The 921142-nt window shown below is 36.9% G+C and overlaps 4 protein-coding genes and 1 long non-coding RNA gene across 7 annotated transcripts; 2 read left to right on the top strand and 3 right to left on the bottom strand.

The window, feature by feature from the left end:
- Positions 1-114188: 114188 nt before the first annotated feature.
- Positions 114189-118902, bottom strand: LOC134473562 (sperm motility kinase 2B-like). The gene is made up of 4 exons (XM_063238270.1): positions 118600-118902; positions 117317-117412; positions 115907-117185; positions 114189-114469 (listed from the first exon to the last, which is right to left on the bottom strand). Exons 1-4 carry the CDS (start codon positions 118900-118902, stop codon positions 114189-114191), a joined length of 1959 nt encoding a protein of 652 aa, XP_063094340.1.
- Positions 118903-203836: 84934 nt separating this feature from the next.
- LOC111754944 (uncharacterized) lies at positions 203837-400349 on the top strand. Its single transcript, XR_002789616.2, has 6 exons — positions 203837-217116; positions 238005-238153; positions 376359-376511; positions 379391-379478; positions 382235-382274; positions 386589-400349. It is a non-coding gene; the product is annotated as an uncharacterized LOC111754944 (long non-coding RNA).
- On the bottom strand, positions 315460-739601 carry Gpr158 (G protein-coupled receptor 158). Its single transcript, XM_003463167.4, has 11 exons — positions 738553-739601; positions 702371-702476; positions 527572-527671; positions 508775-508998; positions 461453-461521; positions 377461-377570; positions 348897-349135; positions 334927-335065; positions 323066-323171; positions 320547-320693; positions 315460-319757 (listed from the first exon to the last, which is right to left on the bottom strand). The coding sequence occupies exons 1-11, from the start codon at positions 739443-739445 to the stop codon at positions 318282-318284; spliced, it is 3609 nt and encodes a 1202-aa protein (XP_003463215.4). The 5' UTR covers positions 739446-739601; the 3' UTR covers positions 315460-318281.
- A 112159-nt stretch (positions 739602-851760) lies between these two features.
- On the bottom strand, positions 851761-877850 carry Thnsl1 (threonine synthase like 1). Its single transcript, XM_063238024.1, is given in 4 exon segments — positions 851761-857189; positions 857191-857451; positions 858485-858652; positions 877711-877850. Coding segments are annotated over 2 exon segments (2241 nt in total). The 5' UTR covers positions 857404-857451; positions 858485-858652; positions 877711-877850; the 3' UTR covers positions 851761-855161.
- Positions 864800-885215, top strand: Enkur (enkurin, TRPC channel interacting protein). 3 transcript variants are annotated; one of them, XM_063238025.1, is made up of 6 exons: positions 864802-865113; positions 871861-871985; positions 873600-873745; positions 877714-877937; positions 880762-880908; positions 884928-885215. In XM_063238025.1, exons 3-6 carry the CDS (start codon positions 873637-873639, stop codon positions 885102-885104), a joined length of 657 nt encoding a protein of 218 aa, XP_063094095.1. In that variant the 5' UTR covers positions 864802-865113; positions 871861-871985; positions 873600-873636; the 3' UTR covers positions 885105-885215. The 3 variants fall into 3 exon arrangements, with proteins under 3 accessions (XP_005000645.1, XP_063094095.1, XP_023417885.1); XM_005000588.4 differs by lacking the exon at positions 871861-871985 and having other exon boundaries at positions 864800-865113; XM_023562117.2 differs by lacking the exons at positions 871861-871985; positions 873600-873745.
- Positions 885216-921142: the final 35927 nt, after the last annotated feature.

Below are 921142 nucleotides of genomic sequence, written 5' to 3'. Positions count from 1 at the left end.
CAATAGGCAGAACACAGCAGGGCAAACACATCTCCCAGCTCCATGTCCAGCACACAGGTGTGTTGCCACCATAACAAGTGGTCCCAACTCATAAAAAGAAATGTGGAGTTGGAAGAATTTCAGCCATCTTGAACTTCAAGAAAACAGTCAAATATTTCAGCAATGCAAAATCCCTTTTCTGGAGTTAGGAGAAACTATTCCTGCAACAAGGAAAAGTATGTTTAATTTAGTAAATAAATAAACCCCGAAAGGCAACATTATCTCCTGCCCTGTTGGATTCTCTTTTGTTCTGAATGAGACTGGTTTCAGAAGATCATATTGATGACATTGGTTTTCCACGAGCTTCTGCTTCCTATGTATTCCATTTATATGACGTGGAAATATATTAAAACATAGGATGTCTAACACAGGAAATTAGATACATATTCATTCTTAATATAAACTTTAGTTCCAAAAAACTTTAAGCTAAGATAGAAGATTCATTTTTGAAAAATCCATCATGATTGGTATATAACCGTGTACACTCAGTAACTTCTGGCTTCTGTGGCTTTGACAAACCCCAATGGCTTGTGGGATTCCCTATCATGCTGTGTATCTTGCATGGCATGGAGTCAGATGCATAGTTCATGACATGTGGAAGGCTGTACATCATTTTTCATGAATAAAGTTTAGAGCTAATGAAACTGATATGTTTCCATCCATTCTGGGTAAACTAACATTATGCTGTCAAACTGATTCACCATTTACTACCTTTGTGCAAAATTATAAATATAAAAGCAGAAATACTAGCATGTTGTGCTTGGCTTTATTAGTGACTTTCTTACCATAACGTTAAATGGACAGTGCATAATGTATTTTAAATGCACCTTTGCAGATTTACAAGAAATATGCTCAATTAATATTCTGAATTATTAAAAGTACAAAAACACTAAGCAAGCATTTATAGTAGTACTATGAAATCTACAATAATTGCTTTGAATATTGCCTTTTGCTCCTTAGTGCAAATTTTCTACATTGTAATTACTGTATTGCTTTGTATTTCATGATTTTTACACTTGACTTGAGAGTTTAGTACTCATCCACCAAGTATTGCCATTGTATCTTATTGTACATGCAATGTAATAACATACAATTTTGGTGATTAATAATATTCCTTTTTTTCTTTAATAAAGTGCATTTATTTGAATTAAAAATTAAAACCATGTACAGATTAAAGTGTTATGGAAAATAGTGACAAATGTTCTTTATTTTGCTCATCTCAGCCCTTTGTACCACCAGTAATCATGAGACCTCTTGCTGCACTGTACGAAGCTTATATTACTGCCTATCATGCTATTTTTGACTAATATCAAAAACGGATAAAAGCCTTTTATCCAAGGCAATGGAATACATGTTCAGCTAGAAGTATAATAAGAGTGAAGAACTCAGCTACCCAGGAGGAGGTTGCTACACTAAACCAGAATTTCCTTCAGTTATATAACCATTCTTAGCAGTATTCAATGATTATTTCGAACTTCAAATATGGAAGACTTTTTCTTCAGATATATCCTGTTTGTGACCTGTACTTTAAAAAGTTCTTGAGATGCAGTTTGAAGGAAACTAAAAGCCCTGTAAATAAAATTTTCTGTTCTCTGTGATGGGCATGCTTAAGCGCACACGCGCGCATGCACCCACACACGTTCAACATTAGTTACTATAAATTAAATAATTGAATTTAACTTTGTAGTCTTTGTGAGATTTGTCAACTATATGTGTTGAAAAACTGGAATGCGTTCTGCTCTTAAGTGCCTAGTATTTTGTGTTCCATAGAAATTTAATTAAAGGTAACACAGGAAATGGGATGCGTATTCATTATCAACATAAATGTCAGGTTCAAAACCTTTAAGCAAGTATGGGAGAATTAAACCTACTATTCTTGCCATGAATGAGGATTCTGAATTGTGAATTCAGAATCCTATCTTCCCAGAGTAGATGATTAAATGTACCAAAAGGAAGGTGACATGTAGCAATCACCTGGCTCGTTTTCATTGCTAAGACACTGAGGGCTTTGGTTCTGTTACTGGAGAGGGCCTCAGATTCTAGTTCTGCCAGAGCAGGCCAGAGTGCCACCACTCTGCATCAGTCATATTTCCTATGACTGATACCATCAAAATGGAAAAGCAGGCTGGAGCTCTGGGGAAGAATAGCCCCAGATTTCAAACCTTCTCCACTGATTCTAATGAAGAATCAGTTAGGCAATTACAGGTGAATCATTTTTTTAAAAAAACAAACATTTTTATGAAACAATTTGATATTTTTCCTTGTTTGTTGCTTGTTGCTGTTAAAGTAGAGATTTTCAAAAATACTGTACTTCGGGGATCAGAAAATGAGAACAAAAAGGAAAGGAGGGAAGGGAAAGAGAATGTTTGCATATCCCACACCAGTGCAGGTTTCCGTAAACACTATGAGAAGGGTGCAGAGAGACTGAATGAGAATCATTTAATGGCCATGAAATGGTTTTTAGGGTAAACATAGCTCAGGATGAACTTCTCCTGATTAACAATATCGTTAACTTTTCCTATAATTGTATAGTTAATTAATAGGCCACGTATTCTAGCATGTATTCTCTTTGATTTGAGAAAATGCCAAATAAAATTTCCAAAGTACCTGCTCTTTTCAGTGTTTGTAGGACTGAAATAAATACATAGCCTTGTCTTCTACATTACATACTAATTTCTGATTTAAAAATTTTGCAAAATTTGTTGCCATGTAATCAATGGCTCGGATGCCAAGAGGCATCAAATTATGGTGTGATGCAAGTTGTCTTGATAGTGTTGAATTATACATTTACCTAAAGCTGAGGTAAAGTAATCCCACAGAGTTTGTTAAAATATTTACATTGCCAATTAGTGTAATGGGGATACTGGACTCTGTGAGGTAGCTTTGAAAAGCAGAAAAAACATGTAAGTAAATGAAATTAAAAAAAACCCCAAAATATACCTTTGCAATGGTGTATTCAGATTTCAATGTATTGTTTTCTACTTGTCTACAAATTATGTGTTCTTTTTTAAAAACACCTTTGAATAGTTGGTGTATGGTGCTTAAAATGTACATAGAAACATGTTTTTAAGTGAAGAAAATAAGAACAAATAATTTTAACCCATGCTGCAGACGATTTTGGCTTTGTTGGTATAAGCAGAGTTCAGATTGTAGGGATGCATAGTGAAACCTGCTCAAAAAGACAACAAATAAAAACAAAATAAAAGAACTCAGATTATAGGGATTGTTAGGAGGAGGGGTGAATATTGGGAACTATGACCTCTATGTCAGAAAAGGGGTGCTTAAAGGTATATTTCTATTCTGCAAAGCTGTCAAGTCTCCATGATCCTCAAGAAAAACAGTGCAGTCACCACCCTCTTCTCTTTCTCTTACATATATTTCTGTCCTTCGAATCTTTTTGACCATGATGATTAACCTACAATTGTTATTTTAATGAGTTTGTCTATAGGAGGAAACAAACAATTTAAGTATCAAATGACTCTGCCATGTGTGGACTCTTTCCATGCTTCATTTAATTCTATCCCTGAAAGAATCTTGCTAGAAAGAAATTTGCATTTCCACCTAGCTAGTATGTAAACTAAGGCAAAAGTTCAATAACTTATCTCAGGTAATTTATAATATATATACATATATATGTATATATATGTAGTAAACTAAGAGAAGCTGTTGATATGTCATTGTTTGATTGCCTTTAAAATTTTTTTGGGAAAGTATACACAAAATTTAGTATCTTTATTTTTAAGCTGACACTTTGGTGTTACTAGGTTCATTGATAGTGCTGTCCACTATCACTGCTGTCCATCTACAGTGCTGTTTCCTTCCTATAAAACTGAAATTCCATACTCAATAGACAGTAAGTCCCATTCTCTTTTCCACCCTAGCTCTTGGCAACCACAATTCTGCTTTCCACATCTATGAGTTTGACCACTCTAGATGTCTCACAAAAGTGGTATATATTTTATTTGTCCTTTTGTGACTGGTTTATTGTATTTTGCATAATGTTCTCAGGATATGTGCATGTCGTACCATGTGTTAGACTTTCCTTCCTCTTTAGTCCTAAGTGATATTCTATTGTACATATGAGTTCGAATGCATTATGCATTCATCCATTCATACACAATTGGATCACTTTCCCTCTTTTGACTATGGCGAATAGTGCTTCTTTATACCTGAATTTCCACTATTTCCTCCAGTCCTCACTTTCAGTTCTTTTGGGTATATATGTATAGGTGGAATTCTTGGATGAAATGGTAATTCTATTTTTAAAGTTTTTGAAGAACTATAGTACTTTTTTAAAATGGTGACTGTGCCATTTTACATTCCTAGAAACAGTGCACATGAATTCTAATTTCTATTATTTATTCTTTAACCCTTGTTGGTTAATTAATCAGTTTGTTTTCTTGGTGCTGGGGATAGAACTGAGGGCCTTGTACATGCCAGGCTTATATATCCCCAGCCATATTTTTATTTCATTTTTATAGTAGCCATTCGCATGAGTGTGAATTGTAGTTCATTGCCATTCAATAAATAGGTTTTCTTCTGCATCAAGAAGTAAGAAACTTTTCAGATATCCCAAAATATCTTCATATTTACTTATCTCTGAATCAGAAATTCTATAAGATGTACCAGTCATTCAAAGCTGTTAAAACAATACATATTACTAATAATTAATAGCATTTGTATAATTCTTGTCACATATGTTCAATCTATATAAGGTCAATATTATTGTCCTCATATTCTGTATGAGAAACTGAGCTTGAAGGTTTAAATCCAGGTCATTTGGCTCTACATGCTGGATTGTTCCTTATAGGCTGGGGAAGTTGGGAAGGATGCTAAATTAGTAAGCTATTAAGATTGATTTAAAATGATTGGATTGGTTAACATGAAATACACCTTAAGGAATGGTTGGCAGTCATGTCTTAGTTTTTATGGTCATGTGGGGAGTAAAAAGTGGTTAAAATATGGATCCTAACAATAAGTCTAAATTCAAATGAAGGAGCTTTGGCTTCAGTAGTTGGGGAGATTTTTAAAACATAAGAACCCTGAAATGGAACTGAAGTAAAACTAGATACAAATATAACCATTGCACTATTTTTCTGACAATGACTTTTGCCTTCCTTAGGAATTTGCTATCAACACACCAAGATTTACTGGACGGTACAGAAATAGGCTCCAGAGTCTAGTAGGTTTAAAGTTTTGTCTCCAGGGTAGTATACTGTGATTTGGTAGTACCTCAAAGAAATGGAACCTACTTGGAGTAAGGTAGATTACTGAGGATGTGTGTCTTACTTAATTTACTTGTTGGTGAAACAAAATACTTGATACCCACAAGTTAAGGAAAGGTTTATTTCAGTTTACTGTAGAGTTTTCAGTCCACAGTCAGCAGGAAAACCAGCTAAGTAAATGTAATGCAGAAACAAAACTCAAAAATACATATTTTATGTATTCCAAGCTCAACATTTTTTTCTACTCATATTCACAAAGAATGTGTTTTGTTTTACACCTTTGAACATTCGGACTGTGGTGCTGAGTTCCAAGGCTGGGCCACATAGCAGAGGAGCACACTATAGGAGAAATAGTTTATGGCATGGAAGGCAGAAGGTGGCAAGCAGCAAGCCTTCCTTTCCCTTTTATTCCATTCAGACTACCCCTTTTGGTTTATGCCACTTACACCCAGGGTAGGATTTTTGTCTTCAATAAATGCCTTCAGCCATACCCAGCACCATGCAATCCAGTCAGTGGGCTGATCATTATTATACACCCTTGACCCAGTATAGCACCCATGATCCAGTTACTTGCCAGAAGCCACATGTATGAGCTCAGGAGGCTTTGGGGGAGTCTAGATATAAGACATAACATCTCATTTAAGAAATCATTGCAGCTATAAAATTATTGGACACAATTCATTTGATAATGCTTGCCATTCTGATAATGCAATCTCAAAAATCATTTTAAAATCTGTATTCTAAAATATACTAGACAGTAAAAAATGTGATCAGTGTTTATCATCATTCATTTTTTCATTATCTGATAGTTGACACTTAGAGAACTTGTAAATATGGACAACAATTTAGTAACACAAATTAAGTGAATTAAATCATTTAGAGTAAGGAAACATAATATGTTGAATTGAGAAATGAGACTAAAATAGAAGCACAAACAGAACTAAGACAGAAAATAATATGGAAGTAAGTTTTAGATTAATCTAATATAACCAGATGCTCCTAATAAAAATATTTTCTTCATAGGGTCCATTTCCAAGTATTTCTTAAATGATATTAAAAGTGCCATCGCAAAACATGCTGTGTTTTATACTGGTTATTTCAAGCTGATATCACATGAAGAACTAGAACTTCAGACAGGGTTATTTGAATCTTCTTTTCTACAGACAGCAAGCCAAAAATATGGGTGGGGGAGGGGCATCCTTCCCATGCTAAGGCTGAAAAATAGCTTTGACCATCAGAAACTGACATTTGAGGCTGTAGTGAACCCAAATAAACAAACTTGTTGAAGTAACCTTTATCTTCCACTGGTTTTTAACCACCCCTCATGTATCGGTAGCCATAGAATTTATCATAGTTCAGAGATCCATTCATTCTGGCATTCCTTCACAAATTTATTGTTCCTTGTGTAAAGAATATAAAAAGGTGCTTTAATCATTTCTTCTGGTTTCATTCCCTTGTTGTGCTCCCTGTGCACAGCCATATGCATTCCTTTTATATTAAATGGGTACCTAGATCCAGCCCAAAGAACCTACCTAAAAGGGAAAGTGTTGTTTTTATCCCTCTTTTGTAGCATTAAAATATATGGTAAATTTAATTCACACATTCAGCATGACTGCTAAATATACATTTATAACCAAATTAACAGTACTGTGGTATATCTGCAGACATAGCACTTCATCAATTAGATTCTAAAGAAGATTGTGAATTAAGTGATACAAAATATCAGGAATGGAGCCTAATTTGAAAGTCTTTAAATGAAAAGAGATATAGTATTGCTTTTGATAAGTGTGGTATTTCCACTGTGCTTCATACTTACCTGGACAAATACCTCAGATCATGTGATGTGACTGAGCTGTGGATGGAAATGCTATTCCAGGCCAAAACTGGACATTAAGATACAAACATTGATCACTCTCCAGGAACTGACCTTGGTTAACTGAGACTCCTAAGAGTTGGTCATCTGTAAAATTTATACCTGATCGTAAAGATCTTAAAAGGATAAGGTTTTATCGAAGTATTTCCTTAAAGCAAGTTAGTAAAGGACCCAGAATATCAGAAAAGGAATGTGTTGCTCTCACCTGCATCAGATGTACCTAGAATAACACATACATATCTACAAATAAAAGTAATGCAAAAATTTTTGTTTATTAAATGAAATCACTCTCTCCTCCCCCAGAAGTACTGGGAAGATTCCTATTTTACCCAAGGCCCCCTATAACTTTAGAAGAACTGTGTGGTAAATAAAAAATATTAGCTAAGGTATACTCTCTTAAATAGTTGAATGACAAAACAAAATAATAAGAGGGGTAACAATGTAAGAAAGTTTATTTTCCCAGCTAGCAGATATCAAATCAAAAAAAAATGAGCCAGTAGAAAATAAGAAATTGAAGACCATGTGCTAATCTATCTTAGAAAAATAAATATATATACCACATATTAAGTATACATGATATGCCCTGTGCTACTGATTTTCTATAACATTTCTCAGAATAACTCAAAGGCACATGAACATTCTTTTTCTATCCTCCCGTAATATCTGTACCCAGCTCTAATCCCACTGAATTAAACCTTTTGGCTTGGCTATTTTATAAAAAATAGAGACCAGCATTTATTTGTATCCTGGGTGATTTAACCCAGGCTAGCAGTTCTGCATGGTGAATAAATAAATGTCTACATAAAAAGATAAGAAAAAGAGGAAAAAGCAAGGGTGTGAATTCAGGAGAAGGCACAAGTTCTACCCCACATGCTTGCAAAAAGAAATGCAAATGTAAACAAGATAATTAAAAATGAAAAATATGAACTTAAAAGAATAAAAGCTGAATTATAGATAATTGAAATGAATGAGTTAAGATTTTAAAAATCTATTCGTTGTATTGTTTTCATCTATCAGTCTGTTATTTGCACTTTGGGGATAGCTATTCATAGTATTTCATAGATGTGGATTTTAAAGCAGCAAAGTGGGGCACATGAGCTGGAAGCCTTTTCTCCCAGAACCTTATTAGATTAACATTTTTCTGTGTCCTCCTGCTCTACCGTGGCCTTTATGTTTAACTTTGACTCCATGTAGGTTTAATGTTCATGGCTATTAGTGAACTGCAGTGAAAATAGCCCCTAAATAAACTTATATCTATTAATGGTGTCTTCCAGATCACAAGCACATCTCAGGGGGATGAAACTTTCTTTTTCTCTCCTCCCATAATACCTTTACACAGCAACCATAAGAGAAAGTCAAGGGCCTCCATTTTCCACAGAACAAGAGAAATAACATTTTTCTACCCATTCTCTTGCTTTTTGCTTTTCATAGGTCCCTAAGAAATCTAGATTTACATAGCCTTTTCCATGTGGAAAACAAACCAAACCAAAACAAACCAAACCAAAACAAACCAAAATTCAAACTGTGTCTTGGCACCAAACTCTTGTTTGAGTAACGGCAGCTCTTTGAATTTACATGCAAGTGAAAAATTTTGTTTTTGTTTTTGTTTTGTCTTTTTGACACAGGGTTTCACTATGCAGTTCACACTGACCTTACACTCACTTCGTAGCCCAGGCCGACTTGAATTCACAGCAGTCATCCTGCCTCACTGTCCTGAACACTGAAAACTACTGCACAAAAGTTATCTTTTTTTACAAGAAGATTTTACTTCAGAAAGTCATCTCTCACCAGCAAATGACCCAAAGTAACATAATTGAAGGATTTGGTGATGACTTTTGAAAAACCCTATATGAGATTGTTGTTTCTTCTGTTCCAAAATACAATGTCAAGATAAGTGTATTTTTATGTAATCAGTTTCCGCTTCAAATCAGACAGTTTAAGACATTCAGGACTTCTCACCTGTTATTTGTACTCAGAGCAAGAACAGACAATTGTCACTATGTAAAAGCTCTCAAAGTTTTCCTGACATCAAGCTTCTCTTAGTGAAGTCAACAGCCATGCCGGACAGAACAACACAGATTTTCCAAGGCAGATATGGTTGATGGGAATTTACAGGCACAGAACACTTCGGTGACAGAACTGGGATGTACCATGGTCATTCTCTAGGAACGTAAAGCAATAGCCTCATCTCTGATACCCACAATGCAGAAACCAGAAATCTTGTCTAACCTGACAGTGAAAGCAACATAGAAAATACAGAGGAAGATAAATCTTGTGTTTTCAGTTTCTTCCCCAAGGAACTGTCATGTTTACTTTCTTTCTGTAGCACACACTCTGTAAACATATGTGAAGGATGGTGCTGGAGGTAGGACACTCGTAGTTTGTCCTAAAGCTGCTCTTCAGCTCTCTGGGGCATATTTGGAGCTCTACCGAAGCCTCTGTCCTGTTTATGTGTGGAGAGCCTGCTTCTCCTGGTGTCTTCACATGAGCTTCTTGTTGTATGTCCATGACCCACTCTCTTCTTCTAGAGTTTCCTGTATGTTGAATTAGGAATCATTTTTATGACTTTATTTTAACTTAATTATATCTTTAAAGACATTTTCTGCAAATGCATTCACATACCAAAGAACTGAGAGTTAGAACTTCAACATATGAAATAAGTGATGGTGATGAGGGGGGGAACAAACAATTCATCCCGTAGCTCATAATTATTGCATCACAGTATACATTTATAGTCAGTCTGTTATAAATTAATTAGTAAGAAATTGGTCCCTCTTAAATTTTTCTCTGGGAAGAAAGATGGATGAGACGAAAGAGATGGATGTTGGTTGAGGATTGAAGGTAGATCAGCAAGAGACTGCCATCACCATTTCCAAAGTGGCCATAAGATACCTCCTACTGTGGAAGAGAGCCATGCAGAATATTATATTTATCCACCTTTTCCTTAGAGGAGTCCATGCAAGCCAAGGATAAGGAGAGTGGTGGAAAAAGTGGCATCAAATCGTCTGGGTCAGTGACTTACAAATGAGACATACCTCCATTGTGACATGGAAATCTGGCTGTAAGAAGTCTACTCTTGGGATCAATAACTGTGGGGAAATATGGAAAGTAGAATTGGGCTGAGAGAAGAGCTGAACTCAATGCTGCCAATATCATTGTTAAGACCTTATGTATCCCACTGAGCTCTAGACCTAGCATGGCCTCTTAGTGTTGTCTCCTTCCCCTTATGGTGCAAGAAGCTTGACTCTCCCATTTACATACATTCATGGTCAGTAATTGGGTGAAGACCATTTTGTGGATGAGATATCACCTTGAAATAAGCAATTCTCTTCAATAACATTCTAGTTGCTTGAGGACAAAGATCTCAGACCTAAAAGTGCGCGCGCGCACGTGTGTGTGTGTGTGTGTGTGTGTGTGTGTGTGTGTTTTCCAAATGATCACAGCATTTTTTGCACCATCCTCTTCATTGGCCAAGTTATCCAGAAAACAGTTGAAGCTTTATGAAAAGACCACAGTCCCTCAGTCACTTGAGAATAAACTAGTGTTTCATTACTTTTTATCAGAATGGGTGGGTCTTGTGAAATGTGGTTGTACTATTAGTTTTAAATCAGTGTAACATCAAAAAATGACTCCTACAAAACATGACCCTGAAAATATCAACAGCACTGAATAAAATTCCTGAATTTATATTTGCCTCTTTGACATGCTCAAGTGTATTTTTAGGGAGCAGAGAATTCTTAAATAACCAATCTTTACAAACTCATAAAGTTCTAACCTTTGTAGTACACTTATAAAATGAGGTACTTAACCTCTTTTCTTCTGTAGTTTTTCAGTAAAGAGTGAAAGTAAGTTATGTGGGAAAGAATTTTGAACATGGAAATGTATAAGATAAAATTACCAACTTCCCCTATTTTTCAGCAAGTGTTTTCTGTCAACCTACATCTTCCCTGCATATGATAACAATGAACACTACAAATGGAAAGATGAAAAAGAATGAAAGATGAAAGCAGGTGCCAGGTTTCAAATAAGTCTTTAGGAGAGGAAGGTGAATAAAAGTTTTTTTTAAAAGCTATGTAAAATACAGATTATTTTATGTGTTACTAAAAAGACAGAGTGCTGATGATGATCTAGAAAATACCTGAAGTGGGGAGGTTGACTGCTTTAGCTGGAATTCTGGGAGGGTCTTTTCAGAAGGGGATCTTGAAGGTTAGAAAGGGAACAGACATTTATGCAAAAATGGAGAAGTGTTCCATCAAGACAAAGCAAGATGTGCAAAGGCTGTGAAGGGCAGAAGAACTTGACAATGTAATAAGGAAGGGAGTGACAGGAAGAGATGTGGCTGTTAGGAGCCACATCATGTCAGGTCTTGGAGGCTCCAGCAAGGTGCTTTGCATGTTATTGAAAGAACAATAGGAAACCTACTGAAGGGCGTCCAAATGAAAAGGAAAGATGGTCTGATTTATTTCTGAGGATGCTATTTTTGTGAAAAATGGAACAGCAGATTGTGAGTGAAAGCAGGAAGAAGATTTAAGAAGCCATTATAAACCAAGTGTGGCAACACACTCCTGTAATCCCAGCACTCCTGGTGGCTGAGGCAGGAGGATCACGAGCTCAAATCCAGCCTGTGCAGTTTAGCAACCAGCAAGACCTTGTCTCAAAAGAAAATAATAAGACTGAAGATGTAGTTCAGTGCAAAGGCCCTGCATTCAATTTCCAGTCCAGGGCAGAGAGAGGCTGTTATAAACAGCCAGAGAGGGATGATGGTGAAATTAGAATTACTGGAATTAAGTAGAGGATGGACACCAGGAAGTGAAAGGTAACTATTAAGAATGATTCTGCAGTATTTGCCCCAAATTAGTGGGTAGGTTATATTCCATTTATGGAGATGGGGAGGATTGGGATTACTAAAGTAAATTCAAGCAAGAGAGCAAGGATTGGGGTGAATCATTATATGTTTTCTAATTCTTTATCTTTCTTTACCTTCTCCATCTATATGCCCATACATACTTTCAAAGCAGGTAGGTCTTAATTACATATATGTAACAGAGGATGCATTCATATTCTAAATAGAATGATGATGATAACTTCTATCAAGTATTTTCCATTTAGACCAAGGACTATACCAATGCGTATTATACATGCACCATCTCATTGATTCTTTACTATAGTCCCAAAAGGCTATCCCTGCTTTTCATTTGATGAAACTCAAACCTACAGAGTTGAAGTCACATTGTGTATCTACTAGGCTATGGTCCATCTGACAGTTCTTCATAATGAATTTAAATATTTTTCAATGTTTTTATAAAATTGTTTTATGACACATTTAAATAGTTCTTCAAAGAGAAGCTTATTTCCTTCATATTGTCATATGGGAGTTTCAGTTCATACTATTTTGCCATCTGTCATGTGTCTAGTTTAGCACCAGTACATCAAAGTCTGCACACATTTTGTATCAACAGAAGCCTCATAACTGATTTCAAATAGACCAAAGCCAAGTCTAAAATAGAAAGCATTATGAATTTTCAAATCTATGTTTGATGTTGTTCTAGAGGATTTCTGTGTGCAATTTCTATTAGTCTAAAAGGCTGCCTGATATGGTGGCACATACCTATAATCCCAGCACTGGGAAGCTGAAGCAGTAGGATAGTTAAGTTTGAGAGCAGCCTAGGTACATGGTAAGTTCAAGACCAGCTTGGATTACATAGCCAGATGCTGTCTCAAAACAAAACAAGGCAGAATGGTGGCTATTCAGATATACTGACTTTCTTTGATAGTGAACAGACCATTTGGACAAAAGAATGATTCCATGGCATCCAGGAAACCAAATATTTAGATCTTGTGAGTGACTAGTGTTTATTACTACTTTTTATTGCAGTCTAAATCCTGCATGTTTCCCCTGGATACCTGGGAAAGGTGATAAAGAGGGAGTCTGGTGTACATGAGGGCAGGCAGTGGAAACTAGCTTTCAATAGAACTACTCTGGACATCTTGGGCCCCACAGACGTCCAGCAGAAGTGTTACCTGGGCAGAATGTGAGTCCAAAGGCTCAGGTGACAGTCCCTATGCTAGGGGATTCACCTCAAGCCTGAGAACCATACAGAACTGCAGGACAGGAAACAGACCAATAGCCAGAGTCTCCACCCCAACTACCTCTGTGATTCTGGCATCATCCTTAGGACACTCAAGATTAAAGCTGAATTTTAACAAAACCACAGAGATGAGCTGCAGAATCACAACCAAGGCTTTCTTCCTTGGGCAGAATGCTGGTTGCCAGTCTTGCCTGAATGGCTTCTTTACCACTCTGACTTTAATAAATTGAGCAAGGCTTCATGTGCTTAGACTTCCTCCTGAATCAAGTACTGTTTCTTATTCTTCTTCATATAACTTTACATTAATGTCTGCTGTGATTTTAATTTTTTATTAAAAAACAAAATAATCACTGTAAGAAGTCAGCACATAATAATACCAAAATAAAAATAAATCACTCAAATCCATATTAGCCAGTGGTAACCATGGTTGAAATATACTTTATCTAAATTATAAATGTATAAGCAGCATCAGAATAATTTGGTACGTACTGTTTTACTTTACTCTCATTTAAAAACAGTGTGGCACCATGAAAATCTTGTGAAATTATTACCTATTGTCAAAACAAAAATATTTAAAAATATTTACAGTGTCCTAGGGTATAGTGAGAGCACAATAATTCCCTAATATTTGACATTTAATTTTATGCAAGGAAGGATTAAATCATTGTAACAGGTACACCATAAATATGACAAGAGCCCAATGAAACTAGTTGAAGGCAAATGAGAATTTGGAAGTTACAGTTGCTTTTTTGCTAATGTTGCTATTATTTGGAAATAACTTCAAAAATATTTTAAAAGTTTTAACACTTTTTTATTCACAAATAATTTGAGATCAAGGTGTTTATATGTCTCATCATTCTTGGATACTTCAGTGTATATTTCCTATAAGCAAGGGCATTCTGCTATATAATTACAGTACTGTGATCCAGGTCAGGAAATTAACATCGATACATTACTACCACATAGCCTCAGCCTCATTCCAGTATCTCCAATTTTCCTGATATTTTTACATAAAAACATCTAGTATATAATCACACTACTTGTAGTTCTCATGTTAGTTTAGTCACATAAATCTGGAAGAATTCATTAGTATTCTATTGATTTTCACAATCTAGGCACTTTTGCAGATTGCATGAAAATTATTTTGAGTTTGTTGGATATTGCATAATGATTAGATTTATGTTATGAATATTTTTCAGAAATAACACAGAAGGGATACTCTGTTTTTTTTTTTAATTGCATCCTAACAGTTCAGACACTAGAACTTTGTGCCTGTGCTAGTGGTGTTCACTTTGAATACTTGATTAAGGTAGTGTCTCTCAGGATTTTTTACTGTAAAAATTACTCTTTTTCCTCATTCTCATCGATGAGTATAATATTTTTAGAAGTAGTTTGAAGTTCTGTTATCTCTCTTTGCCTCACAATTTCAAATTGCTTATTATTAATTTGTGTCATCATGAAGAAGAATTGGCTTATTTTAAGGGTGATCCTCTGTCTATTATTGTGTAACTAATGAGAAGCCACAACAGTTTCTGCCCCAGACCAGCACACTCCCCAGCCATACCTTCTTCCAGCCCCAGCCATACCTTGATATGCTAATATGGGATTCACAACCTTTGAAGTTAGATTCTCTACCTAAGTGAGGCAGGCCAAAAGGCTAGAGTTATAAACATGTCATTTTTTAATAACTGCCTTTGTTTTTCTGCCACGAATTTAATAAAGACCTTGGTGATACCATGTTGGAGTACTCAGAAGTTCCTAGGTGCGAGCCTGTCTGAGCCAGTCTGGCCAAATGAAACTTGTCTCAATCTTTCTAGAGTGCACTGTTGGTTCTTTATACTACTGACAAGCTCTGGTATCCTGTTTTCCACAACAATCGTAGCTTTCATTTAATTCAGTGGGTTGTAATCTAATTTTGCTGTTTATGTCTTCTCTAATTTGGCTAGTGGGAATTCCTATGTCCCTTTGTATTACCTCCGGTATTCTTTAATCACTTCGCTACTTTTTGACACATTAAGATGGTCCTAAGTCCGTCTTGTATTTCTCCACCCCCAATTCTGGAATCAGACATTGCTCCAAGAGTCCAGGTTTCCTTTGATGAAAGTTCAGATTTAGAAACCAGATCTAGGTGCTAGTTGTCCTCATTGTTTTGTGGTATCTATTCCCAGGCCCTTTTGGTAAACAAGGGGAGAATATTTCACACCAGTATTTATATGTATAACTATCACTTTAAAAGTATTAAAGTTTCTATATATTAACACAGTCTCTGGCCATTTTTAATATTTAAATTGATAGTGTCTTCCACTCATCAAACTGGCTCTCAAACTGATCATTTTACATTTATTCTAGTTTTCTTTAGGGTTTATTTATTATGTTTAGTGTTTTAATTGGAATTTATTTGGGATATAAATACTTATTTCAAGTATCTAGCCAATCTCTAATATAATTCGTACACTAATATATCCCTTCATTTTTATCTTCCAATAAATTCTAATACTAGGAAATTCTAATAAATTCATATACTAAGGTTTCAGGGCTGTTCATTCTGTTTATTGATTCTTTTGCTATAGCCATATAGTTTTCATTATTGTACCATGCTATAATATTTCAATGACTATGAAGGTAATTTCCTGTTACAGGCAACTGAGATAGATTGAAATATTATAGGCAATTAGACAGGGATAGGTCTTCGAAGGAACAAATGCAAAAGCCCAGATACCTTGCAACTATGGGAAGACAGACAAATCCAGCTCTGGGCCAGGCTTTAAGATAAAAGATCAAACAAATGAACTCACATCCTCAGCATTGTTTAATAGTTCTCATTTCTTTTTCTTTTTCTCTTTCTTTCTTTCTTTCTTTCTTTCTTTCTTTCTTTCTTTCTTTCTTTCTTTTTTTCTTTCTTCTTTGGTAGGAGGGATGAAACTTGCAACCTCACACTTGCCAAGCAACTGCTTATGCCACTGAGCTAAATTCCCAGCCCCCTCTACATAGGTCTCTATCACCTGAGAAAGCCAAGAGTCACCATCCCAACCCCCTATGGGAAGAGTCACTGCTCTTTAAGCATGTCTGCTTGCTAAGTGACTTGATTCCCCATTTGTCTCCATATTTAATCAATTTTGCCTGAGCAGTTAATCTTATTGGTTAACCATATTTCTCTCTCACCTTATGCTCACCTTGCAAGTTCCCAGGTTTTCCCCACCTTGGACCTGTCTCACTTTGTGGTTTTCTGTTATAAAAGTCCCTAAAAAGACAGTCTTGGGCAACTTGCTTGAGACCCCTTCTGTCTCTCTGTCAGACAGAAGCTTTCTTTCTCTCATTAAATATATTCTGCTTTTAACCTCTATTGTTCCTAAAATTCCTTCTTTGATTTTGGAGAACTTGAACTCATACTGGATGTCTAGCAGTTTGGAAGTTTCATTCCCCTATATCAGTCCTACACCAGAAATCTTACATCTCAAAGGATTGATGTTTTGCTGCTCCCTAAACATTTTGCTAAATGATCAAAGAAATTATTTGGAGTTTGAGGACATTGTGTCCTTTCCCAAATTTTGTTACATGTGCTGTTAGATTCTTTGCTTGCCCTAGATTCTTGAGAGGGAAAATAGATGCCATCTACATACAGCACACTCACAGAATTGAGGCACAGTGCTGGCTCTTTACTAACTTAATGGCTCACCAAGTATTTGGAGGGCTGTGTATAACTAGCAGTGAAGTCAAACCTTGGTCTTTCTAAACAAAGAAAAAAACTAGGTTACTCAACTATAATGCTATTCAGCAATTTCTTTGTTTCCTAATTACTAGGTTTCATTCAGGCAGAACAATTTGTACTTAAAAGCAGAGCAAAAGAACTACTGTAGATAATAGAAGAATAAAAATCTAAATTAACCTAAGAATTAAAATGTGAAAATAAAATATTAAAATAGTTCTTCATTTTTCCATAGCAAAATCAAGGAATTTATTTCATCCAACCTAACCTAATTATTAGTGTGCTTCATTAATTTTTCTGGTGATTAGCATAATTATGCTTATTTGGTTTTATGTGAGTGTGTGGTAGGCCTCAGTAAGGCAGCAAGGCTACCCTACAACCTTATTGCTATTGGTATTCCACAGGCAGGGCTGCCTGTGAGTCCTTAATTTTTTGCTCCACTGATTTACAAATGGTAAGCTTATAGCTGGGAATCAGCACAGTGGTAGAATAAGGGGAGGGGCCCTAATCTCTTAAATGGCCAGCAGGCAAGTGTCCAGAAAGCATTATTATCTGAAACAGCAGAGTGACAATGGAAACGATGTTGGAAGATAAGGAGTCACAAAGTTAGATGAGAATGCAGGGTCATTTGTGCTTAAATATTTCATATTGTTGTCAGAGGTGCAACTTTTATTATTCAGTTCTGCAGTGGTACTATTGCACAGGAAATACTAAGTGGCTATTAGATACTATTCCATTAAGCATGATTGCACAGAACTGGCTTTTAGAATGAGACAGTCATATCACTGTTTCAGACAGAGATGTTAACATTATCTTTAGTTTGTCTTTTCTGCATATATAAAATTGTCACATTTTTACAGTATTTTGGGGTTTTATATATATTTCCTAGGTTTTTTTTTTAAACGACATTTGCTAATCTCTTTAGCCCTTGTCTTTTAGGGTAGGGAACAGGTTCAACCTTGAAGTTATCCCTTGGCATTCTTGGAAGGATTTAATGTGATGTGTTTATAAGCTCTCTGCATAGTGTACACTGCTGAACAAGGGCTCACCAAAGTTTGGTTTAAAAAAAACTAGGAAATATATATAAAACCCCAGTGTACATGGTGATCTCTACTAAAGGATAAATATTTCCTAGGCAGTGTTGACTTAGTGAGGCCTGTTTCAAAGTAAAATGCAAAAAAATGGGCTGGAGGTGTAGCTCAATGCAAAGACTGTGGGTTGAATTCTCCAACATCACACATGACCAAAGCATGGTGTTTTTATACTTTCAAAGAACAATAAATTTGTGAAGTGACAGGACAAGTGGATCTTTGAATAAGGGCAGGAATTCTGGAGCTGTTACTAAGAGTTATGGGGGGAGGTAAAAAAAGCTAGTGAAAGATAATGATTACATGGAATTTGCTTATTTAGGTTCACTGCAGCCTCAGTTTCCAGTGTGGTAAAGCTGTTTTCAACCTAGATATATGGAAGACATCTCTCCCTAAAGCATCCTTAACCTTTGTTACATGTAGGAAAAGGCAGCCCAGGTGGTCATTTTTGAGGTTCTTGATTTACCCGTAAAATAATCACCAATGTGGCATATTTTGAGTTGGCACATCTTGAATTCTTTCATCTTTTAATGGCAGTGTCCCTAATATCCAGCACAACTTTTATGTGGTTGACTATTGATCTGCTCTGCATGGCACAGAATTTTTGCTCTATCCTATCCCACCATTCCCTATGATGCCTGTCCTAGAAAATCATCTCTTGTTAATACTCTTCAAGGCCCTCTGTGAGAATATTTGTGTCATCAGACTCACATGAATTTTTAATGCTAGTCTGCATAGGGGATCATAGGGGATTTTTTTGAGCTTCTGTTTTTCTTTCCTATTTCTTAGACAGACTTAAAGTATTAAATGAAAAATTAAAATGCATCATATATGTCTAGCACATAGTGAATTCTTCATGCATGTTGGCTAGATGGAAAGGCAAAATGAGGGGCATAAAGCACAAATTTCTTCCTGATTTATAGTGTAAACAAAATTGCTCAAATTTTCCAAATTCATTTAAATCTTCTTTAAATTTAAAGGTCTGAATTTCATCCCTTCAGGAATCTGTTCTCTTGTGTGTGAAACTAATAGTTCTCCCAATAAACAACTAATGACTGGTTCCTTGGGAATCAAATGTGTCACCTCTCTGGCCCTACTTTTCATCTTAACAGATCCCACACAGGACCCAAACAATGGTTCCAAAGATGGGATATTTAAGCACTCAAAGGGCAAGCTAGTGGGTTCAGGCCCTGCAAAGTTTCCACCCATTGTCATTTTGCCCATTCCCCCCACCCCTCATAGCTCTGTTCTTGCTGGCTCCATTGAGCTTAGGTTCATAAAAGTTTCAGAGCTCAACCTACGCAGAAGACTGAAGGAACTGGCGGAGTTCTTGCTTGGCCATCTAAAACTCTTATGAATAGATCTTTTAGTGGCCAGTTAAACTCAAATCCCTAACCCCTTATGTACCCTGCCCCTTTCCTAGTACCATCATCCTTCTAGAAATAAGGGCTTTGCTCCAGATCCTACATTCCTTGATAGTTTCCTGCTGCACAATGATGGACTTTCCTTGTTGCTGACTCTCTGCAGACTTTATACTTGCTTACACTGAATCTCCTTTACTTTACACCATGTCACCTAAACACCAGGTGCCTCAGATCTGTTTCTTTAGCCTCTTCCTGCTGCACTGCCCTCTCTCCTGGAGTCTTTCTTTAGTCTTAGCCAATCTAAGAAATCAAGTCTAGACATCAGCACCTTCCATCCTGCCTTTACCCTATGCAGTTAACTGATCTTTCTTAGCTATGATCTCAAGATAAGAGGACGGGCTATACAGGCCAGTCTTTTTGCTACTGATCATATCACTCTATGCAGAGAATTATTTCTTCTATATGAGAGGTAGGCATAACAATCAGAAAGGAGTTCTGCTTTTGTGTTTTTCATGATAAAATAGCTGATGCTAGACTTACCCACCTACTGGAAACAACTGAATACTCTATTTTTATAGGTTAGTTCACTGGCAGTAGAGAACTGTGGTATCTGGGATGAGGGAAAGCAGTTATAAGAACTTTCAGTTATCCTATATTTCTGTCAGGAAATAAATCAAAATTGCATCATAAGAATTAGGAACCCAGGCAGGACACTGAATCACTGATTAGTGTGGGAAATCCAGTCTGACATGACCACAACCATCTTGATGGTAACCACCATTGTGCCTGCCAGGTGACCCTGACAAACATTCCAAACTCCCTAGAACAAAGTCATTAACAAGTCAGCTGAACATTCTGTGCCAAGAACTAACGTGGTCTGTGTCTTAACTAATGCTTAGCTTTTTTTTTTTTGGAGAAAGCTCAACTACCTTCTGATTGGTCACTTTTGTCTGGTTTAGCATCTAAACTCTTTCCTCTTTCCCCTGGGCAAAGGGATTCACCTGTCTTTTTGCCACCAAGGCCTGCTTCAGTCCTGGCCCTTTACTGTCCACTTCTGGATTTCTTGTTAAGATAGTTGTTAGACAAATAAAACCTTTAACTAAAAAAAAACTTACTGTTTAGAAGTTTTTTCTGGTTTTAAAGTATCTAGTAAGTTATCTGCTTTTTTGGAAACGTTTTGTGGCTACTGTCAGATGCTTCTTTTTTTACATGCAATCATGTACTTTTTTCAGTTACAAAAAAGTTGTATTAAAATCTCCACCCCACGTGAAATGAGGGAGGAAAGATGTGATACGGGATGAAAATGATCAGTGTCATGCACGTGCATGAAATCTGCCAAAATGAAATCCATCCATCTGTATAACCAGTATGCACTATTAAGATGTGAAACAAAAATTATCTTGTTTGGATTTTGATTGAAATCTCCTAATGTAGAGAGCTGGAAACTGGACTTCCTAAATGGAGTCCTGGTTGTTCCACTTTGTAGCTGTACACCTCTGGGCTGTGCATCAATTCTAGTTGGTAAAGTAGGGGATGTTATAGCACCTACTTGCTAGAATCAATGTGAAGATTAAACTTAGTTAATATGTAAAGTACTTAGAATCTAATAGGCACAGAAAATGATCAGTGTTAGTTATTATTATTTTAAATAGGTATATTTGAAAAGCATTAACTGTGATACTGAGTGTTATTATCAATGAACAACTGTGCTTTTTATTCTATTTAAATTTTTCTTTGTAAGACCCTATGGTCTTAAACATTTTTTAGATTTAAGTTTCTCCTTTCAAGATGACTTTTTTACTTTGGATGCACTTGATTACATTTCAGTGAAAATACATTTATTCTTTCACTTAAATGCTTTCTGGATGTAAGAAGATAAGAATATGGACTGACAAATGCTATAATTCTTTTATCCCACTTCAATAAATTTCAGAATGTAAATACATTTTTAAGTAAAAAGGAACATTAAAATTAATCAGTAAACTATTTCCAGATTTGGTAATTTGAGATATTTTTAGCAGCCTTAGATATTTACATTTTCCAATGATTTTCTTATTTAGCATTCTTTTAAACAGGAAATATTTTCTGTTTATTAGCTATGAAATATATATATATATATATATAAACAGAAATATTTTCTATTTATTAGCTATGAAAATGGAAAAAATGTAATGAGGAGAAAATAACTCATTAAAATTGGCTGCTTTCATTTCCATTAAACAAATATAATTAACATAGAAACATATATGTATTCCAAGGGAAAGGGCCATTAATAAAGAGTGCATCCAAATGTCAAAATCGTGCAGAATTTGTAGTTTTGAAAATGTGCTCCAAAACCCAAATGTCATAAACCTTCAAGTGACCTTTGTGTTCCAAACAATCACCAAATGGCCAAATCTGGCGTGCGTTACCATGGAGATACACTTTGATGGAAAGACTGTTGATGAGGTTGAACAGCATGACTGATTAGGGGGCAGTGTTGTGATAAATAAGGCTGTATATCAGGGTAATCCTCTCTGTAAGACATTAAGTGTGTGTATGGTATTGATAGCATTGTTCAAAGAAATGCTAGATATCAGGTTATGTGTGGAAGTGATGGCCAAGTCAGAGATATTTTAATATTCTCCATGTAGTTCTGAATACAAAAATGTGGGATGTGAAAATATACAAGTCCAATTTAAGTTAATTATAAGCATAATTGGATTTATTATTGCTTCCCAATAAATATGTGGTGTTCCATAAAATACACAATAAACAGTTTTTGTAAAACTGTCAGAAACATACTATGTAAACAAATTTTTTCTTATTGATAGGGAGTGACCTTGCATTAGAATTAATTCAGTTTCAATCACAAATTGTTCCTTTTATATGGGAGACAATTTTAGGTTCAGGGAGAATACAATGTTTTGAATTTACAGCAGTAAATTGTGATATATGCTACAATTTGCTGTTAAGAGATTCAAATTAAAGACCATAATGATTGATTGGTAGAAAAGGTTAATATTTGGACATGAGAATAAGATTAAAACTCCAAAGAGCAGAAAGCCCTTGAGATTAATAAAATATAATAAGAGTCATTAGAATAAATAAGAACAAAAAAACAAGCCTAGGCATCCATGGAGTAAATGATATAGGTATGAAACAGAACATAGAGAAAAATAAGAGTCTATGAAAATGATAATCTAGACATGTTGGCCTTATTCCCATTGCAATATTATCATGTGGAGAATATTGTGTTAAAGTGAATATATATATATAACAAAACCACACAAACAAAAAACTAAAGACATTAATAACTCTAAGCCTTTAAGGAAATTAGCAATAATAACAGTATTAAATTTACCTACTAATAGTTCTAATTAAGTTTCCCTAATGAAACTGTCCTGCTAGGCATGTAATTATAATCAAGCTGTTGGCTGACTTCAAAAGACACATCTGAAAATATAACTAAAAGATGTAAAGGGCAGATAAAGTATTGGATAAACTACTGTATAACATAATTCAGTATAAATTATATTTAATAGGAAAAATGGATTTTTATAATGCGTGGAAAGCCAGTCAAGTACATAGCCACAATAAATACATAACTAACCATGCTTAATCAAGGTAAATAAAAATAGCTATGAAAATGGATACATTTATAACTATGACTGGAAACATCTCAAAAAAGAATAAAGAATAGATTAAGAATATAAAGAATTTGAATAACATAATAAGCAAGATTTAGATCTAAATAGAATTTTGAATTAATACATAAATAGAACATTGAAAATCAGATTGAATTAGGTCATATTTATTTATTTATTTTTTAAGGCCTGCCCAGAGCAAGGAGTAGGTCATATTTAAAAGTGTAATACATCCCTAAAAACTCAGATCCTATTGACCTGTTATTAACTAAATGCAATGCTATTAAAAGCAGAAAGAGAATTCTTGGGCACAAGAGGAAAACAAAATTTAAATTATAAGTGGTTGAGAATGGATAAGCAAGAGAACATTACGTATCAATTCTTAAAATACTACATATAGCAGCAAAAATTTAATGAAATAGAGAGCTAGTTAAGAATCAGCATACCTATTCATTTAGCAAAATGCAGTATTTTCGAAAGTCTAATGAAATAATAGTACCTGGCACATCTGAGTAAGGGGAAGAGGTTGTAAGCATCTTATTCATTGTGGTTTTGGCAGAACGAGCATAAGAGTCTCATTACACAACATTATAGAAAATTTTCAGTTAGTCAGAATTCCCTAGAGTGAGGAAAATCAGTAAGATTTGGTTCATGAAGAGATGGCTCATGGATTGTTCATATTTGTAAATGCAAACTGTGCAGAGTAGGTGGGCAAGGAAGAATTTTAGTTAGGTTCCAAAGACAGCCTGCTGGTAGAATTCTTTCTACCTAGTGCTGCCAGTCTTTTTCTTCAATACTTTCAACTGATGGGTGTGGCAGAGTATGACCATGGTAGCATGGAGGATGAAAAGATTACGCAGAGCCAGGGTTGGTCTGCGAGGCCCACAGGGACTGTCCTGAGACCACCCAGCAGAAGCGAGTCTCCAAGGAGCAGTCCAAAGCAGGAACTCTGGTTTTTATTACAAGGAAATATAGGAAGAAGAGTAGTTTGGGTGTCTGGGAACAAGAAGGTTTTCTATGTGACATGTTTTAGGTAAAGCTAAGCAGTTTATGAGATAGAAGGAAAAAACAAAGGCCAAACATAGCACCCTTCTCTATTCTGGACTCCTGTGTTCAGCACTTGGGGTTAAAGTCCTATGTAACTTTTGCCCTACAGATTCCTTGATCTTTAATCATACAGTGTAGCTCCTGCTGGTAGCATCACACCTGGTGTGGCTCTGGGCTCTGCAGTTGTACACGTACTGGGTCATCCTCTTTGGTGGAGGAAGGAAATGCTAAGCCCTCAGAGCCTGACATTCTTGCCTAGGAGCTCCAGTGTGCCCTTCCTGCACACCTGTGGCTTGTGATAAAAGCCTTGTGAATGTACTCAGAACCAGAGCCACCTCAAGCTATGTGAGGGGCCAGGTGGGGGTGTGCAACAGGTTAGGTTTGCAAATAGAGCTGCCTAATGAGGAAGTTTAAACTGAAGAAACGGGAAATTCACTTTCAAATTAATTTAGCATAAAAGGATAATTGATGATGAAGTGATAAAGCATATAAGCTCTGGATGAACCCCATTCCCTCATTGTCAGCTTCTTCCCTTCAGAATCACAGTGTCAGAAGATTGTTCTTACTTGGAAGAGGCAATCTTGACAGCATCAAGTTTGGGGTGGGCAAATGTTTGTGTGGCCTCCCTTGAAGCTGTTATGATGTTCATTGTTTTGAATTAATTAGAATAATGTGATTTTCTTCCAAAATTTAAGTTAAAACATGTATTCTACAAAATACTGCTTATTTTTAAAAATACTTTCTCTGCAGTTTACCAGAAGAAAACCTGAAATCCCAGGTGAGTAACCAGATACTTTGTAACAAGAAAGTGAAAATCTTATGGAAATAGCTAGACCACACTGACAACTATATTTTGTTTGATACTATTGTCCCTATAACTTTTGGTTTCTCTTTTAGTCTTCTTTACATTGTTCTTGGTTGGCAGGGTATAACCTTCAGATCATATGGTTTCATGCACACTTATAAGTAAATGATTTAAACTTTCATGAATGTGTAACAGAAATACCAAATAATTTTAACTATTTCATTTAGCGTTATTTATTGATTTCAATGCTGGATGAAATAAAGGGTCAAAAAGACTCACTAATCACACTCTTCAGAGTTGTACATAATAAGGGATAAAATATACGCATTTGCATACTTACTCATTTCCTCATTAGTGCACCTATCAAATCATTTTTAAAACATTTATTTAGAAAGTTTTCTGGTGTTAAAGAACTACTGATGAATATGACACAGTTCCTGCCACTGCAGAGTTTACAATATAGGACGGAAGCAAATTCAATACATTATAATCTACAGTGGTGTAAGAGTTGTGGTCCCAAGTGTTAATGAATAGTCAACATAGTAGCAAACGTGAGATTTCTATTTGAATAATATGTCATCTTAATGTTCTTGAGTAGAAAGGACCTTTACAAAGAAAAGAGATTCTAAAAACTCAGAATACTTTCAGAAATTGCCAGTTAGAATTTCAGCGTCATTCCTCCCAGTCTATGATCTTGAATTAGACACTCAAACTGGACATGTCCCAGTTTCCTTATCTGTAATTTGAGATGTTAATTTCTTGTCCATTGGTCTGTTAAAAAGATTATGTAAGATTTTTCATATGCGGCCCTCTACCTCCAGCTTGTGACTACAAAATAACATTTTGTCTGTTTCTGAAGTCCTAGAGATGGAAATCAAGGCCTTGAATGTGCTAGGTAAACACTTGACCACTGAGCTTTTTCTCTAGCTATATCCACTTTCACTTCAATATTTCCAATTATATGACGGAATATCCATGAATCCTCTTCCCCTAAACTGTGATAATCCCAGGACTTTATTCTGAAATGTCCAGGAATTTTAAGGTGCTTCTTAGCTGTCAAGATCAACTTTGTAATGCTTACCTCTTCAGTTAGAATAAACTCTCTAGGGAGGACAGAAACTTAAGATTATCTGTTGCAAAAAAAAAAAAAAAAAAAAAAAAAAGAAAGGAAAAAAATAAAAAGATTGTCCATTGCAATAACTCAGAAAAAAGACCGAGGCTGATAGTTTTTCTTCATTCCTATTAATGTGGATTCTGAGATTAGGCTATGTGCTCAGGACCCCATGCTTGAAATTTGGTTTACAAGGACCTGAAATTACAAGTCCATAGTACTTCCCACTGTAAGAAAGTAAAGGGAATGGAGATCACAAAAGGATGAAAAAGTTTTGATTCTTTGTGGTAGAATGAATATAATGAGGGTTCCCCTTCCTCCTATTTTCTTAGGACAATATGTACCAGGTAAATTTGATGACCTTCCTATAACTCAGAAATATAAAATGATAATAGAATACGTTATTGAAGCTATGCAAATTCCTTGATTCAGTGTTATTATTGCTTGTGGGAAAATAAAAAAACCTGCAAATGAGAAGAAGCAAATATATGCTTTCTAGATGTCTTCATTTTTTTCAGACCTGGGAATGCAAGCCAAGGCCTCCCTTCTACTAGGCAAGGCTCTGCCTGTGAGCTACACCCCCCCAGCCCCTGCATCAGTATCTTAATATCATTTTTCATTATTTTTTGGTGTGATTTTATAAACCTTTAGTGCTATTAATATATTATCAGTCAATCGAATTGCCTGATATAGGTTTATTATGCAGACATAACCATAAGCAAAGAGACAAAACTTGAAAAACCTGACCAAATTCCAAGCTGTGGCTATAGCTCATTGTGAAGGACCTCTCTGAGTTTTCTAGACAGTACGCATGGTAAATAACTAAAATATGAGCAGTTATAAACACTATCTCACAGAAGGTCACCAGGTAAAAGGCCTGGCCCATTAGTGCCTCTTAAAAAGAAGTGAAGGTTAGGAATTAATAACTTTGGAGGGAAGAGGTTGTGAAAATTGAAGAGCATTGGGTACCTTTGGGCAGGATTCTGCACTGAAAGAAAATTGTAGTGGTTGGGAGCAGAGCTCAGGACTGGAGCGCTTACTAAGCATGCACCTGGCCCTAATGTTGGCCCCAACATGGTACAAAAAAATCTCGTGTGAACAGTATTCCTGTAAATTCTGATGTTTTATAATAATAAGGTTACAGATAGGCAAAAATATATCTTTTAAACATGAGTTCTCTTAAGGTAGACTTTGAATAAAGAGAAAGTCAATGATATGAATTTCTTACATGTCAAACATGGGAAAACAGGCAAATAAAAATTCTTTCCCAAAATTCTGGCTATGCTTTCTCACTAGCCAAACTTTATCACTATTGTACACTATACTCCACACGCCCTCTAGTGAATGCATGTGGAAATGCATCTGCTCACCCTTTTAAGTGGGTATTCTTTTTTCTGGAAAGAGACTTTCCAAAGCAGATATTCTTAAATCTGTTTATCCAATGCAGCCAGCTCATACTATAGTATTTCCCCAGGATCGTTACACATCCATTATTTTGAAATACTTTTCATCTGTTCTCAAAAGTGGTTAACAAGAATGCACAAAACTACAAAATTGAGGACACAACATGTTGAATAATAAAAGAAAAACAACCGTGAGGCACGGTGATCAGGAAGTTCAGTCCAAGTATGCAGAATAATGATTGACTGTTTTTCCATCAGTGGGCTATATGTTTCAGTGTACATATCTATGTTAGTGAGACTAGAGCAAGTTGTCCTGTGGTAAAGCAATCCCCAATGCTTTTCTCTCTTTTCTGGGTTAGAGATTTCAGGTTTCTATCTGCTTTCTATACTAATAGAGCAACCAGTGTCAGCCATGCTGCCTCTCACTGTGACTGAGGTAAGGGCTTTGCACTAGTGGTTAAATGTTCTGGTCTTGTTGCTTCTACTCCCTTTCCTTGGATAGAACGAGTCTCATGTGGGAAGCATGCCACAGCATTCTCAGACAGGGAGAAAAAGGGTTATGAGATAAATACCACATCTAAGGAAAACTATAGCTATTTTTGATTCTACACACAGTTAGGAATTTCTCTAGGATTCCTTCTAAGGATAATGTGTAACGGAAACTGTCATTATAATGCAATCACAGCTTTTTGTGATAAAACAGTTGTTTATGACATCGCAGTAATCCAAAATTTGTTGAACAAATTCACAAGTGTCAAGTTATTGTGATTTAGATATCAATTTCTCTGCCAAAAGCTCTGTTCCAGGATGTATTTAAGCATTCTACCTTGTACTCTGTGTTTAATCATTTGAAGGACAGAAAGCACTAGACTGGATTTGAGATAGCCAGAGATCACCATAGGGACAGGGACCTGATACATTCCTAGACCCTTAAACCTTAATCTGTTACTCACTAAAAGCATGATTTGTATTTTCACAAATCACAGGGACTGTGACTTTAAACTGTCAGGGACTTTAAATTTGCTTTTGCTAAATGAACAAACAAAAGTGGTTCTTCTTTTGTTCAGTGTGTAACAAAAACCAACAAAGCTTAGATTTCATTTTTGTATCTGTCTCCTTTATTTAAAATTTTGATCTTATCCTTACTTCCCTCCATATATACATGTTAACCATTTAGAGTGTCCAAAAACTGATAATATGCCCTAGCCCAACTTAACAATTAGTTAGAAATTTTCTTCCTTTTATTTTCAAGCCAGTCCGATCCTTTCCTTCCTAGATGTGCACCGTTTAGTTCCTCAGTATGGATTTCTGAGGATTTGCATTTTCTCTTACTTTCTAACTCTGCCTAAAATAATCTGCCTGTGGCTCTCATGAAAGCATCCTGAAATGCTTTTCTGTTGCAAGACATCAAGAACCCACACTGGCCACTTTGAGAGCCTCATCTCTTTAGAGGGAACATCCTTGAACTTTACTCAGGGATAGGTTCTTTAGAAAGCTTTTGGATGGAGCAGTTCTTTGCTGACAGGTGAAAACTAACTTACTTTCTCCTTCACATCTGTTAATTTGGGATTGCTTAATACCCAAATGTGGAAACCAAGGAGCCAACAGGGCTCTTGGCTAACCAGAAATTCATACTGTTCTGAGTTAAGGCAGTGCGGAGAGGATATAATGGTTGGGCTGAGATCTTTCTCAGACAGTGCTAAATTTTCTTCATTGTGAAGATCAGTGACCCACTGATGTTTGTAAGAAAGATATACCTTATTTCAGGGAACAAAATAATTTTAGCCTGAAATTTGCAAGGCAGTTGTTACTAGACTCTCCTTTCATGCACATTAAATTAAATCACAATCAGGGCTTCCAGATCTAAGCAAGTCTATCTTTAGAAAAGTCTTTCAAGATAAACTAAATGAACAAGATAATTTTTAATGCTGAAATTTTATAATAAAATAATGCACAGGCACAATTCGCTTAAAAATAATTTTGTCAGTAATTTACTTCTTACCAACTTAAAAAATGGAGATATTGTAAAATAATGAGTAATAGGAGTATTGCTTCCTTCCCAGTTTCATTAAAATGTTTGAGAAGTAGTGGCATGAAGTCTTCTCTAAAATTCTTGTATAATTCAGAAGTGAATCTGTCAGGGCCTGGATTTTTCTTTGCTGATAAGTTTTTAATTACATATTCAAGTCTATTGACTGATATTCGGATATTTAGAATTTTTATATCTTCATGATTTATCTTTATTAATTCATACATGTCTAAGCATCTGCCCATTTATTCTGTGTTTTCCATCTTAAAAGAATACAGGTGTTTGAAGTAGGCATTGATGATCTGGATTTCTGCAGGATCTGTTGTGATTTCACCCTTTTCATTCTAATCACATGGATTTTAATCCTTTGTTTCCTTTTTTGATAAGGTTAGATAAAGATTTGTCAATTTTATTTAATCTTTCCAGGAACCAATTCTTTGATTAACTGATTCTTTGAATTGTTTCCTTAGTCTATGTTGCATTAATTTCTGAAACAAGCATTACCTTCATACCACAACCAGAGAAAGATCCAACCAAAAAGATAATGACAGGCCAATCTCACTAATGAACATAGATCCAAAAATCCTCAGTAAATTACTGGCAAACAGAATGTAGCAAATCATCAAGAAGATTATACAGCATGACCAAGAAGGATTCATCCTAAGGATGCAAGAATGATTCAACTTCTGCAAATCAATAAATGTGATGCACCATATAAACAGACTATAGACAAAAACCACATGATCATCCCAATAGATGCAGAAAAAGCATTTGACAAAGTCCAACACCCATTCCAGTTAAAGATCCTGCAGAAAATTGGAATATATAGTCTTTATCTCAAACTGCTAGAAGCCATCTATAAAAAACCAGCAGCCACATCATACTAAATGGATAAAAATGGAAAGCTTTTGCTCTAATCAGGAACAAGTCAGGGATGTGCACTATCACCATTCCTGTCAAATATTGTTCTGGAAATATTTGCCAGCACAATTAGACAATAGAAAGAAACAAAAAGAATAAAGTTAGAAAAGAAGTTAAATTATCATTATTTACAGGTGACATGGTACTCTAAGAAGACCCCAAAACCTCCAACAAAAAGACTTCTAGATTTAATAACTGAATTCAATAGCATAGCCAGAAACAAAGCCAACACTCAAAAATCAGTAACCTTCCTATACACAAACTCACTGAGAGAGAAATTAGGAAAATCTCACTTTTACAATAACATCCAAAAAAATGAAGTACTTGGGAATCAATCTGATGAAAGTAAAAGTTTTCTACATTGAAAACTATAGCACTTCATAAAAGGAGATTGACGAGGATATCATAAAATGGAAAGCTATCACTTTTTATTGGGAAGGAAGAACCAAAATAGCGAAGATGGTCATAATTCCAAAACTGTTATACATATGTAATGAATCCAAATCAAAATTCCAAGAGCATACTTCACAGAATTAGAGAAAACATGTAAATGTATTTGGAACCAAAAGACACCTAGAATAGCAAAAGCAGTTGTGGGCAACACGCAAGGCAGGCAGCATCACAGTTGCTGACTTGAAACTACACTACTAAGCTGCTGTAATAAAAATAGCATGATACTGGAAAAAACAAACAGACCCGAGCATCAGTGGAACAGATAGAAGATACAAAAACAACTCCAAACACACTCAGCTACCTTATCTTGGACAAGTGAACCAAAAGCCTTCACTGGAAAGATAGCCTCCTTAATAAATGGTGTTGGAAAAACAGGTTTTCCATGTGCCAAAACCTAAAATGAGACCCATGTGTATTATCATGAACTAAACTAAAATTGAGATGGATCAGAGATCTGCATATTAAAATGAAAACAGCAAATCTGCTAGAGGGGAGATTAGGTGAGACTCTTGAAAACATTGGTGTAGGCAAAAGCTCTGTGAACAAACCCCTGATCACACAGGAACTATCACCAAGAATCAATAACTGAATCTCATCTTATTAAAAGCTTTTGCATGGTGAAAATCACCAACAGAGTGATAAGACAACTTAAGAGTGGAAAAATTTTTGCCCAGATGTTTCTCAGACAAAAGACTAATAAATCTAGAATATAAACACAACAACAACAACAAACAGCAAATCTAGACCCCCAAATTTAAAAATCCATCCCAAAAATGAGCACTGTAGTGAATAGAGACTTCTCAGATGACAACGTAGAAATAGCAAATAAATATATCAAAAAATGTTCATCATCAATAATTATTTAATGCATGCAAATTAAAACAATGCTGAGATTCCATCCTACTCCAGAAAGAATGGCTAACATCAAGAAATCAACCATTAAATCCTAGAGGGATTATAGGGAAAAAACACTGCTAGTGGGTGTGTAAAGTAGTGCAACCAGTGTGGAAATCAGTGTGGAGGTTCCTCAAAAAAAAAAAAAAGCATCCTAAAACTAGAGTTTCTGTCATGGGCTCTAAGTTTTCAGCTGAACTCATACAGGGTATTGCTGTGGGATCCAGGCACTTGGCTGAATTTTCTAAGTCTCAGTGTATGTACTAGCAGTCACAGCCTTACTTGTATAAATTTGTTGTACACCAGTACATATTTGTACACATTTTTCATCTATTAACAGATTATCCCACATAAGTTTTCACCAACTCCTTGTAATAGCTTTAAGGCAAGTAGAAATTTATTGAAAATTAGTCTAACAGAATTGTTCTCTGCTTACTTAAAATTTCTTTTCTCCTGCTCTTTCTCCTCTTGCATCTCTTTCACTCATCATCCTTATTTTGTCTTTCTTTCTTTTTGTTTTGTGGTACTGGCACTGAACACAGGGATTTTGCCCTTTTTATTTTCTATTTTTTACTTTGAGATGGGATCTCACTAAGTTGTTAAGATGCCTAGATTGGGCTTGAACTTGCTATCCCTCTGCCTCAACTACTAAAAGTGCCAGGATTACAGGTGTGCATCACCACACCCAGCTTAAACTTTCTAAGTCTATTACCCTTCCTCATAGTCTCATCTTCCCCCTCACTTTGTTGTAACCCTGTGAGAGTTTTATAACTTTTGATACCCAAACAAAATCTGAAGCAGATACAATATATTTTAAAACTATGTGTATAAGCGTGATGGAACTCTCAGTGTTAAAACATACTGTTATCTGCTTAAAAAAGGAAAATAGGTAGAAAAATGAGTAGGTGAAAATATGGTAAAACCAATACAGCAATACATTAACAATTGTAGAATCTATATTATGGAAATATGAGTGCTTAGTATACAACTCTTTCTATTTTTCTCCATATTTGCACATTCATATAGTAAAAGTTGAGGAAAATGCTTGCATGATTCTATTATTTTCATGTATAGAGATTATATATATTTGGATATTGCCATGCAAATTTGTAAAATCAAATTTAATATAGTGGACACTTGAGTTACAGCCTTCCTGGTATATGAACAACTTGGTTTATAACTGGAATTTTTGTTTTAACTTATAACTAAAGTCCTGAGTTATACCCCAAATGCTGGCTGACCATTTGTGTTGCTAGTCAAATCAGATTTAACCATTAAAGAGTTCTGGAAGAAATATTACAGCATCCTTTCCTGTATGGAGTTAGTTGAGAAGTCCAGGGCCAATGTCTCTCGAAGAACATAGATGAGCCTGTGTTCAGGAGAGAGACTTCAAAGGCTATGTAGAGGAGCCGGAGCCTTTGATTGACAATCTGAGTTATAGCCAGTCCTCAGGAATGTGCTGAGTTGCTAAGTCAAGGATCCACTGTATTAGAATTAGATTCCTTCAGTGTTGGAGAATGTTCTCATGCTTCTTAGTCTCTTTCCTTTATCTGGACCCTGATCCCTCATTGAAAAAACCTTTAAAACATCTGCTGTGGGCTTGGACCTCTAGGATGGTGTGGGAAGAAAGGTTGCCAAAGCTCAATTCTAATATGGCAGAACTCTGCCATATGACTGAGCCAAAGGAGCTTTTCAGAAACCAAAATTACGGTTTTAAAGGAGACTATTAAACTGGTTTTCTACTGGCTTAAAGACTTAAAGGCACTGCACCCTGCATTAAAAGTCATTAATTTTTGGAGATGAGTAGCCTAGACACAGAGAAGATCTTGATACCTCAGGCAGGAAGCATTTTAAGGGCCATTCCAGGGCCCTTGGTGTGCACATGTGGGCATGAGTTCTTTGTTTTTCAGTGGTGCAGGCAGCCATGGTGGAGATGGCCTAACTTTGGCCACATCTTCCTTAGTCCACTAACTCTCTCACAGAACACTCTTTTGGATTTTGTCACACTTTTATTAGAAAAATGATTAGACTTTCTTTTAAACATTTTCTTAAGCATTAGTTTAAGTTTGTGAAAATATCCATTATTTTGTAGATTTTAATATACTTTTAAAATTCATTAATCATAGTATGAAAAAATAATCTTAGTTGATCATGATGGTACACTCTTGTAGTCTCAGGTGCTCAGGAGGCAGGGGGATTGTCTGAATCCAGAAGCTTAAGAACATCCTGGTAATATACCAAAACCACAAATCAAACAACCCTCCCCCACATACACACATATAAACTTTTTATTTTAGCATAGGGTAAAATGGTGAAAAGAGAGGGGTTTCAAAAATGGTGGCTTTCTAGGGGATTGGGCAGAGAGTCTCTGTGGAGAAATCATATTAGATGCTAGAATATGACAACATGGAGAGGACCAGACAAATGGATAATGATTCTTATTAACCAAGACAGCGCAGCTGGAGGATTTAAAGTCGTGTTGAGACTGCGGCTGCTGATAACGGGAGTCTGCAAATCCCGCACCTTTAACATGGCACACTGACCAGTGGATTCAAGAGGAAAGCTGTATTGGCTTTTGGCGACTGCTGGAAATTGAGACCAAGGACCCCACAAAGCAGCCAGAGCCGCCAGGCTGTGCCAGAGGAAATTGTGAGAAGCTCTGGAGCTCAGAAGCCGGACACCATGCAGTTTTCTAACGGTTCTGCACTGTGTCAGGAACACAGTGAAGACAAGTGGCACAGTGTGCAGTAGATCCAAGAGGAAGACCTGCATTGAGTCCTGGTAAGTACTAGCGGCTGGGTCCCATGGCTGCTGTGGCTGGCTGGAGGACGTCTTGGAATTAGGCAGAGCCCACCACCATGGCGGCATCAGTAACACAGAAGTTTGGTGGAGGACATCTTGGAGTTGGGCAGAGCCCACGGCTCAGTGACATCAGACAGTTGCCCCTGGCGTAGAAAGATCTGGTGGAGGACATCTTGAAATTGGGCAGAGCTTGGCACCGTGATGGCATCAGCGACACAGAACTAGTGGAGGACATTTTGGAATTGGGCAGACCCGGTGCCACGGTGACATTAGATAGTCGCTCCTGGAACAGAGAGGTCTGGTAGAGAACAGATTGGATTTGGGCAGAGCCCTGTGCCATGGTCAGCTGCTTCTGGCACAGAGAGAACTGGCAGGATCTGCTGGGGCTGAACCAAGCCACTGGTTGGGACCCAATAAGCAGATACAAAATAGTCGTGACTCTGTGACATCCACAAAGTACAGCCTAACTTGCGGATTGACTGGCACAGAGATTGGAGGCTAGCCTGCACCCTCCCTGCATCCCTGCCTACCCGAGATAACAGCAAATTGGGGAGGGTAGCAAAAACTCAAGTCAGCATGCTTCTGAAAGGCCCTAAGCAATATGGAGAGGGCCAGAGACCCCCCAGGACACTCCAGTCTGAAAGAAACCAGAAACATGACAAGAGATAGAAATAAAAAAAAAAAAATCTCCAGCTTCCCAACATGAGAAAATAAGCCCAGGAGAAGTAAACACAGAAGAGAATAAGCACAGTAACCATCCAATACTGGACACAACATCAGCTGAAATAAAAAAAAATACCTCCATGACCTCATAGATGAATTTAAAGCTGTACTCCTGATCCAAATGAGACAAAACATGAAGAGGTTAATTAAATGATAAGCCCCGCCCAAGAGAACACAAATGGAAGAACAGAGGAAATCAGAAAAGAAAGAGAAACTTCTGAAGAAGAATTTAAACATAACCTAGAATATATGAAACAGATCCGAAGAGATTACCAGGAAACTAAAAACTCCATTGAACACTGGCAAAATGCCTTGACAGAAACTAAAGTTAGCCTTTTGAAACTTGAAGAGAGATTTATGATATATGATCATGAAAGAAAAGACCCCTTAAAAATAACGAGGAACCAGAAAGAAACAATTCGAAGGATAGAAGACAACAAAAGGATACATAAGAGTAAATCACGTGAGCAAGGAACCAGGAGTAACAAAAAATGAACTACAAAGAATATTCACAGATATATTAAAGAAAAACTTCCCAAGCATAGGAAAAAGAAATGATATCCAGATAAATGAGGCATACAGAACTCCAGCCACCTATAACCAAAAGAGATCTACACCCAGACACACAATAATCAAGATTCCAGAAATCCACCAAAAGAACAGAATATTAAAAGCAGCCAGGGAAAAGCAGCAGATTACCTACAATGGGAAAATTATCAAAATAACAATAGACTTATCAACACAAACTCTTAAATCGAGAAGGGAATGGCAGAAATATTCCAAGTCCTGAAAGAAAATAATTTGCAACCAAGACTTATATACCCATCAAAATTCTCTCTCAAAATTAATGAGAAATAGGATGCTTCCAAGACAAGGAGGAACTTTGGGAGTTCGTGGCCACCAACCGAACCCTACAGAGAGTGCTGAAGGACATTCCAGAGAAAGAGAGGAAGGGATACCAGGATTCCAGCAACAGTGGCAGAGAGGCCTCAGTGAATGGGGCAGACAGTGGAATGAGGGAATAAGGTGGACAGAGACGGTAAGCTATAATCTTTAGTATAGATAGCTTTGATACACTACAAAAAAAGGCAGAGGTCATTGTTAATAGTGTATCAGGATTTAAAAGACACAGTAGTCTTATCGCCCTGTTTAGTTTGAATTTAATTTGTTCTGGCCTGTCCACTCATATCAGATTTGAGGGCACAGACATCTGACCCCAAAATAGCAGATTATACCATGGTAACTATCCTTAATTTCCTCTTAACTTAAACTGAAATCCTATATTACTTACATTGTCTTACTATGACTGATCTTATTTGAATCCAATTCATTAGACCGCGGTTTTGCCTTGGCTGATTTTATTTGAATTTGGTATGCTTGATAGTATCAACCCTAAAAGTAGAGACAACTACTCTGAAGATGACAAGATGTAAAAGATATCCATACTGGTATTGATTATTAACAGCTCTCAAGTCCTGTAATGTTTTCAAAGTTGTGTTTTTATGAAAATAGCTATGTAATACTATGATTAATTATATTAAGCCCAATGATGTGGACAAGTGTATTGAAAATAACAAGAGAAAGCATATTAACCACAATAGATCACCTAATATTGTGGTCTTATGTGTCTTTTTCATTGCATTTTTTTCTAGGAATTTGCTTTGCTGTCTTTTTACGATTCGTTTTTCCCTATAATACCGAGAAGATAGATATACATGTAGAAATTCACACATGAGAAGATTTTTTTGAAACTATTTATGGGAACAGATTATATAATGCAAGATGTAATGAACAGACGCTGTGAAGAAGAAGACACTAAGAAACCCAATGCTAATTCTGTAGCATTATGATGTAAAATCTAGCAACACTGTTATTCACTGTTCAGAGTGATATTAGTCTAGTCTCTTAAGTTCGATTTCAGCATATAAAGATAAGGACAGCTACTATGAAGACAGTGAGAGACACTATGATAGCTATTATTGTCTTCTCCAATGTCAGATCTTGAAGACCTAAAAAGCCTTCATCATCCTGTAATGATTTGATTAGCTCTATAATATGCAGTATGTATTTAATGTGCATGAAGATGGGGACAAGTATTTGGAAGAAACTAGAGACAATTAGATAAACAATGAAAATCTCCAGTGGACTTGCTTTGAAATCTGTATTTCTGTTTTGATATGTTTAATCTTAAAATTCTTTAAGATAAAAAAAACAAGTATGTAGGGCTGATAACCATATTACTAAGTTTTTGTTGGATCATGGAGTAAAACTGTTGGCAGTGTCACTATTTGAATGTCATTTTACATACTTTAATTTTGTAACCTGAATAGCTATTTCTAAGATGACAATATGTAACTTATCAACGAGTGATTTCTTACTGTTTATTTTTCTGTAATTCTGCATTATTTCTACCCTTTTTTAATCCATGTATTTTTTAAATTTCTTTCTCTTTAAATAAAAAATAAATAAATAAAGGGGAAAAATGGTGAAAAGAGATTAGAGAATCCTTAAATACTCTGCAACCACTTTTCCCTATGGTTAACATCCTACATAGTTATGATTTTTGGTCAACTGTTTCCTACCATTCCCTTTTTAACTCCTTTATTGCTACAAAGTTTTCTCTCCACTCATTCCACTGTATACTCACCAAGATAATTGGCCCTTCAGGATTCCTTTGACCATGTCATGAATGCTACTGAAATACAAACAAAAATAGACTTGCTGAAGAGTAAAGAGGCAGTCAGAGTGAGTAAATGGACAAAACTCCAAAAGTCATATTATCAACTCAATACTCATTTAATGAATAACAAAATACTGATATCTAGCTGGACATAAACTGCTATTAAAACTCAAATATAACTGCAAAGGACTAAAAATTAGTGCTTAGTTCCATTCATTACATTTTTTATTTCAAATAGCTATTTTAATAATTATTACTGATATGGGCAGAAAAACGACAGACTCCAAAAATTTCAAAAAAAGCACTTTATTAGCTGAGCTCAGCGGCAGCACTGTCCCATAAAGCAGCCAGGGAAGTGCGCATACCATTTTAATCATGAAGTTTATATGCTGCTATATGAATTTATTATTTGGGCTTCTAATAATATATGTGGGCCAAAAGAAAGCAAAATGAAAGAAGACAAAGCATTACAGTTAAGTTGAATATTAACTAGTAACTACCTTAAATTAGAAGGCTACAAAAAATTTTACTAGAAATTTGTATCATTTGGTCAACAAAAGGTCAAACTTAGGGTAGGCATTAAGTGTTACCACTTTATTTTAAAAAGAACAAAATAAATTTAAAAATATATGAGCTCAGTTGTACATGAGATTAATATACCACTAATAATCTCTGATTAATGTTAAGTTTAAACTTTCACATTGTAAATGGATGAAGCAGAGTATCACCCACAAAGATAGAATAAAAGATAAAATTGTAACTATGTCATCTGTGTTACTATTTCTGAAATCTTATTTTCCTTTTTCTCTCTTTTTGATAGTGTTTCAGTATTTCTAAATGTATGTTGCAACTTTCTTGTTAGATTATTAAAGCAAAATTCACCATTACCTTCTACCCAGCAACTCAATTTGTTCTTTTTCTGCTCCCTGTTAATATGTACATTTTCTGCAGTGCAAAAGCACTTTCTGAGTCACCATTGACTCATTCTTTTCATCTTCTGATTTTAGTCACCACAAAATTCTATTTAATTGTTCTGCAAAATAACTGGATTCCATGCGTCTGCCTGTAATTTCACAGCATCAGCACCTTGTCCTCATGTAGCCCCAGTACTCCCTTATTTCTTGTTCCTCGGTACTATATCACTTCAGAGAAACAGCGTTCTGACTGAAAAGTAAAACTGATGACAATTCAAATCTTACTTATTCTCTCAAGAACTTCATGGTTGAAAGAGTTTAAAAAGAAGTCTGAAAAAAAAGGCTGGAGCCACTTTGCCCTTACCTCATTATTCACATGTGCCTCATTTATCTCTTATTTCGCCTAAAATCTTAATTTACCATCTTGGTATCCTGTCTGATTTCAGCATGGAGATAGCAATGGTAGCAATTATATTGAATCAGCTATTGAATGTTGTGATGATCAACCACCATCTATGCTTTATACTTGCTTACAATAAGAATGTAAACTTCTAGTGGGTGAAAAGAAAATGATAGAAATTTTATATATTTAGTACAAAGGTTGTCCCAGAGCCACTGACAAAGTACTGTGTTCCTTGAAATTTGTCTTTCAGTGCTCACTGAAAATTCTACCTATCCTCACCTTGTCCCCCATATTTTCAGTCTGGGGAACACTGTGTCTGGCTTGACTCTCAAACTTAAATTCTCTAAGAGTTATATTACTACCAAAGTAAGTAATATTAATTAACCCTTAAAGAAAAGAAATGTGTAGAGGGAGGATAGCGCATGTGTCAAGTTCAAGTTCATATTTGTTATGGTTGTTACCTGAAATGTCTCATAAAATCTTGTTGTCTGGAAGCCTTTGTTGTGTGCTGATTTTGAAGTGATTGGATGACTAGGTTCATCAGTGGGATGATGCACTGGTGATATATTTTGATGGCACTGCTGGGAGGTGATAGAAACAGAAACTTGGACTAGTGGAGTGGATTGTGAAGATGTGATCTTGGGGAATATATCTGTTCACCAGCCCATTCTTTAGCACTTTGACTTTCTCTCTGCTTCCTGGCTGCCATGAGATAAGCAGCTTTACCTTGCCAAATCCTTCTTCCATGAGGTTTCTGGCTGTGCAGTCGTGTTGGCTCTCTCTAAAATGGAAGGCTCTGAAACAGAGACAAAATCTTAAATTTTTGCACCAGGTGTTTTGAGGGATTGAAAAGCTGACTGATACAACGGCCTATTCAACCTTGACTCTACTTCTGTTGTTTAATACATATTTTAGTTCACTTGGGTTTAGAATATTTCTTTCTTATTTTGCTTTTTTTTTCTTGCATTTCTAGTTTTCATTTTTCAACCTTAATAAGATTGTAATATGCTTATACTGCATCACTAAGATAATCTATGATCATGATATATATTGCAATAAATACATCTTTTCTTTGAAAATTCTTTGTATAGATTTTAAAGTGTCTGTTTCTCTGTTCTTAAGTGCCCTGACAGACATTATTTGAGGAGTGTGCTTTTTAGTTTTAAAAATCACTTAAATCACTTTTTAAAGTGATAATATGGCTTAAAAAACAGATTTATCATGATGATTAAAATACAATGTTCTATACCATCTCTCCTCAACTATTTTCACTCCCCAGAAAGAATTTATTGCTTTGTCTCTTTACAATTGCCCCAATATCATCATTTTAAAAATTTATCCATTTAAATGATTATCTCCTTTCTCCCATGGGCAGATTTTGTGATTACCTGAAAGAGCCAGACATCTTTTCATTACTTGTAGTAGATACTCTCCTTTTCTCTCCCTCCTTTCTTTCCTGCCCCTTCTCTCTTCTTTTCTTTCTTCCTGGTGCTGGGTGTTGAATCTGAGGTCCGTGCACATGTCAAATAAGTACTTTACCACTGAACTGCATCCCTAGTCCAATTTTTTCTTTAATTTCTTTTCAAATGCATGATAGAGACATATTGGACTTCCTGGAATTCAGTACCTCTGACCCCTTTCCTCTGTTTTACATTGTCCATCTTTTGTCTTTCAGGAGTATCTCCCTGACTTTATCTCTCATTAGAAAACTTAATATGCTGTTCCTCACAAAAACTTCTGAGGATTATGAAGTAGTGATTTAAAATGTCCTAATTCTTCTGTTTTGCTCACTGCTTGTTTTTTCTGCTTTTTCTCCAACTTTTTCAAGGTGAACTTTTCTTTGAAAGATCTCTTCAGATATCTGGTAATGTTAAAAGACAAGGCTTTGATAAGCTGGCTGGGGATTCTGTGTGTTAGTGATGCTAAAGAACCCTATGATTGTGATTTTTGGATGTATAGACATCTGAGCTACAAAAGCCCTTAGCCTTTCCCCTCTGCATGGAGATGAGTCCCTGCCTGTGTTCTGTTGATGGGGATGGTGGGTGTGTGTGACACAAACCTCCTATCCACTACTTCCAGCTTCCGAAATTCTATTTCCTGAATCCTACTTCATGTGTTCTACTTCCGGAATTCTATTTCCTGAATCTTATTTCCTGTGTTCTCCTTCCTGAGTTCTATTTCCTGAATCCTACTTCCTGTGTTCTACTTCTGGTATTCTATTTCCTGAATCCTACTTCCTGTCTTCTACTTCCTGAGTTCTTTTTCCTGAATCCTTCTTCTTGTGTTCTTCCTGAGTTCTACTTCCTGAATCTTACTTCCTGTATTCTCCTTCCTGAGTTCTATTTCCTGAATCCTACTTCCTGTGTTCTCCTTCATGAGGCCTCTTTCCTGAATGCTACTTCCTGTTATACTTCTGGAATTCTATTTCCTGAATCCTACTTCCTGTGTTCCACTTCCGGAATTCTATTTCCTGAATCCCACTTCCTGTGTTCTCCTTCATGAGTTCTATTTCCTGAATCCTACTTTCTCTGTTCTACTTCTGGGATTCTATTTCCTAAATCCTACTTCCTGTGTTGTACTTATGGAATTCTATTTCCTGAATCCTACTTCCTGTGATCTCCTTCCAGAGTTCTATTTCCTGAATCCTACTTCCTGTGTTCGCCTTCCTGAGTTCTATTTCCTGAATCCTACTTCCTGTGTTCTACTTCTTGAGGCCTATTTCCTGAATCCTACTTCCTATGTTTTCCTTAATGAGGACTATTTTGTGATTCCATCTTTTTGCATTGTTCCTATAATTTTTTAACTATGTCTTCTTTAGATGTGTTCAGCATTTCTTTCAGTACGTTTATCATTTCTTCTTTTACCTGGGAGACTATTTCTGATTTGATTTCTTTTAAAGCTTCCTGGAGTTGTTTCTTTACTTCAGTTGATATCATTTCAGGTGTATCTCTCCTAGGCTTGCTTGGGGTAGGCTGGAAGTTTTTCTCTTTTGTTTTGTCTTTTTCCTATATTTCCAGTTTTCACATGATGTTTCAAAGCTTTCACCGTGTGCTGGGAATCACCTGGTCCACTTTTAGCTCCTGGAGCAGACAGCAGGCAACTGCTCATGGCTTGGAGTTCTTTGTTCATGGGATGGTTAGTCCATGGACTCCTGTGTGACTTCCTGTGCTTTCAGACAGGGGTGTGCTCTTACCGCCTGGGAGCATAAGGCTTCCCTCTGTGCTACGTTTCAACTCGAACAAGCTCTGGGACCGGGACTCAATTTGGGCCCCTTCCAGCTACTTGGAGTTTGCTGGGCATGGTTCATTTAGGTGCACTTCGACCTCCACTGGGTTTTTGGGTGATTTCAGACACTGGGCGTGGTCTTACCACCTAGGAGCAAAGTTCCAAGACTTCCCTGGGTTCTGGGACAGGGCATTTTAATTATTTTAATACCACAGATTAGATTAACATCTTTTTAAAAATCATTCTGGTGTTTATTTGCATTTTATCTATAAAAGTATACTTTCAGCTTTCTTCTTGAAATATATCCTGTTTAAATTATTTTTGCTATGTATTGTGTTAGAAACTCTGTTTTTATTTATTTTAAATCATTTTGATTCTAGCCTTATTCTTGAAAGGTATTTTTATGGAGAACACAATTCCTGACTAATTTTTTATGTTTTCTGTTTGGTTTTGCTTGGTCAACACTTTAAGGGTATATTTTCCCTGTGACATCTGTCACTCATTGCTATTTTGGAGAAGCTGTCTGTCTGTCTAATTTTGTGGGTTTTTTTGCAGTTGATGTCTTTAGTCTCTGATCTGTTTTGTGATCTTTTCTCTATTTTGTATTCAGCAGTTTTATTCCAATGATTTGCTTCTAAATATGTAGATTGATATTTTCTCACAATTCTGAAACTTTTATGTATACAGAAATATTACATTGTCTGTGTTCTTTCGTTACATAGCTATTACATACATTCTTTTTCTTCATTTCACCTTTGACTTCTTCCTTTGCATTATAAACAGACTTACAAAGGAAGGAGGTAAAAACCCGTAATATTGTTTATTTAAAGCTTCAGTTGTAAAAATTAAACATAAGCTTCTCTTTTTTATTGCATATTATGTGCGTTTTAATTTTCTTCCATTTATTTTGTAAATATCAGACTGCTCTCTGTTTCTTCTTGCTTTTGTTTTAGCCTGTTTGTCTTCCAGTACTAGGTCACATTTCCTCACCTTAAAACATTTTTTGAGGGTGCAAGATGTGATCTTTTAAAATCTATAGATCTTGGCCAGGGAGTTAGTCAGCAGCATAAGTGCCTGCCTGGTTAGTGTGAGGTCATGAATTTGATCCTTGGTACTAAAACAAACAATGCATGGTGAGGTGATGTGTCCTGGTGAGAATTTTCCAATGAAATTACCATAGATAAGGAGGTCAGGTCCAAAGTACCAGTCTCTGTACACTTGAATGTTGACTGTTTTTTGTTTTGAGGTGGAGATTGATATTTAAATTTAAGTGGTTAGCAAAATTTTTTGCCATTTGGTCTAGGATTCTTTTGCTCAACAGAGATGGCAATCATGAATTGGCAAGTTCTAGCTCTGCTAGTAGTGCTAGTGTCTCCAAATGACAGTGGATAAGGTTGGATGCCAACTGTTGAAGAGAGCCAACTGCTGGTCTTTGCTGCTGGTGGCTGCACAGTCTACCATCTTGTGCCAGAGACCTATTGACTGCTGAGTGCTGGTCCCTGCTGTGTGCTGGTTTCTGCTGCTGATATTTTTGGCTACTGGCATCTGGAGTTCTTCAGTGCTGATGACCTCAGCCTCTTTTCGAACCAGCTGCTCTGAACACACACAACTCGGGATAAGAATCCCAATGAATTTTGGGATTTCACTGGGAAGCTAACACTACCTGAGAAATAAATCACAAGCAGCTTTATAAGACTACCAGTGTTTATTTTAACAGGGCCTTTGCTGCAACGGGGTGGGGGTTGGGGAGTGAGTATACTTACTTGACAAATCTGAGGGTTATGTGTAGAGAGTGAGACTTATATAGGAGCTATAGGCCTGTGATTGGTCCAAGTTACAGACCTGTGATTGGTGTGGGTGCTGTCACGGTGGAGGCCCAGTGAGGAGGCACAGTTGAAGGCAGAGAATCTTCTGGAATGCTAATTGTGGGATTGAGGATGTTATAAATGGATGTAGATTCCCTCCCTACTTGGTCTTAGCCCGGCTAGGGTGCCCCTCCCCTTTTTTAAAAAAAGGTAGAAGTAGCCTCTGAAATGGTGGGAATTGGGTGGAGGAACCACAGTGATATGTTAAACTGTACCCATGTTGGACTGGAGTGAAGGAACGCTCCCTGATAGCCAAGGAGGACACTAAAGTAAATTGTCCCAGTTCACTGAGTGGGTGCAGGGCATAAAGGGAAGGGAAAGAGAAGAGCATAGCAGTCACCAGCCGAACCATGGCCCCTTCAGTGGTCTCACATTCATTAATATTTAGCTTCATGGAAGAGAGTCTGCCTTACCCATTAGATTGTATGTCTATGCTAGAGTAAGGGACGGTCTCTACATTTTTTTTCTTGATTAGGGAATGGAGACTAAAGGCCTTTCCAGTAAGTGGTCCAGTGCTAGGTATGTTCCTATCTCTTCATTTGTTCTGCCAGAGTTTTGATGGATGACAGCGTTCTTCAAGGCACATTGTTCTCTTTACCAAGACTTTTTCAGAAGCTGCTAATGGGTTATGGGGGAAGGAATAAAGTGTAGTTCATAAGACACCCGACTAGAAAGCACTCCTTATGTAGTCAAGGATAGCTGTGTCAACTATGCATCCTTCCATTCTAGTGTTGGGGCTGACAGGGATCTAACACTTATGTTTGATATGTACTGCTGTGTTCTGCTTCTGAAGCAGAGGAAACGATGTAAAGGAATGTTTTTTTTTTATCCCACAGGATGTGAACTTAATGATAACGTCTCTAGTCTGGTATTTTTATTTTTAAGCATTGTGATTGTGTTTTGTGGTTAGTTAGCTATACACATGGTACTTTTTATGGGAAATTGGAAATCTCTGCTTCTGTTCTATGCTGCTAGCCTGGAATTTTGTAGTTGCATATTTCTCTACATTAGCTTTCTCTTCAGATTTTAAGGATCGTTGCGTCACTGATGTAACATTTATTTGAGATTACTGGTTGTCTTTATTTCCTAACATCGATGCCTTCAGAAAAGAAAAAAGTTTCCTAACTTCCATTTTTAGTCTCTCCTAAAGAGCTTGATCTCACTGGATTAGCTTGATTCCAGGAGAGTCTACTAATTGCCTAAATGACAATATAACTTACAGGTTGCTTCCATCTTTCCTCTGTGGGTTTAGAAAGTTAGATGTATTGAACCTACTGCAGCTATATTGTTCACACTGTGACTTCCTCAGTCTGTGCATAAGTGTTTAGTTTGTTTTGTTTTGGACCATTTGAAAGATGCATATATGTGATAAGCTTTCTCCCACTTTATTTTTTAAAAATGCATCATATAGCTCTCAAAAGCAAGCTCATTCTATAACATAACCACACTGCTATTTTACTTTAAAAACATAGTCACATTGCTATAAGATTATCTGATAATTTTTCATGATATTATATTATTTCACAAATATGTATTTGTTCCTTGCAATGTTTGTTCTTTGTCCTTTACAACTATTTTTTTTAGTCTACAGCATAATCCAGATCAGGTTTGTATTTGTCATTTTTATTTAGTCTCCTTTAATGTAGATCGGTGACCCTGTTTTTATACTTCAAACTCAGACACCAGTGTATTTGTAAGCAGAATTATATTTGAGGTTCTTCAGGAACATAAATTTCTCTGAGTTTCATAAAATGATTTATCTTTGAATTGGTTATACGCCAGTAAAAATTACATGTTTGTAAATCTGTAAAGTATCTCTTCATGGCTAACACTCTTGTCTTACTTCATTCTATTAACATAAGTTGAACAAATTACACTCATTATAAATATTTATAGTTTACAGATTGTTTACAAATTGCTGAAATTCATAAGGCTCATTTCCTCCATCATTAGGGCATAAATATAACCCCTGTCTGTCCATGTTATTATTTTTCATCACTTTCCTTCTAGTTTTACAACTCTTTCTTCCTCATTTTTGGTGTGTGTTACTTTCCCCTTCTTTTTCTCTGTTCCTCTCTCCCTCCTCCTATTATCTATATCAGCAGTGAGCAAACAATCCTTGCTGGGAAGACTTTGTGGTAAGCAATAAATATTCGAACATTTAGTTAAAAGAACTAGAATTAATTCTTTGCTCTGTGAAGTGCGGGGTGACTTAAGCCTAATCTAAATAAGCCTCAGTATAGACACAGGAATCAAATGGGATAAAAGCCATCTAAATACATAAGCAACATTTGAGGCATGTGATCTTATGCACAAATCAATGATTTTGCCCAAATTTACACATACGCTAAATGATGCAACTGGGATGTAGAGCGAAGCAGTTGGAACAGAGTTCCTAAGCCCAGTCACTACACTTAGCTAACTCCTCAAGGTCATATGCCTATGAAAATTTGAGTTTGTGATCATTATTTTCATCTCTCAGGATGTTCCTGTGGTCATTTATCTCTCTTTAGTAGAGAGCTTTCCAATAGTTTTTCTTAGCACCTACTTCTCTATTTTCTTTCCTATCTATCTATTTATCTGTCTATCTCTCTGTGTTGTTTGTGGTACATAATAACTACATTCATGTTAGGTACTGGTAAATATACAATGTATACATCATATTGATGTTTCTCTCCCCTTTTCTTCTCACCCTCCTTTCTTTCTTCCTTTATATTCCCTACTATCTATCTCTTATTTTGCTCCTTAAATTATCTATATTTTGGCTTTTTTATGTAGGAGAAACCATGCAATATCTAAATTTTTGTGTCTGATTTATTTTACTTAGTATTATGTTCTGAAGACCCATCCAGGAAACTACAAATGACTAAAATGTATTCTTCTTTGTGGCTTAGTAGCATTCCATCATGTATGTGTATCATATTTTTAAATATGTTTGTCTGTTGATGGACATTTAGACTGTTTATACGATTCAGCTATTCTCATTCATACTGCTATAAATATGCTCATGTATCTGTCACTGTGATATAATCCCTTTAGCTCTTTTGGAAAGATATCTAGAAGAGATACAGCTAGGTTAGATGGAATTTCTAGTTTTAGTTTTTTGAGGAACTTCTATGTTTATTTCCAAAGTGGCTGTACTAGTTTACATTTCCACCAGCAGTGTAGAAACATTCCTTTTCCCACATAATCTTATGAGTATTTGCTTTTGAGTCCTTGATGATAATCATTATTACTAAAATGAGATGAAATCTCAGCGTTGGTTTAATTTGCATTTCTCTAGTAGTATGCATGTTGAACACTTTTCATACATGTACTGGTCATTTATACTTCTTTTCAAAAGTATCTATTTATTTTGGTTGCCTTTTTTTTGGATTGTGTCTTTTCTTTTTCTTTCTTTCCTTTTTTTGAGTTCTTTACATTTTCTAGGTATCAGTTCTATCCATTTGGTTGGTTATTTCTTTTGCTGTGTAAATTTTTCATTTCATATAATACCATTTAATGATTTTTGTTGTCTTGTGTAACTGGGTTTCTGTTGAAAAGTCTTTGCCTGTGTCTTCCAAAGTCATACCAATTTTATCTTTCTGCAGATTCAGTGTTTCTGTTTTCATGCTTAGGTTTTTCTTCCATTTTGATTTGATTTTAATACAAGGTATGAGGTACGGGTCTAGGTTCATTGTTCTGTGTGTGAATAACCAGTTTTAACAGCAGCATTTGTTAAAGAGACTGTCTTTTTTTCTGCTTATATTTTTGGCCCCTTTGTCAAAAATCAGATGGCTAAATGTGCACAAGTTTTTTTTTTCCTACGTTGTCTATTCTATTCCACTGAGTAACAAACATATATATTTTGTGCCAATATCATGGTTTTATTACTATAGCATTGTGATATAAATAGAAATTAAAAATTGTCATAGCTCTTGCTTTGTCCCTCTTTCTCAGGATTTATTTGGTCATTACCGTAATTGAAAAAAAGGCCTTTGACAAAATCCGCCCAGCATCCATTCATGATTAAGACTCCCTACAAAAATCAGTGTAGAAGAACCAAACTTCAAAATGACTAAAACCATGTATGACGAACCTTTGCCAACATCATACTGAGTGGGGTGAATCTGAGAGCATTACTTCTAAATTCAGAAATAAAACAAGCCTATTAACTCATCACTCTTCTTCTATATAGCACCTGAAACCTTAGCCAAGAGCACTTAGGCAAGAGAAAGAAGTAGTAGTGTGAATAGGAAAAGAATTGAAACTCTCTTTGTGCAGGTGACATGATTCTTTTCTTACAAGACCCAAAAGCTCCATCCAAAAACTCTTAGAAGTAATGAATAAATTTAGCAATGACAGGATAGAAAAACCACACACAAAAGTCAGTAGCACTCCTGTACACCAACAGTTGACTCAATGAGAATATTTAGGTACCTAGGAGTTAACCTCACTAAGGAAGTGAAAGGCCTGCGTAATGAAAACTATAGTACTCTGAAGTAAAAGGACATTGAAGGGAACATTAGAAAATGAAAAGATACCCCTTGTTCCTGGATAGACCGATCCAGTAATGTAAAAATGCCCATATTACTAAAATGATATATAGATTTACTACAATTCCAATCAAAATATCAAAAGCATTCTTCACAGAATTAGAAAAAGCAGTCCTAAAACTTCTATGGACCCCAAAGAGACTTAGAATAGTCTGCAGAGGACTTCTGTCCTCTACAAGAGTTAGGACCACTGTGAGTGGAAATTTTAGTCATAACGTTCCATTCTGTTCAACTTATATTTGTGGCCAGAGGAAGGGAGACCTCTTATTCAGGCTCGGATGGTAGAGAAAAACAATCACTTACTGGGTGGGAATATCCTGTTCTTCTAAAATCTCGTTCTGTGATGTGAATTATGTTTCCAAATGGTACCCTCAGCTATCTCTGAATTAATACCTATCAGACCCCAAAAGGGGAAAGATTAGGAGGAAAAACATTTCTGTAAGTCACTCTAACAGATGAATTTCTTTACTGCTCTAAGCTTGAGGTGACACAACCCTAAAAAGAATACTAATGTCTGCCTTGCCAGGGTTTATATAAGAATTAGACGAAATGAATCGCACAAAACAACCTGGAAAAAACCAAGAAAAGACAAGCATTTGATGTTAGCTATTCTTATATTGACAAAGAATCATCCATGAATTGAAGCAATTTTCTCTGACACTGACCGTATTTCTGTGTGGTTATTAATATTCCCAGGATCCTGAAATATAATTTTTCACTAAGACTTGATATCCATCAAAGAGTTTCAGCAATAACCCTGGATAAATGAATTCTGTCATTTTGTTATATTTTGTTATGTTACTTTGCAAGGGGGAGGATAGTAGGTAACTATAGGATAATTTATCACGATTTTATTTCAATATGATTACAATGTTTCTCAGAAAATTGCAAGAGATAGCAACAACATGGAAATTAGGGAAGTTAATCTATTTTTCATACATTTTCAAGAAATAGATATCAGAGGTATCTACTACCTACAATCGAAGTTTCCATTTTGTTCTTGAAAGTCATTATGACTAGAACTCACCTAAATAATTTGAAAAACAAAAAGTGAAAATTTATTTTAAACTGCAAAATTCTCAGCCTTAACACCATTACCTTATTTTTGTTTTTATCTTATTTTTTTGGTATTGGGAATCGAACTCAGGACCTTGAGATTGCCAGGCAGGTACTTATACTACTACTGAGCTATATCTCCTGCTTGCAGCACTGCCTTATAAGGTTACATAATTCCTCATTGGGGTGGAAGCGAGAACTGTCTCGTGCACTGGAAATTGCTTAGTAGCAATTTGACTTCTACCACCAGGCTGTTAGTAGCACTGTTTCAATTATAACAACCAAAAATACTCCCAGACATTGTTAATTGTCCCCTAGGTATGGTGGCGATGCCAAATCATCCTGGTGGAAAATCCTGTCAACTCATGTCATATTTAATTTACCTGCAGCAGTTTGGTATAGAATTGAGAAAACAGTTCCAAGTAGAATAGATATGCAAAAGAAAGTGGCGTAGGATGATCTGTTCCTCTTGATACTGCATTTAGAGTGTTCTGGTCAAGATGTTTTCCTGAAATTGAAACTAATCCACCCACCATTCTTACAACAGCACATGTGGTACCTTTCTGTTTGACAGATCATTCCGAGGTATAGCGAGGTGTTCCTGATGACTGCAATTTATTTCAGAGTCCAGTACACTAGTTTCCTCCTTGCAGTTTTGGGCTATTGCTCTTCTTTTCAGCATCACACAGTACCATTTACCTCCTGCCATTTCACAGCAACTATTTGTCTCAGACACTGTAAAATTAAGGAGTCACTATTATGCAACTAAATCATCCTTTTTAAAACCGTGCGAAGCTCTGTGGATTCATTTTAAATAGTGGCTTATCGTATTATCCTTGTCACAAGCAAAACGCTCTTGACATTTTCACTTGTATTGCTTTGCTTGCTAACACCAGATGCTTGGAATTTAAAACCTGAGAATCTAGTAAAACAAACTCAGCATACTTTCAAACAACAGTTGTGTGGCCTTCAAGTCATGTGTTAAGTCATGAAGATGTCACTACTTTCAGTATAATAATGATGACTAAGTTAGTTGTTTTACAAAGAAGTTTCTTGCATTTCCTTTTTTTCAGTGTCCAAATAACCTTATGCAGCAAACTGCCACCTGTGTTTAGAGAAAGCTCCTGATGAGTGACTAAAACAGAGTTTTCCGGTCATAAGGAAATGAGAGGTTTGATCCCTGAGGCTGGGGTACGAGGGTGATGTGCTGCTTCACTCCACTTCAACCTTTGATGTCTTCTCAGAAGTCAGGACCAATTGGGACAGTAAGGTTTGGGATTTACTTCTTCAGAAGTCATAAACTGTGAATGAAGACTGTACTCAGATTTAACAATGTCATGGCCATTTCTGGCTCTGCCAAGGAACATAGGGAGGCAGAGGGAGCTTTACATCAGTTTTTGTGATTCTCTGCCAGTCCTTTAACTCCAGTTCTTCTAGATAGGAAAGGAAAGGGGTCAATCTGCCTAACAATCTAATTGCCTCTGAAAGGACAACCGTGCAACATCTGAGCTCTAAACCTGACTTTATTCCAAGTCAGATGAAAATGCTTCCTTCTCAGGCAACTCCATATCCCACACTTTAAATTAATTGACCACATTATGCAGCCCTTTCTGGTGAATCTTTCTTTGGACTTTCGAACATTTAGATGTGTTGTACTTACACACCTAAATCTGAAATCTCTTATTAGACTGTGAGATCCTGATGAGCAGGACTGTGTGGTCTTCTGGCCACAGCCTAGTCCTCCCTGAACAAAAAGAGCAGAGGAGACCTATGCTTGCAGTTACTCGGCATGTGTTTTAATTCAGGCTGTACCTAAGGTGTTAGTCCTACTGATCTCTAGCTCTGAACTGAAATACTGAGCACAGTTGTGATAAATATTTTTAACTTGTCTGCATCTCTTCATTTGCATCTTCAGATGTTATCTCAGTAATAATTATAATTATACTTGTTAATTCAGAAACTCTGAATCTACTGGTGTATTTCTCCCTTCTTTCTTTCTTCTTTTCCATTTTGCACTTCTCCCTTTTCCTTTTTTCCTCTTGTCAATAAGTATTGTACTGTTTGGCAGGATCTTTTCCAGACTGTGATTTGGTGGTGGATAAACGAAGTTCTTATTTTCACTGAGCTAACGTTTTGGTGTACTCTCAGACATACTGAAGATTCAAAAGTTAGCCTTTTTCTTGCATCCGTATGGGATTGATGGTTGTCTGATAAGAGAAGAACACAGCTACCTTCTATTTAGTTGAGCCACTCTGGTCCCCATGGTGGCACAGTGGAAAGTGTTGAACATTTGGAAGGTGGAGTGCTATGAGAAATCCTTGGAGCATGCGCCCATGGGAGATTGTATGATCCTGCTCTCTTCTATTGTGCTTTCTGGTCAGAAAATGAGCAGCTTCTTCTACCATATGTTCCCTGAATCAACATCTGGCACCCTGGCTGGAGGCCAAGTGCAGTGGGTCTACCTGAGCTTGAACTAGGCCCTCTAGAACTGTGAGCTAATACACCTTTTTTAAAGTATCATGGGTATTTTATTATGGTGATGGAACGCTAACCATCTTGCCCCTTGGTGTGCCTAGTGTCCTGAAGTCTTTTGAATATCACTCTTGCACCTTCTTGCAAACAGAAGATTAAATGTGTTTTTTGGAAACTCATTTTCAGGCTAGCATTGTATTGGAGAACAGCAGATAGGGAAGCAGATTGTTGAGGAAAGAGAGCTACCTGGAGTAGCTTATTTTGTTTTACAAAGTGATGTCTTATATTTCCTATCTTTGTTATTCAAATAACTCCTCAAAACTACACATCAAATTGCCAACTTTACTTGGGAAAAGTGCCTGTCAATCTGATGTACTCACTGAAGTGTTCAGGTCATAAGAAAACAATAGACTCCATCTTGCAAGATATGGACTAATTTTTTGTCTGATATATCCCTTTAAAGATGCTATAAATTGCTTTAAAAAGAGATGTCCTTTGGATTTTATCCCTAGCCTGGGAAAAAAAAAGAGGGTGGGGAAGATGCCCAGAAGAGCTAATTGTATCCAGCATAAAAATTAGGGTTTATTGACTTTGCCAGTTGAAAGCGGTTGGAAGACTTGAAGGGGCTATTTTTATAATGAATATCCTAATACATACTTCTAGTCTAACAATAGAAATATAAATTATGGCTTACAGAATGTTGACACATGGACTCTTCACAAAGAATTATTTCTATACAATAGAAACAATAGACATTTTAAGACTGACATCTTAAAAATCTCTGAAAGAATAAGTTGGCAAAATAACGGCAAAATGATTTCCATGTCATTAAAAGGAAAAAAAATGAGCTACTGCAAAGATACATTCCATCTTCTGTTTGAGAAACACATTCTCATAAATAAGCAAGTTTATTTTTGAGATATTCACAATGTGTCTCAATAGGATGTAATATTCCTTCCCAGCGGCAGCATGTCCTTTATAATGATGTTATGTGATAAGGCTCTGGTAAAAGAATTGTTTTTCTGTGCCCCATCTGACCTAATTCTTCAGGCATATAAAGAGACACTACTATCAATCAAAGCATGGCACACATGTCAGTCATCACATCTTCCTAATGATTTGGCAGGCCTTTGCCTTTACTTCCTTTGGGAGGAAATTATTTAGTGTCTGTTTTTTCTATTTGGTTTTTATTTTTAGGTCCCATAAGAACATTTCAAAGGTGTCCAGATCAGTAAAAACTCACTTCAGTGATCCAAATGAAGTCGTAACCATTCAATTCCATGTATGCTTGTGCTGTTCAAATAACACTTAACTCTTCAGTGACCACTGGCCTTAACTCATGTCTTGGAGCAGCTGGGCCATGTGTTTCCTTCTGCTTTGAAGCCACTTTGGTGTCAAATGCAAAAAGACACAGGACCACATTTTCCATTGAGGGGCTAATAGATGTTTCATGAGGCTGGAATCAACATGACAGTGAATTATCCTCAAATTATGCTAAGTAGTAGATCTAGTGGATTTCAACCCTCACAGCTGGATGTATCTGTTATACTATTTACAGTAAAATGACAGCTCTTCTACATACATAGAAATTTAGCTGCCTTACTCTGTCTTTTCAAATGCACTTCTTAAATTTCTCTTTCGTCTTATGCCAGAAAATGTTTGGAGATCGTTGAAGCCATTTCATCCTCTCATTGTGGAAGCTCCTGGCAATAAAAACATGGTTCAATATGCATATTTCTTTGCTGCATAGGAATTACAGGCCTACATGAAATCAAATCCCATGCTTCTTTGAGAGAGCCAGCCCTTCATTATTTAGTCTCATACATTGTGACAAAATTGCAAGAGAATTGTACTTGGGTGCAGACTTAATTTCTGTGGGTGAGAGGATGCTGGTGGGAACAGACAGGACATTAGAGACAAAAAGCCTGGGTCTTGTGCTCAGTCTCATCACTCAGCAGCTCCAGGTTGTCAATCATTTATTTAACATTTGGAGACTCATTTTTTCAGCTCTTAAAAACAAAGGTGTAATAAAAACTGGAGGAATTATCAATGATTTATTGTTTCACTCTTATTGCACAACAGGTATCTTTTTTAATTAAAAAATAAAAAAAGGAGATTGAGATAAAAGAGGACATAACAACATAACAACACGGGTCAGAACAGAACAATTTAAGCAGCATAGTGTTTCACCACAAGATAACCCGACATAACAGTAGTTACTATAGTGTCTCTTCCCTTAAAATCTTTGGGTATAACTTCATATACTATAGCATCAAACATATCAAGACAGTGTGAAACCATTCAAGAGCATGAAAGTATTACAGGGTATTTAGAATCAGCTAACAGAAAACGAACAATGGTTTCTATGTTATTTCTTTGCCTATAAAATTTTTTGTTTATACTTTCACATATAATAAAATCCAATAAGATACAACATGATAAACGCAACAGATATATTAAGAGAGATTTTGTCTCTAGTAACACAGTCTCCAACAGCTTGAACTCAGGTTTTTTTTCTGAGTCTCTGTGCTTGCTGTTCTACCTTACAGAACAGTCTCCTCTCAGTCTTTTGAGGATCAGTCCTTCACATTCTTCCAGCCTTGCTTGAGTGCCACCTCTACAGGGAGACCTCCCCCAGCCGCCCTACCTTTCTTCACCTGTGCTCTGTCTTTTCAACTTGCTCCCTGCTTACCTGGGTTAGTTCTCTCTTGTGACATCCAGCACATTTCCTTCATAATCCTGACAATAATATGTATTTGTATTATTGCTGGTTCATTTACTTGTTTCGTAGTTATTACACTAGACTGAAGGCTTCCAACCGTGTCTTTGCTCTCTAGTAAATTCTCTGTGCAATGTGCAGTTTGTACAAAGATTTCATAGGTGTTTCTTGGTCAGTGAAGGGGTGTTTCTAATGATTATTTCAGTACTTTGAAATACATAGCCTAACTTACTGCTGTTTTTAAGGGAAAGAAGCCAAAGTTTAAAAAAAATTTTAAAGAGAATAGAGAAAAGCAAATCATGACAGAACAATGCAAGTAACACAGTATTTCACAATAAGGCAACTGGACATCAACAGTAGCTACCATAATGTCTCTTTTCTTCGACATAGTTGAGCATACCTTCACACACAACAATATCAAACATAACACAATGGTATAAAACCATTCAATAGAATCAAAGCATTACAGGACTTCAAAGCCAAATAACAGGAAATGAACAATGGCTACTATAATATCCCATTTTCCTCAAAAAATCTGTATAATAAAATCAAATAAAACACAACAGGATAGAACCAATCAAAATAGAAGAACAAAAGCATGGTAGGACTTCAAAACAAGATGATAGTAAATCAGCAATGGCTGCCATAATGTCTCATTTTCTTCAAAATAGCTATTCATACAATCACATATAATAAAATCAAACAAAACAGAATAAAACTGATCAAACAAATGAATGAAGGCATTATAAGACTTCAAAGAAATATAATAGGAAACCATGATTACCATAAAATATCCCATAAATTATATTCACAATAGCTGCCCCTACCATCTGACAGCATAAAATCTAGCAAAACAAGACAGAACAAAGCCAAACCTAATAAAATTGTATAAACCATACAAGAGTTCAAGATAAGACATAGGAAACTGACAGTGGTTTTCACTTTTCTCTTCCAAGTGTTTCCTCCCCTTTGCTCTTACAATAATTATTTTTCTTTTGAATCCTATTAACTCCTTCTGTTTCTTATGCTAGGGTTCATATGTATGAGTTCAAATTGTTTCGGCTATGAATATGATCTTTAGTTGTGTCCATTTACCTACAGGAGACTTGAAATTATTCTACATTATAGCTGGGTAGCTTTCCATTGTATGAAAATACCATATCTTTCTTATCCGTTCTGCAGTTGATGGGCAAGTTCCTCTTGCTTTTTCTTTTCTTTTTCTCTTCTGTCACATGGAATAATTATTTTCTCTCCTTTGATGTTCAGTCTATGAATTTCCTTTCTAGTTAGATGTGTTTCTTTCTTTCTTTCTTTTTTTTTTCTTTTTTTCTTTTTCTTTTTTTTTTTTTTTTTTTTTTTGGTCTTTTTCCTTTTTATCAGTACCAGGGATCGAACTCACCACTGCCTGTTTGCAAGGCAGGCGCTCATGCCGCGGAACTAAATCCCCAGCCCCTGAATCTTGTTTCTTGATCACTCTCCCTGTTGCTGACCTGAGGCCATCTACATTAATTGTTACAACCAGCATACATTGGTTTGTCTCTGCCCTGCTATCCTGCTGTTGTTGGTCCTCCACTTTTCCCCTTTATTCAATTGTCTATCTTGTTTGGCGATCCTCCTCTGCTGCTGTTCCTGGAAACATGGTCATCTTTATCTCTCTCTAGAATATCTTTCAACACTCTGCATAGAGTTGGTTTGGTAGTCATGAATTCCTTAGTTGTTCTTTATAATTAAAGTATCTTATTTTTCCATCAATTTTGAAAGATATTTTGCTGGGTAGATAGTCTGGGTTGGAAGTTGTTTTATTTCAGAGTTTGAAACACTTCACTCCAAACTCTTCTTGACTTGATGGTTTATGTTGACCAATCTTCTTCTGATTGGTTTTCCTTTATAGGTGATCTATCTCTTTTCTCTAATAGCTTTTAATATTCTGTTCTTGCACTGAATTTCTGGGGTCTTGACTATCATATGTCTGGATGTAGATTTACTTTGGTTATGGTTAGTTGGAGTCCTATATGCCTCACTTATCTGCATGCCAGATCCATTTCCCATGTTTGGGAAGTTTTTTTCACTACTTCTGTGAATGTCCTTTTAATTTCATTTATGTTGACCCCTGCTTCTTCATTGATACCTATCACTCTTAAATTATGCTTCTTTGCATTGTCTTACAGCCATTGAGTTGTTATTTTCTGATTCCATGTTATTTTTAAGAGCTCTTTCCTTTCATGACCACTAGCTGCAATCCTGTCTTCAAGGTTTGAAAGTCTACCTTCAGTCTCTTTCAAGCAGTTTTGCCAGCTTTTGATTGAAATTTTAATTGCCTGCATCTCTCTTTGAATCTGTTTCATGCATTGTAATTCTTTTCTACATTCATTCAAGGTTTCCATCATTTTTCTGTGCTCCTCCTTATTGTCTATTACTTCTTTAAACCTGCTGAACAATTCTTTCAGTATGTTTCTGGTATCTTCTTTTACCTGAGACATTCTTTCTGATTTGACTGGTTTTACAATCTCATGAAGTTGTTTTCTTTACTTCAGTTTCTATCCTCTCAGAGATTTCAGGTTTGTGACTTCTTCTGTTTTCTTCCAAGACTGTATCTCCCATAGTTACTGTGTGTGGGCTAGAGGTCTGAGTTTGTCTTTTGTTCCTTCATGTTGACATTCACCTAAGTTCCTCCCAACAAGCTGCTTGTTGGGCCTCAGGGACTTCCCATATTGGTTACCCCTAAGCAGTGTAGGGGGATGGACAGGCACCTGGGTTCCTCTAATTCCAGATTTACAGGGAGGTAACAGAGTGTGGAGTGAGCTTCACCAGAGCTATGCAGCTACACTGGGGCTTCACTGATGATTAGGGGTGCATATAGATGGGGCTGCTTCTCTCAGCCTGTGTGGTCTACTCTGGGACTCCCATGATGGTGGCAGACACACTGGGGTATGTTTATCGGATTCTGCTAGTGGATGATGGCTGTCTGAGGGAACCAAGGGCCTCAAATGGTGTTCGATGGATGCATAGGGCTTATCTGGCTGTGTATCCCTGCTCCTGCTGGATGCCTGCAGGAAGGAGCCTGCTGGTGGCATCTCCCTGAAGGTGAAGGTGGATTTGCTGGTTCTCTCTGCCCACCCTGGCCACCTGTAGGATGTGGCCTTTTGATGGCAGTGCACAGCGGGCAGAAGTGGGTTTGTCTGTCTCCTTCTGCCTGCACTGGGCGTGTGGAGGAAAGGGCCATCCAGTGGCGGCACCTGGTAGGCAGAGGCAGGTCTTCACCTGGTTCTTAAGAAGCCAAGGTTTAAAAGCTGAAATAAGTTGGTTAATATTGGTGTTCATATAGAATGGATCTAGAGATTGAGCCCATGGTTGTCTGTTTTTAGACTTTGTGTGCTTCTTACTTTTAATCTCAACAATGTAGAGAAATGGCACCAAAACTACAAAGCTGAGGGCACAGTATGGAGTAGGATTTTAAGAGGGATGATGTGACTCATGGTGTAGTTTTATGTTGGAAAATGAAACATTTTTTTTCGTTGTATATATTGTAGGCTCTAACACTCTACGTTGTCTTGTTTGAGTGAGTATAGATTAACAAAATAATTTATAAAACTGCACTGTAAGGGTGTGGTGGCACATGCCAGTAATCACAGCTCTCTAGAGTCAGTGGCCAAAGAATCACTGTGAGTTCGAGGCCAACTTGGGCTACATAGTGAGTTCAAGTTCAGTCTGAACTATGTAGCAAGACCTGGTCTCAAAAAACAAATGGATAAATCCAAAGGAAAAGAAATCCATAGTGTACTACAGGTATGCATGACACTGCTGTGCATCTGATACTCATGAAAGAACTTAAAAGTCACCTGTGATTCTTCTTTCTCTCCCGTATCCCTTTTCACTGCCAATTAGCAGTACCATCAGGAAATTCTTAACTATTTCTCCATGCCAACACTTACTGCTATAATGTAGATGGCCATGGCTGCTTCTTTTTCTTCTTACCATCCGTGCACACCTTCCCTGAACTAGACCTGGCAGACAGAACCATCTCAAGTTCCCCAGCCAGCTATTTTCTCTGCTGAGTACATACATCTGCAAATGTTGTGTGGACACATGTGACCACCAGTCCAAAGTACAGAAAAGGATAGTATTCTACATGCTATTGCCAACGTGGAGTATTTCCATTCATATCAAACTTGCCAGTTTTGTGGACAAACTGATACACCATTTCTGACCTGTCAAAACCATGCTTCTCAACCATCTGAAGGATCATTAGAAACAAATTCTAATCCACCATGACCAATGCTTTAGAAATTAGAATAAATTATAAATTTCTAGAAAAGAATTTTTTTAAAAAAATGAAAGCCAAAATGTATAATATCATGTTTAAAAATTTTTAGTCAATAGCCATAAAATTTTGAAGACAAAGAATAATATATGTTCCTAACCTATCACAACGCTCATGTCTGTTAACTCTGTAACAAAAGACAGAAGAACAAGAAAGCATAGTCAAATTATTTGTTGTAACTTTTATGTGACATGAAAGCCTTCAGTTTCCCCCCAAAAGCCCAGGGAAAACTGTGTTGATATGCCTATGTGTGATGAAGATTGGACTGTCATGTAGAAATATGATTGGATAAAAGTTGTTATCACTTAAAGTAATAAATTTGGGTGGAACTTAATAAAGTCTGTCTGTTCAGATTCTTCTTGGTTTCTGACATTCCATCCAACACTATGTGTGGCAGGTGTCACAGGGGTGTTCAAAGGAAAAGGTCCAAAGAACACTTCTGCTACTGTAAGTTTCTCAGTTTCCTTCTTACAGCCCTAAAGTTATAAAGGTGCCATATTTTGGGATAGTATTTCCTGCACCCAGTTAATTGCTTCAAAGTTTCCAAATGCTTACTTTCTGTTTTTGATCTTTTCTGGTAGGGAACCACATACATATATTTGACACAAAATTTCCAGTGTTAGAAGCAGACCAATAAACAAACCTTTTGAGGGTGTCTTCGCAGAGATTTTACTTCTGTAAAAGGGTGCGTGGCCAGGCTAAATAAAGCCAACCAGCACAGCCAACAAGTAATCTGTCTGGAGTTTGTCTCCTGACGTACCAGTGTCACTATGACAGTTCTGTTGGTGGGAGCATGGCCTCACACTCTAACCAATTTTCTAGTTTAATGAGGTCAGTTATTTTGGAACAGATCCTGTGACTCAGGAATCTGTTGCACACAGTTTATTACAGGTGCACTGGCTTGTGGCCCTTTGTCCTAAATTGTCTGTCTAAGAAGTGGTAAGACAAGTGTGTGCACATTTTACGAAAACAGAATTTTACAAAAAGAGTTTCATATAAAATAGATTTAACCTAAATACCTTCCTTTGATAAAAAAGACTACTTTTCTCACACAGGGAGTAGAACTATGTTAGTATCATGCAAAAGATAAGGAAGTCAAACTACAAGCAAGAAGGAGATGATAGAGCAACCCCGGAGTGCTCAGCTCCTTCGTGTCGTCTGTGGTAGAGTAGGCAAAGGCGAAGAGTTTCCATGGAAAAAGTTAGGAGCCTATAGTTTTACCATTTAGGTGTTGCTCTGTGTATTACATTCATAGTTCTCTCTATTTGTACTTTTTAAGCACAAAGTAGTGGATCTAAAATAAACTCATGAGTTTGGTCTTAGAGAGACCTCAGATTTTGGGAAGAGAGCTATTACTGCTAAATCACACCAGTCGGAGAGACTACCCAAGCTTTCAAATCATGAAGCATCTTTGACTAAAAGCATTGCAAAGAGATATCTATGAATAGACTTGTTGTATTCTACAAATAGTAACACAAGTGTTGCATTAGATTTGAAACATCCCCCAAGAAACTCAAGATGATCTGTAGTGAGTAAGCTTGTATTCAGTCAGCAAAACCTACAGCTGGGGTGAAAATGAGGTCTGTTTGTTGAAAGGGCAGAATAAAGCATATCTAGGGGTAAACAAAAAGGCAGCTGGAAGGATGATTTATAGAAGACCAGGAGATGAATAGTCAATAATCTTTCTTTGGATAAGCCTTTATTACTTAAGGCTATGTGTATTATAAAATAGAAGAATTCTAAAAATAAGAGTCAAAGGCAAGCTCATGAGGATCATTAATCATTGATGAAAAGAGACAAGACATAGTTGAAAGCTCAGAGTAATGACTTTGAGGATTCTTTATCGCAAAAGCTTGGCTAGATTGTAAATATGAGGCAGAATCAGAGCGTGAGAATCACTGGGATTTATCTGAGAAAATCTGAGCACTGGGCCTATACTCCTGCTTCCAGTGAACATGGTTGGGACCCTGCGAAGAGAAATTCAAGAGCAGCATACTTTGTCGCCACATCAAGTTCAGAATGATTAATTGGAGAGGTCAGAATGTTCAGGGTTCAACAAGGCATAATTATGGATGCATCGATAGCTCCACTGATTTTTTTCTCCTAGGAGAGTAAAATCTTAAAACTGTAAAACCTGCAGTTAAAAATACTGAAAAAGCCTGGTGACTGGGATAGAGCACTGACCTTAACTTTAGGAGACTCAAGTGTAGATTCAAATCTTTCAGTAACTTCCCGCCTGACCGTCAGCAAGTCACCAAGCCTTTTCTTGCCTCAATCTCACTATCTACACAATGGAGACAAAAATAAAATATCTACATTGTGGGAACAAAAATAAACTCTGCTAAGTCTTCCTGACCAGGTTGCTGTCATAATGGAAGTAAGAAAGTTGAATGTGACTGAGATAATATACTGAAAAATATACTGATACACTTCACTGTAGTTTAATGAGGTCTAGATTCTGGAGATAGAGATAAGAGAGTTCAACTTATAGTATACAAGTAAATTGAAAGTATTTATTAGTAATAGTGGATATTCCAAATAATTTTAAAAATAACTATATGGACTCAATTTAGTTTGTGTTAATGATTTATACAATAGAATTTTCTTTCTCATCAGGTAACACTGAAGACCACAAACTACATTTCATTGTTATTTGGTTGTTTTATTCTCCTTACCCTCCTCCTCAGCATCACACAGTGCTTAAGGAAAATGGGCTAGAGTCAGCAGCCAATCTGGATATTAGTTCTTTCTCTGTCCTCTGTCACGTGCTCCAGTCAGTGTCTCAGGGCTCATGGCGGACAATTGACCCAGCTCTAGAATGACTACTGCTTCTGGTGTGACTGGAGCCTTTGATGGAGAAAAAGAGAAGATAATCAGCATTACATGTGGAATCCAGAACCACAATATTGTTCCCTGCAAATGTTTTATTCTTTTCCGATTGAGCATGAAACTCTGAGCAGCTATAAGGGTAAGCCCAGCCACTTAGGGTCCACGTCTCTGAGTCCAGGTTGTGACTAGCAGCCAGTCTTGTTTTTCTGAGGCTTGCCTACATGCAAATATTCGCAGTTAGCCAGCCAGACATTTAGTTAGCAGCTGCTAATCTAAAATGCTTTAATTGCTGGACCACTTCCTATTAGCATAGTTTCCTTTGTCCTTATTTCTCCATTAATTGCATACCAGATTAGCATAATTTATTTATTACTTTGGAAACCTTATAATAGTGTCTACTGCATTTGAGAAATAAGGATCTCTCATAATAATACTGTCCTTGTTCTGGAGGGAATAGACTCGAAGGAGTATTTTCCCAAAGATACATTTGATCTGATTTTAAGTGGTTCTCAATATTTAATGGAACACTGGGGGAATAAAATTCAAGTGTCTAAATTCCAAGTAATTCCAAGGCTAAATTCTAAATGTGGCTACTGAATCTCTATATTATTATAGAAGATGAACAGACCCAATAATATCAAGTGAGTTTAATCTCTGAACTCTGAAGATATAATAATGAGAAATGGAACATTTTATATTTTTCTATCTAAGAGCATGCATGGTTGGTGCACTGGAAGAGGGGTGTAAAGCATCCTTAGGAAATGGAATCAGTGTGTATCCTACAAATGGAATTTTGTGCGACTGAAGTTAACATAAAAGCATAGCCATCTAGGAAATCACTTAAAACGAAAAGCAGAGGTAATATTTTAGTTCATAGTTTTTAAAATCAGTATATTTATAATCCAATTACTTTTACTGTTAAATACACATGAAACTTCATGAGTTTTTAGCAGCAAAGCATATAGCAATAGATAAGGTTTTTATTATTGGAAAATATAGAGACTACAAAAAAAAGTGTACACATGTCAGCATTTTGCCATACAAATAAATGTCTGGAAGCTAATGGCCACCACGTTGAGCACCTCTTGTAAAGATAGAGGCCAAAGGTAACTTGTATTAACCCATGACATCTCTATAAATTTAGTATTAAAATATTTATACAAGTATTCTTTTCCTGATGTATACTTGTTTGGGAAAATCTATTATGTATATCACAGTCAATGCTAAACAAAGTATAACAATTCATAAAAAGGAAGGCACAAAAGATGCGATGATTAAAGATAAATCAAATATAATTTAAGAGTAAGCAGAATTGAAAAATCCAAAACCCTAGTGAGGAACTTAGTACTACAGTATGCTGTGCTGCCTGCAAGCTACATGACCTTTGATAATGTGCTGAAGATACTTATGTCTCAGTAGAATGGTTACTGTGAGCATCAAATGAAGTAATATATAACGTAATACCTTAGTTCACAATTGTTTCTGTTTGTGAACAGTTTAATTCACAAAAAAAAAAAAAAACACTTGGTGCAATTTGTTTCTGTTTACAAGCTCCACATTGGGTGATGAACACTACCACAGTCATCTTCCCTAGAATAGAGAAACAAATTAAGTTCGTGACCCGAGACACTGCTGTAAAATAATTTTGACAGTGCTTGTCCACAGGAGGATCCCAGTGCAGCTTTAAATATCAGTACTACTAGTGGCGCTAGTACTTACTAATATTTTCCTTATTAGTTTTCACAATTTTTTCCCAAAAATGTGCATATATTCCAAACTCCTATGTATTCATCCTGAGAAATGTCATTGAGACACTGTAAAGATATAATTTCTATGACAGGATTGTAGATTTAGTGACAAAACTATCAGAAATATTGTGAAATAACAAAAATTTGGAAAAATGTGGAGGTGCTCCTGATATCCTTTAAAAGTAGTCATTCTGTGCAATCGCACTGGAAAAATAACTGAAAATTACAAAAGACAAAATTCTATTCCCACTTGGAATGTGTATGAGAGACAAGAACAATAGCTAAGAAATGTCGTCAACACCCAATTCATTGTTGAAGGGACTGCCAGAGTCATATGAACATATTTTAGAGAAAAGAGGCACTCGGCTAACCAAAATGTAGCAGTTTCGTGTTACCAATACAGTATTAGAAAAATTTAATATCCCCCATCTTCTTTTTCCACATCTTGGATTTAAGAAAGAATCAGTTACAAATGTGATGAGTTCAAAAGTTTCAATATAAGGCCAACATTTGTGCATGTTTACTGAGCTAAGTGTGAAAGAGAGCTGATATAGAAAACTTACCAGACTAATACATAGTATCTGGCCAGAAAGTAACTATTACAAAATATTAAAAATAATTCATTATTTTTATATTTTCTAAGAAGTGGCAGGCCCATGAAGAAGAACATGGACAAAATAATTCTAGTGTACACAGAATTTCATGGCTCTTTGATTGACTTAGTAGGATGAGAAAATGGCATGATAATATATAAATTTCTAATTTACTTGTCATTCTGTACTATATTTTGCACAAATTAAGCTAACACTACCTAAAATACTGATTGTTTGACTTCAAAATACATACATACATAAAAATCCCAAAATAAAATGTTGTTTAGTGTTTCTGGTGAAGACAGAATACAGCAAACCACTTTTGAAAATGCCCCTTCCTAGTTGTTAGTGGGGATGGTCTGGCCTGACCTTCTGTTGCTATGTGACTGTGGTGACAAAGAAAATGAAAGATTAGTTGGAGATGAGACCTAGTTTAATACACAGAAGCACAAAAAGGCTACTTCTTCAACATGAGAGGGAAATAGGAAAACAACCCAAACCAAACTCTCCATGGCTGTTTATTTGTAATTCAAGGACATGGGAACAAAGATGTAGAAAAAAGACATTTGCAACAATTTTATAGTTCTAGTCATTGGACAGAGGTGGAAAGAGATGACTTGGTATATGATGTTTGTTAGCCTAGTTTAAGCAAACTCATTAGGCAGGACGCTTATTGGAGGACAGGAGGAACACAGTGACCAGAGCAAACATTTCTGAGAGTAACTTACTCTTAATGCTGCTCAACTGTTGTCCTGCAGATCTATTCTAGTCTTTGATCATGTATTCCAGAAGCCTGGAAATAATGTTCCCAATGTCCCTTCATCTTACATTCATATCAGGCATTCCTCTGGACAGAATCTTCCCACAACTTTCATCGGATACATTCCTCATTCTTTAGTAATTATTATTTCATAAATAACACATCCTTTTACATAAATCACAGCTTTTACGCAAAGCAAAAAATCTACCATTAGTATCATGCAATTTCAAGCATGGTATATAACAAACCAGTAGAATTTGATCATTTTAACCGTACATTTCTCTTTATTAATTTAGAATCTCACCTTCTACTATTCTCATAATTGCTGTGTTATATTCTCGGTTAAAATGACATTTTTTTCCAAGATAGAGCTTAGTTAACTTCTTCCATTTCTAAATATGAAGATAAATAAAGACACTTTTAACTTTAAATTAAGTATTCAGTGTAATATGAACTGATATAATCAGAAACTATAGGAATTCATGTTCAAGATTCAGTCCAAAATGATCTCTTCTAGCAATATAAAAGCTAGTCACACTTCCAACTGCTGAAATTTCTGCTCTGAACTGAAGACAGCTGAGATACGCGGGAAGAAGTTTCTTTTTCACCAGCTGGGTGACTTTGCAGTGGGTTAGGAAACTGTCACTGTTCATCCATTCTTTACTATAACCAGCAAATATTAAAAATTCTTCCTTTCCACAATGCCACATGTTACACTTGTGTGAGAGTGAAGTTAAACTATTTAAAAGTCAAAGCAAAGATGTCATGTTTTCCACCCTAACTTGATTCTACTTGGTTCTTTTGTTTTGTTAATGGTGTTATACCTCTAGTTACTATTACATAGTTTTATTATGCTTCTCTTTCTCTTTCTCCACATCTAATGAGTCTTAAAGTCTTTTATACTCTACCTGTAAGGATTTCTTGTATACATTCTCTTTTTCATTCCTATTGGTTTAACTCTAGTGCCAACTATTTTTTTTTTGTATAGATAATTTCCTTTTGTTTCCTCTACACTCTTACAAGTACCTACTGGATTTTTCACCTCTTTATCACCTAGGATGTAGGATGGTATCTGATTATGGAAGACCTTCAAAGACTTAATTTTGCATCATCACACACTGCTGCACATAAATATCTCACTCATTCCTCATATTTAAATGTCATTATATGCCTTTTAAACTGCCCATTTAAATTTACACTTTCTGAAATTGAATTTTGGTTTTGCTGGAAAATAGATGCATATGTAGTGTAACTATCTGCTTTATGAGTGGTTTCATTATAAACGTACTGGTAACTGACAATGAAATGCACATACTAGAATACTAAAATGATTACAATTTAGAAAAAACAGGAACTGGTATTTTAGCAAAACAGAGCAGCACATTTTGGTCATGGTTTATAGTGTCCCTCAATTTGTTCTTCAGCTGCTCATATGCCACAAGCCAGTACCGGTCAAGCATAACAGTACCAGATGTATGTGTTTTTCAGTCTGAAATGAGGGCATGAATGATTTGTGCAGACCCTGTGGCTAGTGACTTGGCATGTCTGCAGGACAGTCAGTCCCAGATTCATGCATGAGCACACTCCTCCAATGCGTCACTCAGTAAGTCACAGCTGACTAGCGATGATGAAGGGTCACTCACTCTTTCTTTGAGAGTATTCCCTTTGGTTTTATATGATCTTTGAAAATTTAAAACTGCTTATTGACAGGATCAGTTCTAATCTTACATTCATTTGTCCTTCTCACAGAAGATAAATAACAATCCTTGCCAATATTGACACAGTGGGTGTTTGTTAGCCAGGAGAATTTTCACAGAAAATGAAAACCAGATTTCAAAAAAAGAAAACAGCTAAAATTGAAAATTAGAGGAAATAAAGCAAAGAAAAGTGATCTTTATGTGCTCTTCTATGAATGATGACCTTCGAAATATTGTAACATTGAGATTGTTCTTACATATGTATAAGATTTTTATTTATTAGGAGTTGCACCCATACAGAAGTACATCAGTGTACACACACACACATTACAAGCCTAGAGGCCAGGCTTTTAATGAGATAATCAGATTGTTTTGAAAGGAATCCAAAGCTATATAGCCATGTAATGATTTGCATCATGGTGAATAATATTGCATGAGACATAGAAAGGGGATGTTGGGTAGCATCTGATACTATCTGAAAATTTTCTAAGGCACTGGCTGATTTTAACTGCTGTGTAAAATAAGTCAGTAAAAAAAATCCCTCTCCTATTTTGTTACGTGTTTTTCTCCACTATGAGTAATTTAGTTTACTAACTCTCTAAGGAAATATTTTCTAATAAAATTAAATTATACCATGGAAGTGTATATATGTTTGTAGTTATTCATTGATTTCTTTTTATATTATATAGAAATTTGCCATTAAACTGTTATTTTTATCATTCATGTTCCTTTATTGTTAAGGAGAGGTCATTTTTTCTTCTGTGGATGAATGTGTCTTGATCTGATAACCAGAAATTTAGCAGCTTCTTTTGGGGTCATTTACTGTTCCTACTTTTTATATGTTTCCTGCACTTGATTGCACACATAGAAATCTCTATGATGTTTGTGAAAGTTATTGGTAGAAATATATGCAATAAATAAGATTTTTATGGCCCTTAGGATGCATCACATTTTGAGATAGTCCTGATAAAATTGAAGATACTATCCTGAGAGCCTAATTTAATTGATGAGGGGTCATTTTTGTAGTTATTCAAGACTAGAAAATGTTAGATTGAAACTTAATGTCAGGGGGATGCAAAACAGCCAAGATGACCTCTTTGATATGATTTAATATTTTGTTAACTTTATCAATTTTTGTGATGAGAGGTTAAACAACTTTAATCTAGCAAGATGTGAATTTTAGTGAATTTCTCAGGGTAAAGATTAAACATAAATGATGAAACAACCCTCACTCAATGAAATAAACAGAACTTTAATAATGTCCTGATAATTTTATGGGTTCTTTTTTTTTAATTTTAAAGAGAGCAAAACAAAAAATAGAGCAACGCAGATCAGAACAAAACAATGCAAACAACACAAGACTTCAAAATAACACAGCAAGAAATTAACAGTGGCTACCATAATGTCTCTTGCTTTCTTTGAAATAGTTGTCTGTATCTTCATACACAATGAATTCAAACAAAACAAAATAGTATAAAACCGATCAAAACAAAAGACTGAAAGCATTACAGGCCTTCAAAATAAGACAATAGGAAAATCAACAATGGCTACAGTAATGTCTCTTGTACTCTTCAAAACAGCTGTCCATACCTTCACACATATTGAAATTAAATAATAGAAAATGGACTAAAACCAATCAAAACAAAGAATAAAAGCATTATTGGACTTCAAAACAAGATGACAGAAAATCAACAATGGCTACCATAATGTCTCATTGTCTTCAAAGTAGCAATTCATACCATCATGTGTAATAAAATCAATTCTTGTAATTTTTTCAAAAGTTCTAGGCATATATAAGCCTATACATGTATATCTATCCTTTCTGCATTAGAAACAAAACAAAACACAAGAAATATAAGAAACAAAAGAAAAGAACTCTAAACAGTAACAATACAGGCTTTTGAAACAAGATGGTAGAAACATAACTAAGGTTGTTACTTTGCATAGTTATGTTTAAAAGAGTTACTCAGATTACCAGATATAAACATGCAAAATTGATCTAATCCTATGAAAGTTAACCAGTTGGTTCCAAGAACTAATAGAATTAGTAATACAATCTTCTTAGTTATCTTAAGTGTATATGTACAACTTTGTAGCTTTTTTCTTTTCCATTACTTCTTTTCTCCTTTTACCTGAGTTATTTTTCCCCTTTGAGCAGTTTCTTATGCTTTCACAATATTTATTGAAGATTTTGTATCTTATTTACTCTTTCAGTTTCTAACATTAGGGAAACAATATGGTATTTATACATGTGAGTTTGATTTATTTCACTTACGAGTATGGTCTCAAGTTGCATCCATTTACTGATAAATATCTCAAAGTGATCCTTCTTTATAGCTGAGTAGTACTCCATTACATAAAAATATCACATCTTTTTTTATCTGTTGCTCAACTGATAAGCATTTAAGTTGTTTCCAATATTTGGCTGTTACAAATTGTGCTACTATAGACATGGGTACACATATATCACTGTGGTCTGATGTTTTCAGTTCTGGGGATGTGCCCAGAAGTAGGATAGCTTGGTCAGATGGGGCTTCCAATCCCAGCTTTTTGGGGGAACTTCCAGACTGATTTCCACAATAGTTGTGCTCCCACCAACAGTGGTGTTCCTTTTATTCCACAACCTCTCCAGCATTTGTTTTCTTGATCCTGGCCATTCTTTCTGGAATGAGATGGAATCTCAGTCTTGTTTTAATTGGCATTTCTCTAATGACCAATGATGCTGAACATTTTTTCATGTATTTATTTTCCATTTGTATTTCTTCAGCTGAGAAGTATGTATTCATCTCAGATGCCCATTTTTGTTTCTTTCTTTTATTTTAAGAGGGTAAAACAAAACAGAACAAAGCAGATCAGAAGAAAACAATGTAAGGGACATAGATTTCAAAGCAAGACAATAGGAAATCTACATGGCTACCATAATGTCTCTTGTTTTCTTCTAAATAGTTGTTTCTATCTTCATATATAACGAACTCCTATAAAATAGTGTAAAACTGATCAGAACAGAGTAATGAAGACATTACAGGCCTTCAAAACCAGACAACAGAAAAATCAACAATGGCTAGCGTAATATCTCTTGTTCTCTTCAAAATAGCTGCCCATACCTTCATGTGTGTTGAAATTAAACAATACAAAACAGACTAAAACTACTCTGAACAATTAATAAAAGCATTACTGTATTTCACAGCATGACTATATGGAATCAGCAATGAATACCATAATGTCTGTTTTTCTTCAGAGTAGCTGCTCATTTCATCATGCATAATAGGATCAATTCTCATAAACTGTTTAGTAGAATTTCTAGGCATGTATAAGCCTCTACATGTATACCTCTCTTTTCTGTGTTAGAGGAAAAAAATGAAACAAAATAGATTACTAGAAACAAGAAACAAAAAGACAAATAAATAACAATAGCAAAGAACCCAAAACAGTGACAATATATGTCTTCAAAACAAGATGGTAGGCACGAAACTAAGATTCTTATTTTACATAGTGATCTTCCAAAGAGTTCCTCAGATTACCAGACACAAGTATGCAAAATTGTCCCAATCCTATCAGTGTTAACTGTTCTGTTCCAAGCACTGACTGAATTTGTGGCACAATCATCTTAGCTATCCTGTGTGTTTATACAAATTTGGATATTTTTCTTTTCCTTTTCTTTTTCTTCTTTCTTCTTTCCCTGAGATATTATTTTTTCCCTTTCCTTTTCACCATATTTATTGAGTATTTTGTATCTTATGAACTTACCATTTCTTACACTGGAGAGACAATACAGTATTAACACATGTGAGTTTGATTTATTTCACTTATGAGTATGGTCTCAAGTTGCATCCATTTACTTATAAATATCTCAATGTGATAAAAGTACCACATCTTTTTTATCCATTCCTCACCTGATGGGTATTTAGATTGTTTCCAAGATCTGGCTATTACAAATTGTGCTGCTATAAACATGGGTGCACATATATCACTGTGATATGTTGTTTTCAGATCTTCTGGAAATATGCCCAGAAATGGAATAGCTGGATCAAATGAAACTTCCAATCCCAGCTTTTTGAGGAACCTCCAGAGTGACCTCCACAGTGGTTGCACCCGTCCACCACCAACAGTCAGATGTCCATTTATGGATTGGGTCTTTGAATTACAGGGATTTGATTTTTAAAAATTATGTTCTAGATAGAAGTCTTTTTTCGGAGGGACAGTTGAATAAGACATTTTTTCCCCAATTTGTGGGTTTTCTTTTAAGTTTGTTGGCAATTTCTTTTGACATGTAAAACAACCTTTTTAATAAGACAAGATCCCAGTTGTTGATTCTGGGAAGTGTTTTCCATGCAGTTTGAGTTTTGTTCGTGAATTTTCTGCTGACCCCTATATATCTTCAAGGTTTCTAGACAGAAGTCCTTTTTCTGAGGGACAGTTGAATAAGACACTTTCCCCCCAATTTGGGTTTTTAACTTTGTTGGTGATTTCTTTTGACATGCAAAAAAACCTTTTTAATAAGACAAGATCCCAGTTGTTGATTCTGGGAAGTGTTTTCCATGCAGTTTGATTTTTGTTCATGAATTTTCTGCTGACCCCTATATATCTTCAAGGTTTATACCTATTTTGTCTTCCAGCATATTTAGTGTTTCTGTTTTAGTATTTAGATCTTTGATGCATTTTGACTTTAATACATGGTGAAAAGGCATGGATCTAGTTTTAGTTTTCAGCATATGGAATTTTTCCAGCACCACCTATTAGAGAGGCTTTCTTCCAGTGAATGTGTTTGGTCCCTTTGTCAAAGATAAGGTGCTGAGTGTGTTCATAGTTGTGGTCATACATTATCTTCTAATCTATTCCATTGATCTTCAGGTCTGTTTTTATTTCAGTGCTGTGCTGAATAGCTTTGTAGTATAACTTCAAGTCAGGGGTTGTGATGCCTCCTGCCTTGCCTTTGTTGCCCAGAATTGCCTTTGCTATTCTAGATCTCTTCTGGTTCCAGATGAATTTTAGGAATGATTTGTGCAAAATACCTAATGACTAGGTATTTTGATTGGAATTGCATTACATCAGTATAACAATTTTGGGAGAATGGCCAGTTTTGCAATATTTGTTTTTCCTATCCTGAACAGGGAATGTCTTTCCATTTTCTTTGATTTCTTTTTTCAGAGTATTGTAATTTTCACTGAATAGGTCTTTTACTTCCTTTGTTAGACTGATTCTTAAGTATTTCATTTTTTGGGTGCTATTGTGAAGAGTGTGGCTTCTCTTATTCCTCGCTCATTAAGTATGTTGTTTGTTAGAGGAATATTACTGATTTTTGAGTGTTGACTTTGTATCCAGCTACATTATTGAATTTGGTTATTACATCTAGAATTCTTTCAATGTAGTTCTGGTGGTCTTCTATGTAGATAATCATGACATCTGCAAATAATTATAATTTAACCTCTTCATTTCATATCCTTATTCCTTTTATTTCTCTTTCATGTCTAATTCCTCTGCTAATGTTTCCACTGTATTGAGCAGGAGTGGTGATAATGGGCATCCTCGTCTTGTTCCTGATTTTAAAGTGAAAATTTTCAGTTTTTGACCATGCAATTTGATGCTGGCTGTTGAATTGTCATAGAAGGCTTTTATCAGACTGAGGTAAAGGCCATCTATTCCAATTTTCCATAGGGCTCTTATCATGAAAGAGTGTTGGATTTTTTCAAAAGTTTTTTCTGCATCTTTTGAATTGCTCATGTGATTCTTATCTTTGGCTCTTGATGTAGTGTATTACATTTACTGATTTGTGTATGCTGGACCATCCCTGCATTCTTGGGGTGAATCCCACTTGGTTGTGGTGTATAATCTTGATAACTTAGCTGCATTCTGTTTGCCAGTGTTTTATTGAGAATTTTTGCATCTATGTTCATTAGGGAGATTGGCCTGTAGTTTCTCTCTCTCTCTCTCTCTCTCTCTCTCTCTCTCTCTCTCTCTCTCTCTCTTTTTGATTTGGGTCTTTCTCTGGTTTTGGTATTAGAGTAGTATTTGCTTCTAGGAATGAGTTAGGGAGACACCATTCCTTTTGTATTTCACTGAAGAGTGTGAGGAGTGTTGGAATTAAGTCTTCCTTGAATTTCTTGTAGAATTCTGTAGTGAATCTATCAGGACCTGGGATTTTCTTTGATGGTAAGGTTTTAATTACCTTTTCAATTTCATTAATTGAAATTGGGTTATTCAACAGTTTTACATCTTCTTGATCCAACTCTGGTAATTCATATATGTTTAGGAATCTGTCCATTTCTTCTGCGTTATCAAACCTATGACAGTAAAGGTCTTTGAAGTAGGTACTGATGATCTTCTGTATTTCCACAGGGTCTGTAGTGATTTTGCCCTTTTCATTCCTTATTGCATGAATTTGAGTTTTTTCTTTCCTTTTTAAAATAAGGTTGGCTAGGGGCTTATCAATTTTATTTATTCTTTCAAAGAACCAACTCTTTGATTCATTAATTCTTAGTATTTTGTTTTAATCTCTGTTGTGTTGATTTCTGCTCTGATCTTTATAATTTTCTGCCTTCTTTGGGCTTTGGGCTTGAATTGCTGAAACATTATTGTGACTTTGACTTGTGATTTGCTGATAATTAGTGCTGCTTAGCACTTTTTTTTTGGTACCAGGGATTGAACTCACCACCTCTTGTGCTTGTGCCATTGAGCTAAATCTCCGGCCCTTTAGCACCTTTTTGTATACCTATTGGCCAGTCATATGTATTCCTTGGATAAATGTCTGTTCAGTTCCTTCACCCATTTTTTGAGTTGTTTTTATTGCTAATGACATGGAGTTCCTATATGTTGTATATATTAATCCTTTATTATGTATATGGTCTGCAAATATTTTTTCCCATTCCATAGATTTTCTTGTCATTTTGTTGAGTTTTTTCTTTTGCTGTGCAGAAATGAAATTCACTATTCACCTTGTTTTTGTTCCTTGTATTTTGGTGGTGTAGCCAAGAAATCATTGCCAAAGCCAGTATCAAGAAGTGTTATCTTATACTTTCTTCTAGAAGTTTTATTGTTTCAGGTTTTGTGTTTAAAACTTTAAATACATTTCTCATTCACTTTAATATGTGGTTTAACATGAGGCTCTGATTTCATTCTTTTGTATGTTGATGTGCACTTTTCCAAGCACTATTTCTTGAAAAAGCTACATTTTTCATCTTGCAGGTTCTTGGCACTCTTACTGAAGATCAGTTGATAGCATATGATGACCTGATGGACGATACAGGTTTATAGAAAAATAAAAGACATGACTTAAGGCTATGGAGCAAATTCTTCAAAGTGAGGAGATTAAGATTTCTAAACACTTGCTGAATTTTTATAATGTTTCCTTTCAGAGCTGAAGGAACTATTTTAGTATCATCCAGAATTGTTTTACAGTTGTTTCATCACCATATTAACTCATTTTTCATGTATATGAAATAATGTTGTAAATTACTAAAAGATTAAAACATTGCTTTTCTTATCACAGATTGTAATACTTATAACTTTGCAGATAAAAAATGAAGAAAGACTTTAATATATCTGCTATTATATTTCATTAGGTATAAAAATAATGTGGCTTTTATGGATAGTTTCAGTGAATACTATTGTGTACTACTACACTTAATTAGAGGAAGGTAATTTGGCGAGCTTTTAATACTGTTTTTCATTTATTAATTCATTGATACACATATTTATTATAAGTATTGTGGCTATAAAATGTTTTACACGGACTACATAGCAACATTTTATTATGGTTAGTCAAAATATTATAAAAATACAGATTTTCTGCAGGCACAGTTTGATGAACCAGAGACAGCTTGTGATCCTCTAACCAGGATTGGTGATGTAAGAAGTCGTTCTTAGTAGCTCCACAATTAAAATGCTTTTTCTAGATTTGCTAGCTCTAGTCCCCCACCTCCATGTGTGTCTTTGAAAGTCTCGGGAAAAAGACATTGCCTGTATTGTTCAGAGATTTCTTCAAGATGGAAGGGGCAACATTTACTTCTGTTTTCTTCTAGAAGCAAGAACCCATGTATTCTCATACCATAATTAAAGGTGATAGATGATACTTTTTTCTGATAAAAACAGGCAGTTCTGAAATAGCTGGAGTAAAATACCAGAAAGGCAGTACAGCAGGTAGCTGGATGGAGTAGCTGAGAGCAGTAGAGGTGAAATAATTAGCCGTGTGTACAAACCAGAAAGCCAGGCATGGTTCCCATTAGAGGCCATATGGATGTAAATGACTTCATGTGCAGCTCAGTATTGAATGGCACAGCATCACCAGGGCAAAACAACAAAACCACATCTTGTCACAGATAATCACAGATTGGAAATCCTGAGGGTTTCTTCAGCTTCATTAGATGGGATTCCTAATGCCTTCTTGTAGGAGAACAGCCATTCTATGGGCAGAATTAGGGAGAGTCATTATGAGTTGTACTTGGGAGGACTGAAAAAATTGCCAAAGCAGGGAGTCTAGTGTTCTAGTGTGTATGGGGGTGCTGAGCACCTAAGCAGGGCAGCGAGGAGCTGGAATAATATAGCAGGAAGATTCAGCATGATCTGAGTGCAGACATATTCACGTTGAGCCAGAGCAGCCTCATTATTTCTTTGTACATTCCTGGCATGTTCCTGCCTTAGAGTCCCAGCACCTCTTTCTTCTGCCTGACAGGCATGATGAAAATTTATTGAGATTTCTTTTAATGACAGAATACAATTTTTATTCTAGTTATCCTAAATTACAGTACTTGACATAGGTTTAAGGACATAGTCGTCAACAATAGTGTCTCATGTCCAATGCTAACTGTAAGTTTACCTGTACTACCCACACTACAAATTGAAGTGTTTCCATATACTCTTAAGGTATAAAAAGCTAAAATTACCCAGATTTCATAATTATAATCACGTTATTAAGGATACAAATTCAGGACCTATATGTTAAATGAACAGACATACCAGTCAAGGACTGACAGGGTCCCAAACAGCTTCTATCCTGTCTCTTGGTGGAATCCAGATGCATGATCTTCCCAGCACACTGATGTGCTCACCAAGCAGAACATTCCTCTGAGCCTCCATGTCCAGAATTTTACTGAGATTGTGCTGCATAGGTCCAGTTGACTCTTTCGGCCGCATGATTGAATTTGATCTCTAGCTACTTTGAGAGAATGGATTGAGATCAGATAGATGGAAGCCACAATTTTTATGATTGGTCTTTCTGTCATGGCTGACTCCCTTCTGAGTCATTTCATTATGCAAACTCTGAGAGGTTTATGAACATCAAAGATTCCTATAAATCAGGACATTACAACTAACCTCCCAAGATCCAGAAACAAGGACCAAACTTTTAAAAATTATAGAGCAAGACACCCTGAATCTTTGGCTACAGCTTCCTTGTAGCAGAACAATCATGTTCCCTTTAGCATCTAAATTTGTGTAGTATAACATGTAGAGCTACAGCATTAGCGTGAATATACATAATATTTGGAGAAGTCAGTATGAGTTTGAAATAGGAGGCTTAAAATTAAAATTCAGTCAACATTTTACTATCAACATTAGTATCATAATTTACCAATAATGTTAGTGTTAGGTCATGTTGAAGTGTAGAAAGCACAACGTGAAAAATATTAGAATATGTACAATATTAGAACCCCATTCACTCTTAATAATTAACTCTGCCCATCATTATATTATATAACTACAATCTTTCTCATGTGAGTCCATTAAGGTTTTCATACTACTATTGAATTTTATCAGGTTCTAAAAGCAGAAAAGTCACAGTCACAAATGATTTCACCTTCTCAGGCATTTGGTATAACAGAACTGACAGTATTATTTCTTGTTCTGCGCCCATTATTTTTCCTTATCATTCATTTATACTATACTATTTCTTTTCTTCATTATGACCAAATTTTCCTGAATTTTCTTGTTTTTTTTTTTTCACAGCCTGCACTACTATCTCATATAGCATCTATAATAGGAATGAAGGAAAGGAGACTTGGCTACAGATATTTGAAAGAATGTAACTCAAATAAAGCGTAAGAGAGCCTTGCTTCAAGTAATAGGAAGCTGATATTTTCACACACATACTGTATGCTCACTATATGTATCTATTGGGTATCAGCCCCTTTTAATTTAATTTAATTTAATTTCAGAAGAATTTTCATTTGCATTTAGGAACTTTATGGTTCAGCATTTAAAAAATTAACTATTTTATGGTAATGTATATATCTTGAGAGATTGTAGACTATTCTTAAACTGACATGCTCAGTAATATGAGGACATTCTCTATAGCATGTACTTATTATGGGTAACTTTATAATAAAAAAGTAGCAAAAATCAAAACACCAAGCTATAAAATACAAATTCATTTCTCAGATACCAAGTGAAGAAAATTATCACTAAGCACATGTATATAACACATGCCAAATATTTTTCTCCATCTTTTCCAAATTCATAATCTAGGAGAGTAGTATGTAGGGAATATATAAAACATATTTACTATTTGAATTCATCATACATAAAATGCATTGAAAAGTGGATCATAATAGGGCTGGGGATTTAGCTTAGCAACACAAGTGCCTGCCTGGCAAGCATGAGTTTTTGATACCCGGTACTCAGAAGAAGAAGGCGAAGCGGGGTGGGGGTGGGGGGTAGATAGTAAAATCTAGGTCTAATAATATCACAAATAGATAAAGACATTATTATCAATAATGCACTCGATTTTTATGTGAAATCTGAATTTCCTCATTATCTATTTTTAATTTTAGTTTTTTGTGGTGCTGGGGATTAAATCCATATTTTTGTATATGCTAGGCAACTATTTTTGCACTGAGCTATATCTGTATATCAGCTTGAATGCTGAATCAGATCTGAGCCTATTTTTTAAATATGAACTGAAATCATACAGAATGAATTCAACACATGCTTTTAAGTCAGGAGAGTTGAGAATGGTGTGATTTGTTTGTACAAACCCAATGAACTCTGACCTTAACTGCTTCCTATAAAATTTAAAAAGGAAACTAAATGAGGAAATTGTTTTCTAAGATTTTCCTAAATCACTCAACAGTGGATTATTTCTATGAAGAAAAATAAAGTTTCTCAAGACAAAAGTTTCTGTCCTTCTCTCTGTGTTTCCTGCCACTCATTCCCTTTGATTTTGTAACTGAAAAGTCCTGTGCTGCTTGTGACTTTGCACATGCTCTTCCTTTTATCTGAGGGAGAGAACGGGATATCCTTTATAAAAGGGACCTAAGATTGTACCTTGTGGGTCTTTATAGCAAAATCTGGCCCAAATTTGAGGTTTATTAAATACATCAGCAGTCTAATAAATACAGGATTCTGCAATCAACCAGATCAACTCTTGTAACTCCAGTGAAATGTGGTGCCAACTCTTGAATATTTAGCTTTCTGAGTGGCCTCCCAAGGTTTTAAAATTTTTTATTTTAAAGAGATTAAGACAAAAGAGGACATAACAAAGAAGACCAGAACAGAACAATGTAAGCAACACAGTATTTTACCACAAGACAACCCGTAATTAACAGTAACTACTATAATGTCTCTTTCTTTGAAATAGTTGAGTGTAAGTTCATATACAATAGTTTCAAACATAACAAAATAGTATAAAACCATTCAAGAGGATGAAAGCATTACAGGGCATTCATAACCAAATAACAAAGAACGAACAATGGCTACTAAATTATCTCATTTTCCACAGAAAATTTGTTTATACTCAAGATTTTTTGAAGAATAGTTTTACTTGTATTTCTCTGCTCTATTAATAGGATTCTTTCTATTTTTATATGTGCTTGATACTGTAGAATAGCATCTCTTTTTATTAATAAATCCAGTAGACAAACTTTGTAGAAACTTAAAGTTTGATTAGAAATATTTAGTAGAATAATATTAATCTCTCACTGTGGTATTTCAACACTCAGATATTTGCAGAGGTAATAAAATGCCAAATTTCTTTTGGGGCATGAGTTAGTTATTTCATACATCCTGTTTGGATGAGTATCTCTATAAAAATATTCCATATATTCACTTGGATCAGTGGTCTTTCTGAAAATTCTCAACAGAATAAACTCTGGACTGGAAAATAAGGTCAGTTTTCTCTCAACTTTGCTTTTAGAATAAAAAAGCATGTCTTTCTTTTGTAGTCAAAAGATAACTGTCAGTAATGACAATGTGCAAGAGACTTTAGGGTTGCTCATTTTCCTTGTGTGCTCTGAAAAGAAATTGATTACATTCTGTCTTATCATTGATTAACTAAAATCATCCAACTATAGAGAAAGGAGAAAGTGCAGCCTGAAACCATAGCAACCTCAGCAAAATGGTTCCTGTAATGACTCTCTTTCAAAATGGCCAGGCTACCAGGTGGGCAATCACTTGCAATTTTCGCCCACAGTGGAGCTGGCTGGTTTTATGTGTAAGGGCCATTTTGATTATATAAGGAGAGCTCATACTTGCTGCTGAGGTGCACCTACCACACCCACACACACAAATTAGCTTTTGATGCATTGTATGATCAAGGAGAAATTATAGATTACTCACCTGACTTCCATGGGAATCTGTATGCATCTGACACTGTTAATTGATCTCCTAATTTCACTTGATAAATAAGAATTTAGACTCCTTTCAGACTCCAAAGTGTCATTTCCTTTTGTAGGACATGGATAGTTCTGCCATCAGGGACTCCCGTAATTATTCATCAGTGAGAATATTAAAATTTATAAGAAATGTTGCAGGAATATTTTATGACAACATTTATTTGATTGCCAGATGCAAAATCAATAAACCAGGGATTGCAACTCTAGAAATGAAAGCCTCAATAGTGATAACCACTAGAAACCACTGGAAAAGTAAAATTATTTCTTTCCTAAGTCAGCAGATTTTTCCCCATTTAGGGTAGTCTTTACTATATAGCCCCATATTTATAGACATGTAGCTCAAAATATCAAAAGAATACATTATTGCTTTAGCACTTAGTAATTTGTTGATGCATATTATAGATAACTATTGAAGGTGAGTTTTGAAATAACTTACAGATTGATTTAAATCCAGGCTTTTGTTTATTTGGTTCCTCTATCCAAAATTATATAGTGCTAATTAATCTTGTATTTTAATATTTACCAAAAAGACACATTCACTTATTCATTTTTTAGAAAATCAAGCAAGCAGGAAATATTGAATGTCTGGTGTGTGTTAAATACTTTGAAGGGCAATTGACATAAAAATTATCTTCCTCCAAGAAAGCTACAGTCTAGTAATGTTTAGGTTAAGAAATCAATGGCTATGTTTAGAGAATTTCCAGAGGGGAATTTGCAACCTGTTGAAATGTCTCCAGACCCTTTCCCTGCTTTTGCCGAGGCTCCTCTCTTGCTATAGGTGGCTTAAAGTTTGCTTATATGCTAATGTTTTTTAAAAAAATGTCTTAGATCACGGAATTAGTCTCCCGTTGGCTAATGTAATAGCTGCATTCAGTTTCTGTAGTTGGCAGTTAGATTAGAGAGATCTAGGCTTCAGGCTGTGATAGACTAGAAAGCAGAGACAAGCAAACAGCCCATGGACTGTAAGGCCATCTCACAGCTGTTGTAAACCATGAATTTTTAATCTTTTTCATGTATTTTTATTTATATAGAACAGTTTACATGTATTCCTCAGCAATTCTTTTCTCCCTAAGAAGCCTGATCCTATCTTACACATATTTTTTATAGTCATAATATACAGGGGTGCTTAATAATAATGACTGACTTAACTAAATTACACTCTCATAATTTAAATGATGATGCAAATGTGTAAAACTTGAAACATACTGAGTACAGCCTATGACTATAGAAAATTATGACACACGCTCTCTTAAAATTTTATTTCTCAGTTTCACATCTGAAGCTGAGTTTTAGTCATCATTTAAATCCACACTGGGGTTATATAAGGCTATTTCTGAAGCTAAATATAATGATGAATATAGAAGTTTGCATTTCACCTGTGCCTTTAAAAAAACTAATTTAGCTTATCTTTCAGAAACAGATTTGATTAATTTAAAATGTGCCCTTGGATACTGACTTTTCAGAACAAAACCTGCAAGTGGCTTGGTGCATATGTAAGCTGGGTACAGATCAGAGAAAATAAAAACAAATTGTGGAATCAGCACAATACATGACTTTTTCCAAGAGCTTGACTTATAATGTCATATAGTAAATGTCTAATTCATTACCACCAATAGTTATTGTTGTTAACAAAATTGGTAAAATTTCCAGTATGTTATAAATTGTAAAGAGATTTTCCCCCCTGAAAATTAAGTATGTCGTGAGGCAAGAAGTCATGTAGCAAGGCTTATGTTTCCATTAGGGCAGGCAATATTTCTGAGGGAAGGAGAAAGTGTTTGGTTAATATTCATTGACTGGTAGATCATGAGAGTCAAAGTTATAATAAGCATGATTTTTCTTTTATAAATAAAATTTGAATACACTATTAAAGGCAAAGAGTCATGCAAAAAGTAAAAAATACTGCCCACAGTCAATTTATATTAAAATTTAAGCTGAATATAAAGAGGGTTTAGAAAGAGATGATGTGATAAATTATTTAAAATCTTTTGCATGTATCCATTTTCATCATGCTAAAAATGCATTGTTTTTACCTATCGTGTCTGTACAATGTAAATAGCCAACATAGCTCTTCCCTTGAGTTTGTAGTTGTTGCAGAAGGAATTCTAAACAGCAAGTACAGAATATTCAGTTCCGTTTATGCTGTACGCTTGTTTACATAATTGAACATTTCATCCTTCACACATGGTGCTCTAGAGAGTGAGCACTGGCATGTTTTGCCTCAAAGTCTAAAGGAAGCTTCAGGTCTTCTCATTTAAAGCACTAGAGAAAATTTGCTTCATTTGGTTTGTAACCTTAGCTCTGCCTTCTATTTCATGTAATTATGTAAGTTATTTAACCTCTTGTAAGGTCACGAATAATGCATTAATGTGCAGTTTTCAGTGTATGCTTTTATTAACATAGCGGATTGATTAATTTTCTTACAGCCTGAAATCATAGAGAGATGGAATGGTGCAGACTTGAAGGAGAGACATAGTTTATTTGTTGGTTTGCTCAAACCAAGGGCACAAGTATACTACAATGATTCTTAAATATTGGCCTGTCGTTCCATCAGTATGAAAGTCAAGTAAATTCAATGGCACCAACATACTAGAACTTCAAAAAGAGGAGTATATATATTAATATATATATTAATATATATATTAATATATAGATGAAGTTTCTTATTTGTGAAAAATTACCAGCTAAAATATATGGCTAGTCTCAATTTACTATAACAAAATAAACCAATTTAATAATAAAGAGAGCAGATTAAAAAACTTAAAAGATACTAAAATAATTAAAAGAATACTTTGAGCAATTGAAAAGTATATAATTTTTCCTGGGTATAGTACATATATCAAATGTCACTGAAATACTTTTCAACCTTAAAACATTGTAGTACTGAGTAGGTATTTGCTATCAGTCAAACTTTTTATGTTGATGTTCATAAGTGATCAATTTGTAGTTTTTCTCTTTTTATTTTTAGAAAAAGTAGTAAGAGTCAATGAAGTACCATAAGGTAACTCATTCGTGTAAAGCAAAGGACAAAGAGCGAAATAAAGGATAAGTGGAAGGAAACAAAGAGATTTTTTGCAAATGGGAAGGGAGCTAGGAGACAAAGGGTGAGAGGACCGAGGATGGGTAAGGAAAATTAAGAAGGTTTAAAATATGTTTCATACAGGTACCAAATACGCATAGTCAGTGTAAACACAATGTATCACAAACATGAGCCAAAATGAGAATGAGTATGGGAATGGGGTCTTAGAGAGTAGGGTAGGGGAAGAAGATTAAAAAAGAGACAAGCTGTGTTTACATACCTGTGCCTACCCCCACACTGAATGAAACTTTGTGTGCTGCAAATCTGTAGTAATCCAAAAGAGAGCCAGTGAATCAAATAAGTTAGAAGAAATAAAGTAATAGGGAACAATCTTTCAAGCTGTTGAAATTTGTTTTTAAAATACAATATAAATAGTATGTTACTGTTTCAAGCACAGACTGTTAAATAAGTATGAAGGGATAGAAAATCCAGGAAGGATTTTACTATTAAGAATGTAATGACTTATTTTTAATGAGTCAGAAAGTAAATACTATTTTATAAATTATTCTGGAACAAATTGATCATTTTATTCAGGAAAAAAATCAGACTTGCCTTATGCCTTGTACTACAGGAAACACAGTAGCAAAATAAAAAGTAGCTTACTATGTGCCTGGTCCTGTTCTAAGCACTTCCTATATCAACTAATCTATGCAGCAGTCAAACCAGGTAAGAACTATAATTAGCCCCATTCTACATATGAGGAAATAGAGGCACAGAAAGGTTTAGCAACTTGTGCAGTTTAAAAGGCAGGGCCAGGATACACACACAGATGATCTAGAACAAACTCCTTTGCCAAACCCTTGGCTTGAGCCAAGCTACAAGCTACTGTTCTTTCAGTTCAGTGATAAAATCTATTTAGCAGTATTTTATCTAAACTTTTCCCATTGGTATTTGTTCATGAATGAGATGAATTTTAGTATGTGTGTGTATATATATATATATATATATATATATATATATATATATATTTGCCTATTTTTTGTATTCACTATTATTCTAAGCTTATAAAGAATTTGGAAGCCTTCCATCATTGTGTGTTCTAGAACATGTTAAATGGCAGCCAAGAAACTTTTTGTTGATTATATAAAAGAGGGTTTGGGATTTAGCTTAGAGACATAAGCGCCTGCTTGGCAAGCTCAAAGTTGTGAGTTCAATTCTTGGTTAAAAAAAAAAGATATATAAAAGAACTCAGATCATCTTCCTGTCTCATCTTCATATACTAGGAGAGATTTCTCTGAATAAAATTGATTTTCCCAAGGGAATAGACCAGCCCATTAATAAGTCCTGCAGTATTTGCTTTGTGACAGCCATGCTATTTGGAACGCTAGATTGAACATCCATCTCACTGACACAGGACTTAAAATTCATAGAGACCTGTTCCTTCCTCCTGCCTTTTCCTTACTCTAGATGCAGGCTATAATCAGCCACAGCTCCCTGACGCACATCTTCTGCCATAGTCACTTCTCTTAGTCTAGGGTAGTAGCAGTCTGCAGGGTGCAGGCAAAACTGGACCCATATTTAGAAGGCAAGCTACTGACTCAACTCCAGTTCATGACTCCAAGGCAAATCAGAAGTCTTTTGCCATGTGCTGTGACTGAGCCAACTCTCTGGCAACTATGGCTTAGGTGCACAATGGTATCCATCTTAAGAGATTTCTTCCTGAGAAATGATCCGTAGAGTATGCAAATAGAGTTCACAAATGTGCTAAAACACTATGTAAAATTCTGGCTCTATGGACATAGTCTTCTCTTTCTGTTATGGCAAACAGTACAGAAAGGTGCAACATAATTTTAGCCCTAGAGAATTTATTACTGACCTGTCCATTTTACAAATGTGGAAACTGATATCCAGAAAGCCGAAATAATGTATTTACAGTTTCTTCATTATTAGTGACTGAATCCATCTTTTTTTTTTTTTTTTTTTTTTGTCTTTTTGAGACAGGCTCTCACTATGCAGTTCAGGCTGGCCTTGAGCTCACTTGTAGCCTAGACTGGTCTTGGACTTGCAACAAGCCCCCTGCTTCAGCCTCCCGAGTGCTGGGATTACAGGCATGAGCCACCACGCCCGGCGACTGAATTAATCTTGATTCCTCCCTCTCAATTTTTGTCTCCTGGTCCACCAGGGAGGACAGTTTATTATTCCAGCCAAGGCCTGCTGCACAGGTGAGATGCACAGTTTGTACACTGCACAATTTCAAGTGATAAAATTCATATAAACTAAAACACAGGCAATGGGAAGTGTTGCCCACTACCCTGGCCCTTGGTTTATACATGCCAGTGACATCTGGGTATATATGGAGGGATATCTGTTCTGATTTTTTTTAAGTAAATTCTTATGAGAAAACAGTAACCTCTCTGGAACTATGGCCATTGAATGGACAGAAAATCACCTTGTTCCTTAGAACAAAATACATTAATCAAATTGTGGGGCCTTAATGTACTCCCTCTTAGGATGAATTGTTTTGCAAAACTTGTGACATTGTGTCATGAAATCTGTGGCTGATACATGGTGTAGGCTTTGGGATATGAACAAGTATATCAGTGTATGAGTGAGAAAACTTCTCAGGCTCCTTCTCCGGTTCTGCATTCCCTGGGCATGACAACACTGACTCTCCTTAAAGCAAATGCATGCTATGACAGCCTTGTTGCAGCGAAAAGAAAACAGAACTGATGGGTAAGGGAATCTGAGTCCTCACCTGACTCCCATACACATGACCTAGGGGGTGAGGGAAATAATCTCTCTCTCTCTAAGCCTCTTTCCTTAACTCTGAAATGATTAGACAGGAGATGCTCTTCAGTGTTTTCTTCCCATGGTGCATATTATCTGACTTGAATATCTTTTGGCTGTCTTATCTCATTTTCCAGAGACACTGCAGCTGAGGTTGGGCCATCCAGAGGTCAGACCCTCCAGGAACCTGTGCTTCCTGCATTTTGAATAGACAGTTTTCGCAATGATTACCTCTTCAGTTGTCCCCCCCTCCCTTGTGGAGGGGTGTCCATAACCAGGGTCAGTGTGATCAGATCTGATACTGGGTTAACAAATAAAGCATCTGCACAGTTTTGCTGAATGACACACTCCCTTGAAGCTTTGTTTGTGGTTTCAGTTGAAGGACCATAGTGAGCACCCTAGCAGCGGTGACTCTAGAGAAGAATAGTATCAAGGCCTTCTTCGTCTACAGTGTACCTCCTTCTGCTGCTTAGTGATACCCGAGAAGGAGGCTGTGAAGCTGATTCCCTTCTTAAGAATGCCCTGAGAAGGGACAAAGGTAGGTACACAAAATGATTAGGACTTTATTTTCAACAAGAAAGATATATTTTTTTTGTACCAGGACTTGAACTCAGGGTGTTGCACTTGCCAGGCAGATGCTGTGCCACTGAGCTATATCCCCAGCCCAGAACCTTATTCTTAAAATAAGTTCCAATTCCAGTGCAAACAGGTCCCACCCTAAGATAAGCAGAGCAGCCTCACTGAGAGGGATAGGACCACTGCGAAAATACCAAAACCCAGCCTGGATGACATTTATTATTCCCACAGCATTAGGACTTTGGCTTGATGAACAAACAGAAGGAGAGGGTCCCCATTACCTCCTCCTATAGAACAAGCTTGTTTCCCATCTGCACTTACTAATTTATAGCTTTCAGGTTCACTTGACAGGCAGAGCAGTCATTTCTCCTGGCCCACCCACGCCGAGCCGAAAGCTGAAAACACTTGTCACATACTCGTGTGCCAGTCTGAGACACACGCGCATGGACTCTGTGTCCACATTATTCCCGCCCACTCTGCTTTCTGAGTCAGGAACTGCAGTCTGAGTGGCCTCATTGTACAGATAGTTCTGGCTCGTCTTCCTTTATTTTCAGTTTCAGTTTTCATTGCTTAATAACCAGTGTTTTCTTCATCTCCCTCCTTCCCCACCAGACCCAGTATGGCCTCTTCTGACAGATTAGGGCAAGAATGGAGGATACAAATAGGGCTCTATGAAAGGAAAAAAATGCTTGCAGTCTGACAGCATTCAAGGTTGCATGTAATTTTACTCTCTCCTTTGTTCATTCATTGACAGGGAAAAGAGGGCAACATAAAAGCTTCATAATTTCACTCAGAGGTTACTCTGCAATGTGCCAAGCCCAGGGAGGAGGAGGAAGCACGTGCTCAAAGCCGCGCGCCTTTGACTGCAATTTTCCCTGCTGTTACACATATTGCAGAAGGTGAGTTCCCAGGACTGTTTTTTCTTCCTAAAATCACATAGTAAAACTGGAAGCCCCGAAAGAGCCCATTGCATTTTCTGATTTCTTTGTTTTCCCTTTCAATCAACCTCATGCTGATGACGGGGAAAGGGAAAATAAATATCCAAGTCAGACTTTGTTTTCCTGAGAGGACTGCTTTCAAGTAGAGTTTTCTATAGAGCAACTTTCTTGGGATGAGTGTGAGTCAAGAGTAGGAGTGAGGCAAAAGCTGTTAACTAGGAATGATAGGAAACGAGGACTAATACTGAGATGTTTCCATCTCCACAGCATTTTGTGCTTGAATTAGAGTCAAGCCAAGAAATAAATACCTCATGTTGACTTGAGAGCTGTAAATGGTGAGCATAGGCAATATCTTTATCTACTAACAATTAAGAGCTCTGTATGAGGAAATCATTTCTTCCTCAAACCATGGGATCCAAAATGTAAAACAGACTCTCATCTATCAACTAGGGGTATTGTGAAATATCTTTGAAAATTGTAGAGCTAGTCATTTAATTTGGCCCGGATAATTAGATTTAACTTTTCTTAATTTCTGCATCAGAAGTGAGATAGCAAAATAAGAATTAGACTGCCTATGGACTGTGATTTACTCTTCATCCTTTCCTATCAGATTTGGATACTTGGCAGGTGCTAGACTGGAAGGCAGAAGTCTGGAAGCCTGAAATCATTACAGGCCAAAATACCGGTCCTATCATAGGAACTGAGCAAGACTCAACTGTCAGAAATGCAGACATATACTTCACTTAACAACAATGTACTGAGTAGCTATTATTTACCAGATACTTAATCATACAACTAGGACACATTGGTGGTGAAATACACAAACATCCTTATGAAACAAAGATTGTACCTTTTAAAAGTGGGAGACCAGCAATCAACAATAAACTCAATAATGGAGTAAACTTTATAGTGTGTTGGAAGCTAAGAAATTCTATATGAAAAAATAAGGTGGAACAATAGGGATCAAAATGTCAAGTTTCAAAGTTATGATCTAGACCTCATGGACTATTGTAAGAAACTTGATTTTACTTTGAGTAAAATGGGAGCTACTGGGGTTTTGAGTTCTTTATTGGCTCAATCTTTCATACATCAGTTGATAGAGGAACACTGTAGGTAATTATTGTGCAGGTCCACAGCCACAGTGTTGCTGTCTACACAGAATGTGTGTATGATTGTTTTATTACATTGTGATTTCATTATGTTCATGAAAAACCAAGTACTGGCCCTATATAGAAACAATGTGAGAAATCAGTGTATCTTTTGGTTCTCAACCCTGAAAATGAGCTAAGAGTCCCCTGTCATGCTTTTATAGTGTATGTATACAGGCATCCATACATAGAGGTTGTGATTTAAGTCAGCTGTTAAAGAGCCTAAGACTCAGGACTTTTAGAAAAGGAAAATAAACAAAATTTCTAGAATAATTCTAATGTGCTACCAGAGTTGACTAATTCTGCATTAGTTTTTAAATGTTAGGTAATTTTTTGATTTTTAATTGAAACAGAACTATATATGTAAGGGGTAGACCTGTACATGTATATAATATGTCATGATGTGGTCAGAGAAGCTGAAATATTAATCACCTCCAATACTTAAAATTTCTGTGCATTGGGAATATTTCAAGTCTTCTTTACAAACAGTTTTAAAGTATACAATTAATCTCTTATCAATCATAGTTACCCTATCGGCTCTAGAATTTAGAAGTTGTTCCTCATATTCGACCACATTTGTACCTGTTAGCCACCTTTTTCCAGTCCAGTTAACCCACTTTTCCTGTACGCTGGGGTCCACTATTTACCCTCTGCTTCTGTGAGATCACATTTTTTAGCTTCCACATATTAATATGAACATGCATTGTCTTTCTGTATCTGATTGATTTCACTTAATGTAATAAAGTAAGTAAATCCAAGATCAGCAGGCCAGGGATTTAGCTCAGTGGCCTAAGTGCCTGCCTACCAAGCACAAGGTTGTGAGTTCAATCCCTGATATCAGAAAAAAAAATCCAGGATCATCTATGTTGCCACAGATATCAGGATATCTTTCTTTTTATGGCTGAATAATATTCTACTATATGCATGTACTGTATTTTCTTTTTCCATTGATCCAACCATGGATTGCTAATAATACTAAGCATGCAACTATAATGAGAGAACAGAATGAAGTTCCCTTGAAAAACTAGAAATAAAACTACTATATAATCCAGCAATTGCACTACTAACTATATATTGTAAGGAACAAATTTAGTACCTTAAGGAGTTATTTAGTACCGTAAAGTGTTTATTGTAATGCTCTTCACAGTAGCCAAGATACAGAATCAAGAATGGTACATTAGCTGTTTTGAAGTTTAAAAATTCTTTAGCTCATTGAAGTAAAACTGGCAGACCATGTCTTTGAGATTAAAAGAGTTCAATGTCAACAATATATACTAAAGCTTCAAAAGATATCATCGAATACTATATTTTCTAAGTAAATGAAGTCCTCATTTCAAATTTGTCTGTGAGAATTTCTTGCATCTTATTTTAGTTATTTAGAAACTAAAATAAGTTAGTCATTTAGTTAGTTTAGTTATTTAGAAACTAACTAAAATAAGTAGGGCCTTGTAGGTCTCTGAGAAGGCACCTTTCTTTGACGGTGATGGAGCAGCATGTGCACTGCGGTGGATGTAAGTCCTTGTATTCCACAGCAGGCTGTGCTGTAGGGCATGGGCCCAACCAATCAGTCCCTAAGAGAGAGGCAGCCCTGCACCATAGCGCTTACACCGCTGAGCTAAATCCCCAACCCAAATAAGTCTTAAAAGAGTATACCACACTCCTCGGGGCTGGGGATTTAGCTCAGTGGCATAAGTGCCTGTTGACAACTGAAAGTCGTGAGTATGATCTCTAGGACAAAAAAAAAAGTCCATAATATGTTGTATTTATTGTGCTTTCTTAGATGTACAACACACTGTGAATATTGTTACCAAGTGACTCATGACGTGAGCCATACTTTCAATACTATTAAGATACTGGAGCATGCACCAAGCTGGCTGTCTGGGCTTGGAACCCAGTGGTGTCACCTGTAGCTTCTCTGTGAAGATTAAGAAAGAACTGCCCTTACCTGTGAATTAGAGAGTAGGGCGGCACTGATGGGCAGAGCTGAGGTGGCTAAGGAAAGGACTGGGGAGGATGCTGCTGGGAGGGTAGGTGGCCTTCCAGTAGGCCTCCAGCTAGTTGGCCAGGTGCTCACAAGCGTCCTCAAGCTGCTTCTCATCCAAAATCACATCAAACAACTCCTATGCTGGGAAACACTGCAGAGGCACACTTAAGGCCAGGACCTGCCCCCTTACCTCATAAAAGAGGGAGAGGGTCAAGGGGTCATGAGCTACCTTTGTTTTTACTTGCCCATGCTTATGTGTCCTGCTTAATCCTTTTCTGTTATCAGACTGTCTTGGGCAGCTTTTAAGTGTGTGTTACCACATGTAATCGTTTTGAGCAATGAATGCTTAACCAGAAAGTGAACAGGTGTCAAAATTAACAGGTGTCAACCAGAAAGTGAACCAGTATCACTAAGGGCTTGGCAGTGCAAAAAAGAATTTCAGGGCTGAAAAGCATTGATGGTCTGGTAGAAGAGATGTAAAAAGGGATAAAAATCTGTACAGTACAGGAAGAAGCCTGTTCTCAAAAGTTAATGAGGCACAGTTGGGACATGAAATTTGGCAGAGACGTCTGAAACTTCTGACAATTTGACATGGTCCAAGCTTCACAGTAGTTCATTAGGAAGTGACTCACTTTTCAAGACTTTTTGTAAAAAGCTTATGATAGATTTTAACATACTTCAAGACAATCAGATTGATAGAATCACAACTTTTATGAGATGGTGAAATGACTGTGCTTGAAAAAAAGTAGTATAGGTTAGAAGTACAAGTGTGTTCAGAGGTAAGGATTTGAGCAACTTACAGTTCAGAATTGTTTTTACATGGCCCTCAGTCAATTTCTTAGATAGTTAATATAGGATGGGCAACTTGCTCCCTGAGATTAGAAGTGAATATAGGTCAGCTTCAAGGAGATTCATCTTACAGATCAAACAAATTCCATGGTCAGGTGTTAAAGTGAGGACAGCACAGGGTACATGTGGAAGTCTTCACTCTCTGTGGCCCACTCGTGCTCAAAAACACAGGGCCACAGAAGCAAGCAGGATGATTTACTTGTCTGAAACTAATTCCTCTTTAAGTGATGAAGATTCTGTCCCCTCACTAGCACTTGAATTCTTCTTATATGTTGGTATTCCGGCCAGAAGAGTTCTAAAATTGATTTTAACTAGGATGTTGTTCTAGAAAGGCAAGTCACTGATTGCCTTCTCACAGCCTGCCATGACTAGGGTCCTTTTATTTACCTGGATATGTTTAAGAAGTCAGGGGCCCAAGTATGAATGTTTTATTCACAGTCAACATAATCTTAATCATTTATTAATTTTTCTTTTTTAGTCCTCGGGTCTGCCAGTAGATTTTTAGTTCTCTGAGAGAAGACATTTCTATTTTACTCCTTTTCCATGACTATCATGAATTATGGCACTGCGGCTAAGGGCATACATATGTATTTATAGCTCTACCTATATACTGATATCTCTAGATAGATATTTATTTAGATACATAGAGGTAAACATTGAATACTTTCACTTTGTCACCATGGATGGTTCCAAGCAGAGTTTTCAGTCTATCACAAGGATGCGAATGGAAGAAGTAAAAGGAATCAAGAGCATTATTCTTTCATACACTGCAAAGAATTTCCAAAGGTGCATTCTAAACAAATTCCAGGAAAGCCTTTGCAAAGTACATGCTGACATACATGGATAGATACACTGTATGTTGTGTTAATTCAGTAATCTGCTTTCATCGCTGCTCTAGCTGCTGTGATCTTAGGTAAGTTCAGAGTTCTAGTGATGAAAAGTTATTCAAGTTTGAATGTGTTTCTATTACCAGTTTTTTTACAATGTTTTGTTTTTAGAGCAGAGTAACAAAGTGTTTTGCAAGGATCAGTGAGAGCAGAGAGTGGTGGGTGAAAACATTCAAACTAACAATCAGGGTTAACCATCACATTGATTTAATCACCTGTGGCCAATGATTAAACCAGTCATGGCAGTAAGATCACCTCTTTAAAAATCCCAAAAAGTAAAGTTCAGAGATCTTCCACGTGTTGAACACCTTGAGGTGGTGCCCCCAAGAGGGAGAAGAAGAAAGTGTCACATTCTTCCACGTGGTGTTCTGGAGTGGTTACCCTTTACAAAAACTGGTGATCTAGGCAGTAAACTGTGTTCTTTGAGCCATCCTACAAATTATCAGGTCTGAGGAAGGAGTTGTAGGAACTTCTGATTTACAGTCAAGTCAGACAGAATTTGTGGGAAACCTAGAAACCCACCAGACAGGACTGGTGTCTGAAGCAGAGTCAGTCTTTTGATCCTGAGCTTTTCAACTGGAAAGTCTGTATTATCTCTAGGTAGGTAGCATCAGACTTGAATTAAATTGTAGGACACAGTCCTGTTACCTATAGGAAACTATAGAATTGTTTAGTGTGCAGAAAATCAAAATCTGGTGCCAAAGTAGCTAACGTATTAGGACAGTAAGAGTTAACAAGAGTTTTTCTTCTAGCTCTGAGCTAATGAAGCCAATCCTCAGTTTGATTTTTCATGAGGCAAGTTAGATACTTCTCACAATTTAGATCTCAGGTGTCTCCCAAAAAATTCACCCAGAAGTGGGGCTTTGAGAAGTAACTGACCATGTGATCTCTAACCTAATCATTGCATTAATCTATTGATGAGATCATAATTTAATGGCAATGCTGGGAAGTGGTGGAAACGGGAGATGAGGATGACTTGAAGGGAGCAGACACTACAGGTATGACAGTGGCATGGTATCTGGTTCCTGCCTCTCCTCTGGCTTTTCCATCTCTCTTCTGAGCTGCCATGGTGTGAGCAGCTTTCCTCTTCAATGTCCTTCTGCCAAGGTGCTTCTGCCTCCCTGCATCCCTAGAAGCAATGGAGCCATGTGACGTGGACTGAGACCTCTGGGACCAGGAACCAAGATAAATCTTTGAGTTGTTTATGTCAGGTATTTTGTGAAAACAAGAAAAAGCTGACTAACCACAGTACTACTACATTGTGTTTCATAGCTACAAGATGATCCACTCCAGCCTTCTGTCCTATAAGCCATTGTAAGATACATGAAGGAGGTGGTCACAATTCCAGAAAAACAATTCCTCCCCTCTGCACAGCCTAAAAACTCACACTGACTAATGGCATCTGGTTTTATGAACCCAAGGAAGCATTGGGCTTGCTGCCAAGAGCGAGACGACCATGGAACCAGAGTCTGCAGTCCCAGAGATGCCTTTCCTCTCAGGCTTCTGGATTCCTTGTATGTTAGATAAGGAATCCACAGAGTGCCCTTCCATTCTAACTGGTCATCTCACAGGTTGCATTCATGTTCACATTTGCAATAATCCCCTACCCCACCACGAGCGCTTCTTATCTAAAAACATAACTATATCTTCCCAGAAGGCCCTTTCTCTATGTGAGCAATTTCAATGAAATATCTTGAAACATCGTTTCATCTTCTTGACTATTGGAACTACAAAAATCTTTGGCCAGAAAATCCAGCCCTTTCATTTGAAAAATGAAACGCTGAAGCTTAGTAATTTTGTGCCTTGCTTGAGGTCACAGCAGCAGTTGAGCAAGGAGCTGTGCCCGGGGCTCCCCGCTCCTTGTCCAGTGCGTTCTCCAGTTACACCTGACCCTGGCTTCACACATGAAAGCCCAAGTGAAAGCTCTGCAAATTACTTTTAACTTTAGATGGCAGCTCTTAATTGAAATGCCACAGCCAGAAAAAGATAAGCATTTTTAAGAAGTCAGAACAACTGTAACAGCAGTCCCCTTCCCACTTTAGCTATTTAAGGCAAATTATATCAGTTGTCTGTGTACCTGATAGGAAAAGGTACCCATTTGTGGCATCAGCTGAGAAATGCCTGTTGGGCTGAGACACTAATAAGACCATAGACTGTTCCTAGGAAAATGCATTGTGTGTGTCATTGAGGCTATTTTTAGCCTTGCTGCCTTGAATTGAATGTAAACCAGCACTGGTGATACTGAATTTAAGTGTGATTTCAGGGAAGGACGTAGAAAGCATAGCATTTTTAGGATTTGGATCATGGCAATATGCTTTCAAAGGCAGTGATAAATCTGTAGACTTTTTTGAGACTTTCTAGAAGTCCTTTGAATAATAAATGAAATATTACCTTTCCACTCATCAGTTGATGTTATGTTAAGGAGAAATAATTCTGCTGGAAACATGCACTGATTGTCATTTCACATACCATGCAATACTGCTGGGTATATGTCTGTCCAAAAACCTGTGGCCCTCTTGGAAGGTGGTGGGAGGTGTAAGAGGTGGGGAGGGAGGCCGGTCATGGCACCAGCACTGAATTCTCAAGGCCGTTACCCAACTGTGCTCAGCACTTTTTGTTTAAGGATTCAGGAGAGCATTATGTATGCTTCCATGGAATTTTTTTTTTTTTTGAGACACTCTCTACACTATGAGTTCAAGCTGACCGTCAGCTGAATTTGTAGCCCAGATTGGCCTGGAACTGGCAACAATTCTCTTGCCTCAACTACCCAAGTGCAGAAATTACAGATGTGCACCACCATGCCTGGCCCACCAAAACACAAAATGTATTTGTTAACAGCAGTCAAGACCAATTATCTATAAATCTCTTTTCCAAAGCACCTAAATGAAATCTTGTCTACCTCAAGTTGGCTATACACTATCTATAGAACTTGCATTATTATTTTATTTTATTGGCACAAAGAATTGAAGCCAGTGTCTTCACACGGAGATACATCCCTAGCCTTTTTTATTTTTTATTTGCTTGAGACAGGGTATTGCTAAATTGCCCAGGCTAGGTTCAGACTTAGAATCTTCTTGGCTCCGCCTTGCAGAGCACTGAGATTACAGGTGTGCACACCATACCTTGCTTTTTGTTTTTTCTGAGTTCTGGGGATCAAACCCACAGCCTTGCATTCTACCAACAAATTACACCCCAACCCAAAAAATCTGATGCTCAGTCCTCTTGCCTACAGATTGATTTAGTGTTTGAGGTGAGTTCATATTAAAGGTATCTTGCTTGCTGATTTATCCGTTCCACATCCAGAACCTGCTTTCAGGGCTCATACCTTGTGAATTCATTCACTCCTTTCATTACTCAAAAAAAAAAAAAAAAAAAAAAAAGAAAACATACTGGTGGGCATTAACAGTAGGGAATTATACAGTAGGCAGAGATTCAAAGATAAACATGTAGCCAAGAATGGTAATGCAGTCCTGTAACCCCAGCAACTTGGAGACTTGGGTGGGAGAATCACAAGTTGAAGGCCAGCATGGGCAAAGTAGTGAGACCCCATCCCAAAGTAAATGATGATGATGATGATAATAGCTAGGGTTGTACCTCAGTGATAGAGTGCCCCTGGGTCCAATTCCCAGGACAGCCAAAAAGAAACAAGAGAAGACAAGAACATATAAAACTTTGCATCTCAAGAAAAAGACAGTCTTGCCGCAGAGAGAGATATACAAACAACTGCAATGCACTCTAAGTACTGTAGTTCTTAACTACAGAACTAAGAACTAATGGAAAAGCTACAAGGAAGGGACTAATCCACAGTGCCTATAGGAGGATTGCGAGACCTCAGCAGCAGAAGGGAGCAATGGCCACCTGTAAAGAAGCCACACTGACTCCATTTTGTCCTGCACACATCTGGTTGATGGCATTTTGGTAGAAGGTGCAGACCTTCAAACATTCCCCCACCAAGGTAAAAACAGGAGGTCGTGTAAGGACAAGCAGCAAACAAATTACATAATCTAAGTATGCGCAATATGTTTCTTTGTTCTTTATCTCAATAACTGCTGCTGGTTTACACTGGGATGACCAACCCTTCCCTCAATCCAAAGGATCTCAGCAGCTGGCTGGAGCATATAAGCTACTGCTCTCCACACTTATAGTACCTCAGTGGGCTGCCATCAACTACCTTTTAGAAGCCATTTTAGGGACAGCTCAACTGATCTGAGACTCTGAGCAGCTGCAGGTTGGCTTCATCTCAGTCCTCGTAGTGTTGAAATCCCACAGTGGCTGGGTGAGGGACAAGTGCAGGTAGTGTCCAGGGTCAGAGAGCTGAAGTCAGCCTGGTGAGACACATCTAGAGTGTCCTGGGCTGAACAGTTCAGTCAGCTCCACAGCCAGAGGCTGGGATCAGCCTAACCTTCTGTGGAGTTGAAAACACCAGAATCAGCACTCAGCCCTGATCCTATTGATACAGGGAATGAAATTCCCAACCCACTATGTCCAGTGTGAGTTCATGTCCTCTAAAATCAAAGAATGCATTTTAGGAACAACAGAGGTTAAGAGTAGAATATATTTATTGAGAGAAAGCAAGCTTCTGTCTGAGAGAGAGACAAAAGGGGTCCCAAGCGGGTTGCCAGGGACTCTATTTTTTCTAAAGACTCTTCGAGTAAAATCATGGCATTAAAAAGAGTTTAACATGGGGAAACTGGGTACTCACAAGGCAGATGGGCATAAGGTGGTACAAAACTATGACTAACCAATAAGATGAATAGTTCAGGTAAAATTGATTAAACTGGGGACAAAAGGGGAAGGGAATCACTTAGAATGCAGGAATTCTTAGAGAGCAGTGAATCTTCCCTAAAGGTTTGGAATGTCACTCCTTACTTCCTCAGGGTGCTAGGGAACTCTTTAGAACTTCACTCCTTAGGATATGGATGTATTTGTATGGTCTTTTATCTTGAGGCTTGGCCCACAGCAGGAGGTGCTTGTCTTCCCCTTAGTTGCAAGGTATCTGAGCTTCTGCACTGGCTCCTTTGAGGACCTAGCCCTGTCTCACTTCCTGTAGTATTTCTAACTAACTCAGCTGCTTATAACAGTCCCCTCTCTGAAGAAGTAACCAGAACTGCCATGATGGCGTCATGGGTGATGACCGGTCTGGCTTCTTCAGGCTGAAGAGGGTTGTAGTGGTGACCAGCAGTCAGAGATACTTCTGCAGAGATCCTGTCTAGAGGCCCTCAATAGATACCAGGCATTTTCATCTTGGGTAGGCATACAGCTCTAAGTCTGGAGGAGACAAAGACAAAGAAACAGCTAAGTATGTATGGGCCAAAGAATAAAACCAGTAGGACAATTATGAGTATAGGTAACAAAGATTTCCACCAAGAGGAACTAGTAATAGCTTTCCATAAGGAGGAGAAAGACAAGGTCCAGGAGTCTTAAGAATCTTACATATTGTTAATTTGGTATCTAATGTCTTGAATAGCTACTGAGATATTAGCAGAAGAGTCAGGAGTATATATACACAGCATTCAGTTTTTACAACGGCACAAATGCCTCTGTGTGCTGCTGTTAGAATGTCTAATGTCATCAGAGTTTGAAGGCAGCCTGTCTCATTAATTTTTTTTCCTTATTTAATAGGGACCAGCAGCAGTGTCATTTAAGGCCCACTCAGTATAGTTAGTCAAGGCCTCAGTATGTTGCATGATGTCTTCTAATCCTAGGGAAGGGATAAAGACAGAGGCCAAATGATCATACCAGTGGAACACACTTCTGGACCATCCATGTTGTACGTGGGTAAATTTGCCGGTTTTTCGATATTTTTGATACTCCTGCCTTGCAACCATGCAAATCCTAGTGTGCATCTGCCTATCCATCCAGGAAGCCGGCAGGGCCACAGATTGGCTCCACAAGACCAATGGATGCCATTGGGAGCTCCCCATTTGATTCCAGGGCCATTAAACCAGTCTGTTGCAAACCAGTCATTAGCCTGAAAAGTTACTTGTGTGTCCACATTGTTCAAGGGGTGTCCACCCAAGGTGGGTAGTGGCATTAGGCCAACCAGAATAAAAGTGGTGTTTTTGTTCCCAACATAAGGGGGATTTTCTACTGAGATGTCCTATGGTGGGAGTTAATCATAGATACTCATCCCATATTTGAAAATAGCCATATTGATATCTATGGTTGTTGGCCCTTAGGATAGGACCTTTCTTTTTATCTACCAGGGGCCTTACAGGCCTGTAGAGAGGCTTCAGTGGCATTTTAAGAAAAAAATCTGATTATGTCCAGGATCATTAACAATGTAATTTACAGGATCATTAAGAATATAATATTCACAGGCCATTTTATTACTATGCAATTGTGGGCTGAACTATGAATACTGAACTTCTTTGTTATCTCATTACTATAGTCCTGTAATTTATTCCAATCACATCCTTGAAGTGGAGACACCCACCAAGGAAGTCCTGATGTACTGGACAAGGGCAGTGAGCCACATATCCTGCAAGAGGTGTGTTGTAATGATTTTGCATATGCTTGTGCCCACATTAAAAAGGAGTTGCATCCTCCTTTCAGTGGTGAAGGGAACAGTAAAAGGGCTAATAGTAGCCTTACTTCCCTGAAGTCTTTGTTTTCTCCTTGAAGAGGAATCTTAGGTCTTCTGTGGGTTCACAGGAGTATGTGGGTGGTTGTTCACATCCAGTGATAGTCTCAAGTTTCCAGGGTTTGTGTCAGGTGTGATGCATCCGAGTGTCCAGGCCTATTGTCTTCAGCATGGAAGAAGTCGACAGGATCACAGTGTAAGGTCCTTCCCAATGGCTGATGAGGGAGGGGATTTTACCAGTACTAAATCTCCAGGGTGGAAGATAGGTTTTCCTTTCTCTGTAGGCTGAGCTTCTGTAAGCTCTTGAAGAGTTTGTTGGAGGTTAGCCAATGAGGTGATGTCTTTTTATAAGGCATCTGTTTCTCTGACAAAGAGAAAATCATCAGTGAGGAAAGGGCATCCATAAGGCATTTCAAGCGGACTGAGGCCTAGGTTTTGAGGTGTATTTGTTATTTTGATAAGAGGTAAAGGTAGGATGAATCTGAACCCTGGTGGGGCCTTGGGCTGAGAGGGCAGTCTGACATCCAGTGGTCACCTTTGCAGTCAGGGCATGGCCCAGGGGGCTTTTGAGTGCAGTCCCTCTTAAGGTCACTTGGCTTGTGGCAGTGATGGCAGGTGAATGTCATTGTTGAGCTCTTCTTGGAGACCTGAGAACCAGACTTAGGGTCTGTTTCTCTTAATGCTGCGCAAAAGCAGCTGCTTTTTCTCAGTCTCTTTGTTTTCTCTCTTTGACCTCCCTCTCATCACAGTTATAAAATACTGAGGAGGCAACTTTTACTAAAGTATCAAGTGAGCTGGGGATTTAGCTCAGTGGCAAAATCACTTGCCTGGCAAATGTGTGGTTGTGTTTGATCCACAAACTCCAACACACACAAAATCAATGAATAAATAAAGTATCAAGTGGACTATCTGGAGGAAAAGCCATCTTTTGTAGCTTTTTTCTAATAGCTGAGGCTGACTGTGTAATAAACTTATCTTTAAGGATAATTTGTCCCTCTATTGAATCAGAATCTAAAGAAGTATGCTTTATCAATGCCTCTCATAATCCATCTAAGGAGGCAGAAAATTGTTCCTTCTTTTTTTGTTGAATAACTGATAACTTAAAATAATTGAATGGTTTAGTTCTCACTCTTCTTCAGCCTTCAAGAACACATGTCTGGAAATGTTTTCTAATCCAATCACCCACCTGGTTGTGGGCCAAGTAAGAGTCTTGCATAGGGACTGTTTGTGATCCAGTGGGAACACAGCTTTTGCAAACTCCAACTGCACTGTGTCGCTGGGCCAGGACAAAATAAATCAGTGCTGCTTTTTTAAAATAAAAACATGTCTTGTCCATTTTTGAACTCGAGTTTGGGCTTTGGGGGCTTGTTTGTGGATTACAAGATTTAATGGCATATTTTTATTATTTTATTCTTGCACAAGTTAAATTTAAACTAGTTGCTAAAGTTATTTCCCTTTATCTTCTGGCCTTCTAAAATTGACAATATGGTATTCATATCCAAAGGCAATAGCAGCCTGTAATGCTGCGTGTCTCTCACTAGAAGTGAATGTCTGATTTAAGAGTAACACTACATCTTTCCAATCTACTTCATATGCCTGAGTAAGTCCTCTAAGGACCTGAATGTACTGGTCAGGCTCATCTGAAAATTTCCCAAGATCTAATTTTATTTGTCTTGGGTCACCAAGAGAGAAAGGTACATGAATTCTGCAAGTTCCAGATCATCCATGTACTCTCTGCAAAGGATACTGCCCTTGAGGAGCTTGCTTAAACTCAGCTAAGGATGGGTATAGTCCTGGAGAGGCCTGGATTACAGCTGGCCTAGAAGCTTTATCCTTAAGGCTGGAAGGGCAGGTGGGGGAAAAAAAGGGGGGGGATTTGATTAAGGCTATTTTGTCTTTAGGTTCTAAAGGTTCAGGAGGTGCAATTTTCCGCTCTTGGGGAGAAGATGCCTTAAGGGCCCAAGGTGCTGAGTTTTCCTGTGGCTCACATTTACATTTAGAGTATAAATAGGAAATATTTCCCAATGCATAGAAAGTCTGAATGTAGGACAACACTGACCATTTTCCCTGCTTGTCATGGTATGTCTCTGGTTGTAAAAGAGGGTCATAATTAATACTTACCTCTGTATTCCACTAAGGCTCTAGGGGGTAGGTAGGCCACACACTCATGCAGAGAAATACCAATTGGATCTTTTTCAACATGGAAGGCTTGAACATCTAGTGCCTAAGAATGTGTTCCAAAGGAGAAGGGGCTTTGGCATTTTGTTGTCCATGTCTATAAAGTAAAAGCAAGGCATAAGTATGAAACCTTTTCTGTACCCAGGCATTGAACTAAGTACCGTTTGATGAGCTATGAGTGATATTGAGGTATCTAGTTATGCATAAAATGAGTTAAAATAAGATGTCCTTTTTTTTCCTATTTGATAGATGTTCCCCACGTGTCTCTTGGGTTGAAACTGCTCCAGGGCAGGTGAATGCCCTCTGGAGAGAATGGACGATAGATTCTGTCAGCTTATCCACCCTGGACCTGGCACACAATCCTATATTGCTAGATAGCTCGTGAGTTTTGTTTCCATAAAGAATGTTTAATGAAGGAAGCATGACTTTGTAAGCATGTATTATAAGGGAGCATACATTAAAAGGTGAATTGGTGGTAGAGTACTTTTCAGGTTTTTTAGAGTAACTCTCCTCTAGAGATAGATAGAACAACTGACTGGAGGAGCATTACTCCTTAATCTGGGCAAGAGTCTCCAGACATTTGTTTCTCACTTATCTAGGTAACCTTTCTTCGTAACAGGACAAGGTTATACTTCATTTAGATTTCTGTATCTTTGAAGCTCACAGGTTAAATTTATAAATTATCATCTAGCAGTCACATTTTAAGTTAGAAAGAGGCACATCAGTCTTCTAGTCACACAAAAAATCCTAGTTACATTTTTAAAAATTTTATTTAAAGACAAAAGAAAAAACCTTTTATTTAAAGAGAAAAGAAAAAACTGAAAAAGAGTCCAAGTAACACAGAATTTCAAAAAAATAGAAATCACTAGATAATAGATTACACATTGTCATCTTAGAAATAATTGCTCAAGTCTACTTACTTTTAATTAACATAGGTAAATCATTTCCCTACTAGCTGCTATGGAATGTAAGCAATCATTGCAAGCTACCTCAGTATAATCTCTGAAGGGACGGGTAGTTTAAGTGATCTGAAGAGCTATTGAAAAGTTTAGAATGTTTTTAGTCTACTAGCAGAGAAATAAGAATGATAGAAAAGGGGAGATTTTAAGTGGTCATGAGCAAATGTCCATTGAGGAAATGTTGGGTGCCAACCAGGGTGTTGCTCTGGCCAGGAACCCTCAGTTCTCAGTTTCTATTGCCTCAGATAACCAGACATCAGTCTCCAAAAAGGAATCCAGCTGCCTGTCTGGTCAACATTCTGTTGACTCCATTGGCCACTGGCTTCCATGGGGATTCACCAAACAGATGCTGGGGAAAGCTAGCCTCTGATTTTGAGGGTGGCAGTTGCTATAAGGATAATTAGCTGGCACAGTGACCACTGTGTGTCAAAATTCTATGAGGGATAATTGAAAGACTGAGCAAGATCATTACCTACTTCTTTATCAATTTATAATAAAGGTTTTTAAGTCCATAATTTGAGAGGTTGGAAAGTCTCCTTATTCTAAATAGGTTTAGGTCCCCTATGTGTGCTGCTTTTAAGGATAGCTGCTTCCATTGCCACATGGAAACTGGTTCTCCCCACTGTGTCTTAATTTCCAAAGGAGATTTGCCCAGAACACTGAGCTGGGACACAGCTCTCATGTGTATTCTCCTGAATGGGCACAATTCTGATGTCTCATCTGATTCAGAGATGGAGTATGTGTCCCTCATCTAAGATGACTTCCCTGTCCTTGGCATTAGCAAATGCTCATTTTCTATGGGCTTAACTCAGAAGGAAAAGGTTGGAATAATCTAGAGTTTTTCCCACTTTTATATGCCTTTATTAGGAAAATGTAAAGTGGGAAGAGAGTAAGAGATAAAGTGAAACAAAGGAAACAGAACAGGCTTGACATTCCTCTGGAGGATAAAGGAGGATCAGAGCCAGTCTGTCTCAGTGAAACCTGTCCTCCAAGTCCGGAAGCATGGCCACCAGCCTAGTGCTTCTTTAAATGGTGGAACGAGTCCCATGTTTTATTGTAGGCATGTAAGTTTTCTAAGTCTGAACTAGATTTCATTTAAGAGAACCATTTAATAGAAATTTATATTAAAGACTGTTGAGGGTGTTCTATTATTATCTGTGGTGCTATTGTCTAAATATAGTTAAGCAAGGAATACCAGTAACTTTAGCAACTAATATAACATGTGAAAGAATAAAATAATAAAAATATGCCATTAAATCTTGTAATCCACAAACAAGCCCCCCAAAGCCTAAACTCAAGTTCAAAAATGGGCAAGACATGTTTTTATTTTCAAAAAGCAGTGCTGATTTATTTTATCCTGGGCCCTGTAACACAGTGCAGTTGGAATTTGCAAAAGCTGTGTGTCCTCCTTAAAGCTTTCTAGCCTCTTGTAGAGAGCAGAAGTTTACAAAGTAAAGGGGTTATGGGGGTGGATCAGGAAATCTGCTAAGGAAATGTTTTCCTTAGCAGAGGACAGAGTAGTCTAGCATTAGTTAATTCTATGTCAGCTGATTTTAGCACCACATCTGTTATTAGTAGAGGGCAATGATGGTTAACATATCAATTAGGTTAGGTTCCCGGGATTTACAATTTTTTACAGAAGGGAGCATTGATTAACATATCAGTTAGGTCACCCAGAGGGGGGAAAATGCATACAAAACAGTAGGCGGCGTTACAGGTACTTTGGCTTAATACAAACATAACAAAGCTCTTTTAGCTAGTGTACAGCTTTCCCCACTGATTTTAGTCAGTGCCCCAAATCATTGGCTCATGGGGTTTTCAGACATAGGTACCTGTTTATAACCTTGCGTCTTTAAAATCATAAGCTGTATAATTTGAACCTTTGACATAGTTTACTAATCTGTGTATAATACAAGGCCCAATAGGAAGATTAACAAAGTTCTTGCAGCTACCATTATTAAAGCTGTTAAACCAAAAGGAGAAAGAAAACCAACATTTAAATTCACTGTTTTGTCACATAATTAACAATTTTTTGAAAGCCAGATAGAGGCCTCCTTGGGGTCTCCATAAGGGAGAACATAAGATTATTAGTTACATTTGGCCATCATGAGCTTTAAAGAGTCCTTGGAGGGAATGGCAGTCCACTTATCTGTAGGTTGATCGCCTTTGGAAGCCAGGACCTGCTTGAAGTGGGAATGATGCATCAAGGCAGGCTTTCTGGCGACTTTGATAGCAGTTGGAGTGCTGAGGACTACAATGTAGGGACCTTTCCAATGGCTCAAGAGATCCATGGTGAAGCCTGTTGATGAGCACCGGCGACTCAGGCTCTACAGCAGGGTGTTTGTCCTCTCAGTGGGCTGCAGGTGGAGGATGTTGTTGTTAAAACAACCGGTGGATGGAAGTCAGAACTCCCTGAAGAGTTTGGGGAGACTTAATAAGATCTTGATTAGCTAAATCAGCTAATTTTTCCTCAGAAATCTTAGGTATAAGAGTTCTCTCATATAAAGCCTCAAAAGGGGAAATACCAGTAACATAGAGGGTACATTGTGCATGCAAGAGGTCAAAAAAGGAAGGAGACTCCCCTGGTTCTCACCAGTTTCTAAGGCCATTAGTAATTACCATCTTTAAGGTCTGGTTTATCTTTTCTACTTGTCTTGAACTTTGAAGGCAGTAAGCACAATGGAGTTTCCAGTTGATCTGCAAGGCTTTGGTTAGTTTTTGAGTTATCTGGGCCATAAAAACCAGGCCATTCTCAGACCCGATGGATAAGGGGAGGCCAAATTGTGGGACAACCTCACACAAGAGCTTTTTGACTATCACAGCTAACTCAGATTTTGTAGAAGAAGCTTTTATCCATCCAGTGAAACTATCAACCATTACAAGTAAATACTCATATCATTGAAGTCCAGGCTTCCCCATTTCTGTAAAGTCTACCTTCCAATGTTCTCTAGGCATAGTCCCACTTAGTGAGTGGTTGCTTTGGGTTCACCAAATGGCACTGAGGGCATCTGAGGCTCACAGGCTGGGCAAGCTTTGATATTAGTCCCCAAATGCAAGTCTTTTCAAGTGCAAATAGGCTCTGACACAGTAGGTGGGAATGCAGTAATGTCAGGGCTATCTCAAATCCCCACTGATTCTACAGCTGCCTTGTGGGTGGTGGCATCTGCCAAATTATTTCCTCATATAACAAGGCCATCTCCTGCTCAATGGGCTCTACAGCGGATAATAGCCACTCTTCCTGGCATCCAGATGGCAGCCAACAAGTCCAAAATTTGGGAAACATTTTTAATCTTTTGGCCCCAGAAGACAATAAGCACCATTCTTTATAAATGGTCCCATGAACATGGGCAGTAACAAATGCATACTGACAACTTGAGGTCTCACTGAGGGCAATGAGTTCAGCCTGTTGGGCCAATGTTTTTGGCTCCAGGCTTGGTTCCCATAGAATCTGCGAGTCTGTAGTAATGGCTGCTCCCACGACCCACTTACCTGGATAAATTTAACTGCTTCCATTGGAGAAATACAAAGGAACTCTGAATAGTGGCTCATCTGTCAAGTCTGGTCCCCAATACAGATGTGGAGGGGCAAGGAGGGGCATCATCAGGCAGCAGAGTAGCAGGGTTTGAAGCTGCTGTCCCTTGAAACTGATGGTAGTCAGATCTAGAAGTAATGCCTGATAATGCATGACTTGGGAGTTGGGCAGCCATTGGTCCGGTGGAGGCTTGATTAGAGTCTCCAGCGAATAGGAGGAGACAATTAAGAATTTTGGTCCACAAGTCAGTTTTTGTGTCTCCTCTATCAGGATGACTACCGAGGAAAACACCCACAGACAAGGTGGCCATCTGGCTGCCACATAATCAAGTCTCTTGGAAAGATAGGCAACAGGCCTCTGCCAGGGTCCCAAACTCTGCATCAGTCCTATGGCTCCTAGAAATTTTTGCACTTGGTTTTTAGTCACAGGCACTGGAATCTGTTGGATGGCTTGCATCTGCTGGGAGGAAAGAGTCATTTATTTTTATTTTTTTATGGAAAGTCCAACAACCAATGCAGTTTTTCTGCCCAGCAGAAACCTCTTAAGCCTGGTCTTTAGGGTCCTCCCGGTTGTCAAATATCTTTTAAGCAACCTCTGATAACTGATTGAAGGGCATTTCCTCAAATCTCTCAAACTTTTGCAATTTTTGCTTAATATCAGTGGCCGACTGGGTTACAAAGGCAATATTAATGGCCCTTGCATTTTTAGCCACTACTGGTGTATAAATGTGATAGGGCTTTTGCACTCTTTTCAAAAAACCCCGAGGGAGACTAATAAGTCTCTGTTGAGCCAATTGCCTCACCTCTGCTCTCTTGGGCAAATTGGTGGGTTTTCTGGGGTGCCCTAATGGCTACTGAGAAGAACTGGCGATACCGATAAGGAACCTCCTCATCTCTGGTTGTCCAATTGGGGTGGGACAAAAGGAAAACATGGTTTTGGCATTCTGGATCAGAGGCAGGTTTTATCCGGATGGCACACTGCTTTTTTTTTGTCCCAGGGTGGGCCATTGCCCACATGGCAGGCCACTGTTTTACTGAAATTACATACTTAACAAAAAAAAAAAAAAAAAGGCTTTTTCATAGGTAACAAAAGTAATTGTGCGGCATAGTCTCCCAGATATCCACAGCACATGCAAGAACTTGTATTTTATCTCTATAATCACCAGTCACATTGGGCACAATAGTTATTTTTTAATTTTTATTTTTTAATTCTATTTAAGGAGAAAAGAAAAAAAGCAGAGAAAGGGTACAAGTTATACAGATTTGCAGAAAAAAAAATGAACAGTAGGAAATCACTAGTTAATGGATTACATATTGTTATCTTAGAAATAATTGTTCAAGTCACAAAATTAAAGCTTGTAAAGTGGACATTCCATCAATGATACTGCAAACAGTTCTGTTCAATGATCCAATAAAACTCTGATATCATTTTCTATCTTATACACTTAAATATACATGCAGTTATATAGTTTAGAGCACTTTCTTTTCCTCTCTTTTGTACAATTTGGGTTTCATTGCTCCCACGGTTCTTATTACTTTTTTGGAAGAGAGTAAAACCAAATGGGACATAACAGAACACAATCGGTCAAGTCAAAAGAGTGGACATAATAGATAATGTGAAAACATAATACAAGGTGATCAACAATGGTTACCATAATGCCTCCCGCTATCTCTAATAGAATTGCCTATATCGTTAGTTATAATACAATTGAACAAAACAGTAAAGAATAAAACCGACAAAACCAAAACATTGGAGACATTGTAGGTCTTCAAAAGTAGATAAAAGTCAATGAGAATGGGCATTATAATGAGTCTCATTATCTTCACAGCTGATGCCTAAATTTTCGAACCTGATACTATCCAGCAAAACAGAATAGGGGAACATCAGTTAAAAACCAGATGGTGAGAGTAATACAGGGCTTTAAATCGAGGTAATGGAAAGTCAAAGTGGGTTACTATAATATATCCTGCTATTTTTTCCTTTAATTAAAAGGATAAAAATAAAAAAGTAAATAATGGAGTGGAGATTGAGATAAAAGAGGGCATAACAACGAAACAGCGCAGATCAAAACATAACCATTTAAGCAGAATAGTGTTTCACCACCAGATAATCCTGACCTAAAAGTAGTTACCATATTGTCTCTTTCCTTGAAATCCTTGAGTACAACTTCGTATACTGTAGCATTAAGTATATCAAAACAATGTAAAACCATTCAAGAGAATGACAGCATTACAGAGTATTTAGAATCGACTAACAGAAAATGAACAATGGTTTCTGTATAATCTCCTTGTCTTTAAAAGGTTTTTGCTTATACTATCGTACATAATAAAATCCAATAAGATACAACCTGTTTAGACCAATGGAGACAGAAGGACAAAAGCTAGATGAGACTTCAAAACAAGATGATACTAAATCAGTATTACCTATTAAGATGTCATTTTCTCCAAAATAGCTGTTCCTATCATCCAATCTTCTCTGCCTCATTTCTGTTGAGCTCTTATTCTGTCAGTAGCTGTCAGTTTGTCTTCTTCACTTTGTTCTCTGCTCCATTCGTTGTGGCCTCCACTATTTCTGGATTCTTTGTATTTTTCTTTTTTTAGAATATCCTGTAATACTCTCTCTAGAGTTGAATTGGTGGTTGCAAATTCCCCCAGTTCCTCTTTATCCTGGAAGCACCTTGTTTTTCCATCAATTTCCAGGGACAGTTGTGCAGGATATCTCAATCTTGGCTGGAGATTATCTTTCAAAGCTTGAATTATTTCCCCCCATGCTCTTCGTGATTTGATGGTTTGTGCAGAGAAATCTGCTGTAATTCTGATGGGTGCTCCCTTGTAAGTGGTCTTTTTCTTGTCTCTGACAGCTTTTCATATTCTGTTCTTGTATTGAATTTCTGGAATTTTTATTATTATATGCCTGGGTGTTGCTCTGTTTGGGTTGTAGGTAGCTGGGGTCCTGTATGCCTCATACATCTGAGTATCTTTACCTTTTGCTAAATTAGGAAAATTCTCCTGGATTATTTCTGTGAGTAGCTTTTGTAGTTCATTTGTTTGTGTCCCTACTTCTTCTTTTATGTTCTTAATCCTTAAGTTATGGATCCTCTTATCATCTTCTTGTCTTTGTATTATTGCTGTTTGTTTCTTTATTATTTTCAAGAAGTTTTTCATTTCATTCTCCCATATTACAATTCTGCCCTCCAGTTCAGATAGTCTGTCCTTAGTTTCTTTCAAGCTGTTATGCCAGTCTTCGATAGACTTCTTAGTTTCTTGGTAGTCCCTTTGAACCTGCTTCACGTATTCTTTACTTTCCCTGTTATCTCCATCAAACAATTCTCCCCTCTTTTTCTCTTCTTCCATTCCACCATCTGTTTTTTCTTGGGTGGTGCTTAGCATTTCTCTAACAATTTTGCATACTTCTAGCTTCAGGTCATTGATAACTTCATTCCTGAATTGGTCTATGAGGCTCTCTATATGGCGCTTTATGTCTATTGGTGCGGTGTCCGCTATTGCCTGTTTCTCAGAGTTGGGGGCCGAGGAGCCTTTCTTGTTGCTGCCTCTTCCCATATTCCCTGTTCCTTATATATGCAAGCTTATATGAGAGGCCCAGCTTCTCTCCCTGTCAGCCACAGCCTGATTGAATTGCGCCGGTTAGGTGTTCCCACTCACCTCTGCGCACCAGGCAGCCTACGCGGGGCCCGCCCCTCCCGGCCTCCGTCGGGCTCTGGGATCTGGGTCGGGCCAGCCTACGTGGTCCGCCAGCAGCGTCGCGCAGGCCAGGCACTTTTCACCAATCCCGCCCGAGAGGGGAATGTGTGGCTGGAGTCGCCACCACGCCCTGCTCCCGCAGGACTGCTCGGGCCCAGAAAGTCCGCTGGACTCAAACTGTGGTGGAGTGTCAGTTTCTCTCACTGACCTCGCCACAAGTCAGAACATGCCTCCCTGCCCGTCCTGTTTTCGACTCCGTTCGCAGACTCCCATTCTCAGAGTTTCCGTGTGTCTCTCTCCTTGCTGAGCCGATATAGAGGCAGCCAGCCACCGCACGGTGGGAAACCCAAATCGCGGCTTCCAATGGCGCGGGGTCCAGCAGAGGCTTTTCTGTTCCTGTTTTAGCACCAGGACTGCATTCCAAGTTGGTTTCTCTCAGCCGACTTCGTTCCTGAGTCAGCAGAGCATAACTCCACCTGCTTATGTCTCTTTAGTCCGCACCATACCTGGCTTCTGAGCCTAGTTTTTCAGAGAGCCTCCGGTAGTTGCTGTTATCTGTCCGCCATGTTCTCCCAGAAGAATAGTTATTTTTTTTAAATTTAGATGGGCTTTTTCAAGTAGAAGACGAATTTTTTTTTCTGTTTTTTGCAACAATCTTGCAAGACTGAATCTGTTCCTAGTTTAGTCAGCCAGAGGTACAAGCAAGAAACAGTGGTCCATGAATAAATAAATGAATATGCTCATCAGGTGTCTCAGTATTAAAAATCTGGAGAAACAATTTCCACTTTTGATCTGTGTTACTTCTCGATTGCTGGATACACCTATATTTCTTGAAACACTAACATTGTTGGGATGGCAGGTTTTTCCCAAGTAACAGCTACCCAAACCAGTTTCTGAAGGGTCTAGTGTAAAACCAGAGGACTGCAGCTGCACCAGGCAAATGTGTATAGCACTTAGGAAAATCAAAATGGAAATTAATGCTCTTAATTTCATGCCATTGCTATTGAAGCAACAGCAATACAAAATATACAAGACGGGTCACATGACTGAGGGTAGACTTGAAAAGTTTTGTTTGTGCTATTATACAAAACCATGGAAAAAGCAGAAAAAGGCGAAGGTCATTGGCGGACGTAAACATCCCTATTTGGATTTATGATGGCTCTTCAGTTAGTTGCACTCATTGTGGTCCTGCTCTCGATCTATGTCCCTGGAGCAGTGTTGAGATTCTCTGTGTCTGTGGTCACTGCTCCCATGGGTCTCATCTCGGTGGTTGTGATCACAATGTGGGGCATAGCGGTCCATGTGTTCACGGAAATAATCTTTCGGCTGCAAGTAGGCAGAGTCTCCACTCTCCTGAGTTTCAGAGTCAAATGTCTCTTGCCTGGAGAGGCCTTGACTCACACTGCTGCGATGCTTGTGATGTGGGGCTGAGGAGGAGGAATGCAGGTGGGATTTTGACAGGTTCCAAGCAAGATTCTTCTTCAGGTTGGGAAGCTGACCAATCAGGAGTGGAGCAATCAGTCACCTGATCACCTGGAGAACCCTGGTAACAAAAGGAACATAACTGGGCTGACCTTGGGCTTAACCAAGGTCAGAGTATAAAGAACTAAGTGGTCATCGTGCAAAGACATTCAAGTGTAGTCCTTTGAAAGGATCTAAAATGCTGAAATGAAGTCTAGTGTAGCTCAGTTGCTTAATTCCTTTAATATCCAGTGGCATCAGTACGGTTTGTATTGTGTTATATTGGGCTTTATTAAGTGCCTGAAACAGTACACATAGTAATCAGTTTATTTTATTATTAAGAATAAGTGAAGAAGGGTTACTGCTCTATTACATATTCCTTTGTTGAAATACACATGCAAGAGATTTTTCTATATGTGAACATAAACTTTCCTACCTCTGCTTGAACATAGATTAACAAAAACCACAATTAAAATAAAATACATGTGTGACACTTGATGGAACATCACTCCTCCAGGACCTTTACATACACTGTTTAATTCAGTAACCTAGGAGATAAGGTGATCTAAAGGAAAAAAAAGACAAAAGATGTGACAGTCACAACAGATTTTAATTATTGCTAGGGTATCCTTACTGTTCTTAAGGCCAGCAAGCCAAGACGTAAGTTCACCTGAATTGTACATGCAGTTTCAGGTGGATCCAGGCCTTGAATGCAGACAGTTTACTGTCTCAAGGACCACACAGTTAGTTTTAAAAGTCTGTAGTATCGGGCTAGGGATTTAGCTCAGTGGCATAAGTGCCTGCTTGACAACTGCAAGTTGTGAGTTTAATCCCTGGGACAAAAAAAAAAAAAAAAGGTCCATAATATGTTGTATTTATTGTGCTTTCTTAGATGTACAACATACTGTGAACATTTTTAACTAAGTGACTCATGATGTGAGCCATACTTTCAATACTGTTAAGATACTGGAGCATGCACCAAGCTGGCTGATCTCAGTGGAAGACCTCCAAATGATATAGGGGAGTGAAACTCCTGACCTACTATGTCAGTAGGAGCAAAACACAGTTGACAAAGAATGCCCTAAAGGGGCGATACCAGTTTCCCCAGCACTTCTCTAAAGAGGTGCAAAGCTTAATCAAGGGGCTTCTCAACCCTGACCCAAGCATGCGCCCTACTTTGGAGCAAGTAAGGTAGCATCCATGGCTTTAGCTTGAATCTGTCCCTTGTCATCCTCCTCAACTGCTCCCCAAAGCCACAGAAAGGGCAATACTGCACATTATGGCTGGGAAGGGGTACAACCGGCTGAAGGTGAATTCGTGTTCTCTAAAATCAAAGAGTAAATTTTAGGAACAATAGAGGTAAAGAGTAAAATATATTTATTGAGAGAAAGCAAGCTTCTGTCTGAGAGAGACAGGAGGAGTCCCAAGCAGTGGGACTCTGTCTTTCCCAGGGACTTTTATAGAGGAAAATCATGGGATGAGATGGACTTGTGGGCAAAACTGGGAACTCACAAGGCAGATGGGCATAAGGTAGGGCAGAACTATGGTTAACCAATAAGATTAATAGTTCAGGTAAATTCATTAAATTGGGGACAAATGGGGAAGTGAGCCACTTAGAAAGCAGGCATTCTTAGAGAGCAGTGAATCTTCCCTAGGGGGTTGGAATGGTGACTCCTGACTTCTGCGGGGTGCTAAGAAGCTATTTAGAACATCAGTCCTTATGGATGTATTTGTTTGATCTTTTGTCTTGAGGTTTGGCCCACAGCAGGAGGTGCCTGTCTCCCCTTAGCTGCAAGGTATCTGAGCTCCTGCACTGGCTCCTTCAGGACCTAGCCCTGTCTCCCTGCCTATAGTATTTCTAGCTAACTCAGCGGCCCGAAACACTACTGCAGGCTTACTGGGATCTGACAGCACGCAGCTGGGCTTGGAGTGCCTCCACTGTCTTCTCTGCACTGGACACTGCAATAAGACCACAGACCGCAGAGGCCTGCCACAGGTTTAAAGTCAGAGAACTTTTTGTCTTTGTGTTTTGTTTTTCCTGCCTGTGTACATTGTTCTCAGCTTTTGTATTTTTCTCTCTTTTTTGGTCCTGCTTTTTGCTCCTGTTTTATCACTCGTTTTCTAAGGCCTGGTAATCTCCCTTTGTACTTCAGTCTTCTTATCTCTCTTTTATTTTTCTATATTTTCTTGGTATCCCTAATAAATTTTCTCCCTTTAGGGCAAATTGCTCTACTGAGTATATACTTACTGTATATAATATTCTGCTTTGCCTTATAGTTGGCTGTGTAACTACAAATCTCATACCTGTGATTAAAGCAGGCATGTCCTTGGTCATAAGAGTTTATCATTTCCTGGCTGTGTTGGTTGCAGTTGTTATAGCTGATTGTACTATGTTAGCCAAAGTGACAGAGTTATTGGCATCAACTGATCTTCTTTGAACACCACCACCTCAGTTGTCTGAGGGGCACAAACAATCCTGTAGTTCTGGACTACAGAACTATAAGAACTGGGTGCTGGGCCAAACAGGCAGCAGCCCTTCATTCCTACCGAACTGAAGAGGCAGGGCTGGGGATGGAGCTCAGTGGCACAGCTCCTGCCTGGCAAACACAAGACCCTGAGTTTGACTCCCAGTACCAAAAAAGAAATTCCATAGTTTCTCGTTTTGAAAAAAAAAAAAAAAAAAAAAGTTCCTTTAAGAAAAGAAGAGGCAAAATCTTGGGATGACAGAATCCAAAGCCAGCTACCCCTACAGAACATCTCTGAAAATAGTCATTTCCTTAAGAGGTCCCAATACTAGTAATAAACTACTGACCATAAGCAATTTACAAGCCTCAAGGCAGAAAACAAGTACAAAGATAGAAAATGAGAAAATGCAGAAGCAAGATGCACCATGACATGTGTTATGTGCATGTTCCAACTTGCCCTGAACACTCTCTGGTTCAGATCCTGCCCCAGGTGCTGCAAACACAGACCACAGTTTGGAAGCCACGAATGTCTTCTCTTTACCAAATGTCACTGTTCCCACGGTGGCAAGCAACACCCTCACGTGTGGAGATTTCTCTTGTTCCAAACTCTGTCCCCACCACACGCATGCCTGTGTGCCCTCAAGGCTGGATATGAGTCTCTGTTTACTGACACAAGACTTCAATGGGCTCCTTTCAAAGGCTTGCAGACACAGACTTGGGGACAGCATTCAGAAGACCAGGGTTTGGGTCCATATCTCTTCATGGGGATGTGTGGGGGTGATGGTAGATGACCCCTTGCTCTTCCCAGAACACACCCTACTGCCAGGCACAATAAGGGAGGTAGTGGTCAGGTGTGGTCAGGTCCATGGTACCCAGGTCTCCCTGCATCCTCATGGGAGGTTGTGGTCAGGTCCATGGTGCCCAGCCCTCCCTGTCCCTGGGGCAGCCTCCCTCAGACAGCAGGACACAAGCCAGGTGACTCTCCCCCCTGCTCCTCCTGTCTTCCTCTCGCTGGCTCTCAGCTCCTGGTGCCTGTGCAGCCTTCCCATGCTGTGCACCAACCCCTCCCTCTGCTTCTCGCCCACAGGATACACTAGTGATCTTGACTCCTCCTCTCCCCTCCAGCTCCCTGCACAAAGGGCTGCAAGGCAACTCACTGTGGCTTCCACTTGTGTGGCTGACCTCGCTGTCAGGATGACCACGTCCATAGGAGGGATCATGGATCTGCACTACAAAGGCAAGGAGACATGTGTAATGCACGCTCACTGGGAAACACAGCATACAGTGGTGGCTGTGGTCACTCCAGCCTCCTCTGCAGCAGACCCCACTGCAACTCCTCCTACCCACACCTGGCCTCTGCCCACACCTACCCTTCTCCCTCCCCTCCTCTCCTCCCTACAGTTCTTCCCTGACAGTTGAAAATGATATCGAGACACAGCACATTCTGAGGAAGCAGCCGGACCACTCAGACTCCTTGAGTGACCTCTGGTTCTCTACTGTGCAGTACTTACACTGCGACCACCTTGTGTTTGTGACACTTGCACGTCGATACGGGGCAGCAGCACAGGGCCTGCAGGCAGTGTCTCATGGTTCTCTTGACAGTTTTCCAGCCCCACCTCCTACTGCTGACAGGGGCTGGGGCAGCAGTGAAGGCAGCATTTGGAGTCCCAGGGCTGTGCTGGAAGGACTCACCGGGAGAGGCAGGATTGGGCTGCCAGTATGACTCAGTAGAGGCACGGCTGGTTTTACAGGACTTGATGGGAACAGCAGGGCTTGGTTGACGGGATGCTTTAGGGGTAGCAGGCCCTGAATGGTAGGACTTGATGGAAGAAGCAGGGCTTGGTTGACGGGATGCTTTAGGGGTAGCAGGTCCTGTATAGTAGGACTTGATGGAAGAAGCAGGGCTTGGTTGACGGGATGCTTTAGGGGTAGCAGGTCCTGGATGATAGGACTTGATGGGAGAAGCAGCGCTTGGTTGACGGGATGCTTTAGGGGTAGCAGGTCCTGGATGATAGGACTTGATGGGAGAAGCAGCGCTTGGTTGACGGGATGCTTTAGGGGTAGCAGGCCCTGAATGGTAGGACTTGATGGAAGAAGCAGGGCTTGGTTGACGGGATGCTTTAGGGGTAGCAGGTCCTGTATCGTAGGACTTGATGGGAGAAGCAGGGCTTGGTTGACGGGATGCTTTAGGGGTAGCAGGTCCTGTATAGTAGGACTTGATGGAAGAAGCAGGGCTTGGTTGACGGGATGCTTTAGGGGTAGCAGGTCCTGTATAGTAGGACTTGATGGAAGAAGCAGGGCTTGGTTGACGGGGTGCTTTAGGGGTAGCAGGTCCTGTATCGTAAGACTTGATGGGAGAAGCAGGGCTTGGTTGACGGGATGCTTTAGGGGTAGCAGGTCCTGGATAGTAGGACTTGATGGAAGAAGCAGGGCTTGGTTGACGGGATGCTTTAGGGGTAGCAGGCCCTGAATGGTAGGACTTGATGGAAGAAGCAGGGCTTGGTTGACGGGATGCTTTAGGGGTAGCAGGTCCTGTATAGTAGGACTTGATGGAAGAAGCAGGGCTTGTTTGACGGGATGCTTTAGGGGTAGCAGGTCCTGTATAGTAGGACTTGATGGAAGAAGCAGGGCTTGGTTGACGGGATGCTTTAGGGGTAGCAGGTCCTGTATAGTAGGACTTGATGGAAGAAGCAGGGCTTGTTTGACGGGATGCTTTAGGGGTAGCAGGTCCTGTATAGTAGGACTTGATGGAAGAAGCAGGGCTTGGTTGACGGGATGCTTTAGGGGTAGCAGGTCCTGGATGATAGGACTTGATGGGAGAAGCAGGGCTTGGTTGACGGGATGCTTTAGGGGTAGCAGGCCCTGAATGGTAGGACTTGATGGAAGAAGCAGGGCTTGGTTGACGGGATGCTTTAGGGGTAGCAGGTCCTGTATCGTAGGACTTGATGGGAGAAGCAGGGCTTGGTTGACGGGATGCTTTAGGGGTAGCAGGTCCTGTATAGTAGGACTTGATGGAAGAAGCAGGGCTTGGTTGACGGGATGCTTTAGGGGTAGCAGGTCCTGTATCGTAGGACTTGATGGGAGAAGCAGGGCTTGGTTGACGGGATGCTTTAGGGGTAGCAGGTCCTGTATAGTTGGACTTGATGGAAGAAGCAGGGCTTGGTTGACGGGGTGCTTTAGGGGTAGCAGGTCCTGTATCGTAGGACTTGATGGGAGAATCAGGGCTTGGTTGACGGGATGCTTTGGGAGTAGAAGGGCCTGGATGGCAGGACTTGATGGTAGTAGTATGGCTGGGCTGGCAGGCCTTGGTAGTAGCAATAGCACGGCTTGGTTTGTGAGATGCTACAGGGGGAGAAGATGAAGATGGCTGATATTCATCTGTATACTCATCTTTGTTTGTGGACTGTTCAAACAGATCTTCAGCCTCACGTTTGTGTGTGGGCTTCACCTCAGACCTCAAGTGGAGTTTCTCGAGTGCCATGTCCTGTAGTAGCAGGAAGGGCGCCATGTCAGGATCGTATTTTCTGCACTTCACTGCATCAATCACCTTCAGCCGGTTGTACCCCTTCCCAGCCATAATGTGCAATATTGCCCTTTCTGTGGCCTTGGGGAGCAGTTGAGGAGGATGACAAGGGACAGATTCAAGCTGAAGCCATGGATGCTGCCTTACTTTCTCTAAAGTAGGGCGCATTCTTGGGTCAGGGTTGAGAAGACCCTTTATTAAGCTTTGCACCTCTTTGGAGAAGTGCTGGGGAAACTGGTATCGCCCCTTTAGGGCATCCTTTGTCAGTCGTGTTTGGTTCCCACTAAATGGGCGTACCCCAGCGAGCATCTCAAATAAAAGTATCCCTAAAGACCAAATGTCCAGTGGTGGGCCTTGGTATTTCTTTTGTAAAAATATCTCTGGGGCAGCATATTGTCGGGTGCCTCCACACGTGGTCACCTCCTGGCCAGGAAGGAACCTGAAAGCCACGCCAAAATCGCTGAGCTTGGGGTGGCCTTCACGGTCCATTAATATGTTCGCCGGTTTCAGGTCCCCATGAATGACTCCCCTGTTATGGCAGTACTGCACAGCCTCCAGGAGTTCTCGGAATATCAGCCGTGCCCTTTCCTCCTGCAGCTTCTGTCTCTCAGCACGCTTGATATGTCGCTGCAGGTCTTTCCCGCGTGCATATTCCATTACCAGGAACATAGTGGTACTATTTTCTGACACTTCCAGCAACTGAATGATATTGGGGTGCTGAAGGTCCTTTAGGATGCTGACCTCCCGTCTAACAGCAGTAGGCCTCAACTTGTCCTTTTGAAGTACCTTCACAGCTACCAGCATCCTTGTGCTCACATGTTCAGCGAGTACCACCTTGGCAAAGTGACCCTCACCAAGGGGCATCAGCACGTCATAGTCTTGATGGAAGTTTCCTGTGAACGATGACATTTCTGTGGACGATGACATGACGTCCAGCAAAGATGTTTTACACACCTTGAAGGGTGCCCTGATGGAACTAGACTTTATAAAATCAATGACAAAAATTTCGAATCTCAAAACGCCAACTCAACTCCAAACACCAATCTACTTCACCCACAAAGAGTCTCTGGGGTGAACACCCTACCTTATATAGCTAACTGCTGTGACCTCACAGGGGATCTTGTGAGGTCATGGTGCCAGTGGGCCCAGGCAGAGCTGGTCACCTCCACTTCACTCATCACACTCTTGGCCATGAGGGTCTTTTGATTCTAACAGAAAAATGTTACAAAATGTCTTACTAATGTGAGTTATGGAGATTGACACTTTTGTTTTAGAAATTCAGACCTGTAGGATGCTTCAATATCCCTTTTTGTTTCTGTTCTGAGAATCTGTTCTCAGCATCTGTAATACCTCTTGCATTTAGAGATCCCATGATGTCTACACTCAGCATCTCCAGTTCCTTTTGCTCTTAATTCTTACTGGTGTCAAAGTGATGCTGCAACTTCACTTACATTAGAATAACGTAACGTTCAGTGTATAAAATATGACAAATAAATTAATGCCTGTGCAGCTGACAGCAATTCCCCAAAAACATAATCATTAGACTTATCCTCAAAATCCATGGAGAGCAGCGGCAAGCACAGTCACAGAAAGGACACCCAGGAGTTGGAGACACATTTATTTACACCAACGGGCACTGATTGGTACATTCCCAGAATATCAGGGCCTGATCTCTGATGGTCTGAGGCCTGTATAGGATAAGCAAGTGGGGAGTACCGGGGCAAAATGGCTTGTTGATTGGGGTTGGTTTATGCAGCGTGCATCACAGTGACCAGCTAGGCGTCTCAGTGACCAGCCGTTTCTTAGAGACAGAACTGTTACCTGGACAACTAAGAACTGCAGTATACTGACTGGAGTGCGGGATATTCTGTTACAGGAGGACAGAAGGAAACAGGTAGACATGTGCTGTGTGAATGAAACAGTGAAACAAAACAAAAAGCTCTCTCAACTAAGCATTTTACATCCAGCAAAACTGTCCTTAAAATGAGGGGGAAAGCTCAGACATTCCTAGATGCAAGCACTGAAGAATGTCCGTCCTTCCTACTAGGCCTGCCTTGGGTAGAGGAGTCCCTTAGGTTGAAATGAAAGAACCAGCTGTGGTCCCACATGCCTGTGATCCAGCACTCAGGAGGCTGAGGCAAGATGATCACTGTGAGTTCAAGGCCAGCCTGGGCTACAGAGCAAGACCCTGGCTCACAAAGGAGAATTTTTTTGCAGGAACTCAAGTCTGAAGAAAAGTCTGTTAAAGCTGAATACGTGGACCTTTATGAAAATCAGGACTGGTTTTGTATTCTACATGTTAGAGGCTCACATATTGAAAAGAAAACAAGGCACCCTGTAGTACTGTATTTCCTGAGACACAGTGTGGCATACGTGGAGGAAACTACAAACTCACTCCCCAGATGTGGGGCAGCATCCTGTATATGGCTATGTTTAACTGCCACGGATTCACACCACCCTGGGGTGGCCTTGGGATTTTCAAAGTTATATCCACGGCATCCTCAAAGAAAACATAAATAGCTTTTACACAGGTGACGAGCCCATTGACTCCAAAACGAATGACTCCTGCAGAAGAGCAGGACAGCTGCTGCTGGAGTGGGGACAGCCACGCCCAAGCCTCTCTCCCAGTCAGCAGCATTCGCAGACTGTGGAGCGAGAACCAGGCCTCACAAGGGGGTGGGCCCTGCCTGGAAACCATGTCATTTTCATTGCTTTGTTGGTTGGGTTTTATTCTTTCATTTTGTTTGATTATATTAAATCTGATGCCATGAACAACTGTTCAAAAGATAGCAAGACGTGTTATGGTAGCCATTCTGGACTTACTGTGAGCTTGTTTTGAAGTCCTTTACTGCAGTCATTGTTTTGTGTTTGTTGTTTCTGCTCTATTCTGTTGTTTGATTTTTACCAGGTCCAAAGGTATCTGCAGCTATTTTGAAGATGATAGAGGCATTATGGTAACTATTGCTGATTTTCTAAGTTTTAAAGACCTGTATCACTTATACTGGTTTATCTTGATCGGTTTTGTTCTATTTTCTTTGGTTTTATCCTCTATTTAGGCCAGGGATTTAACTCAGCAGCATAAGATCTGTCTGGCAAGTGTGAGGTCCTGAGTTTGATCCCTGATACGAAAAACATAAAATAAAATAAAATTTTAAAAAATAAAGAAGAAGAAGACGAAAAAGAGCAAGGACAAGATGCTGCAAGGCTCATGAAACAGCCACCTGACAGAGGCAAACTCTTGCAAGCTCTAATTCCCTTCTAATGAAGGGGCAGTGTCTTCCCAATCAAAAGCAGAGACTGGGAGACGAGATGGGAAACCTCACCCAATTAGATGCAAAGCAAGAAGGTAGAAAAAGTACAAAGTAAAAGTCCTCTGTGCCAAATACAGAAGAGTTGGCCACTCTACTGTTGGAGTGGGTCTTTGGTTAAGAAAAGGTTTCAGGAGACACAGGGACATATTAGAGTGTAGGTAGCAACATAACTACATGCAGTAGGCCTATCCTGTACCAGTAAATTTTACTTTAGTGCAATAGCCAGCTGGGCATGTCACTACCTTCCCCTGAGGGACACTGGAAAGCAGTTTATGTGATTACCAACTTGCTGTGTCAAACAATGAGGTGTGTGAGCAAGTGCAAAAGTCTCAAAATGGGATTTTCACCCACGTTGTGCTCCATCTAACTGCTTTTGTGTGTTTATTCAAGCATCAAAGAGGGTTCAATAATCTCCCATTACTCCAGGATTTGTCTTTTTAAAAGCTTTCTTTTGATTTTTCTGGTGGAAATAGCCCAGTTCTGTACAATGGCATGTGAAAACTATATCTTGGAGGAGGTCACAAGTGAATGAATCGTCAGATTACTCATGCATGAGTGATGAAGATGATCCATTATGACAAAACACTTTCATAACAGAAGAGTGTTGTGGATGGATGGATGTCGATGAAGAGGAGGGAGAGGACTTTGACATTGGCCATGTGAGTCAAACTTCCTGGGACAGTGAAGTGGAGCAAAGATCAACTGATACTGATACCGACCTCCTTTGTTAAGATGACAAAGAAAACAATGTGAATACATATTTGACTAGTGAAAATGTTGCAAAATGGCCACATAACCAAATGAAATGATCTAATGTTAATACTAAGTCCAAAAATATAGTGAGGGACTTGGCAAGAGTGAAATGTATTGGACGAATGCTGATACTGCTATTCAAAGTTGGAAATTTTAACACATGAAATGTTACAAGATTCTGTGAAATATACAGAGGTTAAAATTCAAGTAAAGTGTTCTCTATGCACCATTAGCCATATTCAAAAATGTTTTATGACATGGTGCTGAACTGAAAGCATTTATGGATCTGTGTGCTTAGGAGGGATTTCTCATAGTGATTGCAGGAATGTAAAGGCCTCATGGAAAATGATGGGTCAACTCTGGCATAATGCATGCCCTTGTGCATGTGAGGACTTTTTATGCTTTTAATTTAGACATTTAGCCTTGAACTTAGCCACAAGGTGTTTATTCATAGAATAATAAACCAGATGATGTTATGAACAGAAATGTTCTTAAGGTTTGGGACTACAGTTCATATGAGGTTATTTACAGCAGAGAAATATCCAGCTTTTCTTGTCAGTGAATTATGTGAAGTACTGTGGAGTGCACTGGTGAGCTGACAGGTGAATAGGCACACACAGCTTCCTAGATCCACGATGATAAGAGGAAAACAAAAAGATCTCAACTGTGTCCTACAAGAAAATACAGGAAAACAAAACATGCTATCAGTGGAAGTGTCCCTCGTGTATGGAACATGCAAGACTGCCTTGGGTATGACAAGTGCAAAGACTGCTTTGGATATGACAGTTGAAGCAAAGCTTATTTATGTGGTAGATTTTTGTTTCTGTTTACATTGCAGTTCACATAGGTTTCTATTTTTGATGTTATCTTTGGGTTTTATAAAGAAATACACAGCTGATGTGAAAATATATCGATGTGTATTATTTTTTTTTTTTTTTGGCTTTTTCATTTTTTTATCGGTACCGGGGATTGAACTCATGACCGCCTGCTTCCAAGGCAGGTGCTTATGGTGCTGAGCTAAACCCCCAGCCCCATTGAGGTGTATTCTAAACGCACAACACACAGTAAGAATTTAAGAACTTCTTTTGATATTTTATGTTCCTGTTGGCTGCACACTCTGTAACACAATAACCTTGACAAAACAGCAAAACTGAGATATCAAGTATATCCTACAAAAAGAGTAGGACAGCAAAACGTGTGCTCCCAGTGTGAGTATTATGTGTCTATGGAATACGCTGTGGTCATGTGCACAGACTGATTTAGATGTGATAATTGAAGTGAAGATTACTTTTTTGTAAATTGCCGTTGGTATTTTCAGTGTAATTTGTATAGGAATATTTTTGTTATTTTTTGTAGACTTTATGCCAAAAAATTGTTGATGTTTTAAATTTTGATGCTTTATTATAAACACTCAATAAATATTAAAAATTCAATATTTTATATTTTTTTGTTTTTTTTTCCTGGTAAGCCACTGTGTAATATAACAACACTTATAAAAGTAAAGTTAATAACTCATCAATAGAAATATTCTAAAGAATGAATGTGTGTCTGGTAATGAATGTGTGTCTATGTTTCTGCACCTTTATGACAAAGTTAGTGTTATGCTCCTGAAATAGTCAAGACCAGGAAAGTTTGCAGGGATGCTGTTCACAGTGTCATCATCTAACCTTGAAGACTCCTCTGGAGGTTTCACCTACATCCTGCCATGCAGACAAGCTCTCTATCTACAGTTGCCAAATCCTGGGAGGTAACACACCTCCTGCAACTGGAATTCAGTATTCTGTCTCTGAGGTGAACATCAAGACGGTCATACATGTGCCAGGCCCTGGGAGAACTCCTGCTCGTCCTCTGAGAGTTCAGGGAAATCCCTGGGCACTGAGATCACTGCCCCTCTAAGCCAGGGGCTCCCAGTCACTTCTCCTGTTTCTACACTAACAGTGTCAAACAATCTGACAGTTTCAAGGCCAGGGAAGCTAGAGAGGCCTTGCAGCCAGGCCATCCACAGTGTGTTTCAGACAGGACTGGCTGGGCTCCAGCGAGGGAAGTGGTCGCCCTGAAGTCCTGCAGAGCGGTTTTGAAAGAGAGTTCTGTAGGATATATCACCTGGGTTGGAAGTTGCTTTCTTTTATGTGTTGAAATACCTCACTCCAAGCTCTCCTGGTCTTAACAGTTTGTGTTGAAAAGTGTGCTGTATTTCTAATGGTTTTACATTTATAAGTGATTCCTTGCTTTTCTTTATGAGGTTATAAGATTCTGATCTCACCTTGGACTTCCCAGGTATTGACTGTCATATGTCATGGGGAGATCCTTTTCTGATTGTGGCTACTTGGGGTTTCATCTGTCTTTCTTATCTGCATGTCAAGTTACTTCCCCATATTCAGAAAGTTTTCTGCTATTGTTTCTGTCACAGATTTTTATGCCATATGTGCTGTCTTGTGGTTTTTCACTTATTCTAGTTAGTTGTCTGTGCACCATCTAATAGCTGTTGGATCTACTGTCCATGTTCCAATTTTGTAAGGTGTCCCTGAGTATTTGGGCACTGACACCAGCCCTGTCTTCTAACTCCAGGGCTCTGTCCTTGTGGTCATTTCTGTTGCCCCCACTTTGGATACAAATTTTAATTCTCTTGGATTTCTGTTTGGTACCATTTGTGGACTCAAATTCCTTGCTAAGTCACTCATCTACATTGTGTATCATGTCTTTTTTTAGCTCAGGTAATTTTGTAGTAGTGTATTTTGTAAATGTACTGATCATTCTGTTGAATTTAAGCTTTTATCACCTTGAATAATTCAGGTGATAATTCACTGTCACTACTGTGGAAATCTCTTTAGTTAGTGTTTTTCAGTGATGCTCTAAGAGGTGTGGTGAACCACAAGCCTTTCTTTCCATTGTTTAAGTTTTAAGAACATTGTTGTCTGTTCTTTTCAAGGGTATTGATGTATAGATTATCTCTGTGATACTTGTGTCCGTTCTGAATAATCACAACAGTGACCTCATAAGTTGAGAAATTTTTCTATTCAAATTCTTATGACAATGTGTACAACTGATAGTACTTCTACCTTCAGTGCTGGTTAAAATTCAGCAGTGAAGCTATTCAAGCCTGCAGTTACTGGGAAGGTTCTAACCAATTCAGTGTCTTCCATGCAAATGAGGCTCAGGTCCAGAGACTTGGATCTTTCTTGTCTTTCAAAAAGTTTGTTCCCTGCATCAGAGCTTTCAAATATATCTGCTAATATTCTCCCCTGAACCGTTTTTGTTTTAGGTTGTATTTTTGGCCCTGGGAATTGAACTCAGGGCCTTGTGCTTGCCGGGCAGGCACTTTGTCACTGAGCTCCATCCCCATGCTTCCTCTTAACTGTTTACTCTTTCAGGTTCTAGGTAAATAGTGCTGTCCCTAGTGTTAATTTCTAAACGTATTTCATCATAGTGAGACAAAATTCTCTGCATAATTGAAATTCTTTTAAATTGATTGGGGTTTATTTTGTGACTGTGTTGGAAACATTTCCTCCATGTACAGCAGTGAATACTACACTGTTGTTTGGATGGGATGCTTCTGTCAGTGGCAGTTGGTATAAGTTTGTCCATAATATGCAACTTTTTTACCAGAAGAACATGGCGGATAGATAGCAGCAGCCTCTGAGGCTCTCGGAGAAACTGCACTTGAAATCTAGGAATGGTGCAGGACGGGAAGATCCAGGCAAGGGGGGATATTCTTTGCTGACCCAGGAATGAACTAAATTAAGAGAAACCATCTGGAAATGCAATCCTGGCAAGACAGCAGGCACAGATAAGGTCTCAGCGTGGAAGCTGGACCCGCGCCACTGGAAACTGCAATTTGAATTACCTGCAGCTGCTGTTGCATCCCGGTTGGCACAGCAGGGAGAGAGGCGCAAAACCTCGGAGACTGAGAAGCAGCATTGAAAGGAGTTGGGAGCAGGACTGGCTGGTGCCCTGCATCGACCTGTGGTGAGTGAGCCAGTGAATCGGACCCTTACATAGAGAAGGAGGTTTCAGCGGAGGACATACTCGGACTGGGCAGACTTCCCTGAACGAGAAGCTGCAGTGACTTCAGTCACATATCTCCCTCTCAAGCGGGATTGGTGGGGAGTGCCTGGCCTGTGAGACACCGCTGGCTGAGACCCATTAGGCTAGCCCAACTCAGGTCCCAGCACCTGAAGGTGCACCCTAGAGGTGAAGCCTTGGGGGTAGGTTGACCTGGAGGGGTGGGCCCAGCAGAGGCTGCCCAGGTCTGTGTCTCCCTAGTACTCTGCAGTGGGCTGGAACACCTAGCCGGTGCAATTCAAACAGACTGTGGCTGACAGGGCAGGAAGCTGGGCCTCCTATACACGCTTAAATATAAGGAACAAAGAATATGGGAAGAGGGAGCAACAAGAAAGGGTCCTCAGTCCCCAATCCCGAGAAACACGCAATAGTAGACATGGGACCAATAGATATAAAGTGCTATCTCCAGAGCCTCATAGAGGAGTTCAGGAATGAAGTTATGAATGACCCGAAGCTAGACATAAGCAGAATAGTTAGAGAAATGCTAAGCACCACCCAAGAAAAAACAGATGGAAGAACAGAAAAAAAGGGGAGAATTGTTTGATGGAGAAATAGAGAAAATATAGAATACATGAAGCAGGTTCAAAGAGATTACCAGGAAACTAAAAACTATTGAAAACTGGCATAACAGCTTGAAAGAAACTAAGGACAGATTATCTGAACTGGAGGGCAGATTTGTAATATGGGAGCATGAAATGAAAAACTTCTTACAAATAACAAAAAAACAAACAGCAACAATACAAAAACTAGAAGATGATAAGAGGATCTATAACTTAAGAATTAAGAACATAAGAGAAGAAGTAGGGACACAAACAAATGGACTATAAAAGCTATTCACAGAAATAATCCAAGAGAATTTCCCTAATTTGGCAAATGGTAAAGATACTCAGATGTATGAGGCATACAGGACCCCAGCCACCTACAACCCAAACAGAGCTACACCCAGGCACATAATAATCAAAATTCCAGAAATCCAATATAAGAACAGAATATTAAAAGCCATCAGTGACAAGAAACAGATCACTTACAAGGGAGCACCCATCAGAATTACAGCAGACTTCTCGGCGCAAACCATCAAATCACGAAGAGCATGGGGGGAAATAATTCAAGCTTTGAAAGATAATAACCTCCAGCCAAGATTGATATATCCTGCACAACTGTCCCTAGAAATTGATGGAAAAACAAGGTCCTTCCAGGATAAAGAGGAACTAGGGGAATTTGCAACCACTAATTCAACTCTACAGAGAATACTGCAGGATAGTCTAAAAAAAGAAAATACCAGGATTCCAGAATAGTGGCAGAGAGGCTACAATGAATGGGGCAGAAAACAAAATGAAGAAGACAAGCTGACAACAAACGACAGAAAAAGAGCTCAACAGAAATGAGGCAGAGAAGATCGGAAGGTAGGAACAGCAATTTTGAAGAAACAAGACATCATAATAGCTAGTGCTGATTTAGTATCATCTTGTTTTGAAGTCCCATCAAACCTGTATTCTTCAGTCTCCATTGGTCTTAAAAGGTTGTATCTTACTGGATTTTATTATATATGATAATATAAGCAAAAACTTTTATAGACAAGGAGTTTATATAGAAACCATTGTTCATTTTCTGTCAATTGGTTCTAAATACCCTGTAATAATGTCACTCTCTTGAATGGTTTTATAGTGTCATGATATGTTTGGTGCTACATTATAAGAAGTTATACGCAAAGATTTCAAGGAAAGAGACACTATGGTAACTATTTTTATGTCAGGATATCTTGTGATGAAACACTATTTTGCTTAAATGGTTATGTTTTGACCTGCGCTGTTCTGTTGTTATGCCCTCTTTTATCTCAATCTCCCCCTTTTTTTAATTATTTACTTTTTTCTTTTTTTTTAAATTAAGGGAAAAATAAATAAAAAATAGCAGGATACATTACAGTAACCTACTTTGATTTCCTATTAACTTGATTTGAAATCCTGTATTGCCCTTACCATCTTGTTTTGATTGATTTTCCTGTATTCTGCTTTGCTTGATAGTACCAAGATTGAAAATATATGCATAACTGTGAAGACAATAAGAATCATTATGACGCCCATTCCGATTGACTATTATTTTCTTTTAAAATCCTGTAATGTCTCCAATGCTTTGGTTTTACCCTTTCCTGGTTAGTTCAATTTTATTATAACTGCCAATTCTTCTTAAAATAGCAAGAGGCCGAATGGCAACCATTGTTGATCACCTTATATTTAGTTTTTACATTATCTATTATGTCTATCCTTTTGATTTGAGTGACTCTTTTCTGATATGTCGCGTTTGGTTTTATTCTCTTCAAAAAAAGTAATAAGAACTGTGGGAATAATAAAACCCAAAATGTATAATTGTCATTCTACAAAAAAAAAGAAAAGAAAAGAAAAGAAAAGAAAAGAAAGTGCTTTAAAGGTTATAACTGCATATATGTTCAAGTGTATAAGATAGATAACCATATTACTGAGTGTTTTTTGGATCATTGAACAAAACTGTTTGCACTCTCACTGTTTGAAAGTCCACTTTAGGTGCTTCAATTTTGTGACTTGAACAACTATTTCTAAGATGAGAATATATAATCTATTAACTAGTGATTTCTTACTGTTTATTTTTTAAATTTTATATTACTTGTACCCTTTTTCTGTTTTTTTTTCCTTTTTCTCCTTAAATAAAAAAATGTAAATGAATGGCTAGACCCAGGAAAATAGGTCATTGTCCTTCACTGTGCTGAGCAGTCCAAATAATAACACCAAACAATTAAATACCTTTTAATGAGAGAATCAGAATGGTGATTGCCACGACTGGTAGGACAAGCTATCTCTGTGGGGCTGCTCTCCTGTGTGGAATTATCACCTTATGAAAGATGAGATACAGTGAATGCAGACACCAAACAAATGTTCAGACACACAGCTGCCGGGATGAGCATGTGCAAAAAGAGAGCTGAGCAGCTCTGCAGTCTTCTTTGCAAACTAAACTCATGTCAACCACAGCTGTTTGGGCTGTTCGTTGTTCCCTTCCTAATATATCAGCCCCTTCACGGTATAAACTGTTTATCCTCTCACCTGTATGCCTGGCACATAACAGGCTCTTAATGAAAATGTGTTAAGTTGCATGAATATAGATGATCACATTTGACATTCTAACATTCTGACATTCTGTCCTATTTTTTTTAAAAGCAATGTCAGAAACTACTTTTCTCACACAATATTACTCTAAATGCTAATACACTGATTGTATTAATGATATTAACCTACCATTTGTCTGGTTGTCAGACATTCAGATAGCAAAAAATCATAGGAAAAGAAAAGGTAGCTTGCTGGGTGAGCAGCTATTTTGTGGACTGCAGCAGTGCAGGGTGGGAAAGACATTAACAACACACCAGCCCACAGGCAGAAACCAGACTTGTACTGCCCATTCAAAGAAAGTTTTCCCTACCCAGTAGTTTCCTGTGTATCTGGAGTCTCTTAAACATTTGAGTTTGAATGTGGTGGTGACTTGGCGAGAGCTGCTGTGTCCCTCATCCCTGAGTGATGAGTGCTTGGCCGTTTCACCGCTCATGCACCTTGCTCTGAGAAGTGGCAACACCTCCCCTCAGCTGAGAGAAGGTGGCTGAGAATAATATTCACTGAAGGGTACCAAATCACAAAGCTTGAAGTTACAATAGAAATGGAAAGGTTGATGCCTTGAGGATCTCAAGCCTCAACTGTAACAAAAATAATTTTAGCACCTCTGTGGTCCTTGGTGGCATTGCTGTATTACCATTCCATAAACAAAGACTAGCGTTCAAAAGTGGTCAGTGAGCCATGAACAAAAGGTTAAATTGTATTCAAGTCATATATTTAGGAAGCCAGATGAATATAAAATATGTTTTAAAAGTAATTTCTCCAAAACAGCATATCTGAGAATTTTTCTCTTAAAAGAGTAAAATTTCATCTCCTAGAAATTTGCTTTTTTGTTAATTCACTCTTTTCCTACCTCAACAGGCTACAGTCACTAAGCCAATCATGCAAATAAATTCACTTCTAGGTATAAATAGTTTTGAGGAAGATTTTTACATTCTTATGAGAGAAAAATAAGTGTGTAATCTACATATCCTCAAGGGGAACTGAACTGTGTTTAAATATGGTGAAAGACATCAGAATCTTAGTTTGTAATCAACAGAATACTCATACTTGATACTCACTTTTGGTACCAATCTACTTTTTATACTAAAATGTAAATATCTTAAAATCAACTCAGGAAAGTTTTATCTTACAATAGTATATCTGGAAAAGACTGAGATTGTGAAAACATGAAACCACACTATAAAAGAGAGTTTATTTAGCTGGAAAGAAGATGTCTAAATGCTACAAATTTGGAAGAACTATCATCAAATGATAGAAAAAGAAGTTTCTTTTCTCTTATTTGAGTAAAAGCAGGGTCAGTGAGCGTAACATATTGTAGAGGGGCAGACAAGTATGTCTGTGAGAGAGAGAGAGAGAGAGAGAGAGAGAGAGAGAGAGAGAGAGAGAGAGCGAGCAGGAGAAAAAGCCAGGGAAAAGGAGAAAGGAAGAGAGAAACAAGGAGGGAGAGAGACAGAACAGAAAAACAGAAGAGAGATTGAAAACAGTAATCCTCACATTTTCTGTAATGCTTTTCACTAGAAAGATACGATTCTAGATGACATTTGAGGTATTTTTAAACTCCAAATTCCATGATTTCAGATGTGAATGTGTATTTTACTTAGAATGGAGTAAATAATTGGCAGAAATCATGACTCAGCTCCAAATAGAATCATATTAACAATGTTTTTTGTTGTCATAGCTATTCAAGCTCCAGCTTCTTAAAAACAAAAAGTCCTATGGAATTACAGAGACAATAAGTGTCCTTGAATGTCCTCCCATCAAAAAGCAGCTGTATCCTGTGCTACACCACAGATACAAGCCTGGTGCTTTCCTGTGGAGCCTATTATAGTTAATTGTTATTGTAGCTCAGCCTACTGCTACCCATACAAACTCATTCAAATTTGAAAGCTACAGTGTGGATCTTGTGAACAGGCAGGTTCACGTTGATCCTGGTTCCCCATGCTTATGCTTCCAGATTCCATTGCAATGTGGTCTATATCTGCCACTGAGCAATCAGTGTAGTTTAAATGTCTGTTGTACAGGGTAATGTACTCTGAAATTTTAGCTAAGAGTGATTTCACCAGCTTAGAGAATGAGAGTAGAAATGATGGATTATTCATAAAAAATAAATCATGTCTTGAAGATTAGGCTGGGAGTGAGCCTCCTTTGTGAGACAGCCTTATTATTCCAGGCATCCAGTTCACACAGACAGTGCTAATTCATTTCCCAAAAAGGCACTGAACTTATTACAGGGGCCATGTGTCATGCCTCTACTCTCCTTAAACTTCTTGCTTCAAGTACATTCACTTCTAGGAAACATTGATGTGATTTGTCTTAAACATGTGAAAGTCAGAAGCCATTAGATGGTGAAGTAGACTCCATGTATGTTCACACCTTGTTTATCTATTATTATTTAGAGCAGAAAATAAGCAGCTAGGACATTCAGTGTCACTATTATAGAATCATCTTGCATGAAATGGGACAGAGTCCACATATTAGTACCCCTCATATATCTGAGCTGACAAATCTGCCTGTTATGATCCAAGGAACTAAGTTTCAGTCTTTCCACAGTTTGCTCATGTTATAGTTACTCAATCTTCAGTATTTTAATCATCCAGTAGCCACATTAGATGGTCTTTCTAGAATCAGTTTTCTATAGTGATGCATGTTCTAATGGGGAGGCCAGAGTCCGTCAACTGTGGGCTCAGTAGACTACCGTGTGTTGTAATAGCTGCATATGATGGACAGGCGATGAGTATGGGATAGCTTTATACCACAGCCATCACTATGCTGATTATATAATGTTTTTCTCCTTCTTCATTTAAGTTTTTTAAAAAGTAGACGAACCATACTGCAATGAACCTTTTGGTTCTTATGAAGCCAATAATAGACTGGGTAGTGAGAATGTTGAAAATCACTTGAAAAGTTAGATGCTTGTATGCCACAGAAAAAGTGGAGCCATTACAACTCCAGAACATTAAAAAGTTACCATATGTAGTTAAGTCTTAGACGAAGTGATTGTAAGATAATATGGGAGGCTTTGTTTTTAATTTCTTAGCTATAATTTCTTTTAATTTGGAGGTAAGTGATAGCCACGGGGGGAAAGGGAGAATGTGCATTTTAGGATGAAAGAAAATAGGAATTCTATGACTTATAACATTTTTTAGATAACGCCTATGAGAGGAATTTCTCTAGAGCTCAAGACAGTGACATGTCTCTCGGTTGATTAAATTGGTTTTATCAGTTCCTGACATGTACAAATCTTCAGTAACTGAAAGAATATGAAGTATTAAGGAGGCTAGTATTTTAAATCAGGGCATTAATTAGCATTTTGTCTTTTTATTTTAAATTATGAAGTGTTTGACAACAGTGTATTGATAATACATGTAACAGACACAGACATTTGCCACACATTTTAAAAATCTTCCTCATTTAAAGAAATAAAATATTACACTCAAATAGCCTCGCAGGTCTCTTCCCCTTTAAGAGGTTATCCTTATCTCCTGTCCTTATCCATATTCTTTTCATGTATATTTTCTACTTCATTTTTGCAAAAAATAACAAAAAGAAAACTAGTATAAAGAAAAACAAAGCTACTTCTATCCTTTTGAGTAAGTGACACTTCTCTGCTACTTGTCTTTTCACTTTATTTCAGGCTTACTCGTACAGTGTTGTTTTATATTCTTGACTTCAGCTGCCTTCCGTGTCACTCATTAACGTTCTAGTGGTTTAAGTGAGGCAGGCTTCCCAACTTTGCTGCACCACGACTAAGTCCCTAGGGCACTCCCTGTGAAGGGGCGCTGCTGGCTGCAGGTGTGCATGGCTTCTTCCTTCCTTTTGACTACATAGGTACAGCTGAAAAGCTCTCCAAACTTAACCTGAAAACCAGAAAGTTTACCCAACACTTCACAAACTTTTGTCATCTAGTTTTAATTTGCATTCTGGAATTGCCTATGAGACTGAATATGTTGATCATTTTGATTTTTCTTTTAGTGAATCTGCTTTTCAAATTTTACTTTTGCTTCTCATTTTTTTATTCATGAATAGAAGGTTTTTACATAGACCCAAAAACAATGTCTTCTTAGGGCATAGAACTTGTGGAGTTTACTGCTTGTCTTTTAAATTTTTTTCACGTGTCATTTGACTATAGGAATTTTCAGTTATGTTATAATTTGATTTATCAAGATCTTACCTTTTTGCACTTTTTCTTATTTAATAAATTTCAGACCTGCCTCCCATCGAGGTTTTGCTCTATAGAAGCTCCTAGAAAATACAGGATCCTTGGCAACCCACTTGAGACCCCTTTTGTCTCTCTCTCTTGGACAGAAGCTTGCTTTCTCTCAATAAATATATTTTTTCTTTTAAAATAATGTGTTTTATTCTATGCCAGTAATAAAATTATGTTTTTCTACATTTCCCCATAAAGTTTTAAAGCTTTTCATTTCATACGTTGGTCTACCGCTTACTGATTGTATGGGTAATCTCTTCAATTTCCTTACCTCAGTTTCTTTATTATTAACAGGAGGGTTGTAATCTGACCTTAATCCAGGGTCATTATGAACATAGTAAAGGTAACATAAGAGTTGGCTATTGTTACTAATACAAGAAGTTATAATATTGAAATAAGTAAATGTTAAGCAAAAGATGATAAGTTCTATATTATGTTTAAAAGATATGTGGAAATATTGAACAATGTGTAATTCATATGTATAACTGATCTATAATCTATAATTATAGATTGTTCAACATTAATATTCATATACATTTATAGTATATAATACTTACATTTATATATATATATTTCTAGTGATATATCAAACAATATACAAAATAAAGTGCTACTTATATACCTTTAAATATCATAATTTTAATAATGTAAATTAGAGAAAAATAGTCTATGGGAAAAATTATGAGTTTAAATTAAAAAAACTGATAGATACTAGTAATACGCTTCTGACATGTCATAGGGAAAGATAAAGCAAATAGGTAGAAAAGCTGATCTATAGAAATGCTAACCATAGGAAACATTTCTAGAAAGAGTTATACCAAGCAGAGTAAAATTTAAGCCAAAGTGTATCAACAGGGACAATGAAGGATGCTACATAAAAGGAAAAGAAAAATCTAAGAAATTATAATAGTCACGAACTCAGTTCCCCTAATTGGTAGCTTTTTAATATGTAAGATGAATCCTGACAATGTTATTGAAAACAACAAAAGTGCAAGTTTTTTAAAACATGAAAACAGTTATCTTGGAATTTTACAATTAACTTCAGGGATCATACCATAAAAATTATAGTTTGTTTCTTCTACTTCCAGTAAATCAACATCTCTTATAAAGTTCCAAACAAACTTATCTAACATAAAATTTTGTATTAAATATTGATATCTCAAAGTTCCACAGTTTTCAATAGGATAACATTTACCAAGTACCAAACGTACCAAGGACCATGATCTGGATTTTCTTTACGTTAATACCCTGCATCTCTAGTAAATCCATTAATTTCAACCAAGAGTTTATTTTTATGTTTTTAAATTTATTTTTAAAGAGGGTAAAAATTAAGCATAACAAAACAGACCATACGATAACAATGTTACAGACACAGATTTCAAAGCAAGACCACTGGAAATCTTCACTATTTATCCTATTGTCTCTTGTTTTCTTCCAAATAGTTGTCCATATCTTCACATACAATGAATTCATACAAAACAAAATAGTACAGAACTGATCAGAATAGGATGATGAAGGCATTTTAGGTCTTCAAGACCAGACAACAGGGAAGTCAACAATGGCTGCAATAATGTCTTTCATTCTTTTCAAAATAGCTGTCCATACCTTCATGCATGTTGAAATTAAACAAAACAGACTAAAATCACTCAGAACAAAGAATTGCTAGATTTCACATCATGACGCTATAGAATCAGCACTATAATTGCTTTTTCTTCAATGTAGCTGTTCATTTCATTGTAGATTATATTATTGATTCTCATAAACTTTTTAGAAGTTCTACACATGCATGAGTCTCCTACATGTATACCTACCCTTTCTGTGTAAGAGGGAAAAACAAAACAAGACAAACCAGAACAAAACAAATTCCTAAACACACATGAAACTAAAAACACATATAAACAACAATAGCAAAGACACTGACAATATAGGCCTTCAAAACAAAGTGATATGAGCATAACAAGGATTGTTATTTTATATAATGATCTTTAAGAGTTCCTCAGATCACTATATAATAGTATGCACAATTGTTCCAATCCTATGAATGTTAGCTATTTTGTTCCAAGAATTTATAGAATTTGTAGCGCAATCATCTTAAGTATCCTAAGTGTATTTACATAATTTTAGACATTTTTTCTTTTCCCTTCTTTTTTCTTTTTCCTCACTTTCCCTGAGATTGTTTTCTCCCTTTGAGTAGATTTTTACCCTTTCACTGTAATTATTGAGTTTTTTGTATCTTATGTACTCTTACCATTTCTTACACTAGGGAGACTATACAGTATTTACACATGTGAGATTGATTTATTTCACTTATGAGATCCATTTACTTATAAATATCTCAATGTGATCATTCTTTATAGCTGAGTAGTACTCCAAGGTATAAAACTACCACATCTTTTTTATCTATTCCTCAGTTGATGGGCATTTAGGTGGTTTCCAAGATCCAGCTATTACAACTTGTGCTGCTATAAACATGGGTGCACATATATCATTGTGGTGTGATATTCTTCGATCTTCTGGGAATATGCCCCAAAGTGGGATATCTGGGTCAAATGGGGCCTCCAATGCCAGATTTTTGAGGAATCTCCAGACTTTGCACCAGTCTACACTTCCACCAACAGTGCAAAAGAATTCCTTTTTCCCTGCAGCCTCTCCAGCATTAGTTGGTAGTTTTCATTATCCTGGCCATTCTTTCTGGAGTGAGATGGAACCTCAGTGTGGTTTGTATGTGTACCAAACACATACAAATGACCAATTTCTCTAATGACCAATGATGCTGTTTCATGTATTTATTTGCTATTCACATTTCTTCATCTGAGATTGTGTATTCATCTCAAATGCTCATTTTTGCTCATCTTTGAATTTTGGGGGTCTGGTTTTTTTAAATTCTTCATGTATTCTAGACAGAAGTTCTTAGTCTGAGGACCATTTGCAAAGATTCTTTTTCCCAATTTGTGGGTTTTCTTTTCACTATGATGGAGATTTCTTACAACATGCAAAAACTCTTTAATAGAACACAATCCAGGTATTGATTCTGTGAAGTGTTTTGTGTACGGTTTGATTCTTGTTCATGAATCCTCTACCTATTCCTATGTCTTCAAGATTTCTACCTACTTTGTCTTCCAACAAATTTAGTGTTTCTGTTTTAATATTTAGAACTTTGATCCATTTAGACTTTAGTTTAGTATATTGTGGTAGACATGGGTCTAGTTTTAGTTTTCGGCATATGGAGAGCCAATTTTTCCAGCACCATTTATTGAAGAGATTATCTTTCTTCCAGTGGACATGTTTGGCCCTTTTGTCAAAGATAAGGTGGTTGAGTGTTTTGTAGTTATATCTTCAAATCTATTTCATTGATCTTCAGGTCTGTATTTATTCCAGTACCATGCTTATTGTATTACAGTAGCTTTCTAGTATAACTTCAAGTCAGGGATTGTGATGCCTCCTGCCTTGCCTTTGTTGCTTAGAATTGCCTTTGCTATTCTAGGTCTCTTCTTATTCCAGAGGAATTTTAGGAGTGATTTCTCTAGATCTGTAAGGTATGTTAGTGGCATTTTGATCGGAATTGCATTAAATCTGTATAACAACTTTGGGAGAATGGCCATTTTCACAATGTTTGCTCTTCCTATCCATGAACAAGGGATGTTTTCCATTTTCGAGGTCCTCTTCGATTTCTTTTTCAGGGTATTATAATTTTCCCTGAGTAGATCTTTTGCTTCTTTTGTTAGATTGATTCGTAAGTGTTTCATTCTTTTGGATGCTATTATGAAGGATGTGGCTTCTCTTATTTATCTCTTAGTGGTTTTGTTGTTAGTGTGTAGGAATGCTATTGGTTTTTCAATGTTCATTTTGTATCAGACTACATTACCGACTTTATTTATTATACCAAGGAGTCTTTCAATGGAGTTTTGGGGTCTTCTGTGGAGAGTATCATGTCATTTGCAAATAATGATAATTAAATTCTTCTTTTCCTATCCTTACTTCTTTTGTTTCTCTCTTGTCTAAATCCTCTGGCTAATATTCCCAGCACTATCTTGAATAGGAGTGATGATAATGGACATCCTTGCCTTGTTGCTGATTTTGGGGAAAAGGCTTCAGTTTTGGGCCATTTAATATGCTGCTGGCTGTTGGGTTGTCATAGATAGCTTTTATCATATTGAGGTAAAGGCCATCTATTCCAATTTTGTGTAAGGTTTTTATCATGAATCAGTATTGGAACTTATCAAAACCTTTTTTGTTATCTTTTGAAATGGTCATGTGGTTCTTATTTTTGCTTTATTGATATGGTGGATTACATTTATTGATTTACGTATGTTGAACCTTGCCTGCATTCTTGGGATGAATCCCACTTGGTCATGGTGTATAATCTTCTTGATGATTTGCTGCATTCTTTTTGCCAGTGTTTGATTGAGAATTTTTGCATTTGTGTTCATCAGGGAGATCGGCCTGTATTTCTCTTTTTTTGGCTGGGTCTTTCTCAGGTTTTGGTATTGAATAATATTTGCTTTCAGTAATAAGTTAGGGAGAATTGTTTGCATTTCAATTTCATTGAAGAGTTTGAGGAGTGTCGGCATTAAATCTTCTTTGAATTTCTTGTAGAATTCCACAGTGAATCCATCTGGGCTTTTCTTTATTGATAGGGATTTAATTACATTTTCAATTTTGTTAATTGAAATTGGATTATTCAGCAGTTTTACCTCTTCTTGACCCAGCTTTGGTAATTCATGTTTCTACGAATCTGTCCATTCCTTCTTCCTATCAAGCCTATGAGAGTAGAGGTTTTTGAAATAGGTATTGATGACTTCTCTATTTCCACAGGGTCTGTACTGATTTCACCCTTTTCATTCCTTATTGCATGAATTTGAGTTTTTTTCTTTCTTTTTTTAAAGGTTGGCTACAGGCCTGTCAATTTTATTTATTCTTTCAAACAACCAACTTTTTGATTCATTGATTCTTTGTATTGTTTTCCTAGGCTGTATTATATTGATTTCTGCTCTGTCCTGTATAATTTTCTGCCTTCTTTAGACTTTGGACTTGACTCACTGTTCTTTTTCTAGATGTTTAAGGTGTAGCATCAGGATGTTTGTTTGTGTTCGTTCTGTTTTCTTGATGTGGGAGTTCACCAAAGAAATTTTCCTTTGAGGACTGCTTTCATTGTGTCCCACAGGTTCTGGTAAGATGTATTTGTATTTTTGTTTGCCTGCAAATATTGTTTAATTTCTTCTTTAATTTCCTCTGTGACACACTGACTGCTCAGGAGTGTAGTATTCAATTTCCAAGTGATTGTTGGCTTTTGGCAGTTTCTAGTTTCATGGTGCCATGATCTGATAGCATGCATGGGATAATGTCAGTTCTTTTGCATTTACTTAAGCATGTTCTGTGGGCTAGTATATGGTCTCTTTTAGAGACTATTACATGTGCCACTGAGAAAATTGTATATTCTGATGTTGTTGGATGGAACACACTGTATACATTTACTGAGTCCATTTGTTCACAGATGTGATTCAGTTCTGTTATTTCATTGCTGATTTTCTGTCCAGTTGATTTGTCCCTCTGTGTCAATAGTGTGTTAAGGTCTCCTGTTATAACTGTGTTATTGCTTATTTGATTTTTCATTTCTGTTAATACTTGTTTTGTATAGCTGGGTGCTCCCAAATTTGGTGCATATGTATTTAAGATTGTTATCACTTCCTCTTGATGTTTTCCCCTAACTAGTATGTAGTGGTTTGAATTTTACATTGTCTGTAAACAGAATAGCTACCACTGCTTCTTTTTGGGATCCTGTTGCATGGGGTATTGTTTTCCATCCTTTGAGTTTCAGTCTATGACTTCCTTTTATGTTAAATGGGTTTCCTGTATATAGCATATAGTTGAATGTTTTTTCTTGATCTATTCTGCCAGTCTGTTTCTTTAAATTGATGAATTGAGTCTATTTACACTAATGATTATAACTGATAAATATTGATTTACTTTTGACATGTTATCTTTCTGCTGTTGATTCTTTACGTTTCCACTCTGTTTATTTGTTTGCCTTGCTTAGTAGTTTTTTTCCTATGTCTATCTAGAGTGTCTTTTAGTGTTCTTCGCAGGGTTGACTTGGTGATCATGAAGTTCTTCGGCTGTTCTTTGTCGTGGAAGTATCTTCCTTCTCCATCCATTTTGAAGGACAGTTTTTCAGGGTATATCAGTCTGGGTTAGAAATTGTTTTCCTTTAGGGTCTGAAATGCTTCACTCCATGCTCTTCTTGACTTCATTGTTTGTGTTGAGAAGTCTGCTGTGATTCTGATAGGCTTTCCTTTATAGATGATCTGTCTCTTCTCTCTAGAAGCTTTTAATATTCTTTTCTTATGTTGGATTTCTGGGGTGTTGATTATTAAATTTCTGGGAGCAGTTTTATTTTGGTTATGGTTATTTGGAGTTCTACATGCTTCACTGATCTGTGTGTCAGTTTCCATTCTCATGTTTGGGAAATTTTCAGCTATTACTTCTGTATATAGCCTCTTGATATCATTTGTGTTGTCACCTACCTTCTCATTTATATCTACCAATCATATGTTGTTTTTCTTTGCATCATCTTGTAGTTGTTGAATTGTTATCTCCTCATTCCTTGTTATTTTTAAAAGCTCTTTCCTTTCCTGTTCATTCACTGCAATCTTGTCTTTGAGGCCTGAAATTCTATCTTCATTCTCACTGAGGTGGTTTTGCCAACTTTAGATGGAATTTCTTATTTCCTGTATATCTCTTTGAATCTGCTTCATGCATTTTTTATATTGTTCATTCAGAGTTTCCATCTTTTTGCATTGTTCCTCTAATTTTTTAACTATGTCTTCTTTAGATGTGTTCAACATTTCTTTCAGTACGTTTATCATTTCTTCTTTTACCTGGGAGACTATTTCTGATTTGATTTCTTTTAAAGCTTCCTGGAGTTGTTTCTTTACTTCAGTTGATATCATTTCAGGTGTATGTCTCCTAGGCTTGCTTGTGTTGGGCTGGAGGTTTGAGATTGCATTTTGCTCTTTTGTTTTGTCATTGTACCATATTTCCGGTTTTCATATGATGTTTCAAAGCTTCACTTATGTGCTGGGAATCACCTAGCCACTTTTGGCTCCTGGGGCAGATAGCAGGCAAGTGCTAATGGCTTGGAGTTCTCTGGGCATGACCCAGTTAGCCCCAGGGTACTCCCTGTGTCCTCCTGTGCTTTGAGATATGGATTGTGGTCTTACTGCCTGGGAATGATGTTACATACATACATACATACCCAAGCATGATCAGGGCCTGGGACTGAATTCAGGCCCCCTGCCAGCTGCTTGCAGTTTGCTGGGCCTGGGATAGTTATGTCCCCAGAGACCTCCTGTGCATCCTCGGGTGATTTCATATGTGGGGTGTGGCCTTACGACCTGGGAACGACATTTCAAAGCTTCCATATATGCTGGGTTTCAACCTACATGTTTATGACCCAGGACTGAATTCAGGCCCCTCCACCTGCTTGGAGTTCACTGGGTGTGGCAAAAGTATAAGTTTTTAATGTGTTTCTATCAGAAGGTGAGATATCAAGCATAATAGCTTTAGAAAAGTTTTAGAAGATTTGAACAACAGAAGTAGCAAGGCTGTCTAATCCTTCCTAGATCTATGTTTCTGCACTGTGAAATAGAAAATATTTATGGGTATATATATATATATATATATATATATATGGTTTTAGAAATTTTCAATACCTCATATTTTAAAAGAAACACAAAATATTTAGAAGTGAGCCATTATGAAAGCATTGCATTCTATACAATTGACCCAGAAAAATAAATTTATAGTCTTATATGCATTTGTTAAAGAAAATGGAAGACAATTAATTATAAATTACTTCAGCAGTCAACTTATAAACTCAAATAGGATCTTGGCAAATCTGCATAAATCAAAAACAATAAAGTAAAACTCTATCAAGAAAAACAAAGGTAAGCAACAAATCCAGCCTTATCTCCACATCTTGTTCTAAATTAAACCTGAAATTCTCTGGGAGGGAGTGCTGTTTCTTCAACTTACATGGCAAGTGCATTTTAAAATTGTCAGTTGGTGGGACAGTCATAGGTGGCAGTGGAGGATCTACTACTCTTGAACAAGCAGTGGATTTTTAAAAAAGCTTTTGAGTGAAAAATGAAATTTCTAAATTATAATTATGTAGTAGACACTGTTTTTAATGGAAAGATGAAATAAAGCCCTGAAGATGACCCCTGTAAGTCCTTCTGAACCTAACCTTTCACAGGACAGACACTTGCCCAACTGAGCACATGGCCACATCCTGCTTCAATGTAATGCTCCTGGGGCATGCCTTTGGTATTGTTTGCCAGCCAAGGTGTTCACACGCATCAGCAGCAATCTTGATTTTCCACATTTGACCCAGGGATGGTCGCTGACTGATGTCAGTGGCACCTGTCAGCCTTGAGGAGCTTGCTGTATTATTTCTGCATAACTTGCTCTTTTTCCTGAGGCCATTTATAGCACTAAGTAAAATTTCAGCAAGCTGGAACCATCTTCTTATTTAGCAGATGTTTTGGCAGATGATAATTCTGCTGATAATCTAAAGAAAAGTGGCAATGGCAGTTAGGAACTTCTTGAAATGTTGAGTGCCTCGTAGGAGAAATAAATCAAATGTAATTAAAGATCTCTTTTAATGAGTGGATTGACTTGGTCTGTCAGGATTACAGTTCAAGTGGCTAGGGTTACACAGCTATTTCTGTCTTGGGCCCAACCTATAGATCACACAGAACTTTAATAAACAGCACATTATTATAATAAAACAATACATGTTCTCTTGGTAAGTACTTCTCTATTTTTGTTTTTTCTAGAATCAGGGATCAAACTCATGACCTCATGCTTGCCAGGCAGGTACTATGATCCCTATTTTTGTTTCAAATGTTTTTTCTGCCATGATGCATACACTATTATTATCTTCTCAGGAATGCCTTCCAGATTCTTGATGTCCTAACAAAGAATTGGACAAGATATGCTAAAAATGTGGTGGAGATTTACATTTATTAAACATAGAAAAAACACGTATGTTCTACAGAGTGAGAGAATACCACTGAGAGAACTGACTGTGGTCAGTGAGGGTCTTTTGTATCTTTCATTCCTCAGCCTGATGTCAGGTCTAAGCTGCCTTATCAAAAGCCTACTTGGTGTTGCACTAGATGTAAAGAAGAATTAAAGGTAACACTTTCTAGTTGGTCTCAGGTACAGCTTGGGAGCCGAGTTCTGCACATTTGTTCTGGATCTCTGTGATTGACGGGTCATGCCTCTTTGTCCAGCCAGCTCATCCTACCCAAATCTCCTGCTTCAACATGGTGAGTCCTTATTTTTGGAGGTAACTCTCTCACAAAGAATAACCTAGCTTTTGAAAAGACATATTTGGATATTTTATGAAGTAAATATTAGGACTATGTCTAAAAGATTATTAAATACAATGTATAACTAAACCTTGAAAGAATTATAATTCCTTAATCTATACAGTTGTACATGTAATAAGAACTTTGCATTTAAGAAACTAAAATCAAACCATTCCATAGGAGGTAGGTAGTGGATATTAGTGTATTGACAGCATATGCCTACAGTTTCAGATTGAGATTTTATTTTTTTATTTATTTAAGAGAAAAAAGACAAAAAAAAAAAAAACCCAGAAAGCAAAAGAGACAAACACAGAATGACATCAAACCAAAAACAACAGTATAGGTTTTCAAAACAAGATGATAGGAATTTAACAATGGTTTTAATATTGCATATTGTTGAATTTTAAACATTAAGCCACACCAACACAGTTTGGTGTTGTAAGATCACTCAATAATGGGTCGGGGATTTAGCTCAGCAGCACAAGGGCTTGCCTGACAACTATGAGGTTGTGAGTTCCAGCCCTGGTACAAAAAAAATCATTCAATAAAAACCATAGCAATAAAAAATACAAATGAAAATTATTTCATATAATAAGTCTAGAAATTTGTTTTTTCAAAAATAAAGATTTCATGCTTTCTAATTTCTGTTACCATAATGGGAACATCTGTTTTTTAATGCTATTGTAGAATATCCTGAGACAATAAGAGGGAATGATGTGCTACAGTCAGTCACTTTTGTAAATGAGGTATTTTTTAAAAAATAATAATTTAATAAAAATTTATTTAGATTTTGCAACTGAACTTGAGTTTCTTCCTGTATTATTTTCTCTAGAAGAAAACATTCTTCTACTTGCCTACTATTCAGGCTTTCCATGGAAACAAAAAGAAAAGAAAAATACAAAACAGGTTTTCCAATTCTCCAAGAGAATTCACGAAGACATTTACTATTACCATACATATAGCCAGTGCTCACGAGAGTGTATTTATTTTTAAGTGGTTGAAAATATTTTCTTTGATTTCAGAAATTTGTTTGCTACCCTAATGGGAACATCAAGTTTATGGCCAATAACAGACCTTTGAAATCACTTATATTTTAATTCCACTTAGCCAACAAACAAGGTCTGTGTCCCTGTATCCACTAGGACTCTACAATCCTCATTTCACTGTAGGCTCTCTCCATGTGTAGCAGGATTTTTGTTAAAATGATGAATCTGAGGCAGTAATTTATCCCCCTCTCTTTCTAGGACTCCAGTAACCAAATTGCCTCCCTCAGAGATATTTTTTTTTACTTCTGTTATTCTGGCCATATTATATATTACCCAAGTAGCATATGTATAACTATATTCCTAATCTTTTTAATACAAAACAATAACAACAAAAATCATAATAAGAACCTCTGCACTGTTTGGAAACTTGTTTTTGTTAATAACATATCTTAGGGTGCTTTCCATATCCACACTTCTAGGGCTGACTCATTCTTTTTAAGTTATATTAGTTCATTGTTCAGCAATGCCTCATTTCACATTTTTACTTAAGGATATTTAAATCAGTAGTTCTAAATTAGAGGTGATCTTGCTCCTAGAGAATATTTGTCGATGACATTTTTGATTAAGATTCAGGAGGAAGTGCTATTTACTTTTATAAATGTGTTTTTAATAAATAATTTGTTGTAATTGGCATTATTTTATATATTGAAGTCTCTGGATTTCAGGATATCAAGTATTTAGTCACTTATTCTCTTTTTATGTAATTTTAAAGTTGGTTATTCTGTAAGTTTTAGATACACAATAATGTAATTTTCGTATAGTAGTACTTTCAGTCTTTTTGCTCATTTTGTTCCTCTTTTATTTTCTCATTTTTAAATTACATTAGCATGTACCACTAGGACAATGATAAATAATGGTGATAATACATATAATAGACTGCCTTGTATTATTGTTGCTGATTCTGATGGAGTTGCTTTTAACATCAAATATGATCCTAGGGTTGTGTGGTGTCTGCATGTATGTGTATTCATGTACACAGAGTCATATTGAGGACATATATATCTATTTCTGTTTTAAGCATACTTATTTTGAATGAGTGTTGCTTCATATTGAATGCCTTTTTCACATGTGTGGAATGATCATATTAATTCATTAATCCACTGGATTTAATATTAAAGATTTTCTAATATTGAGCCATCCTGGAATTTCCAAAATAAACACTGTTACTTGCATAGTGATTTATCATAGATTACTGAATTCTGTACATAAATATTTTGCTTATGATTTTTGCATCAATATTCATACATGAAGATGATTACTGACTTTAAGTTTTGTTCAGTGTGTGTGTGTGTGTGTGTGTGTGTGTGTGTGTGTGTATTGTTGTAACTATTCTTCCCTAGCAAGATGATTTGAAACTTTTTTTGTTTAGAATTTCCTGAAATAAGCAGGCATGGTGGCGCACTCCTGAAATCCCAGCACTCAGGAGGCTGAAGCAGGAGGATTGTGGCAAGTTCAAGACTAGCCTGGGCTACAAAGTGAATCTAAGGCCAGCCTGAATCATATAGCGAGACCCTGTCTCAAAAAGACAAATAAATACATAAATGAATAAATAAATAAATAAAAATAAAAATTCCTGAGCTCGGTGTTTAAGGATGTCATAAATAGGTCACTTTCTGAGAAGTTTTGAGAACTCCTCTATGGTGTTATTCCATAACATTTTCTATCTGTTTTGTCAGTATTAATAACTTAGTAATCAAAAAACTGTACATTGTTTTAAGTTTATTTAACAATATTGGAATAGTTTCATATTTGGTTTTTTTTTGGGGGGGGTTTTCTTTTTTGGTACTGGGGACTGAACTCACAACCTCACACTTGCCAGGCAAGTGCTTGAGCTGTTGAGCTAAATTTCCAGCCCAATAGTCTCAGATTTCATAATTTCTAATGTACCTATGGTTATGCTGTCATCTAACTGCATAAACTCCTCCCTCTCTTATCATACTTATTACTTTCTATCATCATTCTTATTTCTTCTGATTTCTTTAAGCACATTTCTTAAAATATTTTTGTCAACCACTTTGAATTGGAAACAACTGTTTCTATGTATTCTTTACATAAAACTATAAAAATTTGGTATCACATTTTCCAATTATAATATTCAAGAGTATATATTTCTTTTGATATAAATATGTTTATCTTTATTTTTCTAAGGTTACTTTGCTTCATAAAGAATTAAGAGAAGTTTTATTGTAAGTAGAAATGGATTTGGTATAGTTTTTGCTGCGTTTACTAATTTCTATGCTATTTTCATTATGTGGCTTTATTAGTCTTATATTTTGAAGTTTACTTATGATTCGTGGACATTATATGGTCATTTATTCTCATTAATCCATGCATAAAAGGCAGGTGTATTTTATCTTTTTATAATATAGTGTTTTATTTACACTGATTAAATCTACTTTACTGGATCTGTTTTGCATAATATATAATTATATTACCAAATACATTTTCAGATTTATTTCATTTTGACAATTTTGTTAAATTTAATTTAATTTTCATCTCATCTTTCATAATCTATGACAAGTAAAATACCACATTTCTGTTGTTGTCTATTTTTCTTCTTCATTTTTTTGTATTTTGGTTTTATGAATATTGATATCATGGTAACTTATTTAATAAATAAGTATTAAGTACATGCTATTGCTAATAACAATTGTGATTATAAACAAACACTTCTTTGATTTATATAATGCCTGTTTGCCTAATTCTGTTTCATTCTTTTCTTCAGTTCTCTGTCTTTTTTTTTTTTAAACTGGGAATCTAACTCTGGACCTTGCACTTCCCAGGCAGGCACTTAATGCTGCTGAGCCATATCCCTGGCTCTTTCTGCTTTCATTTTTGTAAATAGGACCATTGTATGGATCTGAGATGGTTCCTCTGAAGTACTGGTCAACTCTGACCAAGTTGAGTATTTTCTGGGCCATGTTCATGTTGGAAAAAAGTCAGGGTCATTTTCTAGGGATTTTCGTCCTGATCCACAATGTAGTGTTTTATAATTTAGGGTTGTATATGCAAGTGAGCTTTTTAGCATTTCCTACTCTCAAGTGAACCAGATCAGTCACTGCAAGTATATTCAACCTGACAGAGTCTTTTGCATCATGGATAGACTACTTCATAAAATGTAACTATAGAAAATATTGATAGCATGTACTTTGTTCTGCTTCACAAACATGAACTCAGTACTACATTTATCTGCATTTTATAGATAATGAAACAGAGATAGTGGCATTTAATGCTTTGTCTGAGAACACACATCTGAAGAGCATAGCCAAAATTTAAACTCAGATAAGCAGGCACAAAAATCTGAATTCTTCACTATAGCATAGTACATCTCTCTGACTTCAAGATGATACCGACCAAACTTTGAACAGGATGCTGTGAGCCATAGTCTATCCTAGGCCTCAAAGTTAGCCTGTGATAACTTGAACAAAGACTAAGTCTTTAGCAACCCAAGGGCACATGTCTAGAATGATCCTAGCACCTCTTAACATGCCTGTCTATGAAAACGCAAAGTTGCCAAATGAATTTACTCTTTGTTCAGCTAACTATAAGGTGCTTGTGGAAGGGTAGGAGCCTGAGCTCTATAAGGACAGTTAACATACCCAGGAGGTTTCAGAGGGACCAACCCCCCAACTCTGCCCCTTCCCAGCTCCCTCATTCTCTCTTTAAAATGCCCAGTCACCAGTCATCCCTGTGCACATCAAATTGAGTTCACTTCACACTGGACTCTCATCCCTACTAAAATAGCTATTACTGGTTAGAGTCTGAGCTTAACCCTTTAACTAGTGGCCAACTTTGTTTTCCTTGATAATGGTTTGAGTCTTCATTTAATTTCAGTTATTTTGCTTTTTCTTAGTGACAAATAACCCAGAAAAGCCCCCAGCCCTACTACCCCAGATGTCGGATCCTGTTCCTGTGTTTCTGACTATAGGCTGTGGCTTGAAACTTGGGAGGGTTTGAAATTGATCCACAGAAAATAATATTCAAATTTACAGTGTAGCAATATTTTTCAACCTACAGTACTTGTGGGACAGTAGTCTTTTTTCCCTTTTGATAAGCGGTTTAACATGATGCATAGTGTTAAAATGTGAAGAAGAGGCTAGTGAACTTCCATTCATCTCCCAAAATTAAGCATCAAGGATGATGAACAGCGTTTTTGAAACATATTGAAGTAAAGCAAGATATGCTTACTAATTAACTCTCTGGGACTGGTAAAGGCACTGGTGCCAACTTAGTATAGTTTACTTAGTAAAATAGCCCACTGTTCCTAGAAATACAAAGATTATTGTATCACCATTCATCAAAGGAAAATGAATACTTTTACATGCTAGGAAAAATACAGTATTTACTGTACGAAGTTATTTTGCAGCCCAGGTATAAGGATCAGCACAGAGATTTTTATGATTTTTGCAAGCATTAGAAGCAAAAAACTCATCATTTAAATTGGCATATGATGCTCCTTGTTGTCCTGAGTGCACTAGATATCACATGCAAAATTTCATCATATATTAGTTCATGTGTTCATCTATCCATCCACACATCATTGATTCATCCACTCTTGTGCTAAGCAAGGTAGATGGAAACATGAATGGAAAAGGGAATGCTCATTCACATTAACTTCCCCTAAGACAGTATGGGCCTCCGGGCATGGAAGAAATCCGAATTCTCCAAACTAGCATTGTTATGGATTGGATGAAAAATGTCCCCCAAAAGATTTATGTGTCCGATGTAATTGTGAGATGATTAAGTCATGGACCACTATAAATTCATAGCAGAATGGAAGGGTGTGGTTGGAGGTTGTAGATAGCTGGAAGCATAACCTGAGAGGGCTTATCTGTTCTCAGACCCTTCTTCTGTCTCTGCTCTTCACCTGTTCTCTGCTTCCTTGCCATCATGTATTAGCAGCTCCCCTGTGCCACCCTTTAGCCATATTTCTCGCTAGGAGCCAGCTGACCATAGACTAAAACCTTTGAAACTGTAAGCCAAGAATAGACTTCTCTTCTTTAAGTTACTGGTGTGAGGTATATTGTTCCACCAACAGAAAGCTGACAAATGCAAGCCCCCTTTGGAAAAACACAATATGCCTGTATCTTAGCAGAATCATATATGTAATTAATACTCAACCTGTCATTAACTTCTAATGGCTACAGTGGTGTCTCTGTATCCTTGTCCCCAACCAAAATCCAGTGACATGACGTACATAGTAGGCCAACACTCATTGTCACGATATACATAGTAGAGCCTCAATGAATATTTGTTAAAAAAAGAAATGTGTGAACATACAAATCTATATGTGTATTTATGTATATACATTTATGATGCTGTATGTGAAATATACTAATTCAAATAAGGAATAACTATATCAGGAGTGTTGCTATGATAAATCATATTAGAAAAAAAGGGGAAATTGTGTGTGTGCAGGCCAAGAGAGGGAATCATGCATCCATATACATGTCAGGGTGATAGTATATATTTTTTGACAAATTAGTTACTTGTTACGTTCAAAGAATTATATAATAAACTTTCATCTACAAACAGTTTGACTCTATTATAATATTAATCAGTCCAAAATACCACAATTCTATGGAAACCAATTGAAATAGCCTGTTGGCAAGGTCACAGGACATGTTTACTTACTCAAGTGCCATAGATATCAATATGAGCCAGCAATAGCCCTGATAAAGCCATTGCCACAAAATCCCTAATTAAAAGCATCAGCCTAAAACAAAATTGGAAATATAGTGCTTTCCCTGATCAGCTTTAGTACAATGTTTTAACTTCAAAATATATTGTTGTAGTGAAAATTCTTTGTTGGAATAAAATACAGCAAGCGTTGGAAAGATTGTCAAAACAGTTGGAGTGGAAGTTTCAAAAAGTGAGCATAAAGTTAAGCTTCATGAAATGTTAATTAACGTTTCCAAAGGCAAGAAGCATGCTCATGATCTCTGTGTTTCTGTGTCTTTCTGTCTCTCCTTTCATCCCTTTTTTCTTTCCTGTCCTCGCCACCCTCACTGTCCTGCTGTCTGTGTGCAGGTTTCTCTGGACACGGTGTCACCTCATCTTTTCCCTGTAGCTGAGCTGCAGTTTCAGCTCTGCAAACTGACTCCTGATGCTTCCTTTTGCTTTGCTTTCATTGCTTTTTATTGTAAGTAGTTTTATTTTGAAATACTGACATTTATCTTCTGATTATGATTTATAGTTGCTAAATTTAAATTATTGGTAGGAATAGTCTGATGGTCTTTGACTATCCACACTAATTGATTTTTGGGGACAGTGTTAGTGATCTTTCTGTTACTATAATAAAATGCCTGTTCATAGTTAATATCTAAAAAGAAAAGAAGCCCACTGTTTTGGAGGTTCCAGTTTATTGGTTTGGGGCTACGGTAAGAAAGCACATGATAGTAGTAATATGTAGTGGAGTGAAACTGCTTCCTCATGGCCAGGAAGCAAAAGAGAAAGGAAAGGGGCTGGACGCCCACTCTCCCCAACCCCTTTCACTGAGCTCCCCCTCTCAGAGGTGCCACCACCTCCCAATAGCATTATTTTGAGGACCAACCCCATAAATAGATCACTGATGGGCATTTAAGGTCCAAACTATGCAAGTAACCAACCCTGGTACAAATGGCTAAAACTACACACTGTAAACCAAACATGTTTGTATATGCTTGTTAACTTGTAACTTTAGCACTCTGCAAAGCCTAGACAGGAGGGTAATAGTTTGATCATAGTCTGGGCAACTTTGTGACTTACCAAAGCTCTGTCTCAAAACAAAAATAAGGACTTGGGATGTAGCTCAGTGTGAAGGCTCAGTTTCATTATCCAGGACTGGAAAATAAAATAATAAAGTAAACTACATAGTATAAATATGGGCCTTGGCCTGGACTGGGGCTGTGTTGTGGTGGGCAGGAAGGAAGCATGGGGTGCAGGCACTGTGAGCTATGCGCTTGCCTATAGCAGTGAGCAGAACTCAGAAGGAAAATTCCCTCCTAAAACAACAGCCTGTGTTCTGCAGGAAATGGGACCTGTGTATGGGATTCAGGTTCCCTCTTGTATTCTATTCTATTATTATTTATTCACTTTCAGTAAATACTTTTGAGGCTCTGCTATGAGCCAAATATACAGTGAGGAAAAATCTTTTTATCTTCATTGTTCAGTAAGGAATAGTGTTTTGACTCTGATGTATTAAGACACCTTTTGATGTCAAATGAAAACGACTGAAGGAAATTATTACATTTTAAATGCCTTCTTTAAACTCAAGTATGTTTCTGTTTGACATGATCACCATTACAGAAGAAAAGACTTGGCACCTAAGAAAATCAGGCCACAAGCCCAGCCTGATTATTCATGAAACTAAGTGTGTAAATTTAGGGAGGTCAGTTAAATATACTTTCTCATCTTGAAATTGGGAGAAATGACATCTTCTGTACACATCTCACGTGGAGTTCTTATAATAGGATGAGGATTTAGGTGTCTTAGACATTAAGTGAGATTTATTTCTACCACAAAGTTACTTCTGAAAAAAAGTTTAAAATACATCAAAACAGTTTGAGTTTGGGGGAAACTCCAAGTATGACCTTACCCCATTATGTTGCTTTTAAGAGTTAGTTAGAAATCAGTGAGTTAGAATTTTATTTTCTCTCAGTTTAAAGCTTTTCATGTCTAACATAATGAATTCATAAGTATATAAACTAGTTAATATTTTTGAACCCTTGAAGAGGAAAAAAATACAGGACTGTCTTAAAGCAGATGTACAATTAATTCAGTTTTTCAAAAAATGGATGCATTAATACTTGCAAAAATTGCCAAGACCAAACTTTATAATAAGCTTCAGCACTTTTGCATAATTAGGATAAGACACTTTCAAAATGGCATGGTGGGAGGGCATGACGGAGGAAACCTGTGCACAGCCTGGCAGCCAGAAAGCAGGACAGAGAAGCAGCTGGGGGCAACAATACACTCTTCTCTGTCTGCCTCAAGGACCCACCTCTAACCAGCCTCTACTTCCTCACATCACATGTGGCTGTGAATTCATCAATGGATTAATGCACTGAGGAGTATAGTGCTCTAGTGAACTAGTCACCTGCCAAAAGCCCCACCTATAAATATGAGACTTTCGGGGATCATTTTAGATCTAAATCATAACATCTCCTGTGCCCTCTCAAAGGATCACTTATCAAAGCTACAATTATTCTTCATAACTGGGTCCTCCATGGATCTGGCCACTCCACAGAGCTGGTCCTACCTGGCCTTTTTATGACTCCAGACCGTGGGGGCACATGCCCAGCCAGGTGTGGTGCAGTGCTTGTATGGCACACTTCCCCTGCCAAGAGCTGACATCACCTTCTAGCATAGGAGAGGGAGAAATGTCAGCCTGGATGTGAAGGATTCGCACAGAATTATTTTGGTGATAATTTTCCCAATTGGAAAAAAAGAATTAAATTAGTGCTTACTGTTCTTAAGCCTAAATAGCATATTTTGAGTTAAATTATATAGTGAATTAAAGACAACTGGCCAGAAAAAAATATTTTATTTATATTGCAAAAGGGGTGTCTTCTGGCTAGGGTATACTTTAGAGGCAAACTTCCTGAGCTGAAATTTTAGTAACTCACTCACTTTGTGAAGTTGAGCAAATTACTCAAGCTGTCTGTGACTCAGGTTTTTATTTATAACATGAAAAAATAATTGAATTCATCTTTCACATCCAACTAAAGAATCATGCTAAAACAGAGTCTTCTGCAAGCCTTAAATGTTCTCGCCTGAGCAAGCCTCTGCCTCCATCCCAGTCTTATTTCCTGCCCCTCTTCATGTTTTAGTCATATTAAACTGTTATGGCTTCACAAATATTCATTCATCCATCCATTCATTCATTAAGTATATATGTATGATAACTGTGGATCAGATATTCTGTAGAACAGGTTTAGTTACATCAATGTACAGAATCTTAGCCCATGTGAAACATTACTCTTATGATGAGAGAAATACATACACTTGCAAATCAACAAGAAAGACACAATCTGTCATGTGAGAAAAAGTGTTATGAAATAAAATAAAGATCAGAGAGGAGTTCAGTTTGGTGAGGTGGGGAGCTATTTGAGATTATATATTTTACAGTGGGCTTATCACTGAAGCCTTCTTGATATAGTTAAGCTTGAGCAGAACCTGAAGCAAATAGGAGAGGAGACCTGCAGATTCCTAGCAGGATAGTTCTTAGGGGCAGAGGGACAAGTGGTACACAGAACCAAAGGAGGAAAGCTTCCTAGCCAGAAAAAGACGAGGAGTGGGGCAAAGAGTCGTACCATGGGGAGGGAAGGGGGAATAAAGAGGAGTCAGAGAGGCAAGAAAAGGCCTGTTACGGTTTGTGTCTGAAGATCTCCCCGAAGTTCCTGTGGTCCCAGTGGATGGGCTTTTCTGAGACAGCGAATGCAGATTTGTAACTGGTTCAGTGTCCAGCGCTGGGGTTGAAGTGGTGCTGCTATGTCTGTCCTCAGTGGGTAGCTTGCATACCATTTAAGGGGAAGGAAGAGATTGCTCCCCCTGTCTGCTGTTTCTGCTTTTGCTGTCTTTCACTGCCATGGATTGTTGCCACCCTGCCATGTGCCACTCTACCTGATTATGGACTGAGAACTCCACAAATGCTGAACTAAATAAAACTTTTATTCCTTACCTTTGGGTTTTAGGTATTTTGTTTCAGTAGCAAGAAAAAAACTAATGGAAATAGGACCCAGCAATTTGGGGCCTGCAGGGGACTGGTGAGGACTTTGGATTTATTTCTGAGCGAAATGAAGAATACAGATGGGTTTCCAGGGAGAGGTGGGGTTCTCTGAGCTTGGTTTTACTGTGTATGTGTTGCTGCTGTGTGAGAATAGCCTGAGAAGGGCAGAGACAGAGGCAGAGACTGGTTAGAGGCCCTCTCTGCATCCACAAAGTATTCCTTCATGGCTGCTGGGCTCCTAGTTTCCTAAAGTCATGTTTTGTATTCCATTTTCTTTTTCTTACAGTCTGTAGCACAAAGTCCTGCGTATAGTGAGTATTTGATAGATATTTGTTCAATTAATGAGCGCTTGCTTCTATGCCAGGCAACTGTGCCATTCTCTGCTATTCTACCTTCAATGCCCTTTCCACCTCGTCTATTCCTGTGTACTTTAGTTTTTTGAAGCATTTCAGTCACCATTCCAGCTGCAAACTAGTTGCCCCTTGAAATCAGAGTCCCCAGTTAATTTTTGCTACCCTACCCCACGCTAGGACTTTAATGCATAGCTTCCTGTAGAATCATCCAGATGTTTATCATTAACTTATATTCACCTGTAGGTGAACATGGTCGCCCACCATTATGCAGATATCCAGAGTCCAGAACCACATTATTAGCAGTGGCTTTATTCCAAATGCAGTATTAGGAATTAGTTCATCATGAACTATAGCATTTATAATAACACAATTGCAAAAGTGAAATAAACTCTAAAAACAATTTCTTCATAAATCAAAGATTTTATATTAACAGTTAAGAAAAATAAAATCTAAAAATAAAATAAGTTCTGACCTTCTCTGGCTCCCCTTTCATCAGGCCAGTCACTTAATTGTGTGTTTATTCCTTCTCTTCTTTTCTAGGAGCTGCCAGTGAGAGCAGCAGAGTCGGCCTTAGTCTGTAAGAAAAAGGAGAAGCACACTGGGAGACCTAGATGAGGATGTAACCTGAACACTGAGTGTTCAACCAAACAAGAAAGTCAGACACTTCTAATCACAGAAATAAGGTGAATCAGGTTTTGATTCATCATATTTCATGAAATATGAAATGATAACACATAACTATACAGAAATACACAGTCTGCAGAGTAAGAAGATACTTTCTTATGAAATTCATTTTCCAAACCTGTGAAATATAAATTTCCTTTTAAAGAAAAGTTATGAAAGATGAGAATAAACCCATATATAAAGGTGATGTGTGCTCCTGTAAGGGCGTAACTAATGGGTAATAATGAATTCCTTAGTTCTCTTTCCTTTATAGCATATTCAATTAAAAATTAACAAAATTGCCATATAAGTAAAAAGAAATAAAATGAAATATCTTGATGAGCATAATAAAAATTTAAAGGAAAGAAAACAAAAGGTTATATAGGTGAAATGGCAGCCCTTCATGTGAACGAGGATTATGTGTAGGTGGATTAACATAAGGGAATTAACATTTAAAAAAGAAGAAAGGAGCAAAAGGAAACATATGGTAGATAAACTAGTATAAAAATTAAAAGACATTTGGAAATGGCTTAAATTTAAGAAAAACCCAGAGCAAAAATGACATTGACCATGGCTTGACAATTATAAATGAAAAATATATCCAAGTAATCATTTTGGCCTACTTCCCTCCTTTGTCAAGTAGTTGTGCTCTTTTTTTGTTTGTTTGTTTTTTGTCTTTTTCATTTTTATCGGTACCGGGGATCGAACTCCCGACTGCCTGCTTGCAAGGCAGGTGCTTATGCCACTGAGCTAAATCCCCAGCCCCTAGTAGTTGTGCTCTTTAAAAAAAATTTAGTTCACCATGCTCATGGTGTAAGTCTGTCTGTCACATAGCCTTGAAATAAGCAATTTAAAGGAGGAAGCTTTCTTTGGGATCATGAGTTCAGAGGTTTCAATTAGTGTCACAGTCTCCATTGCTTTTAGGCCTGTGGTAAGGAGAAATACCATCAACTATGTAAAGTGTCTGCAAACATGCGGTACACCTAGCAATGGGACTTCCAGATGCCTTGCTTGAGTAATTAAATAAAATAAAGAATCCTATTAATTTGCATTACAGTGTCTCACAATTTCAGTGAGTCAGAATTTCTAGTATTCTTTTATAATATATATCAACACAAGTAAGGTAAAAGTTTGCATTTGACATGCTCTTGCACAATTAATGTGATCTTCGCTGTTGTATGCTCTGAAAACTTACCAGACATTGGCTGGGGTGACTTTGTTTGGGGTTAGGGATGGCTCTGCATGCCCGCTGTGTGAGCCGTAGGTCTGTCACCACTACTCTAGGGGGTCATGGTCTGATAGAGGACCGAGGCATGTATGTCTTTGACAATAATGAGGGCAACAATAATGACTGTTAGTAATCAGTAATATCCTACATTTCGTTTTATTTTTATATTTACTTTATGGTACTAGGGATTGAACCCAAGGTATTTATGATGAGTTAAATCCCCAGTCCTTTTTTATTTATTTTGGGATGAGGTATTGCTAAATTGCTAACTTAACCCAACCTAAGTTCAAACTTATGATCTTCCTGGCTCTCACTCTTTTGGTTGGGAAAATTTGGTATTCTTTCTAAATTTTTTTTTACAGTTACTAGTACATTACATGTTTACAGTGTTATAAGCTCAAAAACCCAAAATGTGCTGTACTTATTATAACTTGTCCTCTTCCTGTAAAACCTGTGTAATTGCCAATTAAGTTGCAACTTTGTACCATACCACCATGTAACCCCCTCCCTCCCTCCCTGGTTCCTGTAACTGCTTGTTCCGCAACCCTGGTTCCTTTTATGGGGACAAACTACCCAGGTTGCCTTTGGGAACTGTGCCATTACTGAGCTCAGCTAAATAAAAGTGCTTCTTAATTTTTGAAGTTCGTCATTTTTATTGCCCATATCATACAGCACATAATACATTCACAGTAGGAAATTGCCACATGTACATAACATGTACATAACATATTTTATTCTCTCTCTCTCTCTTTTTTTTTTTTTTTTTTTGGTGTTACTGAATATTGAACTCAGGACATTGTGCATGCTAGGCAAGCACTGTACCACCAAGCTACATCCCCAGCTGTTCTCTATATATTTTAAAGATGAAGACGTGGTAACATTTTCAACCAAGATACTAGCTAAATGTTTTGGGACTGGGCTGGCTGAGGCTATGCACTTTATGTATAGTAAATTTAAATATTAATCATAGAATGATGAAACCATTATAAATATAGCACATATAATGGTTGATACATTCTGTCAACTTGAGAAGTTTAGCAGCCTAACTAAGTAATTGGGCAGTTCTACACCCTAGGGTGTAGAGAGTATATCCTCTAGAATATTGTAATGATTGATTCATTACGTCAACTTGAGAAGTTTAGAAACTTAACTAAGAACTCAGTAGTTTTACATCCTAGGGTCTAAGGGACATGCCCTTACCACTGTAGGATGTTGTTCATTCTGTCAACTTCAGACATTTAGAAAAGGGCAGGGGCCTCAGTTTGTAAACATCCTGAGTCTGTGCAAGAAAAAGGCCCTGCGATGGTGTGTATAAAGCATTCACCTGAGGGCAATAGTCTGCATACAATATTAGGGAAGAAACGAAGCTTGCTCTTCCCTCTTTTTGTTCTTATTGCGTTTGCTGTTTTCTGCTTCCTGGAACTGTTGCCCCGGTGCCACCCCACCCTGCTCTGAAGCCAGCTGATTATGGACTGAAACTCCACAAACTGTGAGTTAAATAAACCTTTCCTTTCTTCATTTTGTGTGTCAGGCATTTTTTTCTCAGCAACAAGAGAAAAGTAACCAACATAGCACATTAGTGTTTCTTATCCCCATTCAACCATAGTTCTGTGAGGCTCATGCAGAATGGGGAGTGTTTTTGCAATAGTTATGTACACATGGGTGTGATGATGAACTCCTCCAGAGGTGTATAATTCCCTGAGTTCCTTCTCAATTTTCCCCATGTTGGCATCCATAAGGTATTAATTGTGATTGCCCTGGTAAGTATAAGATGACAAGCAAAACATAATTTTCTAAAAATGTCAGGTTGCATGGAACAGTAGTCATTCATTCACCAGAAATGTTGAGTGTCTATATATAGTTCCAGGCCTGGGGTTGCACTGATAACCAACATAGGCAGTTCCTGCTGGTGGTCTGCAGTGGCAAAAGGTGGCATACTAAGTTTCAAAGAAGCTGATTACAATTTTTCAGGAATTTTGCTGGCCATTAGGCAAGGATGTGAGTAGTTCAGGGAACACTGAACTTCAGAGAACATAAATGTGGAGAATTGATTAACATTCATCAGCAATTGAGTGGTTCCTGTCCTCATGAAACTTAGACTTTTAGTGGGAAGTTTCTTCAGATATACTTAAAAGAGAGATACATACAAGGAAAAGGTGATCTGGCCTGCGGACCAATCCATGGGTCTCACCTGGAGAGGGGATCGGGGATGGGGGCAGGGCAAGAGAAAAGAGAGATGGAGACAGGATGCGATTCCAATCGAGTCTCGTTTATTTTCAAAATGGCTACAACTTATATAGGGTGGGGGGCGGGCCAAAGGCAGGAAGAGGGCACAGAGTGTTATCTGATAGGTCACCATCACATCCGGATATATGACATAAGCAGGAGAGGATTATGGGTAATGTAGGCGGACATGAGGATCATGGGAAATGTAGGCTGACACACAAAACGCCCTCAGGCAGGAGGGGCAGGGCAGCAGCAGCTATTTGAAGCTGCTCCCTACATCTCCTCCCTTATTATTATTTATATTTTTTGGAACATGGCAGGCCCTGGGAGGACAGCACCTGTCTTGGGTCAAGAACTCCTCATATGAACCCAATCAAGCCTTACCCGTCATGGGCCTGCAGGACAGCTGTTGGTCCTGGACCTGTCTTAGGTGGCCAATTGGCATTACATATGTGTCCTAGTTGCCCGTCTCTGACTGCCTGTCCAGTGCCTCAGGGCATCTGGGCCACAGCATCATGTGGGCCGTCGGTGGGTGTTTTTTCCCAATAAGTTTGTTGTTCTGCCATTTCCAACTGATGGTAATATACCTGAATGGGCTTTGCCATAAATGTGTCAACCTTGTTATTAACGTTATTAATGAGTGTCATGATCCTCTGGAAAATACAAGGTCCTACAGTAAGCAGCAACAGCAAGGCAGCTAGGGGTCCCAAGAGGGGGGCAATGTAAGGGAAGAGACCCCCCCACATGGAGAAGGTGGTTGCTCCGATGCGCTCCTTTTCTCTCTCTTTGAGGTGCTTTTTTAATTTATTCATGGACTCTTTGACTACTCCCAAGTGGTCAGCATAAAAACAACACTCTTCCTTGAGGGCTGCACATAAGCCACCCTCCTTCATAAATAGGAGGTCTAGTCCTCTTCTATTTTGCAGGACTACCTCAGATAGAGACGTCAGGGATGCCTGTAGAGTTGTCACAGATGCTTCTATTTCTTTTAAATCCTGATCTACTGCTGCCTGTAATTGAGCTAGATGCTTATTTCCCAACACTAGAGCTGTGGTCCCTGTCCCTATTCCCGTTGCTACTCCTAATCCTAGTAACACAGCTAAGGTGAGCGTCGCAGGTTCTCTCTTAGATATATAGCTGATCTTCGATGCCTGGAGGTAGTAGTCTCCTGGGTGGAAGGTTATGCGAGGAAGAACCTGTACAAGAACACAAAAATCTGCAGACTTGTTAAAAACAGCAGTTGCTATACAGGGTGAGAGGCCAAAATTGCAGGCCCAAGACTTTCCTGGGGGTGGAATGAGGTAATTATTTGGCTTGAATTTGGAATGAAGCTGGGCACAGAGTTGTGCTGCCAGTGCTGGTGGACAGCTGGAGTCCCCAAGATGAGTCCCTCTACCTGAGACATCAGGGAGAGTCAGCTTGTGGTGATTGTCCCAGTCACAGGCAGATGAGCTAGAAGAACTGATAAAGGTTAAATTGAGGGCCTTTCCTTCATAATATGGGGGAGGAGCAGCCAAGCATAACCAACATGATTGGGTGAGATCAGGTCGGGTATGATTTAAAGCCATGTATGCTCCTTTAATCAAACTGAATAGGTTAGAATGAATATTGAGGGGCAGGTACATGATCTGTCTGGTGTAGCGGAGCTTGAGAAACCGTTATGGCTGAGGGACTTACTGTGGTTATTTGAACAGTAGTAACAGGATCTGTAGTGGGCTGATTGTATTTTGGATTTGGATAATATTTTGGCTTTAGAGCAAAGTTTGGGCCTATGGGCACAAATGAAGTCTGTAGGGGAACCTTTTTTATGAGAATAAGACTTCCCCTGTCTTTACCTGACTCATAAACTCGCAGTCCCCAGGTTCATCCTGTCAGCCAACCTGGGTCCTCAGGCATGGTGACAGTGACCTTTAGGACCTGACAGGATCTTTGATTGGCCAGTGGGTAGTCACCTAGGCTGCACCCCGGCGGCCCCCATGTCAGTTTAAGGTGTTTATTGGGGAAGGCAGGTTGCCACCCTGTTGCAGCTGTTTCACAGCCCCAATAAACACAAAAATATTCTCCCGGGGAATTACAATATGATCTGCCCCCGGTTGCTGCGGGACAAAGGTAAAAATGACTTTGTTTGGGACAATGGAGCCCTGGAAAGAACCAGCAGGGTGTGGGCGCAAACCATGGACTTCCTGATCCTACCCAAGTCGAAACCTTTTCTTCGTTGTTCCAGCGGCTAAGCTCCCATTTCTTTCTTTTTTTTTTTTTTTTTTTTTGTTTTTTAAACCTCGACTTGTAAGAATGGATAAGCTCCCATTTCCAGGGTACATAGGGCGGTACGGAGAAGGGAGCATGGCAACGCCATTTTTTTTTTTTTTGTCTTTTTAAATAAAAACAACCCTACATTTATTGCTCCCAGTAAAAATGTAAGGGTAGACAAAACAATATGAACAAACATTTTACAAATACTCCCAAGGCAAACCACTTAATCAGCTGCCTTTTTTATATGGGTACACACTATAATTGACATTTACCTTAATTGCCTGCCATTGCTTCTCACTGCTGTCTTAATTCACTGATCATTTCTAGTTGGAGACACTTTGCAGCAGAGTAATATTATCTCCTTTCAGCATGATCCTACCCAGTTGTTTTCTTGACTTGGTTTTAGAATGAATTTCTTCTGCATCATCTAATCACCGTTTTTTTTTTTTTTTTATTGGCACCAGGGATCGAACTCATGATGCACGCTTACAAGGCAGGCGCTTATGCCGCTGAGCTAAATCCCCAGCCCCATTTTTTTTTTCACCACCAGAGTCAGTATGGAGGTGGCGCCATTTTGAGTACCCTCATGGCCTCCAGACAAAGGGAGTGGCGGCATGTCGCCATCTTGAAAAGGCTCCGGGATATCAAGGACCACAGAGCCAGGAGGGCTGGGTGCCTTAGATAAGCTGGGTGGAGTACAATTGTGGAAGGCAGATAATGCAGCCTCACCCTGGGCGAGCGTCTCTGTGACCTGGGATCTGCTTGAGGTTGTATCAGCAGCTCAGAGATTAAAATCCAATATGAAAAAGCAGTTACAAGAACCTTTTTTGGACCAAAAACTTCATAATAGTCCTTAAGAGCATCTCCTACTCTATTCCACCTGTTTAAATTAATGTTACCCTCTAGGAGGAACCATGGACACACTGAATGCATAAACTGAAACTACTTTATCAAATCTTTGTCTCATAACCTTAATCTCTCTAGTCTTGAGTGCCTCCCTGAGGCCAGTCACGAACAATTCGTGCTCACTGAGTGCTTGCCCATGCTAATGCCATTCACCTACTGTGATTCAGGCGAGACGTAAGGTGGCCGTCTGCACGGATCACAGGAACGAAGTCCTTGAATCAGTCACGCTGGCCAGCGCTTTACTCCTGTGAACGGTCCCGCGTCGTTATCCCTCGTGCCAGGTGGGGTCCCTTCGTGGTCGCCACTTGACCCGCCGTACGTTGGGCGCCACTTGATTTGCCCCACATTGCACGCCACTTGATCCGGCCTGCGGACCAATCCATGAGTCTCACCTGGAGAGGGGATCGGGGATGGGGGCAGGACAAGAGAAAAGAGAGATGGAGACAGGATGCGATTCCAATCGAGTCTCCTTTATTTTCAAAATGGCTACAACTTATATAGGATGGGGGGCAGACCAAAGGCAGGAAGAGGGCACAGAGTGTTATCTGATAGGTCACCATCACATCCGGATATATGACGTAAGCAGGAGAGGATTATGGGTAATGTAGGCAGACATGAGGATCATGGGAAATGTAGGCTGACACACAAAACGCCCTCAGGCAGGAGGGGCAGGGCAGCAGCAGCTATTCGAAGCTGCTCCCTACAAAAAGGGAAGTCTGGGCTTCCTGAGAACATGGCGGACAGACAGCAGCAGCTACTGAAGGCTCTCTAAAAGGCTCGGCTCAGAGGCCAGGAATGATGCGGACTAAGGAGATACGAACCAGTAGAGATATGCTCTGCTGACTCAGGAACGAACTGGGCTGAGAGAATCCAACTTAGAATACAGTCCTGGCGCTAAAATAGGAACAGAAAAATCTCGGTGTGGAGGTTCGACCCCGCGCCATTGGAAACCGCGGTTTGGATTTCCCGCCGCCCGGCGGCCGGCTACCTCCACAGCGGCTCGGCAAGGAGAGACGCGCCGAGCTCTGGGAACGGGAGTCTGCGAACGGAGTCGGAAACAGGACGGACAAGGAGGAAAACTGACTGGTGGCAAGGTGAGCGAGAAACTGACTCCCTACCACAGTTTGACTCCAGTGGAGGTTCTTCTGGGCTCGGGCAGTCCTGTAAGAGCAGGGCACGGTGACAACTCCAGCCGCACATTCCCCTCTCGGACGGGATTGGTGAAAGGTGCCTGGCCTGAGTGACGCTGCTGGCGGACTCGGTACGCTGGCCTAACCCAGATCCCAGAGCCTGACGGTGGCCCGGAGGAGCGACCAACTCCCGCGTAGGCTGCCTCCTCCGCAACTCCCTGGGGCGCAGCGGTGGGCGGAAACAACTAGCCAGCGCAATTTGATCAGGCTGTGGCTGACAGGCAGGGAAGCCGGGCCTCCTATGTAAGATTGCATTTTATAAGGAACAGAAAATATGGGGAAGGGAAGCAACAAAAAAGGCTCCTCGGCCCCCAATCCTGAGAAACAGGCAATAGTGGACACCGCACCAATATACATTAAGCGCCATTTAGAGAGCCTCATAGACCAATTCAGGAATGAAGTTATCAATGACCTGAAGCTAGAAGTATGCAGAATAGTTAGAGAAATGCTAAGCACCACCCAGGAAAAAGCAGATGGTGGAATGGAAGAACAGAAAAAGAGGGGAGAATTGCTTGATGGAGAAAACAGAGAAAGCATTGAGTATGTGAAGCAGGTTCAAAGGGACTATCAAGAAATTAAGAAGTCTATCCAAGACTGGCATAACAGCTTGAAAGAAACTAAGGACAGACTATCTGAATTGGAGGGCAGACTTGAAACATGGGAGAATGAAATGAAAAACTTCTTAAAAATAACAAAGAAACACACAGCAATAATACAAAGACAAGAAGATGATAAGAGGAGCCATAACTTAAGGATTAAGAACATAAAAGAAGAAGTAGGGACACAAACAAGTGAACTACAAAAGCTATTCACAGAAATAATCCAGGAGAATTTTCCTAATTGAGCAAAAGGTAAAGATACTCAGATGTATGAGGCATACAGGACCCCAGCTACCTACAACCCTAACAGAGAAACACCCAGGCATATAATAATAAAAATTCCAGAAATTCAATACAAGAACAGAATATTAAAAGCTGTAAGAGACAAGAAACAGATCACTTACAAGGGAATACCCATCAGAATTACAGCAGATTTCTCTTCACAAACCATCAAATCACGAAGAGCATGGGGAGAAATAATTCAAGCTTTGAAAGATAATAATCTCCAGCCAAGATTGAGATATCCTGCACAACTGTCCCTGGAAATTGATGGAAAAACGAGGTGCTTCCAGGATAAAGAGGAACTGGGGGAATTTGCAACCACCAATTCAACCCTACAGAAAGTATTGCAGGATATTCTAAAAAAAGAAAAATACAAAGAACCCAGAAATAGTGGCGGGGAGGCCACAACGAATGGAGCAGAGAACAAAATGAAGAAGACAAACTGACAGCTACTGACAGAAAAAGAGCTCAACAGAAATGAGACAGAGAAGATTGGATGATAGGAACAGCTTTTTTTTGGAGAAAATGACATCTTAATAGGTAATGCTGATTTAGTACCATCTTGTTTTGAAGTCTCATCTAGCTTTTGTTCCTCTGTCTCCAATGGTCTAAACAGGTTGTATCTTATTGGATTTTGTTATGTACGATAGTATAAGCAAAAACCTTTTAATGACAAGGAGATTACACAGAGACCATTGTTCATTTTCTGTTAGTCGATTCTAAATACAATGTAATGCTGTCATTCTCTTGAATGGTTTTACATTGTTTTGATATACTTAATGCTACAGTATATGAAGTTGTACTCAAGGACTTCAGGGAGGGAGTCAATATGGTAACTATTTTTGGGTCAGGATTATCTGGTGGTGAAACACTATTCTGCTTAAATGGTTATGTTTTGATCTGCCCTGTTTCGCTGTTATGCCCTCTTTTTTCTCAATCTCCACTCCATTATTTACTTTTTTATTTATATCTATTTAATTAAAGGGAAAAATATAGCAGGATATAATATAGTAACCCACTTTGACTTTCTATTATCTCTATTTGAAGCCCTGTATTACTCTCACCATCTTGTTTTTGACTGAGGTTCCTCTATTCTGTTTTGCTGGATAGTATCAGGTTCAAAAGTTTAGGCATCAGCTGAGAAGATAATGAGATTCATTATAACGCCCATTCTCGTTGACTTTTATCTACTTTTGAAGACCTACAATATCTCCAATGTTTTGGTTTTGTCGGTTTTATTCTTTACGGTTTTGTTCAAGTGTATAACAACTAGTGATATAGGCAATTCTATTAGAAATAGCGGGAGGCATTATGGTAACCATTGTTGATCACCTTGTATTATGTTTTTATATTATCTATTATGTCCACCCTTTTGACTTGACCGATTCTGTTCTGTTATGTCACATTTGGTTTTACTCTCTTCCAAAAAAGCAATAAGAACCATGGGAGCAATGAAACCCAAAATGTGTAATAGTCATTGTACAAAAGAGAGGAAAAGAAAGTGCTCTAAACTATATAACTGCATGTATATTTAAATGTATAAGATAGAAAATGATATCACAGAGTTTTATTGGATCATTGAACAGAACTGTTTGCAGTATCATTGTTGGAATGTCCACTCTACAAGCTTTAATTTTGTGACTTGAACAATTATTTCTAAGATGGCAATATGTAATCCATTAACTAGTGATTTCCTACTGCGCATTTTTTTCTCCTGTAAATCTGTATAACTTATACCCCTTCACTGTTTTTTTTTTCTTTCTTTTCTTTTCTCCTTAAATAAAATTAAAAAAAAAAAAAAAAAAAAAGGGAAGTTTGTGGTACCGTAAGAGGGGAGCAAGGAATCTAGGTTTACCTCAGGGGTACAGAAGTAAAACTCAGCTACATTCCTATTTAGAATGTTCTCAGCATTGATCTTTAACCCATTTTTGAACTTCATTTTCTCTTTTATAAATATAGTAATGCATGTAAATATCTTATAAACTACTTCATTCTACATCTATATTATAAAAATGATATATATCTTATAATAATACAATGCTGTGTAGGCAAGGTGTAGTGTAGAAAGACCTGCACACAAAATATACCTTTTTGGCTTTGGGTGAATCATCTAACCTCTCCCACCATTTTTGTGTTTTTATCAATAAAATCCAAATACAGTGGTACTTTGTAGCATTGCTTTGATGATTAAACATATTAGATGCATATCAAAGTGATTAAATGCATGTAAGTGCTTAAGACATAGTTGGGATTATTTTATTTATGCAATATTTTTCTGGTTATTAGATTTTAATTAAGTACCTTGAACAAGGACAGTATATTTTGTTTCCAGCATATGCTAGCAGTTGACACCTGATAAAAATTTGTTGAATTAGTTCATTGTTAATTAAATTGTCCCTAAATGCCAATTGGGAGAAAAATGAGTTGCTTTTTTTTTTCAAGTCAAATGCAGATCATGCAATGATTTCCTGTGTCAGGGTCAAGGATAAATTTGTTTTAAAACTAAAATAAAGCAAAGTGCTAATAAAAACCAAATTTAATATGATAATTTCGGTTGACAGTGACAACCCAACTATTGCATCAAAGTTACTTAGACCAGTGCTGCCTCATCACTCTGCCTTTGGTGATACTAATCTCTGTTGCTCCATTGGAGAAAGTCCCAAAGAAAGTTGTGTGGCGCACAGCCACAAGGAATCCTGTTAGGAATGCCCTTCCCCCATATGCCTTATTTCCATATTCCAAATGTCTTGTCTGTGTCATTTTCAAATACTATAGGAAATTGCTTTATAGGCTCACATGATTTAAGAGCTTTGCAAGAGATCATGGCACTCGCACTTTATTCTGCAGGTAACTGATATTTTAAAAAAACAGTTGTGAGGAATGATTTTTGCAAGCAAGTCAGAACTATTATTTTTCTAGTTAAAAAAAAAAAAACCTTAAAGGAAACAAGAAAATATGAATTTAGAAAAAAGAAAATACGAATTAGAAAAATAGCTCCATGACACCATTATGTAGATCAGGACTTACCTCACAGTGCTGGTACTGAAAAATAGAGCAAATAAAATGTAATGAAAATGAGTGACACCAACAAATTAAAATACAAAATTAGCAGAATATGAAAATAGAAGCAGAAATTATTTCTATTTTTTCCCTTTAAAATACATATAAACGTCCCGATATGAAGCAAAGGGCATTAATCTTTTGCTCTTTTGTAAATTGCCTCCCCTACAAAACACATTTTTAGTTCTAATCCCACTGTCTTTCCTGTGTTTGAAAACCAAATCAATCGCTGGATGCATCAAAAGCTTAGATAAGCCTGCGACTTGATAAGGTTTTCAGCACAGCACGCCTTCCTCTTCCCTTGCTTAACCTTCCCTTTCCTAATCCTTTCTGATCTGAGTCTGCTGATGTTATGTTTCTAAGCAATTAATTTTCTGGCTGGGCCCTGCTAGCCACAGGTGGGGTGACTGACAGCGCGCTGCTGTGCCCATCTGCAGGCTGCTGATAGCGGCCTGGGGCTGAGGGCTGCCTCGCTGGGGAGGGGCAGCCTCCCTCCTCTGCCGCAGGGCCAGCTCCTCTTCCATTCCAGGGAGCCTTGGGGTACAGTGCAAGCTTGGCAGACAGGAGGCTGTGGGGGGCACAGCTCCTGCTGTGAATGACACTTCTCTTTCCCCTCTTGCAGGGTGGAGGGAAGGAAGGGTTGAGGAGGGGAGGGAGAATTTTGTGACTATGCAAGCAGGAAAGAGAATTTGGGATTCCTGCCTGAACTGTGCGAGGCTTCACTCTGTCAGAGACAGACAAGGAACAGGGTATAATCATGATTAAAATGCAGTTGTGGTACAAATACATATTGAGTATGGAAGTATGAGGGTTCACCTCCCCACCTCTGCGGAATGCTAGGAAAGAGCATTTTAGGAGGAAAGTGAAGACAGCACTCTGGGGTAGGGGGAAATAAAACTCAAATGGCTTCATCTGTAAAACTGGTATCCCATAGGATCTAGATGAATAGAACAAAGGCCTTCAAATCACAAAGGTTTTAAACATGACCTTAAATTTTATCAAAGGGTTCAGATTTAGGTAAATGGTTGAGGTGACAATATTTGGGAGAAATATCTGAAGCCTTATAAAGCAAGAAGTTTGTCCCTCCCTTGTCTGCTAATAGATGTTCCTTTAGGAGCCATTTACTGTCATCTGAATGGATATGCCAAAAAACCAGTGATAGCTAATGTCAGTTCTTCTGCTTTGAGAATCAAGTGGATTTTTAACACGTTAGTTGGATTTTCCTGCTTTTCCCTTAACACATGTCTTCAGAACTCAGCTCATGAAATTTCCTTATACAAGACAAGCATGTATAGTTCTATTAAAACCAAGCTCACAGTAAACTATGGACACCTTACCCCAAACCCTATCACTCATATCCACTGAGACTCATGCAGCCTCCTTGTCCCTTGGTGCTTTTCTAATCTACTTGAAAAAAGACAATTTATATGGAGATTGGAGAATCCCTAAGGAGTAAGGAATTTAAATGCATATTTACTAATAATCATTTAAAGTGACTTGTTAACCCCTTTCTGCAGCTGATGTTTGTATGGTGAATTTACCTCAATAAACATTCTTTTCTCAACATTTAGACTCAGAATTAACATCGTTTACTGGAAAGAGTCAGAGGTAGTATGAACTTTAAACAGTCATCTCTGTCTAAACAGTGTGAACATTAAAGGTCTTTAAGTGGTTGCAAAAAGATTCAATATTCAGTAAGTCACATTATGGGGGTGGGATGATAGGGCAGGCATTTGGGATGATATGGCACTAAGTTAATATGTTTACCATGGAATGTGGGTGTTAGACACACTTTTCAGTGTTGTGATAAATGACAAGACTCAGATGTATGGAGATACTATTTATCTTCATAACTCAGTTAGGGTTTTTTATTCTCAGTGTCTTAATTCCACACTGCAGAAAAATCTAATTTGGTAATTTCTGAGATTTTTCTTTTCGCTATCCATTTGGGCATGAAATGGTTGACTGTGTCAACTTGAAACCTTTAGAAGTGTAACTAAATCAGTTTAGCAATTCTACACCCTAGGGTAGAAGTCCCACCCTAGGGTGGCCGATCACCTGAATGGTATAAAAGAGAAGGAGGAAGGACAGATGGGGGTTCCATTTTTCAGAGGTCTAGTCTTTACCTTTGGCTTGGATGTTGTCTCCTGGCTTCCAGTGAAGACTCTAGCTTCTTCTGTTGTAGACTCTTCAGCTTTCTGGTTTAGAACATTGAGCTTTCTGTCATAGACCCATCGGACTGCTGGTGCACACTTGCACGGAACACTGCAGTAAACTCCAGACCTTGGATTTAATCCTATGGCCTCCAGCAGCCTGTAGACACTTCTGCACACCTCCCCATCTGACTTTGTAGCTGATCATCATAAGCCAGTCTTGTAATTTCTTTTTTTAAAATTTTATTTAAAGAAAGACTAAACAAAACAGAAAATAGGTAGAAATAATATGTATGTTCAGAGAAAAGGTAAACATAAAGAAATCACTAGTTGATGTTTCCATATTGTCATTTTACAAATAGTCGTTCAAGATACAAAAACAGAACATGTAAAGTGGGAATTCAAACAGCAAGACTGCAAACAGTTCTGTTCAACTGTCCAACAAAAACTTAGTATCATGGTTGTCAATCCTATACACGTAAATATACATGCAGTTATCCATATCTTCATTTATGTTGACATTAAACAAACTAAAGCAGGTTTAGAATCATTCTGAACAAAGAATGACAGTATTGCTGGATCATGACACTCCATGATCAGTCCTGGGTACTGTAGTGTCTTTTTTTTTTTTTTTTAATTTAAAGAAAGACTAAACAAAACAGAAAATGGGCAGATATAATACATAATTTCAAAGAAAAAAATAAACAGTAAGAAATCACTAGTTGATGATTACAGATTATCTTCTTACAAATAGTTATTCAAGATACTAAAATGGAGCATATAAATTAGGGATTCAAACAGTGAGACTGCAACCAGTTCTGTTCAACTATTCAACAAAAACTTAGAAATATGGTTATCAATCCTACACACTTAAACATACGTGCAGTTATCCATATCTTCAATTATGTTGAGGTTGAATAAATCCAGACAGGCTAACATCACTCTGAATAAAGAATAATCCCATTTCTGGGTTTCACATTATGACACTTCACGATCAGCACTGGGTACTTTAGTGTCTCTTTTTCTTCCAAGTATCTGTTCATTTCATCATGTGCCATCAGTTCTCATAAACTGTTTATAGATTCTACACATGCATGAATCTTAACATGTATTTCTATCCTTTCTATATTAGAGGGAGAAACAAAACAAAGCAAGACAAAACAAAGCATATTCCTATAACACATGAAGTGAAAAAAAAAACATGTAAGACGGTTGTACAAAGAGTTCTACCATGGTTCTTGTGTTGTCTCTTGTTATCTCCAATAGAATTGCCTATATCATCAGACATAGTGTAATTGAATATATTAGTACATAACAGTATTAATAAAAACACAACTTTGTACATAGTGTAAAACTTCAAAAACTTACCAAACCAGAATGTGTATCGTAGAGTCTTGTCATCTTCAGTGTAGTTGCCTATATTCTCAGACTTGATACTATCAATCATATCAGTTTTGAATAAAATCTTCTCTGCCTCATTTCTGTTATGTTCCTCTTTGCCATCAGTTGTCTGCTTATCTTCTTCATTCTGTTTTCTGCTGCATGATTTGAGGCCTCTCTACCACTGTTCCTGGAGTCCTAGTACTTTTCTCTCTCTCTCTAGAATGCCCTGCAGCATTCTCTGTAGACTTGGATTGGTGGTTGCAAATTTCCCAAGTTCCTCTTTGTCTTGGAAGCATCTTGTTTCTCCATTAATTTTTAGAGACAGTTTAGCAGGGTATATCAATCTGGGCTGGAGGTTATTTTCTTTCAGGGCTTGGAATATTTTGCTCCAGGCTCTTCTTGACTTGATGGTCTATGTCAAGAATAATTTCTGATGGGCCTTCCTTTATAGGTGATCTGTTTCTTGTCTCTAACAGCTTTTAATATTCTGTTCTTATATTGAATTTCTGGGATCTTGATTATTATATGCCTGGATGTAGCTCTGTTTTGGTTGTAGGTGGCTAGTGTTCTGTATGCCTCAAATGTCAGAATATCACTTCCTTTTCCTATGTTTGTGAAGTTTTCCTTAATTATTTCTGTGAATAACCCTTGTAGTTCCTTTGTTTGTCCCCCTGCTTCTGCATTTACATTCTTTATTCTCAAGTTATAGATACTTTTGTCATCTTCTATCCTTTGTTACTGCTTGTTTCCTTGTTATTTTTAAAAAGTTTTCCCTTTCATATTCTCACATTGCAAAATTATCCTTAAGTTTGGATAATCTATCCTTAGTTTCTTTCGAGCAGTTTTACCATCTTTCTATAGAGTTTTTAATTCCCTGGTGATCTCTTTGAATCTGCTTCATGTATTCCAAATTTTGTTTATATTCTTTATCAAATGATTCTCTCCTTTGTTTGAGTTCCTCCCTTCTTCTGTCTGTGTCTGCTTGAGGGGTTCTTAGTATCTCTTGTATTACTCTTCTTATATCTTGCTTTACTTGGCTAAATATTTCACTTTTGACCTCATCTATGAGGTCCTGAATATATCTCTTTATGTCCACTGGTGCTGTATCTGATATTGCATGTTTGCTGTTCTCATTCTTCTTTGTATTTACCTGTCCTGGGTCAATTTTTTCAGGGTTGGGACCTGGGAACTTTTTCTGTTGCTTCTTCTTCCCATCTTTTTTGTTTCTTCCAGGAGGCTCCAGTTTTTTGCTTAGTTGGTTACAATTCTTCTGAAGTGGTGCTGGCTAGATGACCTTCCCCACTGCTATATGCTAGTGAGTTGCAGACAGAGACAGTGTATGCTGGCCCCTCCCCTCTGGATCAGTGAAGCTGCTGTGGCCTGCACTGTATTTCTTTGTGCCGCCTCCCCTCCGTGTCAGTCAAGCTGCTGTGGTCTGCACTGTATCACTGTGTACTGCCTCCCCTCCAGATCAATCAAACTTTTGAGGCTTCACTGGGTTCGTGTGGGTAGTGTGCACCACCGCTATAGGTACTTCATTTTGGATAACATATTGGGTCTCAGGCAGGTCACGTGACCCAGGCCTAGCTCACTCCACCAATCCTGTTCGGGAAGGGAACAACTGACTGAAGTCACTGCTGCCCCTTGTACTTGCCAGTCCTGCCCAGTCCCAGAATGTCGTCCACTGGAGTCCCCCTTTCTATGGAATGGCTCCATTCCAGTCACTCACCACAGGTCGATATAGGCACCCTACCAGCTCAGCTCTCTGTTCAGCTTGCTGACCCCCAAATTCAATGTAACTACGCCTCCAGTGAGTTGAAATGGTGGGCCCTCGGACAGCTCAGCAAGTTGCGACAGGACCTCGGCAAGTCGAGGCGGGACCTCAGATGGTCGGCAAGTCACCTGCTGCGGCAGGAACACTGAACCTTTAGCTGTTCTAATAATAGCACCGGGACTGTATGTTTGGTTGGTTCTTCTACTTTAATTTCTTCTTGGGACGAGAGAATTCGTTTCCCTCTTTTTGGGACTTCCCACTCTGTGTTATGTTGAATTGTAAGTTGACTATCTCAGGGAGCCTCTGTCGCCAGTTGTTATCTACCCATCATCTTTGTTCCTCTCCCCCAGTCTTGTAATTTCTTATACATTTGTATATTTCATGTTGTATATGTTTCTCTAGTTTAAAAAGATAACATTCTCTAGTAAAACCATGATTAATGAGATAACTTCTCTGTCAGTCTATCCATACATTATATTTTGTTCTCTATTCTGCATTCCAAGGTGAAGTCTAACTCTGCAATTCTGAAATTCAATCAAATGAAGTTTCCCCCCCTTTTTCTGTCTTTTTTTGGGGGGGAATGGTAGCATCTGTAGATAAAACAATTGGTATCAATTGAAAATCCTCTTCTGTGTTCCTATTTACAATTCTATGAAACAGAATCAAGTGATGAAAAGGGAAAAAATGGCACTAACATTTTTGTTCTGTAGAAAGTATGCAATGATGTTGATGGCCCAGGTCTTCTCCCTGACTCCAACCCTAAGTTCACAGAAAGAGCAAGGGGAACATGCTAACCTCAGGTTGACCTGATGACTCTGTCCAGTGCTGAGCAGTCACTGCCCAGCAGAGCCTGTGCCTCCTCCTAGGAGAGATTCTTTAGTGGCAGGCCTAGGCAGTGTCAGCAGCCCTACCCAAACCAGCTGGGAAGCCACAGTCTTCCGGTTCCCAAACATCAGGTTTAGACTTAGGTATTTATTCAGAACCAGAAAAAACAAAACAAAGCAAAAACCCCTTCATTTAAGTCGTGACTCTGCCTATGTTGTGGCTTCTTCAGCATGGTCTGTTTGTGTGCCGGAATCTGCCTGGGGCTGTAATCTTGTTCTGTCCACACAGCTGTGCTTTAATATGGAGAAAGTCTGATGATCCCAAGCTTGTCTGGTATCAGCCTTTCAGCAAGCTCATCACCTTCTAATATGAATGACTCCTATATGTACTATGTTCAGAGGTGTGGTAAGACTCACATGGCTGCTTTTCATACAGCTTTATAAAAATGTAACTTTAAATGACATCTCTATACAGACCTGCCTTTTTCATTTCAATTACGCTACTTGAGTTTAGATGATACAGCATACATATTACAGTATTTTACACTAATATGAATGTCCATGACTATATTTATGATAGTATAAGCCCTCATAACTGTAAATCCTTAATAGTTATATAAACTACATGTTCCAAGGTAAAGAGAATGGCTCTTTCTGGTCTGATTGACCTGAGTGAGGACATTCCCCTCAGGGAATTGAGGGTGTGTCCTCAGAGGTTCATGTGCTTGAAATTTGGTTTTCTGTGTGGTGGTGGTAGAACTTTTCAGAAGTGCAGCCTAGTATAAAGCACTTAGGTCACGGGTTACTATGCCCAGAAGAGGTTCATGTAGTTAGTTCTTCCAGCACAATGCAAGTTCCTGTGAGAATGTGTTGTGATGAGGGAGCGTGGCATCTCCCTTGGATGTTACGTTCCTTATCTTTCCTGGTGATCTCTTCCTGTCACAATTCCAAGTTCTGGAGGCTGGAAAGTCAAGATCAAGGTGCTGCCAATTTGGTTGTAAGGACCTACTTTCTGGTTTGCTGATAGCTGTGTCTCCCTGTGGAGGTGAAAGAACAAACTTTTCTCTCTTTATGAGGACACTGATCCCACTTGTGTGGACTTTGCTCTTATGACCCAACCTCTCCAAGGTCCACCTCCTAATACTGGCAATTAGGATTTTCGATTTTTACTTTGGAATTTTGGAGGGATCAGCCACTGAGTGACTGACTGAGTAACTGACTGACTAAGGAAATGTACAAATAAATGCTGGTCAGGCTTCTTATCACTCAAGTCCTTCCATGCCCCCTCCTACATATTGTTCTACTCCTGAATTCCAGCACTGTAGTCTGACCTGATTAGCAGTAGCCAAGCCTCTATCCATAATTCCATCCAGTGGTTTCTCAATTAAGTTCAACAAAGATGACCTGAGGTGTGTGTGTTGAAATAATAATTATCAGGTGAGTATAGTTGTTTTCTTCTTTTCTCTTTTCTCATTATTGTAATAACTTAATAACTGAACATTTTATCCCTATATTCCTATCAAGTTCAAAATTTGTCATATGATTAGTCCCAGTGCTGGTTGTACTTAGGAAATTTACAAGCCAATTCTGACACTGTCTATTATGGGTAAATAATGGCAAGACTGTCCGGGTGTGGGACCCAGCACCAATCACTGCCAAGTTTACTTCTAGAGATGTATGACAGTCTGCTGGAACTGGCTTACACTGACTAGGGGGCTGGACTCTGTACATTTTCTCCACACTGAGTTCACAATGCAGTTTGAAATTGCCTGTGGTGAAAATATTTATTCCATAAAAATTTGCTTTATTTTTCTCTCTCCTAGACTCTGTTGTCAAATATTTACCAGCAGGTCGCTAGATGCACAGCAGTACAAACTACCCAAAGGCCTTTTTGTGAAATGGCCTTACATGCAGACTTTCTAAAATGTAGATAGGAAGATGGTATTGAGTGGAATACAGTAAGTGAGGAGATGCAGAGTTGAATTCAGATACATTAGTGCCCAAATGCCCACTACCTGTCCTCAGTCAGTTTCTAGGCACAGGTGAACTGAGAAAAATCTTCTAAACAACTTAGAAGTAACTGGCTTATAGAAGGCATAGGAATGGTGAAATTTCTGTCTGGACAAATGACTGCATGAAATAAAGTAAGGTCAATTAGCAATTATCTATCAAAGATTTTTACTGAGAAGTAGTAAGTATAAGGAAATGCAAGAGATAGTGTGTGTCATTGCAACAATCTTGGATTCGACAGTGATAGCAAGTGTAGTAGAAATGTACCAACTAGTTATTTTGGTGGCTTTGTGGTAGTTGGTCACGTGTCCCTGGCCACACACAGACCTTACTTTCTTCACCTGTAAAATAATATTTCTGCTCTCTGATATTATACTTGAAGTATAAGATAGTTTAATGATGAAAAATTAATAGGTTCCAAATCTAAAGGAAATCATTATGATCATAATTATATTTTGTATCTGTGTAAGTTCCTTTCTCCCTAGATTGTTAACTTCTGTCAAATATAAGTCATATGTTTTTCATCTTTATTTTCCCACTATTGGATACATATTGGGTATGTAGTGAATGTCCATTGAATGAATACATGAAAAATACTCTGTAGTAAATCAAGATAAGTACAACAGAAATTAGGTATGAGCTTATGGAATAACTAACATATCCTGTTGTACTTTTCTGTCTGATTTTCATCAGAACCTCACTGGCATAAAAATATATGCTTGGTTTTGTTGAAAGTTAGAGACAGAGACAAGTTGCTGAACAAAGATATTCTTTCACGAACTTTCTTTGTACCATAAAAAATTATTTTTGAAAATGCCTGAATCTACTTTGTTTTATCATATAATTAATATTTTAGTTTTAACTGTAAAGATCATGGCAGGATTCAGAAGCAAAGTTTCCAAGCATCCATAGAACATCTAAGCATGTATGTGTAGTGATACCTTTATGGTCTAGAAGATCTTGTAGAACCTGTGCTGGGCATAGGATGTTTTAGGAACCTGCTTGGTGAAATACACCGCAGCTATCAAGTTGTTATCTTAACTCCTCTATAGTATTCCAGAGCAAAAATTTAATGGAGTGTTTTTATTCAAATTCACTGAACTGATTTAACTGATTTTAACAACTAGAAGTAATCACTGGAGCAAGAAGAGATGCCTTTTTTCATCATAAATGTATCTTGATTTGTACATAAATTTATCTTGCTTTTTAATGTGCCATGTACATTTGCTCTGTTTTGCTGTGAGAGTGATTAAATGGATGACAGTGTATTTTGCCACCCATGATTAAGGACAAAGCAAGCCATTTACTCTCAAAAGTGCCCATGAGACATGCAGAGGAGTGTGTATCTTTTAAATATATTTTTGTATCAAAGTGCACAGTCATTTTAAAGCTAGTGACATATGTGGCGAATTATTCACTTCCTATCTGTCGATGCTACCTTTGGATTTCGTATTTCTTTTTCGTTCACAGCAGTCATGTGCAGGCTGACTCAATGCTGCCCTCAAGTGCTGTCTCAAGAATATGAACTCTGGAAGAAAAATAAAGCCAAGACAAAGAGCTATGGGTCATCAGAAAGGAAGCATATTACCAAAATTCATTGCACGTTTTAAATTGTTCTTTCTGTTGCTATTTAAAAAGAACATATTATGAAATAAAATCAAGTCAACAAATATTGTTGGAGAACTTGTGTTTTATGCAGAGAATACAAAGGATGGCTCTTTAAGCTTTGAAGGCTCTTAAATTAGACAAGAACAAGTTACAGGTTAAATAAAAGATAAGAGATATCTCCAGAACATTGTAGATGAACTATTCAAAAAAAAGATAATTTAATCTGTGCAGCTGGCAGTGAAAAAACACAGTACAGAATATCATTTTCCAAGCATTGTGCTAAATCCTTTAGATTGATTGTTGAATCCAGTCTGCACAGTAACCTTAACACACAGTAACAGTGTGTTGTTTTTTTCTATCTGAATGAAACTGAGATTTTCAGTTAGAGCAAGATCACCCAGCAAGGATATGGCTGAGCTTTGCCTCAGTGTGTCTCCCTAACCCTAAAGCCCTTGCTTTTATTTGAGATTCTTCACAGCCACAGGATGCTTAAAGAAGGGAGTTATCACTACAGTAGGAGGGAGCCCGGGGATTTCCTAAGGATGTGGGATTTGATGATTTTAATGGCCACATAACATTTGGAATTGTTGAAACTATAAATGAGGAGTCAGAAGGGCAAGAACTTTGAAAGTGTAGCAGGTTGTATTGTTTGGTCTGGTCAGAGAAACAAGAAGGTTTTAATTTGTCATGTCCCTGAGCCTTCATTTGAATCCTGGTTCTGCAACTTACTAAATATGTCAGTTGGACAAGGTCATAAACTCAGATCCCTCTCCTGTCAAAGCATATAAAATATTCTTGCTACATATCAGTCATTTATGAAAAGTGTCTGACCTATTGAGGGGGAACATCTCAGTTTCCTTCTTTTTTCGTATGGAAGAAAAGAACAGAGAGGTAAAGAGTTTTGGATCCAGAGAATCAAGACTTTGAAAGTCCGACAGAGGTTTGATTTCAGAACATGAAATCTAAGTGAGAGATTTTATAACATATACAGAGTACATAAGATGCCACAATGCAAGTTATACTTTCAAGTATACAGAATGTATCAGTTTCCTTCTGTAAATGTGTCTAATGTGTTTCCTCCAACCCAGGGGATGTAGCGAAGAAAAACAGATGAGTTACAAGATATAAAAAGAAAAATTACCAAAGTCCTTCATCAGATTTGCAGCTTATTTTTATGAGCATCGCTAAACTGTTTCTTGCCGCGTTATAAAATTGGGCCATATCTAGGGAACTCCAGATGATCACTTTGTTCTGTTCTACTAAAAAAATTTTCCTAGGTGCTGCTGATTTACCAGGATGCTGGCCTTACTAGATGTTGTGACAAATTTATTTTGGCTTAGAATGCATAATGTCAGTGACTCACAATTTTTAGCACATTTAGAATTACTTTGGCTATGTGTGCAGTGATGTCCTGCTGACCTTAAATAGTTAATTTGCCTTTGTAAGTTTCCAACTTGTGACTTATCTATGACTCAGTCTGTGCTTGCATGGGATGATGGAAATGAACCTCAGCAATTTGGTCATCTGCTCTTGACTTCATGAGGCTCTTTCTGCACCAGTGAAACTTCTGTTTACTAGAAATCACAGCAACCACTGGATCCAGCATCACTGCAGTGTAATTTGTTTGAATCTGCACAGTTTGTAACTTCGCATTAAAATAATTTTTTATTTTGAAAGATAACTAAATTAACCTTTATTTACACTTTAGCTGAAATAGTAGCCATTTAGGTATTTTTACCATAGGCAATCTGCTCATAGTATTCATGCCTTTTCATCAGTCAGTGATCTATTCCAAGAGCACTTTTTGCATGTGTGAAAGTTTTAAAAGAGAAAGGAATAGAGAAAAGGAGGAAGTGGATGGAGATTGAGGGAAAATTGTTTTCTGTTATACTCTCATCCTGAAGAAAGATGCAGTTTTGGTACTCCCTACTTACCCCGTGAAATTTGTGGAATTCAGTAGATGATTTCCAATGTATTTACCTTTTTCTCTTCCCCTGTTTTTATCTCCTTTGAGTGCTCATTTGTCTTCTTACTCGACGTGAATTCCATGGCCCTGGTCTGTAACTCCTTGCATATATCACAAAATCTTTCTCTTCCCCTTCACCCTACACTTGGCAAAACAGAGAATACATGTGGAGATGTGGATTCAGCTGCCTTCTCTGCCTAATCCAGTGTTATATTCAGTCAGTTGGATATGGTTAGAAAGAAGTACAGTCATCCCTAGCTGTATGAATTTGTGAACCCAAACTCCAAGCAGTCGTGTAATTGTCTCTTGATGCTGGTCACATCGTTCTCTGAAGCCTCTGCTAAGTTTTCTCCTTCCCCTCTCCACTCAGCTGTGATCATTTATTTTCTTGAGAGGATGGAAGTGGTTAGAAAAGAACTTCCACTTCTTGCCTTTAAACATATCAGTCTGTTGCAGTTGTAGGCATAGCTCTGCCTTCCCTGCTGTGACAATGGGTAAACTAACCAGTATTCTATAACGACAATTCTTTCTACTGTACATTAAGTCTCATCTCTTACCTTCTTGGTGACGATGCTCCTATTAAGAAATTAAACTTAACCTTCTGTTTTCTCACTTCCCTTTTAAATTCATGTACTATCTTTGTTTTCTTTTATAGCAAAATTTTCTGATATATTTATTTCTGTTCACGCTTAATACTTCCTCACTGCTGTGGTTTGAATATTGGCTTGGGGAGGTTCATGATTGAAGGCTTGGTACACCGAGTGGTGCTATTGGGAGGTAGTGGAGCCCAGAAGGAAGTCCTCAGGTCACTGGGAAAGCATCTCAGACTGGATCAGGGGGCCAAATAATCCTTTCATCCTCTCTCTCTGTCTCTGGCTTGGGATTTATTTGTTCCTATACATGCTCCCACCATGATGCACCACCCTCTGCTGTCCTTTTAACAACACTGAGACAATATGAACACTGTACTTGTAAGTATCCTAAGTTGTGAGCTAAATAGACCTTTTCTCTGTGTAGCTTTGTCATCTCAGATGTTTCTTTGGAGTAATGCAAAGCTGACTAATGCACTCACTTGCCATGCTCTTTTGAGTACGTATTGTTTGCACTTGGTCTTGCCAACAGTTCACTCCTATTCAGGTCACAAGGACTTCCACATTATAAAGCCAACTCTTAATTTTCTCTGCTACTTCTCAAGATCATTTGGCAGAAGGATCCCTCTTCTTTAATTACCTCCTGCTGGCCTGTAAAGCTCAGCACTGTCTTGTTTAATCTGCTAGTCTAAGATCTTTTCTTTTCAGGCCAGTGAAGTCAGAAGTATACCATCAGCTCTTTGAGGTCTAGCTATCTGGAAACTCTTCAGTCTCTATAATTATGTGATCCAATTTTTAATCCCTTATTATACATATTATATGATTTATATAATTTTCTAGACATATAAAATCATTCTGATGACAGCATAATGCACAAACATGGGAGCTCAATAACTTATTTCAATAAACATTTGATTAATATCATCATTTGGTTGCTTGGAAGATAAATATTTATCTATGGACTCATATTTAGCCTCTTGCTTAGACATATTAAGATTACCTTAAACTTAAGAGGAATTATGTTTTAAAGTATTCTAGTTAAAAAGTATGATGCACTAACAGAATTACAACCTTATATTATGCATCTACTCATCTTATTTAAGAAGACAAACCCTGGAGTCTGCTCATTCCAGAGAACCTGACTAACCATTCAGCAATTTTTTTATTTTTCTTTTTCCCTTTTTGCACAAGACATCAAAACCAGGGCCTCTTATATACTTGGCAAGCCCCACTAAGATACATTCCCAGGCCCCTTTATCTTTTTCCTCCTTATTTTTTTCTTTTAAGAAAGGGTTTTTAATATCAATCAGGCTGACTTCAAACCTGTAATCCTCCTGCCTCAGCCTTCTGAGTAGCTGTGGCTACAGACATGTACCACTGTGCCTCACTTTTTTTCTAAATTTAAGATCTTCCATCAACTGTTTTGTAGATTTTTCTCTTTATTGCCATTAACTTTGATTTAATTTAATTAATTAAATATAATGCACTTAAATAAGAAAATTAAGACACTGCAAATTGAGAAAAAATCAAATATCAAGATCACTAATATTTTTCTTGCATTGACAATTTAAATGACAATTTTGTAAGAGTAGACCATTTATGAGCTGCTCGTTTACAGAAACATTTGATTCTGGGCTTGAGAAAGAAGTAGTTGTCCCCTTAGGTTCTTTGCATTATCCTTTGCATTTGCATCTAAAACTTGAATATTATGTCTCCTGCCCCCAGTGGCTTCTTTCTCCACCCTCAGACACAGGTTCAATGAACTACAGAGATTGCTCCTTATTACCTCTCCCATCTGGTCATCTCTAATTGCAAAATGCCAGGCAAGAGAGCAAACAGCATAGAACAGCTGAATGGCTTTGGCACCATTAGACACTGGGAGTAAAATAAATACAAAGGCAAGAGAAAACAAGGATTTGTAAAGGAGTTTCTTGTGAGAGAAATGTGCAGGCTATCCCACTGGGGTCCCAGTTTACTCATAAAATGTGGCCCTGGGTTTAGCTCAGTGGCATAAGTGCCTACCTGGCAAGCACCAGGGCATGAGTTCAATCCCCGGTACAAAAAAAAAAAAAAAAATATGTGACCCTTTGTTCACTTAAACATTGATTACTTGAAACTCAAGCACATTTTTTCACCAAAGTTTTAGTCACCGTCCCTCCTAAGTTTTGGCTGAATTGATGCCAAAGAATAAATGCTGAAGTGAAAACAATGAGAGAAAGAAAGGAGAGGGAGGAAAAGTGGGGAAGGGAAGAGATTTTATCACTATTTCTTGAGTACAAGATAAGCCTAAATTAGAATATTTGGTATTTTGGATTTTCCTGCTTTAACTTTGAAACCCTTCTCCCTACTGTTTTGAGTCCCAATTGTCATTTGTAATTTGATTCTACCCAGAATTCAAAACTGTATCCCATCCTCCTCCCCATCAACTTGCTTATGCCCTTGGCATACTTTGGTTTCCTTTAGGCACTGGAAGCCATGCAAATTGATTAAACTAATTACTTCACAGTAATAGCCCTTTCCAACATTCCAGAAATAAGTTTCTAATTTTTATTTTCAAAAAGAAAATGAGTATTTTTCCTTAATGCGTTTTTAAATCAGTGGAATCAGTTTCTCAAAATAAGAAGAAAGGTTTTAGCTTATTTTGTCTAAGTTATTTCTGCTTGTTTTAGTTTCATTGTTTCCTTCTGAAGCCTATAAAATTTTCAGAAACTTCAGAATTTGGCAGCAGCAAGCAAAGGCGGCACCGGCAGTGAGTGAGGTGTGGGCGACAAGACACCTTCTCTTGGGTTCTGGGTTGTGTCTAAGGTCAGTCGTGCCTTCGTGGTTTCTATGCATACCCTAAACTCACATGTTGGGAACTTGATATTCAAACTCATATGTGAATGACATTTTGGGGGTGGAGCCTTTGGGAGATGATTAGGTCATGAGCACTCTGCCCTGAGGAATGGAGTAATCCATTAATAGATGAATGAATTCATGGAGCAGCAGGTGAATTAGTTACAAAAGCAAGGTCTCTTTGTATCACTGTGTGATTAAGAAGGAAGAAGGCTGGCATCAAATGCTGAGTAGATGTTGGCATCATCCTCTTGGACTTCCAAGCCTCCAGAACCATGAGCTATATAAACTCATTCTCTATTAATTATCTAGACCACGGAGTGAGTTAGAGCAACTGGAATGGGATTAAGACCTTTGCCGAAATTTCTTCAGCTCTGACAGTGTACACATAGAACTTTCCATCCTGAAGTGCTAAGTAGTTAGGACTCTTTTCAAGTTCTTTCTATAGATTCATTAAATAGCTACTGCCAGGAAGAGTGAAAGAAATTCCAGGGGAAATCTAGCTTATTCACTGATTAATTGGGATTGGTCCATATTTAACCACACCTCTCAGTGCAGACTTTATAATTTAAACTTCACTAACAGCCTTGTTGATTTGTCAGCCACTTCTACAGACTATCTTTGAACTAAGAACCCAGTTTGTCTTCAGAGTTAAGCATGCATCATTACCCTCAGGTCTTCAGTTTGGTGTGAATCATTCAGTCCCTAAATCAAACAATGTGTTGAGGACGAACATTGGTTTTGATGGACCTCAGTCAGTGATTATAATGAGCCAGAAAATTTCACAATAATTCTTCAGATATTTCCCTAGTTCCCATGACAACCTAATTTCCATAAATAACTTTGGGGCCTAAAAGTACCTAAATTACTAAGAATTGTACTACAGAAGGATATATTTGGCATTTTTTTTGAAAATAAATACATATTCAAAAACGCAAAAACTCAGATATCCTGTCCCAAAACACTTATCTTTGAAGTTTCTAGTACTAGCTGTTCATTAGAATAATGTATCCTATTTATCTGGGCTCCGGATGGCATTTTGACATTAAAATTGAATTACAGTTACTTCAACTACAATTTAAGTTGGAAGATTGCCCTTAAACTATGAGACTGAATAAGGTCTCACAGTTAAAAAAGAAATTGAAGGGCTGAGGATTTAGCTCAGTGGCAGAAGCACCTGCCTGGCAAGCACAAGGTTGTAAATTCAATCTCCAGTACCAATAAGTAAATAAATAGAAAGACATTGAATTCATTAAAATATTAATAGGAAATCAAGTCAACAAATTTCTGATACTGATAGATATATCATGGAAGCATATGTAACATTTGTATATTCAGGAAGTTAAAGATCAAATTTATATAGAAAGAACCTAGTGTCTTTTTAAAAAAATGCTCATTTTTAATGTTTCTGAAACATAAAGCCAGTGAGAGCTGAAAAAGCAGGAATGATTTGAAATTGAATCACTTTTATGATTTTTTGATCATTCATACAATAAGAACATTTGATTATCATTACGTCTTTGTCAATGTGATGTTAGCATTATTGCCTTAATTTTGAATCACTATTAACTGAAAAACCAAATCTCTATGATGAAGGATATTCTGTAAGACAACGTAATATGCACTTATCATGTATGCATGGAAAGAGGAGGGAAGAAACTAAACATGCATAATATGGAGCCTTTTATAATGGACAAACTTTGAAAAATTATTTAGTATAATGATGAAAAATAATTAAATTATCATACATTTTTAGCAGTGCCAAATTTATTAGCATTTACATAGAGAGAGAAAAAGGTGTAAGTTCCTGAAGATAAATGGACAGGATAAAAGTAATATCTGAATTTAACTTAAAGATTAACCAGTTTTGGGGAAAAAAAAATCTTAGTGAACTGTCCCTCAGACAAAGGACTTCTGTCTAAAACATATATAAAGAATTTTAAAAAGTCAGATCCCAAAATTCAAAGATCCAATCCAAAAATGGGCATCTGAGATGAATACACAGTTCTCAGATGAAGAAATACAAATGGCAAATAAATACATGAAAAAATGTTCATCATCATTAGTCATTAGAGAAATGCAAATTAAAACCACACTGAGATGCCATCTCACTCCTAAAAGAATGGCCAGGATCAAGAAAACTACCAACAACAAATGCTGGAGAGGTTGTGGGGAAAAAGGGAAGTCTCCTGCACTGTTGATGGGAGTGTAGACCGGTGCAATCATTGTAAAGGTCAGTCTGGAGATGTCTCAAAAAGCCGGGATTGGAAGTCCCATTTGATCCAGCTATTCCACTTCTAGGCATATGCCCAGAAGAACTGAAAACTTCATACCACAGTGATATATGTGCACCCATGTTTATAGCAGTACAATTTGTAATGGAAACAACCTAAGTGTCCATCAATTGAGGAATCGATAAAAAAGTTATGGTATTTTTATACAATGGGGTACTACTCAGCTATAAAGAATGATCACATTGAGATATGTATAAATAAATGGATGAAGCTTGAGATTATACTCATAAGTGAAATAAATCAAACTCTTATATATAAATACCGAATAGTCTCCCTAGTGTAAGAAATGGTAAGAGTAAATAAGATTTTATGGTAAACGTGATTCCCCATTTCATTGCTTTAAAGCCTTATAATGTTTTCATTCACTGGTTGGAATGGTTTTATTCTGGTTTGTTTGATTTTATTATTTGTGATGGTATGAACAGCTATTTTGAAGAAAACAAGACATTATAATAGCTAGTGCTGATTTAATATCATTTTGTTTTGAAGTCCTACCAAGCTTTTGTTCTTCTGTCTCTATCGGTTTTATCATGTTGTGTCTTATTGGATTTTATTATATGTGATACTATCAACAAAACTTTTTATGGGCAAGGAGATAATATAGTAACCATTGTTAGTTTTCTGTTAGTTGGTTCTGAATACCCTGTAATACTTTCATTCTCTTGAATGGTTTTGTTATGGTTTCATTCTCTTGAACTGTTTTGTTATGTTTGATACTACAGTGTATGAAGGTATACTCAAATATTTCAAGGAAAGAGACACTATGGTAGCTACTGTTATTTCGGGTTGTCTTATGGTGAAACACTATGTTGCTTAAATTGTTCTGTTCTCACCTGTTTTGTTATGTCTTCTTTTATCTTAATCTTTTTTTTAAAATAAAAATTTAAAAAAGATTAACCAGCTTTAAATAGCCTGTAAAACTAATGACATTCATAAACACACAAACTAAACAAATCTGTCTCTGGTGCATAGACATATATTCAAAATGTCTTACCACTCAAAATTTTCTCCTACTTTTGATATAGCAGAACAATGACATTTCTACCATATGTACTTAAAAATAGTATGAAGTAACAAAGTTCCAACTATCAGTGGATGGAAATCAGTGTTAGGGAAGGTAAAAAGGTGGCATCTCATATGACCTGATTTTCACCATTTTTTTGTCAAAATAAGGCTCACAATCCATTATACATGATCTAAGTATATTTTAGAGTGATGTTTTTGAGATGATGTAGTCTTGTAATTATCCAAACTGCCATCTCAATATATGATTTATTCATTTTCATCTTTTGTTAAAAACCGTATTTCAGGTGTTGTGAAGAGTTAGCTTCATATTACAAATTTGTCTTTTATAAACTCCAAGGAGGCTATGAATGCTGTAGTGGAGTCTTCCTACCATTTAATATTTCAATAAAATCAGTTGTGTGGAAAATCAGCCAGTCTGGCAAAAGGTATGGCATAATGCCATATTCTATTTTTTAAATAGACTTTTAACTTTAGAAATGTTTTAGATTTATAAAAAAACTGTGAAGATAGTACATAGTTCCCATGTCCTCCACATGTAGTTCCTCCTGTTATTAATATATCACATTACTGTGGAACATTTGTTATAATTAATGAATCAATATGGGCACATTATTTTTATCTGAAATCCATTGCTAACTCAGATTTCTATTATCTTTACATAACGTTCTTTTTCTTGTCCACGATCCCATCCAGCATATGACATTACATTTAATCATCATGTTTCCTATGACTCTATATTATGACAATTTTTCCACTTTCCTTGTTTTTGATAACCTTGATAGTTTGGAGGAATATTTAATGACCAAGTTTTTTGTATAAGGTTCTTCTATTTAAGTTTATTTGGTATTATTTTTATGATTAATCAGGTGGAGAATTTTGAAATGAAAGGCTATGGAGGTAAATTGCTATTCTATGAACTTGATTTATGTTAATCTTTACCACTTGCCTAAGGCACAGTTTGCCAGGTTTTTCCATTGTAAAGATGCTCTTTCTCCCTCCTTTGCTGAGAAAGTCACCATGTTACAACCCACACAAAAAGAGGAGGAAATTATCCTCCACATACTTGAGAATGGAATAACAACATAAAATAAATGCTTGAGAAATGTTGTCTATTTCCTCTCATTTATAAATCTATGTTACCATTTATATTAATATAGACTTGTGAATATTTATTTTCTATTTTCAGTTATAACCTAATACTACATCATATATTTGTTCAAACTGTTCAATTTTTGTTCATTGAGAGCTCTTTCAGTTGACACCTGTTTCCCCTTGAGATTTCCTCATCATTATGTTATTCTTTTGACAGACACATTCTTGTTGCTGCATGTTTATTATGTTGTATGTTTCCTCTACCAGTTTTAGAATCAATGGTTTTTGTACATTATGTTGGAGAACAATACTACAAATCAAGATTTGGGTGCTAGGTATATTCATTATACTGGTTCTTGTGAGCCTCTTTGCTGACTCAGAGAATTTCACATGTACATATCAACCCACTATATACTTGTTTTTATGAATATTTCCATATTTTATGAATATTTCCATATTTTATGAATTCTATATTTTATGAAATATTATATTTTATGAATATTGCCATATGATATTCTATAATGATACTAAAGTAAATACTGATGTATCAATTGTTGCCAACTTGTTTAGATTAAGAGGTTCCTGGAAAGGTGTGGATTCTGAGAGCAACAACCTCATTAGTGGTTGAACCTAGGAAACGCTATCCAGCCCCTGGCCCCTTTCTCTTGGGCTGTTTCCACTGCTCTCTTCCTACTTCACGCCACGGGTTGAGCAACCTTCCTTCTACATGCTGTTTGTTTTAGAGGCAGTCAGCCATGGTCTGAACCCTCTGAATCTGTGAGCTAAAATAAATTTGTTTTCCACCTTTGATTTGTTTGATATTTTGATATTTTGCCCCTGCAAGAGGAAAGGTGACCAATACTACAAACTTTGTAGATCTCTCCAAATCAAGTCATTCTACATTTCACTTCTTGCTTGCCTACGGAAGTGTAATCAAATGCAGTCATCACCACTGTTAATATCAGGATATTTTATTATTCCAAAATGAAGGCCTCGACTGACTAATCACTGCCAATTCTGCTTTGGCCCTAAGACCCAGAAATCACTAATTTACCTTCCATGTCTCTAGGTTAGCCTGTTCTGGACATAAATGTGATTTTACAATTTTTATGCCTACTTACTTTCACTTGCAATTATATCTTCCAGGTTTATGTATGTTATAGCATGTATCAACATTTCCTTCAATTTTATGATTTTTGTCTGTTTGTGTGAATGTCACATTTTATATTTATCTGTTCATTAGTTGATGAACATTTGAATGTTTATACTTTTTGACTATTTTAAATAATATTTCTATGAACATATATTTACAAGTTTCAATGTAGTCATTTGTATTCAGTGTTTTGCGTATGTTCCTAGGAACAGGACTGCTGAGTCAGATAGTAACTTATGGTTTACATTTATGGAAAACTACCAAACTACTTTCCCCAATAGCAGCACCATTTTCCATTTCCATGAGCAGCGCATAGAGGTTTCTGAATTCTATACATCTTTGTTAACACTGGATATTTTCCTAGCACCCCTCCCCTCCTCCTAACCCTCTCATCTGCTCCTAAATTTCCTACTCCTCTTTAAAAGTCACTATCCTTGGGGCAGAAGAGAGCCAGCAGATCTGCCTCCGCCTGCCAGCCCCCACCACCGAAAGGCTCCTTCCACTGTGGGTAGCTAGCACTAGCAGAGACAGCCAGACAGATCTACCTCTACTTGCTTGCCACCACCACCAAAATGTTCCTTTGTGTGGGCAGCCAGCACAGGCAGAGAGAGCTAGCAGATCCACCTCCACCTGCTGGGCACCATCACTGGAAGGCTTTTTCCTTCAGGCAGCCAGCCTGGGCAGAGAGAGCCAGCAACTGGCCTCCACCTGCTGGGTGCCGACACCAGAAGGCTCAGTCCTGCAGGCAACCAGCAGGAACAGGGACAGGCAGCCAGGTAAGCCCCATGCACTTACAGGCCCCAATGGAGGCCCTTGCTTCCTTGAGGCAGCCATCCAGGAGAATCAGACAAACACACCCCTGTGTGCCTGCTATCATCGCAGAAGTCCTAGTGTAGGAATGCAGGCTGAGAGAAGCAGCCCCACCTCCGTGTACCCCTGATCATTGGGGGAAGGCCCCGTGTAGCTGCACAGGTCTAGAGAAGTACATCCCACACCTGGGATCAGAGGAACCCAGGTACCTGTCCTATTTCCCTACACTGCCTAGGGGCAGCTAACATGGGAAGTGCCTGGTACCCCACAACCAGCTTGTTGAGAAGAACTCAGGAGGATGTCGAGATAAAGGACAATAAGCAATCTCAGAAATTGGTCCTACACAAGTCTGGCAGATACAGTGATGGAAGGAAATGGAAGTCACACACCTGAAGTCTCTGAGAGGATAGCAAGTGAAGTAAAGAAACAATTTCATGATATTATAAAAGCAATCAAATCAGAAATAATGCCTTAGGTAAAAGAAGAAATCACAACATCATGAAAGAATAGCTCCTCATATCTAAAGAAGACAGACAAAAAAAGGAGCATAGAAAAATATTGGAAACCTTGAATGAACAATATAGAAAACAATTACATTGCATGAGACAGATTCACAGAGATATCCAGGAAATTAAAAATCAATCAGAAGCTGACAAAACCACTTAAAAGAGAAGATGGACTTTCAAACGTTGAATATAGGTTTGCAGCTAGTGGTCACGTAGGGAAAGATCTCTTAAAAATAACAAGGAATCAGGAAATAACAATTCAACAGGTACAAGATGACACAAAGAGCAATAATTTAATAGTGGTGGGTATCAATGAAGAAGCAAGGATGAACTCAAATGAAATTAAAAGGCTATTTATAGAGTCATGGGGAGAAAATGCCTTGGAGGGAACGGTAGTAACTACTGTTAATTTCTGTCTTATCTTGATGGATTGTTTTGATGATTTGTCTATTATTTTCACAATTTTGTTAGGTTTAGCTTTGTTCTGTCTTGTTCTGTTAGATTTTACTGTGCTTTATGGTATGGGCAGCTATTTTGAACATAATGGGATGTATTATAGTAGTCATGGTTAGTTTCCTATTGTCTTGTTTTGAAATCTTACAATGTTTTCATTCCTTTGTTTAATTGGTTTTATTCTGTTTTGTTTTGCTTGATTTTATTATGTGTGATGGTAAAAATAGCTATTTTGAAGAAAATGAGACATTATGGTAGCCATTACTGATTTCCTATCATCTTGTTTTGAAGTCCTATCATGCTTTTATTCTTTTGTTTTTATTGGTTCTATAGTTTTGCATTTTATTTGATTTTATGTGTGATGATATGGACAACTTTTTGGAGAAAAATGAGCTATTATAGTAGCCATTGTTAATTTCCTGTTATCTGGTTTGAAGTCCTGTAATGCTTTCATTGTTTTAGTTGGTTTTGTACTATTTTGTTGTTATTACTGTGTGTGAAGGTATAGTCAACTATTTCAAAGAAAACAAGACATTATGTAGCCACTATTGATGTCCTGTTGTCTTGTTGTGAAGTCCTGTGTTGCTTGCATTGTTTTGTTCTGACTTGCTTTGTTCTATTCTGTTTTGTTTTATTTTGTTGTATTCTCTTTAAAATAAAAAAGAATTTAAAAAGTCACCATCCTTGTGGGTGTGAATTGGTATCTTCTTGTCATTTTCTAATGACTAACATTGTGGAACATTTTTCAGATGTTTTTTGGCCATAGGTATATCTTCTTTGCAGATATGTATATTCAAATCTATTGTCAATTTAAACTTTTATTACTTAGTTTTTTATTTGTTATGTTGTAAAAGATTTTTAATATATTCTGAAATATTTTAAGTATTCTGAAAATATTTTCATCCATTCTGTGGATGAAAAAATTCTTGTGATTTTCTTGGTGGAAATTTTTGAAACAAAGATTTTTTTATTTTGAGAGGATGAAGCAGGAGAATCATCATGAGTTTTGAGACCAGCCTGAGCTACAAAGTGAGCTCAAGGCCAGCCTGAACTGCATAGTGAGACTCTTGAAATTTACCTTTTGCTGTTTTTTCTTTTATTGTTTGTCCTTTTTATGTCATATCTAAGAAACTACCAACTAACTCAAAGTCAAAATTTACCCTTTTATTTTCTTCTTAGACTGTATAGATTTGGACCTTAAATTTAGTTCTATGAGCTAGTTTAGCTAAATTTTTAAATATGGTATTGGGTAAATGGGTCAACTAATGAATTTTCAGTTTTCACATTACCATTTATTGGAAAAAGTTATTATTTCCTGTGAATTGACTTTGTACCAATAAGTTAAATGGTCATTGAATATATGTGTAAAGCCTTTGTCAGAACTCACATAACACAAAGATAGTTAGCTATTACTTTTTTATTAAAAAGTAGTTAAGCTTTTTAAAGTGAACAATTCATTGATATTTAACATATTCTCAAGCAGAATCACAAGTTGTATCTAGTTCCATAAGAGTTTAATTACCCCAAAATAAAACCCCATACTCATAAACACTTCTGTATTTTTCTAGGTATTGGCAACCCACATCTGCCTTCTGTTTCTTTTGATTTACTTATTCTGGATATTGCATATGAAAGGAGCTGTACAGTATGTGGCATTTAGTCTCTACATCCTTTCACCTGTTATAACGCTGTGTACATTTGTCCATATTGCAGCATTTATCACTACCTCCTTCCTTTTTATGGTGAATATTATTCATATATATATATATATATATATATATGTTATAATTTATTGATGGATTTGGTTTGCTAGTATTTTGTTAAGGAAATTTGTGTCCATATTCTTAAATTTTCTTTTCATATCCTAAAAGTTTGTTTTCTTATGAGGTCTTTGTTTGGTGAATACATGTTAATACTGTATTCCTTACTCTTCTGTATTTTTGAGACCTTGGTAAAGGATTAGTGTTAAATTATTCTTAAATGTTTGGTAGAATTTACAATTGATTTCTTCTGCAAAACTTTTTGATTAACAACTTGGTCACTTTAGTTTTCATATGGCTATTCAAATGCACTGTTTCTTCTTGCATTATTTTTGGTGGTTTTTCATCTAGACTAGCTCATATATTGCAGAATTGTTGTTCATAGTGTTGCCTTAAAATTATTTCTATTTTTATGATATCAGTAGTGGTCACCCCTTTTATTCTTGGTTTTTGTAATTTGAGTCTCATCAGTCTTTTTTTCTAATGATACTTTCTTTCTTTCTTTCTTTCTTTCTTTCTTTCTTTCTTTCTTTCTTCTTTCTTTTTTTTGTCTTTTTTTGAGACGGGGACTCACTATGTAGTTCAGGCTGGCCTTGAGCTCACTTTACAGCCCAGGCTGGTCTCCAACTCACAATAATCCTCCCACCTCAGCCTCCCGAGTGCTGGGATTACAGGCATGAGCCACCACGCCCGGCTCATTTTTTCAATTTTGTTGATTTTTCTCTAAGACTCAAGATTTGGTTTTGTCAATTTTCTCTATTACTTTTCTGCTCTTGATCTCATATATGTATACGTCAATCTTAATTATTTCTTTTTCTCTGCTGATTTACCTTAAATTTAATTTCCTTTGTGGTTTCTTAAGTTGAAATTGTAGATTATTAACTTGAAATTTTTCTTCATTTAAGTGTTTATAGCCTTAGATTTCCCCTTAAGCATTGTTATAGCTTTTCCCCATGTATTTTGGTATGTAGGATTACTGTTTCCTCTCACCTGAAATGATTTTCTAATTTTCTGTATGTTTCTTCTTTGACTCAGTGACTATGTATTAATGTTTCAGTTAATGTTCATATATTTTGACTTTTCTAAAGTTCTATTTGCCATTGATCTCTATTTTCCAATTTGATCTGAGAACATACTTTACTTCATTTCATATGAATATGGTGAGGATTTCTTATAGCTTAACATGTGGTCTTTCTAAGAAAATATTCCATGTGAACTTTAGGATGTATATATATATTCTATTATTTTGTGCACTAAACCATAAGTATGTTATGTACGGTTGGCTTATAATGTTGAATTTTCCTGTTGCTCTTTTGTATAGTCATTCTATCTATTATTGAAATAGAGTATTACAGTCTCTGTTACTTTCTGGTTGTCTCTTTTCCCTTCAATTCTGTCAGTTTCTGCTTCATGTACTTTGAACCTCTGTTACATGGTACGTGCCTGTTTATAAATATTATATCTCCCTGATGTATCACCCTTGTTGTCATTAAAAATGTTCTCAGTGTCACTAGTATATAATTTGACTTTTCTAATATTAGTATAATCATCTGTGTCTTTTTTACTTTATTTCCTTTTCTATTGTTTTATTTTTGAGACATTTGTTTCTTTGAACTTAGACTGTCTCTTTATAGGTAGTGTACAGTTGGATTTTTAAAAAAATATTTGTTCTGTTTATCTCTTTTTTGATTCAGGTGTTTACTTCACTGCAGTATATATAATTTAGTCATATGATGGGATTTCTATCTAGTTTGCTATTTATTTTCAGCATGTGCTGTACAGTTTTTCCTTTACTGTTACATTGCTGCCTTTTTGGAATTAAATACATATTTTTAGTGTATTAATTGCATTTTAATAATTTTTGCCACTTTTAAGATATTTCCTTAATCATTTCCTTGGTGAATACAATTTATGTCTTAATTTATAACAACACAGTTGTTCAACATTGAATTATTTGATTTTTGTGAAAAATCAGGAGATTATCCTCATAATTGGTGCTGGTCAAAGTAGATATTTACAGGCCAAATGATGAAATTGTATCTTTATTTTTATATTACACATGTAATTTAACACAAAATACATCAAAGTCTGAAATGTAAGAGTGAAATTATAAAGCTTGTAACAGAAAACAGAGGAAAACCTTCATAACATTAGATTTGGCAATAATTTCTTGAACACGGCAACAAAAGATAAAAAGAAATAGAACACCCTGCAAATAAAAGTGACTAAACATAAAAAGTAAAATGTCTTTATTGGTGAAGTTACTAGACTACATCAGTATAAACAGAGAAAGATTAGAACATTAGTTTCCTCTGATGGAAGTGCAGCCCTCAGCTTGATGGTGTATGCAAGCAATGAGTAGATGACAGAATCTTCATTACCCAAAATCCTATGACTTGTATGAGAAAGAGAAATCAGATGGGAATCTGAGTATGCAGAGCCCTAGGAAAGTAAACCAAAAGAATGTGCCTCTTAAATTTCAAAACAAGAAATGTTTTTTGAAGGACGTGACTCATAGTGTCACAATCTTTACACACATAATGTGCCTCAGGACTGAGAACTGTCTATTGGACTTAAGCAAGAGAAATAGTTGCAGAGCTGAGGACAATTAAGTGGAGCCCTCAGGATTCAGGAAAAAAAGCAGGATGTTTTATGCAAACATAATGTGTGATTTCTGAAAATCAGACATAAAAGCTGTAAGCAATGAAAGAAATTTTCAGAAATAATATATTGTAGCTGCCTGGAATATTAGTTATGACTTTTGCATATGGTTCTATATGTGATGATAACAATTCAAGCTTGTTCTCTTTTCTATTCCAAAACTACTGCATCTTACAGAAATTTCTTATAATGATAGAAATGTTATTTAAGAAACTTTACAGGTAGCCACAGTTAATAACAAAATACAGTGTAACATTCTCAGCATATTTAAGTGTACTTTTCTCCTTATTCTGAAAATAAACTATATATAAGGCCACTTCCAGTACAAAGCCATGATTTCTTCATTTGCTATAATTCTCCCTTCTGGCAAAGTTAGTTATGTCTTCTTCCAAGTGTAGCATGTTATTCTAGGATGAAAAGCCCTTTACATTTTCAGAAAATTGCATATTATCTGGAAGCAGGATTGTAGAGTCTTTACTATTTTAGACATTCTAAAGTAAAATCATGAGAGAAAATGAAGCAAGCTAGACATTGCTCTGATCTACTTTAAATATCTTCTGAGCAAAGCTCTTTTTTGGGTTTAGTTTTTGGGAAGACTCTCTTATTTTTATAATATATGAGTCTATAAGTGCATTACTTTCCAGGTGACAATCCTGAATTTATGCACTAATATCTGCATGATATTGGTCACAAATATTTAATACACATATCTCCCTATTCTTTCTTAAACCCCAACCCAAAGAACTATGCAATGAGTCATGGAAAGTACCTGAATAGATGCTGTTAGTTTTAATTTAACAATGGTTAGCAGGCTTTTTTTATCTATATAAAATATACTAGCTCTAGGCCAAAAAGATTTTAAGACAAAAGTTCAAGATCAATGGTTGCAAGTTATTCCATTAGTTTCTTACTAATCTTAGCTCTCTTTAAACCTTATGTTTGCTTATGATTATTAAAATAGTAATCATTAGTGCTATTATTTCTAACACAAACTGATAGTACATTGTGTTTTTAGTATGGTTCTAAGTGTTTTACTCATTCATGGTTAAAAGATGAAATCAGTAAAGTTATTATTTTCTCTCTTTAGATAAAGAATCTGAGACATGAGTTGGCTATGTTGCTCAGATATAGAGTCCTTGCCTAGACTGTATGAGCCCTGGCTTTTACTGTTAGCTCTGCCAAAAAAGAAAAAAAAAAAGATGTAATTGAAAACTTCAATTATTCCAGATTTACCTTTGCCTGGTCTGTAGCTAGCTTCCTATTTTTCTAACCTTTATTTTTATGTGAGTGATGGTGTAAAAATCATGTTCCTTACTAGTTAGTGTCAAGGAGCACAAGGTTAGAGAACAGTGAGAGTACAGCACACACTTTCAAACCCAGTCTACTGACGATCCTTAGAACTTCCAGACCAGAAACTGTTCCAGCATTATGTCTCTCAGGAATCCCAACCTCTAGTCCTTTTACTATGTGTTTTTGGCATGAAATTACCATAATGCCAAGAATTGAGATAACATAAAATAAACAGAGGGAAAAAAGGAAAGATGGGTAAAAAGAAGAAGGAGGAATGGGAAGAAAAAGAGAATAGAATGAAATGGAATACATTAGTCAGTTTTCCATTACTATAACAAAACACCTGAAATAGTAAATTTGAAAAGAAGAAAGGTTTACTTTGGCTTACATTTTTAAGGCTCTAGTCTATTATCAGTTGGCCTTGTTACATTTGTGCCAGTAGTTTGCAGCACTTCATGCTGGGAATGTGTGGTAGAGCAAAACCACTTTCCTTTTGGTAGCTGGGAAGAAAAAGTGATAAAAAGGAAGGGGCTGGGCCCCTATCTCCTCAGAGGCACACCCCTACTGACTTGAAAGCTCCCAGTAAGCCCCACCTGTTAAAGATGCCAGTAGAGGCAAACTGAGGGTCAATCTTGTAACTCATGGTCCTTTTCTTTTTGTTTTGACAAATATAGGTAGTTTTAATCAGTGTGCTACAGAAAACCCAGAATTATTCTTCTCTATTGTATATATAATTGTTGCTGTAGGGATTAACATATGTATTTTTATTTCAGTTTAACTAAAGTTAAAAATGCATGACATCACCTGAAATGTAAGAAACCATAATTTTGGGAATTCGAGCAAAGATGGCAGATAGATAACAGCTGGCTACAGAGGCTCCCTGAGATAATCAAGTTAGAATTCAACATAATACAGCATGAGGAGTCCTGAACAGAGGGAGATGAATTCTCTCATCCCAAAAAGAAACTAAGGTGAGAAGAACTAATCAAACATACAGTCCTGGTGCTATTATTGGAACAGCTAAAGGTTCAGTGTTGCTGCTGCAGCACCCAAACTCATGCAGCGGCAAGTTACCAAGCTGTCAGATATTCCACAGCTTTGACTTACTGGAAATGCAGTCACACTGAGGTCAGGGGTCAGCAAGCTGAACTGGAGAGCTAAACTAGCAGGGAACCTGCATTGACCTGTGGTGAGTGACGGGAATAAAACCATTCCACAGAAAAGGGGGCTCTAACAGATGACATCCTGGGACTGGGCAGGACTGGAAAGAACAAGGAGCAGCAGCGACTTCATCAGTTGTTCCCTTCTGAACTGGATTGGTGGAGTGAACTTGGTCTGGGTCACGCAACCTGGCTGAGACCCAATAGATTATCCAGAATCAATTCCCTATGGCAGTGGTGCACACTGATACAATGAAGGCCTTAGCAGGTTGACTGATCTGGAGGAGAGGGGCCAGCATACGCTGCCCCTGTTTGCAACTCACTAGCACACTGCAATGAGAAGGATCACCTAGCCAGTGTGCTTCAGAAGAATTGTAACCAACAAAGAAAGAAACTGGGGCCTCCTGAAAGAAACAAAAAAGATAGGAAGAGGAAGTAACATGAAAAAGTTCCCAGGTCCCAACCCTGAAAAAATTGACCCAGGACAGGTAAATACAAAGGAGAATGAGGATAGCAAACATGCAATATCAGACACAGTATCAGTGGACATAAAGAGATATCTTCGGGACCTCATAGGTGAGTTCAAAGGTGGGATATTTAGCCAAGTAAAATAAGATATAAGAAGATTAATAAAAGAGATGCTAAGCACCCCTCAAGAAGACACAGATGGATAAATGGAGGAACTCAAAGGAGAGAACCATTTGAAGAAGAATATAAAGAAAATATTGAATACATGAAGCAGATTCAAAGAGATTACCAGGAAATTAAAAACTCTATGGAAAGATGTCAAAACTGCTTGAAACAAGGATAGACTATCCAAACTGGAGGACAGGTTTGCAATGTGAGATTATGAAAGGGAAAACTTTTAAAAAATAACAAGGAAACAAGCAGTAATAATACAAAGGCTAGAAGATGACAAGAGAATCTATAACTTGAGAATAAAGAATGTGAATGAAGAAGCAGGGGTACAAACAAAGGAACTACAAAGGTTATTCACAGAAATAATTAAGGAAAACTTCACAAACATAGTAAAAGGAAGTGATATTCAGATATATGAGGCATACAGAACTCCAGCCACCTACATCCAAAACAGAGCTACACCCAGACATATAATAATCAAGATCCCAGAAATTCAATATAAGAAAAAATATAAAAGCTGTTAGAGACAAGAAACAGATCACCTATAAAGGAAGGCTGATCAGAATAACAGCAGACTCCTTGACACAAACCATCAAGTCAAGAAGAGCTTGGAGCAAAATATTCCAAGTCCTGAAAGAAAATAATCTGCATCCCAGATTTATATACCATGCAAAGCTGTCTTTAGAAATTAATGGAGAAACAAGAGGCTTCCAAGATGAGGAGGAACTTGGGAAATTCGCAACCACCAATCCAACTCTACAGAGAATATTGCAGGGCATTCTAGAGAGAGAAAAAAATACTAGGATTCCAGGAACAGTGGCAGGGAGGCCTCAATTAATGGAGCAGAAAACAGAATGAAGAAGACAAGCAGACAACTGATGGCAAAATAATACCATAACAGAAATGAGGCAGAGAAGGTTAGTTACAATCTCTAATATAGATGGCCTTGATACACTAAGTTAAAAAAAAGAACCACACATAGAGTAGATCAGGAGGTGGGCTTCACTGAGCTACCATATATAGGAAATATAATTAACATGAAAAAGAGCACATGGACTGAAAATCAAATATGAGAAAACAATGCTCTATGTGCCAAAGAACCAGAGAGTAATAGGGGCAACTAGATCAGTATTTGTGGATAGGTTGGAAAGACAGGTTTTAATAGCTAAAGGAATACAATTAGAGATCAAGACCAGGAGAGAGAAGGTTTGGAACCACTTAGGTAAATAGCAGGTTACCTCCAATTTAAAACCAAGGGTCTTGGTCAGACCCAAAAATGCACAATGTACCCTGGGGAAGTGAAAGGGGAGGGAGAGGCTTAAAAAAGATGGCAGAAGATATTGTTAATAGTGTATCAGGATTTGAAACCCACATTACTTGCACCACTTAGATATATTTTATTCTGTCCCACTTTGTCTACTTGCATTAGATTTGAGAGCACAGACAACTATCCCCAAAACATCAGGATATAGCACAGTAATCATCTTTAATTTTCTATTAACTTAATTTGAAACCCTGTATGACTTATACTGTTTTATCATGACTGATCTTAGTTAAATCTGATTTGTTTGATTGCTATTTGGTATTGACAAGATTTTATTCAAAACTGATATGATTGATAGTATCAAGTCTGAGAGTATAGGCAACTGCACTGAAGATGACAAGACTCACACTCTCTGGTTTGATTACTGCCTGTTTTTTGAAGTTTTATACTATATACAAAGGTGTGTTTTTATTAATATGGTTGTGTACTGATATATTCAATTATACTATGTCTGATGATATAGCCAATTCTATTGAAGATGACAAGAGACAACACAGGAACCATGGTAGAACTTCTTGTACAACCATCTTATATGTCTTTTTTGTTTCATGTGTTTATAGGAATATGTTTTGTTTTGTCTTGCTTTCTTTTGTTTCTCCCTCTAATATAGATAGGATAGAAACACATGTTAAGACTCATGCATGTGTAGAACGTATAAACAGCTTGTGAGAACTGACCTTATGATGCATGATGAAATGAACAGATACTTTGAGGAGAAAGGGACGCTAAAGTATGCAGTGCTGATCCTAGAGTGTCATAATGTGAAACCTAGCAATAGGATTATTTTTTGTTCAGAGTGATATTAGCCTGGTTGGGTTTGTTCAATCTCAACATAATTGAAGATATGGATAACTGCATGTATGTATAAATGTATAGGATTGATAACCATATTTCTAAGTTTTCATTGGATAGTTGACCAGACCTGGTTGCAGTCTCACTGTTTGAATCCCCACTTTATATGCTCCACTTTAGTATCTTGAATAACTATTTGTAAGAGGACAATGTGTAATCATCAACTAGTGATCTCTTACTGTTTATATTTTTCTATGTATTATTTCTACCCATTTTCTGTTTTGTTTAGTCTTTCTTTAAATAAATTTTTTAAAAAAGACACTACAGTACCCAGTGCTGATTCCATAGTGTCATGATGTGAAATCCAGCAATACTATTATTCTTTGTTCAGAATGATTTTAGCTTGCTTTAGTTTGTTTAATCTCAACATAAATGAAGATATGGATAACTGCATGTATGTGTAAGTATATAGGATTGATAACCATATTACTAAGTTTTTGTTGGATAGTTGAACAGAACTGTTTGCAGTCTCGCTGTTTGAATTCCCACTTTATATGTTCCACTTTTGTACCTTGAACAACTGTTTGTAAGAGGACAGTATGTAAACACCAACTATTGATTTCTTACTGTTTATTTTTTCTTTGAATGTATGTATTATTTCTACCCATTTTCTGTTTTGTTTAGTCTTTCTTTAAATAAAATTTTAAAACTATAATTTTATTTGTTCCTCATTTTCCTTTGTGTTTTTGTTGACATTTATTTTTACATATTGGGTAAAATTACAATGTAAATTTATTTTGTTTACTTTAAATGTTTATTTATAAAATAAGAGAGGAAAAATTCTTGTTCATATTCATCTAGATATTTTTTGTACATGCAAATTCCCATTTTGTATATTGTCCCTTTAGCATGAATAGATATGGTACTAGTCCGCTATTATAATGGTTGATACCTTGTGTCAACTTCAGAAGTTTAGACGTTTACGTGATTCAGCAAGGGTTCAAGGTCCTCACTTTGTGAACATCCCGAGCCTGTGCAAGAGGACAGCATAAAGGTAGTGTGAGTGCTACATCCATCCAAGGTGCATGTCATCTGCTCTTGTTCCTTTTTATGTCTTCTGCCTCCTTGAAATATTGTCCCTGTGTCATGCCACCCTTCTTGGAGCCAGCTGGTTACAACTGAAATCTCTACAAACTGTGAACTAAATAAACCTTTCCTTCTTTAATTTAGGGTGCTGGTTATTTTCTCTCAGCAATGAGAAAAAAGCAGCCAAGGAAAATTTAGTACCAGAGAAGAGGGGTCATTTTGATGACTATCCCTGACCATGTGGTTCAAGAGCTTTGGAAATGACTTGTGAGAAGAGTTTGGGAAGTTTGGAGATGTATCCAAAGTAGAGTCAGAGCACCTTAGACTGTTCTGTATGGGAGATCCTGGTCAGAGCTCAGAAGACCAAAAGGCTGATAGAAATCCTGCTGGTAAGGACTAGGCTCCAGATATTTTTGCTGGAAAGAAAAACTGTGTTGGTTGGTGGAGGTCAGAAGATGTGTTACTATTTGCCAAAAAGTTTGTCTGCATTTTGTTTTTGTTCAGAGACTTTTGCTGAGGCTGAGATTAAGGGTGGCAAATTAATTAATCTGGCCAAAGAAATTTCAAGGCAACTGAATGTTGAGGCTGTGTCATGGCTATTGTTGGGGGCTTTTAGCCAGGTCTATGTTGAGAATAAAGAACAAAGAGCCAAGCAGGATGATTTAAAACATTGTGAGTTTGACCAGAAAAGAAGCTCCTGGAAGCTGTGGACTACAAAGAGCTGAAGAATTCTTGATTACTGAGAAGGAATGAGAGAATAGAAAATATGACCTTAGGAAATCACAAGAAACAGCAAGTCTTCCCCTTTTGCAGCCTCAAAACTGCAAAAGTGAAAGGCTTTAAGTAAAAGCCATAGACCACCATGTTCTAGAATGGCAGCAGCATAGACCATTTGTTCTTTAGAATTTCATTATAAGTGCCCGGTAATCCAGACACTTCACCTCTATAGCCAAGAGAGAGTAAAGTCTGGCTATTGCTGCAGCTGGCAGCAGACTTTGGCAACATCCATGTTGTGGTGGTTTTAGGTGCATGCCGAAATCAAGAACTGTGGGGTTAAGAAGACTTTCACCTCAGTTTCAGAAGGGCTAGGAGGCCAAGCAGTTTGTCCTTAGAGGACAGTGTTTGCAGCTGTGCAGGTGAAGCCAGAGGTATAGGGGAGACCCCTGAGTTTTGTAGAAGCCAGGGACATGAATCAGCTGAAAAAACATGTAACGAGGGAGTAGAGTGGGCCCAAGAAAGAAGCCATGGGACCTATAACCACTAGGAATGCTGTAGGGCAGAGCACACAATCCTTTGGATCTCATAGTTCATCACAGATTGCCTTAGATGCTGCAAATGGAACTACAGAACTTGATGTTTGTCCCACTGAATATTTGACTTGCTTTATTCTCAGTTCTTTGTATTTCTCTGTTTGTAACTTTTAGAATAGAAATGTTTATCTTGTGTCACTGAATATTGGAAGTGTTTAACTTTTCATTTATACAAGGGTTTGCAACTAAGAGTTTGCCTTTCATTTCAGAGGAGATTTGAGAATTGGACTTTTCAGCAATGATTAAACTGTTAGGACTTTAGCAAGTTGTGCAGATGGACTAAATGCCTTTTGCATAAGAGGAAGTGTCTGAGTCTTTTGAGGGGCCGAGGATGGAATATGATGGTTCTAATGTAATATAATGTTGATAGACTTAACATTGGTTCTTAAGGATTGTTGAACCTGTGTTATAATGTTGAAGTTGTGAAATGATAAGAATAAACGTATCTTTGTATCTGGAAGATGATTTAAAGAAATGTGTCTGGTTGCCGAGTTGACAAGGGGTGGATTGTAATGGTTGATATATTGAGTCAACTTGAGAAGTTTAGAAGTTTAAGTGATTCAGCAAGTGATTCAGGGGCTGGTGTCTTTGCTTTGTACTCATCCTGAGCCTGTGCTGATGGTGTGGGTGGGTGCTACACAAACCTGAGGGCAGGTAGCCTACTTATAATATAGGGGAGGAAAAGAGTCTTTTTGCTCTTGTTGCTTTTGCCCTCTTCCACCACCATGAATTGTTGTCCCTCTTCCATGCCACCCTGCCTTGAAGGCAGCTGGTTATGGACTGAAACCTCCACAAACTGTGAGCTAAGTAAACCTTTCTTTCCTTAATTTTGGGCATTGGGTATTTTGTCTCAGCAATGAGGGAAAAGTAACTAAGACAACTGCCCTTACATTCTTTCAGATTTTTATTTGAAAATGCCTTTATTTCAGCCTTGTATTTGAAGGCTCAGTTTCAGACAGGTTTTTCTGGCTAAGGACCATTCATTGTATGAGTGTCTCCATTGTCTCTCCATGTCAGCAGTCATTGGGATACTTGTTTCCCTTTATATGTTTTTTCCTGAGTACTTTTTAGGCTTGTTGTCATTTTGTATATTTTTTTCCTCTTTGGGATTTTCTGTACTTTTTGGTTCTGCAAATTGATTTTCATCATCTTGGGGAAGTTTTAGTCATTATTTCTTTAATGCTTTTTGCTGTCGATCTCTCTTATTCCTGTACCTCATCTTTCCCCCCTACCCCCTCTGTCCCACAGAATGGATAATTTCTACTCATCTGTCTTAAAAAACATTGTCCTAAAAAACATTTTTCCTCCAATGTATGTAGTTGACCATTGAGCTCATTCTGAGATCTTTTTTTTTTACTTCAGATGTTGTGGTTTTTAGTTCTAGAGTTTTCATTTGGTTCTCTTCATAGTTTATCTTGGCTGAGAATTGCCATCTGTTCTTTAATTTTCTTAATGTTCTTGACCATATTTATAATAACCATCTTAAAAGTTTTTAAATGGTAATTCCAAAGTCTTGTTTTTCTTAGAATGTACTTGTTACTTTTTCTTTTAAACAGGTATTTTTTCCTTTTTATGGACTATGTTTTTCTGCTTTGTTCATGTCTTTATCTTTTAACTGTAAATGCTTGGAGAATTTTCCAGTGAAGATGTGTGCATTATAAGTGTTTATATTTTTTCAAACCAGAGACATTGTATTGTTTAACATGTATAATAAAATATATTTTCAGTTTCTTTTGGTGGGCTTTATTAACAGTATTTTTATAGGAATTTCCTGTTTTGTCTGAATATTTAAATTTCTAAGCACAAAATTGTTTAGACACTCTTTTAAAAGCTTCATACTATGGAGGATCTTGAGCATCCCAAATGTAGTGTTGTGTTTTAGTGAATACCATACACCAGTTACCCACCCCCAAAAGAGGATGCAGCAACATAAGAGAAATTCTGCCACTTCCTCTACTCACTTTTGATATAGAAATAAATCCCAGAAATCATAAAATTTCGTGCAACATTATTTTGGTATGTGTTTCAAAAGCTACATTGCTTTTTTCACTTGAGTGCATCATCACTATCACACTTAAAATAGAGCAACAATACTTTAATTATCCAATACTTCCTGCTCAAATTTCCAGTTTTTTATAAATGTCCTGTTTTTTAAAAAATGTCCAAGTTCACACTTTGGTTACAATCTGTCAGTATATCTTTTATGAGACCTCCACTCTTACTTCTTAATATACTTAGAACTTTACTGATACCTTTTTCCATTCATAATGTTAATAACTTTTATTTCATTTTAAAACTATTTTTCCAGGAATTTTTCAGTTTTGTTAGTCTTTCCAAAGAGTCAAGTTTTTGATTTGTTAAATTTTGATTTGTTAATGGTGTATCTTTGATAACCCTAAGTTTTGCTCTTTTCCTTAATAACTTTCCAGTCTACATTATTTGGTTTGATCTTGTTTTGTTTCAGTATTTTAAGACTAAAATCTGGAAATGATTGATTTTCAGTCTTTCTTCTTTAATAACATATGTATTTTAAGTTCTTTAAGTGGCATGTTACCTGGGCCAAGCGTGTTAATGATGTATTTCCATTATACTAATTATTTCATCGTAATTTAATGAATTCAAATATAAATATATTTAAGTGTTTTGGTTAGTTTTTAAATTCTAGTGTTACTTCTTTGCTCTATGGCCAAAGAATATATTATCTAGTTTTAAATATTTAGAGATTTTACAATGATCTTTATCATAATATAACTCTAATTTCATTTATTGTATTCAGAGAACATACTGTCTAAAATTTTAACTTATTGAAATACACAGAACCTATCCTATTGTGCACTAAATGATCAATTTGTTAACTATTTAGTGTATACTTGGAAATACTTTCTTTTTCTGGTGTAGTGTCCCATCACTGTCAGATCACATTGTTTCATCACATTGTTCTAAAGTTTATAGCTCTACTCACTTTTTACCTGCTTGCTGCATCAGTTACTGAGGTAAATATGATAAAAATCCTCAATAATGATGACAAATTTAAATATTTCAATTTTAAGTTATATCTGATTTAAATATTTTAAGATTATGGTATTAGGTACATATGCATTTGCAATTTTGCTTTCCTGAAATATTGACTCTCCTATCAATAGGAAATATTTCTTTTTATCTTAATAGTGCTTCCTACTCTAAAGTTGGCACTGAGATTTGTTTTCTTCAGGCTGATGTTTTCTTAGAATATGTCTTTCCATGCGTTTACTTTCAAATTTTATATAGTCCTAAAATGACTTTTAAGCCATATGTGATTTTTGCTTGTTATATGATAGCTCAATGACTTTTGACCAATACATACACCTATAAAAATTCAACCACAGTCAAGATACAAAAGGTATGAAACATTTTAGTCTAGGTCTCTCCAGTCTCAGATACCCACAGATCTGCTTTTTGTTATTACAGATTGATTTTCATTTTACAGATTTTGTGTAAGGGAAATCATAGAATGTGACTTGTTTTATGATGAGATATTTCTCTAGAGTAATGGTCTTGAAATTTTCCCCTGATGTATGTGAATCAATTGTTTGTTCTTTTTAGTACTGAGTCATATTATTAAGTATATGAATGTATTATAAGCTAATATATAAAGACATCTGAATTGTTTTCAGTTGGGGCTACCATGAAAAAGAACCTGTAATAAACATTCATGTGTAAGTCTTTGTGCTATAATGTTTTTTATTTATTGGGTTAATTTCTAGGCATCTAATGGGAGTATTTTCACTTTGAGGAAACAGTTAATCCTCTGAGCATGTTGCACCACTTTACACTTTCCTCAACCAATTACGAGGGTTCTTCTAGGTTCTCACTAACACTTGATAGGTTAAGTCTACTCAATTTTAACTGTTAGTAGGCTATCTTATAATAGTGACAGACGTCTCATTATGGTTAAATTTTTATTTCTCCAGTCAACAATAATGTTGAGGGTCTTTTCATTGTTTATCTGTGAGTATATAGACAAGAAGGAATATAAACAAATTGTCGCATTCAACCAAGTCTCCAGTGGCCAACCCTGGTACCACAGGCCAGACATTCATGAATCTGAGTATTTGTTTTCCCACAGTGGTTGTTTTAATTCCAGAGTTCTTGTTATCTGAAACTTGAACATTAGTAGGCCCTGGCACCTATATTTTCCATAGGCAAAAAATTAATATGAATATTTTTATTTAATCTCATAATTTGATAACTAAAACTCAACATAAAAAATCTCAGTTTTAAGAAAATAATAGGGCAGGTTTTGAGGACAGCATGAAAATTGTAAGATTATGGTAGCTACTATTTGCCAACAGGTTAAATGTCCAAAGTGTCCCATAAATGACAGTGATGTGTCAATTTTGATGCCTCTAGAACACTGGAAAACTGTGACCCTTACAAATAACTCATTTATTCATGTGGAAGATTTGACACCGTATTTTTTATCAGAAAAATTATATCCTAGAACTATATTTGAATATACTTTATTATGTATTTCTGTAAATGTTAATATGTTTGTGTACATGTATGTGTGTATGTATTTACATAATAAATATTTTTAAAATAGTTTTCCATTACTTTTTTTTTTTTTTCAGAACCCACCTTATGTGGCAGTATGACTGGTTCCAGTGCTGAAATTTTATATTCAAATCTCAAATGCTCTTCATTTCCTGGCCTTGGTTTCCTGCAGGCATGTTTGTTGTTAGTTTGGCTGTTCCTGCATCATGACAGCTGGATGCCAGCAGCTTCGGGCTGGTAAGCAGCCAGCAGAAAACTATTGTCTATCCTCTTGTAATTTGGAAAGACTTAAGTTCTAAAAGGGAAGGACTTTGACTTAGTTCGGATCTTGTCCTCATGATAGAATATAAAACTCAGCAAAGTTTGGAACCAAAAAGCAATCCTAATCCTAATAGATTAGTGAAGAGTTATGGTGTGGTGGTCTCTGAAGAAAAACTGTAGTGTACGAAGGAGTGTAGGAAGTATAAAGAATAGGCAAATCCCACAGATGTTCATTTATATCTTTACTTTTTCTTCTTTTAGTTGTGCTGAGAATCAATTAGAATTTCCTGCATGCTGAGCCTGTGCTTGCCACTGAACTATGTCCTCTGCTTTGTTTGTATATACTTTTTTATTTAGAGAAAAAAAGCAAAGCAGAAAAAGGGTAGAAATAATACAGAATTTCAAAAAAAATGACAGCAAAATATCACTAGTTGATAAATTACATATTGTTGTCTTAGAAGTAGATCAAGTTACAAAATCAGATGAAGATTTACAAATGGCAAATAAATACATGAAGAAATGTTCACCATCACTGGTCATTCAAGAAATGCAAATTAAACAGCATTGAAATTTTATGTCCTTAGTTTTTAAATATATACTTTTAATATTTTTATAAGACACTTGCATTACTTGTTTATAAATAAAAGGGGCTCTGGCTATTTTAAATAGCTTCCCAGCTTCCCATTCTGATAGAGTATTCAAAGCACAGCTTATGTTTTATTTATCTGTATACTCGCTGAATATAGTAAATTACTAACACATTGTAGCCATTCATTGTATTTCAAAGCTTTAATGAAATTGGCCACAAGATGTCCTTCAAGTACCAAGAAGCTTTTTAAAAAAAAATCTAGTCAGTTTTGTTTCATTTGATTTACTTTGAGAATTCTTAACTGGATAATGTTTAATGAGATTTTTGTTCTAAATATGATTGTAAAATAATTATACTCTGAAGAAATCAAGTATCAAATACTTGGAATAATAGACATCTTCAAACCAGAGTTAAAGGAATATTCCCAAATGTTATGTGCATGTGGATCTTTTAAAGGTCTATATAAGGCATCATGAACCTGTGTCCTGATTGTTCACTTTCCTCCAAGGGCATCATGAGCTTCATCCCCCGCCCCACTGCCTTCTACATCTACACCAGCCACTGAGCTCAATCAGCGCTCCCAGTCACTTGGCCTGCACCAGAGTCTTGGGCTCCAGGATCCTTTGTGTCCTGCTCCACCAGCTTGCAGCATGGCCGGGGAACCAGTGACATGACAGTGCAGAGGGCAAGGGGTCTGTTGGGAATTGGTGTATCCAAAACCAGAATAAGACCATGTGAGACCGGGGCTGGGGATTTAGCTCAGCGGCATAAGCGCCTGCCTTGCAAGCAGGCAGTCATGAGTTCGATCTCTGGTACCGATAAAAACGAAAAAGACCAAAAAAAAAAAAAAAAAAAAAGAGAGAGAGAGAGAGAGAGAGAGAAAAGACCATGTGAGACCCGAATGATCACCTGGGCTCCTATGTATACTCAATTAGGAACCTGGAGACTGATACTTGTAGAGAAAACTTCAGGAATATGTGATGAAGAAGAAGAAGAAGAAGAAGGAGAAGGGGCCTAAGTCAGAGACTAGAGACATTATTTCAAGACCATTAAGGGGCCGGGGGCTCAGATCTGCACAAATTGTATAGATAATGTGTGTATCATTGAACCAACTGAAAGTGCTGAACTTGCTGTTAATGGCTTTAAAGTCAAGAAATGAGATGGTACTGACCATGCCTGTGGAGAAAAAGATCGTAAGCTCCACAGTGTCACTGATGAAACCATCATCCCTGTGCTACAGCTAGAGGAGGACATTGAGGGCCTCAAGGGTGAGTGTCCATTCAAGAAGAAGACCACAAGAGAGAAGTTCAAAGCAGATAGCCAGTTTGAAGTTAACGGAGGAGTTAAACGCAGCCAGATCTGAGGACTTCAGCAAGATCCTGGTGGACACTGGACCCAATGTAAAAGATGGCTCCAAAGAACCAAGAGGATCTGAAGAAGTACTCATCCCAGAAGACAGAAGAAAGCACCACTGTAGTCCCCTTGCACTCTTCCAAGATCAGTGCTGTCAACATGACATTCATGGGACTGAGGAGATGCATGGCCCAGTTCTTGGATATCGATTTGGACTCAGTGAGAAATCTAAAGTCCAGTTTGGAGAACAGCTGGAGGGACATGGTGACTCACTATGATATGCAAGATGGAGTCACCTGGAGTCAAAACTGGCACAGATCTGGGCAGAGTGGCAGCACCGGGCCCAAGAGTATGGAGGTGTGGCTGAACATCAAGGTCAAGTGGAGGGCTGAGATTACCACCCATTGCTGCCTGCTGGAAGTCAGAGAGGACTTCAATTTGGATGATACTCTGGGAAGCAACAAGTTGATGCAAAGCATCTAAAAGATCACCATGAACAGCACTGTGGAGGACAAAATGATGTCTGAGTACAATAACAACAAACTATTGAGACATGAGGCAGGAGCAGAATGTCCATGGGGTGGGGAGCTAATAAAAGTTAAGAGCTCATTGGAAAAAAAAATCCATATTAAACTATGATGTTTCTAAATTGTGAGAATCCTATGACCACTGTGATTCTTATCGGAAAATATCACTATTTTAAGACAGTATTTATAGCAAATTATATTCTTTAAGGCTAATTTAAAAGGAATTAAAGTATGCCCAGTTAATGTTGACTGCAAGATTCTGTATCCACTTTTGTTATAAATATGTGCTCTGGAGAATGCAATCTAGCGTGGAATTAAGGAAATTCTCATCATATTTTCCAAACATATCCAAATTAAGTTTGCTGTGAAGATAGCACCACGGTTTTCCGCTCTTACTTAAATGAAAGACCTGTAATGTCTCCAATGTTTTGGTTTTGTTGGTTTCGTTCTTTACTGTTTTGTTCAATTTTATTATAACTGATGATATAGGCAATTCTATTTGAGATAGCGGGAGGCATTATGGTAACCATTGTTGACCACCTTGTATTATGTTTTTACATTATCTATTATGTCCACCCTTTTGATTTGACCGACTCTGTTCTGTTATGTCGCATTTGATTTTACTCTCTTCCAAAAAAATTAATATGAACTGTGGGAGTAATAAAACCCAAAATGTGTAATTGTCATTGTACAAAAGAGAGGAAAAGAAAGTGCTCTAAATGATATAACTGTATGTATATTTAAGTGTATAAGATAAACAATGATATTACTGAGTTTTGTTGGATCATTGAACAGAACTGTTTGCAGTCTCAGTGTTTGAATGTCTACTTTATATGCTTTAATTTTGTAACTTGAACAAATATTTCTAAGATGACAATATGTAATCCATTAACTAGTGATTTCCTACTGTTTATTCTTTTCTGAAATTCTATATAACTTGCCCCCTTTTTCTGCTTTTTTTTCTTTTTCTCCTTTAATAAAATTTAAAAAAAAATGGATCTGACCACCACTTGAGTCAATAAAAGTGATCTAAAATAGACACAGCCTTCCCTCAGTACACATGAGGGATTATTCCAGGAACTACCACTCCCAAGGAGACCATAATCTTTTGTACACTCAAACATAAACTACATGCATCCTCCCATATAATTTTAATCACCTCTAGATTATTCATCATATCTTACACAACATAAAAGCTATGCATATTCTATGTTGTTTAGGGAATAATGATAAGTAAAAATGTTCATACATGTCCAGTAAAGACACAGTTACTCCCCAAGGATTATCCATCGAAGAGGAATATGTGGATATTGATGGCCTTTTTTTATTTCAAGTATCTCTTAAGTTGAGAGCATTCTGAAAATTACCTCTGCATGTAATCATGCATGAGTTGCAGTCACCATAGATGTATTAGAAGGGTCTGGAATGTTCTGAGACAAAGATATTTTTATGCAGCCATGAAAGATAAATTGCTTTATAATGGAGGTTTTTTATTTTAAAAAACAAAACAGAAAAAGGGTAGAAATAATACAGATTTTTTTAAAAAGTAAGAAATCAACACTAGTTAATATATTGCATATTGTTATCTTAGAAGTAGTTGTTCAGGTTACAAGATCTAGGCATGAAAATTATCAAACAATCAAACAATGACAGCACAAACTGTGCTTTTTGATAAACTAACAGAGATTAGTAGTATAGTTATCTATCTTGCACACATACACATATGTACAGTTATATGTATATACTTACATACATGTAATCTTTTCCTTTCTTCCATTTCTCCTTTCCTCTATCCCAGTTCTTCCTTTTGAGCACTTCCTTTCCCTTTCATTATTACAATATCTATTGTACATTTTGGATCTTATTACTCTTTCAGTATTAGTTTTACACTAGGCAGACAGTATGAGATTTACAAATGTCAGTCTGATTTATTTCACTTATGAGTATAGTCTCAAGTTGCTTCCACTTACCTATAAAAACCTCAAGATTATCCTTTTTATAGCTTAGTAATATTCCACAATGGAGATCTTTTTTGAGTTGATTTACAAAGTTTTAAAAAATGCTTTCATTTTACTAATTGACTGCAAGCATCATTACAGAAAATATTGATACATCTAATTAAGCCCAAGTCTCCCTTTTAAAAAGGAAGAGGTAAAGAATTAAATTTGCTCACTGATTTTTTAAAAGAGGGTAAAACAAAACATCAAAACAGAACAAAGCAGATCAGAACAATACAGTGTGAGTGACACAGATTTCGAAGCAAGACAACAGGAGAGTGATAGTGGCTACCACAAGGTCTCTTGTTTCTCCTAAATAGTTGTCTATGTCTTCATATACAATGAACTCATACAAAACAAAGTAGTATAAAACTGATCAAAACAGAAGAATGGAGGCATGACAGCCTTCAAAACCAGACAACAGGAAAATCAAAAATGGCTACCATAATATCTCTTGTTCTCTTCAAAATAGCTGTCCATACCTTCATGTATGTTGAAATTAAATAATACAAAATAGATTAAATACACTCTAAGCAAAGAATTAAATCATTACTGGATTTCACAGAATGATAAGAAATCAGCAGTGGATTGTTGTCTCTTTTTCTTCAAAGTAGCTGTTCATTTCATCACACATAATATAATCAATTCTCACAAATTGTTTAGGAGAAGTTCTAGGCATGTATAAGCCTCTACATGTGCACCTATCTTTTCTGCATTGGAGGGAAAAGCAAAACAAAATAAAACATTTTAGTAAAAAAAGCAAGAAACAAAAAAGATAAATAAAAGTCAATAGCAAAGAGTCAAAACAATGTTGACATAGGCCTTCAAAACAAAGTGGTAGGCACATAACTAAGGTTGTTATTTTACATAGTAATCTTCAGAAGCATTCCTCAGATACCAGACACAAGCATGTAAAATTGTTCCAATCCTATGAATGTTAACTGTTTTGTTCCAAGAACTGATAGAATTTGTAGCACAATCATCTTAGCTAAAGTATGTTTATACAAATTAGATACTTTTTCTTTTCCATTCCTTTTTTTCTCCTTTTCCCTGAGATATTATTTTTCTCCCTTTGAGCAGATTCTTACCCTTTCACCATATTTATTGAGGATTTTGCATCTTATGTACTCTTACCATTTCTTAAACTAGAGAGACAATATGGTATTTACATGTGAGTTTGATTTATTTCACTTATGAGTATGGTCTCAAGTTGCATCCTTTTACTTATAAATATCTCAATGTGATTCTTCTTTATAGCTGAGTAATACTCCATTGCATAAAAGTACCACATCTTTTTAATCTGTTTCTCAGTTTATGGGCATTTACGTTGTTTCCAAGATCTGGCTATTACAAATTGTGCTGCTATAAACATGGGTGCACATATATCACTGTGATATGATGTTTTCAGTTCTTCTGGAAATATGCCCATTGCTCACTGATTTTTTAACTCACCGGTAGACATGATAAGGATTGAGTTATGTTCTCTAAATTCATATGTTGAGGTCCCAAAATTTAGTACTCAAGAAAGTGACAGATGGATATAGAATCCTTGAGGATATCATTTTTAGGATGGGCCCTTAACCCAACATGGCTTGTGTTTCTTAAAATATGGACAGGTACATGCCCTGACACATAGGGAGAAAGCAATAGGAGGACCAGACTCAGGCTACAAGCAGGGAGACAGGGAAGCTTGGACTTGATTCCTTTTCCATGTCTTCAGGAAGAACCAACCTTGTCTCTACCTTGAGTTCTAAAACTATGGCAAAACAAATTCCTGTTGTTTAATCCATCCAGCATACCTGGAAAATAAAATTTAGCAATAATTGCTTTAAAGAAGTGATTGGTGTTGATAATAATAAAGGAGAAACAGTATGTCAATTGTATATTAGTTGATTATTTTGCTGATTATTTTTTGCTAATATTCATACTTATTGAGTATTTGGCTATTTTGCAGCCACAATTTAAATTTAATCTTTCCTTGGGAAGAATAAATGAAGTGATTTTGTCTCTGTAGTTTTAAACCACAAATAGGTTTGAGTTTCTGATTCCACTAAATAATAGAATTTTAGAATCATTTAGGATAGCTTCTCTTCTTATAGATGAAGAAATTATGGTAGTAAGGTTTCAGAACAAAGCTCTTATCTGTCCAAGTTTTCTGTCTCTAAGGAGGTAAAGTAGGAAACGTGTATAGAAACCAAACTTTTACTAATAAATCATTCAAAGCAGTCCTGAAGCCTCCTTACTGTCTAGCTTTTGTGTGTATCATGCTTTCTCTTACACTACGGGGAACTTAAACTCTTCTTTAGCCAAAGTTATAGACCATCTTGAGTCCTTCCTTTGGTAAATCACCTCTCCTCTGTTGTCTCCTCTTGCTTTGCTAAGTCTTAGACATTCCTCTTAGGGAAGGAATTCTATTTGTCACAATTCATAGGTTGAGCCCTTAAATTCCAGGACCTCAGGGTGTGGCCATATTTAAAGGTAAAGTGTGTAAAGTAGAAACTGCAGTAAAATGAGTTCACCAGAGTGCGTACAGATCCCAGATGACTGGCGTTCTGAGTACAAGATGAGACCAGGACAGGCAAAACAGGGGGAAAGCAGTGAGGACATAAGCTAAAGATGGCCCCTGTGAGCCTGAAAGAGGCCTCAGAAGAGGCCAACCCTGCTGACACCTCAATTTCATATTTCTGATCTCTAGAATGGAAGGAAAACGAATTTCCATCATTCAAAGCCACTCAATCTGTGATATGTTTGTCATGGCAGCCCACACAACTTTGAAGAGCCAGACAACTTGTAACTACCATGTCACTGCCTACCAACTTAGGACATAACATATACCAATCAGGTTTTACTTTTACCCTGACAGGCTTTTAATCTTTAGTTTCAAAACATAGGACCTCCTAAGTACACTTCAAGGTAGCTGAGTCTGAGTTTTGAGACCTTTTCCCTAGCTAACACATTCTGGGGTAAAAATAGTTATTGAAAGTTGATTTTTTTTGTCTCTTGTGAAATCTGGAGCTATCTTAGCTGTGAACTCAAAATTATCACCAGACTTTCTTCCAACATGAAAGTACCTCTTAGTCATAGGGAACTTGATGAACCAACTCAAATAGAGGTATCATGTTGATCCTCACAAGCTATTTTCTGGAAGCCAAGCTTTACTTCAGAAGGATTGCCTTAACTTTAGAGTTTTAGGAGCTGTGAAGTTTTAGGAGGAGTTTTAGGAGCCAAAGGTGCGTGTCAGATGAGGCCTGTCAGTGTCCTTGTCAATTCAGGTCACAGGAAAACAACAGGCAATGCCTTTACAGCATTGAAATCCATCAATGACAGATCATGGCCTGATAAAGAGGTTTATGACCTAATCCTAGAACCTGAGTGTTCCTTTCCATGGCAAAAGATATTGTTCAGAGCACCTTAAGCTGCGGATCTTGAGATGGGGGGCTTTATTTGAATTCTTTGACACATGATGATGAGTATCCCCATACATAGAGGAGGAAGGTGAGAGAGTTAGAGTGAGAGGCATGACTGATGACAGAACAGAATGGAGTGATGATGCCACCAACTAAGAGAGAGCAGCCTCTAGAAGCTGGGGAAAAAAACAAGCACTGGACTTTCCCCCTGGAACTGCTAGAAGGAACACACCTCTGCAGAAGCCTTATGGTTCAGCCCCCATAAAACTCATGTTGGACTTCTGACCTCCAGAAATGTAGATTTGTGTTGTTTTAAACCGTAAAGCCATCATGATTTCTTACAGAAGACATAGTACACAATACAGAAATTGATACAGCTTGTCCAATAGCATAATTGCTGAGCCCTGTATCCCCCAACATACTAAACTTAGCTCTGGTACCCCGTGAGGGTTTTCATTTTCTGTTCTGTGGATGCATGTAAAAAGCGATGGATTAATCTGATCTAATCTCATCTTTCAAGCCATCCAATTAATCAAATTGGAGCAGACTCTTCTGTAGCTGCTTAATCTGATTATTGTACTAAATTGATTGATTAATCTGGTAAATTAATTTATGATGATGCATTAATGGCTGTCAGTGCCTAAATAAATAATCTCATTTAGAAAACAGAAAACACTTTATCAGATTCTCTTTTTTCTTTTTTCAAAACTATAGGATAAAAGGTCAGGCAGAAAAGCAGCTGGGGATCTTTGTGATCATTTTGTTTTGGATATTTGGGAGGGGTGACTGAGAAGAGTCATCTATAAATCACTCCTGTTTGTTGGAGACACCATCAAGGGGAAGGGGCAAAATTAAGTTACCACCAGCCTGTAGGGAAAGGAACAATTCTGACAGTCAGCGTGACCAGACCTACGGTGTTGGACTCCGTCTGCTTCAGTGAATTCTGATAGCTCTTGTTTGGAGTCCATTCTTGGGCAGAAATGCATCAGAGCTATGTGCAGGTGATAGACATACTGAACATACAAAGGGACGGCACCTGGGTTGCCCGGCAGGGCCCGGCAGCAACCTGAATAAGTGATGTGAGATGGAAGGCAACTATTGGGAGCTGGAAGTTCCTGTTTGGGAAACTGTCCTGCCTTTCGGATGCCCATGGTTGCTCTCTGAGCATGTGATTAGAAACGATGTGTTTAAACCCAATGACAGTGCCAGCACAGACAAGGCAACTGGTTAAATGGCAGTGACAGCAGGGCCTGTTGATGGTGATGGGGCTGGTGACGCCATGCATCCCCACCACAATGTTTAATGGTTTGTTAGCCACCCTTTTCTTTTCCTTGTTCTCCATTTTCTCATCCTCCCATCATTTTCTTGTTTCTCTTCAAGCAAATCATTGCTTTCAAAGTATTTTCACAGTCCCCATGACCATCAGAAAGAACTATTCACTCTGAAAAGGCTTTCAGAAACATCTTTGAACTAGGTAGGAGGCTGGATTGTCTCAAGTAAAACCTTGGAGAAGGGCCGTTTCCCCTTGAGCTTTATCCCTTTGAGATCTGGGGGAGGGCAGACCTAGGGGGAACCTGAGTGGTCACCTTTAAGTTGATGGTCTCACAGAGTCTTCCCAACACTACTCCGTGGAGTTGACTAGAGTTTCTCAAACCCAAGGGTTCTTGTGGGGAAGTCAAGCCTGAATGTGATTTATAGGGTCAAAGCAGAAACAGCTCATGCGGTCCGATGGTCATGGACAGACTCCCAAAAGCAATATTGAAGTTACCTCAGAAACTAAGATGTGCTTGTAGGAAAAAGTGGGCGACACAGGATTTCTTGATGGAGATTAATTTTCTACTATGTAGCAGAAATGAGCTTCCAGTTGTGATGAGACTCAACCACAGAAAAATATCCCAGAGAGAAGCTGTCTCCTCTAGGGAATAAGAATGCAGGTTCCATTGACAGACTGTTGAGTTTTGTCCTAGCTGTTTTCTGAACTACCCGTGTGTGGCTGGGAAAGTGGCATGACTTCACTGTATTTTAGTTTTATTCCCTGAAAAATGACACTAATAGTACTTACCTTTGATAAATGTTTGCAGTACAGCAATACCAGTGGCAATGATGAACACCCGAATCTGTGGCCCACAATTGCCAAATATCATGTGTCATGGTTTATGTCCATGGCCTCCAGGCCTCATGCATTTACATGATGCATCTGTGATTGGTTCATTGTATAGTGCTTGGATTGATGATGTCAGTGCTACACCCACATAGGGGTGGAGCCAGGATGTGATATAATGGCAGGAAGAAGGTGTGTCTCGCTCTCTTGATGGCTTCTGCCTTGCTGTTTGCAGCTGCCATGAACTGTGGCCCAGCCATGCCATCCTGCCTTGGAGCCAACTGAGTATGGACAAAAACCTCCAAAAATTGTAAGAAATAAACTTTTCCTTTCCTAACTTTAGTCACAGGTATTTTGTCTCAGCAACAAGTAAAAAGTAACTAAGACATCATGTGACACATGATATTTTAGGATTTATCAGGCTGCAAGGAAATAATTCCTTCATTACATCCCTGAATTTCCTCAGTGATGATACACCTTATGGTGAGACCAATGAGATCAAGACTGAGCAGATGCAGCCACTGTGATGTCTTGTGTTGATGTCAGTTTTAACTGCATGGCACTGGCATGCTGGAGAAGGTCTCATTGACAACTGAGTGCAAGTGCTTTTCCTTCTCTGAACTCATCTCACACATCTGATTTCCTTGTGATTTCCACATGAACCACAGGCTCCAAAGTGAGCAGCATACTGAACACAAGGCATACCGCTCCACATGCTACAGGAACAGTAATAGGCTGTCTTTGTGGCCTCATAGCTAACTTACTTTCACTCCAAACCCAACACAAATGTATTTGTGTTTATATGTTCCTAAAAATTGTAGTTTAGCTTGGCATGGTGGCTTGTATTTATAATGATAGGATTCTAGGAGGCTGAGACAGGACGATGAAAAGTTCAAGTCCTTCCCGGGCAATTTAACTCAGTGAGATCCTGTCTCAACAAGCTTGGGAATGGGTCTGCGAATATAGGTCAGTGCAAAGGCTCTAGGATCAATCCCTAGTATAGAATAAAAGATCTGTTCACAAAATCTCTCTTTGGCCGATGCTGCTTTGCTCTTCTGGCTACTCACGTTTGGTCCTTCTCCCATGGACATAGGCTGTAGAACTTAGATGTAGCTGAAGATTTAAGACAGGATTCAGAATTATAGAGATGTGGGAAATCAAGTATCTTTGCAAGCCATTTATGTTACTTCTGTACAGTTCTAGAATTTATCTGTGATTGCTATAGTTTTTTGCTAATTTTGGGAGAATGGAGTCAGTCATTGAAGATAAATTGTTGCTACAAATTTAGATGAAAGTTGCATAGAAACATAGATAATTTGTATTGAATAATTTGCATTCTATTCTATATGCTGGATATGATCTAAGATCTTAGAAATTATACGCACACCTCTGAATCAGTGGGTGGTTCTATATCCATGGTTTCAAACAAAAGTAGATGCACTGAACATGTGAAGAGTTTTGCTTGTCATTAGTCCCTAAACAGTGTAACTGTTTTCTTAGCAGTTACATTGTATTAAATATATTAAGTCATCTAGAGATAAAGTGTATGGAAGGATGTATGTGTGTAATATATAAGTATTATGCCATTTTATAAAAAGAACTTGAGCATCCATAGATTTTGGTATTAGAAGGAGATATTACCTGGTATTGGAGATATTATCTGCCACAGATATTAAGAAGTAACTGTATTAATTCATCTGATGCTTAAACATTTTTATAGATGAAGAAACTTAGGATGGAGAGGAATGGTAGCCTTGGAATCAAACCAATAGCTGTTGATTAGCAGCACACATTCATAACAGCATTTCCAATCATGCAGACAAGAGAAGGAACATATCTGTGTAGTATTGCTGTTAACAGCCTCCCAACACACCACCACAAGGTGTAGTGGCTTGAAGAACACACTTTTACTTTCTGACAGGCTCTATGGCTCAGGGTTCTGGGCTGGCTCGTCTGAGTCCTCTTGCTCTGGGTTTATTAGGAAGTGGTTATGAAGCTTCTAGATGGGGCTTCAGCAGTGCCCAGGTGCAAACCAGGGCAGAATGTGCACCCCGGGCTATCTCTTGAGGCTGCTTGCAGCCTTCCTTTTTGCCAGGTGTAATGGTTGATACATTTTGTCAATATGAGAAGTTTAGAAGTTTAACTAAGTGGCTGTGCAGAGGAGGGCATGGAGACAAGGTGTGTGCTACACCTGCTGTAGGACGAGTAGCCTGCTTAATATAAGGGAGGAAAACAGATTTGTTCCCTGTTTTTGTTATTGCTGCCTTTTCTGTCTTCTGTCACCTTGAACAGTTGTTCCTAGCCATGTCACTTGTACCTTGGGGCCAGCTGATTATGGACTGAAAGCTCCACAATAAACTTTCACTTCTTAATTTTGTGTTGGATATTTTGTCCCAGGAATGTCAGAAAAGTAGCCAACACACTAGCTGTGCCTATTCTTAACTTCCTGCCTGTCTTCAAGTCCTTATGGGACGCCCAAAACCCAGTCTTTTTGACATCCTGTCACTTCTGCTGCATTCTGATCATTATAAGCGAATCAGTATGTCCAGGCCATCAGTGTGTGCTGATGGGGAGGGAGGATACTGGGGCAGGGGTCTCTGGGGGACAGTTGAGAATTGCCTGCCACAACAGCCTTTAAAAACTGGAAGTCTGTATGAACAATACAGGTGAACTTGAGATCTAAACTGTCAGTGATGTTTTACTCACACTTTTCAGTAAGAAGTGCATTTGGTCTTGTTTTTGTCTTTTCCAGAAGAGAAATAACCTTAAATTTATGTATTTATTAAACCATAAAAATTCTGTATTTTCTAAAGCACCCCCACCGCTATGTTGAAGAACCAGCCCACTAATTTACTGTGGAGCTGTGTGTTGAATAAGAGGAAATAAAAAAGGATGTAGTCATTGCTCATCCTCCCTCTGGCCTCTAATGATTTCCCACCTTGCTGGTAGCTACCCCTTTGTATTCAGTGACACCTCATGTCCCTGCCATTTCCCTGCCCAGCCTGAAAACTAGGTCAAGCTTCTCTTTCATTAAATGTTCCCCAAATATAGCACTGTCAATTCCAGGATGGTTTTCCAAGCCTGATCAGCCAGTGAGAAGCCTGAGGTGCCTCGAGGGTTGCCATAGCAACCACAGATGAGAACAGCGATGAGGACACACAGGTTAATAGGCTGTCTCCTCACATGCAGCACTGCAGGGGTGGCATGCTGAAGCCTGGAACCAGACTGTGATGCTCCATGCATACAGAGCAGCAGGGAGCACCAGAAACACTACTGCAACTGAAAGCAGGTCAGGGTGGCACTCGGATTCAGTACCCTGTATACTGACCCTTGTTTGGGTGTTGAGAATCAAGGAAAACCTTCTGTGCTCCCAAGACATCCCCAAATCGATCTCTCCTTCTATGGTCCCCTAACCTGCATGTGCTACTAATTTAACACCTCCTGTAAACAAGGTCTTTTGCACAAGTTGAATAGGGCTGCTTAGAAAAGGATGCATGCCCATTCTGGTTTGACTATTATCCTCTTTTGAGGTTCTGTAAGATATACAAAGTTTAGGTTTTATTGGTCTTGTTCTCTACTGTTTTGTTTAACTTTATAATACCTAAAGAGATAGACAATTCTTCTTAAGGAAGCAAGAGGCATTATGGTAACCATTGTTGATAACCTTGTACTCTGTTTTTACATCATGTGCTATGACTATCCTTGGTTTTGACTGACAGCTTTGTTTTATCATGCTTGATTTTATTCTCTTACAAAAAAAAGTAATAAGATCTAAGGGAGCAATAAAACCCAAAATGTGTAAATTTTGTTGTAATAAAGAGAGGGAAAGAAAAGTGCCCTGAAGGATACAACAACAAGGGTGTTTAGGTGTGTTACATAGAAGACCATATTAATATTTTTGATTGGTTTACTGAACACAACTGTTTGCAGTCACAATGTTTGAATGTTCGCTTTGTGTGCTTCGATCCTGTGACCTGAAACACCGTTTCTAAGATGATAGCGAGTAATCTATTAACTGGTGATAGCTTACTGTTTTTTTTTTTTTTTTTGTAGTTCTGAATTACTTGTACCCTTACACTGTTTTGTTTTTTTCTGCTTTTTTTCTCTTTTTCCTTTTAAATAAAAAAAAGATGTATGAACCAAGGAATGGATGTGTAAGAAATTTGTGATCTGAGTCCTATAACAAGAGCAAGTATTCTGTAGCAGTCTGCTTCTGCACATACTCTGTATTTTATTTTTCTCTATTGTGTATTTTCTTTCTCTTTGCGTTTAACTAAATCTAAATTATTTTTCATTCTTACAAGATGATTGCTGCCATCTGCTGGCCTGACTTAATCAGTGCACATTAAAACTGTAAGCAGAATAGCCAGGTTAAAACACTGAAACTGCCATTGTCCTAAATTGCTCCTTGCCTCTTGGATTCTTAACGCAGTGGTGAGAAGCTTGGCAGCTCAGCATCTTCCAACATACAGTGCTGTGTGGGGACACCTCTCACCACATTCATAGGAAGTGCTGATATGACTCATGCTATGATGCAAGAAGGCAGGGTAGGTAGCTGAGGCTGGTGGTGTCCTCTAGCACCCATTCCACACCATAATCTTAATGCTCTTCAAATTTTACCCACCGTTCAAAGATATTCATGCTCAACAACATTTACAGTCTGCATGTCATCAAAACACCTCTGGTAACATCAGATTTATGTTATTTGCCCTTTGTTCACCTTGCTGTAGAAGCCAGAGTAAACATCTCTTAAGCAGAAAGTGGTGGTTCTGGAAGTACCTGCAGCTTTTTGATGGACATCCCTGGATCCCACCTCCTCTCTTCTCTCTTATCCAACTTCAGCTGCACTCTGCTCCAGCCTTGGGGCTCTCACAAGCCTCCTGGTATTGCCGGGGGACCTGAAGATGGAGAGTTCATAAGACCTAGAGGTCAGAGACTGTTGCCATCTTTAGGTAGGGGCGCCAGCTGAGCATCCGGTCATTCGCTTCATGTCCATGATCCCTCCCCAAGACTTGCTTCTCTAGCTCCTTCCTTTACTCAGTTTTATTTTGTTTCTGTCAGGGTCAATACATTGTGCATCCGTTTCATAATTTCATAGAGTTGTCCACCCTTTTCACTCTTTCCAAAGTCTTTTTTTTGTATGATGACTTAAAAATTTAAAAAAATTATAATGAACAAGTTAATTTTCCTATACTTTTTCACAACCTAGACGCTAGAATTAGGATTTAATTGTCCTACAAGCAAATAAAACGTAACCTGGGGAGAATGCCATTTTACAAGGTAGTTAACTTTCATAATAGAAAAGCAGCCCACGCCAAATTAGTCTTTGTTTTTTACATGGGGTCCAGGTCATATTTTTTAGCTGCATAAACCTTTATTTTTGTTCCTACATTTGGTTCCTTCATCTAATAGAGTTATTCTTTGTTCATGGGCAGACTATATCTCTTTCCTGAAGCTGTATTATGTTGGAGATGAGAAGGAGTCCAGCCCTACTCACTCCACACCCGCTGACGTGAGCAGCTTTGCTCTGTCATACCTTCTGCCATGAGGATTCTGCTTGGAGACCACGGAGTGAAACCTCTGAAACCAGGAGCCAAATCAAACCTCTCCTTCTTAAAGCCACATATGTCAGATGTTTGGTTCCAGTGATGAGAAAGCTGACCAATAACACCCTAGTTTAATAGCAACTATATATTCCTATGTGGCAGTGTTATGAAATATAAAACCCGAGGAATTCCTACTTTAGAGCAATGTAAAGGCCTTGTTTAAAATGCATATTTCTGAGCAGAGCTTCTGAGTCTGAAAGCCTGGGGTGGGGCCTTAAAATCTGTAATCTAGCCTGTCAAGTCATATGAAAGGACACAAGAGAAAAGTTAATGCATTTCTTCTAAAAGTTTACAGCATTTTTGGATGGATAACATGTAACACAGAATAATGTAGGAAAAATCACCAAAACTTAATAATATCAAGCAAAAATAACACGTTTGTGATGACTGATAATCATGGTTATGAGCAACCTGTCTTTAACAAAAATTCAGGCAGTTTCTTGCCTTCTTGATTTGCACAACTAGTGTTGTCATCAAGCAATTAAGAGCCTTGTAATTTTCCATAATCTTGAATTTAGATAATTCACAAACATCCATGGAAGGAGAAATAACCATTATTCCAAAACAAATTGTTGTTAAATCTAATGGAAATTTCCTTTCTTTCTGGATTCACTGTCTCTTGATTTCTCCAATTTAACTTTATGAGTGCTTTTGTGCAACAGTCAAGTGAGATGTGAAGATCATGACCTAGTCCTGGGCGCAGGAGATAATCCAGAGCCTCTGGATGAAGCCAGTGTTGACAGAACAACTCTTAGAGGATTCTGGGGCCTAGAAAATTTATGGTTTTCAAGTCACCCATGTTTCAAGGTAGTTGGTAATTATTTTTACCTATACACTCCAAAATATTTCCCAAGACTATATTAGGTTACTACGATAACATCAAACATTATCATCCTAATTGTTAAATTTTTGAAACATTTGCTACATGCCTTATATATACCAACACATTAACCTCACATTTATTAAATCATTTCATCATCCCAGCAAACCACTGATACAGGCACCCATATTTTTATTCCCAGCTTAGAGATGAGAAAGATGAGGTACACAGGCTTGTAAGTAGTAAGCAAAATTAAGTCAAGGCATACACATAATAGGAACAAATACAGAAGATCATTTCAACTTACTTATGGGTTTAAAGATGTAAAAACTGCATCAGGGGAATTAAGGAGGTACATAAAATTTAAGTTGAATAGTAACTCTTTTGTAGGAATTGTTGACTCAGGTAAGACACATCATGAGGAATGGGTTGGAGGAGACGACAGGCATTTTGGGCAGGAACCCTCCCCCATGATAGTCGTGAAATAACTGGCATCAGAAACCTTGTTTCTTTAGCACCACTGCCTGCCAAGAAATGGGGTTTCTGGGGAATGTCGCATTTTTCTTCAACCTGAACTCCAAATTGCTCTCTTCACTAGTGAGACCATCTGCCCATCCCCAATTCCCAGGGCACTGATCACAAAGTACCGAAATGAGATTTCAGCGAAACATTTTGAAAACCATATAATACGTATAACTGAAGAGTGGATTTCATGCACAAGCTCCTGGTTCCCAGAGGAACATTAACAGCTATGTGTCCTGGGCTGGTGACACTTCCATGTCTCCTGTCAGCCATAAAGCGAAGAGCAGAGCTCAGAAACCAGCTCTGCAGAGCTTCAGACTATAGTTCCTTCTTCTTCAGACAGTATTTTCATCTACCCTCAAGACTAAAAAAACCCCAAAAAACCCTTGTTAGATAACTGGCTCATTTCTTTTTCTCTTAACTTCATCTTTTATCTGAGACAAAGGAATATCACTTCTTATGGTAAATAAGTCAAGACTTTGGTTTAAGGACGCTGAGTAGAAATTCACTGATAACCGATATTTAAATAATTTTCCACTTTAGACCTTGGAGGAATAGTATTAGATGTATCTAGGTTGAGAAAGATTTTTGTTGTTTCATAAAAAAAAAAATAGCTTCACTGTACATTTTTTAGGAGAAAAAAAATGTCCCTGGAAATAAGAGAATAAGAATAATAAAATAAGAGAATAAGAATAATAAAATAAGAGAATCCTTCTGCATGCAAAGAAAGGTAGGTTAAGGTAGAGGCGAGAGTGTAGGAGTGGATGCTCCAGAGCAGAAAGGTATGTGCTGAGTGAAGAAACGGGTTGGATGAAATTAGAAAAAGTTGGGCTTCCTATCTGAGGCTGATAGAAGGAATCTGGCACAATTGCATATATTTGTGTGGAGTTCCAAGACCTGCTACCCACAAGCACAATGTCTTTGTGAGGACAGTGCTATATCATTAACCTTGATCTTGCATGGATTTTATCCTAGGGAGTGTCACATGAAGTATTTAGAGCCTGTAGGTAGCTATCTGCTTAGAGAAGGGGAGGGTATAGTAAGCACTGCAGCCATTTCATGTTAATAACTGTCATCTCCAGGCATAGAGCAGGCCCTGTGAGGGAAGCTGACCACAGTCAGCCTTTGCTAACCATATATTTCCCAGTACTTTTTTTTTTCTTGCTACTTTTACAGTATAAGCTATAGGACCTGGGTTGATATATTAGTCAACTTCTTGTTACTATATAACACAATACTGGAGAGAACTAACTTATAAAGGAGAGAGATTTATTTTGGCTCACAGTTTTGGAGGTCCCACTTGAAAATTGAGTGACCCAGTTGAGTGTCTTCCAACAAGACCCCTAACCAGGCTGCATACAATGGTGGAGACCAAACAATTTACCTCTGAACCAAGAAACAAATGGCCAGGTAGGGAAGGTTAGAGTCCTAGCAATCCCTTGTGAGGGCCCAGCTGTGACCCACAGACTTCACATTTGATTTTACCTTCAAAGGCCCCATCTCCCAAAAGCATCACACTGGGGACCAAGCCTTTAATGATCTTTGGAAAATGCTCACCCAATGATAACTAGTGTTACTAAAGATTTTCTGGGGACAAAATGAAAATGTGGACATGCAAAATTCAAACTCAACTCTAAGTTGACAAAGTCTCCTTAAGGTATACTTGGTAAAAGGGTTAATGAATATAGGTTAGGAATGCCCAAGTTCAGACACAGGGCCGTATCTAAAGAAGGGAATGGCCCTCTCAGTGTTTGAGATTAAATTTTTGATAAGCAGCATTCCTACAAAATCCCATCAGTGAAAGGCATGATGGTCTTGTGGCAGTGACGTAGCCAACAGTTCCAATGTGGCATCCCTAGGAATTCATTCTATTTTGTACACTTGACATTCATATGCTTTCTCTTCCAACAGCTGCCACTGGCATCTCCTTAGTGGCTGGCTGTATGCCAGTGCTGATTTCTACTTTGCTGTACATGACTGTGGGGCGGAAGTGTAAATTCTCCTGCCGCCTCACTCCTCGTAGACACAGTTTGACATGGGAACAACTTCATCTCCATAGCTTTCCTGTGATATTGAGCCAAATTTACCTTTCCTGGGGACTTGACATAGTAACTCAGCCTGTGGAGCTTGCTTCCTTTTCCCTCCCACTTCCTAAGAGTTTCCCCAGGAAGTGCATTATTAAAATCAGTTTCACATGAATCCTTGCATTAGAGTCTGTCTGCTTCTGTGGATCCTGACACGAGGTATCAGGCATCCCAGAGAACTTGGCAGGCGTGTCCTAGTCAAGACAAGCAGGCCAGTATGCAGATCATTTTCATTCCCATCCAGTGCTTTGATTCCATGATTATCAAACCATTTTCCAATTATAATTTCTCTATTCATGAATATTTTCTACAATGAAAGAAGGTAGAAAGAACATTTCCAGTTTATTTTAACAGCACTATTTTTCACTATATATTTGGGACTGTGGTTTATTGATCAGTCTTTCCAGTGCTGTGAATATAGTTCTGTCTCCAAGAGACAGAGCACGCCTGGGAAATGGACATGTCATATTTTAAAATATATAATGCTCAGACATCTTAGAATCATGTCAGGGGCCACCTTAAAAAGCTTTGTATTGGAAGCCACTCGGCCTCCTTTGGTAGCTTGTGTATTGGTTTATTATTGAACCACCTCACCAGGCAGAGTGGAGAACAGGAAGTGTAATTGTTTCTCTCACCTGGTTATGATTTGAACGTTTGTCCTCTCCCAAAGTCATGACATTTAATTGCTCTCATACGGTTTAAGAAGTAGATCCTTTAAGGAGATGATGAATCAGGAGAGTACCATTCCCATGGAGGGGGTAGTTGGGGCCTTACAAAAGGGATTTTGTCCCTTCTTGCTTCTCTGGCTGTAAACCTTTTCCCTTCTGCCATGTAACATGTGATGATGTAGTAAAAAAGCCTTCATCAGATGCTGGCACCTTGGTACTGGGCTTTCTGGCTTCTGGAACTGTGAATCGATACATTTCTGTTCATTATGAATTACCCTGTCAGGTGTCTTGCTGTGCAACCCCAAATATCCTGAGATATTTATTCTGAGATGTAGAAATGTTCTTTGGTTAGGTTTCTTAGAGATACTTTAAAACAATAAACTCTTGGCTTATTGTACAGTTATTGTACAATACTTGTATTCTGTGAGGTTCCCTATTTAAGTATTAAAAAGAGCAATAACACTTTGTTCTTGTAGATGCAGAACAGAAATATGAACTTAGAGAGTATCAAGCAATAACACTTTGTTCTTGTAGATGCAGAACAGAAATATGAACTTAGAGAGTATCAAGCACTTGTCTCTACCTTAGCTGGTCCAGATTCAGCTGAATGTTCTATATCTGTGAGTTTAGATTGGTATATAGAAACTTTTATTTATTTTTTATTGTAAAGATATTAAGACAAAAGAGGACAGAACAAAACAGATCAGAACAGAACAATGTAAGCAACACAGTAGTTCACCACAGACAACCGGATATTAACAGTAGCTACCACATTTCTTTGAAATAGTTGAGCATACCTTCACATACAATAGAATCAAACATAACAAAATAGTATAAAATCATTCAAGAGAATGAAAGTATTACAGGGCATTAAGGACCAAATAACCAAAAACAAACAATGCCTACTATATTATCTCATTTTTAATAAAAAATTGTTTATACTATCACACATAATAAAATCCAATAAGATGCAACATGATAGAACCAATGGAAGCTGAAGAACAAAAGCATGGTAGGATTTCAAAGCAACATGATATTAAATCAGCAGTGGCTATTATAATGTCTTGTTTTATTCAAAATAGCTGTTCATACCGTCACAGATAATAAAATCAAACAAAACAGAATAAAACCATCCCAACTAGTGAATGAAAACATTATAAGGCTTCAAAGCAATGTAATGGAGAATCATGATTACCATAAAATCTTATGTGCTCTTACCATTTCTTACACTAGGGAGATAATACGGTATTTATACATGTGAGTTTGATTTATTTTGCTTATGAGTACGATCTCAAGTTGATTCCATTTATTTATAAATATGTCAATGTGATCATTCTTTATAGTTAAGCAGTACTCCATTGCATAAAAATACCACAACTTTTATCCATTCCTCAGTTGATGGACACTTACGTTGTTTCCAAGTTCTTGCTATTATAAATTGTGCTGCTATAAACATGATTGCACATATATCACTGTGGTATGAAGTTTTCAGTTCTTCTGGGCATATGCCTAGAAGTGGAATAGCCAGAACAAATGGGATTCCAATCCCAGCTTTTTGAGAAATCTCCAGACTGACCTTTACAATGATTGCACCAGTCTACACTCCCACCAATAGTGCAGGAGAGTTCCTTTTTTTCCCCACAGCCTCTCCAGCATTTGTTGTTGGTAGTTTTCTTGATCCTGGCCATTCTTTCTGGAGTGAGATGAAATCTCACTGTTATTTTAATTTGCATTTCTCTAATGACTAATGATGATGAACATTTTTTCATGTATTTATTTGCCATTTGTATTTCTTCATCTGAGAACTGTGTATTCATCTCAGATGCCCATTTTTGGATTGGGTCTTTGAATATTGGGGGTCTGATTTTTTAAAATTCTTTATGTGTTTTAGACAGAAGGCCTTTGTATGAGAAACAGTTCACTAAGATTTTTTCCCTGTTTGTGGATTTTCTTTTCACTATGCTGGAGATTTCTTTTGACATGCAGAAACTTTTTAATAAGATGTGATCCCAGTTATTGATTCTGGGAAGTATTTCCCATGTGGTTTGATTCCTATTCATGAATTCTCTACCTACCCCTATGTCTTTAAGATTTTTACCTAATTTGTCTTCCAGCAGATTTAGTGTTTCTGTTTTAATATTCAGATCTTTTATCCATTTATGTTTTAGTTTAGTACAAGGTGACAGGCATGGGTCTAGTTTTAGTTTTCAGCATATGGAGAGCCAGTTTTTCCAGCACCATTTATTAATAAATGGTGCTGGAAAGAGACTGTCATTTTTCCAGTGAACGTTTGGCCTATTTATCAAAGATAAGGTGGTTGAGTGTATTTGTAGTTGTGGTTGTATCTTCTAATCTATTCCATTAATCTTTGGCTCTGTTTTTATTCCAGTACCATGTTGATTTTACTACATTTGCTTTGTAGTATAACTTCAGGTCAGGGATTGTGATGCCTCCTGCCTTGCCTTTGTTGTTTAGAATTGTCTTTGCTATTCTAGGTCTCTTCTGGTTCCGGGTGAATTTTAGGAGTGATTTCTCTAGATCTATGACGTATGTTAATGGTATTTTCATTGGGATTGCATTGAATTCTGTATAACAGTTACGGAAGAAAGGCCATTTCACAATATTTTTTCTTCCTATCCATGAACATGGGATGTTTTTGCATTTTCTGAGATCCTCTTCGATTTCTTTTTTCAGGGTATTATAATTTTTGCTGTCTAGATTTTTACTTCTTTTGTCAGATTAACTCCTAAGTATTTCGTTTTTTTGCTTGCTAGTGTTAAGGGTGTGGCTTCTCTTATTTCTTTCTCAGTGATTTTGATGTTAGTGTATAGAAATGCTATTGATTTTGAGTGTTACCTTTTATTTGAGTGTTTTACCTTTTAGTAATAAATTTATTACTAAATTTATTTATTATATCTAGGAGTCTTCAACGGAGTTTTTGGGGTCTTCTATGTAGGGTATCATCTCATCTGCAAATAATGATAATTTAACTTCCTCTTTTCTTATCTTTTTCCCTTTTATTTCTCATCTTGTCTGATTGTTCTGGCTAGTATTTCCAGTGCTATGTTGCATAGGAGCAGTGATAAGGAATATCCTTTTCTTGTGCCAGATTTTAAGGTAAGGGCCTTCAATTTTTGGCCATTTAATATGATGCTGGCTGTTGGTTTGTCATAGATAGCCTTTATCATATTGAGGTAAAGACCATCTATTCCAATTTTCTGTAAGGTTCTTATCATGAATGAGAACTGGACCTTATCAAAAGCTTTTTTGGCGCTATAGAAATGATCATGTGATTCTTACTTTTGGCTCTATTGATATGGTGGATTACATTTATTGATTTACATATGTTGAACCATCCTTGCATGCCTAGGATGAATCCCACTTGGCTGTGGTATATCATCTTCTTGATGATTTGGTGCATCCTGTTTGCCAATATTTTATTGAGGATTTTTGCATCTATGTTCATTAGGGAGATTGGCCTCTTTTTTAGTTGGGTCTTTCTCAGGTTTTGGTACTAGAGTAATATTTGCTTCCAGGAATGATTTAGGAAGAATTGCTTCCCTTTTGATCTCATTGAAGAGTTTGAGGAGGGTCTGCATTAAGTCTTCTTTGTATTTCTTGTAGAATTCCACAGTGAATCCATCTGGGTTCTTCTTTGTAAGTAAGGACTTAATTACATTTTGAATTTCATTGATAGAAATTGGGTTATTCAGCTGTTTTATATCTTCTTGCCCAACTTTGGTACTTCATATGTTTCTAGGAATCTGTCAGTTTCTTCTGTGTAATCGAACCTATGAGAGTAGAGATTTTCAAAATAGTTGCTGATGATCTTCTATATTTCCACAGAGTTACTAGTGATTTCACCTTTTTCATTCCTTAATGCATGAATTTTCATTTTTTTCTTTCATTTTTTATATAAGGTAGGTTAGGGGCTTATCAATTTTATTTATTCTTTCAAAGAACCAACTTTTTGATCATTGATTCTTAGGATTATTTTCTTAGTCTCTATTACATTAATTTCTACTCTGATTTTTATAATTTCCTCCCTTATTTTGGCTTTGGGCTTGACTTGTTCTTTTTCTAGATGTTTGTGGTGTAGCATTAGGTTATTTGTTTATATTTGTTCTGTTTTCCTGATATGGGAACTCAGTGCAATAAATTTTCCTCTAAGGACAGCTTTCATTGCATCCCACAGATTCTGGTAAGTTGTATTTGTATTTTCATCTGCTTGTAGGTATTGTTTAATTTCTTCTTTAATTTCCCCTGTGACCCATTGATTGCTCAAATGTATTATTCAAATTCCATGTGTTTTTGCAGTTTTTTATCATTAATTTTTAGTTTCATGGTGCTATGATCTGATAACATTCATGGGATAATTTCAACTCTTTTGCATTTACTTAAATATGTTCTGTGGGATAGTGTATGGTCTATTTTATAGAATGTCCCATGTACTGCTGAGAAGAATGTATATTCTGATGTTGTTGGATGGAACACTGTATATATCTATCAAGTCCATTTGTTCACAGGTATGATTCAGTTCTGTTATTTCTTTGCTGATTTTCTGTCTGGTTGATCTGTCCCTTGGTGTCAATGGTGTGTTAAGGTCTCTTGCTATAATTATGTTAGTGCTTATTTGATTTTTCATTTCTGTTAATACTTGCTTTGTATAGCTGGATGCTCTGGAATTTGATGCATATATATTTAAGATAGTTGTCTCTTCCTCTTGAAATTTTCCCCTAAACAGTATGTAGTGACCTTCTTTATCTCTTCAGATCATTCTTGGTTTGAAGTTCAAATTGTCTGCAAACCTGGCTTTTTTTGGGGTTTCTGTTGCATGAAGTATTGTTTTCCATCCTTTGACTTTCAGTCTGTGAGTTTACTTTTGGTTTAGATGGGTTTCTTGTAGATGGCATATGGTTGGATGTTGTTTCTTGATCCATTCTGCCAGTCTGTTTCTTTTAATTGGTGAACTGAGACCATTCACATTAATGATTATAACTGTTACATATTGGTTTATTGTTGACATGTTATCTTTCTGCTGTTGCATCTTTATCTTTCCATTCTCTTTAATTGTCTGCCTTAGTGATTTTTTTCTAAATGTATCTAGACTGTCTTTCAGTATTCTTTGCAGAGTTGATTTTGTGATCATGAAGTTCTTCAGCTGTTCTTGTCATGGAAGTATATTATTTTTCCATCAATTTTGAAAGACAGTTTTTCAGGGTACATCAGCCTAGGTTGGAAATCATTTTCCTTTAGGATCTGAAATACTTCACTCCATACTCTCCTTGACTTCATTTTTTATATTGAGAAGTCTGCTGTAATTCTCATAGGTTTTCCTTTATAGGTGATCTATCTTTTCTCTCTAACAGCTTTTAATATTCTATTCTTATGTTGGATTTCTGGGATGGGGATTATTATATGTCTGGATGTAGTTTTATTTTGGTTATAGCTATTTGGAGTTCTATATGCATCACTAATCTGAATGTCAGTTTTCATTCTCATGTTTGGGAAATTTTCAGCTATTACTTCTGTAAATAGCCTCTTGATATCACTTGTGTTGTCCCCTTCTTTTTCATTTATCCCTATCAATCTTATGTTGTTTTACTTTGCATCATCTTGCAGTTGTTGAATTGTTATTTCCTTGTTCCTTGTTATTTTTAAAAGATCTTTCCTCTTCACTAGCTGCAGTCATGTCTTTGAGGTCTGAAATTCTATCTTCCCTTTCATTGAGGCAGTTTTGCCAACTTTCAATGGAACTTTTGATTTCCTGTATCTCTATTGATCTGCTTCATGTACTCTGTTTGTTTCTTATATTGTTCATCCAGGGATTCTATCTTTTTGTTTTGTTCCTTTAATTTTTTAACTGTGTCTTCTTTAGATGTATTCAGCATATCTTTCATTACTTTTATCATTTCTCCTTTTACCTTGGAGATTATTTCTAATTTGAATTCTTTTAAAGTTTCCTGGAGTTGCTTCTTTATTTCAGTTGCTATTATTTCAGGTGTATGGGGTATATTGTCTTCTATGTACATGGCTTCTGGGCTTTCTTGGGATGGGCTGGAGGTTTGAGATTGCATTTTGTTCTTTCGTCTTGTCATTTTCTTATATTTCCGTGTTTCAAGTGATGTTCCAAAGCTTCCCTAGGCATGTTAGAAATCACCTCTTATGCCCTGGGATCCTGGGACTAAATGGAGGTTGCTGAGCAAGGTCTAGTTGGGCCCACCCCTGGTGTTCCAGGAAGCTGCATGGACTCCTAGCCAGTTTGGTGATGGTCCAAAGCACACCTCGGGCAAGCACTGATGTACTGGAACTCACTTCATGTGCCCTCAGCTCCCCTCATTAAAGAATGTCACTGGGCATGGTCTAGTCGGGCCATAAAACCTCCCATGCCTAGTCTAGTGTGGCTGGATCTGGGCAGGCACTTAATTGCTGGAAGTGATGACCCTTTTTAAAAAATTTTCCTTACACTCTCCCCGGGCCTGCGCTGGTGTGCTGGAACTCACCTCAGGGCAGCCCCAGTTCCCTGGATTGAAAGAAGATTGCTGGGTATGGCCCAGCCAGGCCAGGAAACCTACAGAGCTCAGTCTAGTGTGGCTGGAAGCTGGGCAGGAAGTTATCCGCTGGGAGCCATGATCTTAAACTGTCCCCAGGCTGGTGCTGGTGTGCTGGAACTCACCTTCAGCAGCCCCAGATTCCCAGATTGTTAGAAACTTTTTTTAAAGAAGAAAGTCAAAATTTTGATCAATGAGTTTACTGAAAGATCTTTAGAGTGACTGATTGTAACAATTAATAAGCATTTGTAAGTAGAATCATATGCTATGAACACAAAATAATCACATTGATACATTTTCCTAAGTAAACTTTGCTTTTTAAGCATCTCAACCAAACGGAAGTTAAAACAATTTTCATTTCATTTTTGTATTCACCGGGGCAGAAGTTTCAAATTCTTGTTCTGCATTTAATCGGGCAAAATTCCTAGTGATCTATTAGAAACTGACTCTCAGTGTGATTGCTCTGTGACCCTAAGTACTGCTTGTAAAATTTAAACTGTTGACCTAAAAGAAGAAGGAAGAAGCTACTTTGGCTACCTTAATCAGAGTGGTCTTATCCTTTTAGATGAAAGTGTGAAAGTTTGCTTCCTTGACTGCATTTTGAGTCAGAATTCAATCCACAGCCTGCTCCCCCTGCAGTTCTGAACTAGAATCACTTGGGGACGCAGCTGTACTGAGTTCTGCTGTAGAGAACCAAAACGGAAAGTTGGGGAAATGAAAGCCAATGAGATCCTCTTCCCTCTGCGGGTCTTTTGTGGGTGGCTGGGTGGGTGGGGGTTTCACTTAAAACTCCAGACACTGAAGCATCACTCACAGCCTGTTTGAGAGCTTGGCTGGAGGTCGGGGCAGGTCAAAGGCTCTTTACTTTGAGTAGCTTCTAGTGCTGTGGAAAGAGAAGCTAGAAATAGACCTGAGAAAAATAAAGATTGGGAACTTAGCCGATACTGAGAGCCATTTTTCTTTTTAAATGTATCTGCTACTTCCCACCCTCTCCGTGTTGCTGCAGGCCATTAGTGAATGCTCTATTTCTGTCTCCGTGGAGGGAGGCCTGGGCCTGGCGCACCCTGCCTCCCTCCTCAAGATGATCCCGCAAGACAGCATTCCTCGGCTGAGGGTTTGACATCATGAGTTATTTTTATCTCAGTAGATTGCAATATTATAAAAGCATATATCTTGTGCCAAACTGTGACCCCAAAACTGACAAAGAAGAAAAATGATGTCTGAGGTAAACTCCTTTGATCTTTAAAGGCCTCTCAAGATATACAAAATAGCAAAAATATATGACCTGGAGACCCTGTAGTATTTCCCTGTTTCCTAATCACTAGAACGTCTCCTGAAAAGGGTGTCATTTTATATAGATGAGGCTGGGAGAGGTCCAAAAAGGGACCCCTATCACCCAAGATCTACCTACTGCAGCAGTGTGCTGTGCCACTCTAATTTAAAAATTCTTTCTTGTAGATCTCTTTGGGTTCCATTACGATCTGGAGGTGGAAGCTGACTAATGTAATCCCCACTTAGGAAAAAAGTAGCCTGTGATGCAGGAAAAGGAACAGAGTATAAGATAATGCAAAATACAGGATCTAGCAAGAGAATACCCAGTAACTGACAGTGCTTGGAGAAGGCTGGAATAAGAGAGAAAAATACAGAACAGAGGGAGCATGGAAGATAAACCTCAGGCTGCAGTGCTTAATTAAGTTTAAACATCCAAAACTACTATTTTTATTTGCCACAATGAATTGAAAATTGGCCTTAGAGCCAAGCAACCTTGAATATATGTTGGGCTTGCCAGTGCTGGAGGTTGGTCCTACTATGACCTAGAACTGCCACTTCCTGGACTCTTACAATATCTTTCTTGTATTTATGTCCTCTCTCAGGCATCCTAGTATCATTTCGCTACCTCTTCATGGGGTGACTTTAATGCCAACCAGCATCTATGTGCAAAACACCCACCAGTCAGCATGGCCTCAAGGTTGGTTGTTCTACAGTTAAAAAAAGTGACAGCCTGGGCACATTTCTCAGCCCACTAACTCTCTTTCCTTCTTTCTTGTGTTCAGCAATCATACTACTCTGTGTTGTGGGAGAAGCCCATTCCATAACTCCTGGTCTAAAGACTGAGAATGCAAGGAATAAGTTTTTATTTTAAAAATGCATGGGCCTCTCTGCTCCAGATTAGTAAAAATTGAGACTGAGGTATAATTGGACTGGATGTAATTTGAAGATCTCTCTAAGGTAGAATCATGATGTTGTCATTTGCATAGGATTGGCCAAAATAGATGGTTGTGGAAAAGAAACATCCCAGAAAAAAACAAACAAACAAATACAAAAATCAACTCCAACTCCAGTTTACTGTACCCTATAGCTGAAAGCTAACTTTGTAATAATTATCAAGGAGATCATAATGAGTTGCTGTTGGTGGTTGTGAATTGTTATCTTCGTCACACACTGTGTGTAGAACTCTGACATTCAGGGTAAAGTCGGTGTTGTAACTTCCAGAAAGGATAGTTGAAGAAGGACCCAATTTCTGCTTTTCACCTTTGTCTCCTGTTAGGAAGTAAAGCTGCGTAGAGCATACAGATGTGCTACCTTACAAGAATCTATGGAAAAGTCTCTGTTAAGGTCCACACCCCCAAGCAGGAGAAATCCCTCCACCACAAAAGGCTAGAAGGCACTCATCTAAAAGATTTCAAAGAAATATTTTCTCTTTTATGTTGAAACTTCAGACAATATCCACAAAAATCATATAGCAGAATTTTGGTGTTTCTTAGATATCAATATAGGGTAGACATCAAATATCTTAATACAGTCACATTCATAGTTATTTTTTCATGCTTATTCCATTCTTTCCCCCACATGCTAGTTAATATTTGCAATCATAATTGTCCTACTATTCTAATCAACAAAGTCTTTGGGGGATTTTCCCCAGTGATTTTAATAATTGTTTCTTTAAATTCTCACAAGGTGGTCATACTACTTGGTGATTGTATCACTAGTAAAATATATTGAGTATGCATGTATAGGTAAATAGATTTATGCGGTGTGAGTATGAAATAATAAGGATGCTTGCATCAGTTCTCTCAGAAAAATGCCAATAGTGTTATCAACTATATTTCAGACTATGTGTGTGTTGTACTTAGCAGTTGAAAGGAGAAAATTAGAATCAGGACATAGAATTTATAATATTATTTTATGATGGTCACCCAGAGTTCAACACGAGGAAGTGCAGGAAATCTATCCACAACACTAAAGACCCACAATATTCAGCCAAGGGCCTGAATCCCACAGAAGTGTCCTGAATGGGTCCAGATGAAAACCTAGAGCCCATGACAGTGCCTCTCACAAGTCCAACTGGTGGTCTAGAGCTCATGAGAAGGACTCACGCCAGTATGTTTTATGGATCTGTGCTGGGAAGGCCCAAAGATCAGTGATAGAAGCTAGAAAGTCTATGCCAGTGGGGTGAAGGAGCTGTGCTGGTAGGTTGAGAGTTCTACGCTAGAGCCGAGAAGTCATGCTTAATAAGAACCAGGGCTGCCCTGAAAAGTACGACAGCCATCCTCAGCGACATGGAGGTCCTGAGCTCCTCTGATGATAAGAACAATAAAGTACATTCCAGAAAGCCAGCATGACAGTTTTTCTCCTGGATATTAAATGGCACACGTCTTCCCCTCTGGAGCCAGGAAGTAACACTCCATGTAAATACCAGAGCTCCTCCAAAGTGAACCATAGCTACTCTCACCAACAAGGTTCCTGAGCTCCTCTGATGACAAGGTAGAACTGATACTGGGGAAGCCAGTCATGACAAGCTCCTCCGGGAGAACCAAGAGCTCAAACAGAAACACTTAGAGAAACCCACGGTGCCTCACTCTTCTTCTCCAAGTCTCTATTTATGCTGATAGGAATATATCTCTTTGGGGAAGTGAACATATTCCAAATAAAATACTTGAAAAGAGTTCAGTTTCTCTTTGCAGAGATCTCTTGTATAACTGCATTTGACACATGAGACTTTTAGCTTAGGATTTTAAGGTTATCACAAGTTGGAGGGTGATGAATACAGTATAACACTGATTTTAGGAGCTGGCTTCGGAATTGTGCTCCCTTGTATTGGACCAAGGGCACTTATCATTGGCAAGTCCAACCTAAATTCAGGATTCAAGATTGCTTGGCTGAGAACTGGTTTTGTTTTTTTTTTTTTTCCATTTCTGGTTTCCAAAAATGATAATTTGTGATTCAATTTAATTTTAAGCTTTGCTGCCTTAGGCTTGTAATTATAACCATAAACCAATATTTGATTATGATAGGCAGGTTACTGTAGTTACTATAATACAACAAAGCGGAAGATATATAAATAGTTTTAAAAGTCCAAGGGTACAATGCATACTTTTAAATCCTTAGTAAATGTCATAAAATATAAATATTAAACTCAGGTCTCTAAAGATCTGAACAATGTGGGTTCATGATATTTTCTCTATCATAAAAAAACTAAGAGTTTCTCTTTCCGACCTCTCCCCCCACACAGCATTAAACTGGATGCTGATTTTCATTCTACACTGTGTTAGGTAAAAAATGAAGGAATGGCTCCCTGCTATAATTACAGAGTTATGCACAATGCAGTAAATGCTTTGCAAAACCAAATTCTTTTTCAGCCTACAGTGGGACATTGATCATACCAATTTTTGTCCATTTCCTATATAACTCTTTTATACCTCACATTTTATTTTATTTTGCTGAGTCATCTTTGCAAATCCAGAACAAAATCAAGTTTCATTATAAAAGCACCTTAAGGACAAAGAGAAAAGGCAAGTCAATTGTACCTGGTCAAATTGAGTAATTGGTTTTATTTTTATTTTATGCTTAGAGCAAGAGAATTAATCTAAGATACACGATTTCTTAGGTTGCATACTACATTTCTACACATTACATCTAGTGAGGTAGTTGTGTTGCTTGGCCTTCCATTGCTGGTTCTAAGTATCTAACCCCCACAATTTAAAGGAGAGGAGTTTATTTTAGTTTATAGTTTCACAGGTTTTAGTCAGCTAGCTGGACTGCAGAGACCTTATGGCAGGATAGTGGAGGGAAGCTGAGAAGTAGAGTGGGCTGGAAAGAGAGAAAGGAGCCAGGGACCAGACACGGATCCCAAGGTCTCACCCCTGTCTCACTTCCTCCAACTTGAGGCCCCACCTCCTAACAGGCTGGTCAGCTATGAATTCATTAACAGGTGAAGGCACTGATGAGAATAGTGTCCTCAGAATGTAATCACTTCCCCAAGAATTTCTTAATCCAGTTAGATTGAAAATTAGATCAACCAGCGCAAACCTACCTTTTGTCAACTTGTCATCCAAACACATCACTTTAAACCATTCTCAGTGTCTGAGTAAATGTAATTTCACCTCACATGATGTATCTATTCTGTAAACAATTTAAAATGCACTAATTCCTTCCCCAAAGTCTCAACAGCTACAGCATTGCTCAGAAGTCCAAACCCAAGCCTTCTCTGAGAATCAAGGCAACTGTTTTAGCTGTGAACATCTGTAAAGATAAACAAACATACCAAGCTGTAGGCTCACAGTGGCAGAATGAGCATTCCTCAGTGAAAATTGAAGAGTAAGAGATAAAAAAAGAATTAATCCAAAACAAGACTGAGAAACACCAGGGAAAACAGTAAGTCTTACAGCTCCATAACTAGCATCCAGTGAGTTCCAGAGGGCTTGGGTGGCTCCACCCCTAGAGCTTTGCTAATTACAGCTGACATGGCCTCTTTCTTGGGATGGGTTAGTTCATTGCTTGTGGCTTACCTTAGCAGATATTGTACACGACCTTTGGAGGACACTGAAATAATCAGTAAAGGGCTACTATTATTGTGTCTGGCAGGGGAAGTCTTTGATGGAAATACCATCTCTATTTGGGCCCCTGCCGTCTCTTTAAGAGTAAAGAAGTGGGGCTCTTAGCAGAAATGGGGGCGTCAAGTCTAGTATAATGGGAAGAAAAGTTTATTTTACAGTGTGGCAAATATAGAGAAACTATATTAGCAGCTAAGTGATGCTACAAGGCAGGGAGCACCCTGCTTGGCGTGCCTGGTGAGCATGAAATGTAGTTCATACTTACAGGGGTGTGCTGGTTTCTAAAAATAACCATTTCACTGATAGGCAGTTTAGGCCAATCAAGGTCTTTTCTGGGAAAGGGACAAGGTCAGCATAAGTAAACGTTAGTGACACTTTCATAAGGATATAGTAGGGTAGTTTTTCTCAAGTATGTGTGATGATCTTATAATCATTAGTTACAGATAAGCATTACAATTGTCAGACAGAGATAAATATGTGATGATTTTATAATGTTAGTCGTCAAATTTTGACCTGTGTTTTTTCTATGTCCTTCTACCCCAACATTGTGGGTCCATGTCTTGTGAAATTTCTACTCCCCAGTGATAGGGAATTCCTTATACCTCCTAAATGATATCCAAACCATGTAAGACTAGAGAGGGTCCCAACAATTAGTATTTGAAATACTACTAAAAACCAAATTTCTTAGTTTTAGACAGTATAGGATACCAGCACTCCTTCCTAGACCCAGATAATTATCTTATTTACTTGCTTGCCTTTCTCTCTGAAGATCACTGTTTTAGATAATGTCTCCTAAATGGTTGTCCAGAAGCTACTGTCATCAAAATGATCAGAAATAATTATTTACAATGTAGATTATCGAGATCTAATTTGGATGAATTTTATCAAGCCTTTGAAAATGCATTCCAGTAATCTGTATTGAAAACTAATACATAATGTATGTCATTTGACACTTCCGAAACTTTTATATTATTAACTAATTTAAACCTTAGAACACTATAGGATACATATCAATATTATGACCATTTTTCAAATTGATTAATTGACACATAGGTTAAGCAATTTGTGCAAGGCTATTATACTAATAACTACATGTAGGCAAATTTTGTGTCAGTTTTTCTGGGTCATGGATTAAATATCAGATTAAATGGTATTTCCATATATGTTTATATAGGTGTTTCTGGTGCAAATTAGTGTCTAATTTGTTTGACATAGTAGATTGGCTTCTGCATTGTGTGTGGGCATCGTCATATCCTTTGGTGGTCTAAATGGAGCAAAATTCAGAAAAAGAATTAACCTTTTTTTTCTTGCTTTGTTGCTTGCTCTGGAAACTATTGCTATGTCATCTTTTCTGTCCTTGGACTGAGATTAATACCAACAGCTCTCCTGTTCTCCAGGTACAGACTTGGATTACATTATACCATTTATTTTCCTGGGTCTACAGTTTGCAAATCGCTGGTAGGTCATGGGATTTCTCAGCTTCCATGATCCTTATGAGCCAATTCCTTATTTTTTTTTAAATTTTATTTAAAAGGAAAAAGAGAAAAAACCAAAACAAAACAAAATGGTGTAAGGGTACAAGTAATACAGAACTACCAAAAAAAAAAAAAAAAAAAAAAAAAAAAAAAAAAAAACAGTAAGAAATCACCAGTTAATAGATTACATATTATCATCTTAGAGATAGTTGCTCAAGAGCCAATTCTTTATAATAAATCTCTCTTGTGTGTGTGTATGTGTGTGTGTTTTGGTTCTGTTTCTTTGAAGAACTCTAATGCACTGGGAGAACTGATATTCAAGACACTAGTAACTGTGATACAGTACTTCCTAGATGATTCTTAGGTACATATTATGTTTAAAACCCCTGTCTTGCATTATTTCATAAATATCTCAAAATGGATCTGTTTTTCTGTATGAGCATTCAAATTATTTGTAAAACCAAATTTATAATTATAAAACTGAAAACAGGTTAGTAAACTATATGTCCAATAGAAATAGGAAACCAAATATGCCAAAATACATTCAAAATTTGGTAAATTGGGTAATGTTACATTGTATGATTATAATTACAATTGGATTTTTTTCTCACCCCAAGGTCTTTTAAGAAAAAGGAGGTCACACTGCTGTTTGAACTCACATGTCACTTCTCAGCAAAAGCACTTCAGGACAAGTGTGTCTGGAGCCTTGTCCCTGGAGCAGCATCAGGAAGAAGGAAGCAGACTCATTTGGAGATGCTGTATGCAGGTAGAGTCTATTTTTAGTCTCTTGGGTGGTAGTGCACAAGACAATAGAACCACCTGCCAGTGCCAAGGTCAAAATGTGCCATTAAAATAGGCAGCAATTAGAGCTCAGAGTTGTTGCCCTCAGGCTCCCAGTCCAGCTCAGCTGTCTGTCTGAATCTCACCTTAAGGTATATTACGGATGGATGTAGTAATGGAACAGTCACTAATGAGATGGTTCTGATGTAAACAAATGTGGGTCAGTAGCACTAAAGTGCCATAGAATCACCATAGAAGCAGGTTATTAATGCAAACTCAGGGCTCAGTTTCAGAGAGCCACATCGATGTGGTCTGGGACCCAGCATCTTCTCAAGATTCTGGGTACTTCTGATACAGGGGGCTCTGATCACCATACTTTGAGAATAGATTGATGGAGAAAAGAGTTATCACTAGAATGAGTACAACCAGAACAAATGATACCACTTTTATTAATGAAAAAAGTATCACTGCATAGAGCAGCTAGTGATGAAGTAGAAATATTGGATAGAAAGGAGACAACAAAGACTGAAGAAAGTAATGAGGGGAGAGACATAAGGTCTTTTTTGCGTGGTTACTTTATCTGACATGGGAATGACAGAATAGTTAGATGGAAGAGCTGTTGGATATTGTGACTTCTAATCACCTCTGATCTAGAGATGTCTTCTTGTCAGGCTATTTCAGTATGCTTACAGTGTACTGAGACATGCTTTGATTGCCATGAAGCCTTCACTAAGGTTGTACTTGAGAACATAGTGAGGAATTAGAGGCCTTTAGAGGCTGACTTTATAGGACCAGGGAGCCCGAGTCACAGGAGCAGAGGAGGACAGCTCACAGCTGGGCCACTTGAGGCCTTGGCTTTCTAGTGTCAAAACAGCACCCACTGGGTTAAAGCCTGTACCGTAGGCGAGTGTCTCTTGTTTCATGTTATAAGAATGAGCCTTGACAGAGATTGGATGCCTGTCAGCTCAGTGAGAGTCTTGCTTAGGTGTCCCTGTTTTTACAAAATGTCCTATTATCAGGTGGCATCGCCTTAAATGGTTGTGCGGTCCTGCATTTCTCAGCATCCCTGCCTTCCAGAGGAAAGTAATCTTAACCTGTCAGCAGTTCAGCTTTACATCAAAAGTCTCCAAGATGGGATCTGATACTGATGTAAAATTGAAAACATGATTCAGCCAGAAATACTAAAATTTTCCCTAGATATGACTAGGGAAACAGGCCCGTCAACTGAAATAATATTGTTTTAATGAGTAACAAGTTTTTAGTTTGGTAATAGGGCTTGGTCAGATTTTCAGTGTGGATTAGTCAGCTTTCTGGTAATATAAAAATAATTATTAGAGGTAATAAATTTATAAAATTGAAGAGATTATTTTGGCTCACAGCTTTGAGTGGCTCCAGTCTATAATAGATACCCCCTGCCCCCGATTTGAACCCGTGGCCAAGTAAAACATCAAGGTAAGGAATTGGTGGTGGAGTATAACCATGCACTTCATGGCCAGAACATGAAAAAAGAGGAATAAGCAGGGGTTGAGTTCTCATGAAGCCCTCTCAGAGCACAGCCTCAAAAACCAGAAGACTACGTGGGAAGCTGCACCTCTCTATGTGCCACACGACCTCTCAACTGTGCCATGGGTGGGGACAAAGCCTTCAATGGGCCTTGGAGGGACATTCAATGGCCCATCCTCCTTTTTATCTCCCTTCTCTTTCTCCTGAGCTCTGTCTGTTGGTCTGTCTTTCTGTCTCTGTCTCCATCTCTCTGATTTGTGGTGCTGGGGACTGAACCCAGAGTGTAGCATATGCTGGACAGGTGCCTCCCACTGAGGGCATTTCCAACCCTCATGTGGCCTTTCAGGATCCAAACTGCAGCACAGGGGTGATAAAAGAAAGAGCCCTGCTTTCATTGACATTTGTGGAAGGAAATGGTAAACATTCATTTGCTTCTACATTTTAAATTTCAAGTAAGAATTTTATTTCAAGCTTATTGGAAAGATTTCCTTTCATGATAAACTGGCATAACTGTTGTGTGTTCTCTAAGATATCTAGATGTTTATTCTAACCTTTCATGTGACTCTTTGCCTTTGGAGAATGGCTTCTCTAACTCTAACTCTGATTCATTTGTTTTTCTATTTAACTGTGAATATTTTGTGTTGTTTTGAAACTTTAATCTTTTTATCTAAGCATGTAGATAAGTAGATATATGTAGTGGGGTGAATCGTTTATAAAAACTAAGGAAGATGGGATTTGTTTCCCCTATTAGTTGTTCCATTCAGTGCTTTCCCTGTGGGGTGTCCAGATTTAGTCACCTATGGTGTCATACATGGCTCTTACAGGCAATTTCTCTGTCTGTTAACTTCCTTTACATGAGCCCTATTTTCATTAGTAAATTTTTAAATGACTGCTCCACTATTTTAATCTTTGGTTCTATTAAGACAATGAGCAAGATAATAGAGGTAAAATATTTCACAAGAAAGCACTGTGCAAATTTTTCACCAGGAACATTTAAAGTGGAATAAAATAGTGATGCCTGTACACAAATGCCAGGCCTCGGGGTTGTAAGGACCATCAGTTGTTTCACGTGCGTGATGCTGTATGATCAAGACACCCTCCAGAGACCCAACTGCAAGCTGGGTGTTCTCTTAGAAAGGAGACCTTCTGAGTGGTGGCCTTATGAGTATATTTCTTAGCATAGCTTTAGTTGTGCCTTATTTCTCTGTTTGCTGTGTGTGTGTGTGTGTGTGTGTGCTGTGGATTAGACCTAGGGCCTCACACCTGCTAAATGTGAGCTGCTACAGCGCTACATCTCCAACCCCCTCCCTTACAGGTCATCTGTTAGAAATGTCCAAAGAGGCTCATATAAAGTCTGGGAGATAGGAAGAGCTATACGTTTATTTTTGTGATTATAAAACTCTTACACATTCCTGCATATCATGCTTCAAAGAGAACGTACTCACTAGCACATGGATCACAATATATGCCTCATCTATCATCATGTGTCTTGGACTGTGTTAGATGAATCGCATGATTAAATAAACAAATGAAATGCTTTTGAACCAAAGCTCCATGTTAGATTCCACTTTATTTTTAAATTTTGACTGAATAATAACTTTATTTTATATCATGTTCCTTTATGCTACTAATATTAGTTTAAACTAACTAGGGTTCACATCACTTGAGTTAATTTAATAATTTAATAAATGATAGTAAATAAAATGTTTTACAAACTAACCAAAGAGGAAAACCTTGTAAGCTTCAGATATACATACTTATTGATGACAAGCAGGTCCATAATAGAGATAAAAGAGGCAAAATACTTCAAAGATCAGACAAGGTCTACTGCATGTAGATTTCATGAAGATTAAACAACACAAAGCATGTGAACCATGCAGCACATTCTCTGAAGCATGGACATATGAGGCTGAAGCAAGTGACAACAGCAGGCTCTCTTGACTAAGCACAGAGTCAAATTTACTCTGTAATTTAAGAAACAAGTGGATTTGAAATGTTTATAAAATTGAATGTTCAAATAGAACTAAAGACTATAACTTGGGCCAAGGTAATTTGTGGATAGCAAGAATCTTGGAAGGGGACCCTGGTGTAGAAGAATGCTTACAAACACAAATTAATTAAAAAAATCAGAAATATTGGCCCTGGAGGAGACTGCTAAAAATGTCCAAGGAGAAAACATAATAAAATTGACAATGATAGACAAGTAAACAATTGGATGCAATAATGTGTAAGTGTATGAAGTTCCATGTCAGACTGTAGGAGCTGATTAATGGATGCTATGTTAGGGGAATTCCAAAGTCATGGATTCTTCATGAAATTCTTCTAAGTTTCCCAGCATGCTGACTGGTGACTGAAGAGAAAAAAGGATAGTTTGGAATAGTTTATTTTAGACCTTGAATATCTTGACACATTAAGTAGCTCAGTTGAGCCACAAATATATTTGACTTACAGAAAAATAGCTTTTGACTTGGTGTCTTCCAGGCAACTGTCTTCTGGTTTAATCTTTTCTTGACCCAAATTCATAGTCATTGAATTTTAGAGCTTTATCCAACCTGAAAGATAAGCTACTGTTTTCTCCATATTTGGTTAAGAGCAAGAATGCTGAATAAAATAGGTTGGGATTAAAATTGCCTCATTGCACAGAAGTCTCAGCCAGGTTGCTTAACTTTTTAGTCTAAAAAGGTAAATATAAAGATGTAGTTCTATTTGTAGCTTCAAAAAATTGTAGGATACTTGTTAGAATATTAGAGACAGTAATTTAGCATAAATTTGGCAATTATTCTTTCTAGGCCCAGGCTAAGTGACCTACCTGTTCAAGGTCTCACAACAAGCTGTGGAAGAATTTGAATTCATGTGGAGATCGTAAGAGAGGTGCTCTTACCACAACATCCTAGATTATGGACCTACAAAGCTTTTTTCTTATAAAAAATGAGAAGAAGCAATTGGCTCTTTTGACTGTTACTGTGCTTGGAATTTTGTGTGTTCAGTTGGTGGTTGTAATTTATAGCCCTGTGCCTGAGTTACCATCAACAGTGTGTGAGCTGGGAATTGAAGTGGACATGCACTTCTCCGCTGTATTTTGTAGCTTATAGGTGGCTGTTATGAATTAGACTGTAGCAGAAGCCGACCTCAGGCCCTGTGGTGATGCATGTGAGGGTTAGGACACAGTGGCTCAAGAGGAATCTGAGTGGGAGCTGCCTTCCTTCCCCAGGCTGCCTTTTTTGAAACTATCAGCTGTGAGAAATGTCCATGCGCGTCTAGGCTCTGACTGGTGTTTTGTTTGGCAGTTGTTTAGCTTTATTATAACTAAAACACGGAAGAAATCATTGGCTAAGATTCCCTGGAGAGATGGACTTGAGTTGGACCTTGAAATATTCATTAAAGATTAATCCAATAGAAAGGAAAAAGACAAAGAGCAGAAAAACTGTTCTTTGTAATTGTCTAGCAGGGATTAGACATTCCCCTCTCCATCATAAAACAGAACAATAAAATCTGTTTTTAGTGGAAATCTTCCTTTACAACAGAAAAGAATTTCTTTATAAGGGAAAAATACTTTAAATTCAAATTTCAATAGAAGTATCATTTTAACTTTCATTAAATCATCTGCACCTGGTCCCGTATCTACATTTTGGAGTATTTCTAATAGAAAAGAAAGATGGTCTACTGAAGTCTATTTGTAGTTAAACAGAATTATAGGGAAAAACCCACTTTACATCTGGGGTGCAACTAGAAAAAGCACAAGCAGTTAACTTGGATATTTCTACCATATCTTTAATGAAGTAACTACATTTTATCTTTCTTAAAGCGATGCTTTGCCTAAACCATGATGATATAACTAACAAACAACAGGTTCTGTATTTTGCTATAAACAACTAGAAAACTGTTTTTAGATATTAGATAAAAGTTAGAATAAGACTGATAGTCTCAAGAGGAGAGGAACAAGGAAAGTGAGCCTTACACCCTGGTTTTCTGCCAGCAGGCCTTTTCTGGGCAGCTTTCCAGGCAGGAGAAACTAGAGAGGAGCCTGATTTCACTGAGTTGAGAAAACAAAGCTCACAGTCTGTTTGGGTCAAGGAGACTGGAATTTGCAGTGTAAAATACCAGGGTATGCACAAAAACAGTTCTGCAGAGATGCATCAATGTCATCTTGATATTGTATACTGGTAAATTGTACATGTAGAGTGTAGAATTTCATGAAGCTGAGAAAAGAACAGTATGGAATTTGCATGCTGAACAATTCCCATAATTTACACATCTAGAAGATGTTCAGCTTTCAACCAGGATGAACAATGGGAGCATAGGTCTGCTGAAAGATCAGGGTTTAGTTTTAGGGCAAAACTATTTGTAAAGCAAAGCAATGCTGTACTTTCTTTAATACATCTTCAAAACTAGCTTCACAAGAAATTAAATTGATCCTGAAGTAATTTTAGTGCATTGGAGACTTAAAGTCTCATACTGGTTCAGAAAACAAAACCTAATACTCAAACATAATAAAGGTTAATTTGCAGTAAAATGCACTCATTATTTGGAAAGAACATGCCAAAGATCCAGAAAATACAGAAATGATAAAATGAAACTATCTTTCAAAACCAAAGGGAAATAGAGCAGTGTTCAGGAAAATAGTGTGCTCAGATAATTCACAGCAGGAAATTCTGCATTCTCAAAGATACTTCAAGGGCCATGGATTTAGCTCAGTGGCATAAACACCTGTGTGGCAAGTGCTAGGTCATGAATTCGATCCCCAGTACCCCCCCAAACAAAAAACAGTAAAAGACACCTCAGACTGAGGAAAATGTAACTTGTTAATTTTTTATAGTATAACTGAATATTTAATGTAAAATATCAGCACAGTATTGTTAGATATATGACAGAAATAAATTGTATAACTATAGCACTAAGGTCAGAGATAGTTGAAGTACAGTTTTATAAAGTTATCCTACAGTAAGTAGTCTAATATTATTTGAAAGTAGACTCTAATAACACATATATATTAGAAACCACCAGGCAATTATTCAAAGAGTGAATGAGAGTATGCCTAATTAGCTAATACATGCCGTGAAATGGAAGATAAGAAAGTATTTAATCCAAAAAAAGGTAGGACTGGGGCAAGAAGGAATTAGATATAGAATGCTACCAATAAAACCTAAATAGAGAGATGAGACACTTGAATTCACCATGTGTGTGTGTGTGTGTGTGTATATATATATATATATATATTTTTTTTTGATAAAATGTCACATTCCTAATCCCAAAGACAGTGTTTCAACTTCAAGAAAAAAATAAGCAGAGATTCCTGGTACAAAAAAGAATTTATATCTCACAGAAGAAAAAGTACAACAATAATAGTTTCAGTAAAGCTCTTTATGTATTGACCGAACAAGCAAACAAAGAAAATGAACAGATATTTATATGGTTAGAACAAAATTGTCAATCAACTTAAACTAAAACAACTTAGATTTTTAGAGGACATATAGAACATTGATGAGGATAAACAGTTTTTTGAAATATAAAATAAGTCTCTACATAAATAAAGAATTGAAATGGCACACAAAATATGCTGATCATAAAGCAATTAACTAAATCTTGAAACATGTTGAAGATTTGGAAAATCTTAAAAATTTTCAAATATTTGAAATTAAATAACATTTTATGCATTAAAGAAGAAATAAAAGGGAAAATTCTAAAATATTTTGAACTGAAAAGTGACAGCAAAATGCATATGGTATAGCTAAGTCAGTGTTTGTGGGAATATTAAGTGCTGTATTAGAAAAGAAAGATCAGTGTCTCCTGAGATCCACGCCATGTTGGAACTTACGACTCTGGGAAGCCAAGCCAGCACCTCCCTTCCCTTTGTAAGTGGAGTCAGGGTGGCAGACTGCAGCCCTTCCAGGGGGAGAACCAGCAGTGTCTCCTGAGATCCACGCCATGTTGGAACTGAGGATGCTGTGAAAACAAATGACCATCCTGCCTCCCTGCTAAGCAATAGTGACCTACTGCTACATGGCCTAGAGTCAAATATTCCACTTCCCCTATCCTCCTTCTCCTTCCCATCCCTGTCCATTAGCAAATGGGAACCAGAAATCTGAGCATCTCCTGGCAGGTTGACCATAGCAAACAAGGGGGACTTCCTTCTACCTTTTCTTTGAAGGCAAATATTTTTATTACTGTTTTGCTCTTTTCTGATTAATGGTACTTCTCTATTCAATATTCTGTTTTGATAAGTTCTATAGTGTTCTATATTTCATCTCATTTTGATATACGGGATTGAAAGAACAACTATTATAAAGATAACAAAATATACTATGATACTTATTACTGTTATCCCAGTAACCTGCTGTGAAGTTCTGTACCAGTTTCACTGTACGATCTTAGTTGGCTTTATTCTGACTTGTTCTGTTGTATACTTTCAAAATAAAAAAAAATCACAAAAAAAGAGAAGAAAGATCATGTGATCTAAGCTTATTTCTTTTTTATGTTATGGAAAAAATAAAATTTCATAACAAAATAATAGAGAATAACAATAGTTATTACATTGCATACTATTATCATCAAAGTAGTTTCTCAGAGTTACAAGGCATAAAAAAATTCTCCAAATGATATTAATATAAACATTTCTTTTCAGTGAACTAAGAAAAACTAGTAGTATAACTGTTATATTTTTTCTTTCTCCCTTTCTTTGTTTTCCCCCCTTACCCTAATTCTTCTTTCCTTTGCAACAATTTCTACCCATTTCAAAATATCTAATATACACATTGGTCTTTATTTACTCTTTCAGTTTCACATACCAGGGTATTAATATGAGTCTGATTTATTTCACTTATGAGTATGATCTCAAGACGCTTCCATTTACCTATAAATGTCTCAAATTTATCCTTCTTTATGGCTGAATAGTACTCTATTGTATAAAAAAAGACCTCATATTTTTATCCTTTCCTTTGCTAATGGGCATCTGGGTTGTCTCCAAGATTTAGCTGCTATAAACACTAGGATTAGAGGTCCCATTTGACCCAACTGTTCATTTCTGGGTATCTTCCTTGAAGAACTAAAAATATTATACCACAGCTAAGCTTACTTTTTAAGTAGCTAGTGCAAAAAAGGAACAAAGTAATCCAAAGTATATAGATGAAAGGAGAAGATAAAAATCAGAAGTAAAATTCAGAGTTCTTACTTGGCTGTTGGTCACCCCCACCAGAAGGCTGCTTCCTGTGGGCAGCCAGTGTGGGCAGAGAGAACCTGCAGATCTGCCACCACCTGCTAGCCACTGCCACAAAAAGGCTTGCTTTATGTGGGCATCCAGCAGAAGTAGGGACATGTAATTAGGTACGTAGGCCACCGTTGTAGTCTTTGCTTCGTTTGGGCCCACCATCATCCACCAGGAGAATTAAACAAACACACCCCTGTGTGCTGCCAGTATCACAGGAGTCCTAATGTAGACACACAGGCTGAGAGAAGAAATCCAACCATCATGTACCCCTTGCCACTGGGGAGGCCCAGTGTAGCTGCACAGGTCTGGAGAAGATCACCTCATGCACTGCTACCTCCTTGTAAACCTGGGGTCAGAGGAACCCAAGTGCCCGTCCTAGTCCCCTACATCACAGAGGGACTGCCAACGTGAGAAGTGCCTGGGGCCCCACAACCAGCTTGTTGGGAAGAACCCAGGAGAATGTCCAGATGAAGGAGCAAAAGGCAATCTCAAAACTCGAGCCCACACACAGTAAGTCTGGGAGATGTGGTCATGGCAGAAAACCAAAGTCACACACCTGAAATCTCTGAGAAGGAAAGCAAGTGAAGTAAAGAAACAACTTCATGAAATTGTAAAAGCAATCAAATCAGAAATAATGTCTCAAGTAAAAGAAGAAATCACAAACACCATGAAAGAATTGCTCCTCATATTTAAAGAAGATATAGGCAAAAAAAGAGGAGCATAGAAAAATGTTGCAATTACAGTGCATGAAACAGATTCAAAGAGATACCCAGGAAATTAAAAATCAATTGAAAGCTGGCAATATCGCTTGAAAGAGAAGATAGACTTTCAAATCTTGAAGATAAGATTGTAGCTAGTGATCATGAAATGAAAGATCTCTTAAAAATAACAAGGAAACGGGGGCTGGAGGTTTAGCTCAGCGGCATAAGCACTTGCCTTGCAAGCAGGCAGTCGTGAGTTCAATCCCCAGTACCGATAAAAAGGAAAAAGACAAAAAAAAAAAAAAAAAGGAATCAGGAAATAACAATTCAACAGCTATAAGATGATACAAAGAGAAATAATTTAATAGTGGTAGGTATCAGTGAAGAAACAGGGGGTCAACACAAATGAAAATAAAGGGCTATTTATAGAAATAAAAGCAGGAAACTTCTGAAACATGGGAAATGGATCTAGCATGCATGTAGGACTCCAAACAGCCATAACCAAATTGAATCTATACCCAGACATATCATAATCAAGATCTCAGAAATTCTGCACAAGAACAGAATTATTAAAAGCTGTTTGAGAAAAAAGACAGGTCACCTATAAAGGAAAATGAATCAGAATCACAGCAGACTTGTCAACACAAACCATCAAGTCAAGAAGAGTTTGGAGTGAAGTGCTTCAAATCCTGAAAGAAAACAACTTCCAATCCACACTGATCTACCCAGTAAAACTATCTTTCAGAATTGATGGAAAAATAAGATACTTCCATGATAAAGAACAATTGAAGGAATTCATGACTAGCAAACCAAACCCTACAGAGAGTGCTAAAGGATATTCTAGAGAGAGAGATAAAGATGACCACGGTTCCAGGAACAGCAGCAGAGGAGAAAAGACAGACAACTAAACGAAGGGGAAAATGGAGGGCCAAGGACAGGAGGATGCATGACAGAGACAAGCCAGTGTATGCCACTTGTAAACATTAATGTAGATGGCCTCAATTCGGCAATAAAAAGAAACACAGGGAGAATGTATGAAGAAACAAGATCCATCAATATACAAGAAACAATATACAACATCCATCCATATACAAGAATATATACAAGAAACATTTAACTGGAAAGGAAATTCATAGACTGAAAATCAAAGGAGAGCAAACAATTGTTCCATGTGACAGGAGACTAGACAAAAAGCAGTGGTAACTTGCCCATCAACCACAGAATGGAGAAGAAAGATACAGTATTTTCATACAATGGAAAGCTACCCAGCTATAAAGTAGAATAATCTCGAGGCTCTTGTAAGTAAATGGATACAAATGGTGTTCGTATTCATTAGCAAAATAGCTTGAATTCATATGGGTGGACCTGAGCATAATAAATAGGAGGAGTTAGTGGGATCTAAAGAACCCAATTGATATAAAAGTTATAGGGGAGGAAATCTCTAAGAGGGGAAGGTGGTTAATTTCTTATTGTCTTATCTTGAACTCTTGCATTGTTTACACAATTTTGTTAGGTTTGGTTTTGTTCTGTCTTGTTTTTTTAGATTTTGCTGTGTCTGGTGGTATGGTCAGCTGTTTTGAACATAAAGGGATGTTTTATTTATTTATTGTGGTTTTTGGTGGTACCGGGGATTGAACTCATGACCTAATCCTTGCTAGGCAGGCACTTATACCACTCAGCTAAATCCCTGGCCCAAAATGAGATGTATTATGATAATCATGGTTGATTTCTTATTATCTTTGTTTGAATTACTATGATGCTTTCATTTGTTTGTTTAATTGGTTTTATTCCAGTGAGGGTTTTTTTTGTTTGTTTGTTTGATTTTGTGTGATGTTATGAATGGCTATTTTGAAGAAAATGAGACATTATGGTAGCCACTGTTGATTTCCCATCATCTTATTTTCAAATCCTGTAATGCTTTTATCCTTTTGTTTTGATTGGTTTTATTCTGTTGTGTTTTACTTGATTTTATTATGTGTGACAACATGGAAAACTGTTTGAAAGAAAATGAGACATTATAGTAACCACTGTTCATTTCTCGTTATCTGGTTTTGAAGTCCTGTAATGTGTTCTTTTGATTGGTTTTATACTATTGTATTATGTTTGATATTATTGTATGTGAAGGTCTGGACAACTATTTTGAAGAAAACAAGAGACATTATGGTAACCACTGTTGACTTTGCACTTGCTTGTTGTGAAGTTCTTGTTGCTTGCTTTATTCTGTTATGATTTGCTTTGTTCTATTCTGTTTTGTTTTGTTTTATTCTTTTGAAAATAAAATTTAAAAATTTTTAAAGAAAAATTCAGTGAAACAACATGAACAGAATAGAAATTAAAAAAGGAAAAATGAATAGATCATAGATATTTTGATAGAAAATAAAACATTTAAAAATTAATATAAAAAGGACAAATAACACCGTAGATCTTATTTATAGTAGTAAGTGGGCTAATGACTCTATGCTAATACATTTGACAGTTTAGGTTAAATGCAAAGTTTCTTAAAATAAATTATCAAAACAGACATGAGGAAACTTAGGAAAACTAAAGAAACATACCTATTATGAAATTTAAATTTAAATTTAAATTCTTCCCAGAAAGAAAATGCCAGGTTAAGACGGTTTCACTGGTGAATTCTATAAAATGTTTAAAAAGATGATAGTTCTAATTCTTTAAATTCTTAGGTGAAAATGAGGAAAAAAACACAACTTATTTTACAAAGACATTATTTCCAAAAAGAAACAAACTATTGTATGAAATTAACTTATAGAAGAACACTACTCATTTTGGAGGCAACATCCCTGAGAAAAATATTAGAAAATTGAACAACAAATCATAAAAAATAACATCATAACTAAGCAGGTGAGATGCCAAGAACCTGAGGTTATTTTGGTGTATAAAATTCATACAATCATATTAACCTAGGAGAAAGATTCCATGTGACTCTTTCAATAGATTAAAAAAAAAAAAGACCTGGCAAAATTTAAGACTCATCCTAAAAACTTTCTGAAAAATAAGAAAAGAAATTCAATTAGTGTGATAAAGGATAACTACAAAAGGCTCATAGCCATTCCCAAACATAATGATGAAAAAGCAAGATGAGGAAGAAAAACACCATTATGGCCACTTCTATTCAAAATTATACTTAAAGTCATAGCCAATGCAATAATATAGAAGTAGATATATTACATAGAGTTGAATAAATAAATAAAGTTTTCTTTATATATATAACAGGATTATTGTGTAGAAATCATTAGAATACTAAAAGTCCGTTTACTAGAACTAAGAGGTCAGGCATAGTTGTAGAGTTCAAGGTTGATTAAAAATTTTACTTCTATATCTTAATAATAATAATAATAATAATAATAATAATAATAATTGTAACTGAAACTATCAAACACACATCTATATCAGCTAAAATATAAATTAGGAATAAATTTAAAAATATTTTATAGGATTTGTCTTCTAAAAACTACAAAATAGCCCCCTGACTTTCCCCCTCAGACCTGGGACAGCAGTGGGATCATCAGCTGCCCCTCCTCTTTGCCACCCAGACCTGGCATAGTTGCAAGATCATAGGTAACCCTTCCGCCCCACCTAAAAGACTGCAGCAGCCTACCGATAATCAGCAACCACTTTCACCTTGCTGGGCTGATGGGATACTCAGTAACCCCCTCACCCAGAGGACCTCAATGGGCTTATGGCAGTGTGGTGAGTTTCCCCCTCAAATAGAGGACCTCGGAGGGTAAACAGGAGCAGTAGCAAACTTCCTCCAGCTATAGGACCTTAGCAACCCTAGAAAGAATGTAGATGAGCCCTTTCTCCATACAGAGAATATCAGGTGGGTTGAGGAGAGTGATGATAAGGACTCCCCCAACCCAGAGGAAGTCAGAAAGGCATTTGAGACACCAAGTGACACAGTATGGCCCCAGCTGAGGTGGACATTATAGCAAGATAGATCTGGAGGCCTGGAACAGCCTAGAGCTGTAGTAGCATCAGGAGCTACAAGTTGATTTATGTAAATATTCTTAAGCTAGACAACCTAGGAAGAATATAGGCCTCACCCAATAGGCCTTGAAGGAGGAATTCAGGTGACTTGCCCTCCCCTTCACTGTGGGACCCAGCAATTGGACAAACATCAACCACACAGTAGGACCCTAAGGTAACATACTATGGACACTTGAGACTAGTAGGATTGAAAGACGAAATATTAGCCCAATAAGTGAAAATGACAAAATGAAAAAGCAAAATGCAATCTCAAACATCCAGTCCATCAGGAACAAGTACAAGAGACAATGAAGACATTAAAAGTCATATATACATCTGAAATTTCTGAAATGATAACAAGTGAAATGAAACAAATCCATGAGGCTATAGAAGAAATCAGATTAGAAATAATCTCTCAGGTAAAGAAAGAAATGACAACTTTAGTAAAGGAGTTGCTCAGGCTAGCTAGAGAGGACATATATAAGAAAGTACAGGTGCATGGGAAAATGATGGAAACTTTGAACAATACAGAAAAGAAAGAGAATGCATGAAACAAATTGAAAGAGATATTCAAAAAATAAAAAATTCTACTGAAAGCTGGTGAAACTGTTTGAATGAAGCTGAAGACAGAATTTCAGACCCTGAGGACAGGATTGCAGCTAGCAATCATGAAAGGAAAGAAATTTTAAAAATAACATGGGAGCTTGGAATGACAATTCAACAGCTTCAAGATGACAGAAAGAGAAATAATATAACACTAATAGACATCAATGAAGATGCAGGGGTCAATGCAAATGACATAGAAGCACACTGCAGAGAGAACCCTAGCTGGATGGGCTGCTTTCTGTGATCTCTACAACCTACATCCTGTATAGAAAGGACTCTGGGAGACCCTTACACTGCACAATGAAACCTTTGAGAAATAGGACTTCTGGAAGAACATGGCAGTAGATAACAGCAGCTACAGAGACTCTCTGAGATAGCCAGCTTAGATTCCAGGAATGGTGCAGTGTGGGGAGTCCTAAGCAGGGGGAGATTTACCCTGCTGACCCAGGAGCAAACTAAGCTGAGAGAAACCAACTGGAAATGCAATCCTGGTGCTATGACTGGAACAGCTAAAGTCTCAGTGCCGAAGCTGGAACCTAAGCCTCTGGAAACCACAGCTTGAATTTCCCACCACTGCTGTTGCATCTGGATCGGCACAGCAGGGATACAGACGCAAAAGCTCTGAGAGTGGGAATTGGTAAACCGAATTGAGAGCAGAGCTGGTGGGTAGCCCTGCATCGACATGCAGTGAATGAGAGGAGTGGGGACCCTTCTATAGACTAGCAGGCTCCAACAGAGGACATTCTGGGACTGGACAGACTAGCCAAAGCAGGATGCTGCGGTGACTTCAGTCACATATTCCCCTCTCAAGTGGGATTGGTGGGGAACACTTGACCTGGGTGATGCCATGGACTAAGACACAGTAGGCTAGCCCAAACCAGGTCCCTATGTCTGGCAGAGCACCCTAACGCAGTGACGTCTTCAGCAGGTTGACTGACCTGGAGGGGCGGGCCCAGAATAGGCTGCCCAGGTTTATATCTCCCTAGTACACTGCAGTGGGCAGAAACACCCAGCCAGCACAACTCAAACAAATTGTAACCAACAAAGAAAGAAACTGGTCATCCTATATATGCTTGTATTGAAGAAATTAAAAAGTATGGGAAGAAGGAGCAACGAGAAAGGGTCCTCAGTCCCCAATCCTGAGAACACTGATGCAGGAAAGGTAAATGCAAAGGAGAATGAAGACAGAAGACATGCAATATCAGGCATGGCACCTATAGACATAAAGCGATATCTCCGGGACCTCATAGACAAGTTCAAAAGTGAAATATTTAACCAAGTAAAGCAAGATATAAATAGAATAGTTAAAGAAATGATAAGCACTTCCCAAGAAAAAACAGATGGTGCAATGGAAGAACAGAAAAAAAGGGCAGACTTGCTTGATGGAGAAAATAGAGAAAACGTAGACTACATGAAGCAGGTTCAAAGAGATTACCAGGAAACTAAAAACTCTATTGAAAGCTGGCATAACAGCTTGAAAGAAACTAAGGATAGATTATCTGAACTGGAGGGCAGATTTGTAATGTGGGAGCATGAAAGGAAAAACTTCTTAAAAATAACAAGGAAACAAGCAGTAACAATACAAAGGGTAGAAGATGATAAGAGGATCTATAACTTAAGAATTAAGAATGTAAAGGAAGAAGCAGGGATGCAAACAAATGAACTGTGAAGGCTATTCACAGAAATAATCAAGGAGAACTTCCTTAATATGGGAAAAGGTAAGGATATTCAGATGTATGAGGCATACAGGACTCCAGCCACCCACAACCTGAACAGAACTACATGCAGGCATATAATAATCAAAATTCCAGAAATCCAATATAAGAGCAGAATATTAAAAGCTGTCAGAGACAAGAAACAGATCACTTACAAGGGAACACCCATCAGAATTACAGCAGACTTCTCGGCACAAACCGTCAAATCATGAAGAGCGTGGGGTGAAATAATTCAAGCTTTGGAAGACAATAATGGGGACTCTCACACCATCTGGGTGCAGAGTAAGGGCTGGGTGGATCTGGGGTGCCTGCATTCACCTCCCCATGTGTCTGGAGAACTGTGGATTTCTCAGCAAGCAGGTGAGCATCACCAGTTCCAGAGGCCCCGCGGCCTGCCCTAAGTGCCCAGTGCACTCTGCCCCAAGCCCAGACTGTTCGGGACCCTTCAGGCTTCCAGGTGCAGTGAAGTGGCTAAGTGGGTCTGAGGCATCTACATCTGCCTCCCCATTCTGGCTGTGCTCAGAGAACTGTGGGGTTTCCAGCAAGCAGGCGGGCACACAGTGTCCCTTGAGCCCAGCTTATCTGGAACTATGGAGTTCTAAACAGGAAGAAGAGGGCCACTGGTTCTAGAGGCCCAGCAACCTGGGGGAACTGGGGGAACTGGGTGCCAGAGTCCCAGGAGCTGCGAACACAGAAGTGGGTTTCCAACAGACCCTGAGGAAGCTTTCGAGTAACACTTGAAGTGCAGAAATATAGGAAAATGACAAAACAAAAAACCAAAGTACAACCTCAAACCTCCAGCCCATCTGAAGAAACCCTAGGAGTGATGTATATAGAAGAAAATACATGCCATACACCTCAAATATCAGCCATAATAGCTACTGAAATAAGCAACTCCAGGAAGCTTTAAAGAAATTCAAACTCAAAATAATCTCCCAGGTAAAAGAAGAAATGATAAAGGAAATGAAAGAGATTCTGAATATATCTAAAGAAAACACAGTTAAAAAGTTGGAGGAACTAAACAAAAAGATAGAATCCCTCAATGAGCAATAGAAGAAACAAACGGAATACATAAAGCAGATGCACAGAGACATACAGGAAATAAAAAACTCCACTGAAAGCTGTAAAAACTGCCTCAAAGAAAGTGGAGATAGAATTTCAGACCTTGAAGACAGGATTGCAGCTAGTGAATAGGAAAGGAAAGATCTTTTAAAAATAACAAGGAATCAGAAAATAACAAATCAACAACTGCAAGATGATGCAAAGAAAAATAACATAAGATTGATAGGGATTAATCAAAAAGAAGGGGACAACAAAAAGGATGTCGAGGGGATATTTAGAGAAGTAATAGCTGAAAATTTCCCAAGCATGAGATCAGAAACCGACATCAGGTTCAGTGAAGCCTATAGAACTCCAAATAGTCATAACCAAAATAAAACTACACCCAGACATATAATAATCACCATCCCAGAAATCCAACACAAGAATAGATTATTAAAAGCTGTCAGAGAGAAAAGACAGATCACTTATAAAGGAAAACCTATCAGAATCACAGCAGACTTCTCATCACAAACAATAAAGTCAAGAAGAGCATGGAGTGAAGTATTCCAGATCCTAAAGCAAAATGATTTTCAACCTAGACTGATGTACCCTGAAAAACTATCATTCAAAATTGGTGGTGAAATACACTTCCATGACAAAGAATAGCTGAAGAACTTCATGAACACCAAACCAACCCTGCAATAAATATTGAGAGACAGTTTAGATACACAAAGGAAAAAACCACTAAGCAAAGCAGGTAATTAAACAGAACAGAAAGATAAAGATGCAACAGCAGAGAGATAACATGTCAACAATAAATCAGTATATAACAGTTATAACCATTAATGTAAATGGTCTCAATGCACCAATCAAAAGAAACAGACTAGCAGAATGGATCAAGAAACAGAATCCAACCATACGCTGTTTACAGGAAACCCATCTAACCCAGAAGGAAGTCAAAGGATAGAAAACAATACTTCACGCAACAGGAATAAAAAAATAAATAAATAAATAAAAAGCAGGAGTAGCCATTCTGTTTACAGACAATGTGAACTTTAAACCAACAGTGATCATAAAGGACAAGGACGGTCACTACATACTCGTTAGGGGAAAACTCCAAGAGGAAGAGATAACTATCTTATATATATATGCACCAAACTCCAGAGCACCCGGTTATATAAAACAACTGTTAACAGAAATGAAAACTCAAATTATCAGTAACACAATTGTAACAGGGGACCTTAACATTCCATTGACACCAAGGGACAGATCAACCAGACAGAAAATGAGCAAAGAAATAACAGAACTGAATCACACCAGTGAACAAATGGACTTGATAGACATATACAGAATGTTCGACCCAACAACATCAGAAAACACATTCTTCTCAGCAGTACATGGGTCATTCTCTAAAATAGACAATATATTAGCTCACAGAACATATTTAAACAAATGCAAAAGAGTTAAAATCATCCCTTGCATGTTATCAGATCACAGTGCTTTGAAATTAGAAATTAATGACAAAAGATACTGCAAAAATCCCACAAACACATTGAAACTGAATAACACACTCTTCAGTAATCAAACTGCATGGGAAATCCTTCCCAGAATCAATACCTGGGACCACCTCTTATTAAAAAGTTTCTGCATGTCAAAAGAAATCTCCAGCATAGTGAAAAGAAAACCCACAAACTGTGAACAGATCTTAGTGAACTCTCCCTCAGACAAGGGACTTTTGTCTAAAACATATAAAGAATTTTAAAAACTCAGACCTCCAAAATTCAAAACTCCAATCCAAAAATGGGCATCTGCGATGAATATGCACTTCTCAGATGAAGAAATACAAATAGCAAATAAATACATGAAAAAATGTTCATCATCATTGGTCATTAGAGAAATAAAAATTAAAACCACACTGAGATTCCATCTCACTCCTGAAAGAATGGCCAGGATCAAGAATACCAACAACAACAAATGCTGGAGAGCCTGTGGGGAAAAAGGAACTCTCCTACACTGTTGGTGGGAGTGTAGACTGGTACAACCTTTGTGAAAGTCAGTCTGGAGATTTCTCAAAAAGCTGGGATTGGAAGTCCCATTTGTTCTAGTTATTCCACTTCTAGGCATATTCCCAGAAGAACTGAAAACATCATACTACAGTGATATATGTGCACCCATGTTTAGAGCAGCACAATTTGTAATTGCCCAATCTTGGAAACAACCCAAGTGTCCATCAACTGAGGAATGGATAAAAAAAGTTGTGGTATTTCTATACAATGGAGTATTACTCAGCTATAAAGAAGGATCACATTGAGATATTTATCAATAAATGGCACAGCTTGAGACCATACTCATAAGTGAAATACATCAATCTCCTTGTGTGAATACCGAATAGTTTCCCTAATGTAAGTAATGATTCAAATATATAAAAGTATGTGGTAATCATGATTCCCCATTATGTGGCCCTGAAGCCTTATAAAGTTTTCACTTATTAATTGGAATGGCTTTATTCTGGGCTGCTTGATATTATTGCCTGTGATAAATGAACAGCTATTTTGAAGAAAGTAAGTCATCATAATAGCTATTGCTGATTTACTATCATCTTGTTTTGAAGCCCCACCAAACTATGGCTCTGCTGTCTCCACTGCTTTTATCATGATGTATCTTGCTGGATTTTATTATATGTGATAGTATAAACAAAAATTGTTATAGGCAAAGAGATAATATAGAAACCATTGTTCGTTTTCTGTTAGCTGGTTCTAAAAACCTTACAATGCTTTCATCTACTTGAATGTTTTTAATCTGATTGGATATATTTGAAGCTATAGTTATGAAGTTATATTCAAATAATTCAAGGAAAAAGACGCTATGCTAACTACTATTAAGTCGGGTTATTTGGTGGTGAAGCCCTAGGTTGCTGAAACTGTCATGCTTTGACCGGTATTGTTATGTTGTTATGTCCTCTTTTATTTCAATCTCTCCCTTATTCACTAAAAAAATTATTTAGTTATTTTTTATGATTTTTTAATTAAGGGGAAAAATACAAAAATTAGCAGGATACATTATAGTAACTTTTTTGATTTCCTATTAACTTGATTTGAAGTCCTGTAGTACTCCCACTGTCTTGTTTTGACTGATTAGACTCTGTTCCGTTCTGTATCGTAGTATCAAGTTTGAGGGTATAGGCAACTACTTTGAAGGCAGTAAGATTCACTATGATGCCCATTCTGGTTTGACTATTATCTTCTTTGGAAGTCTTGTAATGTTTACAAGGTTTAGGTTTTATTGCTCTTGTTCTCTACTGTTTTGTTCAACTTTATAATACCTAATGAGATAGACAATTCTTTTTAAGGAAACAAGAGACATTATGGTAACCATTGTTGATAACCTTGCACTCTGTTTTTACATCATGTGCTATGACTATCCTTGGTTTTGACTGACAGTTTTGTTTTGCCATATTTGACTTTATTCTCTTCCAAAAAAAGTAGTAAGAACTAAGGAGTAATAAAACCCAAAATGTGTAAATTTTGTTGTAAAAAAGAGAGGGAAAAAAGTGCTCTAAAGGATACAACTACAAGTGTGTTTAGGGGTGTTAAATAGATGACCATATTAATGTTTTTGGTTGGATCATTGAACACAACTGTTTGCAGTCTCACTGTTTGAATGTCCACTTTGTATGCTTTGATACTATGACTTGAGCAACTATCTCTAAGATGATAATGTGTAATCTATTAACAGGTGATTTCTTACTAGTTTTTTTTTTAGTTCTGTATTTCTTGTACCCTTACACCGCTTTGTTTTGTTTTGTTTTTTCTCTTTTTCCTTTTAAATAAAATTTTAAAAAATTAAAATAAAGAAAGACAATAACCTCCAGCCAAGATTGATATATCCTGCACAACTGTCCCTAGAAATTAATGGAGAAACAAGGTGCTTCTAGGATAAAGAGGAGCTAGGGGAATTTGCACCTACCAGTTCAACTCTACAGAGAATACTGCAGGACATTCTAAAAGAGAAAAATACCAAGATTCCAGAAACAGTGTCAGAGAGGCCACAATCAATGGAGCACAAAGCAAAATGAAGAAGACAAACTGACAACTAATGACAGAAAAAGAGCTCAACAGAAATGAGGCAGAGATGTTGGATGGTATGAACAGCTAATTTGGAGAAAAATGACATCATAAATAGCTAGTGAAGATTTAATATCATCTTTTTTTGAAGTCCCATCAAGCTTTTGTTCTTCTGTCTCCATCAGTCTTAACATGTTGTATCTTATTGGATTTTATTATATGTGATAATATAAACAAAAACTTTTATAGACAAGGAGATAATACAGAAACCATTGTTCATTTTTTGTTAGTTGATTCTAAATACCTGTAATACTGTCATTCTCTTGAATGATTTTACATTGTCTTGATATGTTTGATGCTATAGTATACAAATCATACTCAAAGATTTCAAGGAAAGAGATACTATGGTAACTACTTTTATGTCAGGATATCTTGTGGTGAAACACTATTTTGCTTAAATTGTTATGTTCTGACCTGCTCTGTTTTGTTGTTATGTCCTCTTTTATCTCAATCTCCTTTTTTATTATTTATTTTTATCTTTTTAATTAAGGGAAAAAATCAAAAATAGCAGGATATATTATAGTAGCCCTCTTTGATTTTCTATTAACTTGATTTGAAATCCTGTATGGCTCTCCCCATCTTGTTTTGACTGATTTTACTCTATTCTGTTTTGCTTGATAGCATACAGTTTGAGAGTATAGGTAACAACTGTGAAGACAATAAGATTCACTATGATGCCCATTCTGGTTTGACTATTATCTTTTGAAGTCCTGTAATGTCTCCAGTGTTTTGGTTTTATTGGTTTTGTTCTTTACTGTTTTGTTCAATTTTATTATAACTGATGATATAGGTGATTCTTTTTAAGATAGCAAGAGGCATTATGGTAACCATTGTTGATCACCTTGTATTCTGTTTTTACATTATGTACTATGTCCATCCTTTTGATTTGACTGACTCCTTTGTTATATCACATTTGGTTTTATTCTCTTCAAAAAAATGTAGTAAGATCTGTTGGAGTAATAAAGCCCAAAATGTGTAATTGTAATTGTAAAAAAGAGAGGAAAAGAAAGTGCTCTAAAGGATATAACTGCATGTATATTTAAGCATATAAGATAGATAACCATATTACTGAGGTTTTGTTGGATCATTGAACAGAACTGTTTGAAGTCTCACTGTTTGAATGTCCACTTTATATGCTTAATTTTGTAACTTAAACAACTATTTCTAAGATGACAATATGTAATCTATTAACTAGTGATTTCCTATTGTTTTTTGAAATTCTGTATAACTTGTACCCTTTTTCTGTTTTTTTCCTTTTTCTCCTTAAATAAAATTTAAAAAAAAAGAAAAAATGTAAATGACATAGGAAAACTATTTGAAGAAATAATAGCAGGAATTTTCCAAACATGGGAAAAGAAACTGATATACAGATAAGTGAGGCATATAGAAAGCCAGTCATAACCAAAATAAATCTACATCCAGACACAAAATAATTAACATTCCAGACATGCAGTATAAAAGCAGAATATTAAAAGCTGTTAGAGAAAAAACACATCCAGGAAAGCCCATTAGAATCATTGCAGGTTTTTCAGCACAAGCCCTCAAGTTAAGATGAGTTTGGAGTATTTCAAGATCTGAAAGAAAACAATTTTTAACCCAGAGTGATGTATCATATGAAACTTTCTTTGAAAATTAATGGAGAAATAAGATATTTCCATGATAAAGAACAACTGAAGAAATTTATGTCCATCAATCCAACCCTAGAAAGAGTACTGAAAAACATACTAGAAAGAGATAAAAATGACTACAATTCCCAGAACAGCAACAGAAAGAAACCACCAGACAGGATAAGCAATTAAACAAGGAGGAAAAACAGAAAACCATAAACAGGAAAATAACATGACAAAGTTGAGCTAGTACATGTCAGTTATATCTATCAATATAAATGGCCTCAATCCACTTATTAAAAGAAATAGATTGACAGAATAGATCAACAAACAGGATCCAACAATATGCTGTATACAAGAAACACATCTGACTCAAAAGGAAACTCAGAGACTAAAAGTCAAAGTTTGGAAAGCAATATTCTATGGAACAGGAACCCAGAAAAAAGCAGGGGTGGCTATTCTGTTTGCTGATAATGTGCACTTCAAGCCAAAAATGATCAAAAGAGATAAAGAAGGTCACTACATACTTGTCGGGGGAATAATTCAAGAGGAAGAGCTAACAAGCATAAATATATATGTATCAAATACAGGAGCATCCAACTATGTATGACAAATGCTAATAGGAAAAACCAAATAAGCAACAATACAATTGTAATAAGGGTCCTTAATACCCCATTGTCAGAAAGAGATGAATCAACTAGACAAAAAGTTGGCAAAGAAATAACAGAACTTAATCAAACCTGTGAACAAATGGACTTAGTAGATGTTTACAGAGTGTTCCACACAACCATATCAGAATACACATTCTTCTCAGCTGCACATAGGACATTCTCCAAAATAGACCATATGTTAGGCAATGGAACATTTTTAAGTAAATTCAAAGTGATCGAAATTTCTCATGCATGTTATCTTAAGATAGTGCACTGAAATTGGAAATTGATGGCAAAAGGAATTGCAAAACCTGCATAAATACATGGAATTAAATAACGTCTTGAACAATCAATGTGTTATAGGTGAAATTAAAGAAGAAATTAAACAATATCTACAATTCAATGAAAAATGCAGATATAACACACTGAAACCTGTGAGATGCAATGGTACTAAGAGGGAAATAGCATTAAGTTGCACATCAAGAAGACAGAACAAGCACAAATAACCTAATGCTACACTTCAAGCTTCTAGAAAAAGAAGAGCAAGTCAAGTCCAAAGCTCACAGAAGACAGGAAATTATAAAGATCGAAGCATAAATTAATGCAATTGAGACTAACAAAATAATACAAAGAATTGATGAATCAAAGAGCTGGTTCTTTGAGAGAATAAGCAACATTGATAAACCTCTAGCTAACCTTATCAAGAAAAGGAAAAAACTCAAATTCATGCAATAAGGAATGAAAAGGGTTAACTTACTAATGATCCCATGGAAATTCAGAAGATCATGAATACCTGCTTTGAAAATCTTCACTTACATAGGGTAGAAACACAGAGGAAACGGATAGATTTCTAGAAACATATGAATTATTAAAGCTCAATCAAGAAGATATAACAATTTTGAATAACCCAATATTAGCTACTGAAATTGAAAGTGTGATTAAAAATTTAGTAACAAAGAAAAGCCCAGGTACTGATGAATTCACAATTGAATCCTATAAGAAATTTAGAGAAGATTTAATGCCAGTATTCCTCAATTCTCCCTAACTCATTCCTTGAGGCAAGTATTTCTCTGATACCAAAACCAGAGAAAGACCCAACCGAGAAGGAGAACTATAGGCCAGTCTCCCTAATGAACCTCAGTGCAAAAATTCTTAACAAAATATTGGCAAATAAAATGTAGCAAGTCATCAAAAAGATTATACATCATGGCCAAGTGGAGTTTATCCCAGAAATACAGGGATGGTTTAACATATGTAAATTATTAAATGTAACGCATCATAGCAAGCAGAGCCAAAAACAAAAATCACCTGATCATCTCTACAAATGCAGAAAAAGCTTTTGATAAAGTTCAACACTTGTTCATGATAGAAACCTTATAGAAACTTGGAGTAGATGGCAACTACCTAAATCTCGTAGAAGCCATATATGATAAACCAACAGCCAACCTTATACTAAAAGGACAAAAACTGAAAGCATTCATTCTAAAATCAGGAACAAGACAAGGATATCCACTATCTCTGCTCCTATACAACATAGTTCTGGAAATGTTAGCCAGAGCAATTAGACAAGAGAGAGAAAAGAATAAGGATAAAAATGGAAGAAGTTAAATTATCACTATTTGCAGATAATATGATACTCTACATAGATGATCCTAAAAACTCCATCAAAAGATTACTGGGGTTAATAAGCACATTTAGCAGTGTAGCTGGATACAAAGATAACACTCAAATATCAATAACACTCCTGTACACCAACAACTAACTCACTGAGATAGAAAGTAATGGATATACCTTTCACAATGGCATCCAAAACAATGTAGTACTGAGGAATCAACCTAACAAAGGATGTAAAAGGCCTATAGGTTGAAAACTATAGTACTCTTAAAAAGGAAATTTAGGAGGATGTCAGAAAATGGAAAGGTATCCCTTGCCCTTGGATAGGAAGAACACTGTGAAAATGGCCATACTCCCAAAATTGTTATACAGATTTAATACAATCCCAGTCAAAATACCGTTAACATATCCTACAGATATAGAGAATACATTCATAAAGTTCATTTGGAAACAGAAGAGATGTAGAATAGCAAGGGCAATCCTGAGCAACAAAGGCAAGGCAGGAGGCATCAGAAGCCCTGACAAAATTATACTACAAAGCTACAGTGAAAAAAAAAAAAAAAAGATTTGAGGATCAATGGGACTGGAAAAAAAAAAGATATGAGGATCAATGGAACAAACTAGAAGATGCAGAACCGACTACAAAGACATTTAACCACCTTATCTTTGATAAAGGGGTTAAACATGTTTGCTTGAAGAAAGGTAGCTTCTTTAATACATGGTGCTGGAGAAATTGGCTTTCCATATGCCAAACACTGAAACTAGACCCATGTTTATCACAATACACTAAAGTAAATCAAAATGGATCAAAGATCTAAATATTAAAATAGAACCACCTATATCTACTGGAAGAGAAGATAGATATAAATCTTGAAGACATGAGGTAGGCAAAGAGTTCATGAATAAAACACAATCTGTACAGGAAGTACTTCAAAGAGTCAACAACTGAGATCTCGTTTTATTGAAAAATGTTTGTACTTCAAAAGAAATCACCAATAGAATGAAGAGAAAACTCACAGAATGGGAAATAATTTTAGCTAGCCGTCCCTCAGATAAAGGACTTATATCTAGAACATATAAAGAACTGAAAAACATCAGGCCCCTCAAATTCAAACACACAGTCCAAAAATGGGCATCTGTAATGAACACACACTTCTCAGAGGAAAAAATACAAATGGCAAGTAAATGCATGAAGAAATGTTCACTATCAATGGTCATTTGAGAAATGCAAATTAAAACAACATTGAGATTCCATCTCATTCCAGAAAAAATGGTTGCAATTAAACTTGCATCAAGAAATCAACTGATACCAAATATTGGCAGGGCTATGGGAAAAAAAGGAACACTTCTCCACTGCTGGTGGAAGTGTAGACTGGTGCAACCACTGTGGAAATCAGTGTGGAGATTCCTCAAAAAGCTTGGATTTGAAGTGCCATTCAACGCAGCTATTCCCCTTCTCAGTATGTTCCCAGAAAAATTGAAAATGTCACGCCACAGCAATATATGTGCCCCCATTACTAAATGTTGGAAACAACTCAAATGCCCATCAGTCACAGAATGAATAAAAAAAATGTGGTATTTTTATACAATTTAGTATTACTCAATTATAAATAAGGACACATCATCTGGCTTTTATAGATAAATGAAGGCAACTTGAAAACATACTTAATAGTGAAATAAATCAAACTCACATTTACAAATATAATATTGTCTCAGTATAAAAATAATAAAAAATAAAAGGTTGAAGGAGTAATAAGATCCAAAATGTACAATATATATTATAATAATGAAAAGAAAAGAACATGATAAAAAGGAAAGAACAACTAGGATATGGGAAAGGAGAAAAGGAAAAAAAGACTATATGTATGTTGGTAACATATATAAAGGTATGCAAGATAGATAACTATACTATAAACCTCTGTTAGTTCATTAAAAAAGTTTGTGCTGTCATATTTTGGCTGATTATTTTTGTGCCTAGATCTTGTAATCTGAACAACTACTTCTAAGATAACAATATGTGATATATTAAATAGTGTTGATTTCCAAATTTTTTGAAATTCTGAATCATTTATAATCTTTTTTTTTCTGTTTTTCTTTTTAAAATAAAAAGTAATTTAAAAACCTATAAAATAATTGGCTGGGAATTTAGCTCATTGGCTCAAGCACTTGCCTGGCAAGCACAGCGTCGTGAGTTCAGCCCCAGTACTCCCCCCAAAAACATCAAAAAATAAAAACTACAAAAATAGGTTGAAATAAATTAAGCATAAAGGTATGCCACATTAATTGACTGGAAAATGCAGGAGGTTACCATGTCAGTTCTACCCAAATCACTTCCAGTTTGTGAGACGTCAGACGGACTAATTTGTAGTCTCACAAAATTGAAGAATGAAGTTGCGAACCAAAGGAAAAAATTAGGAAAGTTTTACTGGAAACTAGAGCAGTATCTCCTAGGTTTCTAGGAATGTCCCAAGTGGGTGGCCAGCAAGGCGCTTTATACAGCAGAATCACAAGAAGGTTACAATGTGGGGCAAATTACAATCAGCCTGTAGGATTACAAGTACAGTCATTTAGCTAATATTGATCCAATAGGGCAGTGGTGGCAAGCCTATGACATGTGTGTTATTGTGTTTTTAAGACAAAAATGTTAATATATGACTTTTTTATAAATGAAAACCTCAGTATTCAAGTTTAATTGCAGTATTGGAACTTTGCAATAAATAAGTGAATTTTGCATTGTAATTTGGGCACTTGTCTCTAAAAGATTTGCCATTACTGTAACAGAGAGAGTAACCAGTCATCTAGCAAGAATACAGTATGTGAAAAAGACAAATGTGTTTTTGAAAAAGGCAGGGGAATATGTTTCCAGATGTTCTAATCACTTGCCTATGCATGTGATGACTACTGGATTTATAGGACTGAGTGCTGCTAATTGCAATAAAATCTCAAATTGCTATTTACAAGCCTGCTTATTTCATTTCCATTTTGAGGCCAGGCTGTCTTCAAATTCACCTCCAGACACAGTCTTTGTGTGTCTCATCTTCTGGACTGACTATCTCAAGGGCACCATTCTTCCCTGACTGCATATGGACTTCATCTTAGCTATCTGTAGCAGAATATGCTAATCGAATCTCAGCAGGCATTTGGCATGGAAATTGACAAGTTGATTTTAAAATTTATAAGGAAATGCCAAAAACATAGAATAGTCAAAATAATGGGGAATAAAACAAAGAAAAACACAAGCCTTAGGACTATTCGACATTAATGGTTCCTATCAAATAATGGTAAAGACAATGCAGCTTTCCCATACAAATGGGCACATAGATTAACATACTAGAAAAGGGAGTCCAGTGACTGATCACATAATTATGACCAATCAAGTATTATAAGTGTGGCAATGTGATTCAATTAGGACAGTCTTTAGCACAAATAGTTCTTGAATAACTAAACAGATGTGTAATTATAACAAAGAATCTCAATCTTTTTCTCACATCATATACAAAATTGGAGAATGATTTAAGTTTAAATGTGGGAACTAAAATATTTGGAGGAAAACATAAAAGAAAGCCTTCATGATTGTGGGATAGGCAAAACTTTCCAGGTCACATAAAGCACAAACTAAAGAAACATGAGGAAAATTGATTTCATCAAAAATATGAAATTTATCTGTTTGAGAAATGCAGTTAGGAAAATGGAAAAACAAATATTCACAGTATTTATTGTGACAAGAACATTTATTCAAGAATGCACAAGGAATGATCAGGATATACGGTGAATATTTAAATTGAAAGTAATTACTGCTGTAGAAGACACATTGCCATTCATCCCTCTTAAAATCCCGTAGTCCTTGGCATTTTCTGAGGCAGTTTTTGGCAGTCTTTTTTGGGAAGTCTTCAAAGTGAACTTTTACAATTCAGTAATGCAGTGTTTCGTCTATTTTCCTATTACTGTTAATACCCTTTTTTCCTTCCTTCCTCGTTTCTCTCATTTGTACTTCCTTCTTTTTTGTTATTTGTTGAGTTTTTCATTAACCCTGAGCATTTTCCGTTTCACTTGCCTCTTCTGTGCTGTGTTTAGGAGCTGGCTTCAGCCATACCAGTTGGGGTTTCCCTCACATTGATGTGGCTCTAAATCTACACAGGCTCTTTGTCTTTCCACTTTGAATATTGTAGTCTTTTCCTGGAACAAAACTGCTGAGTTCTCCCACCCTCTCACCCCATCTTAAATACACAGAAATTCATTTATCTATTGATCCTTTGTTTTCCTTGCAAGAGGAAATCTCTTTTGTGATACCTATAAAAGCGGTAGGAGTATCAGTCACAGATTAAAAGTGTCAATGGCAAAAGTCTGTTATCTAACAGTGAACTTGATTCTAAAAAGAAAATTATTTGCTATGTAATGGAAATGGGCAAATAAAAAACAATAATAGAATGTGAGCGGGATGAGAAAAACTTTTGTGATAACATTTTCATTAACTGGGCCTTAGCGTCGGTTTCATTGAAGGACATGGCATCAAAACTCATTAGTAGTGCAGTTTAAATGTGGAAGGCTTTATTTACTTCAGTTATCTCTCAATAAAGTTGCAAAGCAAACTAAACGAACAGTACTAAAAACTACGACTTAAAGATAGAGCCCATATATTATTACATGCAGTCTACACAACATTTTAGTCTTGATGTTAACCAGCTATGACATTATTATATTAAAATTTCATAGTTCCTTTAAGAAGTTAATATGTGAGGACACATATAATGAACTCTGAGTAGTTCTCAGGTTCACTCATATGAACCATTTCCACTGGGGGCTGGTGAATTAGCTTAGAGGCAGAACAGTGTCTCTGATCATACTCAGTTACACTTACAAGGTTGTTAACTCACTGGTCCTGTCTGTATTCTGAAGGACACTGACTTAGGTTGAAGCATACAAAGCACAGATATTATCAATACTGTGCCCCAGTTACTTTATTTTTATTTCCACATGGTCACACACACACACACTACAGGAACTCATGTTCTCAAGCAGCAAAGGTGGCTGAGTCGGGGAAGTACATTGATCAGTGCTTTGACAACACTGATTTGCAAAGAAAATTTTCCTTAACCTCCATTAAATAAAAGAATCTGAGTAATTCAGTATGAATAATGGAAATATTCATATTCATGAATTACAAATATTCATATTTGTTCCATTAAAGTCTCTTATTAAAAACTTCCCCTGAGCAACTGTAAAAAGTATATACCAGTGATAATTATCAGTTCTCCATTACTGCTGTAAAAGCTGACCTGATTATTCAACTCAGTTCTCAGGACACTAAAAAAGTGCAATGTGAACTCTATCTTCATTCTAGCAGCAACTCATTTTTCTACCATTGTTTTTATTTTGTCCTAATTCTCTCATTTCTTTCCTTGTTTAAGTCTGTTGATATTATACCAAGTTTCCACCATCCTTTCCTTAACACAGTAGGTTGTTGAAAAAGATAACAAAATTCTTTTAGATATGAGAAATGTGAAAAATCTTAAGTATTTTCAAGAATCTTAAGGCAATATTAGTGTAATTCACTAATTCAAGTTCAAGCCAGTCTGAATGCCTCAGCAACGCAGTGGAACCGTGTCTCAAAATTTAAAATAAAAAGGAAGTGGGGAGCTTGGTGCAAAGGCCCAGGTTCAAAAGAAAAAAGCCCCAGGTTCAATCAGAGAGAGAGAGAGAGAGAAGAGAGAGAGAGAGAGAGAGAGAGAGAGAGAGAGAGAGAGACAGAGAGACAGAGAGAGAGAAAAAGAGAGAAAAAAAGAAAGAAAAAGAAAGAAAGAAAGAGAAAGAAAAAGAAACAGAGAGAAAGAAAGAGAAAGAGAAAGACGAGGAGAGGAGGGAAATGGAAACAGTAATAGGCCACTGCCATTAACTGATGTATTTGGCAAAGAAGAAAATCAGTTATATGATATCAGGTCTGATGCTTACAAAAGACTGACCACCGGTCATTTTAAACTGTACATGAAAGCACAATAGACACGCAACCTTGGCTTTACAAAGAGTCGCTCTTTATTTTGTTGGTTTCTAGGAATTTTCATACAAAGGTGAAGTGGAAGGTATACAAAAAATAAAACTAGCGTAATTGGTCCACACTCGGCCTTGATGTTGTCATGATGTGTCACATAGCATGCTCATCTAGAAGGCCAAAAGATTGAGTCTAGAATAAGGTACAAAGAAACCTTTTACCAAAGGTCAAGTTTCCATTCTGCCTTATAACTTGCTCAAACACGTTGAAGAGTGGCTTCTACACTCTATCCAGTTCATTCCCATGCTCCTCTGTGCGTATGGAGAGTCTTTCTAGACCATCAAAGTGATCAAACTACCACCTTTCAGTGACCTAAATCTTACTTTCTCATCAATAGCTTCTAAGTCTTGAGCTCTTATAGTCCTCCCAGACCCATCCCAGATCCTGTTCAATTATTCCCTCAAGTGGATTGTTTGTCATTTTGTTCCATTGGTTTCATTATGAAATAGGGCCACATTTAGGTATCTATAAAACAATCAGACTTATCCCAATGCCAAGACTGATCTACTACTAAAATGAGTCAGAACTCTTTATACTGCAAATGATTGAAAGCCCAAGAGATGGGTACAGATTGCGTTTTACAATTTGTCTTTTGAGGCTTCCAGTTTCAACTTACTCTCATTTCCTTCGCTTTTCTCCCAATTGCTGGCTAATCTTCTACAGTGACTTCAGGTCAACATGAAATACAGTGTTAATAGCATTACACAGATTCCTCGGTTGGTTCTGTTATTTTCTCTCTCCCTGTCTCTCTCTCTGTCTCTCTCTGTCTCTGTCTCTTTCTCTCTCTCTCTCTCTTATATATATATATATATATATATATATATATATATATACATATGAGTATAAACATACACTATGCCACTATCTTCATTAAACCAGTCTAGATGTTTGGCCTTATAAATAAATGCATTCTTTTTATGCTTCATTGAATTCATTTGTATAAGTAATATAAAGCTTAATTCATTATTTAATGTCACCATCATTATGCATGCTGTTACATAGTCTTTATAATCATAATTTTAAAAAAGCTTTGTAGTTTTTGATTGAGTGGATTTAATCATTCAATCAATGAATATATAGTTTTTCCTGTACTTTGCTGTTATGAGTAATGACCTGAAATACTTCTTTATGCTTATAACTTCCATATTTTGAAATATTTCACTTGATAACCATTTCATATTGTTCAGTTGAGGGTGAAGCTAAATAAAAAAATATACTTTTTATTTCTTCTGACCCATACTGCTTAACTGATTTCAAAAAGACTGGAATAATAACAATGTTCTTAGGAATTGATTGCTTACTTCGAGAAATTTCATTATAAATAGCAAACACACTTTTGCAATTTGAAAAGGATTTCACATTGTCCGTTTTACACCAATATCTATTTCACGCTTTTCAGTATCTAAATAATAAATACTTTTCCCATGGAGATCTGAAATGTCTTAAAGACAACACTTTTCCTAACCTAGAGATGTTGATTTCTGTCTTGTGAATGCAACCTAACCAAAATAAGAAGAATTTAAGTACATACTTTCTAGTTAAACTAACATACCTATGTGGATCACTTTTGTAATTGAAAAATTAAAAAAATCATCAGTAGAGATAATGTGAAAACAATGAAATCACTGTGCAATTAATATTCTCATCTTTTATTTTAGGTAATAGCACTTCTGTTTTTCAGAATAACATCTTCAGGCAACACATATTGAATTCAATCTGTTGTATGAATTATTTTCAGTTAGAAGAGGTACAGTATATATGTATAAATGAATGCACAGACTTCTGATGATTTATTTTGGTTCTATGGCAGCCTTAGAAATAGAGCTGAGTTTTATATAGCATCTTTTAGAGCCAGGGTAGCCTCAAATTCTTTATGGAGTAGTGATTTTGACTATGTTTAAATAACATCCATTCTCATGGATGAAAATTTTCAAAACATTAGGCCTGGGGGTTTCACTCAGTGGCATAAGGGTCTGCTTGGCAAATGTGAGGTTGTGAGATGGATTGATGGTCCCCTCCCCCAAATTAAAAACATTTTTCTCAAAACAGATAATTTCTGTACAGTGTCACGTAAATAGTTTGATTTGTAGCTTCCAGAACTGCTGTTTTGGCTTTATGACCGCATCTTTTGGAGTTCCCAAGGGCCTGAAAACCTAGAAAGGCTGTCAAGGATGTTCTCTGTGGGTGACTTCTCTGGCCAGGGGGTCTGAAGGTCCTTGGAAATCTGTCATGAAATCAACATGAGTTCAAGATGCTGCTGATGAGCTGAAGATGCTGCTCAGGTTTAGAAGGGCAATTCTGTCTCCTCTACAGAGAGACAAAGGAGCAATTGTAACCTGGCCAGTTGGTGAGTTACAGTGAGAAGTAACTGGAACGGTAGTTACTGGTTATCCTACTGATAAAACTTATCAGAGGCCCTCATTTACTTAGTGCATAAATGTATATAAGTGGAGCTTTTCTTCTCATGTTGAGGAGTTAATTAAATGTATCAACCAAGGGTAGGCTTGTATAGCACAATTGCTATGTTAGTAACAATGCTTTGCATTTATATAGACATTCAGACCTTCTCAATCCTGTTAATACTTCATTGATTCATCTATCTAATAACACTTAGCCATTAGCTGCAAATCTCAGTTATACCTTCAAATATATATCAGTCCTGTACTTCTCATCCTCATTTTCTTTGGTGAAACCTTTATTGTTTTTGTTTGAATGACTTAAATGGCAACTAAACTGATCTTCCTACTTACTACATTGGGCATGCTGTTGCAACCTATGTTTCATGTAACACCATGAGAAAGCATTAAAAGTCATAACTCGACACATCTCTGTCTTCTTAAAAGTACTTTACTGCCTTTTAGGATGCTTGGAAAAGATGTAACCTCATTATTTTAACAAAAAGGTTGTGCATGATATGGCTCCTTCTGGTTTGTTTACGCTTTCCTTCTCCATCACAGACATGCCAGCCTCCATTACATTCCTTGGACGCAACTTCAGGCTCTGCCTTTCCTGAACATGCTTGCACTGATGACTGGATTTGACTGAAATCCTCTCCGAACATCTGAATCCCTCTCATGTTTCAGGCTTTAGTTTAAGTTTCCAACCCTTGAGAATCTTTCTCCTCAAAGTGGGGATTCATGGAGAGGCTGATACACAGATAGAGATTCACAGCTACAAAAGCACAATGCATTCTAGTACATTGTTCTTCCAACTCCTGTCTACCTCACCAGCCATAACTTTTATACCAACCTGTCATTTACATGTATTTCTTCTGTCATGAATGAGGGAGGTTATTATAAAGGCAGTATCTTCTAATTTTATTTGCTTATGTTATTTGGAATGCTTAAAAATGGAGAATATTGCAAATGTTAAATAATTTCTGAGCAAATGGGACTGATTCTGACAGGAGGAATTCTAAGTGACTGAGAAGGCACATAAGTATATACTTAGCAAATTCCATGGAACTATGCAAACTTGGGCTCCTTTTAAAGAATCTGTGGGGAAATAGTTCCTCTTACTATATATTTATTTAAAAGTATCCTGAAGATTTCTATTTTTAAAGATTAGAAAGTGTCTCAGTATGAGTTCTTTGATTTAAAATTGTAGATTTTTACTAAGGTGATATTTCTTGTAAATGAGAGCATCAGAATAGATTAGTTTTCCTTATGTTTTTAAAAAATTATTTTATTTTAAAGAGAAAAAAGATAAAAATAACAATGAAACATTCTCAAAACAAGTTAGTAGGACACGTACAATAATTAATACATTGTGTATTGTTACAGTCTTTGTAGTAGTTATTCAAAGTACAAGATATAGGCATATAATCTTGTCCAAACAATATTAGCATAAATCTTTCTTTCCAGTGAGCTAAGAGAAACTATTTGTATAACTATCTTCACTAGATCATGTATGCTTATATTTTTCTTTTTGCCTTTCTACCTTTCCTCTTTCCCCCATCAGTTTGTCTTTCTTTTGAACAGTTTCTTCCCAGTTTACAATATCTATGGTACATTTTGGATCTTATTTACTTGTTCAGTTTCTCACACTAGTAATATAATATAATATGATGTTTACACATATGAACCTGATTTATTTTGCTTGTTTTTATGGTCTTGAATTGCATCCATTTACCTGTAAGAGTTTCCAGTTTATCCCTCTTTATGAGCAAGTAGTACTCCATTATATTAAAGGCTCTACATCTTTTTTATTCATTCATCAGTTGATGGGCATTTGAGTTGTTTCCAAGATTTAGCTATTACAAATTGTGCTGCTATAAGCGTAAGTGCACATATATTGCTGTGGTGTGATATTTTAAATTATTCTGGGAAGATAGCCAGATACTGGGTCAAATGGGAACTCTAGTCCTAGTTTTTTTTTTTTTAAAGGAATCTCCACACTGATTTCCACACTGTTGGTACCAGTCTACACTCCCACAAACAGTAGAAAAAGATTGCCTTCCCCATCACCAGCCCTGCCAGCATTTGTTATCAGTTGATTGTTTTATGGTAGCAATTTTCTGAGGTGAGATAGAATCTCAGTATTGTTTTAATTTGCATCTATTGAATGACCAATGATGTTGAACATTTTTCATTTATTTATTTGCCATTTATATTTATTCATCTGAGAAGTGTGAATTCATCTTAGATGCCTATTTTTGAATGGAGTCTTTGAATTTGCATAGTCTGGTATTTATCAATTTATATGTTCTAGATATAAATCATACTGGGACAACTGGCTATAGTTTTTTCCAATATTTTGGGTTGTCTTGTCACTCCGTTGGTGTTTTCTTTTGTTGTGAAAAAGTTTTTTTAATAAGGTGAGATCCCATTTGTTGATTCTTTGTAATATTTGCCTTGCTGCCTGTTTTTTTTTTCATAAAATCTCTGCCTTACACATGTCTTTGAGATTTCTACCTGTTTTATGTTCCAGCAAGTTTAGTTTTTCTATTTTTAACATTTAGATCTTTGATCCATTTTGACTTTAGTGCACGGTGATAGACATGGGTATAGTTTTAGTCTTCGGCATGTAGAGTTCAGTTTTAAAGAGACTATCTTTCTTCCAGTGAACATGTTTGGCTCCTTTGTCAAAGATAAGTTGGCTGAATGTTTTTGTAGTTGTTTCTGCATCTTTTATTCTGTTCTACTAATCCTCAGACCTGTTTTTTTTTTAACCAATGACATGCTGATTTTATTACAGTAGCTTTGTAGTGTGATTTCAGGTCTGGAATTGTGATGCCCCATACTTGCCTTTGTTGCCCAGAATTGATTCTGTTATTCTAGCTCTTTTTTTGGTTCCAAGTGAATTTTGGATATATTTTCTCCAGATCTGTGAAGTATACTAATGGTATTTTGATTGGATTTCATTAAATCTGTATAGCAGTTTTGGGAATATGCCATTTTCACTATCTTGGTTTTTTTCTACTGAAGAGCAAGTGATATTTTCCCATTATTCTATTTGATCTCCTTTTTTAAAGGGTGCTGCAGTTTTCATTGTACAGATCTTTTATATTCGTTGTTAGATTGAATGCTAAGTGCTTCATTTTTTAGATGCTATGTTGAAGGATGTGTTTTCCCTAATTTCTTTCTCTGTGAGTTTGTCGCTTGTGTACAGGGTGCTACTGATTTTTGAACATTGACTTTGTATCCTGCTAGCTTTCTTTCTGGTTGGGTCCTTCTCTGATGTAGGTATCAAAGTAATACTTCCTTCGAGGAATGGTTTTTCAAGTATTGTATCTCTTTCATTTTATTAAAGAGTTTCAGCATTACTGGAATTATATTGTCTCTAAATTTCTTATAGAATTCAACAGTGAATCCATTGGGGCTTGGGCTTTCTTTGTTGTTATGTTTGAAATTACACTTCCAATTGTATTGGCTGATATTTATTTATTTAGAATTTTTATATGTTTTTATTAGTTTTGGCAATTCAGTTATGCCTAGGAATCTTTCCATTTCTTCTATGTTTTCCATCTTATTAGAATATAGTTTCTCATAGTAGATATTGATGATCTCCGGGATTTCTTTTTTTTTTTTTTTAACTTTTTAAAAAATTTTAAAGATAACAAAACCAAAATGAAACAGAATAAAACCAGTCAAAACAAAACAATGTGAGATATAAGGATTTTAAAACAAAATAATAGAAAATCAACAATGGCTGCCATAATGCCTTGTGTTATCTTTAAAATAACTGTCCATACCATAAGACATAATAAAATCAAACAAAGGGCCAAGGATTTAGCTCAGTGGCATAAGCGCCTGCCATGAGTTTGATCCCTAGTACAAAAAAAAAAAAAAAAAATCAAACAAAACCGAACAGAATAAAACCAATCAAAATAAAGCAATGACAGTGATACAGGAATTCAGAAAAAGATAATAGGAGATCAACAATGGCTTCCATAATATATTTTGTTATCTTTGCAATAGCCTCACATACATCAGACATAATACAATCTAACAGAACAAAGCAATGAAAACAAACAAAACCCAATGAAAATGATATAAGACTCCAAAACAAGGTTATAGGAAATTAACAATGGCTACCACCTTCCCTTTTTAGACATTTCCTCCCCTTTCACCTTCACAATATCTGTTGTACATTTTGGATCTCATTAATTCCTCCAGTTTGTTTTCTTTTTTCTCTTTAATTTTAAAGAGAATAAAACTGAGCAACAAAATGAACCAAAACAGTGATAAGACAGTGAGAAATCTACCACAGTTACTATATTGCATATTATTTAAATAGTGGCTGGCTTTAGGCTTGCAAAGCCAATCAAACAATACAGTACCTCAGATCTGCTGGCTGTTCATAGTGGCAGAGCGGCTCTCACTCCAGCCCGCACACTTCTCTGATCGGCTCACAGGCCGGGTCTTGGCTTTCATCTTGGCCCTCCCTAATCCAAGCTCCGAAGGACGCACAGGTGGGAGCTTTGCTCTCTTCCTTGCTGTCCTTGATCTGATTTTTTATGGGTTCCATTTTTTCCCAATTTTCATTCATAATTTTTCTTTCCTATTTTTGATGAGGTTGCAAGGAACCAACTTTTTGATCCATTGATTCTTTGTATTATTTTCTTAGTCTACCTTACATTAATTTCTGCTCTTTTTAATATCGTCTCTTGTATGTGCATTGGGCTTGATTTTTTTTCCTAGAAGTTTGAAATTGAACATTAGGTTGTTTATTTGAATTCATTTTGTTTTATTGATGTGTGAGTTCATTGCTATAAATTTCTCTTGTAGGACTGCTTCCATTACACCCTGTAAGTTTCAGTATGCTGCATTGGCGTTATCATTTAATTGTATTTACTGCTTACTTTCATCTTTAATTTCCTTTGTGACTCATTCTTGTTTATAAGGGTGTTGTTTCATTTCCATGTGTTAATGTAGTTTTTAAAAATTTCCTTTGTTGTTGATTTCCAATTACATCATGCTATGGTCAGATAGTATGCATTGGATGATTTCAATTCCTCTACATAAAACATGTTTTGTCAGCTAATATATGTTCTGTTTTTGAGAATGTCCTATGTGCAGCTAAGAAAAATGTGTATTTTGATGTTCTGGGATGGAACACTATAGATATCTGTCAAGTCCATTTGTTCACAGGCTTGGTTTAATTCTAGTATTTCTTTGTTGATTTTTTAGTCTAGTTGATCTGTCCATTTGTGAGAGTGGGGTACTGAGGTCTCCCACTACAGTTATGTTACTGCTTATTTGGTTTTTCATGTCTGTTAATGTTTGTTTTATGTAGTTGAGTGAACCTGTGTGCATAAATATTTATTGTTATTTCTTCTTTTTGGAGTTTTCCCTTAACAAGTATGTAGCGATGTTCTTTGTTCCTTTTGACCAGTTTTGGCTTAAAGTTTGCATTGTCTGCAAACAGAATAGCTACCCCTGCTTTTTTCTGGGTTTCTGTGGCATGGAGAATTGCTTTCCATCCTTTAACTTTTTGTCTATGAATTTCTTTTTGGTTTAAATATGTTTCTTGGATGCAGAATATTGTTGGATACTGCTTCTTGATACATTCTGCCAGTTATTTCTTTTGATCTATGAGTTGAGATCATTTACATTGATGGTTATAACTGATATGTGTTGGCTTTTGTTTTCAGTTTGTTTCACTGTTGTTTGTTCCCTGTTTTTCTGTTCTATTTAATTGATTGCCCTGCCTGGTATCTTCTCATCCTAGTTCATATGGAAAATGAACCATCTCCATTCCCACCTCTTGCACAGGCTCAGGATGTTTACAAAGTACGGCCCCTGGCCCCTGCTGAATCACTTAGTTAAAGTCCCACTCATGTTGACACAGTGAACAGCATCCTGGAGCACTAAGGGCATGTCCTCCATACCCCCGGATGTAGAACTGCTGAGTTACTTAGTTAAACTTCTAGACTTTTCAAGTTGACACAATGTATCAACTATTTACAGACCTGTATTTTAGAATAACTAAATTATAACACAGAAAGAAATTTTAAAATTCATTTACCTTCATGAACTCATTGATACACGAAGTCTGCTTGGCTGTGTCTCTGCCAAGCTTCCTCCAGGCTCTGTTTTATCACCCCCAACCTGGGAAACTGATTCTCTCCTAGGACTGTGCTATCTTTGTACAGCATTAATTTTTAGCAATTTAAGGTAAACTTAAATCTTTTGCTACTAATTCAATCATAAAAGGAGCATATATTTTCATCTAGGTAGAATACAGTCATCAACTTCTACAAAAACTTTAGAACCACGAGCCAAAAATTACAAAGTCCTAAAATCTGGCTGCAGTGAACAGTAAGGAAGATCACGAAAGCAGTATATTATAGACGTCACGTTAAACTGTGTATTCTACTAACATTCTTGTTTGTTCTTCCTAGTCTAGGAAACTGAAAAATTTCAAAATCTCCTCAAAGTTATTCCTCTACTCACTTTCATAACAATATATAACATGCTTAGAGCCTGATAATTTAATTTTATCACAAACTGAGGGATGTTCTTCTCTGCACATAACATCAGATAACATTTTACTTCCTTTCTAAGGTTCTTGGCACTGGGAGATGCACAGTGCCTACTTATACTATAAAAACCACCAGCTGAACCTCTCAATGTCTGCTTAAAAACAAGATTCCCACAAGGTTATATGTCTTCTATACAACAAACAGAACAAATCCCATGATTATATAAATTTTCTATCTCCAATTTAGAAGAAGTTAAGGATCTCAGCTGCATAGTTTTTGAAGGAAATGTGGGTCGTAGTAGATGGCCCTAGTTTTAGGTAATTAAGTGGAGCATTGTAGATGTATTTAGAGAAAGCATAGGTCAAGGAAACAAGAAGGAGAAAAAGATAGACTAAGATATGTTGACTATGACTTTAGGTTGAATAAGTATAGCTCATCTCAATTTTTCCATTTGGGCTTGCTAAAATAGTGTGTACATTCATTTATAATTGCATTAAAAGGAAATGAGGTTAGCTTGGCATGACTTAGTTGCTTTAAGTGAACCCATACTGGCTGCTAATGATTATCTTGTTAAAATACTTTCAAGACATCTGTTTAATAATCTATCTAGAACTTTGAGAAGCTTCCCAAATTCTTGAGGAGTAGAAAGATCCTCAGGTAAAGATCAGGGAATGTTTCTTGCTCTGGGAAGCACTTTGCTCTATCTCATCTTATTTCACCTGGAAAATAAATGAGTCAGGGCAAATGATCTCCATTGTACCTTTTAATTGTGAATCCGCAGATTCCTCCATTACATTAGCCTTTTGTTTTTGAAGTTTAATTTTGTTCAGATTTGGAAATCAGTACCTTAATAATTTATAGTTTGTGTATTTCTGCTTAAGTGATTAGAGTAAGTTATTAGTATTCTGTGGGTCTCAGTTATCTGACTTTAAAAAGGAGTTTCAATCAAATGATATCTAAGTTCCTGTATAAATTCACCTAGACAATAGTGAATTTTGTTTCTATGGCCACTTTCTTGATCTTCTTGGAGTAACCAAGTGTTGTGCATTCCATTCTTGAATATAGAAGCAGACTTATAAATAGGGGTGCAGGGAGCATGGGCCTTTTAACAATTTACTAAACAATATTTACAGTGGCAAGTTAATTTATCAGTGCCTTGATTTGTATTTAAATAATCTTTACTTCCTTAGTCACACCAGCTTTTTAAAGGATAGACTCTTTCTTTTCCTGCTGAACTACAAAATTCATTGCTCAGCCCATTAGCACACACCAGCACACTCACCCCACAGAGTGACATAGAAACTCTGAGGTTACAGGGAGAGGAATCTTTAAAACTGCTTCTGTTCCTTTATTTCACAGGTAATGAGTGCTTTGGGTTATAGACCTATTTTATTCTGGCTTGATGGTGTTGCATGACTCAGAGTGGATGATTCTCACAAGAAGGTCTGATTTTTATCCTTTGACAAAAAGCTAAAAATAGAGACTTCAATTCATTCTGGACTCTCAGCTGTCATATGCTGAAGAAACCTGGATACTCAGATTAATTAGCTTATATCTCTGAAAGAATTGCTGCAGTCTTTTGGTTAAAATAAATAACAAACAAATATGAGTGTGTCAACATGGCACACTGTTTCATTTACTACTATCTTTACGCATGGTGTATTATGTAACTGAAGGTGGTTTTTCCTTTCAAACTTATTTAAATGCAACTCTTTTCAAATGTGACTGTAATCAGGTGTAGCCAGGTAAAGAACAATACTGACTAATCATGTAGCCTTAAGTATATCTTCCTAATAATAAATGCTGGTAGAATTTTCTTTTGTAAATAGTCTCATGTTGTGTGGACAAATCATCCTTTATCATTCTTACTTCAGGAATAACCAAATTAGATTTTTAATGAGTGCCGTGCCTATTGAGCTATTGAGTAGATGAGCTAGAACTGAGACCTAGGATTTGTAGTTTTATTTCCTCTACGTTATTCCTTTATTAGTATCCAAAACATTATCCTGACACACACATCACGCACTGTTAGGCAAAGTCAGAGCTGTCACTGTGAGGCCTGCCCATCAAGTGTACACAGATTGTCCTTATGTCTATATGTCCCTTGTTGTTAATATTTATGCCTTATAATTAAGATTCTAATTTTTAGCCATTTGTAATCTCATAATCTTATGTCCTTGCTTCACTATTTATTCTATGAAAACTTCATTCAATCTGTAGCTGAGAGACGGAACTACAGTAGGTTAATTAGTTTGGATAAGCTTAAAGGCCTAAAAAGGAGAGTATCTTAGTCCTGGAAAAACAAATGGAAAATATCCAGCATTAATGTCAAATTACACTTCTTGGTCATGTTCACAAACTGCTGTTTGGAGCTCCAATTAGTCAAACATAGATTCACCACATTTCAGCTGTAGCAAAAGATGAAAAAGTTCTTTGAAGCCTTGGTAAAATATTATTCTTAAAATATTTCATGAGATAGCATGTTTTGGGTCTCTCAAACAATCTATCAGATGATTATATAGTTAAAAAGTAAAATAAAATTCCAATAGCAATCAATTTGACTAATTCGACTGAATTTGTTGGAAAATTCAGTCATACAATTCATAGTACTAGATAATTTAATTTAAAATATTCAAATTGTGGTTTTATGCTCCTTTAGTCAGCATTTACTCCAGGTTTCCCTTTATTTAGCTACAGCTTTCACTGAGAAGTTACTACTAATAGACACGAACCTGTAGCATGAAACGTGCTCCAGGGTCTCATTAGGTCTGCTGAGACCACCAACCTGCTGAGAGAAATATGAATGTAGAGTTTTATATTTTTCTGAGAACTCAGAATCAAGATATATCATGGACAGATGTAAATTTACTATAATGAATGTGGTCATTATGTATACTAAATTGCACCAATAAGCTTAAGTAAAAAAAATAATGTATGGGGAGTCAAGACAGTCTTGGAGTACTTGCAGTTATGTTTATAAACAATGGCAGGAGCTACTGTGCTTATAATATTCTATTAGTAATTACTTGCAGAAGTTCTGAACAGGAACATTGAAAATGACCTTAATGGACTCAAGACATTTCTCTACCTATGCCTTATTTTATCTGGTTCCTATCTATGGACATCACCAATGATTAATCTCTAAATTCACCCTTCTTCACACTGCTTTGTGCTACTGGAGATGGTTCTTGAAATATTTCCTCTCATCTGGCACAGAGTTGGTCTTTGATAGGCTGAAGAGCATTGGAGAACTACTACAATAAGAAGGGCTTCTCTTTTCTTTCCTGCTGCTTTATTTTTCTTGATTTTTAAAAAATTTTTTAAGTTTATTTTATAATAAAACAAGAGAACAAAACAAAACAAATCAGAACAGAACAATGCAAGCAACAGAGCACTTCACAACAAGACAACCAGACATCAACAGAAGCTACCATAATGTCTTTTTTCTTTGAAATAGTTGAGCATATGTTCACACATAATAATATCAAACATAACATAAATATAGTATAAAATCATTCAAAAGAATGAAAACATTACAGGACTTCAAAACCAAGTAACAGGAAATAAACAATGGCTACTATAACATCTCATTTTCCTCAAAAAATTTTGAATATAACATCACACATAATAAATCAAATAAAACACAACAGGATAGAACCAATCAAAACAGAAGAACAAAAGCATGGTAAATTTCAAAACAAGATAATAGTAAATCAGCAATGGCTGCCATAATGTCTCATTTTCTTCAAAATAACTTTTCATAATATCACACATAATAAAATCAAACAAAACAGAATAAAACTAATCAAAGCAATGAATGAAAGCGTTGTAAGACTTCAAAGCAATATAATAGGAAATCATGATTACCATAAAATATCCCATAAATTATATTCACAATAGCTGCCTCTACCATCTGACAGCATAAAATCTAGCAAAAGACAGAACAAAGCCAAACCTAACAACATTGTATAAACAATGCAAGAGTTCAAGATAAGACAGTAAGAAATTGACAGTAGATTCTACCTTCCCCTCCCAAGTATTTCTTCCCCTTTGCTCTTACATTAATTATTTTGCTTTTGGATCCCACTAACTCCTGTTCCTTATGCGTATGAATTCAAACTGTTTTGGCCATGAACATGATCTCCAGTTGCATCCATTTACCTACAAGAGACTTTAGATTATTCTACTTTCCAGCTGGGTAGCTTTCTTTTTTTTTTTTTTTATCTATAAGGTATGTTGATGGTATTTTTATTGGGATTGCATTGAATCTGTATAACAGTTTTGGGAGAATGGCCATTTTCACAATGTTTATTCTTCCTATCCATGAACATGGGATATCTTTCCATTTTCTGAAATCATCTTCTATTTCTTCTTTTAGTGTATTATAATTTTCCCTGTATAGGTCTTTCACTTCTTTCGTAAGAGTAATTCCTAAATATTTCATTTTTTTGGTTGCTAGTGTGAAGAGTGTGGCTTCTTATATTTCTCTCTCTGTGATTTTGTTGTTAGTGTATAAGAATGCTATTGATTTCTGAGTATTGATTTTGTACCCAGCTACATTACTGAATTTATTTATTAAATCTAAGAGTCTTTCAATGGCGTTTAGGGGTCTTCTATGTAGAGTATCATGTCACCTGCAAATAATGACAATTTAACTTCTTTTCCTATCTTTACCCCTTTTATTTTTCTCTCTTGTCTAATTGCTCTGGCTAGTATTTCCAGTAATATATTAAATAGGAGAGGTGATAAAGGACATCCTTGTCTTGTGCCTGATTTTAAAGTAAAGGCTTTCAATTTTTGGCCATTTAGTATGATACTGGTTGTTGGTTTGTCGTAGACAGCCTTTATTATATTGAGGTAAAGACGATCTAATCCAATTTTCTGTAGAGTTCTTATCATGAATGAATGTTGGACCTTATCGAAGGCTTTTTCTGCATCTATGGAAATGATCATGTGATTCTTACTTTTGGCTTTATTGATATGGTGGATTACATTTATTGATTTACATATGTTGAATCATCCCTGCATGCCTGGGATGAATCCCACTTGGTCATGGTGCATAATCTTCTTGATGATTTGCTGCATCCTATTTGCCAATATTTTATTGAGGATTTTTGCATCTGTGTTCATTAGGGAGATTGGTCTGTAGTTCTCTTTTTCGGTTGGTCTTTCCCAGGTTTTGGCACTAGAGTAATATTTGCTTCCAGGAATGACTTGGGAAGAAGTGCTTCCCTTTCAATTTCATTGAAGAGTTTAAGGAGTGTCGGTATTAAGTCTTGTTTGTATTTCTTGTAGAATTCTGCAATAAATCCATCTGGGCCTGGGCTGTTCTTTGTAGGTAAGGAATTAATTACATGTTCAATTTCATTGATAGAGATTGGATTATTCAGCAGTTTTACATCCTCTTGATCTAGCTTTGGTACTTCATATGTTTCTAAGAATCTGTCTATTTCTTCTGTGTTACCAAACCTTTGAGAGTAGAGGTTTTCAAAATAGGTGTTGATGATCTTCTGTATTTCTATTGAGTCTGTAATGACTTCACCTTTTTCATTTCTTATTGCATGGATTTGAGCTCTTTCTTCCCTTCTTTTAATAAGGTTGGCTAGAGGCTTATCGATTTTATTTATTCTTTCAAAGAACCAACTTTTTGATTTGTTGATTCTTTGGATTGTTTTCTTAGTCTCTATTGCATTTATTTCTGCTCTAATTTTTATAATTTCTTCTCTTCTTTTGGTTTTGGGCTTGACTTGCTCTTCTTTTTCTAGCTCTTTGATGTGTAGCATCATGTTATTTATTTGTATTCGTTCTGTTTTCCTGATGTGCAATAAATTTTCCTCTGAGGATGGCTTTCATTGCATCCCATAGATTCCAGTAAGTTGTATCTGTGTTTTCGTTTGTTTGTAGGTATTGCTTAATTTCTTTTTAAATTTCCTCTGTGACCCACTGATTACTCAGGAGTGTGTCATTCAGTTTCCATGTGTTTGTGGGATTTTTGCAATATCTTTTATCATTGATTACTAATTTCATGGCGCTATGGTCTGATAGCATGCAAGGGATAATTTCAACCCTTTTGCATTTATTTAAATATGTTCTGTGAATTAATATATGGTCTATTTTAGAGAATGACCCATGTACTGCTGAGAAGAATGTGTATTCTGTTGCTGTTGGGTGGAATACTCTGTATATATCTATTAAGTCCATTTGTTCACAGGTACAATTCAGTTCTTTTATTTCTTTGTTGATTTTCTTTTTGGTTGATCTGTCGATTGGTGTCAATGGTGTGTTAAGATCTCCTGTCAGAATTGTATTACTACTGATTTGGTTTTTCATTTCTGTTAGTACTTGTTTTATATAACTGGGTGCTCTGGAGTTTGGTGCATATATATTTAAGATAGTTATATCTTCCTCTTGGAGTTTTCCCCTAACCAGTATGTAGTGACCTTCTTTATCCTTTCTAATCATTATTGGCTTGAAGTTGACTTTGTCTGCAAACAGAATATCTACCCCAGCTTTTTTTTGGGTTCCTGTTGCATGGAATGTTGTTTTCCATCCTTTGACTTTGAGTCTCTGAGTATCCTTTTGAGTTAAGTGGGTTTCTTGTAAACAGCATATGGTTGGATTTTGTTTCTTGATCCATTCTGCCAGTCTGTTTCTTTTAATTGGTGTATTGAGACCATTTACATTAATAGTAAGAACTGTTATAAATTGGTTTATTGTTGCCATATTATCTTTCTGGCATTGCATGTTTATCTTTCTGCTCTGTTCAACTGTCTGCTTTGTTTAGTGGTTTTTTCCTAAATGTATCTAGGCTGTCTTTCAGTATTCTTTGCAGGGTTGGCTTGGTGATCATGAAGTTTTTCAGCTGATCATTGTCATGGAAGTATTGTATTTCTCTATCAAATTTAAAGGACAGTTTTGCAGGGCACATCAGCCTAGGTTGAAAATCATTTTCTTTTAGGATCTGAAATACATCACTCCATGCTCTTCTTGACTTTATTGTTTGTGCTGAGAAGTCTGCTGTAATTCTGATAGGTTTTCCTTTATAGGTGATCTGTCTTTTCTCTCTGACAGCCTTTAATATTCTATTCTTTTGTTCAGTTTCTGAGATGGTCATTATTATATGTCTGGGTGTAGATTTATTTTGGTTGTAACTATTTGGAGATCTATATGCTTCATTGATCTTGATATCAGTTTCTAGTCTCATGTTTGGAAATTTTCAGCTATTACTTCTCTAAATATCCTCTTGACATCCTTTATGTTGTCCCCTTCTTTTTCATTTATCCCTATCAATCTTATGTTGTTTCTCTTTGCGTCGTCCTGTAGGTGTTGAATTGTTTCCTGATTTCTTGTTATTTTTAAAAGATGTTTTCTTTCCTGTTCACTTGTTGCAATCTTGTCTTCAAGGTCTGAGATTCTATCTTCACATTCATTGAGGCGGTTTTTACAACTTTCAATGGAGTTTTTGATTTCCTGTATATCTCTTTGCATCTGTTTTATGTATTCTGTTTGCTTCCTATACTGTTCATCCAGGGATTCTATCCTTCCATTTAGTTCCTCTAATTTTTAACTGCCTCTTCTTTAGCTATGTTTAGCATCTGCTTCATTTCTTTTATCAATTCTTCTTTCATCTGAGAGAATATTTCTAGTTTGAATTCCTTCAAGGCTTCCCATATTTGCTTCTTTATTTCGGTTACCATTATTTCAGGTATTTCAGTCATGTGGCATGTATTTTCTTCTATGCACATGGCTCCTAGGCTTTCTTGGGATGGGCTGGATGTTTGAGATTGCATTTTAGACTTTCGTTTTGTCATTTTCCTGTATTTGGAAGCTTCAAGTGTTGTTCCAGGTGTGGGAGAGAGATCCACCAGCCTGGGATGGGGTACCCTGCGATGGCCCCACTCACTGGACCCAGCAGGGAACTATGGCCTGCTCCTCAGGCCAGGAAGAGTGTCTCCTCAGGCTGGGCAGAGCTCCCAGCCACCGCTGCCACAGTCTCTGATCTGGCCTGGTCCCCGGTTCTGGTGGAGAACTGGCCTGGGTCCCCAGGTCAGGGCGAAAGTTCCCGCAGGCTGGGCAGAGCTCCCAGCCGCCGCTGTTACTCTTACCCTTCCGGCCTAGTCTCTGGTCTGGTGGGGAGCTTGTCTGGTCCCCCAAGTCAGGGAGAAAGTTCCCACAGGTGGTGGTACAAACGCCTCCATCACTGCTTTCTTTCAGCTGGGTAGCTTTCTATGGCATGAAAATACCGTATCTTTCTTATCCATTCTGTGGTTGATGGGCAAGTTACTCTTGCTTTTTCTTTTCTTTTCTTTCTTTCTTCTTTCTTTCTTTCTTTCTTTCTTTCTTTCTTTCTTTCTTTCTTTCTTTCTTTCTGGTCTCCTGTCACATGGGACAATTATATTCTCTCCTTTGATTTTCAATCTATTAATTTTCTTTCCAGTTAGATGTGTTTCTTGTACACAGTATATCAATGGATCTTGTTTCTTGATCCACTCTTCCTGTGTTTCTTTATATTACTGACCTGAGGCCATCTACATTAATGGTTACAACCAGAATACATTGATTTTTCTTTGCCCTACTATGCTCCTGTTGTTGGCCCTCCACTTTTCCCCTCCATTCAATTGCCTGTCTTGTTTGGTGATCCTCCTCTGCTGCTGTTCCTGGAACCGTGGTCATCTTTATGTCTCTTTAGAATGTCTTTCAACACTCTCTGTAGGGTTGGTTTGGTAGTCATGAATTCCTTCAGTTGTTCTTTATCATGGAAGTATCTTATTCTTTCATCAATTCTGAAAGATAGTTTTGCTGGGTAGATCAATGTGGATTGGAAGTTGTTTTCTTTCAGGATTTGAAACACTTCACTCCAGTCTCTTCTTGACTTGATGGTTTGTGTTGACAAGTCTGCTGTGATTCTGATCCATTTTCCTTTATAGGTGATCTATCTCTTTTCTCTAACAGCTGTTAATATTCTGTTTTTGTGCTGAATTTCTGGGATCATGATTATTATGTGTCTGGGTGCAGGTTTAATTTGGTTATGACTATTTGGAGTCCTATATGCCTCAGTTATCTGCATGCTAAATCCATTTCCCATGATTGGGAATTTTTCTTCTGTTACTTCTGCGAATATCCTTTTTAATTTCATTTGTGTTGACCCCTGCTTCTTCACTGATATCTATTACTCTTACATTATACTTCTTTGCATCGTCTTGCAGCCATTGAGTTGTTCAAATTCCCTGATTCCATGTTATTTTTAAGAGGTCTTTCCTTTCATTATCACTAACTGCAATCCTGTCTTCAAGGTTTGAAAGTCTACCTTCAGTCTCTTTCAAGCAGTTTTGCCAGCTTTCAATTGAATTTTTAATTTCCTAGATCTCCTTTTTAATCTTCTTCCTGCATTATAATTCCTTTCTACATTCATTCAAGCTTTCCATTATTTTTCCTATGCTCCTCTTTATGTCTTCTTTAGACCTGCTGAACAATTCTTGCAGTATGTTTCTGATTTCTTCTTTCACCTGAGACTTTATTTCTGATTTGACTGCTTTACAATCTCATGAAGTTGTTTTCTTACTTCAATTGCTATCCTCTCAAAGATTTCAGATGTGTGACTTCCATTTTCTTCTATAACCCTTTCTCCTAGACTTATTGTGTGTGGGCTAGAGGTCTGAGTTTGCCTTTTGCTCCTTCATCTTGAAATTTTCCTAGGTTCCTCCCAACAAGCTGGTTGTTGGGTCCCAGACACTTCCCATGTTGGCTGCCCCTACGCAGTGTTGGGGGATGACAGGCACTTGAGTTCCTCTAATTCCAGATTTGCAGTGAGGTAACAGAGTGTGCAGTGGGCTTCTCCAGAGCTATGCAGCTACACTGGGACTTCACTGATGATTAGGGGTGCATGTAGAGGGGGCTGCTCCTCTCAGCCTGTGTGGTTACAATGGAACTCCCACGATGATGGCAGACACACTGGAGTGTGTTTTTCTGATTCTACTGTGGATGGTGGTTCTCTGAGGGAACCAAGAGCCTCAGATGCACAGAGCTTATCTGGCTTTCTGTCCCTGTCTGGCTGCCTACAGGAAGGAGACTTCTGGTGGCAGCTCCCCGAATGTGAAGGTGGATCTACTGGTTCTCTCTGCCCAAACTGGCCACCTGTATGATATCACCTTTTTGGTGGTAGTGAGAGCAGGTGCAGAGCAGGTGGATCTGTCTGCTTCCTTTTTCCTGCGCTGAGCATGCAGAGGGAAGAGCCTTCCAGTGGCAGTACCCAGCAAGCAGAGGCAGATCTCCTGGTTCTCTCTGCCTGCACTGGGCACACGGAGGAAAGGGCTTTCCAGAGGCAGTGCCCCACAGACAGAGGTAGATCTCCTGGTTCTCTCTGCCTGAGCTGGGTGTGTGGAGAAAAGGGCCTTGTGGTGGCAGTGCCCGGCAGGCAGAGGCAGGTCTTCTGGTTCTCTCTGTCTACACTGGGTGCACGGAAGAAAGAGCCTTCAGGTGGTGCTATTTTTCTTGCTTTTATGACATGGCCATTGCCCACAGCATGCTGCTTCCTTGTTGGAAGGTGGTTTTCCTGCCAGTGTGATGAGACAGACACAGTGGTGTACACCTATCACTATCACCAGGGTAAAGTCTCCTCAGAAGGAAGTTCCATCTGCATCCTTCCAGGCTAGCCAATCAGTTTGTGGCATCTCTGTGAACTTCACCACACACTAGATTTCAGTGAGGAGAATGTGGGCCATGTAGCAGAGCCTTTCCCAAATTGTTCCTTCTGGGGCATTCAGTCTCAGCCCTAGAGGAAGAAGCTGCATTCTCTATATCATTGAGAATTTTCTTTACCCACCCCACCCAAGGAGTTAATCCCTTGATAATACATAATATTTTAATGCTACAATTTCTTGGTACAAAATGCTAATGTGGATTTTTTTTTCTGACAGGAATCTGACTGATTAGAGTCCTTCATGAACAGATTATTCTTGACCTCTGATTCATGTGGCTTCCACTGTTTCTCTTCTGTTTGGGCCCACTTATGACTTGGCTTTAGACATTGCTCTCTGGAGCTAAAAACCAGACCTCATGCTACAAAGCATCACATTTCTGGCTGTTATGAATTGGATTGAACTGGTTTCATAGTTACCTGTAACGCCTTTGGCTAAATTATAACATCCATCTTCCTTATACCTATCCTTCACCCAGTTTGGCCAGAAAAAGTGATGGATTGTGTTCAAATAGTCCATGTAATATGATCTGTTTCCAGGAAAGGTATGTGAACTGCAGAAATAGAAAGTACTTTTGACTCAGTGCAGCAACTTGAAGGGAAAATATTGAAATATTTTTTTGAAACACTTGCTGCAGTTTAGTCAATACTGGCTGTGTAGATACTGGCTCTAAGGGCTCTAAAGAACCCTTAGAGATTATAGAATAGAATTATCACCACTGGTGCTATGATTTAGTGGCCAATGTGCTGAGACAAATAGGAAGGACTATTGTGTTTACAAATATTATTTCATTTAATTATTATAGCAAGACAATAGAATCAACAGTGTATATGTATAAAATTTAAGAAATTGATGTAATTATGTAATTGTAAACACTAGCAAATATGAAATCTAGAGGAAAGATTGGTAGGCTGGACACACATGTGATTTCTATGCTATAGTCTTGAGTTTGAGAAACCTCTGGTTGGCCTTCAACTGACTGCTTATTGGTTATATGTAGTAATTACATCTACTAAACACCTTCATGACAATGCCCTCATTACTATTTGACTAAATAACTGAGTTTCATAACACACTTAAATTAAAATATAAAGCAAATCATCACTGTCTGCCCTTTACCACTGTGATACCAACACACTTCTGCTTGGACAATACTTAATAACCAAATACAGATAATGACAAACCAATCTTATACCTAATGTGTTATAGCTACCTTACAAATAACCAAGTACAAATCCTTTCATTAGAAAAGCACACAAAAGCCTGCAGTGATCACTCTTCTTGATAACATAAATACTATAATGCAAAGTTATTAGCATTTGAATTATTCTTGTTTCTGCTATTAGTCAGTTGCAGGCTGTATTCATAACTTCCTGCTTCCACTGCTCATTTGCATTTCCTGTGTATTGAACAACATCTCAGTTGTTCATAACTCTTCTCCTGATGCCTGCACCAAATCTTTATTCCTGAGAAGTCTGGATCAACTATTCTGCCTGAATTGGTTGTTTCAGTTTTCCTCTGAATTTACTCACAGGACATAATAACACTAAAAGATATCTCATCCAGTACAGAACCTCCATTTTTCCTATAGAATCAGAGCCAGGAGGAGCTCAAAGTAGCCAAATTATAATTCTCACTTCCAGTTCAGTGGAACTTTTGTTGTGTCTTTCCTTGGACTATGACCTCTAGAGCAGCAGGATATGGAGGCAGAAAATATTTTGCTACTGGAACACTGTGAGAATAGAGACTAATATGATTCCCTTTTCCAGCCTTAATTCCTGGACCTGTGAATCTTGACTATGGGAAAAACAGATCTATTTATTGGATGCTGATTTAGAGTAATTATAGGCTCCTGGAGAAGTTGATTTAAGACCTAAAACATATTGCCACATAGCAGGGTAACTGAATCTTCAAAAAGCCATTTCACTGTTTTAATAATCCAGCTGCTTCAAGTCAGCTGGGAACATGGACAGCTAAGAGTAAATTCTGAGTACAAGTCCAAAGATGTGGAGTGAATGTGTTTGTCAGAAGCAGTGCTATGTGGGGTATCAGGATGAAAATAAGGCATTCATTAAGTCCATGGATGGTAGTTTTGGCAGAAAAACTACATGCAGGAAAGGCATCCAGATTAAAGGTCTACTCCAGTTTAAACTATGATGAAAGCAATCCAATGTAATTAACTACCCATCAGATAACTGATTAAATATGAGGCACTGGTCTGTATTGCTACTTACTCAAGTGATCTTTTTGAAGGAAAGTTCATGTTACTGAGAATATCTGGATCTGCCATTCCAGCTCCATGGACACTTTGTACATCAACTTATGGGCAGTAACAGAAGTGGCTGGAAAAGATGCTGACTAGTATCCATAGAGCAGATCATCTTCCCTACATGATTATTAAGACCTCTGTTGAGGTCACCTTTCATTAAGTATTCATATGGAACACAAATGCCTTTACTTTGTTTTTCCCATCCCCAAAGGCTTATTTGCATAGCTTTTCTCAAGACTTCTTTGGAACCATTTATCCAGTGATGTTCTTTCCAAGTCTTTGATAATCCAGCTATCAATAGTCACAGCCCACCAATCACCAGACTGCTAACCATTTCTCCCTCCAAGAAAAATAAATAATCAGGCATACTGCCTGGAGTTATGCCCATTGGGAGGATTCCACTTCTTCCCAAATGTGCTCCATAAAGGGGCTTCTTACATGTTGGATGGGACCTCTACATAATCCCAAGGCAATTACATTCACTGCACACTAGGTTGACATAAGACTACAGAACTGACATATTTCTGAAATGTGACATTAAAAGATTTTATGGCTTTGGCAATTGAAATCAGACAGATTCTCGTGATCTTTACTAACAAATAAGGATAAAAAGTTTTAGAAGTATCAGTAGCTGCAAACAAGTTAGCAGAGGTATTTGAATTTGTGCAGGGAAGGGACTGCATTTGGAACCCAACTGCAAATAGAATCACATTTATGGTACATTTATAGTAACGTGCTTTTGTTCTCCAAGATGCATATGTCTTCTGCAGAGGCCAAATAGGAGAGTTGAATGGTGATGTCTTGGGAATCATCACTTCTGCACACTTTGAGTCCACTGTGATGCCAATAATTTCTGCAGTCTTTCCTGAAATGCAGTCTTGCCTGCAGTATACCATATTCCTATATCAGGCAGTTCTAGTCCCTTCCACGTGTCCTTTCCTACTACAATAGCCCTCACTCCACAGCATCAAAAATCACTGCAGTGATTCTGTCAGTTATTGAGTATTTTCATTCTAATTAAACAACTTTGAATGAAGAAAATAACCACAGGATGTGGTTGGGGGCCTATAGATGCACTGTGAAACATTCCTGGGCTAAGACTCCATTGATTGTTTAACCTTCATAAACCCCACTCTGCTCTTAAACCACAGTAACATTTGTGTCTCCTGAAACCGGCATCATTCCAGAGACTTTTTTCTCTCCCTGAGCTATGTTAAATGCAGAATCTCTGTGTAGTAGGCCTGATCTAATTTTATGTTCCTTATGTCATTATCCCGATTCCTAATATTTAGTTTCATATACATATGTATATATGTTCGATATACATATATATGATATACATATGATATACATATGTATATATATATATACACACACATATATATATTCTATAGTATATATAATTTGTATATATAATATATAATTTGTAAAATCAGGCAGTGTTTTGGAGTGTAGAATATTTCCTCATGTGTCAAACTCGGCATCTTTATTTTAAGGCTGAGTGTAGCTAGCTACAGATCTGGAAGAAAGAGAATGTGAATGAGGTGAGAATGTGAATCAGCAGTGTTTGGCGAGGCAACTTCCTCAGAGGACGATATGACAGTTTTGTCAGGCAAAGCAGGTATGATTGGCAGGGCAGCTTTTACTGGTAAAGAAGACTCAACAAAATTTCAGATTTCACTGTCTCCTGATTTACTAAGATCTACTCATTTCCCTATTATGAGTTTTAAGGCTTCATCTTTTCCAATTTGTGCAACTTCAACACTCTTGTGAATCTGGAAATTCAATTTGTGTTCTAAGTCATCCACATACTGAGTGATATTCCTAAATATCAGTTCTGCATATACTAAGGAAATTAAGGGACAGGGCACTGACTAACATGGAAGCTGGCAGACTGAACTCATATAAAAAAATAGGCTATAATCTTGGGACAGAATTATTTTCCAGGAAATCTCACTTTTTGTTTTAGACTCACAACTGATTGCATGCAGCCCACCCACACTATTAAGAATATTTTCTATTAAAGTCAATTGACCATAGATATTAGCAGTGTTACAAAATAGTTTCTTAGCAACAGCTAGACTAGCAGTTAACTGGCTCTACCTCATTCAAACAGTAAGTGCTGGCATTCCCCTCTCTCCAGAAAGATTTATTTTAAGGTTTTATAACCTTTGCTCAAATCTCTTGACTGTCAGACAACAATGCTGCTCATCTTAAAACAGATCTTTGTTATAGGAGCGGTTTTTTTTAGAAGTCACTATCAGAAGCATGGTGGATTCAACTTGTTTTTTTCAAAAGTATGAGGAACTCTAGTATAATAAATCCTATAGAAAAATCAATACAGCTACAAGCCTCAAAACCAAAAAGAAGTTTCTCACCATCATCCATGAGCTATTAACTCAAAGCCTTTGCTACAATCTGATAAGAATATTCTTGATAAAAACATTTCTCTTTCTCTGCATAGACTTTTCAGAGTTCCTTGGATTTTAGTCCTTTGGAATCTTTTAGAGCAGTAGAACAAAATTTGGCTTAATTATTCACTTTTACAAGTTAAATATTATCAAGGAAAGTTTCCAGGTAAGAGTGTATACATAAAAGTTACAGGTGTTTCAAAATGAGAAATTAATAAATATTTTAGTGGAGAATCAAGTATTAACTGCATTTTCAAATGCTATTTTTTTTTAAAAATAATACGTTAGGAAAGTTGCCTGTTTGCAAGAATCACTATCTTAATTCTGTAGTAAAGTGAGTAAGTAATTACTGAGTTATGAAAATCTAAATTTTTATGCTTCAACTTTTCTTGAAATGATTTTCTTGTGGTGTTGCAGTTTATCTTGTCTGACTCCTAGAGAGAGACCTCAATCCAATCTCTTTGATCTATGCCTTCTTTTTCATTTGGATGCTACAAAATTCTCTGCTCTTCATTTCATAATTCAGATGGTACTCATCTAAGATGTCAAACTAGTACTACAGAAGAGAGAAGGGCATATTGATTCTAACTGTCCTTACATACAGATCAATTCTCGGAGGGACTGAATATGAGGAATTGGGGGTGGAAGCCAAAAAAGAGAAAAAGGGAAAATCTCAAGAAATAACAGAATAAGCATGTAATTATGATCTACTTACAACACAGCCTCTCTGGACAAGTTTAATTTTATCCACACGTGTAAGACTCTTTGTGACTTCAAATTACACTGGTAACTATTGTATTTTGCTTTTTCCATGCCTCCTTTTTTTTTTTCTTCTGCAAGAAATAGCGAAGAGCCCTGAAGGAAGTCAATGTACTGGCAGCATAGGATGAAATTTGTAACCTGTAAGGAAACTCCAGGGCTTCTCTTCAGATGCCTGTACCTTCATTCAAGTTAGCTTACACTTGTCTTTCAAAGATGTTTGAAACTCCTTAGATCCACAGTCTTCATTTTTCCCTGGAACTGGGTAAATAAAAAGTAAATTTTGTGGTAGGAGTTAATTTCTCGAGGCTTAGCCATGTGCTAGCCTCATTACCAAAGCACTGAACCAGATAATAGCAGCATAATGTAAATACAGCTTCTAAGCAAGGAGATGTGTGTGAGTACATTTTAGGGGTGAAATACTAACTAGTGTGTTACTCATCTAGCTGGAGATTTTGAGCCTCCAAAAAAGTTTGTGTTAGTGTTATGGTTAATATTCAATTTAAGGCCAGGAATAGGGTCATTATTATCTCCATTTCCTAGTGAGAGAACTGAACTTCAGAGAAATTAAGGAGTATTTCCTATGACATGTACGTAGTGTATTCATTTTCTGTGCTTCCTCTGATGTGTGTATTGTCAGCTATTCAAAAGCTGAAGCAGAAGAACTGATTGAGCACCCGAGATTGAGGCCAGCCCGGGTAACACTGTGAGAGCCACCTCAAAAAATAATTATTACAAATTTTAGTCAGCAAAACAAAAGAAATTTTCTTATATTTCTAAAGGCTAGAAATCCAATATGAGTATAAATAATCATAATTTCCTGCCTATAGCTGATGTGCTGTGGGAGCTAGTATTGTGTTCCCACAAGACTACAAATTTTTAACAATATTATACATAATTATGTGACTGTAGCAATAGTTTTCTTTTTTTTTTTTTTTTTTGTCTTTTTCTTTTTTATCGGTACCGGGGATCGAACTCATGACTGCCTGCTTGCAAGGCAGGTGCTTATGCCACTGCGCTAAATCTCCAGCCCCTATAGCAATAGTTTTCATAACTCAGCTGCACATGCTCAATGGCTGACTGCAAAGGCAACAATGGAATGCTCGATCAGGATGGGGTACAGTGCAGAGCTGACTCCTCCTGCTGACACCAGCGATGGAAAACCACACGCATCAGACATTACATATGCTTGTGTGACTTGGAGAACATAACACAGTGGAGTATTTTTCTCCAATAGTATTTCAACTTACCCATAGGGTGTGTGTGTGTGTGTGTGTGTGTGTGTGTGTGTCTGTGAAGACAGGCTCTTACTCTTAAGTAGACATATAAGTGTTTTTACTTAATTATTACACTTGAGCAGATTGAGCAATTATTACACTTGAGCAGATTGAGCAATTATTACACTTGATTCCACTGAATCAGACACCTGATACATTAGTTCACAAAAAAGGTCATGAAATTGTACCTTTATGTTATCCTTCTTTTTGAGTTAAATAAAAGCTATTTTGAAATGAAAGTTTTGTTACTTATATACATTAACTATATTATATATGGTTACATGCAGCCCCAAATTATTTCTCTTTACTCAAAGAGGCCTGGGAAAGTCAAAATGCTGGACATTTATGGCCCCAAACCAATATGTTGTTAGAAAAGAATTCTTTGTTCTGGAAGTTTTATAAGTTTGTGTGCTTGCCTCCTGAAGAGGATACCTGCATTCCTTGGCCTGTATCCCTATCCCAAGCAGCAAGGACAGATGGAGCCCTCACATTGCCTGTCCTGACCTTCTCTTCCCAATTTCTCTTCCAGTTTTAAGTGGGCTATGATTGGGCTGGTACTATCCAGCTAAGCCAGGATAATTTTCTTATTGTAAGGTTATCTGATTAGAAATTTTAATTGCATTTTCCAACCTTAATTCTTCTTTGTGATACTACCTGACAGATACACAGATTAGAAGAGGGTGGAGTGTAGGTATCTTGGGGAGTTTTCACTGTTCTTCCTGTTCCATCCAACTACTTTATCAAAGGACTAGAGATATAGGGGCTTAAGAGCTTAACTTTTCTGATAAATAAAACCCCAGAATATTGATTAAAAAATTATGATGGGACACAGCTTTCCGTCTTCCAGAGAGGAGCACTGATGGTTGGAGGGGTTTGAATGCTTTCTTTGTAGCATTCAGTTGCATATGTGTGGTGTGTTTGTGGAGTAATGGTGGAAGACTGGGATTAAGGGTGTTATTTCTACTCTCCAGAGAGTAAAAGGAGCAGTAGAAATGGTACTGAGCTGAAGATTTTGGACAACTTACTTCATGTCTTTGGGCTTCAGGATCCTCCTCTGGGAAATGGGGATATTGTATTTTTCCCCAAGGATGATTGTGAATTTAAAAAAGGATAATTCACTGAAGCAATGAATTTATGCTCATGGAATTTACTAGTGTTACCATGTCCTTCACCATTCACAAGTGACTGGATTAATGGAAAGGTGGAATGGTGTTTTAAAGATGTATTTACAGTGCAAGCTAGGTGGCAATAGCTTGCAGGGATGGGGCAAGGTTCTTCAAATGGCTGTATGTGCTTCAAATCAGCATCAACTTCATGTACTGTGTCTGCCATAGCCAGGATTCTTGGGTCCAGGAATTACTTCTAGTGATACACTAGCAAAATTTTTACTTTTTGTTCTTGCAACATTATGTTCTGCTGGCATAGAATTCTTACTTCCAGAAGAAGAAAGTCTTGTACCAGGAAGCACACAAATGATTCCACTACACTGGATGCTAAGACTTTTTTGGTCTCCTCAGCCTTTCAGTAAATAAGCTAAAAAGAGAGTTACAGTGTTGGCATGCATGAATGACCCAGAATATCCAAGGGGAAATTGGACTATTATTTCACAATGGAAGAAAGTCAGAATACAGCTGGAGTGCAGGAGGTCCTTTATAGCCATACCCTGTTATTAAGATCCGTGCGAAACTCCCACAATTCAATCAAGGCAGGATGACAAATGGCCCCAAATCTTCAGGAATGAAGGCCTAGGTCACCTCACCAGAGAAAGAAACAAGACCTGCTGAGATGCTGCTGAAGGACAGGGAATACAGAATGGGTAGGAGAAGATAGTTCTAGCCAGGTATATTGATGTGTGCCTGTAATCCCTGTTCTCAGGAGGCTGAGGCAGGAGGATCACCATGAGTTCAAGATCAACCTGGAGTACATTAGCAGGTTCAAGGCCAGACTGAACTACACAGTTAGTTCCTTTCTAAAAACAAAACAAAACAACCCTATTGCTTGCTTTTTCCATCTTCCACCCACCACAAATGGTTACCCTCTGCTATGTGCATTGGAGACAACCAGTTATGGGCTGGAACCTGTATAGACTGTGAGCTAAATAAACCTTTCTCCCTTAAAAAAGATGTAGTTCTAAATACCAGCTTAACCCCATCATCATTTGCAGAAATGAGAATTTTAATTATAATCTTTCTCCTAACATGCTTCCTATGTAATATAATGTTTATAGATTAAATACTGGTTCTCAAGTATTGTTAAATCTGTATTACAATGTATGAGTTATGAAATGTTAGGAGTAAGGATTACCCAGTGACAACTTCTGTTCCTGCATGGGAATTAGTACCTTCCCATCTGTACACAGGATAGTTGCAATGTATTAGGTGAATTTGGCTTTGTACCTGGAGCCTAAGTATGGTTTAATCAATGTGTCTGGATGTCAAGTTGACAAGGGATAGATTTTGATAGTTAACTGATTGTGCCAGTTTGAGTAAGAAACACTCAAATAAACTAGATCAGCACAGTTCTAGGTGGGGCTGAAGGGGTTTACTGAAGACAGAGGACCCAGCTTGAAACTGAGTGGCACTAATTAATAAGCTTGTTACGTGAGTGGAATGAAAGGGAAATGAAGAAGGAAGTCTTCCTTGTTTCTTTGGAGGAGCTCCAGTCTTCACCATCACCTTGAAGGTCATCTCCTGGCTTCCAGTGCAGACTCTTCAGCCTTGCACACACAGCCTTCAACCTTCCAGCACAGACCCTGTAACTTCCTAATGAGGACTTGTATGGGACACTACTATGAGCTCTGGGCATTCAAATGGATCCTTCAGATCTCCAGCACAAGGACGGTGCTTTTGAATTCTTCCATATCTGACTCTATTTGTATATCTTGCATTAAATCTACTTCTCTAGTAAGAACTGATGGATATATTTATGTAACATGTATGATAAAGCATATGAAACATCGATCACTAACATAAATTTGTTTGTTTCTTTATAATGATGAGGGTAATTAAGAAGAAAAATAAAATGAAATATAGCAATTTTGTAGAACTGTGATTTTACTTTAAGTCTAGAGAATGAGATACCCATATTTATGTACTCTGTCCTGTACATGGTAGATTTTTAGGAGCTGTTGAGAAGATTTTGGGGAAAGGATCCCTAAAAGTAGTTAAAATTTGACCCTGATCAAATTATTGACATATGCGCTTCACCAAAGGTTTGGTCCAAATGTTAGTGATGCTGTGTGTGTGTGTGTATGAGCTAAGAGACTAAACTATAGGAAGTCATAGTAGGATTCACTTCTGACAACTGTTATGATGAAACACAAAGAGAAATAACAAATATCCAAAAGAGGAAAGTGATGTGATAGAACAGTAATGAGGAAGGAAGAATGCTATCTCCAGAAAAAATTTAGAACCATATTGTGCTAGCATCATCTCCTAAAAATGTGATAAAGGGATTCTGTATCAGGGGAAGGGATGAGACAGAGGACTCAGGAGAACTTGACCAGAGGAGGATTGTGAAATAAATCAAACAGACTGGTTCTTAGAAAAATTTCAGTCTTTCTCATGCAAGAAATCTTCCCTTATCAGAATTACCCAAACATTGCTAATTCCTAACTCTAAATACCAAACTCATCAATCATTACATTATAAGGTTTCATTTCTTTACTATGTTTTCCATATTTAGTTAGAGAAGGGGTTTGAGTTTTTCAATTAGTATAATTTTTCTATTCTACTTCAAAAATTACTACTTCCTGATATACTTGGATATATTCCTTTGCTGAAAATAAGAATCAGGATGAGAACTGGGCATTAGAAATCTAAATAAAAAATGTTAACATTGTTAATATGTTACAAATGTTAACACTGGCCATTCAAAATAAGATTTGCAAAGAAACAACAGACTTGACTGACTGGTTTATGTAAAGATGATTTTCTAAATTACTTTAGGCCTGCAGGACATTTACAATAAAGTTTACTCCTTAAACATACAAAAGATATTCCTTTCATTCAGAAGTCAGTGAGAAGAAAATATACAAGAAGGAAACGCATCCTTTCTACTGTGATGGATTTTGGACAAAGTAAAGAAAGGGGATATCACGAATATTTAGGTTCATGGCACACTTCCCTGACACTGGCGGCAGAGGGAGGCTTTGAATCTTCAGAAGAAATTCCACATGTGGTTACTTCCAGCATATCAGGGTATGGCATGATAGTGAGAGCACTTGCAAGTGGTGGAGAAGAGAAGTCCTCTGGAACACATTTGATATGCAAGAGAGCCAGACAACACTCTGTGCCCTGGAAATGATGTATGGAGTTGCAGTGGACTGGAAAGCACTAGGCTTAGAGCCAAAAGACTACAGAGGTAGGGAGTTTTATACATGGGTCAAGTTTCTAGAGTACAGGTCCCAGGGACGGCAGCAACACTGATCATGACTGAGTGAATAGAAATTACTTCTTTATCAGTGTATCTACCAGTGAGCAATCCAAGCAGGCCATTTCATGGCAGAAACTTCAAAGAGCCAAAATACACTAAATAGACCCCAGGACGTATTTCTCTCTGCCACCTTGAGAAGCTAGGAAAGTTCTTCTATCCAGATGCTGTCATGTCAAAGATGACCCCAAGGAAAATGAAAAGAGTAAATATTTGTAAACAACAGGAAATTGGCTTAAATTAGACATAAAGAGAAACTATACTAAAAAATGGTAATTTTAAGCTTTGTTTAACTCTCAGATGATAAAGTTCTAGGAAGAATGGGAAATAATAAGATAGGAAACTGTCTTTTCTCTGTGTCTCTAAACACAGAATAATTTTGTCTCAGTTTGTGTGATGCCTAACTCTATTACATGTTGATCAAGAATTCACTTAAGTAAACCAAGTATTCTAAATGAAAATGAAAATTCTACTTTGATGTTTATGGGTAATAAATAGGTTTTCTATCATAATCTTTTTTATCTAATTTTGAAAATTTTCTAGAAAAGTTCTTTATAATTACTCCTTTAGAATCATTTTGCCAAAGTTTTTGATTTATAAGAAAAAGTTAAAACATCTTCTGTATGTATTTTATGCACTACTTCTCTTCTGAGTTTGTTCCTGTTTGCTGGACTATAAACTCCTTAAAAGAATAGATTCTTTAAGTAAGCCTGATGCTTTGTACAGTGACCACAATGTAAACTCAGTAATTACAGTTTCATTTTATCCATTGAGGATACTACAGGTATACATCTTAAAAAAGAGAATGTGATTATGTTGAGGATTTGGCTATATGCACAAAAATTGTACATTACTGTGATCACAATTTTCAGTTGCTTAAAGTTGCTGATTTTTTTGTGGTTGTTCTTGCTGTTTTTGAGGAGCACAACTTTTCCTGCTAACTGAGGCTCCTTGGTGTGGCAGTCAGTTCCTATGCACTTTCTAACCCAGTTACTGCAAGTTTCAGCTATTATTGTGCTATCCACAGTTTCAGGTGTCCCCAGGTGGAACTTTTATTTCTTCCTTGTCTCCCCTTAGTTCATCTTTTATTGCTGCTTTTCGATTATAATTTAGTTTGATTCCACTGAGACTAGGTTTTAACAGTCTCAGCCAGTCATATCAGGCCTTTTGTTTTACACTGAGCTTCTTAACCTTCTGGATGTTTTCAACATTTCTAGGCCATTTTGACTCCAGGCCACTGTTGAGCACTAATTTGTCTTACTTGGGACTGTTTCTGAGTTTTGAGTTTATTATATCTCTCAAATGGATAGGTCAGTGCCAAAAAGGGACAAGAATTAGGCAAAACATCTGGTAAATAAAGCTTAAATGAAAATTCAGAAAGACAAGAAAATGCGGTAATGGAATAGACACTGAATAACATGATTCTACCTAAATTATGTACGGGATGCAAATAAAGAAACTGGATTCCTAGAATTGTGTTATTTTAAATGAATCTGGAAACAAGTATATAAATTTGTGATAAAGAAAATGAGAATAAATAAGATGAAGTTTCATGAGATGCTGTTGAGTAAATGCCTCTAAGAATCCCATTAACAACGAACTCTGGAGCAGAGTGGCAGAGAGGTGCTATGTAAATGCCAGGATATTTTTTGTATCCTTGATACTTAAGATGCTTTGCAAAGGTCAAGCATTAGTCAAAGAGAGAACAAAGCCTTGAGAAAGCAAATGTTTCCATTTTTTAACAGACTAGGTTTATTCTTCTGGAGGAAGCTTATAAGCTTACAAGGAATTTTGTACACAAAGTTGACCAACATGCACATTCCATGGTCTTTTGACTAAAGGGCAGAGACAGCATGGCAGAATGGTGTGGCAGAGAAAAGCTGCTCAGGTATTGGAGTTGAGAAGCACAGCTGGTGGGAATTTGTGCCACAGAAAAAAAGGCTAAAAACTGGATATAGTGCCAAAGGTCATGCCTCCATGACTCACCCAGATGCACCTAAAAGTATGCCTTTCAACTCCTTTAAGCTGTTCCCAAAATAATTAAATTGATAATCCAGCTTAACTGTCACATAGATTACAAATTTATTTGCAGATTCCAAACTATTAGTATTTTAATTGCACTTTTAACACTATATTGTTTCAAGAGGAATTAAATCTCAATCTGTAAACAACTTTTTATTCTTTGACATACCTGGGGATTAAATGGATTTAGAAAAAAAATACATATCTGAAAGATAGAAATGTAAAGATAAGTTCTTCAAAATTCAAAATGCTTCAAAGGTCAAAGTTCAGTTTTCAAGTTAGAAAATGCACCCAATAAAAATGCACTGATTTAGATTTAAAAGGAATGTTAGCCCAGAGTGGAGATTTGGCTATGAATTGCAAAGAACATGGTAACTCAGTGACTATACTGTCTTTTCAGTTATCATCTTACTTGAATGTAATATAGGATACACTGGACAGATTGAAGTTACCTAACTCAAATATTGATGTTAACATGTCAAAGAAAAAGTATATCTGTATCCTTATGATAAACACATGCTCATTTCTCTTCTGAATTTCACCTTAGATTCTTGATTATGAAACCTCTGAAAGAAGTATTCTTGAGAAATTGTTGTCCTAGACCTTAGCCTACCACTTAGAACAAACCACCACACCTGATATTATTGAGACTAATGGGACAGCAGAAAGCCTTATCATCTCCATTCATTTGATCAGGATTAAGTATATGTCATTAAAATCATACCAGTAAACATATTAATGTTGTATCATAAGAAGGCCTAAACATGCAAAAACTATCTTAGACCAAGGAATAAAACATGTGGCGGTAAAGATAAACACGGTGGCACAATGCCTCTAATCATACCTCTCTGTGAGGCTAAGATTGGAGGATCAAAACGGTAACCTATTATTTGTTTTGAAATTTTATATCATCATTTTTATGATTTTTCCATTAAAAAAAGTTCAAGCACAGCCTGACAAACTCAGTGATTTAGCAAAGTCCTGTTGCTTAGTGCAATACAGGATGCATATAGCTTAAGGGTGGAAAGATTTGATTTGGCTTACATTTTAAGAGGATTCAGTCCATGGTCAGCTGGCTCCAAGCCAGGAACATCATGACATAAGGGCATGATGGAGAAAAGTGCTTAGTTTATGGTGGCTGGGAAGCGGAGGAGGGGAACAATGCTAGAGAAGATAGGATGAGAGACCAGACATAGACTCGAGGCTGTGGTTCTATGACACATTCAGACATACCAAGAAGTGTGCTCTACCTGTCGTTGGGTGAATCCCTAAGATAACCAAATTGACATTCCACTCTAACTGACACATACAGCTCAAAAAATAAAATGGCTGGGAATGTAGCTCAGTGAAAACTCCTTGGGTCTGATTGCCAGAAATAGGAAAAAAAAAAAAAAAAAAGTAGAGGCATAAAAGCCTGGGCTTCAAAATTTTCAACTTGCTATTGTTTTGCGGTTCATAAACTTCACTGCAGTTCCACTCTTATGATAGTGTGGCCATGCAGGTAAATTGGTTAAACTACTCAAAAAATTTAATTCAATGTCTAATGATCTTAGAGTTACAGTAACAGAGTATACAATACGTCCCTTAAAATAAAACAAAAGAAAACTTCATTATGAGAGGCAGATTACTTCAGTTTGTACTTTCTCCCTAACATGCCTTGTAAAATGAAAACTTTCTCTGTACTCAAAGTCCGCCATTGGGAATTCACTCAAAAGGAGGGCCTGACTTCTTATATCATTGGCTCCCATAGAACCTGACAGCACAGGTACCATTCTAAGAGCAAATTCAAAATCTAAATAGAGGTAAATATTAGATTCATGACAGATTGGAATTATGGTTTACAGTCTTTGAAGAATAGATTGCTCATTAACAGGATTAATGGTGCCAAGGTCCATTTTCTCCTCAATAATTACCCTGTTCATGGCATCCTCTCACCCACAGTCATGCATACACATAGTTACATGGCTGAAATTTTTAAAGCATGACATGAAATGATAACATTTAGGCTACAGGTGGCTCATTGAATTGAACAGTGTTTCAGCTTTCACTGTGTTAGGCTGTGATAACAAACAACCCTAAATTGTTAATGTAGAAAAAACCAATTTTCTATTTTGCTCATGTCATATTGTTGGTTTTGGAACAGGTGTGGGTTTGCTGGAGTCTGCTTGGCTCTGTTCTATAAGCCTTTTTTATTCTGAGATCCAGGCCAACGGGAAGGTCTCAATTTAGAACTAGCTATTCTTATGGCAGAGAGAGAACAAGAAAGCCACAACCATTTGAAGACTGCTTAAGTGCAGCTCAGCCTGAAGTCGTGGAAAAGGGAGCACTTTCCTCCCTAGGAAGGCTCTGTAAGCCCCGTGCCAGTGGCTCGAGATGTACATGTGATACTGCTGCAGACGCATGTATGGAAAGAAGATCACATTTCTAAGTCTAGCTGATTTTCTCCCTTCATTAAGTAAAACATGGTCACCTCTTCCCCAGTGAAGTTTCTGTGAGAGTTCTCATTAGTTACTACACCAAGCTGAAGGTCTGTCCTCATGTCATGCCATCGTAAGTCATCTTACTGGTTCCAGATAAAAGTTTTCTTGATCTGTGGTACACTGAACTAAAAAGGCAGATCATTACCTCCTCCTACCCTCATACACCCAGGAAATGACAATGCAGTGGGAAATAATTATGGTCATCCTGAGAGGGAAGGGTATGAGGGTGGGTGGGCTGGTGATTTGGCAGGGCACACAATAATCACGAACTGATGGCAGGTAGGAAACAACTCTGGATAGCATTTTTCTACCCCAGGTAAAGGAGTGTTTCTTGAAGAAATTGGTTCTATGCTTCCCAATCCACTGTACTTTGTGTTCTGATTCCCTCTGGAAAGGCTTTCCTTCTTCATAATTCCCTTTGGCCACATATGAATATAACTTTGGAGAACATTTATTCTTTGGAGGTGAATCAGGTTACTTCTTGCACATTAAAAGTTGGAGGACCAACTGTTCTTTTCTATCTCAAACCAATATAGTCTCTTAGGACAGACAGTTACATGTTCTGGTTTTCTAAGAATCTCTGGTTTATGACTATTGACTCAGTATAATTAATAATGCCCTTTTTGATTTTAGAGCCTTGTTAGTAAATTACAAAATTGTCTTGTTTGCATCCTGAAAACTTTTTGCAAAAATGCATTTTGCTTTTTAATTATTTCATATCTATTATCACTGTGGCCCAGTAACAATTTTATGGCTTAAATATAAAATAATCCCTTAAAGAGTCATAAGTCTGTGGGCTCAATCTGTAACAGGATTGCTTAGAAATGGAGTCTAGAGAGGATATTGAATCACGAGGGCACTGACCTTATTAATGATACATCCTGTGGTGGGTTTATAGTGGAATGGACTATGAGGAGGTTGGTTCTAGTTTGAGTCGCTGGGAGTGTGCCCTTAAAGCGTGTATCTTGACTCTGGCTTCTTTCTCGGTGGTCCTGTCTCTTCTCTGCTTCCTGATTGCCCTGACATGATCTGTTCCCTCCACTGTGCCCTTTTGTCCCAGTGTTCCTGCTTTACTACAGTGCTAAGCAATGGAGCTGGCTGACCACAGACTCAGTCTTCTGAAAATAACGAGCAAAGATAAATCGTTCCTCTTCTAAGTTGTTTTTCTCAGGTATTTGATTACAATGAACAAATGCTCACTAACACATCACACATACAAATATTTTTCAGGTAGGATTTTTTTCTTCAGATTGACCGATACATTGATCCTATTAGGCTTCTATGAGAGAAATATGATTTTAATTACATTTTCATGAGGCATTTTGTTCAGTTGAAGCGATTTATTTGGGGCAAAATCAATTGAATCTTAGATCTTTGCAGCGAGACAGAATCTGAATTGGCCTTTTGGCTTACAACATTTTGATTGAAATGTTACCAGTTGGAGTTAAAAAATAGTTCCACTTCCTATTTCCAGAAATTCCATTATTTCAGAATTTTCTATTTCCTTTTTAAACCTGTATACAAAGCACCCAATTGTTCTCTGTGTTCATTTTCTTATAGAACTTTGTGAGATTCAGCCAATAGTTTACCAACTCTGAAGGCCAACTTCCATTTTTCACAGTTTTCATTGAAAGCCATTAAGGACATGCATTGTTTCTTTTCCAAGTTTACTGCAAACAACACTTTTACTGAATATTATGCAGCTAAAAGTATCAACTTCTAGTTACAGCTTTCTTGACACCCTTTGAGTGGTCCTCAGGTCACAGCTGAATTTTGGTTGCTACAGAAGCAATTCAGTTTTTAGTACCTATCTCTGTATCAACCACTTTCTTCAGGTTATGGTTAGTACAAATAACTTGTGTATTCCAGTGTATTGCAATGAAGAAAGTTACCCTCTCACTCTTGTTACTTTTTGTCTGCAGCATGTTAGCACACTGTGTCTTCTTGACTGAGGTGAAGACTGAAGAAGCAGCTTTGACAAGGAACAGAAATATGAATGAACTTGGTCTGAACTCAGGCCGGGAATAGAAGGGCAGTGAATATTCAGCCTATCCTGGATTTCCGTTCTTATGATTGAGCACACAGGGTAATTAATAATGCTGCTCAGACAGATGTAGTGTGTGTCCCTTTCAATATTTCAGTGTTTAAAACAAGTCACACAGGCAATTCATATGTTACAGGACATATGTCTGTCAGCAGGGAGTCACTGTAAGTCATACAGCAAGGAGGAGACATAGGACTTTCAAGGAGGGGACAAGAATACAATCTTTTCTGTCCTTCAATATATATTACGGTCATCACTATGGAAATTTTAATAACATAAAAATTAGGAATCTGAACATAAAGGGGTAAGATTAAATACTAAGTTTATGTTAAAGAAAATAATAGATGTTTCCTTGGGAAAAGGTCATCTGAGATATATAATCATATAGAAAAGTCTCTACAGATTTACTGAACAAATTAATACAGAAACTTATAATTTTATATGCATTCTTATAATTCAATGAAAATGAAAAATCTATTTGACAAATAGGAAGATGTTGAGCCTCAAAAGGAAGGATTGTGGCTGAGGACCCAGTAAATACTGGTTATTTACTGGGTGAGTTAGTTAAGTGCAGCTTCATGCTACAAAACAAAGTCAAAACCTTTTAAAAATAGAAGCTCATTTTTCTCTCGTGGATTCTAAATCTTCTGGAAAGTATGATGGTAAGGGACCAGAATCCTTCTGTTTTTCTTTCTGTCACCTTCGATGTGCAGGTTTCATATCAGGGTATTGCTATTAGAACCCTAGTTGCTGTGAACGAATACAGGCAGGGTAAGAGGGGCGCCTGTTCAACTTTAAGGAGAGTTCCTGGAACTCCTTATTTCTGCTCATATCTTATTTAACAGAGCTTAGTCATTTTTTGGTTATACTTCACAAGAAAAGAGACTCTTTAATGTAGTTTATGTTAGTACTCTATGTCCAGCTAGATGCTAGGATTAAATTACCAAGAAGTGAAAAGTAATGGTGGACATACCTACAGGTCCTGTTAATATGGTTAAATGGCAACAGGAAATATAATTTAAAACTTCAAATCATTTCAAACTAAAAGGAGTGCTTTGAATTTTCATTTTACCATGTGTTTTTTTCATATTAATAGCAGCTGTGATTTGAAGATAAAATTAGAATTGCATGTCACTGGAATTACCAGCACCACCTGCAACCTGAGGGTGGCGTGCAGGGCTGCTCTCCATGGTGGAGGCAGCGTCACCACCCTGCAGGGAGTAAGGGCCAAGTCGCTGTCTGGGGTGGACTGAACACTTACTAGCCTCCCAGAGCACAGAATACAAAACACTGCACATGAGTTTAAATGGGTTCTTTCCTATTATTGTCAAAATGAAATTTTTTCTTAATGTTAGCCCTGTCACCTTCTGTCCCTGCTATTAGTTGTACTCCTGCTGTCTGCCATCACATCCTGCGATATCCACCTCCTTTACAGAAAAGGGCAAACTACCTGTGCCTGAATCCTGACCTTCACAGCTGTCTGCTGCAAGAAGCCATGAAGTTCAATCTCAGTTCAGTATCTCTCTGAAATTTATGCATTTAAACTCAGCATTGTGTGCATTCTGGTTTCAAGCCAAATAGTTCAGAAGCCTGAGTGTCATTAATTTCAGTTGGAAGCAAAGAAGAATTTCAAGAAAAGTAAAATGTTGATTGTAAATTGAATCTCCCTATATAAGTTGCCTGCTACAAATATTTTTCTTTTCTTTACAGAGAGCCAAAATCATTGCTTTTGCAAGCTTATGGCGCATCATCTTTGCTTCATACCTAGTATTTTATGTTTTTTGATCAAAGAATAGTGAGAATTTGTTAAGTTAAACAGAGCTCAGTGCAATCACAGGAAATGGCCACTTTAAAAATAAAATGCAGAGGGACCTGCCAGGTATTTCTGTGACATGTGGACTCAGGAACAAAGTTGTTCTTTTAATATATGAAGAAGTAATGGGGTTTAATTAATATTCATACAATTAGCCAAATTTCAGGAAAATGAAATTTTAAATTGATGTCATAGTTTTCATGTTTAAATATAGTAGGAAAATTGCTAACAATAAGGTGGAGGTAGTGTATTTTTTTGTATTATTTAGGCTACTCCTTTTTTAATATGTGCTGCTGAAGCAATCACTATTTAGGCTATTTTTGATTATTAATAATGGTCTATTCTCTGAATATGCATTAAATGGATCACTAGAATAGAATATAATTTTTCAGGGTAGGCATTTGTCATACAAAATTGACTTTCTGTAGACTAATTGTACATAAAATTTACTACATAAAAATTCACACCTATGATACGTGATTCTGTTAACCTTTAAGATTATAAAGAACTTCATATAAAATTCAGTTTTCCAACATCATCTTGGTCAAATTTTCAATGGTACATGAAGGGTTTAACAGCCCTTCATCTTGAAAACACAGAACTTTCTATTCCCAGTGAAGACTGAGTCATAGTAAGAGAATGAACAAAGAACAGGATCCAGAAAGCAAAATTTCTCCAGCTCCTTCTGAGTCAGACTTGACTCTAGCTTCTTTTTGCTTTTTGAAGTAAATTTCTCAGAATTACCCCCTCACCACAGGAATTTCAGGATACTCTGTAATTATAACTGTGTACAAAATATATATATAAAATAAATGGAGCTTGGACACTATTCACACTGTGCTCCTTTCCATGTGTATGACTTCTTTCTTAAACCTTTATCATTAAAAACACAGAGGGTTAATAAAAGCAAGTGGATACACAAGGAAGAAGCATGATTTGTGTGGGCTTTTCTGTGCCTCTTGGGTTGCCAACTACTAGGGAAGGTGCACTACTTCAAGTAACTATGTGCGAGCCAGATAGAGCTGGAGTTGAGAAACAAATGATTCTTGTGCCTGTTTGCCAGGCGAGGGGTAAAGTGGTATTGTGTACTTGTACATCAGTCTCTCATAGCCTTCCAATGCTTCAGATAAAGTTTATAAGACTACTTCCTGATTCCTATTCAGATGGTTCTGATGCTCAGTTTTTGAACTCAGTAATCTTGAACAACTTTATTTACAGTTTCCTCACTGGTAACCAAGTAATTCCTTTACAGGACATCCTTTCACTCTGAGTCAATCTTTATTTATTTACACTTTTCTGATACTGATATTGGTCTGAGTAACATCAATAATCCCTGTTCTGCAATGTGCTGTGTATAATGTATATGAAAATTAGCAAAGGGATAAATCCATGAGTTAAATTATTCACCATATATGCTTATATCTACTAATCTTTAACATGCAAAGGGAAGAAAATATATTGGGGACCCTTTAGTATCTGCACTATGTGGCAGATTTTGATGTCTTTTATATATTTTCCCAGTGCCACTAAGAATTATTTGTGCCTGTTTGTGTGTATATGTACAGACATAGATATAGATATACATATGTGTGTACATTTATGTTTCCTATAAATTTAGATTCACACGTGGAACACATGCACACACAAATTGACTACTTCTATATAAGGTATATAACAGAAATTATAAACATGGATGGGAAATTTAAAAGTCAGTCAAATATCAATATTTATTCAAGCTAAAGATCTCATTTCTGAAAAACACTTGGCAATCTAGCATTAGAATCTATCCTTATATGGATGTTTTATATAGACCTCACCAACACTGTTTTCCAAGAAATATTGAAATAACTAAAAGCAAGTTCCTACAGCCTCATTAAATGCTTCTTACTTTTTATGACATATGGGAATATTTTTTATAGCTCTGAAAAACTGGGCCATGATCTAAATTATAGGCTTTTTTTTTTTGTACCGGGGATCGAACTCACAACTGTGTGCTTGCAAGGCCGGCACTTACAAACATCTTTTACTTATTGATGGGGAAATCAGTACTTATAAAACTGGAGAGCTAGAATTAATGTGGGTTAGTCATAATTGATGGATTTTCCAGGACCTGCCAGAGTTTTTATGGAACACCAGTTAATTCTTCATCTCTTAGAAGTTCTGGCTTCTAGGAAGATGGTGGAACAGTAAGCAGCAGAGTAAACTGCCTCTCTGAGAGAAATAGTCCAGATGCTGGAATATAGCATGTGAGGAAGACAAGAAGGAAGAAAGTGGGTCCCCTGGGTCCAGGAAGAATCTAAAGTGAGAATTGAAGCCTATAGAGAATGAAAATGAAAAAAAGTTAGATGAAGAAGGCAGCAGCTGGCAGTAACTTCACCTAGAGCCAGATCCACTGTGTAAAAGGAGCTGTTGGAACCTGGGGATGTATGGTCTTGGTGACAGTGGTGGCTGGTGACCCCAGAGACCTCTGCAGAGATGTGGCAGTGAACAGGAGCAACAGACTCAGAGAACTGCACTGACTAGCAGTGATTGCAAAGGGCTCAGTTACCCTGCATGAGAGGGCGATTGGCTGGCAGTCATTTTGTAGTTGGTCAGATAAGCCCAGAACCAGAACTGTGGCTGGCTCTTTCCACTAGCTCCTAGCTGGGAGCAGACTGGTGGAAATTTCTTGGACTGAGCCCCACCCCCACGTGCATTCCAGCACCCATCCCTGAGGTTCCCAGCAGGTAACCAGCTTGGCCTGGAGGCTGCAGCTAGCCCTACCCCACTCCCCACACTCTACTAGCCATTAGTGAGCCAAGGCAGACTGGGAAAAGCAGCAGACAGCCCTGCACCAGCACACCCAATAGCCACCACCAGATACCTATAGCCAGCACTGGCTAGATGAACCAAACAGTCTCACTTTAGAGAAATTGTAGCCAATGCAGGAAGTGCCTGAGACCCCACTATCCACTTGTCTGGAAGAACACAGGAATATGACAAGACAAAAAAAGCAAAGGCAGACCAACCCAAGCAGAGATAATCTAGAAGATGTAAACATGAAAGAGATCAGGCGTTGCACACCTGAATTTTTTGAAGCAATGGTGAATGAAGTAAATAAACAACTTCATGAGGCTATAAAGGAAATTAGAACAGAAAAAGTATATCAGGTAAAAGAAGAAATGAAAAACATAGTAAAAGAATTGCTAAGCACCTCTAAAGAAGACATAGATGGAAGAAACAGGAGCATAGGAAAATGAAGGAAACCTTGAATTAACAATATAAAAAAGATTTGGAATGCATGAAACAGATTCAAGGAAATACTGAAAGGTGGCAAAACCACTTGAAAGAAACTAAAGATAGACTTTCAAATCTTGAAGACAGGTTTGCAGCTTGTGATCATGAAAGGAAAGATCTCTTAAAAATAACAATTCAACAGCTGCAAGACAACCAAAAGAAACATAACTTAAAAATAATAAGTGTGAGTGAAAAGCCAGGGATAAACACAAATGACATTAAAAGTCCATTTACAGAAATAGTATCACAAAACTTAAAAAGCATAGGAAAAGAAGTGACATTCAACTAAGTAAGGCAAGATCCCAGAAATTCAACACAAGAACAGAATATTCAAAACTGTTGAGAAGAGACAGATCACCTGTTAATGAAAACCCATCAGAATCACAACAGACTTCTTAACACAAACCATCAAGTCAAGAAGAGCTTGAAGTATTTCAAGTCCTAAAAGAAAACAACTTCCAATCCAGATTGATGTACCCTGAAAAACTGTCTTTCAAAATTAATGGAAAACAAGATACTTCCAGGACAAAGAACAACTGAAGGAATTCATGACCACCAAACCACCCTACAAAGAATACTGAAGAACATTCTAGACAGAGATAAAAATGACCATGATTCCAGGAACAGTGGCAGAGGGGGATCACTGAATGGAGTAGAAAATGGTATGGAGGGGGAAAAGTAGGCAGCCAATGGCAGGAAAATAGCCTTGCAGAGACAAAGCAATGCATGCTGGCCATAATCACTAATATAGATGGCCTCAATTCAGCAATAAAAAGCAAGAGTGGATTAGGAGACAGGGTCCATCAATATGCTTTATACAAGAGCTCAAAAGGGGGTTCATAGACTGAAAGTCAAAGGAAAGAGAACAATGCTCTATGTGACCAGAAAGAAGTTGGGGTAGCTAGCCCATCATTTTCAGACTGGATAAGAAAGATATGGCACTTTTATACAATGGAAAGCTATCCCACTATAAAGAAAGATAAAATTGAGGCTCTTGTAGGTAAATGGATACAACTTAGATCATACTCATGGATGAAATGATCCAGAGTCATATAGGTGAACATCTTGTTATCTCCTAGTATAAAAAAAACTACAGGAATTAGTGCAATCCAAAATGCACAATACAAAGTTGAAGGGGAGAAAGTGTCTAAGAAGGGTGGGCAGTGGCCATTGTTAATCTATTATCATGATTTGAAATCCATATTGTTTTCATTGTTTTGTCTGGTTTTATTCTGTTTTAGTTTGTCTAATCTTATTATATTTGATGGCATGGACAGCTATTTCAAAGTTAACAAAATTTTTTTTTTGTTCTAATTTCCTTTATAGCTATTATCTTGTTTTGAAGTCTTGTATTGCTTTCATTGTTTTGTTTGGGCTGATTTTATTCTATTTTGTTTTATTGTTTCATGTCTGATGGTATAGGCAACTAGTTTGAAGATAACAAGATGTATTATGGTACCCACTGTTGTTCTACTATTATTTTGTTTTGAGGTCCTGTACTGCTTCCATTGGTTTTATTCTGTACTGTTTATGCCTGATGGTATGGGTAGTTCTTTTTAAGTAACAAGAGGCATTACAATAGCCATTACTGATATACTTGTATTTTGTTTTAAAGTCAGGTACCATGTTCATTGTTTTGTTTTGATTGACTCTATTATGTTTTGTTTCATTCAGTTTTATTCTCTTCAAAGTAAGAAAAAAATTCTGCAGTAAGAATTTCTCTTTCCCTTTCAATGTACTTTAAGCAATGACTGTTAGCAATTTCAATTTGGCAATTATGTATTGAGTTCTCACTCTAGCAGATGATTCAGAGAAGTATGAAAGTAAGTAAGTTGGTCAGTAAGAATCCTAAGCACTCTCTCAAGTGAGCTCAGGGATAGCAGAAATCCATTCTGACATGAGACACCAGAAAACAGGCATTCATCAGATTACAACATGGGAAACAGGCTTTTGTGCTAAACTGCCCGGTTGCCTGGCACAGCCCAATTTACAATATTATTCAGGTGTGAATTTTATGCACTTTTACTCTCAGAAGTTTTCTTTGTACAATGAATTATGACCACTCATTGAAACAGGCATAAGACGTTGATAGTGAGAAGGAGGGAAAGAATTTCAGGTGGATTAAAGAGCAAATACAAAAGGATGGAAAAATTAAATCCCTGGGTATGTCTGGGGAAAGCTGTAACATTTCTACCATGTATGCAAGAGAGGATACTTTCCCTTTTTCTGTTGCTGGTTGAATTAAATTTGGAGCAGGTTCTTCACAAACTGTCTTGAGTCTTTTGTTTGTGCAAAATTTTTCTTTCTAAGATTGTAAGTACTGGGCAGCACATTTTCCTATTTATCTATCATTTTCCATTTTCATTTGATCAGATTGTTCTGTTTCTGGTAATGTACTATTTTCAAATCACAGGAGAAAAGAGGGAAATTATGAAGTGATTCATTCACTTCATTATCTGCCTTCTAACCAGTTAACACTGAGTTAGACGTACAATGGGCTTGAACTTGGCTTTTGTGTTTTCCTAGAAACAAATGTATGAGCCAAAACTAGAAAGATATTATTTCTGTCTTTGTAACTATTCAGAGGAAAACAATGGAGTATATTGAAATAAAGAAAATCTTAATTTGTGGTTTTTCAGAACAATAGATTTTGCATTATTACTTTTTTGTTTTATAAACTACATTTCTGATAGTATTTTCCTGCAGTATTTTTAAAAGAAAGGCAGTAAGTTTAGGGCAGAATAACAGTGACTAACACTGTGAGCATAAATGAAAAAATAGGACAATTCAACTAAGCATTTTCACCAATAACTAAAAGACTATCTTCCTTGTCACATGAGAATACATAGTAGACTGGACTTTCATGCCTGTTCATCACTGAATACTTTTCATGTTAGCATGTTAAGGGTGTCCACTAAGCTCTAGCCATAGATTTTGTAAGAGTTCTATTCTTAGGGGCCTACAATGTGGAGTGTAGACTGGTATGGACAGATAGCAAGGGGTGAGGGCTCTGCTTCATTTAAGGAAAGAGGTGCAGGGATCTGGTGGGAGACGCAGCTCCCTCCTTGATCCTCCAGCCCTTCCTGCTTGTGTTGCTGGAGGTAACCCCAAGAACTATCACTTCCAGGTAGAAAAAGGAAGTCCACACTGCAGCAATCCTGCTAGTAGTTCTTTTCTTTTCCAGCACAGTTTAGTTTCAAGGTTTCCTACAGCATGAACATGGAATCTAGTCTATGTAGTTCTTATGATAGTATGGTATGACACCTACCAATCTTCAGAGAGGGCTTTTATAGTTTTAATCAATAGCCAAAATGTAATTATTCTGATTTTCAACTGTTCACAAGTATAAAAAGCTATAAATTCATTTGGAGAAGTGATTCTGATTAGATACATGGAACCCCTCTCTTCCTCAGGCCCTCATCTTCCTTACCTTGGCACTCACACTGGTCCACCTGTCTCTCATCTCTTGCACTTTCATCAATTTCTGGGATGTTCTTCAAATGATCCTTCTAATACAAGATTTGATTATGCTTTCTGATAGCTCTCCTTTGAATAAAGCTGTAGCTAATGGAAATACATGCAAAGCTGTGCACAGATAACTTTTGGCCTCATATTCTCCTACCCATCCCTCATGTCTTTGTAGAATTTAACCCTGATGAACTTGAACTCTCTATTAAGCCTTCCTTGACTCTTGGCTCAGTTACATTCACCTGCATATTATCATAGTGACTGGATTCTCTTCTAGGCCTCAGTGTTTTTCAAATATTTTTATCTTTGTATCTTTACTGTTTGAGAGCTGGCCTGGTATGTGCATTTGAGGGTACAAACAAAAGAAAAAGGTAGCTGAATTAATTTCTTTTTAGGCAGAGCTTTCTTAAAAGCAGTAGTCCTGATATGTTTTATTGGAAACAAATGATTATCTGTATGTTTGGGATTGCATTTGGCTAAGCTAATTCTGAAGATGGGTAATATGAAGATGTATGTGCATAAGGATAACAAAACTAAAGATTTATGTGAAAACTCCTAAGGTGGATTGAATAAAACAATTCAATTTCTGATAGATGAATAACACACACATCACTACAAGTCATCTTCATATAAATATGTTTTATTGCAGAGAAGTTATAATTATTTACATGCTGCCACACATCACAACACGAATTTACCAAATATTTCATGGTGGGATGCGGTAGGTTTCAGATAATAGTTTCAGTAGAACCACAGATTAAGTGAAGAGACTTACAGCTTTGTTGACTCTACAACTCCTCAGTTGCTAAATGCTAGAAGTCAAAAGGCAGTGTTTATTCAGTCCTACCTGTCATCACTTGCATGCAGAAACCTAGGAAGCAAATACAAGAGAACTGTCGAGTTTCAAATCCATATTGCCACCAAAGTTTACAATTGGTTATGATTCATATCATAATGCATTTAATTCTTGCATAAAATATACAGTTCTATTAAGACTGATATAAGTCTACTTATTTATAAACCCTGGCTCAAAAACAAGGACAGGATGCAGCCTGCACATGCATTGAGAAGGACAACCTAGCAAATGTTTGTGAGACCTTAATAGTGTTTAGTTACTTTCTGGTTATCAATTTGGGATAATAACCTCCAGAACTGTACATTCTGACTTCTCTTGGTGATAAGTAACGGCAATGAAACTCTAGGAAAGGCTCTAGCCATTCTCACCGATTATGCTGGTGAAGAATAATCTATAGACTGTAGAATGTCACTAAGGTATAAGTTGGCAATTCTTCTAGAAGTCACATCCATATCAGGATCATCCTGAAGTACAATAAAATTCATCGATATGTGACTAATTCTGAAAAGTGAGTCAAGTGCTACCAGATTTCAAACATAAGTGAAAAAAGTGGGTCTAGGAATGCTAAACTGAATTCACAAATACATCTAAAGTAGTATTCTAAGGTCACCAAGTGGGTAGGCCTTGTTTGACAAGGAAGGGATGGCAGAAATAAATGAAGGCAATAGTTGTAAATAGAATTTCAATAACTTTTCAGACATACCCCACCAACCTGAGTAATGCACAGGGCAAGCAAATGGGTGAGGAACATTTATGCACAGCTTTGCAAAATGGCGAAGTGTTCGCTTACTCCTGAAGAAAAATCACTGAGAAAACTATTTGACGATGGATACATGGAATTCTGATTTTACCTTTGATTGAGAATAATATTCTCTAAGAACCGCCTTGTATCCACATTGACTCCTTTTGTTGATCCTTTACCATTCTAGCATGTTTTCCTTGCTGCTTATGAAACAAAAAAACCAGTTATTTAGGCTGAAAATATCCTGGAGAAATGGCAGTTGATACTGCAGCATTTAGAGTGAGAAAGAGAAGTTTGGGCTCTATATTTTTAAACAGCTCATCTTTAAATAAAATGAGACTGAGGTTAGGAATCTTACTGCATGATCACATCAAGAGGGCTAAGTCAGCAGCTTAGGATTTTCATGCCAAGAGATCAGCGTGGAATGCAATAAGTTTTATAAGATATGCTTTGAGGGCTATTTTGTCTTGCAAATAAATCTTACCCTTTACATTTTGAGCAAGGTGGCATTTTGCAAGACTTGTAAGTTTTCCAGTGCTTGGGAGAATGAAGAACCTACGCCACCTTATAGGCTTTCAATAAATCAGGTTATAAAACCTCTTTGGGATTTCAGACCAGTAAATTCTACCTCTAGTTGAAGCAATGAATAAAAGTTTATGAGAATAAATAGTTTCAGGTAATTTAAAATATCATATTTTCCATACACATAATAAAAATATATCCATACAGTAATCTTGATGCTATCATATTTTTTCTGTTTTAAAAAAATAATCCCTTGAAAGTGCTATTAGGAGCTACCTTTCCATCTTCATTTTGAAAGACAAATTTCCTGGATTTGTAGTAGTGCTACAATTTTCATGCCATTCCTAAAGTCTTCCCCTTCCAAAGGTAATAATAATGTACATATATTTTTCTTAGCTTCTTCTTTAGGAAATGCTACTAAGTAAGAAATAATGAAAGAGTTAAAAAGGATGATTGGAATTGCCTATCTTTTACTTTGAACAAACAATGGGTAAGTTGTCCTTAACTTACTGAGACACATGTCTAAGTAGGACCACTTAATCTCCAATAGTAATAAAGCCTCTGAGTCCTAACAAAAAGTGCAAAACAAGAAACTCAGCTTATATAAAAAACCCTGATTAAGACAGTGTAACAAACTATGATGTGTGATAATGAGTCAAATTCAAATTCACAATATATAAACCACAGCCCAAACTAACAGTTTTTAACCATAACAGTGATGGTTTTCTAAGTTGGAGAAAGCATACTATACTTCAAGAACTAAAGTTGATAGATAGCAGGTTTTCGGTAAGTTGCAAAAACAATTAAGTAGCTACAGATTGCATAAATGAGTTGTGTCACATGATATGAAAGTTATTTGCAAAAATTATACAATCTGGAATGCTTGGATATAAGACACAACAATATACTGAAACATAAGAAAATGAGGGCAATCATTAATATAAAAGATACTTTTTGGGATGCATTAAGTTAGCAGTGCTAGCAAGATTAAATAGGTAAAATAAGTTCCTTTCGGTCAGAGACTTGGAACTTCAGTCATATATACCTATCACTTTTTCTTTGCAAAATATCATGTTTTCTGAGTCTTCTGGCTTGTGTTTCTTTGGCTCTTCAAAGACTTTCCTGGTTTAAGTCTGATTTCTGCACTGTGGTGGTGTTCACGTGGCCATTCTAGCCCTCTTCAGTCCATAACTTCGACCATACTTCACTGGAATGATGAAATACCTTGGGGACTTTGTGATTTTTAGATTTCCTGTTGTATTTTGAATTTGGGATTTCCTTCTTTTCTTCCTGAGGATACCATTCTTTAAAAGTGCCCCAGCCATCTTATTTCTGAGGCCCTGCTATTTTATTTGCACTTAAAGCAGAAGAGGCAGGTAAAGCTACACTTTTCTCAGCATTTGGTTGTTCTGGGGTCTCAAACTCCCAAGGACACACTTCAGCACGTGATATTAAAGATTGCTGGAAATTATTACTAGAGTTGTAGAAGCCAGGAACGTTTTCCACAGAAGGTAATGTCTTTGTTTCCTGGTCTCCCATTTGGTTGAGATTTTCATTGTCTACTTTTGATGCTATGATCTTGGGGGTTAGTTCTTCGTATTGCCCAGCACTCACATTAGGTGTATGATGTGGACCTCCATTCTCATCTTTGACTCGCCCTGGGAGGACTGGAGTCTTGGAAATCAAATGCTTCTCTTCTTCAAATAGGGACTGACCTTGGTTCTCCCAAGGACAGACTTCAGCCTTATCTATGCCCTTCTGATTGAACTGCTGATATCCTTCAGGTGACTTAGACTTGTGGTAAGATTTCTCCTTTAAGGAAAATGTTGGGTTTTTCTCCATTTCAGAAGCTGCAATAGATACATGTTTTTGAGATTTTGATTCTGAAGGCACAGGACCAGGTGTCAGGTCATACATCTCCCAGGGACACACTTCCCCAATATCAAAGTTGTCCTTCATCTGGGTGGTACCTGGGCTCAGGTCAGAGTTGGCAGTGGCAGGGTTGATCCTTTGTTGTTTCATAATCCCAGATTTCTGAGGCCTCCTTGGCTCTTCCACATGATTGGAATTTTGGGGTGCAGAATCCTTTGTCTCTGCATTGTCTGAATTTGAGTACTTTCTGTTAGTCTCTTTGTCTTTTGGCGGAGCTTTCTGAGATTTAGCACGTTCTTCTGCACTGGAGGCTTGGGTTTTCCCAGCTAATCCAAGAGTCTTCTCCTTGGCACTTGCTATGACACTGAGAGACTTTTGTAACATCGATGTTCGTGGGTGCCCAGGTTTCTTCTCAGAACTGAGGTTGTGAGCACTTGCTGACTTACACACCAAAGGCACAGACTCCGTGGACTCAGCCTCGCTGTCCTCTTTAAGCTTTTGCATCAGTTTTTTACTCGAAAGGGATTCCAGTGTGGAATTTTCAGTAGTTTCTTCCTCTTGGCTTTCTGTTGGCAGGCTACTGGACTCTTCGGTTTGATCTCTCACATGGTCATAAGTGCTGTGGGATTTCTTGAGTGAGAAGACTCGGTTTTTCAGGGACTCTTCCTTGGGTCTCCCAGTGTTTCCTGAAGACTCTGGAGGGTTCTTCCTGACTAGGGCTGCACTTTTGGTTGTGCTATGGTCTGCAAGGTCCTTGTCCTCTTTGGAGCACTGCCTGCTGACAGTCTCTGGGATTTCAGTGATGCGCCTCATGATGGAACGGCCTAAGCCCTTCTTTGAGCACCGCTTTTTCTGGAGGTGGGGATTATTTGTGATCATCTTTTTCCTTTTATATATTTCTAATTGGGCATAGAGTTTCTTTAGCTCATCCTGCCAAAACAAAAGCAAGTTTAAAAAGATGTATAACTACATGTTTCAGTCATAATATTGCTGAATAGTATTTTAATTCAATAAGCATAAATTCTTTACAAATGATATACAGCTTTTCTTAATATCTGCCTTCATCAACGTTCTCATCCTCATGGTTATTTTCTAATTGTTCTATGTTTAAACTTCAAGACATGAACTCATGCATTCTGCCCTTGAATCATGGGTCAACGACTCAGCTTTCAACTTGTGAGGACAAGACTGAGCCAGAACTATAAAATATACAGAAAATATTGACTGTTGGTGAAGCATAACCTTGCGCTATGTCAGAAGCGTCATGTAATCATTGTTGAAGTTATGCCTGATGTTAGGCTAGACTCAGTGAACAACTGTATACAGACCACTAAAAAGTATCTTTCTTCTTTATATGCTTGTATGGTGTTACAGATTATTTTAAATGATCCCGTTCTCAGCCATATACTCATATTATGAAACTTTGTGAAACCAGTTCCTCATTATGATTGCTAATCAATCAATCAATCAATCAAGATTATTAGTTTGGACCAGGTTACTGTAAGAGCTGAAATAGCTTCTTTATTTCAATTTGTATCATCACGATACATTTCAGCATGGGTTTAATGTTGATATCTTCAGTTCATACACAAACATGCATCTCTTTCTAATATACATATTCAAAAAACATGAATCCTTGCACACACACACAAATACACTTGCCTATATTGCCCTGAGTGGGCCTAACCTGAACCAGAAGAGCAGATACACAAGCATTACCCGAATATCTTCTGGATCCAAACTGTGCTCGCTCCAGGCTGAATTTATACTGCTGTTCAGGTAGGATCCAGATCGGCCCATATCTAACTCATCCTCATAAGCCTCTGTAGCAATATCATCTCGTGGATTATTGCTTGAATGTGAAAACTGAAAAAGATATTTAATATGAGCCATAGGCATTCACTCATTATAATACACAGCACAATAACTTTCTAAACATTCTAATGTTGACAGTATGTCGCTAGATACCTTCCAGTGGTTTGCACTGTATTTGTGTTTTGCTCCTAAAAGACAATGTTCTGACTTTCCTTCTCTTTGACCCCACCTTTCAAACTTCTTTCTTTTCCAGGATGCTAGTTAATTTCCACTATGGTACTCTTCTTCCATGATGTATTTATGTTTTAAAAATGAAAACACAGAAAAATCCCCCAAAAATGCTCTCTAAGAGGAACACTTTACATCTGCAGGCACCAGAGGGATTTTTTTCTTAGCAGTGCGATCTATCTTGTGGCTGCCATTCACTTCTTATTGGTGAAGATGGAATTCATCTGTGGACACAAGTAGTCCTCCGGACACGAATGTGCTGTTTGGACTACTCCACATGCTCTAAAACATTAGTTTCACAACTCAGTGAACAGAACATCTGGCTCCAGTCTCAGTCTCAAGTCTGCCAGCAGTGAGATGTTTTAATAAGCCATGGGCCTGCACTGGAGCACAGAGGTCTTCTCTGTCTATGAGCTGGATGATATCTATGCAAGGACAGAAAGAATCTCTGAAACTACAAACTTTTCCTCAAACTCTTCATTGCCTCCTTCAATACATTTCCCATTATTTTCTTGTGGCCTTTTGTATGTGGGGTACGAAAGGGAGCACTTTTGTCTTTTGAATCACTCTATTTTACTTGTTTTGTGTGTTCTTCGCAATTCTAAGTGGAGAAATCAGGAAATAAATTAATAAATAACAGAAAAAAAAAGAGAAGCAAAACAATCTAGTCACAGTTTAGGATATTATACAAACCAGTATTCTATGAAAGTTGGGGAAATAGCTTAGAGTATATGGATTCTCATCTCTTAGCTTAGCATTAGTTCAATTATTATTTTAATTAAAAGAACAATTTTATGAAGATGTAAGATGTCTTAATAGGTTCTACTATAGAACAGAGCTTGTCAGATGACTATGTATATGGGATAATATGTGAAACAGAAATTTTATATGTAAGTAATAATGTATGTTTTGTAATTGAAACTCACTCAAAAACCACAAAATCTATAAATCTTTTCTTTCTTCTACCACCTACTTTAGTGAAAGCTACTGGTACCATGAATTTAATGATATGGTACAGTAAGAAAATTTCATATGCTACTAGTTAAACCACTGTATCCATACATCTAATAAATCACATTACACAAGTGTTGAAGCATTGTTGTACTATGTTAAGCTTTGAAGTTGTTATAACATATTAAGCTATTAAAATGATAACTAGTTAATATAATTCAATTAAGGAATAAAATAAGTATTTTGTTTGTTTGTAAATGTCAGTCCTTTTCAATCATGCTGAACCTCAACATTTTGATTACCTGTGATAGTTGAGGTAAAGCACCGAGTGAAAAAAAAAATCACAATTCTTGGTTCAGCAGTGTTAAACATTTGTATTGTGTGACACTGATAAGACACATAATAGTCTAATCTTATGCTCTCTATATAAATGAGACAATGATAATGCTGTAATTCAAGTAATATGGCTTTTACCCAAACTCTAATACTATTAATTTCTATTCCAAGCAACTTTACTGCTATTATGTCACCAACTGAAACTTAGAGAGATCCAGTCTTGCCTATTACAGTACACAGCTAGTCTATGACACAGGGTAAGTTTAGCATTCTTGTTTTCAGAATCCTGGTCCATTTTTCTCCACTTCATTAAGCTGCCTAGATAAGTCCTTCTCAGAAACTATCAATACTGATGCTTTTCTATACCTAATAATATGATTACTTATTTTTTTATATAAATCCATTGTGAATGTTCTAAACATGAGGTTTCTTGGACTATGAAACAAAAGAATTTTTAGAATAGGGTTTTTTAAGAAAAATGACCTTGATTTTATAACTATAATGAAAGCCATCTGAAACCATAACTGAAACCTACATAGATATCAAAATATGTGGAAAAGGACTGAGATAGGCAATCGGTTTTACTATAAATTAAGGCATTTAATATTTAAGATTAAACAATAATAAATACCACCCCAATCAGACAAAATCAATCAGTTTCTCTAGGAAAAAGTTTTAAATATTTTTTATAGTGTTAAGAAAAATTCCACACTTTCTTTATTTATATTGCCAGGTTTTTTTTTTTTTAAATCAGGAATTGAACTTATGATCTCGGTGTTTAGCAGGCAGGTGCTGTGCCACTGAGCTACATCTCTGGTCCAAATAACAGATTTTTTAAAAAGAAGAAACAATTTTATGCTCCTTTAAAATAACTGTCTGGCAATAAAAATAGAAAATTGGAAGAATACCTTTGGAATCAAAAGCAGCCCAATGGTGACTGTCACAGTCAAATGAGTGTGTGCAAAATAGAGCATCAGCATCCAGTCAGACTGCAGCCGTGCAGCAAGAACAAATCTGAAATGAAAATCACCCAACTTAGCAGCAGAAGAGCAAGTATTTATTTTTTATAACAAAATTAAATTTTTATTAGTTTTTATAATATGGGTGAAACTACTCAGTTAAGAAAGAACAGATGGTTAGATTGCATGGAAAAAAACAGTTCTCTTGAGAACCCACAGGAGGAAAAGGACTTTTGGTGCCTTCTAGCTTGCATTTTTCCCCAGCAGAGATGAATATTTCCATACGAGGCACAACACTAGAATATTTGAAAATGTGCTAAAGATTTCCTAGCATTACTGGTATGTATGTAAGTTGACTCTGAAAAGCAAAGAATGAATTCACATGAATTAAAGGAAGAAGATGTTACATGGATAGAAGTTGGAGGGTGAATCTAGGTTGTAAGTCACATCCAAATAAACTTTGATTCTCATATTCTTTATTTAAAAACATTAATTAGAACAAGTCTAGGAGACATAGACACAGAATGAATTAGAAGTCACCCCTGGAATTTCTGAAATGATAGCAACTGAAGTAAAGAAACAACTTAGTGCTTATATTATTTGATTAACTTTGCATGCCTATATCTGGCAGTCTACACAACTATTTAGAGAATAATGATGTGTAATACAGTAACTACTGTTATCTCCTATTGTCTTGTTTTTGAAATCAAATATCATTCTCATTGTTTTGTTTTATTGCTTTTGTTTCTCTTTAAAATTAAAAAAATTAAAGAAAAAAGGATGATGTCCCAAGTTTAAATGTTAAATAATGTAGTGAAAAAAACTATATATTAATAGTTTGTAAGTTGCACATTTTGAAATAAAAATTTTAGTGGTTTTAAACTGTCAGACAGTTTTTTGTTTGACAAACAATTGTTTTTGTCAAACAATTGTCTTAAACAATTTAAAATGTAATATTTAAAATTTTATCTTACTGAGGAATTTAGAAAGCTGTGTTCCAAGTTGGGGAGAAACAATTCAGCACCAACATTTACTCTGGTAATTTTGGACTAGTTTTTGGTAAATCGGCAGGTACATGTACAAACCAAAGATCATGTTTTAAAAACTTATCCTTGAAGCTGGGGATGGAGCTCAGTGCACAGTGCCTGTCTGGCAAGCATGAGGCCCCAGTTTGATTACTGGTACAAAACAAAACACAAAAAAAACTTACCCTTATGCAGACATCAAGAGTGACTTTTATAAAGGTCCTTTTTGCAATGCTAGCCTCTAACATTTTCATATCTACCATTTATCTATGAAAACTAAAGATGAGATTTTATTACATTTAGAATTAGAAAATAGGATGTTAGTTGGATTGTCAAATTTAAAAAGGTAAGATCCTAAGAAAATGTCCATGACATCATAATAACAAAACAAAAGTTCATGAATGACTAAAAGAGAAACAAACTGATTTTATATTTGTATGACACTATACTTATGATGATTTTGTCAAATAAATTAATGATGTTAATTTAAAAATATTATCATCAAGTATATTTGTTGCGAATTTTCACTTCCCGTCCTTTGAACATTAAGCTAAAAAGGAAGCTTAAGTGTTACTCAAAATATTTATTTTCCCATGTTACTGGAATTGCAAACAAAATAGTCTTGTAACACATACAGAAATTCCAAATGCTTATATCTCACATATATCAACAAAAAAGCTTTTCTGAGCTAAGAGTAGTGGCATATATATGCCTGTAACTCCAGCTACTTGTTAGTCAGACAGGAGAATTGCAAATTTGAGCCCAACCTGGGCAACTTACCTGGACTCCATCTCAAAATAAAAAAGGGCTGAAAGTGTAGCTCAGTGTGAAGGATTGGGGTTCAGTCTTCAGTAACACACACACACACACGGCTTTTGTGGAATTCCTTATGTGACTCACGGTCTTATAGAAGCCTGTATGCCTGGAACATGACTTAACATTCCTTTGTTCTGAGATGTGTACTTTTGGCATAGTCTGTTTTCCTGAGTCATATGAGTTTTGTTTTGCTTTTTTTAAAGCATCATCATAGGATCATCATACTTAGTAACAAGTTAAAGTCTTGGAGGCATATAAGCTATACAGATATTCCTTTTTAATGACTGAGTTCCATTTTTGCTGCTAAATTTTTAAACAAATTGGTCAGTAAGTGAGGAATTGTACATAGTATGTATATTACAATATTCAGAACAAAGAAATAGTCAAAGTAAACTCCAACTTGATAACTCTGCTTTTATTTGCATACCTCTTACATGCAGTACTGTGATGTATAACAAAATATAAAAATACAGAACAGCACAATCAGCAAAAACTATATTACTATATTTAAAAAAATGTACTGTACAGAAGGACATTGAGGATGCTATAAATGAGATGTATATAAATATACAAAAATAAGGTTCTAAGTCTGAGTAGCAGGTTGTTAGGTCCAAAGAGTTATTAAGTGGTCACTAAATGAAGAATATCTGTATATATACATATAATCTGAAAAAATAATACAATCCTAATAGGTTAGGGATCACTGCAAGTACTGGAGAAGATGGTTATATCAGTGAAGATGAATTTATAGTCTATAAGCATTTTCATGTACTTGGAATTCCTATCCCAAAATGCCAATACATGTGAATTTAAAGGTAGCAAGGCATATCTAGAACGCAGAATGGTTGTACATATTTTTAGGTAAGATAGTGAGTCTACCCAAAATACTTTTGACATATACTAACAGTAATTAACTTCAAATTAATCAGATTTAAATTACTTCCACGCTTTTCAAAAATTGTAGTTCTAATAAGAAATATCTTGAGGAAAACTGAATTTTGTAGTAGCTTTAAATCTACATTTGAAAAAAAGTCTTTTGACTCTTAAAAAAATAAGACTAAATTCTGGGAGCATACAAATATTTGAAAACTGAGGCTAAGTATAAAGCAGATTGTTTAAAATTTTGCACTTTCCTAAATGTTTGCTTTATGCTTAGCACTAAAAAAAACAAGTAAAAGATTAGAACAGACTGAGAAATAGGCTTTCTATATACTTGTTATGGATTAAGAACTGGTGGTCAACTTAACGCCAGCTGGATTATATCAGCATGGCATTGGGCAAAGATGCTCCACCTGAGAAAAGCTGCCAGGCTAAATAGGTGGAGAAGAAGAGAGGTGTTGAGGATTGAGGTGTTAAGGAGGCATTGTGGGTTCTTCTACGAGTTGCTGTCTGAGCTGTTGTTTCTCCTGGAGAAGCTTTGGTCTTCACGTTGAGCATTGCTTCCTGGCTCTGGAGGGGAAGACATGTGCTGCTTGGTCTCCAGGATAACCTCCTTCCTGGCACCTACCGATTATGCTTGTCATCGGAAGAGCTTGGGGCCTCCGTGTCACTGAGGAAAGCTGTGGTGCCTTTCAGGATAGCCCTGATCTTTGTTGTGAGTGCAACTTCTCAGCTCCAGCGTAAAACCCTCATCCCACTAGCACAGCTCCTTCATCCTGCTGGCATAGACTTTCTGGCTTCCACCACTGACCCTTGGGTCTTCCCGGCACGGATCCGTAAAAGAGACTGGCGTGAGTCCTTCTTGTGGGCTCTGGGCCTCCAGTTGGACTCCTGGGAGGCATTGTCCTGAGCTCTAGATTTTTATCTGGACTCATGTGGGACATTGTTGTGGGGTTTAGACTCTTGACTAAATAATCTATGTTTTTGGTGTTTGTTGCAGGTAGATTTCCTGCATTTTCCTGTGTTAACTTCCAGTGACCATTATAAAAATATTATAAACTCCATGTCCTAATCCTAATTGTTCTCTGTGTACAACTGCTAACTACAACAGTACTTAAACATTTAGATTTAATGTTTTGATATCAGTTTTTTTTGTGTGTGTGTGATCTGACAATTTGGTAAGAATGAAAATAAATCCATATATAATATGTAATATGTTATAATTTATATATGCATATATGTGCACATATAATTTTATATTTTAATTTACAAGAAAGATATACTGTATTTACAAGAAATATCTTTTCTCATGTTGGATATCTTATTCAATATTATTTCACTCAAGAAAAAAATGTCTAAAATTGATTCCCTTGATTTAAATTATTAAATGTTATTTCTTCTTACTTTTTGATTTTACAAGTATTGGAACCATAGGATATATAAGTTAAGTCAATCTATAAATAAGACATTATATATACTTGCAATTTTTTAGTTACTGTTGTTTATTAGTTGCTCCCATATAATCCCTCAAAATCAGTGTTCTGCACATTTATTATGATAAATTATAATTCAATCTGTTTATCCATTATTAACATCCAAATGCTATAAAACACAATCTGCTGTGGGTCGAGTAAGTCCAGCGGAGGCGTGGAATTCTCTTCTTTGCCTGGGGGCCAGGCTCCTGCTCCCTGTTGGTCGAGTAAGTCCAGAGGAGGCAGAGAACCCCACCCTAGCCCGGTGAACCGTTTTCTTTGCCTGGGACCCAAGATCCAGCTTCCTGTCAAAATCAGTGAGTAAGGAGGGGGCAGGGAATTCTGTCCAGCCTGGCTGACCTCTCTACCTCACTTGGAACAACACTTGAAGCTCAAAAATATAGGAAAATGACAAAACGAAAGACCAAAATACAGTCTCAAACATCCAGCCCATCCCAAGAAAGCCTAGGAGCCATGTGCATAGAAGAAAATATATGCCACATACCTGAAATACCTGAAATAATAGTAACTGAAATAAAGAAGCAACTCTGGGAAGCCTTAAAGGAATTCAAACTAGAAATAATCTCTCAGATAAAAGATATGAAGGACATACTGAACGTATCTAAAGAAATGAAGGACATAATGAACGTATCTAAAGAAGATACAGTTAAAAAATTTGAGGAAATAAACAAAAAGATAAAATCCCTGGATGAACAATATAAGAAACAAACAGAATATATAAAGCAGATGCAGAGATATACGGGAAATCAAAAACTCCATTGAAAGTTGTAAAAACTGCCTCAATGAATGTGAAGATAGAATTTCAGACCTTGAAGACAAGATTGCAGCTAGCGAACAGGAAAGGAAAGATCTTTTAAAAATAACAAGAAATCAAGAAATAACAATTCAACACCTGCAAGATGACACAAAGAGGAACAACATAAGGCTGACAGGGACAAATGAAAAAGAAGGGGGCAACACAAAGGATGTCAAGAGGATATTTAGAGAAGTAATAGCTGAAAATTTCCCAAACACGAGATTGGAAACTGATATCAAGATCAATGAAGCATATAGAACTCCAAATAGCCATAACCAAAATAAAACTACACCCAGACACATAATAATGGCCATCCCAGAAATCGAATAAAAGAATAGAATATTAAAAGCTGTCAGAGAGAAAAGACAGATCACCTATAAAGGAAAACCTATCAGAATTACAGCAGACTTCTCAGCACAAACAATAAAGTCAAGAAGAGCATGGAGTGATGTATTTCAGATCCTAAAAGAAAATGATTTTCAACCTAGGCTGATGTACCCTGCAAAACTGCCCTTCAAATTTGATGGAGAAATACGATACTTCCATGACAACGATCAGCTGAAAAACTTCATGACCACCAAGCCAACCCTGCAAAGAATACTGAAAGACAACCTAGATACATTTAGGAAAAAACCACTAAACAAAGCAGACAGTTGAACAGAGCAGAAAGATAAACATGCAATTCCAGAAAGATAATATGGCAACAATAAACCAATTTATAACAGTTCTTACTATTAATGTAAATGGTCTCAATACACCAATTAAAAGAAACAGACTGGCAAAATGGATCAAGAAACAAAATCCAACCTTATGTTGTCTACAAGAAATCCATCTAACCCAAAAGGATACCCACAGACTGAAAGTCAAAGGATGGAAAACAATACTTCATGCAACAGAAACACCCCCCCCCCCAAAAAAAAAGTGGGGATAGCTATTCTGTTTGCAATGTGAACTTCAAGCCAATAATGATCAGAAGGGATAAAGAAGGTCACTACATACTGGCTAGGGGAAAACTTCAAGAGGAAGAGATAACTATCTTAAATATATATGCACCAAATTCCAGAGCACCCAGTTATATAAAACAAGTACTAACAGAAATGAAAAACCAAGTGAACAGTGACACAATTTTAACAGGAGATCTTAACATACCATTGACACCAATGGACAGGTCAACCAGACAGAAAATCAGCAAAGAAATAAGAGAACTGAATCGCACCTGTGAACAAATGGACTTAATAGACATATATAGAGTATTCCACCCAACAACAACAGAATACATATGCTGTTCTCTTTTCAGCAGTGCATGGGTCATTTTATAAAATAGACCATATATTAATTCACAAAACATATCTAAATAAATGCAAAAGGGTTGAAATCATCCCTTGCATGCTATTGGACCATAGCGCTATGAAATTAGAAATAAATGATAAAAGATACTAAAAAATTCCCACAAACACATGGAAACTGAGTAACACACTCTTGAGTAATCAGTGGGTCACAGAGGAAATCAAAGAAGAAATTAAACACTACCTACAAGAAAATGAAAACACAAATACAACTTACCGGAATCTGTGGGATGCAATGAAAGCTGTCCTCAGAGGAACATTTATTGCACTGAGTTCACACATCAGGAAAACAGAACGAATACAAATAAATAACCTGATGTTAAACCTCAAACATCTAGAAAAAGAAGAGCAATTCAAGCAAAGGCCAAAAGAAGAGAAGAAATTATAAAAATCAGAGCAGAAATCAATGCAATAGAGACTAAAAAAACAATCCAAACAATCAATGAATCAAAGAGTTGGTTCTTTGAAAGAATAAATAAAATTGATAAGCCCCTAGCCAACTTATTTAAAAAAGGGAAGAAAAAGCTCAAATTCATGCAATAAGGAATGAAAGAGGAGAAATCACTACGGACCCTATAGAAATACAGAAAATCATCAACACCTATTTTGAAAACCTTTACTCTCAAAGGTTTGATAACACAGAGGAAATGGACAGATTCCTAGAAGCATACGAAGTACCAAAGCTAGGTTATGAAGATGTAAAACTACTGAATAACCCAATTTCTATTAATGAAATCAAAACATAATTAAATCTTTACCCACCAAGAAGAGCCCAGGCCCAGATGGATTCACTGCAGAATTCTACAAGAAATACAAAGAAGACCTAATGCCGACACTCTTCAAACTATTCAATGAAATTGAAAGGGAAGCAATCCTTCCTAAGTCATTCCTGGAAGCAAATATTACTCTAGTACCAAAACCTCAGAAAGACCCAACTAAAAAAAAGAACTACAGACCATCTCACTAATGAACACAGATGCAAAAATCCTCAATAAAATATTGGCAAATAGGATGCAGCAAATCATCAAGAAGATCATATACCATGACCAAGTGAGATTCATCCCAGGCATGCAGGGATGGCTCAATATACATAAATCAATAAATGTAATACACCATATCAATAGAGCCAAAAGTAAGAACCACATGATCATTTCTATAGATATAGAAAAAGCTTTTGATAAGGTCCAACATTCATTCATGATAAGAACCCTGCAGAAAATTGGAATAGATGGTCTTTACCTCAATATAATAAAGGTCATCTATGACAAACCAACAGCCAATATCATACTAAATGGCCAAAAATTGAAGGCCTTTACTTTAAAATCAGGCACAAGACAAGAATGTCCCTTATCACCACTCCTATTTAATATAGTACTGGAAATACTAGCCAGAGCAATTAGACAAGAGAGAGAAATAAAAGGCGTAAAGATAGGAAAAGAAGAAGTTAAGCTATCATTATTTGCAGATGACATGATACTCTATATAGAAGATCCCCAAAACTCCATTGAAAGACTGCTAGATATAATAAATAAATTTAGTAATGTAGCTGGCTATAAAATCAATACTCAAAAATCAATAGCATTCCTATACACTAACAACAAAGTCACAGAAAGAGAAATGAGAAGCCACACCCTTCATACTAGCAACCAAAAAAATGAAATATCTAGGAATTACTCTCACAAAAGAAGTGAAAGACCTGTACAGGGAAAATTATAATACACTGAAAAATGAAATTGAAGATGATCTCAGAAAATGGAAAAACATCCCTTGCTCATGGATAGGAAGAATAAATATTGTGAAAATGGCCATTCTCCCAAACTTTTATACAGATTCAAGGCAATCCCGATAAAAGTACCATTAATATACCTCATAGAACTTGAGAAATCACTCCTAAAATTCATCTGGAGTGAGAAGAGACCTAGAATAGCAAGGACAGTTCTAAGCACCAAAGGCAAGGCAGGAGGTTATCATAATCCCTGACTTGAAGTTATACTAAAAGCAACCATAGTAAAATCAACATGGCACTGGAACCAAAACAGAGCTGAAGATCAGTGGAATCGATTAGAAGATACAACCACAACTACAAACACATTCAACCACTTTATCTTCGATAAAGGGGCCAAACATGTTCACTGGGAGAACGAAAAATCTATTTAATAAATGGTGCTGGAAAAACTGGCTCTCCATATGTCAAAAACTAAAACTAGACCCATGCCTATCACCATGTACTAAAATAAAATCTAAATGGATCAAAGATCTAAATATTAAAACAGAAACACTAAGTCTATTGGAAGACAAATTGGGTTAAAAACTTGAAAATATAGGAGTAGGTAGAGAATTCATGAACAGACTCAAACCGCAATGGGAAATACTTCCCAGAATCAGTAACTGGGATCACCTCTTATTAAAAAGTTTCTGCACATCAAAAGAAGTCTCCAGCATGGTGAGAAGAAAACCCACAAACTGGGAAGAAATCTTAGTGAACTGCCCCTCAGACAAAGGACTTCTGTCTAAAACATATAAAGAATTAAAAAAAATCAGACCCTCAAAATTCAAAGACCCAATCCAAAAATGAGCATCTGAGATGAATAAACAATTCGCAGATGAAGAAATACAAATGGCAAATAAATATATGAAAAAATGTTCATCATCGTTGGTCATTAGAGAAATGCAAATCAAAACCACACTGAGATTTCATCTCACTCCTGAAAGAATGGCCAAGATCAAGAAAACCATCAACAACAAATGCTGGAGAGGCTGTGGAGAAAAAGGAACTCTCCTGCACTGTTGGTGGGAGTGTAGACTAGTGCAACCATTGTGGAGGTCAGTCTGGAGATTTCTCAGAAAACTGGGACTGGAAGCCCCATATGACACAGCTATACCACTTCTAGGCATATTCTCAGAAGAACTGAAAGCATCATACCACAGTGATATACATGCACCCATGTTTATAGCAGCGCAATTTGTAATAGCCAGTTCTTGGAAACAACCTAAGTGTCCATCAACTGAAGAATGGATAAAAAAGTTGTGGTATTTTTATACAATGGAGTACTACTCAGCTATAAAGAATGACTGCACTGAGACATTTATAAATAAATGGATGCAGCTTGAGACCATACTCATAAGTGAAATAAATCAAACTCACATGTATAAATACCGAATAGTTTCCCTAGTATAAGAAATGATAAGAATACATGGAAGTATGTGGTAATCATGATTCCCAATCATATTGGCTTGAAGCCATATAATGTTTTCACTCATTAACCGCAATTGTTTTAACCTGGGTTGTTCGATGTTAGTATCTATGATAGCATGAATAGCTATTTTAAAGAAAGCAACACAACATAAAAGCTAGTGCTGATTTAGTATCTTCTTGTTTTGAAGTCCCATCAAGCTGCGGTACATCTGTTTCCACTGGTTTTAACATGTTGTATCTTGCTATATTTCACTATATGCTATAGTATAAACAAAATTCTTTATAGGCAAAGAGATAATATAGAAACTGTTGTTTGTTTTCTATTAGCTGGTTCTAAATAACCTGTAATTCTTGCATTCTCTTGAAATTCACACTATCTTGATATGTTTGATATTATAGCATACGAAGTTACACTCAAATAATTTAAGAAGAGGAACTATGGCGCCTACTACTATGTTACATTATCTGGTGGTGAAACACAATGATGCTTGAATTGCTCGGTTCTGCCCTGCGTTGTTCTATTACAATGTCTTCTCTTATCTCAATCTCCCCCTCCTTTTTTAAAATTAATCTATTTTTCTCTCAGTTTTTTAATTAAGGAAAAACTAAATTAAAAATAATGGGACATATTATAGTAACTTTTTTGTTGTCCTATTAACCTGACTTGAACCCCAGTATTGCTCTCCCCATCTTGTTCTGTCTGATTATTGTATATTCTATTTTGTTTGACAGTATCAAGTTTGAGGGTATAGGCAACCACTTTGAAGGCAATAAGATATACTATAATGCCCAATATGGATTGACTATTATCCTTTTTTTGAAGTCCTGTAAGGTCCTCAGTGTAGGTTTTATTGGTTTTGTTCTGTTCTGTTTTGATCAATTCTATTATACCTGATGATATAGACAAGTCAATTTAAAAATAGCCAGAGGCACAATGGTAACCACTTTTGATTACCTGGTATTCTATTTTTGCATCATGTGCTATGCCCTCCCTTCTGTTCTAACTGACTCTGTTTTGCTTAGTCACATTTGGTTTTATTCTCTTCAAAAAAGTAATAAGAACCGTGAGAGTATAAAACCCTAAAAGTCTAAATGTTACTGTTAAAAGAGAGGAAAGTAAGGTGGACTAAGGATATAACCGCAGGTATGTTCGAGTGTGTAGGATGGAAAACCATATAACTGAGCTTTTGTTGAATCATTGAACAGAACTGTCTCCAATTTCACTGTATGAATGTACACTTTATATGCTTTAATTTAATAATATGGGCAACTGGTTCTGGGAAGATAATATGTAACCTATTAACTGGTGATTTCTTACTGTATATATTTTTTTCTTGAAATACTTTATTATTTGTACCCTTTTACTGCATTTTTTACATGTCCTTTCTTTTTTTCTTCTCAAATAAACCCCCCCCCCCAAAAAAAACAACCAAAAAAACCCCACAATCTATCACAAATACATATACAAAATAATTTAAAAGTAATATACTCATATGTTAATGTCTATCTTTGGGTGTTCTGATTATGGGGTTTACGTTTTTCTTTATTATTTCTCCATAATGACCACCTATTGCCTTATTACTAAATTTTAAAAATTCATTTATTATGTAATTTATCTTTCTTTTTTTTTTTTTTTTTTGTCTTTTTCCTTTTTATTGGTACCGGGGATCGAACTCACGACCACCTGCTTGCAAGGCAGGTGCTTATGCCACTGAGCTAAACCCCCAGCCCCAATCTTTCTTATTTCTGAAAGGACCTGGGACAGTTGTTTGAAATCCCCTGGGGAAAAAAAGTGGATTTAATGAAGAAAAGTGAACAGAGTAGATCTAAAGTAGAAAAGGATATGTGTGCTACTGCTTTAAATAGGTTTAACTTGAAAGTATAAATCAGTACAGTAAACATGAATGAAAGTAGATTAGCTCTCTATATCTGCTTTGTGTGTAGTTTTATAGCTTTATAACACATTGTCACATAAAGTAATATCCCATAGTATCCCACAGTGATTTAATATCATACAAAAAGAATACTGAGACAATTTTCAAAATAAGTAAGACAAAAACCCAACACATTGGAAAGAACTAAGAATAACAACAACAACAAAAAAGTTATTTGTCAGTTCTGTAACAATTAATCAACTTACAAAATATTAGCCTTCCCGAGCCTTTCCAGGATATATCCTATCCAATTTTTCTATTTAAATTAAACTGCATCATGTCAGAAAACTAAATCAGCTGCTGACCAGCTCTGTAGATCACTTACCTAATTGTGTGGAACACAGCAGAGATAATGAGCTCATTGTGAAGGGCGACAGCCATGTAGCGGGGCTCGTGGAATGCTGACGGGACGGTCCGCACGGCGTAGCAGAGGTGAACACCTCGCAAGAGGAACAAAAACTCAGCTGTTAGAAGAACAAGCAAACAGCATTCCATTAGTCTCATATTTGAAGAGAACAAATTTAAGTTATGTAGCATGCATTCTTTCTGTTACAGAAACATTTTAGCTAGAAATACATGCTTATTAAGTCTCGTTCACATACACACACAAACATATACACACACACGCACACACACATACAGATGTCTATTTCTAAAATTTATTTGGGGTGTAAGATTTTTTTAAAGGCAAACTTTATTTCTAACAGCATTTGAAATATATGTATTAGAATATATATATATATAGTATCAGAAATATATATGAAATGTATGACATATTAGAAATACATAGAATACTTGACTTTTTCCTAAAATAGTTACAAAATAATTTTCCACATATTCTCAATTCAAATTCAGGATGTATACGGAAGGCCTATACCATAACAAACTTATAAAGTCAATAAAAAGTTTTCAGTGAGCCCAGTTTAACACATAATAATATTCATTGCCAGAAATGTGAGAACATAGGTTGCTAAACATTCAACAGCATGCTTTTAAAATGAAATGCTGTTCTCTTCCTACATGACAGAAATCATATTTTTTGTGGGTGCAGCGCTGAAAGATGTAGTAAAATTCAAAATCACCTTGTTTGGTCATTTAAGTCAGAAGACGCAGGCACAGTATAGCAGCTAAGAATAAGAATTTCAGAATCATTCTCAACCTGTCAGAACATAGCTCTGACCCTAACTAACACAGCACAATCTTAGGCAGTTTAATCGCTTCTCTGGCCACAATATATCTGGCTAATGAAGACAGTAAAAGCACATATTTGATAGGACAGTTTGCTAATTCTTTAATGTACATAATGCACTTAACATGTTTTCTGACACACAACAGATGTTAATTATTAAACTTACAGTTTGATTTTTTCAATTAAACATTGTTCTTTTAACTCAGGACCAATCATCTTTACAACTCATTTTACCTTAGTGACATGACTTTAGTGGAAGATGATACCTAACTACAAGAAAAAAAATTGTAATTTGGAGAAAATACTTCATTAAACACATCATCTAGTTGTAACTTTATTGTACACTGAAATACTGATCTCCATGAAAAACGTGATCATCTATGCAAAAACCAAGGTGTTTTATCTGCCAGCATTTCAGAGTGTTTCTACCAGCATTTAAACATTAAATAGTGCCCCAGATATTGAAATCTCTTAAATAAACCAATCTACCATGAGCTACAAGCCCAAGAGGGGAAAACAAACTGCATTCCAGACTCCACGAGACTTAGTATCTCTCCAAATTATTCAAAATATGGTGGCCACAGGCGACTGCTGTGAATACTTCCCAGTCAAATTCTACTGGGCTGAGAAAAGAAATTTCCTTTTCTTTATGTATAATTTTCTTCTCCAACTCTTTTACTTCTGTTCCATAGCATTGCTATTGCCTTTTTTTTTTTACCTATGTTGAAGATGAAATACATTTCATTTCTATATTTCTTTTTTGAATGTTTATATGTATTACTATGTAGTAACCACACTTGGGATCTTTGCCAGAGCCCCTATCAGCTCACTTCTTATTTGCTGAAATTATTTTTCCAGAGCTCCTGTATACCTGATTTCTGTGTTAATCCATTCATCTTAACAGTGCAAGTTTATTGTTCTGAAATCCACTGCCATCACATCAGGATTTTTACAAATTCTTATATGTACATTTGTGTTAACCTGCTCACATTTCCTTTAGAAGATTCACTCACAGATCTTAGCAACCCTGGAAATAATTCCTGTCCCCAAAGGAAGACTAGGGCGTTCCTGCTTAGGCAGACAGTTCTTACTTTAAGACTTAATGTTATTCCAGGTTGGTGTTAGCTCCCCACGTTGCCTGTTTTTTGTTTTGTTTTGGTTTTTGCTTGTATATTCCTTAGACCGAGTTTTCCACTTTGATCTCAAAGCTTCAGATCAGCCTTTTGTGAAGTATTGATCGCATCTACATCCAGAAATCTTCAGTGGTTCGTTATTATTTTACAAATCCTTTATCCTGGCATTCCTTCGTACTACCCAGATGACAAGATCTTCCACTTCTTCCCAACATCAATTTTTCTGAGCTGACCTACGAGGTCTCACTGTCTTCTCAACACTGCAAAACTGCTTACTCTGAGTGTTTGCTCACATTATTGAGTCCCTGGGGATGGAGCTTTGGCTCAGTGGCCTAAGTCCCTGCCTGGCAAGCACAAGATTGTGAGTTCAATCTCCAGTACAAAAAAAAAAAAAAAAATTATTGGGCCCCTGGAAAGTCTCTTCTTATTCCTGTTTCCAAATCTCAACCATATATTCAGTTTTCAGTTCAAAACCCACTTCTGTCAAAGCCTCTTGAAATGATTTTAACTTACACTAAATTTTCTTTCCACTAATCTCTTAAAATTTTTAACTATCTATACAGCATGATGCAGAGAATAATACTGTATGATATGCATATTTTGGGAAACTGTTTATGGAATCTTGTTAGGCAATGCCCCCACCAGTCATTTGCTTTTTTTTTTTTTTTTTAAATCAGTACCAGGGATCGAAGTCACGACTGCCTGCTTCCAAGGCAGGCGCTTACGCCGCTGAGCTAAATCCCCAGGACCCTCCCACCAGTCATTTCGATGGTTTATAATCTTCAGAGCAAGAATTTAGTCTTTCAATAATTATTTTCTCCTTTTTCTCATATTAGTGATAGCAACAATACTGAGTCCATAAAACATAATGAAAATGTATTGAATTGAATTACTCTGAATGATACCAATTTCATTGTTAAGTCATTAGTCAGGTAGATGTTCTGTTATGTTGCCGCTCCATCTAACATTACAGAGTCTGAACAAATGAAATAAACAAGAGGCAGTGAGATTACAGCTATTTAGCTGAAACCCTTATGGAGTGTACATCAGAAAACAGAAACCTAACCTAGCGGTATCCTTTGTAAATGATGAATTTTGAGTCATGCTTCAGCTAATCAAAGCTGATTGACTCTTCATTGTGATACCCCGCCTTGGATCATTCCCAAAAAAGGAAAACACTTAGCAGTAGCCAATCAGTTTATTTGCTATTTATAGCAAATTTATAGTTTTTAAACTCTGTGCTCCAGCTGCTACACTTCTGCCTATAACCTCTTTTCAGTTTGTTGCTTACAGTTTCATGAATCATTCTTTGCTCAAATAAACTCTGTTAAATTTTGTTTTGGTTTCTGCTTTTCTCTTAACAGACCTAAAATGTGATCTAAAGACCATGTGGGTATTATTACTAAAAAGATGACTCTATTTTACTGTCAGGTTCTTTTGGTGCAGAAGAATGGCGCATGGAAAAATATTTGCTAAGCAATAGTAGCAAATAAAAAAATGTGTCATTGAAGGTTTCATGTGTAGCTGCAGTACAAATACAGTATTTTCTGCCAGTTATCCAAGAGGTTTTATATATTGTTATTTCAACAAAAAAGAAAGTACTTATCAGGTTAATTAATGTGCTACAGCTGAGAATTACATTTAAAAATATAAGACAAAATTTCTTATAATAGTTAAGCTGAACATTAAAATAATTTCATTAGCAGTATCAAACAATGTGCTCTCACTAAAACAATTTATTATTCAAAGTACCAATTAAGCTAAAAGTGATATATAAAAGTTGTGCTAAAAAAATCAGTTTCATACAATTAACTTCAGAAAACACTGCAATTAGTAAAGAAAAATGCAGATGTTACCACATTTGCAGTGCTATTATGTGGGAGTTAAAATATGTGTTGTGCCTCTCTCTTTCTTTAGAAAATAATTTCTGGTGTTAAATGATTTTGATGGGAGGTGTGAGTATAGTAAAAAAAGGAAGTTGCATTTATATTTAAAGATCCATATACAGATTTTAGAGAACTAAGGTATTTTGTTTTTAATCTGTAAGGGCAACAGTTTAAAAGTTAACTACCATAGCATTTTAAAAATTAATGTACTATAATGAAAATAATTTTGAATCAGTTTCCCAAAGGGCTAGGGCAAACAAAGATGTGAGAAATAATTTCAGTTCAGTGACAGCATAGATGTTTCACCTCTGTGAGCAGCTGAGGGGACACAACTTCAAAGTGCAAATGTCACACAAACTGTTTTACCCTCGTCACCTGTGACGCAGAAACATTTTGTGTTAACACCACTTTACCTTTCTTATCCCCATTAAAGTTAGTGTTATGTAGCATGAAAATAATTGATAAAACATTCAAGTTTTTTTCCCCAAGTATTTCTTTTAATGCTCTCTTCTATTTTTCTCTAAATTCGACCCACTTAGAAAATTCTTGATCAAAGTAAAAAAAAAATTATTTATGACTCCAGCCAGGATAACACACTTCATTTTTATACTAGTAATAGACCAAGTATCTCATAGGTTATTATTAAGTCAAGAAATGCCAATAATTCTTGAGAATATTCCAAATTCTAGCATTCAGGATGTAATAGGCACATAGAAGCTTAAATTCTGGTTGCACATCTGTTTTTTTTTTTTTTTTTCCTGGTTAAAATAAGGCTAGTAATGAGGTATTATGTACTAAAAACTGAAAAATGAGACTTCTAGTAGAATTTTGAAGTTAGAACTTCAGGGTTGGGGGTACTTTTTGAGGGTGTGCATTACTTTATTGCCTTAAAATCAGTGTTTTCTGCTAAGATACATAAGTGTGCCAAAGAAGATGGGTTTTCGAATGTATTTCACATGAGGATAATGAGGGCCAGTGTCTGTTCCCTTTTAGTTCTTGAAAAGCAGGAGGCCACAAGGAATGGGCAGAGTTAGGATACAGAACTTGCCTATAATTTTGTTTCCTCAATAGCATTCATTCTGTGAGCCACAGAGCAGGGCTTAGGACCCACTTCTCTTTTTTTTTCTTCTGCTGTTACTAATAGAAAAATAGAGGAAATTCTTTTTTTCAAGCAGCGATTGTTTGTATTTTAAACAATGAATATGTTCGCTAGAATGGATTAGCCTGTGGTTAATCAGAGTTCTACTCTACAGTACTTCTTGTCTCCTCAGTCAATCTGATTTCCTAGCTAACATTTGTTGGCTGTGTTCGGCACTGTGAGAAACACATTTTGTATGTTAAGTTCATGAAGATATTGTAGAACTTGTGACTCCTTTTAAAATGCTAGGAGCAAAATTCTGAATGTTAAAATTTCAAGAATAGATCAAAACATTGATGAATGCCAAGGGATAATATGGTTTATACCAAGGATAACAGGTCACATGAGGATGATGATTTTTAATCCCCCTATTTACTAACTACTAGGGAACTTTCTGAGACAAGGGCTGCCTTTGCAGATGGCTCGTCTTTATTCCTTCCTTTCATGCATCTCTAGAACTTGGGTCCTGGTTTCTTCACATGCTGTCCTGTATTTGGCAGAAAAAGTCAGCATTGGACTTTCTGGCATACACATTTAAAAATTTGAAAGACTGCAGTGGAGTGCTAGAACTTTGGCAAAATCCACAGACTTTGGAGGTTGTGGAGAGCACACGTTACATATCATGACTGGCTCACGGAGACAGCAGAGACTCCCGGGGCATGGAGTCAAGGCCAGCACTGCAGGCTCTGCCTTCCATATCGCTCCTTCCATTTCCCTTTCCCTATTATGTACGTGAGCACTATTGTTTGGAGACGGTGCTGGATTTGGAATTATCTGCTACGTAAAAATATACTTTAAAGTGTTGATCCTTTTGAAAACCTGGTAGCCCAAACAATTTATTTGTCTTTGCTTGAACTATATCACTATAAACTCAGAGTACTATTTATTTATTTGCTTATTTGGTAAGTATAGGGAATTGAAGTCATGACCTTGCACTTGCCAGGCAGGCACTGTGCTACTGAGATTATCTTTAGCCTCTTCAAAGTGCTCTTTAAAGCTCTGGCTTGAAGTTTAAAGTGGGGGTTGGTTGGTTATTAATTAACCCTGTACCACTATAGAAAATATTTTACTATGTTGAGATAGAGTTATTTGTGTAATCTTAAAGGGTAAACAGAAAAAATAAGTCAGTATATTTCAGACCTTAATTTTATATCTTTAGTATCATGCTTCTCTTTTGGAACTTAAAGAAATTTTACCTTCCTTGAGTGTTACCATAAATTTGTAGTGTATAGAACCTTTGGGACAAATGTGTTGAATTAAGCTTGGCTTTATATTGCTTGACCACTGAATGAGAGGCCCATGAGGCTGTTACCGATTCTGTGTTCTACTGGCCAGTGATCTTTTTTTTGTTCAAGTTGTCCTGAGGGATTTCAATACTGCAAGGAATGGGTCTTGTTGTGCAATAGGTAAAACCTAACAATCTTTCTACTCCTACATATTCTATTAAGTACTTCTCAGAGGAAATGATAGTGCCAGGCTCTTCTCATTAAGGTCGCTGCAGCAATCTGTACTGGTGGGGCTATAAGCACACACTGGAACTTGCAGCTCCCATGAATTGACAGCTTATTTAAACTACGATATTCTTTTTAGTACAAGGGAAAGGATCACTCAAATCTCCCTGAAAACTGAGTAAATTTATGGGTTATTTTTGGTTAAGCAATAAGGAAAAGCATTTTTTCCCCTTTGATATCCTAAGATTTCTCCAGAAAGTTCTGTGATAGCTCAGATAGCTTAGAAAAGGCCCTTGAGGTGAAGGCGGGCCCTCAGTGTGGTGCTATTGCAAGGTGCTGGAGCCTTAAGGGTGAATCCTACTAGAAGTTTTAGACATTAGAGGTGTGCGCTAGAAGGGGATCGTGGGGTTCAGATCTCTTTTTTTTTCTATCTTTTGCATTTCATCTTCTGTAAGGTAAACAGCTTATTCTACCACAAGTTAAAAGCAATGGGTTAACTATGGACTGAAACCTTTAAAACTTTTCTCTTCTTGAGTTAGTTATCTCAGTTCACATGAGCTAAAACTCCTTTGAAGAACTGCAGTTACCAGATATTTTCATAATGCTTGGATTATATTCCTTAAACTATGACCTGAGACATTTTCCACCCAATATGATAAAATTCATTTAACTTCCACAATTAAGGTATTAGTAAGTTGTTCTTTCTTTCTGCTCTTTAGAATTATATAATTGACTACTTCTCAAAGAAGAAAAATATTCAAAAGAGGGCTAGGGATGTGGCTTAGTGGCAGAGCTCTTGCCTTGGATGCCCAAGGCCTGAAGTTCAATCCCCAGCACCCCCAACCGATCCCTTCTTCAATATTTTGACAGCATATTAAGCAAGCCCTTGAAAAATTGCATGTAGTTTCTAGTGACATAGCTCAAGCCTAGACAAACTGTTAGTGAGACCAGGTTTTTATCTTTTGATTGAAAATTAAAAATATATTTAAAAAACAATGACAAGTAATGCAAGATAGATCAAGACAGATGGTATATTAGCTTAAAAAATATATAGACAATTTAAAAATAGCAAGAAGCACAATGGTAACCACTTTTGATCACCTGGTATTCTATTTTTGCATCATGTGCTATGCCCTCCCTTCTGTTCTGACTCTGTTTTGCTTAGTCACATTTGGTTTTATTCTCTTCAAAAAAAGTAATAAGAACTGTGGGAGTAATAAAACCCAAAAGTCTAATTGTTATTGTAAAAAAGAGAGGAAAGGAAGGTGAACTAAGAGATATAACCACAGGTACATTCCAGTGTGTAGTATAGAAAACCATATTATTGAGCTTTTGTTGGATCATTGAACGGAACTGTCTCCAATTTCACTGTATGAATGTCCACTTTATATGCTTTAATTTTGTAATTTGGACAACTATTTCTGGGAAGATAATATGTAACCTATTAACTGGTGATTTTGTACTGTATATATATTTTTTCTTGAAATACTGTATTATTTGTACCCTTCTACTGCTTTGTTTTTTTATGTCCTTTCTTTTTTTCTCTTTAAATTAAAAAAAAAACATATATATGCAGTGCACCTAACTCAAGACTATTAATCTACATCAGAGGAAGAGGAAGTCTAATGTTTTCTCCAAACTCATTAAATGGTATTTATTTCACACTTCACCTGTCATAATTCACCTAATCTAGGATAATTAAGTGTTTAAATTCTCAGAAACAATAATTATTTTAGAATTTTACTATATAACTCAGTAAGAGAATTACTGTATTTTTGTGTTGCCTCTAAACGCTGGCATATGACTAAGTAAATTTGTGAACACTTTGTATATTTTAAAATATTACACTGTGAAAGAGGAGAACAAAGACAAGGATATCAAGGGATAAAAGTAAATAAAGATTATATTTTCTGTAGTGAAAGTATTCCATGTGAAATCCATGAGAATTAACTAGTATTTTTCAACAATTGAGGTAATCAATGTTGGAATTCATTGAAAGCAAAAATATTTTGAAATTTCCAAATGGAATGTTTATCTAAGCCTATAATTCTTGCACAATTGCTGCTTAGATTTTTTTTGCTATGCCTTTCTTTCCAACTCAGTATTCTGAAATATTTAACATACGATGTCTAAGGTATTTCCAGGACCATGAGACATTTCAGACATTGATGGACTTAACTATAACAAAGCCTCTATCAGGGAATAATTATAAAGTTATAAAATGCTGTTGAGAAAAGTTAAATTATTTCAGTAATATAGAAATAATAACAGAAGATAACAGAAGGTAAGGAGAAGCCTACACAGCTCCTTGTCTGCATTCTTGTTTCAGGTCAGAGAAGGCACTAAAAATATCTACAGCCCCAAATATGTTTCTTTTAATCACATTAAATTAACTATTACATAATCTCTGGAAGAAACTAAGGAACTCAGGCACATTCTGTGCACTAAAGATTTAACAACAGAATGGATATTATAAATGTCTCTGACACTATCATCTATTAGCCACTGTTTGGCAGTCTCATTATTTATTGTAAGAATCTTCCCACTTATTCTAACTTGTCTTGGTCAGTGAAATTGTTTGAAGTTTTGAATATAGATTCTAAATGTGTAGTCAGAAATTAAATGATATCCAACTACATATACCAAAGGATAAAAGTCCATTATATTGCCATCTCTGCTATTCATTCATTCCAAATTTAGAAGCCCCATATCAGAGAACTTCTCCTGGGATACCTAAATCTAAGCATTAGGATCTTCCTCAATTTCTGTTAGAAATTTGAAAGGTAAATTTAGCCTTAAGCAGTTAGTACTGCCCATGTATCAATTTGTATCAGCTAAGCAGAAAACTCATACCGAAATAAAATTTTGGCTTAATATGAAAAAATTTAAACTATTGGGAAAATTTATGAACATGGACAACTGTCAATCAACTTATCAATGAGGGTGGCTATGGTTTGAAAATATCTGGCTATCCTACTATCAAAATTTATCAAAGTAGGTATAATTTAGGATACTTGATTATTTTTATATTAATTTAGCAGAATATTTTCTAGTTTCAACTGTTTTTATTCTTGACATAGTTCCTGGAAGATAACGAAATAACCAACATTTTGATCAAAAGCAAATAAGATTTATTTACTATAATATTGGTAATTATACTATTTAAGTTGTAACTTTTATTTGTCATATCAAATTTGTACCAATATATTATGCAGACTATTGGAGAAAGTAGAGACAGAGTTTTGTAGGATGGTCATGAATTTCCAGTTTATATAAACTGCTCAAAAATACCTCCACAAAATTGAACATACATTTCACCACTAAAATGAAATTGAAGACAACTATATAACTTCTAGATTTTTAACTTTTTAAACTTGTTAGTCTTTTCATCCTAGTATAATTATTATCATATGAAAATATCAAAAGAGGATAGACCCAGAGCTTATTTTTGGTTTTTCCAGAAAGAATTTTTCAAAACCTTAAAATGGATGGATACTTGGCTAAGGGTCAGGGATATGGTATGAATGATGAAGCAATGGTGCCTAGGAATGTGGAGCTATCAGGTGAGGAGAGGAAGAGGGATTAGCAGGCGGAAAATTCTTTTGCCTTCGTGATCTGTGGAAAATATATTTAAATATACTCAGAAAGACTCAAAGTGCTAGGTCATATAATGATAAGCAGTAGTATAAGCCCCATGGTATCCTTTTTACTATTGAAATAAATAATTCTCAGTGAGGTATGACAGTTTATTTCTTTATACAATTCTAATCTAATCTAGAAATATTTTGGAACCTCTACATTTTAAAATTCTCTTTCTTCCAGATGAATAAAATCATTTCTTAAAAAAATATGAGTACTGGTACTATAGAGCACTTCTCACATTGTTCAGGATCTGTCTTCCACAGTTGCAACATTCGTATCTTACCTGTTTTATACTGAAGCTTATCTCACAAGTTTTATAAAATATTTATTTTGAAAATTATAAATAGACAAATGACAATAGGATTCTGAAAGTCATTTTTCTTTCCTTTGTATATTTAAACCATTTCAACAATGAAGAAACTGAGGTTCATGGAGGCTTGAAGAGTTTTCCAAACTATTTCCTCTACCTGTTTCTTCTTTCTGAAATACTTGCAGTAAGAAAATCATCTTATCTGATCCTTTTTGGATCAGCAGTGTGCAATAAGCAAAAATAAAACAAACCCATCCTTTAATGCCCTATGTCTGGCCTATGTATGGCCTATGTTCATAGTTAGCTCTCTACTTCAGAGGAAAAAAAAAGAGTGAAGAGAAATTGTCAGGTCCAGTATAATCTTACCGAAGTGCTCTTTCTGATTGCTGACCAAATCACCATGAGGAGGTGTGTTACTACACAATGAAAAATCTCTATCATATCAAAGCGCTTTTGTAGAGGGAGTAGTTAACGAAATGATCCCAAAAAGCTGTGAAGAGTGATGAATTCTTCAATAAGTGATTTGGAAGTAGGGAGTCTCACATGACAGAAAGGTTGTATAAAGTGAGAGAGGTCACTGGATTGGAAGAGTTAAGGCACTGGTTGATATGATGCTGGTTGAGACATCTGCTAGCATAATATGAGGACGAAAAGAAGGAGTGTGGACATGGAAAGATTTATAGCCAGATGACAGGAATTTTAATAGTTATGTGATAACTCCTATTCTTCAAGTAGATGTCTTCCACAGTGAAAAAAACATGAACAGTGTGGGAGGATGAGGAAAAATCACAACTTGTAATAATCTCTGTGAGGAGCACGCTAGTGGTTCTGGCCCAGGGAACAGTGGGAGTGCTGTGGTGCGGCCAATAGGACTCCAGAGGCTAGTGATCGCTGCATTCCAGGAATTTAGTCTTATTCCAGCTGCAGGTCACTGGCTCTGTATGTTACCCTAACAGACTGTCTGGAAGTGCTTATTAAATGTTTACTGGATCCCAGGTCCTGAGAATTTGATTGGAAAAGTATGAAATTCTGGCTCAGAATTTTGTATTTCTAGTGTGTTCCCTGGTAATGCTGTGGCTGGGACCATGCTTTGAGAACTACTATTTAAAATTTTTCTCTAATATAATCATTCCATCTCACAAATCCCTGAACTTGGTATATTTTCCTTTTTAAATAACACATATTGATATATTTTCCTTTTTAAATAACACATTCTGAAGCAATCAAGATTGAATTTACAGATTCCTTGTATTAATCTGGCAGTTCTCTAAATTCCTCATAAATGTTTTCAACAGACTTAACCACTCTGCAACATGCACAATGTATTCCAACATAATGCATTCTCGCTTTTATACTTAGATTCTTCGTTCATATTTCATACAATTCCCGCCAACCTCCATCTGCCATTATTCCTCTCAGAGGGAACGTTCTCAGCACCTCTTTTTTTTCTCTGCACTTCTTTATAATAACCTAAATATTATCCATGACTCAACAAACTGCTTTATAAAGATTGCTGAGTCATGCTTCAAACTCTTCTCTTCCTTTAGTGAGCTATTATTGCACCAAGAGTCTTTGCCATCCAATTTTTCTTTTTAGCAATTTGTAACAATTATCATTTATCCATATTAACCAGTAGTATCCTCTGTGATGAGAAGTATAAGATCTTTATCCATTTTATATCTCCCCAAAAGTATCTGACTCAACACTGGAGAAATTATAGGCACTTAGTAAATACTGTTCATTGTATGTAATTCTCAGTTCTTAATATATTTTATGTAATGTGAAATCCAGATTATTATCAATTATATTTTATAGAAGTACTGAAATACTGCCAAATAAGCTTTAAAAAGATTTTGAATGTATCTCAAAGACAGTGTGTAAAAGATTGCAAAACAATGCTGGTTGAACAGATCATATTTTCTAATTGTTTTATCAAATATTTTGAGTATTTTTTCTTTGTAACAAAGAAAAAAATCCAGTGGGCTTTCCTTAATAGTAGTAAAAAGAAATGACTTTCCCTAATGATTAATTTGCATTGAAAAGCACAACGTAAAGTATCAGGGATTTCTACTGTGTAGAAATTTTACTTTATGCTAGTGGTTTAATTTTGATATCCAGACCAAAGTCAGTATCAGAATTCCTTTCAAGGATAAATTTTAAATACTGTCATTAAAATCATTCCTTTTACATACCCATCTTACCTCACTGTTATAGATATCACGCCTATAAAAGTCCTAAAAATATCTTACCCAGAAAAATATGCATTATTCAGAATTATTAATGCATAAATACACATTTTATCTGCTTCTAGGAAAAGACTAAATATGAATTTTCTACCAACAATTGTCAAATAAGGATGGGGATATAAAATGAGAATTAAACCATGTTCTTATTTTTCACATCAGCCCCCAAAAGTTCCAGTTTGTCCTGTGGCTTTCTGAGGAAGAACAAGGCATTAATAAAGGATTTCTTTCATTCTTTGATTTCTTATCTTTACAGACTTAATTTAAAATAGACTACAGTTAGAAGCTGAGGGTGGTGGCACACATTTGTAATCCCAGAATTCGGGAGGCTGAGGCAGGAGGATCACCATGAATTCAAGGTCAGCCCGGGCTACATAGTAAGTTCAAGGCCAACCTGAACTACATAATAATCTTTTTTGAGACTATATCTCAAAAAAGCAACAAACAAAAAGAAAGCCTATTGTTAATAACAGAAAAATTCTTATGGGTTTTTTTTTCTTTATTTTTCAAAGTGGATATCAGAAAAGTAATGTTTGTTTTTAACTCAAATCATGGTATTCTTCTAAGTTCTCAAATTTCTCTGCCACCTTATTCTTACTACCTCCAAGTAGTAGGTATTGTTTTTTTACTGAGCTTCCAGACAATTACTGAAATTTTTTTCTTTACAGATAAGTCTCAGAAAGAAAGATTAATTAAATATATTTTAGAGGCAGTCTCTTTACAAAGAATGTGCTATACACATAATAGTACCAAAAATATAGAAAAATACTGACAGTATTTTTTGCCTCCTAACTAAAGACATAGTTTAAGGTAGTTACTACTGTTAATCAAATGGAGACAAATTGATACGACAGAAGCAGGAAATCTCTTTGTACACAAAAGTATACTGCATTGTTTACTACATCACTTCCTTTTACTTTACTTGATTACAGTTTTTCAACAAAGCTACATACCTCTGAAAAAGAATGAAAACTTTCAGATTCCGTTATGGCATTCTTCCACATGCTGTTATGGTCATTTTCATAATTGTTTTTCTAGAATCATGTTAGGTTAAATTTCTTTAGGATCTGTGAAAGGATTTGCTAAGCACTTTGTTGTTGTTTCGTTTTGGTCTTTTTAAGACAGGGTTTCACTATGCAGTACAGGCTGGCCTTAAAGTAGCCTTGTACAGGCTGTCCTTGAATTCAGAGCAATCCAAGTGCTGGGATCTTAGGCATGCACCATCACGCTCAGTTATGCTAATCTCAATTTTAATACTACTGAAAAATGACAAGACAATCACATAAAACAAGTGATTACATACCAACTGCTGTCATATAATCCCAGTGGTCGATGAGGCACATATTGAAGATGAGGTGATCAGATGTTTGGCCCTGGCCAATAAGTGAAATTTCCCTCTCCAAATTCTGGCACACAGATGAAGTCCAGCCAATGAGAAACCAAAATACTACCAAGAGTATGACTGCTAACATCCTCATGACCCGGCCACCAGTCATGTATGGTATTCGTTGTGCTGTTCGTGAAAGAAATACCTTCAAAACCCTGGAAACACAGAAGGCCAAAATTTAAAGGCAAATCTAACACTCATAAAATAAAACTTTAAAATATCTTACTTTTATAGCTAAAATTTAAGCCAATAAGAACTCACTCATGTACAGTCTTACAGCAGAACAATCTGAAATGTTATTTTCATGTCTTTATCTAATTTCATTTTAATTATCTTCCAGTAGCAAAACAAATACCTGCATAATAGGCAACTGGATAGGAGTGAAAAGGTTTGAAACCACTTAGGTAAATACCAGGTTGCTCCTCCCTCCAATCTAAAATCTGAGGGAGTTGTGGGACTCAAACAGTGCAGTGTACCCTGTGGAAGTGAGAGGGGAGGCAATGTCTAAAAAGGAAGGCACAGGATACTGTTAATGACGTATCAGGATTTAAAATCCACATTACTCTCACCACTGTGTTTAGATGGATTCTATTCTATTCCAATTTGTCTACTTGTACTAGATTTTAGGGCACAGACAGGCTATCCCGAAAATAGCAGGATATAATATGGTAATCATCTTTAATTTCCTATTAACATAAATTGAAGCCCTGTATAACTTATACTGTCTTATGACTGATCTTATTTGAATCTGGTTTGTTAGATTGCTGTTTTGTATTGACTGGTTTTATTCCAATTGATACTATCAAATCTGAGAGTATAGGCAACTACACTGAAAATGACAAGATTCACTAGAATACGCACTCTGGTTTATTACCTGTTTTTGAAGTATTATAATGTTTCCAATGTTTCATTTTTATTAACATTTTTATGTACTCCTATATTCAATTATCCTATGCTTGGTGATACAGAAAATTCTATTAAAGATAACAAGAGACATCATAGTAACCACTGTGGATCACCTTGTATTGTGGTTTTATGACTTTTTCGTTTTATGTTTTTCTAGGAATTTGCTTTGTTTGGTCTTGCTTTGTTTTGTTCTTCCCTCTAATATAGAAAGGATAGATATACATGTAGAGACTTATGCATGCTTAACTTATAAACACTCTATAACATCTGATTATATAACGCATGATGAAATGAACAACTACTTTGAGGAAAAAGAGACACTACAGTACCCAATGCTGATTCTGTAGTGTCATGATGTGAAATCTAGCAATACTATTATTCTTTGTTCAAAGTGATTTTAGTCTGTTTTGTTTTATTTAATTTCAACATATGTGAAGGTATGAACAACTATTTTGAAGAGAGAGACACTATGACAACCATTGTTGACTTCCCTATTGTCTGGTCTTGAAGACCAAAAACGCCTTCATCATCCTGTTTGGATCAGCTTTATATATGTTGTTTTGTATGAATTTGCTGTATATGAAGATATGGACAACTATTTGGAAGAAAGCAAGAGACAATATGATAGATAGTGAAGATCTCTGATTGTTTTGCTTTGAAATTTATGTGTCTTACATTGCTTTCATATATTGTTTTGTTTAATTTTACCATCTTTAAAATAAAAAAAGAAAAAATAGTTAACTGGATAAAGAGATTCATATTGTAATGGCATTCTCTGAAGCACGTTATAATATTTTAAGAAAAGTTCTCAAGACTTTAGAAAGATCTGTAGGCAAATATTGCTCAAACCAACAGGTCTCAGGTATTAAAAATCATTTCAAAAGTAAATAGCTAGCTTTACAATTCTGTATTAGGTCAAAAATATTTCTTGCACCAGTTTTTTTTTTATAATAAGATGCTTTCTTAGTAAGTATTTGCTGGACATCATTTCATGTGACATCCCTTCACAGTCATCCTATTATCAAAAATAATACTACATATAAAAACAAGAGAGAGATTCAAATTCCAGGTTAACTGAATAAAGTGTTTAAATTAAGGAAAACTATTTGAGATAATCTACAAAAGTGTGATATTTTAACATTTGGAATTTTAATTAGTATATATAATTCAATTGGCCAGGTGAGAACCACTAGATTAAATGACATCTATCAATTATTACATCTCTGAAAACTATATGATAAAATCCAGCCCTTACTATAGGGATACTCCAACCATCCATTCTTCAATTTCACCTCTAGAAAATTTTCAGCTGATTTTATTTTCTCACCCTCGTTCTGATATTTTGTCACAAAACTATTTAATATAAACCATCATTAGTGTTTTATGATACTACTGTTATCAGGTCCTGGGTTCTTGGGGTGTCCTTCCAGAGTGGTTTTTTGTGGTCTTATCTTGAACAAAGAATTAGACAAAATAGGTGCAAACAGTATCAAAATTTTACATTTATTAAAAATAGGAAAAAAACACATTGTTCAGTACAAATTGTGAACTGTACTAATTTTTGTTTTGAACTCTAAAATATGCCCCCAAACATGATGAACTCCAGACTATGATCCTGGGTGAAATAAGGCTTCTAGTATTGTCTTTTAATGTTATAGGCCTGTTCCCACTGCACTGACTATAAACTATGGTAGGTATGTGTATATATATATGTAAGTATGTATGTATTTGTTGCTGTTGTTTTTTGAGACAAGCTGATATGTATTTCAGACTGGCTTTGAGGTCACTATGTAGTCTATACTGGCCTTGAACTCATGGTTATCTCCCACTTCAGCCTCCCAAGTTCTGGGATTACAGGCACGCTCCACCACGCCCAGCTCTAATTGGACAGGAAATTAGGACATGGCAACTGGCTAGAAAACTAGGTGTGATCTATTAATTATAAAGTTCTAGGACACACGCGCAAAACTGTTCCCAAAGCCCTGCACATGAAACCAATCAGATCGCTGTCTCCAATCCTCCCCAGAAGCTGAGCAAATTTTGTTGATGGATGGCCTGGACCTGTCAGCCTGAGGAGTGGCAGATCAAAAAGACAGTTACCACAGAGCTCATGAATGTTGTATTTTCTCTTTCATTAGTCTGCTTGCATGATATAAAGGGTACTCCTTTTCCTAATTTTACTGGGCCCAAACTTGCTCTGCAGAGCATGCCTTTCCCCCCCTACTTTTAGTAACATAAAACCTCCCTACCTTTTGCACTTGTTTTGTCCAATTTTTTCTTCAAAATGAGAAGAACCTAGAAAACCCCCTCTGGACAGAGACCCCTAGAACCTGACAACATTATGAGAGACCACATAGTCAATCTCCATAAGCAAAATAAGTACATGTTTATTCCCTTTTCCTCACCATTTCAATTACTTTAGTCGTATGAATTCTTCATAAAAAACATTGGAAGTCCTGAGGTGAAACAAATATTACTACCTGAAATAGATCAGATATACTCTGCTGCTTTTCCTCTATATACAAACCTTTAACAACTCTCTTTGAATTAATGCAATACATCCAGCAAAGAGAATTATTTTGCAGCCAATTTTTATTACCACTCTCCCAAGGATGTTTAACTGCACTGTCATTAAGTTAACATAGAGGGTAAATTTAATTGTGAATGAAGTGATTATTCCCAGTTTTTCAGGGAATGATATAAAAAAGATAGATAAATGATATAAAAAATATAAATAAGGGCATAATGATTTCTTAATTACTTTCTACTTAACAACTTCACCACATTAACAGGTAGTCTGTACTCTTTGTGTAAGACATAGTAAGAGGTGCTCAAGACTTGCCAAATATTACCATTAGCTGCTAATTGGCTGGTCTAACCAATTTAGATGCTGCTTGTTATAAATCAGTTGTATTTATCCTTAATTTATGCCAACAACACATTGTATAATTTTTATGATTGTAAACAGCTATGCTTATTTTTATAAAAATCTATTGGAATCATTTGGAAACACTTCTAAGACATTCAAATATGATGTTGACTCAGGTGAAAGTGAACAATCTTTAACATACATGGGCAGTCAATCAGTATATGATATCTACAAACCATTCTACATTCAGATTACTTCCAAAAGTATCTTTGGTAACACCTATATAAAGAATCAACTTCATGAACACAATGTTTCTTCTGGATACAGTGAAACAGATGATGCTTTTTGGTGATTTATGCTAGAAAGAGAACAATGAATTCAAAATATCAAGTCCATAGTCAAAGAGAAAGGCTTATTTAAGAAGACTGACAAATAATTATTTGTGACTTGTAATTATAGTATCTGTATAACCTTTTAATATTTGTATGCTTTAAATGACTTTATTAATGAATGGACCAATTATTAATTCCAATTATTTTGGATAAAAAGTCTTCTACAATAATTAGAAGGTCAAAAGACCCAAACAACTATATCTGAAAAATGATGGAATTTTTTTGAGATGTAGTACATTTCCCACCAGTTCTAAGTATTTTTTTCATAGGAGAAGCTTCTAGTTAGTATGCACACATTATTGTTTCCTTATTGTACTGGAATGAATTCTAAATTGGGAATTACTAGTTTCTTAAAAAGGAAAACCTGACTCATATTTCATTTTTTGTATTTTGCTTTAGGCAGAAAAAGAGAATTTTTCCAAAGTGCAGCTTTATTCTTAACCAGAATATCTGAAATTTCATGATAATGAATAAGCAGTAAAAACTATGTATTAGGTACCATCCTAAGTAGTGTGTGAGGCATAAAGTATGATTTTTATCTTCTGGAAGCTTACAATCTAACTAGAAATATGCTTTAAATTGTTATCATATGAAACAGGGTTAATTATGTGTTATATATAGCTAATAAATTCACTAACCTAATATAACCTAATACAACATTTGATCTGAATTACAAGGAATATCATGTGGAAACAGAGAAAAGTAGTCAAAATATAAGGCAGTATTACAGTTAAAGTGAACCACATACAGCACAAAGCAGAGACATGTAAACTGCCTTTAGGATACAAATAGTTGGCAGGAGACGCTTGCTCCCCAACATCTAGGAACTCTTAAGTTACTGCAAGGAATTTTTGTCATGTTGAGAATCACAAATTGGAGAATAGTTATCTTTGTTTTGTTTTCATTGCCAAGATATAGAAAATCAATTATTTTGGTCAAATATTTTCTCAATTCTCATTGAAATTCTGAACCTCAAAGAAGCTATCAGTGGATTCATTAAACATGAGTATTTAAAATACTTCTTAATCAGATGAATTTTTGATTACATAGGAAATCTATATGAATTTGATGATCTTTTAATCATTAAATCCCACTTATAAATTATCAAAAATTTTTCTGTTTTCCAAGTGACCTTTTGTGTGTTTATTATCCATCCTGAAAGGTCAAGATTGCCATAAATCCTATTGTCTCATTTCTAGAGAGTAAAACCTCCATGAGTCTCTCATTATTTATCTCACTACTTTTGAAATAATAGACGACATAATAAAACCCTGCAATTAAATCAAATCACTCTAGAATATTGGTTTTGTAAAATGGAATAAAATGCATTCTTTCTAGCACTGCCTTAAACAAAATAAGAAAATTCTGTTATATCTTTACAAAATGAGCTCTTCTTAGTTTAAATGACTATATTCACAGAAACCAAACTGTAGAAAAAAATAACCAGACATGGTTTGTTTGAAATAAATCTGTAGAAAAAATGCAGTCATTAAATTTCTCCTGTGGGTATTTTCCCACTTTTTTTCAGAGGTAAATCATTAGGCAACCATCTGTTTAGAAAACTTTACTGTTTCTAAAACTCTGCAGCAGTATCTATGAGAAGATTGCTAGAAAGTTCCAGAATTTAATGTGAAAAGGGATATTTAAAGGATAATTTCAGTTGTCATAACTAATAGCAGATAAATACATGGAAATTATGCTAAAATGAAATAAAAATGACAACTCAGAAATTGTTTGTTGCTATACTTATCTATTTCTACTTTCTCATTTTCCACATATTTCTGGTTTGAACTCATGACTTTACTGTAAGGACTAGTACTTAGGTTATCAATTACCCTTTTCTAATATCTTGTTAATATTGGATAGGTTGTATTTTATTTGATCTCTCTCCTCTTGTTGGTATGTTGAGGCACGTGGCTTCCACATTGTTTCACGTTATCCCGATTTCCTATATATTTTTCTGTCAGCTCATTTGCAGTTGCTACTGTAGATTTGTCTTCCTGAGTCTTCTCTTTAAATGGAAGTACTTCTTAAGGATCTCATAAACATCACCATTTCCGTTCTCACTGGACATATCACACCCAAGCAATTCCATGTGCTCCCTGTTTCAGCCACCATCTACCTACTGGAGCCTCAGATCTACATCTTCAACTCAGATTACTCTCCTAAGCTCAAGAGAACACTGCTGAGCCCAGGACCTGCATACACGTTCCATAGCCTATCAGACGTGAAAAGAGCCCTCCCTCACTCTGCCTAACTTTCACAAAGCAGAAACCTAGGGGCGAGCTTTGGCTGTTCTTGCTCATACACATTCCAGCAATCAAATGAATCATTGAGAGTTTAATTTCTATGTTTTAAAAATCTTTCAGATTTTCCTATTTCTTCATATTCACTGTTACGATATAGATCCTGACCAATGATTTGTTTCTCTAGTAGCTTTATAACTAATTTCCTTACTGGTCTTGCCTAGTCTTTAATCTGTTCTCTACAGCAGCCACATGAATTTTCTTTATTATATTTCTGGCCATGTCGCTCTCCTGTTTATAATCCTTCTATGGCTCTTCATCCAAATCCTAGATCTTTTATCCCATGGTAAAAGTCTCTAAATATTGGCTTTTCCTTACCTCTGTAACCTCATCCCTCACCACCATTTCTTTGCTAGAGTTCCACAGGTTCTTCCAGACTGTGTGCAAGTATCATCATTCTAGCCTTTGTCTCCCTCTGGCCCACTGCCCACTCCCCAGCCCCATACCAATACTAAGTTTAGCTAAATCCTAGATATTCTTTGATGTTTAAAACATCAAGGTTGGTTGTAACTTGATCTAGGTCAGTAGTTCCTCAATCAGTAGCATCAGTGTCACTGAAAACTTGTTAGAAAAGGGAATTCTTAATTCCTATCCAGACCAACTGATAAGAAACTACAAAACGTGTACCCAACAGTCTATTTTAACAAACTTTCAAGTAATTCTGATGAAGTGTAAAGTTTGGGAACTGCTACTGTAAATTATTTTCCCCAACAAGATGAGTGCAGGGGTCTTTCCAATAGACTGGTCTAGACTGTTAGATGGATATTTGAGTTTTTGAGTTTTGCTAGTACAAGAATTTTAACTTTTTGCTGGTATAAGAATTCAAATTTGATAGTGATAGTTTTTCACTTTCAGAACATGTACATATTTTTGTGAATTTAAAGCATTTCTTTTCTTTACAAAAAGGAATGAATATATAACATTCTGAAGCCAGTCTGTCTTCTATCAATTTAGCTGAAATAATATTAATGTACTGTCATTCCCTGTTCCAACCTAATTTCTATTAATTTTCCTACTTTCATAAAAAGTGCAGAAAATAAAGGTGTGATGTGATGTTTACATATTGTAAAGGAAAAGCCATTCAGTTCTTGACAAAAGAGCCTGGAATGATATAAAAAGTGTTGCAAGTTGCTGTTCATCATTCTGTTTTCAAGTGATGTCAAGAAGTCCTATTTGTTAAACTTTTCATTAATTTTTCTAAAGCAACATTTTGCTAACTGGATGGATCTTAGTTAGCATTAAAAAGTACTGGCATCACTGGGCCAAAAATAGATTCTAGACATTTATCAGAGATGATGTTCAACAGATTTTTATATTAAGTTATTTATTCTGTAAGAAAAAAAATTATACAACTGGGTCTCTCAAATATACATATTTTATCCATTACTATGACCTACTTGAGTTGTCAAATCTTACACTGTTTTTGCTTTCTTCTCACATTATTTTAGGTAGATAGATTAAGAAAGAATGATAAAAATAGAAGGAAGGGAAGGAGAAAGGATACATGAGTATTACAATTCAAATCTTATGCGATTCGGGCTGAAAGGAATCTTGATATTATCCATTTTGATCCTCCTAACATGTAGAAAAGAATTCTGATGTCCAGCAAGAGGATCTTGTATACAAAATCATAGTTAGTAAGTAGCAGAATTACTATATAACTATTCTCTACTCATGTATTTTTTCAATTATACTGATTTATCTTAAGAACAGGTTCAAATCATGTCTTAGGATATGAATCTAAATCTCAAACATGCTACAGTTCTTTTACTTTTCCAGGTGTTTCTCTCTCCAATGCAGATGCACATAGTTTTGAATACCTTCCCTTTAATCCCTCTGACACTTTCACCTTCAGTGAAAGAGTACGGTATCTAGTCTAAGAAACAGAAAAAAGAAGAATGAATAAAAATGAATAGAGCCTAAAAGACTTGTGATACACCATCAAACAAATCAATATATGCATACTTGGAGTTTCTAGAATGCAAAAGAAAGGAAAATAGCTTTAAAAATATCTGAAGGAATAAGAAAGTTCAAATTTGATGAAGGACAAAAATCTACATTTAAAGGAAGTCAGGAACTCCAAGTTGGATGAATTTAAGGGAATTCACACTAACACAACCTTATTATCATATTGTTAAGTGCGAAAAATATTAAAACCCTCAACAGAAAGAAATTTGATATGTACACTATATCTTTAGTACGAGCAAGAGCTAATTTCTCATCAGAGACTATAAAGGTCATGTTATAATATAAAGATATATAGAAAACTTGAATAAAAGGAAATCATCCACCCACTTCAAATCTCATATCTAGTAACATTCTTCTTTAAGAATGAAAGAATGAGAGAATGAAGAAGAAATTAAGATATTTGCATATAAACAAACATTAAGGGAGTTTGTCTCTAGTAAATAATGCCTTATAAGAAATGCAAAAGGAAATCCTTCAGGTGGAATGGATGGATCTATACAGAACTCAAACAATGAAGAGATGAAGAATATGGGCAAAAGGGATTCATGTAAAATTCATTACTTTTGCATTTTAGATTTGCAATTTTTCATTTTTTCTATATGATTTAAAAGATAATTGCATAAAATCAATATCAAGCTATATTGAGGGAACATACATGCCTAAAAATATAATTTGTGCTGGGGATATAGCTGAACGGCACGGCATCTGCCTGGCAAGCATGAGATCATGAGTTCAATCCCTGGTTTTAAAAAAAAGATATTATTTGCAAAGAAAAGGTAAAAATGTCAAAGGGGAGATTACACTATTATATACCATCAAGGCCGACCAGAGGACACTACACTTTCTGCTATGGTAACAGTACCAGGTCTAACATCCTACATACCCAGGCCTTTTTTGCTCTCAGGGCACATCCCTCCCTCCCTCCGGCATGGGGCAGCTCTTTTGGGCCTGCCCCACACCTCCGAACACCCCACCTCCATGTCCCGGAGAGGCTTCCTGCTCTTCCCTGTCCCATCCTCACCCCCATTACCCTTTCTCCCTCCTGCTCCTCCTCTGCCCTGCTGTTGCTATTTTCCCACCTGCCCGTCATACCCAGTCTTGCTCCTCCCAGCCTCCACCACCCTGTGCCTCCTCCTGCTCGAGGCCACCTTCCAGTCCTGCCACTATCTCCACCCCAACCTCCTTCAAAATGTCACTCATTCCAACCTCTTCTTCCTGTCTGCCAGGTGACAGGCATTAAAGACTTGGTCCCTGTTCATGTTCTTTTTCCCTCTCTGCCCTTTCCCATATCTCACAGCACTTAGGTCCTTCACTGCCAACCCATGTAATTATGTAAAAGGCTTCCAATTTGTGATAATTTCTATGACCTCCTAATAGCTGTCTCTGCTTTAACAACTGTCTTTGCTTTCACAGGTATACAAGGTTTAATTCCTTTCATTCTCTTTTTAAGAGATCTCTGTTGATTTAACCTATAAAAGATTCTCACTAATCTACTTATACTCACAAATGTAAAATGTTTGCAGACTCACTGTTTGAATGTTCACTTTGTATGCTTTGATCCTGTGACCTGAACCACTGTCTCTTAAGATGATAGTGTGTAGTCTATTAACTGGTGATATCTTACTGTTTTTTTTGTAGTTCTGTATTACTTGTACCCTTATACTGTTTTGTTTTGTTCTGTTTTTCTCTTTTTCCTTTTAAATAAAAAAACTACAAAAGTTACTATAATTCAAATTGGCTAAATATATTTGAATGCTCTCTGACTGCATAAAGTGTTTGTCTGTTAAGCTATTTATGTTTCTATGTCCAATCTATACAGATTATCTGTATATATTTTTGTATTTGTCATATCCATGAACAGCTGCTTTTTTAATTTGAGCTCAAACATTTTTTCTTTCCCATTTTTGGTTCATTTTTTCAACATTTGATTTGGGTTATACCATCAAACAGCATGCTTCCACCTGAGTTGCCAGATGGTTAACATGATGCTATACTTGGTTGTGTAAATTTAATATATATTGTCCTTTATATCTCATGACTTGAGAGTCTCTCATTGTTCAAAAATAATATGGTAAATGTTGTAATTGGGATTTTCACAAGTCATCTGCAAGAAAAAATAAAATTATTAAGATAATTAAAGTCCCTCGAGGTAGAGAGATAGGACTTCAACTGGTGAATAAGAAAGTGGCTGCCTGATAATATTTTACTAGTTCTTGTTCATTGATTAGAGGCCTCAATGATCTCCATGGCCTTATGGGATACATCCCAACTAAAGTTATAAAATATTTTACTACATTCATATAAGGTTTTAGGATTTAAAAACGCTCTCATGCAAAGGTTTCATATGGCTAAGACAATTCATTATTGCTAATCTTATGGTATATTAAATGTATTTATGCCTTCAAACATATAAATCTTCTAAAATATAAAATTGGGATTATGATGGCTGACATCTTCTTTCTGATCCTGACACCTACCTTTATCTTGGGCCCCAGCTACTAACAAAATTTATGTAATGTATATGTTACATATATGCTACAATACTTAGAGATGAGTGGGTACATGTCTCTTTTTCCATTCACCTCTTCTTCATATCTCCTCTTGTGTAGACTCCTTTGATACTGGCACTTTTACCTTTACCAAACAGCTTAAATGTGTCTTTCAATCCTATTATTTGACATATAAGGATAAACATTTTTTTATACTCTCTCTCTAACATAAAACACAGAACTTTGGCGGGCTGCACAGGCAGAAGCTGATAAAAAGCATACATTAGACCATGATCATCCCATTTGGGTCATTACTGTTATCAAAATATAGATGGTCCTAAACATATACCTAGAATGTTGTAATGTATCCTAATAAGCCTCTTCAAAATTTTCCAAAAATCAGCTTAATTACCACAAGATACATGAGTTAATTCAAAGACAGGACAAAAATCCAACAGAATTTATGTCTCATCTGATGGAGGCTTTTGTTAAATATATGGTTGTCAGACCTGACTTGCCTGAGGGGATTATTCTCCTTCATTCATACTTTATCTCTCAGGCAGCCCCAGATATTCAGACAAAATTCCAGTCATCTGCCCTTGGCCCTCAAACCCTCATAGTGAACTGTTGGATATGGCATTCTGTGTCTTTATTAACAGAAGACACAGCAACTTAAACTCCCAGCTAAACTCCAGGGCCAATATTTGGCTGTAGCATTCAGGGCTCAATGCATGTCAGAAACTGTAGAGAAGCCCAGGACCCAAGCCCCGCCAGGACCATGCTTCAAGTCCAACAAGGAAGGACATTGAGCACAAGCATGCCCAGATCCAAAGCCATTACTGGAGTCCTGCCCCATCTGCAAGCTGGAGGGTCACTGGAAAATTGGCTGTCCTCTCTGACAGAGAGTGCGTAAGTCATCAACTTCCTTACCCTCACAGGATTCTGAGCCACCACTGCCTCCAGATTTGTCACTGACTAACTTGCTCGGATTCACTGCTGATGACTGACAGGGCTTAGGGCCTACAGCCCCCCACCAAGGTGACAGTCTCAGATCTTCAAGTCTCACTGCACATTTCAGGTAAAGACTTTTCTTTCCTTATTGACACAGAGGTTACATTTGGTGTTTTACCTGACTATTCAGGCTGATGTTTGTGGTACAGAGTCTCCATAGTAGGGACTGAGCGCCAACCATTGTAACCTCTTCAGATGGAATTCATGCCTAAATTCCAGACTCCTTTTCACACACAATTTTCTTGTTATCCCAACCTGTCCCACTCCTCTGCTAGGTAGGGACCTTCTCCTAAAACTCAATTTCACTTTCTCCTTCTTGCAGCCCTCATTCTCCAAACTCACTCACCTTGTGTCAATGTTTCAACATCCTTCCTCCCTGCTTCCCTTGTTGATCCCACTGTTTGGGACACTTTCAATTCCACTCATGTAACTCTTGTCTCTCTGATACTTATTCACCCCAGGGATCCCTCTATTTCCCTCTATCCTGTGTCCCACAATATCCTATTGCTCCCAAACACCAATGGAGACTTAAGCCCATAATTTGCCACTTATTAACAAAAAGGTTTCTCAAGGTTACTCACTCTCCATACAATACTCCAGTTCTTCCTGTCCTCAAACCCAGTGGGACATACCATTTAGTTCAAGACCTCAGAGCCATAAATAATGCTCTCATGCCTATACACCCAGTAGTCTCAAACCCCTGCACTATGCTGTCCCATATTCCCCCTTCTACTACTCATTTCATGGCCCTGGATCTCAAAGATACCCTTTTTCACTATTCCCTGACACTCAGGTTGTCAAGACCTCTTTGCATTTACATGGACAGCCCCAGACACCGTCCTATCTCAGCAGCTCACGTGGACAGTACTACCCCAGGCATTCAGGGACAGTCTTCACTTCTTCAGCCAGACATTATCTAATGACCTCACAGCTATTAATCTCAAACTCAAGACTTTCCTGCAGTATGTTGATGATTTTCTCTTATGTTAACCCTCTCATACTATGGCTATCCAACACACAGCTATTCTTCTCAATTTTCTCTCTAACCATGGATATTGAGTTTCAGTCACTAATGCCCAAATAGCTTCTCCAAAGGTCAAATATCTGGGTCTCACCCTTATACCTACTACTTGCTCAATAACCACTCATCATTAGGTGATCCTCCAGGAGCCCATCACCAAGCAACAGGTTTTATCCTTTGTGGGTCTAGCTAATTTATTTTGTCTCTGGATTCCTAACTTTACTACTTTAGCTCAACCTTTACACTGAGCCTCTTAGGGTCCACTAACAGAGCCCCTAGATCCAACAATGCCTAAACATGCTCTTTTCCCTACATTAAAGGAGGCCCTCTTATGAGCCCCAGCTCTCACACTTCCTAACCCAGCCTTACCTTTTGTTCTGCACACTACCTCCCAAGACCATAATTCTGGGGGCAGTTCTAGGACACCAGAAAGGACCCTCTTTTCAGTCAATGGCATGCCTCTCATAACAGCTTGATAACATTCTATGTAGCTGGCCTCCTTGCCTCTAAGTACTTGCCTCAGTGGTGATACTGATGTAAGTGGCAAAAAATGCTCACAGTATGTCAAACAATAACGGTTTACTTATTTCATCAACTAACAGAGTTAATCTCACATAAAATACTTTGATGACCTCCTCTCATCTACAGCAGGTCCATTTAACCCTTATTAAGACCTTGCCGTTATCATTTCCACTAGTAATACCCTGAACCCAGCCATACTCCTTCCCAACTCTGAGGGGGCCCCAGTATATGACTGCATTGAGGTTTTACAGATGACTCCTACCCCCTTCTCTTTTATTCACAGTGATCCTCTTCCTATGGCTGATGACATCTGGTTCATAGATGGGAGTTCTACAAATATAGACAATCACAAGACAGCAGGATGTGCCGTAGTCAACAGATCACAAACCATAGAGGCCAGCACTTTACTGCCTGGGACCTCATCACAAAAGGCAGAATTCATAGCACTCACATGGGCCCTTACACTAATAAAAGATAAAAACATATACACTGACCCAAACTATGCATTCAGTATCTTACGCTCTCATGCTGAAACCTGGCAAGAGAGGGGTCTCATTAGTGTGCAGGGCACCCCTATCATTAATGGGCCTCTCATCCTTAAACTCCCAGAGGCAGCACAGCTCCCAGCACAGGTAGCAGTTACTCAATTGCAAAGGACACCAATATTCCACTAATCCTATGGCTCAAGGCAATGCTTTTGCAGACACACAGGCCAAATTGGCTACACAGCAACTTTATCTGGCCCACCTACTCCCATTAGTCCCAGATACCTTGCCATTACCCCAGTATTTCCCAGAACAGTTCTTTCTCTCTCACAAGCCAAGTTATATACAAAACACTCAAGGATGGATTTTTTAGGAGTCTAAACTGGTACTACCAAATCAGCAAGCCTCTACTATTTCCATGACTTTACATAACTGTTTTCATGTAGGATCAAAGACCTTATACAAACTCTTAGCTCCAGTGGTTATATGTCACTTTTTAAGAAACTTTATTCACCAAATCACACATGCCTGTCAGCTGTGTGCTAAGAAGACCTCTCCTCAAGGGCATCTCCAGCTCCCCTCCTTTCCTACTCACCAGTTTAGGAGACACACTACAGTCAGGACTGGAAAAATAGGAAAATAGCTTTTACCCACATACCTCATCATAAAACCTTTAGCTATCTTCTTACCTTTGACTGTACCTTTTCAGGGATGGATAGAACCCTTTTCTATAACCAGAGAGATAGCTGATAATAGCTACAAGGGCCCTATTATAGGACATCATACCCAGACTTGGGCTGCCACAGAGTATTCAGTCTAACAATGGCCTGGCCTTCATCTCTCAGATCACCCAACAGGTGTCTGCAAGTCTACATATTGCATGGCATTTACACAACCCATATCATCCATAGTCTTCAGGAAAGCTAGGAAAGGTAAATAAGTTCATTAAGACACATCTCACAGAACTTATTCTAGAACTACCCCAAACTTGACCTCAGCTTTTTCCTTTGGCTCTAACCAAGCTCCAGGCACTTCCCTGGGCCCTTACCTTCCTGATCCCCTTTGAGATCACATATGGAGAATATTCCTACTTTGTAATTTACCTGCCTCCAAAGATCTTCCTCCTCTGGCAGAGTATATCTCAATTCTTAATTGTACATTTACTACACCAACATGCAGATCATTGTTTCCTACAACTCTTTGAAGGAGCCAAATCTCTGGGAGGCTTAATTCACCTTAAATGTTCTAAGTCCACAGAGTTACAACCTAAGTGGAGTGGACCTTACTTAGTCTACCTTGCAACTCCAACAGCAGTCAAGGTTTCTGGATTGCCATCCTGGTTCCACATCACCCAAACTAAGCAGTATAGATTTATGGTCTCCTTCAGTATAGATTTATGAACATTTATGGACTCCTCTGGCTGCACCTCTCGTGAGTAGTAATCTCAGCTCCTCACTCTTACCTGCTATCACATTATCAAGAGCTCACAATCATCACTCTCTGATTGACCAATGGTTTGTTCCATTGTCTGGTTCCTCATCCCTTATATTTTACTAGTTCTCCCTTCTACAGTAGGATTATGGGTAGTCTTTTCTGGGTGATTTTCACATCATATGCAAGATCTCCTTCATAATCCTCTACCTAAAAGTTATCTCAGGCTTAATCATCCTTAACTGCTATAGACATGCATGTCTCTCTGGCTTTGATCTTCACACTCCTAACCTGACACAATTGCAACCACTGCCACCTTCAACCTATAAGTTCTACCTCACAAAACCTGGAAGGGCAGTGGGCTATACCCACACCATAATAGCTCAGACCAACTGGATCTCAGGTAACCTCACATTCCACATTGTGCTCAGTTGCCTGTGTTAAAGATCTATACAGTGATTCTGTACTTATGACCAATAGTCCTAGATTCTATTTCTGTCCAGAAGACTCACATGATTCACCTTGTTATGATGCCAGTTACTACCTATGCCCTTACTAGAGATGTGAATCCATAGGCTCAACTGAATATGGATTCTGGACTAATCATTATAAACATATATTTATTAACATCACCTGGACAGGAAAGTACTCCTGGACTCAGATGTTGCATGTATCCATCAGGGTCCCACAAACATTCCCAGTACTCCCAAAAAACCAAACATGGGAATTTTGACTATACCAAGTTCCTACCTCTTAACAAAAACTACATATTCTTAACTCAACACAAAAGTTGCTCCGACATGTGGCCTATACCACTGAAGCCCTTTCCTTCATTCTCAGCCTCTCTCCAAGCTCCAGTTCCCTTACCCATACCACAACTCCTCAGAAACACATAGCAGTTCTTACAATCTGTCCTCCAGGGTCTAATTCAACTGACTTTTTCAATCCCTGGCTTTGCCTGCCCCTACAACAAGATTGATATGTGGCATATCCAGTCACCTGGAAGATATCAGCCTATCAAACATATGCACAAACACAAATTGTTGGGCCTCTAACTTTAGCACCAGGATCATTATGGCCAAAAGAATCTGTCCTGTATCCTTCACTCAGACTAAACTGTGTACAGTCATGTGTACAACTGTACAAGTCATGTGATGGGGTTTCTTGTATCGTGCACCCATGTACAAGAGACAACAAACATCATCAGCCGTATATGCCTTTCTTATGAACAATCCTTTGTCTGTGGGCTTGAAGCATTCACTTCTCACCCTTCCACATGGCAGGGCTCCTGCCATTGGCAGTATTGGCTCCACAAGTGACACTGCAGATAAAATGTGAAGTCATGAAAAGACTACAGATTAAGTCCCACACAGTGTTTCATAGGTCATCTAGGGCCACAACACCAGTCCTCACAGGGATTGGTATCTTCTCAGTACTGGCCCAGGGGAGGGGGGAATTGAAATGGGTGCTTACTTCTATACTCAGTTGCCTTACTTTGAAAACCTTTTTTACAAAGTATCAAGAACTATGGGCTCTCTTCAGTCCCAGATTACCTCTCTAGCAGCAGCTGTCCTTCAAACCATCTCACCCTAGATGTACTGACAGTGAAGAGCGGTGGTACCTGGGCTATGCTGGGGGAGGAATGCTGTTTCTTGGTAAACTACTCAGGTATACTTGAGGGTCAAATTCACAAGCTCCAAGAGTTGGCAGCAAACATAAAAAGTACTCAAGGGGTACAATAAACCCTCTGGTGCTACTGGTAGCCCTCCCAAGAGGCCGAGTAGTAGTAACTATCCAAGGTCCTCTAATCACAGCTGTTTCTTTACTGTTTGGAGTACCCTATGTTTTAAAACTCATCTCAAGGTTTAGCCATTCCAGGACACAAGCTTTCACTGCTAAGAACTTCTAGTCATGAAGGAACCGCCAGCTACTCATCATTCTGTGTCACGTCGCAGCCCCTACCACAATGCCCCTGTTCAGTAGGAAGTAGGCAGAGTGAGCACACATCGTCCCTTAACCACCAAAAGATGGGAAGAATAAGTTTTTCCCATGTAGTTAGTAGTCAACATGGTGCTGGACAGAGCTCCCTTCAGCACAGACTTTTGTGTTCTAGAAAACCCAAAAGTTGAACCTTCCGCTTTAATGTGTGGGCCAATGCTCCCCTAGTCAGCTATCAATACGTCATTCTGCTGGCTCTTTTAACTCTGATCCTGTTAATTCCAAATAAAGCCCCCAGTTTTTCTTTGTTCCTTCAGAGAGTGTTTGCATCTCTTTGGCAGCCCTCCTGTGCCTGCAATAAAAGCCTCTTTTCTTTGTATTCTTTCTCTTTTTATCTCTCTCAAGTTGGAAGACCAAACATTATCATAGTTAAAAAACAAAACCCACTACACTCTCAAAAATAGTTGCACATTAAACATGTTTCACATATTTTAGGTCCTAGTTCCATATAAAAGAAGAGTTAAAAACAATTTTAAAGCCCTGAAGTATCCCTTGCCTTAACCTTACATTTAACCCACAGAAAAATACCTAAAATGTATTAGCTAGCAAAAGGAAACTGTGAGCACAGAAACAATTCAGGAGAAAACAATTGTTGAGTTTGATATTTCAGCTGTTTCTGCTGGCACTGATGTTATTTTCAGTGAAACTTGCAGAAATTAATTAAAAAGTGCTATTATGGTTGCTCTTTTGTTGTCATGCTATTTAATTATTCATACACTTTTCTCACCACTAGATTAAAAACCATTTGAATTAAAGTTTTTTGCAAGTTCCAAAGTGCTTACTACTACATTGACTTGTCTGTCATGGCTCATAAATGATAAATACTGCAATAAAGACATCTATTTTCAGATGTAAATGTGATGATTTTATTAAATAGTACACTGTTAAGATTTAAAAAAATAGAAAACCATAAACAAATATAAACAAAAAAATGGAAACCATCTGAGCTTGTACTAATTACATACATGAATATTATTAGCATTTGGATGAATTTTATTCTCTAATAGTTTTGTGTACATGCATAAAGTTTTTATAGTGTTAAGATAATAGTATATAATTTATATTTTGTTTCATGTATATTACTCTGAAAATTGTAATATAATATTCTATATTTTATGAACAGTATGATCTTGATGGCCTGCAGCCATTTAAACAAATCACTTAATTACCACCACACTCTAATTATTTTATGGGTGAATCTTTGTGTACCCTTAAGTCTTTATTTTTCAGAAAGTAAAATAACTGAATTTTAAGTAAGCTTTTAATACATATTACTAAGTATGAATAAGTTAATGATAAAAATTCTCTCCAGGATAGTATATTTTAACCTTTTAGTAATTTTATTAACAATTATAATTTTTAAATAAAACACCATTTCTTACTGAAATTCATGAAAATTATACCATAGTGTGTTTTCTCTGCTTTAATTACTAGTTTCACTGAATATCTTTGCCAGTTTTTTAACTGAGATGGAAATAATTGATAGATTTGCTTTCTCTTTCAGATTTAAAAGGATTTACTTTCAGTATCAATTGTTTTGTTTTTTGTTTGCTTTATATATGGCTTTCATTACTTTCTGGAAGTTCTCTTATATTCCTAGATTTTATCATGTTGCTAAGTTGAATTTTATCAAATGTTTAGATGATTGGGTGGATTTTGTATTCCATTACATTAGTATGTTCTTTTACACTGGTTTTGCAGGTTGAATCACTCTTGCAATTCTTGAGATAAACCCAATCATGGTGTATAATCCTTTTTGGAGATTGGCTATTTTTGTTTGTTAATATTTTGTTGAATTTTTCATGTCTATATTCATAAAGGGCACTGTTTTGTAGCTTTATTTTCTTGTGATGCATTTATCTGGTTTATAAGTAGGATAATACTGGTCTCTTAAAATGAATTGGGAAGTTGTTAGGTTTAGATCTAAAATGTATCCCCAAAGTCTTATGGCCTAAGAGGTGGGGCTCAGTTGGAGATGGGTGACTGGGGCGTGACCTTCCCCAGTTCCTCACCTCTTTTTCTGGCTGTTTGAGGTTGGCAGTTTTCTTCCACTTGAAGCCAGCTGGCCATGCAGTGAACCCACTGGAACCTGAGCCAAATAAATATTTCCTTCTTTAGTTGTGGATGTCAGGTATTGTATGTCATTGACAAGAAAGTGGACTGACATGGAAAACTGGTACTGGAGTGAGTGCCTCTGATCCAAGGCCTTTGAATCTGGTTTGTGGAAAGTTTGTAAAGGTCTGAAGCTGTGGGCTGAAGAAGCATAGAATGGTTTGGGAAGAGGGTGACTGGTAACTCTGGTTGGAGTTGAAAAGGCCAGAATATTGATAGGTATGTGGGCAGTAAAGGACTAATTCAGAAGGCTTCAGTTGGGAACACAGATTCCATTGGCAGCAGACCACGTGTGTTACAATACGGCAGAAAATCTGTCTGTATTTTGATCATATCCTGAGACTCTGCAGGTGATACAAATGAAAGGCAGTGGATTAAAATCTGTTGAAGGCAGATTTCAAGGCACCACACTGTTCAGGTTGTGACTTGGATCTTGCCAGCCCTAGAGTAAGAATCAGGGCAAAAAGCAGACGTAAAATTTTGCAATATTATGAGAAAGGAAGCCCCTGCAATACGGGAAAAGGAAAGTATGGCTGCTGAAGAGCTTAGCATTACAAAGAAGTCAAGTGCTTTGAGTGAGAATAATAGGAAAGATGGCTTCAAGGCATCTCAGGAATTGGACAGATCCTACCCTTCAAGGACCCCTTTGCTCTGAAAAAGAGATTTCCAGGACTCCCCCTCTTTTAGATTGGTATTGTATTTCATAGGCAAGAAAGCTGACTCATATAGAAGTACTGCCTCATCTATTTTTCAAAGGGATTACAAACAACTGGTGTTAAGTCTTTGGTATAATTAATCATTGAAGCTAACCAGAATTATCTGGGATTTTTTGTGGCAAGTTTTTTGATTACTAATTAAATGTCTTTTCTTATTATAGATCTGTTTTGATTTTCTGGTTTTTCTTAATGAATCTTAGTAGCTTGTATCATTCTAATAATAACTAAAATATTTGTATTTCTAGTAATAAATTCCTTGTTGGCACAACTTTTTCCAGACTGGACACATTTCATAGGAAAACCAACAGAATGAGCACAACATAGGTGAACTATTGTCACATGAGGAGATTATAGGTGTATCCATCCACAAATGAGCCAAGGTCCAGACTCTGGGCCCAGACATAGCACAGTGACAACTAGAGGCAGGTGATGCCAGCAAATAGCTCACAGATGGGGACTGTTTCATTTTGGCCTTTAAAGGAACCTGGTTCCTATTTCTTCTTGCTTCTTGAATGAATTAATTTCCCTACCCACTTATTCCTTTATCTACTTCCCCTAAAGAAGATAAAAATTTCAACTTGATGGCATATACGATGCAAGATTTGGACACAGATTTGCTAATAAAGAACTTTGGAATAATAAACTGCTTATAAACTATAGTCTGAGAGGTATTAATTTTGAATTACCAGATGGACTTTTCATTAAATGGTTCATTAGAGCACACATCCATGTAAACACACACACACACACACACACACACACACACACACACACACACTTGAAAGCATAAAAACCCAGACAAGAAAAGATCCCATATTTCAAACATGGCACACAGCCCATAAACTATAAACTACATATTCTAATGTGAGCCTCTTTTCAGAGTTCTAGACATAATCTATTGTGATGTCATTAGCAATTAGAATACACACACACACACACACACACACACACACACGAGGCTCAAAATTGAAAGGCTTTGACTGTAGATTTCAAAGATACGTCATGCCATAAAGTAAGCAAAAAACCTGAAGACAGGAAAATAAGTAAATTTAATTCTTAATTTTCTGAATGAGTTCATTTCTACTTTATTCACATCTACTAGTTAATATGTTCTGGAAGGAAAAATAAAATAAACTTTGCTTTTCTTTGTATTTTTATTCAAATGGTACACATGGACATTAAAGATTGTATATGAATGTAGACCTCTAGTTAATAAATGCATCTTTTGTCAGTATGCATATATTTCTCAAGTCTTTTACTTCATTTATAAATGGAGCTATTCAAGGGAAAAATTCTTAACTTATTTCTGAAAACAGCATGTAACCTCAATACAATAAATAGCATTTGGCCTTTTAGCTGGAGTCCTTTCTCTGTGCTGGACAGGACAGTGTGATAAGAAGTCACTGGCAAGACCAGAGTGGGAATTAATGCTTAAGGAGAATTATTTTCTAGCTACTTAGAGACTTTACAATTAAAAAGTAAGTCTCTGAAGCTGAGGGGTTTTCTTTTCATAACTCTTGGCTCCTGAATCCATAACACAGTTATGTACAAGGTTCCAAGGAATGCAGATTCAGGAAGCTGCAGATGGACTACAAAAATGCCAACAAAAAGAAGTTGCATGTAGGAGGAAGTAAGAGGACCTCCCTTGCTTATTTCTCAGTGTCTCAGGGGCCTTCCTTCTGTTCGGTCATTCGTGCCTAAGAGTAATCAGAATGATAAAAACGGTGTGGGCCAAGCTAAGATATATAACTATACAAAGTCTTTGATAATTAGTATCTGGATAACACACAGATTTTCTGTGCTTTAATTGAGTCTCTATGGTACATTCCATACACTTATTTCCTTAATTTATGAAAGTGCTAACAGCCAAATGACTTTTGATTTTTCCTATTTCATTAAATATGATTTAAAATGGTGAAATTGTGTCCAATGAGACTATAAATCTTAATCTCAAAAAGCATTTAATGAGGTATTAAATAGGAAAAGAAAAAGGCAAGTCATTTATAAAATTAATTTTCTCCAATTTCTTAAAATTCTAATATTAGAGATATGAAACATCAATTTAACTTTTCATCTTCTAAAAATTTATTTTAAGTGTGACTTTTAAAATATAGAATATATTCTTCCAAGACATGAAAAACACAAATGTTTCCAAAGTTAAGTAACTTTCTTTGGCTTTGAACTTGTTTAGCTTTAGTACATTCATGGACAGCACAAATGTTTCCAAAGTTAAGTAACTTTCTTTGGCTTTGAACTTGTTTAGCTTTAGTACATTCATGGACAGGAAGAGACTTTCTTCCAGTTTTGATATTTTTGTCTGTTTGTTTTGGTACTAGGGATTTTTTTGTCTGTTTGTTTGGTACTAGGGTACTAGGGATCATGACCCTGTGCTTGCAAGACAGGCACTTATGCTGCTGAGCTAAATCCCCCGCCCCTGACTTTCTTCTGAAGCAGGAATTTCTTTTTTATGGTGAACAATATGATTCTTAAGAAATGTCATTATAAGTAATTCTCCACTTCAGGTATTTTATATCCCAGAGTAGTTGGCCAATAATGATGAGAAACCAGTGAGCTGAGCAGAGAACAGGCCTGGAATCCATATCATTACTAAGATCCACATGCCAAGCTTTTACTATTTCCTAGTAAAACCATAATGCCTACCTCTATATATTCAAGCAGTAATTTACTAGTATATTATTTTATCAGCAATTGACTAAAACCATTTTAAAATTATTTCACATTCAAATCCTTTGTTTGGGTCTGACTTAGGAGCTTGCTGTGATTGGATATTGTGTATTTCTCAATGGATTGCATGTTGGAGGCTTGGTCTCCAGTAAGTCTATACTGGCAGTATTAAATTTAAGAAGTCAGGCCAGATAGAAGCCGTGAGGTCATTGAAGGTACTGCCCTCAGGAAGGTTAAAGTAGATCTCATGAGACACTTTAGTTCTTGAGAGAAAGTTGTTTTGAAAGGTAGGCTTGGCTCCATTCGGCTCTCTGATTTTCTGTTTTGATGTGTGACATGGTACCTTGGCCAGAACCAGCCCTATTTAGAAGAATTTCATCCATGAAGTTATGATACTCTGAAATTATGATATCCTTCTTTATAAAATTAGCATGCTTCAGATATTTTGTTATAGTAACAGACAAATGCAGACCCTAAATATCAGTCATCTATGTGCAGGAGAAGAAAAAAGGGTTAGAAGAATTTGTGAATGTCCAAAGCCATCTGCATAGTCACCATTTAAGAACAAAGGTCCTTGTTTTGCAGCTTTTCTAAATGAGAGATTAACCAATAGGTCTTTTAAAGCAGGTCTGTACTTCATTTATAAAGTCGAGTAAGTACATCTGCCTTGGGCTCCACTGAAAATTCTCTGCCACCTATGATTGTTACAAGTTAAGCTAAGAGAGACAGTGTTCACTCTATGATAAACTTATGCATTTTCCACAAAGACACCTACTTGCTTTTCTTTTGCTGTTTTAAAAATTCAATTCTCTTATTTTGTATGTACTTAGAAGAATACGTAAAGTAAATATATATAAATATCTCCTAGTTACTTCTTAAAATTGCTAGGAAACAAACTAAAACATATAAAAAATAAAGCTTCCCACAAACTGTAAATATTTGGTGCTAATGAGCACAGCAGAGAAAACTGCTTCGGCTTGTACCCACAGCGAGGAGCCCGAATAATGCATGAAATGATAAATCTCAGTCCACAACCAGGAGAAGTCTTTTCATAGCTTGTTTAAAGATTCATTTTAAACACAGTATAAAAGAAGTTCTTTGTTTTTTCTTGATTGGCCTGAGAAAAATGAAAAGCTAATGTGTTTCCAAAAACATTATTATAGAGAACAGGAAAATATTCTTTTAATTTTAAATTTTAAAATTTCTCTCCACTCTCCTTTCCTTTAAAAACATTTCCTTACATTGTCTCCTAAAGACTATGTGACTTTTCTGAGCTTAGAGATAATGCCTTCCCAAGTTTCTTAAACTAACAACTAGGAAAGCAGGTATATGAACTCACATATTCATGAAAGTACTAGATGTCCTTTTAGATCTGCCCTGTGTCACACACAAGTCTTTGGTTGCTGAAGGAAACTGTTTGTATAAATGCGTGTTCTTTGTTTTTGCCCGCTTTGTTTCTGCCTTACAATCCATACTGAGTTAACTAAAATCCCTACTGTCAAACGCCACCCCTTTCTTTGATCAGAGTGAAGCAGTTTCTGTGCTTTTTTTTTTTTTTTTTTGTCTTTTTTCATTTTTATCGGTACCAGGGATCGAACTCACAACCGCCTGCTTGCAAGGCAGGTGCTTATGCCGCTGAGCTAAATCTCCAGCCCCCAGAGTGAAACAGTTTCAAGTACAAATAAATTTCATTGCATGGAAGAATTGGTAGAGGGTATGCTTATCACGCATGAAGTCCTGGGTTCAATCCCCAGCACTACAAATAAGTGAATAAATGAGTGAATGGTGATCAGATTTTTATTGTCACAAATGCTGGTTATACTAAACAATGTTAATGACAAAACACTGCTCCCTAAGGGGCAGACACTATTTCAACCTCCAACACCAGCTTAGGGCAACCCTGTATTGCACTGCTAATAATTGAAAGACTTTTTTTTACTTTTCCTTTGGCTTATTATGTTAGTCTTTGTCTACATTCTTGGACATGGGATAAGACTATCAGAGAAAAGAGCAGAGATTTGGTAAAAATAAGTTCCCATCCCAGGCTAATAGTACCAGTTCTAAAGATCGAGTGAAATCCTATTTCTTACTTGTATCTTTCTCGAGTTTTCAGTGCTCTGGGAATTCTGTTACTATTATAGCTGTCAGCAAGAGACTAGGTGACAGAGAAAAAAATATTTCCTATTTCCACTAAACCATGAAGGAAACACCTGCACAGCACAAAACCCAGGTCTTTCTTGTCTACCTCATCTTCAAGAGACTGTAACATTTATCGATCCATACTTCACTTTATATATCCATACTTATAATTTCTTTAGAATTTTCTGTGCAGGGAGGTATGACAGACTTTTACTTTTTTAAAAATTTGAAATAAAAACAAATTTCTGTGAAAATATCTTAGCTAAGGCTAGTCTAATTCCTCAAGCTCCTGTGGACCAGCTCTTCTCATTGCGAGTTCTTTAGCTTTCCCATTAATTCTATGATTTTTCATTCAAAATGGATTTCTTTTTTGCTTAATTTAGCCAAAGTCAGTTTCTGTGGTTTGCAACCAAAAGACTCTATTTGATATATTTACAAATGTTCAAACTATATTTAACATAACTTCACAGGTAAAATAGTAAGCCATTTTATAGATGTGGGAACTAATCCTCAAAAGTTAAAGTGATTTGTTTTGGGTTGTATACAAAGTTACATTAGAACTGACATTTAAAGTTGGATTTATAAGAAGTTATATCTTTACTCTTCATCTCAGAATTAGAAAAGCTTAGAAGTCCTTTCTTGAGAGTGACATTTTGCTGGATTTTTAAGAGATGCCAGCCCAAAACACCACTCGCTGCTCCATTTACTAGAACCATCCACCCATCCACTCATTCAACAAATATCTGAATACAGTGGAGTCAAAGTGCTGCGTTAAACATGGAGAATGAAATGCTGAGCTTGTCAGTCCTTCCTACAAATTGCTCATATTTCTCTGGGATGCTGATTATTCAGTTTATAGACAAACAATAATATAATCAGTTAAATTTAAGTTTAATATGAAGAAAATCTAGAACATAATAATAGTTACATGGTTTGCACAGAATAAAAATAATTCAGCTCATTAAATTAGAAATATTTTTGTGCATTAAATTAGAAATATTTAAGCCTTTTGTAGAGTAATTCTTCGTTGCAATGACTTCTAGAAACACAGAGAGAAACTCTGCTAATTCCAGTCTTTAAAAATAAAGAGATGATGAAATAACATATTTCCTACATCCCTACATTTGCATGCTACCCTCAAGATTTCTGCTAGATCTGTGTAACAGTTAGTATTTTCTTTAAATTAGTTTCCTTTTATTGGTTTGAAAATATTTTAATGGAAACTCTGTATTGCTACATTAAAAAAAGCAGTAGACAGCACTTTCTGTAAATAGAAAGTACCTACAGAAATACAAAAATGAAACAACAGTAATACACTTTAAGTAGATAGCAATGTAGTGCAAAGTTCTGAGCTTGCAGCCTGATTCACTCTGTTCCAAAGAAAGACTAGCAATTGTGCCACAGGTATTAGAGACCTAGTCATTCCAAATTAATCTTTCTCACGGAAATAATAAGGACTGAAACAAAACCTGAATGGAAGAAATTTTCTGGCTTCATGATTTGTTCCATTTGGTATCCTTTTGCAGACTTTGACATTCTGTGTGTTTCAGAGTCCTGAGAGCACAAGGATGCAGCACACAGCAACCTGGGGAATATGAGTCTGCTCCATGTGCAGAGAACTATAGAAAGCAGCTGTGTGAATACACTGGGTGTTCGACTGATTGATTGACTGATTGGTATTGGGGAATCAAACTCACCACCTCTCATCTGCCAGGCAGGTGCTTATGCTGTTGAGCTAAATCACCTGCCCAGCAGTGAGTGTTTTTATTTAGTCAGTGATCTTCTAATATATACCAACTACCTCCCATGTGTCAGTTACTGTGCTAAGTGAGGGTGACTCAGTGGAAGGATTCTCACTCACTTCAAGAAGTTAATTAGGGCAATTGTATAACACAACTGTAAAGGAGTAAAAAGTATAATAATAGAACATCCAATATACCCTACATGCTAGACTAGTACAGAAAGGAGGTATTTTTAAATCACAATAGGGTACCTGTTTCAGGGTTTCTAGAAGGTTTACCTGTTTCAGGGTTTACCTGTTTAGGGTTTCTAGAAGGTATGCTGTGTTTGGTTTTTCCTTTCCTTTGGTGAACATTAGTGAACAAACAGCAGTCACATAGGGAATGGGGATATGGGAGTAGGACACAGGAGCAAAATTTCTACCATACGGACAGAATAAAGGGAGAGTCCAAAACAATGCTATAGCTTTGTCTAATTCTTTCTTTCATAAGACAGAATCATGATTCCTTAGAGTTAGAGGCTAAGTTGATACCTAAACTGGACCTGTTGCAATCCTGTCTAATAATCTTTTTAATTTACTATTTTCAGAGTCAAAGGTATTCACATTTGTTCCGAAAAGATAATCCAGAACATTCTCAGTTATTCTCAGTACCAAAAAAAGGAAGGAAAGAAGAGGAAGAGAGGAAGAACTGGGGGAGGAGAAGAATAAAGGAAAGAAGAAAGGGAGATCTTGAGTGGTCGGTAATTACCATACTTTTAAAACAGTTGAAAGGGAAGATATGTAACATAAGACAAACATGCATATTATGACATCTAAAATAAACTGTTGTATGGTCAATGTTAGACTTTCATTGAGAAATGTTTATGGAAAAATTAGTATGAAAGAATAAATAGCTTACTGTGGTTATCAAAACAGCTTCCACGCTGATCAAAAGCATTTTCTCTGTGGATGCATTTGTTTGTTTTTCTCCAGTGCTCTTTGACTTAACTTTACTGAAACTTTGGTTAAATATGGAAACAGAAGGCAAGAGAAACCTTTGAATATTTCTCAGCCAATCTTACTTTTCCTAAGTAGGTATTTTGTTTTCCGCATTCTTCCTAACATTTACATGGTTTTGAAAGTAAGTATGAGGGATTTTAAAGTTTCCTCCATCTTCCAAGACAGGTAATCATGGCAACATATTAAGTAAGGAGGGAAGTCCAGGATACTTTTTTTTAACTTCATGCATTTATCATCAGTATAGAACTTGGGAATGGAGGAGAGTAGCTTTTGTGAAATAAATATACTGCTGAATTGTCCTATACAAAATTCTGTAACAGCCTAGACATAAGTCATTATTTCAGCTATATTGTTTTTTGTATTCCATCCTGGTTCTAGCTAGTAAATACCATTTAACATTCTAATGATGTTGTTTTCTTCAGAATTATATGTGATGAAACGTTTTACTAACCAATGACACATTGTACAAAAGCATCTTGTTTCAGACTTTGGTTGTATTAAAGACTTCCTCAGGAATCTAAAATATATAGCCTAGAAATTTAAAAATATAAATGTGTATAGATAAAAATATAGAAGTCTTATACCTTAATTCTTAAAATTAAAACATTTAAGTGGCCAAGCCAGGATACAGTTACATGCTAAGCCTTAAAATTTGATCCTTCCAGAGGAATGAAGACTAATAAAATATACCTGTGAAGCTTCAGAGTGATAGTTCCATAAACAGTGGCAAAACCGAGAAGACGGACCCATCTTAGGAGAATACAGCGAAATGTACTTGGCTCAAAGTACAAAATAACAACCTGTGGGATAAGGACAGATAGAAAGAGATCTTTAGGATCAACTGATGGCCCAGACTACAATTAATACTTTGTAAACTGGTACATTATACATGTGAATTTGGATCTAAGCACACATTCATTCAAATAATTCTTTAAAATGGTACATTGATTGTTCATTGTTCATATCAAAGAATTATAGAGGCTTTCTATTGCTTTCAAATAAAATATAATTCTTTAATTCTAACCTTGAGCAGCTTCTGTTAGCTGTTTCTAACTCTTTAGTATGTGCAGTTACCTCTCCTTACTTCCCTATGCAGGCAAGTCAGCGTAGTTCCCACTGCTGCTGTCCCCAGGAGCCCACCTATTCACACCTAGACAGGCAGCCTCACATTCCCCTCCGAGAACCCTAACAAGGAAACACCGTTCACACTGGATGCCCCCCAAATCCACCATTCCTTATTATTTAATGTACTACTTGGATTAATTACCCCACTCAATCTTCACTTTTCACACCAGAGTCTTCATTCAGCAAAGGATATATAAACCTTCCATGCTACATGCAACTGATAAAAGACACGACAACTAATAAAACCAGGAAGAGAGACATGAAAACCAGAGACTGCATTAAAGGAACATAGGTACTGACAAATATTGTGCAGCTTCAACGGTGGCACAAAGAAGCAAGTGAACAATTACAGGATAGTCATGAGATGCAGGAAAGCTACTCTACTATATTTCATCTGCTATTGTTTGATGTTTAGCAAACCTTTATAAAGAAGAACTGGTTTGACCAGGCCTAAGGAATCACATGTAGTGCCACAGGACTAATAATATCCAAAATATATGCCTAAATCTTCTGCTGGAGCAGCAGCTTTGAACTGATTTTGCTAAAATAGACCATTCTAACAGAAAATACACCCACTCCCCAAACCTTGGGTGATTCTTTTGGGTACTACTGGTGGCCATGATGCAGGGGCTAACATTTGACAAGTGGAGCCCTTCTGTCCTCCAGTATCAAGAATGGCATTACTTACAACTCTCTTGGTATTTCTCAAATATTTTTATTATATAAAGGTATTAAATTAGAATTATATTTTCAAGGAACAGAGAAATAATGGGACAAAAATCTTAAGAACAAATTTTTAAAATGGAAAAATTTTGTGCTTTTCAAGTTAAATAAAATTTTTTCAACTTTATTCTTTAACTTATACACAGTATTTGACCACAGTTTTCCAGATCACTACATAGATATGAAGTAGATGCATATAGAGACTTTCCTTCAGAATTTACCACAGACATGTTTGGATTCAGGAAAAAAATAATAACTATCCTTATTTTATTATTTTCATAAATAAATTTTAGCTCATACATATGAATGTATTTCCTTTGCATAAGACACCAATAGTAATTGTGGGTTCTACAAAACAAGTTTTATCGTTTATTAAGGAATTTAAGTTGAAGAAAGAAAAGTAAACTTAGGGGTGAAAAAAGATAGACATGTGTCAAGAGAAATCTGGATACATGACTAAGGAATCTGAGAGAGTGTATGTATCCATTCTCGTGCCAGACAACTAAAGGAGTGAACATTAAATCTAGAACACATGCCATCTTAAATATTGTCAGTGACAATGATTTTAAGAATTATTCTGAAACAGTGGATTTTACAACAGCGGGGCTGTAAAATCCGTGTTACTTTAAAACTTCCCGTTGCACATTAAGCAACCTCTGGGTAATGAATAAACATAGATGAACAACTATAATACAAAATTCTATTATAAAATGATGAATTACTCTTGAAGTATTTGGGAACTATTGATAAAACCTTCAAACTTTTTTCACAGATACAGAATTTGAGGACTTGCCAATGTAAGAGAAGACTGAGTCCTTCGGAAATAAATGAAAGAATAACAGACTTTTCATCACTTATGGGTAAGGTAAAACTTTAAATAAATAAAAATTCAGTGAATTTAATAAAACATGTAGTAGAAATCGCTCGGCAGATAGTGAGCTGGAAACCCCAGTTTGGCTGAACCAGAGGCAATGCAGGTGGTGAGAACTCGCTCTGGATCTAGTTCCCCGGCGTCCAAATCATAGTACGGTTTGTTTGTTTGTTGCGTGACTTAGCAAATTACCTAATACTGTCATGAGATGCCTCAGATGTTTCCTTTGCAAAAATAAATGAAATAACAATACTGCTTCCTGAGACTATTTTGAAAATTAATGTAACAGTATGGAGCAAACAAAAACAGGCCCTTTTATAGTGCATATTAAATGTGTTGGATAATTATTAGAATTATTTGTTCTTTGTTGGAAAAGTTAAAATTTTCATTGTAGTATAATTATATACTATTATTTCAGTGAATATCTGACCACTTCAGTCATTCCTTCTTTTAAATTGCTATAATCACTTTTTTGCTTTATACTTTTTCTACCATATTTGAATGGTTATACCTCTGACTCAAATTTAAAACTAGGGAAGGCTGTGCTCTTCTATATATTTTGTAGCTTTACAAACAGAAAATTTATATGTGTTAAATATTTACCGAATGATGTATCTCAGCTAATTCTTAAAAGAAAATGTTATCCTCAAAATACATTTGATAGACTTATCAGACACCTAGAGTTTCACAGCATCTCACAAAACTTTCTCCAAAAAGAGTCATATTTTCAGTCATAGAAGAAGCCTTAAAGAACTGCAAGCAATTTGTGAAATGATCTCATGCACCCTGTCAGAATGGAAGGAAGCTAGAAACTAATAATAAAAGAAACCATAAAAACTACACAAACACTTGGAGACTGAACAAAATACTTTTGAATGATTGTAAGTCATTAGTGATATTAAAGGAAAAAGCCAAAAAATCCTAGAATCAGATGATAATGAAAACACAACATGTTAGAATGTGTGGGACATGAGGCAAGCATTCTAAGATGACATTTATAGTACATTAGCAAACCACAGTGGTCCCAAGTAAGTAACCTAATGGTCAATCTTGGATTCCAGAACAAAAATAAACTGAGCCTAAAGCCAGTAGGGGAAAAGAGATAATAAACATCAGAACAAAGTTAATAAAATGGAGATCAAACAATACAAAAGATTATGAATTTTAAAAATTCATTCTTTGAAAAGATAAACAAGACTGACAAATCTTTAATCAAACTTGACAAAGAAAGCAAAAATGCCCTGAATTAATAAAATTAGAGGTGATACAGTTTAAATTTCAATCAATACTTCGGACCAAGAGGATTATTAGAAACTATTTTGAAAATTTATATCCCAAGTTGAGGAATTTAGAAAAAATAGGTAAGTTCCGGTGACTTCCCAAAATTGACCCACAAGATATAAAAATATAGACAGATTAATAATGAGCAATGAAGTTAAAATAGCAGTAAGAACCCTCCCAACTGAATAAATCCAAAGATCTTGCAGATTTTCTGGTGAATTTTATCAGAATTTTAAAGAAGAAATAATGCCAACGCTCCTCAGATTTCCATGAAACAAAAAGAGAAGGAACACTTCCAAATTCTATGAAGCCAGCATTACCCTCATATTAAGACCATATAAGGACTCAACAAACAAAAGAAAGCTATACCAATGTCCTTGAAAAACACGGATGCAAAAATCCTCGGTAAGATTCTTGCAAACAGAATTTAACAACACGGTAAAAATATCATACACCACAATCAATACCACAGTGCATTCTAGGAATAGAAGGCTAGTTCAAACATATATAAATCAATGAGTATAATACACCATTGAAATAAAACCAAGGTTAAAAAACCACATGGTCATGACAATAAATGCCAAAGCCACTAAAAAATTCAACTTTCTTTTATGATTAACAAAAATCCTTGAAGAAAATAGGTATAGAAAGACCTTTCTTCAAATTGATAAAAGCTACACATGAGAATCCCACAATCAGCATCATAGTAAATGGGGGAAAGATTGAAAGCATTTCCTTTACTTTGTCTGTTTCTGTGGCACTGGTGTTAACAGAGCAGAAAGGGCTTACTAAATAATCTGCTGGGTGAAAGAAAAAAATAAAGCTATGGGGGAAGGTACAGCTGAACATACCTAATGCTGTGAGAACGGAAATGTGATCACTCACGGGAAGAGAAGAAAAGATGCTGAATCACGCAAACACTGGGCAGCTGATCATTTGTTGAGGCAGGAGAGAGTAAAATGTCAAAGATGTGTGAACATTTTAAGTCTGAGTGATCTGGAGAAGGATCATTTGGCTTGAAATGAAACAAAGAAAAGGATGCATGGGTCTGAGGAATATTATGATCAGTGATATGTCAGCTGTCTAAAGGCCCCGAACTCGAACTTTCCACTGCTCCAGCAGCAAAGTTTGAAAAAATTTCTGATTGGTGGTTGTAACGCTGGCCCATAGGCAAACTGAAAATTCAACTTGAAAAACCTACACGGGTCAACAGTGAGTTACACATTGTATCTTTTTGCAGACACAAAGGGGTCATGAGCACAGCTATCACCCCGATAATATAGTGCTCGTGCAATTTGGGGGCCTCAGAACCAATTATTTTATTCTCTATTATTTCTTATGGGAAAAACATACTCAGTTCTCAAACTTTTTGTTGTTTGACTGAACTGGGAATGAACTGAGCTCAACAACTGAGGTGTCGCTGTCCTTCTAACATGAAGCTTCACTATCTTATTCTTGTTCCAGAGGGCTGGCATCCCTGGCTGTCTCGGCATCCCAAGACCAAGTAAGGTTTCTGTCTTATTTGCATGCCTCTTTCTGTCATTGAGCACTAGATCTATCAACTCTATTTTTAAATAATTTCTGTGATTCATTTATTTACTGTCTTCTCCCAGCTATTTATAAGATACATAAGGGTAGGGACTGTAATGGTATTATTCATAAGTGCATGCCCATTTCCCAACTCTTTGCTTGGAAATAATAGGTAATTAATACATGCATATGCTAGGACTAAAATTTTAAAAAGATATAGAAGAGACGAAGGGAAGGAGGGAATAATTGACGATGGAAAAACAGTAAGTTTACCCAATTCAGATCTAGTTTTTAAAAACTGATTAATATACTCTGTAATGAAAGAAAAACAAAACTCAAAATGATACTCAAGTTTCAATGTCTTTTAAATCTCATTATTTAATCTTTCATTGTTAAACAGATATAATCATAGTTTAACAACATGACTATAAAATGCATACTCTTTCCTAAATCCCAAGCTAGTAAGATTTTGTTAACAGATTTTAGTAGAACAAATGTAAAAAAAGCTAAGCCACTATGCTGAATAATTTATGAATGAGGATAATTCTACTGATATCACATTAATAGCTGTCATTTTTGTATCAACAATGGCTACTGTTATGATTTGAAAGGCCCCAACCCCAAAACTCATGTTAATTTAATTGTCATTGTAACAGTATGAAGAATTGGCCCTTACAAGACGCCACTGGATTATGAGCATACCATCACCTTTAAGGCCATTAAAGTAGACGGAAGCTAGTTATCAAGAAAGTGGGCTCTTATACAAAGACAAGTTTGGCTTACACTCTCTCTGTCTCTGTCTCTGTCTCTCTCTCTCTCTTTCTCTCTTTCTCTCTCTCTCTCTCTCTCTCTGTTTGCTTGCCCTTCTGCCATGATATAATACACTTTGAGGATTTTGCCAGACACCAGGATCATGCTCTAGACTTTCCACCATCCAAATCTGGGGGCCAAATAAATTCCTATTGTTTATAATTACCCAGTCTGTGGTATTCTGTGATAGCAGCGGAAAAAGGACAAAGACAGTTACTTGTCCCCCACACATACAATGATCACTATGCTAGACATAGTACATATTTAGGTTAAGGGTAAACTTTATTGTTTTCATTTAAAAGAAATAGAGACTAAATTTTAAGGCTTAACTAATTACCCCTGTTTATCAAAATAGACAACTCTTTAAATCAGAATCCACAGTAAATTCCTTTACAGGAAGAACACCTGATGATATCATTCCAAAGCACACATTCCAAGTGGAAACTATCTCTATCGCCCTTCAGTGCTAGAGGCTAAAGATACTGTATGAATGTGTGGGAAGCAGGATACAGAGTACCACTGAGTTCACTGCATAACCTAAGGACTGAAGGGCATACATAATTGCTGAATGAATGAACACTGGGTATTAAACCATCAGTGATGTAAAGGAAGATATCTTATGATAGAACAAGATAAGAAGGCTATGGTTTAAATCCAGAAGTCCCTCAGAAGCCTGGTGCCCTTACACGTAGAGCTTTTGGAAGGTGATTGAATCATGGGCTTACAGCTGACTTCTTAGTTAGTTTGAGGTGTTGTCTGGTCAGAAGAGGTGGTCAGGGGTGTGGCCTCAAGGGGTTTATCTCCCCCTTTTGAGCTCTGTTTTATGTCTGCCATTCCATGAGCAGTTATTCCTCCACCAAATGCCTGTGCCAAATGCCTCCACCAAACGCCATGTTGCTCTGCCTTGGAACCAGAACATTGTAGATTGAAATGCTATAAACTGTGAGCTAAAAGAAGCCATCCTTCCTTTAAGTCTCAGGCACCAAATATTTTGCCCAGAAATGAAGAAATAGATAAGGCCAGACGTATTCAGGTTGAGCAGCAGAAGGTATCACATGAAACAAACCTTTTTCCTTTTAATACTGCCTAGAAGACTTTTCCTTCATTTTCTTTGACAGTAAGTCCTAAGTGTGAAGGTTAACATACATTTCTGAACATTTTAAAGGCTTTTTGTAAATCATAGAACATTTTCCCACATGCTTATAAAATTCAATCAGCTGATCATTGTTATGGGATACTATAGATACGAGATTTTAAAAGATACTGCTTTTGACAGAGACAGATTTCTAGACCTTGCCCTCATATACCTGAAAATCAGCATTGGTTACCCTCCCATGTCATAAAATGTGATGTCTTAAAACATATTTTGAAGTCTGTTTGATGATATGTACTCTAGATATTGAATAGAGCTAGTAGAGTTTGGGGAGAGGACAAAGAAAATACTGTTAATTAGCTTTCCCAAATATGTAAAAAATAGATTAATATTTAAATAGAATAACTTTTTAGCAACTATAGACATTGGAGCAGCAGAGGCTGAATCCACAGTGTCACTAGTAGACACAGTGCCCAATGCTTTCAAGGAGGAATGCTCAGGTGGTACAGGGGGTAGAAGCTGACAAAATCCAGTGCTCTTCCCAAAGTTGCTTCTATAAAAGTGGGAAGCTCGTGTTTTCATATGAGCAATAGTCTTTATCACAGCAGTTCTACTTTCTTAATTGGCTCATCTAATGTGATTTGCTTCAGTTCAGTGAACTGGTTGTAAATTCAATCACTTTTTTGAGCGAATGAGGTATTTCATGCCCTGCAGTTTTAGCACAGGTTGTGAGAACCGTTTTATTTATAAAAATTTTTTTATTGGACAATAGGAAGCAGGATAACAGATGTTTGCAAGATTCTTGTTGATGCCTGAGGTTTTGAGAACTTTCTCCTGCATCTATCATCTTCTCCTACTGAAGGAAGTTTCTAAGCAACAATTCATACTGAATGGGCGAAAAATTAGAGGCAATGTCTTATCTCAGTGGAGGACACCCATCAAAGTACTGTGTGAAAATGTCTAATATTAAAACCCTGCATTTAACCTGTCCAATTTAACAATCTTTTGAAGTAGGAGGCTGAAAATGAGTCATTTAGGCCAAACCTTATGCATTAAAAGAACTTTTATATAAGATTGCCTTTAAAGGGTCTTTATTTAAAGCCCTTCAATGTGTTATAAAATTAGTTTTCCTACATTTGGCAAGAGATATTATTCTGTAAAAAGGAAACATTTAAGATTAAAATGTATGCCTTTAAAATTTTTAACTAAAGGTGGATTAAAAGCTGCAAAAATACAGTTAAGGCACATTTACATTTGTGCAATTACTTGAAATATGAGGAACTATAATTGTAATTATGTCTTTACACAACCATAGTGTGGAACAAGTAACTCAGAATCAACTAAAAGGAGATATTAATTGACTAAAAGTATAAATATAGTAAAAACTCCTAAAAATTAAAAAGTATAAAAATAAGATTTGGAGTCATTGTGAAAGTAGATATAATATATGTGGTAAATGTGTTTCAAGATTCCTAACATAATGCCCTTGAAAACAACAACAACAAAAAAAAAAAATTAAAAGAGCTTACAGCTCTAAAAACTAAAGGCAAAGATGTCAAGTTCCTGATGTCTGTAGACTACTTTATAGATGGTATCAAATTTATTGTTACCATAATTTAAATAAAGTACCATAGACTTTTTCCCTCTTAAGTCAGAAAATCTGAAACCCCCAAAATAACAGGAAAAGATTTTCACTCATATTCCTTAATAGAGTTTGACTCTATTACTCAGGTCTTTTTTAAACAAAATAAATAAAAATCCTTGGGCAGTTGGGCAGCTTGGGAGGCTGAGGCAGGAGGATTGCCATGAGTTCAAGGCCAGCCTGAGCTGTCAATGAGACCCTATCTCAGAAAAAAAATTTTGGGAGGGGGGGAATGCTCTGATGGTATCAGAACCATTTCTATATCATCTATTACTGAAACAGTCCAGTCCAGTCCAGTCCATCATTGATCTGTCTCATCCATCATCTCTCATCTCAGTCCATTCAAGGATTGCAAGTCCAAGAAGCAGCACTCAGAAATATATGGTACTTGGCCTCCCATAGAAAGCAGAGCCGGGGGCGGTGGGGGAGAGGCTGTGTGCTGCAAGAGTAGTCACAGAAATGATACTGAGTCCCTGTTTGAGACCTTAACTTCACACAGGTAATTCACTGGGGCAAAAAGGGGGTATGCACAAAAGCTCATGAAAAAAGCATTTGTTTCTTTGAAGACAGCAGAGATTACTAAATCAGTTTGATCCATGCAGATAATAGGAACATAAATTTAAGCCTGTTTACTTGTTTTAAAAATTCATACAAAAATTATGTTCTTCGAGATTAGCAAAAAAAGAAGAGCAAAACAATGATAAAAACTTAATGTTACAGCTCTGCTTCCTATTTCTCTCCAGATGCTCTTATAAGAAAATTTCACATTCCTAAGGAAAAAAGAAATATATACTACAGTAAGGAGAATGGTGAGTACAGTGATCAAAAATATCATTTTCTGTTTGATTATTATTAAAATAGTGACATTTTCTAAAATGTGTAGCTAGGCTCTATTTCAAAACATGACCATAAATGCATAATAAGAAAGCATTAATTTAGAGGAATATAAATGTATGAACAATGCCATTTCTATGTATATGTGTGATGTCTTTACCTATCTCATTATCAACAGTGTTGATAATGATTCTTTGGTTATAATATTAGGTACAAGTCTATATCTTACTACTTTTACTGTCAGTATACTCATAACAAAACGTTAATTTAGAATAAGAAACTACTCTGATAGCTATTACAAAGGCTTAATAAATTATCGATAGTAAAATGTTTGTCTCATGAAACTGCCAAACAAATATGAGTTCTTAAGCTTTAAGAATAAGTTGATTTTGGTAGGCACCACATGTTAAGGCTGAAGTATCGAAATAAACATTGAGCTTTTAGAAATAATAGAAACATAGGTAGGGCAAAATAATCCTAGGAATGTTTTGTTGTGTTTTGAAGCAATGCACAGGGACGTAATACCTCTGCAGGCAATCGGGCAGGATGCTTTGAATGCTTTACATTGTCTGCACTGTATTTACCACAACCATTTTTTGGCAGATGATGATAAAGTGACTTGAGTAATGGATGTGGTTTAACTAGAAGTAGTATCCTATAGAGAGATGGAGATCTCATCTCTCTCCTGGCAAAGGGACTCAGAGCTGGGCGTCCCAAATGTTTCTGGGCCAAGAAACCACCAGATTCCATTAAAAAGCAAATTGTGCTTCAGCAGAGTTGGGGTGAAAATGAAGATTATGTGTTTGTGACCAACTAGAGGATGCTGGTTCAGCTGGCCCTCAGGCCACAATTCGAGTATCATGGGTTGACTGACAGCAGCAAAATATAAAAGTGAAGCCTGACAACACAGGTAACTAAGTCCTTCTGTTTCCTCCATGCTGATAACAGGAACATAAAATTTAAAACTTTAGGATGTTCCCCTAAAATGTGACTAAAGTTGTAGTTTATTCGTAAGTTAAAATGACTCTCAGGTAAAAAAAAAATCTCTCTCTTGAAAAATGGACATGATCAGGAACAAATGAGCTCTGAATATATTCAATGATTTACTGATTTAGGTTTTTTCTTCTATTTTGTATAACAGACAAAAAACAATACAAGAGTTGATAGGTAGAGTGGCAAGGAAAGACCATCTCTCTGGGTGTCAGTTTGCTCAACAGTGTAATGGAGATACAGCGTTTAGAAGCACTTAATAAACCCTAGAACAAGAGGAAATGCCAGTTTTATTCCTAATCAGAGGAATTACTTCTGATACTTGTACCATTTGAGTTCACAATCTGTTAGTCTTCTACATATATTGTCCAATATGAAAAAGAAATTACATGTGCAGTAGGGTTGAGAAGGAAGTGTACAGGGAGAACTAAAGAAAAGACAGGCAAATCAAGTTTCCTCAAGCAGAAGCAAGAACATGAAGGACAGAAGAAGGGAAAGCAATATGCATCTGTGTGAAACACGTAACCATTGCCATCTAAGCTAATTCTCATTTCTCATCCACAGTTCCAGCAGGCCTGCAATCTAGCAACTGCCAGCCCAGGTCGTGAGATGCGACCAGGTTACTGCTTAGAGCTGGAGTTTTATCTGAAGGCTTAGCTGAGAAAGAGCTCACTTCTCGACTTGTGTGTGAACTGTGAGAATTCAGTTCCCCAAAGGCTGAAGAACTGAAGCCCTCTATCTTTGCTGGCTTTCGGTTGAAGGGAATGCTCCACCATGGCACATTGCTCATCAAAGCCAGTAATGTGGAAGTGGTAATCTTTTGTAACTTCATGATGGATGTGATGTGTTTTATTATAGAAAGGATCAGGTGTATCCCCTGACATATTGCTGTAAAATTTAATGTTGTCTTACTGGGTCTCAGGTTTTTTTTTTTTTTTTTTTTTTTTTTGAGAGAGAGAGAGAGACAAAGAGAGAGAAGGTCACCCTGCGTAGTTCAGGTTGGCCTTGAACTCACCGCGCAGTCCTGGCTGAACTTGCTGCAATTCTCTTGCCTCGGCCTTCTGAGTGCCAGGATTTCAGTTCTGCACCACCACACCCAGCTGGGTTCCGATTTTGCTTTCGTTCTCTTTCTCCTTACTTCTTGCCTGTTCATTTCTTTGGAGTAGGAACTGTTTTGATTTTTATAAGAGTACATATCTGAGTCTCCTTACAGTCTTGGATTCTTTGGACTTGGAATTTGGACCAGTACTAGAACAGTTAACACTTTGACAAGTCATGGAGGTGGACTGAATGCATTTTGGATTATGAAATGGACATGGCCTTTCGGGGTCAGAACCGTGTCCTATATCTTGGATCTGGAATGTTCCTTAAAGGCTTATTTTTATTTTATTTACTTTTTATTTTGAAGAGATAAAAACAAATGAAATAAAACAGAATAGAGTTAAGCAAAACAAAATGATGAACATGGTACATAACTTTAAAACAAAATACAAGAAAATCAATAGTGACTACCATAATGCCTCTTGTTATCTTCAAAAGAACTGCCCATACCACCAGGCATAATAAAATCAAACAAAATAGTAAAGAATAAAACTAATAAAAACTAAACAATGGAAACAGTACAGGACTTAAAACAAGATAATAGTAAGATCACAATGGGTATACTATAATGCATCTCGTTATCTTCAAAGTAATTGCCTATACCATCAGACATGATACAATCAAACAAAACAAAATAGAGTAAAATCAGTCAAAACAAAATAATGAAAGCAATTCAGGACTTCAAAACAATACTAATACAAATAAAGCTAGTGCAAAATAAAAATGACTACCGTAATATATTTTGTTATCTTTGAAATAGCTGTCCATGCCATCAAATATAATAAAATTAGACAAACCTAAACGCTTATTTTTAAAAGGCTTTGTCCCCAGCTTGGTACCTTTGGGTACTTGGTGCTTAGTACTATTGTATTATTGGGTACAATGGAAACTTCATGAGGTGATGCCTAGTAAGAGATCTTCTAATCATCTGGGGTGTGCCCATGAAGGGCATAGTAGAACTCCAGCCTCTGGTTCTTCTTTTCTCTTTCAAATCCAGGCAACGAGCTGAGTGCCTTTGCTATGTCTTGTGATCCCCATGACGCTGACTTTACCACACACCCAAAAGCAACAGGGTCTACTGACCATGGTCTAAATCTCCAGCACTGTGAGCCAAAATAAAACATTTCTCTTCTATAAATTGATGATGTCAGGTATTTTATCATAGTAGTAGAAATAAACTGACAGAATTACTATCATCCCTTATGGGGGGATACCATGGAATAGCTAAGATCAAGAATATACACAAGGCCACGTAGCTAGATACGGCAGAGCTGAGGTGTAAACTCAGTGTGGGCGTGGAGCCAAGACCCTTCTCACTTGTCTCCCTGCCGCCATCCCACAGGACATGTGGAGTAAACAGGAAAGCGTGCACGTTGTGCACTGCAGAATGCCTCGTGCTCTAGAGCCACGGGCAGCTTTGAAGCGTGCTGAGGACAGAGGAGTTGAGCTGGATAGTACTGCTTACATGATAAAAACACTTTTCAAATAAAAAGATAAGGAATATGGTTAATGAATGGGTAAAAATATGTTTTGAAACTGCAAGAATTCAAGAAGAGATTTTTCAAAAGCAAAAAAATGACATTCCACAATTAAATCATGGGATGAGAAATATGTAGCCATAATCATGGCAAAACTTAGAAACCAGGAGCCAATTCAGTGATGTCCAACTTTGACTGTGCATTAGAATCACCTAGGGTGGTTTAAAAATGTATTGAAATCCATGTTTTCCTCATGGAAACTTTGGATTCTGAAGGGCCAGGTAATACCCAGAATCAGTCTCTCCTTCTCTCTCTCTCCCTCCCTCTACCTCTTCTATTCTAGCCCTTCTCTTTCAGCAATGCATAGTTGTGCTGGAGCCTGGACCAGTTTCCAGCACAGAAGCAAGACTCACATGGACCTGGTACACCCATAGTTAGAAGCCTTGGAAAGGGTAAGGAAAATATTTGGAAGGTAGTAAAATGCAGTATAAATTCTACTTCTAGAAAACTTTCCTGTATATACACTTGTGTAAAATACTGTGTGCAAACAGATATGTCCAAGAACAATTGCTAAAATAGTGCTTGCAAGGCCAAAAACAGTGAAGCAAACCATTCCTCACTGACAGGAGACAGGTTAAATACTGTAATTCATGAAATCTCCATAGAATGAAAAATGATGGCATTTAAAATAAGTAAATCTCAGTCTGTTTCTATGAAAACATCTGCGAGACATTGTTAAATATTAAAGTCACAAAACAGTATTAAAATCTTATTGTTAACATTATATCAAATAGAAAGTCTGCATGTACACTGAGTAGACTATGAAAAACTACATCTCTGTGGATGAACTGGGGAGTCAGGAGGAAAGGGTAGAGGATCTTACTCAAATGCTTTGGCATTGACACTTTTTTACAATGAGATCTATCACTTATTATAAAATGATTTTAAAATGCATGAAAGAATTTCCAATGGCTTCAGTGTAATGACTGTAAATGTCTAGTTCTTCACACTTTCACACAGGAAGCAGAGGGTGATTTCTAAGGGGAGAAGTGGAGAAAGTATATGTAGTGTCCATGAGGTGATGTTATTAGAGAAGGCAAGATACAGAAAATGATCCAAGAGAAGCTGGAAAACCTTAAGACCCCACTTCTCAGTAAACACAAGAGCAACAGAGTTCATAGAAAAAGAGTTGAGCTCTAGCATTTTGAGAGGAAAGAAAAATAATTAACAGATGCAATGTATAATAAAATGATTATAAGCAAAATCTCTTTTAAAGTTCAGACCTCTACCGACCCCATCCTAATCCTTAGGTTATCCTGCCCCGCAGTGCTCCATCTATCCAGCTTAGCACTGTTGTACATCCTTCTCATGGATAGTCTCATGTAGACATGGGCTAGGAAGAAACGCAACTCTCTATGTAGAGTCCAAAGATTCACATCAATAGTCTGTGCCTATCCAATTTGGTTGAAGAAAGTGAATGAGACATATGCAGCCATGGATTCCCGTAAGCCACGGCTTAAACTAAAAGTCTAACACAGCAATCATGCAAGTCACCATTACAACCTAGGCCAAGAAGGAGCCTATTAGTCATATTTCTCTGTCTATAAAGAAGTTACCACTGCCCCTCCACTGTCAATGTCCTTCACAGAAATAATAATGTTCAGTCAGCCCTCCAAATCTGAAGGTTCCATGTATCAAACCACCTATTGGCTGAAAATATTGGAGAAAAACAGTTGTGTCTGGGACTATAGGTACAGCTAGCTCAGTGTGGAGGGCTTGCTTAGCATGAGTGAGGCCTTGAGTTTGATTCTCAGCACTGAAAAAATCTTGTGTCTGTACTGAACAAGAGAAGTATAGAACAACAAAGTATAGAACTTTCTCTCCAGTGTTCACTACATAATACAATATAACAAGTATTTACATAACATCTACATTGTATCAGGTATTAGTAACCTAGAGATAAACAACATGGGTTACACAATGCCCTACATTTTGGTCTCCTCAGGAGCCCCTGAAACCAGCCCCCAGCAAATACCAAGGAACAAGTATATTTCTTGCGAGGCAAAGTGAGATGGCAGAAAAAGCATGGATTTGGAGACAGAGAGACTTCTCTGCCACCCAATCAGTGCATGACCTTGAACCATTTGTTCTGACCATCCCCTCTCTCATCTGGAAAGACAAATTAATAAATCCTTCCTTCTCTGTTCCCACAAGATGAGAAATAGGTATACAAAAGAATGATGCTAACCAAAGAGACAAGTCATTTCTCCTACATTTTTTCCTTAATAACTAGGGGAAAACTTCTTTTTTTCCCTGTTTAAAGTGAGGATTAGGCAATTCTATCCCATCCTTATAAATTCTCTCTCAATGGCAAATTAACATAAATAATATGAAATTCTCACTCTGAGGGACTTCTTTGCCAGCTCGCTTCAGTCTGACTCATTGGCCCATCCCATTTGAAGAGCCACATTCTTTATTATGCAGCTTCGAACAAAAGGGGCTGAAAATAAATATCTAAATGTAACTATAGGTTGCCATAAATCTCTCCAGAATTTTGCAGTAAGCAATAATGAGTAGATTTTCTCAACATATTTTCAATCTTCCTTCTATTCACTTCTGCCTTCTAGAGATTTTTGTTGAACAGTAAGCGTTACCAATAATAAACACACAGCACATTTTTACTACATACTTAGTTTACTCTTCCTAAATTGAGACACTTAGGACATAAGAAAACATAGTTTGAAGACGGCAAGGGAGTGTCTTAAATTTTCAACATTTTCATAGGTTTTCCTTTTCATGATGAAGACTGGTCATCAAATGTTGTGTTGCCTTATTGGCAAAAGGCAAATTACTAATTGACCTAGGACTGAAGTATTTCAAAGTCAGTAAAATTCAAATGATTAATTATCTTCTACATTTAGACACAGACTTTCTTCTTCGAATTTCATAAAATAGGTTCCTCGCCGTCCATGACACTAACCAGCTGAACTCTAAGGTCGTTCTTAGCCACAGAATCATCTGCTTGTGAGTGTCTCTCCACGCAGCTCCTGGGCTTATTTTCTCAATTAGGACACTTTGTCTTCCGATTCCTTTACTGTCTTGCTCACTAGCTTTCACAACCAGTGTTCTCCAGTGACTCACACCCCTAGCCATGCTTTAGATTCTGGTACCAACTAGAAATATGCTCCAGCTGAAATCTTTTTTTTTGTTTTTGTTTTTTTTTTGTACCTGTGATCGAACTCATGAACTCGCGCTTGCCAGGCAGACACTTATGCCGTTGAGCTAAGTCCCTGCCCTGAAATCTCTTTATCTTTCACAAAAGGTGACTTTTCCTGCCTTCTCACAACTTTATATCATCTATCCCCGATGATGAATAAAACCAAGGCCTCAATCTGTGGGCGGATCTATTTCTACATACCCACTGTGTTCCTCTCCTCCCGAGTTTCCTTTCCCCGCCACACAGCCTAATACTATGATAGACAGACACTTCTACAGAATTTCCGTCACTGGCCTCCACACATTTCTATCTGTCACCTGCATCTTCCCCGCACAGGCTGCCGTTGCTGCTCTTGGAATGCCAAACCAGAGAGCAGGAAACATTCGAACTCTCTCAGTGAGCTTTTGCTCACATTCACGTTTTTTAAATCAGCTGAACCCTCAGTGTATTTAACATCCTTTTCCTTGTCCCGGTCAATTCACTATTGAACATCCATTCCTTTCAGATTTCTTCTGTTACTGGCTTAGAAGATTTTTTCTATGTCTTCTTATTTTATTTATATTTATACTTTAAGACAATCTTAGGCTTACAGAAAACTTCTAAGAATAGTGTTAAAAATCAGTATAAATGTACAGTTGGCTCTGGTGCTAATGAAACCGCGTACCTTGGTGTGCGGCTTAAACATTCTGACTTGACTCCTCGGGTCTCACCTCTTCTCCTACCCACATTCTAGGCCTTCACGCTATCTTCTGGCTTTGCCTGACTTTCTCACTTGGCTATACCTTTACTGTTCATTTACCTCACACTGAAATGTTCTTTCATCTTATTCTTAGAAAACTCCTACTTATTATTTTTTAAACTGAACTTAATAACATATTAATCATACAAACTCATAATTATACATATTATATACATATGCATGTATATAATTGTCACAGTGGCATATATAGTGCCTCAATCACATCTGCCTTCCAGCATCTTGTGCCTTCCCTTTTCTCCTCTTTTCCTTTCTCTTTCTGTTTTCCTGACACTCTCTCTTTTTCCAATGTACTGTCAGGTTATTTATTTTTTTGGTTTCCACATATGAGACAAAACATGTGAAACTTGCTTTTCTGAGTCTGACTTACTTCATTCAATATGATGTATGCAAGTTCCATCCATTTTTCTGTAGATTACATGGTTTCATTCTCCTTCTGGCTGAATAATACTCATATACATATCATATATATACACATATGTGTGTGTGTGTGTGTGTGTGTGTGTGTGTGTGTGTATAGTATATATTTTCTTCATTTATTCATTAAATGGCACCTAGGCTGATAGCATATCCTAGATATTATGAATAGAGCTGTAACAAACATGGATTATACAATCCCCTCTCCATATTTTTGTAAGTTTTCAATATAAAATAAAGATCTGATAATATCCTATCAGCTCACTCAGGAACCTAAGGGAGATTTTCACAAGTGAGACCCTAAGGCTAAAGAACACACATATGTAAGACATTAGCAACAACAGCAGGCAGCATGGATCAGCACAGAGAGGCAGAATGAGAACATGAAAAAGCTGCCTGAGTCTTTATTGTATAATTCTTACAAAGGTTGTTATTGCATATTTACATTCTTACATAGTGGTGTAATCAGCACATGCATGTTTACCTGTGCTAAGCCATGCTTATCTAACTGTAGCCTACTGTGCACCTGTGCTAGATAAGCAGGGTCACATCCTCATGTGTTCTTAGATACCTTGAGCTTTGAAGTAGTCTGATTAGTCTCCCAAAATCCCAACCCTGGTAAGCAATCACTTTGGCTTTGAAAATATTTTTTTTAATCTTAAAGAGAACAAAACAGAACAAAGCAGATCAGAATAAAACAATGCAATTGACACAGGATTTCAAAACAAGGTAACAGGAAATCAACAGTGTCCCTTGTTTTCTTTGAAATAGTTGTCCATATCTTCACACACAAAGAATTCACACCAGATGAAAGAGTCTAAAACCATTCAGAACAAAAGAAGGAAAGCACTATAGGCCTTTAAAACTAGACAATAGGAAAATCAACAATGCTTAACATAATGTTTCTTGTTCTCTTCAAAATACCTGTCCATATCTTCACATATATTGAAATTAAATAATATGAAACAGACTAATCAAAATAAGAAAAACATTACTGATTTAACAAGATGATAGGAAACCAGCAATGGCTACCACAATGTGTCATTTTCTTCCGAGTAGTTGTTTTACCATCACCTGTAATAAAATCAATACTCTTGGAGTTTCACATAAAGCAGGTTCAACTAGGATGTGTTATAAGCAGTACAATTTTAAAGGCTCCAATAAAAGAATACATTGTTCAAAATATTTCCTTTTTATTATCGTACTGCCTAAACTTACCATTAGAATTATCTTTTATAGTTTCAAAAGAACTCTACAGGGATTTATCCAAAAAGATTAGAGTAATAATGACTATCTAAAAGGCACTTGGACAGAGTATTCTTAAAGGAATATACAGTTTTGATGAAAAATGGAAAGAAAATAGTTAGGTCTTGACCCACTGCTAAGGAGAACAAGTGCTTGGGACCAAAAGGAAATGGGAAAGAGCTGAGAAGTCCTGAGCAGATCCTATTTCCTGTTACTTCCTTAGGGAGAGGTGATCTTTTTTTTTTTTTTAAATTTTATTTAAGGAGAAAAAAAAAAACATAAAAACGGTACAAGTTATACAGAAGTTCAGAAAAAATAAACAGGAAATCACTAGTTAATAGATTACATATTGTCATCTTAGGAATAGCTGTTTAAGTTATAAAATTAAAGCATATAAAATGGAAATTCAAACAGTGAGACTGCAAACAGTTCTGTTCAGTGATCCAACAAAACTCAATAATATGGTTATCTATCTTATACACTTAAATATACATGCAGTTATATCCTTTACAGCACTTTCTTTTCCTCCCTTTTGTACAATGACAATTACTCATTTTGGGTTTTATTACTCCCACAGTTCTTATTACTTTTTTTGAAGAGAATAAAATTAAATGTGACATAACAAAACAGAGTCAGTCAAAGCAAAAGGATAGACATAATACATACTGTAAAAACAAAATACAGGGTGATCAACAATGGTTACCATTATGCCTCTTGCTATCTTAAAAAGAATCGCCTATATCATCAGTTATAATAAAATTAAACAAAACAGTAAAGAACAAAACCAATAAAACCAAAACATTGGAGACATTACAGGACTTCAAAAGAAGATAATAGTCAAACCAGAATGGGCATCATAATGAATCTTATTCTCTTCACAGTTGTTGCCTAAACTCTCAAACTTGGTACTATCAAGCAAAACAGAATAGAGGAAAATCAGTCAAAACAAGATGGTGAGAGCAATTAAGGGTTTCAAATCAAGTTAATAGGAAATCAAAGTGGGTTACTGTAATATATCCTGCTATTTTTATTTTTTTCCTTAATTAAAGAGATAAAAATAAAAAAGTAAATAATAAAAAAAAGGAGATTAAGATAAAAGAGGACATAACAACAAAACAGCACAGGTCAAAACATAACCATTTAAACAAAATAGTGTTTCACTACAAGATATCCCAACATAAAAGTGGTTACCATAGTGTCTCTTTCCTTGAAATCTTTGAGTATAACTTCACATACTCTAGCATCAAACATATCAAGACAATGTAAAACCATTCAAGAGAATGACAGTATTACAGGGTATTTAGAACCAACTAACAGAAAATGAACAATGGTTTCTGTATAATCTCCTTATCTATAAAAGTTTTTGTTTATATTATCACATATAATAAAATCCAATAAGATACAACATGTTAAGACTGATGGAGACAGAAGAACAAAAGCTTGATGGGACTTCAAAACAAGATGATATTAAATCAGCACTAGCTATTATGATGTCTTGTTTTCTCCAAAATAGCTGTTCCTACTATCCAACCTTCTCTGACTCATTTCTGTTGAGCTCTTTTTCTGTCATTGGTTGTCAGTTTGTCTTCTTCATTTTGCTTTCTGCTCCATTCATTGTGGCCTCTCTGCCACTGTTTTGGAATCTTGGTATTTTTCTTTTTTTAGAATGTTCTGCAGTATTCTCTGTAGAGTTGAATTGGTAGTTGCAAATAACCCTAGCTCCTCTTTATCCTGGAAGCACCTTGTTTCTCCATTAATTTCTAGGGACAGTTGTGCAGGATATATCAATCTTGGCTGGAGGTTATTATCTTTCAAAGCTTGAATTATTTCCACCCACGCTCCTTGTGATTTGATGGTTTGTGATGAGAAGTCTGCTGTAATTCTGATGGGTGTTCCCCTGTAAGTGATCTGTTTCTTGTCTCTGATGGCTTTTAATATCCTGTTCTTATACTGGATTTCTGGAATTTTGATTATTATATGCCTGGGTGTAGTTCTGTTTGGGTTGTAGGTGGCTGGGGTCCTGTATGCCTCAGACATCTGAGTATCTTTACCTTTTGCTAAATTAGGGAAATTCTCCTGGATTATTTCTGTGAATAGCCTTTGTAGTTCATTTGTTTGTGTCCCTACTTCTTCTTTTATGTTCTTAATTCTTAAGTTACAGATCCTCTTATCATCTTCAAGCCTTTGTATTATTGCAGTTTGTTTCCTTGTTATTTTTGAGAAGTTTTCCATTTCATACTCCCACATTAGAAATCTGTCCTCCAGTTCAGATAATCTATCCTTAGTTTCTTTCAGGCTGTTATGCCAGCTTTCAATAGAGTTTTTAGTTTCCTGGTAATCTCTTTGAACCTGCTTCACATATTCTATGTTTTCTCTATTTTCTCCATCAAACAATTCTCCCTTTTTTTTCTGTTATTCCATTCCACCATCTGTTTTTTCTTGCATGGTGCTCAGCATTTCTCTAACTATTCTACTTATATCTTGCTTTACTTTGTTAAATACTTCACTTTTGAAATCATCTATGAGGCTCCGGAGATATCACTTTATGTCTATTGGTGCTGTGTTTGACATTGCAGGTTTTCTGTCTCATTTTCCTTTGCATTTACCTTTCCTGGATCAGTGTTCTCAGAATTGGGGACTGAGGACCCTTTCTTTTTGCTCCCTCTTCCCATACTTTTTGTTCCTTCCATACAAGCATATATAGGAGGCCCAGTTTCTTTCTTTGTCAGTTACAGTTTGTTTCAATCTGCCAGCCAGGTGTTCCCACCCACTGCAGCGTACTTGGGAGACACAGACCTGGGCATCTTCTGCTGGGCCCACCCCTCCAGGTTGACCTCTTCAAGCCTTCACTGCTAGGGTGCACTGCCAGGAGCTGGGACCTGGTTTGGGCTAGCCTACTGGGTCTTAGTCCATGGTGTCCCCCAGGCCAAGTGCTCCCCACCAATCCCGCTTGAGAGGGGAATATGCGACTAAAGTCACTGCTGCGTCCTGTTATGGCTAGTCTGCCCAGTCCCAAGTCTGCCCAGTCCCAGAATGTCCTTTGTTGGAGCCTCCTATTCCATGGAAGGGTCCCCGTTCCTCTCACTCACTGCAGGTTGATGCAGGGCTCCCCACCAGTCCTGCTCTCAACTCCATTCACCGATTCCCGCTCTCAGAGGTTTCACATCTCTGTCCCTGCTGTGCTGATTCAGATGCACCAGTGGTGGCAGGAAATTCAAATTGCGGCTTCCAGAGACGTGGGTTCCAGCTTCAGTGCTGAGATTTTATCTGTTCCAGTTATAGCACCGGAATTGCATTTCCAGTTGGTTTCTCTCAGCTTAGTTCATTCCTGGGTCAGCAGGGTACATCTCCCCTTGCTTAGGACTCCTCACATCGCACCATTCCTGGATTGTTATTTTCAATTATTAATGATTACAGAAATAATTGTTTTCTATGTTTGACTTTATCCTAAACTCTGACAATTTCACTTACCAATTCTAGTGTTGTAGATTACTTTAGGTTTTTAAATGCAGATAAAAATTTATTACTTCTTAAAACTTTTGCCTTTTCTTTTCTCTTATTTCACTAGCCATCTAGTATTATGTATAATAGAAATGTCTGAAACGATGTTCCTTCATTGCTCCTGATCATAAAGAAAAATATACATTTTTTTCACTATTATGATTTTAAATAAATGGTATTGTTAATACTAAAGAAGCGTCCTCCTGCTCCTTGTTGATTGAAACTTTGCTTTTTAATCATAGATAGATGTTCAATTTAGTAAATGCTTTTTTCCTTCTCTACTGGATAAATATTCTCCCTTATCATTTCACTATGATAAATTAATGAATTCTAAAAATACTAATCAAATTTTGAATATTATGGATAAAATACTCCTTGGTTACAATGTGCTATCACTGTTATAATTTCTGCATTCAATTTGCTAACATTTTACTAATGAATTTTGAATCTTTCTCCATAAGTTATGTTTGCTATGGTGTATTTTTTAAAAAATTTTGGTTAGGTCTTGGTAAGAGGGTTTGGTAATATGAGTTGGTATCAGAGTGTGAACAAAATATGGATTAGGTAATGTTCTCTCTTCCTCTATTTTCTAAGAGTTATACATATGATTGACATATCTTCCTTAAGTGTATAATACAAATGGTAAGACAAGCTGGTGTATCATTTTCTTTCTGGGAAGATTTTTTAAATTATAAATTTAATTTATTTAATGAGTAAACTTTTTCAGATTTTCTTTTATGGCATGTCGATTTTTTAAAAAATCGTATTCTTCAAAGAATCTATCCATTTTATCTAAGCTGTGGGATGTGTTAACGTGAACATTTACCGTAATGTTGTCTTACTATCCTCTCTTTGTCTGAGAGGTCTTTAGTGATATTTTCATTTTCATTTCTGACACTGGAAATTTAGACATTCTCTGTTCTCCTTTATAATTTTTGTGAGAGGATTATCAATTTCATAATTTTAAAGTTACAGACTTTCTGATTTCATTTTTTCTATTTGATTTCTAAGAATTTATTGTTTTTTATTTATTTTGGGTTTAACTTGTTCTTTCTGTAGATTTGTAAGTTAAAATCATAATTCATATTTCTCTAGCATTAGCATTTAATCCTATAAAGTTCTTTAAAAGTGTTGCTTTGGCTACAACTCTAATTTTGATGTCTTCCATTTTTATTATTATTTAATTTGAAATAGTTCCTAACTTTCATTGTGACTATCTCCTATTACAAATATTTTTAAAGATATTGTTTAATGAACATTTATTTGAGGCTTTTCTAGACAATATATTATTTATTACTAATTTAAATCCAATTTAAGTCATAGAATATACCCATCATTTCCATTTAAAAATGTGTTGATTCATTTTATGACATACCACATGGTTATGTTGGTGAGCATATTATGTATACAAGAATGAGCATTCTTCTAATTTTGGCAGAAATGTTCTTTGAATATCATATCAAGTGCTTTCAAGTCTGCTACATTACTATTCATTTTTGGGGTGGTCTACTGTAATTACTATCAAGATAGATTGATTTGATTGTTAGTTTGCCTATTCTTTTAGGTTTAAATCATTAATTTTTTATATTTTGCAGTTAAAAATTTTGTTGTTATGTGCACACATGGTTTGAGTATCTCCTAATGAATATAGTTTTATGATGGTAAATATGCTTCTTTTTCTCTGTAAATATCACCTACTTTTTTTTTTTTTTTTTTTTTTTTTTGCTTTTTGAGACAGTGTCTCACTATGTAGTTAACTCACAGTGATACCTCAGCCTCCCAAGTGCTGGGATTACAGGCATGCATCACTATGCCTGGCTAATATTCCCTTCTTGAAATGCATTTTGTTTTATTTTTTTATCAGTACATGTTTACTATACAAAAATTTATAATCACCTTGAGGAATAGGTCATGTACATAAAACAACTTGTTTCTTTTTTAATCTTCTCTTTCTCCACCCTCATTTAATTTCCCTTTCCCTTTTTCATTCTTGTTGATATTATAAATTTTAGCTCACATTAATGACATACAATGTCTACATTCAATGAAGTTATTAAGTTCCTATACATGACCTTTTCCCAGTCAGGTCTATAAAACTTCAAAGATTTTTGTTCAGGCCTCTCTGTGCAATGAGACAATTGCATCTTGTGCTAATCCAGCTGACACTTGTGCTACTCCAGCTGACACTTGTGCCTCCTACCACCCCACTGGGGAAAAATTGACCAGTGAAAATCCACTACTTTCCTGGTCCTTTCTTTGAGTTAGCCCTTGTTTACACTAAGTAATTAAAGGCTTAATTGTTGTTGTTGCCTGTTACTCTGATCAGCTACTTGGACATTTGGCAACTCTGCATGCTCCATTTCAGCTCAGTTCTTAAGAGTACTCTTTACTAAACCTATTTCTTTTTTTTTTGTCTATTATTTGAAGTTTTAAAAGATACACAAATAGACTGAAAGTAAAATAGCATTGCCATCTGCATACCACGCAAATTAATATGTGCATGGATTTTGCCATATTACTTTGGATTTGAAAATAAAACTTTACCCATGTTAAGTAGAAGCTTCTAAATTCTCTTCCTTAAAACATTGTTTCCTACATTCTCCAGTGACAAGTGCTAAAATAAATTCAATGTATATCATCTAGTGTAAGTTTTTCTAATTTTGTTCTATTTACATATATCCACAAATTATATGCAAACTTATCCCCTGAATGTAAAAATTTTTATGTACGTAAGAATTGTATATTTACATTTTACAAGTGACACATCAGTCTTTATGGTGAATTAAATAAAATAGATCCAATTTTCATCAAAGCAGAGTTTAGATAGATCTCTTTTCTGTCATCCATTTTCCCTAACACACACATGTCATTATTAAAACCAAGGAAAATCCTATGAAAGTTGCCATTATTGTCAGCAAGGTTACAAGGAAAAAGGAGGTTACAAGCATTGGAAAACATTTCCATGAGAAAGTAAGGTTGTAATTTCCTTGAAAATAAAGCTTATACAGATTTCCAGTGTTTTTTTTTTTTTTTAAATAAGGATTTATTACATAATTTGACCATATGCAACTCTGCTCTCTTACTTGGGGAGTAACAGTGTTAATAGGAACTAGTTGGAAATATTAACTTGAACATTTCTGGACATTTTCCCTTTCACCTCTTATAGGAATGAGAAGGGCTTCTGAAACTAGCTATGCCAACCTTCTTATTTTACAAAGGAATAAGCAGGGCCCAAAACACTAAGTGAGTTGTGAAAGTCATAAAATGGGCCAAACCAGGACTAAAACTCAAGAGTTCTCCTGATTCTTAGTTCACTGCTTTGTACACTAGTTATTGATTATTAAATTGGGCAGTTTGAAGATATCTCAAGGGTTTTTTGCTTAGATAAAAGGAAAAGATCAAGTAGGTTGTCTTTCACTCCTGTCGCCTTTCAGCTAAGGTACCTCCATTTTGGACAATTGTTGTTTTTCAAAGCTATTGTTTATCTATGTAGCATGCAATGGCTCCTTGAACACATTTTGGCAAATTTCATCAGCTATTATTTACAGGATATTTTCAGCCATTGATTTCACACCATCAACAAGAAGCTATTCTCTTTACTAAAATTAATTGGTAGAGTCTTGAAAATTCATCTCAACATTTAGATTTTACTGGATTAAGTTTTCAAGCCAGTTTATTTTCACCTGTGTATTCATGCTAAAATAATTAAGGAAGGATATAATTTTAGTATGTATTATGCTAAAATAAGCAAGAAGGAGACATTTACAACATGGCCGTTTAAGTCATAGTTAAAATACCAAGTTCCTATATAGCATCAGTTTTGGAACTAACATTAGCTATATAGGACACATAGTTTTAAATATCTCTTGAGGGTTTTTTAAAAATCGAAACACCATTTTTGATTCAAAAATTTTCTCTTCTTCATTTCAAACAGAATTCAGATGTTCTTCAATGGCTAAGGCAGATACAAAAATGCAGATTAAAATCTACTATCTACCTCTAAGCATGAAGATGAAGTTGAAAATGAAAATGGTCACAAAAATACTATCTATGTTTTCTTTTTGGATATAGGAATTCAGACAAAAATTTGTAATAATAATTCTCTTTTCTGTTACCTCAAGAAACCTAAACTTACAAAATTTTATAGTAAAGAAAACCAATTTATTAAGAGACCAGCAAATCAGAAATTATGGCCACATTCTATGGAATATAATGTTCGTATTTTAGGTTCACCCTCATTAAATATTCAAATCAGTTTCTCTAAGTAATAATATTCAGAATGGGATCCCAGAGTCTTGGAGTTATAAATATCTGAATACTTTTATGAGTCAGAGACTCTATAATTTCCTTCTTCTTTCTTTGCTATAAACAGATGACACTGATATTTTTATCTTAAAATAATATCTTTGAGTTATTATTGTCAGATACTTTTGCATTATCATTAGATAATTATTTTTGAATTTTCCAAAGAGCACATTTTCTTCTATTATTATATATAAATTGCTATATGAAAATGTTAACAGTATGCTTCCATATAGAGCTGTTATAAAGACAAAGAGTCCCATGTCCTCAGATACTTAGAGATTTATGATAAGTGCTAGGAATTTTGATTAATACTAAAGAAAGACTGAATTGATTTTGGATTTCATATTTTTCCTAGGTTTTTCCCAAAAATTTTAAAATTACCTTGCTTGAAATTTTCAATCAAAGAATAGAAGCTTTGCCTTCTTGATAACATTATCTATAATCAAAAAAAAAATAAAACCTAAAAACAAATAAATGTTGCTTGGGAGTCACCACAGGACGTGTTGAATAATTCTATGTGGCAGGTGCCCACTTATTACCTGTTTATCACTTCTGCTGTATGCTATAATTTGGATTGAGTATTTCCCAAAAGCCTGTATTTTGTGGGCTTGATCCCCAGAGTGGTGCAACTGGGATGCAGAAGATTATTCGGGATGGAGCCTTGGGGAAGTCTTGGGGTCCCTGGCAGGGCGCCCTCAAAGGGGACGTAGGAGCTTGGCCTGCCCTCTCGTCCCTTTGCTCCCTGGCTAATGATGTCAGTGGTTTTTATTTACTACACACTCCTATGATGATGCATTCATTGCCTTGTCACAGGCGCAAAGCTGTGGGACCAATGAATCACGGGCTGAACTTCAAATCTCAGGAACCAAAATGAACCCTCTTCTTTTAAAAATTAATTATCTCAAGTAATTTGTTATAGTCCTTAATTTCTAATACACCATATAGTTGTCTATACACAGAATCATTATAAATACTAGAACACTTCACATGAAAGGAAGAGAAGCCATAAATGGAACTCAGAGTGCCCCCCTCCTTGAACTTACTCACAGTACATTTCCTTGACAGGGTGATGTCCCTGTCTGTAGACTATATATATCCTTGGGAGTGACCACCTCTTAGCCTCTTAGTCTACACAGTGTGCTTTTTCTATGCACTAGTCTTCCAGTATATAAAACTACCAACCATACAGGGCATCATTGCTCAGCAGGAATGGGGACAATAAGCCAGTTTATTTTATGTGCACTGGAGGACTCCCAGACTGGGAAGGCCCCACGCTGACCCTCAGTGTTGGTACCAGGGAAACTATAAATGTAGTTCTAAATTATAGCATTATGCAGGGCTTCTGTTATATCTTATGGCTACCCTATGTACAGTAAGATAACCTATGTAAAGTGCCCATGGTAGGTGCTCAGTACATGATACTTTTCTTCCCTGACAAGGGCTACAGGCAATGTGTTTCACTGTGAAAACATTCTGGCTGTATCTGCTTTATCTGAGCTTGCCTTGGAGATCATGTCTGGTATGAGGTTATATAAGCCTATCTCTACCTCAGATGAAACTTAAAATAGTATCAGACTCAGATATTCCCAGACTGGGACTATAACTGGACTGGACCATCTCACTGCAAGAAACAGGAGTCAGAGCCAATAACCTCCCAGGGTGTAGAGTACAGTTTATAGCAGCACCTGGGTGGAGAGTCACAGATTTGCTCTGGAGACAGAAGCTTTACAGAATTCAGGAACAGTTTCCTGGTGTTTGGAATATGCATGGGGAAACAAACTGTTTACAAATGCTGGGAGTGCCAAGTGTGAGGTAGTGGTGTTAAGAGGTGTGGTGGAAAGAAGTTGGAGCTGGTCTTAGTGTCAGAATTTGGGAGCTGCTATTTATTACACGTTGGGAAGTTTCATTTATAATTATATATTTCTGTCCCCTGAACCCTACAATGGGAACTATGATTTTTTCTCTATTTTATGGTTCATTGAGAACAATTCTAACATAATAAATCCACTCATTGATGTAGTTTGCAGGTTTGAATCTGATCCCCTTGGGCTTCTTGAACAGGAAATTTTCACATTTCCAAGTGTCCCTAAGTGTGTCATAGCTGTGGCTGGAACTGCATTTCTAAGGCTGTCCCATATGGGCTCCACTCAGCCCACAATTGTTCACAGACGGTTTTCCTCTACACTCTGCATATTCATTCAAAAAATAGTTTGCACATGTCTGCTATTTACCAGGCAAAATTAAGAGCTGAAGAAACACTGGTCAAGAAAACGTGACCCTGCCCGGGTGCTAACTGTGGTTAATTTAGTAAGGAAGAGAAAATAAATGAGTAAACATTCATAAAGATGTAATTTCATATTATCACAAGGTACAAAAAATTAAAACCAAGTCCAAAGATAGAAAATAATTGAGTGGAGAAGTTGATAAGATGATCATGAAATATCGGTCTGAACAGTGCAGGTTAATGCTGTGGCTTGAAGTATGAATTGGAAGGACCACATGCCTCACTCTAAGATTGGGCAGTACAGCATCTGTTTGGAGTAGACACCTCTGTTGTCTGGTGCTACTCTCTGCCTTCTCTCCCTGCAAGTGTCCATACAAAGCAGCCTTTGCCTTTTTCCGTTCTATGCTATGATGTGGGGGAGGTTTCCTGCCTAGCTGGCCTATGGCAAGTCTGTGCCCCTTCCTATGGAGTATCTCCACAAACTATCCATCCATTTATGCATGCAGTAGCCTGACACTAAGGCCTGCTGTGTAACTCTCAGTTGTAAAGCACATTTTTCTTTGATGTGAATGTAGTCAGATGCCAAACACAGCCGGAGACCTCCAAGCAAACTGTTTTCAGAGGGATAAAATGTCCAAATGATTCCCAAATTGATTTGATCTCACAGAGCAACCTAATTTTCCCTTCCATTCTTCTACCTTGCAACATTTTAATTTATATGCCAGTAAGCTGCCAAGTGCAATATCTTTGCAATTCTAAGACCTGTTCATTTATCAGTCACTTCATGCTGTGTACCTCACCAAGATTTAAATGTTTGCATCTACCTCAATATGAACTCACCCAGTTCTACAGGTCAACACAGCAAACAGAAAAATCTGCCAACATTTATGGTTTAGTTCCAAGCAAATAAATAAAACTTGATTACTTTGTTAAGATTGATCATTCCAATCACTGTGCAAACGTAATATGTGTTACATTCCTCAGTAACTTAATAAGGACCTTGTCTGAATTTCTTTCAGAATTTAAGTGATAGGAATCCAATCTATGCTTCTGATTCTTTCTGCCAAAAGCCAGATAGTGATTCCCAGGTGTTTTGAAAAAGTCAAAGAATGTCAAATTAAAAGAACATATCATTCTAAGCCAGTGAAGGTCTCACACCAGTGCTTCTTTTCATATTTATCTGTTGTACATACAGATTCAAATTTCATAAAATATAGATTTTCAAAGAAGTCTCCAGTTCCTAGAAAACAAAATTCAATTAAAGTGTTGTCACAGACCACAAGCTCAATTATTATCAGGTAAAAGGGAAGGACTCAAACACATGTCTGTCTCACATCTTCTTTTCATAACATGGGTACTAGTCATCAAGTTACTACACAACTGAAAATAAACAAATTCTGATCTGAGGAAAATGGATTTATTCTGCTTCTTATGGAAAAAATACCTGCTTAATCTTATGTTAAAATTAAACCAAGTGAAGGTAATCAATCTGCTGGGCTCAAAGATTTGCCTTTGAGCTTAGAGTAAATAATAAAACCTGAACTCTTCATGGCCACCAAGGCCCTACGTAATGGAGCTCTTGTCTGTCTTTCACAGCTCACTCCTGCTGCTCCTCCCCTCTCTCACCATAATCCAAACACCCCGGGCTCTTGTTCCATCTGCAAAGCCCTTCTTGCACTGGAAGAGATTCTTTTTGCCTGGAATCCTGTTGCTGTTCATAAACAGCAGTCTTTCTCTTCATTTATGTCTCACATCACGTTTCATCTCTATCAAGCTTTAAAAATACTGTCCCAAGCTCCCCTCATACCAATGTGGTCTTGGTACACCACCCCTCCCCTGTTCTATATTCTTCATAGCATCTATCATTAATGAAGGTTTTAGTTGTTTCATAGCTTAGCACTTTTTTTCTTGTCTCTTCTACTACAATCACGTTGGATGAGAGCAGGGTTCTCTTGCTAACTGCTGAATTTTTAAAAGCAAGTAGATAATTAATTAAAGGAAATGCACAAGGGCAAGGAATAAGTAACATGATTTTCAGACAGTAGGAAAAATTCTGAAGACTCATACATAGATGGCTGAGACTCAATCTAATAGCACAGTACAAAGATATCCCAGGCCGGCCAGTGGCAACTTTTCTGAATAGCGAGCATCCCATTAGGAAAATTTATAAAGCAGATTGGACTGCCTTGTATGGAGCATCTGAGCCCATGTGTTTCAGGAAGATAAACTCTGCTTTTTTTTCAATTTCAGACTCTTGAAATTGCAGTCGATTACTTGTAAAATAACATTCTTTGAAAATATTACTAAAATCAGAAAAGGTTGGAGAAAAGTAAAGAAATATAAATGAAATACATGAACATATTTCTACAGAACTGAGAGGTTGATACTTTTTGCCACAAATCCAACAGTCCCATCAGTCCTTACCTACCTAATGGCATTCCGACATCTCCTAAGCAGAAGCTGTTCTAAAGTAAGTCAACCCTATTTGCCTCCCACGCTGTCCTGAATTCAGAATAGTTGGCTGCCCAGGTGATGGACTGTGGGACAATATTAGTCTTACATAATTTTTGCTTCTGCTGCCAAACTGCTCCATAAAATCTAAATACAGAAAGCTCAGATTTAAAAATATTAGTTAGACATATTGGCATTGAGCTACCCTTAATAGTATGAAAATATCCATGGCTTTACCTTCCACACTTCACAGAAAGGATTTTCAATCTTAGGTGCACACTAGAGTCATCTAGTGCTTTAAAAATGCTGTCCTAAGCTCCCCCCAGACCAGTGGGAGAATCTCTGTAAGACTTCTTAAACATTAGTGATTTTTACAAGTTGCGAATGCTTCCAATATGTGATATAGTTTGAGAGTCACTGCAATACAGAGAGATCTGTATTTGAACTAGGAGTGCTTTCTAGGCTTCCTTCAAACTCTCTATATGATGAATGGTTATCTTCATACCCAACATACACACACAAATACAGAGGCAAATTGAATATATGCATGAAAGAAGTTGCAGTAGTGTTACTATGGTGGGTTGAAAGTGGAAAGGAATTGAAGAGAGCTTTAGGGAAACTGGTAACATTCTAATTTATTTGGTTACATGCATATGTTCAGTTTGTGAAAATTAGTCAAGCTGTCTCTTATATTTTATGCATATAATATATACAAAGCAAAAGCAGACATCCTCTTTCTCTCTACTCCTTACTTCTTTTTCATTTTTCAAATCAGTATTTTCAAATGTTATTTCCAAAACGTTAACCTGGCCCAACATGAAATAAAGCCATACTTTAACATTGCTAATATTGCTAATATTAAAATGGTTCTTTCTTGATGGCATGGCTAGGAGGAAATGAAAAGGTCATTTCCATGCATAATGATTCAACAAAAATTAGAAGAGCACTCTTTATTTTTTACAGGATTTAGAAAAATTCAACTCTACATTTTCCCCCATTTAGAGTCTAAATTCCACAAGGGCAGGGATGATTTCTTTTTTTTACTGTTTTGCCTCACTTGCCACACAACATGTAGTATTTCTTAATAAATGATTGGTGGATGAATGAAGAATGAAAAAGTAAGTGGCTGAATAACTGAGTAGAAGTTCTCTCCTCAGGGAATCTGCCTCTTGACTATATTTGTTCTCATCCACTACACATTAATTGTAAGCTAAAATAATTCTTAGATTGTACCTCCTGACCAAAGATGCAGCTAATGTCTCTCTTTCACTAAATGTCAAATTGTTTCACCAGTGTTACTGAGAATCACTTACAAAGATTGCTTAATGTTCCTGTTTCTTATAACTCTCCTTGACATTGATCTTGAGGAGAAATATGTTTGGAAATGCCGACTTAAACAAGCTTAATCATAGCCTTTAAACACGAATATACATTGTAAGTCATAAGGAATGGTATATATATTTGGCATGCAACATTTCTCCAGTTTATTTAATCACAGAATGCTTCCTTCAAAGGACATATCCAGGGATTAATTTATAGAATTTGGTTCTGGAAACAATAGCTTTCACTATAGAATCAGAATTTTTTAGCCTGATATTCAGGGGTCTAAAAGATCTGATCTCATCTTTTCCTCTATTTCTTGGCTTCTCTTAAACACACAACAGACATGCTTTGAGCTGTTAGCCCACTCCACCATCCTTAACTGAGTGCATCTCCTCACCCTCTCTTCCTATTACCACTCAAAGTTCAGATTACAGCTTTTTCAAGCCAATTTTTTCTTTCTCCCATCTGCAGGATTCTCTCCTATAAACTCTCCCTGCTACTTTACCCATTTGGCAATTAATGAAAGTCTGCCTTTTTGCTGAACTATCTCTCTCTATTAGTGTTATCCAATTGTGCAAAGGTTAGTGTATCGTTTCCCCTAGACTATCAGCTCCATAATGCACAGGACTCTGCTCTCTTCTCATTTCTCCCTTAAATGTGCTCACGCAGCATCTTTAGCACAGTGACAGTTGAACATGAGACAACAATTGCTTCCACGGTGTACTCAACTGCTTCCTTTGGAGGGTAATATTTATCTAACACAACATGAGAATGGGGTGGCTATTTCAGTTGTTAAAGCTCTTTCCTGCCTCTCAAATGCCCCCTAATGCTTCCAAGCCTCCTTTCTTAGCTAATTGGAGAAGTACCAAAGATTTCCACTAACTTAAAAGTTCCTCAGAGCCTTTTGCATGTGACTATCTATAGAAGTAAAATTAAATGAGCTTCCTTTGCTTAAAATAGGATCCAATAGAGTTGTGTGCAATTTATGCATGGTTTAAAGTTGCACAGTCACATCTACAAAGTGTCTCTCCATTTTTCATGTTATAGGGCCTTGGCATTCTTAAAACTGCTTTAGAGTAGTGCATTAGAGTGTATACAGACTTGTCACAGTGAAGGATTTTCAAAGTGTATGTTACGAATGTGTAATCATAGCAGGACAGAAAGACCAGACTACAGTAATCACTTTAGCACAATGCTAAAGTGGCTGATAGTGAAGAGAGAATTATTAGACTTTTTGTTTAGGTTAGGAAAGGAAATACTGTATGGCAAATGAGTGATGGATTCTTTTTAAAGCATTGGTTTTTAACCTGGAGTGATTTTTTTACCTCCCTGTCTCCCCGAGAGACATTTAGTGATATCTGAAGATACGGTTGGTTGTCATAACTGTGGTTTGTGTACTACTGGCATTTGGTGAGCTGATGCCAAGAATATTGCTAAATATCCTATAGTGTACAAAGAACCTTCCCCCAAGGAATTATCCAGCCTGAAATGTCCACAGTGCTGAAGTAGAGAAGCTTTATTGTTTTTTAAGGAAGATAATGTAAGCTTGAGGGACAAGCAAAACTTCTCAGTTAAGAAGAGGTTATTATTTAACTTTAATGCATATTAATAAATTTATGATGCAAGCTGCTAATGATCTTTAAGTAATTAGCAATGTCTTCTGCAATAAATTGAAACCAAAGCTATGGTAATATTTCATAGGAAAGGATTAATTTCATATGCATCTCACTATCATTTGGCAATTTCTCTTTACTGATGAAAGACATAGTAGCAGATATTAAACATTAAGTAGCACCATTAAATACTTTAGTGCATTAGAAAACAACTATAGCTTAAAATAATCTCAACAAGGGTAAAAGTGGTAGAATTATCCATGAAATTCACCTGCCAAGTCAATAAATTTTACTAAATCTAATTTGTTTCTCATATATCTACCAAAAATCAGATTATACACATCCTTAAATGCTGATAAAATTTCCTTCTCTTTGCTTACTTATACTTTCTGTATAAAGACTGTATGAAGCTTGGGGAACATGTAAACATTTCTAGTGGCTCATCATCATCCAGGCAATCACTACTTTCTTTTACTATGTCTTAAAGTTGTCTTTTCTAGAATTTTATAAGAATGTAATTTTATATGAATTTTATAGGATGTACACTTTTGAGTGGTAATACATTAATGTTCTGACAGACAGATTTGTGTTTGTTACTTTTCTATCGTTTCTGGTACAAAAATACCTGATGCCAAAAATTAAGGAAGAAAAGGTTTACTTTGCTCACAATTTGTGAAGGCTTCAATCCATACTCAGCTGGCTCCAAGGCCAAGTGGTGTGACTGAGGGGCAACCATTCAGGGAGGTTGCTGCAGATACCAAAAGCAACAAGAACAAAAGGGAGAAGCATGTCTCTTTCCCTCCTTTATTTCCCAGGCTGACTACCTGCCCTAGGGTGAGTGTGTGGCACCCATAATCCCAACATTAGACCTATGAATCCATCACAAACTCTAGAAGTCCACACCCATGACTGTATGAATCTTTGGGGAACATCTAAACATAAACTGTAACATTCTTCCTCAGCCTCCCAGAGATTTATGCACATCCCTTTATGTAAAAGACATTTTAGTCCATCTCTAAGAGTTGCCAAAATCCTGATTCAGCATTTTGCCAAAATCCTGATTCAGCATTTTGCCAAAATCCTGTTTCAGCATTGCTAAGAAGCCTAAGTCCCAAGTCTTCTCTGAGATCTAAGGCAAACTCCTAACTGAGAGCCCCCATACAAATGAAAAGAAAGTTAAACACTTCCAACATTCAGTGGCACAAGATAAACATTACCATTCCAAAAGTTACAAAGAGGGGAATACAAAGGAATGGGACCAAAGCAAATCCAAAATCCTGGAGGGCAAACATTAAATCCTGTAGTTCCACATCCATCATCTGAAGTACTTTATGACAAGCTGTGAGCTCCATATGGCTCTGTCTCTATAGCACTCCTGGTAGTTGTAGCTCCAATGGCTTCTCTCTTGGGCCAGCTCTGCTCCCTCCTTGCAGTCTGCCTCAGACAATCCATGTGCCTGGCTTCTCCAACGTTGTGGTCTCCACTGCACTTTTGGCTTCATACTCACAGCTTCACACACTGCCCTCTCAGGGGCACACTGCCTTGCCTTCCAGGCCTTCTGAAATTCAGGTAGAAGCTTTCTTAACCTCATAACTCTTGTATTTTGCATGCATGTAAAGCCAATGCCATAAGAATGATGCCAAGGTCTGCTGCCAGCTGGTACAGTAGCCAGGACTTCTGTCTTGGCTGTAGAAGTTGAGTGACTGAGATCTAGAAGTACTCTAAATCTGACTCTGAGGAACAAATTCTGTAAGCGACCAACATTCTGGAACCTGATGTGGCTGCTGCTGTCATTCTGGAAGATAGTTTGTGGCTGCCTCCTTCCCTGAACACGATGCTCTGTGGCTTTCTACTCAAAGCAAAGTCTTTCACTTTCTCAAACTAGAGGCTGCAAAGGTTGGAGGTTTGCTGCTTGCTCTAATGCCCACCTGCCATCTTTTCTATCATCCCTATCCTTTGCAGCAATGAAGACTTCCGCTCTGTCTTTGTAGTTCATAGCTTTACTGGAGCTTCCTTTTTTGGCCAGTCACAACATTTTAAATCATCCTCCTGGGCTCTTTGCTTTTGATTCTCAACATAGATCTGGCTAAAAAGCCTCAACATCAGCCATGCTGCTGCCTCAGCATTTGACTACCTTGAAATTTCTTCTGTCAGATTAATTAGTCTACCGACTTTATCTTAGTCTAAGGCAAAGTCTCTGCACATGAGCACAACACAGACAAACTTTGTACCAAGTCATAACACACATCATCTGGACTCCAATAGCCAATGCAGTCTGTCTTTCCACCAGAAACCTCCCAAGCCTGGTCTTCACCAGCAGCATCTATCAGCCTTCTGGTCTCCGGAGCTCTGACCAGACTCTTTGATACAGAACAGCCCATACTGGCTACTCTTTCAGGTAATATTTCCAAACCTTTACAACTACTTCCCACAAGCCATTTCCAAAGACTCTTGAACAGGTATGATCACAGCCATGACCCCACTTCTCTGGTACCAAATTCTGTCTTAGTTTATTTTCCCTCATTGCTGAGAAAAAAAATACTCAATGTCCAAAATCAAGGGAGGAAAGGTTTATTTAGCTCACAGTTTGAAGAGGTTTCAGTGTATAATCAGCTGGCTCCAATAAATGGGGTGTGGTATAGGAGCAACAATTCATAGCAGCAGAAGACAGCAAAAGAAACAAGAGCCAAAGAGGGGAATAGCACAGAAAAGACTCTGTCCTTTATATTGTGTGTAAGTGTTCCTTCCTAGGGTGGGTGTAGCTTTCAAACCCATACTTCCAGCACTGGTACACAAATCAATCACAAACTCTGGAAGCCCACCCCAATGACTGCATGAAGTTTTGGGGGACACATCTAGACACACACCAAAACAAGACTGTTTCCAGTTTTAGGCTATGATGAGTACATAAAAATTATTCTTAAAATCAATAACTTACATTAAAATACCAAATACATTTTAAAATACATACATTTTAAAACTTAAAAATGGTTTATATTTTAAACTCACTAATTTAACATGGTTTATGGAAATAAAGAATAAGATAAGTAGTCACATATAAAGATCTTTGCTATGGAACTGATTCATATAAACTTCAACATTTTTTAAAGTAAGGAAGTCAACTGGGCATGGTAGCCCAAGCCTCTAACCCCAGGTCCTCAGGAGTCTAAGGCAGGAGAGTTTTGAGTTTGAGGCCAGCATTCCTGGGTAACTTAATGAGCTCTTATCTCAAAAAATTTTAGAAAGGGATAGAATGTAACTCAGTAGTAAAATGAATGAATTTTTAGTATGTGTGAGGCCCTGGGTTCAGTCACTAGTACAGAGAAAAAGGAAGAGTTCAAAGTCTAGGAATAATTAAACTAAAATTCCAGTAATAGTTAAATAAGTTTTGTTACTATAGTACATCCATAGTGTGATGACTACACAAGTATTACAAATTACAGTGTTGATAATACTTATTGATATAGGTAAGTGGGAAAAAAGTAATAATTCTGTAACAGGATTCCAATTATTTCAGTTTAAAGTTGTATCATGCAAAATACATGCATATTCTGACAATATTTATTGCTAATGAGATAGAGTTTATCTTCATTTTTGTTAACTTCAGATCTAATAAATTAATTTTATTATTTTAATTTTCTGGTATACGTGTGCAGTGCATAATACTTACATTCCTTGTGTGGAGTTGCTCCACGTATACTGCACATCTGAATTCCTTTTTCATTCCCTGTCCTTTCACTTCCTTCCATCTCTTGATTCCTTTCCCCCTTGAAAACAATCTACAGTATATCCCTGCTTCCTACTATGTCTTTTTTTTTGTTCTTTATTTTCAAAAAAAGTATAAGAATTTAAAATTTAAAATGTATTTAGATATCAGTGAATATCCATTTGAGAGCAAAGTTACTTTATAATAGAGGTGTATAAAATGATAAAATTTCTTTCTTTTCTATGGGGGAGGTTTGGGACAGGTTTTCACTGTGTACTACAGGATGGCATTGAACTCATGTACCCAGGTTAGCCTCAAACTTGCAGTGATCCTCCTGCCTCAGCCTCCTGAGAGGTAGAATTACAGATGTGTGCCACCGTACTCGGCACAGTTTCTTTGCTAATGGTTTATGCTGATATAAAACAAATACTCTTTAGAAATACTAATATATAGACCAAAGATTTCCTTACCCTATCATAAAGCTTGACAGATTTTATTCTTTACTTTCCTTTGCTTCAAATTAGTTTCCAGACTATTGAGTTTTCTACATATCAAAATTCACCTTTATTTCTAGGGCAAACTTCTTATGGATGAATTTGATTTAACTCTAAAATATTGGGGAAATTAAATAATATTTTCTTTTGTCTTCTATTTTGTAAATGACTCAAATTGCATAGGCAACTATTTAGAATTGATTTCAAAATCATGGAAGCCATTTATGAACTTCTAACAAAAACTTAACACATTAGCAAATAACTACAAAAATTACCTCATTTATTTGTAGCTAAGAGCAAAGAGCATCTGTACTATTGACTTGATTATAAACCATTCAGGTCTGACTAAACTATCACAAAATATACATTTTTCACAGTTTGAGGTACAAATAGTAAATTTTATTATAAACATTTAACTCACTAAATTAAAGTTAATTCACTATTTAATCAATGTTTCTATATAAAAGATGAAAATCTGTAAGAGGTGAGGTCATTAAGAAACCTGGCTGCTAGATGAGACACTGCACAAATAGCCAACGAGACCTGTTTTGTTATTTCTTATCCATCTTACAGGTCTAGTGACTTTCTAGAATCAGTAATAGGTTACCTGTCTCCAGATGCTCTCCTCAAAGGTTAAAAAATATAAAAAAGAAAAAAAAAAGCTTTACAAAACTCTATCCAAATACATGTCAGAGTGAATCCAGCCAGGACATCCCTTAAAAAAATAATTCTTTCTGAAAATGGAATATCTTCTAAGAGAGACATTTACAGAAAGCAGCATGGGCTTATCAGAGTGGTCCAGAGATGAACCTGGCTAGAATAAAATGGCCCTGGGTTACAGAAGAGGAAGAGGGACTGAGTGAGTAATGCTGAAATCATACCAGAAGGGACAAAGCAGCACACAGAAATTTGTGGCTGTTGTGTCTAAAGGGGCTTCATGCTAGGGTCCCTCTCAAAGTGCAGCTCTTTATTCTTGCTCGAATAAAGGCACTCATGACTCCACAGTAAACATCCCTCCAAGCTGTCTTTTTGTGAAAGGGATCTATCAATAACGGCTTCAATATCTACTAGGAAATACGGCTTTCTCTCGGGCTGAAATTCCGTATAAAAAGATTTTCTGGTCATCATTGATTTCACTCTTTATAAATGCTAATTTTTAGGGTTTTTTCTTTCCTCAAAATGGTGGAACAGTGAGTGCGGCAACCTAGGTTCTCCAGGACAAAGGGTCTAGAGCCTGGAAGATAATTGCTTAGAGCAAAATAAGTGACTGGTGGTTACTAAGAACCAACAGACAAAGAAGAAAACAGCATGGAGTGATATGGAAGAAACAGATCGCACAGTGGAGAAGAGATCTGCCAGGAGGCAAAGTGAAACTAACAACAATTTTGCTTATGGAGAATCAGAGAATTGCATCAGGATAGAAAAAATGAACAGTTGGATCAGCAAGGAAAAGTGGGGAGACGGCTTTCAGAGCAGCCTGTAGCAGCCAACCGCAGCGAGTGACCGCAGGGCAGCAACTGCGGCCACAAGGTCCAGCAAGTCTGCAGGGAGCCATCCTGGGAAGGCCGAGCGTCTGAGCCTGGGTCACAGAGCAGCCCTGGCTGCCTCACAATGCCAAGCTCCGGGAGGGCAGGAAGGAAAGACAACCGTGGGGACAGGTGGCCCCTAGGGGAGTCCCGCCGAGGGGCTGTGGCTGATGATCACAGACCCATTTCTGTGATCAGAGGCCAGGGTTAGCCTGAGTTACACAGGCTCAGAGGCCCCACCGGTGCCATGCTCTCCCTGTAAGCGGAACGCTACACTCAGAACCACAGACTTCCAGACCGAGTACAGACACATCCTGGTTTAAGCTCTGCTCCTTAACCAAGACTGAGGACAAAGAGCCACATGTCTGAAGCAACAGAAAACTGTCTTTTATTATTGTTTGACTGTATTTTTAAATTTTCCAGTTTTTTATTCTTTGATTTTTTTCCTCCTTCGGTACATTTCCTGCACATTTTTATTCCATTATTTTACTCTTTTATGAGTGAGTCTGTGTGTGTGGCTTTTGCATCTTCCTGTCTTGTCCAATATAGTTTATAGAGGGTAAGGAAATTCTTCCTTGTTCCTTGATATGCCTCCTATTTTTATCCATGTCTCCTCACCTGATTTCTTTCTCCTGTATCTTATTCATTCTCAAATTTTCTTTTCTTTCCCCTTTTCATTTATTTTCTAGTAGCTTTTCCTCTATTTTATAGCAGTCATGAAATCTTCTCCCATTCCCAATTCTTGCTAACAATTTTGTACAGTTTTCCCCTTCAAAATACATAACATATCCTTACCTTCATTAAGATTCTTTGCCTTATTCCTATTTCCTCCTTCTCATACCACATAGCAGAAGATGAAAAGAATTTTTTTCTTCTTTTTTCTCTTCTCTTTCACACCCTGTGGTAATACCTGGTCCCCGACCCCCTAAAATTAATGCTCGATGGTGTTTTTCACCAGTAAAAGAGACATGATCATCACATTTAGTGAGCATTAACTGTGGTTCAAGGCTTGTGTTGTTATTATGCTTATACTGTAACTGTGGATTTCTTGTTTAGACTACAGGGAGACCCAAAACAGAGTCTCACGGTACGTTATTTCTCAGTTAGCCCTGATAAATACCACAGCAATGTATTATCTTGTTTTACTGTAACTGATTTGCTTGCACAGGAATAATTCGGCCTCAATGGACAGTTTCAGTCTGGTAAATCTGTCTGCTGAATTCACCAACACAGCCAGGAAAAGGGACAACAAGAGTTCCTAACTCAAGATTTTTGACTGGATCAGACTATGTAATATCTCTGCAACTTGGGGTAAAGAAGTCCTGAATCTGAGTTATATTCAGTACTGCGGTGGAGGGATCAGAGGCGTTACTGGAGTGTGAGCGCCATACTCTAGCAAAGACATACTTGGGAATCACACATGCAGTGCCTCAATGGAATATTTAATGTGTTTCCATTGGACATTTTGTATTTTTCTTGATTTATTCAGTAGTGTAGGAGTGTGTCATGTTCTTTTGTGGTTTCCTGTGTTTATTTGCTGTTACTTTTGTGTATTTGTTCTTTTTTGGCTCTGAAATAATAAGTGTCTAGTTTCGCTCCCTCATCTCAGCTACCTACCTAGATTTCACATCAAACCTGAAGCAATACTATTAATGCATTCCTTTATTCTTTTTCCAAACACATAAACTCTTCCTCCCCAGTTTTTAAATTCCCCATTCTTAGCTCCCTCACAGTCACTCCTACCTACTTGCATGTTATTTCTTGATCCTTCTCATCCTAAGACTTCGGCTCTTCCATACTTTCCTTCCTTATTATCTCCTCCATCAGCATGTTCTAACAAACATACAGCTTTCCTCAATTACAAAGTAAATGCCTTTTGTCTCAAATTCTGTCCATGCCTCCACAAAACAGCCTCTGAAAACTCTTTATACTCAAGCAAAAGTAACCCAGTATAATCAGAACTATATGCAGTTTTACTTTTCATTGGCCACTATTCTCCCCCTTCAAACCTCATCTTTGTGTCTAAACACTTCTCATGCAACCCGCTTCCATCCTCTCCACCTCACTTCACCTAGCTCATTGCAAAACAATGACAGATAATAAGCTGATGTAGCGTGCACAGTGAATAGACAAATATAGGAAGTGTAACTTCAAGGAATATCATATGGAAGCCTTGTAACATAAAATCTGGGGATGCTGTTTTAATCAGAATTAATTCTTTCAGCAAAATATACGGACAGAGTCAAAGTCACTTGAAGTAAAGACTAGAAGGAGCAAATACTATCACTGAACATAGAAAGCTGAAAATTATTTATGCAGAGAAAATATCCTACTACAAATCTCCTTATGAGCCACAAAAATCTCATTTTTCTAGTCCCCGTACTCTGCAGTAACTCAGACTAAATATTAAATGATAGAAACCAACATTTCATACACCGGGACTCCAAAAACAAGCAGGGGTGGCAATTCTAATATCAAACTCTATAAACTTCAAACTAAAATTGATTAGAAGTGATGAAGAAGGTCACTACATATTAGTTAAGGAAACAAACCAACATGAAGAGATAACACCATAAATACATATGTACCAAATATTGGAACACCTACTTATTTGAATGAAAACTGCTAAAATTAAAATATCAAATAAATACTACTACAGGCACAGTATGGGATTTTATCACACTAGAAAATGGAAAGATGTCCTCAGCTCCTGGATAGGCAGAATCAATTTATCAAAATCACCATTCTTCCAATACTGTTAAACAAATTCAATGCAGTCCCAATCAAAATACCAGCATCATACTTTACAGACCTAGACAAACCAATCCTAAAATTCACATGGAGCCAGAAGAGCCAGAACAGCAAAAGCAACTGTGGGCACAAAGTAGGGGGCATCGCAATACCTCACTTCAAGTTATTTTACGAAGTAATAGTGATATTAATGACCTGGTACTGAAACAAAAGCAGACACATGGGTCAATGGAACGGAACTGAGTGAGGGCACAGAAACCTCCCCACACACATCCGGCTCCTTGGGATAGGGAAACTGGACAAGGGAGAGAGAGGCGGGAAGGGAAATAAAGAGGCAAGCTGTGACAAGAACATGTAACCATTCCCCAAGATGACTGCAAAATACATATATCAAACATGTGCTAACAAAAATGCTACTTGTTACTAAATCTTGAACAATTTTTGAATAATTAAGAGCTTAAAAAATTTCATAAAGCTAAGTTTTGCATGCTTTTCTTTGGTTTCCAAAGTTTCTGAAACAAAACATATTTATTTTCATTTTTAGGGCCTCCTTATAAATTCTCAATATGGACATCCTTCAGTATATCTATTTATTGAAAATGGAAAGCTAAAGTACATATGTAGAAATATCACCTGGTGTTGTATATTATATGTATTTTATGAATAGACATATAAAATGTGGATAAGCATTTTCAATTATGAGCACAAATACCCACAATTGTTATTCCAAGACAGTGCAACATACAAACAAAATAAGCGGGAATTCCAGTTCAGTTTTGAGTTTCCACCGATCTCCACCTGATGGACAGGAAGCAGTATTGCCATTCAAATCAGCATCTGCTGGACCGCACCTGGGGTTGAGCATCTGTTTAGATGCACACCATTTCAATTCTGTAAATTTTACTTTGATATATTTTACTTTTTCTATATGTATTTTGTCACATAGAAGTTTTACATTTTGAAAATGTAAGCATCATTTTCTGATTCTTTTTGGACCTTTATGTACTTTTTCATGTCTTGAAGGTCACAAAGATAGTCTTTCATATTTTCACCTAAGAGTTTACTTTTTTATATTTATATCTCTAACTTTGTGTTCTGTGTTACCATGTTATTTTACTGTTTCCATACAGAAGTCCTTGTGACAGCAGCATTCACTGACGACTTTGTCCTTTCTCCCCTGTTTCTCCTGCAACAGTATATAAATCAAGATTTCACATAGCTGCACGTTTAAGACAGATAAGGTAGGAGAGACTGAAGCAAGAGCGGCAGTTTATGGAAGGCTCGCATACGAAGTTTAAGGTAAAACCTTAAGGATAATAGGCAGCTTCGCAGGTGAAGTGGGAGGGTACAGGTAGAGCACGGCACACCATAAACAGACCGTTATTCAATGAGAAATTTGAGTATGAAATGCTTGTATTGGTAGAAAACTTAGTACTTCACTCAGTTCTCTATATTATCTATAAAGACAATTTATTAATCGTTTTTTCACAATGTAATGGAGAGCTTAAAAAGAACCTTCAAAAATTAGGTTTTTTAAAATTTTGTTGAGTTTTTTTTAAAGAGATAGACTTCTCCAAATTCCCCATAGGGAGATATAACTGGCATATCCTTTCTCAGCTCAGATGAATGTACAGAGAAGTAATGTCTCTGTCAGAGAAATAGTGTATCAATCTAAACAGAACAGGCAGATTCTGGCCGCAGAAGTTCAAGGCCCAGTTTCTTTTGGCAAGAGAGAAAGTGAGCCCAGCATGGTAAGGAGATGAAAAAGCTAGAGGATTTCCTGGTCTGCTGTCTCAGGGTGCACCTTCCTCCCCTTCCTTACAAGCCTTTGCACACCTGAATGCTCAGAGATGGACACCTGAGGCAAAAAGTTGCCCCTTATTGGAGCTAGTTTTTAATAAATCCCTTGTTTCACCAAAAATTATCTCCTATTTTTTTGTCTAGAAGATAATCGGCACTACAGACTTTAACCTCCTGTGAAAAGAATATTGCACTGGAATATGAAAACTTATCCTTGCCATCTAATTTTCCATTTGAAGAAAAACTGGAATGTAAATTGAAATATAGGTAAAAGTTGAGAATATACAATGAGGACCACCACTCGGCAAAAATTGGTGCTAGCCCAAGCCCCAGAAAAATTTTCATAATTTTACAATTAAAGGTTTCTTAAACTTATTTACTAAGTCTTCTACTTTGACATCTCTAATGTCCAGATAGGCAGAAATTTTAGTAAATATTTGTTTTATTCTACTTTAAAGACTCATTTGGAAGAACATACATTGTTTTATTATTTCCTCTTCAAATTACAATTTCAACTACATTAAAAGTTTCAGTCCCTTTTCTTTTTCTAAGCATTTTGTTGTACATTAAAATTTTTCATTTTATTGGTACATTTTAGATACACATAATGATAACATCTGGGATGGGGCAGTTTGCACCTGTGTATGATATTTCATGCTTCTTTTTCCCCGTTCCATTCTTCCCGTTTATTCACAGAAGCTTTGTTTCCATTTTTTCCTTCTATTCTTTTTGCCTCTCTAGTCTCTTTCCCCTCCCCCCACCTTTGTTCCCTTTCTCATTTTAACATTTTGTTCCCATTTCCCAATATCTATTATATATTTTTTTCCTTATTTACACTTTGTTTCACACCAGAGAAAGAATGCAGTGTTTAAAAACGTGTGTCTGATTTGTTTTGCTTAAGAGTATGGTATCAAGATGCATCCATTTAACCAGAAATTCTTAAGTTTATCTATCCTATGACTAAGTAGCACCCATTGTATAAAAAACCACATCTTCTGTATCCATTCATCGGGTAATGGGCATTTGGGCTGTTTCTAAGATTTGGCTGTTACAAACTGTACACGTGGGTGTATGTATACTGCTGTGGTATAATGCTTTTAATTAATTCAGGAAGATACCATGAAGGAGAATAGCTGGATCAAATGGAAACTCTATGTGTAGATCTTTTGAGGAAACTCCATGCTGATTTCCACAATGATTGCACAAATCTATACTTCCACCAGCAGAGAAGTGTTACTTTTTTCCACAGCCCAACAAGCATTTGTTATTGGCTGTTTTCATTCTTCTGCAGTGAGATGGAATCTCAGCACTGTTTTAATCTGCCTCTCTTAAATGATCAGTGATGTTGAACAATTTTTCATATATTTATTTACCATTCCTATGGGACACAATGAAAGCATCTGAGAAATATCTATCCATTTCAGATGCCTATTTTTGCACTAGGTTTTTAAATTGTGGGGGTAGGAGGAGTAATTTTTACTAAATTTGGCATGACACTAGCAGTTGGTTTGCCATAGGTGACTAATATCAGATTTTTATAAAGATCATGTATTCTAATTTTCTGTAGGTTTTTACTTAGAAATGGGTGTTGGGTTTCATCAAATGCTTTTTCTGCATCTATTGAGATGATCATACGGTTATTGTCCTTAGCTCTGGTAATATGATGTTATTATATTTATCAACTTACATATATTGAATCATCTCTGAATCCTAGGATGAATCCCAATTGGTCATGTTATATAATCTTGATGGTTCACTGCATTCTGTTCACCAGTATCTTATTGAGAATTTTTGGATCTATGCTCATTAGGGAGATTGGTCTGTAGATCTTTTTTTGGGGGGGGAGGGGTTGGATCCTTCTCTGGTTTTAATATCGGGGAGTATTGATACCTTTTCAATTTATTAAAGAGTTTGAGAAGTATGGTATAAGGTTTTCTCTAAATTTCTTGTAGATTTCAACAGGGAACCTCTAAGGGCCTGGGTGGTTTTGTTTTGTTATCTGTTATTGTTGTTATTGGTAGGTTTTTAATTACATCTTCAATTTTAATGACTGATACTGAGTTATTTACAATTTCTTTTATCTTCTTGACTCACCTTTGGTAATTCACATACCATCTAGGAATCTGTTGAATTCCTCTGTGTTTTCCATCTCATGTTCTTGAAGTAAATGTCAATGATTTTCTGGATTTCTGTAGGATCTAGTGTGATTTCACCTTTTTCATTTCTAGTTGCATGGACTTGAGTTTTTTTCTTTTTTTTTGATAAAGTTGGCTAAGGTTTTTTTTTTTTTTTTTTTAATCGGTACCAGGGATCGAACTCAAGACTGCCTGCTTGCAAGGCAGGCGCTTACGCCGCTGAGCTAAATCCCCAACCCCAGGTAAAGGTTTTTTTAATTTCACTCAATCTTTCAGAAAACCATATTTTCAATTCACTGATTCTCTGTATTGTTTTCTTAGTCTGAGCTGCATTAATTTTTGGCTGGATCTTTATAATTTCTTCCCTTGTATAAGCTTTATGTTGAGCTGCTCTTCTTTTCCTAGAAATTTGAGTTTAACATCAAGTTGATTATTTTAGCTCCCTTTCTGTTTCTGAAATGGGTTCTCACTGCTTGTAGAATTGCTTTCATTGTGTCCCACAAGTTCTGATATGTTGCATTGGCATTATTATTTAATTGTACAAGCTGTCTGTTTTTGTCTTTAATTTCATCTGTGACCCATTTGCTGTTCAGGAGGATGCCATTTAATTTCCATGTGTCTGTGAAGTTCTTGCAGTTTCTTTTGCCATGATTTTTAATCTCATTGCTCAAAGGTCAGGTGGTATATGTGAGACAATTTCAATTCCTTTGCACTTCCCTGCTTGTGAAATTTTCTATCATTACTCCTGTGAACAGGTTTTTGAATGTCATTTATATTTTCTCCTGCTTTTTTATTGACTCCAATCATGCTTCTGTTATTCTTTTCATCACCCAGCAGGTGCTGGATTGATTTTTCATGCACCTTTGTTATTTTTAAGAAATCTTTCTTTTCATGATTACTAACCACAAACTTGTCTTTTGTAACTTATATTTTAATATTGGCTCATTTCTGCTGTATATAATTTCAATGGAATTTTTAATCTCCTGGATATCTGTTTGAACCTGTTTCATGGATTCCATTTCTTTCCTATGTTGGGTTTTCTTAAGCTTTCCATTTTCCTAAGCATCTCTATTTTTTATCTGTGTCTTTTCTAGTGGCACTAAGCTTGTCTTTCATTAACGTTATGCCATAGTTATCTGAGAAATTATTTCTGATTTGACTTTTTCTAGAGCTTTGGCCTTATTCATCTGCTTTGTTACCCTGTTGTTACCATTTCAGAGACTTCAGGTGGATGACTTTCAGATTGTTCCACCTTACTGCCTTCTGGGTTCACCTTTGGTGAGCTAGACATCTGGAGTTACATCTTGATTAAATGTCTTTTTCTATTTTAGTTTAATTCCTAGGTTGATGCAATTGCCTGTTATTATTGTTTTGTTGCTATTATTTAGAACACTTAGGAAATGACTACTTCACAGAAGTATCTTCCAGTTTTGTAGCCAGATTTTGAGTCTGTTGCAAAATCCTACCTCTTTAATTAGGGATGAGAAGTTGCTGCCTACTTGGCCTAGCCCCTAGTTCTGTGGCACTGGCTTACAATTTTTTTTATGATCTTTAGGCTATCTCAGTCTTGGTATATGCAGAAGAACAACTGATTAGAATAAGTATATCATCTTGGCTAAAGTGGAACAATTAGCAATAACAATAGCATCAAACATAGCCTAAAAAATGACACACTGTAGTAACTATTAAATAGCCACTTTTAATTGTATGAACTAGATTTGAAGTTATATAACAAAATCTAAAACAAACCAGAAAATTGTATGGAGTATATAAGCCCTCAATTGGCAGTTATACATTCAGGGGAGAAAATTCAAAAGATATTAGGGGGAAAAATAGAAAAAAAGAAGAAGACAAGATTAGACAAAGGACAGAGGAAGAAAAAATATCCACTTCAAAGTGTGCCTCTGCTGTCCCTGGTAAAGTGAGCAGACAGAGTCCTGATTCATGTTGATTAATTTCAGCAAGCCACCCAGCTTTATGGTGGTGTAGTGGATAATCCCAGCTAGCCTGCATCTTTAGTTCTACTGAAATTCAGGCTGGTTCCTGGCTGTGAGGCTTCAGCCTGATTTTTTCAGCTTATAAAACCTCATTATGTCTCCTGCCAATTTGAGCTTGCCTCCTTGATCTCCTTCCGCCTTGAACTTGGCAGCCTTAACCTTATCCTGGAAACCACTAGGTCACATTATAATCAAATTGTCAGAAAAATTATCCATCTTAGTTACTTTTTACTCATTGCTGAGACAAAATACCTGATGCCCAAAGTTGGGAAAGGGAAGGTTTATTTCTTACAGTTTTGGGACTTTTCAGTCCATACTCTGTTCGCTCCAAGGCAGAGTGGCATGGCGGGGCTGCAGTTCATGGCAGCTACAAACAGCAAGGCAGAAACCAGCAAGAGAGACACACTTTCTTCCTGCCATTACATTGTATATTGGCTCCACTCCTAAGTGGGGGTAGCTCAATCCAAGTGCTAGACAATGAACCAATCACAAAAGTATAATGCAAATGCATGAAGCCTGGGGGCCACCGACATAAACCATGACATTATCTTTCATTAAAAACAAAATCTATGACAATAAGAGTGAAGCATAGAGTAAAACTATGTTTTTTTTCCCACCAGATTTAACACATTATACTTAGTGTGCCTACACTATAGCTTAAAATAACTTCCAAAGGTTTTGAACCACTGAAGTTGATGCATCCGAAAAACAATTAAGCTGTCACCAGGAAAAAAAACAAAAACAAAAACAAAAACACATAATAGGAAAACCAACTAAGGTGAATCTCTCTTTATGTAACAACCTCATAGATTAAATAAGCACATTCTTTTATGCCTGAATCAGTCTATTACATAATTACTTTCTAAGCCAATGAAAGAAAAAGAAGAGCTAAAGATTACAATTAATAATAATAGGCAGTTTTCCACAAAATGAAGTTTGTATTATGAGTTGTATAATCAGTACATTGGCAACTTTTAATTTTCAAAAATTATAGCTAAGCAAAGTCAGATAGGACTTTTTCTTTTAAGAAAGATAGTATGTATTATACATTACGGAAATGCAAAAAATACAAAGTAACAATGAGAAGAAAATAAAAAACTGCTTGCAAGGCAGAAAGAGAGATCTGAGAATATGCATAATTCCTTTCTTCCTTATGAAGAAAGTCTCAGCTTTTCTGAAGAGTACAGGGTCCTCTAGATAAGTGACTATTTCCCAGTCTCTTTTGAAGCTTGTGATTAAATTCTGGCCAGCTATTAACTGGGAGGAAAGTATAGTATTCTCTCCTTATGTGCCCTTTTTGTTGCCTCTTCCTTAAGCAGCCATAATTGTGAAGTAGGATAAAAGAATAAATATAGATAGAAAGTAGGCAAAGAAGACTCTAGCTTTAGAATTGTACTTTTGAGAAAACTGAGTTATACAAGGTTACAATGTTGTTTTCCCTTCCATTAATTCCCTCCTAAATTCCTAAAAGTATTAAGCTAAAAGAAGACTGCAAAAATTTTGTCCCAGGTCTTTTTTTTAACCTATAAATCAAACCTGTGCTTTTCCTTTGATAGTGAGATGGGAGATCAGAGTGGGAAAAAACCAGTTAAACAAGTGGGCATGACCTGTGCACACAGAATACATGTGCAGAACACCAAACCCAGGATCAATCAGAAAGTGCTGTCTTCAATTCTTCCTTCCTTGCCGTCTGGTACAAAATTAAATGGGCCTTTGATATGACAGGCTTAACTGTGATGTCAGATTGAGTGAGCTTCTGATGAAACCTTTGTCCCAAATGTTTTGTTTGCCAATGGGAGAAACACAAGATGCAAAGAAACCCTGCCATTAACCTTGTGGCTCTGTGAACTTTCTCAGCTGGTCACTGACACTTTGTAGAGCATATTTATTTTTGGTCATTTGTCAGCGGCCCATTCTAAATGTGCAGAGTGTATTTCTGTTCTACCCTCAATAAATATACATCCTCACTATCTTTTCTATGTGTTTTCCCCAATTCTTTGTTCAGGACACCACCAAGCTGAAAAGAATCTGTGGGATCCCAAAACTCAGTATTCATACTACAGAACAAAGGTCCTCGCAGTCACAGCCTTAACTCCACCTACTTTAGATTTTCATAAAACCACGAATGCTACTGTGAGCTGTGCTTGCAAGGGATCTAGACTGTGTATACTTTATGAGAATCTAATCACAGCTGTCCTCAAATCTGTGAGAAAACTGTGTTCCATGAAATTTGTCCCTTCTGAAGAAAAGGTTAGGGACCACTGGTATACTCACAAATCCCAACCTTCCATCCTCAAAATAACAGCATTATTAAGTGGATCCCTCCAAATTTTAAACACATGCAGATGGTTTGCATTCCAACCTAGCCCACTCATGGCCAACCTCAAAGACATTAGGAATAGGTGTCCTAGATCACCCTCCTTGGCTGAATATATTAAAAGAACTCAGAAAAAGCAAGCCCTCCCTGAGAATCAGCCTCATTTGTGAGCCGCTGGGGGAAGAGCCAAAAGACACAAGCCTTTTCCTGTGATTCAGTGCCACTTGTGGACTGTGGGGGAAGAGAACAAGCAGTCAACAAGAAGCCAAGCCCTCAGTGTGAATCGGTACCATGCATGGATTGCCGGGGGGACAGCCAGACGCCAGCCCCTTCTGGGGTATGGGCTAGGAAACAAGAAGAGCCCCTGCCCCACTATAAGTGACTGGTTGATCTAGAAAAACTGTGATTGTGGCTATTGAGGTGGAATACAGTTTAATGCTTGTAGTGTTTAGTGTTTCACTGATTTGCAGGTCTAAAGCTGGTGGTCTGATCACCTATTCAGAGGATGGCAATACACAGTGTAGCATCTCTAGCGATCTCCTTCTGAGGATAGTGGCTATTGCTTATTCCCTACTGTCTTGTTTTGGTGTCCTGTATCATTTTCATTGTCTTGTTGGGTTGGGTTTTGTTATGTTTTGTTTGATTTTATTGTATCTGATGGCCTGAGCAGATATTTCAAAGATAACAAGATATATTATGATAGCCATTTTGGATTTACTATTATCTTGTTTTGAAGTCCTTTATTGCATGCATTGTTTTGTTTTTACTGGTTCTATTCTGTTACTCTCTGTTTGAATTTTACTATGTGTCAAGGTATTTACAGCTATTTTAAAGACTGCAGAAGGCATTATGGTAACCATTGTTGATTTCCTATTGTTTTGATGTCTGTCATTTACCCTGGATTGTTTTGATTGGCTTTGTTCTGTTTTGTTTTGCTTGGTTTTAGACTCTCTAAACAAAAAATATAAAAGAACCCCAACTTCAGACTATAACATGTTCTCTTTAAGAATCCATACTCTATTTTTTACTGAATGTATGCCTCTTTAACTATGCTTAATAAAATCTGTCTAGGCCACTCACTGATGCACTCTCTAATTGTTTAATATGACAAGTCAAGAGCCTAATCCATGGGTGACATGAGTTGAGCATCCTCTTGAACATGTACAGAGACTTTTGATCTCTATGGACTTGTATATTAAAAGTAGGAGAGGTTGGGGGAAATTAAAGTCATCCCAAGACTTCCACAACTGTGAAATAACACTTAGCAGTGGTCTACCTACCTCCATGCTTCTTTTCATATGATAAAGTTTGGCTTTTAACAGCTCCTATTATTCCTTGTTTCTTATGATTTCTCTTTTGTTCTTTATTTATATTTTGGGTTTCCCATATAAGAGAAATCCAATAGAGGGGAAGGCTTTATGGGGATGGGAAGAAGATGAGCCTGGACTATATTAGTCCATCCCAAGTTAACACTAATACTATCATCTAATAATTATTTTATTACCTCCCTTTTCAGTTATTAAATAATTATAATTTTCAGTACGGGGATGGCAAAATATCAACCACCATGTGTTATAATGGTTCATGTGGGATTGGGACAATCTAGAATCTATAAGCACAATTCTCACTGGGTATGGCTGGCATTGAGGGAATGAAGGTTTCATATTTATAACCAAAGAGGAAAATTGCCTTATATGTGGATTTTCCTATTTTTTAAATGATATTGGGAATGAATTAAGGAAAAATAAGTTAATTTATGAGACTAGCAAAATTCTCTGTGTAAGCAGTATAAAATATATTTTATGATTATATTGAAAATTAGGCTTTAGATATTAGACTGTCTTAGAACTTTATGATGACTCTAGTTTGATGGGGCTCACATGAACTATACTATGAATTCTAATTGTTGTCAGAGGTAGAATAATAGCACCCAAACATATCCACATCATAATCTCAGGAGAATGAAAATAGGTTGTACCTCAATCCCCATTAGAAAGGATTGCTAAAATACAGAAGGGACTTGCCTACTATAAAACACATTCACAGTGCTATATGAAACTTTTCCTTCTTCCAAGGTATGAACAGAAAATTCATTTTCTAGAAACAAGCCAGAAAAATAAAACAACAAATTATCATTTATTTCTTTTTTCAATTTACTTTTCTGATAATTCACATTTATTGCATTTTACAAATAAAACAAGAAAAACCAAAGCAAGCAAAACAAAAACAAGCAAACAAACAAACCTCCAGAAACCTCTATTCTATGATATATATATATATATATATATATATATATATATATATATACACACACACACACACATTGAATAAATGAAACAAACAAATTAAAAACAAAAGTAAACACTGTCCCTATGCTTTGGAAACACTACTCTGGTTTCAGAACCACTGGTTTCCGGCTAGTAGTATAAGTGTCCTGTTGGAATGTCTTTGAAATGTAAATTCCCTAATTTTGCCACAAGCCTCCGAGTTAGAAACTCAATGAGAAGACCCAGGTGTTCTAGGTGATTCTGATGCTTGCTGAAGCTGGAGGATTGCTGCTGCAGGTTATACCACTTTATTATCTAACCCTTGTCCAATCCATAATGTGAGACTGACAATACAAGAACTTTACCCTCACAAAATCATTTAATCTCTTCCAATAATTTTATTATTCTGATTTTATGGATGCAGACATGGAGTGTAAGTCTCTAGAAGTTGAGTGCTTGACTCAATATCAAACCATTCATAAGTGGCAGTTATAGTTGGGTTCCACAGGTTCTTAACCTCAGCACCACCAAAGCTCTTGACTAAGGAGACAAATAACAGACAAAATGTTCCCTAGCTAGTGTGTTTACGTTTTTCAAAACAGCAACAGATTTAATGCATTTCCTTCATATATTTCTAAGAAATTTTTAAACCACAGTTCTAGTTTTACTCACATATATTTGATGATATGGTTTGGTCAAAGCCTCTTACATTATATAATAAGACTTTTTCATGGCAAAATTCTGCATTGTTGATACATTTGATTCTTTACTACAGATAATTAGTAAGATAATTATTGTATTGTAATCTATGTCAGACACTATGCTACACATTATGGGATGCAAAGAATGTCTAATAAATAATATAACACATACAAAACAACTAGGATATATAGTGAAGTATAGGATGGACACTACCCAATATCAATTGTCATAATCACTAAGTAAATTCTTCTGTGTTTGTGCTTATAATGATCAGGGAAATTCAGGCACTGAACAATAAATTGAACCAGAAGATGATTAATACTGCAGTAGAGAAACAAAGTTTTAATACTTAAATTTATCTGTCCTACTTTCCTATTACATTTGAAATGGTGTTAATGTTCACACAGGCCTCCGTTTCCTAATCTTTTTACAAAATTGCCATAAGGTGGTTTCTAGAATCAAATTATAGATTCATTTCTCTCAAATAGAAAGGGGCAGAAATAAAACCCAAGGAACAGCTGAGAATACACCTAAAGATAATTGTCCCAGTTCTTTAAAACCCAGATTTCTAGGGTGAAAATAATAGTGTACCAACTTTCAGCATTCAATTTTTACATGTAACATTCTATTTAAACAAAGAATGGAAAAGAAGCAAAATAAAGGGAAAAAGGTTGACCAAATGAGAAAAAACTTCTAGGAATCTCTAATATTATTAAGAGCTACCAAAAACATTGGATTATTAAGTGCTTAAATACATTTTTACAGTTCAAATTTTTTTTTTTATGAAAATGCTGTCTGAACTTATGTAACAGATAATTCAATTTCAGTTCCAATGTTCTGTTCTGGCTGTCCGCATACCTTACATAAAACTAGATAACTCTCTAATGTTCAATTTCTTTATGATGGTAGAAATACCCTAATCAATTAAATAACTAGAAAATTGACAGATTCTGAAGAGACATAGGTCCAAACATTTCTGGATGGGGACTGAATAAGGCTTGATGGAGATTCCAATGACTTCAATATGGAGTTAATATTATATTGTATTCATTTTGCCATACTTTATATAACAGATTGAGGGACATATGAACACAAATTATTATTGGGTTCATGGAATCATGACAGAGTTGGAGAAGCCATTTTCACTTATTAAAATGTTGTAGTTTACTCATAAGAGATCCCAACAATAGTGCCTAGTGGGGTGGAGCATACTAACAGGGCACGACAGCCCAGCAGGGTAGAGCAACCCAGCATAGTGGGAAACTGTTTATCAAGGGACCCCACCAAACCAGCAGTTGGTAAGTGAGGTGAACTAGCACTGTGTTCTGGCACACAGACGTATGGAACAGCAGTGGGTGGGTAGGGTTACCATTTATGTCAAAAGGTTCAGGGCAAACCGGATCAGTGGTACAGTCCCAGGTCACTTCACTACCAAAGTCCTGGGGTGGAATAAAGCAACAGCCATCCAGTCATTGTGGACTGCCAACAGATGGTAAGAAGTCTAGGAGGAATGCTTCTGAAAGTGAAGAGCTGGAACCAGCCAGACTCTACTCCAGTAGCCACCAAAATCCAGACTTAACCCTCATTACAAAAGCCTAGAATTGTCCCTCTGGTCTGTGACCAGAAGAACAGCCTTATCCCTGTGGCATAAGCAGGCAAACCATCTTTGACCATAGAGGGACAAGGGCACTTCCCCTGCCCTGTGACCATCAGGTAAGAAGAACTAGTGATGTGAAACAGGGCAAACCATGCAAGGTCCAGAAGGAGCCAACTGTTCACAGGCCTAGGAGCAACCCCAGGGTTTGTCCACCTGAGGAGGACACAACAATGGGGAGAATGCTGTGGAGATAAACATGGAAGCAGACATCTGAAACATTATCAGCTGTAGATCAAACCCAGACCCCATATTCAGAAGCCAAGATCAGATCCATACCCAAATCCTGTTAACAAACGCGGTGGAGCCAAACAGCACATTTCTGGGCTCTGTCTTGGACACTACCACAACTGTGAATACCTGAGGAATTTTATTCTTTTTCTTTTTTGTTCTTTTTTATTTTTTTTTAATATTTGGGTTTCTTACCTTTAAATTTGCTTTGTTCTATTCATCTTTTTCTTCTCTTCCCTCAACTATCTTTCTTGATTATATGATACTTTCATGTGAGTGAGAATTATCTCTTTCTGCTTGCTTGCTTTCTCTTTCTTTCTTTTCTCTTTTCTTTCTCTCCTCTGTTTTTCTCCAGTTTCCCCAACTTAGCAATCATCTTTTGCCTTACAACATTGCTTCTACTATATTTCTACTCATTCATCACTATCCCCCTTAAACATCCCCCAAACAAGTTTAAAAAAAAAGTTTACCAAGGGGAAATTCATTGAATATAAGTTTCTGATATATGTTGAATTTTGTCATATAACTATAGAGCTTGCTTCTATGGATAAAAGTACCAAAGTAATAGCTATAGTTTGTCAACTGCTACACCAAACTTGATGCTATTATTATTGCTAATTACACAACTTAGCCAGGATGTCATACATGTTTTAATCAGTTTTTCTGTCTTGTGTGACAATGCTGTGGCTCTCTGGAGTTATAACCATTACCACAGTCCAGTATCAAAGGACTGCACGCTGAGCCACGTATCAACTTTTCAACCTTAATAATTTGGGAAAGTAGGTCCTTGGGATAGACACAAAGATCAAGAATCACCTATACTTAGAAGACACTTCTGAGGAATAAACATTTCCCAGAGGAACCTTGATACTGGTGATAGAGCTATCTACCTTTTGAAATCTACAAGCAAAAACACAGAAAATAAAAAGAAAAAAGAAAAAGACAAGACGTGGAAGCAAAATGCAACCTCAGACTTCCAGCTGACCCAGGACAAGTCCAGGATACAATGAGATAGAAAAATTGGAAGGTACACATTGGAACTTTCTGCAATGATAGTAACAGAAGTGAAAAAACAAATGGATGTGGCCAGAAAAAAATAATCTCTCAGGTAAAAAGAATGATGATCAAAATGAAAGAAATGTACAATGAACCTAAAGTAAACAGAGATTAAAAAAACAGAGGAGAGTAGAAAAAGAATGGAAAGGATGGAAACCAGCAATGCCCAACATAGGAAAGAAATGGAAAACATAAAACAGATCCAAAAGGATATTCAGGAAACTAAAAATTTCATAGAAAGTATGTGCAATGAATTGAATGATGGTGAAAATACAATATCAGAACATAGCATTGCATTTTGTGACCAGGAAAAAAAAATATATCTTAAAAATAGCAAGGGACCATGATAAATCAGTCCAATAGTTGCAAGATGAAGCAAACAAAAACAACAGAAGATTGATCAGCATCAACAAGGAAGCCAGAGACAGTGCAAAAAAAAAAAAAAAAAAAAAAAAAGCACATTTCACAAAAGTAATAGAAGAAAATTTCTCAAACATGGATGAAGAATTTGACATATAAATAAGCAAGACTTATAGAAGTACAGTCAGCCATGATCAAAGTACATCTACCTCAAGGCATACAATAGTCATTTCCAAAAATCCAGCACAAGACTAGAATATTAATTACTGTTAAAGAAATGAAACAAATCTATAAAGGAAAACCTATTAGAATCACAGCAGACTTCTCAACACGAACTCTCAAGAAAGGAGAGCTTGGAGTGAAGTATTTGAGGGTCTGAAATAATCTTCAACCCATACTGAAATTTTCTGCAAAACTATCTTTCAAAATCAATGGAGAAACTACTATCATGCAAAGAAAAACTGAAGAAATTCATGGACAAAGAGATCTCTAGAATGCTCTAAAAGACATTTTGTAGAAAGAGATAAGGAAGACCACAATTCCAAGAACATCAATAGATAAAAGCTACCAGACAGCAAAGCAATTAACCAGAGGGAAAAACAGAGTATTGACTACAGGAAAATAATATGAAAGGATAAACCAATACATATGAGTTATAACCATCAATGTTAATGGTTTCAATTCTCCTATCAAAAAAAAATAGACTGGTAGAATGAATCAAGAAGTAGGACCCAACAATATGCTGCATACAAAAAACACATTAAGCTAAAAATAATTCATAGTTTTAAAGTCAAAGAATGGAAAATAATACTTCATTCAACTGGATCCATCACCCCCAAAAAAGCAGGGATAACAAATCTACTTGCAGAAAATATAAACTTCAAGCCAAGATTAATTAAGAGAGATGAAGAAGGTCACTACATAATTGTTTACAAAAAAAAAAAAAAAAATCCCAGATATCAATGCAACCAACTAAGTAAAACCAATATTAACAGACATGAAAAATCAAATAAGTACCAACACAATTATACCACTGTCACAAATAGATCAATTAGACTAAAAAATGAAAGAAAAAAATATAACTAAATGAAACCTGTGAAAACCTGGATTTGTCAGATGTCTACAGATTGTTCCACATCAGAATACATATTTTTCTCAGCTGCACATGGGATGTTCTCCAAAATAGACAACATACTAGCCCAAAGAAAATGTTTAAGTAAATGCAAAGAAACTGAAATTATCCCATGCATTTTATTTTGACCGTGGTGCAATGAAAGTGGAAATCAATGGCAAAAGAAACCAGAAAAACTACATTAACACTTAGAATTTAATGAACATCCTCCTGAAAAACCAGTGGGTCACAAGTGAAATTAAAGAAGAAATTGAACAGTATCTACAATTAAGAAAGCAATCTTATGATGAAAATTTATAGTGGTGAATTCTCCTATCAGGAAAGCAATATAAGATCAAATAAATTACCTAATTTTGAACCTCAAACTTCTAGAAAAACAAGAAAAAATCAAATCCAAAAAATCAAACCCAATCATCTGAGGGAGCAAATTATAAAGACTAAAAGAGAAATACAAGCGAACCCCTCCCAAAAAATACAAAAAATCAATGAATTGTAGAATTGGTTCTTTGAAAGATTAAATAAAATTGATAAACACTTAACAAACCTTATTTAAAAAGGAAATAAATACTCAAATTGATACAAGTAGAAATGAAAAGATTGAAATCATAACAGATTCTGTGGAAATCCAGATAATCCTCAATACCTACTTTAAGAGCCTCTACTCTAAATAAGATGGAAACATGGAAGAAATAACAGATTCCTAGATACATAAGAATTAACAAAGCTGAATCAAGACATAAATAAACCAATATTAGTCAATGAAAATTGAAGACATAATTAAAAACCTGCCAACAAAGAAAAGTACAGGTCCTAGTGGATTCAATGCTGAATTATGTAAGAAAATTAGAGAGCCTTCTCCACAGACCACCTCATGGCACCCACGAACTCCAGGCAGAGGTGCACAGGGGCCAGCCTGGACACGGGCCTCTCCTGTGACTCCGCCTTCTCTGTAGACCACCTCCTGTGGCACAGGGAACTCCAGCCAGAGGTGAGCCAGGGACCAGCCTAGACAATGGCCCCACCTGAGACATACATCTTCTCCCCAGATGAACTTGCAGGACCAGGAAACTTCAACCAAAATTCTGACCCTTTCTCCCAGAACTTTGGACTACAGTGGATTAGCTATGCTAGCTTGAGGGGGAGATTCAGTGACTGTTTCCCCTAAATGAAAGATCTCAACAGGTTCCAGTCAGTGTGGTGAGGATGCTCCTAAAATAGAGGTGTACAGTGGGTAAATAGGCCAGTAGTAAAGTTCCCTCCAACTAACTGTAAGACCTTGGTGAGTCTGACAAGAGTGTGGATGACTCCTTCTGCACACAAAACATCAGGCAAAGTGAGCAGTGTGCCAATAAGGATTCTCCTAACTAGGAGAAAATAAAAAGGGCTTATGAGACACACGGGCTCACAATAGGGACACATTAGGACCTCGGCCAACACAAATACTATTAGACAGGGAGAGTTGGTGATCTGGAATAACCTGAAGATAAAGTAACAGCAGGCACTAAAAGTTGACTTACATCAATACTACTAGGCTTGTCAGCCCAGGAAGAATACAGGACTCACCCAACAGGCCCTGCAGTGGGAAGTCAGGAGGCTGGCCTCTCTCTTCATTGAGGATCCAAAATTGGACAAACATCAGCCTTACATTAGGACCCCAAGATACACACTACCAACAGTTGACACTAGTGGGATTGAAGGACCAAATATGAACTCAAAAGGGGAAAATGGCAAAGTGAAAAAGCAAAATGCAGTCTCAAGCATCCAGGCCGCCAGGAGCAAGTAAAGGAGACAATGAAATAGAGGACTTCAAAAGTAACACAAAGGAAATCTCTGAGAAGATAGCAAGTGAAGTAAAAAAACAACTCCATGAGGATATTGAGGATTTCAAATTAGAAGTACTCTCCCATGTAAAGATAGAAATAACAACCTAAGTAAAGGAGTTGCTGAGCATAGCTAAACAAGAAATAGAGAAAAAAGTACAGAAGCATGGGAAAGTGATTGAAACCTTGAACAAACAATATAGAAACAGTGCAGAATTCATGAAACAAATTCAGAGACATCCAAGAAACAAAAAATTATATTCAAAGCTGGCAAAACCATTTAAATGAAGGTGAGGATAGGATTTCAGACCTTGAGGACAGGATCGATTTAGTGATCATGAAAGGATAGAACTTTTAAAAATAACAAAGCAGCATGAAGTGACAATCCAGCAGCTTCAAGATGATGTCAAAAGAAAAATTATAAGATTAATAAGCATCAGTAAAGATGCAGGACATATGTCAGTGCAAATGACATAACTAAAATATTCACAGAAGTAATACAAGAAAATTTCCCAAACATGGGTAAAAAACCTTATATGGAGATCAGTGAAGCATAGTCATAATCAACATAAATCTATACCCAGACATATAATAATTAAGGACTCAGACATACAGCACAAAAACAGAATACTAAAAGCTGTTAGAGAAAAGACACAACTCATCTATCAAGGAAAGCCCATTAGAATCACAGCAGACTTTTAAGCACAAACTCTCAAGTCAAGATGAGCTTGGAGTGAGGTATTTCAAGCCTTGAAAAAAAACAGCTTTCAACCCAGACTGATGTATGGAGCAAACCTTTCATTCAAATTTAATGGAGAAACAAGATATTTCCATGACAAAGAACAACTGAAGAAATTCATGGCCACCAAGCCAACCCTAGGCAGAATATTGAAAGACACACTAGATAGAGATAAAAATCACCACAATCCCCAGAACAACAACAGAAAGAAACCACCAGGTAAGAAAAGCAATTAAACAAAGGGGGAAAGCAGAAAGCAAGCAACTGGAACATAACATGGCAAAGTCTAGCCAGTACATATCAGTGATATCCATAAATGTAAGTGGCCTCAATTCACCTATCAAAGAAATAGGCTGACAGAATGGATCAAGATACATGATCCCACAATATGACATATACCAGATACACATCTGACCCAAAAGGAAACTCATAGATTAAAAGTCAAAGGATAGAAAACAGTATTCCATGCAACAAGAACCCAGAAAAAAGCAGGGGTAACTGTTCTGTTTGCAGACAACATGAACTTCAAACCTAACATGATTAAAAGAGATAAAGAAAGTCACTATATACTCATTAATGGAAAAATTCAAGAGGAAGAACTAACAGTTATAAATATGTAAGCACCAAATACAGGAGCACCCAACTATATAAGATAGATACTAATGGACCTGAAAAACCAAATATACAAGAACACAGTTATAACAGGGGACCTTAATAGCCCATTATCACAAACAGATAGATCAACTAGACAAAAAGTTAGTAAAAAAATAATAGAACTGAATCATACCTGCAAGCAATTAGACTTAGTTTACAGAGTATGCCACTCAACCACATCAAAATACACATTCTTCTCAGCTGCACATGGGACATTCTCCAAAACAGACCATATATTATCCCATAAAATATACTAGATAGAGATAAAAATGTAACTGCAAAGGTATTGAAATTATCCCATGTGTAATATCTGACCATAGTGCACTGAAATTGGAAATTAATGGCAAAAAAATGCAAAACCTTCATAAATACATGGAAATTAAATAACTTTTTGAATAACCAGTGGGCTACAGATGAAATTAAAGAAGAAATAAAGCAATACCTACAATTCAATGAAAATGTGGAAACAACATATTGTAACCTGTGGGATGCAATGAAAGTGGTCTAAAAGCAAAATATATACCAATAAATTGTCATATCTAGAAAATAGAATGAGCACAAATAAAAAAAACTAATGCTTCATCTGAAGCTTCTAGAAAAAGAAGAGCAAGTTAAACCCAAAGTTCATAGAAGAGAGTAAATTATAAAGATTAGAGAGGAGATCAATGCAATTGAAACTAAAAAAAATACAGAGTTAATGAATCAAAAAGCTGTTTTTTGAGAGAATAAACAAAGTTGACAAACCTTTAGCTAACCTCATAAAGAAAAAGAAAGAAAAAGCCCAAATTCATGCAATAAGGACTGAAAAGGGGGAAATTATTACAGATTCCATGGAAACTCAAAAGATCATGAATACCTGCTTTGAAAAACTCGACTCACATAGAGTGGAAAACAGAGGAAATGGACAGAATTCTAGAAACATATGAACTACCAAAGCTCAACCAAGAAGATATAGCAGTTTTAAATAACCCAATATCAGCTATTGAAATTGAAAATGCAATTAAAAACATGCCACCAAAGAAAAGCCCAAGTCCTAATGGATTCACAGCTGAATTCTACAAGAAATTTAGAGAAGATTTGATGCCAATACTCCTTAAACTCTTCAATGAAATGGAAAAGGAAGCAATCCTCCCTAAATTATTCTTGAAGGCAAGTATCACTCTTATAACAAAATCAGAGAAAGACCCAACCAAAAAGGAGAAGTATAGGCCAATCTCACTAATGCACATTGATGCAAACATTCTCAATAAAATACTGGCAAATAGAATGCAGCAAATCATCAAGAAGATTATATATCATGGCCAAGTGGGATTCATTCCAGGAATGCAGAATGGTTTAACATATACAAATCGATAAATGTAATATACCACATCAACAGAGCCAAAAACAAAAACCACATGGTCATCTCAATAGGTGCAGAAAAAGCTTTTGATAAAGTCCAACACATGTTCATGATAAAAACCCTTCAGAAACTTGGAATACATGGTGTCTACATCAATCTTATAAAGGCCATCTATGACAAACCAACAGCCAACATTATACTAATTAAACAAAAACTGAAAGCTTTCACTTTAAAATCAGGAACAAGACAAGAATGTCCACTATCACCACTCCTATTCAATGTAGTTCTTTAAACACTAGCCAGGGCAATCAGACAAGAGAGAGAAATAAAAAGAAATAAAGATAGGAAAGGAAGAAGTTAAATTATCACTATTTACAGAGGACATAATAGTCTATATAGAAGCCCCCAAAAACTCCATTAAAAGACTACTAGAAGTGATAAACAAATTCAGCAGTGTAGTTGGATAAAAGTCAACACTCAAAAATCAATAGCATTCCTGTACACAATCAAAAAACTCACCAAGAGAGAAATTATGGAAATATCATCCTTCAGAATAGCATCTAAAAGATGAAACACTTAGGAATCAATCTAAGAATGTAAAAGACCTATATGCTGAAAATTTAAAAAAAGGAGATTAAAGAGGATATTAGAAAATGGAAGGATATTCCTTGCTCTTGGCTAGGAAGAACCAACATTGTGAAAATGGCCATACTACCAAAACTGTTCTACAGATTTAATGCATCCCAATCAAAATACCATTGACACACCTCACAGATCTAGAGAAACTGCTCCTAAAATTCATTTGGAAACAGAAAAATCCTAGACTAGCAAAGGCAATTCTGGGCAACAAAGCAAGGCAGGAGGCATCTCAATTCCTGACTTGAAACCATACTACAAAGCCACAGTAATAAAACCAGCATGGTACTGGCAAAGAAATAGACCTGAGGATCAATGGAACAGATTAGAAGATGAAAGCACAACTACAAAGATGCTCAGCAACCTGATATTTGACAAAGGGGCTAAATATGTTCACTGGAAGAAGGATAGCCACCATTTATTAATGGTGCTGAAAAATTGGCTTTCCACATGCTGTAGAACTAAAAATAGATCCATGCCTATTACCAGGCACAGAACTAAAGTCTAAATGGATCAAAGATCTAAATATTAAAACAGAAACAGTAAGGGGCTGGGGATTTAGCTCAGCGGCATAAGCACCTGCCTTGCAAGTAGGCAGTCGTGAGTTCGATCCCCGGTACCGATAAAAAGGAAAAAGACAAAAAAAAAAAAAAAAAAAAAAAAAAAAAAAAAACAGAAACAGTAAATCTACTGGAAGACAAGGTAGGTAGAAGTCTTGGAGGCATAGGGGTGGGCAGAGCATTCATGAACAAAACACAAACTTACAGGAAATACTTCAAAGTATCAACAACTGCAATCTCATACTATTGAAAATTTTCTGCACTTCAAAAGTAATCACCAACAGAGTGAAAAGAAAACCCACAGAATGTGAAAGAATTTTAGCCAACAGCCCCTCAGACAAAGGACATATATTCAGAACATATAAAGAATTGAAAAGCATCAAGCCCCTCAAATTTAAAGACCCTCTCCAAAGATGGGCATCTGAAATGAACACACAGTCCTCAGATGAAGATATACAAGTGGCAAATAAATACATGAAGAAATGTTCACCATCACTGGTCATTTGAGAAATGCAAATTAAAACAGCACTGAGATTCCATCTCACTCTGGAAAGAATAGCTGCCATCAAGAAAACAACTGATAACAAATATTGGAGAGGCTGAGGGGAAAAAAGAACACTGCTCCACTGTTGTTGGGAGTGTAGACTGGTGCAGCCGCTATGGAAATCAGTACGGAGATTTCTCAGAAGACTAGGATTGGAAGTTCCATTCAACCCAGCTGTTCCCCTCTTGGCTATTTTCCCAGAAACCTGAAAAGGTCAAGTTACAGTGATATATATGCACCCATGTTCATAGAAGCACAATTTGTAATAGCCAAATTTGGAAACAACTGCAGAGTGAATGAAGAAGATGTGGTATTTTTATACAATGAAATGTTACTGAGCTATAAAAAGGATAATCTTGAGGCCTTCATATTGAAATGGAGGCAACTTGAGACTATCCTCATAAGTGAAACAAATAAGAATCATATTTATAAATACCACATTGTGTCTCTAGTGTAAAAAGTAGTAAGAACTGTAGGAGTAATAAAACCCAAAATGTGCAATTGCTATTGTCAAAAGGCAAGGAAAAGAAAGTGCTCTAAACAATATAACTGCATGTGTGTTTAAGTGTGTAGGATTGATAACCATATTACTAAGTTTTTGTTAGATCATTGAGCAGAATTGTTTGTAGTCTCACTGTTTGAATGCCCACTTTGTGTGCTTTAATTTTGTAACTTGAACAACTATTTGTAAGATGATAGTATGTAATTTGTCAACTAGTGATTTCTTACTGGTTTTTTTTTTTTTTTGAATTTTGTATTATTGCTTCCCTTTTTTCTGTTTTGCTTTTTTTATTTTTAAATAAAATTTAAAAAAAGAAAATTATAAAAGATTTAACACCAGTACTGATGAAACTTGTCAATGAAATTAAAAGCGTAGTGATACTCCCAGATTCATTCATGGAAGTAAGCAAATAAAAAAACAAGAGAACAATACAACCAAAAAGAGGCAATCTCCATAGTGAACATAGATACAAAAATCCTTAATAAGACTACAAACAATCGTCAAGAAGATTATTCACCATGCCAAGTAGGATTCATTGCAGGGATTGTTCAACATATGCAAATCAGTAAATATAATATACAATGTCAATAGAGCCAAATACAAAATCACACGATCCTCTCAAAAGATGTAGAAAAAAACACCTGATTTTTCAACACCAATTCATCAGAAAAACCCTACAGAAAACTGGAATACATGGTCTTTATCTCAATCAAATAAAAGCCATTTGTGACATACCCACAGCCAACAATATACTAAATGGTCAAAAACTGCAAAGTTGTACTCTAAAATCAGGAACAAGACAATGATGCCCACTATCACCACTTTTATTCAATACACAATGGAATTCAATATATAATGGAAACATTAGCCAGAGGAACTAGACATAAAAATAAATAAAAGGAAAAAAGACAGGAAAGGAACAAGTTAAATTATCATTATTTGTGGATGACATGATACTCTACATAGATTACCCCAAAAAGACTTTTACATGTATTGAATGAGTAACAAAACGGTCCTCGGCCATATTTTTCCTGTGGGCAAAGACTTTAACCTACAAATTAATGTTTTTTCCTTTTCAGGATTTTAAAAAACATTCTAACTATGACATTTCTGCAGAGAATTTTTCTATTCTTTTGATTTAAATCATCTGATATATTGTCTATCATTGCCAGAGCCAGTACTTCCTCCTTTGTTCTTAGGAAGGCAATCTCAGGATCATTCTAGATATCCTTAGTTCACTGCCAAATTGTGACATTTCTTCTCCACCTTATTATTGAATCTGTCTCCATTTGATCCCATTAGGAATTCCCTCCAATCATGGTAGCTATTTCTCACTTTAGTGTCCCAACTTTTGAATTAACCTCTTCTTGTTCATTCTAAAATAATGAATTAGCTTCCTTTGATTGAAAAGTTGGCATTTGGACAAGAATTTAAAGGAAAAGGGTGGTTAGCCATGGAGATGCTTGAGTAAAGGAAGAAAAAGCAGTACATACCAAGGCCATAGGGTAGATTCATACTAGGTCTGCTCCAGGAAGATCAAAGCAGTCTGCATGATGGGAGAGTGAGCAAGACAGAGTGGGGTAGGTCTGAGGTGAGAGCGGTAAAGAAAGGTTCTTGTTCAACATGTGACTGGTCTTTGTTTCAAAAATGTTAATCATATGCATTAACTATATCACTATTCATATGCATTAACTATATTACATGTTTTATATGTGACCCAAGACAATTCCTCATTCAAGGGCAGGGGCAAGGTTGGACCCACCAAATTGGACTTCATATGTTATTTCATTAAAGACGTTCAGTAAAGACAGTAAAGGTAACATGCCTAGGTTTTGAGTGAAATAAGGAGCTATTACAAAGTTGTAAGCAAAAGTAATACTACTTGACTTATGGTTTAAAGAGATTTCTAGCTAGTGTCTTGAAAACCTACTCTAAAAGCTAAGAGTAGAAAATAGGGAGACTTCTCAGGTTATTGCAGCAATATAATTTTCAGAGATGGTAACTCAGACTAGAGCGAGAACAGTGCCATCAAATTGTTAGGTTCTGGGTATGTCTGGGCGATAGAACCAACAGGATTTCCTGATGAACTGGATATAAAACATAGGAGACAGACAGACATCAAGGACGATTCCAAGGATTTTTACCTCTGAGCCACTAGAAAGATGGAACTGCTACCAACTGGAACTGGAAAACTTGTTGGTGGATCAGGTTTGATGGTGGTGGGGGATTAGGGGTTAAATTTTGGATATATGAAGTCTGCAATGCCTGTTGGAGTTAAGGAAAGATTTTGAGTAGGTAGATACACATATAAAGTCTAAAATATGGACAGATTTCTATGGAGGTTCAATTTGGGTGATGTTGACATGCTGTGTAGATACTGGATTATAAGAATGGATAAGATTTTTAAGGAAAAAAAGAGAAAACAAAACCCAAGAGCTAAGTTACAGTTACACTAAAAGGAAGGAAAACACTTAAAGCTATTATATTCTACTCAGGAGTTCAGTAGAAATCATTGTTCTGGCCCTGAAATGGCAAAATTCTGTTCACTGAGTTTCAGAGATACATATTCAAAAGAGAGCTAAGGGACTTTCTTGTAGAAACACTACCATTCCAACTTGACAGGTGATCTGGAAACCTTCCATCTTGATGAGTCTGAGAGGTACAATAGCCAAGGGAAGCAGATCTAAAGCATGGTGAAGGAGGAAGGCAAAGCATCCGATTATAAGACAGCGTGGGAATCTGAGGCTTCATGAGATTTCAACATGAAGCAATGTGGGCCGGGGATATAGCGCAGTGGCACAGTGCCTGCTTGGCAAGCACAAAGTCCTGAGTTTGATTTCTGGTACCAAAACAAAACAAAACAGAAAAATGAATCAGTGTTCAGCTTTCTCTTCCCACAGCTATTCACATGATTTGTCTTAGAGCAGAGCCTTGAAGGGCTACACCAATCAATAAACAAAAAATAGAAAATTAAACCATAGTTCACACTCAATTGGATGGCTAGTTTCTAAGTGGAAAATTACAAGTATGTTTTAGGATATGAAGATAGTGGAAACCTTTGCATTGCTGATGGAAATCTAAAGTGATGCAGCTGCGTTGGGAAACAGTTTGACAGCTCAAAAATTTAAACTTAGTTATGCCATGATTCAGAATTCTACTCCTACATGTATACCAAAACAACCACAAAAAGGAAGCAAAGACCAAAACACATAGCTATATAACAATAGCTGTATGTAGTGAATTCCCCTAAGTTTTTATGGCTTCACCAAGCATCTTGAATATAGATTTACTATTATTATAACAGATGGAGGGTTCAGTAGCCTTCATAAAGATTCCCTTTCTTTACATTTTCACATTTCCACCGTGTGATCAATCAGGTAACTTTTCCATATCTTTCTGCTTCCTGGAGATTACCTCCCTTTGCAACAAATAGGCATGAACTGGATACTTGATTTATCTCACTGGCCTTGACTCCACACGAATCACAGACTTTAGTATGGAGCTCCAAAACCTGCTTAGTCACAGTGAGACTCCACATGAGGCACCCCAATTTGCTCTAAACCCAAGTAGAATTCCTACAGGAAACTTACCCAATACCCAGTGTAGCCATCTCTGAAAAATGGAATTTTTAAAAAGTTAATTTTTTTTTAAAATTTTACAGATAACTAACTTCAAATTTCCTACATTGTCTCAGTGTACTCTTCCTCTGCTGTGCTCCTTACTATAGAAGACCCTCTGGTTTCCTGAGTGGTTGTGGTCACTCAGTTCAAGTCGTGGGTTCAAGTCAGTTGGAGGCTGCCAGGGCATTTACCCCTGACCCAGGTGCAAAATGGAGCATTTTAGTTTCTGCCAAGCCCAAGAAGAGATTTTGAAAAACATGCAGGTTCCATGTGCATGCAAACTAGGCCACTTTGACCACATGTTTTTGTTCTCCTTGATACTTTTTCAGCTTTCTTACTTACAATATAAAAATTTCCTTCTTAAGTAGCCATCTACTATAGCTTGCCCAGTTCTGTGCTCAAAATCTCATGTATATTTTTCCACCTCAATGGCCTTTTATCTCTGAGTATCATTAGTGCCTCTCCTCCTCAGGGCCTTGTTTCTTGAGACCTTAGGCAGCCATTCTAGTCCCCATTTCTGCCCTGTGTGACAGCCACTTTGGTTCATCCTAATGGGCCAGCCATGCGGCTTGGCCACGTTGTCTGCCATTTTCTTTCTAAGTTGTCCTCTTGAACACCAGGAAATCTTGCCCTATAAGATATCTATAAAATAAGGGCTAAAGCTTCCACTTTCCGGGAACATGTGGTACTCTTCCTTTTTTATCTTTTAAGTCAGGTTAGAAGATAACCTTGTTTCTTCTAAGAGAAATTCAGTTAATTTAGAATCTTGGGTCTCAGAGCCTGATAAGAATAAAGAGAACAGCCAGTCAGCTCAGTTTGCTGTTAATGTACAGCTGCAGAGTTAGAGTCAGTAGACAACAAACTGTACCCTTGCGCTTAAAACTCTTTAGGTATTTTTCTCTTAAATGTTACAAAAAAGAGGATTGTATCTCTCCTGCCTTAAACTAATTCCCAGGATTTTACTGTTAGGATAAATAGCAGGTATACTGTTTCTCAAGGATAGTGGGTCGCAAGCTATGTAGAGCTCTAAGGTAAGGCACCAGAGCCACATACTTTCCCAGAGATGTCTGGAAACACAACTGAGCCCCATGGAAGAACTCTGAGGACTTAAGGGGTCTGCATACTCGTACCAGAGACACCCTCTGAAGGACATCAGGCCTAGTCTCTCTCCATAGGCCCTATGACATACCCTGGAAAACAGCCTGCAGATCCCAGTAACCTTAACAGTAGTCTTCACCTTTAAAAATTGGGAACAATTGACGCCAAAGGCTGACACTACAGTGGGCTTCAGGATATGGAGAATTCTAAGATTAAAACAAAGAAGAAGGCACTAGTGCTGCTCACTTGGTCAGGGACATCTGATAGCACAATTGAGTATCAGAGAAGACAATCTGGGCACTCAGTGAGACCACCTCCCTTTTCAGGGGATCCTCTCCTAGGACCTAGGTGCTATAGAGGAAGTAATTGAAGTCCCAGGGGACTCCACTCTTGTACTTCACAACTTACCTTCTATCCCAGTACTGTTGGGACCCACTATAAACTAGAGAATGTCAACAAATGGGTACAGAGTGGCAGTCACAATTACGATACTATTCTTCAGCTAGATCTTTTCTGCAAAAAAAAGGAAAATGGTTGAAATCCTTTATGTTCAGGTTCTATGGCTCTTTAACTCTTTAAAGGCCTAAGAGCCATGGTATGTAATGGAAGTCTCCAAGGAAGAGGAAATTGATATCATTGATGATCCTGTCATCAGCTGTCCACTTATCTCTCACAGGGACATGGCTGCCTCCAACTTGTTGAAAACCATCACATTGGGAGGTCTCTCCAAATGCCTCCTTACAATACTTGGGACACTTTATCAGATATTTCCTCACATACTGTACTCCTCAAATGGCCTTTAGCCCCACAGGACATAGTCAAAATTGAGCTTCCAATTCCTCCAACTCACATTTTGTCTTGCCCCTACGAGCAATTCCAGGAGTAGAGTGAACTACTCAAAGTCAGGTTGCTTTTTCAGTGGCAGATATAAAAAATGAAAGGAATATCTAGCTCAAATTTCAGAAGATCCTGGTAGAGTTACAGATGGCCCCCCACACTTTTGTGCACCAAGTGCTAGACGTGGCCTTTCCTGCATTTAACAATCTTGATCTAGATGAGAATAAAAGAAGAAAGCAGAGGGAAAAAGGTCAAAATTATTGCCGTTTCAACTGACAATACTTTAAGCACACCAATGTTGTTCAAGAGCATCCTAAAGCCAATCAGGTACAATGCCTGGTTAAAAATGCAAAGAAAATGGACACCAGGTCTTCAGCTGTACAAGTCACTGGCAGGTCCCTGCTCCATATATGAGGCAGCTGATGTGCCTGACCTATGGCACTGGAGGACTGATTGCCCCCTCTTCCAGAAAGGAGCTAGGCCAGTCAGATCCCATAATACCCCTGCTCCAGTGAAAATGACTAAAGGAGCAGGATGCAATCAGCAAAGCCTCTGTCCACGGACATCTTCATATCCTGTAAGGAACTCCAGGAGACTCTAGATATCAGGTTAAGCAAATTCAATTCTTTATAGATACAAAAAAGGCAGCTTACTTTGCTTTGACCTTTGCCTCTAAAAATCCCTCCCTCATATCTATAGCCATATTGGGGTTAAAGAGGCTCCTCATTCTGACTTCCTAACTCCTGTTCTAACATGTCAGTTTGAAGGACAAACGTTCAATCATGAGCTTTTAATTGTCCTGCAGTGTCCCACACCCTTACTAGGAGATTTACTAGTAAAATTGGAGGCTGTCTAACTTCCCAAGCAGGTCACTGTCATTCCCTGCAAAGAAGACAGACACTTGTATAAGTCTCTTTGGGAAATGGAAGCCTTACAAAAAGGCAAGAAGGACAGCCTTAGGGCCTCTTGCCACTTGGGCTGCTGGGAATCCCAGTGCTCCTCAGCCTGGGCATTATCAGAGCTGCTGCAAGTGGGCAGCCTTTCCTGCCTCTGACCTGTGTGGTGACCGGGAGCTCCAGCTACAGCAGGCACATGGAGTTGCAAGCTGGACTAAGACCTTAGGTGGAGCCCCTGCCTCTCTGGGCCCTGATCCTGGCCTATCTGCCCTCTTGTAGGAATCACTACAGGTAGGGCACATGTGCACCAGATGTGACTCAAGCAAGGACAGTACCCTCCTCCCACCCCTCCCTATAAAGCGCCCTGGCACCAGTGTGGTACAAGAAGGGGCTGACAAGAGGGGGCTGTCACGGAAGGGAAAGTGAACACTGGGAAAGAAGGGGCATTTGCAAACACCCATCTCATCTCCAAAGGAAGCCACCCCTCTTAGGGATTAAGGGGTTGCCACCTGGGCAGCTGTCCTGTCATTGCAGCCTACACAGGGTTGCAGCTGGGCATGGAGAAGAGCCCAGAGTGGATGCTGGAGAAGAGGAGTGTGGCGGGTGCAGGGCACGATGCCTGGCTTGACACTAGAACACTGGCCCGGTGCCCAGGGCACCAGGTTCCAGCTTCTGAGCTTGTGCCAGCCTCTGTTGTATTCTCTGGATTGACTGACAATGCAGTGTTTTAGAAGAGTTCTATAGTTCTAAGAATAGTTTTTCTAAAAAAGTTTCTAAGAGTTTGTTATTTTACTCTAAAACCAATGCATAAAACCACTTTTTGATGAAAAAAGGAAAAAAGGGGGGCAGCCTTACAGCCCCCATGTACCTACTCTTATTCCAAGTTCCCAAGGAACCATTAAAATTAGTCTCTACCCCCCCACCCCTCCACACCCATAGATAAATGGGCCTTTGGACAATGGGGAGCTGGAAAGAGATTTGGGTGGCGCTTAGAAAACAAACTGGTCCTTGCTTCTTCAAGGGGACAACGTGGAAAGCTATAAAAACCCTTCATGATTCTCTCTACCTGAGAAGGAAATATACATAGGAAATGGTCGCTTGAATTTTCACAGGATTGGAAATAGAGGCAACCACCTGACTGGTCTGCAAAGCTTGCCCACTCTGTGCCTATACTAACCCAGGCTGGCCCAGACCACCTCCTTTCTTAGAACCTGTACAGGGGAGAGGGATACACCCTAAGGAAGACAGGCAAATTAGACCTCACCCACATGCCATGCTGTGGGACATTTGAACAGACAGTGGTACTAACTGATGCCCTTACAGGTTGGTTGGCAAGTTGTTAGTCTGGCAAACTCTGCTAGGATGAAAATCATTTATATGTGTGTGGTTGAGACCCACAGCCCACTATAGTGCAGCTTCCCTGAGAATGGACATCTGTGGGAGGAAGCACAGTTTACAGGTACAAAGAGCTGGTTTATTCACAGGTAGAAAAAGATCAATTTGCAGGTGAAAGAGAATTTCACAGGTTTACTGTACTGGCAGAAGAGAAAAAAATATTTAAGTGACTCCAATAATTTTAGTGTCTCAAGTTACTTCCACTAGGTGAAGCATCCGAAATTGGTAAATTCAGAGAGACAGAAAGTAGAATAGTTAAATGGACTGAGAGTAAAGGGAAATGAGTCTTCTACTCCCATAATTTTTAAGCTACCTTGTCTTAGAACTACTATCCCACACTATTGTATTCTCTGCAGCATTTTTATGCTACTAAGTATTTCACCTTCAAATTTGCTCTGGTATCAATTCAAATGGATTTAAAGAACACCAAGAGAATTGTACTTTAGACCAGTTTAAAACACTGACGCTCTATAAAATTAGAAAAGATGATGAGCTCTCCTTGAAAGGGATTCACTTGCTAAATCTAGGACAATTTGAGCATCAATTTAAATAATTACCGTAATGGATTAAACACCTAGCTGCTTCAGCTATATTTGAATGCCTTCATGCTCGTATTCTCCTTCCCTTTCATCAGTTTTCTCCCTCTTTGTCTTCCTTCATTTAAATTGTATGCAAGGCTACAATATCCATCTGCTTTTCCTCTGCATCTGGGTGGTACCTCTGCTCTACTTTATCTATATTAATTTTTTTAAATATATGTTTTAGTTTTAAGCTTTGGAGTGAAAATGATCTCTTAACTGAATTACATTCCATGCTTCTGAAAGCAATCTGGTATTATATTATGTTGAAACATAAAATTCATATTTTTATAGGTAAAAAAACAAATGGACACTAGAAATTTCAAATGACTCAACAACATGGCCCATCTATGGTGACACAAATTTTACATTTTCACTTAGGGCCAAAGTAATACAGATAGTACAATTGGATCTGTTGATACAGTGCACTAATCTCAACCTGGGCAATGCCCCAGGACCAGCACCCCTAACTCTTTTCCTATGGCCCACTCCCCAGAGTTAGAGATGAGATGCATTTTTGCAAGATTCTAGTGCATGGCCTATAGTGACTTTTCATTGCTTAGAGCTAATAGAAATTTCATGCATATGAATTTTATCTTATACACTCAACTGTAAAAGAGTGAATTATGAGGAAAGACATATGCAATACATACAGCTGACATGACTCAGAACCCTGTCAATTATGTTGTTAGTCAACCTGAAAGACCCGGTGTAAGACATCCCATACTCATGAAAATATTCTAAATTCTTAAATTCAATGCAGTTAGAGTTTATGTCATTTTCCTTTCTGCTGGTGTAAGCCCACTCACCATTACCATACCACTATCTAATTAAACTTCATTAAATTTGCTTCTTTTAGGGGCTGGGGATTTAGCTCAGCAGCATAAGTGCCTGCCTTGCAAGCAGGCAGTCGTGAGTTCGATCCCCCGTACCGATAAAAACGAAAAAGACACACACACAAAAAAAGAAAAAACCCTAAATTTGCTTCTTTTCTCCATACTGTTGTGTGCCATGTTCATTTCTTTGTTGCACACAACCTATGTGGGCATTTATCATCCACTGTAACAAAATGATTAATTGATTCCCTCTTTCATCCTCTGAGCCTTTCATTTTCTTGGAAGCCTGATGGAGAAGAGGGATGACCAATGGTTAGAATGCTCCTATTTGATTCCATTTAAACATCTTATGAATGCTTTCTGTGAAGAGCACCACAGTGAAGAGAGAGGCAGACCAGGAGTCAAGATACTAGATGCCATTCTTTGCTTTTTCATCAATTAGTTGAGAAAAGTTGAATTGATGGTGCCTTATCTCAGCCTCTCTTCTTTCATTTACAAAATGAAGAAGTAGAAAAAGGACCAAATGTCTTTGTCTGATACTCTCTTTTCTAGTTCCATAAGATTGTAGTTCTTGTTTTTAGGACCTGAGTGGGGTGGACAGAACAATCTGAAAATAAGTATCCTATTCACATCTGTGTTATTTTTTATGAACAAGTATATTGGTCAACCATTCACTACTTATTAGTAACTAGTAATTACTGTAACCACTGTTAGATGGAAAAGCCTATCCTATTAACTAACACTGATGCTTCAGTGAAAGCAAAATAAATTTCTGGGTTTTATATTGCCAATAATGTTTTATTAAGTCATAAATGTCTTTTCTCTCTGATTCAGTAAAAAATGTACACTTCAGTTGGTTTTTGTAAGTTTTTTTTCTTTTATAAATTATATGGAAGTTTTTAGGTGATTGTGAATACTAATCATTTGCAACAAATGTATACACTTCAAATGAGAGTCTTTATAGAGAATCAGTAAGAAAACGTTTTAAATACTTCAGCTCTCTGCTACCAATTATAACAATGCTAAATTTAGTTGGTTTTTGGTCTGTCCTCATCTGCACAATGATGATAATCTCTAATTTGGACTTTCCAATATAAGCATTGTTATGAAATCGTCTGTAGCCTAAGATTGCTTAGAAAAGGCAAAAATAACTTTAATTCTTGCAAATCTGAACAACAATATGCAGCATAAAAAGAATAAAAAGCTCATTGCATAACACAGTGGAACTGTGTATATCCTCAAAACTTTTTTCCATGGAGTTATACAGCCCTGAAAACAATTTTACTTTACTCAAGTATGTATTGTTAAAAACCTGTAATACCCAGTAAAACTTAGACGAGAAACGCTGCTTTAACCTATTCCAGTGACTTAGAAAGTAGGTAAGATTTCACAAATAAAAAATTAGTCACATTTATACCATCAAGAGATTAGATTCATTGGCTATAAAAGGTTAGCATCGTTAATCCAAAATCTAAAATGCTCTGAAACTTAAGTTTAGAATTTCAGAGTATTTCATATTTTGAATTCAGACTGAGGCTGTTTGCCTGGTAAAAGTCTATACCAATGTTCCATAGTCCAAATAACTCCAAAATCTGAAACACTTCAGGTCGCAGGTACTTCAGACAAGGGATATTCAAGTTGTATTTGGACTACTTGATCACCTGAACATTTAATTTAATTGTGGTCTTTAGCGCAAACTCTAGTCAAAAGTAACAATCTTCCTTTCTGGTGCTCCCAAGGAGGCCAGAGCACTCTGAAGCAATAGCCAACTTAGTCTTCTCCATGCCAAGAATGCTTTATGGCTGTACGCCCGTGCATATGAACATGCTCCCACTAGTCAAAAACTTTACTATCAGCTACAAAAATAGCACTTTCTTGTCATGTGTGGTGGCGCATGCCTCTAATCCTAGTACTTGGGAGAATGAGGCAGGAGGCATGCTTTAAATTTGAGGTCAGTTTGAGTTTAGAGCCAGCCTGAACTATAAAGTGAGACTCTGTCTCTAAAATGGAAAACAGGAAGGAGACCAAGATGGAGGAGCTGTAAGAAGCAGAGAAAGAGTCTCTAGGAGAGTCACCATTCAGATGCTGGAACATAGCAATATGGGGAAAATGAGGAGGAAGGAAGCGGGTCCCCTGGACCAGGAAGAATCTGAAGTGTGAATGAAGCCTAAAGAGAGAGTGAAGACAGAAACTTTAGTGAAGAAGGAGGAGGCAGCTGGTGTTGCCTTCTCCCTGAGATGGGGCTCACTGGGCAAGAGGAGAAGTTCGAACTTGCAGACACACAGTGATGGCTGGGGACTGCAGAGGCCTCCATGGAGAGCTGTGGCAGTGGAGGGAGCAGCAGATTGCACTGGGTAGTGATAAGTGCAGAGGGCTCATTCCCCTGCTAGGGGAAGCAATTGGACTACAGCCATCTTAGAGTTGGGTAGACAGAGAACAGAACTCAGAACTGCTGCTGGATCCAGCTGCCAGGTCCCAGCTGGGCTGAGACCTACAAAAGGTGTTTGGACAGCAGTGAGCTAAATGAGTCTAGGTTCAGCCAGAAAGTGTGGGCTTGCTGAGATTACCCACTACCTCACCAAAATCTACTGCTGGCTTGCTGGACTAGATCGGCATGGGTCAGGACTCTGCCTCCACAGGTTATCTACCCGGGAAAGCAGAGACAAACTTGCAAGTTTTCCCTGTCTCTCTTGGTTGTTTTTTGTTGCTCTGGTGGTGGGTTTGTTCTGTATTCTTGCTTTATGTTTTCATATTTTATTTCTCCTTTGTTGTTTGATATTGTTTTTATGAGTGTAAACATGGTTTTAAACCTCTTTGTGGTTGTGGTTCTGTTCTTGTATCTCTTCCTTCTCTTTCCTGCCAGTCTTCTGCACCAGTTTCTCAAAATTAGTACGATCCCCTTTTGTTCTCCCAACTTACTTCTAATCTCTTCTTCTTTTACTTCTCTATTTTCTCCTTAATCCATTTTAAATTTTAACCACAAGTGTAAAGTTGACATATTAAGGACTTATATATTGCATATAATTTTCTGGTTTGTTTTAGGTTTTGTTACATAACAAAAAAAAATCTACTTTATACACTTAAAAGTGTCAAACTAATGGCTAGCTCAGTTTTTCATTTTCTAGGCTGTGTTTGATGCTATTGGTATCACTATAGCCAAAAGTGACATAATTGTTCAAAATAGCTGTTTGTCTTGGTATTCCACAACTGAGATTGACTAAAGGCAACAGAAAATACGGCAAAAAACCAGAGCCTGGGCCAAATAAACAGAAACTTCTCATCTCCAAAAAATTTAAAAGATAAGATCTTTCAACACATACAAAACCCAAAAAGCAGCTATTCCTGGAAGATACTTCAGAGAAGTAGTCATTACCTAAGGGTCTTAAAAATAGCAATAAAGCAATATGCCATAGGCAATTTACAAGCATTTCCCTAAGAATTAAACTGAAGAAGAAGAAAAGAAGAAGAAGAAGGAGAAGGAGAAGGAGAAGAAGAAGAAGAAGAAGAAGAAGAAAAGAAAAAGAAGATGCAAGCCCAGACATCCAGTTTACCAAAGGCAAACCCAGGGGGCAATGAGGTGGAACAATACAAAAACCTCATGTCTGACCTTTCAAAAAGGTAACAACAAAGCAGTTGAATGAAGCTTTTGAAAAAAAAAATCTTATCAGAAATAACCTCACAAATAACTGTAAATATGGTGTCCAAAGTAAAGACTGCTTAGTGATACTAAAGTAGATACAGACAAAAAGAAGAGAGAGACGAGCTTAAGAAAATTACAAAACTCATGAATGTTCAGCATAGAAAAGAAATGGAATCCATATAGCAGATTCAAGCAGATACCCAGGAGAATAAAAACTCCACTGAAAGTATTCACAGTGCATTAAGTCAATGTGAGAGCAAGATCTCACATGCAGGAGACAGGCTTGCAGTTAGCAAACATGAAAAAAAAAGATTTCTCAAAATTATGAGAAATCAATCTAACAGCTGCTAGATGAGACAAAGAAGATGATTGATTGGAGTCAATGAAAAAGCAAGAGATACCACAAATGATATTTTTAAAAAATACTGTTCAAGGATGACATGGCAGAAAACCTGCCTGGTATAGAAAAAGAATTTGACATATAGATAAGTGAGGTATGGCTCCAATTAGCCATGATTTAAAAAAAATGTACCACCAGGCATATCATAGTCAAGATTCCAGAAATTCAACACAAGAATAGAATCTTAAAAGTTGGTAGGAAAAAAAACAAATCACCTATAAAGAATAGCCCATCAGAATTACAGTTGAATTTTCAGCACAAATTCTCAGTACTGCAAGTTCTAAACAGTGATTGATGTACTCCACAAAACCATCTTTCTAAACTGATAGGGAAATAAGATACTTCCAAGATAAAGGACATCTGAAGAAATTTATAACCACCAGCCAGCACTCCAAAACATTATGAAGGACATACTAGAAAGAGATAACAGAGACTACAATTCCATGAACCCCAGTGGAAAGAACCCACCAGGCAAGACAAATGCAAACAAACATATGTATGCAGCAAATACCAGGGCACCCAACTATAAAAAAACAAATAACAGCAGCCATGGAAATCAAATAAGCACTAACACAATTGTGCTGGGGTATCTGATACCTCAATGTCACAAAAAGACAGATCAACTAGACAAAGAAATCAACAATGAAATAATAGAATGGACTTAGTATATATCTACAGTGTTCCACCTCACAATGCTAGAATACAGTCTTCTCAGCTGCACATGAGACATTCTCCAAAATAGACCACAAATTAGCTCATACTACATGCTTAAGTAAATGCAAAGGAACTGAAATTATCCCATGTACATTATGAGACTATAGTGCAATGAGGTTGGAAATCCATTGCAAAAAAAAAACAAACTCCACAAGAACTTCATAAAGACATGGAAATTAAATAGCACCTTCCTGAGCAACCAATGGGACACAATGAAATTAAAGAAGAAATTAGAAAATTTATACAGCTGAATGATAATGACAATGCAACATACCAGAAATTATGGAACACAAGGAGTCCTAAGAGGGAAGTTTATAGCTATAAATATCCATATCAGGAAAACATAGCAAATATATATAAACAACTTAATGATGAACCTTAAGCTTCTAGAAAAAGAAGAGCAGGTTAAGCCATAAGCTTATATGAAGGAGGGAATTATAAAGATTAGAGCAGAAATTATTTTAAAATGGATATAAAAATCAATGAATCAATGAATTAGAGTTGGTTCTTTGAAAGATTAAATAAGATTGACAAATACTTATCCAATCTTACCAAAAAAGGGAAGAAAAGACTCAAATCTTTGCAATTAGGAATGAAAAGGGTGAACTCATAAAGGACCCTACAGAAATTTAGAAGATCATCTATAGCTAATATGAAAATTTGTATTCTAATAAGACAGAATATGCAGAAGGAATGGACAGATTCCTAGAGACATGAATTACCAAAACTGAATCAAGAAGATGTAAAAACACTAAATAAACCAGTATCAATCAATGAAATCAAAGATGTAATTAAAAACTGACCAATGAATAAAGCCCAGGCCCAGAGGAGACCTAATACCACTACTTGTCAAACTCTTTAATGAAATTGAATGATAAGAAATACTCCCAAATTCATTCCTGGAAAGCATTTCCCTTATATCACAACTGGAAAAGGATTCAACTAACAAAGAGACTTACAGACCAATTTCCCTAATGAATATAGATGCAAAAATCCTCAATAAGTTAACAGCAAATCATCCAGAATGCAGCAAATCATCCAGAAGATTATACATCTTGACCAAGTGAGGTTCATCCCAGGAAAGTAGGCATGGTTCAACATATGTAAATCAATAAATGTAATACACTAGATTAACATACTCAAAGATAAAAATCATATGTTATTTCAATAGACACAGAAAAAGCTTGTGACACAATTTAGCATTCATTCAAGACTTTTTAAAAAACCCTACAAAAAATTGGAATGCAGTTTTCTTATCTCAATCTGATAAAAGCCACCTATACAAATCAACAGCCAACATATACAAAATGGGAAAAAACTGAAAACTTCCTCTTTAAAATCAGGAACAAAACAAGAATGCCCACTGTTTCCATTCTTACTCAATAGTGTCCTGGAAACTAGCCAGAGCAATGAGAGAAAAGAAATAAAGATAGGAAAGAAAGAAGGTAATTACCATTATTTTCATATGACATTTACTCTACATAGAGGACCCCAAAATCTTCACTAAAAAAACTGGTAGGTTCAGTAATTAATTCAATAGTGTAGCTGGATACAAAGACAACATCCAAAAAACAATAGCCTTCCTGTACACAAACAACAAACTCACTGAGAAAAATTAGGGAAACACCACCTTTCACCAAATATCATCAAAAAAAAAAAAAAAACCAATGAAATATCTAGCAGTCAGTCTAATGAGTGACATAAAAGACCTCTACATTGAAAATTACAGTAGTCTGAAAAAAGAGATTGAAGAGGGTATCAGAAAATGGAAAGATATTCCTTGGTCTTCAGTAGGAAGAATCAATGTATTGAAAATAGCCATACTTCCAAAACTGTTATGCAGATTTAAAGAAATTTCAATCAAAATTTCAATATTATATCTCACAGAATTAGGGAAAACGATCCTAAAGTGCATCTGGAACCAGAAGAGACCTAGAGTAGCAAAGGCAATTCTGGGCAAAAAAGGCAAGACAGGGGGCATTACAAAGGAGGCATGACTAGAAGTCCTACTATAAAGCTATTGTGATAAAACAACATGGTATTGGCAAAAAAAAAAAAAAAAAAACCAGATACAGGGATCAATGGAAGCAGAAACAACTCCAGAGATGCTCAGCCACCTTATCTTTGACAAAAGTGCCTAGCACATTTACTGGAAGAAAGATATCCTCTTTAATAAATTACATTGGAAAAATTGGCTCTGCATATGCTAGAGATTAAAACTAGACCCATAACCTTCACCATGCACTAAACTAAAATCAGAACAGATTAAAGATATAAATATTAAAACAGAAACATTAAATTTTCTGGGCTATATGTATTTGATATCATCCTAGGTCCAGCATATATTTGTCTTTTATACTAAAAAAATCTCTAATAATTACTTTATTTAGCAGCTGATAATCCTTTAAAATTTTTAAATTTATTTTTAAAGTACTTTTACTTAACAGCCTTTACAATTACATAGATTATAGGCCCAAGCTCATTAGTATGACCACTTGACTTGAGTAAGTATTCGTATTATAGGTAATAAGAACCACCTTCTGTGTATACTGTAAAATAGGATTAAAAGATATTTTGTTGCCAACATTGAAAAATAGAAACCAGGGTCATTGAGCCTAGACTTTCACAAGCAACCGAATTCCTTGGAAGCTGCTTCAGTTCTTCAATTTGTAAGACAGGTCATAGTTACTTCAGAGCCGAATGAAAGTCAGCACAACTGAGGAACAGAAAGTGAGGAGAACCAGCTATCAGATGAGGCCACAGCAGCAGGAGAGCACCACACTAGATCTACCACCTGAAACCACGGGACAAGTTTCATTATAAGAATACTGAAGAGCCACCAAGAGGTGACAGATTAGATTTGTTATTTTTAAAAGGTCTCTTTGGTGATTGGGTAGAAAACAGAAATTAAAAAAGTAAAAAAAAAAACCCAGAAAAACTAGAAAATTAAGGGAGAAAATGGGAATAATTGATACTAAGTTTATTGAGATTAGTTTTTAGTAGAGTGAAATTTTTCCAGATGTTTTAATGCCTTTAGGTGATTCTATGTCTTGGTCAAATAATTGCCTCATAGTTTTAGGGGCAATGTTAAACACTGCAATGCATAACATGCCATTTATTTGGGCAGAATAAACCCTCAATGTTACACTCTTACTTGTCTTCTATTATTAACTACTATGTGTAACTCCACACCAATAAATTATAAACAAGTATATAATATGAATGATCTTATGGAAAAATAAAAATTGATTATTTGAGTCTTTCGGGTGGCTATGACAAAATACCTGAGACTGGACATGTTATAAGAAAAGAAATTTATTTTTCACAGCTTTGGAGTCCACAAAAGCCAAGATCAAAAGTCTAGCAGCCACAACCTGAGAGTTAGGTGTAGGCCTTCCCAGTACAGGTTCATATGAAACAAAGTGGAGGGTAAAAGGGACCAAACTCTCTAGTCTCTTTTACAGTTGTTTTAATTCACTGATGAAAAAGCTCTGGGTACCTAAACAGTTTCCAAAAGGCACTATTATGTTATGAATTCTTATGTTGAAGATCAAGTTTATGGCATATGAGCTGGGAGGGGCAGATTTAGACTACTACACAGATTATATCTAAATATACTTTCATTTGAAATAGAAAACACAACTTAAGGCCTGAACATTGGAAATGCTTGGTCTATACGATTGAATAGGGGTGCAGAATTAGACAACAAGGTATGACAGGGAGCAGGGTCCAAATCACATTTGGCTTTAGAAGCCATTTGTAAGGATTTTAGCTTCCATTACAAACAAAATGGGGAACATTTTTTAAGAGTTCTGCAAAGAGTGTTATGGTCAGTCTAACATTCATGTTAAAACTGGGTGACATCTTAAAAGTAGGTGGACTGTAAAGGACAAACACGGAGAAACAGGCCAGTAAGAGAATTCAGTAATAATCCAAAAGAGATTGATCCTGGTTCATCCAAGGTGGCAGGAGCAATCAAGGTGGGAACTGACTGGATAGTAGCTCTATTCTGAAAGGTTTTCTGTTGCAGAAGGAAGAGTTTCAAGAATGACTTCCAGAGTTTTGGCCTGAGTGAATGGAAGGATGGAGCAGCTATCAATGGTGATTCAGAAACTAAATTAGACATAAAATCAATTTCTTGGCCACGAACATGATAGGGAACTCTGCAGGGCCTTCTTATGGAAGTGTCAGGAAACAGTTGGGTATGAGCTGGAGTTGGGGGATAGGTCTGAGCTGGAAATGTAAATGCAGCAGTTATTAGCATATTAATAGTATTTAAAACTTTAGATGTGAGTGCAAAACTGTGAGGATAGAGTCTGAGGCACTCTAGGATTAAGGTGGAGAAGGAGATGAACAATCACAAAGAAAACTGAGGAGGAATAGCAAACAGATGAGGGGGAAAAAGTACGATATCCTGCAGCTTTACATTCTCCTCTAATTTCTACTCATATTTTAGGTACCTCAATCTTTATATCTTTTCCCTTAGAGTTGGTGAAGAGTCTTTTCTAGGCATCCCACAAAATTATGCTCTTTCTACTCTCTTAATACCTAGACTTATCTTCCTGTAAATTCTAAATGTCTTAAGAGAAGGAATTAAGCTTTTCTTACTCAGAGAACAAAACTTTCAAAATTATCTTAGTGTTTAGCACATAATAACTGCACAAGTTGGGGAACTGACAGTAACATCAGCACTTATCTTTGACTATCGATGGTGATACTAGTGTGATAGAGAGTGTACTATGGTTACCTAGGCAACAATACAACACCTACATTTATTTCATTAATTTGTTTTCCATTACATGTATTTTTCTTCATATTTGTTTTTCAACAAGGGTTTTCCTAGCTTTAATAGTTGGTGCATCTCACAATTTTGATTTAGGTATAGGGGAAAGAAGGAGAAATAACAAATATACCTTTCATATGTTACCTTAAGTATCTTCTTCACAAACTTGGGAAGAAAAATATAACTTGTTCCATTTTATAAGCAGAAACCGAGCTTTTGAAACAATAAACAACTTTTCTAAGGTCATACAGATAGTAACAGGACTTAAATATCCGTAAAGCACTTGTGTGTGATGTGTGTATCAATGAAGGCTTTGTAAGACATGGTATATGAGTGTGAGACATCAGTATGTTTATATATGCATATAACACTCCTAAAGCAAAATAAAACAAAAATGTAATTATTTTTAAAAAATATGATGTTACTCACAGGAAAGTACAATAGAAGAGATCCAAAAAGAATTGTTTCCAGCAGGATCAGCCCTGATGCCCTGATGCTCTAAAAAACAAAATGAAAAACATCAGTGTTAACTTACATTCCTAAGCATAGAAGAATTCATGCTCTTACGAAAAATGTCTCAACCATTAGAAAAGTGTTTTTTAGGAGAAATTAAATGAATAAACAGCTGCTGGGTAGGGTTCAGGTGAGTAAACAACTGAAACATGCTCAGTCTAGCTATAATAGTGGTAAGACTTCATCTTATTGCCAGGAATCATGGGATCTTAGTCTCTAAAATTTTGAATCAGGTATAGTTTGGGCATCTGAGAATACTGCCTTGAAGATTCTTTAAACTGAGAAATTCACATATGTAGAACATCTCATCTGTATTTTTAGAACATCAACTATAAGTAGATATTGAATGCTAACCCTAACCTATTTCAAAAATACTCTTAGGAGAGATTTTGTGGATAAAACAAGCACATACATAAGGCCTTTGAGTCTCAATGATACATCTTCTACCATGCTAAAATACATAAGTAATTTCCCATTCATTAGTAGAGCTTCACATGTATGAATTTCATTAAATAACACAGTATCTCACCTTGTGAAAATGCTTCAGTGTTATTCATCAGTCAAAATTCAAAAGATTAAATTGATTTTCAAAAACTTTCCTGAATATTTAGTGTGCTAAGTGTAAATGTATTTAAAGCCCTTAAGATATTCCAATGACACTCAAATACCATTTTCCTATGACAAAATGTGGAGTTAAAGCAAGAAATAAACAACAAAAAAACTTATCTTTTGGTTCAATGAAGTATTAATATAATGTAAATATATTAAGAATATAAACATGGGGGCTGGGGATTTAGCTCAGCGGCATAAGCGCCTGCCTTGCAAGCAGGCAGTCGTGAGTTCGATCCCTGGTACCGGTAAAAACGAAAAAGACAAAAAAAAAAAAAAAAAAAAAAGAATATAAACATGAAACAGGTCATTCCAGGGTCTCTGCTTTTATTAAATACAACATAAAATCATACACAAATTGCACCTAGTAAAATACATTACTTAACATAAAATTGTTTGTAGTAATAAGAGTTTTGCAATAACAAAAGGATGCTACAAAACCAAATCACAGGAATACATTATATTAAAAATAAACATTACTGAATAGTCAGAGATAGCTCAAATTTCCCTTCTAAAACCCTCCTAGAATATTAAACACATAGAAACACATTATGTATAACCATGCAAAAGAACCCAGGGTTTCTTATAGTAAGAATTTGGGAATGAAAAGTAAGTTTAGTTAGTGAACAGACTGGATTGAGTGCCTGGTTAATATTGGCCATTATTTAAGCTAACAGATGTTTCCATGAAAAGAAAATTTTTATCAGCATGTGTTTAAATGCTTATTGGCTGGTAGAATTTCAAAAATTGTAAAATGTATTGGCAAAGCATATCTAATTATAAACACTGTATAGTTTATCTTTTAAATTTTCCATAAAAAAGACACTAAAACTGAGGACCTAATACATTAAACAAAATTTCATATAAAATAATCTGTACCATATTGACTGAGAAAAAGGACATGAAAAGGAAACAAAGTACTGCGGAAGAGAGACTTTGAAATTAGCTCCATCTCAGTGTGAATTATGAAACAATTTGTGTTAAATGACATTGCACATTGATAGTTTCACCCATAAAATGATCATCTTCACAGTTGTCTTATTAAATCTTTCAGGTTTGCTCAACATGAAGTATTTAAAACACTGAGTACTGTGCCTAATACTCAGTAAGTATGCAGTTTTTAAAACAGAACCAGGATCATAAATTGAAAGCTACAAGAGTATATACAGATGGAAGTGAAACTAAGTTTTATTCTTGAGATCCAAAAGAAGACAGAGGCCTGAGGCCAGCACACCCAGGAGTTCTTTCCTTGGACAGTACACAGGCTGTTTTGTAGCTTCTTTGGTCTTGGAACACCTTTCGATGGTTTCAGGGCAATAGGCTCTATGGCTGTGCAGTAACTCCTACTGTCACATAACGGCAGCAACAGTAAAGTGAGATTTTATACATTTGTTAAAAATTGTCCACTTTTCACCTGGAAATGCTGTGAGCTCTCCTTAACATTTGCTTAGCCTTGCTCCAGGCTGAACCAAAGAGCTCATGCTTCCATTTCTTAAATTGGAACCCCAGGATATAACTGCCCATAGAACGCTAACACAGTGGAAGTAAAAAGGAGGTAAGAATGTGGACTGCTGAATTTTTAAAAATAATTAGAATCACTTTTTACTAGTTTCCTGATTCTACAGAGACTATTTCACTTATAATTTTTAAACATTATAAAGCTTTGGGGAAATAAAGATACATCTTGCTAAAACAATGCAATTGTTTTTGATCATTTCCAATTTCTTCATCCTTGCAGTATTTAACATTCTTGATTATTAAAGAAATCTCTGAGCATGAAGACACTTAAGGCAGATGGACCTCAGAACCTACGATAAAAGTCTGACACAGAAACAGGATTATGTTCTGAAAGGGTTGAACTAGGTGCAGATGATGAACCCAGATTCTATGGATCTTTATCATCTCTAAAGATTAGCACAGTTACCAGGGGACCAGACTCATGAGGTATACTTTTCTTTTATTTCTGTTTTTATATAGAAATCAATGAACAAAGAAACTTCCTATGAAATCTGACAAATATATGGCATAGCTATACAACAAAGATTGAAAACAATATGTAAAACATTAAGCTAAAAATATTCTTAACATTGAGAAGTATAGGGACACCATATTTTGACAATTTAAAGGAATGAAAACAGTCTACACATACATTGAAAGTCTGTGTGTAGTTCATTTATCATGAGACCTGCAACGTAACACTGAAAATTCCATTGGGGTTAAAGAAATTTGTCAAAAACAATTACACAAAATGCAGTTAGTTAAGTCAATTTTAGTTTTTCAAGAGAATTCTTAGGGGAGAAAGGCATAAATAGCCAGGAGATACGGTCAGGACAAACTCTTAAAGGGAATAGAAGCAATTCATAGAATTACAAATGTATAGACCGACCTCCATGGACTTTATACATGGATGGTTTGGAATTAGTTGTACATTAATTGTATGACTTTGGGCAACTTGCTTATCTTTCTCAGATTTAATATCTTCACTTATGAAATAAGCATGCTAATGCCCAGCTTGCAGTACTCATGTAAAGGTCAGCAATATTGCTGTAGTGTCCAGAGCAGGCATTCTGTCAGTGCTAATTCCTCATGAATTTTTTACATGCTGCTGGGAAATGAAGTCAGCGGAGCACCTAAGCTCACTCAGCTGCTGAATGTCAGGCTCTCAGGAGATTCCTTTTTCCACAGATGCTGGTTCTCAAGTCAGTACTATTTCTCTTGTACATGTGACCTTCAGCAATTTTTCTTACCCAAAATAAAAAGAACAGGACAACAGTAAAAGAATAAATAACAATAAAAAGCATGTAACACTACCAACATATTTAAATACAAACTATAAGTACAGGTTTGGTTCAGATGTTATAAAAATTTACTAGTTAATTTAAAATTCTGGTAGTTTTAAACAATATATCTAAAAAATTCTCACATTGCCTTGAGTAGATATTCTTTTCATATCTATGATTTCATAAGGAAGCCTATTTTTTGTGTGACATTAAAAATTCTGGTTCAGTTTACAACCTTTCTGAAAGTTAATTTTATCCAAAAACAAAGTCCAGAGTGAAATATATATTTTAATGTTATTTTAAACAATGCAATACAATAAATGAAGAGAAATAACTCAATGATTTTACATGCATATGAAGTTAAAAATAACTCATTCATTACTGATTGTGATTTGCCATCTATTGCTGGGCAGGAAGCTCATAACAGTTTGTTTTTGGAGAACTAACACGAAGTTTTCCTATTTGTTTTGCTTTGTTTCAGATAATGTAAACACTGAAAGATGTACTCTCCAGCTTTATCTTATTTTATAACTCAAAATTTATGATTCATTGAAGCTAACAAGAAGCAGACATGTCATATTCACGAGAGGGGATTTCCAGGATAAACTTCACTTAGCTGCATGCCCTCATGGTCCTATCTAAGACAACTCACCAAAGCAGCTCCAATCAATATTCTTCCTCTCAGTCCCACTGCCTTGCAAAGATGTTACAAGAACATCCCCTAGTGTGACAGCTAATTTTGATGCCAGCTTGAATGGATTAAGAGAGGCCTGCAGGATTAGTGGAGTGCCATGCTAGTGGTTCTGTGAATGACAGAGGAGGGAAGACCCGTTCTGGGTGGCACCAATTAATATACTTGTAGCCCAAAAAAGGAAAGAAGAAGGAAATTCTCTCTTTTGCTTCTTCAGAGGAGCCTTTTGGACTTTCAGCTCGGCTCCTTCATCCTTCCAGTGCAGACCCATCAACCTTCCAAGGAGGACCTTTCAGCTTTCCATGTGGCCTCTGCAGGAAGCTCCAAGCCCTTGACTTTTGCCTGGCTCCTCTACCTCTGCAACACGTTCTGCATTTTTCCATCCTGATTCCTCAGGCAGCCATATATATATTCCATATATTTATCCCATATATATGCCACATTATTTAAGGATTATCCTTATATATATTTCTGTTTCTCTAGTAAACTCAACTGATATCCCAATGTCCTTTTTAGCTTCACTTTCTTCATGGCTTCACTAAAAAAATATGCAAACTTAGCTGTTATTTTTCTGTAATCCATCTGCAGTCCTCAGTTCCTTTCCATTCCATACAGCCAAACAGAGTAAGTCATATTTCATACAGATAAGTGCTCCATCAAAAAAAAAAAATACACAAGTGAATGGTGAAGACTAGAATACCACAAAAGAGAGCTTGCCTTGGGAAGCTCCTTAAATAAAGTCACATGAAATTACTGTAACATATTATGTCATTTGCTTAGGTTTCTATTATTCATTAAAAGCAACCGCTATCAAAGAGTTTCAAAAATGGTGGCTTGCTAGGGGGTTGGGTGGAGAGTCTCTGTGGAGAAATCATATTAGATGCTAGAATATGACAACATGGAGAGGGCCAGACGAATGGATAACAATTATTAACCAAGACAGCACGGCTGGAGGATTTAAAGTCGTGCTGAGACTGCGGCTGCTGATAATGTGAAAGAGAAACTTCTGAAGAATTTAAACATAACTTAGAATACCTGAAACAGATCCAAAGAGATTACCGGGAAACTTAAAACTCCATTGAACGGGGGCTGGGGATTTAGCTCAGCGGCATAAGCGCCTGCCTTGAAAGTAGGCAGTTGTGAGTTCGATCCCTGGTACGGATAAAAATGAAAAAGACAAAAAAAAAAAAAAAAAAAACTCCATTGAACACTGGCAAAATGCCTTGACAGAAACTAAAGTTAGCCTTTTGAAACTTGAAGAGAGATTTATGATATATGATTGTGAAAGAAAAGATATCTTAAAAATAACAAGAAACCAGAAAGAAACAATTCAAACACTAGAGGATGACAAAAGGATACATAACTTAAGAATAAAGCATGTAAGTGAGGAAGCAGGAGCAACCAAAAATGAAATACAAAGAATATTCACAAATATATTAAAGGAAATTTTCCCATGTACAGCAAAAAGGAAATGATATCCAGATAAAAGAGGCATACAGAACACCAGCTACCTACAACCAAAACAGATCTACACCCAGACATATAATAAGATTCCAGAAATCCACCAAAATAACAGAATATTAAAAGCAGCCAAGGAAAAGAAGCAGATGACCTACCTTGGGAAAATTATCAAAATAACAACAGACTTATCAACACAACTCTTAAATCGAGAAGGGAATGGGGAGAAATATTCTAAGTCCTGAAAGAGAATAATTTGCAACCAAAACTCATATACCTATCAAAACTCTCTCTCAAAATTAATGGAGAGATAAGATGCTTCCAATACAAGGAGGAACTGTGGGAGTTTGTGACCACCAACCCAACCCTACAGAGAGTGCTGAAGGACATTCCAGAGAAAGAGAGGAAGGGATACCAGGATTCCAGCAACAGTGGCAGAGAGGCCTCAATGAATGGGGCAGACAGTGGAATGAGGGAATAAGGTGGACAAATTATAGCAGTAAAGTGGAGTAGCAGACATGAGGCAGAGATAGTAAGCTATAATCTTTAGTACAGATAGCTTTGATACACTATAAAAAAAGGCAGAGGTCATTGTTGATAGTGTATCAGGATTTAAAAGACACAGTAGTCTTATGGCCATGTTTAGTTTGAATTTAATTTGTTCTGGTCTATCAGATTTGAGGGCACAGACATCTGACCCCAAATAGGTTATACCACGGTAACTATTCTTAATTTCCTATTAACTTAAACTGAAACCCTGTATTACTTACATTGTCTTACTAAGACTGATCATATTTGAATCCGATTCACTAGACTGTGGTTTTGCCTTGCCTGATTTTATTTGAATTTGGTATGATTGATAGTATCAACCCTAAAATTAGAGCCAACTATTCTGAAGATGACAAGATATAAAAGATATTCATACTGGTATTGATTATTAACAGCTGTCAAGTCCTACAATGTTTTCAAAGTTGTGTTTTTATAAAAATAGCTATGTAATACTATGCGAACTATATTAAGCCGGATGATGTGGACAAGTCTATTGAAAATAACAAGAGAAAGCATAGTAACAATGGTAGATCACCTAAGATTGTGGTCTTATGTGTCTTTTTCATTGCATGTTTTTCTAGGAATTTGTTTTGCTGTCTTGTTATGATTTGTTTTTCCCTATAATACAGAGAGGATAGATATACATGTAGAAATTCACACATGAGAAGATTTTTTTAAAACTACAGGAACAGCAAGATGTAATGAACAGATACTCTGAAGAAGAGACACTAAGAAACCCAATGCTAATTCTGTAGCATTATGATATAAAATCTAGCAATACTATTATTCATTGATCAGAGTGATATTAGTCTAGTCTCTTAAGTTCAATTTCAGCATATGTAAAGATAAGGACAGCTACTATGAAGAGAATGAGAGACACTATGGTAGTTATTATTGTCTTCCCCAATGTCAGATCTTGAAGACCTAAAAAGCCTTCATCATTCTGTACTGATTTGATTAGTTCTATAATATGCAGTATATATTTAATGTGCGTGAAGATGGGGACAACTATTTGGAAGAAACTAAAGACTATTAGATAAACAGTGAAGATCTCCAGTGGACTTGCTTTGAAATCTGTGTTTCTTTAAATTGTTTTCTTAACTGTTTTGTTCTGTTTTGATGTTTAATTTTACCCTCTTTAAGATAAAAAAACAAGTGTGTAGGACTGATAACCATATTACTAAGTTTTTGTTAGCTCATTGAGCAGAACTGTTGGCAGTGTCACTATTTGAATGTCATTTTACATACTTTAATTTTGTAAACTGAATAGCTATTTCTAAGATGACAACATGTAACTTATCAACTGGTGATTTCTTACTGTTCATTTTTCTGTAAGTCTGTATTATTTCTACCCTTTTTAATCTGCATGTATTTTTTTGTTTTTTTCTTTAAATAAAAAAAGCAATTGCTATTAACTAATTTTTTCAAATACAAAGTAGATTATGAGAAGAATCATACATTTTTCTTCATGATAAAATCCCAGTGGAATGAATATAATAGAAATATAAAATATTAAATATTTTAATATTATTTTAATATTTGATATGAGATAAAACTCTTGTCACTGTTTATAATATTACTGTTTGCTATCTTAAGCACAAATATTTAGTTTGGTATCAATTTTTAAAAACATAATTATATCTGATATTAGATAAATTCAAGCAATTTTGCAAGTCATTCTTACCTGATTCCTAATTAGTAATGCATCCACATACTTTTTCTTTATACTTTGGACAATTTAAAAAAATTTAATACATGTGTACAGTACATAATGATTACATTCATCATGGAGAGTTGGTACATGTAGATAAACATCATAATTATTATGTCCCCTCCTCTACCTGCATCTTTTGGTTCTCTCCCTATTTGCCAAAGAGCTACTTCCCTGTTTGCTATTATCTATCATTTATTATTTTTTACTATTTTTACTATGGGTTACATGATCATATAAGAGAAATCATGTGGTATTTAAACTTGCGCATCTGATTTATTTCCCTTAGCATTATAGTCTCAAGGCGTGTCCATTTTCTCACAAATTATTCAAATTTATCCTTTTATATAGCCATTCAATTCTTCTGTTCCTCTTTTAGATAACTTCTCAAAAGAGTTAAAGATAGCATGTTACAGTGATCCACGCATATCCATGTTTATAATAGTAAATCATAACAGCTAAATCTTGGAAGTAGCGTTTATGCTGATTGATAGATGATTGGATAAAGAAAATGTGGTATAAATACATAAAAGAACATTAATCACTAGGAAAGAAGGATAAGTTTGAGTGCTATTTATACATTTGAGTAATACTTAATCTTGTTTGTTGTTTTAAAATTTGGTATGTTGAAACCAGTGAGTTTCTCTGTATTTCAAAGACTAATTCTCACACCTAGGCAATAAAGCTCATCAACTGTTTGCTGGACAACCATAAATATCTTCTCTTCCCTCTTAAATAGGAAATAAGTTATAAAGATGAGAATGAAATTTCTGAGAACTGTGATGTTTATTTTATCACATTGGATATTCTCCATATATAGCATGTTTGGAAGTTTATGGAATAACTAGAAAAAGTGTAAAACATTGAAGTGTTTCACATATTTTCTGATATTTGAAAACAGCTTAAACATGGTAAGAGTTGTTTATGATCTTTACTTTAAGCTGTCATTATGACCTTTATTTCATACATGCAAATACACAATTTTTTAATCTGATAAGACATTTAAAAATCAGCATAGAAATGTGATGTTTGTTTCATTAAGAAAATCAACAAATAAATTTAGTGAAGTGCAACAAATGTGTCCTATGTGCAAAAAGAGTAAGCAGTTCTAAAATTTAAGGTAGTATCTGATAAACAAGAAATAAATTGGATTAAGGGTGTGGGGATTCAAAGATAAGGAGGATAAAATTTCAAAATTCAGTGTTTACAGTAGCTAAAATATTTATAGGTTTTATGGAGCAAGGTGGATTCTAATTTGCCTCAAACAGGAACATTAAGAACCATCAAAGGAGCATTATAGAATTCAGTCCATTTTGAGTGAATCGGTGCTTACAGTTGTTTGCCAAAAGACAAAGTTAAAAGGGGAAGTCAAATATTAATTATTTAACATCTTGTTTAAATTTTTGTTGTCAAATCTAGCCATTTGTTTTACTAAATTATTTTGTTTCAGTTCATCTTTACGCTTACCAGCAAATTATAACATGTTTGAAATTAAAAAATTACTTTGCTATGCTAAAGTTTTATATCATAAATATGGTTCAGGAAATATTTTTAAATAATTAATTCATAAGTTTTCATTAAGTAATAAGGGCTAACCTTTCCATTCAGAATTCAAAAAGGTCACATTAGCTGATGGATGTTTTAATTACTTTTCTTTTCCATGATGTGTCTTATCTTCTAAACTGTATTATTTTATGTATTAGGATTGGACTACCAACTCAAAAGATACAAAATAAAAGTGTATACACAAATTTGAAAGTCAAGAAATTAGACAGAAAATTGTTAAGACATATTAAAATATCAAAAGTTTATGATATGACATACATCTTTAAAAAGCTATTATGTTGGGGCTGGGGATTTAGCTCAGTGGCATAAGCACCTGCCTTACAAGCAGGTGGTTGTGAGTTCGATCCCCGGTACCGAAAGAAAACAAAACAAAACAAAAAAAAGCTATTATGTTTAACCTCAACAAAAGTTGAACTCTTATGAAATCTGTTTAGTAAGAGTTTAGAAAGCCTTTTAAAACTTGCTAAGCTAATACTGCAAATACAAATCTTCAGCTCTAATCTCTATCTGAATCTCTGGATTCTCATATTTCACTTGTTTATAGAGATTTCCACATGAATGACTCATGGACACCTCAAATTCATTGTAAAAAAAATCTAATTTTTTCCAAATCCTTTACTATTCAGGTTCACCAATCTACTTAAGAAAAATCAATTATTCATTTATTTTGTAGTCAAAATATATTTCAAAAATGCATTTACAGGCTAGGAATAAAAGAAATGGGTTTTATGATATATTCATAGTTTTGGCGTATTTTAGAATTTCAACATTTTTGCCTACCAATTGTCTCACTAAATTAATGCATGATTGACTAAATAAATTGTTCAACTGAAAAGCCACATTCATGCTGATACATAGTCAAGGGGAGAAAACATTTTTCATTTTTAATACACAGGATCTTCCATACTTATAATTGAAATAATCAGATGCACATGTGTAAATATTATTTTGCCACTCTAGTGTAGAAAACTGAAAAAGTGAATAGGAACCAAAAGGCATAATAGATAATTATGAAAGTGAAAGGGTAAGAAACTTCTCAAAAGGAAAGAACTGGGGTGAGGGAAGGGAGGAAAGAAAGAAAGAAATGAATAGTGTGTGTGTGTGTGTGTGTGTGTGTGTGTGTGTGTGTGTGTGTGTATATATATGATATATTTATATATACATATATGTATATATGATAGATAATTATACTAATATTAGCTCATCAAAAAGAGTGCTTTGTATTTTCCTTGGTCAATTTTTCATGCCTATATCTTTAATCTGAGCAACTACTTCGAAGTTAACAATATACAATATATTAACCATTGGTAATTTCCTATTATTTTGTTTTGAAATTCTGTATGTTTCATGCTTTTTTCTTTTTAAAATAAATCAAAATTCAAAAGAAAAATATATATACAGGGTTATACATAGGGTTTTCTGTGATTTACTAAGTTAAATATCCAAAGTCTAGAGAAGAGGAGAAAGAAGAGGAGAAAAATATAAGTGAAGCCAGACAGAGGAAGGAAAAAGAAACTATCTGTTTATATCTACCTTAATACTTTGAAAGAGTGAAAATGGGTAACTCAAAGTGGGTGGAAACATAACTAGGCATGAGAACTAGGTACTGTGAAGTCCTCTTGTCTTTCCCACAGATGGTACCAGTGTATTTATTATAATGTCCTGTTCCCCTCATCTCTTCTACCACAGCCAATCAATACTTTCAAGTCACCTTTTCCTCATTTCGTCAAGACCTGCCCTCTTCAAGTGAGATGTACATGTCAAAAGTTCCTTATACCCTCTAGCCCCCACTTTCAGTATGTGGCATGCCTTAATCTTACCTATCTATGTAACAAAGTAAAAGGGTGTAATAATTTATAACCCTGCAACTAAAGGGTGTTACTTAATACTGGCTTTCCCAGGCTGAATTTGGGAGACAAAATAATCAACACTTAAAATCTAAAAGCAAAGATACTTAATTCCTAATGTTAGGGCGAGATAGTGGATCTTCCCATCTATGATTGTTTCCTCTCAGACTATTCTAATATGGAAGCTAATCAAGGTACAGAATTCAGTCAGACAGTGGGACACCATCTTTCATAATTGTGTTGAAGAAAATTTTCATCTTTCAAAAACATCTTATATGTTTTGCATAAATTTTGTCACAAATAAATGAATTCTTATAAGCTGCAAGATATGAGACCAAGATGCAAAAGTTATTTATACACCAACAACAAACTATCCAAAGGCAAAATTAAGAAAACCATTCGAATTTTAATAACATTAAAAACAATAAAATATTTAGGAATAAATTTAACTTAAGTGGTGAAAAATCTATATATTGAAAACCATAAGATATTGATGAAAGAAACTGAAGATACAATAAGTAAATAAATAATAAATACATTTATAAATAAATACATAGAAAGATGCCACATGTTAATGTATTAAAGAAATTGATATTGTTGAAATATCTATACCACTCAAAGCTCTCTATAGATTTAATGGAATACCTATCAGAATGTGAAATACATTTTTCCCAGAAATAGAACAAACAATCCTAAAATTCATGAGATCACAAAAGCTTAACTCAAACAATTGTGGGGAAAAAAGAAAAAGCTAGAGGCATCATAACACCTGACTTCAAAATACACTACAAACCTGTAGCAATCAAAACACCATGATACTTGAATGTAAAAGGACACAAAATTCAATGGATTAGAATTTATACCCCAGAAATAAATTCACGTATTCATGGTCAGTTGATTTTAAGCAAAGGCAGCAAGAACGCACAATAGGGAAAGGACATTTTTTTTTCCAATAAATGGTACTGCGACAGACATATCTATATGCAAAGGAATATAATTATATCTTTTGTATATTTATTTATACCACATATAAAACTCAAATCAAAGTGTAGAAGAAGCATCTGAAAGCATCTAAGAAGCATCAAGCATCCTAGAAAAATACAGTGAACAAGCTCTGTGATACTGGTGTTCACAGTAATTTTGGGGGCATGACATCAAAAGTACAGGCAATAAAAGCAAAAATAGATGGATGAGATTACATTTTTAAAGTTTTTGTACAGTCAAGGAAATAATCAGCAGAGTAGAAAACTAACCTGTGGAATGGGAGAAAACTCAAAAGCATGTATCTGATAAGAGATTAATATCCCTTATCAAAAGAAACACAAATACCTCAAGAGTAAGGAAACAATCTGATGAAAAATGACAAAAATCTGAATGAATATTTCATAAAGACAGCCGTTACCTGAAGTGCTCAACCACACTAATCTTCTGGCAAATGAAAAATACAAAAATCTAAATCATAATGAAATATCTCACAGTTGTTAGAATGGATATTATGCAAAAGGTAAGAGATTACAAGTATTGGAGAAGACATATAGCATAGGGAATCTTTGCACACTCAGTGGGAATTCACATTAATACAACCACTATGGAAACTGTGGAAATTCCATAAATAATTAAAAATAGAATTATTTTATGATATAGAAATTCCACTCCTGGGTTTACAAAAGAAGTAAAATTAAGATGTAAAAAAGATATTTTCACTCCCATGTCCAGTGCAGTATTATTCAAAAGAACCAAGAGTTTTAATCAAGCTGTGTCCATTATATGAATGGATAAAGGAAATAGAGATATTGATCAAAGGGTACCAACCTTGAGTTATAAGATAAAGAAGTTCCAAGCTGCTAATGCACACCACAGGTGGCACCGATGTGATATTTAGTTCGATTGTGATCACTTTTTATAAGCTTAGCACATAATTATATTGTACACCTCAAAAGTATATTTTACTTATCAACTATGTATTTTAAAACAGAAAACATCATTATAACACATTTGTGTCATATATGCTCCCTGTGTTAAAGACAAGCTAGATGATAAACTTCCACTTACTCATTTCTTTCTTGAGACAGGAGTTTGTATGAGGAAATTATCCTTGGAATCCAGCCTATATGACTTCGTAAGTATCATGGCATGCTGAGTGAGTTTCACTTCAAAGTCCAGAACAGCAGTTTTCTTCTTTCCATCTCCAAGAACAAATCCCAGTTATTTCAATTTCTCTGTTTCTTTCTTGGCTACACTTTTAAAACCATGAAAGTGATAGAAATACTTAACTTCCAGAAATAAAACAGCTGACATCAGGGAAAGGGTGGGTAAATCTAAAACCACTGCACTGGGTAAAGCAAGGATTTAGAAATAAATCCCTTATTGCTTTTTCTCCCACTTGACAATTTTTTCCCAAGTGGGGACACATTCTTTCTTTTAAAAAATATCAATAAGTGTGATTGTGAGAGCAGTGATGATGGCATCAATAATTATGATGACTGAATTTTTGTAAGACATTATTTTAAGCACTTCACCTCTATTAACACTCACAAGATAGTCAAGCCTTTGCACAAAGGCAGACACTCTTGTATCATCTCTATTTTATAAATGAAGAGCCTGAGGTTTAGGCAGGTTAAAAACCTTACCCAAGGAAACTGACAGAAAGAAACACATTACATAGTGGTATTACTCAGTGTTGCCCTAGAGCACTCAAAATCCAATTTTGTCAATCTGTCATTCAAAGCACTGTCTGGAGAGCAGCTCCTGAAAGTCTTTACTAACCTCTCTTACAAACACAGACACACAGGAAATAGGAAGGCACAACCTTGCTGTGCACAGGGAATTCAAAACAGAAATAAAAACACAAGTGAAAATGTGAGAAAGAGTTCATCTTCACAAATAATTTGGAAATACAAATTAAAACTATATTACCATTGTCCTTTGGTGTCTGAAGACAATTGGTTCTAGGGCTCTCTTTAAGTATCAAAATCTATGGTTGCTCAAGCCTCTTATAGAAAATGGTCCAGTATTTGCATATAACCTTTACACACCATTCTATGTAAATTACATCTTCTCTGAATTTCTTTGCATACCTAATAGGATGTGAAAACTATGTAAATAGTTGTTATATTGTTTTATTTAAGAAATAATCACTAGGGTGAGCTGTGTAGGAGGAATAAAACCCTGCCTATTGCTTTTCCACCACCCCATAGTTGGCTTGGATGAAACCAGGTGCCTGGCCCATTGCCCTACACCACAGGATAGACAACTAGCATGGGAAGTTCCTGGGACTTGCAACCAGCTTGTCCAGATTAATTAAGAGCATATCCACCCTAACAATTTGCATACAAACCTCTAATTAACAATTGGCTTCGTTATATAACTATAGACTTTGCTCCTACAGCCTAGTGTACAAAATTAATATTTACCACAATTTGTCAATTTCTAAATTTTGCTTGATACTATCACTCGTGCTAATTATATTATTGTAGCTAGGATGATATATCTAGTGTAATCAGTTCATCTCCCATGTGTAACAGTAATGGGAAGTACTTGGGTGATAACCTCAACGTTGATATCCCTATACTAAAAGTCTGGGAATTGAGCCAAAGACTAGCATTCCACTCTCAATTAATTGGGAAGGTAGGATCTTGGGATAGACACAAACCAAAATCACCTACACACAGAAAATATTCCTTGTCTTAGTTACTTCTCTCTTCTTGCTGAGACAAAAATACTTGATGCCCAAAATTAAGGAAGGAAGGGCTTATTTAGCTCACAATTTATGGAGGTTTCAGTTCATAATTAGCTTGCTCCAAGGCAGAGTGACATACGGCAGAGAGCAACAGTTCATTGCAGCAGAAAACAGCACAAGCAACAAGGTCAAAAGGGGAGAAACATGGAGAAGACTCTTTCTAACCTTTATATTGCATGTAGGCCACACCCACTTGGGTATAGCACTCACACTCACCATGAGTCATTCATAAATTATCTCCATACTGCATGAGATTCTGGAAGAACATCTAAACACAAACCATAACATCTCTGAAGAGCACACCTTTCCTAGAGAGGCCTTAGTACTAGTATACTACAACCTACCACCAATACTCACAAGATCATCATGCAAGCAAAATTAAACTTTTTGAAATAGAAAATATCAAGATGAAAGAAAAATGCAATCTCAGACCTCCAGTCTACCCAGAACAAGTACAGGAGACATGAACATAGAATAAATTGGAAGTTATACACTTGAAATTTCTGAAATTATAGTAAATAAAGTAAAGAAACAGCTCCATGAGCCTCTAGAATAAATTAGATCAGGAATAATCTCCCAGGTAAAAAAAGAAATGATAATTATAATGAAAAAATTGCTGAGAATATCTAAAGAAGACACAGATAAAAAATAGAGAAGCTAGAAAAATGATGGAAATCTTAAATGAACACTATCCAAAAAATTAGAATACATGAAACAGATTCAAACAGTATCCAGGAAATTAAAAATTCCAATGAAAGCAGGCAAAACCACTTGAATGAAACTGAACACAGACTTTCAGACATTGAAGACAGGATTGTAGCTAGCCACAATGAAAGGAATGATTAAGGAACCAGGAAATAATTCAATAGCTGCAAAACAATGCAAAGCAAAACAATATGAGGCTGATAGATGTCAAGAAAAAGCAGGAGTCTACGCAAGTGACATAACAAGACTATCTACAGAACAAATAACATAAACTTTCTCAAGCATGAGAACAGAATCTAACATTTAGGTAAGTGAGGCATATAGAACTCCAATCACCCACAACTAAAATAAGACTATACTCAAATATATAATAATCAATATCCTAGAAATTCAACAACAGAAGATAATATTAAGAACTGTTAAAAAGACAGATACCCTATAAAAGAAAGCCCATCAGAATCAAAACAGACTTTTCATCACAGTCAAATCAAGAAGAATTTGAAGTCAAGTATTTTCAAACATTAAAAGAAAACAACTTCCAGACCAGGTTGATGTACTATGCAAAACTATCTTTCAAAATTAATGAGAAATAAGATACTTCCATAACAAAGAACAACTAAAGAAATTATTACCACCAAACCAACCCCACAAAGAGCACTAAAAGGTATTCTAGAAGGAGGAATAGTACAACAGAGAGAAACCTCAGATCAGGGCAAACAATTAAACAGAGGGAAAAAAATAGGGAACTAACAGCAGGAAGATAACATGACAAAGATGAGCCAATGAATATCCGCTGTAACTATTAATGCAAACGGCCTCAATTCATCAATCAAAAGAAACAGACTAGCAGAGTGGAACAGGAAATAAAATTCAAAAACATTTTGTATATAAGAAACACATGTAACTCAAAAAGAAAGTCAAAGAATGGAAAATAATACTCTAGAAAAAAGAAGGGAGGGATGGATATGCTGTGACAATGTGAACTTGCCAAAAATGATCAAAAAAGATAGATCAAAAAAGATAAAGAAGGTCACTATATATTTGTTAAGGGAAAACATCAAGAGAAAGAGATAACAATCATAAATATATACGCACTAAATATGGGAGCACCCAACTATATAACACAAATATTCATAGCTATGAAAAATCAAATAACCAATAACATAATTGTGATGTGGTAACACCCCATTGTTATGAAGAGATAGATCAACTAGACAAAAGTCAGCAAAGAGAAATGAACCAGACTTCTCAACAAATGGACTTAGTGGATGCTTACAGAGTGTGCCACCCAACATCAGAAGCCCCATTCTTCTCAGCTGCACAGGGGATTTTCTTTAAAATAAACCATATATTAACCCGTAGAACATGCTTAAGAAAATGAAAAGAAATTGAAATTATCTCATGCATATTATCTGACTGTAGTAAAATAAAATTGGAAATCAATGACAAACAAAACTGCAAAAACTCCATAAACGTGTGGAAATTTAATAACATCCTCCTGAATAACCAATGGCTCACAGATGAAATTAAAGAAGAAATTAAACAATATCTATGATCAAACAAAAACACAGATACAACTAACAGGAATCTGTGGGAAACAATGAAAGCAGTTCTAAGAAGGAAATGTGTAGTGGTATATACTCACATCAGGAAACTGGAACAAACACAAGTAACCTAATGCTGTACCTCAAGCTACCAGAAAAAAAAAAAAAAACAAAACAAAACAAAACAAAAAAACTAGATCCTTTGGAAATTCAGCAGATCAATACCTACTTTAAAAATATTTACTCTCATACAATGGAAAACACAAAAGAAATGGACAGATTAATAGAAACATGAATTACCAAAACTGAATAAAAAAGATACAAAAATTCTCAATAGTGCAATATCAGTTAATGAAATTTAAAATGTAATTAAAAACTTACCAACAAAGAAAAACTCAGGTTCTGATGGATTCACATCTGAGTTGTACAAGAACTTTAGAGAAGATTTAATGCTAATACTCCTCAAATTATTTAATGAAATTGAAAGGGAAGCAATTCTTCCTTTACTTGAGGCAATTAATACTTGAAGGCAAGTAATATTCTGATAATAAAATGAAACACCCAACTAAAAAAAAGGACTACAGGCCAATCTCCCTAGTGAACATAGATGCAAAAATCCTCAATAAAATACTAGCAAACAAAATGCAGAAATCATCCAGAGCATTACACATCATGATCAAGTAGCTTTCATCCCAGAAATGTAGGGATGGTTCCAAATATGCAATTCAATAAATGTAATATACCATATCAACAAATCCAAGGGCAAAAACTCACATGATCATCTCAATAGATGATGAAAAATCTTTTGACAAAGTCCAACACTTATTCATGATAAAAGAAAACCCTACAGAATATTGGGCTGGATAGTCTTTATTTCAATCTAGTAAAAACAATCAATGACAAACCAACAGCCAACATCATACTAAATGGGCAAAAACTAAATTCTTTCAGCCTAAAATCAGAAACAAGTCAAGGATGTTCATAATAACCACTTCTATTCAATATTATTCTGGAAACATTAACCAGAGCAATTAGACAAGAAAATAAAAGGAATAATGATAGGAAAGGAAGACGTTAAATTATTATTATTTGCAGACGACATGGTACTCTATATGGAAAATTCCAAATACTCCACCAAAAGATTTTTAGAATTAATAAAAAAACTTAGTAGCATAGCTAGATACAAAGTCAACACTGAAAAATCAATAGCATTCACATACACAAACAGCAAACTCAATGAGAGAAATTATAGAAACCACACACTTCACAGTAACATTCAATAGATGAAATACTTAGGAATCAATCTAACAAAGGAAATAAAAGATCTATATATTGAAAATTACAATACTCTGGAAAAAGAAATTAAAAAGGACCTCAGAAAAGGGAAAGATAATCCTTGGTCATGAACAGGGAGAACCACATTGTGGAAGTGTCCATATTCTCAAAACTGTTAGAGATTTAATGCAATCTCAATCAAAATAACATTAGCATACATTACAGATCTAGAGGAAACATTCCTAAAATTCATATGGAACCAGAAGAGACCTTGAATAGCAAAGGCAAACCTGGACAACAAAGGCCAGGCAGGAGGGATCACAATCCCAGATTTGAAATTATATTTCAAAGCTACTGTGATAAAATCACACGTTACTGGCAAAATCAAAACAAACTCACAAAACTCTCCCTCTCTCTCTCTCTCTCTCTCTCTCTCTCTCTCTCTCTCTCCCTCTCTCCCTCTTTCTCTCTCTCTCTCTCTCTCTCTCTCTCTCCCTCTGTCTCTCTCTCTCTTTCTTTCTCACACACACACAACCACAACTACAAATATACTCAGCCACCTTATCTTTTTTAAAAGAGGGTAAAATTAAACAAAACAAAACAGAACAAAACGTCATAACAATGTATGACACAGATTTCAAAGCAAGATAACTAGAGATCTTCACTGTCTATCATATTGTCTCTTGTTTTCTTCCGAATATTTGTCCATATCTTCACATGCAATGAATTCATACAAAACCAAATAGTATAGAACTGATCAGAACAGGATGATGAAGGCATTTTAGGTTTTCAAGACCAGACAATAAACAAGTCAACAATGGCTGCCATAATGTCTCTCATTCTCTTCAAAATAGCTGTTCATACCTTCATGTATGTTGAAATTAAACACAACAGACTAAAATCACTCTGAACGAAGAATAATAGTATTGCTGGATTTTATATCATGATGCTAGGGAATCAGCACTGAGTACCTTAGTGTCTCTTTTTCTTCAAAGTAGCTGTTCATTTCATTGTGCATTATATTATCGATTCTCATAAATGTTTTAGAAGTTCTATGCATGCATGAATTTCTACATGTATATCTATCCTTTCTGTGTTAGAGGGAAAAACAAGACAAACCAAGACAAAACAAAACAAATTCCTAGAAAAACACGAAATGAAAAAGACATGCAAACAACAATAGCAAAGAGCCCAGAGCACTGACAATATAGGCCTTCAAAACAAGGTGTTATGAGCATAACTAGGTTTGTTATTTTACATAATGATCTTCAAGAGTTCCTCAGATCATTATACAATAATATGCACAATTGTTCCAATCCTATGAATGTTAACGATTTTGTTCCAAGAACTTAAAGAGTTTGTAGTGCAATCATCTTAGCTATCCTAAGTGTGTTTATATAATTTTAGACACTTTTTTCTTTTCCCTTCATTTTTATTTTTCCTCATTTTCCCAGAGATATTATTTTCCCCCCTAAGCAGATTCTTATCCTTTCACTGTAATTATTGAGGTTTTTTGTATCTTATGTACTCTTAACCATTTCTTACACTAGGAAAACTATACAGTATTTACATATGTGAGTTTGATTTATTTCACTTAAGAGTATGGTTTCGAGTTGCATCCATTTACTTATAAATATCTCAATGCAACCATTCCTTATAACAGAGTAGTATTCCATTATATAAAAATACCACATCTTTTTTATCCATTCCTCAGTTGATGGGCATTTAGGTTACTTCCAAGATCTTGAGCCACCTTATCTTTATCAAAGGAGCCAAACATGTTCACTGGAAGAAAGATAGCCTCTTTAATAAATGGTGCTGGAAAACTGGCTTTTCACATGCTCAAGATTAAAACTAAACCCATGCCTGTCACCATGCACTAAACTGAAGCTAAAGTCTATCAAAGATCTAAATATTAGAACAGAAACACTAAATCTACTGGAAGAGAAAGTAGGTAGAAATCTTGAAGACATATAGGTAGGCAGAGATTTCAGGAAGAAAAACCAAACTGCAGGGTAAGTACTTCAAAGAATCAACAACTGGGATGTCATCTTACTAAAAAGATTTTGACTTCAAAAGAAGTCACCAACACAGTGTAAAGAATATCATGAATTGAGAAAAAAAATTAGCCAACTCTCCCTCAGACAAAGGGCTTCCATCTAGATCATATAAAGAATTAAAGAAAATCAAGCCCCCCATAATTGAAAGGCTCAATCTGATATGGATATATACTTCTCAGATGAAGAAACACAAATGACAAATAAATATATAAAAAATGTTCAATATCATTGATCATTCGAGAAATATAAATTAAAGCAACACTGACATTCTATCTTACCCTAGAAAAAAATGGCTTTTTATCAAAAAAATCATCCAATAACAAATTCTGGTGGTGCTGTGAGGAAAAAGAAGCCTTTCTGGTGGGAGTATAGACTAGAGAGACCAATGTAGAAATCAGTATGGAGATTCCTCAAAAAACTAGGACTAGAGTTTCTATTCCATCCAGCTACTCTGCTTCTGGGTATATTTCCAGAAGACTTTAAAATATTGTACCATAGCAGTATATGTGCACCCATGTTTATAGCAGTACAATTGTAATAGCTAAAGCTTGGAAACAATCCAAACATCCATCAACCAAGGAATGGATTCAAAAGAAGTGGTATTTTTATACAACAGAATACTGCTCATCTACAAAGAAAGATAAAGTCGAGGCTTTTTTAGGTAAATGGATAAATGGAGACACCATACTCATGAGTGAAATAAATCAGCCTTGCATGCATAAGCATCATATTATCTCCCTAGTGTAAGAAGCTGAAAGAGTAAGTAAGATCTGAAAGATACAATACATATCGGGAAAAGGGAAACAAACTGCTCAAAGAAAAACTGGGGTGCAGGAAAGGAGAGAAGAAGGAAGTGAAAAATATACATACACACACAAAAAAAATAGCTAAGATAATTGAACTAGTCATTTTATTTCAACTATTCATTGAAAGGAACAGTTAGTGCTTATATTGTTTGATCAATTTTGTATGCCTGTATCTGGTAATCTGATCAACTATTCTAAACACAATAATATGTACTATAATAACCATTGCTAATTTCCTATCATCTTGTTTTGAAATTCTGTATTTTTTATTGTCTTTAAAAATTCACTAGAAAAACTACACATATTCAGTACAGGCACAATTTTTTGTTTGTTTGTTTGTTTGTATCAGTACCGGGGATCGAACTCACAACCACCTGCTTGCAAGGCAGGTGCTTTTGCCACTGAGCTAAATCCCCAGCCCCACAAATTTTTTTGGTTTGTTTTTTACTTTTTGCTTTTTGAGACTGGGTCTTGCTATGTCTGGAACTTACTATGCTGGGTCAGGCTAGTCCTGAACTCACTCTGCAGCCCAGGCTGGCCTTGAACTCATCGCAATCCTTCTGCATAATCCTGTTGAGTGCTGGGATTATGTGCATGTACCACTATGCCTGGCAGATACAATTTTTAAAAAGTATTTTCTATCTGCAAGGCGTTGAATACAAGGGTGCAGTAACCTAATAGATACAAAGGGCCAACTGTGTTTTGCCTTTATCCCATTAGATTGAAAATGTTACCACAATATTAATATAAATCATAAATCACTGATCTGAATCTTTAGGAGTGGTTAATTTCATATCAATAGAAATACAAATTATCCAAGACCTTGGGTAGTTAACTTTTAAGTGACTATCAAAATTTCAAGTGAATACTTGACTATATCAGCAACTTTCCTCCTCAGAAGTATGTCCTAAAGCACTATTAGCATTCCTGCCTGAAAAAGAAAGTTTACTAATGCATATTATTATAATAACTGGTGAAAAAGCAGAGAATATAAATATCGGCATGATGTGATACGATACAGCTACTTGAGAAAGAAAGACATGTACAGTCAGGAAAAGAGTTCCAAAAATTTTTAGAAATACATTTTAAAAGATTTATTAGGAAAGAGTATGATATGTGTGTGCAAGCACATGTCTAACTGTTGATGGTAGATAATTCTCCAGGAAGATAAGCAGAAGTGGGAAAGAATAGGGAAGCTTTCACTTACTGCTACATATTTTTCTGTATGCATTAATTCTGTACAATAACAATATATTCATTTATTTTATGAATAATGATTAACTAAAGATATTTACTGTCAACAATAATGTAAGAAAGGAAGAGAGGGATGAATGGAAGGGGACAGTAAATATTCTCAGATTAAGTAAAAATGTCAGATTTTAGTTTATTTACAGGAAATTTAACTGCAATATTGAAGAGGAAAGGTATTTAACATTGTCTCTGGGGCCTGGAGTAGGTATTTAATAAACATTTCTTGAGGAAGAAAGATATGTGGATTTATTCATAGGAAGTTACATTAGTGGTCCATTTCCACCTCTCTCCACACGTCTACCTGGCTAACCGAAGCTTATTCCTCAGATTTGTTGTTCTTGATTGCCCTCATTGTGCCATGAAAAGTGGTAGACATGGAAACTTCAGGAAAGACTGTTCTCTCTCTCTGTGTGTGTGTGTGTGTGTGTGTGTGTGTGTGTGTGTGTGTGTGCGCGCGCTGTTTACCATTCTCAATTTATTCAGTTCTACTTCATTTAGAAAATCACCTTTCACCAATATGCCTGAAGATATAAAATATGTCAAGAAACTTCACAAGAAAAAAGGAAGACATTCACAGAAATAAACACAGAATTATCTACCAATACGCCATACTTGGTAGTGCCTAAAACATGAGCTTTGTTCTCCTTATGATCTGAGTTTGTATGCTGGATCAATTACCAAGCCTGTATCTTAGAACAAGCTTCATTACACTAATTTTCTGCTTACCCTATTTTAAAAGCTATTGAAAATTTTAGTTTAATTCTTCAATACACTATATACAGCAAAATGTACCATCAGTATATAAAATATATTTGTGTGGTTGTCACCAAACATAAAAATTACTTTGAAAATAGTGTCTATAAATGTATTGTTAAATTCTATCCCTGTCTTCCTTAGGTTTAAGCAATTTTGCCATTCAGTGACTTCATAAATTCGATTCACACATGAATGGGTTTTGCCAATGTATTTCAATTGTGTTTAAATTTGAAATGGCATTTTTTATGACCTTTCAGCTGTAAGCCACTTTTTTCCCCAGCCTCAGATAATGCCTTTTTTTAATCCAAAAGGGTCATCATAAAACAAATAAAGCAACAAAACTCCATTTACTCTTATTGAAACTGATAGAAGATTTTGTTGGATTAATTACCCTATCTTGTCCGCTGCTTTAAAATACCACTATAGACACAAAGCGTTAGTGATTTGCCTTACAAATGTCATATAAAAATGCTATATTTACTGTAGAAAATTCAGATCCATTCATATCAGCATCTGCTTATATTACCTAGTTATTTACAATTGGTTTTGGCAGACACATTATTATACAATTCAAGCAAATAGACTAGAATTTGATTTGAGCATATCAACCATGAAATAATTAAGCATAATATATCTGGTTTAGTTAATTAAAATGATCATAATCACATATTAGTCACTAACATGAATGAACCATATGCCAGATAAAATACAAGAAGTTTGAAGTAGATACACATGGAAAACCAAGGATAAAGTACAATCTCAAGAGAGTTAATAAAAATGATCTTTAAAACAGAATGTGCTCATTAATGTTAAATCAGTTCAAAATCTATCTAAATCATATTTAAACTCAGCCACTGCCTTTGGACAGCAAAATCATGTGTGTGGTCTGAAAGACCATAACTTGTAGGCTGTTGTCAGATTTTCAGAACTTGCAAAGATTTTATGACTTCCTTCCCCCTCACACACACAGTACTAGGGATTGAGCTCACAACCTCACATTTGCCAAGTAGTCACTTACATCACAGAGCTAAGTCCCTGGCTCAGTGACTTCCTGATTCACACAGCACTCTAAACAAAACTGAGTACTTATTTCAAGGTTTTTCAGTACTAGCTCTGATACCAGTAGAATAAATAAATTCGTGCAAAAAATACACTGATGTTTGCTAATATATTTAATTGTGTTTAAACTTGAAATGGCGTTTTTTATGACCTTTTGGCTGTAAGTCACTTTTTCCCCAGCCTCAGATAATGCCTTTTTATCCAAAAAGGGCATCATAAAAATAATTTTAAAATGGTAAAAACAATTTTAAAAGTGCTTTACTTTCTCTTTCTGTTAAAGCAAACTTTTCAAGCAATACAAGTTTTTTGTTTGTTTGTTTGTTTATTTGTTTTTTAAATATCTAAAGGCTTAGAACAAGGGCCCTCTTAGCTAAAGTTTTATGAGAGTGACACAGTGGGGTCCCCTGTTTTTCCTGCACTCTCTCCCCAGGGAATGCTGCATCTTAGAGCATCTGCTCAGGCTCCAGCCTGTCAGAGTAACTGAAGTCTCTCTCTCCTTTGGCACCATCCTGACTCCTATTGCGTGAACTACTTCACCTTAGCATAACTAAAGCCAATCTCATCTCTGTGGATTGAAACCCATTCTTCTAAATTCCTTTCTTTGTTAATGGCCTTTCAACTATGCAGAAAACAAAATTAGAAATCACAAGGCCATTTAGTCTCCTCCCTCTGCTCTCCTCTCCTCTCCTCTCCTCTTCTCTTTTCACCTCCCATTCCCTTCTCCCCTCCTCTCCCCTCCCCATGTCCTTAGCCTTGCCTTCCATGTCCCTTCCCTTCCCTGTCCCTGCTCTCCCCTTCCTTCCTCTCCCTTCCTTCTCCTCTCTGCCCTGCCTTCCCTACCCTGCCATGCCCTGTCCTGCTCACCTCTTCTCTCTCTCTCTCTTTCTTTCCATCTCCTTCTCCCCTCAGCACTGTTATTAATATTATGTCATGCCCACTTCCTAATGATCTTTGGAAATTATTTCTTTTTTTCTCTCTTAGTATTGCTGTCTGGAATCACATTTTTCATTACCTTTCTTGGGAATCATTAAAATAGATCTTTAAATTGTCTCTATATTTCATTTTACACATTGTAAGCTACATGAGGCAGTCAGCAGGAGAGATTTCTGCAAAATACAGCGGTAACCATGTCATTTCCCCTTCTGAATCACTGATGGTTTGCTATATATAAATTCAAATTCCATTGATTAGCACTTAAAGCTCTGCATGTTCTAGCCTCTATCAGCCAACCTCTCCACCTTCTTCAAACACTCCATGAACTACATGCTGTACTCCTTCCAGCCACAGTTATCCTTTGAATATACTGCTCTATTTTTAGTCTCAAGCCTTTATAAAACTGCTGTACATCTTGCAAAGCAGTTTAAATATCACCTTTTCTGGGAAAACTTTCTCCTAATGCTTCCATTTAGAATCAAATGTTACTTTTTCTCTACACCCATTCCTATCTCCTCTCATTGATTATTGATGGGTTTATGTCTACCCTTTTCAATAGTCATTTGGAGATGCTAAAAAATGTTTTGCCAAAAGTATACAATGCATTTCTTTTAAACCTAAAAGAGCTTTATGTTCCATCTCTATTTTAAGTTTAACCACTAGCTATTATGTAGGCATAGCCTTAATATTCCTAACTTGTCATATGAAGAATATGTGTGACTTTTAGAGTGCCTATACAGATATAGGAAAGTCTAGTATTCTCCTTCAGAAGCTTAATAATAACTTGAAGTTTTTCAGTGTAGGCCAGCAATGGGGGCTGGTATTAAATAATCAAAACTGAATTTAGGTAAGACTTCTCTGGCTGTGGGGTGAGGAAGATATTGAAAGAGACACAGATGAATGCAGGAATATACAATTACAATCAAAGGAAGGGCTGATAGAATCTTGGACTATACTGGCGGTAGTGAAGACAAGGAAAAATTGTATTAGCTTGAGGTCATAAGATTGACAGGATTTTGTAATGGCTGACAGAATAAAGAAAAGAAAAGTGAATTTATCTGACACTCTTCTACTCTTTAAGATCCCTGAGTCACAAAAGAGTAGAAGAGGGGTGGGTTTGGCAGAGTAAGGTCCAGCAGGGGCCTTTAAGCCTACTGAAATATTGATACAGAGGCACAGATATCAATTAGACAGCTGAGACCATGGGTCTGCAGAGCAGAGGAAACGTCTGAGATTGCCCAGGCAGAGATAATAGAGAAGAGAGGGTACTGGGTTCAGCTGAACTCCAGCTGCCTCTGTTATTCAGACGTGATTCTCATCTGCAGTCTGTTTGGATTACATCTGTCGTACGCAGTCACATACTTGTGTTTATTTCCCATATTTATCTCACTGGTGAGCCACTAGTGTTTGCCTTCTGCATTATTGGTTCATTTGTTGTTGTGCCTAACTGCTCATTTACTTTCAGGCAAGCATTCCTCTGTTTGCTTATTTGTGTCAGAGAGAGAGAGAAACAGACAGAAAAAGAAACAGTCCTAGAACTCCTTTCTGGTTCGTTCAGCTTTCATTGCCACTCTTGGTCGAAGCATGCTTCTAAAGTCCAGAGTAGTTAAATCAAGGGTTTTCCTTCATATATGACATATTTTGGAATGCACTTTCACATTTGTGCTCTTTCTGCATTCATAGACAGCTAAAAATAAAATTTACTCGTAGTTATTTCACAGTCTTGGATAAACAGCTCAAGAATTTAATTTCACTTATTGAATCCTGGAGAGGTCTAAGGATTCTTGCTCCCTTCCTTCATGTTCCATTGTTTCTGAAATTCACAATCCGAAGGCAAGACATCTTCTGTAGCTTGTACTTCTCTCTCACCAGGGAAAATAAAAAAGATAACCTGTAATAGCTAACAGTTTTAAGTATTGATGTGATTGTGATAAACACAAGATTAGTAAAGAAAAAGTTTCATTTCTGCAGCTCCAGGAGAGAAACAGTGATTCTAGGGTTCACATCCAGGCACAGGAAAAGATATACAAGGTCATTTTCACAGTTATAAATTCATAGTCCTGGAGGAAGACTGTATTACAACTACCACATCTATAATAATTTTTAAAATGATGCTTGCATGGAGGCCATATTCCAAGAAATGCATGCATAAGGTTTTAGATGGCAGTTTTGTCATCTTAACTGTAAAAAACTGCTTCTCAAATTACCTAATGGATTTACTAGATACCAAAGATATGACAATAGTCTCCTACCAGCAATAAATGTCTAGAAATAGTGTTTAAATAGGCCATGCAGGGTCTCATAGTCAGGAGGGTGAGGGATGTGAAAGAAATTTCAAAGCAAAAAGAGAAAACTCCAAATTAGAAGAGCTTCAAGAAGAAAACTAGTTAGCTTGGCACCATCAGCACACATTGTTCTAATCTCTTAACGCAGTCAAGTGTAGAGGCACCTTTCTATAGCAAAAGATAGGAAGGGAGTTGAGGGAGAGTTGAAAAGGAAGAGCAAATTCTACATAGTTACGAGTCCTGTAATCCAAGATAATATGGTGTTTTAAGATTCATTTTAAGCAGGGGCTGGGGATTTAGCTCAGCGGCATAAGCTCCTGCCTTGCAAGCAGGCAGTCGTGAGTTCAATCCCCGGTACCGATAAAAAGGAAAAAAGACAAAAAAAAAAAAAAAAAAAAAAAAGATTCATTTTAAGCTTCTTTGTTACTATTATTCACCTTGTTTCCCTATCCTTCTTATGTTTCATAAGAAAATGAGGCCAAATATTTCAGAAATGAGACTATTGGTCCTACTCTACTGTATTTTAAATGTGAGTCCTACAGCTAAAATTTAACTGCACTACTGAAAGGTCAAAAATAATGCTATCTTAATATTATATTCTGAAATAGAAAATGACACCTCCCCTTGAAGAGTCCTCAGCAGTATTATGTAAAACAGTATTGAATTCAAATTTTGTAATATTTTATCAAGAAATGATAAACTTGAAAGTCAAAAGAATAGGGAAACAAAATTTAAAGATACTTTAACTTCTGAAATGTCCTGTAACTGTTTTAGAACTTTGTAAATAAGCCATTATCATTTGCTGATCCGCATTACAAAAATATTTCCAGTTTCAGAGACTTTGTAATGCAAGAGTAAAACAACAGTGACAATTCTCTTCTCTAGAACTTAAACTGTCTCATGTTAATGTGGTCTTCCAGAGGAGTCAACTATCTCCCTGTCACATACAGGCCTTGGCGCCATTGGTAGGGTGAAATTACGGGTAACTAAAGGGAAAATGGAAACCTCGGTTTTGCTTCTGTAAATAGTGATCAGTTAGGGAAGACACTGTTTTGAGAGGCATCGTCTTGTTTGTTACTGAATATTATAGAGGAACCCAGTTGAAGACATGGTTGATATTGACTGCTAATTTGAAAACAACTAACCCTATCTCTCAGGGTTTAAGCAAAACAGGTTTTGTGTGCAGAAAGTGGCCAGGTACATGGGCTCCATCTGTTTTCTCTGCTGAGAGACACTGATATTCAGTATTGACATAAAACCCCAGAGAAATCTTTCACTTTTAAATATTGCATAAAAAGAATCTACTAAAGAGTCTGCTTTTTGCTCTCAGGAAAACAGGTTGTGTTATAGACGTGTGGAAGGAAGAGCAACTTCTGTGGCCATGTGGAAGGGAAAATAAGACACAATCTTAGTGTTACGACAGCCTGAGTGAAGCGCGAATGCTAACAATCAAAAAGCACCATAAATAACGACATGAGGCCATGAAGTGGTCTGAAAGAGCTTTACAATTCCTGAAGGTCTGCTGCCCGATTTCTACTTTGAGAAATGTTGATACAAGAAATCAGTGAGAGGCCTCAGGAGGTACATGACTTACACATTGTATACACTGGGTGCTTAGCAGCAAGGAGCAAGCGATGGAGATCGGGGACAGAAATGAGAGCAGCGGTGTGCTGTATTTTAAGAGACATGAAACTTTTTTCTACAAAAGACCAAGTGGCGAATATTTTAGGCTTCCCAGATCACATCGTTCCCATTGCAACTAGACAATTCTGCCATTTTAGCATGAAATCAGCCAGAGAATACATGCAGAAAAACAGATGCCGCTATATTGCAATTAAACTTTATTTATAACAATGGGTATTTGATTTCCACATCATAAAGAAGTCTCCTTTTGATATTTTTTTCTAAACAGTCATCAGGCCATAGACTGTCAATCTCTGCTACGTTAGAAAGTAAGATTTAAGAAGTACACTCCTATATTTTGGCTAAGTCAAAATATAACTATAATCTGAACTCCTGTGGCAGGACTCAAGATGCCATGTAACTCTAATACTGCAACTGAAGTCTTAGAAAATCAGTTAATTCATTGAATTTGAAGGACATCGTTCATTTCATTATGAGTAAACAGTGGTTTACAGAGTGACCTCAGGGATCTTTAGGCATCAATTTTTCCATTTGTAACTGAAACTGCTAATTACTGTTATTTCTCTACCGCCCAGGGATTTCTCTAAAATTAATTAATGGTCACACAAGTCAATGTAGAAAATGCATTGAGAATCTGAAGAGTGAACATTTGGCAAATCTACTTTGAGGAAAACAAACAGACATAAAGCAAAATGCCACGTACAAAGTACTTGCAGTTCAGTAGATCATAGACATTCAGCTTATATTCTTGCCTATGTTGGCAGTTTTTTATTTTCCTTTCAACAGAACGTCAAAAAAATTACTTTTTTTCTAACTGGATTTGGGCTCTCAATAATTCTTAGGTATACTTTGATTTTTCCATTTTTTCTCTTGCAGTGATTATTCCAAACTTTCAATAGTCTCATGTCTCTAACCCACCCTAAATAAGAACTCTCAGTAAAAGACCTTTTACAAAATCCCAGCCAAAAAGTTCTAGCTGGAATTTCTTTAAGGTTATTGTTACGATGACAGAGTTTTAGAATTTGCCTCATCAGCATCATTGTTTCTGAAGTGGCAAATAAAACGCAGAACTTCTCTCATCCAAAATAAGTATGCGCAAACTGAACTCAGTATTCTGCTGTCTTCCACTGCTCAGGGTGTCCTGTTCCATTTATTATCCCATGTTTCATCTTTATTTTTAACTCATTTTTCTACCAATGTATAAACCGGCTTCTGGAAAGCTATAGCTATAGCTTGGGGGGAAACATGGTGGCTGAGTCCCAGCAACTCAGCTTCTCCAGGACAAAGTGTCTAGAGTCTGGAAAACTGGCTCAGAGAGAACAGCTCAGAGAGGAACCAAAGTGAGTGGAGGGAATGCAGGAACCAGGAGAATTCTGACAGAGGAGAAGAAACTAGGATTAAGTGATACAGAAGAAATAGTGGCCCATGCAGAGTCTGGCTGTGCAGCCAGCAAGGGAAGGTAGGGAAATCAACAACTTTGATGTAGAGAAAGGGAGACTTAAATCGGACCAGAAGCAACATAAAAAATAACATGGTCATATCAATAGGTGCATAAAAGACTTCTGACAAAATACAACACCCTTCATAATAAAAACTCTGAAGAAAACAGGAATAAAAGGACCATACGTATATATGATAAAAACTACATATGATAAGCCAATTTCCAGAATCACACTAAGTGGAGAAAAACTAAAAGCATTTTCCCTAAAATCAGTAATAAGACAAAGATGTCCACTAGCACTTCTGCTATTCAACATACGGTACTTGAAACATTAGCCTGAGCAACTAGGCAAGAAAAAGATATAAAAGGTATATATATAGGAAAAGGAGACTTCAAATTATCATTATTTCTTCAATATATCATTGTATTCTACATGGGAGGCCCAAAGAACTGCACCAAGAACTACTTAGAACTAATAACCAATTTTAGCAAAGAAGCAGAATACAAGATAAACATTCAAAAATCACTTGTGTACACAAATAAAGGATGGAATGAGGAGGAAATCATGAAAAAATCATTCATAGTTGATTTAAGAAAAATAAAATACTTAGAATTAATCTAATCAAGGAAGTGAAAGACCTCTATAAAGGAAAACTACAGTACTCTAAAGAATGAGACTGAAGAGGACATCAGAGAATGGAAAGACATCCTTTGTTCTTGGATAGGCAGAACTAATAAAACAAATACTTCCGAATTGTTATATAGTTTCAATGCAGTCCCTATAAAAATACGAACATCATACTTCATAGACCTAGAGAAAATGATCCTTAAACTCATATGCAATCAGAAGAAACCCCAAATGACAAAAGTAGTTTTAGGCAAGAAGAGCAAGGCAGACTTCAAACAATAGTATGAAGCAGTAATGATAAAAATGGCATGGTACCAGAACAAAAACGAACATACAGATCAGTGGAACAGACTGAGCGACAGAAACCTTCCAAGACATATCACCTGTTTGATCTTTGAAAAAGCACCTAAAAGCACATGTTGGAGAAAAGATAACCTCTTCAACAAGTAGTGCTGGGAAAACTAGCTATGTTTGTAGAAAGATGAAACAGGACCTCTATCATTCACCATATATTAGATTAAAAGCAAAATGGATCAAAAATCTAAACATTTAAACAGAAATATTAGAGCTCTTAGAAAACAAAATAGATTTTAAAAAAATGACATAGAAGTAGGAAAGTAATTTCTAAACAGAACCTTAGTTGCACAGGAAATAGCAACAAGAGTCAACTTAAGGGATTATATCAGAATAAAAAGCTGCTGTATAGCAAAAGATTCAATTAGTAAAGAGACAACTTTCAGAATGGGCAAACAATATTTGCCAGCTGTTCCTCAGACAGACTAATACCTAGAATCTATAAAGGACTCAAAAAAAAATTTCAACCTTCTATAATTAAAGACAGTCAAGAAATGGGTAGAAAAATTAACAGATACATTACAGAGGAGGAAATAAAAATGGCCAACAAATATCTGAAAAAATGTTCAACATCTCTGGCCAGTAGAGGAATGCAAATTAAAACAACACTAAGAATCCATCTTACTCTTGAGTAAATGGCAATCAAGAAATCAAGCACTAACAAATGCTGGTGTGATTATGCTGAAAGGGAACTCTCCTGCACGGTTGGTGGGAATGCAAACTAATACAACTATTATGGAAATCAGCATGGAGATTTCTCAAAGAAATCAGCAATTCCATGTGACCCAGCTATTTCCCTTCTAGATATGTTTCCCGAAGACTTTAAGTCACCATACTACAGCAATACTTGCATGCCAATGTTTATAGCAGCACAATTCATAATAACTAAATCCTGGAAATGGCCTGTATACCTATCACCAGATGACTGGAAAAACAAAATGTGGTATCTATCTGTAATGGAATACTACTCCAGTGTGAGGAAGGTCAAATCTGAAGCATTTGTAGGAAAATGGATGCACCCGGAAAATAATGCTGAGTGAAATAAATCAGACATACAAGCTTTAATATCATATAGTATCCCTCATTGGAGTGAGGCAAAGTAAAACAAAGAAAATGAAAAAAGATGGATAGAAAGGGAAAAGAAGATAGATTTTTGAACAGTAGGGAAATGGCCCAAGGAAAGAAAGAGAAGACTAAAGGAAAAGGAAGGGGAAATGAGAGGAACAAAGATATGTACAGGAACCTAATAATCCTAATAATGTAAACAATATAATCCGTAGCATGTGCTAAGACATATAGTATCAACAGGTATGAAAAGGTGATTGGAGAATCAGCAGAGGAGGCATAAAGGGAGGGAAAGGGAAGAGGATTTAAAAAAAGTTGCATTAACATGTAACCACTCTGAGATGTTTGTAAACTGCATGAATTACAAATATGCACCAATAAAATAAAATTAAATTAAAAAATAAGAAAAAAGGATACTGTGTATTTACATGGATAGCCTTTCTTTAAAAAAAAAAAATCTTTAATCTACTTCTGTGCCCATTGCAATCAGATTTCTGTTTCTACCACTGCTTATAAGTAGCTCATAAGCCAGGGTTTTAGCCCAGCAGCACAAGCACCTACCTGGCAAGCACAAGGTTGTGAGTTCAATCCTTGGTACAATAAAAAGCTCATAAAAATAGCTCATAAAAAGATTTTCAAAAACCTCATCATCCACAAAACCAAATAAATGCATTTCCATTGTAATTAACTACAAAGGGTATAAGGGTGTAGTATAATTTTTTATATGAATAAACAATTGTTCTTGCACTATTAAATGCAAACATAGTCAAAATCCCAATAGAATTTTACATTGAGTTTAACAACCTCTTCCTAAGTATTATATAGAAAAGACTAGAATATCCAAGAAATTTTTGAAGATGAAGCTACCAAATACTAGTCCTAGTAAAACCATAATCGTGGTGGCATAAATATAATAATAAACTATTTTAGACTGCATTGTTCTTCATTGCTTTGCATAATCTACCACTGCAACCCATTCCTTTTTGAACCCCTCTCTCCTTCCATGTCTGTAAAATTTCTCTATCCGTGTTGGCTCATACCTTTCTTTCCTCCAAATCCTTTGCCTCTTTAATGTCTTCTGTCTATAAAGACAGCACCAGGCATCGTAAGCTCAATAGCCCTCTGGAAGAGCTCAGAATTTTTCAGTTTTTAATCACTGTTGTTTAATCTACATACTACCGCCCTGCCTGCCCAAACCGGACTTTCAGAAGATTTGAGTATCTGTGCTTTCTTCTTCAATCACTGTATAAATCTGCACTGCTGAGGTTGCTGATAATCTCTACGCTGCCAAATCACTGCAACTTCTTGTTCTGTCATTTTATTGTCATCCAGTCATACTCCCCTCTCTCCCACAGTTGGCTACTCTCTCCTTTGAAACTTTTTTCTCTGCAATTCTGTAATACAACAACAGCATGGTTCTTTCTAGGTCTTTTTGGTTATTCTTCAAATATTCAAAAGTTTTTAAAATTTTATTTTACTTTAAAATATGGAAGAACCTGGATTTGAGAAATATCTTGTTTTTTCTTTTTACTGTGTTCTCCCTGTGGATGGTCTCATTCATTCTTACAATTAAAATCCCCATGTTTCATTGTTCATGACTCCTAACTTATACCTCTATACCCACCTTCTCCTCTTAACTTTCAGCTCATGCATCTAAACATCCACTTGACATTTGTTATGGCTTCTATCTAAACTGTCCCCCAAAAGTCTTATGCATTTGGCAGGGAATTGTATCATGAGTTAGCGTTATACTCATCCATGGATCATCACTGATGAATTCAGGGCCTGAAAGCGCTGTTAGGAAGTGGGACATGGCTGGAGGCAGGTCACACGGATATGACCTGAAACGGTATATTCCTGTTCCCAGCTCCTGCTCTCTCACTGCAATGACTTGAAAAACTTTCTTCTGCCAGAGCTTTCTCCTATACTTCTCGGCCCTATATAGACTTTTCTTTATATACTTTTCTACCTTAAAGTCAAACAACCATTGACTGAAGCTGTGAGCCAAAATAAACCTCCCATCCTTTAATTGCACGTGTCAGGTATTTTGTCCCAATTGTAAGAAAGGAACTAATACAAATCACTTACAGATAAGGAGGGTCTTTGTTGCGACAATATCTGACCATGTAGTTTGGTAGCCTTTGGAACTGGTTTGTGGGAGAATGCTGATAAGAACACAAGCAATAAAACCCACAGTCTGGAGGAAACAAGGACTCAACTGGCAGTACTAGAGCCAGTTGGGTTATGCTGTACCAACAATTTACCTATATTTTGCGCATAGCCTGAGACTTTAGGGGAGACTGAGATTTAAAGACAGTGGACTAATGAATCTGGCAGAGGATATTTAAGGCAGCTAAACACTCAGGCTGAGGCACACTCCTGGGTACTTTTAGCCAGTACTACAATGAGAAACAGGAGTAAGAGACAGAGTGAAAAGTAAAAAGTTTCCAGAGTCATCTGGCAAGCAAAGCCAGAGGCAAAAATTGGAAACAGTCCAAAAAAGAGCCCAGGTGGTCTAGAAAAAGAAAAGTCATAGATGGGGGTCTGCCCAGGCCCTTTGGACCTCACATCTCACCACAACACGACCTGCGTGCTGGACATGTAACTACAGAATTTAGTGTTTGTCTTGCTGTGTTTTGGTCTTGTTTTTCTCCCAATCCCCTCTACTTCCTGTTCCTCCCACTTGGAATAGAGATGCTTACCCTGTACCATTGTATATTGTAAGTGTTCTTTATTTTTATTATTTGTTTTTTATCTTTACAGGGGATTACAGATGAGAGTTCCTTCAATCTCAGAGGATACTTTTGCCTTAGACTTTACAGCAATGCTGGCACTTTTAAGACTTTGGCAACTCATACAGATTGATTAGATACATTTTGCATAATAAGATAGACATGAGCCTGAGCCTTTTGGGGGGTAGGAGTCAAGCGCTATGGTTTAGATCTAAAGTATTCCCCGCAAAGTCTCATGTGTTTGGAAGGTGACTGGATTGTAGTTTTGGATCAGTGCTATAATCATCACTGGATTCGTGCATTGATGAGTTTAGGGTCAAACGTACTTTTAGGAGGTAATTACCTGCTCAGACATGAGTCACTGGGGTGTGACCTGGAAAAGTGCACTCTTGTCCCAAACTCCTACCTTTTCTCTCTGAGCCATGGCTGCCACACTTCTAAACGACGTCCTTCCACCAGGCTCCTCTGCCATGACCTTCTGTTACTCTGTTTATACCATGGAGCAAGATGACCACGGACTGAAACCATGAATCAAAATAAATCCCTCCTTCTTTAAGCTGCACGTGTCCGGTTTTTGTCTCAGTGATGGGATGGTGACTGTGCCAACACTGCACTTTGCTTTCTCATAGATGAGTCAGCCATTAAGGGTCCCATAAAATACAGAATCCTCAGATAAGTTTGAATTTCAGATAAGCAACAATGTTTGATTATATCTCATGCAATAGTTGGCACATATATGTATGTTCATACACATACACACACACACACACACACACACACACATATAAAAGCATTATTCATTGTTTATCTGAAATCCAATTTTACTGAGAATCCTGCATTTTTAGTTGCAAAGTTTGTCTGTCCCGGTAGAATTTAATACATCTACAGAGGAATTTAGATGTATTACAGGAGATGGTTTCATCTTTCTTCATGTTTCAATTTTTATCTCTTCTCAGGGCTTTCTTCTTCTTAATTTTAGAAGGTAGTAAAATTGTTCATCCAGTTGCCCACGCTATCAAATTGATAAAGTTAAATTTGATTTTCCCCTTTATCTCCTACATCAAATTCATCAGCAAATCCTGTCAATTCTGTTTCCAAATATATCTCAAATTTAGCCTCTCTTTGCTATCCACACTGTCACCACGACCTCTCACCCAGCCAGCTTGATGGACTTATTATCACTCCCCACTTTTAAGCTCATCTTTTCCTAATCTTCTTCATAGAGCAGCTAGAGAAATTGATTAATTAATAAAAAGCACCATAAATAAACAGAATCCACATAAATAGAATATTTTGATCTCCTACTTCAAAATTTTCAGTGACTTCTAATTGCACCTCAAATAAAATAAAACTTCTTATCATGGCCTTAGACTACAATATCTGGCTCATAAATATCTCTCCAAACCAGTACTTCCCACTTTCTCATAGTCCTTCAACCAAGCTGGCCATTTCATTCCAAGAACGCGTCAGACTTCTTCGGACTTTGACATTTGCATCGCAGAGGTGGCTTTCTCTTCCTGGAATCCTTGTCACTCACGTATTTTTCTTCTCCTCCTCCTAACTATCCTTGAGATTTCAGAATAAATGACTTCACTTGGAAACAATCTTATTTAAACAGTCTCCTATCCAACCGAGCTCTATCATTGTCTATAATCCTAGTGTCCTCTGGCACTTTACTTTGTTACTTTTAGTGACAGTACTTAGCAACTGGGTACTGTCTACACACACATACACACACACACACACACACACACTCTACAGGTTGGTAATTTGCTGAAAGTTTCAGATTTATTATGTAAGAGACAGGAAAAGAGGTCTAGATAGATAGACAGCAGAGAATGTAACTTGAATCACTTTTTGCTACTACTTCAAAAAGCACTCAGTACATTGTATTAAAGTTTTAAATTTTTCCCTATTAGATTATGAGTTTCTCATGGACAAGCCAATATCAAAACCATCTTTATAAACCTACATAAATATTTATGAATAAATGGCTAATGAAGGTATTAATTTATACTTGTGGAATGTACTTTGCTTATGTAATATTTGACAGGCTTTAAAAATTAAGATCTAGGAATCTGGTAAAAAGCACCAATGATTTATCTCTCACAATATTTTTTCAAATAGCAAGCAGTTCAGTAGACCAGTGTATTAACTTTCATAAAGCTATTTTAGCATACTTAATAAATAACTGGCTTTATAAATAAACATTAGTAAATACAAGTGCCTCAAGAGAATTTGCTAACGGAACTTCAGTAATCATTATGCATTTTGTATCTCTTAAGGCATATAGAAATGTTATAATCACTTTAGTTGCTCTTCATAATTCATAATTAGTGTTGCTGCCACCAGATGGAGCAGGAGGTTATTTAAATGATATTTTTTCAGGAGCTCACAGAAACATTCCTTCATATAAACTATTTTCTCTATTCTTCTCCTCCTCATATTTAACCTTCCCACCAACCTGATAATCATACTCATTTACATACATAAATGCACTCTGAAACATCCCTTTTGCTTCTTGGGTTAAGACTTTACATAATGTCACTAAACACAATAGTGTGGAGGAACATAAATGAGTACAACCAAGAAATGTACAAGGCTATTAAACTTCTGTCATAGAGAAATTTAATTTATTCATTTTTATTAGTAAGCATCAAGCAAGAATGAAGAATAAGATCAGTAAAAGTTTCTGGTTTTGCTTTTGTTTTTCAGTACTAGCAATTGAATCTGGGTCTGGCGCCTTCTAGGCAAGTGAGCTTCAGTGGAACTACATTGTGAGCAGTTCTGAGACAGGCTGTCACTAAATTGCAGAGGATGGCCTAGAACATGGTGTTTTCCCAGCTTAGCCTCCTGAATATTTGTAGTTATGGTTATGCTGCACCACACCTGAGTAACACATTTTCACTTTAATGAGGCAGGATGGAATCAAGAAAAAGAATTCATCTATTACAATTGTTTTTCTGTTTTTGTTTTTGTCTTTTTCTTTTTGATTGGTACCAGGGATCGAACTCACGACTGCCTGCTTGCGAGGCAGGTGCTTATGCTGCTGAGCTAAATCCCCAGCCCCATTACAACTGTTTTTCCCTTTTCTTTTTCCTATTATATGTCTTTTATTTTATACTTCATATAAAAGTAAATTGAGTTTATTGTATAAGATAAACGTGATATTTAAGCTTATGTGTCTGACTTACTTAACATTATGGTCTCAAGTTCCATCCACTTTCCTACAACTGACTCAAATTTACCCTATTGTAGAGTAGTACAGCCAGTGCAGACAGTGTATCTAAAAGTGTTCCTTGACTTAGTACACTCATCTTACATGTTTTAGATGTTCTCTAGCCTATTTGTCTGCACATTATACACACACATATATAATAAATAGGATAAATAAATGAATCTGATGCTGGAAAAATAAGAGAGGGTGGAGGAAAAAAGAAGGGAATCGAACTATGCATATACGTGGACCAATCTCCTACTGTGAATGTAATCATTATGTATTAAAAACGTGTACTAATAAAAGTTAAAAAAAGAAAAAAGAATTTATGTAGGCCTGGAACTTAATGTACTGTAATAGGGCAGGTAAATGAACATACCTAAGTGTAAATTTTATATTTCAGAAGTAAAGTTGAACTAGTTTCTGATATTATACATACTTTGGTCGATTCAAATGTAAAATTAAGATAAAAACAAAATAAAATAGTGGTTGTAAAAATTCTGTAACTCCGAAATCCTTCTATTTCACTTCATCACAGCCTGGTACATTCTTTTTTATTTCTCCTTTGCCTGTCATCACCAGCCCCACACTAGAAAAGACACTGCTTAGGGAGGCAGATCTTGTTTGTCTTGTTTTGTACTTTAGTCTCAATATAAATAATTAATCCAAAGAAGCCAGGAAGTGCTTGGCAGATGGGTGATGAATGGAAAAAGGGATGGAAGGAGGCAGGCAGAGCATGATAGAGGGAGAAAAATAAGAGAAAGGGAAAGACAAAAGGCACAAGTGCTAAAGCAGTGCCTAGGAAGTAAAATCTCCATAGATGGTAGCAGTCCTGCGGGGAAGATGATGATTACACACTACACTAAAACTGCTTTGCTCATCAGTGTTCTGCAAGATCACTCATGAGTTACACACCTAAATACTTGTATAATCTAACCCACTTCTCAACATGAAATCATTCCCAGTCTGTACAATCCTGGTGCTGTGATAAATGTGCATACAAACATATCAACTTTGATCACAGGTTTCTAGTAGTATACATGTTTAAGCTTATTATATCTACAGCAAATTTCTCCAAAATGTTCTAGCAATTTATACAACCATCAGCAGTGGATGGGAGTACCTGACTCTTAACATTTTCACCAACACTGAGAATGACCTTTATAAAACTATACAACATAGTTTAATTTTAGATTCTTAATTACTCATGAAATAGTGTATTTCTGTATTTCTCTTTTATAATTTTGTGATTAATATTCTTTAATATGCTTTTCTTTTTCTTATTGATTACTAAGATAGGTTTGCAGGAGTTACTCTTTTAGATTAAGGATACTAATGTGTGTGTGTTTTAGTTTTTCAACTTGCCTTTGTTTAAATTTTACATTCATTTCTAAAGCTTATCATTTAAAATGCAAAAGCCCAGTGACTAGACAAAAGAGACATTTTGATCAGTAATAGCTTTAAAGAAAGTAACTTAAATAATTCCTATTTGAACTGATGAATTTGAGATGAAGGACAATGCTCCATTTGGACTCAAAATATTTTCCTACTGATATTGGGAAGTGTACACTGTAAGCTGCTATGGAGGGCACATTTCTAAACGTGAAAACTGACATTAGTGATAGATGCACAATACCATGAATGATGACACTGAATTATACACTTAAGAATTATTAAAATGCTATGTAAATGTAGATGTGTTCACAAAGAAAAGTATTTTCTCTATGTTACAAAGATAGGCGGTAGCTCACAATTAGCCTAAGTGATTACACTGAAAAATTATTTCACACACTATGTTAAAACATTTCATTTCCCTAATCAGAAAAAAATAACATTGATATTAATTTCTTTGTCAATTACTTTCTAATTTAAAATTTAAAAGAGCCATTATAGAAATGGAAGGGAAAATATCAACTACAGTCTATTCACTTTAGAAAAATTAGGTTTCTGGAAATTATCAGACTCAAACAAAACATGCTAAAATTTACAAAGAACAAGCTAATCAAAAGATAGCTCCAGCTACAGTGTCATTTTCCTGTTCCTCCCAGTACGTCTTTTTATGCAAAGATTTTTATTCAAAAATTAATTGTACTAACACATGACATTCTGAAGCCGTAAGAAACCATATTTTATTTTTGGAATAGCTAATTGAAAAATATGCTGCCTATCACAATATTTGGTAAAAATGTAGAAATAATTCAATAATATTAAAATCTGACTGCAAAAATACTTTTGAAATTGTTATTATTTTAATAGAACATCCTAGGATCTAAATCATTTGCAGTTTACTGACAGATTCGATCTTTAGTCAAAGAATTAGAAACAATGTAATTTTTTCTCTAAGTGTTTCTATAGAATAAAATTTTATTTGGTTTTTGAGGTGCCATCTCACAAGCCTCATCTGAAAGGGTAATGAGATTTCTCTGAGCCATTTAAAATAGTAAAATGTTAAAACAATTCTTGATTCTTAACTGTTAGTAGTTATTTACTACAGGATTGATATTTTGGGCCTGGATAATTCTTTCTCAACGCAATGCACTCCAATTTAGACCAAGATAAAACTGAAAGACATGATTTCTATCCTATCGTACGTTTTATAGTGCGATCACCTAATGTTTCAGCTGAAAACAGAGAACTTTCTGCTATCATCTCAGCATACTTTCTGCTGAGAAGAACAGGATCAGCTTCTGGTTTGGACACTGTCATTATTTTCCTTAGTTTTCACTTATTAATGTGGTCATTTCTGCCATTTCACGGAAATAGTCTAAAATAGATAAATGAGATCTGAATTCCAGCAGGCCCTGAGTGAAATGCTGTGCAATGAAGTAAAGGCAATGAAGATGTGACATATCATGAATTCTGGAGAAAACGACTAAAGAACAGGGTTCACATCCTGGCAAAGAGGAAGCAGGGAGCAAGTCTGGGATGCCAGCAGGGTCCCTTCCCTAATGAGCGGCTTGCAAAGGACTCGGCTTATGGAGGAGGGAGGACTGTGTTCTTCAGGTCTGTGCTCTGGGCAAATGCTTCAGCCTTCAATAGTTTTGCCAGTTATTGGTGTTCTGTATAGCACGCAGCTTCACAATCATTAGAAACACAGAAAACTGTCATGCTGTTCATGACAGAATATGACCCCCAATTTTCCTCCACTCTATCAGCAAAAACCTTGCAATAACTCTTTAAGAGTGACAATAGGTGTTGAAGAGAAAATACAATTTAAGTTTTAAAAAATGATTACTGTAAAGGACACGCTACTGTTAATCATTATCAGAATGCTTCCCCTCACATTGAACACACTGATCCTGTTATTCTTGACACTTTTTGAAGCAGTTCTGGAAGTCCTTTTTCATGTCTTTAATTACACTGTCATGGATGACTTGCTGTCCTGAACTGATTCATGGTGCTTACCTTTCACGGTAGTCTTTACTCTGGGAAGAGCCAGAAATTGCATGGTGCCAGGTCAGGTGAATAAAGTGCACGAGGATGCACGGTAATGTTTTTATGAGCCTACTTTTCTTTTGGATGGAACGGCATTCACTGTAGCTTTAGTCATACAATTGTAAAGCCACTCATGAAAGAGGACTTTCCACATCTATTTCAGTACAGGGTAAGAATTATGAGACAAGTGTATTCAACTGAAGGAGGGTATTTTGAGGAGAATTAGCAGAAACATGTCTTCCATGGTAATACATTTTAAATTTTGATATTCACCATAGTTTTTAATCATCCCCTCAGATTTATGAACTTTTACAGAAAGAATTTGTAATTTTTCTGCCTTTCCAGAATCAGAATAACAAACAGACTTCATGCATCCAACCTGATTTGAGTCCTGTTTGATAAAGATGTTTCTTTCTTATTCAGTATTTTTTATTGCTATATGTTTGCATTTGATGATTACATTTCTGGTGGGGAGTTAGTACATGTAGATTACACATCTTAATACTTTTTAAGTCCCCTTCCTTTTGTCCCTTTCCCCTTGCTCCATCTCTCAGTCCCCTTCCCTTTTGCAAAAGATCTACCCCCACTTTTTCCTATTATCTGTCTTTTATTTTCCTTTTATATTTTGGCTTTCTCATATAGGAAAATCTATATGATATTAAAGTTTATGTATCTGGTTTATTTCACTAAACATTATGGTCTCAAAGTATATCCATTTTCCTGAAAATGGTTCAGGTTTATCATTCTTAATAGCAAAGCAGTTTTCTGTTGTGTGTAAATACCACGTTTTCTCCATCCATTCATTTGATGACAGACACACAGGCCACTTCCAAGATTTAGGTATTATCAACTGTGATTCTATAAACATGGTATGCAAGTATTATGGTAATATGATGTCTTAGCTGATTCTGGATGAAATGAGATAGGCATGTGTCTCTCATAAATCTTGTGGTGGTGGCATGTATGTTGTATGCAGAACAGGTATGATATTGTCACTCAAACAGTATTTCTGTGTTAGCATCAAACACCAAAGAACAGTGAGTTAGACTGTATACAAGTGATTCGTTTGAGCTATGTTTAAGTTTTCAAAGTTTAGCACATATTTGGGAAAATTTATAGAAATAAATCTATAAAATTATACTATATTTCACATACAGATATTTATCACTACATTTTAAAATATTCTATATACAAGGATGTATAGGAGAATACTCTTTCAAGAATCAGTGAAAGAAATGTCTCCTCTCAATGACTGGTTGCCTTTTATCTAACAGACACTGCAATTCATTCTTTGACTGCTTATTTTGTTTTTATTTTTTTTTTGTTAGCCTTGCTGCTAGAAAACCCTGTAAAGGTGATGGGTTAAAAGAGTACAGATACCCTCATGGAATCCACCATTACTATTATATAATTTCACTTCACCTTCTCCTTCAAGTAATTTTTTTGTCCTTACTTTCATTTAGCTACAACATACTCATTTATGTATCCAGTCTCTTAGAAGTGTTTTTTTTTTTTTTTTTATGAGCTGGTCCAAGATAAAATATAAATACATACATTTCCCAACTCACCTGCCTATCCTATCAGAAATTCTTAGATTCAGCAGCAGAGTTTTCTGATTTATGAAATCTAGTTCTAGTTCTCAAATTTTTCCTTCAGTGTTTCCCCTCTCCTAAGTATTGGGATTGTACTAAAGACCTTCAAACTGAGCTACCTCCACAACCTTTAAAAAAAAAAAAAATTTTAGACAAGACCTTGCCAAGTTGCTAATTTACTTGCTTCAGATTTTTTTCACCTGGCTGAGTAAAAAACAGAAAAGAACTTAAAATTTATTTATATATTATCAACCTTTAAACTGTTATTGTTATGATACAACAAGGATAATCTGTCCTCATCATTAATACCCTGATGACTTCATTGATTATCAGAAGAGAGCTCCAAGACTCTTAGTTTGGGGGAGGGGATGAAAATTGAACCTTCCTAGAAAGATCAATGATATAGATGAATAGATAAATAAGCTACATTTTCTTTGCACATGTAATTATTTTTAAAAGGACAAACAGTCACATATAAATAAATGCATAGTAAATTTTTAAAAGATTTTCAGCATAGAAATACATCTGTGGTCTAATGTACAACTACAAATGAGCACTTACTGATCTTGGATCTCTACTTTAAGCAGCCATAAGTATATTTTCAAACATCTTATACTTTCAAATATTGTAACTATCACACTTGGCCTCCAATGTGGGAAGCATACATGGATTATTAATTTTAAAAAGAGGTCCAAAATGACAAAACAATTGCATAGTAAAATGCTTAGTAAAGATTAATTATAATATGTTTTAAATGAATTATCTCATGAACTTTTCAAAGCAATCTTATGCAATGGTAATCTATGGCCTCCTTAAAACACTTATGTCTTTGTTTTGATAGATCTCACATACTTTAAGATTCATTTTAAATGTACTACCAAGTTGTGCAGGCATCACCATCATCTAATTTTTAGGATAATTGTATCATCCCGAAAGAAATCCTGAACTCACAAACTGTCCTTTCCCACTTAGCTCTTGGTAGACCCTGGAGTACTACCAATGTACTTCTTATCCATATGAATTTACCCAATCTGAGCATTCTATATAAATGGAATCACATAATAGGCAATCTTTTGAAACTGTTTCTTGTACTCAGCATTTTATTTATTTATATTCTTTTTCACTAACAAATGATATAGTCCATTGTACAGAAATGTCACATTCCATATATTTTATCAGTTGATAGACATTTGGGTGATGTCCACATTATGACTATTGTACATATTGCTGCTGGGAATACGAGGGTGCATCTTTTGTGTTTATTTGTACTTTATATGCTTATTATATTTTATCTATGTACTGTATTTGTTTATTATAATTTACCTAAAGAAACATTTCAAAGACACATGAAACCTTTACAAAGCAAACCAAAATTCTAAATGATATAAATGTATAATCTCTATATGGATATATTTTACTGATTTTATAATTAATCCATTGCCTTTGATAATTCAAAGGCACAAGAAAAAATTTCAACATTTCATTTATTCAACATACAAAATCTATCATTGACATTATTAACTCATATCCCCCTTTGATTATGTTACATTCTTCAAAAGGGGACCATCTTCAAACTAAATAAAGTCAAATTTGCTTATTCCAAATACTATATATCTATAATAACTGTGACAAAATGATATGTGAAGTTATCTAGCCTCATAATTTTTGTTAAGTAAGCTGCCATTTCACATGAAGGTTCAGATAAATGTGAAAGGTTAGTAACTTTGTCAATATTGAGTAACATTAACTAGATTATGACATGGATCTAGCCAGAAGAGCATATCACAGTTTTCTCAATATTCAAGGTGATAATGTAACCACTATGTATCACTAACTCATTTATTTAGCACAGCAATTAAAGGGTCAGCCTGTCCGCCGAGCCTGTTCATGCTTGGGTTGCAAGAAAAGAAACTTGCCAGAACTGTTCCAACTGCAAAAGTCAACCCTGTCCAGGCGGGTGCCTGATGATGACCGTGTCACACTCTGCTATTCACACCTGGCTCATGCACAGAGATAATTCCCGCCACAAACAACCCTCAAAACCCATTTTCCCAAGCCAAGCAGTGGCTGTCTGGGTCCCCAAGGCAGTCTGCCCACCCCCCACCTCAACACCCACCACCCAATAAAGCTTCTCTCTAGAGGCAGAGTGTCTGATCTGGCTTCGTGTGGGTTGCAGTCCATCAGCGATCACTAATGATAAGGTCAATTAAGATTCATAAAGAACTGTGTATTATCTGCTGTTTAAATGAATTCATTATATCAGAGAGGTTTCAGAACAATTTATTAAATGCACCTTTCAATTTCCCCTGTTCTGTCACAGATAGGCTCCTAAAACATCCATCAATTTTAGTTAGGTGTTACATATGTCCTACCTCCATTTGCCTACTATTTTATATACAGGATTTAACACATAGTTCATTGCAACAGAAAGACAAGAATTAATTAAGTGAAGAGAATTGCCTGTTTGTACTTTATTGCTGACTCAAAGTGGATTTTAATTTGTGCAGTTTGCTTCTGTTAATGAAACTTTCTATTTAAAATAACTACAAAAACCTGTAACATTAACGTAATGAATACATTCTCCTACAACCTTAATAAAGCCTTTTTTAAAAGTTTGCTTGAAGCTTTGTAATAAATACGACTCACAGAAAGTAGCTTTTAAAAAAAAAATTCTAATGGGAACACTTTATACTTTCAGGAAACTATAATCTAAACCAATCTGTAAAAGGTTGCCTTCAAATTCAGAAAAGGCTGAAACTTTAATCTTAGTGTTTCTTTTTAATAGTATAAAAAACCCTCCTATAAACAGAAGAACCATAAATTCTAACATAATACTGGCTATATTTCATTAACTGGGAGACCCTTGCATGGAGCGCCCTTCAAAAACTCTGCCCTGAACTTTTTAACATTTTGTCAGCTTCTGATTAAGAAACATACACTTGCTTATATTACTGACTTCTTAGAACAGGACAAAAGAACAGATTCTCTCAAAAGCTGAGGTAGTCAAAGCACCATTGTCATGTGGGGACACCTAGAGCAAAACCCAATATAAGGTTGTAATAAGTTTATTCCTCAGGGTACAATGTGCTCAAAAATAGTTATGGCATTTATCACCTTAAAATAGGACTAAGAGAAAAATGAAACAAAACACACAATAAAGATTTTAGAAAAAATTAACAATACATTCAGTGCACACAGACTAAATTCCTTGACAGACCACAGAGATGATATCAAGGGAGTTCTTCAATGCAATTAGGCATCCAAACCCACATTAAAGAGGGAGAATCAGCTTGCAAAAGAATATGTTGAAGTATCATATTAAATCCCTATTTTTGCTGGGCAGCTAAGTAATATATAATTTTCATGCTCTTACCCACTCATATGATACACAAAAAGACTTCTGTTTAGTAAAAAGGTAGTAGCACTTGGAAACTCTACTTTAAAAAAAAAAAAAGAGATTACTTCATAATAAAAAGGAAGATCGTAACCGGGGTACCTGTTTTTACCTTTGCTTTGCGAAAGTGGTAGACCACCAGCATGCTGACGAAGTCCAGCAGCATACACAGAGCTTGGAAGCAGATGATGGCAAGTCGTAAATACTTATCCTCCTGGACAAAGCATGGGCGGTCATCAGCACAGTAAGGACAGCCCTCTCTGCAGGGCAGGCAGACATGGGTTTCTTCTGACACCCCTCTTGCACTTCCTGAAGACTGATGATCCGGATCCGCTCCTGAAAGTTCCAAATAAAACCACAGGGTCATTTGTACCTCTGAAACAGGTGAGACAAATACAGGGTGAATGTAGAGCGTGCCTCGTCATTTCTTTTCACATTTATTATAGGCCTTTCACTGACTTGCTAGGAGAGAGTCATTTTACCTTTTGACTCAAACAAAATTCTTCAATGCCTTTGATATTGAAACTCTCAGAGTAATTGAGAAAAATTAGCAAAAATGGAAATGAAACTCCTGCGGGAAGAAAACAGTCTAATGAGCTTTTTATATAATCAACTACCACTCACCACATAATGATACTCCCTACAGCACAAATCCCATTTCATGCATACTTGCTAAAGAATGAATCAGAGGCTGGATAAGAAAGTTGATGTCTTCTATATATTGAGTGAATATATATATATATATATATATATATATATATATATATGTATATCTCACTCATATCACTTTGGAACTCCTTGACCTACATGGTATAGAATCTAAAATGAGGCCTTGATTGCTCTTTAATTCATCAGAGATCTCATTTACCAAATTCATTAGGACTAAATGGTACTTAAATAACAGATATTCAGTATGCAATAACCTAATGATGGTACATGCTTTGCCTAGAGTCCAGAATATAGTTACAAGCTATCACATAATTTTCCACTTTACACACCCATAGGACATTTCCACACTGTCTGCTTACTAATGTTACTGATCCTCTAATTTTAAATTCTTCTGTCTTAATTATCAAATGAAAGTTAGCTCTGAAGCCTGAGGGTTATTTTTAGTTTTCGAGTCCATTTTAGCATCAACAAATATCCAACTAATAACAAATAATGAAAAACCTCAAACATTTCCAACTGTGAACTCAACATAAAATACATTAGTGAATGTTCATCCAGTTTAGTATAAAACTCAGTTTTTAATGAGAAATTCAGGGAAGAGGTTTTTCCATTCAATAGCATTTTACTAACAGAAAGTCTGTATTTCTTTTAACTGTATTTAAAATTTCATAGTCTTTCTGAAATATATTTATCTATTTTTCCTTAATAAATAATAACAAAAGTATAATGGGATAGTATGCCTTAAGAGAATGTATTAGTATTCAAAGAACAAAGAAATAAAAACAGAAGAAGTGAGTTAAGAAGGACTCCATGGAATGTGAAGTTCTACACCAGACAATTTCAAGTTGTGGTCCAATTTATTGTCTAGGAGAACTAATGCAAAATCTGAGAAATAATAACAATATAGTAAGAATGTAGTGTAGGAACCAGATAAGTATGAGATAGAGAACTTACAGAGAAACTGCATGAGATAATAATTAAGAATGTCAGAGGAAGACACGTGACAAGTAGAAGTACTTATGATGTCGTAATATAAATCTCAAATTAACTGGAAAATGCTGGAATGTGATCAAGTATGATGATGGAGGAAAGGCTACAGGAGTTAATGATTTTATTCCTTACTGGCCTTTAAGACAGTATTTTCAACAACTAATAGAGATTGATATTAAGTTTCAGGATTTAGGGACTAAGTAAGTGATATTATTTCAGTGAATGTTCCACTGAATTAAAAAAAAAAAAAAAGGAAAGGAAAGTTCCTGGTAAAGAAGAATGGAGATGGTGTTAAAAAACAAACAAAGTGAGTTTTAATTACCAAAAAGAGCCTTTGAGAATTGAGGAAAGATATAAAAATTTATAAAGAAAGGGCTTGAGAAATCAATAGTTTATATTGTATACACTCAAGAGCATCAGGGAATAAATTAACTCTAAAAGCCCCTCTTCTAATACTGGAAAAGAGTAGAATTACACAAGATTTTCAAAAGTTTTTTTGCTTTTGTTTTGTTTGGGAGAAAGGAGAAATCAATTGGAAAAACTATGTAGAACTAAAGAGAAGAAGAGGAGCAGGACAAGGAGGAGGAGGAGAAGGAAGAAGAAGAAGGAGAAGAAGGAGGAGGAGGAGGAGGAGAAGAGGAAGAGGAAGCAAAAGGAGAAGGGAAAGTTAATCTTGAAGTCTTAAATTTTCAACAAAGCAGGTATGAATGTGCATTGACAGTGAAAAAGGTAATTTTAAGGCTGAAGACATAAAATATTAGACAGCAACACATTACAAGATGATATGTTGGATCAGCTCACAAAAAATAATTCAGTTAGGATAAGCTAGCATGACTTATTAGGAGACCTATTCAAGAAAGACAGTTTTGTGATTTTTAAAAATAATTATCAGAAACATAGAAATAGATAGAATAGAACAGCTAGAGATGGGTAAAGAGAATTGTGCCAGTGACAGTTTTAACTTTATTTTCATGTGATTATAAACATATGCTTCAAGATTTAAAAAGGACAAGTGAAACAAGAGGAGAAAAGGCCAACACAAGGTTATGAAGCGGCGACCTTCACGCTCTGGGCACAGCTGGTGTTAGAGCTTCCAGAGACCTCATGTAACCGAGTCCACTTGAAGTTAGCAAGGGAACCATTTCTCCGGTAATGTTACTCACTGATCAAAAGGGTCAGAGTTTGAATAGCCTTACATTCCTAGAATAATGTTCTCATGGGTCCAGAACAGCTTCCTGCCTCCTGCACCGTGACTTCAGAGGTGCTCCATGCTGATGATGAGAAGCATGTCAGGAGTTCCAGTCTGAGAGGAGGCACAAAGCCATTCAGAGGCACACACCTGTAACCTCAGCTGCTTGGGAGAATAACAAAGGAGGATGGCAAGTTTGGCCCATTTTGCTCAATGTAACAAGACTTGTCTCAAAATAAAAAAGAAAATTTTAAAAGGACATAGGGCATGAGGCATTGGCAGAGCACTCTAGTGTGCAGGCGTCCCTAGGTTCAGTGTTCAGTACAGAGGAAAAAAGGAAATAAAGCACACATTCTTTTCAAAATTTATATGTACAGATTAAAAATATAATGAACAAAAATTGGCTTTTTCCTTCTTCATTGTCTTACTAGAAAATTTTATTCTCTAATCAGACATAGACATTCCTGCTCTATGATAGAAATATATTTCTCTAACTCAATGTTATTATGCATCTTTTCTAATTTTGGCCTTCTCTGCATTAATATAGTTTGTTATTCATGTAAATTGTGTTCAGAATTATTGCAAATCCTCCAATTCTGATTTCCTGAGGAATGTAAGTTACTTGTCTATATTCAACCTTGAAATGGATAATGGGAGCTAGAATTCAGGAGTATAGAAAACTCAGAGAGTCTTTTAAAGAGTCCACTCTTGCTGTCAAAAGCTGGATTTAAACGTTCTTACCCACTGTGTTCCGCACCAGCCTACTGCCCTGCGGACACCATCGCAGAAACCTCCCAGTGGCTGACTGGTTGTGTTTCTGCAGGGCTCTTCCTGAGGCTTGAAGTCCTTTTGACTCTCCTTACTGGTCTGTGTGGTTCTACTCTGCTTAATTTTATAGTTCCAAAGATCTACAAATTGTACTCAAATAAACTATGAGCTCTCTAAAATATGACAGTGATTTTATATTTTTATTTTCCTATCAAGATTAAAATTACAAAAGAATATATTGGATCATAATATCCAATCATAAGTACAGGATATGTAAGAGAAAAAGCATATGCATTCCATCATCTTCTTTGGGTAGAAATGAAATAATAAAAGCATTATGGCTACTGAAACAGTAGCAGCTAGTATAAAGTTAGAGGCGAAATATAACTCCCAAAGATTTGCTGGTATCACCAATGCTAAATTACTATTAGATTACTACTTTAATATTCATAAATACAGGAAAACTTGTCAGAAAACAAATTATAATCACATTTTATTCTTTTGTGCTCAAAAGTATCTCAAGAAGACCAGAAAAGACAGTGAAATGCTATCTTAAGACATTTTGTTCATTATTTTTTCACATCCTCTGACTATTAAAAATGAGATAATACTACAAGGAGCAACACATGGTAAAAGAAAAAGAAAAACCAAAGTCAGAAACCTGCCTTCTAAAGCTCAAACACTAACTAAAAGGAGAGCTTTCTACATCTATCATTTCTTGTAGGACTCAAGGCACTATTTAATTGTTTTAGTGTTCCAAAAAGCTTTATCAGTTTATGTTGAAATTTTTTTAAGACAAGGGAATATACACAGCTTGTAGAAATCAATCTTTTTTAAATAATAATAATGAGTTCTTTGTTATATCACTATATTAGTCATCTCCATGACAAAACACTTGCAAGCAAAAACCTGAAGAAGGAAAATTTATTTTGGCTCAATATCTCAGAGTTTTCTGCCTGGTGGTCTGCTGGCTCCATCACTTTTAGACCTGTGGTTAGCAAAGAAGCATCACGGCAGAAAGGCACGATGAGAAAGGTGGACAAAGCCACGGCAGCCAGGACACACGAAGAGAAGACAGATATATGGCGGCCCTTGCAGGTTAATGTTCTCCATGATCTGACTTCTCCAGGGAGGCCCCTGAATTCACTAATGGATTAATCCATTGATAGGGTTGGCATCTCAATGATCAAATCACCTACAAAAATCCCTGTCTCTGAATAAATGCATTTTGGGGAAATATTTTTGACCCAAACCATAACACATACTGAATAGTATTAAACTTATGATCATTTAAAATTTTTTATTCATTGAGGACTGGAGTGCATCTCTGTATGCACTCTGAACCTAATGTAATATTTTATACATATTGGATACTCAGTAAACAATTACTAATGATGACAGTACTATCTCAAAAAGATAAACTGATTGATCTGTAATGTAACATTTTTTGAAATTAAGATTCAACTCAGTACGTGTTTCTTCATCTTCTCCAACCAAATATACTTAAGAATTTATTCAAAATGGTATTTTTGAGGATGCTAGAAATAATACAATAAGAATATTAAATTTTTATAATCTTAAATATTAGTTTATCATGTGTAGTTAAATATGTGTTGCAACCATGTCAAATGATAATTTGATTTGGAAATTTCTTTTATTTTTATTTTTCATTTAAAAAGATTAACATAAAAGAGGATATAACAAAACATCAGAACAAAACAATTTGAGCAACATAGTGTTTTACCACAAGACAACCCGACCTAACGTAGCTACCATAGTGTCTTTTTCCTTGAAATATTTGAGTATACCTTTCGTACACTATAGTATCAAACATAATAAAATAGTATAAAACCATTCAAGAGAATGAAAGTATTACAGGGTATTAAGAACCAACTAACAGAAAACGAACAATGGTTACTATATTATCTCCTTGTTCATAAAATTTTGTTTATACTATCACACATAATAAAATCCAATGAGATACAACATGATAAAATCAATGGAGACAGAAGAACAAAAGCATGGTAGGACTTAAAAACAAGATGATATTAAATCATCACTAGTTATTATAACTACTTGTTTTCTTGAAAATAGCTGTTCATACCATCACAGACAATAAAATCACACAACCCAGAATAAAACCATTCCAACTAATGAATGAAAACATTATAAGGATTCAAAGCAATATAATGGGGAATCATGATTACCCTTTACTTTTATGTATTCTTACCACTTCTTACACTAGGGAAACTATTCAGTATTTATATATGTGAGTTTGATTTATTTCACTTATGAGTATGGTCTCAAGCGGCATCAACTTATTTATAAATATCTCAATGTGATCATTTCTTATAGCTATACTCCACTGTATAAAAATACCACATCTTTTTTATCCATTCCTCAGTTGATGGACACTTATATCTGGATATTACAAATTGTGCTGCTATAAACATGGATGTACATATATCACTGTGGTATGATGTTTTAAGTTCTTCTGGGAATATGACAGAAGTGGAACAGCTGGATTGAATGGGACTTCCAATCCCAGCTTTTTGAGGAATTTCCAGACTGGCCTCCACAGTGGTTGCACCAGTCTAAACTCCCACCAACAGTGCAGGAGAGTTCCTTTTTCCCCACAGCCTCTCCAGCATTTGTTGTTGGTAGTTTTCTTATCCTGGCCATTCTTTCTGGAGAGAGATGGAATCTCAGTGTTACTTTAATTTGCATTTCTCTAATGATGAATATTTTTTCATGTATTTATTTGCCATTTGTATTTCTTGTCTGAGAACTGCATATTCATCTCAGATGCCTATTTTTGGATTGGATCTTTGAATTTTGGGGATTTGATTTTCTTTAAATTCTTTATATGTTTTAGCCAGAAGTCCTTTGTCTGAGGGACAGTTCACTAAGATTTTTTTCCCAGTTTGTGGGTTTTCTTTTCACTATCCTGGAGACTTCTTTTGAAGTGCAGAAACATTTTAATAAGATGTGATCCCAGTTATTGATTCTGGGAAGTACTTCTCATGTGGCTTAATCCCTGTTCATGAATTCTCTACCTACCTCTATGCCTTCAAGGTTTTTACCGAATTTGTCTTCCAATAAATTTAGTGTTTCTGTTTTAATATTCAGGTCTTTGATCCTCTTAGATTTTAATTAAGTACATGGTGATAGGCATGGGTCTAGTTTTAGTTTTTGGCATATGGAGAACCATTTTTTCCAGCACCATTTATTAAAGAGACTGTCGTTCTTCAGGTGAACATGTCTGGCCCCTTAAGGAGTGTGTTTGTAGTTGTGGTTGTATCTTCTAATCTATTTCATTGATTTTCAGCTCTGTTTTCATTCTAGTACCATGTTGATTTTACTACAGTTGCCTTGTAGTATAACTTCAAGTCAGGGATTGTGATGACTCCTGCCTTGCCTTTGTTGTTTAGAATTGTCTTTGCTATTCTATGTCTCTTCTGGTCCTAGATGAATTTTAGGAGTGATTTCTCTAGATCTATGAGGTATGTTGATAATATTTTTATTGAGATTGCATTGAATCTGTATAACAGTTTTGAGAGAATGGCCATTTTCACAATATTTATTCTTCTTACCCATGAGCAAAAGATGTCTTTCCATTTTCTGAGACCTTCTTTGATTTCTTTTTTCACGGTATTATAATTTTCCCTGTATAGATCTTTCACTTCTTAATGCCTAAGAATTTCAATTTTTGGGATGCTAGTGTGAAGGGTATGGCATCTCTTATTTCTCTCTCAGTGATTCTGTTGTTAGTGTATAGGAATGCTATTGATTTTTGAGTAATGATTTTGTATCCAGCTACATTGCTGAATTTATTTATTATATCTAGGAGACTTTCAAGGGAGTTTTGGGGGTTTTCTATGTAGGGTATCATGTCATCTGTAAATAATGATAATTTAACTTCCTCTTTTCCTATCTTTACCCCTTTTATTTCTCTCTCTCTTCTGTAATTGTTCCGGCTAATATTTCCAGTACTATATTGAATAGGAATGGTGATAAGTAACATTCTTGTCTTGTGCCTGATTTTGAGGTAAAGGCTTTCAGCTTTTGGCCATTTAATATGCTACTGGCTGTTGGTTTGTCATAGATGGTCTTTATCATATTGAGGTAAAGACTATCTATTCCAATTTCCTGTAAGGTTCTTATCATGAATGAATGTTGGACCTTCTCAAAGCTTTTTCTGCATCTATAGAAATGATCATGCTATTCTTATTTTTGGTTTTATTGATATGGTGGATTATATTTATTGATTTATGTATGTTGAACCACCCTTGCATGCCTGGGATAAATCCCACTTGGTCATGGTGTATAATCTTCTTCATGATTTGCTGCATCCTATTATCCAATATTTTATTGAGGATTTTTGCATCTGTGTTTACTAGGGAGATTGGTCTGTAGTTCTCTTTTTTAGTTGGGTCTTTTTCAGATTTTGGTACTAGAGTAACATTTGCTTCCCAGAATGACTTAGGAAGGATTGCTTTCCTTTCAATTTCATTGAAGAGTCTGAGGAGTGTCTGCATTAAGTCTTCTTTGTATTTCTTATAGAATTTCACAGTGAATCCCTCTGGGCCTGGGCTCTTCTTTGTAGGTAAGGACTTAATTATATTTTGAATTTCATTAATAGAAATTGGGTTATTCAGCAGTTTTCCATCTTCTTGACCTAGCTTTGGTACTTCATGTTCCTAGGAATCTGTCCATTTCTTCTGTGTTACTGAACCTATGAGGGTAGAGGTTTTCGAAATACATGCTGATGACCTGTATTTCTACAGAGTGCGCAGTGATTTCATCTTTTTCATTCCTTACTGCATGAATTTGAGCTTTTTCCTCCCTTTTTAAAATAAGGTTGGCTAGGTGCTTATCAATTTTGTTCTTTCAAAGAACAAAGTCTTTGATTAATTGATTCTTTGGATTGTTTTCTTAGTCTCCATTGCATTAATTTCTGCTCTGATTTTTATAATTTCCTCCCTTCTTTTGGCTTTGGGCTTGACTTGCTCTTCTTTTTCTAGATGTTTGAGGTGTAGCAACAGGTTATTTGTATTTGTTCTGTTTTCCTGATGTGGGAACTCAGTACCATAAATTTTCCTCTGAGGACCACTTTCATTGCATCCCACAGATTCTGGTAAGTTGTATTTGTATTTTCATTTGTTTGGAGGTATTGTGTAATTTCTTCTTTAATCTCTCCTGTGACCCACTGATTGCTCAACAGTGTGTTATTCAATTTCCATGTGTTTGTGGGATTTTTGCAGTTTTTTTTATCATTAATTTCTAGTTTCATGGCACTATGATCTGATAACAGGCATGGGATAATTTAAACTCTTTTGGATTTATTTAAATATATTTTGTGGGCTAGCATATGGTCTATTTTAGAGCATGTCCCATGTACTGCTGAGAAGAATGTGTATTGTGATATTGTTGGTTGGAACACTCTGCATATGTCTATCAAGTCCATTTGTTCACAGGTGTGATTCAGTTCTGCTAATTCTTTAGTGATTTTCTGTCTGGCTGATCTGTCCCTTGGTGTCAAGAGTGTGTTAAGGTCTCCTGCTATAATTGTATTAGTGTGTATTTGATTTTTCATTTGCATTAATACTTGCTTTGTAAACTGGGTTCTCTGGAATCTGGTGCACATATATTTAAGATTGTTATCTCTTCCTCTTGAAGTTTTCCCCTAACCAGTATGTAATGACCTTTTTTATCTCTTCTGATCATTCTTGATTTGAAGTTCACATTGTCTGCAAACAGAATAGCTATCCACACTTCTTTGGGGATTGCTGTTGCATGAAGTATTGTTTTCCATCCTTTGACTTTCATTCAGTGAGTATCCTTTTGAGCTAGATGGGTTTCTTGTAGACAGCATATGGTTGGATTTTGTTTATTGATCCATTCTGCCAGCCTATTTCTTTTAATTGGTGAATTAAGACCATTTACATTAATGTTATAACTATATAAACCAATGCTTATTGGTTTATTGTTGACATGTTATCCTTCTGCTGTTGCATCTTTATCTTTGCATTCTGTTTATCTGCCTTGCTTAGTGGTGTTTTCCTATGAGTATTCTTTGTGGAGTTGGTTTTGTGATCATGAAGTTCTTCAGCTGTTCTTTGTCATGGAAGTATCTTATTTTTCCATTCATTTTGAAGGACAGTTTGCAGGGTACATCAGTCTAGGGTAGAAATCATTTTCCTTAGGATCTGAAATACTTCACTCCGTGCTCTTCTTGATTTCATTGTTTGGGTTGAGAGGTCTTCTGTGTTGTGATTGGTTTTCCTTTATAGGTGATCTATCTTTTCTCTCTAACAGCTTTTAATATTCTATTCTTATGTTGGATTTCTGGGATGGCGATTATTATATGCCTGGGTGTAGTTTTATTTTGGTTATGGTGATCTGGAGTTCTATATGCTTCACTGATCCTCATGTCAGTTTCTACTCTCATGTTTGGGAAATTTTCAGCTATTCTTTTCTAAATATCCTCTTGATATAATTTGTGTTTTCCCCTTCTTTTTCATTTATCCCTATCAATCTTATGTTGTTTTTCTTTGCATCATCTTGAAGCAGTTGAATTGTTATTTCCTGATTCCTTGTTATTTTTTAAAGATCTTTCCTTTCCTGTTCACTAGCTGCAATCTTGTCTTTGAGGTCTGAAATTCTATCTTCACTTTCATTGAGGCAGTTTTGACAACTTTCACTGGAATTTTTGATTTTTCTGTATATCTCTTTGAATCTGCTTCATATATTCTGTTTTTTCTTATATTGTTCATCCAGGGATTCTATCTTTTTTGTTTTGTTCCTCTAATTTTTTAATGGTGTCTTCTTTAGATGTGTTCAGCATTTCTTTCATTACTTTTATCATTTCTTCTTTTACCTGGGAGGTTATTTCTAGTTTGAATTCCTTTATAGCTTCCCTGAGTTGCTTCTTTACTTCAGTTGCTATTATTTCAGGTATTTCAGGTACTTCAGGCATATGGCATATATTTTCTTCCATGTACATAGCTCCTAAGCTTTTTTGGCACGAGGTGGATGTTTGAGATAACATTTTGGTCTTTTTTTTGTTCATTTTCCTATATTTCCCTGTTTCAAGTGTTGTTCCAAGGGTTCCCCTGGGCCTCCAGCCATCCAGTTCCCCAGATTGAGAGAGGGTCACTGGGGGTGGTGCAGGCAGGCTGAAAACCTATGAAGCTGGAGCCCATCTAGATTGGCGGGAAGTGCAGTTCCTTGACCACTGGGAGCAATGATCCTAAACTCCCAGGGCTCATTATGGTGCACAGACACTCACCTCCAACCGCCCAGTTCCCCGAATTGAGAGAGGGTCACTGGGGGTGGTGCAGGCAGGCGCAAGACCTGTGGAGCAGGTCCAGTGTGGTGGGATGCTGGGAGTTCCTTGAACATTGGGAGTGATGATCTTAAACTCCCAGGGCTCAGGATGGTGTGCAGACACTCACCTCTGGCCTCTCAATTCCCTCTGGCTGCCCAGTTCCCTAGACTGAGAGAGGGTCATTGGGGGTGGTGCAGGCAGGCCCAAGACCTGCGGAGCTGGTCCAGTGTGGCAGGAATCTGGGAGGTTACTTGACCACTGGGAGTGATAATCTTAAATTCATGGGGCTCGGGATAGTGTGTGGACCCTCATCTCTGGCCGCCCAGTTCCCTCTGGCCGCCCAGTTCCCCAGATTGAGAGAGGGTCACTAGGGGTAGCGCAGGCAAGCACAAGACCTGCGGAGCCTGTGGAGTGTGGTGGGAAGCTGGGAGGTTCCTTGACCACTCTGCTTTGGAAATTATCATTCTGAGCAACTTGAAGCACATATATAGAATGCCACGCTGTGAAGATCTGAACATTCTTAAAAATGATGCTTGAAATTTTAGAGTTAAATAAATATTTCTGAAAGATAACTGCAAACTTAGAAAACTATTAATTGTATTAACAGCAACTTTTTAGTTTCTTAAATGGCTAAAGCATGATGATTTGAGCAAAACTGTAGAGAAAACCTTATGGAAAAGGTGACAGTAGGAGGTATACAGTATTTGAGGACTCTAAAATATTCACCTGTAAATATGAACCTTCTAAAATAAATTGCAATAATCTGAAAGCTCTGAGTAAATCTATTTACTGGATTTAATTTTGTACTCACAGAACATAAAAATTTCTCATTCTCTTTCTCTGTACAGATCTAGATGATATAGACATAAATGGACATAGATAAACTTCAGAATGGCTACATAAATTCTAATGTATTTATCCAATGTATGACAATAAAATTCAGCATAATATCAAGTTTAAAAGACTATATTTTATATAGAAACCAAACTGAAAAGAATTAAGTGAATGAATGAATTTTGGAATAATTTTTCAAATTCTACATCTATGTACCTCCCAAAGTTTTAAAGTAAGAATAGAATAGTTTGTAATAAAAATAAATGTTTTAAGCTATGTTCCTTAGATATCAATGAACTCATTTTGTTTAATGAGTTTTTGCTCCAAATCACAGAGACCTGTTTATGATAAAACTACTGAAAAATTTAGTCTGCTGAACCGAAGCATAGGTGGTTCTCTGAAAATTAGATTTCTGGAGTAATTTTTAGTTTTGATATAATTTAAAATTTACAGAAAAGCTACAAGAATAATACAAAGCAATTTCATATGTTTTACCAAGCATCAATTACTGATATTCTGCTGTATTTATCATACATATTCTCTTGGTGAACAGATGTTTATAACCTTGTATGTGTACTGTTTACATGTATAATGAATATCTGGGAGTAGTTGGAGACATTGTATTTCTTTATCCATAAACACTTCAATTTGTATGACCTCAGAAAAGGGCATTCAAAACTGCATTTTAATTACCAAAATTCAAAATTTAATACTGACACATTATCATTTAGTATGTACAGACTACATTAAATTTTCATCAATTGTCACAATGATATCTTTGCAACTATTTTTCTTCATCCAGGATCATGTGTTAGATTTGGCCATCATGTTTGTAGTCTCTGGCCTGCAACAGCTGTTCAGCATTTCTTTGTCATTTTTGACCCTGACAGTTGAGGGCCGTACAGCTTATTATTTCATACGTGGCCCCAGTCTGGATTTGCCCAGTGTTTCCTTGTGATGAGATTCAGGTGATTAACTTTTGGCAGGAATACCATAAATATGATGCTGGTGTCATCAATATATCTTATTGGGAGGTACAAGGCAGCAGTTTCTCGCAACAATTGAAAATATTAACTTTGATTACTTAGGGAAGTGATATGTCACAAATTTTCTTAATGAAAGGTACATTTTTCTTTACAAATTGCATGTAGTTTATGGGAAAACATACAGGAAATATTTACTTATCTTGTTTCTAGTCAAAATTTGCTAAATTTGAATTTTTATAATTTTTAAACACCACATCTGAACAAAAAATGTTTATGTAGAAATATGTCTATTATATATCAACTCTTAGAACTTTACGCTTTTTGTTTTGAAAAAAAACAGAGAAGCAAATACACAAAATTCACAAATAATTCCACCATGCAGGGAAAACAGAATTAATATAAGTAACAAACAACCATTCAGATATTCTGGTCTACCATATTGAGTTAATTTGAAAATGATATATGAATTTCCCTTCTTAATTCTTGGGAGAACATGACTACTTGTTAACCAAGCAAATCTCTATCTAGCAATCTAATATAGTAAAATAATACAAACAAAAAGTAACAGAGAAAGAAGAGAAAAAGTCTAATAAGTGAAGATTTCAGCTAGCAGGGGAGAAAGAAGAGGTTTGAAAATTTTATACCTCAGAGCAAAATACTTTTGAATCACAAGGAGATTTTAAAAAATCTGACACCCACAAATATGTTCCTCTTCTGGGAGGTAGAACAGAGATAAGCTTAAAAGTCTAAAAATAAGAATATGTGAGGAAATAATATTAATAAATAATATCCAGGTAACTTTGGCAGATACAATTACTTAGTATGTGCCAAGTATTGATTATAAGTATAAATTCATTATATCATTTAATCTTTATGAAAATTCTATAAAACAGGTGATTTTACATATGACATAAATGAAGTTTCAGGAAGTTAAATAATCTAAGCAATATTGCAGTAGCAGTTGAGCCAGAATTCAAACTTAAAACTTATTTCAAAGATTATGGGATTAATTATTATGTTCTATTAGGTGTAGAGAATTAGCTATAAGAGTAGCATGGAGAGCTGCCCAGCATGTTATAAGATATGATAGAAAAATAATAAATACAACTGTTTTCAAGTGGATGAGCAGTTTGAGAAATGCTTCTTTGGGTAAGTAATTTCATCTCCCAGATACTTAGCAATCAGACTTCAGTAAATACAAACAGAACGAGTAAAAGAAAATATAAAAATTGAAGATTAGGCAAATGATACAAAAACATAAACATGGGGAATCAGGTGGAGTATTCCACCACTATAACTGAATTAAAATTTATGAATTTCACTTCCTCCTTTCCTCTCTGTTTCATCTTTTTTCCTTCCCCGCCTCCCTTTCTTCCTTTCTTCTGGCTTGTCTTCTGCTCTCTAGCCATGAAGAAGGAGGCAGTAAGAGAATAAGACCTACACCCAGGGAAAAGAAGCTCATCACAGAGACAAGTTGGTGCTGCCTAAGAATTTGCCCTGGAGCTCAACATCTCTAAACTGTACCTCTTTCAAGAAGCAAAGAAAACAGATGGTATTTTCTAAGAGTATCTACCTAGTTTTATCCCTTTTCCCTTAACTATATGTCTCTCATTTCAATAGGACTGAAATTGGCAAAGTAGGGATTGCCATTTTTAGCTACAGGTCATTTGTAACTTGGGATTTAAATGGAAACATAAATAGGCTGAAGTCAGTCCAAATGACAACAGAAATAAGACTAAAAATCTGGAAGTATGTCCACATAAAACAGAAAAAAGGTTTAACTGAAGGCAGAATTCATACTAAGATAGATGAATTTGAGGAAGATGAGATTGTCACCAACAATGGAAGTGAACAACTTGAAAAGACAACTATACATCTGCACTTGGTTATTCTGAAAGTCTGCTACTCTATAGGGGTCAGATCCTATTAGTTCCCATATGACTACCAATTTCAAGAGAGATGCCTGGAACAAGGTCTCTAGGCTGTCAGCACAATTTCAAATCATGCCATTAGAACACAAACTTGTTGGTCTTCACAATTCTTTCGTTTGTAGCAGTCCTATATCTAAATGAAGATTTTTAAGAATCATTTAACATTTTAACAAGATTTTTAACAGCCATATTTGTATTTCCTCTAAGAAATCTGCATTACATTTTAGCTCCCCTCTCCAAAGTGGATACAGCTCTATAAGAGATGGTGGAAATTTGGGATTTTCTAGATATATAGCTATATATTAAGTGAACTATTAGCTTTGCAGTTCAGTTGTTCTGGTTTTTATATCTCATTCTCCCTATTAGGCAACTAACCAAATTCCTCTTGCTACCTTGTAGTTCTTAAGTATTATTTCCTCTTTTGTCCTTCCCAAAGCAGCTCTGGTTGCTGCAGACTTTTACCATCCCATCTTCCTTCTGATACACAGAATTCATTCTCCAAAAGTTCTAGCTTAAGTCCCCAGTTACTCTAATTGAATAAAATATTTGGCACTCATGACAAATGTGACATAAGAATTGTCTCTTTACATGTATCATTACATATATATATATATTTTACATATTGAATAATATTAAATAATAAATACATATCGATTATATCTCTCAAAATCATATACCAATTAAATATAATGTTCATATATATATATTTGGTTATTTAAACTGTATCTATTGAATATTGATTGTACACCATGGACTATGCAAGCAGTTTTATATATGTTATCTCCTATTCTCAGTCCCCAATGCCATCTTTACCTATGGTCCTAGAGGTACACATGGTCATTTCTTACCTCTCAAATAGTCCTCAAGAAAGTATCAAAAAAAATATAATCTTCCAGGATACTAAGATTTAACATATTAAAACAAAGATATAAAATATAATAAGAAGCCAGATAATATAAACAGTTTTTATAGTTTTTGGCTGATGATCCTCATGGTGAGTTATATCTCATAGTGCTAGGTAAGCAGTTGTGCTTTCTTTAGACAAAGAGTGATTAACGTTGGATTTCCATGTTACCTTACAGTGGTATCAGGAAAGAGATAATTGGTCAAAGGACATGTTACTGGCTTCCAATCACAACAACAGGCAACTTTCTGTTCTATCACTAAGGAAGGTCAGCCATAGATAAGCATGCACTAAGATAAAAAAAACAACTATGAAAACAACAGCCTTTTTCCACGGCTGCAGTGTGTATGAGATAGAAGTTAGACTAACGCAGAAAAGCAGCCTTTTCTAAGTGAGTAGGTCCAGTAAAAACCACTAGCTTTTAAAATAAGGAAGAAAGTAGGAGTGTGCAAATTAAATAAAGATAAGTTGTTAAAGGTTAACCAGTTTCTCCTTGTGGTGTTATAAGCAAATGCATAGTCATTCTCTGGTTCTACAATATTTGGATGTTTTATTTCAGTCACATAGTGGGAGCTGAGAACAACTGTGGGTAAACCAGACACAAAATACCTTCACAGAACATAAGCTAAAACCTAGTCCCTTAAACTTTCAGTGTTGAATCATATGTTACGTCTGGACCATGAATGTGAAGAATGCCAAAGTAGTTCTGGTATTGCCAAAATTTAGTAAATACACACACACACACACACACACACACACACACAGAGAGAGAGAGAGAGAGAGAGAGAGAGAGAGAGAGGCAGAGACAGAGAGACAAAGACAGAGAGACAGAGAATGAGAAAGAGAGAGAGCACAGAAGTATCTTGAAAACATACTGTCATCATTGGTAGTTATGCTTCTTATGATTACTCAACAAGTAACTAGACATTTTAGGAGCTTAGTATGTCCATTTCCTATTCTCTATTTCTGTTAATTGAAATTCTAGACACAGAATGTCTAGAATCGCGGGATTCTCTGCTGAATGTCTCACGTAGTTAGAATCAAGACTTTGGTTGGGCTATATTCTCATCCATAGAGAACTCAAGAGTCCTCTTTCAAGTACATTGAGGCTGCTGAAAGAATTTATTTCCTTGAAATTGTGTAACAGAAGTCCTTGTTTTCTTGCTGTCTATCAGTGGTGTTTGTCATGGTGAAGTTCCTAACCAGCACATGAATCAATCAATGAATCAACTTTTTCTCTTTCCCTGTATTTCTCCTTCTTTCTGTCTCCCTCCAGTGGGCTACAAAGGAGTCTTACTGTAACATAGTCCTGGACAATGAGTCATTATCCAATTGTACTCCCAAGTCCTACTCACAGTTAGGACTTGGGAGGAAACTATGCAGTGTATGGGTCAGGACAATTGTGGAGGTCATCTTAAAATTCTGTTTACAAGATTTAATCAGAACAAAAGATGAACTATAAAATACATGATTGAGGAAAGAGGAAAATGTTCCTCATTTTTAGAACCTACAGATTAAATATAAAAAGTCTCAAACTCAGAACAGGATTTTCTGAGAGAGGGAGGGAAAAGTCTATTAATAAACCTATACATGTCAACCCAAAATTTCAAGAAGACATGCAAGTGTCAATCCCAAAGTATTTTTTGACTTATGCCTAAATGAGATGTAAATTTCTATACATAGAAATAATATAGTTGGGAATTACCACTGTATAACTATATAAAGAGATAAGTACCCCAGTTTTAGAAACTCAAAAACATAATTTCCCATGAAACTACCCTCTTTTAAACCACTGCACTGCTTCTTGTTAAAGTATCTGTTAAGTGACTACAAAATAGTAACAAAGCATTCTTTACAAAGAGAGTAAAATGCAGTATTTCAATTGTAACACTTATGCTTTCTGGACTAGAAATAAAATACGATGTTCAAGTTTAGATTTGGGGTGCAGAACATTCTGTCTTTTGTGCAGGTGACATCAAATAGCAAAGTGATAGGATAATCACTCCCCTGATTGCATTTTATTGCATAGGACTGCCTTAGAAATGCAGGAATATTCACCTGGTGGCTTTGGGAAAGTAAGCATTTTGTCATGAGAAGATCGTGTGGCCTTGATGGAACTTTTAGGAATTGAGAGTGACCCCAGGAAGACATATGGCCAGGAAATAGAGATTTAAGACCAATGGTTGAAAGATGGGTACTTCCAACAACTTGAAAGACATTTGAAAATTAATCTGAATCTAAGAAAAGATCATATCCAGGTGCACCTTGATTTTGGCCTGGGAGACTCTCAGCCGGGGAACTGGCTCATCCATCATGAGAAACCTGAACAATGGAAACTGTCCAATCATACATCATGCTACTTTAAGCCGCTTGCTCTATGGTGACACTGAATATAGTATAGTGTGAGAAACATGCCTCAATGGCACAATAGCATCACTGCATACTGGCTGGCCAGGCAAGAAATTCCAAGAACTCTGAGACAGAAGTGATCCAAGAAGCTGATCTGTTATACAGCCAAGAACAGCTGACCCAAACGCCACAACTGGAGCAAAAGATATGGGTGGACGTGACCACAAATATCCCACATTAAAAAGCTCTGCAGAACTGAAAATCAGACACACCATCTCCAACAAAGGATGAAGATTCTGCAGAACTTCAGCTGGAACAGTGTGGTCTCCCACCCGACTTTGAACTCACCCTGAACACCTGCTCAATGAGTGACTTGGACTGAGCATGTTTTCATACTCATGAGTGACTCAGAGTGGAACCTTATACCTGTTTGTGTGTGCCTTATGGAATAAGCATCTGATGTGTAAATAAATCATGCATTGGAAACAGAATTTCTGTCTGTTGCCTGATCTGTTCTCATTCCTTACTGTACTACACTGTACTATACTATACTGTACTATACTGTACTGTATTATACTATCCCTTACTGTACTATAGAAAATTAACATGTGAACAATTTGATAAATAAACTAACAGGTAAAATTCATTTTAGGAACTTTCTGCACTCATATCTCTCAATAACTAAATCCCAATTGGTCTTATCTAGTGGGAACTGTATTTTCAGACATTATAAAGTTTAGAAAATTAAAATTTATCTAAAAATAAGCAAATATTTTTGTGGTACTTTAGAGCACTATAAATGACAAACCAAAACAAAAACTCCTTGATGGACAAAAGAATGACAAACCAGTGGAGATTTAATCAAATAACTCTAATAAAGTTAAAAGAAAGCCTAAATGATTAATAATGGTATATGTTACATGTATACATATATATGCACAGAAACAAAGCAGACTTACTGTGAAAGTTGTTCACTAAGACTCGAGGATGATAGAATCCTGCTTTGCAAATGCACTCATAGGCTCCAAGTACAAATCCTAGGCCTTTAATTGGCATACACTATAAAAAAGAAAAGAAGCACTATAGTTGATCATAGCTTATTTCACAGTATGAAGACTCACAGATATCAATCATTGCAAATGGTAACAGAAGTAACACATTTTCCAGAAATAAGTATCTCTTTTTGAACTTTTACTTTGGGTTTGTTTGCCAACAGACTTTTTTTATAAGTAACAAACTGAGTTTTCTTTCTAAATATATAAATTACAGCTGCAGCTGCCATATATCTTTAACTCATTCAGATGCCACGGAGAATGATTAGCAGAGAGAGTCTTTGTTTTTAATGCTGCACATATCATCTGTTTCTTTAGGAAATATTTCCAAAACTTGTAAGAATATCTTCAAAGCTATTCCACACTAAATATTTCTGCCAAAACAAAGGTAGGTAGGTAGATACACAGAAGTTGGAATATGGAAATTAAATATTCATCAAATTTCATGCTTGGACCTAAATAACACAAATTATTGGAACAAAACAAGTAAATTTAAAATGCAAATACAGAAGAAAGCAAATGAGTGAATGATTTCAGGGGCTTTGTATCTAAACTTTGTTTCAAAGATAAATGTTCTACATACGCATAAAGAGAAGAAAGATATGATAAACTTTCTGAATGCACTGACCCAAGAGACAATAAACCTTTCCCAAAATATAATCTTGTCTTTTTTCATATCTATCACTTAACTGAAATAAAATTGAGCTTGGTTTCCGTATACTTCATTTTTGTTATAGTCAATTACTGAAGTAACTAATAACCTCTACTAAGCTATGAGCACTACATCAGTAAATGAGTATTTTCAGAATCTAGTTAACTTTCAAATTTCTTTTCTGAGATTTATGTAGAATCAATCTTCCATATTTTTGCCATTATAGACTACTATAATAATTTGAAACTTAGTAGATTTCACTTATAATATGGTCCTCTGAAACTCAAGGGAGAGAAAAACTTAAATAACTTGAACAATAAATTTACAATCTAAACATAAATTACAAGCATCAAGATCAATAATAAAAAATCCAACAATAGAAAAAACTATATGACATAATGCAAGCCAATACATATTCTAAAGTTAAAAGTGTAACAAAAACATCTTTGAAGAATAAAATTCTAAATGACCTTAACTTTTATTTCATGAATATTCCCTTTCATTTAATATGCACTTATATGAAATTATGCCTTAGTTCTTAACCTAAAGCAGATTAAAATGGCAGGCAAATACTATTTAATTCAACTGAGTTAGCAAGTATTTACAAAGAAGTGCCATGTGCCTAGAGATTTCCTACAAGATCTAATTGAAACAGCATAAAATGTTATGAAACCAATCAAATTATACTTCTGAATTAATAAAGAACAGTTATATCATTTGCTTTGAAATAGTACTAGTATTATAAAAAGAATATTGTATATAATTTATGGTATGTCAGAAAATATAGATTAGAATTCTGACTTTATCACTCCCTAACATGCAAATTCGATGTTTTTTTCTCTTAATCACTCTAACTTCCTCCTCTTCTTCTTAATTTATAAGAACACTCATTCAGAGAGACTCAAATGTTGTCTGAAAAAGACAGATTCACCAAGATGTCTTAATGGGGTAAATATAGTGTGTAAGAAGAAAAAGCAAAGCAAAGATGGTCCCAAGGGTTTTTTTTAACCTCTAAAACCGTAAGTATCTATCGTAGTTGCCGTAGAATGAGCTAGGAATGGCCTTAGATAGAGTGAATTCAGGGGAAAGACCAAAAGTTTAGTTTTTTAGATGTTATCTGTGGAAGTACCTATTTGAAATTTAATTCTAGATATCAACTAGGAAGCTGGATAAACTGGTATGTAGTTTAGGAGAGATGTCTAAGCTGTATAATTTTAAAATATCATCTGCATAAAGATGCCTGACAAGCCTGTGAGATCAGACAAGGCTAAGTCATTAAAGGAGCCGCTAGAAACGGAAGAAAATAAGATTAAAGCCATGAGAACAATGTGGCTGCAACACTGGTCACACAGTAATGACAGCGTCGATGTAGCTGATGGGGCCGACTGAGCCAGTGTTGTCTTCTCTCTGTCACTCCATGAGGGTCTTTCCTGTTCTGAATGTGACTAGAGCAAAGATGAGGAGCTTCCCCAGTAGAGAAAAGCCACTCTGCAAAGAAGGACCATTCTGCACTCCCCTCCCAGAACCTCACACATGCTGGCAAGGAAACGGTCCAATCTGAGAAACTCGGAACATTCCAGCACTAAACCGTCAGGTGAAAGGAAGAATGAAGAGAACTTTAGGGAGCCATCAGCATTGCTTTTTACACTCAGATACTCTAAACATAACATCTGAGATTTGTTATGTTAAATCTACTAAATATTCACCCAACAGATTTATCTAAGTAAATTAAGTCTTAGAAACCAAGGCTAAAATAAAGTACTTAAAATATTTTGCTTCACTGGAATCTGAAGGTTAATGCTATTCATTAAAATAGCACTAATTTCCTGATGATATGACTCAACCCTGCAGTGGTGACTCAGTTGAGAATTTTAAATGCTTAGGGCAAAGCTGAAAATAAAAGTATCTCTCAGCTATTAAGTTAAGTCTAGAGCTGACATATAACCGAAGGTTAAAAAAGTCTAGTTGATGAGACAAATATTGTCAAATAAAAAGCTGTTTGCATTTAAAAGGAAATGATTCACCAACATGAACTACTAGTCACCTCAAGGTTTTGTTTGTTTGTTAAATTATCTCAATTTCAAAGGAAAGCAAAAGTTTCCAGTCAGTTAAAATTAGTAAAGTGTATCATCCTCCTGTACTCACTTTAACTCCATGATGCCGAGGACTACATGAAAACTAATGTGATTACGTGTTTGTCTTAGAGTGAAAAAGGATGTTGGCTTATTTTTCTATTAAGAACTGTAAATTTGCATCCAACTTGCCATACTTTTTTGGTCTATCACCACCATTCCCTAGCTAGATGATCTCCATTATCTTCCAACAAAATTTAAATATTTTCAAATTTAGTATGGTCCATCTAGTTTTTGAAAGTTCCTAAAAGTATGGTGCATACTTAACTAATATTTCACTTTTGGGTTAGAAGAGCTATTTTTATACATTTTTCTCCTTAGGAATTCAGAATAGAAATATAAATCCAAAATTCAGGAAAAAATCTCATGATTTTATTTAACATTGATTTAAGCTCTTCAATTTAAATACTAACGTCTAAACCTTGCTACTATATTTTCACAGAAGTCAAAGAAGGCGGAGCTGGAAAAGGCAGACTCTCTGAAGGTAGCTGCTCCCTGAGGAACCTGTGATAAACACTGAGTGAGCTTTTTCATGTGGAATGGAGCACCTCTAAGAGTCAAGAAGCTGTATACCTTTTTTGATGAACCTTATAAAATCTTCAGCAAAATTTTCTTAAGGGGAACTATTAAGAATTTATAATCAAATCTAGGTTTCTGGGAGGAGACTAGATCCCAATGGGTAAGAGATGGTGGTCAAGAGTTCAGAGTAAAATGAATAAAATTCCTAGAAACATACAATCTACCGAGACTGAATTGTCAGGAATTTTTTTAAAAACATAAGAAGACTATAACAAAGAAATTACAGTATCAGTAATTGAAAATCAGTAAATCAGTAATTGAAAACCTCCTGACAACAATACTCACTCAGAATTTGCTGCCCTCACTGGAGAACTGTATTAACCATTTAAAGAATAAATAAAAATTGGTTGTCAACAACCTGAAAGGAAAATTTTAAAACAATCCCACATTCAATAATATTGAAAGGAAAAAAAAATTAGGAACAAAACTTAATGATGAAGGTGAAAGAATTACATACTAAAAATTATAAAACACTGATGAAAGAAATTAAAGAAAATAAAATAAATGGAATTATATCCAGTGTTCATCAGGACAGTAGATAGGAAGGCTTAATATATCAAATGTTTGCAATATCTAAAGTGATCTATGGATTCAGTGCAATCTCAATCAAAATTTTAACAGCATTTTAGACAGTTTTTCAAAATCCCCTCAAATTATATGGCATCTCAATTATTCCAAAGAGCCAAAATAATCTTAAAAACTAAGAATGAAGTTGGAGGTAACATACTTCTATCTTTCCAAACATAGTACAAGGCTATGGTCACTGAAAGCACAGGACACGGCAGAAAGACATGTACTCCAAAGGAACAGAATGAAAGCGCTGAACTAAATTTTCACAGACAATGTGACCTTTTACAAAAGCACCAAGACTACTTACTTGATGGTGATAAGCCCATCTTCTAATACCTGATGTTGGGAAAACTCTATCCAGTTTGAACTTTTCTACATGTAAATATAAGAAGTTGAATCTTTCCTTGACACCATATTAAAAAAAATTAAAATGCTTAAAACCTAAACATCAGACCTAAAACCACAAAACTTCTAGAAAGAAACTATGGAAAAATTTCATGATATTTGATTTGAGAATAATCCTTTGGACATGATACCAAAACTACAATCAACAAAATTCAAAATAGAAAAAGGTATTTTATCAAATTTAGAAATTTATCTGCAGCAAGGAAAACAACAGAATGAAATGTGAGAAAATTATTTTTGGATCATACATTTGATAAGGAGCTAATACAAAGAATATATAAAGAATTCCTAAAACTCAAAGACAAAAAAACCTTCTCACAAACAATTCAATTAAATAATATGAAAAATACTTACATATTTCACCCAAGAAGTAAAATGGTCAACGAACTAATGCAAACATTCAACATCATTGACCATATGGTAAACATAAATCAAAAGCACAGCTTGATTTTACCTCACACCCATTAGAAGCTTTACTATAAAAAAGAGGGATGTTTTTATGAGGATGTGAAGAAGTTGAATCCTTGTGTACTCTTCTTTGAAATACAAAAGAGCGCAATCACTATGGGAAAACATGTGAAATTATCTTTAAACATTAAAAATATAATTGTCATATTATTCTATAATATCATGCCTGGACATGTGCCCAAAAGAATTAAAAGCAAGGTCTTGAAGAGATTTGCTAATCTATGTTCTAGCAGCACTATTTGTAATAGCCAAAAAGTGTAACACAACTGTCCATCAATAAATGAATGAATCAACAAAATGTGCTACATAGACGCAAAGGGGACGTTGTTAAGACTTAAAGGGAGAAAACCAACTGAATGTGTGTAATCCCGGCATGCAGGAGGACAGTCAGGAGGAGCTTGTTTTAAAAAATCAAGGATGAAGAGATAGATAGATCAAAATAAAGGGAGGAAGTACTACAATTTGCTACAACGTGGTGGAATATTGAGAACATTATGCTAAGTGAAATAAGTCAGCCACAAAAAGGTAAGTAACACATGATTCTACTTCCATGCGGTATCTAAAGCGAATTTGTAGAAATGCCTAAGAACACTGACTGCCAGGGGTTGCGGAAAAGGGAAACGAGAAGTCGTCGGCGGTTATAGAGTGTCAGTTATAGGTGTTAAAAAATTACAATGTAATTTCTGTTGCTTTGAAAAAAACCACTAACATGGACAGCATAAAGTAGGAAAGGTCTGTTTTGGTTCCTAGTTTCAGGATCTCAGGCTACAGTTATCTGGTTACATTGCTCTGGGTTTGTGACAGCACAGCACACCACAGCAGGAGCACATGGCAAAGGAGGCTTGCACACCTCGTGATGCCCAGGAAACAGAGAAGGGTCCAAGTCCCAATACCTGCTTCAAGTAACCACCTTCAGGGACCTCAGAGGCTCCACCTCTTCAAGGGGTCCCCTCCTCCCAACAGCATCACAGGCCAGGGGCCAAGCCTGCAACACAGGAGCTTTTGGGGGATGTTTCAGATGTGAGCTCTTACACTGAACATAGCCAAAACACTGAGCTTAAGTGGTAGCGGTAGTAAATTTTATTTACTGCAATTAAACATCTTTTAAAGAGAGTTTAGAGTAAAGTGATCTTTCATCCACAAGAATGTATATGCAGCCAATTACAGGTCATATTGAAATATTGGCTGATATATAATTCACCTCACATTTCATAGATTGCCCACCACTCCCACCAGTGGTAAACATAATTCACAGCAAACCCAGGTCACCTTCACAGTCAAGAAGATTTTGCATGAAATTATTATCGAGCAATGGAATGGTAAAAATAAAAGCTAAAATGAGATGTGCATAAGGGAGGTCATATTAGCATTTAACAGGAAGTCATATTAACATTTATCTGTGCCTGACAACCACATTTACATACCATTCTGAAGAAAAATTAATTTAGATTGAAAGAAAGATGCAAAACAATGTGAATACAATGGAATTTATATAATATAAAATCCTCTAGAGATGGACCTTACATATTTTTCTCTTTTCTGTCTTGTTTTGGAGTCTTCCTAAAATGCAAAACATGTTCTGACTTCTCTGAACTGAACATTGTGCACAGAATTCAGTGCTGCTCAGGAGTCAGAGTCATTACTTTGAACAATAGGGAGTCGATTGCACTGAAATACAATAATGCCCTCCAGACTGCTGAGGTTTATGACTATTTTCTCACGCACTAAACCAGTCTAGGCTATTCTAGTTTTTTAGTCCTTCTGTTAAGGTTGTGGTTTTTTTATTTCTTTAGTTTGAGCTACCAAATATCATATTTTAATCTTAAAATATGGACTTTACCTCTTTTCCCTTTCAAAGTTACGATCATAATTACTTAAGTACCTGGAAATTAAATCATCAGCACATTCCAAGCAAGAATATATTCAGATGATAAATAATGCAATTAAATGAAATAACAGAGTTTAACTTGTAGAGTGTTTACTTACGGCAGATGCTTCTAGGTGCACGTTGGTAAAACTTTATCCTGCACCTACTTTGTTACCATTTTCATTTTAAAGATGAGGTTGAGATGCAGACTGCTAACGTAACCTGTCAAAACAGCACCTCCCAAAACTGACAGAACCAGGATTGCACCCCAAAGGCCCCACTCCAAAGTTGGTAATGGCGGTCCTTGAGAAACTTCAGGAAGATGTATTCTATAAATCGGAAACTGACTCTAGATCAAAGTCATAAAATTTGTTCTGATTATTCCAAGACTGTTTCTGTTTTGTTTCAAGTAACATTCTAGTTCAGATGGGTCATTTTACTGGATCATTAGGTTTCATATCAGTGAAGCTTATTAATTTTAAAATGTATATAGAAATATTTTTAGAAATGCTATTCAAACTACTACTTATTACAGACTGTAAAAATAAACTTCTTTCTTCCCCATGATGAAGTTCTCAACTCAAATCTTAGCAAATGAATCTCCACTTTGGGGCACAGGAGTCAAGTATTTCTTTTCCACATGAATTTTCTGAAACCACTTGGCCTGTGTTTCAATGCTGAGTCCAAACCAAACAGAGCAAGCGCAGTAGTTGGAAGTAAGAGCTTTGTATGCTCCTCTGGTTTGTCATGTCCTTTCTTCGTTGGTGGCTAATAATAGCTCTCTTCTGCCTCAACAGAAGACTTACTTATTCCAGAAATTTTCCTGCTTTATTGACTTCACTAATCTTTATTAAAAACAGTGATGACAACACACAAAAGCAAAAAGAAAAATAAGAAGCTTGATGCTGGTGAGACCAAGTAGTAACCCAGTCTTCTAGATTTTAAAAGGACAGCAGTTACTTATTTATCTTTATTCCTCTGTAACTTGGAAAGAAATACTGTATAATGTCAAATCTGACAATCTAAGGATGGGGTGAGGGAATTCTGTACTAAAACAGAGGAATCATTACTAATATCCAGTGTCTTCCTCCCTACAAGTATTGGCAAGTTTGTTAAAACAAAAAGAAAACATTGAAACAGAGGAAATCTAAAAGGCCTTCAAGCAATAATAGGGTACATATCACCCACATATTTCATCAACCTATCTTCCAGGAAACCAGAATTCATGAATAACAGATAATGCAGTATTTCATCAGGGAGAAAAAGAATTACATCTTATCTCTATTATTCAGTAGCTGGCAAAACCCACTTTAAAAATATAATCCATTGGAGTAGGTTTGAGGACAGAAATAAGGAAGTATTTTCCTTTAAGATGTGGTTCAACTTTAATAGGAAACTTTTCTACTATTCATTTTGAAATGTTACAGTCCGTGGAGCCAGCTCTCACAAAACAGGGCTTAAGGATAGCAACACGGCATCTGGCATAGACACACTACAAGTCTGCAGACTTCACCCTGACATGCAGGCAAGATGCTTGTGGGGGCTGAAACTCACTCAGGAAAATGTCAGAATTGCATCTCATACTGAGCAAGCCCAATTTCTAGATCCTCCTACAGGAACAGCCCCAGAGACTTGATAGATGGAAATTCTTAATATGTTCGATACTTTTTAAAATGAAACACATTCCTCCACTAACCTACACACTCACAGTGATTCATCTCTGTTCCACCATGGACACCTCATCCTCCCTTTAGTCACAGCTCCTCAGCACTGAGGACACCCATTTCATTCTTGGCTTAATTCAGTGCTTGCCTAATAAATCCCATTGTGTCCTCTTTACTGCAGCACCAAAGAGCAAAGTTAGTGAACATCCCACAGGCAGAAAACCAAAAATCAAATCTGCTATAATTTCATTCTGCTCTTTTCACAACTGAAACTTCACGTGTGCTTTGTTTTTGAGCAGTCCTTCTTTAAGTATTTTTCATAAACTTGGTTGTTTTTAAAATATCAAATGTTGTAAATAGAACAGAAATGAATATAAATAACATCTTTCAGTTCAAGTGAATTTAAATATTTTTCAATGGAACTAAAAGCCATAACACAAAAACTCCCTCAATTTCCTTTGAGCAAACCATCATATCTCCCTTTTTCTATATACAGTTTCCTGGTAAAATAGAAAATATGTCCTTTCTCATCTGTGAAGCTAATCAATTCATCTACTTTGGGTCCTAACCCTAACCCTAATGTCCCCAAATGAGGTTCTATAGTAATAATGCCATTTCTTTATTTTTTTTACTGTATTTTCATAGTCTTTCTTTTTTTTGTTTTAAAAAAGCAAAACAGAAAAAAGGATAGAAATTACACAGAATTTCGAAGAAACAATAGTTGGAAATTAACATTAATTAATATATTGCATATTGTTATCTTAAAAGTAGTTGTTCAGGTTACAAGATTTAGGCACAAAAAAGTGATCAAACAATCCAACAATGGAAGCACAAACTGTTCTTTTGGATGAACTAACAGAGATTAGTAGTATAGCTATCTATCTTGTATATACATACGTACATACATACATACATACATACATAATGTATACATATATACATATAATCTTTTTCCTTCTCTCCTTTCCCCTATCCTAGTTGTTCTTTCCTTTTGAGCACTTACTTCCTCTTTCATTATCCCAATATCTATTGTACATTTTGGATCTTATTACTCTTGTGTTATTTAAAAATGTGAGTTTGATTTAATTCACTTTTAAGTATAGTCTCAAGTTGCCTCCAGTTACCTATAAAAGCCTCAAGATTATTCTTCATTATAGTTGAGTAATATTCCATCATATGAAAATGCCACATCTTTTTGTCCATAACTGATGGGTTTTGGGGTTGCTTCCAAGATTTAGCTACTAAAAATTGCGTTGCTATAAACATGGGTGCACATACATTGCTGTAGCATGTCATTTTCAATTTTTCTGGGCAAATACTCAAAAGGGGAGTAACTGAATTGAATGCAACTTGCAATCCTAGTTTCTGAGGAATCTCCACACGGATTTTCACAGTGGTTGCACCAGTCTAAACTCCCAACAGCAGTGGAAAAGTTTTCCTTTTTCCCCACAGCTCCAACATTTGGTATCACTTGACTTCTTGATAGCAGCCCTTCTTTCTGGAGTGAGATAGAATCTCAGTGTTGTTTTAATTTGCATTTCTTGAATGACCAGTGATGTTTAGCATATCTTCATGTATTTATTTTCCATTTGTATTTCTTCCTCTGAGATGTTCATCTCAGATGCCCATTTTTGGATTGGGTCTTTGAATTTGGGGGGCCTGATATTTTTCAATTATTTATATTTTCTAGATATATGTCCTTTGTCTGAGGGACAGCTGACTAAAATTGTTTCCCATTCTGTGTACTTTCTCTTCATTGTTGGTGATTTCTTTTGAAGTACAAATATGTTTTAATAAGAAGAGATCCCAGTTGTTGAACTCCTTGAAGTACTTCCTGTGTGGTTTGCACTTTGTTCATGAACTCTGCTTACCTCTATCTTCAAGATTTCTACCTACCTTGTTTTCCAATGCATATAGCATTTCTGTTTTAATATTTATATCTTTGATCCATTTAGCTTAGCGCATTTTGATAAACATAGGTTTAGTTTCAGTCTTCAGCAGGTGGAAAGCCAATTTTTCCATCACCATTCATTAAAGAGGCTATCTTTCTTCCAGTGACTATATTTGGCCCCTTTGTCAAATATAAGGCAGCTAAGTGTCTTTGTAGTTGTGTATGCCTCTTCTAATCTGTTTCATTGATCCTCAGGTCTGGTTTTTTGTTTTTGTTTTTTTGCCAGTACCATGTTGATTTTATCACAGTAGTTTTGTAGTATAATTTCAAGTCAGGGATTGTGAGGCCTCCTGCCTTGCCTTTGTTGCCTAGGATTGCCTTTGCTATTCTAGGTCTTTTCTGTTTCCAAGTGAATGTTTTCTCTAGATCTGTGAGGCATGTTAATGGTATTTTGATCATTATTGCATTAAATATGTATAACAGTTTTGGGAGTATGGCCATTTTTACTATGTTTGTTCTTCCCAAACAAGAATAAGGTATATCTTTCCATTTTCTGATATTCTCTTCAATCTCCTTTTTTAGAGTACTATAGTTTTCAATGTATAGGTCTTTTATATCCTTTGTTAGGTTGATTCCTAAGTATTTTGTTCTTTTGGATGCTAATGTGAAAGATGTTATTTCCATAAATTCTCTCTCAGTGAGTTTGTTGTTTGGGTGCAGGAATATTATTGATTTTTGAGTGCTGACTATATCCAGCTACACTGCAGAGTTTTCTAACTTAGTAGTTTTTTAAAGGAGTTTTTGTTTTTACTCTATATAGAGTATCATGTCATCTGCAAAAAGAGATAACAACAATGTCTCTTGTTTTCTTCAAAACAGTTGTCCATACCTTCACACACAATAAATTTAAACAAAAGAAAAGAGTACACTGTCTTTTTTTGAAGTCTTGTAATTTTTTTCAAAATTTTTATATCTTCTTGACTCAACATTGGTAATTCATGTTTCTAGGAGAAACTCGCCACACTATCACAAGCTTTCCAAGGCCTCAACGGAGGGAGAGGAGTTGCTAAGGCTCCCACCAGGTACTGCAGAGAGTGGAAGGAGCGAGTTTCTCCTTTAAGTAGAGGAAGTTACTACAGATCTTGTGGAAATTCAGAAGATCATGAATACCTACTTCAAAAATACTTACTCACAAAGGCTCGAACACAAAGAAAAAATGGACAGATTTACAAGAACAATAGAAAGGGAAAATACGTGAGTTAATTTAAAATAATATGTTTGACTTAGATTATTGATGATTGTGTATTAGCAAGGACATCCCTAAGGAAGATTACAAAAATGATAATGGTGACAAAAAAGGACAGAATGAAGAAACAGGAATGGAAATCATTTCTATCAAAAAGTAAATTAAATACTCTAAAATATTTTAGCACAGTTTTTTACAAGGTATATGCTGCCTAACAGAAACATTGCTAAAATAAAGGGAAGTAATACTTTGTAAAAGACTGAAAAAAGATATACAGGAAACTCATAAAAATCAATTAAATCTATAGATACTAACAACAAATATGTGGAAATTATAATTTGAAATGCATGTAAAATCACCCCAAAGAAAATGATATATTTAGGTATGCTTTTAATTTATAGTCTACAAATTTAAGAGTACTATTGAAATGACAATATATTCATTAGCCACATTAGAATTAATATGGAGATAAGTCACAAAAGCATAACTAAAAAATCTCAATATTCTTGGAAATTGAGTAATGTATTTACTTGTATATTATCCTTTGGTCAAAAAATTCAAAATCAAAATGGAAATTAGGAAACATTTTAAAGCAAATGATATTATAAGTATGACAAAACTGTTGGTATTGGCAGAGGTATAGGAAAATTGAACATTTCAGAATAGAGTCTAGCAAAAAAGACACAGTTTATGACAAAGACATTCTGCAGAGTGGTGAGGAAAGAATAATTTGTACAATAAACACAGTTAAGTCTCTCGGACAGAAAGATAAAAAAGTAAGAAAAGCTTCCTTGCATTTCAGCAAATGTAAAAATAAATTCTGAATTTACTACAGATCAAAATAGGGAACATAAATCAAACAAACTTCTAGGTGTACTTAATGTATTAAGAAACACAGTAAGATTAAATTCTACTTTCCAAACAGACACAGCTTATAAAGTAAAAAGTAAAGTTGCAGGATAAGAGAAAGCATTTAACAAATATAAAATATTTCATATCTAGAATATTTTTAAAGACTCTTACATATTTGAGTTGTTGCCAAGATTTAGCAATTACAAATTGTACTTCTATAAGCATTTTGTTTTCAAATTCTGTATCATTGGGTTTTTTTTAATTTTTAAAAGACAAAAAGAAATGAAAAAAGCTCTTAGCCTTGAATCAGAAAGATAAACATTACAATGTAAAATTGTGCAAAAGTCTTAAACGGAGCAACATAATGGTTAATATACATTAATAATATTTTCAACCTCATTTCAGAGAAAAGCAAATTAAAACAACCAAATCATAATGTGACCAGAGATCATAGAGCCAGACAACAGAATGACAGTTGCCATGGCCTAGGGGTAGGGGGTGTGGGTAAATAGAGGAAATAGTTGAAGGAGAAAAACTCAGGGGGAATAAATTCAAGAGATTGCTAGTACAACACTGTTAACACAGATAGCTAATAATAGTGTATTAAGGATCCTACCTCTCCCAAGACACAGGGGAAGGCACAAAGGGTGGCCCCACACCTATCTCTGATGCCACCACTGAGGTGAACCAAGCAGGAAGGCCCAGAGACCTTTTCCTTCCAGAGTATTGGCAAGTATTGGCAAGTTTGTTAAAACAAAAAGAAAACATTGAAACAGAGGAAATCTAAAAGGCCTTCAAGCAATAATAGGGTACATATCACCCACATATTTCATCAACCTATCTTCCAGGAAACCAGAATTCATGAATAACAGATAATGCAGTATTTCATCAGGGAGAAAAAGAATTACATCTTATCTCTATTATTCAGTAGCTGGCAAAACCCACTTTAAAAATATAATCCATTGGAGTAGGTTTGAGGACAGAAATAAGGAAGTATTTTCCTTTAAGATGTGGTTCAACTTTAATAGGAAACTTTTCTACTATTCATTTTGAAATGTTACAGTCCGTGGAGCCAGCTCTCACAAAACAGGGCTTAAGGATAGCAACACGGCATCTGGCATAGACACACTACAAGTCTGCAGACTTCACCCTGACATGCAGGCAAGATGCTTGTGGGGGCTGAAACTCACTCAGGAAAATGTCAGAATTGCATCTCATACTGAGCAAGCCCAATTTCTAGATCCTCCTACAGGAACAGCCCCAGAGACTTGATAGATGGAAATTCTTAATATGTTCGATACTTTTTAAAATGAAACACATTCCTCCACTAACCTACACACTCACAGTGATTCATCTCTGTTCCACCATGGACACCTCATCCTCCCTTTAGTCACAGCTCCTCAGCACTGAGGACACCCATTTCATTCTTGGCTTAATTCAGTGCTTGCCTAATAAATCCCATTGTGTCCTCTTTACTGCAGCACCAAAGAGCAAAGTTAGTGAACATCCCACAGGCAGAAAACCAAAAATCAAATCTGCTATAATTTCATTCTGCTCTTTTCACAACTGAAACTTCACGTGTGCTTTGTTTTTGAGCAGTCCTTCTTTAAGTATTTTTCATAAACTTGGTTGTTTTTAAAATATCAAATGTTGTAAATAGAACAGAAATGAATATAAATAACATCTTTCAGTTCAAGTGAATTTAAATATTTTTCAATGGAACTAAAAGCCATAACACAAAAACTCCCTCAATTTCCTTTGAGCAAACCATCATATCTCCCTTTTTCTATATACAGTTTCCTGGTAAAATAGAAAATATGTCCTTTCTCATCTGTGAAGCTAATCAATTCATCTACTTTGGGTCCTAACCCTAACCCTAATGTCCCCAAATGAGGTTCTATAGTAATAATGCCATTTCTTTATTTTTTTTACTGTATTTTCATAGTCTTTCTTTTTTTTGTTTTAAAAAAGCAAAACAGAAAAAAGGATAGAAATTACACAGAATTTCGAAGAAACAATAGTTGGAAATTAACATTAATTAATATATTGCATATTGTTATCTTAAAAGTAGTTGTTCAGGTTACAAGATTTAGGCACAAAAAAGTGATCAAACAATCCAACAATGGAAGCACAAACTGTTCTTTTGGATGAACTAACAGAGATTAGTAGTATAGCTATCTATCTTGTATATACATACGTACATACATACATACATACATACATAATGTATACATATATACATATAATCTTTTTCCTTCTCTCCTTTCCCCTATCCTAGTTGTTCTTTCCTTTTGAGCACTTACTTCCTCTTTCATTATCCCAATATCTATTGTACATTTTGGATCTTATTACTCTTGTGTTATTTAAAAATGTGAGTTTGATTTAATTCACTTTTAAGTATAGTCTCAAGTTGCCTCCAGTTACCTATAAAAGCCTCAAGATTATTCTTCATTATAGTTGAGTAATATTCCATCATATGAAAATGCCACATCTTTTTGTCCATAACTGATGGGTTTTGGGGTTGCTTCCAAGATTTAGCTACTAAAAATTGCGTTGCTATAAACATGGGTGCACATACATTGCTGTAGCATGTCATTTTCAATTTTTCTGGGCAAATACTCAAAAGGGGAGTAACTGAATTGAATGCAACTTGCAATCCTAGTTTCTGAGGAATCTCCACACGGATTTTCACAGTGGTTGCACCAGTCTAAACTCCCAACAGCAATGGAAAAGTTTTCCTTTTTCCCCACAGCTCCAACATTTGGTATCACTTGACTTCTTGATAGCAGCCCTTCTTTCTGGAGTGAGATAGAATCTCAGTGTTGTTTTAATTTGCATTTCTTGAATGACCAGTGATGTTTAGCATATCTTCATGTATTTATTTTCCATTTGTATTTCTTCCTCTGAGATGTTCATCTCAGATGCCCATTTTTGGATTGGGTCTTTGAATTTGGGGGGCCTGATATTTTTCAATTATTTATATTTTCTAGATATATGTCCTTTGTCTGAGGGACAGCTGACTAAAATTGTTTCCCATTCTGTGTACTTTCTCTTCATTGTTGGTGATTTCTTTTGAAGTACAAATATGTTTTAATAAGAAGAGATCCCAGTTGTTGAACTCCTTGAAGTACTTCCTGTGTGGTTTGCACTTTGTTCATGAACTCTGCTTACCTCTATCTTCAAGATTTCTACCTACCTTGTTTTCCAATGCATATAGCATTTCTGTTTTAATATTTATATCTTTGATCCATTTAGCTTAGCGCATTTTGATAAACATAGGTTTAGTTTCAGTCTTCAGCAGGTGGAAAGCCAATTTTTCCATCACCATTCATTAAAGAGGCTATCTTTCTTCCAGTGACTATATTTGGCCCCTTTGTCAAATATAAGGCAGCTAAGTGTCTTTGTAGTTGTGTATGCCTCTTCTAATCTGTTTCATTGATCCTCAGGTCTGGTTTTTTGTTTTTGTTTTTTTGCCAGTACCATGTTGATTTTATCACAGTAGTTTTGTAGTATAATTTCAAGTCAGGGATTGTGAGGCCTCCTGCCTTGCCTTTGTTGCCTAGGATTGCCTTTGCTATTCTAGGTCTTTTCTGTTTCCAAGTGAATGTTTTCTCTAGATCTGTGAGGCATGTTAATGGTATTTTGATCATTATTGCATTAAATATGTATAACAGTTTTGGGAGTATGGCCATTTTTACTATGTTTGTTCTTCCCAAACAAGAATAAGGTATATCTTTCCATTTTCTGATATTCTCTTCAATCTCCTTTTTTAGAGTACTATAGTTTTCAATGTATAGGTCTTTTATATCCTTTGTTAGGTTGATTCCTAAGTATTTTGTTCTTTTGGATGCTAATGTGAAAGATGTTATTTCCATAAATTCTCTCTCAGTGAGTTTGTTGTTTGGGTGCAGGAATATTATTGATTTTTGAGTGCTGACTATATCCAGCTACACTGCAGAGTTTTCTAACTTAGTAGTTTTTTAAAGGAGTTTTTGTTTTTACTCTATATAGAGTATCATGTCATCTGCAAAAAGAGATAACAACAATGTCTCTTGTTTTCTTCAAAACAGTTGTCCATACCTTCACACACAATAAATTTAAACAAAAGAAAAGAGTACACTGTCTTTTTTTGAAGTCTTGTAATTTTTTTCAAAATTTTTATATCTTCTTGACTCAACATTGGTAATTCATGTTTCTAGGAGAAACTCGCCACACTATCACAAGCTTTCCAAGGCCTCAACGGAGGGAGAGGAGTTGCTAAGGCTCCCACCAGGTACTGCAGAGAGTGGAAGGAGCGAGTTTCTCCTTTAAGTAGAGGAAGTTACTACAGATCTTGTGGAAATTCAGAAGATCATGAATACCTACTTCAAAAATACTTACTCACAAAGGCTCGAACACAAAGAAAAAATGGACAGATTTACAAGAACAATAGAAAGGGAAAATACGTGAGTTAATTTAAAATAATATGTTTGACTTAGATTATTGATGATTGTGTATTAGCAAGGACATCCCTAAGGAAGATTACAAAAATGATAATGGTGACAAAAAAGGACAGAATGAAGAAACAGGAATGGAAATCATTTCTATCAAAAAGTAAATTAAATACTCTAAAATATTTTAGCACAGTTTTTTACAAGGTATATGCTGCCTAACAGAAACATTGCTAAAATAAAGGGAAGTAATACTTTGTAAAAGACTGAAAAAAGATATACAGGAAACTCATAAAAATCAATTAAATCTATAGATACTAACAACAAATATGTGGAAATTATAATTTGAAATGCATGTAAAATCACCCCAAAGAAAATGATATATTTAGGTATGCTTTTAATTTATAGTCTACAAATTTAAGAGTACTATTGAAATGACAATATATTCATTAGCCACATTAGAATTAATATGGAGATAAGTCACAAAAGCATAACTAAAAAATCTCAATATTCTTGGAAATTGAGTAATGTATTTACTTGTATATTATCCTTTGGTCAAAAAATTCAAAATCAAAATGGAAATTAGGAAACATTTTAAAGCAAATGATATTATAAGTATGACAAAACTGTTGGTATTGGCAGAGGTATAGGAAAATTGAACATTTCAGAATAGAGTCTAGCAAAAAAGACACAGTTTATGACAAAGACATTCTGCAGAGTGGTGAGGAAAGAATAATTTGTACAATAAACACAGTTAAGTCTCTCGGATAGAAAGATAAAAAAGTAAGAAAAGCTTCCTTGCATTTCAGCAAATGTAAAAATAAATTCTGAATTTACTACAGATCAAAATAGGGAACATAAATCAAACAAACTTCTAGGTGTACTTAATGTATTAAGAAACACAGTAAGATTAAATTCTACTTTCCAAACAGACACAGCTTATAAAGTAAAAAGTAAAGTTGCAGGATAAGAGAAAGCATTTAACAAATATAAAATATTTCATATCTAGAATATTTTTAAAGACTCTTACATATTTGAGTTGTTGCCAAGATTTAGCAATTACAAATTGTACTTCTATAAGCATTTTGTTTTCAAATTCTGTATCATTGGGTTTTTTTTAATTTTTAAAAGACAAAAAGAAATGAAAAAAGCTCTTAGCCTTGAATCAGAAAGATAAACATTACAATGTAAAATTGTGCAAAAGTCTTAAACGGAGCAACATAATGGTTAATATACATTAATAATATTTTCAACCTCATTTCAGAGAAAAGCAAATTAAAACAACCAAATCATAATGTGACCAGAGATCATAGAGCCAGACAACAGAATGACAGTTGCCATGGCCTAGGGGTAGGGGGTGTGGGTAAATAGAGGAAATAGTTGAAGGAGAAAAACTCAGGGGGAATAAATTCAAGAGATTGCTAGTACAACACTGTTAACACAGATAGCTAATAATAGTGTATTAAGGATCCTACCTCTCCCAAGACACAGGGGAAGGCACAAAGGGTGGCCCCACCCCTATCTCTGATGCCACCACTGAGGTGAACCAAGCAGGAAGGCCCAGAGACCAGGGGGAATGCCAGCAACATGGTAGGGTCCCAACCAAGGGGCACAAGATGAACAGAAGGACTAGTGGAACAGGAAGACTGAAGCCATGATAACAATACAAGAGCCAACAGGTGGTAAGTTAGGTGAACCAGCTTTGTGCTTCGGGACAAAAAAGACACATGAGATAGAAACGGTGGGCAGAGCTGCTCCTGTTTCTCTCCCTCTCTTTTTTGTTGTTGTTGTTTTCTTTCTTCCCTCCTTCCCTCTTTTCTAAACAGTTGGGAAGAACTTCAATCACAAAAATCTAATCCCATTCCCCAAACCCAGAGACCAAGTTCAGACAATCCAATGCTTACTTCTTCTTCTTTCCCTTGTGTTCTCTCCTTTAGTCTCCCAAAATGTGCATGATCATCCTTTGTCCTCCAGCCTTGCTTGTATTTTCTTTCCAGTTATCTTTGTTTTATCTACTATCCTTCTTAAATCTCCCCACCACATGGTAAAACCTAGCAGAAATGCTTACAATACAACCTCCCAATCTACAGTTGGTTTACATAATTGTAGATTTTGCTCATACGGTTTAAGGTACAAAATTAATACCTACTACAGTTTGTAAGTTTCTAAGCTGTGTTTGATGCTACCAGTATTGTTATGCATGCTACTTAAGCTAGGATGTTGTGTCTTCTATAATCAGTTTTCTTCCCTTCTGTAACAATACTGGGAATCTCTGGAGTAATAATCTCATCACAGCCCAGGAACTGAACCAGGAACTGAACCAAATAGGTACCAACATCTCACTCTTACATAACTGGGAAGGTAGGATGTTGGATGAGACACAAGCCAAGAACCTCCTACACACAGAAGACATCCCTGAGGAACAGAATTTTCCTAAAGAGGATTTGATGCCAGCAATATAGCTAACTACTACCAAAACATAAAAGGATCAACACAGAAAACAAAATAAAAACTTTGAAATAAAAATGACAAGATGCAAAAGCAAGATGCAATCTCAGACTTCCAGCACATCCAGAACAAGTCCAAGAGACATCAATATAGAAAAAAATGCATGAAACACACCGGAAATTTCTGAAAGGATAGCCTGAAATAAAGAAACAAATTCATGATGCTATAGAGGGAATCAGATCAGAAATAATCTCTTGATTCTGGAGGGTAGGCTGGCTAGAAGAGATTGAGACCATGATCTGCACCCCTCCATTACATCCCAAAGGGTGGGCTGAGTGGAGGAGAGTGAATCCACGTTCTGCACCCTTCTGTTACATCCCAGAGGGCAAGCCATCTGGAAGACAGTGAGTTTGTGATCTAGACCCCATCCATTGCATCCTTGAGGACAGGCCAGCTGGAAAAGTGTAAGACAAATGACAACCCCAACCCACAGGACAACTGCCCAGTGCACAGGTGCACACACCCCTCTGGATCAATGAGGCCAGTAACATGGAAGCATCTGAAGCAGCAGTGAAGAGACAGCAGTTGGACTATGGAGAGCTCCACCAACAGAAGACCAGCCTAAGCCCCCACATCCAGGGGCCAAGATCATGTCCATACCCAGAACACATCTGGGATGCAACACAGACATTATCACAAAACCCAACACTGGATGAAGAAACTGAACACAGACAACCTTTGTGAGCCCACCAGCCACCATCAAAGACCAGTAGCCAGAGATGGTGGGGAGAACCAGCCAGCCAAGCTCCCACATACCCAGTGCCATTGGGGGAGCCTCTGTGTAGCAGTGCATGTCTGGAAAAGCTAGCCTTGCACTGTACCATCTCCCTGGGAACACAGGATGGGAGAAACCTGGGTGCCTAACCCATTCCCCTACACCGTGGATGAGTAGTCAATGGCGTCCCCACAACTGGCTGATCCAGAGGAAACCAGAAAACTGTCCAAATGAAACAGCTAAAGCAATCTCTGACCTCTAGTTCACAGAACACGCCAGGAGAAATTGGAAGTCACCTGAAATTTCTGGGATGATGGCAACCGAAGTGAAAAAACTATTTCATGAGGCTGTAAAAGAAATCAGGCAAGAAATAATATCTCAGGTAAAATAAAATTGACAAACATAATGAAATAAATGCTCAGTATATCTAAAGAAGACATAGATAAAAAGAGGAACATTAGAAAATGATGGAAACCTTGAATGAACAATACATGAAAGAACAACAATGCATGAAACAGATTCAAAGAGACAGCCAAGAAATTAAAAACTCCATTGAAAGCGGGCAAAACCGGGGGGAACTCTCTTTGTCACCTGGGGACCAGCACGCAGGTTCCTGCCAGGACCAGTGAGCGGGGCCTAGGCACGGAATCCCACCCCAATCTTGGGGAGCTCTCTTCCTCGCGTGGGGGCCAGGCCGACGGTTCCCTGCCGGGCCCAGCTAGTGGGGCCATGGAGCAGAACCCGGTCCCAGTCTGGGGGAACTCTCTGCCTCACTTGAAACAACACTTGAAGCTTAAAAATATAGGAAAAAGACAAAACGAAAGACCAAAATGCAACATCAAACATCCAGCCCATCCCAAAAAAGCCTAGGAACCATGTACATAAAAGAAAACACATGTCACATACCTGAAATACCTGAAATAATAGTAACTGAAATAAAGAAGCAACTCTGGGAAGCCCTAAAGGAATTCAAACTAGAAATAATCTCTCAGGTAAAAGAAAAAATGATAAAAGAAATGAAGGAGATGCTGAACATATCTAAAGAAGACACAGTTAAAAAATTGGAGAATCTAAACAAAAAGATAGAATCCCTGGATGAACAATATAAGAAACAAACAGAATATACAAAGCAGATGCAAAGAGATATACAGGAAATCAAAAGCTCCATTGAAAGTTGTAAAAACCTCCTCAATGAATGTGAAGATAGAATCTCAGACCTCGAAGACAAGATTGCAGCCAGTGAACAGGAAAGGAAAGATCTTTTAAAAATAACAAGAAATCAAGAAATAACAATTCAATACGTGCAAGATGACACAAAGCAGAACAACATAAAGTTGAGAGGGATAAATGAAAAAGAAGGGGACAACATAAAGGATATCAAGAGAATACTTAGAGAATTAATAGCTGAAAATTTCCCAAACACGAGATTGGAAACTGATATCAAGATCAATGAACCATATAAAACTCCAAATAGCCATAACCAAAATAAAACTACACCCAGACATATAATAATGACATCCCTGAAATCGAACAAAAGAATAGAATATTAAAAGCTGTCAGAGAGAAAAGATAGATCACCTATAAAGGAAAACCTATCAGAATCACAGCAGACTTCTCAGCACAAACAATAAAGTCAAGAAGAGCATGGAGTGAAGTATTTCACATCCTAAGGGAAAATGATTTCCAACCTAGGCTGATGTACCCTGCAAAACTGTCCTTCAAAATCGATGGAGAAATAAGATACTTCCATGAAAAAGCACAGCTGAAAAACTACATGATCACCAGGTCAACCCTGCAAAGAATACTAAAAGACAGCCTAGATACATTTAGGAAAAAACCACTAAACAAAGTAGACAATTAAACAGAACAGAAAGATAAAGATGCAACAGCAGAAAGATAACATGTCAACAATAAACCAATATATAAGTTATTAACCATTAATGTAAATGGTATCAATACCCCAATTAAAAGAAACAGACTGGCAGAATGGATCAAGAAACAAAATCAAACCATATGCTGTCTACAAGAAACCCATCTAACCCAAAAGGATACTCACAGACTAAAAGTCAAAGGATGGAAAACAATACTTCATGCACCAGGAACCCAAAAAAAAGCGGGGGTAGCTATTCTGTTTGCAATCTGAATTTCAAGCCAATAATGATCAGAAGGGATAAAAAAGGTCACTACATACTGGTTAGGGGGAAACTTCAATAGGAAGAGTTAACTATCTTAAATATATATGCACCAAACTCCAGAGCACCCAGTTATATAAAACAAGTACTAACAGAAATGAAAATGAAATTAGCAGTAACACAATTCTAACATGAGATCTTAACACACCATTGACACCAATGGACAGATCAACCAGACAGAAAGTCAGCAAAGAAATAAAAGAACTGAATCACACCTGTGAACAAATGGACTTAATAGACACATACAGAGTATTCCACCCAACAACAACAGAATACACATTCTTCTCAGCAGTACATGGGTCATTCTCTAAAATACACCATATATTAATTCACAGAACATATTTAAATAAATGCTAAAAAGTCAAAATTATTCCTTGCATGCTATTGGATCATAGGGCTGTGAAATTAGAAATTAATGATAAAAAATATTGCAAAAATCCCACAAACACATGGAAACTGAATAACACACTCTTAAGTAATCAGTGAGTTACAGAGGAAATTAAAGAAGAAATTAAACAATAACTACAAACAAATGAAAACACAAATATAACATATCAGAATCTGTGGGATGCAATGAAAGCAGTCCTCAGAGAAAGATGTATTGCACTGAGTTCCCACATTAGGAAAAAAGAACGAATACAAATAAATAACCTGATGTTACACCTCAAACATCGAGAAAAAGAAGAGCAAGTCAAGATCAAAGCCAAAAGAAGAGAAAAAGTTATAAAAATCAGAGCAGAAATCAATGCAATAGAGACCAAAAAAAAAAAAAATCCAAAAAATCAACGAATCAAAGAGCTAGTTCTTTGAAAGAATAAATAAATTTGACAAGCCCCTAGCCAACCTTATTTTAAAAAGGGAAGAAAAAGCTCAAATTCATGCAATAAGGAATGAAAGGCGAAATTACTACAGACCCTATAGAAATACAGAAGATCATCAACATCTATTTCGAAAACCCCTACTCTCAAAGGTTTGATAACACAGAGGAAATAGATTCCTAGAAGCATATGAAGTACCAAAGCTAGGTCATGAAGATGTAAAACTACTAAATAACCCAATTTCTATGAATGAAATTGAAAACATCATTAAATCTTTACCTACAAAGAAGAGCCTAGGCCCAGAAGGACTCACTGCAGAATTCTATAAGAAATACAAAGAAGACCTAATGCCAACACTCCTGAAAATCTTCAATGAAATAAGGGAAGTAATCCTTCCTAAATCATTCCTAGAAGCAAATATTACTCTAGTACCAAAACCAGAGAAGGACCCAACTGAAAGAGAAAACTACAGACCAATCTCCCTAATGAACACAGATGCAAAAATCCTCAATAAAATATTGGCAAATAGGATGCAGCAAATCATCAAGAAGATCATACACCCCGACCAAGTGGGATTCATCCAAGGCATGCAGGGATGGTTCAACATACATAAATCAATAAATATAATCCACCATATCAATAAAGCCAAAAGTAAGAATCACATGATCATTTCTATAGATGCAGAAAAAGCCTTTGTAAGGTCCAACATTCATTCATGATAAGAACCTTACAGAAAATTGGAATAGACGGTCTTTACCTCAACATAATTAAGGCCATCTATGAAAAACCAACAATCAATATCATACTAAATGGCCAAAAATTGAAGGCCTTTACTTTAAAATCAGGCACAACACAAAAATGTTCCTTACCACTGCTCCTATTTAATATAGTACTGGAAATATTGGCCAGACAATTAGACAAGAGAGAGAAATAAAAGACATAAAGATAGGAAAAGAAGAAGTTAAATTATCATTATTTGCAGATGACATGATACTCTATATAGAAGATCCCCAAAATTCCATTGAAAGACTTCTATTTATAATAAACAAATTCAGTAATGTAGATGGATACAGAATCAATACTCAAAAATCAATAGCATTCCTATACACTAACAACAAAGTCACTGAAAGAGAAATAAGAGAGGCCACACCCTTCACACTAGCAACCAAAAAAACGAATTACTCTCATAAAAGAAGTGAAAGACTTATACAGTGAAAATTATAACACACTGAAAAATGAAATTCAAGCTGATCTCAGAAAATGGAAAGACATCCCTTGCTCATAGATAGGAAGGATAAATATTGTGAAAATGTCCATTCTCCCAAAACTTTTATACAGATTCAATGCAATCCTGATAAAAATACCATCAACATACATCATAGAACTTGAGAAATCACTCCTAAAATTCATCTGGAGCGAGAAGAGACCTACAATAGCAAAGACAGTTCTAAGCAGCAAAGGTAAGGCAGGAGGTATCACAATCCCTGACTTGAAGTTATACTACAAGGCAACAGTAATAAAATCAACATGGTACTGGAACCAAAACAGCCAAAGATCAGTGGAATAGATTAGAAGATACAACCACAATTACAAACACACTCAACCACCTTATCTTTGATAAAGGGGCCAAACATGTTCACTGGGAGAACGACAGTCTCTTTAATAAATGGTGTTAGAAAAACTGGCTCTCCATATGCTTAAAACTAAAACTAGACCCATGCCTATCACCAAGTACTAAAATAAAATCTAAATGGATCAAAGATCTAAATATTAAAACAGAAACACTAAATCTATTGGAAGACAAATTGGGTAAAAACCTTGAAGACATAGGAGTAGGTAAAGAATTCATGAACAGGACTCAAACCACAAGGGAAATACTTCCCCGAGTCAATAACTGGGATTGCCTCTTATTAAAAAGTTTCTGCACATCAAAAGAAATCTCTACTATAGTGAAAAGAAAACCCACAAATGAGGAAAATATCTTAGTGAACTGCCTCTCAGACAAAAGACTTCTGTCTAAAACATATAAAGAATTGAAAAAATCAAACTCCCAAAATTCAAAGACCCAATCCAAAAATGAGCATCTGAGCTGAATAAACAATTTTCAGATGAAGAAATATAAATGGAAAATAAATATATGAAAAAATGTTCACCATCACTGATCAAGATCCCACGCTGGGCATGGTGGCTCATGCACTTAGGAGGCTGAGGCAGGAGGATCATTGTGAATTCAAGACTATAGTTGGCTACAAAGTGAGTTCAAGGCCAACCTGAACTGCATAGTGAGACCTTGTCTCAAAAAGACAAAATAATAATAATAATAATATTAATAATAATAATAAAGATGCCAAAAAGTCAGCCCAAGAATGGACTACTAAAAGCTGTTAGAGAAAAGAAACAGATCACCTACAAAGGAAAACCCATCAGAATCACAGCATACTTGGTAACACAATCAAGTCAAGGAGAGCTTATAGCGTGTGTCAAGTCCTGAAAGAAAACAACTTTCAACCCAAATTAATGTACCCTGAAAAACTATCTTTCAAAATTAATTGAGAAATAAGATGCCTTCATGATAAGGAACAACAGAAGAAATTCGTTACCACCAAACCAACCTTACAAAGAGTGCTGAAGGATATTCCAGAGAAAAATAAAAATGACTATGGTTCCTGAAACAGTAGCAGAGGGAGATTACCAAGCAGGACAGGAAACTGAATGGAGGGAAAAAGTGGGGAACCAATGGCAGGAGGATAGCATGGTAGAGATGAGCCAATGCATGTTGACCATAACCATTAACACAGGTTGCCTCAACTCACCAATAAAAAGAAACAGGCAGAGTGCATCAGTAGAAAGGATCCATCAATATGTTATATAAAAGAAACACATTTGACTCAAAATTCATGGACTGAAGGTCAGAGGAGACATGACAATGCTCCATGTAATAGGAACTCAGAAAAAAAGCAGGGTAGCTTGCCTATCAACCACAGAATGACTAGCAAAGGTAAGGTAGTTTTATACATTGGAAAGCTACTCAGCTATAAAGAAGGATAATCTCAAGGCTCTTGTACGTAAATGGATTTAACTTATGATCATGCTCATGAGTAAGATGGTTTGGCCTCGCATAGGTGAATATTATGTTGTTTCCCTAGTATTAAAAACTGAAGGAGTTATGGGATCCAAAATGTAGAACAGATATTGTGAAAGTGAAAGGAGAAGAAATATCTAAAAAGGGAAGGTGGTAGCCATGATTAATTTGCTATTACCTTGTTTTGAAATCCTGTATTGTTTTCACTGTTTTGTTTAGTTTGGTCTGGTTTGATTTTATTCTGTTTTGTTTTGTTAGATTCCATTATATCTCTTGGTATTTTGTTTTGATTGCTTTTATTACATTCTGTTTTGTTTTGATTATATTATGTTTTATGGCATGGGAAGCTATTTTGTACAAGATAAATTATGGTAGTCTGATGATTTTCTATTGTCTTGTTTTGAAGATATATCACTTTCATTGTTTGGTTTTTATTGGTTTCATTCTGTTGTTTAAGAAGCAGCTATTTGGAAGATAACATGAGGCATTATGGTAGCCATTGTTGATTTTCTGTTATCTTGTTTTGAAGGCCTGTATCATTCTCATTGTTTAGTTTTGATTGGCATTATTCTGTTTCATTTTATTTGGTTTTATTCTCGCTAAAATAAAATTTAAAAACAGAACTATTCTTTCAGGTAAAAAAGAAAGGTCAACATTTATAAAATAATCGCTCAGAAAATATAAAATAGAGATGGATAAGAAAGAGATGGCAGGAAAAGGATGAAAACCATGGTGATCAAGAGAAAAAAATACAATGTGTGAAATGGATTCAAGCAGATACCAAGGAAGTTAAAAATTCCTTTGAAAGCTAACAAAACTGCTTGAACTAAACTAAAAACATTCAGATACGGAAGACAGAATAATGGCTAACAATTGCAAAAGGAAAGAGCTCTTAAAAATAACAAGGGATCAAGAAATAATTCAATAGCTGTAAGACGATACAAAAAAAATTATATAATACTGATAGATGTCAGTGAAAAGGCAGGAGTCGATAAAAATTCCATAAAAAGACCATTTCAGAAATAATAATTTTCCAAACATGAGAACAAAATCTGACATACATATAAGTGAAACAAATAGAACTCCAAGTGGTCATGACCAAATTAATCTATACTGAGAGATATAATAATCAAGGTCCCAGAAATTCAGCACAAGAACAGATTATTAGCAACAGAGAAAAGAAACACATCACCTATAAGAGAGAGCCCATCAGAATCACAGAAGACTGCCAGGGATGCAGTGCAGCAGCACAGCACCTGTCTGGCAAGGGCAAGTCTGGGAATTCGATACCCAGTACAAAAATGATAAAATAAAAAAATAAAAAGAATCACAGCAGACTTTTCAATGAAAATCCTCAAGTGAAAAACAGCTTGGATTGAAGTATTTCAAACCTTGAGAGAAATTTACTAACCCAGATTGATGTACCCTGCAAAACTACCTTTCAAAATTAATAGAAAAATAAGATACTTCTACCACAAAAAGCATGAAACTCATGCCTACCAAACCAACACTACAAAGAGTACTGAAAGATATTCTAGACAGAGATAACAATGATGATTCCAAGAACCACAAAGAGAACCAAGCAGGGCAAACAAACAGAGGAAAAAAGCAGGAACCAACAGTAGGAAAATAAAAAGGACAAAGATAACAAAGTACGTCTCAGGTAGAGCCATGAATGTAAATGGCCTGAATTCACGAATCAAAAGAAATGGACTGGCAGAATGGGTCAAGAAACAAAATCCAAAAATATTCTGTGGAAAAGAAACACATTTAACTAAAAGATGAATTTGTAGACTGAAAGTCGAAGATTAGAAAACAATACTCTATAAGCAGGAACACAGAAAAAAGAAGGGGTAGCTATTCTGTTTGCAAACATTGTGAACTTCAAACTAAGAATGATCAAAAGAGATAAAGAAAGTCATTACATACTTGTTAGAGGAAAAGTTCAAGAAGAGGAGCTATCAGACATGAAATATCAAACAAGAAATAGCATAATTGTGACGGAGGACCTTAACAATCCATTGTCACATAGAAATAGATCAGGTAGACAAAAAGTCAGCAAAGAAAAAACAAAACTGAACCAAACCTGAGAACAATTATCTTAGTAGACACATGTTTCTCAGCTGCACAAGGGATGTTCTCTAAGATAGACCATATACTAGCCAACAGAACATCCTTAAACAAATACAAAGGACTGCAAATTATCCCATGCATATTTTCTGACCATGGTGCAGTGAAATTGGAAATTAATGACAAAAGAAACCACAAAAACTTGATAAACACATGAAAATTAAATAATACTCTCCTAAACAACCAATGGGTCACATGAGAAATTAAATAAGAAATTATACAATATCTACATTTGAATGAAAATGCAAATACAACTTATAGGAACCTGTGGAACACACAGAAATAGTCCTCAGAGGGAAATTTATAGTGGTGAATTCCTACATCAGGAAAACAGAACAAACACATATAAACAATCTAATGCTGCACCTAAAGCTTCATGAAAAAGAAAGAGCAAGTCAACCCTAAACCCCATACAATGGAGAAGTTATAAAGACCAGAGCAGAAATTAATGCAGTTGAGACTAAGAAAGCAATAATAAGAAAGAATAAGAAAGAATCAATGCATTGAAGAGGTGGTTCTTTGAAAGAATAAATAAAATTGAAAAACCCTTAGCCAACCATATCATAAAAAAGAAAGAAAAAACTCAAATTCATGCACTGAGGAAAGAAAAGTAAGGTCACTGTAGATCCTGTGAAGATTCAGAAGATCACCAATATCAATTTTGAAAATCTTTACATTCACAGGATGGAACAAAGAGAAGAAATGGACAGATTTCTAGAAATATGAGTTACCAAAGCTGAATCAAGAAGACATAAAAGTTCTGAATAGCCCAGTATCAGATACTGAAATTGAAAACATAATTTAAAACTTACCAAAAAAGAAAAATCCAGGTTCTGGAATTCTATATGACATTTAAAGAAGATTCAGTGCCAATACTCCTCAAATTCCTTAATGAAATTGAAAGGAAAACAATTTCCCCTAATTCCTGGAAGTAAGTATTACCCTGATATCAAACACAGAGAAAGACCTAATAAAAAGAACTACAGACCAGCATCCCTAGTGAACATAGATGCAAAAGTTCTCAGTAAAATACTAACACATAAAATACAGCAAATCATCCAGAAAATTACAAAGCATGACCAAGCGGAATTCATCCCAAGAACACAGGTATGGTACAAAATAAACAAATCAAAAAGGTCAATAAAGCTAAAGACAAAAATCACATAACAAACTCAATAGATGCAAAAAAGATTTTGACAAAGTCCAACACTCATTAATGGAAAAAAGTCCCTACAGAAAATGAGAATAGATGGTGTAGTGGTTGATTGATTGTGTCAACTTGAGACAGTTAGAAGCTAACTAAATGGGTTTAGCAATTCTACACCCAAGGATGTAGAAGAAGACCCACCCTAGGGTGGGTTATCACCTCGAGGTATAAAAGGGGAAGAGGAAAGACGAATCCATTTCATTCTTGGGATGCTCCACCTTTGGTTTGGACTCGCCTCCTGGCTTCCAGTATAGACTCTTCAGCTTTCCAGCGTAGACTCTTCAGCCTTTCATCACAGAGCCTTCGGCCTTCTGTCGCAGACCCATCAGCCTGCTGGTGAGGACTTGCACAAGACACTAGGGTGAACTCCGGACCTTGGATTGAATCCTTCGGCCTCCAGTGCATAGATGCCCTCTGCACGCTGCCTCATCGGACTCTGTGACTATCGTAAGCCAATCTTGTTGTTTATATATCCCGGGTTGTATCTGTTCTCTCTAGTAAAACCCTGACCAATACAGATGGGCTTTATCTCAATCTAATAAAAGCCATTTATCACAAACTAACAGCCAACATCATACTAAAAGGACAAAACTTGAATGCTTCCAGTCTAAAACAGGAAAAAGACAAGCCCACAGTAACCACTCCTTTTCAATAAAAATCTGGAAACATTAGACAAAGTAATTAGACAAGAGAGAAAAATAAAAGGAAAAAGGATAGGACAGGAAGAAGTTAAACTTTCATTACTTGGAGATGACATGACACTCTAAAGAAAAGACCCCAAAAATTCTACCAGAAGATTTCTAAAATTAATAAGCAAATTCAGCAGTGTAGCTGGTTATAGAGTCAACAACTAAATTCTAAATCATTCTTGCACACAAACTCATTGAGAGAAAAATTAGGGAAGCAACACCCTTCACAATAGCACCCAAAAACATGAAATACTTAAGAATCAGTTTTACAAAAGAGTACAAGATCTACATATTGAAAATTATAGTTCTCTAAGAAAGGAGACTGAAGAGCATATCAGGAAATGGAAAGATACCCCTTGTTCATTGATAGGAAGACCTAGTATTGTGAGAACAGCCGAACTCCCAATTTGTTGCACACATTTAATGCAATTTAAATCAAAACATTAGAATACTTCACCAAACTATGGAAAACATTTCTAAAATTTATTTGGGAACAGAAAAGTTGTAGAATAGCAAAGGTAATTCTGAACCACAAAGGCCAGGCTAAAAGCATCACAATCCCTGACATGAAATTATACTACAAAGTTACTGTGTCAAAACCAGCATGGTACTGCCAAAAACCAGACCTGAGAATCAGTGGAACAGATTAGATGATGCTGACATAACTAACTGTACACACACACAATCACCTAATCGGGGCCATATATGTTCCCTGGAAGATAGCCACTTTAATAAATGGTGCTGAAAAACTGGCTTTCGACAAGCTGAAGACCAAAACAATATACACTCCTATCACCATACACTAAACTGAAGTAAAAATGAATCAAGGATCTAAATATTAAAACAGAAACATTAAATGTACTAGAAGACAAGTAGGTATAAATCTTGAAGACATAGGGCTAGGCAGAGAATTCATGAACAAAACCAAACTGCATGGAAACACTTCAAAGAATCAACAAGTGAGATCTTGTCTTATTAAAACATTTTTTGCACATGAAAATAAATCACAACAGAGTGAAAAGGAAACTCACAGTGTGGGAAAAAATCTTAGCCAACTGTTCCTCAGACAAAGGGCTTCTATCTATGCATATAAAAATTTTAAAAAATTAAATCACAAAATTCAATTAATAATAATTAAAATTAATAATAAATTAATAAAAAATTAATAATAAATCACAAATTAGCAGATGAGATGAATACACACTTCTTAGATGAAACACTGACAATAAATAAATACATGAAAAAATGTTCAACATCATTTGGCCTTTTAAGAAACACTAATTTGAAAAATGGTGAGATTCATCTCATCCCAGAAAGAATAATTATCAAGACATCAACCAATAAAAAATGTTAAAGGGACTGTGAGGAAAAGGGAACCCTTCTCCACTATTTGTGGGAGTTTGTGGGGATTCCTGAAAAAATTTGAATTAGAGGTCTCATTCAATCCAACTATTCTGCTTTTGAGTATTTTCCCAGAAGAACTGAAAACATCATACCACAGTAATAAACGTGTACCATGTGCAAAGCAGCACAATCTGTAATAGCTAAATCTTGGAAACAAACCAAATGCCCATCATCTGAGGAACAGATAAAAAGATATGGCATTTTTATACAGTGGTGTACTATTCAGCCATAAAGAAGGATAAACTTGAGACTTTTATAGATAAATGTATGCAAGTAGAGACCATACTCATAAGTGAAATAAAACAGACTCATATGTATAAACATCATATTATCTCTCTAGGGAAACAAACTAAAAGTGTAAGTAAGACTCAAAGATACAATAGATATTGTGCAATGGAAAGAAACTGATCTAAAGGAAAGGACAACAGATTGGAGAGAAAGGATAAAAGAAGGAAGAGAAAAGAAAAATATGTATATACAAGATAGCTAAGATAATTATACTATTACTTTCTATTAGGGCATTGAAAAGAACAATTTGTGCTTATATTTTTTGATCAATTTTGCATAGTCATATCTTATAATCTGAGTAACTACTCTGATTATATGCAATATATTGGCTATTGTTAATTTCCTGTTATTGTGTTGATATTTTGTATCACCGTTTTTATTGTTTTCTTCTCTTTAAAATAAAAAAATTTAACAGTGTATTATAGTCTTTTAAAATGCTGAGAGTAGATTTCAGATATTTTAACACAAAAATAAAAATGTTACACAATGAATATTTTAATTTGCTTGATTTTATTGTTCCACAATGTATGTATGTGTATATATATATATAGATATATATATATATATCCCAAAATATCTTGATGGAAACAGTTAGTAAATAAAAGTGTTTTCAACTAAAATCAAAAAATGAAACTAAAATAATAATTGTACACAAAAAAAGATATTAGTGTCAGAATATAGAAAAATAAAAATTCACAAACCTTCTCCTTGTGTTTTTATTTTTTATTGTTTTGGTTTTTCTGGTGATAGTGTTTTGTTAGATCACTAAGTTGCCCAGGGTGGCTTCAAATTCATGATCTTCCTGTCTCAGCCTTCCAGAAAGCTGAAATTATAGATGTATATCAACATGCCAAACTCAATACAAACTTTCTACAAAACTGATGATTATATAACATTGATATGATCTGCAGATGAATTTATCATCTCTAGTAAATATGAAAATAATGCATTCCATTGTCCAATTGTTTAAAGCCTAGGTTTAAACTAACTGAAAGATATGTGAATATGTCCCCAAACACAAAAATAACTACTGTTTGCAAGAGCTCTAAACTATATAAAAGTCAAATGTTCACTTACATTAGAATGAAAAAATAAACTATTTTTAAATACAGTCATATAACAGAATATTATATGACAATAAAAACTAGTATTATATGTAATAATACAGATGTTTCAATTGTTTTAGAGACATTAAGTAATATTAGACATGCATTCATTACTCTATATAATTTTTTAAAACAGGAAAATATACGGTAGAAAAATCAGGATATTGTTCAATGGGCAAATACTAAGTGCATAGTGATTTGGAATGGGTAGAGGAAATAAGGCTTTTTGGATTTCTGGAAATATTTTGTTGATTTATGTTTCTTTTTTTGTTGAGTGCAGTAGTAGCTATATATGTATGTTAACTTTGAGATAACTCATCATCTTATATATTTGTGGGTCTGTATTTTAATGTAATGTTTTGATTTCAATGAAGATGCTGTGAAATACTGTCTCCCCCCAAAAAAATCCTTCAGTGCCTTTTTCTTTCATATACCATAAAAATTCTGTTTTTACCACTATGATTTATGTGAAAGGATCATAATATCTTATTTTATTTTTGGTGACAGATATGGGATCCAAGTGGAATATCAATTAGAGTAAACACCTTCTGGATATTAAAAATAATTCTATGAAAATTATGTAAAACTCAGAATGTATTGCATGTACTACATACTTGGCTGTATCTCAAGTATTTAGAGGATTTTTCAATTGTAATTAGCAAATCAGCTAAACAATAAAGGACTCAGGACTAAACCAAAAAACAAGAACTACACTGCCTATTAAATGCTAAATGAAAACTAAGTGCTATATTTCAAAATGGCCCTGAGCTTTGATTTTATTATGGGGAGGAAATAAAATATTATTTATCACTTTCAAAGAAAATCATTTTAATTAGTGTAATTGCTGTAATTCTGATGTGAAAACATACATTTTAAAAAACATTTTAGTTTTCTAGAAAAAATCCAAGATGCATTAATATACTTCATTTACTACCAGAATACAAAAAAGTTTATTTTAATGGGAAAAAATGTAAATACTTAACATGTAAAAATGTTTTCAAGTGTTTTTAGAAGACAATTTCAGCAGGCAATTTAAGAAATATTGGTTAGAAGCCTTTATTGCTATGTTGCTCTTTTAAATAATTTCTATTCAAAGTCTGACCCTCTTGCAATAATAGAACTTCAGTGTGTTTTACATTACCTGCAACTGTCACCTAATTCTGACCAAACAAACAAAATGTGTGAATGGAAACATAAAATTCAGGGACTGTATTATCTTCTTAGCATTTGTGCTCGTTCTAAATGGGAAGGTCAACTATAATTGACAAGAATCATGGACTTCAGGAAGAGAGATCTTTAAAAACAGAAGAGAAACATTACCCAAAAAACACACATAAAATTCATAAATAACAGTCATCCAGGAATACTTATAAACTCTCAAAAGTATCAGAAAAAGTATCCTTTTAAGGAACATAAAACACGAGCCCTAAGAGTCTAAAACTGTTTCAGTGCTTCTCCTTCTTTCCTGAGGATGTCTGCTGCTAAGGCCAGGGAGGCACGCAGAAGGCATATGTGTACCAGACATCATATTAGCAAAATAATTCAATGAAAATGATTTGTTTTCCCTAAGAACACATGCTTTCTAATAACCTTTAAAATGAAATACAGAGTATAGCAGCCTCCAACAAGTCATCACATCAGCTGGCTTCAAGCAATCTTGATCCCTCACAGTTCTCAAAAGACAGGGATGAAAATCACTTAGAAAATCCAGGACAACTTATACAGAAAGTGCTAACCAATAATCATGATTGCAAAACAGATGCAATATAGATAGGATCTTTAGAAAATCAATGAAGTGTCTGTTCCTATGTTTCCTCATATGCTCTTTCCTGGCATCTTAGCAGCTTTCTTGAACTCTGTAAGGTTCCATTCATTGCCCAGCTGATATTGCTGGAAACTGTGCCTTGAATGTGCAAGCTTGGCTCATTAACGAGGGTGCTTCTGCACGTGATTGCAGGGAACAAATGAAACTAAAATACTACTAATAAGATATTACAGAACCACAAACCTGATTGACTCTAAAAGTCATTGGAAATGCCAGATATCCTTGATGGCGAAACTAGCATTAATGGAATGACTGCTCTGCCTGCCTCTGGAGTAAATACCTTGGAGGAGAGAAAGACATCAAAAGTACATAGTAAAGCAGCTTACTAGCTGTCACAGCTTATGTCGGTGGCCCCCAGACCTCATGGTTTGCATTATTCATTTGTGATTGGTTCATTGTCTAGAGCTTGGATTGATGGTGTCAGTGCTACACCCACATAGAGGTGGAGCCAGCATCCAATGTAATGGCAGGAAGAAGGTGTATCTCTCTCTTGCCGGTTTGCTTTCCTGTTTGCAGCTGCCATGAACTGCGGCCCCTCCATGCCATCCTGTCTTGGAGCCAACTGAGAATGGACTGAAACCTCCAAAACCCGTAAGAAATAAACCTTTCCTTTCCCAAATTTGGGTATCAGGTATTTTGTCTCAGCGATGAGGAAAAAGTAATTAAGACACTATCCAAGAATATAAGACAAAAATTAAATATAAAACAATTACAGAGCCAAAAATGATAGTGACAATGAATTGTTCAATTGTTACCTGTGGTTCAGAAGCATACATACAACCCCTGAGAAAATATGTGCACTGATGGGACATGGCTACATGTCAAAAAGTTTCAAAGGTAACATCACTTCTAAAGAGTCTGCAGGGGCTGGAGATTTAGCTCAGCGGCATAAGCGTCTGCCCTGCAAGCAGGCAGTCGTGAGTTCGATCCCTGGTACCGATAAAAAGGAAAAAGACAAAAAAAAAAAAAAAAAAAAAAAAAAGATAAAGAGTCTGCATATATCTGAGAATGTGTTTACCTCTAAATGAATCAGTTTTATTACCACCTGAGGAGCTGTTTGAAGCAAATAATTCTTAGAAGTAACTGTAAAGCAGAGTATTGAAAAATTTTCTGGTCTTTGCTACAGCTGTTGTGCCTGTATCATATGTGATCAGCAGATCTCATACACCCACACTCCAAATCATTCCCTTCATGCCCAAATACAAATCATATATGTTTTTGGATACTGAGACAAAAAGAGTAACCTTCTCATTTAATGACTGGATTCACAATTGAGACACATTGTTTGAACTTATAACCCATTGCTCAGGCTTACAACCCATCTTTTTTTTGCATCATTCAGTATATCTGATTAATAGAGACTCAATGTCTTATTTCTGTACAGTGTATCTTGTTTATTCCATACTGTAATTTTTGCTGATTTTATCATACAGCAGAGTGCTGTAGTTTACGTCCTGTTATATACATCACGGTACTGTGTATAAGAGTTATGCAACTAAAAGCAGTCCACTTGGAGTTTCCTTTGGTTATTTCTTTGTTGTGAATATGGAGATGTCCATGCTATGCACAATTCCTCCTTTAGCGATCCACTCACTTAACAATCTGTTACAGGAATGGAATTCAGCTGTTAAGTGAGCAGTGTCTGTATGCAGATATTTCTCAGTTAATGACACAACTGTACAATGACTGGACTTACAGTGAAGGTGTGATTCGGACTTATAGCCCATTCTTTGGACTTGCCACTTGTCTTTTTTTCTGTACAGTCTGCACATCTTTTTGATAGAGTTTGTGTCTTTTACAGTACACCTTGTTCATATAAAACTGATTGTACTGTATTGTACTCTGTTATACATTACAGTTCTGCATGTAAGTTATACAAATAAAAGCAAAATAATCAACTTTCCATTTGACAATTTCTTTGTTCTCAACATTGTAATCAACACACTATGTACAATTCCTCATTTAGCAATCAATTCATTTAATGAAGTATTCACAGAAATGGAATGCAGTCATTAAATGAGGAGCACTTTTAGCCTACACTCTTTGAGGCACGTTTACTATGTTGTGCAGATAAATATAAGATCCACTAAAAGACAAATACCTTCAGCATATGTACCATTTCTATAATATCTGATACTGGTGAAAAATAAGGTAGCTGATATTGGATATTGAGGCAAAAAGCAAATATAATACAATATAATAATATACATTACATCACATACAATATGTTCTAATTAATATAGAATATGATCTATTTTAAGCTTTTAATATTCATGAGGAGAAATGGATAAAAAGGTTTGAGGATTTTAGTCAATGCAAGTGAGAAAATGGTCCCGACTCTGTATAAGGATGACATGTAAATTCATGGAGTGTTCCATATTTTTATACTGCAAAATGGTTCTAATGGAAAAATATTCTGATAATGCACTCTAAAGCCTTTTTTCTTGACATTATTCTCTCTAATGTGTTTAACAGTGATTTGGATGAAGCATTGAACATGAATATTAGAGACACACTTTTCATTCTAACACCAAATATACTATTTATAATCTTGGAACCCTGGGTAAATAACTTAATCTTTTAAACTACTATTTCTCTAACTTATAATGTGACAATAATAATGCTTCCTATGCCATAAAACTAATTATTTCACTTTACAAATATGTATAGGTTATGTTAAATTCTAGGCATTATTTAGCACTTTACAAATATTAATCCTTGTAGTTTATACAGAAACCCAGTAAGAAAATGTGATTGAGTATACTCATCCTCCTTTTGTAGATAAAGGAACATGGATGAAAAAAGTTAAGTGAACAGAATGCCCAGCATACTGATTAAATATTAGCATTAATTCATCATTTTCACTGAAGTGATAATGGACAGATAAGATAATAAAAGAAGGATCTGAAAGGACTTTTTTAGAACAAACTACAATGTAATGTAAAAATACAGGGTACTTTGAATCTGCAAAGCATTCATCATATATCACACAAAGTTATGATATGACTGTCATAAAAATACTGAAAATAATTTTGGCTGTGTTCATAATAATAATCTATTTTGCATAATTGATCACACATGAATTATTGATTTCAACTTTCAGTCAGACTATAATCAAAGTGAAAAGATACAAAAAAAGAATGATTTTTAGGGGCTGGGGATTTAGCTCAGCGGCATAAGTGCCTGCCTTGTAAGCAGGCAGTCATGAGTTCAATCCCCGGTACTGATAAAAAACGAAAAAGACAAAAAAAAAAAAAAAAAAAAAAGAATGATTTTTAAAACATGATTTAATTGTATTTTTGGGACAGGAAATACTCTTCAGATTTAAACATGAGTACATGGAAAACAAAATCATAAAAGCATGTATCATTAAATCAACAAGCAAGAAAATTGCTGTGGTTAAACTTAAATCATATAATACACAGTGAATAAAAGGACCCTGTATATAAATTGGAACTATCAATTTTTTTTCAGTGATGGAGGTCAAACACAGGGCCATTTATTGTAGGAAAGTGCTGTATCATTGAGTTATATCATCAGCTTTGGAATACTATTCAGATTAATCTATAGAATCAAAAGAACCCCTATCAAAATGACAGCTACGCTTTTTGAAGAACTACAAATCTAATTCTAAAACTTAGAAAAAAATGCAATGATATAAAAAGTCAAATAATCTTGATGAAAAAGAAGTACAAGACGTATTTATTTCTTAATCTCAAAACTAACCACATGCTATAGTAATCAAGATAACATGGTACTGGTACATGCAGAGGCACACAGATCAATAGGATAGTATTTAGAATTAACAATTCTTTTATTTGGGTCCCACAATAATTCAGTGAGAAACAGAGTAGTATTTTCAACAAATAATCTCTGAGAAAACTGGATGTCTACATGCAAAAGAGTTAAATTCTACTCATTGAATATCATACTTAAAAATCAGCTCAAAATAAATCAAAGACCTAAATGTAGAGTTAGAATTGAAAATCTTTAAAGAAATTATAAGATTTCTTATGCCTAACTTTGGATTTCAAAATAGATTCTTTAACATAGTATCAAAAGAAGAAAGAAGCAAAAACATGGACTTAATCAAATTAAATTTTTTTTCCTTCAAATCACCATCAAGATACTGAAAAGACAATTCAGAATATTTGTAAATCATCTATATGGTGTGGCATTTAAGCTTAATAGTCAGTTTAAGTGGTTTTGAAACCACTTAACAAATCAGTAAATCACATTTCTGGGTGTATCTGAATGTGTCATGGAAGTGTGATCTTGCAAATTATATCTACTCTCTGGTACTATTCTCCTGCTATACTTCTCAGTTGCTATGAATCAAATCATTTTAATCTAATATACTTTTCTTCCATGATGTTTCTGTCCTCAAGCCATAAACAAAAGTTATAGACTGAATCTCTTGAAACCATGATCCAAATAAATCAATTCTTCCTTTAAGGTATTTGATTCTAGCAATGAGAAAGTCGACCAACATAGCTAGTAAGGGAATTGCATTAAAAAATACAAGATTGCTCTTAAAATTCAGTAAGAAAAATAAAATAGTATAATAAAACCAGGAGGAAAAGATACAACTAAGCATTTCTCCAAAGAAGTATAAAAAGCCAATAATGATGCCAATCATTAATGATTATTAGGGAAAAAAAACAATCAAAACCATAATATCAAGTTATATCTGCCAGGACTGTTATAATCAAAAAGGGAGACAAATTTTGTTCAAATGCTAAGGGAATGAAGAGATGGAAGGAATGAGGAGATGAGGAAAGGAGAATTGTAAAAAAAGAATTAAGATGTGTTAAGCCTACAAAGAATGAAATACAAACAATGTATTAATAAAAAATAAAGAAGAAAATGTTCAAAAGGAAAAAGGAACTAGGATAAGTGAAAGGGGAAAGGAAAGCAAAGAAAAGGAAAAAATGTAGGTTAGTTATATTCTTAGCATTTCTTAATTCATTAAAAAAGGTTTATGCTAATATCTGGAGAAATTTTTATGCCCATATTTTGTACCCTGAGCAACTACTTTAAAAATAATACCATGTAATATATCAACTACTGTCATACTCATTATTTTGTTATGAAATTTTGTTTTACCTTTTTTCTATAAAATAAATAAATAAAACTGAAAAAAGTACCAATCTGAGTGGAAATCATCAGATTGAGGCTAAAATAATAACAAAAGAATCATTGAATTGAAGAGCTGATTCTTTGAAAAAATAAAATAGACAAGCCCTTAGCCAATCTTATCAAACAAAGGAAAGACAAAATCCAAATCACTGCAATTAGAAATGAAAAAGGTGAAAGCACAACAGACCCTGCCAGAATCCTAAAGATTATAACTACTTCACAAATCTGTACACCAATATACTGGAAAAGTCAGAAGAAATAGATTCCTAGATGTACATAAATTAACAAAACTGAACCAAAAAGATTTTAAAACTTTGAATAATCCAATGGCGAGCAATGAAATGGAAGCAATAATAATAGTAATCCAACTAAGAAAAGCCTACGTACCAACAGATATATTGCAAAATTCTACAATGACTTTGGAGAAGGTCTAGTGTCAATGCTCTTCAAACTCTTTAATAAAATTGGAAGAGAAGGAGTACTCCCAAAGTCATTCCTGGAAGCTAACATTACTGATTTCAAAACCAGACAAGGATCCGACCAAAGAGCAGCACTGCCACCCAATCTCTTTAACAAACATAGATGAAATGATCCGCAGCAAGATACTGGCAAACACAATGCAACAGACTTTCAAAAAGATAATGAATCATAACTAAGTAGGCTTCATCCCAGGGATTCAAGCATGGCTTAATATGCAAATTAATTCATTGCATAAATCAGAAGCAAGAACCAAAATTACATGATCAACTGAACAGACATAGAAAAAAACCTTTGACAGAATCTAACATCTACTCATAATAAAAACACTGAAAAATAGCTATATATAACCTTATATCAATCTAACAAAAGTCATTTATGACAAACCTACCATCAACAACATATTAAGTGGGCAAAAATGTAAAACTTTCCCTCTGAAACTAGGAACAAGGCAAAGATGTACACTATAACCATCCCTGTTCATTACTTGTTCATTAGTACTTGAAACAGCCAGAGCAATCAGTCAATAAAAAGAACTAACAGGAATAAGCATAGAAAAACAAGAAATAAAATTATTATTTGCAAGTGACATTATCCTCTATATATGATCTAAAAATTCTATCAAAAGCTCCAAGAACTAACAGCAACATTGAGAGTGTAGCAAGCAAAACACAAAATCAGCACACACAAAAACCAATACTATAAGGGATTCATTGAAAAATAAATTAGGAAAACAACACCAATCACAAGAGCTTCAAGAAAAATTAAACACTTATGAATTAACCTAACAAAGGTAGTGAAAGAACTCTACAACCAAAATACAACACTCTGGAAAAGGAAATGAAAGAGGACATCAGAAAATTGAAAGATGTCCCCTGTTCTTGGGTAGGCAGAAACAGTATAGCAAAAATATCCATACTTTCAAAACTGGTATGTAGATTTAGTGCAATGTCAATCAAATACCAACAACATCTTCACAGAACTACAGAAAACAATCCTAAAATTCACAGGGAATCAGAAGAAATCCACAAAACAAAAACAATCCTGCATAAAAAGAACAAGGTAAGAAGCATCAAAACCCTGAACCTCAAATTAAATTACAAAGCTCCAATGATAAAGACAACATGGCACTGGCACAAAACAACATAGGAATCAATGGAATAGAGGCAACAGAAAAAAGTACATTCAACTATCTGACCTTTAACCAAGGGTCCAAAAACATACCTTGGAGAAAAGACAACTTCTTAATAAATGGTGCTGGGAAAATTAGATATCCACATACAGAAGATTGAGTCTAGATCCATATATATTACCATATACTAAAATAAAATAAAAATTAATCAAAGACCTTAATGTTAAAACAGAAACAACCTAGATGAGGAAAACTAGGTAAAACTCTAGAAGCATAAATACATGCAAGGACATTCTGAAGAGAACCCCAGTGGCACAAAAATACTATCATTAGTAAGAAAATGAGATCATACAAAACTGAAAAAGAAAGCAACCAACCGAGTGAAGAGACAACTTGCAAAATAGGAAAACATTTTTGCCAGCTACTCCTCAGACAGAAGGCTAACATTCAGAGTATATAAAGAACTCAAAAATATCAAATAACAAACAATAAAAAATGTATAACTGAAGTGAAAAGACACTTCTCAGAAGTACCAAAGGGCAATATTTTTTGTTACAGTTTGTGTTTGAATGTCCCCCCAAAGTCTCATGAAGTCATAGGGTGTGCTTTTCAAAGGCAGAAAACTTAGATTTTGTGATTACTACATTGTTTAATGCTGAGATTATGGATGTGAGTGCTACACTGACCCCAGGATGGGCAGCCATGAACTATTGTTCTTTTGCCATACCACCCTGTCTTAAAGCTGGCTGAATAGGGAATGAAACCTTCACAAACTCTGAGCTGAATAAACCTTTCCTTTCCTAATTTTGGGCATTAGGTATTTTGTTTCAGCAATGAAAGAAAAGTAACTAAGAGAAGTTGGTAGCAGAGAAGTGGATTCATTGCTGTGACTACACTTAACCATGTGACTCAAGGACCTTAGGGAATGGCTTGTTGGGAGAGCTTGGAATGTTCACAGATGTCACCTGGAAGAGAAGGGCTGGAATGCCTTAGGATGTTCTGTATGGGAATTCTGGCCAGAGCTCAAAAAACTAGAAAACCAGTGAAGTCCAGGCTCAGGATGTTTCTGCCAGGAAGAAAGACTGCATTGGCTGTTGGACTACCAACAATATACATTATGGCTGGTGTTTTGCTGATGTCGAGATTTTTGCTTGAGTCTGAGATTAAGAGTGGTGGGCTAATTAATCTGGCAGAAGAAATTTCAAGGCAGCCTAGTGTTGGGACAGTGGCATGGTTATTGGAGGATTTTACCCAGATTTATTTTCCACTTCAAGAACAAAGAGTCTAGCAGAGTGATTTAAAATGTTGTGAGTTTGGTCAGTAAAGCTGTGGACTGCAGAGATAAAGCTGAGATCTTCATTGCTAAGCAGAAATACAAGAATATAAAAGACAGCTTGAGGGCATCATAAGAAGCTGCAAGTGTCCACCCTTTCCAGCCTCAAAACTGCAAAAAAGTGAAAGAATTTGCTTTGAAGAGAAAGCCTCAGAGGACAGTGTTCCAGAATGGCAGTAGCATAGAACATTTATTCCTCAGAATTGGATTGAAGAGTGCCCAGAAATTCAGGCACTTGATCTCTACAGCCAAGACAAAGAAAAGCCTGGCTATTGCTCCAGTGGACAGCAGGTACTGGCATCATCTGCATGGGACTGGTTTTAGATTCATGCAGAATGCAAGAGTTTTGAGGTTAGAAAGGATTTGCCAAGATTTCAGAAGAAGGCCTGGGAGCCCAAACAGTGTGTTCCCGAGAGGGCAATGTGTGAGCTTGTGAGGGTGAAGCCTGAAGTGCATTGGAGACCCCACAAGTTTGAAAAAACCAGGAACATGGATCATCTAAGGAAACCTGCAAGTAGAGAAGAGAGTGGGCCCAAGAAGGAAGCACTGGAAGGTACAACCATCAGACGTGCAATAAGGGTGGATCCACTTATTGTGATTTGTTTAAAAAAATTTTAAAGCCTCATGCAGTCATGGAGGTGGCTGAATTGAGCACTTGTGATTTTTTTTTTTTCTGTGTCTAGTACTGGGATTGGCAGTGTGAGTGCTGCACCCACCCAGATGTGGGTAGCCAGCATATAAGAGTAAAAAGGAGGCACGCTTTCCCCCCTTTTTAAATTCTTGTTGCTTGCAGCTGCCATGAATGGCTGCCTCTCAGCCATGCCACCTTGCCTTGGAGCCAGTTGATTATAGACTAAAACCTCCAAAAATGTAAACTAAACCTTTTCTTCCTTCATTTTGGGCATCAGATATGTTGTCCCCACAATCAGAAAAAATAACCAAGTCAGAACTTGTTACCAGGAGTGAGGTTGTTGCTGTGTCTATACCTGACCATGTGATTCAAGAGCCTTTTAAAATGGTTTTTGGAAAGAGTTTTAAAAGGTTGAGAATTGTCGCCTAAAAGCATAGAGCTAAAACGCGTTAGGCTGCTCTGTATGGGAGATTTTGGTCAGAACTTAAAAGACCAAAACACTGATAAAAATCCTGCCAGTAAAGACCAGGCTTGAGTAGTTTCTGCTAAAAAGAAAGACTGCATTGGCTGTTGGACTCCAGATGATGTGCATTACGGCTTAGCAGGAGATATGTCTGCAATTTGCTCGTGTTCAGAGATTTTGCCTGAGACCGAGATTAAAGGCAGCAGACTGATTAATCTGGCAAAAAAAAAAAAATTGCAAGACAGTCAAATGTTGAAGCCATGACATAGCTATTGTTGGGGCTTTTAGCCAGATTTATGTTGATAATCAAAAACAAAGAGCCCAGATGAATGATTTAAAGCATTTTTAGTTTGGCCAAAAAGCTGTAAACTGTAAAGAGAGAGGTGAGACCTCAATTGCTAAGAAGGAACAAAAAAGTTTAAAAAATGGCCTGCAGGCATCACAGGAAGGAGCAGCAGGCTCCATGCTTTGTAGCCACAAAACTACAAAAGTGAAAGGCTGCTTGGAAGAAAAAGCTACAAAAAGTGCAAGGTTGTGAGTTCGATCCCTAGTACAAAAAAAAAAAAGTATAGAGTACCATGCTCAAAGTGTTAGAGACCAGAAGAGGTTCCAAAATTGCAGTGGCTGCATCAGGATCCAAAATGGTGGTGACATAAAAATTTGTTCCTCGGGGCTGGGGATTTAGCTCAGCCGCATAAGCGCCTACCTTGCAAGTAGGCAGTCATGAGTTCGATACCTGGTACCAATAAAAACGAAAAAGACAAAAAAAAAATTTGTTCCTCACAATTAAGTTCATAGTGCTCAGTGATCTAGGCACTCCATTCCTACAGCCCCCCCAAAATACTGGCTACTGCTCTAGCTGGCAGCAGACTTTGTCAGCATCCATGTGATGCTGGTTTTAAGTGCATAAAAAACCTTTCACCCTGGCTTCAGAAGGCCTGGGAGGCCAGGCAGTGTACCCCTGAAAGGGTAGTATATGAAGTTGTGAGTATGAAGTCAAAGGTACAATGGAAAACCCAAAAGTTTAAAAAAGCCAGGAGCATAGATCATCTAAACCTTTTCTCAGGTTTAGAAGCTGCAAGTATTGAGCAGACCAAGCCTAAGAGACAAGCCGTGGGAGCAAAAACCCCCTAAAAGTGTCATGAGAGTGAAGTCACTTAAACCCTTTATAGCTCACAACTGGATTGCTTCAGATGATGAGTGTAAAATTCCAAGACTTAATGTTTGCCCTGCTGGATTTTTGGACTTCCTTTGGTCCCAATCTTTTATATCTTTGTTTGTACCCTTTGAAATGGTAATGTTTATCTTGTGCCATTAAATATTGAAAATGTTTAACTGTGTTTTCATTTATACAGTGGCTCACAGCTAAAAGTTTGCCTTTAATCTCAGAGAAGACTTGGGACTTGGAGTTATCAGGAATGCTGAAACCATTAGGACATTGGCAACTCTTGGAGATGGACTGAATGTCTTTTTCATAAAAGATGTGCATGAGCTTTGGGGGTCCAGGTCCAGAATGTTATGGCTTGTGTCTGGATGTGTCCCCAAAGCCTCATGCAGTCATAGGGATAGTGATTTTCAGAGGTGACTAAATACATTGTATGTGACTGATTCATTGTCTAGTGCTAGGATTATGGGTATGAGATCTATACCTATCCTATAGTGGGTAGTCTACATACAATACCATACCACCTGACCTTGATGCCAGCTGATTATGGACTGAAACCTCCACAAACTGTGAGCTAAATAAATCTTTCCTTCCTTAATTTTGGGCATTGGGTATCTTGTCTCAGTAATGAGAGAAAAGTAACCAATACATAGACTGAAACCTCTATAAACCGTGAGCCAAATAAACCTTTCCTTCTTTAACTTTGGGTGTTGTGTATTTTGTCTCAGCAACAATAAAAGTAACTAAGACACAGTAAATAAATGGAAAAATTTAACATCTCTGGTCACTGGAGATGCAAATCAAAACAACACTGAGAATCCACCTTACTTGAGAAAGAATCACTATCATCAAGAAATTAAGTAATAACAAATTCTGTCAAAGCTATACAGAAAAAAAACACTCTATATTGTTGGTGGGAATGTAAGCTAAACTATAGGAGTAGATATGGAGACTCCTTAAAAAAATAAAAGACATCATATTATAGTGATTCTCCATACCCACGTTTATAGCACAACGTCATAATAGCCAAATACCGAAGATGGCCTATTGCCCATCAATAGATGAATGGATAAAGAAAATGTGGTACATACATTTAATATGGAGTACTACTCTTACGTAAACAGGATAAACTTGATCTATTTGTAAATAAATAGATTCACCTTGAGACCATAATAGTAAGTGAATTAAATCAGACAGAAGCTTAAATATAGCTTGGTCTCTCTATATGAGAAACTCAAACTATAAATGAAGAACAAAGTAAAAGCTAGATAACAGAAAGTAGGGAGATCTTTTCAAATGGGAAGGAATCAAGAGGTGGAGGAAGGTGATAGGGACAGAATAAAATGGGGATTAAAAACAATTGAAAAAACAGGAGGTACTTAGGGAACAAGGAGACTGAAGGAGTAGGAAGGGTGAGGAGGGATGGGAATGTAAAAGGATAAAGATGTATTATACACATGTTTATACTTTCCACAATAAATGTTATCATTATGTACTGCAAATATATATTAATAGAAATAACAATTTAAACAATAAAATAAACTTTAGAGAAATGGAAAAAATGCTTAAGATGATATTACACTACAGAATACAGAAATACTTAAGATAAAGAAAAATAGACTTATTAGAGACACAATCATTAGCTAAAACACTTTAAAATCATACTGAGATATTAGTATCTGGATATCATGCTGATATATTAACATATCATCTAAACATTCCCAGTAGTGCTCTATGCTATAATGAGCAAAAAGAATCCAATGTCATTTACTTATTTGGAACAGCTTGCTGATCATTAGCTCAAAATGTATCAGAACTAAAACTTCTCCACATCAAACTGCTTTAAATATTGCCCATGTATCCATATTGTGGTCATTTAGAACCTGCTTGTTTTGCACACCCTGCAAAACTGCACTTAAAACTAGCTAGTCATAAAGTAAGTCACTTCCCCCAGGAATTTTTGTTTGTTTGTTTGCTTGCTTTTCCTTTCCCTTAGTGTGACCCTGCCCCTCATTCCTGCCACTGACTTCGGAAGATCTGTTGTGAAGGATTTCTCCTGTTTTCAAACTTTCCAAGAGCTACCAAAAAACTGTATGTTTTTATCACCTTTTGCCATGCCTTTTCTTTGGTCAGTCCCTGAATCTCCCAACTCAGCTAACACAAAAGGTTGCTTCTTTTGACTGAAATCACATTTTGGCTCAATGTAAAGTAACTTCTAGTACTAAAAGATGGCTGCTTTAGTCAGCTTTCCATTGCTATCACAAAGCACCCAACATAAATAATGCAAAAGGAGGAAACATTTATTTTGGCTCATGGTTACAGAAGTTTCAGTAGTCACTTGGTTTGGCTGGACCTGTGTCAAGGCAGAATGTCACAGCAGGAAGCACATGACAAAAGAAACTACTCACCTCCTGGCAGACAGGAAGAAAAAGAGAGAGAAGGGGCAGTATGTTGGTTACTTTTCTCCCTTTGCTGAGACAAAATACCCAACACCCAAAATTAAGAAAGGAAAGGTTTATTTAGCTCACAGTTTGTGGCGTGTTCAGTCTGTATTCAGTTGGCTGCAAGACAGGGTGGCATGGCACAGGGGCAACTGTTTTTGTCAGCAAAAAACAGAAAAAGCAAGAAGAGCAGAAAGGGAGGGGAAAGAGAGCAAGCCTCTTTTCTTCTCTTACACTGTATGTAGACCACACCCACCCTAGAGTGGGTGTAGCACTCACATCCATAATCCCAGCATTGGACTATGAATTAATCACAAATTCTTGAAGCCAGCCCCATGACTGCATGAGGCTTTGGGTGCACATCCATACTCAAACGATAACAGCCAGGGTCTATATACCCATTTCAAGGTCATGCTCCTGGTGAGCTAACTTTGGTTCACTAGGCTTCGCCTCCGAAAGGCTCCACTACCTCTGAATACTTCCATAGGTGCCTACGAAGCCATGAGGCATGAGTGCACACTGGAGACCAAATTATAATGGTGGTCAATGCAAATATGTGGTGAACTCCTCGTCTTTATAATCAGTTATGATTTAGCATACAACCACTTCTTAAAGATTACCTGAGTAAGAAACTTAAACCAGATAAATATTTTCAACAGGAAGACTACTGACAAAGTTCTCATTCTGAGTTTTGAATTCTATAAAAAATTATATGACCAAGTTGCTATAAATCATGTTAAGCTTCTTAAGGAAAATATAGTGATTTCTAATAATTTCATTAGAAAATAATTAGTACTAGGATTCTAAGAATAATAGATAAAAACTATATTTGGTAGGCCAAAAAATACTGTAGGCCTATTAAAATAAACAAATAACCAACCACAAATATTAGTCAAACAATTTTTTTCTTATTTAAGACAATGAATTGATAAAATTTAGAGTTAGAAACAGAAATAATAAATGAACTTTATGATTATCTTTTAATAAAACAGCTATTAAACATTTGCTGCATTTGCATTTTAAATACAAATAACAGATGAATGAAGTATTCAGTTATTTACTTCAAACGTGTACATAATGTCCTAAATTAGAGCCACGCTGTCAGAATTGAGGTCAGATATTCAAATACTTCATAAGTAAAATCACTTGCTTGTTGAATTAAAATGTTTTATCACACAAACAGAATTGATAAGTGAGCATTTTAATTTTACTTTAACCTGTGTGCAGAAGACAGTTTTGTGACAATATTGGTAAAGACCCTCTTCGATGTTATTAATAATGAGAGAAAGCAAACATAAAGGTGAGCAGATGGCAGGCAGTCAGCTCCAAATTTTACACTTATTTTTAAATTGTGGTCCCAACTTTCATTATTAAACCAACCAGTAATAGAAATCTTCAGTGATTTAAAAGACCTCAATTCATGCTAGATTCAATAGTTTTAACTAAGCTAACGCAATCTGCCTTACAAAACTTAAGTGCAGGAAATAATATTGATAATGCACTTTTTAAAAACCAAGGTCTGCATAAATGTTAAATACTAAATTTAAGTACTACAAAAAATAACTGATAAAATATTGGATTTTCTTGGAGAACACCAGCAGCAATCTATTTCCCATAAATTACAGTTTTGGTCACTACCACTCTTGTGAAATTTTAACAAGATTTTTCAGTTATAGAAGTAAGTATATCAACAGTGTACTAGTAAAGATGTCAAGAAATTTAAGTAAACTTTCTGAAAATTAGTTTAGAAATAAACACTTCAGATTCTTTTATCTTTTTTGTAGTACTTTATGTCATCTCTTTTATATTTTTATGTATTTCTCCAAAGTATTCATTTAACTCTGTAATATAATGATCATGTTCAATACTACGACACTTTGGGAAGAATTAGGCAAGTAATGTACAGAATAGATATTGAATACATATTCTGATTCCATAAATTCCTAAAACATGGGTCTGGTACATCAGATATCAGTAAATGAAGTTCATTCATTTGTAATATACTGTGAAATTACTGTCATCTTTCTCCTCTTAGAAATGGGAGACATCTCTTCAATCTGTACCTTTATATGGCACAAGTACTGCAAATGGAAGGGTAGGTTTATAAAGATGTGATTTGTGCCTTCGATATTCAAATAAGCTCTGAGGGTTGAAAGACACAGCAATCAATCAGCAAGGCCATGTATGTCTTTTATTCTTAATACTATAAATTTATTAAATGTTTGTACAGGCATATTAAAAGTTTATACTCTTAAAAAAATCATTTTCAGAATTGAGATACCACTCTAAAGCAAGAATGAATGGCAGGAAATACTTTGTAACTTTATATGAAACTTTTAATTGCTACCTATAAGAGTTCCTTTTTTTATCTGTGTTTCAGATTAAAAAAAAAGTGGTCTAGTCAATTGTGGGACATTGCTGAGCTTTCTGTAAAACTGGCAGTATTAGTTTTTCATTAACAGAGTGATAGCTTTAACTTTATCCTATGCTTTTCACTGGTATAATACTCAAAATAGTTATTGACCAGTCTGCTATGGGTCAAAAAGCTAGTCACGGTACTAAAACATGGACCGAGAAGGCCTCTGCACATTCATTCCTCCTTTAGTTGGGGAGTTTTTCTGCTGGTAGACCTAGCACTGGAGCAGATAAAGCAAGTATCTGACTGATTCTGAGTAGTAGCTATGTACTCCCTATTAAAGAAAAAAAAAAACAAAACTATTTGTGTAGAAGTACAGATGTACCAGGCAAGGGTATCATCCTTACAAGAAACAAACCCTCCCCTATCCAGATAATAAACGGGAATTTCAAATGCAATGAGATAGTAGCTACTTCTTCTACTATATAATTTTTCCTTGTTTTATATGGTAATAGTTGGTCCAATTTGGGGAGTCAGATTCTCATTATGTCCTGTTACGGTGATTTCACTATATTACCATATATCTCAGAACAGGCATTTCCACCCTCAGCTCCACTTCAGGCAGCTTAATATGAAAATTAAGTTGATTCTGGCTTCTCTCACAACCCACTAGCTTCTGCTAAGGGTGTTACATAGACTGGCCTAACCCTGTCATCCTTCCTCTGTCTTAGTTGGAGACTTCTTAAAAAGGGTTATATTTTCATTACAAATGGTACATATTCTACTTGCAGCAAAGATCACAAGTTTTTAACAGAATCCCAAGAATATTTTTCCTATATAGGCATATTTTATGCTTAGGTTAGTAAGAACACAGGAGGAAAATCAGCCCATCTCTGTAAACAAACATTGACTTAGGTTTTAAGAAATCTCGACCTCACCTTGGGTAAGTTGAGTATTTCTTTCTAGCATGTTGGTTTCATTTCTGTTATAACCCTTGTAATATTTATTTTAAATCATTCATATATAGTAAAGTATGCTGGAAGTAATAGACAACCAAATATTTATTGAATGAACAAGAAATTCAAATCCAGGAAACAAAACGGATATGATGAGTACATATATATATATAAACATGCATTTTTATTTTATACAGGAAGTTGAGGAGGAAATGGCAGAAGAATTGTAGTAAAGGTTGGAGGGGGCACAAACTAAGCAGTTCTCCAGCAATCCTGAGTCCTAACCAACCGAATCTCAGAAAATGTTTAACAAATGAGAAAGTGTGGCTTCCCTCCTAAAACATCCATCCCTGGAGAATAACCATGGAGAAAGATTCTATTGCTAACCTTCCTTACCATCCCTGCTTCTGATTTGAGCACTAATCCTTTTAAAATTAGTATATAAAATTGGCCAATGGGGTCAAGTCAAGAAAGTGGTGTTTCAGCTTTGCAAATACCATCTCAATACTATGCTCTCATATAAAGGGCAGACTTGAGAAAAGTGTAAAGAAAAGATAGCTATTCAGAGAAATTTTGACCGAACAAAATAAAAAACATTAACAATGTGTGCTGGCTTGAGATAAAGGTCCAAGCATCATTTTAATCCATTTCTTCAATAGCACTCTTGACTATAGTGCTGCCTAATCATTGCTCCATGTTATTTTAAAATACTGAATTTTATGAAAATGTATTAACCTGTGAATACTCACAGGACATAGTGACTATGGAAAGACATTACTCTGTGCCTCTCTGACTTTTAAGTTATGGTCAACTGAATTGAAAGAAAATCTATTTTAATTCATTTTTCATTAGCCAGACCTGGATAAAATTAAGGTTAAAAACAGAAATCCAGTCTCTATCATTTTTTATCACTCCATGATTCAGCTTTATCAACTTTTATTGCCACTAGGATCATCTTTGCAAAAATCAAACTACTTCCCTAAAGCAGGCAAAACATATTGCATAGTAATTTCATTAGTAGATTCTCCAAAGGAAACTTGAAGAGTACAATTTTTCTTTAATCTCACCAGAAAATATCAGCAGCTTGACTCTCTTGGACACTGAGGTAGCTCAAATATTATCGGCCAGTGGTGGCAAACCTATTGCTCACAGCGGACTGTTTGTATCATTGAAAGCTCAAAAGTTTCACCATCACTGGATAGAGGCCAAATAAGGCCACTCCCTAAATATGTCTACTTCAAGAGACTGCAGACATAACTACCTAGCTAAAGGTTTGGAAATGGAAGTTTATCTTAGTTTATCCAATGTAATCATAAGGGTCCTTTTAAAAGCCAAGCAAGAATTCCAGAAATAGGGATGATATGGAGCAAAACAAGTAGGGGTCAGAGTGAAATGAACTGAGGATCATGGATAGCCTCCAGAAGCTAGGAAAGGCCAGGAAACACTCTTCCTTAGAATCTCCAGAAGGAACCAACCCTGCTCTCACCCTTCTCGCACCCTGACTTTATGACAATGAGACGGATTTCACACTCCTGACCTCCAAAAGGTAATCAATTTATGTTAAAGTCAAGTGCGAGTAATTTATTAAAGCAGCCACTGAAAACAAATACACTTCATTGCCAGTTAGATTTGCATTGCCAAAGGTGAAAAAATAAACATCGAGAGTTAGGCTTGTTTGATTTTCTTTAGATTTCAAAATAGAACTTAACACTTTATAAATTAATCAGCTACCTGACTAGAGTGAGTCTTCAAAGCAATTTTTAGTCAGCCTGAAAAACAGGTTATTGAAGCTTTTGCTTTTTTATATAACACATTCTATTTTCCAAATTCCACAACTTGATATTGATAGTGGATAACCCTTTGGAAAATATTGTATACTGATTGTTTGTGCATTCCAGTAATCATCTATTATGGCTCTACCAGTGAAAGTAATTGTTCAGTTCTGATTTCCTTAGTAATGCAAAATATTAGGTTAGGCCAATGCAATATCCCTTTCCATTCCATCAATTTTAGACACCAGCATATAATTTGTAGCTTTTCAGTGCTATTAATATTGTGACCTGTTTAGACAAAACTGTAATACTTATTGATGAGAATATAAATTTATATTATCCCAGAATTTGAACAAAATATGAGCATAAAATGGTCTTTCTGTTTTAAAAATGCCACTTCTGGAACATATTTATACTAAGAATATCAATATCCTTTAAGAAGGCAATTGATACTAAGAATATTAATAGCCTATTTCTATTGTCTGCGTCCCTTTGTCTCTTAGACATAAAAGAATATCCAGAAAGGCAACACATGATTCTGAACCAACATTTTCAAGAGTGGCTTGAAAACTATCCATTCACTTGAATCGTGAACACAACATAACTTACCTATCATACACCACAGCTCTGCAGAGTAAACCAGTCATAGAAAAGAATAATTCAGTAAAAAACAATTCCAAAAGAATAGAATAACTCAGAGAACAAAATACTTTGTCCTTGAAACTTTGGTAAGTTTCAAGTAGTCATACACACAGCACCCTAAATGAAAGCCAAGCAGTATAGAAACAAGGTAGTACATGCATATACCAAAGCAGAAAACAAAATCCTGCACTAGACATTTGTACCAAAGACTACAGCTCGGCAGAGGGCAAAGGAAAGTTGGGCGCTGACAGATGATGGCGGGGAAGCATGGCGGTAGAGAGCAGGGACTAAGCTTCTCATACAGGCACTTTCTTTAATAAAATATATAATTTATACCATATGACTGAGCTTGCCTATTTTTCAGCATTTTCATTTGCAAAATGAAAACTGCATTATATGATCACCAAAATCATCTTAAATTTCAAAATTATTTAAATCTTCTGAGAAGTCCAAACACTAGATAATGCAATGGTAGCATTTAGCCTTATGCATTAGACAGTGTGGTAAACCCCTCAAAGATGATCACAGCTCATTCGCTGGAAACTGTGAATTAGTAACTTTGCTAACTTTAGAGATGGAGGAATCTAGGAGTTAGAACAGACAAGGAAACAGATTCTCCCTGCAGCCTCTTGAAAGAAGAGCAGTTCTGCTGATACCAACGCAGTGAAGCCTATTCCTTAAAATTACAGATCTGTACTGTTTTAATCTCTAAACTTGCTGCAACATCAATTGGTAACTAATACAAAGCACTCTGCTTGGTAATTTCTAAACAGCTCAGTTAATCCTCAATGAAATTCTGTAAGACAGAAACAATATAAATGTTGTTTTAGTGATAAGACCATTGGGTCTAACTGTTGCAGTAGCCAGGTTTATGTTTAATATCTCAAAATTCTGATATATTTTCTTTATTTTGCAGGAATTTTCCCCAGTGCAAAGTCTTTACAGGAAACAAAATGAGAATGAATTCAATCTTGCCTTCATAAACACAACTAATATTTTTTATAAATTGTACTTTGATTTCATCTCTTCCTTACATGTGCTATGTGAACAATAGAGGATGCCTTAGAAAACAGAGTGCAGAAATCTATAAGGAACACATAGTCCTAGAGAGAATCAAGGTAAATATATACCTAAGGAAGCTTACAAAATAAAATGTCTTTTCTTCTATGTTTGATTCTATCTTCTTAAAATATTTTAAAATTACCAATTCTTTCAGATACACAAAAAAGAAAATGTTTGTTTACAGTGGAAACAATTTTGAGACACTAGTAATAATTCCTTTGCTCTTTTGTGAGGAAAAGAGTAATCTTTATTGTAAGGTGACTTAAAATCTTTTTATTTCTACACGGCCATGTACATAGTGCTACAATCCTTGTACAGAGTTGGTACAGGTATGTAACACCTCTTAATTCGTTTTATCATGACCTTTACTTCCCTGTCTCCCCCCACCTCCCATCTGTTGATCCCCTTCACATTTGAGGAATATCTAGCTCCCTATTTTCTGTTATTTATCCTTTATTTTGCTTTTTATTTATAATGTGGGTTTCTTGCCTAAAAGAAACTATGTGATTAAGTTTATGTGTCCTATTTATTTCAATTAACATTATGGTGTCAAAGTGCACATGTTTTTCCTACAAACGACTCCTACAATGTAGGAAATGTCTATTTCCTACAAATGACTCAATATCGTTTGTTATGGCAAAGTAGCCCTCCATTGTGGGTAAATATCACATTGTCTTTACCATTCACCTAGTAATGGACATACAGGTTGCTTCCAAGATTTAGCTCATATGAATTGTGCTGCAATAAACATGGCTATGCATGATGATTTTATGTGCCTTAAAACTAGAATATGTGAGATATTATCTCATTGCTTCATTTTCACAAAACAATACCTCTTTGTTCAAAATAATTATTCTAAGAGTACATGGTAAATAGAGACTTCACATGTGGCTTTTTGGAACTTTTAAGAATAAAATAGGGAAAGAGCAACTTTTGGTGTATAGGACATTTATAAGAGGAGCCTTGCTAAGTATGTTTAGGAGTGCTTTGGATCAGTAGCTCAGCTCTGAGACCGATGACTAGATATGTCATATTTAAATTTCCTTTTCCTCATTACCTTTTGGTGCCTCCTGCTCAATTTGCTCAAAATGGAGAACATGCTGCTCATAAGGATTATAAATCAATGCTGTTTTAGAGACATAACACTTGGGCCTCTCCTCATACAAACATCTGTTCTGGTATTGCTACAATAGATTTTGATACCTGTATCTCATTTGAGGGCTTTCTAATTAGTATATAATAAGTTCTAGAGACTAAAATTTTATTTTACTTTCCCTACTTGTAAAATAAGAAAAGTCTTTATTAAGATATCTTGTTGCCTGATTTCACAAGACATAAAAGTACTTCAAAGGTTTTGATATCTTTTGTTCCTTGATGGATGTCAGAAGTCTTATAAAGAACCTCAGTACATAGTAAGATGGGTCAGCAAAGGGCTTCCAACAGAGACAGGTTTACTAGATCTTCCACTGGTCAACCAGTAGGAGGATCCTTTTGTCTGTTTCCATAATTTTCCTAACAGCCCTAAAGGGGAAAAAAATTAGATGTGCTCCTGTGGCAATTAAAGAAACCGGGAGTCTGCCCTTAGTTACTCAGCAAGTGGACTATTACAGTCTAAATATTCATTTCCCCTCAACTTCATGCAGTTAATTCTTAGCCACCAAAGAGATGGTATTAAGAGATGAGACTCCTAGGACGTGATCAGGTCATTACCCCCAAGTCTTCCAAAATGCGAAATGTACATTTAAGAAAAAGAATCCAATGAGTTGCCCTGCCTCCTCTACCATGAGGACAAAGCAAGAAAGCACAGCTTATTAACCATAAAGTGAGTTCTTACCAAAATGTTCTGGCACCTTGATCTAGAACTTTGTAGCTTCCAGAATGGTGAGACAGTTTCTATTGGTTACATCAAGTCTATTCAATTTTGTTGAAGTAACCTGAGCTGACTTTGATGACTGGTTTTCACCTCAACAGAGAGCCAAATATAGCAAATGCCATTTGTTTTAGAAAATGAGCTATATTACTTGAACATATGAGCAAATGCATCATGATTAGCCATTTATTTTTAATATAAAAAATTTGGAAAATTTTATTCATGGATGACCTAAGACTTATCGAACTCACCTTACACTTGCCAAGCAAGCACTTAGGCCACTGAGCTAAATCTTTGGCCCTGAAATATCTTATATATTAAGGTAACTATATTTAACATATTTTATGGTTAAAAATTGCAAAGAAATTAAATTTTAAGAGTTCTCACCACAAAACAGATATGTGAGATAACATGTTAATTAGATTTAGATATTCCACAATGTATAAATATACTGGAACATCATAATACTATAAACATATAAAATCAAAATAATTAGCTCTTAATATGATCATCAGTCTCAAGCAAAACCACAAAAATATTGCCAGAAAACTATTTATGTCTTTATATTTTGAGACCTATATGAATTTAATATTACACAGTGTAAAGAGTGTTTTCATCTGACAGAATCTTTAAAGCAGTGAATCCTGAGAAATTTTTTTTGGAGACTTTAAGCCACAGATTGAGAAAGTATTATCAATCACAAATAAGATAAAAACAAAGAAAATTACAAGTCGGACATGTTGGCTCACACTTATAATCCCAGCACTCGGGAGGCTGAGGCAGGAAGATCGTTGTGAGTTCGAGACCAGCCTGGGCTACAAAGTGAGCTCAAGGCCAGCCTGAACTGCATAGCGAGACCCTGGCTCAACAACACACACACAAAAAAAAAAAAAAAAAAAAAAAAAAAAAAGAAAGAAAGAAAGAAAGAAAAAGAAAATTACAACTATACATATAGTGCTTGAAAAATAAATACAAAGACAAGAATCCAGTGGTATGAATAGACAAAGCAAGCAAAAAACAACAAAAGAACAAGGACAACAATTACCAAAAAGTCAGAGAAAAAAAACATTATCCAAAGATCTACAGTAGTAGTAGTAGTGGACTGACAGGGGACTCTTTTATCACACAGGATGGGAGCCAGAAGACAATGTAATGGGATCTCAAAATCTCAAAAGAAAGGGTTGCCTTAGCAATAATTTATCAGTCATAAATTAATTTGAAATACACACACTTTCAGATAAGCAAAGACAAAAACTTTTGGCCTTAAAGCAACATTAAAGAAAGTATTAATAGATATTCTTTGTGCAGAGTAAATATGATTCCAAATGGTAGCCTGACGATAAATGGAAAAAATGAAGAATAGAAAGATTGAGTATGTTAAAATATACTAAACATAAATTGGTAGAGAAATTGTGTACTTTAATGTCTGTGTATAGTCTGGGAAGAGAATTTGCATTTGATTTTGATAAGTCAATTATGGATGTTGTAATTTTTAAGGAAATGTGGAAATTGTAAAAGCATAAATAACTGTGAAGCCAATAGGAAAAATGAAACAATATGAAATAACAATGCAAAAGAAGGAAATCTGAGAAAGACAGAATGAGTACATATTTATGGAAAAATCTAGCTGCACTGTAGTAAGAGTGCTCATTATAATTTCTAGGTGACCATATTAGCAACAGTGGAAGCTCCTTTTTTATCTTTTTTTTTGCATAAACAAACCAGTTACTTGCTCCTCCCATTCATAAACCATTATCTTTAGCGTTTTTGCTGTCCTGTTTGTAGAAACTTTAGGCTCACACAATTCTTAAAGCTCTGTAGTATGTTTCACAGAATTTATTCAATGCTCAGTACATTCTCAATCTGTATTTTGAAAAAATATGAGCAAATAAGAATCAAAAGATATGAAGGACCCATTTTTCTGACATTGCTCCCTATAACTGACTCCTCTATTTCTACGTGTCCATAACCAGCTATCATTATACAGAGTTCCTAGTAATTACCACTCTAAAACTGCTCTTAATTTTTTCCCATACTAGCATTTTTCAAGACACAAATTTACCATATCTTTCTAGAACTTAATATATTAGGTAGGGTAGAAACCAGAAACTACCTGAGAATAATTCATTTTATTCCTTGAGTACTAGTTCTCTGAAATGGCATGCTCAATTGGTCACAAAGTTATTATCTCATCACTTTATTTTCATCATTAAGCCATGACATATTTATACTATCTCTAATGCTATAAATTCTGAAGGGATAAACATTGGCACACATGTATCACTGTAATATAATGTCTTTAACTCTTTTAGGAAGATACTTAGGGAATACTGGGTCAAAAGGAATTTCTATTTTTAGTTGAGAAATCTCCACACTGATTTCCATAACTATTACACTAGAGCAACATAATTCATAAGAGCTAAATCCTGAAAGAAGCTTGTAGACCCATCAACAGATTAATGGAAAAAGAAAATACTTATACAGATGATACAAAGAAGAATAAATTTGAGACATTTGTAGGAAAAGCAGGTACATCTGGAAGATGTAAGTAAAATAAGTCCGACCCACAAGTTTAATACTGTATCCTATCTCTCATTTGAGTAAAACAAAGTATAAACAAAGAACAAAATAAATAATTGACAGAAGAAAATAAGATAGATCTTTTGCAAATAGGAAGGGATTCAAATAACTGAAGGAAAAGGGACAGGAAATGAAAGTTAAATGATTTAAGATGTGTCATGTACGTATGCCAAATATCCACAAATGAATGTAGACATATATGCTGTAAAGATGAACTTGTAACAACAACAGTAATGAAAATGGGGAAAGGGCTTCCAGAGGTGAGGCAGTTACCTGTGCTCCTTAAGATGAATGTAAACGTATGTACTGTTAAAATAAGACAACAAATTCTAAAGGAAAAACTTCTAAAGGAAGCATTTTTTTCAAAGGCTAGATGCTAGCTAGCAATGATACTCCATATTTGCTACCCATCTGAACTACCCTGGGTCATCCACTGTCCGTGCTGTTTTGTATTTCTATTTATCCAGCTCAGTGGGCCTTTGCCTTCTTACTGTGGATTTTAATACTTGATAGTCTTTATGTTTAAAACCCATGGAAATGGATTTTTTTCTGACTAAACATCTTTGCAACTCTTACTCTAACAATGCTATTATTATTTTAAAAGAAAAATAATTTATCTTTGTTGTAAAACTTTTGGAGGACACAGAAAATCAAAGAAGAAAGGAATAAAGGAACCTGAATCTTACCACCTTGAGACTCACTTAAAATTCGTAGTGTATTCTTGGGAGTGAAAAGCAATCCTTTCTGTGTTTCAGATGTTTATTCTCAGTGTCTCTGGAATCTATCCTTTCTTGCCTATGGTTACATAGAAATAACAATAAGTACCTTTTTCTTTCCAGGGTGTGTTGCATATAAACAGAGTATGAATGATGTGTAAATTCTTTTCCCCAAATAATACTGTAACTCATTCTCTGTCACAGGACTCATGATTTTGTACACATTATGGCTCTAATTCTTTCACAGAATCTCAAGGCTTCTGCTTAGGAGATGAATCTGTTGTGTCAACTAAATAGGATGAGTGCTGGGAATAAGTGGGTTTCCAGGTTTCTCTATTTAATGGAGTTTCCTCTTCTAAGGTCTTCTGATACAGAAAATACCAAGTCAAGAAAAGCATTGCAGAAAGTCTCTCATGTAAAGAAAATGAGACTTTGTTTAGATGACTAAATACTTCCTGTTTCCTATTCTGGGAGAATGAAACTGGGATCTTAGTCATATGGACATGAGTAAAGATGTTTTGACATCCTTAATCAGTTCAGGTACTCAGTGTGTACATCATTAGCCTCTGAGCTAACAAAAATTATTCAGAATTTCCTAAAATTAAAATTCAAGGATTTTCAGATGTAAAGGAAACTATGAATCTCTTGCTTCTACATTTTGACTTAATTAGAAAAGGAAGAGTAAGCATATTACTAAAGCCTGCTAAACTTCCTGATTCATTTAATTTTTGTCCAATCCACTGAAAGTTATGTATAATAACCTGTTTGACTTTATCTTTCATTATCTGTATGTTTTCCATAGATGACTAAATTTTTTTAACTTTTCAATTCTTTTTTGTAAAGCAAAACAGAAAAAAGGGTAGAAGTAATACAGAATTTCAAAAAAACAGACAGTAAGAAATCACTAGTTGATAGATTACATGTTGTCATATTCGCTGTTCAAGTTACAAAATTAAAGCATACAAAGTGGACATTTAAACAGTGAGTCTGCAAACAGTTCTGTTCAATGATCCAACAAAAACTTAGTAATATGATTATCTGTTTTACACACTTAAACATACACGTGATTATATCCTTTAGAGCACTTTCTTTTCCTCTTTTTTATAATAACAGTTACACATTTTAGGGTTTAATACTCCTACATTCTTATTATTTGTTTGAAGAGAATGAAATCAAGTGTGACAAAGCAAAAAGGAGTCAGTTAAAACAAGAATAGACATAGTATATGATGTAAAAACAAAACACAAGGTGATCAACAATGGCTACTATAATGCCTCTTGCTATCTTCAAAAGAACTGCCTATATCTTAAAGTGGGTAAGATTAAACATACAAAAACAGATCATAAGGAAACAATTTTAAGAAACACTGATTCAAAGCAAGTCCACTGGAGATCTTCATTGTCTGTCTTATTGTTTCTAGTTTTCTTCCAAATAGTTGTCCCCATCTTCACACACAGTGAATACATACTGACATTATAGAACTAATCTGATCATGACAGGATGATGAAGGCTTTTTAGGTCTTAAGACCTGACACTGGGGAATTCAGTAGTGACTGCTATAATGTCCCTCATTCTCTTCATAGTAGCTGTCTTTATCTTTATGTACGCTGAAACTGAACATAAGAGACTACACTAATATCACTCTGAACAGTGAGTGACAGTTTTGCTAGATTTTATATCAGATTGTTAGTTGTGGTATGTCAACTTGACTTGAGTTAGCACCACTTAGTAAATCACTAAATTCTGGGTCCGTCTGTGAAGACTGACACGTAGGCAGGCAACATGTGGGTGGCACCAACCAAGAGGCTTGTTGCTGAGGCAAAATAAAAAGAACAAAGTGTTTTTGTCTTTTTCAGAAGAAATTCAGTCTTTGCCATTGCCTTTTGACATTGGTCTCCAGTTCCTATAACTTTATAGCACACTTTCTCCAGCCTTCGCACCAGGCTCTTCAGGTTTCTGACACAGATTCACACCAGTAAAAAGGATGCCAGCCTTTGACCTCAAGACTGCTGTTAGCTCTTCCACCTCTCCAGAACACAGGTGGCCGTTCTGTCTCTGATCCAGCAGACAGTCACTGAGATTCTTCCACTTCTGGACCTGTAAGTCTTTCTAATAAATGTCTTGTATAATCATAAACATGTTTTATGTCATCTGTTTCTCTAGAGAACCCTACTACACTATCCATTTGATTCTTTTACTACTTGCCAGTACTCTGAAGATTTTAACCTTAGTTCCTTGAACATACTGACATAGTCACTTAAAGCCTTCCTCTAACTGAATTATTTTTTAATATACATTTCATAGAATGCAAACATATTAATTTCCTGAACGTTTTCCTGAAACATATGCATCCTACTTATGAACTGTTTTGCACTTCTGGAAATTAAAAGATACCTGCTTCAAACCAAGTCTCATGTTGTATGTAACTCTGTAAAATAAAACAGACTAACAAAAAATTCATTGTTTGACACTTTGAAGGTCAGCCAGCATAGCTAGGACTTGAGAAGTCGCAATCTTAAGCGGAGAAAACCTCACTAGGGTGAGCAACCTGCTCACCACAGATTTCTTTCCTGAAGACATTTGAATGCTTGGACTGGGGAGAAAGAGTACAAACAAGAGCACGAGGCTACTCTAGTGCTTATATAAGATTTTCAACGTTAGGAGACAAATTCTGGAGTTTGATGTTGTATTGGGGACCACAAATTCACAAAGGCTAATTTTTTATACTTCCCTAAGGTAAAATGGAGGTGTGGAATTATTGATATCATCCATTTCCCATGGACTCTTGGGAATGGGGCATCCTCTCCCACCCACTAAGATCAAACTAAGATGACTAAAATGAAAAAGAACACTCCTGAGTAAGATCATTCACAGCATAAGATCATCTCCACTCTCTTGAGTCATCCCAGGACTATTTTTTGCCTGTAGTGTCACTAACCTCTGAATCTTTCACTGACCTCTGAATCTTCTAATAGCCTCTCATGAGATCGAACACACCAATTGCACTGTACACACCCAAAATAGTGGCTGGTTTGGAGTATCTGGGACTTTGCTCATCCTAAGGAATTCACTTCCCAGCCCCCCATCATGCATTACTAAATTTGTCTGTTTCTTATTTTATCTTTCACTGTATAATGAACAGCCTCATACAGGTAGTTCGGGATTTTGGCCATGTCCCTGATACTAAGGGAGGCAAAATATGAGTGACTAACATAAAAAGCATTTTCCCTTCAGTTCTTTTATTTGCACAGGTATGAGGCAAAATAAAGCCAGTTAGCTACAAAATGATAACCTGTTACGATAAAGTTGCACTTTTCTAAAAACATAAGACTACTTTAAATTGAAAAAACATTAATGTAATTCACCATGTCAAAAGAATATAATATAAAAAGCATATGGTCATCCTAGCAGTGCAGCAAATGAGGAAAAGCATTTGGTAAAATTCAACCCCTTTGTGACAAAAGGTTAGCAAATGAGGAAGAGAAAGGAGTTTCATTAATACAGCAAGGTAAAGATTATCTACAAAAAAACATTGACAATATCATGAAATTAATGATAAAATATTAAAGACTTTGCCACTAAACTAGGAATAAGGATCTCTGTTATCCATGCATCATCACTTCTATTCAGTATTGTACTGGAAATGCTAACAATTACATTCAGGAAGAAAAATGAATTGAAAGTGTGATAACAAGAAAGGAAGAAATAAGTATTCTATCATTCAGAGTGAGAAGACTATACACATAAAAACCCTAAAAGAACAGCAAACTATTAAAATTAATAATTTTATTTTTTATACTCACAAATAGTTATAAAATAAAATTGTAAAAGTTATTAAAATAGCATGAAAACATTAAAAATTTATTTAAAAATCTAACAAAATATGTGCAGGACTTGTCACAGAAAAATTATAGCACTTTATTGACAGAAAATAAGGTCAAAATAAATGGTAATGGCTTGAAGTATGTTATATGGTAAAGAAGTCATTTTTGGTATATTGATCTATAAATCAAATCAAAAGTCACAGCAGGGTTACTTATTAGAATAAATTGACAAACTTAGTTTATAATTTAGAAAGAAATGCATAGTTCCCAACAATATAAAAATATTTGAAAAAAAACAAAATTGTCAAATTTATATAACATTATTAGAACTGTGATTATTGGTATAAGAAGAGAAAATAGACATATAAAACAACAGAATTCAGATTTATGACAAAGCTACCATAGAAAAACAGTGGAAATAAATGTATTTTATCCCTACCTCACACTTACACAAATATTAACTCTAGATGGATCAAAAAATGCAATAAATTTCCTAAGATAACAGAAGAGAGTATCTTTGAACATAGAATAGGCAAGTATTTCTTAGTCATAACACTAGACCAGTAATTATTAAGGAAAATTCTGCTAAGCTGGACATCCTTATAATGAAAATCTTTTTTTCCAACAAAGATGCCATTAACAGAGTTTTAAATATTTCAATATCTATGTTTGGCAAAGGACATATATCTAGAAGATATGACAAATTCCTATGTCAATAATAAAAACAAAACATTTTTAAATCAAACCCTTGAGTATGAACTTCAAAAATGAAAATGTCCATGTGATTAGTAAATACAAAAACAAATGTTCAGCCTCATTAGTTATCAGGGAAATATAAATTGAAACTAAAATGGCATAATGCTACATTTAAGACAAATTAAAATTAAAATTAACAATATCATATGTTAACAAGCATACATAGCAAATTTTATAGATATTATATCTTTACTGACCTACTTGTTTGACAACTGTGTGGACTTATGATGACCATGCTGTTGGGTCCTATAATTCATCTTTTTTTTGCATAGTTCTGTACATCCTGTTGGCAGAACTTTAATGTCTTTTGTATAACACATCTTATTAATACAGTACTATAATTTTTGGTAAATTTATTATGTAATACTATAATTTTATGTTCTGTAAGACCTTAAGAGTACTGCATACCCCATGCAAATAAAAGCAAAATCATCAAGTTTGGAGCTTTTTTTTTTACTATTTCTTTGTTCTGAACACAGTAATACACATACTACATACAGTTCCTCATTTGGTGAACAATAACTTACCACCTTAGTGTGTTCACTGTGTAACAACACACCAGCATCAAGTAGGTGCTGTATATGTTATTTTAAGCTCTCTATGTTATTCCCTACTTTTACAAGTTAAAAAATATTGTCAAAGTATTAAAGTAGCACTACAGGAAATTTCTCTACTTCTATTTGAGAAATGCTACTGTCTTCAGAAAATATTTTGTGTAAAAATATCAATATAGCAGAATCTTGTTTAATTGTGTATTACTTATTTTTCCATTTGCATAATTTCAACACGATTTATAAAAATATACAGTAAATGATGTCATGTAGGATACTTTCAGGCATATCACAAAACCCTAGTCAACAGAATTAGACCAATAAGGATTTTATTACCTTACAAAGGAACCCAAGAGGTTGATGATTCCAAGGTTATTTAATATCTTTGCACCATCTCAGGGGAGTGGAACATGTGTCACCTTACTGTGTTGCCAATTTTATGGATCCGTTTTGTTGTAAATCTTGTGATGGCAATTCACAATGTCTGCAACAGTTTGTAGCATCATATCCTCACAGTAGCACCCATAAGCAGAAAAGTAAACCTTTTCATTTGTAGAACAAACAAAACATTTCTCTGAATCCCTTCAACACGTTCTCTCCTTGCCTCCTTAGTTGGATTTGTATAACATGCCCTAGTTTAAAACAATTACAAGCAAAAGAAATAGGATTGCATCAAATTATATATATAAAATCTGTCAGAATCTAACTTTGAGTCACTGAAAAGTAGATCTCTAAATAGAATTAGAATTCTGATTCAAGGAAGAGGAACAGAGAGATGACTACTGGGATAGTAACCAAGAGCTTGAGTAACAGCCAATTGAATCACAAGAAAGAACAGTATCAATAGTCTTTGGTATCATTCAAAATATTTATAATGCTATTAATTTTTAAATGTTCTTTTTTCACAGCTAAGCTGCTTGGTTTAGTTTTCAGCACTTGAAAAATATAGAGAGTAGCTTGAACACTTAGTCTTTGTAACCTCCATTGAAATCAAAGATTTCATTCAGGCATACAAAGTTAGTTTACAATTTTTTGGTAATTTCATCTTACTAACCTCTTTTGTCCTATTGCCATGGTCCCAACCACTGAAAAGATTTACAATAATTTACATAGAAATATCTTCAAAGTGCTTAAGAATAGTGATTCTTCTTTAGGACATTTCCAGATGGCCTATATAATGTATGTACAGGTGTTACACACTGTAGCACAATTTTCATTGCTGGAATATGACTAAGGAAAATGTCTTTGTCCAGAGGTAGCAATACGGTCTGAAAATTCATAGATACTAGAGTCATAGATACTTTGTAACCACATGCAAAGCTGAATTAGAATGTGGAAAAGAATATTTTAAAAAATAATAATGATCTAGTATACAAGCTTGATCCACACAAACTTATTTTAATATTCTTCCAGAAGGGAGGAAGACAGACTACAGCTCTTACCATTCCAAATGGCTATTATTGGTTTAAATCTTTAAGGTCAAGATGGGTCTCAGAAGCCAAGCTAGATCACCATCTGTGCTTAAAACTGCTATTGCTGGGTGAATGTGTCCAACAAAAGCACTGTCTACCAGCATCTACTGAGAGGTTTTTCCCCGTGGTCTTCAGGTACACAGATTTGTCAAAGTTCATGTGCTTCGTGTGCTTGTGTTATCATTTCCTCCACATCAAGTCACCACCTACTGCTTTCATCACTAAGAGTAAGACGGGAAGGAGTGCCCAGGAAGAAGTCCCATGTGGGGAACTCTGATCTCTTTGGTATTGCAGTAGTTACACTGATCCTTTGGCATTCTGTTGCCCATTTCCCTCTAGACAGGAGCCATTGGAATAGGAACAGGTGTATTTTGCAGGGATATCTGTGGTGCTATCAGGCACGGGTATTCACATCCTCCATTCTCCATTTCTTCTTCACACCAGTTTTTATTGGATAAGGTTGTTGACCATAGCAGCCAACTCTGATCCAGTGAATTTATTGGCACCATAAACTGCTTCACTTTTCAATCTATCCAGTATATATGATCTTCAAATATTATTAGTACAAGAGTGTGAGCCACAAATTCCATAGGCTTTAGCACTATACTACAATTTTGGTCATTCAAATTTATACTGTAAAGTGTTCATTCTAGGTCTATTATCTATGTGTTTTTCAGGAATTACATAGAATTAAAATACAGTGAAAATTCAAATGAAGATATTGGTATACCCATATTATCCTGTTTTTAACAATAATATGGTATACCCATGTTATCCTATTTAGCAATGAGCTAAATTAAAGATTCACTTTTTACTGTTTAAATACTTTTCAGTTTAATGAGTAAATGCACATACAGCTCCATCACTCACCTTTTCTATAATAGTAGTTCTGTGATATCATCCATTTCACATTTGATAGTGATAACAGTGGAGCTATTTACTGTTTAGTGTTATATATGTGCACTAGTATTTTCAGCATTTAAAATTTAAAGAACTCTTTGCATTTCCCAATAAGTCTTTTAGGTGCTACTATTCTTCTTCTTCTTCTTCTGTTTTGTTTTTTTTTTTAAACAAAGATGGAACAGAATCACAGAAAAGGAAAGTATCTTTAAAATTCACATAGCTAGCACATGATGGTTAATCATATTTGGGATTAGCAAATTTTAAAGATTAACAGGCTATTCAATATAATAAAGTAATTGCTGGTATAGTTCACCAGAAATTTAAAATGCAATAATATATTCTCAAAGAAACAAAGAAGCTACAACCAAGCTATTGGACAGGCATAAATTATTAACAAATGATAACATTGTTCCACAAGTTCCAAGAGAAACAGAAAACTATAAAAATAGCCATTCCTTGTAGCTATGCAATTCCTGTGGCAAGAAGAGGAAGAAATTATCCAAAGAGAAAGTTTAGCTTACTGAACAAAATACCAACAAAAGTAAACCATGGCATTTAAAAGGGAAAATTCCATAGGTCAGTAAAATAGTAGCATAAGAAAAGTCCTTTATTGCATAAGCTATGGAGTATTACACTTACTATATTGATATGCCTTAGATCAGATTCACAGATAAAATTTAAAAATCAACAAGTTACTTATAAAAGCAATATTCCAACCTTTATACATTAACAAAAGGAAATTTTATTATATCCCTCAGACTAGGAGACATTCTTATTGCTATAAAAAAGTTATTAGTGACTAATAAAATATTAATAGTAAGAATGTAGTTGCATCTTTGGCGTCTGACCAAATATAAACCATTAGTAAATCATGTATTTATGCCAAAAGAAATCTAAGGATAGTACTTGTTTTTTCTGCCCCTGTTCAGTATAAATTCAAAGTTTGTGCAGAATTGCTCTGGAACTATAAAATCACAAAAATATATGTCCATATTTATATCCTGAATAAGTAAATTATTTGTAATATTTGAGTTAAAATTCTCTCTAAAAATAAATGTGGAGAAATATTATTCAATGAAAATTTTAACAATTTTATCGACCTTTCTATCTAGCCAGTTATTCACCAGATCTTTCTGGCCTGACCTTTCTTCAACACTGCATTTAATTCCTGATCATTCTCTGATTTCACAATAGCAGTAAGAAAACATTTGAAATGATTTTAACTTTTTAAAACAGATTTTGAAAAAAAAATGGAAATATCAAATAGATGAATGCAGTAAACTGAATAAAAATCTGATTTTGTATTTGTCTTGTAATTCCCTTTTCACATCCTATAGCACATCTTATCTCACAAGAATTTTATAAAGTACTAAAGGTATGTATTCATTTTACTTTACGAGGAGGACTAGGTCACCCAGAAATTGAATGCCTCAGGTTACCCAGCCATTCAGTAACAATTATCACTTGAAGCCAGTTCTCAAATTTTTCTTACATTCAGACCTTATTTCCTTAGTATATCATACTTTCTAGCTTTGCTTGCGTACCATAAAAGAAATCAGATTAGTATTTAAAACTGAAATTGATGTATCACAAACAGTTTTTGTGTTCTCTAGGCTCCGCATGTCAGTTCTGTTTTCAGATGCATTGAAGCTTAACAGTAACAGGAGATTGAGAAAAGAGGGGTAAACCATTACAAAATAATTATCCACTTAAAATTGATAATTATAGATTTTAAGGGAATGATAGTAATAGAACAAGCTGACTGTATTCCATTTTGGGTTATTATTTTAATAATTGTTCCAAATTTTACTCATGCTACTCGTTTAAATTCATAACAGTGTTTTGATAGTTACACAATGCTCTGTTGTTTTTTTCCTGTTATATGCTAAAATTAAAATAAATATACCTTTACTTATCATTTTATACAGGTTGACTACCGTTGTTTCAATAATTTCACTTCAGCTTTTTGAAAAATTAAATGTTCCTTGATTTTTACTATTAAAACAGTCTCCTTTTAGTATTTTGTAGACAGAAGTAGTTCTCTTTATCTAAAAGAACCATAGTGTACTTAATCTAAAAGCTACAAGTTTAAGAATTAAAGAAATTCCTGAGAAACTCTGTCAAGCATAGAGGTAAGAGGTTGTCTTTGAGTTGTCTATATTTGGCCCAGGACATTTGAATTTAAGACCAAGTGAAATCAAATAACAGCTCTGTTCTGATAAGAGACATAAACAATAATTATATTCTGTTGAAGTTTCAGTAAATCACCTGACATTTTGATAATTTTATACATACATACATACATATATGTTTATATGTATACATTTTAGAACCATAGGGATACCTAAAAATGAATACAGAGATAGTTTGTAGGCAAAACTGGGCATTTAAACAATTTTGCATTTCAGATAATTACTAAATCCCTAGCTAATAGGCAAAGGGTAGAAATTTTCTAACATTTTTCTGCATGTCCAAGGTGTTTACTACATTTCTATTGGATTTTAGGCCTCTGTAGCCTCAAATAATATAAACACATTTTGTTGTTAGTGGTGTTACAAGAAACAAAAAAGCCGTATGTAAGAGTTATTTTCTACAAGTAAGTTAAAAAATAAAAATCAGCTGAAGCTCAACAATCTTTGCAAGTATCTTGTCTGTAAGGCTCTAAGACCCTATGGAACCTGAGAAACTGAAGAGTGTTTGTTTGTTTGTTTGTTTCTGAGTGTTTTCTCTAAATTTGTTCTCAAGTGCTTAATTCATTTTTTAGACACAAGTTAATATCAGGCTATGGTTCAGGTATCCCGTCTTTTTCTTGCTGTTCTAAAACAGTCTTCTGATGAGGATGCTAGAGGAACCGACAGTATTGTGGGAACCATTCTTTAAAAAACAATTAGCCTTCCATAGTGATTAATGGGCTCATCATTGAAAGATAAAGAAAAATGAGACGAGAGGCAGCATGATATGACAGACAGAACAAGGGATTAGAAGTCAGAACTGCATACCCAAATACAATGCATAGCTCCTTATCATTTTTCAATAAACATGCACTAACTTCAGGTGAGTTTTGTGTGATGTTCCAAATTTGGTGTCTAAATTTCTTTATAATGAAGTAAAAAGCAATATAAAATAAAAGACGGGGTTGCCTAAGTAAAACTTCAGCTGTAATATAGTCTTGGATCCTTGTCAGATTTCATTCCAAGTAAATCAGTATCTGAGGTTAAAAGCAGAAACAGTACCCCTGTTCTAGCTTGAGAAAAATGGTCCTTTTCATCAAATCGGTGAATTTCACCAGTTACTGTAACCAGTTTTCTCTCTCTGCTCTTGTCCTGAGAGTTATAAAAGAATGACACCAGCAGGCGAGCACCCAGAAGCAGAATTGGGTTTATTAGGAACAGCAAAAGAAAAGCTTGTCAGTAGAGGTTCCCAAGGGAGAACACCAAGAAAGTACTCCGAACTGACACAGACATGGGAAAAGGCAGGTATGCAAATGCCAGGACTGCTAATCACACGTCCTTATGAGATTTTATTCATTCTTTGTCTCTGATCTCTAGGTCTTAGCTTCTACTGCTTTTTAACTATATGTCCTGATCTATCTTCACCAAAACTCGATTTTGCTGAAGTTAATTTTATGACATACACCAGCCAGTTAACCATTAGCATTGGAGTTCTGAAGATGGCGGCTTGATAGGTAGCAGGGAAGACAGCCTCTCTGAGAAAAACAACTCACACTAGAATTTAACAACATGGAGAAGACCAGGCAAAAGGAGAGAGCTTCTCAAGACTCAGGAAGAAACTGAGGAAAGAAGAAGGAAGGAAGGAAGGAAGGAAGGAAGGAAGGAAGGAAGGAAGGAAGGAAGGAAGGAAAAACGTGGATAAAAGGCAGGAACCAGATGCGCTCACTGGGCCGGGTCCTGCGCTGTGCTGTGTGCTCCACAGAGTCCAATGATTCACAGTCACACTGAAGCAGTGGCTGAGGAAATCGGGAGTTGGTGAGTCTGGGGCCCTTGGTGGGAGGATACAGTGCAGCATAAAGTAGGCAAGGTGGAGATCTGCATTAATTTGCGGTGAGTACTAGAAACTGGACCCCAACACAGGTGTTGCCAGCTGGAGGGTATATTGGAGTTGGGCAGCAGAGGCCTGAACCAGGAATAAATGTGTTGTCAGTCAGCCGCCCCTGTCCCAAAGAGGACGAGTGGGACCGATTTGGGCTCAGACACACCCAGGTCCAGACCCAATAGCCAGGGATGAAACTGTCCTGAACCTCTGATGTCCGCACAGCACAGATTAAAGTGCTAAAGGTGCTCACCGGTTAACTGTCTCAGAGAAGACAGACCAGCCCACAGTCTCTGCATGCACCACAGAAAACAGTACACTGGAGAAGGCAGCAAGCCCCCAGGCAGCACGTTTCAGAAAAACTGTAAGCAATATGGAGAGGGCCTGAGACTTCCACCATACACCTGTCTTAAAGAAACCAGAAACATGACAAGAGAATGAAATAAGACAAAGCCTTGAGCCACTGGCCCTGGGAAAACAAGTCCAAGAGAGGTACATACAGAAGAGATCAGTCATGCAATATCGGTCACAGCATCAGTGAACATAAACAAACACCTTTGTGACCTCATAGACAAACTTAAAACTGAAAGTCTAATCCAAGTGAGGAAAGATATGAAAAGATTAATAAAAGAAACGCTAAGCACCTCTCAAGAAGACACAAATGGAAGAATAGAGGAACCCAGAAAAAGAAGATAAATCTTTGGTGAAGAATATAAACAAAATCTAGAATACATGAAACAGATCCAAAGAGATTACCAGGAAATGAAAAACTTTACTGAAAGCTGGCAAAATGCCTAGAGAGAAACTAAAGTTTGCCTTTCAAAATGTTAATACAGATTTGCAATGTGTGATCCTGAAAGAAAATACCACTTAAAAATAACAAGGAACCAGGAAGTAACAATACAAAGGCTAGAAGACAAGAGGATCTATAACTTCAGAATAAAAAACATGAGCGAAGAAGCAGGAGTAACCACAAATGAATTACAAAGGCTATTCACAGAAATAATTAGGTAAAACTTCTCAAGCATAGGAAAAAGAAATGATATCCACATAAATGAGGCATACAGAACTCCAACCAACTACAACCAAAACAGATCTACACTCAGACATATAATAATCAAGATCCCCAAAAGTCACTACAAGAACAGAATATTAAAAGAGGTCAGAGAAAAGAAGCAGATTAATATAAAGGAAAATCCATCAAAATAATGACAGACTTCTCAACACAAACTATCAAATCAAGAAAATCCTGGAGTGAAGTAGTTCAAGCCCTGAAAGAAAATAACCTCCAACCCAGATTGATGTACCCTGAAAAACTCTCTCTCAAAATTAATGGAGAAACAAGATGTTTCCAAGACAAGGAGGAACTGTGGGAGTTCATGTCCACCAATCCAACCCTACAAAAAATACTGAAGGACATTCTAGAGAGAGACAGAAAAAAATACTAAGATTCCAGTAACAGTGGCAGAGAGGCCTCAATGAATGGGGCAGACAGTGGAATGAAGGAGAAAAGTGGACAAAGAATAGCAGAAAAGTACAATAGCAGAGATGAGGCAGAAAAGATGGGCTATAATCTCTAATATAGATTCCTTGATACACTAACAAAAAGAAACACAGGCAGAGTAGATCAGGAGATAGGATCCATTGAGATGCTCTGAATAGGAAATATACTCAACCTGAAAGAGGGTTAATAAACTGAAAGTCAAAGATGAGAAAATGATGCTCTATGTGACAGAGAACCAGAGAGAAATAGGGACAGCTCATCCAGCAGCTGCAGAAAGGTTGGAAAGTCATGACACTTCTATGCAATGGAGAACTACTCAGCTAGAAGGAAGGAAAACCTTGAGGTTTTAGTAAGTAAAGGAATACAGCTCAAGATCAAGCTCAGGGGTAAAAAGGTTCAACACCACTTAGATAGACAATGGCTTGCCCCCCTAATCTAAAAACTAAAGGAGTTAGTGGGACCCAAAATATACAAAGCACCCTGAGAAAGGGAAAGGGGAGGAATTGTCTAAAAAAGGAAGGCAGAGGACATTTTAATAGTGTATCAGGATTTAAAAGCCACATTAGTCTTATCGCCCTGTTTAGTTTGATTTTTATTCTGCTCCAGTCTGACTACTCATACTAGATTTGAGGACACAGACAGCTATCCCAAAATTAGCAGGATATATTATGGTACCTATCCTTAATTTCCTATTAACTTAACCTGAAGCCCTGTATTACTTACATTATCTTACTATGACTGATCTTATTTGAATCTGATTTGCTAGACAGCTGTTTTATCTTGACTGATTTTATTCAAATTTGCTATGCTTGATAGTATCAAATCTAACAGTAGAGGCAACTACTCCAAAGATGACAAAATGTAATAAGATACCCATTCCAGTTTGATTATTAACTGCTTTTGAACTCCTACAATGACTCCAATGTTGTCTTTTTATTAAAATTGCTATGTAATGCTATGTTCAATTATATTATGCCTGGTGATGTAGACAATTCTATTGAAAATAACAAAAGGCATCATAGTAACTATTGTAAATCACCTAGTATTGTGGTTTTTTATGCCTTTTTTGTTTAATGTTTCTTTAGGAATTTGTTTTGTTGTCTTATTTTGATCTGTTTTCCCTATAATATAGAAAGAACAAGTATACATGTAGAGATTCACACATGTGGAGGATTTCTAAGCAGTTTACGGGAACAAATTATATAATGCACGATGTAATGAACAGATACTCTGAAGAAGAGACACTAAGATACCCAGTGCTAATTCTGTAGGATTATGATACCAAATCTAACAATACTATTATTCACTGTTCAGAGTGATATTAGTCTAGTCTCATGTTTAATTTCAGCCTATGTAAAGATATGGACAGCTTCTTCGAAGAGAACGAGATACATTATGGCAGCCATTGTTGACTTTCCTAATGTCTGGTCTTGAAGACCTAAAAAGCCTTCATCGTCCTGTTCTGATTAATTTAGTACTATAATGTTCAGTATGTATTAACCGTGTGTGAATATATGGACAACTATTTGGAAGAAAACAAGAGACAGTATGATAGACAGTGAAGATCTCCTCCAGTGGTCTTGCTTTGAAATGTGTGTTTCTTAAAATTCTTGCTTTATCATCTGTTTTGTTATGTTTAATTTTATCCTCTTTAAAAAGAAAATCACTAGCACTGGCTCTCAAACCTGGTGACAAATCAAAATCATTGAAAAACCATTTCCTTCCTCCTTCTAGGGACTGAAACTCAGAAATAAATTTGCCAAAGCTCCACTGATTATTCTGACAAACTCATTATTTGAATATCTAAGTTTAAATCTTAGTTATATGGCATATGTATTTGGGAGACCTCCACGGTTGATTTTTTTTTTATCAAATTCTGGATTCCATTTCTTTAAATACATGTATTCTTTCATTTCTACATTTTTAAGGGAATGTTTCAAACATATAGAAAATATAATAGGAAGCCCCCATGCATCCTTTGACAATTAATTCATTGCTCATTTTATCTATAATTCTAATCCATATATTATTTTGAATCAAATCTGACAGAGTGAGCAAAGGATCTTCTCAAAATAACATCACTGGAAAATGACATTTGAATGGCCCAATTCCCAAATCTAAAGAACTGAACCTGGGAAGAGACAGGACAGGCACACTGACAAAGAAACTTCAGAGTTACTGATGTTAATCTTCCCTAAAATTATTCTCCACCATTAGCAAATGTGAAAGACGTATACTCAGAAAATAGAAAGTACTATTTAAAAATAAAAATAGCATTTACTATTCTATGACTGTAATTTGGGCCTATTTATTCCAATAAGAACAAGCACAGAATATGATAGTTGTGTTTTCCTTTTAATACCAAAGAATATCCCTTCCTACTCTGAGTTCTCTGTTTGGTGATTAAAAGAATAGTGTTTATTTTTAAAGCTAAGGTTAAGGCCTTCACCATGCTGATGCAATTACTGTACTCGAGTTGCACAACTTAGCACTGCATCAATCTGTTTTCACCCAAGAATAGGAAAAAAGTTGGCTTTTTTTTTTTTTTTTTGTTCGTTTGTTTTGTTTTTATCTTTTTGAGACAGGGTCTCTCTATGTAGTTCAGGCTGGCCTTGAGCTCACTTTGTAGCCCAGGCTGGTCTCGAACTCACAACAATCCTCCTGCCTCAGCTTCCCGCGTGCTGGGATTACAGGTGTGAGCCACCATGCCTGGCAAAAGAAGATTTTCTTAATGAAGGATGTCAGAGTACAATAGTCAACCCCAAGTGTTGATAAACAGTTTCCTAAATATTCCCAAGTTCTAATTTCTAAACATAATCAGATCTGTCTTACAAAGGTGCAAACCCTACATGCTATCCCTAAAGTAGCCTGTTGTTCTTTAATTTCTATCTCTTTCCATTATAATTCTACTAACCTAACAGTCCAAGGAGCACAAACACTGAAATGCCTCTCTAAACTTGAGCTACTTTATGCTGAAGTTTAGTACATGTGATTTTACTTCTGTGCTTTTTCAGAAAACATAAAAATGTCTAGTTTCAGTAAATTTGAGTCACTGCTGGGGACAATTATAAAAAAAGAAAGTTTTTAGTTTTGAGAACAAAAGGAACTGATGAAAGAATAGCCTAACTGGAAGCAAAGGATTGTTAAAAACTATAGGGAATAAGCAGACGCCACACAATTTTAAATCTGTTGGGAAAGCGGGAGCTGCATTATGTATTTTAAAAGTAACAGCTTATCCTTTGGGACTGTGTCTCTGGAAATCCAAGGGCTGAATTATGAAACTCAACACATAAAATCTTGACATGAGTGAATATCTGTGGGACAGGACAGGCAATGAAAGTAAAATGCATCCTGGGAGGTATATGATCTATAACAAAGCAAAACAAACACAAGCATTTCAGACTACTAGGTAGAATAATCCTAGAATATTTCCAGTTAACTAGAGATAGTAAATAGAAAATAGTCCCCACATGGAATGATTATTAAATAAGATGCATCAAATTTCATACATATTATTTTTCTTCGATGTGTTACTGTTTTCATCTCTGTGGACAAAAATAAATAAAATAGTTTTCAATGGTTGCCCGAACACAATTCATGATCATGCTATCAATATATTCTTCAAGATTTCCATAAACTAAAGAAACATAACAAATAAAATAAACATTGGGTTCCAATTATTTACACGGGCGAACACATAAATATGTAAATACTGAGAGGCAGGCACACCCTCTTCCGGCCCTTATGTCATACGTCACCGCCCCCCAGGGGGGGAGGAAACTCAGATGGCCAATCCTAGCGCTCCACAACAAACCAATCACAGATGCTAGATTCGGTGGCGTCCATATTACATGAGGCCTGAGGGGGGGGGCCAACACCAGCATATGAGTTATTCTTTCAGAATATAGATCTTTGTTCATATAATATGTCGATCCGAGTTAATATTTTACATATGGTATGATTTTCTGTATATGTTTCTCTAATACTTTCTTTTTTTTTTTCTTCTTTTTATCAGTACCGGGGATCGAAGTCATGACCACCTGCTTGCAAGGCAGGTGCTTATGCCGCTGAGCTAAATCCCCAGCCCCTAATACTGCACTTTGTGTTAGCATTTCCTAACATACTTTCTACAGTTTCCGGGAGGCTCTTGAAAAATGTTAGCTGAGCATGACAGTTTGAACAACAATGAACTGAGTATTTCCTGTAAGAAATCACAAAGCATTTGGGCATTTTCAAGTTTTGAAAAGTCTAGGTTAAAAATCAGTTTAATTTTGCTTAATTCTTATTTCTCAAGTGTGTGATCCCCCCCAAAAAAACACATTTTGAAAAGAACCAATTACTACCCTTAAAAAACACTTTATACAAAATTTTTTGAATATAATGAAACAGAATGGATACTAAGAACTTCAAAATACAGAAGAGACAATTTGTTGATAGGGAGTTTGCCTTGTGTTGTTGCTATGACCAGATATCAGTAATTCTACCCACGTCAAGGGTGACAGTAATATTCAGCCACAGAGCTGGAAGGTACCTTAACCTAAGTCATTTGTCTTCATTTTAAGAAGACAAAATGGGGCCAGAACTGTTAAGTTACTCAAACAAAATTTTAAATTATAAAATACTTTCCAGTTTGTATTTAAAACTGAAGAAGCAAATATTTTATTTCTAGGTTTATCAATTATTTAAAGAAAAACAACAACAACAACAGTAAGAAATGGAGGGAGAGAGAGAAAGAGGGAGAGAGACAGAGGCTTGAGTCATTTGTAGGAAAATAGGTGCATCTTCAGGCTGTAATATTAAGTGAAATAAATCAGATTTATGGGCTTAAATATTGCACACAGTTTATCTTATAAGAAAAGCCCAAATTATAAATAAAGCACAAAAATAAAAGATAACAGAAATACAGTGACATCTTTCTCATATGGAAAGGGGATTAAGAGATGGAGGAAGAGGGGAGGGGAAAGTTTCAAAAGAAGAAATGAAGATGTGTCACATATTTAGACCAACTCCCTGCAAGTAATGCAAATACTTACTGTAGATGGGTACTAATAAAAAAAATGAAAAAAGGGGAAAAAAAGAAAGAAAACCAAAAAATTCCTTACCCTTTTGTTTTACTTGCTGTAGTGTGTTTTCTTTCCTCTTTACTACCAAAGAGGTTACCATCTGAAATACCCTACACAGTAAAAGGTTACTTAAAACATTCAGGAAAAAATCATTAAGATCATTACCATTGTATTAAAATTAGCCAATAGTGTAACTCAGTCAGGGTAGATTACAAGTTTGATTTTCTTTGCATTCTGGGAGGAGACAAAGTAGGAGGATCACAACTTGGTGACTTAGCTATGCTCTATCTCAACATTTAAAAAACAAGAATAAAGGGGACTCATGTTGTAGTTCAGTGTGAAGGCCCTACGTTCAATCCCAGTAGTACAAAAAAATTAGTAGATGAAGAAAATCTGTAAGCTTAGTTCAGAAAACCTATTTATCCTGAACTATTTGAGGGAATGTTACCAATTAGCTGCCCTATCATATGTAAAGCTATTAGTGCACATCTCCTACAAACTACTATCGATAGTCTTCAAAATCAGAAACTTAATATTGATTGGTACTATTAAATATTGATGCCACATTAGTTTCACTTTGTCCCCATACTTTTCAGTACATCAAAAAATTATTTCAGGATCACAATTTGCCATTTTTTCTAGGTTCAGGTCGATCTCTGGGAGTTCTTTAGTCCTCTTTTAAAACCTATAATAAGCCTTTTCTTTTTCAAATTGTAGACTAGTTATTTTGGGGAATTTTAACGCAGTTTGAATCCACTTCATGCATCCCTGTGACATATTTATTTTAAACACATTTGGTTGTAATAGCATAGAAGAAACACCGGGACCTTCTCCATGCACCCCACCAGGTATATTCAAGTTCAATCTGTCCCATTGCTGATGACATTTTCCACGATCACTTAATGAAAGTCATATCTTCAAGCTCCTTCCCCTTTGAAATTAATAAATATCTGGGGAGAAAGTATTGTAAAACCACATCACTATATTATTCTTCATCATTGTTACATATCCCCACATATGTTTATATGTAAATGTACCCTCAATATCTGCACATGCTGTGTCTCTGAACTCAACCAACTGAACTGTACATCTTTCTTGTCATTATTCCTTAAATAATACAATATAACAATTATTTACACGGCATTTGTATTATATTAGATATTCTAAGTAATCTAGAGATGATTGAAAGTATGAAGGAGAGTGTGTGTAAATGATATACAAATACTACAGCACTTTAAGGACCTTGAGTACCTACAGATTGTGGTACCTGTGGGGGTCCTGTAACCAATCAGTGGAGGAAACCAAAGGACAATTTACACACACACACAACACACACACTTCTCAGTCAACTCTTGCTTCTCTATATAATTCAGTGGGGTAAAATCTATAATTATTATTGCATATTCAAATAGCAAATGAGACCAGATTAGACAGTAGCATGCTGTGTTCTTCAAATTCCAGATGTACCTGTCAGTTTTGGTGAGTGTCCTTGATTTATGTTACAAGATATTCCAGCTCATCTTGTACTTTCACTGCCTTGGCCTTAAAATTAGCCATTTTCTAAGAAACCCTGATTCCTTTTCTTGGAGAACAGCATTTGTAAGCAAAGAACTGGAAGCTAGGTATAAGCTGGTGTTGGTCTGTTTCTGTTCCCGGACGCTGCTGAAAATAGTGCTTGGAAATACAGACATGCATGGATGTGCACACACAAACATATAGAAACTTACACGTATTTCTACATCTAGCAAAACTGTGAATTCCCACTAGCATTTCTAATTTGAATTCAACATCACAGACTTTTCTTTTCCTCTTTTTTTTTCCCTCTTTACATTTTAGCATATCATTATAGAGTAGGAGGCCTTGCTTCTATTATCCTTGATTAATTTAGTTACTTAATGAACTGCCTCTATACAACCTATATTTCCTTAGTTAGTCACCATCTTTACTCATATAGATGCTCTCCTCATTATACTTGAGTTACACTAACATATAAAAAATTAGTTTAGGAAAACAATATTTACGGTAACAAAGAAGTCATTTCAAAATGCTAAAGGGATCAATTCATCAAGAAGACATGATTTTCTTAAATATATTATCCTATTCAAATATGGCAAAGATTAAGAAAACATTTGCAAATCATTGACTGGAAAATGAACTTGCATTCACAACATAAAGAACCCTAAAAACCCAACAATAAGCAATATAATTTAAAAAGTAAGCCAAAGATCTAAAAAAACACCCACCAAAGGCAAATGTATAGAATATAAGCATGATGAAAGATTTTTAACACCATTAGTCATTAGGGAAAGGCAAATGAAAATCACGAGATTCCAATGTTTAAAATGTTAAAAGGCTGCTGCTAAAGGTTTGCAAGAATTAGACAGCTCATATGTTGCCCTTAAGAGTGTCAATTTCAGTTGGTGCAACCAACTAGAAAATAGATAATTTTTAAAAGGCTAAACTGAGATATAGTTGGAAAACAAAGAACTGTTTTAGGAATATTTTTTGGAAACTGTGAATATTTTTATCTTAAGTATTATTTAAGATATAGCGTCTGGCCTGAATATAAGTGATAATCTTCGTAACTGCTGCACCTCCCCCTCCTCCTCCCCCTCCCCCTCCCCCCTTCTCCTTCCCCTTCTCCTTCTCCTCCTTCTTCTGCTCCCCCTTTTTCCTTCTCTCTCTTCCTCCCATCTTTCAGGATTGAACACTGAATCTTCAAAATAGCTACATTCCCAAGCCCATTTTTTATATTGAAACAGAAAACCCAAAGTAAATTAAGTATGCTTCAAGACATATTTTTTAACTGAAGGATAAAAAATCTCTCCTGCCTTCCTCATCCTGCAAACAACAATCCATGAAATACAGTATATGGTCACTTCACTGACAAAAATGGATAACTCTTGACCTTGTAATCCTCCAGGTACAATGAACCAAAAAGTTTGGAATCTCTGCTTTAATCTACGTAGAAAAAAATTATAACCTGAGAAAAATGATCATCAGTGATGAACTTTGAGACATACGAAGATAAAGAAACTTCCACTAGGCCTCAAGGGAAAATATCAAAGAACTTACAAGATCAAGAGATTTAGACTGACATCAGATGTCTCAAAAGCAATATAAAAGCAAGCCAACAATGGAACAGTATTTTCCAAGAACTCAAATAAGGAATATTTTAAAAACCCAATTTTTATATCCACCTAAAGCTGTCTTTTAAGTACCAAACCTATAAAATATATTTAAATATAAAAGAATTCATAGAATACAGTACAGGTGAGCATTTCTTAAGCTATTTGCAAGCAAATGGTTATTATCTAACTACAGATAAATAAGCAAACATCTGTTGCAGATATAAGATCAAAAAGAAGTTTTAAATCAGAAACCTTTTTTAAGTGTTTTTCAAAGGTAACAAGCACAGACCTTGATGATTATATTGGAAAAAGCTATCAAATCTTTAAAGGTTAGATAATCTTGATGTTACACAAATCAGAAAGTAAAGTATTCCAAATTGTTTTCATATACCAAAATATAGCATTTAAACCTAAATCTTTAAAGAAGCACAGTAAAAGAGAATTAGAGATCAACATCACATTGATATCAGTACAACAGTACTAAATAAAACATTAACAAACTGAATCTGTACTACCCAAACCTATACTAAGATATGTATATATCATAACTAAGTAAAATTTACTTCAGGAACTATTAATGGATTAGGAGACTATTCCTAATGACCTTAATAAAATATCTAAAGAGAAAATGATACAGTTACCGCAACAAATGTCACAAAAAATATCCTTTGGCAAATTTAGTATCTATTTCTAATTAAAAAGCACTGGGAAATAGGAATTAAAATATTATATATACATACGCATGTATATAAATCTTAAAGGCAGCATCTCACTTAATGGAGAAATATAAGAAATATTTCACTTTAGATCAGAAACTAGGTAAGGATATTCACTTTCTATTTTAAAGATTGTACTGAAAACAATAGTAAACAGAAATACAAAAGAGAAATTTATTAAATCAGTGATTTTGTAAGTGTGGTCTACAAGTACCACAGGATTCCAATGACTGTCTAGAAATCAACACTGTCAAAAATTTCTTTCTAATAATATTGTTTTTTCCATTGCTCTGATACGTGTATGGATGGTACAATAACATGAAAGTGAATGCAAGTAAGGCACATTTTAGCATGGCATCTTAGCATGAGTCAAGGCAATGGTGTCCATCCTAACTAACACCTATTATATTCTTCACTGTCAGCCATAGAAAAAAAAAATCCAACTTCACTTAAGAATGCCCCTGGACAAGCAGTAAAAATTAGTGATATTTTTAAAATCTCAAACCTTGAATATTTTTTAAAATTAAATTAACAGTATTATATCTCAATGATAGACTACAATTCATATTTAGTGCATCAATATGGAAAGTATGCATAAAGTACTTATGCTGCACACAGAAATTACAATGCTTGTCTCAAGGAAAATCACTTGCTCAATTGTTTCAATTGGGTGCTGAATTAGCACTTATTTATGGAACATCATTTTCCTTGAAAGAGAAAAATGACAGATAAATTATGGTTATTTAGATAGCTTCTCTGGCAAACATTATTTAGAAAATGAACCAAGTGAATTCCACTTCAGGGAAAAATAACTGTTAAGTTTTTCTATAAAAAAAATTCAAGTTTTGGAAAACCTCTGTCTTCATCTGTAAACTTGACAGCTTTACAATATGAAATATATTTCTGATGAGAGCTACAGCAATTTAACACATGATACTTTTTCAATTTGTAATGAAATTTGTCATCATTTACAAAATCTGTCTCTTGCAGTAAGAGAATATCTCAAAATTGTAAGTTTTATTTTTTAATTTATGTTTTTAAATTTTATTTTAAAGACAAAAAATCAAAAAGTCAAGAAGCAAACAAATAAAAACAACCATAGCAAGATGACAACAATAAGAACAACAAAAATCAATAGTGATACAGTATTTCAAACCAAGATGATAGTAATTTAATGACTGTTGTTATGTTACATCTTCGAAATAGTTGCTTTGTTCCCAGATACAGGCATGTAAAATTACCAAAGAATATAATTGCCCTTAGAGAAGTTTCTTGCACTTTTACTCTATCTACTATAACTTTTGGATCGTATTTACTCTTTCAGTTTCTTACATTGCTGAGACACAGTTACACATGTAAGTCTGATTTATTTCACTTATGAGTATGGTTTCCAGTTTCATTCATTTACCTATAAAGCTTTGAGTTCATTGTTCTTTGTGACTGAGTAGTGCTCCATTGCTTAAAAATACCGTATCTTTTTTATCCATTCCTCAGTTGATTGGCATTTGGGTTGCTTCCAAGATTTAGCTATTACAAATTGTGCAACTATAAACATGGGTGCACATATATCTTTGTAATGTGATGTTTTCCATTCTTCTGGGAAAATACCAGAAGGGGCATAGCTGGATCAACTGGAAGCTCTAATTCTAGTTTTCTGAGGAATCTCCAAACTGGTTTCCAAAGTGGTTGCTCCAGTCTATAGTATCACCAAAAATAGAGAAGGGTTCATTTTTCCCTAAAGCCTGACAACATTTGTTACTGGTTGATTTCTTAAAGTTAGTCACTTTTTCTAGAGTAAGATGATATCTCAGTATTGTTTTAATTTGCATTTCTTAAATGATGAATGATGCTGAACATGTTTTCAGACATTTATTTACCATTTGTATTTCTTCATCTGAAAACTGTGTGTTTATTTCAGATGCCCAATTTTGGATTCAGTTTTGGATTGGGGGGCATATTTTTTTTCAGTTCTTTATATTGTTATTAATAGAAGTCCTTTGTCTGAGGGAACAGATGGTCTTTATCTCAATCTGATAAAAACCATCTATGACAGCCAATAGTCAACTCACACTAAATGGACAAAAACTGAAAGCTTTCACTCTAAAATCGGGAACAAGACAAGGATGCCCACTATCACTACTCCTATTCAATATAGTTCTGGAAACATTAGCCAGAACAATTAGACAAGAGAAATAAATAAAAGGAATAAAGATAGGAAATGAAGTAGTTAAATTGTCATTATTTGCAGATAACATGATACTCTATATTCTCCATCAAAATACTACTAGAGTTAATAAGCACATTCAGCATTGTAGCTGGATAAAAAGTTAACACTCAAATATCAATAACATTCCTGTACACAAACAGCAAACTTACTGAAAGAGAAATTATGGAAACTATACCTTTCACAACATAAAACAATGAAATGCTTACAAAACAGTTTCACAAAGGAAGTAACAGATTTATACAGTGAAAGTATAGTACTCTGAAGAACAGAAATTGAAGAGGAACTCAGAAAATGGAATCATATCCCTTACTCATGGACAGGAAGAACCATCATTATGAAAATGACCATACTCCCAAAACTGTTCTACAGATTTAATGCAATCCATTACTATACCTCATAGAACTAGAGAAAATATTGCAATAGCTTTAGAACCTATATTTCAAATAACATTTAAGAAATTATGACATTAAGTTTTGGAGTCTAAATAAAAATATTCACAATTTCCAGAAAATGTTCCTAAAATATTCCTTTGTTTTCCTGCTACATATCTCTGTAAGACCAGATTATCTTCATGCAGTTCAGCCAAAATAAATATTGCAACAGATTGAATGCAGAAAAAATACAAGTATCAACCTGCCTTCTATTAAGGCAGATGTCAAAAAAATTCAGAAAGATGAACCAATACAATTTTTACACTATTTTTTATGTTTTGTAAAACATAGCTACATTTTACTTGAAACTTTGGTAATGTGCAATGACAATGATATTTTTGATAATAAAAAATATCAACGGGGAGAATCAGTAAAACCAAAAGCTGGTTCTTTGAAAAGATTAATAAAATTGGTAAGGTTCTATTCTGGCTAAGTAAAAGAGAAAATAAATACAAAGTACACATTCTCCTTATCATATGATGATTCTCTTAATTACTTTTCTCTCATTGCCGGGACAAAATACGCAACACCCAAAATTAAGGAAGGAAAGCTTATTTAGCTCACAGTTTGTGGAGGTTTTGATCCATAATCAGCTGGCCCCAAGGCAGGCGGCATTGCTGAGGGACCACACTTCACAATGGCAGAAGACAGCAAAAGCAGGGAGGCAAGCCTCTTTCCCTCTCCTGTACTTTAAGCAGGCTGCCCTTCCTAGGATGGATGTAGCACTTACACATCTCCAGGCCCTCCCCTTGCGCAGGCTCAGAATGCTTACCAAGTGAGGACTCTGGCCCCCTGCTGAATTGCTAAAACTTCTAAGCTTCTCAAGTTGACCCAATGTATCAACCATTACAATGGTGTTCAATGCTGGTATACACATTTGTAAGGAATAAATACTATAAGTTGTGTAATGCACTTGATGTTCTGAACCCAGAGCATCACAATCTAGAAACGTAGCAGACTAAAGAGTCTCAGTTGTTTACTGTCATAATTATTTGGTTGACTGAGGCCTGCAGGTTTCTACCCCTGCTCACTTCTACAAGAGCACCAGCTGAGGAACAAACCAAACTTTCAAATTTGAAACATAATTTCTGCTGAATGCATGTTGTTTTCACATGTCACAGAGTAAAAAAACTAAGGTACACCATTCTAAATCAAGGGCCCATGTGTACTAATATCCAATATTAAAGAGAGAACATCACTGTAAATTGCATGGAATTCACAATTTTCCAATTTGGGTCACTGGTTGAGTAATTAAGGAAGGGGTGGAAGAAAACACTGCAAAGTAGTCAAGTACCAAAAAGAGAAAAAATAGAATAGAACTTGAGGGGAAAGAGTGATGGTTAGTTCATTTTAGAACTGGGTGTATTTCCATACTAAATAGAAAGCAGTAAGAAAATAGTAAGTTAAAAGATAGATAATATGTAATGCAGCAAGGACTAGGCAAAGACCAGCATAACAATGGTAAGTATTACATGTCTACGTAACTGACTGAAATGTGGGAGGACATGGTAGAAATCCTGCCAGTGAGGAAAGGGAACTAGTGTTAATCATTTGAGAAGGGAGGAAGAAATTTGAAATGAATAAAAACTGAATGCATGGTAGTGAGGACACTACTGAGATTAAAATTCCTGAATTAACACTGATTATTTAACATTATTATTATTTAACATTAACATTAACAATTAACATTAGATTATTTTCTCTGGCAGCATGAAATATCCAAAATGTGGAAGGTGAGAACTTCGGCTATATGATTGGTACAAGGGATATCAGTGAGTGGATTCAAAAGGCCAGCAGGACAAGAAAGCTGGGGATACTCATGAAAACATAGTGTTCAGTAGATTTATATTTACAAGAGACAAAGATTATATGATAATAATACTCAGAGAAAATGAAAGATCCAGGAACTATAGTAGATACAAGACCCAGAGCTTACAGGCTAACAGATGACCAAGATAAGAAGTGGCAAAGTAGATAACATTAAGCAGAAACAGAGACAGACAGAGGAAGAAAGAAAGAAAAGAGAGAAATACGAAAAAGAAGGGAGAAAGAGAAAGGTTTGTTTTACATTATTGGCTTCCTTTGGAAGAACAGTGGCTAACGACCATCTCAATGGACATGGGTGTCATTCCAAAGACCTCAGTAAAAAAATGTTATTCCAACGTTTTACCATAGCCTCTCTAATATAAACCATCCTGGATTAGACCCAAATTCCTCACATTATTTATTAAAATTAAAATATTATTCATCATTTTCAAATAATAAAAAGGTTTCTAGATTTCACCATGAAATTTCAGGAACAATAAAAATCTTTTTGACTCCAGTTGGTATTATTCCAAAGTATGTACTTGAGAACTATCCAAGAAGGCAATAAGAAAAATTTTTATGCCATGTCCTTGTATGTTTCTTTCATAAATAAAATACGATGCAAAGTACTTGACTTCCCCATTGTATTAGAACTGTTTTTATTGAGTACTTCTATTTAGATTCAATTAAAGTTTTAAAATTCAGCCTTTTGAAAGTAAATGTAAGTGCTTATTGAATGGTTTATCAAAATCTTGTTTTACAAACCAGTGTAGTATTTTCAGCCCAATATAAACTTAATTAAAGATAAACTATGTAACATTGTTCTAAAACTCTTGCAGCATATTTTAAAATGCAGAAAAAGAAAGCAATAATTCCAGGTAATAGAATCAGTTTACATAAAGACAAAAACAAAACTGAGGTATGTGTATGTGTGTGTGTGCATGCATTCTCATGTGCATGTGTGCAAAGAGATGGACATATGTACTGTAAAAATGTGGGAAAAGGCTAAATCATGCTACTGTACTTTCTGTTAATTATTCTATTGATGTTTGTATTGTGCGTTAGGTCCTATGTATTATGTCAACAGGGGCACGGTCTAATTGGCCACAGTTGTATTTACAATGCCATCAAAAGTATTTCTGAAAAAATAAGTGACAGTAGGAATGTCAAGTGACAACTGGCAGAACATTGGGTAAAAGATATATTGTATTAAATAAAAATTAGTGTTAGAGACACCTAGTATAGCCAAATTATGGGTGATTTTCAAAGAAATCAATAAAACAAAAATGATTAATGCAGTAGACAATAGGGAGTTATTATAATCCTTGATCAGAGAAGTAATTAAGTGAAAATGGCATTTTAGGGAAATGATAGGGATATAAAAGATTCCCAAGACTGGAGAAAAAAAAGAGAATGAGAAAATAAGCTGAGAGATGACAGCTGGTCATTTGTCAAAGGCAAAACGAATTCAGTGTGGTGAATATGGGAGTTGAGAGAAAGTACTCCAAAGAGAGATTTTGAACAACTGAGAACACGTTAAACTTTAACGCCATTTTAAAAATTACCTATAATAACTTATATCCACTTTTCTTACGTTGATTTTTATGATTTGGATCTGGGGTGTTCCCCTAAACTCTCACACACTAAGAAGCCAACTTGAGAAAAGGTGGATCATGGAGCATTGAATTCCCTGGTAGATTCAAACACTGGTGAGTTCATGACTGAGCATCCAGTTGGGAAGTGGGGCCTTATCAGAAGAGGTGGGCCACTGGGGACATAACCTGGAAGATGCATTTTGCTCCCTGACTCCTTCTTTCTCTGTCTGCTTCCTGGTTTCCATGACCTGAGCAGGTTTCCACTGACCAAGGCATTTCACACTGCTGTGTCTGCCTTGTAGTCAGTTGATCGGAGACTATAATCAAATAAATTTTGTCTCTTTTTTTTTAAGACATGTTCTGACTACGTATTTCAGGCTTCCCTTGAGTTCGGTGTAGCCAAGGCCGTTCTGGAACTCACAACGATCTACCTGCCTCAAGCTCCTAAGTGCCGAGATTACAGATGTGCACCATTGCTGCCAGCTCTTCTCCTCCTTTAAATTCCAAGTGTCAGATAATCTCTCCCAGTGATGAGAAAGGTGACTAAGACAGATTTTGGTACAAGAGTGGAGTCATTGTGAATATACATGTCCTTCAAAACTGGTGAATGGGAGTTGTTTCATAAGGTTTGCCAGTTAAAGAATCCCTAGAAGATTCTGATAAAAGCTCAGAAGAGCAGAGTGTTGGGAAAAATGTAGACTGTAAAGACCAGTCTCCAGAGATTTTGGTTGGAAATGAGGACTCTATTGGCAATTGGACACAAGACTAAGTGCGTTACATTCTGGCTGAAAATCTGTCTTTCATATCTTGAGACTGTAGGAAACTACGATTAAAGGTGCTGGAATAGACAAAATTTTTAAAAAGCCCCGTATTCAAACTGTAGCATGGACACTGCTTGCTGCTTTTATCAAGCTATACAATGAAAAAATAGGAGCAAAAAGCCTCTTTAAAAGTTTTCAGTTTTGCCAAAAAAGGGAGAGCCTTCAAAGTTGGAGAAACAGAATACCTTTACTGAAGATATTAGCATTAAAATGAAGCTAAGGATTTTGCTTTAGAACAATAGGAAAGATTCCTTGAAAATGTCTCAAGAATCAGCAAGGTCACAGGCTTCACTGGATCAAGAATACAAAATGGTAAAGGTAAGATTTTTAAAAAATTTTTATTTAAAGAGAGAAAAAAAACAGAAAAAAGAGTAGCAACAGTACAGAATTCCAAAGGGAAAAAAGAAAAAAACACTAAGAAATCAGTAGTTGATAAATTAAATACTGTCATCTTAGAAATAGCTATTCAAGTTACAAAATTAAAGCATACAAAGTGGACACTCAAACAGTGAGACTGCAAACAGTTCTGTTCAATGATCAAACAAAAATTTAGTCATCTATCTTACACACTAAAACATACATGCAGTTATATCCTTGAGAGCACTTTCTTTTCCTTTTTTTTTTTTTTTTTACAATAGCAATTACACATTTTGGGTTTTATTACTTCTACGGTTCTTATTTCTTTTTACACTAGAGGCACAATGTGATGTTTATAAATATGATTCTTATTTCACTTATGAGGATAGCCTGGAGACATCATGGTAGCTACTGTTATGTGAGGTTGTCTGGTGGTGAAACACTGTGTTGCTTAAATTGTTCTGTTCTGTTTTGTTATGTCCTCTTTTATTTTAATCTTTTTAAAATTCGAAAAAAGGATAGCCTCAAATTGTCTCCATTTACCTATGAAGGCCTCAAGATCATTTTTTATAGTTGAGTAATATTCCATTTTATAAAAATACATATCATTTTCATCCACTCTGCAGTTGGTGGGAATCTTGGTTGTTTCAAAGATTTATCTATTACAAATTATACTTTTATGAACATAGGTGCTCATATATCACTGTGACATGATCTTTTCAGATTTTCTGGGGAAATACGCAGGAGGAGAATAGCTGCATTGAATGGAACTTCTAATCCTAGTCTTCTGAGAATTCTCCATACTGATTTCTAGAGTGGCTGCACCAGTCTACACTCCCACCAACAGTAGAGCAGTGTTCTGTTTTCTCCACATCCTTGCCAACATTTGTCATCAGTTGATTTCTTGATGATAGCTATTTTTTCTGGAGTAAGATGAAATCGTAATGCTGTTTTAATTGGATTTCTCAAATGGCCAGTGATGGTGAACATTTCTTCGTGTATTTATTTGCCATTTGTATATCTTTATCTGAGTACTATTTGTTCATCTCAGATGTCCATCTTTGGAGAGGGTCTTTGAATTTGGGGGGTTTGATGTTTTTCAATTCTTTATATGCTCTGGATATAAGTCCTTTGTCTGAGGAGTTGCTGGCTAAAATTCTATAGCATTCTGTAGGTTTTCTTTTCATTCTGAGGGCATTTCTTTTGAAGTGCAGAAAGTTTTCAATAATATGAGATCCCAGTTGTTGATTCTTTGAAGTGTATCCCATGCAGTTTGCATTTTTTTCATGAATTCTCTGCCTACCCCTATGTCTCCAAGACTTCTATCTACCTTGTCTTCTAGTAGATTTAGTGTTTATGTTTTAATATTTTGATCTTTGATCTATTTAGACTTTAGTTTTGTGCATGGTGATATCCATGGGTCTAGTTTCAGTCTTTGGCATGTGGAGAGCCAATTTTTCCAATACCATTTATTAAAGAGGCTACCCTTGTTCCAGTAAACATGTTTATCACCTTTGTCAAATATCAGGTGGCTGAGTATCTTTGTAGTTGGGTTTGCATCTTCTAATCTGTTCCATTGATCCTAGATCTATTTCTTTGCCAGTACCATGCTGATTTTATCACTGTGGCTTTGTGGTATACTTTCAAGTCAGGAATTGAGATATCTCCTGCCTTGCTTTGTTGCCCAGAACTGCCTTTGCTAGTCTAGGATTTTTCTGTTTCCAAATGAATTTTAGGAGCAGTTTCTCTAGATCTGTGAGGTATGTCAATGGTATTTTGATTGGGATTGCATTAAATCTGTAGAACAGTTTTGGGAGTATGGCCATTTTCACAATGATGGTTCTTCCTAGCCAAGAGCAAGGAATATCCTTCTGTTTTCTAATATCATCTTCAATCTCCTTTCTTTAGCTTAGCATAATTTTCAGCATATAGGTCTTTTACATTCTTGACTAGGTTGGTTCGTAAGTATTTCATTTTTTAGATGCTATTGTGAAAGGCAATATTTCCATCATTTCTCTCTCAGAGTTTTTTGTTTGTGTACAGGAATGCTATTGATTTTTAAGCATTGACTTTGTATCCAGCTACACTGATGAATTTGTTTATTACTTCTAGTAGTCTTTTAATGGAGTTTTTTGGGTCTTCTATATACAGTGTCATGTCATCTGCAAATAGTGATAGTTTAACTTCTTACTTTCCTATCTTTATTCCTTTTATTTCTCTCTCTTGTCTGATTGTCCTGGCTAGTATTTCCAGAACTGTATTGACTAGGGGTGGTGATAATGGACATCCTTGTCTTTTTCCTGATTTTAAAGTGAAAGCTTTCAGTTTTTGTCTACTTAGTATAATGTTGGCTGTTGGTTTGTCATAGATGGCCTTTATAATATTGAGGTAGACCCATGTATTCCAATTTACTGAAGGGTTTTTATCATGAACGTGTGTTGGATTTTATCAAAAGCCTTTTCTGTATCCATTGAGAAGATCATGTGATTTTTTATTTTGGCTCTGTTGATTTGGTGTATTACATTAATTGATTTGCGTATGTTAAACCGTCCCTGAATTCCTGGAATGAATCCCATTTGGTCATGATGTATAATCAAAGGTAAGATTTTTTAAAAGATTGCTTTGAGAGGAGAGACTCAATGATCCTGCTCAAGAAGGCTGCCTCGGGCATTGATTGCCTGGGGTTCACTTCACAGTGCTCAGCTCTGCAAGCCCTCAGAGCCTGCTATAGCCATGGTCCAAGGGAGCCAGGTTGCTGATCAAAACAGTGGCAGGCCCTGACGTCACCTACATTGTGCTGGTTTTATGAGCACGCAGAGATCAAGTATTGGGGGTCAAGGAGGCTTCCACTCAGATTTCAAAAGGCTTGAGAGGGAAGGCAGTGTGCCTGAGAAGGCAGTGCATGAAGCTATGAGACGGAAGCTCAAAGTTTAGTGGAAACCCCAGAACCTTGGAGAAATCAGAAGCATAGACTATCCACCAAGGAATCCCACAGGCAGTGAATAAAGCCACCAAGAAAATGTCTTTCACTACAGCTAGCACGTCACAAGGATGAGGCTGCCCAACCTTTGCAGCTTATACCACTCCACAACTTGCCTCAGGTACTGGACACAGAGATATAAGATTTAATATTCACTCCAGCAGTATTGGTTTCCTTTGATACCATTCTTTCCTTTCCCCCTACTCCTCACTTTTCAAATGGGAATGCATAATCCAGGACACTGTATGTTGGCAGTGTTTAATTTTCTTTCAGATTTTTACAGGGGCTCATAGCTAAAGATTTGCTTTGAGTCTCAGGGAAGTTTTGATTGACATTTTTCCAACGCTGATTTTAGTAATCAACTGTTAAAACCTAGAACTGGACTAAATGCATTTTGTATAATGAGATGAATATGAGCTTTTTGGGAAATGGAGGGGAATATTATGATTTAAATCTAGAATGTTTCCCAAATGGTTCATGTGCTTGGAGGTGGGGCTTTTGGATGAATATGAGCTTTTTGGGAAATGGAGGGGAATATTATGATTTAAATCTAGAATGTTCCCCAAATGGTTCATATGCTTAGAGGTGGGGCTTTTGGAAAGTGATTAGGTCATGTGGACATTATAGTTAACTTACTATGTCAAAGGTGGGGACCTGGTTGGAAGAAGTGGATTATAGAGAACCACCTGGATGGTTCTTCAAGAATAAAGAACAATTATCTTCACTTTAGCTAAACATGGCACTATCTCCATGTATTGGTATGTATAGAGCTGACTAAGCTATTTTCTTTTCCCTTTAACTGGCTCTAAACAATGTAAGTAGGGCTACCTGAAGTACTGATGCATAATCTTAGAAGCCAGACTTTAGTTGCTGTTTCCCCACCTCAGTGTCTTCCTCCAAATGGTTGAGCCCAACAAGACAGCAAGGCATACAGCTCCAAGGATGTCAACTGGGTTTGGGCCCTGAGATAAGAGGTTATGACTTCCCAGGATAGAAAAGGTTTGCACATTAGAACTGAAGCACCAGCCTCCTAAACATTAAATGCTACTTTAATTGTGTTGTGCAGATTGGTCTTTCTGCATATGTTTTTCTCTGCATATTACAGAGGTGCTTTTTGATCTCCTAGCTAGCCCAGTTCACAGTACTCACATAATTCCCACCATTCTCTACATAACTCATCCTTTAGTCATTCCCTTCTTCACAAATTAATAAAATCCGGGTTAGCCCCTGGCCGAGGCCTTTGTTCCATGAACCCTCATCTGGACTGGAGTCAGGGCCCTTGGCTTGCCCTTAACTATAAATATGTCCTAGTGTCTTTATTTTTGCCATGGGTTGTACTGGAGGTGGATGATGGGAATTAATTTGACAGGATTCCAGAAATATTTCCATGGGATTATAAATATAAATTTCCCGGACTACAAGGTTGGGAAAAGGGACCTCTACAGTAGATCAGTGAGTATGTGACCTAGAAAAGTGCATTTCTCTTCCTGATTCTTCCCCTCTCCCTATTTCCTGGCTGCTGTGGAGCACCTTTTTATTCACCATGGTCCTTTTTCTGAGAGTCCAGTGTGATAAAGGATAAGATGTGGCACTTCCACAAGCATGAGCTCTTCGGACACAGACTGGGTAACCACTAGCTGAACTGCTACAGATTTAAGCTATTTAGGAATCAAAAAGCTATTGGTTTACGTAGCACCAGTATTACCCCTTAGAGGCTGAGGTTTATGAGGCTATCTGACTCTCACAGTCTAAGAGATGATCTCAAGGCAGGAGATAAAGGTACGGCAACCTGCCTGAGAGCGTGGGTGTGACTGGTCAGTCAAGGATCCTGGGGACACATGCCCAGCCCCTGCACCTGGAACCAATTAGAAAGTGCTGTCTTCAATTCTTTTCAATAGAACTCAAACTCCAGGATGGCCTAGATCTAACATCAGCCTAAGGAGTAAAGGGAAAAAGACTGCTGCTACTTTCCTGTTGGCCACTGTGCTCTCCCTTTCACAGCGATCCACTTTCAAGTGGAGAAATGTAGCTCTTTTCTTTTTTGATTGGCTCACACTTACTCTACAGAGCATATTTCTTTTCTATCTTTTGTGGTTGTTTTGTCCAATTCTTTATTCAAGACAAGATGAACCTAGAAAGAATATCCAGAAGAAGTCCCCACAACCTGGTAGCAGTCTTAAAGAGATACAACAACACCACAATCTATGTTATCACTTACTAGATGACTAGCCAATATGACTTTAGACCAGTGCTTAAATCCGTAAGTCCTCACTTATGAAACACAAATGGTATATTTTTAGACTTACTTTGACAATTTGTAGAAATATATGTTAAAAACCCAGCACAGTAGGATATACAGAAAGAAAGAGAGCTTCACAATAGCCCATGAAGTAAGTTCTAGGATTAACCTTAAAGAGAGGTTGTGCAGCAAGCTCAAGATGAGAGTGGTCAAGCTAGGTGCTGAACCTCTAGGGCTTTTGTATTCTGGAGCTATAAAAATGAAATTCTGTGTTAATCAGGTTTTGAAACATCTCAAAACCTGAGATGTTTTCAATTTTCCATTCTGGTTTTCTAAATTTTGTATAAGAGACATTAATACCTCACATAAACCTTTCAACAATCTTGACTTTAGATATCCAAAGATACAACGTGTACCTCAGGAAACTGAAAACACTGGCTAAGGTGATGTGCCTATAGTAAATTGTGAATGTGAGATCCAATGCCAGGTATTTCCAGACCTAAGCTCCCTCAGCTACATGTAGAGTTTGGAAAAAAAATTAGGTCACATCCTATTCTCTTAATGAAAACTTATAAACTTCACATTTATAAAAAATAATAATGTAGTCGTTTAGAAAGTTTCAACATAACATTCCCAACAGACTTAACTAACATATCCCTTCCTCTGCAAGCACAGGAGGAGCCTAAATCACAAGACCATCTTGCATGGGCAGGGGCCAAGGACTTATGTTACTGTCTACACCACATCTGTAACTAGTGTAAATCCTAGTCCTCTATATGTGTGCTGCTCCTAGTCGGATGTCACTCATTCCTATACTTGTGTAAATAATATGCAGTCCCAAAAGACAGTATTTTCCTTTTATTTGTGATAAATTTTACCTTATTAGATCTAATTCATCTCTCTAATATTGCCTTAGTCAAGGATTTCTTAGAAGCCTTAATATATTGAGATACATTTTCACCACAAAGAAGGGATTACGTAGTAAATGCATGAGCTAAAAATGTCAATATTCATTGAATATTTTTAGTTTATTAATTATTTGGAATACTATTATTCCAAAGATCCTATCAAGATCTTTCAGGAGACTGATTTAGTCATTTTCACATATTTATTTTTTTTAAAAACTGTCTTATATACAAATTTTATAATAACATTCTCTTTATCTGTGTTTCTTTATCTAAATCATGGTAAAAAATCTTAGGCATGACAAGGGTAAGGATGGAGTTCTTTGTCATGCTCCTGGAAACCTCTCTCTAGCAGCTCTACTAGAAATGCTTTACACCTGTGCCATCCAACACAGCAGCCACAAGTTATTATAGCTATTGAGTATGTGCAATATGGTGAGTGCAGATGAAGAATAAAAATTTCAACTTAACTTTAATTAATTAAAATTTAAATTTATATAGCTAAATGTAGCTAGTGGTTACCTATTAGACAGCACAGCAATTAACACACCATGAAATAGAATTCATAGTATCAATGTCCTGATCTGATTATTATAAGCATTTACTAATTCAGAATCCTTAACTGTCCTCAAATTTAATTTCTTATATTGATGTGAGGCATCAGGAAATACTTTGTCAAATTCCACGTATCGTGGTTACTGCATTTTATTCATCCTCCAAATTAGGAACTGAGAAATAAATTATAGCAGCCTAAATAATTTGTTCAAAATCTATTTTGGTATCATCTGATTACAGTTGCCATTTCAAACAGTATATAACATTAATTCTGGAGTCCTTTCTTAATAAGGAAATATAACTTCTGGGTACCATAGTGGGCAGCTCTCTTATTTATATCATCATAGAAAGCTCTATGGGACAGCACTGAGCCAGAGGAAGAACTGGAACAATACAGCCTGTGGGCCACAAAGGCTTACATTCTGTTTCATTTTAATTCGGAATTGTTATTTTGTTTTGTATGGCTAATCAGAATTGTCTTCACATATTTAAAGAATTTTTAAAGATAAGACAAATATATGACGAAGAACATTATGTGGTTCACATATTTCGAAATATTTTACTACCTGGATCTTTTTAAAAAACGTCTTTTCCAAGATTAGGATACATTCTGAAGCCTAAAACTAAGGCTATTACAAGATCTACAGAGAGACTTTTAACCTCAGATTTAAACCTCAAATCTTGCCAGAATAGAGTGATGTAAATTTAGGTTTTCTAATGGAGTAGTACTCAAAAATTAAAAGGAATAAATTGTTAATAAATGCCACAAACCAATGAACTGTAGGGACAAAAGCAGTGAAACACAGAAGAGCTTGCATTGTATAATTTCATTTATATAAAATTATAGAACAATCAAATCTATGGTGAAAGAATCAGATTAGTAGTTGTCTCACATTGGGGAAGAGTAATCACAAAGAAACCAGTAGAAAGATGAAAATCCTAGATGTCTTGAAATTGGTGGTGGGTTATACAGACAATGAGAAAGGTATCAATTTGCAATATACAGAGTTCAATCCCTTTTCCTTTTTGAAAATCTGAACATTTTCCTTTCCATAACATTCCATTTATCACAAATTCTTCATATTTCCAACATATAGAATATGATTTACCGAGGTCAGAACATAATTCAAAGCAAACAAGTACTCACTCATGAGCTTTTTAATAATTCTGGGTATATTTTCCCTACAAAGATCCACTTTAGCTTATTCTGTTCCTTTTATTTTGAGGAAGTTCTGTTTTGGAAAATACCAATTTCCATAAAATTTGATCAATTAAATCAGTATTTGTGAGAGTGAGAACAAGAAGCTGTCATTTTCCATTTCATTTAAAATGAGTAACTTAGATTTAGAACTAGAAGAATTCTAACAAGCTAGCTAGTCAGACAATCCTATTCCAGAAACTGAGATCTAAGATACATGACATATACATGACATAGCTTTTTACCAGCTGAAAGACTTTATCATAGAACATCATTTCTAAACAGTTCTTCCTCTGGTCATCTCCTCAGTTCACAGCGTCAGTTCACAGACTCTCTCTGTCTCTCTCACCTCTCTCTCTCTCTCTCTCTCTCTCTCTCTCTCTCTCTCTCTCTCTCTCTCTCTCTCTCCCCGTTCATTCCTTGAATTTTCTTTCACTTCCATGTTCCTATTTCTTTTTTCCATGGCTGGTCATGCAGGAGTTAAAACAGTTTAGGAAAAAAACTGTTGATCTTTGGGATTTTTTGTTTTGTTTTGTTTTTACATTCATTCATTCCAAAAAGGTATATTTGCATACAAACATTGAAAGGCTAATTAAAATCATTCTTATCTACTAAGCCTAAGTAGTAGATATGAAACTGCACCAGACATTCTTTCTTTACATGATGGACACTCAAATGGAAGGAAGAAAATTTTATGTAAATTTTATGTAATGTATGGTAAACAGAATAATGCCCATCCCATCAAGATTCTTATATCCCAATTCCTAGAGACTGGGAATGTTACCTTACATGGCAAGGGGCATTAGGTTTCCAGTAGAACTTGGTTAGCATTGCTTACACTAAAATAGTTATGTTATTCTGCATAAAGCAGGTGGACACAGTAGAACCATAAGAGCTCTTGAAAAAGAAAAGCAGAAAGAGTCTGAAGGAAATGTGACCATGGAGGAACAGTGGGAAAGACACGTTTGTCCTGCTGAGGATGGAAGAGGCAGAAAGGCTAGCAATGTGACTCTGGATTCTAGAGAACACAAGTCAACAAACTCTTCTCAATGGCTTCTGAAAAGACACACGGCCTTGCCAACTCTGATTTTAGCCCAGTGGGACCTATGTGAGACTACTGATCTATAAAACTATAGTATGTCTGTTTGACTTTAAGTCACTAAAATGTGAGTAATAAGTTACAGTAATAATAGAAGACTGAGAAAGAATGCCTCTGACACCTAATTAACTTAAACTCAGTTGTACTGGAGTAAATGGCAAATGACTTACAAACACCAAAGGAAAACACAGTTGCGAAGGTCTCTGCATTCCCATGTTCATTATAGCACTGTTCACAACAGCCACACTCTAGCAACAAAGTGTTCACGGGCGGGTGAACAGATAAAGAAACTGTGGTGTATATACATAGGGCAATGCACTTCAGCTTAAAGAAACAGAGTTTGCCATTTGTATCTACAGAAATAAACCTAGAAGGTATTATACGAAGTGAAATAAACTTGAGAAAAAATACTGCTAGATTCCATTTCTATGGTGAAATTTTAAAATGGGAATATGTAGAAATAAAAAAGAATAGAAAGTTGTTTATCAGCACAGCAAAGGTAGGGTGCATGGGGAGATACTGGTCAAGGAATACCAAGATACAGTTATTCCGGATGAATAAGTCTAGAGATCAGATATACAATATGATAACCATAATTAATAATATTGAATTGTGCACTGGAAACTCGAAGACAGCACATTTTAAGTGCTTTCAGTACATACACAAAGCAACAATTAAATGATGGATACATTAAGTGTCTTGACTATAGTAATCACTTCTCTAAATTTGTTTTGGATACATATAAACATGTTATATTTTACACAAATACAATAATAAATGAATAAATAAAAATAAAATTTGTACTAAAATATACTAGAACTAAAAATTACTGTTTCTTAACAAAACAAGTTTCAAAGAAATCTTTTCAATTATGCTAATCACAAATTCTAAAACATTACTAAAAAGATATAGACAATAAAGAAGCACTGTATACACATCAAGTTATACTTAGGACCAGCTAAAGAAATTAGGCACAGAATGGAACTGAAATGTACAGTCAAAAGCTTCTTCCTCTGATTAAAGTAAGTAAAGAAACATGGAGAGTTTATCTTCTGAACAATCTTATTAAAGACTCTAATAGCAGAAAAGTGGAAACAACAAAGGTGCTCTGTTCAAGCTCAAATGCCTAAGCAGGAAAAGAGAAAAGACTTACAACTGAGAAATTAAAAAAGAATAAGAAAAAAGAAATCGAAAGAAATTCAGTACTGCAGAGAAATGTACTGGCCATGTTATTTAAGATTATGAGTCATCTAAAGATTTGAAAAACGTATCTTTTAATTCAAAGCCAAGATTCTGGCTGAACTGAAGAACCAATAAAAAACAAAAATCAATGTAAAGATAAAAATGGACCTCAGTTACAAAAGAAAACAGACTTGTATTGCACACTTCAGGGAGTCAGAAGCACTGCACTAGATGTAAAATGGATGCCAGTGTGTTAGCTTTCAATAATGCTCATTCTAGAGAAATGATGCTGAATCTTTACAGACAAAAGCCCAAATTACAACCCAAAACCAACTTATTTATCACAATGTACCAACTCTGCAATTAAACTTGAATGCTAAGATTTTAGCTTAGAAGAAACAACTCATACAATAATATCTTTTGTCTTAAAAGAAAAACTAATACTGTACATGTCAAAGGATGGCCACCAATTCTAGAAGGTACTTTGTTAGATTAATGGCAAATATATTGTTTATGATATAGAATGATACAGAAATTCTCATCAATAATTATGACTGCAATACAGATGCAATTCAGACAGGATCGTTAGCAGGTCAGTGAAGTGTTTATACCTATATTTCCACTTCTCTGAACTACTCAAGGTCCCACAGATCACACAGCTGATATTGCTAGAAGCTATGTTTTGAATGTGCAAGCTTGGCTCATTAATGAAAGCGCTTCTGCAGGACACTGCAGAAAACTGATGAAATTAAACTACCACTAATAAGCTTTACAGAGCCATGAACCTATTTGACTCTTAAACTCATTGGGAATGCCAAATATCCTTGATGTGAAACCGGCATTAATGGAGTGACTGCGGTCTGCCTCTGTAGTAAATACCTTGGAGGATAGAAAGACATAGAAAGTACATAGTAAAGGAGCTTACTAGCCAAGAGGGTAAGACAAAAATTAAACACATAAAACAATCACAGAGCCAAAAATAACAGTGATAATTAATTGTTCACTCGTTACCTATGGTTCAGAAGTGTTTATAAAACACCTGACAATATATGTGTACTCATGTGATATGAAACATGGCTACATGTCAAAAGTTTCAAAGGTAACATCACTTCTAAAGAGTTTGTTTATATCTGAGAATGTGTTTACTTCTAAATGAATCAGTTTTATCATCACTTGAGAAGCTGTTTGTAGCAAATAGCCTTAGAAGTAAGCCCAATAGAAAGAGTACACTGAAAATTTTTTCTAGCCTTTGCCACAGCTGTTGTCCCTATATCATAAGTGATGGACAGGTCTCATAAGTGCATGCTCCAAATCACACCCTTCTGTGTCAAAACAGGCAACCCATATATATTTTAGACATTGATCAGAATCCAAAAAATGTCAAGTAACTTAGTTGTTAAATAGTTGCTTATGATTCAGGATTATATACATATATATATATATATATATATATTATAAAATATATATTTGATAATATATATATAACCTCTGAGACAATAAATGCATATTTGCATATATTGTGCATATTTGAGAAAAAATGTGCACCCATATGAGATGAGACCTTTCTCCATGTAAAGTTTCAAAGGTAACATTTTGAAGACAATACCAGTTTCATTGCAAGGATATATGGAATTTCCAGTGGTTTTTAGAACCAAGCAGGTTCATAGTTCTACACTATCTTATCAGAGGTATTTTAGTTGCATTTGTCCTCTACAATGACCTACAGAAGTTCCTTTAGGATCAGATATTGTAGAAATAATATATAGTTGGAAAATGTTTGTCTTTTCATGAATGCTGTGTTTATTTGCACAACATGCTTAGTGAATGTGCCAAGGCTACCGGCATTTCTTGTTTAATGACTGAGTTCCATTCCTGTGACCACATCATTGAATGAATTGGTTGCTAAATGAGAAATTGTATATAGCATGTATATTACAATATTTAGACCAAAGAAACAGTCATAGGAAACTCCAACTTGATGACTTTGCTTGCACTTGCTTATAACCCTGACAGGCAGTACTGTAATAAATAACACCACATAAAACTATAGCAGAATACATCAGCAAAATTACAATGTTTTATAAACAAAGTATACTGTGTAAAAAAGGCACTGCGTCTTTATCAACAAGATGTACATAACTATACAACAAAAAAGGATAGGTCATAAGTCCAAGCAGAGGGTCATAAGTCCGAACAGCACACCTCAGTGTAAGTCTGTAGAGTATCACCATCTCACATACTAACTTTTTCTACCCTTTCTTTTTCACCTGATTTCTTTCTTGGCCTACTGGTTTTACTTAATATAATCTTTTGCTTGTACATATCTCTGGTAAGCTGATAGACCTTTTTTTTACTAGATGGGAAAAGACAAAAATTCACAATATAAAAATTATATACATACATATTATAGTTATAATTATGATAAAAATATAGCTTGATGCAAAAGATAATGTTCAACTATTATAATAATTGTGAAAGGGTTTTAGAATTGCAAGCTTCTAATTATGGCAATTATTTTCATTAAATTTTTAAATAGTTTGGTTAAATTTTTATTACAGTAGAATTTTACTTTTAATGTATAACATTTTGGGGCCTATTGTATAACCAAGGAAGTACAGTATGCTTGTTTTAATTAGGATTAAGGTTTAATTTAAGTTTTCAGAGAACAATGTTAATGTAATGTATAGTTATGTAGAAGAACTGAAATAAATCATTCTTAGCACTTAGATTCAAAGTGGGAAAATATATAACACAAATAAATATAAGAATACTACATGAAATCCTTTGCCTGATATACCTGAACACCTTCCTGGTATTCATTCATCACCTGTTTATCTAACATAATTCTATTGCTAATAAAAGGGTATATTTTATAATTGTTACTTTATCTGAATATTGACCTATTTCTTGGACTTTTCTATTATCTTTGTTTTCTTTTTGACATTATATTTTCTTTTTTTGCTTGCCTTGATAAATTATGTTAAAGTTTTATCATTATACAAATTATACTTTTTGCTTTATGAATGGACTCTATATTATCAGTACTCTTCAGATACTGTTACATATGTCAATAATTCAGATGATGCTTTTTTCTTAAATTTTAACCTATGAAGGCAAAATTTGCCCAGTATTCCAAATGATGTTGTACAAGAAGACAATAAGAGGAATTCAATCACAAGAGAAAAATAGAAATATGGTATAAGAATTGTATTTCAAAAAGTCAGTGATATGAAATGTCTTTGGCACACAGGATAAAACAGCTACACTGAATCTGAGTAATTTTCTTATTTTATAGGGTTTTCCACACTCTATTAGTTTTTTACTATTTTGTCAGCTACTTTTGTCTCTATTTAATTCTGATATTCTAAGCAATGCTACTTTGTGTCTATTATGTCTTTGTGACCTCAGAGGATCACCAACTGATTATTTCACAGTTGAAGCAATTAATGAAAGTGTTAATTAACATGGCTCATGATAATAAAGACTTGCTGAATCCAATTTCTTATAATTAATTACAGTTGGCTTGTCATTCTATCTCTTTATCTTATAATGAATACAAAAGTAGCATTTCTACGGTTAGTATCCACAAGATAGATTACCAAATAATATGGTTCCAAAATTCCAATTATATTTTTCATGAACTTAGTAATGACAAACACTCATATTTGTAGGTCCTGTCCCTTCTTCATGACACTTACAAAATATTTAAATGCTTTTACCCGGAATGCTTTCTCTTCCCATTTGATGAATATCTATTTATATTTTCAACCTAGACCTTGTGAATGATTTGACTTATCCAAATCTGTTTGTGTTGTCAAACTTTTACATAAATAACCTCATGCCATATTATGCACATATAAGCCTCCATACTACATGATAAGCTCGTTAAGAAATAACTGCTATATTCTATTCAAATTTGTGCCTTCAGTACCCAACATCTGGCCAGACCCATAACAGAAGTTTAACGAAAGATCATAGCTTAATGAATGATCTAATTTACTCCTCATACACCATAGTATAGATATGAAAACCTGGATCTCAAAAAAAAAAAAATAAGCAAAACATTTTCCAGAGGCCAGTTTGATAGTAAGTCACGAACATGATAAATAATTCAACTTTTTCTCCTCGTCCCACAACATGCCCTTACATGTATGCTATCATTGCATAAAGGAAAGAAAAAAAAAGAAAGAATATAAAATGGAATCTCTGTAGTTAAACAGTATATGACTTTATATAAGAATTATATTAAACAGAAAGGTAGAGTTAGGGATAGGGTTATAATGATGAATGAACTATGTATTTAACAATTTTTTTCAGAGGACTAACAAAAGTTAGTTATTATTGAAAAAAACCTTAATGGAACAAATGGTTTTTGCAATTACAAAGTTAATAAACAACTAGGAAAGAGACTTCTGCAGGAAATTCCCAATTTCAGACATTTATTTTGCTGCTGAAGCAAAGATGAATATTTTAACTTTGGATGTGGTCTGTCCTTGGACATGTATAAATGAATTAAATAGTGATATAATTAAATGGCAATCTAAATATTGCCTTCATTTGCATCACTGCAATTGAACCTATAAATAAACACTAACCGAAATAAGAAATAGTTTAAAAATGACTCTCTAGGCCTAGAGTACTAGGACTATACTCACATCAATGATCAAATACTACTACTAAATAAAACAAGATGGGAACTGAAGATCTTACCTTACACTGAATCAGCCACAAGCTGTGTAGTTATCACTGGATAAGTAATTTAACTTGTCTGTTTCCATTTTCTTATTTGCAAAATGAAAAAGCAGGACTATATGTTCTTCAGAATTCTAAATTACCCTCACTCATCATCCTTTTATAATTTTGTTGGAAAAACAATAAAATTTAGTAGCTAAAAACAGTTGAGTTAAAACAAAATCAACTATTAGGTAGAAGGAATGTGATCTTGGGAAGGTGATTTCACCTTATTGTGTCTGATTTTCTTTATAAAGAACATAAAATTGTGACAATTAAATGAGTCAATATATGAAACATTCTCAAAATAGTATTTGGCACACAGTATGCAATACATACATGTTAACTATAATTATTTTGCCACCCCAACATTCAGTAATGGTGGGAGAGTGGATATCAGTAATTAAAAGTTGTTAAAATGGGAGCTGTTGTTCAGTGGGTACATACATATATTCCCGTTTTCATGTTTTTCCATTAAAACACAATGAATATTGCCAACTTCTATTGAAATGTAGAATGTTGGAAACAGCATTGCTCCCTCCTTTAATATAATACAAAATCTTAGCAAATTCCAGACTATCTGAAATCCTCCAATTTTTCTTGAACTCATTAGAAAGCTGACAACAGGACAATAAACCCTAACACAGACCAAGGACAGACAGGTATCTACAAGAAGAGATTAAAGCAAACATTTGCTTACTTCAGACAGACACTGTTAAACACCAGCAAGAATTCACCTAATTTATTAGCAAATTGGTAAAGGTTAAAGTATGAATTAGCAAGAGTATAAAATATTGAGGCATAATAGATATGAGGGGTTCATCCAGTGGAAGGCTTTTTTATACAGTTCTGACTTGCTGCATGCACATAAACACACACTTTCACACACACAGGCGCACACACACGATGAATGTACTGAGATAGCACCCACTGTGATCTAGGCATGGAGGAAGGACTTCACAAAGCATAGGGAAATCCATCTTCCCATTTTCCTTTAAGAACAAAATAAATGAATAAATAAAAGATTTCCCGTTTTCTTGGTGGAAGGTCAACAAAAATGCTGTTTTAGAGCACTAATGAAAATCCACAAAACCAGAGGAAGGAAAAAGAAAAGAAACCCCTCCATACAAGAGAGGAAGAACATGAACACATGTCATCCAGATTACAGCTTTAGGTAGGGAAGGAGCACCTAGAAAATCAGATCCTCGAGGTTCAAGAGCAAAGCTCTTGAATGCTTAGTAAAAACTGCAGTTAACCCCTCAAATATCCCCCAAATATTCAAAATTGAATATAATGTATGCATAAATAACCTGTGGCCCAAATAAAAAAATTTAAGGTTCAAATGTATTTTGAACTAGATGAAAATGAAAATACATCAGGTCAAAATTTATTGGCTTCAGCTAGCTATACTTAAGGGAGATTAACAGCATTAAATGACTATATTAGAAAAGGAAAAATCCTCAACTTATTATATATTGAATTATGTGTACTATGTAATTATATATATAAGGTATGATCAAAAATACAGTGTGAAATTTTTAAAATATCATATTACAGTGAAAGACACATTGCCTTAATCTTCTCTTTGCAACAAGCACATTTATTCTGGCCACTTTTTGAAGGAGTTTTGGGAACATCTTTTTGTAGGTCTCTTCAATTATGATTTCATACACATCCTAAGTTTACTGTGGTCCTTAATGGAGATTATGTGCATACAATAATCAAAACATAGCATATAAAAAAAACTTTTTACATAAATTAGTGATAATAGTAATGTTATCATTTAGCCTTCTTCAAAACTATACAGGGAGGTTAGATATGATCAATTTATTTAGCTTATATATATTTTTGTACAGTATTTGTACAATATTATGTGTTGAAAGATTTTCTAATAGCATATTATGCATTACTGATGTTTCATACTTCAAGCGAATTTATAATTGCACAGATATGTACTAGTTTCTCTGTTCCACTTATCCCAAAACCAGAGTTACCAAGATATTTGAAGGATTTATTAATTCATTTTGTCAGTCAAGTGAAGTTTCTTTTCTTCTAGCCCACTTTTCTTTCAATATTATTGTTCCTGTGAGGGTCCAGGTTTAGCAGCCTTTTTATGATCTCTAGCATTTATCTTCAGGACAAGTGACCTCATATTGAGACAGGAGATTGGTAGTGGTATAGGACGCATCAAACAGCCTAGAAGAACATGTCAAAGTCCTGACACCCAGGGTACTCTCCCAGAACACAGGATCCAGGACAACTCTACAGTTCCTGAGCTCTGTACAGGGAACCAAGTAGAAAAATGCTATTTTCAATTTGCGCTTACATTTGGCATGAATCCAAACAAGCCTTCCATAAGGCAGTTTAAATCTGGTACCAGGTCAAGTGAGTTTCTGATAGGACAGCTGTCCCAGGGCTTTATTTGCATAAGGGAAAAGTCAGTCCAGGAATTCCATACACAGTTAAGTCACCTTCCCCTACCTCACACCACTGTGAGTCTTTGCCAGCCTGCCCTCACTTTCCAGAGCATGCTTCTTTTCTGCCTTCTATAAATGTGCCTTCCTGCTACCTTTGCTATATGTCTAGTCTAAATCTTTGTTCAGGACACCAAAATCCTGGGGAGAATCTCCCAGGTCCCTCTTTTTAGTAACATCAGTATCTGGTCTCCCTGCAGTCCAAAATCCTAAACTTGGTTTGGTCCCTGATTTCAGCTCTCTTGTTCATTTTGCGTTCAATTTTCTTTTGGTTTATTCCTTTTTTGTTTGCTTTAGGGGAATGGTTCCTTACTCTTTAATTTTTATTTTTATGAATTAAAGATATCTCTTCGCTGAGTAGAATCTGTTCTTTAGGACTGCTGTTTTCCACACAGAGAATGTAGCATCGCTTTCATTCACGTTAGTCTTCCTCTTGTTTTATCTCTTTCCAAAAGAGGTCTAAACACATAGATTTCTACTAATGTGCTTGAAACAATGCGGGTTTTCTTAGCTCTTTGTTTAAATTTTGTCTTAGAGTATATCGTTTTATTTCCACTCTATGGAATGCAAAATGTCCTACATTCAAATGTAAATAATTTAAATCAGGGAAGCAGAAGACCTTATTCTTGTACCCATTCCATTGCATACTTTGAACAAAAACTATCAATTAAGCATTCCTAATCAGGAAACACAAAGCAGTCTTTGTTTTCTAAATTAAAACTGAGCAAGAAACTGAGCTAGGGATTTACCTTTGTGGTTCAAAGCACTTGCCTGTAAGTATGAGAGGTCCTGAGTTTGATCCGTGGTACGAAAAGCAAAAAACAAAACAAAACAAAATAAAATAAAAACTGAGCATGCATGAGGAGTTTGGTGGACATTGCAGGTGGAGGTGTATTCTGCTTCAGGTACAGCAACCCTGCCATCCATGTGTAATCAACAGATTCATGCTGCTCACTGTTATTACAGTGGATGCTAATTAAATGTACCATGCCTTTACACCTAAAAGAAAACTGAAAGGGTTTTGGCCCAGATAGGACACTGTAGCCAGGAAAGCCACAACCGGAAGCAGGAAGCCCCATCTCCCCTGCCCCTAGGAAGTTACCTGTGACGCCATCTTCCCGCCCCTGGAAATTTACATATGGCGCCAAACCTAGGACCAATGGGCTACCTGTGCATCCCTAATGCCTGCCTTAGGTTCCACCCCAAACCGAGGCTATTTACAGGCCCCCGCCACCTGCCGCTCTGCCATAGAGATCGCGGGATGCCAGAGGTGGGGGTGCCGGTCATCTCTTTCTGTGTTCTCAGAATAAAGGCCGCTTTTTATTTTATACTTCTCATCTTTTGGAAATAATCCTAGCAAAAATGTTACCAAATTCAACTTCAAGCAGTAAGGGTCCGATTCCTTTAAAAAGTACAATTTGCACAAAAGCTTGCTCAATAAGAAATGTGTTTTTCTGTTTTCCCACAGCATAATAATAAATAGAAACAGATCCAGGAAGCAATGAGACTATTAAGAATAATAATCTAAAGTGATTTCCCTGCTACAAACCAATTTTCCTGTCAAAGAAATAATTGCATATATTTTATAACAACACATGCTCCTCCCCAGTCAATGCTTTGGGAGTCGAGAGAGATGTGTCTTTATATTCCAGCCCTGTGATCTTTAACAAACTACAAAAATCTGTCATTTCTTCACATATAAAATGAAAGAACTGGGCAAAAAGATGCAAATTGCTTTCTGAGTACAAGATATATACAATTTAAAAAAATAATATATGATAAGTGCTTTGTCATTATAAATAAAACTGATTACCATGATCAGTTTTTGACTCTGTATCTGAGTTGGGGCAATAAGTGAATAAAGTGGTTTGGAAGCACCGAAGTTTCGCTTCTCAATTTCCCCTTTGAAAAACTCCCCAAGTCTCTCTTGCTGGCAGTATGAGAAGAAAGCATATTAAAATGAAATGAAAAGGCTATTAAAGTGAAAGCCATGTTTCTCTTTGGCTGTTATCACAGGCCCTAACGAACTGTTGAGATATAAAACAAGAGTTTCTAGAGTTGGGGGGGGGGGTTATAAAAGAATGTTTACTACTTAACAAAACAGTGGTTCTCAGTGTTTAAGGTGTATCAGAATCACCTGATATTCTTAGTGCCAAGAATTCCAATAGTATGAGGAGATCCAAAAACGTGTGGTTTTGATAGGCATGCTAGACAATTCTAATGAAGGCAGACTTACATTACTCTTTTAGGAATTCATTGCTAACAAACCTCAAAGTATATAATTTCCTGTGGCACTATTGAACAGTGCCTATTGACCTGAACTTTCTGGAAAGTTCTAAGTTAATCTATTCAAAATCCCAAAATAATGCTTTAATAGCAACAGGCTATTAGCAGGATTCTGAGACTGAAAATATTACTAAATTAGAATAAGTTAATATATTAATAAGTTAATATATTTTTCCTGAACAAATCAAAGCCACATTTTCAAGCAAAGGGAATTTCCTATACAAAACTTCTGTACTTCTTAGCACACACAAAACTGGAGTTTAGAATACAGATAACGAATAATCTATATTTAGAATTTGGTATGCATTTAATTCATTATAATGCATCAAATAATACACAAATAGTTTAGAGTATTTTTATGATATTTGGAGCGATCAAAATATCTCAAATATTTCTTCCATGCCTATCCAATAATTACATTGCTTTGATAGTTAATGGCATCAAACAAAATTAAAGTTTAATACAATTGCATTAATGAGCATTTATTTGATTTTTTAATTTTTTGAGACAGCCTCATTATGTAGTTCAGGGGACCTTGAACTCACTGCAACCTTCCTGCCTCAGTCTCCATACTACCTGTGCCACCATGAAAATCTATTAATGTTATTAGATGTATCAAAACTGTGCATCATATCCTACCTTGAAATTTGATCATTTGCTTTTTCAAGTTGTCAAATAATTTTCTTATGATAATCTATATGGATTTAACACAGAGGAGTAATTGTTCTATAAACCAGATTATAAATAGTCTACATTACTATTAAAGCCAACTAGGGGAGGGGTAATATGTATCAATCTTCACATAAAATTATCTCTTCAGTGGAGCCCTTTTATGTTCCTTTTATATCATTAGTATTTGAAGATATATTGAGTAGCTTACATTAGGAACAAACCTATTTTATTTTTCATAAGTCTGATAGGATATGATTTGACCATATGAAATAATGAACTAGATCAAATATATTCTTACATGCTTTCTTGAAAGTATAAGGAAAAATGACTATCCCTTTAAAAACAAATGGTCTACAAAGAGTTGAGAGATGAAATCAAAACAATTTCAGGTGTTGCTAGGTCACTTGAATAGAAATGTTGACTTCAAAAGCAGAATAAATGGGCCAGGTATAAAGAAAAATATCCCAAATGCAAAAGGATAATCACAGAAGAAATTGTGTGCACTGCCAAGTTGCCTTGTTTTCTAAACTGCAGAGCAGAGAAAAACTATGTCAAACAAAAAAAATTTTCTATGCCTACAGAAAGTATGTAATAAGTAGAATGAATTGAGACAAGTAAATGTTTTAGCCCTGTAAAGTAAAATCTACCATCGACCTATTTACCTAGATGTCTCCTAGTACTTTAGTTGAGGTAGATGTGAATTACTGCATATGCACATGATCAAAAACATGTTTATAAAAAGCAAATACTATTTTCTACATGAATTGGGAAAATCGAACTAAACAACTTGCTTCATAATATAGTGGGATTAAAAAATGTCAAAAAATCATTCTCTTAAGAACATTCTTATAATGATTTTTTAACTGTAACCCATTTGTCAAATAAATAACTTCTCCTTAATGAAAAATGAGGGGAGAGGCCCCAAGATGGCGGAGTGGTAAGGGGCAGAGGCAACAATCTCTCAGTGGCCATCTAGATGCTCGAATATAGCAAACTAAGGAGACAAAAAGGAGGGACATGGGTCCCGTAGACACAGGAAGAATCTGAAGTGTGAACTGAATCCCACAGAGAGATTGAAGAGAAAAACTTCGTTGAAGAAGAAGGAGGTAATCAGCAGCACTTCCTCCCTGAGTAGAGACTCACTGTATAAGACAGCACTGTGAAGGAGCAATTCAAATCTGTGGAAATACCATGACTGCTGGGACCCTGGAGACCTCTCCAAAGTGACACAGCCATGGAGCGGTGTGGCAGACATGGAGGACTGTACTAGCTGGTGGTGAGTGCTGAGCCATCCAGCATGAGAAAGCAACTGCCGTGGAGCCACAGAATGTCTAGACCGCATATTGGCTCATAGAACATGATTAAGTAAATGCAAAGGGATGAAAATTTTCCAGTGCATATTATCAGAACACAGTGCAATGAAATTCGTATCCATAGCTAAAGAAACTACAAAAACTTCATAAACAAATGGAAATTAAATAATGCCCCCTTGAACAACCTATGGGTAACAGATGAAATTAAAGAAGAAATTAGATAGTTTCTACAATTAAATGATAAGGAAAACACAATGTACTGGACCTTATGGGATTCAATGAAAGCAGTCCTAGGAGGGAAATTTCTAACAGTAAATACCCATATCAGAAAAATAAAGTGCAAATAAACAACTCAATGTTGAACCTCAAACTTCTAGGAAAAAAAAAAGAGTAGGCTAAGCCAAAAGCTCATATAAGCGAGGAAAGTTAAGGTCAGAGTAGAAATTAATGCACTGGTGACTAAGAAAACAATACAAAGTATGAATCAAAGAGTTGGTACTTTGAAAGAAATAAAATTGACAAACCCTAACAAACCTCACAAAACAAGGAAAGAAAAGTCTCATGTCCATGTAATTAGGAATGAAAAGGGTGAAATCACAACAGACCCTGAGGAAATCTAGAAGATCATCTACACCTACTTTGGAAATTTATATTCTAAAAAAACAGAAAACACAGAAGAAATGGGTAGATTCCTAGATACATATGAATTACCAAAGCTCAATCAAGAAGATCTATCTTAAATAAACCAGCATCAATCAATGAAATCAAAGATGTGGCTAAAATCCTACCAATAAAGAAAAGCACAAGCCCTGACAGATTCACTGCTGGATTCTACAAGACATTTAGAGAAAAAATCTTTAATGAAATTGAAAAGGAAGCAATATTCCCAAGTTCATTCCTAGAAGCAAGAATTACCCTGATATCTAAACTGGAGAAGGAGCCAACCAAAAAAGATAACTACATGCCATGCTCTCTAATGAACATGGATTCAAAAGTCTTCAATAAGATACTGGCAAAGGGAATGCAGTCAATCATCAAGAAGTTTATTTGGAATCAATGGTCTTTATCTCAATTTGATAAAAGCTATCTATGACAAACCAAAAGCCAACTAAAAGTACAAAAACTCAAACCTATCTCTCTGCAATCAGAGACTAGAAAAGGATGTTCACTGTCTCCACTGTTATTCAACATAGTCCTGAAAACTTCAGCCAGAGCAACAAGACAACAGAAGAAAATAAATGGAATAGTGATAAGAAAGGAATAAGTTAAATTATTAAAGGACTCAAAAAACTCCTCTAAAAAATTGCTAGATTTAATAAGCAAATTCAGTAGCATAGCTGGATACAAAGTCAACACTCAAAAATAAATAGCAACAATAAATACAATACAAATAACAAACTCATTAAGAGAGAAGTTAGGAAAACAATACCGTTTACAATAACATCCGAAAGAAAGAAAAAAGAAAGATGTAGGAACCAATCTAATAAAGGATATAAAAGACCTCTGCATTGAAAGCTACAGCACTCTGAGAAAGAAGATTGAGAAAAATATGAGAAAATGGAAAGATATCCCTTACCTTGGGTAGGAAGGACCAATATAGTGAAAATGTCCATACTTCCAAAACTGTTAAATAGATTTATTGCAATTCCAATCAATATTCCAACAGCATATCTCACAGAATTAGAGAAAACAATCCTAAAATTCATCTGGAGTCAGAAGACTCTTACAATAGCAAAGGCAATTCTGGGCAACAAAGGCAAGACAGATTTCACTTCGGACTTGAAATTATAGTATAAAGCTACTGTGAAAATAAATAAATAAATAACAGTACTGGCAAAACAAACAAACATCCAGACCCAAAGGTCAATGGAACAGGTTAGAAAATGCAGAAACAACTCTAGACACACTAAGCCACCTTATCTTTGACAAAAACGCCAAACACAATCACTGGAATAAACATAGCTTCTTTAATAAATGGCACTAGAGAAATTGCCTCTGCACAGGCTGAAGATTAAAATAGAACCCCTAATATTTCACCGTGCACTAAACTGAATTTGAAATGAATCAAAGAATAAAAACCTGATTGCACAGGAACTATCACCACTGGAATCTCATCTTATTAAAAAGCTTTTGCATAGCAACAGAAACCACCAATAGAATGAAGAGAAAACCCACAATGTGGGAAAAATGTTTGTCAACTGTTTCTCAGACAAAGGATTACCATGAAGAACATAGAAAGAACTCAAAAAGTCAGACCTCTCAAATTTAAAGACCAAATCCAAAGATGGGATCTGAGATGAATATATACTTCTCAGATAAATACAAACAAAAAATAAATACATGAAAAAATGTTCAACACGATTGGTCATTCAAGACACAAATTAAAAGAACACTGAGGTTCCATCTCACCACAGAAAGAATAGCTATTATCAAGGAATCAACCAGTAATAAATGGGGCTGTGAGGAAAAAGGAACACTTTTCCACTTTTGGTGGTAGTATAGACTGGTGCAGCCACTTTAGAAATCAGGGTGGAGATTCCTCAGAAAACTAGAATTAGAGGTCCCATTCAATCCAGCTAGTCCAAAGAATTGAAAACATCGTACCACAGCAGTATATGTGCACCATGTTTATAGCAGCACAATTTGTAATGGCTGGATTTTAGAAACAACCCAAATGCTCATCAACCAAGCAATAAATAAAAATGCTGTGGTATTTTTATACAGTGGAATACTGCTCAGCCCTCAAGATAGACAAACTGGAGAGTTTCATAGGTAAAAGAATTCAACTGAAAACCATACTCACCAGTGAGATAAACCTGATGCACATCAGCAAACATCATTTTGTCTCCCTAGTGTGAGAAGCTGAAAGAGCAAATAGGACACAAAATGCACGATACAGATCATAAAATGTGAGCAAACTGTTCAGAATAAAAGATAAACTGGACTGGAGGAAAGCATAAAAGAAGGGAAAAGCAAAAAAAAAACCATATATATATAATATCATTTAAGATAATTTTACTACTAATTTCTCCTAGTTTATTGAAAAGAAAGATTGGTGCCAATATTGCTAGGACAATAAAATGCCTATAATCTTATACTCTGAGTAACTAATTCAAAGATAACAGTAAGTATTAACCATTGTTACCTTCCCCGCTATCTTGTTTCAAAATTTTGGGTTTTTTTTTTTCTCTTTAAAATAAAAAAAAAATGAAAAATGAGAATTTCTCATTTAGGTTGCATAATCTACCATTACTTTCTTCTTTAAGTTACAGGACATTGCTATTGACAATGAGGTGAAGCTATGGCTAGAATAATACCTGATAACTACACCTCATGGAGCGAAGACCGGAGGGTAAAGGAGGACATGGATGATAGAGGGCTGTACAGCCCTAGGGACCACATACCAGTCATTGTTCTTCTAGGAAGTAACATAAAGCAAAACAATTTGGGAATCAGAATATCAGAATTATCGTGTCAGTTATAACATGAGCCAATTATGCAATTTGGGGTAAGATATGTTCCTGGCCTTAACATGTCCTCTAGTTTTGATGATTCAAAATCCTATGAAATTGAGGTGTCAGTATGTTCATGGACTCACTTATAGTTGTAGATGTTCAGCCTTAGTTCAAAGCACTCCTGGATAAAATTTTAAAAGTCTTGTAGATCACTAGGTAATGTTTCTCTTTTGTTGCAACTTGAAGAAACATTTGCTGTTTCTATGTCTTTGGCTCACAAGGAGCCAACATCTTTCCTCCAAATTAGGCTTCCTCTCCCCAACCAATCTTTGATTGCTGTGTTTATCCTGGTATATTTTGACTGTTTCTATTTCCATTCCATTTTGTATAGGAGGGCCAACTTCTGTCTTGATGAATGAATCTCATGAGAAATAATCCATTTTTATAAACATTCTGAGAAGGTAATTTCTTGCTCAAAATAGAAAACTGACATTTCTGTATCTTTCTCTGTATTTTTGGATTGACTTAAGCATGAAAGCCTGTAAATAACAGATTGCATCTTGACAGAGGTAAAGAAACAAGGGCTAGAGAGAGGAGGGTAAAAAAGGACAAAAATGCTGAGGAGAGAAGACAGAAAATGTATGAGCTATATGAATCATCAGCCAGAGCAGTGAGTACATTGTATCAGCTCTGTGATCACAATAAGCCTCAAAACAAACCTTTTCCTTGTTTAAAAAACACCTTGACATTAGAATCAGAAAAGCAAATAACCAATAATATATTCATAACATGTATTTAACAATTTTAGCAAAACCTTGGAAACCTCAAGTACAAATGACTTTAACTGTTTGACAACATTATGAAATTAATTAATCAACTGGACTAAGTGGCTACCTCACAACTCAGAAATGTTTCTTGGACCTCTGAAAATTAAATGTAAAAGCCTCTACTGTTGATTTGGATTTCAAGTAGTTACACTCTGAATCTTTACATGGCAAGAAGGATGTTAGTTTACTGAAGGTTATTCAGAGGTATTCATCATTACCAAAAAGTTAACCTAGAATACTACTGGGTATTCTTGTTTACAAAGCAATTCATTAGGATAACTTAACATCTTACCCTAACTTACATATTCTGGAGTAGAACTGTGTATAGCTAATATTCAAGACTCTTTAGTATCTATTGCCACATTCTCTGCCTTTAGATTCACCAGCTATTTGACAATGTATGATCAAGGTGGATGGAACAGTGTATGTTCATTACCACTTCCAGGAACATGACTTGAAATGCACAGCTGTCTGAAAGTCCAGCAATATGTAAATAAAATGACTTCCTGTTAATGACTATTCTTGTGGACATTAAATATTTGTGCTACTGTTATGCTAAGCATTATGCTAAAAATTACAGATAAAATTCAGGGTAGAACAGATATATGTAGCTCATAGTCTAATGAAAGAAACAGACAGTAAAATCAGTACATGAGTAAATATATAATTAGACATTATTATAAACACTATAATGAAATATGATAGGATACCATGAGAACAAATAACAGGAAAACCAACCTAGTCATAAACTAAAAGAAGCTTCTCTAGGGAAAATGATATTACAGCAGATTACTGAAAGAGAAAATGAAATAAACATATAAAATTGTAGAAAAAAAGAGATCCAAACAGAGGCAGTAGGCATGTGGGTATCCTGAAATTGAAAGGAAAATGAAAGAGCTAACGTGAGGTAATTAACTCTAGGCCAAGAATATGGGACAGAAGGGAGAAGGAGATATAAGGTACTCAGGGACAAAACCTGCAGGACCTTATAGGTCATGGAAGAGATTTCTTATCTTTTCCTAACAGCAATGATATGCATCAAAACTAAGGATATCAGTCTCTTAACTCTCTTAACTGCAGTGAAAACAGAATAGACAGTATGACAGTTGTCTTAGTTACTTTTTACTCGTCGCTGAGACAAAATACCTTAAGCCCAAAGGTGGGAAAGGAAACGTTTATTTCTTACAGTTTTTGGAGGTTTCAGTCCACAATCAGTTGGCTCCAAGACAGGCAGGCATGGCTGGACTGCAGTTCATGGCGGCCGCCCATAGCAAGCTCAAACCAGCAAAGAGAAAAACACACCTTCTTCCTGCCATTACATCACATCCTGGCTCCACCCCTATGTGGGTGGAGCACTGACACCATCAATCCAAGCACTATACAATGAACCATCAATATGAACAATGCAAACTCATGAGGCCTGGGGGACACAAACATAAACCATGACAACAGTGCAACTAAAGAGAGCCATTAGAAATTTGATTAGCTTGAACTGAGACGCAGCTGGTTAGAAATCAAAAGCAGATAAAAATATTTAGAAGATAAAATCAATGGAACTTGGAAAAAGTCATGAGAAGGAAGAGGTCAAGAAAGACCTGTAGATTTTTAGGGCGTCCCACCTGGTAGCTGAGATCACTCATGAGGATGGGGAGCCTGGAAGAGGGCTAAGCTGGAGATGGATGGCATTCCTGAGGTCACTTTGAGGTGTGATGCACTGGGAGTGCCTCTGGGACTATTGAGAGTAGATGATTCACATGCCAACTATTTTCCTAGTTATCTGGCTTTTCCTATCTCTCCTCCTCCCCATGTACTTCATACCTTCCAAGCATCACTAATCCTTCTCATTCTATTTTTCATAAAATTCCAGTTGTACCATCTGTACTCCTAAGCCTTCCCCTGAAAACAGAAAAAAGAAGAATCAAACTACTTAGGTGAAACAGAAGACCTTCTATCGTTCAGCAAGCCAAAGAATCTACAGAGGGGTGTGTGTGTGTGTGTGTGTTTGCTTTCTGGCACAACATCCTTCCTTAACCAGTTTATATGGCTTTAAATAGCAGCCCTTCGCTGCTGCCTTAAGAATGTAACAGTGAATGGGCAAATGAACTTACCTTTCCGAAGCTACAAAGCTACGGGTGAGCAGTAAGTCCTTCAGTCAATGGGCAAGGGGCCTGGCAATTTGATTGGCTGTGAATCTGTCTAGGAGATTAGTGGAGCACACTTCTAGGTGTGTCAGTGTGGGTCACGGAGGGGTGGACCTGGGGTCTATACCCAGTCCTGACCCCTTCCTTTCAGATGTTTGGCTTCCTGGCCACAATGAACTAAACTAGAATTTAAAACTTGCTCCTTCCTTTTCTTTCTAAAATATAAAACTAAAGCAGGGGGAGGGATGGAAGAAAGATTTCACTCCAAATCACAGGTTGTTCAGCCTTGTAGGCAAGTAACACAAAATTGACAAATATCGTTCTAAGCCATTTTATCATACTAGTTCCATTATGATAAAAATATTTTATAAGCAAAAGAACGTAAAATAGGGCTTTTAAAAAAACTATTTAGGATTACTATTATATTACCATATTATATATTAATGTACAGGTATACCAAAGTACACACATATGGCATTTTCATACACTCCACGTAAGATTATTCCTTGAATAAAACGAGTAAATAGGATCCAAAATGTACAGTAGATCTCGTGAACATGAAAGGGAAAGAACATAAAAGGGATAAAGGAAAAGAGAAAAAATAAGGGAAAATTTTTTTATATATACACACACATATGTGTATATGTATATTCATGTGTATGTAAATATATACAAGACAGCTAACTACACTACTAATCTGTTAATTTATCAAAAAGAACAATTTGTGTTTTCATCGTCCGATTGTTTTATCATTTTTATGCCTCAATCTTTTAATCTGGAAAACTACTTACAAGATAACAATATGCAATATATTAACCAGTGTTATTTTCCTATTTTGTTTTTTGAAATTCTGTATCATTTTTATCCATTTGTTTTGTTTTTTCTTTTTAAAAGAAAAAGAAAAGAAACTTGTGCTTCGGTAACACCAGGAATAGTCAGTATTTTACACAATTCAAATTTGCAATAATTTTAAATTAATACAGTAAACATATATATTAATAAAACATGTGGAATAATGAAACTAAAGCATGGGATAAGTGAATAAAAACTAAGTTTTGTTTAATTACACAATTCTTTGGGTGAACATGAAATTCATCTAATTCAAATAACAAAATTATTTAGCACTTTCTGTGTGCAAAGTGTATTTAATATAGTGAAAAACATATAAAACTAATTCTCTATTGACATTTTTTAAATTTCATAACCAAGGATTTTTATTATTAAATACAAATAAATAAATACTGAATTCAACTGTAAAAGGGTAAGTTTGACAAGAAAATTGTCAGAGTAAAAAGCGTATTTGCAGCCAATGAGATCATGAACTTCTTTCTTTTATATGGTTCCAAAATAATTCCATAAAATTATAACATAGCTTTATAAATATTTTTAGAAAAATATACCATATCTCTTAAGTATATTTTTAGTCAAATGCAAGATAATTCCATTATAATTTAATCTAAGTAAATAAATTAGCTTAGGAGAAAAGTTAACACAAGCCAATCACTGAAAATGAATTAAATACTTTGGAGCAGGTGCCAAATTAAAGTTATTTTCTAGTATTTCAGGGACAAAAAGGAATTAATCAATTATATGATTCTTCCTAGCTTCATCTCTCATCATTCATAAATATTTTTGAGGTTATGAACTGCTCATAGCATTTTATAAAATATTATTCACTCAATGGACACATTTATTGAAAACATCTACTACTTATATGGTTTATTTGCCAGCTGATGTGCTCTGTCTGTCTCTTACCTCTATAACCAGAAAAATAAATAGCATACCCGGGATGCTTACAATATAAAATAGACAATGAAAACCACAATCTATTCATGTGAACTAGTTTTAAATTCATTAAAAGAAACAAATCTCATTACAAAGGAGAGCTCAGTGATCAGATAATGGAATGATCAAAAATATATTACAGATCACTTCTTCCCCCTTGCTCATCGGAGCCATTTAAACTTCTTGGCCCTTACAATAAAGAGCCTCACAAAGACATTCATTCCTCCTTATACATTCTGATTATTTCCTGGACAATGAGCACAAGAAAGGGGAGTATTAGGAAGCATTAACAAGGTATTCAATTATGGAGTGAGATACAACTGCTAATCAAATTACTGCACTTATGCATATAAATGAGACATGAAATGATTGCCACAAAGGAAAGAAATCCAGCCCTAAAAACACCTCTCACAAAGAAACTTAACAACCAGAGCAAAATACATAATGATAAAGACTGCCCCAACATCTAAAGCTTAACAGGAGAACAGTAGGAGGTTGGCAGGGTGGGGAATTAAAAAAAAAAAAAAAAGATTTTAATAAACAAAAACTACACCTTCAGAAAACTAGTAGTTAAAACAGAGAAACTGAAGAGACCCATGGTAAATCACACAAATGCAACAAGGTTAATCTTAATCCAATCAGCAATGTAAATCCATTAAATGTCTTATGCATAGGGTGATAACATCAGAATTTCATTTTAAAATTTCAAGCATCAAAGAAGAGACTGTACTGTTGAATAAAATGATACCAATGAAAAAGTAAGGAGAAGTTATGAGCAAAACCAAGGGGAAAATTTTGTTTTCAGATCCCAAAACTCCCAATTCTGGCACCAAAATGTTCCATCTAGGATCAGCCCCTGTGAAATCTGAGTTTTCCAAACCGTTCCTTCACCTTTGTAGCTAAGTGAAAGTTAATTCATTTTTTCAATGCCCTGCTGTGTGCTTTCTAGTATCAACTAGTTAGAGCTAGGTGCTTACAGCACAGGGAATATGCCAGCTCTCCCGTGACTTCTGTAGATCAGGTTTAATATACAGCAAAAAGTTAGCTTCCATGACATTTGAAAAATGTGTCCTGAAATCTCAGTGGATTTACACAATGACAACAAAAAATATTACATCCTCAACTGAAATCAACAGGGAATAATGCTATACATAGTCACTTTGGGATTCAGGATGACAACATTCTTCCTTCTTGAAACTGCTCTATCTAGAACACATGATCTCTTGCTTACTATTGAAGAGCGACGAAATATTTCCTACCAACTTTGTTGAACTTTTGTTCAAAAATAACAGTCTACTGTCCAGAATCATCTACATAGTAAAGTGATTGGAAAGTACAGTCGTCTACTTGGAAGGGAAACAAAACTGGATATTAGAAAACACTAATAAAGCCTAGCACACTCAGAAAACCCATGTTATTCTTCTTACAAGAATAACATATTTTGAAATATTATATAGAATCCCATGTTTTAAAATATTCTATCTACCAAAAAATAATGATAAAGCAATAAAAATTTATCTATATTCAAATATAATTCATATCAGTGAGATATACTGAGAGGTAAGAAATAACCAGAATGTATAAATGCATAAACTGTGGAACCTTATCTTGGGTTAACATACCATTTTTGTTAACTATCTTGAAACAGTCATGGTTTCAAGCAAACATGAACTCTATAAACAGAACTGGAGTCTGGAAAGTTATCTTTTTGGATATCATTGTAACAAGTTTCAAGATGCTTTTGATACATAAAGGATGTGGACAATGCTATCAGTAAAGGTTATTAAAACAAAGAAACAATATGATTAGTCATCAAATTGAAGTCTTTTCCTTCTTTCTAGTTTTCTTTACTGTGCAACAAATCACTTCAAAGCTAAGAGGCTTAAAACAACATTAAAAAAAATAATCCCATATTTAGGCAGCTGTTGCAATCAGATGACAAGTTGCTCTAGGGTCATGTGAAGGCTGATTGGTTTGAACTCCCAAACAGTTCTTCACATGCTGGTCTCACATTTCAGCTGTGAGAATGTTAACAATTCTGTTTGTGTGGCCTCTCCAAATTCCTTGCATGAGCATCCATGCACCATGGAAATCTCAAAGTGGTTGAACTTCCTACATGGCAACTGGTTTCACCTAGCAGAGCAAGTATTTAACAAATCAAAACCTTTTAACCTATGCTTTGGGTGGCATATTGCATTAATCTGATTATATTGTAGTGGTTACAAAGAGGCAACACAGATTCATTGTGTAAGCCACCAAATGAGGACATAAAGGCTTACAGCTGTGACTAACTGGAAGGGCAGTATCTTTGAAAATTAATTACCAAACCACTGGTTTGGGAAATAAGAGCAATAGTCAACAATACATAATATGCATTAATTGGAATGCAAAGTCCAGTGTATCCAGAGGGTGTTTCCACTTACCAAAGATAGCATTAACCAAAATGTAAGATTTACATAAAATGACTGTGCCATATATTGGACAAACAGTCCTTCAAGGTAACACAAAAATGCAAAATTTTTGAAAAATAATGAGGGAGCATGTTTAAACCTGAAATAAAATTCAACATATTTGCAAAGAAATCAAACTTATCTACAAAAATGTCAGAAAAGTTATAACATTTAAAAATAAAAGATTTCCCCTAAGATTCTTTTACCCATAGTTCTTCTATCTCATATATAAGTTCAAAATACTAAGAACTTATTCAGAATCTCTTCCAAAGTATACTTGCAATCAATAATTAGTTATTCCACATCATGTTCCCCCGAAGAAAATCATGGTAATTACCCATTATTAGGGAAAGCAATAGCAGGCTTCTAAAGACCAACTTGCCCAATTGCATATCCGAAGAATGAGATTTTTCTCTAAAGTATTCCCGACCTCAAACCTCACCATTATATCCCGAGAAGCTGCCATTCCCAGTTAAACCATCTGTTCACTTTGGGAAATATCTCTTATTCAGTGGACACTAAAATTAATGTGTTAAACTAATCAATTGTTAGTAGTATAGGTAAATCTTGATTTGTTCCACATGGTCTCAAGCCCTAAATAATACATTAGAACACTCCAGAAAAAAAAAAAAAAACACACACACACACACACACACACAAGAAAACTATTTGGAACAAATAACTATTTCTCAAAAAGAAATAATTATAGATTATAAGTTACATATTTCAGATGCTTCAAGAAATACATTAAAGACAGTCATAGTAAAACAGAATTTTAATAACATGTTATGGTCAATTAACATATTCTGGCCTAGACTAAAGCACAGTGACAGGGCTTTACCTCTGTATTTTTCTATATTTGCCAAACATCTCTTTCTCCGTTAGCTCCAAAAGTAAAAGGAATATGGAAGACACAATAGTTAAAAGCATACATCATTTTACAAAGATAACACTGGTTTTCTAAACAAATCTACATTATTCAAAAAGACAGGTGATTGCCATAGCCATAGGCTCTAATTTACTCCACTGAAATTGCATTATTTTTCTGTGCTAAAATATTCATAACCTGAACATATCAACACTGATTTGCTAAGACTATAAAAGTAGCCTATCAGAATTAATTAGGAAATTAAGAGACTTTGCAGTAAGAAAACTCTCAGTGTAGGCAAACAAAAATGTATGTGGGAAAGATGTTTTAAAAAACATGTTGAGTTCTGAAGATGGCAGCTTGATAGGTAGCAGGGAAGAGAGCCTCTCTGAGAAAAACAACTCAGATGCTAGAATTTAACAACATGGAGAAGATCAGAAAAAAGGAGAGTGATTCTCACAACCCTGGAGCAACCTGAGGAAAAAGAAAAAGAAACAAAGGAAGGAAAAACATGGATGAAAGGCCAGAACCAGACTCGCACTGGGACCCACCCCACACTGTGCTAGGCACATTGTGGAGTCCAACAATTCATAATCACACTGATGCCATGACCTCCAAAATCAGGAGTTGATGAGTCCGGGGCCTTTGGTGGGAGAATGTGGCACAACATAAATGGTAGCCAAGGTGGAGAGCTGCACTAATTCGCGGTGAGTGCTAGAAATTGGGTCCTACAGCACATGTGGCCAGCTGGAGGACATATTGGAGTTGGGCAGCATAGGCCTGAACCAGGAATCACAGTGGTGTCAGTCAGCCGCCCCTGTCCCAAAGAGGACGAGTGGGACCTCCTTGGGCTCGGACACACCCAGGTCCAGACCCAATAACCAGGGATGAAACTGTCCTGAGCCTCTGATGTCCACACAGCACAGATTAAAGTGCTAAAGGTGCTCACTGGTTGACTGTCTCAGAGAAGAGAGGCCAGCCCACAGTCCCTGCATGCACCTCAGATAACAGTTAACTGGAGAAGGCAGCAAGCCCCCAGGCAGCACACTTCAGAAAAACCATAAACAATATGGAGAGGTCCTGAGACCTCCACCATACATCTGTCTGAAAGAATCCAGGGACATGAAAAGAGAAAGAAATAAGAAAAAGCCTACAGCCACCGGCCCTGGGAAAAAAAAAAGTCCAGGAGAGGTACATAGAGAAGAGATCCAGTGCATCAGTCATGCAATATCAGTCACAGCATCAGCGGACATAAATACCTTTGTGACATCATAGACAAACTTAAAACTGAAATTCTAATCCAAATGAGGAAAGATATAAAAAGATTAATAAAAGAAATACTAAGCCCCTGTGTTAGTTACTTTTTACTTGTCACTGAGACAAAATACCTGAAGCCCAAAGTTGGGAAAGGAAAGGTTTATTTCTTACAGTTTTTGGAGTTTTCAATCCACACTCAGTTGGATCCAAGACAGGCAGGCATGGCTGGGCTGCAGTTCATGGCAGCAGCCAACAACAACTTGAACCAGCAAAGAGAAAAACACACCTTCTTCCTGCCATTGCATCACATCCTGGCTCCACCCCTATGTGGGTAGAGCACTGACACTATCAATCCAAGCACTAGACAATGAACCATCACAAATATACAATGCAAGCTCCTGAGGCCTGGGGGACACACACATAAACCATGACAGCCCCTCTCAAGAAGACACAAATGGAAGAATGGAAGAACCCAAAGAAGAAGAGAAACCTTTGGTGAAGAATATAAACAAAATCTAGAATACATGAAACAGATCCAAAGAGATTACCAGGGAATTAAAAACTTCACTGAAAGCTGGCAAATTGCCTAGACAGAAACTAAAGTTAGACTTTCAAAATGTGAATATACATTTGCAATGTGTGATCCTGAAAGAAAAGACCTCTTAAAAATAACAAGGAACCAGGAAGTAACAATTCAAAGGCTAGAAGACAACAAGACGATCTATAACTTAAGAATAAAAAATGTGAGCAAAGAAGCAGGAGTAACCACAAATGAATTACAAAGGCTATTCACTTCTAAAGCATATGAAAAAGAAATGATATCCACATAAAGGAGGCATACAGAACTCCAACCAACTACAACCAAAACAGATTTACACCCAGACATACAATAATCAAGATCCCAGAAATTCAATATAAGAACAGAATATTAAAAGCTATTAGAGGCAAGAAACAGGTAACCTATAAAGAAAGGCTAATCAGAATAACGGCAGACTTCTCGACACAAACCATCAAATCAAGAAGAGCCTGGAGCAAAATATTCCAAGCCCTGAAAGAAAATAACCTCCAACCCAGATTGATGTACCCTGAAAAATTCTCTCTCAAAATTAATGGAGAAACAAGATGCTTCTAAGACAAAGAAGAAGTGTGGAAGTTCATGTCCACCAATCCAACTCTACAAAATACTGAAGGACATTCTAGAGAGAGACAGAAAAAAATACTAAGATTCCAGCAACAGTGGCAGAGAGGCCTCAATGAACGGGGCAGACAGTGGAATGAAGGAGAAAAGTGGACAAATAATAGCAGAAAAGTACAATAGCAGAGATGAGGCAGAAAAGATGGGCTATAATCTCTAATATAGATACCTTGATACACTAACAAAAAGAAACACAGGCAGAGTAGATCAGGAGATAGGATCCATTGAGATGCTCTGAATAGGAAATATATTCAACCTGAAAGAGGGTTAATAAACTGAAGTCAAAGATGAGAAAATGATGCTCTATGTGACAGGGAACCAGAGAGAAACAGGGACAGCTCATCCAGCAGCTAAAGATAGGTTGGAAAGTCATGACACTTTTGTGCAGTGGAGAACTACTCAGCTATAAGGAAGGAAAACCTTGAGGTTTTAGTAAGTAAAAGAGTACAGCTCAAGATCAAGCTCAGGGGTAAAAAGGTTCAGCGCCACTTAGATAGATAATGGCTTGCCCCCTAAATCTAAAAACTAAAGGAGTTAATGGGACCCAAAATATACAAAGCACCTTGAGAAAGGGAAAGGGGAGGAATTGTCTAAAAAAGGAAGGCAGAGGACATTTTAATAGTGTATCAGGATTTAAAAGCCACATTAGTCTTATCGCTCTGTTTAGTTTGATTTTATTCTGTTCCAGTCTGTTTACTCATACTAGATTTGAGGGCACAGACAGCTATCCCAAAATTAGCAGGATATATTATGGTAACTATCCTTAACTTCCTATTAACTTAAACTGAAGCCCTGTATTACTTACATTATCATACTATGACTGATCTTATTTGAATCTGGTTTGTTAGACAGCTGTTTTGTCTTGACTGATTTTATTCAAATTTGCTATGCTTGATAGTATCAAGTCTAAGAGTAGAGGCAACTACTCCAAAGATGACAAAATGTAATAAGATACCCATTCCGGTTTGATTATTAACTGTTTTGAACTCCTACAATGACTCCAATGTTGTCTTTTTTATTAAAATTGCTATGTAATGCTATGTTCAATTATATTATGTCTGATGATATAGACAATTCTGTTGAAAAATAACAAGAGACAGCATAGTAACTACTGTAGATGACCTAGTATTGTGGTTTTATATGTCTTTTTCGTTTCACGTTTTTCTAGGAATTTGTTTTGTTGTCTTGTTTTGATGTTTTTCCCTATAATACAGAAAGGATAGGTATACATGTAGAGATTCACACATGTGGAGAATTTCTAAACAGTTTATGGGAACAGATTATATAATGCATGATGTAATTAACAGATACTCTGAAGAAGAAGCGACATTAAGATTCCCAGTGCTAATTCTGTAGCATTATGATATAAAATCTAGCAATACTATTATTCACTGTTCAGAGTGATATTAGTCGAGTATCATGTTTAACTTCAGCCTATGTAAAGATATGGACAGCTACTTCGAAGAGAGTGACAGACATTATGGTAGCCATTGTTGATTTCCCTAATGTCTGGTCTTGAAAACTTAAAAAGCCTTCATCATCCTTTTCTGATCAATTTAGTACTATAATGTTCAGCATGTATTCACTGTGTGTGAAGATATGGGCAACTATTTGGAAGAAAACAAGAGACAATACGATAGACAGTGAAAATCTCCAGTGGACTTGTTTTGATATTGTGTTTCTTAAAAGTGTTTCCTTATGATCTGTTTTGTTCTGTTTAATTTACTCTCTTTAAAATAAAGAAAAATAAAACGCTGTAAAGAAAAGCAAAAACAAGCTGAATATGTTCCCATTCGATTAGCCATGGGTATAGCTGATTTAGCTTAACAGGAAATGTAAAAGGAGCTGACCAGAAATAGACATGAATCAAAATGGGCAGCTACATTTTAAGCTGTTGTTCTTAAACTGGGCTCACAATGGAATCTGTGGGGAGCCTTAAAAATTACTTACACCTCAGATATACTAATCTATTTAATCCAGAGTGGGCCTGAGCATTGAGCTATTTTAAGAGCTTCCCAAGTGATTTTAATGTGCAGCAAGTTTTGAGAATTATCCATATAAAGTTTAGCCATGTTCAGGTAGGCCAGTTCAGAGTAAGACTGCAATTATGTGTAAAGTCTAATGTGAAACACTAGTCTTGGGAGAAAAACAGAAGGCATATTCACACAATCTCCTTGGTTTTCCACAATTAGAAATGCCAATTAAAATACTTTAAAACATTTTGTTTCTAATGTTTTGTTCAGCTGGCAAGAAATTAAGGGAACTCCTCAGTAACCATGAAAAGAAATCACAAACAAAGAGAAACCAAGTATCATGATAACTGGCAGTTACACTTATTGCTAATTAAACTCTGAGTTTTTATCAGCTAAGTAACAAAACACAAGACAAAGACTGAGACTCTTTTAAAAGAAGTGTGGTATCTTCAGAACATGCAATGAGGGTGGAAGGAAAACAAATTGATACTGTGCTACCAATAGAAAATACAGCAGCCTGTTTAGCTGCCGCGCCTGGCCATAGGTCTGCAGAGGAGGAGCTGGGCAGATCTGGGGTGCCCTCACTGGCCTCTCTGCGTTGTCTGGAGGACTCTGGATTTCTGCGCCCAGACTGCTGGAGTTCCCTCAGGCTTCCAGGTGCAGTGAAGGAGAGAGGTGGGTTTGAGGCTTCCACATCAGCCTCCCCATTCCCGGCTTCATTTGGAGACCTGCTGAGCTCCCCATAGGTGGGCTGGCCCACACTACCAGCCTAGCCCAGCCTGTTTAGCTGCCGCGCCTGGCCATAGGTCTGCAGAGGAGGAGCTGGGCAGATCTGGGGTGCCCTCACTGGCCTCTCTGCGTGTCTGGAGGACTCTGGATTTCTGCGCCCAGACTGCTGGAGTTCCCTCAGGCTTCCAGGTGCAGTGAAGGAGAGAGGTGGGTTTGAGGCTTCCACATCAGCCTCCCCATTCCCGGCTTCATTTGGAGACCTGCTGAGCTCCCCATAGGTGGGCTGGCCCACACTACCAGCCTAGCCCAGCCTGTTTAGTTGCCACGCCTGGCCATAGGTCTGCAGAGGAGGAGCTGGGCAGATCTGGGGTGCCCTCACTGGCCTCTCTGCGTGTCTGGAGGACTCTGGATATCTGCGCCCAGACTGCTGGAGTTCCCTCAGGCTTCCAGGTGCAGTGAAGGGGAGAGGTGGGTTTGAGGCTTCCACATCAGCCTCCCCATTCCCGGCTTCATTTGGAGACCTGCTGAGCTCCCCATAGGTGGGCTGGCCCACACTACCAGCCTAGCCCAGCCTGTTTAGCTGCCGCGCCTGGCCATAAGTCTGCAGAGGAGGAGCTGGGCAGATCTGGGGTGCCCTCACCGGCCTCTCTGCGTGTCTGGAGGACTGTGGATATCTCTGCAACCAGGGAGGGTCCACAGGTTCCTGAAGCACTGCGGCCTGTGGTGAGTACCCTAACCCGGCTGTGATTGAAGAACTGTGGAGCTTCCAAGGGGCAGGTGGGCGCACAGTGTCCCTGAGGCCCAGCTTGTCTGGAACTGCGGAGTTCTGAGCAGGCAGAGGAGGGCCACTGGTTCTGTAGGCCTAATGGCTTGGAGTAGCGCGGCGCCAGAGTCCCAGTAGCTCCAAACATAGAAGGGGATTTTCAACAGATCCTGAGGAAGCTTTCAAGTAACACTTGAAACACAGAAATATAGGAAAATGACAAAACGAAAGACCAAATTACAACCTCAAACCTCCAGCCCATCTCAAGAAACCCTAGGAGCGATGTATATAGAAGAAAATATATCCCATTCACCTCATATATCGGACACAATAGCCACTGAAATTGACAAGCAACTCCAGGAAGCTTTAAAGAAATTCAAACTCGAAATAATCTCCCAGATAAAAGAACAAATGATAAAAGAAATGAAAGAGATTCTAAATATATCTAAAGAAAACACAGATAAAAAATTGGAGGAACTAAACAAAAAGATAGAATCCCTAGACGAGCAATATAAGAAACAAACAGAACACATAATGCAGATGCACAGAGATATACAGGAAATAAAAAACTCCACTGAAAGTTGTAAAAACCGCCTTAATGAAAGTGAAGATAGAATTTCAGACCTTGAAGACAGGATTGCAGCTAGTGAACAAGAAAGGAAAGATCTTTTGAAAATAACAAGGAACCAGGAAACAACAATTCAACAACTGCAAGACGATGCAAAGAAGAATAACATAAGAATGATAGGGATTAATGAAAGAGAGGGAGACAACATGAAGGATGTCAGGAGGATATTTAGAGAAGTAATAGCTGAAAATTTCCCAAGCATGATATCAGAAACTGACATCAGGATCAGTGAAGCATATAGAACTCCAAACAGTCATAACCAAAATAAAACTACACCCAGACATATAATAGTCACCATCCCAGAAATCCAACACAAGAATAGATTATTAAAAGCTGTCAGAGAGAAAAGACAAATCACTTATAAAGGAAAACCTATCAGAATCACAGCAGACTTCTCAGCACAAACGATAAAGTCAAGAAGAGCATGGAGTGAAGTATTCCAGATCCTAAAGCAAAATGATTTCCAACCAAGACTGATATATCCTGCAAAACTATCATTCAAAATAGATGGTGCAATACGATACTTCCATGACAAAGAACAGCTGAAGAACTTCATGAACACCAAACCAACCCTGCAAAAAATATTGAAAGACAGTTTAGATACACAAAGGAAAAAACCACTAAGCAAAGCAAATAATTAAACAGAACCGAAAGATAAAGATGCAACAGCAGAGAGATAACATTCCTACAATTAACCAGCATTTAACAGTAATAACCATTAATGTAAATGGTCTCAATGCACCAATCAAAAGAAACAGACTAGCAGAATGGATCAAGAAACAAAATCCAACCATATGCTGTTTACAGGAAACCCATCTAACCCAGAAAGATACTCACAGACTGAAAGTCAAAGGATGGAAAACAATTCTTCATGCAGCAGGAATCCAAAAAAAGGCAGGAGTAGCCATTCTGTTTGCAGACAACGTGAACTTTAAACCAACAATGACCATAAAGGACAAAGAAGGTCACTACATACTCGTAAGGGGAAAACTCCAAGAGGAAGAGATAACTATCTTAAATATATACGCACCAAACTCCAGAGCACCCAGTTATATAAAACAATTATTAACAGAAATGAAAACTCAAATTATCAGTAACACAATTGAAACAGGAGACCTTAATACACCACTGACACCAAGGGACAGATCAACCAGACAGAAAATGAGCAAAGAAATAACAGAACTGAATCACACCTGTGAACAAATGGGTTTGATAGACATATACAGAATGTTCCACCCAACAACATCAGAATACACATTCTTCTCAGCAGTACATGGATCATTTTCTAAAATAGACCATATATTAGCTCACAGAACATATTTGAGCAAATGCAAAAGAGTTGAAATCATCCCTTGCATATTATCGGATCATAGCGCTCTGAAATTAGAAATTAATGACAAAGGATACTGCAAAAATTCCGCAAACACATGGAAACTAAATAACACACTCTTGAGTAATCAGTGGGTCACAGAAGAAATTAAAGAAGAAATTAAACAATACCTAAAAGAAAATGAAAATGCAGATACAACTTACCGGAATCTGTGGGATGCAATGAAAGCCGTTCTGAGAGGAAAATTTATTGCACTGAGTTCCCACATCAGAAAAACAGAACGAATACAAATAAATAACATGATGCTACACCTCAAACAGCTAGAAAAAGAAGAGCAAGTCAAGCCCAAAGCCAAAAGAAGAGAGGAAATTATAAAAATCAGAGCAGAAATCAATGCAATAGAGACTAAGAAAACAATCCAAAGAATCAACGAATCAAAGAGTTGGTTCTTTGAAAGAATAAATAAAATCGATAAGCCCCTAGCCAACCTTATTAAAAAAAGGAAAGAAAAAGCTCAAATTCATGCAATAAGAAATGAAAAAGGAGAAATCACTACAGACCCAATAGAAATACAGAGGATCATCAACACCTATTTCGAAAACCTCTACTCTCAAAAGTTTGATAACACAGAAGAAATAGACAGATTCTTAGAAGCATATGAAGTACCAAAGCTAGATCAAGAGGATATAAAACTGTTGAATAACCCAATCTCTGCTAATGAAATTGAGAATGTAATTGGGTCCTTGCCCACCAAGAAGAGCCCAGGCCCAGATGGATTCACTGCAGAATTCTACAAGAAATATAAAGAAGACCTAATGCTGACACTCCTCAAACTATTCAATGAAATTGAAAGGGAAGCAATCCTTCCTAAGTCATTCCTGGAAGCAAATATTACTCTAGTACCAAAACCTGAGAAAGATCCAACTATAAAAGAGAACTATAGACCGATCTCCCTAATGAACACAGATGCAAAAATCCTCAATAAAATATTGGCAAATAGGATCCAGCAAATCATCAAGAAGATTATACACCATGACCAGGTGGGATTCATCCCAGGAATGCAAGGATGGTTCAACATACGCAAATCAATAAATGTAATCCACCATATCAATAAAGCCAAAAATAAGAATCACATGATCATCTCTATAGATGCAGAAAAAGCCTTCGATAAGGTCCAACACTTATTCATGATAAGAACTTTACAGAAAATTGGAATAAATGGTCTTTACCTCAATATAATAAAGGCCATTTATGACAAACCAACAGCCAGCATCATACTAAATGGCCAAAAATTGAAAGCCTTTACTTTAAAGTCGGGTACAAGACAAGGATGTCCTTTATCACCACTCCTATTTAATATAGTACTGGAAGTACTAGCCAGAGCAATTAGGCAAGAAAGAGAAATAAAAGGGGTAAAGATAGGAAAAGAAGAAGTTAAATTATCATTGTTTGCAGATGACATGATACTCTACATAGAAGACCCCCTAAACTCCATTGAAATACTCTTAGATACAATAAATAAATTCAGTAATGTGGCTGGATACAAAATCAATACTCAGAAATCAATAGCATTCCTATACACGAACAACAAAATTACAGAGAGGGAAATAAGAGAAACTGGACTATTCACATTAGCAAGCAAAAAAATGAAATATTTAGGAATTACTCTTACGAAAGAAGTGAAAGACTTATACAGTGAAAATTATAATACACTGAAAAAGGAAATTGAAGATGATCTCAGAAAATGGAAAGACATCCTTGCTCATGGATAGGAAGAACAAACATTGTGAAAATGGCCATTCTCCCAAAACTGTTATACAGATTCAGTGCAATCCCAATAGAAATACCATCAACATACTTTATAGATCTAGAGAAATCACTCCTAAATTTCATCTGGAACCAGAAGAGACCTAGAATCGCAAAGGCAATTCTAAGCAGCAAAGACAAAGCAGGAGGCATCACAATCCCTGACTTGAAGTTATACTACAAAGCAACAGTAGTAAAATCAACATGGTATTGGAATCAAAACAGAGCTGAAGATCAGTGGAATAGATTAGAAGATACAACCACAACTACGAACACACTCAACCACCTTATTTTTGATAAAGGAGCCAAGCAGGTTCACTGGAAGAACGACAGTCTCTTTAATAAATGGTGCTGGAAAAACTGGCTCTCCATTTGCCGAAAACTAAAGCTAGACCCATGTCTATCACCATGTACTAAATTAAAATGTAAATGGGTCAAAGATCTGAATATTAAAACAGAAACACTAAATCTATTGGAAGACAAAATAGGTAGAAACCTTGGAGACATAGGAGTAGGTAAAGAATTCATGAACAGGACTCAAACCGCACGGGAAATACTTCCCAGAATCAATAACTGGGACCACTTCTTATTAAAAAGTTTCTGCATGTCAAAAGAAATCTCCAGCATAGTGAAAAGAAAACCCACAAACTGGGAAAAGATTTTAGTGATCTCTCTCTCAGACAAGGGCCTCTTGTCTAAAACATACAAAGAATTAAAGAAACTCAGACCTCCGAAATTCAAAGATCCAATCCAAAAATGGGCATCTGAGATGAATATGCAATTCTCAGATGAAGAAATGCAAATGGCAAATAAATACATGAAAAAATGCTCATCATCATTGGTCATTAGAGAAATGCAAATTAAAACCACACTGAGATACCATCTCACTCCTGAAAGAATGGCCAGGATCAAGAAAACCAACAACAAATGCTGGAGAGGCTGTGGGGAAAAAGGAACTCTCCTACACTGTTGGTGGGAGTGTAGACTGGTACAACCTTTGTGGAGGTCAGTCTGGAGATTTCTCAAAAAGCTGGGATTGGAAGTCCCATTTATTCCAGCTATTCCACTTCTAGGCATATTCCCAGAAGAACTGAAAGCATCATACCACAGTGATTTATGTGCACCTATGTTTATAGCAGCACAATTTGTAATCGCCAGATCTTGGAAATAACCCAAGTGCCCATCAACTGAGGAATGGATAAAAACGTTGTGGTATTTCTATACAATGGAGTATTATTCAGCTATAAAGAAGGATCACATTGAGATATTTATCAATAAATGGGCGCAGCTTGAGACCATACTCATAAGTGAAATAAATCAATCTCGCATGTGTGAATACCGAATAGTTTCCCTAATGTAAGTAATGATTCAAATATATAAAAATATGTGGTAATCATGATTCCCCATTAGGTGGCCTTGAAGCCTTATAAAGTTTTCACTCATTAATTAGAAAGGCTTTATTCTGGGCTTCTTGATATGAAAATATTTGAAGCTAGAGTATATGAAGTTTTACCCAAATATTTCAAGGAAAAAGACACTATGGTAACTACTATTAAGTCAGGTTATAAGGTGGTGAAGTACTAGGTTATTGAAACAGTCATGCTGTGACCTCTATTGTTATATTGTTATGTCCTGTTTTATCTCAATCTCCCCCTTATTGTTTCAAAAAAAATTATTTAGTCATTTCTTATGTTTGTCTTAATTAAAGAAAAAATTCAAAAAAATTAGGATATATAAATAGTAACTCTTTTCGATTTCCTATTAACTTGTTTTGAAGTCCTGTAGTACTCCCACGATCTTGTTTTGACTGATTAGACTCTGTTCCATTCTATATGATAGTATCAAGTTTGAAGACATAGGCAACTACTTTGAAGACAATAAGATTCACTAAGATACCCATTCTGGTTTGACTATTGTCTTCTTTGGAAGTCCTGTAATGTTTACAATGCCTAAGTTTTATTGGTCTTGTTCTCTACTGTTTTGTCCAACTTTATAATATCTAATAAGATAGACAATTCTTTTTAAGGAAACAAGGGACAACGTTGATAACCATTGTTGATAAACTTGTACTCTGTTCTACACCATGTGCTATGTCTATCCTTGGTATTGACTGACAGCTTTGTTTTGCCATATTTGACTGTATTCTTCCCCCCCCACAAAGAAAGTAATAAGCACTAAGGAGTAATAAAATCCAAGATGTGTAAATTTTGTTGTAAAAAAGAGAGGGAAAAAAAAAAAAAGAAAGAAAAAGAGCTCTAACGGATATAACAGCAAGTGTGTTTGGGGGTGTTAAATAGCTGACTTTATCAATGTTTTTGGAACATTGAACACAGCTGTTTGCAGTCTCCCCGTTTGAATGTCCACCTTGTGTTCTTTGATACTGTGATTTGAGGAACTATTTTCAAGAAAATAGTGTGTAATCTACTAGCAGGTAATTTCTTACTGTTATGGTTTTTTGTTTTGTTTTGTTTTGTTTTGTTTTGTAGTTCTGTATTGCGTGTACCCTTACGCCGCTTTGGTTTGTTTTGTGTTTTTCTCTTTTTCCTCTTAAATAAAAAAAAAAATTAAAAAAAAAAAAAAAAGAAAATACAAGTTAGCCTTATTTAAACTCTGGACACTTTGGAAACAAGGTAATATGATCAACATAGAAATTCATATTCACTATGTGACCTGCAAACATGCAATATCAGACACAGCACCAGTGGACATAAAGAGATATCTTCATGACCTCATAGACATAGGTTCAAAAGTGAAATATTTAGCCAAGTAAAGCAAGATATAAGAACATTAATAAAAGAAATACTAAGCAGCCCTCAAGCAAACACAGATGGAAGAAGGGAGAAACTCAAACAAAGGAGAGAACCATTTGATGAGGAATATAAACAAAATATAGAACACATAAAGCAGATTCAAAGAGATTATCAGGAAATTAAAAACTCTATGGAAAGATGGCAAATCTGCTTGAAAAACACTAAGGATAGATTATCCAACCTGGAGGACAGTTTTGCATTGTGGGATTATGAAAGGAAAAATTTTTAAAAAATAGCATGGAAACAAGCAGTAACAAAGGCCAGAAGATGACAAGAGGATCTACAACTTGAGAATAAAGAATGTAAATGAAGAGGGAGGGGTACAAACAAAGGAACTACAAAGGCTATTCACAGAAATAATTAAGGAAAACTTCCCAAACATTGGAAAAGGAAATGATATTCTGATGTATGAGGCATACAGAACTGTAGCCACCAACAACCAAAACAGAGCTACACCCAAGCATATAATAATCAAGATCCCAGAAATTCAATATAAGAACAGAATATTAAAAGCTGTTAGAGACAAGAAACAGATAACCTATAAAGAAAGGTTAATCAGAATAACGGCAGACTTCTCGACACAAACCATCAAATCAAGAAGAGCCTGGAGCAAAATATTCCAAGCCCTGAAAGAAAATAACCTCCAGCCCAGATTGATATATCCTGATAAACTGTCTCTAGAAATTAATGGAGAAAAAAGATGCTTCCAAGACAAAGAGGAACTGAGGAAATTTGCAACCACCAATCCAACTCTACAGAGAATACAGCAGGGCATTCTAGAGAGACAGAAAAGTACTAGGATTCCAAGAACAGTGGCAGAGAGGCCTCAGTAAATGGAGCAGAAAACAGAATGAAGAAGATATTCAGACAACTGATGGCAAAAAAGAGCATAACAGAAATGAGGCAGAGAAGGTTGGTTATAATCTCTAATATAGATGGCCTTGGCACACTAAATTAAAAAAAAAAAGAACCACATATGGAGTAGATCAGGAGGTAGGGTCCACGAGATGCTATTTATAGGAAATATAATTAACATGAAAAAGAGTACATGGACTGAAAATCAAATATGAGAAAACAATGTTCTATGTGACAGAGAACCAGAGAGTAATAGGGGGAACTAGACCACTATTTATGGATAGGTTGGAAAGACAGGCTTTAATATGTAAAGGAATACAATTAGAGATCAAGTCCAGAAGAGAGAAGGTTTGGAACCACTTAGGTAAATAGCAGCAGGTTTCCCGCCTCAATTTAAAACCAAGGGTCTTGGTCAGACCCAAAATGCACAGTGAACCCTGGGGAAGTGAAAGGAGAGGGACAGTCTTTTAAAAAATGGCAGAAGATATTGTTAATAGTGTATCAGGATTTAAAACCCACATTGCTCCCACCACTCTGCTTAGATAGATTTTATTCTTTTTTGATAGATTTTATTCTGTCCCAGTTGTCCACTTGCATTAGATTTGAGGGCACAGACAGCTATCCCAAAAAATCAGGATATAGCACAGTAAGCATCTTTAATTTTCTATTATCTTAATCTGGAGCCCTGTATGACTTATACTGTTTTATCGTAACTGATCTTAGTTAAATCTGGTTTCTTTGATTGCTGTTTAGTATCGACAGTTTTATTCAAACAGATATGATTGATAGTATCAAGTCTGAGAGTATAGGCAACTACATTGAGGATGACAAGACTCTATTATACACATTCTGGTTTGATAACTGCCTGCTTTTGAAGTTTTATACTATATACAAAATTCTGTTTTTACTAATACTGTTATGTACTGATATATTCAATTATACTATGTCTGATGATATAGCCAGTTCTATTGAAGATAACAAGAGACAACACAGGAACTATGGTAGAACTCCTTGTACAATGGTCTTATATGTCTTTTTCATTTCATGTGTTTATAGGAATATGTTTTATTTTGTCTGGCTTTGTTTTGTTTCTCCCTCTAATATAGAAAGGATAGAAATACATGTTAGGGCTCATGCATGTGCAGAATCTATAAACAGTTTAAGACAACTGATTTATGACACATGATGTAATGAAAAAATACTTTGAAGAAAAAAAGACACTTAAGTACCCAGTGCTGATCCTGGAGGGTCATAATGTGAAACCCAGCAATAGTACTATTTGTTCAGAGTGATATTAGACTACTTGGATTGGTTCAATCTCAACATAATTGAAGATATGGATAACTGCATGTGTGTTTAAGTGTATAGGATTGATAATCATATTTCTAAGTTTTTATTGGATAGTTGAACAGAACTGGTTGCAGTCTCACTGTTTGAATCCCCAATTTATATGCTCCACTTTAGTATCTTGAATAACTATTTGTAAGAGGACAATCTGTAATCATCAACTAGCTATTTCTTACTGTTTATTTTTTTCTTTGAAAGTATGTATTATTTCTACCCATTTTCTGTATTGTTTATTCTTTGAATAAAATTTTTAAGAAAGACAATACAGTAACCAATGCTGATCCCACAGTGTCATGATTTGAAATCTAGCAATACTATTATTCTTCATTCAGAATGACTTTAGCCTGCTTTAGTTTGTTTAATCCCAACATAAATGAAGATATGGATAACTGTATGTATGTTTAAGTGTATAGGATTGACAACCATATTACTAAGTTGTTGTTGGATAGTTGAACAGAACTGTTTGCAGTCTCACTGTTTGAATTCCCACTTTATATGTTCCACTTTTTTGTCTTGAACAACTATTTGTAAAAGGACAGTATGTAAACATTAACTAGTGATTTCTTACTGTTTATTTTTTCTCTGAACATATGTATCCATTTTCTGTTTTATTTAGTCTTTCTTTAAATAAAATTTTAAAAAGCAATCAAATAGTATGCAACATCAAAATAAAATGGATAAAATGGCTATATACAACCAAAAGGATGAATGTCAAAATTTTTACATTAAGTAAAGTAAATCTAAACTACATGCACAAAATATTTAAAGAAAGAAAGAAAGAAAAAGAAAGAAAGGAAGAAAAAGAAAGAAAGAAAAAGAAAGAAAGAAACAAAGAAAGAAAGAAAGAAAGTCATTCTAGCAATCATATTTAAAGGCAAAAAGAGTTCTGTGGTTCAATGGATTATGCTTGCATGGAAACATTCTTATTTTTAAGCTAGAATAATTAAGGTATAAGAATTATTATAGTGCCTAGAGTGCAGTTCAGTTCTATAGTGTATGTGTTGAATGCATAAATAAATGAACATTTTATGGAAAGGTGAAAAGATATCCTAAATGAGCAGTTTCATTAACCCAATTTCTTTGCATCATGTCTTTTGTATAAAATGTCTTATACTTTCCCATTTGACCTCAATCATTAAAGTTCTCACAGAATTACCTTTGTAGCAATTAGAAATTTATTTTTCTTCTTAATTTTATAGCCTTGGAATCAACTGGTAAAATCATATTTTCTATTTTTTGGGAGGAAAATCATTCATATCACAAAGAATCAAGAGAAGAAGTATGCTAGAAATAGGAGGACTTTTAATCTTCATTTTCCTTAACCCTCAGATAGAAGACAAAAACTTAATTCAAAGCAAAACAAGTCTGATCACACAAGTAGACATCTCTGTATGGAAAAGACCTTTATAACTTATAAACTCAAGTGAAAATTTAGGGCCATAAATATTAGATCAAAATAAATGTTGATACAAATTTGTGATAGAATATGAATAGAATGTGGTTTATATTTAATAAGTAGAACACAAAATGAGAATACATAAATAGATATCAAAAATGTTTTCAAATTTTGAGAAATTATTTGGGATGAGTTAGAAAGGAAAATGACAGCAGATGTGGTTTACTTACTCTCACAACTAGAAGATAAAGCAGAATTATTACTTCTTTTATTTATAATTAATCCATTAGGTTTTGGGAGGCTTTTGGGGGACCCAATACTACTGGTGACATACATGCAATTTTAACCAAGAATTCCTCAGTCTTTTCCATAAGTATTAGAGGGTACAGTAAGCCACGTATCTAGCAACTTGTACTTGAGACAATTTTTGTTTGTTTCTCTGTAAGTTTTCTGATCATACCTACATGTTTAACTATGACATGGAAAATGACAACCAAGGATTATAAAACAACCAAGTACCTTATTTTTGATGAGCTGATTCTCTCATATGGAATGCATAAGGTATGGTGAATTTCAGATTCTTGCAAGTCATCTCTAAATAAATGGACATTTTTTCTAAATATATTCATTTTCAGGTTATGATTTTAAGTGTCTATTTCACTATTAAACAGAATTCTTCACTCACTAATTATATGACAATGTTATAGGGTATTGATATCAGATGGCTATGGTAGCTATGAAACCATGAACCATTCAGTCCAGCTCTCATACACCTGCATATCAACACCTCGATTCTATACCAGTGCTAAAGACAGAAGCTCATTCTGGAAAGACATGGCTTTTATAGAAGGCAGGATTTTAAACTGGTCTCTAAGACCCCAGCTCCTCTTTTCACATATACTCTTATGATCACCTCCCCTTGAGCATGAACAAAGCAGTGAATAAATTGATTTTCATTCCTCTAAGGAACTTTCCTTACATAACAAGGATGAAGAAATTTTGCAGATGTAATCCCCAATCTGTTGATTTTTACTCAAAAGGGATATTATCCTATATGGTGCTAAATTAACTCAGTGAAATTATTTAAAATGGAAAGAGATTCTTCTGCCAGCTTGGGAAAAGAAAAACTTTAGGTTGTGAGTATTGTAATCCAAATATTGTATATTGTAATCCAAGTATTGTAATCTCTTTTCCAGTCCTCCTCACAACCTGGAAAGTTCTATTTGTAATCCCACTAAAATGTTATTGGAATCCCAGCAAATTAATTCCAATCCACCACCTCCAATGCAACCCACAGTGAGAGTAAAGACACCAAGACATATTCCAAGTTAAGGGGAGCCAAGGGGTCCTAAATCCAATCCCCGTGAAGATGTGCAGACAAAGGCCCTGATTCTAGGCCTCTCCCAGGGTTTATTATCTTGTGAAGAAGGTGTGGTTCAAGGATGAGTGACAAAGAGGATGGTGAGAACTATGTGAGTAACTTGAGCTGGCTAGCCAGAAGAGGGGACAAGCATCTTTACAATATGCAGGGAGAATGATATGCAGAAGGATCAGTCTGAATAACTCAATCAGGGCAGCATTTGAATGGTTTTAAGAGGCTTTCGGTTCAGTTTCCAATATGTAAACTTTTGTGCTCTGGGGAGTCATAGCCTCTTACTTTGAAGCTCATACCCTGTTTACCATTCCTGGAGCTAGGTGACTCTGCCATCCCACTGCTCTCACTCTTTCACCGAGAACACCACGCCAGGAAGCAGGAAATTGTCAGGTTGGCCTCAAGGATTACATATCAGTACCTCAGCTAGCCTTATTTGCAATTGCCTGGAGCCAATTGAAGGGAAAAGAAAGTGCCATACCAGCTCTGTACATATCAGTGCATGGAAACAAGACTTGATTTAACTAACGCTGAAGCAATTGTTCTGCAATGAGGGGAGCCATTCACATTGTCTCCTACAGTGAGAGAGCCATATGCAGGACCTGAGGTTACCCTCAATAAGCTGAAGGTGATCCCTGGCCGGATGTCATCAAGAATGTTAACAGGGACCTTGATCTTATGCCACAGGGCACTTTGGCCAACAGCCTGCAGGATACTGGAGGGGACTCTAAGACCCTGGTAAGACTATAGCCCTTACCAAAATTCTGAGGCCCCAAGCAAATGACCAGATTAGAATATTCTTCCTAGACTTTAAAGCTCTGAAACTGGAAGATAATAAATCATTGTTGTTTTAACAATTAATTTTGTGATAATTTGTTATTCAGCAAAAGAAAACTAGTAACAGCATTTAAGAAGAAACAGTCTGATCTTATCATCCCACAAAGTACCAGGTGATTTGATGGGCAAAGCTGAGCTAAAAGATGTTAAAAGCAAGGGAATGTAAGAGAAAAACAAAACCCAGACATCCTCAAGGTTATCTACTTAAAGTAGTTAGTGTTAATGTTGCTTTCAGTAAAATAACTACTTGAAGGGGTTTAGGGAAGGAGACAAAATGAATGAATATGAATCATTTTCATAACTGGGAAGACTGATGAATAGCACCTAAAAATAGCAGGGAGCACAGCACCAGGGAACACTTGATGTCATTACAAGACTGGCAGCAAGAATTTCTAGAAAGTAACAGACCTACAAAGGCAACATCCAAGATTTTTCTACATCAATTTGAAGATCTGAGTATTAAAGGAAATGAGCCTCCAAATTTGCTAACCCTCTTGAAACAGTAATTTTAGAATTTACCTTGTGATTGGCTATTTCCCTAAAAGGACAAAGTTAAATTTGCTAATAATGCTAGAAATAAGCAGTGAACAAATACATTACACAAATATACTTTCAGAAAACATTTGTAGCCACCAAATATCACACACTCAACTGTTAAAAAAAAAAAACATAGCGAAGTATTGTAGGTTTAGAACTTTCACACTGGTTTCACTCCCTGCTTCCCTTCTTAAACTTCCTTGTTTCTAATCAAATGCAGTAATACCAATGTAATCACATTTTTAAAAGTAGAATTTCTTTTTTCACCTCTAACGTATGTATTTTAGAACCTACAAGCCTCCATAAACTTATTCCTTTATGATCCTTTCACAATTTTTTCAACTAATGACCACTAAAATATGTAATGAGAATATCCACTATTCTAATACATAATCAAACCACAACTCTTCTGACACAAAACATTTTAGTTAAGTATTGATGTTTTGTCAGGTGATCAGAAGCTTTGCTTTTCACAGTCTGCTACATTATACATTATTTTTAGAATGCTTACATGATTTTGTACATTGCTTTGCTCTATTTTATTATGGAGTCCTATTTTATCACGGCATCTTTGTGGATATTTCAATAGAAACAAGAAAAAAATTAACCAAATAACGTAGGTAGCAAGCCTTGGTTTTTGTAGATGGGTTTTATAAACACTAAAAAAGCCAAAGTCACAAATGAAAATGACAGCAAAATATATCCACCACTACCACCCCACATACACTTTTTAGATTTTACACCACAAAAGTTCTCTTTAATAACCCACGAGGTGATAGCCAAAACTCTTGGATTTATACACACATTTTCCTCTCATTTCAAACTATAAACAACTATAGAATTAGTTTAGCCTCAGCAACAAAGTGAGATTTAAGCAGCTATTTGTAAATATCAGGAATAGAACCTTCTCTATAGTTTCTAGAATTTTATCACTCTGACCGGAATAGTTTCATTATTACTAAAAAGCAAAGAGTACTAGCAATATTCAGTTTTCTGATTTTGTCCCAAGGCAAATTCTATATAGTTCTTCCAAAGGAAAACAACGCTTTCAAACAGTTATCCTATCAACACTCCGAATCACTTTATACACTATTAATTGGTACACAGCACACAAATTATCAAAGTACTATATACATTATGGTTATATTATAAGTTGCTTATTCAGAATATATCATTTACTGGAAAATTCTTCTGCACAGTCAGCTTTTAAAATTTTGCATACTTTCTATAACTATATTCTACCTATGTCAAAGCAGATTCTGACTGACAATATCCAGATAATCAACTTCCTTCCAATGTTCCTAAAGGTGAAGGTGGAATTCCAGATTTAGAACTCTCCTTTATTTAAGTTTTCCATAAATTTCAGAATAACTTGTCAAGGCTTTTTTGAGGATAAATGTACCTATCTCTTCATATTAGCTCCAAAAAGTAACTGGCTCAGTTCCAATTATTTTAAAGAGGTTAAATTTAATCTTAAAAAAGAAAACATAACAAAGTGTTGAAAACTTATTTTGCATAAAGCTAAGTTCAAAGACATTTAAGGAAATAATTTCATGGTAAAAACTACTGTGACATCAATTTTGTATCAGTAAAAACAGATCTGATTTTGATAAAAGGGCAGTAAATCACCTTCCCATGAAGAAGATAATAGTTCCATCTGGTGCTACAATGAATGGTGGGAAAAACAAACTGTATTTTTTTTCTCCCAATGTTCTCAATTATTCCTAAAAATTTCCAAATTGCTTGAAGGTTACCAATGAACCTCACCAAAGGCCCTGAAGATTCCAAAGAAAGGATTTAAGGATCATCAGTTCATTTGAAAACTACTCTTCAAGGACACAGCCATATCACCTTTCCTTGCCAACCACTTGCTTCCAGTGGGAGGCCAGAGAAAGGGTGACTCAACAAGGTAAGCCCCACGCAATCACAGGCCACAACTGGAGACCCTTGCTTTCTTCAGGCAGCCATGGCCCACGGGGAGAATCAGACAAACACACCCATGTTGGATGCCACCATTTGGGGGAGTACTAGTGTAAACATGCAGGCTGAGAGAAGAAGCAGACCCACCACCACACACCACTGGCATTTGGGGAAGCCACAGTGTAGCTGCACAGGTCCCTGCTACCTTCCTGGGAACCTGAGTTCAGGGAAACACAGGTGCCTGTGCCATTCCTGTATACCACAAAGAGGTAGCCAAACCTAGAAGTGCCTTGGGACCCCAAAACTGGCTTGGTGGGAGGAATACAGGAGAATGTTAAAACAAAGGAGCAAAAGACAATTTAAGACCTCTAGCACACACAGAACAAAACTGGGAGATATATACTCATGGAAGAAAATGAATGTCACACACCTGAAATCTCAAAAGGACAAGAACTAAAAATACAACTGCACGAGACTAAAAGTAATCAGTTCAGAAATGAGGTCTCAGGTAAAAGAAGAAATCACGAACATAATTTGCTGAGCATATCTAAAGAAGACATTTAAAAAAAAAAAAAGAGGAGCATAGAAGCAAGGTAAAACCTTAATGGTTTTACCATGCATGAAAAAGTTTCAAAGAGATATCCAGGAAATTAATAAGTCAATCAAAAGCCCACAATACCACTTGAAAGAAACTGAAGATAGACTTTCAGACCTTGAAGAAGTCAGAGAGTGATTGTGAAAGGAAAGATCTCTTAAAAATAACAAGGAACTGACACAAGCAAAAAAGATGGCAGATAAATAACAGCAAGCTACAGAAGTCTGTTGGGAGCCGCAGCCCCGAGCCCGGTCGCCTCACTTGGCGGACGTGAGGCCTGTAGTAAAGAGTAAAGCCTGAGGTAGATTACCCCTCCCATCGAGCACGTTAGTTTCCTGCTTACCGCGTAAGCAACCCGCTCAACAATATAGTCTGCCTGGCAACTGATGATGTTAGCCAATCAGCTTGCCTTGCTCACTTTAACATGATTGGACACTGTATCCGTATATATACTGGTGCCACCCCTGGGGGGGAAGAAGAAGCCCGGAAGTAGAAGCCCAGAAGGAGCCGCGGGGAGCGGACCAAAGGAGGCTTCGGCTGGGAGCGATCCCAGGGCAGGCTGTACGGAGAAGAAAAATAAAAGAAAAGGTTGTCCACTGCCAGGCTTTGTCGTGTGTCCTTCCTGCCGGCCGGGAGCGACATCGACAGAAGTCAACTTAGATTCCAAAAATAATACAGCGTGGGGAGTCCCGAACAGAGGGAGATATACCCTCCCACCCCAGAAACAAACTAAGCTGAGAGAAACCAATTAAAAATATAGTCCTGGTGCTACTAATGGAACAGCTACAGTATCGGTACTGCCGCTTGAACTCACTGCTTGAACACCCTGCCACTGCTGTACTTGAACCCACGCAGCAGAAACTTACCAAGCTACCTAAAGCCCACCAGCTTCAACTCACTGAAGACACATTCACACTAAGGATGGGAATCAGCGAACCAAATTGAGAGCCACGCTGGTGGGGAACCCTGCATCGACCTGCAGTGAGTGATGGGAATAAAAACCCTTCCATAGACAAAGAGGCTCCAACAGACAACATTCTGGGACTGGGAAGACTGGCCAGAACAAGTGGCTACAGTGACTTTAGTCAGCTACTCCCTTCTCAAGCGGGATTGATGGGAAGCACTTGACATGGTTATTGCCATGACTGAGACCTAGTAGGCTAGTTCAAACCAAGTCCCTGCACCTGGCAGTGCACCCTAATGCAGTGAAGCCTTCAGCAGTTTGATTGACCCGGATGGGCGGGCTCAGCATAGGCTGCAGTGGTCTGTATCTCCCTAGTACAGTGCAGTGGGTGGGAGCACCGAGCCAGCATGATTCAGACAAACTGTAACCAACAAAGAAAGAAACTGGGACTTCTATATACACCTATGTGGAAGGAACAAAAAATATGAGAAGAGGAAGCAACAGGGTCCCAAGTCCCTAATCATGAGAACACTGATCCAGGAAAGGTAAATGCAAAGGAGAATGAGGACAGCAAACTTGCAATATCAGACACAGCACCAGAAGACATAAAGCAATATCTTCAGGACCTCATAGATGAGTTCAAAAGTGAAGTATTTAACCACATAAAGCAAGATATAAATAGGATAATTAAAGAAATGATAAACATATCTCAAGAAAAAAAAAGATGGAAGAAGGGAAAAACATAAAAAAAGGGGAGAATTGTTTGATAAAGAAAGTAGAGAAAGCATAGAATACATGAAGCAGGTTCAAAGAGATTACCAGGAAATTAAAAACTCCATTGAAAGCTGGCAAAACTGTTTGAAAGAAACTAAGGATAGATTATTTGAGCTAGAGGACAGGTTTGCAATGTGGAATCATGAAAGAAGAATTTCTTTAAAATAACAAGGAAACAATCAGTAATAATAAAAAAGCTAGAAGATGACAAGAGGATCTATAACAAGAATAAAAAACGTGAATGAAGAAGCAGGGGTACAAACAAGGGAACTACAAAGGCTATTCACAGAAATAATTAAGGAAAATTTCCCAAACATAGGAAAAGAAAGAGATATTCAGATGTATGAGGCATACAGAACTCCATCCACCTACAACCAAAACAGAACTACACCCAGGCAAAAAATAATCAAGATCCCAGAAATCCAATACAATAACAGAATATTAAAAGCTGTCAGAGACAAGAAATAGATTATCTACAAGGGAAAGCCCATCAGAATTATGGCAGACTTCTCAGCACAAACCATCAAATCAAGAAGAGAGTAGAGTGAAGTATTCCAAGTCCTGAAAGAAAATAACCTCCAGCCAAGATTGATGTACCCTGAAAAAATGTCCCTGGAAATTAATGGAGAAACAAGATGCTTCCAAGATAAAGAGGAATTGGAGGAATTTGCAATGACCAATCCAACCCTACAGAGAATACTACAGGACAAAAAAAAGAGAGAAAAGCCAGGATTTCAGGAACATTGGCAGAGAGGCCCCAATGAATGGAGCAAAAAGCAAAATGAAGAAGACAAACAAACAACTCATGATTGAAAAAGAGCACAACAGAAATGAAGCAGAGAAGGTTGTATATAATTTCTAATATACATGGCCTAGATACACTAAATTAAGGGAAAAAAGAGAGAATCACAGGCAGAGTGGATCAAGTGGTAGGGTCCACTGAGATGCTCTTTATAGGTAATTTAATTAACCTAAAGAAGGGTATATGGACTAAAATCAAATATGAGAAAACAGAACTCTATGTGATAGGGAACCAGAGACTAATAGAGGCAACTGGACCAGTATTTATGGATAGGTTGGAAAGACAGGCTTTGATAAATAAAGAAATACAACTAGAGATCAAGTCTAGGAGTGAGAAAGTTCAGAAACACTTAGGTAAATAGCAGGTTGCCCCCCTCCAATCTAAAACTGAGGGTGTTGGAGAAACCCAAAAATACTCAGTACACCCTGGGGGAATGAAAGGGGAGGAATAGTCTTTAAAAAGACAGCAGAATATATTGCTAATAGTGTATCAGGAATTAAAACCCATATTAGTCATACCACTCTATTTAGACAGAACTTATTCCATCCCAGTTTATATAAAAGCACTAGATCTGAGGGCACAGACAACTATCCCAAAATTATCAGGATATAGCACAGTAATCATCTTTAATTTCCTATTAACTTAACTCCAACTGCCATAACCAAAGCAAATCTACACCCAGACACATAATAATCAAGATTCCAGAAATTCAGCACAAGAACAGAATATTAAAAGCTGTTAGAGAAAAAAAAAAACAGATCACCAAAATCAATCAGAATCATGGAAGACTTGTCAACACAAACTGTCAGGTCAAAAAGACCCTACAACACTTGAATTCTGCATGCTTATAAAACCAGGACTATGTGGATGAACTAAGGTCTGCCACCAGTTCAAGCAATATCCAATCCCCTATAAGTCATGGCTAAAGAGGACTATGAGTACCTGGGTGGCTGAATGCTGTGAACCGGATCCCAGGGAATTAATGCTCTAGGAGGATCTTATGGATCAGGGTGCCCTGAAACTTTTCTCAACAAAAGCTTTGAGGCTTTCCACCCCTGGGGGGTGGGGGCAGACTTTCTGATTCCTCACATACCCTCAAGGCATCTTTCTTTCTTATTGTCCTAATATAAAATATTTGGCTTTCTTATTGTCCTAATACAAAATATTTGGCTTCTTTTTAATGCTAATCTTTTTAAGAATCAAGATCTCCTTTATCAAAACTTCATAAGCTTTTCCTTTTGGGGAAATGGAAAACTTTTCAAATGGAGTTTTTGTTCTTGATTTTCAATATAAAGGTGGCTAAAAGTTGCCACTAGTATGCATGCTACAGCCTGAACATAGGGATGACTTGATATTTCCTCTACAAGATTAATTAGTCTGCCATCCTTAATCTCAGTCTACTACAAAGACTCAGGACACAGCAACATAATAAATTTTCTTCCAGAATGTAACACATGTAACTTAGAGTCCAATTGCCAATAAAGTCCTTGTTCTCAACTGAAGCCTGCTAAGCCTGGTCGTTAGAGCCTACATTTTTATCAACATTTTGGTCTTTTGAGTTCTCACCAGAATTTATCATCAAGCTTGGGTCACAGCATTCTGGGGCAGTTTCTCCAGCTGGCATTTCCAAATCCGCCCAAACCAGTTCCAAAAGCTTCTAAACTACATATACAAATCCAATAACAAGCACACTTCTCTGGTACCAAAATCTAACTTAGTCATTTTCTTTATGCCTGAGACACAATATCTGACATTCACAACTTAAAGGAGAAGAAGTTTATTTGGTTCACACTTTTAGTCCATAGTTAGCCATCTCCAAGCCAAGAAAAAATGGTGGAAGAGTTTGCTGAAGAAAAGCTGCTTACTCCATGGAAACCAGGAAAATAAAGTGAAGGGAAGAAGTGGGGAGGCAGATATACTCTACCATCTCATCCCCTACCCCTGCCTATGACCTGCCTCTTCCAGTGAGGCTCTCCCTTTTAACATCACATAATGTTCCCATGGTGCAATAACTGCCAAATGCCCTGCCTATGAGCTCTTGAGGCTGTTTAGGGACATTTATACACAAATCATAACACTATCCTAATGCCATAAGACTTTATTTGTATCAGTCTGTTTCAGACCTAGAAGCTCATAGATATTTTCAGCATGCTTTAATTTTGTACAGAGAGTTGCTGGTGGTGCTGCTTGTCCATGCCAAGCAAGACCTGTGGTGTATTCCAAGGTTGCCTTTGTCATTCTTCAAGCTCCTAACATTCTTTTTCCTAGTCTCCTTAGCTCTCAGAAGAGATTGAAATTTAGAGAGGACAAGATGGTCTTCATCCCACTCCTCCCAGTTTCTCTGGCAACAAAGAGTCTTTTGGACATGTGTCTGACCCAATGCTCTCTGGCCACTCCATTAACTGGGACCTGGCTCATCTACATGATCACCTCCCTCGCACTTGGCTAGGGCAAAGGGGGAGATATTCTGAAATCAGTGAACTCAAGGTCAAGGCAGTCTCATTTCAAATTATTACCTTGATTTCATTCTGAAAACCTGCATAACAGATCATTTCAACTAGGCCTTGCGTTCTGTGTTCTGAAATCAGTGCAAGTCAACACCCAGCCTGATTCTTCCTCACTAAAGTGACAAATGCGTCAGAGCCCTCAGGAGTTAATTGATCATTGAAACCAAGACCCTGGAGGAAATGGCTATCACCTTTAATCACAAACAGACCCACACATAGGCTCCCTTCATCGTTGGACACTAGGGTCTGCCTGCAGAATTCACACTTCCTCATGATGAGTACCAAGAAAGACACCTCTCTGGTGCCAAAAGAAGAGATGAAAAGGTGTTGTAGACGGCTACAAAGTGGCTCTGCGGAGGATTTAAATTTTACTAATTGACTTTCTATGTTTATCTGTGAGTCTGTCCTAGGCCTCAGCCCCTTGCCTGGCAATAGGAGCTGATTAGTAGTAAGTGAACCTCTATGAATCGCTGGTCCTACCTGCGGCCTGTAGTGGCCTGTGAGGACAGAGATACCTCAAAAGGCAAGATAGGGCCACAGCTGTGAACACTTGGCTCCAACGCCAATTAACAAGATAGAGACTGCAGCTGCAGAAATCATTCCTGCAGTCTCAATCCTACCATAAATGTGAACTTGGAGATAGGACAGTTCTCCTAAATTGGCATAATTTAATACTGGGAGAAGTCTTTGAAGTGACTACAAGGTCCTGCTCATTTCTCTCAGTTTCCCTGCCTTTTGTCCTTGGTCCTAATAAAAGTGTATTGATCCAAAGAAGTCTTTGTCTTAGCCCTCAGAATCTCCAGCTCAATTAAAGGGTTTTGACCCTCCTGGAGCCCTAAATTCATACCACTTGTCTCAACTTATGTAAACCTCCGCTGTATACTCGTTTGGGAGATCGGTGATCTAGGTCAGGACCCAATAGAAAGGATCTCCTGATTATAACAGAAATCCCCTCTCCCGACAAGAAGCAAGCTCTGATCAGACAAAGCATCGTGGTGTACCTAGGATTCTATGTTTTCACCCCTGTGTATGACACCTGCCCACTCTCCTATTTGCCAGAGAGAATAGAAACTTTGACAGCATGGCTAAGACACAGGCCCACAGTGGGTGGTCTAGAGCCTCCTGAAGCAAACTATACAGTTTTTGATGGTATCACTGTGTTTCTGATCTTCGCTGACCTGAGTGGAGACAGTAGCTTTCTCTCTGGTCCTTTTCTATTGAGCAAAGAAAGTGCTCAGTCTCTTCAACTATGTGCTGGATTAAGTATCACTATGGAAAAAATAATTTATTTATATCAAAATAAAATAGTCATTGCACATTCTAAATTTACAAAAGTCTAGTAAACCATATAACAAGATAAAAAGCAGAAAAGAGTAAATGCAGCACTATAGAATCAGTTAAAATTAAATAGAAACTCCTATGAAAGTTCCTCAGCACCCAAAATAGTCACAATCCAATTATTTTTAGAAGTTATTACTTTTCCCCATTTAAATTAAGAGGTATACATTTTAAGGAAAGATGTCTACTTAATAGCACAAGTAGGAAAATAAACCATCAAGAAAGTTGGCCAGACCAGATGGCTAACTAGATATAATTTTATGAGATTTCTCCTCAAAAGCAGCTCTATTCCTAACTAGTTGAAGTTTATTTGTGATACTAACTTTTGGTATGTACCATCTGAACAAAAAATTCATCACATAGAAATCTAGAAAAAAGTACATAAGCTTCTCCTTATTGCATTCATTCTAGTGCATTAACTGCCCATTTACCCTTTCAGCAGATAATCCAATAGGTACATTAAGTACTAAGAATTTAAAGGCATTAATGTAGTGTCCATGAGAATGGGTTATTTCAAGACTAGATTGTTAACAAAGAGAACTCTTGCTTTCTCTCTTACCATGTGACTTCTTTCAACACATCTACTTTCCTTCCCTGCTCTCCAATGCACGGAGCAGTATGCAGCCCTCACCAGAACCTGCAAATACACAGTGCCACATTCACTGACCTCCAGAAGTATGAACCAAATAAATTTCTTTATAAGTTACTCACCCTTAGGTAATTTATTGTAGACACAGAAGACAAACTAAAATACCCCCATTTTCTCATATATTCTAGTCAACATTCTTTACGTTTTTTAAAAGCATATATCATGAGATTTTCCCTGAATACTTTAGTAAAAAGTGACTTTCTTCAGCTCTAAACTCCTAGAGAACTTATTTGAACTTATGGTGCCAGCCAGGTTGTTTAAAAAATACCTTAATCCAATTAGAATATAAACTGCCCTCTAAGTAATTTCAATCTTAAGCAACTAGTGCCTTTGAAAATATGTAGTAGAGTAACTGACTTGTTCTGCTTTCTATCTTGCAATATTAAGATGTATGTTCTATCTTTCTACAAGATTGTGATCTGTAGAGGATATAACCTGCATATTACACTCAGTAGGTAGAAGGCCAAGCAAAATGAATTGAGAGGTATTATATACATGTAGAATTCCATATGATGAATGTCATCATTACAAACTAGAAACTAGTTACTTTTTACTCGTTACTGTGACAAAATACCTGATGCTCAAAGTTGGGAAAGGAAAGGTTTTTTTCTTACAGTTTTTGGAGGTTTCAGTCCAAGGTCAGTTGGCTCCAAGGCAGGACGGCATGGTGGGGCTGCAGTTCATGGTGGCTGCAAACAGCAAGGCAGAACTGGCAAGAGAAAGAGATGCCTTCTGCCAGCCCTAGAGCATTGTATGCTGGCTCCACCCCTAGGTGGGTGTAGCACTGACACCATCAATACAAGCACTAGACAATGAACCAGTCACAAATGCACAATAAACCCATGAGGCTGGGGTCCACCAACATAAACCATGACATGTACTAATAAAAATATTTTTTGCACTGGAAATCAAACTCCAGACCTCACACTGCTAAAAATTTAATTTAAAAACATCTAGAGTTGTTGGTACAATATGCTAATGAGAGCTGGTATTAAATAGATGATTATCACAACTAAGATAAATGGAATGCTCATTGTTACTACCATGGTGTCTCAGTATTCAGTGTTCATTGGTTCCAGGAGACACAATACCAAAAGGACAAATACCAAACAAACTGTTTTGACTGGAAAGTCACAAAGTAATTGACACCAACAAGTTCTAGCTTGTGCATCTAGTATCAAATAAATGAGTACAAAACAAAATTTTCTTCAAAATATATTAAATACCAATTTTAATGACTTTCAAAGCAGTCAAGTGCCAAAGAGTGTCTTTTAAGTACATAACATTAATTGTGTTTGATTTACCACACTATCTTCAATAAGTAAAACCAAAACCAGCATATAGTAGGCACCAGTAGGCCAATATGTCCAAGAGAATTTCCTCAGTGAAGGAAATATTCAAACATCAGAGTCGCTATCTACTTGAAATAGTCAACTTGAAATAGATCGATGTGACCAGGGAGCTAAATTTTAATTTAATTTTACTTGAATTAATTGATTTTAAACATAAATGTTCACACCTAGCTAGTGGCAAAGAAACAGATATCTATCACTTATTCAACCTGAACCTTATAAGCTGAAAGCCACAGAGCAATATCTTTAAAGGCTGAAGAGAGAAGCTAAAACAGGATGCCTAGAAAATGAAACTTTCAAGAATGTTAATAAAATAGATTTACAAATAAAAGCAGAGATCACCACCAAGAGACTTCACTAAATGAAACTCAAAAAAGAGATGCTTCAAAAAAATTTAAATGGTCCCAGAATATGTGCCAAAGAATGAAAAGCAAACACAATGGTAAACATGTATACTGATGCATACACTTTTAAAAACTTTTAATTATCATAGTGCTGTCTAATTCGTGCCATTAAAAAGAAGTGGACTTCTGCCTCAATCATAATTGAGAAACAAGAACCACATTTACATTGCTGCATTAAGTAAACAAAATGCTGGAAAAATACATGCAACACTTGACAACAAGAAAATTAGAAGAACAATTCCTTTTTCCTTTTTATCAGTACCGGGGATCGAACTCACGACTGCCTGCTTTCAAGACAGGTGCTTATGCCGCTGAGCTAAACCCCCAGCCCCCAGAAGAACAATTCCTAGAAGAAAGAGAAAAGGGAAGTCTTATGATTGCCCTTGTTTATTGCATGCAGAATCTTTTCAGGCCTCAGTACAGGGAACAGTAAACTAAATGTTATTCCTGAGTTGAAAAGACAGAGTTGAGAATTGAGGAAAGCTAGCATGGCTAGAATTCCAAGAATTTATACAGTTGATAGGATCTGCAGAAAGAATTGTTAGATAAATATTACAAACAAACTTCATATATCCAAGAATATACAAGATGTTGCAAAATGTACAAGGAAGACTCCTGAGAGAAAGGATTTGGGAGGGCTAGTGGGACTCTCTGTCACCCCAGCTGCAGCTGAGCCCACAACGCAGAGTATCCAACATGCCCACAGACTGCTCACTGTCAGATCATGAATAAAAAAGCATTTGGGACAGGGATGAACATCCCTTCTTCATGGAGTATCTTTCCAAACATCATCTACTAAAATGCTTACCATCATCCCAGCTGGTAAAAGAGAAATGCTTAAAGGGCTCAGACCCAATATACCAGGGAAGAGCAGAGTTCAAGTTTGGAGTGCAAGGGCATTAAACTGGTAACGGGTACACGGAATCTCCTAAACATTTAAATTTCTCGATTTCCACCTCTGTCTGCAAAGACTCAACTTAAGAGTTGACCAATAAAAAAGATCTTAGCCTCATATAAAAGGAAAATTAAAATGTAACCAGTGAATAGTTCAAATTTAGTGCTAGATTTCATTAGTAAAATGTTCAATTTCCATTCCTATGTTTTTCAAAACTTAATATCTGAGCTTATAGATACCCAAACTACCTACCTTTCATTATAGTCACAGAAATGCTTATCTATAATTATATAAATCTACAAAACATAATCTTATTAATTACCATAGAACCAGAAATCAACAATTCAGCAGCAATTAAGAGAAAAAGAATAAAGAAAGCAGGAGTTAAATGCATATTTTAACCCATTGAATTGACAAACTATAGTTAAGCAACCAGTACTGGGGAGGGTATAGAAAAACAAGGTAAAATTCAAGGCTGCTTTGAAGAAAGGAAGAAGATATTAAATAACTTCTTTTTATATATTTGCATTGTTTTCAAAATTATAATGACTAAACATTAATTTTGCAATTTTTGAGGAATTTTATGAAAATAAATGTTAAATTATATAATCAATGGTTACTCCTTTTTAGATTTATAATTTATTTTCAAATCACATTTTCATCCCTGGATACTGAAATTTAAAAAAGATAATATAAAACTAGGTGGAAAAGGAAGACCAACTTAAATGTTCATTTTCTACATAAGAAATACATTTAATTTGTAGCTGATTATAATATGTCCAATGTTTAAAACACTAGAAAAATAATTTACAGTCTACTAAATGTTATATTTAAGAAAAATTAACTCCACAAAGTATTCTTTTTAAATTTTCTCTAATAGAGAAAAGATAGAGCAGTGTGCACCAATCAAACAGTGATAACAGGATTTGCTAATCACAAAAATCTTAAGGTGTCAGTCTTCAGATTGGCTGGTGTCTCTGGTTATCTCGCCCCATCTTTCAATCTATGCCTCCTGAATTTGATAAAGGGAAACAAAACCTCCCCCAGAAACTCATATTCACTCTTCTCTCTGACCTAAAGAAAAGTCAGACATTATCTTATTAGAACAAAATAAGGAAAGTAAAAATATGTCCACTTTGGAAGCAAGCTTGCACCTCCTGGTTTATCATGCACCAGCCTCACGTCCTCCCTCTGCAGCTACTCCTACGTACCCTTCATAAAGCTGCATTCTCAGAAGATGATCATTCTAGTCCTGAATTTAATATGTCATTGACATTTATCATGAGACCATATCGGACTGCCCCAGATTCGTTTTTAGTTATGAAGTTTAGGCAATAATAAATTTCCTTGATCTTCATGCCCATAATGCCTGTAAAATATATGATGCTAAATTTATGAAGCAATTCTACAGAAAATACTCAAATTAGAGTTCTGAAGAAGAGACCTAAATGTGAGCATGTTCTCCAGGTATATTACTAGGCTTAAGGAAGATCCATTTCGCTGGCTTTTGTTATGGCTTCCATGGAAATAAATCCTGTTTCCTAATCCATTCCTGGTTTAATTTAACTAGTTGAAGTCTTATGTGCCTTTTTACAAACAGAACTAGAGGGGCCAGAAAATAAGTCCAAAACTGAAAGTAGTTTATAACCTACAGCTCATAAATCTCCACTGAGGCATGGAACTATCATAAGAAGCTCAAAAAACTCAGCAAACCATGTTAAACAAATGTTCTATTTTAAATTTTAAAATATTTTGACCAGTTATGTGTTAAATTATATAGAACTGTCATTGTAGGGTATCTGAGTTTATGAACTTAGTATGTTACTATGTCCACAAACAGATATTAAAAGTATAATTATACTGTCAAAAATATTCAACAATTACTTTTAAGAATACTTGGTGCTGCTAGAACATTGACTCTAATGGTGTCATTTCTCAACCCAATGCTTCTTCAAAGTGAGGACATTCAGTTTTATCTTCTCCTTCTGCGGGGGGCAGTAGAGATGAAGATAAAAGAAAACAGACAAAACAAGGAAAAGCAAAAATCAAAGAGGAGAGGAGAGGAGAGGAGAGGAGAGGAGAGGAGAGGAGAGGAGAGGAGAGGAGAGGAGAGGGAAGAAGGGAGAAGGGAGGGGAGCGGAGGGGAGGGGAGAAGGAGGGAGGGGAGAGGAGGTGGAAGAAAACAGGAAAAATAATTAAATAAGAAGGAAAGGAAAGAAAGAGAGAGAGGAAGCAGAGAGGAAGAAAAGGAGAGAAAAGGGAAAAAGAGAGAAAGGAAAGGCTAAAATTGAAGATTGCTTTTTCCAGTTACACATTTATACATTGTAAAACTTGATGTCAAGTACATAATCTAATTTTTATTTGGTAGTTTTGTTGCAAAGGAGGATTTAAGTGGATTTAGCTGAATACTATTTATATAGCTAGTTTTACAACAAAAGAGAAAGATGAAATTTTTAAGTCATGTTCATTCATTCTTTCAAATCTAAATAAATGACAACACTTGAAAATGTTGCACTGAGAATAATCACCCAGTCAATTTGTACAGCCTCCTACTCTAAATTCTTTATATTCTTTTTACAAAATGCTTCTCTCACAAAGGAAAAACAATAGAAACTAAAGCACATAACTAAATCATTATGTAATATTCAGAGGTTTTATTTGATTCTAAAAATAATAGTAGTTGATTATAGTATTACGGCAATAAGTTCCTTAATAAGAATTACAACCATTAATTTTAATTGTACTTCTATTCATTTTTAATGAGATCTGCTTCCAATGACTTAAATTAAGTAAAACATGGAAGAAATTAAGATTAGACCTCGAATCTAACTATGCAAGCAGGTTTATTAAGCAGCATTGCATGAGTAACCGAGCGGTACCAAAATTTTCCATTCCTTTCAAAGAAGAGAGTATCTGGTAAACTAAGGTAAAATTTATCTAAATCTTTCTTATGACTGTGACATAATCATGAAACTAATGGTCATAAAAAATACTCTACTGTATGACTACGATATCACACATGAATTTAGATCACAAGAACACCCTTATCTATGAGATGTACTAGGATTAGTGCATAATTCTATGTCAAGGGGTTCATATACCAGGAAATAGTCAGAATTGTTAATTGATATGTACTTTATATTAACTTTTCAAAATTTCAGACTCTTAGTTTTCTCAGCCATAAAAACAATAATAGGCACTTTTTAGAATCATTTTGAGAGTTAATATAACTGTATATGTGTATATATATGCATATTTACATATACATATACACACACAGAAAACAAAGTAAAACAGTTATTACAGTTAATAGTCATCATCAAATAATATAATATGGTATCATCAATGTCAAAATAAAATACACAAATATGCTTGTACACAAATATATACATAAATAGGTATTTAAAGCATATAAAAATGGCACACGGGAAAATGATCTATTCTGCCAAATGTAGATGACAGGTCACAGAGACCTCAAAGAGGCCAGTCCTCAAAAAACAAAAAGAAAGCAGAAATCTATCAGGTAGCCACAGTGGAAAGCTGATTTATTCCAAACAAAGAGTATGAGCAAATACACATGTGGAGACAGCGTGCTGGAATTATGAGAAGCAAGCAGTTGGGTGTCGTAAAATGAGAGAGAACTTAGATTTAGAAAAACAATACAAACGTTTACCATAGGCATTGTTATGGTCCTTGAAATACATAAAACAGGTAAAAACACCTATGTAGTTTTCACTTATGGATGTTACAGTCTAGAATGAAAAATCCATACAAATACCCAATTTTAATAAGTACTTGTTTCAATCATATAAAGTGCTACGGAGAATAGCTAACCCTTATAGAGAATGTACCCTGTAAAGTATTTTACATACCTCATAGAAATATTTCCATTTACAGGAAATTGAGGAATAGAAAGGCTAAGAAATATGGGCATTCTGATTTGAAACTGGCATTTTTAATTGTATTAAACAATACTGTTTCAAGAAAAAAATCAGCATGCTATGATCATCATATCAACTTTTTAAAAGAAATTCCCACTAATTGCAGGACAGGTGATGAATTGGAGAGGAATAAAACTAAAGAGTACTACAAAAAAACGTAAGCAAACAGGGTAGATCTGAGGTGTTCTTGCCACAAGAAAAAGGAGGTAAGAAGATAAATCTGTCATGATGGGTGTGTTACTTTGTGTGACTATAGTAACTACTTCATTACCGTATTGAAATATCATGTTGTATACCCTAAATAAATATGTCTTTAAAACCATTGAAGTTATGAAAGGTGGAAAAATTCAAATGAGAAATGATTAGGAAAAGATCTAAGCCAGTTGTAGTAAAAATGAGAGATGAAAATAGATTTATGATATATTGAGATAACATTAACAAGACATCACAAGTGATTGGAGGGGAGAAAATGAAAAAGGCTAATTAATATGCCGCCTGCCCCAGAATTACTACACTATCAAGCATTTTTATCACTCAAAATTTAATCAATTCTGACCAAGAAAAGGGGCAGCAACTCAACCCTACTGCATAGCCTGTCCTCACTCAGCTCCATTACACACCTCATGGCAGCAGGGGTAATAAAATATACAAAATATCAGTGTGTGGCTGTCAACTAATTATCTCAGCTATCTAAAGAAAATATTTGTTAATTCATTTAAAGATAGTAGGCCTGTAAGCACCCCCCAGCAAGGACCAGGAGGAGAACCAGTGCTCCCAAGATCTGGCCATGGTGGGACTCAGGCAGCTTATTCGCCCATCGTCTTGGTAAGCGCCCCTGGGGTGGACCAGGAGGAGAACCATTGGTTCCTGTGAGCCTACCGGCATGTGGGCTGAAAATGAAACACTCTTCCCCTTCCAGCCCTCCCCACCATAACTACTGGGCATAGATGTCTCAGCATCTGTTGGGAGGATGACCATTACAGCAAATATGGGGGATTTCCTTACATCTTCTGTTTGAAGGCATAGGTTGTTTTCACTGTTTTGTTTTGTTATGTTTCTTTTGCTCCACTCAACACTCTCAATTGGTTTTATAATGTTCTGTTTTTGGTTTGATTTTGCTATACCTAATTTTCTGGACAACTGTTATGAACCCAGTTTACTACCATTCAGGTATCCTACTGTGAAATTCTGTACCAATTTCATTGCATTATCTCGATTGGCTTTGTTCTGTCTTATGCTGTTACATTTTTACTACTTTCTAAATAAAATTTTTTTAAAAAATAGTAGGCCCATAACAAGCTAACATAGTTAACACATTTATTTAAAAACAACTATGTATTTCTCAAAAACAGCAAGAGTATTTTTTTCATTTCTGCAAATCCTTTTAATGTCTAATCAAGACAACTACATAATCTTCTCTATTGTCCATTCCATCTGTTTCTGTTTCACACCTTATGTAACCTCTGTGCACAGGGCAAAGAAAAGAGGTATCACAAGCCAAATATTGGCTTTGAATTCTTGTGAAAATAGTTTTCACTTCACATATTCCTTTGATAAGATCTTGAAGGTTCCAGTGAGAGGGACACAGTTTGAAAATAGTGAATTAAAGAAGTATATTTTAAAAGGCAGCAAATGAAAGTGATATTTCAGGGAAGCATAACAGCAGAGCTCATAAACAGAATTGCTTAGCTTGTAAGTCAATGAATTCTGTGCTTCAACAGAACTAACATTGTAATAGTGCTACTGCTGCAGAGATGATTATCCACTGTCCTATTTTCAAATGTAAATATAAAACCAATTCTACAGAATTTTCTCACAGTGATCACAGAATGAAAGCACCTGTAAAACAAAACAAAACAAAAAAACTTTTTTTACATGCGTAAAATAGAGATAGTACACAGGAGCCAATAGTAAAATCTAAAATAATTACATAAGATTAGATCCTGGCTTCACTTCAGTGCAATAATTATGGTGAGAAAATAGAAAACACTGCTGAAGGACAGTTCTCTTTCTTGAAAAGCTGTAAAAATAAAGAAGGTATCAACATAATGAGAACAATGTGAAGATAGTCCTTCCCTAATACACAGCATGAATGAAGTCTCTTGATTTCACTCAGGCTCAGGAGTCCTTGAGTGTTTTTATCCCATTGACATACACTCTGATTAACATTTTGCTTTTTTTTTTTTAATTTAAGGAGAAAAAGAAAAAAAAAACAGAAAAAGGGTACAAGTTATACAGAATTTCAGAAAAAATAAACAATAGGAAATCACTAGTTAAGAAATTACATAGTGTTATCTTAGAAATAGCTGTTCAAGTTACAAAATTAAAGCATATAAAGTAGACTTTCAAACAGTGAGACTGCAAACAGTTTTGTTCAATGATCCAACAAAACTCAGTAATATGGTCATCTATCTTATACACTTAAATATATATGCAATTATGTTCTTTAGAGCACTTTCTTTTCCTTTCTTTTGTAAAATGACAATTACACATTTTGGGTTTTATTACTCCCACAGTTCGTATTACTTTTTTTTGAAGAGAGTAAAACCAAATGTGACATAACAGAACAGAGTCAGTCAAATCAAAAGGATGGACATAATAGATAATGTAAAAACAAAATACAAGGTGATCAACAATGGTTACCGTACTGCCTCTTGCTATCTTAAAAAGAATTGGCTATATCATCAGTTACAATAAAATTGAACAAAACAGTAAAGAATAAAACCAAAACATTGGAGACATTACAGGACTTTAAAAGAAGATAACATTTTGCTTTTTACACATTTTCTACTTCGTGTACAATGATTACTGTAAACTTCCCCATTTATAGTTAGTCTATGTTTCTTCTCTTTATCCTTCAATTTTCAAAGGCTTTTTATTATAGTTCCAACCCTAATATTATTTGTGCTTCATCGCTGATGTTCACTGTTCCTTCTACTTCTTCAGGCATTTAAATGTAAGTTTATAGTTTGCATATGAAATATAATAAAGTGTTATTAAATTATTTGATATTTAACCATAGTCTTGTATATTTTACAGTAGCAACCCAAACTATGACTATGCTAAAGAAAAGAAAGGAAAACACAGTGACTTTGATGACAAAAAGAATTGGTATAGACACATATTACTTTGAGGGAAAAAACTTTTACGTTATCGCAATAATTTATGTGTTGCTTGTATCATCAACAACTTACTTGTTCCCTTTCAATGTATAAACCCCAGGGAAGGGAAAATAATGAAAAATTCAAACCTATCCTGGGTAAATACACATAAACTATCTGGTAAAGATACCAAACAAGAAATAAGATGCTAAGTAAGGCATTTTTGTCTTAGAGAAAAAAGAGGATATCAAGGAATAGAGTTTTAACTCTTGTATAATACAGCCAGTTAAAAGCTTTGTAAATCAGCCAAGGCCCGTAGCTAAGCAACATATTTTTTTCACTGTGCTCTAAAGGGGGCTGCCAAGCATCAGTAGCCTCATTTCTCACTAAAAGCTTTGACAAGTTTCCACTGTATTTTATATAATTGTAGCAGAAGCAGTTCCAGATTAGATCTGATTTGCTGTCATAATGGGATATTTCCCACATAAGCTAATGATGCAAAGTTATATTTAACTCCTCAAAAATCACCCTCAGGCACTCCTAGTATATTCTGATTGCTTCTCATATCTAGAATTGGACAAGTAGCAATTTTTCTGCTATTGAATATGACAAAAGCAATGGTTTAATAGATAGAGGGTTTTTTTTTTTTACTGATTAGCTCCATTATAAATTCAGTTATATATTCCAAATCTGTTCACTAAGTCCTTATTTCATCAAATGTTCTCTCGCCAATTGAAAAGAATCAAGAAAGTCTGGTGCCTTGACCCCAGGTTATGCCAATCCCATGCCCACATCCACTGTTGGTCCACCGCATAACTGTAGATGTACAAACTTTAAATTCAGCCCTATTCTGATGCCTAAAGCACAGAGAAGATTGGCGACACTCTAGGAATTTTTATCTTCAGCAATAAAGCCCCAAATTTATTTCTATATTTCATAAATTTAGTGGTTCATTTGTACGGTTCTGTATACAGTGAGCTGCAACCCTATGACTCACTTTTGTTTTATTTCTAATTTGATTTATATTCTTGTTCCCTACAAGGAACGAATCCTTCCTTAATATCAACCTCACAGCTGGTGCCCAGACAACTGTGTGCAACATTTTACAACCTCTGCCTAAAAAAAGCAGATCTTATCTGTTGGGTTCAGTTTCAGATTGGACATTACTACATCCCTTATCACTGTTAAATACTGAAACAAGAGTGTCAATCACATAAGCAACTTCTACTGCCATCACTCACACACCCAAAGCTGAGACTCTTTATATACTGACCCTGATTCAAATTTGTGTATGTTTACCACTCTCTATTGAAAATTTGCTTTGGTCACACAAGAATTATTTTTTTTATTTTATTTTAAGGAGAAGAAAACAGAAAACTCATTCTGGACAAAAAAACAATGGTGATATAGAATTTCAAAACAAGATGATAGGAACTTAACAATGGTTGTTATATTGCATATTGTTATCCTCCAAGTAACTGCTCAGGCTACCAGATACAGGCACGCAAGACTGATCAAACAAAATAATTTCCCTTTGAGCAGTTTCTTTCCCTTTTACTATATCTATTGTAACATTCGGATCTTATTTACTATTTCAGTTTCTTACAGTAGCAAAACAAAACACAGTTACTATGGATCAACAAAGTCAAAATGGATCAAAGATCTAAATATTAAGACAGAAAAACCAAGCCTACTGGAAGTAGGTAGAAATCTTGAGGATATACAAGTAGGCAAAGAGTTCATAAACAAAAACCAAACTGCATGGGAAGAACTTCAAAGAATCAACAACTTCTAAGATAATGATGTATGATGTATTAACTAGTGTTTATTTCTTACTTTTTTAAAATTCTGCATTATTTCTACCCCTTTTTCTGTTTTGCTTTTTAAAAATAAAATAATAACAATAAAAGTTTTGCATATCAAAACAATTCACCAACAGAGTGAAAAGAAAACCCACAGATTGGGAAAAAATGTTTGCCAAGTGCCCTTCAGACAAAGGACTTTTATCTAGAATGTATGAAGAATTGAAAAAAAATCAGATCCTCCCAAATTTAAAGACCCAATCCAAAAATGGGCACATGAGACAATACACAATTCTCAAATAAGAAATACAAATGGCAAGTAAATATATGAAAAATGTTCAACATCATTGAGAAATTAAAATAGTTACAACAACTCTGAGATATCTCACTCTGGAAAGAATGGCTGACATCAAGAAATTAACAATGACAAATGCTTGAAGGGGCTGTGGGAAGAAGGAACTCAGCTACATTGTTGGTTGGAATGTAAACTAGTACAATCACTGTAGAAATCAGTATGGAGATTCCTCAAAAAATAAGGATTAGAGGTTCTATTCAACACAGCTATTCCCCTTGGTATTTTTCCAGAATTGAAACCACGATACCACAACATTATATGCGCACCCATGTTTATAGCTGTACAAGTTGTAATGGCCAGATCTTGTATACAACACAAATGCTCATCAACTGAGGAATAAATAAAAAAGATGTAGTACTTTTATATAACAGAATATTACTCAGCCATAAAGAATGATAAATTTGAGACTTTTATAGTTAAATGGGGATGCAACTGAAATCATACTCATAAGTGAAATAAATCAGACTTGCATGAGCTATTCTTCTTTATTAGGCTATACTTAATTTCCCAACATTTAAGATTTCTCATACATCTTGAATGAGCTCCAAGATGGAACACAGCAGTACCAGCCCATGGGTAACTTACCAGTCTGTGATTCCATGTCTAACTAAGTATTCATCAGTGATATTACTTCCCCAGATCTGAATTCCTTAAATATCATGCTATACTTCTAACTCTGATCAAGTTACTTAAAGCCACTCTATGTCTTACTTTCTTCATGTAGAAAATAGAAATAATGATAATATCTAAAGTAACTATTAAACAGCATGATCTTATTATTATTAAGTATTTTCTTACTCAGGGATTTAAAAACAAACTTTGTATCAATGGACTTCTTCACTTTGGGGATCTCATAGACTTCTTAGACTTAAGCAAAAGAAAATTTAATTACTAAAGTCTTGACTTTTAAACATCTTATATTGTCCAGGAAGTTATAAAATAGAAATCTACCAAGTCAAAACTTAATAGTTTTATATCTCAAATAGATACAAAGTTATTCACAGTGAATAGACAAATGCTTCTGTCCTTTGTGCATTCTATGTTAAATTCCTCAAAAATTCTAAATTATATGAACAGTGACAAGAAAAGTGGTGATAAATTTTGTGACAAAATTTATACAACACAGTATCATTTAGGAGCATATACAAGATATTATGGCCTTTTCACAGTTGGAAAACAAGTTTATCTCCTACTCTAACATATCTGATTCCTTGATATGGAGAAAAGGAAAAATAGATTTCTTTTTTTAAAAAAATCAATGATTCCCCTTATCTTGCCTCCTCTCACGATCAAATTGTCTTGAAAGTATAATAAACATCTTTTTACTTTTCCATCTCACTTCATCCAAACTATCAATCCCAGATTACGATTCCAAAAGTACTTCATAGATAATTAGGAACAAAATTGACTAACCTAGGCTAAAATGACGCCAATACTAGATAATAGTTTACTTTACCACTATCACTGAGAGTAATCAGCAAACCGTGGGTTTGGCAGATAAAATCATACAAATGTGACAATTCAAAGTACTGCTAAGGCTGACGGGAATATTCTTTGGAAAGAAAGTGTTTTACTGGTTCCCTTTACAGTGTAACAAAAATATAAATCTTAAAGTTGCAGAGAAACCACAAAGTTTCAGGAGGAAGTTATTTACTATGTGTTTATGAAGTTTTTGTAGTCTCCTTTGCCACTGATTCCTAATTTCATTACCACATGGTTTGCCAATACACAGAGGATAATTTCATTTCCTCTGCATTTAGGTAAGCCTGTTCTATGAGCTACTGTGTGATCTGTTTTGGAGAACATTCTATGTGAAGCTAAGAGGAATGTATTACCTGATATTGTATGTGTAGTATAACAATCTGTAGGCATCTACTAAGTCCATTTGTTCAAAAGTTTAGTTCAGTTCTGTTCAATTTTTTGTCTAGTTGATCTGTCTACTTGTGATAGTGGGGTACTAAGGTTCCCCACTACAACCACATTAGTGCTTATTTTAGCTTTCATGTTTATTAACATTTGTTTTTATATAATTGGGTATACCAGTATATGATGAACATATTTGTGATTATTATCTCTTCCTCTTGGATTATTCCCTTTATACAGATGTAGAGAACTTCTTTGTGCCTCTTAATCATTCTTGGCTTGAAATCCACTTCTAAAATAGAATAGCTACCACTGCTCTTTTTCTGGATTCCTGTCATGTGGAGCATTGTTTTTAATCCCTTGACTTTCACTGTATGAATTTTTTGAATTAAATGTTGGATCTTGGTTTGATCCATTCTGCTATTCTATTTCTTTTGTCTAGTTTCTTTTGTCTCATGAATTGAGACCATTTACTTTGATGGTTTTAACTGATATGTGTTGATTTATCCTTATCATGTTATCTTCATGTTGTTAGTTCTCATTTTTTCCCTCTATTTACCTATGGTGGATTCATTCCGTTGGGGTTCATGGAGTTGTACCCCAGTTATATCTTTCTAGAATGCCTTTCAAAATAGTTTTGAGTGCTGACTTGCTGGTCATGAATTTATTCAGATGTTCTTTTTCATGCAAGTATCTTAATTCTTCATCAATTCTGAAAAATAGTTTTGTGGAGCACAGCAATCTGGGCTGGAGTTTATTTTCTTCATGACTTTAAATACTTCATTCCAAGCTCTCCTTCCTTTAGCTTAAGGGTTTGTGTTGAGAAGTCTACATTTGATTCTTATGGGTTTTCCTTTATAGGTGATGTGTTTCTTTTGTTTAACATCTTTTCACATTCTGCTCTTGTGTTGACTATATGGAATCTTGAATATTATATGCATTGATGTAATTTTTTTATCATGGCTAATTGGAGTGCTATATGTCTCATTTATTTGTATGTCAAATTCTTTTTTCATGCTTGTAAAGTTTTCTGCCATTACTTCCGTGAACAGGTTTTTATGCGTTTGTGTTTTCTCTTCATTAACTCTGCTCAATCTTATTGTATTCTTCTTGCATAATCTAGCAGCTGTAGGATTGATTTTTAATGACCCTTTTCTATTTTTAAGAAATCTTTCTTTTCATAATTGTTAATCACAATCTTCTCTTTTATATCTGATATTTTGTCTTCATATTGGCTCATTCTGTTAAATATACTTTCAATGGAATTTTTACTCTCCTGGATATCTGTTTCAATCTGTCTTATAGAGTCCATTTATTTCTTGTTTTGGGCATCCATGGTGCTCACTATTTTCCTAAGATCCTCTATTTTGTTTAATCTGTATCTGCTCTAGGGTCAGTAATTATGTCTTTCATTAGGTCACCATCTCTTCCTGGTACGCTAAAACTGAGATTACCTGAAGGTCATAAATAATACTATAGCCAAGGCCAAAGTACCAGGGACTGGGCCAAATTGGCAGCAACTTCTCTCTAGTAAATTTAAGAGATGGGATCTTACAACAAGCTCAAAATCTAAAAGCCAGCTATACATAAAATATGTCTCTGAGAAATAGTCATTTTTCAAGGGTTCTGACTATCAGCAATAAAGCTACATTGCATGAGAAATTTACAAACTTCAACTGAGGAATTAAACTGAAAGGAAAAACAGAAAATGAGTAGACAGGGAAGCAAGATGCAACCCCAGACTTCTAACTCACCAAAGGCAGTGAAAGGGACAATGAAGTGGACCATTTGAAAGTCACCCACCTGGGCTCTCTGAAGTTGCAACAGCATAAGTAACAAAGCAGATGAATGAGACTCTAGAAAAAATTGGTTCAGAAATAATCTCTCAGATACTACAGAGATGGTGTATGGGAACTGAAATGTGCCATTATTTCAGACATTTTTGGCTAAGTTTAGAATGCATGAAGTAAAGTTCTCCAGATCTGAACAACAACCTGAGACTAAGTCAGCTCCTGCCACTGTTTTGCTGCAGTACACTACTGACTCATTTGGGATTTTCAGTTATCCTGACAAATGTTGTTCACATATGTAGACAACATCTTTCCTCTGCGTAAAAAGATAGTTTTGATCTACATTCACAATTTTATCTTTATTTTTATTGTTTCACCCTGATATAATTACCCAATTCTATAACCCATCAATATCTTTTTAATTTCTGATTTCAACTTACAATGATTTTGTCATTCTTAACTACTTTCATCCTATACCATTGTTCATAGAACCGAGTATTATGACTAGCAAGAGGTCTCAAGTAAAATCCTATAATAAACTATGATAACCCTTTAACATCAAATAAATCTATTCAAGCCTTTTCTAATGGATAGCCTTAGACTTAAAATTTATGATAGCTTTAATTTCTCTCTTTGCTGAGAGAAATGCTGGATTTTCACAGCAATGATTTTATGTAATGGTTATATCCCAAGTATAACATGATTACCAACATAGAAAAATATGCTATAATCACTGCTACCCAATTTCCCAAGTTAAATGAGTGTTGTAATCTAAAAGACTCCACACATGTTGCATGCCTATTCTAATCCTAAGTGACTTTGTCTGCTAATGTTTCCTGGGAAAAACAAGATGTATAAGATAGTAATATTAGGAAAACCCTCTGAAATCAGGTAAATCTGGATTTTAATCCCAACTCCGTCAACTACTAATTATATTATTATAGGTAAGTTATTTAACCCTGTAAATAAATAAGTTACTTTTTTCACTGGTAAGGTGGGGTCCATAAATATTAATGTACGTAAAGCACATAGACCAATTCTTAATACAAAACAATCATTACTAACTAGCTGTAGTCATTCTTAGGATTAATAAGCTTTGTCTTTTAATTTTTATAAAATCTATTGAGCTTACACAACACATTGACAGTCTTTACTGTAAATTCATCCATTTCCTAGTGTAACCATTGATTTTGGATTTTTTTTGACAGTTCACTGTCAATCAATGAAGAAAGTCTCTGAGTACAGCAATAAATCTATCACCTCCTCAAAAATATTCTTTGAGGTTCTAGAACCTGATTATCCAGCCTCTTCTCCCCAACTCTTTATAAGTTATAGATAGAGGCACCAACATTTTTTAAACATAATTTTTTCATTTGAGACTGCATTAATCTGCTCCCTTATACAAACTGTGAGCTAGCTTATACAGATCACTATGAACTCATTTCCATAGTTGTAAATTTCAATTTCTCAAAATTAAAAGAGCTTCTTTCAGAGGGGAAAAAGTTGGCTGCTTCATATCAACCCTCTATTTTCTACTAAATACATTCCAGAAAGATAGTCTCACATAGTATCACATTTCTCTATGTCTCCAAATTCTCATTAGCTCTTTAGCCATACTGGACAGCCTATTTATAATTCCATACTAATAGAGTGACTGAAATTTATTTTAAATAGCAGTATTTGATTTAAATATTGTACTTTTTGCATAAACCAGGATTTATTTATCTATTTCTTTACTGTTGTGTATTTAAGTTGTTTCCAATTTTTGCTGCAACTCATGTGCTGAGTAGTTTCGTACATACACATTTATGATGGTTTCAGAATATTCTCTTAAATAAACTATTTAAAATTAAAGTATGAAAAAAACAGGACTGACCAAAAGAACAAGAGAATTCACTTTTTAAGGGTGAAATAGTTTTGCTCCATTGCTAGAAATTAAATAATAATTTTCATTTTCATATAATAATATCCTCACAACACTTAGTGTAATACATTTTAATGTTTGCAAATTGAATAAGTAAATACACTTCTGAAAGCGGTGTGAAGAGTTGTTCTTTCTGATACGATTCTTTTTGTCTCTCAAAAATTAATGTATAATATTTTAATGTCTTAAAAATTCAGTATTTAGCAGCCTTTATGTCCACTTGAATGGATAAGGAAAATGTATTTACATGAAATGAAGTACTACTCTGCCGTGAAGATAGATAAATATGGGTCTTTGTGGAAAAGTGGAGGTTCCATGAGACCATAATGTTGAATGAAATAAAACACACACATAAACTTATACAGCGAATGACTTCCCTTACATGAGGAACTCAAATAATGAATAAAAATCAAAATAAAAGAGAGACAATAGGAAGAAGGGAGATTTTTAAAATAGGAAGGGGATCATGAGGGATAAAGGAGAAAGAAAGTGGATTTAAAAAGGAATTCAAATGCTATGCACATGTAACAACTCCATACAGGGATTTTAAGAATTATATACTGCAAACATGTATTAATAAAAGTAAATATATATAGTGAGAGAGAGAGAAAATTTAGCATTCAGAAGTTAGTCAATTGATATAATTTCCAATTCTAAAGTTTCCTCTAGAATTAAATAATTTCTTCTAAATTATAATTTCTTTGTCTTATTCACCATGCTCTCTCCAGCACATAAACACTTTGCAATATAGCAGATACTAATAAAAATATATTGCATAAACAAAATCAATGAATTCGAATCAATCTTTTGAAAAGGTGTCCCATTGGAAGTCAAATACACATTTTATTAGTCATCATCATATTAAGAATTACTAAGAAGAATTATATAATTACTATGGAGAATTACTAAAACAGTCCTCAGGGAAGGTTACCATACCTACTGAGATATGAACAGACTAAAGTAGAAACTTGGTTGCATGAGATAGTATCAGAAACAGTGACGCATGATTTACAGTGACGCATGATTTAACCAGATCACAACACACTAACCAGCTGGCAAGTGTGTATAAGGAAGGTGCACAGTGTTCTAATTTGTACACAACCAAGAAACAGCTCAACTTCTCAGTTTCTGATAAGTTCTTCCTTTCACCCAATCACAAGATGATGGTAGGTAGTGGGGAATTCTCGGTTCAGTTGCTGGATACATCTGAAATTGACTGTCAGCTTTCTCTTAACCACAGAAATTAATTCCTAACTCTAGTTTGAGAAAAGTTCCAGAATCTCCATCCCAGTAACTCTCAGAAGCATAACAGGAAAATATCAGTTTCCACTAATTTTAAAAATAAAGCCTGTGTGATGAAAGAAAGCAAGCATTTCTCAATCCCAAAACCAAATAGGGATCCACACAGTTGTACTATGGCCTCTTTGGAAAAGCCTAAAAGGGCAAGCATATTTGATTGAACCAAAGATTATTTATCCTGGAATGAAGAAGACTCAGAAGATAGGGGAAAACGGTCTTCAAATATCTTAATGCATGCTACTATGAAGCAACAATGTTCAATTCTCCTTTGGGCAATATAACAGTGGGGAAAAGTTTTTTTAATATAGCTGAAGATTATAGGGAGGCCATCTAACATCACAATACACTGTCTCCACTGTCTCAATAGTGTCAGGCACTGGGACAAACATCAATGAAATTTTCTTCATTTTGATAGGTGAGCATGACTTTATATTACATAAAATATATTTATACTGATAATAAGAGAAAAATATAACAATGGGAATGTAAAGTATTTCAGATGATTGTCAGTATTTACTTCTCTTTGTTGGTGGAAAGACTGTTACAGTTGCCAAAATGAAATGACTTGTAAACATAGTATTCTGATTGTAATTATTTTTTCAATTGAGATAATACATTAGATCATGAGAAGATTTCATAAGATAAAATTAATTTCAAATGTGTTCTGAAATGCCCCTTGGTGAATTTACTTTTTTATTTTTTATTTGTCTTTTTCCTTTTTATCAGTACCAGGGATTGAACTCACGACTGCCTGCTTGCAAGGCAGGCACTTATGCTGCTGAGCTAAATCCCCAGCCCCTCCTTGTTGAATTTAAAGGCACTGCTATTGATTCAACTCTATATGGAAACTCAGGAATTGGAAAATTTTCAACAGCTGGTGTGGTTTGACTACACTATAAACTAGAACACACTGCAGAATGAGCTGTAAACTACAATGCCCAACATGCACCACTTGCTGTTAAGTGGCTATTAAAAAACACTTGAAGTCGGGTTGGTAAGGAAAAGACATGAATTTTCCATTTTGTTTAATTGTAATTGATTTAAATCTCAGTAGGCACATGTGGCTAGTTGATATACATTGGACAGCACAATTCTACAGTCACTGATCTGTAGAAAAGGGCTTCTGAACAACAATATTTCAAAAAAATATTTTCAGAGAACACAAGAGCAGTGGTGAGACAGAAGACAACTATAATAAAGACAATTTCATGAGATTAAAAATAATCAAAGCAGAAATAATGTCTCAGGTAAAAGAAGAAATCACAAATATAATGAAAGAATTGCTGAGAATATCTAAAGAAGACATAGGCTTTTTAAAAAAGCAGGAGCAGAGGAAAATGATGGAAACCTTGGGTGAACAATATAGGAAGGATTTACCATGCATGAAAAAGATTCAAAAAGAAATACAGGAAATTAATAAGTCAATCAAAAGCTCACAAAACCACTTGAATGAGGCTAAAGATGGACTTTCAGACCTTGAAGAGAGATCACAGGTAGCAATCATGAAAGGAAAGCTCTCTTAAAAATAACAAGGAAACAGGAAATAACAATTCAATGGCTGCAAGACAATGCAAAGAAAAATAATTTAAGAGTGATAGGTATCAGAGAAGAAGCAGGAGTCAACACAAATTAAATAAAAAGGCTATTTACAGACATAATACCAGATGTAATACCAGACATAATACCAGGAAACTTCCCAAACATGAGGAAAGGATCTGGCATGCACATAAGTGAGGCATTTAGAATTCCAGCTAGCCATAACCAAAGTAAATCTACACCTAAACATATAATAATAAAGATCCCAGAAATTCAGCACAAGAACAGAATGTTAAAAGCTGTAAGAGAAAAGAAACAGATCATCTATAAAAGAAAACCAAGTATCATGGCAGACTTGTCAACACAAACTATCAGGTCAGGAAGAGTTTGAAGTATTTCAAACCTTGAAAGAAAACAACTTCCAACCCAGATTGATCTACCCGGTAAAACTATCTTTCAGAATTGAAGAAAAATAAGATACCTTCATGATAAAGAACAACTGAAGGAATTCATAACCAGCAAACCAATCCTACAGAGAATGCTGAAGGAAATTCTAGAGAGAGATAAAGATGACCATGGTTCCAGGAACAACATCAGAAATAGGATGGACAAGTGAACGAAGGGAAAAAGCAGAGGGCCATCCGCAGGAGGACAGCATGGCAGAGATGAACCAATGTACGCCAGCTGTAACCATTAACATAGATGCCCTCAATTCACCAATAAAAAGAAACACAGGAAGATTGGATCAAGAAACAAGATCCATCAATATACTGTAATAAGAAATACATTTAACTTGAAAGGAAATTCATAGGCTGAAAATCAAAGAAGAGAAAACAATTATTCCATGTGACAGGAGACCAGAAAAAGCAAAGGTAACTTTCCCACCAACCACAGAATGGATAAGAAAAATATGGTATTTTCATGCAATGGAAAGCTACCCAGCTATAAAATAGGATAATCTCAAAGCTCTTGTAGGAAAATGTATGTAACTGTAGATTATCCTCATGGGTGAAGTGGTTTGGGCTTATACAGGTGAACATTGAATTATCTCCCTAGCATAAAAAACTGAAGGAGTTATTGGGATCCAAAAATCATAGTACGTAGTATGAAAGTGAGAGGGTAGAAAACACCTAAAAAGGGAAAATGGTAACTATTGTTAATTTCCCATTATCCTGTTTTATATTCTTGCATTGTTTTCATAATTTTGTTAGGTTTCATTTTATTCTGTCCTGTTTAGTTAGATTTTACTGTGTCTGATGGTATGGGCACCTATTTGAAGATAATGGGATGTACTATGGTAATCATTGTTGATTTTCTATTATCTTGTTTTCATTTTTTGATTGGTTTTATTCTATTTTGTTTAGTTTGATTTGACTATATGTGATAGTATGGACAGCTATTCTGAAGAAAATGAGATATTGTGGTAGCCATTGTTGGTTTCCTATCATCTTGATTTGAAGTCTTATAATGCTTTCATTCTTTTGTCTTTGTTGGTTTTATTATTTTGTTCTACTTGATTTTATGTGTGGTAGTATGGACAGCTGTTTTGAAGAAAATAAGACACATTATAGTAGGTACTGTTCATTTTCTATCATCTTGTTTTGAAGTCCCATAATACTTTCATTCTTTCATTTTGATTGATTTTAATCTATTTGTATTGGTTGATTTTATTATGTGTGAAGGTATGGACAGATATTTTGAAGAAAACAAGAGATATTATGGTCCCATTGTTGATTTCCTATTATTCTGTTTTGAAGTCCTCTGATGCTGTCATTCTTTTCTTCTGATTGGTTTTATTCTATTTTGTTTTGATTTTATATGTGTGAAGATATGGGCAGTTATTTTGATGAAAACAAGAGACATTATGGTAGCCATTGTTGATTTTCTGCCATCTTGTCTTGAAGTCCTACAATGATTTCATTCTTTTGTTTTGATTGTTTTTGTTCTGTCTGTTTTGTTTTTTTATTGTGTGTGATGGTATAGACAGCTATTTTGAAGAAAATGAGAGACATTATGGTAACCATTGTTGATTTTCTGTTGTCTTGTTTTGAAGTCTTGTATCCCTTGCATTGTTTGTTCTTATTTGCTTTATTTTGTTTTGTTTTTTGTTTTATTCTCTTTAAAATAAAAAATTAATTGTGAACTCATAGATATAGTATTTTCAATACTTTCTGGTCAATGAACTCCTTCTACAAATTTCAAATGAAATTCACTGTACAGTTAACAGTGTTTATGGTGTTTGTTCAGTTTTTCCAATAGGAAATGAATAAATACAATGCTCCAATGTATAATGATGATGAAAGTTTATCTATTTCAACACAAACTTTGTTAATCAAAGGAGGATATTTTTCTTGAAACAATTTAGTTTAAAACTTTTAACAAAACACAAAATCCAGAAAAATCAATGTTCCCAATACTATGACAATGAAGAACTAGAGGAGGTTCTTGCAATATGACCATCTACTCAAATAGATATCAAGAGGCTCTTGCAATGTGATCATCTAGTCAAGAACATACATATATAATAAAGACAAAAACTGCAAATATTATTTATTACAAGCAAGCAGCAACTATAGCAAACAGAAGAGTAACTATCTGCTGGTTTCTAAAACAGACTGCTTATTGAACTGCCCAGGAGCACCACTGAAACAAGGCTGAAATAAAATGAGCACACACAGATCAATATCCACAATATGACAGCCATGCAGAAAGATGTCTACTCTGGCTACAAGACAGTGGTTAGTGGCTTCATGCCACTGACATAGAGATGATAATTGGACTAAGGACAGTCCACCAAATCAATTATTAAAATTTATTCTTTAAAAATACCAGAATTATCCCCAAAGGGAAGCAGAGGTTCAAAAATGTTCAAAACTACTAGAACAAACAGAAAAAGGAAACAAAAGAAGGGTTTTGGCTTTTATCACTTAACAAGGCAGAAATACTCACCTATATCATTTGGTCCAAAATGGCAGGAGAGAGGTGTAAGATGATAGCTGTGGAAGGTTGGTTATGTGAGGTGCACGGAGTTACAAAGGCAAATGTGAGCAGCATGCATGGTTATTTAAGGAAGCAGAAGGCTGTCATAGGGATATGATGCAGGTGTGTAATGAATATGGGGAGATCCAGGAGACTGGGGAAGCATCACAAGGGGTTGAAGACAGAACAGTTGAAGGGTATTCTGGTGGAGCACACAGGAGTGAGTAAAGGTTTGATGGAAAGTGTAAGGGACATAGGGAACAGGGAAGGCCAGTTGAAGATATGAGACGACGGTGGTATTCGGGCTGCATGTGGCAAGGGTATGCATACTAGGGGGTGCATATGGTAAGCATGCAGTAGACATGAAAATATACAGGTATATGTATGTATATTTGTACACATCTGTGCATTTTTCTATTAATGTCATAGTACAAATGAGCACTTAATTTTAAATTTCCTTTTGATTTTTAATGCCTTACCTTCAAATTATACTATATATAAAATGTAAAATTGCCATTTGCAAGTAGTAAGAATTTAAATTAAGCCTGTTGATTGCTACATTTATGGAAATATCTTATTTTAAATAAATCAAACTGAGTTTCCTCACAAACTAATGAAGTCAATATTAGAATAATTCAAGTTTCACAAGCAGAAGTCTTATTGTACATTTGTTCCATAGTCATCTTGAAACAATAAGATAGATTTACTAAAAGTGAAATCACTAGCATGCCACCACATTTCTTCTTGGAAACTACAAAAGACAAGTGATTGTATCTCAAGAGGATGATATCTCTTCCTTATCACTAGAATCCCATCAAATCAGGGATGGGTGGGAGTTAAAAACTGGAAACACACACATGAATGCACACAATTTCTTTCCAGGTCCCTACACATAGTTTCCTCCTTGCTTTCAGAATTGTTCAGTCTCACCTGCACTTCTTCATTTTAGCCAGTGGTACTATGTCTGAATGAGCACCATCAACATTTCAATAAGCATCATATTCTATTAAAACGCACACAATTTGGCTGATCCTCCCAGGACTGCCTTCTCACTGCATGGTTATTTTAAATTTCCAGCCCATTTTGAAGAATTAGGTCAGCTTTTAACTAAAGTCAAACTTCTAACTTTTGGCCTACTCCTAAGAGAATAATTAAAAATGAATAGGCAGTCTGCATAAATTTTATTTTCTCTGCCTCTTGGTTCATTTGGCAGCGTTGATATCTGCATTCTTTTGTTCATTAACTCATATAAATACAACCTATACAAGAGTAAGGCATTTCTGACTTGATTTAAAAGGCTTTTATTTTCACATTCTTACCTCTGAATTGTTAAGGTGGCATTTGTGAGTTCCTGAAAACCAGCCATCACTTGAACATTGGTCAATGTCCACTTTCTGAAGATTTATATCGACTTTCATGACACCCCTAAAAGTGAAAAGATAAAAAGAACAAATTGAGACTTCACAATTTCTGACTCTATTCTATTGTGGAAATCAGCCAAACAAGCAGGAAAAACATACTGAAATTGTCCACTCACATTTAACTACATTGTACCAAGTGAAGATACACAATAGAACAAAGTTAGTAAGAAATAGTTTTAATGTAAGTCCCCAAAACTGATTTGCATTGTTTACTGTCTTCAACTCCTCATAATGCCTGACACATAAGTGCTCAGTAAATATTTATTGACTGAAGCCCCACCAAGATTCATTGGGCATCATAGAAAATTTAACTCTAAAATAATACTTGCCCTCAAAATTCCTTTTATTAAAGATGATCACACCTGAGCCGTCATCTCTTTTCTTTCAACTTCTATTTCTTGTTGTGGAACGATGAACAAGGAAGTTGGAGGAGGACAATAACAGAAAACAAGCTTCTTTTCCCTTTGATTTTCCTATCAATGAACTCTACACACCCCTTGGATCTTTCAGTATCCCATAGCAAACCAGAGATTTACATCATCTATTGAAATGCTGATTAAGATTCTTTTCATTTAAATATCAAAAGGGCGGAGGTCTGCATGTCACTTATCTATTTGAGGAATCACTAAGAAAGACAACTCCCAAATTTAAAGCCAAAGTCTAAATTGCCAAGAAAGATTCAAATTCAACCAAAATTTCTCCACTTGGTTCAATTTCTTAGATGTCCCTAAAATCACTTGTTTTTCAGCACCGCCAGCACTTCTAGCACCACAAGCAGCAGCAGCAGCAGCAGCAGCGGCAGCAGCACTCTGCCCAAGACTGATTTATCTCACTTTCACTTTATTGAAATAACTATTGTATGTCTGGGACCCTGAAGCCTGTGCTTTATAATGCAGATTTTCACAAACAAGAAAAGTATAAACACCCATTTATGAAGTAAGACATATTTTCATTTTAAGTTAGACACTCTCAAGTTAAATTATTTTCATTATTAAATAAAACTAAATAAAACATGCAAGAAGCCCAAATTCCTCATTTTAGCTTATATAGTTCACCACAAAGTTCAACAAATTATAAAATAAATACAAACAAAATTATAAAACCAGCAAAAGTAAACTACTATTTTAAGGACATCAGTGTTGTGGTTAATACACTGGGTCAGTTTAGAAGTTTAGAAGTGTAACTAGGAGACTCAGCAGGGAGCCAGGGTTCTTACTTTGCAAGCATCCCCACCCTGTGCAAAAGGAGGGCAAGGAGATTCTGTGAGTGGTACACTCACTCTGGAGGGTGGGTGGCCTGTGTACCATGTAAGGGAGAAAAGAGGTTCACTCTCCCCCACTCTTGGTTTGGCTGCTTTTGCTGGCTGCTGCCTTGAACTGCTGACCTGGTACCATGCCACCCTGCCACCATGCCATCCTGCCTTGGAACCAGCTGATTATGAACTGAAATCTCCCCAAACTATAAGCTAAGTAAACCTTTCCTTCCTTCATTTTGGGTGCTGGGTGTTTCATCCCAGCAATGAGAGAAAAGTAACCAAGACAATCAGTGACCATGCTTTAACAATATTGAATCACCTTTCAAAACAGAAATACAGTAGTTCTATTTTATCACAGCTTATGATTCTTTTCAACTCTTTCCTTCTTTAAATTATTGTGAAATCTTTCACAGGGATATATCCTGCAAAGGTCATGTCAAACATCTAAGCCTATTTCTAATTTTACTTTATGGCCCTTAGAAAATAGTATATTCATTATTCAATAAGTATTCATTGAGTGCCAGTAATGATCCAGAATTGCTTGTTAGTAAGAAGAGAGAAGAAAAATTCTGCATTTGTAGAGCTTAATTCTACCATGAGTTAGAAAATAAACACTGTAATAAATAAATAAATAAATAAATGTAATTATGCTATAAATATTATACTATATGCTGCAAAGGAAGAAATAATTGGAAAAGAGGTGATATAAGCCTGTGAAAGGGCAGGAAAAGGATGGGCCAAATTTGTTTTGAATAGTTGGCTAGAAAAATCCTTACTGAGATAAGATTTCTAACTTGCCTGTGCTGTTGAGTAGATAATTACAGCACTGTACATTCACACTCTCAATCACAGTGTCAAAATTTCCCACTGGACTACTATTGTCCATGGTGATTTGATAGTCTTCCTTTGACTGTCTTATTAAGAAAGTGCTTCTAGGTAGTAAAGTAATTAACATAGGCAATTCTATTTGTATCACAACTGTTTGTAATAATGAGGTTAAGTTTCTTTACCACCCTCCGTACTTGCAGAGCTTAGTCTCAAGATAATGAAAATCTCAACACTTTCCAGCTTACTCAGGAACACGGCTACTTTAGGATTATAGGAGGCTGCAATTATTCTAGTCCCTTCTGGAGAAGACTGACTTGAGAAATGGGTATCTTAACCTCTTAATTCTAAACCCATTTATGGAAACCAAGTCACTACACACTTAGCTTATGAAGCACTCCACAGTTGTGCAAAATCACCAGAGGTAATGAGCCATGCTTTTGCCAGCTGGGAAATCATCCCTGACTCATCTTCATTAGTACCTTGTCTTGGTGCTCAGAGACCTATAAAACCCTGGAGAAGGCACTGCAGACTTGGGGGGCAGGGTGGAGGTGTAGGGGATTAAATGAGCAGAAAATGTTCCTTTCACAGTAAAAGATAATGTGCTGAAGGAAACAGAGAGACTCAAACACCTTTGGTCTCCCATGTGCAGATATAGATGAAGGCCAGCCAGAGGCTCTGGCCCCCTGCACCCTGCATCCCCTGAGCAGGCACCTCTGGGGCGGAAGTGCTGTTCCTATATCCATTGAGCTCCTGGGAAGTCCTGAGAGAGATGCAGTGATTTCTGTTTTTAGCCTTTAAGATAGAATAGCAAGGCTTTAAAAAAGCGTGGTAAGTAGTTTCCAGAGCCTGGAACATACAAGAAATGCTACACCCCAAATATCAGAGAGCTCAGTTGTTTGCAGACTACCACATACTACCTTCACTTGTCATCAGAGGTCTGAACCACAGCAAGCCCAAACTAGATATGTCCTTGGTGACTCCTCTGATATTATTTATGAATTGGCCTCCAGGTCAGGACAACTGCCAAATACCTGAACTAGGACTCCCTGCATGTTTCTTGTATCTTGATCTTTCCTCTCCATTTCTGTGACCATTGCCATGATTGAGACCTTCATATCTCATGGGGCACATTTCTTTTAATAATGGCTGTTTGTGTATGATATTGCTCCAGGTAAGGATACTGGTTTACAGCTTCTGAAGTTTATAAGGCCCATTGGGATCCTTCTTTCAGAAGCAAATATAGAATTAGTTATATATGTAAAACTACAGTATAACCAAAGTCCAGTATTGCCAAAAGCCAATTCTGTACTAGCATGGCAATAACTAAGCTGTACTTAAAGGTGACTATAAACTACATGTTTGACTAATCCAGTCTAAATAAGCCTGAACTTTCCCTTAGTTGCTTTCCAAAAATGCCCCCAGATTAGTGAAAGTATAATGGAGGCATATTCTGCTTTGCTTGATAGTACCAAGTTCGAAAGTATAAGCAACAACTGTGAAGACAATAAGATTCATTATGACGCCCATTCTGGTTGACTATTATCGTCTTTTAAAGTCCTATAATGTCTCCAATGCTTTGGTTTTATTCTTTACTGTTTTGTCACTGGCAATTCTTCTTAAAAATAGCAAGAGGCAATATGGTAACCACTGTTGATTACCTTGTATTTTGTTTTTACATGATCTATTATGTCCATCCTTTTGATTTGACTGACTCTGTTCTGATATGTCGCATTTGGTTTTACTCTCTTCAAAAAAAGTAATAAGCACTGGGGGAGTAATAAAACCCAAAATGTGTGATTGTCATTGTTCAAAAGAAAAGAAAAGAAAGTGCTCTAAAGGTTATAACTGCATATATGTTTAAGTGTATAAGATAGATAACCATATTACTGAGTTTTTTTGGATCATTGAACAAAACTGTTTCCAGTCTCACTGTTTGAAAGTCCACTTTATATGCTTTAATTTTGTAACTTGAACAACTATTTCTAAGATGAGAATATGTACTAGTGATTTCTTACTGTTTATTTTTTAAATTTTGTATTCCTTGTATCCTTTTCCTGTTTTTTTTCTTTTTCTCCTTAAATTAAAAAAAAAAAAAATTTACAAGAACAGTAGACTGCAAAACTCATTCCTCTGCCCAATCCAGTAGTTACAAAGGTGCCCACGCAAGCTTAAAGGAACACTAAAGCTTATTATCATACACCGAAGTTGAAATATCATACACTATTTGTGTAATCTTTGAAATGAGGAAATCTGATCCTGATAATTTCCTCCTCAAGATCGATATCCTCAGTTTCCTAAAGAATAAAATCCAGGCTTCTATGTTGTAACACTATTGTTAGGCCCCTATTATTTCTGACCTTTGGAATATTTTTGCAAAAAGATCATGTTTTCTAACAAAATCGTCTTTGTTTATAGACTCCTTTGTAACTGAAGCCCTGTATTCTACATTGCACTTTACCTGTGACTCCCATCTAGCCCCTTCTAAAGCCTTACGTGAACTGCAAACTACTTCCATGTTCTCACTAGAACTCACTCTCCTTCAAGTCACTTAGCACACTGTACTAATTAATTGTTAGTGATCTCTTTCCGTACTAGACTAAGTTTTCATGGTCTATGTCTATTTATTTGGTAGTATTTTCCCTTCAGTTTCTAAGTCTTCCCACCCCCAAAATTAACTTTGGAGAAACTTCGTACTTAAAGGCAAGCAAGGAGTAGCTATCAATGACCTTATTATGATGTTGATACATTTTGTCAATTTGAGACATATAGAGGCTCGACTAAGCAACTCAGCAGTTCTTCATCCTAGTGGCTAGAGGACAAGCCCTCACTGCGCTGGGATGTTGTTCACTGTGACAACTTGAGAAGTTTAGAAGTTTAACTGTGTGAATTAGCAGGGGCCAGGGTCCTCATTTTGCAAACATCCTCATCCTGTGCAAGAGGAAGTCACCGAGACAGTGTGAGTGCCACCTCCACCAGAGGGTGGGTAGCCTGCTTGCAATGTAAGGCGGACAAAGAGGCTTGTTTTCCTCAATCTTGTGTTCTTGTTGCTTTTGCTGTCTTCCACTGCCTTCAACTGTCCCCTCTGTGCCACGTCACTTCGCTTTGGAACCAGGTGATCAGATACTGAAACTACCACAAATTGTGAACTAAATAAACCTTTCCTTCCTTCATGCTTTGGGCATCAGGTATTCTTCCTGAGCAACAAGAAAAAAGTAACCAAGACAGACCCCACAGACAAACAAATAAAACAAAGTGAGAGAAAGAAAACCCAAGCAAAATGAAAACATGTGTTATTTTGGATGGAAAGATGGAAAGAGATACTAGACATATTGAATGAAGCTTTAAGATTCTGTTCTTTCTTCTCCATCTTATTTTGGGTGTAATTTCCCCCTTTCTATTGACAACCAAAAAACTTGTCAATGAGTCTGTATAATCAGAATTGATAGAATACCAGAAAAGTTATAAAATTAAAACAGGCACCTAACCATAGACATCCAGAACAGAGTCTGGTGCCTGAAAATGACTTGTGGCTGTAAGAGAAACCTGAAACATGTGGCACTAGCTTTGGGACCAGGTAAAAGCAGAAGCTGAAAGGACCTCTATGATAGTTAATGAAAGTGGAAATCTATTAATGAATACAAGATGCAATGAAGAGAAGGTACTTCAAACAGAAGAAAGGGGATTTGTGTTACATAAAAGGTAGGCAGTTTGATGGTATTGTAAATTGTGAACAAAAGAATTTGCACATCTGGTTGAAGTTTCTTGGCAAACGTGGAGAGTACTATTCTTTATAGCCATCTGTGACAAATACAGAGACACAGACTAACAAAAGGACTGCTAGGTTTTTGTTTTGTTTGTTTTAAAAATTGTGATAAAACATAAATAATACAACAATCTATTGCCCTCAATTTTTTTGTCTTGCAAAACTGAATCTCTGTACCTATCACAGCACTTCCCCTTCCCCATCGTCTTGGAGTAGAATACCGTAATGGCTTACATGTGGACACCTCCCCAAAGACTCATGCAGTCGTAAGGTGGCTGGATTAGGGTGGTGTGAATATAGATTAAGGGTGAGAAACCGAGGTTAAGAATACGGGTAATGGAAGCCCCACCCTGGATATGTGGCACCAATCAACAGGTTTGTAGCCTGGATAGAATAAAAAAGGAAAGAAAGAAGGCAGGCTGCCACCGCCGCCACTGCTCCTGCTCCTGCTCCTGCTGCTGCTGCTGCTCCTGCTCCTGCTCCTGCTGCTGCTGCTGCTGCTGCTGCTGCCTTCTACCTGCCACACCATGAACTGCTTCTCCTCCGTAATGCCCGTCTGCCACGCCACCCTGCCTCAGAGTCAGCTAACTACGGTGTGAAACCTCTACAAACTGTGAGCTGGAGTAAACTTTCCTCCTTTAATTTGTGGCATTCAGGTATTTTGTCTCTGCAATGAGAAACCACCATTTTACTTTTCATCTATATGAATGTGATTGTTCAAGTACCTTATATGTGTGTAATCATACAGTATTTGTCTTTTTGTAATGATTTATTTCACTTAGTACAGTGTCCTCAAGGTTTACTCATGTTGTGGCATGAATGATAACTACCTTTTAAGGACTGAGTAATATTCCATTGTAATATATATATATACCATATCTTAGTTGTTCATCTATGGATGTACACTAGATTTGTCCATCTTTTGGCTATTGTGAGTAATGTTATGGAATGGCTTTGTTTTTTAGTGGAATTTAGAAGAAATATAAAAATGAAGGCCTTTGCCTTTTAAAACTCTTTCTCAGCCTCATTCTCTCCTAGGAAAGATTCTCAAAGTATGGAATGGCATTGGAGTAAAGAAATACCCCTGGATGGTGCTGTGAAACCTAAAGACCTAAAAAAAAAGATCTAAGGCGCTGCTTCACAGGACATTTCAGGTAGTCCAAAGTTCTAATGTCCTTACAGGTATCCCTCCAGACCTTTCCAAGATTCTTAAGGCACAGTAGCCACAGAGCCAAGAATTTTTTAGCCAAAAAATTTGCCTGTCTCAAAGAAATCTCTGTGTGTGTGTGTGTGTGTGTGTGTGTGTCTATGTGCATGGCTAAGTTCCTTAGAAAACCCACAACACTTTTCATTAAGTGACACTGACAGTAAATGGAAAGCAGACAACACAAAATTCTAAAATATGAGGGCCACGATCTCTCTGGTAAAGAAACAAGCTCAGAAAGTTATTCAGTTGCAAACAGTTTCTTAGGGGAAAGGAAAGATAACTCAGAGGACAAATTCAAGACCACAAATGGCTAGACCTTCAGAGAGGTACTCCTAAGGCACAGGACTGAGTCTTAAGAAAAGATTTGGCGAAAATGCTCAATTGGATTTCAGAATTATTAGAGACTGGAAATTGCTATTGTATTCCATTCCTTGTTTTTGAATTGGAGAGATGTTCTAGTCATTCTGTACCTTTGCCACAATTATATGTTGAGTTTGAAGGAGAAAAGGAGATGAGTAATATTTTTACAGGTGTGAAGAGGTTTTATACTCAAGAAACCATTCCCATTCATACTCATCTGCACCCTCTTTAGATGACTAAATCCTGTCTTCAGTACAATACCACAAAAAAATGAGGTTCAAGGGTGGGGAGACATCTACTTGAAAGCTGTAAGTACATTTTGTATGAAAGATGGCCAGCTACCTTGAGATTATCTTCCCAAGAGAAAGAAAGCCCAGGATACCAGATGGATTGGCTTTGTGAAGAGATTGTTAAGAGTTCACACTTTTTCCAACTATACCAAATGTTCAGCACAGTTGTCAAACACATGAGCAAATTCACCTTAACAGTGGATCCTCCGACTCCTGCCATCCCAGCTGATATTACATACAACCATAGCAAGCAAACCACCCAACTAAGCCATTCCATATTTGTGACCTGTGTAATTGTAAGAAAAATAAAATTTTTCATTTATGTCATTAGGTTGTACAATATTTTCTTACACAGAAATAGGCAAGCAGAATACATAATCTAAATATTACAATTAATAAATCTAAGCTGTTGGACATTTTTGGAAGTTATCAACCATAAATCATTTAATTAGAGCATGCACAAAATATCTACCAAATGTTCACCGAAGTTAACCAGATTATATTGCAAAGGGAACTTCAAATTCCAAAGAATTACTTTCATACTGTGTCTTTTATACATAATCCATTAAATTGTGAATTGAGTTGCTTAAAAGAGTAGCTTGAATATTCTTTGTATGTTTGGTAAATTTCTCTTAGGTTGAAAAATATATTTAGAATTATGACAGTGAAAACACTACATTTAAAAAAACTGTGAAAAACATTAATAAAATATTAGGGAAGTTGTTGCTTTAAATACTATAAATTCATCAGGAAACAAAACTTTTTAATAAACTAAATATTTATTTCAAGAAAGTAGAAGTGAAGAAACACCAGAGGAAACACTAATGCTAAGGATAAATATATAACAAAGAGGCAATAGTCCGTAAAAATAGACAGACATGTCAGACAAATTAAGTTCTTAGATTTAGAAGTGTAACAAAATAACGGTAATAACGAATTATAATACAAACAATAAATACCCATAAGGCAAGACTAACATAAATAAACAAAGAACAACAGAATAGATAACTTGAATAAATAGACATTTCTTGCTCATAAAGGGATAACATTACAATAAAAATGCCAATTCTCATCAATTTAAACCATAAATTTCATATATAATAAAAATTATAAATTGATTTTTAGAAGCATAATAGATTACTTAAGTTTAAGAGGAATAATAAAAATCAGCTGCAAAAGAGAGAGAGCGAGAGAAGAATTTACCCATCCACATATTAATACATACTACCAACCATGGTGGGCAAATGAAGACACAGAACAAAAATAAAACAAACATGGATACAAGGCACTTACATGTGTGATAAAAGATGACAGTTTTGAGAGACTAAGTTTTCTTACTGAATAACAAAAATAACTGAATCCATGTATAGTACCACTGTACACAGGTAGATTCAACATGTTTAAGACCTTTTAAGAATAAAACTGTGAAGTTAATAGTTGATAACATAAAGGAATGACTGTGACAATATATTATAAGATTTTATAAATACAAAACTAGAAAAGATAAGGCAAAATTTTGAGTAAGTAATATCAGAAATATTTTAAGCTCAGTTCAAGGGAGAATATTATGGACAAAGTTAATTGAAGGATACCAGGCTGAATAATTTTTTAATGCCTCAAGTTGATGAGGAAATATCCCAAATAGACCAAGATCTGTTGCAAGCTAGAAGAATGTTAGGTACTACAATAGGAACTGTAGGAATATTTCATGTGCAAAGCACATGAACAAGCAAATTCTAGAAAAGTGAACTCAATAGGCCCATGAGTGTATAAAGAGATTAAGGTTATTGTAACCAGAGAACTGCAAATAAAAATAATAGATATAATTTTGCATTTCATTATGCTTACAGAAATTAAACAAGATACTAAATTTGAAAAATCAGCAAAAAATTAGATTGTGGAGAGTTAGAACATGAGGCTACAGAATCCTTGCTGCTGGGTATATAAAATAATGTAGTCTATTATCTGGAAATCAGTCTTACAATGTTTAAAAATATTGCATTTACCCTTCTCTATGACCACAAAGTCCTGCTCTTAAGTTTTGAAAAAAGTCTCACATCCACAAAGGGGCACATAATCACACTCAGCAGCAGTAAAGACATTGACTGGTTGTAGATATAGTACATCTATGGATAAAATGCTGAATGTTATGACTTCTGCCTATATGTCTCCTCAAAGCCTCATGCAGTCATGGAATGGAAGGCTTTTCATAGGTGGCTGAATCTAGAGTATGTAATTCTGGGATCAATGGTCTGTGATTACTAAATCACTCTGCAGATGGATTTGGAATAGTTCTGGCTAGAATTAAGGATGAGTGCTATCCCTACCCTAGTACAGGTAGCCTGCATAAAATATAAGAGCAAAAAGAGGACTAATGTTCTCTCATCTGCCTGCTTGCTGTGGATTGTTCCTCCTCTGCAGTGTGCCTCAACCATGTCACTTTGCCTTAAAGCCAGCTGACAATGGACTGAAACTTCTACAAACTGTGAGCCAAATAAACCTTTTCTCCTTTAACTTTGGATGTCAGGTATTTTTTCCCCAGCAATTAAAAAGTAAGTAAGATAATGAGTTCAAAAACTTGTGTCAATAAAAAAAATGACATAAGCAATTAATTAAAATTATTTGCTCACAAAGAGTGTGCTCAGAAGCATACACTTCACAACATTAGTTGGAAAATAAGGTGAAATCACAGAAAAGAGAAATGAAATGCACAGTAATTTCTTTTACTATATAACTGCCAAAGGCTCTATATTATATATTAATGACATTAAGTTTGAATTAAAGCCATCTTCGGATATCTTCCTCACTTTGGGACGTGTCATCCTGGCAAAACACTGTTCACAAAACTCTAAGTATCTCTGTCGTTCAGCACAAGCCCACAACTACAGAAAGTATAAGAGGACAAGAATACAGTTCTCACAGAGCCAGTGACAGAGGAAATATCTGGCAAATCTATCACATCAGGAATGACCTCACTGCTGGAGTTCTTGGTGTCAGCTTACTTAGTAAATAAGTAAACAGGCAGATATCTGGGTTCTTTCAGGACAGTGCTAAGTTAGTACAACTGAAACTTGAATTATAAGTCATTGAATGAATTGAATGAAACTAGAGGATGAGACACCAGACAAGATTAAAAAGATAACATCAACAATAAACAAATCTACAATACGTTTTAGTCATAAATAACTTCCCAGAAACAGCCTCAGAAGTACACAGTATTCCCCTTTTATTGACAGAGTTCCAAAGATTAAATAACTTATCTCAAACATGAAAAACTCAAAACTATTTACTTGAGTCTATTAGTCTATGTATTACAGCTAGTCCACTATGTGTAACAAACAATTTCAATAGAAATCTGCCAGAATACTCAGTAAATTAACAAATTTTATAAACACACTCTGTGGATAAGTGGAGAATAGGGATCTATTATGTGTAAGGCTGTATGTTAGGTGGTGGCACATATGCAAATCAAAGGATACTGTTGTTTAAAAGATAATCATGTAATCTGAGTGTGGTGGTACACAGTTTTAATCCTAGTTACTTGGGAGGCTGAGAAAGAACAATTGCAATGTAGAAGTTAATATGGGCAAATTACTGAAATTATGTCTCTAAATGAAAAACAGTTTTGAAGATGTAGTGATAAAGCACTTGCCAATCATTTATGAAACTCTGAATTTAATACCTATTACTACCAAAAAAAGGTTTCATTGGAAGGAAAAAAGAAACAGAAGTAAAGAAACAATTTAATCATCCACATGAAATGCATCATCACTGATTATGCCAGTACAATATTAGGTATGAAATAGGGCAAATAATGTGGGGTTAAGGGTTTAGTGAACCCAATAACCATTACCAATTGGTACTAGTTCTCTGTGTTCTATTCAATCTTCCAGTAATGGCATTTGTGTTGTGACTAGAGGGTTTAGGTATGGATATACCCAATACGTACATAGAAATCTGCTAAAGGTTTACCTTATCAGAGGAAGTTGTGCACAGATCTAACAGTAAATAGTAGCAACTCAAAAGGAAAAAACATAGAAGATATGAGAAAATGATTAGTCCACATTTTCACATAACATCTAAAAGAACTGCCTGAAAAAACAAGTGACCTGCTTTCTTATACCATATTCCCTAAGCAGTTCCAAACAGACAAGTTCTGTTGGGTTTGGAGGCTAATGCAAGTGAGAACAGGTTTGGGCCTACATAATATGACAATTTCTAGAAGCCACTCCATTGTCAGGAAATGCTGAGTTGTTCTTGTTACCAGTAGCATGCTGCAGAGTTGTAACCCTTCTCTCTCCTGTACTTCTCAGTTCTAATAAACACACATACACACACACATACACACATACACACACACACACACACAATCACACTACAACACAGTTTTCACATAGGACAGAAGACTATCCTGAAAACAATGCTAATACTAATATGAAACAAACATGGTATGATTTTGTTTATCCTTTTATGAAAACCTCTTGAATACAGTCATTTCTTTAGGTGTCAATTTTTGAAGGTTGTTTTCATCTTCTATTACAGTTACAACTTAATAATTAGAAAACAATTTTTCTCTTTGTCAAATTTTTCTGTTTCTAAAGACAATCTTTGCTAGTATTAAATCAAAAGTAGGAAAAATAACTCCTAACAATCACCACAGATACACAGTCATCATTAATTTAAGAATGTAAAAAATAATTAAACAAAAATATTTATTAACATGGCCAATAAAAAGGTATGTGACTAGTGAGCACATTAAGACACACCAGTGTGCAGTCTATAAACCTTGCTCTGAACAATGAATGATACCATGTAGTAAACACTATTTTAAATTGCCACAATCACCTAGTTCTTTTCAATTTGCAAAAAGCAGTTCATCCATCTCAGTTGATCTTTACTACACTACTAGGCATAAAATACCAAGTTGTCTCATAACTTAAAAGAACTACATTAAAATAATGTCAAAGTATCCAACTGACATCCAGAGAATATTAAGAAAGTTACCATTTACATTGTTATCTGAGTCTGTAAAAGTGTAAGTGAAAATATGAAGCCCACTGTCTCCAAAAGCTGCTTTTTCTGCCAACCATACCTTTACGAGTTCCTAAATAGGATCATATAAAACCAAAGTAGCAGTAATATAACCTTATATTCTATGTTACAGTTTAGCAAGAACTGAATGAATAAATAAATATGTATTTTTAAAAGATAGTCATTAAGGTGAGAAATCCACCTAGAAGCACCAATCTAAAGCATATACAGCAGGCAGGACCTGTTAGGAGAAGCAGGGGCCCAGAGCATTCCTTCCAAATCTTGCTGGGCATGCCACGAATACAAGGTCCTGACTTCTCCACTCAGACCATCTCTAGGTTTGTGTGGTAATGTTCTCTACTAGACCAAAGCAAAACAAAACACAGCTACCTTCTACTTAATATAAAAACACTGAATCCTGAAATTCAGAATTTACCTCCCACAATGCATGTGCAGGTCTCTATCCTCACCCCTTAGCATCACCCTATATATGAGATTTTGGCAGAATTAGAAATCAAGAAGTTGTGGAGTAATTAAGTCTTTTCTGTTTGATCCAGGAATCTCATGTCTTCTGGAAGCCTCCATAAAACAGGAACTAACTAATTAGCTTGTAATTAGCTTGGCTAAGGACTTGAAAAGCACTGTTATAAATCACCTGTTGTATCCTATCTTTTGACAAGTAAATTGTTTAAACAAAAAAATCACAAACATCTATTAATGATAAAAAACAAAGAATTAATTTTTTGTAAACTTGAATACATATACACAATATGTATACAACATATAACAGTGGTACAGAAGTATCTGTAGTGAATTTTGATACATGGAACAAGTACAATGTTTTAATACACATATTTTACAATAAAAAGTATATATACCAGATGTTATCAGTGATAATCTGTGAGCATTAACATTATGAGTAATTAGAAATTTTTCTCCAGGTAAATCATTAGTTTCTATAAGAAAAAGTTATGACTTAAAACTACAAAATAATTATTTTTCCCTTAAACATTCTCTGAAGTAAGAGATTCTATATTCTTCCAGACCATTTCTTTTCTGCCAAGTGGTTTGTTGTCATCTTTCATCAATGCTTTCTTAAGACAGAACACGTGATAATCTGTATTCAGCTTGTCTTCCATCTGTTCAAGTGTGTTTGATACAGGTCAGGGCAAGAAAGCAAATGATTGTGTCTAAAATGTAAAAGCTAACCATTTGAATCTCAACAACCTGATTAGAAATATTTTTAGCATGTTTTCATACAACAGACAAGGTTGCAAGCATCATGGCAGTAGAAGTTGCTTTGCCATCTTGTCAGTTTTCATCCAAACTCTCAGCAGGACCACAGCAGGACCACCCTAGCAGGGTGCTGAGTTAATAATAAATCATTGATAAGATTGCAAGCTATCTGATACCAAGTATTGTTGTCCACTGATGAGTGAACACAATTTCATTATAAACACTTTTATTTTTCTCTCATGGCTAAAATGGTGACTCACTGTGCAGTCTTAAGGTTCATTTTGCCTCTTGTATTTCTACAGAGCAATTAGATTCAGTTATATAAAAGTATCATTATCAAATAGCAATCTGCTTATTTAGAAAGTCAAATTTAAGGACTATTTTAGCAGCTTTTTTTTTTTTGGTGTGCCATTATGCAATAATAATAATCTTCCTAAAATACTGTCTCAAATTAATTGGAGTCTATGTTCCAACCATATAACTACCCGTAGTTTCAATTATCATTTGATATTGTAGTAACACTTAAGACCTGAGCTCCTCTAAAATGTCTAGAAGAATTTGACAGCAATATGTTCTAAAGCAATAAAATGTTCCCCTACACCACTCTACAGCAGACATACTCAGAGGAGCTTGCCAAAACCTTACATAGTACATGCATCTTCCATCTGTCTGACTTTTTGTTCTAGGAAGTCTTTTTAAAGTCAGGTCAAGACGTCCCTGAAAAGTTTTGTGCATTTTATGTGGAGAAAATAATTTATTTGACTTAAAAGAGAATAAATGCAAAATGAAGTAAGGTCAATTAGGATGAGCCAGCTATCCTCCATCCACAAATACAATGCTTGTGTTTTAGGACTCCTATAGGTAATGCTCTTTCAAAGTTAAATGTAGCACATCTTTTGAAATTGCTAAGGTTTAGAGTTTGATAATAGATGATTGTCTCTCTGGGGGGAAAATATGATTTGAGGCTGCTTTTGCAGAAGGAGTTGACTAATGTTTTATTTGTGTGGTTCTTCCCTGCAGTAATTTTGAACTACAATTTATTTTAAAACACATCTACACTGTTTTTCATTGTACCTTTCTGGATGTGAACATTTCTGAATGAGCTATGACAACTCCTTGTTATAGAACCCAGTTCAAAGAAGTCATTTTGATTGACTTGGACAACTCATATAATTTTATGAGAGAAAGAATATTTTTCTCATTTTATAGATGAAGAAAATAAGGTCCAGAGAAGTTTCATAATATATTCAAAATTGTACTTTTCTGGAAGGCAAGGAGAAGAAATTAGAGCAGAACATATTTTGTTAGAGGAAATGTATATCTACTATGAACACTGTAATCTGTTTTTAAAATATAATAGTTATCACACTTCTTGAGATTTCTTGATTTAATTAAATGCACCATTCATGTGACTATTTGTTACATCTAAACAAAGATCTGTCTTTGTTGTTACTAATGCCATACATTTGGTGTACTTCCTTTTCATGTTCTCTGTCTCTCTCTCTACTCTTATTAGATTTTAAAGTGAAATTATACATTGATCATCTTTACTAGTTTTAAACTTTGAATAACATTTTTTCCACATGTTAATATAGGTGAAGTTAGCCATATGTGGCAATTTTTAAGAGTATGATAAATAGACTATATCCACAGAGTTTCTGAACCAGAAATCATAATAGAAAATAAAGCCAGTAAAAAAATTTTCCCATTGGTGTTTTTTGTTTGTTTTTGAGACAAAGTCTCACTATGCAATTCAGACTGATTTTGAATGCACTGTAAAGCTCAGGTTGGCCTCAAACTGTGGTCATCCTTCTGTCTGTGCCTCCTGAGTACAAGGGACACTTGACTTATGAATTCAATTCATTTGCAAAGGATGGTTATGACTCAAATTTGTTGTAAATTGAAACTATTTTTCCCACAAGAAATAATGGAAATAATCATAAAGAATTTCAAACCTCCCAAAGCACCCCTTAACTAACATTTTTATAATAAAAATATTGTCATGGATTAAAAACTGGTGGTCAACTTAACGCCAGCTGGATTATATCAATATGGTGCTGAGCATAGATGTTCCACTTGAGGAAAGTTGCCAGCATAAAGAGACATGGAGAAGGAGAAGTTAGGCATTAATGCATTGAGGCATTGAGGCATCATGAGTGTTGCTGTTTGAGCCATTAGGTTCTCCTGGAGAAGCTCTGGTCCTCGCATCCAGCTTCCTGGCTCTGGAGAGGAAGACATATGCTGCTTGGTCTCCAGGATGAACTTGTCATGCTGGCTTCCTGGCATGTACTCCACTGTGCTTGTCGGAGGAGAAGCTCAGAGCCTCTGTGTCACTGAAGATGGCTGTCGTGCTTTTCAGGGCAGCACTGGTCTTTATTGTCAGTGTGACTTCTCGGCTCCAGTATAGAACCCTCAAACTACCAGCATAGCTTCTTCACCCTGCTGGCATAGACTTTCTAGCTTCCAGCACTGGGCCTTCCCAGAATGGATCCATAAAAGAGACTGGGGTGAGTCTTTCTTGTGGGCTGGACTCATGAGAGGCATTGTCATCAGCTCTGGGTCTTCATCTGTATTCAGGTGGGACATTGCTGTGGGATTCGGGCCCTACGCTGTATTCTATGTTTGGTGTTGTGGATAGATTTCCTGCATTTTATTATGTTAATAATAATGGATGACCATCATAAAAAATATTATAAAGTCCAAGTCCTGATTCTAATTGTTCTCTGCACAACCTCTGACTAGAACAATAATTTAGCAGAAACACCAATACTTTTCTTAATGTATTTACCAAAAAGTTATAAAATATGCCTAGTTTACCAAAAACAACTTCATATTGTATTCACCATTAAAGTGGACATATTTGCGTTTCAGGAAGGGAGGATGGAATGGAGACACTTCCTCTCCGTGTTCCTCCACCAGTTCCTTGACAGCACCACTGTCTACCTGCAAGCCTATGGACTCCGCTTTAGTGATAATTCATCAACCACAGGGTCAACTGAAGGCTCAGGCTTGTCTACACAGCCTGCAAAATCTGTCTCCTATATTGTATAATTTTAGGCTACACTTTCTTTTAGGTAGATCTCAGTATCTTTAGACAGACACTGGCCCAGGATTTCTCAACCCCACACAAAAAAGAATGTTATAATGTTTCTGCCAGAACTCTTTAAGGATTAAATCTGTATCTGAGACACTCACTTCAGGAACAGTTTCTTGGTGTACAGTCTCTTGTTAACTATAACCTGCTGTTTCACAGGCTGCAGTAGAGAAGTTGTATTAGGTGGGAGGAACTCAACAGAGAGACACAAGAATTCTTCAGCCAAGGAGCACGGTCCATGATGAGTAGAGCTTTGAGTGGTAAACCTTTCTCCTCTAGATATTTCTTAACAGGATAGAAAGTCTCCCTGATCCACTCAAGAAAAATTATTCTTACTATGCAGGCTCTCACATTAGATCTCCACACGATCCGTAGTCTACTCCTCATGACTTTGTTTCTGAACACTCTAGTGGTCTAAGAGTGATAACCCATAGAGGCTTTACCTCGAGGTCACCACTAGCACTGGCACACAGCAATAAGGTTAGTCTATCCTTCAGAGGTTTGTGGCCTGGAATTTTCTTCTGTTCCTGAGTAGTAAGTTCTCCTTGGCATTTTCTTCCAAGATCTGCATTTATAGCCCTACATTTTTCACAAATCATAGACTCAGGCTATCCCTGCCATCAGGCTTTTGCTTATCCGTACTAATAGTAGCATTTCTACCTCATACTGTTGATCAAAACTCACTAAATTGAGTAATGCTTGTAGCAACACTTGCTTCCCTGTTCAAACCTTTTCTCTGCAAGACTGTCAAAACTGTGAGTTTCAACATGCTGTACATATCAGCAAGAATGGTCACATGAATGCCATTCTCATAATTCTCCAAAATTTCCTTCTTTTTAAAATTGTTACTGTTTTCTTTACTTTCCCTTCTTCCTTCCTTAGCTTCTTTTCTAGCTTTTGGGGCCATTTTGGTAGCAGTAATCATAGCAGTTATATAAAGCACTAACTAAAATCACATCCACAAATATGGGTATCTGGGCTCATCTCATGCTTACATATGTTTTCTAGCATCACAAGTTTTTGTTAACAAGACTGGCACAAGTGGCCACATTTGGGTTGTAATTCAAGACTGGTAGAAAGTTAAACCTAAAATTCTGGTTGTAACACACATTGTCGATATGTGAGGCTGATCATAACTTGAGAGTCTACTGTACTGGGATCAGAGGTGCATACCTGGCTCTCACTGGATTTTAAAATGAGTTTTATTTAGATAACCAAATGTAAACTACACCAAAAGTCCACTTGTCCAGTTTGAACCCTATAGTTTCATTTATCATTTATTGATTGCTTACTTTGTGTTAGACATTATGCTAGACATCTCTAAACACTCACATTAAAACTACATTTGACTAATAGTATTTCCCCCAACTTACACTGCAATTATATATGGTTAATATAGTCCCTGATAATAACTAAGAAATTTAGAACATGAAGAGGTAAAATGGCTTGCCTAAGGATACATAGCTGATAGTAAAATGAACATGATACCCATATCTTAGGTGTTAGGGTAAAATGACTTGTCATGAGCCTTAAGTTCAACCATGGGTTCAAAATAATGAACTGTGTGTAAGTTTTTCTAACTACTCCTTCAATATCCAACTGCAATGATATAAAATAAGTACAGGAGGGGCAAATGACAATGAGGAAAAGATTCTAACTAGAAATTCGATGAATTCTCCAGGAGCATGTTACTGATAAGTCAAAGTGGTAGTCACTAAGATTAAGGTATGCTCAAGAGAAAGTTAAAATACAGAAGGAAACTACCCATTCTATAGAGCTTCTTAAAAGTTTTTAAGCTCAAAGCATCAAGAGTGGGAATGGGAAATACAGCAGCCATCAAGTAATGAACTGAAGTACTTCCCTCTAAATAGTTAGTTCATGGGTTAGAACATCCTCTCCCTTGTGTGTGCAGTGATGGATCTATTTATGATCTATAAACCAAAAAACATTTGTACATATTAAATGAATTCCTGGGAAGAACTCAAACCTTTGAGAATGGTTGTCAGTTCTTCCCGAGTTCCCCCAGATTGAAGGTCTAGGTGAAGTAGAGAACTGCTAACTTGTTGCTCAGGCATTCTAACATCAGTGAGGCCTGAAAGTCATGGGAGAGAATTAATGAAGAGCCAGCCCCACCCATCTGTCACAAGATCTATGCCATCTAACTGCCTGAATTTACTTAGACAATCATAAAATGAATGATGAGCTAAAGATTACATATCAGGAAAACTGGTAGAATATAGCAGAAAAACAGACAACCAAACAACTGAACTTGGAACAGACAGTGATTCATGGAGCAGAATAGAATTTGTAGATATTTTAATTAATGACCTCAAATAGATTTATGGAAACATACAATTATGAAAAATAAGCTGAGAATTAGAAAGAGCTCCTAAACATTGTAGAAGATAGCTCTTGTGGTTAGGGTGGAGTTTTAAGTTGATTGGCTTTGGGATCTGACCCAGGAATTGGTGAAACACACTTCTGGTTGTGCCTGGGTGAGTCATAGGGCTGTGGCCTTGGGGGTCTATGTCTGGTCCTTTCCACTCTAACACTATTCTCCTGTTCTGCTTCTCTGTTGCCTTGAACTAAGCAGTTTTTCTCTGCCATACATTTGTTCTGTTTCTACCTTGGAGCTGTCTAATTATGAACTGAAGCCATGAGCAAAATAAATCTCCCTTTCTTTAAATAGTGGGTGTTGAGTATATGAGAAATCTGATTCATACAGATGACTGGTACCATAAAAGTGAGGTAGTTGTGACCATACCTGATCATGTGGTTTAGAAGTTTTTGCAACTAAATTTTCCAAAGGTTTAGAGATGAAGGATAATGAAGCTCTTAAATGCAATAAACAGATTATGATGGTCATTCTGAAGACATTTTAGAAGACCAGGATGCTGATAGGGATGCATACAGTAAAGGTCAGGTTCAGAAGGTTTCACTTGGGAGCAACACCTCCACTGGTAGTTGAACTAGAGGCCATGTGTGTTATTATGCTCTACAGAAAATTTGTCTACATTTTGCCCATGTCCTGAGACTTGTCAGAGACAGAGATTATAGGTGGTAGACTAATTGATCTAGTGGAGGAAATTTAACATTTAGGCATGTGTACTGCTGGCTGCTTTTAGCCAGATTTATGGTGAGAATTACAGGCAAAAGGCAGAGCAGAAAAGTTTGAAAATCTTAAATTTTATTCCAGAAGAAACCATGTGTAGTCGGAGATGTGTCCCCTGAAGAGATTAGCACCATTAAAAAGAAACCAAGTATTTTGAACAGATTAGCAAATTAGCAAGACCCCATGCATAGCAGGCTCAAGGATAGGAAAATATAAAGTTTTCAATTGAGAAGAGTCTCTGAGAACACTACTCAAGAAAGTCCTCTTAAGGAATTGGTTCTTTGGGGTTCATTTCACTATGCTCAGTCATCCAGGAACTCCGAGACTGCGACAGCCATAGTCAAGGGGGCCCTCCTACTGCCTGAGCTCCAACCAGCCTTGGTGTCATGCTCATAATGCTGGTTTTACTGGCATGCAGAATGCAAGAGCCATAGATTCATGTAGGTTCACCCAGACTTCAAAGGAAATCCTGAAAAGGAGCCCCAGAAAGGGTAGCATGTAAAGCAGTGGAAATAAAGTAAAAAGGACCCAATTGGAACCCTCAAAAGATTGGAGAGCCAGAAATGTGGAATGTCTGTCGAGGAAAGTGGCAGCCTGAGTGTAGCGCAACCTGAGAAAGGTTGTATGGGTGCAAATAGCAATGCCATGAGGGCAGAGCTGCCCAAGCACTCAGGAACTCAACTCACAACTCACAGCCATGAATCCTGGATGCCAGATATGGACCTATAAGACTTAACGTTTACCCCGAGTTTCAATCTTCCTTAGGTCCAATTCTTTTTTATCCCCCTCATCCTCCCTTTTTGAATGGGAATGTATCCTCTGCCATCGGACCTTAGGACTATGTAATTTTTAAACAGGTTTGCAGCCAAGAGTCTCAGAAGAGACTTGAGTCTCAGACGAAATGTGAACTTGGACTTTTGATAAATTCTGGAACTGCTGAGTCTTGGGAAACAGTTATGATATGTCTGGCTGTACATGAGGTAGCTGCACTATGTTAGCCAGGAATATGAACTTGATATTGTCTTTATTTGGAGATTAAGTATGATTTAAAGAGATGGGTAACAAGTTGTAAAATGATGGGATATGATGTTTAGGGTAGAGTTTCAAATTGATTAACTTTGGGATTCATCATGGGGATTGATGAAGTACACGTCTTGGTGCATTAAGGAGGCAGGGCATTGGAGCCTATAACTGAGTCAACCTTAAAAGTTTAGAATCTTAACTAAGCAACTCAGCAAGGACCAGGGTCCTCACTTTGTAAACATCCTCATCCTCTGAAAGAGGAGGGCATGGAGATGGTGTCAGTGCTACAACTACACTGGGGGCATAGTCTGCTTTCAATATTAGGGAAGAAAGAGACTTATTCTCCCCACCTTGTGCTTTTGTATTTGCTGTCTTCTGCCACCTTGAACTGTTGCCCCTGTGCCATGCCATCCTGCCTTGGAGCCAGTTTGTTGGAGAGTGAAACTCCCACAAACTGTGAGCCTTTCATTTAACTTTTCATTTCTTAATTTTGGGCGCTCTGTGTTTTGTCTCAGCAATATTTGTCTCAGAAAGAAAAATAATCAAAACAGAACTTGGCACCAGAGAAACAGGGTCATTGTTATGACTGTACCTGACTATGTGGCTCAAGAATTTTTGGAAATGGCTTGTGGAAAGAATTTGGAAAGGTTCAGAGACGTCGCCTGAATAATAAAGCTAGAATACCTTAGGAAGTCTGTAGGGGAGATTCTGGTCAGAGCTTAGGAGGCCAGAAAACCTATAAATACCAGGCGTGGGAGGCTTGTTCTGGGAAGAACTGCATTGGTTGTTGGACTCCAGATAATGTGTGTTATGGCTTGGCAGAAACTTTGTATTTTGCTCATGTCTAGAGACTTTGTCTGAAACTAAGATTAATGGTAGTGAACTAATTAATCTGGCAAAGAAATTTTAAACCAGTGAAAAGTTGATGCTGTACATGTCTATTTGGGGGGCTTTCAGCCACATTTATTTTGAGAGTCAAAAGCAAAGAGCCCAGCAGGATGATTTTAGATGTTGTAAATTTGGCCAAATAAGAAGCTTCAGTAAAGTTGTGGACTGCAAAGATAGAGCTGAAATCTTAATTGCTGAAAAGGAGGACAAGAATATAAAAGATGGCCTGAGGGCATCACAAAAAAACAGCAAATTCCCAGTTTTGCAACCTCAGAATTGCAAAAGAGTAAAAGGCTTTGCTTTGAGGAGAAAGCTGAAAAGTATAATGTTCCAGAATGGCAACAGCATGGAAAATTTGTTCCTCAGAATTGGATTCAGAGTGCCCAGCTATTCAGGAAGGCAACCCCTACAGCCAAGACAGGAAAGTCTGGCTACTGCTCCAGCCATCAACAGACCCTGGTATCATCCATATGGTGTTGGTATTAGGTGCAAGCAGAATGTAAGAATTACACAGTTAAGAAGGCTTCTGCCAGGGCTGGGGATTTAGCTCAGCGGCATAAGCGCCTGCCTTGCAAGCAGGCAGTTGTGAGTTCTATCCCCAGTACCGATAAAAATGAAAAAGACAAAAAAAAAAAAAAAAAAAAAGAAGAAGAAGAAGAAGAAGAAGGCTTCTGCCCTGATTTCAGAAGGCCCAGGAGGTCAGGCAGTGTATTCCTGAGAGGTCAATCTATGAAGCTGTGAGGGTGAAGCCAAAGTGCAGTGGAGACCCCAGAAGTTTGTTCCTCAATCACATTCTTGTCTTTTCCAAATGTGATTGAGGAAATTTGCAAGGAGGGAGTGAAGCCAGACAAACAGAGAAGCCATGGGATCTATAATCACCAGAAGTGCTGGGGGGCGGGGAGCCACTCAAGCCCTTTGGAACTCACAATTTGTTTCAGAATGCCTTAATGGTGCACCTGGAACTACAGAACTTACCGGTTATTCTGCTGAATTTTGGACTTGCTTTGGCCCCAATTCTATGTATCCTCCTGTTTATAACTTTTGGAATGAAAATGTTTATCTTGTATCATTGAATGTTGGAAGTGTTTAACTTTTCATTTGTACAGAGGCTTGTGGGTGACAGTTTGCCTTAAATTTTAGAAGAAACTTGAGGATTGGACTTTTTAGCAACACTGAAACCATTAGAATTTTGGCAACTCTTAGAGATGGATCAATGTCTTTTGCATAAATTTATGTTAATGAGTCTTTGGGGGGGCCAAAGACAGAATGTTATTTTTCTAATTAATATAATGTTGATAGACTTAGTACTGTTTTTAAAGGATTGTTAAACTTGTGTTATAATGTTCAAGTTATGAAATGTTTAGAATCACCATGTGGTTGTATCTGGAAACTAGTTTAAAGAAATGTGTCTGGTTGCCAGGTTGACAAGGGGTGGGTTGTTATGATTGATACATTGTGTCAACTTGACAAGTCTAGAAGTTTAAGTAACTTAGCAGTTTTAAAACTTAATGTGTAGAAGACATGCCCTTACTACTAAGGTGTTGTTCATTGTGTCAACTTGAGAAGTTTAGAAGTTTAACTAAATGATTTAGCAAGGGGCCAGGGTCCTCCCTTTGTAAACTTCCTCATCCTGTGCAAGAGGAGGGCACAGGAATGGTGTGAGTGCTACATCCACACTAAGAGGTGATAGCATACATACAATATAAGGGAGGGAAAGACAATTGCTACGCTCTTTTTTGTTCTTGCTGGTTTTGTTCTGCCACCTTGAAGTATTGCCCCAGTGCCATGCCACCCTGCTTTGTAGCCAGCTGATTGAGGACTGAAACCTCCACGAACTATGAGCTAAATAAACCTTTCCTCACTTAATTTTTGAGCACTGGGTATTTTGTCTCAGCAATGAGAGAAAAGTAACTAAAACAGGGTCTGCGCATCACCTTTCACCCTTTCTGCTCTGAAATTCTTCACCTCCACTGTTTCCCTGCTGCCGTGAACTAAGCAGTTTTGGTCTACCACACACTTTCATTTGATGTCTCTACTTTGGAGCAAGATAATCGTGGCCTGAACCTAAAAGCAAATTAAACCTCTCATCCTTTAAGTTGTGGATGTTGGTTCTTATGTCACAGTGATAAGAAAGCTAATACAAACCAAATGAAAACTGACTAAACATATTGAAAATATAAGAAAATACCCCATTAGATAAAGTAAAAAGAAAAGGAGTTGGAAAATGTAAGAAAAGTTAAGAAACATAAGAGATAAATTCAGAAATCCAGATGCCCAACATTAGGAGGTCTAAAAAGAGAAAACAGTTAAGAAAATAAGCCATCATAAAAGAAAGTTTCTAACTGAGAGTCTTAAAGGGCCCATTAACCAGGGAGACTGGTGAATACAAAGAATCATGTCTGAGCACATCATCATGAATCAGAACCCCAAAGAAAAAGAAAAGATTGTAAAAGTTTCCGTGAAGAAAAAAAGAAAAAATGACCAACAAAGGAATAATCAATTCGGTTAGCATCAAAATTTTCATCAAAAGAAAATGTGAAAAACAATATATCAATATTGTTAAAACTCAGGATGAAATTACTTTGAACTTATACTCCTGTATTCTGACAAACTATCAATCATGCATGAAGACAAATACATTTTCATACATGAAAAAAACTTTGAAACTTTACCTTCCAAATGACCTCTCTGAAAACAGTATTTGAGAATATGCTGTATAAAATGGGAAAAATAGAGAAAGAATTCTAGAAAAAAGAAGAGAACCTGTATATAACACAGTTGTTGAATTAATTTAGCAGATCAGTAATTGTTATATAAAAGATTTAAAGCAACACATAAATTATGAGACTCTTAAGAATATCTTAAACAAAAATATGAGTATTTAATAAACAGAATGATTATTTGAATGATTTTAGAAATAAACCATCTGATTCTTTTTTGTGTCTTTAACATGAAAAAAAGCAATTTATAGGTATGGGGGTACACTAAAAGTTGTGATGCACATACACAACTAACTACAGGGTGGTTTTGAGCAAATGATCTAAAAATAGAGATGAAATTGAGACTGAGAAACTTCTTGAAATAGTATGGATTCAATTGTTCAAGTTTCAATTATTAGCAACAACTAATAAACAAGGCACAGAATTTTTTCACCACAACAATAGGATACAAATGCTATTGTTAATTACCTAAAAATACTGGAATAGGTAACAGGATTAGGAGGTCAAGGAAAAGTAAATGAAAACAATGTTTTAAAAAAGAGCTGAGGATTTAGCTCAGCAGCATAGTCGCCTGCCTTGTGAGCACAGAGTCATGAGTTCAACCCCCGTTTTCTTAAAAAAAAAAAAAAAAAAAAAGCTTAAAGAAAAGTAAATGAAGAATCAAAGAGACTATCTAAAGTTTATAAATAGAAAACCCAAAGTAAACAATACAAAAGAAAATATATCAAATAAAATAATGAGGAGATATAAACAATATAACTGAGAAAATATCAAATATGAGAAGCTAATGATGATTATTTTAGTTTCTAAAACTCATAACCCTGTTTGCTAATGTTAATTAATACTCATCATTACAGGTGTTCTTTAGGTGTACTTGGTTTCCTCTCAGATTCTGTCTCCTAACTCCTATCTCAAACTCACCTTGCTTCTAAGAGTTCTAGTCTCATTTTCGTGGCCTTGTGCCTCTTAGTGGCACTTCAGGCAGCTCCTGACATGGACATCTTAGACTTCATCATAAAGGTAGCCACGCATGTCAGGAAATGGCAAATGACAGGACCTGCCAGTCGCCAGCTTTAAAGAGGTCAGGAACATGCAGGACGTCATCCCGCCATCCTGGTGAGAAAAGGCTATATTCGGTCACGTGTTTATTTACTGTGTGTTTCCTCTTATTCTCCTGCTATTGTCTGGAAAATACTTCGCTGTATATGCTTAAACCTGGGAACAAAAAAACCCACTAAGCTGGTTTTTGTAAGGAGTTCTAGGTTTTCATGCCTTGTATTTCAAACATTCCAATATATTCACTCACATTCAAGAACACAGCAATTAGAAATAGCTTGTTATTTGACTTACACTTCATATGGGAAAACTAAAGCTTTTAAAGGCAAGAAAAATAACAGGCAAGAAGGCCAAGACTACAACAAAGCAAGAAATTACAATAAAAATAAAAAGAAACTACAATAAAACTGTCCACTGGGGGAAAAATGAAAAGACATTCACAATTTATACATTACCAGAGGGGTGGACGTTTTTTAAGTACTTAATTTTTTCTACATTAAAGTGTTAATTTTAGCCATTTATTGAGTACTTTCTGGAAACTTGCTCTCATCTTATTCACTGCCTTCTATGAACACCGGTTTCCTTTCTGTGTGTAGAGCACCTGAAATTCTTTCCTGTCTAAAGGGCTTTTTGTTTGTTTTTGTTTTCTTTTGTTTCCTGCCTGCAACATGCCTACTTTTGCTTGTTCCAAGATTGTCTCCTTTCCATCCCTCACTTCTGAGCTCAGTCATCTCTTCAAAGTGGTCTTTCCTGATCATACTGTTTAACACATTTATCTATGAGCCATTTTCTGCCACCTTATCATATATTTTTTTACTTCATAGTAAGGGGGTCATTAATACAATGATTAATGTCTGACAACAGATCATAAGATTATATTTACCTAAAAGCACTGGTTTCTATCAAGAATCATGTATTCTTTTAATTTTGCTTGTTTATTTGTCATACGCCCCCCACACACACATACACACACATATGCCAAGTCAGTAAGATCAAGGACTTTGTCTATCATCATTATAAAATCTCCAGCATGTATAGTCCTAGCTGAATACATGTTACATGCTCTCTATTGTTTTTAAATAACAGTATATTTCAGAAATTTCATGTATGTATAATCATGTTTTACCATATGGAAGATAGGGAATTTACCCACCAAGAAAATTATATAATCTGCTATTACTACACAAGTAAGTAAAAGTAGAAGCTCTTGAATTCAAAACTAGAATTAAAATCCTTCCTTCTAGATTCTAATCTATATGGCCTCACTGAAATATGCAAGGTACTTCCTAGAGGAACTGAATACAGAACATCATCAAACATGGTTCTGTACCTGCAAGACTTCTGCACCTGTTTGAGAAATAAGATAATTACATTAAAAACAATAACAGGCAGCACCTTTCTCTCTAGAGAGCCTAGGAATGTATTACCTGGCTCTCTGGGTGATCCTAATGTCTATGTGATGAATAATGAGCATAAATTAATCTTGGCCACTCAGTGTCCTTTTATTTTTACCTACAATTAAGCTGCAAGTTCACTGCATCCAGAGCTACTGCAGGTGATGGTGCTATTTCTCTGGGTCTTTCCACAAAATTACTTACTAAATCAATATCTAAAAACTGCACCTTTAAACACATGTTTAGTAGAGCCTTAAATAATGTCTGGGTAACACAGCACTTTGATCATTTGTTCTAGGAAATTCATTTCTAATTAGTTGCAATTCCTAACAACTTCCAGTTGAATCAGTACTAAATAACACAGACCATTTTTAAATGCAGGCTTCAAGGTATTGTTCCTTTAATGGGGTAAGTTCTTTTTACAAAGTTCTGAAATGTAATCACAGTCAACTTATCTTCCTAATGATTAAACTTCCTGAAATAAAGTTTGAACTTTCTGTAATAAAGCTTTGCACTTTCTGAATAAAGTTCTGAAATGTAATCTCAGTCAACTTATCTTTATAATGATTAAATATTTAGTAACTTGAATCACCAACTACCTACTATAGAAAAATCACCACTTTCAGTGGAACTATACAATTGTTTGATGGTAAATACCACTTTATGGAAAAGTCAACCAGGATTTTATAGATTGCTAATTGTGTTTCATAAACTCATTCCACATTTGTTTTCTTCTTTCTTTTCCTTCCTCTCTACTCCTCACTGTTCTGTGTCCCCCAGTTCTTTCTGTCCCCCTAGATATTTGTACATACACACATATGCATATACACACACGCACGCATATATACACACACACATGCATGCACACACACAATCTTTCAAAATACATCTTTTAATAGGAAATGTAGAATGTAAAGCATTAGCCATGTAAGTACTAAAACAATGATTAGCAACAGATTCTGCAAATAATTTTGTGAGATGTTCTTTCTGAGCCCTGTAACATATAAAAGTAAACTAATTGATATTCCATTGATCCACCAAGTGTCTTAGTTTTCATTCATGTCAGAACATGTATGTTTATCTATTAGTCTAATTAAGTAAATAGTAATATAATCTGACACTTATGTGTATGCATGTCTATGTAAATGAGCCAGATATACACATATGTGTTTATGCATACCTGGAAAGCCCTTGATGTAAGGATTGACTCCATAAAATAGTATGTTATGTGTCTATGGACTCCTTTACACCAATGACTTTAGAACAGAGGCAGTTTCGCTACCCAGGGAATATTTGGCAGTCTATAGATACATTTGGTTGCCACACTGAGGGGTTTGCTACTGGTGTCCAGTGGGTAGATGCCAAAGGTGCTGCTAACTACCTAAAAATAAACAAGACAGCCCCAGTAATAAAGGATTTTCTGCAACACTAAGGATTAACTGGCCCAAAGGGTAGGTAGTGCCAAGGGTCAGAAACCCTGCCTACATGGTGTTGATGCATCATGGAAAGGAAAAAAAAAAACTGAGCTCATCATTCTATTCCACATGACTGACTAGGAAAACAGAAAATAAAAGTTCAAATCTGCCACAATTCTGTTTAAATTTCATTGACCAGAACTAATCACATTGCTACTCAAAGAGTTTACCTCCACTGGGAAACTTTTAAGCACTTTAGAGAGACACACATCTATTCTTTTCTTATCTAATGATGGTCATTTATTCAGGCCATAGTGCATTTTACATAATTGGTACGTAATGTATGCTGGACATAAAGGGTCAAACTCAGGAGTGCAGGCTGGCCTCAAACACACTATGTAGCCCAGGCTGGCCTCTAACTCATGGTGATTTTCCTACCTCAGCCTCCCAAATGCTGAGATTACAAGAGTATACCACCATGCCCAGCATCTCAGTTGTATTTTTAAATGTAACAGAGTTACAAAAGATATTTCAGTGAGTAAAAACTGGATTTCAGCCTGCAGTGTTAACAATTACAGGTGTGTGCATGGGTGGAGAAAGATTGCCTTCTTGGATCAACTGGATTTTCATTTGAAAAAAATTCCCAATCTTAAAATTAAACTACATTTGAGCTAATCTGTATTTTCCATAAACTCCGCTTATAATGAAGGTTATAAAAATTCGATGTATCCTATGTCTACTTTAAGGCACTGTTACGTTCTTAGGTATACAAAAGAAATATACTCATGACACATCCACTAGTTTTGTCTGGGAAACAGCAGGGTCTGAAAGACTTTTTGTGCTATTTCAGGCCCTCCATCCTAAGCTACATATCAGTCTTTTTTATGCCATCTTGTTTTGTTTTGTTTGAAACAGAGTTTCACAAAGTTGCTAAACTGCCAGGCTAGATTCAAACCTACTGGCCCTCCTGTCTCAGCCTCCCAAGAGCACTAGATTGAAGGTATGTGCCTCAGCTCTAAATACTTTTATAGATGAGGAACTTTTTTTTCTGTAGAAGAAAGAAGATTGAGTAAAATGGCCAGCCAAAGTGCAATAGAGATAGAGATGAGCTGTTACTTAAAGCTGAAAAGAAGGTAAGTGAAAAGACCAGCAAAACAAGCTCCACTGATGTATGTGATATTGCTGTGCTTGTAAAGGCTTTAATAATACTCTTGGGTCCAAAGTCTCTGAAGTAGCACCAGCAAACTGCTTATTTATACATAGTAACTATCAAGCTGCCAAAGTTATCAAAAATCCAAACCCCAGTATGTCACATTAGTAATTCAGCTTAAATAACCCTTCAAACACCAAACCAGAACTAAAGAAAGAAAACAGGGCCCAAATGCTGCTCTCCCAACTAAATTCAAGCTAATATTAATATTATGCTTCTCGGCATTTCAGTATATTGAAACTAATCATAAATGCAGCATATGCTGAATTCAGTAGCACTCTGAAAACTGAAGGAGGACAGACTTGAAACCTGGACAGAGTAGAACAAATGACTCCTTTCTGAAATGGAAGGAAGCATTTGGTTTATTCAGAAATTGAGGCTAAAATCCATCTAGTGAGAGCACCAATTCCCTCTCTAGAGAGTAGTCATATACTCTTGTAATTCATTTAGCATCTTGAAAATCCCAATTCTGCTCCCAAATGCATATTCTAGAAAATGGCAAGATAATACTGTACCACTGCTACACCACAATAAATAGCTCTTTTTTGAAATTTTAAAGCCAACTGTAGAGGAAAATTGAAAACAGATTGTTTTTAAGAGTAAAGAACTCCTAATGTCCCTTTATCAATTATCTTTAGGGAAATTATAGAAGTATACTGGATTTGTGTAGAAATATGTGGAATTACTTCATATTAAGTTTAAGCAAATTTCAGCAGCTCTTTGAAGATTTAGAAACTCAGATCATGTTGATTACTTTAGAATAAAGTTCTAGTTCCCAGTAGTCTATACATAATTCAGTGTATATTGATTATACTTCTATAAATGTTCTATGAGTAAAAACCACTCTAAAGCCAAATGCCAGGTCTGATATTTCTCTCTCCAGTACCATTTCTATAAGTACTGGATTAATGTGTATCAGCATTTTGTCCAAAGCTACCTGTTGACCATTGGGTTAGGCCATGTAAGAATACACAGGACAGAGATGCATTTGTGCGTAGAGAACATCAAGCCTGTGTTTACATTTTAATTACGCAGAAACTGATTTCCTCACAGAAAACAGAAGCCTGCCTGAAACAAAACTGACAAAGTTCAATCTCAAATCTATGGTCTTCTCACTGCCCAACATAATTAATTCTGAGTGGCCAAAAAAGAATAAGCCTATTTTACTTATTTTAATCAATTATGTTGCTTTCTGTACATCAAAGGTATCTTATATTTTTGTTAAAAGGTGAAAACAAAATCAGGGAAATCAAAAAGTAGAAAATGGCATATGGTAATGGAAAGAAAATCACTACTTCATAGATCAATCTAAATTTGATTTGGGCTCCCTAATTTATTAGTTCTATTACCTTGGGCAGTTTACTCAACTTTTCTGAAGTTGTGACTACCTGAGAATTCTAAGAATTAAATGCTACATATATGGCATCTAACATATAATAGGTTTGCAATAAATATTGGTTTCCTTTAATTCTCACCTACCATGAGAAACCTATGCCACTTCTATGAAATTCCTTTAGTTCTTTGGGTTCAGTTCCCTCTACTACAGAATGAGAAGATGAAACCAAATAAAGCCCACAGTTTCTTTCAGCTCATCAAGGAAGAATTAATTCCCCAAAAAACTCATCTTTATTCAAATTCAACAAACATTTAATTATCTTTTTCTCATCAAAGGCACTGAATACTTTCAAACACCACCAGAAAGACATTTATGCACTTAGGAAAATGAGATCCACCTCTACAGCACTTTACATTCCACAGACAAAAATCACTAGGAAACCAGAGAAATCTAACCTTAAAGAAAATGCTACACATACAAATTGACTAAGTAAAAATACTTTACTGTGTACCTATATTATTATTTCTCTTTTGCTAGGATAGAAAAATGAGAACTAAAGTGGTTTTACTATCAGTCTACAATGAAAGGATCAAGAACCATTTAGTTAAAGAGAAATTACTACCACTTATTTAACGAAAAAATGAACAATAAACTTTCTACTTATGCCTTAGGCAAAGTTTTAAATTTTAAAATACTTGTGTCACTCTGAAACTCAAGGGAAATTTTTTTTCTGAGTGATTTTTTTGTAGTGATGAACAGTAATGTAAGAAGCTAGCTGACAAAGTTCTCCACATTACTTTTGAACCTTGTGTTATGCATTTATATTTACCTAAAACTAATATAATTTAAATGCCTGAATCCTATACATAAGATCTAGGAAAATATTAAATGATCTTAAATGAAGACTTTAGCTATATAGTTTCACTTTTTCTCTTCCTTAAGAAAATAATTATCAATAGATTTTTCTTACAAGTCAGGCTTTTTGCCAGTAATGCTCTACATACTCAAAACACTATTAAAATCATGAGTAGGAATCCTGGGTTTGTAAAAAAAATCATTTCAGGCTTACCCTTTTACTATGGCTGTCTAGTATTATTTTCTTACATTGTTGAATTTTAGAATGCACACCTTAGACAATTAAACATCAACAACAAAACAATTTCCCCCTTTAATACCCAAATATCCTCAAATGTGTGAAATAAATAATATACTGCATTTCGTAAAAGCTCAACAAAGGAGCCTGCTGCAGTGACACATGTTTATACTGTAATCCCAGCTACTTGGGAAGTTGAGGCAGGAAGCGTGCAAATTTGAGGCCAGCTGAGCAACTTAGAAAGATCTTGTCTTAAAATCAAAAGAAAAGCCAGCTGTGGCAGCACACACCTGTACTTCCAGCACTTGGGAAGTCAAAACAGGAAATCTGGAGCTACACAGCTCCAAGGCCAGACCTGGACAGCATAGCGAGGCCCTGTCATTACGAACCCATGTTGATAGAAGCTCAATTAACAGTCTCCAGGAAAAGCTTAGGTGCCCATCAGAAAACAAATCAGAAAAAGAAAATGTGGCATACATGCATGAAAGAATATTATTTGGCCATAAAGAATAAAAGCATTTCTTTGGCAGGAAAATGGATGGAACTGGAGACTATAGTGCTAACCAAACCAAGTCAAAGACAAAGTTAAATATTCTCATCCATGGGAAACCTAAATACAAAGGAAAGAAGGAGGAAGGAAGGAAGGAAGGAAGGAAGGAAGGAAAGAAGGAAGGAAGGAAGGAAGGGCGAGAAGAAGGGAGAGAGGGAGGGAGGGAAGACAGGCAACTTTGGGGAATAAGAAGGCAGACTTTTGGAGATGGAGAATGGGACTGGAGGAAGAAAGAGGAAAGGGAGATAGGAATACAGGGATCAAAAACGATCAAGACATGTTACCTGTGTGCACCATTTCCCAAATGAACATCGCTGCTCTCTATTGGAAAAACACACTAATTTTTTTTAAAGGAAATGTAACAATAAAGAAGAAAGGAAATGGGATGTAGCTCAAGGTTCCTGGATTTGATTCCCCATTTCAAAAGCAAAAAACAAGATTAAACAGCTGTAATCTGTGGGGGGTTTCTTCCTTTTTGTCCTAAAAGAAAATGATGAAGAATAGATACATCCCCATATCTTATGGGTTGTTTGTGGAGGTTCAGACTGGCACAGACATAGGTGTGGGGTGTACACTTAACAAATCGTGTGACTCAGACGCAAAGGCCTCTGTCCTACTTCTGCTGCTGCTACAACTTGATATATGAATTTGGGGGCCAGTCACTTTTCCTTTCTCGGCTGTTTCTCTATGAAATGACAGATAGAACTATCTGATCCCTTTAAGGTATCTTCTACTTCCTATGATTAAACTTTGTGCATGTCTTCAATATAACATGGGGGGCAGAGGACAAGGACAAAAGCACTCATAGGAACACTTATCCTGCTCTTTGTGGTGCTGTCAAGACAAGCCAGCTTCTGCAGCAAGCCGGATTCTAAATGGCCTGGGTTTGGACTTTGCCAACAATTGACTGAATTGTCATCAAAGAATGTGTAGGGGGCACTGTAGCCTTCCCACCCCAGACCGTGCCTCGGCCTTTCACCATGGCTGAAGAAGACCAACTCCCTTAGGTAACCTGTGCTTTGTGATCTTTAAGAGAAAGAGCTCTGAAAATAAATGGCTTTCATTCCCAGTATATGAAAATATATTCTTTTTTTTATACTGAGTGTTGAGCTCAGGGTCACTCTCCCATTAAGCTGCATCTTCAGCCTTTCTAAATTTTTATTTAGAGACAGAGTCTCACTAAGCTGCTCAGGTTGGACTCAAGCTTGCTATCATCCTTCCTCAGCGTTCTGAGTACCTGGGCTTACAGACATTTACCACCACACCCAGCAAAAACACACTTATGTTCATGTAGCATCCCTAAGCCACTTTCAGAAAGGTATGATGTGATTAAATCCTGGCTCTACTATTTGGCTGTTGGACAAACTTACATAAGAAGTTTAACTCCCAGCACATGCTCAAGATTCCTTTTCTGTAAAATAGAGGCAATAATAAAATCTAACTCAGGATTATTCTAAAGATTTATCAAGACAGTGAATGCAAATCAGTTAGCAGAGTCTGATAGTAGATGTTAGATGAATGGATAGATAGATAGATAGCATCTATGACTTCATGAAAAGGCTCATCTGAAGGCCACAATTTAGTGGCAATGAATGACATCTCCTGATCTTTCTCCTGAGCAAATGATATGGCAAAGATTCAAAGCTAGGCTCAGCTCTTACTAACAGGATCCTGCAGGAATCAGGAGGAAATAAGATTATCCTAAAAGTGGAAAACTTACACTGGTTTAACACAGAATCTTTAAAGGCACCACACACACACACACACACACACACACACACACATGCACACACACATGCACACACACACAGAGTGAGGTCATAAAAAACCAAAGAGGGGTGCTTTTCATTTGTGCCTTCTCAAGTGTTGCCAGCATTAAAAGCTACAGACTTTATAAAACTGTGTGTCCCTAGACACGAGTTCAATTCCATCATTTGACAAATACATATTGAGGCCCAGGGAGGTTTTAAGCAACTTGCTTTAGGCCTGGGAGCAGTAAATAACATTAGACGCGCGCACACACACACACACACACACACACACACACACACACACAGCCTTAGGACTCCCCATTTGCCTACACAGTATTTGCCCTGATATCTTTCAATAGTTACACATCCCATTCTTGCTATGCTAGGGAAAAGCTAAACCAAATAACCTCCACGGAAAGTTTCCTCACTTCTGCCCAGGTTCCCAGGAGGTACAGAGGCAAACTCAGAGTCCTTCTTTCCAGAGCTTCCCATCATGAGAATCAGGAAGGATCCCAATCAATCTGCAGTTCTTTTCAAAACCTCTCTTGAGTTTCCTCCCTTTCCTTATATCTCTTCCTCACATCTATTCTTAAACCTGCATCTAAAAGTTCCTCACCACACAGGTCAGGAACTTCCCAGGGCAGAAATTACAAAATGCAAATTTGCGAATTCTCAGCTTTGGTCAAATGCCACACTGTACCTCCAGGCAGCAAACACAGACTGATCCCTCCCTCCCTAAGAGAACTCAAGAAGGTTCATTATAAAGTGTGTGAGTATGTGAGGGGCTGCAGGACACTTAGATTCACCACAGGGAGCTGGAGAAAGATGGCAGCAGGGAAGGGAAGGGAAGAAGGACTGGGAGAAGGGGACACCAAATAAAAAGCACACACTGACCAAATCGCCACATCTGTATGCTGGAGACAGCTGGCCCCTGAGAGTGACTCACTGCTGAAGGGCAAGAACTGCCCAAGGGCACAGAGCAGGTTTAATTATATACTGTGGTAGTTGAAAACAACAGACTGGTGCCCCAGACAGTGCTGGAAGCTGGCAGAAGCTACCTCAAAGTGCCAGACAGGAGAAACGCTCCTCCTCCTGCTCTCCAGTCATCTGATACTTGCCTGTTCACTGAGCTGGGCACCGCAAGCTCAACAAGTTCAGTGGCACCCCCTAACGGGGAACTCCCTTCCTTGTTATCCCCAGGGTTGTAGGGAAGCATACACCAGCAGCTGCGCTCTACCCAGTGCCGTTTCTTGACACTCCTCTAAGAGAAAGGCTTTCTCTGGGTGCTTGCAGCTAACAGATGTGGGGTGCTCTGGCCTTTATGCACACGGGGTGTTTTGACTGTCCCTCGCCCCCAGGTCTCTGCTCTGAGGCAGGGAGACAATTGTCACAGACAGCGTTCTTTCCATACAAGCGCTCCCTACCGGCAAAACCGGAAAGGCTTTTTGCCCATTTCTCTTCTTCCTACCTGAATTCAGGAACCAGATTAGGCTGCAACCCATAGAAGGCAGCGGAAAGAGTGACCAGCCACCCGGGTTTGTAACTCCCGTTCTCGCACTCCAGATATGGTGGCGACCATTTGACGTGACTCTTGTCCCCGCTGAACCCGTCCCTGCGCCGCCAACTGTGGCCCAGGCCCCGGGCCCCCTGGTTGGAACCACGGCGGTGTAAGTGGGGCCTCCATTTGCGCCGGAGGCCATGGAACCACTCCGTCTCCAGGGTGGCGTTGGCCAGATGGTGGGCGGAGGAGGACAGGTCCTGGAGCAGAATGCGACTCTCTCCTCGAGTGGCCTGCAGGAAGACCTGCTGGGCGGGCCCGGACAGGGACTCCGTGCTGAAGGTGATGGCCGCGCGGGAGATGCTGGGCTCGCCCTCCAGCAGGCTGCGCACCAGCGCCTGGTACCACTCCAGGTCGTCCTGCAAGTTCTGCTCCCGAGACTTATTGCTTTGCAGCATCATGTTGAGGAAGTTGATGGCGTGTGTCAGTGTGTCCAGCGCTCCGTGTAGGGAGGGATGGGAGCTGGCGAGGGCTGGCGACTTCCCCGGCAGGCCGGCCAACTCGTAGCGGCCGGAGCAGTTGGCCCGCTTCAGCTGGTGGGAGTCCCCGGTGTAGAGGTAAGAGGCCACGTCCACGGGCACCTCCTCGGCGAGCTTCTGCGCCAAGATGGTGCCGTCGGCGGAGCGGCTCCAGGGAGCCGAGGGGTCGGGGGCAGAGGCTCGAGCCGCCTGCGGGGCGTGTTGCTTGGCCCTCGGGGTCCTCTCCCGCGGGGCATCCGACTGTCCCGGGGGGTCGCGGCTGGCGCCGACCGCCCCCATTCCCGGCTGAGCGAGCAGGAGGCAGAGCAGGAAAGGGCAGGCCATGTCTCCTCGGGCTCGCGGAGGAGAGGCGGCGACCCGAGCAGTCACTTTTTAAATTCTGGTGGTCGGTTTACCAACAGTGAGACTTTTCCGGGCGGGCGGGAGTGTCCTGGCCCCTTCTCCAGGCGGCGCCGAGTCCCACAGGGCTCCGGAGACCGTTTCGCGCTGGGTGCAGGGGCTCGCCGCCGGCACAGGAGCTCAGGTCACCTGTGGCAGGGCTGGCCGCGCTGGCTCCGCCGCGGGCAGCTCGGGACGGTGCGCCGCGCAGCCCCGCGCCAACCGCTCACATCCCCGCGCCCGGCGCCCAGGGAGCGCGCTCGGTCTCTGCCCGCCGCCGCCGCCGCCGCGCTCATTGAGGTGCGTCCGGGAGCCGCCGCCGCCACCGCTGCTGCCGCTGCTGCCCGCGCGCCCGCCGCGGCCGCCGCTCCATGCTCGCCCGCCGGCTCCTCCCCGCCGCACCCGGGGTCTGCTCCGCGAGCCGCACCGCGGGCCGGCGAGCGCAGGAGCCGCCCCGGGCCAGGCTCGGTGCAGACCTCGCGCCTGTGCAGCCCAGAGCGCCCGGCAGCGGGCGGACCGCAGCCACGAACCGCAGCGCCGATGCCCGCTCGCCGGAGCAGCGCCCGCTAAGGAGCCGGCTCGGCCGCAACCACGGCGGTGCGGGGCGGCCGCGAGGCGTCCCGCGCCCTGATTGGTCGGTTCCCGTGTCAATCCCTGGCGGGGCGGGGCGTGAGGGCGCTGTCCAATGCTGAATCCGGGCGGCGGGGCAGGGGCGGGGGCGCCCGAGCCCGGTCACCCACTCGCGTTCTGACGACTGGGAAACGCGCGGGGGTGGCGGGAGGGGACTGGCGGCGGAGCTAAGCGCAGGAAACCTGGGCTAGCCGAGGAGGAGGACGGAGTCGGCGTCGTCCACGCTTCCTTAAATCACCCTTCTCTTTCGCCTGGAAAAGAGGGAGGAGGGAGCAGTTTGCATTTCCAACCAAACTGGATGGAAGGGGCGTAGGATGGAGGTCCTTTCTCCGGAGCATCTAACTTTTAGACAGGTTATTAAATCCTCTTCCTTGCTATCAGTGAAAGAAATGATGGACATCTACTTGCTGAGATTGGTCTCGGCTATGAGAGTAATGGAGACATCTACCGGCTGAGCTTTCAGGGGCAAAAGGCCATCAAGAAGCAGTTCTTGGAGGCCAGGATGGAGGGGAAGTCGTAGACCTTATGAAAATAAGCAGGGAACAGACTGTCTGAGGGGTGCAATTCGTGGACTGTGAAGAATGCCAAAGAGAAAGGGAATCTGTGTTGAGTGAGAAAGAAAGGCATTCTGGTGAGGAGTTGCCAGACTTGTGGATAAAAACTAAGACCTCTGCTTAGCTCGAAGTTGTAAATATCCCAGCAGAGGGAATAGCGGACAGGTACCCCAAGCCCCCTGATCTATTAAGTGTCCTTTAACACAGTTTATTGTATTTGAAGCATGTTAAGGAATTTAAGAGTGCCTTCTACACTCTTGCAAATCCATAATGTAGATACCTAGTGTTGTGTGTAAGGACATTTAGCATCAGTGCCTCCGTTTTCAAATTTCCTACAAAAGGCACAAATAGAATATATTGCAGAAACTTTAATTGCCAACAAAAATGTCACTCACAGCATTCCAAAGCAGTTGTTTAGATGTACTCTATGTTTATATATTATTTTCTCTATTGAGAAAATACCTGCCTTCTGTTTTGTGTTGTCATAATAAAATATCTGGCACTAGATAATACATAAAGAAAACAGGCTTATTTAGCACATAGTTTTGTAGACTAGAAGTCCAAAATCAGGTAGCCTCCATCATTCTAGCCTGTGATGAAAGCCTTCTGGCTAAGTCAGAATCAGTGTTTGGGAATGTGTGGGAGAGACGGGTCAGGAAGATTCAAACCACCTTTTGTATTCTGACATACTCTTATAGGAACTAATCCAGTCCCATTTATTTGAAATTGAGGTGGGGGTGGGAGTGCTGGGGATTGAATTCAGGGCTTTCACATTGAGCTACATCACCAGTTCTTTTTTTGTTATTTTGTTTTTATTTTTAGACAAAATATTGCTAAACCACTAATTTTCCCAGGCTGGGCTCCAACTTGTCGCTCTCCTGCTTCAGCTTCTCCAAGTGCTGGGCTTACAACTTTGTACACCACGTGCCCCTCTCTGAGGAGACAGAGTTAATCCATTCATGAGGGCAGAGGTCACATCTCTTAAGGTTTTCACCACCTAAATGTCAACATCACCACATTGAGATACAAGCTTCCAGTGCATGAACTTTTGGGGAACAACCCATATCAAAACATAGTAATAGATAAACATTGGAATTTAAACTCCAAAGAGCAAAATCTTTTGTATTTTAGTTACTGTAGTATCTTGAGCACCTAGAACATGGCTGACGCATAATAAACTCAAACTAAATATTTGGTGAATTAATCAATGGACTGGAATGTCATGATCATGAAGTTTTTATTCAAAACTCTATTTCCTTACCCAAGAGAAGACTGACTGATATGCCTATGGTGACAGTTCGTACAGTCTGTAGAACCAATTTCCCAAACATACAGTGCATGGTCTCCAAGTAAATTTCATTACTATGTAAAGGACAGTTATTACATTTGTATTTACTTACAGGCAGATTTTATGTTCACATCCAATTTTTTGTTCAAATTTTTCCTTGCAGTTTATGCTCCTAAGTAAAGGTCAATCCATTTTAATGCTCTATTGTAGTGTATGAGCAGTGGTTACAGAGGAACTCGTTTAATTTGCCGAAGTATACACCATGACTTCCCATTTATTTAACCATCTAAAGACTAAAGTCTCATTGATGATTTTAGAGAGCCTACCTAATTTATCAACACTTCTTTGAAATTTGGTGGTATCTAACTTTAAAAAGGATATACTTTTCTTAGTATATCCTTCTAAAAGTAAACTGATGACGGCATAATAATAAAAAGAAAGACTGGATACTGGTCCCAGCATTGTTTTAAAGCAAGTGTGACACTGGCAATATATTTAAAGTTTCTGTGTCTTGGAACTTAAATTTTATCTCAGCCTCAGATTGTACTGCGGTTGAACTGGAGCAGCACCTGCCTGTAAGTGCCAGTTCTCCCCCCAGTACAAATCTAAGAGGAGAGGAGAAGATTGTGAAAGGCTGTTGAAACTCTGGCAGTCCTTCACTTTACTCCAGCAACCCCTCTCAGCCTGCATTACACTATAACTGGAGTGAGTTAGATGGTTCTAAGGCAAGGTGGCTCAAAAAATACAATGTGAGACACAAATATAATCCATGTAATTAATTTTCAGTGTGGCACCGGCACATTTAAAAAGGTCAAAGAACTAGGCCTGACAGCACAAAGCTGTAATCCCTGCACGCTGGAAGACTGAGGCAAAAAGATTACAAACTCAAGCCCAGCCTGAGTAATTTAGTGAGACCCTGCTTTAAAGTAAAAATAAAATAATAATCTGGGGATGTATCTCAGTACAAAGATATTGCTTCAATCTCTAATACTGTCCAAAGATATAATTTAATTTAAAAATAAAAGTTTTAAAGAAAAAACTAATTTTAATGCTATATTCAATTGTTACCAATATATTCAAATGACTACTGTTTCAATAAGTAAACAATATAAACATTATTAATTATCTATTTAACATTCTATTCTTTGTTTTCCAATTATGATGTGTATTTTGTATTCACTGGACTTACCACCTCATATGAGCCACATTCAAGAGCTCAAAAACCACCTGTAGTCAGAAACTACCAGAAAGCACATGGTTTGGAACAAGATGGTCCAGCATGCTCTAGAAAATCGAAGTTTAGTCAGTATAACTCACCCAGGTCCACTGCTCTAGAAAACTTGGTCATTTAATGGATCTGGAGTCAAGGTCACTGAAGAGGTAGAGAATTCCATCTTTGTGTTTAAATCCATCAATTAAGAGAATAATCAAGAAAAGATTCTATTAAGAGCCAAGATTTAACACACAGCACTGAAAATAAAATAGACACTGTCACCGAAGTCACATAAGACACATAAACATTCAACAAATATTCACTGAGCCTCTACTGTATACCAGGTACTGGGCCTCATATTGGGGCAAAATAAGCTCATCATTTGTTTACCTGGTCCTCATGTTCAAGTAGATAGAAAAGCAGAAAGGAAAACAAACACATAAGATAGTTACATATTGTGATAAGAACTGTGAATAAATAAAACCACTAGGAAGTAATAGAGTGCAAGGTACCAGACAGGGAGCTTTATAATAAACAGAAAGACAGATTCTCTGAGGTGGTGGCAACTGAGCTGAAACCTAAAGGATGAGTAATTAACTAGATAGTAAATGGTAATGAAATAGGCAAATATAAAAGGGAGAAAGTGTAGGTAGAGGGAGAAGTGTATAAATGACTGAGATTACATATCTTCTGTTGGTAACAAGAAAGAGGAATGAAGTACAATATACTGAAGTGTCTATGTAATATGAAAAATGTCAAGAGAGAAGACAAAAGGAAATCATTTTGTAAAATAACCAAGATAAGAAATGAGCCTGAAATTTACATCTTCCTCCCACCAATTATATAAACATAATTTGTACATGTAGATGAATATCCCTGTCAAGCCTCGAAATCAAGAATCAAGTTGTCTAAATTCACATTTATACTGTATAAGAGCTTGGCTACAATTGAACAATGGATATAAGACCTGTAGGCTCTGGGTGAAAAGGCCCATAGCTTTTCCTCCCAACTTGAAAATTTGATCTAATTGCACTAGAAGAAATTTGCATGGATAAAGAAGAAATACGCAATAGAATTATGAGTTATCAGTTGTCATATGATTGATCTATCACAATTATGAAGAGAAAGATGTGATGCTGGCATATCTTGAAGTGAAAGGAATCAAAGAAAATCAAAAACTGCTGAAATTTTCTATAAAGGTATCTGAAATTATTTTCTTTGTGTTTAAATGCTGCTTTACATCATTTTTAAAAGCAAGGATTAAGATAGTATGATATACTTAAAGGACACTAGATTGGCAGTTGGGAGATCTTGTTTAACTAGTTCTTTTATTACCTAAAAATAGGACTTTTTACAGCTTCTTCAATCTCTTTGAGTCCTTTGGCTCCATCTGTAAAATAAGGGTGAAGTTATCAGATACGTAATCCATAGCTAAAACAGTTACAGCTGAGTGATGGGTAATGGTCTGGATATAGTTTCCTAGAACTCACTGTTCTTGATAGTCCTACACTTACAAGGTAAATGTTATTCTTAGGTAAAATAATGCTGAATCTCAGTAAACAGTGTAACATAAGCCAGATCAAATTCCCAGTACAACATATAAAATGATAGAGGAAAGGAGTTTTAAAATATAACAGAGAATTAGAAATTTAGTTATTATGTCTAATTCTGGGTCTCCTGAAACATAGACTATCCCTAGGTCTTATGTGCTGCTTGAAAAATGAAGATAATAGTCTTTGTTATCCAAGGCTGGTTGTTTGGAAATTTTAGCATGCAAAGGTATCAGTAGAGAATTTCTGATCTGGCTAGTGGATCTAGTTCTGATCTGGCTAGTGGACTTGAGAATCTGCATTTTAATAAACACCTCAGGTGATGTTGATGTAAATGATCCAAGGTGCACATGGTGAGAAATATTGCCTTGAGCCATTGAAAACAACTCTAAGATATTAGAGGAAAATATCTGGTAAATAGGAAGCTTTGCTATGGTTTGTGAAAAATAAAACCAATTCCAATAAAACCAATAAGGACTATTATTGTTACTGTTGTTGTTATATGCTTCACAGCACTTACCCTGGCCAAGCACTGTTCTAAAGATTTTAGCTTATTCAGTGTTCGTTACAACACTGTGAATTTGCTGCTGCTACTCTTTTACATGCAGCAAAAACAACACAACTACCCTAAATAATACAGCCATCTGGCTCCAAATGCCATGCTCTTAATCACTGTACCCATGGTTCTCAAATGTTGACATGCATTTGAATTCACTCGATCACCTTTTATTAAAGCGCAGAGTAGCCATCCCACTCCCCAAAATGCTAATTCAGTACATCTGGAAGAAGACTGAGAATCTTCTTTCATAGCAATTTCCCAGGAGATACTTATACTTCTGGTCTGGAGATCACACATTAAAAACCACAGCTATGCACCACACTTTTCATCATTGTAATCCTGTATGCATGCTTAAACTTTTCTATGCATCTTACGTGGAAAGAAGAAAAAGTCAACAATACATTAATGGATGAAAAGATGCCAAAAATCTTCTGAAGAAAAAGAAATTCAAAGCTTTTCTATTTTCAACTTAGAAAGCTTAACCAGGAAGCTTTTTGACTTAGCAATTTATTTTCACCTATCTCCGCTTTGCCCTTAAAGCTCTTACTCCTTGTCAGGACCACTGCTAATAGTGCTCCACTCTTCTCAGTCATCTCCTCTACTTTTCACTGTAAAGCAGGGCTGTTGTTACCTTCCCACCTAAGTGCTTTTTCAATTACACAGGGACTAGGTTTTGACCTAAATTGTTGGTTTCCCTCCCTTTATCCCCATGCCAACCCCTCTACACACATGCACAGAATGGGTCTATAAATCTAAAGACACCTAAAGAATTTCCCAACCCAAGGGAAGAAAACATCAGCAATTGATATTTATGTGGGAAAATCCTGAATGTGCTCTTCTGAAACAGTATTTACCTAAATGACTTTCTAGGACACTGACCTGAGAGCAGCACAGGAGAGGGGGAATAGAGTATTTATTAACAATCACATCAAATCCAGAAAGCTCACCTGAACTCAGTACAATCATTGTTTGGCTTCTCTTCTCATCAGGAAATAAGAAGGACCAAAAAATAAAACTGTAACAAAACTAAGTGCTTAATGAAAAGGAGGGACTTCGTGCTTAGGAATAGATGACGAGGAGGTTACTGTTTTATTCCTGCAATTGTGTCTACTTCACTTGCTGGAGGGAAACACCTCATGCTATATGTGTCCATCTGTTGGTAGAGCTCATGATGTTGTTTTCATCTCCATGTGACCTTAAGCATAATTGGAGTTTATTTCATGATTAGTTAAGGCCTTGGCTTTCTATTTTAATGCCGCAGCTTTTAAAAGTTTGGATATTCAAGTGCTTAAGACTATGCTCCTGGTGTGCATACCAGACACACTAATTAATGATAGTTCCTCTCTGATAATGAGCAAAACTCGTAAACTAACATGGATGAAGCCTGAGGACATCATGTTAAAGTGAAATAAGCCAGGCACAGAAAGACAAAAACCACATGATCTCACATAATTAATGGTTTTTGGAGATTTCACTGTTAAATGATAATTAGGATTAGATGAAATTTTAGGGGAGGTTAATTTCTCATATTTGAAGGTTAGGCTCTCATATTTGAATTGGTGGCTTTACTAAAAGAAGAAAAGAGAATCAAGTTAGCATAATTGCTCTTACTCTATGTGACACCCTGTACATTCCACCATCCAGAAGGACTTCTTCATATATGGCCTTGCAATCTTGATCTTTCCAGTTTTCAGAACCAAAAGCAGAATAAATTATTTTTCTTAATAAATTATACAACCTGCAGGATTTAGTTATAGTAGCAGGAAAATTTATAGCATATTTAATCCAAATACTTGTTTTAAGAATTAAAATCCAGTCTCTCTTTGATACCATCCTTCTCATGGTGGATTACTCAACCTAACATTGAAGACTATTTACTTTTTTACCCATCATACCAGTTCTTCATTACCTTTTTGTGACTCTACAAAGCTGTATAAAATAACCAAACTAATCCATTTGCATTCTTCCACTATAAGTAAGTAATTTGCACACTCTGGTCCTATATCTGCTTTGGTAAAGCTAATTTAATCTGTTGAAAAAAATTTTACAAATACTTATGTTTTCCCCTCCCTTGAAACCATTGAAAACTATGAACTGTCTGAATATACATATATCAATTGGGAGTCATTTGTGTTTTCAATATTGTTCCAGATCAAAGATAGGTCTAGGTAGTATCTTTGATGTTCTAGATAATGTATCTAGATGTTCTAAATTAAAGTGATACATATAATAGTAGTAGTAAACAATTCAGATTTCTGTCACCATGATGCTTGCATTGCACAAAGAGGGCCAGCAATAAACAAATAAAAAATAGTACTTTAATATCTAATCAGTGCTTTGAAGAAAGATAAAGTTGTGTAAAAAGATAAATCGAGCTCGGTGATCAGGAAAGTCACCTATGATCAGCGGCACTGAGTAGAAAAGCGAATAGTGTAAAGAAATGATGTGTGGGAACACCCAGGACACAAACTTTCCTGGCCGAAGATACGGATCATAAAGCCCTTAAAAGAGCGTCACTAGTTATCTCTTTCAGTGACAGTAAAAATTACTGTGTCCATGGAGCCCAGGGAATGAAAGAGGAAAAGAGAAGACAAGGAATGAATCGTATAGAGCTGAATGAGAAGTCATGAGAGGATTTTGACAGGAGTGACAAAATCCTGAGGACTCCTAATAGACTGAAAAAGATTAGTAAGAGCAGAATTATAGGAATCAGTTAGAAGGCTGTTGAAGGAGCAAAAGCAAGAGACGATAGTTGTTTGGACTGAAGATGTGCAGGGAAGGCAGAATAACAAAAGATTAAATAGTTGCAAGGTGTCAGATTCAGGTTTATAATTTTCTGAAGGTCATGAATGCTGCCCACCAATGGCCCCTGTATCTTAGATGTAAGCAGGGTTGTTCTACAATAGGAAAAATATTACTACAGAAAATAATTTTTGGATCTCCACCTAGTAGAGCCCTAAACTTAAAATTTTTCATATTTTAGAAAAATCATCATTCCCACATGCCATTGTGAAAGTAGTTCTCTCTCAATTGTACAATTAGAAGAAGATGAAGCAGAAATTTTAAAACAGAAAAAAATGTATATGAAAAATAACCATATAAAGAGAATGTTCAGCTCTGTTAATGAATGTGAAAATGCCAGTCAAAACATGATTGCCAAACATTTTAAATACTATAATGCCAAACTGTTGGCGCTGGATGTGGAAAGAATGCAGAGGATGTGGACCCGTAGTTTCCGATGCACTGCTAGGGGAAGTATAAAATTAAGCTGTGTATTTGGAAAATAATTTAGCATTGGCTTGTAATGTAAATGTTTTACTTCCTCATGCTTGCTTCAGCAGCACATATGCTAAAATCCTTTACCTCCTCTATGACTAGACATTTCCATTCTTGATGTACATACCAAATAATCTCTTACATGTACTTTCTGTGATATGTAAAAAGTTATTAATTACATCATTGTTTAAATAATGAAATTCTGAAAACCTCTAATTGTTCATCCACAGGAAAACAGTTAAGGAAATTGCCATACTCACACCTACAAAAACAAAAGCAAGAGAGTCATTTCTCTTTCCCTTTCTCAATCCCTGACCTCTGTTCACAGAGTCATTTTTTCCGGGTCTCGAACAAACCAACCTTGATCCTGTCTCAGGGCCTCTGTGGCTCAGCAAGGTGACTGGACTTGGGTGGGTGAAGTAGGATGGGTAGGAAGGACTACAGAGCAGATATAAGTGTCATCAATGAGCTAGTTTTCGTCCTAGACTCATAGGAACTTATTTAAAATTGATTAATTTGTTAGCTAATCAGAAGAATGAATTGACAAATAATGAAAGTGTATTGAGCTGAAGAGCATGGTCAGAGATCCTAAGGTCAATTCCAGAAGCTAAAGAAAGGTATAGAAAAGGAAAGGGAGGGGAAAAAAAATCATTATCAATTTTCATTTTCTTTCCATAGCCCTGTCTGCAAAGGAATGACGTTCATGTGGCACATGACTGTCTGTCCCTCAGCTTTTGCAATTCACAAGGCTGACAAATTGGAGAAACCAGAGGTGTAAGCAACATAGTCAACCTTTCTCATTAACATTGACCTGTGGCCCAGCAATCTACTTATGGAAAGCACTCGGGCAGGCCTCCAGGAACCGTACTCAAGATTGGGAAAGATTTGTCTTCATTGCTTTTCTTCAACTAGGTCTTCGTGTTAACAACAATTGCGACTTGTTCACAATATGCCAGATGCTTTTCTGGACCTTCGTCTCCAGAGTGGTCCACCTCAGGCGGAAGGTTGTTTTCACTTTCTGAGAGCAAATCCTTCTTCCTTCCTCCTAAGTCTCTAAACATAGGTAGTCTATATCCAAAGCACTATTTCTGGGCCTCCGTGTGTCTCTTCAAAGACTGGCTGACCCACTTTCCAGATGGCACTAACACCATCCTTTCTCTGATCCACATGTCAGGAACAGAAGGCTGAGGAAATGAGACACTGTATCTCCACCAGGAGGGGAGTTCAGCTCCCAGCAGGAGGCACACAGCAAGATCACAGAGGCCCTGCATCACTTTCCAGACTACCAGCTGCAATCACTGACAGACAGCCTGGTCTCAGATTCAATTTTCCTGGACTTTTAATCACAGGAATGTTGAACTTACATAAGACTTACTACAATGTAATCTGACATACTGAGTGATTTAGGTTATGACGACTCTAGTAATTTAAAACTAGACATAAATGAACTATTCACAAATTTGACACCAAGAACCATTTCTGGGATTCCTGTAGACAAAAAATGAAAAGAGAAAGAAAAGGTTTGTGAGTTTCTGTCCTCCAGAAGGACACAGACCTCTGTTCTTGTCCTTTTTCTCTAAAAAGGATTTAAGATGTAAACTTAGTAAAGAAGGATATTCTCCCACAGTAACTTCATTATGTCTCTCAGAAGAAGGAAATAGCTACATGACATAGTGAGGCTCATATTAGAGTTCATTTTGAACAAATAAAATGTCAGGTCAGACTTCTTTCTAACAAAAGAAGCCTCACTAGCAGAGTCATTTTTTAAAACAGAAGACATTAGAAAAGAACAGGTGTTTAATGACACATAGTGAGAAAGACAATGAGAGGTAAAAGCAAGCTAGAAAAACACATATTTTAAGTACCTCACAATAAAAAAATTATTCACTGTATTTGCTTAAAACTAAGCTTTTTACTATATTTCTCATTCCAAGTAAATTAAAAATTGAAATGAGAAATACAATCCTTAAATAGAGAAGATTCTAGACTTCATACGTAAGTTCTTTAATCACCAATATTTTTTTGCTAGAATGACCTGAAGGTTATAAAAAGACTAGTTCTCAGTACAGTATTCAAGAATAGGTATTAACACTGCCAAATTCATGAATTCCTAAAAGCCACAATGGAGCTTCCTGCAAATTACGATAAAGTTGCTTTGTCCTCCAGTTTATTGCTTTTGTGTTGCACTGGCTCAGGAGAAAGCTGGCTTCCCCACCCTCACGTATATGTCATGTGTGCAAATTTGGGACAAAGACCAGGATAGCATTGGGCACAATGCTAAGAAATAGGTTTCTAGGCATTGAGAGTCAAAAAGATACAATTTTCAAAATTGTTTAACATAAAAATTTCCCAACTCTGTATAGTATACCTGCCCGAATTCCTCTTTTGGAATCTATTTTGTTATTCAGACTTGTCATTTGAGCAACTGAAATAAAAACATGGTTCCAGAGTCTCCCACCTAGTGAGAAAAGCACCTGCCACACTTCCCTTACAGTGTCCTCACCAAAATAAATCAATACAAACAACCTCCAGAGAAAGGACAAAGGAAACCAGAAGGGAGCTAGGTGGGTAAGGTAGCACTGAGTGCTTGGCCCTGCCCTACCATTCTGTATCTTCTGAGACCTCTCAGTTACTGTCCATCAGCTAGTCTCCCTGGTTAGGTTTGACTTTTGTGGGTCAGGGTTTGTTTTGCAATACTAGGACTTAGGCCCACAGCCTTCACACTGAGCTACATTCCCAGCCATTTTCTATTTTGAGACAGACAGGGTCTTGCTAAGTTTCCTGGGATGGGTTTGAACTTGCAATCTTCACCCCTCAGCCTCCCAAAGTTCTGGGATTACAATCAGCCACCATGTCAGGCCAACTTTCATGTGGATTTTTTGTCTTGTCGTGGAAAGGCATTAAAGATAAAGTTTAACATGTAACCCAGAGAAAAATAACCAAGAAAACAGTTTAGCCATGTTAAGTCTAGGTTTCCACATCATGGATTTAAGAAGTCCCAGCAACTGATTATGATCAGGTTAAACCCAACAGGGTTAAGAAGGCACATGAAGACTGGTGTAGCAAACAGCATGTATGACTTCTCTCACACACAGCTAAACAGAGACTCTGTTCACTTGGTCTGAATTTGCAGATTCTGATCCTGGGAACAGTCTTTATGACCCAGACTGACTAACACCTCCCATTTCACCACACACCTGAGGTGGCCAAATAGCTGGAGCAATATAATGACTTAACAAGGAAGCAGTCAAGGCCAAGCTTCAAGACCAAGCTGCACAGAGCTTTCACTGTGAAACACCTCAGGGAAAGCAGAGGAACCCCATGAGGACATGCTCAAACAGGAGACCGAAGTAGGCAGCTGTCGCTATGTGTCCATCCTGAATTCTGAGTTTGGTTCTCATTTAACACAAAATGCTTATTTTTGAGATCTCACCTCTAGAAAATAACAGCCAGGTTGACAATCACCCAGATTTTGAAATTCCAAACTTTCCTTAATCTTTGTATTTGAGTCACACAAGAAGGAATCTCAGCTAATAGACTCAGATATTAAATCAATTATGGCTTTGTTTTTAGTCACTTTCCTTATCACTAGGACAAAATGCCTAACATAAGTGAAAGGAGGACACGTTGTCGTGGCTCACAGTTTGTAGAAGTTTTAGTCCACAGTCAGCTGTCTCCAGGAAAGCACAGCATGGCACAGGGGCATGGTAGAGGAGAGATGCTTAGAGAAGAGATGGACAGGGACAAGAGCATCTAGAGAAGATCTAGGAAGCCATATACAACCTCCTCGGTCCTTCCTCCCTGGCAAAGCCCTACTTCCTAATAATAATCAGTTATAATGCACCTATCCAATCACTTTCAAAGGTCTGCTTAAAATTGTAACAAAAAATGTGCCCCCATCCAGCCAGTTTCTTTAGTTTCCCAGTTACATTAGTTTCTTTAGTTGCCCAGATAACAGTTTTTGTTCCAGGTCCAGTTCTTTTTTTTTAATTTTAAAAAGAATAAAACCTAACAAAATAAAACAGAATAAAGCCAATCAAAACAAAACAGTGAAAGTGGTACAGAAAGTGGTACAGAAAACCATACAATAGGAAATCAACAATGGCTACCATAGTACCTTTTGTTATCTTCAAAATAGCTGTCCATGCCATGAGACATAGTAAAATCAAATAAAACAAAACAGAATAAAATGAATCAAAACAGAACATTGAACAAAACAAAACAATAAATCAGAACAAAACAAAACAGTGAGAACAATTTTAGATTTCAAAAATGACAAAAGGAAATCCCCTATATTTATTATATTGCATACTGTTATTCTTCTAATACGTGCTCAAACTACCAGCCTTAGGTCTGCAAAGTCAATCAAATAATACAAGCATTTAGTTGTTTTTGTATCTCTATTGCTATCAGCCTGTCCTCAAAATCAGTTGGTTGGTTCACAGGAAAGGTGAACTGGCTTCTCTCTTCCTGGGCCCCACATTGTTTGTGTTGCTTAGAGGAAGGGCAAATTGGCTTCTTTTTGTGCTCCTCCCAGACCTAGCATGGCTTCTGCTGATTTATGAGAAGGGTGAACTGGCTTCTGTCTTCCTGAGCCCCAAGTGGTTTGCATGGCTCACAGGATGAACTGCCTTTTGTGTTCCTGGGCCCTGCATGGTTTGCATGGATTCCGTGAAGGGTGAATTAGCTTCTTATTGTGCTCCTCCCAGACCTACCATGGCTTCTGCCACCAGTTGCTTCTGGTCTCTTAGAAACAGCTGATCACTATGATCTATAGCTGGTCACCATAATGCACATTATGTAAACCAGTCCCCAATTGACAAGTCATTCTGCCTCTGTACTTCCTGCCTACTTATCCAATATAAGCCCTCAGCTACCAAAGATCAGTTCCTGATATTTTGTGACTGATCCTGATCAGTGCCAGTAGATGAAAATAAATCTGCCTCTAAAACCTGTGTGTCATTTTGGTGTTTCTGCTTGCCATTATATCTGGCACGTTAGCTAGGAAGACTGACCATGCTGGCGTCTTTGGTCTCTGGCGGTGTCCCTTACAGATGGAGCAAGAGCCTCTCCAGGTCTCAACAGGAAGGTGCAGCCTCAATATTTATCAAGTCCCCTTGGAGGTCTGGAGGAGGTTCCTCGTTCCCCTGTTCAAGCAGCTCATATCATATTCCAAAGGAAGGAGGATATAATAATCTGTCTGTCTGCTTGCTTGTCTGATTCTGGTAATACCTCCAGGGGAATTCCAGTTAGTCAGTCTGTCAGTCCTGCTAGGTTTGAGCAGAAGAGCTCGATCAACTCTTGTTAGTTAAAGCCACCCTCAAGGGAAGGGAGTTTGGGATGTTTAATCTCTGAGTGCCTGCCGATTTAATATATGAGTGAGTGGACTGGACAGTGTAAGCAATAGGCTGCTTCATCTGTGCACCAAGACTGTGAAGTACTGGTCACAGTGGCTGATTGGGCCCTCACGTGCAGTTCTTTGATGATCAACAACATATGACATGATGGAAGCCTCACACCCTCCTTAGCTAAGTAGCACCTAAGTTCCCACAAGGCACATAACCTGGCAGGCATCTGAATGACCTCTCTCTAAGGGGCACCCACCCTTTGTCTGTTGTGCCATTTTTCAAGAGTATACAACATACACACCTAGGGAAGTAGAATGGGAACTGATTAGTTAAAACCCACAGTCCCAGACTTCAAGAAAAAGGATTTTACAGAGTTAAAAATGAAACCAAACTATTCCCTGCATCTCAAAGAAAAAAAGGGAAAAGAGGCCCATTATTCCTGAGAATTTTACCGTGGCACTTTTGCTGGCTGCTGAAGACACTGCTAACACCCACTGATTCATTCCCCACTCCTGACCCATCTACTTTCAGCTCATTTGGCGTGTTCCAAGTTCATGCCTATATTTGGCTGCAGAGGTTCCTCTAAGACACACCAATCCTGGTCAGATGGCTTCATCTAACATCCACCTGAGATCACAATCAACAATTTTTTCTAAGTTCCACATTTTGACTGAGGAAAAATTAGACTGTCAGTCCTGACAAATGAGTTGTGTCCTGTCAGGCCTGAAAGATAAGAGCAACTGAGCCTTGTCAAACTGGATACCCAAGAGCCTGCAGTCATAGTAAAAGCTGAGGGCAAACCTGTGATTTTCTTGGTAGACAATGGAACAGAACTCTCTGCCTTCAAAATTTCCCTCTGGTTTCCTTCACCAGGTAACCAGAACTTATGCCTCTTCTTCCAGGAACAAACTTACAGCCTGGGAGGATATCTCCTTCATACCAAGCCAGTCAGCTTCCTTCTTGTGTAACTCTGCACTTTCAACTTTGTCTGTTCCCTTTAGAAAAAGATGACACCTACATCAGCCTGAGACAGATAGCTACACAATCTCGAGTTCTGAAAACTGTCCTCCCAGATGTATGAAATAAAGACTCACCTGCAGGCCTGGCTATCTACCATGCCACCTCACTGCAACCCCTGTTGCTGCCAGATGTCATGGGAAGCATAAACAGACATCCAGCTACACATCAGCCTGATAATCACCTTGGCTAAGATCTCCATGCCATCAACAGCACAGAAAAGATGCCTTCCTCTGCTTGCAAGCTGCTCCCATAAACCCCTTCAACTGAGAAAATCCTGAGATAAAAGACAAGCTCACTTAGATTCAACTTCCATAAGGGGTTAAAAACTCTCCCACCTTGGCTCCATACCTGTGTCCTGCATGGTAAGAAAGCCATCCTAGTTGTCCAAACAAACCAACATGAACATCTGAGGCTCTCCAATTCAGCCCAAGCCACGAGAGCCTTACTCTGCCTGAGGACCCTGAGTCTGATCTGCCTGTCACCACTGCCAGTTCTGACTCCTGCTCTACAGCCTCCTGCTCCACTGTCAGCAACTTATTCTGACCCTTTTGAATACTGAAGAATCCACTGTGTTTTAGATGGAATCCAAGCCTGGTTAAAATCACAAGTCCAAGCCTCTGGTTGATCCTGAAACTTGGGTGAACATGGTGCTCTCCCAAGCATGTCCAAAAGGGGATGGTAAAGTGACAGAGGGTCATGAAGCCTTAAATCAGTACTACACTGCTCTCCAGGCAGACTTCAAAGAGGGCGGCAAGAAGAGAATAAATATGTCTAAAGTTACTAAAGTTAGTCACTGGAGCCCCCACTGAAAAGAAAGTCTGCCAAAGCAGATCCTATGAGATTGATGGGCACTTTCTCAAACATTAATTCCTGTGCGTGATTGAGGGCCCTATACCTCTCCTTGGATATTACCAGCCCCGCTTCACACTCAGGTCCACCGTCATATACTTACATTGACTGTAACTGTACCCCAAGGGGAAGACTAGTAACTACATCAGCCTCAAACGCCTGATAATCATAATTCTGAAATTTTGAGAATCATTTCCAGAAGTATGGACAAAGGACTCAACTCTGGTGCTTGCTATCAATCATGCCTCTTTGGTGATCAAGCTTTGTTCCAAGGCAAAGCCCACCTGCATCAAACAGTACACCTCTCCTGCCTGTAAAGCCAGTTCAATATCTCTGAGCTGCTAATGCCACCACAATGGCCTTCTGTGTACGTTACCTCAGTCTTCTCCCATTTAGAGCCTGCTGGTCCACCTGCCTGGACCTAAAAAATGCCTTTTTCTGCCTTGAATCTCCCGATGGCCAACCCCTAATTCATAACAGACCTGGACTCAACCTCCCAAACTCAACCTCAAAAACTGTTTCATCTTTAAAAAGCACTGCTGATTAATGACATTTCCAAGCTGCCTCTAAAAAGGCATAAAAGTTCTGTTCCAATAAGTGATAGAAACTGATTATGAAAAAAAAGGCTATAAGCTTTTTAGAGATGTTAGCTTTTATTAAATCTAGTTCCTTGAGCTCACAAAAATGATAATGCTAACTCAGACTGTCAGCCCCTCGGAGCACCCAGTGGCCTACCTGTGCAAAGTACTTGGATTTTGTCACTAAGGGCTGCCTCACCTTAGATTGAAACCTAACTTTCTAAGTGCCACATTCACGTGCTGTACTAGGGTGAGCTGTTCTGAAAAATTGACCCCCTGAAAGATGCTGAGTACATGCTGTTTATAGATGGAAGTAGCTCTGTTAGGAATAAAGGCTAGATATGCCATGATCACCTTGGACAAAATTATTTTTGTCAAATTCTCCTGCAGGGATGACTTGCACAAATAATTTCTTCTGACTGCTATTTGGAAATCTACCATCAGTGATGAAGACTAATCCAGTCCAAAAAACTTTATCCAATATTGCCAGAAGATCAAAGCCAGACTTGATACCACCATTTGTTTTGAAAGCTCAAGCTGCAGTGGTGACACCCATACCCATACCTGAGCAGCCAGCTCAGGCTTTAGTGTCTGTGTCACTGGTCCTGAACTCATGTGTATACTGGACTCTATATAGATCAATTATGAAGGAATACAACATAACCCTACAGAAACAGCTTGGAACCAGTTGAAAGACTAGCTATCTCTGTAGACATTCCTGCACACATATAACCCATGTACATATTAACTGCCTCTATACGTTTCAGAAATCAAACCTTAGATCTGCTGAAAAATTTACCTGGACAGCTCCTCCAAGGCTCACTCTGAAGAGACAATGTACCCATGACTGAAACCTGAAGATATCGTTCACGGGGTTTCTGTGTACCTATTCCCCTTGATTTTTGTGTCTTTTCAGGCTACTTGCTTTTCTGTCCTCTGCTAGCTGTGGTTTTATTAGCTGAGCTGAATTCCACTTATCCCAGTCCTTACTTCCCCATTCCTCTCGCTGGTTTTTATTTATTTTATTTATTATTTTTAAAACTCTATGGACTGTGTCACCCCAAGAGAATAGAACAATCAATCAAACACTTGGCCAAGATTTGATGAGCACCCAAGGCACAATGGACACTGTCCTAGATCAAATTAACTCCTTAACTACTTTGCCTGAGTTATGTCATAGAACAGACAGGCCTAAATTGTGTCTCTTCCTAAAGATCAACTTAGAGAAAAACTCTAGTAGTAAAATCTTGGGGACTTTGACTAGAGCCTATCCTAGGATCGCTGACAATTATAAGTTCTAGAAGGGCCTTGTCTCAAAAGATCATATGTAATAGACCCAGCAAAGATTTTCTTGGGAAACTAAGAGTGTAGAAATGAATAGAAAGTGCCTCCCACTGCCCTGATTGTTCAGACTCAGACCTGAAAGTTCTCTGATACATTCCAGGTCTTATGTGATCCACAAGGAAGAAGAGCTTGATGTGCCTGTAAATCAAGGGTGGCCAGATTCAGTAAAAATAAATAAATAAATAAATAAATAAAACTATGATGTCAATTTAGCTTTCAATTTCAGATAAATAAGTGTTTATTATAAGTATACTCCAGGCAATGTCTGGATCATTCTTATACTAAAAATGTATTTATATTTATGTGGATTTAAAATTAACTGGGCATCCTATACTTATCTGGTAACCCTACTAAGATTTCACCTGCCAATGTGCCTCTCTAGTGTCTGGCTGCTTCTTTGGAGCACCACCAATAAACAGAAGCTCTGAAACTTTATCTGGGGCTAGGAACCTCTTCTAATACTGGACTGAGGAAAGTTGCTTTCATGGGGAATTATTCTCATTGGCTTCAGACTGAAACAAAACCAAGGAGGTGCTACAGATGGTTCTGCTCTCTGCCTGCCATGACCTACCCTGTAACAGTGAATTGCAGTCTTGACCTTGAAATGGGGGAGTGGAGCAGAGAAGGTCTCACAGCATTCATCTACACTTTCTTTTCATTTTTTTCTTTCCACCCCCTTCCTCTCTGCTTTCTTTCTTCAGTATCAAAAGAAAATATTGGAAAAATGTGTTTTTCTTCAGGTCAAGAGTTCAGGCAGTTCTGAAACGATGAAAGAGATTTTTAAAAAATACAATAACACTGTTATAATCCCAGGAAGTAAGGGATACCTTAGAGCAGAAATACAAAAGGACAAATATTCTCACGTCTCAGAAAAGACTTCTTTTGTCTATTTATTTATATGTCAAGACTGTAGACTGTTCTTTACAAATGTGATCTCACTGTGATTGAAAGAAGTTACTAAGAAAATGCTGCATTGTTGTCTCATAGCTGCATATGCTTGTTTTTAAAAAATGCTTTACTTACTATGCTTGTATTATTTCAACAAATCCAGGGACACATTGTAAAGAATGAGCAAAACAACTGTACAAAATATATGTAAAAAGATGCTTACTGCACCATTGTTTATGAAAAAGAGGGTGGGCCAATTTAAATGTCCTTTAATCAAATAAACTGCATCATGGTTACCAAGGACAGTTGTTAAACACAATATTTTATTCATCTTTGTATTAGAATTCCAAAATTGTGAAAAATGAATTTAAAAAGATAAGGAATAGACAAGAACATATAAAATTGTCATTATTCAGTGACAGCATAAGTGTATAAACCCCCTAAAATCTACAGAATATTTAAATTAATGAGTAAAATTAACAAGGTAGTCAGATGCATGAACAATATACAAAATCAGTTGTATTTTTAGACTGATCTAAATAATTTAAAATTAAATATCTGTTCAGAAAATATGGAGCAGCTTCAAAAAAAGCGAGAGGGGAGATTTGTAAAGATGCCACATAGAAAACTACAAATTGTTATTTACTAAATTTAAGATATCAAAATAAGGGAAAGACAAGTTATGGTCATGAGATAGATGATTCACAGTACAAAAATGTCAGTTTTCCTCTGATTGACCCTAGAGGTTCAATTCAAGTCTAACAAAAAGCCTAGCAGCCATGTTGTATGTTGGTAAGCTGATTTCAGAGCTTCAGTGACTCCAAAGAGCCAAGCATAGATAAGATTGTTAGAGTATTCTGGCACAACAGAGAAGCAAAAAGTACAAAATGAACAGGTTTATTGAGTTGAAGATGTGGAAAGGAGCACCAACCCGTGGTGGCTGGGCTGTCTCTTCCTATCAGATACAGAGAGGCAGAGGGCTATATGACCTCCGATCAGAAGTGTTGCATGGGGCAGACGAATTTTCTGTGCATGCAAACAGGAAGGGGAGTTGCAATTAGGGCTGCAGAAGAAGCAGGAAGTGGTAATCGTTCCCACTTTGGCTTCCACCACGTTAGACCACCGCCATAACAGTACAGTAATTTATACTAGGGCAAGAACTTTTCAAAGATGATCTTGAAAACCAAACTGCCTTTAAACTTCCAGATATTAACATTTATTACAAAACCAAAGTACTTAAGACACTGTGGTGTTGGCTAAAGAATTGACAAAGACCAACAAAACTGAATAGAGTTTGAAATTAGACCCACAGATATGGTCACCTGATCACTGACAAGGGTGTCCCTGTAGGAAAGTAGAAATGAGATAATCTCTTCAGTAATTGGCTATGAGTCAACCGGATTATGCTGGTCCACATTTAGGGGAGAGCGCTCATTCTATGTCTCAGTTCCCCTTAAGTGCTTTGAGTGTTAACATCCTCAGTGCAATGTTCAACCATGCAGATGGTAATGGAATCAAATGAGCCATCTGCATGAGTTAATATTCCAAGTGTGTTGAGTAAGAAGAAGAGAGAGCCAAAGATCAAGACGTAGGGACTGCTACCCACTAAGGGATAGGAATGAGGAGCAGACCAGTCACAGAGAAACCACTGAGTGGAAAGAACCAGCACAGTTTCCAAGATCAAATGAAATGAGACACGGGACTTGCCTTCAAGATCCTCCTGACTAGTAGAGGGAGCCGAATCTACACGGGAAAGGATAAATATTCTGTAGTAAACACCAAGGGAACATTGCGGATAGAATGTATCATGGAGAAAGAAGCAAAGACTTGCCCTCATTTAAGCAATAGGGACCTCAGCTTTCCCACTTGAAAACTGGCAACATTTCTATTGATTCCACAGAGTTTTGGTGAAAAATCAGTAAGGTAATTGAATTCTGGCTTCAGACGTTGGCTTGTAGTAAGTAGTCAGCAAGATATCACCTCTATTTTAAATTAATTTCAGCCACTGCTGAAGGTTAGCAGAGAACATGAACCATGGACTCCAGAGGAGACTCGGTAAGTGAGGAGGCGTTGGAGTGATTGCAGTGTATGCAGTAAGACTCACCCTAAGTTCCGAGACTGTGAGCATGGTCACTCACTGGCTGTTAAGTGAGGGGCTCTTCAGGTAACATTTGTTCAAAATGTAAAGGTTTTGAGTTGGGAATCATGAAGGTTCGATGGTAACTGGATTCTGACTTTGGTAAGAAGTCTGAACTTTGTGCAAACATTAATACAGAACTTCTGAAGACATGTGACAGAGGGTAACATAGTTAAAAACAACCTACTGAACAGATTATAAATCAACAATGGGAGTAGGAAAATGTTATCTCACTACCTCAAATATGAGTAGATGTGAAGATAATAGTAGAAATAGAAAGGATAACCCTCAAGATGTATCTAAGAGAGAAGGTGTGAGTGGGGGGGAATGGATGGGAATTGGGTGACCCTGTTTTTCATAACTGGGCTTCACGTTTGGGTTCTTTAAATCGCAGTTGTATTCACTTAGAGTGCTATAACAAACCACCGGACTGGTGACTTAACAGAGATTTATTTTCTCACCGTTCCGGAGGTCAGAAGTTGAAGGTCAAGGTGCCATCAGGGTCGATTTCAGGTGAGCCTTCTGTTGCTGGCTTAACAGGTGTTGTGTTCATGTACCAACTTCCCACAAAGAATGTAAACATTGTGTACATAAGTATACTAGTAAAAAGAAATAAAATAACATTTAGAAAGAACTTTTTTCGCGTCTAATCTTGTTCCTTCTCCTGATGCTTCTGGTCAGACAAAATAGCATTACACTTTGGCCAATATTTCACAAACCTGAGTCACTTTCAATTTCTGCTTCTTTGATCCCCACATCCAGTAATTCACCAAGTGTTATTAATTTTGGCTCCATGACTAGCATTTCCTGTGTGTATTCATCAGCCTTCCATCCATGTAACAAACAGCAGAGATAATGTGCTTTATAAGAGAGGTTAGTTGCACATGGTAGTGTACCCTTGTAACCTCAGCACTCTGTAAGGCTGAAGCAAGAGGATCTCAAGTTCCAACTGTATCAAAGTAAAAATTAAAGGGCTGGGGATGCAGCTCAATGCAAAAGGTCTGGGTTCAATTCTGAAAGAGAGAGCAAGAAGGAGAGAGAGGATTATTTTGATTCAGTTTTAGTCGATGCTTGATTGACACTGTTATTTTGGGGCCTGTGGTGGCACATGATAGAGAGGCACATAGTGGAGCAAAACAGCTCACCTCATAGGCAGGGAGCAAGAAGAGATTAAGGAAGGGACAGGGACCCCACAATCCCTTTTAAGGCCTGCACCTAATGACCTGGAAATCTCTCAATAGGGCTCATAAATATTCCATGATTTACCACTAGCACTACCTTGGAGAATAAGCCTTTAGCACTGATCCTTTGGGAACATTCAAAATCAACTCTATAGTTCCACGACCTCTATGCCTGCTGTCACTCAGATCCTCAGCACCTTGCTTGGACCACAGTCACTTTGTACTTCCAGCCAAGAACATCTCCATTTCTAGTGTGCGCACTATGCCTACTCATACCAAACAATGCACCCATGGGCCCCACAACGGCTGACTGAGACCACAGGTAGTACCAAACTCTATGTATTTTTCCTATACATAAAGACCTATGACAAATTTTAATTTATGCCTCAGGTTCAGTAAGAGATTATTAATGATTAGTAATAATACAAAGAACAACTATCATAGTACACTGTAGTTGTAAGTTCTCACTCTGCTGTACCCATCCTTCTTGTCCCCAGAATCATGTGAGATGATGTAACGCCTAAGCGAGGTGAGTGACACTGGCATTGTGTCACAGCACTAGGCTTATCGACTCACCCTGTTGATCCCCAAGAAGCCTTCTGAATAGTGTGGTGAACTCTCTACTATTCCTGTCCATCACACTTGGAACGTGAGTCACCCATCTATGTTCCTACCCACCATAAGACATTTGGTAACCATTGAGGTGATCAGATTGACTGTCATGGAATACGGCCCTTGCATTCGAATAACACATAGAATGGCACACAGTTTAAATTTAGGAGCTGTCCCTTGCTAGAAGTTCTCATCTAATATTTTTGAACCACAGTTGACCACAGGTAACTGCAGCCACAAAAGTGAAAGCATGGATGAGAAGTGATTGCATCTGTAAAGTGTAGGCCACTTTTCACTCTTCCCAAGCACTTTCTTTCGGCAGGCAGAATTAAGCTGGTCCTCCTCAGCATGGCACCGAAGGCCCTTTACAATGCCCTCAACTTACCTCTATGTGGAGTCTGTTTTTGGATTTCACTTTTTAACTCTGAACCTAGAGTATTGAGATATGGATCAGTACATTTAAAATTTTCAAAAGAAAAATTGTCCTATGGCTATATGGCAGCTGGTAGATGAAAGGAGATATTTCATTTAGCTCCTAGAGGGAAACGCAAACTTCTTTATTAAACCTCACAGACAAGTTCCTCCTCAGCAAGATCACGTATTCTTTTTTTCCCAGGACAATCTGTGTTATTACTGTATCATGTGTGTGTGTGTAGGGGGGAAGTATTGTGTGTTGAAACCAAGGCTCCACACTGAGCTACATCCTCAATCCTTTTTCCTTTTTAAAATCCATTTTATTTCAAAGAGAAAAATAAAATAAAACAAAATTTCAAAACAACAATCAGGGGACAACCACGTTACATACATTGTGCATTACCATCAACTCACTGGACTTTGTCCTGTATTAATGAAGAAGAGAAGGTTGAATTATAAATTTTAATTTGGGCTTCACATTTTTAAAGTTCAATTGGGTTTTATTAATGTAGTGGCACTATTTGCATTTTATTTGAAATCACTTTCTGTGTAAGAGCCAGAGGCTAAGGCCTATATATCTAAATCTTTTTTTAATCCAAATAGAAAAAAAGATAGAAATGATGCAGAATTTCAAAAAGGAAGAAAGAGTGGAGAATTAACGTGTTAGCTAATATATTTCATATTGTTACCTCAGAACTAGTTGTTCAGGTTACAAAATCTACATACAAAAGAGATCAATCAAACAAGGACAGCACAAACCATTCTTTTTAATGAACTAAGAGAGACCAGTAGTGTAGCTATCTATCCAGCACACATAAATATACATAAATTTATATATGTTTACCAACATATATATAATCTTTTCCTTTCTTCCATTTTTCCTTTACCCTATTCTAATAGTTCTGTCCTTTTGAGCACTTTCTTTCCCTTTCATTATTACAATATCTATTGTACACTTTGGATCTTATTACTCTTTCAGTTTTTATTATTATTTATTTTTTACACTACTGAGACAATACAATAGTTACAAATGTGAATGTGGTTTATTTCACTTATAAGTGTAATCTCAAATGGTTCCATTTACCTATGAAAGCCTCAAGATCATCCTTTTTATAGCTGAATAATATTCCATTGTATAAAAATGCCACATCTTTTTCAACCACTCTGCAGTTGATGGGCATTTTGGTTGTTTCTAAGATTTAGCTATTACAAATTGTGCTGCTATGAACATGGGTGCACATATATGACTATAATATGACATTTTCAAATTTTCTGGGAAAATATCCAGGAGGGGAATAGCTGGATTGAATGGGACTTACAATCCTAGCTTTTTGAGGAATCGCCATACTGAATCCATAGTGGCAGCACCAGCCTACACTCCCACCAACAGTTCAAAAGTGTTCTTTTTTCTCCACAACTCCACTAACATTTGTTGTTGGTTGATTTCTTGATGGCAGCCTTTTTTAATTTTCGAGGCAGGGTTTGACTAAATTGCTACATTGCCTGAGTGTGCTTGAATTGATGACCCTCTTGCCTCCCCTCCCCAGAGTGCCAATACTGGGTCCTAAATAATTATTAAAAGTTGCCCCATTTCAGTGTCAAAAGTGTTCCATTTTGGGCAACAGGCTGTGTAGTGCACTAATGCCTCTCGTCCTTGCCATAGCAGTCCCCCTGCAGAGACGGTGGCAGCAGAGTGATCACTCTCTGTTCCTCCCACCTATTCTATCAGACATTTAGGTCCTGCTGTCACTCCTCCCTTGCCAGCCACTCCTGTTTCCCAACAGAACCACTTCAGGACTGCTTAGTCCTTGCTGAAGCATCTCTTCCAAGTTACTGCTTCCAATTTCCCCAACCACTGTATTAAAAATGGTTTCACAGCTCCGTTCTCTGAGCCTAGTTGATTAAACAAGCTAATAGCTAAAAAGCTATTAGATGTGCCACCTTCACAGAGAGAATTTATTAATTTTAAAAGGATTTAAGAGCCCTGACCAAAAGAATGACTAATAGAGGAATTTTTGGAGGACTGTGTAGGTGTCGGCAGTGTCATTAAAGTGATGCATCAGAGGCCAGGAATGGTGCAAGGGACCGGGGATGACGCGAGCCATTGCTCACACCTCTGACCAACAGGAGCAAAATGAGGCTGAGAGAGGTGGGGGAGGTGGAAGGTGGGAGGCAGCACCTAAGTAACAGACGACCTTGTAGACTAAGAGCAACATGAAATTTAAAGAAAAGAATGATTCAGGGAAATTACAGCAGAGAATCTGTGGCATGACTTGAAAGTAAGCCACAAGAAGTGAAGATTATAAAGCAGGACTCCCGCTCGAGCAAGCCGGCAAGCCCAGTGTGGGATACATGAAGTGACCAGGCACCTGGCTGTATGGACTCCAAACTCCCTATCTCTGCTCAAAAATGAGATGCTCCAGAACCAGGTTATGGCTTCTGATTTCCCAGGCAATGCAGGACAGGAGAGATAGGAAGAGACCTTTAAAGAGCCGCCTTTAGTCCAGAGAACATCAAAAAGAGCCCAGAAAGAGGCATGAAAAGACAAGAAATGTTCTCTCGTAGGAAGATTTAAAGACTAAGACAACAAAACGAAACATCTCAGAGCCTGGATTGAGAAAGAAAATCCTGAAGAGGGCAATGAGCTTGTATGTAGGAAGCAATCGCGTAATGATGGGATCCTCTTTTTTCAGAGGGCTGGACAGATCTCAACTGTAACCAACACAGCAAAATAAAACAAAAGCAAATGACAGTTTTGCAGTTTGTATTGCAAGTTCTTCAATCAAAAAGAGGAAATACCAAAGAGTTAAATAGTTTAAACTGCATGATAGCTCTTATGTACATTTTAGTGATCTCAAATAAATGCCATTAAATAAGTTAGATAAATTCTTCCTCAACATGGTTAGCTTCTTTAGCTCGTGTTTTGTCTTATTTGTTTTGTTTTGCTTGTTCTTTGCAGTTCTGGGAATTAAATGCGGGGCCTTTGTACATACTGGACAAATCCCCATCCCAAAGCATGTTTGCACCTGGTTTCCACCTTGGGTCCTTTCTTTTGTGAGGCAAGCATGATAACTATGACACTGTGAAAGCTCACATCCAGTTCTGTAATAGTGCTTACAGCCCCGGCAGGGCTGGGACAAGCTTTCTCTTAAAGACTGTACATGCTCTGAATCAGATTTAATGCAAGACACAGAAATTTATAAGATCGGCCTACAGTGGCTGCCCACAGAGTCAAAGGTAGAAGTGCTCATGCATGTACTAGCGATCTGAGGGACTCAGCAGATGGTCTGGGGCTATGGCAAAGTCCTGTAGAGTGTACATCAGGAGGCCAGGAGGCTAAGGATCCCCGATGGAAGACCAAGGGACCTGCTCCAGGAGGTCAGAGAGTCAGTGCTACAAGCTAAAGAGGGCAGCACCACAAGCACCAGCAGGCAGAAAGGACAGTGCTGGAAACTGAGGAACCTGTCCCAAAAATCGTGAGATGATGTCCAAGGCAAAGTCAAAGACCGGAGCTCCTCTAGAGAACACCTGAAGGTCCTCTGAGGAAAATCAGCCACAGTGCAGCTCTTCCAAGGAAAATCAGCTGAAATCCTCCCCTCTCATTGTCCTTGTGTACCATTCCAACAACTATCCTTTTTAAATGGGTCTTGCATGCCCAGAACCATGCTGACTCAATTCATCTAGGAGTTCCCCACTCAAGTTGACAATTAATCAATTAATCACCACAAGCTCCATGGATATAGTCACAGAATGAGGCAGCCATTGGTTTTGGATACACTTTGAGAGGATTCACATAAAACAAAGCCCTCACCACTCCAGTTCTTCTGAGCTCCAGGTGGCCAATAGACATAAATATCAATTCAGAACACATTTCCAGCTGGCCAACCATTGTTCACTCTTCTACAGAAAATATTCTCCTTGCTTTTCTATCAAGTTTTGAAAAGAATACATGACTTATATCTCAATTATCTTGCTATTTAACCTGATAGAAGTGAGGACCACATTTTGTAATGGTTAAGGGAACAATTCAGCAGGAAAAGACAATTATAATGTTAGATGCACCAAAAATTGACACGCCTAACTTTATAAAACAAATACTACTGGACATAAAATATCAGATAAACACCAACACAATTATAATGAGGAACTTCAATATACTGCTATCACAAAGAGATCAACTAGATAAGATAAATCAACAAATAAATATCAGCAGAGTAGTTAGCTACAGAGTATTCTGCCCAACAACCATAGAATACACATTCTGCTCAGCAGTACATGAAATATTCTCCAAAATAGACCACAGTCTGGCCCATTAAGAATACTTAAGTAAATGCAATAGAGTCAAAATTATCCCATGCAAATTATGAGGTCACAGTGCAATGAAACTAGAAATCAGTGTCAAAACACCCCACAAAATTATGTAAGCACATGAAAATTAAGCAATACCCAGTTGAATGATCAATAGGTCACAGAAGAAATCAAGGAAGAAAGTAGATATTTCCTAGAATCAAATGATAATGCCAGTCCCACACACCAGAACGAATGGGACACAGTGAAAGCTGCCCTACAGGGGAAGTCTATAGCTGTGAATGCTCATGTGAGAAATCACTCCAGCTGCTTCAAAGCTCAGGGACATCTACAGACACCTGAGGACATGACCCTGCTTGTCTAGCACAGGTGCACAGTAGAATAGTTATATAACCATGACTTGGCACAAGTAAACACACATGTGCTGGTTCCAGCACTATGTAAGAATGTAAATATGAGAAAACAACCTGTATAAGAATTATACCATAAAGATGCAGACTGCTCTTTTTCTTGTGCTCTGTTCCACTCCATGATGCCTACTGTTGTTGCTGATGTCTTATACATGTGCATTCTTTGACCTGGGGACCTCACCTGCAAAAGTTTCACTGGGCCCCCCAAGTAGGCTGACAGCGCATATCATTAAAACAGAACAAGTTCAAATACATAACCTAATCATGTACATGTACCTAAAGATCCTAGAAACACAGCAACAATTCACATTCAAAGCCAGTAAGGAAAGAAATTATAAAGATCAGAACAGAAATTAATGAAATTGAGACAAAAATAAAAGTATCAATGAATTAATGAACTGATTCTTTGAAAGAACAAATAGAGAGACCCTTAGCCAGTCTGACTAAAAACAGTAAAGACCAACATCAATGCAATTAGAAATGAAAAAGGCAAAAGCACAACAGACACTAACAAAATCTACAAGATTATTAGAAATTACTTTGAAAACTTGTACTCTAATATATTGGGAAATTCAAAAGATGTGGATAAATTCCTAAATACATAGGAATTACAAAAGCTGAACCAAGAAGATATAAAAATCCTAAACAATACAATGATAGGCAATGAAATTGAAGAAGTAATAAAAAAAATCTACCAACTAGGAAAAATCTGGGTTCCAATGGATTAACTGTCGAATTCTCCAAGAACTTATGGGAAAATCTAACCATCAATACTTCTCAATTTCTTTAATGAAACTGAAAGGGAAGAAATGCTCCCAAAGACATCCTTATATCTAGCATTTCCCTGATTTCAAAATCAAGAAATTACTCAACCAAAAAGAGCATTACAGGTCAATCTCTTCAATGAACATGGTTACAAAACTCCTCAACAAGATCCTGGCAAATAGAATACAACAAATCCTCAAAAACTTCACACATCATGACCAAGTATGATTCATCCCAGGAATGCAAGATTGGCTTGACATCTGCAAATCAATAAATGAATACATCACATAAACAGAAGCATTGACAAAAATCACATGATCATCTCAATTAACTCAGAAGCCTTTGACAAAATCCAACACCCATTCATGATTTTTAAAAAAAATTCGAAGAAAGTAGGTATAGAAGAATTTATCTCAATCTGATAAACGCCATTTATGACAAACTTTACTGCCAATATCATATTAAATGGGGAGAAACTGAAAGTCTTCCTTCTGAAATCAGGAACAAGACATATATGTCTGCTATCTTCATTCCTAATCAGTATAATTCTCAAAACATTAGCCAGAGTAATAAGATAAGGTAAGAGAAGAGAAAGAGAAAGAAAGAAAGAAAGAAAGAAAGAAAGAAAGAAAGAAAGAAGAAAGAAAGAAAGAAAGAAGAAAGAAAGAAAGAAAGAAAGAAAGAAAGAAAGAAAGAAAGAAAATTACATATAGGAAAGGGAGAAGTTAAATTATCATTATTTGCAGATTACATGTTCCTTTACATAGAAGATAAAAAAAATTCCACCAGAAGACTCCTAGCAGATTCAGTAGTATAGCAAGTTAAAAAGACAACATAGAAAAATCAAAACTGTTCTGATGTCAGTAACAAATCACTGAGAAAGAAATTAGGAAACAGTGCCATCCATGATAGTTTTTGAAATCTTAAATATTTAAGAATTAACATAAAAATGAAGTGAAAGAGTCTAAGACAAAACCTACCTTAGTATGGAAAAGAAGATTGAAGAAAACATCAGAAAATGGGAGGATCTCCCGTTAGTGTATAGGTAGAACCAGTCTAGTAAAAATAGTCATATCTTCAAAACTGATATCCAGATTTAATGCAATCCCAACCAAAATGACAATAACATGCCGCAAGAACTAGAGAAAACAATCCCACAATTCATATAAGACCAGAAGAGCTCTAAAATAGCAAAAGCAGTTCTGGACAACAAAAGGAAACTGGACACATCACAATCCCAGACATCATTTATATTACAAAGCAACAATAATAAAAACAGTATGGTATTAGGATGTATGGATCAGTAGAACAGAATAGAGGGTTCTGTAACCACTTTGGGTACATTCAGCTACATGATGGTTGGCAAAGGGACCAAAAATTTATGCTGGAGGACAGATAGTCTCTTTAACAAATGGTGCTGGGAAAACCAGCTATCTACATGCAAAGGATTTAACCTAGGCCCATATCTCCTACCACATTCTAAACTAAAATTGAAATAGATCAAAGATTTAAATGTTAAAACAGAAACACTGGATCTGCTAGAAAATAGATAAATCTTTGAAGACATGCATAGGCAAGGATTTTCTGAACAAAACCCCAATTACATAAGAAAGAATACCAGGAATTAACAAATGAGATGATATCAAATTAAAAACTTTCTGCATGGCAAAAGAAACAACCAACAGTTTGAAGAGAAAATGTACAGGATGAGGAAAAACCCTTTTTGCCAGCTATTCCTCAAACATAGGACTAATATCTAAAATACATAAAGAACTCAGAAAAATTAGACACACGCATTCCCAAATAAAAGACCTCATCAAAAACTGGGCAACTGAAATGAACAGATACTTCTCAAAAGTACAAATGATCAATAAACATGTGCAAAAACATTCAAATCACTAGCCATTAGACAGTATAAAGCAAAACAACACCGAGATTATGTCTTTCTCCAGGAAAAATGACTATCATCAAGAAATCAAATAATAATGAATGTTGGTGAGCCTACAGGGAAAAAGAACACTTCTGCTTTGTTGGAAGGAGTATAGCTAGTACAATCATTATGGAATCATCATGGAAATTCTTCAAAAATTTAAAACTAAAAATTCCATTTGACCTAGATATATTCCCGAAAGAGATAAAGACATCACATTACAGTGAACATACATATTCAAATTTATAACAGCACAATTTACAATAGTCAAATCTTGTAAGGGCCTATACATCCATTGATGAATACATGGATTAAGAAAATGTGTTATTTATACACAACGGGGTACTACTCTGCCGTAGAAAAGGACAGATGAGTCATTTTCCTGCAAATGGCTGCACCTTGAGACAGTGATATTAAGTGAAATAAATCAAATGTGCAAGCTTAAATGTGTCATGGTTCGTCTTATATGAGAAATCCAAAATATAAAGAGAAAAATATAAGATAGTAGCGTAAAGGGAGATAGGTCTTTTGCAAATGGAAAAGTCACCAAGAGATGGAAGGATAGGGAAGAAGAGGGGAGGGAATTTTTAAGAAAGAATTAAGATATATTATACACACTTACCAACTCCCCTCCTGGAGTATCACCATTGTGTACCACAGACATGTACTAATGCAAAATAAATAACTTTCAAAAAGAAATGGGAAGACAAGCTGATCAATACAAGAGGTGAATCATGAAATGGAGAGAGGATAATAGGGTCAAATTGGAGATTTTGGAGGTAGAGGCACAAAACTCAGACACAGAATGGAGGTGGGATGTGCAAGTACAGGAATGAATAGAGAATGACAGGAGCCAGGAGCCGGCCGCGTCAGAAGGGCTGAGGCAGGAGGGTCACAAGAGTGGGCCCTGGCTGGGCAATTTAGGGACTCAGTGTGACTCGGCCTCTAATGAAGTCTTAGGACGGAGGACTGGGGATGTTGTGTGGGGTGAAAGGATGGGGTTCAGCCCTCAGTACTGGAAGAAAGAACGATAGTCAGGCCTGGCTCAAGCCACTGAATAGTGTCATTGCTAAGGCAAAGGGAGATTCAGAAGTGCAGATTTGAAATGAGGTTAATTTTGAGTTCTTTTTCCATCTGAATAGAGATGCAAGGTAGGAAGCTGAATACAGCAACATGGGACCCTGAGACTGAAAGAGTCCAGGGTGTGGTGTCCCTGGACCCCAGCTGGTCCCATTGACGGTACTGAAAGCTGAGACTGGACAGAGTCAGGAGATAGAGACAAAGACAGCAACAGAGAAGAAGAAAAGAGAAAGGGCTAGAGAAGGAAGGAGAAGAGGAGCAGAAAGAAGAGCACAGCGGGAGGATGGGGAAAGTGAGAGTGAAAGGGGAGGGGAGGGGAGGGGAGGGGAGGGAGAGGGAGGGGAGGGGAGGGGAGGGAGGAGAAGGGGAGGGGAGGGGCGCGAAGGGGGGGAATGGAAGGAGTGCAAGGAGTTAGCTCTATTCCAGCTTGACGTTTAAAATTTCAGTGAAAAAGAAGTGGCTGGAAAACTAGATAGATGCCGAGACCAGGAAGGAAGGAGGACTTTGCAGTTGGTGGCACAGACGTGAACAGAGCAGAGTGCTTCTAGTGGGAAGGAAGTGTCTGATTTCCTGTGCAAGAGAGAGAAGGCGGGTCACCTGCCCTCCTGTGCATCCCCGCGCGATGCAGTCCCTGTCCTTCTCCCCTGCAGCTCTGTAGGCGCTCATCTCCCGGCTGTCCCTAGAGCAAAGCGCAGCGTGTTCCACCTCGAGGTCTTTGCCATTGTTCGCACATCTTCATACGGCTTTCTCTTTGTGGTCTAGGCCCCTGCTTATGGATTATTGGCTCGAGGGGGCCTTCCTCAAAGGGGAGTGCCTGACATTTTCTCCAATGCTTGCCTGGTCTTTTTCGAATAGCAGAGAATCTCGGCCTGAAAGTACACTATTTCTTCTTGTGTTTATTCGTATCCACCCCCCCCCCACTTAGTAGTCACAAAGGAAGACAAGTCATCTGTCTTTTTTTATACTTTATATACCCAGCGCTTGGCTGAAGCAAATATCTAATAAATATCTACTGCCTCAGTGAATAAATGAGTGCAGATGAAGGAGATACAGAACTTTACTGGTAGAAACATAAAGGAGATCCATTCTTAGTCACCTTTCACTCAAAGCTGTTTACTAAAAATTAGTTTGTTTTTGTCCTTTTTCAATTCTATACTGAAAATTTATAATTTGACATATTTATGGATAAAATGTGATGTTACAACATATGAATGTATAAAATAAATCAAACGAATGTATGCATCATCTCTGTTTATTTATTTTTGTGATGAGAACATCTGAAATCCACTGTTAATATTTTTAAAATGTATAATACTCTATTATTAACTACACTTGTCATGTTGTACAGTAGAGCGTCAAAAAAACAGGTCTCATCTGAGACCCTTAGGTCTCTTGTACCTTAGGCCATCACTTCACTGTTTTCCTTACATCCCAACCTCTGTAATCTCCATTCTGCACCTGAAAATTAGTTTGTAGGAGAAGTACAGGACGGAGAAAGGTGAAAGTTAAAATTTGAAGAATAATAAGTAAAATTGTGCAAAATTAAAGGACTGTGTGAATTTTGTGGTCCCAAATTCAAAGTGAACTTATTCAGCAAATATTTGAGCACTTACTCAGACAAAACCCCAGTACCAGCAGGTTATTTAACCTGAGAGACTTCTAGTCAAGAGAGTTCGCTCTTTATCCCAAAACGTAACAGCTGCATGAGAAACTTATTTCTTACCAACTTATAAGTGCTGATAGCAATGGTGGGAGGTTAATTTATTTGCTAAGCATTTACAGAATGCCAAACATTTATCCAAATCATACACATACTGCACTGCTTTTGCCCTTGAGGATACTACCAACTGACTTAGAGAAACTCAATCATTAGACAAACACACATAATTACAAATTGAGACTTGGCGTCTGGGTTAAACTGAACAGAAACTATTGCATAAAACTCATCTACAGATGCATCTTTGAGCTAGACTTTCAACTTCCTTGTGGAAAAAGTTTTGTTTTCTGGCTGCAATTGCTCTTCCCTGGATTCTGAGCAGGACTGTGCGTGGTAGGAGCCCAGCTGAAGCAGGCTGCGTTTGTAGGTAGTCAGAGTGGCAGGTATTCAGTAGCAAGAGACACAAAAACCAACTGAAAGTATGTTGCTACAGTTTGTGCCCAAAGCTTCGTGAGGTCATGGGATTTTTTCTTTAGAGATGACTCAGTTAGAGTATGTGATTGATTCGTAGGGCAATGCTGGATCTAAGAGCGGGTGATTGCTGAATCAGTCCACAGATTGGACTGGTGGCCTGGATACAATACAGGAAGGGAAGGGGCTTTGCTTTTGCTGCATTCCACCGCCACCACCTGTTGCCCCTCTGTCCTCTGCCAGCCTGCCTCAGAGCCAGCTTATGATGGACTGAAACCTCGACACACTGTGAGCTAAATAAAGCTTTCCTTTTAACTTTAGATATTGGGCATTTTATCTCATCAATCAGAAAAACAACAAAAAACAAAGAAAGTACATAGCATGTGTAAATGAGTAATGCAAAGAGTGAAAACCACACAGTTTTGTCAGGGCTCCAGTGCAGTCTCGGCACCCAGATCCACTCTGCCTTCCTGTACGTGACAGTTCACCCTCAGGCTAACTTCTTCCACACAAGATGGGTAGATGGACGCATCAATCTCCAGCTTCCTCTCTCCACATCCTCCCATTTAGGGGAAGGGAGACTTTCAGCTCAGTCACGAGGTCTGCCACTCTGCCTGACCCAGTGCTGTTCTCAGTCCCACCGGGAACTAATCACTGAGATGAGGGCAGTGTCCAAGGTTGACTGCCATAGGTTTAGAAATAAGGTAATCTCTGAAATGGTCACCATAGCAACAGCGGAATATCTGAGCGAGTTAGGATCATTCAGGACCCACATCTTCCTTTTTGGCTAAGGGTAAGTGTGTCAGGAGTGAATTCCACCCACAAACATTGTGTTAGGAAGCAGGGAGGAAGGGGTTTTCCAGAAAGGAAAGAAACACTGACTGCATCACAGGTAAACTCTGATGCTGGGAGGACTCAGATTAATTCACTAAAGGAAGGCAATAATACGGTGAATGATATCTGGGGAAATGAATCAGTACCTATAAAGCAATTTGCAGGAATGACCCACTAAACAACAAGAGTGCAATAATTGGAATGCTTCATACACATCCTAACTCTGCAGACTGCCTGAGCTCAGGATGGCTACTGCTGTTCTCTGACAGCAGCCCTCCTTGCCAAGATTGTTATTATGGGACCAGCTGAGCTACAGAAACCCAGAGGGTTCTTTAGCTCCTCATTTGTCTCCGAAACATTTGTTATCCATTTCATAACATCAAAAGGGAGGACTGGAGGAGGATCAGCAGCCATGAGACACCTCCTTCCTGCCCCTTCTCAGCCCAACTCTGAACCTCTTTGCAGGAATGGGGGAGGTTCTTCATTGGTTCGCTTTTCTCTCTGGAAGGAGAAAATCGCTTTCCACCTGCCCATTAGTTACCTGCCTAGCTTCATGGAGATGCCAGAGAGGATGTGGTCTGAGAGTCTCCCACCCTCCCTGGGTTCTACATGACACTGGAGTCAGAGCATAGACCCACATACATACTGCAAGGGTCTACTGTTTTACCCTCCCCCTCCCAACCTCCTGGATCTCAGTTCCTCTTCTGTAAAATCATCTGACATGGCCCTTTCACATCATAGGGCTCCACCTGCTATAATGTAAAGTGCAATTCTTGGTAGGAAAATTTCAGTCCTGGGGAAAAATATGAAAGATCATCTCTCTCAGTCTGGGTGCCCCAGACACTGAGATGGAGTTTTATGCGAGGAAGCTAGTGAGAGCATTCTTGGAGTGAGCACTCGTGAGGGAGAGAAGGAGGTAGATCTGAGAGAGGAGGAGTTGGACCAGCCAGCAGCCCCAGTGAAAGCCTGGGCAGTATTACACAGGAAGCTGAAGCCAGCATGGCCCTTCAGAGCCCACACTGAGGCCAGGGAGTGGGTTTATACCTCCTCTGCCATTATCAGCTTTCAAAGGGCAGCTGAGCTTAGACAAGGTAGCCCCCTCTTCAGCGGATGGCAGCTGCCTGGCGAGGACTCAGCGGTGAATTGTCAGTGCCAGCACTCCCAGGAACTGCAGACAGAATGCTGCAGTCCTGGAGCGGGGATTGGGGATCAGGATGAGAGACCACAGCACCCACTATATGTCCTGCTTCCACATCCTTGGGATACAGGCTGAGACAACAGAGGCCATGTCTCTTCCCTCCCCGTCTCCATCGCCATCTGGTGACTCCAGGTACCCGACTTTCCCGCCGTGACTTAGTCTTCTCGCCATGGCTTTTATCTGACATTGTGACAGAACACAATTCTACAAACAGCCTGAGAGGAAAACCAGGGCCTCAGTTTCACAAAAGGTGTTCCTATGACTCTTGTGAATGAATCTACTGCCTTTTAAAGGGCAGTTTAAATTTATCCCTCAGAAAAAGAAACTTGATGCCTTGAGTGTTACCTTTGAGAACAGTTCTATCTTTATAGACCCTTGTGACAACTGGTGATGACTTGTGGGATATTATTAACATTTCCTTAATTTATACCTGAGGAAACTAGAGACAGTTTTGTTTGTTTGTTTATTTTTCTGGAAGGGCCCATCATCTGAAGAGTTCTTTCCAAACTGAAATAACCTAGCTGGTTCTAATATTTATTTTTTCCTATACTTGCTATTCATCTCTGGCTAAACTACTTTAGAGTATGATTTTCTTATTCTCTGTCCTTTGGTTTGGAGCAAAGGGACATCTTAAAAATATCTAATCAATAAGGAAGATGCAATTCCATTATGCATCACTTCCTTTAATAGGACCTATTTTAAACTTGCACTTCCTGGAACTAAACTATCCAGTGGTTTATTGGAAATAATTAGACATGTTGAATAAAGGCCCATAACTCCCTCTTTGGGTATAAATTTACACAAAGCTGTCCTAAGAACTCTCTTAAAGCTAAACCACTTGAATTCCTCATTGAAAAGAAAAAAATCATTCCACTGTAGATATTCAGGAGAAAGGTATAGTCACAGAATCCTGACAATAGCTGTTGTTTGAAGTGAGCAAGAGTTCAAGAGAACTCAGTTTTATAAATATAATTCCCTATGACACTTCTCTGGTTAAGGAAATTCTGGTATTATTAACCAATTGTAATAAAGTTCACAGAGAGTTCATTTTATGCCAAATACTATTGGCATTTTTAAAAAGAGAAAAATCCCTGCCCTTAAGAAATTTAATCTCACTGGAGAGAGCAGACTAGCACATGAAATAATTAAAGCACAATTACATCCGAAACACTGTAAGTTCTGGTGGCGGTTTGGGGAGGGAGGGCGCAGTCCCCACAGGCTGATGTAGTTATGAAAGCTTTCACAAAGGGTTCAGAGCAAAGCCTTTGAAAGCCCGAGTTGAGCTGTGCAAGTATTTTCTGGGAGGGGCAGCGCTTTAAGTGTTCATCACTTTTTAATGTCTTATCTATAAATTATTGATCAGGCTGCTGAATGCTGAGTTGTGCTTGAAAGGAACTGCAGTGGTGGTCAAGTGCGTTGGGAGAGGGGAAGATGCTAGGGAGGTCTGAGAGCCCTGGCACCTCCCCTGGGAGCGCAGGCCTGGCTGAGGGTCCCCGGGCTGTCACAAGGGAGCACTGACGCTTGGTGGACATGAACAGAAAGACACAAAGAGGGAAGAAGAAGCAACCAAGAGAAGATTCCCTCAAATAATTGCTTCCTGCTCCAAAATTCAGGGGCAATGTGTTCTGACTCACCCCTGAGGGTCACGCAGGTGAAGAACATTCTGGTTATTTCAAATAAAACCTCATCCTGGGTACAGCCACTAGCTTCAGGAGTGATTGTACAGCCCTGCTCTCTTTTTTTGGTGCCAGTTCTCAGCCTTCAGAAGTAGGAGAGAGCTGGAGGCCGGCCTGAGTCACAGCTGCTAGCTCATTCAAGCCTTCAGAGGACGAATCTGTGAGAGTAAGAAGTAGCCAATGGGTGATGACACCATTAATGACCAGTACTCTCTCTACCTGGGACTGCTGTACACACTGACATTTAGTGTCTCATGAAATCGTCAGAATCACACTTCAGCTGATTGTGCTGCTGTACACATGTAATCCTAGCTACTCAGAGGCTGAGTTAGGAAGATCTAGAGTTTGAAACTATCCTTTTCAATTACCTAGACTTGTCTCAAAATAAAAAGAGCTGGAAATGTAGCTCAGCAGTCTCTGGGTTCAATCATCATGACCAAAAAAAAAAAAAAAAAAAAAAATCACGCTTTGAAACTATTGTTTTCCCATTGCACAGATGCAAAAAGTGATACTCTTGAGGTTATTCTAGAAACTGCCTTAAGAGAAGAATTAGAATGAGTTGTATATTCCTCATTGAATGACTGAATGAATTGATCAATTAAGAATGCCCTATGGGAATGAAAATTACCAAAATTATCAAAGTTAATAAAGTATCTGTGCTGGAAATATATTTTCAGTATTTTGAATCTCATTTGGCACTTTAGTAAAGATGACATTTTTCTCCTACAGATAAGACAATGGATGTATAGACTGGGAAGTGAGGTGATGGGGAGATATTATCAAGCATGTTAAATGCATGTACAAATATAGCAACATGAAACCCATGTTATGTATAACTGATATGCGCTAGTACAAAATGGGGAAAAAGAATGAAAAAAAAAAAGAGTACTCAAAAACACTATGTGACTCACCTATGAGCAAGCCCTTTGAACACCAAAGCCACCTTCATTCCCAGCAAAGACTTCTAGCGCAGCATAGGAAGACAGCCTAACGGCTGACAAGAAAGCGCGCCCTGACATGGGTGAACACAGTCATGATTTACACTCATGATTGCTATCCTTACAATTCTCCCTTAACCTGTCATCTTGCATACAAAAGTTTTCTTTTTTCAAAGTAGTTTTTGTTTGAACCCTGGTGGACAACAGGAAAGGGAAGCAGAAGCAAAAGCAGCATCCTATGCTCAGGAAGTCTTGAGCAAGGGAAAGGTTTTGCCCCATGATTCTAAGAATCAGGAGGGGAGACACAGAGACCCCGATGCTTGAGAATTAGAGGAAAGGAATCACAGGGAAACAGAAGTGAACCTGAAAAGTGGCGAGAGATTTGCCTGGTCCTGCCCCAGGGGATGTTACCATGGCAGTGAGGTCCCCAAGAGCAGAAGCTCCCTAGCCAATGTTCCTGTCCAGCCTCCAGCTGCCACCCCACAAAGTCAACCCCTCTCTTGGAAAGTGTGTACGGAAGCCATTATCATAATACAGTTCCTTGCTGACTTCGCTATTGGGAGCACCGGCAGATCCCTTGAGCCAGACTTTGTTCCAGTGGAGGAACTACAGGAGGTGCTGCCATGGCAACACAGTTCCCCTGCCCATTTTTACCCTCCATGAGCTGGGGGAGATCCCTGGAGGAAGTGGTTCCCCACCTCCTTCACCAAGGCAGGGAGATGACAAGGACACACAGATGGAGAGGAGCCTTAGGGAATGTTCTCTCTAGCCTGAAATGGCTGCTGGGGTTGCCATGGTAACCAGATTCTTTGTCCACCAAACCATGAAGCAGGGAGAGCTGAAGGGCTGCCGGGGAGCCAGCCTGTGCCAGCCCAGCTCCAGGCTCCCACTCCATCACACTCCACAGCAGAAAGTCTGGCTTAGATCCTGGGCATCCCCATTCCTGTGGACACTGGACACTGACTATCAACAAAGTTCTATGAAAGGACGGTGGTTATGCAGTGTCCTGAGATAAAGAAGGCTGGCGAAAGAAGACAGATGGAGGATTGCTTTGGATCTGAAGAGTGACATTGTCACTGGGAAGCATTTGAATGGCACAGGTCAAAAACATCCTCTTTTTTTTATCCCTGTTCTTGAGTTCCTGGGTAAATCTATTAACTAACAATATATCAAATATTCAAATAGATGGGTTTTACCTCTTGGGGGCAAAAGGAGTAGAAAGAGGAACTGGGGGAAGCATCCCGTTTTTCTAATAGGCTCCTGTTTTAATATCTAAATAGCGCTATTCTAGGAGTCAAAGGCACGGAGCCCAGTGTCAATGCATCCAAGTGCAGTAGCCCAGGACTGTGATTCCACTACTCGGGAGGATGAGGCAGGAGGATCATGAACTTAGCCTAGGCAATGTAATAAATCCTCATCTCAAAATTTCTAAAGTTCCAGGGCTGTTGTCAGCAAGAAATATGTGACGCAAGTAAAGCACACCTTTGGAATCAGAGATGGCCTGGTTCACGTCCCAGCCATTATCACATTCGATTAGTCAAATCCAGAAACTACTACGAGCAAAAGATGAATAAAACACACTAATATATTCTCATTTGGTCTTTTTGGTTACATTTTCTCTAATCAGGTGGTTTTAGTTCCCAACTGCATTCAGGAAAATGTCACTTGACACAGGCTAGGGGTAGATAGTAACTTAAACAGCTAGTTAAGTTTGCGCTGACAAGAAGGAATTGAATGCATGTTACCTTCACTTTACTGCCACGGAGATGTGGCACAGCACCTTGAGCACAAGGTCCTGGCTGGTGCAGATGCCCCTTCTGTGTTCCTGGGCGACTACAAACGCAGCTGGCATTTCCTGTGGTCCTCGTGTGTCTCAGCCAGTGTGCTACGGGCTTACGGAAGTTCTTTCTTTTCATCCTTATGACACACAGTGAAATCGGTGTTACTATCCCCGTAATGCTCTTAATGGCACTGAGGCTAAGAAAGATAAGCCGTCTTTTTCCTAAGGTCTCTTGGAACCTGAGAGTAAAATGCTTGGCTCCAAGTCAGAGCTCGTGCAGAGCCCGTGCTCTTCACTGCTGTTCTCCAAGCTTGCCAGACGGCGATGCAGATAGAAGCTGCCTACTTTACCACTGACATCTGGATTGATTGGAATAGAATAAGACAAATGCAACGGAAGGAATCGCTAATAATTTCCTTCTCACATTTTGTATTTAGTCTCAGATTCTCTAACAATACTGTTGTCTGCTATCCCCTACCTCACCTTTGCTACTCTGTGGTTTGCTTATATGATTTGATTTGTCCTAAAATCTTACAATCAGTCTATGAGTTATGTTTCATTTCAATACACAGAGAATACTTAGCCTGAAATGTACAATGACACTTTTATTTTACCTGCTTGGATAAGGAGGAATATGAAGAAGAATTTCTGTGTTAACTTTATGCCACTGTGAAAAATATCTGAAAAAAACAACTTAAAGGAGGAAAGATTTAATTTTGGCTCATGATTTCAGAGGTTTCAGTCCATGGTTGCTTGGCCCCATCACTTGGAGCCTGAGGTGAGGCCAGGCATCATGGTGGAGGATATGTGTACAGTGTATACATACTTTGTTCAATATTCATGTTTGTCTTTTCAGAAAATATGATATGGATGGAAATACCTGAAAATTTACCACCCTGTTATTTTGTGGGATTTTTTAATCTTATTTTTTAATATTTTCCCTGAATTTTTATGGCCAGAAGTACCACTTCCATAGTATCCCCCACCCCCAAAAAATCTTAAAAATACAAACCAAGGGACTGGGGATTTAGCTCAGTGGCCTAGCACCTGCCTGGCAAGCACTAGGTCGTGAGTTCAATCCCCAATACCAAAAAAAAATAGAAACCAAACTAGCAAATGAACCTGGCTACAATTCATTGTGAGACTTTCCTACCTCACCTCACTCTCCGTGAATAAGGCTGACTGAGGTTTGGCACACTGAGCCACATTAGGGTTACTGCCATTTTCCTGTGAAACACAATGGCTTTTCCACATGGGCCCCTGACACAGGCTCCTGCCTTTAGAATCTGTGAAAGGCCGTGGGTGACTTGTATAGAAACAAGAAGACCTAATACACTCTGTCTTAAGTGAGGCCATTCTCTCTCCAAAGGAAGAGGAAGGCTGTATCCCTCTGAAGTTCCAATTTCTAGTACTTTTTATTTGTAACACAGCATAACTAGATTATCAGCAAAAGAATTCTGGGGACAAAGCTTCACCAATAAGGAGTCTGCCTGCTACAAGGTCCATAGAGGAAAGCTCAGGAAAGATACGTGGGAGCGACATGGCAAGCAGCACAACTGCCAGGAAATAGGTCCCAGTGTATCTCTGCATTCTTCACCAACATGGGGAGGAACTCATATCCTGTGACATTGCTTTTTGTCCCTGAGTATTTAAAATACATGAAAATATTATCAATCATCCTTGCAGAAAATATCTATTAATGACCCATACTTCCTCTTCCTCGGTTTGTCTGTGCTAGCAGTGTCAATGTAAACTTTCCTGAAATAGAAACTGGAAAATTTCTTAAAACATTTTTTGATGAGTGGTCCTCTCTACTTTCTCTTTCCCATTATTTTCTGTGTGGTTCAGAAGAAAAATAAAAGAATTTATCGAAATCCTTTTCCAGTTGATTCTATTTTAGCCACTTTTTGTCTTCTTTTTAAAAAAGCTGCATTTCCCATTGCAGTTATTTCCTTAATGAATTAAAAATAGTTGTTTTGTCAATATTAGTAAGAACCAAGATGTGCTCAATCAATTTTGATAATCTATTCACAGGTATAAAGAAATATTCAGAGGTTCATCATTGTCATGAGAAAATCAGAAAAGCTATTATTTTCAAAGGCAATATTTGTTAAAAGCTGCCATGTATTTAATCATCTCCCTAACATTAAAGAGAGCCAGATTCAATTTAGCCAGCTGAAAAACTTCTAAAGCAACACAGGAGAAGCTAAAAAAAGTTATACAGAAAAGACACAATAAGAAATTAGACTTTCCAGGCCAGCCCATGGGAAGCTTTAAGAGGGGATAGTGGAAAATTCCTTGGTCTTGAAATCCCAGGGCAGGTGCACAATAAGGAAGGTTACATAAGCATGACAAAGAGAGAACTTCAGGACCCATGCCTCAAAACTGGGTCTGGGGAATGTGCTTCTGCTGAGTTGCACAACTCACACCTTACATGGTAGAATGAATCAGTCCTAGATCCTGACAGTGATGTTAAAGGTACAGGTAAATTTCCAACAGCCCTTCTGGAGAGACCCTCACCCTAGACAGGCTGCTGATCATCAAGGTCAAATTGCATTTAAAATACACAACTGTAAGAAAATTTACCCATCCTTTGAAGATTCTCACATATCCATTCATCTCAGAAAAGGGTCTAAAAATAACCCAGTTCTATGGAAGATGCCTGGAAAGGTCCGCAATTACATTTTGGGATTCAGATGATGACAGGGTGCAGAGTAAAGAAAGATCTGTGGTGCTGATCAGGTATGGCCATCTGGAGGAAGTAATTTGGGAAAACCTATTTTCAGTGTGTAGGGAACTCGCGCGCAGAAGGAGACGAAAGATCATGTAGATGTCTGCCACCATTACGGGCCAGAATAACCACCCCTGGAATGGAGCTATTCTGCCTTGAAGTCAGTCTAGGCCTTGAGATCCTTTGGGTCAGGCTAGAGGTACCAGAGGTTGTTCTGGGTACTTAAGAATTTCCTTTTGGAGACCAAAGTCTGCCCTATGGTAAGAATCTGGGGTCTCTCTGGTAGCCAGATGCTCAGCAGAGATGATTGCGTCCTGGAGACTCCTGGGATTTGATTATTTGGTCACTGAACCTTAATTTTTAAATTCATATTTAGCTAGGATTATGTCTTTCAAAAAGCTGAGAGTCAGGGGCTGGGGATTTAGCTCAGCGGCATAAGCGTCTGCCTTGAAAGCAGGCAGTTGTGAGTTCGATCCCTGGTACCGATAAAAAGGAAAAAGTTGAGAGTCAGTGTTTACAGTACAAGATGAATCATGAACCACACTCATACACCAAGGGGATGAAAAGAAATGCATGAGGCCAAAAGGAAAGCATCCTAATGATAAGCTAGACTGAGATAGAGCAACGGGACTTAGCTCACTTTTTAAAACAGAATGCAAGCAATTAGAGGCAAAAGGCAGATTTTTCTAGTCCTCTTTACTTGCACATATTCAAAAGATATAATCAAGAACATGATATAATCTCTGTTGTGATTACCAGAAAGAACAAACTCCAATTTTGCAAAATCAGAATAAAAAAAAATGCCACCTCTGTGCAGAAATGGGGAATAGGAAAGAAAATACAGCCACGATGGAAAGGACACGGTTACCTGCATCGTCTAGAAAGCATCTTGTTCTTTTCTAGAAAAGCAGCTGATGAAGACATGGGGCCAACATTTGGCGAGCACATACTGAGCCCAAGGACCGGAGCTACCTATGGAAATGCAAGGATGGCTAAGGTGTGGCTCCTCCCTCCTGACATCCACAGCCGTCCACTGGGCACCTGATTAGAACGAGACGTGAGTAGATCTCGTCCTCAGGGTCCTGTAAACCCGGTAAACTAAGGATGCCAGGCTGTCTACAAAGGACGAGTACAGCAGTCTATGCAAATGGAGACCAAGGGCAGTAGCTCTTGGTTATGCCCAGCCAGTCAAGCAATTTTGAAGATTCTCAATCAAAAACATGAACACAGAACCCTTTATGCCTCTCTGCCACCCTTAGAAACCCACAGTCCAACACTTCAGGCTTTTCTGAAGGCATTCAGATATCTTCAGTTAGGTGTAAAGACCCGGAGTAGAGGATTTGGGTTTGGGAAAGTTACTCTTGCCTGGATTCAAACTGTGGCTTTGTCACATATTAACTGTGTGCCCTTGGGCAAGCTTGTTAACTTTTCTAGCCTTAGTTATCTGATCTATAAAATAGATGTATACAACCTGAGCAACAGGTGCGATGCATTTACAGGCAGGCCTGACACAGCAAGCTCTGAGTGAACGTTAGCGTCTTAAAGAGCCTCGCTGTTCCTCATCAGCGAAGGCCTTCTAGGAGTGAGCAAGAAGATACGTGGTTCCGGAAGATGGAGGTGGAGGGAGGAGGAGAGAGCAGCTAAAAGAGGGGCGGGAAACAAGCAGCCATCTATCTGTGTTTTAGTGTTGGTGGGTACCTGACACCACGGCAGTGCAGGGCTGCACTGACCAGAGAAATAAGGAAACACTGGCCAACTCGGCGTTCACCGAGTTCTCTGGAAAACTGCAACCTGTATAAGATCCCAAGAATGACACCCACCCTCTGACACCACCGTCACCCTACCATGTAGGGCTTGGTGCCACAGACACACACACACACACAGACACACACACACACAGACACACACACACAGACACACACACACACACACACACACACACACACACACACACCCCGGGCCTGGGGAAGGCTGCCTCAGGACGCTGGGCTGGGACGGCCTGCTCTGTGAATCACTGCGGAGGGAAAGGCCGGCCTGGCCTTGGGGTTGCGAAGTCCCTCTTGGGAGCGGCTGCTGCTGACCTCATGTGTCCTGCAGGAGCACCTGCCACCGGGGCTGAGAATCAGTTGCAGAAAGTCCTGCGAGGGCCGCCTGCCTCAGAGCTCCGAAATGTCCGCGCGCCCCCTCGTGGTCAGGTGTGTGCGCCAGTGCCCCTGGACGCAAGATCTGAGTTTGGTGATCAGTCTTGCCCCTCCCCAGGGCAAATGCACATGCCAAACACTTGCTGCGAGGTGCTGCTGGGCCAGGGGGTCGAACTGAATGCTCTGTTTTGCAAAGGTCTTATCCATTGTCAAACTTTATCTTTAAACAGAAACACTAAATCCACTGGAAGACAAGGTAGGTAGAGAAGTCTTGGAGACATAGGAGTGGGCAGAGAATTCATGAACAAAATGCAAACTGCATGGGAAACACTTCAAAGAACCAACAACTGGGATCTCACATTATTGAAAACTTTCTGCACTTCAAAAGAAATCGCCAACAGAGTGAAAAGAAAACCCTCAAAATGGGAAAGAATTTTAGCCAACAATCTCTCAGACAAAGGACTTATATCCAGAACGTATAAAGAACTGAAAAACCTCAAGCCCTCCAAATTCGAAGATCCTCTCTAAAAATGGGCAACTGAGATGAACACACAGTTCTCAGATGAAGATCTACAAGTGGCAAATAAGTACATGAAGAAATGTTCACCATCACTGGTCATTCGAGAAATGCAAATTAAAAAAACATTGAGATTTCAACTCACTCTGGAAAGAATGGCTGCCATCAAGAAATCAACTGATAACAAATGTTGGCAAGGCTGTGGGGAAAAAGGAACACTGCTTCACTGTTGGTGGGAGTGTAGACTGCTGCAACCACTGTGGAAATTAATATGGAGATTTCTCAGAAGACTAGGATTGGAAGTTCCATTCAATCCAGCTATTTCCCTCCTGGGTATTTTCCTAGAAAAACTGAAAAGGTCATATCACAGTGATATATGTGTACCCATGTTCATAGCAGCACAATTCATAATAGCTAAATCTTGGAAACAACCAAGATGCCCATCAACCACAGAGTGGATAAAAAGATGAGGTATTTTTATACAATGGAATATTACTCAGCTATCAAAAATGATCTTGAAGCCTTCATAGGTAAATGGAGACAACTTGAGACTATCCTCTTAAGTAAAATAAATAAGAATCATATTTATAAATATAACATTGTGTCACTACTGTAGAAAGAAATAAGAACTATAGAAGTAATAAAACCCAAAATGTGTACTTGCTATTGTAAAAAAGAGAGGAAAAGAAAGTGCTCTAAAGGATATAACTGCATGTATGTTTAAGTGTGTAGATTGATAACCATATTACTAAGTTTTTGTTGGATCCTTGAACAGAACTGTTTGCAGTCTCACTGTTTGAATGTCCACTTTGTGTGCTTTAATTTTGTAATTTGAACAACTATTTCTTTTTTTCAGAACAGAACAACTTAAGCAACATAGTGTTTAACTACAAGACAATCCGACATAACAGTAGCTACCATAGTATCTCTTTCCTTGAAATATTTGAGTATATCTTCATATACTATAGTATCAAACATAAAAAGACAGTGTAAAACCATTCATAAGAATGAAAGTATTACAAAACCAATTAACAGAAAATGAACAAAGATTACTATATTATCTCCTTGTCTATAAAATACTTTGTTTAAACTATCACATATAATAAAATCCAATAAGACACAACATAATAAAATCGATGGAGACAGAAGAACAAAAGCTTGGTGGGACTTCAAGACAAGATGATATTAAATCATCACTAGTTATTGTAATTACTTGTTTTCTTCAAAATAGCTGTTCATACCATCACAGACAATAAAATCAAACAACCCAGAATAAAACCATTCCCATTAATGAATGAAAACATTATAAGGCTTCAAGGCAATATAATGGGGAATCATGAGTACCACATACTTTTATGTATTCTTACCATTTCTTACACTGGGGAAACTATTTGGTATTTATACATGTGAGTTTGATTTATTTCACTTATGAGTATGGTCTCAAGCTGCGTCCATTTATTTATAAATACCTCAATGTGATCATTCTTTATAGCTGAGTAGTACTCTATTGTATAAAAATACAACTTTTTTATCCATTCCTCAGTTGATGGACACTTAGATTGTTTCCAAGATCTGGCGATTACAAATTGTGCTGCTATAAATGTGGGTGCACATATATCACTGTGATATGTTCTCAGTTCTTCTGGGAATATGCCTAGAAGTGGAATAGCTGGAACAAATGGGACCTCCAATCCCAGCTTTCTGAGAAATCTCCAAACTGACCTCCACAATGGTTGCACCAGTCTACACTCCCACCAACAGTGCAGGAGGGTTCGTTTTTCCCCACAGCCTCTCCAGCATTTGTTTTTGGTAGTTTTCTTGATCCTGGCTTTTCTTTCTGGAGTGAGATGGATTCTCAGTGTGGTTTTAATTTGCATTTCTCTAATGAGTAATGATGATGAATATTTTTCATGTATTTATTTGCCATTTGTATTTTTCATCTGAGAATTGTGTATTCATCTCAGATGCCCATTTTTGGATTGGATCCTTGAATTTTGGAGGTTTGATTTTTTTTAATTCTTTATGTTTTAGACAGAAGTCCTTTGTCTGAGGGACAGCTCACTAAGTTTTTTTTCCCAGTTTTTGGGTTTTCTTTTCGCTGTGCTGGAGATTTCTTTTGATGTGCAGAAACTTTTTAATAAGACGTGATCCCAGTTGTTGATTCTGGGAAGTATTTCCCATGCAGTTTGATTCCGTTCATGAATTCTCTACCTACCACTATGTCTTCAAGGTTTTTACCCAACTTGTTTTCCAATAGATTTAGTGTTTCTGTTTTAATATTCAGATCTTTGATCCATTTAGATTTTAGTTTAGTACATGGTGATAAGCATGGGTCTAGTTTTAGTTTTCAGCATATGGAGAGCCAGTTTTTCCAGCACCATTTTATTAAAGAGACTGTCGTTCTCCCAGTGAACCTGTTTGCCCCTTTATCAAAGATAAGGTGGTTGAGTGTGTTTGTAGTTGTTATATTTTCTAATCTATTCCATTGATCCTCTGCTCTGTTTTTATTCCAGTACCATGTTGATTTTATACAGTTGCTTTGTAGTATAACTTTAAGTCAGCGATTGTGATGCCTCCTGCCTTGCCTTTGCTGCTTAGAACTGTCTTTGCTATTCTAGGTCTCTTCTGGTTCCAGATGAATGTTAGGAGTGATTTCTCTAGATCTATGAGGTATGTTGATGGTATTTTTATTGGGATTGCATTGAATCTGTGTAAGAACAACTATTTCTAAGAGGACAATATGTAATATATCAACTATATTACTAGTTTGAAATTACGTATTATTTTCTCCCTTTATGTTTTGCTTTTTTTTCTTTAAATAAAATTTTTTTAAAACTTTATCTTTAAGCAAAGTTTCTGTGAGAAAGGGATAGTCACACTCTCTGTGCATGCAGAGCTTTTGATTTCCTGCTTGCCTGGAAACAGCCTCCTGCTGCATGTGTTAGTTAGGAAACTAGCAGCAAACGTAGGGCTGCCTTGGAGAGGACTCCCTTGGACTGTCCCATCGATCCTCAACTGCCAGGCTAAGATTGATTCAGAGATGTCATTGAGAGTCATGCTGAAAACTATTGAAATACACTGACCACTTGCACGAGGGGTAAGGTGTAGGCTCTGGCGCTAGATCACTTAGATGCGTATCTTGTGGTTACCAATTACAAGCTGTATAGTCTTAGGGAAATTACTTAAACCCTCTATGCATCAGTTTTCAAATATGAAAACTGGAATAATAATATTAACTACCTGATAGGGTTACACAGAGGAATAAATTCATTAAATACATGAAACTCTTAGAACAGAACTTGACATGTTCTGAATGATGCATTCATTATGTTACTATGAAGGGTGTTGCATGCCAGGCGTATCCATTATCAATGCTCATTATTATTATCATTATCATTATTATTGTTACTATTATTTGCATCACCTCTTTCATCCCTTTCACAATTCCCTTTTCACAGATAAGGAAACTAAGGCAGAAAAATATCAGGTATCTTGGCAAAATCACACTGTGAGTGGCTGTCCCAAATTCAGATTCAGCACAGGGGCTGTGTACTCAATCTGTCCCGGTCACAGATGCGTTCACAGTGAACCAGTCACCCACACCAGTGCAGGTGAAAAGCACGATCGACCCTCAGACAGAACTGGAACTGGAGCACCCTGTGGTGTGTGAAAACAGATGTGTCCGGGTAGGGCAGGGGTTACCCTATGGCGGAGGAAAGCTGTGGACTGGGTCTCAGGGCACACAAAGAGAAGGTGGTGTGGACCCGAAGGGGGGTCTGCAGCAAAGACTGAGTCCATAAGGGGTGGAGTAAGGCTTTGAAAGCTCTGGAGCAATGGCAAGTGTTGGGTGATGGAGAGCAGGACGCCGCGGGCTTGGACTGGCAAGGAGAGGGAGCTGGCTTCAGAGGGTCTTGCAAGGTGAGCCCCAGGGAGCAGCTTGCATTATGGGCAGACCACCCCTGGGAAGGTTAGTGTCCTTTTAGGACTCCAGCCAGTTCCTGCTAAATGACTTGCTAAAAGAGTGATCCCGACCCCTGTCCTCCCATGGAACTGCTTGCTCTACTGACACACATTCTTGCCTTGTATCTGACAGGTTAAAATGAACCATTAAAACTTAGGACTTCTTTGGAAAGATAGGCTGTTTGTTTCAGCCTCCTCGTGCTGAAGTGGAGACTGCGCCCCCACCCCCAGCACCTGGGTTACTTCAGCTCTCCCAGGCCCCTCTGGTGGCCCAGACCTGGTTTATCTATATATGCAGAATTCCTGGTTTGTTTTGTTCTACCTTGTCTACAAATTGGGGTACTTCTCTGCCCTCTCAATTTGGCCGAATTGTTAATAAATCATTATTTGGTTTTTATAGGCTTATCTCATACTATTGACCACAGGCAGGCAAGCAAGTAAGTCTACATAGTCAGGCCCCAGACTCAGGCTTTTGACTAAGCCCTGGCAGCAACACCAGGATGCTGTCTGCCTTGTGAGTGAGGTAGTGAGCAGGCCCCACCAGACAGTGCATGATCTGAGGCTTTCAGCCTCCAAAACTATGAGTTAAATCAGCTTCCTGTCTTTAGACATTACCCAGCCTCAAGTTTTTGACATAACAATAGAAAATGAACCTCAACAGCAATTTACTGTTGACTGTAAATCCATTTACTGTTACAACTGGAGAAGACAATCCTAAGATCAAGGAATCTGTCTTTAATGAGTTTATATGATGATCAAAGTCAAAATTAGGAAAGAAGAGCCTGAGATATCTGTCCCTCCAGTAAAACTCAGCATGGCTCCATCATAGGGAAGAGAACTTTTCCTTACCAATGTTTAAAAGAAACCAGAATACCATTCAGAAGACTTTCCCCAGCTAACCCCAGGAGTCACCAACAAAGTTATGGAGGTGCAGACGATGAGAGCACTTGGAGTTTCCAGACTGAGTCCCTCATACACATCACATAGCAAAGCCTGACAGCCAGGGAAGGTGGCAGGCACAGACAGACATCACAGCATCTCTCCTCAAAGTGAGGATCCACAGTCAGGTAAGTGCGAACAGGGAAGAAATCTTGGGGACGGTATGTGGCACCAGAAAACGGTGAATGCCTTTCAGTGCACTGTATGTTTGTGATCGACAGCAGTGGCCATGCTAGGATTGATGGAAAATATGGGCTGGAACCCGTGATCATGGGCTCGCCAGGGTGAAAATCGCGATCCACCCTCAGACAGAACTGGATCTCAGGACACACAAAGTCGGCGGCAATGACTTCTCCTGTCTCGTATTCTATGATAACTCTCAATAAACTTTAGAAAAACTTTCTCAGGCTACAACCCAAATGAGTTCAACCAGGAGGGGTCTAGGCTTCCAGGATTTTTAGAAGAAATCATTTTTAAGAAATGCCTCTTTTTCATTGATGGCAAGTATGTGACAACATTCCAGGACATCCTAAGAGTGAAAAACTGTAATTCCTTTCAAAAGGAAGGTGAAAAGAAGACTAAGTAGTAAGAACACAGACTCCCAAGTCAGCTCTCGGATTCACGTCACCAATCTTCCACTTAACGGTTTCATCGACAAGTCAGTTAAACTGATTGAGTTGTTGCTTCTTCATTAGGATAATGAGGATATCATGGCCCATTTGGGAAATTATGGCAGCAAAGACACATGCTCTTTACACACAGCATCAGTGCTCAGCTAATGCCAGCTGTAATAGTAGGTGTCACTAGAAAACAAAGAATGACAAAGATTCGAGACTTGGAGCAGCCCAGGCACCACTGCTGCCTGGGTCAGAAAGTGGCAACCTCTCCAGACAAATTGTTTAAACCCCCTGAGTCTAATTTCTCACAAAATTTACCCATAATGGAAAGCTTGAAGATATTCTCTGCAATAGCATCCATCTCTAACACCAGATAGTATTCAGAAAGCTGCAATCAGCTAAAAAGGATCACATTGATCAGAGACTTAGCATGGACTTTGGACTTGCACTTGACTGACAGGAAGAGCCAGGAGCTGGAAGCTATCGCCTGCAGAAGCTCTGCTCTCCCCCACCTCATCTGAAATAGGTACTTACATTGCTTCTCCAGCTGCTGCAAGTCTATGTGCCTTGTGTTTGTCTCACACAGTCGCAGGCATCCCGATGCAGGGAATGGGGAGGGAACTATCAAAAAATGTAGTAACTAGAAATCTAAAAAGGAATTTTTGCCTATTGCTGAAATACCAGCTGAGTGAAGGCTGCGACTTCTCCATGTCTCAATTTCTTTTCTTCAAAACAAGAGTGACAACTAATGCAGGACAGAAGCAAGAGACAGGTAGAAAGGAGACAGGAAAGCTGAAATTTCAAAATCATACTTTTAAGAACTGCAGCTCCAGTATACAAAATGTCCAAGATTACAATGCCTTTTTCTCTTTCAGAAAACTTACACAAAACAATTCCCCAAGGCCTTGAAGACATGGTAAGTCTGCCCTTAGGCCTGATATTTCCATCCCTACACTGAACCTGCAGGTTTATCTGACAGACTTTCTCCTCCAGGCAGCAGCACTAGGGAGTCAGCGGTGTTTCTCTAGGCTGCAAACACAGGCAAGCGGTTTGCAGTTGAACCCAGCCCACGGAACAGTTAGCCTGGCAGGAGGAGCGCATTTCTTAAATCACCCATCTTGGAGATGCCCTAAGATCATATAAAATCCCCTAAACCCAGACCATGATGTGTCCCCCTCTAAGAGCACCCCTACTCCCTTCTAAATTATGAACATTTAAAACTGCCTAACGTAATTTTCTAATGTCTTTCACTGACGTACTATGTGATTACATTCTGTGATGTCAATCAGCAAACTTAGAATCTGACACTTGAGCAGAATGCATTCCCCATCTCCTCCTGGGGTGACTGCCTTGGACCCTGTGCAGTGACAACAGCATCCATCTTTAACACCCTTGCCAGCAATCTTGGGAAGGTTTCAACTTTGTAAAATGAGCTTCTGGAACTTTGAAATGTAAGAGAAGAAAAAAAAATGGAGATATTCAGAATTAACTCCAGCCAAGCTTAGAAAGACCAGAAGTGAACGCTTTTCCATTTAAAAGAAATCTGAAATTAAAAAAAAAGAAAAACCATTGCAAGTTACAAGTGGCCTCAAAAAGTCAACCATGGTAATCCCAATGAATAGAACTGAAAGCACAACACAGACAATGTACCCTTCCCTGGGAAGGATCAGCTACAAGCGCCCTGGACGGACGGCTGGCTTCACACGCCAACCTGAGGTGCGCCGGTTTCTCCTGTACTCAGATAGCATTCAGATAGCATTCAAGTGCACAGCAGTCCATGCGCCACTTTGCTGGTGAATTTGCATATATCAGCCTTATCAAGAATACAAAGTGGTATGGTTATTATGTAAGAAGCCTCAGCTTAAACAAGCTGTCAGTCACTGCCTCCAGGCTTGGCGGCACCTCATCTGTTGGCAGATAGAACATTCCAACCTGCTTTTTCCTGTCATGTATTTGACAAACATTATCATAAGCCAGGTGCCTTTCTGAGCTGTCACGTCATCTAGGGCATCTGCATTATCCGTCAAGTGAAGCACCCATTTAGAAGTGTGGACATTATCTCAGCAGTTAATTAAGCAAGCTAAATGAATATAAATTCATGTTCAGTACGACTTTCCATTTTTTTCCAGCTGTAAATAGGGGCAGCAGAGTCAGTTATGTGCTACAAATAGAGGATAAATGAATTACATTTTAATAAATAACACACGTCCATGCAGATTTTTTCAGTCAACAACTGGAGAAGCAGGACAGTTTCATGTTCACAATACCTCTAAACAGCACTATTGTGCTTCGTAGTTCCCAGAGACTTGTTATAAATATGAAAAACTTTGTTTTTGCAAAGGAAATTGTTAAAATGTATTTGTAATGAGAACCAAAATACTCAGAAGAATCATGAGATGAGTGTTCTAGGAACCTGGTGTAGATGCCACCTCCTGATGGCAGCTTCATCTTCCTTCAGTGCGTGTGCCCGGATATCCTCCAGGGAGATGACTAGGGTCCCATGTATACATTTTACTTTATTTCAAAATGAACGGGAATGAGAGCAATATCCATACACTGGGATCTATTTGGTTTCTTAAAAGAAGAATTTTGGGATTGTAATCTACCTAAATCACTCCCCTCTTCTCAAAAAAACAGTGTTATCTGAACTTTCCTAATATGTATCGTAGCATTATGTGTAAGGCAATGAGTTAAAAACTTGCAAGAAACAGAAATGGTTTTATTTCAGAAGAGAAAAGATTATGAAATTAGGGAAAAGTAGCCAGGCATGGGGGCACGTGCCTGTAACCCCAGCATGGGGAAGCGGAGGCATGAGGATCTTGTGAATTTGAGGCCAGCCTGGGCTACAAAATGAGCTCATGGCCAGCCTAAAACTACATAGTGAGACTGTCTCAAAAAGACCAAGAAGGAAGGAAAGAAAGAAAGAAAAAGAAAGAAAGAAAGAAAGAAAGAGAGAGAGAGAGAGAAAGAAAGGAAGGAAGGAAGGAAGGAAGGAAGGAAGGAAGGAAGGAAGAAAGAAAGAAAGAAAGAAAGAAAGAAAGAAAGAAAGAAAGAAAGAAAGAAAATTGGGGAAAACAGCACGCCTGGTAGAAGGGAATTGGGACGCTAAGCCTCAGTGTGTGGTCACTGTCGTTGTCTATTTCATTACAAGGTAAAGAAGGCTCAACAGAGTTGCCAGTAAACTTGGGGAAGGGCTGTGGCTGTTAAATAGTTAGCAGGTGACCCTCTTGTATGTGACAGAATCCTGCTTCTAAAGGTAACTCCTTCCGCATACGACAAGCTCACTCATGAGCAAACAGTGGCCTAGACCTTTGCAAGGTCTACAGAGTAAAACCCATGATGGGGAAAGATCCATGAAGATGTCCCTGTCAAAGCAGTGAGGGACCAAAGCAGGCGCAAGCTGAACAGCGTGGCAGGTGCTCTCAACGCTTCGGTGCCACAGTCCTGCCAGGTCATCTGCTGAGGAGGAGTCTTGTTCAATAACAGGAGACATTTGTGAAGGAAAGAAAGATCACACAGCAAAAGCAACACTTAGAAGCAGTGGGTCTGGCTCCTCTGCAGGGCTGGAGGGAGCGGCAGCACCTGAACAGTGTCCCATCGTCTCTGGGCTGACTTCAGGCCCTCTGCTGTCCCTTTGCTGCAGACGACCATTCATTCACTGCCTCTGTTTACAAACAGAGGAACAGAACTGCTTTACTTCTCAGGATTGGTACTAGGCATTGGGGATACAGAAATGATTCTAGGGCCGATGGGTTTTTAAAATTTTTCAATTGTTATTTTTATTCATACATGTTTGCAGTACATAATGCTTACATTCACTGTGGGGAGTTGGTATCTGTACAGAGCACATCTTAATTCTCTTTTTCTGCCTCTTTCCCTCTCCTCGTATCCTACCCCCTCCCTCTCTTGTCCTCTTCCCTTTTGCAAATGATCTGCCTCCCCTTTTAAGCCCCAATTTTTGTCCTCAGGAATTCATCATGCACCACAGGTTAGCAGAGAGGAGCTTCTTCAAGCTGTGAGCGCTCAGGAGATGGAGACATATTTTGACAACGGCAGATGCTTTGGAGGAAAGCTCTGTTGGCATGCCCTCCTCTGAACACTGGCCATTTCTCACTGCCCCTGCTGAGGGACAGGTTCTCCTCTGGCCTCAGCTGCTGAGATCTAAGGCAGATCATTATCGAGCAAGGCTAAGAGAGTCTTGTAATGAAGATCAGAATCACAACTGACAGAGGCAGAACTGTAACTGCGGGAAGATTTTTCCAGGCAGTGGAGACAAGAGCTGCGGGGGAGCTGGCTGAAGCGAGGTCGGGTTAAGCAGACAGACAAAGCCAGGTGTGAGGGAAAGAGCAGGAGACAGCAGCCACCTAGAGGAAGTATAAATGAGAGGGGGACTCACTCCAGGCCCTGACCTGCCCGCTCTTCCTAACCTGGGGGTCTCTGGCTGTACTTACGGTGAGTTCAGTGGGGCCCCTTCCCCGAGCTGCCTGTGTGGGATGCAGAGGTGGGGCTGGACCTGTGCATGGCCATGTGGGTCAGGAGAGGGCAGTGGCCTGGTAGCTTTACCTTTTAATTTCCTTCATGGCCACAGTCAGGCCTGGCAGGGTTGCGAGAGGTCTGTGGGCCACATAGAGGGTGCAGCGGGTGGCTGAGGGGTGCTTTTCAGTCTTTATTCCAGGACAGAGCCCCTTCAGCCTGGACCTCACTCATCCCACTTCCAAACTCCTGCAGCTTCTGTTTCCCCAAAAGTTCTGGAAACCTTAGCAGGAGGGTGCTTCTGAGTGGTGAGTCAGCACCTTGCAATCAGTCCCTGTGAGCTCAAGAAGAAGCTCTAAGTCCCTGCCCTACACTCAGCTGACCCCCTTCCCATGTGGCTGGAGATGCTCCCTCGCTCGGCCCAGCACATGCAAGTGAGAGAACCCCACATATCAGAAGCCAGCCCTTCTTCCGTCCCTCTGTCCCTCCGTGCCGCCACTCCCACTCTGATCTTAAGGACGGAACCTTAAGACCAGATCCTCAGCATGGGAAGGGAGACCTTATAATCAAGAAGGCCAATCTATATTCAGAAGGGAAATGGAGGAAACCTTCCTTTTTCTCCATACCATAGAGAGAGCAAGGGCACTATCCACTTCTGGTGGCGCACTGGCATTTGTCACATATGTGGCTCCCTGGGCTTGCTTCGTGAAGAAGAGAAAGGCAGCCCACCACTGTCAGTGATTCTCCTCCTCCTTCCTGCCACGGAGCCTGGGAGACCACCTTCCGCTCTGTGTGGGGCTGCTGCTTTCAGATGCTAATTAACGGAGCAGACTGTCCTTGGCCAAGCTCCTGGTCACACAGTCTGTCTCAGCAGTGACCTGAAATGACTGGGCACAGGACCGCTCAAGACTTGTCTAATTTAAAGCTCTTTTCCCTGGCATCTTCTCTCACCAGCTCCCCAAAGAAAACAGCTCCCGGAGCCCCAAAGCAAGGCCAGCCTGTCTCATGCAGCTCCCAGCCCTGCATACCCTCCTGGAACTTGTTTTGGCTGCCTGACAGGGCACTTGCCTACCACACTTACAAAGTAGCCCTCCAGGAGGGCAGGTTGGTCCAGGACTGGTCACTCTGCCCAAGTCCAGCCTCAGACAAGCCACATTATGCAGAACAGGCACAAGGCAGACAGTTTGGCAGGAGTTTAGTTACTTCAACTCCTGGAAACTCTTGCCAGCGACTGTGCAGAGAGGAAGTAGACTGTTAATTGATAGGAAATGCAGGCACAAGAGGTTCAGCTGAATTTCCTATAAAAACCTCTCTCAGGAAGCAGGGTTATGAAGAGTCACCACTAGCTCCAGCGAGGTTGGGGGTATTTGTTAAGGAAGTCCCATCATACTCTCCCCCTGGTGAGACACATCCTTCTCTGTCGTCTTCCAGAGCGGATGTGAGTCTTTTCAGGGCAATGGGAGTCAGCAGAAACCACCTCCGCAGTGATCACAAGCTGAGCACATTTGGCCACACTCCCAGGCGCAAAGGTCCGTGCTCAGCAGCCTCCGTTTCTCCTGGGGTGTGCATCTCTGCAGCCTCCCCATCTGTCCACTGCTCACAAAGCCGTGGCTTCTCTGGAGCCTCCAACCAGACAGACAGTCAACCTTATCATGCTGTGTGTCTGTTACTGCTGCGTCTCCCACAGGACCAAGCATTCCCAGAGGACACATCACCACCATGTTCACAGACCCGTATTATGGGATTATTACATACAACAGTGAATGGGAAAATGAATGACTCAACTCTCAGGATAGACTCTGATAAACTCTTTCAGATTATAGTAAAAATTACCCCTAGGGCCAAGCAATGCTACTAACTCAGAGTCTGTACATTTCAAGAGTCTTGTATCAGCAGAGTGGAAGAGTGCAGGTGGTAAAGGGGACAGTGTCTCTCGAGAATGGAAAAGCAAACCAAGCATGGGGCCCACTCCTGCAATCCCAGCACTTGGGAGGCTGAAGCAGGAGGATCACTGCAAGCTCAAGACTAGCCTGGAGTATAAACTGAGCCCACGGCCAGCCTGAACTGCATAGTGAGACTGTCTCCAAAAGCAAAAACAAAAAAGAAACAAAAATTGAAAAGCAATAAGAAATCTGAAAGTTAGTTTATATTTTATCACCTTACCCAGCAATTTTTCATAATGCCAATAATAAAGTAAGCCTACCACTTCCAAAACTCTAGCTGGTTTAAGTCTTGAGCAATTGTTGAAGTTAATTGTTGGATATTAATACTATATGTAAATGTCAAATTAGCACATGTGTATAACTTGTCCTTGAATGTGTATTATGCCCTGTATAGAATTTAATTTGGAGAAATTCCAGCTTCACAATCACCTGCCTCCCTCTGACACAGACATATCCAGACTCAGACACAGCTACTTTTGTTCCTTTGAATCGTTAAATGTTTCCCAGTTCAGAAGTGGCTCTATTTGCATGAAATCTGTGTCTGTAATCCCCGTGCTACTACGTGTTCTTGCATTCAAACAGTAGATTTTAAATAAGCAATGCTAGAAAAATTGTCAAGATGGATTTGAGTTTCAGTTCTGTGGCTTGATGGGGTTACCTGTGGATCTCATTTTTCTTTAATATGTAAATTCTAAAACAATGAAACCACAAGAACAAGAGGTGAGGTGTAGCTTTTTGGCAGGTGCAAGCTTCAGTTTGTACATAATGTTGTATTTTACTGAATGTTAATGATATCTTTTTGTTCATTTTAAATGCTGTTTTGGAACTACAGAATGAATCTAGAAAATGTATTAATTGCATCATTTCATAGTCACCTAAATTATATTTTTTGCAAATTATTCCATTTTATAAGTACTCATGATAGTCATTAGAAAAGTATTCATATAAATATTACTATATCAGACTATATCCAGTGAGTTGAAGTTCAATTGCTGGGTAGATTAAAATAATGTACTGAATAGCTGTACTTTTCCCATCTTATTACTGTAAAATATTTTAGGCTTTGTTCAAAAAAACTATAGTGGGTGGATATAAAAACAGAATTCAAAAAACTTTTTGCTATGTTTCCTTGCTGGTCATTATGATTTTCCTTTTAATTTTTTGATCCTTACAGAACACTGTCTGTAAGATTCATCTGGGATGTAGTTACTAAAATGTGATCCACTCCACATACCACTTATGATAGGACAATCGAGGCGCTAAAATTATGCTGTGGCATTGCCCCTATTCCAGCTGCCTCTGCCTCCCCAGGCACCTGCTGCTCCGCTGGTGCCTTCTTCCCTGCACAGCACATCGTACGTACCATCTGAAACTGTCGCTCCTCCTCATTCCTTGTGTCTCCTTTTTCTCTTCCTATTTTCCATTTAAAATGTGAGCTCCTGAGAGGAGAGACTATGTTCATCTTTGCTTATACTGTCTGTAGAAGACATTTAAAGAATATTTATTGGATCGATTAATTCAGCAGCCTACACCTAGGACGGGTCTATTACAGCCTGGAAAGGTGGCCCTTCTGTGTGGTGCCTGGAGCTAGAATGTGTTGACCTCCCCTGCAGGTTGGCAAAGGTCCCCAGAGACACATCCTCTATTCAAGCTCTTACGTGTGCTGAGTGGTGCTGTGATAGCTGAGACCAAGTTGCTTAGGCCAACATACTTTTGGTTTCCATCTTCATCTACTCCTCTCTGGACCAAAAAAAAAAAAAAAAAAAAAAAAAATATATATATATATATATATATATATATATATATATATATATATCTTTAAAAAAAAAAAAAGGTTTTAAGTATGAAAATTTCCCAGAGGGAGAAAAATGCCCGCAAACTGTGTACTTACATAATCCAGTCGTAAGTATTTCTCAGCCTGATAATTCAGTTTTTTCAGCTAACACATCAGCAGATTTTAAAGGTGTTTGTTTCTTAGTCTATTTTACTTTTTACTATAGAGTTCATTAAAAAGAAGAAGAATCTTTAAAATAGGAAGAGATAAAAGAGATAAAATTCTAGGCATGTGGTTTGCAGTGTGAGGCATCTGGAGGACACTATCCACCCTCGGGGCTTAGCACATCGCACGCCGTCGCATTTGCCCTTAAGCTGAGGTGCCCCGAAACACACGGGCTGACGGCCAGCAGCTATTCCACCTTCGTGCCCACACTCAGCCTAGCTTAGAAGCCAATTCTTCTTTTTTTTTTTTTAAGAAAAACAGAAAAAAATAGTAAAAATGATACAGAATTTCAAAAAAATAACAGTAGAAAATCATCACTAGTTAATATATTAACATATTGTTATCTTAGAAGTAGTTGTTCAGCTTACAAATTCAAAGCATAGAAAATGAACAGACAACCAAATAATGACAGCACAAACTATTCTTTTTGGAGAACTAACAAAAAGTAATATACTTATCTATTTGCACACTTAAACATGCATATAGTTATATGTGTATACCTACAAGGTGTTCTTTCCTTCTGAGCACTTTCTCTTTCATTATTACAATATCTATTGTACATTTTGAATCTTATTACTCTTTCAGTTTTTTATCATTATTTATTTTTTGCACTAAAAAGACAACATGAGTCGGATTTATTTCACTTAGAGTATAGTGTCAACTTGCCTGATTTACCTACAAAAGCCTCAAGATCATCCTTTTTAATAGCTGGGTAATATTCCATTGTATAAAAGTACCACATCTTTTTCATCCATTCCGCACCGCTCAAATTCTTATAGATGATAACTTTACACTTCTTCTCAAAGCTTATCCTTCCTATCCACTTATAAATCAACAACTTCCTTGTTTCCCAGCATTCAGTGTTATCCCCAACCCCTCAATCCATTTTTCCAAGGCCAACAACCTGACTATGCCTGTCACTGTACAGAACACTTCAGTAACTCCTCTTTGCCTAGACAAAAAGAAAAAAAGAGCCATAAAAGACTCTCCAGGAAGCACCACTATTGCTCATCCTCCAGCTTGCTCTTAATCTAATAAACCCAGCTCTGGTAGTTCTCTAAAAATGAGTTGGTTTCTCAGTTATATCTGTGTATAAGCTAGCCTTAGCCCCCAAAACTTTGGCCTCCCAGCCTTCTAGTCCCTGGCTGGTTCCTGCTGATGTCTTTAAGATTCAGTTGAAGAAGCCTTACAAGGATTTGGCTTGCTGTGACGGCAACTATTCTGAGTTGTGATTGCCATGATTTTATCTGAGTAACTCTTATCAGTTTCTCATCTTGTCTTCCAGTGTAGTTACAGACACACAAAACTATGAGGAGAGGTGTGGGGACCATCCAGTATTAGCCTGAGATCGTCAAGTAAAATCCAGCTTGGATGGAGTCACTTTTTTCCTGACTATTCTATACTCCTCCTTCTGACCCAAGTCACAGGGATCTGCTGGCCTGGCTGCTACTCAGGACCACACCTCTGTCAGTAAATCCTCAATAAATTGAGCTTGACATAATTCCTGAATTTGTCTGCCCCTTTCTTCAGTCATGGCATCTAAGACCAGTTCTCATACAATGATGGGACCAGGTTTTTCCAAAGCAAACCTCCTCTAACACCCCCTACCACCCCATTAACTTTTTCATTGCTAGGACAATATAACAGATACTTACAAATTAAAGAAAGATTTATTTTAGTGCACAGTCAGTGGAGGGTTCAGTCCATAATTGATTGCCTCCTATTTCTTTCAGCTTTTCACATTACAATAAGATGTTTATACATGCATGTCTGGTTTATTTCACTTACTAGTATGGTCTCTAGTTGCATCCATTTACCTATAAAAGTCTCAAAGTTATCCTTATTTATGGCTGAGTAGTACCCCATTGTGTAAGAATACTACATCCTTCTTATCCATTTTTCAGCTGATGGACATTTAGGTTGTTTCCAAGATTTAGTTATTACAAATTGTGTTGCTATACACATGGGTGCATCATATTGCTGTGGTATGAAGTTTTTAATTCTTCTGGGAAGATACTGAGAAGGGGAATAGCTGGCTTAATTGGGACCTCCAATCCTAGTTTTTTGAGGAATCTCCTCACTGATTTCCACAGTGGTTGTAACAGTCTATGCTCCCACCAACAATGAAGAAAGGTTCCTTTTTCCCCACAGGCCCCCCCCCCCAGTATTTGTTATTGCTTATTTTCTTGATAATAGGCATTCTCTCCAGGGTGAGGTGGAGTCTGTGTTGTTTTAATTTGCATCTCTCAAGTGACCAGTGATGTTGAACATTTTTTCGTGTATTTATTTGCCAGTTGTATTTTTTCATCTGAGAAGTATGCATTCATCTCAGATGCCCATTTTTGGATTGAGTCTTTAACACTTTAGAAGGTCTGATTTTTTTCAGTTCTTTATATGTTCTCAATAGTAATCCTTCATCTGACGAACAGTTGGAAAACACTTTTTCCCAAACTGTGGGCTGTCTCTGTTGATGGTTCCTCTTGCTGTGTAAAAGCTTTTTAATAAGATGAGATCCTGGTTGTTGATTCTTTGTGATAGTTCCTGTGCCATTGGGGTTTGATTCACAAAGAGACTAGATTTTTTTTTATGTCAGAGCCTATACCCTACCATCTTCACCTGAGTGCCTACGACAGTATTCAGAACACAAGTAGCACTCAGTAAACACTTATTGAATGAACTGAATGAATATACAGATGGCAAGATAGGTGCTTTCTTTTACCTCATCCTTCATCTGGCTCTTATAGCAAATATATAAATATTCTTAAGAAAGTCTGACAGTAAAACTACATTTAATTAAATATTTGATGAACACCTTTTCTGTGAAAGCAAAACCATATGAACAGGAGACCACAGTTGCTCCCTGTTATGCACAGGGGATGTTATTTTCCTGGATTGTTTATTCAGCATTTTTCACGGTTACTGAAATAACCTACTTTTCGCTGGGTCTCGCTGTACCTCAGTTCAGAGCAGAAACAGAAACATAATGAGCTGGAAGGAGGACATGCTTGATCCACAAGTTTCTTAGAGGCATCTAATTAGTTCCTGGAGGTTAAACCTATTGGGAGAGAGCTTTTCTACCTGCACCCGTCCCATATCCTCCTGCAGGCTCATTAACCACTCAGTCCCACTAGCGTCCTCACTGCAGGTTGCGAGGGGCCCATATGGGCAGGAACCTGTGTTTTAATAAAGCTTCCCAGGAGTCTGCTCTGTCCTCAGTTCCATCTGGACAGACACAGGGCACCCGGAGCGCTGAGGAGACTGCTTGGCTACTAACCAAGCACTCGGGTCAGAGCTGTCCTGAGGTGAGGGACACTTTTCTCTCTTCCAGCCATATGTCAGCTCCAGAGTTTCTGTAACGTTTCCCTAAGAGCATAGTAAGACTCAGAAACATTCTTAGTCATTGGAAAGGACATGATCAGAGGCTGGAAGAAAATGTAAATGAGAGAATCCCAGAGAAATTAAAGCAGGTTGGGCTCCCGAAATTACACGGCCCAAAACCTGTCGTTGCCCAGCCAGGACCATGCCGAGGCTGTGTCATTGTAGTCCTGGAGCCTGCAACTTTATGGCAAGAGCTCACACTTAACCCTTAATGAAGGTCCCCAAAGGCGGGGGGGGGGTGGTGGTGGATACGGGGTGACTATAGAAACTGCTGCCTGTACTGCAGCACGGTTGCGAGGGGGAAACTGCAGATGGCACAGCTGAAGCCGACTGTGAAATGGTACAGTTCTAGAAATTTCTCAGGCAGTGCAAAGCAAATTCAAGAAAAACATTTATTCGTTAGTGTTTGCTTATTTGATAAAAGTTAATTCCCTCCATATGCCAAACACCAAAGTTCTGTCCCTTTAGTCCATTGCTATATTCCTAACATTTAGTACAGTGCCTGGCACACAGTGGGTGCTCAACAAGGTGTTTAAATAAATTAGTATAGACTGACTCCTGACCTAACAGTATGAAGAACTCTGCAGAACTGCATACAAGTGAAATTGAAGAAAATTATTTTTAAAAAACAATCATTTAAAGCATAAAGTCACATAGCAAATAAGATAGCTATATGCATGAAAATTCAGTGAGGGAAAAGAAACACGGTCTGTGAGCACACAGCAAGCCCTCCTTCCTCCGCTCAGGTTCAGCAAGGCAGGGACTCCGCTCCCCCAGCGCCTGCCTGAGGGCTTTCTTCCCAGAAGAACAGGATAGCAGTACTTGTCATCCCTTCTGCCCTCACTCAGGAGAGGTGGACGGGCCTGGGGTGCAGGCCTGCTGGAAGTATGAAACCCCCCCACTGCTGGCCCAGCAAGGGAGGCATTGGTTTGATTCCAGGAGAAGCAAGCTGAGAAGACCCCAAAATAATGTCCCACTTCCACTGACTGCTGAATTCCTAAAGCAGCAGTGTCACCTGGAGAAATAGATACTGGCTTCAAGTCATCTCTGAGCTCTGGCTCACATTTTGCCTGGAAAGCTGAAGCAAGTTGCAAAACAGATTAACTCTAGATGTCCTCCCAGGAGAAGTGACTTCATTTACAACAGAATAGAGCGTGCGAGCTTAAGGGAGGCTTGTGGAGCTGGAGGTCGTGATGGAGGCAGTGAGGAAGAGACAGACATGTGAACATCCTGAAGACAGAGTGAAACTGTGGGCCAGCTGATTTTCCGGGGCACAGGGAAAAGAGGCGGCTGGGCAGACGTCTTGTGGGATCCTCGCAACATCACTGGCCTCGGGAACTGTTCCTTCCAGGAACCTCAAGATGACTGCAATTCAGGCACGCGAGCATTGTTGAAAATAGAGTTCAACTGTGGCAGTTACTTGAGGCTAACACTTGAGAGTGGTCAGGAAGAGAGAAAGGGGAAGCATTACACAGCCTGTGGTCATTGCAGGGCAGTGACTCTGGGCATCTCAAAGCTGAGATTCCCCGAGAAGCAATGTGTATATGGATGTGTGTGTGTGTGTGTGGGGGGGGTCAGTGTCTTTACAAATAAGCATAGTGATAACAAAGGGTAGGACATGTCTATGTGCTTTTAAAAATATATATTTTGATAATGACTGAGACACCTCAGTATGATTATGAGCACCAGCACAATCTCTGCCTAGTTTTTATCTGCCCCTAGTGGGCTCCTTTTGGCTACTAGAGACACTTCTCTCCTTACCTAGGAAAGAGGCTAGTGCAAACCCTGGCAGTGAGCTCAGAGCCACATAACGGGCTGTCCGGGACATCCCAGAGCATGGTCTAATTTAGAACAATAGCTTTCTTTCTCTTTTGAGGGGTGTCCTGAAAATTGAACCCAAGCCTTTTAATGAGCTTCAGCAATTTTTGTCAGTTTTTATTCTGAAACAGGGTCTCCATCAGTCTCTAACTTACTCAGACTGAAACTTGCTGTCCTCCTGCCTCAACCTCCCAGAATGCTGGGATTATAGGCATGCACCACTCAGCTCAGCATGGCAGATCTTAAACTTTAGCAAGCATCAGGGTTGTTAAGACTGATTGTTGTGCCCACCCTTCAAAGTGTTTGATTCAGTAGATCCAAATTAGGGGTCTAGGAACTGGCATTTCATGCAAATTTCTAGGCGATGAGGTGCTGCTGATTGGGAGATCCCATTCTGCGAAGCATTCTGAGGTCCTGAAAGGAGGGCCAGTGGCTCTACACACATCCTTTCACTGACCTTTGGTGGGAGGTGGGGCCTTGGCAAGGGGTCCAGAGCAGGACATTCTGAGACCCAAGCTCAGAATGGGACCCAAGGCAGCCTGGGAGATGGCAGAGGCTTATGCACTGTGGGGGGCCTCCCCCTCAGAACACAGCATTCCACAGCTCCAGGGCCCAGTCACTAGATCAAGAGGCACATATGACTCCTTAGTCACAGACCAGTGACTTTACTACAACCAAGTCCACGGCTGGGAGCACAAGGACGTTCTTGTGCCTTCTGTCACCTATCACAGGAAGAGACACCAGCAGGGTCAGGCAAGGTCCCCATGAGAATAGGGAGTACTTTGCTCACTTTCAGAAATGCTAACTACATTCATTCAAGCACAGCACCTCTCTTCTGGAGCATCATTTATTAGCATTCCATGCAAGTATTTTGGGGTCTGCGGTACCACCCTGTTCTAACCTTTCTCTCATCAAACTTTAAAAACGGTAACCGATTGCTTAAATAAAAACATTATTTTTTAATATTCCCTACCCCAAGCTTAAGAGATGTCAAATGACAAAACTGTCACCGCAGAACAAATTAAAATCAAAGTGACACGGTGACACCAGAGTTCATTCTCACACCCACAGAGGCAGAGGTGATTCTACAGGCACTTAAACAAACCCCACTTTGACCTATTGCACTTTCACCCAACAAATTGTGTTTTTAAATCCAAAACCATGATTTTACTTTATACTCTATATACCCTGCTTTATTTCCAAAATAATCATAATGTTAATAATAAATAATAAATTCATAAATTCCTTTATCATGACTAAAAGTCAAGAAAATATCAAGTCCAAATGAGATGTAAATAGCATGGTCAACGTCCAAGCACCCCTGCTCCATCCTTCTCATTTCCAACTTCTTTTCCTTCCCCATGCATCAGGCAGTCACTACCTACCTAAGCAAGGGACAGCCATGGCCAGGTCGTGTGTCCTTCCCAGCACCTAGCAATGCACCACTTCCACGTGTGGGAGGAACAATGGGACATGTGTTAGCCTCTTGAGAGTCCCACAAAGACCCCCTTTAAATTCCTTTCCTCCAGCACCATGTCTGCAAGCCCACAAATAGCTCTTTTCCAAATGCACTGAATGTCCAACCTAACAAAAAGGGTAAAACTGCTTTCTGGGCTGGAGAGCTCATTGTATTTGCATAGGTTAGTGCTACAATAGTTGTTAGTCATGGTCTCAGTTTAAATAAAGGCAAAGAATGTGGATGCAGCTAGCCATCCCCTCCTGAGGCTCCCTGAGATGGGAACACTCATCTCCACCCATGGTAGCTGCACACCACATCCTTGAAGGCTGCCTGTTCTTCCACAAGTACAGAGTGAGATGCTCTGGTCATCATAGCAATGGGACAGTTAGAGCCCACTCAATTCTGGAATTAGGAAAAGGAAATGTTTCCTGCTTTGTAGACGGCACTTGCCTGAGACTGTGAGTGGACAAAGACTGAGGTGGGCAACAGAGGAAAGGGGACAATCTTCCCTTTAGATTGTCCTCTAAAAGGCAGCTGAATGCTATTTTTCATGAACTCTTAGAACTGGAAGAGCTAATTCAATCCTCTAATTTTACAAATAAGGAAATCTAGACCCGGAGTTTTTCAGCAGTTTGCCCCAAGTAAGTAGATAGACAAGTAGCTCAGGGAGTCCTCAGTCAGGACCTGTGCTTTTCACACTGCCAACGTGCACTTCTTTACAAGTACACAGAGAGATTAATAAATAAATGATTTAGACAATTCACACATGGAAGCTTCTCAGTTCATTCCTATTGTAATGTGGTTCATAGAGGTAACTGATAACCTGTGAAAAAAGAGTATCCAAAAGACTCTGGGTATGGCCATAAGTAAGTGGTTTTCCAGTAACACCTGTAATAGCCTTTTCTGTTTTTCTCTATGTTTCTAATTTTTTAAATTACAAAATACAAAAGTGTGATATTATGGCTTCCCCCCAATATTTTACATGAGCACTGTTGGGTTCACAATTGTTTTATTCTGTTCTTGTTCACATTAACAATGCTTCTTACCTATGAGACTGCATGAACTACATTTGAACATCACAAGTTACAAACCTTCGGGAAAAAGAAACATAACTCAAAAGATTACTGAATTAATTAAAGAAAAGGCGGGGACGCTGCTCTGGATGGGGAAACAGTGCTGCCTAGTGTCTTGTCTTGTGGCAGCAGTAGACACAGAAGCCTTATAAAGACAAAAACTTCTGTGGAGTGAGCAAGGATCCTGGTGAAACACAGCTTCCCTTATGACAGGAGGCCATCTAAGGACACTCATTCTTGGCTTTGCACGTCTCAGGAATGCCCACCACTAGAGGGAGTTGAGGACCGTCCATCAATCTCTGCAGGAAAAAGCTAAAAAATGTAGGGCTCTGAAATACCAACAGAATAGAAAAGGAGGGACAGAGGTTTTCACCCTGCCCTCAGGTACATCTTTCTTTGGTGAACACTTAATTTATGGATTTATTCCTTCCTTTAACAAATAATCATCAAGAGACCATAAGTTGGGTGTTTGAATTAGACAGGAGGGAGCACTATCTTAGCATGCATAAAGGGCTGGGTTTTGGAGTGGTGTGTGGAGAGCAGAATGCAGGAAGCCTGTAATCTCAGGTTACCAGTCTGAGGCTGGGCAGCTTTCACCACACTTTTCCATCACCTAACTGATAACCTCAGCGTGTGCCAGCGGTCCCTTCTGCACCTGCCGCTGGCTCCTGACACACTCCAAAGCAATGAAAATTGTCAGCAACCAAAGCAGACTCCTTTTCCCTTCAAAATTATATCTACCATCTGTAGCCAATTCCTGCAGTTTAGTGCTAAAGAGACATTCTGTGGGGTCCTCAAGAGTCCTCTGTTAAAATGTCCTTGAGTTACAGGAAACATATTTGTTATAGGATTATTTACAATAACAAACTTAGAAAGAGACTAGGTGCTTTCTACCAAATGAATGTAGAACAATTTATGATGATGCCACATGACACAGTATGGTGATCCTTTACTCATGCTTTACTCATAATTCTTAATTTTGGAAATATATACAAATTAGCATTAAATGAAAAATAATATATCAGAGAACTAGTATGCAAAATGAACTCAACAATTTAATTTAAAAAAAAAATGGAAGAACCAAAATATTAAGACAGATACACAGTTAAGGTAAACTTACCATGTCTTGATATGTTTGTATTTTAAAAAACTATTAAAGCAAACACTTATTAATTTCTAATCAGAAATAAGCTTACATTGATATATTATTATTTCTGAGGAAAGAGGTAGTTTATGCTTTGTAATTGTCTAAGAGGAGATTGCAAACCCCAGCCAAGCAGAGGCAGACAGAGGCGGGAAGCAACTGAAGGGAGGAGAGAGAAAGACAGAGAGGATGAAAGGAACCACCAGGGGTTCATCTGACCTCTTTGCAGAGCGGCAGCACAGGGGCCAGAAAATAGTTACACTGTCACTAACAACATTGCCTACTGACAGCAAGCCCTTTCAAAAACAGTCAAATTAATATATGGACTTTTAAATCTTCACTTCAAAGCTTTGCAAATCAGAGAAAACAAAAGACAATTAGATACCATTATGCTGTCTTATTTTAGCTTAGTTCAATTCACGTTGATTACAGATGACCCAAATAATTTTTAACTGAAGTGCAAAATTGTATCCTGTACTTTATAGAAACCATTTTGGTCATTTGAAGGTGCCTATGTTTGGTCCTGTTTTACATACAGAAAGCTACTTGCATTTCATACCATAGAACAAATATATTTGCATAGGAGGAGGCAATAACTACCTGCATGAGAGGATCTTTATTATTGCAAGAACAGTTAGAGGTCGCTAGTCCGGGTGCTGAACTAACCCTTCTTTGAGCTTATATTCTTTCCAAGACCCACATTAGGATCTATGGGACCCACAAATAGGTATCTAGGAAAAGCATGGTCCAGAAACAAAGAAGCAAGAGCAGTAGAATAATTGGCTGAGACTATTTGAAACCATGTAAATGATCACCTGGAAGTTGGTGAGCTGCAGCAACCTACACAATACATATAGCAGCTCCTTTAGCAGTCATGCTGTAACTCACCTAGAGAAAGCCTCCACAGGAAGGAGAAAAGGGAGGCTATCAGAATCTGCAATAAGATGAAAGAGGAAGGGAAGAATGTGAAAATACAGTAAATGGAGATTGACTTTATCATTGGGCAGATTTGTGAAGGCAAAGAAATAATACAATCAAAGATACAAATAATAATCTAAAAATACTTGGGAAAGCAGGAGAGGTGAGGCAAATAGCTCTACCTTGAACAAGTACCAAGAGGTTCTGCAGTTTAGTGCTAACTCAGTCCTGTGGATGAATCTTGAGTTCGCTCTCCTATTGTCCTGTCACCACCCACAAGCCTCAGACCAGCTGTGGGGGAAATGGAAACCATGAAATCGACCTGAGTACAGTGAACTCACTGCGGGACTTTGACCTGAAACTGCTCCTATGAAGTTTACCAGTGTTCTTATCTTTCTTGATGAATCTTGATTACTTACCTAGACTGAAAACTATAAATGATTAACTGGTAGAAGCTAAATTGCAGATCTTTGGGGGAAGTTTCTACTGTAAGCCCTTCCGGGCCTCGTTGTGGTTCCCAAAGTCCACATTTGTAATCCCATGAAAAAGTTATTGGAATTCTAATAAATTAATTCCAATCTACCAGTGCAACGCGTGGTGAGAATAAAGACACTAAGGCATATCTGTAGTTGTCTGTAGTCTTAGGATTTATTTATTTGTGCTATAAGCTAGGTTAGGTAGGAGGCCTGAAATCACTTCTGTAATATACAGAGAGAGAGAAAGATACAGAAAGAATAATCTGCATATGACAGATTGGGACAGTATCTAGTGTTCTGGGATTGGTGCTTAGGTTTTGATGTGTAATTTTTGTGCTCAGACAAGTCAGGCCTCCTTTCTCAAGGCTCATTCTCAGCTGACAGCGTGGTGTCTCTCACCTAGCTCACACATACTGCTTAGGAGCTATAGGCTGGGAATAACTAACCTGTTGCACCACTTTAAAGACACATCAGCACCTCTGCTAGACCTTTTTGCATTGCTTAAAACCAATCAAGGGGACAAAAACAAAACTTAACCAGCTCTACACATTGATATGTGTACATGAAAACATGGCCAGGTTTAGCCAAAATGGGGACAATCACTCCTCTTTAGAGGAGAATCATCCTGGTGGTCCTCCACATTATCTTCCAAACAGATACTCTCTCTAAGTCCAAGAATGTGTTGATGTTCTAAAGAGCCTTTTCTTCCAAACTGTAAAATTAGTCCTTTTAGAAAAAAAATTTTTATTTTATTTAGTTTAAGAGTTTCCATACTGCTGGGCATGGCAGTGCATGCCTGTAATCCCAACACTCAGGAGGCTGAAGCAGGAGGATCATTGTAAATTCAAGATGAACCTGGCTTACAAAGTGAGTTCAAGGGCAGCCTGAGCTGCATAGTGAGACCCTGTCTCAAAAAAAAAGGGGGGCGGTTTGCATGCTTTTGCTTCAGGATAACACAGAGGGCACAGTCAGAGGGCTTCAGTGCAATTTAAAAAGCAGCATGTAGCTCAGCCAAAAAAAAAAAAAAAAAAAAAAATCATGAGCAGATGCTTTCCCTTAGGGAAGAAAATCAGAGGTAAGGACCATAGCACAAAATGCCCTCAATGATGCCCAACAGCCTTAGCTCAGGTTTCCTAGAAACAGAGATAAAAATAGAAATTTTTGTTCTTGTGACATACTGGCTTTCTCTCCCAGGCAATAGTAACAAGAGGAAAGGATAGAACTGGGATGAGGAAAGCTGAACAAGAATGCAGACCAGGTTCATCCAGCTCCACTGGATACCCTACAGCACAACAAAATCGAAATTAAGTCCCACAGTGGGGAGAAGGGATGGTCAGCCCGCTTGTCTTTAGCCAAAGCCTGTGAATGGGTAGGCTACCCAAGGATCTCAGGTGGCTGGGGCAGGGTAAATGGGAGATGCTCCACAATGCACATGCGAATTGTTAGCAGATACAGGACAGGTACCCGGGTAAGTGAAGAGAAGTTAAGTTGGGCACTTACTCAGTGTACAAGAGAAGGATCAGGCCAGGTCAGATGTATAGGGCAAGACCATGGCAAGGTAGGGCAGTGACTGAGTATAGTAGGAAGATGCTGTGAACATTCACTAAAGGCTATTCCTATCCAACAAGAATGAAAGTATCTTTTTGAAAATATAGAAGATGAGGTTGAATCAATAGAAGAATTCTCAGGTGATACAAGTCAGACAGATGTGGGGCAGATGCTTTGTAACATGGAACAAATTACATGTGTCCCTCAGTATCCAAGAAGATTGATTCCAGGACCCCTACAAATACCAAAATCCACAGATGCCCAAGCCCTATGTAAAATGTAGTATTTGCATATAACCTGTGCACATGATCTCTTATACTTACATCATTTCTAGATTATTTGTAATACTCAACACAATGAAAATGCTATAAAACAGTTGTTATACTATGCTATTTAGGGAATAACAAGAATAGAAGATCTGTACTTGTTTAATACAGCTACGATTTGTTGTAGTCGGAGTTTACAAGGGAACAATTTAATACAGGACACATAATTTATAGGATTATTTTATAATATTCACCCAAAGAGTTAAATGCAAAAGAGTGAGGGAGATCTGTCTATGCATTAGAGACCAAAAAAATCTAGCTAAGAGCCTGGCTTCACAGGAGTGTCCTGCACAAATCCAGCTGAAAACTTAGAACCCATGGCACTGCCCTCCCTGAGTCCAAGTGGAGGCCTAGAACCCACGACAGTGTCTCATGCAAGTCTATATCAAGGCTCTGCACCGGGAAGACCCAAAGGTCGGCTGTGGAAGCTATAGTCTGTGCTAGTAGGATGAAGGATCTGTGTCAGCAGGTGAAGGATCTACACTGGAGCCAGGAAACAACACTCAAAGTCAGGACCAGAGCTCCACAGAAGAGAGCTGCGGCCATCCCCAGTGACAGCGAGGACCTGAGCTCCTCAAATGATGAGAGCAGCTGAGTTCATGTCAGGAAACCCAGCATGACAAGCTTCCCAAGGAGAATCGACAGCTCACTGTCTTCTCCTCCTGTTCTCCTTCTATGCTGTTGGCGACAGTCCTCAGGCGGGCCTTCCACATCCCGCACCATGCTGATTCAGCTCAGCTGGGTGTTACAAGTTGACCATTAGTGAATCCACTGCACAATTTTTCCCAAGTATTTGCAATCTGTAGTTAGCTGGATGAATCTATAGAAGCAAAACCTACTGATAAAAAGAACAGTATTCATTTTCCATATTTCTGTATTATCTCAATTTCATTTATGAATTAATAAATATATTTATTATTACAGATATTAATACTGCCTTAATATAGGATAAATATTAAATAAGATTCTTAGATTTTAATAAGCTTAGCCCATTCCCTGACATGTAAGAAAATCTTGGTAATTAGCGGTTCATTATTAAGTGAGAAGGCAATATTTTCAATAATGTCAGAAACTATCAGAATTGGAAAATGGTTTCATATGATGGGAAACCAAATAGTTATTCAAATGCCTAACATGATGTGTCTTGTGCAGGTTACCAAATGCTTTCATACATGTGGTCTCATGGACCCTGCTTTGGAGCTGAGGGAACAAAGGCAGCTTGGAAATCACATCAGGAACAGCTGGAAGCGGAAGTCTCTTGTGGACATGTGTTTCTTAGCATCCACAAAGTTTTATCAGCTACCAGAAGACAGATTTATCAGCTTTTTCAGGGATGAAATTTGAATTTCATGTTGGAAAGTCCTATTTAGTTTTTTAAAATCTGTCCTTGAAGGAAGACTTATTCAATCGCAAGAGGAAATGCACACTTACTGGTCTCTTGGAGGTTGAAATGCCTCATCTGTGGTGTGGGTGGAGGCTCCAGGCTGACGCTCGCTCTCCCACGGCGAGCCCGTGCACTAGAGACAATCATAAGGTTCAGTTGGAGAAGAAATCATACTCCACATGCAGTGAGGGCCAACAGATGACTCAATCCAAAAAACCGCTCCTTGGACTTCTAACTCAAGACAGTGGCCACCAGGAGCCAGAAAGCTGAGAATGTGATCACAGGTGACTTTGCAAAGGGCCCTTGACGTCAGGCATGATCACACAGAAAAAGCAAAATAAGTCTTTTTTTCTTCATGTAAACAGCTCATAAGCAAAAAAAAAAAAATCTTTAAAATGCTTTTGCTCTTTAAGACCACATGATAACAGAAATTCAGCTGAATTTTGTTTTCTGTACTGAATTTTTCTGAGTGTCGTGTAATCGTTTGTGTAGCCAAACCACAAGTTAGTCCACATAGATGGTACTATTTCTCAGGATGTAACCTTCGTTGGTGATGCACTCCTCAACTCTACGGTCTGATGTTCCGGGAATTTGTTTCTCACATTAGACTTTCAGTGTTCATCTCAAAATTTTCTCATGAGAAAAATGAAAGAAACAGAGACAGAAAGTAGTGAAGGAAGAAGAGAGGAGGAGTAGCAGAGGAAGAAGAAGAAGGAAAGAAGGGGAGAGGAAGAGGCAGAAGAAGAGGAGGAGAAGAGGAAAAGGATAGGAAAAAAGAGAAAGGGAGAAAGAACATGTTAGGAACAATGAGATAATACACCTTAGCCTATGTGGAAATGTATTTGTCTACTCCCTCAAATTCTCCCAGGCAATTCAAATAATCATAAATTCCTCCTTTATCTCTTAATATATTATTGTTTAGGCAGATGTTACATTCCTTGCCTCTAAAATTCCAAAAATTTCTGAGGTTGTGTGATCCAGGACTGATGTGACTTTTTGATGAGTTTTTGGTCAGTTTCCTGATAGAAAACCTGACCCATTGAGCAGTGCCATCCAGGGTGTTAAGAGAGGCCCCGGGCTCCTCTCTGGATGTAATAGTTGACTGTGGGAAGGCAGGCAGATAGACCTGGCTTTGAATCTCAGCTCTGCCATTTACTAGTTGTTTACATTTTGGGTGTAATTAACATCTATGGGCTTATGAAAGTAGCTAAAAGTTGTACCTATGTCATAAAGTTGTGAAGATAGAATGAGACAAAATTGAAATAATAAATACTCAAATATAAAGGATTGAAAATTTAGTTCTTATGGTTATATACATATCTGCTATTTGCCTACGTAATCCATACAGATTCCTTCCTCATCTTTTAATTTTTCATTTTGAATATGTTAATGTAGTGAATGCCACTGGCATTAACATTTACACTGATGATGTATTTTGCCTTCCTTGAGCCTTTTAGAGAAACTTCTGGCCCAACGACACTATGCAGAGAACACTCTAGGCTGTAGAATGGTAGAAAAAAAAAAATCAATGCTTTAAGGGAATCTGTCTTCCAATAATCCTATAAGTGCTTGCCAGACCAAGTTTTGAAAAAATCAAGAGTTCAGAGGGAAATTCAGTATGCAGCACAGATTCATATTTAAAATAATAGGATCACTCAATATTACAGTTGGAAGAAATCTTAAAGGTGATCTCTCCACTTGTAGCTCGCTCTTCATGTGCCCTTGAAAAGTAACCCTTCAGTCCATGTCTGGTAGCTTGATGTGGTAGAAGGCTCTCTCGTATTTCTACCAAGTATTCTTCACTATGATTTCTACTCATTGATTTTTACTTTTCCCTTTACATCCTACATCTGCCTTGTGACATGTCTCAGTTAGATCCCTCTGAGTCAAATCCCAAATACTCCACACTGAAAGCACCCTTTGCATCCTTTCTACATGCACCTCACCACTCTCTAATCATCATGTTTTCAGAATAAAAATTTATAATTCTTTCATTAAAATTTTTAAACATGATCATGAGTGTCACTATAAACAAAAAACTGGTTGCTTAAAACTTCTAATTTTGTGCACATATATTTATGTATATACACAGTACTTGTCTAACTCATGACTGTATACACACATAATTCATACACACACATTTGTGGTCCCATTCACAACTGCTATTTTTGGAGCAGAGAGCTGACTGTGTGTTGCCCCCATCTTCCTTCTGATTTCTTACCTAGCAATTCTCTTACTGAAGGTGAGCTCAGATATTTAACAGCCCCCCTCAACACACACACACACAAAAGACAGAGTATATATCAGATATCGCTGTTCTGTAGGCAACTTCCTTTGGTTATGTGTCACCATGGTATTGTCAGAGATTCCACCTTCCCCCTCCAACCTCCTCCTCCTGACCCTACTTAAAGCGTGCAACCACACAAGAAACTTAGGAGGCCATTACGGTTTTGTGTAATTACAGGAAGGTATTTTGCCTGTGTACCTTCATTAGCTTGACAAATGTTACTGGTTTTAAGAGGGAAATAATTCCAGGCAAGAAATTATTGAGGTGTCTACTGAAAACATTAATATACCACATCAATATAGGTAAATAAACTGAAAAAAATGTAGAGTTCTATGGCCACAGTGGGATTGGTAGTTGGGCCTAAAGAAAAACCGCAAAGTAATGTTTCTCCATAGTGGGTAAAATTTCTTAGTATTTCTCAACTTAAGATCTGGATAAGGGATGGTAAATAAACTGAGACAACCTAGACAGCATTTGTAGTCAATAAAGCAGTATCCTGAGTGGGTAGAAAATACAATTCTTGCCTTATGGAACAGTATTCAAACAGAGATGATCCATTTTGGATATGTCTTTGCTTAAAAATTCACTGAAATATACTTCTTCCAAAAATGTTGCATTGTATAGAACACCTACTTAAAGTTCAAGCTTATTTTGATTCTGTATCTAGGATAAGTGATAAAACAGGTATTTGACTTTCTTGTAGATGTTGACTTTTTTATTGTGGCAAAAATTTTTAGTCTAAGAAAATTCCAGACTTTGGAGGATTATTTCCAGGGAACTTGTTATATAGTCAAAGATGTCACATTATTCTTTGAAATGAGTTGTAACATCTTAAGGCAAGTTTTCATCCAGACTTTGACTGGTGAGATTCTTTTTTTCTGCTTATTCCTCCTCCTTTCTTATAAATATAGAATCTTTTAAGCAGGAAGTAAAACTCTAAGTTTATTCAATGCTGAACAGGCAAGAATTGATACATCATAGCTTACATGTTGGTACATTAACGTACAAGCTATTTCTTTGGTATAAAACATTTTAATCTTGATGTTCTCTTCTGGTCCTTAGAATATTTCCATGAAAGCCTCCTTTCCTAGTAAGTGGCCCTGATGTGAACCAGGAAGAGAACCAGTCAGTGTCTCTCGAGATCCAGCCATGGTGGAACTTAGGCGGCTGGGCAAGAAAGCAATTCACCTCCCTTCCTGGTAAGGGGCCCTGGCGTGAGCCAGGAAGAGAACCAGTCAGCATCTCCTGTAAGCCTAATTAAACATCCCATTCCTTCCCTTGCCCCATTTGCAACTGGGGGCAGAGGTCTGAGCATCTCTTGGGAGGATGACCGCATGCAATATAGCAAATGGGATTTCCTTCTGTCTTCTGTTTGAAGGCAAAGGTTGTTTTCACTGCTTTGCTTTGTTCTAATTAATTGTTTTGCTCTATTCAATATTCTCTTTCAAATGGTTTTATAATGTTCTGTTTTTGGTTGATTTCGCTATACCTGGTTGAATGGACAACTATTGTAAAGATAACAAGATATACTATGGTACCTATTACTGTTATCCCGGTATCCTACTGTGAAGTTCTGTACCAGTTTCACTGCATTGTCTCATTTGGCTTTGTTCTGTCTTGCTCTGATGTATTTTAGTACCTTCAAAACAAAAAAAATTAAGAGCATCATACCAATAAAAAGAGTTTTTCCATTAAGACCTCATAATGAGGGACAGCTGTCAGTGAGGCATACTTATAGGATTAATTTCACTATGCATTTTATTCCCTCTGTTGTTGACATGGCATACTAGAAAAGAAAAGAATAATGAAGTCTTGGTGTAATGAGACTGAAAATATTATCTTATCAACTTTACATGACATGAAATCTTTTCAGAAATCTAATGGAGTTTATGAGTCTGTCCTAAGTGCCATATGGTACATATTTTCAAATAATAAAATACTTTCAGGAAACCATATAATGGCTTGTTTTTATCAGTAGTTATGAAACCTCATAGTTATTCATAGGCTTTTGGAGAAAATCTTAGTCTCCTTAAAGTGATTTGAAAGATGTGACTAGTTGTCACATTTATCATGAAGACCATAGCAATATTTACTTTTTGCTAAAGCCAAGGAAAATTCTTAAGGTTGGATTGTAGCTTTAAGAGAACTCAAAATATACCAATGTTCCTTTCATGTAATCAAGACTGATGCCAAATGGATGCTCTTCAAATCTATTGTAATTTATTTATTGAAGTTTCATCTTGAGCTGCCTATATTGGTCTTCATTCTACCTTATGCTAAAAGGAAGTAATCTCAAGACATAAGCTCCCTTCTGATTGTAAATACTTGCTCAGCAGATGCAGAGGAATATTTTAAAATAAAGAATCAATGCTTATAGGATGATAAGAGTCCATAATATTTGGAATGATTGGAGTCTGATTTTGCAAAGAAGCTTCAGAAGAAAAAATAAAAAGTTAGTTTTTCAGCCAGTGTTGCCATTATCTGATTTTGATAATAAAAATAGAAAAATTGTTCCTGATAAATAGATTAAATCTAGTTTATGCCTAGTTATAAAATAGAAATCTGTCTGCTTACTGAAAACCTCTTTGCATCATTCAGGGAGCAGCAAGATTTGCCCTAGATGTTACATGGGCAATTTCCTGGTTATGTGCTTTTATGAAGGTATGACATGAGAATATTCCCCATCCAATAGTTAACTGACCACTCCAATTGGAAAAAGCAATTTGGGCTTTGCATTTATTTTGAGTTTGACCACTCTCTTCAGCCTTTTAAAATTTTCCAATATTTAATGATATTGTGATATTAAAGGTTTAGTTCAGTTCAAAATTTACCTAAATTTTGGTTTAAAAGCCATTAGTAGTTTAAAGCCATTCTGATTTAATAACCAAGACAGCAGACTGGGGATTTCGCTCGGCGGCATAAGCACTTGCTGGCAAGCACAATGTCATGAGTTCCATCCCTGGTACCAAAATACAACCTCCCTAGCCCACTCTGTGCTTTCAATAAGTAGACCTAAAATCCACCATATTGACTTGAATAATTTACAGTTCTGTCTCCATTTTCCAGCCAACTAAAGGTCTCAGAAAATATAATCTTGTCAATAAAACTGCTTAGATATTACCCACATAAAGGCTAAGGACATCTATCCATAACAAAATTTATTAAAAAGTATAGTTTCTTTGAAAATAAAAAGTATACTTAAGAGAAGGGCTAGTATATTAAAATGTAGAATCAATATGCAGGAAAATTTAAATTTTCATTTGAGTCTATGTCTTACAATGCCATTTCTCGTATGGAATTGTCATGAAATGTTAGAGATAGACAAACCTCATGCCCAGCAGGTAAATTCAATTTGCTATATTACCAACCTCTGCTGAGTTATCTTCAGGCATAGCAGTGCCACTGAGGTGGCCCTTTTTGCTTTTCGAGTGTTTCTAGTCACAGCTAAATTCTACCTGTAATTTCCAAATTGCACTTGCTTTGACCATTGAATGGCAACTCTCAAAGCCCCTTCCTACATCTGTTTTTCATGGAGACATATGTTCTTAATTTGTTCATTCATTCCATAAGTATTCATTGAATATCAATTTTATGCTAAGCAATAGGAACATAAAACAAGAAGGCATAATTCCTGGCCTCAAGAAGCTAATGTTTTCAGGTTACGATTAACGCATAAAAATAAATGTACTGGAGGGTATGACATACAGTTCCATAGCAGCTGGCCAGCTTTTGTAGGAGCATAGATAGAGCAAGGCTTAGTTTGGGGATGTGAAGTTAACCAGGGAATCCTACAGAGGAAGGTTCTTGGTATGTTTCTGTGATCAAGTTGGAGTTGGATAATCAATCATAAAAAGCAATGTTCACATTTTCCATGTGCAATTGTAATTTCATTAATCCTTAGTTATCTAGTGGGGAATGGCTTTTCCCATTTTATAGGTGAGAAAATGAGGCTTTAAAATAGTAAGTGGCTTATCAAATTCACACAGTTATCAAGTAGGAGCGAGCCACCAGGGAAGTTTTTGACCAAGAAAACAGAATATGTAAAGGTCTTAAGTGTAGAAAGAAATATAACTCCTTTAGGTCACACAGGTGATGTGTGTATTAGAAGCCAAACATATTTAGAAGAAGTGATAGTTACTGACATGCTAAGTGGCTGCCACCACATGATACAAAATCTCCAAACTTAGCTTCATAGCTATGCAAACTGTGGACAGGTCCTATTAAAAAAGAGAGGAGGAATGAGTATATTTATATTTATATTTATATTTTGCTTTCTGTAAGACCTAAGGTTGCCAATTTGATTGTTCCATTGAATGAGAGAGTAAATATAGTTGTTGGTTGTGACATGTGGGGCCTCTCTCTCTCTCTACTTTCCTTCCCACCTCACCTGCTGGTAGAAGCAAGCTTTAGTGAAGTCACAGGAAGCATCATTTCTCATGTTGGTGTTCAGTTCTGCTGTCTGGACTCTCTAACAAGCATCATGCACTGAAAGTTCACACTGCAGTGGAATGTCACCATATCGTGAAGATTCAAGACCTGCATCTTACAAAAAGTACAGGCAGAAAGAGGTAGAGACATCTGGCAGCCTGGGACTCTGCATCTTCATCTATTATGGAAGCATTGTCTCTGGCTTGCTGCATTCTTTAAACCTTGCTCAAGCCAGAAACAGTCTTTCTAGCCAACAGATCATTTGAAGATCGCCCATTTTACAAATAAAATCTTCTAACACTTCTTCTGCTAATTAGCATACCTTCTGTGATTGCAGACTTCAGTAAAAGATATTTGGAGTGCAAAGTAACTCCCTCTGAAACATTGACCCCTAGTTGGGGTACTTCAAATGCTAACTAATCACTCTTGGAATGTTGATTCTTGATTAGGATACTTCAAATGCGCCTCACTTCTCAGGTGTACATTACACTGATTATAACCTAAATCATTGCAGAGATGATGTGACACTTATCTCTGATTGCTACTAAAGACAAGGGGAAAGTGTCATATGGGAATGTGTTTAGATGCACTTGCTGCAAAGACTAGGAAAACCACTCTCTGAGTGATGTGGCCCCAGTCACTTCCTGGTTCTGAGCCGATGATGCCTCAGTGATACCTGAGCCTCTGCATCCCTTTGTCCGCAAACCTGAGTGACAGGCACACGTAAGCTCCACAAACACCAGAATTATCCCTTATGTTTCGGCATTGAGTGCTGACATAGAGAAGTCAAGGCACAGACAGACAGGTACAGACAGACCAACAGGCCTAAGAAAGGGAGCATTTGCTGAAACAAAGGCCCAATGGCATCATGTTTCTACATGGTTGGCCTTGAGGCAGATTGCACATCCACTGGGCTGAGAAATAGACTCATTCTGGGCAAAAGAGGAAGCCCTGGATCCCTGGACAAGCTGACTAGGCGAGGACACACCTACCTCTTCCCTGAGCAAGAGCTAACCTGTCTACGTTCCCTTTGAGTCTGGCACTCTTAACACAACTCTTCAGGGTTGTTATAGAACCAGCTGGGATCTTTAGACTTTGAGGATTCCACAAAAGCTCTGGTTCCAACTTCTAGGAAAAAAATTATTGAGCACATGTACACATACATAATTTTGTATATAATTTAGGACAATACTCTTTCCCTAAAATACTGGGTGCCTTTCATTGCACTCTAAAACAGAATTATCTTTGGGGGTAAAATCACCACAATAAAGTAAGTACATTTTCCATAACATGACTTCATTGAAAAGTCAGATTTTGGCTTCAAATGAGAAATTTCTAGCCTTTGAGTGTCCAACAGTGAGTAGCATAAACAGTTTTGATTTCCTTATTTCTGGCAAAAGTTTAGCAGAGACTGGTGTTCCCTGGTAAGGGTATGAGAGAGGGGATTTCTGTACTGGATGGGAGATCAGACAAAGTGCCCTACATGTGGCCCTTTCAACTCAGAGTCAAACATCTCGTATTTGGGCACCATTATGATTGTCTGGTCAGTGCTAAAGACTTTTCAGGGGTCATAGAGAATAGAAATTCACCTTCCCACAGTGGAATCAAAGGTTCTCTGAGATGTAGGTCTCTACATGAGGTCATTCCTAACATGAACAAGTTCAGTAACCCCTTCCTATAGTGTTACATGGTCCTAATAAACCACACTCACAATGTAGGCATAAGGTGTTGGAATTATGCTAGTTGGCCTTCTATTACCGTAACAAAATACCTGAGATAGAATATCTGAGGAAAAGTTTATTTTGGCTTCTAGTTTTGGAAGTCTCAATCTGTGGTCTGTTAGCCCATTGCTTCTGGGCCTATGGTAAGGAAGTACCTTATGATGGGTGTGTGTGGCAAAGGAGGACTGTTTACCTCATTTCAGTCAAGAAGTGAACAGAAATAGGAAGGGACAAGGATCCCAATATCCATCTGTTTGTTTTTGAGACAAGGTCTCATCATATAGCTCAGGCAGGTACTGAACTCACTATGTAGCTCAGGCTGACTGTGAACCCGTGGCAATCCTCCTGCTTCAGTCTCCCAAATCCTGAGATTATAGGCATACACCATCACATTGGCCCAAAATCCTTTTAAAGGATTTCAACCTCTGTGTTGGGTACTTTTCTCACTCCTGAGACGAAATACCCAACATGCAAAGTTAAAGGAGGAATGTTTTATCTAGCTCATGTTTGTAGAGGCTTCAGTCTATAATCTGCAGGATACTGCATGGCAAAAGGACAACACTTCATGGCCACAGAAGACAGCAAAAACGACAAGACAAGAGGGAAGGAAGGGCAAGACTGTTTCTGTCCCTTATATTACATTCAATCTAACAGGATTAGGGTGGTACCAATCTAATCAGTGGACTGGTCCAGCAAACACCCACATCTAATCCCAGTACCCTCAATCCCCACGTCGCACTATGAATCAGTCACACAAAGTAAATTCAGCCACCTCAAAAAAGAAACCCCTATGAAGGCATGATGCTTTGGGGGACATCTAGACACAAACCGTAACACTCTCAGTGACCTAACATCCTCTCATTAGGCCCTACATCTTAAAAGTTTCACCAACTATGGATAGGAACACATAGACCTTTAGGGGACATTCAAGATCCAAACTTCAGTATGAAGAGCAGAAAGCAGGATAAAGGGTCAAAGTTTCTCCAGGACCAAGATGATGTAGATGCATAGTTACAGGACTTGAGGTCTAGAACAGAAGTTCAGTTTTCATTTGTAATCTATTATATTTCATTTTTACCATCTCCTACACTTATCTCCAAATCCAGGCAAAGAGGGAGTGATAGTAAAAATACTATTTTGGCATTCTTTGTATATATCACCCATGTTTTCTCTGAAAAATTATATGACATTTATTAGAGAAACTTAACAATGTTTGAATAAAACTTCTCATTTAGCAACATATTGCATCATTAATCATAGATGTAGGCCCAGTAGGATAACTCAAGAGCTGATTAAGTAATTCTGAGAAATAAAGTTTCCTGGTTTCTTTAGATGCTTTGAGTTTATATCCAATGCCGTGATGCATAAGCAATACCTCGATCTAACTTGTTATTCAAGACACTGAGTATTTCCATTGGGAATCTAATCTAAGCACATTATATTTTCAAACATAACAGTACACCTCAGTCGCAGAAAATCCCTTTTATATTTGGAGCTCTGTTTCTTTGGATTCCCTTTTTTTTTTTATCCTGACATAATTCCAGGGTTCTCTCATCCTGTGATAGTTATGAATGGCACTAGAGAGGTTGGGATAGGCCATATTAGACACTCCTTTCATTTCTCTCAGACCCATGGCCTTGTGCAGCCTCCGAGGCCTCTACCTTAACAGCTGCAAGACTCTCTCAACCACTCTCTGCCTCTATGTCATCATTCTCATTGCCAACACCAGCGTCCTACCGTATGATACTACCCTGCCCTGTGAATCCACACCTCCATCTGAATTCAGGAGCTTGTGCTCTGAAGTGGAAGTTCTGATTTTCAGTCGAACTCTTTCCAGCATAAATAACCTCATATTGAAAAATCTGAGGAAATAACAAACAGGAATTTATTTATTGAAAAAGATTCCATAATTCTTCCAAGCCATCCTCAGTAGTATTTTCACTGTCTTTTGGAATAAGTACCTATGAGAATAGAAACTTTTTCTCTTCTGCTTCTTTTGTGCACTATAAATCTGAGCACTGAGATAGTTTAAAATTTCCTATGGATAAGGTCTGGTGCAGTAGCTGAGGAAATCTGCCACCTTTGCAATGGCAGGTCTCCTACAATCACTGTGCTTGGGCAACAGAGAAAGGACTGCTCTCACTACAAAACACATAGTAAGGCTCTTTCTCCAGGAAGAAGGAACAGTTTTGAGGGGCCTGAAGCCAGAAAAACTCTTCAGAATTATGTGCTTTGTACTCTGGTCATCTGCACATGTCCAACCTATTGAGCCCATGTCCTTTGTTCCTGGTACAGTATGTCTGCTTCATTGCACAGTTGGTCAGTGACCGTTTATGAAGCTCTGTAACGAGTCAACCCCTGTTAAGTTAGGCAAAGCAGTCACAGAAATGAACAAGGAAAATCTTCTAAATCTGTTGGACATTAAGACACATAAGCGTAATGATGATGTAATATAAAAATGCTTTTGGAATGGAATTTTACTCACAGAGCTTTTCTATAGCAAAGAAGGACAGGGGAAAGTTTCAAAAGAGGAAAAACATTTCAAATGGATTTTGAAGCCAGAATTCAACCAAATCACCATGGGTTTTTCAGGGAAGGGCATTACAAGCACAGGAAATGACATGTGAACACACTGAGAAGTGAGAAGCAATGGACATTTTAAAAGAGGCGAGTCACCCCATGTGGCTGGAGCGCATGGCAAAAAGCTGACTTCAGGATGGAGGACGGAGGAGGTAGGAGATGAAAACTAGAGAAAAGAGGCAGTTCCTCCCCGGCTCTGCCTTTCACGTGGTTTTCAAGCACCAGGTACCTGCACTCTCTTGAGGTGTATGAGTCACCACCTGTATTCCCTGCCTCGGCCTGAGCTAGGCCTGGCAAAGTGTGTGCTATTACTAACATGTTCCTCCCCACAGAAGTGTCAACAATTAGTAATGGATGAGGCTGGATCCACTGTGTCACTGGTTGCCAAAAAGTGGCATCCAGAAGGGCCATCAACCCAGCCAAGCGTCTAGCCAGAGCTTCCTTCCCAGCTGTGCTTGCAAACAGGCTCCAGCCTCAGGAAGTGGGACAGCCATTTAGAAGGGACATACGGGGGAGGACACAGGAAGAGGAAAAACAGAAGGGAAAAACTGAAAGACTGACCTGAAACTTTCCAGACAGGGCGTGGCCAAGCAAAGAGCCCAAGGCTTCCCCCAACACTGCATGATTCTTTGTCTCTCTGTGTCTCAGTTTGTCTCTCTCTCTCATTATATATATACACATATAGTATATATTTTATCACATATTTACTTTTTCTCACTTTTATTGAATATTGACACAAAAGTTGAAAAAGACCAAAAATATTGATTTGCTCAAGAATGATTAGATATTCCGGACTAGGCTTACTGGAAGCAAGGAAGGAGTGTCTCAAGTTGCTGTTTGAGAGATCAGGGAGGTTTCTATACAAAAGAAAACAAAACTAAAAAAAAGCCATGCAACATGAGGCCACCAACCTATTGGAAAGGCACAGTTGCTGTCCTTAGATTGTGTGAAGGGACTTGTAAGAAAGAGTTAACTAGTTATAACATAGCAGGTAGTAGTTATTGTTATATTATTCCGAGTGCAAATATCCAGGAGAGCTGGCCAGCTTGTAGATTTCTTGATATTTCACACTCCTGTGGCTTTTGACCTAGCAAATATTTAATGAGTGACTCCTATAAGCCGGGAACCATTCTGAACACTAAAACTACAACAGTGAACAGTTGGAGTTTATAACCCAGTGTCGTGTACTCATTTAAAGGAGCATATCTTGGCTGGGAGTGTAGCTAACTGGTAGAGTATTTGCATAGCATGGATTCCACCAACAGCACCACAAATCAACAACCAACTTTATACTGACCTTCTCAGACCAAAAAGGCAGAGATGAAGGGAAAAAAGAGCAGGCAGGCTTAGATTTTAGAAAGAGGGCAGTGTACTAGGCAGTTAAATGTCACTGATTCTGGGACTGTCCAGTGGAGAAGGGAAACTTGCAGGTTTGAGGGTGAAGAAAAGGATGGAGAAGAAACCTAAAAAGAAATTGGTTGATTTTATTGTTTTTTATTCTGTTGTTAGCCTTGCCCAGAACATGGAAAACAGCCTATCTTTTCCGGTTGTCTTACTTGAAAGGAGAACTTTCTCCTCCTCCCCTCTTCTCTGAGAAGTTAGAAATGAGTGAAGGATACTGGGGGAAAGGCAGAGAGCTGATTTGGGCTGAGAGGGCTCTACCTCGCCAGCTGGTATACTGCTCCATCTCTTTGCAGAGCCCAAATACGGAGGAAGCCAAAGGAGACAAAGGGGCTGTGCCCCATCCGGAAGGTGGCCAGGGAGAGGCCAGGAGGATGAGTCCTACAGCCCTGCTCAGTGCTGACCCTGGGGTAAGGTTTAGCTTCCTCTTGTGGGCATGTCTGCAGCCAGCAACCATACGCTAGCAAACAAGGGCCCATCTCAGAGCCCACTGTTTTGCCACACCTGTCTGATACCTGTGGTCTTCCAAGAGAATTGATTGCCATGGAGTGTGGAAACGGCAGATGCCTGGAGGTGGCTCTCCAGGTAATGCCAAAATTCTTGTGCTCAAAGGTTTTACATCTTGACAGCTAACCTACCAGACTTGTTTCTCTCATCTGAAGAAACCTGAGGGTCTGACACCATCTCTTCCTATGCACTACAGAGCAAACTACCTGCCATTCCACTTAGATTCAACAACCACTGACGCTTTGTGGTGTAAGATGACAAAGATTGGAACTGTTCCTTCTAGGAAAATGGCACTGTGTACTTGCTGCAGTAAGTGGGCAGATGCATGGGAGTCTCTGGGGATTCAGTAATGCTACTGTTTTCAGTTTGTAACTACAAAGCTTTCATGTGGTACTTTTTCTCACTACACTGCATGGTGAGAATGAGAAGTGCATTTTCTACCTATGATCCACTTAAGAAGTTAGGAGGGTCTGGGCCCATGTCTGGTTGAGGTGATCTTTGGTTCCTTGGTGGAGCCTGTGTTATAAGGATGCAGACCAGCATTCCTCATCTGCAGCCTGCTTCCGCCTAGGTAAATTACCTGGGAGACCGGCACCCAGACTGTTTGCACAACACATTTTTAGACCATGAGTCGCCTTAGGTTCTCTTCTGGTAACACTTTGGATTATACTCTACCACATCCTGTTACCTGGGTTTCCCTGTACAGGCAGGTCTGCTCCACAAGGTTCCAAGGCACCTGCCTGCTGGAAGCAGAGAGACCCAGATGGATAAAAGAGCTGCATATCTTAGGCACCTACTTACTTGAGACAAACACAGGTATTGAGAGCAGTGTCCTATCACTTCCCACCCTGTAAAACTTACACAAGGCTGCTCAAGACAAAAATTGGAAAATATGTCCAATTCATATTGGATTTTATTTTTGGTCTTTTCTTATGTCAACACAAGCTAGTACATCCTCCCATTCCCACTAAAGGCAGTTTCATGCAACAGGTGTTTCTTGGCATTTATTTTGCCTGATACTGTGAGTAAGCCACTGAAACCAGGCATTGAGGGAGGGCATTGAAGAAAATCAACCTATCTCCTCCTGAGTGGAGGGGTAGAAAGCTGCCAGGATACTGGGAACTTCCGCTATACGAAGTTCCCCTTATGCTATGTACAGATCTACATAATATAAAATTATACTGAAAAAAATCAGGACAAAATAAGCATTAGCCAAGTTTCCTCTTCAGTAGAAAATCAGGTACCAAAGGGAAAGCTGAAATATGCACATGGGCTGGTGGAGAGGAAGTGGGCCCCACTTCCTCAGAGTACTTGGCTTATGTATGAATTCCAAGTGATCCCACCTGGGGCCCTATCAACACGCCCAGCTTTTTCTTCTTTCTTTCTTTTTTTTTATTCCTTGCTAGATACCTCCTATGTCATAAATCAGTTCTCTAATTTCTAATCAGCATAGGATTAAGACAACGTGAGAACCAATCTTTGCTTTACTTAAAATTAAATAATAGAAAAATAACTGAATAACAGAGAACAAGAAAAGAGAAAGGCAACTCTGACCATAAGGGTTTCCTGAGCCAGAAGGGAATAGACAGTCAGTTGGTCCTGAATGTGAATTGTCTCAGCCTACAGTGCCAGGCATGACAACTTCTTCCCTTCACCCCACTCCTGCCTCCAATCTGATCCGGGGCCTGGAAATCTTGAGGTTAAACTGATGGAAGAAAGGCTTGTAACCTAGGCCTGGAAAAAACAGACACTTAGCACGATTATGTATATGATGTATATATTATTCTGCAGTGCTGGGGGTTGAATCCAGGCAGACAAGAGTTCTATCACTGAGCTACACCCCCAGCCTTATATGTATGTATTTATATGCATACATATATATTTACAAATGTATGTGCATATATAAATGCCAGGAGCAAAACTTTGCATCATGTGATTTCCCATGATTTTAATACCTAACTGCACACTCTCTAGGACTCCACAGGCATGGTTACTCAAAGATATGTGCAGTTTATAACTTGGACAAGGATATATAGATCAAGCAAGGAGGAAAGAGGATGTTAAATCTAGCTTCCAACGCTGTCCTCATGCAGGGCCTTTCCTGTATGTGCTTGACTGTTAAGAGTTAAAACCAGGAGCTGGGGATACAGCTCAGTGGCACAGTGCCTGCCTGGCAAGTGTGAGGTTGTAAGTTTGAATTATCGTATCTCCCTCCCATTCACAAAAAAAGAGTTAAAATTGTTTTGTTAGTTCATGAGGGGATTAACACAAAGATTATAATTTTGATATAGCAGACTTAGCAGAAGCATCCTGATATTTATTTTTCCAGAATCTAGAAGTCCAGAAGCATTATTATGTAGCTAGTATATTTATTCATTTTTATTGTATTTCTACCATGCACCTCCAAGCTAAAACCTAGTGTTCATAATCTTCCCAGAGCTTGTAAGCAAGCACTAAAAAACAGCTTAAGGACAGTATGTGTATAGGGGGTGTGTATATGTGTGTTAGTTTGGCTCGTGGTACAGAAAGCTGAACTAATTATGGATCTTGGTTTCCGACAGAGCATTAACTCTGAACTGCACAAGGCTTGAGTGTTTTTTCAAGTCAAAACTATTTGATAGCCATTACTGTATTCCCTATTCCTCTCCCTCTCTCATGGCAGTCGTGCCGATGAGTTCAGAGTGTATTTCTGTGAGTATACCATCTGTATTGATTTTGACAAACGTATTTAGATTTTCATAAACATTGTGTTATACAGCTTGTTTCTCCAAAAACTATTAATTAAGTACTTGAGTCTTTGTGAGGGAATTCATTTGCAAGTAAAGCATATCTTTCTGACCTCAGAAAATAGCCCCATTGACAGTAAATTTGACCTGGAGACAGTGAGTCCAGTCCTGCTATGGGTACAATTACTTGTCTTAAGGTGTTTTTTATGCATTGATTCCAGAGCCACCCAGATTACTTCCAGAATGTCCATTCTTGGCAAACACTTTAGCCTATCTGCCTCATTAAAAGCAGACCTGAGGATGATTTTTGAGGTGACAAGCTTAGCACTATGTATGTAACATATAGAACAGATGACTGTGTTCTGATGCTCCCATGCTACTGCTGCAGGCAGCTTAGTTAGAAATATTATAGGCAGTCAGGTCTAGGTCCTGGTAGGAGCCAGTGCAAAAGCCCAGATACCTTGCAACTATGGGAGAAAAAGATACCTTCTGCTGTCAGCCAAGCCTCAAGACAAAAGATCAGACAAATGCATCCATATCCTAAAGGCTGATACTCTGAATAGCTCCCTATCACCCTGAGGAAGCCAGGAGTCACCATCCCAACCCCCTAACAAAGAGTCCCTGCTAAGAATGCCTGCTTTCTAAGTGATTCACTTCCCCGTTTGTCCCAATTTAATCAATTTTACCTGAACTATTAATCTTATTGGTTAACCGTAGTTCTGTCCCACCTTATGCCTTGTGAGTTCCCAGTTTTCCCCATCTTTAACCCATCTCACCCCATGATTTTACTCTATGCAATCCCTGGAAGAGACGAGAGTCTTTGGCAACCTGCTCGGGGCCCCTGCTGTCTCTCAGACAGAAGCTTTCTTTTTCTCTATAAATGTATTCTACTCGGCCTCCATTGTTCCTAAAATTCATTCTTCAATTTAAGAGAACATGAATTCACACCGGACATAGTAAGTCGGGAGTTTTATTCCCCCATGTCACTGCCACATGTGTCACTAGTAAAAGCCTATTAGAAACATTTTAGTTGTCTTGTAGTAATTTATATTATTACTTTTATTAGACTTTTAACCCTTTCACAAAGTGACCTCTGTCTTTCCAGACTTACCTCCCTCTGAACAACACCCCTCAAGCTGTGATCTTATTTTCTTACCTAACAGAAAGTTCACTTTCACAACTCAGGAATCATACTATATATTATTGTGAAATTATACCACAAAGAAATCTGTCTTTTCAAGGCCCTTTCAAATGCCTACTTTTGCCCAAAATATGAATTTATGTTCCTTAGACTCATGTACCTATGAGTTGCCCATCCTTTGTAGCAATTGACACAACTGACTCAATTAGAATTGTTCCTTTATGTGCCTTTTCATTCCCACTGATCTGGGAACTGCTAGAGTACAAGACAGGTACTGTCATCTCTCATTAGTGTGCAGTGGTGGCAAACCTATGACACACATGCCAGAGTGGACACGCCCTGACTTTGGTACGTGAGTTAAGTCACCTCAGCACCCGAGCATTGGGTTACAACCGTTTCTTCTTTTTCCTAAAATGAAACCTCCGTGTTCAGCTTTAATTGCAGTGCTGGCACCTTGTACAAATAGTTTGTTTGGGGTTGCAGTTTGTTCACTCACGCTCTAAAAGATCCACCATCCCTCATGTACGAAGTGCTTCACAAGTACATTCTCTTCATAGCACACAGGCTTTGCTTCCCAGCAGACATGGATTCAAATTCTGCCTCTCTCACTAACAAAGTAAAGTCAGGTTAGCAGGCTCACCTCTTGAGCCTTACTTTATGCATTTGTAATGTGGGGAGAACATTTACCTTGAAGAAATCTAATGACAGCGCCAGGAATACAGTAAGTACCCTACATAACCCTTGTTCTAATGGCAGTGATAGTGATAGAGATGCACCTCCCTCGCTAACCACTATGTATAAGCGATGTAATACAACTGATGTCAGCAGAAACAACTATGGCTTAAGAAGTGCAGTGTCACTTTCACTCTGGACACTCTGGAATTGCTTCATATGGTGGCTTAAATTTCTCTCATGGAAAATCAGATGATGGCACTACAGGTGTAGACAGACAAATCATTATGTTTTGAGAATCTTCAACGAAAGTAAAAAGAAGGGCAGATGAAGATACATAATTTCCTTTTACCTAGACACTCAAAAAGAAATGTAATAAGTTTACCCCCCCCCCAAATGAAGATGACTTTTTCATCATCAGTATTTCTGTAGAATCTTCTGACTATTAAAGTGATCACTCCAATTCAGGCCAAATCTAGACAGATATCATAAGAAAAGTCCCTTGTTTGCCAACTTATTTGTGAGCAAGATTGTTTCTCAATGGAAAATGTTACCACATTTCAGAAGTGCGGGTCTTAAAGAATCAGACTGAAGGAAACGTGTCCACAGAATGCAGGCACTGGCAAAGGGAGGTGGGTAGTGGCAGTAAGCACTAAAACCCAGCACAGCTGCTTGGCAATGGGGACCCAGGGCAAATAATATTATATCTCATTTCCCTATTCAACTTTGGACACAATCAAAATCAATTTAAAATAAACATGAAAGTTGACATTTAAATTGAAAAGAAGTCACAAAAGAGCAAGATTAGGAGTGAGAAGTGACGGTGTCATTGATCCTTGGTGATTTGAATGAGGAGAATGGTGGCACCAGTGCAGGATATTTTAAGTGGAAGGCAGTGGTGGAAACATAAGAGCAACATGTAGGTGTCGGTTTCTTCACATGCTAGCCAAGAGATCTTAAGGGATTTACTCATCGTGCTAACATGGAGAAGAAGAATCATCTACCTACCGTGCAACGAAATTAAATAAGGTGAGAAACAAGAAAGCATCTTGAAAACGAAAAAGCTCTATTCTAGTTAGAGCAATTATTTATTGCAGTCTTTCTACATGTATTTAACTTGCAATCAGAAAATGTTGTATTAAATGGTTAATATATGTATGGTTTACACCAATAGTAAACATACACAGCAATGAAGAAGAATGATAAATGCCCTTGACGGAAGGAGATTATTGCAGGGGTAAGGGAGGGGACGACATGAAGAAGGACTCGTGAGAGTTCCACTTACCAGTGGTAAAGTGCAGCTTCTTAAGGTAAGCAATGGATAAACAAGTATTTAGGTAATTATGATTAAATAATTATGATTCATGCCCTTTTGCGTGTCTTAAAATAATTCACTACTTTTTTTAAACCAGCAAGTGTATGTTTAAGTATGCTCACTGCAGGATTATTTGTATCAGTCAAAATATCTTGAACTACCTCAATGACCAAATAGAAAAAAAGTAGTTGAATAGATTATGGCATGGTACCGAAAATAAAATAATATCATTAATATTGCTATTATTGTCCTATGAACCTTAAATAACCTATTTCATTTAGCTAGCTGTTGCATCTATCTATTTATAACATAAAATGATTTAAAAGAAAAAAACTAGTGCCTACAAAAAAACCCATAGCACATTTCACTTGTATGTGGAATCCAAAACAGTCAGTCTCATAGAAACAGAAAGTAGAACAGTCCTTACCAGAGTCTGAGAAGGAGAAAAATGAGATGTTTGTCAAAAGGGATGAAGTTTTACTTAAGAGGAGGAATGTGTTTTTAAATACCTATTCCACACCATGGTGACTATAGTTAGTAATAATAATGTATCATTTATTCCAAAGTTGCTAAAATGTTAGAATGATATGATTTAGATTTAAAATGTTTCCCCAAAATCTCTTGTGCTTGGAAGGTGATTGTTTCGTGGGGCACTCTACTCCTTAGTGGATTCTTGAGTTCAGTAGCTAAATGTCCCGTTAGAGGTGGGAGATGGCTGGAGATGGCTCCCCAGTGTTCTTGTCCCCCGCCCCTCCTTTCCCCCTCAGCTTGCTTGTCACCATCAGATAAGCAACCTTTCTCCACCATGCCTTTCTCTAATAACATTTCTGCCTTGAATCCAACCAACCATGGACAGAATCCTCTAAAAAGCTGTGCATGTTGTTATAATGTGTCCAGCAATGTGAAAGTAACTAATACTTACATAAAATCTAAATAGTCAAACTCATGGAAGCAGAGAGCAGAATGATGATCATGAGAGAATGGGGACAGGGGTGGGGAAGGGGGAGATGTTGGTCAAAAGGGATAGACATTCACTTAGGAGAAGTATATTTTTTGATGTCTATTCCACATCATGGTAACTATAGTTTAGTTTAAAGTAATGTATTATTTTAAAATTGCTAAGATAGTATATTTCAAATATTTTCACTGGACACAAAAAATAAATTTCTGAGGTGATGAGTATATTATTTAGCTTGATTCAATCATCATATGTCTGTATAACATAGTATCACTTTGCACCCCATAAATACACAGAATTACAATTTGACAATTTACCACAAAATGTTAAAAAAATTATAAAGTGCAAAAACTAAAAATTAAAGTCCTCTCATTTTATTTTATCCAGTATCTTATTGATATCAGTTATAGGCTATAAATGTATTTAATAGGTAAGCATGCCTAAGAATCTAGAAATGTTCTGTCTAAATTGTATATCTTACAACAAATAATGAATAAAAATCTTTAATCCTTTATAAAGAACTTGAAGAAGTCTACCTCTTGCCATGATCTATAAAATTCAGTCTATTCACCTCTCTACTTTCCAAACAATGGCTTGATCTTTTGTTTATTTGTTGTTTTTCTTATTGCATTGTTAAATTAAGCTAATCATTTCCCATTTGTTTCATGAGACTCTCCCATAGATGTTATATAGTGAAAGATTTTGCCTTTCCATCATCTTTGTCCATCTTATCCAAAAATTCTAAGCATAGCTTTCTGATGAGAGTTAAATGGCAATTAGCTTTCCATTCTGATCTCTATCTAGGGTTTACTTGAGATTTTATAGGTTGATGTAAATTTTTCCCATTTTTTAAAAATGAAAAAATATTATTTTATAAATGTATAGTATGCTGATGCAGATATGCAGATACCAGCCAGTAGGTCTCCTAATAGTGAATTATAAAATCATTTTGGAAATCAGGGAGTTACCCTTAATGAGAACAGTGAACTGGGAAATCAGATTTGTCTTGAGCCCCTGCTGCTACTTTATTTGCTTCCCCAGCGTGGTGACTTCTTTATTGAACCTTCATGAAAGGACTGTTATAGGGATATGAATACAGGGACAGCTTCTCGCAGGAGTATTTGCATCTCAGATTTTGTCTCAAATTGTGCAAATGTTTAGTCTCTATTAGTAAACCAGAACCAAGGGGTGGAAGTATATTTCAAGAATAGGAAAAACTATGAGCCTCTGAAATCATGTCTAATTTGGGCACTTGCTACTGCATTCAGTTCTATACTTTTGTTTATGTAGTTTTTGAGTTACTATTTTTAGTTAATAGTTTGTTGATCCTGTAGATAAGCAAAGCATGAGGTTTCCAAAGTCTCTACCTAGAGTTCATGTCAAAGAACATAAATCATCACTTAAAAGCAAGTATTAAATTTAAATTGAATTAGAAACAAGTCTATGATACCACAACTTAACAGTACAAAGATGACACCGAGGTTAATGCTAGTTGAAATTTTTGTATCATTTGTAAACCTTAAATACACATATGTCTTTTGATTACTTGAATTAACTCCATTTAGTTTTACTCTACATTAAATGTCTGTGTTTCTTATTTTATTGGAAAAAGGGGTAAAAATGATAGAATTCTTAACATATAATATACTTGGTCCTTATTCCATAGAACACATATATGGACAAAACATGATCCTGAATATGTTTTACCTCCCTATAGTTCTTATAATATCAGTACAGTAACAAGTTAATAAAACTTTGCACTGAACTATTTAAAAAACAGATAATTATCATTATTTGCATTTTGTCAATTAATGAATTTAAACATTTTAATCTCATGATTTTTCAAAAATCTTAACTATTTACTTCATAGCATTTCTTTGACAGTTATAGATGTGGGTGAGGATATAGATGTAGCTGATATTGATTACATATAGATACAGTTTTTTTTAAAAAGGACACATGAGGGAAAGAATGAATCAGAGAAAAGGAGAGTTTAGTCATTTATGCAATCCATTCAAGTCAACTAGCCTTTTCACAGGGACTAGAAGAGTGAAAAGTCTGAAGATGGATCACAAAGAAATAACTTTCACTATTTATTATACAGAGCTTTATGAAGAAGACTGCCTAACGGTGTTAGTGTTGGAGTTCAACTTTTGGACTTTAAAATTCATCCTATACACCATGAAAAGTAGAACTGGTGATTGTAATTATCCACAACAAATATTTTGACTGTATCTATATTTTTCAAGGTTATTGATTATATTGAATCAAAATCTTACTTGGAGAAAATATTAGACAAGACAATGGTCTGTAATCTACCCATCTAAGCAAAGATAATTTAAAAAAAGAGGATGTATATGATAATATACCACTTTAATCTGGGCTTACCAGGGGTATCCTGCATAAGTGGGCAAAAGTTACTAAACCTTTTAAAACAAGCTTAAGTGGAGATATTAAAGCTGCTTCTCTTTGAAATGACAAGGCTGCCCACTATCACTGACTCTATCTAACATTATTGGAGATTCTAGCCAACATCATAAGGAAAGAAAGAGAAATACAAGGTAAGGGATATAAAAGGCCATAATTTGCAAGTGATATGATAATCCACCTAGAAAGGTCAACTCAATAATGAAGTTTAGCAATGTTTTTGGGCACAATATCAAGTTACAGTAAACTATGCTATTTCTTCTAGTTATATCTAACTGCCTCACCAGCTATATCCAAGTTACCATTTAGAGTAACAACAAAAGCTGAGAAATGTCTAGTGATTAACCTATCCATAATTTTAAGGTCTCTGCTATGGTCTGGATAAATGTCACCCAAAGGCCCATATGTTAACAGACTTGATCCTCAACCCACAATTCCTGCCAGAAGATGATGGAGCCATCCGAGAGGTGGGGACTAGTGGAAAGTTTTAGGTCTCTGAGGTCACTGGAGGAGATTTGGGGACTCCAGTTTCTTTCCCTCTTACTCTTTGGCTCTTCCACCTTGCTCTTGCCACGATACACTGCCTTGTCACAGGCCTAAAAGCGAAGAAACCAGACAGAAATGTACCAACCCTGCCAAACTCTGAGCTAATACAGAAGCTTTTCCTTTTTTAAAGATTATTATTGCACAATGGAAAGCTAACACAACATCTAAGGAGAAATGTGTAAAACTATAAATATAAAGGACATCCAAGATGATATGAATAAATGGAGATACATTTTGTGCCCTTGAGAAGGGCAACTTATGATTTTAAAAATGCCAATTTCTCCCCCAGTTAGTTTACTCAATGGCATCAAAATTCTGACTACATTTTTAAAAGCAACTAAATAAAATTATGCTGGAAGTTCTACCAAATTTCTGTGGAAGGCCCGCAAATAGCTAAATCCACATAGAGGGGCCCCCCTGAAAGCCCGGGATATTTACCGGGGCCTTGTTCCCTGAAAGCCTTAAATGTCCTTCTGTAGATCTGTTTTCCCAGGTTTTGTTTCCCCATTCTGTGTACTGACAAAAGTTTTGCTCAGTCTCTGAGCTGTGGTTTCTACAACCAGAAAGCACTGGGTGGCAACTGTAACATCAATGATTTCACCTCCTGGGGCCTCTTCCCTTCTGGAATTTGGTCTAACAAATTCTCGTTGTCATGGTAACTCTTCAATAAAGCAGATTTCTAAGATTTTGTCAGAGCTCAGGGAGAGCATTAGTTTCACAGAAATCCCCCCGAGGACATTCTCCATAAACCCACATGTCTAACGCTGGGTTTCACAGTCTCCTCTGCCCATTCCCATTCCCACTTGCTTGTTGTCATTATAATCATAGTTTTCATGGGGATATGGTTTCCGTTACTGTGCTTGCCAAGGTGCTGTTACTCCCTGTACAAGCAAAATGATTGTCTTATGCCGTCTTGTATTACTCACTGACATTTTTTATCTTTCATAAATTTTTATTTATAGACCCTTATCTAGATTCCCAAATTCTGTTCCATTAGAACCTCCTAACTGTATGTACTTTCATTTCCCAGCCACTAACAAAGTGCCCTGCATTCTTGGTGATTACCTACAAAAATATACGGCTAGAGAACAAAACAACCGCTGCAAAATATTGAGTACTGATTCAGAGCAAGGTACCCTTCTAAGCAATTTCTAATAAATCCTCTCATCACTTTACAGATGAGACATTAAGATGTCTGATCACTTGCCCTAATCACTTAGCCAGCAAATGGTAGAAATGGCACCTAAATAAAGGCACTGTGACCCCAAAGCCAGTCTTAAATCATTGTATGTATAGCCTCCTAGAATATCAGTATACACTGAATTTCTTCTTCCTCCTTCCTTCTCATTTTCATTTCCATTTTTCTACTAAACAGTGGATCTTTCCAAGTTGATCTGTATTATAATCCCAAATATTGTGTACAGTCATCCAAGTATTGTAATCCATTTTCCAGTCTTCCTCACAATCCAAAAAGTTATATTTACAATCCCATTGAGACCTTATTGGAATCCTAGCAAGTTAATTCTAATCTACCACCTCTAATGCAACCCTCGGTGAGAGTAAAGACACTATGACATATTCCAATTTAAGGGCAGCCAGGGGATCCTAAATCCAATCTCTGTGAGGATGTGCAGACAAAGACCTTGATCCTAGGTCTCTCCTAGAATTTATTATCTTGTGAAGAAGTGGGTGGTTCGAGGGTGAGTGACAGTGAGGATGGCAGGAGTTACATGCGTAATTTGAGCTGGCTGGCCAGGTAGGGAGAAAAGCATCTCTGCAAAACGCAGAGATAGGATATGCAGAAGGATCAATTTGCATAATTCAATTAAGGTAGCAACTGAATTATTTTAGGAGGCTGTTGCTTCCATTTCTGATACGTAAACTTCTGTGCCCTAGGGAGTCATGGCCTCTTTACCTTGAGGCTCATACCCAGCTGACTTTCCTGGAGCTGGCTGACTCTACTACCCTACTGTGCTTATGTATTTTAGAGAGAGCACTATGTTAGGAAACAGGAGACTGTCTGATGGCTTTAGAGATTACATACCAGTACCTCAGCTAGCCTTATTTGCAATGCTTAGAGCCAATTGAAGAGAGAGGGGAATACCATAGTGAGCTCTGTACATATCGGTGTAAGGAAGTAAGTCTCCATATAATCAAAGTTGGAACAATTTTTCTGCATACACAGAGAGTCACTCAAGTTGTCTCCCACAGATTCCTGTCTACTTTCAAGAAAAAAAAAAAAGTTGTTTTACCCTTACACCAAATCTCAAATCTGTGGAGCAAAGACATACAAAAAGGATCTCACCACAAGAGATTCTGACATCTAAGAATAACTTTGGAAGAAATTCTGGCCTCTCCCTTGGTTCCCAGAATGTTATGAAATCCTAGTCTGATCACAGTCCTTGAAGAGTCATAAAATCAGGCCTTGGCGTAACAATCTGAGCTCTGTGGCTATAAAATGAGTCTAATTTACTTTGGCTGTTGGTTTGGCTATTGTCTATGCAGCACTCCACCTCTCCTCAGTGTCTTGTGTTTGGTGTGAGTCCCCTGACTGGGACTTGGGATTGTCTTCCTTTCTGCTTCATTGTTCTGCATGTGGGCCTGGACCTGCTCATATTTTGCTTGCCTGTCCCTTGGCACCTTGGAATGCTCAGTGGCAGAACTTAGTTTGCCTTCGATGACTGATAAGACTTCTGCCATTTTTATGCTTGGAAATATCACGGTCTTGAACTCTTATATCCTTTCTAGCCTGTGCAGAGACAGACTTCCAGCTCTGGTCCTCTGTTCCTTTCTCGGCTGTTTCTCAACCCAAAGCTGACATTTTTACTGTAGGTGTTTCTTATTTTCCCTCTATCAATTGAAAGTATATTCTGGGTTTTTTTGTTTTGTTTTGTTTTGTTTTTTTTCCATTTCTTCCTCTTCTTGCTAGTACTTCTGGACTTGCTTCCACTCCATGACCTGTGGTTTTGTGAGACAACCAGACACAAATGTGGCACTTTCTTAATTGTTCCCACAGATCTCCAGAGGAGCTGTGAGAAGCCATGTGTGCTACCAATAGAATACGTTTTTCTCTATGGTGAGGTGGGGTAAGGGAGGTACAATGTCTTGACTTTGAGACTAGATTGTAAGGGATAATAGAGACAAAAAGCAGAAAGTACAACAAAAATTGCTAACAAAAACTGCTGAGACCATTGGCTAAATTTTATTTCCATTGTTATTTGTGATATGCCAAAAAATCCATCATGAGGGAAAATAGACTAATATTGTTGGAAAGTGATCAAGAAAAGAAAAAGCAAGATGTCAAACTCAAGCTGAAGATCTGCCTCCTTTTTTATAACCAAAAAGCTCAAAAAGAGGCAAGTCCACTTTATTCAAGAATTATTTCCTAAAACCTTGCTTCCTTTCTCACTATAGAAATTGCTATTTTTTCTATAGCAGAGGGTATGAGAAATCTGGGGGGAAGTCATTTTGTCATTTTGTGAATACCCCTTTGAAAGGACAGAAGAAACAGAGTAAGGACAGAAAACTGAGCTTTACTGCTTTACTTGTTAACTGTCCTAGAAAAAGGTTTTGAGAAAAAAGGTGAAGTCTTTAGCCAAAATAAGGCACAAAAGTTTGTCTGTAAAATTCAATTATTCATGCTCTCTCTGCCCACAATTAGTCTGGATAATCAAATACTGAATGACCCAGAAAAAAACAGAGACAATGAAGCATTTTCCAGTGGCCTCACATGCTCCTGAGGTTTAATCCTGCTGCTTACATCCAGTAATAGCCTCATCATGGAAAAATTTAGGGGAGTAATTAGCATCCCTGAACAAACCTTGAAAGTTTGTGTTTACATTGAATTAAAATTTTAAGAGGAAAAATTCGGTTTTTCTGTTCTCTGAACCATAAGAATTTGAGTAGATGAACGTAACCTGCCAGAAGTTTCAAAGCCAATTATTCTGAGTCTCACTTAAAAAAAAATTTTTTTTTATTAAGTAAAAAGTGAAGGAAGAAGTAAGTCTACTGGTTTGGCCCAAACCAAAAATTAGCTTGTAAATGGAAAATTTTCAGTTTTTTCCACATAAATAAAATAGTTTCTACTAATATTTTGAAATTTCTAGGAGATGAAAAGTAACATATAGAACTAACTTGCAAATTTGTACAGTAACTTTTCAACAAAATCCTTTGGACACAATAATAAATAAACTCTTTGACTAAAATACAACTGAGCAGAATTTGATAACAGTCAGTCTGTTCATGGAAAGTTACAGTGCGACTTTACTATTTTATCAGGCTCATTCTATGAAAGAATTTTTATATTTTTTCAGAAAGCAAAATGTTGCAATACTTTTATGTTTGATCTTATGTCATCTTCACAACCCAGTAAAGCAGTCATTTTTATCCATGTTTTCTCAATGAAGAAACTAAGGCATAACAAGATTAAGTAACTTTCCAAAGACTTCACAGATGGTGTTGGAGGCAATACTGGTCTTGGATGTTAATATGCTTGGCTATAAAGCTGCCTGAATAAGGCATATAGGTAGGGTTTTTCACTTCTATGATACTAGAATGTATTACTTTTCCATTACTCTAACAGAGGTAATTACTATAACAAGATAGATAATTAACATTTTAAAAAGATAAAAAGGCTTATTTTGGGGGCTGAGGGTTTAGCTCAACGGTATAAGTGCCTGCCAGGCAAGTGCCAGGTCATGAGTTCGATCCCCGGTACCAAAAAACAAAAAACAAAAAACAAAAAACAAAAACCGCTTATTTTGACTTGCAGTTGGGAAGTTTAAGCCTATGAAAATTGGCAATACTGTTTTAGGCCTGTGGAGAGGTAGCGCATGATGGCAGGAGTACATGGAGGAGCAAACTTCCCAATTCATAGCCAAGAAGCAAAGCAGAGGAAAAGGAAGAGGCCGAGGTACTACAGTCCCCACCACGGGCACGATGCCAGGGATCCAAAGGTGTCCTGCTAAGTCTTGCTTCTCAGAAGTTCCACTTCCATGCTTTAATGCCTGTTCCTGAGGTAGTACTAGTGCATGTAGTGTGTTAATATGATATTCTTATCTTAATTTCTCCATAACATGGCAAGGAATAGAAATCTTATCATAAAAACAAAGTTAGGTGAAGGATAGGTCATAGTTACATAAAAAATGTATAAATAATATTTTAAATTTGTTTTGTTATATTTTATTATTTGTTTCAGTGGCTTTCAGAAATTCCAGAGGAAAAAAAATGTTTTATCATTGACTAAAAGTGTTGATTCCTTTGTTACATAAAAAATAAATACACAGGAAAAAGAAGCAATGCTTGAATTTTTGGAATTATTAGTGATTTTTTAAATTTTTACATTTTATTTTGGTGCCTTCTTATCCCTCAATACATCAGTATATATTTCTGAGAAATAATACTCCAATATAAAAAAGTAACACAATATTCAAAATTAGAAATTAGCAGTCACACATGACTACCATCTAATCCAAACATTCTCAGATTTCATTTATTATCTTTATATTGTCCTGAATAGACTCAGAAACAAGCCCAGATGATACAATGCATTTATGTTTCTTTAGTGCTCTCCCATCCTCAACAGTTTTGGGGAGATTTCTTAATTTTCATGATTTTGAAGCTTTTTATAAACAACTTTATATAGTTTTATAACTATATTTTGAAGGAAATTTAAACTAATTTCAAAAATTGTGTGGGAACTTTTAATATACTCTTCATTTAGAGACCCCAGAGGACATTAACTTTCCCCCCATATTCGCTCACATCCTGTCTTCTCCTCCCTCTTTCCCCCTCTCTCCTTCTTCCTCCCCCTTTTCTGCCTCTCCCTCCATTAGTTTGTTTTCTGAAGTATCTCAGAGTAAGCTGCAGAAGATGCCATTTTATTACTAAAAATTACATTGTGTATGTCAATTTAGAGTAAACTTGAAAAAAAAGAACACTAAAAATGGTAAATACATAGGAAGGTATAATTAATTAAAATTGAAACTTCAGTGTGAGTTTCCTAATAATCAGGGCTGTCTCTCACATAATCATATCACAATTATCACACTCGAAAAATTAACCTTGATGTATAGTATTTTATCTAACCTCTAAACATTCAGATTTTACTAGTCAACACAACTCATCAATACTCTTTTCATTGGAGAAAAAAAAAAAAAAGCCCCTCTGGGCCAGGACCACAGATTACATTTAGTTGTCTTGTCTCTATTATCTCCTTTAACCTGGAATCTGGAGTAATTTCATAGTATTATTTTTTAATAGTACAGCCAGTTACCCTGTAGATGGCCCCTCCAAAAATGGGAAACCTCAGGAGAGAGAGAGAAACATAGCAAAACAAACACAAAGGAACAACATGGAAGGTTTATAACAAAGTCACTGGATGAGCTCTGAAAACACATGGGTATGTCATAGGAATAAATCAGTAAAATTTTCAGGAAGTCAGTGAAAATTATATAACGTGAAGAGCAGGCAAAAACTATTTTTTAAAAAAGAGCCAACAAAAAATAACAAAGCCTCTGGATCTATGTGACAATGTAAAAATGTCTAACATTTATGTAACTGGAATTCCAGAGAGACTAGAACATGAAAAAACTGAAGAATAGCCAAAAACCTATCAAATTTTGATAAGAAGGCATAAATTTACATATTAAAGTAGTGTGACAAACTCCAAAAAGGACAAATGGAAAAAAACTCCAAAAAGGACAAATGGCTAGACATGTCATTCAACTGCTGAAAATTATAAATATCCAACATAAACTTTGAAATGAGCTGGGAATAAAAATACATGTTGTGTCTGGAAGTAATGATCTGAGTGACTGCTCTTTCTCATCAAAACCATGCAAAACAGAAGAATAGGGACAACTTTTCTTCCTGAAGAACAGCATCAAAAAATTTAAATGTTTATACCCTTTACCTCAGAATCTAGCTTCTAGGAATTTGTTATAAATACATGATCTTTAAGCCTAAAAATGCATACATAAGGATACTCATTATAGTGTTGTTAAAAGTAGAAAAAACAAAGTAAGTATATATAATTGGTAGGGGAGGGATTAAATAATGTCTTGTATATTTATAAAATCATGTTCATATTTATTGACACAGAAGATGTCTACAATGTTGTTGAATTTTAAAAGTAGATTTTTAAAATGCATGAACATATATACTTTCTAAACACAAACATAGCAAGGTAAGGTAAAAATGGCAGAGTTCCTCTGATGCTGCACATGGAACTACAGGACTTAATGTTTGCCCTGCTGGATTTTGGACTTGCTTTGGTCCCATTATTTTATATCCCCTTCCTTTTGTCTAAGGAAGAAAGTCCAAATGGTGAAACTGCTAATATGTGTTGTACTAAAATATTAAAAAAAAAAACAAACCTAAAACGCAAAGTTAAAAAGATTGACTGGAGCACCAACCACACAGTTACAGATTAACTGACGCGTCATCATACTGTTCTATATGCATCACCACCCCACTAACCTGTTTGCTGTGTCAACCTTTGTTCCCTTTATGAGAAACAAATGTTCCTGGAATTAGCAGACCAAGGGCAGTAAATTACGGAAAGAAAGAGGTAACCATCAACTGAGAATCATCTCTGACCCCAAGCAAAGGGAAACAAAGGCCTTCCACATTCTTGCTCACTTCACGTCACTCCTTACTTTGTGGTTTAATTGCTATACAAATCTGTCAAAATTCTAACCCAGTTGCACAGCTTTGCAAACTCCATCTGCACTGTGCCGCTGGTGCCAGCTTACATAAAAGCCTTCTTTTTAAAAGATGTCTTGCCCCCTTTTTGACAACATCTTGGAGCTTGTTTTTGGGGTACAACACTATGTTCACACATTGCCATTATTTTCATATTGTTTAACTGTTTCATATTGTTTTACTGTTGAAATTCTCAAATCATAATCACGAAGTCATCTTCCTAATTTAAGTGAATTTTTCTTGAAAAACTCATTTAATATAACTTCACTAGAGTGTTTAAAATTATCCCAATGACTCATGACTCCTTGGGTCCACACTCCTTTGTCATATTCCTTCATTATTCTACATATTTCTAAGTAAAATCTATTTCCCCACACCTTCAGTCTAGCTGGTCTTGTGATAAACTTTGACTAATATGATATTCTGGTTTGTACCATATCTTAAGCTGTCTTATAAATTGTTATTTAACCTAGCCTTTAAAAAGCTATCTTTCCTACTAGAAAAAGAAGTGACATGAAGCCTACAAGCCTGTAATCTCAACACTTGGGATGCTGAGGCAGGAGGATTGCCTCAAATTTGAGGCCAACCTGGGCTACTGAGTGAATTCAAGGTCAGAATGAACTACATAATGAAATTCTGTCAAGAGAAAGAGAGAGAGAGAGAGATGAAAGAAAAGAAAACAACAACAAAAAACAAAAGTCACAGGAGGAGAAAGGTCCTGGAGGAGGAAAGACTATGTAAAGAGAGAAGACACATAGAAAAGGAGGTATACATCATATACCTAACAGACAGTACTAAGGCCTAGACTTGAGCTTTCTCAGTCAGTGTCACCTGGACCAAACACAAATCATCTCCACTGACTTCTGCCTGAATTCCTGATCTTCAGGGTCATCAAATTTTGTAATGTTTCTTATTGCTAAACTTTGGATCCAGAATGTGTCCCACCAAGGACCATGGCTTACTTCCCAGCTTGATGCTATTGGGAGGCAGTGGAAACTTTAAGACACACAGCCTACTGAGAGGTCTTCCAGTCACTAGAGTCACGTCCCCAAAGGGGGTTGTGGGTCCTTGGTCTCTTCCCCTCTCTCTACTTTGATTCCCAAACATGAAGTGAGTGCTTTGCTATACTATACGCTTGTCGCCGTGATAAGCTGCTTTGCTGTGGACTTGAAAGTAATAGGGTCAGCTGAACATGGACTGAAACCTCTGGAACTGTGAGCCAAAATAAATCTTTTCTCTTTATGAATTTATTAGCTTCTGTATCCATAACAGTAACAGAAAGCTAATTAACATTTACACAGCAATAGGTGACACAAACCTTTCAGTTAAAAGCTTGACAACAATTTGTATAGTGCACATAACTATAAGATAAGCAAACAAAATTAGTAATGACCATTTTGAATGAGAGTAAAAATGATAGCTATTCATCAGAAAGAAATTCAGGATTTTAGCAAGTTAACCATAGAGGAGTTATAAACAGCATATAAACTCTAGCTAAAATGAACAGTACAGTGATTTCTCAGGGGACAATAAAGTGAAGTAAATCTTGAATTGCAACTTTAAAATGTTGATAAGAAGATGAGCAGGGTTGAGGAAATCAGTTTTAGTAAAATATAAGAAGGAAAGAGCAGCAAGACAGTTTCAGATGTTAGATACAAAACTAGAATTCATTTGTGTGGCAGTAAAAGTTCTCTTAAACCTTCAGTAATCTTTCATTAGTAATTGAGTCATGTTATTTTCTATTTCTTGGAACCCTGTGATGAAAAGTAAAATTTAAATGTTAAAGAATTAAACATGAGAAACAATCAATATCTCCTCTGATATATGGTGTAATGATACTATCAAGAACACTAGAATAACCGTGTGCGTTCTACTCACCCTGAGTTGCCTGAATAGAAAAGGCTCTGGCCATCCCTTTGTTGTTTGCTATCTTCTGCCTTCCCTGAACTGTTTTTCCTCTGTGATGTCTGTCTGTTGTGTCACCTGCCTTGGAGTCAGTCAATTATGGACTGAAACCTCTACAAACTCTGAGCTAAGTCTTTTGACCTTTAACTTTGGGTGTTGAGTATTTTGTCTCAGCAACGAGAAAAAAGTAACTGAGACAGAAATAGTTATAGCTGTGCTGTACCAAACAGTATGGTTCAGGAGCCTTTGGGAATGAATGGTTTGTGTGCAGAGTTTGGAGAGGTTTGGCAATGATGGCTGAAAAAGCAGAGTTGATATACCTTAGGTGGTACTTGATGGGATATTCTCATCAGCACTCAGAAGAACAGAAGAACAGGCTTAGGAGGTTTGTTCTGGGAAGAAGGACCACGTTGGCTACTGGACTCCAGAAAATGTGTGTAACACCTTGGCAGAAAGCTTCCATTTTGCTCATGTCCAGAGACTTTACCTGAGACTAAGAATAAGGTTGGAAGACTAACCTTGTTTGAGACATTTCAAGACAATTTAATGTAAAGGTAAAGGCATGGTGGATTTGGGGGGATTTTAGCCAGATTTATGTTGAGAATCAAGGGCAAAAAGCCCAAAGGAATGATTCAAAATCATTTAGTTTGGCCAGAAAGAAACTTTAATAAAGTTGCACCCTGCAAAGATAGAACAGAGGAAAACTGGTTGCTGAAACCACTAGCAAGAAAAAGCCAAGTATTTCAGAAGACAACAGAGAAGATGGCCAGAGGATATCACAAAAACCATCGGACTCTACCCTTTGCAACCTTAAGATTGCAAAAGTGAAAGACTTTGCTTAGGGAAGGCAGCCTCAGGACACCATGTTCCAGAATGGCAGTGATCTAGGGAAGTTGTTCATTGTGATTGGGTTCAAAGAACTCAGTGATCCAGGCATTTGATTCCTACAACAAAAAAGAAAGTTGGCTACTATTCCAGGTGGTGGCAGATCTTGGAATCACCCACATGTTGCTGGTTTTAGATTTGTGCAGAATGCAAGAGTTGTAGAATCAGGAAGGATTTCATTCAGATTTCAGAAAAAGGCCTGGGAGGCCAGGCAGTGTGCCCTGAGGGCAGCATGTAGAGCTGTGAGTATAAAGCCAAAGGTGCAGTGGAGACCCGAGAACTTTGGATAAGCCAGGAATGTAGATCATCCGAGGAAAACTGCAAGGAAGGTACAGAGCAGGCACACTGGAAATGGCATAGGGATAGAATTACCCAACTCTTTTGGAGTTCACATCCTGCCACAGAGTTCCTCTGATGCTGCACATGGAACCACAGGACTTAATGTTTGCCCTGCTGGATTTTGGACTTGCTTTGGTCCCATTATTTTGTATCCCCCATTTGCAGCTTTTGGACTAGAAATGTCTATCTTGTGCCCCTGAATACTGAAAGTGTTAAAACATTCTTTTTGTTTGTACAGAGCCTTGTAATTAAAAGTTTGCCTAAACTCTCATAAGAGACTTTGGATTTAGACTTTTCAGCAATTCTGAAACCATTAAGACTTTGACAGCTCTTGGAGATGGACTATATGCTTTTGGCATAAAGTGATGTGCATGAGTGTTTGAGGGGCCAAGAGCAGAATGTTATGGCTTGTGTCTAGATGTGGCCCCCCAATGTCATATGAGGGGTCTTTTTCAGAGGTGGCTGGATACAGTGTTTGACACTGGGATTGATTCATGGTGCAATAGTAGGTTAAAGGGTGCTAGGAGTAACGATTTACTACATGACCTGAGTAGACTAAACAAGATATGAGATATAGAAAGGGCTTTGGTCATCCCCTTGTTGCTTTGCTACCTTTTGCCTGCCATGAATTCTTCCTCTTCTGTGATGCCTGTGTGCTCTGCCTTGCCTGGAGACAGCCAATTATGGATTGAAACCTCTACAAGCTGTGATCTAAATAAATCATTCACCCTTTAACTTTGTGTGACCATATTGCCTAACAAGAAAAAGTAACTAAGACATCCTCCCTACCCTATTCTCCATCAAATCTGCTATATTTTCTATGTTTGTGAATGGTGAAAGCATGAATTGTTCTGAGGCAGAATCTTTCTCTATGCTCATCTTACCTAATTTTTCACCAAAACCCTCTAAAGCTACAGCCTCAGTATTTCTTGAACCCACCCACTAATTTCTGGTTCCATTTGTCCATGCTCTGGCCTCATGATTGCTCTACGGCTCATGGGTCCAATTCCTTCACCCCCACCCAGTAGCCAGCACGATCTAATAGTATTCCATAAAATTCTTCAGTGATATTTCACAGTTTTAGCAAAGGTGTAAATTCATGGGCCCTGCCTGATTTTATAGTTGCATCTTCACAACCCCACACAGATACAGGCAAACTGAACAATATATACTACTCTCCATGTTATGCTGTTCCTTCTGGCCACCAATTAGCCTAGGTAACTCTCTCTTGATTTTCCAAATTTTGGCTATGTGATCACTTCCTCTAGAATACCTTCTTCAATCTCTGAGTATGATGTCTTTCTCATTGGGCCTCACCCCATAGCCTCAAGTATAAAATTATAACTAGAATTGGATTAGAGAAGCATCAGGCAAATGTTCATGACACCAATCCTCAAGAACACAAATACTATTAGGAACACTGCGAATAGAAGGACTAGCAGAACAAACTCCTAGGAATGAAAAGGTTAAAATGACATGGGAATATTGAAATTATAAATAAACTCTAAACTTCCTTTCAAAAGGGCTAAGTTTGTTTTGTGTGGTCTTTTTTGCTAGATACAATATGAGAGTTGCTTTAGGAGACAACAGCCTGAGATATTTACTTTCTCTTTACAGGGACAAAATATCCAACATCCAGAAGTCAAGGAGGACAGGTTTAATCTACAGTTTGTAGAGGTTTCAGTCCACAGCTGACTCCAAGGCAGGGCAGCGTGGCAGAGGGGCAGAGCAGTGGAGCAGCAGTCCCTGGCAAGGCAGGCAGAAAAACGCAGCAGGAACGTTTCCCTTTCTATTCCATTCAGGCTAGAAGCCTATTGGTTTGCATGACTCACACCAAGGATGGACTTCCCATCATCCATACTCAGCTAAACCAACCAGTAGACTAATCTAGTTATCATGCCCTTAATCCAGTACCACACACTTATGATCCAGCTGCACCTATGGGTACGTGAGGCTTTGGGAGAATATCTAGATATAAACTGTATCAGATGTCCCTTCCACTGTCCAAGCACTGTTTGTACAACAGATCTATGAAGAAGTGTAATCTCTCTTCAAAGATGGAAATGAATACTATTCTTTGAAAGGGCACTGGTATTCAATTCGTTTTCAAAGGACATGTTATATTTCTGTCTGGTCTGGATCACAATTACTGCACTAGATTACAAGTTGAATTACTTGTCTAAGTTCTCCATAAACTTTCCAAGGACCTTTCCTATGACTCATTTTGCAACAAATTTGAAAATTTTCAACCAAAGTGTATAAACATGAAGTGTAGTGAGCTGTCACCCAAACAGGAAGATTTATCTAGTATTGCTCAGAATGACGTAAAAAGCAAAGCAGAAAGATTTTTTTCCACTAAGATTCTGTCCTTTATTGTGGAAAAGGTATAGCTAAACATGAGTAGGAAAGCCCTTAACATTACCCTTCTCTCTTTGGTTTGACTTCACATGTATTACGTAAACTACTGACTTCATGGCATTTCTTAGACACAGTTTTGTAGAAATGAATACCAAATCTGAGATCATTAGCAAAGTTTATACAGGTCAATAAGTTTAAATTCTAGCTTGTGTATTTTCTTATAATTAGCAGAAGATGGGACCTTAAATTTGATCAACTCTGTACACAGACAAAACTAATTTCTAAACCTCTTTTTTTCTATATCTATCATCTGAGTTCTTGGAAAAAATCACAAAATGTATAATTTTCAAAATTATAAAGTTTTTTTTAACCCCTTTGACAAATGACCTGCAAATTTTAAAGGCTCATTGAGCTTTGTTTTCTTCCCAAAATTTCATCTTGGTTGGTACTGCTTTTAGTGAGTAAAATAAATTTTACATCTGATTTAAACTAGTATTTCCTTTTTGCTGCAAGCAAAATATTGCTATACTCAATTTTTCTTGAAAGATGTTTTGTTTCTTCATAGCATACTATAGTATTTAATGGATAAGGGGGTATCTTTTGAACTGACAGCTTTTTCTGGAAAATATACAAATTTTATGAAAATAAAAGGCTACTAGTATCTTTTAGAATTGCACTATATTTTGATAAAGAACTTTACAAGTGGTATATATTCAGATAAATTACTCATGTTGATTTTGGCAGTTGCTTAACTACCTTGTCAACCAATTATGCTTAAAATCTCAAGAAAATTAGAGAAATAGTTCCAGAAAAAAAGTAATACCAAGGGCAAATAAAATTTTCAAAAATTTTGGCTGCTTGCCCTCAGCCTTGTAAAATTCAAAACAAATATAATCTGAAATTTTGTTAAACTGGACAGCTGGACCATTTTAATGACCAATTAAAATGAAGAAAAGTACTATTTCCTTCCACATATTTTCCACTAAATATTGGAAGATCTTATGCTAAAATAAATCAGTTCCCAACCGCTGATCTGAATGTATAGGATAAATGTATTTTAGACTCCAAAATTTTCCAATTTTAGAATGGTTAAGATTAGTCATGTAACACATATTCAGCGCACTATCAAGTGGCTTTTTAAAAAGTGTATGTGAATACATAAATTTATTATAAATTTTGATGAGTAATACAGTATTACAAGTTATATTTCTAATAACTTGTCAATTGATTTTCAGAGAGTATTTCCAGTTTTTACCTCTTTTATCCATAGATAAGATATAGTTCTGATGATGTACTTCAGTGATGTTATTTGGTAGTTTCCTTTGGTCTTAAATTTTTATTTGGAATTACTAATTCTTTTCCTAACATATTTAAGTGACTATATGCTTATTCATCTTATGTGTTTGTATGCATGCATATCTAGTTATATGTTCATCTTTCGATATATAAGTAGTTAGATTCACATGTACACATATTAAATAAATGAATTCAGGCCATGCACTTCTAAAGTCTTCTATAGTCAGAAACTTCATACTACTATGCCTTAAAATGGTATATTATGGTTCCAAAAGGAAATTCAATAAAAGATAAAATTGCTATATTACATATGAATTTAGAATTGTTAACACCTGTTCATCTGGCAGAAAGTTTGTGAAGAATTTATCAAATCAATTGAATTATAGAATTACTCAACAACTCCACGTAGGGTATATAAGCAAGAAAATTGAAAGCAGAGTCTTGAGAGTATGTGTGCGTTGGTATAACAGTGTACATCACAGTATTATCCACTGTAACCAAAATGTGCAAGCAATTCAAATTCCATAAATAAACAAATGTATTGTAACACGCATGAACCTAGAGGACACAATGGTGTTAAATAAATCAGTCACAGAAAGGTAAACACTGAGATTCTACTTGTGAATCCACAGAATAGAAAGCAGAACAATGGTGGCTGGGGCTGGGGACAGCAGGGAATGGGAAGTTTTTTAATGGATGCAGTTCCAGCTTGACAAATGAGCTCTACATTACTCAGCAACATGAATAAAATCAACAGTGCTGAACTGTGCAATCTACAAAGAATGGAGCAAATTTTCAGTATTGCCTATCTACTGTACATAATTAAAAAAGGATACAGATATCCAGAAAAGACCCAATTTGTATAAAACATAAAATCTTTCAATAAAAACGTAAACACTATATTGTTTCCTATAGTAGAAAATTTAAAAAGTCATTTCTTTGTCAAAATAGGTCATATACAATTATTATATCCACCTAGTCTATGAAAATCAAAGACCGCCTTTTAGTACCAGGTAATCTCACCCCACCACCCGTCTACTTCTGAACCCATGACCAGCTTATTTATACAAGTTCTACAATTTTTCTACAATTATAATCAACAGAATCTTACAGACACTGGCACTAAAATTAGCTAAGAAAAATAAAAGCCAATTCACTTTTGAGGTTGATGGAGGAAAAATATGATACACTGTACATGAATTGCAAACACGGGCTATGTGTTGCCAAGGATGCTTCAAATAGTGTTTCTTTACATGGTTTGAGGCAAAAAAAAATACCTATTAGTTACAAATTAAATTTTAAGGTCATCATGAATATAAGCCTAACTGAAACAAAATTAGTCATTAAAAATTAACACACTGTGCCAGGCACAGGGGCACACACCTTTAATGCCAACACTCAAGACTCTGAGGCAGGAGGACTGCCATGAGCTCAAATTCAGCCTGGTATAGAGTAAGTTCAAGCCAGTCTGAATTACAGAGCAAGGCCCTATCTCAAAAAAAAAAAAAAAAAAAAAAAAAAAATCAGCACATTGATATTTGTGCCTTAACTAAAGAACACCAAAAAAAGTTCAGTTTCTTTTTAACTTCTCCTAATTGTTCAAAATGGTTCCTAGAGACACTTTTCTTATCTTAGCCATTTCTCTTGTGCTCTAGAATATCTACCTTGAAGTTCCCATTTTGAAAAACAGCAATAAAGTATATCTTTAAAAACAAGCAAAAACCCTCACAAGCTTTTGTTTACTCTCATAAGGTATTAAACTTTTATTTTAGGAATATTCACCATAAGAATTTTTTCACTGAAACAAAAATCCACTATGAGTCAATTTCAAATTATAAACTCCTCTAATATTTGAAAATTACCTGCCATTTACAACTCTGCATTTTATAGGACATTAAGGCCTCAACAGACGTCAATGGCTTAAGTAGTACCACTATGTAAGACTCCAGTGGAGTGGTTTCTCAAAGTAATTTTTAGTACCAATTAGATAACAAAAATCTTAATTCAGAAACAGATAAAACACTGAATTTAAAAACACAGACAGCTAATTTGCTAAAGCATCTTTTTATTGGGAGCAATACCAAGTTCTTGATGTTGGGCTCTCATCAAAACAGCTTTTGTTTCACTTTGATCTTTGTGCTGTCCCTATTCCATGACACCGGCAACTTTCAGAAAACCTGTTTTTTAAGAAGTCTACTTGTTTTTAAAGTCTCAAAGATGTAAAGCTGATTTTGGTGGCTGCAGTGCCCAGAAGTGTTTCCCTGTGCATCTGACTCATGTTCATGGCTGAGGACAAAACCAGGGCAGTGTTGTTTCCAAGGGTTGATGCACACATGAAAAACAGTCGCTTGGGTTTGGATGTGTATTATGACTGCTTTTTCTATTCTTTTCTTTTTTTAAGTAAGTAGTATGAATTACATAGTGTTTGTAAATCATTTTGTGGGAGAAACAATGTATGTTATCCATGATTGTTTCTGAAAGTGAACTGCTATTCACTTCTAAAGTATCACACCTTCCCATATCTTAACTCTACTTTGAACATTCTGATTTCCAAAATTGTAACTTTAAAATCTTATTTGCTATTCAAAGATTACAAACTTAAAATATTTAAATTGTAAGATAATTTCAAAGATAAAAAGTTAGAAATTATAAAAATTTGGCATTTTCATTTCATAAACCTACAATTTTTAATGTGAAGATATCAAAACTTTATGATACCAGAATCCAGTGATTCAAAGTCCATATTCACTGACCTGCCACACATATTTTACAATCTATTGGATACAAGTACAGATAAAAATTTAATAAATATCCACTATCTGGTAAGTGGATACATTGAGATACTTATACAATATTAATAAAATCAACGAAATATGGCTTAATTCGTCTGGCTGACTTCATTTTAAAGTTTCTGAGCAAAAGAAACAGGTCATGGAATCATACCATTTGATTCCATTTATATAAAATTCAAAGTCTAAAAAGGGAATGACTAATAGTAAATTTACAATAATGGTTATCTCTAGCAGACAGGCCAGTGTAATCAGAGCAGAACCACAGCAGGAACCAAACGCCTGAGCAACACTCTATTCTTTACCACTCAGGAGGTGGTGAGCACTTAGGTATTTAGTATTCATCCTTAAGTGTACATGGAATAAGTGGAATGCATGTAGGGGGACAAGTCTTCATATAGTTTAATCTTGACTGGGGCATAAAGTAGATAAGGCAAGATGGGGGTGTTCAGAAAGAGTTTTGCTCTTTATGCTTTTAAACTATGAAGACAGCATCCAAATGCCACAAAAAAGGAAGCCCCATTGGAGAGGAAAAGTTGAACAGGAGAGGAGGTAGATAAAGTAGAGTTGGTTAAAGAGAACAGGATACAAGGCCTTTGAAAACCTACTGCCTAATTCAGTCAAAGAGGAAGGGATGCTTACAGTGCAGATTTACACAGTTGTGGAAGTGAGCAATATGGTAACTCATCCCTCTCCAATGGAGCAAGGTTATTTGCTGAGAGGGAAAAACCAAGTTGGCTCTGAGAAAACAAGACATAGGATGACCATTTGGACAATGAAGAGAATGAACTGATCACAAATGCAGGTGGACTCCAACATTTTACCTCCCCTACTACCAGGGCATCTCCCTAAAATGTTTTCCTCCTTCCTTTACCCTTAAAAATTTCCCCTCTTCAAGCCTCACCTAAAGATCAATGTCCTTTGTGGAATACGTTCAGGTCATTCCATAGCAATCCTTTTAAGTTTCACAGCACTAACCTGTATCACTTTTCACTCACATCCTATCTTGCAATAACTGTTTTGTGTTGTACATATGATTTTGTGTTCTCATTAACTATAGTTCCTGAGGGCAAAAATAATCTTTTTAAAAACACAGCCTCTCCCATTTAGATTCATTTTCTAGATGTATCATCCACTGAAATAGCCTTAAATGATAAAGTACATCAATATGTCTAGAACTTTTATTTTTTTAATATTATTTTCTTATAACTGCTTCTATTTTTCCAATTTACTACTTTAGAACTAATATTAAAAGCTAAGCCAGAAATTTAATATTAACATATGAATGGTTTAAATTTTCTTTTAAAAAAAACCTGTTCCTTATTAAAACTATTAAATTATTTTCATCATTGCATTATTCCTTCATATGGTTCTCCTAGAAAATGAAGCAGATTGCTATCAGCAATGACAAATTATGTCAGGAATGCCATCTTGTGGTTGAGAGTAGCCTATTACACTAATGGGTCCTTCCAGTGACAATCTTCAATTCAGAAATACAACATCTAGTAAATTCACAAATATAAATTACACTTAAAATCATTATTAATTTAATAAGTAATACATCATACATTGCTTTGCATGAACTTAAGTTCCCAAATGTTCACTGAAGAGACAGGTATTAGACAAGTTATATAGGAATGGATTTCAAATACAGGAGGCGCTGTCTGCAACTACTGTACATATATGCTTTATTAAGACACTCTTAATTTTGGAAAGCTTTCCTCTTGAAATAGGTGGTTTTATTTCTGAATCTACTACTAAGCAGTTCTACATGACTATTATATCCTGTATTTAATTGTCTTGATTTTTAAACTTTGTCATCCTAATTTATGCATCCAAAAATGAAAGACAGGACACTTACCTAATTTGGACAATGTGGGAAACACATAACTGTAATTCAAAATGGAGTATGAAGAGTTAAAAACACTAGCTCTAATGTTAACTAATGAGTTTACTACTACAAATTAGTTGTTTTGAGAAGTAAATTCATTTTCTAGTCAATAGAGAAATAGTAAGTGGTTTCTGCTATAGTACTTAACAACTGTGCTTAAACATTTTTAATTACCAAATTGAATACCAGATATTTTTGTGCTCTTACAAATTGGGGTTAGAGAGTAAAAACTGGTAAAATTCTTATAAGCACAAAGCATGACAGCAAAGGTCTCATAAACTATGCCAGTGTTTGTCATTTCTAGATTAAGGACCTAGAAAGGTACAATGTAGATATATGATCAGTCTCAGAGACTAGGCCATTAACAGATATACATATATGATGTTAAAAAACACTTGTACTACAAATCAACTTCTCAGATTTATTACTGCATGCTTATTACCATAATATTCTACTATGAAACCTTTCCTAAAAATTGCTTTTGGACTATTTTTTCCACCTGTCTCTTGAGGACATTCATATCAGCTACACAAACCTGATAGTCCATCTTTTCTTGTTGTTTTGTTCTTTCCAGTAAAGCCTCATGTGGTGGAGGTAATGCATTATATGATCCCAGTAAATAAAGTTGACTTGATGAAATCTGGTTGATTTCTTTAATCTTTAAAGCCTGCATTATAACAGGTGCAAACTTGGAATAATGAGCTGTAGATGAGACAATCACCGGGCAAGTTTTATCCTGCATTCTGTCTGCAACCGATTTTGCAACAGCAGTGTGTGGATCCAAAATGTACCCTGAAGTATTGTAGGTGGAGTTAATAGTTGCCAGGCATTCTCCCTCAGAGCACCAGTCAGCTACAAAATCCTGCTGAAGTTTCTCAACCAGAATCTTTTCTATTTGAAAGTGATGTTGATTTTCTAACTGACTAAATAGTTTTGTCATTAATTGCCCATCTTTATTAGCCACCAAATGTAAATGTCGCTCCAAGTTGGAAGACTTGAGAATATCTATTGATGGAGAAAAGGACTGCACTAATTTCCTTTCCCGTAGGTCATAATGCCCTGTTTTTATAAAATCAGTCAAAACATGGTTCTGATTAGAGGCACAAATAAATTTTCGAATAGGGATTCCCATCATTTTGGCATACACTGCTGCTAGTATGTTACCAAAGTTTCCTGTGGGAATACAGACATCTACTGGGCTTCCAAAGGAAATAAATCCTTGGTTAACAAGATCAAGATATGCAGAAGCATGATACACTACCTGAGGAAGCAGTCGGCCCCAGTTTATGGAATTAGCTGAACTTAAGATTGTTCCATATTCCACAGTCAGAAAGCCAGTAAAATCAGAATCATTAAAAATTCTTTTTATAGCTGTCTGACAAAAATCAAAATCTGATGAGACACCCACTGCCCATCCATTTTCTTTCTGACTACCAACAATTTGTGCTTTTTGAAAATCGCTTACTCCATTCTCAGGGAAAAATGTGACCACAGCTATTCTCTGCTTCTCATTCTTATTAAGGCGACTGAAACCATTTAAGACTGCACTCCCTGTGTCTCCTGAAGTAGCTGCAAGTATCATATAATTGCAACTTGGGGGAATACAGTGTGCAAAAATATGAGGCATAAGCTGTAAAGACAAATCTTTAAATGATCCTGTTGGCCCATGAAACAACTCCAGGATGAATTGGTTGCCTGAAAGATGTCTGACAGGGGCAATTTTTGAACAGGTGAAGTTTTCCCCATAAGCAATTTCAATCATTTCTCCCAATCTGGCCGCAGGTATGTCCGCAGGATGTATACACCTTTCCAACACTATCTGTGCCCTTTCTGTGTAGGTTGCTCCTACAAGGCTTTTCCACTCCTTAGAGCTTAATTTTGGAAACTCTTTCTCAGGAACAAAGAGTCCACCATCAGAAGCTAAGCCCTCAATCACAGCTTCACTGAAGAATTTTGTTGAAACTTTCTGTTCACGGTCTTTAGAAGAGAAGTACCTTGTGGAAATGAATGTTTCTGAGTCAACATCTTGGTATCTTTTAACTGCACTAAGCACTTTGTCAGTTACCTCCTCTGGGGAAGCCCCACTTTCACAAAAAACTCGAGTATCATACCACTTTTTATAATACTGCCTTCTAAGTTTAAGTAAGTCTGTTATAGGTGTTTCATAATTATAACCTACAATCCTATCTACCTGCATTAATTTTAGACGACTAATTATATCTACTACAGGTACATCCAGATATACAATTATTCCATTTTTCTTCAGATGCCACATGCTAGCCTCATGCATGGGATTAGATTCGGTAAGGGAAATGACACTTCCAAAGGCAAAGACATTTAACACAGCTTTTCCTTCCTCTTCTAAAAATTGCTCATCACCAACATCCTGTAATTTGTCAGATACACTCATATTCCAGGCTTTTTCAAGGATATCATTGTCCACATCTATGACACAACGACCTAGTTTCTGACCTAATATTCGGGCCCACTGTTGTTTTCCCAGCACCAGGAGCTCCCATTAGGACAATGTTTTCGTCTCCATCAAGAGAGTGGGTTGAATGCCATGACTTCCTGAATTCTGTAAGTACAGAGCTTCTTGAAAGAAATAGTGCATGTTTACCCGTTTTAACACGTGTATCAGAAAAACATTTCTGTGTGATCTGTTTCAGATGCCGACATCGGTTAAAGTGGAGCATCTTCTTTTTCACTTTTCTGCCAAGCCAATTTAAGAACTGGCTTTAGCCCTTTTCAAGACACAAAAACAAAGACATATGGTTACTAATTTCAACAAACTGTTAAAATTCTGATAGGATTGAATATAATCATGCTCATAAATCAAACTGCTTAAAACTTTTCCAAATATTATTTTTAATATCTTTTTCAAATCTCAAGACACTGAAAAACCAAAACTTTCAAAAATATGACCCCTAGCACCACAAAAAAATCATTATAAACAATGAAAAACACATTCAGAAAATGTCATCTGTGTAGATTCTCAAAAATTCATACCAAATCCAATTCACTTCTGAGATACTATAATAAAAGTTGTTTTAGGGTTTTTGGTTTGGTTTGTAAGATATAAGAAATTTGGAGTTGGAGTGCTAATTACTCAATATATTTGTAATACTCATTTTTAGTTATATGAGTATATCAAGATTATATATATTTCTTATTAATTCCCTGACTATCTTGGCTATAGAATTCAGAGCAAGAAACTAAAATTAAAGAACATACTTCTTTATAGAATTCTTAGATAATCTCCTAAACTGTAGGACAAGGTATGACTTTTTTTTCTATATGCCTTTTACAAGAATTGTTAGGAATTATGCTTATGTATCATTCATACTCAAATCTTTACAAAGCCAAAGCAAAAGATGTATTATGCAAATAGGCAAGAAAAATTAACAATAACAGATTAAAAGCTGTAAATTTATCAGTATGGGCCACTGCTTTTGTTTCTGTTCATATAAACATCTTCAGTGGTAGGATTTAATTCAAATTCCAGACTGTAGAAAGGCAAGAAACTCAGGAAGGCTTCCAATGACACAATGCAATATAATAACTGCTGTAATAATCATTTAAATTGGCTGAAGTAACTTTACAAAGTAGAGTTTTTCACCTATTCTAACAGAATATGAAACCATATCATATCACATATTAAGCGGTATGTTCCAATGTTATGAAAACTTTGAATTATGCATTCCTAATTATCTGTTATTAGGTTGTTTTGTAATTAAAGGTTTAAACCATTTTAAGCTAACTCTGAATTTAACTTACAAGTAAACTTAGAACTGTCAAAAGATGTGATTCATTTCCTTGTTTGACTTTTCAGCTCATATATGCTGTGCTTAACTCCAATGACTTCTAAGTAAGACATACAGGAACCAATCTCCATGAAGAGTTTGTTGATTCTGAAGCAACCCAATGTTTGCAAAACTTGTAAATCTAAAATGCAAAAAACTTCAAGTTAATTATAACTACATAATACCACAAAATTCTATACATATAATAATTATTTAAAATCCATCTAACATTTTTAAAAGAGAAATATATTATTTTCATGTTTCCTCAAATCTATTATTGAAAGATAAAGATACTGGGCTTTTAAAATATATATCTCATCACAGGACAGACCTTTACTAACCAATACTGAAGGTACTTCTACCATTGAGCAATAAAGGACAATATAACCAAATAAATCAAACCTTTCACAATGATGCCTAATATTTTTAACTGTGTGTTCAAAGACCAGAGGGAGAGTCAGCACAATGAGGCTATGAAATGAGTGTTCCTTTAGGCATCTTATCTACCTGAATCACTAAATGGTATTTATAAAATATCTTGGTATAAAGAACATAAATAAAGCATCTTTCATACACAGCTACCTCTTTGCTAATGAATAAATTCAAAACACATCACAGTGGTTAGCCCTAAATGTATCTTTTATCTATCTATCCATCCATCCATCCATCCATTCAACCATCCATCTATGATGGCTCAGTGACAAGGGCTAAGAACCCAAAAACTGAATCAGACAATCCAGACACAAGGTTAGGCATATTTTTTAATGGTTTGGTTTATTCATTTTAAAAAGTAGCAGTGTTCACCCCTGGGTGACACAATCTGATTAACCTATTCAGCAGGCTTTTGCTTATACCATTAGAATGTCTTCTTCACAATACATACCTTTTTTTTTCTGATCTGTCAGTAATGATTGCACATTATCTGAGTAACTGGTTTGTTTTTATATATTGAATCTTTTTTATTGTACTTTATACTGGTTGCTACAACACTGAACATTAACACTATTAAGAATAAAAAGATTGCTAATGTGTTAATTTTACCTAGTGTATTTTATCTTACTTCCCTTACACCCTCTTACCTTAAATTTTATCTCATTTCCTTTTTTCAAGACTTTGGAGGAGCAAAATACATACGCATTAAAGAGAAAATTATGTCAATTCAATTATAAATTCTTTATCTCTATTATTTCATCACAAAAATCTTCCTTTGACTAGCAAAAGACAGTTAAGTGCTGTAATACGTAACAAATCATCTCATTACTTCTAAAGAAAAAAGGATGAATTCTATTTTTAAGCTACACATTACATTTTATTTTGCAACCATTAGCCAGATTATTTTTAGAGCCTTTTATACTCAGATCTATTTGAAGTAAACCAAAGGACAAAATGTGGGATGATTCTCTGGTATGTAAAATTTATCTGAATTAAGCTTTTACTTATGAGATAATAGTTTCATTATTCAAAATAGTTATGCACTATAGACTCTCCACCATCATTAATCAATATCTATTATTCAATAGATTAATTCTATTGAATTCTATTCAATATCTATTATTCAATTCTATTCAGTATCTATTATTCTAGATATTCTATTCAATATCTATTATTCAAAAGATTAATCAGTATCTATTGAACCATCATTCCTAGGCAGAAAATTGGGTTAGGTTTATATGAGCCTCAGGTCACAGTTTTTGCCAAACCATCAATAACCTGTATGTGCATCTGTGATTAAAATACTGCTCATTACTATGAACTCACAACCAACAGCATTATAACATGTCTCAGGGAAGCTCCTCTAACCACCTATTTTCTCTACAAAGCACATCACAGCTTTCTTGTGCTGGGAACACTACACAACACTTAAGCATGCAGCTCACAGAGTTTTAAACAGCTCAATCACCCATTAAAAGCCAAAAATATAAAAACCAGTAACATGAAAAAAGGTGAGAAGGATGCTCATTTAGTTTGAGATAAAACAAGAAGGGAGAGCCGTCCCCTTTGAACTCAGGTGGAAAGCAAGCACGGGGATTGGGGTACTGGAGCTTTTTACTCCTGTGCACAGAGCCATGAACAACTGCAAAAGTGTTACTGAGTGTTGGTTTGGAGTTACAAATAAATGGTAGTAAGATCACAAATGTGCAGTCTATTAAGAATGAGAATCCACTCTGTCATTTTCCTTTTATTAAAAGCTATTTTGTTAAATTATTTTCATTAACATTAATGCTTTCTAGTACAGAATAGTCATGAAAAAAGACAAAATTAGTACACCCACTATGGGAATCAATATGAAGGAAGTAACTAAAGGCATGTGTGTGCATGTACAAACCTGCAAAAATGAAACATTTATCTCTATAACAATGCATACTAATAAAAAATGTGGGAAAAGAGCAAATTTCTTGACCATGTAATCATGTTTCATGGTATCACTAATGTTCTCAAGCATTTTCTGTAAAACAAGTTCTCTATAAAAGTATTTGAGTTATACTAACTACATACAATGAAAGACTTCTGTAACCCCATTATCCATCAAATTTCTAAATAAGCTTCCCTGTTGATCACTTCTTATATATGTATTACTTTCTGACCTGCTAATTCCAATGAAATCCTTCTAAGATACTTGCCATTCAAATAGATAGATAAAACAATGATGTGTCAGTATCACAGCTAGAACTTTAAAAACAAAAAGAGAATGTCAAATTGAACATATTCAAGTACAAAGATATTGTGTAGTGTTCCCAGGCACCATGTACATCACTGGACAAGATCTGACAATTTTTCTGTCACAAGCTGTCAAAACTAAATACAAAATGTAAGAGGAAAAAAAGTATAAATACCATTTTTAAAATGTTTTCACATTTAAAATGAAAGCTATTAATTTTTTTTTTTTTTTTTTTTTTTTTTTTTTGTCTTTTTGGCTATGTAGTTCAGGCTGGTCTTCAGCGCAGGCTGGCCTCAAACTCAGTGATCCTCCTGCCTCAGCTTCTTGAGTTCTGGGATTACAGGCATGTACCACAATCACAATCTTTTTGCAACTGCGTTATCACTAGATGATAAGCAAAATTTTACTCTATAACATGTATCAATTTCTTCCAAAGTGATTTATATAAATTTTTTAGTTTACCATAAAATTATCTCATTTTCAAATCTGAGGAATCCACAAAGTGCTTACAGTCAAAATTATTTGATATTTGCCACCAATTTAAAATATTTAATAGCTGAGGAAGGTAGCACACATTGTAATTCCAGCACTCCAGAGGCTAGGCAGGAAGATCCTTGCAAGTTCAAGACCAGCCTGGGGTACAAAATAAGTTCAAGGCCAGCCTGAACTGCATAGCAAGACCCTGTCTCAAAAAGACACACACACACACAAAAAAAAAAAAAAAAAAAAAAAACCTGATTGCTATTACATGCCTTTCCAAAGTAAAATACAACATGCTACACTTAGAAAACTATTTCACAAGAACTGAATATCGTTAAATGAACTTATTAAAAAAAATCTATCCTATATTTAAAAAATCTCATTTTAAATTTCTGGGAAAAGTGACTGCCTAGATCTAACTTAGTACCTTATAAAGCTATTCTGAGGCTTAATTTTTTTTAATTATTGCACTTTGATGGCAATAAACTGCTATTCAGTAAATAATAAAAATGTAGGCCAGGGATTTAGTTCAGTAGAACAGTGCCCACCTGGCAAGTTCATAGTCCTGAGTTCAATTCCTGATACCAAAATAAATAAATAACTCACTAGCGGACCAGGACATAAACTAGCAAAGTACAGGAGAAGCTCGCTATTACTAATCTCCAATCCACTCTAAAAGCCCTCATCCACTTCCCCAGAAACTGCCAAGTAGAGTATAAAAAAGACCATGCTACAGCAACCAAAATCATAATTTTTCATATAAGACACTTGTCTTTATATGTCTTTACATGTCTTAATATCAAAGACAGGTAAGCTTTTCTTGTTGTTCACTATTGATATCCTAATGGTCTCAAGTATTTAACTGAAAAACTTTTATTCTCAATTCTGTAACATTAAAATATTTCAAAGCACTTGTAAGTGGTTATCTTCCTTCCACTTATTTCCCAGTCGACATGTGTTTAAGTAGATTAAAATAATCTTTAGCAAAACAAAAACCCTAACTTGCTTATGTACAATACTGTGTATACCATTTATTCTGGGAGGTCTGTGCAAACAAACTGGTTCTGTAATCCTGTTATAAGTTAAATTTCACTGAAACAAAACTTGTTCGTTTGTGGATTCATCTGTCCATTTGTTCAGTATTGTCTGTAGCAACATTTTAGGGGGAGAATGGGAGAGCTTAATAGCTGTGACAAGAAATCACCTAGCCTGCCAAGCCCTAAAATATTTAGAGCCATTTATACAAAGTCTGCTGATCCCTGAGAGATACATTATTCCTAATTTCCTGCAGTCACAGTGTTGGTTTGTTTTGGTCATCTGCATTTTCTTGAGCAGTATGGCCAAGTTTCCGAGAAAATTATTTTTTAAAAGTGTATTTGGTTTAAACATAGTTTCAAAGGCAAGCAGAATTTCAGACCAAATGGTTAAACCTTTCCAAATAATTTTAACAGCTTCATCGTTATATAAACTCAATATACAGTGTTAAAGCAAATGCTACTTTTTCTAAAAACACAAGTATATAGTACTGACATCAGTGAAGTTATTTTACTTCCGTAACGCCAGGAAATCAAGGATTGCTAAGGCCAATTACTGCTGACTGTGGAAATCATACTCTGCCTTTTATGGGCTCTAGCAATTACTGGATTTACATAAACAGTTCCCAATATTCCTTCAAATTAGAACCCTTGTGGCTGGGCTGGGCAGATCATCAGGCTACCTTGCCTGAGGCCCTAAATTCGAATTCAACAAGACCAGCAGGAAATTTTTTTAAAACCCTGGCCAGCAACCATGCACTTACATAATAGCATTATTCCATTAAGTCCTCAGTTAAAAAATTCTAGCTAGTGTATTCAGTGACCCCAAAATATTCTCTCTATATAGGCTACCGAAGGCGGGGAAAAAAGCAACACACTGAAAGGAAAACAAAAGGACAAAGTGGTATTAAATAGATCTAGATCGAAACCCACATCTAAATCGTTTTGTTTAAAATATTTTGGAAATGGAAACCCAATCTGATGTGAAGGACTCAGGAGCATACATCCCTGTAGAGGTCATTCTTGCAAAAAATGCCTGTTCAATGGCCTAGAATAAGAATTAGAATCTGTTCAAAAAGGTTAAGAAAAACTACATTTATCCTTCTGTAATGAAATTTTGTGAGCTCCAAGTAAACATCTACACATTCAACAGAGCCTTCCAGCTCGGAGCTGCAGGACTTCGGCTTAAATGCAAGTGTCGCTCCAGGTTACGGGAAGCGGGCAGCCAACTCCTCCTCTACGGGCGCCTCTAAATCCCTGGGCAGCTCGGCTTCTCCGAAGCGGACCGACACCGCCTACTGTCCTCCTTCCTATGGCCAAAATACCGGTAGTCACATGTGCACCCGCAGATTAACGGAAAAATCGAACGGCTCAAAAACGGAAGAAACCGTTTCCCAAGATGCATTAAAAAAAAAAATCAAAACAAGGGCCAAAATCCCAGGGCTCCCCCAAAGCCTGCTTCTGCGGGTGGAGGGTGCCGGGCGGGCCGGTACCGCTCACTCTCACAGGTGGCGGAGGCCTGGAGAGCCGAAAGCATGCGATGAGAACGGGACTGGACTCTGGTCTCCCTTTCTTTCTCCTCTACAAACTCACCAAGAAAATCACACTGAGAAGCCGGGGGGAAAGAAGGGAAAAGGAAATAAGCCTCCACCAGCCCCCAGGTGCGCCTCCATACACGAAACCCCCCACCCCAGCACTCGCCCACAGGCCCCGCCGCCGCTGCCTCCCGCGCCTGCGCAGACCTGCACGCCGCGCTCCGCCGTGGAGCCCGGGCCGCTGCGTCAGGCACGTGACTACGCCGGCTCCGCCCGGGGCCCCTCGGGCCCGCCCCTTCTCGGCTCCTTGTTCCCTCCCTGGTCCCGGCTGGGACTGCTGGCTGGTAGCCACTGGGTACGCCTGCGCAGTAGCCTCGCTTTGGACTCCAGACCCTTTTCTCTCCAAATATACAAAGAGAGAGGAAAATGTTTTAGGGAATGCAGTTTTCACGTATTTATTTCTAGACCTACAGGGCTTTCCTCATGAATCTCTCAGGCAGAAGGGATGAGAGGAAACCTGGTTGGCAAGGCTGCCTTCCATTTTCCCGTCGCCTAGTAACTGTTTCCTTAGCAACCGCGCGGTCAACAACACTGAGTAATCCCAAGAGGAATAGAAAACACATTTCCTTTTCTTCTGGGAGAGGACTGCCAAGAAAGGGTCAAAGCGGAGGTTACATGAAAGAGAAAAACCTGAGGTCCTTGAAAGGCAAGGGTGCAAAAAAGAAGGGAAGCAGCGGAAAAGGGACGGAGACACTTAGTATTGTACAGTGAGGAAAAGAAGTAGAGAGCTGTAGTTTTTAACGAGCCGTTTGCTGCCCATGGATCCAGCGTGCTTGTCTGAGAGCATTTATAACCTCATACCCAATGACTTCAAAGAACCTCCCCGGCCTCCTAGGTAGGTGGTAAGCAAAGATGCCCTCTTGAAACTAAGCACACATATGTATGTATCACAAGATTTTGGGGACATATAATGTTTTGCCTCAATAAAATATAGCCTTACTAATGACTTCTTAGAGAATTTATCCACCCCCATCGAGGTATTTAGTTCATAAAAAAGCACTCCAGTGCTGTCATTAGGTTACACTTAGCTTTCTATTAATACGTTGTGGAATTATTTTGTAATTTATTTAATAGTTTGTACGTGATACAGTTTACAATCTGAATGAAATATCATGCTGTTAAAAAGAGAAAATCGGAATTATATTTTTTCTGTGTTAGGAGACTTGATGTTTGGTTTCCGGAGTTCAGTGTTGTATTTCTAACTGCTCCCTCTCCAAAGATACAGTACTTATTTTTTCTGAGTTTCTGTTTATTGATTGGAGAAATGAATGTGCTCACTGCAGCAACACGTACTAAAATAGGAAATAGAGGACTAGATACAATAGTTCTAGAACTTTTTCAGATCTAGTGGCTGAATAGAAGAGAAAATGGTTGAATATCCAGGTAAAGATACAAAAATATGTAATTGAGTTAAATGTTTTGCATAGTTATTAAGACTCTGTTACCAAATCTCATATCCAAAAAGTAAGATAACCAGAAAGTAAGCGCTCCAGTTACACTCCTATGTGTGTACTTCGTTAAATTCATGGAGAGAAAAGAAGGTAATTAGTGAAGAAAATATCTTTCTTTCTAGGACTTAAAGTGCTTCTTGTCATTTACTTTTATCTTTTTCATTATGCTCATCAGAAGCCACTTTAAAAGAGCACTGGACTAAAACTCAGGCTCTACAACCAATTGTTTTGGAAGTTTTCAGTACATTTTCATTTGTTTTCATATCTGTAGTACGGAGTGAATCAAGTAATCTCTAAGGTGTCTTTCAAATCGAATAGTCAATTATTTTTACTAATAGTTACTTTGGGGTGCATAATAACAGGCCTAAGATAAGATTCCATTTCCAGCCTAAGTGAATAGCTGGTTTTAACCAGAGCAATAATTGCATTGTATTTATATTATTTTCTGAAAATCTAATACAGATTAGAAAAAGGAATGTAAAACTATGATACAGTTCAAATTATTCATTACCGAAGTAACTTTTGGTTCACAGTCCTATATAAATAAAAGTTCCTCCTTTTTGTAATACCCTGATACAGTGTTGGCAGGTGTGTTGTGCTTTTCTTTTAAGACAAAACATATATGAGTTGTTGTTTCTAAACTAAAACTCCAGTATGCAGGTTAAATTGCAGTGTTAGGGCTGGGGATATAGCTCAGCGGCATAAGCGCCTGCCTTGCAAGCAGGCAGTCGTGAGTTCGATCCCCGGTACCAATAAAAAGGAAAAAGACAAATAAATAAATAAATAAATAAATAAACAATAAATTGCAGTGTTAGTACTTTGTGATTAAAAAAAAAAATGGGTTTTGCGTTGCAGTTTGGGCACTCATCTCTAAAATGTTTGCCATCACTGCATAGATTGTATATTCTATACACTACTGAATTTGAATGTTAAGATTAAGTGTTATTAGGTAGATGTACTGTTCATTGGTAAATTAAAAGCTTTGCTGCATCTAGACAACTTTTAAAGATTGTAACAATCAATATTTTGTAGACATTAACCACTCCTAATCAAAGAACATACTGAGTAATTTCGATCCTCTGAAAACTGTTGAGGGTTGCTTCACATTAATGTATGGTCTACAATTTTTATCTGTTTTTATTTTATTTTATTATTTATTTATTTATTTATTTATTTATTTTTTGAGACAAAGTCTCTTTATTTAGTTCAGGCTGGCCTTGAACTCACTATGTATCTCAGGCTGGCGTCAAACTCACAGCCATCCTCCTGCTTCAGCCTCCTAGCTGTTGGGCTTATGAGTATGCACCACTATGCCTGGTTGATTTTCAGGATTTTCACCAAATCCATCACCCTTTTATTGATGGCTATAGTTATTTACTATTTCCAATCATTCATTTTTCCTTTCTGTTTAAGGCAATATGCCAGATGTGATTTAAACAGTTCATGAGCTTAGTAACTTTTTCCTTAATACTTGGCACAATACCTTTACCTGAAATGTTTGAGTTTCTTTTATTGATAGCCATATCCCATTGTTGGCCCACATTGAAATCCCTGCCTGTGTTACGTCTATGATTAGTCTCTCCTGTCTTTAGTTACGTAGCTGATTCTTTCAGCCCATCATTAATTTATGGAGATAGTTTTCAATTATAAATTGGTTATACTCTCTCAACTGTTCTTCACAGCTGTGTGTCATTTGCAAATCAAATGAGTATGTCCTTTATATCTGCATCTGTCACTGAAGGGCATGTACTTTGCACTGCCAGGAGGCAACTAGATACCTATCTGAAGGCAGAAATTACTTTTTTTGAGTCTTCTGTTACCCAAACTAGACCCGTTAATTAGTTCATATTTCTCTAATTTATCAGCAAGGATTTAATGAGGAGCTTTTCTGGCATCAAGATGAAAATTGCTATGCCTAAAATGTCTCCAAATGAATTTTAACAAACTTATTTTTTAATTGATGTTTATTTGTGGCGACTGAAACCCCAACCCCATATCCAAGTGGTCTTCTGCTTTTCACCTGCTTATATAGTACATAAAACACACACACACACACACACACACACACACACACACACACACACAGAGTTTACATAAAGAAGAATCAAAATCATCAGGAAACAGTTGCCCAGCAAAAGATGTGGTATATATACTACAGATACCTGAAGAATGTGGAAGAAGCAACGATTTGGGAAGAGATAATTCCCAAAGAGAAGAGATAATTCAAAATGGCAATTTTGCCCCTTCAGATACATGGATAAAGGGAAGGACATTCACAAATAAGATTTTTGTCAGTAAGGAAAGTTGTAGTCACTATGTGCTTAGTGATTCTTCATTTTGAGTTATTCCCTCTGTACGCCCTTTTGATGTTCTCTCATGTTACTTTCCCCAACAGTTTGTAGTAGGTTTTGAGTGCACTAAGATCACAATTACACTCAATGACATACAACTTCATTACAAAGTAAGTGCAGAACATAACTTTGAGAACACAACAGGCTGATGATAACGTTGGCAACTATTTTTTGAAAAATTACTAGATATAATAATGAAGCTGAATTAGGGACTTCAGTGATTGTAGATGTGTTTATAGAATGTTTATCAAAAAATTTCTTTAGGGAATAACTAGGGCCCAGTCATGGTAGCACCACCCATAATCCCAACCACTCTGCCAGCTGAGGCAGAACTGCATTTAAGCCCCTTTCTTAAAATAAAAAACTAAAGAAATAAAATTCTTTTTAAAGGGCTGTGGATTATGTGGCTCAGTACCCCCCTGGGATCAGTCCCAGTATGGAAAGAAAAACAGGTGGGGAGACAGAGGAGGAAGAGGAGAAAGCAGGCGGGGAGAGGAACAGAAAGGAAAAAAGGAATTTGGAAGACTTTAGTATTAACCTACAATTAAATGTACACACACACACACACACACACACACACACACACACACATTGTTACTCTGATAGTCACTAGGGGAAATTGTTTCAGTCATACTCTATGAAACTGTCACAACTTTTGAGCAATATTGTTTTTTACGTTTTTATGCCATAGTTGTGATTTGTTTACTGAAGATGACAATTTTAGTTTGTAAACAAGTTGTTTCTAGTCCACATCTAATAATAAACAGAAAATACAACCAGTTTTCTAGTAAATCACCTCCTAGATATTTATAAGACTATACTATTCAAAAAATAGAATAAAATGCAGCTATTTAAAGTAGTAAACTTTGCATGCCAACATTAAAATATGTTGTACTCTATTAAGTTTGCAAAATGAAGTTTCAATCTTACAGAAACACAGAAAACTAAATTTATTATGAAAACTTTGGAAGACAGAATTTAGATTTTATTCCTTTATAAATTTTATTTTATAATTAGTTCAGATGAATAAAAATTATAGTAAAATTTCTTATTTTGTGTGATAGAAAGGTGGGCTTTCATATGTAGAAAAAAGTATCTTATCACAAAATTGCAATTTAAAAAATGATGAGAATGTGCCAGGCATGCTGGTCAAGTCTGTAACGTTAGCACTTGGGAGGCTGAGGCAGGAGGATCATTATGAGTTCACGACCAGCCTGAACTACATAGTGAGACCCTGTCTCACAAAAACAAAACAAGTCACAATAACAACAACAACAAAATGGTGAGGATATATGCATTCTGTTCTACCTCAGAAGAAATCATATTATTGATCATGAAAGCATTCCGCCAACCCAGCTTCTCTGAGAATTTTGTGACATGCTTGGCTTAAATACAATTTCCTGAAGGTGTCTGAGACCATTGATGTCCAGCTGCTGAGTTTAAGATTGAAGAATACCCCTAAAGCCAAAAATCACGAAAGTTTAATATTTTTTCCAAGAAATTTATCCACATAACAAAAAGATCATACAAAGTATTAAAAGTAATATAGCTGAACTCCTGCTGCCAATCAAGCATGAGATTTACTTTTTCATCTAAAACAACTAGAGCATTTAAAAAAAACACAAAACAGTGATTTTTAGACAATAGCCCCGAGCACGTATCCTAAAAGAGAAAAGAATGAAGCAAGTCCTACAATTGCCCTAACATAATTGCGGCGAACAATTTCCAGGCCAAAGTCCAATTTCCTAGGCCAAACTAAGCCTAGGAACCGCCGGAGTTCAGAGTTTGGGAAGGCCAAAGAAACTAGACTTTACAGCACAGTGTACTAGAGAGGAGACAATTGCACAGAGCAGTGGAAATCCTCACAGAGACCTCCCTAAAATCTTTGGTCAGTAGCACAGGGGGATAATGAAACTACCAAGGCCAAGGAAATAACCAGCAGGAAGCAGTAATGCCAGGTGAAAGTCACGGGCTTCCTCGCCGGAGTGGAGACGGCTCCTACTACACAAGACAAGCAGAGATCGCAGAAGGGAGTCTAAATTAGAGCTAAACTAACAGCCCTTCTGGACTTGTTCTAAAACTAAAAACCAAGCTTTCGAATGATCACAGTTCTCAGTTATCACCACAGCATTTCAGAATAAAACAAATGAGAAATTTAAAAGAAAGAAGAAAAAGTGAAAAATTCTGCAATCAGCAATGTAAAACTGAGTGTTTTGTGTCCACTCTAAAACTACTTACAAGGCCTAACTGAGAAGAAAATCAGTCAATATAAACAGACATAGAAATGACATACGCGAGAGAATCAGTAGACAAGGTGTATTAAACAGCTGTTTTAATCCTAGTTCAGAAAGGCAGAGGAAAGCATGCTTGAGATAGGGAACGGGCGGGAAGGGCCAGAATTTAACCTGTAGACATAAAGAGTGCAGTAACATGACCCAGATGAAAATAGTGTACTAGACGGAATAACAACAGCTAAGGCACCAAAGAAGAAAATCTAATTGAATTGAAGGTACAAAACTAGGAAAACACAAAACGAAACTCACACAAATGAAAATGGAATATTGGCAAGCAATGGTCAAGCTCATGCTATATAATTGGAATCTCAGAAAAGGATAGAAGAGAATAGATGGAGGAACAGAAAAAATACTTGAACAAAAGTAAAAAGTGTGTCAAATTTGATAAAATCCCCTTGCCCACAGATCTAAAAATCACAGTGAATTCCAAGAAGAGGAAAAAAAAAATAAAGACAACTATGCCAAGACATTAAAATTAAATTTATTAAAACTCTTAATAAAGAAAAAATCAAAAATAGTGAGAATGAAAACGGAAAGCTTACACACACAGGACAACAGGGTCAGCAAACACAGTGGAAGCCAGAGGTTTTTAAAAATCGCTATGCAGAAGGAATGGTGCCACTTGGAAACTTGGATTTACAAAACTGAATGAAGAACACTTGCAAAATATGTTGGTACATATGAAATATTTCAAAACCCTTTTATGCAATTCACTGTTATAAAAATTACAATGAATTAATTTTTAAAGAATTTTTGAGAATTTTTGGGAATTTTTGAGACATAGCAAAGGACAAAGGTGAGGGTGGAAGCAAGAATACTTTTGTCAGATTCCTCCCCCTCTTTGTAGTGCTAGGGATGGAACCCAGGCCTTGATCATGCTGAGTGCTCCACTGCTGAGTTACACCCCATCTCCCGCTAGATCCTACAAGTGTATGTGAAGTGGTGTACCATTACGTGGAGGTGGGCTGTGAAAAGTTAAAACGTGCAAAGTAAAATTTAAAATCAGGATAAAATGAGAAACATTAAGCAATAGGATATGTAGAAAACAGCAACATGAAAAATTTAAATCACATTACTTATGAGTGGTCCAACATACCAAATAAAAGTGATTGTTTGATAAAATTTCCATTCCTGTATGTCTGTAAGGCATCCTCTTTAAGAACAAAGACACTGACAAGAAAAAAACCTGAAAATGAAAAAGATACATAGAGCAGCTCCTGAGATCCATGCCATGTTGGAACTCAGGACACTGGGAAACCAAGCAAGCAGGTCCCCTCCCTGGGAAGTGGCTGAGGTGTGGCCGGCTGCGGCCCATCCAGGGGGAGAACCAGCAGTGTCTTCTGGGATCCGCGCCATGTTGGAACTTATGAAGCTGGGAAACCAAGCAACCAGCCTGCCTCCCTGCTAAGCAATAGTGAACCTATTGGTGCACGGCCTAATCAAACCTCCCACTTCTCCTAACCCTCTTCTCTTGTCCCCCCGTTAGCAAATGGGAACCAGAGATCTGAGCACCTCCTGGGAGGCTGACCATAGCAAATAAGAGGGACTTGAGTCTACCATCTCTTTGAAGGCAAATATTTTTATTGCTGTTTTGCTCCATTCTGATTAACGGTACTGCTCTATTCAATATTCTGTTTTGATAAGTTCTATAATGTTCTGTATTTCATTTTATTTTGATATACATGATTGAAAGAACAACTATTGTAAAGATAATGAAATATACTGTGATACCTATGACTGTTATCCCGGTAACCTGCTGTGAAGTTCTGTACCAATTTCACTGTACAATCTTAGTTGGCTTTATTCTGTCTTGATCTGTTGTATTTTACTACTTTCAAAATAAAATTTAAAAAAAAAATTTAAAAAGATAAACTATCCTAAATCAAAGGATGTTAGAGTGACTATACTAATATCAGATAGACTAAATTTTAGAGTACAAAAATTTTTAAAGGAATAAAATGTGTTATTTTATAATATGATCAGTTTTCAAAAATAAAGCCATTATTAACAGTGGTTCACAATATCTAAAGCAAAAGCTTACTGAATTAAAAGAAGTAGCCAAATCCTCATGATTATAGTCAGAGATGTCAACATCTCTTTCAAAAATGAATAGAAAAAGTAAGACCAATTAAGATATAGAACACTTGAAAACACTTTCAGGGCTGGGAATTTAGCTCAGCAGCACAGCACATGCCTAGCAAGTATGAGGTCCTGAGTTTGATTTCTGGTACAAACAAACAACAACAACAACAAAAAAAAAACATTTAAAGAAAACACTATCTAGCAGTTTGATCTAATAGTCATTCGTAAAACTCAACATCCAAGAGTAGCAAAATACATTGGCCACACTAGACCAAACGGTGTCATAAAGTAAATGCCAGGAAATTTAAGAGGCTTGAAATCATACAAAATATATTCTTTTACTACAATGGAAATAAATTAGAAGTCAATTAAACATCTGCAACCTCCGTATGAAAACAAACAACTAAACAAATTTCTACATCAGATGTAGGAATGTAGCTTAAGAGGTATTTTGGAGTGAATGAAAATGAAACTGCATACAAACCTTTATGAAATACAGTCAAGCTAGGGCTTAGAATGCTGTAACTTTAAACATATCACAAAAACATAAAGATTTAAAATCAAATGCTATAACTAAACTTGTACCTTAAGAAACTTTTGAAAAAGGAATGCAAATTTGAGAATAAACTGAATATAAGACATTTATGAAAGTTTTATATCCTAAAAAGAAAAAAAGAAAAAGGAATGCAAACTAAACTGAAAGTAAGGAGAAGAAGTAGCAAAGATCCACGCAGGAATCGTTGGATGGGATTTGTGTGACAAAATAAATAAATAAATAAATAAATAAATAAATAGTCAATGAAATTCTGATTCTTTGAGATCAACAGTGTTAAATCCTGTCTAGCAAGACTAGTCAGAAGAGAAGGTGGCATGGAAAGAAGGCACAAAATGACTGCTGGCAGGAAGGGTTATCACTGCTAATGCTGCTGCTTAGGAAATACTATGAATGCCTTTACCCTGGTGCATTTTTTTAAAAACCAGAGCATCCATCTAGATTTTGTAAGCCTGATAGATAGGGCTCATACCATAATTTTTCACATGACATTAAAATGTGTATATGTACAGATAAAAATGTATACCTGCTTTTAAAGTTTATTTTTTACTATAAATATGAGTACTACAACTGTTAAAATTTAATTTCAGATACGCATCAATTTTTAGAGCAGCTGTAAAAAATGACATGAAAAAATCTAAAACGTCAATGAAAACCATGGGACCAGCCAAAGTTGAAGTTCCTTCTCCAAAAGATTTCCTAAAGAAACATTCAAAGGAAAAAGCCCTACCACCCAGTAGGTCTTATTGTGCTTTCTGTTTAATATTAATGATATCAGAAAATATAACTAGAATTATTGATTGTCAATGAATATTGGAACACGCATAGGTGACGACACCATTACCTCATATTAAACAGGATGTGGATGACTCCGAGAAAGTAGAAACAGTTATCATGGTTACTTTTCTAATTGCTGGGACAAGATACCCAGGGCCCAAAGTTAAGGGAGGAAAAGCTTGTTTGAGTCACAGTTTTCTATTTGTTTGCTTTGTTTTGTTTTGTTTTTGTCTTCTTGAGGCAAAATTTCTCTCTATAGTTCAGGCTGGCCTTGAAGTCACTTTGAAGCCCACGATGGCCTCAAACTCACAGTGATCCTTCTGCCTCAGCCTCCTAAGTGCTGGGATTACAGGCATGTGACACCACGCCCAGCTGGGTAACAGTTTCCGAAGGTTTGGGTCCATAGTTAGCTGGCTCCGTCACGGTGTGACACAGCAGAGGGCATCACTGAGGAGAGACAGTTCATGGTGGGAGGAGGTTACCAAAGCAAGCAAGAATCTTAGCAGTTTCTTTCTTCCCCTTTTACATGCGAGGCTACTGGGACTAGGGCATTGCCAAAACCATCAGTGCACTAATTCAGCAATCACTCGCCTTTGAGCCCAGCATCACGCACTCCAGATTCAGCCCCCTCTGAAAATAAATCCCACTATGATGATCACACAGGCTTTGGGGGGACATCTAGATACAAGCCACACCAAGAGTATATAGTAGAAAACGAGAATAGAGAGTGATAAATTGCCCCCAAAATAGTCTTTTGATGGGGCGCCAGACTCTGTGTCTTGTACTAACCATTAAGTCTCGCTTCCAGCATGCCTCAGCATCTGAGTGTCTGGCTGTGTGACTCCAATTATAGACACCAATGGTGTGATGAGCTTGAAACCCAGGACCTGGCATCCTCCTTAATGGGCAAGATTTCCCACCATCAAAATTTTGGTCTTTTTGCCAAAAGACAGAAATTACAATTGATTCTACCAGTTTTAAAGCAATACCGGCTTGCTTTTGAGTATAAGCCTTTGCTCTTCTGAAACTCTATGACTGTGAAGCCCACCCATGAAATGTAGAAGAGACTTCATGAGAGAGTGGTAGCCAGAACCTCACCTGTGCAGTTGCACGGGGCCCTACTGGAAGGACTCCAGGCTTGGTTTAATTCCCTGCTCTTACATCTTGAAATTCTTACAGCTTTTGATGAAGGAGCACTGTGTTTTTATTTTGTGGTTGGCCTCAAGCATTACAAAATGAATTCTAGTCATAGAGTATCATAGAGTATGTTTGTATCAAGAAAGAAAGCTATCAGTCATGTAGTGAGGATAGAGAAATGGATCTGAGACAATGTGCATGAAAGCATCTTCTCCCTTCCTAAGAAGGTCTTTTGTAATGTTTTCGGGCAATAAAGAAAACACAGTCTGGCTTTTTAAATGTTGGCCTCTTATGTCTGCTAGCATCAAATAAATAATGCAACATCTCAAGTCCAGCTAAGAGTGTACATTTTTACATAAATAAGACTACATCTTCCCAGATGCCCTGTATCCCACAATCCTCTCACAAGCCACATCTCACAACAAAAGGTAAAGGCATTATCAAGAAAGATGGAAGAAGAAAGTCTGAAAATACAGCATCCCTGCTTGATTCATGACTTCACAAGTTGCTTTATATTCATATGTGTGTGTATATATATATTCTAGTGGTGTCTTGACATTTTGTAACCAACCTCTCACCATTTGACAAAATTGGAAAACCTTAAAATAGAATTCATTATTTTCAATCTATTAAGACAAATGATACTCATTGGGTCTTCCTGTATCTTCTCTAGGGGTAAGCAAATTACGTAATGTAACTATTAAGCTATATAAACCTTCCAAAAAGGAGAACCAAAGCTTCTTATTGGCAATAATCAGTCTTGGATCTGAGATCTGCCTCTCTTGTAAACGCTGTAAGGTGAAGGCAAACTCAAACTTTAAATTAGCCTAATTAAACTTGAAAAATTCAAGATTGGGACTGTGGGAGTGGATCAGTGGTACAGCACATGTGTGAGGTTCTGAGTTAAATCTCCAGCATCAAAAAAAGGAAAGAAGAGGTAAAAGAGAAAAAAAAAAAAAAAGATACAAAAGCTTTCTAACCTAGTCCCGTGAGACACAGTATTTCTGGAGTCCAGCACTAAGTTTCTTCTAAGGTATCTCTCCTTTCTTGTAGATGGATGGTTGTCTTTTCCCATGTCTTCGTATAGTATTTCCTCTGGGTGTATCTCTGTAAACTTCCTTTTATAGGGATACCAGTCAGATTAGGGGCTGCTCTAATGACCTCATTTTAACTTACTTTTCAGAAGTCCCTGTATCCAGACAATCATGTCCTAAGGTACTGGAGATTCTGAGGTTCAGCATATGAATTCTAGGAGACACAATTTAGCCTCTACAAGAATGCATACAGTCCATAGATTTTTAACAATAAATAATGTTTTTCTGATAGAAAAGTTATATAAGTTCACAGCACATCAATGAAAAAATTAATAAAATCAAAGTCCCTAGTGATTGTATAGGGTTAAGACTGGAGGAAAGTCTTATCAAGGTAATTGTTGCTCTTAGTTCTTGAAAATACATTATAATTATTTTATATTTTGGCATTTGACAAATCATATTGATGTGGCTATATTAAAATAAGATTGGTTAGAATGATGAGCTGAAAAACTGTAAAATGAGCAATATCACATGGTACTAATGGACCAAGTGTGGTATAGAGATACAAAGAAGATAAAGCCTGCATAGCAATTGATTTAAAAGATAGAATACAATCTGGGAAGTGTGAATACGAAATTTCAGGGGCTGAGGATTTAGCTCAGCGGCATAAAGCCTGCCTTGCAAGCAGGCAGTCGTGATTCGATCCCTGGTACCGATAAAAACGAAAAAGACAAAAAAAAAAAAAAAAAAAAGAAATTTCAACAGTACTGATAATGTTTTATTTGTAAATTGAATGTTGTATACATAGTTATTACATGATTATCAATATCTTATAATAGTAGTACTTTAAGTGAAAAAAATCCATAGATTCTTAGACTTTCAATTCATTGTGTGATTTATTTTCTTCCAATGAAGTAGTTTTTGGTAATGTTACTAATAGTAAAGCATTTTAATGTTGTTTTAAACTTATTTTAAATGAGAAAGCTAAATATTTGTTGTTGAAATTTTTATTTAAAAGGGAAGTATTTTCATAGTAGTTAGTTAAAATATAAAAGCTAACATTTAAATTGGGATACTTATTCTTCTCCCTTTGATTTTTATACTGTTTTTCAAGGTATTAATTAATTATGTTATACTTAACTTTTGGCATATTGGTTAGTGATATTTTTCCTTTTTTAAGCCACTTTATTCAGATATGATGGACATATAAAAGCCGTACATATTTAATGTACAGTCAGTCTTCCACTTGCAAACATTCGAGTTGCAAACTTCTACAGATACGAACTGGCCTTGCATCACAAACATTCACAGATGTGAGCACTTTGCAGAAGCAGCTCTTGCGTCTGCCGCACGGACCACAGCTGTGCTGCTGTGCGCTCACTGTACAGCGCCTAGCGCACACTGGTGCAGTGCTGGGTGCAGGAGCAGCGGGAGAAGTGGAGATGTGGAGGGGTGCTAGGAAGCAGGAAGCAGTGCACACTGTGCATTGGCGTCAGATGTGTGAGACTCACTTTGTTAGACATAGGAAAGAATTAGACTTAGGAACGTCCCCTGGAACAAAATCCATTTATAAATCAGGGACTTACTGTATACAACTCAACAGTTTGGGAATAAGTATAAACTTGGTGCCATAAGTATATGAATATATTATTTATGGAACCCCAGTACTCATAGTAAAATGCCTGAGCATTATAAAGCATACTAAATAGCAATGTTTATACTCTTAATATGAACAAGGAAATGTTATACTTACCAGAAAAAAAGTTCGACTGGAATGAGCCCAGAAAGCCTCCTGTGCCGCTGAGGACTGATCACCCAGTCATGGGAATACAGAGTGGAAAAAATTTTATAAATACAAACGCAGCCGAAGTCATCATGGGAGTGGCTAAAAAGCCTAAGCCAATTTATGTTGACAAAAGAACTGGAGACAAGCATGATCTGGAAACATCAGGACTTCTTCCGAAGTACATCCATAAAAAGGTAATCTTGTAACGTATTAAAGAGAGACCTAAAATTCAAAGAATTTACATGTGACATTCATAACAATTGCTTTTGTTACCATGAATTGTGCTCTCTCTGGACAAATTATCTAGATTGCCGTCTCCCATTGTTCTGTAGTCCATATGTGGTTCAACTCTAATGTGATAAATTCATAGAGTACTTATAATGAATAATGCCATATAGTTCAGAAAATGAATATGATCCTTGTTTTAGTCAGTGTCAGTTATAGATGTATTTAATAGTTGTGACACATATTCTTTGAAAGAAAATTTTTGGTGAAGTGAAACTGTCACAACGCAATCACTATTGTAAATCTAGAAAAAATGGCCTTTCGAAACATCATAAAACATACTCATTAAATTGCAATATGGCATACAGCCTTTAAAATACTGTACAATATTGTACAATAATATAGTTCTCTTGGGTCCTTTATTTTTATCCAAAAAGATGTTATCAAATAGTCATGTAATTTCAGTGGTGAACATTACAAGAAGTTTGAGTTTAATGGTGTAGGTATAGAAGATCTTTGATCACAAAGAAAAAGGTAAATTCTATTTTGTACATTTATGAAATATACAAATGCTTGAAATACATAGTAAAGCATGAGTGAAAATTATAAAAAATAATAATAAATAATAAGTTGTGACCCCCCAAAAAAGGGTGAAAAGAAGGAACAAAGGAAAAAGGAAAAGGAGAGAGACAGACAGGAGGGGAAGAAGGAAGCAGGCAGGGAGGCAGAGGGCGGAGAAGCAGGAAAAGCAGGAGGAGGAGGGAACTGCATCCGAGGGGTGAGGACCTGCCTTGAGGTGCTCCGGTGATCTACCAGGCGGATCTGAGGTCTGCGGAATCTCAATTCAGGAACTTGGAGGTAGATTCCAGAGAGCACTACTTATCCTCTGGGCAACTCTTATTTAACAGGCTAAAATCACCTCTGAGAGAATTTCAGCAGGCATCTAGGAGCTGAAATCTAGAAATTACTTAAAGCTTCTCAGAATACTCCCTCCTCTGTGGCCCTTGGAAGATGCTTACCATCCTGGTCTCATAGTTAGAGAAAAGGTGGAGTTTTAGTCTCCTGGCTTCTCAATAGATTTGCAATCTATTATTTCTCTACTATCACATAAAAACCTTCTCCTTTGATAGTTAAGCCATCAACTGCCACATACTGTGCCCCTCCTTCTTGTTGTTCTCTGCCTAAGCTACCCATCTGCCTTGAAGATAAAATTTGGAGAATCTGTCACACAAACAAAAACTGGGCTAATCTAACTCTAGTTGTTTACTAAACTAAGAAAATGCTATGCATGGGGACTGGGGATATAGGTCAGCGGCCAAGTGCTTGTCTGGCAAGTGTGAGGTCGTCAGGTCAATACCTGGTACCAAAAAAACAAAAAAACATGCCATGCATATATGGTCCTGTTGGTGTTGCTGACTAAGCACTCAGGGCTCATGAAAGATTTATTTAGCTTTTCACTTACTGTTATAAAAAATCTAATGAGACAGTAAATAGGAGAGTAAATAAATTCTGTTAAAGACAAAAATTTTTTTTAAAACTCAGTGAATCTCATGTTTTAGTTCCCCCTTAAACTATATACCATTTGTGCCTTGAGAAACAATTTGCAAAATCAAACTGAAGACTGGGTGACTACATGAGGTACATGGCAATAGTGTAACATGTTACTAGCTCTAAGATCTGTTTATCACAAAGTTGTAGTGAGACTTACGTGATATAAGTATATAAAGTATTTGATACAGTAGCTGACACCTGGTAAAAGTGCAACAAAGAATTAATACTATAATATATGATATTATTAATATTAATAGTATACATTAGCCTTCAGTGATTCAGCATCCAGGGCTACTGAATTACTGAAGGTTTTGCCCATTTGTGAGGCCTTTTAAATGTATTATGCCTTTCTGAGACTGAATATGCCAAATTTAATTTAATATCGTTTCGAAGCAGCAGAGTCATCACTCTGAACATGAGTTGTGTTGGGTTGCCGTGAAGTGTTGCCCTTAGTGTTTGCTGAGACAGACTGAGCTGTTTATCACTGCGCTAACTCATCAGAATGCTGTACTCTCAAGAGTTTGTGTAATGTTGTGTGACAGAAACTTTGTCTTTCCTCCTCACTGTGACACCTTGCCCTGAGTATGCCTTCGCACATGCTGTTTGGAAAAATGAACATGAGTATTCCTGTTTCTCCAGATGGTGACACCAGTATATGTACTCATCTGAAAGAATTTCAGCCGATAGCTCCACTATTTGTCCTTGGAAGCAGTCTGGGAGCCTGAAAATGTGTCTAGCACTTCCCAAAACAACCTCAGTGTCCCGAGGTGCTCAACCTTGGAATCATTTAAAGGTTTTTTTTTTAATGCCTCCGGAGCGTTTGTCTTCTTTTATTTAATAAAAGTATGAGAAAAAGACTCCAAAGATAGTGAAGCTATCAGGAAAAAGCCGATACACACAAAATATAGAAAGAAAAGCCAACTTTTAGGAGTAAAGTAAGGGCCAAGTCACCACTGCATCAGGCACTGGAAACATCTAGGAAGGAGAAAGAGAGAGAGAGAGAGAGAGAGAGAGAGAGAGAGAGAGAGAGAGAGAGAGAGAGAGAGAAATGAATACAATGACAACTCAGTTTTAAAGAGTAGAGTTAGTAACTTCTCAAAGGGGAGAGACAGCTCTGAATTTTGTCAGGTTGTAGTGTTCTAAGCAAAATTTAAAGTAAAATTTATTTTTGTTCGAGTCATTGACTGCTACATACCTATAGTATGACATTCAGGACATTTTTCCCCTACAAAATCGTTGCAGGATTATGGCGTCACACCTGAATACATATGTAAGCGGAATGAGGAAGTGAAGAAAGCTCAGGAAGAGTATGATCATTATATCCAGGAAAACCTCAAGAAGGCAGCTATGAAAATGTTATTGGATGAAGAAAGAGATGCTGTTCTGCAGGTAAGTGACCTGTGATCTGTGCTCGTGTGAAACTCTTTGGAACAGCTCCAAAAGTTCACCATCAACTTGATGACCACAGCTAACACTTGGTGAAATCGCAAACGTCTCTTCTGGTTATAGCAACAAAGCGTGCGCGGCAATGCAGACTCTGGGAGGAGTCGAAGGTTGCAGTATAAAGATTTCTTGCAAAACATTTTGCTTCCAACTTAGTGAGTTTGTGTTGTAAGGAAGCTCACCTTCTCCTACGACAAGTATATATAAATAAATCTAGAAAAACATTTTTATTTTCCATCTCATGCCCCTCAATTTATTTGAAAAATAATATTCATAAGTTAGGTCTTTTTCACTAGATGGAGCTCTAGAATAATTGAAACTGTCCCTAAACCCACAGTTCTCTTCTCTCTGATAAAGAACTATCTCATATAAAGAATTACCCAAATTTCTAAATAAGAAAGTATTAGGTTTTACATATGCTATATCTTCTTTATTTTGAGTAAACTAGACACAAAAGACGTTTATTTATACTGGATTTTTTTGTTGTTTGTTTTTGGTTCCAGGAATTGAGCTCAGGACCTTGCTCTTGCCAGGCAGGCACTGTACTGCTGAGCTATATACCTGGATGGATTTTTAATTTCAGATTTTAGTTTGAAATATTTAAAATATTGGGAGATGTGAGCAGGATTGATGCTTCATCATCATTTGTAAAGAGTATTTATTACATGCCTGCTTTTAGTCTGCTACAGTCATGCAGTTTCTTGTAAAAGGAAAAATAGATATTTTTTTCTTTGAAAGCTCTTTGCAAAGGTATTTGTAGTGACTTTGAAATAAACAGAGAAAACTACCTTAATTTCTGTTAAAAATTAATTTGTATACTATTAAAATTTTAACACATTGTTGATGTTATCTAATCACCAGTAAAGGTTTATTAAATGCCTGCTTTGTATACCATATTGTGCTATGGCCAGAGAGTACTTAAAATCAAAAAATAAAATTCTGCTATAGGAAAGGTTGCAAACTGATTGATGACAGGTAACATACCTACAAATGTGTGCATATACAGATTAGAAGTTTTTTAAGTTTCCAAGCACTAGTCAGCACTAAACGATACAGACTGGTAGCTGAACCCAAAAGCACAAAATGACAGGGTGTCTTAGATAAGTAGGAATGACTTAAAAGTAGAAATGGACTCTATTGACAGTGGTATCATCAGAGCCCAGCATAAACATGGAGGTTTGGTAGTAGAGCACGGAAACAAAGAGAGGAAGACAGACAAACAGAAGGCAAGGACACACGGAAGATGCCATTTGCATGTCACTTATGTGGACAGTGCTGGTCTTTAGTTCACAATCTCCCTCTGCTTTGGATTCTCCCATCTTCAGAAAGTACATGCATTTGTGAAAGCTGGACTTTAGACCTAAATGATGCTGAAAAACACAGGAAAATAAGAACTTCCCTTGAAGGAAAAGGCTTTTTCCTCCGTGAGCTTTTTGGTTGTGAAGGATAAGTCATCCTCAGGTTCCTCTTCTGCTTTTAGATGCAATAATAAGCAATCCTCCATTGGATGCCTTACTGCCTCGGAGTATAGCTGTCATAGCAACAACAACGACAACAAAGGCAGGGACAGAAAAAAATGTCCTCAGAGCCTAGAGAGAACTGGAGCCTGGAAGAGGGGCCACCTGACAGTGTCACAGTCACACTGGAGTGCACCTGGAGCTGAGTCCAGGCAGTGGGATAGGGGAAGAAGGAAGAAACACACCAACCTCTATGCCCTCGTACCATTTCCACCTTTGGCTAACCTCAAGCAGAAGCTAGTGGGCACGGGAGCCAGAGGATCGGCACCCCAGAAGGACCAGTGCCTGTCCTCCACCCCTGGTCACCGAGCAGGGCAAGAAGGCAAAGAATGTTTGATGGGAGGCAGCAGGTACAAAAAGAATGTGAAATGAGGATGCTTCTCATGAGATGACCGCTTTTCCTTGTTTGAATTTGTCCCCAAATTAGACATATTATTTCAGCATTAAGATAGAGAAAAATTAAATAATAAAAACAAGGGAAAGGATTGACAGGGTAGCTTAGTGGTAAAGTACTTGCCTACCATGTTTGGCCCTAGGCTCAACCTCAGTACTGTAAAACAGAAAAAGAAAAAGAAGGAAAGAAAGGAAGGAAGGAAGCAAGAAAGTGGGGAGGGAGGAAAAAGAAAGGATGTTAGGAAGAAGAGGAAAAAAATTGCTATAACTGCAATGGATAAAAGACTTTCTTTAGATAAAAAATGTTTAAAACAGCAAGGAGGTTACTTTGACAGAATATGAGATATTAGTTATATTTAGTTTCCGTCAGTAGCTGTTGACTTTATCCAGACATTACTGTGCACACTGGAAGATAAAAAGCAAACTATGCTTTAAAAGGAAACTCAAAGAAAAAGCATAGCCACTGTGACCATAATAATATGGAAATGCACCCTATAGCTATGAAAATCCTGTGATGTTTGAAAGTGTGTGAGTATATAGATTTCCTCTTTGCAGTGGGCACTCCTGTGGTGCACTGTGGAAACGGATTTTACATTTCATAATGAAAGACCATAGAGAATAGAGGTTTTTTTGAAGAACTGCTTTTGGACTACATCTCATGGAGCATTGAAACCTGTGTTGATCCATCTCCCTCTTTTTAAAACAGGCTGTGTGCCTTTCCTTCTATCATTTCCATTTCCTGGGTCTTTGATACAATATCACTCACCAAGGGGTCAAAATCTGCCGCCCTTTTCTCCAACTAGCTCCTCTATTCAGTGTGCCCGATCCTCTCATTGCTTTTATCTGAGCAAGAAATGAAATCATTGCAATATTATTGTCCTCGAAGAGTTTCCACAAAACTGAATTTGTGTGATGAGACTTATTATGAAAGCATTATCACCCAAGACACTTCTAATCCTCTTTTAAACCTAATGATATAGCATGTATCTTCAAAGACCAAGTTTCTCAGATATTATTTTAAACTAATTATTGATTTTATTTTTTGCTTTTGTGTAAATAATATGACTTGTGAATCAATATGAATAATAAGGGGTGTTAATCTTTAAAATGTTGTTGAATGAACTCAGTTGTAATTGAAGATCATTTTGTCAGTGGCACCTCCTAGCTCACTGTGATAAGGAATGGCTAACAAGGCAGAGATGAAAATAACCTTTATTACTCCTAAGAGATCCCTACTTTTGAATTTGTTGATTTTTGAGACTATAAAACATTAACTGTTAGGGGCTGGGGATTTAGCTCAGCGGCATAAGCGCCTGTCTTGCAAGCAGGCAGTCATGAGTTCGATCCCTGAAAAAGGAAAAAGACAAAAAAAAAAAAAAAATTAACTGTATTATTGAATTAGCACGTGTACTACATTTAATGACATTCCAATCATTTTCAGAATACATTAAGGGAAATATGAATCCCTGGACTATATGGAGGACAATTTGTACTTTCTAACATACTGAAAAGATGTATAAAAGGTCAGCTTTTGTACAATTGAATTCTGGCATTTTTATAATCCCATTTTTTCAAGTATAAGAAAATATAGTCATGTAAGTTTCTTATGTCAGTTCTCTATTGAAGATGAGGATAAAAAGGAAAATTATTTTTAAAAATTTTATTAGAAATAATGTCTTATCCAAAAGTATTTTTTTCTGGGGCTCTCAATTCTGTTGTTGGCTTTTACCAAAGCATTTTCTGTGCACTTAGTCCTATAGTACTCATAACTCTGCATATGTGTATTTGATGGTAAAAACAAGTACAGTGACCTCATGACACAGCAAATAAATACTCTCGATGGGGAGAGAGAAGAGACTCAAAGGCAGGATTTGGCCTCTATACAATATTTTTGTTACTGTGGCCAAGTGCTTGATAAATACGTATCATTTTTAAAGTAATCTTTTATCAGTGTTCTTTTCCTATTTACATTTTTTGTTGCCAGTGCAGCTTCTTTATGATTCACTTTATTTTTGCAGTTTACTTTAGCATTTCCAATTTCTTTATCATTTGCAGGGGCTAAAGAAGAACTGGGAAGAAGTACACAAAGAGTTCCAGTCCCTCTCAGTCTTCATCGACTCTCTACCAAAGAAGGTCCGTAAGCAGAAGCTAGAAGAAGCGATGAAACAGCTGGAACACGACATTGGTATCATCGAAAAGCACAAGATTATTTACATTGCCAACAGGAAATAGTGGGTTATTAAAGGGCAGTAATCTAATGTAGGAAAACCTGAAAATTATATTAAAACAAAAATTCTCAAACTTGACAATTTTATGAAGAGAATAAAAGTAATTTACACAAAATGCTTGGACAATATTTAAAGGATAATTGAATTATTCACTCATGGAAAAGAATATTTGATTTTTACTAGTATTATGCTTTCCACATATAAAACCATTAAAGTTTGAGTCTGTGTGTTTTAGCCCTGTAATGTAATTCATTCTTATTTTGTATTTGTTTATATGAACGATCGTTTCTGGGTCCTGAAAAATAGTCAGCACTCAGGACTTCAATTTTTTTCTTCATTACATGGTACAAAGCACAGAGCTTCAAACCATGCTAGGCATTTCAAGCTGGAAATGAGAGCGGATGCTCTCTTGCTACTCTGAAGTGTTTCCTAATGATTGTCTTCCAGCTGCACAAATTTAAAAGATATATAATCTCAGGCAGCCCTACGTCACTTGAGTTATTCCAGCTATAAATACTTTCAGTAGCCGTAAGCTTCTCTATGATTGGAGGAAGAAAGACTAAGAAAACTTACAAAAGCATGAAGACACCATATAACAGGTGACATACGGGATAATTAAATACACTCATTTTTTAAGACTTTGATATTCTGCTTTATTTCATAAGTCAGTATGCATACTTCACCAAAATGAGTTTTTTTCTTTCTGATCCTTTCTATTTATCTATTTTGGGAACCCTGAAGTTTCTTTTTGAAAGATTACATTATGTATTTATGTGAAGAGAGCTGTCAACATCTCAAAAATGAGAAATAAATCTATACATATCTAAGAAAGATTCTTTGGTGAAATTTCAAGATACAAGAATTCAGTGAAACGTATGAAATTATAAAATAGCAGAGAAATATAGCAATTTCTATTTCCTAAACTATTTTTATCCTCTAGATGACACAAAAGAAAATGTTAATCTTTTTCAAATTTTTGGCAAATATGGAATTTGAGAACATCATTAAAAAGCTTAGGTGAATTAAAGAAAAACGTTTATATAGTTATTTTTTAAAAATTCATTTAAAATCTTTTTTATATCTCCTCATGAGATGTAAAATGCATCTGCTTTATTTCTATTAACCAAGTGAAAATATAAAATAAAGAATAATATGTGATAAATATGAAGGATGGTATAAGATAAATTCTCAATTATGTAGAGTTCCGTTTAGGGTAGGCTAACAACTGCAGTAATACACCATTACCTATCAAATAGAAACTCATTCTTATTCACACAGTGTGTACGGTACTGGGGAGTAAACCGCTCAACAGAACCATTTTCTCCACAGTTTCTCAGAAATCAGACTTGCAGAGCAGCAGGCTCTATCCTTTCTGGAGCTGGGTAGTGCCATATACTGGCCAGGCCGGGAAATGCTGCCTATCATTCCCACTTGCATTCTCTCGGTGTAGCTATAGATGCCTTAACAGACTCACTCCAAGTCCTAACTGCCTGACAAAGGTAAATTTCTCATTTATATCTCTGTCTGATGTGAATGCAGTGGATTGTACTCTGTCCCATGGAGTCTCTGAGGGGCTCAGTCCCTTTCTGGCTAGTGGCTGTCCTGGTACAGACAGCCTCCTCTGGAAGAGTTAAGGATAAGGTGTATTTTATTTGTGAAGTGATCACACTAAATACTGTTTTCGAACATGTTGGAATCAACAACATTGTGAAAATACTGTAATTCTAATATCTTACGGATATTATGCTTTGGAATCACGAGTGGGACCTTAAAAGTTGAAATGACAACCTTGTGGTCTTCACAGATAGTTTTTCTCTTGCTTTCTGCAAGTGTTCACTAAGAGTTAGGGTTTGTGTCTAGATGTCCCCCAAAGCCTCATGCAGTTATAGGTGGAGCTTTTATAGAGGTGGCTGGATCTAGAATGTGTGCTGCTGGGATCAACAATATGTGGTTACTAAATTAGTCCACTGATGGGTTTGTCATAGTTCTGAGTGTGAGTGGTGCCCACCCTAATGCCAGAAGGTAGGTAGCCTAGATTGAATATAAAAGGGACAGAAAGAAACTTGCTAGTCGCTTGCTTGCTTTGCTACCTTCTGTCTGCCATGAACTGTTTCTCTTAGGTGATGCCTGTCTTCCAGGCCACCCTGCCTTAGAGCTAACCAACTATAAACTGAGACATCTACAAACTTTGAGCTAAATAAGCCTTCCCTCCTTTCACTTTAGATATCAGGTATTTTGTCTCAGCAATGAGAAATGTAACTAAGACACCAAAAACTAGGAACTTCCTGCATGACCACAGCATTGTGCTTCAGATGGACTTTAGTCTATTCTCCAGGATCCTTCCTTGTTCCTGGAGAGTCTCCCCTACCATGAGACCCCAGCCTTGCATAGCTTTGGTTCAACTTCCTTCCATTCCTCCCCTCCCCATTTTTGGGTCATCAGATGAGTCAGGGATAGAATCAGGAATCTGATTCTCTCTCAAAATCCTGAATTGGGAGACATGGGGAATGCAGCCTCTTGGAGGTAGACATCTGAACCTAAAAGGTCATGCTTTATTACTAAACTAGTGTGGCTTGGTTTCTGTTCCTGTTCTAAAGAGCTCTGGGTACAAGAATAAAGATTTGATACCATCCGGCCCTATGCTACGATCTCTTGAAACCTGCCTTTCCCCTATCCTCTATAACAAATGTAATCATAATACTCAGGTTCTAGGAACCACCCAGATCTGCACACGTGGTTCCCTTTGCCCAGAAAACTACCACATTCTTTATCTCCTCCTGAATTCCTTGTATTAAAGAGTCAACTCACTTCTCACTCCTGTGAAAGCCCTCTTTGATTCCTCAGAAACCAACTTCCTGCTGTAGCACTGACCATACTGTATTGTACCTATCTGGATATTTTCCCATTTCCTGTAAAATCACAAGCTTCCAAGGGAAAGAGACTGTACCTCTTTTCATTCACATTCCTTAGAATCTGCAAAATAGCTGGTCTATACAAAATACTTAAAATTTTTTTATTGAATAAATTCATAAATGATATCCAAACATGTATTTTAATGACCCACTAACGTGAGTCTCATGACATAAACCAGACTCCAAGGAGAGATTTTTGTCTTACTAAACAGTTCACACCAAATAGGTAGCACATACTCAAGTTTGGAGAAGACAACTTCATGCAGTGCTGAAGAGCTCAGGAACTGAAATCAGGTGACTCGGGGTCATATCCAGCCCAGCCACTGCCAGTGACATTTGTCTAAGCTATGTTTTCCTTATCTGTAAGATGTAATTGATAGCCCATGTGTATGTCTTGAAGAATTAAGATGAGAATGAATGAAAATATATATTTAACAGTTAGCATAGTTTTCCACATGTGGAAAGAAAATAAACTCATTGCTAAGGTTTTTTTAGTAGGAATCCTCTTTCAACTCTCTCATACTTTGATCCATTACTATATTGTCAATAGAATTTGCTGAGCTAATAAAATCTGTCTGCAGGAAAGGACTTGATTGAAAGACTTATAATTCCTAGCCCAAGGTTAGCCTATGCTGGTTAATCTAAATGGTGCATGCAGATGATTACAACTATATTCTGTAACTTCTATCTTTAGTAACTGGCAACAATTTGGCAGTACTGCCTAAGTTATGCAGTACAGGCATTCCAGAAAGAAAGATAAACTTAAATTGGTAATGAGACCAAAGAGCCCCTGGGGGAAAGTCCGCAAAGTTGTTTACAGTAAATCCCCTTGGATGATATTTATTCATCCTTTAATGCAGCTCAGGACCAGACCTCAAGGCTGGGGGCTCAGTTTGCTCTGCTTAGCACCTCAGAGAAGATGTATATGAATGAAAATGTACATGGACCCAAGTTGTCACCTGACCTTCAGTCTTTAAATTGAGAAACACCTGTCACCTAAATAGATCCCAGGCAGTGCATTCTCTCCCAACTGTCCAGCTATAAGGGAAAGCAAATCATAATCAAAAGAATACTTCGAGTTCAATAGAGTCAAAAGAAAAAAAAATTGGTTTACAACAATCCCTTCAGCTAACATAGCTGTGTCACTGTGGTTGAACAAGTATTGACGGGGTGTCTACAACATGCCAAAAACTGTTCTAGTTGCTGGACATATAGCGATGAACCAAATATCTGTGTCAGAAAGCTATGTGATCACATAAGTGCATTTATAATGGAAATGTTGAACCAATCTTTCAAAATTGAAAGAAAAAAAAAAAAAAAGACACTGCGCAAGGGAACAAGAAAGGAATCCTAAATCAAATTTATAGGAGCTAGCACATAAAATTAGACTACGGTTTGGAGAAGTGGCTAAGAGAAGGGTGGTGGAGAGGGAGGAAGGCCGAGCCCAGAGAACATAACCTGGGGAGCATCTGAGGCACCCGCAGGAGGAAAGGAACCACTGGGGCTGCAGGGCTCAGACATGAGGGAGGGGTGCACACTTAAGATGAGGAGGCAGGGGCTGCGACTGCTGTGGGCAGAGGGCTGCCCCCATGCAGCCTGTTTTAAAATGGTCATTCGCTACCTGCTTTGAAGAGGAAGAATGAATAAATGCAAGGATTCCGGGAGATTAGCATGTTCCCCCATGGAGAAAACATTAGGCTAAAATTGCAGCAGAGAAGATACAAAGTAGCCCTTGGTTTCAAGACATATTCAGGAGATTACACAAATGGCCAATAAATACGTGAAAAAAATGTTCAATTTCACTGGGCATCAGAGAAATGAAAATTAAAACAGCACTGAGATTACATCTTACTCCGGAAATAATGGTTGTCAACAGGAAAACAAATAACACATGCTAGTGAGGCAGTGGTGAAAAAAGAATCCTTCTACATTGCTGGTGAAAATATGAACTAGTACCACTATTATGGAAATCAGTATAAAGTTTTCCAAAAAAACTAAAGCTAGAGGGGGGGCTGGGGATTTAGCTCAGCGGCATAAGCGCCTGCCTTGCAAGCAGGCAGTCGTGAGTTCGATCCCTGGTACCAATAAAAAGGAAAAAGACAAAAAAAAAAAAAAAAACTAAAGCTAGATACTGCATTTGAGTCAAATATTCCACTTTGGGGTGTCTTCCCAAAAGATTTAGTGACATCACAGCCCAGTGATGTGTGCACGTCTTTTTTTTATAGCACAGTTCATAATCTTGGAAGCAGCATATGTGTCCATCAACAGGCAAAGAGATAAAGAAAAGCTGCTATCTGTCCACAACACAATTTACTGCTTGGTTATGAAGGGAAACGGACACAACTTGAAAATGGAAATATATCAGATGCACAACCTTAAATACCACATGGTTTCTCTCATGTGAGAAATACAAAGTACAAGTCAAATAAAGAGCAAAAATGATAATGATAAAAGGTAGCAGCGGGGCCAGGGATTTAGCTCAGTGGCGTAAGCACCAGCCTTGTAAGCACACAGTTGTGAGTTCGATCCCCAGTACCAAAAAAAAAACCAAGGCAGCAGGAAGACAGACCTTCTGTAAACGGGAGAGAGAGGACAGAAGAGCTGGAAAATGATTTCAGATGTGTCATGTGTATGTACCAGCTCCTCACAATCAATGTAATCATCACATTTTGCAAACATGAACAAAAAAAAATGAAAATGGGCTAGGCGAGAAGAGATGGAAGGAAGAAGACTGAGGCAGGGGAAGAAAATAAAAAGAATCAAAATACATTAAGTACTACTCCCTAAGAAGAATGTGAATGTCATGTACTGCAAATTCGTACTAATAAAAATCCTTTTAAAGAAATATTTAGGCAGTAAAAATATAATTTGGTGATGAGCTGAAAAGGGAAGAAGGGGACAGGCTCAAGGATGACAACCAAGTTCTGACCTGTGCATTTAGGTAGCCAGAGAACAGTTTTTTTGAGTCTAGAAAACCAAAGGGAGAAGATTAGAGGAAGGCATGAATAAGAGATCAAAAGTGAAATTTTGGACTGCATTACTGTCTCAGCTCTAAGACATTTATAACTAACACCACAACTTTGCACCTGTCTGGCAAGCATGAGGCCCTGGGTTCAATTCCCAGGATATAAGTTAAAAAAGAAAGATTTATTTTGGTTCACAGTTAGTAGAGGTTTCAGTCGATAGTCAGCTGGCTCCGATGCAAAATGACATGGCAGAGAGGCACAGCGGGAAAGAAAGAGCTCACGGCATGGCAGCAAAAAGCAGCGAGTAAGGGAAAAGGGAAGGAGACAGAACCTTCCAGGCCACACCCCAGGGACCCACCTCCTCCAGTCCAGACATAAACCATAGCACACATTGTATGTCTACAGTAACTTCGTGACATCTAGTAGGAAGTTTGAAATGTAGATTCATCGTCCAGAGATAAATTGAAATGGGAAGGAGGTGAGACAGAAGACAGATCTGGAGTAGATCTATAAATCTGAGAGTTCATCAGCACGCATGAGATGTTTAGCACAGAGTTAAAGGAAAAAGTTGGTGAATGAGTTCTTAGCAACTCTACCATTCAGAAGTTTGATGGGAGAGCAGGAACAAGTACAGATAAAATACAGATGAGTGGCCAGTGAGTTCAGAAGAAAACTAGGACACCAAGAAAATTTGAGAAAGGAGTACATCTTCCTTAATCCAGTCCCTTGACAATAGGGATAAAATCCCTACCCTAGTACAGACTTTCCCTCCCTTCTTCTGGAAAAATAAGCTCAATGTCTACACTAGAGATCCTGCCTCTATTGTATATTTGCAACCCGAAGCTTTTTGTTGAAATCCTTTTCTAGATAGATAGATAGATAGATAGATAGATAGATTTAGTAATGCCATTAGCCAATACCATATTAGCCTGTGATTCAATGTGTTCATTAATATAGTTAAAAATAATACATTTTGATTACCATACTGAAGGAAAGATTTCCAAAGCTCAAGGACATTTTTCAGTAGAGAAAGAGGCCAATGCTTGTATCATAATTAATGCTCAAGAGGACAATATAATTTCTCCCACTCCCAGGCATCTGAGATGAATATATACTTCTCACATGAAAAAATGCAAATGGAAAATAAATATATGAAAAAAATGTTCAACATCATTGGTCTTTCAAGAAATGCAAATTAAAACAACAACACTGAGATTCCATCTTACCTCAGAAAGAATAACTATCATCAAAAAATCAACTAATAACAAATGCTGTAGGGCTATGGGGAAAAAGGAACACTTCTCCACTGTTGGTGGAAGTATAGACTGGTGCAAACACTGTGAAAATCAATGTGGAAATTCCTTGAAAAACTAGAATTGGAGGTCTCATTTGACCCAGTTAGTGCCCTCCTAGGTATCTTCCCAGAAAAATTAAAAATATCATATCACAATGATATATGTGAAGCCATATTTATAGCAGCACAATTTTAATAGCTAAATCTTGGAATCAGCCTAAATACCCTTCAACTGAAGAATGGATAAAAAGGATATAGTATTCTTATACAGTGCAGTACTACTCAGTCATAAAGAAGGATAAACCCAAGGCCTTTACAGATGAATCGTATAACTAGAGACCATATTCATAAGTGAAATAAATCATACTCCCATGTATAAACATTCTAGTGTCTCCCTAGTGTAAAAAAGTGAAAGAGCAAATAAGATTCAAAATCTACGCTAGATATTGTAAAATGGAGAGAAACTGCTCAAAAGTAAAGAACAACTGGAACAGAGGAAAGAAGAAAAGAAGGAAGGACATATATATACATATACACACACACAAGATAGCTAAGATGATTGTACTACTAATTTCTTTTAGTTCACTGAAAAGAATAGTTTGTGCTTATGTTGTTTAATCAATTTTGCATGCCTGTGTCTTGTAATCTGAGCAACTCATCTGAAGAGAACAATATGTAATATATTAAACATTGTTAATTTTCTATTATCTTGTTATGAAATCTCTATGATTTGTTATTGCTTTTTCTCTTTAAAATAATAAATACATAGAACAATAATAACAATAATAATTTCTCCCATTTCCAAATTCCTAATAAACAATGGGAGGAAATTTATTCATCAACACGGGTTACTTCAAATAAGAAAAATAAAGGACAAAAAGAGTAAGATAAGTTTTTTGAAGGGTTACTTCCTGCTGAGATACACTGTGCTTTAAAAACAAGTCGGGGCCAGGGATCAGTTCAGTGGTAGAGTGCTTGCCTACCACACACAAGGCCCTGAGTTCAATCCCCAACATCCTGGAAAAAAAAAAAAAATAAGCAGGTTTGCTTCTGCTAGCAAGATACAGGTTGTGGAAATTCACTTAATGTCCTTCAATTTTAATGTCCTCATCTGCAAAACAATGAAACTACACAAGATTTTTTCCAACTCTCCTTTGAGTTCTAACTGTCCATAGCTACAAAACTAAACAATATGACTATTTTCAACTTAAATTGAAAACAAGTTTGAACTCCAAATGGATTAGAATATTGCGAAAGCCTCATTGAATCCAGAGCCAGTGATTTGCACTTATCAACCCAAAAACACCATCTAACATATTAGAAAGGACATTAATTAAAGAAAAATTGTCACTAATTTTTATGTCTTTTTAGATGAAAGCTTAGTGATAGTCACTGCAGGTTTTCCACCACAGCGTGCTCCTCATGCTACAGAATTTAAATACACAATCTAAGAAACTGGCTCTAAAAGAAAGCAGATGACCCGAGACCAGGCCATGTTGGGACTTAGATGGCTGAACAAGAAGGCAATTTGCTCTTGGTAAGCACCCCTGGCACTGCTGGAGGAGAGCCAGTCAGCTGTTCCAGTGAGACTACCGGTGTGTGGGCTGAGAATCAAACATCTCCCCCTTCCACCCCGTCAGCAACTGGGGACAGAGTTCTGAGCATCTCTTGGAAGGATGACTATATGCAATATAGCAAATATGGGGATTTCCTTCTATGTTCTGTTTGAAGGCAAAGGTTATTTTCACAGTTACATTTTGTAATTATTGTTTTGCTCTATTCAATATTCTCCTTCAATTGGTTTTATAATATTCTGCTATTGGTTTGATTTCACTATACCTAATTGACTAGACAACTATAGTGAAGATAACAAGACATACTATACTACCTATTACTACTATCCCAGTATCCTGCTCTGAAGTTCTGTACCGATGTCACTACATTGTCTCGATTGGCTTTGTTCTGCCTTGTTCTGTTGTATTTTTTACTACATTCAAAATAAAATTAAAAAATAAAAGAAAGCAGATAGAACAGGAAGGAAAATGAGCTATGTAGAGAGAGATGGGAGGGAAAAAGCATTTTAAAAAATAGGCTATGACCTTTTATCTAGAAACAGTGGTTCCAGTCACTGGAGAACATTCTCTATGATCACGCCAGAGCCTCTGTATCCAGGACAACGCCGGAGGCAGCAAGCACAGACCCGCGTCTTCCTAATGCAAGATTGTTGAGTGAAGTCAGAGGTGATAGCAGGCTTTCTCTTCCAAGCAATGTACCTGATCACAAAAAGGGAAAATTAACAACGGAGGATGTGAATGCTAGCTACACCTGCAAACTGAAAGAGATGGTTTCACTGTTTTGCCATAAAAGGTCATATGCATATTAATTTTTTAAACTGCACCTGCAGATATGGTCTTTAGATGCAGATTCTTTTATTCTAAAGTATGCTGCCTGTATTGGAAATGATACTGGATGCGTGGCACATGTTTTTGTTACAAGTTCCTTAAGTTAGCATAGTCTTTGAAGCAAAAATATGCACTTATTTAAATGACACTACTAATGTGGAAAACATCTGCAGAACACTCTGAGAATGGAAAGTACTCGTCCTCCCGCTCAACCTCTGTCATGAAGTTTTCCTTTTCTGAGGCAATTGATGCTATCATTTTAATGCACCTTTTCAGAAATACTTTATAAAAGCAAATGTACATATGCACATTTTACATATGCATCTAATTATGTACTGCATCCATCTAATTCTTGATTTTGTTTTAATTCTAATAAGAGCATGCAATAACATTTGTCTTTTTCAGTTAGCAATAATTGTGAAGCTTATCTTTGTTAATATATAATATTCTTTATTCCTTTTTTGTAGATGTATAGCTCTGAATTGTATAGATATATATATATATGCTTCAGCAGTGCCTTATTAATGAGTACTTAAATCATGCCTTTAAATTGTTACAGTATTTGCTATTAAAAGCAATACTGGAGTGAATGAACTTGAATATGTATCAATCATTTCATATATTTGGGTACATTCATGCAATATTATTACCAGGAAAGAAATAACTAAATCAAAATGCATGTCAGTTATGATTTTATTAGGAACTGTTTTTTATTTTGCTTTTATTTTTGTCTATGTGATTATTATGTGATGTATACACATACTCCAAACTTCATAATTCACCCAAAGGTGAGTCGGGGATATAAGTCTCTGTGGTGTGCTTTTTCTACAGCTATTAAATGTCTCTTCCCAGAGGCAGCCACTACGACCAACTTTTTGTGTATATCTCCAAGTTATATTCTATGCATCTGGATAGCTATCATATAAAAACAACCATACATGTGTCTATAGAGCAGTTACTCTTAGAGGCTTGGTTGCCTTGTGTAACAGTCTATAATAGTGGGAGGACACTTGCCAAAAGAGGCATCGTATGTCAGTGTAGATGTTTATGTTAGGGATGGATACTGTGTTATCTCATTCTTTAATCAGCCATATGCCATCATTTTTTGAGATATGGTTTCACCCAGACATGGTCACACTCACACCTATATAAGTCTAACACTCAGTAGGCTGAGACAGGAAAGTCACAAGTTCAAAACCAGCTTGGCTACATAGCAAGATCCTGTCTCACAAACAAGAAATCAAACAGAACTCTCTCTTTCTCTCTCTCTCTGTCTCTGTCTCTCTGTCTCTGTCTCTGTCTCTGTCTCTCTCTCTCTCTTTCTCTCTCTCTGTCTGAAAGAAGGAAAAAGGGAGAAAACAAGGAAAAGGAAGGGGAGGGATAGCAGGGGAAAGAATGGCAGGGGAGGGGACAGAAAGAATGGGGAAAAAACAATAGTTTCATTAGCTTTCACTTTCACTGTGTCTGTGTTTTTCTGGATGACAGAAAGGCCATGGGTAGGGGACCCTACTCTACCTGGAGCACACTGTTGAATTTTCTTATCTGAATTCTGTGCAGCCTTCTGAGATCGGCTTTCAGCATCCTTGTGTGTGTACATGGGTAGGTGGGTGGGGTGCCATTAAGTCATCTGCCCTGGTGCTTTGTGTTTTTCTCTTTCTAGATTGTCTTTTCCAATACTTGGAGGCTAATCATATATTATTTTAATTTTTGTTATTTTAAAGAGATAAACAGTGAAACCAAGTTTCAAAATAGGTTCATGGGACAGTTACAATAGTTGATACATTGAGTATTGTTGTCTTTATAGTAGTTATTCAGAGTACAGGATATCGGCATGATATCTTGTCTAAATAATATTAGCAAAAGACATTCTTTTCAAGAAGCTAGTTGTATAGTTATCTTACCTATCTTCTGTACATATATATATTTTTTTATTTTTCCCTTTCTTCTTTTCCCGTTATCTATTAACTTTAGACTGAGGCCACGAGTAGAACAAAACTCTTCTAACACACAAAAGAATCTCTCCTCTTCAGGTCCATCTTTCTGTTCAAACTTTAAACTTCTTGCCTGAGTCCTTTTCTTTCATATTTTTTTGCTAACAGAAACAAGAAGCAGTCCATCTGCCACAATATTGTTTTCTAACCAGTTTCCCTGAAGAGGTAGAAGACATGTGGCTTCCTTCCTATGACAGCACAAAGGACACTCTCACTAAATGTTTCATCATAGAATAACAAGGGTTAACAGCTTTCGGGTCTACCCAACAGTCTTTTCCTATCACCCAAATGTCTGCTCATTCTGTGACTATTATGAGGACTTCAATCTTTGTAAGGCAGAGAAATGTTATCATTTCTTATCTTTCTCAGAATTCTGTTCCAGTGATGTTGCTGTCGTATCACCTAGGGGCACATAATAACTATTTGCTATCATGTGCTCTTGTTAATCAAGACAAAGTTAACTGTCCAATTCAAAGTTCCTTTCAAGCCTGCAAAACAAAAAACAGAGGGACCTCGCAGCTGTCTATTTTCTTTCTATTGCTTGGTTTTCTGAGGCCAACACAGAGGATAAACCTTAATCTTGCGCAGTTCCCACCCATGAGCTGTGCTGTTTTGGACTAATACAAGTTTCTTTTATCTTTATTGGCTTTGAGAAGACAGGCCATTTTTTCCTGGATAAGTATGATGGCTCCACACAGCCAGCAGACCTAGGCTTTAGGCCCAGTACACCCTGGAGTCCACATGTGGTTTAATCTGGACAAATATTTGAAACAAATTCTCTGGCTTTTCTTCAGAATTATTTAAATGACAGGCAGCTGCCACCCACACAGTGAGATGATGTCCAGCACCGGCTAACACAAGTGCCTTGTGGTGGGAGATGGTATAAACAGTGAGATTGGTGAGTTGGAACTCAAACTAGAATATTTTCTTAGAATTTGGATGATCGTCTTACTGTACCATTAAACTCCAGTTTTCTTTTGTAACGTATTCAAACTTTTTTAAAAAATTGCTTTGGCAACCCTTTAAGGGATTGACATACTGTATTAAACCCTAAAAGACTATGTCCTGCAAATATACTCTATAGAACAAAAACTAAAATGAGAAAATGTACCAAGATTCTAAGCCTTCAAACTTGTACTTATTTCAACATTAGTCAAACAACTTAATGACAACTGACCATTATGCTTTTCAGAGAAGGAAAATTTCTCAAAAAAATAAAAGTATAAACCAAGTACATTAGAATGATCCCCTTTGCAAAAGATGTATTATTCTGCCATCATTTAGTCTAGTTCCTAGTGTTATCTCATGAAGTATAAACATACTTTATTACCTGGCATGGATTCATTTAATGTTTTTTTAAGGTACATTTCATGTAAATAAAATCAAATTTCAGTGAGTTTCCAGACATTTTATTAAAATCCTTGATATGTGCTTTGAGACTAATTTCCTTAAAATATATTTTAAACTACTGTTAAATTATTAGAGATTTTTAAGTTATGATGTAAGTGTTCTAGGAAGATTAGTCAAATGTTTAACTGAAAACTACTTATGGAATTATATTTACTAACTAATATTTTGAGGGATCTCACAGTGTTATTTCTGCTCCTCTACATCCTATACATTGGATTCTTCTTTCTGTTATATGTTCTAAGAGATCACATTCTGTCTCTTTATCTTTTTTGCATACCTATGTACTGTTAAATTTAAGGCACCGTCAATTTAAGGCAATGTCATGGTAAAACATCATTTTCTTACCTCTAAGGGAAAATAAACTTCTAACAAATTGTTATGATGATTTCTTATCTTTTAGAACTTTATATCTGTTGAAAGAGATCCTTTTGAGTTAGGACATTTTTTCATGTATTTTTATGTGACATAAAAAGATTAAGGTTAAATTAACTTTAAAATGTCTTTTTTTTACAGTAAACTCATTTTTATCACTTTTTTAACTCAGGATTTTCAGGTTCTCCATTTCCCACATTTTAACATGTTTTCTGTGCTATCAGGAGTACTGATGATATGAATTGTCATATGAAAGTACTCCCACATGGTCTCTGAGATTTTTATTGCAAACTGCTCACTTTTCTGCATTTTGATCATTGGTTGTTTCTTCTTATGACAACCATGTCCTCCAACTAATATAAACTTTGCCACTCTGCTCTATTTCCACACTTTTCTCTCTATATAAGAACTTTTCATTGCTAGATAAAAGCCAGAATGGACAAAATTCAGCTAACATAACAATGATCACATCTGCTCATACTCATTTAATGTCACTTACATGATCACTGTCGCCTGGTTGGCAGTGACTGTGAAACAACATCAGTTCTCAGGTAACCTGATTTCAGAGACAATCAAATAAAAAACGTGCATCTGAAGGGCAATAACGTACAGTGCTTACTCCTCTCACGAAACATCCCGCTACTCCGGAGATGTTACCTTCTTTTTAAAATCCTGGCCCAAAGCCAGCTCTCTGTGGCAGCCTCCCATAATTATAACCCTGTTTGATGCTTCAACTTGCTCACACCGCCGTGGTTTCCACTTGCATGGTGCTTTGTTATATATGCTCCCTTGTTACGTGGTGAGAATCCTCTGATACTGCTTAGCAGGATTTTCAGCTGTGAGCTGGCATGACTGCCCTCCTGGGGAGTTAGGGCTGAACGGAAAAGCAGCGGGCATCAAAGTACCCTCTTTGATGGCTTGTTTAGTAAACTTATAGTCTGATTGTTGGATGTGCAAACTTCATGAAGGGAAACACTTTCCCTTGTCTCCTCTCATCTAACACCTGCCTATCTTAGAGTATTAAATATACAGTCAGTTGGATTTGACGTCCAGCTAATGTTTAATATGTATAGCCTAGACATTTTTCTTGGAAATTTTTTCTACAGTGATTATCATTCCATTTAATGGGAGAAAAGTTTTGTTCCCCTGGTAACTGTTTTAGAACAGTACGTACTTACTATATTTCTAAAATATGCAGCCCATCCTTATGGGAGTACACATCATCTTGAAAGGATTTTCCCTTTTCAATAAACATTGATTTTTTTCCCCTTTTCACCTGATTTCAGAATAAAATAAAACTTTGTTTGTACAAATTGCTAAGGAAGAGCTTCAGGAAATGAGAACCATGAGTGGACCAGGCCCCTTGCAGCTGTCATGGGAGAGAAGCTACACGGTCCTCAGAGGCTTCTGGGAACCCATGCCCGCTCCATCCATAGCTTCTTTCTCCCAGACTCTGTATTTTCCATGCATCATCATGTTTGCTGTGTTTGGGATGTTGCTATGCAAAATAATATTTTAAAAGTGGGATTTTTTTTTCCTAAGGCAATCAGGCTGAACAGATGCAAGCTTAGGATGATGCAAAAGTTTCTTAAAACAGTTTTAGAATTCTTTGGGGAATGGAATAAGAATGTTCGTGATAAGAAACAAGAAAGCCTTAAATGCCATACACATAATAAACTTCAGCAGTTCCAGGAACTTTGTAACTACTGACAGCACACTTAAGTAGCAATTTTTTTAAATGCTCTTATTTACATTAGTGAAGAAAAAAAAAAAACAATTTTTTGAGGGGGTTGATAATGGACCCAAGGAGATCTGAGTTATGACCTCAGCCCCCTTTTTAGTATTTTGTTTAGAGACAAGTTTTCTCTATACTGCCTGAGCTGGCCTCAAACCTGCCATTCTCTGGTCTCAGTCTCTCAAGCAGCTGAAACTTCAGACATGTGCCATTGCAACTAGACTGACCTTGATCTTCAAATTCACTGGCCAGAGCCAACATTTTCTCATTCAAATTTATATGCTACAGTTTATTAAAGCAAAGAAATAAACATGCTAAAACTATAACTTGAATTTACCAGAAAAGTTAGTATCTTTTATCATGCTTTGTTTCTTTGTTTTTATCTGCATTCTTCTCAAAGCTTATTTATAGAAAGAGGTCTATGGATGCCATAATTCTGTGAAAGAAGAGTTTTGAAGCATGTTTATCATATATTAAGCACAACGCCTCCATCTTCAGCAAATATGAGTCTTTATATGTAAGGAATAATGAAGATTTATTTAAAGATGGGAAACATCTGTTTTACTACTTATAAATACACAAATGCAAAGTAGAGAGTGATCATGCACTCTAGGATTTAATTTCTGTACTTCCAAAGGTAGGCAGCTGAGCAAGACATGGATAACTAGGTGATATTACAGGTTTTCACATATCTTACCTGCCTTCCTAACCCTGCTACAGTGCCTAAATTCCACCATCAAGTGATAGTAAGTTAACTTATCCAAATGAGCAGAAAGATCACAGCTGAAAGAACCAAGGAATACAGAAGAGGAGAGACAGAGCCAGGCATGATGGTGCAAGTCTACAGTCCCAGCATTCTGGAGACTGAAGCAAAAGGATCACCTTCAATTTGAGGCCAATCTGGGCCTGACTTCAAAGTCAGCCTGAACTACCTACTTAGACTTTGTCTCAGGAGAGAAAAAGGAGAGGCAGCATAGAAGAAAAACATGTCAAGGATGTGCAGTGATTCTGGCCAAGGCAGGTCTAGGTATGACACACTGAGAGGATCTTGGCCAGCAAAAAGCACCAAGAAGGACTGGTTGCTTGATAAGTGAGGGAATGTCATGTTTGTGAGAAGAAGACTGATTGGAAAGCATGAAAGGCTTTTCCTACGTCCTACATTTCCCATGTTAGCTCAATAAGACACCGCAGAATGGCCGGGTTTGTCAGGTGCCTTCTTCACGTATCAACTCTGGAAAGCAGTTGCATAAAAAGCAAAAGAAAAGGAGGCAGAAGGTTTTCCCTGCTGCCTGTGTCAGACTCATGGAAAGCTCAGGATCTGACTTGCAGATAAGTCTAAAAATCTACCAGTAATCAACACTTCTCACTAATATTTGCCACTGCTTGCAATGTCTCAGTGCTAGCCAGAGCTACCAGAAGTCTGATTTGTGGGAATTTGTTAATCTCCTTTTTATAAAGTACTGCTTTACCATATTCCCTAACATCCCTAAAATGTTTGATCTCTTTCAGCCTTGTGTATATTAAACTATAATTATTTGGAGATATATACACATGTACACATGCATGTGTATGTGTGATATCTCTCTCATAGCCATGTGCATATATATCTATATATAACTCACATCTGTAAATGTTCGAGTAAAGCTGTAAAGAAGGGTCAGGATCATGATGAGACTGCTGAAAAGTCTACTGTAAAATTTGTTCAAGATTCTAAATATACAACTAAGCAAAAACTAATATAACAAAACAGTACTAGGGCTTAGTGAAACAAAGAAAACGAAACTCATGATCTTTCCTGCACTACCTCCATGGTGAGCATCCAGCTCATTTGGAGGGATAGTCTCATTTGTGAGAGCCAAAGCCTTTCATCATTTCTGAGCCTGGCATTCATTAAAAGCAGGCCAGGTGGTACCAGCTGCATATGATGAAAGAAATCACACGGTTTCATTATGCAAAGTAATGACAGAAGAATGGGTAGTCCAGACCAGCTGGATCCATCTCTGCCACACTTTACACACACACACACACACACACACACACACACGAAGATTCAGAAACTCTGAATTCATGGTGACAGACATTAAACCTGGAATGCATGTAACCTGAAATCTTTCTGGCCTATTACAATAAGCAAAGCAGTGGGTCTTGCTCATAATAGTGAGCAAATTAAATTGTTCAAGTAAGTTAAAATAACTGACTTTCCAAAGCTATGATCAGCAAATACAATGAAAACTGAGTGTCATAATTTCATCTCTATAATATAATTACAAGAAATATATATGCATAACACTTAATGGGGTCTGAGTTATTCTAATGCTAAACCTAAATTAACTCATGTAGCTCTCATAATAAACCCATGATGGAAAGATAATTATCATCTTAATGAATTTACAGCCAAGAAAACTAAGGTACTAAGTTAAGGAATTGTCCAAGATTTCACCAGTGATGACTGGCTATGACGAGTGTATAGATGCCCATAAATAAATGCATACAGTGAGGCACCTGAAGGGTAATTAAAACAAACCTTTGTAAGATTTCATTTAATGGTTAGTGTCTTTCTTGAAGCATATTCCATCATTTGTAGAGTAGTACATTCCAATGAGCAGGACTGCACAAAAGAATGATTGAAACTGTCACGGGCCCAGGCTGGCAGCATAGACTGCTCAGTTAAGGTTGCAAAGAGTCTTAAAGGACAAGTATTTAAAAGGCCTATGGCACTGGGGAAAAAGACTGATGGAAATTGAAGAGTGTGAAAGTCCAAGACAAATTCAATACTGCTTTCCAAGTTAGAAAGTCCAATATACCACGTAATAAGATTTCTCTCATATTAGCAAATTTATTATTAAGGCCTTGGCACAGATTTTATTTTTCAACTCTAAATATGAGCAGGTTGTGTAAGTGACATATACTAGGTTTTGTTTTCTGGGCTTATGTACAAGGTGCCAACTCATGCCCTCCATGGAATTATGTTTAACACTTATTCTTTAGGAAGAAGCTGATGAATGTGGATGTATTCTTACAGGTATCCTACACTGAGTGTCCATTGCAAATTGTGTTAGTCAACTTTCCATTCCTGGGGAAAAATACCTAAGATAAATCACTTAGGGGCTGGGGATTTAGCTCAGCGGCATAAGTGCCTGCCTTGCAAGCAGGCGGTCGTGAGTTCGATCCCCGGTACCGATAAAAACGAAAAAGACACAAAAAAAAGATAAATAACTTAAAAGCAAGAAAGGTTTAAGGTTCCATCTGTAGTTGCTTGGCTCTGTTGGGGTTGTGTTGAGGCAGTGCATGGCGGGAGCATGTGGTGCAAGAGCCTGCTCACCTCGAGGTGCTGGAAAGTGAAAAGAGAGGGAGGGTAGCTGGAATCTCCGTATCTCTTTCAAGGAAATGCACATGATGACCTAACTTCCTCCCACTAGGGAGGAAGGTTCTTAGAAAGGTTCTGAACCCTTCCCTAAGGGTTCTACTGTCTTCCAGTGGCATGCAGGCCAGCAACCGAGCCTTTAAAACGTAGGCCTTTAGGGTACATTTCAGATCCAAACTACAGCACCAGAAAATCAAAGTAGAATTCATATTCTCAGCCAATGGGATCTTTTTTTATGAAATTAATGTTCATACTCATTTTAAAACCTTTTACGGAAGGTTTAGATCACTAAGAATTTTTATTCTTCTGAGTTATACAACCCCTACCAAATGTGAGAAGTGACACAAGGTTTCAGGTTATTGAATGGTTTGGGAATTAGTTTCATTATTTTTTATTTGACATTTATATACAAAAATTCTAAAGTGTAGCAAAGCTACAGGGCCATGACTTGCTGATATCCATGCTGTACATTAAGAAACAAGAAATGAAATGCAACTTTTGTTTTTTTCCAGAAGAAAATCCAAAAAATACAGGTAGGGCAGGATTGGAACTTTTAATAAGGGAACTGTTCCAAAATGAAATGAGACATCCTATAAAGAACTGAGAAAGCATTGGTATCAGGAATCCTCCTGGGACTAGACACCTATCTCTAACGTTCCTCCCAAGTCAGCTCTAAAATGGCTCATTACTTTCACAGAGAGCTTTGTTTTCTTATAGTCATAGAATCTAAGCACTTGGAAATTTCAAGTAGAAATTGACAGAGCTCCCAATTAGCCTTATCTAGGATGTAAACTTAATTTCCTAAAACTGTTAGAAACGTGTTAGTGACCAGGCCATACAGTGCTGGAACTCAGAGTGAAGACCCAGCAAGTAAACAAGGCCTGTGACCTCGAAGGCCTGCTTTGCACAAGGAGCAGCTGGAAGCAGAGGAGAAGTGAGGGAGATGAGGGAGGAGGATGGGTCTGGGGATAGTGGAACGCTGCTAATATAACCATGATACGATTATGGGTCATATGAATCATAATACGATATGATCATATCAGTGTGTCACCAGTTGTTCCCATTTTTCATGAGACAGGACTCAACCTCAGCACTGAGTCCCAAAGTGGCAGAAGTGACAGAAGCAGATGGCTGCAGACCGCAGTGTTAGTGTCAAAGCAAGTGGGCTCACCTGTACAATGACCTGCTCATTTTAGGAGGACAGCTCTACATTAAAAAGCAGATCTAAGAAGAGAAGCTCACACTGCAGCCCTGCTTCAAGCCTCGTGAATTTAAACAGCATCTGTAACAAGCATTCTTAATTACGCTATCTCAGCCTCCTGGGACTCACCTTTTAAAATATGAAACAGAAATAACACTAATGAACATCAGCGTTCTAGTAACATTACAAACTCCAACTCTGCATTTTGAAAGACTAAAAGAAAACAAATCAAGAAGCCCATGTTAAAAACAAAGTATATGTTATGGTTTGATAACTAGTGGTCAACTTAACGCCAGCTGGATTACATCAGCATGCGTTGAGAGAAGATGCTCCACCTGAGAAGGGTTGCTAGGATAAATAGGTGGAGAAGAAGAGAGGTGTGGAGAGGGATTGAGGCGTTATGGAGGCATTGTTAGTTCTCCTACAAGTTGCTGTCTGAGCTGTTGTTTCTCCTGGAGAAGCTTTGGTCTTCACGTTGAGCATTGCTTCCTGGCTCCGGAGGGGAAGACATGTGCTGCCTGGTCTCCAGGGTGAACTCGTCACGCTGCTTCCTGGCACGTTCCCGACTGTGCTTGTCGTCGGAGGAGCTCGGGGCCTCCGTGTCGCTGAGGACAGCTGTGGTTCCTTTCAGGACAGCCCCGCTCTTTGTTGTGAGTGTGACTTCTCAGCTCCAGTGTAGAACCCTCATCCCACTAGCACAGCTCCTTCATCCTGCTGGCATGGACTTTCTGGCTTCCACCGCTGACCCTTGGGTCTTCCCGGCATGAATCCGTAAAAGAGACTGGCGTGAGTCCTTGTAGGCCCTGGACTTCCAGTTGGACTCGTGGAGGCGTTGTCCTGAGCTCTGGGTTTTTATCTGGACTCATGTGGGACATTGCCGTGGGGTTTAGGCTCTTGACTTAAATAATCTATGTCGTTGGTGTTGCGGATAGATTTCCTGCATTCTCCTGTGTTAACTTCCAGTGACCATTATAAAAATATTATAAACTCCATGTCCTGACCTGAATTGTTCTCTGTGTACAACCCCTGACTACAACAGTATACATGACAAGTTTTGGTTTTGACCTGCTGTTTTTGGACTTGTACTTTGATTTGTGTTTCTCTACATTTGAAAAAAATCTATTTCTCTTAATGTTTATGTTCGTCCATTCCAGAAAGCATTATAGAAAGACCCAGCTCCATTCACTCCACCAGGAAAAGCACTTCATTTATAACATATCCAAGAGGGCTATAGACATATTGTCTAGGGGCTTACTGATGACAAGCCTAAGATTTTCTCTCATGTTATTGGGTTTTTTGTTTGATTTTTTGCTTGTTTTTGGTACTGGGGATCAAACTCATGACCTTGCACTTGCCAGGCAGGTGCTTATGCCACTGAGCTAAATCCCCAGCCTTTTCTCTCATGTTCTTAAAAATAGAGTAAACAGCAAGAGCTGTTAATCTAGAAGCAGTGGTCCTTAATAGGGGATGACTTTGCTTCCTTGCTCTAGGGGCGTTGGGTATTTTCTGAAGATGTTCCTGAAGATGCTTCTAATGGGCCAGAGCCAGCGACACTGCTAAACAGAGTATATGGTGATAGTGAATCTTAGAACTTTCAATGACGACGAACATTCTGGTTCAGCATGAGAGCCTGGGCTCACCACCACTGACATACAAAAAGCAAGTCAGTCTCTCCAAAAAAGAATAACAGCTCCAAATGCCCACATTGCTAATATGTAAAAACATATGTCTCAAACCAGGTGAAATGCATGACAGTTTATATATCTGGACACTTGCACTGACAAACCCTTACAAGCCTCCAAACCTATAGAGTGACAGATGGAGGCATTGTTCAGCGTCTTTGACAGTGAGCAGGAAAGATTCCTATCTTCTCTCTTAATTATCAGGTATTCACAGAATATGCCATGTGAAAGGGAGGGCTGTGTCTTTGGTCATTCTTTCCATTTCTTCATTTTTTCTCCACAAAATAGCAAACTGGCTTGTGAGAATTTTTGGTTGTCTATCATTTTAATATACTTTTTATGGGTCTCTTTCAATGTGGAAAGAGATTTGGAAAATTCTTTTTTGAAATGTCTAGTGTTTCTTAAACTAAGAAAAATCACTGGAAACTTGTGTTTTAGCTTTCCAAGCTAACACAAAGAGCTTTCTGAATAACTACCCAAATGCCAACTTCAATAACCCTTCTCAAATTTGTCATTTTTAAGACTCCTACACTTTTTCTCCTTTCCCCTCCCTCCTTCCTTTCCTTTTTCTTTCTCTTTTTTCTTCTTTCTTTCTTCCTTTTCTTTCTTTCTTCCTCCTTCCCCTCCTTCCTTTCTTCTTTCCTTCCTTTCATCTTTTTTTTTCATCCTAAAGCTTGAAATAGGCCCTTGAGCGTGCTAAGCACCTATGTTATCACTGAGCTACATTCCCAGTTTCTAAGCCAGTTACTTTAAAAACTGACTTGACTATGAGAAGTATGCCTAATGCAAGAACTGAGAAACACAAACTAGCTTTAAGATTTAGAGGAGAAAAGTTGAAAGTGAATATAGACTAGTCACAGGTACCATGACACCTGAAATTTCATGATATGAAAGGTAATATGGGGGCCAGGGTTGTAGCTCAGTAAATGAAGCATTTGCCTAGCATTCAAATCTCTAGCACTTGATTCAATCTCCAGTACCAGGCAAAAAAGGATAGGATTTGTTGATCAAGGTGGAAAAGTCTGGGCATGACTTACACAATGTTTAAGGCAGTCTGCCTATATCACTCAAGTTTTGGCCAAATCCCCAGACTCAGAGAGAAGCCTGAGTCAGCCACATCACATTCCTTTATTTTCTGCAAAAAGATGACCCAGGTGTCTGTTCTGTGGCTGATAATACTGAACCTGCTGAGAATCCTGAGAATGAAAAGCCCATGATATCAAACTTGGAGATAAAAAGAAAGTATTTGTTGGTTAAGCATTTGACCTTACCAGGAAACCCCAGTTTTTCTGATTTTATTCCTGTGAATCACCTTAATTTAAAGTGTGCTGGAAAGTTCTCGCTCACATGCCCTGTAGGACTTTTTCTATTTGTGAGTATGGTAGGAACTAGAGAGGATATGAAGGTTCTTTCTTAAGCCAAGAGGCAGAGGCAGATAATGACAATGCAGGCCTGGGCTTTGGGTTTAAAGGATCATGGTAGCTTTGCTGAGCTAAAAAAACAATGCAGACTCTAAGTTAGTTACAATGAGTGCAAAAGCAAGAAAACCACTGACCACAATAACCAAAATGGCATTGAAAGCTGCTTCAGCCTAAGTAGCAAATTTGAAGCCCACTTCAACAGCACTTGGACAAACTTTTAGTTACCAACACCTTCCTCAATGCTTCCTTACAGACACTTAGAAAAAAAATTAATTTCCTTTTAACTTACAATTTTTAAGTTAATCCATTTGCACTTGTTCTTTAGGACTAAACTATAAATATTAAAATTAAGTGATGCATTTGGAGAACCAGTGCTCCCAAGATCCAGCCATGGTGGGACTTAGGCAGCTTATGCTTCCATCCTCTTGGTAAGCGCCCCCAGTGTGGGCCAGGAGGAGAATCAGCTGCTCCCATGAGCCTACCACTGTACAGGCTGGGAATGAAACACCCTCTCCCCACCCCTGGAGCTACTGGGGATAGATGTCTCAGCATCTCTTGGGAGGATGACCATATGCAATATAGCAAATATAGAGGATTTCCTTCTATCTTCTGTTTGAAGACGAAGGTTGTTTTCATTATTTCATTTTGTTATGTTTCTTTTGCTCTATTCAGTACTCTCAATTGGTTCTATAATGTTCTGGTTTTGGTTTGATTTCACTATACCTAACTGACTGGACAACTATTGTGAAGATAACAAGATATACCATAGTACCTATTACTCCATCCCAGTATCCTACTATGAAGTTCTATACCAATTTCACTGCATTGTCTCGATTGGCTTTGCTCTGTCTTGTTCTGTTGTATTTTCACTACTTTCAAAACAGATTTGTTTAAAAAAGTGATACATTTATATTTGATAGAGGCTTCTTGGAAGTATATGCATTAATTTTGAAGTTAGCTTTTACTGTTGTCCTTCATATTCCAAACATAAGGAGTATTAACTCAAGATATTTTTTCATGTAATGTAAGATAAAAATAAAAGATAAAGCATGATTCATGATTCATCACTAGTTACACTAATTAGGTAAGAAGTTTTCTTATAAATTATTTTGTTTTACACACTTATGCTTATGTAGTAGAGGATAAAAAGCACAAGTTGATAACACCACACATAAGCATCTCCATGAGAAAATGTTAGTTCTTTTACATGGAGTAGCTTTTACCATTTGTGGGTTTATTTTTTTTAAAACCATTTAACCAATCTGTTTACTAATGTAGAAATTCTAACTGACCAAGAGTTCCATCTACAGTTATCACATTTCAAGAAGAAACGGATTAAGTACCCCTTGGTTGCTTGACACTGTGAATACATTAATTTATATAAGCTCACAATAGCCTGAAGAAGCAAAAGCCATTTAAAGCAGTCTATAGTGAAGAATTAATCACAAAATCACACTGAGTTTGCTTATTACTAAGCTTTTAATATACATTTACATTTACTAATATTCTTTTCCCTTAAGCCTTTCCCTTTAGAAATATTTTAACAATAAAATTTCACTCAGCCGTTTTCATTTTAAAAAATCAAATGGTATTTACTATGGTGTTTCATTGAAGAAGGAAATTTAAGTTTAGGAAAAATATCAAGAGCCTTAAAATATTTATCTTGTAATTCACAAATGAGCCCCCCAGAGCCCCCAACCTCGAGTCCAAAAATGGGGCAAAACATGTTTTTTTTTGTTTTGTCTTTTTCGTTTTTATTGGTACCAGGGATCGAACTCAGGACTGCCTGCTTGCAAGGCAGGCGCTTATGCCACTGATCTAAATCCCCAGCCCCAAAAAACATGTTTTTTAAAAAAAAGCAGCGCTGATTTATTTTATCCTGGACCCAGTGACACAGTGCAGCTGGAGTTTGCAAAAGCTGTGTGTCTCCCTCAAAACTTTCCAGACTTTTTGTAGAAAACACGGTTTATAAAGTAAGGGGTTATGGGCGTGGATCAGGAAATCTGCTAAGGAATGAGGAAAACCTTTGTTTCCCTCAGCAGAGACAGAGAATCTAGCAGGAATTAACAATCTTTCGTCAGCTTATTTTAGCACCACATCTGTTATTTGTAGGGCAGCAATGGTTAACATATCAATTAGGTCAGTTTCCCAGGGACTTACAATTTTTTACAGAGGGGAGCATTGATTAACATATCAATTAGATCACCCAGAAAAAAATGCATACAGAACAGTACAGCGGCATTACAGGTACTTTGGTCATATAATTTAGGCAATAACACAAACATAACAAAGCTCTTTTTGCTAGTGTACAGCATTTATATCCTCTAACTTAAAAATTTCACATCCAGAGAATTTATCCTCTATAAATAATCAAAATGACATGTAATTGTTTTATTACAAACATTTGTACATATATATTTATAAAAATCAAAATCTGTGAGTAGTATAAATATATTGGGAAATGGTTAAATGATGGCATTACTATCTATTTCATGGGAAAGCACTCATATGTACATGTTACTTGGAGTATGAAGCAGAGAGGAAGAGTGTAGGACTAAAGAGCAAGCATTTAACCACAACTATGTAAAATACATTCCAGAGTCGTAAAACTGGAAGATATCAACACGTGTCTAAAATAACTTTATACTATTATAAATATATTGTTCCACTTTTCTATATTTACAAAAAAAAGAACCAAATTTCAGATGCTAATTTAAAATAGAAAAATATTTTTTCATTTTCTTTCTAAAGTTATAACTATAATGAACATTTTACAAATCTAACCTTCCACATCAGGTTCCACTTGCCAAAAACCCTCCAGGAACACTTGAAGGAGTGCCTGCATTGAGAGACTCCCTGATTAAGAAACACAAAGGTCTCAGTTTTTCTATATACAAACCTTAGGACAGTTAATGGGGGACTGCGATGATAGACTCCCATTGTCCTGGCTGTGACAGGGAGCTGTTTGGGAAGAACCAGGAGCCTAGTATGTTCACACCCTGGTGTGATTTGTGATACCACCCCGCTGCCTTTTCTTCCAGGTTCCCCAAGTCATTCTGCCTCCTGGCAATGTCACACAATTGCTTGTGTAAGCCACCATCCTGTCACTGAGATAAAATCCAAATGCCATGAGATGGCTTCCATTTCTCTTGCTATCTGACGCTCATTTTGTTCAGACTTGGGGACACGGAAAGTCACAACAGGGGTAACAGAGCGGCAGGTGGAAGTAAGTTTCTTACCTTCTAGCACTAATGCAAAGGTTTGAGTCAACCTGAAGGATGGCCTATGCTACAAAGCCAAGGTCTTTCAGAGGATGAAAAAGGCCTGTCATCTCTCTTTAAATTTGTATTGCATACTTCTAAAAAGAAAAGATAGAATGCATAGTTTTGGGGGAAAACTTTTATCAAAAATACTGAGCTAGACCCAATCCTCCCTCCGTGAGTCAGGACCATTAGCAGACTGCAGTGAGGAGACAACCAGGGCTCACAAGGAGGTGATCCCCCCTGGAAATCATATCATTTTCATTGTTTTGTTGGGTTGCGTTTTATTCTCTTTCATTTTGTTTGTTAAATCTGATGGCATGAGCAGCAAGACATATTATGGTAGCCATTTTGGATTTACTATTTTCTTATTTTGAAGTTCTTTATTGCCTTCATTGTCTTGTTTTTATTGTTTCTATTGTATTCTGTTCAATTTCTACTATGTCTGAAGGTATCTGCAGATATTTTGAAGACAACAAAAGGCATTATGCTATTGCTGATTTTGTAAGGTTTTGAAATCCTGTATCACTTACACTAGTTTATTTTGATTGGTTTTATTCTGTTCTATTTTCCTTGGTTTTATTCTCTTTAAAACATTTTAAAAAGAAAATACTTATTTCTGTTAGTCTATCTTTAAAACTATATAAAAGCTCTTGCTTGACTATAACATTAAAATTAAAACATCTATAAAAATCCCCTTAACAGGTTTCTTTGATCAACAAAGCTTGGGAAGCATTTCTTATTGCAGTGATCCTACTGAACATTGGCAGTGCATATTGGCATACATACTTTGGGCAGTGTTGTTCTAAGCAGTGTTGTTCTAATGTTCAACATCATCTCTTCCCATTTCTCAGTACCTGCCTCCCTCAAGTCAGATCACCCCAATCTCTTTCTAATGTCCCACCTTGCACCCAGAACTTGGCACTGGACCCATGAGCACTATATATCAACTCAAATCTGCAAATATCTAAGAGAGTAAACAGCTCGTTCTCATTCTAGCAAGTCCTTATTCTTCTTAGGATGCCAGCCAAAGTCAAGGAAGCTCCTTTGTTTCTGTGTGGTTTGGGGGTTTTGGTTTTAGAAGCGGACAGCTCCCCCATTAGCAACTCAGCACCGGCTGAGGCATCAATTAATCCTTCATAGCCAGCCCCAGCACCATTAGATGTTAATCTGTTTATTCATAACCACAGAGTATTGTGTTAGGGTCATGTGTGTAACTTCTGCCTCCAGCCCTGTGGATTTATTTAGTGTTTAGTTCTGAGTTCCTGCAGCTGTGTCCTTTCAGTGACTGCTTTATGGTGGCCAAGAGGGTTGAGGTTGGCTGCCAGGACTCTGAGATCTGGAGGAACACATGGACACATTATTCTTTTTCTCTGAAGCTATCCCATCCCTGTTCCGGTCAGATGGGGAGATAGTGGGAGATATCTCTGAAGGAGCCCAGCACTTACTGCCAATGATATTGCTCATGTTTGACATTGTCGTAAGAAAGCAGGCTTCAATCTACTCTTGGAAATTATAATACAAAGCCTAATTTTGAGCATAGCTCCTGGCTCTATTTGTAAGACCTATGAGGGAAAATTCATTATGTTCTTTAAGACCACACATTGACTCCAATCTGCTTCAAACAACAGGCCAGGAAACACGGGTTACTATGCTAATTGAATACTAATGAGGTTTTTGGTTAAGTTGGTTTTTGTTAGGATTTGTTGCAATTGTATTTAGGGGAAAATTTACATCAAGGATAACAAGATCCTTGCTTAGTCTATTTGGGAGAAAATATCTTGCTGCTTTTTCTTTTGTATTTGTAGCACTTGCAAAGTGTTTTCTTTAGCACTATGGAAAAGTGAAATATCATCATCATTATTACTGGCCTCTGTCCACAGTGGATCTCATCCAGATTCTAACCAGTAACTCTATGACTAACAATCTGAGTCACTAAGTTTCAGATGTTTATGTATTTCAACACAATTCCCAGGCTAAACTTTTTTTAATATGTATTTTCATATTTTAGGGCAAAAAAAGAATTAAGGGCCTTCTGAATTTCCAATCCAGTGTCCCTGAGTATCTGGCCAGGAACAGGTAGATAGACAGATTGACTTGCTTCTTCAATAACAGATTCATATTGGCAAAAGTCAGAGTTTTACCAAAATGCAAAAAGTTTAGTATGTGCTTGAAGGTCAAACGTCTACAGCTTGATGGAGAATTCAGTTAATTATACATGTTTGTGTTTTCACCATGGTAGTGACACAAAATAACTGCAGAATTTACGGAGCAGAGAACCTACAACTAAAAGGTGATAGATTGTCAGAGAAATGCAAATATATTGGCTAGTTACTAACTTTGCACATCTTTATTCTTATACCTCCTTCAAAGAATTATTAGCAAATGGACAGAGTTAAAATGTCATTTATGGGAAATCTCATTATTTCAATAATTTTCTCATTTAGTGAATCTATTCCCATGTCTATTCTCAATCCTGGGTAGTTCCAACACTGTAACTGCTCCTGATTAAATTTTTAAAACATTTTTAAAGGAATAATTTTACATATATTTGGTTACACATTTTCATAGCATCTCTGGATAATAGTAAAATTCTCTTGCATGTTACATCATGTTACTATGATACATAGCAGAGAAGAAATATTGTACCCTTTTACAGAAAATCAAAACATACTACATTGATGTAACTGGCTTAGACTCACTGGCCAAAGCCATATGGATTGTTACTAGAAAAATTACAATCCTAGTCCAAAGCTATTCCACACGATGTATAATTTGAAACTTGAGATTTAAAAATAACTGCTTTTTTGCCTCTAATTCCCCCTCATAATGTAAGATGAAGAATAAAACCTGGGCAGGGGATTGTTATTCTTCCACACTGGTGTTTGCAAATACCATTTGTTATACAAAGAACCATCACAACACACAAATACTGTCCAAAGTATGAAGCATAATCCAACACAAAATATTATTATCATACAAAATAATGAAATGATTTTGCTTTTTAAAAGTTATTTGTTCCCATTCTATTTTCATAGGACAACCTACAAAGGTTCAGAATGCTCTTAAAATTCTATACAGAATTGTCAAGCAAATTACATTTTTATATGAACTTATTGGGTTTCATGTTTAAATTAATGGACACCCCAAGGGGGAAAAAAGCTTTGTCTATATTTCCCTCATATGTCACATAGTATTTGGACTGGGACCATTTGTTGGTTTTGACTTCAAGGTACGTTAACAGCAACTTCTGTGACGTGTATGCGTACAAGCATGCATGTACGTGACCAGCACTGAACCTAGGTCCCTGGGCATGCTAAATATGTGCTGTACCACTGAACTACACTCCCAGCCCTGTGACATCTTTTGAAGTCCCTCACCCCTCTAATCTGACCAGTGCACTTCCACTGAGCTTCTCATGGCCGAGTTGGCTGTGGAGGCAGGCACACACTCCAGCGGTGTGTCTCAGTGCACGGCTTGCGAAGCACCCCCAGCAGCCCTGCTCAGGTACAGTAGCACAGGATTCTGGTCCTCATACAGATCTGCCACCCAGCCTGTCAGGAAGGCTCTGGCCTGTGAAGCTTCATTAACCAGTTTTCATTAAGAGGCCAGAAAACACTGAAGTTCTATCATTCCCCACAATGATAACACTTCACAGTTCTGGAAATAGAAGATGCACCTTTATGTTTAGGAAAAGAAAGGAGAGGTCAACTGAATGCCTGTAATCCCAGCATTCAGGGAAGCAGAGGCAGGATGACAGCAAGTTCAAAACTAGGCCAGCAATTTAGTGAGACCGTCTCAAAAATAAATAAAGCTCAGTGTAAAAGCCTTGGGTTCAATCCTCAGTACCAAACAAACAAACGGTTTAAAACAAGAACCCCTCAAATGATTGCGCAAAACTGCACTAGGAAATGTTACCCATTTATGCATCCGGTCAGCAAGCTGCAACCCAGTCTTAGGGACCCATAGGTGGTTCCCTTCCAATGTACCTGCATAAGAGAGGCCTTAATAGCATCATGCTGAACATGACAGGCTGTCATCTCTCATGGACTAGTATTTTTCCAACCTAGGGCCACATAAACTGATTGATAGTTATTTTCCCCTCCAATCAGACAAAACAAGCATTCCTTGCCCCACGACATGCCCGAATTCGAAGACTTCACAGTCTTTTGGACAGGCGTTAGTCCAAAGAACTGTGTTCAGTGTTCAGTTCAGAGGTCCAAACCTGAAGCCGGCTGTGTGGAGCTTCTGGCAAAATGCCTGAGACTGGGTACGAACAGCCATCAGTGGAAAGCAGGACTTGAGGTCAGGACAGAGAACCCGGCACTGTGCTAGGAGAAGGCTGGGATTAGGTGCTGAATTTAACAACAGATTGCTAAAGTAAGGGTTGCTATCAGAGAGGGAACGACTGCTTTCAGCTACAGTCTGCACCCAGGCCTTGCACAGACAGACAGTCACCTGTGAAGCCCTCGGGCCCCGCCCGGATGCAGACCCGCCGGACTGTTCGCCCCGAGCTGGAAGCAGGCGGGCGCGCTCCTCCCGGCTCCCGGCCCCGCCGCTGCAGCAGGCGAAGGGGCTCGGACCGCGTCCGCACGTCTCCGCGTTGGAGCAGGCGCTGGCCCCGGGCTCCACAGCCTGCGCTCGGGATGGACAGAGGCGGGAAACCTGCCGTGCGGAGCCCAGGGACGCTCGCCGGAGGGCGGGCCCAGCCGGGCGCAGACGGCCGCCGAGGACGGCCGGGGCCCCGCAGAGGAGCGCACCCGCCCGACCTCTTGGGCCCCGCCGGCCCGGCCCACGGACTCGGCCAGCGGCGCACGGCCGGCGCCGGACCCGCGGGAGGCGTCGCGGAGAGCGCGAGCTCCGGGCCTCCCGGCTCCTGCCGCCCCACCCGGCGCGCGCTCCGGGAGGCGAAGTGCCGGCAGCCGGGCTGTGCACGGCGTCCGGAGCCCCGCAGCCCCGCAGCCCCGCAGCCCCGCAGCCCCGCAGCCCCGCAGCCCCGCAGCCCCGCAGCCCCGCAGCCGGGGGGTCGCGCCCACCGCCGCCGGCCTCGCTCCCCGCCCCGCGCTGGCCGCGCGCCCTCCCCGGTCCCGTCGGGGCCCGGACTGTCCCGCGTGGGGGCCGGTCCCTCCTGCCGGCCTCCCCCGAGCTGTCCGCTCTGTGCTGCCTCCTGGGTCCTCTGGATTTGTTTTCAAAAATGACACCACGGGTCCCTCGCCAGCGCCGGAAATAAAGTAGTTCAAGTGCTCGGAGGCCTCCGAACCTGCGGTCGGTCGCTGAGTCTGCGCGGATCCCCGGCTGGCGGCCGCCCGCATCTGTGCCTCGCCGGGAAACCGAGAGAGGGATCAAGCGCAGCCCGGTGGGGGGGGGGGGGGGCTGTCGTGTAAACCCGACGGCGGAGGGGCTGGGCCGCACTCAAGGTGCTGGCCAGAGCGTTCCCACTTCTCAGAGTCCGCCTGGGTTTAACATGAAAAGTGGGGAGGGTGGAGCGTGGGGCTCATTTGCCGTTAGGATTCGCCTTTCAGGGCTCAGCACGTAATCCATAGGTGATCTGCCTAAGAGAATGAATGGACCAGATTAGCATGAGTGGGAAGCCAACACCTCAAATAGACCGCTCAGGTTGAAAGGTCTTGCTCCGTTCCTAATTTAATTTCTTCTTTAAAGGAGGAGAGGTACTTGCATCTATTCATTCCCCGCACGCTGGTTGGGCTCTGGCCCTGCAGCACAAAACAAGGCAAAGGAAAGGACCTGGCTTCGTGCAACTCGCATTCTAGATGGACACAAGAGAGCGATGCCAGAAAAGAAACAAGAGATTATGGAGAGCATGTGTGCCGATGGAACAGGGCAGCGGATACTTGGAGGAGGGCTGGGAGCCATGCTTGTACTTAAGTGTGACCGGGATGGATCTTGGCATGACATTTGGGTCTAGATTGGGAGGGTAAACAGGAGGTAGGCATGCAAGGACGCCAAGGCACAGACACAAAGTAATCACGTCTAATTCACGTTCTTTCAAAAAGTGCCTCGGTGTTTGGGAATGAAGACATCCAGTAAAAATGAAAAGAAAAAAAAAAAAACCTTATGCACAGATACCTGGAAAGGCCCAAATAATAAGAGGTACACTGTAAAGGGGAGAGATAGGCAGGGGGCAGGTACTCGGACAACAGAGTTCTCCGGGAGGGGGACGGAGGGTCACGAGGTCATGAGGGTGTCAGATGCTGCAGGGGGAGCAAGTAGGACCGTGATGGGACCCGGGACATCGTATTAACAATGCAAAACTGTTAATGGTAGGAACTATAATCGTCCAGTGGTTACAATATAATATCACCACACAGTGCCAGGCACTCTTAAAAGTAAAAGAATGTGGTACATCTTTTACAGAATAGTCAGTCATTGAGGTTTAAAAAACAAATGAGAGAATAGCATAAATGGTTCCATCTGTTAATGTCAGCAGGGGCTCCCTTGACAGAGAGATAATTTTGTGAGAGATGCACAGAGATATGGGAGGAATGGGAGGAAGGAGAATTTGTTCGCATTGCTCCTGCAGGGCTTGAGATGATGAGTGGTTGCAAAACTGCGAAGGGTCCATGAAATAACCAGTGCAGGATGGAAGTGGTCTCTGCATTTATGTAAAACCTGGGCCTCAGGTGGGACACACGCAGGACAGAAGCAGTTCGGAGAGAACTGGAGGAGCTGCTGGAAGGAAGCTGGTGCCACACAGGGAGGGAGCGACAGGAAGGCTGGAGCGGGAAAGCATGCAAGAACTCTTTAAGGATGGAGATGCAAGAAGGACAAAGGGAAGTCTTAGCACTGGTGACGCAAACAGGAAAGTATTAATAACAAGTATTTATTGAACACTTCCTGTCTGCGGTTACTATATTATTCATGTGATCTTCACAGATCTGTGAGGTAGGCCTGTTATACTTCCTATTTCACAGAGGAAGGAACTGAGGCACTAAGAATATTCACATCATCCAGGTCGCATGCTGGTAGACAGAAGAAGCCGAAACTGAATCAACTTTCAGACACCTTTCTACCTAAGCCCTGACTCCAGAGAAGAATTCCATAGCTGGGCTGCTCCAGAGAACTGACGTAGGTGTGTGACTAGAACAAATATGTACTTTGAGGTGACAGGTGAAGGAGCTGTAAGGTAGAATGTTCAAAATTATCATCAACTCATCATCAGATGCAGGTCTGAGAATGTCACCTAAAGGATTGTCTGGAAATGCAGTGAAGAAAAAAATTTTGACCTCGCAGAAACTTGGTGATAAAGATAGCAAAAAGAATAGAAAAAAATGGTTTAAACTTGGTGAGAGAAGGATAATTTGTGCAAAAGAAGTGAACCATTTCATCTACAAGTGACTTTCAGTTGAACCAGGCAGGTGGTAGCATTTAGTAGATTACTAACAATAAATGATAACAAATACCAATTGCCAAATAAGACATCTAGAGACTCCGAGTTCAGACATTCTGCCTGAAGCCGTTGTCACTTAACCTGGAACTGATACATGTCTGCAGATACCTGTTCAATGCCTCTTTGTTCCTTCTGAAGGGGAGATGAGCTCCTTTGCCCACCTGGCTGTTTTGGGTCAAGTCATTAGACATTTTTGTTTCTCGGTTTAGTTTGATTTTACCAAAGCATTACCAAAAGAGCCATGTTGGTACCTACACAAAACAATTTGGTAGGAGGAAGTGAACATTCTGAAATGGAAGTCAAGAGTGTTTCTGTTCTGGATGGCTCTCCCCGTCGTCCCTTGTCCATCCCGCTGCCACGGGGTTGGCATAGGCAGGTATGGGTGCGATTCAAACAGCTTTACCCCACTGTGGTGCATTCAGATTCTGAGAGCTGAGCCCCCTGCAGAAGAGTAAGGCATGTGGGAAACGCAGCGTTTCGTGGGCCCCTCACTCTGCTTGTCGGGAACGACCCATGGCCCTGCCTTTAGCACCGCTTCCACCCACTGCTGTCAGCGCATGGCTCCCAGGTGGCCACCTGTCACGGTCTGCCTCCTCCCAGGCTCTGGGTCTGGACCAGGGCCACTTGATGCTCCTGTCAGGATCCTGGGACTGCTTCCTTTGCTGGTGGAGGGGTAGACAGGAGCCTGAAAGCCAGTGACGATGGCTTGCGGAGAAGAAGAGGCCTGAGTGTATGAAGTTTAGAGGTGGGCAGGAGCAGAGATGAACTGCTTATGTGTGCTGCTAGACTGTTTTCCGCTCTGGCACAGAACCTGAACCTGAAAGAAATAGTCTAAGCAAAAAAGATAACATATTTTTAATGACTTGGGAAGAAAGTTTTCAATAATATCTTCAAATGAGATCAAGAGAATCAGAATTAGTTCTGAGATGTGGATGCTGTATAAAGTGGCTTGGTTAATGTGTTTGTCACTTCCCTGGCTTGGCAATGTTTTGCCTCTTTGAACAGAGAAAACATTGTGCTGACTAAACTTAGAGCATATTATCTGTGATACTGAAACTAATATTTAAAGACTGCTTGGTGGAACTTTAAAAAAAAAAAAAACAAGTAAATAACCTAATTATCTAAGGTTCAGAGCAACCTCCATCCCTCCGGGGTTAGGCTTATTTACAACATGATTCGCATGCACATTACAGATAACAAAGTATAAATCAGTAGTTCTTTCATCTCAACAATGAAAATGCTATTTTAGATTAATTGGAAATAATGCCCATTTGGGATTGTAGAACAGTTTTAGAGAAAGCCATTTCTTACACTTCTAAAGTTAAACTTTCACTAGAATAATAAGACTTTGGCAAATAGCTTTGAGGTACTTCTTTAAATAAGACATAGTTAGTAATTAAATGATTGATGTCCCAATTCCTCCAAGTGGTTAACGTTTATTACTTAAGTACTCTGGACCTGATTTGCATATGAAGCTTATATTCATTATCTGTCTTATTTAAGCCTCACAGCTGCCAAAAGAGGCAAACATTGACTCCTTTTTTTTGCGGGGGCGGGGAGGCCACTGGGAATCAAACTCATAACCTCACACTTTGCCAGTCAGGAACTTGTTTTTTTTGTTGTTGTTGTTGTTTGGGTTTTTTTTTTTTTTTTTGGTACCAGGGATTGAACTCACAATCTTGTACTTGCCAAGCAGGTGCTTGTGCCACAGAGCTAAATCCTCGGCCCTCAGTCAGGCACTTGCATCACTGAGCTATATCCCTGGACCCCATTCACTTCTTCTTAGAGATGAACACATTGAGTCTTAGAAAAGTTAATATGCCTGCAATCCCTCAGCTACCAAACCCCTTCCAAGTGTGTCCGACCTGCAAGTCTATGGTATAAATTCCAAGCTGCCTCTGACGATAGATTGTCACTACATTTTTTTATGTATAACTTTGTTTTGTCATCACCTTAATATCATTTCAATTTATATGACAGTCATTTTTGGCATTTTTACATCATTTATTAGACAGTTATTATAACTAACCAATACCAAGTACTGTAGTACATTATCTATTTTTACTCTTTCACCCAATCTATAGTTTTATTGTGTTGCTCTTGAAACAAACAAGGGCTGGAGGAAACTGAATCTCAGAAAGGATAAAAGATTTCCCAACACAACAGTTGTAGGAGTTGTAAGAGTCAAAAGCAAACTCTTGAACTTGGAGTGTGTGATCTGTGATGTTTCATCAGCTCAGAGGGCCATAACAGATTTCCATAATGGAGGAATAAACTCAGAAGACCATGAGTGAGGGTACCTCCATTGGAAAGGTTTCAGGAAGTGGAATGGGCAGCATGTGCAGTCCAGCAGGAGATCCAGAGGTGCTTAGATGGTTTCCCTGGGCCCAGCGTTGTTGAATGGTCTATGTTGTATCCGGCCAGGCTCTCCTGGGGGCTGGAGGCATTTTAGGTGCTGTGTGGGTGAGAGATCATTGCAGGCCCAGGGAGCCCTCAGAGTGGGAGCCAGAGCTGCTCCATGCCAATTCAGTCGTTCCATTGATGAGCTATGCTGATAGAAGCAGAGCGCATGGGATGCTCCTCAAGTATACAGATGACATGTACACTTTTGCCCTCTGTCTGCC

Source organism: Cavia porcellus, unplaced genomic scaffold, assembly GCF_034190915.1.
Source record: "Cavia porcellus strain 051 isolate PalLab524CR breed Dunkin Hartley unplaced genomic scaffold, mCavPor4.1 scaffold_27, whole genome shotgun sequence".
NCBI classification, from domain to species: domain Eukaryota; kingdom Metazoa; phylum Chordata; class Mammalia; order Rodentia; family Caviidae; genus Cavia; species Cavia porcellus.
Note: the sequence above shows the minus strand (reverse complement) of the source record. Positions and strands in the feature narration are given on the sequence as shown.

Bases quoted from the DNA above. Each gene is read 5' to 3' on its own strand.
- LOC134473562 (XM_063238270.1), bottom strand. From the start codon at position 118,902: ATGGTTTCCAGGCAGGGCCCACCCCCTTGTGAGGCCTGGTTCTCGCTC. The intron at 117,413-118,599 runs GTGAGTTTGTAG...TTTTTCTGTTAG, and splicing joins TGCTGCCCCACATCTGGGGA to AATCAAAAGACCCTCATGGC. The intron at 114,470-115,906 runs GCCCTGATTCTC...CTACCCCTAAAG, and splicing joins CAAAGCATCCCGTCAACCAA to CATCCCGTCAACCAAGCCCT.
- Gpr158 (XM_003463167.4), bottom strand. From the start codon at position 739,445: ATGGCCTGCCCTTTCCTGCTCTGCCTCCTGCTCGCTCAGCCGGGAATG. The intron at 702,477-738,552 runs GTAGGAAGAAGA...TTTCACTTTTAG, and splicing joins AATCTGGTTCCTGAATTCAG to GGGTGTCATGAAAGTCGATA. The intron at 527,672-702,370 runs GTAAGAATGTGA...TCTTTTTTATAG, and splicing joins GCCACCTTAACAATTCAGAG to TGTATGCCAATTAAAGGCCT.
- Enkur (XM_005000588.4), top strand. From the start codon at position 865,037: ATGGATCCAGCGTGCTTGTCTGAGAGCATTTATAACCTCATACCCAAT. The intron at 877,938-880,761 runs GTAATCTTGTAA...AAATCGTTGCAG, and splicing joins CGAAGTACATCCATAAAAAG to GATTATGGCGTCACACCTGA. The intron at 880,909-884,927 runs GTAAGTGACCTG...TATCATTTGCAG, and splicing joins AAAGAGATGCTGTTCTGCAG to GGGCTAAAGAAGAACTGGGA.